This window comes from Scyliorhinus torazame, chromosome 2 (assembly GCF_047496885.1).
Source record: "Scyliorhinus torazame isolate Kashiwa2021f chromosome 2, sScyTor2.1, whole genome shotgun sequence".
Classification (NCBI taxonomy): Eukaryota; Metazoa; Chordata; class Chondrichthyes; order Carcharhiniformes; family Scyliorhinidae; genus Scyliorhinus; species Scyliorhinus torazame.
In genome coordinates this window covers 27,378,247-28,531,679 of record NC_092708.1, presented here as the reverse complement: position 1 = coordinate 28,531,679, position 1,153,433 = coordinate 27,378,247, and the positions used below count along the sequence as shown (strand labels likewise).

The following is a 1,153,433-nucleotide window of genomic DNA, read 5'->3' as shown; positions in this document are numbered from 1 at the left end:
CGAAACTCATGGCACACTTCAATAGTTGCCTTGCCACAGGAAATTATGAACCGATGCCATAATGGCACAGTGGTTAGCACTGCTGCATCACAGCGCTAGGGGCCCAGTTTCAATTCCGGACTTGGTTGACTGTGTGGAGTTTGCACTTTCAACCCGTGTGTGCGTGGGTTTCCTCCGGGTGCTCCAGTTTCCTCCCACAGTGCAAAGATGTACAGGTTAGGTGGATTGGTTGTGATAAATTGCCTCTTAGTGTTCAAAGATGTGCAGCATGTGCGGCACGGTGGCACAGTGGTTAGCACTGTTGCTTCACAGCGTCAGGGTCCCAGTTTCGATTTTTGGCTTGGGTCACTGCCTGTGCGGAGTCTGCGCATTCTCCCCGTGTCTGCGTGCATTTCCTCCGGGTGCTCCGGTTTTCTCCCACAAGTCCCGAAAGACATGGGGCGGGATTCTCCACTCCCGCGCCGAAGTGGCCGCGCCATCGTGAACGCCGTCGAGATTCACGGCGGCGCGAAACGGCCCCGATCCCGACCGATTCAGGCCCTGACAATGGGCCAGGATCGGGGCCGCGTCATTTACACGCGCCAGCCCCCCCAGCGTTCACGCACCGCACACGACGGCAGCGACCAGGTGTGGACGGCGCCGGGGGGAACCCGCCGTTTTGGCCTGGCCGCTCGGCCCATCCGGGCCTGAGAATAGCGGGGGTGCCGGAGAATCGCCATTTTGGGTGTCTCCGGCGATTCTCCGGCCTGCGGCCCGCGAAACTCGACCGGGCCATTCCCGCCGCTTGGGAGAATCGCGCGGGAGGGCGTCGGACCGGCGTCGCGGGAAAGTTTGGCGGCCTAGGCGATTCTGCCAACCGGCGTGGGAGTGGAGAATCGCGCCGATGCTGTTAGGTAATTTGGACATTCTGAATTCGCCCTCCGTGTACCCGAACAGACGCCGCAATGTGGCGTCTAGGGGATTTTCACAGTAACTTCATTGCAGTGCTAATGTAAGCCTATTTGTGGCACTAATATAATGTTATTATATTACAGATTAGGTGGGGTTACGGGAATAGGATGGGGGGTTTGTCTGAGGTAGGGTGCTCTTTCAGAGGGCAAGTGCAGATTCGATGGGCCAAATGGCCTCCTTCTGTACTGTAAGAATTCTGTGGTTCTATTGGAGAGGAATTGGTGAGACTGGGGAATGCACTGTTGAGTGGCAGCATGCTACCCAGGAAAACACATGCTTTATTTACATAACTTGCCGATGCAACAAGATGTTAAAGGATTCGCTCCATTTGTGTAAATATCATGTCACTCTGGGAACTATGAGGCACGCGTTCTGTTTACAAATCGGTTCTCCTCTTCACTGGCTGCAGCTTAAAGTCTGTGAAGACGAGATAAATCTTTCTGTGTTTGTGAGAAACCTGCTGTGATCGTTAAATAAAACCCAGCCCCCGGTCGGTCTGTCAACATTTCACAAGCACTGAATGAGTGCAGCATGTCTGTAACCTGTATACAGCAGGTGATAGTTTGTTTTAATTGTTCAGTAAGCGTACCTCATGTGATTAACATCTGTAGCAGAGAAAAAGTACAGCTGCTCCAGACACTGAAATGCAGAAAAAGCAGGAGGCACACAACCTGCTCACATAACACTCTGTAAGTCACTAATAAGGATCATTTATTATTCGGAATTCAATGAGATCATTATTAGTGTATCCTAATTATCTTATTATTTGTAATTCAAGCAGTTGATGGAAGTGGAAAGTGCACAGTCGTCCCTCTGGAATTTCCCCGCCAATCCTCTCTACTTCTCCACCAGCCCTTTAACGTTCTCCCTAGTGGTCCAGTGGTTAGGATTCGTCGCTCTTGGCGGCATGGTAGCACAGTGGTTTGCACTCTTGCTTCACAACACCAGGGTCCCAGGTTCGATTCCCGGCTTGGGTGACTGTCTGCGCGGAGTCTGCACGTTCTCTCCGTGTCTGCGTGGGTTTCCTCCGGGTGCTCCGGTTTCCTCCCACAGTCCAAAGATGTGCGTGTTAGGCGGGTTGGCCATGATAAATTATCCTGTAGTGTCCAAAACGTTAGGTGGGGTTACTGGGTTACGGCGATAGGGTTGAGGTGTGGGCTTGAGTAGAGTGCTCTTTCCAAGGGCCGGTGCAGACTCGATGGGCCGAATGGCCTCCTTCTGCACTGGAAATACTATGATTCTATGATAACAATCCCCTCAAACCCAATTCTCCACTAAGTCATAAGGGCTCAAGTTGCAATTGTATTTCTGGAGAGAGAAAGGATTGAGGGATCTGGTCAGGGTCGAGGCAGATACGCCCAAAGGAAAAATAAGACATGGGTCGCCATGTTGCCTTTCATAGTCTGACAAGATGGGGAGGTGGTGGTATAGCGGTACTGCCAATGGACTTTGAAACCAGAGACCTAGCATCTGGGGAGATGGGTTCAAATCCCACCACGGAAGCTGGTGGAATTTAAACTCAATTGGTTAAAGGAAATCTAGAATATAAAGCTAGTCTCAGTAATGGTGACCACGCAACTATCGTTGATTGTTGTAACAACCCATCTGTTTCGTTAATATCCTTTAGGGAGGGAAATTTGTCTTTCTTACTAGGTCTGGCCTACATGTAAGCCCAGACCCAGAGCAATGAGGTTGACTCTTAACAGCCCTTTGAAGTGCCCGAGCAAGCCATTCAGATAAAGGACAATTAGGGATGGACAACAAATGATGGCCTTGCGAAATCCTCATCCCATGAAATAATTTTTAAAATCCCGAAGTACTTTGCAACCAATGAAGCTCTTTTTTAATGTAGGAAATGTTGCAATGTAGGAAACAAGGCAACCAACTTGCAGAAAGGAAGGCTCCTCAAATAGGAACGTCTCATGTTTTCTGGTGAAAAGGTGGTTGAAATAGGGCGGCACGGTGACACAGTGGTTTAGCACTGCTGCCTCACAGGGCCAGAGACTCGGGTTCAATTCCGGCCTCGGGTGACTGTCTGTGTGAAGTTTGCATGTTCTTCACACGTCTGCGTGGGTTTCCTCTGGGTGCTCCGGTATCCTCCTACAGACCAAAGAATTGGCCATGCTAAATTGCTCCTTAGTGTCCAACAGTTAGATGGGGTTACGGAGATAGGGCAGGGGAGTGGGCCGAGGTAGGATGCTGTTTTGGAGGGTCGGCGCAACTTGATCGGCCGAATGGCCTCCTTCTGCACTGTAAAGATTCTGTGATTCTTTGAAAGATGAATATTGGCCAGGCAACCATGGGGATCTCCGTTGCTCTTCAATGAAATGGGAATGTTGAAAAATGCCCCGCGATCTTTTACGCTGTTGCTAATTGTGTTTCTCTTTATTTGGCTCTGAAGATGGCGGCCAATATGGTCGCCTTCCTTAATTCTAATTACGTTTGCTCTAAAGTCGCCAGGTATCTCTCGATACCGCCACAAGGTTCAAAACCGAATACTGATCAGAGACTCGATACACCAGTTAGTAAATTCAAACTCAATGCTCATTTATTTACACACAGTCAAATATACTCATGCATAAAACTCTACAACCTAAACTCTCACTACTGCTAAAAGCCTATACTTAGCTTCGGGCGCCCACTCAGTCAGAGGAACAATGGCCGTTGTTCGGTTCTGAGGCTGCTGGGGTCGAATTGGTACGGAATAACAGCTAGGACCGCCTGTCTCGTAGCGTGCGTTGACCTTGGACTTGTTCTGATGTTGCTGTTAGGCAGGTCTCTCCCTGGTGAGAGCCGGAGCCACAAGAACGATTCTCTCTTGGGAGATTCTTCTTATACCCAAAAGGGGCTTTGTGCGCATTTGGGCGGGCCTTGAACTTGGCCCCAATTAATTGGGCCGTTTCCCAATCGTTCTTATCGATTTTCTCCAATAGAGGGGTGGGTGCCCTGATTGCTGGGCGTGTCCTAGGTGGCCGTTGGCCTGCTTTGTTCTGGTCTCCTCTGGCGCCGGGGTGTCTGTCTTGGTATTGTTTACTTAAATGTTACCTTTTTTGTTCCCGGAGATGGCTCATTAGTATGGTAATGGCTTGCCTGGGAGCTGCGGCTCCAATCAACAGTCAAACCCTGAACCTGCTTGTTTTCTCAGTGCTGTCCATTTTCCCTGCAATCTTTGCACAGTGTCCATTTTGTAATCAGGAAGTGGCCATCCCAGATGGCTACAACGCCTACCTGTGGGAGCAAGTTCAACATTCCACCTGGAAGGCAGCACCTTCAAAAATGCAGTGTACACTGGAGCACGAGAGTGGATACTTTAAAAATTCTTTATTAGGATGTGGATGTCGCTAACATTTGTTAACCATCCCCAATTGCACACAATATCGCACCGATTAAAGAGCTTTTTCTTCAAAGGGTACAGCTTCTTAAGCATTGGCAAGATATCTTGGCAGGCTAGAGATCATAGAATCATAGAATTTACAGTGCAGAAGGAGGCCATTCGGTCCATCAAGTCTGCACCGGCTTTTGGAAAGACCTACGTACTTAAGCCCACACTTCCACCCTATCCCCGTAACCCCAGCTAATCTTTTTTTGGACACTAAGGGCAATTTAGCATGGCCAATCCACCTAACCTGCACATCTTTGGACTGTGGAAGGAAACCGGAGCACCTGGAGGAAACCCACACACACATGGGGAGAACGTGCAGACTCCGCACAGATAGTGACCCAAGCCGGGAATCGAAGCTGGGACCCTGGAGCTGTAAAGTAACTGTGTTAACCACTGTGCTACCGTGCTGCCCACAATAGAATCTATTATCAAAAAGAGCTTCCATTCTCATCTGCCTGGGATACTGCGACATACTCACATTGATATATTCCTGAGAAGTGGCTAATCCATCACCACCATTCCGGATGGATGTGGAGTTTGCGAATGTGTCAAACCAATGATTTAGGGCAACGTGGAAGTCAGCTGAGACCTTTCGATTATTTTTGGAATCAAAGCATCAGGGTGACAAAGAAAGAGCCATTTCAATGTGCCAACCACATTGCCGGGGATCTGGAGTCATATGTAGGCCAGACCGGGTGAGGACAACAGATTTCCCTTCCCTAAAGAGGAATTGGTTGACCAAATGGGTTTTTAACGACAATCAGTGATGGTGGTCATGGTCATTACTGAGACGAGCTTCCAGTTCCAGACTTATCAATGGAATCTAAACTGCACCGGCTGCCGTGGTGGGGTTTGAACCGCTGTCCTCAGACCATTCGCCTGGACGTCGGGGTTATTAATCCAGCGACATTACCACTATGCAAAAATCTCCCCTATTATGCATGCAAGCCTCCGAAGTAGGAATTAGACCCAGAAGCTTTTGTATCAGAGGTGAGACTGCTACCCACTGAGTTGCAGCTGACAAATAACAGATTGAAATAATTTTAAAAGGGATGAGCTTATTGAACCAAATAGCTAATTCCTGTTCCTTCAAGTCCATATGTTCTGATTGATAATTCATGAGCAAGGAACACTTCTGCTATGAGTCAGTCGTACACATGGTGTGTTAAATGAACAAAGAATGAAACGTGATAGCGTTGATTCCACTTATATAAAGTCTACTTCATTCCCATCGATTATTTTCACTTGTGTGCCACACTGTGCTCTGAATGTAAGATGGTCTAGATGAGATCAAATAGGCCGAAGGCCCTGCTTCATCCTGTGATATATTTGCAGCAGAAAAAAATTAAAACACGCTAAAAAGAAATGATATAAATAGCTGATCCTAGTAAGTTGTCCAGGACATTACTCAGTGTGACATTAACATTATTCAATGGGTGAATGTAAGCTTTCAGTTCATTATCGGACTACAGGCACATTGGTTAGCACTGTGGCTTCACAGCGCCTGGGTCCCAGGTTCAATCCCCGGCTGGGTCACTGTCTGTGCGGAGTCTGCACTTTCTCCCTGTGTCTGCGTGGGCTTCCTCCGGGTGCTCCGGTTTCCTCCCACAAGTCCCGAAAGACGTTAGGTAATTTGCACATTCTGAATTCTCTCTCAGTGTACCCAAACAGGTGCCGGAATATGGCAACTAGGGGCTTTTCAATGTAAGCCTACTTGTGACAATGAAGATGATTATTATTCCGGTGGCAGACATGGAGTGGCTCCCGCTGGAGGTGGAGTTGTTTATAATAATAATCTTTATTACTGTCACAAGTAGGCTTACATTAACACTGCAATGAAGTTAGGGGCAGCACGGTGGCGCAGTGGGTTAGCCCTGCGGCCTCACGGCGGCAATGTCCCAGGTTCGATCCCGGCTCTGGGTCACTGTCCGTGTGGAGTTTGCACATTCTCCCCGTGCTTGCGTGGGTTTCGCCCCCACAACCCAAAAATGTGCAAGCTAGGTGGATTGGCCACACTAAATTGCCCCTTAATTGGAAAAAATGAATTGGGTACTCTAAAGTTAAAAAAAACCCCACTGCAATGAAGTTATTCTGAAAATCCCCTAGTCGCCACATTCCGGCGCCTGTTCGAGTACACAGAGGGAGAATTCAGAATGTCCAAACCGGAGCACACGGAGGAAACCCACGCAGACACGGGGAGAATGTGCAGACTCAACACAGACAGTGACCCAAGCCAGGAATCGAACCTGGGTCCCTGATGCTGTGAAGCAACACTGCTAACCACTGTGCGACCGTGTTTGGTCCTTTTTACCCGATGTCGGGGTGTTTGCTGGTGCGAAGTGAATGAACAGTGAGAGACAGGAATTCTCCTCCAGTGGGGACGGTTTATCAGATGAGGGGTGTAACAAGTAGGGGGCAGCAGTCTGGCCGTGAAGACTTTCAAAGTGCATCCGAGGGAAAGATAGCGGAGGGTTCTGGGGTGTCGTTGGCTGCCCAGCAATTGATGGATTTTTTAAATGCCAAGTACCAACAGCAGAGGCAAGAGGCCCTGGAGGACCTGGCTGAGGTAGCAAAGCCAATCAGGGCGGCTATTGAGAGTGTGGAGCAAAGGCTGGAGGCGCAGAGTTCGGTGCTCCAGAAGGTGAAGGAGTCGGTGATGGATCACGAGGACCATTTGGCCCCATTGGTGGCGGAGATGGTGCTCGTGGTGGAGGGCCAGAAGCAGTTGAGGGAAAAGGTTGAGTGTCTGGAGAATCATTCCAGGAGGCACGATTGGGGAGTTGCTTGAGGGGATTGAAGGAGCGCAGGTCACGAAGTCTATGGCAAAGATGTTTGAGAAGCTAGTGAGAGAGGGGAGGCTTTGACCGCCTTCCCGAGGTGAATTGAGTGCACAGGGCATTGAGGAGGAGGCCGAAGGAGACGAGAGAATGTACCTGGGAAGGAAACGTGTTGCGTGTCTACCAGGACTTGGATGCGGAGTTGGCCAAACATAGGGTTGAATTTAACAGGGTCAAGGAGGCCCGTTAGGGGTGCTGTATCCTGCTCCTCTGAGGATCACGCACCAGAATCAACAATTTTATTTTGATGCGCCGGAAGAGGTGAGTAATTTTATGAGAGACCATGGACTGGGAGGCTTGTGAGGACACTGAACCTTGGTTGTGTATGTCGGGCGGATGGTTGTATTTATTATGTGTGGGTGTGGATTGGGTAAGTGTTTTGGGGGGAATTGTGGGTGAGGGATGGTAGAGGAGAAGTGGGTAGATAGTTGCCTCGAGTGGAGCCACCATGCCAGCAGGCAGGCTAGTAGGGGGAGGGGGGGGGCGATCCATGGAGGGTGTGGGGGAAGGGTGTGGTGTGGGTTGGTTTTTCGTTTCTTTGTATATGGGCAGTAAGGGGTTCGGGGGGGGTGGATGCTGACATGGGCAGAGTTGGTGTGGCACAGTTGGTTCAGGGGAGATGGCAGCGGACATCTTGGGGAGGCCCAGGGGGTGAGCAAGGCTTGGGCCTGGGGAAGCTGGGTAAAGAGGGGCTATGGCTGATCAGGGAGGCGAGGAGGGCCCTGTGATTACGTGGAACGTTCGGGGGTTTTGTGGGCCGATTAAGGGGGCACGGTAGCACAGTGGTTAACACTGATGTTTCACAGCTCCAGGGTCCCAAGTTCGATTCCCGGCTTGGGTCACTGTCTGTGCGGAGTCTGCACGTTCTCCCCGTGTCTGCGTGCGTTTCCTCCGGGTGTCCCGGTTTCCTCCCACAGTCCAAAGATGTGTAGGTTAGGTGGATTGGCCATGATAAATTGCCCTTACTGTCCAACAAGGTTAGGTGGGGTCTCTGGGTTACGGGGATAGAGTGGAGGCGTGGGCTTGGGTAGGGTGCTCTTTCCAAGGGCTGGTGCAGACTCGATGGGTCGAATAGCCTCCTTCTGCACTGTAAATTCTATGATTAAGAGGTTTCATGTTTTCACTCATTTAAGGCAGTTTTTTAATAACGTTTTAGCCCGGGATCCATTTTTACCAACCGGGTCATGCTTCGGAATCCATGCTGGCTGACCTTCGCGACCCACTATTTTCACTTACCTTTAATGTGCCAGGTGAGCATGCTTGGCCGTCACGATCTCACTCGCTTTGTCATTCAATGTTACATTTCTGATAATGATTTCAGCAGATGATTTAAAATCTCACTGCATCCATTGACCAAAACCAAGAGGTTCGTCCTCAAACCCACCATGCTTAGTCTTCAGAGCTGGTCATTGACTTCAGGAAGCAAAGTATCGTACACACTCCTGTCAGCATCAACGGGGCCGAGGTGGAGATGGTTAGCAGTTTCAAATTCCTAGGTGTGCCCATCACCAACAATCTGTCCTGGTCCACCCACGTCGACGCTACAACCAAGAAAGCACAACAGCGCCTATACTTCCTCAGGAAACTAAGGAAATTCGACATCTCCACTTTGACTCTGACCAACCTTTACAGATGCACCATAGAAAGCATCCTATTTGGCTGCATCACAGCCTGGTCTGGCAACTGCTCGGCCCAAGACCATAAGAAACTACAGAGAGTGGTGAACACAGCCCAGTCCATCACGCAAATCCCATCCATTGACTCTGTCTACATCTCCCGCTGCCTGGGGAAAGCGGGCAGCATAATCAAAGACCCCCTCCCACCCGGCTTACTCACTCTTCCAACTTCTCCCATCGGGCAGGAGATACAAAAGTCTGAGAACACGCACCAACAGATTCATAAATAGCTTCTTCCCCGCTGTTACCAGACTCCTAAATGACCCTTTCATGGACTGAACTGATCCCTCCACACATCTTCTCTACTGAGTAGCGCCATACTCCGTGTGCTTCACCCGATGCCTGTGCCTATGTATTTACATTGTATTTTATGTTTGCCCTATGTTTTTTTGCATGTATGAAACAATCTGTCTGGACTGTACGCAGGACAATACTTTTTACTGTACCTCAGTACACGTGACAATAAACAAATCCAAATCCAAATGTCTTTGAAGTTTTGACGGTTTTAGGCTTTCATTTGCCAGTGCTTCCCTGCAAATAACACACATGAACTTTGACTCCTGATTTGCAGTGGCATTTAATAAACCCAGACCATAAGTATTCATCTTTGAGCTGCTTTGTTCCTGTTTTCAGCTTCTTCGTCATGGGTTACTCGCCAGAGGTCCTGGAGTTCTCACCAGCACTGTTGGCAGCTACAAAATGGAGGAACATTTCTCGCACCCAGAACACGTGACTTCAGCGTTCGGGGCACGTGACCTGCTCTCTGCCACTGCTCCAAGCAGGAAGACTCTCGTAATGCAAAAGAACATTTGCTCCTGGGTCAACGCACCGACGACAGGAGGAGGCGTTCTGCCCCGCTTGGCTGCGGGACTGCGCACGGCTCAGGGAGCACGCATGTGCGGAAAGGCCAGCGTTATGAAAGCCGGTCGCGCCATTGGGCACTACTTCCCCCGATCGGAAACACCACTACGCATGGCCGCGCGATTGGGAACAACGCGACGCATGGCCCTACGACCCTTTCGAAACCTGCCCGCGGCCTACCCTGGGTTTGAAGATGACTGATAAAGTGGTTTGAAGGCAGACATGTTTCTTTTGAAGGTGGGGGCCCAGAGGAGGTTGCGGAAGGTCAGGGTGGGGTAGGTATACAATTCGGGGTTGGACATAAAGATGACGTGGGTGGCAGTGTTGATCAATAAGAGGATGGCTTTCGAGCTGGGACGTGCAGTGACAGACCCTGGGAATAAATTTGTGATGGTGAGTGAGAGGTTGGAGGGGGCACCCGTGGTGCTGGTGAATGTGTATGCCCCAAATTGGGATGACGTGAAGTTCTTGGGGGTGTTGGCAAAGATTCCGGACCTGGACATGCACCGGCTGAGTATGGGGGGGGGGGGTTTAATATGGTCTTGGACCCTAGGCTTAACCAGTTCCTGAGGGGGTTGGCCAAGGCAAAGGAGCTGTTGGGGTTTATGGAACGCATGCGAATGCAGACCCATGTGGTTTGAGAGGTCGAGGGCGAAGGAATTTTTGTATTTATCGCACGTCCACCGGGTGTATTCTCGGATTGTCTTCTTTGTCCTGGACAAGGCGCTGTTGGCGGGGGTGGTTGGGTCAGAGTATTCGCCGATCTGACCATGTGCTGCCTTGGGTGGGTGTGCAGGTGGCAAAGAGGAGTTCCCAATAGCTGCAGTGGAGGTTGCATGTGGGATTATTGGCGGATAAGGAGGTTTGCGAGAAGTTGGGGTGACTATCCAGAGCTTTGTGGAGCAGACTAAGACGGGGGAGGTTTCTGCCTCCACATTGTGGGAGGCGCTGAAGGCAGTGGTAAGGGGTGGAGGGGGATATCTCGATCTGGGCACACAACAGGGAGAGAGTGGAGTGGGCTGAGAGATTGAGGTTGGCGGAGGCCATTCTGTGGGCTGACTGGAGGTACTTAGACACGCCTGAGGAGGGTTGTTGATGGAGAGACAGAAGCTCCAGTTGGAGTTTGGACTTGTGTCCACAGGGAAGGCGGTGGGGCAGCTATACAGGGCCGGGGTGGGTGGGGGTGGTGGTGGGGGGGGGGGGGGGGGTGGTGCAGTGGCAGCGTAAGAAAACGGGGAGAAAGCCAGCACGGTGCTTGTGCATCAGTTGAGGAGGCCGGCGGCAGCGAAGGAAATTGGGAGGATGAGAGATGGTGGGGGTATGGTGGTAACGGAGCCACGGGCGGTGAACGGGGTATTTGTTTTATTGGAAATTGTATGGCTCGGAGCTTCAGGTGGGGGAATGAGGGGATGAGGCGGTTTTTAGATGAGCTGGAGTTCCCGAGGGTGGTGGAGGTGAAGGTGCAGAGGCTGGGGCCCCGATTGAGCAGAGGGAGGGAATGGGCTGTGTGTGGTCGATGCAGATGGGGAAGGCCCCGAGGCTGGATGGAGTTCCCAGCCGAGTTCTCTAAGAAGTTTGGGTTGGAGCTGGGGTCCCTGTTAGTCGAGATGTATAATGAGTCGATGGTGAGGGGAGAGCTCTCCCCACGTTGTGTCAGGTTTCGATATTGCTCATTTTAAAGAAAGACAAGGACCCGGAGTAGTGTCGATTGACCGGTTTTGCTGTTGAATGTAGATGTGAAGCTGCTGGCAAGGTACTGGCGGATAGAGGATTGTGTGCGAGGAGTTGGGGGGGGGGGGGGGCGCGGTGACAGGTGAGGACAAAGAGCTTTGTGAAGGGGCCGCAGCTGTCAACAAATGTCCGGAGATTACTGAATGTCATTATCATACCCTCAGAGGGCCGAGAAGTGGAGATGGTTGCGGCAATTGATCGTAGAATTTATAGTGGAGAAGGAGGCCATTCTGGCCCATCGAGTCTACACCAGCCCTCGGAAAGAGCACCCCACTTAAGCCCACGCCTCCACCCCATCCCCACCATCCAGTAACCCCACCCAACCTTTTTTGGGCACTATGGGCAATTTATCATGGCCAATCCACCTAACCTGCACATCTTTGGACTGTGGGAGGAAACCGGAGCACCCGGAGGAAACCCACGCAGACTCCACACAAACAGTGACCCAAGCCAGGAATCGAATCTGGTACCCTGGAGCTGTGAAGCAACTGTGCTAACCACTGTGCTACCGTGCTGCCCATAATGAGGAGAAACCTTTCGATCGGGTGGACTGAGCGTACTTAATCAAGGTGCTGGGATGGCTTGGGTTTGGGCAGGGATTTGTGGACTGGGTTCGGCTGTTGTATAAGGTGTGCAAGGTGAGTGTTCAGACTAACAGGGTCAGCTCAGAGTACTTTGGGTTGTACCAGCGGACGAGGCAGGGTATGTCCGCTCTCTCCGCTGCTCTTTACCCTGCCGATTGAGCCCTTGGTAATGACGCCCAGGGTCTCGAAGGGGTGGTGTTATATTGAGTCGGGAGGGGATGGAGCACCGAGTTTCTTTGTAAGCGGGTGATCTCCGGGTGTATATTTCGGACCCGGTCGGGATCATGGGGATTCTGGAGGAATTCGGTCTCTTTTCGGAGTATAAGCTCAACATGAGAAAAGTAAGATATTCCCAATTAATGCCCGGGGACATGAGTGGAATTGGAGGGGCTGCTACTTCGGTTGGTCGGGGCGGGTTTTTGTTACCTTCGGATACAGGTGGTGCGGAGTTGGGCTCAGCTGCAGAAGTTGAATTTGCCTGGGCTTGTAGAGATGACGATGTTGCCAAAGTTTTTGTTTGTGTTTCAGAGTCTCCCGGTCTGTGTGCCCAAGTACTTTTTTTAGGAACATTAATGGGATGGTTTTGAGATTCGCGTGGGTGGGGAAGGCTCCGCGGGCTAGGAGGGTGTTCTTGGAGTGGGAGTGGGGAGGGTTTGGTTAGCATTGCTGAACTTGCAAATCGATTATTTGGCAGCAAAACATTGCAATGGTTAGGAAATGGGAAGTGGGGGAGAGGTCGGTTGAGGGGCAGATGGAGGTGGGCTCTTGTAAAGGGACCAGTTTGAGGGCACTGTTGTTGCAGCCCTTTCCATTCTTGCCGGCCAGGTATCAGCATTGAGAGGTGGAACCAGTGCCGGCAGCATTTTGGAATGGAAGGCATGTCCCTGTGGGCACTGATCTGCAACAATCATAGGTTTGCTCTGGCAGGGTTGGATGCAAGTTTCCGGGGATAGCGGCAGGTGGGGATAGAACATTTTAGGGGTTTATTTGTTGGAGGGAGGTTTGCAGACCTGGAGGGGGGGCGTATCAGTTGCCAAAGGAAAATGGATTCAGGATTCTGCAGGTGAGGGACTTCATGAGAATTGAGGTGCCTTCGTTTCCGATGCTGCCACCTCTGGTGCTGCAGGACATACCTCTGACCAAGGAGGAAATAGGAGCGGGCAAGGTCTTAGATATATATGGGAAGCTGTTGAGAGATAGTGCCCCGATGGAGGAGATTAGGCGGAAGTGGGAGGAGGAGCTGGCGGGGAGGGGGCATTGGGGGCTGGAGTATGGAGTGAGACTTTGCGAAGGGTTAATGGATCCTCGTCATGTGCAAGACTCAGTCGCATCCAGTTTAAAGTGGCGCACAGGGCCCAGTGTTCAGGATGATCGGTTCCTTTCAGTGGTGGAGGACACCGTGAATCACTTCCATACGTTTTGGGCATGTCCGAGGTTGAGGGGGTTTTGGATAGGATTTGCAGACATGATGTCAAGGATTGATTAATGATCTCATAGTTAGGGATCCTCTCGGAAGGAGCGATCACAATATGGTGGAATTTAAAATACAGATGGAGGGTGAGAAGGTAAAATCAAACACTAGTGTTTTGTGCTTAAACAAAGGAGATTACAATGGGATGAGAGAAGAGCTAGCAAAGGTAGACTGGGAGCAAAGACTTTATGGTGAAACAGTTGAGGAACAGTGGAGGACCTTCCAAGCGATTTTTCACAGTGCTCAGCAAAGGTTTATACCAACAAAAAGGAAGGACGGCAGCAAGAAGGAAAATCGACCGTGGGTATCTCAGGAAATAAGGGAGAGTATCAAATTGAAGGAAAAAGCACCCAAAGTGGCAAAGATTAGTAGGAGACTAGAGGACTGGGAAATCTTTAGGGGGCAACAGAAAGCTTCTAAAAAAGCTATAAAGAAGAGTAAGATAGATTATGAGAGTAAACTAGCTCAGAATATAAAAACAGATAGTAAAAGTTACTACAAATATATAAAACAAAAAAGAGTGGCTAAGGTAAATATTGGTCCTTTAGAGGATGAGAAGGGAGATTTAATAATGGGAGATGAGGAAATGGCTGAGGAACTGAACAGGTTTTTTGGGTCAGTCTTCACAGTGGAAGACACAAATAACATGCCAGTGACTGATGGAAGTAAGGCTATGACAGGTGAGGACCTTGAGATGATTGTTATCACGAAAGAGGTAGTGATGGGCAAGCTAATGGGGCTAAAGGTAGACAAGTCTCCTGGCCCTGATGGAATACATCCCAGAGTACTAAAAGAGATGGCTAGGGAAATTGCAAATGCACTAGTGATAATTTACCAAAATTCACTCGGCTCTGGGGTGGTCCCGGCGGATTGGAAATTAGCAAACATGACACCACTGTGTAAAAAAGGAGGTAGGCCGAAAGCGGGTAATTATAGGCCAGTTAGCTTAACTTCGGTAGTAGGGAAGATGCTGGAATCTACCATCAAGGAAGAAATAGCGAGGCATCTGGATGGAAATTGTCCCATTGGGCAGACGCAGCATGGGTTCATAAAGGGCAGGTCGTGCCTAACTAATTTAGTGGAATTTTTTGAGGACATTTACCTGTGCGGTAGATAACGGGGACCCAATGGGTGTGGTATATCTGGATTTCCAGAAAGCTTTTGACAAGGTGCCACACAACAGGTTGCTGCATAAGATAAAGATGCATGGCATTAAGGGTAAAGTAGTAGCATGGATAGAGGATTGGTTAATTAATAGAAAGCAAAGAGTGGGGATCAATGGGTGTTTCTCTGGTTGGCAATCAGTAGCTAATGGTGTCCCTCAGGGATCAGTGTTGAGCCCACAATTTTTCACAATTTACATAGATGATTTGGAGTTGGGGACCAAGGGCAATGTGTCCAAGTTTGCAGACGACACCAAGATGAGTGGTAAAGCAAAAAGTGCAGAGGATATTAGAAGTCTGCAGAGGGATTTGGATAGGCTAAGTGAATGGGCTAGGATCTGGCAGATGGAATACAATGTTGACAACTGTGAGGTTATGCATTTTGGTAGGAATAACAACAAAAGGGATTATTATTTAAATGATAAAATATTAAAACATGCTGCTGTGCAGAGAGACCTGGGTGTGCTAGTGCATGAGTCGCAAAAAGTTGGTTTACAGGTGCAACAGGTGATTAAGAAGACAAATGGAGTTTTGTCCTTCATTGCTAGAGGGATGGAGTTTAAGACTAGGGAGGTTATGCTGCAATTGTATAAGTTCAGTTTTGGTTGCCTTACCTGAGAAAGGACATACTGGTGCTGGAGGGTGTGCAAAGGAGATTCACTAGGTTAAGCCCAGAGCTGAAGGGGTTGGATTACGAGGAGTGGTTGAGTAGACTGGGACTGTACTCATTGGAATTTTGAAGGATGCGGGGGGATCTTATAGAAACATATAAAATTATGAAGGGAATAGATAGGATAGATGCGGGCAGGTTGTTTCCACTGGTGGGTGAAAGCATAGCCTGAAAATAAGGGAAAGTAGATGTAGGACTGAGTTTAGGAGGAACCTCTTCACCCAAAGGGTTGTGAATCTATGGAATTCCTTGCCCAGTGAAGCAGTTGAGGCTCCTTCATTAAATGTTTTTAAGATAAAGATAGATAGTTTTTTGAAGAATAAAGGGATTAAGGGTTATGGTGTTCGGGCCGGAAAGCAGAGCTGAGTCCACAAAAGATCAGCCATGAACTCACTGAATGGCGGAGCAGGCTCGAGTGGCCAGATGGCCTACTCCTGCTCCTAGTTCTTATTTTGGGGGTAACCGTATCTCTGAGTCCGGTGGTGGCAATATTTGGAGTGTCGGAGAATCTGGAAGTGCAGGTGGGGAGAGAGGCCGATGTGTCGGCCTTTATCTCCCTGATTACCTGGAGACAGATTTTGTTGGGCTGGTGGGAATTGGAGCTGCCGAGCGTAGGGGGGTGGGTGAGTGATTTGACAGCGTTCCTGCACTCAGAGAAGATCAAGTTCGCCATTAGGGGTGTGGCCATCCAAAATGGCTGCCCGCAAAGGACAATGGGAATTGTGGTCAAGTTGGGACACAGACAGTACACAGCCCCTGTGTATTCGGCAAACCGAACTGAAACTTGCACCTGTTAAAGGTCAATCCCCAATTTCCCCAGAACAATAGACTCAAATCAAGGAATAGCAACAGTAGCAGACTCCCCGGCACCACCTCCCCTTATTTGGAAAGGCATACGTACTTAGAACATAGAACATTACAGCGCAGTACAGGCCCTTCAGTCCTCGATGTTGCGCCGACCTGTGAAACCACTCTAGAGCCCATTTACACTATTCCCTTATTGTCCATATGTCTATCCAATGACCATTTGAATACCCTTAGTGTTGGCGAGTCCACTACTGTTGCAGGCAGGGCATTCCACACCCTTACTACTCTCTGAGTAAAGAACCTACCTCTGACGTCTGTCTTATATCTATCTCCCCTCAATTTAAAGCTATGTCCCCTCGTGCTAGACATCACCATCCAAGGAAAAAGGCTCTCACTGTCCATCCTATCCAATCCTCTGATCATCTTGTATGCCTCAATTAAGTAACCTCTTAACCTTCTTCTCTCTAACGAAAACAGCCTCAAGTCCCTCAGCCTTTCCTCATAAGATCTTCCCTCCATACCAGGCAACATTCTGGTAAATCTTCTCTGCACCCTTTCCAATGCTTCCACATCCTTCCTATAATGCGGCGACCAGAATTGCACGCAATACTCCAAATGCGGCCGCACCAGAGTTTTGTACAGCTGCAACATGACCTCATGGCTCCTAAACTCAATCCCTCGACCAATAAAAGCTAACACACCGTACGCCTTCTTAACAACCCTCTCAACCTGGGTGGCAACTTTCAGGGATCTTTGTACATGGACACCAAGATCTCTCTGCTCATCCACACTGCCAAGAATCTTACCATTAGCCCAGTACTCTGTCTTCTTGTTATTCCTTCCAAAATGAATCACCTCACACTTTTCTGCATTAAACTCCATTTGCCACCTCTCAGCCCAGCGCTGCAGCTTAACTCTGTCCCTCTGTGACTTGTAACATCCTTCCGCACTGTCCACAACTCCACCGACTTTAGTGTCATCTGCAAATTTACTCACCCATCCTTCTACGCCCTCCTCCAGGTCATTTATAAAAATGACAAACAGCAGTGGCCCCAAAACAGATCCTTGTGGTACACCACTAGTAACTGGACTCCAGTCTGAACACTTCCCATCAACCACCACCCTTTGACTTCTTCCAGCTAGCCAATTTCTGATCCAAACTGCTGAATCTCCCTGAATCCCATGCTTCCGTATTTTCTGCAGTAGCCTACCGTGGGGAAGCTAATCAAACGCTTTACTGAAATCCATATACACCACATCAACTGCTTTACCCTCATCCACCTGTTTGGTCACCTTCTCAAAGAACTCAATAAGGTTTGTGAGGCACGACCTACCCTTCACGAAACCGTGTTGACTATGTCTAATCAAATTATTCCTTTCCAGATGATTATACACCCTATCTCTTATAAACCTTTCCAAGATTTTGCCCACAACAGAAGTAAGGCTCATTGGTCTATAGTTACCGGGGTTGTCTCTACTCCCCTTTTTGAACAAGGGGACAACATTTGCTATCCTCCAGTCTTCTGGCACTATTCCTGTAGACAAAGATGACTTAAAGATCAAATCCAAAGGCTCAGCAATCTCCTCCCTAGCTTCCCAAAGAATCCCAGGATAAATCCTATCCGGCCCAGGGGACTTATCTATTTTCACCCTTTTCAGAATTGTTAACACCTCCGCCTTATGAACCTCAAACCCTTCTAGCCTAGTAGCCTGAATCTCAGTATTCTCCTCGACAACATTGTCTTTTTCCTGTGTGAATACTGACAAAAAATATTCATTGAGCACCTCTCCTATCTCCTCGGACTCCAAGCACAAATTCCCACTACTGTCCTTGACTGGCCCTACTCTTACCCTCGTCATTCTTTTATTCCTGACATATCTATAGAAAGCTTTCGGGTTATCCTTGATCCTACCTGCCAAAGACTTCTCATGTCCCCTCCTGGCTCTTCTTAGCTCTCTCTTTAGGTCCTTCCTAGCTAACTTGTAACTCTCGAGCGCCCTTACTGAACCTTCATGTCTCATCTTTACATAAGCCTCCTTCTTCCTCTTGACAAGTGTTTCGACTGCCTTAGGAAACCACGGTTCCCTTGCTCGACCACTTCCTCCCGGCCTGACAGGCACATACTTATCAAGGACACGCAGTAGCTGTTCCTTGAACAAGCTCCACATTTCCATTGTGCCCATCCCCTGCAGTTTTTCTCTCCATCCGATGCATCCTAAGTCTTGCCTTATCGCATCATAATTGCCTTTCCCCCAGATATAACTCTTGCCCTGCGGTACATACCTGTCCCTTTCCATCACTAAAGTAAACGTAATCGAATTGTGGTCATGGTCACCAAAGTGCTCACCTACCTCCAAATCTAACACCTGTCCTGGTTCATTACCCAGTACCAAATCCAATACGGCCTCGCCTCTCGTTGGCCTATCTACATACTGTGTCAGGAACCCCTCCTGCACACATTGGACAAAAACGAACCCATCTAAAGTACTCGAACTATAGCGTTTCCAGTCAATATTTGGAAAGTTAAAGTCCCCCATAACAACTACCCTGTTGCTTTTGCTCCTATCCAGAATCATCTTTGCAATCCTTTCCTCTAAATCTCTGGAACTTTTCGGAGGCCTATAGAAAGCCCCTAACAGGGTGACCTCTCCTTTCCTGTTTCTAACCTCCACCCATACTACCTCAATTGACGAGTCCTCATCAAACGTCCTTTCTGCCACCGTAATACTGTCCTTGACTAACAATGCCACCCCTCCCCCTCTTTTACCACCTTCCCTGAGCTTACTGAAGTATCTAAACCCCGGCACCTGCAACAACCATTCCTGTCCCTGCTCTATCCATGTCTCCGAAATGGCCACAACATTGAAGTCCCAGGTACCAACTCATGCTGCAAGTTCACCCACCTTATTCCGGATGCTTCTGGCATTGAAGAAGACACACTTTAAACCACCTTCCTGCCTGCCGGTACACTCCTGCAACTTTAAAACCTTACGCATGACCTCACTACTCTCAACCTCCTGTATACTGGAGCTACAATTCAGGTTCCCAAGCCCCTGCTGAACTAGTTTAAACCCTCCCGAAGCACATTAGCAAATTTCCCCCCCAGGATATTGGTACCTCTCTGGTCCAGGTGTAGACCATCCCGTTTGTAGAGGTCCCACCAACCCGAGAATGAGCCCCAATTATCCAGGAATCTGAAACCCTCCCTCCTGCACCATCCCTGTACTTGAGACAATGGTGACTAGAACCCGCCCCGCCATCGAGGTACCCGGCCCTAATTGGCCAGAATCGATTAGGGTGATCAAGACCCTATCGATCCATTGGATCCTGAGATAGCACCGCCCACAAGGGCGCGGAAAAGGAGAAGGATAAGAGGCGCTGCGGACTTTTCAGACCGGCCTGTGCCCACACCAACTGCAGCAGAACGACCAGCCAATTTCAAGACCCGCGATCGCTAACTGAGCGAGACGAGCCGCAGCCGAGACGAACCTGACGATTTCCAGCCGACACACGTGGGGACTCAGATAAAGGCCTTATCTACCTGCACAGAGCCGGTCATCCAGAAGTTAAGTAAAGATCATCTTAGTTGATAGGTGTAGTTTAATGCGTAGCCGCATGTATCATTGCACAGAGAGATAAGTCTTGTGTTTAATAATAAACTGTCCTTTGAACTAACAAACTAGTTGTGTGGTCATTTGGTCAATACAAGAAACATACTCGCTTGTGGTTTGTTAATAATAGCAACAGGGAACAGAGGAGGGGTTCACCTTGAGATGGAAGCTGTTTATCGACTTCTTCAAGGAGTATTAAGGAGCGGGGGGTGGGGGGTTCTTTTTTCAGGTCAGGTTGGGTCAAAAGTTAAAAAAGTGGGGCAGGTGCCAGGGTGGCAATGGGTAGAGTGGGGGTGGGGTGATGGCTGTGGGGGGGGGGGGGGGGTGTTGGTGAAAGATGTTTAGGCTGTTTGCTGTTGCCGCCGTGGGCTTTTGTGTTGTTTCTTCTTTGTTTTTTAAAATAAATTCAGAGTACCCAATTATTGTTTTCCAATTAAGGGATAATTTAGCGTGGCCAATCCACCTCCCCTGCACATCATTGGGTTGTGGGGGTGAGACCCACGGAGATACGCTTCTTTGTTATGTATGTCTTTGCAAATGCCTCCAATAAAATGTTTTTCCAAAAAAAATTTCAGTTCATCCGCAGAGCCAGGTGGTGATCAGATCCCACAACTGCATTGTGATAGCTGACTGCTCACCTCTGTTCCCAATTTCCTGACATTTGAACAAAGAACAATGCAGCACAAGAACAGGCCTTTCGGCCCTCCAAGCCTACGCCGATCACATGTCCTATCTAGACCAAACGCCTGTATCCTTCTGTACCCCATCTGTTCATGTGCCTATCTAGATAAGTCTTAAAGTTCGCTAACGTATCTGCCCCAACCACCTCACTTGGCCGTGCATTCCAGGCCACCACCACCCTCTGTGTAAAAGACTTCCCCCGCACCATCTACACTGAACCTATCCCCCCTCACCTTGAACCTGTGCCCCCCTGTAGTTGTCATTTCCGCCCGGGGAAAAAGCCTCCAACTGTTCACCCTATCTGTACCCCTAATAATTTTATAAACTTCTATCTGGTCGCCCCTCAGCCTCCGTCTCTCTATGGAGAACAATCCCAGTTTATTCAATCTCTCTCCGCATAGTTAATACCCTCCATTCCAGGCAACATCCTGGTAAACCTTTTCTGTACTCTCTCCAAAGCCTCCCCGTGTCTGCGTGGGTTTCCGTCGGTGCTCCGGTTTCCTCCCACAGCCCAAAGATGTGCAGGTTAGGTGGGTTGGCCATGATAAATTGCCTTTAGTGTCCAAAAAGGTTAGGTGGGGTTACTGGGTTAGGATGGAGGTGTGGGCTTAGGTAGGGTGCTCTTTCCAAGAGCCAGTGCAGACTCGATGGGCCAAATGGCCTCCTTCTGCACTGGAACTTCTATGATACCCCATCTTATTAAGGCAAGCATGCCATATGCTTTCTTTACCACCATTTCTACCTGTGCTGCCACTTTTAAGGATCTGTGGACTTGCACGCCCAGATCTCTCTGTGTCTCTATGGTCCTGATGGTTCTGCCATTTATTTTATAGCTCCCACCTGAATGAAATGAAAATCACTTATTGTCACAAGCAGGCTTCAAATGAAGTTACTGTGAAAAGCCCCTAGTTGCCACATTCCGGCGCCTGTTCGGGGAGGCTGGTGCGGGAATTGAACCATGCTGCTGGCCTGCCTTGGTCTGCTTTCAAAGCCAGCGACTTAGCCCTGTGCTAAACAGCCCATAACCTGATTTGGATCTACCAAAATGCATCACCTCGCATTTGTCCGGGTTAAACTCCATCTGCCATTTCTCTGCCCAATTTTGCAGCCTATCTATATCCTGTTGTATTCTCTGACAATCTTCATCACTATCCACAACTCCTGCAATCTTAGTTTAATCCGCAAACGTGCTAATCAGACCCACTACATTTTCTTCCAAGTCATTTATATATATTACAAAGAGCAGAGGTCCCAGTACTGATCCCCGTGGAATACCACTAGTTACAGACTTCCATTTGGAAAAACAACCTTCCACTGCTACCCTCTGTCTTCTATGGCCAAGCCAGTTCTGGATCCATCCAGCTAGTTCACCCGTGACCCCATGTAATCTAATCTTTTGCACCAGCCTGCCATGTGGGACCTTATCGAATGCTTTGGGTAAGTTAAGGGGTGCAGATTAACCACCGCGTTGCAGCCGGCGCAGATCTTGGTACGTCGATTAAATAGCGGGAAAGGCCAATGTCAAGATTCACACCGGGCGCGAACTGCTTTGCCATCCAACCAGCCCTCTCCCGACGCCGCGGTCCAGATCTCACCCAAATACGGCAAGAATATCACTAACCCCAATTTGCTTTCATTTCCATCACATTAAAGCGATTGAAGTCACGCGGGTGTTGTGGTGAGTAGCCATTTCCCATTTTCAGGCATGCAGTTCAAGGGCACTCGAGCTGCTGCCCCAGTGCTCGGGGGGGGGGGAGAGGTCAGCGGGGGTCGGACCCCTCAGGGCGGTTGGGCGTGGTCATGGCGCTCAGCATTCCAGGTCAGGGGTCGCCCCTGGACCGTGGAGGGGAGTAGGGGTCCTTTTTTGTCTAAGAGGGCGTCAAGCCATGTTCTTGTTTATGTGCTGTAGATCACTTTAATTCCCTTTGACTGTTAGGGTGGCACGATGGCCCATTGGTTAGCACTGCTGTCTCACGGCACTGAGGACCCAGGTTTGGTCCTGGCCCTGGGTCACTGTCCATGTGGGGTTTGCACATTCTCTCCATGCGTGCATGGGTCTTACCCCCACAACCCAAAGATATGCAGATTAGGTGGCTAGTCCACATTACATTGCCCCTTAATTGGAACTTTTTAAACTCCCTTTGACTGTGAGCAGCCTCTAGCTTCACTGCTAATAAGGAATTGGCCTTGTTAGTTGTGAGAGAACTTCACTGCTCTCAAGTGGATTCTCATGGGTACACATGCCAAACCTCAGAGGTTTCATATCACATATCAATCAAACTTTGATGCCTGAATAATTTGCGTGATCTCTAGAAGAGTCGGCACCATAGAGGCAGCTCAAGCTACCGATACGGCCCGGAGAATTTACCTGGCCCATGGCCGCGCATGCGCAAGGCAGCGGCCGGGCCTGCAACATGGCGGCCGCCGCTCACGGACCCAGCCTGCGAAATAGTGCCCCCCCCCTTGGCCGGCTCAGGTGCCCGGGACCACCCCCCAACAGTGCCCCCAGCCTTTGGCAAAGTCCCCCCTGCCTGCGGATCGGCCCTCCACCGACTGTGGCAGCGCTGGACTGAGTCCACAGCCGCCAGGCCGAGTTCCCGACGGATGTGAGCGCACACGACAGACGCCGCTGGGAACTTGGCCGAGTACGTAGCTTTGGAGGAGACGGAGAATTGGGTCGTGAACCGATTCTCCGGCCAATCGCCAAAAACGATTTTGCCGTCGGCTACTGGAGAATCCTGCCCAAGGTTCCCTCCCAGTGGGAGCAAATCAGGTAGCAATTCACTGTCCTTCACCATGCGGGAATCTCGCTATAGGCCACCATTGTGAGCGGGCGGCAGGATAACGATGTCCAACACTTGTGACCGCCCCCACTGCATCACAAAGCAGCCCCCACCCCTAACCGCACATCACAAAGCAGCCTAACCCCACCCCTAACCACACATCACAAAGCAGCCTAACCTCACCCCTAACCCCACATCACAAAGCAGCCCCCCACCCCTAACCCCACATCACAAAGCAGCCCCCCACCCCTAACCCCACATCGCAAAGCAGCCCCCCACCCCTAACCCCACATCACAAAGCAGCCCCCCCACCCCTAACCCCACATCACAAGGCAGCCCCCCACCCCTAACCCCACATCACAAAGCAGCCTAACCCCACCCCTAACCCCACATCACAAAGCAGCCTAACCCCACCCCTAACCCCACATCACAAAGCAGCCCCCTCACCCCTAACCCCACATCACAAAGCAGCCCCCCACCTCTCACCCCACATCGCAAAGCAGCCCCCCACCCCTAACCCCACATCACAAAGCAGCCTAACCCCATCCCTAACCCCACATAACAAAGCAGCCTAACCCCACCCCTAATCCCACATCACAAAGCAGCCCCCACCCCTAACTTCACATCACAAAACAGCCTAACCCCACCCCTAACCCCACATCACAAAGCAGCACCCCAACCCCACACCACAAAGCAGCCTAACCCCCCCTACCCCACATCACAAAGCAGCCTAACCCCCCCTACCCCACATCACAAAGCAACCTAACCCCACCCGTAACCCCACATCACAAAGCAGCCCCCCACCCCTAACCCCACATCACAAAGCAGCCTAACCCCACCCCTAACCCCACATCACAAAGCAGCCTAACCCCACCCCTTACCCCACATCACAAAGCAGCCTAAACCCACCCCTAACCCCACATCACAAAGCAGCCCCCCACCCCTAACCCCACATCACAAAGCAACCTAACCCCACCCCTAACCCCACATCACAAAGCAGTACCCCACCCCTAACCCCACATCACAAAGCAGCCTAATCCCACCCCTAACCCCACATCACAAAGCAGCACCCCACCCCTAACCCCACATCACAAAGCAGCCCTCACCCCTAACCCCACATCACAAAGCAGCACCCCACCACTAACCCCACATCACAAAGCAGCACCCCACCCCTAACCCCACATCACAAAGCAGCCCTCACCCCACCCTAATCCCACATCACAAAGCAGCCTAACCCCACCCCTAACCCCACATCACAAAGCAGCACCCGACCACTAACCCCACATCACAAAGCAGCACCCCACCCCTAACCCCACATCACAAAGCAGCACCCCACCCCTAACCCCACATCACAAAGCAGCCTAACCCCACCCCTAACCCCACATCACAAAGCAGCCTAACCCCACCCCTAACCCCACATCACAAAGCAGCCTAACCCCACCCCTAACCCCACATCACAAAGCAGCCCTCACCCCAGACCCACATTGCAAATCAGCCCCACACCCCTGGATTTTCTGGGTTCCCCCCTTCCTCCAAGTATGGGGGGGGGAGACCCAACCCATAACCTCCACAGAGGCCCACCAAATAGGGGGCCACCCGAGAACCCCTAAATAGTGAGACCCCCTCCATGGACCCCCCAAAAAAAGAGAAACCTGTCTGGAGCTTCCCCCCCGCCCCCCCTCCTCCAGAAATGAAACCTGTCTGGGAGCTAGAGAGCAGCCCAGACAGAGGTAGTGAAACAAAATTATTGTTGTAACGCTAACACTCACCTGGGCACATACCTGCTAGCTCAGACAGTGGAAACACCACATGACAATTTCAGGAAAGAGAAAATACTGACCTGTGTTTAAACCCCTCAGATCCTTGAGCTGCAAAACATTAATTAATTTCCCTGGCTGGGCTGTGATTGACAGCTTCCACACACACACAGCTGTCAGCCTTTCTTCATTCACCTCCCTTCACGGTCGAGTAACTCTGAAGTGCTGTAACAGTAATGTTTACAAACATCAACCACTTCAAAGAGAGTTAAGTGCTGTCAATTTCCAGCTGAGCCCTTCAAAATTACTCAAGCCTGAAGGGGGTATTGGAAGGGGTCTCCTTTCTGGGTGGATCCCAGATAGATTTCTCTTTTCTAGGGGGCTTCCTGATGGGGGTCTCTTTTCTGGGTGGTCTGTGGGGGTCTCCCTATTTAGTGGGTCTCTGTGGAAGGTCTCTTTATTCAGAGGGTCTCTTTGGAGATCACTTTACTTAGGGGATCTCTTTGGGGGTCTCCTCATTTAAGGGGTCTTTGGGGGTCTCCCTATTAGAGGGTCTCTTGGGGGGTCTCTTTTTCGAAAGTGACTTGGGGGGGGCAGTGGTAGAGTTCTGGTGGTGGTAGGGTGGGCAGGTCTTGCATTGTGCGGGAGGAGGGTGGCCTTCGGATGGACTTTGGGGGCAACTCCCTTAAGAACATAGAAAGTACAGCACAGTACAGGCCCTTCGGCCCACAATGTTGTGCCAACCATTTATCCTAATCTAAGGTCAACCTAACCTACACCCCTTCAATTTGCTGCTGTCCATGTGCCTGTCGAAGAGTCACTTAAATGTCCCTAATGACTCTGACTCCACCACCTCTGCTGGCAGTGCATTCCACACACCCACCACTCTCTGTGTAAAGAACCGACCTCTGACATCTCCCCTATACCTTCCTCCAATCACCTTAAAATTATCTCCCCTCGTGACAGACATTTCCGCGCCCTGGAGAAAAGTCTCTGGCTATCCACTCTATCCATGCCTCTTCTGTACCCTCTCCAAAGCATCCACATCCTTCCCATAATGAGGCAACCAGAACTGGACACAATATTCCAAGTGTGGTCTAACTAGGGTTTTATAAAGCCGCAGCAAAACCTCATGGCTCTTAAACTCAATCCCCCTGTTAATGAAAGCCAATACACCATACGCCTTCTTAACAACCCTATCAACCTGGGTGGCAACTTTCTGCGATCTATATACTTGAACCCTAAGACCCCTCTGTTCCTCCACACTTCCTAGAATCCTGCCTTCAACCCTGTATTCAGCATTCAAATTCGATCTTCCAAAATGAATCACTTTACATTTATCAAAGTTGAACTCCATATGCCACGTCTGTTATTGGAAATATGGAAAGATGTGCCATTTGAAACATGGAAGTCTGGCAATATCTGGTCTGAGAGAAACATGAGAGGGTACAGGGAAAGATCCCACAAAAGGTTAACAGCAGCTGCCAGGGAAGGATTGTAAAATGCAGATATCCTTGGTCAAGCAGGCTTAGCAAACAAGACAAACAGGATTTTGAATGAAGCCCAAAACAATGGCTCACACCTTCATTGAAAGTAACAATCTTAGTAAGGATCTGGAAAAGAATGGATGAGGTTCAGTTGAATTTGGTGATAATTCTAAGTGTGAAAATGTGCTAATACCAGGTGTAGCGCAACAATTACTCACTCAAGTCGAGAAGAGATTAAATCAATCGAGGCTTTATTAAGCAAGACTTGTTCCCCAGCAGCTCAGGTACAGAATGCGGCTGCTGGGAGAACTAGAGCTCTTATACTCCGCCTTCAGGGCGGAGCCAGAAGGCGGCAGATCCAACCAGGACCCAGGACCTGTCAGCCAATAGCCTCTCGGCTTCACAGGTACCGTATTACCCCTAATGCATACCACCACATTCACCCTTGTTAAAAAATAACCCGGCGAGGTGGTGGTTCGCATGGTGGTCGGGGTTTACAAGGCTGGTCCTGGGACAAATTTCAAACAGTGGCTATGCATTTATCCCAACCGTTAACTATCTACAAGTTCTGTCAGAATTATTATGTACAGGTTTTGTCAGAATCATTATGTACAGGTGTTGTAACTGAGCTGCTGGGGAACAAGTCTTGCTTCATAAATTGTAGCGCAACAATTACTCACTCAAGTCGAGAAGAGATGAAATCAATCGAGACGTTATTAAGCAAGACTTGGTCCCCAGCAGCTCAGTTACAGAATGCGGCTGCTGGGAGAACTCGAGCTCTTATACTCCGCCTTCAGGGCGGAGCCAGAAGGCGGCAGATCCAACCAGGACCCGGGACCTGTCAGCCAATAGCCTCTCGGCTTCACAGGTACCATATTACCCCTAATACATACCACCACACCAGGTAAATTAAAGAAAACTGGAGACTATCAGTCTACGAGAAACTTAATTCAAAGCCAAAATCAAAGTCAAAATTGAAAAGATAGAAAGTACAAATTAAAAAATAGGGCCCTCTCCACACTTGACCTGTTCATTTGATTTTTCAGATGGGAAAAATAAATAACAGACGAACCAGTTCACAAGAAGGAAGAGAACTGCACTACAGAGAAGAATGTTTTAGACAGAATTGGGGGAAAACGCATGATACAATTGGCTACATATTTGAGGGAATTAAATGACAGAGCCCGGAGGAAAACTTTACGGGTTAGAAACAAATCAAAATATCAAATTATTACTGAGCAGTGAAACCTCCGGTCAGACATCTCTAATTGGACATCAGCTGATGGATGATCTGAAGTCTCCACGGGGTATGTACTATGTGGTGGAGTTATTAAGGGTCTCGGCAGACAATATGATAAAATACAAAAGTTTAAGAATTCTTGTAGCTTGATGCCACGGTGGGAAAATTATTACCAATGCAAGCATTTTTAAAGAAGAAATGTCATGTAAATTGGTAGAGACTGTTATGTACGATAATGGGGATATGTGTGTCGTTCAAGGACCTTGATCAGTATTTCTAAACTGTGTGAATGTTTTAATAGAAGGGAATAGTGGTAGTTTAGTGTGTTTTCTTGATTTAACTACATAGAACATCACGGATAATATTGATGTTGTTTACACGCCATATTTAGTATATGACTATTGGTCCCAAAGCCTAGAAGGGATGTGTCGATATTGTACTTTATTTTTAGCATTGGAATTGTGATAACAGTAGCAAATATGTAAAGTTGTAACACACGGTCTATTTGTGTGGTTAGGTGATGAGTAATGTGTTAAGATAAAACTTAATTTTTTAAAACTGTGTATTTAACAATAAGGAGATTTTATTTGGCAATAGTGACAGTTCGTTGTGGTTTTGTGAATACTGTCGGCATATTGTATTGCAAATGTTGTAAGGGAAATGATAATAGACAAAAGGGATTTGAAGGAGGTTTGTCAGAAAGATATTCTCTCATGTACACCAGGGGTTGGCAGACATACATGGTTCAGGACAATGTTAGACATTAATGTGGGGGGAAGTCAGGGATAGAAGCAGGATCAATCGAACCTTTTAAATTAATGAAGCAAGGGGTGGTACATGATATCATAATTTACCATTCCAATGAGAAATGGAAAGCAATTTGGATGATGGAAAAAGGGGACACTTAACAGCCAGTGATGGACAAAAGACTTTTTTGGTTACTGATGGACTGAGTTGTGTGCTGTTTCTAAGGGACATGAGGAAGCTTCTACGGTGCTGCTACCCCAAGGAAGTAAAATGCTTTGGAGGTAGTGGAACACGGATATAGATATTGCGTTACCTTCCTGAGCAACTGCGGCTATGGTTCACGGTAATTGGACTTGAGGAAAGAACGAAAAAAAACACTGGTCTGTGATATGGATACATTTACGAATTGATTTCGGTGCACAATTTAAAATCACAAAACATGTACATACAAATGAGAAAGATCGGGGATAAATGTTAGTCAGTACAATTAGATGGGGGGATAATTGATCAAATGATATAGTTATGTTTCAAATGTCAAGACGGGGTGTTATTGAAAATATGGACAAATGTGTCATTTGAAACATGGAAGTCTGGCAATATCTGGTCTGAGAGAAACATGAGAGGATACAGGGAAAGATCCCACAAAGGGTTAACAGCAGCTGCCAGGGAAGGATTGTAAAATGCAGATATCCTTGGTCAAGCAGGCTTAGCAAACAAGACAAACAGGATTTTGAATGAAGTCAAAGACAATGGCTCACACCTTCATTGAAAGTAACCATCTTAGTAAGGATCTGGAAAAGAATGGATGAGGTTCAGTTGAACTTGGTGATAATTCTAAGTGTGAAAATTTGCTAATACCAGGTAAATTAAAGAAAACTGGAGGCTATCAGTCTCCGAGAAACTTAATCAAAGCCAAAATCAAAGTCAACATTGAGCTGAGGACACAATTTGAAAATAAAACTATAGAAAAGACAGGAATTAAAATTAACACTTCTTGAAACCAAAGCATTTTGAACATCACAAAGGAAACAATGTAATCATATCTATGAGATGAAGTCATGTCAAAATGAATACTTCGTTGGATTAGACTCTTAGATCAAAGATACTTTTTACAATTAAAGTTAATCAAGAGTTACTTTACAATAACATCATAAAAACTTAATTGTTAGAAAGAAAATATAAACCGAGAGAGCAGAACGAGAAGCAGAACCAGAACGACAACCAGAACTCAGAGAGAGGGGAGAAGCAGATAGAGACAGATTACAGTCAGCTCGGTCATGGGAAAGAGACGGGGCAGAGCAGCCGAGCTAAAATGACGAGTACATCTAAGGAAGACTAGAATTTAAAAAGTAGGCAGAGCCAGCTCTCACAGCTCTGTACATGGGAAAGATAGGACACAGCAACCGAGGTCATCAGCGACTACATCTAAAGAAGACCAGACTTTAAAGAAGATTGATTGTCAAGTTGGGCCTGAAGGTCCCTTCAACCAACCAGAAGGATCCAGAAGCAAGATCTTTTTACTTTTCTGTAAAGACAGTGATTGCATCTTTTAAAAAGAGAAAAAAATATATAAAATAACTTCAACGTTTTATCCTGAAATAGTGGTTATTCCAAAGTCTACTTTACTTACTTAGCAATGCGGGACCCAGGATTGATGCTACTAAGTGGTAAGTAGATGAAATCTTTGGTGAAGGTATGGGTTATACCGGGGGATAACTTGAAAACATAGTTTGACCTGAATAGCACCCACTGAAGCTTGCATCGGAGTCGGGGAGTGAGAATCTCTGATCACCATTTAGAATGTCGGCCCTTTTTGGTATAGGGGGACTTCTAAGAATAGTGGTGAGTTTTTAAAACACTTCTCAGCCCAGTTCTGCATCCTGTCAATGTCCTGTTGTAACCTGCAACAACCCTCAACACTATCTACAAGACCCCAACCTTCGTGTCATCGGCAAACTTACTAACTCACCCTTCCATTTCCTCATTCTGCTGGATAGAGCAGGGACAGGAATGGTTGTTGCAGGTGCAGGGTTTAGATATTTCAGAAGTTCAGGGAAGGTGATAAAAGAGGGGGAGGGGTGGCATTGTTAGTCAAGGACAGTATTAAGGTGGCAGAAAGGATGTTTGATGAGGACTTGTCTACTGAGGTAGTATGGGCTGAGGTTAGAAACAGGAAAGGAGAGGTCACCCTGCTAGGGGTTTTCTATAGGCCTCTGAAAAGTTCCAGAGATGTAGAGAAAAGGATTGCAAAGATGATTCTGGATAGGAGCAAAAGCAACAGGGTAATTGTTATGGGGGACTGTAACTTTCCAAATATTGACTGGAAACGCTATAGTTCGAGTACTTTAGATGGGTTCGATTTTGTCCAATGTGTGCAGGAGGGGTTCTTGACACAGTATGTAGATAGGCCAAGGAGAGGCGAGGCCACATTGGATTTGGTACTGGTTAATGAACCAGGACAGGTATTAGATTTGGAGGTAGGTGAGCACTTTGGTGATAGTGACCACAATTTGATTACGTTTACTTTAGTGATGGAAAGGGATAGGTATATACCGCAGGGCAAGAGTTATATCTAGGGGAAAGGCAATTATGATGCGATGAGGCAAGACTTAGGATGCATCGGATGGAGAGGAAAACTTCAGGCGATGGGCACAATGGAAATGTGGAGCTTGTTCAAGGAACAGCTACTGCGTGTCCTTAATAAGTATGCACCTGTCAGGCAGGGAGGAAGTGGTCGAGCAAGGGAACCGTGGTTTACTAAAGCAGTCGAAACACTTGTTAAGAGGAAGAAGGAGGCTTATGTAAAGATGAGACATGAAGGTTCAGTTAGGGCGCTCGAGAGTTACAAGTTAGCTAGGAAGGACCTAAAGAGAGAGCTAAGAAGAGCCAGGAGGGGACATGAGAAGTCTTTGGCAGGCAGGATCAAGGATAACCCGAAATCTTTCTATAGATACGTCAGGAATAAAAGAATGACTAGGGTAAGAGTAGGGCCAGTCAAGGACAGTAGTGGGAAGTTGTGCATTGAGTCCGAGGAGATAGGAGAGGTGGTAAATGAATATTTTTCGTCAGTATTCACACAGGAAAAAGACAATCTTGTCGAGGAGAATACTGAGATTCAGGCTACTAGACTAGAAGGCTTGAGGTTCATAAGGAGAAGGTGTTAGCAATTGTGGAAAGTGTGAAAATAGATAAGTCCCCTGGGCCAGATGGGATTTATCCTAGGATTCTCTGGGAAGCTAGGGAGGAGATTGCTGAGCCTTTAGCTTTGATCTTTAAGTCATGAGACAACCCCGGTAACTATAGACCAGTGAGCCTTACTTCTGTTGTGGGCAAAATCTTGGAAAGGTTTGTAAGAGATAGGATGTATAATCATCTGGAAAGGAATAATTTGATTAGAGATAGTCAACACGGTTTTGTGAAGGTAGATCGTGCCTCACAAACCTTATTGAGTTCTTTGAGAATGTGACCAAACAGGTGGATGAGGGTAAAGCAGTTGATGTGGTGTATATGGATTTCAGTAAAGCGTTTGATAAGGTTCCCCATGGTAGGCTACTGCAGAAAATACAGAGGCATGGGATTCAGGGTGATTTAGCAGTTTGGATCAGAAATTAGCTAGCTGGAAGAAGACAAAGGGTGGTGGTTGATGGGAAATGTTCAGACTGGAGTCCAGTTACTAGTGGCGTACCACAAGGATCTGTTTTGGGGCCACTGCTGTTTGTCATTTTTATAAATGACCTGGAGGAGGGCGTAGAAGGATGGGTGAGTAAATTTGCAGATGACATTAAAGTCGGTGGAGTTGTGGACAGTGCGGAAGGATGTTACAAGTTACAGAGGGACATAGATAAAATGCAGCGCTGGAGTGAGAGGTGGCAAATGGAGTTTAATGCAGAAAAGCGTGCGGTGATTCATTTTGGAAGGAATAACAAGAAGACAGAGTACTGGGCTAATGGTAAGATTCTTGGCAGTGTGGATGAGCAGAGAGATCTCGGTGTCCATGTACATAGATCCCTGAAAGTTGACACCCAGGTTGAGAGGGTTGAGAAGAAGGCGTACGGTGTATTAGCTTTTATTGGTAGAGGGATTGAGTTTCGGAGCCATGAGGTCATGTTGCAGCTGTATAAAACTCTGGTGCGGCCGCATTTGGAGTATTGCGTACAATTCTGGTCGCCACATTATAGGAAGGATATGGAAGCATTGGAAAGGGTGCAGAGGAGATTTACTAGAATGTTGCCTGGTATGGAGGGAAGATCTTATGAGGAAAGGCTGAGGGACTTGAGGCTGTTTTCGTTAGAGAGAAGAAGGTTAAGAGGTGACTTAATTGAGGCATACAATATGATCAGAGGATTGGATAGGGTAGACAGTGAGAGCCTTTTTCCTCGGATGGTGATGTCTAGCACGAGGGGACATAGCTTTAAATTGAGGGGAGATAGATATAGGACTGATGTCAGAGGTAGGTTCTTTACTCAGAGAGTAGTAAGGGTGTGGAATGCCCTGCCTGCAACAGTAGTGGACTCGCCAACACTAAGGGCATTCAAATGGTCATTGGATAGACATATGGACGATAAAGGAATAGTGTAGATGGGTTTTAGAGTGGTTTCACAGGTTGGCGCAACATCGAGGGCCGAAGTGCCTGTACTGCGCTGTAATGTTCTATGTTCTATGTTCTATGTTCTAAGTCATTTATAAAAACCGCAAAGAACAGAGGTCCCAGAACAGATCCCTGCGGGACACCACTGGGACCTCCAGGCGGAATACTTTCCATCCACTATCACTCGCTGTCTTCTTTCGGCCAGACAATTCTGCATCCAGACAGCCAAATGTCCCTGTATCTCATGCCCCCTAACTTTCTGAATGAGCCTACCATGGGGAACCTTATCAAGTGCCTTACTGAAATCCATATACACCACATCCACTGCCCGACCTTCATTAATGTGTCTCGTCACGTCCTCAAAGAATTCAATCAGGCTTGTGAGGTATGACTTGCCCCTCACAAAGCCATGCTGACGATCTGAAAATGAATGAAATGAAAATCGCTTATTGTCACAAGTAGGCTTCAAATGAAGTTACTGTGAAAAGCCCCTAGTCGCCACATTCCGGCGCCTGTTCAGGGAGGCTCTTTAATCAAACTCTGTTTTTCTAAATAATCATAAATCCTATCTCTCAGAATCCTTTCCAACATTTTGCTCACCACAGACGTAAGACTGAACAAAGAACAAAGAAAAATACAGCACAGGAATAGGCCCTTCGGCCCTCCAAGCCCGTGCCGACCATGCTGCCCGTCTAAACTAAAATCTTCCACACTTCCTGGGTCCCATCTTATTCATGTATTTGTCAAGATGCCCTTTAAATGTCACTGTTGTCCCTGCTTCCACCACCTCCTCCGACAGTGAGTTCCAGGCACCCACTACCCTCTGTGTAAAACATTTGCCTCGTACATCTCCTCTAAACCTAGCCCCTCGCACCTTAGACCTATGCCCCCTAGTAATTGACCCCTCTACCCTGGGGAAATGGCTCTGACTATCCACTCTGTCTATGCCCCTCATAATTTTGTAGACCTCTATCAGGTCGTCCCTCAGCCTCCTTTGTTCCAGTGAGAACAAACCGAGTTTATTCAACCGCTCCTCATAGCTAATGCCCTCCATACCAGGCAACACCCTGGTAAATCTCTTCTGCACCCTCTCTAAAGCCTCCACATTCTTCTGGTAGTGTGGCGACCAGAATTGAACACTATACTCCAAATGTGGCCTAATTAAGGTTCTGTACAGCTGCAACATGACTTGCCAATTCTTATACTCAATGTCCCATTCAATGAAGGCAAGCATGCCGTATGCCTTCTTGACTACCTTCTCCACCTGTGTTGCCCCTTTCAGTGACGTGTGGGCCTGTAAACCTAGATCTCTCTGACTTTCAATACTCTTGAGGGATCTACCATTCACTGTATATTCCCTACCTGCATTAGACCTTCCAAAGGGCCTGGAATTCCCAGGGAATTCCATATTCCATATTCCCTTTCTTGAACAGGGAAACAACATTCGCCTCTCTCCAATCATCCGGTACTACTCCAGTGGAAAGTGAGGACGCAAAGATCATCAGCAACGGCGCAGCAATCTCCTCCCTCACTTCCCGTAGTAACCTTGGGTATATCCCGTCAGGCCCAGGGGACTTATCTATCCTGATGCTTTTCAAAATTTCCAGCACATCCTCCTTAATATCAACCTATTCGAGTCTATTAACCTGGTTCACACTGTTCTCATGAGCAACAAGCTCCCTCTCTCTCATGAATACTGAAGCAAAATATTCAATAAGGGCCTCCCCTATGTCGTCAGACTTGAGGCACAAGTTCCCTCCACTATCCTTGATCGGCCTTACTCTCACTCTGATCATCCTCTTATTTCTCACATAAGTGTAGAACGCTTTGGGGTTTTCCTTAATCCTTCCCGCCAGGGCTTTATCATGCCCCCTTCTAGCTCTCCTCAGTCCATTTTTGAGTTCCTTCCTGGCTACCTTGTAACCCTCTAGAGCTGTGCCAGATCCTTGCTTCCTCAACCTTACGTAAGCTTCCTTCTTCCGCTTGACTAGAAGCTCCACTTCTCTTGTCATCCAAGGCTCCTTCACCTTACCATTCCTTCCTCGTCTCAGTGGGACAAAACTATTCAGCACTTGCAGCAAGTGCTCCTTAAACAACCCCCACATTACTGTTGTGCATTTCCCCAAGAACAATTGTTCCCACTTTATGCTCCTCAGCTCCTGCCTAATAGCAGTATAATTTCCCATCCCCCAATTAAATACCTCCCCATTCTGTCTGTTCCTGTCCCTCTCCATGACTATGGTAACGGTCAAGGAGTTGTGGTCACTGTCACCGAAATGCTCTCCCACCGAGCCATCTGACACCTGGCCTGGTTTGTTGCCGAGCACCAAGTCCATAATGGCCGCCCCCCTAGTCGGCCTATCTACATATTGAGTCAGGAAACCTTCCTGTACACACCTGACAAAATCTGCTCCATCCAAACCATTTGCAGTAAGGAGGTTCCAGTCAATATTAGGGAAGTTGAAGTCACCCAGGACAACAACTCTGTTACTTCTGCACCTTTCCAAGATCTGCCACCCAATCTGTTCCTCTATCTCTCTGCTGCTATTGGAGGGTGTATAGAAAACTCCCAATAAAGTGACTACTCCTTTCTTGTTTCTGACTTCCACCCATACTGACTCAGTAGACAAACCCTCCTCAACTACCTCCTTTTCTGTAGCTGTGATGCACTCCCTAATTCACTGTGCCACGCCCCCTCCTCTTTAACCATTCCTGCCCCTGTGAAATCCATGTCTCCGTGATGGCCACAACATCGTAGTTCCACGTACTGATCCATGCTCTAAGCTCATCTCCCTTATTCCTGACACTCCTTGCATTGAAACAGACACACTTTAACACATTCCACTGAGTGCAACTTGCCCGATCAACGGTCGCTGATCCTATTTCTTTCCCTGACGCCCGATTCTCCATCGCATTGGGAATCCCGCCCATTGTATGTTTTCAAGAAGCAGTTAGATACAGCTCCCGCTGCGAAGGGGATCGATGGGGGGGAAGGCAGGATCTCCCTAGTGAGTTGGATGATCAGCCATGATCATAGTGAATGGGGAGCAGGCTCGAAGGGCTGAAAGGCCTCCTCCTGCTCCTATTTTCTATCTTTCTATGTAAGAATGAAAAACGAATGTGGGCATCATTGGTTAGGCCAGCACCTAGTGTTGAGAGAGAATGATTCTCGTGGGGAGGAGCAGAACTAAAGGGCATCAATATAAGATCGTCACTGGAGAATTGAGAATAGCGCTCTTTTCTCAATGGATAGTATAATAAACCAGGAGACCCAAAGATAAAGATTAAACCAATTTTATTTTAACTCAAAAGTGAAGCCGCACTCGCAGTGTGCTGCACGCGTGTCCCAGCCTGGGACGAACAGGAACTCCCAGTCCGGGCCTGGGGCATTACCTGGTTTAGCTCAGTGGGCTAGACAGCTGGTTTGTGATGCAGAACAAGGCCACGTTCAATTCCTGTACCAGCTTACCCGAACAGGCACCGGAATGTGGCCACTAGGGGGTTTTCACAGTAACGTCATACTTGTGACAATAAAAGATTATTATTATTATTTGAAAGGCTTGATAACAAGACCCAGCTGGATGGGCCTTGGCCCGTTACCATGGGAACTCGTACTCAACAAGCCCCACAGGGAAATCAATGAGTGATTCCTCAGGATCCTCGTGAGGGTTATCACAGGTGGTGAGACCACAGGGAATGGGTGAGGTGACTAGTATGGAAGCATATTCGGGGAGGGTAGCTAAGAATAAGAGGGAGAAGGGAGTGGGGGGTTAGACTTAAATGAGGAAAGATGGGAGGAGGCTCGAGTGGATCGTAAGCAACAACATGGGCTGAATGAACTGAGTCTGTGCTGTCTGTCCTATGCAATCCTCTGTAAATTCCTGGGCTTGGTATCTGAGCTGTACAAACAAGAAAGAGCCCAAAAATCAATCCTCAGTCTGTGCTGAACTCTGGACTCTCCTATCCTGGTGACACTATAATTCAGCACAGATCCAGATCTCCAGAGAATGGAGAGGTACAGTGATCCCAGTATGTGGGCATCAGTGGGAGGGGATTGGGTGGAGCTGTGAAGCCTCCCACAGCTGGATAGCCTAGTGTCCACATCAGATGCGACTCAGTTGATAGTGGTCTTGCCTTTGATTCAGTAGGATGTGGGTTCAAGTCCTACCCAGGGACTTGAATGCAGAAATCTAGGTTAGCAGTCCAGTATTGCACTGAGGGCCTGTTGCACTGTTTCCGCTGTGACATTAACCAAGTCCGGTCTAGGTCCCCAGATGACTTGACAAGACCCCATGGCGCTATTGTAAAGAACATGGGAGTCTTGCCCAATATTGATCCCTCAATCAGCATCAATAAATATACACACATTGGCCAGGATTCTGGGGCATTAGATCCACGACGCCTTCGCACGATTCTCCGGCGACCGGAGAATGGCCGCCAGCCGCACGTGCGCGGCCGACACGGCGCCGGTCTGGGGCCGTTGAAAGAGGCCCCCGCGGCGATTCTCCGCAATTGATTCTCCGCAATGCTTCCTGTGCTGTACATTTCTTTGTTCTTTTAGAAGATTGTAGTTTAGTCGGACAGCATGGTCGGCACGGGCTTGGAGGGCCGAAGGGCCTGTTCCAGTGCTGTACATTTCTTTGTTCTTTGTTCGACCGGCCGAGTTCCCGCCGGCGTGCTTCTCGTATGGTTCCACCCGGCGGGAGCTCCGCGCCTCGGCTGCGGTGGCCGTCCTGGTGGGGGGCAGGGGATTCAGTCTCCAGGGGGGGCCTCCACGATGGCCAGGCCCGTGATCGGGGGCCACCGATCGGCGGGCGTGCGCGATGTGGGGGGGGGCCTACCTTCTTCCGCACCGGCCCACTGTGTGTGTCCGACATGTCGCGCAGAGTGATTTGCGCCGTTTTCTGGCGGGCGTGGTGACATAGCCCCATTATTGGAAAATCCCGGCCATTATCTGCTCATTTTCACCTTGTTGTTTGTGGGAGCTTGCTGTGCACATTGATGGCTGCATTTCCCACATTATAACAGTGATTACACTTCTAAAAATGGTACCTCATTGGCTGTAAAACATGCTGAGGCGTGCTGAGGTTGTAATGGTCGCTACATAAATGCAAGCCTTTTTTTGCTAACACAATAAATTGGCCTTATTACTCTTGGAGACAGTCACCCTGTCGTTGGAGCAGCACTCAATGTGCGAGCCCTTTGCTTCAGGAGCAGAAGGAGACATTGGAGAATGACAAAATGAATACAAAGCAACAGAGGAGGTTGTAACCCTTACCTGCTCTGCAAAAACTCGGCAGATTAATTACCTATGAACAACTCACTCCTTTGATGCCATTTGTGATATTAACCTTCCAGTAGATGAGTGAAAAAAGTGAAAGTTACCATTGTCCTGAAGCCCACAGGCTGCTCCCCCTTTTTGAGAGAGAGCTGACTGGTTGTGATTTAAAAAAAAACAAATTCCAATTAAGGGGCAAAATAACGTGACCAATCCACCTACCTTGCACATCGTTATGGGTGTGGGGGTGAGACCCACTCAGACACGTCTGGTGATGATTTAACCTGAGGGTCACCAGGCCAGGGGCAAGGTTAAGAAGGCAATTGAGGACAGGTGCGCAAAATGTGCGGGAGGACCGGCGAACCATGTCCACATGTTCCGGGCATGTCCAAAGCTTAGGGGCTTTTGGCAGGGCTTTGCGGACATCATGTCCATGGTGTTAAAAACAAGGGTGGCGCTGAGTCCAGAGGTGGCCATTTTTGGGGTGTCGACCCGGGAATCCAGGAGGAGAAAGAGGCAGATATTCTGACCTTTATTCCCTGGTAGCCCGGAGACGGATACTTATAGCTTGGAGGGACTCAAAGCCCCCGAAGTCGGAGACCTGGCTATCGGACATGGCTAGCTTTCTCTGTTTGGAGAAAATCAAGTTTGCCTTGAGAGGGTCACTGTTAGGGTTCGCCCGGAGGTGGCAACCGTTCGTCGACTTCTTCGCGGAAAATTAATCGTCAGCAGACGGCCGGGGGGGGGGGGGGGGGGGGGGGGCGCGGAGTAGTTTAGGTTAGACTAGGGGGTCAATAAGGGTGGGACCTGTACGAAAGGTAAATGGCTTTTGCACTGTGTTTATGGTTTCATGTATACTGTTTATTTTGTTTGTTGTTACTGTACCAAAAATACCTCAATAATATGTTTATTTTTAAAAAAAGAAGGCAATTGATTCCACGCTGTTGACATTGCTCCGCACCCCCCTGATGAGGTAGCTGATTATATATCCATTGATGTCTTATAAAATTACCAGGTCCCTGCTTACTTTTTACGCTGGGCCTAAGTGGTGAGACCATTGAGGATTTCCTGCCAGACAGAAGGTTGGCAGCTGTCAGGAAGGTTGAAGAGGTTCTCTGAGGTAAATAATCCTTACCCTGGGGCACAGAAATCCCCCTTCACAGGTTCCACAAAGAGGACTCCAGAAGTTCCAGTCACCACCAAACCCCTCTTCCATTGCTGGAGATCCTCCCAAAGCTTCCTTCCTCGTTACTAACCCGCTTGCCAGCGAGCTTTAACATGGCCCCAGCCATTCTAAATTCACTCTGCTGCCCAGCCATTTATTGCCCCTAATGGGTAGTCAACTGCCCAACAGCAACTGGCTGAGACCCAGGATCTAAAGCTCCTCACAGCCCCAAACCCACGTCCACAAGACCTCAAAGGGGGGCTGGCAAGCGTGTCTTGAGGCATTCACTCCGTCTACTTGGCAGTTACAATCAACTCCAAACTTAATTATTTAAACCATCATCGTCTCACCCCCACAACCTAAAAAGATGTGCAGGTTAGGTGGATTGGCCACACTAAATTGCCCTTAATTGGAAAAAAACTGGGCACTCTAAATTTTTTTTTAACCTTCATTGTTGCTGGTGCTCCAAGCTATGTTTTCTTTTCTCTTTGTTCCCGCAGCTTCCCTGTTGAAAAACAATTTGAAGGTTACCAAGGAGAGAGTGAGAGAGAGGGAGAGAGAGAGACAGTGCCTGGTGTCAGGTCCCTCCCGCAGTTGGGCCATTTCCTTTAAACACAGATGGCCAGAATAAACTCAGCTGCAGATGTCAACGGCGACACTTCCAACAAAACACTTCCAGCGTCTGAGGAGCAGCCTTGTGCATCGTCAAGAGTGCCTCTTACAAAAATAACAGGCCTGGCCTGTGTTGGCTCATAGCCGCAAAAACAATGGTTCAGTGCTGCCGTGAGGAGGGGTGAGGAGCAATGTCAACAGTGCGGGTTAGATGAGCGCACTGAGACATGCTGTTCCATATGATATGTGTGAGGGGCATCTTACATGAGCAGTGGTACCAATTTACAGTGACCATGTCGATCTGGCTCCTCACAAGGTTGGCTACAAGTGACACTTCTCCATGACTATTGTTATAAGCCTGCATGGGACTCATCCAGCTTGGGGGTAATTGTTCTCTCGTGCGGATTGGACTGTGAGTTAATCAGCACTAGTATAACAGGTCAGCTGTTGTAGCAGGTGACAGAAAGGAGTGAGGGATCGGTGCTGGGACCCCAGTATTCACAATATATATATTAATGATTTGGATGAGGGAACAAAACGTAGCATCTCAAAGTTTGCAGACGATACTAAGTTGGGTGGGAGGGTGAACTGTGACGAGGATGCAGAGATCCTACAGCAAGATCTGGACAGGTTGGGCGACAGGGCAGATGCAGTATAATTTGGATAAGTGTGAGGTTATTCACTTTGGAAGCAAAAACAGGAAGGCAGATTACAAACTGCATGGTTGTAAATTGGGAGAGGGGAGTGTGCAGCGGGACCTGGGTGTCCTTGGGCACCAGTCGCTCAAGGTAAGCATGCAATTGCAGCAGGCGGTAAAGAAGGCTAATGGTATATTGGCCTTCATTGCGAGAGGTTTCGAGTACAGTAGCAGGGATGCATTGTTGCAATTGTACAGGGCCTTGGTGAGGCCACACCTAGAATATTGTGCGCAGTTTTGGTCTCCTTTTTTAAGGGAGGATGTTTTTGCTCTCAAGGATTTGCAACTAAGGTTTACCAGGGTTAAGGAAAATAAATTATTTGGAGGAAAATGTGACTGGTCTGATTAATAAGTTTGCGGACGACATAAAGGTTGGTGGAATTGCGGATAGTGATGCGGACTGTCAGAGGATACAGCAGGATTTAGATCATTTGGAGACTTGGGTGGAGAGATGGCAGATGGAGTTTAATCCGGACAAATGTGAGGTAATGCATTTTGGAAGGTCTAATACTGGTAGGTACTATACAGTGAATGGTAGAACCCTCAAGAGTATTGACAGTCAGAGAGATCCAGGTGTACAGGTCCACAGATCACTGAAAGGGGCAGCGCAGGTGGAGAAGGTAGTCAAGAAGGCATACGCCATGCTTACCTTCATTGGCCGGGGCATTGAGTATAAAAATTGGCAAATCATGTTGCAGCTGTATAGAACCTTAGTTAGGCCACACTTGGAGTATAGTATTCAATTCTGGTCGCAACACTACCAGAAGGATGTGGAGGCTTTAGAGAGGATGCAGAAGAGATTTACCAGGATGTTGCCTGGTATGGAGGGCATTAGCTATGAGGAGAGGTTGAATAAACTTGGTTTGTTCTCACTGGAACGAAGGAGGTTGAGGGGCGACCTGATAGAGGTCTACAGAATTATGAGGGGCATAGACAGAGTGGATAGTCAGGGACGTTTTCCCAGGATAGAGGGGTCAATTACTAGGGGAATAGGTTTAAGGTGCGAGGGGCTAGGTTTAGAGGAGATGTACGAGGCAAGTTATTTACACAGAGGGTAGTGGGTGCCTGGAACTCGCTGCTGGAGGAGGTGGTGGAAGCAGGGACAATAATGACGTTTAAGGGGCATCTTGACAAATACATGAATAGGATGGGAATAGAGGGACACGGACCCCGGAAGTGTCGAAGATTTTAGTTTAGACGGGCAGCATGGTCGGCACAGTCTTGGAGGGCCGAAGGCCTGTTCCTGTGCTGTACTTTTCTTTGTTCTTTGTTCTTTGTTCATACTGATTCCAGGGATGACGGGACTGTCATATGAGGAGAGATTGACTAGGTTGGGATTCTTCTCGCTGGAGTTCAGAAGAATGAGGGGGGATCTCATCGAGACTTATAAAATTCTAACAGGACTAGACAGGGGAGATGCAGGGAAGATGTTCCCGATGGTGGGTGTGTCCAGAACCAGGGGTGACAGCCTGAGGATTCAGGGTAAACCATTTCAGACAGAGATGAGGAGACATTTCTTCACCCAAAGAGTGGTGAGCCTGTGGAATTCATTACCACAGGAAGTAGTTGATGTAGGTGGCTGGATCTGGCACTTGGGGCGAATGGGACCAAAGGCGATGGGGAGAAAGCAGGATTAGGCTATTGAGTTGGATGATCAGCCATGATCGTGATGAATGGCGGAGCAGACTCGAAGGGCCAAAAGGCCTCCTCCTGCTCCTATCTTGTATGTTTCTATGTCGCACCCTGATATGTATTTGAGTCCTGTGTAAACACTGCTGTTATGCTGAATCAAACGTCTTTCTTATGAACACTTTGGACTCTCCCTTTGTTGTTTACTTCAGCCATGATTGAGTTGTCCAGGTTACCCTAGAAACCAAAGGTTTACATTCCAGGGCCAAGTTTCATGCACTCGGCTTGGCTTCCCTTGAGTCCAGAAAAGGGGGTGATTTCGCTGTGGTGTTTAAGGTGTTCAAAGGAGTTAATGGGGTAGAAGATGGAAGGAATCTATTTCTTCTGATGGGGAAACCCAGACAAAAGGGGCTTTAAGTAATCTTCATTCAGGGGCAAAATGTCAGGAAACACTTCTTCACCCAAATGGTCGTGGAAATTTGGAACTCTTCCCCACCCAAACCCTACGGCTGTGAGTCGATTGAAAACTGAGATGGTTCGGTTTAGTAACTGAGGAAGACAACGGTAATGGAACCGGGTTTTATTTTAAACTATATACCATACTCTGCCCAAGGCAGTAACTCTCCACAGTCACAGTCCCTGTTGGGAAAACCAACAACTCCAGGCCCCGCTTGGGCCGGCTTTTCTGTTTAGGTCAAACAAGCTCCAGCTGGGTGACCTTTGCCTCCTACCTGGGAAGCTCATACTCCACCAGTCCCACAGGGAGGTCAACAATGGTTTTCCCGTGGGGTTATGACACTCCCCCTCCCACAAATTCCGAAAGCTCCCCTTCAGCTGCCAAAGGTGGCTGCTTTCTGCCCCGCCTCGCCCGAGGGTGTGTTTCAGCTTGAGGCAGTGCTGGCTCAGGTGGTGTACATCAGTTCATCGAACGCCTCTTCCCGCCTGACCTTCGAAGTGTTAGCACCGGGACATCGGCCCCAAACACGGTGTTATCCGCCTGCACGTGTTATCCCTGTCCATTTCCGAGCTGGAGTCACCTTTCTCCAGCTGGTCCGGGCGCTGGGATCTAGACGGTTGGGTCCCCTGGCTGGGCGGCGGTTCTCAGCATGGAGCAGGCCTTGAGGGGCTGGTTTAGCTCACTGGGCTAAATCGCTGGCTTTTAAAGCAGACCAAGGCAAGCCAGCAGCACGGTTCGATTCCCGTACCAGCCTCTCCGAACAGGCGCCGGAATGTGGCGACTAGGGGCTTTTCACAGTAACTTCATTGAAGCCTACTCGTGACAATAAGCGATTTTCATTTCATTCATTCTTGAGGTGGTCCATATATTTCCACTGAAGTCTCTCCTGAATTTTAACTTTGAAGGAGACCGGTCCTGTTCTCTCCAGCACGGCTGCTGGGAGTCAAAGTGCCCTGTCTGCAAGGCATAGACTTCATCCTCCCGAGTGAAACTACCGCCCAGCCGTCCTATAGTCATGGTGCAGCTTCTGCACCTCCTGCTGCACTTCCATGAGGCTCAACCGGGTTCAAAGTCTGCGGTCCAGCAGCAGTTCTTCAGATGTTGCCCCCGTCGTCACATGTGGCGTTGTGCGGTAATTAAAAAGGAAGCGCGCCAGTCCTGTGTCCATGGAGCCAGTGGTTTGCTTTTTTATGCCCCTTATGAAAGTCTTGGGTAGGATTCTCTGACCCCCTGCCGAATTCTCTGGCATCGTTTTTTTGGCGGGGGCGGGGATCGCACCGTGCCGTTCGGGGGCTGTTGGCAGTGGCCCCCCCCGGCGATTCTCCGGTCCCCGATGGGCCGAGGGGCTGCCCGTTTTCGGCCAGTCCCGCCGGTGTGGATTAGACCAGGTCCGTGCCGGCGGGACTTGGATCTGAGGGCGGCCTGCGGAGTCCTCGCGGGGGGATCCGGCCCCCGAGGGGGGGGGGGGGGTCGGGCACGGTGGCCTGGCCCTCGATCGGGGCCCACCAATCTGCGGGCGGGCCTGTGCCGTGGGGGTACTCCTTCCCTCCGCGCCAGCCTGTGTAAAGCTCCGCCATGGCCGGCGCGGAGAAGAAACCCCCTGCGCATGCGCAGGAATCACGCCAGTGGTTCTGGGAACACGATGCTCCTGCGCATGCGCAGGAATCACGCCAGTGGTTCTGGGAACACGATGCTCCTGCGCATGCGCAGGAATCACACCAGTGGTTCTGGGAACACGATGCTCCTGCGCATGCGCTGGCCGGCGTAGGCCCCCCTCTGCCGCTTGGCGCGACGCCAACCACTCCAGCACCGCCAAGCCCCTGAAGGTGCGGCAGCCCGACGCCGGAGTGGTTCACGCCACTCTCTGGCGCCCGTACGGCCCGCCCCGCCGGATACCGGAGAAACCGGCGCTCTTGTCTGCCCTTTCTGCCAGGCTGTTGGATGAGGGATGGCGCGGAACGGTTCTGATGTGCCGGATGCCGTTCTGTTTTGCAGATGCGGCAAACGTTTCACCAGCGAAGGTAGTCCCGTTGTCCATCACCAGGATCCCAGGGATACCTTGGGTACTGAACGAGCACCTCGGCTTTTCAGTAGTGGCCCTTGACGTCATTGAGGCCATGTTGCATCTGTCAAGCTACTTCGAGTGGCCCCCATGAAAGGCCCAGCGAGTTCTGCATGCAGTCTCACCCCATGGGCGTGCTGGCTATTCCCATGGAGGAAGGGAGGCCGCCGGCGGGAGCTTCTGAGGCTTTGGACATGCTGGACAGCTGCGTATGACCCTCTCTATGTCCCCATCGATATTGGACCACCAGTCATTTCTTTTCAATAAATTTAAAGTACCCAATTTTTTTTTTCCCAATTAAGGGCAATGTATCGTGGTCAATCCACCTACACTACATCTTTGGTTTGTGGGAGTGAGACACAAGCAAACACAGGGAGAATGTGTGAACTCCACACGGACCGTGACCCGGATCGAACCCGTGAGGCAGCAGTGCTAACCACTGCACCACCGTGCTAGACCACCAGTCATAACTGCGGGCCAGCATCTTCATTTTAGAGGTGCTCGGGTGACCACTTTGTCCTTCAGCAGGGACTTCTGACCTGTGGTGGGATGACTGCTAGCTTCCCACAGTAGGATACTCTCCTCCATGCTGAGCTCTGGGAGTTACTGGGCATAAGGCTGTTGGGCTACAGGAGGGGATTTTGCAATCATAAAATCCCTCCAGTGCAGGAGGAGGCCATTTGGCCCATCGAGTCTGCACTGACCCTTCGAATGAGCACTCTACCCGCGCCAACTCACCTGTCCACCCCACCCTATCCCCGTAACCCCATAACCTAACCCGCACATCCCTGGACACTCAGGGGCAATTTATCATGGTCAATCCACCTGCACATCTTTGGACTGTGAGAGGGAACCGGAGCACCCGGAGGAAACCCACGCAGATACGGGGAGAACGTGCAGACTCCGCACAGACAGTGACCCAAGGCCAGAATTGAACCCGGGACCCTGGCGCTGTGGGCAGCAGTGCTAACCACTGTGCCGCATTCAAAATCATGTGGCGGAGCTTTACCAGTCTAGGATCCTGATGTGTCCATGCTCACACCAGAGTAACTGGCAAGGTATCCATAAAATTAAAGGTTGCCACCACTTCACCTGCCGCTGGAGGGACGGGGAGTTCATGGGCAATGATAGACAACTCAGAGCTTTGGCATGTGCAATCTGTGTACCTGGGCGGTGTTGAAACGAATATTCGTATGTGGCAACAAGAAGTGCCCAGCACTGAATTCTGGTTGATGCAATGGGTGGGATCGCCTTATCTTCTCTAAAAAGGCCAAGCAGGGACTTGTGATCAGTCACAATGGAGAAGAGCTTCCTATAAACAAATTGGTGTAATGTCTTGACTCCAAGTATTACTGCCAAGCCCTCCTTCTCAATTTGGGCATACCGTCATTCAGCGTCCACGAGGGCCCTCGAGGTGAAAGCGATGGGGCGTTCCATGTCCTCGTCCCAGCTGTGGGCCAGCGCCGCCCGAAGCCAGAACATGCTTTGCACATTAGGATTAGCGGCCGAGCTGGATCATAGCGAGTGAAGAGATGTGTGGACAACCAATGCTTTTTTACCCCGGCAAATGTTTCGTCCTGCGAAGCATCCCAAAACCATTGCTGGTCCTTCAGCAGTATGCAGAGTGGAGCCAATAAGGGGGCCAAGTTGGCGATGAACTTTCCACAATAATTTACCAGGCTAGAAATGACAGGAGCTCAGTGGTGTTCTTCAGATTTGGGACTCTTTTAATGGCCTGAACCTTGTCCTCCATTGGGTGTAGACCCTTCCTGTCCACCCTGTACCAAGTAAGTCACCGCTTTTGCACGGAACACACACTTGCTCCTTGTCAGCCCGGCCACTTAGGAAACCGCCGGAGCACTTCCTGCAGGTTGTCCATATGCTCTTTTCAGGTGGCGCCCATTAGTGGCACATCATCTAGATCGCCAGCCACCTTTGGCAGATCCTGCAGGATACTCTCCGTTACTCGCTTGAAAATCGTCGGGGCAGATGGGACCCCAAATGGAACATGGGTGTATTCAAATAACCCTCAATGGGTGCCTTTGGTCACAAATTCCCTGGATACGGCATCTAGCTCCACCTGTAAATAGACGTGGCTCATGTCAGGTTTCATAAAGGAACACCCTCCAGCCAGATTGACGTACAAATCTTCCACTCTAGGCATCGGGTACAGTCCAGACCTGAATCTCTGTTTACCGTGAGCTTGTAATCCCTGCAGGTTTGGACAGATTTGTTTGGCTTCATTACTGGCACCACGGGTGCAAATTGTACAGGGCCTATAATCCAAAGATCCTTCAGGCGCTGTAGCTCCGCGTCAACCTTGGCAAGCAATGGGTAGGGGACAGGCCTCGCCCTAAAGTACCCAGGCTGAGCATCAGGATCCACGTAGATTTTGGGCCTTGCCCCTTGTATCCTGCCCGGACCCTCCTGGAACACTTTGGGGTATTTACCCAGGATGTCACAATTCCCAGTGCCCAATGAAAGACCTGTTGCCAGTCCAAACGGAGGACTCGCAACCAATCATGCCCCAGCAGATTGGGCCCCGTTCCCTGTACCACAACCAAGGGAGACCAGACTGATTGTTGTCTGTGTGTTAACGGAGTAATGGTGATCCCCACGATGCTCAATGGCTTGCCGGTGCGGGTCGCCAACCTCGCATTGGTGTCGTAGAACGTCAGCAGCGTGATCCCTGCGTGAAGTTGTCGAAACATCTGTTGGTCCTCGATGGAAATGGTAGCTCCAGTGTCCATTTCCATTATCACGGGGTGACCAGTGACATAATAATAATAATCTTTTATTAATGTCACAAGTAGGCTTACATCAACACTGCAATGAAGTTACTGTGAAAATCCCCTAGTCGCCACACTCCAGTGCCTGTTCAGGTTGTCGTGGGAGTGTCCCTTTAAGAAATGTTTTTGTCTTATCACATGGCTTCAGTGATGTCATTTTGTGGGTGGAGCTGGGCTGTGGCTCTGTGAGTTTTTACTTTAGCTTTGAGTTTTGGAGGTGGCTTGTGGCTGTGTGAGTTTTTACTTTGTTTTCACATTTGGCTGCTGTAGACTCAGACAAAGAAGCATTTTGGCCTGTCTCTCTATTTTTAATTTTAAAGATTTATTCCAAGGAAGAAACCCAATGATTATAGTTACCTACTGTTTTGGTAAAAAGGGGTTTTTGGTTTATGGGACCTTGTTATTGAATTGGAACAGTTAAGGGGGAATTCATTCAGGGCTATACATAGATTACTGTAGCTGTGTGGGGTCTTTATTTTTGTAGTTGATAACAATTCTTACTGTGTGTGTTTATACAAATGTTAACTAAATTCGTAGAATAAAGCTTGTTTTTTGATTAAAAGCGCCTAAGAAGTCCATTGAATAAAACCTGAAAGGCAGGCTCTTGTGCTCATCCTAACCAAATTCAATAAACAGTTGTAGGTCAGGTAAACTCTATGATATACTTTGGAGTTTTCTAAACCATGGCCCATAACAAGGTACACAGAGGGAGAATTCAGAAGGCCCATGTGACGTGACCCGGATCGCCGTTGCCTTCGGGGCCGTGAAGCAGTTCAACTGCATCAGACAGTCTTCCTCATCTGGGCAGGGTCACGTACAAGGCCCTGGCTAGCGGCGATCTCGGTTGCTGCTTCGGTCAGCGTTTTCTGCGCCGCACCTGGTGACTCTAGCTAACACGTGTGTGCCCCCCCCCCTCCCCCCCGACCACAGATTTGGCATTGTGGCCGGCTCTCCCCTTTGTCGTCGGGGGAAGTATCCCACAGGTCAAAGGTGGCTCCTGAGTGCTTGGCTCGGCTGCGGAATTGCCTCTGGGGTTGTCCTTTGGGAGGTGATCTGGCCTGATGGGACATTGACCCATGATGCAGTGGGCGTTCGAAATGGAGGGCGGCCCAAACTATGGACAGCATAGTCCACGGACCCCTGCAGCTCCTGCACTCCTTTCTCTGCATGCTCCCACGGGGAAGGAAAGCTCGATGGACCCTTTCAAATCCAAGGTGGGCTCTGCCAACAGCTTCCTCCGAGTGGCCGTGTTGTTTATCCCACAAACCAGCCAATCCCTCAACCTTTCGGAGAGGCCCAAACTTGCAATGCTCGGCCAGATGCCTAAAGCGAGTCAGGAAGCCAGTGACCGAGTTGCCTTGAAACCCCTCCACCGAGTTAAACCTATACCACTGCACAATAACGGAAGGTTTAGGATCATAATGTTCAGCTACCAATGCAACCAGATCGTCAAACGTTTTTGGAGTCTCGTGCAGCCGGGTAAGTGAGACTCTTTATAATTACAAAAGTTGGGGTCCCTCATGTGGTCAGGAGGAAGACTTTCTGAATGGTCTTTGCCCAAAATTAGCCTGGATGAAGTACCTCATGCGTTCAGCATACTTGCTCTCGTATTCCAGGCCTGCATCGAAGGCTTCCAGCTTACCTTAACAGCGGCATCTTCAACTTTACGTCCACACATTCCAGGGTAGTAATCGGCCAGGGAAGCTGGGCCGTTCTACAAGCGAGTCCGGAGTCGCCTTTGTCCTCGTCGCCAGTTAATAATGGAGGAAGCCAGCAGTAGTGGAACCAGGATTAATTTTAAACTATATACATACTCTGCCCACAGCAGTAACTCTCCACAACCATAGTCCCCTTTGGCACAACTAACAACAAACAGCTCCGGGCCCTACTTGGGCCGGCTTTAATGTTTAGGTCTAAGGAGCTCCGCCCCCTATCTGTGAAGCTCATATTCCACCAGTCCCACGGGCAGAACGACAATGGTTTCCCCGTTGCCCCGTGGTTCTCGTGGGGGTTATGACAATAGATTTTGGTTAGGCAGGGGTCTAAAGGGTTACAGAAGAAAGACACAGATCAGCCATGATTTAATTGAATGGCAGAACAGGCTCGATGGGCTGAATGGCTTCAGTACCGAATAGAGATAAATTGCGGCAAATTCTGGTTGATAAAGCTTGTAAAGGGTCTTGGATTTTTTTTACAATAGAGGCACTACATGAATGCAAGTAGTTGTTGTTATTGTTGACTGGGAATCTTAAGAAATTGCAACACAAGAGGTGTCCAATCAGCATCTATACCAGTGCCAGCACTTCCTCCGAATCCCATTTCCCTGCTCTTTCCTCACACCCTTTTATATTCTTGCTTTCCCAATGACCTTATAATTAATGGTTCATGGTCACAGCCTAAATAGTCATATATGGAAAAGAATGCCATGTTTCGAGTAAGTTATTAGCACGAAAACACTTCTTTTATTGCATTCTTCCAGTGATATTCTTCACTGGCTCCATCTGCTTGTTGGCTAATCATCAGTCAGATAAAGCAATCTTTCACTGTCCGTCCTCCTGGAAGCTTTCATTTTGATTAGAGTGACCTGTCCCCGTTCCCCCCACCCTCCCCCGCTCCCCCACACATACACACCCCACCCAACCCCACCACCAACCATAACCTTAACATCTCTCACATCGAGTGGAAGAAGGTCAGTTTTTCAAATCTTCCCTGGCTCGCCCCATCTGAAATGTAGACAGGCCGCTCAGCGTCTTGCTGGAACAGGCGCGGGTTATTTCTGAAATGTTTTGATCGGATGCCAATTTGAGCTGCCAAACCGCTCACAACACAAGCACCGTCCATCAAGCAGTTTGCAGAGCATTTCAGCCCCATATGTATCGACAAATCCATTAATTGCCGGAACAAAGTTTACGTTCCAGCGTTTCGATTACGGATGACTTCACGTTTTGGAACGCCAATTCTCCTTTTATCAGTTGTTTTCTCGACGCAGATGTCTGTGGTTCAATCTTCTAACGCGCTCCCAAATCCTGGGGAAACCTGATTTAATCCAGAGCGGCAATGGCATTACATAGAACATACAGTGCAGAAGGAGGCCATTCAGCCCATCGAGTCTGCACCGACCCACTTAAGCCCTCACTTCTACCCTATCCACATAACCCTATAACCCCTCCTAATCTTTTTTTTTTGGACACTAAGGGCAATTTATCACAGCCAATCCACCTAACCTGCACATCTTTGGACTGTGGGAGGAAACCGGAGCACCCGGAGGAAACCCACGTGGACACGGGGAGTGATGTACCGTCAATTACCACGAGACGAGAATGGTGAAACAATCGAGGCTTTATTGCACAAGATGTTGTGCCTCCTGCAGCTGGAACCAGAATGGGAGCAGCGCAGGAGAGCAGACACTATTATACGCCGCCTGCTGTGTTACCAGTGGTGTTTTTTTTAATTAAAAAAATATACTTTATTCATAAAATCTATCATAAACATTACAGAACATTTCGTATTGTCTTGACTGTACATTTCCATTATAGTTACACATTCCCTTGACTTTCTTCCATTCAATTTTGATAATATTGTACACATATCACTCTTTACGTTACAATTCCTTCTTAAATATTTACATTGTCATGTTTCTTTTATACATTGGAGTGTTGGTGGCCCAGACCGAGGGGGGTTTACACTGTTACCCGCCCCTCGGTGTACATTTGCTGGAAAGACCTTACACAGTGGTCTTTCCCCATTGCGCCTTGGCGGCAGCTGCCCCAAGCTTGAGTGCAGCCCTCAGCACGTAGTCCTAGACCTTGGAATGTGCCAGTCTGCAACACTCGGTCGAGGACAATTCTTTGCCCTGGAAGATCAGCAAGTTTCGGGCAGACCAAAGAGCGTCTTTCACCGAGTTGATGACCTTCCAGCAGCAGTTGATGTTTGTCTCGGTGTGTGCCCCTGGAAACATAGCTGCTCGGGATGAACCTTGACAAGCACCACTGCATCTCTCTCCAGACCTTCTTTGCAAAGGCACATTCCACAAGGAGGTGGGTGACCGTCTCATTTCCCCCACAGCCACTCCAATGGCGCTTAGACTTTGGGTGTACATGAAGAATCTGACAGGGAGGGCCCTTCTCACCACCAGCCAAGTTAGGTCTTGGTGCTTGTTTGAAAGTTCTGGTGATGAGGCGTTCTGCCAGATGACTCTGACAGTCTGCTCAGGGAACCATCCAACGTCCTCCACAGTCTCCTTTTCCCTGAGGGCCTCGAGGACATTACCTGCTGACCACTGCTTCATTGCCTTGTGGTCAAAGGTGTTTTTCTTCAAAAACTTTTCCACGAAGGTCAGGTGGTATGGCACGGTCCAACTACTTGGAGCGTTCCGCGGCAATGAGGCCAGGCCCATCCTTCGTAACACCGGGGACAGGTAGAACCTCAGTATGTAGTGACACTTGGTGTTTGCATACCGGGGGTCCACACACAGCTTGATGCAGCTGCACACAAAGGTGGCCAACAGGATGAGGGAGGCGTTGGGTACGTTCCTCCCTCCCTTCTCCAGAGGTTTGTACATGGTGTCCCTTCGGACACGGTCCATCTTGGATCTCCAGATAAATTTGAAGGTGGCCCGGGTGGCTGCTGTGGCATAGGGTCGGGTTATGGGCCAGACCTGCGCCACGTACAGTAGCACCGAGAGTACCTCACACCTGATGACCAGGGTTTTGCCCGCAATGGAGAGGGAGCGTTGCTCCCACCCGTCCAGTTTCTGTCTTACCTTGGCTATGCGCTCCTCCCAGTTTTTGGTGCACGCCCCAGCAGCTCCGAACCATATCCCCAGCACCTTCAGGTAATCTGACCTGACAGTGAAGGGGACGAAGGACCGGTCGGCCCAGTTCCCAAAGAACATGGCCTCGCTCTTGCCACGGTTTACCTTGGCTCCCGAGGCCAGTTCAAACTGGTCGCAGGCATTCAAGAGCCTGCGTACAGACGCAGGATCCGAGCAGAAGGCGGCGATGTCGTCCATGTACAGGGAGGCCTTAACTTGCACGCCTCCGCTGCCTGGGATCGTCACTCCTCTTATACTCGGATCCTTCCTGATGGACTCGACAAAAGGTTCTATGCAGCACACAAACAGGGCCGAGGAGAGAGGGCAGCCCTGCCTGACTCCAGATTTGATCTGGAACTTTTCTGATTCCCACCCATTGATTGAGACTGTGCTATAGATGTTTGTGTAGAGCAGTTTGATCCAATTGCGAATTCCCTCCCCAAACCCTATTTTGGAGAGCACATCCATCATGTAGGTGTGCGATATTCTGTCAAAAGCCTTCTCCTGGTAGAGGCTGATGAGGCAGGTGTCCACCCTCCTGTCCTGCACGTAGGCGATTGTATCCCTGAGTAGCGCGAGGCTATCAGAGATCTTCCTGCCGGGTACAGCACAGGTCTGGTCAGGGTGGATCACCGACTCCAGAGAAGACTTGACCCGATTGGCGATGACCTTGGTGAGAATTTTGTAATCCACATTCAACAGTGAAATGGGTCGCCAATTTCGAATTTCTTCCCTTTCCCCCTTCTGCTTGTAGCTGAGGATGATGGTGCCTTTCGGAAGGGATCCTCTCGGAAGGAGCGATCACAATATGGTGGAATTTAAAATACAGATGGAGGGTGAGAAGGTAAAATCAAGCACTAGTGTTTTGTGCTTAAACAAAGGAGATTACAATGGGATGAGAGAAGAACTAGCTAAGGTAGACTGGGAGCAAAGACTTTAGGGTGAAACAGTTGAGGAACAGTGGAGAACCTTCCAAGTGATTTTTCACAGTGCCCAGCAAAGGTTTATACCAACAAAAAGGAAGGACGGTAAAAAGAGGGACAATCGACCGTGGATATCTAAGGAAATAAGGGAGAGTATCAAATTGAAGGAAAAAACATACAAAGTAGCAAAGATCAGTGGGAGACTAGAGGACTGGGAAATCTTTAGGGGGCAACAGAAAGCTACTAAAAAAGCTATAAAGAAGAGTAAGATAGATGATGAGAGTAAACTAGCTCAGAATATAAAAACAGATAGTAAAAGTTTCTACAAATACATAAAACAAAAAAGAGTGGCTAAGGTAAATATTGGTCCTTTAGAGGATGAGAAGGGAGATTTAATAATGGGAGATGAGGAAATGGCTGAGGAACTGAACAGGTTTTTTGGGTCGGTCTTCACAGCGGAAGACACAAATAACATGCCAGTGACTGATGGAAATGAGGTTATGACAGGTGAGGACCTTGAGAGGATTGTTATCACCAAGGAGGTAGTGATGGGCAAGCTAATGGGGCTAAAGGTAGATAAGTCTCCTGGCCCTGATGGCATGCATCCCAGAGTGCTAAAAGAGATGGCTAGGGAAATTGCAAATGCACTCGTGATAATTTACCAAAATTCACTAGACTCTGGGGTGGTCCTGGCGGATTGGAAATTAGAAAACATGACACCACTGTTTAAAAAAGGAGGTAGGCAGAAAGTGGGTAATTTTAGGCCAGTGAGCTTAACTTCGGTAGTAGGGAAGATGCTGGAATCTATCATCAAGGAAGAAATAGCGAGGCATTTGGATGGAAATTGTCCCATTGGGCAGACGCAGCATGGGTTCATAAAGGGCAGGTCGTGCCTAACTAATTTAGTGGAATTTTTTGAGGACATTTACCTGTGCGGTAGATAACGGGGACCCAATGGATGTGGTATATCTGGATTTCCAGAAAGCCTTTGACAAGGTGCCACACAAAAGGTTGTTGCATAAGATAAAGATGCATGGCATTAAGGGGAAAGTAGGAGCATGGATAGATGATTGGTTAATTAATAGAAAGCAAAGAGTGGGGATTAATGGGTGTTTCTCTGGTTGGCAATCAGTAGCTAGTGGTGTCCCTCGGGGATCAGTGTTGGGCCCACAACTGTTCACAATTTACATAGATGATTTGGAGTTGGGGACCAAGGGCAATGTGTCCAAGTTTGCAGACGACACTAAGATAAGTGGTAAAGCAAAAAGTGCAGAGGATACTGGAAGTCTGCAGAGGGATTTGGACAGGCTAAGTGAATGGGCTAGGGTCTGCCAGATGGAATACAATGTTGACAAATGTGAGGTTATCCATTTTGGTAAGAATAACGGCAAAAGGGATTATTATTTAAATTATAAAATATTAAAACATGCTGCTGTGCAGAGAGACCTGGGTGTGCTCGTGCATGAGTCGCAGAAAGTTGGTTTTCAGGTGCAACAGGTGATTAAGAAGGCAAATGGAATGTTGTCCTTCATTGCTAGAGGGATGGAGTTTAAGACTAGGGAGGTTATGCTGCAATTGTATAAGGTGTTAGTGAGGCCACACCTGGAGTATTGCGTTCAGTTTTGGTCTCCTTACCTGAGAAAGGACGTACTGGCACTGGAGGGTGTGCAGAGGAGATTCACTAGGTTAATCCCAGGTCTGAAGGGGTTGGATTACGAGGAGAGGTTGAGTAGACTGGGACTGTACTCGTTGGAATTTAGAAGGATGAGGGGTGATCTTATAGAAACATATAAGATTATGAAGGGAATCGATAGGATAGATGCGGGCAGGTTGTTTCCACTGGCGGGTGAAAGCAGAACTAGGGGGCATAGCCTCAAAATAAGGGGAAGTAGATTTAGGACTGAGTTTAGGAGGAACTTCTTCACCCAAAGGGTTGTGAATCTATGGAATTCCTTGCCCAGTGAAGCAGTAGAGGCTCCTTCATTAAATGTTTTTAAGATAAAGATAGATAGTTTTTTGAAGAATAAAGGGAATAAGGGTTATGGTGTTCGGGCCGGAAAGTGGAGCTGAGTCCACAAAAGATCAGCCATGATCTCATTGAATGGCGGAGCAGGCTCGAGGGGCCAGATGGCCTACACCTGCTCCTAGTTCTTATGCTCTTATGTTCTTTCCTCATGGACTCTGACATGCTGCCATCCAGAAGCATACTCTCGTACACTTCCAGCAGGTCTGGGCCCATCCAGTCCCACAGAGCCGAATACAACTCAACCAGTAAGCCGTCGCTTCTGGGAGTTTTATTCGTCTCGGGGAGAACATGCAGACTCCGCACAGACAGTGACCCAGCAGGGAATCGAACCTGGGACCCTGGCGCTGTGAAGCCACAGTGCTATCCACTTGTGCTACCGTGCTGCCCTTATGGACAGGTTTCAGCAAATGGGCTTTCATCGAACAAGACATCCTCACCCGAATTTGAATGTGGAAATGTTGCATTAAAACAGTATCATTGAAGCCACAACTGAATTCAGCTTTGGGGTTTGGAATAGCATTATGCTCAAGGGCAGTGATTTGTCACAGGGAATTTCACTAAAAATCACAGGCAGCTGAGGATGAAATTGCGAAAAGCACCCTTCCAGCTCCTGTCGCACAAATTAATGTGGGAGCACAGCCGTGAGTGACGGTAGTTCCTCTTGACACAGCCCCAAGTTAACTCAGCTGATTTCCCAAGTGTCACAGTATCTAAAGTACCTGTGTTGGCAGTGTAATTTCCTTTACAAAGTTGTGAACTAAAGACTGAAGCGGAGAAACAGCAGCGTTTGCTGACAAGTCAGGCAGGAACAACCTTTGTGCAATTAAAGAACAAAGAACAAAAGAACAAAGAAAAGTACAGCACAGGAACAGGCCCTTCGGCCCTCCAAGCCTGTTCCGAACATGCTGCCCGACTAAACTAAAATCTTCTACACTTCCTGGGTCCGTATCCCTCTATTCCCATCATATTCATGTATTTGTCAAGATGCCCCTTAAATGTCACTATCGTCCCTGCTTCCACCATCTCCACCGGCAGCGAGTTCCAGGCACCCACTACCCTCTGTGTAAAAAACTTGCCTCGTCCATCTACTCTAAATCTTGCCCCTCACACCTTAAACCTATGCCCCTAGTAATTGACCCCTCTACCCCAGGGAAAAGCCTCTGACTATCCACTCTGTCTATGCCCCTCATAATTTTGTAGACCTCTATCAGGTCGCCCCTCAACCTCCGTCGTTCCAGTGAGAACAAACCGAGTTTATTCAACCGCACCTCATAGCTAATGCCCTCCATACCAGGCAACATCCTGGTAAATCTCTTCTGCACCCTCTCCATAGCCTCCACATCCTTCTGGTAGTGTGGCAACCAGAATTGAACACGATACTCCAAGTGTGGCCTAACTAAGGTTCTATCCAGCTGCAACATGATTTGCCAATTCTGATACTCAATGCCCCGGCCAATGAAGGCAATCATGCCGTAGGCCTTCTTGACTACCTTCTCCACCTGTGTTGCCCCTTTCAGTGACCTGTGGACCTGTACACCTCGATCTCTCTGACTTTCAATACTCTTGAGGGTTCTACCATTTACTGTATATTCCCTACCTGCATTAGACCTTCCAAAATGCATTACCTCACATTTGTCCGGATTAAACTCCATCTGCCATCTCTCTGTCCAAGTCTCCAAACAATCTAAATCCTGCTGTATCCTCTGACAGTCCTCATCGCTATCCGCAATTCCACCAACCTTTGTGTCGTCTGCAAACTTACTAATCAGACCAGTTACATTTTAGTGAGACATGACCTCCCCTTCACAAAACCATGCTGCCTCTCACTACTATGTCCATTTGCTTCCAAATGGGAGTAGATCCTTTCTCAAAGAATTCTCTCCAATAATTTCCCTATCACTGAGGTAAGGCTCACCGGCCTGTAGTTCCCTGAATTATCCTTGCTACCCTTCTTAAACAGAGGAACAACATTGGCTATTACATCACCTGAAGACAGTGAGGATCCAAAGATTTCTGTCAAGGCCTCAGCAATTTCCTCTCTAGCCTCCTTCAGTATTCTGGGGTAGATCCCATCAGGCCCTGGGGACTTATCTACCTTAGTATTTTTCAAGACGCCCAACACCTCGTCTTTTTGGATCTCAATGTGACCCACGCTACCTACACACCCTTCTCCAGACTCAACATCTACCAATTCCTTCTCTTTGGCGAATAATGATGCAAAGTATTCATTTAGTACCTCGCCCATTTCCTCTGGCTCCACACATCGATTCCCTTGCCTATCCTTCAGTGGGCCAACCCTTTCCCTGGCTACCCTCTTGCTTTTTATGTACGTGTAAAAAGCCTTGGGATTTTCCTTAACCCTATTTGCCAATGGCTTTTTGTGACCCCTTCTAGCCCTCCTGATTCCTTGCTTAAATTCCTTCCTACTTTCCTTATATTCCACACAGGCTTCGTCTGTTCCCAGCCTTTTAGCCGTGACAAATGCCTCCTTTTTCTTTTTGACGAGGCCTACAATATCTCTCGTTATCCAAGGTTCCCGAAAATTGCCGTATTTATCCTTCTTCCTCACAGGAACATGCCGGTCCTGAATTCCTTTCAACTGACACTTGAAAGCCTCCCACATGTCAGATGTTGATTTACCCTCAAACATCCGCCCCCAATCTAGGTTCTTCAGTTCCCGCCTAATATTGTTATAATTAGCCTTCCCCCAATTTTGCACATTCACCCTAGGACCACTCTTATCCTTGTCCATCAGCACTTTAAAACTTACTGAATTGTGGTCACTGTTCCCGAAATGCTTCCCTACTGAAACTTCTACCATCTGGCTGGGCTCATTCCCCAATACCAGGTCCAGTACAGCCCCTTCCCTAGTTGGACTATCAACATATTGTTTTAAGAAGCCCTCCTGGATGCTCCTTACAAACTCTGCCCCGTCTAAGCCCCTGGCACTAAGTGAGTCCCAGTCAATATTGGGGAAGTTGAAGTCTCCCATCATCACAACCCTGTTGTTTTTACTCTTTTCAAAATCTGTCTACCTATCTGCTCCTCTATCTCCCGCTAGCTGTTGGGAGGCCTGTAGTAAACCCCCAACATTGTGACTGCACCCTTCTTATTCCTGATCTCTACCCATATAGCCTCACTGCCCTCTGAGGTGTCCTCCAGTAGTACAGCTGTGATATCCTCCCTAACCAGTAGCGCAACTCCGCCACCCCTTTTACATCCCCCTCTATCCCGCCTGAAACATCTAAATCCTGGAACGTTTAGCTGCCAATCCTGCCCTTCCCTCAACCAGGTCTCTGTAATGGCAACAACATCATAGTTCCAAGTACTAATCCAAGCTCTAAGTTCATCTGCCTTACCCGTAATACTTGTTGCATTAAACATATGCACTTCAGCCCACCAGACCCACTGTGTTCAGCAACTTCTCCCTGTCTGCTCTGCCTCAGAGCCATACTGGCCCTATTCCCTAGTTCTCCCTCAATGCTCTCACCTTCTGACCTATTGCTCCCGTGTCCATCCCCCTGCCATACTAGTTTAAATCCTCCCGTGTGACACTAGCAAACCTCGCGGCCAGGATATTTATGTCTCTCCAGTTTAGATGCAACCCGTCCTTCTTATATAGGTCACACCTGCCCCGGAAGAGCTCCCAGTGGTCCAGATAACAGAAATCCTCCCTCCTACACCAGTTGTTTAGCCACGTGTTTAGCTGCTCTATCTTCCTATTTCTAGCCTCACTGGCACGTGGCACAGGGAGTAATCCCGAGATTACAACCCTAGAGGTCCTGTCTTTTAACTTTCTGCCTAGCTCCCTGAACTCCTGCTGCAGGACCTCATGCCCCTTCCTGCCTATGTCGTTAGTACCAATATGTACAACGACCTCTGCCTGTTTGCCCTCCCCCTTCAGGATGCCCTCTACCCGTTTGGAGACATCCTGGACCCTGGCACCAGGGAGGCAACATACCATCCTGGAGTCTCTTTCACGTCCACAAAGCGCCTATCTGTGCCCCCGACTATAGAGTCCCCTATTACTATTACTCTTCTGCGCATCAGAGCCAGCCGTGGTGCCACTGCTCTGGCTGCTGCTGTTTTCCCCTGATAGGCTATCCCCCCTGACAGTATCCAAAAGGGTATACCTGTTCGAGAGGGGGACAACCACAGGGGATTCCTGCACTGACTGCCTGCCCTTTCTGGTTGTCACCCATTTCTCTGCCTGCACCTTGGGTGTGACCCCATTTATATAACTGCGATCTATGACGCTTTCCGCCACCTGCATGCTCCTAAGTGCATCCAATTGCTGCTCCAACCGAACCATGCGGTCTGTGAGGAGCTCCAGTTGGGTGCACTTTCTGCAGATGAAGCCATCCGGGACGCTGGAAGCCTCCCGGACCTGCCACATCTCACAGTCAGAGCACTGCACCCTCTAACTGACATTGCATCAATTAATTAGTAAATTAAAGTTAAAAGTTAAATTTTTTAAAAAAAGTTACTGTTAACTATCTGTTTCCGAGCACTAGATTTCTACTATAAATGTGAAAGCTAAATATAGTACTCTCCGATCTCTGGCTTAGATACCCCTCTAAATTATAATTAAATAATTATGTTTAATTAGTTTACCAATGCTTAATTTTTTTAAGTTAGTGTAGATTCCCAAGCAGTCACTCAGGTCACAGCTTTTCTGTGATGTCACATCAGTCCCCCCCCCCCCCCCCCCCAACACACACAATTTGAAAAGGTAATAAAAATAAAAGTAAAGATGTGCTGTGCTCAATGATTGACCAGCTGACCCACTAACAACTCTCAATGCCTGCAGGGTGACACGGTGGCACAGTCGTTAGCATTGCTGCCTCCCGGTGCTGAGGACCCGGGTTCGATCCTAACCCTGGGTCACTGTCCATGTGGAGTTTGCACATTCTCCCCGTGTCTGCGTGGAGCTCATGCTGTAAGGTTTTCGGGCAATTCGGCCCTTTTGGAGAAACTCAGAGACTGTAAACTGACTTTCCAGCCAAGGGAACAGAACCAGTTTTCCCAGCAGGCTTGGTCCGCTGAGCTGAGTGGGGACATAAGCACATAAATATTTACAAACACCCCCCTAGGAGCTACAAGGAAGAAGGAGCCAGACAACAAGATAACATCAAGACACAGACAAAGGGGCACGGGAATACACAGGAGGCTTGCATGCAAGCAGGACAATGGGATGGTCATAGCCCCATGCAAATGTAAATGACCTGGCCTCCACCAGAGCAGAATCCAATCAACACCCCATCAACATAGCAGCTATCTCCGGAGCAGATGGAAGTCTTTGAAAATCTTCAAGGGAGCTCAACCTCGTCATCTCAAAAAAACAGACTGGAGGCGGACCTAGGGGAGGTACTCCTATCTTGACAGGTCTGACCGGCTCAAAGGGGGCGGGACCAGCGGGAACTTTAAATCTTACCTTTTTCAATGCAAAAGGGGCTGGCCGATCACAGGACAAAGCCAGGTAAAACAATATAAAAGGGGCTGTGTTTTCGATTGGGGCTCTCTTCGTTCTTGGCTCGACCTCTGCACCCCTGACTTGACCTCTGCAGCCTGTGACCGTAAGTACCCTGCAGCAGCTTACGAAACTCCCTTGACTTTAATAGTGGTTGAGGCTTTGGGGAAGGGAACTTGTTTTTGTGCCTTGTGATATTGCTAAAAGCTGTGTAAGCATAAGAATTTTCGTGGTGTCCGCTATATTACTTTTGAATAGACATAGTGTATATTAGAGCATAAGATTGTATTGTGTTTCTTCTGTTGATGATTTTGACCTGGGTTTTACAATAAACCTTGATTTGATGACAATTGGAGTCGTTTAAATTCTTCAATCTTTCACCAGCGATCTCTGACCAAGTCATTGTTAAAATACTCCTCACCTTAATTCCGGGTTCAGGAATCGAGGGTCATCTTGAGCGATTCACTCAGGACAGACTGCTGGTTAGGGAATAAACAGCAGTGTCCTATTCTCTCTCTTGGGAAAGCTACTCTAGTGGAGTAGGAACCGGGTGGCTGTTGCACCACCGGCAAGAGAGAGAATCACCTGGGTATTGGTAGGGGTCTGGAGATCTGTGTGATATAAGTCTCAGGCTGTCGGTTAGGAATAAACGGCAGGCTTGAATCAGTGCTCTCTTCAGTGGAAGTGTCCCAGTGCGACATCCCCTGGCCTCTGAAGTTTCAGTGCCAGCTGGAGAGAGACACACACAGATATTCAAACCCCAGATATCGGCCCAGTAGTGGAGTAGCGGAGATGGCACCCTCTACAATGCCCACAACCCTTAAAGATGTGTGAATACTTTGAAGTGTGAAGTTTCGGTTGGGGCGATGGATAGTTACAAGGTAGCGAGGAAGGATCTAAAGAGAGAGCTAAGACGAGCAAGGAGGGGACATGAGAAGTATTTGGCAGGAAGGATCAAGGAAAACCCAAAAGCTTTCTATAGGTATGTCAGGAATAAGCGAATGACTAGGGAAAGAGTAGGACCAGTCAAGGACAGGGATGGGAAATTGTGTGTGGAGTCTGAAGAGATAGGCGAGATACTAAATGAATATTTTTCGTCAGTATTCACTCAGGAAAAAGATAATGTTGTGGAGGAGAATGCTGAGCCCCAGGCTAATAGAATAGATGGCATTGAGGTACGTAGGGAAGAGGTGTTGGCAATTCTGGACAGGCTGAAAATAGATAAGTCCCCGGGACCTGATGGGATTTATCCTAGGATTCTATGGGAGGCCAGGGAAGAGATTGCTGGACCTTTGGCTTTGATTTTATGTCATCATTGGCTACAGGAATAGTGCCAGAGGACTGGAGGACAGCAAATGTGGTCCCTTTGTTCAAAAAGGGGAGCAGAGACAACCCCGGCAACTATAGACCGGTGAGCCTCACGTCTGTAGTGGGTAAAGTCTTGGTGGGAATTATAAGGGACAAGATTTATAATCATCTAGATAGGAATGATATGATCAGGGATAGTCAGCATGGCTTTGTGAAGGGTAGGTCATGCCTCACAAACCTTATTGAGTTCTTTGAGAAGGTGACTGAACAGGTAGACGAGGGTAGAGCAGTTGATGTGGTGTATATGGATTTCAGCAAAGCGTTTGATAAGGTTCCCCACGGTAGGCTATTGCAAAAAATACGGAGGCTGGGGATTGAGGGTGATTTAGAGATGTGGATCAGAAATTGGCTAGCTGAAAGAAGACAGAGGGTGGTGGTTGATGGAAAATGTTCAGAATGGAGTACAGTCACAAGTGGAGTACCACAAGGATCTGTTCTGGGGCCGTTGCTGTTTGTCATTTTTATCAATGACCTAGAGGAAGGCACAGAAGGGTGGGTGAGTAAATTTGCAGATGATACTAAAGTCGGTGGTGTTGTCGATAGTGTGGAAGGATGTAGCAGGTTACAGAGGGATATAGATAAGCTGCAGAGCTGGGCTGAGAGGTGGCAAATGGAGTTTAATGTAGAGAAGTGTGAGGTGATTCACTTTGGAAGGAATAACAGGAATGCGGAATATTTGGCTAATGGTAAAGTTCTTGAAAGTGTGGCTGAGCAGAGGGATCTAGGTGTCCATGTACATAGATCCCTGAAAGTTGCCACACAGGTTGATAGGGTTGTGAAGAAGGCCTATGGAGTGTTGGCCTTTATTGGTAGAGGGATTGAGTTCCGGAGTCGGGAGGTCATGTTGCAGCTGTACAGAACTCTGGTCCGGCCGCATTTGGAGTATTGCGTACAGTTCTGGTCACCGCATTATAGGAAGGACGTGGAGGCTTTGGAGCGGGTGCAGAGGAGATTTACCAGGATGTTGCCTGGTATGGAGGGAAAATCTTATGAGGAAAGGCTGACGGACTTGAGGTTGTTTTCGTTGGAGAGAAGAAGGTTAAGAGGAGACTTAATAGAGGCATACAAAATGATCAGGGGGTTGGATAGGGTGGACAGTGAGAGCCTTCTCCCGCGGATGGATATGGCTGGCACGAGGGGACATAACTTTAAACTGAGGGGTAATAGATATAGGACAGAGGTCAGAGGTAGGTTCTTTACGCAAAGAGTAGTGAGGCCGTGGAATGCCCTACCTGCTACAGTAGTGAACTCGCCAACATTGAGGGCATTTAAAAGTTTATTGGATAAACATATGGATGATAATGGCATAGTGTAGGTTAGATGGCTTTTGTTTCGGTGCAACATCGTGGGCCGAAGGGCCTGTACTGCGCTGTATTGTTCTATGTTCTATGTTCTATGTTCTATGTGCAGGGTAGGTGGATTGACCGCGCTAAATTACCTCATAATTGGAAAAAAATAATTGTGTACTCTAAAATTATTTACTAAAAACCTCTCATTGCCTGCTCACTGTCAGCCCTGTTACAAAGAACAAAGAACAAAGAACAAAGAAATGTACAGCACAGGAACAGGCCCTCCGGCCCTCCAGGCCCGTGCCGACCATGCTGCCCGACTAAACTAAAATCTTCTACACTTCCTGGGTCCGTATCCCTCTATTCCCATTCTATTCATGTATTTGTCAAGATGCCCCTTAAATGTCACTATCGTCCCTGCTTCCACCACCTCCTCCGGCAGCGGGTTCCAGGCACCCACTACCCTCTGTGTAAAAAACTTGCCTCGTCCATCTACTCTAAACCTTGCCCCTCTCACCTTAAACCTATGCCCCCTAGTAATTGACCCCTCTACCCCGGGGAAAAGCCTCTGACTATCCACTCTGTCTATTCCCCTCATAATTCTGTAGACCTCTATCAGGTCGCCCCTCAACCTCCTTCGTTCCAGTGAGAACAAACCGAGTTTATTCAACCGCTTCTCATAGCTAAACCATTGGCCACGCTAAATTGCCCCTTGATTGGAAAAAGCAATTGGGCACTCTAAATTTAAAAAATAAAAAATAAAAATTTGTTTGCCAGAGTTTGCTGCGCACAAATCGACTGCCATATTTCCTAAAATAAAGCAGGGAATCCACTTCTGCAGAACTTCAATGGCTGTAAAGGGCTATGGGACATCTTGAGGTTGTGAACGGTGCCATGTGGGGAAGCGGTGGTATTGTCACTGAACTAGTAATCTAGAGAATGGGGCCAGGTTAGTCCAGTTAGTTGGACATCATGGGCAGGATTCTCCGAGCCCCCGCTGGGTCGGAGAATCCCCGGGCGCCGGGAGGCGATTCTCCGGAGAATCAGCGCCATTGGCGCCGGCGCAGTCGGCGCGGCGCCGGTCGGGGGCCGCTCTATGCGGTCCCCTGGCGATTCTCAGCCTGGGCCGAGCGGCCGTTCTGACATGGTCTGACCCGGCGGGACCTCAGCATGAATGGATCCAGGGGCGGCCTGATGGGGGGGAGGGGGGTCCGACCCCGGGGGGGCCTCCGCTGTGGCCTGGCCCGCGATCGGGGCCTACCGATCGGCGGGCCGGACTCTCGGGCTGGGGGGCCTCCTTTGTTCCACGCCGGCCCCTGTAACCCTACGCCCTGTTGCGTCAGGACCGGCGCAGAGAAGGGAGCTACCGTGCATGCGCGGCAATCGCGCCGGTCCCACTGCGCATGCGCGCTTTGGCATCGGTCCCACTGCAGTCTCACGGCACCAGATGCCGCCGGAATCGGCAGCTGGAGCTGCGTGGGTCACTCCAGTGCCGTGCTGGCCCCCTGTAGGGGTCAGAATCGATGCACCTGAAGCCATGTTGACGCCTTCGGGAAACGCGACGGTGTTTACGACAGGGTCAACACTTAGCCTCAGGATCCGAGAATCCCACTCCTGGTTTTTGATGCAGAGTGAAGCCGACAGCGTGGGGTTATTCGTGAAGGCCCCGCCTTCTCAGCCTTGCCCTGGCGTGTGGTGATCCTGAGATTAAATCACCACCAGTCAATTCTACCCCTCAAAGGGGAAAGCAGCCTATGGTCATCTGGGACTATGGTGACTTTAATCTAGAGACCTAGCATAAATGCTCAGGGGAACCGGGTTCGAATCCCACAACAGCAGATGGTGAAATTTAAATTCAATAAAAATCTGGAATTAAAAATCTAATGATGACCATGAAACTTTTGTTAATTATCATAAAAACCCATCTGGTTCACTTATGCCCTTTAGGGAAGGAAATCTGCTGTCCTTTCCGGGTCTGGCCTACATGTGACTCCAGACCCACAGCTATGTGGTTGAATCTTAAAATAATCTCTGAAATGGCCGAGCAAGCCATTCAGTTGAAGGATGTTATGTTTTCGGGGGGTTAGTTTTACTCAGTGTAAACACAGGTTGCCTCACTGTAGGTTTCTGAACTAGTTTATTGCAGAGGTGTTGCTTGCTCCCAGTCTAAGAGAGAAGAAGAGAGAAAATATTTCAAGTGCCCCACTGATGTCCCCACGTAATCATAATAATAATCTTTATTAGTGTCACAAGTAGGCTTACATTAACCCTGCAATGAAGTTACTGTGAAAATCCCCGAGTCTCCACATTCCGGCGCCTGTTCGGGTACACAGAGGGAGAATTCAGAATGTCCAATTCACCTAACAGGCACGTCTTTCGGGACTTTGTGAGATACTACACAGAGAGACATTAGTTTCAATACATAATAACACTGATAACACTACCCGCCCCCCCCCCCCCCCCATTACTCTTGTAGTGTCGGGCGGTAAGAGCAAATCAAAACTTGGTTCCCAACTACCATTTTAAAAACAATATTCCCGGCAAGTTTCAGGTTGTCACATGGGCAGTGTTTCTATAGGATGTGAGAAACATGTTTAGTCTCTTAGCTAACAGTCCCCTGTCCTTTGCTGCTTTGGTGGTATTCTTCAATGAGCGCATGAGTCCCTTCGCCAATCTGTGGAAGGTTGATAAGACGCAGTTTTTATATGTTGTATGCCATTGTTTCAAAGGTAGTTCACAAATTCCTCTGACGTGAACTGAGTCCCATTATCACTAACCACTTGTTCCGGTTTGCAAAACGCTGCAAATATTTTGTCCAATCGTTCGATTGTCTTATCCGTAATCATCGACTTCTTTGTCATTATTCTGGACCATTTGGAATGTGCATCCACAAGGACAAGAGAAGGTGGCACAGTGGTTGGCACGGCACGAGGGATTTCAACTGTGATTCAGTTGGTTACTATCGCTGTATTTTTCCCTTTTTGGACAGCTACTGCTACTCTCTGCCTCTCCGTGGTCGAAGGGTTCAACGCTGCAGCCCACCATGTGCAAGGTCGTGCAGCTGGAAATACTCGCCAGCTCGATAAATAACTCATTTTTTTACCGCCAAACCCCTTATTTCCTGGCTCTCTCTTTTCACAGGGGCTTTCGTTTTATTTCTGAGTTCACTGATTGTGCAAATCGACTGACACAACAGTCGACGCTCTGGCTGAAAAAAGTTATTCTTCTCCCCCATCCGACTCTCCGAGCACCCCGGGCCACATAGAAAAAATTTAAGAATGTCCCTGAGTGCTTTCAATCACTTTTAAAATTAACATGCGCTCTTCGCAAAGCTAAAAGCCCAGGTCCCATTGGCGCTTTTTACCAGACATGAATGGATGGTGAGTGAGGTGGTCTCCTGAAATTCGATCTTCACCTGGAGGTCCAGGCCTGGCTGTTGTTTTCTCTGACTATTTCTCCGGAAAGACATCCTCGTCGCCGGCTTTGCTTTTAACACTGTTGTGTTTTCAGGGATTTTACCTTTACTCACAGAATAAACAAAGGATAACCGGATTGCTTCACCATTGGTTACTCAACCAGTTGTCAGCGTCTATTACAGAGCCGTTGCTCGCTGCCAGTCGAAAGAAGGGGGAAAATCTCCCAAGTTCCCCGATGATGTCCCCACGCAGTCATGTGATCATGATTGATATTTATTGTCACATGTACCGAAGTACAGTGAAAAGTATTTTTCTGCGGCCAAGGGAACGTACACAGTATGTACATAATAGACAAAAGAGTACATTGACAATGGTACATCAACAAATCGTGATTCGTTACAGTGCGAAACAAAGGCCAAACAAGAGCAGCATAGGGCGTCGTGAATAGTGTTCTTACAGGTATTGCCTTTTTTACCTGCTATAAATATGGCAATCAATAAGGTTGCCCTTCTTTCTTTAGATATCGATATTATATTGTGTTCAGAGTCGCCAGGTATCAAATGATACCACCAGAAAGTTCAACCGGGTATCGATCAAAGAGCCAAACAACCAGATAATTAGTTCAAGATCAATGGTACTTTATTTACACACAAGATTAACTTACACATGCAACATAAACACTACTAGTGAAACTACACCTAACAACTATGACAACCTGTACTTAACTTCAGGCATCCGGATTAGGTCAGAGGAACAGTGGCCTTTGTTCGAATCTGGATCTACTGGGTCTGGAGAAGTAACTGCTGCTCAGCTGGGCTCATCCGTCTGGTAGCGAGCGTTGAACTTGAACTTGCTTCTGGTGGTGCTGTGATTGGAGATGGACGTTGCCGGAGCGCCAGGCCCAAAAGAGGTCAAACACATGGCGGTGTCTCTCTTTGTCCTTGGGGAGTTTCGCGCTCTTTTGGGCGGTCCTTAGGTTTGGACCCCATTAATTGGGCCGTTCTCGATCACTGCCTTCGATCTGAGCCAATAAAGGAGCGTGTGCCTTGATGGCTGGGCGTGTCCTAAGCGGTCATTGACCCTGTTGTTGATACTTCCTGAGTAAAGGGAGTGGCGCCGAAATGTCTGGACTTCTATCGGTTACCTGAATATCAATCCTTTGTCTTACAGAGATGGGCCATTAAAATGCTAATCTGTTGGGGGTTTCGATGCTGTCTGGATTCTTTGCTCACAAATATACATTCAGGCTCTGTGCCTGCCTGAATCTTACATTGTCCACATTTCCCTTTAGGCTTTGCGAACGTCCATGTTTCTTGTTGTAAGTAGCCATCCCAGATGGCTGCACAGGGTACAGATCAGTCCGAGGGGGAGTCGTTGAAGATTCTAGTGGCTGTGGGGAAGAAGCTATTTCTGGATGTGCAAGTCTTCAGACTTCTGTATCTTCTGCCTGATGGAAGGGTCTGGAAGAAGGCAATGCCTGGGTGGGAGGGGTCTCTGATAATGCTGTCTGCCTTCCCGAGGCAGCGGGATGTGTATACAGAATCAATGTGGGGGTGGCAAGTTTGTGCGATGCGTTGGGCTGAGTTCACCACACTCTGCAGTTTTTTGCGATCTTGGGCCGAGCAGTTGTCATACCAAGCTGTGATGGAGCCGGATAGGATGCTCTCTATGGCACATCTGTAGACGTTTGTGAGAGTCGATGCAGACATGCCGAATTTCTTTAGCTTCCATAGGAAGTAGAGACGTTGTTGGGCTTTCTTGACTGTTGCATCAACGTGAGTGGACCAGGACAGACTGTTGGTGATGGTGACTCCCAGGAACTTAAAGCTATCGACCATCTCCACTTCGGAGCCATTGATGCAGATGGGAGTCTGTGTCGTGCTGCGCTTCCTGAATTTGGCGATCAGTTCCTTGGTTTTGTTGACATTTAGACAGAGGTTGTTTTCGGTACAACACGCAACCAAGTGATTTATCTCCCTTCTGTAGTCTGATTCGTCATTGTTTGAGATACGGCCCAACACAGTCGTATCATCTGCAAACTTGTAGATTGAATTGGAGTTGAATCTTGCCACACAGTCGTGTGTGTATAGGGAGTACAGTAGAGGACTGAGCGCACATCCTTGCAGGGCTCCCGTGTTGTGACATATTATACAGAGAGGCATTGGCTACAATATGCAACAAAGGCCAATTAGAGGCGGGCAATAAATGCTGGGTTCGCCGCACATCCAATTAATTAAAAAATATATAAACGCAAATCTTTCGTGGCAGTCAGGTGCTGAAATCCAAAACGTTTTTACATTCAGAAGCCTCCAAAACACCAAACACACACCGGCTTCCCCTTCTGGTTTCTCGCGTTAAACATCCCAATTTGTCACTGAAACGTCACAAGATTCCAGAGCTGACTCACGACTGGCTTTTTAATACTTTAAAACCTCCTTCAGTCTTGGCCAATTCATCTGACACGCCCCAGGGCTGAGATTCTGAGTGTCATATTTTAAATTGGAAAACAACAACATGCCCAGGAGGATCGGGGAGAAGAGGTGCAAATGAATGTTTGTCACATCGCTGTGCATTTAATTAAATGAATAGATGAATAAGTACCCACTGTAATTGTAATTAATCCATCAACTGTATAAAAGAATGACACTGTAACAGCTTGGCTATTGAAAAATTAAGTCCCAATGCATTCCACCAAAGTCGGGTCAGGGGCAAAATATATCAACGTTAACTTATGCAGATGGACATAAAAGCAGAGGAAGCACTTCCAGCATCCGAGCAAACATTCATTACTCAACCATTGCTACCACAAAATGGCCATGCATCTTGCTGCTGTCGGTGGAAGCTTATTGTGGGCTAATTAGTCACTCACATTGCGAAAGTAATTTGAAGGCAAGACTTGCAGTGTGATGGATGAGCGCTGAGGAGTGGGGCTGCCACTGGGGCGAAGGACTGAATGACCAACATCTCTGCTTTAGATTTTATGGGCGCGAATCTCCGGCCTCGTTGCGCTCTCACTCGACCGAATGAGGCTGGTGAACAGTGGGAGAGAAAACGAGAACCGCTCCAGGCGCCACAAACAGCTTGTGCTGCAACCGGCCTCTTCCCTTAGGCGGAATCAAGACCTTGCCATAGCGCGGCGAGAAACCAATTATCACCACTTAGGCCCCATTTCCATACACTTAGTGGGAGCCATCCCAAATCCAACGGCCTCCTGTCACCCAGCGGCCTCCCCGGCAAGTGGTCACGCTGGCGCCGATTAGTGCTCCTTTTGGGAAACGTTGAACCTGGCGGAAGGGCTTCTGTGGGGAGCCAAGGAGGTGAGTAGCCATCTCTGTTCACGGGGAAAGAGCCCGGGAGCGCTGGATCAACCCTAGCCCCCGCCCGTCCCCCATAATCCCCACCGACTGCCGAGGCCTCTGGCCGCGGGGCTGAAGCTACTGCTGATGCGGAATTGGCAACTGTGGTTAAGAGAGCACGTCACACAAGCCAAGTGGATTCCCGTGGGTGGGCGTAGCATGTGGGAGTCATTGTCTAGCATCCCAATCAAACCTTGGACGCATGGACACTGTGTGGGAGTGAAAACCACACACAAAGCAGCCAACATCCGAACACCCAGGGAATGGGACAAGCTCCGGGGACCTGTCCATGGCTGGAGGGTGGGTGAGTGCCACGGGAGAGTGAGGTGGCGGAGAGATGGGCCGCAATGCGGAAGAAAGTGTCAGAGGCGTCATACTAGTTGTGGTGAACGGTGTTTAGTGTGTTTTACAATTCTCCACACTCCTGATGGTGCCGCCCCCTTCTCCCCCCCCCCCCCCGTCACCCCTACTCATCCCCAACATCCTCTCCCCCCTCCCCCGTGCCCTCAGTGAACCTCGAGGTGCTTTGCCTTCCGAGCTTTACCATTCCGTCAAGGTGTGTCCCCGGGATGCACATCTGAGGTGAAGGCAGCCAGCTGCTTACCTCGTCCCGTGGCCTTTGATGCCCCTGGCAGGCATCCTCTTGGGGCTCTGAGCCGGCAGGCCCCGGCGCACTTTTCGGCGGCACCTGCACAGCCGTGCCGCCCTGTCCCATGTGCTGGCTGCGAGATGCGGCCTCATCAGAGGGTTGGAACTCTGCAGAGCTGGTGACCACCATCCCCAATCCATGGGGCGGGACCGGGCTGCCACCAGGCACCCCCTCCGCCCGGTCGGTGTACATATGGCCCCGGGGTTCGCCTTGGGATGGAGGGGCAGCTGGTTCGAACCCTGGCTGCCCCTGCACCACCTGGCTCTGCCAGCCCTGCTGGCTCCCCAATGCCTGCACCATCGTGTCAACGCCCTTGGCGATGCTCCTCAACGATTAGGCCATGCTTTCCAACGGCATGGCAATGCCCCCCTGCGACTGGGACAAGCTCCGCAGCACCTCGGCTATTCCCATCTGAGAGTGGGACATGTGCCGCAGAACCTCATCAAGGTCAGCCTGGCACTGGGTAACATCCCCCAGCGAGTCGGACATTCTGCCGAGACCCACAGCCATGCCTTGGACATCTTCACTAATGGTACCGGCGTCGTGCGCCAGGCTCTCCACTGTGCCCGCCGCTCTAGCAGTGTTGGCCTCAGTGCCAAGCGTTGCCGGTGACATCTCCTGTGCCCGTACCCTCTGGGACTCCTTCAATCAGCCATGGTCTGCTGGAGTGTCCCTGACATCTCCCTCTGAATGTCCTGACCACTCCCTAATGTCTCCATCAGCTACGGGGTGACCTCTTCCACAGGCTCAGCATCAGGCTGGGACCCAGCTGGGTCCTGGGATCCAGCAGCTCTCCGACTGCTGTCTCGCCTGGAGAGGGGGGGGGGGTTTCCTGCCTCCACCAGATGGACATCAGCAGCAGTGTGGTGCTCACCAGATTGTGCCCCAAAAGCCTGGCCATTAACATTTCCCATCGAGGTGTGTCTATCTGCTCTGGTGGAGGATGGGGGTGCACGTTCGCACAGCGGTTAGCACAATTGCTTCACAGTCCAGGGACCCAGGTTCGATTCCCGGCTTGGGTCACTGTCTGTGCGGAGTCTGCACATAGGGGCTGGTTTAGCACACTGGGCTAAATCGCTGGCTTTTAAAGCAGACCAAGGAAGGCCAGCAGCACGGTTCAATACCCGTACCAGCCTCCCCGAACAGGCGCCGGAATGTGGCGACTCGGGGCTTTTCACAGTAACTTCATTTGAAGCCTACTTGTGACAATAAGCGATTTTCATTTCACTTCACATTCTCCCCGTGTCTGCGTGGGTTTCCTCCGGGTGCTCCAGTTTCCTCCCTGTGGTGGTATGTATTAGGGGTAATACGGTACACCACGTGTCGACAGGCTATTGGTGGAGGGATGCCAGGTCCTGATAGGATCTGCCACCTACTGGACTCTACCCAGAAATGCCGGTATAAGAATCCAGTTTTCCCTCCATTTCCCTCAGCAGCTGCATTCTGTAACCACGCTGCTGGGGATAAAGTTCTGCTTAATAAAGCCTTCAATTGACATTACCTCAACCTGCCTCGCGTCGTATTGACGGTGCTACACTCCCACAGTCCAAAGATGTGCAGGCGAGGTGGATTGGCCATGATAAATTGCCCTTAGTGTCCAAAATTGCCCTTAATGTTGGGTGGGGTTACTTGATTATGGGGGTAGGGTGGAGGTGTTGACCTTGGGTAGGGTGCTCTTTCCAAGAGCCGGTGCAGACTCGATGGGCCGAATGGCCTCCTTCTGCACTGTAAATTATATGGTGACAGCTGTGACGGCTCAATTATGTCTTCCTCGGAGCTCCCCTCCGAGGTGGTCTCCTGGAGGCTGGAGAGGAGGTCACCCGGGATGGGCCGGCCCCGTCGGCTGGAGGACCTGCAGAAGAGTGGACAGGTGGCCAGTGGAATGGGTCAGTCAGTAAGGCATCACTACTCACGTTTGGCAGGTCCTCCGGGTGCAGCCCGGTGGTTCCTTCCCTCTGCGGCATCCGCCAACTTCCGCCTGGTTGACCACCCTACCCCCCCCCCCCCCCACCCCCCGTCACCTCCAGGGACCACTCCCCCCCCCCCCGTCACCTCCAGGAACCACTCCTCGAAGGAGGTGAGGATTGTTAAGTTTGTAACCCTGCCACCAGTCTGGGCCCTCTCTCGACTGTTGTGGGAGAGCTTTTCCTGCGGCTAAACAGAGAGGGCATCATTTGGCACATGCATGGTTCACAGTGATGGCGGGATTGGTGTGAAGGAAGGGCTAGGGGGGTTGAAAGGAGAGGGGGAGTTGGGGGTCGCTTGGAGAGTGGGGGGGCTCGTGGATGCTCACGTGGAGCATTGGTGTCGACTCATTCATGCTGCCCGGTGTAAGTCATTGACCTTTTTTTGGCGCTGGAGACCAGTCCTCCTGGTCACACTCCCGGCTCTCACAATCGCCGCCACCTCGTCTCAGGCAGCACTTGGCTGCCTTGTGACTGGCCCTCTGGAACCCTCTTGGGAACAGGACATGTCTTCTGGCCTCCGCTGCGTCTTGGGGCCTCCCCAGGTCAGCATCTGCAAATTTTAGGGCCGGTCTCCTCGTCACCATTATTGCGAGCTGGCTGGGGTTGGCTGAGCAAGTGCTGCTTAAGTGCTGCTCGACCTTGATAGCGGGTAGCTGGCGCGTGCCAGCAAATCGCCTGGCAAGACGGAATTTGTGGCGAGAAGTTTGCAGCAGTTCCCACTCGCTACCACACTTCAAAATCGTTCCAGAGAATAACGCCCTATGATTCTAATTAATGGACCAAAGCGCTTTGGCAGATTCGGAAGAGAAGAAAGACACTCCATAATTGTCAGTTCTTTCATCTGATTCTATTCAATTCAAAGATGATTACCATAACAAATCCTGTCACACTTAATCAGGTGTGAGTTTTTATAGGTTAAAATGTGCAGTTTAAGAATTAGCTGTGAATGGGACTGCGGTACAGTGTGTGCTCTCTACCCGAAGGCAGGCCATTGGCGCATTGTCTGCTGATGCTTCATCCTGAGCTAGTTTCTTGGTCGTTGTCAGAGGTTGTTTGACAATTGCCTTCCACTCTCGGGCGCAGGGGCCAAGTGTACCTCAGCCAAAACAGAAATGGCAGCCAGGCTGTTGGCACTAATCTGGACTATCTAGCCCGCTGGGCCATTGGCCCTAAAGAAGCAGTAGAATTTTTTGGAAACATTTGAACAGGAGAATGGACCGGTCAGGCCTTTGGGTTTTTGTACTGCCCAACAATTCATCGACTGTTGTGGATGGGTGTGCTAATGCTTTCTGTGTGCATTAATAGAGTGAAAATTACAGAATGTATCCTGTGATTCAGACTCGGTCTCAGTTTGCTCTTAGGAACCAAACAGGTCAGACCTGTGCACACGTTGTCCAAACTTGGGGGGCCAGCGAATCACGCGCACATGTTTTGGGGCTGTGAAAAATTGGGAAGGTTCTGGGCGGGAGTGTTCGCGGTCTCAGCCAGGATAGTGGAGGAGGAGGTGGACCCGGACCCTTTGGCGACGATGTTTGGGGTTTCAGAGAAGCCGGAGCTCATGGCGAGGAGGAAGGCCGATGTCGTGGCCTTCGCCTCTCTGATTGCACGGCGGCGCACTTTGCTGGCGTGGCGGTCGGCATCGCCACCGGGGGTAAGCGGCTTGGTTGGATGACCTGTACGGCTTCCTGTGGTTAGAGAAGCTAAAGTGTGAGTTAAAGGGCCACGCAGGGGGTTTGAGAAAAGGTTGGGGCTGTTTGTGACCGTGTTTGAGGAGCAGTTCGGCTCAGGGGGGTGGGGCAGGGGAGGAGGGGGGAGGGGGTGAAAAAGGGGAAACTCTATCCAGGCTGTATAGTTGATTGTTGGGAAGTATGTTTCCCGGGGTGTTTATTTGCTGCGACCTGTTTTGATACATATTTGTAATAAAATACATTGAAATAAGTTAAGAGCCCATGGTGTTAAGGGTAAATCCTGGCATGGATAGAGGATTGGCTGACTGGCAGAAGGCAGAGAGTGGGGATAAAGGGGTCTTTTTCAGGATGGCAGCCGGTGACTAGTGGTGTGCCTCAGGGGTCTGTGCTGGGACCACACCTTTTCACAATATACATTAATGATCTGGAAGAAGGAACTGAAGGCACTGTTGCTAAGTTTGCAGATGATACAAAGATCCGCAGAGGGACAGGCAGTATTGAGGAAGCAAGGGGGCTGCAGAAGGACTTGGACAGGCTTGGAGAGTGGGCAATGAAGTGGCAGATGGAATACAGCGTGAAAAATGTGAGGTTATGCATTTTGGAAGAAGAAATGGAGGCATAGACTATTTTCTAAATGGGGAAATGCTGAGGAAATCAGATGCACAAAGGGACTTGGGAGTCCTTGTTCAAGATTCTCTTAAGGTTAATGTGCAGGTTGAGTCGGCAGTTAGAAAGGCAAATGCAATGCTAGCATTCATGTAGAGAGGGCTAGAATACAAGACCAGGATGTACTTCTGAGGCTGCATAAGGCTCTGGTCAGACCCCATTTGGAGTATTGTGAGCAGTTTTGGGCCCCGTATCTAAGGAAGGTTGTGCTGGCCTTGAAAAGGGTCCAGAGGAGGGTCACAAAAATGATCCCTGGAATGAAGAGCTTGTCTTATGAGGAACGGTTGAAGACTTCTGGGTCTGTACTCACAGAACATACAGTGCAGAAGGAGGCCATTCGGCCCATCAGGTCTGCACCAACCCACTTAAGCCCTCATGTCCACCCTATCCCCATAACCCAATTACCCCATCTAACCTTTTTGGACACTAAGGGCAATTTAGCATGGCCAATCCAAACCGGCACGTCTTTGGACTGTGGGAGGGAACCGGAGCACCCGGAGGAAACCCATGCAGACACTGGGAGAAGATGCAGACTCCACACAGACAGTGACCCACCGGGGAATAGAACCTGGGACGCTGGCGCTGTGAAGCCACAATGCTATCCACTTGTGCTACCGTGCTACTCGTTGGAATTTAGAAGGATGAGGGGGGATCTTATTGAAACTTGCAGGATACTGAGAGGCCTGAATAGAGTGGACGTGGAGAGGATGTTTCCACGTGTAGGTAAAACGAGAAGTAGAGGACACAGTCTCAGACTAATGGGACAATCCTTTAAAACAGTGATGAGGAGGCATTTCTTCAACCAGAGGGTGGTGAATCTGAGGAACTCTTTGCCGCAGAAGGTAGTGGAGGCCAATTCACTGAGTGTCTTTAAGACAGATAGATAAGTTCTTGATTAATAAGGGGTTCAGGGATTATGGGGAGAAGGCAAGAGAATGGGGATAAGAAAAGTATCAGCATGATTGAATGGCGGTGCAGACTCGATGGGCCGAGTGGCCTAAGTCTTAAAAAAAATTGTTCTCCAAATTTGTAAAACTGCGACCAACTTCTCAGTCCTTAATAACCGAACCTCTGCATTTGCGTGTTAACCAATCCCTTATGTGTGGTCAATGCCTTGGTGTTTATTTTTTAGTAGACAGTCTGAGATCAAAACCATGGCCAGGTGCCAGTGGAAGATGATTTTCCATTTTCACACACGCTTTGTACAACATCGTGCCAGCACTGATGGGAAAAGCTGGTGAGCCGAGAATAACAATCTGCGGCTGGATTCTCCGCCAACCCTTCGCCACTAGCGGAGTTCCCAATGTAGTGGAGAATCTGGCAGAAAACAGGATGGACGCCGGGGCGGAATTCCCATTCCGATGCTCCAGTCCTCCGCTGGTGGCAGTATCGAGGTTCACACCCCAACTAGCGGGAGGAGGATACAATTGGGCCAATTTCACCGATCTGCATCCTATTAACGGCTGGGCATCATATTCTCCGCGCTTGCATGATTCTCTGGTCCTTTGGGCCGGGATTCACGTGGGCAAGAATTGGTGCAGGTATTTACATACGTGGCCCTGTCGCGGTGGACTTTGAGGTGAGCCTAAGGGGCAACTCTTTAAGGGAGTTGCCCCCAAAAGTACATTGGAGGGCCACCCTCCCCCCCGCCCCCTACAAATCAAATCCAGCTGACCCCACCTCTACCAGACCCACCCCCACCAGAGACCCCCAAATTACAGAGATCGCCACCAGGGAGACCCCCATAAAAGATACACTGTTGAGAGACCCCACAATTGCAGAGATCCCTCCCAGAAACCGCCCAATTACAGAGACCCCACCAATTACAAACCCTACAATTACAGAGAATCCATGCCTGGATGGCCCCCATAAGAGAGACCCCGGGCCGGAAGCTGGAGAGCAGCCCAGACAGAGGCAGTGAAAAAAAAATCACTGTTTAAAATTAATCTGTGGAGTACACACGCTGGCTCAGGCAGAGGAAGCAGCATCTGTCAATTCAGAGAGAGAGAAAACCTGTCAGCTGGGTTTAAACAGTAGCAGCCGTGTGTACCATCTACAAGATGTACTGCATCTTGTAACTCACCAAGGTTCCTTAGACAGCACCTTACAAACCCACAACCTCTACCATCTAGAAGGACAAGAGCAGCAGATACCTGGGGACCCCACCACCTGGACACTCACCACCCTGACTTGGAAATGTATCTCCGTTCCTTCACTGTCGCTGGGACAACGTCCTGGAACTCCCTCCCTAACAGCACAGCGGGTGTACCTACACCACATGGACTGCAGCTGTTCAAAAGGGCAGCTCCACCACCACCTTATGATGGGCAACTAGGGACTAGGGATGGGCAATAAATGCTGGCCTAATCAGCGATGCCCACAACCCGTAAATGAATTTTTAAAATCATCATGTGACATACTGATGCCGTCATTGGTAGTTTGTGCAGGCTAACAGCCAGTTCAGCCTGTGTGAAAACATCTTCCCCAGTAAAGCCTTTTTGTCTGTACCTTGGTGGTCTTCAGGATTCTCTTTTAAATTGGCGACGAGGAGGCCGGATCCATACTGCAAACACTGGAAAAAGAACTGCAGGAATCCAGTGGAGTAAGAAAGATCGTCGATCCCTGCTCAGCCATCCAAAAATGATTCAGAAAATAAACACATCGCTAAAATAAAGCTGGCTAGAAAGGGGTTCCGAATGAGAGCAGCAACCATCGAAGGAACCAAAATTTAAACAAAGATTTCAGTGAAACAGCGTCAAAAAAAGGAGCTGCAAGCACGGTGGGGCGGCGGTTAGCCCCGCAGCCTTACGGCGCCGAGGTCCCAGGTTCGATCCCGGCTCTAATTGGAAAAAATGAATTGGGTACTCTAAATTTATAAGAAAAAAAAACAGAAAATAAAAGAAGCTGTCCCACGCTTGGCTCGGAATATTCTGGAACATTCCCGGAGTGCTCCCCCCACTGTGAGTGGCAAGTAAAGTAACAAATTAATTGAGAGCAGGGAAGGGAAGAGGCGGAGCTCAGGACTACCTCGTGGAAAGAGGTAGTGCTGAAAACGTCACGGCAGATTTGTGCTTATGCGAGCCCTTACCATAATAAAATGGCAGGAGCATTCGGCACCATGGGACCGAGTGGTAGAGCTCATACACTGAAAGAGCGAACAAAATTGCGGCTGGCATTGTAGTCCCAGCATTTAAGACAAGAGAGATTGTTGGGGGCGGGGGGGAACGGCAAGTTTCAAACAAGAATTGTAAAAAGAAGGAACCCATCGACAAAGCGAGTGGAGGGAAGAGTATCCACGCGATACAAAAAGGGCGGGAAACAAGGCCAGAGTCACAGTCAGGTGACGGACTGCCGTTGAACGTGGTGGCCACTGCTGGTGCGACCAGCCATTACTGGTCACTCCTTTACTGGTCGGACAGCAGTTTAAAATGGAGGTGGGCACTGGCGCAGTCGTTTCATTGGAACCAGAAACTGTTTTCCAAGAGGAGCCTTGAATCCCTCAAAGGTAACCTGAAAAACCCTATACCGGAGCAGTGGTTCCAATAAGGGACCATTTTGAGGTGAGTGTGAAGTTAAACGGACAATCCTTGCACGTCGTTAAGGGTAACTATCCAGCCCTAATGGAGAGAACCTGGCTGGGGAGGATCGAGCCTAACTGGGCCGAAGTGAATCTCTTGTCGGAGTCTGGTACAGTGCTGGAAACCTGGGCAGCTGGGTGGGTGGGTCTCCAGAATACAAGGCCTGTAGGAGCAGGGGGGCTGTGGGTGATGTAATGACTGGTCATGTGAGCTTTAATATGAGGCCATGAGAGCAATGAGCTCACCCTTGCCTGCCAGATCGGATTTTATTGAATTTGAGTTCCACCACCTGCTGAAGTGAGATTTGAATCCAGGCCCCCCCCCCCCCCCCCCCCGCCCCCCCGCCCCCCCGAGCACCCTGAGCCTCTGGAATACTCGTGTGGTGATAATGGACTGCACCACTGCCACTGCTTCCCTCTGCCAGATCAGAAATCCACTCGTCAATGAAAGTTCCTTAGCTTTGACCGTCGAGCCAATTATGCCCACTAATGTGTGCTAGTGGCACTGATTGAGATAGATAGGTTCTTGATTAATAAGGGGATATGGGGAGAAGGCAGGAGAATGGGGTGAGAAACATATCAGCCATGATTGAATGGCGGAGCAGACTCGATGGGCCGAGTGGCCTAATTCTGCTGCCATGTCTTATGGTCTTATGATTGCCATTTCTGAGGTAGCCTTTTGAAAGATGAGCTTTCCGTTCAGTTAATTTCAATGTTTGCCTTCAACGTTCACTGAAAGGGATAGCAGATGTACTGGCTAGGTGGATTGGCCACGCTAAATTGCCCCTAAATGTCCAAAAGTTCTGTGGTGTTGCAGAGATAAGGTGGGGTGGGGGTTTGGGACGAGGTAGGAGGGTTTTTCAAAGGGTCGGTGCAGACTCAATGGGCCGAATGGCCTCCTTCTGCTCTGTAGGGATTCTATGGATACGATGATCCTAGACAAGGGCCAAAGGTTTCAGAGCTCACCAGAATATCCCGCTCCAACCTTTGTTGTTACCGTGATGTCTTCACAGGCCATTCGCTCCCCACCACCTTGAGAGATTTGCACACAGGGTTTTACACTTAACCCATGGGGCTGGTGCCCTCACCTTTTCGTGAGACCTCAGGGTTCAAGAGGGTGTCTGAAGTAGATGTCCATCAGTCATGTTGAGTAGGGAGAGACTGATGTACAGTCTTGGCCAGTGTGGGAGATTCTAAGGGTGTGGAGCTCAGTTTGATGGGACTTGCTTTTTGTCCCTTACTTTATTGTCCTGTCTGTACTGGCTGCTTCTGTGAAAATAATTTTTGGTTACTTGGTTCCAGTCTTAACTTAAACACTTCTGGTTTTGAATGTGGGCCCTGGTTGCGAAGCAACAATATATTTCTTTTAAGCCTGTAATTGCTTTTATGTCACAAAACCTCAATTACAATGCAGGAAAAGTTTAAAGTGAAACTAAACTATAGACATGCAGGCGCCTTTGTTTAACATGAAGTTTACTAAGGTTTTTTAGCACACAAATACAGAAACATGAGTCAAGCTTAAACTTAAACTTGTGCCTTATTTCTAATACCTACAGTACAAATATAAATTACTTAAATCTTCTCTATTTCCTTATAGTACCTGTGCACCAGATTTCAGTGATTTGTGTAAAATAACACTGAAGCCATTCAAACAGAAAGTGCTGGAAAAACTCAGCAGGTCTGGCAGCATCTGTGGAGAGAGAAACCGAGATAACATTTCGAATCTGGGTGACTCTTCTTCAGAGTGAAGTTGAACAATAGCTCAGTAGTGCAAGTTGATGCCTTCTTTCGCAATATATTCACTGCATTCACTCCTCTTTCAGCTTCACCATTGACTTAAGGGTATCCTGGTGAGCTTTTGTATGGATAAATCCCTATGATCTTGTGAACTCTTTAAAATATTTAAGTTACAATCCATTGTCTGAGATTACAAGGTCTGGGATTCCATGTTCATAAATTCGTAAGATTAGGGCAGCACGGTGGCGCAGTGGTTAGCACTGCTGTCTCACGGCGCCGAGGCCCCAGGTTCGTTCCCGGCTCTGGGTCACTGTCCGTGTGGAGTTTGCACATTCTCCCAGTGCTTGCGTGGGTTTCGCCCCCACAACCCAAAAGATGTACAGGGTAGGTGGATTGGCCATGCTAAATTGCCCCTTAATTGGAAAAAATGAATTGGTCACTCTAAATTTAAAAAAAAAAGTTTGTAAGATACAGGAGCAGAATTAGACCATTAGGCCCATCGAGTCTGCTCCGCCATTGAATCATGGCTGATATATTCCTCATCTGCTACCTACAATGCTACAGACTAAGAGCTGGATTGCAAAATCAGCCAGAGCATCTCCTCCCTAGAATACATGACCTAGGAGCGGGAGTAGGAAATTTAGTCTCCCGAGACTAACACCCTCAATGTGATCATGGCTGATCCCATCCTGGCCTCAACTCCACTGTCCTGCTCGTTCGCCTTCAACCCCTTCAACCCATTACCAATTAAAAATCTGTCTAACTCCTCATTAAATTTACTCACTGTCCCAGCATCCACCACACTCTGGGGTAGCGAATTCAACAGATTCGCAACCCTTTGGGAGAAGTAGTTTCTCCTCAACTCCATTTTAAATTGGTACCACTTATCCCAAGACTATCATCTCCCATTCCAGACTGCCCCACAAGAGGAAGCATCAGCTTCACGCCTACTTTATCCAGACCTTTTAGCAACTTTTAAAAAAATGTATTTTATTACAAACATGTATCAAAACAAGGTACAGTAAACAAACATCCCGGGAATGACATTTACGGTGGCGAGGGACAGGGTTAGGCATTTGGGGATTCAGGTAGCGAGGGAATGGACGGGGCTCCATAAGTGGAACTTAACGGAGCTGGTGGAGGAGGCCAATGAGGATCTGAAGAGGTGGGATACACTGCACTTAACATTGGCGGGGAATGAACATTCTGCCGAGGTTCTTGTTTATCTTTCAGGCTCTCCCGATCTTTTTCCAAAGGCCTTTTTGGGGAAAGTGGACACAATCATTTCTGACTTTGTATGGGCGGGGAAGGTGCCGAGGGTGGGGAGGACTCTGCTACAGAGGCAGAGGCAGCAGGGGGGGTGTTAGCGTTGCCGAACCTGCTTCATTATTATTCGGCGGCAAATATGGACCAGGTGCGGCGGTGGTGGGAAAGAGAAGGGGCAGAGTGGGTTAGGATGGAGGAGGAATCTTGTAAGGGGTCTAGTTTGAGGGCTATGGTGACAGCAGCATTGCCAATGGCTCTGAGTAGGTATTCAGGGAGCCCGGTGGTGCAGTCCACGGTGAAGATATGGAATCAGTTGAGGAGGCATTTTAGGGTGGAAGGGAAGTCGGTGCTAATTCCGCTGTGCGAGAATCATGAGTTTGAGCCGGGAGGAGGGGGATGGATAGTGTATACAGGAGGTGGAGGGAAGTGGGGCTGGTCAAGGTGAGGGATTTGTATTTGGAGGAAGGATTCGCCAGTCTGGAGGACCCAAGGGAGAGGGTAGAGCTGCCGAGGGGGAGTGAGGTCAGGTATCTACAGGTTAGGGACTTTGCCGAAAGGTCTGGAAGGGGTTCCCTAGATTGCCGGGATACACCCTGCTGGAGTGACTGCTGCTTCCAGATGTGGAAGGGGAGGGAAGAATTGGGGATGTATACAAGTGGCTGGGGGAGCAGGGAGGTGAGCGGGTGGTGAAGATCAAGGAGAAATGGGAAGCAGAGTTGGGAGGGGAGATCAATTGGGGAGTATGGAGTGAGGCACTGCAAAGGGTAAACGGGACCTCCTCTTGTGCAAGGGTGAACCTGATACAGTTTAAGGTGGTGCACAGAGTGCATATGACTCGGGCGAGAATGAGTGGGTTCTTTCAGGGGGTAGCAGATGAGTGTGAGAGGTGTGGGCGGGGGCCAGCGAATCACGAGTGGCAGTCAGCATCGCCACCGGGGGTAGCGGATTGGTTGGGTGACCTGTACGACATCCTGCGATTGGAGAAGATAACGTATGAGTTAAGGGGTTCTTCAGGGGGTTTGAGAAAAGGTGGGGGATGTTTGTGACCGTGTTTGAGGAGCTGTTCGTTGCGGACGGGGGTGGGGGTGAAGAAGAGGAAAAAATCAGTACAGACTGAATAGTGTCATGTGAGAGTACCTTTAAGAAATGGGTGTTTAAGAAATGTACCTTGAAGAAACGGGTGTGTATCAGTAATGTCAGAGCTGTCTGTCAGCTTTTTACTTTCATTTTAGGCTGTTTGCGGCAGGGTGTGTTTTAGTTTCCTTTTCAGAGCTGGATAGCTGCAATCACAGCCAGAAGGTGCATTAGAGTCTCTCTCTGTAATCTAAAGACTGTAAATCGATCCTGGTGATTTAAAACTAATAACAGTAGTGAATTTAACATGATGTGCTTCTGGTAAAAGGTTTTCTTATGGATGTTAAAAGGAAAGCTTAAAGGATTACTTAGTGTTGTATTCTTTGAGGGTTGTATTTGAATTAATGGTTGCTAAGATGTTCACTGTATGTTTTCAAAAGGTTAACTTGAGTTCATAGAATAAACATTGTTTTGCTTTAAAAAATACTTTTCCATTTCTGCTGTACCACACCTGTAGAGTGTGCCGTGTGCTCCCCATCGCACAACCTAATAAAAGTTGGGGGTCAGGTGAACTCCATGATACATTTTGGGGTTCTCTAAACCCTGGCCCATAACAAATTGGGGGCTCGATGGGGATAAAGGTCTATCTATTGGATTGGCTTAGTGAATTTAAAGACAGTGACGGGTGAGCATATTGTGGGTACATTTCAGGTGTGGTATTTTAGTTTAAGTGGTGGGGGGGGGGGGGGGGGACTGTTGTGGACAATGGCTCTTTCAGAGGCTCAGAAGTTTTTGGGGGTGGAGATGGTCACACGCAGTACCTTGCGGACAGAGACTGAAAGCAGACTGTTAGATTTGGCAAAAATATTGCAGTTAACATTACCTGACAAAATGTGAAAAGATGAGGTGATTATGGCGGTGGCTAAGCATTTAAAGATGCCTGAGATAGAGTTTGACTAATTGGAAATGGTAAAAATTCAGTTACAAATTAAACAAATGGAACATAAGAAAGAATTAAAGCAGCTTGAATACAAAAGAGAGGAAAAAAGAAAGTGATAGAGAGGAAAAAGAAAAGGAGAGAGAAGAAAGGAGAAAAGAAAGAAAAGCCCTAGAAGAACAAAAAGAAAGAGAAAAGGAGATACAGATCAGGGGAAAAGATAAAGGGAGAGAGTTTGAACTTCAGAAAATGGCCATGAAACATGACAGTCAGTTAAAATTGGCTGACTTAAAGGGAAACGGACAGTTGAATGATAGTGATGAGGATAGTGAGAAAGAGCGTCAAAGTCGAAGGCTTGGTGGGGATCTATTTAAATATGTCCAAGCATTGCCAAGGTTTGTTGAGAAGTAGGTGGAAGCCTTTTTCATTTCATTTGAGAAGGTAGCTAAACAAATGAAATGGCCACAGGACATGTGGGTATTACTGATTCAAACAAAGCTGGTAGGTAGGGCTGGTGAAGTGTTTGCATCACTACCGGAGGAGGTATCTGGGACCTATGAGGAGGTGAAAAAATCCATCTAAGGTGCATATGAACTAGTGCCTGAAGCTTACAGATAAAGGTTTAGAAATTTAAGGAAAGAATTTGGTCAAACATACATGGAGTTTGAAAGGCTCAAACAGAGTAATTTTGATAGGTGGATAAGAGCTTTGAAAATAGACCAAACATATGAAGCTCTCAGAGAAATTATGCTTTTGTAGGAGTTTAAAGTTCAATTCCTGATGTAGTGAGAACTCATGTGGAAGAGCAGAGGGTTAAAACTGCGAGGTTAGCAGCAGAAATGGCAGATGATTATGAATTAGTTCATAAATCAAAGCTTGGTTTCCGACATCAGTTTCAGCCGATGAGGAATAGAAACTGGGGACATGAAAAATACTCAAGTGGTAAAGGTAAAGGTGATCTGATGGGAGATAATAAGGAGAGTGTACCTCAGATTAAAAAAGAAATCCAGGAGGGTGGAAAAGAAATGAAAAGTTTCAAATGTTTTCCCTGTAATAAACTAGGCCATGTAAAGTCACAGTGTTGATGGTTGAAGAAAAGCACTGGGAAGGCTGATGTGGTAAAACAGATTAAGACAGGTTTGTTAAAGTGGTAAAGGAAAGCCCAAGTGAAGCGAAGGAGGTGCAAAAGGTTGTACCGCCTGATCAAGAGGTGATTCATAAGCAGGTGCCAGATCTCTTTAAAGAATTTACTTGTGTGGGTAAAGTTCACTCATGTGTATCAGGAGGAGCAGGTAAAGAAGTCACAATTTTAAGAGATACGGGAGCTAGTCAATCTTTAATGGTAAGAGATGAGGAAGAATGTTGCCAGAAAAGGTGGTAAAATGTGGAATTCAGGGTGAGAGGAGTAGCGTTCCATTATACAAGGTAAGGTTGGAAAGTCCAGTGAAGAGTGGTGAAGTGGTAGTAGGAGTAATAGAGAAACTATCTTGTCCAGGAATACAGTTTATCTTGGGAAATGATATAGCTGGATCACAGGTGGGAGTGATGCCTACTGTGGTTGATAAGCCAGTGCAAAATCAGACAACTGAAGTGTTGAAGGACGAATATCCTGGGATTTTTCCGGATTGTGTAGTAACAAGGTCGCAAAGTCACAGGTTAAGACAAGAGGAGAAATCAAAGAGTGAAGATGAAGTTGAAGTGCAATTATCAGAAACGATTTTTGATCAGATGGCTGAAAAAGAACGAGAACAGGTGGACGATGGGGCGGATATTTTTAGTTCAGGAAAATTGGCGGAGTTACAACAAAAAGAGACAGAAATAAAACAGATGTATCAGAAAGCATATACGGAAGAGGACCTGAGTGTATACCAGAGTGTTATTACCGTAAAACTAATGCCTTGATGAGAAAATGGAGACGTTTACATATGCAGGCGGATGAAAAGTGGGCAGAAGTTCATCAAGTAGTATTGCCGGTAGGGTATAGAAAGGAGGTGTTGCGAGTTGCACATGAGGTACCAGTGGGAGGTCATTTGGAAATAAGGAAAACTCAAGCTAAAATCCAGAAACATTTTTATTGGCCTGGACTACATAAAGATGTAGTTAAATTTTGTCAGTCATATCACACATGTCAAATGATAGGAAAACCTCAAGCAGTGATAAAACCAGCGCCCTTAATACCCATTCCAGCATTTGAGGAACCTTTTACAAGGGTCCTAATTGATTGCGTAGGACCGCTTCGTAAAACAAAACTGGGGAATCAATATCTTTTGTCTATAATGGATGTGTCTACTAGGTTTCCAGAGGCCATTCCAGTACGTAATATTACAGCTAAAAAGATTGTGGAGGAGTTACTTAAATTCTTTACTCGATATGGACTACCCACAGAAATACACTCGGATCAAGGATCAAATTTTACCTCAAGGTTATTCAAGGAAGTTATAGATGGCTTAGGAATCAAACAATTTAAATCAACTGCGTACCATCCAGAATCGCAGGGAGCGTTTGAACGGTGGCATCAGACATTAAAGACAATTAAGGAAAAATTGGTGGGTGAGAAATCGGAAATTACACTATTGGATTACGTGTCAAATTTTAGGGAACAATTAAATAGAGCAGGTGAATTGGCTAGACAACATTTAAAAGTTGCACAAATGTGATAAAATGAGTAGCGGACAAGAAATCCAAAGTTCATAGTTTTGCCAGTGGAGATAAAGTTTTAGTGTTGTTACCTGTGGTAGGTGAACCTTTAAAGGCCAGGTTTTGTGGACTTTATCAGATTGAAAGGAAATTAAGTGAGGTGAATTATGTGGTAAAAACGCCAGATAGAATGAAATCTCACCGAGTGTGTCATGTGAATATGATTAAAAGGTACTTTGAAAGGGAAGGAGAGAAAAAGGAGGCGGTTTTAATGATTCTAACTCAAAGTGACGAACCAAATCCAGATGACTGTGAATTTGACATACCTCAAATTAAATTGGAAAACGAGGATGTTCTTAAAAATTGGGTTAAACTGTTGAGTTACCTTCCAGAGGAAAAACTAACTGACCTGAAAGAGTTATTGCTATCACGTGGGCACGTTTGTGGAGATAAATTGGGAAGTACTAAAATGGCTATACGTGATGTAGATGTGGGAAATGCTGTTCCAAAAAAAACAACATCCATACAGACTTAACACTTTAAAATTGGCACAGGTTAACAAAGAGATTGAGTGTATGCTTAAAAATGGCGTAATTGAAGTGGGCTGCAGCCAATGGAGCTCATCCATCGTGATGGTGCCAAACCGGACGGTACTCAACGGTTGTGTGCGGACTATAGAAAGGTTAATGCAGTTACAAGAACGGACTCTTATCCTATCCCACGTTTGGAGGATTGCATTGAGAAAGTGGGACAATCAGCTTTTATTTCCAAACTGGATTTACGTAAAGGTTACTGGCAGGTACCTTTATCCGAAAGGGCGAAGGAGGTTTCAGCTTTTGTGACTCCAGATGGTATATACCAATTCAAAGTTATGCCATTTGGCATGAAAACGCCCCAGCCACATTTCAACGATTAACTAACAAAGATGTTTCAGGATTACCCAATTGTGCGGTATACATCGACGATCTGGTAATTTTCAGCTAGACATGGAAAGAACATTTAAAACATCTGATGGAGTTATTCGATCGACTTCAGGGGGCGGGCTTGGTGATAAACCTAGCCAAAAGTGAATTTGGAAAAGCCCGAGTCACTTTCCTTCGCCATACAATCGGACAGGGCCGAATGGTCACACAGGATGTGAAACCAACAGTTATTGAGGAATTTCCGATAACCTCAAGACAAAGTGAAATAATGCGATTTCTTGGCATGAGTGGATTTGATCGAACATTTGTGCAAAGGTTTTTGTAGCGTGGTTGCTCCACTGATGGGCCTGCTGAAGAAACGTCAAAAATTTCAGTAGACAGCAGACTTTCAACAGACATTTGACGGCCTGAAAGCTGTGATAACCAATGCTCCTGTGTTGGAGAATTACAAGGGACTCTGTGATTAGAATGAACTAAAGTAGCTGACTTTAAAGAGAAATGCCGAGGGATAGAGAAATGGATGGATTGTTCAAAAAGACTGTCAATGAGAAGGATTCCAGTTGGAGGAAAACCAAAAAATGGACTATATTGTTGTAGCTGTTTGCGTGTGTTGTTTTTTTTTTGAAACACAAAAGTATATTTACTGTGTGCATTTCTTCAAGGATAGTGAAAAGGGGAAAAATGAAATCACCTTGAAGTTGATGGGTTTTTTTTTCTTGGGGGTAGGTGTCATGTGAGAGTACCTTTAAGAAATGGGTGTTTAAGAAATGTACCTTTAAGAAATGAAAATGAAATGAAAATCGCTTATTGTCACAAGTAGGCTTCAAATGAAGTTACTGTGAAAAACCCCGAGTCACCACATTCCGGCGCCTGTTCGGGGAGGCTGTTATGGATGTTTGGGCAGCACAGTGGCGCAGTGGGTTAGCCCTGCAGCCTCACGGCGCCGAGGTCCCAGGTTCGATCCGGGCTCTGGGTCACTGTCCATGTGGAGTTTGCACATTCTCCGCGTGTTTGCGTTGGTTTCGCCCCCACAACTCAAAGATGTGCAGGGTAGGTGGATTGGCCACGCTAAATTGTCCCTTCATTGGTAAAAATGAATTGGGTACTCTAAATTTATTTTTAAAAAAGAAATGGGTGTTTAAGAAATGTACCTTTAAGAAATGTGTGTTTAAGAAATGTGTGTTTATGAGTGATGTCAGAGTGTGGGTGGAGCTGGGCTGTCTGTTAGCTTTTTACTTTCATTTTAGCCTGTTTGCTGCAGGGAGTGTTTTAGTTTCGTTTTCAGAGCTGGGTACCTGCAGTCACAGCCAGAAGGTGCATTAATCTCTCTCTGTAATCTAAAGACTGTAAATCGATCCTGGTGATTTAAAACTAATAACAGTAGTGACTTTAGCCTGATGTGCTTCTTGTAAAAGGTGTTTTAAATCTTATGGATGCGAAAAGCAAAGCTTAAAGGATTACTTAGTGCTGTATTCTTTGGGGGTTGTATTTGAATTAATGGTTGCTAAGATGTTCATTGTATGTTTTCAAAAGGTTAACTTGAGTTCATAGAATAAACATTGTTTTGCTTTAAAAAATACTTTTCCATTTCTGCTGTACCACACCTGTAGAGTGAGCCGTGTGCTCCCCATACCATAATCCAGTAAAAATTGTGGGTCAGGTGAACTCCATGATACACTTTGGGGTTCTCTAAACCCTGGCCCAAAACAATAGTTGATTGCAGGAAAGTATGTCTCCCGGGGTGTTTATTTGCTGTAACATGTTTTGATACATGTTTGGAATGAAATACATTTTTTAAAAAATAAACATCCCGGGAAACATACTTCCCAGCAATCAATTATACAGTCTGTATAGAGTTTCCCCCTTTTTCACCCCCCTCCCCCACCCCGACACCCCACCTTCCCCGCCCCCAACTCCGCGACAAACTGGATTGGTGCAACTTTCCGAGCTGAGACACAGTTTAATTGTATCAAATAGTCGTCTTCATCCAGACCGTTCACGTGCAAGGCCCTGGTTCCTGGCGACCTCGGTGATTGTCGCGGATGACATTTCCTGCGCTGAACTGGGCAACTCTATCCTCACGGGTCCTTCGAGCACACAGCTGCCAATACGACCGGCTCTCTCCTTCATCCTCGGGTGAAGTGTCCCACCGGATAGCGGCAGAGCCCAAGATCCAAACTCTGCCATGGAATCTTTAGGAGGACGTCTGGCCAGACCAGTAACGTCCTGTGACCTAGAGGGAGTTTGAAAGGGTGAGCAGCCCAAACGATGGATGCCATAGTTCATGGAACCCTGCAGTTCCTGCGCACCTTTCTCCACGTGTTCATAGTCATAGAATTTACAGTGCAGACGGAGGCTATTCGGCCCAACAAGTCTGCACCGGCTCTTAGAAAGAGCACCCTACTTTAGCCCACACCTCCACCTTCCCATAACCCAGCAACCCTGCCGATCCTGAGGGCAATTTATCATGGCCAATCCACCTAACCTGCACAGCTTTGGACTGTGGGAGGAAACCGGAGCACCCGAGGAAACCCGCGCAGACACGGGGAGAACGTGCAGACTCCGCGCAGACAGTAAGCCAAGCCGGGAATCAAACCTGGGACCCTGAAACAACTGTGCTAACCATTGTGATACCGTGCTGCCATTGAGAGAGGGAAAGCTCAATGGCTCATTCTAAATCTAGAGTGGTTTCCGCCAACATCTTCCTCTGCGTGGCCATATTATTAATACCACACTCTAACCAGTCTCTCAACATCTCAACGAGGGACGGCCCGAGCTTGCAGTGTTCAACCAGATGCCATGTGTGGGTCAAGAAGACCGTGACTGGTCCACCACGGATCAGGGCAGCACGGTAGCATTGTGGATAGCACAATTGTTTCACAGCGCCAGGGTCCCAGGTTCAGTGCTTTTGCAGCACTGGAAGGTGATCCAGGTCGGGTACATGAATGGCCGGAACAGTCGTCCACAGCTTGCAATTCATAAGGAGCTGTGCCGGAGACATACTGTTGGACAGAGGGGTTGCCCTGTACGCCAGAAGAGCAAGATTAAAGTCCGAAGCTGAGTCCGCGGCCTTACAGAGCATCTGCTTCACGATATGGACCCTTTTTCGACCTTCCCATTAGATTGCGTGTAATGCGGGCTCGAGGTGATGTGCTGGAAGTGGTATTGCTTTGCGAAGTTGGACCATTCTTGGCTACAGAAACAGGGACCGTTGTCGCTCATAACCGTGAGCGGGATTCCATGCCTGGCAAATGCTTCCTTGCAGGCCTTTATGACAGTCCTGGATGTTAGTTCAGACAGTTTCACTACCTCGGAGTAGCTGGAGAAGTAATCGATTATCAGGATGTAGTCACACCCGTTGGCATGAAAAAGGTCAACTCCGACCTTAGACCATGGAGAGGTCGCGATCTCGTGCTGCTGAAGCGTTTCTTTGGGCTGAGCAGGCTGGAAGCGCTGGCAGGTCGCGCAATTGAGGACCATGTTTGATATATCCTCATTGATGCTGGGCCAATAGACAGCCTGCCTGGCCCTGCGCCTGCACTTCTCAATGCCGAGGTGTCCCTCGTGTATCTGCGTGAGCACCAAGCGCTGGAGGCTGCGCGGAATGACAATGCGATCAAATTTCAGGAGGATCCCCTCAACAACAGTTAGGTCATCCTTTACATTATAGTATTGGGGGCATTGCCCTTTCTGCCAGCCATTCGTGAGGTGATGTATGACCCGCTGCAGAAGAGGGTCCTTGGCGGTCTCTTCTCGAATGATGACAAGTTGTTCGTCGGATGTCGGAAGAGTGCTGACACACAGTTGCACCTGTGCCTCAATGTTGTGTATGAAGTCTACCTGCTCACATGGCGAGGCGATGGGCATGCGCGATGATGAGCTCCTTTCCAGGTGTATAAACCAGTTCAAAATCATACCTGCGGAGTCGAAGGAGAATGCGCTGGAGCCTGGGTGTCATGTCATTTAAGTCCTTGTGTATAATGCGCACCAGGGGTCTGTGGTCCTTCACCACTGTAAAGGTCGGGAGACCATAGACATAATCGTGGAATTTCACGATGCCAGTGAGAAGGCTCAGGCATTCTTTCTCTGTTTGAGCATATTGTTGCTCAGTGGGGGTCATGGCCCTTGACGCGTAGGCTACTGGAGCCCAGGACGAGGTGTCGTCCTTTTGGAGGAGCGCCGCCCCAATGCCGTCCTGGCTGGAGTCTGTGGAGATTTTAGTCTCCCTCGCTGGGTCAAAAAAAGCTAGAACAGGAGCGGTGGTTAGCTTCGCTTTCAGCTCAAGCCACTATGCTTGATGTGTGGGCAGCCACTGGAAAGTGGTGGACTTCTTCACCAGGTGCCTGAGGGCCGTGGTGTGTGACGCAAGGTTGGGAATGAACTTCCCCCAAACATTTACCATCCCCAGGAAGCGGAGGACCGCCTTGTTGTCCTCTGGGGTCTTCATTGTGCAGAGGACATGGTATGTACACGCTGGACGAGATGGAGTAGCTTGCATGCATGGGCACCAAGCAGAGAAGCCTTGCCGGGCTTGACGATCTCAAACCGCAAAGTGGCCTTGATGGCCTTGATGGCCTTGATGGCTACATGCAGGTGACAGGACCCTAACGCAGTGATGGCATTTCCATTGTAGTCAAGCAACTGACAGGCCGGTGGAAGAATTGTTGGCTGCCTTTGGATACGAGCAAGATCTGCTTGGGATATTAGATTGGCCAAAGCGCCGGTGCCCAGCTTGAACTGGATGCTACAATGTTGACTTGTACTGGGGCACGCCACTCGTCCGCATAATCCACGCTGAGGATGGGTGTGTGTGTTGCTGAATGCGAGGAGGCCTTGTCATGCATGGTGATGATGCCCACTCGATATGGGGACTCAGGGCAGTCGTCCTCTGGATCCGTGATGGGATCAGGTTCCAAATCCAGCAGCCCTTGCTGCACACGTCGAACGCGGCTGCGTTGGAACTGGGATCGCTGGCCCCCTATCGGAGGCGCAGACCTGCACAAAGCCGCATAATGGCCAAGCTTCTTGCAGTTGAGACATCGCCTGCCTCTTGCAGGGCATTGCCGCTTTAAATGGGCGGTGCCGCAGTTGGGGCACGTCATCACATCGACGTCGTGGCGCTCGGTGCGTCATCGCACATGCGCAGTGCGGTCAGCCGCCGCTCGCACCTGCGCAGTGTAGTCTTCGGCCGCTTCGTTCTCCCGACCGTAGTGCGCATGTGTGGGACCCCTAGAAACGTGCCCGAAATGGCCACCTTCATCGATGCTCAGGCGCCGCATTCGGGCAATGGCCTGTACACTCTCAGCCTCGTGGGAGGCAAGTTGATCCTGCTCGGCCGACTTAAGGCGGGAATACCGACTTTTCGCCTGTTCGTGGACTTTGCACGTCTCGATGGCCACTGGCAGGGTCATACTTTTTATTTTTAGGAAATGCTCCGCAGGGCGTCGGAGTGGACGCCAAACACGATCTGATCCCTGATGAGAGAGTCAGTGGTGTCGCCGTAGTTGCGCTCGAATGCGAAGATGAGTGAGAAAAGACTGGAAAGGCTCATCAGTACCCTGAAGGCGCTGCTGGAAGACATAACGCTCGAAGCTTTCATTCGTCTCGACCTCACAGTGACTGTCGAATTTGGCTAAGACGGTCTGGAACTTGGACTTGTCCTCACCGTCGGCAAAAGTGAGCGAATTGAAGATTTGGATGGCCTGGTCCCCCGTAGTCGACAGTAGCAGCGCGATGTTTTGGGCATTGGACGCACGTTCGAGGCCCGAGGCCTCAAGGTATAGACTGAATTTCTGCTTGAAGACCCACCAGCTGGTGCCAAGGTTCCCGGAGATCCGGACCTATGGAGGTGCCTGGATCTTTTCCATGCCGCTGGAAGGCAGTTGCTGGTCGTCAGTGAATTTTCGAAGGTAAATTACTTAGAAGCAGTCGCCACTCCTGATATCATGTTGTGTTATTCACCCTGGGGTAACACAAACTGCAACACGATGCAGTTAAATGATCAAGCATACACCAAATGTAGGCGTTGGTTCAATAAGATTTATTGAACTTCAGTAACAAAGCACAGAGCTGGCTGTGGGTTGACTCTCTACTACTCGAAGTAAACTAACATTAACTATCTACAAAGAACAAAGAAACGTACAGCACAGGAACAGGCCCTTCGGCCCTCCAGCCTGCGCCGACCATGCTGTCCGTCTAAACTAAAATCTTATACACTTCCTGGGTCCGTATCCCTCTATTCCCATCCTATTCATGTATTTGTCAAGATGCCCCTTAAATGTCATTATCGTCCCTGCTTCCATCATCTCCTCCGGTAGCGAGTTCCAGGCACCCACTACCCTCTCTGTAAAAAACCTGCCTTGTACATCTCCTCTAAATCTTGCCCCTCGCACCTTAAACCTATGCCCCCTAGTAATTGACCCCTCTACCCTGGGAAAAAGCCTCTGACTATCCACTCTGTCTATGCCCCTCATAATTTTGGAGACCTCTATCAGGTCGCCCCTCAACCTCCATCGTTCCAGTGAGAACAAATCAAGTTTATTCAACCGCTCCTCATAGCTAATGCCCTCCATACCAGGCAACACCCTGGTAAATCTCTTCTGCACCCTCTCTAAAGCCTCCACATCCTTCTGGTAGTGTGGTGACCAGAATTGAACACTATACTCCAAAAGTGTGGCCTAACTAAGGTGCTATACAGCTGCAATATGACTTGTCAATTCTTATACTCAATGCCCCGGCCAATGAAGGCAAGCATGCCGTATGCCTTCTTGACTACCTTCTCCACCTGTGTTGCCCCTTTCAGTGACCTGTGGACCTGTACAGCTAGATCGCTCTGACTTTCAATACTCTTGAGGGTTCTACCATTCACTGTATATTCCCTACCTATATTAGACCTTCCAAAATGCATTACCGCACATTTATAGAATATTAGAACATAGAACAGTACAGCACAGAACAGGCCCTTCGGCCCTCGATGTTGTGCCGAGCATTGTCCGAAACCAAGATCAAGCTATCCCACTCCCTGTCATTCTGGTGTGCTCCATGTGCCTATCCAATACCGCTTGAAAGTTCCTAAAGTGTCCAACTCCACTATCACAGCAGGCAGTCCATTCCACACCCTAACCACTCTCTGAATAAAGAACCTACCTTGGACATCCGTCCTAAATCTCCCACCCTGAACCTTACAGTTATGTCCCCTTGTAACAACTACATCCACCCGAGGAAATAGTCTCTGAACGTCCACTCTATCTATCCCCCTCATCATCTTATAAACCTCTATTAAGTCGCCTATCACCCTCCTGTGCTCCAAAGAGAACATAAGAACATAAGAACTAGGAGCAGGAGTAGGCCATCTGGCCCCTCGAGCCTGCTCCGCCATTCAATGAGATCATGGCTGATCTTTTGTGGACTCAGCTCCACTTTCCGGCCCGAACACCATAACCCTTAATCCCTTTATTCTTCAAAAAACTATCTATCTTTATCTTAAAAACATTTAATGAAGGAGCCTCTACTGCTTCACTGGGCAAGGAATTCCATAGATTCACAACCCTTTGGGTGAAGAAGTCCCTCCTAAACTCAGTCCTAAATCTACTTCCCCTTATTTTGAGGCTATGCCCCCTAGTTCTGCTTTCACCCGCCAGTGGAAACAACCTGCCCGCATCTATCCTATCGATTCCCTTCATAATTTTATATGTTTCTATAAGATCCCCCCTCATCCTTCTAAATTCCAACGAGTACAGTCCCAGTCTACTCAACCTCTCCTCGTAATCCAACCCCTTCAGCTCTGGGATTAACCTAGTGAATCTCCTCTGCACACCCTCCTGTGCCAGTACGTCCTTTCTCAAGTAAGGAGACCAAAACTGAACACAATACTCCAGGTGTGGCCTCACTAACACCTTATACAATTGCAGCATAACCTCCCTAGTCTTAAACTCCATCCCTCTAGCAATGAAGGACAAAATTCCATTTGCCTTCTTAATCACCTGTTGCACCTGAAAACCAACTTTCTGCGACTCATGCACGAGCACACCCAGGTCTCTCTGCACAGCAGCATGTTTTAATATTTTATCATTTAAATAATAATCCCTTTTGCCGTTATTCTTACCAAAATGGATAACCTCACATTTGTCAACATTGTATTCCATCTGGCAGACCCTAGCCCATTCACTTAGCCTGTCCAAATCCCTCTGCAGACTTCCAGTATCCTCTGCACTTTTTGCTTTACCACTTATCTTAGTGTCGTCTGCAAACTTGGACACATTGCCCTTGGTCCCCAACTCCAAATCATCTATGTAAATTGTGAACAGTTGTGGGCCCAACACTGATCCCTGAGGGACACCACTAGCTACTGATTGCCAACCAGAGAAACACCCATTAATCCCCACTCTTTGCTTTCTATTAATTAACCAATCCTCTATCCATGCTCCTACTTTCCCCTTAATGCCATGCATCCTTATCTTATGCAATAACCTTTTGTGTGGCACCTTGTCAAAGGCTTTCTGGAAATCCAGATATACCACATCCATTGGCTCCCCGTTATCTACCGCACTGTTAATGTCCTCAAAAAATTCCACTAAATTAGTTAGGCACGACCTGCCCTTTATGAACCCATGCTGCGTCTGTCCAATGGGACAATTTCCATCCAGATGCCTCGCTATTTCTTCCTTGATGATAGATTCCAGCATCTTCCCTACTACCGAAGTTAAGCTCATTGGCCTATAATTACCCACTTTCTGCCTACCTCCTTTTTTAAACAGTGGTGTCACGTTTGCTAATTTCCAATCCGCCGGGACCACCCCAGAGTCTCGTGAATTTTGGTAAATTATCACTAGTGCATTTGCAATTTCCCTAGCCATCTCTTTTAGCACTCTGGGATGCATTCCATCAGGGCCAGGAGACTTGTCTACCTTTAGCCCCATTAGCTTGCCCAATACTGCCTCCTTAGTGATTACAATCATCTCAAGGTCCTCACCTATCTTATCTTTATTTCCATCAGTCACTGGCATGTTATTTGTGTCCTCCACTGTGAAGACTGACCCAAAAAACCTGTTCAGCTCCTCAGCCATTTCCCCGTCTCCTATTATTAAATCTCCCTTCTCATCTTCCAAAGGACCAATATTTACCTTAGCCACTCTTTTTTGTCTTATATATTTGTAGAAGCTTTTACTATCTGCTTTTATGTTCTGAGCAAGTTTACTTTCATAGTCTACCTTACTCTTCTTTATAGCTTTTGTAGTAGCTTTCTGTTGTCCCCTAAAGACTTCCCAGTCCTCTAGTCTCCCACTAATTTTTGCCACTTTGTATGTTTTTTCCTTCAATTTGATACTCTCCCTCACCTCCTTAGATATCCACGGTCGATTTTTCCCCTTTCTACCGTCTTTCTTTCTATCTCCGTAATGGCCATACCTATCAAGGACATGCAGTATTTGTTCCTTGAACAGGCTCCACTTTTCATTTGTGCCTTTCCCTGACAGTTTCTGTTCCCATCTTATGCTCCCTAATTCTTGCCTAATCGCATCATAATTACCCCTCCCCCAATTATAAACCTTGCCCTGCCGTATGGCCCTATCCCTCTCCATTGCAATCGTGAAAGACACCAAATTGTGGTCACTATCTCCAAAGTGCTCTCCCACAAACAAATCTAACACTTGGCCCGGTTCATTACCCAGTGCTAAATCCAGTCACTCTGTCCTCACTCTGACTGGATTCAGCTGGAAACTCCCAACAGTAAGTTAAAAAATTTTTTTACTCCCCTTCTCAGCGAGCACTCACTCAGCAACCACTGCGCCCGCACGGGAGCACCTCAGGGAAAAGAAAAATTACTTACTAGTCACCAGCCAATCACTTACCTGCAGACTGGTGACTGGTAAGTAGTTTTTCTTTTCCCTGATTTCCTTTTGTCCAGATTAAACTCCATCTGCCATCTCTCCGCCCAGTCTCCAAACGATCTAAATCCTGCTGTATCCTCTGACAGTCCTCATCGCTAGCTGCAATTCCACCAACCTTTGTGTCGTCTGCAAACTTACTAATCAGACCATTTACGTTTTCCTCCAAATCATTTATATATACTACGAACAGCAAAGGTCCCAGCACTGATCCCTGCGGAACACCACTAGTCACAGCCCTCCAATTAGAAAAGCACTCTTCCATTGCTACTCTCTGCCTTCTATGACCTAGCCAGTTCTGTATCCATCTTGCCAGCTCACCCCTGATCCTGTGTGACTTCACCTTTTGTATCAGTTTACCATGAGGGACCTTGTCAAAGGCCTTACTGAAGTCCATATAGACAACATCCACTGCCCTACCTACATCAATCATCTTTGTGACCTCTTTGAAAAACTCTATCAAGTTAGTGAGACACGACCTCCTCTTCACAAAACCGTGCTGCCTCTCGCTAATATGTCCATTTGCGTCCAAATGGGAGTAGATCCTGTCTCGAAGAATTCTCTCCAGTAATTTCCCTACCACTGACGTAAGGCTCACCGGCCTGTAGTTCCCTGGATTAGTTAGACCAGGCTAGCTCTGATCCACTGTAGAAGGTGTTGAATGATTTGTACACCCTGACTGTCACTACAGTTGTCACCAGTGGAAAAGCAACAGAGTGCTGATGCCTCGTGTGTTTTATAGTTGGAAGCCCCCCTGTGGTGTTCTGTCTGGTGATTCGTCGTGTTCTGTTCTGTATGTTGATTGGCTCACCTGGGTGTCTGTCACTGCCTGCTTTTACCTCATGATATGTATAGGTGCATATTATGACAGGCAGGAGAAAGGGGATGAGAAAAATATCAGCCATGCGTGAATGGCAGAGCAGACTCGATGGGCCTAGTGGCCTAATTCTGCTCCTATATCTTCTGGTCTTATGGATGTGATTGCAATAAATATGGTGCAGAGGAGATTCACCAGGATGTTGCCTGTGTTAGAGTGTTCCAGCTATGAAGTGAGGCTGGTTATTTTCATTTCATTTCATTTCATTTCGTGAGGCTGAGGTTGTTTTCCTTCGAGCAGAGAAGGCTGAGGGAAGACCTGATTGAGGTGTACAATTATGAGGGATATGGACAGACCAGATAGGAAGGAAGCCTTCCCTTTCGTCGAGGGGTAAATAACCAGGGGGCATAGATTTGAGGGAAGGGCAGGAGATTTAATGGGTATTTGAGGAAAAAACTTTTACACAGAGGATAGTGGAATCTGGAACTCGGTGTGTGAAGAAAGGATGGTAGAGCTGGGAACCCTCACAAGATTCAAGAAGCATTTAGATGAACACTTCAAACACCATTGCCATACAAGGCTACGAACCAAGTGCTGGGAAATGGGATTAGAACAGATCAATGCTTGATGGCCGACAGTGGCGTCGATGCGTTCTACCCCGCATGCACAGTAAATGTCGTTGGCGTATCATTAGCGGGCCTGACCCGGTATTCTCCGGGGCCACCGCGATTCTCCACCTCAGCCGAGGGAAATTACCGACGGCGAGTTTCACTTGTGGTTTCAAAAATCGGGAAGCGGGCGCCGTGGCTGATGAGGGGGGGGAGGGGGGGGGGGGGTGACGAAAAGTGTCCAACATCGCCATAGTGTGTTGACAGTTGTGCCGCTGGCCATGTAGCCTCTGCCAGGGCCATGGGGGAGTAGCAGGGGCCAGCCAAGAGGTGGGTCGTGGGGTCGGAGTGAACGGACACGGAAAACCATTGTTTTGTTTTTTTCTCCTTTTTTTAAATATAAATTTAAGAGTGCCCAATTCATCTTTTCCAATTAAGGGGGGAATTTAGCGTGTTCAATCCACCTACCGCCCATGTTCCAGGGGGAGGGCCAAGGAGCCAACCTGCACTTACCCTGACCACCCAGCAGTCCCCGATGACCCGGGAGACCCCCGGGTGCCGTTCCGCCTAGTCCATGTTTGTGTAGAATAGTGCTGATTGGTGCCCGGCTGCAGCCTCCTGGGGAGGCCAGAGAATCGAGGGAGGCCGGTGGATCCCGTGCAGGCAGGTCGTAAGTAGGTTTTCGACCTACCTCCGCTAGCATCATTTGATCCTGCCCCTTTTGGGCGGATAAATCCCGCGAGGCACGGAGGCTGTTGGGATGGCCTGCTGGAGGCCTCTCCCGGGAGTCTCCGACCGCGTCGTGCTCTCGTTCGAGCGCAGCGCGGCAAGAGAATCACGCCCAATGTCAGTTTTTTGAACCCTGCGGATTTTCTCACTGGTTTAGTCCACACTTAGGGTGGGGTTCTCGGTCCCGAGCCCCGTATTGCGGTACGCCCTCTCTGGCAGCGGGATTGTCCTTTCTAGCAGCCGGCCAATGGGGTTCCCCATTGTGGCCACCCCACGCCATCGGGAAACTCGCGGGCGTGTGTGTGCTGCCGGCAAAGCGGAGGATTCTGCCGATGAAGAATCCCGCCTTTAGATTTTCTTTCAGCGCTGGGAAGCTGAATTCCGAGATTGGGCTGCTATTTTGAAAGGGTGTCCCAATCTCTAAGTGAGCTTATGGATCCCCAACCATGGGAAATGTCACCCCCCCACACACATGGGCACTACCCCACCTCTCCCAAGGGAGGACACCCTGCTCTGAGGTCCCCCTCTTCAGGCCCCCTTAAACCTCCTTACAGTGTCCCCTTCCTTCCAGGACCTCATCACCCCCTGTCACCCCCCAACCTCCTGGAAGCCCCAACTTACCTGCCCTTCACACCCCTATCCTATAAACCTCCCCTCCACCCTTCTTTCATGGTCATGGCCCCCCTCGGTCCCTGCGCATTTGCACTGCCACCCTGGAATCTAGTGCCAGGGTAGCAGTGCCAAGGTGCCAGCTGGGTCATGCCAGATGGCCCATGTTCCAGGGGGAGGGCCAGGGAGCCACCCTGCACTGACCCTGACCACCCAATGGTCTCCGATGGCCCGGGAGACCCCCTGGGTGCCGTTCCACCTGATCCAGGTTCTTGTGGACCAGCACTGATCGGTGCCTGGCTGCAGCCTCCCTGGGGAGGCCGGTGGATCGAGGGGACACAGGTGTATCCTGGGTAAGTAGTCCTTAAGTAGGTTTACGACCTACTTCCGCAAGCGTTGTTTGCCCCCGCCCCTTTTGACGGCGTTCCGATTCCGACGCCCCGTGAGACTTGGGTGTATCCCGCGAGGCGGGGAGGCTGACGGGCGTCTTCACCCAGGATTCTCTGGCCGCGTTGTGCTCTCTCGCTCCAGCGCGACACAGCCAGAGAATCGCGCCCGTCGTCTCTGAAAGGGAGAATCCCACCCCACATCGCTGACAGTGCAGTATTCCCTCAGTACCACACTGCCTGGATTTTAATACTCAAGTGTTGGAGTCTTGGAGAAGTGTTGTCACTTCTGACTCGGGGGTGAGAATGTTGTCTCCTGAGCCAAAGGTGACACAACACAGCTGAATCAGTGTCGAAAAGAAAAGCAAACCACCGTCTGCCGAATTCACCTGAATCATGACTCGTATGTTGTGTTCACCTTCGAGCTGTGGGAATTGGGAGGCGATTTGACGAAGGGCGTCCTCAACTATCAACGCTTTTTAATAGAATGGAAAGTCTTTCCTCTGGCAGGCCCGTAATTAGAGATTTCAGGTGGTTCACGAAACCTAGCATCCAGGCCCGCCAGCTCAAACACATGATTACTTCGGATCGGCATCAGCATCAACCCCGTCCCTAACTTAAAGTGCTGCTGAAATTGCCTCCATATCTTCAGTTGGGCCACCACCACCGGACTCCCTGAATACTTCCCTGGGGCGGACGAGAATGGCGCCATTGCCAGAGGCCACAATCCCGACCCCCTACAAGAGACTGCCTCCATCCTCACCCACTAAGCCTCCAGCTCTTTACCACAACCCCGCACCTTCTCTGCTTTAAAACCTGAAAACACCCTGAATCTCCTGACCAGCCCCATTATATTCCCCACCGTACAACCCTGGTTGGAGATGTACAACAACAAATCAGCAGCATTCAAAGGCACCCTATGCTCCACTGCACCCCCCTCCCCCCCAACGTTCCCCTATGTAACTGTTACTACCCCAAATTCACATCGTTTGGTTCCCCACACCACAAACCGAGGTCCAATCCCAAAACTCTCCAACACCTCAAACAAATAGCTCCACTCTCCAGGGTCAATTGCCTCCTCTACATCCAGCACCATCGCCTCCGGCTCCCTCACCTCTGATGGGGAGAACATCACATTTAGCAAACATCGCACGTTCAAAGACAACTGCCTACCCTTTATGAACCCCGTCTGATCTTCCCCCATCACCTGCGGAAGGCACACTTTCAGCCTAACCACCAACACCGTGGCCAGGATCTTGGCATCCACATTTAGCAGAGAAATGGACCTATATGATCCACCCTCCGCTGGGTACTTATCCTTTTATAACAACAACAAAATGGATGCCTCTCCCATCGTCTCCGTGAGTACCTCCTTAACCAGAGCATCTAACGAAGATTCCCACCAACAGCGGCGCCAGCCTATTCAAAGAAGTCTTAGAAAACTCCAGTGGCAACCCATCCGGCCCTGGTGCCTTGCCCGTTTGCATCTTCCCACTCGTCGCTCGAATCTCCTCCATCTCCACTGCCTCTTCCAGCCCTGCCGTCTCTTCCTCTCCTACCCTAGCCTGCCCTCCAAAGCACCCGTTACTGTAACGTACCTGCCACCACCCCCCCCCCCCCTCTAGTCTGCCACCACCGTCTCCATCTGAAACCCCACTCTCTTACCCACCAGTATCACTCCCCCAAGGGCCCTGCTTTCAAAGCCCGGGTGGAACACCAGACTCATCCAGAACTTCCGAAACCTCACCTGGTCCATCACCCTCAGATGAGTCTCCTGCAGAATCAACATGCCAGCTCTCAAGCCCTTCGAATGAGAGAAGACTCTCACTTACTTCACAGGCCTGCCCACACCTTGCATGTTCCAAGTTACCATTTGGACGGGGGGGTTCTCTCTTCACCCCCCTCCTATAAGTCATAATCACTCCTCCTCGCCCCTTGATCACCGTCAGCCAACTGACCCACTCCCCCCTTTCCCCTTCCCAGAGGCCCCCAGCCACCTCCTCTTGAAATCTCCTCTCCCGGCAAAGTCCCCATTCCCCCATCTTTCACACCTCCCAGGCCAATCGAGCCCTGTCCACACAGGCTCCCTCCGCCTCGCTCCTGTTCACCAGCCAACCTACGTTTGCTAACGAGGTGGCCCCTGCCAGAGCCCCTCCCCCCACAGGCCCAACACCAAAGACCAACATAAAAGCCGCCCCACATCCAGTCCATTCAATCCCGACATAATAGACTCCCAAACACAGGGAACAAATCCCAACACATTACCCCAAAACAGCCCCTCCCAACCACAATATGAAGTAAAACAAAGTCAAAACTCAGTTCAGTCCCAGTCCTTCAGCCTTCACGAGCGCCTCCGCCACCTCCGCTATCTCGAAGTAATAGTTCCTGGAGTTGTGAGTAACTTCGCCTGGTAGACCATTCCAAACTGCACGTTGCTGTTGCACAACGCTGCCTTTACCCTACCAAAAGCTGCCCGCCGTCTTGCGAGCTCCGCCAAGAGTTCCTGGTATTTCTGAATACCACTGCCTTCCCACTTCACCTCTTGATTCAGCTTTGCCCATCTCAACATCTTCCCCTTCCCCTGCTAACCGTGGAAGCGGATTGTCACAGCTCTTCGTGGCTCATTGGTCTTCGGCTGAAGAGACCGGTGAGCCCTATCCAGCTCATAGCGGGAGGAGTCCTCCTCCTCCCTCAACTACTTGGCGAACATCTCCACAAAGTACTCCGTCAGCTTCCAGTCCGGCAGCCCCTCAGACAATCCCACGATTCACAGATTCTGTCTTTGTTACCTGTTCTCCAGGTCCTCAATTTTGGCTATCAGCTTTTTGCTACTCTCCATCACCCCCCACAGCTCCTCGCTCATCGAGGTGAGGCCATCATCTCATTGTCGCTGCGCCGTGACAATGCCTCCTCCACCCGCTTCAACGCCTCTCCTTGCTCCCGCACTGCCGTCCATGTCTTTCCCAGAGCCTCCTTTACCGGGGCCAGCGTATCATCCACCAACTCCTCGAGCGAGGCCATCATCTCATTCTGATGCCTATCAAACTGTTTGGCGAACTGACAGTAAAGCTCCACTGCTGTCACCTCAGCCAGCGTGCCCACTGTAATGGGTGCGGCCCCACCCGGCGACTTCCTCCCGCCATCTTTCCTCCCACAGAACTCCACATCGAACCCGAGTTCCCTGGCGGACTATCGCTCGCATCTATTCGCCCCGTATTCTTCTTATGGGTTTTCAACATCCTTTAGTTGCCGCAACCTCTCTCTCGCGAGATCAATCACATAAAAGTTTCCCCATATATCTGGGTGAAAAGGACTAAAAGCAAAAGCTCTAGCAGCGGCCAATCCACCTGGCCTGCCCATCTTTGGGTTGTGGGAGTGAGACCCACGCAGGCACGGGGAGAATGGACAAAGCTATGTTCACTGTCTAGTATTAACTTATTTCTCTATTTTTCTCTAAGTGTAAATTTATCTCATCCGAAAGCATGATCAGGACAGGTTGGGCGAGTGGGCACATCAATGGCAGATGCAGTATAATTTGGATAAGTGTGAGGTTATTCACTTTGGAAGCAAAAACAGGAAGGCAGATTACTGCCTGAATGGTTGTAAATTGGGAGAGGGGAGAGTGCAGTGGGACCTGGGTGTCCTCGTGCACCAGTCGCTGAAGGAAAGCATGCAGGTGCAGCAGGCAGTAAAGAAGGCTAATGGTATGCGGGCCTTCATTGCGAGAGGTTTCGAGTATAGAAGCAGGGATGTGTTGCTGCAATTATGCAGGGCCTTGGTGAGGCCACACCTGGAGTATTGTGTGCAGTTTTGGTCTCCTTCTCTGAGGAAGGATGTTCTTGCTCTCGAGGGAGTGCAGCAAAGGTTTATCAGACTGATTCCAGGGATGGCGGGACTGTCACATGAGGAGGGATTGTCTAGGTTTTGATTGTTCTTGCTGGAGTTCAGAAAAATGAGGGGGGATCTCATCGAGACTTATAAAATCCTAACAGGACTAGACACAGTAGATGCAGGGAAGATGTTACCAATGATGGGTGTGTCCAGGACCAGGGGTCACAGCCTGAGGATTCAGGGTAAACCATTTTGGACAGAGATAAGGAGACATTTCTTCACCCAAAGATGGTGAGCCTATGCAATTCATTACCCCAGGAAGTAGTTGATGCTAAAACATTGAATATATTCAAGAGGCAGCTAGATATAGCACTTGGGGAGAACGGGATCAAAGGCTATGGGGAGAAAGCAGGATTACTCTATTGAGTTGGATGATCAGCCATGATCATGATGAATGGTGGAGCAGGCTCAAAGGGCCAAAAGGCCTCCTCCTGCTCCTACCTTCTATGTATCTATTGTCGTGTGAGAGTACCTTTAAGAAATGGGTGTTTATCAGTGATGCCAGAGTGTGGGTGGAGTTGGGTTGTCTGTCAGCTTTTTTACTTTCGTTTTAGGCTGTTTTCTGCAGGGCGTGTTTTAGTTTTGTTTTCAGAGCTGGATAGCTGCAGTCACAGCCAGAAGGTGTATGAGTCTCTCTCTCTGTAATCTAAAAACTGTAAATCGATCCTTCAGTGATTTAAAACTAATAACTGCTCTCAGTAGTGACTTTTACCTGATGTGCTTCTTTTAAAGGTTTTGTTTTTAAGTCTTATGGATGTTAAAAGGAAAGCTTAAAGGATTACTTAGTGTTGTAGTCTTTGGGGGTTGTATTTGAATTAATGGTTGCTGAGATGTTCACTGTATGTTTTAAAAAGGTTAACTTGAGTTCATAGAATAAACATTGTTTTGCTTTAAAAAAAATACTTTTCCATTTCTGCTGTACCACACCTGTAGAGTGGGCCGTGTGCTCCCCATACCACAATCTATTAAAAGTTGTGGGTCAGGTGAACTCCATGAAACACTTTGGGGTTCTCTAAACCTTGGCCCATAACAGTATGTATATGTATCCTGTAATATGGCCCCCATCAGTTTTTCCATTATTGATGTCAAGCTGACAAGTGTGTAGTTTCCTGGGGCAGCAGGGTGGCACAGCGGTTAGCATTGCTGCCTCACGGCACCAAGGTCCCAGGTTCGACCCCGGCTCTGGGTCACTGTCCGTGTGGAGTTTTCACATTCTCTCCCGTGTTTGCGTGCGTTTCGCCCCCACAACCCAAAAATGTGCAGGCTAGGTGGATTGGCCACGCTAAATTGGTCCCTTAATTGGAAAAAATGAATTGGGTACTCTAAATTTTTTAGTTTCCTGTGTTATTCTTTGCCCCTTTCCAAAACAACGGAGTCACATTTGCAATCCTTCAGTCACCTGGGACTAATCCTGAGTTCAGGCAGCCCTGGAAAATTTCTGTGATGAGGAGAGATTGTTGATACCAGAATTGAAGTGGAGCTTTTTTAATTGCAAAGGGTTTTGATAGAGTAAAAAGACAAAGACTATTTCTCTGCTTGGTCAATCCATACAAGTTACATCAATATAAATCCGAATTGAAAGTCAGGAGTTAAGACGTATCTTTTCTAGAGAGGGACGTTCAAGCATGGAACACTTTGCCACAGGCACTGGATGCAGCAGAAACCATTTCATTATTTTAAGGGAAATGTTTGATTCAGAGGTGACAGAGTTATGAGGAAAAAATCATTCCCCAGATCTGGAAAATTCCAAGCCCAGACAGCTGTTTTCTTTTATTCATTCATGAGATGTGGGCGTCACTGGTGAGCATTTGCTGGTCATCCTAGATTGCCCTTGAGAAGGCCCTGGTCTCCTTCAATACAACTGACTGGCTTGCTGGGCCATTCCAGAGGACAGGCAAGAGTCAACAATGGGTCTGGAAGCAAATGGAGGCAGACCGAGGGTGGCAGATTTCCTTCCCTAAAGGACATTGGTGAACCAAATGAGCTATGAGAAACCGGTGCTCTACTGATACAAGTGGACAAATTTGTCTGCTTCGGACAAATGATAACAGAGGATAGTCGATGCGATGCTGACATCAAAAGAAGGATAGAAATTGTCAGAAGCAATTTGTTGAAGATGAAGGGTGTGTTAACAAGAAAAATCAAGTTTGTAATCAGGAAAAGAACTCTTGCGATGCTACATTCTTGTCCACTTTGCTGTGTGCCTGGACAATAAATAAAGATCTGTGGAAGACAGGCCTTTGAAATATGGCCTTTGGGCTGGTTGGCACAGGACTAAATCGCTGCTTTGACAGCAGACCAAGGCAGGCCAGCAGCACGGTTCAATTCCCATACCAGCCTCCCCGAACAGGCGCCGGAATGTGGGCGACTAGGGGCTTTCCACAGAAACTTCATTGGAAGCCTACTTGTGACAATAAGCAATTTTCATTTCATTTTCATACGGATGCTGAGATGTGGATTCTGAGACCATAAGACGGAAAGTTTACAGAGATCTCAAATGGAGAGCAAAGTGGAGGTTGGCAGAAAGAGGTGTTGACCTAGGCAGATGTTACTGAGCGGTTGGAGGCAAGTTACAGTGTAGCTGTGAGGATGGCGGATAGTCAAGAGAGCTTCACAGCACAGCACAAGTCCTTCAGCCCATCAGATCGCCTGCTAGCAGTAACGACAAGCAACAGTAGCCCATGCCAACTTTTCACTGCAAGATTTAATTTGAGCATTTCCTTCAATCTCAGTTCTGAGGTTGTTGGATTTGCACAGTTAACTCTGTTTCTCTCCACCCAGATCCTGCCAGACCTGCTGTTCTTTCCCAACATTTTCTTGTTTCTTTATTTTTAATTAACATAGTTGAATTTAAAATCCCCAGCTTGTGTGGTAGGATTTGAACTGGTGCCCTGGGTAGCCACATAGGAGACGTGCGTCGCGGTAGGGATGCCAGTGACGCAATTACGTCGCCGATGGATGACGTAGATACGTCGGAGACCGCGCCTAACGCGCTTGCGCGGGGAGCAGGCGAAGACCTTGTTTTGAGTGGGGGGTGGGGGAGCGAGCGGCTGGTAACCCGGGCAACAGTCCGGCCGGAGCCCGGACCGGGGCCATGTGGGCGAGCGAGGAGGAGGCGCAGCCGTTGCTGGGCCCGGCTCCCGCCGGCTGGGCGGCCAGCCGTCTGTACCGGCGCCGCTGGCTGATCCTGGCCGTCTTCTCCCTGCTCGGCTTCATGCAGGGCCTGCTGTGGAACTCCTGGGGTCCCATCCAGAACTCGGCCAAACAGGCCCTGGGCTTCAGCACCCTGGACATCACGCTGCTGGTCCTGTGGGGCCCCATCGGCTTCCTGCCCTGCTTCATCTTCATGTGGCTGATGGACAAAAAAGGTGAGGGAGAATGTGCTGGTGGTGGGGTGGGAGTGGAGAGGGGGTGGGGTGGGAGTGGAGAGGGGGTGGGGTGGGAGTGGAGAGGGGGTGGGTGGGGTGGGAGTGGAGAGGGGGTGGGTGGGTGGGTGGGGTGGGAGTGGAGAGGGGGTGGGTGGGTGGGTGGGGTGGGAGTGGAGAGGGGGTGGGTGGGTGGGTGGGGTGGGAGTGGAGAGGGGGTGGGTGGGGTGGGAGTGGAGAGGGGGTGGGTGGGTGGGGTGGGAGTGGAGAGGGGGTGGGTGGGTGGGGTGGGAGTGGAGAGGGGGTGGGTGGGTGGGGTGGGAGTGGAGAGGGGGTGGGAGGGTGGGGTGGGAGTGGAGAGGGGGTGGGAGTGGAGAGGGTGGGGTGGGAGTGGAGGGGGTGGGAGTGGAGAGGGGGTGGGGTGGGAGTGGAGAGGGGGGGTGGGAGTGGAGAGGGGGTGGGGTGGGAGGGAGTGGAGAGGGGGTGGGGTGGGAGGGGAGAGGGGGTGGGGTGGGAGGGAGTGGAGAGGGGGTGGGGTGGGAGGGAGTGGAGAGGGGGTGGGGTGGGAGGGGAGAGGGGGTGGGGTGGGAGGGAGTGGAGAGGGGGTGGGGTGGGAGGGAGTGGAGAGGGGGTGGGGTGGGAGGGGGTGGGGTGGGAGGGAGAGGGGGTGAGTGGGGTGGGAGTGGAGAGGGGGTGAGTGGGGTGGGAGTGGAGAGGGGGTGGGTGGGAGAGAGTGGAGAGGGGGTGGGGTGGGGTGGAGAGGGGGGGTGGTGGGGGGGGTGCGGGGGGAGGTTGGTGGGGGAGGGGAGGTTGGGTGAGGGAGGGGGTGGGGGGGGAGGTGGGGGAGGGGAGGTTGGGTGGGGGAGGGGGTTTGGGGGGGTGGGGGGGGAGGTTGGGGGGGTGGGGTGGGGGGTGGTGGGGGGAGGTTGGGGGGGTGGGGTGGTGGGGGGGTTGGGGGGAGGGGGGTGGTGGTTTGGGGTGGGGGTTGGGTGGTGGGGGTGGGGTGGGGGGTTGGGTGGGGGGGGGGGGGCAGGATGGTGGAGTTAGGGCCAGGATGAAATCCGCCATGATCGAATAGCAGAGCAGACTCGATGGCCCAAATGGCCTAATTCTGCTCCTATATCGTATGATCTTAAGGTTTTTAAGCAGAGTTGCTGGGATTGCAATGTACAGTTTGATTGTGAAAATTAATCATTAAACTGTAAGCCATTGCAACCTCCCCCCCCCCCCCCCATTTAAACTTTCTACAGCAATGGGTTTTTATTTTAATGATACTTGAAAGTAATCTTTCTATATCATGTATTTCTGTGGAACATGTTGGATTGAAGTTCCCTTGACTTGCTGCCTCTGCTGCTATGTCATTTAACTCTAAAGGTTTGATATATTTCTAATAGCCATGTTTTAATATGTTACGGGAGAGAATATCTGTGATTGCCATGTAGACAGAGTGAGAGCTTGGAGAAGCAAGTCGCAGGCATTGCTGTTCAAGCATAGTGTTGAGTGGATAGAGTGTGAGACTTCTTGGGGATGTCATGCAGCTGATGTGTTTTTGTGTGAGTTATCTATTCAGAACGAGTTTAACAAGTTTGCAAACACTTTCACGGTAAACATCTACCCAACGTAAACATGAACTCATCCAAAACTCAGCCTCTTCACCCATCACCCTATGCTCGCTGGTTCACGTTAGCTCCTGGTCCAGCAACACGTCGGCTTCATAATTCTTATCCATGTTTACAAACATGTTGTGGTTCCCTATCTCTGTAATCACCGCCAATTCTACATATTTACATCTGTGTTGCTTCAATTCTGGCCTCTTGCACCTCCATAATTTTACTCCGCAATTAGCTCCCTTGGTCTTAATCTCGGAATCTTGTCCTTAAACCTCTACAAGAACATAAGAACTAGGAGCAGGAGTAGACCATGTGACTGCTCGTGCCTGCCCCGCCATTCGATAAGAACATGGCTGCTCTGGTTGTGCCCTCAACTCCATTTTTCTGTCAGCTCCCCTTGATTCCATTAAACCAACATCTTTGACAAATGTCTTTGTCAACTGTCCTACTACGATCTTGCGTGGCCCAGTGTTAAATTTTGTGAACAGTCCTGTAAAGCACCATGGGATATTTTACTGAGTTAAAAACGCTATGTAAATGCTGATTGTTGCTCCTTTTAAAATGCAATAGAATGGAGTGATTCAGACTGCCGTTAAGCTTCTGATTTAAATGGATATTAGTTCTATCTTGCTGTTCGTTGGACTTCCCACGTGGCTGATGGGGCATTCTGTACTAACAGAATAATCCGGAATCGCTGAGATTTGCTGTTAATTGATGAGATTTTGCTTCCCCTTTGCAGTTACAGCTGGGCCACTCTTTGACTTTTAATTTTCACATGACATTTTACAAGCTAAGGTCAGGTCTGGACTTGGGTTTTCTGCATCGCAATAAGTCCTGCTTTACTCACTCTGCCAGATACACCATAGCTCAGATGTCTATCCTGCCAGTTTTTGATTATGGTGACCTCATTTATAAAATGGCCACAAGTCTTTCTTGGTAAGCCAGATGTCCTCTTTCACTCTTCAGTTAGATTTGTGACTGGTGCCCCTTTTCACACCCAATACTGTGACCTGATTAAGTCGCCCTCATTGAACACAAGGTGCTATCTCCACTGGCTTCAGTTAATTTATCGAAACTTGCTGGGATAAACACTCGCCTGTTTGAAAAGTTTGTTACATTTTACTGCCTCTTATAATCCGAGGTCACCATGATTTGATCAAACTGGTCACTTCGAGAGAGCGCCGCCTTCGGTTGTAATTAATTTCAGTTTGCGGCTGCCAATGACCGAAACTGGGTGCAACTGAAGCTGATGCCAACTAACCTTACTGCCATGGATCCCTTTCACTTGGGCTGACAAATGGCAAGTAACATTCGTGCCACAAGTGCCAGGCAATGACCATCTCCCAAGAGAGGATCTAAGCACCGTCCCTTAACATTCAATGGCATTACCATCGCTGAATCCCCACTATCAACATCTTGGGGTTACCATTGACCAGAATCTGAACTGGACGAACCGTATAAATGCTGTGGCTACCTAAGCAGTTAAAGGCTGGGGATTTTGCAATGAGCAACTCCCCTCCTGACCCGCAAGGCCTGTACAAGGCACAAGTCGGGAGTGTGGTGGAATACTCCCCACTTGCCTGGATGAGCGCAGCTTCAACAACTCTCAGTAAGCTGAACACCATCCAGGACAAAGCAGCCCGCTTGATTGGCACCCCTTCCATAAACATTCAATCCCTCCACCACCGCTGAACAGTGGCAGCCGTGTGCACCATCTACAAGATGCACTGCAGTAACTCACCAAGGTTCCTTGGGCAGCACATTGCAAACCCACAACAACTACCATCTAGAAGGACAAGAGCAGCAGATTCAAGGGCACACCACCACCTGGAGGTTCCCCTCCAAGTCACTCACCATCTTGACTTGGAAATATATCGCCGTTCCTTCACTGTAGCTTGGTCAAGATCCTGGAAATGTCCCCCTTTCAGCACTGTGGGTGTATCTACACATCGGGGACTCCAGCAGTTCAAGAAGGCAGCTTGCCACCACCTTCTGATGAGCAACTAGGGATGGACAATAAATGCTGACATTGTTAGCGGACCCCCCCCCCCCATAAATGAATTTTAAAAAAGACTAAAGGCTCTGACTGATGTTGTACATGCTAAACTGTTAATTCTCTCACTGTTAATTTGTATTTTATTGTTTTTATGTATTGTATTCTGCATGTTTGTTGCAGTGGCACTAGCCACTTGACCAGTTATTGCAAATGAGAATTGCTTCCCAATTCACTCACCTGGCTAAATAAAGATTAAGTAACAGGTTTGGATGGGGGGGGGGGGGGGGTGGTGGGTATGAGTGTTGAGTTGGGATTCTGCTGTACAAGGTGAGGGCAAGGAGAACCCTGTTTAGTCCTGAGACGAGGCAGAAGTGGGAAATGTGTGGACACGGTGGAACTTTGGGTTGGGATTTTGATGGAATCCCGGCAGAGAAGGAGACCATTGAGGCTACACCTACCTTCAGAAAGAGCACCCTATGGCCCACATCCCGTAACCCCACCTAAGCTGCACATCTTTGGACTGTGGGTTCAAGTTCAAATCGCTCTCTCTTCACCTCTTCTTCCTGCCCAGATCGCCCAGCAACACAAACCAACATTAACCGTGACCGGTGCTGTGATCGCTGAAAGCCCGTAAGTCTTAATTCAACGCTCGCTACGAGATAGGCACTCCTAGCTACCAATCCGTACCAACTTCGAATCCCGCAGACTCAGAACCCGAACGAAAGGCCATTTGTTCACCTGACCTGGTGGGCCAGTCCGAAGTTAAGTATAGGCCTGTTAGTTGGAGAAGTAGTTTAGACGTAGAATTTGTGCATGAGTAGCGATTACTGTGTATAATAAATGTGCTTTGATTTAAATCTTACTAATCGGTGTATTGGGTTATTGATCATTACTCTGACTTGAACCTCGTGGCGGTATCATAAAGATACCTGGCGACTCGAGAGCAAAGGTAATAAAACAGAGCAATTGAACCAAGGAGAAAGATAGCAACATTACTTGGCGACTCCGGTGGGACCCGATCTAGAAGTGGCAAAACCACTCCGGGAGAACCCAGAATTTGAATTAGAGATCCAATTGGGAGCTGAAAACCACAAGCGTTCAAGCAGTTCTGATCAATACTCATAATTCAAAAGTGTGTGTATGCATGCGTAACTAACAGGGCGATAAGGTAAAAGTGATAGATTTTTTTTGTTGCGACAAAACTGTCAGGAGTTTGTATTTCGGAAAGTAGCGAAAGCCGTACCCGTATTTACAGCACCGCCTTAATACCCCTGTCCCAAATTTGAAGAGCAGCATTCGGATAGGAAAGATGGCAATGCAGGAAATGCAACGCCTCATGAACCCAGAGGAATTTGCGGTCGCAGCGACCAGCAGCAGTAGAGTGGGACAATGTCCCATTTGGGAGGAAGAGATCAGGAAATATCTCAAAGGGAAAGGATGGCCCCTTTGGAATGAATTCTGTGACGAGGAATCAGGCCCCGGGAGTATAGGACATACTTGGTGGGAGAACCTGAGCGAGATCCACAAAAAGAGCTTAGGGAAAGCTCGCAAGCTGATGGCAATCGTGTCCCGCTTGGCAGGCACAATTGTGAGGCACAGAGGAGGTCGTTAGGACGCTCCGGAAAGAAGCAGAAGGCATACATCGAATGAGTGAGATCGATGTAAGCGAGGTAGAAAAAGAGAACTTAGAATTGAGAAGGAAATTGGCAGCAAAAGACGGAGAGGTGGAGGATGCCAAAAGGGCTCACCAGTCTTGTCTGGCGCACTTAAGCAGCTTCCAGTCTCCATATGAAAAGGCCTATCAGGACACGTAACGTGCAGTCCTGGTACGTGAAGAAACAAAAGCAGGTAGAAGCGTTGCAGAGACAGTGCAGTGATCTAAAGGCAGCATTAAGAGCACTCCATGCTGCCACCACAGAACAAAGACAAAGCACATTGAACTTCTGTCCGAACTCCTGGAACTCTTACACTCAATTGGTTGTAAAGTCAACCCCAAAAAGGCCCAGATTTTTGAAGATAAGGTGATATATTTGGGAACAATTATCACACATGGTAAACGCGAGATTGAGCATAAAAGGATTGACTCGATTGCTAAATTGCCCCTTCCCCAGAACGTTTCTCCGGTCGTTTTTAGAACTGGTTAGCTACTGCCGAAACCACATTGACGGTTTCGCCAGCAAGGCAGCACCCCTCTCAGACCTCCTATAGAAAGGAGTCCCCTGGGAATGGCTTCCGCAGCATACGGATGCTGTGGATGCGTTGAAGCAATCACTCTTAGCAGCCCCCGCACTACAAGTTCCAGACCCGCTTTCCCCTTACGCCATAGAGGTAGCGACCACAGACCGCACCCTTTCGGCCGTGCTCCTCCAGGAACGGCATGAACAGTTAAGGCCCGTAGCTTGTGCCTCTAGAATTTTAGACGCTGTGGAGCAGGGATTTTCAGCCTGTGAGGCACCTGCTCGCAGTATTTTGGGCAGTCCAGTATTTTTTGTATATTACCGGACTGAACCCCATCACAATTCTCACCGAACACACCCCCACCCAACTTTTACTGGACGGACGACTCAAGGACAGTACAATAAGCCAGATTAGAGCAGCTAGATGGACCCTTCTCTTGCAAGGACGGGATATCACTGTTAAACGGACAAAGACGTACACCTTTTTAGCCGACAACGTACAGTACCCCAGAACCCCCCCATGAATGTTAAATTATCTCTCCACACCACAACACAGGCCCCTTTATCGCTAAAACCCAGAAAGATGGGTAGTTCAACCCAGAGCCCCAAGCACACAGACACGTGTGAGCCCATAAAGATCTATGTGGATGGATCTTCCACAGTCTTCGATGGGAAGTACATAACAGGTTGCGGTATTTATGTAGAGGACGCGCCCTAGAGGAAATATCATTAAAACTTCCAGGCCACTTCGGCGCGCAGGCAGCAGAGCTCGCGGCCATCGCATATATAGTGGAACACCCAGATTCCTTCCCCAGCCCAGCAGACCTATACGCGGACAGCCTCTATGTCTGCAACAGCCTCACGGAATTCCTGCCCCTGTGGAAAGCAAGAGGATTTGTTTCCGCAGACGGAAAACCCATCCCCTCAGCCCCATTGCTCCGTCACATTTTAGAGAGAGCACAGAACAGGACTTTTGGGATAGTCAAAGTCCGAAGTCATCATCGTTCCTTCCCCCCCCCCCCCCCCCCCCGACCCACCACATCTTTACAAGATGGGGACTCCCCTGCAGCATTGAATCCGACCAAGGTTCCCATTTTACGGGACGTGTCATGCAGAACGTCCTCATGATATTTGGCATCACCCAAAAATTCCACATAGCATGCCACCCACAGTCGAGTGGTATCGTGGAGCGCATGAATCGGACCCTAAAATCCACCCTCAGAAAAATGGTCCAGCAGAACAACATCACTTGGGACTCAGTCCTCCCTTTTGCGCTGATGTGTTTGCGTAATACAGTTTCAACTTCTACAGGCTACACCCCACACACCCTCCTGACCGGACGCCCCATGAAAGGCACAGAACTTTTATTCGGTTTAGACTTGACCAGCCCTGAGGTGACGGCCTTCGCACACGAGAAAGCAGTAGAGCAATTAGTGAATAATGTTAAAACTGCTCAGCTAGCAGCTGCAGTGAAATTGGGCACACAAAAGAAACAAGAGCAAGGCTTGTTTCGACAAGACAGTGCATATGACTGAGTACAGTATAGGACAACAAGTCATGCTCTCCGTATACAACCCCAGCACATTCCTGTCACCAAAGTACTCGGGTCCGTACTCCATTGCGGACAAAGTAAGCCCTTCCGTATACAAGATAAAGTATCCCAACGGTAAGACTGCGTGGTTCTATATCAACCAGCTGAAGGCATATGGAACACAGTCTAACCACTCACACCACGTCATGCTCGACGCAGCACACCACACCCCGCCCACGGCCAACATACCATCCCCCAACACGTCCAGCCCAGCCACGGACTCGACCTCGACTCCACCCCCGAAATATACACGCCGCCCCGGAACGCCCACCAACTGCAGCAGCAGAAACAGCAACTGTGACTCGGACGATAGCCACAGCACGCCTCCCTACTATCCCCATGCAACAGGACCCACACCCAGCGATTCCGACTACGATCCGAGTGATCCCTTCATGATCACTTTCCTAAACAAACCCCACCACCGAACTACCATGACAACCCCGATTCCGTCCCCACACAACGAGACACCACCTATTGGCACAGAGACAACTCATACAGACTCGTCCGAAATGATGAGAGCGACCCCAAGTCACAGCATGCAACCCTATCAACCTTAATACATTCAAGAGTTTGGCAACTGGGAGAAGATGACGACCTTGAGTCTGACTCCCAAAACTAGAACCCCTTTGCGACCCTGTTCGCAACTGATAACTGAGGTGTCCAGATGATGTTTTAAAAGGAACTGCTTGGGAGACACGGTGTCCTTTCTGATGGAACCTGCAGCATGTTTTATGTTGTTTGTAAGTTTGTTAAATGTTGTTTGTCAGACCGGGGGGAAAAATTTCCTCGGCCCCACGCCCTTTCAGCAGAAACCTCTGAGGACCTGCCCACAGAGACTCGCTATTGGCCAGACACTAGTTCAGTGGAACTAGTTTGTCTGCAGAGACTTGTTAAGGCCCCAGACGCCAGTTCAGTGGAACCCGTCTGACGACGGAAACCCAGACCCCCGTTCATAACTGCCCTTCTGGTTCGAAGGTAGAACCATTACGGCAGCCCCCCACAATAACTACATTTCTTGCCCGTTCTTGTCGGTTGCTCAGGCAGTGGAGAAACGGCTTGGGACCCACCCTGCCTGGGAACCCCCCCCCTCTGGTCAGCTACGCTCGGGTAGGGGAGACACTGCATTGGTAGCCGTCCTACCCGGGGACTCCATCCAACTCTTACCCGTCGCGGCCCAAATGCACCTCATTTTGGAAATTTTAGTTCAAAAAGTTTTGTTTTGTTTCAGGTAACCCTTAGGTTGCCAACCACATGCTATTTACATCCTTAAAAATTTGAATGGTAAATCGCACAGTCTGCGAGACGGCTCGCACTGGTTCATTATTTGAAAGTCTGTCTTGTCCTAAAATTCGGTTTTTGGAAAAAATAAAAATGAGGGAGTCACAAATAGTGACCAATTATAAAGGGAGTAATTGGCACTAAAGGACAGACAGACGATCGTACGAGATGTTACACCAAGATAGTTACAGACACAATGCTTGTTTCCACAGAACGCCAGAAGCTCCAGGACCGGAGAAGAAAAGAAAAGAGAAGAGCCATGAGGACTTCCTTCACATGGTTCATCATCATGATAATGGACATTTGGTTGCGAGTGAACGTGAACCCCATGATCTCAAGCCCCCCAGCCGTTAATGTTTCACTTCCCCACAGTACCCAGAGCCCAGTCACCAGCGACACCACACCATCTTGGTGTGCCAGGTTTATAACCTGGCACTCCCTGTCCTACGTAATCGAAAACGTATTGATATATTGATCAGGGCGACCTGATAGAGGTATACAAAATTATGAGGGGCATAGACAGAGTGGATAGTCAGAGGCTTTTCCCCAGGGTAGAGGGGTCAATTACTAGGGGGCATAGGTTTAAGGTGAGAGGGGCAAAGTTTAGAGTAGATGTACGAGGCAAGTTTTTTACGCAGAGGGTAGTGGGTGCCTGGAACTCACTACCGGAGGAGGTAGTGGAGGCAGGGACGATAGGGACATTTAAGGGGCATCTTGACAAATATATGAATAGGATGGGAATAGAAGGATACGGACCCAGGAAGTGTAGAAGATTGTAGTTTAGTCGGGCAGTATGGTCGGCACGGGCTTGGAGGGCCGAAGGGCCTGTTCCTGTGCTGTACATTTCTTTGTTCTTTGTTTGTTGTTTATTGGCGATACTCTGCTGCATCGTGCAGACTATGCGTCTAAGAAAATGGAGAAGGAGCGCCTACCGCGCTCGCACCCCGGTATATAGGATCAGATCCCCTATCTTCGGATACGACCAGACCCCCGACCTCCGCGATCTATAATAAAGAGCATTCATTTGCGGTTTTATTGTAAATAAAGAAATATAAAGAAACGTTCATGAGCAATTGTATGATCCTGAGCTTGACTGCCAAGCCAGGAAAAATGTGGATAAACTGCTATGATTTTGTTTGTATGGTTGAGGAAGTTAGAGTGAAATGTTTAAGTGAGTGTAGTGTATTAAGAATAGTTAGAGGTTCCCATTTTTTTGTTTTGTAATGCATGTCCCTGTTTGACATTGCGTCCCTTAGAATTGTCAGTTAAAAATCTTTTGCATAGCTATGGTCGGTGTAGAGACCATGAAAGAAGTGCTCCCCAGGTCAGGGAATGGAAAGCAACGTAGTTATATGATCCTTCACACTTCACGTTAGTATCACGAGGAGGGAGTGTAGCCACCTAAATTGGCCAACTCCCGATTTAAAATGGCGAACGGCAAAGGCTGATGGGAAAGTCAGCCAACATAGACAGAAACCAGCAGCTGCAGGTTTGCTGTGTATTTACCTCTGCAAAGCCCAGACAACATCGATACCAGCGACCATCAGCATAACAAAGTAGCAGCAATCTGCATACTGATGAGCAATCCCCGGGAACAATAAGTAACATTTTGGACACTCAAAGCCAGACTCCTCGGCGCCATCAGGAGCCAACACAAAGGAGGTGAACGAGCACCTCAAGACCGCCCATCGATCAGGGAACCGCTCCAGTATTGGATAAAATCGAACCAAGCGATTGGGACAAAGTCCAATCACTTGGGACCAGGTACAGGGTCCGCCCCGAAAGGCGGGAAGCCCCTGGGGACTGTAAGAGTTGAGCCCCAAGTTCAAATCGCTCTCTCTTCACCTCTTCTTCCTGCCTGGGTCACCCAGCAACACGAACCAACATTGACCGTGATCGGTGCAGTGATCGCCGAAAGCCCGTAAGTCTTAATTCAACTCTCGCTACGAGATAGGCGCCCCTAGCTACCAATCCGTACCAACTTCGAATCCCGCAGACTCAGAACCCGAACGAAAGGCCATTTGTTCCCCTGACCTGGTGGGCCAGTCCGAAGTTAAGTATAGGCCTGTTAGTTGGAGAAGTAGCTTAGATGTAGAATTTGTGCATGAGTAGCGATTACTGTGTATAATAGTGCTTTGATTTACATCTTACTAATCGGTGTATTGGGTTATTGATCATTACTCGGACTTGAACCTCGTGGCGGTATCATAAAGATACCTGGGGACTCGAGAGCAAAGGTAATAAAACAGAGCAATTGAACCAAGGAGAAAGTTAGCAACACCCTATATTTCTCCCTGTTTAAAAATTGTTTTTTCTCCACTTTTTCCGGTTTTGATACGTTAATTTCTTTTGGTAAATTTAGAGTACCTAAATCCATTTTTTTTCCCAATTAAGGGTCAATTTAGCATGGCCAATCCATCTAGCTTGCATACATTTTTGGGTTGTGGGGGCAAAACCCACGCAAACACGGAGAATGTGCAAACTCCACACGGACAGTGACCCAGAGCCGGGATCGAACCTGGGACCTCGGCGCCATGAGGCAGCAGGGTTAACCTACTGTGCTGCCCTTGGTTTTGATAGATTATTGACCCGAAGCATGATCTTTGCTCCTCTCCAACAGCATTGAGTATTTCTATTTTTTCTGTGATAAAGGGTAATTGCTTGAAGCACTCTTAGACGGGGATTTCTGTGAAAAATCAAATTTTACACCTCACTCATCATTTTTCAAAAGGCTCACTTTAAACAAATCTATTTAAAATTGAACATAGCGATGAATGCTAGCTTTCTAGAAATATTCAATGAGCTTCTCTCCTCCACCAACCCCCCCCCCCCCCCCCCCCCCCAATTATTGCCACCACCCCTCCCCCAATCCACAACAAAAAGCTGTGATATTGATTATCTTAGTGCTGGGCTGGCCCTCATTTCTGAGCAGTTTAAACAGCCTGTTTACTTAACCAGAAATATGTTGCAAGCTAAAATTAAATGTCTTGTTGGGGACAGGAACTAGAATATAAATAATGCACATATGAAAGCTGTGGAGCAGTTTGTGTATGACTAAGAATGTGGTGAGATCCCCCACGAGTGCCTCTTGTTTGTGCACATGTTGACATTTTAGGAAGCTTGTTTTCTGTTGACTGGTTCCTGAGGCTGTGCTTATACTGTGTTGGTCTGAGCTAGAGAGCAGTTTGAAGCTGGGATGACCCCTGTTCTACTGCCGCGCTTACCTCGTGAATTGAACTTCCAGCATCACATGCTGAACAACAACTTGCAATTCTAATGCACCTTTAAAATACTAAAAGATCCCAATGTGCTTCACAGGACGAATTAAATAAAATTAGATACCAAGTTATACACAGATCTCCTCTTGCCAACAAACTTTTGAGTAGGTCGACGGAAGCATTTGTGAATTTGAACTATTTTAAAAAGAGAAACAAACTAGTCTGTTTAAGTTAATAAACCAGCTTGCAGGTCAAATGGAGCCAACTTGACTCCATTGTTGAGTTAATACTTTTCAAGCTTGAGAATAAATGCATGGTGCCTAAACATCACACTCAAATACCTCAAATATTTTGTTACACTGGCAACACACGTTATTTGGCAGTCATGTTCCACATAAGGTTGCATAAATGTCACATGATTAATAAATGTATTTTTGGAGTTTGAAGAGGGAATATTCGGCAAGCCATTGAGGATTTTAGCCTCTGTCTGATATTGATGCTCAGATCCAATGTCATATCCAATCCGCGAGCGCCTTAAAGACGAGAGTCTTTGACAACCACAACATCTGTGCTAAAGATCCTAGTGTACAAGGCGGTCGTCCTCCCAACTCTTCTATACCGCTCAGAGACATGGACTACGTACAGACGCCACCTCAAGATTTTGGAGAGATACCATCAATGCTGCCTGAGATGGATTCTCTGCATCAGCTGGATGGATAGACGTACTAACATAAGTTCCATTGAAGGAGCCAAGATAATCCGCATAGAGGCCATGATCATCCAAAACCAATTCCACTGGGCCGGCCTTGTGCTTAGGATGTCAGAGTCCCGCCTGCCTGAGCAAATCACCTTTGTCCAGTTCAGGGAAGGCTTATGAACTAGAGGAGGACAAAGGCCTGAAGGCTTATCTCAAGATATCAACATAGATGGCAATGCCGGGAGACCTTGCTAAGATGAGACCTACATGGAGGAGCCTCCTGATTGAAGGGATGCAATTCTTCGAGGACACCAGACAGCAAGAGGAGGCCTGGAAAAGGAGTCTGAGAAAGCAATACCAAAGATCTCCAGTCCAAAGACTATCCCACCTCCCGAAAACACCTGCCAAGTGTGCGGTTGAAGATGCAGGCTCTAGGGTCTGGCTCATTACCCACACAAGGACCCACAGAACCCACGACCAGATTGAGTTTCTTGGGTGGACAATCATTCTCATAAGTGAGAAGAAGTGCTCTCGCCCCCCTATCTCTAATGTTCTCCAACCCTACAATCCTCCTGAGAGTTTTGCACTCTTCAAGTTCTGGTCTCATGTACATTCCCAATTTTCATTGCTCCACCACTGGTGGCGAAGCCTTGAGCTGACTATGCCCATAGCACTGGAAATCCTGAATATCTCAGCTGTTCTACCTCCATCATACTCCTTAAAATCTACTTCTTTGGCCAAGCCTTTGGTCACCGATCCTTTTAACTCCTTAGGTGGCTCAATGTTGATTTATTTCTGATAAGGCTGTTGTGAAGCATCTTCTGGCATTTGTAGCCACCTGGGTTGGCCACTTCCCGACTTAAAATGGAGAACCGCAAAGACTACAGGGAAATTCAGGCAACACAGGCAAAAACTAACAAGTGCAGAAATCCTGTGTATTAGAACTTGCAAAAACCCAGACAGCACTGAAACTCTCAGCCATCTGCATACTAATGAGCGATCCCCTGGAACAATTGAAACATGTAAGGTGAATAAGGCCAAGCCAGACTCCTCGGCGCCAGCAGGAGCCAAGACAAAGGAAGGCCAATGGACACTCTGGGACCGCCCAGCGATCAGGGAACAACTCCAGTATTGGAGAAATCTATCCAAGTGATCGGAACGCAGTCCAATCACTTGGAACCAGGTACGGGGTCCGCCCCGAAGGGCGGGAAGCCCCTGGGGATTATAAAGTAGAGTCCCCAAGTTCAAATCGGTCTTCTTGGCAGGGTCACTTAGCAACTCGAATCAACCCTTGAGAGTGAACTGTCTTAAGCTGCCGCATCAACCAAGTAAGTCTCCAGTGAACGCATGCTACGAGATAGGCGCCCCTAGCTACCAGTCCATACCAGCTTTTGAATCCTGCAGACTCTGATCGAACAAAAGGCCATTTGTTCCCCTGACCTGGTGGGCCAATTTTGAAGCTAAGTATAGGCCTTTTAGTGATGGAGAATAGTCTAGAAAGTAGAGTTTATGCATGAGTAGTGATTTACTGTGTATAATAACGGTTTTGATTTGAATCTTACTAATTGGTGTGTTGAGTTATTGATCAGTACTTGAACTTGAACCTCGTGGCGGTATCATAAAGATACCTGGCGACTCTAGAGCAAAGGTTATAGAAACAGAGCAAATTAAGTAAAGATACAACGGGCAACGTTTAAGAGCCAACCAAAAGTTAGCAACACATTTTACTACCTTAAATGGACTTGTGTCAATGCAAGTTGTTGTTGAATAATGCCATGAGATTTCTGGCACCTACCTGGACAGAGTGTTGAACTGAACACCTGATCTAAAGAACTGCACTTCCAACCAACCATACACCCTTCGCCCAGCGCTATACTGAAGTATCCGCCTGGATTATGCGCTCACCTCCTGAAGTGGATCTTGAAATGTGCAACCTTTTCACTCTAAGGCAGGTGCCTGGCTAACTGAACCTTGAAGCCAGTTGAGGGAAAGACGGGAGTTTTATCTTTTGACACAGCCAGTTTTCTGCAGCTGTTGATCTTGAATCAGTAGTGCAGCACTTGCAGAAGCTTGGCATCAATATCCCCTTGTGTCAAAACAAAAGTGACACAATTAACAGTGAAAATTCTGGATCTTGGAAATGAGTTGTGACATCTCTCAAGCTCTTATCAAATTTCTATCTCAACTATTACGATGGAGTAATTACCCTGTTTATTTTAAACGGTTTTCCATCACTTAAAATAACAAGAGGGTAATTTGATTTTAAAAAAAATCATATTAAGCATTCTGGCAGTAACTTGCTCAGATTGATTTTGAGGCTTTGATCTTTTTCTTTCTGAGATTTTTGTTCAGTGCTTGTGTGGACTGGGGGTGTCTGCCCTTTTAATTGAGCAAATGATGTTCAGACATTCAATTCTTACACCCCTTTATTTTTGCCTTTGTGCACATATAATCAGGAGATACCCACTGCCTGAGATTTGAGAGAACTGAATGGTAGCTTTTCCTATTATGATGGACTGTGTAACTCCACCATGGCACAAATAGCACGAACATGCTGATTGACAAAGTGGATGCAAGAATTTGCATGTGAATCTGCTTAATCTGGTGTATGTTTTGTACTGTGAGTAAGGAAGCATGTTTACCCCATGTCAATAACTTCTATTCCCTTGTATTCTAGCCCTCCGAGATGAAGGCCAGCATTACATTTTAGTGATCTGCCTTTTTGCACCCAAGCCTCTTCAGACCTGCACTGTATCTAGCATATCAGAAAGTAGTCCTTTTATAGGCCCAAAGTGGATGACCTCGCATTTTCCTACATTTCTTTTTCAAGCCAGGCAGTATCTTCTGCAGAGGCTAAATGGAACTCCGAGTCCGCTAATGAATTTTATCAGGGGGCAGTGGTCAATGATGTGAGTCATTAATCGGGAGGCACCACAGCTGCAGTCCGGGTTCCCTGAAAGGCCCCACTTGTGCCGACTTTCTGCACAAAGACCTTGGCCAGTATGGAAACGCCCACTATTGGCGTGGCAGGTTAAAGCTGGATGGTTGGGTTGTGGGATCTGATGAGAAAGAGGTTTTTAGTGGTGATGTGTTGGTTCCATTCTTGATTCCACAGGGCCCCATGCTGTTATTCCTTGGCACAATGGTCTTAGCCATACAGGCTGGTGTGATGGGAGGTGAGCAGCAGGTGGTTTGGTAAGGTCCTTTTGTAGTGGCAGGCTTGGATTGATGTAAATCTTCTCCAAGAGCTTTCTTGTTGCAATCTCCCTGCTTTCTGTGAGGGATGGGATGTTGCTCAGGACTGGGAGCCAGGAGAGTTGAATTGATCGGAGGGTACCCAAGATGATGCGCATTGTTATGTTGAGCTTGGTCTCCACAAGACTGGTACAGTTGAACACTACATAATTATAGCACTCTGCAGTTGAGTAGATGATGGCAAGAGCTGAGGTCCTTTTTTAAAAATATATAAATTTGAGTACCCAATCTTTTTTTTCCAATTAAGGGGCAATTAAGCGTAGCCAATTCACCTACCCTGCACATCTTTGATTTGTGGGGTGAAACCTACGCAGACACGGGGCGTACGTGCAAACTCCACATGGCCAGTAACTCTGGGCCAGGATTGAACCCAGGTCCTTGGTGCCGTGAAGCAGCAGTGCTAACCACTGCCCCACCGTGCCTCCCTTAGAGCTGAGATCCTTAAAGTTTGAGCATCTGCCCACATGAAGAGCCAGGAAAGTTTGCTGAGGAGGTTGTTTTGTGATTTGATCTTTGCTGCTGTCTTGCTCAGATGTTTTTTGTATGTCATTGTTCAGTCAAGGGTAACACCAATATAAACACGATGTTGTTCGTGATTCAGTCTTGTTCCCTCTTGGCACTGGCCTTGTGGTAGAATATAATTGAGACTGTTTTGTTGTTGCTGGGCTGAAGGCGGCATGTCTCTCAGCATTTGGCCAACTTTGCAACATTGCTGGTTAGTATTGTCTCTAATTTAGAAAATGACCGAGCCTGAGACACAGCAGATATCGTCAGCATAGGTGAACCTCCAAGGCAGAGTTGGAGGCAGACCATTGAGAGATTGAAATGGGTTGGTGCTGGAACAGATCCCTGGGGAAGCCCATTCGACTGTTTTCTCCAGGTGCTTGTCTCATTACTGTGAACTGTCTATTTTTGGAGTAGTAGTTTGGTGCCGTCAGTAACTCAGAAGGGAGGATTCTTGCCATGCCAGCCCGTATGTTGCAGTGAGATTGCGACACTGTTCTGAATTATTTTCAGTGAAGGTGATTAGGGAAGAACCTGGTCACGTGCTTCACCCTCTCCAAAAGCCAGCTTGTTCAGCCTTCAAAATTCTCTCCTCTGGCTCTATCTGTGTGCTGTAAGATGAGTTGCTCTAAAACCTTGCATCACACAAGAGCAGAGATATCGGTCAGTAGCTTCAAGATAAGTTTCGGTCTTTGCCTGGTTTGGGAGGCCGATGACTTTGGACGTGTGCCAGGGTTTAGGCAATCTTCCTTCGCTGTTGACCCTTGTGAGGAATTAAACCATCAAGCAGCTGGCACGTGGGCCAAGGTATTTCCGGAATGTTGCTTTAGCTGGCGGCAGTGTCTGACTCTATCTTTGTAACACATTATCAGCAAATTTGGATCTGTGACTTTCTATCCCATCATCTCAGTTGTTAATAAATATGGTGATTAGTTGAGTTAATGAAGCTCTGGCGTAAACCTGACTTCAGTTGGATTGTTGTCACTGAGGCAGCACGGGAGCACAGTGGCTAACACTGTGGCTTCACAGCGCCGGGGTCCCAGGTTTGATTCCCGGCTTGGGTCACTGTCTGTATGGAGTCTGCACGTTCTCCCTGTGTCTGCGTGGATTTCCTCCCACTAGTCCCGAAAGACGTGCTGTTAGGTAATTTGGACATTCTGAATTCTCTCTCCGTGTACCCAAACAGGCGCAGGAATGTGGCGACGAGGGGCTTTTCACAGTAACTTCATTGCAGTGTTAATGTAAGCCTACTTGTGACAGTAAAGATTATTATTATGTAACTGTCATTGTTTTACCAGCAAAATTCAGGGTCAGTCAGTAAAATTAGTGGTCTTGTAGAGTTTAATCAGCTTCATTTCTAGTTCTTAACAGAGACTGCGTGAGTAGTGTAGATTCTGACTCCAGTTGTAGATATTTTGTTATGTGGCCACAAGAGCAGCTGTGGGATTGTATCGACCTCTAAAGCAATCGTATACATCCTGCCTTTCCAACTAGTAATCTTGTGTTTCCTGAGGGGGGTAAAAGGTTTGTGTCCTATAATACATATCATTTTGCATTCTCAATTTACTGGTGGCAGAAAGATCATTTGCTGGTATTGTGATCCATCTGCTAGGGACAGTGATATAGTGCTTCAGAGTTGCATTATTAAATGTGTTGAAAGGTGTAACCCAACCTGGATGGTAAAAATAGCTCTGATATTACAGATTTAAATGAAACAAATGCTGGCAGTGCACAGCAGGCCAAGAAACATTATGAAGAGCAAGTTAGATTAACGTTTCATCTGTAAGCCTTTATCAAAACTGGCGACCATAATGCTCAACCTATCTTTCCTCTTTAATATTGTTATTGAGTACTTTATACTCTTTGAATTTGGTTTCTTCCAGCATTTCTGCTGTTCAATCCATTTTCTTTAGCTGGGCATTAGATTTGAAGACCCCAGTAACGAAGGTGTGTCCCCAGCCTCTGGCCTTAAAGTCTGGCTGGTGAATTTCGGTCTTGCTGGCTGAGCAAGACCTACATCATGGTAGCTGAACGCAACTAATGACTAGAGTGGATAGAGTTTACTGGCACATTAATTGGCTGTTCAAGATTAGTGACTAGTGATATAAAAAGTCTGTTGGTGCTTTTTTTAATTTTGCAATTATTCCGTTCTGTCCAAAGCTGACATTTTCCAGTGTTTAAGGCTTACCAGCTCTTTAAATGCATAAAGTGCCTTGAAAAATGCAGCTTATTGGCTGGGGGAAGATTTCAGCGTGGGCTCGGTGCATGGCAAGAATTGACAGAAGCAGCTACTCTACAATTGGTATCCAAGCCTTTGGTCACCGTGTAATGGAGGGTATGCTATGCTGCATCTTGTGTTGATCACTAAAGGCACTTAGGCCACCACTTAGCGCAAGTGGATAGCACTGTGGCTTCATAGCGCCTGGGTCCCAGGTTCGATTCCCTGCTGGGTCACTGTCTGTGCGGAGTCTGCACGTTCTCCCCGTGTCTGCGTGGGTTTCCTCCGGGAGCTCCGGTTTCCTCCCACAGTCCAAAGACTTACAGGTTAGGTGGATTGGCCATGATAAATTGCCCTTAGTGACCAAAAACGTTAGGAGGGGTTATTGGGTTATGGGGATAGGGTGGAAGTGAGGGCTTAAGTGGGTCGGTGCAGACTCGATGGGCCGAATGGTCTCCTGCACTCTATGTACTATGTACTATGTTCTTTCTATTGAGAAAATAAACTAGAACTTTCGGATTGCAAATTTTAGCAGGGGGGAAGTGACTGGTAGGTTTCTTACTGGTTTTTTGCTTTTCGTCATCGGCAATTGAGGATTATGTTTTTAAAAATAACTCTCTTACATTTTATTTGAAATAACTGAAACCTACATAAAATGCCACTTTTTGTTTCTTGAAATTGATGCATACTGGAAGCTTCTGTTTACAATATCTCTGCTCATACACTGAAATGGGTACACTTCCTTCAAATGTGCATACCCCCATCTCTTTTTCCAACGGATCACTTGTAATTGTGAAACTATGTAACTGCCTGCCTTTTCCTCTTTTGCAACACTTAATGTAACTCAAAAAAACATGTGAGAGTATGAATGGAAACTGATCACGCGCAGGATACTAGGAGCAACATACCAATTTCTCCAAGCTTCACGTGTATCGTGACGATATTCTTTGATTCCCATTGACCTTCGGAAAGCCTCATTTTGTGATACTTTTGTTGAGGAAAAGTATTTTCTGAATCAAAGCTGCCTAACTGTGGTGATTTAGTGATTTATTAATCAATATTCTAACAATGCCAATCCACTAGGATAATGGGATTGAGAAGATAAAACCACTATGTAATTGGAAAATCATTCACCGTATTTACAGAAGCACAGGCGTTTTAAGTGTTCAAAATGCTAGTAAAGTACTGATCCATGAATCAGTGATGAAGGACATAAATTTAGGTAAATGTAAGGGATGAAAGGTTTATTGTTTTCAGACAGTGGATTATTACCATCCTGAGTTGCCTTGAGAAAGTTCTTGCATTTAAATGGTGCCATTCAGCAATGAGGTAAATGACCAGATAATCTGTTTCAGTAACTTTTGTTGAGAAATTAATATTGGTCAGGACAACGGGGAGTACTCCTGCCCTTCAAAATACTTACAACACCAGGTTAAAGTCCAACAGGTTTGTTTGGAATCACTAGTTTCGGAGCGCAGCTCCTTCATCACCTGATGATGGAGCTCTGAAAGCTAGTGATTCTAAACAAACCTGTTGGACTTTAACTGTAAGACGCCTTACTGTGCCCACCCCAGTCCAACGCCGGCATCTCCACCTCATGGCTTCAAAATACTGGCCTGGGATCTCTCGTCCAAACCTGTGATGGCAGGCAGACAGAGCCTCGGTTTAATGTTTCATTTGAAAGGTGGCATCATTGACAGTGCAGCACTCTCTCGATGCTACACTGTACTTTCAATCTAACGTTTAAGTTCAGGCTGGTTTAGCACAGTGGGCTAATTCGCTGGCTTGTAATGCAGAACACAGCCAGCAGCGTGGGTTCAATTCCTGTACCAGCCTCCCCGAACAGGTACCGGAATGTGGCGACTAGGGGCTTTCACAGTAACTTCATTGAAGCCTACTTGTGACAATAAGTTATTATTATAAATCACAACTTTCTGGTTTGAGGCGAGAGCACTACCCACTGAGCCACAGCTGATGCTGGAAAGGTGCCATGTATTATTGAAATGTTTTGATCCCTTTAATCATTTGGCCTCTCTAAAGGCCTCCCTGACACATTGTCAACCCTGTTGTCATACTAATTTCCTCGTGTCAAGAATCTTGCTCAGAACCAACCCTTTTGATCTTGTCTTCAGTCGCTCCTGATAATGCTCGATGTTCGTTTTTCCCTCGTGTGAACTGTTTTAGATGTTCTGCTGTTAGTGGCCCCCCCATTAAAGTGCATAGTCATTTAAGATGAGACAATCACTGCATTTAGAAAGAATTAAACGGACGACGAAAGACATATTAAAGGCTATGGGGTAGGGCAAGAAATTTGGACTCCAGCAAGTAGTTTGGATATAAATCTAGCACTTTCACAATGGGCCATATTGACCGCCTCCTGTACAGAAAAATGATTCTTATCTGCACTGAATACAGATCTAGTGATTTAATTAAACTCTAAACAAAAATAAAGGTGGAAAATGCTGAACTTCCTTCCCTGTTCCCTTTATGGAGAACTTCACTTGTATCTTGACCTTTTGGGAATCCGCAAATAGATGGAAATGCTTCTCTACGAAACGTGTGCGAAACTGGTCCTCTGCCACTATATACTAGGGAGGTCATTTGCAAGCTGTACTTCATGAGCTGCACGTGGGTGTTGATTTTTCCCACAAGGTTTGTTCTGTTTTTCTCCCAGGCCTTGAAGGTAGAAAGTTGGTGCAGCTTCCTCTTTGCACCCACCATGGAAAGGGAGGGAGGGAGGAGGTGTGGGGAAAGAGTTGAGAATAATTGATTGCATTATTTGGAACTCCTTCCTCCCTTTCTCCCTCTCTCTCTCTCTCTCTCTCTCTCTCTCTCTCTCTCTCTCTCTCTCTTTCCCCCCCCCCCCCCACCCCCACTAAGCAATGCTGCTCTTTGGTTAAGAGGATTGTGAACACGATTCAGTTTTTTGTGAACTGTTTTCTTCACAGGCCTGCGGTTGTCCGTGGTTCTCACTGCCTTACTGATGATGACTGGCGCCTTACTGAGATGCATCCCCATAGATAACCAAACAGTCAAGAAATGGTAGGTATCGCTGGGTTCGACAAATCGGTACTGAATGATATAGGATTGGCTACTTGTGTGATTGGGGCAATTAATCCGAATGGTCTATTCAGAACAGCAGAAGTAGACCAGCCTGATCTGCTCTGCCATTCCCTAACCTAAGACCATGGCTGATCTGGTTGTGGTGTTAACTCACACTTTCTTGTCTGTCCCTCACCTTTGTTAATCAAAAATCTCTCCAACTCAGACTTAAATAAATTCAATGATGCAGCCTCCACTGTTTTCTGGGTCGTTAGGGTCCTCCTCTCTGTCTTATAAGGGTGACCTCTTAAATCCACCCTATCAAATCCCCTCAGGATTTTATGTTTCAATAAGATCGCCCCTCATTTTTCTAAACTCCAACCTGCTCAACCATTCGTCATAAAATAAGCTTCAGGAGTGAATCGAGTGAGCATTCTCTGGAGTGCTTCTAACAGTTAGATCCTATTTCAAATAAGGAGATCAAAACTCTGCGCAGTACTCCAGATGTGGCCTCCCTAATTCTGTAACTGTCTTTATGGAAAACATTTGTTGTGTAGTAGTAACCTGATGGCAGCCACATCTGTAGCTAGGGTAGATGGCCCAAAACAGGATCATTACTTTGTAGCCCTGGTTCTCTACTCATGGCTTCCCACAATAGGTGCAGAATGATCCCTTCTCAGTCCTATCCAGAAATCTTATCCTAAGCTACCAGCTTTTATTTAAAAAAAAAATTTAGAGTACCCAATTATATTTGTTTCCCAATTAAGGGGCAATTTAGCGGGGCCAGTCCACCTAACCTGCACATCTTTGGGTTGTGGGGGTGAGACCCATACAGACATTGGGAGACTGTGCAAACTCCACATGGACAGTGACCCAGAGCCGGGATTCGAACCCAGGTCCTCGGCGCTGTAGGCATCAGTGCTAACCACTGTGCCACCCGCGACCAACTTAACGTGAAGGAAGAGTGTAGGATCCTCTCAAAGGCAATCTGAGTATTTTGCACAATTCAGTGCTGATGTGAAATCCCTCAAAGGTTACAGTGAATTGTATCAAAATAATGGCGCATTTTATCAAAAGTACCTAGTGAACATTGGAGTGCTCTTTGCCCATTCCGATGCAAACTTTGCCAACCTTAACTGGGGTTAAGAACATTGAGGCATTGCCAGTTGAGTGCAAGACGAAACGGTTAACGTTTTTTTTACACCAATGACTTAAACCACATAGAAAAATGACTTAAACCACATAGAAAATACAAAGAGTTTAAAATACAAAGAATTTTTAAAAGATGGTCAGGCAAAAGTTGGCACATCTTGGAGTTTAGTGGAATAAGAATGGGATTTTTTTCTTTTAAATATATTTTATTCCAAACTTATATAAAAGGTTACAAAGCATACAAAGCATAAACAATTCGGGGAGTGGATTCCACAACATGCAACTATACAGTTTGTACATTTTCACCCCCCCCGCCCCCGTGACAAACAACTTCTCAAACATGGCCACGGAGATCCCCCACCTTGCTTAACCTCCTCCCCCACTATTCCCCTTAGCACCGCGAACACTCCCGCCAGAATCTCGTCAACATTTCGCAGCCCAAGAACATATGCGTGTGATTTGCTGGTCCCCGCCCACACTTCTCACTTGTCTGTCACCCCCTGGAAGAACCCATTCATTATTGCCCCGGTCATATGTACCCTGTGTACCGCCTTTAACTGTATCAGGCTCATCCTTGCACGTGAGGAGGTCGCATTAACACTTCAGAGTGGCTCACTCCATATTCTCCAGTTCATCTCCCCTCCCAGCTCCCCCTCCCACATCTCCTTGCGCTTCACCACCTGCTCACCTCCCTGCTCTCCCAGACGCACGTATATGTCCCTGATCCTACCCTCCCCTTCCACGTCCAGAAGCAGCAATCGCTCCAAAAGAGTGTACGTCGGTAACCTGGGGAATTCTTTCCAAACCTTCTGTGCAAAGTCCCATACATGCAGGTACCTAAATTCACTTCCTCTCGGGAGCTCTACCCTCTCCTTCAGTCCCTCTATACTGGCAAACCCCTCTTCCAACTACCCATCCCTCACCTTAACCAGCTCCACTTCCTATGCATACCGTCTATCTCTCCCCCCACCCCCGAAACCGTGGTTTTTGCACAGCGGCGCCAACACTGACATCCCTTCTATCCTGAAATGCCTCCTCAGTTGGTTCCTGACCTTTATTGTGGACTGCACCACCGGGCTCTCCGCATATTTCCTGGGTGCCATTGGCAGCACCGCTGTCACCATAGCCCTCAGGCTGGACCCCCTCCTGGATTCTTCCTCCATCCTTACCCATTCTGCCCCCTCTCCTTCCCACCAACGCCTCACCTTCTCAACGTTCACTGCCCAGTAATAATGCAGCAGGTTCAGCAAAACCAACCCTCCTTTCTGCCTCTGTCTCTAACAGGGTCCTCATAACCCTTGGCACCTTCCTTGCCCACACAAAGTCCGAGATAATCATACCCAGTTTTCAAAAGAAGTCCTTCGGTACAAAGATCGGAAGTGTCTGGAATATGAACAGGAACCTTGACAAAACGTTCACCTGCACCAAGTTTTGTGAACCCATATCGTTGGTCCGTACGCTCGCCACCGGTGCCACAAACTTCGGTCCAAGCCCGAACCTTCCCAGGACCTCAAACAGGTACCACCACTCCACCCGGTCAAATGCCTTCTCCGCATCCATGGACACCGCTACCTCTGGTACCTGAACTTTTGTCCGAGTCATGAACATGTTTAACAGCCCCCTTATGTTACTAGAAAGCTGCCTGCCATTTACGAAGCCTGTTTGGTCCTCTGCAACCATCCCCGGGACTCAACCATCCATCCTTCCCGCCACTAGCTTAGCAAGTACTTAGCAAGTACTTTCACATCTGTATTTACAGTTCCCAAAAGATGTGGTGCCAGGTCCGTTGCAAACTCCTTATAAAATTCTGCCGGGTAACCATCGTGCCCCGGGGCCTTCCCCGACTTCATACCCCTTATGCTGTCCAGTACCCCCCTCAGCCCTAAAGGCTCAAGTGCCTGCCTCTTTTTTTCCCCCCAACTGTGGGAACTCCAGTCCATCTAAAAAATGTTGCAGATCCCCCTCTTCACCCGCCGTATCAGCCCTGTACTGTGTCTTATAGTAATGCCTCATTTATTTTCCCTGGCTCCGACACCACTTCCCCAGCCTCAATCCGTATCCTCAAAAACTTCCCTGGACGTGGCCTGTCTCCGTAGCTGATGCGCTGACATTCAACTCATCTTCTCCCCGTAGTCGTACTGCACCACCCTTGTCCTACTGCCCTCCCTGTCAACCTATCAAATTGCCCATGCAACTTTTTCCTCCTCGCCAATCCCTCCATGGTGGGCGCCCACGAATACTCCGTACCTACCTTAACTATCTTGTTCATTAACCACTCATAATACTCCCTCCTTTCCTTATCTGCATGTGCCTTGAACGAGATAATCTCCCCTCGGACCGCCATTTTTAGTGCTTCCCAAAATGTGCCGCCAACGCCTCCCGTTTGGTTCAATTCTACATAATCTCTAATCACAGCCCACACTTTATCACAAAGCTTGCCAAAGGCTCCTGCAATTCCTGCAGGGGGGGAGGGGGGGGGGGGGGGGAGGGAGGGGGGAGGGGGGAGGGGGGAGGGGGGAGGGGGGAGGGGGGAGGGGGGGGAGGGGGGAGGGGGGAGGGGGGAGGGGGGAGGGGGAGGGGGAGGGGGAGGGGGGAGGGGGGAGGGAGGGAGGGGGAGGGAGGGAGGGAGGGAGGGGGGGGAGGGGGAGGGGGGGGGGGAGGGAGGGGGAGGGAGGGGGAGGGAGGGAGGGGGGGGGAGGGGGGGGAGGGGGAGGGGGGGAGAGAGGGGGGAGGGGGGGGGAGGGGGGGGGGGGAGGGGGGGAGGGGGGGAGGGGGGGAGGGGGGGGAGGGGGGGGGAGGGGGGGGAGGGGGAGGAGGGGGGGGGGAGGGAGAGGAGGGGGGGGGGGGGGGAGAGGAGGGGGGGGGAGGGGGAGGGGGGGGGGGAGGGGGAGGGGAGGGGGGGGGAGGGGAGGAGGGGGGAGGGGGGGGAGGGAGGGGGAGAGGGGGGGGGAGAGGGGGGGGGGGGAGGGGGGGGGGAGGGAGGGGGAGAGGGGGGGGGGAGAGGGGGGGGGGGGTGGAGGGGGGGGGGGAGGGAGGGGGGAGAGAGGGGGAGGGGAGGGGGGGGGGCGGGGGGGGAGGGGGGGGGAGAGGGGGGAGGGGGGGGGAGGGGGGGGGAGGGGAGGAGGGGGGGGGAGGGGGGGGAGGGAGAGGGGGAGGGGGGGGGCGGGGGGGGGGGGGGAGGGGGGGGGGAGGGGGGGAGGGGGGAGGGAGAGGAGGGGGGGGGAGGGAGAGGAGGAGGGGGGGAGGGGGGGAGAGGAGGGGGGGGGGAGGGGGGGAGAGGAGGGGGGGGGGGGAGGGGGGGAGAGAGGAGGGGGGGGGGGGGGAGAGGAGGGGGGGGGAGGGAGGAGGGGGGGGGGAGAGGAGGAGGGGGGGGAGGGGGGAGGAGGGGGGGGGGAAGGAGGGGGGGAGGAGGGGGGGGAGGGGGGGGGGAAGGAGGGGGGGGGGGAGGAGGGGGGGGGGGGAGGAGGGGGGAGGGGGGGGGGGGAGGAGGGGGGGGGGGGAGGAGGGGGGAGGGGGGGGGAGGAGGGGGGGGGAGGGGGGGGGGAGGGGGGGGGAGGAGGGGGGGGGAGGGGGGGGGGAGGGGGGGGGAGGGAGGGGGGGGAGGGGGGGGGGGGGAGAGGAGAGGAGGGGGGGGGGGGAGAGAGGAGGGGGGGGGGAGAGAGGAGGGGGGGGGGGGGGAGAGGAGGGGGGGGGGGGGGAGAGAGGAGGGGGGGGGGAGAGAGGAGGGGGGGGGGGGAGAGGAGGGGGGGGGGAGGGGGAGGGGGGGGGGGGGGGAGGGGGAGGGGGGGGGGGGGGAGACAGCTGTCCCCTTACAAACATTTCACTTCTGCTACCCTTTATCGACCTAACAGAAAAAAGAAAAACCTTCCGCATTGAAGGAAAAAAAAGCCCCCCCCCCCCCCCCAACCCGTATTCTCCATTACTCCAGCACTTCCGGCTCCCAAATTGTTCAGTTCTCCCCCAGTTTATGCTCCTTGATAAAGTCATTGGCCGCATCTGGGGTCTCAAATATTATTCTTGGCCCTCATAAGTCACCCACAGTTTTGCTGGGTAGAGCACTCCAAACCTGATCTGCCGTCGATACAGCACCGCCTTGAACCCCGCACGCCGTTTTGCCAGTTCAGCTCCAATGTCCTGGTATATTCGGACCTTGTTCCCCTCCCATTCACAATTCCGCTTCTCCCTGGTCCACTGCAGGATCTTCTTTCTCCACAAACTTGTGGAGTCTCCCGATCATCACCCTTGGCTGCTCCCCAGCTCTTGGCATCTGCCTGAGAGACCTGTGCACTCTGTCCACCGGTGCATTGTCCAGCACCGCCAGCATCCTCAAAACGTACGTCGTGGCACTCGCACCTTCCACGCCGTCAAGCAGGCCGACTATTCGTAGATTCTGCCGCCTTGACCTGTTTTCCTGCTCCTCCATCTTTGCTCTCAACGTCTTACAAAGGTCTAAGAGCTCCACCTCTCCCTCCATTGCCACTACTCTATCGCTGTTTTCCGACAGTACCCTCTCCATCTCTCGAATCTGCGACTCATTTTTCCACCCTCTCCATCGAGCCCTTTAGGGGTGCCACAGTTCCTTCGATGGCCTTCAAGCGATCCTCCTGCATCTCCTTTCTCTTCCCTGAAGACTGCCATCAACTGTTCCACCTGAGGCCTTCCAACTTGCACTGACCCTTCCCCCTCCACCATCTTTCCAATATTGCTGTGCCACAGGGTCTCTTCCAACTCCTTGGCCAGGTCTTTCACCTTCTGCCGGGTTTGGTAACTAACAGACATGCCACTCCCGAGGGGATCTTCTCCATCGACCTTCAGTTACACTTTTCCGTCAAAGTTATCATAGAATTTGCAGTGCAGAAGGAGGCCATTCGGCCCATCGAGTCTGCACCGGCTCTTGGGAAGAGCACCCTACCCAAGGTCAACACCTCCACCCTATCCCCATAACCCAGTAACCCCACCCAACACTAAGGGCAATTTTGGACACTAAGGGCAATTTGTCATGGCCAATCCACCTAACCTGCACATCTTTGGACTGTGGGAGGAAACCGGAGCACCCGGAGGAAACCCACGCACACATGGGGAGGATGTGCAGACTCCGCACAGACAGTGACCCAAGCCGGAATCGAACCTAGGACCCTGGAGCTGTGAAGCAAATGTGCTATCCACAACGCTACCGTGCTGCCCCAAGTTACACCCCATTTGGGGTAAAAAGAGCCCTTTTCTACGCCTTCAAGCAGGAACTGCCCTGTATGCGACCACTCACACCATGGCCGGTACCAGAAGTCATAAGAATGTGATTTTATCACATAACACTGATGATAACATTGCAATTTCAAACATTTGGCTGAGTGCCGAGAGTTCATATTTTAAGGAGAATGGATTTCAAAACATTATTATACTTAGGGGCTGGTTTAGCACAATGTTTTGTTTATTGTTTATTGTCACGTGTACCGAAGTACAGTGAAAAGTATTTCTCTGCGAGCTGCTCAACAGATCATTAAGTACATGGGAAGAAAAGGGAATAAAAGAAAATACATAATAGGGCAACACAAGGTACACAATGTAACTACATAAGCACTGGCATCGAATGAAGCATACAGGGGTGTAGTGTTAATGAGGTCAGTCCATAAGAGGGTCATTTAGGAGTCTGGTGACAGCGGGGAAGAAGCTGTTTTTGAGTCTGTTCGTGCGTGTTCTCAGACTTCTGTATCTCCTGCCCGATGGAAGAAGTTGGAAGAGTGAGTAAGCCGGGTGGGAGGGATTTTTGATTATGCTGCCCGCTTTCCCCAGGCAGCGGGAGGTGTAGATGGAGTCAATGGATGGGAGGCAGGTTCGTGTGATGGACTGGGCGGTGTTCACGACTCTCTGAAGTTTCTTGTCCTAGGCCGAGCAATTGCCATACCAGGCTGTGATGCAGCCCGATAGGATGCTTTCTATGGTACATCTGTAAAAGTTGGTAAGGGTTAATGTGGATATGCTGAATTTCCTTAGTTTCCTGAGGGAGTATAGGCGCTGTTGTGCTTTCTTGGTGGTAGCGTCGACGTGGGTGGACCAGGACAGATTTTTGGAAATGTGCACCCCTCGGAATTTGAAATGGTTACATCTCCACCTCGGCCCCGTTGATGCTGACAGGGGTGTGTACAGTACTTTACTTCCTGACGTCAATGACCAGCTCTTGACCAGCCAATGGACTAAACAGCTGGCTTGTAAAGCAGAACAATGCCAGCAGCGCGGTTTCAATTCCCGTACCAGCCTCCCCGAACAGGTGCCGGAATGTGGCAACTAGCGGCTTTTCACAGTGACTTCATTTGAAGCCTACTTGTGACAATAAGCGATTATTATTATTACTTCCCTGTAATTGAGCAACAACTTGTATATTAATAAGCAAAACCGGTTTGCTTCTGAAAAGTATTGAAATAAATTGATTTTTAAAGGAAATCCATAATCAACCTTTTAATTGCATGAACTTGAGTGTAGTCGGAAGTTGCTGTCTATGTTTAATCTATAGGATTATTGATATTTAAATATATAAAGAAAGCAAATCTATTGTATAAAGCAAAACTACAGTATATTAGACAGCCCTTGGATCTGACCAAAATCATTAGATTTAAGTACTACATTTTGTCCATTTAAAGGCTTGTAACCTTAAGACCAGACGTGATTGATTTTATGACTTGCCTAATGAACCTGGCTGGTACTATGTTTTAAGAGTTTTTTAAAAAAGTTTAATTGACGTTAACTACCTTGAATTCCCTCCTTTAAGGACCACTAGGGAGAACTGGGAAAATGCTGACTGCAGTGCATGTGAAAGCGGTGGTAGGAAGATCTGTTAAACATCTAAGGACTAATACTGTTGGAGGATTACTGCATTAAGAAAAATCTTAATGAGGTTAAATGAGATAACAGTAACGGCAGTCCCCTCGAGTACCCTGAAATTTAAAAATGAAGTTAGGTTGGACTGGATGGAGAGCTGAGGAGAATAGTGTCAGCAATTCCAAGTATTCCAAGAGAGTTCAAATATCAGACCATGGATTTCCCTTTGATGAGAAACTGATTGGGACAGAACTCCCTACTGTTGTAGACCTGATCCGTTTCCTGGACCAAACTCGATTACAAGTACAGCGCAATCTCATGGTGCATTCTCCACACAGAAGTAACCCACAACAACAGTAGACGACCCACTCGAATACCAGTTAAAGAGTCCAAAAGGTTTGAATCACAAGCTGAACAAAAGGCTGTGATGGGAGCTGTGCCCACTGTTGAATCAGGTAGAGGGACAGAGGAGAGGGGGAGGTGGTCATGACCATGCCCTCCCAATTTGTGGACCATCCGTTGTCCTCGTGCTGCCATCCCTCTGCTGGTGGTGCCTGGTGTCAGAAGTACCTCGTCAGAAAATCAAGCATCAAATTAATGCAGTCAGATAGTTGAGGGTTGGGTAGGAGGATTGGGAAATTTCTGTTCCTGCTTCTGGGGTCTAGATGCTGTAGTAGTCTACCTGCCTCCTTTTCCATCCAATCCCACTGTGGTAGCAAAGGAAAATCTGCCCTGTGTATTCAGAAGGGAAGGGAAAACTTAAGATTATTTTTGTTCCAGGCCCTCCAATTCTCTTAAATGAATTCTGCTGGTGCTTAAGTAACCGTAACATGAAAAGGCGACTGGATTGGCACCTCTTGAATCCAAGACAACATGGCTTCTAGGGAAAATTGAAAATGGTAGAGAAAGTGGAACACTTCTGGGAAGGAACCTCCCAATGACTGCAGTGACCCAGCAAAGATTGGATGTAGCAGAGATCTACCAAAATTTGTCTGGCTACTATTTTCTTCAATAGAATGGAGCAGAATTATGAATTAGAAAGTACACTCGCAATGTTTTCCCTTTACTCTGAAATTCACTGCATCTGGACTACAATTCTGAGGCTAGATGCTGAATTGTGGGTCCACTTGCATAGTTCAAAGCGTATCCATTATACTCTCAAAAAGATGTAACTTTGTGTCTCGTGATGGAATTCTTCTGTGTACAGTGTGCTGTTAATCGACGGATAAACATTGATCAGGGTGCTGGAAAAACATCCCCGGCATTCTTCAGAATGGTGTCATGGGATCTTTTTCATCCACCTGAGAGGACAGATGGGACTTCAGTTCAGTATTTCATCCAAAATACAGCATCTCCGACCAGTGTTGCCCTGAATTGTCCAGCATGGGAAGTTTTCCATGCTCACCTCCTTAATAATAATAACCTTTATTGTCACAAGTAGGCTTACATTGCAATGAGGTTACTGTGAATAGCCCATAGTCGCCACATTCCGTGTTCGGGTGCACAGAGGGAGAATTCAGAATGTCCAAGTTACCCAACAGCACGTCTTTCCTGGAGTAGAACCTGTGTCCATAACCTGGCCGAGGAGTGAAAGTGCGACTGACTGAGCCACGATGCACCAAGTGTTGGGATTTACCAGATAAACTGTTTCGTCAACAGGACTGAGAAGGGAAGACCTATTTCAGTAGGCTGGGATTGCTCGAAACCCTGTGATAGTCTTAACTGGATGTGCTGCAGAATACGTTCAAAGCATTTTATGTGCTGTAATCCTCCTTGGTTCTAATTCTAGCTGCTTGAGCATCCCTGGTTTTAATTGCTGGTGACCATGCCTTCAGTTGCTTAAGCCCTGAGCTTTGAAGTTAGACCATAAGACATAGGAGCAGAATTAGGCCACTCGGCCCATTGAGTCTGCTCCGCCATTCAAACATGGCTGATATTTCTCATCCCCATTCTCCTGTCTTCTCCCCATAACCCCTGATCCCCTTATTGAGCAAAAACCTATCTATCTCTGTTTTAAAGTTCCCTCCTTAGACCTCTTTCCGTCCTTGACCAAGCTTTAGACAATCTGTCCGAATGTCGTCTCATGTGGCAGTGTCAAATTTTGTTTGATAATGCTCCTGTGAATGTCTTTGGGTATTTAATTAGGTGCTGGGTAAATGTAACTAGTTTTGGGTGCTTTTAACTGGTGAGTTACTTGCGTGCTTAGTGCCATTAAAGTTTGGGAGTGTGTACTTGCGTCAACAAGTGCGTACACCGAGAAAAAACAGGAACCCTACTGATATTTTCTCAAAGATTCTGAGCACCGTAATGGGTTTCTGTGTGCCAGACACCTGGCTGAACAAATAAGTGCCTAAGGCATTACAATATATAAGTACTTATTTTAATGAACACCTGTTTTTATTATTAGAGAAATGATCTGCAGTGGCAAGTGATCATTTATTGCGCAAGTGCACTCCGATGCCAGCATTTTCACTGCCACAAGGACATGGTCAACAGTTACACTGCACCTGGTAAATCTGGAACTTCACATGGCACTTTGCAAAAATGCGACACTTGCCTATTTGTATTGCCAACTGCTATCTCAACCCATGGTACTTCTCTAATCCTATTGGCAGCTTGCGATGTGAACTAAAATTTCAAATTAGCACCATTCAGCAAATTGTACTGGCAAGTTTCAGCTTTGGCGACACATTTTATTTTTCCATCTACGCAATTGCTTCTCTTGAGAAATTCCACAAACATAGAGCTTGACGGAATTATTTTTCCATTTAAATTTCTGGTAAATCCTCAGCAGAGTTGTGAGCGTTGCTTTCTCCAGGGGGCTTTGCTGTGGAATGCTGGTAATCTACTCGTCTGACAGCAGGGATGAGGAACTCCGTAATGTGACCGAGACTGGCGAAGTTGGGATTATGCTCCTTGGAACAAAAGTTTAAGAGGGGGATCTAATTAGAGGTTTTCAAGCTTGAGCTTTGTTAGAGCGCAACAACAACTTGCATTTAAGTAGCACATTCAATGTAATCAAACATCTAAGTGTTTCTCAATATTATAAATCAAAACGTTGACACCTAGCCACATAGATGTGGGCAGCTGACCTACTTGATCCAAGAGCTAGATTTTAGAGGGAAATCTTAAAGGAAGAAAGAGGTGGGAAGGAAAGAGCTTTGGACATGCACTGCTGAAGGCCTGCCAACCACTGGTGAGGTCATTTAAATTGGGGGTGCTCAAGAGTCCAGAATCAGAATATATCTATTTTGGGGATAGAAGAGATTATGAAAAAAAAAAAGGGGATTGCACAAATGGAGAAGAGTGAGGCCAAGGAGGGATTGAAAATGAGGGTGGGAATTTCAAAATCATGGTGTGTTTAACTGGGAGTCAATGGAGGTCAGCAAGCAGAGGGAGAATGGGTGAACGGGACTTAGTGCAAGTTAGGAGCTGAGCAGCAGTGTCGGATAAACTCTCGAGAATGGAGGATTGAATATGCAAAACCAGCCAGGAGTGCAGTGGGATCGTCCAGTTTAGAGATGACACTGACACTGATGAGGGTTTCAGCAATAATTTTTATTCTGTGCTTTTAGGTTGATCCACACTGGACAGCTGCTCAATGGATTCGCTGGTCCTGTCGTTATAAACGCTCCTCCATTTCTCTCAACAACCTGGTTTCCTCCAGATCAGAGGGCCACAGCCACTGCCATTGCAACGCTGTTCAACTACTTTGGTGCGGCGTGTGCATTTTTGGTAGGCCCTATGATTGTTCCAGCACCCAATGGCACCATTCCTCTGCTAACTGCCTCCAACCATCACAGTGACTTTATAAAGGATCGTATTCAAACTCTATTATATGCAGGTGAATAATATTAACTTAGGAACTATTCCCTCGTTTGCTTGCCTTAGTACCCGGAAATGTATGCGATACACCTCATGTTCTTATCAGAAGACCGATCCTTTAATCTGCTTTCCCGTGCAGGTCTGATAAAGATGATGTAAAAGTTGGAAAAGCCTTGAGAGGTGACACCTAAAAGCGAAACCTTGCGGAGGTCTCTTGGAGAATTAACTGTCTAAATTAAACTTGAACATTACTTAGAACATTACAGCAGAGGGCTGTTTAGCACAGGGCTAAATCGCTGGCTTTGAACGCAGACCAAGGCAGGCCAGCAGCACGGTTCAATTCCCGTATCAGCCTCCCCGAACGGGCGCCGGAATGTGGCGACTAGGGGCTTTTCATAGTAACTTCATTTGACGCCTACTTGTGACAATAAGCGATTTTCATTTCATTTTCATTTCATTTCAGAATGTAAGAAAGATTTGGACTGCTTGTAGTTCAAGAAGTAGTTTATGCAGTTTTTCTACTTCCTCGAATGGACTAGCTGGGGTTGTTCTTCTTGTAGAAGAGAGGTTGAGAGGAGTAGATAGAAATTGGAGCTCATTAGCAGAAGGTTGAAAACTAGTGACACTGGTTTACGGTGTACGCCGAAAGAACAAATGGTGACATGAGGAAAAGCTTTTCTAAGCAGCGAGTGGTTGGGCCCTAAAGTGCACTGCCCAACAGTATGGTGGAAAAAGATTAAATTGTGGCTTTAAAAGGGGAATTGGATAGGCAGCTGACGTGAGAAAACAAGCTACAGGTAAAGGGCAGGGAGTGGAAATCACGGAGTTGCTCTTGCGAAGAGCTGGCATGGACATTCCAGGCCAAATGGCTTCCTTATGTGTTGTAACCATATTATGATTCTGAATATGCAAGAAATTTTAGAATCATGTACAGGACAGCTGTTTTGGGGAAAGTGTATGGACTAAATTTATTTTTCCTGTAAGACCACACGATGTAGGAGCAGAAGTAGGCCATTCGGCTCATTGAGTCTGCTCCACCATTCACGGACATCCTGGCTGATCTGATTAAAATCCTCAACTCCACTTTCCCGCCTTATCTCCATAACCCTTGATTCCCTTACTGATTAAAAATCTGTCTATCTCAGCCTTGAACATACTTAGCGATAGCCTCTCTGCGGTAAAGAATTCCACAGATTCCGTTCCCTTTGAGAGAAGAAATTCCTCCTCATCTCTGCCTTAAATGGGTGACCTCTTAGTCTGAGATTATGCCCTCTGATCCTAGACTCTCCCACGAGAAGAAACATGCTGTCAACATCTAACCTGTCAAGCGTCCTGAGAATCCTAAATGTCTCAGTGAGGTCACCTCTCATTGTTCTAAACTCCAATGAGTACAGGCGCAACCTACTCAACCTCTCCTCATATTCTCCCTCGATACCTGCAATCAGCCGAGTGAACCTTCTCTGGACTGTCCCCAATGCCAGTATATCTTTCCTTAGATAAGGGGGCCAAAACTGTTCACAGATTTGTGAGTATGGCCTAATGAGTGCCTTGTGTATTTTTAACAAGACTTCCCTTGCCCAAGTCATTAATATATATTGTAAATAATTGTGGCCCCAGCACATATCCCGGTGGCTCTCCACTAGTTACAGGTTGCCATCCTGAAAATGCCCCTCTTAACCAATCCTCTATCCATGTTAATATGATACCCCCAACACCATGGGCTTATTAAGTATTTATCTTATTAAGTAGTCTTTTGTGTGGTTCCTTATCTCATGCTTTTTTGGAAATCTAATCATATTACATCCACTGGTTCCCCATCATCTATCTTCACTATTACCAAAGTATTCCAATAAATTTGTCAGGCATGATTTCCCCTTCATGAAATCATACTGACTCTGCTTGATTATATTATGCATTTCTAAATGCACTGATATTGCATCCTTTTATAATGGGCTCCATTATGTCCCAAATGACAGAAGTTAAGCCAGCTGACCTATAGTTACTTGTTTTTTGTCTCTCTCCCTTTTGAATTGGCAGTTTTTCAATCCTCTGGGACTTTCCAGAATTTAAGATTCTTGGAAGATTATTACCAGTGCATCCGCTATCTCTGTAGCTACGTCTTTTAATATTCTGGGATGCAATCCATTAGGCCAAAAGGACCCCCCCCCCACAAACACACACACACACTTCTGCCCCTTGGTTATTTGATATTTTTGGAATGTTATTCGTGTCTTCCACTGTGAAGACTGACGTAAAGTCTTTGTTTAACTCCTCTACCGTTTCCTGGTTCCACATCATTATTTCTACAGTCTCATTCTCTAAGGGGCTAGTTTACCCTCGTAGTATATCTTTCCCTCTCTCCTTTTTCTTTTGGGTCATCCTTTGTTCGCTTTTAAAACTTTCCCAATCCTCTTGGCTTACCACTAATCTTTGCCACATTATATGTTTTTTCATTCAGTTTAAGATTGTCTTTTCTTCCTTGGTTAACTATAGTTAATTTATCTCCTTTCTAGAATCCTCCTTCCTCACTGGAATACATCTTTGTTGTGAGTCATGAACTGTTTTCACTGCTTATCAACCATCTTTCCTGCTCAACCCCTTTCCAGCCAACTCTGCCTTCATTCCTTTATAATTATCCTTATTTAAGTGTAGCGCATTTGTTTCTGACCCAAGTTTCTCAAGCTCAAATTGAATGCTAAATTCTAGCATGTTATGATCACAAAGGACAATACAGCACCCGAACAGGCCCTACGTGCCTCCAAGCCTGTACCGGTTATGATACCACCCTTGGCCAAAACCCCAGCACTTCCTAGTGCCGTATCCCTCTATACCCATCCTATCCGTGTATTTGTCGAGATGCCTTTTGAACGCCATTAATGTATCTGCTTCCACAACCTCCCCTGGCAGCGCGTTCCAGGCACTCACCACCCTCTGTGTAAAAAAACTAAAAAAACCTGCCTCGCACATCTCCTCTAAACCCTGCCCCACGGACCTTAAACCTATGCTCCCTGGTGACTGACTCCTCCACTCTGGGAAAGAGTGCCGGCCCATCCACTCTATCCATGCCTCTCATAATCTTGTAGACCTCTTATCGGGTTGCCCCTGAATCTCCGGCGTTCTAATGAAAACAGTCCGAGTCTATTCAGTCTCTCCGCATAGCCAACACCCCTCAGACCAGGCAGCATCCTGGTGAACCTCCTCTGCACCTTCACCAAAGCCTCCACTTCCTTCTGCTGGTGTGGCGACCAGAATTGTGCGCAATATTCCAAGTGCGGCCGTACCAAAGTTCTATATAATCTATACAACTGTAGCATGACGCCAGTTTTTATACTCCATGCCCCATCCAATGAAGGCAAGCATTCTGTATGCTTTCTTGACTACCTTGTCCACTTGTGTTGCCACCTTGAAAGGTCTGTGGACCTGTATGCCCAGATCTCTCTGACTTTCTATATTCCTAAGAGTTTTGCCATTTACTGTATGTTTCCCCTCTATGTATTTCTATGTATTCTTATGTTTCCCGTACCAGCCTCCCCGAACAGGCGCCGGAATATGGCGACTAGGGGCTTTTCACAGTAACTTCATCTGAAGCCTACTTGTGACAATAAGCGATTTTCATTTTTTCATTTCATGTTAGACCTACCAAAATGCATTACCTCAATTTGTCCGGATTAAACTCCATTTGCCACTTCTCTGCCGAAGTCTCCAACCTATCTATGTCCTGCTACATTGTCTGACAATCCTTAACACTATCTGCCACTCCACCAACCTTGGTGTCATCTGCGAATTTACTAATCACAGTTTACCAGGGGATCTTTTACTCTGAGATTATTTATTAAACCTGACTCATTACACATTTACCAAATCCAAATTAGCTGGATCCCTGGTTGAATCCACAACATATTGTTCTAGGAAACTCCCATAAGATCATAAGACATAGGAGCGGAAGTAAGGCCATTCGGCCCATCGAGTCCACTCCACCATTCAATCATGGCTGATTTCAACTCCATTTACCCGCTCTCTCCATAGCCCTTAATTCTTCGAGAATACAGTCTTATGAATTCTTCCTCGAGCACCTCTGCAATTTAATTTTCCTAATCTACATGAAGGTTAATGTCACCCATGATTAAAGTACTGCCTTTATGTGCTTTTATTTTCTCCTGATTTATTCTCTGTCCTACAGTAAAGAAGATTTACATGATGAATGGTGTCAACTAAATGTTCTAGCTTATACTCCAATTATTTGGAAGAATACATGGCAACTCTAAGTTATTTGTGGACAAATTTATATCAACTTCACCTCACAAGAGGGGGCCTATAGACTGTCCCACCAGTGTCATCTTCCCCTTGTTATTTCTTACCTTCATCCATATGCATTCTACATCTTCCAATTCCACATCATTTCTTGCTATTGTACTTATTCCATCTCTTATTAACAAAGATACCCCACAACCTTCCTTCCTGCCTGTCCTTATGAAAAGTCGCATACCTCACATATCCCCTTGACTGAATGCGGAAGAGAGGGCCAATCGAGTGAATCTCTCCTCCTTTCCAATTTTGATATAAAACAGCCGTCTCCAGGATATCATGTAAAGAAACCGAGCATAGTAAATTAATAAATTGAAAGAAACCGAGCATAGTAAATTAATAAATTGAAAAATAATGTTAATTTATATGTGGCAGTCAATAAGAGGAAGTCAATTTGAACCTTTTAAGCAAGGGGCTTGGAGTATAATAGTAAGAAAATCTTGCTACAATTCTACAGGGCTTTGGTGAGACCATACCGAATAAAAGATGTGCTTGCCTTCGGAGGAAGTGAAATTCCTGGGATGAGATTGTTCTACAAGGATAGATTGAGTAGAAGTGCTTATATTCTTTAGCGTTTGGAAGAATGCGAGGTGACCTCACTGAAGCGCATGTGTGGATATATACAATTCTTAGAGGGTTTAACATCATGGGCAATGAGAAGTTGTTTTCCATTGGCTGCAGACCATGGCGGGGTGGTCATAGTCCCAGGTTGAGGGGTCAGTCATTTAGAATTGAGTTGAGAAGTTTCTTCACTGGGGCTAATGAATCTTTGGAATTCAGAGCAGGTTGAGGATATATTTGGCATCTGCCTGCTCCAATTTCTCAGGTCTTTAGTTTGCGAATGCTTTGGTTGCTTTTCCTTTTCTTCCACCTCTTCCTGTAAGTTTTGCTATTTTGAAAGTTGTTGCCTCGTGTGGTCTCCTATGCAAGTGTGCCTCTCCAGACACTGAAGTCTTGGCAACATGCAAGGGAATTTGTTGCAGACCAGGGCTCTGGCAACAAATTAATAGCCTGCCCATAATAAAAGTAAAATACTGCAGAGACTGGAGACCCGAAATGCAAACATAAAATGCTGGAAATACTCGGCAGCTGGGGTTCCAAAGAAGAATCATATTGGACTTGAAACATTAACTCCGATTCCCTCACAGCAGATGCTGCCAGACCTGCTGAGTTTTTCCAGCACTTTGATTTTATTAATGGCCTGCTTAATTGTTCCATGCAGCTGTTTTATGTGCAGTTTTCTTGGTGACAAATTTATGCACTTAACTGACTGAACACATTTCCGGATCTCACGAGATGCAGTTTGCTGGATGGAAATTTGGCTCTTGTGAGTTGTAGATATATATTTGTCCACAAATAACGTACAGAGTTGCTGTGTACTCTTCCAAATAATTGGGAGTACAAGCTGGAACATTTTGTTGACACCATTCATCGTGTAAATCTTGTTACATCCAACTTCATCCGTGATTACTGTGCCATGGAATTATGTCAGTGTTTTTAGCCATTGCCTCTCTTTAAGAACAGGAAGGGTCATTCAGTCCCTTGAGTCTGCCCTTCTATCCAATTAGCTTGTGTCTTTTATGCGACTTGGCTCCATTTATCCTCCTTTGATCCAGATCCTTTGAATGCTTTACCTAATTAAAAGAAAATCTATTATTCTCCATTTTGAAAATTTCAATTGACCCTGTGTCGACTACTTTTTGGGAGAGAGAAATCCACGTTTCCATTGCCTTTTTGTGTGCAGAAGTGCTTTCTGATTTCACTCCTGTAAGACCTGGCTCTTACTGTGCCCCCTTGTTTTGGATTTCCCCCACCAGAAGAAATATTTCCTTTCTGTACTCTATCAAATTCACCTCAATTACATCTCCCTTGTTGACAGCAGAGGCAGTTTTAAGCATATGCTATTATCCATTTGTGCTGCATGCTCCAGACTAATGCCATTAATGGAGCTCGCTGCTGCCAATAGCTGACTCCAGGGTTACAGAACAGAAGCCCTTTTGGGGAAATTTGCCACCTCCATTATATACTCCTACTATTTATTTCAAACTCCCCATAGTTATATTTTTGCCATTCTATGCCCAGTGACCAAACATTTTCTTTTTAAAGCCCATTTTTACTAAGATCATTAATCGAACAGTTATTCAACACTATTTTGTACAATTTAAGCAGTTAGTGTTTGAATGTGCTGGCATTCTGGAACAAATCTTGTATTCAGCTTAACAACCACATCTTTTTTTTGCTTTTGAACTGATTGCGGTATGCACAGATTGCAACATGCCCTCAAATGTTAAAATACCCTTTTGTGTCGTCTGTTCCAAAGTGACAGTTCTACTAAAACGGCCACATTTCTGAACACAGTCCAATCGTTCTTTTGCTGTACTTTCACACAATGCCAAAAATGATGCGCTGCCACTGAAATCCTAGTGGGGAAATTAAGTGAGTGATTAAAGTGCAGTTCTTAAATGTCCACTTCTGTAGAGCTAGAGAATCACAGCTAAAATGTCATCAATTTAAATTGAGTCCTTCCAATCAGCTTTGTAAAGAATGCCGTTCTTCTTTTCGAATATCTATCTTGCTTCAAAGGAAAGTGCTAAGGCAACACTTGTTGCCAAGACTAATTGCACAGGATTGCTGAAGTAATGAATGCTGCTGAAATGAGATGCTTGCTGGGTCACTTTCTATTTCATTAAGTTCCCTACCATCTAGTCCTACTGCTCATGTTTGATGCTAAAGCTCAGCGTGTTAAATTAGTGAGGAGATACAATAAAAATCGTTTGCAACCGATTCTAGCTTATATTGGATTGGATTTGATTTATTATCATGTGACCGATGTGCAGTGAAAGTATTGTTCTGCGTACAGTCCAGACAGATTGATCCATGCATGAAAAACATTGGACATGCATAAATGCACAATGTAAATACATAGACACATGCATCGGGTGAAGCATACGGAGTATAGTACTACTCCATAGAGGAGGTGTGTCAAGAGACCAGTTCAGTCCATAAGAGGGTCATTCGGGAGTCTGGTAACAGCGGGAAAGAAGTTGTTTTTGAACCTGCTAGTGTGTGTTTTCAGGCTTTTGTATCTCCTGCCTGATGGGAAAGGTTGGAAGAGAGAATAACCTGGGTGGGAGGGGTCTTTGATTATGCTGCCTGCTTTCCCAAGGCAGGAGGAGGTGTAGACAGAGTGAATGGATGGGAGGAGGCTTCATGTGATTTACCGGGCTGCGTTCACAGCTTTCTGTAGTTTCTTACGGTCTTGGGCTGAGCAGTTGCCATACCAGGCTGTGATGCAGCCCGATAGGATGCTTTCCATGGTGCATCTGTAAAAATAGGTAAGGGTTAATGTGAACATGCCGAATTTCCTTAGTTTCCTGAGGAAGTATAGACGCTGTTGTGCTTTCTTGGTCGTATTATCAATGTGGGTGGATCGGGACAGATTGTTGGTGATGTGCATACCTCGGAATTTGAAGCTGACACCCGGCCTCCCCGAACAGGCGCTGGAATGTGGCGACTAGGGGCTTTTCACAGTAACTTCATTGAAGCCTACTTGTGACAAGCGATTATTATTATCTTCACCTCCGCAACATTGATGCAGACAGGGGTGTGTACGATACTTTGCTTCCTGAAGTCAGTGACCAGCTTCTTAGTTTTGCTGACTTTGAGGGAGAGATTGTTGTCGTTACACCATGCCACTAGGTTCTCTATCTCCCTCCTGTACTCTGACTCATTGTTATTCGAGATCCGACACACTATGGTCGTGTCATCAGCAAACTTGTAGGTGTAGATGGAGTTGGAGCCAAATGTTGTCACACAGCCGTGTATGTATAGGGAGTATAGTAAGGGGCTAAGTATGCAGTCTTGTGGGGCCCCGGTATTGAAGACTGTCGTGGAGGTGGTATTGTTGTTGATCCTTACTGATTGTGGGCTGTGGGTCAGGAAGTTGAGGGAGGAGCCAAGCCCTAGGTTTTGGAGTTTTCTTGTGAGCTTGGCTGGGTTTATGGTGTTGAAGGCAGAGCTGTAGTAAATGAATATGAGTCTGACATAGGACTCTGTTGTCAAGATGTATCAGGGATGCTTATATTCTTGCCCTCAACTCGCCAATTGGTAATTATCCATAATGATCTTGAATTTATCATCAACTTATTTTGCGACCATTTGCGATGGGATCCCCCCACCCCCCTCTGTTTTAAAGATAACAACTCTTCATTCCTGAGGAATGGATTGTTGCAGAGAAGATAGTGGTTTGTGGAGGGTGCAGATGAGTTGATATTTTTGAGAAAATAAATCCCCAAGCATTTCCTGGCTGTCAAGGTAATGCAGAGTGACCTGGTACAAGTGCTCTGGTCACCGATTTTGTGATTCTAGTTGATAGTTAGTATCTATACTTGTGCTATTACTTCAGCTTAAGTACCATGGGTTCTTTAATGAGAAAAAAGGGCAAGAAAGTGAGGCATGGGACTTCGATGTTGTGGCCATTTCGGAGACATGGATAGAGCAGGGACAGGAATGGTTGTTGCAGGTGCTGGGGTTTAGATATTTCAGTCAGCTCAGGGAAGGTGGTAAAAGAGGGGGAGGGGTGGCATTGTTAGTCAAGGACAGTATTACGGTGGCAGAAAGGACGTTTGATGAGGACTCTTCAATTGAGGTAGTATGGGCTGAGGTTAGAAACAGGAAAGGGGAGGTCACCCTGTTAGGGGTTTTCTATAGGCCTCCGAAAAGTTTCAGAGATGTAGAGGAAAGGATTGCAAAGATGATTCTGGATAGGAGCGAAAGCAACAGGGTAGTTGTTATGGGGGACTTTAACTTTCCAAATATTGACTGGAAACGCTATAGTTCGAGTACTTTAGATGGGTCCGTTTTTGTCCAATGTGTGCAGGAGGGCTTCCTGACACAGTATGTAGATAGGCCAACGAGAGGCGAGGCTGTATTTGATTTGGTACTGGGTAATGAACCAGGACAGGTGTTAGATTTGGAGGTAAGTGAGCACTTTGGTGATAGTGACCACAATTCGATTACGTTTACTTTAGTGATGCAAAGGGATAGGTATATACCGCAGGGCAAGAGTTATATCTGGGGGAAAGGCAATTATGATGCGATAAGGCAAGACTTAGGATGCATCGGATGGAGAGGAAAACTGTAGGGGATGGGCACAATGGAAATGTGGAGCTTGTTCAAGGAACAGCTACTGCGTGTCCTTGATAAGTATGTGCCTGTCAGGCAGGGAGGAAGTGGTCGAGCAAGGGAACCGTGGTTTACTAAGGCAGTCAAAACACTTGTCAAGAGGAAGAAGGAGGCTTAAGTAAAGATGAGACATGAAGGTTCAGTAAGGGCGCTCGAGAGTTACAAGTTAGCTAGGAAGGACCTAAAGAGAGAGCTAAGAAGAGCCAGGAGGGGACATGAGAAGTCTTTGGCAGGTAGGATCAAGGATAACCCTAAAGCTTTCTATAGATATGTCAGGAATAAAAGAATGACTAGGGTAAGAGTAGGGCCAGTCAAAGACAGTAGTGGGAAGTTGTGCTTGGAGTCCGAGGAGATAGGAGAGGTGATAAATGAATATTTTTCGTCAGTATTCACACAGGAAAAAGACAATGTTGTCGAGGAGAATACTGAGATTCAGGCTACTAGACTAGAAGGGCTTGAGGTTCATAAGGAGGAGGTGTTAACAATTCTGGTCAGTGTGAAAATAGGTAAGTCCCTGGGCCGGATGGGATTTATCCTAGGATTCTCTGGGAAGCTAGGGAGGAGATTGTGAGCCTTTGGCTTTGATCTTCAAGTCATCTTTGTCACCAGGAATAGTGCCAGAAGACTGGAGGATAGCAAATGTTGTCCCCTTGTTCAAGAAGGGGAGTAGAGACAACCCCGGTAACTATAGACCAGTGAGCCTTACTTCTGTTGTGGGCAAAATCTTGGAAAGGTTTATAAGAGATAGGGCGTACAATCATCTGGAAAGGAATAATTTGATTAGACATAGTCAACACGGTTTCGTGAAGTGTAGGTCGTGCCTCACAAACCTTATTGAGTTCTTTGAGAAGGTGACCAAACAGGTCGATAAGGGTAAAGCAGTTGATGTGGTGTATTTGGACTTCAGTAAAGCGTTTGATGAGGTTCCCCACGGTAGGCTACTGCAGAAAATACGGAAGCATGGGATTCAGGGAGATTTAGCAGTTTGGATCAGAAATTGGCTAGCTGGAAGAAGACAAAGGGTGGTGGGTGATGGGAAGTGTTCAGACTGGAGTCCAGTTACTAATGGTGTACCACAAGGATCTGTTTTGGGGCCGCTGCTGTTTGTCATTTTTATAAATGACCTGGAGGAGGGCGTAGAAGGATGGGTGAGTAAATGTGCAGATGACACTAAAGTCGGTGGAGTTGTGGACAGTGCGGAAGGATGTTGCAAGTTACAGAGGGACATAGATAAGCTGCAGCGCTGGGCTGAGAGGTGGCAAATGGAGTTTAATGCAGAAAAGTGTGAGGTGATTCATTTTGGAAGGAATAACAGGAAGACAGAGTACTGGGCTAATGGTAAGATTCTTGGCAGTGTGGATGAGCAGAGAGATCTCAGTGTCCATGTACATAGATCCCTGAAAGTTGCCACTCAGGTTGAGAGGGTTGTTAAGAAGGCGTACGGTGTGTTAGCTTTTATTGGTAGAGGGATTGAGTTTCGGAGCCATGAGGTCATGTTGCAGCTGTACAAAACTCTGGTGCGGCCGCATTTAGAGTATTGCGTGTAATTCTGATCACCGCATTATAGGAAGGATGTGGAAGCATTGGAAAGGGTGCAGAGGAGATTTACCAGAATGTTGCCTGGTATGGAGGGAAGATCTTATGAGGAAAGGCTGAGGGACTTGAGGCTGTTTTCGTTAGAGAGAAGAAGGTTAAGAGGTGACTTAATTGAGGTATACAAGATGATCAGAGGATTGGATAGGGTGGACAGTGAGAGCCTTTTTCCTCGGATGGTGATGTCTAGCACGAGGGGACATTGCTTTAAATTGAGGGGAGATAGATATAAGACAGATGTCAGAGGTAGGTTCTTTACTCAGAGAGTAGTAAGGGTGTGGAATGCCCTGCCTGCAACAGTAGTGGACTCGCCAACACTAAGGGCATTCAAATGGTCATTGGATAGACATATGGACGATAAGGGAATAGTGTAAATGGGCTTTAGAGTGGTTTCGCAGGTCGGCGCAACATCGAAGGCTGAAGGGCCTGTACTGCGCTGTTATGTTCTAAGTTCTAACATGTAGACGCTGCCATTATTGGTCTGCATTAAATTTGATCACGGTTATTCATTCCATGAGAATGATTAGTGTCAGTAGTGCATGTCTTGTCACTCTGATGATTTTCCTCTTCCAGAATTTGGTGCAACTGCTTTTCTGTTGGCTGTGGTGACAGTCTACTTCCCATCGCAGCCTCCTCTTCCACCCAGTATAGCTGCCGCAAGCCAGAGGCTCAATTATAGAAACAGCATCTGCAGACTTCTTTGGTAAGTTTGCCCTGCGTCAGGTGGGTAATTTATATTCCGGCAGAGGAGTCTAGAGTGCTGAGAATTGTCGTTGCCAGATCTTGATGCCGAACACAGCTTTTATAATGCCAGGCGATCTAGAATTGACAATTGTTGAAACGTAGAGGACCTTTATGCACAAGGAAATACGGCTTGCTGAGGAAAATTGTTCCTTCAAGCGCCAATGAAAATTTCTGACGTATCCCTTGATTCTGTCAGGTAAGATATATCCTGAATTTGCTACTGTTACTACACTGTTAATCATAGAATTTACCGTGCAGAGGGAGGCCATTCAGCCTATCGGGTCTGCACCAGTCCTTAGAAAGAGCACCCTACTTAAGCCCATACGCCGACCCTATCCCCGCACCCCAATAATCCCACCTAACCTTTTAGACACTAAGGGGCAATTTAGCATGACCAATCCACCTAACCTGCACATCTCGGACTGTGGGAGGAAACCAGAGCACTTGGAGGAAACCCACGCAGACATGGGGAGAAAGTGCAAACTCCACAGCGACAGTCACCCGAGGCTGGAATTGAACCCGGGTCCCTGGAGCTGTGAGGCAACAGTGCTAACCACTGTGTCACCGTGCTGCCCATCTTGCAAATCATGTAACTAAATAATTAAATTGAAACTCATTCTTGCACATCGGTTATTGAATCAAGGATCACGGAGTTAAAGCTGGATATATGAGTTTCTTTGTAACTCCTTATCGGGCACTTTTATTCTTGAATCTCTATTGATTTCAACTTTTATTTTGTACCGCACTACAGCATAAAAGTATTTCCAATGTTTGTTTACTTTTCCTTTTGAAGAAGTCAACTTGTGAATTGAACTCCTGAATCTTGATGTATTAAATATGACATTAAAAGGTGCTCATTGTAGCATTAAAAACAAAACATTATAACGGTGGTGGCAGATCAGGGGGGTAGATATGTGATTGTGACAGGGGTGCTGGAGGGGAGGCTAGTGGCGCTGTTAAGTGTATACCACCCCAATTGGGATGATGTGGGATTCGCAAAGAAGGTGTTTGGGGCCATCCCCGACTTGGACACACACAAACTGATCATGGGGGGCGGGGTCTGGAACTTGGTGCAGGAGCCAAAGTTGGACAGGTCACGGCCGCGCTCGCTGGCCCCATCTGGGGGGGGGGCGAAGGCGTTAGCTAGGCTAATGGTGGAAATGGGAGGGGTGGACCCTTGGAGGTTTCTGCACCCGAGGGAGCGGGAGTACTCGTTTTTCTCAGCAGTCCACAAGGTATATTCGCGGATCGACTTTTTCGTGGTGGGGAAGACTTTGTTGGCTGGGGTTGAGGGGTCGGAATACTCGGCAATTGCAGTGTCAGATCATGCTCCGCATTGGGTGGATATGGTGCTGGAGAAGGGGGTAGCGCAGAGACCAGGGTGGAAATTAGATGTGGGACTTTTGGAGGACCAAGTGTTCTGTGACAAAATTGAAAAGTTAATTAAGTAATATGTAGGTTTCAACTGTACGGGTGAGGTGTCGAAGGCGGTCATCTGGGAGGCTCTAAAGGCGGTGGTGAGGGGGGAGGTGATCTCGTTTAAGGCCAGGGTGTCAAAGAGGAGAGGTTGGAGCGGCAGAGGGTAATAGATGAGATGTTGGAGGTAGATAGGAGTTATACAGAGGATGGAGACCCAACAAAGCTGGAAAAGAGGAAGGAACTACAGGTGAGCTTTGACCGACTATCTACCAGGAAGGCGGTGCGCCAACTGAGGCGAGCAAGGAGTGCAGTTTACAAACATGGAGATGTTAGCAGGCCAGCTCCGGAGGGAAGCAGCGGCAAGGGAAATTGTTCAGGTGAGGGATAGGGCAGGGAAGTTGGTGGTGGCGCTGGATCTGATTTCCAAGGTTTTTGAGGAGTTTTATGAGAGGTTGTACAGGTCAGAGCTACCCGGGGGAGATTGTGAGATGCAGGAATTTCTAGATGGATTGGAGTACCCGAGGTTAGGGGAGGGGGGACAGGGCTACATTAGAAGGAGCGATAGGGGAGCAGGAGATAAAGGATGCGATTGGGAGGATGCAGTCGGGGAAGGTGGCAGGGCCGGATGGGTTTCCGGTGGAATATTATTTAAAAATTCAAGGATAAGCTGGCACCCCTGATGGTGGAGATGTTTGAAGAGACGATAGAGAAGGGGGTGTTGCCGCAAACCTTGGGGCAGGCATTGATCTCCCTGTTGCTAAAAAAAAAGATAACGATCCGACGGAGTGTGGGTCGTATAGGCCCATATCACTTCTGAATGTTGAAGGAGCTGGAAGCAAAGTATGGGCTGGAGCAGGGGAAAATGTTTAGATACATGCAGGTTCGAGATTTTGCCAGAAAGGAGATACATAACTTCCCGGAGGAGCCGGCCTCCACATTGCTGGAGGAGGTGCTGACGACAGGGGGATAGGAGAAGGGGGACTGGAGAAGGGAGTAGTGTCAGCGGTCGACGGAGCTATTTTGGAAGAGGAGAAGGCACCACTGGATGGCATCAAAACAAAGTGGGAGGAAGAGTTGGGACAGGATATGGAGGAGGGGATCTGGTGTGTGGTGCTCCGGAGAGTGAATGCCTCCACCTCGTGCGCGAGGTTGGGGCTGATACAGCTGAAGGTGGTATACAGAGCACACCTCATGAGGGCGAGGATGAGCCGATTCTTTGATGGAGTTGAAGATGTGTGGGAACGTTGCGGGGGTGGGGCCCTGCTAATCACGTTCATATGTTTTGGTCCTGTCCAAAGCTAGAGGATTACTGGAAGGAGGTTTTTAGGGTAATTTCTAAAGTGATGCACGTGAAACTGGACCCGGGAGGCCATATTCGGGGTGTCGGACCAGCCAGGGTTGGAAATGGGTGCGGAGGCAGATGTTGTAGCCTTCCCCTCGTTGACCGCCCGAAGACTGATCCTGATGGGTTGGAGAGCAACCTCTCCACCCTGTGCCCTGGCGTGGCGGGGGGACCTGTTGGAATTCTTTATTCTTGAGAAGGTTAAGTTTGAACCGAGGGGAAGGATGGAGGGGTTCTACAATTCATGGGCATTATTCATTATGCACTTTCAAGAACTGGACAACATCGAACATTAGTTGGGGGGTGGGTGGGAGGGCTGGGGGGAGGGGGGGGGCTATGGGGGGTTCCTGATTCCTTTTTGTCAGTTTATGTGAAAATGTGGGCGAATGTTTTGGGTTTAGTGGGAGGATGGGATCGTTGTTATTGATATGGGGATTGGCATATTTGTTACTGATTATTGTTTATTGTTGGTGGGTGTAAATTTGGGAGAAAATGCAGAAAAGGAGGAGAATAAAGAAATATATATTTTTTTAAAGTAACAGTCTTGTTGATTTTACTCCTTTTATTTCCTTACTCGTGATCAAGAACCTCTAACTGCCGGTTATTGTCTGTTAGACGATTGTAGGTTCACCACTCTTGGACTTGATAACATAATTTAATTTGATTTCTAAGTACAGCACTTGGGGAATGTTGCTGACCTTCAGATGAGGGCATACAAACTGTCAATTGGTAGTAGAGATAAAGTCAAAGGAGGGAGGCAGAAATCAAGAAACTGCAGGCTGGTTAACTTTAGTCAAAGGGGAAACATTGGCCTCTAGCATTGAAGCAGTTATAGTGGGGCACTAAGATAATCTCAATGTTCATGGTGTAGGGGGTAATATGCTCACATGGATAGAGAATTGGTTAACTAGCAGGAAGCAAAGGCATAAATGGGTCATTTTGGGGTTGGCAGGATAGACGAGTAGAGTGTCACAGGGATCAGCGAGTTGGATGAAGAAACCAAATGTTTGATTATTAAATTTTCTGATGACACAAAGTGGTGAACATAGAATGATACAGCGCAGTACAGGCCCTTCGGCCCACGATGTTGCACCAACATGGGAAGTCAAAAAACAAAAAGCCATCTAACCTACACTATGCCGTTATCATCCATATGCTTATCCAATAAACTTTTAAATGCCCTCAATGTTGGCGAGTTCACTACTGTTGCAGGTAGGGCATTCCACGGCCTCACCACTCTTTGCGTAAAGAACCTACCTCTGACCTCTGTCCTATATCTATTACCCCTCAGTTTAAGGCTATGTCCCCTCGTGCTAGCCATTTCCATCCGCGGGAGAAGGCTCTCACTGTCCACCCTATCTAACCCCCTGATCATTTTGTATGCCTCTATTAAGTCTCCTCTTAACCTTCTTCTCTCCAACGAAAACAACCTCAAGTCCATCAGCCTTCCCTCATAAGATTTTCCCTCCATACCAGGCAACATCCTGGTAAATCTCCTCTGCACCCGTTCCAAAGCTTCCACATCCTTCCTATAATGAGGTGACCAGAACTGTACGCAATACTCCAAATGCGGCCGTACCAGAGTTTTGTACAGCTGCAGCATGACCTCATGACTCCGGAACTCAATCCCTCTACCAATAAAGGCCAACACACCATAGGCCTTCTTCACAACCCTATCAACCTGGGTGGCAACTTTCAGGGATCTATGTACATGGACACCGAGATCCCTCTGCTCATCCACACTTCCAAGAATTTTACCATTAGCCAAATATTCCGCATTCCTGTTATTCCTTCCAAAGTGAATCACCTCACACTTCTCTACATTAAACTCCATTTGCCACCTCTCAGCCCAGCTCTGCAGCTTATCTATGTCCCTCTGTAACCTGCAACATCCTTCCGCACTGTCGACAACACCACCGACTTTAGTGTCGTCTGCAAATTTACTCACCCACCCTTCTGCGCCCTCCTCTAGGTCATTTATAAAAATGACAAACAGCAACGGCCCAGAACAGATCCTTGCGGTACGCCACTTGTAACTGAACTCCATTCTGAACATTTCCCATCAACCACCACCCTCTGTCTTCTTTCAGCTAGCCAATTTCTGATCCACATCTCTAAATCACCCTCAATCCCCAGCCTCCGTATTTTCTGCAATAGCCTACCGTGGGGAACCTTATCAAACGCTTTACTGAAATCCATATACACCACATCAACTGCTCTACCCTCGTCTACCTGTTCAGTCACCTTCTCAAAGAACTCGATAAGGTTTGTGAGGTTTGACCTACCCTTCACAAAACCATGCTGACTATCCCTAATCATATTATTCCTATCTAGATGATTATAAATCTTGTCTCTTATAATCCCCTCCAAGACTTTACCCACAACAGACGTTAGGCTCACCGGTCTATAGTTGCCGGGGTTGTCTCTACTCCCCTTCTTGAACAAAGGGACCACATTTGCTATCCTTCAGCCCTCTGGCACTATTCCTGTAGCCAATGATGATATAAAAATCAAAGCCGAAGGCTCAGCAATCTCTTCCCTGGCTTCCCAGAGAATCCTCAATGCCATCTATTCTAATAGCCTGGGTCTCCGCATTCTCCTCCACAACATTCTCTTTTTCCTGAGTGAATACTGACGAAAAATATTCATTTAGTATCTCGCCTATCTCTTCAGACTCCACACACAACTTCCCATCCCTGTCCTTGACTGGCCCTACTCTTACCCTAGTCATTCTTTTATTCCTGACATACCAAAAGAAAGCTTTTGGGTTTTCCTTGATCCTACCTGCCAAATACTTCTCATGTCCCCTCCTTGCTCGTCTTAGCTCTCTCTTTAGATCCTTCCTTGCTACCTTGTAACTATCCATCACCCCAACTGAAACTTCACACCTCATCTTCACATAGGCCTCCTTCTTCCTCTTAACAAGAGATTCCACTTCTTTGGTAAACCACGGTTCCCTCGCTCGACGCCTTCCTCCCTGCCTGACTAGTACGTACTTATCAAGAACACGCAGTAGCTGTTCCTTGAACAAGCTCCACATATCCAGTGTGCCCAACACTTGCAGCCTACTTCTCCAACCTACCCCTCCCAAGTCATGTCTAATGGCATCATAATTGCCCTTCCCCCAGCTATAACTCTTGCCCTGCGGGGTATACTTATCTCTTTCCATCACTAACATAAACGTCACCAAATTGTGGTCACTGTCCCCAAAGTGCTCACCTACCTCCAAATCTAACACCTGGCCTGGTTCATTACCCAAAACCAAATCCAATGTGGCCTCGCCTCTTGTTGGCCTGTCAACATAGTGTGTCAGGAAACCCTCCTGCACACATTGTACAAAAAACGACCCACCTCGAACTATATCTTTTCCAGTCAATATTTGGAAAGTTAAAGTCTCCCATAATAACTACCCTGTTACTTTCGCTCTTATCCAGAATCATCTTCGCCATCCTTTCCTCTACATCCCAAGAACTATTAGGAGGCCTATAGAAAACTCCCAACAGGGTGACCTCTCCTTTCCTGTTTCTAACCTCAGCCCATACTACCTCGGAAGAAGAGTCCCCATCTAGCATCCTCTCCGCCACCGTAATACTGTTCTTGACTAGCAGCACCACACCTCCCCCTCTTTTGCCTCCTTCTCTGAGCTTACTAAAACACCTAAACCCCGGAACCTGCAACAACCATTCCTGTCCCTGCTCTATCCATGTCTCCGAAATGGCCACAACATCGAAGTCCCAGGTACCAACCCATGCTGCCAGTTCCCCTGCCAGTTTCGTATACTCCTGGCATTGAAGTAGACACACTTCAAACCACCTACCTGAACACTGGCCCCCTCCTGCGAAGTCAAATCTGTGCTCCTGACCTCTATACTCTCATTCTCCCGTACCCTAAAACTACAATCCAGGTTCCCATGACCCTGCTGCACTAGTTTAAACCCCCCCCCCCCCCCCCCCCCCCCCCCCCCAAGAGCACTAACAAATCTCCCACCCCAGGATATTTGTGCCCCTCGGGTTCAGATGTAGACCATCCTGTCTGTTGTTGCTCTTTTTAGCCTTAGTTTATGAGCTCTGATTACGTCACCTTTGCTCACGAGTCGCCAGGTATCTTTCTGATACCGCCACGTGGTTCAAGTTCAAGTTATGATTAATAAGTCAGCACACCGCTTAGTAAGGATTAAAACAACGGTTATTTATTATATACAACAAGCAATATTCATACACTAATACTACTATCTATATAATAAACCTATCACTACTGGCCAATACTTAACTTAGGAAGAGCCCACCAGGTCAGGGAAACGAATGGCTTGTCCAATCGGATCTGGCCCGCGGGATTCAAAAGGCTGCTACAGGTCGGTGGCTAGGTGTCTCTATCGGATAGCGATCGCTGGATTCAAACTTACAGTTGCCGGTTGCTGTTCTTGCGAAGGTCTCGAGCAGGCGAAGAGGAGAGAGAGAGAGAGAGATCTGAACTTGGCCCCTCACTTTTATAGGGCCCAGGGGCTTCCCGCCTCCTGGGGCGGTCCTTGACCCCGAGCCCCAAGTGATTGGATTTGTCCCCAATCCCTGGGGTCGATGTGTCCAATGGCGAGGCGATTCCTCGATCGGGGGGTGGTCGTTCACCTGTCTTTGTTTCGGCCACTGCAGGCGCCGACAGGTCTGGCCCGGTATTCAATTGCTAATATGTTGCAATTGTTCCCGGGGATAGCCGATTTAACTGTGGATGTCTGGATAGATGAGCTGCTAAAAGTCCTGAATGTAACTGCAAATGCCTGGGTTGATGGGCTGTTGATAGCCCTGAGTATCGATCTGGGCCAACTTCCCCAGAGCCGAATGTGCAATACTGTCTGCAGCTGCCTGTTTGTGTCTTGTTACCTGCTTTTCCCAGCAGCCTTTCTGGTTAGCCATTTCAAACTGGGTCTTGGCCAGATTAATCGGGACGCAGCCATTTTACGTGGCTACACTGTAGAGGTCCCACCTTCCCCAGAAAGAGCCCCAGTTATCCAGAAATCTGAATTCCTCCTGCCTGTACCATCCCTGTAGCCACGTGTTTAATTGCTCTCTCTCCCTATTCCTCATCTCATTATCACGTGGCACGGGCAACAACCCAGAGATAACAACTCTGTTTGTTCTCGTTCTGAGCTTCCATCCTAGCTCCCTGAAAGCCTGCCTGACATCCTTGTCCCCTTTCCTACCTATGTCGTTAGTGCCAATGTGGACCACGACTTGGGGCTGCTCCCCCTTAAGGACCCGGAAAACACGATCCGAGACATCACGTACCCTTGCACCTGGGAGGCAACATACCAAACGTGAGTCTCTCTCGCTCCCACAAAATCTTCTATCTGTGCCCCTGACTATCGAGTCCCCAATTACTAATGCTCTGCTCCTCTCCCCCTTCCCTTCTGAGCAACAGGGACAGACTCCGTGCCAGAGGCCCGTACCCCATGGCTTACCCCTGGTAAGTCTCTTTTCCCCCCCCCAAACAAGTATCCAAAGCGGTATACTTGTTACTCAGGGGAACGACCGCAGGGGATCCCTGCACTGACTGCTTCTTCCCAGTCCCTCTTACAGTTACCCATCTATCTCCAATCTTTGGTGTAACTAATTCCCTGATGCTGCTATCTATGACCCCCTCTGCCTCCCGAATGATCCGAAGTTCTTCCAACTCCAGCTCCAGTTCCCTAACTCGGTCTTGGAGGAGCTGGAAATGGCTGCACTTCCTGCAGGTAAAATTGGCAGGGACACTAACGGCATCCCTCACCTCAAACATCCTGCAGGAGGAACATTGCACTACCTTCCCTGCCATCCCTCTAACTTCCAACCAAGTTCTGGTTAATAAATTTTTTTTAAATATATATATAATATGGCACTTACCTCACACCAATGGGCCTTATTATTAGGTTAGAGGAGGAGGGCGGGTGGGAGACACTACACGTGTAGTGTCTCGGGTTTCCTCTCCACCAGAATTTATTGGTTTGGGGGGGGGGGGAACCTTCCCAGAAGTCCTCAAGTCGAACTTCTGGTTCCCGCCTTATATTAAAAAAATAATAAATAAACCAGAAAAGAAGAACCGAATCGGGACCAGTTAAGTGTTTTTAAATCAAAAACTCACCTCCCGACAGGCCCCTGCACTCTGCTCCCGCCGAAATTCTGAGGACTGCTCCTGTAAGGTAAGTGTTTTTAAATCAAAAACTCACCTCCCGACAGGCCCCTGCACTCTGCTCCCGCCGAAATTCTGAGGACTGCTCCTGTAAGGTAAGTGTTTTTAAATCAAAAATTCACCTCCCGACAGGCCCCTGCACTTTGCTCCCACCGAAATTCTGAGGACTGCTCCTGTAAGGTAAGTGTTTTTAGAAGAGGACATAAGGAGGCTACAAAGGACTAAAAATAAGTAAATGGGCAAAGTTTTTGGAGTATAATGTAGGAAAATGTGAACTTATCCATTTTGGCAGGTTAAACAGAAAAGCAGTATATTTAATTGGAGAGAGATCGCAGAACTCAGTGGTACAGCAGGATCCATGAATCACAAAAAGTTAGAATAATTAGAAAGGCAAATGGAATGTTGTCATTTATTGCAAGGGAAATGGAATATAAAAGTCAGGATGTTTTGCTGCAGTTCTACAGGGTATTGGTGAAACCACATCTGGAGTACTGTATACTTCAAGCTTCTAAAATGTGATAAAGAAGAGAAACCCCAAGTATGCCTGTGCAATATGAGACAATTGTTTTTTTAAAAATGTATTTTATTACAAACCTGCATCAAAACAGGTTGAAGCCAATTGTTGCATACAAGTTGATTTAGTGCCAGAAGCCTGACTTGAAAGTAATGTTTAAATTTTCTGTTTTGCCACCTCAGCAATTTCAGGTTTCTGATGATTGCACTGGCTTTTGCTATGCCTTTGGGAATATTAGCAGGCTGGTCAGGCGTACTGGACGTAATTCTGACACCACTCAAGGTGAGCCAGGTAAGAAACTGGGATCGATCTTGTTTGTCTAAGACAGCTCAAACATAACCAACTGTTACAGAGTGTGCGTAATGATTCAGAGTGCGATGTGCCCAGGTCCAGTTATAATCATCAAGGTTGTTACTTCATTGTTCTCTTGTTTCATGTGGGCCTCTGAGTGTAAGGGTTTTGATTTTTGCAATTAGTTGTGTGAAGAATAGCAAATAGATGAATGTTTCGTGAAAGAAAATCTTTAGTGCTGTGTACTTCAGCCGTACATGAGTTATAGAAAACATGGGGAGCAAGGTCACATTTAGTAATCACTGAGAGTTCATTTATTGAGGACTACGTTTCCAGAAACCAGAGAGCAAGTGATCTGTGGCCCAGAGTTTTAAGAAGATCTAACAATAGGATTCTATTCCAAATTTCCGGTTTAAAAACTTGAAGGAAATGTTTTTAGAGCTATAAGGTAGAAGCATTGAATATATTCAAGAGGCGGCTGGATATAGCACTTGGGGCGAATGGGATCAAAGGCTATGGGGCGAAAGCAGGATTAGGCTATTGAGTTGGATGATCAGCTATGATTGTGATAAATAGCGGAGCAGGCTCGAAGGGCTAAAAGGCCTCCTCCTGCTCCTATTATCTATGTAAGCAGGGGAGCGGGGCTAGTTGGCTTGATCTACTAAGGAGTACTGTGAGCTGAATGGTTTTCTTCTGTGCAGTATCGTTGTATAATTTTATGCTTCCTAAGCAACAGGTTTAGATGTTTGAATAGCAACTTGTTTTGGAAGATGTTGCAGAAAGCAACCTAGTGTTTTATGGTCATTAATCTTTTACCTTTCCAGGTTGATGCTGGCTGGATTGGGTTTTGGTCAACAATTGGCGGATGTGTTGTCGGAATATTGATTGCACGGTCAGTGAACTTTATTTTTTGACATAAATATTTTAGTAATACATCCAAGCATGGATTTTTCTTTCAGGTTTCGTTTTTGAGACGTATAATCAGAAGGTTGGCGTGAGTGGAATTTTCTAGGGTGTCATTTCATATTAAGTCGCGTTATGTGATAATCCCAGTATGTGACCATTGCGCTGCTAGGCTTGAAACATGCTCCATATTTAAAAGGACAAAATGTTTAATTATATTGTTCGTATGTTTGACAGTCCATAAGGAGGAGACATCTTTATACACCACTGTTAAAAGTATTCAGTAATAAGTAATGGCTGTTTCTCTCAAGGTTCACTCAGAGTCACCTCCAGGTTCTGAAACCAGCAAAGGAATGAATATTGCATAGGAAAACAATCGTATTAATCCTTCCGATGAGTAGGCTAGCTGGGCTATAATATTTATTCTTCTCCGGATCCAAGAACCTTTGGGTCACGGTATCTTTTTTTAAAAGTTTGTTCACGGGATGTGGGTTCTGCTGTCGAGGCCAGTGTTTATTAGCAATCCCTAATTGGCCACGGGAAGATGTTGAGCTGTCTTCAATTGCTGCAGTCCATGAGGTCTAGGTACACCCACAGTGCTGTTAGAGGAGTTCCAGGTTCTAGAGATTGTGGGTTTGGATGGTGACAGTTCTAATGAAAGGTGAAAGATCTGAAACATTTAGTCTATTTTTCCCTCCACCAATGTTGCCAGACAGAGTAATTCGAGAATTTTCTTTGTTTGCTTGTTTTGACGTAGTGTCTTCCATGACCTCAGGATCTTCCCAAAGTGCTGGATGTCCAACAAGTGAGCCAGGAAGGCATAGAGGTTTAGACCAGTAAAGTCGGCCTGCACGGTGGCACAGTGGTTAGCACTGCTGCCTCACAGCTCCACAGACCATGCTAAATTGCCCCTTAGTGTCCAAAATGTTAGATGGAGTTACAGGGTTGGGGTAGAGGCTTGGGCTTAAGTAGCGTGCTCTTTCCAAGGGCCGATGCAGACCCAATGGGCCGAATGGACTCCTTCTGCATGAAAGAGATTCTATGATTCTAAGACACGCGAGTTTTGCAAGATTGGATGGTATTTTAATGCAAGGAGTCTAACGAATGAGGCAAATAAGTTGAGGGCACAAATTAAAACATGAGGACATATGTTATTGCTGTCACTAAGACATGGTTGAGAGAGGGGCAGGATTGATTGGCAGCTCAATATTCCAGGATACAGGATCTTCAGGTGAGACAGGGAAGGAGGTAAGAGAGGAGAGGCTGTCACAATTTTGATGAACGAATCAGTTACAGCAGTAAAGCGGGACAGCATCTTGGAAGGCTCTTCAATTGAAGCCTTATGGGTAGAACGTAAAAATCAAGGAGGAGCAATTATACTGCTGGGAGTGTTCCATAGGCCCACTAACAGTCCAAGAGAAATAAAAGAGCAAATATGTAGGCTAATTTCAGAGATGTGTAAAAATAATAGGGTAAGAGTGTGGGAATTCAACTTCCCCCAAATTAACTGGGATAGTCATAGTGTGAAAGGTTTAGAGGGAGTGGAATTCTTAAAATGTGTCCAGGAGAACGTTTTAAGCCGGTACGTAGAAGGTCCTACAAAGAGAGGGGGCTGTGCTGGAAATTTTAGGTAATTAAGCCGATCATGTGGTTGAAGTGTGGGGTGCATTTTGCAGACAGATATCATAACTCCATTAGGTTCAAGATTGTTATGGAGAAGGACAAGGATGTGCCTAAATTTCTAAACTGGGGGGAGGGGAAGGCTGATTTTAATAAGATCAGATATGATTTGGCCAGAGTGGACCAGGAGCAGATACTTTTGGGTAAATCTGTGACAGAACAGTGGGACGCATTCAAGAAGGAAATGGGGTGAATACATGTTCCAATAATAATCTTTATTGTCAAAAGTAGGCTAACATTAACACTGCAATGAAGTTACTGTGAAAAGACCCTCGTCGCCACATTCCGGCGCCTGTTCAGGTCACTGAAGGAGAATTCAGAATGTCCAAATTACCGAACAGCACGTCTTTCGGGACTTGTGGGAGGAAACCGGAGCACTCGGAGGAAACCCACGCAGACACGGGGAGAACGTGCAGACTCCGCACCGACAGTGACCCAAGCTGGGAATCGAACCTGGGACCCTGGTGCTGTGAAGCAACAGTGCTAACCACTGTGCTACTGCCACCCAATAAAGAAAAAGGGTGGGACCAACAAATCCAGTGAATCCTGGATATCAAGGGATACACTGCATTGGATAAAAAGAAAAAGGGAAGCTTATGGCAGATATCGAGGGCTCCAAACAGCAGAAGCCCTCGAGGCGTACAGAATGTACAAGAGAGAACTTGAAAAGGAAATTAGAAAAGCAAAAAGTGGACATCAAGGATGCTGGCAGGTAAAATAAAGGAAAATCCTATGTTGATTTACAAGCACATTAAGGGTACAAGGAAACTTAGTGAGAGAGCAGAGCCTTTTAAGGACCATCATGGTAATATGTGTGAGGAGCCGGAGGACGTAGGTAGAGTTCTAAATTAATACTTTGTGTTGGTGTTCACTAGTGAGAGGGATAGTGTGGGTATCGATATCCAGGAGAAGGTCTGTGATAAAATTCAAGTAATTAACATAGCCAGAGAGAAGGTTCTGAGTGGTCTGGTAGGCTTGAAAGTAGATAAATCTCCAGGACCAGATAAAATGTATTCCAGGCTGTTGAGTAAGGCAAGGGAGGAAATGGCAGGGTGCTGGCAATAATTTTCAATTCCTCTCTGGCTACAGGAGAGGTGCCAGAGGACAGGAGGATAGCCAAAGTGGTACCATTATTCAAGGAGGCCAGTCAATCTAACCTCAGTGATGGGGAAAGAGACAGAACCAATCTGCATTTGGAGAGGCAGGGATTAATCAAGAACAGTCAGCATGGTTTTGTTAAGGGGAGGTCATGTCTGACCAACTTGATTGAACGTTTCGAAGAGGTGACCAGATGTGTAGATGAGGGAAATGCATTTGACGTAGCCTACTTGGACTTTAGCAAAGCTTTTGATCAGGTCCCACATAGGTGACTGATAGCGAAGGTAAGAGCCTGCGGGATCCAAGGAAATTTGGCAAATTGCATCCAGGATTGACTGTGTGGCAGGAAGCAGAGGGTGATGGTCGAGGGGTGTTTTTTCACAGATGGTTCGCAGATGATATGAAAATTGGTGGGGTGGTAAATAATGTGGAGTTTATATAGCCTTTGATTACAGGAGGGTATAGACTGGTTGATCAGTGGCAAAAGAAATTCAATGTGGGTAAGTGTGAGGTGATGCACTTGGGCAGGACAAACGAGGCAAGGGAATACATGATAATCAGCAGGACCCTGGGATGCACCAAGGATCAGAGGGACGTATGCCAGTTCCTTAAGGTAGCAGGGCAGGTGGATACAGTGGTTAAGAAGGCATATGGTATAATTGTCTTACTAGCTGAGGTATAGAGTTTAAGAGCAGGGAGGTTATGCTGGAACTGTATAAAACTGGTCAGGTCACAGCTAGAGTATTGTGTGTAGTTCTGGAATCACAATATAGGAGGAATATGATAGCACTGGAAAGGGCGCAGAGGAGATTTACCAGCATGTTGCCTGGGCTGGAACGTTTTAGTTATATTGAGAGATTGGATAGACTGAGGTTGTTTTCCTTGAAACAGAGGAGACTGACGGGTGGGCCTTGGGGGGGGGGGGGGGGGGGGGGGCGGGGGGGGGGGGGTGGTATTATGAGGGGCGTAGTCCCCTTAGTGGAGGGATCAACAATCATGGGGCAGAGAGCTAAGGAGCAGGAGATTTAGAAGGAATGTGAGGGGAAACCTTTTCACCCAGCGGGTGGGAGTCAAGTACTATTTGCCTGAAAGCGTGGTGGAGGCAGACACCCTCATAACATGTGTACCCAGCCAAGTGGTTGCACTGGCCTATGTTCACACACATACTTGAGTAATCTTCAGACTAGCAATAGCAGAGACCTGGAACCTGATGGGTCACCCATATGCTGGCTTCATATGTGCTACTGCATCATGGAAGGAAGAAGCCTAAATAGGCAAACAACTCCATTGTTGGAGGAACTTGTTAAAAGCACAAAGCTGAGGCTCTTTATATGGTTTCAGTTGGTGTCTTTGTATTAATTTTCTCTTTGGTAAAGTTATAATTTTTAATTGCATTTTCAAGTACTTACATTAAACTATATTTAAATTGCATTGCACTTTTGGGAGAAACATATTGATGTGTTCTGTGGCACGGCTGTAATTCTTGATAGTTTCTATTTAAATATTAATGTGCAAATTACCACTCAAAAGATTTTTATTGTCCATAAGCAGGCAACACAATTAATTTCCATTTATGTTCTCGTAGTTCTAGTTTTCTGCCTTTGAACTAATAGTCTGTGTATTTTATCGAGAACATTTAATATTTTGATGATTTTTCTTTCCTGACTGTAAAGCGCAAGTTTCTCTTAATCTTTCTCGTTCTAATCAATCTTGTTGTTCTTCTCTGCAGCCTCTTCAAATACAGTTATTTTGTTCAGTAAATAATATTGGGTTGCCCGAATATCTCTAGCTACGTTTGCTGGATAACACCAGTGGAGTGCCATGGGGAATTGAATTGAATTTGATTTCTTGACACATGTACCGAGGTACTGTGAAAAGTATTGTTCTGCGTACAGTCCAGACAGATCATTCCAGACATGAAAAAACATAGGACATACATAAATACACAATGGCACAGGCATCGGGTGAAGCACACGGAGTGTAGTGCTACTCAGTAGAAAAGATGTGTGAAGCGATCTGTTCAGTCCATAAGCGGGTCATTCAGGAGTCTGGTAACAGCGGGGAAGAAAATGTTTTTGAACCTGTTAATCCTCAGACTTTTGTATCTCCTATCCGATGGAAGAAGTTGGAAGAGGGAATAACCCGGGTGGGAGGGGGTCTTTGATTATGCTGCCCGCTTTTCCAAGGCAGCGGGAAGTGTAGACAGTCAGTGGGTGGGAGGCGGGTTTGTGTGATGGACTGCGCTGTGTTCACGACTCTCTGTAGTTTCTCACGGTCTTGGGCTGAGCAGCTGCCATACCAGGCTGTGATGCAGCAAGAATAGGACGCTTTCTATGGTGCATCTGTAAAAATTGGTAAGAGTCAATGTGGATATGCTGATTTTCCTTAGCTTCCTGAGGAGGTATAGGCACTGTTGTGCTTTCTTTGTTGTAACGTCGACAAAGTTGCATATACACTTGAAAAGAATCAGATTTGCAGGGCTTTGGGGAAATAGCATGGGGAGTGGGCCTAATTGTATAGCTCTGACAAAGAGCCAGCACCAGAATGATGGGCTGATAGTTATAGGTTCCTAAATGAAGTGATGTTTCCAGGCATTGGAAGTGTGGTGCCAATTGGATTTGAAATGAGTTACGGGCTAGCAGTGTCTTGGAGCTTGCTTGATGGTCTTGGAAAAATTTACTTAAATTAGATATATAGCTTCCTGAAGAGTTCATTGCTCGGCTAGAGGTGGTGGGTGGGCAACGTGTGAGATTGTATCATCAGCTGATGAGGAAGTGCTTGAATGTCTATTCTGTTTATCCCTATGAGCAATTCACAAATGTTAACTCAAAGTTGTTGACTTGTATACTTTCAGGGAAAGCATTAGTGGAACTAATTGGAAAGAGGGGAACTGGTGCTAATTTCGCTAGCTCTTTTAAAGAGACCGTACAGGCACAATTTGCCAAATGGCTCCTTTCTGTGCTGTATGATTCTATGATTTTACTTTATAGGCTGTACATGAACAGTGGTCTGTGACTGGAAATTCCAATGCGAGTCATGCCCCACTAAAGATTTTCTTCCTAATCCAGTTCTATTTTGTTTAGTTGAAGCATTTTGAAGTTTTTCTATGAATAAAGGAGAAAAGTGGATATTGCTATGAGGAGAGGTTGAATAAACTCTGATTGTTTTCGTTGGAAAGACTGAGGCTGAGGGAAGACCTGCTTGAGGTCTACAAAATTGAGATGTATAGATAAGATGAAGAGACAGATGCTTTTTCCCAGGGTGGAAGACTCCATTACAAGAGGGCACAGGTTCAAGGTGAGAGGGGGAAAGTTTAGGGGAGATGTGCAGGGAAACTTTTTCACTAAGAGGGTGGTGGGTGCCTGGAACGCGTTGCCAGTGGAGGTGATGGAGGTGGGCACAATAGCAACGTTTAAGATGTATCGAAGCGCAGTGGTTAGCACTGCTGCCTCACGGCGCCGAGGTCCCAGGTTCAATCCTGGCTCTTGAGTCACGTGTCCGTGTGGCGTTTGCACATTCTCCCCGTGTTTGCGTGGGTTTCGCTCCCGCAACCCAAAGATGTGCAGGGTAGGTGGATTGGCCATGCTAAATTGCCCCAAAAAGATCAATTGGGTACTCTAAATTTATTTTTTTTAAAGATGTATCGTGATAGACACATGAACGAGCGGGGAATGGAGGGATACAGATCATTTGGGTGATTAGTAGGTCTAAATAAGGAATCTGGAACGGCGCAGGCCTGGTGGGCCGAAGGGCCTGTTCCTGTGCTGTAATGTTCTTTGTGTGAGTAATATCCATGGAAGTCTGTCAGCTGGGCTCACTTGACAGCTGTGGCCGATGTGCCAGAGGTTGTGGCTCCCTAAGACAAACCTGAGTGCATTATGTGACCTCAGTGCAGTATGTTGTTTTGTTGAAGGTACCAACTTTCGAATGAAACATTAAACCGATGCTGACCAGTTTCTCTGCTTATTCAAAGAAGCGGAGGGAATCTGAATTCCTGCAGGTCATATAAATCTACAAGCATCAAGGAATACATATGTAATTTTTCCAGCCCTGGAAAAGTCAGGGAAATTTCCATAAAGCGCCCAAAGTCATGGAATTTTATAATTCCAGCCTTTTCCACTGTAACTGCACCCTCTGTAATTGTTTACTTTGTTATGGCCAGCATTCCAAACTTGCCATAACCTATTACTGATCATTCATTTGTTTGTTGTTCCTAGCTGTGTGTGGATTACACACACTACCAGAAGGATGTGGAGGCTTTAGAGAGGGTGCAGAAGAGATTTACCAGAATGTTGCCTGGTATGGAGGGCATAAGCTATGAGGAGCGATTGAATAAACTCGGTTTGTTCTCACTGGAACGAAGGAGGTTGAGGGGCGACCTGATAGAGGTATACAAAATTATGAGGGGCATAGACAGAGTGGATAGTCAGAGGCTTTTCCCCAGGGTAGAGGGGTCAATTACTAGGGGGCATAGGTTTAAGGTGAGAGGGGCAAAGTTTAGAGTAGATGTACGAGGCAAGTTTTTTACGCAGAGGGTAGTGGGTGCCTGGAACTCACTACCGGAGGAGGTAGTGGAGGCAGGGACGATAGGGACATTTAAGGGGCATCTTGACAAATATATGAATAGGATGGGAATAGAAGGATACGGACCCAGGAAGTGTAGAAGATTGTAGTTTAGTCGGGCAGTATGGTCGGCACGGGCTTGGAGGGCCGAAGGGCCTGTTCCTGTGCTGTACATTTCTTTGTTCTTTGTTCTTTGTTCTTGATTAGGTATCATGTTTACCTGTATTACAATGATTGCACTTTGGCAGACTTCTGGCGGCATCTATGTGGTGAGTAATCGCACATGCGGCGGCTCCTGCCAGGGTACTTTGATTTCGGCCCTTTTTGTGTTTTTTGGGGGGGAAATGTATTCAGTTTGATAGGGTAGTGTCCCCTCACAAAGGTAATGCCCAACAAGTACAAGGTAAGGGATCGTTGTCAGACGCAGATGTCCCTCGAGCCTTGGTGGGGGGGAAACATGGCAGAGGCTCCTGCTGCGTCGGCTTTCCGAGGTCGACTGAGACGTTGGCAAGCTTCTTGACAGACAAATTTAAGAACAGCGGCAGGCTGTCTGTGATGACCTGGGGAAGGCAATGGAGAGGGCCCTGGCTCCTATTCAGGGGGCTTTGGGAAAAATGGCCGGAGGATAGAGGAGCATGGGGTGGTGTTACTGTCCCTTCCCAAATTGGCCCGGGCCCATCGGTCACTGAGGCAGAAGCCCAGATCTGGAGAACAACCATGGGCGATCATTGTCAGTTTCCACAGGTACCAAGACCAGAAATGGGTCTTGGGGTGGAGGAAAGACCATCGAGACTGTAGATGGGAGGGCCATATCAGGACATTGGGGCAGAGCTGGTGAGAAGGTGCGCGGTGTTCAAAAAGGCCAAGACCGCGCTGTACAAGAGTCATATGAGGTTTGATGGTGTACCGGCTCATCTTCGGGTGGCTTTCCAGGAGAGAGATTACTACTTTGCACCAGGGGATGAGTTCCTCAAGAAACATAGACCGGGGGTGAACTAAAGTGCTGAAGGACTGAGAAGTTAGATAATTGTTCAGTGTATCTGTATTTGTTGTGGGATTTTTGTACTGTGGGGGAGGACATGGGGTGTCATGGGGCTTTGTTGTTGGGTGTTTTTTCTGGGCAAAGTTGGGGTTTGTATGTTGTACTGTTTGAGTTGTTTGTGGGGTGGGGGTTGGGGGTTTATGTTCCCCTGCTGTTCTGTATTAAAGTTTGGTATGGTACTTCTTTGGTATTTGGTACTTTGGTATGATATTCTAGAAGTATATCAATGGGAAGATGATAACTAGAGAAAAGTTAGGACCCATTAAGGACCAAGGCGAAATCTGTAGGTGGACCCAGAGGACATTGGTAGGGTGTTCAACGAATATTTCACATTTGTCTTCACTCAAGGGAATGAGGAGATAGTTATGGAACTTGGAGAAAGAGATTGTGAGGTTCTTGAGCAAATTGTCATAGGGAGTTACAAAGTATTGGAGGTGCTGACGGGCTTAAAGTGGACAAATATCCAGGTATAGATGAATTGTGTTCCAGGCTGTTGTGAGAGGTGAGGGAGGATATTGCTGGGGCTCTGACTCAAATTTTTAATAACTCTCTGGTCACTGGGGAGGTGTCAGAGGGCTGGAGAACAGCTAATGTGGTCCCACTATTTAAAGAAAGGTTGTAGAGACAAACCAGGGAACTACAGACCAGTGAGTTTCACGTCAGTGTTTGTGTAACTACTGGGGAAGATTCTGAAGGAGCGAATCTATCTCCACTTGGAGAGGCAAGGTTTGATCAGGGAGATTCAGCATGACTTTGTCAGAGGGAGGTCATGCATCACAAATTTGATTGAATTTTTTGAGCATGTAACCAAGTGTATAGATGAAGGATGTAATTTACATGGGTTTCAGCAAAGCCTTTGACAAGGACCCACATGGGAGACGTATTAAGGCAAATGCACATGGGATACAGGATGATTTGATAAGGCAGATTTATAATTGGCTTAGCAGTAGGAGACAGCGGGTGATGATAGACGGCTGCTTCAGTGTCTGGGAGCCAGTGACCAGTGGGGTACCACAGGGATTTGAGCTGGCCCCCCCATTGTTAGCCATTTATGTAAATGACATAGATGACTCTGTGGGGGGTAGGGTCAGTAAGTTGGCGGAGACACAAAGATTGGGCGGGTGGTTGACAGTGAGGTTGAGTGCCTTGGGTTACAGGAAGATATAGACGGGATGGTCAAATGGGCGGATAAGTGGCAGATGGAATTTAACCCTGAAAAGTGTGAGGTGATACACTTTGGTAGGAGTAATTTAACAAGGAAGTATACCATGAAAGGTCTGATACCGGGAAGTTCCGAAGAACAAAGGGACTTTGGCATGTTTGTCCATATATCTCTGAAGGCAGAAGGGCAGGTTAATAGAGTGATGTAAAAGGCATATGGGACACTTGCTTTTATTATTCGGGGCATAGATTACAAAAGCAGGGAGGTCATGATGGAGCTGTATAGAACTTTGGTGAGGCCACAGCTGGAGTACTGCGTGCCATTATTGTCGCCGCATTGTAGGAAGATGTGGTTGCACTGGGGAGGGTGCAGAGAAGATTCACCAGAATGTTGCCTGGGTCGGAACATTTAAGTTATAAAGAGAGGTTGGCTAGGCTTGGGTTGTTTTTTCTGGAGCAGAGACGACTGAGGGGGTGACCTGATTGAGGTGTCCACGATTTTGAGGGACATGGACAGGGTGAATAGGGAGCAGTTGTTCCCTTTGGTTGATGGGTCAGTTATGAGGGCACACCAGTTCAAGTGAGGGGGGATTTGAGGAAAAGCTTTTTTACCCAGAGGCCTGGAATACACTGTCTGGGAGGGTGATCGAGGTGGGATGCCTCACATCCTTTAAGAAGTACCTGGGTGAGTACTTGGCACACCATAACATTCAAGGCTATGTGCCAAGTGCTGGCAAGTGGGATTAGGTAGGCAGATCAGGGCCTTTCAGGCGTTGGTGCAGACTCGATGGGCTGAAGGGCCTCTTCTGCACTGTAGTATTCTGTGATACTGATTCTGGGAATGGGTTGATTGCCGATATATTGGTTAGTTGTCTTTTATTTTACCCTTCGCTGGGGTTACACTGCTACCTGTAAAGCTAGCAAACGGAAAAGGGGGAATATCAGCAGCTTGTTACCATTGGGAGTGGTTTTTTTTTGTAATGGTAATGAGCTTAGATTTTTTTGTTTCTGTTTTGTTCGGGATGGGAGGTAGAGATGTGGGGAGGGGGGGGCTTTTTAGCGCACTGGGCTAAATAGCTGGCTTGTAATGCAGAACAAGACCAACGCGGGTTCAATTCCCGTACCAGCCTCCCCGAACAGGCGCCGGAATGTGGTGACTAAGGGCTTTTCACAATAACTTCATTGAAGCCTACTTGTGACAATAAGCGATTATTATTATTATTTTGTTCAGTAGGTTGTTTGGTAATTGAGGTGGGGTTGGGCTGAGAGTTAGAGGGTTAGAATGCTGATGGTTTCTTTGTCTTTGTGCTGACTCAATGCGGGGGGGTATGGTGACCGTCTTGGGTGGGCCTGGAGCTGTGCAGACTGTGGCACTACTGGATTGCCTCACAGAGTGGATATGGGTGATCCTGGGTTGTGGGGAGGTAAGAGGCCCCTTTCCTGTTGATAGCTTGGAATGTAAGGGAGTTAAATGGCCCAGTAAAAATTCCCCGGGTGCTTGCGCACCGTAAAAGTTTGAAGGCTGATGTGTTTTTTTCGACAGGAGATCTATTTGGGAATCACAGATCAAACAAGGTTGCTGGGTGGGGCAAGTTTATCATTCAGGTTTTGATTCTAGAGCTCGAGTGGTCACTGTGTTGATCAATAAGAGGGTGTCCTTTTTGGCGATTAATATATTAGTAGACCCGGGGGGGTAAACATTAATGGGTCATTGGCGGGCATGTCGATGGTAATGGTCAATGTGTACGCTCGAAATGGGATGATACGGCATTCCTTAATTACCGAATCACAGAAAAATACAGCGCAGGAAAGGCCATTCGTCCCATCGGGCAGCGGGTTGGTTTCTGCCCCAGAGAAGGTTAATGAGGCATTTGAGCCCTTCTACCGAGTTCTGTATAAGTCAGAGCCCCCAGAAGAGAGATCATCAATGATGCAGTTTTTTGGATGGGTTGACCTTCCCGGAGGTGGAGCAGGAGAGAAGGCAGCAGTTCGAGGCGTTGATAAAGCTGGGAGGAGGTCATGAACTGTATTAGGTTAATGCCGATGGGCAAATCACCAGCTCCGGATGGATTCCCTATTGAATTTTACAATCCGTTTGCGGGTGAGTTGGTCCCGCTTCTGCTGGATATGTTTAATGATTCTGTGTGCCGGGGAGTGTTGCCAGCCACGTTGGCACAGGCATAGATTTCCTTGATCCTGAAAAAGGTCAAGGAATCCACTGAATGTGGGTCATAGCAACCAATTTCATTGTAAAACGCTGGCACTCGTTGCTGATGGTGCTGGCAATGCGTTTGGAGCCCTGCCACCCTGGGGTAATTTCAGAGGAGCAGACTGGTTTTGTAAAGGGTAGCAGTTGTCAGCCAACATTCGGAGATTGTTAGATGTTGTGTTGTCGCCCTCCTTCGAGCCCAAGCCAGTGGTGATTATTTTGATGGACGCGGAGAAAGCATTTGATAGGGTTTAGTGGGGGTACTGCTTTTAAATCCTTGGAAGGTGTGTCTTTGGACCAAACTTTATATCTTAGATTAGGCTTTTGTACAGGGTCCCCATCGCGAGTGTGTGCACTAATGCCCTGAGCTCAGGTTATTTCCAACTGAATCGAGGTACAAGACAGGGGTGTCTATTTCCCCCATTTCTGTCTGCATTAGCAATTGAGCCGCTGGCCATTGTGTTGAGGTTCTCCACCAGATGGAAGGGGATAGAACATGGGGAGAGGGAGCATAGAGTGTCCGTATATGCGGATGATTTGCTAATATACATCACAAACCCACTCTCCCGATGTGGAGGAGATAATGAAGCTGCTCAGAGTTTTTGCTCCTTCTCGGAGTACAAGCTGAATCTAGACAAAAGTGAATATTGTTCGGTGAACCCCCGGGGAGCTGATCTGGGAAGATTGTGGTTTCATTCCACCAGGACTAGCTCCCATTATCTGCGAATTCGGGTGGCCCATGATTGGGTAGGCAGTCAGGGGGTGTTGGCACAACCTAATCAGTTATGTTACTCTTGGGCGGAAAATATTGATCAGGTGTGGGGGTAGCTCAGGGATCCGGATTCTATATGGGGGCAGATGGAGGAGGGTTCGTGCATAGGGTCGGGTCTGAGGGCCCTGGTTACTGCTCCACTCACGTTTTCCCTGCAAGATTCACTTCGATAGTCACAGCCAGCTTGAGGATTTGGAATCAGTTTAGGCAGTATTATAAACTGGGCTCACTGTCGCTGTTGGCTCCGATTTGCAGGAACCATAGCTTTCATCATTCAGGGCATGGGCGAGGAATGGTTTGGTGAGGTTGAGGGACATATTTCTGGAAGGTAGATTTGCTAGTTTGGATGAGCTTTTAGAGAAGTTCCAGCTCCCGAGAGCGACTGTATTTAGGTACTTGCAGGTTCGCGACTTTCTACGTAAGGAGCATCCTTTATTTCACCTTGCACGGTCGCCCTCACTCTATGACAGGGCCCCGTCCTTGGCTGAGTTTGGGGAGGGTAAGATTTCGGATATTTACAGGCAGATGTTGTCGATGGAGCAGGTGTCATTGGAAGAAGAAAAGGGAAATGGTAGGGTGAATTGGGTTTGATTTTTGAGGGGAAGGTGTTGGGTGAGGCTTTTCCCAGGGTCAACTCCACTTCTTCATGTGCTAGGTTAAGCTTGATCCAGTTCGAAGTGGTGCACAGGGCGCACCTGACAATGATGCATATGAGTGGGTTCTTCTTAGGGGTGAAGGATATGTGCTCTAGGGAGCCAACAAATCATACACATGTGTTTTGGTATTGCTCCAAGCTTGTGAGCTTCCAGGTCTCTTTGTGACAGTATGTTGGGAATTTGGGGTATCAAGCTGGAGCCGTGCCCTTTGGTGGCCATTTTTGGAGTATCGGACTCGCCGGTGCTTAGATGGGGGACGAAGGCAGATGTCCAAGCCTATGCCTCGTTAATGGCCTAGAGACGAGTTCTACAGTAATTTGCAAAACTTGGTCTGGATTTTGGAATGCCAGCTGCCATGGGAAAGCATTATTATGAGAGACTATTTTAAAGCATGTATTTTGGGAGTTTGAAAACTCAAGTGATCATCATCTGGGGGGATTGTGAGGAGAAATCCATAGACACTAACTTGGGTTCAGAGCTGCATCCGTGTATTTGACCACAGTCATCATGTGTGCTTAAAGGGGACTTGTGTTAATGAGACCATTGTAGCTTAAGATATACTTCATATATAATCCATGTTAATCTTTAAATCTGTGTGTATTTGTTAAAGTAAGGGGGGAGTAAAGGAGTATTGTATTATAATCCAAATTTTCATGTTTAATGAAATGGTTTTTCTTGTTAAAACTAATAATGGTCCTGTGACTCTGTTCATCCAAGTTTTATTTAAAAAGTAAAAAATAATTCTGGTCTTTTGAGCCAGGGTTCCATTCTTGGACCTTCCTGTCCAGTTATAACATTAACTGGGATCATAACACCCTGTTGAATTCAGCAATTCTGGAGAGACTTATCTTGTATGTTTTATTATTGCAGATTTGCAGACTTCTTCAGAGGAGTGCTAAAACTCATCCTACTCCTGCTATTCTCTGGAGCCACGCTGTCATCTGCATGGGTTGCCCTCACCTGCTACAAAGGTGTTACTCACCTGCCTGTAACTCCAGGTATTAATGCATGCAAATAAATCACAATTCTGGTTTCTTTAGCGCAGTGTTTTTCAAATGCGCATATCGGGTGCAGACTTCAGCCAGTTCCTTTTGTGCCATCTTTATGAAAAGGAAAATCCAACCTCGCACATGTAGGTCGTGAAGGGCAATAGAAACAAAATGCCTGTTTTACTCAGCACGAGATACTCCTGGGAGATGCTGACAGCCTCATGGGCTTTTGACACCTTTTTAATGTGGTACCACAGGTCAGCTCTAAGTTAATAACTGACTAGGGGGTCTTAACTTCAAAAGGAATTTTTCGCCCACCACTTCTCTTTCAAATTCTGAAACTTCGCTCATTTGCCAGTACTTCCCTGAATATAACACTCATCACACAATTGACAAAACCATAACGCAATTAATCATCTTTACACTGCTTTGTTCCCGAGTTAAGTTTATTCTTTGTAGGCTGTTAACCAGAGGGCCTGGAGCTCTGTACAGAGCTAACATTAGAAATGCCCTGGACACTCCTGAACAGCTCTCTCCAACAGATTCAGTTATGAGATTCTGTCCAGTAGGTACACTGCCTATTGGTGTCAATGGCCGTCTCTTGTAAGAAAGCAATTCATCTTCACAATCCAAGAAGCTAATAGCAAGCTTCTAGCCTTGCTTGCTAGAAGCTATAATAATAATAATAATAGCTTATTGTCACAAGCAGGCTTCAATGAATTTACTGTGAAAAGCCCCTAGTCGCCACATTCCGGCGCCTGTTCGGGGAGGCTGGTACAGGAATTGAACCCGCGCTGCTGGCATTGTTCTGTATTACAAGCCAGCAATTTAGATCACTCTGCTAAACCAGCTAGAAAATGGAAGAAGCTCTCCTCCGTGACTTGGCGTCAAAAAGAGTACATAGAAGACGTTTGACACCAAGTGTAAGTGGGGGGTGCTACCTTGCTACCGCTTCTGGCTGAAAGACTCGACATAGCCTAATTTCTTTTCATTTAAAAGCCGATACCGGCCGTGGGGCGCTTCTCGCACGATTGTGACCACCACAGGAACGGTGGGGCCGATTGCTCCGCGACCTTCCAACACCCGACTGCAACCCACCCGTGGGTCCCGACCCGCACTTTGAAAAACCCTGCTTTAAAGAACAAGCTTCCTTCAATTAGTTTGTGTAAACTGCGCTTTGTTTCCAGATTTTAATTCTGCCTATTTTAAGCTATTCAATGTGAAGAGTGCCTTCATTATGCCCTTCAGCTTGTTAATAAATGCTTCCCTTGATAGATCAGAGAAATATTTATCACCTGTTTTGAATAGAATTAGGTGTACCTTTCTCACCTTGTAAAATCTCTCATTACTAACTTCAATTTAGAACAATCTGATATCTGGGAATAAAAGTCAGCGAATCTAAGTTTCCATGTCCAAAGACCCATCCTCAGGATTGGAAGTTATAAGATGAACAACATTTATTAAACACAATAAGCGAGTGAGAGAAGAAATGGATCAAGCCAATGTTAAAGCTCCCTCATTCTTTCTCGTGTTTCCCTCCTTTTCATCTTCTTTTGTGCTCTCTTCTTTCTGTCACTCCTGTTTACACTCTTTCTTTCTCTGCCCCTTCCAACCTCCTGGACCTGCAACGCAAGCTCCTCGTTGGGGAGGAAGAGAAATGATTAGTGAATTCCTACTACTTGCCTTTGTGCTTGCGTCTGATAGCATGGTCATGTCACTCGCTGGTGCAAGTGTAGCTGTTGGATTATTTTTCTCACAAACCTATTTTTTTTTGTCATTGCAGCAACATTATATACATCGTGCATATTAGTTGGAGTATTCATAACCAGCAGTATTCCCTTCTTCTTTGAACTGCTTGTGGAGACTGTGTATCCAGTGCCTGAGGGGATAACCTGTGGATTTGTGACCTTCTTGAGCAATGTCTTCATGGGATTATTATTAATGTTCCTGGCATTTTATCATACAGGTAATTTTAAACATTTTCTTTTCATGGATAATTTATTTTACATGTATTAATTCTTTCTAGACTTTAAAATGTGATCTAAATATCTGAGTAAATGTGTATTGACTTTTTCTTGTGTCATGCAAGATTCTCCTAGTAAACACTATGGATGCAAGGAATTCAGTCTTGCCTAGCGAATAAATTATTTGTATCACCGAATTCTGCATTAAGCATCTGTACAAGTGGCATGCTGTGTTATTTCCGGTTTTTCTATCGAACAGCAGTATGCATTGAAGAATCTGTACATGCCGACCCAGCTTCTTAGCATGAAGACATAGTGCAATTTTGACTGAAACCTCAATGTGTGCACATAAGACATTGCAAATGTTCAACAATATGGTAGATAGTTCCATAAACCTTGTTGCATTGGAAATAAACTGCCGTGAGAGTGTGAGGGCATCGACTGTGTCCGTGACCAGTGCAGTGTGCAGGCAATTGTGCTGTTAAATCAGTCATGTGGGTGCACAATTGCATTCTCAACATTTTAATATAGCTGAAGATAAGCTCTTTCCTATTGCCATTTGAAACTCCAGGAACTATACCATAAAAGATGTACATAGTCTCAAAATGTTATCTAGCGCAAGCCATGGTTGAACAGATCAATCTCTGAGTCGGGTATCTTTTTTACATTCGTTCATGGAATGTAGGCATCGCTGGTTGTCCCAACATTTATTGCCCAATTCTAATTGTCCTTGATAACATGGTGGTGAGCAGCGCGGTGGCACAGTGGTTAGCACTGCTGGCTTACAGCACCAGGGAGCCAGGTTTGATTCCGTCCTTGGGTGATTTGTGAGGAGTTTGCACATTCTCCCCGTGTCGAGGGTTTGGATTTGACTTTATTGTCACGTGTACCACGGTACAGTGAAAAGTATTGTTCTGTGTACAGTCCATACATGAAAAAACATAGCTTATATGATATGTACACAATTTAAATACATTGACATGGACTACTCAGTAGAGAAGGTGTGTGAAGAGATCAGTTCGGTCCATAAGAAGGTCATTCAGGAGTCTGATAACAGCGGGGAAGAAGCTGTTTTTGAATCTGTTCGTGCATGTTCTCAGACTTTTGTGTCGCCTGCCCGATGGAAGAAGTTGGAAGAGAGAATAACTCAGGTGGGAACAAGGGAAACCTTTTCCTGGTTCTGGATGGGAGGGGAAGGGGTGAGAGCACGTATGCGGGAGATGGGGCGGACACAGTTGAGAGTCCTGTCAACCACAGTGTATGGGAAACCACGATTAAGGAAGAATGAAGGCATGTCAGCGGCACCAGTTTGGAATGTTTTTTGGATTAAGGGATGCCCTGTGGAGTTAATTATATTTCAGCGTGGTGAGATTGTCATTACTGGGTGGAGCCACTGTATCAGGCATTTTGCAGGAAAGCAGTGTTAGTTTTGTTGTTAGTTGGAGATGCCAAGCGTTTTTGTCTAGCTAGATTAACAGTTTCTTCCAAGAAGTGTAATTAGAAGGTGAGCTGAAACATGCTGAAGCAGCTTGTGAAGAAATACAGCAGAGTTTCTGCGTGGTTCTGACAGAATCCAGGGGCTGGATTCTCCGGTCGCCGATGCCAAAATCGTGTTCGGCGAACGGCTGGAGAATCCACGTTTCTGACCCGCCGCCTTTGCGATGCTTCTCCCCCCTCCATGGAAATCGCGCCACGTATCGACGGCCTCAGGACCTTGCCTGAGGCCCCCCCCCCCTCCCCCGATGCTCTGCCCCCGACCGGCCGAATTCCTGACGGTGTGGGTCTCTCAAAGTCTCATCCGTCGGGAACTCAGCATGGCAGCTGCGGACTCAGTCCAGCGCCACGGGCAGGGGGGACATTATTCGGGGCATTGTGGGTGGGTGGTGCGGGGCGCGCGAGCTGGCCAAAGGAGGGATACTATTTTGCGGGCTGGATCTGCCATGTAGCGCGGCGCGGCCGCTGCAGGCCTCCGCCGCGCACATGCGCGACCACGGACCCGGCAATTCTCCGGGGCGTATCGGCAACTGGAGCCGGGTGATCTACACTGACGTCCTGCTAGCCCCCAGCAAAACGGGGAATCGGTGGCCGTTTTGCGCCAGTTTTTCTGCCGTAAACCGCCACCGTTCCCACACCGGCATGGGAACATAGCCCCAGACTCGGGGAATCCCAGGTCTTTCTTTAAAGCAGTGTTAAAAGATCGCTTTCTCAGGTAGCACGGTGGCGCAGTGGTTAGCACTGCTGCCTCACAGCACCGAGGTCCCAGGTTCAATCCTGGCTCTGGGACACTGTGTGTGTGGAGTTTGTACATTCTCCCCGTGTTTGCGTGGGTTTCGCTTCCACAATACATCTTTGTGCAGGGTAGATGGATTGGCCATGCTAAATTGCCCCTTAATTGGAAAAAAATAATTGGGCACTCTAAATTTATTTTCGCAAAGTATTCAGACATCTTTGTAAAGCTGGTGTTCCTGACTGCTAACTGTATTATAACAGTCGATTGAGAGCTGAGATTTGTTTTGTGTTTGAGTCGGAATAAAGATAGCAGTTAAGGGTTACTGTATTCTCTGTACTGATCAGCATCGTTTAAGGGGTATTGTCAGCAGTTTTCTGCTGTGATGTTAGATATTTTAATACTAAATTAGTAATAAAGTTTGTTTTAATATACCATATCCCTATTTTTCGTGAAATCACTCCTGAAGCGAGGTATCCTTTCTTCGCAGTCTTACAAAGTTAAAATATAATTTTGGTGTTTCTTCCCAATATCCTAGCCACCTGCATCGGTGGTGAAGCGAGTGATCATGGGATGTGGCTGTTGCTGGCTGGGCCAGCATTTATTGTTCCATCCCTAATTGCCCTTGAATGGGGGCATTTAAGGAATCACATGTAGGCCTGGAGTCACATGTAGGCCAGACCAGGTAAGGAAGGCAGTTTTTCTTCCCTAAAGGACATAGTGAACCAGATGGGGTTTTCCGACAATCAACAACGGTTTCATGGTCATCATTAGACATTTAACTTTTACTGAATTCAAATTTTACTATCTGCAGTGGCGGGTTTCGAACCTGGGTCCCCAGAGCATTACCCTGGGTTTCTGGTTTACTAGTCCAGTGACAATACCACTATGCCACCCCAACGCTGATCCATTTCAGTTTCTAACCAATGATAAATGCCCAGGCTATTGATAGTGGTGGTTGGATTCTCTCTTTGGAGACGGTAATTTCCCGGCACTTATGTGACTCGGCCATTACTTGCCGCTTATCAGCCCAAGCCTGAATGTTGTCCAGGTCTTGTTGCATGTGGATGTAGGCTGCTTCTGTATCTGAGGAGTCACAAATGGTGCTGGACATCAGCGAACATCCCCAATTCTGTCCTTGGGGTGGAGGGAAACGTCATTGACAAAGCAACTCAAGATGTTTGGGCACTGTTGGGCACTCTGACTGTCTAAATTATGCACTCCTGGTTCTGGAATCCACATCCACCAGATTTGAAGACGAGATGCTGCCACTGAGCCAAGGCCAAAGTTTTGATTCCTTTCAGTCTTACACAAATCCTAAATTTATATACTTTTGTAATGAAATGAAAATGAAAATCGCTTATTGTCACAAGTAGGCTTCAAATGAAGTTACTGTGAAAAGCTCCTAGTCGCCACATTCCGGCGCTTGTTCGGGGAGGCTGGTACGAGAATTGAACCGTGCTGCTGGCCTGCCTTGGCCTGCTTTCAAAGCCAGCGATTTAGCCTGATTCCAACAGAAATGTGTACTGTACCACTACTATTAGCAACAGGAATTACTGGACGAGTAAAGACCAAGGTCCTTCTAGGATAGTTTGCCTTCCACAGCCCTGGTAGTCGCAAATACAGCAATAATGGAGTTAAAGTTGAGATTCGAATGAGGTTGTTTTGAATGCCATTCAGAAATGTAATCAAAGATGTCTGTGAAACTTAAAAGCACTGGCATTATACCTTCTAGCTTTTGATGCCACATAGAGAGCTGAACTTTCAGCCCTCAAAAGAGACTTTGAACTGAAGGCTGTACTTCCTTGGTAGTTGTAACAGTTGAGAGCTGTTGCTAAATTCTGTTCTGCATTAAACTAAACCCCGGTGGAAGGTTCATGATGAGTAAACTTCACAAAGCCACCTGGGAGTATTCAGCAGATGATAACTCTGCTGTTTGAAAGCAGGTTGGCCATTATTTGCTGAACTAAAGTTGTTGGTGTGCAAGGTTATTAGAAATGTAATTACCCATTAGTATCCCATTTCATTCCTATAACTCTTTTTATACTTGGAACAACCACTGGAGGCCAGCTTTTGTGCTGATTACAGCCATCTGTATTTACACGTGCCTGTTGCTCAGCTTCTACAAAAGACTATAACCAATGTTTATTTAGGAAATAAATAAAATATCTGTCTGTGCAGGTTTAATGAAAAGTCATTGCCCTGAAACACTAACTCTGTTTCTTGCTCAGCAGATATCGCCTGACCAATTGAGTATTTTCCAACATTTACATTATCGCAATATGTGTGATTGGATATGGGAAGTCCGGTGCAGAGTTGGGTGAGCAGGGTGAGAGAGAGGCTTAGTAGGACGTCTATGTATGATTTTTCTTATTTCTGCACTCGGCCCATGTTATCCCTTTTTGATTTTATTTCCATTTTAAATATAGTTTTAGGATCTCTTATTGAATGCACCACTTGCATTGCCTGATTTTCATTTGATATGGAAACAGGCTTTTCCTTTCTTGTGGGAAGGATCCACGTTCCCGGCCGTTCACCTATCCCAAAGACACATTGAGGAGCCAAATGGTTTCTCTGCATTATCATGGATTATTACCCTGCTGTCTTCGCAAAAGTTTCAGCATCCACGCTGGGGTGGAAGTGCCATTTCCAGACAAACTTTAGCCGCTGCTTTATTTAACAAATAACTGGCTTGATGAAAAGAGTACATTGCGAGGAAGGCACCAAGCATCTTTGGGAATTAAAAAAAAAAGCAAAACCCCAATTTAGTTGAACCGATGCAAGATTTGTGTCAATTCTTCAGGGATACTACTGACATTGTGAGCAGCTCACCATGCTTCAGAAGTAGCTGGATAGGTGAAAACTACTTATTATAAATTTCCATTGCAGGTTCAATTTTGCTGTGATGTAGCGTGGCACTAAGCTTTTGCAAAGTTAATAAAGGTTGGAGCTGACTCCAGTGCAAAGCGGAGGAATGATTCCCTGCTGCAGATATTCAAACCTTCACTCTGTAGTATCAGGCAGGGGGGACCGTGCTTCTGGAGTCCGGTTACGTCTGCACTGTTTGCCTCCGTTATAATAATAACAATCACTTCTTGTCACAAGTAGGCTTCAATGAAGCTACTGTGAAAAGCCCCTAGTCGCCACATTCCGGCGCCTGTTCGGGGAGGCCGGTACGGGAATTGAACCCGCGGTGCTGGTCTTATTCTGCATTACAAGTCAGCGATTTGGCCCACTGTGCTAAACCAGCCCCTAAAAGTTTTATTTAATTATTCATTCACAGAATATGGATGCCACTGGCAAGGCCTACATTTATTGCACTTGAGAAGGCAGTAGTGAACCATTTCAGAGGGCAGCTAAGATATAAACATATTATTGTATTGTCTGGAGCCAGACAAGGTAAGGATGCCAGATTTCCTTCCCTTAGAGGACACAAGTACACCAGATGGGTTCTTATGACAATTTAGTAGTCTCATGGTCACTGATACTGTTACTCACGTTTTATTTACAACTTAATTTAATTTGAATTGAATGCCCCAGCTGCCTGTGTGGCAATTAAACTCGTGTTCTGGATCATAAGCCCTGGTGTCTGGGATACTAGTCTAGCAACAATGACCACTATGCTGCTGTTCACGTCTTGTAAAGGCACTGGGAATCAAAATCTGCTTTTATTCGGTGCCTTTCACATAGAGGAGCTGTGTTGAAAGTGTGGCTCAGCTGATTTTTTAAAATTTTGTGGACGTGATTGACTGGAAAATATTAGCATTCCAGTAAATTTTATTAAACTGTTAGATACCCCCAAAGTCTGTCTAGGCAGGGGCTCTGCAAACTTTTTGCCTTTGTGGACTGCCTTAATATAGATAAACACTTGGTTCTCAGTTTGCATATATCTCAAGGTCCTTGTGCAAAAAGATTCTGGTGTTCTGATCTAGAATTTATCCACCAACGACATTAAGATTAGCCTGTCCCAAGCATTCACTCGCTGCAATTCAAAAGCAGTAGATATAAATAGAAGATTAAGGCCAGGCTGCTTGAACTTGGGGAGAACAGGTGGGACAGGCTTCCTCAGAAAGAAAGGGTACTTGCATTAACTAGCCCCAGTGAAACGGTTACCACAGCAAGAGTTAACACCTTCAGGACTGAATGTGTGAAATGATTAGAACGCTGCAGTGTTTTTTTCCTTTGTGTGTGATTAACTCAATTATTTAGATTTCCAAGTCCAAAATGCTTATTGTAGCAGTTACAAAAATCAAACGGTACTTCCGTTTTTAGAGTTTCTGAAACCGCTCTAAATGTGGAGCAATTGAAAGCTGTGCATCTCTTTTTGTGTCTGCATGAATCTCCTCTGATTGGATTTTAAGCTGCTATTTTTCTTCTAAATAAAATTGTGCCCCCCCCCCCCCCATAGAATCCCTACAGGGCAGATGGAGGCTATTGAGTCTGCAATGGCCCCTGCTCAGATAGAGCACCTAGGCCCAACCCCCTGCCCCATCCCCACAACCCCATCCAACCTTCGTATACTAAGGAGCAATTTAGCATGGTCAATTCACCTAACGTGCACATCTTGTTGACATAATGAAGAAGGGTCATAATGTAGGACTCTATAAAGATTTAAATAGTACCAAAAGTATGAAGCAAAGGATCTTTGCTTGGTAATTTGACGCTAATATTGGATTTTGACGTCAGTAGATTGTGGGGAATATTGAGAAAGTTGAAGAATTGCGCAATATTGAGGCCTTGGGTAGTTTGAGAGGGTGGCAATGAGACCAGTCTTTTATGTTTAATGTAAAAAAAAAAAAAATGCCCCACCCTAATACATACTGAACCCATAGAGATCGTGTTGCAGCTGTCCCGTGTTTTTATTTCTAAGGGGAAGTTGACATGTACTCCTTTTAACATTTTAGGGAATGTGGACATCACTGGCAAGGCCAGCTTTTATTGCCCATCCCTAATTGTCTTCAAGGAGGTGGTGGTGACCAGCCACAATTTCAGAAAACCATTAAGCATCAACCACGTTGCTGTGGGTCTGAAGTCATATGTAGGTTAGACTGGGTAAGGATGGCAGATTTCGCTTTATTATAATCTGGTCGTTTCATCTTAGCTTTTTATTCCAGATATATTTAACTTGAACACCCCAGCTGCCATGGTGATATTTAAATTCATGTCACTGTAGAGTTAGTCCAGCTCTATGAATTACTAGTCCAGTAACATAGCCTCTATGCTACTGTTCCTAATGAATTTGCTTCAATTCTTAATTGAAAATGTGTGCATCCTACAACATGATCAGCAAACATTAAATCATTTTCTCTTCATGGGTAAATAAATATATTTGTACATCTGACTGAAAAGTAATTTGAACCCATTCTGAACTGGGTGATTAGCATAGGTGGTGCAGAGGAATTAGGAGCAGAAGTAGGCAACTCAGCCCCTCGATCTTGCTCTGCCATTCAATCAGATCATGGTTGATCTCTTCCTGGCCTCATCCACCTCCCTACCTATTCCCCATATCCCTTTAACCTGTTTTAAAAAATCAGAAATGTATCTATCTCCTTCTTGAAACCATCTAATGACTCCGACTCCACTGCACTGTGGGGCAGCGAGTTCCACAAATTCGCCACCCTCTGCGAGAAGTAGTTCCTCCTCATCTCAGTTTTAAATCTACCACCTCAACCAATATCTGTGAGCTCTCGTTCTAGACAATGGGGAACATTTGGTCTACGTTTATTTTATCAATCCCTTTTAGTATTTTATATATCTCTATCAGATCCCCTCTCATCCTTCTAAACTCCAGCGAGTATAAACCCAAACTGTTTAATCTCTCCTCATAAGTCAACGCCTTAATCCCCGGAATCAACCTGGTGAACCTCCTTTGAACTGCCTTCAATACCAGCACATCCTTCCTCAAATAAGGAGATCAAAACTGGACACAATACTCCAGGTGTGGTCTCACCAACACCCTATACGGTTGCAACAACACTTCTGTACTTTTATACCCCAGTCCTTTTGCAATAAACACTCTCATTCCGCTTGCCATTTTAATGACATGCTGTGCTTGCATATCGACTTTCTGCAGTTAATGAACAAAGACGCCCAGATCCCTCTGCCCAGATGCATTTTCAATCTGCTTTCCATTTAGATAATTTGCCTTTCGATTTTTTTATTTTTTTGGGGGGCTATCCACATCTAAACTCCATCTGCCAAATTTTGGCCCAATCTCCTAGCCTATCTATATCCATCTGTAAAATCTTTATCTCCTCTTCACTGCCTGCTTTCACACCTATTTTAGTATTGTCCGCAAATTTTGCTATATTATACTCTGTCCCTGCTTGCCGATAGAGTTCCCATTCAGTATCTGCATGAATTGGAAATGGAACAATGCTAAGCAGCAGGGTGACAAATCATTTCAACTCACTGCAGATTCGGGAAGCAGTCAATATCTTGAGAACTAGATGGAATTTGCTTCTGGGTATGTCAGTGCAAATAAAGTCAAATTAACTATAAACAAATGTAAAAGATACTGCATATTGGAGATTCAAGTAGGAGGTGTCAATACCCGGGACACAACTGGTCAGATGAAGTTGAGAGATCTGAGAATGTTAATTAATGTCACTTTTGATTTCCATATGTGATGAGAATAAGACAAACAGCGAGCTGAGATGTACTGCCACAATCATTCAGTTGAAGATTGTGATAAAGATGTACAGTGCTCTGGTCAGAGAACACTTGAATATCTGTAACCACTGTCCAATCAACCCACAAAGATAGTACACAAGAGAGCATATGAGGAATGAATGGGAGGGCATATTAACTTTCAAAGGAGACCCCTAAGAGTATTCTTGTGGCATCGTAGATGGTTAACACGGTACAGAACATAAAGTATTATTTACAAAAACCGTAGCAGTGGAAGAAAGTACAAGTCTGGGAGGGTGTTTAGTGGGGAGATTATTAGTTGGAAGGGAGTAATTAACACCAGAATTCTGAACTTGATTAAAACATGGCTGGATTACTGGAACGCTGCAAGATTGATATTCTGGTAAAGCAAGGTTAAATGGGTTGAAGGACCTCCTCTAGCTGGTGCACAGAGGTAAGTTTATGTCTGTGAATGCCTAATCTGATGAATTCTTAATCTATCATTGATGCGGGGTGTTGAGTAGACACTTGGGGTATTACCATCAGAAAAGATTTTCACAACCAGTGAGGTATTTTTGATGTTGCAAGTTGCAACCACGATGGAGCAAGCTCCAGCAAATAACAGATCAGATAAATAATTGGTCAATTTGTTTTTTGGTGGTGTTGGTGAAGACAGAAATGTTATTCAGTATGACTGGAGCACTCCCTGATTCTATTTTGCCATGGGATCTTTTACATGCCCCTGAACATATAGATTTGGTGTATTTATAAACTTTATTAGTGTCACAAGTAGGCTTACATTAACACTGCAATGAAGTTACTGTGAAAATCCCCTAGTCGCCACACTCTGGCGCCTGTTCGGATAGACAAAGGGAGAATTCAGAATGTCCAATTCCGTTAACAGCATGTCTTCTGGGACTTGTGGAAGGAAGCCGGAGCACCCGGAGGAAACCCACGCAGACACTGGGCGAAAGTGCAGACTCAGCACAGATAGTAACCCAAGCCGGGAATCGAACCCGGGTCCCTGGCGGTGTGAAGCAATAGTGCCAACCACGATGCTACCATGCTGCCTACTAAGAATAAAGGGTGTATAAGCACACATCTCACAGCAGCTGGCAGGAACGTTGCTCTCTGCGACTGCTGCACTGTATGAAGAGTGCAGGACATGTGGCTGTACGTACAGATACTTATCCAGGAATGAACCTAACCTCACTTCTAGTAATGCTATATTACTCTGCTGCAGCTCCAACATCTGGAATTGCATAATATATTGCTTCAAAGTTTGCATCAAAAGTGGGAAGCTTCTACTATTCCATAAGGTTTCCTTTGCATCCTGTCGTTTATTTGTAAAGTTATGACCACTAGCCCTCAAGTGATTTTTAAACTCCAGTATATTGACTTGGAGGTCATAACAAGAGGACATTTGTTACAGAATGTACTGAATGAATCCTTAATAGCCTCATGCCTCTGAATCTGAGCATTTTCCTGTACCATGGGTGTGCTATGAAAACTTGACTGGTACATCGCAACAATTGGAAACTGACTCCCATTCTGTGGAAGTTGAGGTTTTGAGCCAGCTGATTGATTGAGAATCATAGGTGTTTCCCTCTGCTATTGATTGTGGCAGGACGTAGCACAGTCTGATACACTAGAATATTGTAACTACACTATAATATATTACTAATATCTTATTGATTTGTCGAGCCATACTCGAGGGATCATAAAGCCTACTGCTCCTATTGATATTCTATTATCTTTGATAACTTGTGTGCTGCTACTACGTTTATCCTGGAAAAAGATTGGTAACACTTAACATTGGTGGGAGGTAAGCCAACATAGCTTTGGTGTTTCAAGGAATTGCCACCGGGTAGTGGTGAGAGACCAGACATCTTTCCTTTGGGTTGTCTGTTATTAACCGCATCCTCAGTACCGTGGGCAGCACGGTAGCATGGTGGTTAGCACAATTGCTTCACAGCGCCAGGGTCCCAGGTTCGATTCCTGGCTTGAGTCACTGTCTGTGCGGAGTCTGCATGTTCTCCGTGGGTTTACTCCGGGTGCTCCAGTTTCCTCCCACAGTCCAAAGATGTGCGGGTTAGGCGGATTGGCCATGCTAAATTATTCTTAGTGGCCAAGAAGGTTAGGTGGGGTTACGGGGATAGGGCGGAGGAGTGGGCTTAAGTAGAGTGCTCATTCCAAGGACCAGTGCAGGTCCGAATGTAAATTCTGTGATAACAGTGACCAAAACTAAGGAGCAAGTTATCTAATGCCAAAACAAAGAAACTGCCGGTACTGGAAACTTGAAATTTTAAAAAATGCTGGTAATTCTCAGCAGGTATCTATGGTGAGAGAATGAGTTAACATTTGAGATGTGTGACCTTTCATCACTAGTGGCATTGCTATGCGTGGGTAGATAAAGAAGGTAACAACTTTTTGGGATGTGCAGTGATTATTTTGTAGTGCTCTTTTTCTGTTTGGTCATAGCTGATGACCTATGATCCTCCCGCAAGTCAAGCACAAGTAAGCCTCTTTGAAGTTATCAAACATGCACAGCTGCATAAAAACAATTTAAACATCCTGTGCACTTAAATGCACAACAAAGAAGATGAGAGGGGTTGTTGCTGATCACAGATTTGAAGGTGTCTCGTCACAAACAGCAAATCTGAGGTAGATTCATTGTGCAATCTAATAATGTAATGTATAAAGAAGCAAAATGAGGCATGGCCAATTTAAATAATAGGGGGATCTTTTTGCCTTCTATCACCTAGGCTGTGTTTCTGAAAACTTCTTCCCACTTCAGATCGTACATTGTTATCATTCATCACGCTGTGGGAGGCGTGGCGTAGTGGTATTGTCACTTGACGAGTAAATCAGAGACCCAGAGTGATGCTCTGGGTTTCTGGGTTCAAATCCCACCACTGCAGATAAAAATCTGGAATTAAAAGTCAAATGAAACCATTGTCGATTGTCATTAAAAACCCATCTGGTTCACTAATGTCCTTTAGGGAAGGAAATCTGCCGTCCTTACTCAGTCTCACCTACATTTTCTCCCCGTGTCTGTGTGGGTTTCCTCCAGGTGCTCCGGTTTCCTCCCACAGTCCAAAGATGTGCAGGTTAGGTGGATTGGCAATGCTAATTGCCCCTTAGTGTCCAAAAAGATTGGGTGGGGTTACAGGGATAGGGTAGAGGTGTGTGGGCTGAGGTGGGGTGCTCTTTCCAAGGACTGGTGCAGACGCGATGGGCCGAATGGCCTCCTTCTGCACTGTAAATTCAATGAACAGGTGTTAAGCATTCTTGCAGTTTCTGTTGATTTTAAGTTGATCAACGGTTGACTTTGTGAGAAACTAATCAGTCAGTTCCCTCCTTATCACTGCTGGTTGATTGATAATCAATAGTATTAAAATGATTTTTATAGTGAGTGATACCAAGTGATAGAAAATCTGTCGTTGACTGTCTCGCTGACAAGTGCATTGGAATGCTGTAGCAAAAGCAAACAGCCTAAACTTTAGATGTGGTTATGCTGAAGTATAAATCTGCTTATCCTCAAGTATTGATTTCGGATCTTGTTAAGTATTTTGGAGGAGCAAACTTGCCAAAATGTCATTCGTGGTTTAGGTATTCTTTAGTGCAACAGTTTCCAACTGATGTGTCGCGTGTGAAGGTCCCCCAAATGTGCCAGGAAATAAGATTCAAATCCACGTGACCTTTGTCTTCAGCTCTGAGGGAGGCATCGCCAAGTCTCAATGAGCCTCTGAAACGCACCACATCTTGCGCGCAGTTCGGCTTCTTGGCACTGGCCAGGCCCATGCATCTGCACAGAGTGAAACCACAAAAAAACGGTGTGAAAATCCAGGGAAAGCGAGGGAGCCGGGGAGAGGGCGTAAAAACAGGAAAGAGGACAGGGAGAGGTTTAAAAAAAAAAAAAGGATCTAAGTAAAGGAAGAAAAGGGTTAATAATGTTGAGAAATGGGCTGCAATCAGAGTACGGGCTGTGGAAGCAGACCTTGGAGAGAAATGGGCTTGTGAGAAGCCTGACTAGTCAGAGAACTCAAAAGAAGCTCAAAAGATCTGAGGAGGTAACTGCATGTTGGGAGCTCTGTGTTGCGGGGGTTGGGACAAGGGTGTACATTTGGAGCAGCAGTGCTCTGCCTGGCACTTCCAAAGTGCTGAAATTGTGCATTTTAAATAGATGCTTGATTATTGGATTTTTAAATCAAATTTACTTTAGTACAAATATGTATCAAAACAGGTGACAACACACAAACACCCCGGGAAACATACTTCCCAGCAATCAACTATGCAGTCTGTACAATTTTTTTCTCCCCTTTTCACCCCTCATCCTGCAACAAATAGCTCCTCAAACACGGTCACAACATTCCCCACCTTTTGTCAAACCTCCCTGCAGAGCCCCTTAACTCATACTTTATCTTCTCCAACCGCAGGAAGCCGTACAGGCCATCCAACCATGCCGCTACTCCCGGTGGCGATGCCGACCACCACTCCAGTAAATCTGCCGCTGTGCAATCAGACAGGGGAAGGCCACCCAAATGAGCTCCGGCTTCTCTAAGACCTGAAATATCACCACCAAAGGGATCCACCTCCTCCTCCACTATCCTGGCTAAGACCGTGAACACTCCCGCCCAGAATCTTTCCAATTTTTCACAACCCCAAAACATGTGCATGTGATTCGCTGGCCCCCGCCCACACCTCTCTCACACATCTGCTACCCCTGAAATAACCCACCCATTCTCGCCCGAATCATATACACCCTGTGCACCACCTTAAACTGTATCAGGCTCATCCTTGCACAAGAGGAGGCCCCGTTTACCCTACGCAGTGCCTCACTCCATACTCCCGAATTGATCTCCCCTCCCAACTCCGCTTCCCATTTCTCCTTGATCTTCACCACCCGCTCGCCTCCCCAGCCACTGAGGGCATTTATTGTGTAGTGTGGTCTGTTTGATTACGGTTTGCCATCAATAAGCTTTTGAAGAAAAGTGAAGAATCCCACTCTGATTCAGATGTGGCCGACAGATCAGAGCCTCTGGGAAAAAAGTAGCGTGCTTCATAGACAGTATGGTGACAGCTACTTGACATTTGGATTTTCCTGGAATGGTGATAACCTCTGCCTCCTCTCAGAATGCCTAATTTGCAGGGAGACACAACGCGGCAATGGTACCAAGTAAGCTGAAATGCCATTTGAATGAAAAACACCGTTCACTCTCCAGCGAGGATATACAATACAGTGCCTGAGAGAACAAAACATAAAGCAAAATCCACGTGTGATGGAGCGTGTGCAGGCGGCGGGTTACCTGGTGGCTGGGCTCCTAATGAAATGGAAGAAGTTGCACACCATTGCCAAAACTCTAATTCTGTCAGCATCCAAAAATATTGAGCAATGTTGGGAGCTGATGCCGCCGAAGAAATTGACAAAGTTCCTCTTTCTAATAATACAATACGAAGTCTTACAACACCAGGTTAAAGTCCAACAGGTTTGTTTCGATGTCACTAGCTTTCGGAGCGCTGCTCCTTCCTCAGGTGAAGGAGCAGCGCTCCGAAAGCTAGTGACATCGAAACAAACCTGTTGGACTTTAACCTGGTGTTGTAAGACTTCGTACTGTGCTCACCCCAGTCCAACGCCGGCATCTCCACATAATAATACAATCAAACAGCATATTGACAATATCAGTTGATACTAAACATGTGCTTCAAGAGAAATTAGAAATGAATGGAAATTCTTCCCTGTAGCTTGATGATTCCACGGATATTAGCAGAGACACTGCCAGCTCTTAGCCAATGTATGTTGACGGGAATCCTATCCGAGAGAATTTCTTCTTTTGCAAAGAATTGCCCAGTCATGCGACCAAAGAGGAAATATTTTGTGTCACCGCTGCTTATCTGGAGGAAAGCAATCTTAACTAGACCAGGTGCAATAGCGTCTGCACTGACAGAGCAGCTTCCGTGACTAGAAAAGTCAAAGGATTTGTGAGTAAGGTGAATGAACAGAATCCTGACATCCAGGTCAGCCACTGTACCCTGCACAGTGAAGCAGTTGTTGCCAAAATAATGCCACCTGAGTTAACTGCAATATTAGACCAAACAGTGAAAATCATGAATTATATAAACTCACGGTCTTTGAAATCGTGCTTGTTTACTATTTTGTGTGTGAGGAAATGGGAGCAGAGTAGCAGGGTTTACTCATGTACACACAAATGCGATGGCTATCTCGGGGTAAGATCCTCCCTCCCGTTTATGATAATATAATATTAATCGCTTATTGTCGCAAGTAGGTTTCAATGAAGTTACTGTGAAAAGCCCCATTCCGGCATCTGTTCGGGGAGGCTGCATTACAAGCCAGCTGTTTAGCCCACTGTGCTAAACCAGCCTCTAGACTCCACAAAGCACTGAAAGAGTTTTTGGCTCTGCATGAATTGCCACACAAAGTTTTGACGTGATGATTCTTGGGTGTGCTAAGCTTCCATATCTTTCAGACATATTCAGCCATTTGAACAAGCTGAATGTTACAATGTAGCGGATAAACGAAAGCTTTGACTGCCATATAAATGTCAAGACTCCAACTCAAAACGGGCCGTTTGGCAGGAAAATGTGTCAATTGACATATTCAAGCTGGCCTCAGTGAATCCTGCTGGCAGAACCACAACTTAACCTCATCTCAACACATCTTCAAACACTTAAGAGAACTTTGAATTGTACTTTCCCTCCACAAGTATGTGAGACTTTGACTGGGTACGTGATGGATGGATGGATTTGTTTATTGTCACGTGTACCGAGATACAGTGAAAAGTATTTTTCTGCGAGCGCCTCAACAGATCATTAAGTACATGAAAAGAAAAGAAACTAAAAGAAAATACATAATAGGGCAATACAAGGCACCCAGGTACACAATGTAACTGGATAACACCGGCATCGGATGAAGCATACAGAGGTGAAGTGTTAATCAGGTCAGTCCATAAGAGGATCGTTTAGTAGTCAGGTAAGTGGGGAAGAAGCTGTTTTTGAGTCTGTTCGTGCGTGTTCTCAGACTTTTGTGTCCCCTGCCCGATGGAAGAAGTTGGAAGAGTGAGTAAGCAGGGTGGGAGGGAGTCTTTGATTATGCTGCCCACTTTCTCCAGGCAGCGGGAGGTGTAGATGGATGGGAGGCAGGTTCGTTTGAATGACTGGGCTGTTCATGATTCTCTGAAGTTTCTTGCGGTCTTGGGCCGAGCAGTTGCTATACCAGGTTGTGATGCAACCAAATAGGATGCTTTCTATGGTGCATCTGTAAAAGTTGGTAAGAGTTAATGTGGACATGCCAAATTTCCTTAGTTTCCTGAGGAAGGAAAGGCACTGTTGTGCTTTATAGTGAACGGTTCACTTTCTCTTCAATCGTCAAAGAAATTGTTATTAAAGGAACAAGAGGAATTTTCAGAAGTCAGGATGGAAAGTACACTGAAATTCAAGTTGGCAGAGATGGCTCTGGACACATTTTGGTTAATTGTGGGCAAGGATATCCAGCTATTTCAAATTGCACGATAGCCAAACTCTTACCGGTTCCCACAACTTAGCTGTGCGAGTCAGCATTCTTAACACGGGCTTATGCCAAAAAACAAAAGGCCCATCCGTGGCGAATTGCCCTGTCATCAGTTCTTCCCAGATCCAGACTCTCCGGTATCACCCTAACCTCGTTAAAATGTTGCTCACAGTATTTCCTTCATTTATGAGCTTTCGCATTGAGAAACTCAGACTTAAAAAGTGAAAACAGTTGGAGTCTTTAATGAGAAACATTTTCAATTATGTGCATTTTCAATAAAAAGTATTGTATTTGACATGCATCTAGTGAGAAGGCTTTCATTGTAAAATTAAACTAATTAAAATTATATTTATTGGTGGCTTGAAGTGGTTTAGAGATAAAAAGCTTTGCTCGAGGGCAGTTTAGTTGGAAAAAATAGGGCGCTGGATTCTCTGCTTTGGAGACTAAGTCCCCACACCGGCGTGAAAACGGTGGTCTTTTACTCTCGGAAAAATGGCGTCAAAAGGCCACCGATTCCCCTTTTTGCTGGGGGCTTGCAGGGAGCCATCGTAGAGCTTGGAGCTGGAGCTGCAGATACGGCCCCCAGCACATCCGGTTCAGAGGCCGCGCAAATGCACGGCGGCGTGTGCAGCGGCCACACCTTGCTCATTGGCGGATTCGGCCAGTGAACCTGGACCGCCAAAGTAGTGGCACCCCCCATCGGCTGCTCACCCTCCCTGGACCACCCGCCCGCATTGCCCCCCGCCACGAATGAATCCCCAGCCCCGAATGAATCCCCATCCCTGCTCACCGATTGGCCCTCCCCCGACTGTGGCAGCCCCGGACTGAGTCCGCAGCCGCCACGCGAGCTTCCCGGATGGTGTGAGCACACGTAACCCAAGCCGTCGGGAATTCGGCCGGTCGGGGACGGACCATCGCGGGGTGGGCCTCAGGCAATGGCCTGAGGTGATGGATAATCAGCAGGGGCTGGAGAATTTAAAAACCGCCGCCACTCCCAATTTTGGCGCCAAAACGGATTTTCCGCCCCGTCGCCAAACGCAATTTCAGCTTCAGGGAACGGAGAATCTAGCCCAGGGCGTGTGCCTCAATTTTTTTTATATTATAAAGGTGTACCATGATGTAAAAAAGGGTTGGGAGCCACTGCTCTAGTCTTTGTTGTATATTAACCAGTTCTCAACTGAAAAATGCTGTCTTGTGTTTCTCCACCTACTATCTTGGACTAGTGCAATTATAAGAAGCAATGACTGCATTTTCATGCTTTTTCCTGTTTGACTGTAGTTGCCTATTGGCGATTGCACACAAGGGCCAACTCGTTTTGCTCAGAACTAAATCTCATTCGTACTCGTCACCAGGAAAGAGCCTGGAAAAGTGGTGGAGTCAATTCCTTTAACCTTGTGAATGTGTTGTCAGCATAGGTTATTCGATTGGCATTGCAGTCTTGAAATAACTCATAGCTGTTTCTATGTTAATGGGGTTGGCATGCATTTGAATCTCTTTGACCCAGATTTACTGTCGTGGAGATTAATGATATACTGATGAATTAGCCTGCCGAATAACATGAGGGTGTGCACCTGCTAACCTGCCATCTATATAATGTTCTGGCACATTATGGCATGCAGGTTGTTTAAACTCATGTCCTTTTCCATATATCTCCTATTCCTCTGCGCAGAACATGGTCTTTGTTCCAATTCTAGTCATCCTGTGTTGGGCAATACTTCATTGCATGCATGAGATCCTAGAAATTCCAAAACTCTCAACTATTTTTCATTCGCCATAAGCTGCTTTTGGAAATCTGTCTTTAAAATGCATTGCTGTAGTTCTCGATTGATTATTCATTGAAGTATTTTTTTAAAAATTTAGAGTACCCAATTAGTTTTTTCCAATTAAGGGGCAATTTCAGCGTGGGCAATCCACCTACCCTGCACATCTTTGGGTTGTGGGGGCGAAACCCACGCAAACACGGGGAGAGTGTGCAAACTCTACACGGACAGTGACCCAGAGCCGGGATCGAACCTGGGACCTCGGCGCCGTGAGGCAGTAGTGTTACTCACTGCACCATCATGCTGCCCAATTCATTGATGTAGTTATAGATAATTCATTTCAGTAGTTATAGATAATTCAATTTGTTTGACTGTGTAGTGTGAAAGAGTTAAACCCACAAGACTAATTTGCAGGTTGTCTACCTGTGTCGTGACCTTTTTCCTCTCCCTCCCCCCTTCCCCCGCCATCCTGCAGCCTGAAACTTTTGACTGCGGTTTCATGAATTATGGATTCCCCAAGGCAACACTGAAACTTTTCTGCCTGATCATTAAGGCATGAAGGAAGGTATTTAGCATGCAAGAGTAATGCTCACTCAGGTCATGTCCAAGTCTGAATAAATTGAGATTCTTTCACTCAAATGTATGGCAGAGATAAAGCATCAAAGGAAACAGCGGTCCAGATTTTAACATAGAATTTACAGTGCAGAAGGAGGCCATTCGGCCCATCGAGACTGCACCGTCTCTTGGAAAGAGCACCCTACCCAAGGGCAAAATGTTGAATAAAATAATGTGTTAATAGATTGAATTATTAATAGTAGCTAAATGGAAAGAATGTACAAGCATTTTTTTAATACTTGTGCATAGACCAGATTTTGCTGAAAAAATAACAGCAGCCAAACGACTTAGTGGAAGAGTTGCACACTATCATTGGGGAGAAGGTGAAGTAGTGGTAATATCACTGAACTAGTAATCCAGACGCCAAGGTCAGTGGTCTGGGGCAGGGGTTCAAATCCCGCCATGGTAGCTGGTGGAATTTTAGTTCAGTTAATAAATTCAATGACCATCAAAGAGAATTTGCAATTGAAAGTATTCCGATCCCAGACCACAGAGTGGCTCGGATACTGGACCAAAACCCCAATATTTCAGCTTATTTGTGAGACTGGATGGAAAGAATGATTCACTCCAGGGGCGACTGCATGAGGAAATCGGGATTTGGTATTTTAAAAACAAAACTTTATTTTTTTAATAGAAATTTAGAGTACCCAATTTTTTTTGTTTTCTAATTAAGGGGCAATTTTAGCGTGGCCAAGCCACCCGCCCTGCACGTCTTTTTGGATTGTGGAGGTGAGACCCTCGGAGACACGGGGAGATTGTGCAAACTCCACACGGACAATGTCCCGGGTTCGAACCTGGGTCCTCGGCGCTGTGCGGCAGCAGTGCTAACCACTGCGCCACCATGCTGCCCTAAAACAAAACTTTATTATGACTATAATAAACTTTTTAACTTAACACTTGAAAAGAACCACTTGCATATAATCTTTATTGTCACAAGTAGGCTGACATTAACACTGCAATGAAGTTACTGTGAAAAGCCCCCAGTCGCCACATTCCGGCGCCTGTTTGGATGCACCAAGGGAGAATTCAGAATGTCCCATTTGCCTAACAGCACGTCTTTCGGGATTTGTAGGAGGAAACCGGAGCACCTGGAGAAAACCCACGCAGACACAGGGAAAACCTGCAGACTCCACACAGACGGTGACCCATGCCGGGAATCGAACCAGGGACCCTGGTGCTGTGAAGCAACAGTGCTAACCACTGTGCTATTGTGCCGCCTTAAACGCTACTACTCAATTTCCCATAAAACAACGAGACAAGAAAGATACAGCTCTCAATCTATCTTAAAATCAGCATGGTGTAGAGTAACACTTGCTTTCTAAAACAGATTTGGCTCCTGTTCGAGCCCCTTCAGACTCTGGCTGAATATCTTCAGAAAGCTGCTTCACCTGGCGTGTTTCAGCTTCCTTGTTCCCAGACAAGACTGCTCTGCTTTAAAACATATTGCTCTTTTACAACTATCCTACTGAGAGAGAATTGTGGACTCCGTGTCAGACTAATCAGAATTCACCTCTTCTCTCTCCAAAGCCTTCTCTATAACCCCAGGCTTTTAACCCTTAAATTCTCCTAATGTTCCAAAAATCCGCCATTCGTCACAAAAGCTAGTCTAAGTAACCGTGACCATGAAACTATAATTATTAGTCCCATCTGATTCTCTGATGTCCTTTAGGTGCACAAATTTGCTGAGCTTACCTGGTCTGACATGTGACTCCAGACCCACAGCAATGAGTTGACTCTTAACTACCCCCAAAGGCAATTTGGGGTGGCCAATAAATGCTGGCCTTGCCAGTGATGCCCACATCAAATGAATGAATAAATAAGGAAAAGGTTAGCACGTGCAGATCTCCTCTTGCACAAGAACAAGGTTTACATCTTTTGAGTAGGTAGAAAGAAGTAGCAAATTTTAAGTACTTGCATTGCCCCTTTTTCTTCCCCCCCAACCCCCAACTTTCTATTTCACTCTTAATCTGTTTCTTCCTCCCCCTTTATATATCTCTCTGTCCTGGGTTTAATAATCTCTTATTGTCACAAGTAGGCTTCAATGAAGTTACTGTTAAAAGCCCCTAGTTGTCACATTCTGCCGCCTGTTTGGGAATTGAACCCACCGTGCTAAACCAGCCCCAGTGATGTTGAACCACCCATTCTAAATCTCCTTCTCAGTTCATCTGTTTATCTCTCAATCCTTCAATCGCTACCATTTGTCCCATTGTTCACCACTGTCCCGGCTCCTCTGTTGTACTCAGCGCTACCAACCTGTGTTTCCAGCAACTTTGTGGGCATAAAATCTTAAAACCTAAATGTGCACATCTGCCAAACAATCTGCAAGCTACAACAGTAACATATGAGTAGTTAGTTGCACAGTTTGCATAGTGCCTAAAGTACACAAATAAATCTGAATAGCATGCCCTCTGATCTTGCCTTGACCAGGAGTACCAGTAGTGGTGGTGGCAGTGGGTGGCACCATTTCCATTGTTGTACCCAGACAAATTCAGCCCGGACAACTGAAGCACACACATGCTTGATAAAGGCTGACTGGGAGGTTTTACGGTTGGGGACAGTATGAATGAAAATAACAGCTTCTCTAATTCTGCCTGAGGTTTGACATGGACAAAATTTGTGTTACTTTTTATTGCCCATGGTCAAAACGTTGGTATGGGGAAAAAAATGGGGGGGGGGGGTTTCTTAACTTCAGAGTGATTGTCCCAATTTAAATAATCCCAGCAACCAGCTTTTTGTGAGTTTTTTAAAAAAAGTTACTTATCTCACAGTTCCTGCAGAGATTTAAATGCGATTGTCTCACTCTCCTGCCTGGCTCACAGATTAGATGCAGATGAAGGTAAAACAGTGCAGTTACAATTTATAATTGGCTTGGTCTCTTTTGTGGCAGGCCTGTAGTTTTTTAATGAGATGATGTTTTAGTTGAAGTGAAGGCCTGATAGAACAGAGGCTTCTCAGTAAACTGCAAGGTTTCCTGTCGTCAAACTTCCAGGAAGTTAGTTCTCGGGTGAACATGAAATTAAAGCAGGTTGTTTTTGGGGGGGGGCAGGGGGGGGCTGTGACATGCAGCTGGTCTGACGGCTTTTTGGTGGAACGATGTCTGCAGACCAGCTTCTTGATTAAAAGCAGGCAACAAAATGGCTTTCTCACCATTATAGAATTTACAGTGCAGAAGGAGGCCATTCGGCCCATCAAGTCTGCACCGGCTCTTGGAAAGAGCACCCTACTTAAGCCCACACTTCCACCCTATCCCGTAACCCAGCAACCCCACCTAAACCAAGGACAATTTAGCGTGGCCAATCCACCTAACCACATCTTTGGACTGTGGGAGGAAACCGGAGCACCCGGAGGAAACCCACGAAGACACTGGGAGAAGGTGCAGACTCCGCACAGAGAGTGACCCAAGCCGGGAATCGAACCTGGGACCCTGGAGCTGTGAAGCAGCTGTGCTACCCACTGTGCTACCGTGCCACCCATGTGACGTGTGCAAGTTCAAAGTGTTTTTTCGGAAAAGGGGCGGTGTGTTGATTACACCTCCAGTGTTGTTTGACACCTTAAAATTCACCCAGCTGGGTTTGGAAGAGGGACCAGCATAACATAATCTTTCTTGTCACAAGTAGGCTTACATTGTAATGAAGTTAGTATGCAAATCCTCTAGTCGTCACACTCCGGCATCTGTTCGGGTACACAGCGGGAGAATTCAGAATGTCCTAATTACCTAACAGCATGTCTTTCAGGACTAGTGGGAGGAAACCGGAGCACCCAGAGGAAACCCACGCAGACACAGGGAGAACGTGCAAACTCCGCACAGATAGTGACCCAAGCCGGGAATCGAACCTGGGACCTTGGTGCGGTGAAGCCACAGTGCTAACCACTGTGCTACCATGCTGCCCATAATACAATGGATCCATTCACATTTGTTTCACACACGACAAGGAGTTTTGATGTTTCTTATGTCCATGGTGAAAAGAAAGACGGGCTAGCTGGAATGCGATAGTTCTTTTGTTGATGATGCATCCTTAAAGACATGCGTGAATTCCCCGGATGGCTGTGTATGTCCATAATTAATTGGGTATTTGCTTGAAGTACGGGGCTGGCTGCAGCTCAAAATGCCAAAGGTCGCATGATTTGCTGCAGCCATTTTAAAGGTCTGTCTGTATTCAAAATGTTAAAGTACTTACTGAAAGCTCGTAATATACTGGAACACGATGGGTTCAACAAAAACCTTTGCAGAAAATTATTAGTTTAAATGCTGCAAGGAATAGGTCCTTTTGAAAATCACCAATCTTCGTAAATTGAGCAATTCCTCTAGTGTCTGTTGCTCTGAATAAAAGCATTTATCATGACTTGAGCTGAAACAACTATAATTGGAAAGCAAGTGTTCCAGGGTAAGCTTCATTAGGGTTTTAATCAGAGAGCAGACAGATATCAGAGGGTTAGAGGTAATGTTTTGATTTGATCCTAATCCTTTATGCAGTTATCATACACTGCAGTTCCTAACCTTCCAAGCATTCTCCAGCGTCTGGTCTAAATATCTGTGGCTCAGTCCATTTTGGTATTCATGGTAGCTTTCCTCCCCCTGCACCTTTTACAATCTCAGCTGAGTACTTGATTCTGCAAATCCCTTACTGGCAACGTCTCTGGGGAGAGAGCAAAAGAGCTTATGTTTAAACATGTCTTTCATCAATGATACAACGCGATAAGAGTGTTGGCTTTCCTCTATTTTCTCTGCTTGTTTACTTTTTCATGTAATTGGTAACTTTGTTTTGGTACAGCTCCAACTGCTGGAACGCCTGTGATATTTCCCCTAAAAGATCTCTGTGCTGGAACGCCTGTGATATCTCCCCTAAAAGACTATTCTCTGTGCTGGAGCGTCTTGTGATATCTCCCCTAAAAGACTATTTTCTGTGCTGGAACGTCTGTGATATCTCACTTAAAAGACTATTCTCAAAGCTTGTACAGCTGAGAATTACGTCCTTGGAACTAATCCTGCTTTCACGATCCTTTAGATTTAGATTTATTGTCACATGTACTGAGGTACAGTAAGAAGTATTGTTCTGCGTACAATCCAGGCAGATCGTTCCATGCACGAAAAAGCATAGGACGTACGATAAATACACAATGTAAATACATAGATATTGGGTGAAGCATACAGTGCTAACAACAGTAGAGAAGGTGCATAGAAATGGTCACTAAGTGAATAAATAACAGGACAATTTAGTTCCGTGCATGCCCAGATGCACTTTTCAAAGAAGCGGATGTTGGTTTTTCCTGACATTTATCACTGACATTTTCTGTTTGCTTTTCAGACTTTTCCTGGTTGAATTGGTGCCTGACTGCATCGTGTCTGTTCAGCCTTCTCCTTATACTGCTATTCAAGGAATCTTATGATAGACTCTACCTCGATGTGTTGGTCTCTGTCTGATGTATCGACGGAGAGGACAGGCGAATTTTGAGAAGACTGGGGAATCCATTGTGGAATAGCAATGCACACTTGCTTGGAATTGCACATTTTTTATATAATAAAGAAGGGAGTGGTTTTTTTCTCAAACTTACGACATTAGCATTGGGATTGCTAATTAATGTTGTAAAATTGGAGATGCTTGTGAAACAGCGTACGCTGACTTGTGTATTCTCGGAATGGAAGAGCCAAATTGAAGGTGCCCCTGTTTGATACTGTGTATGCAATCGATGAAGACATCGGAACGGTTGTACTTTGGTTTAAAAGCTTGGTACAGAATCTAAGCTGAGAAAGTCCAGGTGACACCCACAGCTGACTCATTTATTTCCTCAATCTCGGTGTGATAAGTACCACTGTACAAACTGAACAGGCTAATAGTGAGAGTTGTGATTTGATGAGATTGAGCAGGAAAGGCTAGTGAAGTATGTATTGGTGATAATCACCTGCTGCCTTTCCGCTTGGGTATAAGAAGCACCAGCGGGACCTTGCCAAAGCAGGTTCAAGTCTGAGCTATTGTCTTGACCTGTTTTATTAGAGAGGCAGTACAGACCGGTGGTTACTGCAGATTGCATTGCATTGAAGCTGCCAATAGCAGATGTTAGTAATGGACTGAATACAAATGAAGAATTTTTCTTGGAAATGGGTTAAGATATTGTATGCTGCTTACACCGATGATTATCTCCCAAGATATTTAAGTATCTAGCCAGTCCTCACTGGTGCATCTCGCTGAACTTAATGTGGATCTTTAATTCCTCAGTCAACTGTGCATTCCATTAGAATTTTCTTCCCTGGCACAATCTGATGTAGTTGTCACTGACGAATAATCACAAGCGTTTGATGTCCTTAAACTATTGTGATGGAAAGAATTGCCTCAACATAAGGCCATCCCAGATGTACTAATGCCAAGGGACACAATACACAGACTGACAGCCTACTCTTGTTCACTCGCATCACCTAAAGAGAGTCTGCATTCTCTTGCAAAAGAATTGACTGCTTACCGTCGTGTCAGGGTTTGGTGTTTGTAAAACATTCAGCAAACTGATCCATAACCACCCTTGTGCTGCTTACTTCATTCTCACCAATGGAGTACTGATACCAAGTCTAGGAATCTGCAAATTCCTTTCTACTCTGCCGTTTTCATTTTGCAGTAGACGTTTCTTGTAGCACTGTCCTGATAATGGTGTTCTGTTAATCACCCAAACCCACCCCTCTCTTTTTCTCCCCCTCCCCCATTTAAAAAAAAAAAATAACTCGCACCAGTTCCAATATGGTGGAAGCAAATTTAACTTAAATGTTTTTTTTAGTTAAAGCTCGAGTGTACCCAGAAAATGCAGCTCTTTCTTATCAAAGTTAGTCCCAACAGGGCATCATCTGGAACTCCAAACTGATATTGGAAAGAAGGTTGAAAAATTTTGTATGTCGAGTTAGATGTTCGGATTAGAGTTTAGAATGTGTATTGCAAATTAGTGGCAAATCCTTCAGAAATAATGTCAAATAGTGCTGCTACCTTGAGTGTAAGATGACAGATCTAAAATGAGTTTTATTCCTGAATGTTGGTTATTCATTGCAAAACTGAGAAATTGGCCACCAAGCCTCGAGAGCGAAGAAACTGGACAGACAGCACTTTGTATTAAGTATGATGCAGGTGAGGGCAGCACGGTGGCGCAGTGGTAGCCCTGCTGCCTCACGGCGCCGAGGTCCCAGGTTCGATCCCGGCTCTGGGTCACTGTCCATGTGGAGTTTGCACATTCTCCCCGTGTTTGCGTGGGTTTCGCCCCCACAACCCAAAGATGTGCAGGTTAGGTAAGTTGGCCACACTAAATTGCCCCTTAATTGAAAAAAATGAATTGGGTACTCTAAATTTTTTTTTTAAAGTATGATGCAGGTGTTTAGCGTGAGCTGGAGAAATCAAATCTGGTGGTGGTAACCGCAACTTTATTTTGCCCTGTGTGAAATGTGGACCACCAGAGATGTCGGGAGTTTTTTCTCAGAGGCGGGGGGGTGCATTATTTTGGAGAACTATCAGAATTGTAAAGTGTAAAAATTTGTAAGTATGAAATTCTAGCCTTTCCTAATCAAATGTCCACGAATTTGCAAACTTGACCGGAAGTAACCTTTGTATTTCTGTTCTTCCTCTATGCGGATGTTTCTATTTTGTAATTTATTACTAAATTACAATTTTAGCAGGTTTTTATGGTTGTGTCGTGAAAATGAAGTTGCATTAAATATTCCAAAGTCTGCTGTTTAGAGCAACTGTTGACCAGGTTTATATGCACCATCTAAGTTGTAATATTTGTAAAATGACTTACAGATGAGTGATTTTAAACCCTTGCACAAGGTTATGCACATTTAATTGAACTTTGGTGAATTACAGTATATGGTTTGTGTGGACAAATCTGCCAGACAAATCATAGTTAAAGGTTTTCAAAATATATGTAGAAATGTAAATAAAATGTTTGAAAATGGAAAGAAACTTGTGGATATTGTGAAAGGTATAATTATGAAATCCAAAGTTAGTGATTTGTCACCTGGGCTTCAGATTAAGCTACTTCACCCTTGCCACCCCATTGTCAAGGGCATGTGGTTCAGGGAAAAATCCCCATGTCTTTGTTTTATCATTAGCCTCTTCGGTGGTTGTACCCCGCTCAACTTCCCCAGACACTCATTCACGGAAACCCATGTACAAATTGCAGTTCCAAACCTGATAGTGTAAACTTCAGTATTACAGTTTTACTAATCACTGGCATTGAGAATGTGGTGACTTTCTACCAGCTAAGGCTGGTGTTTTAACTTCTGATTAAAAGACTGCAAGCAGATTCTGTTGCCAGATCTGTGAAAGCCTAACCTGTGGTTGAAAAACTGAGGAAGGCACAGTGCTGATCGTGCTCTCGTGCAATCTTTAAAAGGTCTGGAAGAAAAAGCCTTGTCCTTTCTCTCTCTACCCTTTCGCCAGCAAACCTGCACAAAGGCTGGACAAACGTTCAAGACAAGTGGATGGGAAACTTTATTTGAAATTCTCAGGCAGAGAATTCTAAGATTGCGGACAGCACGGTGGTGCAGTGGTTAGCACTGCTGCCCCACGGCGCCAAGGTCCCAGGCTCGATCCCAGCTCTGGGTCACTGTCCGTGTGGAGTTTGCACATTCTCCCTGTGTTTGCGTGGGTTTCGTCCCCACAACCCAGAGATGTGCAGGTTAGGTGGATCGGCCATGCTAAATTGTCCCTTAATTGGAAAAAATGAATTGGGTACTCGAAAAATAAAAAAACAGAGTATTCTAAGATTGGCTCCAGTCTCGCTGAGACAATCTGGTAATGGTCCGTAAAGTGAAAGTGACTCCCCAGAGGAAACTCTCAGGTATGGGTTCTAATTGAAGGCACAAACTAGAAGCTACGATCGAACCAGTGGAGTTCAATACTTCCTGTACCGAGGAGATCACCAACTACAAAGACTGCAACCTCAGCAGTGAAGACACGCATCTCTTCGTGCCCTTTTAATCCCCATTGCTTTGATCCTTCCCTACCTGTGTGTGTGTAGAACATTGTTCTATTATCTCCATTACATGTTTAACTCTTGTTATAAATTTATTTTGTGTTTTACTTACGAATCTGATGCCTGTAAATCATTGGAGAAGTATTAGGCCAAAATCCCACAAACTTTATACAAAATGATTAGTTAGGAACATAGAATGCAGGAGGAGGCTATTCAGCCTTTCAAGCCCACTCTGCCATTCATTATTATCATGGCTGATCATCCAACTCAATAGCCTAATCCCTATGGCTTTCCTCCATATCCTTTGATCCCCTTCTCCCTAGGTGCTACATATAACTGCTTCTTGAACCCATACAATGTTTTGGACTCAACTACTTCCTGTGGTAACGATTTCCACAGGCTCACCACTGCCTTCCCCACCAATCCAATCGAGGAGGGGGTGGTACGATGCCGTTCACTCTGCTTAATGCCATTTGCTGGACCATTGAAACAGCCATGAAAAAGCAACCACCAGAATCCCAGCTGACCAAATGAGCACCTTTTCTTATTGCCTATAGAATGACGCCCACGCCACCACCGGGGTAACTCCTGCTGAATTGCTGGTGGGCAGGTGCATTCGGACCATGTTGGACCGGGTGTTTCCAAATTTGGTGGGGTGGTGGAGGGTGGAAGCAAAACAGTGTGCCAAAGGGACATCACGATTTGACAAAAACAGAGAGGACACTTGAGGTGGACGATTTGGTTCAAGTTAGATCCCTGGGGCAGCCGTGACTTGAACAGTTCCATTGTCGTATGAAATAGATGTTCAAGGTAAAAGGGTGAGAAACACCTGGACTATTTGAGAAGTAGAGAGTCGCACACAGAGCCAGTGGGGCAGTCCACCCCGTGTAGGCCTGTCCGTGATATTGCTGCGGCTGAAAGTAATACTGCAGCAAGCTCCCCCAGGTAAGAGCCCAGTAATGTTCCAGGGGGAGCTGGAGAAGTTATCTGCACTGACACACTGAGCGTCGACCCAATAAGGTTCAAACCAAAGTTACCTCTCCTGTGGGAGGAGCCGCTGGTGAATTATGACGCTCCCAAAGGATCCCCGGACCGACATCTACCCTGTCTCGTCCTGTTAGAACTTTATAGGTTTCTATGAGTTTCCCCCTCATTCTTCTGAACTCCAGCAAATACAATCCTAACAGATTCGGTCTCTCCTTGTACATCAGTCCTGCCATCCCAGGAATCAGTCTGGTAAATCTTTGCTGCACTCCCTCTATAGCTAGAACATCCTTTCTCAAAGGAGACCAAAACTGCGCACACTATTCCAGGTCTGGCCTCACCAAGGCCCTGTCTAATTGCAGCAAAACATCCCTGCTTCTGTACTCGAATCCTCTTGCATGAAAGCCAGCATACCATTTGCCGCCTTTACCGTCTGCTGCACCTGTATGTTTACCTTCAGCGACTGATGTACGAGGACACCCAGGTCTCGTTGCTCGCTCCCCTCTCCTAATTTATGGCCATTCAGATAATAGCCTGCCGCCCTGTTTTTGCCACCAAAATGGATAACCTTGCATGCCAAATTTTACTGCACCTGCAATTCATTTGCCCACTCAACTTGTCCAATTCACACTAAAGGATCTCTGCATCCTCCTTGCAGCTCACCCTCCCACCCAACTTGGTGTCATCTGCAAAATCAGAGATATGACATTTTGTTCCCTCATCCAAATCATTAACATATTGTGAATAGCTGGGGTCCCAGCCCCGAGCCCTGTGGTACCTCACTATTTACTGCCTGCCAATTTGAAAAAGACCAATTAATTCTGACTCTTTGTTTCCTGTCTGCCAACCAGTTTTCTATCCATCTCTATACACTACCCCTCCCGCAATCCCATGTGCTTTTATTTTGCATGCTAATCCTTAATACGGGACTTTGTTAAAAGCCTTCTGAAATTCACTTCTGTTGGGACTCCGGGGAGTGGGGCTGGAATTGACCACGCACTTGCCCAGGGAATCGTAACAATGGGTAGGGTGCTCATTCGAAGGGTTGATGCAGACTCGATGGGTCAAATGGCCTCCTTTTGCACTGTAGGGATTCTATGACTGTGCGCTTGAGTGGGACTACTGCACCCATCTGGTCCGATATTTATCTATCCAGTCATAGATTCATCTAGAAATGGGTTCTTCCACTCCCATACCTTCGGTGTTCCCCAAGAATCTATCCTTGACCCCCAACCCACCTGCGTATTTGCATAGTGCCACTTGGCAACAGAATTCGAAAATACAACATCAGATTCCATCTGTAAGCTAGGACGCAGCTCTACCTCACCGCCATGCTGCTCAACTCTGCCATTGGAAAGAATTCTCCGGCCATTCACACCGGCAGGATCTTTCGGTCTTGCTGACGACGCATCCCCGCCATGGGTTTCCTGGCAAGGGGGGGGTGCATTCAATGGGAAACCCAGTTGGCCATGGCAAGGCCAGGAGATCTCGCCGTCAGCAAGTGGCAAGCCGTTTCGTGCCGGATTGTGCGGAAAATCCCCACCCATTGTCTAATTTGTCCCATGTGGGAGATCCGTGATGTCCCTGGACTCATAATCCAGAGACCCAGGCTAATGCGTTCGGGACAAGCCCCAGCATTCCATTTGGTGGAAGTTAAACTCAACTAAAAAAAATCTGAATTTGAAAGCCTCGTCTCCGATATGGTGACCGTGAAATGATTCTTGGCTGTTGTGAAACCCCATCCAGTTCACTTATGTCTTTTAGGGAAGGAAATCTGTCATCCTTACCTGGCCTGGCCTACACATGACTCCAGACCCACAGCAATGTGGTTCACTTTTAACTGTTCTCGGAAATTACCTAGCAGTCTGATCTGAGTCCAAGGACAATTAGGGATGGGTAGCGAATCCTGGCTTTACGAACGATCCCCGCTCTCTCAAAACACACACATTTTTAAATTTGCTGCCTGTTCAACATCCAATATTACACAAGCAGAAACTTCCCCAAACTAAATATTGGGAAAACCAAAGCCGTTATCTATTCCTGAACCACCAAAACCATTCTGCCAATTGTCTTGAGGTTGAACTAGACTGGTTGCACATGTGGTCTTGTACTGCCCGAGTCCAGTTCATTTCACTCATGTTGCTGAACTCCTTAACCATGTAATCACTCGTCTTAACTATTCTAAGCCCAGTTCTAAGATTTCACCCTTCATAATCTTGAGGGTATCCAAAGCTCTGGTTGTATCTTAAGCCACGTTACGGCTAGTTCAATCATCAGTTTGTACTTATTGGTTCCTGACTGAGCAAAGCCTTGATATTAAAATTCACATTCTTATTTTTACATCCCTCAATAGCCTTGCCCCTCCCTATCTATGACCTCCTCCAGTTCTATAACTGCACCTCCAAATCAGGGCGGGGGTTCTCTCTTAAGGGGACTAAGTCCCCACGCCCGCCGCAAAACGGGCTAGAATCACTCCGGACTTTTTCCTCGCAAGTCTGGGGTGGTTCTCCGTTTTCCAGGGGGTTAGCAGGGCCCCGGCGTGCGTCCCACAGCTCTGGCTGCCGGCAGGGCCTTGCTGGACAGACCGCGCGGCCGCACATGCGCAAGGCGGCCGCAAGCGGGTCTGTGCAAGCGCGCGGCGGCCCACTTCAGCGCGGGCACTGCCGACATGGCGGAGCCACACAGCGGGCCCGCGCGGAGTAAAGTAGGTCCCCCTCAGATCGCGATGGCCCACCGATTGGTGGCCCCCGATTGCAGGCCTGGCCACTGCTAATGCCCCCCCCTGCGGAGTCAGATTCCCCCCGCCCCCACAAGGACTGGGGCCGCGGGTCCGAGTTCCCGCCGGGTGGTACCGGATGTAAACCACCCCGGCGGGAGTTTGGCCGGTCGCCCGCGGAGAATCGCCGCGGCAGCCTATTTCAGCGGCCCCCAACCGGCGCCGCTGCAACCGTGCAGGCGCGATTGGCACCAATTCTCCGGTCGCCGGAGAATCGGCGGCTCGGTGAGAATTCTCACGCCCCCTGCGAGTCTCCGACCCGGCGCGGGCTAGGAGAATCCCGGTCCAGGTCTTTTGTGCAATCCCACCATTGACCGCTGTGCCTGAGCCCTAAGCTCTAAAACTCCCTCCCTTCATCTCTCCACCCACTCTGCCTCTCGCCTCTTCTTGAGGCCCTTCTGTAACCAACATCTGACCAGGCCATTGGCAATCTGCCCTAATATTTCCTTGCATATTGCTGAAATATGAGACATGCTGTTAAAGCTTTTCATTTTGCACACACGAGGAGAGTTTTAAAGAATACCAAGAGTAAAGGGAACAATTTATACTACATAAGAAAAATGCTGATTGGTTGGCAAATGGACTCTGGTAGATATATATTGCCATTGAAAATGCAGCAGGGAATAGTTAACTGCCAAGCTTTTGTTTAGATTCAAAACCGCCTGGAATTACTGTTCTCTTCAGGGGTAAAACAGAAAGCTGACTATAAAACCCAAGAACTTATTACAAAAAGGAATTCAGATCTGCCTGGTTGAAATTTGAACCAAAGCTTGGCAGTTAACTGTTCCCTGGTGTATTCTCCATAGCAACACCTCTACCAATCCGAGTCGGCTTGTCAATTGTCCTGGTTGAGACAGGAAGGAAAATATATATATCTTCCTCAAACCTGGCTAATGGACAATTGCTGGGCCGATAAAATGGTTCCAGCTGATCAGATGCGAGCTTCTGGAAGTTTCTGAGCAATTCGAAAGTGAACAAAGGCTAACACCTCCCACCTCCTGGAATACAACACTCCTTGTATTGCATACGCATTCTAGCCAGGCCAACATAATGGTTTAGCAGACAAGATGTGGGCCATGGCCAGCTATTGTTGCTCTCTTTGGTGTTGTCTCTTAAGTTGGCTCTGTTTAATTCCGTTTGCTCAAGAGTCGCCAGGTATCTTTCAACACCGCGACAAGGTTCAGGACCGAATACTGATCAAAGACTTCAAGTCTTTTTGTATTATATTGACCAGCGGGCGATGGTAGTGCTCAACAGTGAATTGCGGAAGGTCATACACATAATCATGAAACTTGACGACACCGGTCAAAAGGCCCAGGCACTCCTTTTCTATCTGCGCGTAGCGCTGTTCCGCGGGGGTCATGGCGCGTGATGCATATACAACGGGGGCCCATGATGAGGCCTCATCGCGTTGCAGGAGCACGGCCCCAATGCCAGGTTGGCTGGCATTGGTCAAAATTTTTGTCTCTTTCGCTGGATCAAAAAAAGCTAAGACTGGGGCCGTGGTAAGTTTGGTTTTAAGTTCTCTCCATTCGCGCTCGTGGGCAGGAAGCCATTGGAAGTCTGTCGTCTGCCTGACCAGGTTCCTGAGAGCTGTGGTATGAGAGGCGAGGTTAGGGATGAACTTCCCTAGGAAGTTGACCATGCCCTGAAATCGGAGGACTGCCTTCTTGTCCTCTGGCCTTTTCATGGCTGTGATGGCAGCCACCTTGTCCGCATCCGGCCGCACACCCAACTGGGAGATGTGGTCCCCTAGGAACTTGAGTTCTGTCTGGCCGAAGGAGCATTTGGCTCTGTTGGGGCGTAGGCCCTGCTCCCGTATGCGTTTGAACATGCGCTGGAGGCGACTGATATGTTCCTGCGGGGTGGTGGACCAAATGATTATGTCGTCGACATAGACGCGAACACCTTCAATGCATTCCATCATTTGTTCCATGATCCTGTGGAACACTTCTGATGCCGATATGATCCCAAATGGCATCCTGTTGTAACAATATCTGCCAAAAGGGGTGTTAAAGGTACAGATTTTCCTGCTAGATCTATCGAGTTGAATTTACCAGAATCCTTTCGAGGCGTCAAGTTTGGTGAAGAGCTTGGCGCGAGCCATCTCTTATGTGATCTCTTCGCGCTTGGGGATTGGGTAATGCTCCCTCATTATGTTGCGATTCAGATCCTTTGGATCAATGCAGATTCTGAGCTCGCCGGAAGGCTTTTTTACGCACACAATGGAACTGACCCAGTCGGTTGGTTCCGTAACTCTTGAGATCACTCCTTGGTCTTGGAGGTCCTGCAGCTTGAGGCGGTCCATGAGGGGTGCTGGGACTCTGCGAGGTGCATGCACCACAGGCGTGGCGTTCTGTTTGAGTAGGATCTTGTAAGTATATGGGAGCGTGCCCATGCCTTCGAATACATCGTGGTGCTGGTCGATGATGGCGTTGAGTTGCGCCCTGAAGTCAACGTCCTGGAAGGCAGACGTGTCATCAGGAGAGAGAGAGTGAACTCTATGAACGAGGTTTAGCAGCTTGCATGCCTGTGCGCCAAGCAGAGAGTCCTTCGAGGAGCCCACGATCTCGAAAGGAAGGATGGCTTTTCGTGACTTGTGCGTCACTTCGAGTTGGCACGAGCCGGTAGCAGGAATGATGTTGCCAGTTAGTAAGTTCAAAAGCAATGCTCATTTATTTACACACAGTCAAATCTACTCATGCATAAACTCTACAAACTAAACTATCACTATTACTAAAGCCTATACTTAGCTTCGGGTGCCCACTCAGTCAGAGGAACAATGGCCGTTGTTCGGTTCTGAGGCTGCTGGGTTGAGCTGTTTACAGGATAGCAACTAGGAGCGTCTATCTCGTAGCGTGCGTTGACTTGGAACTTACTTGGTCTGATGCAGCAACTCGGCAGGTCTCTCTTCGCTGTGAGTCAAGGCCAAAGAAGAAAGATTCTCCCTTGGGGAATACCCTTTATACCTAAAAGGGCTTCACGTGCTTTTGGGTGGGCCTTGAACTTGGCCTCAATTAATTGGGCCTTTCCCAATCATTCGTATCGATCTTCCTCCAATAGAGGTGTCTGCCTTGACATTGTTTATCTAAATGTTTCCCTTTTGTCCCCGGAGATGGCTCATTAGTATGTAGATAGCTTAGCAGTTTCTGTCCTGTCTGAGAGCTAAGGCCCTAATCAACAGACAGACCTTGCACCTGCTTGTTTCTCAGTATTGTCCAATTTTCGACGTATTCTTTGCAGGTGTCCATTTCGTAATCGGGACGTGGCCATCCCAGATGGCTACACTCCTTCTTTGTGATCCTCAACGCGAAGCGTGAAGGATCACACTACTGCATCATCTTTATCCTCTGACCAAACAGGGCACCCGTACTTAGGCTCTACACTGTCTTATCCTATGCAACACCATTTTACCTAAACATTAATACATGCATTACAGAAAAATAAAAAATCTGGAACCTCTAACTATTCTCAATTAACTATCCTCATTAAACAATGCAAAAATAATCTATACATCTTAACCTGTACAAAATAGCAGCACACAAACGTCTCTGGCCTGGCAGTCAGACACAGAGGCTTACATCTCTTTATTCCACAGAATACATAAAGAAAAATGGATGCACTTTAATCCGTCCCAATGGGTTCGGGGGTTTGGTGAAATCCGAAAATGGGGGACCTAAACCTGTATTCCGGGGTGCGAGAGCGATATGCTCTCTTTTGCCATTTCCTAACTCTAATGGTTTGCACGACACTGCAAAGTATCGCCAGCACTAAGAGTGCTTCGACTACATTTGAGAGAGAGTACCCAGTGGTAAACTTATCACACCAGGTCGGGGTATTGCTAGCTGTCGCGGGGCTAGTTATCTCAGGGTTCTGTGTATTGCAGGGGTGGGAATCATTTATGGTTTGTGTGGTAGGGATCAGGGGGGTAGCGTCCGCGTGCAACTGAAGGGATCCCGCTAAGATCCATGTGAACACGAAGGCTGTCTTCATCTTCATCAGTCATCTTCTTTGTCTTCCTCTGGGGTTCCGAGTTCTGTGAACACAAGCATAATTTCTGTTATTATCTTGCTTAAGATCTCGTATGTCTGTCTGTCCTTTATTGCCAATTTCCCTTTCTAATTGGTCACCATCTGTGACTCCCTCTTTTCTTTTTTTAAAACCAAATATTTGGGACAAGACATCTAAGAAAAATACTGCCGTACTGCGAGCCGTCTCGCAGCCTGTGTGATTTACCATCCCAGTGTTTGAGGTGTAAATAGCAGAGGGAAGCAACCTAAGGGTTGCCAAAACCAAGCAAAAACATTTCGAACGTAACGAGCCAAAATGGGGAGCGTATGAGCCACGGCGGGTAAGAAATGGGTGGAATCCCCGGGCAGGACGGTGATCAATGCCGTAAGTGCTCTACCCGAGCATAACTGACCAGAGGGAGATCCTCAGGCAGGGCGGGGACCAATGCCGTTTCTCCACTGCCTGAGCAACCGGCAAGAACGGGTAAGAATGTGGTCGTCGTGGGGGCTGCCTCTCGAATCTGGAGAGTAGCTATGAGTCGTGTTCTGTTGGCAGAGTTGAAGTCGTGTCTGAGGGCGGGCTGTAGTCGTTGGGGGAGGGTAGGAAAACGTCATCTGTGGGCAAGGCATGATCGTCTGCTGCTGCAAGCAGGATGTGGTGTGTGTGGTTATTCTGTGAGCCGTAAGCCTTGAGTTGGTTTATATGAAACCACGCAGACTTACCATTGGGATAGGTTATTTTGTATACCGAGGGGCTGACTTTGTCCGAAATGGAGTACGGTCCGGAAAATTTGGGGGAAAGGAATGAGCTGGGGTTGTATAGGGAAAGCATAACTTGTTGTCCTACTGTAAACTCAGTGGGGTGTACTGTTTTGTCGAAACAAGCCTTGCTCTGTTTCTTCCCGGTTCCAAGTCTCACAGCTGCTGCGAGCTGGGCTGCCTTTATGTTCTCTAACAATTATTTAACCGCATTTTCATACGTGAGGGCTGTGACTGTGGGGCTGGCCAAATCCAGTCCTAACAAATACTCAGTGCCTTTCATGGGGCGTCCGGTCATGAGGGTGTAGGGGGTGTATCCTGTGGACGTGGATACCGTGTTTCTTAAAAACATCAAAGCAAATGGGAGTACTGAATCCTAGGTGCTATTATTCTGCTGTACCATTTTCCTGAGCGTGGCTTTTAATGTCCTGTTCATCCTCTCTACAATACCACTCGACTGGGGATGGTATGCAATGTGAAACTTTTGTCGAATGGCGAAAATCGTGAGGACGTTTTTCAATACACGTCCGGTGAAATGGGAGCCTTGATCGGACTCTATACTGCGTGGGAGGCCCCATCTTGTAAAGATGTGGTGTGTTAATATTTTAGCTGTTGTCTTGGCCGTATTAGTTCGCGATGGAAATGCTTCCACCCATTTTGTGAAGGTGTCGATGACCACCAACACATACTTATAACCATTTTTGCACGGGGGTAGGGGTCCTATATAATCTATCTGGAGATTTGTCCAGGGTCCATTAACGGGGCGGGATGACTAAGTTGAACCTTTTTCGCATATCTGTCCAGATTGTTCTGGGCACAGATTCAGCAATTCTCTATGTAGTGCGTTACATCGGTTTTTAAATCAGGCCACCAGCAGAGCAGTCTGAGGTGGGATAGGGTGGATTCAATTCCTTGGTGCCCATGATTGTCATGGAACTGACAAATGATCTGGTTGCTGTCCTGACTGGGAACTATATAAATGCCATCCTTTAAAATCACACTGTCGTGTGTGGTGACTGCGTTCTTGTATTTATCATACGGGGCTGGGAAGGTACCCTTTAAAACTTCCCTGAGTTTCTCGTCCTCTTTCTGTGCCTTCACTAAATCCTGAATGTTGGTCTGTGAGACCTGAACTGCGTGTACTGGGATGCTTTCGGGGGGGTTCCAAAAATAACCATGCCTGGAGCCTGCCTTCGCTAGGGCGTCTGCTTTAACGTTACCAGGGGGGGAAGAATGGTGATGACTGTGAACCTTAATTATTCCATATTTTCGATCCTTCACTGTCTCTAAGATATGGCGGGGTAATGGGGCTGAGGGTAGGGGTTTACCGTCCGCAGAAACAAATCCTCTTGTTTCCCAGAGTGGTAGGAACTCTGTCAAACTATTACAGACATACAAGCTGTCCGAATAAATGTCTGCTGGGATCGGGAACGAGTTGGGGTGGTCTACCATGTATGCAATCGCTGCCAGTTCTGCTGCCTGCGAGCCTAAGTGTCCTGGCAACTTTAAGGAAATGTCATCTAGGGCGCGTCCCTGCGCATCCTCTACATATATACCACAACCGGTAATTCTCTTTCCATTTAACACTGTGGAGGAGCCATCCACATAAATCTTCAGGGGTGCACACGTGTCTGTGGGCTGGGGTCTCTGGGGTGTACTACCTGTTTTCCTGGGGGGTGTTTTGGGAATAAATGGGCCTGTGTTCTGTTTTGTGGTGATGATCTCATATTCATGAGGAGTGCCTGCATATTGCAAATTATCGGCAAGGAAGGTGTGGGTCTTGGTTCGTTTTACCGTGATGTCCCGTCCCTGTAAAAGAAGGGTCCAACGGGCTGCGCGGATTTGGCTGACTGTGCCATCTTTAAGTTGGCCGTCTAACAATAGCTGCGTTGGGGTGTGTTCAGTGAGAATGATGATGGGGTTGAGTCCTGTAATGTCGGCGAAGTACTGTACTGCCCTAAAAACTGCGAGCAGGTGCCTTTCACAGGCAGAAAATCCTTACTCTACCGCGTCTAACACACGTGAGGCGTATGCTACGGGGCGTAATTGGTCATGGTGTTCCTGGAGGAGCACGGCCGAGAGGGTTCGGTCGGTGCTTGCAACTTCGATTGCGTATGGGGAAAATGGATCTGGGACCTGTAGTGCGGGGGCTGTGTTGAGTGCTCTTTTTAAAGCATCCACGGCATCCGTATGCTGTGGAAACCATTCCCAAGGTGCCTGTTTATTGAGAAGTTCGGAAAGGGGTGCTGCTTTAGTGGTGAAACCGTCAATATGGTTTCGGCAGTAACCAACCAGTCCTAAAAATGACCAGAGTACTGAGACATTCTGGGGAAGGGGCAATTTGACGATCGAGTCAATTCTCTTTTGCTCGATCTCGCGTTTACCATGAGTGATCACTGGTCCCAAGTAAATCACTTTCTCTTTCAAAATCTGGGCCTCCTTGGGGTTGACTTTACAACCAATTTCTTTTAGGAGTGCTAGGAGTTCGGCGAGAAGCGAAATGTGCTCTCCCTTTGTTTCTGTCTGCAGTAACAAGTCGTCTACATACTGGACCAGACAATCGGGGGGGAGCATTTTGCTAATCCATTTGCCAACTGTCGGTGGAAAATGGAGGGGGAGTTGTGGAAGGCACGTCCATGTGTACTGTTGCCCTTGGAATGTAAAGGCAAATTTGTACTGGCAAGCTTTAGCCAATGGAATGGACCAAAAGCCGTTACTAATGTCCAAAACCGAATTTCTTTTTAACTGGAGTCCCTGTTTGAGCATGGCCTCTAGACTCGTGGCTATGATGGGGGCTGCTGCTGGGGTTACTTTGTTCAGTTCCCGGTAATCGATGGTCAGTCGCCATGATCCAGTCGGTTTCCTGACGGGCCAAATTGGTGCATTGTTTGTGGAGGCTACTGATCTGCGTACACCTTGATTCAGCAAACTCTCTATTACTTTGGAGATTTCTCCCTCTGCTTCCTGGGGAAATCCGTACTGCTTCTGGGGTTTAGGGCCGGGACCTGTAATGTTCACAAAGCCAGTCAATTTGCCACAGTCGTGCTTGTGCTGTGCAAATGCTACTTTATGTTCCTGCAGGACTGCCCTAACCTGTTTGGCTGTACTAATGGTTTGAGGGTCGAACCAGAAGTCTCCTACTGAACTAATCCTATTTACGTACTCTCCTACTGTGAGCGTGGAGGGGGCTCGTTCTGCCTTTGCCATTTTCCAAACACACTTGTTAACTGGGTCAAAAGAAAGGTTATGGGAGCTCATGAAATCGATTTCAAGGATATGTTCTGCTGTCTGGGGCAGATCGACCAAAACTACAGGGTGCTTAGTTGTGATGTTCCCTATCTGTATAGCTCCAGGAGCTGTGATGTGTCCCTGTTGTAAATGGCCTATAAAACCGCTGAGTGTGATGGTGTCTGTTATGGGCCACGTGTCTCGCTGAAACATCATGGAGGAATTGAGTGTGGTGCGGGACCTTCCTGTGTCCCAAAGAAATTCTACAGGGTGTCCCCGAACTTTGCCTGCCACTACCGGTCTATCGGACTTGTCCCAAAGGGTGTCGCAGACCCACGTTGGGGAGCCCGAATACTGTCAGTCGGTGCCTTCCATGTCTGCATTCTCTGAACGGACGCTAACGCTATGGGTCGGCTTTGCCCAATTCCTGTTTAGGGTGCCTGTCTGTTGGCTTCTCTGCTGCTTTTGGGGCGCATTGCACTCTCGTGCAAAGTGTCCCAGCTGTCCACAGTTGTAACATTCCTGAGCTTTGGGCTGGGGTTGGCGGTTCCTGCCCTCATTTGCCCTTGCGGGGTTCTGGTGCACTTTAACTGGGTTCATCTCTGCCTGCTCTTCATCGGGTATTATAAATGCGGTTTTGCCTGCAAATGATTGCTCCCAAGAGCGGGACAATCTCTTCAAAACCCATTTTTCATTGTGGGCCTCGTCTGAGGGGTCATAGTTTGCGCAAGCTTTTCGTCCTGCGTCTGTGGCGTGGGAGACTAGAATTCGGGTCCATTTGGCCATATTATCTGGGGACAAATGGCGCGGGCTAACTCTCCAAAAACTGCGGTGAAGTGTATCCACAAACTTCCAGCAAACACTGTGGGGTGCTCTGTCTTCTTTTGCCTACACTTATTTAGGCCTTCTACGGGGTCTCCTCTGTTATAGCCGATCGCATCTAGGATCGCTGTGTGCATCTCTTGGAGTGTGCCTCCTCCTACATTCTGTGGGTCAGGAAGGGCTGCCACGACTGAAGGGTCGAGGCTTAAAACTGTGAGCTTCACTTGCTCCTTTTCGTCCAGGCCGTACATGGTAGCCGGTTGTTTGACTTTAGCGAAAAATTGGTGGGGGTCTGATGTGGGAAGGAACGGTGTAATTTTTCCACACGCGTCCCGTAATTGGGTCACGGTTAACGGGGTTGTGTAAAGGAAATCTGCTTCTCCTTCTCCTGCAGCCCTGCGGTGTGTGGTTACAGGGTTCATGGGGGTGAGTTCCGCCTGTCCGGTTGGGGGTTTGGGCACTTTCCTTTTCTGGGGTTTTTCCTGCGTACATGTCCCATGTACGTATCTATGGGCAGTCTCGTTCAATTCCTGCCAGTCGGGGCCGTTTTCTTGATCTAATTGGGGTCCGAATGTTCTTTGAAATCCATTTTGAACGGAAAGCAGAGATTGCAATTCTGCAATTTGCTTCCGGCACTTTGCGTGGTCTACGGAGCTCTGCCTTTGTTCCGTTGTGGAAGTATGGAGTGCTCGTAGTGCTGCTTTTAAATCATTGCACTGTTTCTGCAATTTCTCGACTTGCTGTTCTGTCTCTTGTCTTACCAAGACCGCACGTTGCGTGTCCTGGTAGGCCTTATAATATTGCATCTGAAAACTGTTCAAATGCGCGAGACAAGACTGGTGTGCCCTCTTGGCATCATTCACCTCTCTGTCCCTTGCTGCTAACTACTTTTTTAAACCTCTATTCTCCTTCTCTACCTCGCTCACATCTACCTCACTGCTTCTGTCTCTCTCCTCTATCTCTCTACGGAGCGTCCTAATGACCTCCTCTGTGCCTCGCAATTGTGCCAAACAGTACAAGATTTCCATCGGCTTGCGAGCTTTCCCTAAGCTCTTCTTGTGTATCTCTGACAGGTTCTCCCACCAAGTATGTCCTATACTCCCGGGATCTGTTTCCTCATTATCGCAGAATTCACTTCAAAGGGGCCATCCTTTCCCTTTGAGATATTTCCTGATCTCATCTTCCCAAACGGGACACTGTCCTACTCCACTGGTCGCTGCGACCTCGAATTCCTGGGGGTTTATAACGCGTTCCATTGCCTTCATTGCCATTTTCTCTATCTGGGTTCTCTACTGAATTTGGAACAGGGGGTGATAAAGCGGTGATGTAAACACGGGTACGGCTTACGCTAATTTCCGACCTACAAAACTCCCGACAGTTTTACGCAACAAAATCTCTCAGGTTTATCTTATATCCCTGTTAGTACGCATGCATTAACACACTTCTGAATCTCAGGGGCTTGATCAGTACTGTTCTTACACTTGTGGTTTTTCTGTTTCCAATTGGATTCTCAATTCAAATTTTGGGTTCTCTTGGAGTGGTTAGGCCCCTTCTAAGTCGAGTGCCGGCAGAGTCACCAGTAAATGTTGCTCTCTTTGGTGTTGGCTCTTAATTTGGCTCTGTTTAATTACATTTGCTCAAGAGTCGCCAGGTATCTTTCGACACTGCCACAAGGTTCAGAACCGAAAACTGATCAAAGACTCGATACACCAGTTAGTAAGTTCAAAAGCAATGCTCATTTATTTACACAGTCAAATCTACTCATGCATTAACTCTACAAACTAAACTATCACTATTACTAAAGCCTATACTTAGCTTCGGGTGCCCATTCAGTCAGAGGAACAATGGCCGTTGCTCAGTTCTGAGGCTGCTGTGTTCAGCTGTTTACAGGATAGCAACTAGGAGCTTCTATCTCGTAGCGTGCATTGACTTGGAACTTACTTGGTCTGATGCAGCAACTCGATAGGTCTCTCTTCGCTGAGAGCCAAGGTCAAAGAAGAAAGATTCTCCCTTGGGGAATACCCTTTATACCTAAAAGGGCTTCACGTGCTTTTGGGCGGGCCTTGAACTTGGCCTCAATTAATCGGGCCTTTCCCAATCATTCGTATCGATCTTCCTCCAATAGAGGGGTGGGTTCCCTGGTTGCTGGGCGTGTCCTAGGTGGCCGTTGGTTTGCTTTGTTTGAGTCTCCTCTGGTGCCGGGGTGTCTGCCTTGACATTGTGTATCTAAATGTTTCCCTTTTGTCCCCGGAGATGGCTCATTAGTATGTAGATGGCTTAGCAGTTTCTGTCCTGTCTGAGAGCTAAGGCCCTAATCAACAGACAGACCTTGCACCTGCTTGTTTCTCAGTATTGTCCAATTTTTCCCTGCATTCTTTGCAGGTGTCCATTTTGTAATCGGGACGTGGCCATCCCAGATGGCTACACTATAGCCAAAGGCAGCTGTTTGTGATCCTTAATATTCAATGTGGTGTTAATGGCCTGATGATTACCTGCTCCAAAACACAACGGGTTTCGACCAGGGGCCTCGCTAGTCACCCCAAAACCACACTAATCACATGACTGAGAATTTGAACTGTAAGTGATAAACAGTTTTCTGTTTGACCTCTGAAGAGAACAGTAACTTCAGGCAAACAGCCTGTTGCTGTCTACTGTCTTACCATGGAACAGATATCAGCAAAAGAAACTCTGTCCAGGTACAGCCACCTGCCGCTCATCTGCATTGTGAATTACTGGAACATTGGAACTGCTGCTTTCGAGGCTTTGCCTCCTTTCCTTGAGGAGGTCTCACTTCTGGAAAGACGTACCTCCTTGCAATAGTCAACCAACCAACCTACCCTCTGAGGAAACTCCCCCCATTAGGCCTTTGGTTCTGGACTTGCGTAAAACCATAACTTGTATATTTTCATTATAGTCTGGCCCTGTACCCCTGTCTCTCCCTCGGGGCAGACATTGCGAAAACCCTTACCAACATTTTGCGGCTGTTTGAAGTAAGCCAACCCTCTTTTTTTTTTTAATCTTCGCTCGGATTTGCTGTGCAAGTTCTGTATAGAATATTGAAGCCTTCCAAATGTAAAGGTTGGAAATGATATGCCACCACTTATAAAGGGGGAATTTCTGTTAAGACCATAAGTCAGAGGAGCAGAATTAGGCCACTCGGCCCATCGAGTCTGCTCCGCCATTCAATCATGGCTGATATTTTTCACATCCCCATTCTCCTGCCTTCTCCCCATAACCCCTGATCCCCTTGGTAATCAAGAAATTATTGGTGATGAGAGGACAAATCAGGGCTACTTAAATTAATCCCACTCCTGACCATAGCACAACCAATCAGCACTGTCTTCCCATGCAGTATAAATTGTTGTTCCCATAACTATTGGGTCTGCTGAGTGCAAGATGAAAATCTTCGACAGGATGTCTCTTTTCTCCAGCAGCATTCAATTTCTGTGCCACCAAATGACTATTTATATCCTTATATAGCTTGGTTGTCAAACTTTATTTGATAAAACTGCTGTGAAGCATTCTATTACATGAATACAATTTGTTGTAATGTACTGACCTTTTAATTGGCTGTCGAGCCATTTGTGAATGCTTTGTTTTTTGCGTACAACGAGTGAAATGAGCAGGTCAAGTTTTAATTAATCGGGGAAAGTTGCTTTACTGCTTTTTCTGAAGTGGTTCTTTGGGTTTGAGCCGTCAGATTATTTTAGTCGGTGTATTGATGTCTTCCAGGGCTTCATTTTTTCCCCTTCCTTGTTGAAGGTGTTAACTAAAAGTGTGTTTTAAAATGTCCTTTTGTTTTAAACTGCTGCTCAGTGTTACTCAGACTTACAGGATTTTACAGCACAGGAACGGTCCACTCTTGGCACAATGCCGCTGGGGCTGGTTCAGCACAGTGGGCTAAATCGTTGGCTTGTAAGCGAGCCAGCAGCGCGGGTTCAATTCCCGTACCAGCCTCCCTGAACAGGCGCCGGAATGTGGCGACTAGGGGCTTTTCACAGTAACTTCATTGAAGCCCACTTGTGACAATAAGTGATTATTATTATTGTGCTCCAGATGACATTCCTGTCACCTCTCCATCAACACATCCTTCGATTCCTTTCTCCATTGTCGGACTTCCCTTTAAATACCTTTGTGGTGTTTCCCTCAATTGCTCCATGTAGCGGATAGTCCCGCATTCTGACAGCTCTCCAGGCTTTGTCCGTGAACTTTTTTTTTTAAATTTAGAGTACCCATTTATTTAATTTTTTTTCCCACTTAAGGGGCAATTTAGCGTGGCCAAGCCACCTTACCTGCATATGTTCTGGTTGTCGGGGTGAAACCCACGCAGACATGGGGAGAATGTGCAAATTCCACAAGGACAGTGACCCAGGGCCGGGATTCGAACCCGGGTCCTCGGCGCCGCAGTCCCAGTGCTATCCACTGTGCCACATGCCACCCTTCTTGGGGTACGAATGAAGTAGAACATGATCTACAGCCATATAAAACATTTGAAGTGTGGTCGCTTGTAGGAAATGCAGCAGCTAATTTTTGCACATCAAGCTCGCACAGCGGGCAATGTAGCAATGACCAGGTTACCTGCTTTTGTGATATTGAGGGATAACTGCCCTGCTGCTTTTTCCATAACTGGCCAAGGGATCTTTCACAACCAACTGAGAGGACAGACAGAGCCTTCTTTTAAGGCCTCATAATAATAATCTTTATTATTGTCACAAGTAGGCCAACACTGCAATGAAGTTACTGTGAAAAGCCCCTAGTCACCACATTCCGGCACCTGTTCAGGTACACAGAGGGACAATTCAGAATGTCCAATTCACCTAAGAGCACGTCTTTTGGACTTGTGGGAGGAAACCGGAGCACCCGGAGGAAACCCACGCAGACACGGGGAGAAGGTGCAGACTCCGCACAGACAGTGACCCAACCCGGGAATCGAACCTGGGGTCCCAGCGCTGTGAAGCAATAGTGCTAACCACTGTGCTACCGTGCCGCCCATCTGAGATTTGGTACCTCCACCAGTGCAGCACTCTTTCAGCCTAGGGTCAGCCTAGATTTTTGTGCTCTAGCGGGGCCTGAACCGCCAACTGCCAATTGAGGCACAGCTCATCAAGCCACGCCTCACCAGCTCATCGCTGGCAGGTTCCTGTGTACTTTGTTGAATATTCCAGTCAGGTTTGCCAGTTCAAGAAGTCAAATATCGAGAATGACACATGAGGCTCAGTTAAGTGCAGGCAAATTGCAAACAAATAATCATCTCTTTTAGTCATCATGGTTTAAAATGCAGACTGGCACAGAAGAGAAGGCATTGTATTTAAAATAAGTGGATTCACAGTTAACATACACACCGTGAACGGAATGTGGACGGGTTCTGAATATTTCAGAGAAGAATTTTCAAGATGTTTTCTTCTCCCTTATTGGTCTTTTCTGCCTCACCCAGGAGGTTATATGGCTAGCGAATTCAAGGGGGTGGGGGGTGAGAGTGGGGGGGGGGGGGGGGGGGGGGGGGGTTTGACATGATACTATAGGCATTAGAAATGCAGGACAAATGAGTTGAACCAGTTGATTGTTTCCTTCCTGCCCGTCTTCAGATACATTGGCTGACTGCGTGAACGCTTTGCGGAACACCTTCACTCAGTCCGTAGCACGACCCTGACATTCCTGTCGCTTGCCATTTCAATAGACCATCTTGCTCTCATAGAAATATGGAAAGATTGGAGCAGGAGGAGGCCTTTTGGCCCTTCGAGCCTGCTCCACCATTCATCACGATCATGGCTGATCATCCAACTCAATAACCTAATCCTGCTTTCTCCCCATAACCTTTGATCCCATTCGCCCCAAGTGCCATATCTCACCGCCCCTTGAATATATTCAATGTTTTAGTCTACTTCCTGTGGTAATGAATTCCACAGGCTCACCACTCTTTGGGCGAAGAAATGTCTCCTTATCTCTGTCCTAATCTACCCCGAATCTTCAGACTGTGACTCCTAGTTCTGGACACACTCACCATCTTTATCATTGAATCTCTGTTGACCTCCAACTATCCCAGACCTATTTTCTCCCCCTGCTCCACCCGCTTTTAACAGCATAAAACCCATCACATTTCTACCTCTCCAGCTCTGAAGGAGAGTCATGAGGACTCAGAATGTTAACTCTGTTTCTTTCCCCACCGATGCTGCCAGACCTGCTGGGTTTATCCAGCATTTCGTGTTTCTACTTTAGATTTCCAGCAGCCACCGTGTTATGCTGTTGTACGGTGTAACTGTTTTAAGTACTTGTACTAAATTGCTGTGAATAGCTGTTATTAATATGCTGGCAGAACATCAAGGAATATATCCTCCAAGTTGCTGTGTGTGGTCTTTGCTTACCATACTAATGGTAGCCCTTCACTGCCATTTTAACAGGGCTTTTAGCTCGTAGTGGATTAATGCAAGTGTGCATCTGCTCAAATAGTAGACTGAGGAACATCACAACAGTGTATCATGTGCTAATATCACAGACACTTGATCTTAGGCTCATATAGTGACTGAGAGTGAAATGGGAGTCGGGTCCTACTGCTTGGCTGCAATATGTTAAACAACAGCATTTTGCCTCCTTCGTATTGTGTTTAATGCAGGATAGTCATTTTTACGGATAGATAAGTGTTTCCTAAAGAGTGGCTGTTGCTGGGGGTGCTGGGCTGGCTGAAAAAACCGAAGAGCATGGGGGATGGTGGTGTCGTGGCAGTCCAGAGACCCAGGCTAATGCTGTGGGAACGTGCGTTCCAATCCCACCACAGCAGATGGTGGAATTTAAATCAATAAATGAAACAAAATCTGGAATTGAGTGCTCACTTCAGTAATGGTGGCCATGAATCTAACGTTAATTATTGTGAAAATCCACCTGTTCGCTAATGTCCCTTCGGGAAGGAGATCTGTCATCGCGGGAGACTCCGCCATCCATCGACATTGACAGCTGCACTCTGGGGGTCATTGACAGCTTTACATACCTCGCATCAAATTTAACCAACAAGCTGGCCCTTGATGCCGAAATCAGCGCCAGGATTGCCAAGACCACAGCTGTCGTGTCAACGTTGAGAATTCGAGTGCGCACCAACAGTAGGTTAACCTAAAACGCAAAGCTCCGTGTGTACCAGACCTGTCTTCTCAGCACCCTCCTTTACAGCCGCGATGTAACTTATGCCAGCCAAGAAAAGTAGTTGAACAGCCTCCGCCGGCTCAGATGAATATTGGGCATCTCCTGACAGAGAAAAGTGTCGAATATGGAAGTTCACCAGCATGGAGGGGTCCACAGCAGATTTGCCCCCTTTGAGTCTTGATGCACTATCAATTACGACGAGACGAGAGTAGAATGTAATCGAGGCTTTATTACACAGAGATGTGTGGCCTCCTACAGCAGCTTATGAAATGGCTGCTGTTCGGAGAGCACACACATTTATACTCCACCTACTGGGTGGAGCCAGCGGGCAGGGATCTACCCCCGTACCTGTAGCACAGGGGCCTTACCGTAATACACATATATACAATATAATACAACAATGGTGACTACCACAAGTCAGTAGTGGCAACATTGGCTAGGTCATGTGAGGCAAATGGATGATGGCCACATCCCCAAGGACACACTCTATGGCAAGTTTATTCCAGGCAGGAGACCAACAGGTTACCCACGTCTGTGACACATGGACCTGTGTAAGCAACATCTGAGGTTGACCGCGATCGTAGTCAATGCATGGCAAGTGTTTGCTGCTGATCAGATTGCCTGGAGGCAAAGTGGAAGGAATGGCATGGAAATGGCAGAGGACAAAATAAATGGCAGGAAAGAGCGAACGCCGGAAGGAGAAAATATCAGTCGAGCTCGGGCCAAAGTTATTCATCTGTGTCAGCTGTGGAAGAGATTCCCAATCATGAATTGGCTTCTACACCCTGAGCAGACAATGCCCAATGTAGAAGAGAAATGCACCCTGGGCCCATCCATCGTCCCCCAAGATAGACAGGACAAGTGTTACCAATAGACGACACTTGGACCACTTAACAATACGGTCGGTGCAGAGGATACAGGCCGGTATCATTCAGTGCTTAAGTAGCTCATGTATCCAATCGCGAATATGGGTAACATCAACGTTCATGGTAGATCTGAGTGCAGCAGTTTTAAAATGACTGCTTCTGTCCAGTGTCTGACTGCTTCGAGTTCAATTCTCAAAATCAACTGTCTGCTGCCTGCTTCAGAAATACTTTGGTTCCGTTCCTGGCCAAAATCGGAATGGAATATGACAAACCCCAAAATTAAAGCGACGTTCCATTTTATTGTAGGCCGAAGTCTTTTTAATTTGTGATCGTAGAGTCAGGGGTTTTATGAATTTCAGCCGGCAAAGTGCTTCGACGGGCTGTAACATGCCCAAGGAGCAGAATTCGATACGTTTAAAAATGTTGACTTTGTGCCTCGTTCCAGAGGAAGTGTTTTATGTTTTTCTTGGATTACTGTTCCACAGTTACCTGGTAGCCATTGTTTGAAGAACATTTAATACTCAGCAGCCGCCTGCTTCTGGTGACCTGCTGTGGTTAGCGGAAAGCACTGGGTCGCCACTAAGAGCTTTAGACAACATTACTTCAACCAGATATTTAATTTTAAAAGGATGTTCCTTTTTTTTTTTTTGCCCTATACTCCTCCAGTTCAACTGAACGCACACGATTGACTTCCCCTCATCTCTCGGTGCTCTTTGTGCACGATTACTGGCACGGGACAGCTGGCAATCTTACCGAGCTTCCGAAGTAGGTCATTGTGTGGCACATTTTGAGATGTTTCAATGAGGTTCAAGGTTTTAACTCAGCAACCAGGGGGAGGCAGTGGCGTAGTGGTATTATACTAGTAACCCAGCGAGCCAGAATCATGCTCTGGGGACCCGTGGTTCGAATCCCACCATGGCAGACGGTGAAATGTGAATTCAATTAAAAGTCCAAAAGGTGACCGTGAAGCCATTCTCAATTGTCGTAAAAACCCATTTGGTTCACGAATGTCCTTTTAGGGAAGAAAATCTGCAGTTCTTACCCGCAGCAATGTAGTTGACTCTTAAATGCCCTCAGGGATGGGCAATAAATGCCGGCCCGCATCGCCCACACCCGCATGGACGAATAAAAAAGCTCTGAGGCCGAACTGGGCTGTTTGCAATCTGTGTCATATTTGACTGGGAGATTAACTTGCGACAACACTTCCACGGGGGCACTAAGAACTCCTTCTTGCACTGTAACATTGCTCGTCCTTGCTCCTGCCCCAGTTCAGCTACTTTCGAAACCTTCACCCATGCCTTTGTTACCTTCAAACTTCGCTCTTGCAACGTGCACTTCTGACGGACTGTTTAGCTCTCTAGGCTGGACAGCTGTTTTGTGATGTGGAGCGAGGCCAGCAGCGCGGGTTCATATTCCCAGACCGGCTGAGGTTATTCATGAAGGCCCCGCCTTCTCAACCTTGCCCTCTCGCCGGAGGTGTGGTGATCCTCAGGTTAAATCCCTCAAAGGGGAAAGAGTCCCATGGGACTACGGTGACTTTACTTTTTACTAACCTGCCATTGGCCTCTGTCCAAATTTGCACCAATTCCCCTTCACCTATCACTCCCATCCTCCTTGACCTATATAAACTCCAGGGTAAACAATTCCTCTTTTAAAAATTCTCATTCTTGTTTTCAAATCCTTCCATGGTCTCTCCCTGTGTGCAATCTGAGCCAGCCTCTCAATCCTCTGGGACCTTGGTGCTCGTCTAATTCTGGCCTCAATATCCTTTCATTCCTTTACCAATGGCAACCATGATTTCAGCTACCTGAGCCCTAATTCCCCCTCTGAACCTGCCTGTCCCTCAAAATCCCTTACCTCCTCCAGGAGGCTCCTTAAAACCTACCAAGCTTTGGTCATCAGTTCGAATTTCGCCTTGTGTGGATTGGTATCAAATATAACCTTTAGTGCTTGATGGACCATCAATAACAGACAAAGCGAGTTATAGAACTAAATTGTGGCTTTAATACGCTGAGATGTATGCCTGCCTGCTGCTAATCCCTCACTGGGGGCAGGGCCACAGATCAGCCAACTATATACAAAGCCCGAGGGGCGGAGCCACAGGCGGAGCCAACAGAAGCAACAACAACAACAGTAAGTAACAATGGAACAAACAAAAGCAGTGAATATACACATATACAGCAGTGAGTAACAGTGGAACGTAGTTCACCACAGTGCTATTATGAACCGCCTCAACACCTTTTATTACATTATAGGTACGGGCAGCACGGTGGCGCAGTGGGTTAGCCCTGTTGCCTCATGGCGCTGAGGTCCCAGGTTCGATCCCGGCTCTGGGTCACTGTCCGTGTGGAGTTTGCACATTCTCCCCGCGTTTGTGTGGGTTTCGCCCCCACAACCCAAAGATGTGCAGGCTAGGTAGATTTGCCACGCTAAATTGCCCCTTAATTGGAAAAACTGAATTGGGTACTCTAAATTTATTTTATTTTTTTAAAAATGACATTCTAGGTACTAGAGCAGGCTTCTCCAACCTGCTGTCCATGGGCCATATCCCAGTGTGGCACTCGGAGGTCATTTACAAAATGCCAGTAAGTGCAGTTTGGAATCACTAGCTTTCGGAGCGTAGCTCCTTCATCAGCTGAGTGAAGAGGTAGGTTACACAAGCATCTACCTCTTCAGTAAGTGCAGTGGAAGATTAGTAAAGAAACTGCTCCTCCCAACATTGGCTGTTCCTCTTCCATGTCCGGCTCACGAGGGAAGCTGTGAGCAGCTAGTGTGGAAGAGAGGCAGCCTGTGATTGGAGGAGCTGCTGACAAAATACAAATTTCTTTACCCGTCAGTCTGGCCTCAATAAAAGTCGAGATGGATTTGCAGGTACAGCATTAGTTATTTTATTTGGCTTGCAAGCCTGATTCATTTCACAAAGGCATAGGACACATCCAGTCTCCTACACCCCGGAAAGTGAATGAACAAAGAGACAAAGGGATCTCTGCAAATCAATTCAAATGGTATCAAGTTTCACATACACGATTCCCATAGGTCATCCTATACCCCTCCTGACCTGGTCATACATTCTGATTGGCTCACTTCTCATCCCTTCCTCTGGCCCCCTTATTACCCAGCATCCTTTTCTCCTCCTTTGGTGGACACACCTCCTCCTTGCTTTGCCATGCGGTCTGAAATCCTTTGTCTGTGAACTCACCAGAATGAGACTGGCCTATCTCTACATTACAGTAACTAATATCTCTGAAGTAACTATTTTATATCACATTCGTCACTGCCGTACTGGTGCAAGTGAGTGGGCTCAGGAATCAGAGAGTTATTGGAACAAAGAACAAAGAAAATTACAGCACAGGAACAGGCCCTTCGGCCCTCCCAGCCTGCGCTGATCCAGATCCTTTATCTAAACCTGTCGCCTATTTTCCAAGGATCTATTTCCCTCTGTTCCCCGCCCATTCATATATCTGTCTAGATGCATCTTAAATGATGTTATCGTGCCCGCCTCTACCACCTCCGCTGGCAAAGCGTTCCAGGCACCCACCACCCTCTGCGTAAAAAACTTTCCACGCACATCTCCCTTAAACTTTCCCCCTCTCACCTTGAAATCGTGACCCCCTTGTAATAGACACCCCCACTCTTGGAAAAAGCTTGTTGCTATCCACCCTGGCCATACCTCTCATAATTTTGTAGACCTCAATCAGGTCCCCCCTCAACCTCCGTCTTTCCAACGAAAACAATCCTAATCTACTCAACCTTTCTTCATAGCTAGCACCCTCCATACCAGGCAACATCCTGGTGAACCTCCTCTGCACCATCTCTAAAGCATCCACATCCTTCTGGTAATGTGGCAACCAGAACGGCACGCAGTATTCCAAATGTGGCCTAACCAAAGTCCTATACAACTGTAACATGACCTGCCGTCTCTTGTACTCAATACCCCTTCCGGTGAAGGCAAGCATGCTGTATGCCTTCTTGACCACTCTATCGACCTGCGTTGCCATCTTCAGGGTACAATGGACCTGAACTCCCAGATCTCTCTGTACATCAATTTTCCCCAGGACTCTTCCATTGACCGTATAGTCCGCTCTTGAATTAGATCTTCCAAAATGCATCACCTTGCATTTGCCTGGATTGAACTCTATCTGCCATTTCTCTGCCCAACTCTCCAATCTATCTATATTTTGCTGTATCCTATGACAGCCCCCCTCACTATCTGCAACTCCACCAATCTTAGTATTGTTATGGGCGAGGCTTTTCAGAACCCCAAAATGTATCATGGAGTTCAACCAACCTCCCCCTTTAATGGATTTGTTACTTTTCCTAGCACACGGCTTGTTCCCTAGGCGTGGGATTACTATTACGACACGTGGGTTTTTAAACATAAAACAATGCTTATTCCATGAACTCAACTTAACATCTTAACTAAACATTGGATCTCTTAACACCCCATTCTTCAAAGATAAGTCCGAAAATATTACAACAGTAAATAATCCCTCAAAAAGTTCCTTCAAACTTCCAAGAGACTTAACATCCTTAAACAGAATCACATCAGGTTAAAGGCTTTACTATTATGAGTTTAAATCACCCAAATGATCCAGAGATAGTCTTTCATGGCAGAGATCACAGCAGATCCAGCTCTCTGGAAACACACAGACACACACAAGCTGCTTTTCCAAACTGCAGCTCGCTGGAAACACACAGACACACACAAGCTGCTTTTCCAAATTGCAGCTCTCTGGAAACACACAGACACACACAAGCTGCTTTTCCAAACTGCAGCTCTCTGGAAACACACAGACACACACAAGCTCTTTTTCAAAACTGAAACTTCAAAATCGCTGATCTAAAGCCCAACCCCACCCACTCTGACATCACTGTTTTCTTAAAGGTACATTGCTTAAACATCCATGTCTTAAAGGTACTCTCACGTGACAGTATCATCTGCAAACTTGCTAATCAGACCACCTATACCTTCGTCCAGATCATTTATGTATATCACAAACAACAGTGGACCGAGAAAGGATTCCCGTGGAACACCACTAGTCACCTTTCTCCATTTTGAGACACTCCCTTCCACCACTACTCTCTGTCTCCTGTTGACCAGCCAGTTCTTTATCCATCTAGCTAGTACACCCTGAACTTTGGGGCAGCACGGTAGCATTGTGGATAGTACAATTGCTTCACAGCTCCAGGGTCCCAGGTTCGATTCCGGCTTGGGTCACTGTCTGTGCAGAGTCTGCACATCCTCCCCGTGTGTGCGTGGGTTTCCTCCGGGTGCTCCAGTTTCCTCCCACAGTCCAAAGATGTGCAGGTTAGGTGGATTGGCCATGTTAAATTGCCCTTAGTGACCAAAATTGCCCTTAGTGTTGGGTGGGGTTACTGGGTGATGGGGATAGGGTGGAGGTGTTGACCTTTGGTAGGGTGCTCTTTCCAAGAGCCGGTGCAGACTCGATGGGCCGAATGGCCTCCTTCTGCACTGTAAATTCTATGATAATCTATGAACCTCATGCGACTTCACTTTTTCCATCAACCTGCCATGGGAAACTTTATCAAACGCCCTGCTGAAGTCCATGTATATGACATCTACAGCCCTTCCCTCATCAATTAACTTTGTCACTTCCTCAAAGAATTCTATTAGGTTTGTAAGACATGACCTTCCATGCACAAAACCAGACTGCCTATCACTGATAAATCTATTTTCTTCCAAATGTGAATAGATCCTAGTCCTCAGTATCTTCTACAACAGTTTGCCTACCACTGATGCCAAGCTCACAGGCCAATAATTCCCAGGATTATCCCTGCTACCCTTCTTAAACAAAGGGGCAACATTAGCAATTCTCCAGTCCTCCGGGACCTCACCCGTGCTCAAGGATGCTGCAAAGATATCTGTTATGGCCCCAGCTATTTCGTCCCTCGCTTCCCTCAGTAACCTGGGATGGATCCCATCCGGACCTGAGGACTTGTCCACCTGAATGACTTTTAGAATACCCAGAACTTCCCCCATCCTCCACACTCTCGCCCCACCACACCCTCACCACTCCACAAACTCACCCCTCCACACACTTGCCCCCCCCCACACTCACCCCTCCACACTCTCACTCCTCCACACTCTCACTCCTCCACACGCTCACTCCTCTACACTCTCACTCCTCCACACTCTCGCCCCTCCACACCCTCAGCCCTCCACACACTCACCCGTCCACACTCTTGCCCCCCCACACTCACCCCTCCACACTCTCACTCCTCCACACTCTCCCCCTCCACTCTCTCACCCCTCCACACTCTCGCCCCTCCAAACTCTCCCCCTCCACTCGCTCACCCTTCCACACTCTCGCCCCTCCACACTCTCGCCCCTCCACACTCTCACCCCTCCACATTCTCGCCCCTCCACAGACTCACCCCTCCACACTCTCACCCCCCCACACTCTCACCCCTCCATACACTCACCCCTCCACACACTCACCCCTCCACACTCTCACCCCCCACACTCTCACCCCTCCATACACTCACCCCTCCACACTCCAGCCCTCCACACACTCACCCCTCCACACTCACACCCCTCCACACTCCAGCCCTCCACACACTCACCCCTCCACACTCACACCCCTCCACAATCTCACTCCTCCACACACTCACCCCTCCACACTCACACCCCTCCACACTTCAGCCCTCCACACACTCACCCCTCCACACTCACACCCCTCCACACACCAGCCCTCCACACTTCAGCCCTCCACACACTCACCCCTCCACACTCACACCCCTCCACACACTCACCCCTCTACACTCACACCCCTCCACACTCTCACCCCTCCACACTCTCACTCCTCCACACTCTCACCGCTCCACACTCTCACTCCTCCACACTCACACCCCTCCACACTCTCACCCCTCCACACTCTCACTCCTCCACACTCTCACTCCTCCGCACTCTCACCGCTCCACACTTTCACTCCTCCACACTCACACTCTTCCACACTCTCGCCCCTCCACACTCTTGCCCCTCCACACTCTCACTCCTCCACACACTCACCCCTCCACACTCTCACTCCTCCACACTCTCACTCCTCCACACTCTCGCCCCTCCACACTGTCACCCCTCCACACTCTCACTCCTCCACACTCTTGCCCCTCCACACTCTCACTCCTCCACACTCTCACTCCTCCACACTCTCACTCCTCCACACTCTCACTCCTCCACACTCTCGCCCCTCCACACTCTCGCCCATCCACACTGTCACCCCTCCACACTCTCACCCCTCCACACACTCACCCCTCCACAATCTCACTCCTCCACACTCTCACTCCTCCGCACTCTCACCCCTCCACACTCTCACTCCTCCACACTCACACTCCTCCACACTCTCGCCCCTCCACACTCTCGCCCCTCCACACTCTCACTCCTCCACACTCTCGCCCCTCCACACTGTCACCCCTCCACACACTCACCCCTCCACTCACTCACCCCTCCACACACTCACCCCTCCACACTCTCACTCCTCCACACTCTCACTCCTCCACACTCTCACTCCTCCACACTCTCACTCCTCCACACTCTCACTCCTCCACACTCTCGCCCCTCCACACTCTTGCCCCTCCACACTCTCACTCCTCCACACACTCACCCCTCCACACTCTCACTCCTCCACACTCTCACTCCTCCACACTCTCGCCCCTCCACACTCTCGCCCATCCACACTCTCACTCCTCCACACTCTCGCCCCTCCACACTGTCACCCCTCCACACTCTCACCCCTCCACACACTCACCACTCCACAATCTCACTCCTCCACACTCTCGCCCCTCCACACTCTCGCCCCCCACACTCTCACCCCTCCACACTCTCGCCCCCCACACTCTCACCCCTCCACACTCTCGCCCCTCCACACTCTCGCCCCTCCACACTCTCGCCCCTCCACACTCTCGCCCCTCCACACTCTCATCCCTCCACACTCTCACCCCTCCACACTCTCACTCCTCCACACTCTCGATCCTCCACACTCTCATCCCTCCACACTCTCACCCCTCCACACTCTCACCCCTCCACACTCTCGCCCCTCCACACTCTCACCCCTCCACTCTCTCACCCCTCCACACTCTCCCTCTCCACTCTCTCACCCCTCCACACTCTGCCCCTCCACTCTCTCACCCCTCCACACTCTCGCCCCTCCACACTCTCGCCCCTCCACACTCTCGCCCCTCCACACTCTCACCCCTCCACACTCTCGCCCCTCCACACTCTCGTCCCTCCACAATCTCACCACTCCACACTCTCACCCCTCCACTCATTCGCCCCTCCACACTCTCACCCCTCCACACTCTCGCCCCTCCACACTCTCGCCCCTCCACACTCTCGCCCCTCCACACTCTCACCCCTCCACACTCTCACCCCTCCACACTCTGATCCCTCCACACTCTCGCCCCTCCACACTCTCCCCCTCCCCTCTCTCACCCCTCCACACTCTCACCCCTCCACACTCTCGCCCCTCCACACTCTCGGCCCTCCACACTCTCGCTCCTCCACACTCTCACCCCTCCACACTCTCACTCCTCTGCAATCTCACCCCTCCACACTCTCACTACTCCACACTCACATTTCTCCACACTCTCGCCCCTCCACACTCTCGCCCCTCCACACTCTCACTCCTCCACACACTCACCCCTCCACACACTCGGCCCTCCACACTCTCGCCCCTCCACACTCTCACCCCTCCACACTCTCACTCCTCCACACTCTCACCCCTCCACACACTCACCCCTCCACACTGACACCCCTCCACACTCTCATCCCTCCACACTCTCACTCCTCCACACTCTAACTCATCCACGCTCTCACTCCTCCACACTCTCACTCCTCCACACTCTCGCCCCTCAACACTCTCGCCCCCCCACACTCTCACCTCTCCACACTCTCACCCCCCACACTCTCACCCCTCCACACTCTCTCCCCTCCCCACTCTCTCCCCTCCCCACTCTCGCCCCTCCACACTCTCGCCCCTCCCCCACTCTCACCCCTCCACACTCTCACTCCTCCACACTCTCACTCCTCCACACTCTCACTCCTCCACACTCTCACTCCTCCACACTCTCGCCCCTCCACACTCTCGCCCCCCACACTCTCACCCCTCCACACTCTCGCCCCCCACACTCTCACCCCTCCACACTCTCGCCCCTCCACACTCTCGCCCCTCCACACTCTCATCCCTCCACACTCTCACCCCTCCACAATCTCACCCCTCCACAATCTCACCCCTCCACTCTCTCACCCCTCCACACTCTCGCCCCTCCACACTCTCACCCCTCCACACTCTCGCCCCTCCACACTCCCGCCCCTCCACACTCTCCCCCTCCACTCTCTCGCCCCTCCACACTGTCACCCCTCCACACTCTCACTCCTCCACACTCTTGCCCCTCCACACTCTCACTCCTCCACACTCTCACTCCTCCACACTCTCACTCCTCCACACTCTCACTCCTCCACACTCTCGCCCCTCCACACTCCCGCCCATCCACACTGTCACCCCTCCACACTCTCACCCCTCCACACACTCACCCCTCCACAATCTCACTCCTCCACACTCTCACTCCTCCGCACTCTCACCCCTCCACACTCTCACTCCTCCACACTCACACTCCTCCACACTCTCGCCCCTCCACACTCTCGCCCCTCCACACTCTCACTCCTCCACACTCTCGCCCCTCCACACTGTCACCCCTCCACACACTCACCCCTCCACTCACTCACCCCTCCACACACTCACCCCTCCACACTCTCACTCCTCCACACTCTCACTCCTCCACACTCTCACTCCTCCACACTCTCACTCCTCCACACTCTCACTCCTCCACACTCTCGCCCCTCCACACTCTTGCCCCTCCACACTCTCACTCCTCCACACACTCACCCCTCCACACTCTCACTCCTCCACACTCTCACTCCTCCACACTCTCGCCCCTCCACACTCCTCCCCTCCCCACTCTCACCCTTCCACACTCTCGCCCATCCACATTCTCGCCCCTCCACACTCTCACCCCTCCCCACTCTCACCCCTCCACACTCTCACCACTCCACACTCTCGCCCCTCCACACTCTCGCCCCCCACACTCTCACCACTCCACACTCTCGCCCCCCACACTCTCACCCCTCCACACTCTCGCCCCTCCACACTCTCGCCCCTCCACACTCTCGCCCCTCCACACTCTCGCCCCTCCACACTCTCGCCCCTCCACACTCTCATCCCTCCACACTCTCACCCCTCCACACTCTCACTCCTCCACACTCTCGATCCTCCACACTCTCATCCCTCCACACTCTCAACCCTCCACACTCTCCCCCTCCACTCTCTCACCCCTCCACACTCTCGCCCCTCCACACTCCCCCCTCCCCTCTCTCACCCCTCCACACTCTCACCCCTCCACACTCTCACCCCTCCACACTCTCGCCCCTCCACACTCTCGCCCCTCCACACTCTCGCCCCTCCACACTCTCGCCCCTCCACACTCTCGCCCCTCCACACTCTCACCCCTCCACACTCTCACCCCTCCACAATCTCACCACTCCACACTCTCACCCCTCCACTCATTCGCCCCTCCACACTCTCACCCCTCCACACTCTCGCCCCTCCACACTCTCGCCCCTCCACACTCTCGCCCCTCCACACTCTCACCCCTCCACACTCTAACCCCTCCACACTATCGCCCCTCCACACTCTCGGCCGTCCACACTCTCCCCCTCCCCTCTCTCACCCCTCCACACTCTCACCCCTCCACACTCTCGCCCCTCCACACTCTCGCCCCTCCACACTCTCACCCCTTCACACTCTCACCCCTCCACACTCTCACTCCTCTGCAATCTCACCCCTCCACACTCTCACTACTCCACACTCACATTTCTCCACACTCTCGCCCCTCCACACTCTCGCCCCTCCACACTCTCACTCCTCCACACACTCACCCCTCCACACACTCGGCCCTCCACTCTCTCACCCCTCCACACTCTCCCCCTCCACTCTCTCACCCCTCCACACTCTCGCCCCTCCACACTCCCCCCTCCACACTGACACCCCTCCACACTCTCATCCCTCCACACTCTCACTCCTCCACACTCTAACTCATCCACGCTCTCACTCCTCCACACTCTCACTCCTCCACACTCTCGCCCCTCAACACTCTCGCCCCCCCACACTCTCACCTCTCCACACTCTCACCCCCCACACTCTCACCCCTCCACACTCTCTCCCCTCCCCACTCTCTCCCCTCCCCACTCTCGCCCCTCCACACTCTCGCCCCTCCCCCACTCTCACCCCTCCACACTCTCACTCCTCCACACTCTCACTCCTCCACACTCTCACTCCTCCACACTCTCACTCCTCCACACTCTCGCCCCTCCACACTCTCGCCCCCCACACTCTCACCCCTCCACACTCTCGCCCCCCACACTCTCACCCCTCCACACTCTCGCCCCTCCACACTCTCGCCCCTCCACACTCTCATCCCTCCACACTCTCACCCCTCCACAATCTCACCCCTCCACAATCTCACCCCTCCACTCTCTCACCCCTCCACACTCTCGCCCCTCCACACTCTCACCCCTCCACACTCTCGCCCCTCCACACTCCCGCCCCTCCACACTCTCCCCCTCCACTCTCTCGCCCCTCCACTCTCTCACCCCTCCACACTCTCGCCCCTCCACACTCCTCCCCTCCCCACTCTCACCCTTCCACACTCTCGCCCATCCACATTCTCGCCCCTCCACACTCTCACCCCTCCCCACTCTCACCCCTCCACACTCTCACCACTCCACACTCTCTCCCCTCCACACTCTCACCACTCCACACTCTCACCCCTCCCCACTCTCACCCCTCCACACTCTCCCCCCTCCACACTCTCACCCCTCCACACTCTATCCCCTCCCCACTCTCGCCCCTCCACACTCTCGCCCCTCCCCCACTCTAGCCCCTCCACACCCTCGCCCCTCCACTCTCTCACCCCTCCACACTCTCCCCCTCCATTCTCTCAACCCTCCACACTCTCCCCCTCCACTCTCTCACCCCTCCACACTCTCGCACCTCCACACTCCCCCCTCCCCTCTCTCACCCCTCCACACTCTCACCCCTCCACACTCTCACCCCTCCACACTCTCGCCCCTCCACACTCTCCCCCTCCCCTCTCTCACCCCTCCACACTCTCCCCCTCCACACTCTCGCCCCTCCACTCTCTCACCCCTCCACACTCTCGCCCCTCCACACTCCTCCCCTCCCCACTCTCACCCTTCCACACTCTCGCCCATCCACATTCTCGCCCCTCCACACTCTCACCCCTCCCCACTCTCACCCCTCCACACTCTCACCACTCCACACTCTCACCACTCCACACTCTCTCCCCTCCACACTCTCACCACTCCACACTCTCACCCCTCCCCACTCTCACCCCTCCACACTCTCACCCCTCCACACTCTCACCCCTCCACACTCTATCCCCTCCCCACTCTCGCCCCTCCACACTCTCGCCCCTCCCCCACTCTAGCCCCTCCACACCCTCGCCCCTCCACTCTCTCACCCCTCCACACTCTCCCCCTCCATTCTCTCAACCCTCCACACTCTCCCCCTCCACTCTCTCACCCCTCCACACTCTCGCCCCTCCACACTCCCCCCTCCCCTCTCTCACCCCTCCACACTCTCACCCCTCCACACTCTCACCCCTCCACACTCTCGCCCCTCCACACTCTCCCCCTCCCCTCTCTCACCCCTCCACACTCTCGCCCCTCCACACTCTCGCCCCTCCACACTCTCACCCCTCCACACTCTCACCCCTCCACTCTCTCTCCCCTCCACACTCTCACCCCTCCACACTCTGATCCCTCCACACTCTCGCCCCTCCACACTCTCACCCCTCCACACTCTCACCCCTCCACTCTCTCTCCCCTCCACACTCTCACCCCTCCACACTCTAACCCCTCCACACTATCGCCCCTCCACACTCTCGGCCGTCCACACCCTCACCCCTCCACACTCTCGCCCCTCCACTCTCTCACCACTCCACACTCTCGCCCCTCCACACTCTCGCCCCTCCACACTCTCACCCCTTCACACTCTCGCCCCTCCACTACTCGCCCCTCCACACTCTCACCCTTCCACACTCTGATCCCTCCACATTCTCGCCCCCCCACACTCTCCCCCTCCACTCTCTCACCCCTCCACACTCTCGCCACTCCACACTATCCCCCTCCCCTCTCTCACCCCTCCACTCTCTCACCCCTCCACACTCTCCCCCTCCACTCTCTCACCACTCCACACTCTCGCCCCTCCACACTCCCCCCTCCCCTCTCTCACCCCTCCACACTCTCGCCCCTCCACACTCTCACCCCTCCACACTCTCCCCCTCCACTCTCTCACCCCTCCACACTCTCGCCACTCCACACTATCCCCCTGCCCTCTCTCACCCCTCCACACTCTCGCCCCTCCACACTCTCGCTCCTCCACACTCTCACCCCTCCACACCCTCGCCCCTCCACTCTCTCGTCCCTCCACACTCTCACCCCTTCACACTCTGATCCCTCCACACTGTCGCCCCTCCACACTCTCCCCCTCCCCTCTCTCACCCCTCCACACTCTCACCCCTCCACACTCTCGCCCCTCCACACTCTCGCCCCTCCACACTCTCGGCCCTCCACACTCTCGCCCCTCCACTCTCTCACCCCTCCACACTCTCACTCCTCCGCACTCTCACCCCTCCACTCTCTCACCCCTCCACACTCTCACTCCTCCACACACTCACCCCTCCACACTCTCGCCCCTCCTCACTCTCGCCCCTCCACACTCTCACTCCTCCACACACTCACCCCTCCACACTCTCGGCCCTCCACACTTTCGCACCTCCACACTCTCACCCCGCCACACTCTCACCCCTCCACATTCTCGCCCCTCCACACTCTCACTCCTCCGCACTCTCACCCCTCCACACTCTCACTCCTCCACACTCTCACCCCTCCGCACTCTCACCCCTCCACACTCTCACACCTCCATACACTCACTCCTCCACACTCTCTCTCCTCCACACTCTCACTCCTCCGCACTCTCACCCCTCCACACTCTCACTCCTCCACACACTCATCCCTCCACACACTCACTCCTCCACACTCTCACTCCTCCACACTCTCGCCCATCCACACTCTCACTCCTCCACACTCTCACTCATCCACACTCTCACTCCTCCACACTCTCACTCCCCCACACTCTCACCCCCCACACTCTCACTCTCCACACTCTCGCCCCTCCACACTCTCATCCCTCCACACTCTCACCCCTCCACACTCTCACTCCTCCACACTCTCGCCCCTCCACACTCTCGCCCCTCCACACTCTCGCCCCTCCACACTCTCATCCCTCCACACTCTCATCCCTCCACACTCTCACTCCTCCACACTCTAACTCCTCCACACTCTGACTCCTCCACACTCTCACTCCTCCACACTCTCGCCCCTCAACACTCTCGCCCCCCCACACTCTCACCTCTCCACACTCTCACCCCCCACACTCTCACCCCTCCACACTCTCTCCCCTCCGCACTCTCTCCCCTCCCCACTCTCGCCCCTCCACACTCTCGCCCCTCCCCCACTCTCACCCCTCCACACTCTCACTCCTCCACACTCTCACTCCTCCACACTCTCACTCCTCCACACTCTCACTCCTCCACACTCTCGCCCCTCCACACTCTCGCCCCCCACACTCTCACCCCTCCACACTCTCGCCCCCCACACTCTCACCCCTCCACACTCTCGCCCCTCCACACTCTCGCCCCTCCACACTCTCATCCCTCCACACTCTCACCCCTCCACAATCTCACCCCTCCACAATCTCACCCCTCCACTCTCTCACCCCTCCTCACTCTCGCCCCTCCACACTCTCACCCCTCCACACTTCCGCCCCTCCACACTCTCCCCCTCCACTCTCTCGCCCCTCCACACTCTCGCCCCTCCACACTCTCGCCCCTCCACTCTCTCACCCCTCCACACTCTCGCCCCTCCACACTCCTCCCCTCCCCACTCTCACCCTTCCACACTCTCGCCCATCCACATTCTCGCCCCTCCACACTCTCACCCCTCCCCACTCTCACCCCTCCACACTCTCACCACTCCACACTCTCTCCCCTCCACACTCTCAACACTCCACACTCTCACCCCTCCCCACTCTCACCCCTCCACATCTCACCCCTCCACACTCTCACCCCTCCACACTCTATCCCCTCCCCACTCTCGCCCCTCCACACTCTCGCCCCTCCCCCATTCTAGCCCCTCCACACCCTCGCCCCTCCACTCTCTCACCCCTCCACACTCTCCCCGTCCATTCTCTCAACCCTCCACACTCTCCCCCTCCACTCTCTCACCCCTCCACACTCTCGCCCCTCCACCCTCCCCCCTCCCCTCTCTCACCCCTCCACACTCTCACCCCTCCACACTCTCACCCCTCCACACTCTCGCCCCTCCACACTCTCCCCCTCCCCTCTCTCACCCCTCCACACTCTCGCCCCTCCACACTCTCGCCCCTCCACACTCTCACCCCTCCACACTCTCACCCTTCCACTCTCTCTCCCCTCCACACTCTCACCCCTCCACACTCTGATCCCTCCACACTCTCGCCCCTCCACACTCTCACCCCTCCACACTCTCACCCCTCCACTCTCTCTCCCCTCCACACTCTCACCCCTCCACACTCTAACCCCTCCACACTATCGCCCCTCCACACTCTCGGCCGTCCACACCCTCACCCCTCCACACTCTCGCCCCTCCACTCTCTCACCACTCCACACTCTCGCCCCTCCACACTCTCGCCCCTCCACACTCTCACCCCTTCACACTCTCGCCCCTCCACTACTCGCCCCTCCACACTCTCACCCTTCCACACTCTGATCCCTCCACATTCTCGCCCCTCCAAACTCTCCCCCTCCACTCTCTCACCCCTCCACACTCTCCCCCTCCACTCTCTCACCCCTCTACACTCTCGCCCCTCCACACTCCCCCCTCCCCTCTCTCACCCCTCCACACTCTCGCCCCTCCACAGTCTCACCCCTCCACACACTCCCCCTCCACTCTCTCACCCCTCCACACTCTCGCCCCTCCACACTCTCCCACTCCCCTCTCTCACCCCTCCACACTCTCGCCCCTCCACACTCTCGCCCCTCCACACTCTCACCCCTCCACACTCTCGCCCCTCCACTCTCTCGCCCCTCCACACTCTCGCCCCTCCACACTCTCCCCCTCCCCTCTCTCGCCCCTCCACACTCTCGCCCCTCCGCACTCTGCTCCCTCCACACTCTCGCCCCTCCACACTCTCCCCCTCCCCTCTCTCACCCCTCCACACTCTCGCCCCTCCACACTCTCGCCCCTCCACTCTCTCACCCCTCCACACTCTCCCCCTCCACTCTCTCACCCCTCCACACTCTCGCCACTCCACACTATCCCCCTGCCCTCTCTCACCCCTCCACACTCTCGCCCCTCCACACTCTCGCTCCTCCACACTCTCACCCCTCCACACCCTCGCCCCTCCACTCTCTCGTCCCTCCACACTCTCACCCCTTCACACTCTGATCCCTCCACACTGTCGCCCCTCCACACTCTCCCCCTCCCCTCTCTCACCCCTCCACACTCTCACCCCTCCACACTCTCGCCCCTCCACACTCTCGCCCCTCCACACTCTCGGCCCTCCACACTCTCGCCCCTCCACTCTCTCACCCCTCCACACTCTCACTCCTCCGCACTCTCACCCCTCCACTCTCTCACCCCTCCACACTCTCACTCCTCCACACACTCACCCCTCCACACTCTCGCCCCTCCTCACTCTCGCCCCTCCACACTCTCACTCCTCCACACACTCACCCCTCCACACTCTCGGCCCTCCACACTTTCGCCCCTCCACACTCTCACCCCTCCACACTCTCACCCCTCCACATTCTCGCCCCTCCACACTCTCACTCCTCCGCACTCTCACCCCTCCACACTCTCACTCCTCCACACTCTCACTCCTCCGCACTCTCACCCCTCCACACTCTCACACCTCCATACACTCACTCCTCCACACTCTCTCTCCTCCACACTCTCACTCGTCCGCACTCTCACCCCTCCACACTCTCACTCCTCCACACACTCATCCCTCCACACACTCACTCCTCCACACTCTCACTCCTCCACACTCTCACCCCCCACACTCTCACTCTCCACACTCTCGCCCCTCCACACTCTCACCCCTCCACACTCTCACCCCTCCACACTCTCACTCCTCCACACTCTCGCCCCTCCACACTCTCGCCCCTCCACACTCTCGCCCCTCCACACTCTCATCCCTCCACACTCTCACCCCTCCACACTCTCACCCCTCCACACTCTCGCCCCTCCACACTCTCACCCCTCCACTCTCTCACCCCTCCACACTCTCGCCCCTCCACACTCTCGCCCCTTCACTCTCTCGCCCCTCCACACTCTCGCCCCTCCACTCTCTCACCCATCCACTCTCTCGCCCCTCCACACTCTCACCCCTCCACACTCTCGCCCCTCCACACTCTCGCCCCTCCACACTCTCACCCCTCCACACTCTCACCCCTCCACACTCTCTCCCCTCCCCACTCTCACCCCTCCACACTCTCACGCCTCCCCACTCTCACCCCTCCACACTCTACCCCCTCCACACTCTCGCCCCTCCACACTCTCTCCCCTCCACACTCTCGCCCCTCCACACTCTCGCCCCTCCCCCGCTCTAGCCCCTCCACACTCTCACCCCTCCACACTCTCGCCACTCCACACTCGCCCCTCCACTCTCTCACCCCTCCACACTCTCCCCCTCCACTCTCTCACCCCTCCCCTCTCTCACCCCTCCACACTCTCGCCCCTCCACACTCTCACCCCTCCACACTCTTCCCCTCCACTCTCTCACCCCTCCACACTCTCGCCCCTCCACACTCTCCCCCTCCCCTCTCTCACCCCTCCACACTCTCGCCCCTCCACAGTCTCACCCGTCCACACTCTCACCCCTCCACACTCTCTCCCCTCCCCACTCTCACCCCTCCACACTCTCACGCCTCCCCACTCTCACCCCTCCACACTCTACCCACTCCACACTCTCGCCCCTCCACACTCTCTCCCCTCCACACTCTCGCCCCTCCCCCACTCTAGCCCCTGTACACTCTCGCCCCTCCACTCTCTCACCCCTCCACACTCTCCCCCTCCACTCTCTCACCCCTCCACACTCTCGCCCCTCCACACTCCCCCCTCCCCTCTCTCACCCCTCCACACTCTCGCCCCTCCACACTCCCCCCTCCCCTCTCTCACCCCTCCACACTCTCGCCACTCCACACTATCCCCCTCCCCTCTCTCACCCCTCCACTCTCTCACCCCTCCACACTCTCCCCCTCCACTTTCTCACCCCTCCACACTCTCGCCCCTCCACACTCCCCCCTCCCCTCTCTCACCCCTCCACACTCTCGCCCCTCCACACTCTCACCCCTCCACACTCTCCCCCTCCACTCTCTCACCCCTCCACACTCTCGCCACTCCACACTATCCCCCTGCCCTCTCTCACCCCTCCACACTCTCGCCCCTCCACACTCTCGCTCCTCCACACTCTCACCCCTCCACACCCTCGCCCCTCCACTCTCTCGCCCCTCCACACTCTCGCCCCTCCACACTCTCCCCCTCCCCTCTCTCGCCCCTCCACACTCTCGCCCCTCCGCACTCTGCTCCCTCCACACTCTCGCCCCTCCACACTCTCCCCCTCCCCTCTCTCACCCCTCCACACTCTCGCCCCTCCACACTCTCGCCCCTCCACTCTCTCACCCCTCCACACTCTCCCCCTCCACTCTCTCACCCCTCCACACTCTCGCCACTCCACACTATCCCCCTGCCCTCTCTCACCCCTCCACACTCTCGCCCCTCCACACTCTCGCTCCTCCACACTCTCACCCCTCCACACCCTCGCCCCTCCACTCTCTCGTCCCTCCACACTCTCACCCCTTCACACTCTGATCCCTCCACACTGTCGCCCCTCCACACTCTCCCCCTCCCCTCTCTCACCCCTCCACACTCTCACCCCTCCACACTCTCGCCCCTCCACACTCTCGCCCCTCCACACTCTCGGCCCTCCACACTCTCGCCCCTCCACTCTCTCACCCCTCCACACTCTCACTCCTCCGCACTCTCACCCCTCCACTCTCTCACCCCTCCGCACTCTCACTCCTCCACACACTCACCCCTCCACACTCTCGCCCCTCCTCACTCTCGCCCCTCCACACTCTCACTCCTCCACACACTCACCCCTCCACACTCTCGGCCCTCCACACTTTCGCCCCTCCACACTCTCACCCCTCCACACTCTCACCCCTCCACATTCTCGCCCCTCCACACTCTCACTCCTCCGCACTCTCACCCCTCCACACTCTCACTCCTCCACACTCTCACTCCTCCGCACTCTCACCCCTCCACACTCTCACACCTCCATACACTCACTCCTCCACACTCTCTCTCCTCCACACTCTCACTCGTCCGCACTCTCACCCCTCCACACTCTCACTCCTCCACACACTCATCCCTCCACACACTCACTCCTCCACACTCTCACTCCTCCACACTCTCACCCCCCACACTCTCACTCTCCACACTCTCGCCCCTCCACACTCTCACCCCTCCACACTCTCACCCCTCCACACTCTCACTCCTCCACACTCTCGCCCCTCCACACTCTCGCCCCTCCACACTCTCGCCCCTCCACACTCTCATCCCTCCACACTCTCACCCCTCCACACTCTGACCCCTCCACACTCTCGCCCCTCCACACTCTCACCCCTCCACTCTCTCACCCCTCCACACTCTCGCCCCTCCACACTCTCGCCCCTTCACTCTCTCGCCCCTCCACACTCTCGCCCCTCCACTCTCTCACCCATCCACTCTCTCGCCCCTCCACACTCTCACCCCTCCACACTCTCGCCCCTCCACACTCTCGCCCCTCCACACTCTCACCCCTCCACACTCTCACCCCTCCACACTCTCTCCCCTCCCCACTCTCACCCCTCCACACTCTCACGCCTCCCCACTCTCACCCCTCCACACTCTACCCCCTCCACACTCTCGCCCCTCCACACTCTCTCCCCTCCACACTCTCGCCCCTCCACACTCTCGCCCCTCCCCCGCTCTAGCCCCTCCACACTCTCACCCCTCCACACTCTCGCCACTCCACACTCGCCCCTCCACACTCTCACCCCTCCACACTCTCCCCCTCCACTCTCTCACCCCTCCACACTCTCCCCCTCCACTCTCTCACCCCTCCCCTCTCTCACCCCTCCACACTCTCGCCCCTCCACACTCTCACCCCTCCACACTCTTCCCCTCCACTCTCTCACCCCTCCACACTCTCGCCCCTCCACACTCTCCCCCTCCCCTCTCTCACCCCTCCACACTCTCGCCCCTCCACACTCTCGCCCCTCCACACTCTCGCCCCTCCACAGTCTCACCCGTCCACACTCTCACCCCTCCACACTCTCTCCCCTCCCCACTCTCACCCCTCCACACTCTCACGCCTCCCCACTCTCACCCCTCCACACTCTACCCACTCCACACTCTCGCCCCTCCACACTCTCTCCCCTCCACACTCTCGCCCCTCCCCCACTCTAGCCCCTGTACACTCTCGCCCCTCCACTCTCTCACCCCTCCACACTCTCCCCCTCCACTCTCTCACCCCTCCACACTCTCGCCCCTCCACACTCCCCCCTCCCCTCTCTCACCCCTCCACACTCTCCCCCTCCACTCTCTCACCCCTCCACACTCTCGCCACTCCACACTATCCCCCTCCCCTCTCTCACCCCTCCACTCTCTCACCCCTCCACACTCTCCCCCTCCACTCTCTCACCCCTCCACACTCTCGCCCCTCCACACTCCCCCCTCCCCTCTCTCACCCCTCCACACTCTCGCCCCTCCACACTCTCACCCCTCCACACTCTCCCCCTCCACTCTCTCACCCCTCCACACTCTCGCCACTCCACACTATCCCCCTGCCCTCTCTCACCCCTCCACACTCTCGCCCCTCCACACTCTCGCTCCTCCACACTCTCACCCCTCCACACCCTCGCCCCTCCACTCTCTCGTCCCTCCACACTCTCACCCCTTCACACTCTGATCCCTCCACACTGTCGCCCCTCCACACTCTCCCCCTCCCCTCTCTCACCCCTCCACACTCTCACCCCTCCACACTCTCGCCCCTCCACACTCTCGCCCCTCCACACTCTCACCCCTCCACACTCTCACCCCTCCACACTCTCTCCCCTCCCCACTCTCACCCCTCCACACTCTCACGCCTCCCCACTCTCACCCCTCCACACTCTACCCCCTCCACACTCTCGCCCCTCCACACTCTCGCCCCTCCTCACTCTCGCCCCTCCACACTCTCACTCCTCCACACACTCACCCCTCCACACTCTCGGCCCTCCACACTTTCGCACCTCCACACTCTCACCCCTCCACACTCTCACCCCTCCACATTCTCGCCCCTCCACACTCTCACTCCTCCGCACTCTCACCCCTCCACACTCTCACTCCTCCACACTCTCACCCCTCCGCACTCTCACCCCTCCACACTCTCACACCTCCATACACTCACTCCTCCACACTCTCTCTCCTCCACACTCTCACTCCTCTGCACTCTCACCCCTCCACACTCTCACTCCTCCACACACTCATCCCTCCACACACTCACTCCTCCACACTCTCACTCCTCCACACTCTCGCCCATCCACACTCTCACTCCTCCACACTCTCACTCATCCACACTCTCACTCCTCCACACACTCACTCCCCCACACTCTCACCCCCCACACTCTCACTCTCCACACTCTCGCCCCTCCACACTCTCATCCCTCCACACTCTCACCCCTCCACACTCTCACTCCTCCACACTCTCGCCCCTCCACACTCTCGCCCCTCCACACTCTCGCCCCTCCACACTCTCATCCCTCCACACTCTCACCCCTCCACACTCTCACCCCTCCACACTCTCGCCCCTCCACACTCTCACCCCTCCACTCTCTCACCCCTCCACACTCTCGCCCCTCCACACTCTCGCCCCTTCACTCTCTCGCCCCTCCACACTCTCGCCCCTCCACTCTCTCACCCATCCACTCTCTCGCCCCTCCACACTCTCACCCCTCCACACTCTCGCCCCTCCACACTCTCGCCCCTCCACACTCTCACCCCTCCACACTCTCACCCCTCCACACTCTCTCCCCTCCCCACTCTCACCCCTCCACACTCTCACGCCTCCCCACTCTCACCCCTCCACACTCTACCCCCTCCACACTCTCGCCCCTCCACACTCTCTCCCCTCCGCACTCTCGCCCCTCCACACTCTCGCCCCTCCCCCGCTCTAGCCCCTCCACACTCTCACCCCTCCACACTCTCGCCACTCCACACTCGCCCCTCCACTCTCTCACCCCTCCACACTCTCCCCCTCCACTCTCTCACCCCTCCACACTCTCCCCCTCCACTCTCTCACCCCTCCACACTCTCGCCACTCCACACTCCCCCCTCCCCTCTCTCACCCCTCCACACTCTCGCCCCTCCACACTCTCACCCCTCCACACTCTTCCCCTCCACTCTCTCACCCCTCCACACTCTCGCCCCTCCACACTCTCCCCCTCCCCTCTCTCACCCCTCCACACTCTCGCCCCTCCACACTCTCGCCCCTCCACACTCTCACCCCTCCACACACTCGCCCCTCCACTCTCTCGCCCCTCCACACTCTCACCCCTTCACACTCTGATCCCTCCACACTGTCGCCCCTCCACACTCTCCCCCTCCCCTCTCTCAACCCTGCACACTCTCACCCCTCCACACTCTCGCCCCTCCACACTCTCGGCCCTCCACTCTCTCGCCCCTCCACACTCTCACCCCTTCACACTCTGATCCCTCCACACTGTCGCCCCTCCACACTCTCCCCCTCCCCTCTCTCACCCCTCCACACTCTCACCCCTCCACACTCTCACCCCTCCACACTCTCGCCCCTCCACACTCTCACCCCTCCACACTCTCACTCCTCCGCTCTCTCACCCCTCCACACTCTCACTCCTCCATACTCACACTCCTCCACACTCTCGCCCCACCACACTCTCGCCCCTCCACACTCTCACTCCTCCACACACTCACCCCTCCACACTCTCGGCCCTCCACACTCTCGCCCCTCCACACTCTCACCCCTCCACACTCTCGCCCCTCCACACTCCCGCCGCTCCACACTCTCCCCCTCCACTCTCTCGCCCCTCCACACTCTCGCCCCTCCACACTCTCACTCCTCCACACACTCACCCCTCCACACTCTCGGCCCTCCACACTCTCGCCCCTCCACACTCTCACCCCTCCACACTCTCACCCCTCCACACTCTCGCCCCTCCACACTCTCACCCCTCCACACTCTCGCCCCTCCACACTCTCGCCCCTCCACTCTCTCACCCCTCCACACTCTCGCCCCTCCACACTCCTCCCCTCCCCACTCTCACCCTTCCACTCTCTCACCCATCCACACTCTCGCCCCTCCACTCTCGCTCCCCTCCGCACTGTCGCCCCTCCACTCTCTCACCCCTCCTCACTCTCGCCCCTCCACACTCTTGCCCCTCCACACTCTCCCCCTCCACTCTCTCGCCCCTCCACACTCTCGCCCCTCCACACTCTCGCCCCTCCACTCACTCACCCCTCCACACTCTCGCCCCTCCACACTCTCGCCCCTCCACAGTCTCGCCCCTCCACACTCTCGCCCCTCCACACTCTCGCCCCTCCACACTCTCGCCCCTCCACACTCTCGCCCCTCCACACTCTCGCCCCTCCACACTCCTCCCCTCCCCACTCTCACCACTCCACACTCTCGCCCCTCCACACTCTCGCCCCTCCACACTCTCACCCCTCCACACTCTCTCCCCTCCCCACTCTCACCCCTCCACACTCTCCCCCTCCACACTCTCACCCCTCCACACTCTCACCCCTCCACACTCTCACCCCTCCACACTCTCCCCCTCCACACTCTCACCCCTCCACACTCTCACTCCTCCACACTCTCTCCCCTCCACACTCTGGCCCCTCCACACTCTCGCCCCTCCACACTCTCACCCCTCCACACTCTCGCCCCTCCACACTCTCGCCCCTCCACACTCTCACCCCTCCACACTCTCACCCCTCCACACTCTCACCCCTCCACACTCTCACCCCTCCCACTCTCACCCCTCCCCACTCTCCCCCTCCACACTCTCACCCCTCCACTCTCTCACTCCTCCACACTCTCTCCCCTCCACACTCTCGCCCCTCCACACTCTCGCCCCTCCACACTCCTCCCCTCCCCACTCTCACCCCTCCACACTCTCGCCCCTCCACACTCTCGCCCCTCCACACTCTCACCCCTCCACACTCTCACCCCTCCACACTCTCTCCCCTCCCCACTCTCACCCCTCCACACTCACGCCCCTCCACACTCTCACCCCTCCACACTCTCACCCCTCCCCACTCTCACCCCGCCACACTCTCGCCCCTCCACACTCTCGCCCCTCCACACTCTCACCCCTCCATACTCTCGCCCCTCCCCCACTCTAGCCCCTCCACACTCTCGCCCCTCCACTCTCTCACCCCTCCACACTCTCCCCCTCCACTCTCTCACCCCTCCACACTCTCCCCCTCCACTCTCTCACCCCTCCACACTCACACCCATCCACACTCTCTCCCCTCCCCACTCCTCCCCTCCCCACTCTCACCACTCCACACTCTCGCCCCTCCACACTCTCGCCCCTCCACACTCTCACCCCTCCACACTCTCTCCCCTCCCCACTCTCACCCCTCCACACTCTCCCCCTCCACACTCTAACCCCTCCACACTCTCACCCCTCCACACTCTCACCCCTCCACACTCTCCCCCTCCACACTCTCACCCCTCCACACTCTCACTCCTCCACACTCTCTCCCCTCCACACTCTGGCCCCTCCACACTCTCGCCCCTCCACACTCCTCCCCTCCCCACTTTCACCCCTCCACACTCTCGCCCCTCCACACTCTCGCCCCTCCACACTCTCACCCTCCACACTCTCACCCCTCCACACTCTCACCCCTCCACACTCTCACCCCTCCCACTCTCACCCCTCCCCACTCTCCCCCTCCACACTCTCACCCCTCCACTCTCTCACTCCTCCACACTCTCTCCCCTCCACACTCTCGCCCCTCCACACTCTCGCCCCTCCACACTCCTCCCCTCCCCACTCTCACCCCTCCACACTCTCGCCCCTCCACACTCTCGCCCCTCCACACTCTCACCCCTCCACACTCTCACCCCTCCACACTCTCTCCCCTCCCCACTCTCACCCCTCCACACTCACGCCCCTCCACACTCTCACCCCTCCACACTCTCACCCCTCCCCACTCTCACCCCTCCACACTCTCGCCCCTCCACACTCTCGCCCCTCCACCCTCTCGCCCCTCCACCCTCTCGCCCCTCCACACCCTCACCCCTCCACAGACTCACACCTCCACCGACTCATCCCTCTACAGTCTGGCCCCTCCACCCTCTGGCCCCTCCACAGTCTTGCCCCTCAATACCCTCGCCCCTCCACACTCTCGGCCCTCCACACTCTTACCCCTCCACACTCTCGCCCCTCCACACTCTCACCCCTCCACACTCTCGCCCCTCCACTCTCTCGCCCCTCCACTCTCTCACCCCTCCACACTCTCGCCCCTCCACTCTCTCGCCCCTCCACTCTATCGCCCCTCCACACTCTCGCCCCTCCACTCTCTCGCCCCTCCACTCTCTCACCCCTCCACACTCTCTTCGCCCCTCCACACTCTCGCCCCTCCACACTCTCGCCCCTCCACACTCTCGCCCCTCCACACTCTCGCCCCTCCACAGACTCACACCTCCACCGACTCATCCCTCTACAGTCTGGCCCCTCCACCCTCTGGCCCCTCCACAGACTTGCCCCTCAATACCCTCGCCCCTCAATACCCTCGCCCCTCCAATCTGTAATGTTTGTCTTTATTACCTTCGTTTAGCTGCAATTTATTGTGACTTTTTCTGCTCTGCAACTTGTTCAAAGCTCAGTTTTGTTTTAAATTCAAGCTTAACACTGAAATCAGTTCATCCCCCCCCACCCGACCCCTGCCACCTCCCTCCATCCCTACCCAAGTGTAAGGGGAAACTGAAATGGGTTGGACAAGCCTCCACCAGAGAAATACAATTTGTTGTTTGGAATCACGTATGGTTTGGTGAATAATGCTCCTGCCGTTCTGTTCGAAGGCGGTGACTCCAGTATCTTGAATCCATGGCATTATTGAAATGAAAAGCAGGAGGGTTCCCCCAGAGACAGCCCCCGGGGCCAATGTGCAATATCAGATTCCCAGGAAACATTTTCATTGCTTTTAAAACAGATGGTCCGGTCTTGAACACATTGTTGTGCTTGGGGCTGGGCCTTACCATGTGTAAGCTGATGGTCACATTTCCTACAATATAACTGCGATTGTTATTGTTCAAAGGTGGTGGCTCGTGGTATTCGCGCTGGACTAGTAATCCAGAGACCCAGGATAATGATCTGGGGACACGGGTTCAAATCCCACCCAGGGCAGATGAGGGAATTTAAACTCAATAAAATATCTTCGAGTTAAAATGTCTAATGATGACCACGGGAACCATTGTCGATTGTCGTAAAAACCCATCTGGCTCACTCATGTCCCTTAGGGAAGGAAATCTGCCATCCTCACCTGGTCTGGCCTACATGTGACTCCAGGCCCACAGCAATGTGATTGACTCTTAACTGCCCCTCAAGGGCAATTAGGGATGGGCAATAAATGCTGGAACAGCATGAACAAAAATATGCAACACCGAAGGAGGCGATTTGGCCCATCATAGCTCTGGCACTGCCCTGCCCGTCCTTCCATGTTTCCATTCTCAATTCCCCTATCCATTTCTCTTCTAAAAGTTCCCATTCAATCTCCTTGCACCGCACGTCACCGCTGGTTCTGTCAGCAATTACCTCCAATTGGTGCCTTCTGGTGGAGCGCACAGTTTGGCACCTGATCTCTTATTTAAGTTTCATATTGCTTCATCGTTATTGCTTGCCTTTGATACCCTGTCCTTCCTGTGATAAAATTTAAAATTCCATTAGCTTTTTTTCTAGCAGCCTAACCTGAGGAGCTACCTTCCACGTCCTGTGAAGTCGTAGCCCTGAATCCCTCTTGCCCTTTCGCATCCACGCCAAGACTACTTAATTCACAACATGATTAATTCTGCTATTTCTTTTAGCAAAACGCAACACCTCGCGCTCGCTCACATTGAATTTCATTTGCAGCTTTGTAGCCAATTCCCCCATCTTATTAATATTTCTCTGCCGCTTGCTTTTATCTTCCAGCCATATCAACTGTGCCTCTGATTTCGGAACCTGCAAATGTCGCCACCGCTCCCTCTGGACTGATATCCCAGTCATTCGTCCGCGTGGTGACCAAAAATGACTTTAGAACCAATCCCTGTGGGACGCCGCTGCCCACTTTCAGATACCCATTTGATTAACTTGTGCTGACTTTACGAATCCAACTTTAAAAAAAAAAAAAAATTTTTTATTAAAGGTTTTCATAAAATATCAATAACAAAATGAGAAAGAAAAAAGAACCCAACAGGGTTAAGTACAAAACACAATCTAAAAAAGCAACCCCCCCAAACCCCTCCCCCCTGTACATAAATAATAAATTAATATTAACACTCCGAATTAACACAACAGGTGTATACACCCCCTCAGACCCTCCAGTGTAAATAACATAAACAAAAATAAAGTAAACCTGCCCCCCCCCCCCACCCCCCGAGCTGCTGCTGCCATTGACCAATGTCTAGCGTTCTGCCAGAAAGTCTAAGAACGGTTGCCACCGTCTAAAGAACCCTTGTACCGACCCTCTCAAGGCGAATGTCACCCTCTCCAATTTAATGAACCCTGCCATATCGCTGATCCAGGATTCCAAGCTTGGGGGCCTCGTATCTTTCCACTGAAGGAGAATCCTTCGCCGGGCTACCAGGGACGCAAAGGCCAGAATTCCGGCCTCTTTCGCCTCCTGCACTCCCGGCTCCTCTGCCACCCCAAATATTGAGCGCCCCCAGCCCGGTTTGACCCTGGATCCTACCACCCTCGACACCGTCCTCGCTACGCCCTTCCAAAATTCCTCCAGCGCTGGGCATGCCCAGAACATATGGGTGTGATTTGCTGGGCTCCCTGAGCACCTAACACACCTGTCCTCACCCCCAAAGAACCTGCTCATCCTTGTCCCGGTCATGTGTGCCCTGTGCAGCACCTTAAACTGTATGAGGCTGAGCCTCGCGCATGAAGAGGAAGAGTTCACCCTCCCTAGGGCATCTGCCCACGTCCCCTCTTCGATCTCCTCTCCCAACTCCTCCTCCCACTTACCTTTCAACTCCACCACCGAGGCCTCCTCCTCCTCCTGCATCACCGGGTAAGTTTCCGAGATCTTTCCCACTCCCACCCACCCCCCCGAGAGCACCCTGTCCTGTACTGTGTGTGGCAGTAGCCGTGGGAATTCCACCAGCTGCCGTCTGGCAAACGCCCTTACCTGTAAGTACCTGAAGGTGTTCCCCGGGGGGAGCCCGTACTTCTCCTCCAGCTCACCCAAGCTCGAGAACTTCCCGTCCACAAACAGGTCCCCCAACTTTCGTATGCCTGCCCTCTGCCACCCCGAAAATCCTCCACCTGTTCTTCCTGGGGCGAACCGGTGGTTCCCCCGTAATGGGGTCCACACCGAGGCCCTAACTTCCCCCCTATGCCGCTTCCACTGCCCCCAAATTTTGAGGGCCGCCACCACCACCGGGCTCGTGGTATACCTCCTTGGAGGGAGCGGCAGCGGCGCCGTTGCCAGCGCCCCCAGACTCGTACCCACACAGGACGCCGTCTCCAGCCTCTTCCATGCAGCCCCCTCCCCCTCCATCACCCACTTGCGCACCATTGTCGCATTGGCGGCTCAGTAGTACCCATAGAGGTTGGGCAGCGCCAGCCCCCCCCTATCTCTACTCCGCTCCAGGAACACCCTTCTCACCCTCGGAGTCCCTCGTGCCCACACAAACCCCATTATACTCCTGTTAACCCGCCTGAAAAAAGCCTTCGGGATAAACACGGGGAGGCACTGGAACAGGAACAAAAACCTTGGGAGCACCGTCATTTTGATTGACTGCACCCTATCCGCCAGGGACAGCGGCAACGCGTCCCACCTCTTGAACTCCTCCTCCATTTGCTCCACCGGCCTTGTAAAGTTAAGCCTATGCAGGGCCCCCCAGCTCCTAGCCACCTGGACCCCCAAATATCTGAAACTCCTCTCCGCCCTTTTTAGTGGGAGCTCGCCAATCCCCCTCTCCTGGTCCCCTAGCTGAACTACGAACAGCTCGCTCTTCCCCATATTGAGCTTGTACCCCGAAAAGTCCCCGAATTCCCTAAGGATCCTCATTACCTCTGGCATTCCTCCCACCGGGTCCGCCACATACAGCAGCAGGTCGTCCGCATAAAGTGACACCCTATGCTCCTCCCCACCCCGCACCAACCCCCTCCAGTTCCTCGACTCTCTCAGTGCCATAGCCAGGGGTTCAATCGCCAGTGCGAAGAGCAGGGGGGACAGGGGACACCCCTGTCTCGTCCCTCGGTGCAACCGAAAGTACTCGGACCTCTTCCTTTTTGTGGCCACACTTGCCATCGGGACCTCGTACAACAGCCTAACCCACCTGACAAACCCCTCCCCAAACCCGAACCTCTTCAGCACCTCCCACAGGTACCCCCACTCTACCCTATCGAAGGCTTTCTCAGCGTCCATTGCCACCACTATCTCCGCCTCCCCCTCCCTCGCCGGCATCATGATAACGTTCAAAAGCCTCCGCACATTCGCGTTCAACTGTCTCCCCTTCACAAACCCCGTCTGGTCTTCATGGATGATCTGCGGCACACAATCCTCAATCCTCGTGGCTAAGACCTTCGCCAGCACCTTGGCATCTACATTTAGCAAGGAAATCAGTCTGTAAGACCCACATTGCAGGGGATCCTTGTCCCGCTTCAGGATCAAGGAGATCAGTGCCCGGGACATCGTCGGGGGTAAAGCCCCTCCTCCCTTGCCTCATTAAAGGTCCTGACTAACAACGGGCCCAACAGGCCCATATATTTTTTATAGAACCCGACCGGGAAACCGTCCGGCCCCGGTGCCTTCCCCGCCTGCATGCTTCCTATCCCTTTGATCAGCTCCTCCAGCCCAATCGGGGCCCCCAATCCCGCCACCAGTCCCTCTTCCACCTTTGGGGAAGAGGGGGGGCGGCGGCGGGGGGGGGGCGGGCGGGATCATTTAATTGTTCCTCGCTGCATTCACGGCCACCCAGCCATCAGTACCTCGAACAAACCAATATCTCTCTTCCCAAACGCGTGTGTTTGTTCCCATCAGTGCAAAGAGGGAACGTTTCAGCAACACCATTCTCCTTTCAGCAATATTCAAGTTCCCCCAGTTTCATGCCCATGTCCAGCTTGAACTTCAAATTTATTTTTGTAACAGTTGGAGCCACAAAGATAAAATCGAAAAGCCTGTTTCCCTGCAGTATGTTCCATGTCATTCATTGTATGTCCCCTTGCTGCTGTTTAGTACACCGTTTGAAGACATTCTAACAATAACCTTTATTATTGTCACAAGTAGGCTTACATTAACACTGCAATGGCGTTACTGTGAAAATCCCCTAGTCGCCACATTTCGACACCTGTTCGGGTACACGGAGGGTGAATTCAGAATGTCCAATTCACCTAACAAACACGTCTTTTAGGACTGTGGGAGGAAACCGGAGCACCCGGAGGAAACCCACGCAGACACGGGGAGAACTTGCAGATTCCTCACAGACAGTGACCCAAGCCGGGAATCGAACCCGGGACCCTGGCGCTGTGAAGCAACAGTGCTAACCACTGTGCTACCGTGCTGCCCATTCTATTCATCCATCAGCTGTGCGCTTAAAACAGTTTTCACCAGTCAATCAAATGTAGCTCTTCCATCATGCCCTGATAGCTGACTCTGTTAAAATGGAGTAACTGGATATTGGCAGTGTCAAATCTCAAATCACATCAAATTTAATCAGGTTGTGGTCAGTATCATCCAGAGGTCCATTTACTGCATGCTGTCAAGGTCACTTATCATTACTAAGTCGAGCTGGGACCTGCCACTTGTGATTTCAGTGAGGCACAGAGCCCAAAAGCAATCTTCCGTTGCGTTGACTACTTCTGACCAATTTAATATTTGTTTGTAATCCCAACTTAATACCACCTTCTGATTTTCGCCTGCCCTCCTTGTCTCTTCACCACGTCCTTTCGCTTTTTCCTGAGCTGCTGGACTTTGAAGAAGTGGGGGAGAAAAACCATTCGCCTTTGTTTGAGTCTTCAATTTTCCTCATGAATTCATTTCCTTTGCCAAACGCGAACAGTTTACTTGGCCCCCTTTCCTCTGCGTGCCCTATTATGTTTTGACTTTGTCTTCACAAACACACTGTTCAAGGCCACTGCAAACCCGACCGACCGAGACAACGGAAACGGCAAAGGCAAACCCAGCACTATACCCCCCCCCCCCCCACCCGGCCTTATGATCATCTGAGGGCTTCTGCCACAACTGAGAGAGCTGTCTCACAGACTAGCCTGACAAAGCTGCGCTCACGGAATCATACCTTACAGACAATGTCCCCGAAACCACCATCACCATTCCTGGGTATGCCCTGTTCCACCAGCACAATGGTAAGGAGTCGGGATGGAGTTTTCCTGGGAGGCCTCAACATCAACGCTGGACCCCATGAAGTTCCATCGGGCAGCACGGTAGCATGGTGGTTAGCGCAGTTGCTTCACAGCTCCGGGGTCCCAGGTTCGAGTCCCGGCTTGGGTCACTGTCTGTGAGGAGTCTGCACGTTCTCCCCGCGTCTGCGTGGGTTTCCTCCAGGTGCTCCGGTTCCCTCCCACAGTCCAAAGATGTGCAGGTTAGGTGGATTGGCCATGATAAATTGCCCTTAGTGTCCAAAAAGATTGGGTGGGGTTACTGGGTTACAGGGATAGGGTAGAGGTGTGGGCTTAAGTGGGGTGCTCTTTCCAATAGCCGGTGCAGACTCGATGGGCCGAATGGCCTCCTTCTGCACTGTAGATTCGATGATTCATGGCATTGGGCGGCACGGCGCGCAGTGGTTAGCACTGCTGCCTCATGCCGCCGAGGACGTGGGTTCAATCACTGCCCCGGGTCACTGTCCGTGTGGAGTTTGCGCGTTCTCCCCGTGTCTGCATGGGTCTCACCCCCACAACCCAAAGATGTGCAGGGTAGGTGGATTGGCCACGCTAAATTGCCCCTTAATTGGAAAGAAAATGAATTGGGTAACTTAATTTTAAAAAGATGTTTCATGGCTTCAGGCCAAACATGAGCAAGAACACTCTTAACCCTTATGAATCAGTACTCCTCCATTTTGAGCATCACTTGGAGGAAGCACTAAGGGGTGGCTAGGGCGTAGTATGGACTCTGGGTGAGGGACGTCAATGTCCATCACCAAGAGTGGTCGATAGTGACCACTTACCCTAACCCTAACCCTAACCCTAACCTAAAGTACATAGCTGCCAGACTGGGACTGCAACAGATGGTGAGGGAACCAACAAGAGGGAAAATTATACTTGACCTCATCCTCACCAACCTACCTCCTGCAGATACATCTGTCCATGACAGTATCGGTAGGAATGACTACAGTACTTGTGTAGACAAAATCCAGTCTTCACATTAAGGATCTCTTCCATTGAGTTGTATGGCCCCACCATCGTGCTAAATGGGATAGATTTTGAACAAATCTAGCAACTCAAGACTGGGCAAACATGAAGTGCTGTTGGCCACCCTCAGCAGCAGCAGCAGAATTGTGCTTAGCCCCAATCTATAACCTCGGCCACCTCCAGGGGTCCCCAGAATCACAGATGCTAGTCTTTCGCCAATTCAATTCATTCCACATAATATCAAGAAATGGCTGAAGGCACTTTTTGTGCAAAGGCTATGTGCCCTGACAATATTCCGTAAGACCATAAGACATAGGAGCAGAATTAGGCCATTCAGCCCATCGAGCCTGCTCCGCCATTCAATCATGGCTGATGTGTTTCTCACCCCCATTCCAGCAATAGTACTCATGACTTGTGCTCCAGCACTTGCCTTACCGCTAGCCAAGCTGTTCCAGTACAGGTACAACACTGGCGCCTACCCGGCAATGTGGGAAATTGCAGAACAAACCCACCACTCTCCACTTGCTGGCTGAGTGCAGCTCCAACAACATTCATAGAATCATAGAATTTACAGTGCAGAAGGAGGCCATTCGGCCCATCGAGTCTGCACCGGCTCTTGGAAAGGTCCAAGGTCCACACCTCCACCCTATCCCCATAACCCAGTAACCCCACCCAACACTAAGGGCAATTTTGGACACTATGGGCAATTTAGCATGGCCAATCCACCTAACCTGCACATCTTTGGACTGTGGGAGGAAACCGGAGCACCCGGAGGAAACCCACGCACACACGGGGAGGATGTGCAGACTCCGCACAGACAGTGACCCAAGCCGGAATCGAACCTGGGACCCTGGAGCTGTGAAGCATTTGTGCTATCCACAATGCTACCGCGCTGCCCATTCAAGAAGCTTGACATCATCCAAGACAGAACAGCACCCCTACCACAAACATTGACTCCCTCCACCGCCAATTTGCCATAGCAGCAGTGTGAACAAAGAACAATACAACACAGGAACAGGCCCTTCGGCCCTCCAAGCCTTTACCGGTCATGATACCAACCTTTGCTAAAACCCTCAGCTCTTCCTTGTGCCTGTATACCCATCCTATCCATGTGTTTGTCAAGATGCCTTTTGAACGCCGTTAATGTATCTGCTTCCACAACCTCCCCTGGTAATCCTTATAGTCCACAAGCAAAACCACTACACTACTGTACCCACAGTACTACCCAAAGTAATGTTATTTAAAAGGGAGGCACCTAAGGAAAATACTTTTCGCCCAGATCAGCTCTGAAGCTTTGAAATGTGTCAACTTTGACTCATTTGGCAGCATTCTTGACCCTGTGTCCGAAAGCTTTGGGTTTAAAAAATCAAGGCTGGCTCTCCAGCGTCCTACTGAGGGAGGGCAACACATTTGGAGATGTCAGTTTTCGGACCATGTGTTAAACTGAGTTGCCAATTCTTACCTCAAGTGGTTGTGAAAGATCCCATGGCACCATCGTGAAGAAGATCAGGGGATTGAGGCTTGACGAACATCATAAACACATGTTGCCTGTGCAGACAACGGGGGGACTGGAGAAGGGGGTAGTATCGGCGGTTTACGGGGCTATTTTGGAGGAGGAGAAGGCGCCACTAGAAGGGAACACGGCAAAGTGGGAGGAAGAGTTGGGAGAGGGTATGGAGGAGGGGTTCTGGTGTGAGCTGCTCCGGAGGGTGAACGCCTCCACCTCGTGTGCGAGGTTGGGGCTGATACAGCTGAAGGTGGTGTATAGAGCGCACCGTACAAGGGCGAGGATGAGACGGCTCTTTGAGGGGGTGGAAGATGTGTGGGAACGTTGCGGGGGGCCCCGCAAACCACGTTCATATGTTTGGGGCCTGCCCAAAGCTGTAGGATTACTGGAAGGAGGTGTTTAGTGTAATCTCTAAAGTGATGCACGTGAAACTGGACCTGGGCCCCCGGGAGGCCGTATTTGGGGTGTTGGACCAGCCGGGGTTGGAAACGGGTGTGGAGGCAGATGTTGTAGCCTTCACCTCGTTGGTCGTCCGAAGGCCGATCCTGTTGGGGTGGAGATCAACCTCTCCACCCTGTGCCCTGGCGTGGCGGGGGGGACCTGCTGGAATTCCTGACGCTTGAAAAGGTCAAATTTGAACTGAGGGGAAGGCTGGAGGGGTTCTACAATTCATGGGCGTCATTCATTATGCACTTTCGAGAATTGGATCACGTCAAACATTAGTGGGGTTGTGGGCTGGGAGCGTTGGGGGGAGGGAGACTGTGTGTGTTAATGGTGACGATGGGTGGTTCCTGGTTCCTTTTTGTCATTTGTTTATGTGAACATGCGGGCTAATGTCTGGGGTTTGGTGGGAGAATGGGATCGTTGTTATTGATATGGGGATTGGCAGTACATTCGTTACTGATTATTGTTTATTGCTGGGTGTAAATTTGGGAGAAAATGTGAAAAAGGAGAATAAAAAATATTTTTTAAAAACACAAATTGCCTGGTCGTTATCACATTGTTGTATGTGAGAGCTTGCTGTGTGAAAATTGAGAGCTACGATTCCCACACCACTTCTAAAGGAAAAGCAAAGTGCTGCAGGTGCTGGAAATCTGAAATAAAAAGAGAAAGGGCTGGAAAAAAATGCCGCAGGTCTGACAGCATCCGTGGCGAGAGAGAGAAACAGAGTTAACGCTTTGAGTTGAGTAAGATGCTTCTTCAGAGCTGGACCCCAAGGAAGAGTCAGATTCAACGCGAAACGTTGACTCTGGCCGACATTTCCCAGCCATTCCCGCCAGCGGGAACCTCCGGGCCCCACCGACGGCGATCCACGGTCGCAGGTTCCCCGGCAGGGGAGGGTGGGAACAACAAGAAAACCCCTCGACATCGCCGCGAAACAGAAAATCCCACCCTCGGTTTCTCTATCCACGGAAGCTGCCACACCTGCCTGGTTTTACCAGCATTTTCTGTTTTTACTTAACACTTTGAAAGTAATCAATTGGTTGTAAAGGAGAGTCCTGCGGATGTGGAAGGTGCTGTATAAAGTTCAATTCTTTCGGGCTTTCTTTGAAAAAAATAGCGATTGGCCATTTCTTTCCAATAAAGAAAGAGAGAATTCTTTGAACAAAGCCTTTCTCCCCTTTGACTGCCTTTCCACTTTAATTACAATGCCTGTCTTTGTTTCAGGCTTACAGTCAGATCTAATTGGAACCTAGTTGCACTTCTTCCCTAATTATACCAATCTGGCTCTTCTGGGAGTTCAGGACAGAACCTGTTACAGAAAACATCTGCAGTTATGAAAAAGAATATCAAACCATCATTAATCAAACATAAAATTAATTTCCGTGAGCCGCTGTTGGATTAGATCGGATCGCACACGTCCCTCAGATTCCCAGACGCTTCTGCAGCTGAGGTCAGGTCAGGGTTTGGGTTCTGGGAGGTAAGGTTACCCTGGGAAAGAACACGGTAGCAGATGCGTGGAGGAGCAGCCCGGCCTGCACGTTCCGCTCCAAGCCACGCGCCATCCTGACTCGGAATTATACCGCCGTTCCCTCACGGCCCCTGGGTCGAAGGTCCTGGAGCCCCCTTCCTAGCAGCACTGTGGATGGACCTGCACCACTCTGACAGCAGCAGTTCAAAGTGGGGGAGCCTCACCACCACCTTCTGAAGGGCAATGAGGGATTGGGAAAAATGCTGGCCTAGCCAGGGCCGCTCATGTCTTCGTGAAAGAATCTTTTTAAAGTTAACATTTACTATAGCGGCTTTCGCACCCTTTGGCTGCTCGCAAGGCGCTTAAAGGGGATGGAGTATTTTGTAAATTGAACCGTCGTAATGCAAGGAGTGGGCTGGCGGCGTTGCAACAATGTCAGGTCCCACAAACAGCATGAAGGCGGTCAGAACATCCTGTTTTTGCAGTGATGTTGGTTGAAGGATAAATGTTGGTGAACTCCCCCGTTAGTTGAAATCGGGTCATTCACATCTTTCTGAGCCAGCAGGGCGGGCCTTGCATGGTCCACACACGTCGATGCTACGACCAAGAAAGCACGACAGCGCCCAAACTCCCCCAGGAAACTAAGAGAATTCGGCATGTCCACATTGACTCTGACCAACTTTTACAGGTGCACCGTAGAAAGCATCCTATCGGGCTGCCTCACAGCCTGGTATGGCAACTGCTCGGCCCAGGACCGCAAGAAACTTCAGAGAGTCGTGAACACCGCCCAGTCCATCACGCAAACCCGCCTCCCATCCATTGACTCTGTCTACACCTCCCGCTGCCTGGGGAGCATAATCAAAGATCCCTCCCACCGGCTTATTCACTTGTCCAACTTCTTCCATCGGGCAGGAGATACAGAAGTCTGAGAACCCGCACTAACATATTCAAAAACAGCTTCTTCCCCGCTGTTATCAGACTCCTAAATGACCCTCTTATGGACTGAACTGATCTCTCCGCCCACCTTCTTTACTGAACAGCATGACATTCCGTATGCTTCACCCGATTCAATGTCTATGTATTTACATTTTGAATTTATCGTATTGTCATGTTCTGTAGACTGGCCGATATGAATGCTGAACTACTTTAAATAATTTATTATGAAACAACTGCGTGGTAAAGTTAACCAGAACAAATAAAATAACAAACTACTAATACTAACTATTATAGAGCTACTACAAAATATGTCTATCCACCAACACAACTTAGTCCCAACTCCCCAGACACAGGGTCACACTGCCACCTGGTGGTTGGAGGTCATGTATGATATTATCTACAGATTGCATTATGCATATCATCACACGTATGTCCCATGTTTTTCATGTTTGGAACGATCTGCCTGCACTGTACGCAGAACAATATCTTTTCACTGTACCTCGGTACACGTGGCACCAAATCTAAATCTAATCAAATGTCCAATCCGGAAGACTTTAAACTTTTGAAAATGAAATGAAAATGAAAATCGCTTATTGTCACAAGTAGGCTTCAAATGAATTTACTGTGAAAAGCCCCTAGTCGCCACATTCCGGCGCCTGTTCGGGGTGTATGGGTGCTGGCACATGAGAAATATGAGCAGTAGTAGGCCATTCAGCCCTACAAGTGTGCTCCAGCATTCATTAAAATTTTGGTTTATCTTCTACCTCAACTCCACCTGCCCGCACTATCCCCATATCCCTAAAATCCCTTGTTATCCAAACATTTGTCAAACTCTGTCTTGAACATACTCAATGGCTGAGCATCTGAGATTGTGACCGTGTGTTCCCCAGTTGGTGAAGCATCAAGTCCCTTAAGAATTTTACATGTTTTAACTCCATCATCTCTCATTCTTCTAAACTCCAGGAAATATAACAAAGAACAAAGAACAATACAGCACAGGCCCTTCGGCCCTCCAAGCCTGCGCCGACCATGGTATCTGCCTAAACTAAAACCATCTGCATTTACGGAGTCCATAGCATTCCCACCCTATTTATATATTTGTCCAGATGCCGCTTCGATGCCGCTATTGTACCTGCTCCCACCACCTCCCCAGGCAGCACGTTCCATATAATTTACCACCCTCTGTTAAACAATTTGCTTCGCACACCAGTTCTAAGCTTTTCCCCACGCATTTTAAACCTACACCCCCCAGTATTTGATTCTCCTATCCTAGGAAAGAGCACCTGACTATCCACTCTGTCCATGCCACTCAAAATCTTGTAGACCTCTATCAGGTCGCCTCTCAACCTCCGTCATTCCAGTGAGAACAGACCGAGTTTATCTCACCTCTCCTCATAGATAATGCCCTTCATACCAGGCAACGTCCTGGTAAACCGCTTCTGTACCCTCTCCAAAGCATCCACATCCTTCTGGTAGTGTGGTGACCAGAATTGTACACAATATTCAAAATGAGGACTAACTACGGTCCTGTACAGCTGCAACATGACTTGCCAATTTTTATATTTAATATCCTGACTGATGAAGGCCTGTATGCATTCTTGACCACCTTATCCACATGCGTTGCTGCTTTCAGTGATCGGTGGACATGCACGCCCAGATCTCTCTGCCTGGCAGGACTCGCAAGAGTTCTACCATTTATTGTGTTATTCCTACAAGCATTGGACTTTCCAAAGTGCATTACCTCACACTTGTCCGGATTAAACTCCATCTGCCATTTCTCCGCCCAAGTCTCCAACCAGTTTATACCCTGCTGTATCCTCTGACAATCCCCTTCACCATCCGCAACTTCACCAATTTTTGTGTCGCCTGCGAACTTACTAATCAACTTACTGTAGCCCTAGTCTCCTTAGTTATTCCTCCTTAGTTATCCTCACATCCCCAAATCAATGTAGTGAGCATTTGTTGCACTCGCTCTCGGGTACTAATATCCTTCTTCAGCAAGGAGACCCAAACTTTTCACAGCACGTACGGTGTAGTCTCATTAAGGCCCTGCCTAATTGTAGTTAAACTTCACAGTATTGTTATGGCACAATAGGGGTCCATTTGGCCCATCCGATCTGCACTGGTTCACCAAATGGGCATCGTGACTCAGTGCCACTCCCCTGCCTTTTCCACCTACCGCTGCACATTGTTTCTATTCAAATAATCAACTAATGCCCTCCTGAATGCCTCGATTGAACCTGACTCCACCGCACTCCAAGGCAGCGCATTCTGACCTCAACATCTCGTTGTGTGAAAAAGATTTTTCTCAAGTCACAGTTGCTTCTTCTGAAAATCACTTTAAATCTGTGCCCTCTCGTTCACGATCCTTTTACCAGTGGGAACAGTTCCTCCCCGTGTGGTGAACACCACTAGTGGTATATTATATGTATTACGGCACTGCCCGTATATTAGAGGTACGATGGTAAATCCCTGCCTGCTGGCTCCGCCCAGTAGGCGGGGTATAAATGTGTGTGCTCTCCAGTGCTGTTCCCATTCTGGTTCCAGCTACAGGAGGCACAACATCTTGTTAAATAAAGCCTCGATTGTTCCACCATTCTCGTCTTGTGGTAATTGACGGTGCATCACCCCGTCTACTCTCTCCAGCCCCCTCATGATTTTCAACATCTCTATTAAATCTCCTCTCAGACTTCTTCTCTCCAAGGAGAATAGTCCCAACCTCTCCAATCTATCCTCATAACTGAAGTTTCTCATCTCTGGGACCATTCTTGTAAACCTCTTCTGCACGCTCTCCAATGTGTTCACATCCTTATTTACTCTGATACATTAACTCCTTTGCAGCAAAGGCTAACATGCCATTTGCTATCCTAATTCCTTGTTGTACCTGCGTGTTAATTTTTTGTGATTTGTGTACAATGCAGTGTCAGTGAAGGAGCAGGAGCTAACTGATGCACGATCAATTATACAAAGACAAGAGTAGAATGTAATCGAGGCTTTATTACACTGAGATGCTTGGCCTCCTACAGCAGCTGATGAAATGGCTGCTGTACTGGGAGCACACATATTTATACTCCGTCTACTGGGCGGAACCAGCAGGCAGGGATCTACCCCCGTACCTGTAGTACAGGGGCCTTACCGTAAAGCACCTATCTCAACATCCTATATATACAATATATACATCAGTGGTGACTACCACATTCACCCCCTGTTCGAAAATGAGTCCGGTGGGGGTAGTGGAGAACTATATACAGAAAGTTGTGTTTTAAAAGTACAGATAATATTACAAATTCAGGCGGTTCGGAGCCTTGAATCGTCGTTGAGAGCGCCGCAGTGCTGGTGTCGACTCCGGCGGTGGCTAGGTTTTCGGTGACTCCGGGAGCGTGTCGAAATCCTCTTCATCCCTGGGTGTGAGCAAGGGGAGGATGGATTGTCCCATAGCGGGGGCTGTGGTGGGGTGCGCCAGGGGAGGGGAGGGTGGCGCCAGGGCAGGGGAGGGTGTGTGTGTGGAACCAGTTGGTGCCAGGTCCCTGAGGGAGACTGTGTCTTGGCGGCCGTCAGGGTCGGCTACGTAGGCGTACTGCGGGCTGGCGTGAAGTAGCTGTACCCTCTCAACCAATGGGTCGGCCTTGTGGATCGAATGTGTCTACGGAGGAGAACGGGTCCTGGGGTGCCAGCCATGTCGGGAGCGAAATCCCGGAGGTGGACTTTCTAGGGAAGGCGAAGAGACGTTCATGGGGGGTTTCATTAGTCACGGTGCACAGGAGCGACCGAATGGAGTGAAGTGCGTTGGGGAGGACCTCCTGCCAGCGGGAGGCTGGGAGATTTCTGGACTGTAAGGCCAGCTGGACGGTCCTCCAGACCGTCCCATTCTCCCTCTCCACCTGCCCGTTTCCCCGGGGGTTGTAGCTGGTCGTCCTACTCGAGGCAATGCCCCTGTTGAGCAGGTACTGGCGCAGCTCATCGCTCATGAATGAGGATCCCCTGTCACTGTGGACGTAGGCGGGGAAGCCGAACAGAGCGAAGATGGTGCTGAGGGCTTTGATGACGGTGGCAGACATCATGTCGGGGCATGGGACGGCAAAGGGGAATATTCATCGACCACACTGAGAAAGTACGTGTTGTGGGCGGTGGAGGGGAGGGGCCCTTTGAAGTCCACACTGAGGTGTTCAAAGGTGCGGGAGGCCTTCACCAGGCACGCACGGTCTGGCCGGTAGAAGTGCGGTTTACACTCTGCTCAGACCTGGCAGTCTCTGGTGATCGCCCTGAATTCCTCGATGGAGTACGGCAGGTTGCGGGCCTTGATGAAATGGTAAAAACATGTGACCCCTGGGTGACAGAGGTTGTCGTGCAGGGTCCGGAGTCGGTCCACTTGTGCGCTGGCACATGTACGTTGGGATAGGGCATCGGGGGGCTCGTTGAACCTACCAGGGCGATACAAAATCTCGTAGTTGTAGGTGGAGAGCTCGATCCTCCAGCTCAAGATCTTATCGTTTTTGATCTTGCCCCGCTGTGTGTTATTAAACATGAAGGCAACCGACCGTTGGTCAGTGAGGAGAGTGAATCTCCTGCCAGCCAGGTAATGCCTCCAATGCCGCACAGCTTCAACGATGGCTTGGGCCTCCTTTTCGATGGAGGAGTGCCGAATCTCGGAGGCATGGAGGGTGCGGGAAAAGAATGCCACGGGCCTGCCCGCCTGGTTGAGGGTGGCGGCCAGAGCGACGTCTGATGCATCTCTCTCAACTTGGAATGGGAGCGTCTCGTCGACCGCGTGCATCGCGGCCTTGGCGATGTCGGCCTTGATACGGTTGAAGGCCTGGTGAGCCTCGGCCGTCAGAGGAAAACGGTGGATTGAATGAGTGGGCGGGCCTTGTCCACATAGTTAGGGACCCACTGGGCGTAGTACGAAAAGAACCCCAGGCATCGTTTGAGGGCCTTGGGGAAGTGGGGGAGGGGGAGCTCCATGAGGGGGCGCATGCGATCAGGGTCGAGCCCCAGAACTCCGTTCTGGACCACATAGCCAAGGATGGCTAAGCGGTTTGTGCTGAACACACACTTCTTGTTATACGTGAGATTGAGGAGAGTGGTGGTGTGGAGAAATTTGGCAAGGTTGGCGTCGTGGTCCTGCTGACCGTGGCCGCAGATGGTGACGTTATCCAGGTACGCGGAAAGTGGCCCGCAGCCCGTACCGGTCAACCATTCGGTCCATCCCCCATTGCAAAACCGAGACCCCGTTGGTGACGGTGAAGGGAACCCTAAGAAAGTGGTAAAGGCGGCCGTCTGCCTCGAAGGCAGTGTATGGGCGGTCCGCCTTGCGGATGGGGAGCTGGTGGTAGGCCGATTTCAGGTCTACTGTCGAGAAGACCTGGTACTGTGCAATCTGATTGACCATATCAGATATGTGTGGGAGGGGGTACGCGTCGAGCTGCGTGTACCGATTGATGGTCTGACTGTAGTCAACGACCATCCGGTTTTTCTCCCCAGTTTTGACTACTACCACTTGGGCTCTCCAGAGCCTGTTGCTGGCCTCGAAGATGCCTTCCCGAAGCAGCCGCTGGACCTCAGACCTGATGAAGGCCCTGTCCTGGGCGCTGTACCATCTGCTCCTAGTGGAGACGGGTTTGCAATCCGGGGTTAGTTTGCAAAAAGGGAAGGTGGGTCGACTTTAAGGGTCGTGAGGCCGCACACAGTAAGGGGTGGTAGGGGCCCGCCGAATTTCAGGGTTAGGCTCTGGAGTTTGCACTGGACGTCCAGGCCGAGTAGCAGGGCAGCGCAGAGATTGGGGAGGACGTAGAGGTGGAAGACGCTGAACTCCACGCCTTGGACAGTGAGGGTGGCGATGCAGTACCCACGGGCCGCACATGGCCCTAGGAGGGCCCCCCCCCCACCCCCACCCACCCCACCCCCCCCCACCCCCCCCCCCCACCCCCCGCCCCCCCCCCCCCCGCCCCCCCCCCCCCGCCCCCGCCCCCCCCCCCCCCCCCCCCGCCCCGCTACCCTCAGCAGCCACGATGTTGGTTTCAAGACTTTTAAAAGCACGAATGAAGCGCGCCGTCGGGAATTCAGCCCATCAGAGGAGAATCCCGCCCCGGGGGCGGCGGGAGGGAGAATCCCGCCCCGGGGGCGGCGGGAAGGAGAATCCCGCCCCGGGGGCGGCGGGAGGAGAATCCCGCCCCGGGGGCGGCGGGAAGGAGAATCCCGCCCCGGGGGCGGCGGGAAGGAGAATCCCGCCCAGGGGGCGGCGGGAGGGAGAATCCCGCCCCGGGGGCGGCGGGAGGGAGAATCCCGCCCCGGGGGCGGCGGGAGGGAGAATCCCGCCCCGGGGGCGGCGGGAGGGAGAATCCCGCCCCGGGGGCGGCGGGAGGGAGAATCCCGCCCCGGGTGCGGCGGGAGGGAGAATCCCGCCCCGGGTGCGGCGGGAGGGAGAATCCCGCCCCGGGTGCGGCGGGAGGGAGAATCCCGCCCCGGGTGCGGCGGGAGGGAGAATCCCGCCCCGGGGGCGGCGGGAGGGAGAATCCCGCCCCGGGTGCGGCGGGAGGGAGAATCCCGCCCCGGGTGCGGCGGGAGGGAGAATCCCGCCCCGGGTGCGGCGGGAGGGAGAATCCCGCCCCGGGGGCGGCGGGAGGGAGAATCCCGCCCCGGGTGCAGCGGGAGGGAGAATCCCGCCCCGGGGGCGGCGGGAAGGAGAATCCCGCCCCGGGGGCGGCGGGAAGGAGAACCCCGCCCCGGGTGCGGCGGGAAGGAGAATCCCGCCCCGGGTGCGGCGGGAGGGAGAATCCCGCCCCGGGGGCGGCGGGAAGGAGAATCCCGCCCCGGGTGCGGCGGGAGGGAGAATCCCGCCCCGGGGGCGGCGGGAAGGAGGGGCGTCATTCTCCGACCCCCCGCCGGGTCGGAGAATGGCCGTTGGCCGCCGTGAATCCCGCCCCCGCCCCCGCCGAAGTCTCCGCTCCCGGAGATTGGGCTCGGGCGGGAATGTGGCCGCGCTGGTTGGCGGGACCCCCCGCTCAATTCTCCGGCCCGGATGGGCCGAAGTCCCGCCCAGAAATTGCCTGTCCTGCCGGAGTAAATTAAACCTGGTATTTACCGGCGGGACCAGGCGGCGTGGGCGGGCACCGGGGTCCTGGGGGGGGCGCGGGGCGATCTGGCCCCGGGGGGTGCCCCCACGGTGGCCTGGCCCACGATCGGGGCCCACCGATCCGCGGGCGGGCATGTGACGTGGGGGCACTCTTTCCCTTCCGCCTCCGCTACGGCCTCCACCATGGCGGAGGCGGAAGAGACTCTCCCCACTGCGCATGCGCGGGAAACTGTCGGCGGCCGCTGACGCTCCCGCGCATGCGCCGCATTTCCGCGCCAGCTGGCGGGGCGGAAATCCCTCCGGCGTCGGCCTAGCCCCTCAATGTTGGGGCTCGGCCGCCAAAGACGCGGAGAATTCCGCACCTTTGGGGCGGCGCGATGCCCCTCTGATTGGCGCCGATTTGGGCGCCAGTCGTCGGACATCGCGCCGTTGGGGGAGAATTTCGCCCGAGAATCCCGGGGGGGGCGGCGGGAGGGAGAATCCCGCCCCGGGTTGGGAGGGAGAATCCCGCCCCGGGGGCGGCGGAAGGGAGAATCCCGCCCCGGGAGCAGCGGGAGGGAGAATCCCGCCCCGGGTTGGGAGGGAGAATCCCGCCCCGGGTTGGGAGGGAGAATCCCGCCCTGGGGGCGGCGGGAGGGAGAATCCCACCCCGGGTTGGGAGGGAGAATCCCGCCCCGGGGGCGGCGGGAGGGAGAATCCCGCCCCGGGTTGGGAAGGAGAAGTGTCCTGACCAATATTTATCATTTAGCGGTCAAATGACATGACCTTTTTTTGAAAAGGTATTTGGAAAAGAAGCAATGGTGACATGAGGAAAACCCTCTTCACGCAGAAAGTGGTGAGGGCCTGGAATGCGCTGCCTGAGAGAGTTTTCATTATTCATTCATGGAATATGGGCATCACCAACTGGGCCAACATTTATTGCCCATCGTCGTTGCCCTTGAACTGGGTGTCTTGCCAGGCAAGAGGTATTTGAGAGACAACCACTTTGCTGTGGACCCGGAGTCACATGTCGGCCAGACCAGGTAATGCCGGCAGATTTCCTTCCTTAAAGGACATTAACAAAGAACAAGGAACATTTCAGCACAGGAACAGGCCCTTCGGCCCACCAAGCCTGCGCCGATCCAGATTCCTTATTTAGACCTACTACTTATAGCCCAAATGATCTGTATCCCTGCATTTCCCGCCTGTTCATGTGTCTATCTAAGATACATCTTAAACGTTGCTATCATGCTATCAGGGCAGCACGGTAGCATTGTGGATAGCACAATTGCTTCACAGCTCCAGGGTCCCAGGTTCGATTCCGGCTTGGGTTACTGTCTGTGCGGAGTCTGCACGTACTCCCCATGTGTGCGTGGGTTTCCTCCGGGTGCTCCGGTTTCCTCCCACTGTCCAAAGATGTGCAGGTTAGGTGGATTGGCCATGATAAATTGCTCTTAGTGTCCAAAATTGCCCTTAGTGTTGTGTGGGGTTACTGGGTTATGGGGATTGGGTGGCGGTGCTGACCTTGGGTAGGGTGCTCTTTCCAAGAGCCGGTGCAGACTCAATGGGCCGAATGGCCTTCTTCTGCACTGTAAATTCTATGATAATCTATGATGCCTGCCTCCACCACCTCCACTGGCAACAGGTTCCAGGCACCCACCACCCACTGCGTGAAAAACTTTCCCAGCACATCTCCCCTAAACTTTCCCCCTCTCACCTTGAACTTGTGCCCTCTTGTAATTGAGTCTCCCACCCTGGGAAAAAGCTCCTGACTATTCACCCTGTCTATACCTCTCGGAATTTTGTAGACCTCAATCAGGTCTCCCCTCAGCCTCCGTCTTTGCAACGAAAGTAATTTGAGTTTATTCAACCTCTCCTCATATCTAACACTCTCCAGACCAGGCAACATCCTGGTAAACCTTCTTTGAACTCTCCAAATCATCCACGTCCTTCTGGTAGTGTGGCGACCAGAATTGCACGCAATATTCCAAATGGGCCTAACTAAAGTTTTACACAACTGCAACATGACCTGCCAACTCTTGTACTCAATGCCCCGGCCAATGAAGGCAAGCATGCCATATGCCTCCTTGACCACCTTATCCACTTGCATTGCCACTTTCATGGGACTGTGGACCTGAATGCCCAGATCCCTCTGTATGTCAATGCTCCTAAGGGATCTGCCATTCACTGTATAATTCGCACCTGAATTTGATCTTCCAAAATGCATCACCTCGCATTTGTCAGGATTGAATCCAATCTGCCATTTCTCTGCCCAATTCTCCAATCTATCTATATTCTGCTGTATTCTCTGACAGTCCCCTTCACTATCTGCAACTCCACCTATCTTAGTCATCTGCAAACTTGCTAATCGGACCACCTACATTTTCCTTCAAATCATTAATATATATTACAAACAACAGTGGTCCCAGCACTGAACCCTGTGGAACACCACGGGCGAAATTCTCCCCCAACGGCGCGATGTCCGCCGACTGGCGCCAAAAACGGCGCCAATCAGACGGGCATCGCGCCGGCCCAAAGGTGCGGAATGCTCCGCATCTTTGGGGGCCGAGCCCCAACATTGAGGGGCTAGGCCGACGCCGGAGGGATTTCCGCCCCGCCAGCTGGCGGAAATGGCGCTTGTTGCCCCGCCAGCTGGCGCGGAAATGCGGCGCATGCGCGGGAGCATCAGCGGCCGCCGACAGTTTCCCGCGCATGCGCAGTGGGGAGAGTCTCTTCCGCCTCCGCCATGGTGGAGGCTGTGGCGGAGGCGGAAGGGAAAGAGTGCCCCCACGGCACAGGCCCGCCCGCGGATCAGGGCCCACCGATCCGCGGGCGGGCCTGTGCCGTGGGGGCACTCTTTTCCTTCCGCCTTCGCCACGGTCTCCACCATGGCGGAGGCGGAAGAGACTCCCTCCACTGCGCATGCACGGGAATGCCGTCAGCGGCCGCTGACGCTCCCGCGCATGCGCCGCCCGGAGATGTCATTTCCGCGCCAGCTGGCGGGGCACCAAAGGCCTTTTCCGCCAGCTGGCGGGGCGGAAATTAGTCCGGCGCGGGCCTAGCCCCTTAAGGTTGGGGCTCGGCCCCCAAAGATGCGGAGGATTCCGCATCTTTGGGGCGGCGCGATGCCCGTCTGATTTGCGCCGTTTTGGGCGCCAGTCGGCGGACATCGGCCCGATACCGGAGAATTTCGCCCCAGATCTCCATTCTGAAAAACTCCCTTCCACTGTTACTCTCTGTCTCCTGCTGCCAAGCCAGTTCTAGCTACCACACCCCGAATCCCATGCGACTTTATCTTTTGTACCAGTCTGCCATGAGGGACCTTGTCACACGCCTTACTAAAGTCCATGGAGATGACAGTCACAGCCTTTCCCTCAACAATTAAAAAAAAAATGTTTTTTCTAAATTTAGAGTACCCAAATATTTTTTTCCAATTAAGGGGTAATTTAGCGTGCCCAATCTACCTACTCTGCACATCTTTTGGGTTGTGGGGGTGGGACCCACGCAGACACAGGGAGAATGTGCAAACTCCACACAGGTCGTACCCGGGTCCTCAGCGCCGTGAGGCAGCAGTGCTACCCATTGTGCCACCTTTCATCAATTAATTTTGTCACCTCTTCAGAAGACTCTATCAAAAGACATGGCCTTCCCCGCACAAAACCATGCTGCCTATCACTAACAAGTCCATTCGCTTCCAAATGTGTATAAATCCTGTCCCTCAGTATCTTCTCCAACGGCTTCCCCACCACTGACGTCAGGCTCGCCGGCCTACAATTACTTGGCTTATCCCTGCTTCCCATCTTAAACAAAGTGACATTAGCTATTCTTCAGTCCTCTGGAACCTCGCCTGTAGTCAAAGATGATGCAAAGATATCTGTTAAGGCCCCGGCTATTTCCTCTCTTGCCTCCCACAGTAACCTGGGATATATTCCATACGGCCTAGGGGATGTGTCTACCTTAATCCGTTTTAAGATATCTAATTCTTCCTTCTTCATTATGCTGACACGTCCTGGAGTATTCACACACCCATCCCTAACCTCAACATCCGTCTTGTCCCTCTCCTTGGTGAATACCAATGCAAAGAATTCATAAGAACATAAGAACTAGGAACAGGAGTAGGCCATCTGGCCCCTCGAGCCTGCTCCACCATTTAATGAGATCATGGCTGATCTTTGTGGACTCAGCTCCACTCTCCGGCCCATATCCATATCCCCGAATCCCTTTATTCTTCAGAAAGGCATCTATCTTTTTCTTAAAAACGTTTAAAGAAGGAGCCTCAACTGCATCACTGGGCAAAGAATTCCAGAGATTCACAACCCTTTGGGTGAAGAAGTTCCTCCTACACTCCGTCCTAAATCTACCTCCCCTTATTTTGAGGATATGCTCCCTAGTTCTGCTTTCCCCGACCAGTGGAAACATCCTGCCCGCATCTATCCTATCTATTCCCTTCATAATTTTATATGTCTCAATAAGATCCCCCCGTATCCTTCTAAACTCCAATGAGTACAGTCCCAGTCTACTCAACCTCTCGTCATAATCTAATCCCATCAACTCTGGGATCAACCTAGTGAATCTCCTCTGCACTCCCTCCAGTGCCAATATGTCCTTTCTCAGGAAAGGAGACCAAAACTGAACACAATACTCCAGATGCGGCCTCACCAACACCCTATACAATTGCAGCATAACCTCACTAGTCTTGAACTCCATCCCTCTAGCAATGAAAGACAAAACTCGATTAGCCTTCTTAATCACCTGTTGCACCTGCACACCAACTTTTTGCGACTCGTGCACCAGCACACCCAGGTCCCTCTGCACAGCAGCATGTTTTAACATCTTACCGTTTAAATAATAATCCATTCTGCTGTTATTCCTCCCAAAATGGATAGCCTCACACTTGGCAACATTGAATTCCATCTGCCAGACCCTAGCCCATTCACCTAACCTATCCAAATCCTTCTGCAGACTTCCGGTATCCTCTGCCCTTTTTGCTTTACCACTCACCTTAGTGTCGTCTGCAAACTTTGACACATTGCACTTGGTCCCCAACTCCAAATCGTCTATGTAAATTGTGAACAACTGCGGGCCCAACACTGATCCTTGAGGGACCCCACTAGTTACAGGTTGCCAACCAGAGAAACACCCATTTATCCCCACTCTCTGCTTTCTGTTAGTTAACCAATCCTCTACCCATGCTACCACTTTACCCTCAATGCCATACATCTTTAGTTTATGCAGCAACCTTTTGTGTGGCACCTTGTCAAAAGCTTTCTGGAAATCCAGATATACCACATCCATTGGCTCCCCGTTATCTACTGCACTGGTAACGTCCTCAAAAAATTCTACCAAATTAGTCAGACACGACCTACCCTTTGTGAACCCATGCTGCGTCTGCCCAATGGGACAATTTCCCTCCAGGTGCCCCGCTATTTCCTCCTTAATGATAGATTCCAGCATTTTCCCTACAACCGAAGTTAAGCTTACCAGCCTATAATTACCCGCTTTCTGCCGACCTCCTTTTTTAAACAGTGGTGTCACGTTTGCTACTTTCCAATCCTCTGGGACCACCCCAGAGTCTAGTGAATTTTGATAAATTATCACTAGTGCGTTTACAATTTCCCTAGCCATCTCTTTTAACACTCTGGGATGCATCCCATCAGGGCCAGGGACTTGTCTACCTTTAGCCCCATTAGCTTGCCCAATACTGCCTCCTTAGTGATTACAATCATCTCAAGGTCCTCACCTATCATATCCTTATTTCCATCAGTCACTGGCATGTTATTTGTGTCCTCCACTGTGAAAACTGACCCAAAAAACCTGTTCAGCTCCTCAGCCATTTCCCCATCTCCTATTATTAAATCTCCCTTCTCATCTTCCAAAGGACCAATATTTACCTTAGCCACTCTTTTTTGTCTTATATATTTGTAGAAGCTTTTACTATCTGCTTTTATGTTCTGAGCAAGTTTACTTGCATAGTCTACCTTACTCTTCTTTATAGCTTTTTTAGTAGCTTTCTGGTGTACCGTGAAGACTTCCCAGTCCTCTAGTCTCCCACTAATTTTTGCCACTTTGTATATTTTTTCCTTCATTTGATACTCTCCCTCACCTCCTTAAATATCCACGGTCGATTTTTCCCCTTTCTACCGTCTTTCTTTTTTGTCGGTATGAACCTTTCCTGAACACTGTGAAAGATCGCTCGGAAGGTTCTCCACTGTTCCTCAACTGCTTTACCATGAAGTCTTTGCTCCCAGTCTACCTTAGCTAGTTCTTCTCTCATCCCATTGTAATCGCCTTTGTTTAAGCACAAAAAACTAGTGTTTGATTTTACCTTGTCATCCTCCAACTGTATTTTAAATTGCACCATATTGTGGTCGCTCCTTCCAAGAGGATCCCGAACTATGAGATCATTAATCAATCCTGCCTCATTACACAGGACCAGATCTAGGACCGCTTGTTCCCTTGTAGGTTCCATTACATACTGTCCAGGAAATTATCCCAGGCACATTCTATAAACTCCTCCTCAAGCCTGCCTCTACCAACCTGGTTAAACCAATCGATATGCAGATTAAAATCTCCCATGATAACCGCTGTACCATTTCTACATGCATCCGTTATTTCTTTGCTTATTGCCTGCCCTACCATCCTGTTACTATTTGGTGGCCTATAGACTATTCCTATCAGTGACCTTTTCGCCTTACTATTCCTGATTTCCACCCAAATTGATTCAACCTTGTCCTCCATAGCACCAATATCATCCCTTACTATTGCCCGGACGCCATCCTTAAACAACAAAGCTACACCACCGCCCTTACCGTCCATTCTATCCTTTTGTATAGTCTGATACCCTTGGATATTTAACTCCCAGTCATGACCATCTTTTAACCATAGAACATATAGAACATAGAACAATACAGCGCAGTACAGGCCCTTCGGCCCACGATGTTGCACCGAAACAAAAGCCATCTAACCTACACTATGCCATTATCATCCATATGTTTATCCAATAAACTTTTAAATGCCCTCAATGTTGGCGAGTTCACTACTGTAGCAGGTAGGGCATTCCACGGCCTCACTACTCTTTGCGTAAAGAACCTACCTCTGACCTCTGTCCTATATCTATTACCCCTCAGTTTAAAGTTATGTCCCCTCGTGCCAGCCATATCCATCCGCGGGAGAAGGCTCTCACTGTCCACCCTATCCAACCCCCTGATCATTTTGTATGCCTCTATTAAGTCTCCTCTTAACCTTCTTCTCTCCAACGAAAACAACCTCAAGTCCGTCAGCCTTTCCTCATAAGATTTTCCCTCCATACCAGGCAACATCCTGGTAAATCTCCTCTGCACCCGCTCCAAAGCCTCCACGTCCTTCCTATAATGCGGTGACCAGAACTGTACGCAATACTCCAAATGCGGCCGGACCAGAGTTCTGTACAGCTGCAACATGACCTCCCGACTCCGGAACTCAATCCCTCTACCAATAAAGGCCAACACTCCATAGGCCTTCTTCACAACCCTATCAACCTGGGTGGCAACTTTCAGGGATCTATGTACATGGACACCTAGATCCCTCTGCTCAGCCACACTTTCAAGAACTTTACCATTAGCCAAATATTCCGCATTCCTGTTATTCCTTCCAAAGTGAATCACCTCACACTTCTCTACATTAAACTCCATTTGCCACCTCTCAGCCCAGCTCTGCAGCTTATCTATATCCCTCTGTAACCTGCTACATCCTTCCACACTATCGACAACACCACCGACTTTAGTATCATCTGCAAATTTACTCACCCACCCTTCTGTGCCTTCCTCTAGGTCATTGATAAAAATGACAAACAGCAACGGCCCCAGAACAGATCCTTGTGGTACTCCACTTGTGACTGTACTCCATTCTGAACATTTCCCATCAACCACCACCCTCTGTCTTCTTTCAGCTAGCCAATTTCTGATCCACATCTCTAAATCACCCTTAATCCCCAGCCTCCGTATTTTTTGCAATAGCCTACCGTGGGGAACCTTATCAAACGCTTTGCTGAAATCCATATACACCACATCAACTGCTCTACCCTCGTCTACCTGTTCAGTCACCTTCTCAAAGAACTCAATATGGTTTGTGAGGCATGACCTACCCTTCACAAAGCCATGCTGACTATCCCTGATCATATCATTCCTATCTAGATGATTATAAATCTTGTCCCTTATAATCCCCTCCAAGACTTTACCCACTACAGACGTGAGGCTCACCGGTCTATAGTTGCCGGGGTTGTCTCTGCTCCCCTTTTTGAACAAAGGGACCACATTTGCTGTCCTCCAGTCCTCTGGCACTATTCCTGTAGCCAATGATGACATAAAAATCAAAGCCAAAGGTCCAGCAATCTCTTCCCTGGCCTCCCATAGAATCCTAGGATAAATCCCATCAGGTCCCGGGGACTTATCTATTTTCAGCCTGTCCAGAATTGCCAACACCTCTTCCCTACGTACCTCAATGCCATCTATTCTATTAGCCTGGGGCTCAGCATTCTCCTCCACAACATTATCTTTTTCCTGAGTGAATACTGACGAAAAATATTCATTTAGTATCTCGCCTATCTCTTCAGACTCCACACACAATTTCCCATCCCTGTCCTTGACTGGTCCTACTCTTTCCCTAGTCATTCGCTTATTCCTGACATACCTATAGAAAGCTTTTGGGTTTTCCTTGATCCTTCCTGCCAAATACTTCTCATGTCCCCTCCTTGCTCGTCTTAGCTCTCTCTTTAGATCCTTCCTCGCTACCTTGTAACTATCCATCGCCCCAACCGAAACTTCACACTTCATCTTCACATAGGCCTCCTTCTTCCTCTTAACAAGAGATTCCACTTCCCTGGTAAACCACGGTTCCCTCACTCGACGCCTTCCTCCCTGTCTGACCGGTACATACTTATCAAGAACACGCAGTAGCTGATCCTTGAACATGCCCCACTTATCCAGTGTGCCCAACACTTGCAGCCTACTTCTCCACCTTATCCCCCCCAAGTCACGTCTAATGGCATCATAATTGCCCTTCCCCCAGCTATAACTCTTGCCCTGCGGTGTATACTTATCCCTTTCCATCATTAACGTAAACGTCACCGAATTGTGGTCACTGTCCCCAAAGTGCTCTCCTACCTCCAAATCCAACACCTGGCCTGGTTCATTACCCAAAACCAAATCCAACGTGGCCTCGCCTCTTGTTGGCCTGTCAACATATTGTTTCAGGAAACCCTCCTGCACACACTGTACAAAAAACGACCCATCTATTGTACTCGAACTATATCTTTTCCAGTCAATATTTGGAAAGTTAAAGTCTCCCATAATAACTACCCTGTTACTTTCGCTCATATCCAGAATCATCTTCGCCATCCTTTCCTCTACATCCCTAGAACTATTAGGAGGCCTATAAAAAACTCCCAACAGGGTGACCTCTCCTTTCCTGTTTCTAACTTCAGCCAATACTACCTCGGAAGAAGAGTCCCCATCTAGCATCCTCTCCGCCACCGTAATACTGCTCTTGACTAGCAGCGCCACACCTCCCCCTCTTTTGCCTCCTTCTCTGAGCTTACTAAAACACCTAAACCCCGGAACCTGCAACATCCATTCCTGTCCCTGCTCTATCCATGTCTCCGAAATGGCCACAACATCGAAGTCCCAGGTACCAACCCACGCTGCCAGTTCCCCTACCTTGTTTCGTATACTCCTGGCATTGAAGTAGACACACTTCAAACCACCTACCTGAACGCTGGCCCCCTCCTGCGACGTCAAATCTGTGCTCCTGACCTCTATACTCTCATTCTCCCTTACCCTAAAACTACAATCCAGGTTCCCATGCCCCTGCTGCATTAGTTTAAACCCCCCCAAAGAGCACTAACAAATCTCCCCCCCAGGATATTTGTGCCCCTCAGGTTCAGATGTAGACCATCCTGTCTGTAGAGGTCCCACCTTCCCCAGAAAGAGCCCCAGTTATCCAAAAATCTGAAACCCTCCCGCCTGCACCATCCCTGTAGCCACGTGTTTAAATGCTCTCTCTCCCTATTCCTCATCTCACTATCACGTGGCACGGGCAACAACCCAGAGATAACAACTCTGTTTGTTCTAGTTCTGAGCTTCCATCCTAGCTCCCTGAAAGCCTGCCTGACATCCTTGTCCCCTTTCCTACCTATGTCGTTGGTGCCAATGTGGACCACGACTTGGGGCTGCTCCCCCTCCCCCCTAAGGACCCGGAAAACACGATCCGAGACATCACGTACCCTTGCACCTGGGAGGCAACATACCAAACGTGAGTCTCTCACGCTCCCACAAAATCTCCTATCTGTGCCCCTGACTATAGAGTCCCCAATTACTAATGCTCTGCTCCTCTCCCCCCTTCCCTTCTGAGCAACAGGGACAGACTCCGTGCCAGAGGCCCGTACCCCATGGCTTACCCCTGGTAAGTCGTCCCCCCCACAAGTATCCAAAGCGGTATACTTGTTTCTCAGGGGAACGACCGCAGGGGATCCCTGCACTGACTGTTTTTTCCCAGTCCCTCTTACAGTTACCCACCTATCTCCAATCTTTGGTGTAACTAATTCCCTGAAGCTGCTATCTATGACCCCTTCTGCCTCCCGAATGATCCGAAGTTCTTCCAACTCCAGCTCCAGTTCCCTAACTCGGTCTTGGAGGAGCTGGAGATGGCAGCACTTCCTGCAGGTAAAATCAGCAGGGACACTAACTGCATCCCTCACCTCAAACATCCTGCAGGAGGAACATTGTACTCCCTTCCCTGCCATTCCTCTAACTTTCTACCAAGATCTAGCTAACAACTAAATTAAATTTTTATAAAAAATAATAATAATATAATAAAAATATGGTACTTACCTCAGACCAATGGGTTTTATTATTAGGTTAGAGGAGGAGGGCGGGTGGGAGACACTACACGTGTAGTGTCTCGGGTTTCCTCTCCACCAGAATTTATTGGTGAGGGTCTTCCCAGACGTCCGCGGGTCGACTTCCTGATCCCGCCTAAAAAACTAATTTAAAGAAAAGAGAAAAAGTCTCAGCTCCTGCTGAAACTGACTCACCACTCACCAGCTGCTCTCACGCCGCCGAAATCGACTGGCCTGCCCCTGCAAAGAGAAGTGCTTTTAAAGGTTGACTTACCTCCCAGCACCCTCCTTCCGCAATGCTCCCGCTGAAACTGACTAACCAGCTGCTCTCACGCCACCGAAATCGACTGGCCTGCCCCTGCAAAGAGAAGTGCTTTTAAAGGTTGACTTACCTCCCAGCACCCTCCTTCCGCAATGCTCCCGCTGAAACTGACTAACCAGCTGCTCTCACGCCGCCGAAATCGACTCATGTTACTGAACCATGTTTCAGTAATGGCCACTAAACCATAGTCATTCAAATGATTTGCGCCATCAACCCATTTACCTTATTTTGTATACCACGAGCATTCAGGTAAAGTACACTTATGTTGTTTTTTATGTCTTTGCTATGAATCCTAACACCTTGATCAGTAACTTTTCACAATTTATTTTTCCTTTTACCCTTTCTCCTAATTTTCCTTGTCTTTTAACCCATATCTCTACATAATAACCTGTCACGTAACCTGCTGCCTTGATCTCCATTAACCATTATACTGACCATAGCTTTACACTTCCCTTCCCCCCAACTTGCTAGTTTAAAGTCCTTGTGACCAACCTATTTATCCTATTCGCTAGAACACTGGTCCCAGAATGGTTCAGGTGAAGACCGTCCCAACGGTACAGGTCCCTCCTGCCCCAGTACTGATGCCAATGTCCCATGAAATGGAATCCCTCTTTCCCGCACCACTCCTTTAGCCACGTGTTAACTTCTCTAATTTTCTCAACCCTATGCCAATTGGCACGTGGCTCGGGTAGTAATCCAGAGATTATAACCCTGGAGGACCTGCTCTTTAATTTAGTCCCTAGTGTTTGATAATCCCCAAACAGGTCCTCTTTCCTAGTCTTACCTATGTTGTTAGTCCCAACGTGGACCACAACAACTGGATCCTCCCCCTCCCTCTCCAAAATCTTTTCAAGCCAATCAGAGATGTCCCTCACCCTGGCACCGGGCAGGCAACATACCATGCGGGACTCTCGATCTGGCTTACAAAGGATGCCATCAGTCCCCCTAATTATAGAATCCCCTACAACTACCACTTGTCTTTTTGCTCCCTCCTCTTGAATGGCTTCCTGTACCATGGTGCAGTGGTCAGTCAACGCATCCTCCCTACAGCCCTCTTCCTCATCCACACAGGGAGCAAGTACCTCATACCTGTTGGACAAGGTCAAGAGCTGAGTCTCCTCAACTCCTAAACTCAGGATCCCCCTACCTGCCTCCCTTGCAGTCACACCACTCTGTCCCTGACCACTGTCCGAATTAACAGAACTTATTCTACCGGGTGTGACTGCCTCCTGAAACAAAGCGTCCAGGTAATGTTCCACCTCCCTGATGTGCCGCAGTGTGTGCAGCTCGGTCTCCAGCTCATCAATTCTGAGCCGAAATTCCTCGAGCAGCCAACACTTGCTGCAGATGTGGTCACTGACGGTCTCAATGGGATCCACCAATTCCATCATTATACAGCAACAGCACATCACCTGTTCAGCCATATTCAACTAGTTAATTAATTTAAATATTTAAAAAAACATTTTTTTTATATAACCTTAAGGATAAACCCGAACACCAACAAAAACACAGCCCTCTCTCGCCACTCACCCGAACTCAGTCACTCACCTAAACTCAGATGTACTCTGTTCCAATCAGCACTCCGTGACTAAAGGCACTCCTGCCACACCTTTTGTGCACTCACCTCTCCCAGCACAGTCCCGGCTCTCTCTGCTCCGGCGCTGTTTTCGCTGTCCCGGCTCTCTCTGCTCCGGCGCTGTTTTCGCTGTCCCGGCTCTCTCCTCCCGCGCTTTTAAATTCTCCCGGCTCTCTCCTCCGGCGATGTTTTCGCTGTCCCGGCTCTCTCCTCCCGCGCTTTTAAAATCTCCCGGCTCTCTCCTCCGGCGCTGTTTTCGCTGTCCCGGCTCTCTCTGCTCCGGCGCTGTTTTCGCTGTCCCGGCTCTCTCCTCCCGCGCTTTTAAAATCTCCCGGCTCTCTCCTCCGGCGATGTTTTCGCTGTCCGGGCTCTCTCCTCCCGCGCTTTTTAAATCTCCCGGCTCTCTCCTCCGGCGCTGTTTTCGCTGTCCCCTATTCATTGAGGATCTCACCCATTTCCTATGACTCCACGCATAACGTCACTCTTTTGTCTTGAGTGGGCCTACTCTTTCCCCAGCTAACCTCTTGCTCCTTATATATGTATCTAACTTTTTTTGGACTCCCGGCGGGGGAGGAGAGCGGTCGCAGGCAACGGAGCTCCGACAGTCGCGTCCCGTTACCGGGGGAGAGGGGAAAAAAAACCGGGCAAACCGACGGGACTGCCCCCCCCCTCAAACCACCCCCCCACCCACCACCACCACCACACTGCGCAGGGAGGGACTGACAACCCCCTCCCCCCAGCCCCGCACGGCAGGAGAACGCGGGGACCGAGCCAGTGGCGAGGACTGACCGCCCCCCCCCCACCCCCGGCGGCGACCACGAGGCAGGCGGTGGAACAAAGGAGGGCTCCCGGCCCAGCCTGAAGCCTCTCTCTCTCTCTCTCTCTCTTGACCCTCCTAATCCGGCGTGTGGGTGAGCGAGAGGAAAAAAAAGAACTTCCCCTCTTGAAAAACTTTTTGAAGAGAAATCTTTTGAAGAGAAAGATTTTTTTTTCTCTTTTTCCCTTTAAAAAAAATGTTTTAAACATTTTTTGAAAAGGGGCATAAGAGGGGGGGGGGGAGCTGAAAGAAAGTGTTAAAGGAGAGAAAGGAGGGGGAAAAGAAAAGGGGGAGAAAAGAAAAGGGAAAGGGGGTTAAAAAAAGGGAAAAAATGCCAGAAGGTGGCCAAAGCAGAGGGCGAAAGGGCACCAGACGCAGAAGGGGCAATGTGCGAGCCAGTTCAGACGAGCTAACCGGCGCAGGAAGCGGCGGAACGGAAGGTTCGCCGCAACAAAAAGAACTGGTCAGAGAGGAGCATTTTCCCCTTGGGCCGGGGGGAGCTGGAACTGGAAGGCAGCCTTTGCCGAGGCGCTGAGGGAACATCAGCAGGAAAACAAGGCAGAGGCCAGAGCGGACATAGAGGCCGCAGTGCAGGCAGCAACGGCCAAGGCCCTGACGGAGGTGCAACTCGCCCTGGGCAGGGCAGAGGAGAGACTGGAAGCCTAAGAGGCGACCATTAAGGAGCTGGAAAAAGCCGCGACTGTCAAGAGCGGCTTGGAGAAGGAGGTGGCGAGACTGGGCACAACACACGGGAGCCTGAAGGGCAGAGTGGACGATCAGGAAAACAGCTCGAGAAGGCAAAATGTCAGGATAGTGGACCTACCAGAGGGGATCGAGGGTAGAAACCCCACGGCCTCCGTGGCCGAGATGCTGGGCAACTTAGTGGGAGGAAAACTTTCCCCAACCCACCAGAAATGGACAGAGCACATCGGTCGCTGCGCCCGAAACCCAGGGCGGGGGATCACCCGAGGGCAGTTATAGCTAAACTGCACCGGTACCAAGACAGGGAAACAATCCTGCGCTGGGCCATGAAAAACAGAACCTGCAAATGGGAAGGACACTTCATTAGAGTTTACGAGGACCCAGCGAAACTCTGGGTCACATACCAAGAAAGAGAATACTTCTTCACAGCCCCTGCCGAAACAAACAAGTTTGTCGAGGAACACGGGCTGGAAAACCAGCAGCTAGGGTAGAAATAAGGGGCCCCTGGCAAGGGGCCACAGCACGCCAAGGGGAGGGGGCTTTGTGTGTGTTCCCTTCTCTTCTATGTCTATATATTTTATTATGTGTACATTGCGGTAAATATACTTTGTTCAAAAACCCAATAAAAAACATTTATTTAAAAAAATATATGTATATAAAAGGCTTTGGGATTTTCTTTGACCCTGCAGGCCAATGACAGTTCATGGCCCCTTTTAGTCTGCAAACTCCCCATTTTAGTTTGTTCCTGCTTTCCTTATGTTCTCCAAAAGCTTTGTCTGTGTTTAGTTGCCTAGACTTTATGTATTCTTCTTTTTTCTTTTTAACTAGACTCACAATTTTCCCTGCCTTCCACGGAGACCTAATCCACAATTCGCTAATTCGTGAACCAGATGGCTTTTCACGACAATCGATGACGGTGCCAAGGTCACCATTAGGCTCTTAGTTTTGGTTTGGTGGAGGCAGGTTCAATCGAGTCATTCAAGAGGGAATTGGATTGTTATCGGAAAAGGTAGAATGTGCAGGGTTATGGGGAGAAGGCAGGGGATTGGCACGAAGTACATAGAACATAAAACATACAGTGCAGAAGGAGGCCATTCGGCCCATCGCGTCTGCACCGACCCACTTAAGCCCTCACTTCCACCCTATCCCCGTAACCCAATAACCCCTCCTAACCTTTTTTGGTCACTAAGGGCAATTTAGCATGGCCAATCCACCTAACCTGCACGTCTTTGGACTGTGGGAGGAAACCGGAGCCCCCGGAGGAAACCCACGCACACACGGGGAGAACGTGCAGACTCCGCACAGACAGTGACCCAACAGGGAATCAAACCTGGGACCCTGGCGCTGTGAAGCTACAGTGCTATCCACTTTTCATCATCATAGAATTTACAGTGCAGAAGGAGGCCATTCGGCCCATCGAGTCTGCACCGGCTCTTGGAAAGAGCACCCTACCCAAGGTCAACATCTCCACCCCATCCCCATAACCCAGTAACCCCACCCAACACTAAGGGCAATTTTGGACACTAAGGGCAATTTAGCATGGCCAATCCACCTAACCTGCACATCTTTTGGACTGTGGGAGGAAACCGGAGCACCCGGAGGAAACCCACGCACACACGGGGAGGACGTGCAGACTCCGCGCAGACAGTGACCCAAGCCGGAATCGAACCTGGGACCCTGGAGCTGTGAAGCAATTGTGCTATCCACAATGCTACCGTGCTGCCCAAAAGTAGGTTGTTCCTATGGCGAGAGCCAGCACAGGCAAGGTGGGCCAAGTGGCCTCTGTTGTGCTCAGTAACAAGCGTGCGGTTCTGTCACTTTGCTGCTTGTGGGACTTTGCTGTGCGCACGGTGACTGCCGCATTCAGCAGGACATCCTGAGGTCTGTAGTAGGCCCCGTTTTGACGAACGCCCTTGCTTTTTTTAGTGACTCCATACCCAGCGCCTCGCACTGAAACAATTGCTCAGTATCTTGTTCTTTGTGTCGGTTTTCCTGCTCTGTGCCGTTAGAACTCCTGCGATTTGAGGCTCTTTTATTCTCAGTCTGACTTCCGAATGCAGCTCCCACACACACAAAATCTGATTAAGTTGGTAATGGCTCCGATTGAAAAGAGGATAATTATGCATCAGCAGCTGTTCTTCTTTAAAGAACTTAATCACATGCCAGTAGTTTCAAGGAATACTCGAGGGCTGTCTTCGTGAAATGTGTCTATTTGTAGTAAGCGAGCAGCCTGTTTGTAAATTTATTCTCCTCTAAGTGCATCCAGTTGTTGTTAGTTATGGACAGTAAACCCTTCCTCTTGTACAATAATTACCAGAAATTTGCAAAGTTTTCACACAAAGAGCATTAAGAATTCGCACTTTGCGATAAATTATGGATCCAGCTGCCCTTAGCCAATTGAATCATAATTTCCAAGCAAGGACAGAATTCCAATGGAACGAATCGCTTCACAAAATATTGGATTTTTGATTCGGCCGTAATTATTCATGTTCTAGCTGCTCAGCATACCAATTGTCACTGGGCAAAGGCTAATCATGTCGCGTAGAGGTGGCTTTTAATATACCTCCAGCCACACAATCAGTGAGAGGAGCCACAGCGCTCCACATTTATCACTTCACATTCTACATTGCTCTTTTCATGCGCAGTTTGAAGCCAAAGAAAGTCTTACATACAAGCATTAAAAAAAAGAATACTCCTCACGTTCAGATAGGTTCAGTCCTTAAAAATAAATGAGGCGATTACAAACATGAAGTAGTCAAGGAGATCTTCTTTAAACCAATAGGTGATCGAGTAATGTAGCAAATTCCCCTGGAGGAAAATGGCTGTATTTCTCGAGAGATTTCATTTCAGATGGTAAGTGGTGTAAATCGGGATTGCGATCAATAAAGTGCAAATATGCTTGCTCGATCTAAGAGCCTTTCTCTGAGCTCCTTGACCCGCCCGTTTTAAGGGCGGTGGATATTTTGCAATCGAATCATTTTCTGTAACATGGGTTTTTCAATCGGGTGTTAGCCACGCCGCCGTGGAGAACGCACTCTCCTCTGAGGCGCAGGAGGATGTGGGTTCAAGTCCCACTCCAGAGACACAAACACGTTGTGGTCTACCTAGGCCGAGGCCTCAGAGCAGGGCTGAAGGAGCGCTGCACCCCTGCAGATGCTGTTTCTCTAATGCAATGTTAAATCAAGGCCCAGTCTGCCTTGCTCAGGTGGGCGTATGATCCTGCGATTTGAAGAGTTGTTGACATTACTTGGAGCATTGGTGTGCACAGATTGGCTGGTGCATTACCAAAGGATGTTCTAAGGTTGTCAAAGAAGCTAGGTAACTACAAAGGCAGGGTTTTTCAGATAGTCAGTGAAGAACACATCCCCACCAATCACAGTAGCTCCCCGTCATTGTACGCCATATGGAGTGTTAATTGGATGGAGAGGGGGCTTCCATACCTCAAATGGGAGGAGTTCTCACCTCTGGGAAGTCTGTAGTCCCAATGGCAGCAGTGACCAAGTCTGGGACTACAAGCAGTTCCCAGATTCTAAGTCCCAGAACCCAGGACCATGTAAGGGCGGGGAGGGGAGGTGAGGCCTGGGGGAGTAGTGAAAGGGGTGTAAGGGTCTTGATGCAGAGGCCTTGGGGCTAAGGGAGCTCCAACAGAGGGCAAACTTTGGTGGGTGGATGGGGGTGGGGGAGACGATGTCCAGTGTGGAAAGGAGTCTTTGGGGGTGGTAATCACTCCAAGCCCACCTCCCGCCTGAGGCACGAATAGGGTGACCTCCTGGGTTTCTCCCCAGCCCTGAACTCCTCCTGTCAGCCTCAAAATTGCGACTGGGTGGCAAGGTGCCCCCAATGGTCAAAAACTGGCCACTCACGTCTCAGTGTCGGGGTGAGGACAGATGGGCTGCCCCAGGCCTTGCCTGCCCCACATAAAACAGTGGACAGATTGGTGGCTGTCGAGAGAGCTACGGGGTGAGCGCCCAGGGAAATCAGGTGGGTGGATAAAACTGAGACGTGGCTTGAGGAAAGCCAGAGGAAAAGTATGATGGATGGCAATGGCCCCACTCAGGTTATGGTGGAAGCAAATAACCTCCAAATTCGCAGATGACACAAAGCTGGATGGGAGGGTGAGCTGTGAGGAGGATGCAGAGATCCTTCATTGTGATTTGGACAAGTTGAGTGAGTGGACAAAGGAACGGCAAATGCAGTATAATGTGGATAAATGAGAAAGTTATCCACTTTGGTGGCAAAAACAGGAAGGCCAACCTCTCCCTCCATCCCCCCCAACCTGCCCCTCCATCCCTCCAACCTGCCCCTCCATCCTCCCAACCTGCCCCTCCATCCCTCCAACCTGCCCCTCTATCCCTCCAACCTGCCCCTCCATCCCTCCAACCTGCCCCTCCATCCTCCCAACCGCCCCCTCCATCCCTCCAACCGCCCCCTCCATCCCCCCAACCTATCCCTCCATCCTCCCAACCTGCCCCTCCATCCCCCCCAGCCTACCCCTCCATCCCCCCCAACCGCCCCCTCCATCCCCCCAACCTACCCCTCCATCCCCCCTAACCTGCCCCTCCTTCCAAGCTCAACCTGCCCCTCCATCCCCCCAACCTCCCCCTCCATCCCTCCAACCTGCCCCTCCATCCTCCCAACCGCCCCCTCCATCCCCCCAACCTACCCCTCCATCCCCCCCAACCTGCCCCTCCTTCCAAGCTCAACCTGCCCCTCCATCCCCCCAACCTCCCCCTCCATCCCCCCCAACCTCCCCCTCCATCCCCCCCAGCTTCCGCTCCATCCCCCCCCAACCTGCCCCTCCATCCTCCCCAGCCTGCCACTCCATCCCCCCCAGCCTGCCACTCCACCCCCCCCAACCTGCCCCTCCATCCCCCCCAGCCTACCCCTCCATCCCCCCCAACCTCCCCCTCCATCCCTCCCAACCTGCCCCTCCATCCCCCCCAGCCTACCCCTCCATCCCCCCCAGCCTACCGCTCCATCCCCCCCCAACCTGCCCCTCCATCCCCCCCAGCCTGCCACTCCATCCCCCCAACTTACCCCTCCATCCCCCAACCTCCTCCTCCACCCCCCACTGCCCCCTCCATTTCCCCCACCCTACCCCTCCATCCTCCCAACCTCCTCCTCCACCCCCCCACCGCCCCCTCCATCCCCCCAACCTGCCCCTCCATCCCCCCCAACCTCCCCCTCCATCCCCCCCAGCCTACCGCTCCATCCCCCCCCAACCTGCCCCTCCATCCCCCCCAGCCTGCCACTCCATCCCCCCAACCTGCCCCTCCATCCCCCCCAACCTCCCCCTCCATCCCCCCCAGCCTACCGCTCCATCCCCCCCCAACCTGCCCCTCCATCCCCCCCAGCCTGCCACTCCATCCCCCCAACTTACCCCTCCATCCCCCAACTTCCTCCTCCACCCCCCACTGCCCCCTCCATTTCCCCCACCCTACCCCTCCATCCTCCCAACCTCCTCCTCCACCCCCCCACCGCCCCCTCCATCCCCCCAACCTGCCACTCCATCCCCCCAAACTACCCCTCCATGCCCCCCAACCTGCCACTCCATCCCCCCAACCTACCCCTCCATCCCCCAGACTCCTCCTCCACCCCCCCACCGCCCCCTCCATCCCCCCAACCTGCCACTCCATCCCCCCAAACTACCCCTCCATGCCCCCCAACCTGCCACTCCATCCCCCCAACCTACCCCTCCATCCCCCAAACTCCTCCTCCACCCCCCCACCACCCCCTCCATCTCCCCCAACCTGCCCCCCATTCCCCCCAACCTCCCCCTCCACCCCCCCACCGCCCCCTCCATCCCCCCAACCTGCCACTCCATCCCCCCAAACTACCCCTCCATCCCCCCAACCTACCCCTCCATCCCCCAAACTCCTCCTCCACCCCCCCACCACCCCCTCCATCTCCCCCAACCTGCCCCCCAACCTCCCCCTCCATCCCCCCCAACCTGCCCCTCCATCCCCCCAACCTGCCACTCCATCCCCCCAACCCCCCTCCATCCCCCCCAACCTCCCCCTCCATCCCCCAACCTGCCCCTCCATACCCCTTTTCCCAGCCCCGCCGGCCCAACGCGCACCACAGCCTTTGCCCCGCCAGGCAGCGTCGCAGCCGCAGCCATTCTTTCCCCCTCCGGCAACCATGCTGGAGGAGTGCGCGCAGCCATTCTGTCCCTCGCCGGTCCAATCGTCGGGGTCTCCGTCCCCGAACTCCATGGGCGCCGGTGGGCCTGGGACGGTCGGGACGTGGAAGAACGGCTGTGGTTGCGCAGCGGGCGGCTGGAGGAATGGCTGAGGGTAGTCGCTGGACACCGCGTTCACCGTGCGGACGAGGCAGACCGCGGCATAGTGGCCTTTCTTGCCGCACCCTTTGCTGGTGACGGTGCGGGCCGGGCAGCGCGCGCGTGGGTGATTCGCCTGGCCGCAGAAGAAGCAGCGTTGGCCGCCGGCGGTAGCGGGGCACCTTGCCGCGCAGGCCTGCGGAGTTAGCGGGTAAGTCTGGGGGTTAGGCGGGTAAGTCTGGGGGGCTGCCGCGGTGGGGTGCCACGCAGCCCAGGGGGGTGCGGTGAGCGCGGGGGCGTACGCAATGGCGTTTCTGTACACCACGTCCATGGACCCTGCCAGGGCCCGGGCCTCGGCGAGGCCCAGTGTGTCCATTTCGAGCAGCCTGCGGCGAATGTCGGGGGAGATCATACCTGCCACAAAAGCGACTTGAATTAAAAGTTCGGAGTGCTCGTTCGCCGTCACCGCTGGGCAGCCGCAGTTTTGGCCCAGCACGATCAGCGCCCTGTAGAAATCTTCTAGCGTCTCATCTGGGCTCTGCCGTCGCGTTGCCAGCAGGTGACGGGCGTAGACCTGATTAAGTGGACGAATGTAGTGTCCTTCCAGCAGTTCCATGGCTTTATCGTAGATCGCCGCCCCTTCGATCAGGGGGTAGATCGCCGGGCTGACCCGCGAGCGTAGGAGGTGCATTTTCTGCCTTTCCGTGGGGGTGTCGGCAGCCGTCTCGAGGTAGCTCTGGAAGCATGCCAGCCAATGCTTAAAAATCTTGGTAGAATTTTCTGCATGCGGGCTGAGCTGAAGGCACGCTGGCTTGATGCGGCGATCCAACCTTCAAAAGTACTTATCTGATTAAATTGATGCGCAATCAATACGCTTGCGTCCACGTGGAGTCATATCGATTCAGCTTTAATCAGATAGAACTGTACCCAGCAGCGAAGTTACAGAAGTGAAGGCTGCTGGGACGGCATTGGTTGTTATACCCCGCCTCTCAGGGCGGGGCTATGTACATTGCCCAATGGTAGACCCCGCGGTCCAGCCAATGGTTATTCCTCTCTCTGGTACCGCAATACCTGGTATTACCACAATCTGAATGGCCATAAATTAGGAGAGGGGAATGTGCAACGAGACCTGGGCGTCCTCGTACACCAGTCGCTGAAGGTAAACATGCAGGTGCAGCAGGTGGTAAAGAAGACAAATGGTATGTTGGCCTTCATAGTGAGAGGATTCAAGTACAGGATGTCTTGACGCAATTATACAGGGCCTTGGTGAGGTCACACTTGGAATATTGTGTGCAGTTTTGGTCTCCTTCTCTGCGGAAGGATGTTCTTGCTCTCGAGGGAGTGCAACGAAGGTTTACCAGACTGATTCCTGGGATGGCGGGACTGACGTCTGAGGAGGGATTGAGTTGGTTAGGATTGTATTCACTGGCGTTCAGAAGAATGAGGAGGGATCTCATTGAATCCTATAAAATTCTAACAGGACTAGACAGGGTAGATGCAGGAAGGATGTTCCCGATGGTGGGTGTGTCCAGAACCAGGGGTCACAGTCTGAGGATACGGGGTAGACCATTTAGGACAGAGATGAGGAGAAATTTCTTCGCCCAGTGAGTGGTTGGCCTGTGGAATTCGTTACCACAGGAAGTAGTTAAGACCAAAACATTGTATGGTTTTGAGAAGCAGTTAGATGTAGAACTTGGGGCGAAGGGGATCAAAGGATATGGGTGTGGTAGTATGTATTAGGGGTCATGTGGGACTGGAAGCCCTAATGTCATTGGCTGACAGATCCCGGGTCCTGGTTGGCCGTTGACCTCTAGCTCCACCCTGAAGGCGGAGTATAAGAAGCCGGAGTCCTCCCCCGCAGGCCATTCTACTATCGAGCTGCGGGGGAACAGGCATGCTTAATAAAGCCTCATCGACTTCACTGTATTCGTCTCACGGAGTCTTTGTGCGCTACAATTTATTAAGCGTGCCTAAAAAGGACTATGGAGCTCAGGATCATTCCGGAATGCCTGAGGATCAGCCCCCACGCAGTGAACGCGGCAGCAGCCTTCAAGCACTGGCAGACTTGTTTCGAGGCCTACCTCAGAACGGCCACCGGCCGGGTCACAGAAGACCAAAAACTACAGGTCCTGCACTCGAGGGTAAGCACGGAGATCTTCTCCCTCATCGAAGACTCGGAGGATTTCCAGACGGCGTTCGCAGCACTGAAAAGTCTCTATGTCCGCCCAGTTAACCAAATCTACGCTCGCTACCAGCTCGCAACGAGACGGCAAGGTCCCGGAGAATCGATGGACGATTTCTACGCCGCGCTGCTGATTTTGGGACGAGCCTGCAGCTGCCCTTCGGTGAACGCAAATGAACACACGGACATGTTAATGCGCGATGCTTTTGTGGCAGGTATGAATTCCTCCCAAATCCGCCAAAGACTTCTAGAAAGAGAGTCGCTAGGACTCTCAGAGGCCCGGGCCCTAGCAGCCTCCCTAGACGTGGCCGCGCGTAATACCCGCGCCTACGGCCCCGACCGCGCGGCAACCCATTGGGCTCCGTACGTACCCGTCGCGACAAACCCCCCCCCCCCCCAGACACCCCACAGGCTTGCGCGGTCCAAACGCCAAGTCGCACTGGGGGCGCCCGCTGCTATTTCTGCGGCCAGGCGAAACACCCCCAGCAGCGCTGCCTGGCCCGCACAGCGATCTGCAAGAGCTGCGGGAAAAAGGGCCATTTCGCGGTTCTGTGCCAGTCCCGTGAGGTCGCCGCTGTCCCGGGAGAACAGGGAGCCCTGCAAGCCGTTTACGCTCCCCAACCCCCCCAGCGCCCCATGTATGATCCGCAGGCGCAGCCGCTCTGGGTCCCGACCACCGCGGTCCCGGGAGAACAGGGAGCCCTGCACGCCGCTTACGCTCCCCAACCCCCCTCCCCCCGCACCCCATGTATGACCCGCCGGTGCTACCACTTTGGGTCCCGACCACCACTCCCCACAGAGAAGAGGGAGTTCTGGGCGCCTCTAACGCCCCCTAACCCCCCCCCCCGCGCTCCACGTCTGACCCGCCGGCGCGACCAACTTGGGTCCCGACCACCGCTGTCCCCGGAGATGAGGGAGCCCCGCGCGGTCCTAACACTCCCCAACCCCCCCAGCGCCCCATGTGCGACCTGCAGGCACCGCCATTTTGGGTCCCGGCCACCACGAGGGGAGGAAGGGCGTCGCCATCTTGGACCACCCCAAACCTCTACGACTCGTGGGGGCGGCCATTTTGTCCACCCCCGCCTCCATCTTGTGACCCCCCAGCCATGTGCGATGTATGGGGGCGGCCATTTTGTTCATCCCCGACGCCATCTTGGACGGCAACAACGGACCCCACTCCACTACTACAACCACGTCTCGCTTCAATTACGCTCGATCAAGCTCGGCCCCGGACACTCCAGACGACGACGACAACGGTGCTAATAAACGGCCACGAGACACCATGCTTAGTCGACTCCGGGAGCACGGAGAGCTTTATCCACCCCGACACGGTAAGACGCTGTTCCTTGACCACCTATCCCAGCGCACAAAAGATTTCCCTAGCTGCAGGATCCCACTCCGTACAGATCCAAGGATTCTGCATAGTTACCCTAACGGTGCAGGGGAGGGAGTTCAAAAACTACAAACTAAACGTCCTTCCCCAACTCTGCGGCCCCACCTTACTGGGATTAGATTTCCAATGCAATCTACAGAGCCTTACGTTCAAATTCGGCGGCCCAATACCCCCACTCACTATCTGCGATCTCGCAACCCTCAAGGTGCAACCCCCGTCCTTGTTTGCGAACCTCACCCCGGATTGCAAACCCGTCGCCACTAGGAGCAGACGGTACAGCGCCCAGGACCGGACCTTCGTTCGGTCCGAAGTCCAGCGGCTACTAAAGGAAGGCATAATCCAGCCCAGCAATAGTCCCTGGAGAGCGCAGGTGGTAGTAGTGAAGACAGGGGAGAAACAAAGTATGGTCATAGACTATAGCCAGACCATCAACAGGTACACACAACTAGACGCATACCCTCTCCCCCGCATGTCCGACATGGTCAATCGGATTGCCCAATATAAAGTCTTCTCCACCGTGGACCTCAAGTCCGCCTACCATCAGCTCCCCATCCGCCCAAGTGACCGCAAGTACACAGCCTTCGAGGCAGACGGGCGATTATACCATTTCCTAAGGGTCCCATTTGGCGTCACAAACGGGGTCTCGGTCTTCCAACGGGAGATGGACCGAATGGTTGATCAACATGGGTTGCGGGCCACGTTCCCGTATCTCGACAATGTAACCATCTGCGGCCACGACCAGCAGGACCACGACGCCAACCTCCAAAAATTCCTCCAGAACCTCACGTACAACGAGGACAAGTGCGTTTTTAGCACCAATCGGCTAGCCATTCTGGGCTACGTAGTGCGCAATGGGATAATAGGCCCCGACCCCGAACGTATTCGCGCCCTCATGGAATTTCCCCTCCCGCACTGCTCCAAAGCCCTGAAACGTTGCCTGGGTTTTTTTTCATACTACGCCCAGTGGGTCCCCCAGTACGCAGACAAGGCCCGCCCCCTAATACAGACCACTACCTTCCCTCTGTCGACAGAGGCTTGCCAGGCCTTCAGCCGCATCAAAGCGGATATCGCAAAGGCCATGATGCGCGCCATCGACGAGTCCCTCCCCTTCCAGGTCGAGAGCGACGCCTCAGAAGTAGCTCTAGCGGCCACCCTTAACCAAGCGGGCAGACCCGTGGCCTTTTTCTCCCGGACCCTCCACGCCTCAGAAATCCGCCACTCCTCAGTGGAAAAGGAAGCCCAAGCCATAGTGGAAGCTGTGCGACATTGGAGGCATTACCTGGCCGGCAGGAGATTCACTCTCCTCACGGAACAACGGTCGGTAGCCTTCATGTTCGATAATGCACTGCGGGGCAAAATCAAAAACGACAAGATCTTAAGGTGGAGGATCGAGCTCTCCACCTTCAACTACGAGATTTTGTATCGTCCCGGAAAGCTGAACGAGCCGTCCGATGCCCTATCCCGCGGCACATGTGCCAACGCACAAATTAACCGCCTCCAAACCCTCCACGAGGACCTCTGCCACCCGGGGGCCACTCGGTTTTTCCCCTTTATCAAGTCCCGCAACCTCCCATACTCTTTCGAGGAGGTCCGTACAGTCACAAGGGACTGCCACATCTGCGCGGAATGCAAACCGCATTTTTTCAGGCCGGATGGTGCGCACCTGATTAAGGCTTCCCACCCCTTTGAACGCCTTAGTCTCGATTTCAAAGGGCCCCTCCCCTCCACCGACCTCAACACATACTTTCTTAATGTGGTGGACGAATACTCCCGCTTCCCATTCGCCATTCCCTGCTCTGACATGACCGCGGCCACAGTCATTAAAGCCCTGAACACCATCTTCACACTGTTCGGTTGCCCCGCATACGTCCACAGCGACAGGGGGTCCTCTTTCATGAGTGACGAGCTGCGCCAGTTCCTGCTCAGCAAGGGCATAGCCTCGAGCAGGACGACCAGCTACAACCCCCGGGGGAACGGGCAAGTAGAGAGGGAGAACGGCACGGTCTGGAAGACCGTCCTACTGGCCCTACGGTCCAGGGACCTCCCAGTTTCACGGTGGCAGGAGGTCCTCCCGGACGCTCTCCACTCCATCCGGTCACTATTATGTACGAGCACTAATCAAACGCCTCACGAGCGTCTCCTTGTCTTCCCTAGGAGGTCCTCCTCTGGAACGTCGCTGCCGACCTGGCTGGCTGCCCCAGGACCCATCTTGCTCCGAAAGCATGTGCGGGCACACAAGTCGGACCCGTTGGTCGAAAGGGTTCACCTCCTCCACGCGAACCCGCAGTATGCTTACGTGGAGTACCCCGACGGCCGACAGGACACGGTCTCCCTGCGGGATCTGGCGCCCGCCGGCAATACACACACCCCCCCGACACCATTCACCCAACCCCCCCCCCTTCCTGCCACCGCCGCACCCCGCGACCGCCCCCTTCCCAGGAGGATCGGTTCCCCTCCCCTCAGGCCCGACCAAGAATAAAGCCCAAGCTGAAACCGTAAGGCTCCCGGAGACGACAACACCGGTACAAGCACCACCACCACCACCACCGGGGCCGAGGCAATCGACACGGACGACCAGACCGCCCGACCGACTCGTGGCGTCGATCTAAATCAATATATGGACTTTTCACAAGAACATTTTGCTTTTCTCCCGATACCTTCTGTAAATAGTTGAAACAGGATAAAATTGTACAATACTGTATTGCCATGTGAATGTTTTTTTTCCTCCCAGGACCAGCCCTGTAAACCCTTACCACCATACGAAGCATCACCCCGCCGGGTTCATTTTTGACAAGGGGTGAATGTGGTAGTATGTATTAGGGGTCATGTGGGACTGGAAGCCCTAATGTCATTGGCTGACAGATCCCGGGTCCTGGTTGGCCGTTGACCTCTAGCTCCACCCTGAAGGCGGAGAATAAGAAGCCGGAGTCCTCCCCCGCAGGCCATTCTACTATCGAGCTGCGGGGGAACAGACACGCTTAATAAAGCCTCATCGACTTCACTCTATTCGTCTCACGGAGTCTTTGTGCGCTACAATGGGGGAAAGCATAATTAGACTATTGAGTTGGATGATGAGCCATGATAATAATGATCGGCGGAGCAGGCTCGAAGGGCCGAATGGCCTCCTTCTGCTCCTATTTTCTGTGTTCCTGTGAATTTCGTCGAGGACTTGTTTGCCGTTCATCTGTGTGCTATTTTCAAGGGACTCATCTAAAATAAGTCACCCAGGTACAACAATGGACAGGGAAAATATCTCACAAATGAGTCAGGTGTTTGCTTGACAGTACCATCAACAGTACCTGCATTTATGTAGCACCTTCACCAAATGTCCCAAATTGCTTTGCAGCCAATATCTAAAAAAAATATTTTCATGGGTTGTGAGTGGATCTGGCAAGGCCAGCATTTGTTGCCCATCCCTAATTGTTCTTGAACTATGCGGCCTGATGGGCAGTGGATCTGGATTGACAAGCAGGCCAGACCAGGTAGATCATAGAATCCCTACAGTGCAGAAGGAGGCCATTCGGCCCATTGAGTATGCGCCAACCCTCCGGAAGAGCACTTTACCCAGGTCCACTCCCCCACCCACTGCGCCGTATATCCCTGGACACTTAGGGGCAATTTAGCGTGGCCAATCCCACCTAACTTGGACATCTTTGGTCTGTGGGAGCACCTGGAGGAAACCCACACAAATATGGGGAGAACGTGCAGACTTCACACAGGCCAGGCAGCGACGCTAACCAGTGTGCCACCGTACCAGAAAGAGGGCAGATTTCTTTCCCTGAAGGAACACTGCCGAACCAGATGGTATTTTTATGGTCACCATTACCAAGATTAGTCTTCGATCCCAGCTTTATACTAATTAATCAAATTTAAACTCCACACCCTGCTGTGGTGGGATTTGAACCCATGCCCCCAGATCATTTGCCTGTGCCGCTGTACTACGCGTCCAGTGACATTACCATTACCCCAGCATCTTCAAAACAGTGGCAGTGAGATCTCTCAGAATCAGCTGAGAGAGCAGATGCTTCTCATGCACAAGATAGCACCCCCAACAGTGCAGAACTCCCTGAGCAGTGGACTGAATTGTCAGCCTGGATCTAATCGTGCTCAAGTCCTAGAGCGGGAATCGAACTCATAACCTCCTGCCTCAGAGATGAAACAGTTATTTTTCAGACTGATATTTCCCTGTCCGGAAGTGATTACAAAATTGCTTTTATTTTTTTTGCTGTGTTCAATGGAGGTTAGGAACCTGCTTAAAGGTAAAGAGCTGGGGAGAAGTGACCAAATAGAATGGTACGGCTGAACATTCAAATGTGTATTCAGTGCTGCCTAACCTTGTTCTAGCAATCAGACTTACAAGGGATTCATCAGAGAACGTTATGGAAATTGAGGTCATTAAGACACCTGAGACAGCGATGATTCATAAAATAACTGTTCTCGATGGAAGGCGTCCAAGAATAATTAAAGAGTTGAGAGTGGCACTGAGGGCAGCAGAGGGTGAAATGCTGCCTGAGATTTTGTCAATATTTCACAAGCCCCGGGAAGCAACAAGGGACGAAGAACGGGGCTCAGAGGATTCCAATTCTCAAGTCTGTGGGCCGGCTCGATTGACACCCGTCCAGATGCGCAAGGTGCTAAGATACTGGAAGTCTATTATAAGAGAAGCAATTCAGAACTATCTAGCTGGGATCGAAAGTAATAAAGGACGAAACCAGCGTGGGAGCAGGCCAGGAGAGATTGTTCCCGGTCAGCTTATTGGAATCATTTTTGTTGAGGACGTCGTTGAGGCGAGGTTGATATCAGTACGTTGTGACTTTTAAAAAAAGCATTTGACAGGATCTGTTTGAAAAAGGCTTAAAGAAAAGGTGAAGGCTTGTTGAAACTGGTCAAAAGGCAAATCGTCTCGATAATTGGCGGCACAATGGCAAGCATTCAACAAGAAATGAAAGTAGTTCAGGTTGGGCAGATGTGTCGTTAAAGTCAGCAGTGGTATGTCCTTGAAGCACTGTTATTGATAATATTCACATAGAAGCTGAACAAAAGTGTTGTTTCAAATCTACTGAATTGGGTGAACATAACCGATAGAAAAAAAATCATTCAAAGGAACTTTCTGACAACCAGTAAGGAACAGATACGAGGGAATCATAGAATCAGAGAATTTACAGTGCAGCAGGAGGCCATTCGGCCCATCGAGTCTGCACCAACCCTTACAAAGAGCACCCTACTCAAGCCCACGTCTCTACCCTATCCCTGTAACCCAGTAACCCCTACTTAACTTTTTTTCTTTTGGACACTAAGGGCAATTTAGCACGGCCAATCCACCTAACCTGCACATCTTTGGACTGTGGGAGGAAACCGGAGCACCCGGAGGAAAATCACGCAGACAACGGGGACAATGTGCAGACTCCGCACAGACAGTCACCCGAGGCCGGAATCGAACCCGGGTCCCTGACGTGGTGCAGACCCGATGGGCTGAATGGCCTCCTTCTGCACTGTAGGGATGCTATGTATTCCCTTACATTTATCAATGTCGAGTGCTATTTCGAGTGGGCAGCTTGGTAGCACACTGGTTACCACCGTGCTGCCTTTTTTTTTACAGGCTGCTCTCCCCATTTGAGTGGGAGCTGACTGGTGGTGATTTAACCCGACTGTCATCATACCTCAGGTGAGCGGCAAGGTTCAGAAGGCGAGGCCTTCACGGAAGGCCTCAGCCGGTGCGGGAATTGAACCCGCCCTGTTGGCATCGCTACGCATCATAAACCGGCCGTCCAGCCGACTGAGCTAAACCGACCCCCTGTCCTAATCCATCCTTACGATATCAGAGAGTGAAACAGTACACAGAAAGGAGCTGCTGTGTTCACCATACCTGCGCCGGCCCATCGCAAGAGTTTTCTAATGAATTCCACTCTCCCCGACCTCTGCCTCTCTCCCTGCACATTCTAATGATAAACGTAGAGATTCCTCATCGGTTCAATAACAAAACACATTGGGCAGGACTTTCCCCCCTTTGCACCGTGGGATCTCCCACTCCCGCCAAAGGGAGTCCACCAAGGGGGGGGCTCTCCTCCACCCCCCCCCCCCAACAATGGCGCGGCCGGCAGGAAATGCAAATGGGCCATCAATTAACACAAGACGAGTAGCGAATGAAGCTGTGGCTTTAATAAGCCAAACAGAAAGCCCCATGGCCATTGATCCCGAACTGGGCCGGAGGTCAGCCACCTTTATACCGAGCCCGAGGGGAGGCGGAGCCATCAGGCAGTGGTTTACCACAATACATGTAGTACAGTACCAGTTGACCACAATACATATAATACACTAACAGTGGTTTACCACATGGGCATTGTCTTCTGTGGGACCGGATGATCCCGCCGGCGGCCAATGTCATGTCACTGCCAGAAAACCGACAGTGCTGGGTTGGCGGGGGGTGGGGGGTGGAATTAGGAAATGCAGCTTTGATACCTGGGCCTGTGTTGACCAAGCCGATCTGCGTCGAGACAGTAGAATGGGAATTGAGCCTGATAGGGCAAGAAGGGAGAACAATCAACCGAGTTCCCCATTCCTGAATACTGGCCAATAATTCCATGACAAAGGCTGATGTTTGGATAGGATCAGGATTGGTTCTCTCCACACAAGTGCTCTTAGGGGGAACATGCATCCATCGACCTGGGGCACCCCAGCGATGGCAGCGAACCCAGCTGCCCGGGCATCCTGGTGGGCTCAGTCCACATTGAATTTGATACTTTGTTCCCACTGGGCATACAGGACCTCTGTTATGGCGCGGATAAACCTGTGCACCGAGGTCTGCGAGATTCCCGACAGGTCCCCAATCGGCGCCTGGAAGGACCCCGTGGCGTAAACGTTTAGGGCGAGGTTACCCCGAGGTCACAGGAAGCGGCCCTCCTACTCCATTCCCCCGTGGCACCAGGTGCGCCATGATCTGGCAGATATGTATCTATGTATACGTCGCACTGTCTCCTTGCTCAGTCAGAGTCTTAATGCCACCAGTCCTGGAGGCCCACTCTTGTCTCGACATGGGTCTCTATGCTCACAGCTATGGAGCGCAGGGACTGAGCCACCTCCCTCTGGGACTGTCCAACATCACTCAATGGCTGCACCACCTTCCCCCGGGACTGGCTCAGGTCAGCCAGCACCCGGGCAATGCTGACAATGCCCTCAGCCTTAGCCCGCTGTGCCTGGGCCAAGCTCTGGAGAGCCGCTGCAATGCCCAGCTGGTTCTGGTCCATAGCTGCCGGTGACAGGGCAGCCCTGTCCTGCGCCACCGCCCGCAGAAAGCGCCCCAGGCGTTGCTCACCCCGGCACCTTTGCTCCCAAGGCCTCTACTGCGGACACCACCCGTGCGGTGTTGGCCTGGATGGCACGCATTGTCAGCACTGCCTCCTGCCCCTGCACGCGTTGGACTCCTCCAACTGCACCTGCAGGGGCTGGATGGTTGCTGACAGCCCCTCACGTAGTCACCGGCTCTGTGTCTGCATCTCCAGCATCGATGGGACTGCCGTTTCCACAGGCCCGAGACCTATCTTTGGGGTTCCAACCGCCAGCTAATGTACCACTGCACGTGTATGGTGTGCACCAGACATTGCCCCAGGAGCCTTTTCACTGACATGCCCAACCATAGAGTCATAAAAGCACTTTAGTGCAGAAGGAGGCCATTTGGCCCATCGAGTCTGCACCGACCCTCTGAAAGAGCCCCAATGCCCCCACCCTATCCCCATAACCCAGCAACCCCACCCAACATTTTGGACACTAAGGGGAAATTTATCACGGCCAATCCACCTAACCCGCACATTTTTGGACTGTGGGAGGAAACCGGAGCGCCCGGAGGAAACCCACGCACACACGGGGCAAACTCCACGCAGACAGTGACCCAAGGCTGGAATTGAACCCAGGTCCCTGGCACCGTGAGGAAGCAGTGCTAGCCACTCTGCCGCCATTAAGCTGAGTGTCTCCGGGGGTGGTGGAGGGTGTTGGAGATAGCTGTGACAGGAAGTCAGTCTTGTCCCTGGACCTGTGCTCTGGGGTGTCTCGGGCTAACATTTGGGGGTCTCCCTTCGCTATCCGTCGCCTCCTCGTCGCTGGAATCTGCTTGGGGTTGGGGTTGGTTTGCCCTCTGGGTGGGAAGGGGGGAGGATACGAGTATGTTGGATGGGGGTTGGTGCCAGGGGCACAGTGCTGCCTACTAACCCTGTCCACCCTGAGGGGGTTGTGCAGCTTCCTTGGCACTATTGGTCAGTCGTGCTGGTGGGGCCCACGGCGGTCACGGCCTCTATTACCTGGGCCGAGGCCTAGTGTATAGCGGCGGGTGGCAGCCTCCTCCTCACCCCAGGGAACAAGGCAGCCCACCTCTCCTCCACGGTGTCCAGCAAGGTCTCCAACTCAGCGTCTGCAAACTGGGGTGCCACTCTCCGTGCTAGCCCATTAACAGATCCTGAATTGCTCTGGGACCGGCGCCAATTTAGTTGCTGTAGATGTCCAACGATTCAGTGCCGGCATCAACACATTGGGCTGGATTCTCCGGTCGCCGACGCCAACGGGCCGGACAATCCAAATTCCCAACAGAATCGGGGGCGGCGCTGCTTGCATGATGCTCCGCCCCCCTCAAAACGGCGTACTCTGCGGTAACGCCGCGCCACATATCCACAGCCTCAGGCCATTGCCTGAGGCCCGCCCCCCGATGCTCCGCTCCCGACCGGCCGAGTTCCCGACGGCGTGGGTCGCGTGTGGTCTCATCCGTCGGGAACTCGGCGTGGCGGCTGCGGACTCAGTTCAGCACCGCCACAGCCGGGGGAGGGCCGATCTGCGGGTAGGGGGGACATTATCCGGGTTGGGGCGCTGTAGTGGGGTGGTCCGGGGCACGCAAGCCGGCCGAAGGTGGGGGCTGTCATAATATCCACGCATGTATATAATGAAGTGCAGACAGGCAGGGATTGACACACAGGATGACCAGTAAGCACACAGCACAGTGCAGCCAATCACCAGACAGGACACCACCACTATAAAGCCAGAGGGCACTAGGTTTCCCGCTCTCTCGGGACCCAGCCACTGAGACAGTCAGAGTCCACGAGCTAGCACAGTGCAAACTCCATGCGGTAGCTAGTAAGTCTGGTCAGGCTAGTACAAGATCTCCAGTCAGTTCAGTATAGTGTCGACCCACAGTTAAATATGTATGTTAGTTCTATCGTTCAATAAAACCGTGTTGGATCTTCTACAGTGTTTAGGTCTGTTTCTCGCATCGCTGCATCAAGTGCAGTCCCCACCGAACCGACCTGCCTAACACATCATGGTACTACGGAGTGATACTGAAAATTGACTTCGCACAGTCCTACAACTTCCATCACGTAACCTCCAGTCCTCACTGCCCGCAGTCAAACGGGAAGGCCGAAAAAGGGGTCCACATTGTAAAGCGGCTGCTGTGCAAAGCTGCAGATTCAGGCTCCGACTTCAACCTGGCGATGCTGGCATACAGGGCAACCCCACTGTCCACTGGATTGTCTCCCGCTCAGATGCTCATGAATCACACTCTGAGGACCACAGTTCCAGCCATCCACGTTCCCGACCTAGACCACCTCACGGTCCTACAGAAAATGCAGCAGTCACGGGTCCAACAGAAAGCCACGTACGATGCTCGTGCCACGGACCTACCCGAGCTGGCCCCAACTGATCATGTTCGTGTCCAGTTACCTGAGGGCGGCTGGTCAGCCACAGCTGTTGTGATCAAACAAGTGGCCCCAAGATCGTTCCTCGTCCGCATGGCTGATGGCTCCCTGCTACGGCGCAACAGTCGGGCACTGCGAAGAGTTCCACGCCCGCTACCTGACCGGCGTGCCCCGCCGCCTACGATGCCTCCTCCGGACGTACCCGACCACGAGGCCACCGATCTACCAGCAATCCTGCCGGTCCACGTGCCCACCGCGATGCCAGCGATCCCGCCTCTCCAAGTGCAGGCGGCTCCTAATCCACCTCTGCGGCGATCAACAAGAATTCGTCGCCCACCACAAAGACTAAACCTATAGACTGAGCTTTTGTACATTTTTGTGACTTCACCAATTGGACCTCTGTAAACATCATTTTGTTTGCCATGTATCTGCACTATCGCAACCTTCCTATGTATATACGTTTGTTTAGACATCTTTCTGTATATAGTCAGGCACACACATATTTTTATATTTATAAGCATCCACACTTTAGTTTTTATTTTAAACAAAATAAAAAGGGGGAGATGTCATAATATCCACGCATGTATATAATGAGATGCAGACAGGCAGTGATTGGCACACAGGATGACCAGTAAGCACACAGCACAGTGCAGCCAATCACCAGACAGAACACCACTACTATAAAGCCAGAGGACACTAGGTTTCCCGCTCTCTCGGGACCCAGCCACTGAGACAGTCAGAGTCCACGAGCTAGCACAGTGCAAACACCTTGCGGTAGCTAGTGAGTCTGGTCAGGCTAGTACAAGGTCTCCAGTCAGTTCAGTATAGTGTCGACCCACAGTTAAATATGTATGTTAATTCTATTGTTCAATAAAACCGTGTTGGATCTTCTATAGTGTTCGAGGTCTGTTTCTCGCATCGCTGCATCAAGTGCAGTCCCCACCGAACCGACCTGCCTAACACATCAGGGGCTATTTCACAGGCCGGGTCCGCGAGCAGAGTCCGCCATGCAGCACGGTCATGTCGGCAGCTAGAGCCGGGCGCCCTCCGGCTGCCTCCCTGCTAGCCCCCAGCAAAACGGGGAATCGGTGGCCGTTTGGCGGCGGTTTTCCAGGTGCCACCGTTCCCACGCCGGCGCGGGGGACTAGTCTCCAGCCCCTCGTCTTGGAAACGGAGAGCGCTGCTGCATCTCTGTACAAAAAGAGGCGCTCCTTTTTTCATTATTAATTAATGAGACGTGAGCATCACTAACAAGGCCCGCATTCATCACAAGTCCATAATTAGCCTCGAGAAGATAACATTGAGCTGCATTAAATAGAACTGAGTGACCTTCTTCGAATTTCAAACTTACCACATTGCTGTGAGCATTTGAGTTTAAATGGAGACCAGAATGGGTAAGGACATCAGATTTATTTTTCCGAAAGGATATTTGTAGAGCAGATGGGCCTTTAAAATTCTAGCTCTTTAACTCCAGATTAATGTCATTAATTGAATTTAAATTCCCGAGCTGATAGGATTTGAGCTGATATCACTGGGTCATTAGCCCAGGCCTTGGGATTACCAGCTTCGTAACACAAACACGACATTACTGTGTCCCCGTGCTAATTTCATCGGAACAAAGGGAGGACAGTTCAGCCATTTAGAACTACCGTGAATAATGAAAGCTGCATTTGCTGCCAACACTGCCCAGTTGTAAGCGCGGCGCCATCATTGTAGGGGGTGACGTGCAGCAGGGTGCTTGCGCCGCCACCACAATCTGGAGTTGCTGACATTTTTAGGGGCTGGTTTAGCACTGTGGGCTAAATAGCTGGCTTATAATGCAGAACAAGGCCAGCGGCGCGGGTTCAATTCCCGTACCGGCCTCCCCGAACAGGCGCCGGAATGTGGCGACTTGGGGCTTTACACAGTAACTTCATTGAAGCCTACTTGTGACAATAAGTGATTATTAATTAATTAATTAGTTCCAGCACCGGCAGCATCAAGTTAACACACGTTTACCAAAAAGGAAAAGGGAAAGCAGCCTCTTTGTGATGTTTGCGATTGCGGCCTCCCTGCTGTTTCTGAATTTCCCGCTCCGGAGCTTCTTCCGGTTAATCCGGGCCTGTCGCCGGGAGCAGGCCGCGGAGCCGCAAAAAGGGTATTGCTCCGGCCGCCACCGGGTGGGCAGGGAGTCTCCCCTCCCTCTCCATCCCCACCCCCAGAGACATGCCGGGAGGCCGTGGCCCTGGAGCTGGGAAACTGGGTGAGCGGCTTCAGCAGCCGAATAAGGTCCAACAGGCACTGAAAATGATGACATTGGTTTTCTGTGCGCACACACACTGGTACTGGCGGCCATCTTCTGTTGGCAGCAGTCACACCCATCTATGAAACGAGCGCAAATGAGTTGTTCTGATGGAAAAATCTAGAAGCAATCATTGTCCTTTCACTGTGTTAGACTCACAGATCTATACAGCACAGAAGGAGGCCATTCAGCCCATCATCCCTGTGCTGGTTCTTTGAAAGAGCTATCTGATTTTTAAAATTGATTCCTTTGGGGGATGTGGGCGTCGCCCTCTAGGCCAACATTTATTGCCCGTCCTTAATTGCCCGTCAGAACGTGGTGCCTCCTTGAACCTCTGCAGTCCATGAGGTGTAGGTTCACCCACCGTGCTGTTAGGGATGGACTTCCAGGATTTTGACCCATTGGCAGTGAAGGAACGGCCGATATATTTCCAAGTCAGGGTGGTGAGTGGTCTGGAGAAGAACGTTGGTTGGGGCCTACCCCGCTGCTGTTTCCCCAGAGCCCCTCAAATCTTTTCTTTTCAACTATATATTAATTTCCCTTTAGAAGGTTACTGTTGAATCTATTTCCACCTTTCAGGCAGCACAACCCAGGTCATAGCAACTTGCTGCATTTAAAAACAAAATCCTCCTCACCCAAACCCCCTCCCTCACCCCCGACCCTCTGACATTTTGTTCCGCCAATTATTTTAAATCTGCGCCCTTGCGTACTGACCCTCCTGGCAGTGGAAACAATTTCTCCCTGGCTGCTTTACCTTCATGTCTCAAGGTTTTAAACGCTCCTATTAAATTTCTCTTTAACCTTGACTGCCGCACGAGAACGATTCCAGATTCTCCAGTCTCCCCAGGTAACCGAAACCCCTCAGAACCTGCACCATGGGTTATAATGGGACCTATTGTAAAATGGGGGCCAGGGGTTAGCTCAGTTGCCTGGGCGGCTGGTGATGCGGAGTGATGCCAGCGGCGTGGGTTCAGACGCTGTACCGGCCAAGGTTGCTATGGCCCCGCTTTCTCAACCTTGCCCCTCGCCTGAGGTGTGGTGATCCTCAGGTTAAATCACCACCCGCCAGCTCCACACCCCCCCCCAAAGGGGAAGGCAGGCAATGGGACTACGAGGCGACTTCACTTCTATTGTAAAATTCTCTGCTGAGAATTAATTGATCGGGAGCTCCTGAATTGATTAATTGATCGGGAGCTCCTGAATGGAGAACTACTGGAGGAACACAGATGGACATTGTGTGGTATTATCAGGTATTGCGGTACCTAAGAGGCTGATGACCATTGGTTAAACCTAGGAGTTTACCATTGGCTGTTGATTCGTAGCTCCGCCCTGAGAGGCGGAGTATAAGAACCGGTGCCGCCCCAGCTGCCTTCACTTTCTGTACCGAAGCTGCTGGGGAACAAGTTCTAGCCGATTAAAGCCTTCAGTTATGAAATCACTTTGTCTTGAGTGTAATTGATCGTGCATCAATTTAATCGACTGGAAGGATGGATCTCCGAATCAAACCGGAGTGCCTACAACTCAGCCCTCAAGCGGAGAACTCGGCTGCAATAATTAAACACTGGCTGGAGTGCTTTAAAGGCTACCTCGAGACTGCCGGAGGCACCCCCTCAGAAGGACAGAAAATGCATCTCCTGCGCTCAAGGGTCAGCCCTGGGATCTACACCCTTATCGAGGAGGCGAAGGACTATGATGCCGCGATCGAACTGTTAAAAGGACATTATATCCGCCCTGTAAATCAGGTCTACGCACGTCACCTGCTTGCAACTAGACGGCAAAGCCCCGGGGAATCGTTGGAGAATTTCTACCGGGCGCTACTGGTGCTGGGCTGAAACTGTGGCTGCCCGCAAGTTTCGGGGAGCGAGCACACGGAACTTTTAATCAGGGATGCCTTCGTAGCAGGTATGAGCTCCTTAGAGATCCGCCAAAGACTCCTAGAAAATGACACCCTGGGACTTAGAGAGCCACGGGCGCTGGCAGGGTCCATGGACGTAGTCTCCCAAAACGCACAGTCCTATGCGCCCGACCGTGCGGTGGCCCCCTGGGCTGCGTGGCACCCCACAGCAGCAGCCCCACAGACCTTCCCCCTGACCCCGCAGGCCTGCGCTGCGAGACGGCCCGCTAACGCCGCCGGGCCCCGCTGTTTCTTCTGCGGGCAGGCGAATTATCCCCGCCCGCGCTGCCCGGCCCGCACCGCCACCTGCAAAGGATGCGGCAAGAAGGGCCACTATGTGAGGGTCTGCCAGGCCCACGCCGTGGCCGCGATCTCCAGTGACTCCGGACCGCCACGGCAACCCCCCCTTCAGGACCTGACCGGACAGCGGTCACCGCCACCCTCCTATCCTAGGGCCATGTGCGACCCACAGGCGTGGCCATCATTTCATTCATTTCATCTTGCCCCCCAGACACCATGCTGGACGGGTGAGCGCCGCCATTTTGTCCATCCCCGCCGCAATCTTGTCCATCCCCGGCCACCATGTGCGACCCATGGGAGACGCCATCTTGGATGGGGCCCCAGGCCCCCAGCACGGCCGACTACACGCTACCTGATCACAACTCGCAACTGCTTCACCTGGCCTCGGTAACACTGGACCAAAGTCGACCTCGGACAGGCGCAACAGCAACAACGACGGTCTTCATCAACGGCCACGAGACGTCTTGCCTGATTGACTCTGGGAGCACGGAAAGCTTTGTTCACCCCGACACGGTAAGGCGCTGTTCACTTGTTACCCACCCTGTAAACCAAAGGATCTCCCTGGTCTCCGGGTCACACTCGGTGGAGATAAAGGGGTTCTGCCTAGCAAACTTCACTGTCCAAGGGAGGAGATTCAACAATTTCCGCCTTTATGTCCTGCCGCACCTCTGCGCGGCTACCCTCCTGGGGCTGGATTTCCAATGTAAATTGCAAAGCCTGACCTTTAAATTCGGCGGCCCTATACCCCCCTTACTATCTGCGGCCTCGCGACCCTTAAGGTCGACCCGCCTTCCCTGTTTGCGAATCTCACCCTGGATTGCAAACCCATCGCCACCAGGAGCAGACGGTACAGTGCCCAGGACCGGACCTTCATCAGGTCAGAGGCCCAAAGGCTGCTGAGGGAAGGGGTCATCGAAGCGAGCAACAGTCCCTGGAGAGCTCAAGTAGTGGTGATAAAGACCGGGGAGAAACATAGGATTGTCATCGACTATAGCCAGACCATCAACCGGTTTACGCAGCTGGACGCGTACCCTCTTCCCCGTATAGCCGACCTGGTAAACAGGATTGCGCAATACAAGGTCTTCTCCACGGTGGATCTCAAGTCCACCTACCACCAGCTACGCCTCCGTAATAGTGACCGCAAATACACTGCCTTCGAAGCAGATGGGCGGCTCTATCAATTTTTAAGAGTTCCCTTTGGTGTCACTAACGGGGTCTCGGTCTTCCAGCGCGAGATGGACCGAATGGTTGACCGGTACGGCTTACGCGCAACGTTCCCGTATCTGGATAACGTCACCATCTGCGGCCATGACCAGCAGGACCACGACACCAACCTCCGCAAATTTCTCCAGACCGCGTAAATCCTTAACTTAACGTACAATAAGGATAAATGCATATTTAGCACCGACCGTCTAGCCATTCTAGGCTACGTAGTGCAAAATGGAGTTATAGGCCCCGACCCTGAGCGCATGCGCCCCCTTATGGAGCTCCCCCTCCGTCACTGCCCAAAGGCCCTGAAGCGCTGCCTCGGGTTCTTCAGCTATTATGCACAGTCCCTAACTACGCAAACAAAGCCCGACCCCTAATCCAGTCCACAACCTTCCCCCTGTCGACGGAGGCCCGCCAGGCCTTAAGTCGCATCAAAGCAGACATTGCAAAGGCCAGGATGCGCGCCATCGACGAGTCCCTCCCCTTCCAGGTCGAGAGCGATGCGTCCGACGTAGCTCTGGCGGCCATCCTGAACCAAGCGGGCAGGCCCGTGGCCTTCTTCTCCCGTACCCTCCATGCTTCCGAAATTCGCCATTCCTCGGTTGAAAAAGAGGCACAAGCCACAGTTGAAGCTGTGCGGCACTGGAGGCATTACCTGGCCGGCAGGAGATTCACTCTCCTCACGGACCAACGGTCGGTTGCCTTCTTGTTCGATAATGCACAGCGGGGCAAGATTAAAAACGACAAGATCTTGCGGTGGAGGATAGAGCTCTCCACCTTCAACTACGAGATCTTGTACTGTCCGGGGAAGCTAAACAAGCCTCCTGATGTCCTGTCCCGCGGCACTTGTGCCACTACACAAGTGGACCGCCTCCGAGCCCTCCACGAGGACCTCTACCACCCGGGGGTCACTCGTTTCTTCCACTTCATCAAGACCCGCAACCTGCCCTACTCGATCGAGGAGGTCAGGACAGTCACCAGGGACTGCCAAATCTGCGCGGAGTGCAAACCGCACTTCTACCGGCCAGAGAGGGCGCACCTGATAAAGGCTTCCCGTCCCTTTGAACGCCTCAGCATGGATTTCAAAGGCCCCCTCCCCTCCACCGACCGCAACACGTATTTCCTGAACGTGATTGACGAGTACTCCCGGTTCCCTTTCACCATCCCCTGCCCAGACATGACCTCCACCACCGTCATCAAGGCCGTCCAGGGTATCGTTACACTGTTCGGTTTCCCCGCGTACATACACAGTGATAGGGAGTCCTCCTTTATGAGCGACGAACTGCGTCAACTCCTGCACAGCAGGGGCATTGCCTCAAGCAGGACGACCAGTTACAACCCCCGGGGAAACGGACAGGTGGAGAGGGAGAACAGAACGGTCTGGAAGACTGTTCTACTGGCCCTACGGTCCAGGAATCTCCCAGTCTCCCGCTGGCAAGAACTCCTCCCGATGGCCCTCCACGCCATCCGGTCACTGCTTTGTACAACTACCAATCAGACACCTCATGAACGTCTCCTTGTTTTCCCCAGGAAGTCCTCCTCCGGGACCTCGCTCCCAACCTGGCTAGCGACACCCGGACCCATCCTGCTCTGGAAGCACGTGCAGGCACACAAGTCAAACCCGTTGGTCGAGAGGGTCCACCTGCTGCACGCTAACCCCCAGTACGCCCACGTGGCGTTCCCTGACGGCCGACAAGATACGGTCTCCCTACGGGACCTGGCGCCCGCCGGAACCCCACGCGCACCCGAACCATTACCCCCACCCCCACCCACCCCCCACAGCACCTCACTGGAGGGTCAGTACTCCCGCCGCTCCTGCCTAGGCCCGCACACCCACCGACGCCCCCTACAGGCGCCCCCCCCCCCCCGTGTCATCCGTTTGCCCCAACAGCACCGCCTAGGGGTGACGAAGCTGCCAGGGAGGCCGAAACCACGCTCCCGGAGTCGCAACCACCTGGACCCCCACCAGAATCACCACCGGAGCCCAGACGATCCAGAAGGACAACCAGGCCACCCGCTCGACTGATTGCTTCGCTGTGACTTTAACACTTTGAACGAACACTTTGTAAATATTCTAGACAGCCCTGTAAGGAGGTATCACGGTACCTCCATATCTGATCACACCATGTTAAAGGCGACTGTTACCACTGGGCACCACCCCCACCGGACTCTTTTGTAACAGGGGGTGAATGTGGTATTGCGGTACCTAAGAGGCTGATGACCATTGGTTAAACCTAGGAGTTTACCATTGGCTGCTGATACGTAGCTCCGCCCTGACAGGCGGAGTATAAGAACCGGTGCCGCCCCAGCAGCCTTCACTTTCTGTACCGAAGCTGCTTGGGAACAAGTTCTAGTCGATTAAAGCCTTCAGTTATGAAATCACTTTGTCTTGAGTGTAATTGATCGCGCATCACATTGTAGCCACCTGGGATGGCCACTTACAATAAGGAACAGGGAAGGTCGCAAAGCATAGCGGGAAAAATGGACAATGCGAGATTCAGGCAGGCTCAGAGCCTGAATGTATATTTGCGAGTGAGGAATCCAGACGGTATCAAAACCACAACCGATTAGCATTTGATGGCCCATCTCCGCTGGACAAAGGACTGATACTTGAGCGACCGGTACAGTCCCAGACATTTCGGCGCCACTCCCTGTACTCAGGAAGCGTAAACAACAGGGTCAATGACTGCTTAGAACACGCACAGTCATCAAGGCACCCGCCCCTTTATTGGTTCGAATCGAACACAGTGATCAAGAATTACCCAATTAGGACTTCCGGTTGCGGCTATGCCTAGGTAGGTCGCACTTTCGGCAGCTCCCGCCGGGAACGGACTTTTGGGCTCTTCGGAGGGGCCCCAACGGCAATTGTTCGACGGCTTCCAGTGTGGGAAGGTGACATCAGGGTCCCCCCATCATTATACAGACCAGGAGTGGAGCGGCTAAAAAAGTGATCCTGGTGCAGCGGAAAGTGCGAGGGAGGAAAAGCAAGATGGCGGCGGGTGGAGACCGAGCAGCGTGGGCGCAGTGGTCGCAGGAGCAGCAGGAGTTTCTTAAACGCTGCTTTGAGGAGCTGAGGACAGAAATGCTGGCGCCAATGAAGGCGGCGATTGAGAAGCTTGTGGAGACCCAGAAGGCCCAAGGGGCAGCGATCCGGGTGGTGCGGCAAAAAGCCTCGGAGAACAAGGACGAGATCTTGGGCCTGGCGGTGAAGGTGGAGGCGCACGAGGCGCTGCACAAGAGATGGGCGGAAAAATGTGAGGACCTGGAGAATATGTTGAGGAGGAAGAATCTTCGGATTCTGGGTCTCCCTGAAGGAGTGGAGGGGTCCGATGCCGGGGCATATATGAGCACGATGCTCAATTCGCTGATGGGCGCGGGAGCTTTCCCGAGGCCCCTGGAGCTGGATGGGGCTCATCGGGTCCTGGCAAGGAGACCCAAAGCCAACGAGCCGCCAAGGGCTGTAGTGGTGAGGTTCCACCGCTTTATGTCCTGAGATGGGCCAAAAAAGAGCGGAGCAGCAGGTGAGAGAACACGGAGATCCGAATTTACCAGGACTGGAGTGCGGAGGTGGCTAAGAAGAGAGCTGGTTTTAACCGGGCTAAGGCAGTGCTCCATTGGAAGGGGGTGAAGTTCGGGATGCTGCAGCCAGCGCGATTGTGGGTCACGTTCCAAGATCAGCACCACTATTTTGAAACGCCTGATGAGGCGTGGAACTTTATACAAACTGAAAAGTTGGACTCAAACTGAGGGTTTGTCGTGGGGGGATGTTTCCTGTGTTTACTGCGTTTGGGGAATGTTCTTTTTGTTTTGGTGATGGGTGGGGATGGGTGAATAGATTTGATTTGGGGGTTGTGGGAGAGTGTGGGCGTCGGTGTTGGAGGGGCAGGGCCCCGCTGAGGAAGAGGGGGCGTGGAGGCCCGGGGATGGGGAGTTGGGGTAAGGCCGCAAAAAGGAGCTGCGCCAGAGGGAGCGGGGCCGGCTCAGGAAAGCGCGGGCTTTTTCCCACGTTAGGGAAGGATGGGGGCGGGGCCGGGGGGGGGAAGGGCGCTGTCAACGGCCCCCGACCGGCGTGGCGGGAATCCCGGCTGCCCCCGAAAAACGCCGCCGGAGAATAGGGCGGCCGGCGTCGGGGCGGCGTGACGGGATCCGCGCCTCCTCCCGGGGATTCTCCGACCTGCCGCAAGGTCGGAGAAACCCAGCCGGGTAATTTATTCTGAAGCATCAAACAGATCATTACAATTTACTACTCCATCTCTGCGGGACCAAATAGGCCAGTTATACTGTAGTTCACGTTAGCCCAAAGAGCAATGTGATGTCTGGGCACCTAAACAAGAGTGTGAAAGCCATATCCAGTTGCAATCCCGTATGCAGACAGGTTTTTAAAAGTTTGAGAGCTTTTGTTAAAGGTTCGTTTTCTGAATGTTGGGGGAGATCCCCCTCGACGTCAAAGAGTAACCTGAATTTCATTATCAGCGCAATGCCAGAGGAAAGAGTGTAATTGGAGTGTGTGTCTAGACTGCGAACCGTTCTGAGGGGCATCATAGCTCCCACCTGGTCTCACTTGACATAAGTGATCCCACTTCCCGATGATAATCTCTGGATAGCAATTAGAAACAGGAAACCTGGTTGCTTTTAATCGCCCCTAGCCTGGGGGCCAAGAAGGCTCACGATGGCAGGCAGCCTCTCCTGCCACCCCAGCTGTGATCAATGAACTCAGCGGAGACAGGGCCTCGAATGTGGGAAGCTTCCTCGACGGCTGGTTGAAGCACCTAATGGCGAGGCGCAGGCAGTCATGATCCAGGGGTAGCGCGGTGGGCAATGTTCCCTGGATAGTAACCCCGAGGGCCGGAGGTTGGCGTGTAAGCATCCCATCGCAGCCATTTGGGAATCCAAATCAAGTCTCGAAACACCGATACCTTGGAATCATAGAAAGGTTCCAGCAGAGGAAAGGAGGCCATTTAGCCAACTGTGTCCGCGCTGTCTCTGAATTTAGCTAGTCCCACTCCCCAGCCTTTAACTGCAATTTTCCTTACTCTGCAGATAGCAGATCCGATTCTCTTTTGGAAGCCGTGAATGACCCAGCCTGCACCACGCTCACAGGCAGCGATTTCCAGATACAGACTCACACGCGGGAGAAAAAGGGCTTTTGTTCATGTTGCCACTGATTCTTAAGTTGATGGTCCCCAGGATCTCGACCCTGCTGCCAACCAGATTCATGGGACCGGGATTTGACATTACGCACACAGTGCACAGCAGACTCGGACTCCGATGCCGTAACCTCTCAGCTGTAAGGGCATCCCTTCCTGTTTATTTCCTTATTCCCACTTTCTTTTATTTTGCTGTTCTTATTTTTGATCCATGCATGATCCATTCGATGTAGTCAACTTGGACTTTGATGAGGTCCCACCTGGGAGACTCAAAACAACGGTAAGAGCCCACGGGATCCAAGGAAACTTGGCAAATTGGATCCAGAATTGGCTGAGTGACAGGAAGCAGAGGGTGATGGTCGAGGGGTGTTTTTCTGACTGGAAGCCTGTGTCCAGTGGGGTCCCCTCGGGGATCAGTGTCGGAGCCCTTGCTGTTTGTGGTTTATAAAAATGATTTGGATATGACTGAAGGAGGGTTGATCGGTAAGTTTGCGGATGATACAAAAATTGGTGGGGTGGCGAATAAGGAGGATAGCTTTCATAAGAACATAAGAACTAGGAGCAGGAGTAGGCCATCTGGCCCCTCGAGCCTGCTCCACCATTCAGTGAGATCATGGCTGATCTTTTGTGGACTCAGCTCCACTTTCCGGCCCAAACACCATAACCCTTAATCCCTTTATTCTTCAAAAAACTATCATTCTCTATCTTAAAAATATCTAATGAAGGAGCCTTAACTGCTCCACTGGGCAAGGAATTCCATAGATTCACAACCCTTTGGGTGAAGAAGTTCCTCCTAAACTCAGTCCTAAATCTACTTCCCCTTATTTTGAGGCTATGCCCCCTAGTTCTGCTTTCACCCGCCAGTGGAAACAACCTGCCCGCATCTATCCTATCTATTCCCTTCATAATTTTACATGTTTCTATAAGATCCCCCCTCATCCTTCTAAATTTCAAGGAGTACAGTCCCTGTCTACTCAACCTCTCCTCGTAATCCAACCCCTTCAGCTCTGGAATTAACCTAGTGCATCTCCTCTGCACACCCTCCAGCGCCAGTACGTCCTTTCTCAGGTAAGGAGACCAAAACTGAACACAATACTCCAGGTGTGGCCTCACTAACACCTTATACAATTGCAGCAGAACCTCCCTAGTCTTAAACTCCATCCCTCTAGCAATGAAGGACAAAATTCCATTCGCCTTCTTAATCACCTATTGCACCTGTAAACCAACCTTTTGCGACTCATGCACCAGCACACCCAGGTCCCTCTGCACAGCAGCATGTTTTAATATTTTATCATTTAAATAATAATCCCTTTTGCTGTTATCCCGATCAAAATGGATAACCTCACATTTGTCAACATTGTATTCCATCTGCCAGACCCTAGCCCATTCACTTAACCTATCCAAATCCCTCTGCATTACATCGGTATCCTCTGCACTTTTTGCTTTACCACTCATCTTGAATGAAATGAAAATGAAAATTGCTTATTGTCACAAGTAGGTTTCAAATGAAGTTACTGTGAGAAGCCCCTAGTCGCCACATTCCGGTGCCTGTTCGGGGAGGCTGGTACGGGAATTGAACATGCCTTGGTCTGCTTTCAAAGTCAGCGATTTAGCTCTGTGCAAACTTGGACACATTGCCCTTGGTCCCCAACGCCAAATCATCTATGTAAATTGTGAACAATTGTGGGTCCAACACTGATCCCTGAGGGAAACCACTAGCTACTGATTGCCAACCAGAGAAACACCCATTAATCCCCACTCTTTGCTTTCTATTAATTAACCAATCCTCTATCCATGCTACTACTTTACCCTTAATGCCATGCATTTTTATCTTATGCAGCAACCTTTTGTGTGGCACCTTGTCAAAGGCTTTCTGGAAATCCAGATATACCACATCCATTGGCTCCCCATTATCTAATGTCCTCAAAAAATTCCACTAAATTAGTTAGCACGACCTGCCCTTTATGAACCCATGCTGCGTCTGCCCAATGGGACAATTTCCATCCAGATGCCTCGCTATTTCTTCCTTGATGATAGATTCCAGCATCTTCCCTACTACCAATGTTAAGCTCACTGGCCTATAATTAACCGCTTTCTGCCTACCTCCTTTTTTAAACAGTGGTGTCACGTTTGCTAATTTCCAATCCGCCGGGACCGCCCCAGAGTCGAGTGAATTTTGGTAAATTATCACTAGTGGATTTGCAATTTCCCTAGCCATCTCTTTTAGCACTCTGGGATGCATTCTATCAGGGCCAGGAGACTTGTCTACCTTTAGCCCCATTTGCTTGCTCATCACTACCTCCTTAGTGATAACAATCATCTCAAGGTCCTCACCTGTCATAGCCTCATTTCTATCAGTCACTGGCATGTTATTTGTGTCTTCCACTGTGAAGACCGACCCAAAAAACCTGTTCAGTTCCTCAGCCATTTCCTCATCTCCCATTATCAAATCTCCCTTCTCATCCTCTAAAGGACCAATATTTACCTGAGCAAGTTTACTCTCATAATCTATCTTACTCTTCTTTATAGCTTTTTTAGTAGCTTTCTGTTGCTCCCTAAAGATTTCCCAGTCCTCTAGTCTCCCACTAATCTTTGCCACTTTGTATGCTTTTTCCTTCAATTTGATGCCCGCCCTTATTTCCTTTGATATCCACGGTCGATTTTCCCTCTTTCTACCGTCCTTCCTTTTTGTTGGTATAAACCTTTGCTGAGCATTGTGAAAAATCGCTTGGAAGGTTCTCCACTGTTCCTCAACTTTTGATTAAAGGATATAGAATGATCATAGAATTTACACTTCCGAAGGAGGCCATTCGGCCCATCAAGTCTGCAACGGCCCTCGGAAGGAATACCCTACCCAAGCCCACGCCTCAACCCTATCCCCATAACCCAGCAACCCCACCTAACCTTGTTTTTGCATACTAAGGGCAATTTAGCATGACCAATCCACCTAACCGGCACATCATTGGACTGTGGGAGGAAACCGGAGCACCCGGAGGAAACCCACGCAGACACGGGGAGACCGTGCAGACTCCGCACAGACAGTGACCCAAGCCGGGAATCGAACCTGGGACCCTGGAGTGGTGAAGCGACCATGATAACCAATGTGCTATCGTGCTGCCCGATAGACGTGCTGGTCAGATGGGCTGATCAGTGGCAAATGGAACTCAATCCAGATAAGTGTGAGGCGAGGGAATACATGATAAACAGCAGGTCCCTGGGAAGCACCGAGGGTCAGAGGGACCTTGGTGTGCATGTACACCCATCCCTTAAGGCAGCAGAGCAGGTGGATACAGTGGTTAACAAGGCATATGGTATACTTGCCTTTATTAGCCAAGGTATAGAGTTTAAGAGCAGGGAGATTATGCTGGAACTGCATAAAATGTTGGTTCGGCCACAGCTAGAATATTGTGTGTAGTTCTGGAATCTACATTTTAGGAGGGATATGGTAACATTGGAAAGGATGCAGAGGAGATTTACCAGGGTGTTGCCTGGGCTGGATAGTTTTACCTATGAAGAGGGATTGGATAGACAGAGGTTGGTTTTCTTGGAGCAGAGGAGACTGAGGGGGGACATGATTGAAATGTAATAAAATTATGAGGGACGTAGATAGAGTAGACAGGAAGAAACTTTCCCCCTTGGTGGAGGGATCAATGACCAGGGATATAGATTTAAGGTAAGGGGCAGGAGGTTTGGGGGGGATGTGAGGAACAACCTTTTCACCCAGAGGGGGGTGGGAGTCTGGAACTCGCTGCCTGAAAGGGGGGTGGAGGCAGAGACCCTCGTAACATTTAAGCAGTATTTAGATGTGCACTTGCAATGCCAAAGCAGGCAAGGCTAAGTGTTGGGAAATGGGATTAGAATAGTTAGGTGGTTGTCTTTGACCGGTGCAGACTTGATGGGCAAAAGGGGCCTTTCTGTGCTCCATGACTGTATGATTAATGGACATGAAGCTTTAAGGAAAGCAGCAGAATTCAGACATTACAGGAGAGAACATTCTGCTATTTCTGCTGGTTTAAACAGTAGCTCTAGGCATGTCGACACCAGAGAGGTGGATGGGTTGGGACTCGGTTTGGTGGATTGGCTGGTGGACATGAATTGGCCCAAAATGCTGCATTCGGCCTGGGAACAGGTGGTGATTAGATCCTATCCAAGCGGAATGATTTTCAGAGACTCAAGAAGTTTCAGTTTGACCCTGGCAGCACAGAGACAAGGTTCTGCTACTCCCTCCCTCCTCTGTGTTTTCACCAGAAAAGCCATGTGTGCTGTATTCCAGAAACTGCAGAGGACCTGAGTGAATTAATCTACAGGTTGCAAACCAAGACCAGGGCTGGATTGTCCGATCTCCGCCACTGAAGTCCCATTCAGAATCTCCAATGCCAACAAAATCGGTGGCGGCGCCACTTTCGCGATGCTCCGCCCCCGAGAAGCGGCGTGCTCTCGGAGTATGCCGCACGCCGTATCCACGGCCTCAGGCCATTGCCCGATTCCCACCCCACGATGCTCCTTCCCTGACCGGCCGAGTCCTGATGGGGTGGGATACGTGTGGTCTCAACCGTCGGGAACACAGTGTGACGGCTATGGACTCAGTCGGTCCGGGACGGCGGTCCGGGGCGCATGAGCCGGCCTAAGGGGGGAACTATTTTTGCAGCCACGGGCCCAGCAATGCTCGGGGATGTATCAGCAGATAGAGCTGGGAGCTCTACGCTGCCTGGCTGCTCGCCCCCCCCCCCCCCCCACCCCCGGAGCAGGGAATCGGTTGCCGTTTTGCACCAGTTCTCCTGGCGTAAAACACCACTGTCTCACACCGGTGTGGGGTCTTAGACTCCCAGACGGAGAATCCAGCCCCCAGGACTTGCTTGCTCTCTCTCCAGAAAGGCTGTGGGTGCTGTTTTTCTGAAGTTGCAGAGAACCTGGATGAATGAATCTACAGAGAAGACCAGTGCAAGCTGCAAACAGAGACTTTAACCTGAAGGAAGGCGTGCTAAAAAAAAAAACACCAACTGAAATAAATACTCTTTTCCTTTTCCTTATATTTTTTCCCCATTTCCACCCCTCTGTGTTTGTCTGTCTTGTGTGTGTGTGTAGAGGGTGGGGGGGGGACAAGTTAAAGTGGAAATTAGGAATTTGATAATAGTTAACCAGTTATATTTGCTGCATACATCATTATAGTTCATATAGTTAGAAATAAACATTAATTGTGTTTAAATTTACAAACCCGCTGACTGTAATTATTGGGCAGCCAAGGGCCAAAGGATTTTTCTAGGAATTACTGGTTAATCCACTTGTGTTGTGTCTCCAGGGCAAGTAGGGCTGCAATTGTTATTTATCATAGAATTTACAGTGCAGAAGGAGGCCATTCGGCCCATCGAGTCTGCACCGGCCCTTGGAATGAGCACCCTACCCAAGCCCACACCATCACTCTACCCCGTAACCCAGTAATCTCACCCAACCCTTTTGGACACTAAGGGCAGTTTAGCATAGCCAATCAACCTAACCTGCACATCTTTGGACTTGTGGGAGGAAACCGGAGCACCCGGAGGAAACCCACGCAGACACGGGGAGAACGTGCAGACTCCGCACAGACAGTGACCCAAGCTGGGAATTGATCCTGGGGCCCTGGCGCTGTGAAGCAACGGTGCTAACCACTGTGCCAACATGCTGCCCCCCCCTAGCCCATGGTGACTGAATGTTTGTTCCCTATCAGCAAAAGTGGCCAGGACTGTTGTCAGTTTGTTATAGAACATAGAAATGAATGAAAATCGCTTATTGTCACAAGTTGGCTTCAATGAAGTTACTGTGAAAAGCCCCTAGTTGCCACATTCCGGCGCCTGTTCGGGGAGGCTGTTACGGAAATTGAACCATGCTGCTGGCCTGCCTTGGTCTGCTTTCAAAGCCAGCGATTTAGCCCTGTGCTAAACAGCCCCTAGAACATAGAACATTACAGCGCAGTACAGGCCCTTCGGCCCTCGATGTTGCGCCGACCTGTGAAACCACTCTAAAGCTCATCTACACTATTCCCTTATCGTCCATATGTCTATCCAATGACCATTTGAATGCCCTTAGTGTTGGTGAGTCCACTACTGTTGCAGGCAGGGCATTCCACGCCCTTACTACTCTCTGAGTAAAGAACCTACCTCTGACATCTGTCCTATATCTATCTCCCCTCAATTTAAAGCTATGTCCCCTCGTGGTAGACATCACCATCTGAGGAAAAAGGCTCTCACTGTCCACCCTATAAAATCCTCTGATTATCTTGTATGCCTCAATTAAGTCACCTCTTAACCTTCTTCTCTCTAACGAAAACAGCCTCAAGTCGCTCAGCCTTTCCTCATAAGATCTTCCCCCCATACCAGGCAACATTCTGGTAAATCTCCTCTGCACCCTTTCCAATGTTTCCACATCCTTCCTATAATGCGGCGACCAGAATTGCACGTAATACTCCAAATGCGGCCGTACCAGAGTTTTGTACAGCTGCAACATGACCTCATGGCTCTGAAACTCAATCCCTCTACCAATAAAAGCGAACACACCGTACGCCTTCTTAACAACCCTCTCAACCTGGGTGGCAACTTTCAGGTATCTATGTACATGGACACCGAGATCTCTCTGCTCATCCACACTGCCAAGAATCTTGCCATTAGCCCAGTACTCTGTGTTCCTGTTATTCCTTCCAAAATGAATCACCTCACACTTTTCTGCATTAAACTCCATTTGCCACCTCTCAGCCCAGCGCTGCAGCTTAACTCTGTCCCTCTGTAACTTGTAACATCCTTCCGCACTGTCCACAACTCCACCGACTTTAGTGTCATCTGCATATTTACTCACCCATCCTTCTACACACTCCTCCAGGTCATTTATAAAAATGACAAACAGCAGTGGCCCCAAAACTGATCCTTGTGGTATACCACTAGTAACTGGACTCCAGTCTGAACATTTCCCATCAACTACCACCCTTCGTCTTCTTCCAGCTAGCCAATTTCTGATCTAAACTGCTAAATCACCCTGAATCCCATGCCTCCATATTTTCTGCAGTAGCCTTGCGTGGGGAATCTTATCAAACGCTTTACTGAAATCCACATACACCACATCAACTGCTTTACCCTCATCCAGCTGTTTGATCACCTTCTCAAAGAACTCAATTGGGTTTGTGAGGCACGACCTACCCTTCACAAAACCGTGTTGACTATCTCTAATCAAATTATTCCATTCCAGATGATTATACACCCTATCTCTTATAAACCTTTCCAAGATTTTGCCCACAACAGAAGTAAGGTTCACTGGTCTATAATTACCGGGGTTATCTCTACTCCCCTTCTTGAACAAGGGGACAACATTTGCTATCCTCCAGTCTTCTGGCACTATTCATGTAGACAAAGATGACTTAAAGGTCAAAGCCAAAGGCTCAGCAATCTCCTCCCTAGCTTCCCAGAGAATCCTAGGATAAATCACATCTGGCCCAGGGGACTTATCTATTTTCACACTTTCCAGAATTGCTAACACCTCCTCCTTATGAACCTTAAGCCCTTCTAGTCTAGTAGCCTGTATCTCTGTATTCTCCTCGACAACATTGTCTTTTTCCTCTGTGAATACTGACAAAGAATATTCAGTTAGCACCTCTCCTATCTCCTCAGACTCCACGCACAACTTCCCACTACTGTCCCTGACTGGCCCTACTCTTACCCTAGTCATTCTTTTATTCCTGACATATCTATAGAAAACTTCAGGGTTATCCTTGATCCTACCTGCCAAAGACTTCTCATGTATCCCCCTGACTCTTCTTAGCTCTCTCTGTAGGTCATTCCTAGCTAACTTGTAACTCTCGAGCGTCCAAAGTGAACCTTCATGTCTCATCTTTACAGAAGCCTCCTTCTTCCTCTTCCTCAAGTGTTTCGACTGCTTTAGTAAACCACGGTTACCTTGCTCGACCACTTCCTCCCTGCCTGACAGGTTATACTTATCAAGGACACGCAGTAGCTGGTCCTTGAACAAGCTCCACATTTCCATTATGCCCATCCCCTGCAGTTTTCCTCTCCATCTGATGCATCCTAAGTCTTGCCTTATCGCATCATAATTGCCTTTCCCACAGATATAACTCTTGCCCTGAGGTATATACCTATCCCTTTCCATCACTAAAGTAAACGTAATCGAATTGTGGTCACTATCACCAAAGTACTCACCTACCTCCAAATCAAACACCTGTCCTGGTTCATTACCTAGTACCAAATCCAATGCGGCCTCGCCTCTCGTTGGCCTATCTACATACTGTATCAGGAAACCCTCCTGCACACATTGGACAAAAACGGACCCATCTACAGTACTCGAACTATAACGTTTCCAGTCAATATTTAGAAAGTTAAAGTCCCCCATAACAACTACCCTGTTGCTTTCGCTCCTATCCAGAATCATCTTTACAATCCTTTCCTCTACATCTCTGGAACTTTTCGGAGGCCTATACAAAACCCCTAACAGGGTGACCTCTCCTTTCCTGTTTCTAACCTCAGCCCATACTACCTCAGTAGATGAGTCCTCATCAAACGTCCTTTCTGCCACCATAATACTGTCCTTGACTAACAGTGCCACCCCTCCCCCTCTTTTACCACCTTCCCTGAGCTTACTGAAATATCTTAACCCCGGCACCTGCAACAACCATTCCTGTCCCTGCTCTATCCATGTCTCCGAAATGGCCACAACATCGAAGTCCCAGGTACCAACCCATGCCGCACTTTCACCCACCTTATTCCGGATGCTCCTGGCATTGAAGAAGACAGACTTTAAACCACCTTCCTGCCTGCCGGTACACGCTTGGAACTTTGAAACCTTACTCATGACCTCACTACTCTCAACGTCCTGTATACTGGAGCTACAATTCCGGTTCCCAAGCCCCTGCTGAACTAGTTTAAACCCTCCCGAGGAGCATTAGCAAATTTCCCCCCCAGGATATTGATACCCCTCTGGTCCAGGGGTAGACCATCTTGTTTGTAGAGTCCCACTGACCCCAGAATGAGCCCCAATTATCCAGAAATCTGAAACCCTCCTCCTGCACCATCCCTGTAGCCATGTGTTCAACGCCTCTCTCTCCCTATTTCGCGTCTCGCTAGCACGTGGCACGGGTAACAACCCAGAGATAATAACTCTGTTTGTCCTAGATCTAAGTTTCCACCCTAGCTCCCTGAATTCCTGCCTTACATCCCTACCCCTTTTCCTACCTATGTCGTTGGTACCTATGTGGACCACGACTTGGGGCTGCCCTCCCTCCCCCTTAAGGATCCCGAAAACACGATCCGAGACGTCACGCACCCTGGCACCTGGGAGGCAACACATCAACCGCGAGTCTCTCTCGTTCCCACAGAATCTCCTATCTATCCCCCTAACTATGGAGTCTCCAATGACTAATGCTCTACTCCTCTCCCACCTTCCCTTCTGAGCAACAAGGACCTGTACCCCATGGCTTACCCCTGGTAAGTCCCCCCCCAACAGTATCCAAAGCGGTATACTTGTTACTAAGGGGAACGACCACAGGGGATCCCTGTACTGACTGCTTCCTCCCAGCCCCTCTCACCGTCACCCATCTATCTTTATTCTTCGGAGTAACTACATCCCTGAAGCTTCTATCTATGACCACCTCTGCCTCCCGAATGATCCGAAGTTCATCCAGCTCCAGTTCCCTAACGCGGTTTCTGAGGAGCTGGAGATGGGTGCACTTCCCATAGATGAAATCAGCAGGGACACTGACGGCGTCCCTCACCTCAAACATTCTGCAGGAGGAACATTGCACTACCTTCCCTGCCATCACCTCTAGCTAAAAAAAAGGAAAAGAAAGAAAGAGCTTACCTGTTATTCACTCCCCTTCTCAGCACGCACTCACTCAGCAACCTCTGCTCCCCGCACGATACACCTGAGGGAAAAGAAAAGAAAAACTACTTACCAGTCAACCCCTTACCTGCAGGCTGTGATGTCACGGTTCAACTTCTTTCTACTTCTACCTGCACTCTTGATCTTTGTTTTTTTTTGGTTAGAGGAGGGGGTAGGGAGGGAATCACTGAAGAAGTGTTTCAGATTTAAGTGTCACTTGACAACAGCCTCTCCACAAACCACCTTCAAGTTAGGGTGACCACAATGAAGGTATGCAAATTTCCCCCACAACAGTCAATCAGCAGCTCTGCTCTACTTCCCTCTGCTGGATGCGTGTCTTCACTTGAACAGCTAGGGTCTCCTGCACAGGTACACCTTCAAGTTAGGGTGACCACAACAGAGGTATGCAAATTTCCCCCGTAACAGCCAATCAGCAGCTCCACTCTACTGTCCACTGCTGGATGCTTGTCTTCACTTGAACAGCTAGGGTCTCTTGCACAGGTACACCTTCAAGTTAGGGTGACCACAACGGAGGTATGAAAATTTCCCACACAACAGCCAATCAGCAGCTCCGCTCTACTGCCCTCTGCTGGATGCATGGCTTCACTTGAACAGCTAGGCTCTCTTGTACAGGTACACCTTCAAGTTAGGGTGACCACAATGGAGGCATGCAAATTTCCCCCGCAACAGCAAATCAGCAGCTCTGCTCTACTGCCCTCTGCTGGATGCTTGTCTTCACTTTAACAGCTAGGGTCTCTTGCACAGGTACATCTTCAAGTTAGGGTGACCACAACGGAGGTATGCAAATTTCCCCCACAACAGCCAATCAGCAGCTCCACTCTACTGCCCGCTGCTAGCATGGCGGTTAGCACAATTGCTTCACAGCTCCAGGGTCCCAGGTTCGATTCCCGGCTTGGGTCACTGTCTGTGCAGATTCTGCACGTTCTCCCCGTGTGTGCGCGGGTTTCCTCCAGGTGCTCCGGTTTCCTCCCACAGTCCAAAGATGTGCAGGTTAGGTGGATTGACCATGCTAAATTGCCCTTAGTGTCCAAAATTGCCCTTATTGTTGGGTGGGGTTACTGGGTTATGGGGATAGGGTGGTGGTTTAGGGTTTGGGTAGGGTGCTCTTTCAAAGAGCCTGTGCAGACTCGATGGGCCGAATGGCCTCCTTCTGCACTGTAAATTCTATATCAATTCAAAACCCCAATCGTTCACTAAGAAAGGCTGCATGGAGCCTTTACCCATACGTGACTCCAGTCCCATATCGGTGTGGCCGACTTTTCATTTTCCTCTGAAGTTGGTTGAACGAGTCCTTTCAAACTGCTGCTTGGAGCAGTTCAAAGGGAAGGTCCAGGAGAATCGGGGATGACCAACAATGAGAATTATTTTTTTAGAAAGTAAGTCTTGCACAAAAGAGTGAAACAGGAAGAGGCTTCTCCTGTTGATGGGCTTTGGTGTCAGCCTTTGGAGCTGTGTTTGACTTTCATATGAGGAAGAAAAAAACCTTTTGGTGATATTTAAAAAAAATATCTTTTCGTTCAAAATTGCTTTTATTTTGCTTCCAACTTCTGGGTATTCTTTCATTTTCCTTCTGTGCACAGAGATTAAAATTGCCAGCAAATTACATTTGCGAAGGTCAGCTGCAGGAAGGTATATTTAATACAAGCTTTCAAACTGAATTAATCTTCGATGGAGCCTCTTGGCTCTGATGCCTGCAATCAGACCAATTATCTGTCACTTGGGCACAAGGCTTCCAATTCACCTTCACAAACTTTTTATGTTATGCTCAATAATTGTCTGTCAGATTCCTGAACCAGATTCTCATCCTATTGTTCTCCCTTATTTCCCTGCTCGTCGCAGCTCCTGAGGTTTTGCAAGCTGTCGTGTTACGTACCGGTCAAGGATGACACCGCATAATGATAATAATCGCTTATTGTCACAAATAGGCTTCAATGAAGTTACTGTGAAAAGCCCCTAGTCACCACATTCCGGCGCCTGTTCGGGGAGGCCGGTACGGGAATTGAACCCGCGCTGCTGGCATTGCTCTTCAGTATAAGCCAGCTGTTTAGCCCACTGTGCTAAACCAGCCCCTCCAAAGTCTTCAGACACACAGGATTTGGAGAGGGCTTGGGCAGGGTAGGTGTTGAAAGGCTCTTTCACTTTGCTGGTGGGGGTGGGGTGGACTGGATGGGGATAAAACCCACTAGTGTTCTCCAGTGGGGGTGAGGGAATTGGAATAGAAAGTGAGTGATCTTGCTTGCTCCCGTTACACCGTCTCAGTTCGGAGAGTCAAGCATTCGACAGGTTTTCCTTACACAAGGAGCCAAGGATTATTGGAGGGGTTGGGGGGGGGGGGGGCGGGTTACAGACGGCAAAGCGGAGTTGAGATCGCAACCACATCGGCCATGACCTTATTGAATGATTGAGCAGGCTCGAAGGGCTGAATGGCGTCCTCCTGCTCCACGGTAAGCACACTGGTTAGCACGGTTGCTTCACAGCTCCCGGCTTGGGTCAGTGCCTGCCCGGAAGCCTTGGCACATTCCCCCCTTGTCTGCGTGGGTTTCCTCCGGGTGCTCCGGTTTCCTCTTACAAGTCCCGAAAGATGTGCTGTTAGGTGGATTGGCCCTGCTAAATTGCCCTTAGTGTCCAAAAAGATTAGATGGGGTTGCTGGGTTACGCGGAAAGGGTGGCAGCGTGGGCTTAAGTAGGGTGCTCTTTCCAAGGGCTGGTGCAGACTTGATGGGCCGAATGGCCTCCTTCTGCACTGTAAATTCTATGATTCTATGAAGTCCTATATTCCTATGTTCTGATTAACGGCTACCTGGTGGGAAGGCAGCAAGTTAATGCCATGAAGACGAGTTCCATGCCTAATCGTAAGACTAGTCCCAGTGCCATGCTGAAGAGGGGCTTTGCAGTGAATAGGGGGTCGCTCAGAGCTACAAATTTAAAGGCTGCCCGCTCTCTCAATCGCTCTTCAATTTTTATGCCAATGCAAAACTGGATAAATTGAGCCAAAGAAAACATACAAACACTGCTACCTTCATTAGCAGACTCCCAGCAGGAGGCCTTTTCTGCCATTTCCTCAAACCTGCTGTAACATACTCCCGAACCTTTTCCCATCCAGACTCTGGAAAAGGAGGTAGCATAGTGGTATTGTCACTGGACAAGTAATCCCGAGACCCAAGGGATTGTTCTGGGGACCTGGGTTCAAATCCCACTGTGGCAGGTGATGAAATTTGAATTCACTAAACATCTGGAATTAAAAGTCACATGGTGACCATGAAATCATTGCTGATTGTCACCCTGTTTACTAATGCTCTTCACCTGCTGTCCTTACCTGGTCTGGCAACATGTGACTCCAGATCCTCAGCAATGCTTTTGGCTCGTAAATGCCCTTCTGAAATAGCCCAGCAAGTCATTCAGTTGAAGAGCAGTTCGGGATGGGCAATAACTCCCTTACTCTATCATCTTACCTTCGTCTAAGTGATTTTATTTCGCATTCTTCCTCCACAACTTCAGGAGTCAATTTCGCCTTATTTCTCGTGTCTTTCCAATGAAGTTAGAAAAGACGTGATTACTGGATGACTAAGCATTGAATATATGATGACTTAAAGGGCGACGCAGTGGCACAGTCCTTAGTACTGCTGCCTCACTGTGCTAGGACCCAGGTTCGATTCCCGGCTTGGGTCACTGTCTGTGCGGAGTCTGCACGTTCTCCCCCTGTCTGCGTGGGTTTCCTCCGGGTGCTCCGGTTTCCTCCCATAAGTCCTTGTCCTGTATTTTAAGCACTCTACTATTGGTGGCCGTGACTTCAGCTGCCTGGGCTTTAAGCTTTAGGATTTCCTCTCTAAACCTCTCCACCCTGCCCCACCTCCCTTTCTCCTTTAAGGTGCAGCAGACATATAGGAACATCACTACCTGCAAGTTCCCCTCCAAGCCACTTACCCTCCTGACTTGGAAATAGATCGGCCATTCCTTCAGTCGCTAGGTCAAAATCCTGGAACTCCCTCCCTAACAGCACTGTGGGTGCACCTACACCATGTGAACCTAAGCGGTTCAAGAAGACAGCTCATCACCACCTTCTCAAGAGCAATTAGGGATGGGTAATAAATTCTGGTATTGCCAGCGATGCTTTCATCCCATGAAAGAATAGAAAAAACGCTCCTTAAAATCTACTTGACCAAGTTCCTGGCCTTCTGCCCATTTATCTCATTGTGTGGCTTGATGCCAAATTTAGTTTAATAATATCTCATGTGAAGTGCCTTGGGATGTTTTATTCTGCTAAATATAAATGCAAGTTGATGCTGTAGTGGAAACAGGCTCACTGATGGGTCGAGTATGAGAGAATTTGGTTCTAAGATTAAACTTTAGAAGATAGTCTGTTTTTACACAGAGTGGTGTGCTGTGTGTACTGAACGACCAGAGTTAGCGTTTGAACCGAGAAAATGACAGGAGATGATTTGATTCCAGTCCGCACCAACCTTGAATCCACGGGGGAGGTTGAGGTATAGTGGTATTGTCACGGGACTAGTAATCCTGATGCTCCAGGGGCCTTGGTTCGAATCCCACCACAGCAGATGGTGGAATTAGAGTTCAATATAAATCTGGAATTAAAAGTGTAAAAGACATAGAATCCTTACAATGTAGGAGGCCATTCGGCCCACCGAGTCTGCCCCTACCTGCATCCCTACCTAGGCCTACTCACCTGCTGTATCCTCATAACCCCACCTAACTTGCACATCTGTGGACACTAAGGGGTATTTTAGCGTGGCCAATCTACCTAACTTGCACATCTTTGGACTGTGGGAGGAAACTGGAGCACATGGAGGAAACCCACGCACACACGGAAGAACGCACAAACTCCACACAGTCACCCAAGGCCAGAATTCAAGGTGGGTCCCTGGCACAGCGAGGCAGCAGTGCTAACCATTGTGCCACCATGCCACCTGGCGATGACCATAAAATCCTTGATTGTTGTAAAACAAAACCATCTGGTTTACTAAGTTTGAGGTTCCACAGCAGAGTGGAAGCGAGGTGTGAAATATTGTGCGAAATGCTTCACTGAACTGATAGTAGCCTTGGGATGTTTTTTACTGGACTTTTACATTTAAACAATCGAGATGGGATTGATGCCTCAAGGGATGTTTATCTTTGTGTCTAACCAAGTAGGAAGTGTGCTTTGGGGACATGTTCTGTAAGACATATTTTAACGATGTAAATGTAATCTTGTGTGTTTAGGTTTACCTTACATTTGGTAATAAATGTTTTAACTTACTACTTAGAATCTCCAAACGCATTACTGGAATTTGTGACTCCTGACTTCTGTGATGTATGTAAGAAATTGTCACATTTTATATTTTTTGCAGTAATGTTATTAAAACCTGGGTTAAGATGCATACAGACAGTGAGCTGGATTCTCCGTTTTTGGGACTATGTCCCCACGCCGTCGTGAAAACTGTGGTCTTTTATGCCAGGGAAGCTGGCGTCAAAAGGCCACAGATTCAGAGCCTTGCAGGGGGCTAGCAGGGAGCCGTCGTGAAGCTCGCAGCTCCAGCTGCCAATACACATCCCCCGCACTTCCAGGTCAGAGACCGTGCATGGTGGCGGCCTCCAGCGGCAGCGCCCTGCTCCATGGCGGACTCAGACGGCGGACCTGGATTGCGGAAATAGTGCCCGACCCGGACCGCCCGAATAAAAAAAAAAAACAGTCCCAAATGAATGCCCCCCCCCCCCCCCCCGTGCCCTCCAATCGGCCCGCCCCCGACTGTGGCGGCCCCGGGCTGAGTCCGCAGCTGCCTCGCGGGTGTCACGGACGGTGGGACCATCAGAGGTTCACGCCGCCGGGAATTCGGCTGGTCGGGGTCGGAGAATAGCCGGCGGGCCTCTGGCAATGGCCTCAGGCGGTGGATAATTGGTGCAGCGTACTCCCCGAGTAAGCCGCTTTTCGGGGGTGCGGAGAATCGCGGAACCTGCGCCGGTCCGGACTTCGTGCTGGAAACTGGATTCGCCGAACCCGATTTCGCCGTCGCGGTGTGGCGAATCCAGTCCAGTATGTCTGCTAATTCTGTGACTAAGATGTCACAAAAGTAAGGTAATCATTAATTTTGCAGGTGAAGTGTTCTGCTAATAGATTTGAGAACCATTTTCTTGTTTGCAGCTAGCCAGCTAATGGAATATTGTTTACATTTGAAGGTCAGCTGGGCTGTAAATAATTTATGAGGGGTGGGAGGGATTCTCCGTTTCTGAGGCTCGGGGCTGGATTCTCCGATTTTGAGGCTATGGCCGGCCCCGCACCGATGCTCCTCCCAGTGGGGCGCTAGCAGCCGCGCCACATAAACCCCCCTGCGTTGCCGACAGAAATGGCCGGAGAATTGCCGGGTCCGTGGCCGCGCATACGCACGGCAGCGACCTGCAGCGGTCGTGCGTACAACATGGCAATGACCACATGCGGACTGCCAGATAGTGCCCCCCTGGAACTCCCCACGCCTCCCCGGACCACCCCCCACCTGTCCCCCCAACCACCGCCAAATACCCCCGGCCAGCGCAATGGCTCACCCACCACCCCCCCCCCCCACCCCGACTGTGGGAACGCTGGACACAGTCCGCAGCCGCCACGCGAGGTTGACGAAAACTCAGAGCACTCGTGTCCCACGCCATCGGAAAGTCGGCCCATCGGGGGCGGAGCATCGAGGGAGGGCCTTCAGGTGACGTCCTGAGGCCGTCCCAACGGTGCGTGGTGTACTCACCGCTGACGGCGTTTTGGATGGGGCGGAGCATCCGAAAACTGGCACCGCACCCGATTTCGGCGTCAAAAGGGATGCTCCGCCCGATCGCCGAATAGGATTTTGCCGTCGGCAAGCGGAGAATCCCGCCCGAGGTGTTGACACCAACAGAGAATCCATGGCTTTTACGACATAAAAACTGGCGCCGCACCTGGAACGGTTCCGCGACCGTTGAGGGGCAATAACCAGTATCGCGTGGAACACAATCGATTCCAATGAGAAACGGTGCGGGATACGCCAGGTCCCTGATCGACACTCGGGAGGCCGACAAGCTGCAGCTGCACATACACATTACACTCCCATTACACGCTCCTCCCAGCCAAAACAATGGCTCTGGTTGTACTGGAGCGCGCCCATACAGCTGATGGGTTGGCTGCGGCCAGAGGGCACCCTGTGGGGTGCCCCGAGGGTACGCCTATCCGATCCGTGGCACCAGATTCAAAGTGGGCTGTTAGCAGTGTGCGCAGCTGCACGGCTGCCTTGCCGGCTGCGGCAATGGTATTCCGTGCCCGTCCTCCCTGACCCCACAGCCCACCGCCTGGCCACAACCCTAATCATTTTTTTCCAGTTAAGGGGCAATTTAGCGTGGCCAATCCACCTCGCCTGCACATCTTTGGGTTGTGGGGACGAAACCCACGCAAACATGGGGAGAATGTGCAAACTCCACACGGACAGCGACCCAGGGCCAGGATCGAACCCGGGACCTCGGCGCCGTGAGGCAGCAGTGCTAACCACTGTGCCACCTTGCTTGCTGCCTGACAGACAATTTTACATGGTGTGGTCGAGGGCTAACTGCTGGCCAGTGATGTGGTGGGTGTTCTGGATCACATACAGGTCACCAACACTTGAAGTAGTGCAACACTATTTTATCAAAAGGTTCACTATTTAAACATACTTGAACTGTGGGTAAATACGATACCAGCTTTAACTAAAGACCTTTGCCTTGTCCTAACCAGTCGATGCACTCAGCACATGGTGAATGTCCGTGTTGCAGGCTGTGAGCTCTGTGCTCCTAGCTAGCTGCTACTCGAATGAGCGGGAACTCTGATGTCCCCTGTCTTTATCGTGCGTGTGCTCTCACTGGTGATTGGTCCCACTGTGTGTCCAACAGTGTGTGTCTGCACCATGATATACTGGTGTATATTATGACATCACCCCTTTTACATAAAAAATGTGCCTGCGTGACAATAAATAATGTGTGGTGAATGTTCCTGACTACGTGTGTGCGAAATATTTACAGGACTATGTACATAAAAACTAAGCTATTTACATGGGAAGGTGCCTGGTGCAGAAAAAAAAACAGTGTGTCACACAAATAACGAGATGAACACTATATACAAACCACTTGAACGATTAAACGGAAGAACAGAACAGACCAGAGAGTCCATTCGTGCAAAGTTCACAAATTAAGTCTCTGAGGTGGGCGACGAATTCTGGTTGACCACCTCAAGGGTGGGTCAGGAGCCACCAGCTGAGGAGCGAGCTGGACTGCAGAGTAACCGGAATCTCTGCCTCGTCCAGGTCAGGGGCAACAGGAGAGCATAGCACTGGCGGAATATCACGCAGCGAGTGTGGAACGAGATGCAGGGCACGCCGATTCCTGCGCAGAATGGAACCATGCGATAGACGAGCCAGGGGAGCCACCTGCCGAAGAACCACAACAGTTGCAGACTAGCCACCATCCGGAAGATGGATGCGGACGTTGTCATCTGGAGCCAGAGCAGGGAGATCAGCTGCACGGGAGTCATGAGCCGCCTTGTGCTGTGCACGAGACAGTTGCATTCGTTGAAGGACCGGAACGTGGTCGAGGTCTGGGACATGAATGGCACCTCAGGGTGCGACCCATGAGCAGCTGGGCTGGCGACAGGCCAGTGGACAGTGGGGCTGAGCGATAGACCAGCAGGGCGAGGTAGAAGTCGGATCCCGCATCGGCAGCCTTGCAGAGGAGCCATTTGACTGTGTGGACTCCCTTCTCCGCTTTGCCGTTGGATTGGGGGTACAGGGGACTGGATGTTACATGCACAAAGTTGTACCTCCTGGCAAAGTTGGACCATTCCTGGCTTGCGAAGCAGGGGCCATTGTCCGACATCACAGTGAGTGGGATGCCGTGTCGAGCAAAGGTGTCCTTACAGGCACGGATGACTTCAGACGATGTGATGTCGTGCAAACGTACCACCTCCGGGTAGTTTGAAAAATAGTCTACAATCAAGACATAGTCCCCGACCTGCGCGTGGAACAGGTCGATGCCGACCTTGGACCAAGGGGACGTGACCAACTCATGGGGCTGTAGGGTCTCACATGGTTGGGCCGGCTGGAACCGCTGACAGGTGGGGCAGTTGAGCACTGTGTTGGCGATGTCGTCATTGATGCCGGGCCAGTACACTGCCTATCGGGCCCGTCGGCGGCACTTCTCCACGCCAAGGTGGCCCTCGTGTAGCTGGTCCAAGACGAGCTGGCGCATGCTGTGCGGGATGACAATGCGGTCCAGCTTCAGGAGGACACCATCGACTACCGGCAGATCGTCTCTGATGTTGTAGAACTGCGGACTTTGGCCCTTGAGCCACCCGTCTGTTAGGTGGCGCATGGCACGCTGTAGCAGGGGGTCAGCCGCAGTCTCGCGGCATATTTGGACGAGGCGTTCATCCGTGGCCGGTAGATTGGAGGCCGTGAAGGCCACATGGGCGTCAACGTGGCAGATGAATCCCGCTGGGTCACACGGGGTGTTGACTGCCCTGGACAGAGCGTCGGCTATGATCAGGTCTTTGCCCGGGGTGTACAAAGAACAAAGAACAAAGAAATGTACAGCACAGGAACAGGCCCTTCGGCCCTCCAAGCCCGTGCCGACCATGCTGCCCGACTAAACTACAATCTTCTACACTTTCTGGGTCCGTATCCCTCTATTCCCATCCTATTCATGTATTTGTCAAGATGCCCCTCAAATGTCACTATCGTCCCTGCTTCCACCACCTCCTCCGTTAGCGAGTTCCAGGCACCCACTACCCTCTGTGTAAAAAACTTGCCTCGTACATCTCCTCTAAACGTTGTCCCTCTCACCTTAAACCTATGCCCCCAAGTAATTGACTCCTCTACCCCGGGGAAAAGCCTCTGACTATCCACTCTGTCTATGCCCCTCATAATTTTGTATACCTCTATCAGGTCGCCCCTCAACCGCCTTCGTTCCAGTGAGAACAAACCGAGTTTATTCAACCGCTCCTCATAGCTAATGCCCTCCATACCAGGCAACATTCTGGTAAATCTCTTCTGCACCCTCTCTAAAGCCTCCACATCCTTCTGGTAGTGTGGCGACCAGAATTGAACACGATACTCCAAGTGTGGCCTAACTAAGGTTCTATACAGCTGCAACATGACTTGCCAATTCTGATACTCAATGCCCCGGCCAATGAAGGCAAGCATGCCGTATGCCTTCTTGACTACCTTCTCCACCTGTGTTGCCCCTGTGGACCTGTACTCCTAGATCTCTCTGACTGTCAATACTCTTGAGGGTTCTACCATTCACTGTATATTCCCTACCTGCATTAGACCTTCCAAAATGCATGACCTCACATTTGTCCGGATTAAACTCCATCTGCCATCTCTCTGCCCAAGTCTCCAAACAATCTAAATCCTGCTGTATCCTCTGACAGTCCTCATCGCTATCCGCAATTCCACCAACCTTTGTGTCGTCTGCAAACTTACTAATCAGACCAGTTACATTTTCCTCCAAATCATTTATATATACTACAAACAGCAAAGGTCCCAGCACTGATCCCTGTGGAACACCACTGGTCACAGCCCTCCAATTAGAAAAGCATCCTTCCATTGCTACTCTCTGCCTTCTATGACCTAGCCAGTTCTGTATCCACCTTGCCAGCTCTCCCCTGATCCCGTGTGTCTTCACCTTTTGTACTAGTCTACCATGAGGGACCTTGTCAAAGGCCATACTGAAGTCCATATCGACAACATCCACTGCCCTACCTGCATCAATCATCTTTGTGACCTCTTCGAAAAACTCGATCAAGTTAGTGAGACACGACCTCCCCTTCACAAAACCATGCTGCTTCTCACTAATACGTCCATTTGCTTCCAAATGGGAGTAGATACTGTCTCGAAGAATTCTCTCCAGTAATTTCCCTACCACTGAAGTAAGGCTCACCGGCCTGTAGTTCCCTGGATTATCCTTGCTACCCTTCTTAAACAGAGGAACGACATTGACTATTCTCCAGTCCTCCGGGACATCACCTGAAGACAGTGAGGATCCAAAGATTTCTGTCAAGGCCTCAGCAATTTCCTCTCCAGCCTCCTTCAGTATTCTGGGGTAGATCCCATCAGGCCCTGGGGACTTATCTACATTAATATTTTTTAAGACACCCAACACCTCGTCTTTTTGGATCTCAATGTGACCCAGGCTATCTACACGCCCTTCTCCAGACTCAACATCTACCAATTTCTTCTCCTTGGTGAATACTGATGCAAAGTATTCATTTAGTACCTCGCCCATTTCCTTTGGCTCCACACATAGATTCCCTTGCCTATCCTTCAGTGGGCCAACCCTTTCTCTGGCTACCCTCTTGCTTTTTATGTACGTGTAAAAAGCCTTGGGATTTTCCTTAACCCTATTTGCCAATGACTTTTTGTGACCCCTTCTAGCCCTCCTGACTCCTTGCTTAAGTTCCTTCCTACTTTCCTTATATTCCACACAGGCTTCGGCTGTTCCCAGCCTTTTAGCCCTGACAAATGCCTCCTTTTTCTTTTTGACGAGGCCTACAATATCTCTCGTTATCCAAGGTTCCCGAAAATTGCCGTATTTATCCTTCTTCCTCACAGTAATATGCTGGTCCTGAATTCCTTTCAACTAACACTTGAAAGCCTCCCACATGTCAGATGTTGATTTGCCCTCAAACATCCGCCCCCAATCTATGTTCTTCAGTTCCCGCCTAATATTGTTATAATTAGCCTTCCCCCAATTTAGCACATTCATCCTCGGACCACTCTTATCCTTGTCCACCAGCACTTTAAAACTTACTGAATTGTGGTCACTGTTCCCGAAATGCTCCCCTACTGAAACATCTACCACCTGGCCGGGCTCATTCCCCAATACCAGGTCCAGTAACGCCCCTTCCCTAGTTGGACTGTCCACATATTGTTTTAAGAAGCCCTCCTGGATGCTCCTTACAAACTCCGCCCCGTCTACGCCCCTGGCACTAAGTGAGTCCCAGTCAATATTGGGGAAGTTGAAGTCTCCCATCACCACAACCCTGTTGTTTTTACTCTTTTCCAAAATCTGTCTACCTATCTGCTCCTCTATCTCCCACTGGCTGTTGGGAGGCCTGTACTAAACCCCCAACATTGTGACTGCACCCTTCTTATTCCTGATCTCTACCCATATAGCCTCACTGCCCTCTGAGGTGTCCTCCCGCAGTACAGCTGTGATATTCTCCCTAACCAGTAGCGCAAATCCGCCACCCCTTTTACATCCCCCTCTATCCCGCCTGAAACATCTAAATCCTGGAACGTTTAGCTGCCAATCCTGCCCTTCCCTCAACCAGGTCTCTGTAATGGCAATAACATCATAGTTCCAAGTACTAATCCAAGCTCTAAGTTCATCTGCCCTACCCGTAATACTTCTTGCATTAAAACATATGCACTTCAGGCCACCAGACCCACTGTGTTCAGCAACTTCTCCCTGTCTGCTCTGCCTCAGAGCCCCACTGTCCCTATTCCCTAGTTCTCCCTCAATGCTCTCACCTTCTGACCTATTGCTCCCATGCCCACCCCCCTGCCATACTAGTTTAAACCCTCCCGTGTGACACTAGCAAACCTCGCGGCCAGGGTATTTATGCCTCTCCAGTTTAGATGCAACCCGTCCTTCTTATATAGGTCACACCTGCCCCGGAAGAGCTCCCAGTGGTCCAGATAATGGAAGTCCTCCCTCCTACACCAGCTGTTTAGCCACGTGTTTAGCTGCTCTATCTTCCTATTTCTAGCCTCACTGGCACGTGGCACAGGGAGTAATCCCGAGATTACAACCCTAGAGGTCCTGTCTTTTAACTTTCTGCCTAGCTCCCTGAACTCCTGCTGCAGGACCTCATGCCCCTTCCTGCCTATGTCGTTAGTACCAATATGTACAACGACCTCTGCCTGTTTGCCCTCCCCCTTCAGGATGCCCTCTACCCGTTCGGAGACATCCTGGACCCTGGCACCAGGGAGGCAACATACCATCCTGGAGTCTCTTTCACGTCCACAGTAGCGCCTATCTGTGCCCCTGACTATAGAGTCCCCTATTACTATTACTCTTCTGCGCTTTGACCCTCCCTTCTGAACATCAGAGCCAGCCGTGGTGCCACTGCTCTGGCTGCTGCTGTTTTCCCCTGATAGGCTATCCCCCCCGACAGTATCCAAAGGGATGTACCTGTTCGAGAGGGGGACAACCACAGGGGATTCCTGCACTGACTGCCTGCTTTTCTGGTGGTCACCCATTTCTCTGCCTGCACCTTGGGTGTGACCACATTTATATAACTGTGATCTATGACGCTTTCCGCCACCTGCATGCTCCTAAGTGCATCCAACTACTGCTCCAACCGAACCATGTGGTCTGTGAGGAGCTCCAGTTGGGTGCACTTTCTGCAGATGAAGCCACCCGGGATGCTGGAAGCCCTCCTGACCTGCCACATCTCACAGTCAGAGCACTGCACCCCTCTAATTGACATTGCGTCAATTAATTAGTAAATTAAATTAAAACGTTTTTTAAAAAAGTTACTGTTAACTATATGTTTCCTGGCACTAGATTTCTACTATAAATGTGAAAGCTAAATACAGTACTCTCCGATCTCTGGCTTAGATACCCCTCTAAATTATAATTAAGTAATTATGTTTAATTAGTTACCAATGCTTAATTTAGTGTAGATCCCCAACCAGTCATTCAGGTCACAGCTTTTCTGTGATGTCACTTCAGCCCCCCCCCCCCCCCCCCCCCGCCCCACACACACAATTTGAAAAGGTAATAAAAGTAAAAATGAGTAAAAATCACTTACTTACCTTCCTACCTTCTGAGTGTCTTAGATGTTCTCAGGTTCTCTCCCTGACAGAGACTGCTCCTCCTCCTCCGAACGGCTCCCGAAACTAGGCCGCGATGTTTTTAAATCTCCGCTCCGACTCGCAGCTCCCGCGCTTTTTAAATCTCCGCTCCGACTCGCAGCTCCCGCTCTTTTTAAATCTCCCAAGGGCACATAGTTTGGATGTTGAATAAAAGCTAAATACAGTACTCTCCGATCTCTGGCTTAGATACCCCTCTAAATTATAATTAAGTAATTATGTTTAATTAGTTACCAATGCTTAATTTTTTAAATTTAGTGTAGATCCCCAACCAGCCAATCAGGTCACAGCTTTTCTGTGATGTGACCTCAGAGAAGATGACTCTTTTCTCTCCTTACAGATGCTACAAAACCTGCTGAGATTTTCCAGCATTTTCTCTTTCGTTACCGCGAAATGTTGTGTTTTTCGCCTGGGTCAAGAAGGTCTGGCAAGACATTATCGCACAAGTGAAAAGCGGATTCTTGTCACCATCTTAGCACAGCCAGGACGGATCTCCTACACCGTCCAAACCTGAGACTATGTAATATGGAGGAAGCACGCAGATCAATTTCTGGCGACTAGAACTAATCTGCCAGAGGCAGGACTGAGAGAGAGTCCAAACGCAGCTGTGCCAAGAGACAACCTGCACCTTCCCGAGAACCTGGCACTATACAAACCTATTGGAGAAACCAGCACCTCAATTGTGAATCAAACACCGAGTCAACCTCAGATCACTACGTCGACGGCGGTCAAGATAACCACTGCGCGGTGCAGTATTTAGCACTGCTGCCTCACGACGCTGAGGACCCAGATTCGATCCCGGCCCTGGGTCACTGTCCATGTGGAGTTTGCACATTCTCCCCGTGTCTCCGTGGGTCTCAGCCCCACAACCCAAAAAGATGTGCAGGGTAGGTGGATTAGCCACGCTAAATTGCCCCTTAATTGGGAAAAAAAATAATTGGGTACTCTTAAATTTTTTTTTTTTAAATAACCCGTGACAAGACAAACAGCAAGCGAAACACATCATATAATATAATAATCTTTATTAGTGTCACAAGTAGGCTTACATTAACAACTGCAATGAAGTTACTGTGAAAATCCCCTCGCTGCCACACTCCGATGCCTGTTCGGGTACATGGAGGGAGGATTCAGAATGTCCAAATTACCTAGCAACACATCTTTCGGGACTTGTGGGAGGGAACCGGAGCACCCGGAGGAAACCCACGCAGACGCGGGGAGAACGCCCAGACTCCGCACAGACCGTGACCCAAGCCGGGAATCGATACCATGACCCTGGTGCTGTGAAGCAACAATGCTAACCACTGTGCTACCGTGCCGCCCATAAGTGTTTAACGGCTTAAGTGATTAAGTGTAATTTTATTTTTATTCCCCATTTCTTAATAAAGATTTACTTTACTATAAAATCATCACAAGTAGTCAGGGACATCATTTTTGGATTTCAAACCTAGTTTACAAATTCCAAATGCAACCATGAGGGCAGTTGTTTCAAGATTCCCTTGACATTCAGCCAATTGGCCTGCACCTGCATTTATAAGTCACATGAGCACCATTCCATCCTACCTCATGTCAACCCACCAGCCTATCCTCCTATTCTTCCCCCCACGCATGTATCGATCTAGCTTCTCCTTAACTGCATCTATAGTATGTGTCTCACCCACTCCCCGTGGTAGCAATCCCACATTCTGTGCCCTGGTTTTGGACACCCCCATAAGGGATATAATTTTCCCTAATTCTACATCATTCAACCTCTCCAAGCCTCATGTTTTCTCTACAATGTGCAACATCTTCCCTATAGCTTGGCGTGCAAAATCACCACCCAGTATTGCAACCAAATTGTTAGGTCTGCTAAAGCTTTGACCTTAGTCCTCAACTCCATTATGCTATTCCTCTTGCCATCAAATATCATATCCAATTAGCTCTTTTTTGATAAAAGCAAATTAATACGGATGCTGGAATCTGAAACAATAACAGAAAATACTGGGCAATCTCAGCAAGTCTGACAGTATCTGTGGAGAGAGAAGGGAGGTAACGTTTCGAGTCGGGATGCCTCCTTGTCGAAGGTCTTTTTTGATGCTCACCTCCAACTGATGTGCGATTGCTAATCTATTTCAATTAGAGAAAACCTGAGCGCATGCACTGTCTCAGGAGATGAAGACAAATGCACACAGGGCTAAATCGCTGGCTTTTAAAGCAGACCAAGGCAGGCCAGCAGCACGTTTCAATTCCCGTACCAGCCTCCCTGAACAGGCGCCGGAATGTGGCGACTAGGGGCTTTTCACGGTAACTTCATTTGAAGCCTACTTGTGACAATAAGCGATTTTCATTTCATTTCACTGCAACAGCTCATTGCAGCTAATCTTTGCCATCCCAGGTCGGGATTCTCTGACCCCCCCCCCAGCGATTCTTTGGACCCTGATTGGCCGAGTGGCCGTCCAGTTTTGGCCCGTCCAGTCTTGGCCAGTCCTGCCGGCGTGAATTACTCAGCTCACGCACGGCGGCACCTGGCACATGAATACACGGGGGCGTGGGAGGATCCGACCTGGTGGGGAGGGGGGGGATTCGACCCGGGGGGGGGGCCTACCGCTCCTGCGGGTAGGGTGTTTCCTTGGGGGCTTTCTTTCCTCTGCGCCGGGCCCCTGTAGGGCTCCGCCATATTGCCCGAGGGCCAGCGGGAAGAAGAGAACCCCCGTGCATGCGCGGAAATACAACCGACCGGTCTGCGCATGCGCGGAAATACATCGGCTGTTCCGCGCATGCACGAGATCATGCCGGCCGTTCCACACAGGCGCGAACTCGTGCCAGCCCTTGGTCACCGGCTGGAGCAGCGGGGACGGCTCTGGCAGCAACCTAGCCCCCTAGAAAGGTGGGAATTCCTCACCTTGGGGGGGGGGGCCGTTGACGCCGGAGTCATTGGCGCCAGTTTTCCCACCAGCATGGGGACATAGCCCCATTTTCAGAGCATCCCACCCTGTGTGTCAGACATGAAAAGAAAAATCATTTTGTCTGCAAGAAAAACACTTGCTTTGGTTGCGGATGAAGCGTTAGTGGCACACACACACACACACACACACACACACACCACATTGGTTTCCTCGTGGTCCTCCCAGCGTCAGCCTCGGCTTTGGAACTCAGTCACTAACTTAGGTCTTTCAATTTTTTATCCTGGATTGATGATAAATTGCAGAATAGATAAATAGTTCAGTAGTTACTTTCTCATTCTAACGACTTTGCTCTCTTCCGACTCAACCATTCCAACGTTCACCTGGCCGGTCTCCAATCTCCCGTCGTTCATGAACTGGAATCCAACCGGAAACTTTGCCAAATCTTCCAATTGGCACCAAGCCCTATTCCCCGATCACCACTGTGCACCCTATGCTGCATTGCCTTCTCATCCACCAACACCACAAATCTTTGGGTTCCCGTATCTCTGTAGCCTCTTTCCCCTACGATATCGCAATCAAATATGCATGCCGCCGTGACCGAGTGGTTAAGGCGGTGGACTAGAAATCCAACAGGGTAGCCGCACATGATCGAATCCTGCCGACTACGTGTTTCTCTATTTCAATTCCAAAATTTGGCTAAGGGCCTTGGAGGCAGATTGTGTCTTACATGAAATGATAACCTATACCTTTCAACAACGAAGTTGCTTTTCAAGGGAAGCGTGGTGGCGCCAAAGGTTAGCACTGCTGCCTCACAGTGCCAGGGCTGAGAGTTCAATTCTGACCTTGGGTGACTGTGCGGAGTTTAAAAAAATTTTTTTTTAGAGTACCCAAATATAAATATTTTTTCCAATTAACGGGCAATTAACGTGGCCAATCCACCTTTGGGTTGTGGGGGTGAAATCCACACAGACAAGGGGAGAATGTGCAACCTCCACATGGACAATGGCCCAGGTCCGGGAATTGAACCCGGGTCCTCAGTGCCGCAGTCCCAGTGCTATCCACTGCGCCACATGCCGCCCCTGACTGTGCGGAGTTTGCACGTTCTCTCCGTGTCTGCGTGGGTTTCCTCCGGGTGCTCCGGTTTCCTCCCACAGCCCAAAGATGTACAGGGTAGGTGCATTGGCCACATTAAAATTAGTGTCCAGAAATTAGGTGGAGTTACGGGGTTTAGGTAGGGGAGTGGGCCCAGATAGGGTGCTCTTTCGGAGGGTCGATGCAGATTTGATTGGCCGAATGGCCTCCTTCTAGCCTTTGTGCAACCTAGAGCACATTCTCCCCGTGTCTGCGTGGGGTTCCTCCGGTATCCACCCACAGTCCAAAGACGTGCAGGTTAGATGGATTGGCCATGATAAATTGCCCTTAGTGGCCAAAAAGGTTAAGAGGGGTTATTGGGTTACGGGGATAGGGTGGAAGTGAGTTCTTAAGTGGGTCGGTGCAGACTCGATGGGCCGAATGGCCTCCTTCTGCACTGTATGTTCTATGTTCTACATTTTGGTCACTTGTCCCGGTGTCTCCTTCTTTGACTCGGTGTCACAATGCTGAAGGTGCTATGTAAATGCAAATTGATGCTATACAGGATCAGAGAATAACGCTTTGTTTTATTTTCTTTTTAAAAATAAAGTTAGAGTACCCAATTCGTATTTTCCAATTAAGGGGCAATTTAACGTGGCCAATCCACCTAACCTGCACGTTTTAGAAAGTTTTACTTTCTAACAAGGGCTGAATGCCAAAGCCAAAATATTCAAGCAGCAGTATTTAGCAGTACTGCAGCTGGAGAAAGAGGTTTGGAGTACCTATTGCCCGACATCCTGACGTCAATTCAGCTGCTGAGGGGCAGCACGGCGGCGCAGTGGATAGCACTGCTGCCTCACGGCACCGAGGTCCCAGGTTCAATTCTGGGTCGCTGTCCGTGTGGAGTTTGCACATTCTCACCGTGTTTGCGTGGGTTTCATCCCCACAACCCAAAGGTGTATTGGCCACACTAAATCGCCCCTTAATTGGAAAAAATGAATTGGGTACTCGAAATTTAAAAAAAGATTCAGCTACTGTAAGGAGGGAAGCTGAGCTACCAAACCCTCCAGAGCCGCCCTGGAGTCAGTGAGAATGACAGATTAATCTCCAGCTCACTGACATCAGAGCAAACTCAACGGAACATTTTCTTTGTATGTTCCGGAATTATTTTTAAGATCATATAGAACAGAAGGAGGCCATTTACCTGGAGTATATGTGCTGGCTTTCTGAAAGAGCTATCCCATTAGTCGCACCCCCCCCAGCTCCTTCACCATCGCCCTGCTATTTTCTCCCCCCCCCCTTCAAACAATTATCCAATTTTCTTTGGTAAGTTATTACTGAATCTGCCTTCCACTGCCCTTTCAGGCAGCGTCTTCCAGATCGTAACAGCTCGCTGCGTTGTGTCTCCTCAGCTTCTTGTAGCAATCATCTTAAATCTGTGTCCTCTGGTTTCCGGCCTTGCTGCCAATGGGAATAGTTTTTCCTTATTTGCACTATTTTTCTTTGTTCGTTCTCGTGATTTTGGAAATTGAGGGAGGTTGAAAATGTTTCTTTTACTGTCAAGTCAAGAATCATCTTTGGGTTGACTTCCTTCATTCGAAACCTGAATTAGTTCAGATTTACTACATATAAACTTAGGTCACAATAGCCTAAACCTAGGCTGGCTACAGTCTAAAGTCGATAAAATGGTGTGAAAAATAAGATGTATCACAGAATAATAAATACATGGGGCGAAATTCTCCCCCAACGGCGCGATGTCCGCCGACTGGCGCCAAAAACGGCGCCAATCAGACGGGCATCGCGCCGGCCCAAAGGTGCGGAATGCTCCGCATCTTTGGGGGCCGAGCCCCAACATTGAGGGGCTAGGCCGACGCCGGAGGGATTTCCGCCCCGCTCGCTGGCGGAAATGGCGTTTGTTGCCCCGCCAGCTGGCGCGGAAATGCGGCGCATGCGCGGGAGCGTCAGCGGCTGCCGACGGTTTCCCGCGCATGCGCAGTGGGGAGAGTCACTTCCGCCTCCGCCATGGTGGAGACCGTGGCGGAGGCGGAAGGGAAAGAGTGCCCCCATGGCACGGGCCCGCCCGCGGATCGGTGGGCCCCGATCGCCGGCCAGGCCACCGTGGGGGCACCCCCCGGGGTCAGATCGCCCCGCACCCCCCCCCAGGACCCCGGAGCCCACCCACGCCGCCTTGTCCCGCCGGTAAATACCAGCTTTGATTTACGCCGGCGGGACAGGCAATTTCTGGGCGGGACTTCGGCCCATACGGGCCGGAGAATTGAGCGGGGGTTCCCGCCATCCGGCGCGGCCCGATTCCCGCCCCCGCCCAATCTCCGGTACCGGAGACTTCGGTGGGGGCGGGGGCGGGATTCACGGCGGCCAACGGCCATTCTCCGACCCGGCGGGGGGTCGGAGAATGACGCCCCATGGTACCTATGATACATTTCTTGTTGACATGCTCACTACAAAAACCGCAAGGTAAACAGCCCAGGCGAACGTCTATTTTTAAAATAAATTTAGAGTACCAATTCATTTTTTCCAATTAAGAGGCAATTTAGCATGGCCAATCCACCTAAGCTGCACACCTTTTGGGTTACATAGACATAGAAGATGGGAGCAGGAGGAGGCCTTTCGGCCCTTCGAGCCTGCTCCGCCATTCATCACGATCTTGGCTGATCATCCAACTCAATAGCCTAATCCTGCTTTCTCCCCAGAGCCTTTGATCCCATTCTCCCCAAGTGCCATATCTAGCCGCCTCTTGAATATATTCAATGTTTTAGCATCAACTACTTCCTGTGGTAATGAATTCCACAGGCTCACCACTCTTTGGGTGAAGAAATATTTCCTTATCTCTGTCCGAAATGGTTTACCCTGAGCCTCAGGCTGTCACCCCTGGTTCTGGACACCCCCACCATCGGGAACATCTTCCCTGCATCTACCCTGTCTGGTCCTGTTAGAATTTTATAAGTCTCTATGAGCTCCCTCCTCATTCGTCTGAAAATGCGCAAACACCATACGGACAGTGACCCGGGGCCAGGGTCTAACCCGGGACCTCAGCACCGTGAGGCGGCAGTGCTGACCACTGTGCCACCCTACCGACAAGCATCTAGACTTCCCACGCTACAGGGACATGAGGTTCAATCAAAGTGCAGGTTTTGGATGTGTCCAGTAAAGGATACTCAACCTGTTTTTGGGTAATAAGGGGTTTGGCCATTTTCCGATCGGTGCAGGAGAGGGAGGGAAAGGGAGCGTGGGTGAACGATGGAGGGGAGAGGTGTGGGGGGAGGAATGGGTGGTTAGCCACCACATGACAAATTTAATTCTTACTCAAGTCTGTTAGAGATCTGAAATCTCGTCTTGATTATTTTATACTGTGCCTCTTGTCATCAAATCCAGTGTCGCATTAACTTTGTGCTACTTTTGTGTGAGGAAATTCCCTGGAATGCGTTCAACCAGATTGACAGATCTTGAGGTGCAGGAGCTAATTGGCTCTCCACAGCTTGGGGAGTGAAGTGGAAGATAATATGGCTGTCCTCTTCTGTCCATCCTTACGCTGTGACTGACGCCTGTAAGTCAGCCTCTTCGGGAGAGACAAGGCAAAAAGCACACACGGGAACAGTAGAGGAAGAGTTTCAATTTAGCATCTCCTCGGAATGGTTTATTCTGTAATATCTTTTGCAATGTACAATATACAAAAAATACATAGAATAACAAAAAAATACAATTCACAGTGTCTACAGAGGCAGTGATTACTCTCTATGCCACAGTTTACCGACAGTACCATAATTTAAATTGCATAGGAAGGTGCGAGAACCTTCAAAAACAACTCCTCCGACTCACCAGCGTCTCTGTGATGCCAAAAATTGGAGCAGCATAGCCCATTTAGAGAACCATAGATCTGTTTCTTCCAGGTTTATAATTGACAGACTGGTGGGCAATATTGTTTGGTACGGTTAAGAGTTGACAATCTTCAGGGGTATTATAGCTACGTGGACAGATACAGCCCCAAAGATCAATGCAGTGGATTCCCATGACTGGGCGCACCTTCCAACCTACCAGTGCCAACCATATGGCACAGTACCTATCAGTGGATTCTGTTCTGCACTGGGCTTCATACCACTGAAATGGTTATGAGTTGGCTCAGGGTGGACACGGGGGCACAATTTTAAACTAAGCAACTGGGTTTTAGGCCAGCAGGATTGGGCGGAATGCCACGCTTACGTCCATTCTGCTGGATATTTCTCTCAGGTTTTCAATGGGGAGTAAAATGGAGCAGGGGATCAAAAACCAGGGTCGCACAAATTAGTAGTCTCCTGGTACTATGTTGTGTTAGGTACACTGGTCTAACATTGGCTGCAACTGGATGCAGCTTAGAACAGAAAGATACTCCAGACCTTGAAATTAGTTCAATCAGGTTTATTGAACTAATAGCACAGTTAGCACAGTTCTCTGTGAGTTCGACGCTCTGCTAATTTAAGTGTGGTTACTCTGTCTGACTGAACCAGACTAGCTCTTAGCCACGTGGTGGACGTGTGAGATTGTAACAGCACCCTTGACTGACTCACTCTGTAGATGTTCATCAGTGGAAAGAGGCGGAGTGTGAGTGCCTCGTGTCTTTCATAGTCAGATCCCACCCCTGAGTGTCCTGCCTGCTTATTGGTCATGTCCTGTTCTCTATGTCCATTAGCTGCTTGTCTGTATATCATTATGTGTGAGTCTGCATATCGTGACAGCACCTAATCCTGTCAGCTTCCCAATCAGTGGGTTAGGTTAAAGTGGCAACCCCGCCCATTTCCTGCCCATAACGTCAGCCCCTGGCTCAGCCCATGTGCCAATATTAGATCCTGAATGCCTCGTGCCTCCTCCTGGCTGCCTAAGAAAAAAAGCACAAACTGACTTTGGGCCTTTGTTACCCGTGTGGTCTGAAGAGATTGCCTGTTGGCCCAGCGAACATTCACACGCACGCTCGCCAGCCATAATGTTGAGGACTGCATGTATTTCAGGCTACGGCAGGACCAATCGGACGCCTGCCTCAGAAGTCGGCTGCAATCAGTCACAGGGTTGGACAATCTCACAAAGAGTGCCTGCAAAATATATGTTTCGGAGGGCAGTGATTGATTTTAAAAAGAAGTGGGGAATACACAGTGCTGCTTATTTGTTCAGTTTAAAGGCTTCCTTCCTAAAGGAGGGATATTTGTTGGAATTGGTTCAATTGGGATGTTTTTCCTTTCCCCTCCCCCACCCCCATTCCTGCACAGCTCACTGGGAATTTTAATAATGGTCCAGTCTTGAATTTTCAGTAACATGCATCAGTAGAGGCACAGCCTGTTACCCATGTCTTAATGAATCAGTTTCAGCTCTGTGCAATGCTTAATGACCGAGTTCCGCCTGGTCCAGTGAGAAACCTGTTCCCTGCTCAAAGATGAAGCCCCTTGACCCAAGGATGAACGTGTCTACTAGCAAGCTCACCTCTGAAACCCCACTGCTACCATTGAGGACATGTCACAGCGGCACCTTTTGGTCTGGGAAGGCACACTCTCCCCGTGTACCATTGTAATGCTGCACTTGTATTCGCTGGGCGGCACGGTGGCACAGTGGTTAGCACTACTACCACACAGTGCCAGGGACCCAGGTTCGATTCCGATCTCACGTGACTGTCTGTGCGGAGTTTGCACGTTCTCCCTGTGCCTGCGTGGGTTTCCTCCGGGTGCTCCGCTTTCCTCCCACGGTCCAAAGATGCGCAGGTTAGGTGGATTGGCCGTGCTAAATTGCCTCTTAGTGTCCAAAAGATTAGGTGGGGTTACAGGGGAGTGGGCCCATGTAGGGTGCTCTTTCAGAGGGTCGGTGCAGACTCGATGGGCCAAATGGCCTCCTTCTGCACTGTAGGGATTCTATGGATACACTTAATGGCAATAGAAGCAGTTCAGGGGCCAGTGGGGTGCTTGGCTTGCTGTCATTGTTAAATTTATTCTTTCATGGGATGTGGCGCGTTGCTGGCAAGAACGAATTGCCCTTGAAGTGATGGGCTATTTCAGAGGGAAGTTAAGAGTCACATGTAGGCCAGGCCAGGTAAAGCCAGCAGATTTCCCTCCAGAAAGGATATCAGGGGACCAGCTAGGATTCTATGACGATCGATGATAGTTGCCATGATCACCATTACTGAGACTAGCTTTATATTCCAGATTTAATTCATTTTAATTCAAATTCCACCAGCTGCCGCAGTGGGATTTGAACCTGTGTCCCCAGAGCGTTGGCCTGGGACTCTGGATTACTAGTCCAGTGAGCTCTTCACCTGGGACAGGCAGGTGTGGGGAAGTTCTCACCTGCGAACCGAGGCAAAAGAATTGCTTCTCAGAATCTCAGGCCGCCTTTGGCAAGCTGCTTTGGAAAGTCCCAAAGACAAGGGCACATTTATATCCTGTCATTCCCACCCCACAGCTGGGTGGACACTGTGACTCCTGAGACAGAGAGAAAGGGGAGGAAACTGAAACCATATCCCAAAATAACTTGAGATTTGCATTTACATAGCACCTTTCATGACATCCCAAGACGTTTTACAGCCAATGCAGCCTTTTTTATTTAAAAGCGTAGATGCCATTTTCATGCAGGAATCGCAGCAGTCAATTTGCGCACAGCAAGCTCCCACAAACGCCAACGTGGCAATATCAGATAATCTGTTTGCTGGTGATGCTGGTTTAGGGATAAATATTGGCCAGGACACCAGGGAGGGATCCCCTGAAAGAGCGGGCAATGGATCAATTTGGTGCACCTGAGCGGGCAGACAGGGCCTCATCCGACAGTGTGACAATTCTTCAGCACTGCGATGGAGCATCAGCCCGGGTTTGGTGTACATTTTGGGAATGAACACCCGGGGCGGGATTCTCCACAAATGGGGCGATGCCCCCATACCAGTGTAAAAACGCTGGCGTTTCCCTCTTGACTTTTTGAAGGATTCTCCTACCTGCAGGGGGCTGGCAGGGCCCCGATGTGCTTCTCGCAGCTCTGGCTGCGGATATGGGACCCCGCACTTCCGGTCGGGAGTCCGAGCATGCGCACGGCGGAGGCATCCAAAATGTAGGCCCCCCCCCCCCCCCCGGAGATGGCGCGCGGATCCGAGCCGCCCGATCGCTGCCCCGACCGCCCATGAGGCCTCCCCCACTGCTCGATCCCCCCCGTCAGGGTGGCCGTGGACTGAGTCCGCAGCCGCCACCCGAAGATCCCGACAGGCAATACGTGGTTAGAACCATACCGTCGGGAAGTTGGCCAGTTTTGCACGGAGAATCGCTGGGGGCGGGGGGGGAGCACTGTCAATGGCCCCCCGCCCCCAGCCGTGCCGTGTAATCCGTGGGCGAGCGCTTCTCCGGTCCAGGAGCGGCGCAGGCCACGATCCCCGCGTAAAAATGGATTCTCCGACCCCGCGCCAAATGCGGTTTTGGCACGGGCTGCGGAGGATCCAGCCCCACGTCTCTGACGCGCCTCTCCCCATAATCATTTTTAAAAAGAGAAAAATCCTGGGGAAAAAACCCCAATAAAAATACATTTATTTAAAGAAAGCTGTGCTCACAATTCAACAACTTTAACGAATGCAGAATGTAATTCCCTTGGCAATAACTGGCCAGGATTGATCAATGTCAGCAGCAATTGGTTACAGTGCTCCCTGGGCTCTAGACACAGCTTCTAATTGATTACTACCCCATTCCTGTCATTGCCACGCAATGCCAAGTACAAGTCCCTATAGCAAAGCAGTAGTAAGCAGTAGTTTTACAAGGCCTCTTAACCTTGGTTTTCTGGCTCCTGCAATGACAATATGAGGGCACCGCTCCATTAGCCGGCCAGGTCTCTCACCTGGTCTGGGTTGTTATCATCATAACTAATGTCTTAAAGTGGAAAAACATCACCTTTTTACGTTGGATGCCAAGTCCATCATCAGGAAGGCTACTGGCCAAGGATAAGTTTGTAAAAAAAAATAATAATTATTATAATCATTTTAATATTGCTGTGTGATCGGCTGCCCTTTGATCTCCTTTTTACTTTCCTGCAATCCAAATCTTTGAAGGGCTTTACTGGTGGGGTAAGGAACAACCCTCCAGTTCCGACCCCTTTCATTTTAACCGTGCCTGCTCCACTGGGAATGGGAATGTGTTCGGGATGGGGGCACCCAGGTTACTTCCCTCCCGATTATAGTCTCTACGGACCCACCCCCCCCCCACAAATCCACTTTGCACTGGGGGTTGTGTGTGGGCGGAGAGGTTGAAATGGGAAGGGCCTTGGCATTTGCTTCAAGAACTTTGGAACCTCATCCAGTTTAAAGTGGTGTGTAGGGCTCCTATGAGGGTGGCGAGGATGAGTAGATTCTTTGCGAGGGAAAGGATAGGTGAGGGCGGTGTGTGTGTGTGTTGGGGGATGGGGGGGGCGTTAATCACGTCCGCATATTCTGGGAGTGCCCAAGACTGAAGGAGGTTCTCGGACGTGATGTCCGACGTGCTGGGTGTGAAGGTGGCTCCGAGTCCAGAGGTGGCGATATTTGGGATTTGGGGTGTCGGAAGACCCGGGAGTCCAGGGGTTGAACCCAGGGGATGAGCGAGGCCAATGTTTTGACCTTTGTCTCCCTGATAGCCTGGAGATGGATTTTGCTCGGGTGAGGGACTCGGAGCCGCCGAAAGCGGGAGTGTGGGTGAGCGACCTGACCTGGAAGAATTCCTGAGGCTGGAAAAGGTCAAGTTGGCTCTGAGGGGGTCGGCAGAGGGGTTCACCCAGAGGTGGCAGCCGTTTATCGATTTCTTTAAGGAGGATTGAGGGAGTCAGCGTGTGTGTGTGTGTGGGGGGGGGGTTGTTGGGGAGAGGTAAGGGGGTTAAAACGGGGAAGGTGAGATGTGGTGGGGGGTTGGCGTCAGGGGGGCAGGCGAGGTCTGTTGTTCTGCTGCCCTTATTTTTTGTGTGTATATGTGAATAAAATATTTTCCGAAAAAAAAAGAACCCCTGGTAGGTTGTAACCACAGAGACTTTACTCCCTGCCCCCAACCCCGTCCGCCACCATCGCCCTCGTCGCAACACACCACTTTCCCACAGCCAATCACGGGGCAAGCAAACACTTCACAACCCCATCGATTGGCTGATTCTCAACTTCAGTCACATGGCCTTTCCTTCCCGTTCCCGATGCGTTTTTGTAAAATTTAGAACTAATGAGCAACAGTTTTCAAAGGACATAAAGGAAGCGCGCCATCTTTCTCATACCCCCGCCATCTTTCTCATACCCCCGCCATCTTTCTCATACTCCCGCCATCTTTCTCCGTACCCCCGCCATCTTTCTCATACCCCCGCCATCTTTCTCATACCCCCGCCATCTTTCACCTGTCCTCAATCCCCAAAGACTTCAGCACAGTGTGTGGAGGGCGAGGAACCCCGAGAGCTCCACGCCGCGTGACCAAGGTCGCTGATGGAACGTGCACCATTGGGAAGTGGAGCACAACAACTCAACACATTTCATATGGAAGCCGGCAGGCTGACAGGACCTCAAAACCCATCAGTTTGTTAGCCAATCTCCTTTGGGTGGGAGGACTGATAAATCATGGCCATCTCACTAATAATTGGCATCAATACGATTCTAATGACAAATCTCATATTTACAAAAACATCTGCTTGTTCCACAGTTTAAAAAAATAAGGCTATTCTGAACGGCCTGAACTACTCAAGGTCCATTTGCATTTAATCTTCCGAAAAATTCATCACACTGTTATCACCTACATACAAAGGAGCTTCCAGTCAGCACAATACTAGCCCGAGATAGACTATCTTTCAGTCGGCTGAGAGGCCCCATTCATAAACATGCCCTTTTAAACTCGCAGTTTCATGACATTGGTTACAAGGGGAAATACCGAAGAGGCAGTTTTGTTTTGCTTTACTCCTTTTGGCCATTTTTGGCGGCCTGGTCTGTTTGGGCCTACCTGTCATTGTGTGTTGGTCGGACTGTTTAATAACGCTCTGGCTCTCCTATATTACCTACGGCACAACGCTGACTGACTTCACTGGCTTCATCACCATGCCCAAAGGCTGTAAAAGGCACTGTATAGATTCAATTTGTTTCTGCGTGTTGGTTAATAATCCCTCCCATCCCTTCCAAACAGCGAGCAGCTCATGGCTCCACAACAGTCAGCTTCCCTCCGTTACTCTGACCAAGTTGCGGGTTTTCAGGGGGGCGGTGATTTCCCCTTTTCGAAGAAGCACATCGCATCGGAGATCAACCGTCTCTTCGTCAAACCCTCATGCATGCTTTCCAATCGCGGAGTCAATGCAAATGTGCGAGAGGACCATGGCTGGTTCCACCTCCTCAAGTCAGGTTAATGACATGCAATTGTTACTCTGGCTGAGGTGAGCCCATTCAATAGGCTTTCCTAATAGGCAGTGCACTTACCAAGGGAAAAAGATCTAACATAGAACATACAATGCCCATCGAGCCTGCACCGACCCACTTAAGCCCTCAATTTCACCCTATCCCCATAAACCAATAACCCCTCCTAACCCTTTTGGACACTAAGGCCAATTTATCATGGCCAATCTACCTAACTTGCGCGTCTTTGGACTGTGGGAGGAAACCGGAGCACACGGAGGAAACCCACGCAAACACGGGAAGAACGTGAAGACTCCGCACAGACGGTGACCCAGCATGGAATCGAACCTGGGACCCTGGCGCTGTGAAGCCGCCGTGCTAACCACTATGCTACCGTGCTGCCCCACGGATCAGCGTTAATTAGCATGGGTACTACATGGTGAAGGAATGAGTAAAAGGGGTGAGCACTACAGGGTTCATTGGGTGCGGCCTCTGGTAGCCAAGCTTCACAGCGCTAGGGACCTGGGTTCGATTCCCGGCTTGGGTCACTGTCTGTGAGGAGTCTGCACATTCTCCCCGTGTGTGCGTGGGTTTCCTCCGGGTGCTCCGGTTTCCTCCCACAGTCCAAAGATGTGCGGGTTAGGTTGATTGGCCATGCTAAATTGTCCTTAGTGTCCAAAAAGGTTAGGTGGGGTTACTGGGTTACGGGAACTGGGTGGAGATGTGGGCTTAAGTAGGGTGCTCTTTCCAAGGGCTGGTGCAGACTCGATGGGCTGAATGGCCTCCTTCTGCACTGTAAATTCCACGATTCTATGATACTCGGGGGATACATCTTCAAATCTCACCATGGCAGCTGGTGGGATTTTAAATTCAATTAATAAAGCTAGTCCCATTGATAGTGACCATGACAACTATCATCGATTGTTGTTAAATACCCAATAATGCCCTTTAGGGAAGGAAATCTGCCATCCTTACCCGGTCTGGCCTACGTGTGACTCCAGACCCCACAGCAATGTGGCTGACTCTTAACTGCCCTCTGCTGTTAAGCAGGCCACTTGGTTCAAGGGTAATAGGGACTGGGTAACAAATGCTGGCTTTGCCAGCAACAGCCACATTCCCGTGAAGGAACCATTCCGTCAGATCATGGCGGATCCTCATCCTAACTCTGCATATCCGCTTTTGTCTCAAATCCGTTACTACCTTAGGGTGACAAAAATCCAGGGGAAGGGAAGTCACCAGCCAGACAAAAAAATTCAACTTCTACAATTACAACTTCTGTTTATGTGGCGCCTTTAAAACTTACCCACATCCACTTCCCAGGGGTGTTATCGAAACAAAATTTCACACCGAATCGCGTGGAGAGGCACGAGGACAGGCGCCAAAAACATTTGGCCAAAGAGGTAGATTTTAAAGATCGTCTTATAGGGGGTGTGGGGGGTGGTGGCGAGAGAGAGAGCGTCAAAGAAGTCGAAAGGCTGAGGGAGGGAATTCCAGAGTTTGGGTGCTGGCAAATTCTAGATGAGCGCAATTCTAGAATTGTCAAATTCTAGATGAGCGCGAGAACAGAATTGGAGGAGTGCAGAGACCATGGATCGTTGCCCGAGAGGGTGGTGGAGGATGGCACTCTTTAAGAAGCACCTTGCCGAGCACATAAATTGCCAAGGCATAGTAGGCTATGGCTAGTTCTGGTAAATGGGATTTGTGTAGATTGGTGGCGGCATTGTGGCAGAGTGGTTAGCACTGCTGCCTCGCAGCTCCAGGGACCCAGGTTCAATTCCGGCCTCTGGTGACTGCCTGTGTGGAGTTTGCCCCGTGTCTGTGTGGGTTTCCTCCGGGTGCTCCGGTTTCCTCCCACAGTCCAAAGATGTGCAGGTTGGGTGGATTGGCCACGCTAAATTGACCCTTAGTGTCCAAAGCGTTAGGTAGGGTTACTGGGTTACAAGGATAGGGTGGAAGCGTGGGCTTAAGTAGGATGCGTTATCCAAGGGCCGGTGTTGGCTCAATAGGCCGAATGGCCTCCTTCTGCACTGTTGGGATTCTAAACATGGATGGCTGAACAACCTAGTTCTGTGTTGCATGGGTCTATGGCGGTAGGGCTAGAGGATGTTACTAAGATAGGGTGGGAGTGAAACAGCGGCAAGATTTGAAAACAGGCAGTGACTTGTTCCTTGTCCAGATAACCTTGGAAACCCATTCACGCACACATACATGTATTATTCAGGAAGACCGACCAAACAGCTCCCCCAAGTGCACCTGAATGTATTTGGGTCCTGGGCTATTAGTTTAAACCAGCAACTCTTAGCTCTGGGACTGCGGCGCTGAGGATCCGGGTCCGAATCCCGGCCCTGGGTCACTGTCCATGTGGAGTTTGCACATTCTCCCCGTGTCTGCGTGGGCTTCACCCCCACAACCCTAAGATGTGCAGGTTAGATGGATTGGCCACGCTAAATTGCCCTGGCAGCTGTGTTGTAAAAGACAGGAGTTTCAGTAAAAGGAGTGCAGACCATCACCATGTGATGGTACGTGATTCTTTTAGCTTTTTACATGGACGTCAGTGCAGGTAACCTTATAGCTATCTTTGCATGCATGCACTCTCAACACATCATCCAGGGATTATGGGGAACCCCAGTTGGTTGATCTATTTATATGAAGTTTGGTTTTCATTATCTTCGATGGACGGAAATGCAGGTTTGATCGCAATTGGCAGCAGGAGATTGGGAAGGCAGGGGAACCAGCAGGGTGCGAGTGCAGCGTCCCAACGTAACAATGCACAGTCACGCTTTTAAGTCATGCGTGCATCGGCCAACCTCGCAACCGACATCAAACACGAACAGCATTCCCCAGGAGGCCAAAGAAAATGAGCAGAGGCGACCCAAGAACTTTATTCACAGGGAGCTGTTCGCTTGAGCTCTGGACACTGACCAGTTCTGACATGTCTTTCAGTAAACTTTGAACAGTTTCCGCTGAGCTCGCCAGGACAAGGGCAGCACAGGAATAAAGGGAAGTGGTTTGCTTTTCTACTCAAATATCTCATCACTTCGGAGAGCAAGTGGCGTGTTCCAGTTCATATTACACGAGGACGCATCTGAACCTATCTCAGGCAGAGCTCCCCCCCCCCCCCCCCCCCCTTCCCCCCACCACCACTAAACACAGCCAACACCCTGTTCTTCACTCTTTGTTGATAAGCCCCCCCCCCCCCCCCCCCCCCCCCCCCCCCCCAGCCACCCACCATCCTGACTTGGAACTGAACCGCCGTGCCCTCGCTGTTGCTGGGTCCAACTCCTGGAACTCTCACCCTAACAGGCACCAAGGGCGTACCTACACCACATGGACTGCAGAGGTTCAAGAAGGCGACACCTTCTCAAGAGCAACTGGGAATTGGCAATGAATGCTGACCTAGCCAGCGAAGCCCACATTTCATGGAAGAATTTTAAAAAAATATTCAGATGTTGAGCTTAAACCAGGGCAGTATAACTACGAGGATCTCATATTTCAGTGACATTGGCATCTGCAAAACTCTCCACTGTTACAGGCGATGGCTCCTCTGCCCACTTCTTCATCACACTTGCATTCTTGGACAATTCTTTCCAGACACACTTTCCAATGGAACAGGCAAAATGATGGTGCAGCTCACATCGGCCGATAATAAACACACGAAGCAGCCAAACCATCCAAACTGAGGGCGAAGTCGCATCAAATTAATAGAGTTGAACTATCGAAGGACTCGCTCCGAATTACCTTAACAGTTGCTTGATGATTGAAGGGATTTCAAGTCTAACTAAACTCGGGACCACTGTTTGCCCACGTTTAGCATTTTTAGGTTGCTCTCCGTACAAAATTTCATCAATTCATCGAAAGTGCAGAATTTCCAATTTTGGGAATGCAAGTCAGGACCAAAATAGAAAAGAAGAAAGGCTGAAGCTACGCAAAATAAACTAATCAGTTTTTTAAAAATCAAGAACATTTTGATGGGGGTTTTTTTTTTGAACGGTTGATAAGGTGAAGGAGATGAAGGAGGTTGGGAGGAGACTTAAGAGGAGCACAAGTAACGTCATGGAATTGTTTGGAGCAAATGGCCTGTGTCTGTGCTCTAAATACAATGTGAGACTATGTTTTGCTACTGTTAGGCTCCATAAGGTACACATCGGAAAATTAATACTGCAGGAGGGAATAGAAAAAATAACGTTCGAATGACAATAAAAAATAGCATCCCCTCAGTAGCGAAGGAGTATTCCTGTATCCAGATGCGATGGTCATATTCTCGAAACCACCTCTGTGAAGAAATCCTCAGCAAATCTAGTTTCACAGAGACAACACGTTGCTGTGGCAACCATTGTTATGTTCTTCCACCGTGGTGGCCATTTTGTTTCCGCCATGTTTGTCAATTTTTTTTTCCTGCCCGAATGTGAAGCTCAGTCTCTCTCGCCAGGGAGTCTCTTAAGAAAAGAAAAAAATCCGTTGCTTTGTTTTTTTTTATAAGTCACGAGCAAGTCTCGATGGCTGGACCGTGGATCTTGAAGAAGTGCAAATCGTTAATGAAGGACCCCACAAAAAATTTGGACTGTGATTGGCTGATGCTATGACTCGACTACGGGTGTTGCTATGATTCTGGTGCGTCTTCAGGCGGAATCCATTCTGGTTTGTTTCTAAGCACCGTCTCCAGGGGAGGTTCGCTCGGATGGGTTTTAGGTGTAGGTTCTGCCAGGTGAGGAGTCAGGCCGGTAGTCATATTTATTCAGGGTGGTGGGGTAATACGTTGTGGTGTACACATTTGTCTGCTGTAGAGAGGAGAAGTAGTTGCTCCGGTCATCGGGAATCAAATTGTTTTTGTTCAGTGTCTGGGGTAAAAGAAAAGAGCCAAATAAGTGTTTTAGGTTCAAAGCAACATCAGGCAATTTAAACAAATTGCTTCTTAGAACATACAGTGCAGAAGGAGGCCATTCGGCCCATCGAGTCTGCACCGGCTCTTGGAAAGAGCACCCCACTTAAGCCCATGCCTCCACCCTATCCCCGTAACCCAGTAACCCCACCCAACCTTTTTTTTTGGACACTCTAGGGCAATTTAGCACGGCCAATCCACCTAACCTGCACGTCTTTGGACTGTGGGAGGAAACCGGAGCACCCGGGGGAAACCCATGCAGACACGAGGAGAACTTGCAGACTCCGCACAGTGACCCAAGCCGGGAATCGAACCTGGGACCCTGGAGCTGTGAAGCAACTGTGCTAACCACTATGCTACCGTGCTTAAATCTTGGCCGATTTAAGAAAAGAAAAGATAAAGAATTTGCATTTATCTAGCGCCACGGAGTGCCCCGCAGCCAATGATGCACCATTGATGGGTAGCGGCCATTGAGATGTAGGCCAAGGCATTTTATGCACAGCAATATCCCAGAAGCAGTGAGCTCAATGGCCAGAAGATCTGCTTTTTGAGGGGTAAACGAGAAGTCCCTTGCTCTTCTTCAAGTGCCACCTGTGGGGGCGCTCAGTTTAATCTCTCAGCCGAGAGACGGCGCCTCCGGCAGTGCAGCACTCCCTCGGTACAGGCACCGGTGGCGTCAACCCCATAACCAGAGGTGGGGCTGGTGGAGTGGGGAGGGGGGTGGGGGGGGGGTTGCTGTGGTGGACGCAGTGCTCACAGAACCCACATGTCCCCATTGAGAGCTCACTGACCCATCCAGGCTGCCCGAAGGTTACCAGAACCCTCTGCTTATCTGTAATAAGTCCGCACAGCTAATTATTCCTCCATAATACATTTACAATGCGCAGTGCATTAATCTATAAAACCCATCACGCTGGAGACACGATTAGCGCAGGAATTTTATATTAAGCCTGGCTTGTAGCCAATGAAGATAAGCCTTCAGTTTCAACAAAGCATAAATCAGATTTGATTATAAACAGGATCATTGAAAGCAATCTCCACTCTCCCCCACCGGCGCGCGAACAAAAAGCACATTATTCAGAATGTCCAATTCACCTAACAAGCAAGTCTTTCGGGACTTGTGGGAGGAAACTGGAGCGCCCGGAGGAGACCCACGCAGACACGGGGAGAACGTGCAGATTCCGCACAGACCGTGACCCAAGCTGGAATCGAACCTGGGATCCTGGCGCTGTGAAGCGACAGTGCTAGTATGAACAGTCTGATTTATTTTCACCAATTTTGTAGAATCTCACATGCACAGAAACGAGGCCATTAATAGAACATAGAACATACAGTACAGAAGGAGGCCATTCGGCCCATCGAGTCTGCACCGACCCACTTAAGCCCTCACTCCCACCCTATCCCCGTAACCCAATAACCCCTCCTAACCTTTTTGGTCTCTATGGGCCAATCCACCTAACCTGCACGTCTTTGGACTGTGGGAGGAAACCGGAGCACCCGGACGAAACCCACGCACACACGGGGAGAACGTGCAGACTCCGCACCGACAGTGACCCAGCGGGGAATCGAACCTGGGACCCTGGCGCTGTGAAGCTACAGTGCTATCCACTTGTGCTACCGTGCTGCCCACTAAACCAGAACATAGAACATACAGTGCAGAAGGAGACCATTCGGCCCATTGAGTCTGCACCGACCCACTTAAGCCCTCACTTCCACCCTATCCCCGTAACTCAATAACCCCTCCTAACCATTTTGGTCACTAAGGGCAATTTATCACGGCCAATCCACCTAACCTGCACGTCTTTGGACTGTGGGAGGAAACCGGAGCACCCGGAGGAAACCCACGCACTCACGGGGAGGACGTGCAGACTCCGCACAGACAGTGACCCAACGGGGAATCGAACCTGGGACCCTGGAGTTGCGAAGCCACAGTGCTACACATTGTGCGACCATGCTGCCAAGAGCCCAATCTTTGCCCTTTGAAAGAGCCATCTGATTGGTTCCACTGCTGCTGTTCTTTCCCCCTATTTCCTTCTCCTGGAGTTCTCCACCTGATGGCAGGCCCTTGGCGGTTATGTGCGAATCCCGGCAAAGTGGTCTCATTTTTCTTTTTCGCTTTATTGGCACGATGAGGTGGCAGATCCCGAGGTCACCCTTAGCTGGAATGGGGACAGAATCTCCATGCTGTTGGCATCAATCTGATCCACAAACTAACCATCGAAGAGCACTGAGCTACCTGGGCCCTCCGATAGCCCACCCCTTTCCCTCCGATAGCCCACCTCTGGTTTGCGTAGCTGTAAATGGCCTGAATGTTCCTGTGGCAGCCGTGTACGAGGGAGGTTTTGCAGGATTGTGGAATGCCATACTGAAATGGAGTCCCCACCCACCTGTTTGTCTTTTCCCTTGCTCCGCCTGCCGTTGACGACTCATCCTGTGCCACCACGCCATAAACATGCCTGGGGCGAGGAGATCCTTTTAACGCAATGAGTGGTAATGGGCTGGAACTCGTTGCTCACGAGAGTGGGTGGAAGCGGAAGCGATGAATGATTTGGAAAGGAACTTGGGTGAGGACGAGGGACATAAACTTGCAGAGCCAAGGGGCTAGAGCAGGGGGGAAGGGGACTGACTCGATGGCCCTACAGAGAGTCAGCACGGAGTTAATGGGCTGGATGGTCTCCTCTGTTCTTGTAACGACTCGGGCTTGTCAAGGCACACAGCACCAAACAACAATTTTACGGGGTCTGAGCGAGCAATTGATATTTGATTTGTTTTGAAGTTTTTAAAAAGTTTTTTTTTGAGTACCCAATTATTTTTTTCCAATTAAGGGGCAATTTAGCTTGGCCAATCCACCTGACTTGCACATTTTTGTTTGGATTGTGGGGGCGAGACTCACGCAGACACGGGGAGAATGAGCAAACTCCACACGGACAGCGACCCGGGGCCGGGATCGAACCTCGCACCTCAGCGCCGTGAGGCAGCAGTGCTAACCACTGCGCCACCGTGCTGCCCGCAATTGATATTTATTCGCCAAGAGCCACATTTCAGTACACGAGAAACAGCCGAGGAGAAGAGGAAAATGACAGTTTCAAAACCATCTAATTCACCCTAATTAACGTACACGTAAATTGAGAAAAAAAATCAACAAAGTTCAAAACACCCGTACCTTGATCTCCATGGGGTTGTAGAGTTCGTTCTTGTTACTCTGACCGCTGCCTTTGTAATTCAAGTGATTGGGGGTGGTTGGATGAATGACTGTAGATTCCTGAGACTGCCTGTGGCACCGCTGGCAATATACATAGATCAGCAGGGTGATGAGGGTGGCACCCAGGAAGCAGGAGACTCCGGTGGCAATCAGATGGTAGACGCTAAAGGCTGGGTGAATAAATGGTCAGGAACTTCAGAGAGGCAGCAGATTTAAAGTCACAACCTTCAAACTACACTGGAGCACAGCTCAGACGTGCTGTCATTGAGCTGTGGTTCATCCAACACCCAATATATTCAATGGCCCAACATCCACAGCTCAATGGGGAAGAGAATTTCCAAACACTAATGACCCTTCCGAGGAAAGAAATTCCTCCACAACTCCACCTTAGATGAGAAATTCCTCATTTTGAAGTTGCGCCTACGTGATCTAGGCTCCCCCACAAGGGGAGACGTCCTCTCAGCATTCACCTTGTCACGCCCACTCAGAATCTTACCTTCAATAAGATCATTTCTCATTCTTCTAAACTTCAACTTGAGTTCAGGCTCAACCGTTTCCAATGAGTCAACCTCCTCTGAATGAGTGGACCTTCTCTGAAATGCCTCCAATGCAAGTATCTCCCTCCTTTAGTAACAAGACTAAAACTGTGCACGGTACTCCAGGCACAGCCTCACCAGGGCCCTGTGCACCTACAGCAGGACTCCCCTCGTTAAACTCCAACCCTCTTGCAGCAAAGACCAATATTTCATTTGCCTTCCTAATTACTTGCTGTACGCGAGTGCTAATGTTTTGTGATTCATGTACAAGGACACCCAGATGCCTACATTTACGTAGGAACATAGGAATCGGGTGCAGGAAGTAGGCAATTCGGTCCCTCGAGCCTGTTCCGCCATTCAATCAGACGATGGCTAATGTCTTCCTGGTCTCAAATCCACCTTCCTACCTGTTCCCCATATCCCTTTAACCTATTTTTATCAGATAGGTATTATTAAATAGTGCACAGCTTTTCATAGAATTTACAGTGCAGAAGGAGGCCATTCGGCCCATCGAGTCTGCACCGGCTCTTGGAAAGAGCACCCTACCAAAGGTCAACACCTCCACCCTATCCCCATAACCCAGTAACTTTCTAATCTTCCTGCCAAAGTTGGCAACCTCACGTCTACCCACATCATACTGCATCTGCCAATATTTTGCCCAATCAGATAACATGTCTACTTCCGGAAGGGTTTTAGTTCAAACGGGCAGCATGGTCGGCGCAGGCTTGGAGGGCCGAATGGGCCTGTTCCTGTGCTGTAATTTTCTTTGTTCTGTCCCTTTGCAGTTCCTTTGTATCCTCCTCACAACTTGACTCGCTCACTATCTATGTGTCATTAGCAAACTTGGCTACATTACAGTCGGTCCCTTCTTCCAACTCATTTATAAACAAGGTCAATAGTTGAGACTTCAGCACTGATCACTGCGACATGCAACTAGTTAGTTTGCCAAACTGGAAATTAATCATTTGCCCTATTTCCAGTTCATTAGCCAGTCAAATATTTTTTGTAAATATAAATATACCACGTTCATCGATTCCTCTTCATTCATCTTGTTGCATCCACAATTAACTCTAGCAAATTGGTCAAATATGATTTGCCTTCCACAAAACATTGCACCTTACTATCCCCAGTACTCACTCTCGAACATTCCACAGAAATACAATACTGTCCCCAGTATTCAAAGAACAATACAGCACAGGAACAGGCCCTTCGGCCCTCCACGCCTGTGCCGGTCATGATACCACCCTTGGCCAAAACCCTCAGCACTTCCTAGTGCCGTATTCCTCTATACCCATCCTGTCCATGTATTTGTCAAGATGCCTTTTGAATGCCATTAATGTATCTGCTTCCACAACCTCTCCTGGCAAAGCGTTCCAGGCACTCACCACCCTCTGTGTAAAAAACCTGCCTCGCCCATCTCCTCTAAACTTTGTCCCCGGACCTTAAACCTCTGTCCCCTGGTGACTGACTCCTCCACCCAGGGAAAGAGTACCTGCCCATTCACTCTATCCATGCCCCTCATAATCTTGTAGACCTCTATCAGGTCACCACTCAACCTCCGTCTTTCTAATGAAAACAGTCCGAGTGTATCCAGCCTCTCCTCATAGCTAACACCCTCCAGACCAGGCACCATCCTGGTAAACCTCCTCTGCACCCTGTCCAAAGCCTCCACATCCTTCTGGTAGTGTGGCGACTAGAATTGTGCGCAATATTCCAAGTGCGGCCTTACCAATGTTCGATACAACTGTGGCATGACTTGTCAGTTTTTATACTCGATGCTCCGTCCAATGAAGGCATTCCGTATGCTTTCTTGACTACCTTGTCCAATTGTGTTGCCACTTTCAAAGATCTGTGGACCTGCACGCCCAGATTTCTCTGACTTTCTATAGAGTTTTGAGTTTTGCCATTTACGGTATATTTGCCCTCTATGTTAGATCTATCAAAATGCATTACCTCACATTTGTCTGGATTAAACTCCATTTGGCATTTCTCTATTTGTCAATCCTCAACACTACCTACCACTCCACCAAACTTACTCATCATTTTCCTCCAAATCGTTTATATATACGACAAACAACAGAGGCCCCAGCACAGATTCCTGTGGAACACCACTCGTCACAAACATCCATTCAGAAAAACACCCTTATACTGCTACCCTCTGTCTTCTGTGACCGAGCCAGTTCTGTATCCATCTTACTACCTCACCTCTGATACCGCGTGCCTTCACCTTTTGTACCAGTCTGCCATGAGGCATCTTGTCAAAGGCTTTACTGAAGTCCATGTGAACAACATCCACCGCCCTCCCCTCATCAATCATCTTTATCACCTCCTAACATTCCCTAACATTCCTCAGATACACATTACTGTCCCCAGTACTCACTCTAGCACAGTTCTGAAATCTCAGCAGTAGGTCCAAAAGGAATTCACAATCACTCAGACCACAACAGACTCTCTCACAAAGCAGTTTTCTGTCGCACTGTCAGGACTCACCTCCGCAGCTACTGTCACTCCCAATAGCCGACTGAATCACTGCAGGAGAGAAGAAGAGTAATATTTAACCTTAATGGAGCAGCGCCTCAAATCCCAAACTAAGATAAATTCAGAATTATAGCCAGTAATCACACCCGGGCAGTGGTTCTGTTATTGAGCTAGCGATTCAGAAGCCTGGACTGACAGTCCGGAGATTGTGAGGTCCAATCCCATCTTGGCAACTGAGTGCCGGATCCTGTCAAAAATATCCGGAAACGAGGACGCTGGTATCGGTGTGGCCATGAGGCTGTCAGTTTAGGGCAGCACGGTAGCATTGTGGATAGCACAATTGCTTCACAGCTCCAGGGTCCCAAGTTCGATTCCGGCTTGGGTCACTGTCTGTGCGGAGTCTGCACATCCTCCCCGTGGGTGCGTGGGTTTCCTCCGGGTGCTCCGGTTTCCTCCCACAGTCCAAAGATGTGCAGGTTAGGTGGATTGGCCATGATAAATTGCCCTTAGTGTCCAAAATTGCCCTTTGGGTTGGGTGGGGTTACTGGGTTATGGGGATAGGGTGGAGGTGTTGACCTTGGGTAGGGTGCTCTTTCCAAGAGCCGGTGCAGACTCGATGGGCCGAATGGCCTCCTTCTGCACTGTAAATTCTATGAAATAGGTCATAAAAACCCAACTGATTTAGGGTAGGGATACTTGCTATCCTTCCCTGTCTGTGACTCCCATGCCAACTCTCAAATACCCTCTGAAGTGGCTTACAAGCCATTCAGTTACCAGCCTCGCCAGTGATGGCCGCATCTACAGAATGAATAAACTGGTGTATCCGTCGCCTGAAATAGAAACCTGCTCTCAATGAAAGGACAGTGATATTCCAGAGACGGGCTTCCAATGCACCATCAGGGGTCCATCGGGTGTGTCACTAGCTAAAGGGGATGGGATCATATTTCCTCTGAATTCCAGTCCCTCTCGCTGGCTAATTGATCACAGCCAGATCCACAGACTGTCACGAACCAGGGGCAGAGAAGGTAGCTATTCAGCCCATTCTGGCCCAGGAGAAGGCTATGCAGCTCCTTCCAGCTCTAGGTCTATAACCCTACAGGTTGTGCCATCCAAAGTGCAGATACTGAAGCATGGCATTGGGGGAAGGTGGAGGTGCGCTGGTAATATCACTGTAGTAGTCCAGAGGCTGGTGCAATGTAAATTCAATTAATAAACGTGGAATGTAAAGCTCGTCTCAGCAATGTTGACCATCACAACCATTGCCGATTGTTATTGAACAAAAAAAAACCCCATCTGGTTTACTAATCCCCTTTAGGGAAGGAAATCTGCCGTCCTTTCCTGGTCTGGCCTACATGTGACTCCAAACCCACAGAAATGTGGATGTCTCTTAACTGCCCTCTGAAATGGTCGAGCGAGCCACTCAGCGGTTACGGATGGGCAACAAATGCTGGCCTTGCCAGTGATGCCCACCCTCCCATCAAAGAATAATTAAAACATCTATACTGCCTGCCACACAATAAAGCACAGTCTCTGTTGTAGCCACTTTGTCCACAGCAAGCTCCCACAAACAGCAATGCGATACTGACCAGATCATCTGGTCATACCGCTTTGGATACTTGTGGGGGGGACGACTTACCAGGGGTAAGCCATGGGGTACGGGCCTCTGGCACGGAGTCTGTCCCTGTTGCTCAGAAGGGAAGGGGGGAGAGGAGCAGAGCATTAATAATTGGGGACTCTATAGTCAGGGGCACAGATAAGAGATTTTGTGGGAGCGGGAGAGACTCACGTTTGGTATGTTGCCTCCCAGGTGCAAGGGTACGTGATGTCTCGGATCGTGTTTTCCGGGTCCTTAGGGGGAGGGGGAGCAGCCCCAAGTCGTGGTCCACATTGGCACCAACGACATAGGTAGGAAAGGGGACAAGGATGTCAGGCAGGCTTTCAGGGAGCTAGGATGGAAGCTCAGAACTAGAACAAACAGAGTTGTTATCTCTGGGTTGTTGCCCGTGCCACGTGATAGTGAGATGAGGAATAGGGAGAGAGAGCATTTAAACACGTGGCTACAGGGATGGCGCAGGCGGGAGGGTTTCAGATTTTTGGATAACTGGGGCTCTTTCTGGGGAAGGTGGGACCTCTACAGACAGGATGGTCTACATCTGAACCTGAGGGGCACAAATATCCTGGGGGGGAGATTTGTTAGTGCTCTTTGGGGGGGTTTAAACTAATGCAGCAGGGGCATGGGAACCTGGATTGTAGTTTTAGGGTAAGGGAGAATGAGAGTATAGAGGTCAGGAGCACAGATTTGACGTCGCAGGAGGGGGCCAGCGTTCAGGTAGGTGGTTTGAAGTGTGTCTACTTCAATGCCAGGAGTATACGAAACAAGGTAGGGGAACTGGCAGCGTGGGTTGGTACCTGGGACTTCGATGTTGTGGCCATTTCGGAGACATGGATAGAGCAGGGACAGGAATGGATGTTGCAGGTTCTGGGGTTTAGGTGTTTTAGTAAGCTCAGAGAAGGAGGCAAAAGAGGGGGAGGTGTGGCGCTGCTAGTCAAGAGCAGTATTACGGTGGCGGAGAGGATGCTAGATGGGGACTCTTCTTCCGAGGTAGTATTGGCTGAAGTTAGAAACAGGAAAGGAGAGGTCACCCTGTTGGGAGTTTTTTATAGGCCTCCTAATAGTTCTAGGGATGTAGAGGAAAGGATGGCGAAGATGATTCTGGATATGAGCGAAAGTAACAGGGTAGTTATTATGGGAGACTTTAACTTTCCAAATATTGATTGGAAAATATATAGTTCGAGTACAATAGATGGGTCGTTTTTTGTACAGTGTGTGCAGGAGGGTTTCCTGAAACAATATGTTGACAGGCCAACAAGAGGCGAGGCCACGTTGGATTTGGTTTTGGGTAATGAACCAGGCCAGGTGTTGGATTTGGAGGTAGGAGAGCACTTTGGGGACAGTGACCACAATTCGGTGACGTTTACGTTAATGATGGAAAGGGATAAGTATACACCGCAGGGCAAGAGTTATAGCTGGGGGAAGGGCAATTATGATGCCATTAGACGTGACTTGGGGGGGATAAGGTGGAGAAGTAGGCTGCAAGTGTTGGGCACACTGGATAAGTGGGGCTTGTTCAAGGATCAGCTACTGCGTGTTCTTGGTAAGTATGTACCGGTCAGACAGGGAGGAAGGCGTCGAGCGAGGGAACCGTGGTTTACCAAGGAAGTGGAATCTCTTGTTAAGAGGAAGAAGAAGGCCTATGTGAAGATGAAGTGTGAAGTTTCGGTTGGGGCGATGGATAGTTACAAGGTAGCGAGGAAGGATCTAAAGAGAGAGCTAAGACGAGCAAGGAGGGGACATGAGAAGTATTTGGCAGGAAGGATCAAGGAAAACCCAAAAGCTTTCTATAGGTATGTCAGGAATAAGCGAATGACTAGGGAAAGAGTAGGACCAGTCAAGGACAGGGATGGGAAATTGTGTGTGGAGTCTGAAGAGATAGGCGAGATACTAAATGAATATTTTTGGTCAGTATTCACTCAGGAAAAAGATAATGTTGTGGAGGAGAATGCTGAGCCCCAGGCTAATAGAATAGATGGCATTGAGGTACGTAGGGAAGAGGTGTTGGCAATTCTGGACAGGCTGAAAATAGATAAGTCACCGGGACCTGATGGGATTTATCCTAGGATTCTATGAGAGGCCAGGGAAGAGATTGCTGGACCTTTGGCTTTGATTTTTATGTCATCATTGGCTACAGGAATAGTGCCAGAGGACTGGAGGACAGCAAATGTGGTCCCTTTGTTCAAAAAGGGGAGCAGAGACAACCCCGGCAACTATAGACCGGTGAGCCTCACGTCTGTAGTGGGTAAAGTCTTGGAGGGGATTATAAGGGACAAGATTTATAGTCATCTAGATAGGAATAATATGATCAGGGATAGTCAGCATGGCTTTGTGAAGGGTAGGTCATGCCTCACAAACCTTATTGAGTTCTTTGAGAAGGTGACTGAACAGGTAGACGAGGGTAGAGCAGTTGATGTGGTGTATATGGATTTCAGCAAAGCGTTTGATAAGGTTCCCCACGGTAGGCTATTGCAAAAAATACGGAGGCTGGGGATTGAGGGTGATTTAGAGATGTGGATCAGAAATTGGCTAGCTGAAAGAAGACAGAGGGTGGTGGTTGATGGGAAATGTTCAGAATGGAGTACAGTCACAAGTGGAGTACCACAAGGATCTGTTCTGGGGCCGTTGCTGTTTGTCATTTTTATCAATGACCTAGAGGAAGGCGCAGAAGGGTGGGTGAGTAAATTTGCAGACGATACTAAAGTCGGTGGTGTTGTCGATAGTGTGGAAGGATGTAGCAGGTTACAGAGGGATATAGATAAGCTGCAGAGCTGGGCTGAGAGGTGGCAAATGGAGTTTAATGTAGAGAAGTGTGAGGTGATTCACTTTGGAAGGAATAACAGGAATGCGGAATATTTGGCTAATGGTAAAGTTCTTGAAAGTGTGGATGAGCAGAGGGATCTAGGTGTCCATGTACATAGATCCCTGAAAGTTGCCACCCAGGTTGATAGGGTTGTGAAGAAGGCCTATGGAGTGTTGGCCTTTATTGGTAGAGGGATTGAGTTCCGGAGTCGGGAGGTCATGTCGCAGCTGTACAGAACTCTGGTCCGGCCGCATTTGGAGTATTGCGTACAGTTCTGGTCACCGCATTATAGGAAGGACGTGGAGGCTTTGGAGCGGGTGCAGAGGAGATTTACCAGGATGTTGCCTGGTATGGAGGGAAAATCTTATGAGGAAAGGCTGACGGACTTGAGGTTGTTTTCGTTGGAGAGAAGAAGGTTAAGAGGAGACTTAATAGAGGCATACAAAATGATCAGGGGGTTGGATAGGGTGGACAGTGAGAGCCTTCTCCCGCGGATGGAAATGGCTGGCACGAGGGGACATAACTTTAAACTGAGGGGTAATAGATATAGGACAGAGGTCAGAGGTAGGTTCTTTACGCAAAGAGTAGTGAGGCCGTGGAATGCCCTACCTGCTACAGTAGTGAACTCGCCAACATTGAGGGCATTTAAAAGTTTATTGGATAAACATATGGATGATAATGGCATAGTGTAGGTTAGATGGCTTTTGTTTTGGTGCAACATCGTGGGCCGAAGGGCCTGTACTGCGCTGTATTGTTCTATGTTCTATCTGTTTTTTGTGATCTCGACTGAGGGATAAACATTGCCCAGGGAGGGCACCACTGCTCTCCTTTGAAATAGTTTCATGGCGTCTTATTTTTCCACCAGTAACAGGCAGAAGGTCCCACAAGTTAGCATCTTAAAGGCAATGCCACCAGGTCGGCCTTGATTTTCTCTTTTGTTCAAACTCTGAAGTTGGACTTTTAACTGGGACCCTTGTGCCTCAGAGGCGAGAGCTACCACCTGAACCATGGCTCAGTGAGAGGAATGCTCAGTTAATTGGTTGTATTGATTAAGGGCGGCATGCTAGCCAGTTTCTAGAATCTCGAGCTTGTCTGGCCTGTCAGTGGAGACCTGATTTCTGAATTATCGGGATGACCAGTGAGCTATTAATGGTTCTTTTTGAGGTGGTCAGATGGCTATTTTGGTTAAGAATGGGACTGAATCGCAGCTGGGGTGACGCTGTGGATGTCAGACCTCGCAGTTACCGTCCTTAGCTCGAACATCTGGTGGCGCAGTGGATACTCTCCCTACCCCTGGGTCAGAAGCTCAGCGTTGGAGTCCCAGGTTCAGGACTTGCTTGGCCACGGAAGGTGGCTGAGCAGGTTGACTGTCAGCCTGCAAATTCTTCAGTACACCCGGGGCGGGGTTCTCCGTTTTGAGTCCGCATCGCTGCTGCTGCCAGCGAGGACGGAGAATTTGGCGCCCAGCCCAAATCTCCATTCAGTACAGCGGGAACGGAGAATCGAAGTCCTGATTGCTAAACGGCCAATTCTCTTTCACTGCTAATATGTATTTGATTGTTTTTAGTGTTCAAATGCATTGTATGGCTGTGTCATTTCTGTTGCTCTGTCGTTAGCCCCTTGACCGGGCCGTTATTGTCAGTGAGAATTGGTTCGCAGTTGGCTCACCTGGCTAAATTAAGGTTAAATAACATTTAGTAAAAGTTATTTATTCGATAATCGGATGCGGGCCATCGCAGGCCGTGCCAGCATTTATTGCCCATCCCTAATTGCCCTCGAGGGGGAAGTTAAGAGTCATTGCTGTGGGTCTGGAGACACATGTAGGCCAGACCAGGAAAGGACGGCAGATTTCCTTCCCTAAAGGACATCAGTGAACCAGATGGGTTTTTACGACAATCGACAACGGTTTCATGGTCACCATTACACTTTTTAATTCCCAGATATTTTATTGAGTTTAAATTCCATCGCCTGCCAGGGAGGGATTCGAACCCGGGTCCCAGATCATTATCCTGGGTCTCTGGATTCCAGGTTTGTACTGAATCCAGAATCAAATTTCACCATCAGTGGCGGGATTTGATCCTGGGTATCTGGTTTACTAATCCAGTGGCAATACCACTACGCTACCACCACCCTGGGAGAGTTTCCTGCTCAGCCACACCACAAGAGGCAACAGCAAATTAAGGCCGTGCTTTGCCAGGCATCATCATGGACCAATCCAATGGGAGTCCATGGTCACCAATGCCGCCTTGGGGCAGGGTACCCAAAGGGGGATCCTCAACTTGGAATGGAGTTGGGTGGTGGGGGTAGGGGTTCAGGTTTAATGCTATACTGTGGTAATTGCTTGCATTTTACTCTTGTGGGCATGGTGGAGGTGGGGGGGGGGGGAATAAACGTTTCCATTTCCGAATACTGAACATTCAGTTTTGCAGGCCGCCACGGGTCAGTTCACCGCCGCGCTCACCGGGAATTTCATTGTAGAGGCACTGTCGGAACTGGGTGCTGTTCCCCACGCACTGCATTGTCCCCGGATTGAGAATCTCACATCGGCGACTGCGAAACTGGGTATCCTCCTCATTGCACAGACTCCATTCAGTCCACACCGACCAGCCACCTTGCAAATCAGAAGATGAGGTGTTTAATTTCCAGCAAAATTAAATCAGTGCTCCAACGTAACACCACATTCAAGGCAAAACATTCTGGCAAAACACCTGAAAAAGCTTCACTCACAATTAGTTACTCAAAAGGGGCAAGGATTATTGTTATTTTTGGTTTGATTTTAAAATTCTCATCCTTGTTTTCAAGTCCCTCTATGACCTCAACCCCCCCTATCTGCGTGCTCTTCTCCACCTCCAAAACCTTTTGTGATCTCAGTGTCTCTCTGATTCTGGTCTCTTGAGTATCACCAATTTTGATTGCTCCGCCATCTATTGCCACGTGTTCAGTTGCCTGGGTCCCAATCTCTGGAATTCCTTCTCTAAGCCTCTTCACCTCTCTATCCTCCTGTAAGACACCGACATGGTGGCACAGTGGTTAGCACCAGTGCCACACAGCGCCAGGGACCCCATTCATTTCTGGCCTTGGGTGACTGTGTAGGTTAGGTGGATTGGCTCTGCTAAATTGCCCTTTCGTGTCGAAAGATAAGTAGGTTAGATGGGGTTACCAGGATAGGGTATGGAAGTGGGCCTAGGTAGAGCGTTCTTTCAGAGGGAAGGTGCAGACTCAATGCCCTTCTGCACTGTAGGGATTCTATGATTAAATCCAACCTCTTTGACCATGCCATTTTCCATCTCACCTAAAGTTTCCTTGAGGGCAGCACGGTAGCACAAGTGGATAGCACTGTGGCTTCACAGCGCCAGGGTCCCAGGTTCGATTCCCCGCTGGGTCTGTGCGGAGTCTGCACATTCTCCCCGTGTCTGCGTGGGTTTCCTCCGGGTGCTCCGGTTTCCTCCCACAGTCCAAAGACGTGCAGGTTAGGTGGATTGGCCATGATAAATTGCCCTTAGTGACCAAAGAGGTTAGGAGGGGTTATTGGGTTACAGGGATAGGGTGGAAGTGAGGGCTTAAGTGGGTCGGTGCAGACTCAATGGGCTGAATGGCCTCCTTCTGCACTGTATGTTCTATGTTGTTCTATGTGGTTTGATGCCCTGTGAATCACCTTGGAATGGTTTCTTATGTAAACAATGCTATATAAATAAAAGCCGTTGTTACGTTGGACAAGGAATTAAAAATAGCTAGGTAAAACAATAATTGAACGATATTAGGACTTCACAGAGAAGATATTTCGGAAATGGAATAGACAAGTTCCCGGGAGGGAAGAGGAAGGACACCCAAAGCTCAAGCTCCCAGGCTGTCAAAAGATACCACAGAGGTTAAAATGGGACAGAGAAATGGGGCTTCTGACAAAAAAGTCATTTTGTCAAAGCTTTTCAACAACAGCCAATTACATATGAACAATATTACTCTCACGTTGCATCTGACCCTGTCCTTTCTGGAGCTGGAGGCATGGCGTGTGGGCGGATTAAAGTCGGCAGCTGTTGAGGAACAGTTTGCCGCTGTTCTGGATGGAGACGCCGGGGAATGCTGCTGGGATTTCACAGTTACCTCGGAGTCGGCACTTCCCGCCTGGCTCACACATGCAGACTGAGGTTTTGAGTGGGACATCACCAATTCCAGGAAGTTTGCAGTCAGTCCTGCAGCCAGGGTAACTAACCGAGAATCCGAGTGTGGGAGACGGCTGCGGTTGCTGATACCACGGGGACGGAGCAGCTGTGGGCCCCACACATTCATCATTAAAGACGGGACGGACCAAACAAATGCAGAAACCAGAATTCCGCCGAGGCAAAGCCTGGTTTGAATGCCTGTTCCTTTCGTCACTGACGTTGTTGTGGTTTAGAATCTCCCAGAATGCCTTCTTTGGTCATGGAAGATTGATGATGATTCTAGGAAAGACGCCCAGCCATTCAAGGACAGAGGAGAAATGTTTTCAGCCAGAGGGTGGTAAATCTGTGGAACTCTTTGCCGCAGAAGGCTGTGGAGGCCAAATCACTGAGTGTGTTTAAGACAGAGATAGACAGGTTCTTAAGGGGATCAGGAGTTATGGGGAGAAGGCAGGAGAATGAGGATGTGAAAAATAGCAACCATGATTGAGTGGCGGAGCAGACTCGATGGGCCGAGTGGCCTAATTCTGCTCCTATGTCTTATGGTACGGGGACTGAACACATATCATTGGCGTCACTTTGCATTGTGCTCAAGCCAACAGAGCTACCAGGCCAGCGCCAACCCCCCTCCCCCCACCACCCCCCCCCCCCATCCCCCACCCCCACCCCCGCATCACCAAATTGAGGGTTTATGTGCATAAATATTTGAAGCTGGCAGGACAAAGTGTCATGTGAGAGCACCTTTAAGAAATGGGTGTTTATCAAATAGCTGCAGTGATGTCAGAGTGTGGGTGGAGCTGGGCTGTCTGTCTGCTTTTTTTTTGTTTTTGAGCTGGCAGCTACAGTGTGTGTTTGGTTTTGTTTTCAAAGTTGGAGCTGCACCCAGCCAAACAAGGTGTAATTTTGATCTCGCTCTGGATGATCACTTGCTAATTTAAAAGTGATAACTACTCTCAGTCGAGAATTTAAACCTGATGTCTTTGTTAAAGAGGGTATTTGTCTTATGCATGTTGCAAGGAAAGATTAAGGGTTACTTATAGAGTACGAGATTCTTTAGGGGGTGTATTTGAGTTGATAGTTGCCAAGATGTTTACTGTGTGTTTATAAAAATATTAACTGGATTCATATAATAAACATTTGTTTTGTTTTAAAAGTACTTCAGATCGCTGTTGCATCACACCTGTAGAGAACACAGAACATAGAACATTACAGCGCAGTACAGGCCCTTCGGCCCTCGATGTTGCGCCGACCTGTGAAACCACTCTAACGCCCATCTACACTATTCCCTTATCGTCCACATGTCTATCCAATGACCATTTGAATGCCCTTAGTGTTGGCGAGTCCACTACTGTTGCAGGCAGGGCATTCCACGCCCTTACTACTCTCTGAGTAAAGAACCTACCTCTGACATCTATATCTATCACCCCTCAATTTTAAGCTATGTCCCCTCGTGCTAGACATCACCATCCGAGGAAAAAGGCTCTCACTGTCCACCCTATCTAATCCTCTGATCATCTTGTATGCCTCAATTAAGTCACCTCTTAACCTTCTCTCTAACGAAAACAGCCTCAATTCCCTCAGCCTTCCCTCATAAGAGCTTCCCTCCATACCAGGCAACATTCTGGTAAATCTCCTCTGCACCCTTCCTATAATGCGGCGACCAGAACTGCACGCAACACTCCAAATGCGGCCGCACCAGAGTTTTGTACAGATGCAACATGACCTCATGGCTCCGAAACTCAATCCCTCTACCAATAAAAGCTAACACACCGTACGCCTTCTTAACAACCCTCTCAACCTGGGTGGCAACTTTCAGGAATCTATGTACATGGACACCAAAATCTCTCTGCTCATCCACACTGCCAAGAATCTTACCATTAGCCCAGTACTCTGTCTTCCTGTTATTTCTTCCAAAATGAATCACCTCACACTTTTCTGCATTAAACTCCATTTGCCACCTCTCAGCCCAGCGCTGCAGCTTAACTCTGTCCCTCTGTAACTTGTAACATCCTTCCGCACTGTCCAAAACTCCACCGACTTTAGTGTCATCTGCAAATTTACTCACCCATCCTTCTACGCCCTCCTCCAGGTCATTTATAAAAATGACAAACAGCAGTGGGCCCAAAACAGATCCTTGTGGTACACCACTAGTAACTGGACTGCAGTCTGAACATTTCCCATCAACCACCACCCTTTGTCTTCTTCCAGCTGGCCCAATTTCTGATCCAAACTGCTAAATCACCCTGAATCCCATGCCTCCGTATTTTCTGCAATAGCCTACCATGGGGAACCTTATCAAACGCTTTACTGAAATCCATATACACCACATCAACTGCTTTACCCTCATCCACCTGTTTGGTCACCTTCTCAAAGAACTCAATAAGGTTTGTGAGGCACGACCTACCTTCACAAAACCGTGTTGACTATCTCTAATCAAATTATTTCTTTCCAGATAATTATACATCCGTGGTGGGATTCTCCCCGACCCGGTGGGGCAGGGGGTCCCGGCGTAATGGAGTGGCGGGAACCACTCCGACGTCGGGCCGCCCCAAAGGTGTGGAAGTCTCCGCACCTTTAGGGGCTAAGCCCTCACCGTGAGGGGCTAGGCCCGCGCCGGAACGGTTTCCGCTCCACAGGCTGGCGGGAAAGGCCTTTGTCGCCACGCCAGCCGGCGCCGAAAGGTCTTCGCCAGGCGACGTGGGTCGGCGCATGCGCGGGAGTGTCAGTGGCTGCTGATGTCATCCCCGTGCATGCGCAGGAGAGGGGGTCTCTTCCGCCTCTGCCATAGTGAAGACCATGGCGAAGGCGGAAGAAAAAGTGCGCCCCAACGGCACAGGCCCGTCCGCGGATCGGTGGGCCCCGATCGCGGGCTAGGCCACCGTGGGGGCAGCCCCCCGGGGTCAGATCGCCCCCCCCCCCCCAGGGCCCCGGAGCCTGCCCGCGCCGCCTTGTCCCGCCGTTCAAAAGGTGGTTTAATCCATGCTGGCGGTACAGGCATTCCAGCAGCGGGACTTCGGCCCGCCGACCGGCGCTGTGCGATTCCCGCCCCCGCCGAATCTCTGGTGGCGGAGAGTTCGGAACACGGCGGGGGCGGGATTCACGCTAGCCCCCGGCGATTCTCCGACCCGGTGGGGGTTGGAGAATGTCGCCCCCTATCTCTTATAAACCTTTCCAAGACTTTTGCCCACAACAGAAGTAAGGCTCACTGGTCTATAGTTACCGGGGTTGTCTCTACTCCCCTTCTTGAACAAAGGGACAACATTTGCTATCCTCCAGTCTTCAGGCACTGTTCCTGTAGACAAAGGTGACTTAAAGATCAAAGCCAAAGGCTCAGCAATCTCCTCCCTAGCTCCCCAGAGAATCCTAGGATAAATCCCATCCGGCCCAAGTGACTTATCTATTTACACACTTTCCAGAATTGCAAACACCTCCTCCTTATGAACCTCAAGCCCTTCTAGTCCAGTAGCCTGTATCTCAGCAGTCTCCTCGACAACATTGTCCTTTTCCTGTGTGAATACTGATGAAAAATATGCATTTAGCACCTCTCCTATCTCCTCGGACTCCACGCACAACTTCCCACTACTGTCTTTGACTGGCCCTACTCTTACCCAAGTCATTCTTTTATTCCTGACATATCTATAGAAAGCTTTAGGGTTATCCTTGATCCAACCTGCCAAAGACTTCTCATGTCCCCTTCTGGCTCTTCTTAGCTCTCTCATTAGGTCCTTCCTAGCTAACTTGTAACTCTCGAGTGCCCTAACTGAATCTTCACGTCTCATCTTTACATAAGCCTCCTTCTTCCTCTTGACAAGTGTTTCAACTGCTTTAGTAAACCACGGTCTCCTCGCTCGACCACTTCCTCCCTGCCTGACAGGTACATACTTATCAAGGACACGCAGTAGCTGTTCCTTGAACAAGCTCCACATTTCCATTGTGCCCATCCCCTGCAGTTTTCCTCTCCACCCGATGCACCCTAAGTCTTGCCTCATCGCATCATAATTGCCTTTCCCCCAGATATAACTCTTGCCCTGCGGTATATACCTATCCCTTTCCATCACTAAAGTAAACGTAATCGAATTGTGGTCACTATCACCAAAGTGCTCACCTACCTCCAAATCTAACACCTGTCCTGGTTCATTACCCAGTACCAAATCCAATATGGCCTTGCCTCTCGTGGGCCCTGGTGTGTAATAAATGTGAGGAGACTGGTATAAGGTATAAGTGTCCTGGGCTTCATTAATAGAAGCAGAGAGGCCGAAAGCAAATAGATTTAAGCTGAACATTTACAAAATACTGGTTAGGCCTCACCTGGAGCATTGTGGTCAGTTCTGGGCTACGCCCTTTGCAAAGGATGTCAAGGCCTGGGAAAGGGTGCATAAGACCTAGGAGCAGAAGTAGGGCCATTCAGCCCATCGAGTCTGCTCCGCCATTCAATGAGATCTGGCTGATCTGATCTCATAATCCTCAACTCTACTTTCCCGCCTTATCCTCCTCACCTTCGATTCCCTCACTGATGAAAAAAAATCTGTCGATCTCAGCCTTGAACATACTTAACGACCCGGCCTCCACAGCTCTCTGCAGTAAAGAATTCCGCAGATTCACTCCCTCTGAGAGAAGAAATTCCTCCTCATCTCGGTATTAAACGGGTGACCCCTCACTCTAAGATTATGCCCCCTGGTCCTAGACTCTCCCACAAGGGGAAACAAATTCTCGGCAGGAGATCTGACTGAGTAGTTCAGAATGCTGAATGATTAGGAGAGAGTAAATAAGGCCAAACTGTAGTCCAATGTCAGAGAGTCAGTAACCGGCTGACACGGGGTTTGAGATCACTGGGGTAAGAACCAGGGTTAACGTTTGTGCAGCGAGTTGCTGTGATTGGGGCGGCTCCGCGTGGAGAAGATTCAGCAGCAGCTTTCAAAGGACAAATCCTTAAAAGGAAAAAGGTGCCGGGGCTGTGGGCATACGATGGGGAATGGAATAGGGTGGCAGATGAGGAAAGTGAGGCACAGATGGAGCTGCGTCGATTTTCTTGTTTCGGTGCTGTGTATCCTTTGGAAAATCTGCACAGGTGCTCGGCCGTGCTGAACTCGGAAACGCATCGGGCTGGGAGGAAACAGGCCTCGCAAAAGGAACTGCCCTTTTAAGATGCCCGACCACTGTCTTAAAGGGACCATACAGTGCAACAAGCATTTGGATGATGGAGGGAACGTTGGTCATGGGGAAAGGGTCGGGGAATGGGATTAACGGAGCCAGCTTTACCCAAGAGCCGGTCGAGGCAGGATGTGCCGAATTGCTGGCTTACTCGGGGCTGTAACGTTCGAAGGTTTTATTAAATGCGGCAGTCATTTTTGAGAATGGGAAGGCCCCAGAGCCGGCAGTGAGATGAATGGCCTGAGAGAAAGGGTGAAAGAAATGAGGAGAGAATTTGGGCAGCACGGCAGCTCAAGTGGATTCACAACGCCAGGGTCCCAGGTTCGACTCCCCGCTGGGTCACTGTCTGTGCGGAGTCTGCACGTTCTCCCCGTGTCTGCGTGGGTTTCCTCCGGGTGCTCCGGTTTCCTCCCACAGTCCAAAGACGTGCAGGTTAGGTGGATTGGCCATGATAAATTGCCCTTTGTGACCAAAAAGATTAGGAGGGATTGTTGGATTATTGGGGTAGAAGTGAGGGCTTAAGTGCGTCGGTGCAGACTCGATGGGCCGAATGCCCTCCTTCTGCACTGTATGTTCTATAAGGGGGAGCTGGATCTTCAACCAGCAACCTCAGACTCGGAGGTGAGAACCTTGTGCAGACGAGACCTTTAATTTCAACCACTTGCCCCTTACTTAGTGCCAGGCAACTTGGCTGAAACACTAGTTGCAAAGGAATGACCACTGCAGCCCCTTCACATCCCAATTGGAAGTTCTCCCCCTTTCAATAGACAAGCAAAGAAATAAATGGCACAAAGAAATAGAAGAGAAACAAAGAGTTTGAAAGTGACACGGTTACGGGTGAAGAGACGGATCCGTGGAGAGACATAAAATGGAGAGAGGGTAGTACGCAAATACTCAGTGAATAGGAAGGAGGAGTGAGAGGAAACAGCAGACAGGCTCTTAATGGAAAGAGGGAGAAACAGAAAGAGGGAGAGGCAGATTAAGAGAAAGGCATAGAGAGCGAGAGAGTGCCAAATAGAATGTCAGAGAGCTAGAGAGTAAGTGATAAAGAGCACCAGAGAGAGAGAGAGAGAGAGCAACAGAGATGAGTGACTGACACAAAGAGAGAGAGAACTAGAGAGAGACAGAACAGAGAGATAAAGTACATCAGAGAGAGAGAGAAGTGACAGAACGCTGGACCAAAACAGAGAGAACCTGAGAGAGCGAAAAAGTGACAGAGAGAGTAGAGAGAACGTGACAGAGAGCCTGAAAAGAGAGAGAGGAAAGACAAGCACGGGCAGGCTGCCATCGCACAGAAAGAGATTGAGATAGTCAGACAGACCAAGGAAAGATAAAGAGGGAAAATATTGTATTTCACAGTGTCTCTTGCCCTTGTATCCATGACTGAACACACAGAAACAATCTCACTGTTGTTAAACTGCCCCTGCTGTGGGCTTCTTCCAGCCAGACAGGGGGAACTGATGGGCGAACACAGTCTGAACACACCTGGCAAATGGACTGCAGTGCAGAGTGTGCCCTCAACCTGGGAGTGGTGGGGATGTGAACGTGGATCAGGGCAGTTATTGAGCAGTGCTGCTGGCTAGACTATGTCGTTTGAGAACAGGAGGGAAGCACATGTGGGTATTCATCTATCCAATTACTGGCCTCCTTCTGCAGAACTAGAGGGGAGTTTCTTGCACATAAATCTTAATCAATGCGAGTAATTGGGAAAAGTACCTCATTATTTCTAATAACACACTTTGGCGAGGGAGCACTGCAGTCATCAACTTGCAGCATTTCAAGGCTCTTTGTTGAGGCCGTTTCCCGCTTTTCTCAGCGTTCCAGCGCTGGCTGCAACGCTGGACACAGTGGGGTCGATTGCCGCTCACCCTTTAGCCGTAGCTGAGGCGAGGAGCCTCTTGACAGGCTGGAGGAGGGGGGTCGGTAGGCCCGAACCTCTGTCAGCGCTGGGAAATCGAGAGGTCACATGTGTCTATCATGCCTCCGAGGACAGCCATGAAAGCTCGTCGAAGGAACAGGCTCCCGATGGCCCATTCCTTGGTTTGCCAGCCCTGCGTGGGGAGTACAGCTGGCCAGCCAGAACTCCATTGACTCCCAACGGGACTGTAAGACACCGCCGGCAGACAGGGCCGTAAAACTCCGGCCCTAATTTTCCTATGCACTGAGACTTGCATTTATATAGCGCCTTTCGTGACCACAGGATCTCAAACCGCTTCACAGCCACAATAACCTTTTGAACTGTAATCACTGTTGGAATGAGGGAAAATGCAGACAGTCAATTTGACCACAGAAAGCTCCCACAAACAGCAATGTGCTGATAGCCAAATAACGTGTTTGTGACGTTGACTGTGGGTAAATACTGACCAGGACAATGGGGACAACTGCCGTGCTTCTCTTTAAAATAGCGTCACCAGATGGTTTACGTGCATCTGAGAGGGCAGGCATTTAACGTCTCACCCAAGAGAGATGGCACCTCTGACAATGTAGCAACCCCTCAGTTCGGCAAAGGAGAGTCAAGCTGAAATTCTGTGCTCAAGTCTCTGGGGCGGGATTTGAACCCACAGCCATCCAATTCAGAGGCAGGCACGTTCCCCACTGAACCAGGGCTGCTGCTGGTTTCTTTTTATTCGTTCATGAGACATGGGCATCGCAGACTGTGCCAGCATTTATTGCCCATCCCTAATTTGATTTGATTTGATTTGATTGATTGTCACACGTACCGAAGTACAGTGAAAAGTATTTTTCTGCAGCCGAGGGAACGTACACAGTATGCACATAGTAGACAAAAGAATAATCAACAGAGAACATTGACAATGGTGCATCGGCAAACAGTGATTGGTTACAGTGTGGAACAAGGGGCCAAACAAAGCAAATACATGAGCAAGAGCAGCACAGGGTGTGGTGTTCTTACAGGGAACAGATCAGTCCGAGGGGGAGTCGTTGAGGAGTCTTGTAGCTGTGGGGAAGAAGCTGTTCCTATGTCAGGATGTGCGAGTCTTCAGACTTCTGTATCTTCTGCCTGATGGAAGGGTCTGGAAGAAGGCAATGCCTGGGTAGGATGGGTGTCTGATAATGCTGTCTGCCTTCCTGAGGCAGCGGGAGGTGTATACAGAATCAATGTGGGGATGGCAAGCTTGTGTGATGCGTTCGGCTGAGTTCACCACACTCTGCAGTTTCTTGCGATCTTGGACCGAGCCGTTGCCATACCAGGCTGTGATGCAGCCGGATAGGATGCCCTCTGTCGCACATCTATAGAAGTTTGTGAGAGTCGATGCAGACATGCCAAATGTCTTTAGCTGCCCTTGTGGAGGTAGTTAAGAGTCAACCACATTGCTGTGGGTCTGGCATCATATGTAGGCCAGACCAGGTAAGGATGGCAGCTTTCCTTCCCTAAAGGGCATTAGTGAGCCCGATGAGTTTTTACGACAATCGACAATGGTTTCATGGGTCATCATTAGACTTTTAACTCCACATATTTATTGACTTCAAATTTCACCAGCTGCAGGGGCGGGATTTGAACCTGGATCCTCAGAGCATCACTCTGGGGGTCTGGTTCACTCGTCCAGTGACAATACCACTAAGCCACCGCCTCCCCCATATTGCAGGGTGGGGCACTACCATGCTGGGTCGCTGGTTTCCATTAGCTGGATTGCCATGGACAGGAGTGATAATCGCAGGGCACTCGTAGTTTTCTCCCAGCTTTTTCAAATGTCCATTGGGTGGTGCAACCGGGGGTGGGGGTGGGGGGGGGGGGGGGGGGGGGGGGGGTCAGTGGGGTAGTAATCAAACGCCCCAGGGTAATGTTCTGGGGACACGGGTTCAAATCTCACCAGAAGGGATTGTGGAATTTGAATTCAATGAATAAAATCTGGAATTTGAATGTTGATTTCAATAATCATTATATTATTGCGCATGTGAAGAGGTCCTAACCTGGACCAGACACATCAAGCCCTACCACGCACCAGCCTCCCCGAACAGGCGCCGGAATGTGGCGACTAGGGGCTTTTCACAGTAACTTCATTTGAAGCCTACTTGTGACAATAAGCGATTTTCATTTCATTTCACACACTCAGTTCCGGATAACTAATAAAGCCGGCATTGCCAACGATGCCCACATCCCACAAAAGAATATTTAGGCTTTTTTTAAAAATGGTTTTGTGTGCAAAGGCATTGGATTGAGGACAGTCCCTCCCTCAAATACCCCTAAGAATGGCTTGGGTTGATGGAACAAGAGATGAAAGATTGGCACCTCTAGGAAGAGACCATGGGAGTCCATGATATGGAGGTACTGTCACCGAACTAGTGATCCAGAGATCCAGATTTATGGGCTGGGGTCCTGGGCTTGTATCCCACTATGGCAAATAGTGAAGATTCTGGTTCAATTTGAATTCAAGTTCTAATGATGACCAAAGAGTCATAGAATTTACAGTGCAGACCATGAAACGATTGTCATAATTGTCTGGTTCGTTAATGCCCTTTGGGGAAGGAAATCTGCCATCCTTACCTGGCCTGGCCTACATGCGATTCCAAACCCTCAGCAATGTGGTGGACTCTCAAATGGCCAAGCAAGTTCAGGGGCAGTTAGGGATGGGCAAAAATGTGGGCCCCGTTTTAGAACCATGAATCCCTACAGTACAGAAGGTGGCCATTCGGCCCATCGAGTCAGCACCACCCATCTCAAAGAGGACCCTGCCTAGGCCCACTCACCGTATCCCCATAATCCCACTTAACCTGCACATCTCTGGACTCGCCGGAATTGAACTCTTGCTAACATAAATCTGTCAATCTCAGTTTTCCCATTTTTATTTGACGCCAAGCCTCAATAGCTTTTGGAGGGAAAGTGTCAGATTTTCACCATGCTTAGTGTGAGAAAGTGCTTTCCCTGGACAACCCAGCTTGAATTTCAAGGTTATGTCCGCTTGCTCTGGACTCCCCCACCAGAAGAAATGGTTTCTCTCTACCTCCCCTATTAACTTATTAAATCAATTTGAATACAAAATTAAATCTTTGACCTTCTTTCCCCAAGGGAAGACAAGCCTAGTCTATGCAAGCTGGAGGTCTTGTGGTGCAGTGGGTAGGCTCCCTGGCTCTAAGCCAGAAGATCCAGGTTCAAATCTCATTCCAGGACTGGATGGCCAAGGGAGGTTAAAAGCTCAAGCATCAACCTGTAAGCCCTTCCAACACATGCCAAAGGCAGGCGGCAAGAGCAGGAGAGATTCTTGGCCAGTCATGCGATGGAAAGGAAGGTGGACCTTCTGCCATCACTCCCCATCGCTCCAGACCGCAACATGTCTGCAAAAGCACAAAAAGAGTGGAGCCTCTCAATACTGTCATGTCTTCACCATCTCCTGTCTAAGTGAGACCGAATACACAGCCTACCTTCACAGGCCCCAGTGTTGCAGAGAGCTTCCTCCGTGTGCAGCCCGATACAGATGTCCCCATTGTTAGCCGGCACAGGGTTGGTGCAAGTCCGTGTGCGCTGGTAGTGTCCACCTCCACAAGTCGCTGAGCACAGGGACCAGGGAGCCCAACAGGACCAAGCTCCCTTAACTGAAAACACAGTTGAGAGAAAGAACAGAGTTAAACATTAGTCATGGTGCACAAACCTGACACCTCTGCTATCTCGCATGGTACCAGCAGATATTTTATTTATTTCCACTGGAACATGAAGCCAGAGTGCCGAAACATCTGTGCCTGAGTTCTTGGGTCAAACTCCTGGAGCTCCCTTTCTAACAGCACCGTGGGTGTACCTACACCACATGGATTGTAGCGGTTGAAGAAGGCGGCTCACCCCACCTTCTTTTTTTTTATTTTTTATTAAATATTTTATTGAAAATTTTTGGTCAACCAACACAGTACATTGTGCATCCTTTACACAATATTATAACAACACAAATAACAATGACCTATTTTATAAACAAAAAATGAATAAATAATAAATAACAAAAATGAAAACTAGCCCTAATTGGCAACTGCCTTGTCACAAGTAACACTCTCCAAAAATATAATTTAACAGTCCAATATATAATTATCTGTAGCAACGACCTATACATACTATACAGTATATATTAACAACCCTGAGAGTCCTTCTGGCCCCCCCCCCCCCAATCCTGGGCTGCTGCTGCTGCCTTCTTTTTCCCATTCCGTCTATCTTTCTGCGAGGTATTCGATGAACGGTTGCCACCGCCTGGTGAACCCTTGAGCCGACCCCCTTAGGACGAACTTAATCCGCTCTAGCTTTATAAACCCCGCCATGTCATTTATCCAGGTCTCCACCCCCGGGGGCTTGGCTTCTTTCCACATTAGCAATATCCTGCGCCGGGCTACTAGGGACGCAAAGGCCAAAACATCGGCCTCTCTCGCCTCCTGCACTCCCGGCTCTTGTGCAACCCCAAATATAGCCAACCCCCAGCTTGGTTCGACCCGGACTCCTACTACTTTTGAAAGCACCTTTGTCACCCCCATCCAAAACCCCTGTAGTGCCGGGCATGACCAAAACATATGGGTATGATTCGCTGGGCTTCTCGAGCACCTCGCACACCTATCCTCCACCCATAAAAAATTTACTGAGCCGTGCTCCAGTCATATGTGCCCTGTGTAATACCTTAAACTGAATCAGGCTTAGCCTGGCACACGAGGACGACGAGTTTACCCTGCTTAGGGCATCTGCCCACAGCCCCTCCTCGATCTCCTCCCCCAGCTCTTCTTCCCATTTCCCTTTTAGTTCATCTTCCATAGTCTCCCCTTCGTCCCTCATTTCCCTATATATATCTGACACCTTACCACCCCCCACCCATGTCTTTGAGATCACTCTGTCCTGCACCTCTTGTGTCGGGAGCTGCGGGAATTCCCTCACCTGTTGCCTCGCAAAAGCCCTCAGTTGCATAAACCTGAATGCATTCCCTTGGGGCAACCCATATTTCTCGGTCAGCGCTCCCAGACTCGCAAACTTCCCATCCACAAACAGATCTTTCAGTTGCGTTATTCCTGCTCTTTGCCACATTCCATATCCCCCATCCATTCCCCCCGGGGCAAACCTATGGTTGTTTCTTATCGGGGACCCCCCCAAGGCTCCAGTCTTTCCCCTATGCCGTCTCCACTGTCCCCAAATCTTCAGTGTAGCCACCACCACCGGGCTTGTGGTGTAGTTCCTCGGTGAGAACGGCAATGGGGCTGTCACCATAGCCTGTAGGCTAGTCCCCCTACAGGACGCCCTCTCTAATCTCTTCCACGCCGCTCCCTCCTCCTCTCCCATCCACTTACTCACCATTGAAATATTAGTTGCCCAATAATACTCACTTAGGCTCGGTAGTGCCAGCCCCCCCCTATCCCTGCTACGCTGTAAGAATCCCTTCCTCACTCTCGGGGTCTTCCCGGCCCACACAAAACCCATGATGCTCTTTTCAATCCTTTTAAAAAAAGCCTTCGTAATCACCACCGGGAGGCACTGAAACACAAAGAGGAATCTCGGGAGGACCACCATCTTAACCGCCTGCACCCTCCCTGCCATTGACAGGGATACCATATCCCATCTCTTGAAATCCTCCTCCATCTGTTCCACCAACCGCGTTAAATTTAACCTATGCAATGTGCCCCAATTCTTAGCTATCTGGATCCCCAGGTAACGAAAGTCCCTTGTTACCTTCCTCAACGGTAGGTCCTCTATTTCTCTACTCTGCTCCCCTGGATGCACCACAAACAACTCACTTTTCCCCATGTTCAATTTATACCCTGAAAAATCCCCAAACTCCCCAAGTATCCGCATTATTTCTGGCATCCCCTCCGCCGGGGCTGCCACGTATAGTAGCAAATCGTCCGCATACAAAGATACCCGGTGCTCTTCTCCTCCCCTAAGTACTCCCCTCCACTTCTTGGAACCCCTCAACGCTATCGCCAGGGGCTCAATCGCCAGTGCAAACAATAATGGGGACAGAGGGCATCCCTGCCTTGTCCCTCTATGGAGCCGAAAATATGCAGATCCCCGTCCATTCGTGACCACGCTCGCCACTGGGGCCCTATACAACAGCTGCACCCATCTAACATACCCCTCTCCAAAACCAAATCTCCTCAACACCTCCCACAAATAATCCCACTCCACTCTATCAAATGCTTTCTCGGCATCCATCGCCACTACTATCTCCGTTTCTCCCTCTGGTGGGGCCATCATCATTACCCCTAACAACCTCCGTATATTCGTGTTCAGCTGTCTCCCCTTCACAAACCCAGTTTGGTCCTCGTGGACCACCCCCGGGACACATTCCTCTATTCTCATTGCCATTACCTTGGCCAGGACCTTGGCATCTACATTTAGGAGGGAAATAGGTCTATAGGACCCGCATTGTAGCGGGTCCTTTTCCTTCTTTAAGAGAAGCGATATCGTTGCTTCAGACATAGTCGGGGGCAGTTGTCCCCTTTCCTTTGCCTCATTAAAGGTCCTCGTCAGTACCGGGGCGAGCAAGTCCACATATTTTCTATAGAATTCGACTGGGAATCCATCCGGTCCCGGGGCCTTTCCCGCCTGCATGCTCCTAATTCCTTTCACCACTTCTTCTACCTCGATCTGTGCTCCCAGTCCCACCCTTTCCTGCTCTTCCACCTTGGGAAATTCCAGCCGATCCAAGAAGCCCATCATTCTCTCCCTCCCATCCGGGGGTTGAGCTTCATATAATTTTTTATAAAATGTCTTGAACACTCCATTCACTCTCTCCGCTCCCCGCTCCATCTCTCCTTCCTCATCCCTCACTCCCCCTATTTCCTTCGCTGCTCCCCTTTTCCTCAATTGGTGTGCCAGCAACCTGCTCGCCTTCTCCCCATATTCGTACTGTACACCCTGTGCCTTCCTCCATTGTGCCTCTGCAGTGCCTGTAGTCAGCAAGTCAAATTCTACATGTAGCCTTTGCCTTTCCCTGTACAGTCCCTCCTCCGGTGCTTCCGCATATTGTCTGTCCACCCTCAAAAGTTCTTGCAGCAACCGCTCCCGTTCCTTACTCTCCTGCTTCCCTTTATGTGCCCTTATTGATATCAGCTCCCCTCTAACCACCGCCTTCAACGCCTCCCAGACCACTCCCACCTGGACCTCCCCATTATCATTGAGTTCCAAGTACTTTTCAATGCACCCCCTCACCCTTAGACACACCCCCTCATCTGTCATTAGTCCCATGTCCATTCTCCAGGGTGGGCGCCCTCCTGTTTCCTCCCCTATCTCCAAGTCCACCCAGTGTGGAGCGTGATCCGAAATGGCTATAGCCGTATACTCCGTTCCCCTCACCTTCGGGATCAATGCCCTACCCAGCACAAAAAAGTCTATTCGCGAGTAGACTTTATGGACATAGGAGAAAAACGAGAACTCCTTACTCCTATGTCTGCTAAATCTCCACGGGTCTACACCTCCCATCTGCTCCATAAAATCTTTAAGTACCTTGGCTGCTGCCGGCCTCCTTCCAGTCCTGGACTTCGACCTATCCAGCCCTGGTTCCAACACCGTATTAAAATCTCCCCCCATTATCAGCTTTCCCATCTCTAGGTCCGGAATGCGTCCTAGCATCCGCCTCATAAAATTGGCATCATCCCAGTTCGGGGCATATACGTTTACCAAAACCACCGTCTCCCCCTGTAGTTTGCCACTCACCATCACGTATCTGCCCCCGTTATCCGCCACTATAGTCTTTGCCTCGAACATTACCCGCTTCCCCACTAATATAGCCACCCCCCTGTTTTTCGCATCTAGCCCCGAATGGAACACCTGCCCCACCCATCCTTTGCGTAGCCTAACCTGGTCTATCAGTTTCAGGTGCGTTTCCTGTAACATAACCACATCTGCCTTAAGTTTCTTAAGGTGTGCGAGTACCCGTGCCCTCTTTATCGGCCCGTTCAGCCCTCTCACGTTCCACGTGATCAGCCGAGTTGGGGGGCTTCCTACCCCCCCCCCCTTGTCGATTAACCATCACCTTTTTCCAGCTCCTCACCCGGTTCCCACGCAGCTGTATCTCCCCCAGGCGGTGCCCCCCGCCCATCCTCTCCCATACCAGCTCCCCCCTCTCCCCAGCAGCAGCAACCCAGTAATTCCCCCCTCCCACCCCCCCCCGCTAGATCCCCCGCTAGCGTAATTACTCCCCCCATGTTGCTTCCAGAAGTCAGCAAACTCTGGCTGACCTCGGCTTCCCCCCGTGACCTCGGCTCGCACCGTGCGACGCCCCCTCCTTCCTGCTTCTCTATTCCCGCCATGATTATCATAGCGCGGGAACCAAGCCCGCGCTTCTCCCTTGGCCCCGCCCCCAATGGCCAACGCCCCATCTCCTCCACCTCCCCTCCTCCCCCCATCACCACCTGTGGGAGAGAGAAAAGTTACCACATCGCAGGATTAGTACATAAAACCCCTCTTTGCCCCCCACATTCGCCCCACCACTTTGTTCGAACGTTCTTTTTAATAACCCGCTCATTCCAGTTTTTCTTCCACAATAAAAGTCCACGCTTCATCTGCCGTCTCAAAGTAGTGGTGCCTCTCTCGATATGTGACCCACAGTCTTGCCGGTTGCAGCATTCCAAATTTTATCTTCTTTTTATGAAGCACCGCCTTGGCCCGATTAAAGCTCGCCCTCCTTCTCGCCACCTCCGCACTCCAGTCTTGATAAACGCGGATCACCGCGTTCTCCCATTTACTGCTCCGAGTTTTCTTCGCCCATCTAAGGACCATTTCTCTATCCTTAAAACGGAGGAATCTCACCACTATGGCTCTGGGAATTTCTCCTGCTCTCGGTCCTCGCGCCATCACTCGGTATGCTCCCTCCACCTCCAACGGACCCGCCGGGGCCTCCGCTCCCATTAACGAGTGCAGCATCGTGCTCACATATGCCCCGACGTCCGCTCCCTCCACACCTTCAGGAAGACCAAGAATCCTCAGGTTGTTCCTCCTTGCGTTGTTTTCCAGTGCCTCCAACCTTTCCACACATCGTTTCTGATGTGCCTCCTGCGTCTCCGTCTTCACTACCAGGCCCTGTATATCGTCCTCATTCTCGGCTGCCTTTGCCTTCACGACCCGAAGCTCCCGCTCCTGGGTCTTTTGTTCCTCCTTTAGCCCTTCGATCGCCTGTAGTATCGGGGCCAACAGCTCTTTCTTCATTTCCTTTTTGATCTCTTCCACACAGCATTTCAAGAACTCTTGTTGTTCAGGGCCCCATGTTAAACTGCCACCTTCCGACGCCATCTTGGTTTTTGCTTGCCTTCCTTGCCGCTGTTCTAAAGGATCCACTGCAATCTGGCCACTTCCCTCTCCTTTTTCCATCCGTATCCAGGGGGGATTCCCTTCTGGTTTACCGCACAGTGTTTTTAGCCGTCAAAATTGCCGTTGGTGCTCCTATCAAGAGCCCAAAAGTCCGTTTCACAGGGAGCTGCCGAAACGTGCGACTCAGCTGGTCATCGCCGCACCCGGAAGTCCTCACCCCACCTTCTTAAGGGCAACTGGGAATGGGCAATAAATGTTTCTTTCTCCCTTGGGCTTTTATGCAGTTTCCTCTGTAGCCATCTGGGATGGCCACTTTCAGCATATAAAATGGACACTCGCAGGGCATACAGGGAAAAATGGACAATGCAAAGCAACAAGCAGGCACAGGGCCTGAATGTATATTTGGAAGACAGACTGCGGACAAAACCGAAACTCTTGGACGATTTGCTCATTGATGGCCCATCTCCGATAAACAAAGAACTAGTGCTCAGTTAGCCGATACCGTCCCAGACATTCCGGCGCCACTACCTTAGCAAGAAGACACAAACAAAGCAAGGCCAATGGCCACTTAGGACACGCCCGGCCATCAGGGCACCCGCCCCTTTATTGGCTCAGATCGATGGCAGTGATCAAGAAGCTGCCCAATTAATTGGGACCAAGTTTAAGGCCCGCCTAAAAGCGCGCAAAGCCCCTCAAGTATAAGAAGGAACCCTCGCCATGTGTTCCCTCTCTTGGATTCGGCTCTCAACTGGAGAGACCCCTCCACCTGCACCACCAGAAGCAAGTAAGTTCAAGTTCAATGCTCGCTACCAGACGGACGACCTTAGCTGTACTCCTGCTACCTCTTCGAACCCAACAGCCTCAGATCCGAGCAGCGGCCATTGTTCCTCTGACCTAAGTGGGCACCCGAAGTTAAGTATAGGTGTTAGTGATAGACATAGTTTAGCCTGTAGTGTTATTGTGCATGAGTAAATCATACTGTGTGTAAATAAAGTAGCATTGACTTTGAACTAACGAACTGGTGTATTGGCTCTTTGATCGGTATTCGGTTGAACCTTGCGGCGGTCATACCTAGCGAGTCTGAAAGCATATTCATAATTAGGATTAAGAAAGGTGACCTTATTAATTGCTATATTTATAGCCATTAAAAGAGAGCAACACCTCTTAATTGCACAGACGCCAGTCACACCCCGTGGTAGTGAACTCCACAATTTAACCATTCTCTGGGTAAAGAAGTTCCTCCTGAATTCCCTGGATTTATTGGTGGCTCGTTAATACTGACGGTCCCTAGTTACGATGTACTTCACAAGGGGAAACATCTAAGTCTACTCTATCTTTATTTTAAAATGTATTTGCTCACGGGATGCGAGCATGGCTGGCTAGGCCCTTCATGACCTTCCATAATATTAATATCCGTTATCAATCACCCCCTCAGCCTTCTATTATCTAGAGGGAAGAGCTTTGCTGTGCTCACTCATTCCTCATACTGGTACCTTCTCAGTGCTGGTACCACCTTTGTAAATCTTTTATTAAATCGTCCTCGGTGCCTCTATATCTTTTTTTATAATATGGGTAATTGAACCGTGCACACTTAACTAAAAGCGTGGTGAGGTTTGATACAAGCTTGATATACCTTCACTGCCTTTCAATTCTACCTCTCGAGAAATGACGCCCAGAGGTTTGTTAGTTTTTTAGATAATGGCCTTATTAACTGTGTAGCTACCTTTAGTGAATTGTATCCCATGATCCCTTCGGCTCTCTACCCCATTTAGAATCTAATTTTCCAAGGAGTATGTGGATTTGTGGCTTTCCTATCAAAAAGCACAATCTCACACTTATCAATATTGAAGCCATTGGCCAATTGCATGCCCAGTTTTCAAACTTATTAAAGTCTTGTTGTATTTTGTCAGATTCTTCATCAACATTAACCGTACTCTTCAATTCGATCGCTGTCAATTGCAAATTTTGTACTTGTATCTTTGACCGCTGAATCCAAATTCTTTCTGTTACCTGGGCAAGGTAGCTGGTTACAGTCCTCGTACTCAACATCGGCTCCCATGCAGAGCAGGCCCCCGTTCTTGGGCTCAGGGTTGGTGCAAGTCCGCCTCCTGGTCCGAAAGCCTGTCTTGCACTCTCGAGAGCAGGGTGACCAAGGCAGCCAGGGAGTCCAGCCGCCATTGATCTTACGGAGCGATTGCCGGCCGAACTTCAACAGGTCATCGACGAGGGCTGTGCGGAGAGAAAGGGAGAGACATGAACACGTGTCAAACTCTGGAACAAAATGTCTGCTGCATCTTCAGCTCCTCTCCCAGCATTCCTCAGGTGTGCACCCCTTTTTAAATTCGCTCTTGGGACATGAGCATCCGTGGCAAGGCCAGCGTTTATTGCCCATCTCCAACTGTCCTTGAGAAGGTGGTGTTGGGCTGGCACCTTCAGAGGACAGTTTCAGAGTCAACCATATTGCTGTGGGTCTGGAGTCACATGTAGACCAGACCGGGTAACAGGTTCAAGGTGGGTGGGGGAAAGTTTAAGAGAGATGTGCGGGGTAGTTTTTTCACGCAGAGAGTGGTGGGTGCCTGGAACGCGCTGCCAGAGGATGTGGTGGAAGCAGGCACATTAGCAACATTTAAGATGGGTACATGAATAGGGAGGAAATAGAGAGAAACAGACCACGTAAGGGCAGCTGGTTTTTTCTTTTACTAAGCATCATGACAGGCACGGGCTTGGAGGGCCGAAGGGCCTGTTCCTATGCTGCACTTTTCTTTGTTCTTTGTTCTCTTTGTTCTTCCCAGTGCAACAAATGATGGACAATGCATACTGGTGGAGCCCACATCCCATGAACGACTAAGAAAGATGTTTGGTTCCACAGGGAATGCCCGCTTCCCTCCCTTGACTTACAGTCAGTGGTGCAGGCAGAGGTGCCATCGGCGGGGCAGAAACGGCTATCCACCCTCTTTTTTCCAAGCTGCAGATCGTGAGGATCTGCCAACGGCGCCCGGCAGGTGTAGCGGTACCGCTGTTCGTGACGGGCTCCGTTCTGGCTGACGTTGACCGCCATCCATGGTGTCCACGGCGTGTTCCTGCGTATCTCTGGGCAGGAATCTACATTACAGGCCCGATGCTCCTGCAGGGTGGGAGAGTAAAAATAGAGAGGGAGATGGTCAATCACCAGCTCCAACTATGATGCCAACTTTATAATGTCAAAGACAACAAACACTGTTCCCTTTTCTGTCGGACCACGTGGTTCTTTTTCAGGAAGAGATTGGAATTGTAAACGATGTAACAGTACAGGACCGGTCGGGATCAGCCAGCTGACTGAATTTGCACTGGCCCTTTAGAAGATCAATCCAATTAGACCCACTCCGCCACCCCCCCCCCCCCCCCCCCCCACCCCCCCCCCCTTTCCTCTCATATGTTCCAAGTATTTTGCTCATAAAGGAAGGGTATGAAGGTCTTTGAGAAGATGTGGAGGAGATTTATCAGGATGGTTCGGGGGGGGGGGGGGGGGGGGTGAGGGATTTTAGCTACAAGGTTAGGTTGGAGAAGCTGTAGCAAAGGAGATTGGGGGAGGTGCACAAGATGGTAACTAGTTTAGATGAGTTGAGCAAGGAAAAGGTGTTCCCATTAGCTGATGGTACAAGGACTTGGGGGGGACAGATTTAAGGTTTTGGGCAAAAGATGTGCCCGGGGGGGGGGGTTGGATGCAGATGTGAGGAAGAATCTCTCTTATGTAGCATCATCTAGAACTCACTGCCTGTGAGGGTGGTGGACAAGGGGATGGTTAATGATATCAAAAGGAACGTGTAGGGCAGCACGGTGGCGCAGTGGTTAGCACTGCTGCCTCACAGCACCGAGGTCCCAAGTTCGGCCCCGGCTCTGGGTCACTGTCCGTGTGGAGTTTGCACATTCTCCCCATGTTTGGGTGGGTTTCGCCCCCACGACCCAAAAGACGTGCAGGCTAGGTGGATCGGCCACGCTAAATTGCCCCTTGATTGGAAAAAATGAATTGGGCACTCTAAATTTATTTTTAAAAAAAGGAAAGTGGATGGGCACTTGAGGGAAATGAACTTGCAGAGCTACAGGGATTGAGTGGGAGAATGGGGTTGACTGATCAACAAAGAGCTTGCATGAACCCGATGGGCTGCATGACCTCCTCCTGTGCCATAATTCCCTTTTGAAGGCTGCGAGAGAATCTTCGTCTCCCGCTCTTAGCAAGTAATGCATTCAAAATCTTAACTACTAGTGGCGTAGAGCCAGAAAGAGTCCACTCGGTCCATTCTGCCTATGCTGCCTCTTGGGTAGGGTGGCACAGTGGTTAGCACAGCGCCAGGCACCTGGGTTCAATTTCGGCCTTGGGTGACTGTCTGTGTGGAGTTTGCCCTTTCTCCCCGTGTGTGCGTGGGTTTCCTCCGGGTGCTCCGGTTTCCTCCCATAAGTCCAAAGATGTATAGGTTAGGTGGCTATGGCCACACTAAAAATTGGCCCTTCGTGTCCAAAGATGTGCAGGTGAAGTGGGATTATGGGGTTACGGGGATAGGGCAGAGGAGTGGGCCTAGATAAGGTGCTCTTTCAGAGGGTCGGTGCAGACGCGATGGGCCAAATGGCCTCCTTCTGCACTGTCGGGATTCTATGAAAATTAGTCCCATTCCCCCAGCTCTTTCCCGCTAGCCCTGTCAATCTTCCCCCCTCAAGTATTTATCCAATTCTACTTCTTCAAATGCTACGAATGGAATCTGGATCCCCCACCTTTTCAGAAAGGACACTTGACTCAATAACTGTGCCCGGGGTCGTCGTCAGGGATTTAGTCAACCATTAAATCCCTGACGACGACCTCGGGCACAGTTATTGAGTCTTTTTAGAGTTGCCAACCCTACAGGTTTGCCCTGGATTCTCGAGGAATTAACGGTTAATCGCCAGGACATAGGTGCGTGCAAAATAAAACAAGGGATGAATCTTGGGATCAGAGGGTCGTTAGTCTGTGGAATTCTCCTGCTCAGTGAGCAATGGAGGCAAGGTCACAGAATTTATCCAAGGTTGAATTGGATAGATGTTTGACTGACTAGGGAATCATTAAGGGTGAGGATGCTGGATGAATGGGACTTGATGCGAGTTAGGACACGCTGATCTCGTGCTTATGGATGGAGGACGATTGTCCATATCCCATGAGACCACGACATAACAAAATATTCTCCCAGGTCCAGTCATGAAAGCTCCGACTGACCCCAAGCATCCACAACCTTCCGCAGGATGAATCGACCTGAATAGGAACCGAGTCCCATAGGAGCGATTAGCCGGGTGTTTCCCAGCGCGCGGCGAGCTGAGATACAACACGCTACTGAACGGCCATTCGGGGAGATTGGAGGCCTCAGCGGGGAAGGCAAGGTCGACCGCGTTTGGTCCCGTTTTCTTCACCGAGGAGCCCGCTACAGAAGGTGATCGGGACGCCATTAAAACCTGCCGTCCTGATCTCTCGGCACCCCGACGGGACTCCCAAATCCCACCCCACCCCTCCCCAGCCCCAACTTATCTATAAGGGGATCCTCGCACCCCACCCCCTGCAGTGCCCCACACTCCCTGTTGCCCAGAAAATGCCAGCTTGGCACCTTGACAGTGCCAGCCTGGAACCCTGGCAGTGCCATGTCAGCTGGTAGTGCCACCTAGGCACCCTGGCAATGCTTGGCTAGCGCCTAGGTGGCACTGCGAAGGTGCCTGGGCAGCACCAGCAGTGCCAGGGTGCCACCCTGCACAGAGGGCAAGCACTGGGGGCTTCCAACCCCCTCGGAGACCCCAAAGAGTGGCGTTCGTCCGGTCCCAATTTGTGGAGACCAGAGCTGAACGCCGCTCGCCCGAGGTCTTCAAGGCGAGGGAGCTAGATCCCGGGCACGCATATTCGACTGAGGCTAGCTGTCTCAGTCCAACATGCCGATTTGCCAGAAAGTGATCCTGCCCACAGTGATCTCGGGAGGCGTGGCGAGCCGGGTAGATCCCGGCAGAGTGGCCTCTGGCCACGCCCCACTGCTTTTCGGGCTCAGCATGGCCGGTGGTTTTCGCCCAAAGCTCCAGATTCCCACTGCCCTTTGTGCGAAGGAAGAGCGTTTCCTCCGATCTGCTGTCCTCGCAGATTCCAAAACACGAAGAATTCAAGCACAACCCTTCCCGCCGAGAAGGAACACCCGTCGTAATGTTTTTTTTTAACCTTTCAAATTGAGGAAGAAAAATAATTTGTTCTTGTTCCTCAGAAAATAGGAGCATTATGAAACAGGTAAAAATGTAAACTTGATTAGGAGGTGTAAAATGTGCTTTCAATTACAATCAGTGCGACTCGTGGGGAGCACATTGGAAACATAGTAGCCTGTTCTGAGGCCGAGCCATTCGACATGGGTTATATTTTATGAAAAAATAACAACTCAATTAAGGGGAATACCTAACAGATGTGTTACATGGGCCCCGGTGGAGAATACAAAAGAGCTGACACTTAGCTGACCCTAACCCACAGCTTTATACATCCCTCCTCATCCCCCCGCCCCCCCCCATTCCTCTGAGAAGCCAAGTCCCTTGGGCGCCTTTCAAAATATCCGAGATATTTGTCTTTCTGCGAATCAGCAGCTAAAAAAGGGATGGCTCCTTGCAAATCCTCCACTCGGAACACAGTGGAAGATTGTTGGGGGAAATAGAGAGCACTTGAGAACTTCCTCCCCGTCTTTTTGCCGTCTAAACAAAATAATCTTCCTTGAGCGTCATTTTCACGCACACTTTCTTTCCTCTTTGCAGAACAGTGGGAGGTGATGGGAGGATTTGCAGGCTGGTTGTTTGCCTGGTGAACCCGTGTCAGGAATGTTCCTTCTGCGGCCAGCAAATCCTGGGGTGGGGGGGGGGGGGGGGACTTGCAGCTTCTGGGCCAGGGGTAGGGACAGTGCCACTGGGCCGCAAGACCTATTGGGCGGCACAGTGGTTAGCACTGCTGCCTCACAGATCCAGGGTCCAGGTCCACTTCCGGCCTAGGGTGTCTGTGCGGAGTCTGCACGGTCTCCCCGTGTCTGCGTGGGTTTCCTCCGGGTGCTCCGGTTTCCTCCCACAGTCCAAAGATGTGCCGGTTAGGTGGAGTGGCCATGCTAAATCGCCCCTTAGTGTCCAAAAAAGGTTAGGTCAAGTTACGGGGATAGGGTGGGGGCGTGGGCTGAAGTAGGGGGCTCTTTCCAAGGGCTGGTGCAGACTCAATGGGCCAAATGGCCTCCTTCTGCACTGTGAATTCTACAATTCCGCACGATCTGTCTCCCACCCACCTTTATCTAGCCCAATCGATGTATCCTTCAAACCTTTCCCTCTCGTGTGTTTATCTAGTTTCCTCTTAAATACAAAATACACCATTCACCTCAACTACCCCTTACAATTGCAAGACTCACTTAGTTCTCAGTATTATTTAACGTAACATAAGAACATAACATAAGAACGAGGAGCAGGAGTAGGCAATTTAACCCCTCGAGCTCACTCCGCCACTCAATACAATCATGGCTGATCTCTTCTCGGCCCCTTCTCCACATTCCTGCCCGCTCCCCATAACCCTTCATCCCGCTGCTAATCAAAAACCTATCTATCTACTCCTTGAATTTGTTCAGTGTTCCGGTGTCCACTGCACTCTGGGGTAGAGAACTCCACAGATTCACAACCAATCGAATGAAGTCATTCCCCCTCATTTCTGTTTTAAATCTGCCACCTTTGGAATCTCTACAGTGCAGAAGGGGGCCGATCGGCCCGTCAAGTCTTCAATGCCCCTCTGAGAGAACACCCGACCTCGGCCCACTCCCTGACCCTATCCCCGTAGCCCCACCTAACCTGCACATCTTTGGGCTGTGGGAGGAAACCGGAGCACCCGGAGAAAACCCACGCAGACACGGGGAGAACGTGCAGACTCCGCACAGACAGACACCTGAGGCCAGATTTGAACCCGGATCCCTGGTGCTGTGAGGCCGCAGTGCTAACCACTGTGCCGCCGTGCCGATGGGTCAGGATTTACTGGAAATGTCACGGGCGGGTGCGGAAAACTTGGAGAGGTAGCCAAAAGTCCATTGACGTACGATGGGAAATTCTGCGTCACGATGTCTGCAATCCTTGCAAACTAGGGCGATCCAGAGATCAGGAGGTAGTGCTAAATTAGCTTAAAAGCACTCAGTAAAACCCTGAAAGGTTATAAATGAGGAATAATTAATCTGAAGGTCAGTTTGTGGGCAGGCCAGCATTGTGGAGATGGGCAGGAATGAAGGGTATCTGGGGCGTCATTCTCCGACCCCCCGCCCGGTCGGAGAATGGCCGTTGGCCGCCGTGAATCCCGCCCCCGCCGAAGTCTCCGGTACCGGAGATTGGGCGGAGGCGGGAATCGGGCCGCGCCGGTTGGCGGGACCCCCCGCTCAATTGGGGTCTCACTGATCCCTGCGGTACTCACTGGACACAGGCTACCAGTCAGAAAAACAACCTTTGACCTTCACCCTCTGTCTCCTGCTACAAAGCCAATTTTCGATCTAATTTGCCAAATTGCTCTGGATCCCCTGGCCTCTTGCCGTCGTGATCAATCTCCCATACAGGACCTTGTCAAAAGCGTTACTGAAGACCATCAATAACCCAACTCTCATATACACACTTAGTCACCTCCTCAAAAAACTAAATTCAATTTATTAGACACGATCGCCCCTTGACAAAGCCATGCCTATCCTTGATTAATCATTGCCTCTCCAAATGGAGGTTAATACTGTCCCTCTGAACTTTTTCCAATAATTTATCTACCAGTGATATTAGACCCATAGGCCTCTGATTACCCAGTTTAACCCTACTTCCCTTCTTGAATAATGGTATCACATTAACTGTCCTCCAGTCCTCTGGCACCTCACCTGTGGTCAGAATGGATTCAAAGACTAGTGCGAGAGCCCCTGCAATCTCTTCCATTGCCTCCCGCAACAGCCTGGGATACATCTCATCTGGGCCTGGGGGTTTATCCACATTTAAGCCCACTAAAACTGTTAATACCTCCTCCCTCCCAATGCTAATTTGTTCAATTACATCACCGTCCCCTTCCTGATTTTTATACATACATCATCCTTCATAATGAACACAGATGTAAAACACTTATTTAAAACCTCACCTACGTCTTCCGGCTCCACACACACATTGCCACTTTAGACCATAGACCATAGAATTTACAGTGCAGAAGGAGGCCATTCGGCCCATCGAGTCTGCACCGGCCCTTGGAAAGAGCACCCTATTTAACCCCACACTTCCACTCTATCCCTGTAACCCAGTAACCCCACCTAACGTTTTTTGGGGGGGACACCAATGGGCAATTTATCATGGCCAATCCACCTAACCTGCACATCTTTGGACTGTGGGAGGAAACCGGAGCACCGGGAGGTAACCCACGCAGCCACGGGGAGAACGTGCAGACTCCACACAGACAGTGACCCAAGCCAGGAATCGAACCTGGGACCCTGGAGCTGTGAAGCAACTGTGCTAACCACTGTGCTACCATCCTGCACTTTGGTTCCTAATGGGCCTTACTCTTTTCCTGGTTACCCTCATGCCCTTAATAAATTTTAAAATACCTTGGGTTTTCCTTTATTTTGCCTGCCAGTGATTTCCCCCCACCTCCCCACTTCGCTCTCCTACTTTCTTTTTTAAGCACCCCCTTCACTTTCCCATGCTCCTGTAGGGGGTCCACTGTTTTGAGCCCCCCTGTATCTGCCTCCCTTTTTTTCCTTATTCAATATATATCCCTGGACATCCGACATTCTCTGGGTTGGTTCCATCTTTTATCTTTACGGGAACATGTTGGCCCTGTCCTCTCTCTATTTCCGTTTTGAACGATTTCCGTTTTGAAGAAGACACAAATCCTCCAATTCTGAAGCGATAGAAAATTCTGTAAATAGACATCACATCTGACAGCTAGAACAAAGAACAAAGAAATGTACAGCACAGGAACAGGCCCTTCGGCCCTCCGAGCCTGTGCCGACCATGTTGCCCGACTAAACTACAATCTTCTACACTTCCTGGGTCCGTATCCCTCTATTCCCATCCTATTCATGTATTTGTCAAGATGCCCCTTAAATGTCACTATCGTCCCTGCTTCCACCACCTCCTCCGGCAGTGAGTTCCAGGCACCCACTACCCTCTGCGTAAAAAACTTGCCTCGCACATCTACTCTAAACCTTGCCCCTCGCACCTTAAACCAATGCCCCCTAGTAATTGACCCCTCTACCCTGGGGAAAAGCTTCTGACTATCCATTCTGTCTATGCCCCTCATAATTTTGTATACCTCTATCAGGTCGCCCCTCAACCTCCGTCGTTCCAGTGAGAACAAACCGAGTTTATTCAACCGCTCCTCATAGCTAATGCCCTCCATACCAGGCAACATCCTGGTAAATCTCTTCTGCTTCACAAAGAGAAAAGTTAGCTAATTCTTCAGGTAGAAATTCTTTATAGAATTCTACAGCACAGAAAGAGGCTATTCTGGCCCCTCATTCCGGTGCTGGCCCTTTCAGAGAGCAATCCGATTAGTCCCGCTCTCCCCAGAACCCTCAACAGAAACAACTGTTTCTTTTCAAACATTCATCCAATTCCCTTTTGAGGGTGACTCTTAATCTGCTTCCCGCCGCCCTGTCAGCTGGAGCATGCTGGATCGCAACAACCCACTGAGTTTCCTCTCAGTCTGGTCCATTTGGCAATGATCTCAAACCTGTCTCCCTGGTTACTGGCTCTTCAGCTGCCACTGAGAATAGTTCTCCCTATTTGTTCCATCAAAACCCTTCATGATTTTGATCACCTCCATGGAATCTCCCCAGAACCTACCCTGGTCTAAAGAAAACAACTCCAGCTTCTCTGGTCGCCCTACGTAACTGAAGTCCCCCAATGTTCTAGCTGATGTGAGTAGCGATGCTCCTTCAGCGGACTGCCTTGTCTGATATGAAACATCAGATATATAGAACAACGTGGAGGAAATGGCAAGGCCAGTTCAGCTATACACAGCTGACGGAATTATATTGATGTGTTCAGAGAAATTCAGTACAAACTGTACAATCCAAGTTAAATTTACCAAGCACAATTCTCGGCAAAAAACGGCAAATCAAAGCCCAGGCTTTTGGGAGAACAGGAACGTGGGAATTAGGAACAGAAGTGGGCAATTCAGCCCCTCGAGCCTGCTCCGCCATCCAATCAGATCATGGCTGATCTCTTCCTGGTCTCAAATCCAACTCCCTACCTGTTCCCCATATCACTTTAGCCTATTTTTTAAAATCAGAAATGTATCTATCTCCTTCTTGAAACCATTTAATAACTCAAACTCCAATGTGGGGCAGCAGATTCCACACATTCACCACCCTCCGCGAGAAGTAGTTCCTCCTCATCTCAGTTCCAAATCCACTGCCTCTCAACCAATATCTGTGAGCTCTCGTTTTAGATTCCCCACAATGGAGAATATTTGGTCTACATTTACTTTATCAATCCCTTTTAGTATTGTATACACCTCGATCAGATCCCCTCTCATCCTTCTAAACTCCAGCGAGTATACGCCCAAACTGTTTAATCTCTCCTCATACGTCAACCCTTTCATCCCCGGAATCAACCTGGTGAACCGCCCCTGAACTGCCTCCACAGCCGGAGACTGAGGCTGTCAATTAAAAATGTCAGTGAAGGCATTAAAAAACTGTTATAACCTGCACGGGATCTATGGGACTGACCAATTAGCTTCCCATAAGCCTTGTAGAATATAAGCTTCCAGTTGAGGGACAGGGGCCCATCCCCGGAGTAAATGGACTCCAGCATAAAAGTCGGCCCAGATGACAGCCGAGGACTGTAGTCCCGCCTGGGGCCTGGAGTGCACTGTGTACATAACTTACTTTGTAATAAAATAAGTTTCTTTACGCCTCTCGTTTTGAACTCCTCTGTGGCCACTAAAAAGACTCGAGAGGCAGTTCAATGGATAAATGCAATCATGTTTTGGTGAAATAAGTCAATTTTAAATTTTGATTAAACTTTTACTTGGGACATTAGACTTTTCAATTACTGATGAAAGATGGCGGCCGAAACATTTTCAGAAATTAATTTGAGCGATGCGCGAGAATCCACGGAATGACGGGTTTATGTGGGTGGGAACCCATTGCATATGCGGGCATAGGAATTATTACAGGAAGAAGCTGACAAAAGTGTAAGAAGCTCACGAGAACAGGAAGTTAAATTGTGCAGACACAAGCTGCATACAGATGTTAAGAATTCATGATAAGATTTAGGTCTTAAATTGACATTGAATAAAACATATTTCATGCCTCTACCCCAACCCCACCACATCTCTTTATCCAGTTTAAACTCTGCACTAAACTAAGATGTTGGAAGGGGTAGAGTGCGTTAGGATGGAGGAGGAATCTTGTCAGGGGTCTAGTTTGAGGGCTATGGTGACGGCAGCATTGTCAATGGCTCCGAGTAGGTATTCAGGGAGCCTGGTGGTGCAGTCCACGGTGAAGATATGGAATCAGTTGAGGAGGCATTTTAGGATGGAAGGGATGTCGGTGCTAATGCCGCTGTGCGAGAATCCTGGGCGAAATTCTCCCCCAACGGCGTGATGTCCGCCGACTGGCGCCAAAAACGGCGCCAATCAGACGGGCATCGCGCCGGCCCAAAGGTGCGGAATGCTCCGCATCTTTGGGGACCGAGCCCCAACATTGAGGGGCTAGGCCGACGCCGGAGGGATTTCCGCCCCGCCAGCTGGCGGAAATGGCGTTTGTTGCCCCGCCAGCTGGCGGAAATGGCGTTTGTTGCCCCACCAGCTGGCGCGGAAATGCGGCGCATGCGCGGGAGCGTCAGCGGCCGCCGACAGTTTCCCGCGCATGCACAGTGGGGAGAGTCTCTTCCGCCTCCGCCATGGTGGAGGCCGTGGCGGAGGCGGAAGGGAAAGAGTGCCCCCACGGCACAGGCCCGCCCACGGATCGGTGGGCCCCGATCGCGGGCCAGGCCACCGTGGGGGCACCCCCCGGGGTCAGATCGCCCTGCGCCCCCTCCCCCAGGACCCCGGAGCCCGCCCACGGCGCCTGGTCCCGCCGGTAAATACCAGCTTTGATTTACGCCGGCGGGACAGGCAATTTCTGGGCGGGATTTCGGCCCATCCGGGTTGGAGAATTGAGCGGGGGGTCCCGCCAACCGGCGCAGCCCGATTCCCGCCCCCGCCCAATCTCCGGTACCGGAGACTTCGGCGGGGGCGGGATTCACGGCGGCCAACGGCCATTCTCCGACCCGGCGGGGGATCGGAGAATGACGCCCCATGAGTTTGAGCCGGGGGGCGGGGGGAGAGGAGGGAATGGATAGTGTATACAGGAGATGGAGGGAAGTGGGGCTGGTCAAGGTGAGGGATCTGTATTTGGAGGAAGGGTTCGCCAGTCTGGAGGAGCTAAGGGTGGAGCTGCCGAGGGGGAGTGAGTTCAGGTATCTGCAGGTTAGAGACTTCGCGCGAAAGGCCTGGAGGAGGTTCCCTAGGTTGCCGGGATACACGCTGCTGGAGCGACTGCTGCTTCTGGATGTGGAAGGGGAGGGAAGAATTGAGGATATATACAAGTGGCTGGGGAGCAGGGAGGTGAGCGGGTGGTGAAAATCAAGGAGAAATGGGAAGTGGAGTTGGGAATGGAGATCAATTGGGGAGTATGGTGTTTGGCACTGCGTAGGGTAAACGGCACCTCCTCATGTGCAAGGATGAGCCTGACACAGTTTAAGGTGGTGCACAGGGTGCGTATAACTTGGGCGAGAATGAGTGGGTTCTTTCAGGGGGTAGCAGATGAGTGTGAGAGGTGTGGGCGGGGGCCAGCGAATCATGAGCACATGTTTTGGGGTTGTGAAAAATTGGGAAGATTCTGGCGGGAGTGTTCGCGGTCTTAGCCAGGACAGTGGAGGAGGGAGTGGACTCTTTTTGGCGATACTTGGGGTTTCAGAGAAACCGGAGCTCATGGAGAGGAGGAAGGCCGATGTCGTGGCCATCGCCTCTCTGACTGCCCGGTGGCAAGTTTTGCTGGAGTGGCGGTCGGCATCGCCACCGGGGGTAGCGGCATGGTTGGGTGTACGGCTTCCTGCGATTAGAGAAGATAAAGTGTGAGTTAAGGCAGGCATTGTCAAACTCGGTGGCGCGACCCGCGGGTGGGTCGCGGGCGGGTGTCGGGAGGGTCGCAGAGCCGTCCGTCGCGGCGCTCCCGATCGCGCAATCTGTGCGCAACAGCCACAGCAGCCGGCTGTTAAAAACGCAGGCTGCGAGCGGCCTTCAAAATGGGCGCGAACATGTAAACAAAATGTGGCCGCACTGCGCATGCGTGCCAGATCATCGGCGTGCATGTGCAAAGCTATACGTATGCACGCACAGGTGCGGCCGCTTTTTGTTTTAAACACTCACAGCATTTTTGTTTTACAAGTTCGGGGAGGTTTTATTCATTTATTTTAGCCATTTTTATTTATTTTCAGAACCTCGACGGCCTTCACGACGGCGTGAACACTCTGCCTCCATTTCGGAGAATCCCGCCCCATTTCTTCCATTTTTGTCAGCAGCAAACAAGGTAAGGGAAAATGGTGGGTCGCACAGGTCAGCCGGCGTGGGTCGCGAAGGTCGGCCGGCGCGGTTCGAGAAGGTCGGCCGGGTTGGGTCCCGAAGGTTTGCCGGTTGGTAAAAATGAGTCCCCAGAAAAAAAGTTTGAAGAACACGGAGTTAAGGGGCTCTTCAGGGGGGTTTGAGAAAAGGTGGGGGATGTTTGTGACCGTGTTTGAGGAGCTGCTCATCGTGGGGGAGGGGGGTGAAAATGGGGAAAAATCTGTACAGACTGTATAGTTGATTTTGGGAAGTATGTCTCCCGGGGTGTTTGCTCGCTGTAACCTGTTCTGATACATGTTTGTAATAAAATACATTTTGAAAAAAAACTAAGATATTGGATTGTAAATCTTTTAGAATAAAAAAAACATGCTGTTCTATAAATAAGATTGTAAGAACTATATCTAGATGGTTTTTAAGTCTGCTTATACGTAATTTGTGTGCAAACAGATTCCAGCCCCCCTCAAGGGGTAAAAGTCAAAATAAACTGAAAAAAGATCATGGTAATAATATCCCCAAAGAAAGGGTCCCAATTGTATCAAACTGTCTCCACTCAGGATTCTTTGCTAACCAACCCAGCACATTTTGACAACTGATTCATTTTGGAATTCTGCAAGGATTTCCTTCTTTTTTTCTCACAGTGTAGTAAAGGTTTCCCAGAGCAGATGTTTGGATTTAATATTGACATCCCTACATGTCACTTTCACTTTCAGTGAGGAGGCGCAGGGATTTCTAACCTGAAACCTTCCCGTTCCGGCCCAGCACAACGCTGGCCACCAGGGGGCGCGTCGGCCGCCAGTGACTGCGTCGGAGCTCGAGATATCTGTTACGATCCACGCGGGAATGGACATGCAACACACGGAGCTCTCAGATGAGAGATGAAGACCCGTGTGAAGTGTAGATCCCTGACCAGGGAAGGCAATCAGGAACTAAGAGCAAGGACACCAAAGTCCCCGCCTCCCCCCCCCCCCCCCGAAGCCCGTCCACCATCTACAAGGCACAAGTCAGGAGTGTAATGGAACACTCTCCACTTGCCTGGATGAATGCAGCTCCAAACGACACTCAAGAAGCTCAACACCATCCTCGGACAAAGCAGCCCCGCTTGATTGGCACACCATTCAACACCCTCAACATCCATCCCATCCACCACCGACGCACAATGGCAGCCATGTGTACCATCTCCAAGAATACTGCATTTCAGAGGGCTGAACCATGCTGCTCTGGATCTGGAGTCAAACGAAGGCCAGACCAGGTAAGGACGGCAGATTTCCTTCACTAAAGGGCATTTGTCAACCAGATGGGTTTTTTCAACAATTGACGCTAATTTCATGGTCACCATTACGGAGGCTAGCTTTGGATTCCAGATTGAATTTAAATTCCATCGGCTCCCTAAACAGTGATGACGTTCCCAAAGTGCTTCTTTTGCCATAAAGAGCTATGAAATGTCCTAAGATCACGAGGGACACTCTATAAACGCAGGTCTTTATCCCTTTGTCCCATGGGCGTGATTCCCTTGCCTACCCGCGGCAGGAGGCGTTCTGCCGTTGACCGGCGGTGGCATCTTCTGGTCTCGCCGCTGTCAACGGAATGTCCCATTGAATCCACCCACGGCGCCGGGGACCCCATGGCGGGGTGCGCCATCGGTGGGACTGGAAGATCCCACCGGCATGAACAAGCTGGAAGATCTCGCCCAATGGTCCACTTTCTTGACGGGTCATTCTGGACACCTAGCTCATTGCTTGATCCTTGAAGACCTGGGTATTGACGATCGGGGCAGTTTGGAATTTAGCCAACCAGGTCTGGCTCATCAGGGGCAGTGGGGAGGTTGTGCCAGTGGGTGGGAGGGTATTCCCGACGCTGACAGATCGGATACTTTCTCCCGGCTTCCTATGGATGACAACATTTGCACAAACCTCCGTACAACCCGGGCAGGTATTGCCATTCTCACAGCTCCTCTGTCGGGAATGCATGCCTCCACCACAATCAGCGCTGCATCGGGTCCATGGGCCCCAGCTGGACCAGAACATGGGGAGCGGGCAAACTGCGTTCTCATTGCAAAATCTGAAACGAAAGGAGCCAGCTTTAGCGGAGGCCAATTACCAGAGCGTAAAGAAGATTTTATAACCTCGATCCTTCGCGGGATGCAGGGGGTGCATGCACTGCTCAGTGCGGGACTGGATAACACAGACCTGGGAGCTTAAATACCAGCAACGGCATCTCCCAGACCTGTCCTTCTGCTGCCCTTGCCCTCCCAATTGGTGGGCGTGGCAGGTCTGGGAGGTGGTGCATCCCCACTAGGTTCCGCTCTGAGTCGCGCCATCCCAACTTGGACACAGAACGGAGGTTCCTTCACGGTCACTGGGTCACAACCTGGAATGCCATCCCCAACATCGCTCTGGGTGCAGTGAAACCACATGGACTATCGTGGTTAATGAAGGCGGCTCAAGGGCAATTAGGGATGGGCAACAGGTGCTGGCCGAGCCAGCGACGCCCACATCCTGAACATGAATTAGGAGACAAAAAAATGAGTGCGCTGGACATCAACCAGAGGATCGCACCCACCATCGACGCAGGCCGTCGAAGATACAACCGTGGCCGAGGTACGGAGGATGGATGGGAGCATGTCCAATCACCACCCAGCATGCTCGGAAAGGGGCGGCACAGTGGCACAGTGCTCAGCACTGCTGCCTCACAGCTCCAGGGTCCCAGGTTCGATTCTCGGCTGGGTGACTGTGCGGAGTCTGCACGTTCTCCCCGTGTCTGCGTGGGTTTCCTCCGGGTGCTCCGGTTTCCCCCCACAGTCCAAAGATGTGCAGGCTGGGAGGATTGGCCGTGATAAGCTGCCCTTAGGGTGGTGTTTCAGGAATAGGGCAGAGGATTGGGCCTAGACCGGGTGGTATCTTGAAGGGTTGGTGCAGAAAAGATGGGCTGAATGGCTCCTTCTTCACCGGAGGGATTCTATAATTCTTCTTCGAATAAGTGGTTAGCAAGCGCAGCAATTTTACATTTTTCCTGATCATATGTTTCCCATCTCTCTGCGTCCGACACGATATATCATTCACACCTCATCAAATTAGCATAAATGGATGGAATGTTTCAAAGCCAGTCAGACAGCTCTTAGATCCACTCTTAGAAACGCAAAGTACTGCAGATACTGGAAATCTCTCCTCCACTCCTCCGCCTCCTCCTCTCTCTCCACCCTCTCCTCTCTCTCTACCCCCTCCTCTCTCTCCTCCCCCTCCTCTCTCTCCACCCCCTCCTCTCTCTCTACCCCCTCCTCTCTCTCCTCCCCCTCCTCTCTCTCCACCCCCTCCTCTCTCTCTACCCCCTCCTCTCTCTCCTCCCCCTCCCCTCTCTCCACCCCCCCTCTCTCTCCTCCCCTCCACTCTCTCCTCCCCCTCCTCTCTCTCCACCCCCTCCTCTCTCTCCACCCCCTCCTCTCTCTCCTCCCCCTCCTCTCTCTCTCCTCCTCCTCTCTCTCCACCCCCTCCTCTCTCTCCTCCCCTCCACTCTCTCTCCTCCCCCTCCACACTCTCTCCTCCCCTCCTCTCTCTCTATCCCCCTCCACTCTCTCCTCCCCCTCCTCTCTCTCTATCCCCCTCCTCTCGCTCCCCTCCACTCTCTCCCCTCCCCTCCACACTCTCTCCTCCCCCTCCACTCTCTCCCCTCCCCTCCACACTCTCTCCTCCCCCTCCACACTCTCTCCTCCCTCTCCTCTCTCTCCACACTCTCTCCTCCCCTCCACTCACTCTCCTACCCCTCCACACTCTCTCCTCCCCCTCCTCTCTCTCCACACTCTCTCCTCCCCCTCCTCTCTCTCTATTCCCCTCCTCTCTCTCCTCCCCTCCACTCTCTCTCCTCCCCCTCCTCCCCCTCCACACTCTCTCCACCCCCTCCTCTCTCTCCACACTCTCTCCTCCCCCTCCTCTCTCTCTATTCCCCTCCTCTCTCCTCCCCCTCCACACTCTCTCCTCCCCCTCCTTTCTCTCCACACTCTCTCCTCCCCCTCCTTTCTCTCTATTCCCCTCCACTCTCTCCTCCCCTCCACTCTCTCTCCTCCCCCTCCTCCCCCTCCACACTCTCTCCTCCCCTCCTCTCTCTCTATCCCCCTCCACTCTCTCCTCACCCTCCCCTCTCTCTATCCCCTTCCTCTCGCTCCCCTCCACTCTCGCTCCTCCCTCTCCACTCTCGCTCCTCCCCCTCCACTCTCTCCTCCCCCTCCACTCTCGCTATTCCCCTCCTCTCTCTCCTCCCCCTCCACTCTTTCCTCCCCTCCACTCTCTCTCCTCCCCCTCCTCCCCCTCCACACTCTCTCCTCCACCTCCACTCTCTCCTCCCCATCCACTCTCTCCTCCCCCTCCACTCTCTCTCCTCCCCGTCCCCTCTCTCCTCCCCCTCCACTCTCTCTCTCTCCCCCTCCTATCTCTCTATCCCCCTCCACTCTATCCCTATCCCCCTCCTCACTCTCTATCCCCTCCTCTCTCTCTAACCTTTCTACCCTCTCTCTATCCCCCTCCTCTCTCTCCCCCTCCTCTCTCTCTATCCCCGTCCTCTCTCTCTCTCCCCCTCTATCTCCTCCCCCTCCTCTCTCTCTATCCCCCCCTCTCTCTCTCTACCCCCTCCTATCTCTCTATCCCCCTCCACTCTATCCCTATCCCACTCCTCACTCTCTATCCCCTCCTCTCTCTCTATCCTTTCCACCCTCTCTCTATCCCCCTCCACTCTCTCTTCTCCCCCTCCACTCTCTCTCTATCCCACTCCTCTCTCTCGAACCCCCTCCTCTCTCTCTATCCCCCTCCTCTCTCTCTCTCCCCCTCCTCTCTCTTCTCCCCCTCCACTCTCTCTCTACTCCCCTCCACTCTCTCTCCGCCCCCTCCTCTCTCTCTATCCCCCTCCTCTCTCTCTCTATCCCCCTCCACTCTCTCTCCTCCCCCTCCTCTCTCTATATCTCCCTCCTTTCTCTCGCTACCCCCCTCCTCTCTCTCTATCCCCCTACACTCTATCCCTATCCCCTCCTCACTCTCTATCCCCTCCTCTCTCTCTCGCCCCCTCTCTCTCCTCCCCCTCCTCTCTCTCTCTCTATCCCCCTCCTCTCGCTCTCTATCCCCCTCCTCTCGCTCTCTTCCCCTTCATTCTCTCTCCGCCTCCTCCTCTCTCTCCATCCCCCTCCTCTCTCTCTCCTCCCCCTCCACTCTCTCTCCTCCCCCTCCTCTCTTGCTCTCCCCCTCCTCTCTCTCTCTCCCCCTCCACTCTCTCTCCTCCCCCTCCTCTCTCTCTATTCCCCTCCTCTCTCTCTAACCCCCTCCTCTCTCTCTATCCCCCCCCTTTCTCTCTCTCCTCCTCCTCTCTCTCCTCCCCCTTCACTCTCTCTATCCCCCTCCTCTCTCTCTCCCCCTCCACTCTCTCTAACCCCCTCCTCTCTCTCTCTCCCCCTCCACTCTCTCCTCCCCCTCCTCTCTCTCTACCCCCCTTCTCTCTCTCTCCCCCTCCTCTCTCTCTCCCCTCCTCCCCTCCACTCTCTCTACCCCCTCCTCTCTCTCTCCCCCTCCACTCTCTCTCTATTCCTCTCCTCTCTCTCTCCCCCTCCACTCTCTCCTCCCCCTCGTCTCTCTCTCTATCCCCCTTTCTCTCTCCTCCTCCTCCTCTCTCTCCTCCCCCTCCTCTCTCTCTCTCCCGCTCCTCTTTCTCTGCCCCCTCCTCTCTCTCCTCCCCTCCACTCTCTCTCTATCCCCCTCCTCTCTCTCTCTCCCCTCCACTCTCTCCTCCCCTTCCTCTCTCTCTCCTCCCCTCCACTCTCTCTCTATCCCCTTCCTCTCTCTCTCCTCCGCCTTCACTCTCTCTCTATCCACCTCCTCTCTCTCTCCATCCCCCTCCTGTCTCTCCCCCTCCTCTCTCTCCTCCCCCTCCACTCTCTCCTCCCCTCCACTCTCTCTATCCCCTCCTCTCTCTCTCCTTCCCTCCACTCTCTCCTCCCCCTCCACTCTCTCCTCCCCCTCCACGTTCTCTCTATCCCCCTCCACTCTCTCTATTCCCTTCCTCTCTCTCTATCCCCCTCCTCTCTCTCTCTCCCCCTCCACTCTCTCTTTTCCCCTCCTCTCTCTCTATCCCCCTCCTCTCTCTCTCTCCCTCCTCTCTCACTCCCCCTCCTCTCTCTCTCCCTCCACTCTCTGACTCCCCCTCCTCTCTCTCTAGCCCCTCCACTCTCTCTTCTCTCCCTCCACTCTCTCTAACCCCTTCACTCTCTCTCCTCCCCCTCCACTCTCTCTATCCCCCTCCTCTCTCTCCTCCCCTCCACTCTCTCTCTCTAAATCCCTCCACTCTCTCTATCCCCCTCCACCCTCTCTCTATCCCCCTCCACTCTCTCTTCTCCCCTCCACTCTCTCTCTATCCCCCTCCTCTCTCTAACCCCCTCCTCTCTCTCTATCCCCCTCCTCTCTCTCTCTCCCCCTCCTCTCTCTTCTCCCCCTCCACTCTCTCTCTATTCCCCTCCACTCTCTCTCCACCCCCTCCTCTCTCTATCCCCTCCTCTCTCTCTCTATCCCCCTACACTCTCTCTCCTCCCCCTCCTCTCTCTCTATCTCCCTCCTTTCTCTCGCTACCCCCCTCCTCTCTCTCTATCCCCCTCCACTCTATCCCTATCCCCTCCTCACTTTCTATCCCCTCCTCTCTCTCTCGCCCCCTCTCTCTCCTCCCCCTCCTCTCTCTCTCTATCCCCCTCCTCTCGCTCTCTATCCCCCTCCTCTCGCTCTCTTCCCCTCCACTCTCTCTCCGCCCCCTCCTCTCTCTCCATCCCCCTCCTCTCTCTCTCCTCCCCCTCCACTCTCTCTCCTCCCCCTCCTCTCTCTCTCTCCCCTCCTCTCTCTCTCTCCCCCTCCTCTCTCTCCCCCCCCTCCACTCTCTCTATCCCCCTCCTCTCTCTCTCTCCCCCTCCACTCTCTCTCCTCCGCTCCTCTCTCTCTATCCCCCTCCTCTCTCTCTAACCCCCTCCTCTCTCTCTATCTCCCTCCTTTCTCTCTCTCCTCCTCCTCTCTCTCCTCCCCTTCACTCTCTCTCTACCCCCTCCTCTCTCTCTCCCCCTCCACTCTCTCTAACCCCCTCCTCTCTCTCTCTCCCCCTCCACTCTCTCCTCCCCCTCGTCTCTCTCTCTATCCCCCTTTCTCTCTCCTCCTCCTCCTCTCTCTCCTCCCCCTCCTCTCTCTCTCTCCCGCTCCTCTTTCTCTGCCCCCTCCTCTCTCTCCTCCCCTCCACTCTCTCTCTATCCCCCTCCTCTCTCTCTCTCCCCTCCACTCTCTCCTCCCCTTCCTCTCTCTCTCCTCCCCTCCACTCTCTCTCTATCCCCTTCCTCTCTCTCTCCTCCCCCTTCACTCTCTCTCTATCCACCTCCTCTCTCTCTCCATCCCCCTCCTGTCTCTCCCCCTCCTCTCTCTCCTCCCCCTCCACTCTCTCCTCCCCTCCACTCTCTCTATCCCCTCCTCTCTCTCTCCTTCCCTCCACTCTCTCCTCCCCCTCCACTCTCTCCTCCCCCTCCACGTTCTCTCTAACCCCCTCCACTCTCTCTATTCCCTTCCTCTCTCTCTATCCCCCTCCTCTCTCTCTCTCCCCCTCCACTCTCTCTTTTCCCCTCCTCTCTCTCTATCCCCCTCCTCTCTCTCTCTCCCTCCTCTCTCACTCCCCCTCCTCTCTCTCTCCCTCCACTCTCTGACTCCCCCTCCTCTCTCTCTAGCCCCTCCACTCTCTCTTCTCTCCCTCCACTCTCTCTAACCCCTTCACTCTCTCTCCTCCCCCTCCACTCTCTCTATCCCCCTCCTCTCTCTCCTCCCCTCCACTCTCTCTCTCTATATCCCTCCACTCTCTCTATCCCCCTCCACCCTCTCTCTATCCCCCTCCACTCTCTCTTCTCCCCTCCACTCTCTCTCTATCCCCCTCCTCTCTCTAACCCCCTCCTCTCTCTCTATCCCCCTCCTCTCTCTCTCTCCCCCTCCTCTCTCTTCTCCCCCTCCACTCTCTCTCTATTCCCCTCCACTCTCTCTCCACCCCCTCCTCTCTCTATCCCCTCCTCTCTCTCTCTATCCCCCTCCACTCTCTCTCCTCCCCCTCCTCTCTCTCTATCTCCCTCCTTTCTCTCGCTACCCCCCTCCTCTCTCTCTATCCCCCTCCACTCTATCCCTATCCCCTCCTCACTTTCTATCCCCTCCTCTCTCTCTCGCCCCCTCTCTCTCCTCCCCCTCGTCTCTCTCTCTATCCCCCTTTCTCTCTCCTCCTCCTCCTCTCTCTCCTCCCCCTCCTCTCTCTCTCTCCCGCTCCTCTTTCTCTGCCCCCTCCTCTCTCTCCTCCCCTCCACTCTCTCTCTATCCCCCTCCTCTCTCTCTCTCCCCTCCACTCTCTCCTCCCCTTCCTCTCTCTCTCCTCCCCTCCACTCTCTCTCTATCCCCTTCCTCTCTCTCTCCTCCGCCTTCACTCTCTCTCTATCCACCTCCTCTCTCTCTCCATCCCCCTCCTGTCTCTCCCCCTCCTCTCTCTCCTCCCCCTCCACTCTCTCCTCCCCTCCACTCTCTCTATCCCCTCCTCTCTCTCTCCTTCCCTCCACTCTCTCCTCCCCCTCCACTCTCTCCTCCCCCTCCACGTTCTCTCTATCCCCCTCCACTCTCTCTATTCCCTTCCTCTCTCTCTATCCCCCTCCTCTCTCTCTCTCCCCCTCCACTCTCTCTTTTCCCCTCCTCTCTCTCTATCCCCCTCCTCTCTCTCTCTCCCTCCTCTCTCACTCCCCCTCCTCTCTCTCTCCCTCCACTCTCTGACTCCCCCTCCTCTCTCTCTAGCCCCTCCACTCTCTCTTCTCTCCCTCCACTCTCTCTAACCCCTTCACTCTCTCTCCTCCCCCTCCACTCTCTCTATCCCCCTCCTCTCTCTCCCCCCCTCCACTCTCTCTCTCTATATCCCTCCACTCTCTCTATCCCCCTCCACCCTCTCTCTATCCCCCTCCACTCTCTCTTCTCCCCTCCACTCTCTCTCTATCCCCCTCCTCTCTCTAACCCCCTCCTCTCTCTCTATCCCCCTCCTCTCTCTCTCTCCCCCTCCTCTCTCTTCTCCCCCTCCACTCTCTCTCTATTCCCCTCCACTCTCTCTCCACCCCCTCCTCTCTCTATCCCCTCCTCTCTCTCTCTATCCCCCTACACTCTCTCTCCTCCCCCTCCTCTCTCTCTATCTCCCTCCTTTCTCTCGCTACCCCCTCCTCTCTCTCTATCCCCCTCCACTCTATCCCTATCCCCTCCTCACTTTCTATCCCCTCCTCTCTCTCTCGCCCCCTCTCTCTCCTCCCCCTCCTCTCTCTCTCTATCCCCCTCCTCTCGCTCTCTATCCCCCTCCTCTCGCTCTCTTCCCCTCCACTCTCTCTCCGCCCCCTCCTCTCTCTCCATCCCCCTCCTCTCTCTCTCCTCCCCCTCCACTCTCTCTCCTCCCCCTCCTCTCTCTCTCTCCCCTCCTCTCTCTCTCTCCCCCTCCTCTCTCTCCCCCCCCCTCCACTCTCTCTATCCCCCTCCTCTCTCTCTCTCCCCCTCCACTCTCTCTCCTCCGCTCCTCTCTCTCTATCCCCCTCCTCTCTCTCTAACCCCCTCCTCTCTCTCTATCCCCCTCCTTTCTCTCTCTCCTCCTCCTCTCTCTCCTCCCCCTTCACTCTCTCTCTACCCCCTCCTCTCTCTCTCCCCCTCCACTCTCTCTAACCCCCTCCTCTCTCTCTCTCCCCCTCCACTCTCTCCTCCCCCTCGTCTCTCTCTCTATCCCCCTTTCTCTCTCCTCCTCCTCCTCTCTCTCCTCCCCCTCCTCTCTCTCTCTCCCGCTCCTCTTTCTCTGCCCCCTCCTCTCTCTCCTCCCCTCCACTCTCTCTCTATCCCCCTCCTCTCTCTCTCTCCCCTCCACTCTCTCCTCCCCTTCCTCTCTCTCTCCTCGCCTCCACTCTCTCTCTATCCCCTTCCTCTCTCTCTCCTCCCCCTTCACTCTCTCTCTATCCACCTCCTCTCTCTCTCCATCCCCCTCCTGTCTCTCCCCCTCCTCTCTCTCCTCCCCCTCCACTCTCTCCTCCCCTCCACTCTCTCTATCCCCTCCTCTCTCTCTCCTTCCCTCCACTCTCTCCTCCCCCTCCACGTTCTCTCTATCCCCCTCCACTCTCTCTATTCCCTTCCTCTCTCTCTATCCCCCTCCTCTCTCTCTCTCCCCCTCCACTCTCTCTTTTCCCCTCCTCTCTCTCTATCCCCCTCCTCTCTCTCTCTCCCTCCTCTCTCACTACCCCTCCTCTCTCTCTCCCTCCACTCTCTGACTCCCCCTCCTCTCTCTCTAGCCCCTCCACTCTCTCTTCTCTCCCTCCACTCTCTCTAACCCCTTCACTCTCTCTCCTCCCCCTCCACTCTCTCTATCCCCCTCCTCTCTCTCCTCCCCTCCACTCTCTCTCTCTATATCCCTCCACTCTCTCTATCCCCCTCCACCCTCTCTCTATCCCCCTCCACTCTCTCTTCTCCCCTCCACTCTCTCTCTATCCCCCTCCTCTCTCTAACCCCCTCCTCTCTCTCTATCCCCCTCCTCTCTCTCTCTCCCCCTCCTCTCTCTTCTCCCCCTCCACTCTCTCTCTATTCCCCTCCACTCTCTCTCCACCCCCTCCTCTCTCTATCCCCTCCTCTCTCTCTCTATCCCCCTCCACTCTCTCTCCTCCCCCTCCTCTCTCTCTATCTCCCTCCTTTCTCTCGCTACCCCCCTCCTCTCTCTCTATCCCCCTCCACTCTATCCCTATCCCCTCCTCACTTTCTATCCCCTCCTCTCTCTCTCGCCCCCTCTCTCTCCTCCCCCTCCTCTCTCTCTCTATCCCCCTCCTCTCGCTCTCTATCCCCCTCCTCTCGCTCTCTTCCCCTCCACTCTCTCTCCGCCCCCTCCTCTCTCTCCATCCCCCTCCTCTCTCTCTCCTCCCCCTCCACTCTCTCTCCTCCCCCTCCTCTCTCTCTCTCCCCTCCTCTCTCTCTCTCCCCCTCCTCTCTCTCCCCCCCCTCCACTCTCTCTATCCCCCTCCTCTCTCTCTCTCCCCCTCCACTCTCTCTCCTCCCCCTCCTCTATCTCTATCCCCCTCCTCTCTCTCTAACCCCCTCCTCTCTCTCTATCCCCCTCCTTTCTCTCTCTCCTCCTCCTCTCTCTCCTCCCCCTTCACTCTCTCTCTACCCCCTCCTCTCTCTCTCCCCCTCCACTCTCTCTAACCCCCTCCTCTCTCTCTCTCCCCCTCCACTCTCTCCTCCCCCTCCTCTCTCTCTATCCCCCTCCTCTCTCTCTCCCCCTCCTCTCTCTCTCCCCTCCTCCCCTCCACTCTCTCTACCCCCCTCCTCTCTCTCGCCTCCCCCTCCACTCTCTCTCCTCCCCCTCCTCTCTCTCTCTCCCCTCCTCTCTCTCTCTCCCCCTCCTCTCTCTCCCCCCCCTCCACTCTCTCTATCCCCCTCCTCTCTCTCTCTCCCCCTCCACTCTCTCTCCTCCCCCTCCTCTCTCTCTATCCCCCTCCTCTCTCTCTAACCCCCTCCTCTCTCTCTATCCCCCTCCTTTCTCTCTCTCCTCCTCCTCTCTCTCCTCCCCCTTCACTCTCTCTCTACCCCCTCCTCTCTCTCTCCCCCTCCACTCTCTCTAACCCCCTCCTCTCTCTCTCTAACCCCCTCCTCTCTCTCTCTCCCCCTCCACTCTCTCCTCCCCCTCCTCTCTCTCTATCCCCCTCCTCTCTCTCTCCCCCTCCTCTCTCTCTCCCCTCCTCCCCTCCACTCTCTCTACCCCCCTCCTCTCTCTCTCCCCCTCCACTCTCTCCTCCCCCTCATCTCTCTCTCTATCCCCCTTCCTCTCTCTCTCCTCCTCCTCCTCTCTCTCCTCCCCCTCCTCTCTCTCTCTCCTGCTCCTCTTTCTCTGCCCCCTCCTCTCTCTCCTCCCCTCCACTCTCTCTCTATCCCCCTCCTCTCTCTCTCTCCCCTCCACTCTCTCCTCCCCCTCCTCTCTCTCTATCCCCTTCCTCTCTCTCTCCTCCCCTCCACTCTCTCTCTATCCCCTTCCTCTCTCTCTCCTCCCCCTTCACTCTCTCTCTATCCACCTCCTCTCTCTCTCCATCCCCCTCCTGTCTCTCCCCCTCCTCTCTCTCCTCCCCCTCCACTCTCTCCTCCCCTCCACTCTCTCTATCCCCTCCTCTCTCTCTCCTTCCCTCCACTCGCTCCTCCCCCTCCACTCTCTCCTCCCCCTCCACTTTCTATCCCCCTCCTCTCTCTCCTCCCCTCCACTCTCTCTCTCTATATCCCTCCACTCTCTCTATCCCCCTCCACCCTCTCTCTATCCCCCGCCACCGTCTCTTTATCCCCCTCCACTCTCTATTCCCCTCCACTCTCTCTATTACCCCCTCCTCTCTATCCCCCCCTACTTCTCAATTACCCTCCTCCTCTCTCTATCCTGCTCTCTTTTCTCTTTTCCCTTCATCTCTCTTCCCCCCTCTCTCTCTCTTCCCCCTCCTCTCTCTCTCCCTATCCTGCTCTCTCTTTATCTCTTTCCCAACTCTCTGTTTACCCCCTCCTCACTCTCTTTCCCCCTCTCTCTTTCAACCTCCTCCCTCTGTTACGCCTTCCCTCTCTCGCTCTCTCTTCCCCTCTTCCCTCTCCTTCCCACCTCTTTCTCGCTTTCTCCTTCATCTCCCCCCCCCCCCCCTTTTTCTTTTCTCTTTCTTAGCCAAGAGCAAGAGTGAGTGCCTCCAGGGCAGGAGGGGAAGTCTGGACATGCATCCAATGTCAGGAATGGAAAAGTGGTTGATTAAGGCAAAAATATAAGCCTAACCCCTGACCAAAACATTCATTCTCCTTTCTCGAGAAATATAAGACTTCAATTGGGGAAGAGGCAATGGGAATGTGGGAAGCTTACCTCTCTTCCCTGCTCTGACCCACACAGACTCGTCCTCCGTAGCGGGGTGTGGGATTACTGCAGGAGCGCTGGCGAACCTGAAAGCCGATTCCACACGTTGTACTGCACGGTGCCCAGGAAGACCACAGAGTCCATCCACCGTTCCTTCATACAAAAACAACACAACGGTAAAGAGTCACCATTAGACAGACGGACTTCAACAAGAAGCCAAGAACCCGCTAAGAGCGGGAGTGACAAAAAGGCGATCATTTTTTTCCCCCTCTGTCATGGGAGGTGGGCATCACTGGGCTGGGCCAGCATCTGTTGCCCATCTCTAACTGCCCTTGAAATGAGTGGCTTGCTGGGCCACCCCGGAGGGCAGCTAAGGGCCAACCACATTGCTACGAGTCTGGAATCAGATCGGTGCCAGCCCAGGGTAAGGACGGCAGATTTCCTTCCCTAAATGGGCCTTAGTGAACCCGACTTACAAAAATTAATCACAGTTCCAGACGCTCACCATTACTGACGATAGCTTGAAATTCCAGATTTATTCATTGGAATTTAAATTCCACCAGCTGCCGTGGTGGGATTTGAACCCATGTCCCCAAAGTATTAGCCTGGACCACGGACTAGTCCACTGATATTGCCACTACACCACCATCTCCTCAAACAAAGGGCAGCACGGTAGCCTTGTGGCTAGCACAATTACTTCACAGCTCCAGGGTCCCAGGTTCGATTCCGGCTTGGGTCACTGTCTGTGCGGAGTCTGCACGTCCTCCCCGTGTGTGCGTGGGTTTCCTCCGAGTGCTCCGGTTTCCTCCCACGGTCCAAAGATGTGCAGGTTAGGTGGATTGGCCATGATAAATTGCCCTTAGGTTAGGTGGGGTTACGGGGATAGGGTGGAGGTGTTGACCTTGGGTAGGGTGCTCTTTCCAAGAGCCGGTGTGGACTCGATGGGCCAAATGGCCTCCTTCTGCACTGTAAATTCTATGATTTAGAATATTCAAAGACGCTGTTCCACCAACATTTCAACAAGCGATTTCCAAAGACTCTCAATCTTCTGAGAGAAAATATTTTGCGTCAACTCCATTTTAAATGGGTGACCCCTACTTTCAAACAGTGACCCCTAGTTCTAGATTCTCCCACAAGAGGAAACATTCTCTCCGCATCCACCCTGTCAAGACCTTCAGGATTATATATGTTTCAATCAAGTCGCCTATCACTCTTCCAAACTCCAGCAGATACAAGGCGAGCCTCTCCAACTTTTCCCCATTGAACAACGCACCCATTCCAGATGTTAGTCTGGTAAACCTTTTCTAAACTGCTCCCAATGCATTTACATCCTTCCTTAAATAAGGTGGCCAAAAGGGTGCACAGTACTCCAGATGTGGTCTCACTAGTCCCCCTGTACAATTGAAACATAACTTCCCTACCTTTGTATTCAATTCCCATCGCATTAAATGATAACATTCTATCAGCTTTCTTAATTACTTGCTGTGCCTGCATATTGTGATTCATGCACTAGGTCACCCAGATCCCTCTGCATCTCAGAGCTCTGCAATCTCTAATCATTTTAATCTTCCTGCCAAAGTCGGCAATTTCTCATCAGCCCACATTGTACTCCATTTACCAGGGCCGGGATTCTCGCCTACCCGGCGGGGCGGGGGTCCCGGCGGGATGGAGTGGCATGAACCGCTCCGGCGTCGGGCCGCCCCATAGGTGCGGATTTCTCCACACCTTTAGGGGCCAAGCCCTCACCTTGAGGAGCTAGGTCCGCGCCGCTGGACGGCGGGAAAAGCCTTTGGCGCCACGCCAGTCGGGGCCGAAGGGACTGCGCCGGGCAGCGGAAGTCCGCGCATGTGCGGGAGCGTCAGCGGCTGCTGATGTCATCCCTGCGCATGCGCAGGGGGGGGGGGGGTCACTTCCGCATCGGCCATCGTGGAGGCTGTGGCCGAGGTGGAAGGAAACGTGTGCCCCCACGGCACATGCCCGCCTGCGGATCGCTGGGCCCCGATCGCGGGCCAGGCCACCGTGGGGCCACCCCCCGGGGCCAGATCACGCCGCCAGGACCCCGGAGCCCGCCGGCGCCGCCAGTCCCGCCGGTAAGGGAGGTGGTTTAATTCACGCCGGCAGGACTGGCATGACAGCAGCGGGACTTCGGCCCATCGTGGGCCGGAGAATCGCCGGGAGGGGCCCGCCAACCGGCGCGGGGCGATTCACGCCCACGCCAAATTTTCGGTGCCAGAGAATTCGGCGGCCGGCAGGGACGGAATTCACGCCGCCCCCTGGCGATTCTCCGACCCGGCGGGGGGTCGGAGAATCCAGCCCCAGATCTTTGTCACTCATTTAACCTATCCATGTCTTTTTATCCCAATGTCCTGTTTACAACTTGCTTCCCTACCTATCTTTGAATGGTCAGCAACCATCCTTTCAATCCCTTTATCCAAGTCATTTCCACAAATTGGAAACAGTTGAGAGGTCCAGCACTGATCGCTGTGGCACACAGCTCGTTACATCATGCCAACCTTAAAAAAGACCAGTAGTCGTGGCGAGTGGTTAAGGCGATGGACGAGAAATCCATTGGGGTTTCCCCGCACAGGTTTGAATCCTGCCGACTACGCATCTTCGTTTATGGGTGGCTCAGTGGATAGCACTGTTGCTTCACAGCGCCAGGGTCCCAGGTTCGATACCCGGCTTGGGTCACTGTCTGTGCGGAGTCTGCACGTTCTCCCCGTGTCTGCGTGAGTTTCCTCCGGGCCCTCCGGTTTCCGACCACAAGCCCCGAAAGACGAGCTTGATGGGTTGATTGGACATTCTGAATTCTCCCTGTGTGTACCCGAACAGGCGCCAGAATGCGGCAACTCGGGGATTTTCACAGTAACTTCATTGCAGACACGGGGAGAACATGCAGACTCCGCACAGACGGTGACCCAAGCCGGGAACCGAACCTGGGACCCTGGCGCTGTGAAGCCACAGTGCTAACCACTGTGCTACCTTGCCGCCCATATGCAGTGTTTTAAGGGATTTCTTTTGCTCTGCCTGATCTTTGGTGCCGTTCTTTTATTTGAATGGGTGAGTTTTAGGAGCTTCTTGTTTTTTAAATTATTCTTCGTCGTAGCCCCTTTAAGAAGGCAGATGAAAGGGGGCTAAGGAGCTCCATTCTGCGGTTTACAGTTTACAAAGCCGCACCACAGCTACCCCCACTCCCCCAATGCGCCAGGGGGGCTCACCGGAACTGGCAACTGTGCCCGACCTCAAAAACGTTTTCTCCCTGCGTCTGAAATTGGTGACTTCTTGAAAATAAAAACTATGCGCGGTCACAAATCTTGACCAAAGTTCGAGGTGATATCTTCTGGTTGAGATGTTAACCCAGTGAGTGGGCCGCATGAGTGGCTCTCCGTCATCTCGGTGGGCCGCAAGATCGAAATCGGGCTTGTCCACGAACCATGGCCCCATGAATACGATTCAATATTCGCCGAATATTTCATAAGTTACAGCAAATGCTTCAGCATTTATATATTAACAGAACTGCCATCAACTTCAAATGGTGAAAACAAAATGAATATTTACACTTTGGATACAGAGGGAGCTCTCACAGTCGGTGTTCTGAGCAATCAACGCCCACCTCACTTCACTCGCCCTCGCTTTACGTGCAAATCACTTCAGTCAAACCGGTAGGAAAAAAGCTACGCGGACGGAAAGCAGCGGAATGTGGCAACGGTCAACAAAATGTCTCATGGGCCGCACTCATTTCCCTGATGGGCCACACGTGGCGGCACTGTGGCTAGCACTGCTGCCTCACAGCTCCAGGGACCAGGGCCTTGAGTGACTGTGCGGAGTCTGCATGTTCTCCCCGTGTCTGCGTGGGTTTCCTCCGGGTGCTCCAGGTTCCCCCCGCACACCAAAGATGTGCAGGTTAGGTGGGGTTACGGCGATAGGGCGGGTGAGTGGGCCTGGGTGACTCTCTTTCAGAGGGTCAGTGCAGACTTGACAGGTATGGTCTATGTTTAGGCTCACAATCTGTATGCCTGACACACGCACGTAAGCGTGCACACACATACACCATACACACATGCATAATAATAATCTTTATTGTCACAAGTAGGCTAACATTGCAATGAAGTTACTGTGAAAAGCCCCTAGTCGCCACATTCCGCCGCCTGTTCGGGTGCACAGAGGGAGAATTCAGAATGTCCAATCCGCCTAACCTGCACATCTTTGGGGACTTGTGGGAGGAAACCGGAGCACCCGGAGGAAACCCGTGCACACACGGGGAGAACGTGCAGACTCCGCACAGACAGAGACCCAAGCGGGAATCGAACCTGGGACATTGGAGCTTTGAAGCAACAGTGCTACCCACTGTGCTACCGCCCTTTCAGCACCCCCCCCCCCCCACCACACTCTTTTGAGTGAGGGGGGGCCTGAAAAAAACGTTTTAAAAAATAAATTTAGAGTACCCAATTATTTGTTTTTTCCAATTAAGGGCCAATGTAGCGTGGCCAATCCACCTAACCTGCACATCTTAGGGTTGTGGGGGTGAGACCCACGCAGACACGGGTCGAATGTGCAAACTCCACACGGACAGTGACCCAGGGCCAGGATTTGAACCTGGGTCCTCAGCATTAAGTGCTAACCAGTGCGCCACATGCCGCCCTGACCCTCCCCCAATCTTGAGGAGGCCCCCGGGAACCCCCATCTCATCCTGGCAAGGCCACCCTGGGCCCAACCCCTGGCAGTGCCAACCTGGCACCTGGACAGCTTGGCAGTGCTCCTGGCACCTTTCCAGAGTGGCACTGCCAGGATGGACCGGTGGCACTACGAGTCTGTTGGGTTGGCTGTGCGAGGGTGCCAACTTCCCCTGTCTCTGACCACGCAGGCCAAGGTGCCTTTACGACTGGGCAACATGGTGTAGACCAGAGCTAAACGTTGAATTGGGAAGGTCGGTGAGTCCCGGGAGCCGAGTGAATGTGGCGTCTGGGTATTTAATTGAGCTACAAGACTCATTTAAATATTCAGAACGCGGCGGGCGGAGTAAGATGGGTGACCCGCGATCAGCCCAGTGCGGAGCCCGATTTGGGGCGCGCGAGCCATTCACCCATTCTGCCAGGATCCGAGTTGGGCAGAACGGGATCGTTGAATTGCGCCCTCCATGTCTCTTCTAGGTTGCCCACCGCTGTGTTAAACTGAGGCTCCATCTGCTCTCTCAGGTGGGTGTAAAGATCTGCACCCTAATTCAAAGAAGAACAGGGGAATTCTCTCTTCCAATGCCCTGGAAAATATTTATCCCTCAACCAACATCACTGGGAAAAAATAGGATCTGGTTGTTAGGTCGCAGCTGTTTGTGGGAGCTTGCTGTGCTCAAAACTGGCCACTGGGTCCCCTACATCACAAGAGTGACTGCACTTCTAAAAAGGTACTTCATTGACTGTGAAGTGCTTCGGGACATCCTGAGATTGTGCAAGCTGCTTTGATAAGCGTGATTATTCGAACAATCAGCAGCGCCAGCCAAGGCAAACGTGCCTCCTCTGGAGGGCGCAAGTCTGCCTCCACATGGCAAAAAAAAACACATCCCTTATCAGGCTCTCTAAGAACCGCCCGCACAATCTCTTCAGATGCCTGCACTCCCGACAGTTTATCAATCACCGTCCCAAAAATAAAGCCAGTCGCTCAATAGAACATGGCGGGATAACCCAAAGGTAGATTTCCCAGTAAGATGCCGTTGCCTGCCAACGCAAAGGCTCCAATCCGCCTTCGCCAAGCTTATCTCAAGGAGATGGGAGGATAAAGGCTGAGAACTCCTTCAAGCAAAGCACAGCTGAGAGAGAAAGAGAGAGAGAGAGAGAGAGAGACAACAAACCTCATGTGTGTGAAGAAATACAACAGTTTTTGGCGAAGGATCAATCTGGGTAACGAAGAGATTTTAAGCTTCCTACCTCAGCGATTAATCCTTTTTTCATTTCTTTAACTGATCTTGTTACTGCTGCTACAAAGTAACATGGTCAGCAGCAGCCACAACACAATAATCACCAACAGATGCACAGTGTAGCATTAATTGAAGGTGACGGCAGTGTTTCCGACTGCCATCCTGCAGATAGAAAACATTTCAATTTGGAAGGAAAAGCCATATGGCATTTATTTTTCTTTCTCCCGAGCTGAGGCCTGGTGATTATCAATGAGGATATTTTACACCCTGTTTGGATGGTGTTCTTGTCTCCGATGATGACCCTGGGACACAAAACTGTCCAACTCTCCCAGTTGGCATCCTTCCTACTACCTACTCGAGTTCACGCGCAATTCCTTGTTCCCTGTATCCTGATTCACACCAAGTTCCGTTCACCCGTCACCCCAGTGTTTGATGAACCACATTGCCTCCTGATACAGCAACTCTATTCTGAACTACTCACCCCTCGGCTACAAATTACTCCATGGTCTCATCTCTCTCTACCGGCAATCTCTTTCAACCCTCTGAGATTGGCGTGCTCCTCCAATTCTGGCCTCTTGTACATCCCCCATTCTCATGGATGTAGCCATTGGGCCTTTAGAACATAGAACATGCAGTGCAGAAGGAGGCCATTCGGCCCATCGAGTCTGCACCGACCCACTTAAGCCCTCACTTCCACCCTATCCCCGGAACTCAATAACCCCTCCTAACCTTTATGGTCACTAAGGGCAATTTATCATGGCCAATCCACCTAACCTGCACGTCTTTGGACTGTGGGAGGAAACCGGAGCACCCGGAGGAAACCCACGCAGACACGGGGAGAACTCCGCACAGACAGTAACCCAGTGGGGAATCGAACCTGGGACCCTGGTGCTGTGAAGCCACAGTGCTATCCACTTGTGCTACCGTGCTGCCCTTTAGCTCCCAAGGCCTCAACTCTGGGATTGCCTCACTAAATCGTAAGTTCATAAGCTCATACGATATAGGAGCAGAATTAGGCCCATCGAGTCTGTTCCACCATTTGATCATGGCTGATCTCATCCTGGCATTAACTCCACCGTCCTGCCTGTTCTCCATAACCCTTCAACCCATTCCCAATTATAAATCTGTCTAACTCCTCCTTAAAGTTACTCACTGTCCCAGAATCCACCGTACTCTGGGGTAGCGAATTCCACAGATTCACAAAATTGAGGGGAGATAGATATAGGTCAGATGCCCGAGGTAGGTTCTTTACTCAGAGAGTAGTAAAGGCGTGGAATGCCCTGCCTGCAACAGTAGTGGACTCGCCAACACTTAAGGGCATTCAAATGGTCATTGGATAGACATATGGACGATAAGGGAATAGTGTAGATGGGCTTTAGAGTGGTTTCACAGGTCGGCGCAACATCGAGGGCCGAAGGGCCAGTATTGCGCTGTAATGTTCCATGTTCTTTGTTCTAAATTGCCCCTTAGTGTCCAAAAGGATAGGTGGGGTTACTGGAATAGGGCGTTGGGCCTGGGTGGGGTTTCTTTCAGAGGGTCGATACAGACTCGATGGGTCGAATGGCCTCCTTCTGCACTGTAGAGATTCCATTCCATTCCATGATTGGGAAAAGCAGTTTCTCCTTAACTCTGTTTCAAATTTGCTACTTCTTACCCTAAGATATGACCTCCCGTTCTAGAATGTCTCTTTTAGAAGGTCTACTTTATCCGTACCTTTTATCATCTTGTAGTTCTTAATTTGATCTCCCCTCGTTCTTCTAAACTCTAGAGAGTATAGGCTTAAACTGTTCAATCTCTCCTCATACAACAAACCCCCCATCTCTGGAATCAACGTAGTGAACCTTCCTCTGAACTGCCTCCAATACCACTCTCCATCTTTCCTCAAATAAGGGGACCAAAACTGTGCACAATACTCTAGGTCATCCTCCCTCACATATGGCTTGCTACAATTTTTGCAATTCTTCCGTGAGGTACCTTGCAATGTTGGACTACCTTAAAGGCGCTGCCTAAATGCAAGCTGACCACCCCATGAGGCGGGTTTCCAAGGTAACCTGAGGAAGGCCCATCACTAAACTGTGAAAGGGGACTGTTTAAACACCACTTGTGCACCCGTGAGATTAGAAGGTCGAGAAGTGTTCTCGTCAAGGTATTTAAAAATTAAAACACATTCATTAAGATAAGCAGACTATTTGTTTTGGCATTGAAGTGCAGAGCCAGAGGGAGCAAAATGTTAATTACAGTGAGTCTGCTTGAGACTGAAACACTTTCCCACATAGTGGGAATCTACTATTCTCTCCCACACCAGGTTGTGGATGTAGAGAGGAAATTGGAGCTTTCGAGACGGATTTCAATAGATTTCCGTTAGTGACGGTAGGCGTAAGAGTGGGAGAGTTTCCTGGTCAAACAGACTGCGGAAGGCGATGGTGAATCACTGCAGTACTTTGCCAAGCATCATCATGGACCAACCCACTGGACATCCGTGGGCGCTAGTGCCCTCTTAGGGTGTGGTACCTGAAGGAGGAGGATGGGTATCCAGGGATATGGAGCAAAGGTGGGTAAATGGGGTTAAAGTGCAGTAACGCCATGACCCAACCACACGTTGATGTAATGAGCATCGTGCTGGACGTGGCGGAAATAGGGGCGGATGATCCATTGGATACGGAGGCTGGTGGGGTGATTTTGGGAGATAGCGGAAGGGAGTAAGTGCAGGAGTGCATGGAATGGAATGGACACAATTGATGGCCCTGCCAACATAGATTCAGAGGAGCCAAAAGTCCACTGCAGCCAGAGGCATGGTTGATTAATCCTCTCCAGCACCTTGTTGCAAGGGCAGCACGGTAGCACAGTGGTTAGCACTGTTGCTTCACAGCTCCAGGGTCCCAGGTTCGATTCCCGGCTAGGGTCACTGTCTGTGCGGAATCTGCACGTTCTCCCCGTGCCTGCGTGGGTTTCCTCCGGGTGCTCCGGTTTCCTCCCACAAATCCCAAAAGACGTGCTTGTTAGGTGAATTGAACATTCTGAATTCTCCCTCTGTGTACCCGAGCAGGCGCCGGAATGTGGCGACTAGGGGCTTTTCACAGTAACTTCATTGCAGTGTTAATGTGAGCCTACTTGTGACAATAAAGATTATTATTATTGTTCATTTACGTCAAGCAAGTTCACTATCTAATAAAAAAAGTGTCAATTAAAATCTCTAAGCCTTGATTCAGGCATCTTCACAAACAACAATTCAGTCCCTTTGTAGTGGTGACACTTGACCCTAAACCAACTATTATCCCTGGCAGGCGCGCTGCTACACAGCGAGGGCAATTTACCCCACCTCCTCCATCTCAAACCTTTCTGATCTTTGTACACATGTCCACTTGTTCTATGCTCCTTTTCCCGTTTAATCGGCTTCCTTCATTTGATATTAATTCATTCTTGATATTAATTAAGGAGACGTTATTAGATGGGAGCGAATTCCTGCTCCCTCCCCTGCACATGATTATCGATTAAGGTGCCAGGAGCTCCTTCTGTGCCAGAGGTAGATTAACAGAATAAAGTGGCCGGGTCAAGTCTTGGAGCTTCCGGCCAGATTGATACACAACAAAGGATTTGATCCATGAGGTGGGAGATTGAGACAACTGCCAGGTACCAGCTACCTCACAGTGCAATTGATGGAATTCCCAGACACTCTGTGATGTTTCTCTTTGATATCAGTTGCTGTTGCGTTTGCAAATAGTGACTCAGATAAACAGCAGTGGGCATGAACAACAGCACATCTATATAGCAGCATTTAGCACTCCAGGATGTGCCAAGCGCTTTAGAGTCAATGAAATATTTTTTGAAATGTAGTCACCACCATCTCCACACAGCAATGTGATAATGGGCAGATAAACTGGTTCAGCGCTTTTATTTCAGGCATATATTGTGGCCCAGACCCTGCAGAGAACTCCACCCCATGCTCTTTCTTTGAATTAGTGTCACAGGATATTTCACATACCCCTGCTCCCCTCAAGATGGCAGCGCACTGGGAGTTCCAGTTTAGATTATACACTCAAGTCTCTGGAGTGCATTTTGAACTCACAACCTTCATATGGGCGGGGTTACTGGATTACTGGATTACGGGTATAGGGTGGAAGCGTGGGGCGCTCTTTCCAAGGGCCGGTGCAGACTCGATGGGCTGAATGGCCTCCTTCTGCACTGTAAATTCTATGGTATGCAGCATCTGGCCTGCGGGGGGAGCAGTGGAGCCAGATGTGCTCATGTGAGCACTGAAGAGAGCGCGCCCTTGTTTGAGGGAGGGGTACAGCAGTCTTCACTCCCTCAACAGATGGGGTCATTGCAGGTCTGCATCCATCTGGTGAACATGATTGCTGTCAAACCAGACAACCCCTGTCCCTGCATTCCAACCCCAAGTAAATGGTCTTCTGAGAACCCACCAAGGAACGGGCTCCTCTTGCTATAAGCTTAGGAGAACCAATAAAATAACTTTGAAGTGGCTTTAAATGGTTCAGTGGGCGAACACACTTGACTGGTCTGATGTGGAGTCAGATAGACCAGGAATAGTCCAGATTCCATTCCCAGTTTTCTGGTCCTATGTCAGCAGAGCTAGAGGGAGGTTCAATGAGTCAGCATGATCTTGAAGTGACGAAAGTGAGAGATATTTAGCCGTGTTTCAGTTTTTGATTTGCTTTCTAATGAGCTTCGAAATTCGGGTCCACAAGTTAACGTCAGGTGGGGTCAGATTTATATCCCGACCAGCCCCTGAGAAGGCAGTGGCTGTTGGGCTGCCTTCTCAAACTGGTTTAGCTAGGGGCTGGTTTAGCACAGTGGGCTAAACAGCTGGCTTGCAATGCAGAACAAGGCCAGCAGCGCAGGTTCAATTCCTGTACCGGTCTCCTCAAACAGGCGCCGGAATGTGGCGACTAGGAGCTTTTCACAGTAACTTCATTGAAGTCTACTTGTGACAATAAGCGATTATTATTATATTATTAAACCGCTGCAATCCATGTGGTGTAGGTACACCCACTGTGTTCTTGTCCTCCCCGTGCAATTTGGTACAATGGAGTGATTTGTTACACTTTATCAGAGAGCAGTTTGGAGTCAAGTGACACTGCTGTGGGCCTGGTGTCACGTGTGGATTAGATGGATACGGATGGGGGGGATTTCCTCTCCTGAAGGACACCAGCGAACCGGATGAATTTTTGAAACAATCCAGCAGTTTCACAATTATTATTAATGAGACCAGCATTTAAATTCCAGATTTATTAATTGAATTTAAATTCCCCCAGCTGCCGTGACGGGAATTGAACTCGCGTCTCTCGCAATTAGCCACCTGGTAACCGTACCACTATGATACTATATCCAATTAAGGTGGGAAAGGAAAGTTGTTGTATACAAAGGCAAGTTGGTGTTGTAAACAAGTGGAAGTTGTTATAAACAAATACAAGTTGTTGTTGTAAACAAGTGCAAGTTGTCATAAACAAATGCAAGTTGTTGTTACAAACGATACAAGTTGTTGGATATGAATGCAAGTTGTTGTTGTAAACAGATGCAAGTTGTTATTGTAAACAAATACAAGTTGTTGTTGTAGACAAGTGCAAGTTGTTGTTGTAGACAAGTGCAAGTTGTTGTAAACAAGTGCAAGTTGTTGTTGTAGACAAGTGCAAGTTGTAAACAAATACAAGTTGTTGTTGTAGACAAGTGCAAGTTGTTGTAAACAATTGCAAGTTGTTGTAGACAAGTGCAAATTGTTGTAAACAAATACAAGTTGTTGTAGACAAGTGAAAGTTGTTGTAAACAATTGCAAGTTGTTGTTACAAACGATACAAGTTGCTGGATATGAATGCAAGTTGTTGTAAACAGATATAAGTTGTAAACACATGCAAGTTGTTGTTGTGAACAAAGGCACGGTGTTCTATAAATGAAATGAAAATCGCTTATTGTCACAAGTAGGCTTCAAATGAAGTTACTGTGAAAAGCCCCTAGTTGCCACATTCCGGCACCTGTTCGGGGAAGCTGTTATGGGAATCGAACCGTTCTGCTGGACTGCCTTGGTCTGCTCTCAAAGCCAGCGATTTAGCCCTGTGCTAAACAGCCCCCATATCAATGCAATTTGTTGTCGCCAACAAATGCAAGTTGGCCACACTGCAGCAACTATCCATTAGCACATTTGTGTACAGTTTCGCAGTACTGGGTTAGAAAGTATATGAATCAGCAGCCTTCTCTCTATTGATGCAAAGGAATCTCACACCAGCACGTGAGTCATCAATGTCACTCAAAGCAATTTTAAGATGCACACGCGTTCATCCCAAGTCTCTTACTTGCCATAACGAATGTGTGCGATACTTCAAGGAACAGCTGGAGACCATTAAGCCCATTGAGCCTCTTCAATTCGATCGCAGCAGATCTTCATCTTGACTCCACCGTGGATCTATAACCCTTAATGTACCCTTATTTAACAAAAGTCTATCAATCTGAGTTCTGAGATTTCCCAGAGCTCGGGGCCAAGGCAGCTGAATACATGATCGCCCGTGGTGGAGCCATTAACATTGGATGAGCTGAGACAGGTTGAAGTTGGGTGATGCTACCGAGGTGGAAATAAACACCTTAACGCTGGTACGAATATGAGGCCGAAAGCTTATCTCGGGATCAAATGTGACACCAAGGTTGGCTTGAGATTGGCTTAATCTCAGACTGTAGTCAGAGAGAGGGGTGGAGTAGCTGGCTGGGGAACGGAGATCGGAGCAGGGACTGAAAACAGTGGCTTCAGTCTTCCCAGTGTTTAATTGGGGGTCATTTCTACTCATCCAGCACTGGGTGTGGTATCATTTGCAACAGTGGCGGAGCTGAAAGAGGTGGTGGTGGTGAGATGGAGCTGGATGCTGCCAGCATACATGTGAAAACTAACTTTTGGGGGCGGCATGATAACACACTGGTTAGCTCTGTTGCTTCACAGCGCCAGGGTCCCAGGTTCGATACCCGGCTTGGGTCACCGTCTGCACGCAGTCTGCACATTCTCCCCGGTGTCTGTGTGGGTTTCCTCCGGGTGCTCCGGTTTCCTCCCACAAGCCCTGAAAGACGTGCTCGTTAGGTGAATTGGACATTCTGGATTCTCCCTCCGTGTGCCTGAACAGGCGCCGGAATGTGGCAACTAGGGGCTTTTCACAGTAACTTCATTGCAGTGTTAATGTAAGCCTACTTAATATATATTACTCTTTTTGTCGAGCCGAGATGTTGAAATATAGACGTAATCTTCCAATGATGATAAAGTAATTTAATGAGTAATATAAAATAATCTTCAATTCTTTAAGTTCTTTTTACTTAATATTGAACTAGTAAAACAAACAAATAACTGTAGATTAAATTATTAAATAGGATAATGCTATTTACTGATAAATAATAACTTCTTCTAACTAGCTGTCTCCCTTCTGTATTCTCTGCACTCTTGACACATTCTCCTATAGGAAAGAGCGGGAAAACCTTTATATAGGTCCCGATAGTGTGGCCGTCTAGTGTTCAATTGCCTATAGAGCACAGATCACAGAATTTACAGTGCAGAAGGATGCCATTCAGCCCATCGAGTCTGCACCATTCCTTGGAAAGAGCTACGCCCGCACCTCCATCCTATCCCCACACTTCCACCCTATCCCTGAAATCCCACCGTACCTTTTTTGAACACTAAGGGCAATTTAGCATAGACAATCCACCTACCCCTGCACATCTTTGGACTGTGGGAGGAAACCGGAGCACCCGGAGGAAACCCACGCAGACACGGGGAGAACGTGCAGACTCCGCACAGACAGTGACCCAAGCCGGGAATCGAACCTGGGACCCTGGCTCTGTGAAGCCATTGTGCTAACCACTATGCTGCCGTGATGCCCATGTGCTTGCTTAACATAGTCTGATCATGTATTACTACATACAGAGATCACCACACTTGTGACAATAAAGATTTTTTTTTTAAAATTAGTGATGTCACCGCGTGTGCAGATGAGAAATAGATGTCACCTGAGGAAGGAGCAGTGCTCCGAAAGCTAGTGTTTGAAACAAACCTGTTGGACTTTAACCTGGTGTTGTAAGACTTCTTACTGTTGATGCACTATCAATTACGACGAGACGAGAGTAGAATGTAATCGAGGCTTTATTACACAGAGATGTGTGGCCTCCTACAGCAGCTTATGAAATGGCTGCTGTTCGGAGAGCACACACATTTATACTCTACCTCCTGGGCGGAGCCAGCAGGCAGGGATCTACCCCTGTGCCTGTAGTACAGGGGCCTTACCGTAATACCCATATATACAATATAATACAACAGTGATGACTACCACAACTGTGCTCACCCCAGTCCAACGCCAGCATCTCCACATCACAGGTGAGAAATAGGAGGCGACTTAGGATAAATTCTTGGGGCACGAGAGGTAAGGGTGTTGGGAATAGGAAGAGAAGTCCTTGCAGTTGATTCTCTGGCTGCGATTAGATGGATAAGAATGTAATTAGTTGAGAGCTGTCCCACTCAGCTGGACACTCAGGTTGAGAAGGACGAGGAGGGTAAGTTTATCTTTGTTGCAGCCACTTAGGGCATCATTTGTCACGCTGTACAATCAAGATCGCAAATCATACAGGACAGATGTGGATAACCGGTGGAATGAGAGGATATTAGTTTGACGTTTTTCTGACTAACCTGTGGCAGTAGTATGTCGGAAATGTACCGAGCTGTCCCCAAATGTGTTATGAATGTTGAAAGGTCGTTCTGTGACACCCCCTTTGCACATCAACTTCCCATCCTTATTGATCACTCATTGTCGCTACACTGTCTGTGATCACTACTTAGCACCGGCTTCAATTAAGGACTTGAATAAACAGGGACTGGAACTTACTTTTCAAGCATTCATCCCACACCCTGTGCTCTGGAGCTCTGCAACAATCTATCATCAGCTGGCAGAACTTCCATTCATCCTGGAAACCTCACCTTGTCCTGTTCCCCCTGTAGACTCTTGTCAGATTACATTCAGTAAGATTCATTGCTTCCACTTGTGGTCGTGATGGCAGCGATGTCCCCGGGAACCGCTCTCCTTCAGGGAGGTTAAGATTAAAAAAAATACCTCCAGTTCTATCTGTCTTTTCGCGCATATATCGTTCATCATTTGAAAGGGCGAGAGGAAAGGGTAGAACTCACTGGAGCGCTCGTCATGAAGGTTTGCAAATCTCACTGAGACCACTCTGAAGATTAATATATTACAGACAGCATACGATTCACACAAAATCAGGGAGGCATTAACTAACGACAGCTACTGTGGAACGCACTGAAAACACACATTGTTTAACTCGATATCATGGGCGAAATTCTCTGGAAATGGCGCGATGTCCGCCGACTGGCGCCCAAAACGGCGCAAATCAACCGGGCATCGCGCCGCCCCAAAGGTGCGGAATGCTCCGCATCTTTGGGGGCCAAGCCCCAACCTTAAGGGGCTAGGCCCTCGCCGGACAAATTTCTGCCCCACCAGCTGGCGGAAAAGGCCTTTGGTGCCCCGCCAGCTGGCGCGGAAATGACCTCTCCGGGCGGCGCATGCGCGGGAGCGTCAGCGGCCGCTGACGGCATTCCCGCGCATGCGCAGTGGAGGGAGTCTCTTCCGCCTCCGCCATGGTGGAGACCGTGGCGAATGCGGAAGGAAAAGAGTGCCCCCACGGCACAGGCCCGCCCGCGGATCGGTGGGCCCTGATCGCGGGCCAGGCCACCATGGGGGCACCCCCTGGGGCCAGATCGCCCCCCCCCCCCCCCCAGGACCCCGGAACCCACCCGCGCCGCCTTGTCCCACCGGTAAGAGAGGTGGTTTAATCTACGCCGGCGGGACAGGCATTTTAGCAGCAGGACTTCGGCCCATCCGGGCCGGAGAATCGCGCGGGAGGGCCCGCCAACCGGCGCGGCCCGATTCCCGCCCCCGCCGAATATCCGGTGCCGGAGAATTCGGCAACCAGCGGGGGTGGGATTCACGCCAGCCGCCGGCGATTCTCCGACCCGGCGGGGGGTCGGAGAATCTCGCCCCAGATTTCAATGGCAGTTTGAAACCCCAGGTAAACCTCACCCAAATCGGCGATTGTTACACAAGGTACAAAAGCAGAGGCTGTACAAAGTGTTACCAAATTGCCGTGGAATAATTCAAGGGGACGAAATGGGAGAAAGAGATGTATCCACAAGATGTTAATTTGCATACAACATGTTCGTATTAAATATGTTCTAACACAGCTGTGACTTGACGCCGCGCTCAATCAAAAGTGATTTGTCTTGCTTCCCCGCTTTCTAACAGCGAGAAGTATTGCCTGGTGTAATACGAATGTCATGTTAACTAGAAGCTGCTGAGTTTCAGACCGCAGTCTGTGTTCATTGATCTCAGTTGGAATACATTGCAGGCAAGCTATAATTGGCCAGAGTCTGACTGGGACAGATCTCCCTGAGATCCTGCTCCTGACTGTTCATGATCCAAATTCCGTTCACCCACCACGCTCTAAGCTCAATGACCGAACATAAGCTCCCAGTCCAGCATTGCCTCAATTTCATAATTCACATCCCTCTTTATAGATTCCCCCACACAGCGGTTCCTCGTTCTATTTCTGTCACCTTCTCCAGCTGAGGAGGAATTTCTTCAGCCAGAGGGGGGTGAATCTGTGGAACTCTTTGCCGCAGAAGGCTGCAGAGGCCAAATCACTGAGTGTCTTTAAGGCAGAGATAGATAGTTTCTTGATTAATGAGGGGATCAGGGATTATGGGGAGAAGGCAGGAGAATGGGGATGCGAAATATCAGACATGATTGAATGGTGGAGCAGACTCGATGGGCCGAGTGGCCTAATTCTGCTCCTATGTCTTATGGTCTTATGCAGCAGAGAATGTGTTTATATGTATGTGTTTGAGTATATGTTTGTGCATGTATGTGTATGTTTGTGTGTGTGCATTTGCCTGTATGAGTGTGCGTGTGCCTGTATGTGCTCATGCATGCACGTGTGTCTGCACGTTCTCCCCAAGTGTGCGTGGGTTTCCTCCGGGTGCTCCGGTTTCCTCCCACAAGTCCCAAAAGACGTGCTGTTAGGTAATTTGGACATTCTGAATTCTCCCTCCGTGTACCCAAACAGGCGCAGGAATGTGGCGACTAGGGGATTTTCACATTAACTTCATTGCAGTGTTAATGTAAGCCTACTTGTGACAAGAAAGATTATTATTATGTATGCGTGTATGTGTGTATGGTGTATGTGTGTGCACGCTTACGTGCGTGCGTCAGGCATACAGATTGTGAGCCTAAGCATAGACCATAACCTCACATTTGGCATCTGCTCTCCAATAAAGTGAACCTGCAGATGCGTAATCACCTTGAATTGTGCAGACAGTTGGACCTGGTACTTTATTCTTTTGGCAACTTATGTCCATCAATATAATTCTGCTTGTTGAGCCTCGCCCATGGAACAGTTGTCCACCTAAATTGTGAAATGTTCCCAAGTGAGTTACATCATGAGTTAAAGCTGAGCTCAGCTTATCGTGCCCACCCCCATTGCACCAGCGCTGACATTTCCAGATCTCACACCTGACAGGCTTACAGCTCAGAGAAGAACTAAATTTAGCAGCAATCAGGGTAAAATTATAGGCAGTTTGAATTGAGTTGATGTTTCGCCAATCTCATTCTGCATTGGATCCTTCCAGCTGGCAGGGGGAGGGGGAGTGAGAGAGAAGTGACTTTCCCCTTTGTTATGCCAAGCTGCGTTCCTTTCCAGGACCGAGCACCATCCACACAGCTGCGGCTAAGCTGACGACACTCGAGCTACTGAGTCAGAAGGTTGTGGGGTTCACGCCCCACTCCAGGAACCTGGACATCAAATCTACGTTTACGCGGCCAATGCCTCCACTGAGGGTGTGCTGCATGGTCGGAAGTGCCACCTTTGGATGAGACCTGCCCTGTCAGAGGTTCGATCTGTTGGACGCAATGTTAACCGAGGCCCCTCAGGTGGTGTAAAAGATCGCACAGTGCTACTTCGAAGGCAGAAGCAAGGAGGTGCACCCTGGAGGCCCAGCCAATATCTATCCCTTCAAAACCGATGTCGCCGAAACCGATTTTCTGGTCACTCACTTCCTGCCATTTGTGGGATCTTGCTGTGCACTGTCGTACGTCTTGCGTTACAGCAGTAACGGCATTTCAAAAGCCCTTTATTTCGCTTGAGGGCTGGTTTAGCTCAGTGGGCCAGACTGCTGGTTTATGATGCAGAACAAGGCCAGCAGCGCGGGTTCAATTCCCGTACCAGCTTACCCGGCCAGGCACCGGAATATGGCTCGGGTCTTTTCACAGTATCTTCATACTTGCGACAATAAAAGGTTATTATATTATAATTTGGAGTGTGCTGACAGAGAGGGTGGAGGAAGCAGATTCTGTCGTCACTTTCGGCAAGGAACTGGACAAACAGACGAAGGGGAACATTTGTAGGGTCCAGGGTTAGGAGCAGGGGGAATCGTTATGGTTGGATAGCTCTTTCAATGGGCCGACAGAGGCAGAATGGGCAAAATAGCCTCCTTTAGTTCGGTATCTACCTATGTTTGGTGGTAAAGTGCTTTGGGGGGCAATTTGAAACCATGAAACATCCATAAAACTGCGACTCTGTTTTTTTTCTGCCCTCCTAGAGTTCTGCCTCCAGTTCCTGATTCCTTGGACCTGTAACTCTATGATTATATCGTGCCCCAGTTACAATAAAAGCTTTGTACTCATGTGACTCGAACCAAGCTGATGGGCTGAACAAATAAATATTGGCCCCCGACTTCACAAGGGACGACATTACTCACGTTGAGTCATCTTTTGCAAGGTAAAAAGTTCTATCCTCCTACCTTGAGCAGTTTGCCACCTCAATCCGGGCTCCAGCACACTCGCGTCCTCCACAACGTGGAGCAGGGCAGTCACATGACCTGGAGCGGCACATGCACGACCCCGTGGCCTCTTTGTCTGTGTGCTCGCACAGTTGCCAAGGTGACCAAAGCCCAAATTCACCATCCACTGTGAGGTTTCTCACCTAAAACAAAGGATCCCAATAGTTTAGGTGGACCAAATATAACTTCAAAAGGTGAAACGTTGAATCACAAGCTGAGAAAAATGGCACAATATTGCGAGTAGTTGAATTTCTTAACGGGAATAAAGTCTTGACAAGTAAAAAAAACTTACCCCTTTCCATTCTCTCATCTTACCAGACAACAGATAAATAGACAGCAGTCAGTGACACCCCAAGCAACACCCACATTCCAGAACAAAAAAGAAGCTTGATTCCATCCAGAACAAAGCAGCCCACCTGATCGGCACCCCATCCACCGCCTTCAATATCTAATCCCCCCTCTACCGATAGTGGCAGCCATGTGTGCCATCTGTCAGCTGCACTCACCAAGGCTCCTTCAATGGCAAATTCAAAGCCTACGATCACTGCCATCGAGAAGGACAAGGGCAGCAGATACATGGGAACGCCACCACCTAGAGGTTCCCCTCTAAGCCACTCACCATCCTAACCTGAAACTACATCTCCGTTTTTTTCCACTGTCGCTGGTGCCATGTGAGAGTGCCTTTAAGAAATGGATGTTTAAGCAATGTACCTTTAAGAAATGCAGTGATGTCAGAGTGTGGGTGGAGCTGGGCTTTAGATCAGCCATTTTGCAGTTTTTTAGTTTCAGTTTGAAAAGAGCTGAGGGTGTCTGTGTTTGCAGTGAGCTGGATCTGCTGTGATCTCTGCCATGAAAGACTATCTCTGGATCATTTGGGTGATTTAAACTCAAAAGTAATGCCTTTAACCTGATGTGTTTCTGTTTAAAGGTGTTAAATCTCTCTTGGATGTTGAAAGGAATAACTGAAGGATTATTTAGTGTTGTAATATTTTCGGGGTTATCTTTGAAGTAAGGGGGTGTTAAGAGATCCAATGTTTATTTAAAAGGGTTAAGTTGAGTTCATGGAATAAACATTGTTTTGTGTTTAAAAACCCACGTGTCCATAATTGTAATCCCACACCTGGAGAACAAGCCGTGTGCTCGGAAAAGCAACAATAGCATTAAAGGGGGAGGTTGGTTGAACTCCATGATACATTTTGGGGTTCTGAAAACGCCTCTCCCATAACACTGGGTCAAAATCGTGGAACTCCTTCCCTAACAGCACAGTGGATGTACCTACACCACGGGAAACACAGCGGTTCAAGAAGGTGGCTTGCCACCACCTTCTCAAAGGGCAATTAAGGATTGGAAATAAATGCTGGTCTAGCCAGTAACGCCAACACCCCGTGAAAGAATATCTCCCCCAAAAAGCCTTTAAATTAGTAATATGGCCCCAGGCATAATTAGACACAAACTGACCTTGAGCCATGTAAAGTCAGCTGAGGGAAGGTGACCAAACGGTTGGTCAAAGATGTGGGCTTTAAAGGAGAGAGTGGTGGAGAGGCTGGGGGAGGGAATTCTGACCTTACTGCCGAAGTGGCTGAAGGCACAGAATTTACAGTGCAGAAGGAGGCCATTCAGCCCATCGAGTCTGCACCGGCCCTTGGAAAGAGCCTAAGCCTACACCTCCACCCTATCCCCAAACTTCCACCCTACCCCCGTAACCCCACCTTATTTGGACACTAAGGGCAATTTATCATGGCCAATTCACCTACCCCTGCACATCTTTGGACTGTGGGAGGAAACCGGAGCACCTGGAGGAAACCCACGCAGACACGGGGAGAACGTGCAGACTCCGCACAGACAATGACCCAGCGGGGAATCGAACCTGGGACCCTGGCGCTGTGAAGCAATTGTGCTAACCACTGTGCTACCGTGCTGCGCACTGGCTGCTAATGGTGATACAGAGTGAATCGGTGTACATGAGAGTTCAGAGATGGAGGATCGCAAAGATCTTGAAGAGGGCTGGAAGAGATAAGAAGTTAAAATTCCATAGAATCCCTACAGTGCAGAAGGAAGCCCACCAAGTATGCACCGACCCTAAGAAGGAGACCCCCGACCTCGGCCCACTCTCCACTGCCCCATCCCTGTAACCCCTCACATTGTTCACGGCCAGTCCACCTAACCCGCACGTCTTTGGACTGTGGGAGGAAACTGGAGCACCCGGAGGAAACCCACGCAGACACGGGGAGAACATGCAGACTCCGCACAGACAGTGACCCAAGGCCAGAATCGAACCAGGGTCCCTGGCGCTGTGAGGCAGCATTGCTGACTGCTCTGCCACCGTGCAGTGAGTGACGTCAGGGTAGGGTGGGTGAACGGAAATTGGCGCGGGCTCAGATACGAGCAGCCAAGAGAATTGGCACAAATGCCCTGGAAAGAGAGCCAGTGGCCCAGAGCCAATTTGCAGCCCTAAACATTGTGTTATTTAGTCTGTCACATTCGCATCTTTGTTGAATTAATGCAACACCCAGCGCTTTCCTCCTCTCCCCCAAAGGCACGTTCAAACCTGTTTCTATGTAACCCTGCCTTTCTTTGCCAGTTTTATGTTGGGAGGAGATTTGTGGACAAGTGTCACGATTTTGCAAGCTTCTGAATCTTTAAAAAGACCATTTCACCAGCTAAATTTTTCAAGAGTCTGTTTGAAAATTGATAAGTTTCTTGGAAGGAGGCAAGGAGTGAACGTCCCAACCATCTGTTACAGCCAGCCCGTAGCATTCAATTATTCTTGAAATCAGTGAACAGAAACATATTAAGATCAAAGTGTGAGCTTTTTAAAAAATAGTTGACATTAATGAATGACGGGCACCAAGATGCCGATAAATTTCTGCCACTTAAATAGTCGCTTGGTATTCCAGAACTTGGAATATCGCTGAAAGGAGAGACATGTTACCGAAGCTTTTCATTCTGCACTCATCAGGGCAAACACAAGAATGCCAAATTTCAAACGATCACAGAAATCTGTACTGCAGGAGAAAAGCATGCTGATTGGTTGGTGCGTCGTCCATGATGGCCGAGATGTTGCCATGGACATTCACGGTTCATTCAAAGAAAGGCGCAAGGCTTGGACATGTTCCTTTTGTTTGCAGAGAATGGATCCTTGTGTATGCAAGTATATTGAATGTTGTATGCAAGAATGCCAGAAGCAACATACATTCATACGTGGGACCTGCTCTCTGCAAACAAAAGGAATATGTTCAAACCTTGCAGGTTTTTGAATTACCCGAGAGCTTGGGAGCCTATAGTTTCCCCAAGGTTTTCTCCATGGCAGAGTCCTCTCAATCAGATTCAACTTGCCAACCAATTAGCAAATCTTTCCCCTGCAGTATCAATTGTAATTGTTTGAAATTTGGCATTCTTGTGTTTGTCCTGATGAGTGCGCGATAAAAAGCTTCAGCAACATGTCTCTTTTTTCTGTTTAGTGTGGCAACCTTGGCTCAGTGGGTAACACCCCTGCCTCTGAGTCACATGTGCTCGAGTCCCACATACCTCTGAGACTTGAGCACAAAATCTAGATTGACACTGTGCCCAACTGAAGGAGTGCTATACTGTCAGAGGTGCAGTCTCTCAGATGAAGTGCTAAATCATGGCCTCCACCTTCCCCCTCATGGCAGTATTTTAAGAAGGAGTTCTCCCCAGTGTCCTGGCCAATATTTATCCTCCAACAACACTTAAAAAAAAACCCACAGTCTATCTGCTCATTTACCTCATGGATGTTTCTGGGAGCTTGCTGTGCACAAATTGACTGCCACGTTCCCCACATTACACCAGGGGCTACACTTCAAAATGTTTTAGGATGCCCTGTGGTTGTGAAAGACCCTGTCTTTGTTTTTATTTCTGAATTGAAATATAGCCTGAAAGATCGCTCCTCTCCTTCCCGCTGCTGTCTGTCGACTCAACATTTCAGCAGTGGTTGATAGCCAAGCAACGCCTAAGGAGCAATAACATCAGAAAGCGCTGGAAAAACTCAGCAGGTCTGACAGCATCTGTGGAGAGAGAAACAAGGTTAACGTTTTGAGTCCAATGTGACTCTTCTTCAGAACCGGGCCTCTGAAGCATTCAGTCGGGGCTGGCAGGGAATTAGCATCATAGAATCGGCAAAGAAGCGGGCCATTCGGCCCATTGAGTCGCTGCTGGTTGTTTGGTAAAGCCATCCAAAAAGTCCTCCTCTCCCACTCTTCCCCCAGCATATAGCCCTGCCTATGTTTCCCCTTCAAGTATTGATCCAATTCCCTTTCGGAAGTTACGACGGAATCTGCTTCAAGTCAATGCATCCCAGATCGTAATAATTTATTGCGTCAAAACAAACATTCTCAACATCTCCTCATTGGTTCTTAAACCTGCGTCGCTTGTTTGCCAACCCCTCTGTCAATGATAATAGTTTCTTGCAGCTCTATCAAACCTCCCTTCACTGCTCTAAGGAGTGCATTCCGAGCTTCTCCCGTCTCTCCGCATAAGTGAAGTCCCTCATCCCTGCTACTATTCCGAGCCGGAATTCCCCTGCCGTTCCTGCCGGTGGCGGGATTCTTCAGTTTCCCGACGGTGATGGGTGGCTTCAACGGGAATCCCCATTGACAAGCGGCGGGAGTGGAGAATCCCCAGGCCAGCGAACAGGGGGGGGGGGGGGTGGCGTCCCGCCTCCCGATGCCGAGAAACACCCCGGCTGGGAGGTCGGAGAATCCCGCCCCTGATTTTCCTTCGAAACCCTCTCCAGGGCCCTGACGGTGCTCAGATTAAAAAGACGACCAATGGCGAAGACATTAACGGGAAAGTATTTGCGACGTGTTTAACCAAACACCTACCGGGCACTCTGTGATGTTCTGACTCCACAGACTCATGTTGGAACTGTCTTCAATGGTGGTGCACCGCCTCTTCCTCAGGTCCCAGCCACAGTAAGGGTCCCTCACTCCCAGGCAAGATCTGCCAATCAGATACAGCCATGAACAATTAACCGATTAAAAAAGGAAAATACTCAACTTCCATCACAAAAGTGAAATGCCTCCCAGTGCAGAGAAAAATCACTTCAGAAGCAATGTAGGCCGGCCATCTAACTCTCACGCAGTGTAAAGACATGTTCGGTTCTTGGCACGGCGCGGCCTACACTGGAATCAAAGGACCTGAAACACAGGACAGCACCATGGCAACAAAAGGTAATAGGTCAGTAAATATCAGCTCCATAAAAGAAACCAGGGATTAGAAATTGAAGGAAACTCCAGTGGGCAGGCGGTGATGCAGGAGCTACATTGTCACCCTGACCCGTCAGCTACCTTTCCGTCACGACAATTATTCACTGAAACTCATTTTGTCTATACTCCATTTTGCACCTTCACACCTGCCCCTGAAGCTCCCCCCATCACCGTCGGAAATATCGGCGTAATGCCTGTTTCCATTCGCACCAAGTCCCACTCACCCACCACCGCTCTGCGCTTGATGGCTCCTGTGTTGGAGCTGTCTTGACTTCAAACATTTTTATCCTTGTTTTCGAATCCCTCCGTGAACCCGCACCTCCCTATCTTTGTAACATACTCCTGCCCTCCGCGATATCGGCACCTTGGTCTCCTGAGCACCGGCGATTTTAATCCCCCCGTCATTGGTGGCCTTGCCTTCGGCCAATTGGGTTCTAAGCTCTGGAATCTCCCCCCTAAATCTCCCCACCTCTCTCCTTATCCTTTAAGGTGCTTCTCAAAACCTCCAAGCCCGTGCCGACCATGCTGCCCGACTAAACTAAAATCTTCGACACTTCCTGGGTCCGTATCCCTCTATTCCCATCCTATTCATGTATTTGTCAAGATGCCCCTTAAATGTCACTATCGTCCCTGCTTCCACCACCTCCTCCGGCAGCGAGTTCCAGGCACCCACTGCGTAAAAAACTTGCCTCGTACATCTCCTCTAAACCTTGCCCCTTAAACCTATGCCCCCTAGTAATTGACCCTCTGACTATCCACTCTGTCTATGCCCCTCATAATTTTGTAAACCTCTATTAGGTCGCCCCTCAACCTCCTTCGTTCCAGTGAGAACAAACCGAGTTTATTCAACCGCTCCTCATAGCTAATGCCCTCCATACCAGGCAACATTCTGGTAAATCTCTTCTGCACCCTCTCTAAAGCCTCCACATCCTTCTGGTAGTGTGGCGACCAGAATTGAACACTATACTCCAAGTGTGGCCTAACTAAGGTTCGATACAGCTGCAACATGACTTGCCAATTCTTATACTCAATGCCCCGGCCAATGAAGGCAAGCATGCCGTATGCCTTCTTGAGCAGCCGTGTTCACCATCTCCAAGATGCATTGCAGTAACTCACCAAGGCTCCTTCGGAAAGCACCTTCCAAACCCACGACCGGTGCCATCTAGCAGAACAAGAGCAGCAGATACCTGGGAACCCCACCGCCTGCAGGTTCCCCTCTAAGCCACTCACCCTCCTGACTTGGGAAATATATCGCCGTTCCTTCACTGTCGCTGGGTCAAAATGCTGGAGCTCCTTTTCTGAACAGCACTGTGGCTGTACCGACATGGACCGCAGAGGTTTGTGAAGTTGGCTCACCACCACCATCTTCTCAAGCGCAATTTGGGGTGGGCAGCAAACGCCGGCCTAGCCAGTGATGGGCCGGTTTAGCTCAGTTCGCTGGTTCGTGATGCAGAGCGAGGCCAGCAGCTTGGGTCTGAGGTCATGAAGACCCCGCCTTCTGAACCTTGCCCCTCGCCTGAGGTGTGGTGACCCTCAGGTTAAATCAGCACCAGTTGGCTCTCCCCCTCAAAGGGGAAAGCAGCCTATGGTCACCTGGGACTGTGGCCACTTTACAATAACACTTAGGGAGAAGGGATAAGGTGGGGCGGAGGGCATCATTCGGCTTCTTCTGTTACCAAACCTGGTCAGGCAGGAAGCAGAGACACAGCTTGATGGAACATAGCTGTTTACCTGTCCTATTCTCCTACTCTGCCTGAACGCTCTGAGAAAACACACAGTCAATGTCACACAATTCATCACCACAGGGCAATCAATTTCATTTTGTGCCTTAACAGCCTGAACCCATCGCACTTCATAATGATACCAGGCGACGAATGAAAGGGCAAAGAGAGTTGACGTAGGCATAGGGTGGGAGAGGTAACAAGGATTGAGGGTAAAGAGCAGTCAGGATAATGACAGAACAGAAATAAGACAGTGTGGAACAGAAAAACGACAAGAATGAAGCGAGCAAAGCAATCAAAGCTCATTTTCAGAGAGAAGGTGTGGGTGTAAATCATTCTTACTGTTCTGAATAAATCTACAGGACATTTTATTTTTCTTCCTTCTTCAATTGCCTACTCACTGACGCATTGGCAATCAGCCAGTGAAAAGGTGGCACATTTACATTGCACTTTTATCACCACTCCACACCATGTCTCAGGGCTGCTTCACTTTGAATTGCCGGTGGCGAGGGGGAATACCACAGGAGTCCCAATGTTTCGCTGAGTCTCGACTGTTTTGGAAGGGGCGCAGTGGGGCAGATTTCCCCACTGCATTTCCAAACGCGGCGAACAGTCGCTCAAAGCTCAATGGTGGCATTTGAATTCACGCTCCCTGGTTCGTAAGCTTAGGCTGCGCGTAACTTAACCAGTGCACGGCCATACCCCCAACCAGTGCACGGCCGTATCCCCAACCAGTGCACGGCCATACCTCCAACCAGTGCACGATTGTACCCCCAACCAGTGCATGGCCGTACCCCCAATCAGTGCACGACCGTACCCCCAACCAGTGCATGACTGTACCCCCAACCAGTGCACGATTGTACCCGCAACCAGTGCACGATTGTACCCCCAACCAGTGCACGATTGTACCCCCAACCAGTGCACGACCGTACCCCCAACCAGTGCACGATTGTACCCCCAACCAGTGCATGATTGTACCCCCAACCAGTGCACGATTGTACCCCCAACCAGTGCACGACCGTACCCCCAACCAGTGCACGATTGTACCCCCAACCAGTGCATGACTGTACCCCCAACCAGTGCACGATTGTACCCCCAACCAGTGCACGACCGTACCCCCAACCAGTGCACGGCCATACCCCCAACCAGTGCACGATTGTACCCCCAACCAGTGCACGACCGTACCCCCAACCAGTGCACGACCGTACCCCCAACCAGTGCATGACTGTACCCCCAACCAGTGCACGATTGTACCCCCAACCAGTGCACGACCGTACCCCCAACCAGTGCACGATTGTACCCCCAACCAGTGCACGATTGTACCCCCAACCAGTGCACGATTGTACCCCCAACCAGTGCACGACCATACCTCCAACCAGTGCATGATTCTACCCTCAACCAGTGCACGGCCATACCCCCAACCAATGCACAACCGTACCCCCAACCAGTGCACGGCCGTACCCCCAACCAGTGCACGATTGGAACCCCAACCAGTGCACGATTGTAGCCGCAACCAGTGCACGGTCGTACCCCCAACCAGTGCACGATTGAACCCCCAACCAGTGCACGATTGTACCCCCAACCAGTGCATGATTGTACCCCCAACCAGTGCACGACCGTACCCCCAACCAGTGCACGATTGTACCCCCAACCAGTGCACGATTGTACCCCCAACCAGTGCACGATTGTACCCCCAACCAGTGCACGACCGTACCTCCAACCAGTGCATGATTCTACCCTCAACCAGTGCACGGCCATACCCCCAACCAATGCACAACCGTACCCCCAACCAGTGCACGGCCGTACCCCCAACCAGTGCACGATTGGAACCCCAACCAGTGCACGATTGTAGCCGCAACCAGTGCACAGTCGTACCCCCAACCAGTGCACGATTGAACCCCCAAACAGTGCACGATTGTACCCCCAACCAGTGCACGATTGTACCCCCAACCAGTGCACGACCGTACCCCCAACCAGTGCACGACCGTACCCCCAACCAGTGCACGATTGTACCCCCAACCAGTGCACGATTGTACCCCCAACCAGTGCACGATTGTACCCCCAACCAGTGCACGACTGTACCCCCAACCAGTGCACGACCATACCCCCAACCAGTGCATGATTGTACCCCCAACCAGTGCACAATTGTACCCCCAACCAGTGCACGACCGTACCCCCAACCAGTGCACGACCATACCCCCAACCAGTGCACGATTGTACCTCCAACCAGTGCACGGCCGTACCCCCCACCAGTGCAGAGCCGTACCCCCAACCAGTGCACGATTGTACCCCCAACCAGTGCAAGATTGTACCCCCAACCAGTGCACGAATGTACCCCCAACCAGTGCACGGCCATACCCCCAACCAGTGCACGACCGTACCCCCAACCAGTGCACGATTGTACCCCCAACCAGTACATGACCGTACCCCCAACCAGTGCATGATTATACCCCCAACCAGTGCACGGCCGTACCCCCAACCAGTGCACAGCCGTACCCCCAACTAGTGCACGATTGTACCCCCAACCAGTGCACAATTGTACCCCCAACCAGTGCACAGCCATACCCCCAACCAGTGCAAGATTGTACCCCCAACCAGTGCACGACCGTACCCCCAACCAGTGCATGATTGTACCCCCAACCAGTGCACGACCGTACCCCCAACCAGTGCACGATTGTACCCCCAACCAGTGCACGACCGTACCCCCAACCAGTGCATGATTGTACCCCCAACCAGTGCACGATTGTACCCCCAACCAGTGCATGGCCGTACCCCCAACCAGTGCACGATTGTACCCCCAACCAGTGCACGATTGTACCTCCAACCAGTGCACGGCCGTACCTCCAACCAGTGCACGACCGTACCCCCAACCAATGCACGATTGTACCCCCAACCAGTGCACGACCGTACCCCCAACCAGTGCATGATTGTACCCCCAACCAGTGCACGATTGTACCCCCAACCAGTGCACGGCCGTACCCCCAACCAGTGCACGATTGTACCCCCAACCAGTGCACGAATGTACCCCCAACCAGTGCACGACCGTACCCCCAACCAATGCACGATTGTACCCCCAACCAGTGCACAGCCGTACCTCCAACCAGTGCACGATTGGAACCCCAACCAGTGCACGATTGGAACTCCAACCAGTGCACGATTGTACCCCCAACCAGTGCACGATTGTACCTCCAACCAGTGCACGATTGGAACTCCAACCAGTGCACGATTGTAGCCGTAACCAGTGCACGGCCGTACCCCCAACCAGTGCACGATTGTACCCCCAACCAGTGCACGATTGTACCCCCAACCAGTGCACGGCCGTACCCACAACCAGTGCACGAGCGTACCCCCAACCAGTGCACGGCCGTACCCCCAACCAGTGCACGATTGTACCCCCAACCAATGCACGATTGTACCCCCAACCAGTGCACGACCGTACCCCCAACCAGTGCACGATTGTACCCCCAACCAGTGCACGGCCGTACCTCCAACCAGTGCACAGCCGTACCCCCAACCAGTGCACAGCCGTACCCCCAACCAGTGCACGATTGTACCCCCAACCAGTGCACGATTGTACCCGCAACCAGTGCACAGCCGTACCCCCAACCAGTGCACGATTGTACCCCCAACCAGTGCACGATTGTACCCCCAACCAGTCCACGGCCGTACCCCCAACCAGTGCCGATTGTACCCCCAACAAGTGCACGACCGTACCCCCAACCAGTGCAAGATTGTACCCCCAACCAGTGCACGACCGTACCCCCAACCAGTGCACGGCCGTACCCCAAACCAGTGCATGGCCGTACCCCCAACCAGTGCAAGATTGTACCCCCAACCAGAGCACGACTGTACCCCCAACCAGTGCACAATTGTACCCCCAACCAGAGCACGACCGTACCCCAAACCAGTGCAAGATTGTACCCCCAACCAGAGCACGACCGTACCCCAAACCAGTGCAAGATTGTACCCCCAACCAGAGCACGACTGTACCCCCAACCAGTGCACAATTGTACCCCCAACCCGTGCACGACCGTACCCCAAACCAGTGCACAACCGTACCCCCAAGCTGGGCAACTGTGGCTTCTTGCCTGACTGCATTATGGAGCCAAGGGGCATTTTCTCCAATGCTGGTCCTGAGAAAAGACGATTGCTGTAGTGTTGTGCAGGGTGAGATGGAAGGTGCGCTGTTTTCACAAAGAGCGATGTAACTTCTAATGCACGGCATTTTATTTTCCTGCAAAACTGTGGCAGGCTCTCTTTGAGGACAAAACCATGACATGGCTTTGTAGCCAGCTGCTGTCTTGCTCGATTGTTGTGTGAGAGTCTGGCACATACAGAGTTAATGTGGGGCTGAGTACAGATGATGATTTCTGTCAGAGACACCAACCTGTCACCAACGGCCTCCCAACTGTACAGCGAGCAGGAGGGGTTGGGGGGGGGGGGCAGCGAGCAGGAGGGTTGAGGGGGGGGGGGGAGGGTTGGGGTGAGCAGTGAACGGGATCACTCGGAGTTTCTGCTCCTGCTCACTGTACAAGAATTCTGAAGCTGGACTTGCAAAGGAGATTTGACGGAGTCTTCTGCAAACTCTCTGCCTTCATCCTGCAGGTTTGCTTCTCTGGCGAATGCTCTCAGCATCCTCAGCTTCTTGTTGCGAGCTTCTCTCGGGTCTGCATTGAGGTGAAGTTGGGGGATTGCGGCTTCCCGCTGCTGACCAGTTGGGAGGCCGTTGGTGACAGGTTGGTGTCTCTGACAGAAATCATCATCTGTACTCAGCCCCACATTAACTCTGTATGTGCCAGACTCTCACACAACAATCGAGCAAGACAGCAGCTGGCTACAAAGCCATGTCATGGTTTTGTCCTCAAAGAGAGCCTGCCACAGTTTTGCAGGAAAATAAAATGCCGTGCATTAGAAGTTACATCGCTCTTTGTGAAAACAGCGCACCTTCCATCTCACCCTGCACAACACTACAGCAATCGTCTTATCTCAGGACCAGCATTGGAGAAAATGCCCCTTGGCTCCATAATGCAGTCAGGCAAGAAGCCACAGTTGCCCAGCTTGGGGGTACAGTCGTGCACTGGTTTGGGGTACAGTCGTGCTGTGGTTGGGGGTACGGTTGTGCACTGGTTGGGGGTACGGTTGTGCACTGGTTTGGGGTACGGTCGTGCACTGGTTGGGGGTACAATCGTGCACTGGTTGGGGGTACGGTTGTGCACTGGTTGGGGGGAACAATCGTGCACTGGTTGGGGGTACAGTCGTGCTCTGGTTGGGGGTACAATCGTGCACTGGTTGGGGGTACGGTTGTGCACTGGTTGGGGGTACGGTTGTGCACTGGTTTGGGGTACGGTCGTGCACTGGTTGGGGGTACAATCGTGCACTGGTTGGGGGTACAATCGTGCACTGGTTGGGGGTACGGTTGTGCACTGGTTTGGGGTACGGCCGTGCACTGGTTGGGGGTACAATCGTGCACTGGTTGGGGGTACAATCGTGCTCTGGTTGGGGGTACAATCGTGCTCTGGTTGGGGGTACGGCCGTGAACTGGTAGGGGGTACGGTTGTGCATTGGTTGGGGGTACGGTCGTGCACTGGTTGGGGGTACGGTGGTGTATTGGTTGGGGGTGCAATCGTGCACTGGTTGAGGGTACGGTCGTGCACTTGTTGGGGGTACAATTGTGCCCCCCTATCTCTCCTGCCCCCCCAACCCTCCTGCTCGCTGCCCCCTAGCTCTCCTGCCCCCCCAACCCTCCTGCTCGCTGCCCCCTAATCTCTCCTGCCCCCCCCAACCCTCCTGCTCGCTGCCCCCCTATCTCTCCTGCCCCCCAACCCTCCTGCTCGCTGCCCCCCTAACTCTCCTGCCCCCCCAACCCTACAGCTCGCTGCCCCCCCTATCTCACCAGCCCCCCGCCCCCCCCAACCCTACAGCTTGCTGCCCCCTAAATCTCCTCCCCCCCAACCCTACAGCTCGCTGCCCCCCTAACTCTCCTGCTCCCCTAAATCTCCTCCCCCACCAACCCTCCTGCTCCCCTCAACCCTCCTGTCCCCCTAACCTTCCTGCTCCCCTCAACCCTCCTACTCCCCTCAACCCTCCTACTCCCCCTAACCCTCCTACTCCCCTCAACACTCTTGCTCCCCTCAACCCTCCTGCTCCCCTCAACCCTCCTGTCCCCTAACCTTCCTGCTCCCCTCAACCCTCCTACTCCCCCTAACCCTCCTACTCCTCTCAACCCTCCTACTCCCCTCAACCCTCCTACTCCCCCTAACCCTCCTACTCCCCTCAACACTCTTGCTCCCCTCAACCCTCCTGCTCCCCTCAACTCTCCTGTCCCCCTAACCTTCCTGCTCCCCTCAACCCTCCTACTGCCCCTAACCCTCCTACTCCCCTCAGCCCTCCTGCTCCCCTCAACCCTCCTGCTCCCCTCCCCTCCTGCTCCCCTAACCCTCCTGCCCCCCAACCCTCCTGCTCCCCAACCCTCCTGCCCCCAACCCTCCTGCACCCCAACCCTCCTGCCCCCAACCCTCCTCCGCCCAACCCTCCTGCCCCCAACCCTCCTGCCCCCCAACCCACCTGCCCCCAACCCTCCTCCGCCCAACCCTCCTGCTCGCTGTTCTCATTGAGCCTCCCATTTCCCGCTCCCTCGCCGTTCCCACTCACCGATACCCCCTCGCCGCTCTCTCTGACCTTCTCACCCACCGATACCCCCTCGCCGCTCTCCCTGACCTTCTCACCCACCGATACCCCCTCGCCGCTCTCCCTGACCTTCCCACTCACCGATACCCCCTCCCCGCTCTCCCTGACCTTCCCACTCACCGATACCCCCCTCGCCGCTCTCCCTGACCTTCCCACTCACCGATACCCCCCTCGCCGCTCTCCCTGACCTTCCCACCCACCGATACCCCCCTCGCCCCTCTCCCTGACCTTCCCACTGACCGATACCCCCCTCGCCGCTCTCCCTGACCTTCTCACCCACCGATACCCCCCTCCCCGCTCTCCCTGACCTTCCCACTCACCGATATCCCCCTCGCCGCTCTCCCTGACCTTCCCACTCACCGATACCCCCCTCGCCCCTCTCCCTGACCTTCCCACTGACCGATACCCCCCTCGCCGCTCTCCCTGACCTTCTCACCCACCGATACCCCCCTCCCCGCTCTCCCTGACCTTCCCACTCACCGATATCCCCCTCGCCGCTCTCCCTGACCTTCCCACTCACCGATACCCCCCTCGCCGCTCTCCCTGACCTTCCCACCCACCGATACCCCCCTCGCCCCTCTCCCTGACCTTCCCACTGACCGATACCCCCCTCGCCGCTCTCCCTGACCTTCTCACCCACCGATACCCCCCTCGCCCCTCTCCCTGACCTTCCCACTGACCGATACCCCCCTCGCCGCTCTCCCTGACCTTCTCACCCACCGATACCCCCCTCGCCCCTCTCCCTGACCTTCCCACTGACCGATACCCCCCTCCCCGCTCTCCCTGACCTTCCCACTCACCGATATCCCCCTCGCCGCTCTCCCTGACCTTCCCACTCACCGATACCCCCCTCTCCGCTCTCCCTGACCTTCCCACTCACCGATACCCCCCTCGCCGCTCTCCCTGACCTTCCCACTCCCGATACCCCCCTCGCCGCTCTCCCTGACCTTCCCACTCACCGATACCCACCTCGCCGCTCTCCCTGACCTTCCCACTCACCGATACCCCCCTCGCCGCTCTCCCTGACCTTCCCACTCACCGATACCCCCCTCGCCGCTCTCCCTGACCTTCCCACTCACCGATACCCCCCTCCCCGCTCTCCCTGACCTTCCCACTCAGCGATACCCCCCTCGCCGCTCTCCCTGACCTTTGTACTTACCGATACCCCCCTCGCCGCTCTCCCTGACCTTCCCACTCACCGATACCCCCCTCGCCGCTCACCCTGACCTTCCCACCCACCGATACCCCCCTCGCCGCTCTCCCTGACCCTCCCACTCACCGATACCCCCCTCGCCGCTCTCCCTGACCTTCCCACTCACCGATACCCCCCTCGCCGCTCTCCCTGACCTTCCCACCCACCGATACCCACCTCGCCGCTCTCCCTGACCTTCTCACCCACCGATACCCCCCTCGCCGCTCTCCCTGACCTTCCCACTCACCGATACCCCCCTCGCCGCTCTCCCTGATCTTCCCACTCACCAATACCCCCTCCCCGCTCTCCCTGACCTTCCCACTCACCGATACCCCCCTCGCCGCTCTCCCTGACCTTCTCACTCACCGATACCCCCCTCGCCCCTCTCCCTGACCTTCCCACTCACCAATACCCCCTCCTCGCCCCTCTCCCTGACCTTCCCACCCACCGATACCCCCTCGCCCCTCTCCCTGACCTTCCCACTCACCGATACCCCCCTCGCCGCTCTCCCTGACCTTCTCACTCACCGATACCCCCTCCTCGCCCCTCTCCCTGACCTTCCCACCCACCGATACCCCCTCGCCCCTCTCCCTGACCTTCCCACTCACCGATACCCCCCTCCCCGCTCTCCCTGACCTTCTCACTCACCGATACCCCCTCGCCGCTCTCCCTGACCTTCCCACTCACCGATTCCCCCTCGCCGCTCTCCCTGACCTTCCCACTCACCGATACCCCCTCGCCCCTCTCCCTGACCTTCTCACCCACCGATACCCTCCTCGCCGCTCTCCCTGACCTTCCCACTCACCGATACCCCCTCCTCGCCCCTCTCCCTGACCTTCCCACCCACCGATACCCCCTCGCCCCTCTCCCTGACCTTCCCACTCCCGATACCCCCCCTCGCCTCTCTCCCTGACCTTCTCACCCACCGATACCCCCCTCGCCCCTCTCCCTGACCTTCCCACTCACCGATACCCCCCTCGCCGCTCTCCCTGACCTTCTCACTCACCGATACCCCCTCCTCGCCCCTCTCCCTGACCTTCCCACCCACCGATACCCCCTCGCCCCTCTCCCTGACCTTCCCACCCACCGATACCCCCTCGCCCCTCTCCCTGACCTTCCCACCCACCGATACCCCCTCGCCGCTCTCCCTGACCTTCCCACTCACCGATTTCCCCCTCGCCACTCTCCCTGACCTTCCCACTCACCGATACCCCCTCGCCCCTCTCTCTGACCTTCTCACCCACCGATACCCTCCTCGCCGCTCTCCCTGACCTTCTCACCCACCGATACCCCCCTTGCCGCTCTCCCTGACCTTCTCACCCACCGATACCCCCCTCGCCGCTCTCCCTGACCTTCGTACTTACCGATACCCCCCTCGCCGCTCTCCCTGACCTTCCCACCCACCGATACCCCCCTCGCCGCACTCCCTGACCTTCTCACCCACCGATACCCCCCTCGCCGCTCTCCCTGACCTTCTCACCCACCGATACCCCCCTCGCCGCTCTCCCTGACCTTCGTACTTACCGATACCCCCCTCGCCGCTCTCCCTGACCTCCTCACCCACCGATACCCCCCTCGCCGCTCTCCCTGACCTTCCCACTCACCGATACCCCCCTCGCCGCTCTCCCTGACCTTCCCACTCACCGATACCCCCCTCGCCGCTCTCCCTGACCTTCCCACTCACCGATACCCCCCTCGCCGCTCTCCCTGACCTTCTCACTCACCGATACCCCCCTCGCTGCTCTCCCTGACCTTCCCACTCACCGATACCCCCTCGCCCCTCTCCCTGACCTTCCCACTCACCGATACCCCCCTCGCTGCTCTCCCTGACCTTCCCACTCACCGATACCCCCCTCGCTGCTCTCCCTGACCTTCCCACTCACCGATACCCCCTCCTCGCCGCTCTCCCTGACCTTCTCACCCACCGATACCCCCCTCGCCGCTCTCCCTGACCTTCTCACCCACCGATACCCCCCTCGCTGCTCTCCCTGACCTTCCCACTCACCGATACCCCCCTCGCCACTCTCCCTGACCTTCCCACTCACCGATACCCCCCTCGCCGCTCTCCCTGACCTTCCCACTCACCGATACCCCCTTGTCGCTCTCCCTGACCTTCCCACTCACCGATACCCCCCTCGCCACTCTCCCTGACCTTCCCACTCACCGATACCCCCCTCGCCGCTCTCCCTGACCTTCCCACTCACCGATACCCCCTCGCCCCTCTCCCTGACCTTCCCACTCACCGATACCCCCCTCGCTGCTCTCCCTGACCTTCCCACTCACCGATACCCCCCTAGCTGCTCTCCCTGACCTTCCCACTCACCGATACCCCCTCCTCGCCGCTCTCCCTGACATACCCGCTGACTACACTGCCCCTTGCCAGCTTCCCGCTCGTCACTTCATTGATCCTCGATTTAGGAGAGAGGAAGCGCGAGTTAAAGAAAGGGGCTGTGTGTGTGTGGGGCACGTGGCGGGAAGCATTGAGCAGGAATATCCGAGGAGGGAAGCAGCGGGCAGGAAGCAGCAAACTAGGCGTAATTCGAAAGAGCGAGTAGAAGGATTTCTGGGCCAGTCAGGTTCAAGGCAGCCGATAGGTTTTCAATGTAAAAAATGCAAGCCATGACATAACTTAACTCATTATTTGTCCCTTTATTGGAAAGAGTTTTCATTTAACACGTTTTCTTTCAGTACACTGTTTTTTTAGGAAAACATAAGGAAGGCTAAATGAGTGATGGGTGTAATTTGTTTTTAGTGATGCTAATTGAGGGATGAATGTTGGCCAGGACATCCAGGAGAAGTCCCACACTCTTCTTCGAAATAGTGGCCATGTGAGACAGCAGTCTGGGCCGCGGGTTAACATCTGAATCAAAAGACAAGGCAGCACGACTTGCGTTCTGCACTGAGAGTGTCAGCCTGGATCCAAAGCACAGGTCTCTGGACTGGAACTGGGGCACACTGTCCCAGGGGTTCAGAGGGGGGAGTCACACCCACCGAGGGTTGGCTGACACCGGACTGTACAGGCGAGTTGCCCAAAACAACCATTTCAACCACGGGAGGAGGTTGAGGAGGGGCCGGACAGTGAAATCGTTGCCTGAAGATTAGAAACGGCCGCCACGCCCTCCTTGCTAGGAAAGAGCAAGTTAGATATGGACAGTGAAGACTATTTTACCCATCCTCGCCCATCCGTCTGAAATAAGGGCCTAAAGTTCACTCTCCCACTGCGCCCACCTGTATTACCCAATTAACTCTACTGGGTTTGTTTAATTTGACGCTGTGCTCTGAATGATTTGGAGGGATAATAGTTCCAAAAGAGGAAATAGCACTATATTATGTTCCCTAGCCCCCCCCCACCTCTCCCCACTCCTCCCTCTTCAGGGCCCCCATGCCCCACAAAGCAGCAGACAAGATTCTGCGCTGGGGAAAGTTGCTGGATTGACGCTTGTCAATTATCACAGAATTGTTACGGTGCTGAAGGAGGCCATTCGGCCCATCGTGTCTGCACCGGCTCTCCAAACGAGCGTCATAGCTCACTGCCATTCCTCTGCCTTTTCCCCGTACCCCTGCACATTGGTTCTATTCCAATAACCATCTTCTTGAGGGCCTCGATTGAACCTGCCTCCACCACACTTCCAGGAAGCACATTCCAGAAGGTTTTTCTCTCACATCACACTCTCTTCTTTTGAGGGGACTGGGGAAGCTGGGATCTTTAGGACGGAGGCGATTGAGGGGAGATTTACCAGAGGTGTTCAAAATTTATCTGGGCTTTTTGACAGAGTAAATGAGGACAAACCTGAGGGCCGGTGAGCAGAAAATTCTCATTGAAGACCATTGGCTAATGGACGGCACGGTAGCACAGTGGGTAGCACTGTTGCTTCATAGCGCCAGGGTCCCAGGTTCGATTCCCGGCTTGGGTCACGGTCTGTGCGGAGTCTGCACATTCTCCCCGTGTCTGCGTGGGTTTCCTCCGGGCGCTCCGGTTTCCGACCGCAAGTCCTGAAAGACGTGCTTGTTAGGTGAATTCTGACATTCTGAATTCTCCCTCTGTGTACCCGAACAGGCGCCGGAGTGTGGCGACTAGGGGCTTTTCACAGTAACTTCATTGCAGTGTTAATGTGAGCCCACTTGTGACACTGACAAAGATGATTTTAAAAAACGGAGGGGAGATCCGGAATTGGAGATCCCGAAAGGGAGGGTGGAAGCTGATTCAAAAGTAGCCCTCAAAAATATTGGATAAATATTCGGAAAGAAAAGTTGTGGCTGGAAGAGACCGAAGAGCCTAATTGGATTGAAGAGCTGGCACAGGCGGGGCGAGAGGGAACGAATGGCCTCCTTCTGTGTTGCAGGCTTGGGAGGTTTAGTTGGAAGGAAGGCTGGGGAAATATTGAAACTAGAGAAACGGTAATGGTGAGTTTGGTGAGTGGAACTAAAGTAAGAATCCGGAATGGCGATAGCCTCAGTGTCTGAACGGCAAACTGGTGAAGTAGCACCCATCAAGGGGCCCGCACGAACATAGCAGGCATCCGGCCTGGTAGCCAGGGCAATGGCAATATCTGTCTACCAATGGGACCCGCAGCAAGCCAAGGATGAGGCATGGAGGGTTGATGCAGACTTATCGTAGCATCAGCAAATATCAGCCAGCCATAAAAATCATCTCAATCCATTTCAATTGCCTGGTTTGGGGGGGGGGGGGGGGGGGGGGGGGGGGGGGGGGGGACCCATCACAAATCAACATGACGCGCCTTCACGGTGTCGACTGCAGAGCTGTCTCCAGATGTTGGCACCAATCCCCAACAGTAGAAACAAAAGATGAATACGAAAGTATTGAACACTCTGCACTTTAATGTTGTGCCAACACATTTCTCTCACTCTCATCGCTCCGAATTGTTCCCACCGTCTCCCATCTCCAGTGACAGGCCTGCGACAGCCGTCTTGCAGCTCAAACTGCTCTCGCAGCTCTGATCTGCAGGCTGCCGCCGGTAATCGGGGTGGTTCACGTGGACATGAGACGCAGACCTCGCAACACCCTCCCTCACTCGCTCACCAAATCTCAGGGACTAATGCTCCACCAGTTGTTGTCTTTCCTTCGTGGCAACTTTGGTCCACTGTTGTCAAAAGCGCCACATGAAAATGAAATGAAAATGAAATGAAAGATGAATGAAAATCGCTTATTGTCACAAGTAGGCTTCAAATGAAGTTACTGTGAAAAGCCCCTAGTCGCCACATTCCGGCGCCTGTTCGGGGAGGCTGGTACGGGAATTGAACCATGCTGCTGGCCTGCCTTGGTCTGCTTTCAGAGCCAGCGATTTAGCCCTGTGCTAAACAGCCCCTTGACCCAAAAAAAAAAGCAAAAACCCCCGGCAAGACGTCAGAAGCGGATTCAGAAGCTGGATGCTCCGTCGCCCAGGCAACCGAGCCCAGCCGAGACCCCATTCACAAAAAACAAAAACCTGCCCCTTGCAAAGGTGTCGTCGGCTCTTGGTAAATGATGCGGTTTCATGAGCACCCCTGGCACTTTGCCCACAGTGGCGTTCCTTCGTGGACGCGCTCAGACAATGGAGGCAGTTGCTCCCGCCATCTATCTTTAACTTGCGGGCACGAGGCAAAGACAGAATAAAGCTCGGATGTAGCAACAGCCCGAGGTGGCAGCCAAAGCTTCGACAAATGTGGAACCAGCATTGTGCAGGGGGGCAGAGGGCCTGGGTGGGTGCAGAGGGCCTGGGTGGGTGCAGAGGGCCTGGGTGGATGCAGAGGGCCTGGGTGGGTGCAGAGGGCCTGGGGGGGTGCAGAGGGCCTGGGTGGGTGCAGAGGGCCTGGGTGGGTGCAGAGGGCCTGGGTGGGTGCAGAGGGCCTGGGTGGGTGCAGAGGGCCTGGGTGGGTGCAGAGAGCCTGGGTGGGTGCAGAGGGCCTGGGTGGGTGCAGAGGGCCTGGGGGGGTGCAGAGGGCCTGGGTGGATGCAGAGGGCCTGGGTGGGTGCAGAGGGCCTGGGTGGGTGCAGAGGGCCTGGGTGGGTGCAGAGGGCCTGGGTGGATGCAGAGGGCCTGGGTGGGTGCAGAGGGCCTGGGTGGGTGCAGAGGGCCTGGGTGGATGCAGAGGGCCTGGGTGGGTGCAGAGGGCCTGGGTGGGTGCAGAGGGCCTGGGTGGGTGCAGAGGGCCTGGGTGGGTGCAGAGGGCCTGGGTGGGTGCAGAGGGCCTGGGTGGTTTGTGGGTCAGTAATTCCTCCATGCAGTTCAGCAGGAGAAGGAAGGATAAACGATAATGGGCTCCCCTGCAACTGCCCCCACCACCGGTTAAATAATTTACATGACAGAAGTCCTTCTATTTCACCCGACTCTTGTTCTATAATTCTGTAATGAGGATTTAGTAAATCTCTGTTTATCCAGCTTATCCCCATGGTAGTGAACACACAAAAATATTAACACACACATAAACAAACATGAACACACGCACACGTGAATGCACACACATACATGCGAACACACACATGAACACACAAAAATGAACATATACATGAGCGCACACACAAACACAGACAGCACACACACATGAACAGAGACAATGCACACACGAACATGAACACACATGCTGCACGGTGGCACAGTGGTTAGCTCAGCTGCCGCTCAGCTCAAGGGACCCATGTTCACTTCCAGCCTTGGGTGATCGTGTGGAGTCTGCACGTTCTCCCCGTGTCTGCGTGGGTTTCCTCCGGGTGCTCCGGTTTCCTCCCACAGTCCAACGATGTGCAGATTAGATGGATTGGCCATGATAAATTGCCACTTAGTATCCAAAAGGTTAGGTGGGGTTACTGGGTTACGGGGAAAGGGTGGAGGCGTGGGCTTAAGTAGGGTGCTCTTTCCAAGGGCCGGTGCAGACTTGATGGGTCGAATGGCCTCCTTCTGCACTGTAACTTCTATGATTCTATGATCTTATGTCACACAAAAATGAACATACGCACGTACATGAACACACACACACGAACAAACACAAAGAACAGGCACAAACATGAACACATGTGAACATGAACACATGTAACACAAGCATATGTGAACATGAACACACACATGAACATGAACATACATGCATAAACACACACACAGAAGAGTTACACACAGAGGTTACTATGTAATCTTAGAGTTAAATTAATGTGCAATTAGCAATATTTTCCATTCCTCCCTTGGTCAGACAACTTGCAGCATTATGTAATGTTTACAAAGCTGGATCAGTAACTTAGACATCATGAGGTCACATCCTACTGTGGCCAAGTTGTGAATCTGAATTCAACGAACCTGCCAATGTGTGGGCTCATACCCGAAAGCTGGCTCTAAAGGTTCACCCAATTGGCATAAACAAAACCGGCATGGTTTAGTAATGCCCATTAAAACCTGTCACCTCTACCTGACCTGGCCTACCCAGAACTCTAGCCCACAACATACGGTTGACTCTGAAAGAACACAGGAAACAGGAGCAGGCCATTCGGCCCCTCGAGTCTGCTCCGCCATTCAATAAGATCACAGATGATCTGGCTGCGGCGTCAACTCCGCTTTCCTGCCGTCACTCCACAACCCTTGACTACCTTGTCGATCAAAAATCTGTCTTACTCAATCTTGAACATATTCCGCAGCCTGACGACCCTCTGAGAGAAGAAATTCCCACTCATCTGCGAGTTAAAAGGGAGACCCCTGATTTTGAAATGGTTCCCCCCTGGTTCTAGAATCCTCCACGAGGGGAGGGGCGGGCTCTGTCAAGTTGGCTGGCAGCTCGCGAGGGCAGACGTCCTCCCACTGGGTCTCACCCTTACGTCCTCAAAGCCGTCCGCCAGCACGCGATGACCGTGGGGCGGCCTTGTTTAAAGTTGGTCGGTCCGGGACCAATATTTCTACCAGGGGAGAAAGCGGGAAAAGGCACCCCACCGGACAACTTGCTTTCTCATCTTTCTGCGGCTGGCAAATTTGGCTACAGCCCACGCTGCCCCTTCACCCGGTTCACTAATACAGGTGGCGAATAGATGAGGCCCTTGAACTGCTCCCTCTGGTACTCGATTTAGCTACAATTTATTGAGTTGAAAATGCCACAATTATCCAGACCCTGAAGTAGGTTAGCGAGCAAATAAATCGGGAATGAGGTCCTCACCGGTATGGAAGGGTTATTGGGCATTGCCATGCCACTGCGCCCGGGGTAGCCAGTGCTGTGCCAGTGGGGGAAATAAAAGGTCCTCAAATATTCAAACTTCTTAACGACTCCAGGGAGAATGGGAAACTGAATACAACTGAATCCAGTCAAGTGCGAGTGTTGGATTTTGACAAGTTATTTCCAGGGAAAACATAATTTATGTGGACTGTCAAAGAGTGAAGTTTTAATTGAAGATAATCATATTATTTGAGATACATGTCGGTTAGGAAGGAAATAACTTTTCCTCATTGTTTGAAGGTTTATGATTCTATAGGTACAGTAGACATCTGTTTTCTGACAGTGTTGTACTTCAGCTCGGCCACAGGGTACCTGACTAAATAGGGGGTTTAGTAACAGGTAATTATCTACAGCTGTAGCTCCCGTTTCCTCACCCCACCCCTCCCTGCTCCATGCTCAAATGTTTGGCAACCACAAGATTTTGATAGTTTTCCATCTTGAAATTTTTCTCCTGGGCAGCACGGTAGCATAGTGGTTAGCACAATTGCTTCACAGCTCCAGGGTCCCAGGTTCGGTTCCGGCTTGGGTCACTGGCTGTGCGGAGTCTACACGTTCTCCCCGTGTGTGCGTGGGTTTCCTCCGGGTGCTCCGGTTTCCTCCCACAGTCCAAAGATGTGCAGGTTAGGTGGATTGGCCATGATAAATTGCCGTTAGTGTCCAAAATTGCCCTTAGTGTTGGGTGGAGTTACTGGGTTATGGGGATAGGGTGGAGGTGTTGACCTTGGGTAGGGTGCTCTTTCCAAGAGCCGGTGCAGACTCGATGGGCCGAATGGCCTCCTTCTGCACTGTAAATTCTATGATTCCTCTGTCCTCTCCTCGCCCCCACCCCCGACTCCACAACCTATTTCCCTCCAAACCTCTCAACAACCATTTGCCACACTGGGTGTATCCGACAGGGTGAGTGGCACTTGCTAAATTGCCCAACGGTACGCTGCCTATCTGGGCAGGAACATCGGGATTTCAGCTCACCCCCAGTCTACCTTTACTTTACATCCCCTCAGAATCCACCGGATGACTCCCAGCCGATGGAAATTCTTCCCGATTTAATTTGTCCACTCTCCGGCACTGAGGCCAAGTGTGACGTTCCCACTCTCGGAGGAGGTGTTAAGCTTGAGCTCCTGTCTTTCCTCTCAGGTGTACGCCGCCAGTCCCATGGCAATCTCTCCAGGTACCATGCCTTGAAAGGATGCTGGTGACCATGGACGTCAGTGCTGGTCCATGGTCACCAGCCCATGGTTACGCTTGGCAAGGTACTGCAGTGGCTTGCCCTTGCCACCTGCAGATGGCGAACCAGGAATCTCTCCCACTCTTCACGCCTGCCATTGGCACAGTTTGGAAGGACTTACAAGTTGACCCACAGCCTCTTTGGCCACGTTGCGGATGCACCTTCTTCCGCCATCAAGCCCTCCAGTGGGATTTGAACCCAGACAGTCTGGTTCAAAGGCAGGCGGGTACTGTTTCTGGTCCCACCTGCAATGATTCCCGTGGTGGGTGACGGAAAATGTGGCGGGCCATTTAAAGGTCCGTTGGCCTTGGGCGGGAATTTCTAGTCTCAGTGCGGGAGCAACCGGGAAATCCCGCCCAGGGCTGTTGCCCACTGCACCACAAGTGCTCCTATGGCAACGCTTGGAAGAAATTCCGAGGAGGTCTCGCTTGAGTCAGGGCCACCATTTACCCCTCAAACACCATCAGAGACTCTATCCATCACCGTGAGCGCGATTCAGCAGACTCAAATACAAGTCTGCCGTGTGGCGCATTTAGCGAAGTGTTTCTTAGCAGCTGTAATCTGAGAAAGACCCCGCTATCCAACCGCCCTTTGCTGTTTCTTTTGGCCTCGAGGAGTTTCTCCCTGCCAAGGGTGCCAGGCTGGCAGTGCCATGGTGCCTGGGTGCCAATGTCCCAGGAGACACCCCCCCTCACCCCCACCAGTTGCCGTCATGACTGGTCTACGTTTGGGAGAACCAGTACTAAACGTCGCCTTGGCGAGGCCGCCCAGAGAGGGAGAGAGGTGTTAGGGAGGGAATTCCAGAGCTTAGGACCCAGGCAGCTGCAGGCACGGTCACCAAGGTTGGCGGGAAGGAAGTCAAGGATGCACAAGAGGCCAGAAGAGGAGACTGGCAGAGCACTCGGAGGTTGTAGAGCTGGAGGGAGTTATTATTGTTAGAATAAATTTAGAGAACCCAATTCTCCTTTTTTCAACTATGGGGCAATTTAGCGTGGCCAACCCACCTACCCTGCGCAACTTTTGGGTTGTGGGGGTGAGACCCGTGCAGACATGGGGAGAGTGTGCGAACTCCATACGGACAGTGACCCAAGGCCGGGGTCGAACCTGGGACCTCAGCGCTGTGAGGCAGCAGTGCTAACCACTGCGCTACCTTAGCTGGAGGGAGTTATAAACGTACCCGCGAGAAGTAAACACAAATATCGGTAAGTCAAATGATTTGATGGGACCTATTAGAGAGGCTTGTACTGACAAGGCCTCAAGTGCCAGCCGTGATTCAGCAGATAGAGCATGGACCCCTGAGTCAGCAGCCCCCTACTCTACTCCCTTTACACACAAGGCTGGATGGCAAAATTTGGCTCCAACTCCATCTACAAGTTTGCTTTGTTTGACACGACTGTCGTGGGTCGGATCACGAACAACGATGAGTCAGAGTACGGGAGGGAGATAGAGAACCTAGTGGAGTGGTGTAACGACAACAATCTCTCCCTCAAAGTCAGCAAAACTAAAGAGCTGGTCACTGACTTCAGGAAGCAAAGTACTGTACACACCCCTGTCAGCATCAACGGGGCCGAGGTGGAGATGGTTAGCAGTTTCAAATTCCTAGGGGTGCACATCTCCAAAAATCTGTCCTGATCCACCCACGTCAACGCTACCACCAAGAAAGCCAGCGCCTATACTTCCTCAGGAAACTAAGGAAATTCGGCATGTCCACATTGACTCTTACCAACATTTACAGATACACCATGGAAAGCATCCTATCGGGCTGCATCACAGCCTGGTCTGGCAACTGATCGGTCCAAGGCCGTATGAAACTTCAGAGAGTCGTGAACCACAACCCAGTCCATCACACGAACCTGCCTCCCATCGATTGAGTCTGTCTACACCTACCGCTGCCTGGGGAAAGCGGGCAGTATAATCAAAGATCCCTCCCACCCGGCTTACTCACTCTTCCAACTTTTTCCATTGGGCAGGAGATACAGAAGTCTGAGAACACGCACGAACAGACTCAAAAACAGCTTCTTCCCCACTGTTACCAGACTCTTGAACGTCTCTCTTATAATTATAATAATAATCTTTATTATTGTCACAAGCAGGCTTACATTAACACTGCAATGAAGATACTGCGAACATCCCCTAGTCGCCACATTCTAGCCCCTGTTTGGGTACACTGAGGGAGAATTCAGAATGGCCAATTCACCTAACAGCACGTCTTTTGGGACTTGCGGGAGGAAACCGGAGCACCCGGAGGAAACCCACGCAGACGCGGGGATGCTCTTGAAGGTGGACAGAAAGGATGGCACAGCACCTTTTGAGCAGAAGAGCAGGGGACTAATCTACTGTGAGGGCCAATATTTATCCCTCAAATTGTTCTGTCTTCTGGTGACTGCCATTCAAAGTAATTACACTTTGAGACTGTGGAGCTCGCCATGTGATTGGTGGACTGATAACACTCTTGCTGAGCACCTGCCTGCGATGCAGCAGTGAAACGTAGCATCCAGGACGTGCATCGCATTAACTATTAGTTCTTAGCTTTTTATGACTAATATAACAACATAAGAACGGCAAAACGGATTATCTGGTCATTACTGTCTGTGGGATCTCACTGTGTAAAAATTGTCTGTCACATGTCTTACTGTCCCTACACTTTAAAAGTAGCCGAATAGCTATAAAGGGCTTTGAGGGAGGTGCTGAGCTCGTGGAAGTTGCTGTATAAATGCAGGTTGATTCATTTCCCGGAGGATCCCACTGCCGGCCAATAGGGGGCCCCCCCCCCCTCCGCCGCTGCAAACGGCACCGCGAGGGGGCACAGAAAATCCCGCCCTTCATTTGATGAGACTCAGAGATCGCATTGGATAATCTTTCAACGGGCCGGCACCGACACAGCGAGCTGAATAGCCTCCCCCCCTCCCCCCCCCCCCCCCCCCCCCTTCAGCAGCACTCGAAGATCTCTGCGGCTTGGGCAACTCAGCCTGTGGAAAGTCAGTAATTCCACACTGTCTTTCCACAGCCAACGCCCTCCCTCTGCGGGGAAGGAAGGAATGGTCCATGTGTTCGCTCAGTGCCGCCCTGCTGACATACTGGGTGTCGCAACTGGTATCAGGGTTTTGGACGGCGATGAGAAAAATAAGCACCCAGACATCTGTTGACTTTGACCGTCCCCTGTTGGCACACAAGTGGAAATAGGACACTCGCGGTGTCAGCAATCTACTAAATCCTCATTGACATCATGAAGCCCCAGGTGAAAATGGAGAGTCCCGCCGATTTGCTGATTGCCTCCCCACCCCCACGTTACATAAATACCAGCTGTCCCGCAGCATCTCGCAGCAAAGGGATTATTCCGGAAGAATATTCTTGCTGGCAAGGTCACACTCGGATTGAAGTTGGACAGGCAGCACAACTTTGTCAAAACCCAACGCGCTCTAAGGATGAAATCTGATGCATTCAAGGCCTCCCATGACCGCTACCACCTTCGGAGGGGGCAAGGGCAGCAGATAACTGGGAACACCACCGACTGGAGGTGCCCGCTCAAACCACACGCCGTCTCGACTTGGAAATATATTGGCCGTTCCTTCACTGTCGCTGTGCGAAATCCTGGAACTCCCTCCCTAACAGCAGAGTGGGTGCACCTACACCACATGGGGTGCTTGCAGTTTAAGAAGGTGGCTCACCGCCACCTTCTCCGGGGCAATTAGGGACGGGCAACAAACGCTGATCCAGCCAGTGACGTGCAGTGAAAGAATTGAACAAAGAAAGGTCTCCATGATTGAAAACCGCACCCAGCAATGGTTTCCAATCGCTTGACGCAACTCCCATCACCACTGACCTTCTTGGGTGATGACCTTTGGCATTTCAACTCCGGCACCTGCCCATCTTTCTCTCCACTCCGCTGCTGGAGGCAGCCACCCCACTGTCGGAACCTCCCCAGGAAAATTGGCAGCTTGTCTGTCCATCAAAACCTCCCCATTGCTTTCAGTCACCTCTCACCCGCCTGAAACATGGTCACTGCATTAACGCAGTAATGGCCAAGAGCAACAGCAATGTGCATTCACATACTGGCTTCAACACATTTCTCCACTGGAGTTCAATTGGCACCAAACAAAAGTGGACGACATTAGATTGGATGTCAAAGAGCTAAGTATCGAAGGAGAGAGAGGCAGAGAGCATTAGAGGGGTAATTCCAAGGCTTAAGGCCGAGACAGCAGAAGGTATGGCTGCCGGCGCTTGAGTAATGGAAATCAGGGACGTGCAAAAGGTTGGAGTTGGAGTGGCACAGAGATCTCGGAGGTCTGTAGGCCTGAGATTGAGAGGCTGAGGCAAAGGAGCCATTTGAACACATTGATAATAATCATAAAACCAAGGGCAGGAGCCAAGGTATAGTCGTATGTTTACAGGATGAAATAGGACACCAGGAGGGGAACAATTCAATTTGTCTCAGGCAGAGGCCAGGGTGTGGGTGAGGCACAGAGAGGATACGGGGACAGAAACTCCACTCAGCGCAGTCACAGATACACCACTCAGCGCAGTCACATATACACCACTCAGCACAGTCACATCTACACCACTCAGCGCCGTCACATATACACCACTCAGCAGTCACATATACACCACTCAGCGCAGTCACAGATACACCACTCAGCGCAGTCACATATACACCACTCAGCGCAGTCACATATACACCACTCAGCGCAGTCACATATACACCACTCAGCGCAGTCAAATATACACCACTCAGCGCAGTCACATATACACCACTCAGCACAGTCACATCTACACCACTCAGCACAGTCACATATACACCACTCAGCGCAGTCACATATACAGCACCCAGCGCAGTCACATATACACCCCTCAGCACAGTCACATCTATACCACTCAGTACAGTCACATATACACCACTCAGCAGTCACATATACACCACTCAGCGCAGTCACATATACACCACTCAGCGCAGTCACATATATACCACTCAGCGCAGTCACATATACACCACTCAGCACAGTCACATATACACCACTCAGCGCAGTCACATATACACCACTCAGCGCAGTCACATATACACCACTCAGCGCAGTCACATATACACCACCCAGCGCAGTCACATATACACCACTCAGCGCAGTCACATATACACCACTCAGCGCAGTCACATATACACCACTCAGCGCAGTCACATATACACCACTCAGCACAGTCACATATACACCACTCAGCGCCGTCACATATACACCACTCAGCGCCGTCACATATACACCACTCAGCGCAGTCACATATACACCACTCAGCACAGTCACATATACACCACTCAGCGCAGTCACATATACACCACTCAGCGCCGTCACATCTACACCACTCAGCGCAGTCACATCTACACCACTCAGTACAGTCACATATACACCACTCAGCACAGTCACATATACACCACTCAGCGCAGTCACATATACACCACTCAGCGCAGTCACATATACACCACCCAGCGCAGTCACATATACACCACTCAGCGCAGTCACATATACACCACTCAGCGCAGTCACATATACACCACTCAGCACAGTCACATATACACCACTCAGCGCCGTCACATATACACCACTCAGCGCCGTCACATCTACACCACTCAGTACAGTCACATATACACCACTCAGCGCAGTCACATATACACCACTCAGCAGTCACATATACACCACTCAGCACAGTCACATATACACCACTCAGCGCAGTCACATATACACCACTCAGCGCAGTCACATATACACCACCCAGCGCAGTCACATATACACCACTCAGCGCAGTCACATATACACCACTCAGCGCAGTCACATATACACAGCTCCGCGCAGTCACATATACACCACTCAGCGCAGTCACATATACACCACCCAGCGCAGTCACATATACACCACTCAGCGCAGTCACATATACACCACTCAGCGCAGTCACATATACACAGCTCCGCGATGTCACATATACACCACTCAGCGCAGTCACATATACACCACTCAGCAGTCACATATACACCACTCAGCAGTCACATATACACCACTCAGCGTAGTCACATATACACCACTCAGCGCAGTCACATATACACCACTCAGCGCAGTCACATACACACCACTCAGCGCAGTCACATATACACCACTCAGCAGTCACATATACACCACTCAGCACAGTCACATATACACCACTCAGCAGTCACATATACACCACTCAGCAGTCACATATACACCACTCAGCACAGTCACATATACACCACTCAGCGCAGTCACATATACATAGGTTGATGCTCTTTTAGCTGCGCCTTCAGGAGACTCACTGTTCTGTTTTGTAGGAGAAGCATCGTTCCAATGGAATCTTCAACACCATCCCGTTCAATCCCACAAACAGGGACCTGTCGCTGTGAAGGATCTGCAAGCTTCGAATCGGCTCCTGTTTGCCCGGCGGAAGCAGCTGCAACTCCTCCAAGTAGCAGCCTCGCAGGCTCTTGGTCTCCGACGAGAGGGTCTTCAGAATGGTGCCGTGCTCTGCGTTCAAAAAGAAATAGTCATGGGGTTACCGGTGAATCAGGGCGTCTGTCGTGTTGGCGAATCCATCAGTTTAATTTGGCGAAACAGAAATCAACTAAACACCTAGACCCAGGACATTAGCCTATATGAATGCACAAGTGGGAGGCCACAGAGTGGAGACAACCAGGCCAGAGTGCGATGAGGAACCATTCCCAACTTGGGAATTTGGTGCAGCCGGGGAATGCTGTGCTGCCTTTATCCTTTCTCAGAGCCGAATAGCTAGTCTCTGTTCAAAAGCGCTACTTGGGGGAGCAGCTCGGTGGTCGATTGATGAGTTTAAAGATTTTATCCCTCTTTCGGGGGCAGAAGTTTAAATCGGTACTGAGGAGACTTAGGCATTGCATTGAGTTTATAGCTTAACCCGTTAAACTGCTCGGTATAACTACACACAACAGTTGAGTTGTATTTTTAGAGCTGAAAAGTAATCAGCTGAATTGAACACAATAAAGAAGGCAGGGAAGATGGTGCGTTGCAGCTGTAGCATGTGGGAGTTGCTGGTGGGCACCACTGTGGCCCACGCCAACCACATCTGCAGTTAGTGTCTGCAGCTCGAGGAACCTCAGCTCAGAGCTGCTGCGCTGTTGTCTGAGCTGCGGACACTGCGACGCATCAGGGAGGAGGCAGTGCCCCAGGAGGCAGTCACATCTCTTCGGGCTAGCTCCCTTGAACTTGCTCCATGGTCGTAAGACCATAAGACATAGGAGCAGAATTAGGCCACTCGGCCCATCGAGTCTGCTCCGCCATTCAATCATGGCTGATATTTTCTCATCCCCATTCTCCTGCCTTCTCCCCAGAACCCCTGATCCCCTTATTAATCAAGAACCTATCTATCTCTGTCTTAAAGACACTCAGTGATTTGGCCTCCACAGCCTTCTGCGGTAAAGAGTTCCAACAGATTCACCCCCCCTCTGGCTGAAGAAATTCCTCCTCATCTCTGTTTTAAAGGACCGTCCCTTTAGCCTGAGATTGTGTCCTCTGCTAGTTTTTCCTACAAGTGGAAACATCCTCTCCAAGTCCATTCTATCCAGGTCTCGCAGTATCCTGTAAGTTTCAATAAGATCCCCCCTCATCCTTCTAAACTTCGAGTACAGACCCAGAGTCCTCAACCGTTCCTAATACAACAAGCTCTTCATTCCAGGGATCATTCTTGTGAACCTCCTCTGGACCCTTTCCAAGGCCAGCACATCCTTCCTTAGATACGGGGCCCAAAACTGCTCACAATACTCCAAATGGGGTCGGACCAGAGCCTTATACAGCCTCAGAAGTACATCCCTGGGGCAGACGTGTGTGCCAGTGTGTGAGGCAGCATAGTTATGGGGTTAGATGCTGTTCTCTGCAGTTGAGAGGGGGAAACCCTTGGCTGTGTTGCTTGCCTGGTTTCAGGATCAAGAACATCTCTTCCGGGCTGGAGAGGCACAGTAAGAAGTATTTAGACACCAGGTTAAAGTCCAACAGGTTTGTTTCGAATCGCTAGCTTTCAGAGCTCCGTCATCAGGTGTGTGATGAAGGAGCTGTACTGCAAACGTTAGTGATTTGAAACAAACATGTTGGACTTTAACCTGGTGTTGTAAGACTTCTTACTGTGCCCACCCCCAGCCCAACCCTGGGAGGGGAAGGATCCGGTTGTCATGGTGACTGTGGGTAGTGACATAGGTAGGACTAAGAGCAGCTAGGGGGAAAATTAAAAAGCAGAACCTCAAAAGGTAATAATCTCTTGACTACTACCGGAGGCACAAGCAGATTTAATGAGGGGAAATACGATCAGAGCATTGACTGTGTGGCTCAAAGATTGGTGTGGGAGAAATGGGCACTGGTACCAGTGCTGGGGAAAGAGAGAGGCAAACCATTATAACGGTCTTCACCTGAACCATGCTGGGGTCTGTCTTAGTCAGTCATGTAATTAGAGTTATAGGGAGGGCTTTAAACTAACTAGTTGAGGGGACGGAAGGGTGGTGTGGGCTCAAAAACGCCCCGTTAACTCCATTCTCTCTCCACAGATGCTGTCAGACTTGCTGCGATTTTCCATCAATTTCTGCAGTAATTTGCTTTTATCATCAGACCAGCTCCTCAGGGCCAACAGGAAAGGGTTACTAAATCTCAGCCTTGAAGGCGTCACCACCCATCAACCCACCATCCGCCATGCCACACCTCAAAAAGAATTATTTCACAAATATCAGGTGCCACCACAGCTGAATAGCTCACCAACATTCACTGCAGAGACGCCTACTGGTATCCAAGCAGCCAGTGCCTGTTGGAAGTACGCTCCAGCGTGTCTCATGGAATGGTTGTATTTCCAAAGGCGGCCGTTCAGCCCCTCGAGCCCGTGCTAGCTCTCTGTCAGAGCAGTTTAGTTACTCCAATCCGCATGCCCGCCAGATAGTTGTCCAACTCCCTTTTGAAAGCTACGGTGAAATCTGCCTCCATCACACTCTCAGGCAACACACTCCAAATCCTAACCACTCGCTGCATAAAATAGTTTTTCCTCACATTGCCTCTGGTTAGAATCAGAGAATTTACAGTACAGAAGGTGGCCGTTCGGCCCATCGAGTCTGCACCAGCCCTTGGAAAAAGCACCCAAGTCCACACCTCCACCCCATCCCTGCAACCCAGTAACCAGGGCACTAAGGGCAATTTAGCGCGGCCAATCGACCTAACCTACACGTCTTTGGACTGTGGGAGGAAACCAGAGCACCCGGAGGAAACCCATGCTGACACGGGGAGAACGTGCAGACTCCGCACAGACAGTGATCCAAGCCGGGAATCGAACCTGAGACCCTGAAGCCGTGAAGCAACTGTGCTAACCACTGTGCTACCATGCCGGCATTCTTTTGCCATTCACATTAAATCAGAGTCCTTTCGATTCTCGAACATTGGGCCAATAGGAACAGTTTCTCCTTGGTTACTCTGTCCAGGCCCCTCATGGTTTTGAGCACCTCGATCAAATCTCCTCTCAACCCTCTCTTCTTCAAGGGGAACAATCCCAGCTTCTCCAACCCATCCCCATAACTGAAGTCCCCCCATCCCTAGAACCATTCTCAGGTGAGGCCTCGGGTTCAATGGGGGGGAGCGAAGAAGATGAAGAGAATGTTTTACCTGTGCCAATATACATCACGTGGTAGAGCGTGTCCCTGCCTTGCACGATGTCCACTACAAGCTTGGAGAAACGCATGTTGTCGTGAGTGACCAGGGGGTTAACAGTGACCGGCTGCACCACATCGTTCATGAGGAAGAAGCGTTGAGCGTCCTGGAGGCTGCGCTCCGTCAGGTTCTCGTTGGGTCCGTGGTCTCCGAGTGAGCCACACTACAGGGTGAGTAAACACAAGGCACGTTAGGGGTTCCTTCACCCCAAGAATTTCATCCTCATCATCTCGGGTCTCCACCCAAAAAGATCGAATTAAGCAAATGCTATGTTGGCTTTTACTGCAAAGAAATTGGAGCATAAGATTAAAGAAGCCTTATTACAATCATATAGAAACTTGGCGAGACCACACCTTAAGTACTTTGTACAATATCGCTACCAATCAACATACTGGGGTTTACCATTGGCCAGAGACTAAACTGAACTAGCCACATAAATACTGTGGCTACAAGAGCAGGTCAGAGGCTATGAATTCTGCAGCGAGTAACTCACTTCCTGACTCCCCACAAACTGTCCACCATCTGCAAGGTACAAGTCAGGAGTGTAATGGAATACTCCCCACTTGCCTGGATGGGCGCAGCTCCAACAACACTCAAGACGTTCAACACCATCCAGGACAAAGCAGCCTTGCTTGATTGGGCACCCCATCCACCACCTTCAACATTCACTCCCTCCAGCACCAACGCACAGCAGCAGCCGTGTGTGCCATCTGCAAGGTGCACTGCAGGAACCCGACAAGGCTCCATTCACAGCACCTTCCAAACCTGTGATTGTCTAGAAGGGCAAGGACAGCAGATACCTGGGAACCCCACCACCTGGAGGTTCCCCTCCAAGTCACTCACCATCCTGACTTGGAAATATTTCGCAGCTCCTTCACTGTCACTGGGTCAAAATCCTGAAAACCCCTCCCTAACAGCACTGTGGGTGTACCTACATCATTTGGACAGTTGCAGTTTAAGATCGTGCTTCACCACCACCTTCTCAAGGGAAAGTAGGGATAACACCGGGCACTGCCAAGATGCCTCAGGTGGCACTGCCAGGTGGCAGGGGTACTGCCAGGGTGCCATTCTTTGCGCGGCCGTGATCGGGACAGAGTGTGCCCTGCGCTGCATTGAACCTTAGTTAGGCCACACTTGGAGTATCATAGAATCATAGAATTTACAGTGCAGCAGGAGGCCATTCGGCCCATCGAGTCTGCACCGGCTCTTGCAAAGAGCACCCTACCCAAAGTCCACACCTCCACTCTATCCCCATAACCCAGTAATCCCACCCAACACTAAGAGCAATTGTGGACACTGAGGGCAATTTAGCATGGCCAATCCACCTAACCTGCACATCTTTGGACTGTGGGAGGAAACCGGAGCGCCCGGGGCAAACCCACGTATAGTGTTCAATTCTGGTCGCCACACTATCAGAAGGATGTGGAGGCTTTAGAGAGGGTGCAGAAGAGATTTACCAAGATGTTGCCTGGTATGGAGGGCATTAGCTATGAGGAGCGGTTGAATAAACTCGGTTTGTTCTCACTGGAACGACAGAGGTTGAGGGACAACCTGATTGAGGTCTACAAAATTATGAGGGGCGTAGACAGAGTGGATAGTCAGAGACTTTTCCCCAGGGTAGAGGGGTCAATTACTAGGGGCTGAGGTTTAAGGTGAGAGGGGCAAGGTTTAGAGGAGATGTACGAGGCAAGTTTTTTACGCAGAGGGTAGTGGGTGCCTGGAACTCGCTACCGGAGGAGGTGGTGGAAGCAGGGACGACAGTGACGTTTAAGAGGCATCTTGACAAATACATGAATAGGATGGGAATAGAGGGATACGGATCCCGGAAGTATGGAAGATTTTAGTTTAGACAGGCAGCATGGTCGGCACGGGCTTGGAGGGCCGAAGGATCTGTTCATGTGCTGTACTTTTCTTTGTTCTTTGCGCGGGTATATGGGGGTGGGGGGAGGTAGGGATCTCCTTATAATGAGTTGGGGCTTGAAGGGGGCTTTGGTGGTCACGTTGAGGGCTCAGGAGATCGGGACACCATTAATCTCTTGCTGCACTGAGGAGGAGTTTCGGCGACGGAACTCCTCAGTGCGGTAAACGGGGCTAAGAAAGGCCTCGCAGAGAGTTCCTCACTGAGGCCCCGATGTTCCCGGATGGGCGATGGATAGCAGGGCGTTTCTAGGCGCTCCGAGTCCCCGGGAAACACCCGGCTAATCTCGTGCCACGAGACTCGGTCTCCATTCGGGTAGACCGCTCCCATGGGGACAGTGTGGGAAGATGCAGCAGGGATAGAAGATCAAGCCACGCTGCTGATACTATTACTAATATCACCACCGCTCGAAAGGTCAAACCTGTATCGTGTCCCAAATTAAAAACTTCAAGGAGAAAGTAAATGAGAGTCGTTGGAGACATGTGCCCGGAATAATCTGTGAGGGGTCAAAAACAATCACCTGCGCCATTCAAAGTGGAGCTGGTACTGGGACAGTCGTGTGACCAGGAGAGATTTGCCATGTACCTGAAAGTTAGGAATGGGGTTTGAAGCCGGCAGCCATGTTGATCGAGGGTTCTCCTGGTAGCGGAAGGGTCCGTTGAAGGCTTGAGTGATGGCGCTGAGATTGTAGGCACAGACAGCAGAGGCCGCGATGCTGTTCCTGTTGGAGAATCAGAGAGGTTAATATTGAGTGGGTGAATTAATACAGGACCCACGTCCCCCTCATGGTCCTCCATTACCCATTGCTTCCTTCCACGCCTTCACTTCCCTGGTGAGAGGGCAGCCACTCCACGTGGGCCCCGGGTTAGCTCCAAGATCACCTGTATCAGCCCTAAGGAGGTACGTTATGTTATACAGGGCTGCGTTAACTCCCAGATAGAATCGTAAGATAATAGAGCACAGAAGGGGGCCATTCGGCCCATCGTCTCTGTGCGTGCTCCTTCGAACTCTCTTCCTCAAAAGACAGTGGAAGCAGAGTCTTTGAATATTTTTAAGGCAGAGCTAGGTAAGAGTCTTGATTAACAAGGGGGTGAAAGGTTATCAGGGGTCAGCGGGAATGTGGGGTCGAGGTTACAAGCAGGTCAGCCATGATCTTACTGAATGATGGGGTAGGCTTGAGGGACCGAGTGGCCTACTCCTGCTCCCAATTTCATATGTATGCATGTACGTTCATAAAGAGTCATTCAATTAGTCCCACACCCACTTGCTCTGACGCATACTCACCCAATTTGAATCTATTTGCCAACCCTGCCTGGAGGATTTCTCATTTCTGTCACCTGATGAAAGGTCATCGACCTGAAAGATTAAACTGGCTCCCTCTCTCGCCACAGATGCCCCCTGACTTGCTGAGTATTTCCAGCATTTTTCTGTTCGAATTTCATATTTCCAACATCAGCCCTTTGCAGATGTCCCTTTGCCCTTCTTTGCGATGAGACCGAAAAGCACCGAGTTCTCCCAAGGTCCCACCAACCGACAATTATCCCTCGATCAATAGCTGAACAAAGTCATCGACTTCAGGAAGCGTAGTGGAGAACATGCCCCCGTCTACATCAATGGGAACGAAGTAGAAAGGGTCGAGAGTTTCAAGTTTTTAGGTGTGCAGATCACCAACAACCTGTCCTGGTCCCCCCATGCTGACACTATAGTTAAGAAAGCCCACCAATGACTCTACTTTCTCAGAAGACTAAGGAAATTTGGCGTGTCAGCTACGACTCTCGCCAACTTCTACAGATGCTCCATAGAAACCATTCTTTCTGGTTGTATCACAGCTTGGTATGGAGCCTGCTCTGCCCAAGACCGCAGGAAACTAGAAAAAGGTCATGAATGTCGCCCAGTCCATCACGCAAACCAGCCTCCCATCCATTGACTCTGTCTATAATTCCCGCTGCCTCAGAAAGGCAGCCAGCATATTAAGGACCCCACGCATCCCGGACATACTCTCTTCCACCTTCTTCCGTCAGGAAAAAGATACCAAAGTTTGAGGTCACGTACCGACCGACTCAAGAACAGCTTCTTCCCTACTGCCATCAGACGTTTGAGTGGACCTACCTGGTATTAAGTTGACCGTTTCTTTACACCCTAGTTATGACTGTAACATTACTTTTCACTGTACCTTGGTACACTTGACAATAAACAAAATCCAATTACGTTCTGCAGTCTCTCCTTCCTTGCCTACGTATGGTATGTGTTGTCTGTACAGCATGCAAGAAACAATACTTTTCACTGCGTACTAATACATGTGACAATAATAAATCAGTAAGAAGTCTTACAACACCAGGTTAAAGTCCAACAGGTGTTTTTCAAACACTAGCTTTCGGAGCGCTGCTCCTTCCTCAGGTGAATGCCGGCATCTCCACGTAATAATAAATCAAATCAAAATCTGCTGATTATCACAGTGCTGTTTACCGAATGCCCTTCAGAAATACCTCAGCGGCACTTTGGGACATCATGAGGTTGGGAAAGGTGATTATAAATGTGCAAGTCTTTCTCTCTCCTCCCTCATTTAATGGTGGCTCCAACAATCGGGGAAGAAGAATAATAACAGCCTTGTGTCTACCGTATATTACTGCAGTTGGTTCTGCTGTCCAAAGCTGTTCACTGTGTAGGACTAGGTTATTGCTGCCAAGCTGCCTACACCTGCATTCTACCCACTTGGCCCCATTCTCTTACCCCCTTTCTTCAACTCTTACTTCATTTCTCAAATATTCAGCCACTTTCCTATCAGATCATAGAAATCATAGGGCGGTATTCTCCGGCCGCGCTCGCCCAGCGACCGTATATTCCCGCCCAAGGTCAATGGACCTTTACATGGCCCGCGTCCTGCCCATGGTGATCTTGCAGCGGGTGTGGCTGAAGAATCCAGCCCATACAGTACAGACCCTTCAGCCCATCCAGCCTCCACCAACAGCTAAAAATACAGATTCTAATCTACACTCATCCCACTTCCCGGCACGCGGCCTTGAATGTTTTGACATTTCAGGTGTTCATCCAGATACTTTTCAAGATTGTAAGGTTTTTCCTGCCTCAACTACCCTCCCAGGCCGCGCATTCCAGGTTCCCATCACCCTTTGTGTGAAAACGCTTTCCCTCCTATGTCTTATGGTCTTATAAAGGAGATAGCTGAAGAAATAGTGGAGGCGTTGGTGATGATGTTTCAAAAGTCACTGGAGTCAGGGAAAGTACCAGAGGATTGGAAAATCGCTGTTGTAACCCCCCTGTTCAAGAAGGGAACAAGGAAAAAGATGGAAAATTATATGCCAATTAGCCTAACCTCGGTTGTCGGCAAGATTCTAGAATCCATTATTAAGGATGAGATTTCTAAATTCTTGGAAGTGCAGGGTCGGATTAGGACAAGTCAGCATGGATTTAGTAAGGGGAGGTCTTGCCTGACAAACCTGTTAGAATTCTTTGAAGAGATAACAAATAGGTTAGACCAAGGAGAGCCAATGGATGTTATCTATCTTGACTTCCAAAAGGCCTTTGATAAGGTGCCTCACGGGAGACTGCTGAGTAAAATAAGGGCCCATGGTATTCGAGGCAAGGTAGTAACATGGATTGACGACTGGCTGTCAGGCAGAAGGCAGAGAGTTGGGATAAAAGGTTCTTTTCGGAATGGCAACCGGTGACGAGTGGTGTCCCGCAGGGTTCAGTGTTGGGGCCACAGCTGTTCTCTTTATATATTAACGATCTAGATGACGGGACTGAGGGCATTCTGGCTAAGTTTGCCGATGATACAAAGATAGGTGGAGGGGCAGGTAGTATGGAGGAGGTGGGGAGGCTGCAGAAAGATTTAGACAGTTTAGGAGAGTGGTCCAAGAAATGACTGATGAAATTCAACGTGGGCAAGTGCGAGGTCTTGCACTTTGGAAAAAAGAATAGAGGCGTGGACTATTTTCTAAACGGTGACAAAATATTCATAATGCTGAAGTGCAAAGGGACTTGGGAGTCCTAGTCCAGGATTCTCTAAAGGTAAACTTGCAGGTTGAGTCCGTAATTAAGAAAGCAAATGCAATGTTGTCATTCATCTCAAGAGGCTTGGAATATAAAAGCAGGGGTGTACTTCTGAAGCTTTATAAAGCATTAGTTAGGCCCCATTTAGAATACTGTGAGCAATTTTGGGCCCCACACCTCAAGAAGGACATACTGGCACTGGAGAGGGTCCAGCGGAGATTCACACGGATGATCCCAGGAATGGTAGGCCTAACATACGATGAACGTCTGAGGATCCTGGGATTATATTCATTGGAGTTTAGGAGGTTGAGGGGAGATCTAATAGAAGCTTACAAGATAATGGATGGCTTAGATAGGGTGGATGTAGGGAAGTTGTTTCCATTAACAGGGGAGACTAGGACCCGGGGGCACAGCCTTAGAATAAAAGGGAGTCACTTTAGAACAGAGATGAGGAGAAATTTTGTCAGCCAGAGAGTGGTGGGTCTGTGGAATTCATTGCCACAGAGGGCGGTGGAGGCCGGGACGTTGAGTGTCTTTAAGACAGAAGTTGATAAATTCTTGATTTCTCGAGGAATTAAGGGCTATGGAGAGAGAGCGGGTAAATGGAGTTGAAATCAGCCATGATTGAATGGTGGAGTGGACTCGATGGGCCGAATGGCCTTACTTCCACTCCTATGTCTTATGGTCTTATGGTCTCAAATCCCCTCTAAACCGCCTTTCCCCTTAAAATGATGCCCCCTTGTTATTGACCCTTCAGCTAAGGGGAACAGCTGCGTTCCAACCGGCCTCGTCGCGCCTCGTGAGATCCAGGCGTCGAAATCTAGATGCCCCCCCCCCATTGAGGCCAGGATCCAGATTTGCATATTCAAGTGTGCAGTCAGGCTCACTTGAATATGCTCTTGCCAGAGTTACCCAAGGCTCGGGATCTAACCCCTGTGCCTTGTTGACCCCGAGCGAGTGCTGTTTAGTGCTGGTCTCCACCGACCTGGACCAGGTGTACTGGCATTTGGGAGGGGCTCCCTCCCAGGTGATTGGGGGCCCCTAGTTGGTCGGGCTCTGGGCAGGGTGGTACCCTTGCACCACCTGGACACTGCTACCTGGGTGCCCTGCCAGTGCCACCTGAGCACCGTGCCAGCTGGGTGCCACCCTGTCCGGGTGGCACTGCCAGCCTGGCATGGGCACTGGCAGCTAGGGTGGTATTTTGCCCATGCCAGGGGTGTCCTGTCCTTGTGGGGTGCAGGTGGCTTGGTAAGTTGGGGCATTGGTGAGGTCCGGAGGCTGTGGTGGAGGGAGGGGTTCAGAGTCTAAAATGGCACCCTGATCTCCTTCCCGCAATGGCGAGCGGAGGTCGTTAGTGCAGGAAATCAGGCTAAGTGTGGCCTCAATGGGGCGTCCCTCACAAAGGCCCAGAAATAAAGCAGAGTCCCGTTGAATAGTGGGGTCAATCTCGGCGCTGTGAGCACTGGGAAACATAAACGCATCTGACATGGAACTCCATTCCATTTCCGTTAAATTGCGCCCGTGGCCTAACAAACGTCCTGTACAGCTCCAAATGTTATTATAGATTCTGCTGCCACTGATGGTCAGGCTCTATACCTTCAGCTACAATGAAAAGGTGACATTCTGACCCAATTCCTACTGCGATGGTGTAAATCCTGGATAACAAATCTCTCTCAATTTCACATTGGTGGCAGCCTGTTATTGTTCACTCAGGGAGTCGGGGTTGCTGTGGCAACATGCACACTGTAGGCTAGAACTGTGGAGGGTGAGGGTAGGGGCTCCAACTCCCTCTTCCATCACCTGGCTGGCCAGGCACCTCACCTGTTCTTACCACCTGCCATTGACGTGTACTGGAAGGGTTTGCAAGTTGCTGCTCAGACTGTTTTGGTCACATTAGGAGAGCACCTTCTGTGGTCTCAAGTCCTGGGGTGGGACTCGCACCCAGAGCTTCCGGCTCAGAGAGAGGGAAGTTACCCACCGCTGAGGAAGATGTGTTCATCATGTGGCCAGCCTTCCAACATGTGCCAACAGCAGCGGGAGCGATTGCCAGTCCGCCACATGGGAGCTAAGTTGAGGCCTTGAATGTCACAGACTCCCGCTCCAGACTACAACAGGCTTATTTCAACAGCAGTTCAGTCTCCTTAAGAGAGCTGCAAACCATACTGTGCTGCAATTCAGGAAAATCAGAAACCAATTGTGTGCACAGCAAGATCCCACACAAAGCTCTGATCTAAATAACCAGATTATCCCTTTTGAATGGTGCTGAGCGCTAAATATGTATCGGGAGAAGGCCCCTGGTCTCCTTTGGGAAGATATACCGCGAGATCCTTCACATCCACTCGAGAGGGCACACTGGGACTCGATTTAATCTAATAATCTTTTATTAGTGTCACAAGTCGCCTTACATTAACACTGCACTGAAGAAGGGCAGCACGGTGTCGCAGTGGGTTAGCACTGCGGCCTCACGGCGCCGAGGTTCCAGGTTCGATCCCGGCTCCGGGTCACTGTCCGCGTGGAGTTTGCACATTTTACCCGTGTTTGCGTGGGTTTCGCCCCCACAACCCAAAAATGTGCAAGCCAGGTGGATTGGTCATACTAAATTGCCCCTTAATTGGAAAAAATGAATTGGGTACTCTAAATTTAAAAAAAAACACTGCAATGAAGTTACTGTGAAAATCCCCCAGTCGCCACATTCCGGCGCCTGTTCGGGTACACAGAGGGAGAATTCAGAATGCTAGCAGCACGTCTTTCGGGACTTGTGGGAGGAAACCGGAGCACCCGGAGGAAACCCACGCAGACACGGGGAGAACGTGCAGACTCCGCACAGACAGTGACCCAAGCCGGGAATCGAACCTGGGACCCTGGCGCTGTGAGGCACCAGTGCTAACCACTGAGCTACCGTGCCACCCATTTAACCACCCACCCCGGGAGTACAGTGGTAAAGAAGCGGAAGAAATAAAGAGAGAGAGAGAGAGGATTAAAAGTTTATTAATACACAGATTTCACTCGCAGAACAAGCTTGTACTATTCTGGAGTTGCTGCCTGAATGTGCAGCCTGGGAGCGAGCAATGGGACTTTATGGGCTACAAACGATCACAGCGAAGAGCTCTAAGTGGGGCTGTACAGTCGATATCAGCTACAAATCTGGAGCAAACTCGAACTGACATCTCCAATTAAATACAAGGCTCAAGTTACTGCTCGCTCATCTGTGCTAAATATTCCCAGGGAAAAAAATATATAATCAGCATTTAGCAGCAACTGGATTGACATGGGGTTGAGCCGTACATTCAGACCCTTCCACACAATACCCAAATGAATTCTGCCCTGCTTAAAAGATGGCTTCATTTGTTAGCGAGTGACAAGTGCGATGTTATTACAGCGCTCTGGCCGGCTGCCAGCAGTTGCCTGCTTACATCCTAAATCTCCAGGAACAAGACAGAAAGGAACAAGCTACGGAGTAGAGAGAAACTGAAACCGACTTGGGCTTCAGAGAACAATACCACTGGCTATCGTGAGCGATTAGCATCCAGAGTAAAAACCCTGCAAACAACAGGCAAAGGTGCAGGATGTCTTTCTCACTTTGGCTCATGAAGTAGGAGCAATACCCAGTGTGACAGTCAGCCCCACAGAGACCAGGTCCCACCGGCAACATGTACAAAGCACCTTTAACATCGCACATTTATAACCTAAAAATCAGAGTCAGCCCTTTCATTTTAAATAAATGGGGCTCACCCCCTCCCTCGCGCCCCAATCCAGAAGCAAAGTCCGCTGGATGCTCCATGCTAGCCTGCCCCACAGCCTCACCGCGCGTAGCGGGTGGGCTACATTGTCTGACAGTGGGACGTCAGCCCCTCACTCGGGAGGACAGCCCACCCTCAGGAGATGTCGGCCTATCAGATTGGCTGGCAGCTCCAGCGGTCCCAACAGCGCCAAGATCTGGGTAGTGGCCGCTGCCGGGACTGCAACCAGTCCTGAGAAGACGGTCCAATGGATCGTGGAGTGTGGCGGGTCTGGGATTTTGGGGGGGGGGGGGGGGGGTACTGTTTGGCTGGCTTCGGGATGGTGGGATGGGGGCAGTAGGTTTTGGAGAGCAGGCGGGCAGGTGGAAAGGAGGGGTACTATCTCAGGGAGGACTGCTCCCAGCCCCCCCTCCCCCCATGATCGGAGGGCTTCTACTGAACTCAGTACCCCCCTTCCTTTCCGCTCTTATAAAAACATTTGGATTATAATGGGCCTGCCCACTCCCACCGACGGCCCACGCCAACTGTAATATGGTATGGACAGCATCTCATTGGGGTCAAGTGACTTGTTAACAAGCTTAATTGGCCCTTGAATATAGATTTAAATATGGCAAACGAGCTGCCGATTTGGCATCTGCCCATCCACCGGGTTAAGTGGATGAGCTCGGGGGTGGGAGGGAAGGTGGTAGGGTGGGCTCTATTTTATGTCCCCACCTCTCCCCCCCCCCTGCCAAAAACACATCTGGCGGGGGTGCGGGGCAAGTAAAATCCAGCCTCATGCAAAGGGGGGAGGTAAAACCTTCCCTCCCAACAAGAAATGCATGCTAACTCATTTCATGATTTCAAATCTGAGGTAGATTTCTGCCCTCTAAGGTTGTAAAGGGATATGGAGCCAAGGACAGGGGGTGGGGTAGGGTCAGGATATAGATTAGCCATGGTTGGAGAGCATAGCATTTACAGTGCAGAAGGAGGCCATTCGGCCTATCGAGTCTGCACTGGCCTTTGGAAAGAGCATCCTACCCAAGCCCATGCCTCCACCCTATCCCCATAACCCAGTAACATCACCCAACCTTTTGTACACTAAGGGGCAATTTAGCATGACCAATGCACCTAACCTGCACATCTTTGGACTGTGGGCGGGAACAGGGGCACCCGGAGGAAACCCACGCAGACACGGGGAGAAAGTGCTAACTCCACACAGAGAGTGACCCAAGGCCAGAATTGAACCTGCGACCCTGGAACTGTGAGGCAGCAGTGCTAACCACTGTGCCACCATGCCGTCCAATGAATCTCATTGAATGGCAGCGAAACAGACTCGTGGGACTGAATGGCCTATTCTTGCTCCGTAAATGGCCCAAGGCACATCTCTGGGTAGTTATTATCGTCAACTAAGTAAATCCGTCATAGTCCCAGATGACCATAGGCTGCTTTACCCTTTGAGGGGGGAGAGCTGACTGGTGGTGACTTAACCTGAGGGTCACATACCTCGGGCAAGGAGCAAGATTCAGAAGGCGGGGCGGAAATTGAACCCGCGCTGTTGGCCTCGCTCTGCATCTCAGCCAACTGAGCTGAACCAGACATTGGGCCGCATAAAGGGACATTAGGATAGGAAATAGGTCAATTTTAAGGCAAAGAGTCTTAGTTGATGAAAGAGGTGGTTGTCGTGTTAGGTACACTGGTCTAACACTGGCTGCAACTGGATGCAGCTTAGATCAGAAAGATACTCCAGACTTTGAAGTTAGTTCAATCAGGTTTATTGAACTAATAGCACAGTTAGCACGGTTCTCTGTGAGTTCGACTCTCTGCTAACTTGAGTGTGGTTACTCTGTCTGACTGGACCAGACCGGCTCTCAGCCACGTGGTGGAGGTGTGAGATTGTAACAACTCCCTTGACTGACTCTCTAGATGTTCATCAGTGGAAAGAGGCGGAGTGTGAGTGCCTCGTGTCTTTTACAGTCAGATCCCACCCCTGAGTGTCCTGCCTGCTTATTGGTCATGTCCTGTTCTCTGTGCCCATTCACTGCTTGTTTGTATATCATTATGTGTGTGTCTGCATATCCTGACAGTGGTTGTCAGATCTCAGGCTGGAGGAACCAAGCTCCAAGTCACAGATGTAACAGCGGAAACAATAGGTATTGAGGCAGAACCACAGTGGGTAGGTAGGGAGGTAATTCCAGAGGTTCAGGCACAGTCAGCTGCCCATGGTGGGGTGAAGGAAGTCAGGGATCCACAAAAAAGGCCATAATTGGAAGGATACAGTGTTCACAGCAGATTGTGGGGCTGGAAGAGATTATAGAGATAGGGAGGGGCAAGGACGAAGGGTGGGGCGTGAGTACAAAGACGAAAATGGAGGCATTGCTGGAGCAGGCTGAATCTGCACCGTGTTAGCTGGCCCTAGACCGGACTGTAACGGGGGATTGCAAATGGTATATCACCACACCACAAATCCTGAGGGTACAGCAATCAGCCTCCGCGGGCCTCCATCCCAATGGCTATCCAGCGACTCTGCTCTGAAGTCTGCAGACAGGTAGGCTGTGTGGGGAAAGGATGAGAAATGTGACAGTAGCCTCTAAATGTTCTGAATGTCATACGAGGAACAGAATGAGGCCTCAGAGGGCAAATGGGGACGATGAGGAAAATGTCTTTTATGCATGCAGTGCGTTATTCTGAAATGGGGAACTCACTCTCCGAAAGGCAGGTTCCATAACTTTCAAAATGGAATCAGACCAACATTTGAAAATTAAGCCAAAACGTGCAGCGTTACGGGGAAAGGGGCTTGGGCCAGGCCTTCAAAGAGCTGGCATTGACTCCAATGGGCTGAATGGCCTCATTATGTGCTGTACGATTCTGCTGCAGGGAGCAAAAATAGAATGGTGGTGGGGGGGGGGGGGTCCATGTGGATTTGTTTAACTTGTCGGTTCAAAGACAGAAGACTGGAACCACATCCCCCTTGCCGCTAAGCGAATATCACTCACAGAAAATTTGAGGGTTTTTGTATACTTACCATGTCGACCTTTGCCCTTCACCTCCCACTTCCTGCCAATCACAGATTCAGGAACGGGGGGAGGGGGGGGGGGGGGGGGGGGGGACAAAGGGAAAAGGTCAACACTCAAATCCCATGCCTTTTATTGACATCTGCGACTTTTTTTTTAAAAATGCCAAACGTTCAAAACTAATGACAGGGTTTTACTAAGTATAAAAGCATTGGTTTGCTGCTGTCATCTACAGGAACAACTGTGAATGATGAGGCAACAGAGATCAAACTGGGGAAACGCGACTCCTTCCCTCCTGATCGAAGTGCCAGTTGTGGCTGAGTGGGTTCTAATCTTGCCTTTAATTCAAAAGGTCGTGAGTTCAAGCTTTTGTTTGTCCACTGCGATGGGAGGTAGTCAGTAAGCTGGAGGATCTGGTCACGAGGCTTAATTTTACAGTCCTGCCCATGAGATTGAAGGCCCATAAAATCCAGTGGCTTCATCGCACCGCACCGCCCCCGCCTCCCCCCCCCCCACCCCCCTTCCCGGGTTGTCTGAAATTTTACAGGCCTAATGAGGCCCTTAAGGGCTCGAAGCTCACCCCGACCATGCTGCGATGTTACCTGCACCAAGCGATGAGGGCAGCAGCTTTAGCAACGCGGGCTGGTATTGGGCAAGGAGGGGGACCATCTCCCTTGTGGTTACCTGCATCCCATCAGAGGCATTTCTACCCCCCCTCAATGTCTCACCTCCCCCTCACCGCGCACCCCACCCCCCCTCCCTTCCTTCGGCCTCTCAAACCCAGCCCCCCCCCCCCCCCCACTTTGTCAAAACCCCTTGCGAGCCTCCGACAGCGTGGTCTCAGCGATACCCTGGACCTGCCTCGGGAAAGGAGGCTCCTGTAGTCCCAGCAGTGGGCATCGCTCCTGCTCGTCAGTGCTGGGACCACAGAGGCCAGATTGGCCAGCAGCTCCCTGAGGTGGAGTTTTGTCCCGAGGAAGGGGGTGCAAGTCTTGCTTTAAAACAATGAGCATTAATTTGTTGTGAGGATGGAATAGGGTCAGGATACAGATTAGCCATGATCTCCTTGAATAGCACAGAACCTAAGACCGCAAGAAACTTCAGAGAGTCGTGAACACCGCCCAGTCCATCACACAAACCTGCCTCCCATCCATTGACTCCATCTACACCTCCCGCTGCCTGGGGAAAGCGGGCAGCATATTCAAAGACCCCTCCCACCCGGCTTACTCACTTTTCCAACTTCTTCCATCGGGCAGGAGGTACAAAAATCTGGGAACACGCACTGACAGATTCAAAAACAGCTTCTTCCCCGCTGTTACCAGACTCCTAAATGACCCTCTTATGGACTGACCTAATTAACACTGCACCCCTGTATGCTTCATCCGATGTCGGTGTGATGTCGTTACATTGTGTACCTTGTGTTGCCCTATTATGTATTTTCTTTTATTCCCTTTTCTTCTCATGTACTTAATGATCTGTTGAGCTGCTCGCAGAAAAATACTTTTCACTGTACCTCTGTACACGTGACAATAAACAAAATCTAAATCTAACAGACTCGTGGGACTCAATGGTCTACTCTTACCCCATAAGATGTCCCAAGGCACTTCACTGGACACTTGTACTAAAATGTGATACTTGCTATAACCCTCACGAAAGCCGTGAGAAAACAATCATTCATCTCCCAATGGTGCTCATTGAATACGAGCTCCCCAGGTAAGGGAGCAGAGACCCATCACCTGGAGCTCATTAGGTTAAAAGCAGGCTCTGTGAGACCAATCCTCCCTGTGGGGTCTACACCGGTGTCATAATATACACCAGTATATCATGGTGCAGACACACCCACTGCTGGACACACAGCAAGACCAATCAACACACACAGCACCGCAGCCAATCACCAGTTAGAGCACACTCACTATAAAGACAGGGGGCATCAGAGTTCCCGCTCATTCGGGATGCAGCCTCTTAGAAAGACAGAGCTCACAGCTTACAGCACAGATCTTCACCATGTGCTGAGTGCATAGACTGGTTAGGACAGGCATAGGTCTTTAGTTTAATCTAACATCGTGTTAACCCACAGTGAAAGTATGTTCAACAGTTTCTAACTTAACAAAATAGTGTTGCACTATTTTAAGTGTTGGTGGCTTGTATGTGTTCCACGGATCCAGAGCACCCAACGCAACATGATACCAGGAATTGAGGGATGTTAGAATTTCTTAGACCTACCTGGTCTGCCTTCCACCAGCATACAGTCATCCTGCAAAATGGACAGCGTCCGCCCGCCGCCGCCGCTCCGCATCACCGGTAACCTAGGGGCCAACTGGAAGATATTCAAACAAAGCTTCCAGCTCTACCTGGAAGCCACAGACCGGGAAGCTGCCTCAGACACCAGGAAGATTGCTCTCTTCCTATCCACGGCCGGGGAACATGCCATCCACATTTTCAATTCTCTCACCTTTGCTGATGGTGAAGATAAATCAAAATTTAAGACGGTCCTCCTCAAGTTTGACAGTCACTGCGACATCGAGGTGAATGAAAGTTTCGAGCGCTATGTATTCCAACAGCGTTTGCCGGGTAAGGATGAACCTTTCCAGTCCTTTCTCATCCACCTCCGCATCCTTGCGCAGTCCTGCAATTACGGGCCCACCTCCGACTCCATGATACGCGACCAGATCGTTTCGGTGTTCAGTCGGACCCCCTACGCCAGCAGCTCCTCGGGGTAAAGCAGCTCACCCTAGCGATTGCCATCGAGACCTGCGTGCTACATGAACACGCCACTAGTCGGTATCCCCACATCCAAGCGGCTGAAACGCCGCGGCAAGGTCCCCACGAGGCAGAACGGTTCCAAGCAATCGAGCAACTCCAGGGCCTCAGCCTGGATGAGGGTGGCCATTTTGCGCGCTTTTCGCGGACTCCCGCGCTTGCGCGCACCAAATGAGGGGACGGCGACGTTGACGAACGTACTGCGCAGGCGCGCACCACGTACTGCTGCACTGCGCATGCGCAGTGGCACAGCGAACGCACTGACGCTACAGCATGCGGCAACTGTGGCTCCACCCACTTACAGCGTCAATGCCCTGCCAAATCCCGACGATGCCTGCGATGTGGCAAACTTGGCCACTATGCTGCTTTCTGCAGATCAGCCCAGCCTGCCAGCTCTTGTCGCTCCAGCCAGCCTCGCAGGAATGTCCGGGCCATTCAACCCACGGTCACCGAGTCCGATTCGGACCTGCTACCCGATATTGACACCGAGGACCTGAAGGCGCTTTTTCGAGTCGGTATCGTTACAAAAAACAGGATGTCCTCGAACCAAAGAAGCCAGCCTCTATCGGTATACAGCATCGATCCAGACAATGAGTGGTGTGCCACCCTTACGGTCAACCAGAATTCGTCGCCCACCTCAGAGACTAAATTTATGAACTGTTCGAATTTATGGACTCTCTGAATTGTTTTGTTGCTTTGTTTGATCGTTTCCCTGCTTTGTATATAGTGTTGATCTCGTTACTCTTGTTGCATACTGCTTCTCTGCACCAGGCACCTTCCCATGTAAATAGCTTAGTTCTCATGTACGTAGTCCTGTAAATATGTCTTCGCACCCCACACGTAGTGAGGAACATCCTCACCACACATTATTTATTGCCACACACATACATTTTTTTATAAAAGGGGGGATGTCATAATATACACCAGTATATCATGGTGCAGACACACACACTGATGGACACACAGCAAGACCAATCAACACACACAACACCGCAGCCAATCACCAGTTAGAGCACACTCACTGTAAAGAGAAGGGGCATCAGAGTTCCCGCTCACTCAGGATGCAGCCTCTCAGAAGGACAGAGCTAACAGCTTACAGCACAGATCTTCACCATGTGCTGAATGCATAGACTGGTTCGGACAGGCATAGGTCTTTAGTTTAATCGAACATCGTGTTAACCCACAGGGAAGGTATGTTCAACAGTTTCTAACTTAATAAAATGGTGTTGTACTCTTTTAAGTGTTGGTGGCCTGTATGTGTTCCACGGATCCAGAGCTCCTAACACATCAACCGGGAGTGAGATGCTGTGTAAAGTTCAACTTGTATATATGCAAATAAATTCACCAACGTTTATGCCGATTTCTTTATGAGTTATTAAGATACTGAACAACTCTGTGTGACAGCTGACATTATCGTGAGTGGGCCTTAGTGGCGAGGTGGTGGGAGCAGGGATGGGAATTGAGGTACCCTGTAAAATCCAGCCAATGGGTCAATTCCTGGGCCTAGATCAATCAACAGCAATTGCTGGCCTTAAATAGGTGGGGTCTATAATGGGGAGGTGGGCGATCATGTGTTTTAGAATATAATCTTGAAGTGTAATGTTGGAAGGCCATACGACCATGAGACATAGGAGCAGGATTAGCCCATTCAGCCCATCGAGTGTGCTCCGCCATTCAATCATGGCTGATATGTTTCTCATCCTCATTCCCCTGCCTTCTCCACACGACCCCTGATCCCTTTATTAAGAGTGCTGCGCTTTAGGTGATGCAGTCGTGTGAAGCTCAGGCCAAAGTCCCACTTTCCTGGGTTACGACAGTGGCGACACGTCCAAAACAAATGAATTGGATGTGAGGTGGATTGAAATATGTCACAAGGAGTTTTGTTCAAGGCGGCTAAGTAAACGCAACTCTTCATTTACACCCTACTTTGTCCTCTTTGCAGCTGAGATTTTTTGTAAATACCGTTCAACTCTCGGGACCTGAGCATCACTGACAAGGCCAGGATTCCTTATCGCTCCTTTCAATCGCCAAATGAGGCCTAACCTGCAGGCCATCCCTGATGCACTATCAATTACGACGAGACAAGAGTAGAGAGTAATTGAGGCTTTATTAAGCAGAGATGTGTGGCCTCCTGCAGCTGCTACCGGAATGGAAGCAACTCGGGTGTGCACACACATTTATACTCCGCCTACTGGGCGGAGCCAGCAGGCAGGGATTTACCCCGTACCTATAGTACAGGAGCCTTACCGTATTACCTCTAATAATCATTGTTACAACTATTATACAATCAGTGGTGACTATCACATTCACCCCCTGTTAAAAAATATTCCAGCGGGGGTGGTGGGAAAATTTACAGTTTGGTGAAAAATTTACAGTCCAGGCAACATTTACAAATTCAGCCTGTCGGGTGCCTTGATCCTCCGCTGTGAGCGCCTCGGGCCCGGTGGTGATGCGGGTGCCGACTTGGTCGCCCGTGACTCCGGGAGCGTGTCGTCCTCGTCTTCATCCCCGGGTGGAACTAGTGGGAGGATGGATCGTCCTGGGGCGGGGGCTGTAGTGAGGTGCGCTGGGGGGAGGGTGGGTGGCGCCGGGGCAATCGGAGGGGGGGGGTGTCGGGTGGTGGGCCGAGGGTGGGGATCCAGCTGGTGCCAGGTCCCGGAGGGAGACTGTGTCCTGGCGCCCGTCGGGGTGTGCCACGTAGGCGTACTGCGGGTTTGCATGCAGTAGTTGTACCCTTTCGACCAACGGGTCCGCCTTGTGGATCCACACGTGTTTGCGGAGGAGAACGGGTCCAGGAGCTGCCAACCATGTTTGGAGCGAAACCCCGGAGGTGGATTTCCCGCGGAAGGCAAGGAGACGTTCATGGGGGTTTCATTAGTTGCAGTGCAGAGCAGTGATCGGATGGAGTGGAGCACGTCGGGGAGGACCTCCTGCCAGCGGGAGACCGGGAGATTTTTAGGCCTTCCAGACCGTCCCATTCTCCCTCTCCACCTGCCCGTTTCCCCGGGGGTTGTAGCTGGTCGTCCTGCTCGAGGCAATGCCCTTGCTGAGCAGGAACTGACGCTGCTCATCACTCATAAAGGAGGATCCTCGGTCGCTGTGGACGTAAGCGGGGAAACCGAACAGGGCGAAGATGCTGTTGAGTACTTTAATGACCATGGCAGACGTCATATCGGGGCATGGGATGGCGAAGGGGAATCGGAAGTACTCATCGACCATGTTCAGGAAGTGCGTGTTTCAGTCGGTGGAGGGAAGGGGCCCTTTGAAGTCCATGCAGAGGTGTTCAAAGAGGCGGGAGGCCTTCACCAGGTGCGCTCGGTCTGACCGGTAGAAGTGCGGTTTGCACTCCGCACAGACCTGGCAGTCTCTGGTGGCAGCCCTGACCTCTGTACTGGAGTAGGGTAGGTTGCGGGCCTTTATGAAGTGAAAGAACCGGGTGACTCCTGGTTGACAGAGACCATCGTGTAGGGCCAGGAGTTGGTCCACTTGTGCGCTGGCACATGTACCTCGGGATAGGGTATCGGGGGGGCTCGTTGAGCTTCCCGGGGCGATATAAAATCTCATAATTGCAGGTGGAGAACTCGATCCTCCACCTTAAGATTGTATCAATTTTGATCTTGCCCCGCTGTGTATTATCGAACATGAAAGCAACCGACTTTTGGTCAGTGAGGAGATTGAATCTCCTGCCGGCCAGGTAATGCCTCCAATGCCGCACAGCTTCCACGATGGCTTGGGCCTCCTTTTCGGCAGAGGAGTGCCGGATTTCGGAGGCATGGAGGATGCGGAAAAAGAATGCCACGTGTCTGCCTGCCTGGTTGAGGGTGGCAGCCAGAGCGACGTCCGATGCGTCGCTCTCGACCTGAAAAGGGAGGGACTCATCGACTGTGTGCATCGTGGCCTTGGCGATGTTGGCCTTGATGCGGTTGAAGGCCTGGTGGGCCTCAGCTGTCAGGGGGAAAACTGTGGACTGAATGAGTGGGCGGGCCTTGTCCGCATAGTTAGGGACCCACTGGGCATAATAGGAGAAAAACTCCAGGCAGCGTTTGAGGGCCTTGGGGCAGTGGGGGAGGGGGAGTCCCATGAGGGGGCGCATGCGGTTGGGGTCAGGCCCTAGAACTCCGTTTTCCACAACATAGCCAAGGATGGCTAAGCGGTTGGTGCGTAACGTGCACTTCTTCTTATTGTACGTGAGGTTAAGGAGTTTGGCGGTGTGGAGAAATTTGAGAAGGTTAGCGTTGTGGTCCTGCTGGTCGTGGTTGCAGATTGTGACGTTATCCAGGTACGGGAAGGTGGCCCGCAGTCCGTACCGGTCAACCATTCGGTCCATCTCACATTGGAAGACCGAGACCCCATTAGTGATGCCGAAAGGAACCCTAAGGAAGTGGTAAAGGCGGCCGTCTGTTTCGAACGCAGTGTATTGGCGGTCCGCTTTGCGGATGGGGAGCTGGTGGTAGGCTGATTTCAGGTCCACTGTGGAAAAGACCCGGTACTGTGCAATCTGATTGACCATATCAGATATGGATGGGAGGGGGTACGCGTCGAGCTGCATGTACCGATTGATGGTCTGACTGTAGTCAATGACCATCCTGTGTTTCTCCCCAGTCTTTACTACTCCCACTTGGGCTCTCCAGGGGCTGTTGCTGGCCTCAATGATGCCTACCCACAGAAGCCGCTGGACCTCCGACCTGATGAAGGTCCTGTCCTGGGCACTGTACCGTCTGCTCCTGGTGGCGACGGGTTTGCAATCCAGGGTGAGATTTGCAAACAGGGAAGGTGGGTCGACCTTAAGGGTCGTGAGGCCGCACACAGTAAGGGGTGGTAAGGGTCCACCGAATTTTAGAGTTAGGCTTTGGAGGTTGCACTGGGCGTCCAGGCCGAGTAGCAGGGCGGCGCACAGGTTGGGGAGGACGTAGAGTCGGAAGTTGCTGAACTCTACGCCCTGGACAGTGAGGATGGCGATGCAGTACCCCCGGATTTCCATGGAATGGGATCCGGAGGCCAGGTAGATTCTCTGAATAACAGGGTGTACCGCGAGGGAGCAGCGCCTTACCGTAGAGGGATGGATGAAGCTCTCCGTGCTCCCGGAGTCAAGAAGTCTTGTGCCCATCGACTTTCACCGTCGTCGTCGCAGTTGTTGCGGTTGCGAGGTTTTGAGGCCGGGACTGTTCGAACGTGGTGGAGGCGAGCTGCAGCTGGTGTTGGTAGGCCCCGGGCTGGTCGGCGGCGGTGGAGGCGAGCTGCAGCTGGTGCTGGTAGGCCCCGGGCTGGTCGGCGGCGGTGGCAGGCGATGAACGGCCAGACGAAGTCCCCGACGAGCAGGGGCCCTGAGGCGCCATCCAAAGTGGCGCTGACGATGGCGGCGCCCATGGCGGGCGAGTTAAAGATGGCGGAGCCCACGGGCCGCACGTGGTCTGCGGGTACGAAAATGGTGGTGCCCACGGGTCGCACGTGGGGGGTGCAGGAACGCTGGGCCGAGATACAGCAGCGATCGACCGGGCCTGGCACACAGCAGCAAAATGTCCCTTCTTCCCGCAGGTCTTGCAGATTGCACTCCGTGCCGGGCAGCGCTACCGGGGGTGTTTGATCTGCCCGCAGAAGTAGCATATGGGCTCCTTGGGGTTGGCTGGCTGACGCGCGGCGCAGGCTTGGGGTGGGCTGGGGGCGGCAGTTGGTGGGGCCCACGATGTCCATGAGGGCGCCGTGCGGTCGGGGGCGTACGACTGTACGTTACGGGAGGCTACAGTTAGCGAGTTCGCGAGCTGCCTGGTCACCGCCAGGTCGAGCGTACCCCTTTCTAATAGGCGCTGGCGGATGTACGCCGACCCCATGCCCATCCCTGATTAAGAGTTCCGTATGTTCGACAGCCGAAACTGCCTGGCAATCACAGTTCCTCGCCAGGGCGTGCAGGGCACGCCAGAAATCGTCTAATGACTCACCGGGGAGTTGTTGCCTCGTGGACAGGAGGTGCCTGGCGTAGTTTGTTGATTGGCCGGATATAATGTCCTTTCAGAACCTCCATGGCTTCAGTGTAAGTGGGCGCATCCCGGATAAGGGGAAAAATATCGGAGCTCACCCATGAGTACAGGATCTGGAGCTTCTGTGCGTCCGAGGGTTGTTCAGTCGCTGATCGGAGGTAGCTTTCGAAACAAGCTAGCCAGTGGTCGAAGGCCGTCGTGGCGTTGGCTGCTTGAGGGTGCAGCTGCAGGCGATCAGGCTTGATGCAAAGTTCCATCGCTGTAATATCTCTTAATAAATTGATGCACTATCAATTACGATGAGACGAGAAGAGAGAGTAGTTGAGGCTTTATTAAGCAGAGATGTGTTGCCTCCTGCAGCTGCTACCGGAACGGAAGCAGCTCGGGTGTGCACACACATTTATACTCCGCCTACTGGGCGGAGCCAGCAGGCAGGGATTTAACCCCGTACCTATAGTACAGGAGCCTTACCATATTACCTCTACTAATCATCGTTACAACTATTATACAATCAGTGGTGACTACCACAATCCCACAGGGCAGTTAGAGTCTGGGACCACCTGTAGGTCAGACCAGGTGAGGATGGCAGATGTCCTTCCCGAATGGATATTAGGGAGATAGATGAATTTTCACAGTTTAATGATCAACTTGCTCGAAAACCTTTATTATTCCAGAATTACTTAATTAACCAAATTTAAATTCCCCAGCTGCCGGGGTGAGATTTGAACTCATGTCTCGGGGATCATTAGCCCAGATCTCTGGATTACTGCTCTACCACACGATCAGACCCACATGGACTGGGCGGCTCACATGAAGTTGGTTGGAGTCTCTTTAAGGATGGTTAAAATATTCACACGGTACAGATTGCGGGTTTATGTTTACCTCTTTTTTTAATCGAAAAAGCAACAAAAATTCCGCGGAAAACACTGGGGACGTAAGCAAGAGCAGTGAAAGCAAACCGCCAAGGCAATTACTGGTTCCCTCAAAAATAACTGTAATCCCACCATCCTCACTCGCAACAGATTAGTCACGGGCTGAGATCTATCGCACTGTTTTCGGGAGAGGCACTTGATGTCTTTGCTGCTTTTCAAAGTCAAAGAACCTCATTCAGTGAGGCAAACGCGACGCACGAACAAAGTCTTTCTGTTTGGAGGTCGGGCCGTGTGGGAGGGGACTTGGAAAGGAATTCTTGTTACTTGTGTTTCCGCACATAGAAATTTGCTTCAGTTTTTACCTCAGCGTGTAAAAGGTGCACTCTCTCGGTGTAATGGGGTAAATAATTATCACTGATTGAACGCTACAGCATTCACAATCAGCCTAAGGGGCTGTTTAGCGCAGGGCTAAATCGCTGGCTTTGAAAGCAGACCAAGGCAGGCCAGCAGCACGGTTCAATCCCCGTACCAGCCTCCCCGAACAGGCGCCGGAATGTGGCGACTAGGGGCTTTTCACAGTAACTTCATTTGAAGCCTACTTGTGACAATAAGCGATTTTCATTTCATTAACCAACGTTTCTTGTGCCAATTTTGGGGAGATGCATGTGAATGGCAGGTTCCGTCTGAAGGTGGGGTTTCCTGCCCGTAAAGATTGACAGCACAGAATGAGTCCGTTCAGTCCATCAACTCTATGTTAGCTCAATGCAATAGCAATTCAAATCTGCTTCAAACGAAGTTTCCCCCCCACGCCCCTGAATCAATCCCCCACCAATTCCATTCCCTTCCCATCGCTCTGCATCGAATCGCACTATCCCACACTCTTCCCATTTCTCTGCATCAATCCCAAACTAATCGCACTGTCCCACATGCTTCCCATTGCTCTGCACCGATCCCAAACTAATTTCCCTTGTCCCACACTTGTCCCATTGCTCTGCATCGGTCGCAACCAAATCCCACTATACCAAACGTTTCCCAACCCTCCGCATCCATCCCAAACTAATTCCATGGGCCCACACTCTTCCCATTGCTCTGTATCAATCCCAAACTAATTCCACTGGCGCACACGCTACCCTTTGCCCGGAGTCAATCCCAAACTGGGGGCGGGATTCTCTCAGCCTACGCTGGGCCGGGCGCGAATCTTGCGACGCCGCCCCGATGCTGGTCCGCCGATTCTCCGGAGACTGGAGAATCGGCGCCATTGGCGCCGGTCGGGGGCCGCTCTACACGGCCCCCACCCCCCCCCCCCAGCGATTCTCCGCCCGGGATGGGCCGAGCAGCCACAGAAAAAATCTGAGTGCCACCGGCGCCGTCCACATGTGGTCTATCCATGGTAGGGATTCTATGATTAGTTGCCGTGTCTTCAGCTGCCTAGACCCTAAACTTTGGAAAGACATTCCTTAAATCCCAGCTCTTTGCCCAAGCTTTTAATCACCTGTCCTGACATCTCCTTAACTGGCTCAGTGTCAAATTTGGTGATGCGAAGCACCTTGCGGCGTTTGACTACATTGGAGAGGCTATATAAATTCAGGTTGTTGTTGGTCATTTAAACACTGCTGAGCCACTGGAGGAGCTTTATCTCTCTCCTCAGTCAACATATTTAAGAAAGAACTGCAAGAGTAAATAGCTTGGGACAAATTTGTTTCTAAATACCTTCATTCACCGAGCCACTCTATTCTTGAGAGTTGACATAGTTTCTGCTCAATCAATAATTTGACAAGTAAATTCTAAAGCCTCACAACGCTCCGTGTAAAGAAGTGCCCCTGGTTCTCTGACCCTTATTTTTTAATCTTGTAGTTTTTTTTATTCGTTCACGGGATTTAAGCAACACTTTAAGACCAGCATTTGTTGCCCCACTCCCTGATTGTCCAAAAGGAGGTGGTGGTGCAATGTCTTCTTGTGACTTGGTGGGCTATTTCCGAGGGAAGCACATTGCTGTGGATCTGGGGTCACTTGGAGGTCGGACAGTATAAATGTAGTAAAAGGGTCTGGCACATATGGGACTGGGTACAGCACCGCCCACGTGGTGATGTAAGAGAGAGCATGACCCTTACACAGGATCAGCGAAGTGTTGGACAGAGACGTGTGTACCAGCAAGCATGGAGACAAGCTTGTACCCTTTACTGTATATTTGTAAATAGTTCAAAGAACCAATAAAGATTTACAATTAGCCTACTGATGGCTACAAAGAACTGTATCCAACATTGCTACAACAGTAAGGATGCCAGACTTCCTTTCCTGAAGGACATGAGTCAATCAGATGGTGTTTTACACCAATTCTCTCAGCTTTTCCCCAGGGTAGAGGGGTCAATTACTAGGGGGCATAGGTTTAAGGTGAGAGGGGCAAAGTTTAGAGTAGATGTACGAGGCAAGTTTTTTACGCAGAGGGTAGTGGGTGCCTGGAACTCACTACCGGAGGAGGTAGTGGAGGCAGGGACGATAGGGACATTTAAGGGGCATCTTGACAAATATATGAATAGGATGGGAATAGAAGGATACGGACCCAGGAAGTGTAGAAGATTGTAGTTTAGTCGGGCAGTATGGTCGGCACGGGCTTGGAGGGCCGAAGGGCCTGTTCCTGTGCTGTACATTTCTTTGTTCTTTGTTCTTTGTAATTCAGTAGTTACATAGTCACCGTTACTGATTTTTAATTGCAGAGTTTATTTAATTAATTGAATTTAAATTCCCATCAAATGCTCTGGTGGGATTTGAACTCGCATCTCTAGACCGTCATAATGTTTATTGTCACAAGCAGGCTGACATTAACACAGCAATGAAGTTACTGTGAAAAGCCCCTAGTCGCCACACTCCGGCGCCTGTTCAGGTACACTGAGGGAGAATTCAGAATGTCCAATCCACCTAACAGCACGTCTTTCGGGATTGGTGGGATGCAACCGGAGCACCCGGAGGAAACCCACGCAGACACGGGGAGAACGTGTAGACTCCGCATAGACAGTGGCCCAAGCCGGGAATCGAACCTGGGACCCAGGCGCTATGAAGCAACAGTGCTACCAGTGTGCTGCCGTTAGTCTAGTCATCTGCATTACTCGTCCCGTAACATAAACACGACACAATCATAACCCACTGTGATGACAGCACCTAAGTCCTTCCATTACTGGAAACAATTAGCTTCCATCTAACCTGCACAATGCTTTTAAAATTGTGAACACTTAGACCGTATCTCTCCTTAATCTGAACTGTTTGATGAAAAGGTAGATTGAGATGTCTGAGGAAGGAAACCACAGCTTGAGAGTGTGAAAGGAGGGGAGGACATGTTGCTCTTTTTAGCCAAAAGCAGCGACGGGCAACATAAGTTTAAAGTTTCAAAGAAAAACAGACAAGGTTATCACATGCTAACGGAGAGCATTTGAATCTCTATCCTCAAGCCTCACATCTGTGTCACAGCCAGGGCAAAGAAATGAATGGTATTCGGGGGTCAAATATGCTTTGCTTTTTGGCAGTCTCCATCCCAATGGAACTCAGTCCCAGGACGGAACAAACTCACAGCAGAGTTACTATTTCCAGACACTATTCAACATAGTATTCAATAGAATATTCAACAGAGAATGCATCAGCAGAGAGAAGGCTGCCTTATCTAATATTCCCTTCCCTAGTTTAAAGACCCTTACGATCACAGTTAATTTTCATTTTGGTTATGGAAGTACAGTGATGTTTAGCCAGCAGAGAGGGGAAGATAATCCAAGCAATGTTCCAGGGAGCCACAAAGATTCAAAGATTCTCAACCATGTCGCAGGGGTGGGGGGGGTGGGGGTGGGGGGGGGGCAGAATTATGAGCCAATAATCCAGGGAGGAATTCTCTGATAATGGGGCTAGGTTCCCACGCCCGCGCGAAAACGGGCGCGAATCATTCTGGACTTACCTGGAGAAAGTCCAGAGTGATTCTCCATTCTGCAGGGAGCTAGCAGGGCCCTGGAGTAGTTGACGCAGCTCCCGCTGCCGTTACAGGGCCCTACACGTCCGGCCGGAGGTCCGCGCAACATAGCGGACCCACACCGCGGACCGGCCCCGAGATTATAGCCCCCCCGAGATCGCGCGCGCCCGCCGAACGGTGGCCCCTGATCACGAGTCTGGCCATCCTGGAGGCCCCCACCCTCGGTGACGGATCCCCCCCCGCCTCCCACCAGGGCGGCCGCGGACTGAGTCTGCAGCCGCCAGTCCGGTACCCGCCGGGTGGAACCATGAGTGAACCACGCTGGCGGGACTCGGCCAGTTGCCGGCGGAGAATTGCCGCGGGGGCCTCTTTCAATGGTGTCCGTGGAGAATCGCAGGAAGGCGCCTGACCTGATTGTGGGTCTGACGTCCCCGTTCTCCGCTCCCGTGCTGAGCGTGATTGAGTGCAGAGGCTGGGAGAATCCTGGCCCCGGACTCCACTCCCTTGGTTTCTCTGGAATGGGGTTTGATCCCTGTTCCTTTGGGCTGAGAGATGGGAACGCTATCATGTTGAGAACTGGTGGGGCAAAACGATCCTCATCCATGACGCCCGTTACAGAGGCTTCTTACATGTTGTGAGGGTTCCTACCTGTCCTAACCCAGCCAGACTCATGGGGAGGTTGATTGCCCCAACCCCTGGCTATAACACCGCTTCTACCACCCTTTAATTGCTGTGTGTCTGGAGTCACATGTAGGCGTGACCGGGTAAGGGTGGGAGCTTTCCTTCCCTAAAGGACATTAGTGAACCAGATGAGTTTTTTAAACAACTGATGATAGTTTCGTGGTCACTAATACTGAGACCAACTTTGAACAACGTTATGGTGAATTCCCATCTGAGTTGGAAAGTGTATAATGGAAACACTAATGCACAGATTTTCACCTACATAAATCTTTCAAGGTGACAGGACAAGTCGAGAAGGCTGTTAGAAAGAGCACCCTGGGGTTTACAGGATGATAGAGCCATTGACGACACAGAAAGTGGCCATTCAGCCCATTGAGTCCATGCTAGCTCTCCGTGGAGCAATTGAGTCGGTCCCATTCACCCGTTCTATCCCCATCACCCTCAACTTTATTTCTTTCAAGTGTCCATCCAATTTCCTTTTGAAATCATTGACCGTCTCTGCTTCCACCGTCCTCATAGGCAGCGGGTTCCAGGTCATTAACACTTGCTGCGTTGGAAAAAAAAACCTTTCTTCCTCGTTCGCGCCCCCTCCTGGCGCCTCTCGGTATTTGATAAAAGAACCAGGAGGAAGCCGAGCAGAATTTGTTTTTATAAACACAGCGAGTGTTCCGACCTGCAATGAGTTTCCTGAAGGGATGGTGGGAGAAGACTCAATAGTCACTTTAATAACCATAATAACAGCTTATTGTCACAAGTAGACTTCAATGAAGTTACTGTGAAAAGCCCCTAATCGGCACATTCCGGCGCCTGTTCGGGGAGGCTGGTACGGGAATTGAACCCGCGCTGCTGGCATCGTTTTGCATTGCAAGCCAGCTATTTAGCCCACTGTGCTAAACCAGCCCCTTTCAAAAAAGAAATTGGGTAACTACTTGAAGGAGAAAAGTTTGCAGGTGTCGAGGGAAAAAACGGGGAGGGGGGGGTTTATGGATTAATTGGATTGCTCTCTTAAAGAGCCAGCCTGGGAACGATGTGTCGAATGGCCTCCTTGACTGTTATATGGTTCTCTGAAACTGTATGGAGGTTTCAAGTGGCACGGGGCAAGTCCAGCTCCGTTTCGCTTGAAAATCACACCTACGCTTGACTCCTCAGTGTGTGCTAAGACCGGAGAGATGGACGTGCAACACAGAATCAACGTGCACTTACACGTTCGTTGTAAAGATCCCATAGATGAGGTCCTGCTCGGGCAGATAGAACGTACTCTGCAACTCGTTGTAGTAAAACGGGATCTCTCCCGAGCGTGAGCAGTTGAGCCGGGCCTTCATGAAGGTGGTCCACGTGTCCTCCAGCAGAAAGCGGCCCCCGATGTCGCTCTTGCACACCCGCCCGATGCGGGCGTAGATGGTTTTTCCGCAGTCGTGCTCCACGGCGTTCTCGCGGAAGAAGAAGTAGACGAACAGGCCGATGTCGTAGGCTGAGATGAAGTTTGGTTCTGGGAAGGAAGGACAAGGCGGCAAAATGTGTGAAGGGAGAGAGAGGCCAGGCTTGCACACCCACCCCAACCTGGGGCCTCCATTGAATCCCACCAAATATTATAAATTCCAATTGTACGACTCGACTGTGTTTATGGACCCAGTAGCTTTGCAACATGAAACTAGGACTGATGCATTTTTCTGAATATCAGCCCAAGCTTGGCAAACATCCAAGTCCTCAAACAACAACTAATTGGCCTCAATGGACTGAAGGGGCTGAATTATGAAGGCTCTGGATTCCCCGCCTTCCCCTGTCCCCCAACCCAGCTAAAACGTTGGGGGTTGCCCGCTAAAGGAAACACGAAGTCCCACAGCCATTTATTGGCCAATTGGCCCTTGATAGGCTGAAGACGGGCCTTCCACCCTTCTGGATCTGGAGGTCCCACCTCAGAGATCATGCTGATCAATTAGAGGCCGGCTGCTCTGCGGGGCAGATGTGTGCAGTGCTGGATCGATTTGGATCAGTGTTTGTGGGTCTCATCGGCTCCAAGAGTGGCAGGGCCCAGTGAGGGGGTCGGCAGAAGCAAGGGGGTGAGGGCAGGTTTGTCATGGGGACAGAGCAGCCTAGGGGGTTACACCTTAGGGGGAGACCTCCGATTGGCCCAGCGGACCCATTAAGGAAGAAACTCCCACTGCCTGTCAACAGCCAGCACAGGGAAACACGCCAAGCTTGCCGCTTGGAGCAGACCTCTCCCTCTGCTGGTTAAATCTGAAGGCCGTGGGATGAGGCCCTTAGGCTGCCTGACGCCAACCCTACTGTTGGTATAATTGCAGCGGTGTCAGGGCTGGATAGGAAAATGATGGACCCAGGCAGAAGGCATGCCGGACAAAAGGTGCGCCAGGCAGGAAGTGTGCCAGGGTGGGTGGTTGCAATTGTAATGGGGGCCAGGCATAGTGAGTGCCGGACAACCCTGAGACAGCTGAAATCCCAACCGGAAACTGAGGATGCGCAAGGGAGCAGAATTGGAGGAGCACAGTGATGGCAGAGGGTTGCGGGGTGGGGAGGCTGCATAGATAGGGCGGGGCATGTGGCATGGAGGAATTTGAAAACAAGGATGAGAATTTTAAAACTGAGGCATTGCTAGAGAGGAGCCAATGATGCGATTCGGCACTGGTCTGTCCAACACTGGACAGCCATGGCAATCCAATGCACACCTGCCGCCTGTCCTTCCAAAATGTAGATCCAAGTCATATCCCACAGTGACGAGTGTCGTTATCGCTCGCAGCCCACACTTAGAGTTACAGTTTGCCCGTTACCATTAAGCCATTTGGAGTTGTACTGAGCAGTCCGGAGGGGTGGTCCGTTTCCCAAACTTCGATAGATTGCAGGGTCACGACCTGAGAAGTCTATCACCGTGGCTGCGTACAACTCTCCCCGCGAGGTAATCACAGCCGTGGAATTGTGCCTTGGATCGTAGGGACATCTTGCCACACCGTTAATCTTGTCCAGCACGTGGCTCAGGTTCCCAAGCTACAGGAAGCAAACACACACACACACAACCTCAGTGATTGCAGGAGACACTTCTTACCTTACCTCTTCCCCACCGCCTCTCCTCATTGGCTGTTAGACATAAGGAAATGTGACATCCGTTACCGCCTTGCTTCCCCCCCACATTGGTTTTTAGGTTGATGACTTTTCAAGGCTTGATTTCACCTAATTTGCCTTCCTGACTTTGTCGTCTCCACCCTGTACAGTACGTTCAGAACCCCAGGCCCTGTATTTCATAGAATTTACAGACTTTACAGTGCAGAAGGAAGCCATTCGGCCCATCGAGTCTGCACCGGCTCTCTGAAAGAGCACCCTACCCAACTGCACACCTCCACCCTATCCCCATAACCCAGTACCCCCACCCAACACTAAGGGCAATTTTGGACACTAAGGGCAATTTAGCATGGCCAACCCACCTAACCTGCACACCTTTGGACTGTGGGAGGAAACCGGAGCACCCGGAGGAAACTCACGCACACACGGGGAGAGCGTGCAGACTCCGCACAGACAGTGACCCAAGCAGGAATCGAACTTGGGACCCTGGAGCTGTGAAGCAATTGTGCTAACCACTATGCTACCGTGCTACCGTATTCTCACCCAGCCTCCTGTCATTCCCTTTAGTCAAGGCCCTTAAGTAGTCCAGTGCAGTACGGGGATGTCCAAGGCTGAAATCTATCCCTCAACCCAAAGGCAGGAATTTGGTTCTTATCTCGTTGCCGCTTGTCCAAGATTGTTGCTGTATTTTCACAGGTTACAAGTGTGACTACACTTCAAAAATAATTTGGTTGGGTGTGAGTTGATTTAGGGAGTTCTGTAGTCTTGAAAGGCTCCATATAAAGGCAAGCTCTTTCTTTACTTTTTTGATTTTCTCTCTGGCCTTACCCACCTCAGTGACTTGAAAAATGAAAGAATGAAATGAAAATCGTTTATTGTCACAAGTAGGCTTCAAATTAAGTTACTGTGAAAAGCCTCTAGTCGCCACATTCCGGCGCCTGTTCGGGGGGGCTGGTACGGGAATGTCCATCTGCATGTCCTTGCCTCCCCCTGCAGGCCCTAATTCACCCGCCACTCCTTGCGAGGTCCAGTCCAGCCTGGCCATTCACTTCCTCCCCACAGTCATCGGACCCCAATATCTGAAACTCAAGCGACACTTTCTCCTCGTTACCGATCTTGCAGACTTCTCAAAAACCTCCTGATAACTCGTCTCTTTGACTGAAACTCTTGCTTCTCGCAACCTTTCTGTTCCTCCTCTCGGTCTTGTGAAATGCTCCAAAATGTATTCTCTTTTTGCATGGCAACATCCCACTTTCCCCTGTACTATAAATTGTTGTCAGCATTTGAAATTTGCCACTCTTGCATTTGTCCTGATGGGTGCAAGACGACAAACTTTGACAGCGTGTCCCTCTTTTCAACAATGTTCTGTCCTCGAGAGGAATTGGTAAAGAAAGGCAAGTTGTTGCTCAAGCCAGTCTGCATACATTAGGGGGTAAATGTTCCATTCCTGCCAGCCGAGGGAATTGCCATGAGCGGGACGGGCAATTTGACGCGCGGTTTAAAGGGCCGTCGGAGCGGGCGCGACCAGAAAATCCCGCCCGATCAAAGTGGGATATTTTTCTCCTTCCTCCCCCTCTTCCACAACTCCTCTTATGGTTCTGAGTTCCACCTCCATTTCTGCAACAAACAGATCAAGAAAAGGCCAATTCCTCCCGCTCCAGAGATGCCCTAAATCTAAAATTATTTTGAAAAAAATTAATTTAGAGTACCCAATTCTTTTTTTTTCCCAGTTAAGGGGCAATCTCGCGTGGCCAATCCACCTACCCTGCACATCTTTGGGTTGTGGGGGGGGGAAACCCACGCAGACACGGGGAGAATGTGCAAACTCCACACGGACGGTGACCCAGGGCCGGGATCGAACCCGGGTGCTCAGCGCCGTGAGGCAGCAGTGCTAACCACTGCGCCACTGTGCCACCTGCAAATTTAAAATTCTCATCTTGCCGTTCAAAGTCCGTGGCCTTGACCTCATCCAATTTCTATGAGCTCCAACCTAACAGCCCTCTGAGAACTTACCGTCTCCTTGAGATTCCCCAATTTCCTTCGCCCGGCCATTGGTGGCCGTGCCTAAGCGTTCAAAGTCCCTTCATCAACCACCCCAACTCTTTCCCTTTTTCTCCTCCTTTTAACATAGAACATAGAACATAGAAAATACAGCACAGAACAGGCCCTTCGGCCCACGATGTTGTGCCGAACCTTTGTCCTAGATTAATCATAGATTATCATTGAATTTACAGTGCAGAAGGAGGCCATTCGGCCCCTTGAGTCTGCACCAGCTCTTGGAAAGAGCACCCTACCCAAACTCAACACCTCCACCCACCACCAAGGGCAATTTGGACATTAAGGGCAATTTATCATTGGCCAATTCACCTAACCCGCACATCTTTGGACTGTGGGAGGAAACCGGAGCACCCGGAGGAAACCCACGCAGACACGGGGAGGACGTGCAGACTCCGCACAGACAATGACCCAAGCTGGAATCGAACCTGGGACCATGGATCTGTGAAGCAATTGTGCTATCCACAATGCTACCGTGCTGCCCTTAAGAACAAATAAATCTACACTATATCATTTTCCCGTAATCCATGTACCTATCCAACAGCTGCTTGAAGGTCCCTAATGTTTCCGACTCAACTACTTCCACAGGCAGTGCATTCCATGCCCCCACTACTCTCTGGGTAAAGAACCTACCTCTGATATCCCTCCTATATCTTCCACCTTTCACCTTAAATTTATGTCCCCTTGTAATGGTGTGTTCCACCTGGGGGAAAAGTCTCTGACTGTCTACTCTATCTATTCCCCTGATCATCTTATAAACCTCTATCAAGTCGCCCCTCATCCTTCTCCGCTCTAATGAGAAAAGGCCTAGCACCCTCAACCTTTCCTCGTAAGACCTACTCTCCATTCCAGGCAACATCCTGGTAAATCTTCTTTGCACCTTTTCCAGAGCTTCCACATCCTTCCTAAAATGAGGCGACCAGAACTGTACACAGTACTCCAAATGTGGCCTTACCAAAGTTTTGTACAGCTGCATCATTACCTCATGGCTCTTAAATTCAATCCCTCTGTTAATGAACGCGAGCACACCATAGGCCTTCTTCACAGCTCTATCCACTTGAGTGGCAACTTTCAAAGATGTATGAACATAGACCCCAAGGTCTCTCTGCTCCTCCACAATGCCAAGAACTCTACCGTTAACCCTGTATTCCGCATTCCTATTTGTCCTTCCAAAATGGACAACCTCACACTTTTCAGGGTTAAACTCCATCTGCCACTTCTCAGCCCAGCTCTGCATCCTATCTATGTCTCTTTGCAGCCGACAACAGCCCTCCTTACTATCCACAACTCCACCAATCTTCGTATCGTCTGCAAATTTACTGACCCACCCTTCAACTCCCTCATCCAAGTCATTAATGAAAATCACAAACAGCAGAGGACCCAGAACTGATCCCTGCGGTACACCACTGGTAACTGGGATCCAGGCTGAATATTTGCCATCCACCACCACTCTCTGACTTCTATCGGTTAGCCAGTTCGTTATCCAACTGGCCAAATTTCCCACTATCCCATGCCTCCTTACTTTGTGCAGAAGCCTACCATGGGGAACTTTATCAAATGCCTTACTAAAATCCATGTACACTACATCCACTGCTTTACCTTCATCCACATGCTTGGTCACCTCCTCAAAGAATTCAATAAGATTTGTAAGGCAAGACCTACCCCTCACAAATCCGTGCTGACTATCCCTAATCAAGCAGTGTCTTTCCAGATGCTCAGAAATCCTATCCTTCAGTACCCTTTCCATTACTTTGCCTACCACCGAAGTAAGACTAACTGGCCTGTAATTCCCAGGGTTATCCCTAGTTCCTTTTTTGAACAGGGGCACGACATTCGCCACTCTCCAATCCCCTGGTACCACCCCTGTTGACAGTGAGGACGAAAAGATAATTGCCAACGGCTCTGCAATTTCATCTCTTGCTTCCCATAGAATCCTTGGATATATCCCGTCAGGCCCGGGGGACTTGTCTATCCTCAAGTTTTTCAAAATGCCCAACACATCTTCCTTCCTAACAAGTATTTCCTCGAGCTTACCAATCTGTTTCACACTGTCCTCTCCAACAATATCGCCCCTCTCATTTGTAAATACAGAAGAAAAGTACTCATTCAAGACCTCTCCTATCTCTTCAGACTCAATACACAATCTCCCGCTACCGTCCTTGATCGGACCTACCCTCGCTCTAGTCATTCTCATATTTCTCACATATGTGTAAAAGGCCTTGGGGTTTTCCTTGATCCTACCCGCCAAAGATTGTTCATGCCCTCTCTTAGCTCTCCTAATCCCTTTCTTCAGTTCCCTCCTGGCTATCTTGTATCCCTCCAATGCCCTGTCTGAACCTTGTTTCCTCAGCCTTACATAAGTCACCTTTTTCCTCTTAACAAGACATTCAACCTCTCTTGTCAACCATGGTTCCCTCACTCGACCATCTCTTCCCTGCCTGACAGGGACATACATATCAAGGACACGTAGCATCTGTTCCTTGAACAAGTTCCACATTTCACTTGTGTCCTTCCCTGCCAGCCTATGTTCCCAACTTATGCACTTCAATTCTTGTCTGACAACATCGTATTTACCCTTCCCCCAATTGTAAACCTTGCCCTGTTGCACGTACCTATCCCTCTCCATTACTAAAGTGAAAGTCACAGAATTGTGGTCACTATCTCCAAAATGCTCCCCCACTAACAAATCTATCACTTGCCCTGGTTCATTACCCAGTACTAAATCCAATATTGCCCCTCCTCTGGTTGGACAATCTACATACTGTGTTAGAAAAGCTTCCTGGACACACTGCACAAACACCACCCCATCCAAACTATTTGATCTAAAGAGTTTCCACTCAATATTTGGGAAGTTAAAGTCGCCAATGACTACTACCCTATGACTTCTGCACCTTTCCAAAATCTGTTTCCCAATCTGTTCCTCCACATCTCTGCTACTATTGGGGGGCCTATAGAAAACTCCTAACAAGGTGACTGCTCCTTTCCTATTTCTGACTTCAACCCATACTACCTCAATAGGGTGATACTCCTCAAACTGCCTTTCTGCAGCTGTTATACTATCTCTAATTAATAATGCCACCCCCCCACCTCTTTTACCACCCTCCCTAATCTTATTGAAACATCTATAACCAGGGACCTCCAACAACCATTTCTGCCCCTCTTCTATCCAAGTTTCCGTGATGGCCACCACATCGTAGTCCCAAGTACCGATCCATGCCTTAAGTTCACCCACCTTATTCCTGATGCTTCTTGCGTTGAAGTATACACACTTCAACCCATCTCCGTGCCTGCAAATACTCTCCTTTGTCAATGTTCCCTTCCCCACTGCCTCATTACAAGCTTTGGCGTCCTGAATATCGGCTACCTTAGTTGCTGGACTACAAATCCGGTTCCCATTCCCCTGCCAAATTAGTTTAAACCCTCCCGAAGAGTACTAGCAAACCTCCCTCCCAGGATATTGGTGCCCCTCTGGTTCAGGTGCAACCCGTCCTGCTTGTACAGGTCCCACCTTCCCCAGAATGCGCTCCAATTATCCAAATACCTGAAGCCCTCCCTCCTACACCATTCCTGCAGCCACGTGTTCAACTGCACTCTCTCTCTATTCCTAGCCTCGCTATCACGTGGCACCGGCAACAAACCAGAGATGACAACTCTGTCTGTCCTGGCTTTCAACTTCCAGCCTAACTCCCTAAACTTGTTTATTACCTCCACACCCCTTTTCCTACCTATGTCGTTGGTACCAATGTGCACCACGACTTCTGGCTGCTCCCCCTCCCCCTTAAGGATCCTGAAGACACGATCCGAGACATCCCTGGCCCTGGCACCCGGGAGGCAACATACCTTCCGGGAGTCTCGCTCGCGACCACAGAATCTCCTATCTATTCCCCTAACCATTGAATCTCCTACAACTATTGCTTTTCTATTCTCCCCCCTTCCCTTCTGAGCCCCAGAGCCAGACTCAGTGCCAGAGACCTGGCCGCTAGGGCCTTCCCCCGGTAGGTCATCCCCCCCAACAGCATCCAAAACGGTATACTTGTTTTGAAGGGGAACGGCCACGAGGGATCCCTGCACTGTCGGCCTGTTTGTTTTTTTCCCCCTGACTGTAACCCAGTCAGATGTTGCTTGAAACATTTCTCTTTGACCCAGCTTTTACCTCCCCTCGTAACTCTTTATCTGGTTCAATGTCAAATTTTGTTTGATAACACTCCTGACAACACTTTGAGACATTTCACTTTGTTGTAAGTCGCTACTTCCCGTTTCTCTATCAGAATTTCCTTTTTGCCTTTCACCCTCTTTCAGGCAGGCCGAATCTGATAACATTCCATCTCTCTCAACTTTATCAAGTTGGCGGTGTCACGCAAATGGTCGCGCAACAGAAAGCAATGGCAGATTCCTAATGAGCATACGTTACAAATTAAATCATGATTAACGACCAGCTTTAATGTACCAGGGAACTGAGAATAGGGAGGTCACTCTCAAGGACAGAGCAAGAGTCCTTCAACCAGGCTGCTTTACAAGAAAGGCTTGCATTTATATAGCAACCTTTTCCCTTCTACTCTTTCACAGAGATGTGGCTTTGGGAGCATGTATTGCCCATCCTCCTAAATGCCCTAGAACTTGCTTGCTAGGCCACCTCAGATTGCCGTGGGTCTGAAGTCACACCCAGGCCAGACCAGGTAGGACGGCAGATTTCTTTCCCTGACGGACAATATCAGGTGGGTTTCGACGATGGTCAACGTTGAGACTTTTAATTCCAGATCTGTACTGAATTCAAGTTCCACCATCGCTCTGGTGGGATTTCAACTCCGGTCTCCGGAGCATCAGCTCTGGTTGCTGGATTACTAGTCCAGTGGCAATACCACTATACCACCACCCCTACCCTCCCCATTCACCACACCGAATGATGCCTCAAAGCTCTTTAAAGCCAAAAGGGTACTTGGAGGTGCAGCCACTGTCTCAATGTAGGAGATGAGGTGGCCACTTTGCACGCAAGGCATCACAAGGGCAATGAGAAATGCTTAAAACCCATCCCTTTGATGAGGTTTTTGGCATTCTGTCCTAATGTCTCCTCACGTGGTTCAGGGTCAAATTATATCAGAGAGGATGGTTCCAGTGAAGCACCTTGGGACGTTTTCCTGCACAAAAGGTATTACATAAATGCAAGTTGTTGTTGTTTTTGAGTTACTGACCACCTGCAATGTTGTTGGTTGTGGGAAAGATATTGCCCAGGGCATCGAGGAAGAAATGAAATGAAATGAAAATCGCTTATTGTCACAAGTAGGCTTCAAATGAAGTTACTGTGAAAAGCCCCTAGTCGCCACCCCCCTCCTCTTCATTTGAGACAGTCTAATGCAATCTTTTCCATCCACCTGTGGGATAGACGGGCCTGGACATCCCATCTGAATGTTGCAGTGGCACCAAATAAGGTAAAAGCAACAGACATTTAAATTTAATGTAAGGTAGACCGACGACGATACAATGTCGACACGACATTGTCTGGCATCATCAATCAACGTCAGCCACCATTTGCTGGCAGCTGGAAGAGATAAAGCAACTAGCTTTGAATAATGAAATATTGTGTGATTGAATTCATCCTTTACTTTGCCTCCACCTCCGTTGTAAATTAATGGCAGATATTTAAAGAATCGATTAAACTTTCAGCATACTGCAAGGCCTGGATGGACTGGACGTGGAGAGGACGCTTCCACTAGTAGGAAAAACTAGAACCAGAGGACACCATCTCAGATTAAAGGGACGATCCTTTAAGACAGAGATGAGGAGGAATGTCTTCAGCCAGAGGGTGGTGAATCTGTGGAACTCTTTGCCGCAGAAGGCTGTAGAGGTCAAATCACTGAGCGTCTTTAAGACAGAGATAGATAGGTTCTTGATTAATAAGGGGTTCAGGGGTTATGGGGAGAAGGCAGGAGAATGGGGATGAGAAAATATCAGCCATGATTGAATGGCGGAGCAGACTGGATGGGCCGAGTGGCCTAATTCTGCTCCTATGTCTTATGGTTGCTCTCAATAGTTAAGGAAGCAGCTCAATATTTGGTGTCAAACCTGACAACTAGAGTGGGTGACCCAGTAGTCCACCACATTGATTGCTGGGGTTAGTTGGACTGTCCTTTGAGTAGAGATCAAGCTGAATGGGCTGATACTCTCTGGAGTTTAGAAGAATGAGTGAGGTGGTCTCATTGAAACATTTAAGATTCCGAAAGGACTCGATGGGGGTTACAAACAGGAGAGAGTCAGGCAAACTGTGCTTCTTTTCCCTCACTACCTGTCCGTAAGTAAGAGGTGTTTTGAATTATTTTTAGGGTACGCTGTGGAGTGTTTGTCAACAAATCCTACAAATCCTGGGTTTGTGTGATCCAATTCACCAATAATTCACAGCAAACTTGCGTCATGATTAACTCAGAGGGTTAGTTTAGTCACATGCAAACGTTGGGGGGGGGGGGGGGGGGGGGGGGGGCGATAGAAAAAAGGTGTTTTACAACTATGGATAGTAACAGTACAAGAACCACAGAAATTAATATTAGCTCACATGGTCAACAGAGTCCAGAATAAGAGTCCAAGAGGAATTTATTCACATAGGAGCTCTGTTCAGCTGGCTGCAGACCAGAGTTGTAGAGGTTTTGTTACAAATGGCGCTGATACCACAAGACAGGCTTGACACTGAGGGTCCGTTTTTATCAGTCTGAAGAGTCTAGAACCAGGGAAGGTGGTCCCATGTTAAGGTGTCCACCTAGGATTGGGATGAGGAGAAATTGCCACACACCGAGGGATGTAAATCCTTGGAATTTTCTATCCCAGAGATGTGCGGATGCTCAGGCCATTGAGGCTACTTCAAGGATGAGATCGATAGATTTTTGGACTGTAGGAACTTAGCACGAGGAAGCCATTCAGCCCATCGAGACCACTCCGCCGTTCAATATGATCATGCTTAATTGAACGCTTCATTGTCTTTCATCTGCACTATCCCTATAATCCTTTACATTATTCTTAATCAGAAAGCTATCACAGAATAATACAGTGTAAAAGAGGCCCTTCGGCCCATCGAGCCTGCGCCGACACATGAAAAACAGCTGGCCTGTCTACCTAATTCCTATTGCCAGCACTTGGCCCATAGCCTTGAATGTTGTGACGTGCCAAGTGCTCATCCAGGTCCTTTTTAAAGGATGTGAGGCATCCCACCTCTACCACCCTCCCAGGCAGTGCAGTCCAGACCGTCACCACCCTCTGGGTAAAAAATATTTTCCTCAAATTCTCCTTGAACCTCCTGTCCTTCACCGTGAACTTGTGTCCCCCTCGTAACCGACCCTTCAACTGAGGGGAACAGCCGCTCCCTATCCACCCTGTCCATGCCCCTCGTAATCTTGTACACCTCCATCAGGTCGCCTCTCAGTCTTCTCTGCTCCAGCGAAAACAACCCAAGCCTATCCAACCTCTCTCCATAACTTAAATGTTCCATCCCAGGCAACATCCTGGTGAATCGCCTCTGCACCCCCTCCAATGCAATCACATCTTTCCTATAATGTGGCGACCAGAATTGCACACAGTGCTCCAGCTGTGGCCTCACCAAAGTTCTATACAGCTCCAACATGACCTCACTGCTTTTGTAATCTATGCCTCAATTGGTAAAGGCAAGTGTCCCACATTATTAACCTGCCCTCCTGCCTTCAGAGATCTATGGACAAGCACTCCAAGGTCCCTTTGTCCCTCAGAACTTCCCAGTGTCAGGCCATTCATTAAATTACTCCTTCCAATGTGTATCACCTCACACGTTTCAGAGTTAAATTCCATCTGCCACTTTTCTGCCCATTAGACCATCCCTTCTATATCTTCCTGTATCAATCTCTACTTTAAACATACTCAATGACTGAGCTTCCGCAGCCCTCTGGGGTAGAGGATTTCAAAGATTGACCACACTCTGAGTTAAGAAATTTAGCTTAATCTCTGTCCTTAAGTGACTTCCCTCTTATTTTGAAATTGTGCCCCCTGGTTCAAGACTTCCCAACAAAGGGGACCATCTTACCTAGAAGGGAATCAAGGAATAAGCTGATCAGCTGGGAAAGAGGAGCTGAGGTTAAAGATTAGCCATGATCTTATTTAATAGCAGAGGAGGAGTCAAGGGTGGAATGAGCTGAAGATTGAGGCTTCCAGGAAAGAAAGACTTGCATTTACATAGTGCTTCTCACCATCTCGGATTATCCCAAATCCCTTCATAGCCAATGAGGTTGCAATACAATTGGATAGATGTACAGCCCTGAAACTGACCTTCCAGCCCAATTGGCCCATTGCAATGTTTATTTATAGATTTTATTCTTTCGCAAGGCGTGGGTGTCACTGGCTAAGTTAGCATGTGTTGCCCATCCCTAGTTACCCTTGAGAAGGTGGTGTTGAGCTGACTTCTTAAACCGCTGCAGTCCATGTGGTGTAGGTACACCCACTGTGCTGTCAGGGTGAGTATCCCAGGATTTGGACCCGATGACAGTGAAGGAACTGCGATGTGATTCAGGGTGGCGAGAGGTTTGGAGGGAATCCTGCAGGTGGTGCTGTTCCCATGCATCTGCTGCCCTTGTCCTTCGAGGTTGCAGCGGTCGTGGGTTTGGATGGTGCTGCCTAAGGAGCCTAGGTGAGTTGCTGCGGTGCATCTTGTAGATGCGGCTGCCACGGTTTATCGGTTGTGGAGGGAGTGGATGTTGAAGCTGGCGGATAGGGTTTGTGCCATGGTGTAGTGCCATAGCCTAGCCTCCTGACACGGCAGGTGATGGTTTAATGCCCCATCAGAAAGACGACACCTCCGGCAGCGCCACACTCGCTCAGCATCGCACTGGGAGTAAATTTTGGTTCTAATCATTGCAACGGGACTGGAACCCGCAGATTTCTGACCCGGCGATAAGGGAGCTGACCAGCGAACTGGAGTCAAACTCTATCCCATTTTGTCCACGATGCACTGAATTTATAATCCACCCAGAGCACTTAGAGACAAGCCTTCTTTCTAAAACGTTGGCACATGAAATATGGTCAACCCCCTGCCAAATGTCACCTGGCGACAGCATCACACTACATTAGTCTAATCACGTCAGCCATAGAATAGAGGATTTTCTGCAGTGTACTGAGTTTTTGCTCTTAATTGAATCACTGAGTGAGTGATTAAATGGGCTGTGCGACGATTTGGAAATCGGCCGATGTTACTGACAATTGCTGGAAATCTGGTTCCTCTTTCAATTCAATAGACTGCCATGCATCCATCTGAATGTAAGTGGTAGAGTCAATTAATTCTGTCTGTAAAACCCAGACCACCTTCCAGCCCTGTGGCCTCGGCCATCTAGAAGGCCATGGGAACCCCACCACCTGGAGGTTCCCCTCCAAGCCACTCACCATCCCTGACTTGGAAATACATCGCCGTTCCTTCACCGTCACAGGGGCAAAATCCTGGAACTCCCTCCCTAACAGCACAGTGGGTGTACATACAGCGGTTCAAGAAGACAGCCTATCACCATCTTCCCAAGGTGGCGTCTTTAGTTTTGTGAGAATTGTGCTCTCATAATGGGGTTAGGTTGGGGATTCCAATATCAATGACATAAGAGCATAAGATGTAGGAGCAGTAGTAGGCCATTCGGCCCATTGAGCCTCCCCTTGCCAGTCAATGAGATCATTTTTCTTTTCTTTATTAATTCTTGGGATGTGGGCATCGCTGGGCTGGGCCAGCATTTGTTGCCCTTCCCTAAATGCCCTTGACCTGTGTGGCTTGCTCGGCCATTTCAGTGGGGGGCAGTTAAGAGTCAACTGCATCGCTGTGTGGGTCAGGAGTCACATGTAGGCCAGGCCGAGTTAGGACGGCAGATTTCCTTCCCTGAAGGACATTAATGAACCAAGTGAATTTTTATGACAATGGGCAATGGTGATCACTAGACTTTTTTTTCATTCCAGATTATTATTGAATTCAAATTTCACCATCCCTAATTGCCCTTGACCCGACATGGTCTGCCATGGTGAGATTCGAACCTGGGACCCCAGGGCATTGCCCTGGGTGTCTGGATTACTAGTCCAATGACAATACCACTACGCCACCGTCTCCCCTAACTGATGAATGATCTGATGCAATAATCCTCATCTCCACTTTCCCACGTTGTTAATAATAATAATCGCTTATTGTCACAAGTAGGCTTCAATGAAGTTACTGCGAAAAGCCCCTAGTCGCCACATTCCGGCACCTGTTCGGGGAGGCCAGTACCACACTGCTGGCCTTGTTCTGCATTACAAGCCAGCTGTTTATCCCACTGTGCTAAACCAGCCCCATAAACCTTGATTCGCTTCCTGATTAAAAATCTGCTTCTCTCAGCCTTGAACATACTTAACAGCCCAGCCATGCGGTAAAGAATTCCACAAGATTCACTACCCTCTCCCCACCCTGAAGGATCAAGGAGGTCGTTGTGACTTGGACGGGCGGTTGGCGCTGATGGTGTTACCCACCATGTTCTGTTCTTGACTTTCTTGGAGGTCGAGCTCACAAAGTTGAGGAAGGTTCTGTTGAGGCAATCTCGGCAAGTTTCTGCAATGTATCCTGCAGGTGCAGCATACAAGGTGAAAATGTGCCAGTGGTGAATTTGATTTGAGTCCAGCGGCAGGAGTGTCGATCAAGAGAACCATCCCCACCTGGAAGACCCAGATATTTCATGGAAAGCATAGAGAAGCCACATTGAGAGGCCAGCTCTGGTCTACTGGCGATCTCTGTCCCAGTGGAGAACTCGATCAAGAATGAAGTGCTCATGGTGTCACCCTTGCTATCATCATTAATACAAGTCTTAAAACAGCGGCAGTTTCAATAATCGTGCAATGATTAACAATGGCCCTGATGGGTAGGACAGTAAGGTACAGCAGCAGTCTACAAAACACTCAGTCTGCGGTCTCCCACTTGAGGTAGGCGTGTGAAGTTAGGATGCAGAACAGCCACCATCTCACGGAGCAGCGGAACAGACTGGAGGGGCCGAATAGCCTACAACTGCTCCTATCTCTTCCCTTTTTATGGGAGAGGAAAGGAGTTGGATGGAAGATGAGACAGAAGGAGACAGTGCTGGGAAGGAATATTATTTGTTCAGGATTCTTGGGCCAATATGGTATGAAATGGGCTTAATGGACCAGGCCTGCCCACCCGTGTTGTATTTATCCTTATGTGGAGAGACGGGTTCAATATTGTTCAAGATACAGTACAGTAGAAGTTGAACTAGATGAGGTTCAATCCAGTGTTCTCTGCACGATTGCTTTCGAGCACTGAATTCCTACGCAATGGATTCTCCTTCCCTCTACTGCCTCTGAAGTGAAATCACGTGAAAGGTAAATAGAACAGGTTTTACAACATGACTATCCACAGAACTTAGCAGGCAAGATAGAGTGTGGGCATTAAACTCACGCCTGACTCCTGAGTGAGGTTCAGCAGTGTTTAGTCTGCTTATCTCCTGGCTCCTCTCCCATCACCCACCCTCTCAAAACTTTAGCTCATTCAAATCTTACTGATACCTTGTAATTAGTTGCCAGGAATCCAAGTAGTCGACACAGACTGTGCTACGAAGATGCGCAGGAGTTTAAGACACTCCCCATTATTTGCGTCAGGTGTCAATGATGTATCAAAATGGTGATCAGACAAACCCACAGTTCACTTTTATATTCAGTGTACAAGTTGACCCCTGCTTTTGGAGGGATTTTTCAAGGCTTCTTAAGGTCGAATTTGACAGTAAACATCCCTGGAACAATTCTGGTAAATCTCCCCTGAACCCTTTCACAACCTTCAACCCTCCTCCATGATAATCCACAATACTGCGTACTTAGCCCTCTGCTATACTCCCTATACACACACGGCTGTGTGGCAAAATTTGGCTCCAACTCCATCTGAGGGGCTGTTTAGCACAGGGCTAAATCGCTGGCTTTGAAAGCAGACCAAGGCAGGCCAGCAGCACGGTTCAATTCCCGTAACAGCCTCCCCGAACAGGCGCCGGAATGTGGCGACTAGGGGCTTTTCACAGTAACTTCATTTGAAGTCGAATTGTGACAATAAGCGATCTGCAAGTTTGCTGATGATACGACTGTAGTGGGTCGGATCTCGAACAACGATGAGTCAGAATACAGGAGGGAGATAGAGAACCTAGTGGAGTGGTGTAACGACAACAATCTCTCCCTCAACATCTGCAACACTAAGGAGCTGGTCATTGACTTCAGGAAGCAAAGTACTGTCCACTCCCCTGTCTGCATCAACGGGGCCGAGGTGGAGATGGTCGACAGCTTCAAACTCCTAGGTGTGCACATCACCAACAATCTGTCCTGGTCCACCCACGTCGACGCTACGATCAAGAAAGCACAACAGCGCCTATACTTCCTCAGGAAACTAAGGAAATTCGACATGTTCAAATTGACTCTTACCAATTTTTACAGATACACCATAGAATCATCCTATCTGGCTGCATCACAGCCTGGTACGGCAACTGCTCAGCCCAAGACCATTAAGAAACTACAGAGGGTCGTGAACACTGCCCAGTCCATCACGTGGCCCCACTTCCCATCCATTGACTCTGTCTACACCTCCCGCTGCCTTGGGAAAGCGGGCAGCATAACCAAGGTCTTACCACCTGGGTTATTCACTCTTCCAACTTCTTCCATTGGGCAAGAGATACAAAAGTCTGAGAACATGCACTAACAGATTCAAAAACAGCTTCTTCCCCACTGTTACCAGACTCCTGAATGACCCTCTTATGGACTGAACTGATCTCTTCACACACTTTCTCTACTTTTTTTTTCCTATAAATTTAGAGTACCCAATTATTTTTGTTTTCAATTAAGGGGCAATTTAGCCTGGCCAATCCACCTAACCTGCACATCTTTGGGTTGTGGGGGTGAAACCCACGTAGACATGGGGAGAATGTGCAAACTCCACACGGACAGTGACCCAGGGCCGGGATTTGAACCCGGGTCCTCAGCGCCGCAGTCCCAGTGCTAACCACTGAGCCACATGCCGCCCCCACACACCTTCTTTACTGAGTAGTACTACACTCCGTATGCTTCACCCGATGCCTGTGCCTATGTATTTACATTATGTATTTATGTATGTCCTATGTTTTTTTTCATGTATAGAATGATCTGTCTGAACTGCATGCAGAACAATACTTTCCAATGTAACTAGTTACACATGACAATAAATCAAATCAAAATCAAATCATTGTTCCTAGAGCATGGTGATCAGAACTAGATGCAATATTCAAGTTGTGGCCTAACTGAGCCTTACAGGGATTCAGCACAACTTACTGTTGTGTTCAGTACCTCTATTTTGGACGAGGTGGCAGTGGGTAGGCTGCCACTGGAGTCAGTATCCGTGGGAGGGTATTCCTAAATTCCTTCATGGGACATGGGGGTCACTGGTAAGGCCAGCATTTGTTACTTTTGATCCGAGTGGCTTGCGAGGCCATTGCAGAGGGGTGTTAAGAGTCAACCACATTGCAGTAGGCGAGGCCAAGTGAATTTGGCAGATTTCTTTCCCTGGAAGGGCATTAGTGACACAGGTGGGTGTTTACAACAACCAGTGCTTAGTTACATGGTCACCATTACAAATTTTCAAATCCAGATTTACCAATAGAATTTAAATTCCATCAGCTGCCGTGCTGGGATTTGAACCCGTGTCCCCAGAGAAGAAGCTGGATTACTAAGCCTGTGACACTACTATTAGGCCACCATTCTTATCCAGACACTTTGTTAGCTGCCCTCATCTCTCTTCCCTGGACTAACGTGACTCCTGATCGGGTTCAGACTTGGTACTTGATTCTTATGCAGTACTTTCACAGCGGGGATTGGGTATGAGAATGGGACTTGTTTGTCGAAAATGGCTTGTTGACACTCAGTGGGGGGGCCGGAGACATTAAAAATGGCTGCTCGGTCAGGCGACAGCAGATGGCTGGTGCCCCGATCAGGAGTCACGTTAGTCCAGGGAAGAGGGAAGCGGGCAGCTAACAAAGTGTCTGAACTGAATGTTGGAATGCTGGGAAGGAGCGCCGGAAAGGGACCAGGTGGATTGCTCTTCGAAAGAGCTGGTGCAGACTCGATGGGCTGAACGGTCTCCTTCTGTGCGTACCATTCTGCGATTGGATGGTACGTGGCTTCCCTCAGCTGAGGAGATCCTCCTGTGTCGAAGGAGCATTTTGTTTCGAACTTTGACAAAGAAGCAAGTCAGCAGGTTTATTTTTACCTGTCGGTTGGTGCAGGTTGGAGAAAAGGCGTTGGTTCCACAAGCAAAGATTTTCTTTCCGTTAATGAGCAGAACGCGAATATAATTCTGACACTCGACCTGAACAGGAGAGAAAAGATACCAGAACTGTATTTAAAGTAGCCATGATGTGGAGATGCCGGCGTTGGACTGGGGTGAGCACAGTACGAAGTCTTACAACACCAGGTTAAAGTCCAACAGGTTTGTTTCGATGTCACTAGCTTTCGGAGCGCTGCTCCTTCCTCAGGTGAATGAAGAGGTCTGTTCCAGAAACACATATATAGACAAATTCAAAGAATTTTGGGGATTGGAATATTTTTTATCACTTACATCCACCAAGTTTGATAAGGATGGTCCACAGTAGTAGTAACAAGTTGGATGTATATGAGGCAGGCTTTTCAGCCTATTTATCTCCTCTTCCTAAATACCACCCCTTTCCTGTGGCATGTAACTCCTTTCATAAATAGTCTTAGCCATACCCTCCCTGATCTTATTGGTAACCCCCACCCTCGTGTCAACCCATAACCTCCTGAATCACAAGGTTCTGAAGGCTTGAGCACAGACGTCTGGGCTAATAACACTCCAAGCATATCCTTGCTTCAAATCAATGATCATTGCACTCAAATCTGGCGATGTTTCTTGAATACACAACAGAAAATATGGGGAAAGAATGTCTTGACTATCGCTGAAAAGGAGGACATGTTGTTGAAGCTTTTTATCTCGCACTCATCAGGTCAAACACCACAGTACCAAATTTCAAACAATCACAACAATTTATACTACAGGTGAACATGTGAACATACAAATTAGGGGCAAGTGTAGGCCACTCGGCCCCTCGAGCCTGCTCCACCATTCAATAAGATCATGGTTGATCGGATTGTAACCTCAACCCCACATTCTAGCCTGCCCCCATTCGCGCCCCCCCCCCCCAACACCTTGCTTAATCAGAATATGTTTGGCTCTACCTTAAAAATATCCAAAGATTCTGCTTCCACCGCCTTTTGAGGAAGAGAGCTCCAAAGACTCACAACCCTCTGAGAGAAACAATTTCTCCTCATCTCTGTTGTAAATAGCGACCCTTTGTTCTAGGTTCCCCCACAAGAGGAAACATCCTCTCCACATCCACCCTGTCAAGACCCCTCAGGATCTTATATGTTTCAATCAAGTTGCCTCTTCCTCTTCGAAACTCCAGAAGATACAAGCTTAGCCTGTCCAACATTTCCTAAGATAATCCATCCATTCATTGTATTAGCTCAGTAAACCTTTAAGCTGCTTCCAACACATTTACGTCCTTCCTTAAATTAGGAGACCAATACTGTACACAGTACCTCAGATGTGGTCTTCCCAATGCCATGTACAACTGAAGCATAACGTCTGTACTTCTGCATTCAATTCCCGTCAGAATAAGTTATAAAATTCAATAAGCTTTCCTAATTACTTGCTGCATCTGCATACTAACCTTCTGCGATTCAGGCACTAGGACACCCAGATCCCTCTGCATCTCAGAGCTCTGCAATCTCTCACCATTTGGGAAATAAACTTCTTTATTTTTCCTGTCAAAATTGGCAATTTCACAATTTCCCCACATTATACGCTGCTTCCCAGGTTTTTACCAACTCGTTTAACCTATATATGTCCCTTTGTAGCCTCCTTGTGTCATCGTCACAATTTACTTTTCTACTTATCTTCGCCCAAGTCATTTATATATTTGTAAATTTGAGGGCGCAGCCCTGATCCCTGTGGGATAATAGTCATTACATATTGCCAACTAGCAAATGACCCATTTATGCCTACTCTCTGTTTCCTGTCCGCTCATCAATCTATCCATGCCCATATGTTAGCCCTCTCCACCACAAGTTTTTAGTTTCTGCAAAACCTTATATGTGGCACCATATCAAATGCCTTCTGGGAATCTAAATATAGTACATCCACTGCTTCCCCTTTATCAACGGCATATGTTACTCCTACAAAGAACCCCGATAAATTGGTTAACGTGATTTCCCTTTCACAAAACCATGTTGACTTTGCCTGATTACCTTGAAATCATCCAAGTGCCCTGCTATAATGTCTTTAATAAGAGTTTCTAACATTTTCCTGCTTTCTGTCTCCCTCCCTTTTTGAATAAGGAAGTTAGATTTGCTATTTTCCAATTTAATGGAACCTTCCCTGAATCTAGGGAAATTTGGAATATTAAAACCAATGCATCAACGATATCAGTAGACACTTCTTTAAGACCCTAGGATGATGTCCATCAGGACCCTGGACTTGTCAGCTCACAGCTCCAGCTATTTGCAAAGTACCACTTCCCTGGTGATTGCAATTTCTTCTGAGTCCTTCACTCCCTTAAATTTCCTGATTTTCAGCTATTTCACCCCTTGCCATTTTCCTTTCTCACTGTAATGTACCTATTCTGTGCATATCATTTCAAATGTCTGCCACTGCACCTCTATTGACCTATCCCTTAACCTCATTTGTCAGCTCCGTATGTTTTCATGCCCTCATAATTGACCTTGTTTAAATTCAAAATGCTTGTCTTGGATCCATCCTTCTCTCCCTCAAACTGAATGTAAAATTCTATTATGACGCTGTCATTATAAGATCATTAATCAATCTTGTCGCATTGCACAAAAGCAGGTCTAGCATTGCCTGCTCTCTGATTGGCTGTAGAATTAAGAAACTAGCCCTAAAACATTCAATGAACTCTTCATCTAGGTTGTCTTTGTCCATTTGATTTTTTCAGTCGATATGCAGATTAAAATCCCCCATGATTATCGCTGTACCTTTCTGATAATCTCCCATTATTTCTTTCTTTATACTCTGCCCTACTGTGTGGGCACTGTTAGAAGGCCTGTACATCACCTCAGGACAAATACAAGAATACCAAATTTCAAACAATCACACGAATTAAGACTACAGGAGAAACGAGTGCTGATTGGTTGGCAAGTTGACTGATGTGCTGAGGTGTTGCCATGGGGAAGCCAATCAGAGTCAATTTACCAACCAATCAGCACCATTTTCTCCTGAAGTGTGCTTGTTTGAAATTTGGCATTAAGACCATAAGACCATAAGATCTAGGAGCGGAAGTAAGGCCATTCGGCCCATCAAGTCCACTCCACCATTTACCCGCTCTCTCTCCATAGCCCTTAATTCCTCGAGAAATCAAGAATTTATCAACTTCTGTCTTAAAGACACTCACCGTCCTGGCCTCCACCTCCCTCTGTGGCAACGAATTCCACAGACCCACCACTCTCTGGCTGACAAAATTTCTCCTCATCTCTGTTCTAAAGTGACTCCCTTTTATTCTAAGGCTGTGCCCCCAGGTCCTAGTCTCCCCTGCTAATGGAAACAACTTCCCTACATCCACCCTATCTAAGCCATTCATTATCTTGTAAGTTTCTATTAGATCTCCTCTCAACCTCCTAAACCCCAATGAATGTAATCCCAGGATCCTCAGACGTTTATCGTATGTTAGGCCTACCATTCCTGGGATCATCCGTGTGAATCTCCGCTGGACCCGCTCCAGTACCAGTATGTCTTTCCTGAGGTGTGGGGCCCAAAATTGCTCACAGTATTCTAAATGGGGCCTAACTAATGCTTTATAAAGCTTCAGAAGTACATCCCTGCTTTTATATTCCAAGCCTCTTGAGATGAATGACAACATTGCATTTGCTTTCTTAATTACGGACTCAACCTGCAAGTTTACCTTTAGAGAATCCTGGACTAGGACTCCCAAGTCCCTTTGCACTTCAGCATTATGAATTTTGTCACCTTTTAGAAAATAGTCCATGCCTCTATTCTTTTTTCCAAAGTGCAAGACCTCGCACTTGCCCACGTTGAATTTTATCAGCCATTTCTTGGACCACTCTCCTAAACTGTCTAAATCTTTCTGCAGCCTCCCCACCTCCTCCATACTACCTGCCCCTCCACCTATCTTCGTATCATCGGCAAACTTAGCCAGAATGCCCCCAGTCCCGTCATCTAGATTGTTAATATATAAAGAGAACAGCTGTGGCCCCAACACTGAACCCTGCGGGACACCACTTGTCACCGGTTGCCATTCCGAAAAAGAACCTTTTATCCCAACTCTCTGCCTTCTGCCTGACAGCCAATCATCAATCCATGTTAGTACCTTGCCTCGAATACCATGGGCCCTTATTTTACTCAGCAGTCTCCCGTGAGGCACCTTATCAAAGGCCTTTTGGAAGTCAAGATAGATAACATCCATTGGCTCTCCTTGGTCTAACCTATTTGTTATCTCTTCAAAGAACTCTAACAGGTTTGTCAGGCATGACCTCCCCCTTACTAAATCCATGCTGACTTGTCCTAATCTGACCCTGCACTTCCAAGAATTTAGAAATCTCATCCTTAACAATGGATTCTAGAATCTTGCCAACAACCGAGGTTAGGCTAATTCGCCTATAATTTTCCATCTTTTTCCTTGTTCCCTTCTTGAACAGGGGGGTTACAACAGCGATTTTCCAATCCTCTGAGATTTTCCCTGACTCCAGTGACTTTTGAAAGATCATAACTAACGCCTCCACTATTTCTTCAGCTATCTCCTTTAGAACTCTAGGATGTAGTCCATCTGGGCCTGGAGATTTATCAATTTTTAGACCTCTTAGTTTCTCTAGCACTTTCTCCTTGATGATGGCTACCATATTCAACTCTGCCCCCTGACTCTCCGGAATTGTTGGGATATTACTCATGTCTTCTACTGTGAAGACTGACGCAAAGTACTTATTTAGTTCCTCAGCTATTTCCTTGTCTCCCATCACAAAATTACCAGCGTCATTTTGGAGCGGCCCAATGTCAACTTTTGTCTCCCGTTTGTTTTTAATGTATTTAAATAAACTTTTACTATCATTCCTAATGTTACTGGCTAGCCTACCTTCATATTTGATCCTCTCTTTCCTTATTTCTCTCTTTGTTATCCTCTGTTTGTTTTTGTAGCCTTCCCAATCTTCTGACTTCCCACTACTCTTTGCCACATTATAGGCTTTCTCTTTTGCTTTGATGCATTCCTTAACTTCCTTTGTCAGCCATGGCTGCCTAATCCCCCCTCTGATAACCTTTCTTTTATTTAGGATGAACCTCTGTACTGTGTCCTCAATTACTCCCAGAAACTCCTGCCATTGCTGTTCTACTGTCTTTCCCACTAGGCTCTGCTCCCAGTCAATTTTCGTCAGTTCCTCCCTCATGCCCCTGTAGTTACCTTTATTTAACTGTAACACCTTTACATCTGATTCTACCTTCTTTCTTTCAAATTGGAGATTGAATTCTACCATATTATGATCACTGCCTCCTAAGTGCTCCCTTACTTTAAGATCTTTAATCAAGTCTGGCTCATTACATAACACTAAGTCCAGAATGGCCTGTTCCCTCGTGGGCTCCATCACAAGCTGTTCCAAAAAGCCCTCCTGTAAACATTCAATGAATTCCCTTTCCTTGGGTCCACTGGCAGCATTATTTACCCAGTCCACCTGCATATTGAAGTCCCCCATGATCACTGTGACCTTGCCTTTCTGACATGCACTTTCTATTTTGTGGTGCATTTTGTGCCCCCGGTCCCTAGCACCGGGCAGGCAACATACCATGCGGGACTCTTTATCCTGCTCACAAAGGATACTATCTATCCCCCTGATAATAGAATCCCCTACAACTACAACTTGCCTATTTACTCCCTCCCCTTGAATGGCCTGCTGAACCATGGTGCCTTGGTCAGCTGACTCATCCTTCCTGCAGCCCTGTTCGCCATCCACACAGGGAGCAAGTGCCTCATACCTGTTGGACAGAGTCAAGGGCTGAGGCTCCTGAGTTCCTGACTGCTGGTTCCCTTTACCTGCCTGACTTGCAGTCACACCCTGTTGTCCCTGGCCACTGGCAGGATTTAAACTACTTACTCTGACAGGTGTGACTGCCTCCTGAAACACAGTGTCCAGGTAAGTCTCCCCCTCCCGGATGTGCCTCAGTGTTTGAAGCTCAGACTCCAGCTCATCAATTCTGAGCCGGAGCTCTTCGAGCAGCCAACACTTACTGCAGATGTGGTCGCTGCAGCTCGCAATGGGATCTGCCAGCTCCCACATCAAGCAGCTCAAGCACATCACCTGACCAGCCATCACTAATTAATTAATTAGTTTAATTTAAGTTTATGAGTTTAGCTGTGTTTTTTTTTAAATTTGGGGCAGATTTGCTATCAACCAATCAGATCACAGCTTTCCTCTGACGTCACTTTTGGAAAAAAAAACTGGAAAACAGGAAGTTACCGTTAGGTTTTTATACTCACAGAGACTGCTCCTCCTCCTCTGAACGGCTCCCGAAATTAGGCCCGAAGAAAGAGAGAGAACAAAACAGTAGGGAGAAAGCACCTTCTCCCACTCTTCACCGAATTACCTCACTGCACCAAATTACCAAATTCTCACTCGGTCTGTATCTCTCTCTCACTCAGGCTGTGTCTCCTTGACCTGCGCAATGCTTACTAATGTGCGCTTTCTGTCTGTCTTTTATACAGACTTTAGGATGACTCACACTAAAACTTCAAAGAGAAGAATACAATGTGTACCTTTGTGCCCCTTAACAGGCCTCAGGTGACTGCCAGATAACTGCCTCTCAGCAATTAGGGTGGGGGCAGCTTCAGCCAATCAGACACTAATCTACACTGCACTTTTAACTGAAAAACAGCAAAATTAGATTAACCACTTACCTTTCCTGGTTACCTCACTGCACCAAATTACCAAATTCTCACTCGGTCTGTATCTCTCTCTCACTCAGGCTGTGACTCCTTGACCTACGCAATGCTTGTGTTTGTCCTGATGAGTGCTAGCTAAAAAGCTTTGGCAGGTTTCTCTTTTCAGCAATATAAAATAATTTCTCTACCGCCCAAATTCGGTTCAAGGGAAATCCAATGTAAAGGTTCAAATTACTTAAACCAAACAATTATTTTGTAAACTCTGCAAGGAAAGCAAAAAGCATCAACAGTAACAGCATAGTGATGCTGGAACGATGAAACTACACATTAACCGTGTTGTGACGATGGCTTAAAAAGTTACCTCGGTCTTCCCTTTACTCTGACAGGCCTTCCTGGTGTCTTCCTCTGGTCCCCATTCTATTGCCTAGGGAACAGGAATATACAAGTCACATGACATGCTTCAGCTGCCCGAGAGCCATGTTGTAACGATTGAGTATTGGAATGGAGAGGCAAGGTGGCAAGGTGCAGGGAGGAGGAGATGGAGGGAGGGGAGGGGAGGGTGAAATGGAGGGAGGAGGGATGGGGAGATGGGAGAGGAGAAGCGTACATGGAGGGAGAGGGTGCGGGGTAGGTGGAGGGAAGAGGGGGGTAGAGGTATCAGAGGGCAGGGAGGAGAGGGTGGGGTGCAGGCAGAGGGAAGAGAGTGGGAAGGGGAAGGATGAGAGAGGGCAGGGTAAGTGGGAAGGAGAGAGCGAAGGGGAAGATGGGGAGGAGAGTGGGAAGGGGGATGGAGGGGGGAGAGGGGGAAAGGGGTGGGATGAGAGAGGGGAGGGTAAGTTGGAAGAAGGAGGGAGCAAAGGGGAAGATGGGGGAGGAGAGTGGGAAGGGGGATGGAGGGAGAAGAGGGGGGAGAGGGGGGAAGGGGTGGGATGAGAGGAGAGGGTAAGTTGGAAGAAGGAGAGAGTGAAGGGGGGATGGAGGGAGGAGAGGGGGGAAGGGGAGAGAGGAACAGGGAAGTGGGCAGAGAAGAAGCAATGGAGGGGATTTAAGGGAAATTGGAGAGGGAGTGGGTTGGATTGGAGAAGTGTGGGGCAGAGGAGGAAAGGTTGAGGGGAGAAGGGGAAAGGGATGGGGAAGTGGGTACAAGAGAGGTAGGAGGGGAGGGAGCGAAGGGGAAAGTGGGAGAAAGAGGAGATTAGGTGGAAAAAGGAGGGTGGGGATGAAGAGGGGGTTGGGAAGTGGGGAGGCGAGGAAGTGGAGAGAAGAAAAGAGGGTGAGGGATAGGGAAAGAGCAGGAGAAAGGGGGTGGGTGATTGGGGTGGGGAGAGGGAAGGTGGATTTGAATTGAGGGAGGGGAGGGAGTGAGTGAAAATGGAAAGGGGGTAAGAGTTAGCATTTAAATTCTAATGAAAAAAACCTTCACCTATACTCTTGAGGAGATTTAGTGAGCAAGACGTTTTGTTCGCTTGCTGTGTGTACAGCAAGGAGTGAAGTAATCCTTTCAAACCCTTGTTAATCAACAAGTCAACGGAGGAAAACGTTCTTCATTTGCAGGTTTGATTTACTGTTCACGAGTCACTTCAGTGAAAGGACGTTCCCTCCATCACCAACCAATGGCTGAACCATTCACTGACTTAATGCTAAAAACAACCTCTAAAAATTATTGGACAGAATTCTCCGTCCCGCCAGACCCGTTTTCTGTGCGGTGTGCGCAGGATCCTCCGTCCTGGCAGCCGGCCAATGGGGTTTTGCATTGTGGCCACCCCACGCTGTCGGCAAATCTGCGGGCGTGAGTGCGCTGCCGGCGAAACAGAGGATCCCGCTGACGGAGAATCCCGCCCATTTTGTTTTGGGGCAGGCTTTCTATCCTGAAAATGGCAAATCGGCTCCAACGTGACCCCTTCGAAATGGACATGTCCCCCACCACGGGTGCCTCACAGAGCTATCAACCTTATGGGGCATCGGAACATAGCTTAACACCATCCATCGTCCGACTGGGATTACTGGACAGCAATCAGGAGCGAGCGGCCCCACCCTTACCCTTGAACCTATCTCCCCGCTGCCCCTCCCCACTCCCCCCAACTCTGTCAAAAGTAGCAAACATCTGATGGCACTGTTCATTCAACTGTTACTTTAGATCACCAGGTAATGAATCGTATAGCAGAGCAGGAGGCCATTTGTACCATGGTGCCTGTGCGGGCTCTTCGAAAGAGCTATCCGAATAATCCCGCCTCTCCTCCTGTCCTTGCCCCATAGTCCAGCAAATTCTTCCTTTGTGAACAATCCCAGTTCCTCCAGTCTCTCCTCACAATTGAAGTCCCTCGTCTCTGGTACTCTCCTTGAGGAGTCTCCTCTGCGAGGATAGGAATCTTTGGAGAGCTGCAGATGCTCACTCGTTCAGTATATTCAAGACTGAGGTCGCTCAGAGTTTTGGGCACTGAGGAATTCACAAGAATTAGGAGCAGGAGTAGGCCATTCAGCCCCTCGCACTTGCTCTGTCACTTGACAAGATGGTGGCTGATCTGATTATGGCTTCGACGCCGTTTCCCCTACCCTTCCCCACCCAGCCCGCCCTCCGTCAACAGTGTCCGTGGCCCTGGCTTCCCCCCGTGCGAGTGAGAGGGTGGAGGCGTGAGTGAGAGTGAAGAGGTGGGAGAGCGGGACTGCGAGAGAATGAGGGAGTGTGAGAGCCTGAGGAGTGAGAGAGAGAGTGATGGGATGAGTAAGGGAGCGTGAGAGAGGAGAGGAGAGAGTGAGGGAGTGTGAGAGAGAGAGTGATGGGGTGAGTAAGGGAGCGTGAGAGAGGAGAGGAGAGAGTGAGGGAGTGTGAGAGAGAGTGATGGGGTGAGTAAGGGAGCGTGAGAGAGGAGAGGAGAGAGTGAGGGAGTGAGAGAGAGGGAGTGATGGGATGAGTAAGGGAGCGTGAGAGAGGAGAGAGTGAGGAAGTGTGAGAGAGTGAGAGAGAGAGTGATGGGGTGAGTAAGGGAGCGTGAGAGAGGAGAGGAGAGAGTGAGGGAGTGAGAGAGAGGGAGTGATGGGATGAGTAAGGGAGCGTGAGAGAGGAGAGGAGTGAGTGAGGGAGTGTGAGAGAGAGAGTGATGGGATGAGTAAGGGAGCGTGAGAGAGGAGAGGAGTGAGGGAGTGTGAGAGAGAGAGTGATGGGGTGAGTAAGGGAGCGTGAGAGAGGAGATGAGAGAGTGAGAGAGTGCGGGAGAGTGAGGGAGAGAGCATGTGTGAGTGCAGAGAATGTGTGTGAGAGAGAATGTGTGCAGGAGTGCACATGTGCGCCAGTCTCCCCTCATCGTGTCGAGCAAAAATCTGTCTAACTCAGCCTTGAAAAATTCAATGACCCAGCCTCCACAACTCTCTGGGGAAGGGACTTGCACAGACTGACAAAATGAGAAAAAAATCCTCCTCATCTCTGTCTTAATTGGGAAACTAATTTTTAAACATTGTCTCCTATTTCTAGACTCCCCCAATCAGGGGAAGCATCTTCTCAGCACCCACCCTGTCAAATCCCCTTAGCACAGTGGGCTGAATAGCTTGTAATGCAAAACAAGACCAGCAGCGCGGGTTCAATTCCCATACTTAGTTTCTCCGGAAACTAAGGAAATTCAGCATGTCCACATTAACCCTTACCAACTTTTACAGATGCACCATAGAAAGCATCCTATCGGGCTGCATCACAGCCTGGTATGGCAACTGCTCGGCCCAGGACCGCAAGAAACTTCAGAGAGTCGTGAACACCGCCCAGTCCATCACACGAACCTGCCTCCCATCCATTGACTCCATCTACACCTCCCGCTGCCTGGGGAAAGTGAGCAGTATAATCAAAGATCCCTCCCACCCGGCTTACTCACTCTTCCAACTTCTTCCATCGGGCAGGAGTTACAGAAGTTTGAGAACACGCACGAACAGACTCAAAAACAGTTTCTTCCCCACTGTCACCAGACTCCTAAACGACCCTCTTATAGACTGACATCATTAACACTACACCCTGTATGCTTCATCCGATGCCGGTGCTTATGTAGTTACATTGTATAGGTTGTGTTGCCCTATTATGTATTTTCTTTTATTGCCTTTTCTTTCCATGTACTTAATGATCTGTTGAGCTGCTCGCAGAAAAATACTTTTCACTGTACCTCGGTACACGTGAAAATAAACAAATCCAATCCAATCCATACCGGCCTCCGCGAACAGGCGCCGGAATGTGGCGACTAGGGGCTTTTCACAGTAACTTTCTTGAAGTCTACTTGTGATAATAAGTGATTATTATTATTATATGCTTTCAATAAGATCCCCTTTCATTCTTCTAAATTCCAATTTCAGGCCCAGCCTGCTCAACCTTTCCTTATAAGATAAGCCCTTCAATGAGTCGAATGATCAAGGATCAATAGGTGTAAAAGTTCAGAATGATCTTCTTGTTGGTGGAGCAGGTTGGGGAGCTCTGTGGCTGCCTCCCACTCTTAAATTTTATGTTCTACGAAAGGGCAAGACATCTTTTCGAATGTATGGTTCCGGGGATTGGACACAATAGTTCAGCTGAGGTCTAACCAAAGGTTTGGAAAGGTTCAGTATAATCCCCTGATTTTGATCTTGCCCGATTCTGAGGTTTTCATCTCCTCTTCTCGAAGCTTGAGTCCAGTCGATGTGTCGGCCTCTGCGGAGAAGGAATTTCAAACTTCTCGCGCTTCAGGAAAGTGGGTAATGCTTCAGAAATAATAAAGAGGAGGGTTGCCAGGGATGAGGGACTTCATTCCCGAGGAGAGGTTGGAATAGTTCGGACTTGTTCTCCTTGGAACAGGGAAGGTTGATGTCGTAAGAGTTTGTTCAGCGGGTCTTACATTGAGGTTCGAAGGCTTGTCAGCTCAAACATTTGTGTCATCAGCAAATTTAGCAATGGTACCCCCAGTCCCATCAGCCAAGTCATTTATATAAATTGTAGAAAGGTCCCAGAACTGATCCCATTGGAGATTAACACTACACACCCTGACAACCAGAAAGACTCATTTACGCCAACCCTCTGCTTCCTATTCGCCACTCTTCAGTCCATATCAATATGTTACCCCTACACCAGGAGCTTTCATTTTCTGCAATAACCTTTGATGTGGCAGCTGACCAAATGCTTTAGTACCGTGCATGCGACCATCGGTTCCTTTTGGGGGAGGGGGGGGGGAGGAAATGGGGCGGGGAGAGGGGGAGGAGGATGGGGGAGGGAGCGGGGGTTTAAACACAACTGTGCCTTCAAAGAGCTAGAAAGGACAAGATTGGCCAAATGTACGTTTCTCTCAGTCCCAAATCTGCCTTTTACAATTCTGTCCCACTTTCATTGTTGCATTTTAACGTTAATTAATTTCAACTAAAGGGCCTCGTTGCAAAAATATGGGGATCAACTTTCTTTAGGTTCGAATGCTGGCAGGGCTGTTCTGCATTTCCATTGTTAATTTCGGGTTCCCGCATTTTCCAGGGAATTTTCTTTTGCGTTCCGATCCCAGGAAAGAGGCGGTGGGGCTGGTAACAAGAGACACGATTGCGATGAATGTGGTGCTTCTCTCTAATCACTTGTCCGCCAGACTGTTTTTTTTTGTATTGTCGGAAGGCACGGTGGACAAAAGGGATTGAAAGAGGGCGATACGAAAAGCCAGACTAAATGAAGCCATTGAGCTGGGGAGCAGAGGTTAGACTCGTCAAAGGTGCTGAATTAGCGGCAGGAATCATACTCGGCCACCAGGGGAGGTCGGGCCAGGTCATGAATTGAATGGGCAGCCAGGGGTATTGAAATGTGAACAAGAAGGCAGTAAAGTGTTTGTCTCTCGTTTCCCCTGACAACCACATTCGAAATCAATACGTGAAGAGCACAATCACCTTCTACACTGTCGACATTGCAGCCTGTCTCCACTGGACACCAAGCCCTGCACTGCGAAAGAAGAGATGGGGAAAGGGGGAGGGGAGAGGGGGAGGAGGGGGATGGGAAGGAGGGTGAGGCAGAGGAGAGGATGGGGGGAGGAGAGGAGGATGGTGGAGGAGAGAGGGGGAGAGAAATGTGGAGGAGGGAGAAGGATGGGGAGGGGGAGGGGGAAGGTGGAGGGGGGAGGGGAGGAGGATGGGAGAGGGGAGGAAGGTGGGAGAGGGGGGGAGGGATGGGAGGAGGAAAAGGGGAGCGGAGGTTGGATGGGAGAGGGGGAGGAGGACGGGGAGAGGAGGTGGATGGGAAGGGGAGGGGGAGGGAGTGAGGGGGAGGGGGATGTGGGGGGCAGCAGGATGAGGATGGGAGGGAGATGGGGAGGGGACAAGGATGCTAGAGGGGACAGGGGCAGGAGGACGGGAAGGGGGTTTGTTTGGCAATAATAATAATAATAATAATAATCGCTTATTGTCACAAGTAGGCTTCAATGAAGTTACTGTGAAAAGCCCCTAGTCGCCACATTCCGGCACCTGTTCAGGCAGGCCGGTATGGGAATTGAACCCCCGGGCTGCTGGGCTTGTTCTGCATTACAAGCCAGCTGTTTAGCCCACCGTGCTAAACCAGTCCCTTACTGGGAGGAGAATGGGAAGGGGAGAAGGATGGAGGAGGAGGGGAAAGGTTAAGGGAGGAGGAAGAGTGGAGAGGGATGGAGGAGGGTAAGAGCAGAGGGAAGGAGGGGAAAGGGAGGTGGGTAAGGGAAGAGGGAAAGGAGGTTGGGGAGAGGGGAATTGGAGAGGGCAGAGCTGCAGGGGTGTTCAGACGGGGAGAAGGGAGGAGGGTACAGAAGAGGGGAAGTTGGTGGGTATGATGGCAAGGGAATGTGAGGGTCAGGTAGGCACAGAGGGTGAGGGAGGGAGGATGAGGAAGGGGCAAATGGTACGTGGGGAACAGTTTTGGAGAGGGGACGTGTTGAGATTGAGTGTGCTAAGGATTGGGGAAGAGGAAGGGATGGGGTGAGGTGAGGCTTGTGGAATCAGCCAGGGAGGGGCATGTTTAACACTGGGCTAAATAGCTGGCTTTGAAAGCAAACCAAGGCAGGCCAGCAGTGCGGGTTCAATTCCCGTACCAGCCTCCCCAAACAGGCGCCAGAATGTGGCGACTAGGGGCTTTTCACAGTAACTTCATTTGAAGCCTACTTGTGACAATAAGCGATGTTCATTTTCATGTGGCGGATGGTGGGGGGTATTGAAGGGGAAGGACTGGGGGGGGGGGGGGGGCAGTTCCCTGTGTTCACGATCAAATTGAGAAGCCTACAGCTATGTAGAATAATCCCTGGGTGGTCAGCTAATGAATTTCAGGAACACAAGACCCAGCAGAGCGTGTGGTTAATGTCCTCTTAACCTGAATGCACTTAAAGTGACATCTCATCTAAACCACAGCAGTGTTGTTAAAAGATATTGGTCCTTCTTTGCTCTGGTTTAGAGCAACAATAAATAATCCCTGTATAATAAATAAGAGAGGACACATCCAGGCACAGAGTAAAGAGAACGTACAGGTTGTCAGGGGATTTAACTCTTAAATAGCAATTGCAGACTTTCTTGTCACCTAAAGGTAGGTTTGCTGAACTTGACCAGCCTTCTGCTCTTTCACATCGACATAAATCACCTACAAGGTCTGTACCTCGACAGAAACAGTACTAATCTCATTATACCAGACCCAGAGCACGTCACAACTTAGCCCCCCCCAGCACCCCCCCCACCCCCGGGCATCCCGATAATCCCGGACCTCGACCGCCCTCACTGAGACCTGCCAGGTTGGACCCGGTGAGAGCCTTGGTCAAGTCTGGGCCCCATCAGTGTCTCCTCGGTGAGACTGCCTGCAGTCCCAGCCGCGGCCACGGCTCCCAGTGGCACTGCTGGGACAAGAGAACTGACAGCCCTCTGGCTGGCCGGCAGCTCCAAGAGCGGGAACTTCCACCCGATGAGGGAGAGAGTGACAGAGAGCGAGCATGTGTATGTGAGAATGTGTTTATATATGAAAGTTGGTACATATGTCATATGTGAGATTGTGTGAGGGATAGAAAAAAATACTTGTGTAAAGCAAGGCTTGTACCATGTTAAAGGCATTTATTCTCCAGTTCTCTGTCTAAAACAGGTCTGACACACAGCACCTCAATCTCCACCTTGGTTAGGGCAAGGAAAGAGTTCCTGAATCCATCCCAGCCAGAATGGTTATTGAAGCCTATGCTATTGGGCTGGGTTACAGGGATAAAGGGGATAGGGTGGAGGCTTGGTACTTAAGTAGGGTGCTCTTTCCAAGGGCCGGTGCAGGGGGTTGGTGGAGGGGGTTGGGGGCGGGGGTTGGGGGCGGGGGTTGGGGGCGGGGGTTAGGGGCGGGGGTTGGTGGAGGGGGTTGGTGGCGAGGGTTGGTGGAGGGGGTTGATGGCGGGGGTTGGTGGAGGGGGTTGGGGGCGGGGGTTGGTGGAGGGGGTTGGTGGCGAGGGTTGGGGACGGGGGTTGGTGGAGGGGGTTGGTGGAGGGGGTTGGTGGAGGGGGTTGGTGGCGGGGGTTGGTGGAGGGGGTTGGTGGAGGGGGTTGGTGGAGGGGGTTGGGGGCGGGGGTTGGTGGAGGGGGTTGGTGGAGGGGGTTGGTGGAGGGGGTTGGTGGAGGGGGTTGGTGGAGGGGGTTGGGGGCGGGGGTTGGTGGAGGGGGTTGGTGGCGAGGGTTGGGGACGGGGGTTGGTGGAGGGGGTTGGTGGAGGGGGTTGGTGGCGGGGGTTGGTGGAGGGGGTTGGTGGAGGGGGTTGGTGGAGGGGGTTGGGGGCGGGGGTTGGTGGAGGGGGTTGGTGGAGGGGGTTGGTGGAGGGGGTTGGTGGAGGGGGTTGGTGGAGGGGGTTGGTGGAGGGGGTTGGTGGAGGGGGTTGGTGGAGAGGGTTGGTGGAGGGGGTTAGTGGCGGGGGTTGGGGGCGGGGGTTGGGGCGGGGGTTGGTGGAGGGGGTTAGTGGCGGGGGTTGGGGGCGGGGGTTGGTGGAGGGGATTGGGGGCGGGGGTTGGTGGCGGGGTTTGGTGGCGGGGGTTGGTGGAGGGGGTTGGTGGAGGGGGTTGGTGGAGGGGGTTGGTGGAGGGGGTTAGTGGAGGGGGTTGGTGGCGGGGGTTGGTGGAGGGGGTTGGTGGAGGGGGTTGGTGGAGGGGGTTGGTGGAGTGGGTTGGGGGCGGGGGTTGGTGGAGGGGGTTGGTGGAGGGGGTTGGTGGAGGGGGTTGGTGGAGGGGGTTGGTGGAGGGGGTTGGTGGAGGGGGTTGGTGGAGGGGGTTGGTGGAGCGGGTTGGTGGCGGGTGTTGGTGGCGGGGGTTGGTGGAGGGGGTTGGTGGAGGGGGTTGGTGGAGGGGGTTGGTGGAGGGGGTTAGTGGCGGGGGTTGGGGGCGGGGGTTGGTGGAGGGGATTGGGGGCGGGGGTTGGTGGCGGGGTTTGGTGGCGGGGGTTGGTGGAGGGGGTTGGTGGAGGGGGTTGGTGGAGGGGGTTGGTGGCGGGGGTTGGGGGCGGGGGTTGGGGGCGGGGCTTGGTGGCGGGGGTTGGTGGAGGGGGTTGGTGGAGGGGGTTGGTGGAGGGGGTTGGTGGAGGGGGTTAGTGGCGGGGGTTGGTGGCGGGGGTTGGGGGCGGGGGTTGGGGGCGGGGCTTGGTGGCGGGGGTTGGTGGAGGGGGTTGGTGGAGGGGGTTGGTGGAGGGGGTTGGTGGAGGTGGTTGGTGGAGGGGGTTAGTGGCGGGGGTTGGGGGCGGGGGTTGGGGGCGGGGCTTGGTGGAGGGGGTTGGTGGAGGGGGTTGGGGGCGGGGGTTGGGGGCGGGGCTTGGTGGAGGGGGTTGGTGGAGGGGGTTGGTGGCGGGGGTTGGTGGAGGGGGTTGGTGGAGGGGGTTGGTGGCGGGGGTTGGTGGAGGGGGTTGGTGGAGGGGGTTGGTGGAGGGGGTTGGTGGAGTGGGTTGGGGGCGGGGGTTGGTGGAGGGGGTTGGTGGAGGGGGTTGGTGGAGGGGGTTGGGGGCGGGGGTTGGTGGAGGGGGTTGGTGGAGGGGGTTGGTGGAGGGGGTTGGTGGAGGGGGTTGGTGGCGGGGTTTGGGGGCGGGGGTTGGTGGAGGGGGTTGGTGGTGGGGTTGGTGGAGGGGGTTGGTGGAGGGGGTTGGTGGAGGGGGTTGGTGTAGGGGGTTGGTGGCGGGGGTTGGGGGCGGGGGTTGGTGGAGGGGGTTGGTGGTGGGGTTGGTGGAGGGGGTTGGTGGAGGGGGTTGGTGGAGCGGGTTGGTGGAGGGGGTTGGTGGTGGGGGTTGGTGGTGGGGTTGGTGACGGGGGTTGGGGCGAAACCGTAATGCGCAGGTGCGCACCACGCGTCGCGCATGCGTGGTGGCGCAGCGAACTTGCTGACGCTACGACGTGCGGCAACTGTGGCTCCACCCATTTAAAGCGGCAATGCCCTTCCAAATCTCGACAAAGCCTACGATGTGGCAGACTTGGCCACTATGCTGCCTTATGCCGAGCAGCTCAGCCTGCCAATTCATATCGCTTCAGCCAGCCTCGCAGGAATGTTCGGGCAATTCAACCCATGGTCACCGAGTCCGATGCGGACCTCCCACACAGCAGTGACACCGAGGACCCGAAGGCGCCTTTTCGAGTCGGTATCGTGACAAAAAACAGGGTGTCCCCAAAGCAAAGACACCAGCCGCTGTCGGTATACAGCATCGATCCAGACGATGAGTGGTGTGCCACCCTGACGGTCAACCGGTCCCAAATACGATTCCGCCTGGACACTGGTGCCTCCGCCAATCTCATTGCGCGGTCTGACTTCCAAAGCCTTTGTGTCAAACCAGCCATCCTTCCAGCAGCCTGCCAGCTATTGGATTACAATGGCAATGCCATTGATGCCACCGGCTCATGCCAACTTGAAGTGACGCACAGGTCACGCAAAGCCATCCTTCCTTTTGAAATCGTGGGCTCCTCGAAAGCCTCCCTGCTTGGCGCGCAGGCATGCAAGCTGTTGAACCTAGTTCAGAGAGTTCTCTCTCACTCTCCTGATGACACGTCTGCCTTTCAGGACGCCGACTTCAGGACGCAACTCGACGCCATCATCGACCAGCACCACGACGTCTTCGAAGGCATGGGCACGCTCCCGTACACCTATAAAATCTTATTGAAACAGAATGCCACACCTGTGGTGCACGCACCTCGCAGGGTCCCAGCACCCCTTAAGGACCGCCTCAAGCAGCAGCTGCAGGACCTCCAGAACCAAGGAGTGCTTTCCAGAGTCATGGAACCAACCGACTGGGTCAGTTCCATGGTATGTGTAAAAAAGCCTTCCCGCGAATTGAGAATTTACATTGATCCCAAGGATCTAAATCGCAATATCATGAGGGAGCATTATCCAATTCCCAAGCGCGAAGAGATCACATACGAGATGGCTCGCGCCAAGCTCTTCACCAAACTCAAGCCTCAAAAGGATTCTGGCAAATCCAGCTCGACAAATCCAGCAGGAAACTGTTTACATTTAATACCCCTTTTGGCAGATATTGTTACAACAGGATGCCGTTTCGGATCATATCTGCTTTAGAAATGTTCCACAGGATTATGGAACAAATGATGGAAGGCATTGAAGGTGTTTGTGTCTATGTCGACAACATAATCATTTGGTCCACCACCCCGCAGGAGCATGTCAGTCGCCTCCAGCGTGTATTCAAACGTATACGTGAGCAGGGCCTCCGCCTCAACAGGGCCAAATGCTCTTTTGGTCAGTCGGAACTCAAGTTCCTCGGGGACCACATCTCCCAGTTGGGTGTGCGGCCGGATGCGGACAGGTGGCTGCTATCACAGCCATGAAAACGCCAGAGGACAAGAAGGCGGTCCTCCAATTTCTGGGCATGGTCAACTTTTTAGGGAAGTTCATCCCTAACCTCACCTCTCATACCACGGCTCTCAGGAGCCTGGTCAGGAAGACGACAGACTTCCAATGGCTCCCTGCCCACGAGCGTGAATGGAGAGAACTCAAAATCAAACTCACCACGGCCCCGATCTTAGCTTTCTTTGATCCAGCAAAAGAGACCAAAATTTTGACTGATGCCAGCCAATCCGGCATTGGGGCAGTGCTCCTGCAACGCGATGAGGCCTCATCATGGCCAATCCTCCGAGCCTGCACATCTTTAGGGATGTGGCGCGTCTCATCAAAAAACACTTGGAAGGCCTAGCTAGGCCTCATCCCGTTCCCAATTCGGGTCAATGCTCAGCCGGCTTGCCCGAAACCTCTCCCATGTCCGGTGGTGCCAGACCTCAGATTAGGACAAAGCTTCTGCATGAGGAGTTGCATCTAATGCACCACGGCCATCACCCCCGGCCGAGAGGGCTGTCAGTCCTCTGGGACTGGCGCAGAGTCACCAGCAGTTTGCTTCTGTTTGCCACCCTGTTAAATCAGGACATTAAAACGATTGGGATTTTTTTTTGTTAACTTTCTTTGGACATTACTTTTTTGCCGTTATTAAAATATTGAAAATCAGGGGGGTGGGGGGGGGGGGGGGGGGGCTTCTTGTCTGACGGTCAAACATCACCCACTTGGGCAACGAGTCATTTTGATTTCCAATGGCCAGCTGGCCCCGAAAGGTCTTCGCCAGGTGACGCACGCGCGGGAGCGCCAGCGGCCGCTCACGGCATCCCCACGCATGCGGAGGGGAGGGGGTCTCTTCCGCCTCCGCCATAGCGAAGACCATGGCGAAGGCGGAAGAAAAAGAGTGCCCCACACGGCACAGGCCCGCCCGCGGATCGATGGGCCCCGATCGCGGGCCAGGCCACCGCGGGGGCATCCCCTGGGGCCAGATCGCCCCACGCCCCCCCCCCCCCCCCAGGACCCCAGAGCCTGCCCGCGCCGCCTTGTCCCGCCGGTAAGGTAGGTGGTTTAATCCACGCCGGCGGGCGAGGGTTGACAGCGGCGGGACTTCGGCCCATCGCGGGCCGGAGAATCGCCGGGGGTGGGCCCGCCGATGGGCGCAATTTCCGCCGACCGGCGCGATTCCCGCCCCCGCCGAATCTCTGGTGGCGGAGAATTCAGGACACAGCGGGGGTGGGATTCACGCCAGCCCCTGGCGTTTCTCCGACCCGGTGGGGGGTCAGAGAATCGTGCCCCACGAGTTCAAATGTCACTATTAATCACAGGAGAATATCGCTACAAAAGCTGTTGTGAAAGCCTCACTGCTTCATTTACATTGTTAATATTCTAACTTACGATGACTGGCGTTCTTAAGCAAACAGGTACTGCTGAATGTGCTGTAAGGAAATTTATGTCAAAGCCTTTAGAAATATAAATCTGGGTTAGCCCTGCAGCCTCACAGTGCAGAGGTCCCAGGTTCGATCCCGGCTCTGGGTCACTGTCCGTGTGGAGTTTGCACATTCTCCCCGTGTCTGCGTGGGTTTCGCCCCCACAACCCAAAGATATGCAGGGTAGGTGGATTGGCCACGCTAAATTGCCCCTTCATCGGAAAAAATGAATTGGGTACGCTAAATTTATTTTAAAAAAAGAAATATAAATCTGGAGCTGGATTCTCCGATTCTGAGGCCGTGGGAACGGCGGTGCTTTACACCCGAAAAAGTGGCGTAAAACGGCCACCGACTCCCCGTTTGATGGGGCTAGCATGCCGGCAGTGTAGAGCTCCAGTTGCCGATACGACCCCGAGCATTTCCGAGTCCGTGGCCACGCATGCGCACGGCTGCGTACGCGCCGTGCCACATGGGGGCGGCCACTCACGGACCCGGCCCGCGAAATAGTGAACCCATTTTGGCCAGCTCGCACACCTCGGACTGCCTCCCAACAGTGCCCCCAGCCCCTGATGAAGCCCTCCCTGCCCGCGGCTCGGCTCGCCCCGACTGTGGCGACGCTGGACTCAGTCCGCAGCTGCCACGCCGAGTTCCAGGCGGGGCGGGACCATGAGAGACCCACGCCGTCGGGAACTCGGCCGGTCGGGGGCGGAGCATCGGGGGCGGGGTGATCTCCGGCTGATCGCCGAACGCGTTTTCGGCGACAGCGACCGGAGAATCCAGCCCCTAGGGTCAATAATGTACTTTAATAAACACAGAAACAAGTTTAGTGAAAGAACCAAGAGAGTCTGGGGAACGTCTGATGGGTGATGAGTCACAACGTAAACCTGCCCCGATTCATTAATTCATTGGGAATGAGTGAGCCGCGGCCCAAATGGACAGCTGTAGGGGGAAATGAGAAGACACAACCGTGGTGAATGAGGCGTTTGCTGTTTCAAGGTTGAATTGAAGCACATTATTGGGGAAATACGTTACCTCGATGTGGGCATCATTAGCAAGGCCAGGACAGATTAATCATCGCCAGTTGCCCTTGAGAAGGTGGAGGTGAACCTCAGCAGCCCAGGTGGCGTAGGTGCACCCACAGTGCTGTTAGAGAGGACGTTTCCAGGACGTTGGCCCCAGTGGTCAAACACAAAAGGACTGAATGTCCCAAATTAATTATTTTACCGCAGGTCTTCTCTGACACCCAACTGAAGGGTCAGCAAGGACCTCAGTGCTTCATCTGATGGGACAGATGCCTCTGTAAATGCAGCCTTCTCTCCATACAATCACATAGGATGTACGACACAGAAACAGGCCATTCGGCCCAATCAGTCCATGCTGGTGTCTAAACTCCACTTAAGCCTTCTCCCATCTTTCCTCATCTAAATTTACCAACAGAACTGTGAGGAGTGAAGGATTTTAGTTGTATTGGATTATAAACATTTGGCAATTTAAGGGTTAAAAGCCTGTGTTACAGTGTGTTTGACCGCAGTGGTCATGTTTTCAAAATAACTTGTTTTGCAACACCAGATAGCTTTTTGGAGCCAGAGGTGAAATTGACCATCGTAAAAGCCTGGGTTAATGCACTGTTGTTTGACTAGGGGTATTCCCTGGGGAGTTAATGGGCGGGATTCTGTGATCACCGAAGCCGAAATTGTGTTTGCCGATCGGCCGGAGAATCCATTTTTATGGCAGAATCGGAGGCGGCGGCATTTTTCCGATGCTCCGCACCCTCACAAATGGCGTACTCGGGGAGTACGCCGCACACCGTCGGGACGGTCTCAGGACGTCACGTGAAGCGCTCCCCCCGATGCTCCGTCCCCCATGAGCCGAGTCCCCGACGGCATGTAGCGGGTGTGCTCTCGCTTTCCGGGACCTCGCGGTTTCGGCGGGGGGTCTGGTGGGGGGGTGGTCCGGGAGTGGCGAGGGGTGTTACGGGGAGGGGGGGGGGGCAGTTTTTGGCAGTCCGGGTCCGCGCATGGCCGGCACCATGTTGTACGGCACGGCCGCTGCCATGCGCATGTGCGGCCACGGACCAGGCCGCTCTGCATCCATATCGGTGGGGGGGGGGGGGCTTTACGTGGCCCGGCTGCTAGCCCCCCACCAGAGTCAGAGGCGACTTTTAGGTCATAAGACCAGACGGATCCCGCGGACATAGCTGCAGAATCGGAGAATCCAGCCCAATGTGTTTTCAGTTTTGGGAGATGATGTCATTACTGGGTGGGGCTAAGGGATTCAGCCATTTTGCAAAAGCTTTTTGAGTTGAGTTCTAATCTAGCTACCCTTTAGACCACAAGTAAAGTCTATTGCTCTCACAGTAGAATAGTTAAAAATAAGATTAATAGTATTTAAAGCAGTGCAGACTTGTCTGAGGACAAGTGGGAATCTGAAACAAACCAGTTGAAACAACATTTTGAAGACAACTAGCCAGAGTTTGCAGGGGTTCCAACAGGAGCCAAATCCGAAAAGCAAATATTACGCTGTGCCCTTGGGATGTAGGATGGATGGAGAGCTGTATGGTTTTTTTTCTTTCATATGTTTAATTGGGAATAGAGATAGTAACTACGGGTGTGTTTACTGTAATGAATAAGATTGTTTAAGGGGTAAATTGTAAGCTATTTTTGGGTGTGATGTTAAAGAGTTTAATATTGTGTTAATAATAACGTTTTGTTTTAAAATATCAAATCCCTATTTCTTCATGCAATCACTCGTGGCGCAAAGTATTCGTTCTGCACAATCTTACAAGATAAACTAAAATATTGTTTCCATCCAGTATCTGAGCCACTGTTGGGGGTCTGGTCTGGGATCGTATTATAACCCTCCATTCCCTACTCCCTCGTGTGCTCATCCAGATCCTCCTTATGTTCACTCCAGAAGCGACTTCCACATTCTCACCACCCTCGGTGTCAAGAGATTTCTTCTGAATTCCCGATTGTATTTCTTAGCGACTATCTTATTTTGATGACCTCTAGTCCCCCCCCCCCACCCCCCCCCGCCCCACCACAACACAATAGGAAACATTCTCTCTGTATCCATCCTCTCGAAACCCTTCAGAATTTTAAAGACTTCTATAAATTTACGCCGCTGCCTTTTTTTCTCCCCCCCCCCCCCCCCCCACCCCCCCAAGAGAAAATAAACATCTCCTGATGTGTAAACCCGTTCATTTCTGGTACCATCCTTGTAAATCTTCTCTGCACCCTCTCCAGTGCCTCTATACCCTTTTTTATAAGATAGCGATTAATCACTAAGTGTGGCCTTAGGAAGGATCGATAAAAGCTTGGTACCACTTCCCTACTTTTTAACACTGACCCTTCAGAAATAAATCCCAGTGCTCAGTTTGCTGTTTAGTAGCCTCGTTAACTTTTTAAAAAATTAATTTAGAGTACCCAATTATTTTTTTTTCCAATTACGGGGCAATTTAGCGTGGCCAATCCACCTAATCTGCACATATCTGGGTTGTGGGGGTGAAACCCACGCAGACATGGGGAGAATGTGCAAACTTCACACGGACGTTGACCCAGGGCCGGGATTCAAACCCGGGTCCTCAGCGCCGCAGTCCCAGTGCTAACAACTGCGCCACATGCTGCCCCTATAGCCTCGTTAACTTTTGGCGGTTGCTTGATGTATTTGTACTCCGCGAGCCCTTCGTTCTTCTATCTCACCCAGGGCGGGGTTCGTTTGGCCTCGCCCACCATCAGGATTGGTGTGGCCCCACTGAAAGTCATGGACTTTGGGCAATAGACCCTGCCACGAGGAGGCCGGAGATCTTCAGACGAGTGTGGGGTTTGAACCCTCAACCTCGGACTCAAGAGGTCACTGCGTGGTCGACTGAGCCCAGCTGACACCCAACAACATTTGCGCAGGGGGTTAAATTATAAAAAAGGAAAGCAATGGAATTTTAATTGCGGGAGGCGCTGTGCTCTCGGTCGCAATCAACTTATTGCTCCTTCACCCTAGTAGAGTTGGCTCTGAATCACTCACTGACTGAGAAAAGAAAGAATTAGTGAATAGTGCGTAACGAATAATAGATGTCTTGGAACTGGTTAAAGGCAGTAATTGAATCCTGAAATTCTTCAGAATCGTATGAGCAGGGAGATCAAAGCACAGGTAGCTCCATGTCACCAGAAACGCTTGATTGAATTACTGTCTTGTGAATAACAGTCAGCAATTTAGCACTTGGCTACATAATACCTTTGCGTATTTTGCAAGGACTTGGAGGTAGTTGTGCAGGGCCTGGGGTTTCAATGCAAATATTGTCTGGCTTCTTCCCATTCCCCGAAGTTGGATGAAGTCAGAGAAGCGATTCCCTCCATTATCACAAACACAAACAAATGAGGCAGAATCTAAAATGAAATCAAAGCCATTTAGGGAGAAAAATCAGGGAGTGCTCATTCACATGGAGGGTAGTGGACATCTGGGATTCTTACCCCCAAAACATGGATTCCGGGGTGGTGGGGTATTGGGGGGGGGGGATGGGGGAGCATTCAAGACTGAGATTGATGAAGCGTAGCTGGGATAGGGCAACAAGGGATGTTGAGCTGGCACAGGTAAGTGGAGCCTTGTTTTAACAGCCCAATCAATGGGCACCCCTGACAATGCAGCACTCCCTGCATCGTGCGGCACTGGGAGCGTCAGCCTGGATCTTTGAACTCTGTAGAGGGGCTTGAAATGCCAGACTCAGAACCCAAAATGTTGCAACTGAAGCAAGGCTGGAAGTTTAAGAATGAAAGACAGAGATGGGGAGAAAAGAGGGACATAGATGGGGAAAGAGAGAAAGAGACAAGAGGGAGAGAGAAAGAGAGAGAGAAACATACGCACACACAATTGGACAATTGCAAACTTGCAGAGATATTTGCCAATTAATGTCCACCACACAGAAATAATGCAAAAAATCTTATTTTGGTCATTGTGTGCGTGGATGAATTGGGTTCATTTATATCCTGGTTACATTTTAGAACCAGGATACGTCAATGAAATTGTTGTGGGTCAATGCTGTGAAAGCAGATCAGTGGGTGGCACGGTAGCACAGTGGTTAGCACTGCTGCCTCACAGCGCCAGGGACCTGGGTTCAATTCCAGCATCAGGTAACTGTCTGTGTGGAGTTTTTACTTCCTCCCCATGTCTGTGTGGGTTTCCTCCGGGTGCTCCGATTTCCTCCCCTAGTCCAAAGATGTGCAGGTTAGGTGGATTGGTCATGCTAAATTGCCCCTTAGTGTCCAAAAGATGTGCAGGTTAGGTGAATTGGCCGTGGTAAAATTGCCCCTTTGTGTCCAAAGATGTTCGGGTTGGGTGGTGTCACGGGGATCGGTGAGGAGATGAGGTGGGCCAAGGTAGGATGCCCTTTCAGAGGGTTGGTGCAGACTCGATGGGCCAATTGACCTCCTTCTGCACTATAGGAATTTCAATGATTCTGTCCTTGTGGTTAGGACCACAAGGACAATCAAACAGATTTCGAGAAGAGAGAGAGAGAGAGAGAGAGAGAATATTTCTTTTTGCCCCTCCCCTTATCAGCCACTGTGTTGGATGTTCTCTGGAAGAGCATTTTCTCGTTGAGAATGGGAACACAATTTGCAATCAACACAGGGTTTGTAACTGTGGGATTTGGGATGATGGTGGAAGGTTTCAAAGATTGCTAAATAGCTCCTCAAAGTTGGGTTTGTTTTAAAGATTGACCTTATAAGGGGAGGACGAAACAATGGGTTAAAATAAACCTGGGGTAAGATTTTCAGGTAAAGCGAAGCAAAACGTTCAGGGTTGCGCAGGTGAGGACAGCTGTCGCGAAAGGTGTGTCCACTTTCCCGATCCCGGTGTTGTATCATACCAGCCTGCTTGTCTACTGCAATGGAAATCCTGGGCCTACCGGCAGGAACCTGCCCTCAAGCAGGGGGCGTGGGTTTAGGCGGGTGGAGTCCGATGGTCCCAGTGGGGCTAGGAGTTGAGGAGGGTTGAGGTGGGCCCCAACAATGACCAGGAGGATGGGGGCCGAGTGCACGGTGGCTAAATTTCTGATGACACAAAGGTAGTAGGAATGGAAGTTGTGAAGAGGACGTACAGAATCCACAAAGGAACCTAAGATGGGTTAAGCAAGTGGGCAAAGATTGCAGAGCTCCACGGTACAGAGGGATCTGGGCGTCCTGGTACATAGAACATAGAACATAGAACAATACAGCGCAGTACAGGTCCTTCGGCCCACGATGTTGCACTGAAACAAAAGCCATCTAACCTACACTATGCCATTATCATCCATATGTTTTATCCAATAAACTTTTAAATGCCCTCAAATTTGGCGAGTTCACCACTGTAGCAGGTAGGGCATTCCACGGCCTCACTACTCTTTGCGTAAAGAACCTACCTCTGACCTCTGTCCTATATCTATTACCCCTCAGTTTAAAGTTATGTCCCCTCGTGCCAGCCATATCCATCCGCGGGAGAAGGCTCTCACTGTCCATCCTATCCAACCCCCTGATCATTTTGTATGCCTCGATTAAGTCTCCTCTTAACCTTCTTCTCTCCAACGAAAACAACCTCAAGTCCATCAGCCTTTCCTCATAAGATTTTCCCTCCATACCAGGCAACATCCTGGTAAATCTCCTCTGCACCCGCTCCAAAGCCTCCACCTCCTTCCTATAATGCGGTGACCAGAACTGTACGCAATACTCCAAATGCGGCCGTACCAGAGTTCTGTACAGCTGCAACATGACCTCCTGACTCCGGAACTCAATCCCTCTACCAATAAAGGCCAACACTCCATAGGCCTTCTTCACAACCCTATCAACCTGGGTGGCAACTTTCAGGGATCGATGTACATGGACACCTAGATCCCTCTGCTCATCCACACTTTCAAGAACTTTACCATTAGCCAAATATTCCGCATTCCTGTTATACATAGATTCCTACATAGATCACAAAAAGTCAGTATGTGGGCACAGCAGGTGATTAGGAAGGCAAATGTAATGTTGTTGCTTATTGCTAGGCGGGTGGAATATAAAAGTACGGGGGGGGTTGCTACAGCTGTTCTGGGCCTCAGTGGGGCCACATCCAGAGTACAGCGTACAGTGTCCTGACTTAAGAAAGGGTATAAGTGCATGAGAAGCAATTGAGAGAAGGTTCACTCGACTGATTCCTGGGATGGGAAATGTTGCCTGGTATGGAGGGCATAAGCTATGAGGAGCGATTGAATAAACTCGGTTTGTTCTCACTGGAACGAAGGAGGTTGAGGGGCGACCTGATAGACGTATACAAAATTATGAGGGGCATAGACAGAGTGGATAGTCAGAGGCTTTTCCCCAGGGTAGAGGGGTCAATTACTAGGGGGCATAGGTTTAAGGTGAGAGGGGCAAAGTTTAGAGTAGATGTACGAGGCAAGTTTTTTACGCAGAGGGTAGTGGGTGCCTGGAACTCACTACCGGAGGAGGTAGTGGAGGCAGGGACGATAGGGACATTTAAGGGGCATCTTGACAAATATATGAATAGGATGGGAATAGAAGGATACGGACCCAGGAAGTGTAGAAGATTGTAGTTTAGTCGGGCAGTATGGTCGGCACGGGCTTGGAGGGCCGAAGGGCCTGTTCCTGTGCTGTACATTTCTTTGTTCTTTGTTCTTTGATCTCAGTCGGAAAGGCTGGACAGATTGGGCCTGTTTCTATTGGAATTTAGAAGAATAAGAGATGATCTTATTCAAACACGCAAGATCCTGAGGGGGCTTGACAGGGTGGGAGGATGTTTCACCTATGGGGGCACCTAGAACTGGAGGGACACAGTTCATAAACAAGGGGTGTCCCATTTAAGATGGAGATACGGTTGAATTTCTTCTCTCGGGGGAGGTTAGTCTTTGGAATTATTTTCTCGAGAGAGAGAACAGTCGAGGCCGGAACGTTGAACCTATTCGAGGCTGAGTTAGATAGATCTTGGATTGATAAGGGGGTCAAGGGTTATTGGAGACAGGCAGGAAAATGGAGTTGAGGCCACAATCCGATCAACCATGATCTTATCGAATGACGGCACAGAACCGAGGGGCTGAATGGCCTTACTCCTGCTCCTAATTCTTGTGTTCCTGCATGATCTTCCCAGTGGGACAGGGAAGTTTCCGGTGGCCCCCTAATTTTTAAAGAAAAGTGTTTTTTTTAACACTTCCTGAACCGTGGCCGGGATCCCCCCCACCCCGCCTCAACCTCGCGGCTTGCTTTCCAGCGAGGAAGCATCTCGACATTGGCCGGTGGCGGGGTTTTCCCATCCGGCCGAGGTTAATGGCCATTTGCACTGTTTGCCGGCCACGCAAACTCGGTTTAACATATTCCGACATTCTCTGTGTGCGATTGGCTCCCTGACTTTTCTCTGCTGCGACCAGGTGTGGTTAACCATGATTGGACTTCTCTTTTTTTAAATATCCCTACGATTTTCTACCAAGTTTTGCTCGCAGCAGAGATCCAAATATTAATCTTCGATTCCTGGAGTCTCCAGCCCCTTGGCGAATCTCGCTGCAACGCCAGTGAGTCAGTTCCAGTCATTAGCACAGCAAGGAATGAGATTACAGGCAGAAAAAGCTCCAGGAGCAGTCTTGTCCTATCTTGATTGTGTGCACAGAAAGCACAGAATGGCGTTGCTATCTGTGTACATACTAACACGCACACACATATGTTTGAATAGCCAGCTCCTCGGGAACTTAATCTCTTGGATGCTGCTGAGCGCAAAACCCACCAGAAAAACTGCAGGCACTTCAAATTTTCTGACAGTGCTTTTCAAAAATATATTAACCATTTTGAGTGGGTGAGTTGGGGGGGGGGGTGCGAGAGAGGGGTGGGGGAGGGGGGTAAAGGCTGCTTGATTCTGGGGGGGGCGGGGGTTTGGGGGAGCACGGTTGGAGGGCAGCGGTTGCATAATCAAACCTCCAGGTCCATCCAGAATTAGCAGCTGTAACGCACGCAGTGTCCTGCTGCTTTGGGCAGCTGGCTGCGGTTTGATAGCTTTTCACTCGTTTCCTTGGGCTTTCCACCTTTCAGTCAACATTTTTGGAACAATGTCATTCATTCGGAATGCACAGAAGATTTCTTCTTCCCCGGGAACATACCTTGTTACCGTGGAAACAGAAGGCCTTCTGTAGGCCTCAAAGAACCTTAACCATTGAAGGGGAAACCATATAGACAAAGGCATTAGATCCTTGATCAGTCCCCTGAGGGACTAATTGAACTCTGACCAGTTTAACTCTGCACCGTTTCCTCATAAACAATCAAAATCTTACTAACTTTGCTCAGTATCATCTCCTGACTTAGAGGTTCTGGAGAAACATTAAGACCAGGGTGGGGAATCTAGGCCAGTGTTTTTCAAACCTTTTTTTCCCAGGACCCACTTTTACCAATTGGGTGACCTTCGGGACCCATGTCCGTCGACCTTCGGGATCCATGCCAGTCGACCTTTGCAACCCACACCGGCGACCTTCGCGACCCACTCCGGCCGATCTTCACTACCCACGACGGACAACCTTTGGGACCCACGCAAGCCGATCTTCGCGACAATCCATTTTCACTTACCTTTAATGCGACACATGAGCCTTCTTGGTCCTCATGACCTCACTTGCTTTGTCATTCAATGTTACATTTAGAACTTCAGCTGACGATTTAACCTCTCGCTGCATCCTTTGAAAAAAATCAAGAGGTTTGTCCTCAAACTCGCCTTGCTTAGCGTTCAAATGCCTTTGAAGTTTTGAGAGTTTTAAAATTTCATTTGCCAGTACTTCCCTGCATATAACACACATGGGCCTTGCATCCTGATTTGCATTGGCACAATTAAAGTCATATCTCAATAAATCATCTTTATTATGCTTTGTTCCCAATTTCAGTTTATTCTTAATGGGTTGTTCACCAGGGGCCCTGGAGCTCGGATACAGCTCACACCAGCACTGCTTTGTCCTGCCATGGACTCTCCTGTGAAGCTCTCTCCTTCGGATTCAATTGTGAGATCTTAGCCTGTTTGTGTCTCTGGCCCTCTCTTCCTTATAAAATAATCCATCTTCAGTTCTTCACAGAGTCCTGTTGCTTGCTTGCTGGCAGTTGCAAAATGGTGGCATCTCTCCTCCGTGCTTTCACGCCCGAAGCACAGATCCACAGGGCGCGTGATGTCCGTGTACTTGCTGGACATGAGACCTTCTCTCTGCCGCCGCTTCCAGTGAGAAGACTCCAGTGTTTGCCGGTCGTGGCCAGCATTCTCAATTGAAAAGCCGGTCGTGGATGTTGGGCACTTCTCCCACAATCGGGAACGCCATGGCCGATTGCTTCGCGACACTCACGGCACCTGTCCGCCACCCTGAGTTTGAAAAACCCTGATCTCGGCTAGTGAGTGGGCCGCAATGGGGGGCCCTCCTTCATCTCATGTGGGCCGCAAGATTAAAATTGCGGCTTGTTCACTAACTGTTATGGACCAGGGCTGAGAAACTCCAAAGTGTATTATGAAGTTCATCTGACCTATAACTTCGATGTTGAGTTTGGCTAGGGTGGGCACAGGAGCCTTCACTTCAGGTGTGATTCAACAGACTTCCTAGGCACTTTGATCAAAACAAAATTTATTATACAAATGTAAACATATATAAAATGCAAAGAAATAGTTTGTTATCAATTACAAACATAAATAAAACACAACAGCTACTGTAATCTATGTATATAACTCTTAATGAATCCCCCTTAGTAACTGTTCCAATTCAATACAAAATCCAATAAACCAAAACCCCTTTCAGGGTGTGGCCCAGCACTCTGTAATCTCACTTGAATGGGACTAGTCCTTTCCCTGAGATTCTGGTCCAGCCTCCAACCAGCAGATTCAAAACTCCTCCCGGAAAGCAACTCTATCTTTAAAGTTCCCAAGGCAGTTTGCCACACCCAATGTGCTTTTAGTTCCCTGTGACAGCTTTCAAATGAAAACAGGGAAACACAGCTTTTTTCTTCTGCACTCCAACGCAACAAACCGAAACTGAAACCTAAAACATCTTAACCTCCTCTCACCTGACAGCCACAGCCCAGCTCCACCCACAAAATGACATCACTGAAGCCACGCTACAAGTCATGTGGTCAAACAAAACCTTTCTTAAAGGGACGCTCACCATGACCCTTGAATAAGGTAAAATACATTTAATACGTTATCAAAAACGCTTAATCATTTATATATTAATAGAACTATCATCAACTTCAAGTGGTTAAAAACAAAATAAAATATTTATGCTCGATTGTACGCAGGCGGCTCTCACAGTCAATGCTATGAGCAATCAGCACGGTCCTCACTTCACTCGCCCTCGCTTTACGCGCGAATCATTTCAGTCACACTGGTAGGAAAAAAAGCTAAGTGATGGAAACCTGCGTGTGGGAAACGGTCAACAAAATGTCTCGTGGCCGCACTCAGCACCCTGATGGGCCTCATGTGACCCCCGAGCCGTGGATTTCCCACCACTGATGTCGAAGGATGGGAGCAGGACTGAGCGGTTAGGCCTAACGACAAAGACAGAGAAGACTGGGATTCTTCCGACCAGAAAAGAGAAAGGGCTCAACGGCCTTGGCGTAGAGAAGATGTTTCCAGAGAGACCAAAATTAAGGGTCATAAATATACAAGACAACAACTTCTTATGCCAATATTGAATTCCGGAGAACAAAAATAACAGGGTTAATGTGAACTTTCATCCGAACTCTGATGGAAGGTCATTGACCTGAAACATTAACTCTTGTCTCTCTCCACAGGTGCTGCCTCACCTGCTGAGCTTTTCCAGCAATTTTTCCTCTTATATTGAGTTTTCCAGCAATCTGTAATATATTAACAAATTCCAGGGGAAACGTTGCTACGCAGAGCATGGTGAAAATGTAAAAGTTCACACAATCACAGAGTTGTTACAGCGCCCATCATGTCTGCAACAGCTCTCCAAACGAGCATGATGGCCCAATGCCATTCCCCTGCCTCTTCTCTCTACCCCTGCACATTGTTTATATTCAAATACTCATCCAATGCCCTCTTGAATGCCTCGATTGAACCTGCCTCCACCGCACTCCCAGGCAGCGAATTCCAAACCCCAACCACTCACATCGCATTTGCTTCTTCCGCGAATGACATTAAATCTGTGCCCCTCTCGTTCTCGATCCTTTTGCGAGCGGGAACAGTTTCTCCCTCTCTACTCTGCCCGGAGGGGGTTTGGAGAGGGAATAACGGCGATACATTTCAGGGGAGGCTGCATAAACATGCGAGGGCGAAAGGAATAGAAGGACACGCTGAGAGGGTTAAATGACCTTCGAGCAGCAGAAGTCTCATGTGGAGCATGAAAACTGGCATGGACCAGTTGGGTCAGATAGTCTGCTTCTATTCTTTCCCCGCCCTTGTTGAAAGGTCATACACCTGAAACGTTAGCCTTGTTGCTCTCTCCACAGACGCTGCCTGGCCTTCTGAGTATTTCCAACATTTTCTGCTTTTACTTATTTCATTCTGGTTGTTTTGTTTATTGTTTATTGTCACGTGTACCGAGGTACAGTGAAAAGTATTTTTCTGCGAGCAGCTCAACAGGTCATTAAGTACATGAAAAGAAAGGAAATAAAAGAAAATACATAATAGGGCAACACAAGGTACACAATGTAACTACATCACACCGGCATCGGGTGAAGCATACAGGGGTGTAGTGTTAATCAGGTCAGTCCATAAGAGGGCCGTTTAGGAGTCTGGTAACAGTGGGGAAGAAGCTGTTTTTGAGTCTGTTCATGCATGTTCTCAGACTTTTGTATCTCCTGCCCGACGGGAGAAGTTGGAAGAGTGAGTAAGCCGGGTGGGAGGGGGTCTTTGATTATGCTGCCTGCTTTCCCCAGGCAGCGGGAGGTGTAGATGGAGTCAATGGATGGGAGGCAGGTTTGTGTGATGGACTGGGCTGTGACCTAGTGTGTTCTGACCTGGTGGTGGAAGTCATTTCCTGATTTATGCCAGTGGTTTGCAGTCAGTGGATTCCCAACTTCTTTGTGTCATTGGGCGAGTTAAACCAAGATACCTTTCACAGCCAGAGTCAGAATATCTCACCTGTATCAGAGAGACGTTATCCAGAGTGAGGCGAAAGAGGTAATTTCTGTAAAAAGACAGACACACATAAGCACGCTAATATTAAGAAATCAAACATGATCTCATTGATTTGCAAGTCATGACAGCTTTCCACGAATTCAACCGTAAAAATTCCATAATCAATAAGGGTTCACATTTCTGGGAAATATCGAAAGCGTGCAAGAGGATGATTAAAATGCAAAATTCCTTGGTGCATGTCACACGGAGGAGAATTTGGCATGGACCGAGCAAGACAGATCCTCGGCAACACAGAGAGGGAGAGAAAGAGAGCGAGAGTGAAAAGGAATAGAATAGACAGATGAAGAAATACAAGAAAATAGCAAGAAAGCAAAAGATTAGAGGAGAGGGCAAAACAAGAGGGAGAGAAAAGCGAAAGGAGATGTAAATGTGCAAAGAGGATCTGAGAGAGCGTGAGAGAGAGAAAGAGAGGAGAGGGGGGAAATCAAAGGAAAGGAGGAGTGAGAAAAAGGAAAGAGAAACAAAAGAGTGAAAAGAAAGCGATTAAAGGATGGGAGGGGGGGGGAAAGAGAACAAGGAATAAAAGAGACGAGAGAAGAACGGGATCAGAAAAGAAAGAAATGGCAACGAAAAGAGAGAAAAAGAGAGTTGGATGAAAAGAGGGCATCAGAGAGGGAGAGAGAGAGAGAGAGAGAGAGATGGAGGCCATGGGAGAACAAACGAGAGAGAAAGAGAAAAACAAAGATAAAGAGGGATTCGGGAAGAAGGAAGTAAAAACAAATAAGGGAGATCAAAAGGGTAAACTAACTTGTCAGAAAATAGGGAGAGACATGTTAAAACCGCACCAGGTAAACTAGGCCATCTGATAGTCAGCCTCTCAGGAATTTCACGCTTTGTGCACAGCTCCAGAAAAACAGAATAATCAGTAGACGAGAGACAGCATCTGACTGATAGTCAATCATGCAATTGGCCACTTACTGTGTTTCAGCACAGACAGCTGGAAAATGTCACCTTATTTTAAAGGGGGCTCTCAATGAAAGCGAAACTGAGTGGGGAAAGTGTGTTTTTCGTTCAAACACCACTTTTGCTAGTTTTTCTAAACTGGACACATTTCTCACACGGACAGAAGTGGTGTCTGGTGATCAATGGTGGCCATTTCCCTATGGCGGCGTACAGGGGGCTGATGGGCAAGAAAGGAACTTCAGAGGATCCCGCTGATTCACAGAGAATATTGTGAAAGTCGCCCTACTCCCCGAAGACCATGGGCTGCTCTCTGCCTTTTTGAGAAAGAGCTGGCTGGTGGTGGTTTAACCCGAGGGTCACCACACCTCAGGTGAGGGGCACGGTTGAGAAGGTTGGGGCCTTCGTGAATAACCTCAACCTGTGCGGGAAATGAACCCACGTCACCATCAGCCAGTCACTCATTTGTGACCATTTGGAGACCTTAACTAAATGCTCAGAATTCCCTTTCTTCTGACTGGATCGAAGTAGAGTTGCCATATATTTTATATTTTCCGCGAATCTCGTCACTTGTTTTCTTTCAGGTTCTGAATAATTAGCATTGCAAAGAGATATGATAGCTAAAGGTTGATCATCGTACTTCCTCCAAATTCCTTTGGGGTACGGCGCACAGTTCTAGGGAACTGTGGCAAGGAAATCCCTGCTGACTCTTGCAGCTCCGATGCCATGTTGCCCACCCTAATGAGCATTGACTGGCATAAGGCAGGACTTGTGCCCCGCACTTGGGAGAAGGTCCCACCTTGGAGAGCTGCCAGCCAATCTGATTGGTCAGCAGCTCTCCAGACCCTCCAGACACAGCGCTGCAGTGGCCGGAAGAGGCATTGCAAGGGGGGGGCACCTGGTACTCAGTCCCAGGAACTGGAGGACAGGTAAGGTCGGGAATGCCTGGGAGGTCACAAGGGGGGCCACTGGGGTCTTGGAAGATAGGGTGGGGCAGTGAGGGAGGTCCAGAAGTCACCAGGCCTTAAGGGGAGGGCGCTCCAGTCAGAAGGAGTCTTCTGATGGAGGGGCGGACCCCTTCCCTCCCGAGATCCAGCTGTGTTCATTCATTCATTCAGTGAGGGGCTGATTTAGCTCACTGGGCTAAATCGCTGGCTTTTAAAGCAGACCAAGGCAGGCCAGCAGCACGGTTCGATTCCCGTACCAGCCTCCCCGGACAGGCGCCGGAATGTGGCGACTAGGGGCTTTTCACAGTAACTTCATTGAAGCCTACTCGTGAAAATAAGCAATTTTCATTCATTTTCATTTCCAATTCCCTCCCTGAGCTGTCATCTGCCTACCAGCCTGAAACTTGAGACTGTGTGGGAAAGGTCTAAGTGGCCAAATAAGGGCCTTAATTGGGGCAAGGGCAGGATTTCCATCTGAGGTCCTGCCCAAATCAATGTAAAGTCACTACCAGGTCAGGGTGGGTGAGAACCAGGGAGGAACGCCCATCCACGCAATTTCTCCCCCCCTCACCATCTCAGAACCCGCCGGAGGAGGCCAGGAAAGAGTGGTTTAAATTCTCGCCCTGGGTCCATGTTGTTTAAAAGAATCATCTCTGAGTGGCACGGCGGCACAGTGGTTAGCACTGCTGCCTCACTGTCCATGTGGAGTGTGCACATTCTCCCCGTGTCTGCGTGCATCTCACCCCCACGACCCAAAGGTGTGCAGGGTAGGTGGATTGGCCGCGCTAAATTGCCCCTTAATTGGGAAAAAAAGAATTGGGTACTCTACATTTAAAAAAAAAAGAATGATCTCTGTGTAGAAGGTGCGACGGGGATTTAGAAAGTGGTCAGAGTAATTGAGAGGCTTTGGGAAGGAATGACCCCGGTGGAGGTTTTTATGAAATGGTTTGATAGGGTGGACGTGGAGAAGATGGGTGTGGTTTTCCCAGCGTGTTGTGCCCGGCACAGATCCCGTTGTCGGGTGCATAGCGGGAGATGCCAAAAACAGGTTCCTTGCTGGGCGGCAAGCGCGATGCACCCGACGCTCTGCCTGACACAATTGAACTAATTTAAATATATGTAGTCCATTCAGGGCCGCAGTCTCCCGCCTAGCAATATTCACCGGCCCGACGGAAATCACCCCGTGAAACCCGCTCACAACTGGGTGAATTTCGTCCGATGTTTCCATTTGTGGAGGAGTCCAAACTTCGAGGCGATAATTATAAGATGGTCACCAGTAAATCCAATCGGAATTTCAGGAGAAAACTCTTTATCCAGAGAACAGTTAAATGTAGAACTTGCTCGAACGGGGAGCTGCTCAAGAGGTGACTAGTACAGGCATATTTAAGAGAAAGCTGACTAATTTAATTTAATAATCTTTATTGTCACAAGTAGGCTTACATTAACACTGGAATGAAGTTACTGTGAAAAGCCCCGAGTCGCCACATTCCGGCGCCTGTTCGGGTACACAAAGGGAGAATTCAGAATGTCCAATTCACCTAACAAGCACGTCTTTCGGGACTTGTGGGAAGAAACCGGAGCACCCGGAGGAAACCCACGCAGACACGGGGAGAACGTGCAGACTCCGCACTGACAGTGACCCAAGCCGGGAATCGAACCTGGCACTATGAAGCAACGGTGCTAACCACTGTGCTACCGTGCCACCCATGAGGGAGAAGGAATTAGAAGCTGATGGGGTTAAATGAAGAGGGGTGGGGGAGGCTCCCAAGGGGCATAAACCTATGAGGATGAGATAGTGGTCTCACAGCACGAGTAATTTCGAGACCAATCTGGATTTGAAAGCTAATCTCAGCAATGATGACCTAGAACTATCATTGATTCTCATAAAAACCCATCTGGTTCACTAATGCCCTTTAGGGAAGGAAATCTGCCATCCTTACCGGGCCTGGCCTACACGTGACGCCAGATCCACTGAAATATGGTTGACCCTTAACTGCCCTCTGAATGGCCCAGCAAGCCACTCACTTCATGGGCAATTAGGGATGGGCAACTGAAAGTTGAGCACACAAGGCTGTAGAGTTGAAAGATGAGGTGTTGTTCCTCGGATTTACATTGAGCTTCGCTGGAACACTGTAGCAGGCCAAGGACAGTGAGGTCAGAGTGGGAGCAAGGCGGACTGTTTCTGTTCCGTACACTCTCAGCCCTGTGCTGTCACATCCAGCCCCAGGATGCCCTCAACTGTTTTGGAGGTAGTTCCATGGGGCGGCACAGCGGCACACTGGTTAGCACTGCTGCCTCACAGCGCCAGGGAGCCGGGTTCAATTCCAGCCTTGGGTGACTGTCTGTCTGTGTGGAGTCTGCACGCTCTCCCCATGTCTGCGTGGGTTTCCTCCGGGTGCTCCGATTTCCCAGGTTAGGTAGATTGGCCACGATTTATTGCTCCTCAGTGTTTAAAGGTGTGCTGGTTAGGTGGGGTTACAGCGGGGAATGGGTCTAGGCAGGGTGCTCTTTCTGAAGGTCGTTGAAGACCCAATGGACCAAATGGCCTCTTTCAGCACTTGGATTCCATGGATGCTATGGTAGTCCACGTAGTTCATGAAGGCTTCACTGATTGAAAAGTTAGGCCTTTTCATAGATTATCATAGAATATACAGTGCAGAAGGAGGCCATTCGGCCCATCGAGTCTACACCGGCTCTTCGAAAGAGCACCCTACCCAAGGTCAACACCTCCACTCTATCCCCATAACCCAATAACCCCACCCAACACTAAGGGCAATTTTGGACACGAAGGGCAATTTAGCATGGCCAATCCACCTAACCTGCACATCTTTGGACTGTGGGAGGAAACCGGAGCACCCGGAGGAAACCCACGCACACACGGGGAGAATGTGCAGACTCCGCACAGACAGTGTCCCAAGCCGGAATCGAACCTGGGACCCTGGAGTTGTGAAGCAATTGTGCTATCCACAATGCTACCGTGCTGCCCGTTTTGGCAAGTCAAATGGAGCCAACCATTCCTAGGGTAACACACAAGAGTTAAGGTTGCTGCCTCTATTAGACAATCAGCAGAATTATCAACGCTCCTGAGGTAAATGGTGATTTTTTTTTTTTTTTAAATTGAACCCAGATGTAAGAAGGAGGAAGCATGCAGTTCAGGATACCTGAAAGTTGAAAAGATGAGTAGAGAAAGCAAAGGGTTGAGTCGCACGACGATAAGGGTGGCAGGCAAAGATCACAGGAAATAGTAACACATTAAATTAATAACACAGAGACTGAACGAAGCATCCAGCGACGTATGTTTATCATGCGATCGTGGCAGCTCGGTAATGTAAATACAGTTTGTTAAATAAATCTGGAATAATTCGTGACAGGGACCGCGAAAATGCCAAATCGTCGCGAGCAAGTGGATAGCACAATCAATTGGGCCTGAGGGGGAAGCGAGGTTCAACACAAAATAATCCATATTGTTGGACTGTACCTGGCTCCAATCATCAGCTGATTCCTGTTGCGGTCAATTGCCAACTGAGAGTAGTCACACACCCCTGGAAAGCTAAAATTCAACACCCAGGGCCTGAAATCTGTGGAGAGAGTGAGGCAGGGATGTTATCGAAGTAAAACTTGAACAACAACAAAGACTTGCATCTGTCCGGCACCTGTGATTTGTTTGACTCATTCATTCTTGGGATGTGGGTGGCACTGCCTGGGTCAACTTTTATTGCCCATCAACTGAGTGGCTTCTTTGGCCCTTTGGATCTGGAGTCACATGTAGGCCAGACCAGGTGAGGACGGCAGATTTCCCTTCTGTAAAGGACATTAGTGAACCAGATGGGTTTTTATGACCATCGGCAACCCTTTCACCATTCGGTTCTTCATTCCGGATTTTTATTGAATTCAAATTTCACCATCTGCCGTGGTGGGATTGGGACCCGGTTCCTTTTTCACACAGCAAGTTCCGGGTCTGGAATGCTCTGCCTGGGAGTGTGGCGGAGACAGGTTCAATCGAGGTAATGAAACGGGCGTCAGGTGATGGGTGTGAATTTTAAAATGGGCGGGTGCACAGTGTGACCGGCGCGATTGCCGCGCATGCGCAGTTCTCCCTTCTCCGCACTGGCCACGACGCAGCATGGCGTAGGGCTACAGGGGCCGCTGCGGAACAAAAGAGGCCCCCAGCCCGAGAGGCCGGCCCGCCGATCGGTAGGCCCCGATCGCAGGCCAGGCCACAGCGGAGGCCCCCCCCATGATTGGACCCCTGCCTCCAACCAGGCCACCCCCAGATGCATCCACGCCGAAAGTCCCGCCGACTAAGAGTAGGTGTGGACGGCGCCGGCGGGACTTGGCTTTTTTAGCGTGGCCGCGCGGCCCATCCCGAACCGAGAATCGCCGGGGGGGCGGGGCCTGTACAGCGGCCCCCGACCGACGCCAATGGGCCGAATGGCCTCCTGCAGCCCCAGAACAATTCTGTGATTCTGCTAAATGCCAGTACAGGCTCGGCAGGCTGCATGTACGGCCTACCCTTGCACCTGTTCCTCATGTTCCTTTGTCAGCCAAATGAATAAATCTCATCACTTCAATCTAACAGATCTTGTTACAGCAGAGGTGCAAGTCCGGCTCAGTGGGGAGTAACAAATATAGCCGTTGCTGGTTGTTGAAGGATGAGCTGTGGATCAGCATTAGACACGGTGCACTATTTTTCAGTCTATTAGCACTTCCCCCTCTATATATTAACTAAATCTAACCCTCATTCACATTTTATCCTCATTACAATGCACCGTCTACAATCCACTGTCATTTACAAAAGCCATTACCATATTTTCACAGCAACACATTTCTCTCTTATTAACTCAATTATTAATTCATGCTGATCTAATCGAGGTATTTAATTAGAGGGTCGGCAGAGCGAAACTATATTCTTTGGTGAGGGAATCAGAACAAGAAGGCAGGTCCTTAAAATTAAAGACTTTTACACTCAAAGGATTCTGGAACTCGGTCTCCGAGTCCTGGGGCTCGCTGAAACTTTCGGGGATGAGGTGGACAGAATTCTAATGGTTAAGGGTCCACGCAACAAAAGGCGGATTAATGGCCACGATCTAATTAAATGGGGGAACAGGTCCAAGCTGCTTTTGTTCCTGAGGGAACCTGCATTTAGATAGCACCCCTCACATCCTCATGCAATCGCCAACCTGTCATTGAATGGAAGATCATGACTGGTTTGTGGTCCATGAATTGATTTACACTCACCTTTGATTGATGCTAATTCTCGAAGAGGACCATCAGGAGCCAGATGGGGCTACTCGGCCCATCAAGTCTGCTCCGCCGTTCACTGAGATCATGGCTGGTCTGATGAGATTATCCTCAACTCCACTTTCCCGCCTTATCCCCAGAACCTTTGATTCCCTCCCAAATTAAAAATCTGCCCATCTCAGCCTTTAATATACCTATCGGCCCAGCCTCTACAGCCCTCTGTGGTAAATAATCTCACAGATTCACTAGCCTCTGAAAGAAGAAGTTCCTCCTCATTTCTGCCTTGAATGGGCGACCCCTTTACTCCCCTACTCAACCTCTCCTCATAGGAAAACCCCTCCATAGCCGGGATCAACCGAGTGAACCTTTTCTCCACCCCCTCTTTGGTCACGCACTTAAGAATGTTCAGAAGAAGCTTCGCTGCAGTTTTGTTCTACATACTCCCATTTGCATTGTATTTTCTATTTATCCATTTACAGGATGTGGATGTCATTGTCCATCCCTAATTTCATAGAAACAGAGAATTATAGAATCCTTACAGTGCAGGAGGAGGCCATTCGGCCCATCGGGTCTGCGCCAGCCCTTTGAAAGACCACCCTACCTGGGCCCAATCGTCGCCCCATTCCTGCAACTCCTCGCTCAGGGGCAGTTTAGCACGGCCAATCCTCCTAACCAGCACAAGATGGATAGAATGGCCTCCTTGTGTGTTGTAACTTTTCTTTGGTTCTATGGTTCTGACACTCCGCTCCAAGGAGAACCCTTTCTATTCAAAGAAAAACGATAGCACAGATTGTGTCATGATATTTTTTGTTTCTATAAATTTAGAGTACCCAATTAATTCTTTCCAATTAAGGGGCAATTTGGCGTGGCCGATCCGTCTACCCTGCACTTCTTTGGGTTTTGGGGGCGAAACCCACGCAGGCAAAGGGAGAATGTGCAAACTCCACACGGACAGTGGCCCAGAGCCGGGATCGAACCTGGGACCTTGGTGCTGTGAAGCCACAGTGCTAATCACTTGTCTTACCGTACTTCTGGGCAACGTGGTTGCAGCAATGTTGGGCGGGATTCTCTGGCCTGCCAGCCGCGTGTTTCCCGGCAGCGGGAGGCGCTGCTCACTGGCGGCTGGATTCTCTGCTCCCGCCGCTGTCAATGGGAATCCCGATTGAAGTCACCCCACGCCGCTGGGAACACCGTGGGTGAGGGTGCGCTGCCAGCAGGATTAGAGAGTCCCACCGCCAGCGAGTGGCCGGAGAATTCCGGCTGTTGTTTTCTGTGCAGACATTGGCTTGTGATTTTACTTCAGGGCCCCCAATCTGTGATGACGTTTTTGTTCCCCGGGACAAGAACAATCTCTTGTTTGCCATCTTCACGCACGTTTCCTGGCTGCGGTTTCCTATTTACAGTTTCCCGGCAGGAGTTGCATCCACACATGGCAGACAATGAATGCCGACCTTATGTTGGAATCCACACCCCAGGAGCCTATCTTTCAATTAGCCTCAGCTTGGATTCCATCGATGCATCTGAATCAGTCCCGATCGACCCCGCTTCAGTGATCGTCAACCAAACCTCTGCACTCCTCCAATTCTGCAAGGGACCTTCGCCCCAGCGTTCTTGGCCGTGCCTTCAGCTGACTGGTCCCGGAGCCCTGGAATTTCCCTGCCGAAACCTCTCCATCTCACTGGTCTTCCGTTAAAACCTCTGTCCCGTCCCGTCGGCAGAATGCCCCTGCCCCGTTGAAGTGAGCGGGAATTGGGAAGGTTTGCCGTATTCGCTGGAGTGGAGCCAGCCACAGTGGACCAGAAAATCCCGGCCTGTCTTAATATCTCCTTCTCTGGCTCAGCGGCAAACTTGGTTTGACAATTACTCCCGTGAAATGTCCTTGGAATGTTTTACTTTGTTGAGGGGTGGGGGGGTGGGGGCCTATGTAAAAATAAGTCGTTGTTACTTCATAAAGCACCCACGCCTTCTCAAGCTGACACTGAAATTAAGTTATGAGACTCTATTGAAATTGGCTTCGTCCGAATTTGTCTAATTCATAGAATCATAGAATTTACAGTGCAAAAGGAGGCCATTCGGCCCATCGAGTCTGCACCGGCCATCGGAAAGAGCAACCTATTTAAGCCCACGCCTCCACCCTATCCCCGTAACCTAGTAACCCCTCCTAATCTTTTTGGACACTAAGGGCAATTTAGCATGGCTAATTCACCTAACCTGCACATCCTAGGACTGTAGGAGGAAACCGGAGCACCCGGAGGAAACCCACGCAGACACGGGGAGAACGTGCAGACTCCGCACAGACAGTGACCCAAGCCGGGAATCGAACCTGGGACCCTGGAGCTGTGAAGCGACAGTGCTAACCACTGTGTTACCGTGCCGCCCATACTCCGTGTGGCTTTCGGCAGCCAGTGAGTTATAATCCACCCCCCACGAAGAGCCTGCCAACGCGCACTACAGAGCTCACATAGACAAACTCCGAGGTAAAAGAGTGAAGAGCAGGAACCCTTGCCTTCGAAAACAGGAGGAGGGGGAATAGAATTAATGGATTCCAGTTTCTTTCATTATCCCCAGAAACCCTTTTGTTTTCATTGCCCCACAGAAACTAATCGAGAAAATCTTCCAGGACCCACGTTCCGGCCACTTGCTGCTGAACTGTACCATAGCGATGATCACACCCTGAAGAACCAAACAGCCTGGCTGATTAATGACAGCCTACAGCAGAGATATTTATTAGGCCCTCATCTCCTGCATTCCCTGATCCAAATTAAGCAACGTAATGTAATGCCCCCAGTTTAATGCATCTGAGCGGTACAGCGGGCCGATCTCAGTCATAAGTGTCAGAACCAAAAAGTCAGTGCATTGAACAGCGACTGATTTAGGCCAGGAGAAATCAGGGATTGGTAGAGTATGGCCAATGGCAACGGTAATTTGTCACAAGAGGCAAATAAATAGTATAGAATACAAGAAGAAACAAGGAAGTTATACTAAATCTGGTATATTGCTGAAAAAGAGACATGTTGCCGAAGCTTTTCATTTTGCACTCATCAGGACAAACACCAGAATGTCAAATTTTAAATGATCACAACAAATTATGCTACAGGAGGAAAGGGTGCTGTTTGGTTGCCAAGTCATCTCTGATCAGCCAAGGCATTACAGGGAGAAAGCAATGGGGAACTATAGAACTATGGGCTCACCAAGCTCGCAAAGAAAATGTTCAAGCTTTGTGACTTTTTTGGAATTATCTGGGAGTTTGGGGAACCTATTGTTCCCTGTTTGTTTCTCCATGGTAACGACATAGCTAATCACCACTTCTCCTTTTGTATAAGTTGTTGCGATTGTTTTAAATTTGGTATTCTTGCATTTGTCCTGATGCATGCAAAAGGCAAAGCTTCAGCGACAAGTCTTTCTTTTCAGCAATATCCTCCTGAATCGATGTCAATCAGCGGGTTAAATCCCAGTTGCAATGCTGGCTAGAATCATATTACCTCCAAAGATTCTCTGAGGTGCGGACCAAGAACGAGCCCATCCCCGCTGGTGATGCCTGGCTACACATGCCCCTGTACCACCTCACCAATTAGGAGGCTGCCTCCAGAAGCACCATCCAATTAAGGGTGGCAGGAGGGATGGGTGCCCGGCTGGTCCACTGGGGAAGGTATGCGCTGCTGAGGCAGGCCGGAGAAAACGGGGGCACATCAAGATGGAGGCTCTCTTGGAAGATTTGTGCAATTATTAAAATGACTTGTGCCGACAACGGCCAGGCCATCATTGTCTATTTTAAAAATTAGTTCAAGGGCGTGGGTCCCGCTGGCAAGGCTGGCACGTATTGCCCATCTTCATTGCCCTTCAGAAGGTGGTGGTGCTTTGCCTCCTTGAACCGGCACAGTCCATGTGGTGCAACTACTCACAGTGCTGTTGGGGAGGGATTTTGGCCCAGCATCAATGAAGGAATTATGCTACAGTTCCAAGTCAGGATGGTGTGTGGCTTGAAGGGGAACTCCCAGGTGGTGGTCTTCCCATGTTGTCCTTGTCCTTCTAACCCAGTGGTGGGCAACCTGCAGCCTGGGGCCTCATAAGGCCGATCTGGATTCTGAGTGCGGCCCACAAGATATTTTGCTGACTGTCGCTCAGGTGCAGGGTTCTCACGTTCTGCTGATTTCCAGTCATGTCGTTTTTTTCCTACCGGTTTGACTGAAGTGGTTCGGAAGTAGAGCTAGGGCGAGTGATATTTCTTTTGTTTTTGCCACTTGAAGTTGGCGGCAGTTCTATTAATATATTAATGATTAAGCATTTTCTATAACTCGCTGTGAAATATGTGACGTGTATTAAATGTATTTAATCTTATCCATGGGGTCATGGTTGGTGAACAAGCCCCGATTTCAATCTTGCAGCCCACTCACTAGCCCAGGTTGCCAGTCACTGCTCTAGGTGGTAGAGGTCTTGGCTTTGGGAAAGGTGCTGTTGAAGTAAGTGTGAATAATACAGGGGTGTGCCTTGTCTCGAAGGGGCAGCTGATAATTAATACCTCCCCTCCTGAATCTGTGACTTTATCTGAAATGAATGAATGAATGAAAATCGCTTATTGTCACGAGTAGGCTTCAATGAAGTTACTGTGAAAAGCCCCTAGTCGCCACATTCCGGCGCCTGTTCGGGGAGGCTGGTACGGGAATTGAACTGTGCTGCTGGCCTGCCTTGGTCTGCTTTAAAAGCCAGCGATTTAGCCCAGTGAGCTAAACTATAGTGCCCCTCATGATCCAGGGCATCCCAAAGCACTTTACGACCAATGAAGCACTTTTCTTCCCCCAATTAAGGGGCAATTTAGCCAATCCACCCACCTTGCACGTCTTTGGGTTGTGGGGGTGAGACCCATGCAGACACGGGGAGAATGTGCAAACTCCACACAGACAGTGACCCGGGTCCTCAGTGCCGTGAGGCAGCAGTGCTAATCACTGAGTCACCATGCCGCCCTTCAATGAAGCATTTTTTACCGTGGACTCACTGTTGTTATGTAGGAAACGCCGCAGCCAATTTACGCACAGCAAGCTCCCACAAACAGCAATGTGATCATCCGGTTTAGTGACACTCGTTGAGGGAAATAAATTGACCATGACACCAGGGAGACACCTGTTCTTCTTCAAAATGATGTCACGGGATCTTTCACAACCAGCGTGAGAGAGCAAATAGGGCCTCGGTTTCATTGTCAGCCTCGCTTTTGTGCTCAACCTTGTGGATTTGAGCTTGAATCGCTGATCCACGCCTCCCCATACACATTCATATCCCATACACATGTTTACGAGGCTGCTGTTAAAGGCCACGGAAAAACAGTGATGCAGCTGAACTTCAGAATTCCCTTTTTAAAGATTAACATTTGAAGGAGGAAAATGTCACGAGAGCACGTTTAATTAATGATGGTTCAATGCTGAACTCTCTTCTTCATGCAGGGAACTCTTCAAACCACTCCAACCATTACAGCAGTGACAACACTTCTTGATCAACTGCAAAGCACTTTGAGACCTCCTGAGATTGTGAAAGGCGCCATATAAATGCAAGTCTCGAGTTTGCTTTCTGGAGCCACCAGTCTGTCACTTCAGTGTTAGCGTCATTCAGCGCAATAGGCTCTTCAAACACACAGCTCGCGGGTTTCTAAACGGAGAATGACCTGCCGTTTGCCTGATGTTTGCCGCAGATCGAAAGGACAGAGCATGAGCATTTGAGACACTAACCTGGACTCCTGGTGACCATGCAGTCTCTGTCTTGCTGGGGAGGGAGGGAGGGGAGCTGAAAGTGTTTCAATCGATTAGAATTCTGCTCATCGGAGTCAATGGGAAAGGGTTTGATCCATTAGGATTCTGCGCCATGAACCATGGTTTTATCAGTCTAACATAGCACCGAATGTTCCCAGCATCATTACTTATCACTTCAAGGTTTCTGTTGATGCTGGTAGCATTCATCGCAGGAGCAATAACACAAAATGAATGCGCCCAACTAAAGAAGAATAAGGGCAACATATGCTTTGAAACCTTTGATTTATCCTCGTTATGGACAAAACATGTAAGGTCTCGACTGTTGAATATTCAGCATAAGCCAGTGATCTGAGGTTCGTGCTATCATGTTGTGGCTAAATGCCTTCAAGCATAAAACCAGAATGTTAAAACATTGATAAAAGGTTCAGCTCGAACTCCAATTTAGGTTCGACCTTCACTTTGGAAAACTGCAATCAAAGATTAGTGTTTATAAAGTGCTTCGTCACTCCCAGGAGCATGTCGAAGAGAACATTTCACACAGTACATATCTCTGCTTACATAAAAACAGCCACCACCGTTCAAAGATGGCAGCCACGGCACAGTGGTTAGCACTGCTGTCTCACAGCTCCACGGACCCGGGTTCAATTCCAACCTCGGGTGACTGCGTGGAGTTTTCACGTTCTCCCCGTGTGTGCGTGGGTTTCCTCCGGGTGCTCCGGTTCCCTCCCACAGTCCAAAGATGTGCCGGTTAGGTGGATTGGCCGTGCTAAATTACCCCTTTGTGTCCAAAGGTTAGGTGGGGTTGCTGGGTTACGGGGATGGGGTGGAGCGGTGAGCTTAAGTGGGGTGCTCTTTCCCAGTGCAGGTGTAGACTCGATGGGCTCCTTAGAAGAATCATAGAAGTTTACAGCATGGAAACAGGCCCTTCGGCCCAACCAGTCCATGCGCCCAGTTTTTACCATTAAGCTAGTCCCAGTTGCCCGCACTTGGCCCATAACCCTCTATACCCATCTTACCCATGTAACTATCTAAATGCTTTTTAAAAGACACAATTGTACCCGCCTCTACCACTACCTCTGGCAGCACATTCCAGACACTCACTACCCTCTGAGTGAAGAAAGTGCCCCTCTGGGCCCTTCTGAATCTCTCCCCTCTCACCTTAAACCTATGCCCTCTAGTTTTAGACTCCCCTACCTTTGGGAAAAGATGTTGACTATCTACCTTATCTATGCCCCTCATTATTTTATAGACCTCTATAAGATCACCCCTAAGTCTCCTACGCTCCAGGGAAAAAAGTCCCAGTCTATCCAGCCTCTCCTTATAACTCAAACCATCAAGTCCCGGTAACATCCTAGTAAATCTTTTCTGCACTCTTTCTAGTTTAATAATATCCTTTCTATAATAGGGTGACCAGAACTGCACACAGTATTCCAAGTGTGGCCGTACCAATGTCTTGTACAACTTCAACAAGACATCCCAACTCCTGTATTCAATGTTCTGACCAATGAAGCCAAGCATGCCGAATGCCTTCGTCACCACCCTGTCCACCTGCGACTCCATCTTCAAGGAGCTATGAACCTGTACTCCTAGATCTCTTTGTTCTATAACTCTCCCCAACGCCATACCATTAACTGAGTAGGTCCTGGCCTGATTCGATCTGCCAAAATGCATCACCTCACATTTACCTAAATTAAACTCCATCTGCCATTCGTCGGCCCACTGGCCTAATTGATCAAGATCCCGTTGCAATCCTAGATAACCTTCTTCACTATCCACTGTGCCACCAATCTTGGTGTCATCTGCAAACTTACTAACCATGCCTCCTAAATTCTCATCCAAATCATTAAAATAAATCACAAATAACAGTGGACCCAGCACCGATCCCTGAGGCACACCACTGGTCACAGGCCTCCAGTTTGAAAAACTACCCTCTACAACCGTCTTCTGTCGTCCAGCCAATTTTGAATCCAATTGGCAACCTCACCCTGGATCCCGTGAGCTTTAACCTTCTGCAACAACCTACCATGCGTTATCTTGTCAAAGGCTTTGCTAAAGTCCATGTAGACAACGTCTACTGCACTGCCCTCATCTACCTTCTTGGTCACCCCCTCAAAAAACTCAATCAAATTTGTGAGACATGATTTTCCACGCACAAAGCCATGCTGACTGCCCCGAATCAGTCCTTGCCTCTCTAAATGCTTGTAGATCCTGTCTCTCAGAATACCTTCTAGCAACTTACCTACTACAGACGTTAGGCTCACCGGTCTGTAGTTCCCAGGCTTTTCCCTGCTGCCCTTCTTAAACAAGGGCGCAACATTCGCTACTCTCCAATCTTCAGGCACCTCACCTGTGGCTGCCGATGATTCAAATATCTCTGTTAGGGGACCCACAATTTCTTCCCTAGCCTCCCACAACATCCTGGGATACATTTCATCAGGTCCCGGGGATTTATCTACCTTGATGCGCTTTAAGACTTCCAGCACCTTCTCCTCTGTAATATGCACACTTGTCAAGACATCACTATTTATTTCCCTTAGTTTCCTAACATCCATGCCTTTCTCCACCGTGAATACCGATGAGAAATATTCATTCAGGATCTCACCCAACTCTTGTGGCTCTGCACATAGATGTCCTTGTTGATCCTTAAGAGGCCCTACTCTGTCCCTAGTTACTCTTTTTCCCTTTATGTATCCTTCTGCTGTATATTCTGATGTGTTAGGCAGGTTGGTTCGATGTAGACTGCACTCGATGCAGGGAAGTTAGAAACAGACGTCTAACACAGGAGAAGATGTTTTATTCAACTAGATGAACTGCTGTACATATTCAGCTGTGGGTCGACACTATGCTGATCTGACTAGTGACCTTGTAGTAGCCTGACGAGACTTACTAGTTACCGCATGGTGTTTGTGCTTGCTAGCTCGTGGACTCTGACTGTCTCAGTAGCTGGGCCCCGAGAGAGAGGGAAACCTAGTGCCCTCTGGCTTTATAGTGGTAGTGTCCTGTCTGGTGATTGGCTGCGCTGTGTTGTATGCTTACTGGTCATCCGATGTGTGAATCACTGCCTGTCTGCATCTCATTATATATATGAGTGGATATTATGATTTTGTACACAGCCAGATCCCATAAACAACAATGCAGTAAAGAATCAGATAATCTATTTATAGCTGTTGTTTTGTGAGGAAAATAGATTGGCTATGACACCAGGTGACCCACCCATTCACATTTGCAAATAGTGACGTGGGATTTTCAACATCCACAGCAAGCGCAGACGGATCCTCGGGTTTCACATCTCAACTGAAAGATGGCGTCTCCAACAGTGTAGCATTTTTTCAGTCCAATACTGCGGTGTTAGCCCAGCTCTTGTGCTTCATACCAAAATTAGGCTTGAAACCATGAACATATGGTGCAACTGCAAGATTACTGCCACTGAACGAAGACTGTTCCAATGGCGTGGAATGCCAAGACGCCATTGCCCGCTGGGGTTACACAAGAGAGCACCACACAGCAGCCCCATAATAATAATAATAATCGCTTATTGTCACAAGTAGGCTTCAATGAAGTTACTGTGAAAAGCCCCTAGTCGCCACATTCCGCCGCCTGTTCGGGGAGGGCGGTAGGGGAATTGACCCCGTGCTGCTGCCTTGTTCTGCATTACAAGCCAGCTGTTTAGCCCACTGCGCTAAACCAGCCCCTTCGGAGTGTCGGATGACAACGAGAGTCACGGCAAAGATGTCATCTGTGGAGATGCCACTGACCAGCCTGTTCCGCCTTGTCTTTTTGATTCTGGCGAAGACACTGAACTACTCGGCAGTTCCATGGACCTATGGTGCCTTGCCCCCCCCCTGGTCACCCTTCATACGTGAGCTTCGACAGTGTGTACCTAGCGTGCTCCTCCACTCTGTTCTTCATCACAGTCATTCCCCTCATCAGGCTGCCCGGAGTCACTTTATACTTTCCTTTAGAAAGGCATTTAATAAAGAACGTCTTAATAGGCAGGTCGGTAATTAGCCACAGTCTGTGAGGGACCAGCGATTAGATAGCTCGAGGGCACCACTCCAGATCAAGCATTGGGCAGGCAGCTACAAAGTCTGCCTCAGCCAGAACAGGAATTGAACCCGCGCTGTTGCCTTTATTCTGAAGCACACAATAGCCAGCTGAGCTAACCAGCCACCCACATAATAGGCGTGTTAGCAAAACAAAAGCTCCTGGGATTAAAGGGAGACTGGCAGTGTGCATATCAATTCGACCAAGGGACAGGAAGCAGATCGTAGTGATGAACAGGCTGGAGAGGAATACAGTGCGGTGTTCCCCAGGAGGCAGCATTAAACCCACTGTACTTTTTGGTGTACATGAATGGCTTGGGGTAGATTGTGAAATAACTTTAATGTTTGCAGATGAGAGACAAATCTGGAAAATGGAGTAAACAATGAGGTGGATAGGAAGAGCATTCAGAAGGACAGAAGGCTGGTGAAATGAGCAGAGTTGACAAATGAGACTTAACACAGAGAAGTGCCAAGTGAACCATTTTGGTAAGAAGGACGAGAAGAGGCGATATTAAAAAAACAACACAAAGGGTGCAGGAGCAGAGAGACCTTGGTGTGTGTGTATGTATGAATAAATCTTTCAAAGGGACAATGCAAGTTAAGATGGCTATGAAAAAGACATATGTGATCCTTGACTTTCCTATTAGAGGCACAGAGCACAAAAAAAAAACCATCACAACATGCAATATAGGAGCAAGCCATGGGTGCGTCATGCTCAACCGGCATGGATTGGACAATACCGGCACTGGACAACAGCACGCTGCCCCTGCCGCTGAAAAACAGGCCACGGGGATGTGGGTCGGGGGGGGGGGGGGGGGGGGGGGCGGTCCTGGCCGTGGAGACAGTTAGGAGGAGTTTATTTCATTCATTCATGGAATGTGTGCATCACTGATAGGGGCAGCATTTGTTGCCCATCCCTAGTTGCCGTTCAACTGAGGTTGCTGCGGGCCTGGAGTCACGCGCAGGCCCGATCGCAAAGACTACCCTCCCCCTTTTGAGAGAAAGCTGACTGGTGGGGATTTTAACCTGAGGGTCACCACACCTCAGGCGAGGGGGGGGGTGAGGTTGAGAAGGCGGGGCCTTCATGAATAGCCAGTACAGGAATGGAACCCGCGCTGTTGACATGGCTCCACATCTTGGGCCAGCTGTCCCACCAACTGAGCGAACCTTCGTGGATATCCTTGGACATCGAATTCCAGATTTTTATGAAACTCAAACTTCACCATCGACCTTGGTGGGATTCGAATCGGGGTGTTCGAAATGTTACCCTGGTCTCTGGATTACAATCCCGGTGACAATACCACTACAGCACTGCGATTTGATAGAGGCTTTCAAAAGCATGAACGGCTTTAAAGCCTATGCTGAATGGAGAAGGGAGGTGCCATGACCTTATTGAACGGTGGAACAGGCTGGGGCATCGCTCAGTATGAAATGAATTCCCTTTGACCGTCTAAACTGCAAGCCAATCCAATATAACATTCAGTTTCCCTTCCCTTAGCAAGCTGCAAAAGGCATTCCAAACAATATTTACAGTGCTTTAAAGAAACCAAAATTTAAATGCTTGCTTAATTAGGATAATGAGGGCAAATGAGAGTTTCTAACAAGGTTGATGAATGAGCACAGGAGGCAGCTAATTAAAGCAAACACTTGGAAGTATCTACTCCAGGGAAGACATGCCTGAGACCTCATACATAAAGAAAAGGAGGACTCAGAATTATCGAGTGCCTTTCACGTTGCAATATAGGAAACGGCGCAGCCAATGAGCTCAGCAAGCTCCCACAAAGTAGCAACGCAATAATAACTAGATAAACTCTTTCAAGTGTTGTTTCAGGCTGGGACATCTGCTCTTCTTTGAAACATGCCCACCTGAGGAGGCAGACTGGCTCTCAGTTTAACCTCTCCACTGAAAGACAGAACTCCCTCGGTGTTGCACTGAAATATCATAGAACATACAGTGCTTCTGCATTCGGCCCATCGAGTCTGCACCGACCCACTTAAGCCCTCACTTCCACCCTAGCCCCGTAAGCCAACAGCCCTATCTAACCTTTTTTGTCACTAAGGGCAATTTATCATGGTCAATCCACCTAACCTGCACGTCTTTGGACTGTGGGAGGAAACCGGAGCACCCGGAGGAAACCCACGCAGACACGGGGAGAACGTGCAGACTCCGCACAGACAGTGACCCAGCGGGAAATCGAACCTGGGACACTGGTGCTGTGAAGCCACAGTGCTATCCACTGTGCTACCGTGCTGTCCAACTGGGATTGACTATCAACTGAGATTATAGATTCAAGACCCCAGGGTGAGATTTGATCCCAAAATCTTCTAACGCAGAGACCAGAGTCTCAGCACTGAGACATCTTTCGCTCATGTGGCATTGAAATCTCCACGGCTAAACTATTTTTGAGACAGTGAGAAATATTTGAAATTATAATTCTGCGATGACCCAATCTGTGTCCACAGCTATTGTACAAGGTGTTCCACGTTTTGTAAACCTAATCGACCTCTTCCCCCACCCCCAATCTCTCTGTTTCTCTGTAAAGCGTTGATTATTTCTCTCACATGTGCCAAGGCATGTCACTGGGACATGAGAATGAAGGGTGGCATGGCCAAGACCCATCCTATGTTCACCCAATGCCCACACATATACCTTCCAGAAAGGGTTTGGTGATATCCAGGTTGATTCCCGTAACGTCCCTCATCCCTTTGAATCACCCCGATTGCCACACCAGTTGAGATAAACTAACTCAGGCTATATCAGAAATGTAACCCAGAATATAGAACATAGAACATTACAGCGCAGTACAGGCCCTTCGGCCCTCGATGTTGCGCCGACCTGTGAAACCACTCTAAAGCCCATCTACACTATTCCCTTATCTTCCATATGTCTGGCCAATGACCATTTGAATGCCCTTAGTGTTGGCGAGTCCACTACTGTTGCAGGCAGGGCATTCCACGCCCTTACTACTCTCTGAGTAAAGAACCTACCTCTGACATCTGTCCTATATCTATCTCCCCTCAATTTAAAGCTATGTCCCCTCGTGCTAGACATCACCATTCGAGGAAAAAAGCTCCCACTGTCCACCCTATCTAATCCTCTGATCATCTTGTATGCCTCAATTAAGTCACCTCTTAACCTTCTTCTCTCTAATGAAAACAGCCTCAAGTCCCTCAGCCTTCCCTCATAAGATCTTCCCTCCATACCAGGCAACATTCCGGTAAATCTCCTCTGCATCCTTTCCAATGCTTCCACATCCTTCCTATAATGCGGCGACCAGAATTGCACGCAATACTCCAAATGCGGCCGCACCAGAGTTTTGTACAGCTGCAACATGACCTCCTGGCTCCGAAACTCAATCCCTCTACCAATAACAGCTAACACACCGCACGCCTTCTTAACAATCCTCTCAACCTGGGTGGCAACTTTCAGGGATCTATGTACATGGACACTGAGGTCTCTCTGCTCATCCACACTACCAAGAATCTTACCATTAGCCCAGTACTCTGTCTTCCTGTTATTCCTTCCAAAATGAATCATTATTCATGAATTATTCAAGGAATAATTGAATTATTCTGCATTAAGCTCCATTTGCCACCTCTCAGCCCAGCGCTGCAGCTTAGCTATGTCCCTCTGTAACTTGTAACATCCTTCCGCACTGTCCACAACTCCACCGACTGAAGTGTCATCTGCAAATTTACTCACCCATCCTTCTACGCCCTCCTCCAGGTCATTTATAAAAATGACAAATACCAGTGGCCCCAAAACAGATCCTTGTTGTACACCACTAGTAACTGGACTCCAGTCTGAACATTTCCCATCAACCACCACCTTGTCTTCTTCCAGCTAGCCAATTTCTGATCCAAGCTGCTAAATCACCCTGAATCCCATGCCTCCGTATTTTCTGCAGTAGCCTACCGTGGGGAACCTTATCAAACGCTTTACTGAAATCCATATACACCACATCAACTGCTTTACCCTCATCCACCTGTTTGGTCACATTCTCAAAGAACTCAATAAGGTTTGTGAGGCACGACCTACCCTTCACAAAACCGTGTTGATTATCTCTAATCAAATTATTCCTTTCCAGATGATTATACATCCTATCTCTTATAAACCTTTCCAAGACTTTGCCCACAACAGAGGTAAGGCTCACTGGTCTATAGTTACCAGGGTTGTCTCTACTCCCCTTCTTGAACAAGGGGACAACATTTGCTATTCTCCAGTCTTCTGGCACTTTTCCTGTAGACAAAGATGACTTAAAGATCAAAGCCAAAGGCTCAGCAATCTCCTCCCTAGCTTCCCAGAGAATCCTAGGATAAATCCCATCCGGCCCAGGGGACTTATCTATTGTCACAATTTCCAGAATTGCTAACAGCTTCTGCTTATGAACCTCAAGCCCTTCTAGTCTAGTAGCCTGAATCTCAGTCTTCTCCTCGACAACATTGTCTTTTTCCTGTGTGAATACTGACAAAAAATATTCATTTAGCATCTCTCCTATCTCCTCGGACTCCAAGCACAACTTCCCACTACTGTCCTTGACTGGCCCTACTCTTACCCTCGTCATTTGTTTATTCCTGACATATCTATAGAAAGCTGTAGGGTTATCCTTGATCCTGACTGCCAAAGACTTCTCATGTCCCCGCCTGGCTCTTCTTAGCTCTCTCTTTAGGTCCTTCCTAGCTAACTTGTAACTCTCGAGCGCCCTAACTGAACCTTCATGTCTCATCTTTACATAAGCCTCCTTCTTCCTCTTGGCAAGTAAACCACGGTTCCCTCGCTCGACCACTTCCTCCCTGCCTGACAGGTACATACTTATCAAGGACACGCAGTAGCTGTTCCTTGAACAAGCTCTACATTTCCATTGTGCCCATCCCCTGCAGTTTTCCTCTCCATCCGATGCATCCTAAGTCTTGCCTCATCGCATCATAATTGCCTTTCCCCCAGATATAACTCTTGCCCTGCGGTATATACCTAACCCTTTCCATCACTAAAGTAAACGTAATCGAATTGTGGTCACTATCACCAAAGTACTCACCTACCTCCAAATCTAACACCTGTCCTGGTTCATTACCCAGTACCAAATCCAATACGGCCTCGTTTCTCGTTGGTCTATCTACATACTGGGCGTGATTCTCTGAAATGGAGACGAGGTTCACGACGGCACGAAACGGCCCCTATCCCGACCGATTCAGGGCCCGATAATGGGCTAGGAGCGGCGCCGCGTCATTTACACGCGCCAGTCCTTGGCGCCGCGTAAAGGGGGCGCCGCATAACTGGCATCACCCGCGCATGCGTGGTTGCCGTCCTCCCCGCAAGAAGATGTCAGACGGATCTTGCGGGGCTGCGGAAGAAAGGAGGTCCTCCTTCAGAGAGGCCGGCCCGACGATCGGTGGGCACCGATCGCGAGCCAGACACCATTTGAGGCCCCCCCGGTGCAGGATCCCCCCCTCCCCCCCGCAGCACCCCCCCCCCCCCCCCCACAGCATTCCCACGCTGTTCCCGCCGGCAGCGACCAGGTGTGGGCAGGCCGCACGGCCCATCCGGCACTGAGAATCGCGGGGGGTGCCGGTGAATCGCCATTTTGGCTGTCTCGGACGATTCACTGGACCGCGCCGCGCAAAACGCGCTTGTGCCGATCTGGCCACTTCCGTGAATCGCGGGAGGGCATCGGACCAGCGTCGCGGGAAAATATGGCGACCCAGGCGATTCTCTGAAATGGCGCGGGCACAGAGAATCGCACCCATTGTGTCAGGAAACCCTCCTGCACACATCGGACAAAAATGGACCCATCTAAGTACTCAAACTATAGCGTTTCCAGTCAATATTTGGAAAGTTAAAGTCCCCCATAACAACTATCCTGTTGCTTTCGCTCCTATCCTGAATCATCTTTGCAATCCTTTCCTCTCCATCTCTTGAACTTTTCGGAAGCCTATACAAAACCCCTAACAGGGTGACCTCTCCTTTCCTGTTTCTAACCTCAGCCCGTACTACCTCAGTAGACGAGTCCTCATCAAATGTCCTTTCTGCCACCGTAATACTGTCCTTGACTAACAATGCCACCCCTCCCCCTCTTTTACCACCTTCCCTGAGCTTACTGAAATATCTAAACCCCGGCACCTGCAACAACCATTCCTGTCCCTGCTCTATCCATGTCTCCAAAATGGCCACAACATCGAAGTCCCAGGTACCAACCCATGCCGCAAGTTCCCCCACCTTATTCCGGATGCTCCTGGCATTGAAGAAGACACACTTTAAACCACCTTCCTGCCTGCCGGTACACTCCTGCAACTTTAAAACCTTACTCATGACGTCACTACTCTCAACCTCCTGTATACTGGAGCTACAATTCAGGTTCCCAAGCCCCTGCTGAACTAGTTTAAACCCTCCCGAAGAGCATTATCAAATTCCCCCCCCCCCCCCCCCCCCCCAGGATATTGATACCCCTCTGGTCCAGGTGTAGACCATCTTGTTTGTAGAGGTCCCACCGACCCCAGAATGAGCCCCAATTATCCAGAAATCTGAAACCCTCCCTCCTGCACCATCCCTGTAGCCACGTGTTCAACTCCTCTCTCTTCCTATTCTTTGTCTCGCTAGCATGAGGCACAGGTAACATTGATCCTTGGCCAGATCCCAAAGTTGTTGGTGAGATCTGGTTAGGGACCAATAAAATAGACAAAGTTTGAGATGCTAGACACTTGCTCGGTGGATAAAGCCACAAGATTCCATGGGGTTTGAACAAAAACAAACAAAAATATACTCTGCATGATCCTGCGGTATAGTATCAGAAGGCATAGAATCTCTGTGGGTAGAGTTGAGGAATCGCAAAGGTAAAAAGACCCTGATGGGAGTTATGTACAGGCCCCCGAGCAGTAGTCAGGCTGTGGGGCAGAAAATAAATCAGGAGATAGAAAAGGCATGTAAAAAAGGCAATATTACAATAATCATGGGGGACTTCAATATGCAGGTGGACTGGGAAAATCAGGTTGGTAGTGGATCCCAAGAAATGGATTTTGTGGAATGCCTAAGAGAAGATTTTTTGCGAGCAGCTTGTGACAGCCTGATAGGGAACAGGCAATTCTGGATTTGGTGATGTGTAATGAGGCAGACTTGATTAGGGAACTTAAGATGAAGGAACCCTTAGGGAGCAGTGACCACAATATGATAGAATTTACCCTGCAGTTTGAGAGAGAGAAGCTGCAATCAGATGTAATGGTGTTACAATTAAATAAGGGTAACTACAAAGACATGAGGGAGGAGCTGGCTAGAGTTTATTGGAAAAGAAGCCCAGCAGGGAAGACAGTGGAACAGCAATGGCAGGAGTTTTGGGGGGTTATTCGGGAGGCACAACAGAAATTCATCCCAAGGAGGAGGAAACATGCTAAGGGGAGGACAAGGCATCCGTGGCTGATGAGAGAAGTCAAGAACAGCATAAAAACAAAAGAAAAAGCATACAAAGTGGCGAGGATTAGTGAGACGCCAGAGAATTGGGACGCCTTTAAAAGCGAGCAGAGGACAACTAAAAAAGCAATAAGGGGGGAGAAGATGAAGTATGAGTGCAAGGTAGCTAGTAATATAAAGGAAGATAAGACGAGTTTTTTTCCAATCTATAAAAGGTAAGAGAGAGGCAAAAATAGACACCGGACCACTGGAAAATGTGGCTGGAGAAATAATAACAGGAAACAAAGAAATGGTAAAGGAACTGAATAGCCACTTTACATCAGTCTTCAGAGTGGAAGATACCAGTGGGATGCCAGAGCTCCAGGAGAACCAGGGGGTAGAGGTGAATGCAGTGACCATTACTAAGGAGTATGTTCTGGGGAAACTGAATGGTCTGAAGGTGGATAAATCACCTGGATTGGATGGACTACACCCCAGGGTTCTAAAAGAGATAGCTGAGGAGATTGTGGAGGCATTGGTGATGATCTTTCAGGAATCACTGGAGGCAGGAAGGATCCCAGAGGACTGGAGAGTGGCTAATGTAACACGACTGTTTAAGAAGGGAGGGAGGCAGAAGATGGGAAATTATAGGCCGGTTAGCCTGACTTTGGTCATTGGTAAGATTTTAGAGTCCATTATTAAAGATGAGATTGCGGAGTACTTGGGAGTGCATGATAAAATAGGAGTGAGTCAGCACGGCTTCGTCAAGGGAAGGTCATGTCTGACAAATCTGTTAGTGTTCTTTGAGGAAGTAACAAGGAAGTTAGACAAAGGAGAACCAGTGGATGTGATTTATTTAGATTTCCAGAAGGCCTTTGACAAGGTGCCGCATTGGAGACTGTTAAATAAGTTAAGAGCCGCTAGTGTTAAGAGTAAGATCCTGGCATGGATAGAGGATTGGCTGACTGGCAGAAGGCAGAGAGTGGGGATAAAGGGGTCTTTTTCAGGATGGCAGCCGGTGACTAGTGGTGTGCCTCAGGGGCTGGTGCTGGGACCACAGCATTTCACAATATACATTAATGATCTGGGAGAAGGAACTGAAGGCACTGTTGCTAAGTTTGCAGATGATACAAAGATCTGTAGAGGGCAGGTAGTATTGAGGAAGCAGGCGGGCTTCAGAAGGACTTGGACAGGCTAGGAGAGTGGACAAAGAAGTGGCAGATGGTATTCAATGTGGAAAATGTGAGGTTATGCACTTTGGAAGGACAAATGGAGGCATAGACTATTTTCTAAATGGGGAGATGCTTCGGAAATCAGAAGCACAAAGGGACTTGGGAGTCCTTGTTCACGATTCTCTTAAGGTTAACGTAGAGGTTCAGTCGGCAGTTAGGAAGGCAAATGCAATGTTAGCATTCACGTTGAGAGGGCTAGAATACAAGACCAGGGATGTACTTCTGAGGCTGTATAAGGCTTTGGTCAAACCCCATTTGGAGTATTGTGAGCAGTTTTGGACCCCGTAGCTATGAAGGATGTGCTGGCCTTGGAAAGGGTCCAGAGGAGGGTCACAAGAATGATCCCTGGAATGAAGAGCTTGTCTTATGAGGAACGGTTGAGGACTCTGGGCTGTACTCGTTGGAGTTTAGAGGGATATGGGGGGATCTTATTGAAACTTACAGGATACTGTGAGGCCTGGATAGAGTGGACGTGGAGAGGATGTTTCCACTTCAGGAAAAACTAGAAGCAGAGGACACAATCTCAGGCTAAAGTGACAATCCTTTAAAACAGAGATGAGGAGGAATTTCTTCAGCCAGAGGGTGGTGAATCTGTGGAACTCTTTGCCGCAGAAGGCTGTGGAGGTCAAATCTTTAAGACAGAGATAGATAGGTTCTTGATTAATAAGGGGATCAGGGGTTATGAGGAGAAGGCAGGAGAATGGGGATGAGAAAAATATCAGCCATGATTGAATGGCGGAGCAGGCTCGATGGGCCGAGTGGCCTAATCCTGCTCCTATGTCTTATGATCAGAAAGATAAACTTACAATTTCTATCTTATAATCAAACATTAAAGGTAATGATGATGTACATGTGAATTAAGAAGCCAAGACTGGTCGAACACACCACAATAAATGGTAGATGTGATCAAAACAGAATCCACGGATTTCTCAACAACCCACCCAGATATCTGTGACACTGTGAGGCAACCATTCTCATGGAAACTTTGCCTCTCTGACGAGAGATTCCAGTCTTCACCTCTGAAGATCTAACCAGGGAATTCTCTCCAAAGGTCGCTCCAACTTAAATGGCATCCAACTCACAGTGTTTCAATCTCATTTTCCGAGTTTCCGTTCCACTGCATTCCTGAGCATGCACTCAAACACAAACTCACAATCAGCTGCACCAAGCAGATTACTACAGTTCCAAAGAGGTATCTTTGCCGAGCCACCGAAGCACAACTACCTTCTTGGACTTTGGGGGTTTCTCCTCAGCCCTTTTCATTTAATGTTTGTTCTCCACAGCCCCTATCCTGTTTGGATCCTTTCTCTCTGTTGAACTGAACTGGAATTTTTTCCTATTCCTGACCCTCCCTGAGACTCTTCTTTTGTCCCCTCTTCTTCTGGGACCTCTCCCTGCCCCTTCTCCCTTTGACATTGCTCCCTGTCCCCTCTCAAATTCCTCGGGGTACACATCTCCAAAAATCTGTCCTGGTGCATCCACGTCGACGCTACCACCAAGAAAGCACAACAGCGCCTATACTTCCCCAGGAAACTAAGGAAATTTGGCATGTCCACATTGACTCTTACCAACTTTTACAGATGCACCATAGAAAGCATCCTATCTGGCTGCATCACACCCTGGTATGGCAACTGCTCGGCCCAGGACCGCAAGAAACTTCTGAGTCGTGAACACCGCCCAGTCCATCACACGAACCCGCCTCCCATCCATTGACTCTATCTACACCTCCCGCTGCCTGGGGAAAGCGGGCAGCATAATCAAAGACCCTTCCCACCCGGCTTACTCACTCTTCCAACTTCTTCCATCGGGCAGGAGACACAAAAGCCTGAGAACACACGCTAGCAGTTCTTCTTCCCCGTTGATACCAGAGTCATGGACTGACTTGATTAACACTATACCCCTGTATGCTTCACCCGATGCCAGTGTTATGTAGTTACATTGTATGTCTTGTGTTGCCCTATTATGTATTTTCTTTTTGTTTAATTTTCTTTTCATGTCCTTAATGATCTCTTTGAGCTGCTCGCAGAAAAATACTTTTCACTGTACCTCGGTACACGTGACAATAAACCAATCCAACCAAACCCTTTGGGATCTCTCCCTGTTCCATGCCTGGGACTCTTCTTCTCGCTGGTGTTCTGCTCCCGGTCATCCAACCTGTTTTTTTTGTTCCATTTTCCATCTCTACAGCGGCACGCGGGGCCTGTGATTGGCCCAAAGAGCTTACCCTGCCAAACTGCATGTGTGCAGCCACTCCTGTTCTGCGCACACATGGAAAGTCTGAGGTTTGTTTGGAGTTGAAGTTCCCGACTTATACCCTGAACACCCAGGTAAGCTGGATGTTCATAACAAACCCAAGACCTCTCCTACTCCATACTGCTAACTTACTAACAATGTGTTTCACAGGAGAGGTATAAACACACTATCAGTGGAAGGGGATTCAAGTTAATGGTCTGTGGACATGGGTTCAAATCCCACCACAGTAGCTTGTGGTAATTCAGTGGTATCATAGAATTTACGGTGCAGAAGGAGGCCATTCGGCCCATCGTGTCTGCACCGGCCCTTGGAAAAAGTACCCTACCTAAGCCCACACCGCCACCCTATCCCTGTAACCCAGTAACCCCACCCAACCCAACCTTTTTGGACACTAAGGGCAATTTAGCAATGCCAATCTTCCGAACCTGCACATCTTTGGACTGTGGGAGGAAACCGGAGCACCCGGAGGAAACCCACACAGACACGGAGAGAACGTGCAGACTCGCCGCATAGACAGTGACTCAAGCCGGGAATCGAACCTGGGACCCTGGAGCTGGGACCCTGGCGCTGTGAAGCCACAGTGCTAACCACTACGCTATCGTGCTGCCCATGCGGATAATGAGCTATCATAAACCACTTGGTTCACTAATGTCCTTTAGGGAAGGAAATCTGCCATCCTTTCCCGGTCTGGCCTACATGTGACTCCAGACCCACAGCAGTGTGGTTGACTCTAAACTATCCTCTGCACTGGCCCAGCAAGCCACTCAGTTCAAGGGGCAATCTGAGATGGGCACAACCACTGGCCTTGCCAGCAACTCCCACTACCCATGAAAGATTTTCATGGGGGTTCTTGATTTTAGGGGTGGTTTGTGCTAAACCGTGCTTGTGGTAATTCAGTGGTATCATAGAATTTACGGTGCAGAAGGAGGCCATTCGGCCCATCGTGTCTGCACCGGCCCTTGGAAAAAGTACCCTACCTAAGCCCACACCGCCACCCTATCCCTGTAACCCAGTAACCCCACCCAACCCAACCTTTTTGGACACTAAGGGCAATTTAGCAATGCCAATCTTCCGAACCTGCACATCTTTGGACTGTGGGAGGAAACCGGAGCACCCGGAGGAAACCCACACAGACACGGAGAGAACGTGCAGACTCTCCGCATAGACAGTGACTCAAGCCGGGAATCGAACCTGGGACCCTGGAGCTGGGACCCTGGCGCTGTGAAGCCACAGTGCTAACCACTACGCTATCGTGCTGCCCATGCGGATAATGAGCTATCATAAACCACTTGGTTCACTAATGTCCTTTAGGGAAGGAAATCTGCCATCCTTTCCCGGTCTGGCCTACATGTGACTCCAGACCCACAGCAGTGTGGTTGACTCTAAACTATCCTCTGCACTGGCCCAGCAAGCCACTCAGTTCAAGGGGCAATCTGAGATGGGCACAACCACTGGCCTTGCCAGCAACTCCCACTACCCATGAAAGATTTTCATGGGGGTTCTTGATTTTAGGGGTGGTTTGTGCTAAACCGTGACGACGGTTTGTCTGGCTTTGAAAGCAGACAGAGGCAGGCCAGCAGCATTTCCCATACCAGCCTCCCCGAACAGGCGCTGGAATGTGGCGACTAGGGGCTTTTCACAGTAACTTCATTTGAAGCCTACTTGTGACAATAAGCGATTTTCATCTTTTTCATTTCAAGATTTTTATTTTTATTTTTAAAACAAGCCACAGAAGAAGGATTAGGTTTTGAGGAGAGGGAGGGAAAGGGGTGCAGGAAGGTTTCGGGAGGGAATTTCGGAGCTTAGGATCCAGCCTGCTGAGGGCATGGCCTCCCATGCTTGAATGAAGAAAATATGCAACATGCGAGTGGGGGGAAACGCAGATATCCAGGCGTGTTGTAGGACTCCGGAGGACGCAGAGACAGTGACCGGGGAGACGCCATGGAGGGATTTGAAAACAAGGATGCAAATGTTAAAATCGTGGCATTGCCAGAGCAGGAAACAATGTATGTCAGTAAACACAGGGCTGATAGATGAACGGGTGTAAGTTAAAATACACTCTGCAGAGTTTTAGATGAGCTGAGCTTTGTAGCAAGTGGGAGCTGGGTCAGGCGAGCTTTGGAATAATCGATTAACTCTTCCAGCCAATTTAGGAGTGGGCAACAAATGTATCTTTGCCACCATTCACCACCCCCCCCCCTGCCCACACCGAACATCCCAAGAATAAATTGTTACACAAAGGACAGTAAATTTATTAACTGAGCCACAAACAAGAGATCACAGTTGTCCTGTATCCCACCTCTGTGCTTAATAAATGAAAAAGGAATTGTAAAGTTCAAATGGCGCAGTTAATTTATAACAGGACCAAAAACCCTTCCCATCAAAGTCTAACCTCTGCTGTCACCAGTTTTATTAGACCCTCGGGCTGTGGGAATATCAGTCTGGTATCTGTCAATGGCATGGGTTTTAAATTAAACGAATGGAAACTCAATGCCAAGACTTCACTTTCTGCTTTCATCGCGCGGGGTGAGGGGTTTCTAATTCTGACGGATTCTCGGGTTGCCGTGGCGACGGCTAAAAGCAGGCTGCCAACTCCCAGTCAGCACCTTTGGGCTATCACAAAGAAACAATGTCTTCTCAACGTCTAGGCCCATCAGCTGCCAATCCCCCAGCACTTTTAACAGCGTTAAATTCCCTCCTTCCTTTGTACGTTCAACGACATGAGTGGTTGGGACACGCAACTCACTTGGCCCGGAAAATAATATCTAACTCGCAACAGGTTTAATTCCCGGGACCTTTATGTCGTGTCGTACAATTGGGAGTACCGCATTCAATTCAGGGCACCGCGGCCCAGGAAAGAGGCAATGGCCTCGGTGGGGATTCAGCACGCATTCACCACACTGACACTAGGCTTAAACAGGTCGCCCAGGCTAGGGCTGTGGCTCCGTCTGCAGAAAAGGTGATGTCGTGATCGAATTGAGGTGTTCGAGGTGACTAAAAGAGTTCTTACGCTGGGTGGAAAGAGAGTGTTTCCTCTGGTGAGGGGAGTCCGGAACAAAGAACAAAGAGAACAAGGAACAATACAGCTCAGGAACAGGCCCTTCGGCCCTCCAAGCCTGCGCGCTACCAGGTACCTGCTAAACTAAAACCGTCTGTACTTACGGAGTCATAGAATCATATCATAGAATTTACAGTGCAGACGAAGGTCATTCAGCCCATCGAGTCTGCACCGGCCCTTGGAAAGAGCACCCCACTTAAGCCCGACACCTCCACCCCATCCCCCTTTATCCCCGTAACCCCACCTAACCTCTTTGGACACTAAGGGCAATTTATCATGGCCAATCCACCTAACCCGCACATCTTTGGACTGTGGGAGGAAACCGGAGCGCCCGGAGGAAACCCACGCACACACGGGGAGAACGTGCAGACTCCACACAGACAGTGACCCAAGCCGGGAATCGAACCTGGGACCCTGGAGCTGTGAAGCAACTTTGCTAAACACTGTGCCACCGTGCTGCCTACGCCCGTATCCTTCCATTCCCACCCTATTCATATATTTGTCTAGATGTCCCTTAATCATACAAGAAGTGGGAGGGCAGGATATAAGCTTAAAATTAAGGCCGATTAGAGTCAGGAAACACCTCTTCACGCGGTACACCGGTAATAGATAACCCAACGACGAGATGAGAAAATAAAATTAAACACACACTGCCACTCACGTTGACAACTGGCACCAGGGGCGTCATTCTCCGGCCCCCCGCCGGTTCGGAGAATCGCCGGGGGCTGCTGTGAATCCCGCCCCCGCCGGTTGCCGAAGTCTCCGGCACCGGAGATTGGGCGGGGGCGGGAATCGCGGCGCGCCGGTTGGCGGGCCCCCCCGCTGGATTCTCCGGCCCGGGTGGCCCGAAGTCCCGCCGATAAATTGCCTGTCCCGCCGGCGTAAATTAGAGTACCTATTTACCGGCGGGACAAGGCGGCGTGGGCGGGCTCCGGGGTCCTGGGGGGGGGCGCTGGGCGATCTGACCCCGGGAGGTGCCCCCACGGTGGCCTGGCCCGCGATCGGGGCCCACCGATCCGCGGGCGGGCCTGTGCCGTGGGGGCACTCTTTCCCTTCCGCCTCTGCCACGGCCTCCACCATGGCGGAGGCGGAAGAGACTCTCCCCACTGCGCATGCGCGGGTAACTGTCAGCGGCCGCTGACGCTCCCGCGCATGCGCCGCCCGGAGATGGCGGGGCAACAAAGGCCGTTTCCGGCAGCTGGCGGGGCGGAAATCCCTCCGGCGCCGGCCTAGCCCCTCAATGTTGGGGCTCGGCCCCCAAAGATGCGGAGCATTCCGCACCTTTGGGCCGGCCCGATGCCCGTCTGATTGGCGCCGTTTTGGGCGCCAGTCGGCGGACATCGCGCCGTTTGGGGAGAATTTCGCCCCAGGCCTGAAAACCAGAGACTATTTTTTTTTTCAGAGCTAAGTTTCAGCAAACGCCGTCAGGAAACGCCGAGGGAGGGCGGCACGGTGGCGCAGTGGTTAGCACTGGGACTGCGGCGCTGAGGAGCCGTGTTCGAATCCCGGCCCTGGGTCACTGTCTGTGTGGAGTTTGCACATCCTCCCCGTGTCTGCGTGGGTTTCACCCCCACAACCCAAAGATGTGCCGGTTAGGTGGATTGGCCACGCTAAATTGCCCCTTAAATGAAAAAAAATAATAATTGGGTACTCTAAATTTTTTTTAAAAGAAAAAAAAAGCAACACTAAGGGAATTCAGCGGGAAAATCAAATTGTCATCACGCTGGCCACGCCCCACCCTGTAAAAACCTGGCTATGTCTTTCTGAGGGAGTTACCATGGCAACCACGTGCTTTTACCAAGCGCTGAAAGCAACATATTTTGACTCATCTTCAACAATCTGAGACCAATCTTTACTTCACCCTGATGTCGCGACATGTGAAATCATTCTGGACGGATCTAATCCACGCGTCAGGTCCTGAACTATCCACAAAAGTCAAACCCCACTGTTATAACCTGCCTGCTTACCATTGGCTGGGGACTAATGACAATCCCACAATCCTGTGGGAGTATGAGCTTCCCCAATGAGGGGGTTGTATCCTTAAAACTCCTGCTGGATTCTTCGTGGCCCGCACAAAACTGGCGACGAGGGTTAAAGTGAATAGCTATCTACATTGCTGAAGCCACCTCCCTGGATTTTTGTTGGATACAGGTTGGAAGTTGTTTTCTATTGCACCATGCCTCTGTACGGGCGTTTGGATGTTTTTGATGCTGCGCTGGAAAGCTGGAACCAATACGCACAACTGATGCGTTACTATTTCCAGGCAAACAATATCACCGAAAACGAGAGCCAGGTGGTCATATTGCTCACCGCCTGCGGCCCGCATACGTTTGGGGTGATTAGGAGCCTTACGTACCCAGCTGCGCCGGACACCAAAACGTTGATGAACTTGTGAATTTAGTGGGGCAACATTTTAACCCAACCCCGTCCACAATAGTCCAGCGTTACCGGTTTAATACTGCTGAGAGGACCCCAGGAGAACCCCTTGCCGACTTTCGATCCAGGCTACACAGGATTGCGGAATACTGTGACGATGGTGAGACCTTGTCAGAAATGTTACGCGACCGTTTGGTTTGCGGTATTAACAATGCGGCTCCCAGAGAAAGTTGTTAGCTGAGCCAACATTGACTTTTCAACAGGCCATTCAAATAGTATTGTCCCTCGAGAGCGCAGAACGAGGAGTGCAGGAGCTACAGGGAATGGAGGTGCATGTCTTGGGGCGCAACCCCTTCCGTCCAAAAACGTCACCCTGCACTCCTGCGGTACCCTGGGCGAGGCGATGTCCGGATCGACGCCAGTGGCCGTCGGACATTCCTCCCCGAAGGGAGCCTTCTCCAGAACCAATGGATGAGGAGCCATGTCCGTGTCAGACTTGTAGGCGCCAACCTCGTCGCGGACGCTGGTCCTGGGGGCGCCAGAGGCGCCGTCATTCCGACCGAAACTGGGACCAGCCCAGGGGCCGTACCTTCCATGTGGATGAACCTGCGGCAACTATTCCTGAGGACGTGGAGACGGAGGACGACTGCCTGCAGCTGCATTGTGTGGCAGCTCCCCGTGTGTCCATTAAGGTGACAGTACGGGTCAATGGTCACCTGCTTGAGATGGAGTTGGACACTAGCGCAGTGGTCTCCATGATCGCCCAATCCACCTAACCCGCACATCTTTGGACTGTGGGAGGAAACCGGAGCACCCGGAGGAAACCCACACAGACACGGGGAGAACGTGCAGACTCCGCACAGACAGTGACCCAAGCCGGGAATCAAACCTGGGACCCTGGAACTGTGAGGCAACTGTGCTAACCACTGTGCTACTGTGCTGCCCAATATTTTACTCCTTTCACAACCTCAGATGTCGCCCCCCCCCATCACACTCCCATTACATTGCAGCCAATGCATTACTTCCGAAGTGTAGTCACTGGTGTAAGTTCAGGAAACATGGCAGCCAATTTGCAGGCAGAAAGCTCCCACAAAGAGCCATGTTATAATGACCAGATAATTTAGTGTTGATGGTTGAGGGGTAAATATTGGCCAGGACTCCAGTGATAATTCACCTACGCGTCTTCACAATCGTACGGTCTCTTACGCTCACCTGAGAGGGAAGATGGGGCCTATTTTAATGTCTCACTCCCTCGGTGCTGCATTGGGGTGTCAGCCGAGGTCATCTGCTCAGGTTTTGAAGAATAAAGGGAGTAAGGGTTATGGTGTTCGGGCCGGAAAGTGGAGCTGAGTCCAGAAAAGATCAGCCATGATCACATTGAATGGGGGAGCAGGCTCGAGGGGCCAGATGGCCTACTCCTGCTCCTAGTTCTTATGTTCTTATGTCTCTGTAGTGGGTCTTGAACCCACAACGTTCTGACTCAAGTGAGCGGTTACCGATTAACATGGGATAGTGAGAAAATGGCAGGCTCGTCAATTTCGTTCTTCACATTCATGTTTGCAATGGAGGAAGGGGATAAGCGTAAAACAGTGGTACAAAAGAGTTTATTAATTTAATGCATGTAAGAATGGCGATGGGAGAAAATAACGGGACTTAAGATAAATAAAAGTCTAGGATCTGATGATTTCCACGTCAGACTGCTTTAAGAAATAGAAGGAGAAACTAATTTTCCTAAGCTTTCTAGATTCAGGAACTGTGCACCTGGACGGGAAAACTGCAAATGTGACACTGCTATTTAACAAGGGGATGATCAAGGAGTGAGAAACCTGGTAACTAGCGAGTTGTAATTTTAACATCAATTTTGAGAGGGTTACTGCTTTCTGTCACTAGAGTTGAACTGACTGTGCAAGTATGAGTTAATCAGAGAGAGTCGGTGTGGATTTATAAAGGATCGATCATGCCTGAATAATCTAGTTGCATTTTTGAGGAGGTCACTAGCATTATCGATAAAGGCCTGTCCAGGGATGTTGACGTCCAGAAGGCATCTGATAAGGTTCCACGCCATAAATTATTAGACAGGTTGGACGGGCTAGACTTGTATGAGTCTCCAGACTCTGCTGGAGTTTGGGAGAGTAAGAGGCGACTTGTTTCAAACGTAAAAGATCCTGAGGTGTCATAGAAATCAGAAAATAGGAGGAGTCGGCCATTCGGCCCCTCAAGCAAAAGGATGTTGGGAGAATTTAGAACGCGGGGTCACTGTTTAAAAATAAGGGGATGAGGAGAATTTTTTCTTTCAGAGGTCTTTGAGAGTTTGAGGAACTCTCTTCCTCAAAAGGTAGTGGAAGTAGAGTCTTTGTATATTATTAAGGCAGAGCTGGATAGATGCTTGGTAAACAAGGGGGTGAAAGTTTATTGGGGGTAGGTGGGAATATGCAGGCTCGAGGGGCCGAGTGGCCTACGCCTGCTCCTAATTCATATGCCCATGATTCACGTTCACAGAAATTAACTGCATCGAGCTGGAGGTATGGAGAGAGCGCAGCACAGTCAGCCATGTCGTGGAATAAAAGGCAAAGGGCGCGGTAATGGTTGTAGTAAAAGAAATAAAGCATTTGTCCCGAGTAGGTACAAGTGGCAGAACAATAGAACCAGAGAAACGCAGCAAAGTTACGGTGCAGAAAGAGGTCATTCAGCTCATAATATCCAAAAGCAGAAACACGAGAAACAAGATCCAGACCGGCACCAGGCTAATAAAACAAAATGGAGGACAGAGCTCAAAGTCTGAAACTCAAGTGTTGACTCCAGAAGGCTGTATGGTGCCTAATCGGAAGATGAGATGATGTTCCTCAGGCTGTTGTTGAGCTTCACTAGAACATTGCAAATGGAGTTTAATGCAGAAAAGTGTGAGGTGATTCATTTTGGAAGGAATAACAGGAAGACGGAGTACTGGGCTAATGGTAAGATTCTTGGCAGTGTGGATGAGCAGAGAGATCTCGGTGTCCATGTACATAGATCCCTGAAAGTTGCCACCCAGGTTGAGAGGGTTGTAAGAAGGCGTACGGTGTGTTAGCTTTTATTGGCAGAGAGATTGAGTTTAGGAGCCATGAGGTCATGTTGCAGCTGTACAAAACTCTGGTGCGGCCGCATTTGGAGTGTTGCGTGCAGTTCTGGTCGCCGCATTATAGGAAGGATGTGGAAGCATTGGAAAGGGTGCAGAGGAGATTTACCAGAATGTTGCCTGGTATGGAGGGAAGGTCTTATGAGGAAAGGCTGAGGGACTTGACACTGTTTTCGTTAGAGAGAAGAAGGTTAAGAGGTGACTTAATTGAGGCATACAAGATGATCAGAGGATTGGATAGGGTGGACAGTACAGTGAGAGCCTTTTTCCTCGGATGGTGATGTCTAGCACGAGGGGACATACCTTTAAATTGAGGGGAGATAGATATAAGACAGATGTCAGAGGTAGGTTCTTTACTCAGAGAGTAGTAAGGGCGTGGAATGCCCTGCCTGCAACAGTAGTGGACTCGCCAACACTAAGGACATTCAAATGGTCATTGGATAGGCATATGGACGATAAGGGAATAGTGTAGATGGGCTTTAGAGTGGTTTCATAGGTCGGCGCAACATCGAGGGCCGAAGGGCCTGTACTGCGCTGTAATGTTCTATGTTCTATGTTCTGTTGCAGCAGGCGGAGATCACTGAGGTGAGCATAAGGGCAAGGCGGTCAACCAACCAGAAACTCAAATGAGATGTTCCGCCAAAGCCTCTCATGGAGGATGTGAAGGATCCCAAGAGTCCAGGATCTGATTGCGAAACAGAGCAGGAGGGTGTTGTCTCCAATGTGCGGTCTAATATGTATCCTTCAACCAAAATCATTAAGAGAGATGTACAGATCATTTATCATAACGGGGGAGTTTGCTGTGCGCAAATTGGCCGCCAGGCTTCCTACATTACAACACTGGTTAACAGAAAGTTATTTTTTGCTTGTAAAACGCTTTGCGATGTTCAGAGTTGCAAAATAGGCTACGTAAATGCAAAACCATTTGTAAAAATATCATTCGGGCTCAAACCATAGGAGCGATTCAGCGACCCCGTTGCGCCCAACGCGGATCCAGGTTCAATGGATGAGTCGCGGGCAAGCCTCAAATCGGGACTCACCAGCCAGGCCTGGGAGACCATGCCAGGGCGTCTTTTAATACTGGTCCAGACAAACGTGAACCAGGCGAATAGGCCCCTGGAGGGTCTCTCTGGCCATTGGAGACAACCCGGAAGATCGGGGACATTGCAGGGTGGCACCCTGGGCAGCACGGTAGCACAGTGGTTAGCTTGGGTCACTCTCTGTGCGCAGTCTGCACATTCTCCCCGTGTCTGCGTGGGTTTTCTCCGGGTGCTCAGGTTTCCTCCCACAGTTCAAAGATGTGCAGGTTAGGTGGATTGGCCATGTTAAATTGCCCTTAGTGACCATAAAAAAGGTTAGGTGGGGTTACTGGGTTGCGGGGATTGGGTGGAGGTGTGGGCTTTGGTAGGTGCTCTTTCCAAGGGCCGGTGCAGACTCGATGGGCCGAATGGCCTACTTCTGCTCTGTAAATTCTATGATCCACCCTGGTACTCCCCCAGGCATCTTGGCAGTGCCAGCCTGGCACCCTGGTTGTGCCACCCGGACACCCTGGCAACACCACCCTCTAATGGGCCACAAAACCCGGCAAAGTGCCGTTGGATAGCAGGATGTTTCCCAGTGTTGCAGCCACCAAGAAACAGCCCGTTAAACGTGCCATTCAGGGAATTTAACTTGAGTCCGCTGAATCCTGCCCCATGGCCAATTTACCCTTACGAGAAGCAACAAACATTCATTCACGGGGACCCGTTGCCGGCAAACAAAAGGAACATGCTCAAGCCTTGCACCTTTTACCCAGGAGTTTGGGTAGTTCCCCATTTCCTTCTCCATGGCAACATCTCAGCCAATCAGAGTTGACTTACCAACCAATCAGCACCTTTTTCCTCTGAAGCATAAATTGTGGGCATTTGAAATTTGGCATTCTTGCATTTGTTCTTCTGAATGCGAGACACAAGGCTTCAGCGATATGTCTCTCTTTTCGGCCTTTTGTTTTCCAGAGTGGAGCTCTTTAAGAATATACAGAAGATGGTAAAGCTGGGTGAAGAAAGTAGAAATGTGCTCCGTTTCCTCCAGCAAGGGTGACCACACATGTCAACACGCAGAGAGGTTTCCGGAACACATTCTGAAAATCATTAACATCATTTGATTCTAATTTCTTACCATTAAAAAGCACGATTGGATGGTCCTTCTTGTCACACGGAAGCTCATTCTCCCGAAGGTGTTCTGAACTCTGGGAGGCCGTAAGGTTGCACCTGATGATAAGCAGAACACATGGGACAGACAGACAGCAGGCCACCAACCGTGATGCACCCATGGTTGAATATCTTGGCTACCAGGGTGGTGGGACTTGGGAGATGTGCCTGAAAGGAAACAAATTGATTTACTTGCAAGGTGGTTGAAGGGATCCAATCGCACGACAGCTCTTCATCATCTTTACCCAGAGCATGCTGAGAATGTGGAGCCTGCGGCAACAGGGAGGTGTTGAACTCAATAGTAGAGGTGCACCTTAGAGTCTAGATATGGGTATCACAAACGCTACAGCGTTTACGACGGCGTCAACACTTAGCCTCAGGATCAGAGAATCCCGCCCATGAATTAAAAGTAGGCCATTCAGCCCCTCCAGCCTACTTCCCCATTCAATAAGATCACGGTCCATCAGATTGTAACTTCAACTTCATATTCCTATCTACCCCCAATAATCTGTCACCCATTTGCTCATCCAGAATCTATCCACCTCTGCCTTAAAAATATGTAAATTCGTGGCAGCACAGTGACGCAGTGGTTAGCGCTGCTGCCTCACGGTGCCGAGAACCCAGGTTCAATCCCGGCCCCAGGTCACTGTCCGTGTGGAGTTTACACATTGTCCCCGTGTCTGCATGGGTCTCACCCCCACAACCCAGAGATGTGCAGTGTAGGTGGATTTGCCACGTTACATTGCCCCTTAATTGGAAAAAAAATGAATTAGGTACTTTAAATGTATTTTTTAAAAAAGAAAAAATATATGTATGTAGATTCCCACCGCTTTTGGAGGAAGTGAGTTCCAGGGACACACGAACTTCTGAGAGAAACAATTTCTCCTCATCTCTGTCTTAAATGACCAAACACTTTTTTTTTTAAATTTAGAGTACCCAATTATTTTTTCCAACTAAGGGGCAATTTAGTGTGGCCAATCCTTCTACCCTGCACATCTTTGGGTTGTGGGGACGAAATCCACGCAAACACAGGGGTAGAATGTGCAAACTCCACACAGACAATGACCCAGAGCCAGGATTCGAACCCGGGTCCTCAGCGCCGTACGCGACAATGCTAACCACTGTGCCACCGTGCTGCCCCCAAACACTTATTTGTAAACAGTGACCCCAGTTCTAGATTCTCCCACAAGAGGAAACATCCTCCCCACATGCACCCTGTCAAGATCCTTCAGGATTTTATATGTTTTAATCAAGTCACCTCTTACACTTCTTTTTTTTTAAAATATATTTTATTCAAGATTTTTTGGCCAAACATAACAGTACGTAGTGTTTCTTTTAAACAACAATAAAGCAATATAAATAGCAGTGGCCAGTTTTAAACAAATAAATAAATAATATATGAACAGAAACAAAAACCAAACTAAATGGCAACTGCCTTGTCAAAAATAAATACTCTCCAAAGATACAATCCAACAGTCCAATATACATTACCTAAAACAAGTGCCTATACATATACAATAACATCCCTGAGAGTCCGTCCGGTCCCCCCCCCCGCCCCCCTCCCCCCTGGGTTGCTGCTGTTGTCTTCTTCTTTTCCATTCCCTCTATCTTTCTGTGAGGTAGTCGACGAACGGTTGCCACCGCCTGGTGAACCCTTGAGCCGAACCCCTTAATACGAACTTATTCCGTTCTAGCTTTATAAACCCCGCCATGTCGTTTATCCAGGTCTCCACACCCGGGGGTTTGGCTTCCTTCCACATTAACAATATCCTGCGCCGGGCTACTAGGGACGCAAAGGCCAAAACATCAGCCTCTCTCGCCTCCTGCACTCCCGGCTCTTCTGCAACCCCGAATATAGCCAACCCCCAGCTTGGTTCGACCTGGACCCCCACCACCTTCGCCACCCCCACCCAAAACCCCTGTAGTGCCGGGCATGACCAGAACATGTGGGTGTGATTCGCTGGGCTTCTCGAGCATCTCGCACACCTATCCTCTACCCCAAAAAATTTACTGAGCCGTGCTCCAGTCATATGCGCCCTGTGTAACACCTTAAATTGTATCAGGCTGAGCCTGGCACACGAGGACGATGAGTTTACCCTGCTTAGGGCATCAGCCCACAGCCCCTCCTCAATCTCCTCCCCCAGCTCTTCTTCCCATTTCCCTTTCAGCTCATATACCATGATCTCCCCCTCGTTCCTCATTTCCCTCTATATGTCCAACACCTTACCATCCCCCACCCATGTCTCTGAACCTCTTACACTTCTAAACACCTGGGGATAAAAGTGCCCAACCTTTCTTCATAGAAAAAGCCACCCAATCCAGGTATTAGTTTAGTAAACCTTCTCTGAACTGCGGAGACCTGGGCCGGGATTCTCCCCTACCCGGCGGGGCGGTGGAATCCGGTGTAATGAAGTGGTGGGAACCACTCCGGTGTCGGGCCGCCCCAAAGGTGCGGAATTCTCCTTGAGGGGCTAGGCCCGCACCGGAGTGATTTCCGCCCCGCCGGCTGGCGGGAAAGGCCTTTGGCGCCACGCCGGCCGGCGCCGAAAGGACTTCACCGGGCGCCGTATGCGCGGGAGCGTCAGCGGCCGCTCACGGCATCCCCGCGCATGCAGAGACCTGGGCCAGGAGGGGGTCTCTTCCGTCTCCGCCATAGTGAAGACCAGGGCGAAGGCGGAAGAAAAAGATTGCCCCCATGGCACAGGCCCGCCCGCCGATCGGTGGGCCCCGATCGCGGACCAGGCCACCGTGGGGGCACCTCATGTGGCCAGATTGCCCCGCGCCCCCCCAGGACCCCGAAGCCTGCCCGCGCCGCCTTGTCCCGCCGTTGAAAAGGAGGTCTAATCCACGCCGGCTGGCGAAGGTTGTCAGCGGCGGGACTTCGGCCCATCGCAGGCCGGAGAATCGCCAGGGGGAGCCCGCCGACCGGCACGGCGCGATTCCCGCCCCCGCCGATTCTCTGGCAGCGGAGAATGTGGGACACGGCGGGGGCGAGATTCACGCCAGCCCCCGGCGATTCTCTGACCCGGCGGGGGGTCGGAGAATCGCGCCCCTGATCCGGGATTCTCCAAAAACGCGGCTAAGTGTTGACGCCGGTGTAAACTCTAGAGTGTTTCACACCGGCGTCAGTGGGCCCCTTAGCCCAGCGATTCTATAGCCCACAGGGGGCCAGCACAGCGCCAGAGTGCTCCGCGCTGCTCCAGCTGCCGTACGTGACCCTGCACTGCTGGCCGCGGGTCTGCGCGTTTCCACGCTGCGCAACATGGCGGAACCATACAGCGGGCCGGCGCGGAAGAAGGTAGGCTCCCCCCAGATCGCGCGTGCCCGCTGATCGATGGCCCCCGATCGCGGGCGTGGCCGTAGTGGAGGCCCCCCCCCCGGGAGACTGATCCCTCCGCCCCCCCCACCAGGACAGCGTCCGCAGCCGCGACGACGAGTTCCCAGCGGGTGGAACCATACGTGAACCACGGCAGCGGGAACTTGGCCGGTCGACCACGGAGAATCGCCGCGGGGGCCTCCGTCTACGGCCCCCGACCTGCGGCGCGTCGACCTCGCACGCGCGATTGCCGCCGATTCTCCGGTCGCCGGAAAATCACGTCCCGGCGTCGGACCCGATTGCAGGTCTGAGGCCCCATTCTCCGCCCCGCGCGGCGAGTGCCATTTCGCTGCGGAGACTCCGAGAATCCCGGCCTGTACTGTGCACACTATTCCAGGCGTGGTCTCATCAATGGTCTGTGTAACTGAAGTGAAACCTCCCTGCCATTGCTTTTTCTTATAAATGTTTTTTTATTGGGTATATTTACCGTTATGTACACAGAATAAGAAATATATATATATACATATATAGAAGAGAAGGGCACACCCGAACAGACCAAAAAAAAAAAAAATAATATAAAATAAAATAGAATAACTGGTCGTGTATTGTGCACCAGCTCAACAGCAGCAATTCTGTACAACTGGCAACATTATTTACAACTCATAAGTAGGCAACAGTTTGTGGGGGGGAGGGAGGGGGGTGGGGCGGAGACTGGGGAGGTAAATATACATTTGGGTGCCGGAGAATCAATTACAGAGGGCGATACTCAAATGGGTTTGGTGTTGGAGTGGTCACTTGCTTCTCCCGGACGGATCTCGCTGGCGTCGTCGTCTCGCGCTCACCTCCGCTTCAGCCGCTCCTCCCGTCTTTCGCCTGGATTATCCTTGTTCTCTGTTCCTGGAGATGCCAAGTTTGTTGTCGTATCCCGTGCACTCCTTCCGGCTGACATTTCCCTGCCTCCCCACCACCTCCCTGGTTCTCCTCTCTTGTTCCCTGTCCCTAGCCTCTCTCCCCCTCCCCCCACCCCTCCCCCCCTCCTGTGGTTCCCTATGGTTGTTGCAGATGGGAGCTTTGACCAACATTTTGATCAGGCCAAATTGCTGCCGTAGTTGGTTCCAGGCCTCGAGGGTGGCTATCACCACAGGGCTGCTGGAGTGTTTTTTGGGTGGGGATGGGAGTGCCGCCGTGGCGAGGGCCCGGAGGGAGGTCCCCATGCAGGAGGCCTCTTCCGCGCGCACCCATTCGGCGTCTGGCTCCTTGATCCATCCCCTTATTCGCTCGGCCGTCGCCGCCTAGTGGTAGAATTGTAGGTTTGGGAGGGCTAGCCCCCCCCGGATTTTGTTTTTTGTAGGACCGTCATTGGGATCCTAGCATTCTTCCCCCCACCGCCCCCCCCCACACGAACGCCATGATTAGTTTGTCCAGTGCTTGGAAAAAAGGCCTTGGGGATGTAGATCGGGATGGATCTAACTAGGAAGACGTACCTGGGCAGTACGTTCATTGATCATCTGGACTCTCCGAGTGTGTTCCATCTTTGCAGGTCCTTTTTTACTTCCTCCGTCAGACTGGTGAGGTTCCATTTGTGGATCCCTTTCCAGTCATGCGTTATTTGGATCCCCAGAGAGCGGAATTTGTGTCGGGCTTGTTTAAGCGGCAGTCCGGTTAGTCCTGCCCCACCTACTTGTGGGTGTACTGGGAAGATCTCGCTTTTGCTCATGTTGAGTTTGTAGCCTGAGAAGGTGCCATAGTCTTTCAGGAGCGCGAAGATTCCGTCCATGCTGCTCTGTGGGTCCGAAATGTAGAGGAGCAGGTCATCTGCATAGAGTGAGACTCTGTGCTCTCTGCCACCCCTTCGGATCCCCCTCCAGCTTTTTGCTGCTCTGAGCGCGATTGCTATTGGTTCGATTGCTGGAGCAAACAGCAGCAGGGACAGTGGGCATCCTTGTCTGGTGCCCCTGTGCAGCTGGACGTATCGGGAGTTGGTGTTGTTGGTCCGTACGCTCGCCATCGGAGCGTTGTATAGGAGCTTTACCCAGGAGGTGAACCCTGTTCCAAGCCCGAACCGCTCCAGTACCTCCATGAGGTATTTCCATTCGACTCTGTCGAAGGCCTTTTCTGCGACTAGGGAGACGATCGCTGATGTGTTAGGCAGGTAGGTTCGATGTGGACTGCACTCGATGCAGGGAAGCTAGAAACAGACGTCGAACACTGGAGAAGGTCCAACAATGTTTTATTCAACGATAGAACTGATATACATATTCAGCTGTGGGTCAACACTATACTGAACTGACTGGAGACCATTTAGTAGCCTGACCAGACTTACTAGCTACCGCATGGTGTTTGCACTGTGCTAGCTCGTGGACTCTGACTGTCTCAGTAGCTGGGTCCCGAGAGAGCGGGAAACCTAGTGCCCTCTGGCTTTATAGTGGTGGTGTCCTGTCTGGTGATTGGCTGCACTGTGCTGTGTGCTTACTGGTCATCCTGTGTGTCAATCACTGCCTGTCTGCATCTCATTCTATACATGAGTGGATATTATGATATCTTCCCCTTAGTATTTATTTATCTAAAAAAAAAAGGTGTGCGTGGGTATATATATATACATATGCCTGACTATATACAAAAGGTGTCTAAATGAACGTATATACATAGGAAGGTGTCGATAGTGCAGATGCATGGCAAACAAAACAATATTTATAGAGGTTAAATCGATGAAGTCACAAAACGTACAAAAGCTCCGTCTACAGATTCAGTCTTTGTGGTGGGCGACACATTCTTGTCGATTGCCGCAGAGGTGGACCAGGAGCCGCCTGCACGTGGATAGGCGGGATCGCTGCCATCGCGGTGGTCGCATGGGCTGGCAGGATTGCTGGTAGATCGGTGGCTTCGTGGCAGGGTACGTCTGGAGGAGGCATCGTACTTCGGTCAGGTAGCGGGTGTTGAACTCTTCGCAGTGCCCGTCTGTTACGCCGTAGCAGGGAACCATCAGCCATGCAGACAAGGAACGATCTTGGGGCCACTTGTTTGATCACAACAGCTGTGGCTGACCAGCCGCCCTCAGGCAACTGGACACGAACATGATCAGTTGGGGCCAGCCCGGGTAGGTCCGTGGCATGGGCATCGTATGCGGCCTTCTGTTCGGCCCGTGACTGCTGCATTTTCTGTAGGACCGTGAGGTGGTCAAGGTCTGGAACATGGATGGCTGGAACTGTGGTCCTCAGAGTGCGATTCATGAGCATCTGCGCTGGAGACAACCCAGTGGACAATGGGGTTGCCCTGTGTGCCAGCATAGCCAGGTTGAAGTCGGAGCTTGAGTCTGCAGCTTCGCACAGCAACCGCTTTATAATATGGACCCCATTCTCAGCCTTCCCGTTTGACTGCGGGTAGTGGGGACTGGAGGTTACGTGACGGAAGTTGTAGGACTGTGCAAAATTAGACCATTCCTGGCTGCAAAAGCAAGGACCGTTGTCGCTCATTACTGTGAGCGGAATCCCATGCCTGGCGAACGTTTCTTTGCAGGCTTTGATGACCGCCTTCGACGTGAGATCGGACAGTTTCACCACTTCTGGGTAACTGGAGAAGTAGTCGACCAGGAGTACGTAGTCACGCCCCTTGGCATGGAAAAGGTCGACACCTACTTTGGACCACGGAGAGGTCACGATCTCGTGCTGTTGCAACGTTTCCTTGGGTTGAGCTGGTTGAAACTTCTGACAGGTAGGGCCGTTGAGGACTGTGTCGGCAATGTCCTGGCTGATGCCCGGCCAATAGACCGCCTCCTGAGCTCTGCGTCGGCATTTCACGACCCCAAGGTGACCCTCATGGAGTTGGCCCAGCACCACAGCACGCATACTCTGAGGAATTACGATCCTGTCGAGTTTCAGAAGGATTCCCTCCACCACCGTCAGGTCGGCTTTTACGTTATAGAACTGGGGACATTGTCCCTTCTGCCAGCCATGGGTAAGGTGCTGCATCACACGCTGCAGCAGAGGATCCTTGGCCGTCTCCTCACGAATTTGGACCACCCGTTCGTCAGAGGCCGGAAGGTTGGTGGCACACAACTGCACTTGCGCTTCTATGTGGCAGATGACGTCACCTTGTTCACACGGTGTGGTAATGGACCTGGATAGGGCATCTGCAACGATCAGCTCTTTGCCTGGCGTGCAGGCAAGTTTGAAGTCCTAGCGGCGTAGCTTAAGAAGAATTCGCTGTAACCGAGGTGTCAAGTCATTTAAATCCTTCTGGATTATATGGACTAGAGGCCTGTGGACCGTTTCTACCGTGAATTTTGGCAGGCCGTAAACGTAGTCGTGAAACTTGACTATCCCTGTCAGGAGGACCAGGCGCTCCTTCTCAATCTGAGCGTACCATTGCTCAGTGGGCGTCATGGCCCTGGAGGCATATGCCACTGGAGCCCAGGACGAGGAGCCATCTCGCTGAAGGAGCACCGTCCCAATGCCGTCCTGGCTTGCATCAGTCGATATCTTGGTTTCCTTGGTTGGGTCGAAGAACGCTAGAACCGGGGCTGTGGTGAGCTTTGCTTTCAGCTCACGCCATTCCTCTTCATGCGTGGGCAGCCACTGGAATTCCATCGACTTCTTGACGAGATGGCGGAGGGCCGTGGTGTGGGATGCCATATTGGGAATGAATTTCCCGAGGAAGTTGACCATCCCGAGGAAGCGGAGGACCGCCTTCTTGTCCTCCGGCGTCTTCAAGGCGTTGATCGCCGAGACCTTGTAAGCATCTGGCCGCATGCCCTGCTGCAAGATGTGGTCACCCAGGAACTTAATATCCGATTGACCAAATGAGCACTTGGCCCTGTTGAGCTGGAGACCATGTTCATGAATTCTCTGGAATACCTTCTTGAGGCGAGCGATGTGTTCCTGGGGTGTTGTGGACCAGATAATTACGTCGTCAACGTATGCTCGCACCCCCTCGATGCCCTCCAGCATCTGCTCCATGATGCAGTGAAATACCTCGGAGGCAGATATGATCCCAAAAAGCATCCGGTTGGAGCAGTAGCGACCGAACGGGGTGTTGAACGTGCACAGCTTACGACTGGACGCGTCCAGCTGTATTTGCCAAAAACTCTTGGAGGCGTCGAGCTTAGTAAAGGATTTGGCATGAGCCATCTCACTGATCAACTCTTCACGTTTTGGTATCGGGTAATGTTCTCTCATGATGTTGCGGTTTAGATCCTTAGGGTCAATGCAAATGCGAAGCTCCCCTGACGGCTTCTTTACGCTGATCATGGTGCTGACCCAGTCTGTTGGCTCCGTGACCTTCTAAATGTTGCCCTGGTCTTGGAGGTCCTGTAATTGCTTCTTCAGACGATCCTTGAGGGGTGCCGGCACCCGGCATGGTGCATGAATTACAGGGATGGCGTTCGGTTTGAGCAGGATTTTATATCGGTATGGGAGCGTGCCCATTCCATCGAACACGCTGTGGTACTGCGTGATGATGTAATCTATGTTGGCTTGCAAATTTCCATCAGGCGAGGCCGTCGCCGGTGACGATGACATGGTGTGGACTCACTGAACCAAGTTCAGGAGCTTGCAGGCTCGAGCACCGAGCAGGGACGCTCTGTCAGGCCCGACGGTTTCAAACCGCAGTGTTGCCTTGATCGCCTTGTTGGATACCCCTAGTTGACAGGAGCCACTGGCAGCTATGTCATTGCCATTGTAGTCAAGGAGCTGGCAGCCGGTGGAAGAATGCTTGGTCTGGCGCGGATGGTGTAGAGGTCGGATTTCGAGATGAGGTTCGCCGATGCGCCGGTGTCCAGTTTGAACCGGATGCGAGCCTTGTTAACTGTGAGGACAGCACACCACTCATCGTCGGGATCCACACTGAGGATCGAGAGGCGTTGCGTAGGTGTGGTGGAAGGCAGCGCAAGTGTGGTTATGATGCCCACGCGGGATGGGGACTTGAGGCACTCAGCATCAGGGTCCGTTGGGCTGTCGGGATCGGAATCTGGCATGCCTTGTATTGAGCGGACACTTCTGCGCCGCAGCTGGGATCGCTGGCTGCTGAGCGATGGAGCAGATCTGCAAAGGGCTGCGTAGTGGCCAAGCTTGCCACACTGTAGACACCGGCGTCCTTTTGCCTGACATTGCCGCTTTAAATGGGCGGAGCCACAATTCGGACACGTCATGATGCCGATGTCAGCGAGTTCCGTGCGCCATCACGCTTGTGCAGTGCAGTCGGTCGACGTACGCACCTGCGCAGTCGGGTTGTTTGGCTCGTCGTCCACTCGCTCGTGGCGCGCATGCGCAGGGACCCGGGAAAAGTGCATGAAACGGCCACTCTCCTCGATGCTCAGGCCCTGCATTTGTGCAATGGCCTGCACCCATTCCGCCTCGTGGGAGGCCAGCTTCGCAGTTTCTGCTGCCCTGATGTGGGAGTAACGATTCTTGGCATGCTCATGGACAACGCACGTCTCGATAGCGACAGAGAGGGTCAACTGTTTGACTTTCAGGAGCTGCTGCTGAAGGGAGTCGGAGTGGACCCCGAAAACGATCTGATCCCGGATCATGGAATCAGCCGTCGAGTCATAGTTACATGACTGCGCTCGGAGGCGGAGATGGGTCACGAAGGACTGAAAAGATTCATCCTTACCCTGAAGCCTCTGCTGGAAAACATACCGTTCAAAGCTCTCATTCACCTCAATGTCGCAGTGGCTGTCAAACATCAGCAGGACTGTTTTGAATTTCGTTTTGTCTTCGCCGTCAGCGAACGTGAGGGAGTTGTAAATATGGATGGCGTGGTCCCCCGCAGTGGAGAGAAATAGCGCGACCTTCCTGGCATCCGATGCTACTTCGAGGTCGGAGGCCTCGATGTACCAGAGGAACTTTTGCTTGAAGATTTTCCAATTGGCGCCGAGGTTGCCGGAGGTGCGGAGCTGCGGAGGAGGCTGGATGTTTTCCATTTCACCAGATGGCTGCTTGCTGATCAATGCTGATTCACTCGAGGTAGGTCCGTCAAGATCAATATCACTCTGGTACCATGATGTGTTAGGCAGGTAGGTTCAATGTGGACTGCACTCGATGCAGGGAGGTTAGAAACAGACGTCTAACACTGGAGAAGATCCAACACTGTTTTATTCGACGATAGAACTGATATACATATTCAGCTGTGGGTCGACACTATAGTGAACTGACTGGAGACCTTGTAGTAGCCTGACCAGACTTACTAGCTACCGCATGGTGTTTGCACTTGCTAGCTCGTGAACTCTGACTGTCTCAGTGGCTGGGTCCAGAGAGAGTGGGAAATCTAGTGCCTTCTGACTTTATAGTGGTGGTGTCCTGTCTGGTGATTGGCTGCACTGTGCTGTGTGCTTACTGGCCATCCTGTGTGTCAATCACTGCCTGTCTGCATCTCATTATATACATGCGTGGATATTATGACAATCATCTCTGGTGTTCTCTCCTCGAGTCATTATCACATTCAGCAGGGGCCTGATGTTTGAGGTAAGCTGTCTACCTTTGACAAAGCCCGCCTGGTCCTCTGTGACCACCTCTGGTCCACAGTCTTCTAGCCTCTTGGATAGGATTTTGGGCAATATTTTGGCATCTGCTTTCAGCAGTGAGAGGGGTCTGTATGACCCACATTCCGTTGGGTCTTTGTCTTTCTTACGTATCAGCGAGATTGAGACCTGTGCTAGCGTGGGTGGCAGTGTGCCCCTAGCGTTGGTGGCAGTGTGCCCCTAGCTAGCGAGTCTGTGAACATCTCCCGCAGGTGCGGGGCCAATGCTGTCGCAGATTTTTTGTAGAAGTCCGCCGGGAACCCGGCTGGTCCCGGCACCTACCCCGTCTGCAGGGAGCTAATGCTGTCCATGATCTCTCCCAGTGCTAGTGGTGCTTCCAAGCCCCGTTTTCTTGCCCTCCCCCACGACTGGAATGTCCAGTCCATCAAGGACTGGTGGAGAGCAGATCAAAGTTCCTTTGTAGCTCTTTCCTCTCCACCAGGAGCTCTACAGTCGTGGCCTTGGAGTATTTACGATCTACCTCCAGTATGGAGTCGACCAGCTGCTGCCTAGCCGCCCTTTCCCCCCTATCTCTTCGCGCTTTGAAAGCGATGATTTCCCCTCTTAGTACGGCCTTTAGCGCTTCCCAGAACGTGGTGGTTGAGACCTCCCCGTTCTGGTTGTTCTCTGTGTACTCTGCTATGGCCCGCGATATATTTTCGTTGAAGGCCTTATCAGCTAATAGGACAATGTCTAACCTCCATGTGGTGCGTTGGGCCCTGCCCGTCTCCAGCCTCACGTCCATGTAGTGTGGAGCGTGGTCTGATATCACAATTGTGGAGTATTCCATTTTGTTTATCCCCGGAAGTACCGTTTTCCCCACCACAAAGAAGTCAATTCTGGTGTATACTTTGTGTATAGAACTCCTTCTCCCTTGGCTGGGTAAACCTCCAGGGGTCCACCGCTCCCATCTGTTCCATAAGGTGACTGAGGTCCCTTGCCATGCTTGAGGTTTTCCCCGTTTTGGGGTTTGATCTGTCTGTCTTTGGGTCCTGTACACAGTTGAAGTCCCCCCCATGATGAGTCGGTGCGTCGCTATATCAGGGATTTCTGCCATGGTCTTCTTGATGAAGCTTGTTAGGGGGCCGTGCAGGATGGCCGCTGTCACTGCTCTCTCCATGCGGTCAGGTCCGTGCACCTCCGGGGTTTCCCTCTGTCCAGGGGGCACCCGACATGACTGCCTACTGTGTGTCCGCCATGCGGGTAGACCCCTGCATTCTGGGGTCTCCCTTCGCCCAGGTTACTGGGTGGGTGCTTGCAGCGATTCGTTGGCTGTGGCACTTTGTAGCCCTATTGCTATTCCTTTTCTAGCCTTGTTTGTCCCTCCTTCCCCGCCCCCCCTCCCCCCCGGTCTCTACCCCCCCCCCCCCCGGTCTCTACCTCCCTGTGTCCCCCCCCCCCCCCCGATCTCTCCATTTCCCCCCTTTTCCCACCCTCTCCCGTATACCCCGCCTTTGTCCGTCTTTCCCCTGTTCCTATCCCCGTTTGCTCTCCCGCCTCTCTTGAGTGGTCCCCCTCTGCCTGGCGCTGTTCCCCCCTGGGGGGCGAGCTGCGGCCCTGCGATGTTGCATGCCCCCCCGGCGCTAGCTCTCCTGCTAGTGCGGTGGCCCACCTCTCGCGAGTTACTTTGCTTCTCCCTTGCCCGGCCTCTGCGATTTTCTGCCCGCTCTTCCCCCATCCTACCCTGCACTCCCCTCGCTTGCTCTCCCTTCTCCGCTACTCTCGTTCCCTCGTGCTGGGGCCTGGTCTCCCACCTGTGGCGGTCCCTCGGGCAATGGTTTGCTTTTTGTTTAGGGTGCGATCACCGTGGCGGGGGTGGGGGCGGGGTCCTGGCGTCGCCTCTCCCCCCCCTCCCCTTGGCGTGCTGTTGCCCCTTGCCAGGGGCCCCTTATTTCTACCCTAGCTGCTGGTTTTCCAGCCCGTGTTCCTCGACAAACTTGTTTGTTTCGGCGCGGGCTGTGAAGAAGTATTCTCTTTCTTGGTACGTGACCCAGAGTTTCGCTGGGTCCTCGTAAACTCTAATGAAGTGTCCTTCCCATTTGCAAGTTCTGTTTTTCCTGGCCCAGCGCAGGATTGTTTCCCTGTCTTGGTACCGGTGCAGTTTAGCTATAACTGCTCTCGGGTGGTCCCCCGCCCTGGGTTTCGGGTGCAGCGACCGATGTGCTCTGTCCATTTCTGGTGGGTTGGGGAAAGTTTTCCTCCCACTAAGTTGCCCAGCATCTCGGCCACGTAGGCCGTGGGGTTTCTACCCTCGATCCCCTCTGGTAGGCCCACTATCCTGACATTTTGTCTTCTCGAGCGGTTTTCCTGATCATCCACTCTGCCCTTCAGGCTCCCGTGTGTTGTGCCCAGTCTCGCCACCTCCTTCTCCAGGGCCGTGACCCGGTCGCTCTTGTCAGTCGCGGCTTTCTCCAGCTCCTTAATGGTCGCCTCTTAGGCTTCCAGTCTCTCCTCTGCCCTGCCCAGGGCGAGTTGCACCTCCGTCAGGGCCTTGGCCGTTGCTGCCTGCACTGCGGCCTCTATGTCCGTTCTGGCCTCTGCCTTGTTTTCCTGCTGATGTTCCCTCAGCGTCTCGGCAAAGGCTGCCTTCCAGTTCCAGCTCCCCCCGGCCCAAGGGGAAAATGCTCCTCTCTGACCAGTTCTTTTTGTTGCGACGAACCTTCCGTTCCGCTGCTTCCTGCGCTGGTTAGCTCGTCTAAACTGGCTCGCACATTGCCCCGTTTTCTTTTGGTGCCCCTTCTCCCTCTGCTTTGGCTACCTTCTGGCATTTCCCCCCCTCCTTTTTTCCCCCCCTTCCCTTTTGTTTTTTTCCCCTTTCCTTTCCCCCCCCCCCCTTTCTTTTCCCCTCCCTTCTCTCCTTGACCACTTTTTTTTAAAAATAAAATTCTTATCAAGAGAATTTGGGTTTTTTTTTTAAGAAGTGAAAAAAAAGTGAAAAAATGTCTTTCCTTTGAAAGTTTTTTTTTCAAATTTTTGTGTTTGCAAAAGTGGAAGTTCTTTTTTCTTTCCCCTCACTCACCCACAGTCGAGGGAGAGAGAGAGAGGCTTCTGGCCAGGAGTCCCTCTTTGTTCCTGCCTCGTAGTGGTCGCCGCTGGGGGGGTCGGGGGGGGGGGGGTCCCCCGCTGCTGGCTCGGACCCTGCTGCTGGCTCGATCCCCACTTTGGTCCCTGCCTTGGTCCGGGCCGCCGTTCGTCTTACCCTGCGCTCTCCTGCTGTGCGTGGGGGGGCTGCCGCCGGAACGCTCCGCTCCCGAGCGCCCAGTTCTCCTGCTCTAATGAACTTTGGAGACCGGGTTTTTCTTCGTCCCCGCTCTCTTGTTGCGGGGGGCCCAAACGGGTGAATTTGCGCGCTTGGCTGCAAGTTCTCGGCGAGGAGCGGGACGCAACTTTGTTCCCCTCCCAGGAGCTCCTCCCCCCGCGACCGCTCTCTTCCTCCCCCACCGGAAGCTGAATCCCCTCCCTGCTATTGTATTCAATTCCCCTCACACTAAATGATAACACTCTATTAACTTTCCTAATTACTTCCTGTACCTTTGTATCTGTGTTATGTATTTACATTGTGTATTTATCATATGCCCTATGTTTTTTCATGTATGGAACGATCTGTCTGGACTGTAAGCAGGACAATACTTTTCACTGTACCTCGGTACACGTGACAATAAATCTAAATCTAAACCCAAAACTGCAAACTAACATTTTGTGATTCATGTGATAGAACACCCAGATCCCTCTGCATCTCAGAGCTCTGCGATCTCTCACCATTTAGATAATAGGTTTCTCTTTTTGCTTCCTGGCAAAATGGGCAATTTCAAATTTGCCCACATTATTCACCATTTGCCAGATCTCTGTCCACTCCCTTAACCTATCAACCTCTCTTTGTAGCCTCCTTGTATCCTCTTCACATCTTACTATCCTACCCATCTTTAATTCATCAGCAAATTTAGCAATCATACCTTCACTCACTTCATTCAATTACTTTTTACAAATTAGAAAAAGTTGAGGCCCCAGCACTGATCGCTGTGGGACACCGCCCGTTTCATCTTGCCAACCAGAGAAAGGCCCATTTATGCCTACTCTCTGTCTCCTGTTAGCCCATCTTGTATCCATGCCAATATGTTACCTCCTACCCCATGAGCTTTCATTTCCTGCAATAACCTTTGATGTGGCACCTTGTGAAATGCCTTCTGGAAATCTAATACAGTACATCCACTGGTTCTCCTTTACTGGCATATGTTATTTCTTCAAAGAACTTCAATAAATCGGTTAAACAGGATTTCCGTTTCACAAAACCATGTTGACTCTGCCTGATTATCCTGAATTTTTCAAGTGCCATTGGACCAAATGGCCTGTTTCCGTGCTGCATATTCTGTGCAATTCTCCGGGGAGCTCAATAGGAATTAGGAAACACTACCTGATCCAGATACTTTACAGCCTCGCAACATCAACAACGAGTTCAACAATTTCATGGGGCCGAGGACCCAGGTTCAATCCCGGCCCTGGGTCCCTGTCCACGGGGAGTTTTCACATTGCCCCCGTGTCTGCGCGGGTTTCACCCCCACAACCCAAAGATGTGCAGGGTGGGTGAATTGGCCACGCTAAATTGCCCCTTAATTGGAAAAAAAAGAATTGGGTACTCTAAATTTTAGGGGCAGCATGGTGGCATAGTGTTTAGCACAGCTGCCTCACAGCTCCAGGGACCCGGGTTCAATTCCAGCCTTGGGTGACTGTCTGTGTGGAGTCTGCACGTCCTCCCCGTGTGTGCGTGGGTTTCCTCCGGGTGCTCCGGTTTCCTCCCACAGTCCAAAGATGTGCAGGTTAGGTGTATTGGCTAGGCTAAAATTGCAATGTTTCCTCCCACAGTCTTATGTTGTGCTGGTTAGATGAGGTTACGTAGCTAAGGCAGGGGAGTGAGCCTAGGTAGGGTGCTCTTTCAGAGGTGTAGCCATCTGGGGTGGCCACATCCCGATTACAAAATGGACAAAGATTGCAGGGAAAATGGACAATACTGAGAAAACAAGCAGGTTCAGGGTTTGTCTGTTGATTAGAGCCGCAGCTCCCAGACAAGACCAAAACTGCAAACCCATTAGCATATTAATTGGCCATCTCCGGGGACAAAAGAGTAACATTTAAGTAAACAATACCAAGGCAGACACCCCGGCGCCAGAGGAGACCAGAACAAAGCAGGCCAACGGCCACCTAGGACACGCCCAGCCATCAGGGCACCCACCCCTTTATTGGAGGAAATCGATAGGAACGATTGAGAAACGGCCCAATTAAGTGGGACCAAGTTCAAGGCCCGCCCAAAAGCACGTGAAGCCCCTTTTGGGTATAAGAAGGATCCCCCAAGAGAGAATCGCTCTCTTGGCTCCGGCTCTCACAGAGGGGAGACCTGCCCAACAGCAACATCAGAACAAGTCCAAGGTCAACGCACGCTACGAGACAGACGCTCCTAGCTGTTATTCCGTACCAATTCGACCCCAGCAGTCTCAGAACCGAACAACAGCCATTGTTCCTCTGACTGAGTGGGCGCCCGGAGCTAAGTATAGGCTTTCGCAGTAGTGATAGTTTAGTTGTAGAGTTTTATGCATGAGTATATTTGACTGTGTGTAAATAAATGAGCATTGAGTTTGAACTTACTAACTGGTGTATCAAGTCTTTGATCAGTATTCGGTTTGAACCTTGTGGCGGTATCAAGAGATACCTGGTGATTCTAGAGCAAACGTAATTAGAATTAAGGAAGGCGACCATATTGGCCGCCATATTCAGAGCCAAATAAAGAGAAACACAATTAGCAACAGAGGGTCGGTGCAGACCCAATGGGCCAAATGGCCTCCTTCTGCACTGTTGGGGAACAATGAACTCTATGAGCTAATAAAGAGGGGAAAGTTACTTCCTAATGTCTGCACCTCATAATGCACTGGATTCACAACACAATGTGCAACCCCTTGCATGCAGAGGACAGTTTTTAATTGTTACAAATGTGCAAGTACTAAGGAAGGAGTTAAAATACCCTTCAAACCTTTTCCAAATATAAGGCGTCACTGTTTCTATTGAACCATTGTCCAATTCTGAAGGCATGGGGTTGGGGGGAGGGGTGTGTGGCACTTGTTGAAATAACGTAAGACAAACCGAGGACAGATCAGAAAGACAGGATTTAGAAAGCTTGTTATAGGAAAGACTTTGCTTTAAAAAAAAATCAATGCAAAAACGTGCAGCCTCTAAGAATAGCACATCTGCATTGCAAACACAGGCAGCTTTATCTTAGCAGTAACACAGCCAAATGTCAGGCAATCCGCACAAATTACGCATGGTGAATTAATGCTGCATGTTTAGCCAACGCATTGTGTATTAATAGGACCCCAGTGTGCATTCGAGCAGAGTCAAAGAGTGCTTCAGTGAAGTTAATCAACGAGCTTCTAACAATTCAGCGACACCGCTCCTGGTTCGGGTAAGGGCTTGAATCAAATTTACAATTCGTGCAACATTTCATCTTTTTTCCAAAGAAAATCACACAAGCTTGCAAATAAAAGGCCTTTCCTTTGTCGGAAGGGTTTACCTCAACAATTCACTTTTATATACCACCTTTTAAAGTAGTAAAACATCCAAGAGTGATTCATCTTGAGGTGTGCATTCTGTTAATCACTGGCAGCAAATCAAAGTAGGAGACATTAGGGGCGGGATTCCCGACCCTTCCGTCCTCCGAATTCTCCGGCCCCCCAAAGATCGCCCCGGCGTGAATCGCGCCGCCCGCCTCGGAGAATGGCGGGGACCGGCGCAACTCAATGGGCCCCAGGGCTGCCCAAATTCTCCGGCCCGCGATGGGCCGAAGTCCAGCCCGTTTTTTGCCAGTCCCGCCGGTGTAAATTGGAGTAGGTCCTTACCGGCGGGACCTGGCGGCGAGGGCGGCCTCCAGGGTTCTTGGGGGGGCGCGGGGGGATCTGGCCCCGGGAGGTGCCCCCACGGTGGCCTGGCCCACGATCCGGGCCCACCGATCCGCGGGCGGGCCTGTGCCATGGGGGGCACTCTTTTCTTCCGCACCGGCGGTTGTAGCGGCCTGCCATTGCCGGTGCAGAAACGAAGCCCTCTGCGCATGCGCGGGGATGACGCCAGCACACGCTGGCACTCCCGCACATGCGCCAACACGCGCCAGCCAGCGGAGGCTCTTCGGCGCTGGTTGGCGTGGAGCCAAGCACCTTTCCCGCCGGCCGGAGGATTCAGCACCTTTGGGGCGGCCCGACGCCGGAGTGGTTATCGCCACTCCTCGGCGCTGGGATCCCCCGCCCCGCCGGATACGGGAGAGTCCCGCCCTAGAAGAGGTAGCCAAAAGAAGAACGGGCACGGTAGGGATGTGGTTTTGATGAGATCAGCTACGATCGTATTGAACAGTGGAGCAGGCCCGAGAGGCTAAATTGCTGATTCCTGCTCCTAGTTCGGAAGTTCTAAGAAAGAGCTCTTCTGTCTAATTCCACCATCCAGCTTTTGACCTGTAGGTAACAACACCTCAAGCACAAATCTGATGCTCTTGATTAATAAGGGGATTTCATGATTAAAAGGGGATCGGCCACGATCAAGGCACAGACATGATGGGCCGTAGGGTCTTTTCTCTGCTGAAAACCTCTATGACTCTAAAGACGTAGCTTCTAAGGAATGAAAGAGAAGGTGATGGCGAAGCAGGGAGGTCTCAGAATTGATTTTTTGGGGGCTTGGGGTCTAGACAGTGGGAGGCGAGGCTGCCAATGCAGGAACATTGGAAGTGGGCGAGGGGCAAAAAGCCAGACTTGGAGGAACACAAGCGTTCTCAAGGAGTTGCACAATATGCTCAAAAGAGGGGTGGCTGGATTATCCCTCAGGCGACAGGGGGCTGACGCCAGGAGAACTCCCACTCACCTGTTTCCAATCCCTCCCCCATCATTCTCCAAAACTCTAGGCCAGGGTGCGGTGAGCCAATTGAGAGATTTAAACCCAAAGGTGAGAATTGTTAAATCACAGCATAGTGGGCCAGCAGGCATCGTAGCTCAGTGAGCACGGGGGCGAAGGGCAAAAAGATGTGGGCAGAACATTTTGGATGAACTCCCTGTTTCTGTTTTTTTTTAAGGGTTTACGGCTTGTGGGAGAACAATGGATTCTGAAGGTTAACAGAAGTAGGGATGAGGACCGCAATCTGCTCATTCCTCCACCTGCCAGACCGCCATCCAGGAATCGCTAGCTTTAGCCCGCCAAATACTTGGTAAGAGAGTGGAATATTTCAAATACACAGATGGTAAAGGCCAGGACTCGCATTGAACTGTTACTCTATCCTCAGCTGCCAAGGGCTGGGGAGGATGGTTGGGAAAATATAATCGGCTAAGGGTGGTGAGTCAGCCAAGGTTCGCTATCCTGATCACTAGTCAGTGATTCCCATTAAAATGTGCACATGAGAAATAGAAGAGCAGATATGTAGGCAGATTCCAGAGAAGTGTGGTGATAGTAGGGGATTTCAACTTCTCAAGGTTAACTGGGGTAACCATAGTGTGAAAGGTTTAGAGGGAGCAATTTTTTAAAAAATGCATCCAGAATTTTTTAAGCAATACGTAGAATGTCCTACAAGAGAAGGGGTGGTCCTGGACTTTATTTTTGGTAACTAAGCCAGGCAAGTGGTTGAAGCATCAGTGGGGGAGCATTTTGCAGACAGTGATCATAACTCGGTTAGATTCAAGATTGTTGTGGAAAAGGACAACGATGGGCCTGAGATCAAAGTTCTAAACTGGGGAAGGACGATTTTAATAAGATCAAATATGATTTGGCCCAGAGTGGGCTGGGAGAAGATACCTTTAGATAAATCTGTGACAGAACAGTGGGATGCATTCAAGAAGGAAATAGGGACAGTATAGCGCCAACATTTTCCAATCAAGATGAAGGGTGGGACTAACAAATCCAGTGAGCCCTGGATATCAAGGATATACTGCTTTGGATGAAAAGAAAAAGGAGGTTTATGGCAGATATCGGGGCACAAAACAGCAGAAGTCCTAGAGGAGTATAGAATGTGCATGAGGGAACTTAAAAAGGAAATTAGAAGAGCAAAAAGGAGACATGAAAGGACATTGGCAGGTAAAATAAAGGAAAATCCTATGTTGTTTTGCAAGTACATTAAGGGTAAAAGGATAACTAGGGAAAGAGGAGGGCCCATTAAGGACCGCAGTGTTAATTTGTGTGAGGAACCAGAGGATGTAGGTAGGGTTCTAAATGAATACTTTGTGTCAGTGCTCACTAGTGAGAGGGATAGTGTGGGTATAGATATCCGGGAGAAGGTCTGTGATAAAATTCAAGTAATTAACATAGCCAGAGAGAAGGTTCTGAGTGGTCTGGTAGGCTTGAAAGTAGACAAATCTCCAGGACCAGATAAAATATATTCCAGGCTGTTGAGTAAGGCAAGGGAGGAAATGGCAGGGTGCTAGCAATAATTTTCAATTCCTCTCTGGCTACAGGAGAGGTGCCAGAGGACAGGAGGATAGCCAAAGTGGTACCATTATTCAAGGAGGCCAGTCAATCTAACCTCAGTGATGGGGAAAGAGACAGACCCAATCTGCAGGGATTAATCAAGAACAGTCAGCATGGTTTTGTTAAGGGGAGGTCATGTCTGACTAAATTGATTGAAATTTTTCAAAGAGGTGACTGGGTGTGTAGATTAAGGAAATGCATTTGATGTAGTCTATTTGGACTTTAGCAAGGCCTTTGGTAAGGCCCCACATGGGAGACTGATAGCGAAGGTAAAAACCCACAGGATTCCAGGAAATTTGCCAGATTGGATCCAAAATTGTCCGTGTGGCAGGAACCTGAGGGGGATGGGCGAGGTGTGTTTCTCTGACTGGAAGCCTGTGTCCAGTGGGGTCCTGCAGGCGGCAGGACCTTGTTTGTGGTTTATATAAATGGTTTAGATATGAATGTAGGAGGGGTGATCAGTAAATTTGCAGATGATCTGAAAATTGGTGGGGTGGTAAGTAGTGAGGAGGATAGCCTTCGATTACAGGGGATATAGGCGGGCTGGTCAGATGGGCTGATCAGTGGCGAACGGAATTCAATCTGGATAAGGGTGGGGTGATGCATTTGGGCAGGACAAACAAGGCAAGGGAATACATGATAAACGGCAGGACCCTGGGAAGCACCGAGGGTCAGAGGGACCTTGGTATGCTTGAACACCCGTCCCTTAAGGTAGCAGACTCAATGGATACCGTGGTTAAGAAGGCATATGGTATACTTGCCTTTATTAGCTGAGGCCTAGAGTTTAACAGCAGGGAGATTATGCTGGAATGAATAAAATGTCAGTTAGGCCACCGCTAGAGTGCTGTGGGCAGTTCTGGAATCCACATTATAGGAGGGATGTGATAGCACTGGAAAGGGCGCAGAGGAGATTTACCAGGATGTTGCCTGGGCTGGAGAGTTTTAGTTATGAAGTGAGATTGGATAGACTGGGGTTGTTTTCCTTGGAGCAGAGGAGACTGAGGGAGGACATTATGAGGGACATAGATAGAGGATGTTTTCCCTTTGGTGGAGGGATCAATGACCAGGGGTCAGAGATTTACGGTAAGGGGCAGGAGGTTTAGAGGGGATGTGAGGAAAAGCTTTTTCACCCAGAGGGTGATGGGAGTCTGGAACTCGCTGCCTGAAAGGGTGAGACCCTCGTACCATTTAAGGAGTATTTAGATGTGCACTTGTGATGCCAAGGCAGACAAGGCTATGGGCCAAGTGCTGGAAAATGGGATCAGAATTCTTAGGTGGTTGTTGACAGCGAGTGAAATTCTAACCCCATTTAAAAGTATGGGAGATATCTTCATGGGCTTTGAGCTAAATACACGACTGCTCAAACTGATTCGATAAAAAGACAAAGCATCATTCAGCAATTCGGGGACAGCAATTCCTCCAACCATTGAATATTCAGTATAACTACCAAACATTAAAATATTATTGCGGCGTTTCAGAAATTCCAAACCATTATCAGGTTCCGGAAGCTGACTCTCAGACTGGGCCCCTGGCTACCCAGCCATATATTTGTTTTATAAAACAACGTTCAGAAAAATGTGTAACCCTATACTTCATGTAAAAAGGCTGTTACTTGCACTTTAAATATTAACGATAGCACAGTTTTCCAACCCTAATGCCTCTCTCAGTGGGGACCAATAAACATAGGCCGGAATTTAATCCTCGGGTCGGGAGTGCAGGGTCAGGACATGACCCGGTTTGTAAGCTCGACCCGGGAGAAAGTGCCCGGGAAGTTGGGATTTTTATTCCGGGGTGGTGCGGTTCCCTGGGAATCAGGCCGGGTATCCCTGGAAAGCGTGCAGAGGGTGGGTGCCGGGTGCAGAAGCGGGCAGGGTGGAAGGCCTGCCTCGGTACCAGCGCTGTGTCAAAGCTTTTTTTCAAAGCATTAAAACAAAAAACAGCTCTCCAGTCCTCAAACCTCCTCAGCCCCCACATATACTTCCCCATGCCCCATCCTTGCCGGTGATATTGCTCTGCTTACCCTCCCCCATGGGCCCTCAAACCACCAGTGACAATCTATGCTCCATAGAACATTACAGTGCAGTACAGGCCCTTCGGCCCTCGATGTTGCGCCGACCTGTGAAACCACTCTAAAGCCCATCTACACTATTCCCTTTCATCCATATGTCTATCCAATGACCATTTGAATGCCCTTAGTGTTGGCGAGTCCACTACTGTTGCAGGCAGGGCGTTCCACGCCCTTACGACTCTCTGAGTAAAGAACCTACCTCTGACATCTGTCCTATATCTATCTCCCCTCAATTTAAAGCTATGTCCCCTCGTGCTAGACATTACCAGCCGAGGAAAAAGGCTCTCACTGTCCACCCTATCCAATCCTCTGATCATCTTGTATGCCTCAATTAAGTTACCTCTTAACCTTCTTCTCTCTAACGAAAACAGCCTCAAGTCCCTCAGCCTTTCCTCACAAGATCTTCCCTCCATACCATGGCTCTACATAGCCTATACACACCAACCCATCCCACCACCGTTTTCCAGTAACCTACCAACTCGCCCAGTATCCACCATGCGCAGACCTCAGGAGCCATGTTGAGATTAAATACAGCTTTTATTATCCATTACAGACTTTAAAGAAACATGCTCAATCATAAAAACCCATTCACTGCCTCTTAATTCCTTCAATTACAATATTACATTCATGCGCATAATTCCTTATAAAAACAATAATTGGAATTCATACCCCAACTTCAAAAGTCTATCACCACTTGGAGTTCTAAATCAAGCTGTGAAATGGCTGGTACTCTGGAAGGTAATGGAAGGTTGTGAAATCAGTCTTGTAACACTAATCTAGTAATGGTAGCACGCAGGCTTATATCAACAGACGGAGTGAAATAGCAAGGAATGATTTACAGAAAACACTTCAGGTGTTTTAAATGCTTTGAAAGTAGCTTTTCACAGCTCATTTTGACACTTTTGACAACTGAGTTTGACCCCTTTGACAGTTGTAAAGATTTGACAGTTAATGCGTTTATGTACTATTTACACACATTCATGTCTACTTTTAACAATCCCAGGGGGCATCTGACTGTCCTTAAAGGGCACATGACCTCCCCAAAGGTGTCCTGGCACCACATCCAAAGAGTTATGCTACGTCTCCAAAAGAGTACCACACCTCTCCAAAAGGACTCGGCAAAGTTAGCTCTGCTCCTTCAAGGGCACAGTGTGTTTCACACGCCTGGGTCACCAAAATTAGACATGAGTGGAGGCAGCTGCTCATTTATATCAGTAGCTGCATCTGCGAAATCCGCATCCACAAATCCCGGTCTGCCTCCATTTCCCGCTCCCCTGAAAATGAAGCCCGGTGTGGTGGCAACACCCTCTATGGTTGAATAATTAACCAGGAATTTTTGGAATTTCCAACCCCGGAAGGCTGTGGAGTTTCAATCATTGATTGAGCCTGTTCAAGACAGAGCTCGATAGATTTCCGGATACCAAGAAATACGAGGACAGTGGGGACTTGTGGGAGGAAACTAGAGCGCCGGTTTCAGAATTACATCGAGGCTAGTGCTCAGAAACAGTCCATTCTCCCCCGAAAGGAGGCATTTGTAATTTTCAAATGGGTTGGATTGGGGCAGATATGGAGATTAATGGTCCCACTTGTGGGAAAATCAAAAACTAGAGGTCATAGATGCAAGATACTTACTCATAAATCCAACAGGCAAATAATTGTTATTTTTTACTCAAAGAGTGATTAGAATGTGAAACTGACTACCACAGGAGGTGGTTGAAGCAAATGGCGTCACAATTTTGAAAGGAAACTCGACAGCTGGTGGCGTATTCCAGTTCACTCAGGTTGCAGTCCGGAGCTATGGATAGTGACGGCAGAGGTTCCAACTTTCTTTCCATCATACGGCTGGCCTGAAATCCCTCCCGCTCTTACCACCTACCGTTGACATGTGGCGGAAGGATTGGCAGGTTGATATTCAACCTGGTTGGCCACGTTATGAGCACAGCTCTCTTGACCGTCAACTCCTGGGGCAGGACTCAAACCCGGAGCTTCTGCCAAAGGGACGCCACCCATTACACCATAAGACCTCCCTCATTAGACAAGTACGAGAGAAAAATGAGTGGAAAGATAAGCTGAAAGGCTAAAATGAGGGAGATGGAGTGGAAGGAGATGTGTGTGACGTGTAAATACCAGCACAGGTTAGTCGGGCAGGATTGCCTGTGCCTGTGCTATGCATTTTAGGTAATACTCTTCCGCCCGAGCCTTTCCAATCTCTAAATTCCGCTACAACGGTCACTTAATGTCAAAACACACGTAAAAGACTTGGGGAGTCCTGAGGCTGTTAAAAGTTCCAAATAAAAGTAATTTTTCACTCCCACCCAGCTCCCGTGTTTCTCAATTCACTCATGCATTCATCGAGCCCTTGCCAACCCTGAACTGTGCCAATGATCCCTGCGTCAAGCATTTCAAGTGGCAGGGACAGTGCCAGCATGCACCCAGCCTCGGCAAACCCCAGAGGTTCGTGCCAATTGCATGGGCGTTAACGCAATACAAAAGCAACTTAAAGCCCTTCCCCTTTTACACTTACTGAGTTAGCAATAAAACATGCGGAAGACGACAAACTCAAACCGGCAGCCCCAGTGACTGAGCCGAGGTATTAACTCACCCAGGTGGCGGACCTGTTGTGCTATATCACCAGGCAAGGGCTGCGTTGTGTTGGTGTCACTGAAGACCGACCAGGCTTTACTAATGGATGGTCGAACCGCAACACAAGCTGGCAAAGAAACGCAGCGCCAAGTCAACATCCCAATTATGGCTTGATTCAAGATTTGGCGTCAGCATTTGGGATAATTAAAACAAATTAAAATGGAAGGTGTGGGGGAGTGAAGAAAAGAAGCCACTTGTAAAAAAGAAAGTTGCATCGGGCAAGTCAAGACACAAACCTCCAATAAATATCTAAGGACTTGGCAGTCCCAGTCTAACCACAACTTAAAAACATGGGCCATTGCTCAAGCTAAGAGGCTCCGACATTCCCTCAGGCTATCCAGGGACAGTTGTTGTGGAACTGTAACCCACGGCATAACTTTACCCAGATTTTGATCTTTTTTTCCCTCTCGATCGCCTCTCCAGTGAAAACTCCCTCCTTGGACAATATTCATTGCTCAACCAATGTCTCAAAAAGCAGCTCACCCACTCATTATCTCACTGTTGTTTGTGGGAGCTTGCTGTGCAAAAAACGGCCCCTATGTTTCTCGACACTGCAATGCTGATGACGCTTCCAAAGTAACACATTGGCTGGAAAGCGCTCTGAGGCATCCCAAAGTCATGGAAGGTGCTATACAAAGGCAGCTTCTTTCCTCCCCTCGAAGTGTTCTCCCGTTCCTCCCCGAGAATGCCGATTTCTGACCGCCAGTGAAATTTCCTCATGCCCAGATGGCGAGGGGACCCGACCAATGGGGAATTCAAAACCGTAACCTGTTCTCACCCAAAGTTTCCAATCATAGGGAGGGAAGAAACTTCAAAAAGTTGAATTCTGTTGACTTAGTAGGTGCTGCCACATTGGGTGGTGTCCCTGCCCCTGAGCTCCAAGTTCAAGTCCCATTCCAAGGCTTGATGGCCCTGGAAGGTACGTTCATGACAAAGCCAAATATGCCAATTATCAGCCTGGGAATCCTTTCAATACACCTGTTGGCAGGTAGTATCATAGAATTTACAGTGCAGAAGGAGGCCATTTGGCCCATCGGGTCTGCACCGGCTCTTGGAAAGAGCACCCTACCCAAGGTCCACACTTCCACCCTATCCCCATAACCCAGTAACCCCACCCAACACTAAGGGCAATTTTGGACACTAAGGGCAATTTATCATGGCCAATCCACCTAACCTGCACATCTTTGGACTGTGGGAGGAAACCGGAGCACCCGGAGGAAACCCACGCACACACGGGGAGGATGTGCAGACTCCGCACAGACAGTGACCCAAGCCGGAATCGAACCTGGGACCCTGGAGCTGTGAAGCAATTGTGCTATCCACAATGCGACCGTGCTGCCCAGTAAGAGTGGGAAAGTTTCCTAGTCAGTCAGGCTGCAAATCCAGCAGTCCAAAGATGTGCAGGGTAGGTGGATTGGCCGTGATAAATTGCCCTTAGTGACCAAAAAGGTTAGATGGGGTCATTGGGTTACGGGGATAGGGTGGAGATAGGGCTTAAGTGGGTCGATGCAGAATTGATGGGCCGAATGGCCTCCTTCAGCACTGTGTGTTCTATGTACTTTGCCAAGCATAATCATGGGCCAACCCAATGGAAGTCTATGATCTCCAAAATCCTCTTAATGCATGAAGAAGGTGTGGGTAATACGAGACTAAATTCAATCGCTGCTCTGTGCTGCTCGCTAAAAGGAGTGAGACCCGCAGTCAGAGTGTAGAGAAACAATCTAATTGATTGTTTGTGAGCCAGGAAGCACAGAATCATACAACACAGAAGAAGGCTTTTCGGACCATTATCCCTTTGCTGTCTCTTTAAAGGAGCTATGCAATTAATCCTTCTCGCCAAAGTGCTACAATGTTCTGCCCTTCAATCATTTCTTCAATTCCCTTCTGCAAGTTATAGATCATAAACCTCATAAAACTATTTTCCTCGTGCCCACTCTGCCCCCCTTGCCAATTATCTTAACCAGTTAACGAACCTCCTGCCGGTGTTAACAGTTACTCTGCCTGTGAGGGTGGTAGAGTCAGATTCCATCGAAGCATTCACAAAGTGGATGTGAACGATCCCAAGGCACTATTCAAAGAAGCACAGGAGGGTTCCCTCCTGGTTTTCTATTCCAGAACGTCAGGTGGTGTAGGATAGAACTGGAGCTTTGGCTAGGATTTTCCAGTCCCACAGGGAACATAGAACATACAGTGCAGAAGGAGGCCATTCGGCCCATCGAGTCTGCACCGACCCACTTAAGCCCTCACTTCCACCCTATCCCTGTAAACCAATAACGCCTCCTAACCTTTTTGGGGGGACACTAAGGTTAAATTTAGCATGGCCAATCCACCTAACCTGCACGTCATTCGGGACTTGTGGGAGGAAACCGGAGCACCCGGAGGAAACCCACGCAGACACGGGGAGAACGTGCAGACTCCACACAGACAGTGTCACCCAGGGGCCTTCTGGGAGGTGAGTACTTACTTTAAAAAGCCTTGCCTTTACAGGAGCAGCCCTTTGGATTTTGGCGGCAGCGGTGCGCAGGGGCCTTCTGGGAGGTGAGTACTTACTTTAAAACCACTTACCTTTACAGGAGCAGCCCTTTGGATTTCGGCGGCAGCGGTGCGCAGGGGCCCTCTGGGAGGTGAGTAGTGAATTTAAAAAGCCTTACCTTTACAGGAGCAGCCCTTTGGATTTCGGCAGCAGCGGTGCGCAGGGGCCTTCTGGGAGGTGAGTACTTACTTTAAAACGCCTTGCCTTTACAGGAGCAGCCCTTTGGATTTCGGCGGCAGCGGTGCGCAGGGGCCCTCTGGGAGGTGAGTAGTGAATTTAAAAAGCCTTACCTTTACAGGAGCAGCCCTTTGGATTTCGGCGGCAGCGGTGCGCAGGGGCCTTCTGGGAGGTGAGTAGTGAATTTAAAAACTCTTACCTTTACAGGAGCAGCCCTTTGGATTTTGGCGGCAGCGGTGCGCAGGGGCCCTCTGGGAGGTGAGTAGCGACTTTAAAACCACTTACCTTTACAGGAGCAGCCCTTTGGATTTCGGCGGCAGCGGTGCGCAGGGGCCCTCTGGGAGGTGAGTACTTACTTTAAAAAGCCTTACCTGGTCCCGTGTCTGTTCTTCTTTTCTGTTTTATTTGTTTTTATATAAGGCGGGAACCGGAAGTTCGACCCGCGGACCTCTGGGAAGTCCACCCCCCCCCCAACCAATAAATTCTGGTGGAGAGGAAACCCGAGACACTACACGTGTAGTGTCTCCCACCCGCCCTCCTCCTCTAACCTAATAATAAGACCCATTGGTGTAAGGTAAGTGCCATATTATATTATTAGCATTGTGCAGGTCAAGGTTCGGAGGTGGAGGAGCAGTCTCTGTCAGCGAGAGAACCTGAGAACATCTAAGACACTCAGAAGGTAAGAAGGTAAGTAAGTGATTTTTACTTATTTTCATTTTTATACCTTTTTTCAAATTGTGTGTGTCGGGGGGAAACTGAAGTGACATCACAGAAAAGCTGTGGCCAGAGTGGCTGGTTGGGATTCTACCCTAAATTTTTAAAAAAATTTGAGTATTTGGTAACTAATTAAACATAATAACTTAATTATAATTTAGAGGGATATCTAAGCCAAAGATCGGAGAGTATTATAGTTAGCTATCGAATTTCTATTAGAAATCTAGTGCTAGGAAACAGATAGTTGACAGTAACTTTGACATTTAAAAAAAATTTTTTTTTTTAAAAAAGACAAATTTTAATTTTAATTAATTGACGCAATGTCAGTTAGAGGGGTGCTGTGCTCTGACTGTGAGGTGTGGCATGTCCGGGAGGCTTCCAGCGTCCCGGATGGCTTCATCTGCAGAAAGTGCACCCAACTGGAGCTCCTCACAGACCGCATGGTTCGGTTGGAGCAGCAATTGGATGCACTTAGGAGCATGCAGGTGGCGGAAAGCGTCATAGATCGCAGTTATGTAAATGTGGTCACACCCAAGGTGCAGGCAGAGAAATGGGTGACCACCAGAAAGGGCAGGCAGTCAGTGCAGGAATCCCCTGTGGTTGTCCCCCTCTTGAACAGATATACCCCTTTGGATACTGTCGGCGGGGATAGCCTATCAGGGGAAAACAGCAGCAGCCAGAGCAGTGGCACCACGACTGGCTCTGATGTTCAGAAGGGAGGGTCAAAGCGCAGAAGAGTAATAGTAATAGAGGACTCTATAGTCAGGGGCACAGATAGGCGCTTCTGTGGACGTGAAAGAGACTCCAGGATGGTATGTTGCCTCCCTGGTGCCAGGGTCCAGGATGTCTCCGAACGGGTAGAGGGAATCCTGAAGGGGGAGGGCAAACAGGCAGAGGTCGTTGTACATATTGGTGCTAACGACATAGGCAGGAAGGGGCATGAGGTCCTGCAGCAGGAGTTCAGGGAGCTAGGCAGAAAGTTAAAAGACAGGACCTCGAGGGTTGTAATCTCGGGATTACTCCCTGTGCCACGTGCCAGTGAGGCTAGCAATAGGGAGATAGAGCAGCTAAACACGTGGCTAAACAGCTGGTGTAGGAGGGAGGGTTTCCATTATCTGGACCACTGGGAGCTCTTCCGGGGCAGGTGTGACCTATATAAGAAGGACGGGTTGCATCTAAACCGGAGAGGCATAAATATCCTGGCCGCGAGGTTTGCTAGTGTCACACGGGAGGGTTTAAACTAGTATGGCAGGGGGGTGGGCACGGGAGCAATAGGTCAGAAGGTGAGATCATTGAGGGAGAACTAGGGAATAGGGACAGTGTGGCTCTGAGGCAGAGCAGACGGGGAGAAGTTGCTGAACACAGCGGGTCTGGTGGCCTGAAGTGCATATGTTTTAATGCAAGGAGCATTACGGGTAAGGCAGATGAACTTAGAGCTTGGATTAGTACTTGGAACTATGATGTTGTTGCCATTACAGAGACCTGGTTGAGGGATGGGCAGGATTGGAAGCTAAACGTTCCAGGATTTAGATGTTTCAGGCTGGATAGAGGGGGATGTAAAAGGGGAGGCGGAGTTGCGCTACTTGTTCGGGAGAATATCACAGCTGTACTGCGAGAGGACACCTCAGAGGGCAGTGAGGCTATATGGGTAGAGATCAGGAATAAGAAGGGTGCAGTCACAATGTTGGGGGCCTCGCAACAGCCAGCGGGAGATAGAGGAGCAGATAGGTAGACAGATTTTGGAAAAGAGTAAAAACAACAGGGTTGTGGTGATGGGAGACTTCAACTTCCCCAATATTGACTGGGACTCACTTAGTGCCAGGGGCTTAGACGGGGCGGAGTTTGTAAGGAGCATCCAGGAGGGCTTCTTAAAACAATATGTAGACAGTCCAACTAGGGAAGGGGCGGTACTGGACCTGGTATTGGGGAATGAGCCCGGCCAGGTGGTAGATGTTTCAATAGGGGAGCATTTCGGTAACAGTGACCACAATTCAGTAAGTTTTAAAGTACTGGTGGACAAGGATAAGAGTGGTCCGAGGATGAATGTGCTAAATTGGGGGAAGGCTAATTATAACAATATTAGGCGGGAACTGAAGAACATAGATTGGGGGCGGATATTTGAGGGCAAATCAACATCTGACATGTGGGAGGCTTTCAAGTGGCAGTCGAAAGGAATACAGGACCGGCATGTTCCTGTGAGGAAGAAAGATAAATTCGGCAATTTTCGGGAACCTTGGATGACGAGTGATATTGTAGGCCTCGTCAAAAAGAAAAAGGAGGCATTTGTCAGGGCTAAAAGTCTGGGAACAGACGAAGCCTGCGTGGAATATAAGGAAAGTAGGAAGGAACTTAAGCAAGGAGTCAGGAGGGCTAGAAGGGGTCACGAAAAGTCATTGGCAAATAGGGTTAAGGAAAATCCCAAGGCTTTTTACACGTACATAAAAAGCAAGAGGGTAGCCAGGGAAAGGGTTGGCCCACTGAAGGATAGGCAAGGGAATCTGTGTGTGGAGCCAGAGGAAATGGGCGAGGTACTAAATGAATACTTTGCATCAGTATTCACCAAACAGAAGGAATTGGTAGATGTTGAGTCTGGAGAAGGGGGTGTAGATAGCCTGGGTCACATTGTGATCCAAAGAGATGAGGTGTTGGGTGTCTTAAAAATATTAAGGTAGATAAGTCCCCAGGGCCTGATGGGATCTACCCCAGAATACTGAAGGAGGCTGGAGAGGAAATTGCTGAAGCCTTGACAGAAATCTTTGGATCCTCGCTGTCTTCAGGGGATGTCCCGGAGGACTGGAGAATAGCCAATGTTGTTCCTCTGTTTAAGAAGGGTAGCAAGGATAATCCAGGGAACTACAGGCCGGTGAGCCTTACTTCAGTGGTAGGGAAATTACTGGAGAGAATTCTTCGAGACAGGATCTACTCCCATTTGGAAGCAAATGGACGTATTAGTGAGAGGCAGCACGGTTTTGTGAAGGGGAGGTCGTGTCTCACTAACTTGATAGAGTTTTTCGAGGAGGTCACTAAGATGATTGATGCAGGTAGGGCAGTAGATGTTGTCTATATGGACTTCAGTAAGGCCTTTGACAAGGTCCCTCATGGTAGACTAGTACAAAAGGTAAAGTTACACGGGATCAGGGGTGAGCTGGCAAGGTGGATACAGAACTGGCTAGGCCATAGAAGGCAGAGAGTAGCAATGGAGGGATGCTTTTCTAATTGGAGGGCTGTGACCAGTGGTGTTCCACAGGGATCAGTGCTGGGACCTTTGCTCTTTGTAGTATATATAAATGATTTGGAGGAAAATGTAACTGGTCTGATTAGTCAGTTTGCAGACGACACAAAGGTTGGTGGAATTGCGGATAGCGATGAGGACTGTCGGAGAAGGATACAGCAGGATTTAGATTGTCTGGAGACTTGGGCGGAGAGATGGCAGATGGAGTTTAATCTGGACAAATGTGAGGTAATGCATTTTGGAAGGTCTAATGCAGGTAGGGAATATACAGTGAATGGTAGAACCCTCAAGAGTATTGAAAGTCAAAGAGTTCTAGGAGTACAGGTCCACAGGTCATTGAAAGGGGCAACACAGGTGGAGAAGGTAGTCAAGAAGGCATACGGCATTCTTGCAATCAGTAAGAATGAACAACAACACCTCCTCCACAATGGTCCTCAACACCGGGGCCCCGCAAGGCTGCGTACTTAGCCCCCTACTCTACTCCCTGTACACACACGACTGCGTGGCAAAACTTGGTTCCAACTGCATCTACAAGTTTGCTGACGATACGACCATAGTGGGCTGGATCTCGAATAACGATGAGTCCGAATACATGCGGGAGATAGAGAACCTAGTGGAGTGGTGTAGTGACAACAATCTCTTCCTCAATGCCAGCAAAACTAAAGAGCTGGTCATTGACTTCAGGAAGCAAAGTACTGTACACACCCCTGTCAGCATCAATGGGGCTGAGGTGGAGATGGTTAGCAGTTTCAAATTCCTAGGGACTCCACCCACGTCGACGCTACCACCAAGAAAGCACACCAGCGCCTATACTTCCTCAGGAAACTAAGGAAATTCGGCATGTCCACATTAGCCCTTACCAACTTTTACAGATGCACCATAGAAAGCATCCTATCGGGCTGCATCACAGCCTGGTATGGCAACTGCTCGGCCCAGGACCACAAGGAACTTCAGAGAGTCGTGAACACCACCCAGTCCATCACACAAACCTGCCTGCCATCCATTGACTCCATCTACACCTCCCGCTGCCTGGGGAAAGCGGGCAGCATAATCAAAGATCCCTCCCACCCGGCTTACTCACTCTTCCAACTTCTTCCATCGGGCAGGAGATACAGAAGTCTGAGAACACGCACGAACAGACTCAAAAACAGCTTCTTCCCCACTGTCACCAGACTCCTAAATGACCCTCTTATGGACTGACCTCATTAACACTACACCCTGTATGCTTCATCCGATGCCAGTGCTTATGTAGTTACATTGTATATGTTGTGTTGCCCTATTATGTATTTTTTTTCTTCCCTTTTCTTCTCATGTACTTAATGATCTGTTGAGCTGCTCGCAGAAAAATACTTTTCACTGTACCTCGGTACACGTGACAATAAACAAATCCAATCCAATCCAACATATCTCCAAACTGAACAACCAGAATTTCAGTCTGTTCCTGCTTCTCGGAATACAAGTGAATCCCACCACCTAAATACAATTAAGTAGTCCGTTGCTGTACAATTAAGATTGATGTCCTGGCCAATATTATTCCTTAACTTCCAATACAAGAACAAGACATCAGGTTGTTTAGTGATAGTGCAGAGCTCGGTGCGTGAATTGGCTGCCATGTTTCCTACATTACAACAGAGACTACATCTCAAAAGTATTTTAATGTCCATAAACGTGTCTGATGTCTCAGTGCAGACAGGATAGGATCAACTGGCGTCCTTCTGCGCTGCAACAGTTCTGTGCTTCTGTGGGACTTGGGGCAGGCAAGAAGGCAAAAGTTCCAATTTAATAAGCAGCAAGCTTTCTAAACACTTGATACAAGGCCAACGTCCATTACGATGTCACAACAAATCTTTATTTAGTACACACAGCTCTTCCTCTCGGAAATGGGAGGACCTTCCGCTCCTTTAGAAGCTTCTTCCAAGGGACACTGTGCAACCGCAGAATGTGCCGGAACGTCCAAGGTGCAGAACTGGTTAATTTCTGGTCGCAATAGATGAACAGCTATTGCCTCGCCAGTACGCAGTGAATCTGGGCTTCCAATGTAAACTGCAGAGCGAGCCAATTTTCAATTATCCACATTGTTTGACAGTAACTCCGCATTCGCCCCACACACACACTCAGAAAGAATAGTGTCCAATTGAGATATTGTTTTCCTGGCACAGAACCTGCGCAATTACCAGGAGCTGTGGAATGATAATCTGACTAAATCAAGTTGTGCAGGACCCAGCCTGCTGAAAAGAAATTCTTGCGGCACGTCACAATTTCTGTGCTCAAACCTGACTTGCCCCCCCAGTAAATTCCTTGACCCCCCCCCCCCCCCCCCCCCCGCCCCCCGTGGTGATGGATTTTGGAGACGTAACAGGGATAGACTTTGAACTTTGTCAGAGTGTGCAGAATGGGCAATAACAACTTGGCAACCCATTTTACACTTAATGCCTTTTTTTCCTGCATGGACTTCAATCGAGCCTGGGCTTCACTTGCTAATCATATGCCCAGGTGGCTCACCTCTTCCAGATGGTAGCGCCTGGCCATGACCAGATTGGTTCAACTGGGATGGCGCCCATTGAGCACCAGCCAACTGGCACTTATTCTGTGTGAAGAGAAGCCACTTGGGAAGATACTGCAGGGCAAGCTGGCACCGATATAACTATGTGGCTGGAAGAGCCAATGTCTTCAGGAAGGAAGGGTTGAGGAAATTGTAAATAAGTGCACTTCATTTATGCAGCATGGCGTTGAAACAGTGAGCGGCAGAAACTGCAACTCTGACAGTTCGTCACACAATCCGAGCTCAGGTGTAGGTTTACCTGCACTAAACCTCGGAGCTTCCCCAGGTAGGATAGGAGGGGCCGATGTGTGACACAGTGGTATTGTCACTGGAATTGCAATCCAGAAACCGCAGGGGGCATGGGTTCTTTTTTTTTATTCATTCACAGGACGTGGCCGTCGCAGGCCGTGCCAGCGTTTATTGCCCATCCCTAATCGCCCTTGAGGGGCAGTTAAGAGTCAGCCACATTGCTGTGGGTCCGGAGTCACATGTCGGCCAGACCAGGTAAGGACGGCAGATTTCCTTCCCTAAAGGACATTCGTGAACCAGATGGGTTTTTACGACAATCGTCAATGGTCATCGATAGACTTTTAATTCCAGATTTTAATCTAATTCAAATTTCACCATCTGCGGTGCCTGGTTTTGAACCTGGGATCCCAGAGTACTCTGGATTCCTGGATTACTAGTCCAGTGGCAATACCACTACGCCACCTCCTCCCCCACCAAATCCCACCACAGCAGCTGGTGGAATTTAAATTCCATGAATTATTACATCTGGAATTGAAAGCTTGTCTCAGTAATGGCGAATTGTTGTAAAGATCCATTCTGGTTACGGAGTGGAATCTGCCATCCGTTACCTGGTCTGATCTGCACGTTACTCCAGATCCACAGTTGATTCTTAACTGCCCTTTGAAATGGCCGAATCACCCACTCCGTTCAAGGACCATTTGGGATGGGCGACAAATGACCAATGAGTCAGAGGTTCATGTCTCCCTCCAGAGCTTCGGGCACACAAAGCAGGCCGACACTCCCAGTGCAATACCGAGGGAGTCCTGCAGTGTGGGAGGTGCTGTCTTTCAGGTGAGACGTGCAACCAAGGCCCTGCCTTCCCCCTCAGGTGAATGGAGAGTATTATGGCACTATTAGAAGAGCTGGGATGTTCTCCCAGTGATGTGCCAATCTTCATTCCTCCTGTCGTGTTAACCCAGTGACAATACACCGGCTGCAACTGGATGCAGCTTAGATCAAAAAGATACTCCAGACCTTGAAGTTAGTTCAATCAGGTTTATTGAACTAATAGCACAGTTGGCACAGTTCTCTGTGAGTTCAACTCTCTGCTCACTTAAGTGTGGTTACTCTGTCTGACTGAACCAGACTAGCTCTTAGCCACGTGGTGGAGGTGTGAGATTGGAACAACACCCTTGACTGACTAGATGTTCATCAGTGGAAAGAGGCGGAGTGTGAGTGCCTCGTGTCTTTTATAGTCAGATCCCACCCCTGAGTGTCCTGCCTACTTACTGGTCATGTCCTGTTCTCTGTGCCCATTAGCTGCTTGTCTGTATACCATTATGTGTGTCCGCATATCATGACACCTCCCAGCAGCATAATAACGAGAAACAATCCGATTAATGTCTCACTGGTGTTTGTGTGAGCTTGCTGTCCATAAATTGGTTGCCATGTTTCATACATCGCCACAGTGGCTGTGTTTCAAAAGTACTTCTTTGGCTGAGAACGCTTCACATTGTCCTAATCGTGAAAAAACTCCATGTCGTTGAAAATGATTTCAGTTGAGAGGCCCTATCTGCCTGCCGGTGCACGGGTAAGTTCCCATGGGACTATTTCGAAAAAGAGCAGCAGAGGTTGAATCCCGTCCGTGGCTTTTAACACATAACAATGTTTATTCCATGAACTCAAATTAACCTATTAAATAAACATTGGATCTCTTAACACCCCTTACTTCAAAGACAACCCCGAAAGTAATACAACACTAAATAATCCCTCAAAATGTTCCTTCAAACATCCAAAAGGCTTCAAACCTTCAAAACAGTAACACACCAGGTCACAGTTAATATATATTTTCTGTTTTATGGCAGAGATATATCAGCTTGGTTGACTTCAGCTCCAGCACCTTGCTTTTCCTTCCTGCAGCTCTCTGGAAACACAGACACACCCAAGCTGCTTTCTCAAACCTGGGATTTCTCCCTTCAAGCAGCTCACAGCAAACCAGAACTTCTCAAGCTGCTGCCTCAAACTGGCTTTCTCCTTTTACGCAGCTCACAGCAAAACAGCCAGGCACTTTCAAACTGCTCTCAGCAAAACTGAAACCAAAAGCAGAAGTGAGCTCAGCTCTCCCCCCCCCCCCCCCCCCCAACCTCTGACATCACTTCAGTAATATGATCAACTCCATTCCTTAAAGGTACATTGCTTAAACATGCATTTCTTAAAGGTACTCTCACATGACAGGCCCTCCAAACCTGTACCGGTCATGATACCAACCTTTGCCAAAACCCTCAGCACTTCCTTATGCCTGTATACCCATCCTGTCCATGTATTTGTCAAGATGCCTTTTGAACGCTGTTAATGTATCTGCTTCCACAAACTCCCCTGGCAACGCATTCCAGGCACTCACCACCCTCTGCGTAAAAACCCTGCCTCGCACATCTCCTCTAAACATTGCTCCACGGACCTTAAATATATCCCCCTGGTGACTGACCCCTCCACCCTGGGAAAGAGTGCCTGCCCATCCACTCTATCCATGCCCCTCATAATCTTGTAGACCTCTAGGTCACCCCTCAACCTCCGTCTTTCTCATGAAAACAGTCCAAGTCTATTCAGCCTCTCCACATAGCTAACGCCCTCCAGACTGGGCAACATGCTGGTAAACCTCCTCTGCACCCTCTCCAAAGCCTCTCACCTGCAGCTTTCCTTACGAGCCACACATTATCCTGACTCGTAAAAATATCACTATTCCTTCACTGTCACAGAATCAAAATGCTGGAACCCCCTCCAGAGCAGCACAGTGGGTGTTCCTTCGAATTCCGTCTTTCGAGCGCCGGAACAGCGGACAGCACTCTGCTGCCGTACGAGCCCCCTAGGAAGGGGTGAGTGCCAGGGCCTGGAGGCCCTATGACGCGGGATTCGCTCGCACCGCTTTTGACGCTGGCGTCAGAACTTGGCCGCGGGATCGGAGAATCCTAGTCCATAAGTCTGTACTCTACAGTCCGCGAGCAGATTTGGGAGAGGGAAAGCAAAGAGAGAGATATAAGAACACAACAAAGTCCTGGGCAACAAGTATATCCCAACCCCAACTGTCAATCCTCTCACCCAATGCATGGTTGCTTCCTCTTTCACCCTGAACATATCTGGGGCTGACCAATATTTCATTAGATACGGTCGGATGCTTAACATATCGCATCATACCTTTCAAAGTCTTCACACTGTTCTTCCTCATTAAGTCACTTTCTCCTTTCTGTGAATACTCTCTCTGTCTGATTTGCTACGTTTCTGCCACAGGGGCTTCCTCTTTTACAAATCAATAGGAGCAATGTGACCAGTGAAAAAGGCAACTAATTCTCCATGCCTCACCCACAATGACGCATGCTAAATTGCGATGACTAATGACGGCGCACAGACTGATGAACCCAAAGGACAGGATTTGCTAACCTGCTGAAGTGAAAAGGGGTTTAAACTCTTACCGTAGCTGCATCACAAATGTGTCGTAACTCTCGTCTGTCGGCTCCCGCCTGACCTGTAAGAGAAAGTGGGGAAAATGCCTTTGGTGAAATGGTTCCTTCAGTTTGAATCAGATTAGAAGAGAAACGTAATCATCATGGAACAGGGGGGGGGGGGGGGCCTTCGGCCCATCGTCTCCAGGCTCCATGGAGAAATCCAGTCAGTCTCATTCTGCCTGCCCTGTGGCACTGTTTCCCTCAAACGCCAATCCAATTTCCTTTCACCATCATTGATCATCTCCTTTTTCACCATCCTCATCGGTAGCAAGTTCCAAATCATTATCACTCACAACCTAAAAAGGTCCCTCCCCCAAATCCCCTCCATTTACCCAACACCACCACCCCTGCGCATCTCTTGCCAAGAAATTTAAATCTGTGACGCCCATTCCTTGTACCATCAGCTAATGGAAACAGTTTTTCTTTGTTCATCTTATCCAAACTTGTCACAATCTTGTACGCCTCTATCAAATCTTTCCTTAATCTCCTTTCCTCCAAGGAGAACAGTCCTAGCTTCTCCAACCTACCCTTTCAGCTAAAATTCCTTGTTTCTGGAAACTAGGATACCCCACGAAAAGGAACTCCCAACATTGGCAGTATAGGATCGCTCCAACAGTAACGATCTACTTACACATTTGGAATTTGCTTTAACAGAGATGTAGCAATGTGAACTGAGTAAATTGGCCTCCACCTTTCTCGGAAGGCATTGCTTCAAGCTGATCGCACTGAGCTGCCTCGATATCTCGCCTGAGCGAGTATATTCATGAGGATCAGTGGAGGCAGCAGGAAGAATGAAGATCCTTTCATGACTTAAGGCATTCCAAAGTGTTTTATTGTCAACAAAGTACTTTTTCTACACATACTGACTGTTGTAATGAAGGGACAGCCAATGTACACACAGCAAGCTCTCACAAACAGCAATATGCCAACCCCCAGAAGGCATTCAGTTGGGTTTTCCAAGGCAATCTGATGTTTAGATTTTGAATATCTTTGAAGCTGAACCAGATAGATTCTTGATTAACAAGGGGGTGAAAGGTTATTGGGGGTCGGCAGGAATGTGGGAGTTGAGGTTACAATCAGATCAGCGATGATCTTACTCAGTCATTTTTAAACTCAGGGTCGCGACCGGCGGGAGGGTCACGGAGCGATCGGTCGCGGCCGTCTCGAACGCGGGAAGAAGTGCCCGATAGCCCGTGACCAACTTTAAAAAATGTCGTTGCGATCGACTTTCAAGAATGCCGATTGGTGGCGGCCATGGCGTGAACGGTCGCACATTTGGCAGCTCCCGCTCATGGTGGACTTTGGGTGGCTTTTACGCCGGATTGTTGCAGGAAATTTGTAGAGGAAGGGTGTAGAAGCAAGAACAGAAGAAAGGGACCCCCAGTTTATGGGGCTGTGGCCCAGAAGTCATCGGAAAAGAACAAACCAGGCGGTGGACAATGCGAGTGGAGACGGCGGACGAACATGGTTGGACCCCGTCAGCTCAGTGGTCAATGGACCAGCTGGTGAGCTTCTGAAATGAGAAGTTGACCCAACAACGGAAGGAGTGCGGAGGAGGAGGACCTGGGCTCGATCAAGGCGGTGGGCTCGATCAAGGCAGTGGTTTACCGCATGGAGACGAAACTGGCGGCGCAGGGAAAGGCAATCCAGAGGTTGGAGGAGCTGGTGGAGGAGCAGGAGGGCCAGTCCACCCCGATGGCAGCAGAGATTGGGATCCTGCGTGACCAGCAGAAGAGGCTCCTGGAGAAAGTGGAGGACCTGGAAAATCGTTCTCAGAGGCAGAACATTTGGATTGTGGGTCTGCCGGAGAGGATCGAAGGATCGGACACTGGTGCGTATGTGGGGAAGATGTTTTCCAGGTTGCTAGGGCCGCTCCTGGTAAAGACTTTTAATGAGTCCAAGGAGCTGGGAGTGTTCCCCCCAACGTTATCTCAGGCATCGATCTCCCTTATTTTGAAGCGGGATAAGGATCTGGAGAGTTGTGCGTCGTATAGACCGATCTCCCTGTTGAATGTGGATTGCTGGCAAAGATCTTGACCATGCGCATAGAGGATTGTGTCCCGGAGGTAATAGGGGAGGACCAGAAGGGATTTGTGAAGGGTCGACATCTGACGTCCAATATTAGACGGCTCCTAAATGTGATAGTGATGCCTGCGGTGGGGCGCGAGGTCGAGGTGGTGATGCCATGGATGCAGAGAAGGCCTTTGATCAGATGGAGGCCTGTGGGATAAGAACAGAAGAACATAAGAACTAGGAACAGGAGTAGGCCATCTGGCCCCTCGAGCCTACTCCGCCATTCAATGAGATCATGGCTGATCTTGGTGGACTCAGCTCCGCTCTCCGGCACGTACACCATATCCCCGAATCCCTTTATTCTTTAGAAAGGTATCTATCTTTTTCTTAAAAACGTTTAAAGAAGGAGCCTCAACTGCTTCACTGGGCAAGGAATTCCAGAGATTCACAACCCTTTGGGTGAAGAAGTTCCTCCTAAACTCGGTCCTAAATCTACTTCCCTTTATTTTGAGGTTATGCCCCTTAGTTCTGCTTTCCCCGACCAGTAGAAGCAACCTGCCCGCATCTATCCTATCTATTCCCTTCATAATTTTATATGTCTCAATAAGATCCCCCCGCATCCTTCTAAACTCCAATGAGTACAGTCCCAGTCTACTCAACCTCTCGTCATAATCTAATACCCTCAACTCTGGGATCAACCTAGTGAATCTCCTCTACACACCCTCCAGTGCCAATATGTTCTTTCTCAGATAAGGAGACCAAAACTGAACACAATACTCCAGATGTGGCCTCACCAAAACCTTACACAATTGCAGCATAACCTCACTAGTCTTGAACTCCATCCCTCTAGCAACGAAAGACAAAACTCCATTTGCCTTCTTAATCACCTGTTGCACCTGCACACCAACTTTTTGCGACTCGTGCACCAGCACACCCAGGTCCCTCTGCACAGCAGCATGTTTTAACATCTTACCGTTTAAATAATAATCCATTCTGCTGTTATTCCTCCCAAAATGGATAGCCTCACACTTGGCAACATTGAATTCCATCTGCCAGATCCTAGCCCATTCACCTAACCTATCCAAATCCTTCTGCAGACTTCCGGGATCCTCTGCCCTTTTTGCTTTACCACTCATCTTAGTGTCGTCTGCAAACTTTGCCACATTGCACTTGGTCCCCAACTCCAAATCATCTATGTAAATTGTGAACAACTGCGGGCCCAACTCTGATCCTTGAGGGACCCCACTAGTTACAGGTTGCCAACCAGAGAAACACTCATTTATCCCCACTCTCTGCTTTCTGTTAGTTAACCAATCCTCTACCCATGCTACCACTTTACCCTCAATGCCATGCATCTTTAGTTTATGCAGCAACCTTGTGTGGCACCTTGTCAAAAGCTTTCTGGAAATCCAGATGTACCACATCCATTGGCTCCCCATTATCTACTGCACTGGTAACGTCCTCAAAAAATTCTACCAAATTCGTCAAGACACGACCTACCCTTTATGAACCCACGCTGCGTCTGCCCAATGGGACAATTTCCCTCCAGGTGCCCCACTATTTCCTCCTTAATGATAGATTCCAGCATTTTCCCTACAACTGAAGTTAAGCTTACCGGCCTATAATTACCCACTTTCTGCCGACCTCCTTTTTTAAACAGTGGTGTCACATTTGCTACTTTCCAATCCTCTGGGACCACCCCAGAGTCTAGTGAATTTTGATAAATTATCACTAGTGCGTTTACAATTTCCCTAGCCATCTCTTTTAACACTCTGGGATGCATCCCATCAGGGCCAGGAGACTTGTCTACCTTTAGCCCCATTAGCTTGCCCAATACTGCCTCCTTAGTGATTACAATCATCTCAAGGTCCTCACCTATCATATCTTTATTTCCATCAGTCACTGGCATGTTATTTGTGTCTTCCACTGTGAAGACTGACCCAAAAAACCTGTTCAGCTCCTCAGCCATTTCCCCGTCTCCTATTATTAAATCTCCCTTCACATCCTCTAAAGGACCAATATTTACCTTAGCCACTCTTTTTTGTCTTATATATTTGTAGAAGCTTTTACTATCTGCTTTTATGCTCTGAGCAAGTTTACTTTCATAGTCTACCTTACTCTTCTTTATAGCTTTTTTAGTAGCTTTCTGTTGTCCCCTAAAGACTTCCCAGTCCTCTAGTCTCCCACTAATTTTTGCCACTTTGTATGTTTTTTCCTTCAATGTCCTGGGAAGGTCCGGGGTCGGGCAGGGATTCGTGGATTGGATCCGGTTGCTACATCAGGTACCAGTGGTGAATGTAAGGACCAACCGGGTCTGGTCAGAGTAGTTTAGTCTGTGCAGGGGGACAAGGCAGGGGTTCCCACTTTCCCCAGTACTGTTTGCCCTGGCCAGAGAGCCTTTGGCAATGGCGCTGAGGGCATCGAACATTTGGCGGGGGATAGTGAGAAGGGGGGTGAAGCATAAGGTCTTGCTCTATGCGGATGATTTGCTCTTGTATATAACAGACCCGTTGCGGGGGATTGCAGGAATTCTGGGAATATTGGAGATTTGCTCCTGTATATAACAGACCCGTTGGGGGATGATTGCAGGAATTATGGGAATACTGGAGGAATTTGGCCAATTCTCAGGCTACAAACTAAACATGAGCAAGAGCGAGGTCTTTGCGATCCAAGCAAGGGGGCAGGAGAGGAGACTGAGGGAGATGCCGTTCAAAGTGGTGGGAAGAGGTTTTAGGTACCTGGGGATTCAGGTGGCAAGGGACTGGAGTCAGCTTCGTAAACTAAATTTGCGCAGGGTGATTCAAAGCGGATTTGTGCAGGTGGGACATGCTCCTGCTGTCATTGGCTGTTATTGCTGTTTGTGTTTCAGTGTCTCCCAGTGTCTTCCAATCTTTATCCCCAAGGCATTTTTTAGGAAGGTGAACGCGGCGATCTTGGGTTTAATATGGTCTGGGAAAGCCCCGAGGGTGAAGAAGGTCCTTCTTGAGCGGGGGCGCGGGGAGGGGGGCTTGGCCCTTCCGAACTTTATTAATTACTACTGGGCGGCTAATATTTTGATGGTTAGGAAGTGGGTAGTGGGGGAGGGGTCACTGTGGGGGCGGGTAGAGGCGGCATCTTGTAAGGGCACGAGTCTGGAGGCTCTGTTAACGGCACCTCTGACTGTCTCGCCGGCTCGGTACTCCACAAGCCCAGTGGTAGTGGCAGCCTTGAGAGTGTGGGGGCAATGGAGGTAGCTTAAGAGATTGGACGGTGCGTCGGTGTGGTCACCGATCTGTGACAATCACCAATTCGCTCTGGGGGGGCTGGGGGGGGGCTTTAGGAGGTGGCAGTGGGCAGAGATTGAGAGATTTGGGGATCTCTTCATTGAGGAGGGTTTCCCGAGCCTGGAGGAGATGGAGGAGGAGTTTGAGTTACCGGGTGGGAATGGATTTCGGTACCTGCTGGTACGGGACTTTGTCCAGAGGCAAGTTCCAAGCTTCACTCGCCTCCCACTAAGGGGACTACAGGATAAGTCAAAAATGGTTCTCGGAAATATATAAGGAATTGATGGAGTGGGAAGGGGTCCCAATCGGGGAAGTGAAGAGGAAGTGGGAAGACGAGTTTGGGGGGGGGGGGGGAGTTGGAAGTTGGGCTATGGGAGAATGCCCCCGAAGAGGGGGAGGGGGGGAGTTGGAAGTTGGGCTATGGGAGAATGCCCCCGAAGAGGGGGAGGGGGGGGGGAGTTGGAAGTTGGGCTATGGGAGAATGCCCCCGAAGAGAGTCAATGCATCCTCCTCGTGTGCCAGGCCCAGCCTGATCCGGTTCAAGGTGGCTCACTTGGCTCATATGACTGTGGCCAGGATGAGTAGGTTTTTGAGGAGGTGGAGGACAGGTGTGGGCGGTGAGGGGGAAGTCCGGCGATCCATGTACATACGTTTTGGGCCTGTCCGAAGCTGAGGGGATTTGGCAGGGATTCGCAGATGTCATGTCAGAGGTCCTGGAATGGAGGGTGACTCCGAGTCCAGAGGTGGTAATATTTGGAGTGTCAGAAGATACGGGAGCCTAGGACGTTTTGGCCTTTGCCTCCCTGGTGGCCAGGAGACGGACTTTGCTGGGATGGAGGGACTCGGAGCCTCCAAAATTGGGGTGGGTCAGTGACATGGCAGAGTTTCTCAGGTAGATTAAGTTCGCCTTAAGGGGTTCAATACCGGGGTTCGCTCGGAGGTGGTGGGGGGAGGGGGGGGGGAATGGGGGGTGCAGGGAAAGGGGAGGCATGGAAGTGGAGAATAAGGGCAGGGAATCTAATATATGGGTAGCGAGGAATTAGGGCGGGGAGGAAGTTGGGTATGTTACTGTGGGGTTTTTGCGTGTGCCGGACCATTCTGTTTTTTTACAATGTTAGTATGTTAAAATTATAAATGCCTCAATAAAATGTTTCCTAAAAAAAAAACTTTCAAGGAAGCCAGCCATCCCACGCAGGCGTGCCCCCTCAGCCCGATCTAGAAGTGCGCTGGAGCCCAGCAGGGCAGGCCGCTTCCCCCTGATGTCAGCGCACTGTCCCAGGACCAGATTTTTTTTTTTAATTGATGGAGACTTCCCGACAGAAACGGTGGCAGAGAGAGGGTCACGCGCCCGGCACATACACTGACGTCTGTGTTTTGGGTGCAAAATCATGGAGGAGAAATTCCTCCATTTTGTACCTTCCAGCAACAGGACTGTGTGGAGAACTGAAGATGGATCTTTCTGTAATAAGGAAGAGAGAGCCAGAGACATGCCCGGATCTCACAATTGAACCCGATGGAGAGAGCTTCTCAGGAGAGTCCACGGCAGGACAGAGCAGTGCTGGTGTGAGCTCCAAGACCTCTCGTGAACAAACAATTAAGAAGAATCTGAAATCAGGAACAAAGCCGTATAAAGATGAGTTTTTGAGGTATGGTTTTGTTAATTTTGCCAATGCAATTCAGGATGCAAAGCCCATTTGTGTTATATGCACGGAGATACCGGCAAATGTAAGTTTCAAACTCTCAAAACTTCAAAGGCGACTTCAAGGACAAACGTCTTGATTTTTTTCGAAGGATGCAGCGAAAACCTGAATCGTCAGCTGAAGTCCTTATCAGAAATGTAACATTGAATGACTGGGCGAATGAGATTGTGAGACCCAAGCAGGCACATTAAAGCTAAGCAATAATGGTGTGTCGCGAAGGTCAGCCAAAGTGGATCCCGAAGTTTGACCAGTTGGTAAAAGTGGGTCCCGAGAAAAAAAGTTTGAAAAACACTGATCTTAATACAATAACATTTATTGTCACAAGTAGGCTTACATTAACACTGCAATGAAATTACTGTGAAAAGCCCATAGTCGCCACATGCCGGCACCTGTTCGGGTACACTGAGGAAGAATTCAGAATGTCCAAATTACCTAACAGCACGATTTTCAGGACTTGTGGGAGCACGTGTGGCAGCATGGTAGCATTGTGGATAGCACAATTGCTTAACAGCTCCAGGGTCCCAGGTTCGATTCCAGCTTGGGTCACTGTCTGTGCGGAGTCTGCACGTCCTCCCCGTGTGTGCGTGGGTTTCCTCCGGGTGCTCCGGTTTCCTCCCACAGTCCAAAGATGTGCGGGTTAGGTGGATTGGCCATGATAAATTGCCGTTAGTGTCCAAAATTGCCCTTAGTGTTGGGTGGGGTTACTGGGTTATGGGGATAGGGTGGAGGTGTTGACTTTGGGTAGGGTGCTCTTTCCAAGAGCCGGTGCGGACTCGATGGGCCGAATGGCCTCCTTCTGCACTGTAAATTCTATGATAATCTATGAAAGCCACGCAGCCACGGGGAGAACGTGCAGACTCCCCACAGACAGTGACCCAAGCAGCAATCGAACCTGGGACCCTGGCGCTGCGAAGCAACATTGCTAACCACTGTGCTACCATGCCGCCCGGTGGAGCAGGCGGGGGGGGGGGGGGGGGCCGAGTGGCTAACTCCTGCTTTTAATTTGTACGTTTCCATGATCATTCTTTTCCCCCATGGAAATCAACGCATTAAAATTATTTTATTGAATTTTGTTCCACAGCTTGCCAATGGTGGGACTGTACGCTCACTGCCTAGGTTGCTCGTCCAGTTCTGTAACCATGGAAACTAGGAGCAGGAGTTGGCCATTCAACCCCTTCGAGCATGCTCCGCCATTCAATATAATCACTGTTAAAGGCACATAATGTTATGATACCCTTTAGATTGAGCTCTGTGTTAAATGCCTCCACTGAAGACAGCAGCAATGTACTCATGGCCCGCATTGGAGGGGGTTGTGGAGAAGCTGAGATGGCAGTGGTGCAAGGATTGGATTGGATTTGTTTATTGTCACGTGTACCGAGGTACAGTGAAAAGTATTTTTCTGCGAGCAGCTCAACAGATCATGAAAATGAAATGAAATGAAAATCGCTTATTGTCACAAGTAGGCTTCAAATGAAGTTACTGTGAAAAGCCCCTAGTTGCTACATTCCGGCGCCTGTTCGGGGAGGCTGATACGGGAATCGAACCGTGCTGCTGGCCTGTCTTGGTCTGCTTTCAAAGCCAGCAATTTAGCCCTGTGCTAAACAGCCCCGGGAGTACATTAAGTACATGAGAAGAAAAGGGAATAAAAGAAAATACATAATAGGGCAACACAACATATACAATGTAACTACATAAGCACTGGCATCGGATGAAGCATACAGGGTGTAGTATTAATCAGGTCAGTCCATAAGAGGGTCGTTTAGGAGTCTGGTGACAGTGGGGAAGAAGCTGTTTTTGAATCTGTTCATGCGTGTTCTCAGACTTCTGTATCTCCTGCCCGATGGAAGAAGTTGGAAGAGTGAGTAAGCCGGGTGGGAGGGGTCTTTGATTATGCTGCCCGCTTTCCCCAGGCAGCGGGAGGTGTAGATGGAGTCAATGGATGGGAGGCAGGTTCGTGTGATGGACTGGGCGGTGTTCACGGCTCTCTGAAGGGGGTGGCAGTGAAGGGTGGGAGGGAGTGGATGAAGCACGATTGAGGATCTGAAACCTACAGAAATGAAAGCCAATGGTGCTGATCTTTCAAACCTCAGAGAAGTCCCATGGGCGATCCCCGTTCCCCAATAATAATCATAATAATCGCTTATCGTCACAAGTAGGCTTCGATGAAGTTACTGTGAAAAGCCCCTAGTCGCCAGATTCTGGCACCTGTTCGGGGAGGCCGGTACGGGAATTGAACCCTCGCTGCTGACATTGTTCTGCACTCCAAGCCAACTGTTTAGCCCACTGTGCTAAACCAGCCCCTCTCTCCAACTCACTCTCCACAGATTTATTCGAATGGTTCCAGAGATAGAGGAATTAGTTGCAAACATCTGAATTAGGGGCAGGCCATTCAGCCCATCGAGCCTGCTCCGCCATCCGATAAGATCATGGCTGATCGAACTGTGGGCCTCAACTCCACATAATAATAATAATCTTTATTAGTGTCACAAGTAGGCTTACATTAACACTGTGAAAAGCCCCTAGTCGCCACATTCCGGCGCCTGTTCGGGTATGCAGAGGGAGAATTCAGAATGTCCAATTCACCTAATCAGCACGTCTTTCGGGACTTGTGGGAGGAAACCGGAGCACCCGGAGGAAACCCACGCAGACACGGGGAGAACGTGCAGACTCCGCACAGACAGTGACCCAAGCCGGGAATCGAACCCAGGCCCTTGGTGCTGTGAAGCAACAGTGCTAACCACTGTGCTACTGTGCCCACCCCAATAACCTTCGATTCCCTTGTTAGTCAAGAATCTATCTACCTGCTGATCTCCATTGGGGCCCACAAAAGGAAAACAGAGGCCAAGGAAAGGGAAAGATTACTGGGGGAGATTTTAAGGGTGGATAGGGAATTTGCAGAGACCCCGGAGGAGGAATTGTACAGGGAGAGGAGACGACTCCAGACGGAATTTGACCTTCTGACCACCAGAAAGGCGGAGGTACTGTGGAGGAAGGCACAGGGGAGGAGGTATGAATATGGGGAAAAGGCTTGTCGCCTGTTGGCTCATCAATTGCGAAAGAGGGCAGCAGCGAGGGAGATAGGAGGAATTAGAGACAAAAGGGGAGACATGGTGCGAAGGGCAGGAAAGATAAATGAGGAGTTCAAGACCTTCTATGAGGAACTGTATAGGTCTCAACCCCCAGAGGGAGAGGAGGGGATGCGGCAGTTCCTGGACCAATTGAGGTTCCCGAAAGTGGAGGAGCGGGGGGTGGTAGGCCTGGGGGCACCGATTGGGGTGGACGAGGTTATTAAGGGACTGGGAAGCATGCAAGCAGGGAAGGCCCCAGGACCAGACGGGTTCCCGGTGGAGTATTACAGAAAATATGTGGACTTGTTGGCCCCGTTGATGGTGAGGACGTTCAATGAGGCCAGGAAAGGGGGGACTCTACCCCCGACGATGTCGGAGGCGACGATATCGTTAATTTTGAAGAGGGATAAAGATCCGTTGCAGTGCGGGTCCTATAGACCCATTTCATTATTGAACGTGGACGCCAAATTGTTGGCAAAGGTACTGGCATCGAGGATAGAGGACTGTGTCCCGGGGGTGGTGCACGAAGACCAGACAGGGTTCGTAAAAGGGAGACAACTGAATGTTAACGTGCGACGACTATTAGGGGTGATAATGATGCCCCCAGTGGAGGGGGAGGCAGAGATAGTGGAGGCAATGGACGCAGAGAAGGCATTTGATAGGGTGGAGTGGGAGTATTTATGGGAAGTGTTAAGGAGGTTTGGGTTTGGGAACGGGTTTATTAGCTGGGTTAGACTTCTTTATGGGGCTCCAACGGCAAGCGTAGTTACAGGTCGACATAGATCAGAGTATTTCCGACTATATAGGGGAACAAGACAGGGATGCCCGCTGTCTCCATTGTTGTTCGCGTTGGCAATTGAACCTCTGGCCATGGCGTTGAGAGACTCCAGGAAATGGAGAGGGGTGATTAGAGGGGGAGAAGAACACCGAGTCTCGTTATACGCGGATGACCTATTGTTATACGTGTCGGACCCAGCGGGGGGGGGATGATAGAGGTTATGCGAATTTTGAGGGGGTTCGGGATTTCTCGGGGTATAGGCTAAACATGGGGAAGAGTGAATTATTTGTGATACATCCAGGGGACCAGAGTAGAGAGATAGAAGGCTTGCCTCTAAGGAAAGTGGAAAGAAACTTCCGATACCTGGGGATTCAGATCGCTAGGAGCTGGGGAACCTTGCACAGACTTAATCTGACACGGTTGGTAGAACAAATGGAGGAGGACTTCAAGAGGTGGGACATGCAGCCTCTATCGCTGGCGGGCAGGGTGCAAGCAATTAAGATGATGGTCCTCCCGAGGTTCTTATTTGTATTTCAATGTCTCCCTATACTAATCACCAAGACCTTTTTTAATAAAATAGACAGGAGCATCACGAGCTTCGTGTGGGCAGGGAAAGTTCCGAGAGTAAGGAGGGGGTTCCTTCAGCGTAGTAGGGACAGAGGAGGATTGGCACTACCGAACTTGGGCGATTACTATTGGGCTGCCAATGTGGCAATGATACGTAAATGGATGATGGAGGGTGAGGGAGCGGCGTGGAAAAGACTGGAGAGAAAGTCCTGTAAAGGGACGAGTTTAGAGGCGCTGGTGACGGCGCCGCTACCGATCTCACCTAAAAAGTTTACCACGAACCCGGTGGTGGCGGCAACATTGAATATCTGGGGACAGTGGAGGCGACAGAGAGGGGTGCGGGGAGCCCTGGTGGGGTCCCCAATCAGGAACAACCATAGGTTCGCCCCAGGAAGAATGGATGGAGGATTTCAGAGCTGGTACCAGTTGGGAATTAGGAGGGTGGGAGATTTATTTATAGATGGGACTTTTGCGAGCTTGGGAGCATTGGAGGAAAAGTATAAGTTGCCCTGGGGAAATTTCTTGAGATATATGCAGGTGAGGGCGTTTACTAGACAACAGGTGAGGGAATTTCCGTTGCTCCCGACACAGGGGATACAGGACAGGGTGCTTTCAGGGGTGTGGGTCGGAGAGGGCAAGGTGTCAGAGATTTACCGAGAGATGAGGGAAGAGGGGGAGGAGTCGGTGGGCGAACTAAAAGGAAAGTGGGAAGAAGAACTAGGGGAGGAGATAGAGGAGGGTATGTGGGCTGATGCCCTAAGCAGGGTAAATTCCTCTTCCTCATGCGCCAGGCTTAGCCTGATTCAATTTAAGGTGCTACATAGAGCACACATAACGGGAGCAAGATTGAGCAGGTTCTTTGGAGTGGAGGTCAAATGTGGGAGGTGTGGCGGGAGCCCGGCAAACCACGCACATATGTTTTGGGCGTGCCCGGCACTGGAAGGGTATTGGAAGGGAGTGACGGGAGTGATTTCGCGAGTGGTGAAGGCCCGGGTCAAACCAGGCTGGGGGTTAGCTCTATTTGGAGTTGCGGAAGAGCCGGGAGTGCAGGAGGCGAAAGAGGCCGACGTTGTGGCCTTTGCGTCCCTAGTAGCCCGGCGCAGGATCCTACTCATGTGGAAGGAGGCGAAACCCCCCGGACTGGAGGCCTGGGTAAATGATATGGCGGGGTTCATTAAACTGGAGCAGATAAAGTTTGCCCTGAGAGGATCGGCTCAAGGGTTCACCAGGCGGTGGCAGCCATTTCTCGACTACCTAGGGGAACGTTAGAGGGAAGACAGATGACCAGCAGCAGCAACCCAGGGGGAGGGTGGGGGGGTGGGGGGGGGGGGAGGGGGGGGGTTTAGTTTAGTTTAGGTCAAAGATAAAGGGGTTTTGTTACTTGTGTATTGTTGAAAATTTCTGTATTGTTATTGTTGCGTTTGCTTTGTAAGAGGGGAAAAATTGTTGTTTGGGAAAAAAATTTCAATAAAACATATTTAAAAAAAAATAAGAATCTATCTACCTCTGCCGTAAAAATATCCAACGGCCCTGCCTCTATCATGCTCCAGGGAAAGAGAGTTCTAAAAACTCAGGGCCCTCTGAGGAAAATAAATTCTCCTCATCTCCGTCTTCAATGGGAGACGGGAGACCCCGCGTTATTTAAATTGTGTCCCCCTGGGGATACAGTTCCCCACAAGGGTTAACATCCTTTCAGCATCCACCCTGTCAAGTCCCCTCAGGGTATTGTATGTTTCAAATACACAAATGGATTGGAGAAGCTGAGGTTGTCCTCCTTCGAGCACAGGAGGCTAAGAGGGGATTTGATGGAGGGGTTTCTAATGCAGGAAATGTTGAGATCAAGTAGGTAAAGGGACACTGATTTCAGGGTCAATAACCAGGGGACACACAGATTGGAGGTGATTGAAAAAACAACAAAGGAAACATGAGAAATAACATTTTACACAACCAGTGACGTAGAGATCTCTCGGTGTGATTTGGAGATGATGGGTGAGTAGGCAAATGAATGGCAGATGCCGTATAATTTGGAGAAATGCGAGGTTATCCACTTTGGTTGCAAATGCGAGTCTATTATCTGAATTGCCATAAGTTAGGAGAGGGGAACGAGCCGTTAACGAGACCTGGGTGTCCTCGTACACCAGTCGCTGAAGGTAAGCATACAGGTGCAGCAGGCGGTAAAGAAGGCAAATGGTATGTTGGCCTTCATAGCGAGAGGATTCGAGTACAGGAATAGGGATGTCTTGTTGAAATTATACAGGGCCTTGGTGAGGCACGTTGTGGAATATTGTGTGCAGTTTTGGTCTCCTTATCTGAGGAAGGATGTGTAAAGGGGGGGCAGCGAAGGTTTACCAGACTGATTCCTGGGATGGCGAGACTGACGTATGAGGAGAGATTGAATCAGTTAGGATTGTATTCGCTGGAGTTCAGAAGACTGTAGGGGAGATCTCATGGAAACCTATAAGATTCGAAACGGGGTTGGACAGGGTAGATGCAGGAAGGATGTTCCCAATGGTGGGTGTGTCCAGAACCATGGGTCATAGAGAGGAATCTGTTACAATGTAGGTTCTGGCCCCTTAGGGGGTCATAACAGTGGTCGACTCATTCCAGACATAGAATAGGATAAATTTCTTCAATTAAAAAAATGGAATTCGTTACCACAGGAAGTAGTTGAGGCCAGAACATTGAATATTTTCAGGAAGCACTGAGGGCAAAGGGCATCGAAGGATATGGGAGGAAAGTGGGATTAGGCTATTGAGTTGGACGATCAGCCATGACCATCATAAATGGCGGAGCAGGAGGGCGGCACGTGGCGCAGTGGTTAGCACTGAGACTAAGACACTGAGGACCCGGGTTCGAATCCCGGCCCTGGGTCACTGTCCGTGTGGGGTTTGCACATTCTCCCCGTGTCTGCGTGGGTTTCACCCCCACAACCCAAAGATGTGCAGGGTAGGTGGATTGGCCACGCTAAATTGCCCTTTAATTGGGAGGGGAAAAAAATTGGGTACTCTTAAAAAAAATCTTTAACAAATAAATGGTGGAGCAGGCCTGGTGGCTGGCATGGCCACCTCGTGCTCCTATTTTCTATGTTTCTATTACAAATTGAATGTGCTGGCTTGGGGGTGATGGTGGCGCAGTGATAAAGCCACTGGATTTCTAATCCAGGGGCCTCAGGATAATGTTCTGAGGAGAAGGATTCCCATCATGGGAGCAAGGAGAACTTAAATTCAATTCATAAATCTAGAATTGAAAGCTAGTCTCAGAAATGGTGTTGTTGTTTAAAAAAAAATCTAATGCCTCTTTCGGGCGGGAAATCTGCTGTCCTTACCCGATCTGGCCTACATGTAACTCCAGACCCACAGCAAGGTGGCTGACTCTTAACTGCCCTCACAAATTGCCCAACAAGTCATGGGCAATTAGGGATCGGGCAATAAATTTGGGATCTTGCCGAGAAATGAAGATTTTTTTTAAAATCGTGCAGCGGAAACAGATTCAACAGTAACATAAGAACTAGGAACAGGAGTAGGCCATCTGGCCCCTCGAGCCTGCTCCGCCATTTAATGAGATCATGGCTGATCTTTGTGGACTCAGCTCCACTCTCCGGCCCGTACACCATATCCCCGAATCCCTTTATTCTTTAGAAAGGCATCTATCTTTTTCTTAAAAACGTTTAAAGAAGGAGCCTCAACTGCTTCACTGGGCAAGGAATTCCAGAGATTCACAACCCTTTGGGTGAAGAAGTTCCTCCTACACTCCGTCCTTAATCTACCTCCCCTTATTTTGAGGCTATGCCCCCTAGTTCTGCTTTCCCCGACCACTGGAAACAACCTGCCCGCATCTATCCTATCTATTCCCTTCATAATTTTATATGTCCCAATAAGATCCCCCCGCATCCTTCTAAACTCCAATGAGTACGGTCCCAGTCTACTCAACCTCTCGTCATAATCTAATCCCCTCAACTCTGGGATCAACCTAGTGAATCTCCTCTGCACTCCCTCCAGTGCCAATATGTCCTTTCTCAGGTAAGGAGACCAAAACTGAACACAATACTCCAGATGCAGCCTCACCAATACCCTATACAATTGCAGCGTAACCTCACTAGTCTTGAACTCCATCCCTCTAGCAATGAAAGACAAAACTCGATTAGCCTTCTTAATCACCTGTTGCACCTGCACACCAACTTTTTGCGACTCGTGCACCAGCACACCCAGGTCCCTCTGCACAGCAGCATGTTTTAACATCTTACCGTTTAAATAATAATCCATTCTGCTGTTATTCCTCCCAAAATGGATAGCCTCACACTTGGCAACATTGAATTCCATCTGCCAGACCCTAGCCCATTCACCTAACCTATCCAAATCCTTCTGCAGACTTCCGGTATCCTCTGCCCTTTTTGCTTTACCACTCATCTTAGTGTCGTCTGCAAAATTTGACACATTGCACTTGGTCCCCAACTCCAAATCGTCTATGTAAATTGTGAACAACTGCGGGCCCAACACTGATCCTTGAGGGACCCCACTAGTTACAGGTTGCCAACCAGAGAAACACCCATTTATCCCCACTCTCTGCTTTCTGTTAGTTAACCAATCCTCTACCCATGCTACTACTTTACCCTCAATGCCATGCATCTTTAGTTTATGCAGCAACCTTTTGTGTGGCACCTTGTCAAAAGCTTTCTGGAAATCCAGATATACCACATCCATTAGCTCCCCGTTATCTACTGCACTGGTTACGTCCTCAAAAATTCAACCAAATTAGTCAGACACGACCTACCCTTTGTGAACCCATGCTGCGTCTGCCCAATGGGACAATTTCCCTCCAGGTGCCCCGCTATTTCCTCCTTAATGATAGATTCCAGCATTTTCCCTACAACCGAAGTTAAGCTTACCAGCCTATAATTACCCGCTTTCTGCCGACCTCCTTTTTTAAACAATGGTGTCACATTTGCTACATTCCAATCCTCTGGGACCACCCCAGAGTCTAGTGAATTTTGATAAATTATCACTAGTGCGTTTACAATTTCCCTAGCCATCTCTTTTAACACTCTGGGATGCATCCCATCAGGGCCAGGAGACTTGTCCACCTTTAGCCCCATTAGCTTGCCCAATACTGCCTCCTTAGTGATTACAATCATCTCGAGGTCCTCACCTATCATATCCTTATTTCCATCAGTCACTGGCATATTATTTGTGTCCTCCACTGTGAAGACTGACCCAAAAACCTGTTCAGCTCCTCAGCCATTTCCCCGTCTCCTATTATTAAATCTCCCTTCTCATCTTCCAAAGGACCAATATTTACCTTAGCCACTCTTTTTTGTCTTATATATTTGTAGAAGCTTTTACTGTCTGCTTTTATGTTCTGAGCCAGTTTACTTTCATAGTCTACCTTACTCTTCTTTATGGCTTTTTTAGTAGCTTTCTGTTGTCCCCTAAAGACTTCCCAGTCCTCTAGTCTCCCACTAATGTTTGTCACTTTGTATGTTTTTTCCTTCAATTTGATACTCTCCCTCACCTCCTTAGATATCTACGGTCGATTTTTCCCCTTTCTACCGTCTTTCTTTTTTGTCGGTATGAACCTTTTCTGAATACTGTGAAAGATCGCTCGGAAGGTTCTCCACTGTTCCTCAACTGCTTCACCATGAAGTCTTTGCTCCCAGTCTACCTTAGCTAGTTCTTCTCTCATCCCATTGTAATCGCCTTTGTTTAAGCACAAAACACTAGTGTTTGATTTTACCTTGTCATCCTCCAACTGTATTTTAAATTCCACCATATTGTGGTCACTCATTCCAAGAGGATCCCGAACTATGAGATCATTAATCAATCCTGCCTCATTACACAGGGCCAGATCTAGGGCCGCTTGTTCCCTTGTAGGTTCCATTACATACTGTTCCAGGAAATTATTCCGGGCACATTCTATAAACTCCTCCTCAAGGCTGCCTTTACCAACCTGGTTAAACCAATCGATATGCAGATTAAAATCTCCCATGATAACCGCTGTACCATTTCTACATGCATCCGTTATTTCTTTGCTTATTGCCTGCCCTACCATTTGGTGGCCTATAGACTACTCCTATCAGTGACCTTTTCTCCTTACTATTCCTGATTTCCACCCAAATTGATTCAACCTTGTCCTCCATAGCACCAATATCATCCCTTACTATTGCCCGGATGCCATCCGAAAACAACAAAGCTACACCACCGCCCTTACCGTCCATTCTATCCTTTCATATAGTCTGATACCCTTGGATATTTAACTCCCAGTCGTGACCATCTTTTAACCATGTTTCAGTAATGGCCACTAACCTCCAAAAGGGAATTGGGTAAATACTTAGAGGGGAAAGAAGATTGCAAGGTAATAAAGGAAAGAGAGGGGAGCGGGACGAGCATTCGTCAAAGAATCCAGCACCAAGCCAACTGGGCTGAATGGCCTGCGTCCGTGCTGTACTGTTTTACGAAAAAGGCCTTTAAAAAAAAAAAGCCCAGCTGACCGACATCCTCCTGGCTCTTTGGTGTGATAGCGAGACAGTTATACCGCACAAGCAAAATTAATTTTCTTCACGTTGAAAGCCACCTCTGGACTGTGTCACCAGCAGATGGCTATATCTGTCGATCCACGAGCTAGCATTTTATCACCAGGATTAGGCCGCTGGAAAGTGGAGACTCAAAATGCACCCGCTCCTGTAATTTGCATGCAATCATTTAATGCTTTACTAATGCCTCCAACTAGCCTCTCCCACCCCCCCAACCACCCTCCCTCTCAGGAATTCCTGTGCTTCGGAGCCCGAATCGCAGCTCCTGGGTGAAAGAGGTTTTTTCAGTGTTTGTCGGTTTAATTTGAAATAATAATGAGCAGATTGTTATCTTCAATTGGCATTAGTCCAGTCTGTGAACAGAATAATTGCAACCTACAGCTGCAACCACAGTTTAGCTGGCAGCGGTACATCTCTCAGCTGTTTATTCGAAGGGCACTCTAACGTTTCATTCTCCCCACCCCTCCCCCTTCTCTCTGGAACGTGCTCGGATTTAGTTCCCTCGGACACTGTTGCCTTCCCGGAGCAGCAGGCTATTCCTCCATGGGAACCTTGGATTGCTGTCCGCGCCAGCCAGATGGATGGGAACTCGGAATGGGAACCCTGGATGATTTCCCCCTTCCCTCTTTACTCCCCGACCCCCGATGTTTCAGCCCTCTGACCAAGCCCAAACCCCTGAGGGGTTCCCCGAGCACTGAGGCAGCAGTCCCAGCGCCATTGAGCTGCATGCCAGGAAACGGAAATGGCTCCTCACTTCCCCTCAGTAGCCATTGCGCCAGGTTCCCATTTTTGAGAAGGAGGAGTACTAAACGACGCCCGCTTGACTTCCCGCTGGGGACTCGGGTAATTCCCGGGAGGCCGCTGCATTCAACTTCAATCTCGGTAATTGGGGATTGACAAGAATGCAAATGAGGGTTCATGATATCCTCACCATTTTGGGGCAAGATCTGGAACTCGGCAGCGGGAGAGGGTGGGGTGAATCGTAAAATGGATTGCGCCGGACACGTATCTCGATTTTGCCTTTCCCGCTATTCACACGGAACGTCCTGATTCGCGCCGGGAGCAACAGGTTGCTGAATCGCGCCTTCAGGTCTCTGAGCACAAACGTCCCTTTCTTTGACTCAGTGCTAGGTTTTGTCTGATAATGCTTCAGTGAAACACTTTGGGACATTTTACTGTGTCAAAGGCAATATATGCAAGCTGCTGGGAATCAAGTCTTAAACTTAATTTGTTCCCGTGTGGAATTCCAAACAAAAGCATCCTTCCTATTTACTCCCACTCTATAGAACACCAAAGCAAATGGGGTTGCTTTTATCTGACTTATCACTTCATAAACCCGCGTGGATTGCCCACCAGGCTCGTGTTTCCAATGTCCCAGCACATTCTGAAGCTAAACCGAGCTTTCTGAAGTATTTTCTTTTACTTTTTTCCCAGATCACATTTTTTGAATAAACTGTTTAATTAATTCTAATTATCAGTATCAACATATGTTTTAAAGAAATGTTGTTGCTGGGTAGCTTGTTTCGCGAGCATGTTTATTGGGCTTGTAAATAAAGTGAAGCTGATCAGGCATGCGTTGAGGCTGTCTAAATGTTCCCACTTGACGTGAAGTGTAATTACTGTAGGAGGATTTCTCCGCGTATCAAAATAGGTTGCCTGTCGCAGTGCTGACTTAATCACGGCAACCAAAGTGGTAGCCAGCAGGCCACCTCGTCAGTCTCCTGACACTGCAGCTGCTCCCAGCTACCCCAGGAAATTAGCCAGGTCCAACTGCAACCCCCACCCCCCATCTCCCCCCCCCCGAAGCAGCCTCACTCCGTCTGCGTTACACATTCATCGTCAGAAGAAATAAAGAGGTTCCCGCAAACCATGTCCACATGTGTTGGGCGTGCCCGAAGCTTAGGGGATTCTGGAAGGGATTTGTGGATGTCATGTCCATGGTACTAAAAACGAGCGTGGCGGCAAGTCCAGAGGTGGCGATCTTTGGAGTGTTGGAAGACCCGGGAGCGAGAGAGGCTGATGTTTTGGCCTTTGCCCCCTTGGTAGCCCGGAGATGGATATTACCTGCGTGGAGGGACTCGAAGCCCCCAAAATCGGGGGTATGGGTTAGCTACATGGCGGGGTCGCCCTGAGAGGATCAACGTGAGGGTTCGTTCGGAGGTGGCAGCCGTTTATCGACTTCTTCAGAGAAAACTAAACTGTCACCAGACTCAATGTGGGGGGGGGGGGGGGGGTTAGGGGGATTTAATATATAATAATCGCTTATTATCACAAGTAGGCTTTAATGAAGTTACTGTGAAAAGCCCCTAGTCGCCACATTCCGGCACCTGTTCAGGGTGGCCGGTATGGGAATTGAACCCGCGCTGCTGGCCTTGTTCTGCATTACAAGCCAGCTGTTTAGCCCACTGTGCTAAACCAGCCCCTACATTAGGCTTAGATAAGGAGGAATAGTGGGAGATGGAGGGATGTGTTACGCACTGAACTCTGTTTACATTTGTATTTGTATCTTTTATTGTTATAAAACCATAAATGCAGGGGAAGCCAGGGTCAGCAGGCGTCAGCTGACTTACGGGAGTGACATGGGAGGAGCAAAAAAGCTAGACAGGGGTCTAGCGGGGGGGAGGGGAGGGGGGGGAAAAAGGGTTGCTGCTGCACTGGCCGAAAGGGAATGGGACACACAAGAGGTGGTCGGGACGGGGGGGCCCCCTCTGGGGGACTGAAGGGTGAGGGAGGTGTGGATATGGGACTGGCCCAGAAAAGGAGATGGCTAGTCGGCGGGGCGTGGGGGGGGGGGGGGGGGGGGGGGGTGAGAGCCTCTCCAATCCGGCTGATAACGTGGAATGTGAGGGGCCTGAATGGGCCGGTGAAGAGTGTTCGCGCACTTAAAGGGACTGAAGGCGGACGTGGCCATGCTCCAAGAGACACACCTGAAGGTGACGGACCAGGTCAGGCTAAGAAAGGGATGGGTAGGACAGGTATTCCACTCGGGACTGGACACGAAGAATAGAGGGGTGGCAATATTGGTGGGAAAGCGGGTGTCATTTGAGGCCAAGACTATTGTAGCGGACAATGGAGGGCGATATGTAATGGTGAGCGGTAGGCTGCAAGGGACGTGGGTGGTGTTGGTAAACGTATACGCCCCGAATTGGGATGATGCAGAATTCATGAAGCGCATGTAGCATTGTGGATAGCACAATTGCTTCACAGTTCCAGGGTCCCAGATTCGATTTTGCTTGGGTCACTGTCTGTGCGGAGTCTGCACATCCCCCCCGTGTTTGCGTGGGTTTCCTCCGGGTGCTCCGGTTTCCTCCCACAGTCCAAAGATGTGCAGGTTAGGTGGATTGGCCATGATAAATTGCCCTTGGTGTCCAAAATTGCCCTTAGTGTTGGGTGGGGTTACTGGGTTGTGGGGATAGGGTGGAGGTGTTGACCTTGGGTAGGGTGCTCTTTCCAAGAGCCGGTGCAGGCTCGATGGGCTGAATGGCCTCCTTCTGCACTGTAAATTCTATGATGATGTTGGGCACACTCCGGACCTGGAGATAGGAGGCCTGATAATGGGAGGGGACTTCAATACAGTGTTGGATCCAGCACTGGACCGCTCCAAATCAAGGACTGGAAAGAGGCCGGCAGCGGCCAAGGCACTTAGGGGGTTTATGGATCAGATGGGGGGAGTGGACCCATGGCGGTTTGCAAGGCAGCAGGCCAGGGAATTTTCTTTCTTCTCCCATGTACACAAAACCTACTCCCGGATAGATTTATTTGTTCTGGGTAGGGCGCTCATCCCGAGGGTGGAGGGGACGGAGTATTCGGCTATAGCTGTTTCGGACCATGCCCCGCACTGGGTGGAACTGGAGCTGGGAGAGGAGAGTGGTGGGAGCAATATCTCAGGTGGTGAAAGTCCGGGTCAAGCCAAGCTGGGGGCTAGCAATATTTGGAGTAGTGGAAGAACCGGGAGTGCCGGAGGCGAAAGAGGCCGGCATTCTGGCCTTTGCATCCCTAGTAGCCCGGCGAAGGATCTTGCTAATGTGGAAGGAGGCGAAGCCCCCCCAGCCTGGAGGCCTGGATAAATGATATGGCTGGGTTCATAAAGTTGGAGAGGATTAAGTTCGCCTTGAGAGTGTCTGCGCAGGGGTTTTACAGGCGGTGGCAACCGTTCCTAGACTATCTCGCGGAGCGTTAGAGGAAGGTCGGTCAGCAGCAGCAGCAACCTTGGGTGGGGGGGGGGGGGGTGGAGGGGTCGTCCTGGGAGGGGGGGAGGGGGGGGAAAGGGGGGACTGCCTGGGAGGGTGGATGAGCAAGAGATAACATGAAGGGTTGGGGAAACTGGCACGTACGGGTGAGGGCCAGTGTACAAAGCTGTGTAAACATATCATTTTGCCATGTATATATCTTGCTCTGCGCGATTTCTCGTTTTTTTTTGTTATGGGGGGGGGTTAATTGTTTGTAAGGGAGAAAAATTGTGTTAAAAAACTTTAATAAATATATATATATTTTTAAATAAAACCATAAATGCCTCAATAAAATGTTTGTTAATAAAAAAAGGAATAGAGAGGCTGGCATCAAGTACAAGGCCGTGTGGGGCGATACATGAGGTGCAAAGCCAATTCAGTTCCTTCTAATGCTACATGTCACTCATTATGTTTACAAACATTTACAATATTCATTTCATATCAAACGTACAGGCGTAGGGTTTTACTCCTCAGAAAACCATGGCTGAAGGGCCTCGGTAATTGGCCTGTCCCTCATTACGCCTCTGCGCCAAGCTGCAGTCCACCCCCCCAGCACGTAGTCCTGGACCTTTGGAATGCGCCCGTCGGCGACACCTCGTCGTGGGCAACTCTTTGCACTGGAGAAGCAGCAGGTTTCGGGCAGACCAAAGTGCGCCACGCCCAGTTGATGATTCTCTCGGAGTGCGCCCCTGGAGAACAGTCCACAGAGCACTCGAGTCCTGCGTCACGGAGCTGCTCAGGAAGAACGCTGGCAAAAGGCACCTCATCTCTTTTCAGACCTCCTTTGCAAAGGCACAGAAAAGAGTTACCCATTTAATCCCACTCCCCTGTTGCTCTTTCCCCATAGTCTTTGAAATATTTTTCCTTTTCAAGTATTGAAATTCCCTTTTGCAAGTTACTATCTCATCTGCTTCTCCCACACTACCAGACAGTTTATTCCAAATCATTGTAACTCACTGGGTAAAATAATGTCCGATCATCTTCCTCCATATTTGTTCTTTGGGCCTGCCCTTGCCTCATAGTCTAATGATTCACCTAACTCACTCTTAACTGTCACGATCGACTTGATTTCAATGGCTAATGTTGGCCATACAACCTATGCTTCAAGTACACTTTATCTCAATGACAGTCCTTACAGCTTTCCACTTTAGGCTCCTCAGCTATCAAATCATGAATTCTGTCCAGGTCATTTCCTCGCCCGAGGAAGAGTTTTTTCATAGAATTTACAGTGCAGAAGGAGGCCATTCGGCCCATCGAGTCTGCACCAGCTCTTTGAAAGAGCACCCTACCCAAGTCCATCTCCACCCTATCCCCATAACCCAGTAACCCCACCCAACACTAAGGGCAATTTTGAACACTAGGGGCAATTTGTCATGGCCAATTCACCTAACCTGCACATCTTTGGAATGTGGGAGGAAACCGGAGCACCCGGAGGAAACCCACGCACACACGGGGAGGATGTGCAGACTCCGCACAGGCAGTGAACCAAGCCGGGAATCGAACCTGGGACCCTGGAGCTGTGAAGCAATTGTGCTATCCACCATGCTACCATGCTTGATTTCCCCAAAGCTAATCTTAAACCGAAGTTCTGGATACTTTCTCAAAGCAATGCCTCCCCTGTGTCATCTTAGCCTCCAGGTAACATTCATCACCTCTCCACTTTCCCCTGCTGCCCTACTCAGGCTACTTCAACCATCGCACCCCTCTTGATTTGATCACATCAGTCTACACCAACCACAATAACTTCAAACCCTGTTCGTGGCTTCACAGGGCATCAGTCTGCTGCTTTTAATTGAAACTTGGGTGCAAAGGATGCAATGTACAAAGGTTGAGAAACACTAAATAAATCGTGGAATCCACCCCCCGCCCTCCACCACCACCATCAACATCCTAGGGGTCATCAGATATTTAACTGGATCAGTCAATTCAGCATTGTTGAAGTTTTTCATCGTGCACTGATCAGGACAATTGCAAGAGTACCAGATTTCAATGGGAATGACAATTTATACTGCATGAAAAAAAGGGTTTATGCTCTTGTGCAGTATAAATTGTCGCTCTCACTTAAATTTAGCACTCTTGCATCTGTCCTGAAGTGTGCAAGATGGCAAACGTCAACAGCATGTCCCTTTTGTCAGCAATATGAAAAATGAAATGAAAATCGCTTATTGTCACAAGTAGGCTTCAAATGAAGTTACTGTGAAAAGCTCCTAGTCGCCACATTCCGGCGCCTGTTCGGGGAGGCTGGTACGGGATACTCAAGATCTGTACTATCAAGTGACTTCTTGGACTAGCCATATAAATATTGTGGGCTAACAGAGCAGGTCAGAAATTGGGAATACTGCGATGAGTAACTCACCTCCTGACTACCCGGAGCCTGTCCACCATCTAAACAAGGCATAAGTCAGGAGTGTAATGGAATACTTGCCACTTGCCTGGATGAGTGCAGCTCCAACAACGGCCAAGTAGCTTGGCCCATCCAGGACAAAGCAACCCGTTTGATTGGCACCCCATCCATTACTTTGAACATTCACTCCTTCCATCACGGACACACAGTAGCAGCCGTGTGCATCATCTACAAGATGCACTGCAGGAACTCCCTTGGGAAGGACAAGTGCAACAGAAGTCTGGGAACCCCGCCACCTGGAAGTTCCCCTCCAAGCCACACATCCTGGTGGCACAGTGGCACAGTGGTTAGCACTGCTGCCTCACAGCACCGGGGACCCAGCTTCAATTATGGCCTTGGGTCACTGTCTGTGCGGAGTCTGCATGTTCTCCCCGTGTCTGGGTGGGTTTCCTCCGGGCGCTCCGGTTTCCTCCCACAGTCCAAAGATGCACGGGGTAGGTGGATTAGCCGTGATAAATTGCCCCTCAGTGTCCAGGGATGTGCAGGTTTCCAGGGGTAGGGAGGGGTGGGGCAGGTGGACATGGGTGGACTGCTCATTTTGAAGGGTCGTTGCAGACTCGATGGGCCGTGTGGCCTCATTCTGCACTGTCGGGATTCCATGATTTGGTAATATATCACTGTTCCTGGGTAAGAATCCTGGAACTCCCTCGGCAACACCAGAAGGACTGCAGCAGTTCAAGAAGTCGGCTCAGCATCACCCTTTCAAGGACAATCAGAGATGAGAAATAAATGCTGGTCTCCCCAACAATGCCCACATCCCATAAATAAATTTTAAAAACGCAAAAATGGAAGTACATTTACAAACGGAGTTGTGGCGGAGAATGACGCGGCAGTACGGCTAGAACTTTGATTACAATTCTGCTCCAGAAGTATATTCAGGAGAAGTCATTCCCTCAGATTTTCATATCCTCAGGAATGAAGAAACGTGGCCTTGCTCCCCATCCACCCTCCCCCAATCAAACCCAGCATCTTCCAACACCTCCTCCTCCTCCATCAGCCTATTCAGAACGTGCTTAAATTACAAAGTATTACAAAACATTTATAGCACAGAATCAGGCCTTTCGGCCCAACTGGTCTATATGCCAGTCCTCCCGCTCCGCACCAGCCTCCTCCCAAAACTCTTCACCTCTTCCATCAACGTCTCTTTCTATTCCTATCTTCCTCACTCATTTACTTGGCTTCCCCTTAAATACATCTTTGTTTTTTGCCTCAACTATTCAGAGTAATAATAATCTTTATTCTCACAAGTAGGCTTACATTAACACTGCAATGAAGTTACTGTGAAAAGCCCTTAGTCGCCACATTCCGGCGCCTGTTCGGGTACACAGAGGGAGAATTCAGAATGTCCAAATTACCGAGCAGCACGTCTTTCGGGACTTATGTAAGGGAACCGGAGCATCCGGAGGAAACCCACACAGACGTGGGGCGAACGTGCAGACTGGGGCAGCACGGTAGCACAAGTGGCTTCACAGCTCCAGGGTCCCAGGTTTGATTCCCCGCTGGGTCACTGTCTGTGCGGAGTCTGCACATTCTCCCCGTGTCTGCGTGGGTTTCTTCCGGGTGCTCCGGTTTCCTCCCTCAGTCCAAAGATGTGCAGGTTAGGTGGATTGGCCACGCTAAATTGCCCTTAGTGTCCAAAACGATTAGATGGGATTATTGGGTTATGGGGATAGGGTGGAAGTGAGGGTTTAAGTAGGTCGGTGCAGACTCGATAGGCTGAATGGCCTCCTTCTGCACTGTATGTTCAATGTTCTGCACAGACAGTGACCCAAGCCGGCAATCGAATCTGGGACCATGGCGCTGTGAAGCCATAGTGCCAACCACTGTGCTACCGTGCTGTCCAATGCAGAGTTAACATGGATTCGGTGAGCTGAGCGGCTTCCTTCTGTGCATTAATGATTCCATGTGATAGCAAATTCCACATTCTCGCCAATCTCTGCGTAAAGAAAGTTCTCCTGAATTTCCTTTCTGAATTTATTAGTGACTCCCTCACACCTATGCCCCTAGTTCTGGTCTCACCCACAAGCAGGATATTTTATCTCTGTATACCCTGTCTGCTCAATCCTAAAGACGTTGATCAGATCACTCCGTCAGTCTTCCCTTTTTCTATAGAAAATTAGACTGCTAATCCTCCATGGGCAGTCCTTTCCTGCCGCCATTTCTAAACAGATACTCCAAGATCCCCCTCTCTCTCTCTCTGGGGCAAAGTCTCTCTTTCTCTGTTCCCCCCCCCCCAATATAGCGTTTGCTTAGGACCGGGCACTGGGCCACGCTTGACAGGTATAACACCGTTACTCGGGGCAACAATCAGGGGAATGGATGTCTGACCTTGGGCTCCATTCACCTTGACTGCAACAGCGAGGAATGAGAGAGAGAGAGAGAGAGAGAGAGAGAGAGTCGCCGAGATAGGAACTGGCAATATTCTTTACTGGGATATATAGCCAAGCCATCTGCAGCGCTCATAAACTACTGTCGGTTGTTCATTATTCAACTTAAGTACAACTAATAGAACAGTGTTGAGGTATTGCCAATACAATACATCTCTGCCTAATCAAACCCTCAAAAAAAAACCTCGGCTAGAATAAGATTTAGCAGGACAATCTCAAGCCCGCAAACTCTTATAATACTTCCCCTGTGAAATAAGCAATAATGAGTTGATTAATTACTTAGAATATACACATCCTATGGTAGTAATAGCAATGTCTAGGTCACTTGCAAAGTGTCTTATGAACTTCAGCTTCATTACTGATTTCTACACACCACCCCCCTCCCCTCCGCCACTCTCCCAATCCATCGCCACACTTCTCCTCTGAAAGGGAAGCCCCCAGCCCGTGTTTAAAACTAAAAACAGTGAAATATTAGGAAATAAGGTGGGTCGCACTCTCGCCTCAAGGTCAGAAGGTGGTGGATTCAAGAGCTGCTCCACAGGCACGATTAAGGCCCAGATGCCAGCATTGGCACTGAGGGAGTGCAGCGCTGGCAGTGATACGGACTTTGAAATGAAAAATGAAAATCGCTTATTGTCACAAGTAGGCTTCAAATGAAGTTACTGTGAAAAGCCCCAAGTCGCCACATTCCGGTGCCTGTTCGGGGAGGCTGGTACGGGAATTGAACTCGTGCTGCTGGCCTGCCTTGGTCTGCGTTAAAAGCCAGCTGTTTAGCCCAGTGTGCTAAACCAGCCCTTTGGGATGAGATGTTAAGCTGAGGCCTTGTCTGCCCTCTCAGGTGGGAGCGCCAAAAACCCCCTGATCTCTGGTGCCCTGGCCAATATGTATTCCTCGGCCAATGTCCAGTCATTATCACATTGCTGTTTGTGCGACCCTGCTAGTGTGCACATTGGCTGCCCTTCTCCTATAGTTTACAACAGTGACGACATTTCAAAAGTATTGGCTGAACGCTTTGGGATGTCCTGAGGTTATGAAAGGTGCTATATAAATGCAAGTCTTTCTTTCAATGTTTATAACACGCAGCGATGGTGTGGAGCTCCCCAAGAATGCTCCGTCCAATGCCACTTGTCAAATACCTTGTTGATAGTCACCTTCTAAATGAGCATAAGGCGGATTGGGGGAAGAGTACCAGACGGTGCTTATTGGTTAAGGGTGTCCATGCAAGAACTTTCTATGCTCTTCTTCCAAATAGTATCTTCTCCACCTGCAAAGGCAGACTGGGTATTGTCACATCCAAAAGACAGCAGCGCCTCTGACAGGACAGCACTCCGCTGGCAGTCCGCTGGAGGGTCGGCCTGGATTTTGTTTTCAGAAATGGGAAATTAATCCCACAACCTTCAGAGTCAGGGACAAGAACGTTATCCTTTTCTGCTTTGGTTGTGTCAGCATCACGCCTGTATTCCACCCACATTTATGGCTGTGTTTTATCACAATGTGATAATGACCAGAGGTAAGCTGTCTTTCATGATCTTGACTGAGGGATAGATATTGGCCAAGGCACACCTCTTCATGGGATCGTTACATCGCCCTGAGCTCAGTTTAGCATCTCATTGTGATGATTGGTAGACTATCATCTGTATATAATATTAGTAGATCATCATCATCTGTATGTGTATTATAAGTTATATGTTTTACTGTTGTAGTTCTAGCATCCGACCAGCAGCTGATGCAAGTATGCAGGCACGTGACCCGGACGCACCATGTGTTCCAGGACAAGGTGTTAGTAAGGAGTTGATAGCAGTCGCATATTAGAGTAGCTCTGTCGTATCTTAGTGTAAGTTAGTGTGTAGCACAGTGGTTAGCACTGTTGCTTCACAGCACCAGGGTCCCAGGTTCGATTCCCGGCTTGAGTCACTGTCTGTGCGGAGTCTGCACATTCTCCCCGTGTCTGCGTGGGTTTCCTCTGGGCGCTCCGGTTCGCTCCCACAAGTCGTGAAAGACGTGTTGTTCGGTAATTTGGGCATTCTGAATTCTCCCTCGAACAGGTATCAGAGTGTGGCGACTAGGGGCTTTTCACAGTAACTTCATTGCAGCGTTGGTGACAATAATAAAGATTATTAGTATTTCCAACTTTATTAATCTTAGACATTATAGCAATCCTTGTGAGTAGTGTTAGTAATAAATAGTTTTGTTTATAAAACAATGTCTAATGTTCTTTGTCACACGACAATATCAAGATTCGACATCAGCCCAATCAATGAACATTATGCTCATCTGAAAGGCGATACCTCTGCCAGTGTAGTGCTCCCTCAGTGTCGCAGTGGAGTATCAGCCTTGATTAACTTCACGCTTGACCCCTGGAGTGGGCCTTGAACCGGGAACCTTGTGATTCAGAGGCCAGAGAGCTACCAAGTAAACCACAGCTGACTGTCGGATGCTATGTACAACTCTATAAGGCACAGAAGGGAACAACACACAGCCCTTAATGCCTTTGCCAGCTTCTGGAAAGAACAATCCAATTAGTCCTGTTCTCTTGCTCTTTCTCTAGAGCCCTGTGGACATTTCATTTTCCCTTTTCAACTCTATATATCATATTTCATTTGCTGTAATAAGCTGCTAACAATAAATTCAGTTGCAGGCGTAAAGATTAAGAGATGGTGGGGACGAATTATAAGACTGTCATTCAGATCAGTGGCTCTAACGTCAGGTGTAAATTATGACCAGGAGCCTTCAACATTTTACTGACGCCAGCGCAGGTTGGAGTTATAGCCCAGAACACACGGCAACTGTTATTTCTTGAAAAATACAGGCTGCAGCTTGGATTTTAAGGGCTTATAACCACAACGTATGCAAAAAGCTGATAGAGATGACGGCAATAAATCATCAGTGTAACCACACTTAAAACACCATGCACCGTTCTGGTCGCCACAGTACATAAAGGATAATGCAGCTATTGAAAGGATACAGAGGCAGGGCAGCCGCAATGATTGAGGGGATAAAGAGATTGAATTATGATGAGCGATTACATAAATTGGATACGTAGTCACGGGAAGAGAGTAGGCTGAGAAGCGATGTGATTGTTGCTTTTCAGGACTCTAAAGACTTGAGGTAATGTAGCAATTCGATAAGCTCGTTCACCTTGCCAGGGACGGTGGGACTAGAGGACACACAGCTTGTGACTGGAAGAGGGGTAAACTCTAAACTGAATCTACAAAAGCGATGGCTGAAATTTTCCGGCCCTTCCCACCAGCGGGATCTTCCAGGCCTGCCGATGGCAACAACCCCCCCCCCCCCCACCCCACCCCACCCCCCCACAGCATGTTTCCCCCAGCAGGGGAGGGTGCGGACATGCAATACCCCATAGACATCGGTGGGGTGAGGAGAAACAGCCTGCTGGCCAGTAGCGGACTGCCTCCGCCAGCAGTCAATACGCCACGGGTGTAATGTTCTCTGTACGCACGGATGGTGATATCTTTATTGCTGAAGTGATCAGAGAACATGCGGCTTTGGAAATTAACAAAACTGTTTATTAACTATTTAAAACACTAAAGGGTTTCTATGATGTCTACTACGATTACAGTTGGATACTATGCCTAAATACAAATAACGATGATTAGCTAGTATTAATTACTACTGACTAAGGAGCTACTCGATAGGCGACTAGACTCCACGCCTGCTCTCCACGTTTTGCCCCACATGTGTCTGTGTTCCAGTAACGTTCTCCTGTCGCCACGCCACCTGTGGCCGGATGCTAGGATTGTAATCTATACATCCAGGCACATGTGTCTGTGTTCCAGTAACGTTCTCCTGTCGCCACGCCACCTGTGGTCGGATGCTGAAACTGTAATCTATACAGACAGGCACGAATGTTTATATACAGTTTGGTTATTATATTATATACACACACATAGTTCACAACAGGGTTCTGGAAAATCCCACCCAGTGAGTGATGGGACTGGCTCCCTTGAAAGATGGTGGATGTCGTTAGTATTACTTCATTCAAATGCAGTAGATTTATTTCAGAATATAATAACCTGGGATACAGTATGTAAGTAATTTGAGACCGGGGCAGGATTATCCGTGCAACCCGCTATGTATTTGCAGATTTGGTGCTATCTCTTATGATGAATTTTGTCGGGTTTTCTGCTAATGTTTAGATGGTGAATAAAACTCAAGTTAGAACACCAAGAACCACCAACTTGAGATCAATGATGTGAATTCAGTATCCACACATGTTCCCCAATGCACACTGTGGTCCATAAAATCCCATTCAGATAGCCAGAGCAGACACAACACGTCAAATAGCCTCCTTCTGCGGTGTAACCATTCTGTGATTCCATTCTAAGAGTTCAGCTTTTCACAGACTACAGCATGGCTAATGTGATAATATAGTGCCTTTGATTCAATTTGTGATCTTGCTGTCCACGCTAACAGTGATGAACTACAGAGTGAACTGCCACCATCCATCTACGGGATATCATCCAAAATTCTGCCCAGAGCCAGACTCGAACCACGTCGCACTTTCCCACTGCCCCCATCCTGCGCTTGCTCACTCACAGCTGGGCTGAGAAGTGGCAGATGGAGTTCAACCTAGATAAATGTGAAGTGATTAATTTTGGAAGGTCGAATTTGAATGCAGAATACAGGGTTAAAGGCAGGATTCTTGGAAGTGTGGAGGAACAGAGGGATCTTGGGGTCCACATACATAGATCCCTCAAAGTTGCCACCCAGGTTGATAGGGTTGTTAGAAAGGCGTATGGTGTGTTGGCTTTCATTAACAGGGGGATTGAGTTTAAGAGCCGCAAGGTTTTGCTGCAGCTTTATAAAACCCTAGTTAGACCACACTTGGAATATTGTGTCCAGTTCTGGTTGCCTCATTATAGGAAGGATGTGGATGCTTTGGAGAGGGTGCACAGAGATTTACCAGGATGCTGCCTGGACTGGAGGGCATGTCTTATGAAGAAAGGTCGAGGGAGCTAGGGCTTTTCTCACTGGAGCGAAGAAGGAAGAGAGGTGACTTGATAGAGGTGTACAAGGTGCTGAGAGGCATGGATAGAGTGGATAGCCAGAGACTTTTCCCCAGGGTGGAAATGGTTGTCACGAGGGGACATAATTTTAAGGTGATTGGAGGAAGGTATAGGGGAGATGTCAGAGGTCGGTTCTTTACACAGAGAGTGGTGGGTGTGTGGAATGCACTGCCAGCAGAGGTGGTGGAGTCAGAGTCATTCGGGACATTTAAGCGACTCTTAGACAAGCACATGGACAGCAGTAAATTGAAGGGGTGTAGGTTAGGTTGATCTTAAATTAGGATAAATGGTCGGCACAACATCGTGGGCTGAAGGGCCTGTACTGTGCTGTACTGTTCTATGTTCTATGATACACTAGCTCCTGGTCGTGCACTGCCTTGATTGCAAAATTTTCCTCTTTGTGCTCAAATCCCTCTGTGGCTTCATCCCCCTCGATCTCTATAACCTCGAGGGGTCCTATAACCCAGCAAACACGCTGTGACCCTCTTGATCACTCTCTTCTTTTGCTTGACCGCTGCCTTCAGATGCCCCAGTGCTCAGCTAGACACCAGAAGTGAAGACCTCACACAAAAACCAAGTGATAGGATTTCTACATTGCCGAAGGAGGCCATTCGGCCCACTTTGGGCGACCACTTATTTTCCCTCATTCGGTTTACCAGAACCTAGCTCAATGCAAACACAGAGTGATCCACAAGTGCCGACACATTGGCGCGAGAATGTTTCGAATCAACTCAATTTTTGCTTTCAAGTTAAGACAGCGTTTGTTTCTATTCATTGGATGTTGGCATCATTAGCTGGGCCAGCATTTATTGCCCTTGAAATATGCCCATTCCAGAGGGCATTTTAAGAGTCGACCACATTGCCGTGGATCTGGTGTCACACGTCCCAGGTAAGGAGGACAGGATTTCTTCCATGAAAGGACATGAGTGAACCAGATGAGTCTTAACTTTAAATATTTTAAAACTTAATTCAAATATTACCATTGGCCATGGTGGGATTCAAACATATACCCCCAGAACACCTCTGGATTGCTAGTCCAGTATCAATACCACTATGCCACTGCCCAGGGGATGCTAGGAATAAAAACAGGAAGTGCTGGAAAAGCTCAGCAGGTCTGGCAACCTAATAATAATAATCGTTTATTGTCACAAGTAGGCTTCAATGAAGGTACTGTGAAAAGCCCCTAGTCGCCACATTCCGGCGCCTGTTCGGGGAGGCCGGTACGGGAATTAAACCCGCGCTGTTGGCATTGTTCTGCATTGCAAGCCAGCTATTTAGCCCATCGGGGGAGGGAGAAACACTGTTAATATCTCAAGTCCAATTTGACTCTTCTTTGGACATACTCGGAATCTGTACAAAATTATGGCCTAATCTCCAATATTGGTTTTAATTTTAAGGTCAATTTTAAGGGGAGAAAAAGCAACACTGGACTTTCCGATACTTCGCTCTCACAAGAATGCGAGTACAGGAAAGTCAAAGATCACTCAATTGATCAAAGTGGGATCCTGGGCCAGGGCAAACAGCTGTGCTCATTCTCAATGCCGGGATGTCTTGGTCTCCGGTTTAGCTTTGGATCGGGCACTGAAACACGGCTTCTTAGTCAGGGTTGCCAACCCTCCGGGATTGGCCTGGAGTCTCCAGGAATCGAAAATGAATCCCCAGGGCACTGAGAAAACTGAGCGGAATTTAAAATAAAACGGTGGATTCTTTTTAGTTTTCATTTCAATATTGTTGAAGAGGTATTGGACTTGGGAGCAGTCAGGATTAATCGAATTGGGTATCAAGATGTTCATTTGCTTTCCAGTTGGAAGGTCATGCACTCAGGGGATGGACCAATTGTAAGAGTGGGCGTGGGAATGGTGGCATGTGGCACTGTGGTTAGCACTGCTGCCTCACAGCTCCAGGGACCCGGGTTCAATTCCAGCCTCAGATGACTGTCTGTGTGGAGTTTGCATTTATTCCCCGTGTCTGCGTGGGTTTCCTCCGGGTGCTCCGGTTTCTTCCCACAGTCCAAAGATGTGCAGGTCAGGTGGATTGGCCATAATCAATTGCTCTTCAGTGCCCAAAGGGTTAGGTTAGCACTATAGTGATCCTATGACACAACGTCCTGGAATACACTCGACCAGAGTTGGCAACCCTACTTCCAGCAGTCTCTAAAAGGCAGCGCTGTTGGCCTGATTTAATATTTAATGTGATGAGACCACTTGGGTGGCAAGTTAAATTTATTGGGTTAGAATTCTGCCAGATTCTCCGAATTCCCTGCCCTAACTTCAGAGCAAACCCCAGAGGAAGAGGAATTGGCTCGATTTTAGAGCAGGAGATTGGGAAACCCTCGCGGATTCTATGCCCCATAGTTTTTGATCAAATTCGACTGGCTCATGTGCTGAGTCAAGTTTACTGAGGGGTGCGATGTGGTTGGGGAGTGGGATGGGATACTGAACAAAAGGAAGAAGTACACAATGCAGAGTATCCGGAAGAACCTTCTAGGTTCTTAGTGGAAACACAAATCTTGCACATGGTCACGTTGCCCAGAATGCTGTTTTTTGGTAGATGACTCAAAATAATACATTTTAGCACGCTGGTCAAACAGTCATGGTGAACCTTACCACGGAGCCTTCTCCTCTCGATTTGACACGATTGCCGAGAAAAAGCTCCAGATAAAATCAAGCACAGGTGCCCTTGCTGATAGTCTTCCCTATTGCTACCTTGAACCAGTCTGCCCCCAACCCAACACAGCACACAAAGGCCTACTGTACTATCCAACTACCACCTCAGCTAAGGTCAGCTGTCGTAGAACTGTCCAGGTACTGAAATTAGGACAGTCCTGGTAGGTTTGACTCAGTATCCCATCAGACTTTCCAATTACAACTAAATTGTGAGGTAACGATCAGAACCATCAGTTGTTTTGATTATCTTTCCAATAAGAGGGATACACCTTGTCACCTGTCTTCTATTTGAACTCACGCTGCTCAGCAAACACGTGCATTGTGAAATCCATTCATCTCTTTGATCCATTCCTGCATCTGGTCGATCATTCTGACCTGCCGGAAGAAGCATTTATTGCCTTCACCTGCATTTTAAATGTACTCTTCGCTAATCTTGTGTCCTGTTAGCCTCTTTAAACTTCAATATATATATTCTAGATTCAGGAGGGACTGTGGCGTAGTGTGAATGTCACTGGACTAGCAATCCAGAGGCCATGGCGAAAGCTCTGGGGACATGTCTTCGAATCACACCACATCAGCTAATTTCAATTCATAAACCTGGGATATAAAGCTAGTCTCAGTATCGATAACCATCATTGAAAAAGAACCACCTGGTTCACTAATGGCCTTTGGGGTACTAAATCTGCCATTTTTACCTGGTCTGGTCTGGCCTACACGTGACTCCAGAGCCACAGAAATGTGGTTGATTCTTAACTACCCTCTGGAATGGCCCAGCAAGCCACTCCGTTCAGGACCAAACAAGGATGGGTAACAAATATTGGCTTTGTCAGCAAATCCGTGAAAAAATAAAAACCATTCTTCTTCCTTGTTGGGTCAAAAAAACATGTAGCTGAAGAAAATTCTCTTGAACATTTTTCAGACATTCCTCCCTTCTGTGCTTTTGACACAATCGTTGTTCTGCTCAATATTGGGCTGGTTAAACTCTTCCATTATCACACGTCCTTCCGCCTCTCAGTAATCTCATTACATTTTTGCCCCTCTGTTTACTGTCTTTTATTCGATGGCCTATAAAATACACCAAGCAGCTCCTCTATCGTTTCTTAACTCCAAACAAATAGATTTACTACCCACTAAAGATTTGTCCAAACAGGCTAGTTAACCGTCAGCTAATATTCCCGATCGGCAAAACGTCAATGCCACTTAAAACTTCCAAAGGGTTGTCGAGAGGGCTAGAATCCAAGACCAGGGATGTACCTCTGAGGCTGTATAAGGCTCTGGTCAGACCCCATTTGGAGTATTGTGAGGAGTTTTGGGCCCAGTATCTAAGGAAGGATGTGCTGGCCTTGGAAAGGGTCCAGAGGAGGTTCACAAGAATGATACCGGGAATGAAGAGCTTGTCGTGTGAGGAACGGTTGAGGACCCTGGGTCTGTACCATTCAGATCAGTGGCAGACAACGTAGGCTAGTGAGTGGGTTGCATGAGTGTCTCTCCTTCATCTCAGTGGGCCGCAGATTGAAATTGGGCCTTTCACTTAGCATGCCCCATGAATAAGATGAATACATTTAATGCACGATAAATATTTCATAACCAGTTGTCAAAAATCTTAATCAATTATATATTAATCAGACTGCCATCAAATTCAAATGGTAATAACAAAATAAATATTCACACTTTGAACCCAAAGTCTCTCACAGTCAACACTGTGAGCAATCAGCATTCACCTCACTTCACTTTCCCTTGCTCTATGCGTGTATTACTTCAGTCAAACCGGCAGGAAAAACCTACATGGGCGTAAATCAGCGGAATTTGGCAACCCTGCGTCAGGGCAACGATCAACAAAATGTCTTGTGGGCCGCAGTCAGAGCCCAGATGGGCCGCATGTGGCTCCCAGGCCGCAGGTTGTCCACCATTGCTTTGATTGACCATGGTTGACCTGTATCCCAGCTCCAGTTACCCAGCTTAGCTCCATATCCCTTGATACACTCGCCCAGCATAGAGTCATATGTTAATAGAGTCATAGGTGTTTACAGCATGGAAACAGGCCCTTCGGCCCAGCTTGTCCATGCCGCCCAGTTTCCATAACTAAGCTAGTCCCACTTGCCCGCATTTGGCCCATATCCGTCTCTACCCACCCTGCCCATGTAACGATCTACCTGCTTTTTAAAATACAAAATCATACTCGCCTCTACCACTGCCTCGGGCAGCTCGTTCCAGATGCTCACCACCCTCTGTGTGCAGAGATTTCCCCTCTGGTGTCTTTTGTATCTCTCTCCTCTCACCTTAAACCTATGCCCTCCAGGTCTAGACTCCTCTACCATTGGGAAAAGATGTCAACTATCTACCTTATCTATGCCCCTCATTATTTTATGGACAAAAACCTTGTCGATTGCAGACTTGAAAGCTCCCAACTAATTCCAGATATCCCAAATCCTTTTGCGGGGAGTGAATTTCAGATTTTATAGGGGGTTGGCAAAGGCAACCCGAGGAAATATTTTTATGCAGCGCATTGTTCAGATCAGGAATGCACGGTCTGAGAGTGTGAACGAATGCCTCCTGATTTCAATTAATTTTCACGTTATGTCTCCTTGATCTGGATTCCACCCATCAGAAAGAAATTGTTTCTGAATATCTATCCTATAGATAGGAGCAGGAGGAGGCCTTTTGGCCCTTCGAGGCCTAGGATTCAGGCTTCTGAGCCCCAGGGAATGAATAAGACTTAAGCTAATGCAAAACGTCATCATAATCTCGCCCTCGGATTAGCCCAGCTATCGCCCTGGTGATTCCGGTGTGGGATTCTGGTCAGCTCTATCCGTAAGGTCAAGGTTCAATTTTTATCTTTGTGTGAAATAGCCAAAGGACGGTGAACCCTCCAGAACAAACCGTTCCTTAGAAACACAAAACAGGCACACGTCTGTAAGTCTGAGCTGCCTAACCTGTTGTGACTACAAAATCTCGTATCACAAAGCCTTGGCCTCGAGGGAGACGCATCGAATCTCCCAGCACGGCACCTCGATAACTCGGAGGAGAAATCAGTCACTGCCCACAAGGTTTCTCAGTTATTTTGGTCTTCAAATTTTTTTAAAGCGGTTACTATTGCTGCCTCACAGCGCCAGGGACCCAGGTTCAATTCCGGCCTAGGGTCACTGACTGTGTGGAGTCTGCACTTTCTCCCCGTGTCTGCGTGGGTTTCCTCCGGGTGCTCCGGTTTCCTCCCACGGTCTCAAGATGTGCAGGTCAGGTGGATTGGTCATGCTACATTACCCTTAGTGTCCAAAGATGTGCAAGTTAGGTGGGGCTATGGGGATAGGGAGGGGGAGGGGGCCTAGGAAGGGTGCGCTTTCAGAGGATCAGTGGATCAGCCCAATGGGCTGGATGGCCTCCTTCTGCACTGTGGAATCCTATGTCTGACATCGATAGGATTTTTGTTGGGTAAGGTAAGGGAAATGGAGCAAACGTGGGTAAATAGAGGTGAGGTACAGAGCAGTACTGACCTAATTGAATGTGGGGATAGGTTTGAGGGGCTAAATGGCCTCCTCCTATTCTAAGGAGCTCAATTGAAAGGCTCAGCTGAGGGGATCCAGGAAATGATAGAAATGCTGGGAATACTCAGCACTCTGTGAATAGAGAAAAGCAGAATTCAGGTCTCCAGTCTCTGGCCTTTCTCCATTTCTGATGTAAGTTCACAGACCTGAAGGGAGAGGGCAGGGTGGGTGGGTGGGGGGGGGACACACACGAGAAAATTCCAGTCATAGGCCGGGATTCTCTGAAAACGCGGAGTAAACACCGGAGCGTTTCACGCCGGCGTCAACGGGCCTCTTGGCCCAGCGATTCTGGTGCCCACAGGGGGCCAGCATGGCGCCGAAGTGCTCTGTGCCGTTCCAGCTGCCGTAGGCGGCCCTGCACTTCTCACTGTGGGTCCGCGCATGCGCACGGTGGCCGGTCGCGGGTCCGCACATGCCCGGCAACCACACTGTGGGTCATAGATTATCTTAGAATTTACAGTGCAGAAGGAGGCCATTCGGCCCATCGAGTCTGCACCGGCTCTTGGAAAGAGCAGCCTACCCAAGGTCAACACCTCCACCCTATCCCCATAACCCAATAACCCCACCCAACACTAAGGGCAATTTTGGACACTAAGGGCAATTTATCATGGCCAATCCACCTAGCCTGCACATCTTTGGACTGTGGGAGGAAATGTCTGTTCATTGGAGTTTTTAAAATTTCACACAAATTCGCACAAGACGAAACAAAAGCAGAAAGATAGCTGTCAACGTCAATGTACAACAGGTACAGCCCCAAACAACAGTCAGGGGCAAAATCCCCAACAGGTTCCCTCCATGGATAAATGACCCATCCACACCCAAATAATTGGCGTTAACACTGGGCTCTGAGACCAGCAAAAGAGGTTATGCGGCGGGGCTTTTCCCGTTCCGTGGCGCCTGAGGTCAACGGACATTTGGCCGGTACGTCACACTTTTCACCCCACCCGTAACAATTCCCGCCACGGGCGGAGCTCGAAAATCCCAGTCTGTATGCTGATAGATGTTAATGCTATAAAGTGTTTTTTGACCTAATTTTACAGTTCCACTCTCAGACCTAGTTTGACATGAAGCCACATAACGAAGCTTCAGAACAGGTGAGCAAAAACTTGGTCAAAGAGATGGATTTTAAGGAGCGACTTTGATGAACAGAGAGCGGTAAGAAGGCAGAGAGGTTGAGGAAGAGGGCCTTCCGGAACTTGGGGCCAAGGGAGGCATGGACGCCAATGGTGGGAAGTCGGCCTTTTTGAAATTGCCGGAATTGGAGGAGCGCAGAGATCTTGGAGGTTTGTACGACTGGAGGGGTTAACAGAGATAAGGAGAGCAAAATAATTTTCAGAAGGACGCCTACCTGTACTGGGATTCAATGCGGGCAGAACGGTAGCATAGCAGTTAGTACTATGGCTTCACAGCGCCAGGGTCCCAGGTTCGATTCCCGGCTTAGGTCACTGTCTATGCGGAGTCTGCACGTTCTCTAGCTTTTGGAGTACTGCTCCTTCCTCAGGTGAGTATGTCGTATCTTAGTGTAAATTAGTGTGTAGCACAGTGTTTAGCATTGTTGCTTCACATCGCCAGGGTCCCAGGTTCAGTTCTCGGCTTGGGTCAATGTCTGTGCGGAGTCTGCACATTCCCCCCGTGTCTACGTGGGTTTCTTCCGGGTGCTCCGGTTTCCTCCCACAAGTCCCGAAAGACGTGCTATTAGGTAATTTGGATATTCTGAATTCTCCCTCTGTGTACCCGAACAGGCGCCGGAATGTGGCGACTAGGGGCTTTTCACAGTAACTTCATTGCAGTGTTCATGTAAGCCTACTTGTGACAATAAGGATTATTATTATTATGTAGGTCAGCAAGCACAGGGTGTGAACAGACATTGGCGCAGATTAGGATTAGGGCAGCAGAGGTTTGGATGCACTAAAGATTAGAGGGTTGAAGATGGGTGGCGGTCCTGGAGAGCGTGGCAATAGTCACAGCCGCTAATCACAAAAACGTGGTTCAGAGTTTCAGCAGCGGACTAACGGAGGAGTTACAATACAGAAACAGGCCATTCTGCCAACCAACCTTTCCCAGCGTTGACCCCGCATACGAGTAAATAACCCACCCAGTTTCCATTTCCATTATCTCCCTTTCCTTCATCTACCTGTGTGGTCTAATCCTGAATGTCGACACAGTATTTGGGTTGACCATTAACCCTGGAAGTGAATTCTGTGTTCTTGCAGCTCTCTTTGTGTAAAGGATTCTTCTTCAAACTATTCTAAATCCCTTAAAACTAATCTTGTATCTGTGAGCCCTGGTTATAGACTGTCATCGACTGCCAGAATAAATTTGCTTCTATCTAACCTAACCTGTCCGCTTGTGACTTTAAGCACTTGTGTCATACCATCCGGCAATCTGAGTTATTCTAATGATGAAAGAGCCTTTTTTTCAGCCTTTCTTTAGAATTATATCGCCACACACCAGGCCGCACCCAAGTGGATCTGCAATGAAGCCTCACTAGAACGTCAACATCCATTCAGGGGCTGGTTTAGCACAGGGTTAAATCGCTGGCTTTGAAAGCAGACCAAGGCAGGCCAGCAGCACAGTTCAATTCCCGTACCAGCCTCCCCGAACAGGCGCCGGAATGTGGCGACTAGGGGCTTGTCACAGTAACTTCATTTGAAGCCTACTTGTGACAATAAGCGATTTTCATTTCTTCATTTCTCGCACATACATTCCATACACAGCGCTCTAATTGAGGTCTTCTTCAGGTTATATATAGTCTTATCAACACTTCTTTGCATCTATATTCTATGCGCCTAGTGATAAAACCTAGCAATTCATTAACTATTTTTTTTTTACAGCCTTATCAACACGAGATGCTGCCTTTAACCTCCTGTCATTCCCACTGAGAGTATCGAATCGCAGCTTGTAGGTCGCATGCAGCTCCGACAATTCAACTCGACACCATCCAGGATAAAGTAGGCGGCTTGATTGGCGTCCCATCCATCAGCTTAAACGCTCACTGCACCCGTCATTGACACACAGAAACTGCGGTCTGTACTGCCCACAAAATGCAAGCACTTGCAGTCACTCGGCAAGTCTCCTTCGACAGCACCTTCCAAGACCATGAGCTCTGCCTCTTGGAAGGGCGTGGGAACACCACACCTGCAAGTCCCGCCCCCCCGCCCCCTCCATTCAAGTTAGACACCATCCTGACTTGGAGTTATATCGCCGCCGTTCCTTCACTGTCGCTGGGTCGAAATCCTGAACCTCTCTACCTAACAGCACTGTGGGTGTGCCAACACCACACGGATTGCAGCGCTTCAAGAAGCAGCCCCCGCCCGGTTTAAATCCCACTCCAGGCCTTGAGCACAGAAATCCAGACTGACAGGCACTCCAGTTCAGGAGTGGAGAAGCGCTGCACCCACGAGGGTTGCCGCCTCTCAGACGAGCCGTTAAACCGAGGCTCGGGTGAATGCGATGGATCCCCCGGTACTTCGAGCAGGCTGGGAAAATCTGAGGCCACTCTCCCACATTTTCCCGTCCCGCCCACAACCATGCCCGCCAGAGGCGGGACTGAAAAATCCCGGTCGTATAGACGAGCGGTCATCTCTGCATTGCTCCAAGATACATTAAATATCCAACTGTTATCAGAAAAGGATGTCGGCCGAATTGGATTGCTCTTTCAAGGAGCCAACACAGGAATGATAGGCCAAGTGGCTGCCATCTGTGCTGCATTTGCCTCAGTGGTAAAGCTGCAGCAGAAAATTAATTTGACTGGCAAAATTACCTTTTCAAATGTGTTATTTCTGCAAAGGTGGTGTGATTCCAGGGTTATTTTTACACTTTAGGGGTCGAATTATCTATCCGCACCAGCTGCGATTTGCTGAGGTGAATAAGAAAGTGATTTTCTTCAAATGTACACGCCGGGTTTATTGTCATATTTAACGCACAGTTCTTTATTCATTCGTGGGGTGTGGGCATCACTGACAAGGTCGGCTTTTGTTTTCCACCCCGAATTGCCCTTGAACTGCCTTCGCAGGCCATTCCAGACAGCAGTTAAGAGTTGACCACATTGCTGTGGGTTTGGGAGTCGCATGTAGGCCAGGCCCGGTAAGGATGGCCGATTTCCTTCTCTAAGGGGGCATTAGTGAACCAGATGGGTTTTTATGTCAATCGATGATAGTTTCATGACCAGTATTACTAAGACGAGGAGGTATTTGTGGCGCAGTGGGTAGCGTTCCTGCCTCTAAGCCAGAGGGTCCGGGTTTGAGACTTGAAGGCCGAGGGACGTGCGTTCACAATGCAATCAAACAGGGGGAGTGACAACCTGTAAAATCCTTCCAAACACACGCCAATGGCCGGCGGTAAGAGCGAGAGAAACTCCTGGTTAGCCACGCTTACAAAGAACGAAGAACAATACAGCACAGGAACAGGCCCTTCGACCCTCCAAGCCTGCGCCGATCATTTGTCCTATCTAGACCAACCTCCTGTATCCTTCTATACCCCGTCTGTTCATGTGCCTATCCAGATAAGTTGTAAAGGTTGCTAACGTATCTGCCTCAACCACCTCATTTGGCAGTGCATTCCAGGCCACCACCACCCTCTGTGTAAAAAAACCTCCCCGCACATGAAATGAAATGAAAATGAAATGAAATGAAATGAAATGAAAATCGCTTATTGTCACAAGTAGGCTTCAAATGAAGTTACTGTGAAAAGCCCCTAGTCGCCACAATCCGGCGCCTGTTCGGGGAGGCTGTTACGGGAATTGAACCGTGCTGCTGGCCTGCCTTGGTCTGCTTTCAAAGCCAGCGATTTAGCCCTGTGCTAAACATCCCCACTGAACCGTTCCCCTCTCACCTTAAACTTGTGCCCCCTTGTAATTGTCATTTCCGCCCGGGGAAAAAACCTCCAACTGTTCACCCTATCTATACCCCTAATAATTTTACAAACTTCTATTAGGTCACCCCTCAGCCTCCGTCTCTCAAGCGAGAACAATCCCAGTTTATTCAATCTCTACTCATAGCTAATACCCTCTGTCGTGTTAATCACCCTGGGGTAACACGGACTGCAACTGGATGCAGTTGTACTTGAAAGTAGACTCCAAACTTTGATGTTAGTTCAATAAGCTTTATTGAACTTGTTAAGCAGTGCACACAGACCGCTGTGGGTTTGACACTCTACTAATCTAAGCATGCTTACTATAACTAACTAGACCAGACTAGCTCTGAGCCATGTGTAGAAGGTGCTAACTGATATATACACCCTGACTGTCACTACAGTTGTCACCAGTGGGAAGAGGCAGAGTGTTGATGCCTCGTGTGTTTTATAGTGGGAGACCACCTTCTAGTGTTCTGCCTGGTGATTGGTTGTGTTCTGTCCTGTGTGTTGATTAGCTGTACTGGGTGTCTGTCACTGCCTGTCTGTATCTCATTATGTGCATGAGTGCGTATCACGACACCCTCCATACCAGGCAACATCCTGTTAAACCTTTTCTGCATTCTCACCAAAGCCTCCACCTCCTTCTTAACGTGGAGTGACACCGCTCAAGCTACAAGCCTCTGGCGACAGACTAGCGACCTGTCCCGGGAATTACAAACTCTGGAAAGCGGTGAACTGGAATTGGAATTGCTGAGACTCGTTCTCAATTCCAGATTTATGAATTGAATTTAAATTCCACCGAGTGCTGCAGTGAGGTTTGAACCCATGTCACCAGAGCATTGTTTCAATCTCTGGATTACTAACCCAGCAACAGTACCAAACTCCACCACTGTGTACATCACCCTACAGCCTGCAGGCTCATTCAGTCCAGGCAGTCGTCGACTGGCATCCAAGCCATTTTCCCCACCCCCTTCACTGGTGACCTTTCGCCAGAGAGTTCAGGGCTACAAGGAGAGTTACCAATTCTCCACGGTTTCCCTGGAGATTTCACGATTAAAAATGCATCGCCAAGATGGCAAGCAAAACCTGGGGAAAGATCGTCGAAAAAAAATCACCAGGAAAAAAAAAAGGTGTATTTTGTTTTTTTTTTAAAAACAAATTCTCTTTGAACATTTTTCTCACATGGTTGTGGAAATATTGCGGGGGTGGGTGTTGGTGGGAAAGTCTGTTTGACTGACAGTTGAGAAGCACATTCACTTGAATCCTGATGAAAAGAGAGGTTTCTTCCCGAAGCTCTTCCTGCACTTACCAAGGAAAACACAAGAATGCCAAATTTCAAACCAGAAAACTCGTGTCTATGCCCCTCATAATTTTGTAGACCTCTATCAGGTCGCCCCTCAACCTCCTTCGCTCCAGTGAGAACAAACCAAGTTAATTCAACCTCTCCTCATTGCTAATCCCTCCATGCCAGGCAACATTCTGGTAAATCTCTTCTGCACCATCTCTAAAGCCTCCACATCCTTCTGGTAGTGTGGCGACCAGAATTGAACACGATACTCCAAGTGTGGCCTATCTAAGGTTCTATACAGCTGCAACATGACTTGCCAATTTTTATACTCAATGCCCAAGCCGATGAAGGCAAGCATGCCGTATGCTTTCTTGACTACCTTCTCCACCTGTGTTGCCCCTTTCAGTGACCAGTGGACCTGTACACCTAGATCTCTCGGACTGTCAATACTCTTGAGGGATCTACCATTCACTGTATATTCCCTACCTGCATTAGACCTTCCAAAATGCATAACCTCACATTTGTCCGGATTAAACTTCATCTGCCATCTCTCCGCCCAAGTCTTCCAATTGGTTGGAAAGTCCACCCTGATCAGCTGAGGCATTGCCACAGACAAAACAACGGGGAACCATAGGCTGCCCAAGCTCCCAGGTAATTCAAAGAATGTGCAAAACTTGAACATATTCCTTTTGTTTGCAGAGAATGGGTCACTGTGTATGAATGTGCGTCGCTTCTAGCAAGCGTAATTGAGCCACGTTACGAGCTGGACTGATTATCTTAAATTGGTTGTTGGTGTCGCTATTAGCACATTTGGGGTTGTTCAGTAAGAACTGCCCAATCGCAGAATCACATCTAAAAGTAAACGTTTTGTTAAATGGTGAATGTAGAGCCTGATTGATCTCTGATTGGAGAAGGCTGAGCCAGCATTTATTGCCCATGCCCATCCCTAATTGTCCTTGAGGGGGAAGTTAAGAGTCAACCACATTGCTGTGGATCTGGAGTCACATGTAGACCAGCCCAGGTAAGGGTGGCAGATTTCCTTCCCTAAAGGACATTAGTTAACCAGATGGGGTTTTACGACAATCGACAATGGTTTCATTAGGCTTTTAATTATTCACTCACAAAGTCCCCCACATTCCCATTGAGCGAAAACTGAATTAACTTCTGTTCGCAGAAATTACCCAAGACGGAAGCACTGCCGGCTCCAACAGTATACAGCGCAATATCGGGGTTAAGAAAAAAAGCTGCTTCTGATTATTCTGCTCAATGGAGGAGGAATCCTCCAAGGGCTCTCTGTCACCATCCCAGAGAATGTTTATTTGCAAAGGCAGAATCATGCCTCCTATTTTAATTACATTATTCATCAACAGGCTGAAACAATAATCAGGACGCAACATGAGATTCTGAAAGCATCCGTTGTTGGCACAGATCACATGCGTTCGAATGTGTCCGCACAGTGACAGATTACTTGCACCTTTCTCTCAGATTGCCTAAGTGGACCAAGCCAAGAAATAAAGTAGCCACTTCATCTCCCTCTGCCCTCCAGCTGCAATACCATCCATCAACCCCCCAACTCATTTTATATCTTTTAATCCATTCTCATTTCTGTCCACTCTCTCCGTGGCATCTGTAGCGATTTCGCAGAGAAGTGCCGAGGTAAGCGTTCTCAAACTATCAGCACCAAGGAAGCCAACTTCCTTGGGCAGCACGGTGGCTAGCACGATTGCTTCACAGCTCCAGGGTCCCAGGTTCGATTCCCGGCTTGGTTCACTGGCTGTGCGGAGTCTGCACGTCCTCCCCGTGTCCGAGCGGGTTTCCTCCGGGTGCTCCGGTTTCCTCCCACTGCCCAAAGATGTGCAGGTTGCCTGGACTCCGCGGCCGGGCTGGAAAGAGCCACGGTGGCAGGCTGCCCTGGCGGAGGTTTCTCCCTCCAAAATGGTGGCCCGGCTTCGGAGGCCATTTATAAATTTTAAACGTTGGCGAGGGGCTGTCTCAAAATGGAGGGCTCTCTCTGAACTGCAGGCTGCCACTCCTTCCCGTCTCAGGAACTTCCGATTGGACTCACGCTTTAAAGCTCGCCCTACCGTCCATACTTGGATGGCAAGCCAGCTTTCTGGCCACTAATTGGCCGATTCAGGGGACAATCACTCCAGGTTATTGTTTTCCACGCAGTGAAGGTCGTCACCCCCATATTTGACCTCGATGATGAGGTCCTGACCCAACATTCCGCCTCATATGTTGCTTAGCAATCCAGATTACTGGGGCTGGTCAAGGTGCGGGATCTGTATTTGGAGGAAGGGATCGCCAGTCTGGAGGAGCTAAGCGCGAGGGTAAAGCGGCCGAGGGGGAGTGAGTTCAGGTATCTGCAGGTTAGGGACTTTGCGCAAAAGGTCTGGATGGGGTTCCCTAGGTTGCCGGGATACACCTTGCAGGAGTGACTGCAGTTCCCGGATGTGGAAGGGGAGGGAAGAATTGGGGATGTTTACAAGTGGCTGGGGGAGCAGGGAGGTGAGCGGATGGTGAAGATCACGGAGAAATGGGAAGGGGAGATCAATTCGGGAGAATGGAGTGAGGCACTGTGTCGGGTAAACAGGACCTCCTCATGTGCAAGGATGAGCCTGACACAGTTTAAGGTGGTGCACAGGGTGTATATGACGCGGGAATGAGTGGGTTCTTTCAGGGGGTAGCCGATGAGTGTGAGAGATGTGGGCGGGGGCCAGCGAATCACGCGCACATGTTTTGGGGTTGGTTGCGTAATATTGGGGAGATTCTGTGCGGAGTGTTCGCCGTCTTAGCCAGGATAGTGGAGGAGGAGGTGGACCCGGACCCTTTGGCGACGATATTTGGGGTTTCAGAGAAACCGGAGCTCATGGAGGGAGTAAGGCCGATGTCGTGGCCTTCGCCTCTCTGATTGCATGGCCGCAAATTTTGCTGGAGTGGCAGTCGGCATCGCCACCGGGGGTAGCGGCTTAGTTGGGGACCTGTACAGCTTCCTGCGATTAGAGAAGATAAAGTATGAGTTAAGGGCTCTTCAGTTCAGGAGGGTTTGAGGAAAGGTGGGGGATGTTTGTGACTGTGGTTGAGGAGCTGTTCGTCGCGGGGGAGGGGGGGGTAAGATGTTAAGTTGAGTTCATGGAATAAACAGTGTTTTGTGTTTAAGAACCCACGTGACCGTAATTGTAATATCACACCTCGGTCAAAAGCCGTGTGCTAGGAAAAGCAACAAATCCATTAAAGGGTGGGTTGGTTGAACTCCATGATACATTTTGGGGTTCTGAAAACGCCTCGCCCATAACACTGTACAGACTGCATAGTTGATTGTTGGGAAGCATGTTTCCCCAGGGTGTTTGCTCGCTGTAACCTGTTTTGAAACATTTGTAATAAAATACTTTTTTTTTTAATCAATCCAGATTAAAAGGCCCAAGTGCTGAATTCCAAAGCCTTCAGAAATTCTACTGGTGATCAGTTGATGGTCATTCCTCTGGGGGGTGGGGCAGGGGCGCTGGGGCGGGGTGGGGGGGGGGGGGGGAAGAATACCACCCCTAGAATTAAAAGTCTAAAGGTGACCATAAAACCATTGTTAGAAATTTTTTCGGGCAAAACCCACGCAAACACGGGAGAATGTGCTCCACACGGACAGTGACCCAGAGCTGGGATCGAACCTGGGACCTCGCCGCCGTGAGGGAGCATTGCTAACCACTGCGCCACCGTGCTGCCCCAAACAATTGTTATAAAAATCCACCTGGTTCACTAATGTCCTTTAGGGAAGGAAATCTGTCATCCTTCCCTGGCCTGGCCTACATGTGACTCCAGACCCACAGCAATGTACCGGAGCAGGCGTCGGAATGTGGCGACGAAGGGCTTTTCACAGTAAATTCATTGCAATGTAACGTGACAATAAAGATTATTATATTATTATGTGGTTGACTCTTAAATGACCTCAGGGATGGGCAATGAATACTGGCCCAGCCAGCAACGCTCACATCCCACGAACAAATAAAAAAAAATTCATGTCATAACCGGATGGGAAAATCCCTGAATGGGACCCTGTCTCAAAAGACCGTAAACGTGTTTTTAATGAAAGGTGGAAAAACAGAGTAACATGACTGCCAATTAGTTATAAAATCAAGGAAAAAACATTTATTAAACATGAAAAAATTGGCTTATGATACAATACGTCTTTACTCCCCCCCCCCCCCTCCCCCCTCCACCTTATCTTCAGAATTACACACAAGGTAGAGGATGAACACCGATTACAAAGTAAATCTTAATTTATAATGCTCTCATTCATGCAAAGCCCCTTTTAAACACACAGGATTACTGTGGGAAAATACACTTGCCTCTCTGAACCCAAGTGAACGTTTGTGGTAGACTCGTCAGAATCCCCCAGATGATTCTGGTAGCACGGTAGCATTGTGGATAGCACAATTGCTTCACAGCTCCAGGGTCCCAGGTTCGATTCCGGCTTGTGTCACTGTCTGTGCGGAGTCTGCACATCCTCCCCGTGTGTGCGTGGGTTTCCTCCGGGTGCTCCGGTTTCCTCCCACAGTCCAAAGATGTGTAGGTTAGGTGGATTGGCCATGATAAATTGCACTTAGTGTCCAAAATTGCTCTTAGTGTTGGGTGGGGTTACTGGGTTATGGGGATAGGGTGGAGGTGTTGAACTTGGGTAGGGTGCTCTTTCCAAGAGCTGGTGCAGACTCAATGGGCCGAATGGCCTCCTTCTGCACTGTAAATTCTATAATTCTATGATTGTCACATAAGAGTTTCCAAACTCCACTCCCAAAAACACATTTTAAAATCTTCTCTCATAATTTGCTTTCTATTAATGATTTGCATTCCGAATCGAAACCTGGTTTTCAAATGACACTTTTAAACAAAGCTTCCGCCCACAGTGGTTAACATTGTTGCTTCACAGCGCCAGGGTCCCAAGTTCGATTCCCGGCTTGGGTCACTGTCTGTGCAGAGTCTGCACGTTCTCCCCGTGTCTGCGTGGGTTTCCTCCAGGCGCTCCAGTTTCCTCCCACAAGTCCCGAAAGACGTGCTGTTAGATAATTTGGACATTCTGAATTCTCCCTCTGTGTACCCGAACAGGCGCCGGAATGTGCCGACTAGGAGTTTTTCCACAGTAACTTCATTGCAGCGTTAATGTAAGCCTACTTGTGACAATAAAGATTATTTCTTTATAGCAGGCTTTACACCAACCCCTTTAGGATTTCTTTGTCTTTACTGCTATGCAAACTGCTCACAGTTGCTTTAACTCTCGATTACCCGACTGTATTAAAATGGCATCAGATTTTTAATTTTCCTTTGAAGGCTCTTGTCCTACTTTAAATCTGGTTACTGCAATTATCTCTTTAACTTGTTTACTCTTCCTTGAATTCTTTTGAACAATACCTTCGTCTCCGCTCCCTTAGCACCAGACTTCTTAGACATGTCTGTTCATTTCTCTAATTTCCTTAACTAGCTGCTCTTCAAATCCCAGCTCAAGTTCTCTTAACTGTTGCTCCATGGTATGGCCTTTCTTCTAGCAAAGCTGAGATTTTGTCTCTCAAGCCTTCTAATCTAACTGTTTCTAGCAGAGTTGTGAGAGCAGCCTTCTCTCACTACCTATCTCCAACTGCGATCAAATTAGCTGAACTGAAACTTCTCCACCTTACAAGGGCATTAGATGCGAGGCAAGTACTGCTGGTTTATTTATTCTTCATGCCGTAACCCTCTCTAAGCACAAGAGAAACACAGTTGGATTTCAACCAACCCCTACACAGACTAACACCTTTGTCCAGCATGAATCTAACTATAGGTTTTACACCTCCAGACATGGGAACATTCAATTTAACACACTTAAAACTATACCTTATTTCTAATGTTGACCTTTTTCTTCGGCGATCACTCGCTAATGGGTGTGATTGTCACCTAAGAAACTCCATGTTATTGGTCATGGGTTCTGGGAGTTCTTGCATGGCTGATGAGCCGATCCTATGGCCACATCTTCAACCCCATACTTGGCAGGTGTTTCCCAGCGGTTGGATCGGTCCATGGACTCCAGACTGATATTCCTTCCAAGAGAAGATTTGCTTTGACAGCTGTGACTCTGGCATCCTAGGTACAATGGCCGGTTCAGCGAAGTTGATTTCAGATGATCATGGCCTCAATGCTGGTGCTCTTGGTTCCTGATGTTAGTACACCTGACCTCCCAGCTGATGCGGAAAATCTGTCTCAGACAGTGTTGATGGGTATCTCTCCAGGGTCTCGAGGTGGCGTCTGTACGTAGTTCACGTTTCTGAGCCATACAGAAGAGTTGGGAGGGCGACTGGCTTGACACAAGAATCTTGGTGTCAGTACGAATATCACGGTCATCAAAGGCTCTCATCCTTAGGCGTCCAAATCATAGAATATCTACAGTGGAGGTGGAGGCCATTTGATCCATCAAGTCTGCACCAACGCTCCGAAAGAGCACTCTACCTAGGTCAACTCCCCTGTCCACCCCGCCCTCTCTTCGAAACCAAGTAACCTAACCTGCACATCTTTGGACACCATGGGCCAATTTAGCATGACCAATCCACTTAACCTGCACATATTTGGACTATGGGAGGAAACCAGAGCACCCAGGGGAAACCCACCCAGACACGGGAAGAATGTGCAAACTCCACACAGTCACCCAAGGCCAGAATTGAACCTGGGTCCTTGGCGCTGTGAGGCAGCAGTGCTAACCACTGTGCCACCCAGAGGAGGCATTCTCAGATTGGATACAACGTTGGATCTCCGCAAGAGGGGAGTTGGCTCCCCAGCCATGGGAAATGATCCATGTTTGGTAGGGGTTCTCCGTTGATCTTGATGGAGGTAGAGACCGGATCTGGCCCTGGGGAGGGTTGGTAAAGGACACGAGTCTTCTTGACTTGAAGCTAAGACCGATTCTTCAGTAAGCTTCCGCAAAGGCTTCAATCATGGCTTGGAGATTCTCTTCGGAGAGTGGAAATGCCAATGTCATCCGCATACAGATATAAACCCCTTAAAACTACCTTTGTTTTCCTATCACATCCCGAAATACTTTACAGTAACTTTCGAAGGACTGAAATATTGTAGTAATGTATGTAACATCCGCCAATTTATACCCTGTATGGTCCAACAGAGGGCTGGAGACAACGGTCAAACTCATCTGCTTTTGTCAATGTCAGTTGAGGTTAAAATACTGCCCCAGAACACCGGGGAGAACTCTGCGTTCCGCTAAGTCTGGCCACTTGCTCATCCTTGATTTTAATTTCTCTCCAACTGGTAGCTCTGGGCTGGCTTCCCCTGCCCCGTCCACCGCAAGACCGCAACGGGCGAGACGCCGACAATGGAAAAGTCCATTCACCTCAGGTGGGATTCGCTGGTTGCCGGGCCGACTTGATCGGAGAATCCCGTCCTCTATCGTCAGTTGCCTGGGCCCTAAGCTCTGAAATTCCCTTCTTAAACCTCTCCGACTCCCTGCCTTCCTTTAAGATGCTGATTAAAAGCCAAGATCAGAGTCTGGGGAAGTGGTGTGTTGGAACTGCAGAATCAGTGTGATCCAGGATGAACATGTCTGCAGTAGGTGTCTGCTGCTGCAGGACCTTCGGCTCCGTGTCATAGAACATACAGTGCAGAAGGAGGCCATTCGGCCCATCGAGTCTGCACCGACCCACTTAAGCCCTCACTTCCACCCTATCCCCGTAACCCAATAACCCCTCCTAACCTTTTTTGGTCACTAAGGGCAATTTATCATGGCCAATCCACATAACCTGCACGTCTTTGGACTGTGGGAGGAAACTGGAGCACCCGGAGGAAACTCACGCAGACACGGGGAGAACGTGCAGACTCCGTACAGACAGTGACCCAGCGGGGATCGAACCTGGGACCCTGGCGCTGTGAAGCCACAGTGCTAATCACTTGTGCTACCGTGCTGCCCTCATTGTGTCATTGAGTTAGAGGCTGAACTGCGGGCACTGCAACATATCAGGGAGGGTGAAAGTTACCTGGACAAGTTGTATCAGGAGACGGTCACACCCCTTAAGACAGGGTCTTCTGATTTGTCCCACGGTCAGGGGCAGGAGGGTGTGACTACAGGTTGAGCAGGTATGGGGATCCAGAAGGTAAAAGTGGAGGAACCTCATCCTTTGAAATTGTCCAACAGGTTGGTGGGAGGTTCTTGCAATCCATGAAAGCGAGGACTGTGAAGTGGATAGGCTATCTGACCATGGCATCAGGGTCCAGGAAGCCATTCAAGTAGTGTGTGTTAATGGGAATGTAGTGAATGTAGGGGCGAGCGTTGTCAGGGAGACAGCCTCAGTTCTCTGCAGCTGAGAGTGTGAGCCTAGACGGCTTTGTCGCCTGCCTGCTAAGAGCTTAGTGGCTATGGGTCCACCAAGGTACCAATGGCATAGGTAGAAATAAGAAAGTGGTTCTGCAGAGGGAATATGAGCAACTAAGAACTAAATTAAAAAGCAGAACCTCAAAGGTAATAATCTACCTGAGCCATGAGCAAAGTGGCATAGGGTCATAAGACTAGAGACTTAAATGTCTGGCTGAAAGATTGGTGTTGGAGAATTAGCATTTCAACTCATGGGAAACCGACACCAGTACTGGGGAAAGTGGGTGCTGTTCCGTTGGGACGGTCCCCATCTGAATCAGTTTGGGTACAGATGAGAAATAGTGACAATAAGAAGTCGCTTGTGGAGTTTTTAAATGATTTGGAGGAAAATGTAACTGTAAATGTAACCAGGACTGTATATACAAGAAGAGATAATGGGGGCTTGTGAGAAATGTATGGTGAGAATCATCACAGAATCTTTACATTGCAGAAGGAGGCCAGTCATAAGAACAGAGAACATAAGAACTAGGAGCAGGAGTAGGCCATCTGGTCCTTCGAGCCTGCTCCACCATTCAATGAGACCATGGCTGATCTTCTGTGGACTCTGCTCCACTTTCCGGCCCGAACACCATAACCCTTTATTCCTTTATTCTTCAAAAAACTATCTATCTTTATCTTGAAAACATTTAATGAAGGAGCCTCAACTGCTTCACTGGGCAAGGAATTCCATAGATTCACAACCCTTTGGGTGAAGACGTTCCTCCTGAGCTCAGTCCTAAATCTACTTCCCCTTATTTTGAGGCTATGCCCCCTAGTTCTGCTTTCACCCGCCAGTGGAAACAACCTCCCCGCATCTATCCTATATTCCCTTCATAATTTTATATGTTTCTGTAAGATCCACCCCACATCCTTCTAAATTCCAACGAAAAGTCCATTCGGCCCATTGAGACTGCACTGGCTCTCAAAGAGCATTCTACCTAGCCCCACTCCCCTGCCTTATCCACGGAACTTTTCGCAGTCTTCATAACACTGAGTAAAGATACATTTCAGCGAGAAAGAAAGACTTTAAAGAAGGACACTCCATCTGTGGCTTACTAAGGAAGGTAAAGATCATTGTGTAATCCCACAAAGATGAGTGGCAGGTCAGAGGATTGGACAGAATATAAAGATCAACAAAGAATGACTAAAAGATTAATAAGGAGGGAGAAAGAGTACAAGAGAAAGCTAGCTAGAAATTTAAAAACAGTAAGAGTTTCTACAGGTATTTAAAAAGGTAAAAGTTAAATAAAGTGAATGTTGGTCCTCCAGAGAGTAAGAACGGGGAATTAATACTGGAAAATAAGGAATTGACAGATGAATTGAACAGATATTTTGTGGTTGTCTTCACTGTAGAGGAAACAAGTAACATTCCAGAAATAATTGTGAAAAGGAGAGTGGAACTTAAAACAATTATAATCATCAGGAAAGAGCACTGGGAAAATTATTAGAACGAAAAGCTGAAAAGTCTCCAGGGGCTGGTTTAGCACAGGGCTAAAGAGCTGGCTTTGAAAACAGACCAAGGCAGGCCAGCAGCATGCTTCAATTCCCGTACCAGCCTCCCCGAACAGGCGCCGGAATGTGGCGACTAGGGGCTTCTCACAGTAACTTCATTTGAAGCCTACTTGTGACAATAAGCGATTTTCATTTCATTTCATTTCAGCCTCTGATGGACTTTATCCAAGGGTTTTAAAAGTAGCTGCTGAGATAGCAGACGTATTGGTTCAATTTTCCAAAATTCTCTAGATTCTGGAAAGCTTCCATCAGATTTGAGAAATTGCAAATGAGAATCTATTCAAGAAAGGACAGAGGCAAAAAGCAGGAAACTACAGGCCAGTTAGCTTAACATCTGCCGTTGGGAAATTGTTGAGATCTATTATTGAAAAGGCTATGGCGGGGCACTTAGAAAATCACAATGTAATCAAGCAGAGTTAACATGGTTTTGTGAAAGGAACCTTATGTTTGACTAATTTATAGGACTTATTTATCAAGCAACGAGGATAAAGGGGAACCTGTGGATGTGGTGCACTTAGATTTCCAGAAGCCATTTGTCAAAGTGCCACATGAATGTTTACCATACAAAGTAAGAGCTCACGGTGTAGAGGGCAAAATGTTTCAATGGATAAAGGATTCGTTAGCTGACAGAAATAGGTATAAATGGGTCATTTTCTGGTTGGCAACATGAGGGGGAGGCAGTGGTGTAGTGAACGGGTAATCCAGAGATCCCGGGTAAAGCACTGGGGAACCGGATTCAAATCCCACCACGATAGATGGTGAAATTTGAATTCAATAAATTCTGGAATTCAAAGTCTAATGATGACCATGAAACCATTGCTGATTATCGTACAAAAAAAAAAACCATCTGGTTCACTAATGTCCTTTTGGGTCAGGCCAGTATGTGACTCCAGATCCAAAGCAATGAGTCTGAAATGTCCTCAGTTGACTCTTAAATGTCTTCAGGAATGGGTAATAAATGTTGGCCCAGCTAGTGACGTCCACATCCCATAAACAATTTTAAAAAGGAAAAAGTGTCACAGGGATCAGTGCCAGGACGTCAGATATTTAAAATTTAAATCAATAACTTGGGCGAAGGGGCCAAAGGTATGGTAGTCAAATTTGCTGATGACACAAAGATAGGTAGCAAAGCAGCTTGCACAGGGGGCATAAGGAGGCTGCAACGGGTAGGTTAAGTGAGTGGGCATAAATTTGGCAAATCAAGTATAATGTCGGAAAATGTGAATGTATCCACTTTGGCAGAGTGGTGAACATATTGCTACTGCAATTCACCACTGTATTGTACTGTACTATGTTGATGCCCCTGTGGGCTCCGCCTGTGGCTCCGCCCCTTGGTGGTAGTATATAAACCTGCAGCTTGTAGGCGGCACTCAGTACAGTGCAGTCGCAGGCAGGCACAGATCTAGCTGATTAAAACCACAGTTCACTTTACTAATCGTCTTGTGTGAATTGATGGTCACATCAGGCAGGAAGAATAGAAAAGCAGCAAATTATTTAAATGGAAAGAGGTTTCAGAACTCTGAGATACAGAGGGATCTGGGTGATCTGGTACATGAATCACCAAAGAATAGTGTCATATCCTGGGACACTAATGAAACCTTAAACAGGTCATGGGACACTTATGAGACTGGGGGATTGATATTCCCAAAGGACTATGGGGAATACACCCCATCACTGATGAGGCAGGGCACTCCCTTCTACATCATGTATAAAACCCAAAGATCATGAACTATGAGTGCCCCTTGTAGTAGAGTAACTTATCTGTACTCTAGGTCAGTGTGGACTCCTTTCTGAACTTTATTATAGATAATTTGCAGATACAAGCAGTGATTAGGAAAACAAATTGAATGTTGTCATTTATTGCAAGGGAACTGAAATATAAAAATAGGGATGTTTTGCTCCAGTTGTACAGGGTGTAGGTGAGACCACATCTGGAGTATTGTGTACTGTATTGATCTCCTTGTTTAAGGAATTATGTAAATGTGTTAGAGGCAGCAGGGAAAAGGTTTAATCGACAGATAACTGGATTGAAGGGTTTTTCTTATGAGGAAAGGCTGATCAAGCTGGGCTTATATCTATTGGAGCTTAGAAGAATGGGAGGCAATCTTATTGAAACAAGGAAGATCCTGAGGGGACTTTCTGGATGGATGCAGAAAGAATGCTTCTTCTTGTGGGAGAGACTAGAGGTAGGGACACAGTTTAAAAATAAGTGGTCTCTCATTTAAGATGAAATGAGAATTATTTTCTCTCAGAGTGTTGGGAGTCTTTGGAACTCTCACAGAAATATAGAGTGGAGAAGAGACCCTTCGGCCCATTGAGTCTGTGCCAACACGTGTAAAACACCTTCCTCACTTACCTAATCCCATTTGCCAGAACTTGGCCCAGAGCCTTGAATGTTATGACATGCCATGTGCTCATCCAGGTACTTCTTAAGTGATGTGAGGCAACCCGCCTCGACCAGGCAGTGCATTCCAGACCGTCACTACCCTCTGGGTAAGAAGGTTCTTCCTCACATCCCTCCTGAACCTCCTGTCCCTCACCTTGAACTTGTGTCTCCTCGTGACTGACCGTCCACCAAGGGGAAATGTTTCTTCCTGTCTACTCTAGCTATGCCCCTCATAATTTTATACATCTCAATCATGACCCCCTTCAGTTTCCAAGGAAAGCAAATCCAAGTCTATCCAATCTCTTTTCATAACTACAACTCTCCAGCTCAGGCAAACCCCTGCACCCTTTCCAGTGCTACCACATCCCTCCTACAATGTGGATTCCAGAGCTGCACACAGCACTCTAGCTGTGGCCGAACCAACATTTTATACCGTTCCAGCAAAGTCTCCCTGCTCTTAAACTCTATGCCTCGAGTAATAAAGGCAAGTATACCATGGGCGGGATTCTCCGAGCCTGCGTCCTCTGATCCTCGGTGCTTCCCAGGGTCCTGCCGTTTATCATGTATTCCCTTGCCTTGTTTTCCTGCCCAAGTGCATCACCTCACATTTATCCAGATTGAATTCCATTTACCACTCATCAGCCCAGCTGACCAGCCCGTCTGTATACTCCTGTAATTGAAGGTTATCCTCCTCACTATTTACCACCCCACAACGTTCGTATCGTCCACAATCTTACTGATCACCCCTCATACATTCATATCGAAATTATTTATATAAATGACAGGTATCAACCCAACACCGATCCGTGCGGGACCCCACTGGACACAGGCTTCCAGTCAGAAAAACACCCCTCGACCATCAACCTCTGCTTCCTGCCACTCAGCCAATCCTCGATCCAAATTTCCTTGGATCCCATCTTGTATTCTCTATCAGTCTCCCAAATGTTAAATTCCATCTGTCACTTATCTGATACTCAGCCTCACTGTTAACTACCCGACCAATCTTGGTGTCATCCGCAGATTTACTGATCCTACCGCCCCACGTAGTCATCTATATTGTTCATATGAATGATAATTGGTTGGGGACCCAGCACAGGAGGGGGCCATTCAGCCCATCATGTCTTTGCTAGATCCTTGGTGGCGCGCTCCCATTTATCCCATAGACCAGTAATTTATTTCACTCCTTTCAAGGGGCAGCACGGTAGCCTTGTGGATAGCACAATTGCTTCACAGCTCCAGGGTCCCAGGTTCGATTCCAGCTTGGGTCACTGTCTGTGCGGAGTCTGCACATCCTCCCCGTGTGTGCGTGGGTTTCCTCCGGGTGCTCCGGTTTCCTCCCACAGTCCAAAGATGTGCAGGTTAGGTGGATTGGTCATGATAAATTGCCCTTAGTGTCCAAAATTGCCCTTGGTGTTGGGTGGGGTTACTGGGTTATGGGGAAAGGGTGGCGGTGTTGACCTTGGGTAGGGTGCTCTTTCCAAGAGCCGGTGCAGACTCGATGGGCCGAATGGCCTCCTTCTGCACTGTAAATTCTATGATTCTATGATTCTAAGTATTCACCTAGGCCTCTTTCGAGAAACTTTCTGTTGAATCTGTTTCCACTGCCCTTTCAGGCAGCGCCTTCCAGATCATAGCAACCGGCTGCAAAAAAAAAATGTTTCCTCACGTTGTTTCTGGTTCTTTTCCCAATTATCTGTCTGCTGGCTATCGTCACTTCAAATAGTTTCTCCTTATTCACGTGATCAAAGCCATTCACAAGGTGAATTCAGAACCCATGGAATCCATTGATGGCCACATGGTAACAGTGCTGTGCATTGTGCCTGATGCATTTAGAATGCTTGAGCTTGCCAGTTCGGGAGCTGATGTGTGTAATGAGTCTGCGTGCAATGGCACTCTTTGGTAGCTTGGCAGCTGATGGAGTCATGAGAGGGAATAAAATCCTTTTTAAGCAGCAAGCATGACTTTATTGGGTTGCTCGCACCGGGGCTATTGGGGCCTGAGCAACGCAAAACCCAAATTTTGTCACCATCAAAGAATTCTTCTTCTTGTGCTTTTGCTGCCCCTCGATATTGGTCCCTCCACTTCTGCCTTGGAAGCAATGGCCTGTCCCTTGGTGAAGACGCCGTCCTTCACGGGTGAATCAGTTAGTGCGTGTGGGTAGAGTGTTTAACCACAGGGGCCACTTGTAACCTGCGCCTCTTTGAAAGGAATGTGCTTTATTTAAACTTCCTACCAGGACTTTCCAGACACTGACACAGAGTGGAAGTCCAGGTTGATTTTCCTCCCACCATTCCACCCCCTAAATTTACATGAATTAGAAATGAAGTATGTCATTTAGGGGGGGGGGGGGTGGGTTAGTGGTTGGGGGAGGCGGGGGGATGGGAGAGAAATGTAATTGTACATTTGGCTGGAATCTGAACAGTCAGGGCCAGAAGAATTTTTACTGCATCCTAAATGGAAGGAACGATACTAAATGAAGGAGTTTCCAATTCAGGAGGACTGTGACTTTGCCGGTTCTGACGTTCCCGCTGCCCTCGTCCTTCTTGATGGCGGCAGCCATGGGTTTGGGAGGTGCTGTCGAAGGTGCCTTGGAGATTTGCTGCAGTGCATCCTGAAGGCACGACATACTGGAGCCAAAGTGAGCTAGTGGCCGAAGAGGTGATCACCAAGCGGGCTGCTCTGTCCCGGACGGGTTCGAGCCACTTGAGCACCTTTGGAGCTGCGGGCCACCCAGGCAGGTGGAGCAAATCCCATCACAATCCCGGCCTTGTTTCCTACATTGCTGCAATGACTGCATTTCAAAACATATACTATCTTTCATTCTTTAGTGGGGCATCGCTGGCAAGGCCGGGATTAGTTACCCATCCTTAATCACCCTTGAACCGAGCGAGTTGCTCGGGCCATTTCAGAGGGCAAGAGTCAACCAGATTGCTGTGGAATCAAAAAGAACTTTGTTTTAAAATTCAGACTCAGCCCCGGAGGTACTGCTAAGCACCAGATGTTCAACCTGCTTGGCTGGATTATGAACGCCCTTTCCTTGGACATCAAGTCGTGGGGTGGGACTTGAACCCACAGCGTCTGGCTCAGAGGCAGAGACACGAGACACTGCGCCAAACACTCTCCATATTGGACAATGGACCACACCTTAAAAAATACTTAATTAGCTGTCAAGCACTTTGGGCTATCTGGGGGGTTGTGAAAGGCGCTATATAAACGCAAGTTTACCGTTCTATATTTATATTAACAGAATGAGCAATGTGCCTCTTGACGGTTTACCAAGCGATGTTGTGGGTTTCCTGTCAGATCCGCACTTTCTTCATTCTTCCAGTTTTAAGATTTGTGTTTGATCACTTGCAAAACTGACAATTGGGGATCGAATTGGAGGACATTGCAACAGCCCCTGAACATTCTGCCTCTCAGGGGATCAAGGAATATGGGAAGGGGTAATAGTGAAGTTGAGGTGGAAGATGAGCCATGTTTATGTTGAACGGTGCAGCAGATTCGAGGGGCTGAACGGTCCATATATTCCTGCTCCTATTTCTCATGCTCACTCCTCCGCCCAGGAGCTTCCCGGAGGCCTTGCTGAAGGTCGCCTCTTATCACAGAGCCAGGAGCTTGCATCGAGTGGCAGAGATCAGCATCCATTTTAAATTAAAATAAACACACAGTGCAGGACCTCAATTCTCTGCTCTAATAAACAAACCGCAGTTCAAACAGTCTTGACGCTAAGTAACCTGAAAACTTTAAATCCATCAGACGCATCAGTCAGGATCATGGGCAAGGCTCAGTATATTGTGTAAATGTTGGCACCGCTCCTTGCTTAAGTGTGTAATTGAGGTTATGTTTCCTTTCTGAATCTCTTTCTCAACCTGGGTACATGCTGTGCATTAATTCAGTCACCTTGAGTTTTTAAAGTAGGCCCAAGACCTCTGAAGGGGCTTCTTTGACGCCCCACCAACTGTTAGCGGCTGCGCGTCACTTAGCTATTGAGATGAGTTGATGCCATTTGATACATTTCGCGCCACCTTGAAGTTATCAATCGTTTCCAAGGCAATGACGTACATGAATGAGGCACTGCAGGCATTGCAGAGTTTTAAATTAGAGAATCACACAGAACAGCCTTATTCTGGTGGATCTATCCAAGTTGTCCCAGCCCTCGACTTCTTACCCATAGCCCTGAATTTTTTCCCCTTCAAACATCGGAGAGAAATCTACTTTCTTTTGTATAAATTTAGAGTTCCCAATTATTTGTTTCCAACTAAGGGGCAATTTAGCGTGGCCAATCCACCTACCCTGCACATCTTTTGGGTTGTGGGGGCGAAACCCACGCAGACACGGGGAGAATGTGCAAACTCCACACGGACAGTGACCCAGAGCCGGGATCGAACCTGGGACCTCGGCGCCGTGAGGCAGCAGTGCTAACCACTGCGCCACTGTGCCGCCCTAGAAAACCCAGTTTTAGATCTTCTTGAAACTCTGGGCCACAGGCCATTCCAAGAGTAAACACAGCGTGTCACTTGTTCTCTGGTTTTTGGAAATCAGCTCTTAATCAATTCATCGAGAGGGAATGACCAATAAAGGTGACCTTGCTCGCTAAGTCTTCTCCACTCCAGTAGGGTTTGGAATACATAACACTTTGAAGATTTTCGTTAAAGAAGCATTCATCTATTTGCTATCCAAATGAAGTGTCAAAAAAAGTGCCTGCAAAAACCAGAAAAGCCTTCCATTCAGATGTCGACATGGAGCAAGAATGAGAATAATCCTGAAGTAAAGACCTTGACCATTACAGCTGGTTAATTCTTCAAGCTAACTTCAAACACATTGCAGCAATAACTGATAACTAACTCCTCCAGGGTGTGAGCATAATAGGGGCAGTTTCAGAGAATGAACTTCTGATCAAATGACAAACAAAGATTCTCTTTGTTCAGGGGTGACGATGGCCTGGTGATAATGTTGCTGGATTAACAATCCCGTGGGTCTGGGCCTAACTCTCAGGATATAGGTTCAAATTCTACCAGCTGCTAAATTCAATTAACAAATCTGAAATTAAAAGCTTGCCACAGCGACTGTGAGACTATCCCCGACTGTCTTGGAAACCCTGTCAGGGAAGGAAATCTGCCATCCTTACCCGGTCTGGCCTACATGTGACTCCGGGCCCACAGCAGTGTGGTTGACTCTAAACTGCCCTCTGAAATGGCCGAGCAAACCATGCAGTTCAATGGCAATTTGGGATGTGTAATAAATGCCGTCCTTGCCAGTCATGCCTGCATCACATGAATGAAAAGATCCTATTTCCTTACCAAAGATTCTCTCCTTTTCCCATTCTGTGGCCCTGCCTAGACAGTACACACACATGACGGTATCGCTAACGTTCAATACCAGACACGTTACTTCAACAAACAACTTGAGTTTATACAGAACGCCATTAATGGTAGTTAAATGTCTCATGACACTTCACAGGAGTGGGAGAGAGGACTTGGCACCCAGCCAAAAGCTCCAGGGTCCCAGGTTCGATTCCGGCTTGGGTCACTGTCTGTGCGGAGTCTGCACGTCCTCCCAGTGTCTGCGTGGGTTTCCTCCGGGTGCTCCGGTTTCCTCCCACAGTCCAAAGGTTAGGTGGATTGGCCATGATAAATTGCCCTTAGTGTCCAAAATTGCCCTTAGTGTTGGGTGGGGTTACTGGGTTATGGGGATAGGGCGGAGGTGTTGACCTTGGGTAGGGTGCTCTTTCCAAGAGCCAGTGCAGACTCAATGGGCCGAATGGCCTCCTTCTGCACTGCAAATTCTATGATAATCTATGATTAATCTAGGACAAAGGTTCGGCACAACATCGTGGGCCGAAGGGCCTGTTCGGTGCTGTATTTTTCTATGTTCTATTTTTCTATGTTCTAAGACATTAGGACAGGTGACCACAAAATTGGTCATGGGGTAGATGTTAAAGAGCTTCTTAAAGGAAGGGAGAGAGACAGAGTGATGGGAATTTCAGAACTTAATGCCTAGAAGGCACTTACAGTGTACTGAGAACCTAGATAGAGTGGAAGTGGAGAGGATGTTTCCATTCGTAGGTTAAACTAGAACCTGAGGGCACAGCCTCAAACTGAAGGGACGATCCTTTAAAACAGAGATGAGGAGGAATTTCTTCAGCCGGAGGGTGGTGAATCTGTGGAACTCTTTGCCGCAGAAGGCTGTGGAGTCCGAATCAATGAGTGACTTTAAGACAGAGATAGATAGGTTCTTGATTAATAAAGGGATCGGGGTTATGGGGAGAAGGCAGGAGAATGGGGATGAGAAAAATATCAGCCAGGGGAGAGGTGAGAGTGTCAGCATTTGACCGAGTCTGGTAGCAAGGAGCCCTAGCTAAACTGGAGTCAATGAGAATCAGGAGGAAAACTCTCCACTCTCCATCTGGCACAAAGGAAGATGGTTGTGGTGGTTGCAAGTCAATCATCTCAGTCCCGGGACATCACTGCAGGAGTTCCTCAGGGTAGTGTCCTCGGCCCAACCATCTTCAGCTGCTTCATCAATGACCTGCCTTCCATCATAAGGTCAGAAGTGGGAATGCTCGCTGCCGACAGCACTATGTTCAGAACCATTTGTGATTCTGCAGATACAGAGGCAGCTCACGTCCAAATGCAGCAAGGCCTGGACAATATCCAGGCTTGGGCTGACAAGTGGCAAGTTACATTCACGCCAAACAAATGCCAGGCAATGATCATCTTCAACAAGAGAGGATCTAACCATAACCCCTTGACATACAATGGCATTATCATCACTGAATCCCCCATAATTAATATCCTGGGAGTTACCATTGACCCAAAACTGAACTGGACTAGCCATATAAATACTTTGGCTACCAGAGCGGATCAAAGGTTCGGAATCCTAGTTTAGGATATGTGATTAACTCACCGCCTGACTCCCCAAAGCCTGTCTACCATCTACAAGGCACAAGTCAGGAGTGTGATGGAATACTCTCCACTTGCCTGGATGCGTAGTAGCTCCAACAACACTCAAGAAGCTCAACACCATCCAGGACAAAGCAGCCCGCTTGATTAATTCCCCTTCCACAAACATTCAAACCCTCCACCATCGACAAAACATGGCAGCTGTGTGTACCATCGACAAGGTGCACTGCAGGAACTCACCAAGGTTCCTTCGACAACACCTTTCAAATCCACAGCCACTACCATCTAGAAGGACAAGAGCAGCAGATACCTGAGGACCCCACCACCTGGTGGTTGCCCTCCAAGTCACTCACCATCCTGACTTGCAAATATATCGCCGTTCCTTGATTGTCGCTCGGGCAACATCCTGGAATTCCTTCTCTAGCAGCACTGTGGCTGTACCTACAACACATGGACTCCAGTGGTTCAAGAAGGCATCTCACCACCACCTTCTGATGGACAACTAGGCCTGAGCAGTAAAGGCTGGCCGAGAAGCGACGGCCAAACCCTGTAAATTAATTCCACAAACGTCAACTGTATCCAGCCTATTATATTCATCACCCATTTTCTCCACTGCTTCCCTCTTGCATTTTTTTCCATCGATTTCCCCCTGCGATAACTGTCCCTGTCCACCATCTGCCCTAAAGATGTGACTGAAGTATTGTATCTTTCTCTCTTTGGTGTTATGCACTATTTTCTTCTTTTCTCCGGCCATTTCCAGCACTTCCTCATTGGCCTTCTAGGCCGTGTAGGAAGTGGGGAACATCCTCCTGTGTGCCCACTTCTCGAATGCATTCAGCTTATCAACAGCCTGTTTGCTTGCTGTCCATGTCTCTGAGGTACATTACCGAGCTGCAGCACCACAGCATTCTACTGCCTGCATTCTTTGATGTAGCGCACATATACATCTGCTTAAAAAAAAGTCATTAACTTATGAGACCTGCAAACAGTAAAGAACGGCTGAAATTCAGAAAAACTGTTAAATTGTGCCAAAATATCATTAAAAAAATCACCGTTGCACCGTAGGGACACACGGCAGGCAATTTGCACACAGCGAGGCCTTCCAAACAACAATGACATAAATGGCAGGCTGTGCTTTAGTGAGGTTAGTTGAAGGACAAACAGTGTCCAGAATGATGGGGAGACCTCCCCCCGCTCATCTTCAAAATAGTAGTCGGAGCATCTTTTCAATCCGCCTGAGAGGGAAAATGGATTTAGCCATGAAAGGCTCGAGGGGCTGAATTGCTGACTGCTGATTCTATTTCTTATGTCTTCATAGAATTTACAGTGCAGAAGAGGCCATTCGGCCCATCGGGTCTGCACCCTACCATGGTCCCTTCCATCCCTATCCTACCCTACTCTGAAAGAGCACCCTACCCAAGGTCCATATCTCCACCCTACCCCCATAACCCAGTAACCCCACGCAACACTAAGGGCAATTTTGGACACTAAGAGCAATTTATCACGGCCAATCCACCTAACCTGCACATCTTTGGACTGTGGGAGGAAACCGGAGCCCCCGGAGGAAACCCACGCACACACGGGGAGAACGTGTAGACTCCGCACAGACAGTGACCCAAGCCGGGAATCAAACATAGGACCCTGGAGCTGTGAAGCAACTGTGCTAACCACTATGCTACCGTGCTGCCCCCTTTGTGTTCTTGTGGTATCCCCGACAGCTCTTGACTCAAGTGTCAGCCTTATATTAAACTGACGCCTTCGCTTTGGCTCCACACAGATGCTGTTTGCTTTTAAGGTGTTGATTCAGCTATCTGCTCCAGGCTATTGTCCACCGAGCGTAAATTCCTTGTGCTGCGAATGCTGATGGAGAGGGGCGGGGAGGAGGGGCGGGGAGGAGGGGCAGGGAGGAGGGGCGGGGAGGAGGGGCAGGGAGGAGGGGCGGGGAGGAGGGGCAGGGAGGAGGGGCGGGGAGGAGGGGCGGGGAGGAGGGGCAGGGAGGAGGGGCGGGGAGGAGGGGCAGGGAGGAGGGGCGGGGAGGAGGGGCAGGGAGGAGGGGCGGGGAGGAGGGGCGGGGAGGAGGGGCGGGTGATGCGACCATGCACACTGAGGTGCGACATTTTTGAAAGGCCCACACACGCTTCACACATTTGCTCCATGTGAGCTTTGTAACAATTGCATTTGAAATTGGAGCTAAACCAACGCGATAAATCCACCAAAATGTCAGGGAGAGGATTCATTTCCAGCTTTCTTTCCCCCTCACCCCAGCCCCAACCCTTTTCGTAACGCTCTCTGGATCGCTGAGGCCGCAAAGTGTCTGAATTGTGATGAGTCAACTGATAAAAACACCAGACAGTTTGCGCTCCTGTCAATTTTCCTCCACTCAGGGATGTGAGTGGATGTGTACGTGGGTTTGTGGGCACGTGTGTGGGCACGTGTGGCCGTGTGTATAGCTACAGATGTGGGCACGTGTGTCAGCATGTATGGCCACATATGTGGGCACGTGTGTGGACACAGATGTGGGCATGTGTGTGGGCACATGGCCATGTGTGTGGGCGCATGTGTGTGGGCACAGATGTGGGCACATAGAGATTCATCCATGATTTATTTGCGGCTCAAAGGTGGTTACCACTAAAACAAAACAGGGTGCTACAGCAACTTCCTATCCCCTACCCTCCCACCCTAACACTTGCAACCTTCCCCTTCCCAATCCCTCCCTCCGTGTAGTTCCTCCCTCCCATACCCTCCGTCCACAGTCCAATCCGGGCTCTTTAATCACCAGAAATGGCCCAGCATCCCCAGGCAGCCGCCAATGGTTTTAAAATCCATTCTGATGCCGCGACATAACCTTTTATGTAGGAATTCGACATTTATCCAGCTTCCTTAGCTTCACCGTGGTCGCACTCTACTCTCCACATCCAAATATGGATGCCCTGGGCCACCGAACCAGCAGATTATAAATAAAACATCTTCATATCCACAAAAGGAAAACTACCAAAGTCAGCAGATACCCTGGTCGGGATTCTCCGACCCTGGGCCGGGTTGGAGAATCGCCAGGGGCGCGATTCACGCGACGATACTCTGACGCCGGTCCACCTGTTCTCCGGTGACCGGAGAATCACCGCCATTGGAGCCGGCGTGGCGCTGGTCGGCCCCCCCACATCCCCCCCCCACATCCCCCCCCCCCCCACATCCGCCCCCCCCCCCCCCGGCGATTCTCCCGTGCATTGGGCCGAGTGGCCGCCAAGATAGACAGAGTCCCGCCGGTGCCGTTCACGTGCGGTCCTACCCGGCGGGACCGACCGCCTGTGGGGGGGCGGCCTGGTGGGGTGAAGGGGGGGGGGGATCCGACCCCGTGGGGGGCCTCCACGGTGACCTGGCCCACGATCGGGGCCTACCGATCGGCGGGGGGCCTAGGTTCCTCCGCGCGCGCCCCAGTAGATCTCCGCCATATTGCGTCAGGGCCGGCGCGGAGAACATTATTCGGGGCTGGGGGCACCGTGGGGGGGGGGTAGTCCGGGGCGTGCGAGCTGGCCGAAGGGGGAGACTATTCCGCGAGCGGCCGGCGTCATGTAACACGGCACAGCCACTGCAGGCCGTTGCATTGCGCTTGCATGGCCACGGACCCGGCGATTCTCCAGGCCGTATCGGCACCTAGAGCCGGGTGCTCTACACTGCCGCCCTGCTGGCCCCCAGCAAAACGGGGAATCGGTGCCCGTTTTGCGCCATTTTGTCTGGCATAAAACGCCACCGTTCTGACGCCGGAGTGGGGACATAGCCCCAGAATCGGAGAATTCAGCCACTGGTCTTCCGCTGGGCGGGAGCACACTGCAATCTCAGCTACCAGGGCCACTCAATTAGGATATACTGAAACATGAGCGTGGACCTGGCTAAGCGACGATATGCATTCAACAGTATCAAGTCCACACTTAACGAAAAAAGAATTGGTTTTGGGAAGATCGACACTACCCTTCTGCGAATCAGTCTCAATGGAAAATACCACTTCTACAACCTGGCGAGGCAGACACTTTCCTGGAGAGGGATGTACCTGACTCAGAAAAGGCTTGTTCCACTGGCGGCTATGTTTGTTTCTGGGTATCATGTCATATCTCGTACGTGTTTTCTTTTCTTCAACCATCCATGGCGGAGGCGGAAGAGGCCCCCTCCACTGCGCATGCGCGGGGATGCCGTGAGTGGCCGCTGACGCTCCCGCGCTTGCGCCGCCCGGCAATGTCATTTCCGCACCAGCTGGCGGGGCACCAAAGGCCTTTCCCGCCAGCTGGCGGGGCGGAAATCAGTCCGGCTTGGGCCTCGCCCCTCAAGGTTAGGGCTCGGCTGGTCAAGATGCGGAGGATTCTGCACCGCGATGCCGGACTGATTTGCACCGTTTTTGGCGCCGGTCAGCGGACATCGCGCCGATTACGGAGAATTTCGCCCCTGGTGTTTGATATAAGTTTAACATAACCCTCTCACTATGCCCTCATTAATAAAGCCGTAGATACTGTTTGCTTTGTTAACCACACTCTCAACCCTTTACTTCTCTATTTTTTCCAACACCAGTCCAGGCGACACGATATCCAAGAACATGAGACAGCCGATCCCTTTGTCCTGCTGTTAACTTTGGGATATCTCAAGAAGGCACTGGGGATTGTGATCCCTGGGCACTTCAACCTGTGCCCGATAATTGCGAAGGGTCAACTTCTGTGTCGTCTGTGCCCCTCGCCCGCTCAACCATCCATGAAGGTCCGGCACTCTGCATGGCCTTGGCTATGGGTTCGGCTATTTTGGAAAGGCACTGGGTGTCTCGTTCAAGCCGCAGTCATATGCGTCCGCCTGCGGAAATACTGAGCCTGTATAGAGAGAAAAGAGAGAGAGAAAAGAGGAAGAGGAGAAAAGAAAGAGAGGGAGAAGAGAAAAAAAAGAGAGAAAAGTGAGAGGGAATGAGAAATGAGGGCGGCATGGTGACACAGTGGTTAGCACTGCTGCCTCACAGCGCCAGGAACCCGCGTTTGATTCCGACCTTGGGCGAATGTCTTTGTGAAGTCTGCACGTTCTCCCCCTGTCTGCGTGGGTTTCCTCCGGGTGCTCCGGCTTCCTCCCACAGTCCAAAGATGTGGCGGTTAGGTGGGGTTACGGCATGGAATTGGGCCTAGGTAGGGTGCTCTTTTGGAGGGTCGGCACAGACTCAATGGGCCAAATAACTTTCTTCTGCATTGTAGGGATTCTAGGATTCTCTGGAGCAAAAAGGGAGAGAGCGGGTAAAGAGAAAAGTGAGGAGAGAAGAAAGATAGGGGGCAGGAAATGATTCCAGGTCATTCCCACACGCACATAACAAGGTTCTTCCTCACATCCTTGCATATATTTTGATTTGATTTATTATTGTCACATGTATCAGTATCCAGTGAAAAGTATTGTTTCTTGCATGCTGTACAAACAATGCATACTGTACATAGGGAAGGAAGGAGAGACTGCAGAATATAATGTTCCAGTTATAGCAAGGTGTAGAGAAAAGATCAACTTAATACGAGGTAGGTCCATTCAAAAGTCTGATGGCAGTAGGAAAGAAGCTGTTCTTGAGTCGGTTGGTACGTGACCTCAAACTTTGGTATCTTTTTCCTGACGGAAGAAGGTGGAAGAGAGTATGTCCGGGGTGCGTGGGGTCCTTAATGATGCTGGCTGCCTTCCTGAGGCAGCGGGAATTATAGATAGAGTCAATGGATGGGAGGCTGGTTTGTGTGATGGACTGGGCTACATTCACGACCTTTTGTAGTTTCCTGCGGTCTTGGGCAGAGCAAGCTCCATACCAAGCTGTGATACAACCAGAAAGAATGCTTTCAATGGTGCATCTGTAGAAGTCATTGAGAGTTGTAGGTGACATGCCAAATTTCCTTAGTCTTCTGAGAAAGTAGAGTCGTTGGTGGGCTTTCTTAACTATATAGTGTCGGCATGGGGGGACCAGGACAGGTTGTTGGTGATCTGTACACCTAAAAACTTGAAGCTCTCGACCCTTTCTACTTCGTTCCCATTGATGTAGACAGGGGCATGTTCTCCAGTACGCTTCCTGAAGTCAACGACAATCTCCTTCATTTTGTTGGCATTGAGGGAGAGATTATTGTCGTCGCACCAGTTCACCAGATTCTCTATCTCATTCCTGTACTCTTGCCTATAAACCTAAATCTGCGGCCCTAGTCATTGTACCATCAGCTAATGGAAACAGATTTTCTTTGTCTAACCTTTCTCATGCCTGATAAACCTCCTCTGCACCCTCTCCATGGGTGCCTGGAGTGTGGCCTGCAGGATTGGACAGAGTGCTCCAGCCGAGACCTGGGCCAGTGTTTTATGAAGCAACACCAGTGTTGTAATTAAGCAGACGTTGAGAATCAGGCACAAAGAAATAAGTGGCCTGTGATGGATGAGCAAACAGATTTCAACCACTCGGAGGATTGCCTGACCAGCAATAGTACAGTTATCTTTAAACAGCAAGTTAGAGAAGGAATCAGTCAACCTGCAAGAATTACGTCAAAGTATTTCTGAATACTTCAAAGGTTCAAACTGCAGCCAGCCACTTTCCAGGGCAAGTGTTGGGTGAGAGAGTCTGTTAATCAGTCACGCTGTGGATGCCAGCAAAGCTCCTCTATTTCCCCCATTGTTCAGTGCCATTGTCAGTCGCTTCTCATGCAGCGACCAAAAGAAAGGGAAAAAAAAGATGACCAAAGGATAATGTGCCAGAAGCCGTTCTCACACTAGCTCGCTGCAAACAGAAGGCAAGTCGATAACCCCCACACCAGCTCCACTCGAGACGGCCTAAATGCCAGACTAACGCTCCCCAGAAGAACACAGGATTGTGTGTATTTGTGTGTATGCGTGTGTATATTTGTGTGTGTATGTGTTGTAGTGCTGCCCCTTTAAGGGGGCGGGCTCCACGGACCAGGTAACCGGCTCAGGACCAATTGCATGGGAGGGTGCAAGCCCTGGCCAATAGTGTGTTTGCACTGGGGCCTGATAGCGGGACCCCGGGTGGTGTACCAGGGAGCCGTGTAGAGACCTGTTATATCGTATTCTGCGTCTGCTGGCTAACTGCCTTTCATTAATCAACCCCTTTGTTAACTGCTGGATGTCTCCAGTGTATATCTCGAGTGTGTGTGCATTTGTGTATGTATATTTGTGCATATGTATATATGAGCGAATCCATAGTATCCCACAGTGCAGAAGGAAGGTATTCAGCCCATCCAGTCAGCACACTACCCAGGCCCACTCCCTCCGCGCATTGATCATGGTCAGTCCACCTAAAGTACACATCTTTGGACTATGGGAGGAAACCGGAGCACCAGGAGGAAGCCCACGCAGACACGGGGAGAATGTACAAGATGCACACTGTCACCCCAGGCCAGAACTGAACCCGGGTCCCTGGCACTGTGAGGCACTGTGCCAATGCGCTGCCGTGTGTGTGTATATTTGTTTATTTGTGCGCGTTTATGTTTGTGTGTGTGTGTATTTCTGTATATGTGTTTGTGTGTTTATATTTGCGTATGTGCGTATGTGTATTGTGTGTGCCATATACGTGTATTTGGGTGTATGTATTTATTGTGCATGCATGTGCGTGTATTTGTGCATGTGTATGTGCATATACATGTGCTTTTGTCTGTATATATTGAGTGTGCATGTGCATATGAGTGTATTATATGTGTGTGCATGTATTTGAGCATGAGTATATGTGTGTGCATGTGTATCTGTGCATGTGTATAAATGTGTATATTTGTGTGCATTTAGTTTTGTGTGAATATTTGCGTATGTGCATATTTGTGTATGTGCATATATGTGTGTGCATATTTGTGTGTGCATATCTGTGTATGTGCATATATATTTGTGTGTGTGTATATTTGTGTGTGTGCATATATATTTGTGTATGTGAATGTGAGTGTATATTTGTGTGTGTGTCCAGATCAATGGCTGGAATGAGCTTCGCTCACAGGATAGTCCCATCACTGTGCTCAATACAATGAGGCACTCTGCTGTAAAATAGGAAGCATGGAGAGGAATTCAAATTGTATTCCAGTTCATAGGATCAGTGCAGAGATTGTAGAAGGAACCATTTTCCCTACCCCCTCAAGAGCAACTCACAAATCATACAAGAGAAGGTAACACACCAATGACAAAGATACGGCCTTTACTTACAGACACATCGACCATGATTAGGAATTATAAATATTTATACTAAAATAAATTGCGATCACATTGTTCGAAGCTGTGCTCACATTTTGAGTGCTCTCTTCCCCTTTTCGTCACTGCAATCCGATATCATTATTGATCACGTTCATGCACCGATTCCCAGGATGATGGGATATTGTCCCACGAGGAGAGATTGAGTAGATTAGGTCTGTATTCCCTGGGGTTTAAACGAATAACAAGTGATCTCACTGAAACTGATACCATTCTTACGGTTAGATGCTTCCCCAGGTTGGAAAGTCAAGAACCAGAGAACACAGACCAGGATTCTCCCCCAACCGGCGAGCGGGACATACCGGCGCCAGAGTGACGTGAACCACTCCGGCGTCAGGCTGCCCGGAAGTTGCGGAATCCTCCGCACTTCCGGGGGCTAGGCCGGCGCTGGAATGGTTGGCGCCGCGCTAACCGGCGCAGAAGGGCCTCCGCCGGCCGACGCGAGTTGGCGCACGCGCGGGAGCGCCAGCGTGTTCTGGCGCATGCACAGAACCGCTGGCGTGATCCTTGCGCATGCGCAGGGGGTTTCTTCTCCATGCCGGCCATGGTGGAGTTACAGCGGCCGGCGCAGGGGGAAAGATCGCGGGCCAGGCCACAGTGGGGGCCCCCATCCGGGGCGGATCCCCCAGCACCCCCCTGAGGAATCTGCAGGCTGCCCTCAGAGCCAGGCCCCGCCGGTATGGACCTTGTGTATTTCATGCTGGCGGGACCGGCCGAAAACAGGCAGCCGCTCGGCCCGTCGGGGCCCAGAGAATCGCTGGGGGGGGGGGGCCACTGCCAACGGCCCCCGACCGGCGCAACATGATTCCCGCGCCCGCCAAAAAAACCCCGCCGGAGAATTCGGCAGCCGGCGTTGGAGCGGTGGGGCGGGTTTCACACCGCCCCCGGCAATTCTCCGACCCGGTGGGGGGTCGGAGAATCCCGCTCCCCGTCTCCGAATAAGCTCTTGGCTATTTAGAACAGAGATGATTAGATTACTAGGGGCAATTACTAGGGGTCATAGGTTTAAGGTGAGAGGGGCAAGGTTTAGAGGAGATGTACGAGGCAAGTTTTTTACACAATGGGTAATGGGTGCCTGGAACTCGCTACCGGAGGAGGTAGTGGAAGCAGGGACGATAGTGACATTTAAGGGGCATCTTGACAAATACATGAATAGGATGGGAATAGAGGGACACGGTCCCAGGAAGTGTAGAAGATTGTAGTTTAGTTGGGCAGCAAGGTCGGCACAGGCTTGGAGGGCCGAAGGGCCTGTTCCTGTGCTGTACATTTCTTTGTTCTTTGTTATTCGAGTTAGATTTATTGTCACGTGCACCGAGGTACAGTGAAAAATATTGTTCTGCGTACAGTCCAGGCAGATCGTTCCTACATGAAAACATAGAACATACGATAAATACATAAGGACAGACAGCGAGTGAAGTGTACAGTATAGATTGTTACAGCTGGAGAGAGGATGCGTAGAGAGATCAGTTCAGTCCATAAGATCAGTTCAGTCCATAAGAGGGTCATTCAGGAGCCTGGTAACAGCGGGGAAGAAGCTGTTTTAGAATCTATTGGTGCATGCTCTCAAATTTTTGTATCTTCTGCCCGTGCAAGAGGTTGGAAGAGAGAATAACCTGGGTGGGAGGGGTCTTTGATTATGCTGGCTGCTTTCCCCAGGCAGCGGGAGGTGTAGATGGAGTCAATGGATAGGAGACGGGTTCGTGTGATAGACTGGGCGGTGTTCACGACTCTGAAGTTTCTTACGGTCTTGGGCTGAGCAGTTGCCATACCAGGCTGTGATGCAGCCAGGTAGGATGCTTTCTATGGTGCACCTATAAAGATTGGTAAGAGTGGAGGAGAATTGAGGAGAAATTCCTTCACTCAAAGGGATTACCTGCCCTACAGAGGTGAGGGTGCTCAGTTGTTGAGCATATTAAAGAGAGATGTCAATAGAGTTTTGGATACTAAGAGAATTTAGGAATATGGGGACAGGGCATAAAGGCATAGTGCGGTGGTGGGCAACCTGCAGCCCTTTAAACATTTTGTTGCGTGTTGCTCAATGCAGAGGGTTGCCTCATTCCGCTGGTTTCCATTGCATAGATTTTTTTCCTGCCGGTATGACTGAAGCGATGCGCACGTAAAGCAAGGGGTAAGTGAAGGGAGGTGCATGCTGACTGCACACAACATCGACTGCGCTCCCTCTGTGTCCTATCAAACGTACCTGTTTTAGTTTTGAACCACTTGAATTTGATGACTATTCTATTAATATATAAATGATTCAAGCATTTTCTATAGCTTGTGAAATATTCAGCTAAGGCCCCTTTGTGAGGCTGTTCAAGTATCTCAACCAGGGTGTACCTCTATACTGCCAGCCTGGCAGTGCCACACAGGCACCTGGGTGGGGAATGCCAGCCTGGCAGTGTGACTGGGCACATTGGCAGTGACAGCCTGGCAGTGCCAAGGTATCCTGGTGCCTGAGGGAGAGGCAGGGTGCCACCGAACCCTATCCCTGGCCACCCAGAGGTCAATCAATGGCCTGGAGAGACCCCCCCCCCCCCACAGGTGCCGCTATGCCCGGACCACCTTTGTGTGGACCAGTGTTAAGGGCGCCATGGCGCACTCATCCAGGCACTGGCGTTAGTTCCTAGGTGCTGGGATAATCCAGCACAGACATATTTAAATGACTAATGGCTCATTTAAATATGTATGTCTGGATCTCGCCCAGCGAGGGTGAGAGAGCATGATGTCTTGCGAGATGCCGTTAGATCTCGCTAGGCATTCCAAGCGCAGCAAATCTCGTGAGAGGCTTCTTGCAAGATTTACTGGCCTCATCGCATCACGGAGTCGGGAGCGAGAAGGCCACTCGATCACACCTGTAATCATTTTTGGGCCTTGGTCAAGCGCACACGGAGAAATCTTTTCCAACTGGGGAGCTGACCTTGCCGCCAAGACCAGTTCAAACAAAAACAAAGAACAAAGAAATGTACAGCACAGGAACAGGCCCTTCGGCCCTCCAAGCCCGTGCCGACCATGCTGCCCGACTAAACTACAATCTTCTACACTTCCTGGGTCCGTATCCCTCTATTCCCATCCTATTCATGTATTTGTCAAGATGCCCCTTAAATGTCACTATCGTCCCTGCTTCCACCACCTCCTCCGGTAGCGAGTTCCAGGCACCCACTACCCTCTGCGTAAAAAACTTGCCTCGTACATCTACTCTAAACCTTGCCCCTCTCACCTTAAACCTATGCCCCCTAGTAATTGACCCCTCTACCCTGGGGAAAAGCCTCTGACTATCCACTCTGTCTATGCCCCTCATAATTTTGTATACCTCTATCAGGTCTCCCCTCAACCTCCTTCGTTCCAGTGAGAACAAACGGAGTTTATTCAACCGCTCCTCATAGCTAATGCCCTCCATACCAGGCAACATTCTGGTAAATCGCTTCTGCACCCTCTCTAAAGCCTCCACATCCTTCTGGTAGTGTGGCGACCAGAATTGAACACTATACTCCAAGTGTGGCCTAACTAAGGTTCTATACAGCTGCAACATGACTTGCCAATTCTTATACTCAATGCCCCGGCCAATGAAGGCAAGCATGTCATATGCCTTCTTGACTACCTTCTCCACCTGTGTTGCCCCTTTCAATGACCTGTGGACCTGTACTCCTAGATCTCTTTGACTTTCAATACTCTTGAGGGTTCTACCATTCACTGTATATTCCCTACCTGCATTAGCTCCTCAGAGATCGGGGTGCCATTTTCAAAGGGTAGCCCGTTCTCCAAGTACATTTGAGAGTACCCCACACCTCCCCACCCACAGTCAATGTCACCCCCGGCCATATGTACTTTACCCCGCAACCCCTCAAGTAAAGACACCCGCTGTGGGTGGCTGTGCCAAGGTGCCAGGCTGGCAGTGTCATAAATAGCACAGTGGGCTAAACAGCTGGCTTGTAATGCAGAACAAGGCCAGCAGCATGGGTTTAATTCCCGTTCCAGCCTCCCCGAACAGGCTCCGGAATATGGCGACTAGGGGCTTTTCACAGTAACTTCATTGAAGCCTACTTGTGACAATAAGCGATTATTATTAAGGTGCCCAGGTGCCAGAGAGAGAGCCACTGCCCTGTCCCCCACCACCCAAGGGTTTTCACTCAGGTACCATTAGGCCTGGTCCATGTTTGTGCAGACCACTACTAAACAGCGCCTGGTCCAGGCCTCGCTGACGAGGTCGTTTGTTCCAGGGCCCAGAAAATATGGTGCAAACATATTCAAATGAGTTGAATGGCTCATTTAAATATGTTCATCAGGATCTCGCCCAGTGCGGCGAGATCCAGATCGCAGTGTCTCGCGAAGTCTGGATGAAACTCGAGAGACATCTGAAGAGTCAAGAATCTCGCGAGAGGCCTCTCGACTTCACTTTTCCGCCTGTCCTCCATAACCCTTAATTAAAAGCAAAACACCTCAGATGCCGGAAGTCTGAAATAAAAACAGAAAACGCCCATCCTGCTCAACCTTTCCTCACCGGACAAGATCCCAGGAATCAGTCAGTGGGTGAACGGTATTTGGTATGGGTGTAGACTTTTGGAGGAGGTCAAGCTCGTGAAGGGCATTCATGTGCAAGTCTAAACAGTCTCACCTCAGTAGTGGCCTGGATTACGTACAAGTGATAAATACAATGCTGTTTGCCATAACCTCTCCAAAAGGTCTTCAGAAAACACTCGGCAGCTCTCTCCTTGATGGTTTCAAACTCTTTCAACAACTTCCTTCCAAGTAGAATGAATGCACCTCCCCTGCCCAGAAAATACCCTTGAAATTTCTGACAAACATGTGCCCAGCTGAGTTTCCAATGTTCTAGCGTGAAGCTAAGACTGTGAATACAGAAATGCTTTGTGATTCTCCAAGTCAAGCCACTCACCATCCTGGTCGAGCCAGCGATGCCCGTACATCCTATAAATGAATTTTTTTTAAATGAACTGATAACCCTGCAAGGCAGGATTGGTCACCCATTCCTGATTATTCTGTGGGCATGTGGAGTCAACCACGGAATGTGGGAGGAGAGTAACGTAAAGGCCAGAACACGTCTAGCCATGACAGGCCCCCTCCCCTGACTCACTGAGTCATAGAATCATAGAAGTTTACAGCATGGAAACAGGCCCTTCGGCCCAACCAGTCCATGCCGCCCAGTTTTTACCATTCAGCTAGTCCCAGTTGCCCGCACTTGGCCCATAACCCTCTATACCCATCTTACCCATGTAACTATCTAGATGCTTTTTAAAAGACACAATTGTACCCGCCTCTACTACTACCTCTGGCAGCCCATTCCAGACACTCACTACCCTCTGAGTGAAGAAATTGCCCCTCTGGGCCCTTCTGAATCTCTCCCCTCTCACCTTAAACCTATGCCCTCTAGTTTTAGACTCCCCTACCTTTGGGAAAAGATGTTGACTATCTACCTTATCTATGCCCCTCATTATTTTATAGACCTCTATAAGATCACCCCCAAGTCGCTGCAATAATCCAAGAGCTTTCTTTGTTTCTGGGAATGGACTGCCCGAAACAATGGTGGAAGGAATATCTTTCAAAAAGGGCACATACTCGTAAAGGAAAGTGTGCAGTGCTGTGGGGAAAAGACAGGTGGAGTGGGGTGTGATGAATGTAGGACTTTTGGATATATTGTATGATATGTATTTGGGGCAGTAAGGGTTAAAAACATGGGTTAGTGTGCGTATGACTGCTGCAGTTGTGCAGGGGTGCAATTAAAGCATCGTAAAAGGTTGGGCTAATGGGTTTTTGTTTATATTAAAAGGGTTCCCTGTGGAGTATTTAATTAGAGACATGGTGTATAGTTAGTAATATGATGTAGTTACTGGGAGGAGCTGAAGCAGTCAGATGTTGAGGTTTCAGTTTAGGTTTTAGATTGGGACGTGAACAGAAATCAAGCGTCTGCTCTCAATACAGTTCAGCTAAAGATCTGTTGGTGGATTATATCTTTCCAAGCAGTTCAGAGTTTCAAGTTGGGAGCTGGAAGTCAAGCTCTGAAGGCAGTTTTCTGGAGACTTCAGCTATAAATCCTGCATTGTTCTGAAAGAGCCAGGTCTCTTTCTTTAAAGCAATCTCAAAAGATTCTTTTTCCAAAGTGGACATTCAAGACATCCCTCTACAGAAAGTATTCCTGAGTGCTAACCCTATTCAAAAGTGGATTGGGGTCGGGATTGGTTTTGTAGTTTGAGTGGAAGCAAAGATAGCAGTTAAGGGTTATTATGTCACTGTATTGATTAACATAACATTGTTTAAGGGGTAATTGTAAGTTATTTTCTGGTGTGAAGTTAAAAATATTTGAAATTAAAAAATGAAATGAAAATCGCTTATTGTCACAAGTAGGCTTCAAATGAAGTTACTGTGAAAAGCCCCTAGTCGTCACATTCCGGCGCCTGTTCGGGGAGGCTCGTACGGGAATTGAACCGCGCTGCTGGCCTGCCTTGGTCTGCTTTAAAAGCCAGCGATTTATCCTGGTGCTAAACCAGCCCCTTGATTAGAAAACTATGTTAGCAATAAAGCCAAAGGCTCGGAGTCTGTCTCTGTTGCTCGGAGTCTGAACCTGTTGCTCAGAAGGGAAGGGGGGAGAGGAGCAGAGCATTAGTAATTGGGGACTCGATAGTCAGGGGCACAGATAGGAGATTTTGTGGGAGCGTGAGAGACTCACGTTTGGTACGTTGCCTCCCAGGTGCAAGGGTACGTGATGTCTCGGATTGTGTTTTCCGGGTCCTTAAGGGGGAGGGGGAGCAGCCCCAAGTCGTGGTCCACATTGGCACTAACGACATAGGTAGGAAAGGGGATAAGGATGTCAGGCAGGCTTTCAGGGAGCTAGGATGGAAGCTCAGAACTAGAACAAACAGAGTTGTTATCTCTGGGTTGTTGCCCGTGCCACATGATAGTGAGATGAGGAATAGGGAGAGAGAGCAATTAAACACGTGGCTACAGGGATGGTGCAGGCGGGAGGGATTCAGATTTCTGGATAACTGGGGCTCTTTCTAGGGAAGGTGGGACCTCTACAGACAGGATGGTCTACATCTGAACCTGAGGGGCACAAATATCCTGGGGGGGAGATTTGTTAGTGCTCTTTGGGGGGGTTTAAACTAATGCAGCAGGGGCATGGGAACCTGGATTGTAGTTTTAGGGTAAGGGAGAATGAGAGTATAGAGGTCAGGAGCTCAGATTTGACGTCGCAGGAGGGGGCCAGTGTTCAAGTAGGTGGTTTGAAGTGTGTCTACTTCAATGCCAGGAGTATACGAAATAAGGTAGGGGAACTGGCAGCAGGGGTTGGTACCTGGGACTTCGATGTTGTGGCCATTTCGGAGACATGGATAGAGCAGGGACAGGAATGGATGTTGCAGGTTCCGGGGTTTAGGTGTTTTAGTAAGCTCAGAGAAGGAGGCAAAAGAGGGGGAGGTGTGGCGCTGCGAGTCAGGAGCAGTATTACGGTGGCTGAGAGGATGCTAGATGGGGACTCATCTTCCGAGGTAGTATGGGCTGAGGTTAGAAACATGAAAGGAGAGGTCACACTGTTGGGAGTCTTCTATAGGCCTCCAAATAGTTCTAGGGATGTAGAGGAAAGGATGGCGAGGATGATCCTGGATAAGAGCGAAAGTAACAGGGTAGTTATTATGGGAGACTTTAACTTTCCAAATATTGACTGGAAAAGATATAGTTCGAGTGCATTAGATGGGTCGTTTTTTGTACAGTGTGTGCAGGAGGGTTTCCTGACACAGTTTGTTGACAGGCCAACAAGAGGCGAGGCCACGTTGGATTTGGTTTTGGGTAATGAACCAGGCCAGGTGTTGGATTTGGAGGTAGGAGAGCACTTTGGGGACAGTGACCACAATTCGGTGACGTTTACGTTAATGCTGGAAAGGGATAAGTATACACCGCAGGGCAAGAGTTATAGCTGGGGGAAGGGCAATTATGATGCCATTAGAGGTGACATGGGGGGGATAAGGTGGAGAAGTAGGCTGCAAGTGTTGGGCACACTGGATAAGTGGAGCTTGTTCAAGGATCAGCTACTGCGTGTTCTTGATAAGTATGTACCGGTCAGGCAGGGAGGAAGGCGCCGAGCGAGGGAACGGTGGTTTACCAAAGAAGTGGAATCTCTTGTTAAGAGGAAGAAGGAGGCCTATGTGAAGATGGGGTGTGAAGTTTCAGTTGGGGCGATGGATAGTTACAAGGAAGCGAGGAAGGATCTAAAGAGAGAGCTAAGACGAGCAAGGAGGGGACATGAGAAGTATTTGGTAGGAAGGATCAAGGAAAACCCAAAAGCTTTCTATAGGTATGTCAGGAATAAGCGAATGACTAGGGAAAGAGTAGGACCAGTCAAGGACAGGGATGGGAAGTTGTGTGTGGAGTCTGAAGAGATAGGCGAGATACTAAATGAATATTTTTCGTCAGTATTCACTCAGGAAAAAGATAATGTTGTGGAGGAGAAAGCTGAGCCCCAGGCTAATAGATTAGATGGCATTGAGGTACGTAGGGAAGAGGTGTTGGCAATTCTGGACAGGCTGAAAATAGATAAGTCCCCGGGACCTGATGGGATTTATCCTAGGATTCTCTGGGAGGCCAGGGAAGAGATTGCTGGACCTTTGGCTTTGATTTTTATGTCATCATTGGCTACAGGAATAGTGCCAGAGGACTGGAGGATAGCAAATGTGGTCCCTTTGTTCAAAAAGGGGAGCAGAGACAACCCCGGCAACTATAGACCGGTGAGCCTCACGTCTGTAGTGGGTAAAGTCTTGGAGGGGATTATAAGAGACAAGATTTATAATCATCTAGATAGGAATAATATGAACAGGGATAGTCAGCATGGCTTTGTGAAGGGTAGGTCATGCCTCACAAACCTTATCGAGTTCTTTGAGAAGGTGACTGAACAGGTAGACGAGGGTAGAGCAGTTGATGTGGTGTATCTGGATTTCAGCAAAGCGTTTGATAAGGTTCCCCACGGTAGGCTATTGCAGAAAATATGCAGGCTGGGGATTGAGGGTGATTTAGAGATGTGGATCAGAAATTGGCTAGCTGAAAGAAGACAGAGGGTGGCGGTTGATGGGAAATGTTCACAATGGAGTTCAGTCACAAGTGGAGTACCACAAGGATCTGTTCTGGGGCCGTTGCAGTTTGTCATTTTTATCAATGACCTAGAGGAAGGCGCAGAAGGGTGGGTGAGTAAATTTGCAGACGATACTAAAGTCGGTGGTGTTGTCGATAGTGTGGAAGGATGTAGCAGGTTACAGAGGGATATAGATAAGCTGCAGAGCTGGGCTGAGAGGTGGCAAATGGAGTTTAATGTAGAGAAGTGTGAGGTGATTCACTTTGGAAGGAATAACAGGAATGCGGAATATTTGGCTAATGGTAAAGTTCTTGAAAGTGTGGATGAGCAGAGGGATCTAGGTGTCCATGTACATAGATCCCTGAAAGTTGCCACCCGGGTTGATAGGGTTGTGAAGAAGGCCTATGGAGTGTTGGCCTTTATTGGTAGAGGGATTGAGTTCCGGAGTCAGGAGGTCATGTTGCAGCTGTACAGAACTCTGGTACGGCCGCTTTTGGAGTATTGCGTACCGTTCTGGTCACCGCATTATAGGAAGGACGTGGAGGCTTTGGAGCGGGTGCAGAGGAGATTTACCAGGATGTTGCCTGGTATGGAGGGAAAATCTTATGAGGAAAGGCTGATGGACTTGAGGTTGTTTTCGTTGGAGAGAAGAAGGTTAAGAGGAGACTTAATAGAGGCATACAAAATGATCAGGGGGTTAGATAGGGTGGACAGTGAGAGCCTTCTCCCGCGGATGGAAATGGCTGGCACGAGGGGACATAGCTTTAAACTGAGGGGTAATAGATATAGGACAGAGGTCAGAGGTAGGTTCTTTACGCAAAGAGTAGTGAGGCCGTGGAATGCCCTACCTGCTACAGTAGTGAACTCGCCAACATTGAGGGCATTTAAAGGTTTATTGGATAAACATATGGATGATAATGGCATAGTGTAGGTTAGATGGCTTTTGTTTCGGTGCAACATCGTGGGCCGAAGGGCCTGTACTGCGCTGTATTGTTCTATGTTCCATGTAAAGTTTATTTTAATATACCATATTCCTATTTTTGCATGAAATCACTCCTGGAGCGAAGTTGGGGGGATGGTCCCTAGAGGTGGGGGGGCCCTCAGCAACCTCCATAGCGGGGTGTGCTCACTTGGGAGGGGGTGTCATTGTCCATTGGGTTGATGGTGTGGGGGACCCTCCAGCTCACTTACAAATCGGAGCACCCTTTCAAAATGGCGCTCTGATCGCCAAGGAGCTGGTCTGGCCAAAGAGTTTAGTTCCCCGCTGCAGAAAGAACATCTCGGTGACAAACTCCCCAAACCCCCCAAAAAGTGACTTGGCGTGAGTGAATCCAGGTATGAATCTCACCCGACAGGCAGACGGGAAACGCCTCTGCAAACACGCCAAAGTCAGAATTTGGCAGAATCAGTCATTTTTCAGGGGACTGGCACCCATGGAATCATAGAATTGTTCCCGTGCACGAGGAAGCCATTCAGCCCTTTGTGTCTGTGCCAGCTCTTTGCAAGAGCATCTCAGCAAGTCTCCCCCCCCCCCCCCCCCCCCCCAACCCCACCCGCACTCCTTTCCTGCAAATGTTTTTCTTCTTCAGGTAATCATCCAATTTCCTTTTAAAAGCCATGATTGAATCCGTCTCCACCTCAATCTCGGACAGCGCATTCCAGATCTTAACCATTCACCGTAAGACAAAATGTTTTTCCTCAAGTCACCACTTCCTCTTTTGCCAATCATCTTCGATCAATGTCCCCTGGTTCTTGATTCTTCTGCCAACTGGGAGCAGTTTCTCCCGATCTTTCCTGTACAGATCCCTCATGATTTTAAATATCTCTGTCAAATCTTCACGTCTCGAAGGAAAACAACACCTGGGGGTTTTCAGGATTGGAAAATTGCAGCTATGAGGAAGGATTGGATAGGCTGGAGTCGTTCTCCTTGGAACAGAGGAGGCTGAAGGGAGGTTTGATCGAGGTGTGGAAAATTGTGGGGGGCCCGGGTAGTGAGGATGGGAAGGGCCTTTGAAGAGATAATAAATAGGTTAGACCAAGGAGAGCCAATGGATGTTATCTATCTTGACTTCCAAAAGGCCTTTGATAAGGTGCCTCACGGGAGACTGCTGAGTAAAATAAGGGCCCATGGTATTCGAGGCAAGGTACTAACATGGATTGACGATTGGCTGTCAGGCAGAAGGCAGAGAGTTGGGATAAAAGGTTCTTTTTCGGAATGGCAACCGGTGACGAGTGGTGTCCCGCAGGGTTCAGTGTTGGGGCCACAGCTGTTCTCTTTATATATTAACGATCTAGATGACGGGACTGGGGGCATTCTGGCTAAGTTTGCCGATGATACAAAGATAGGTGGAGGGGCAGGTAGTATTGAGGAGGTGGGGAGGCTGCAGAAAGATTTAGACAGTTTAGGAGAGTGGTCCAAGAAATGGCAGATGAAATTCAACGTGGGCAAGTGCGAGGTCTTGCACTTTGGAAAAAAGAATAGAGGCATGGACTATTTTCTAAACGGTGACAAAATTCATAATGCTGAAGTGCAAAGGGACTTGGGAGTCCTAGTCCAGGATTCTCTAAAGGTAAACTTGCAGGTTGAGTCCGTAATTAAGAAAGCAAATGCAATGTTGTCATTCATCTCAAGAGGCTTGGAATATAAAAGCAGGGATGTACTTCTGAAGCTTTATAAAGCATTAGTTAGGCCCCATTTAGAATACTGTGAGCAATTTTGGGCCCCACACCTCAGGAAGGACATACTGGCACTGGAGCGGGTCCAGCGGAGATTCACACGGATGATCCCAGGAATGGTAGGCCTAACATACGATGAACGTCTGAGGATCCTGGGATTATATTCATTGGAGTTTAGGAGGTTGAGGGGAGATCTAATAGAAACTTACAAGATAATGAATGGCTTAGATAGGGTGGATGTAGGGAAGTTGTTTCCATTAGCAGGGGAGACTAGGACCCGGGGGCACAGCCTTAGAATAAAAGGGAGTCACTTTAGAACAGAGATGAGGAGAAATTTCTTCAGCCAGAGAGTGGTGGGTCTGTGGAATTCATTGCCACAGAGGGCGGTGGAGGCCGGGACGTTGAGTGTCTTTAAGACAGAAGTTGATAAATTCTTGATTTCTCGAGGAATTAAGGGCTATGGAGAGAGAGAGCGGGTAAATGGAGTTGAAATCAGCCATGATTGAATGGTGGAGTGGACTCGATGGGCCGAATGGCCTTACTTCCGCTCCTATGTCTTCTGGTCTTATGGCCTGTTTACCTCAGCAGTGACTCGGGGGCATAGAGTTAAAGTGGCCGGTAGAAGAATTAGAGTGGAGATAAGGAAAATCTTCTTCACCCAGAGGGATGTGGGGGTCCAGAACCTCACTGCCTGAAAGGGCGGCAGAGGCAGAAAACCCTCGACTTATTTAAAAGGGTGTCTGGAGATGCGCCTGATGTGTTGCAACCCGCAGAGCCCAGGACCAAATGCTGGAAAGTGGGATTAGGCCGGGTGACTAGTTTTCCAGTCGGCGCAGCCACGATGGGCCAAATGGCCTCTTTCTGTGCCTTCAGCATTCTCTGATTCTCCACTCTATCCACATAACTGAAGTCCCCCAATCCCTAGAACCATCCTTAGAAATCTTTTCTACACCCTCGCCAATACCTTCACATTATTCCTTGTGGTCCCCAGAATTTGACTCAATACTCCCAATACCTGATTTGTTGAACTCAACGGCACAATTTGCGATGGTGAAGCTCTCAGTCCTCTGAATGGCTGGGTTGTATGTTCAACACCACACTCATTCGGCTATATGGTGGCACAATCCCAGTCTGCCCTTCCTGCCGCTAGGTGTAGGTTGCTGATAGTCATCTCTGGGCACGCTGTTCATTGCCCTTCAGAACCGCAGCTACACAGTGACCAACAGAAGCCTCTCTCTCCAAGATCAGCCAACGTGACAACAATAACAAGTGTGCACACAAGTTGCCTTTGACACAGTAAAACACTCCAAGGTTCTTCACTGTAACAACATCAGTCAAATATAATTTAACATCTCTTCCTTTGGCTCAGTGTCAAGACAAGTGATCGAAAGCTTGGCAAAAGAGGTAGGGATTAAGGAGCACCTCAAAGGGAGCCCATGGCTCTGAGTGCGGCCAACAAGCCACTTTCCTGACCGATGCCCATGCGTAAGGTTGCCACATTCCACTGGTTTCCATCACGTAGGTTTTTTTCCTCTCGGCATGTTTGAAGCGATTCGCACGTAAAGCAAGGGGCGAGTGAAGTGAGGTGCGTGCTGATTGCTCACGACATTAACCATGAGAGCCGTGCGCTCCCTCTATGTCCAATCAAAGCGCAAACACTTATTTTGTTCATACCATTTGAAATTGATAGTTTTATTAATATATGAGTGATTAAACATTTTCTATAAGCAATTATGACATATTCTCCACGTCTTAAATGTATCCAACCTTATTCATGGGGTCATGGTTCGTGAACAAGCCTAATTTCAATCTTGTGGTCCACTGAGCTGAAGGAGGGCCACTCATGTGGCCCATTCACTAGTCCAGGTTGCCATTCACTGGCCAAAGGCCTGGACAGCTGAAGGTATGGCTGCCGAAAGTGAGGCGAAGGACGGTGGAATGCACAAGAGCCCGGAATAATAATAATCTTTATTATTGTCACAAGTAGGTTTACATTAACACTGCAGTGAAGTGACTGTGAAAAGCCCCTAGCCGCCACATTCCCGCGCCTGTTCAGATGCACAGAGGGAGAATTCAAAATGTCCAATTCACCGATCTCGGGACTTGTGGGAGGAAACCGGAGTACCCGGAGGAAACCCACGCAGACACGGGGAGAACGTGCAGACTCCGCACAGGCTGTGACCCAAGCCGGGAATCGAACCCGGGACCCTGGCGCTGTGAAGCAACAGTGCCAACCACTGTGCTACCGTGCCGCCCAGAAATGGAGGAACGCAGAAATCTCAGACTGTTGTAAAGCTGGTGAAGGTTTCAGGGGCGCCATGGAGGAGTCTGTACGGAAAGATAACAATTTAAGTTAGAGACGTTCGCAGGCCAGGAGCCTGTTGGGGTTCAACGAGCCCAGGACCCGGTGTGAGTTACGATGCAGGCAGAAGGTGTTTGGAGGAGATCAAGTTTGAGGTCGGAAGGCCGGCCAGCAGGGGAGTATTGGAATCGTTAAGTTCCGAAGCACCAAAAGCTAAGATGAAGGTTCCAGCGTCAGCACTGCTGAGGCAGGGGTCAAGACAGGCGATATATTCTGGAGACACAGGCTGGGGATCAAAGTAGGGCTTCTGGGCTCCTCAAGGGTAAATCGCTTAAAAGCCCCAATGGCCTAACAAGCCACTCAGTTCAAGGACAATAACTGCTGGCTGGGTCAGCGATGACCACATCCCAGAATGAAATTCAAAGGAACACAAACTCTAATATTAGAGTTTCACGCAGAACGGACAATTCACCTGATCATTTCTTCGTTGCTCATCCCCAATGTTAAAGTTGCCAAATCCAGGACGTTTCCTGGACAAAGAACAAAGAAATGTACAGCACAGGAACAGGCCCTTCGGCCCTCCAAGCCCGTGCCGACCATGCTGCCCGTCTAAACTAAAATCTTCTACACATCCGGGGGTCCTTATCCCTCTATTCCCATCCTATTCATGTATTTGTCAAGCCGCCCCTTAAACGTCACTATTGTCCCTGCTTCCACCACCTCCTCCGCGGAGCAGCCACCCACTACCCTTTGTGTAAAAAAAAACTTCCCTCGCACATCTCTAAACGTTTCCAACTGACCCCTGCCCAAAAACGGCCCCCCTTCCTTTTATTGATCAGACAATGAACAGCCCCTTCGTGAGGTGATTGGCTAACCTTTGACTATCAGTCAGAGTCTTTTCTTCCCCCTCCCCCTTCAATATCCAATATTTATATAACTAGCATTCAAAGGAGCTGTTTTAAGGCCCGTGTGATTTTTGCCCTTGGGTTTGCTGGCAGCGGTGTCCTGGAGATTTATCTTTAATTCCTTAGAACTCCCGGGCAATCCAGGAAGCTTGGCAGCTGACAATTGTCTCTCCATTTGGTGGTAAATGGATTCAGTATGTGGTTGATCCGCCATCTCCAGTAACAGGGCCATACATCACACAAGCAACAAGCCATGCTGCTTTTTTTCTCTCCAGGCTGTCTGGAAGGGCTCTGGGAATGCAAACAGAGCAGCCGTGAAGAGGTCACCAAGGCAGCTAAATCTCCCGGGGGCTGCGTGGGGAGAACAGGGGATGGATAATTAACAGCCTTTCGAACGCTGCCTAGTCCCAGTCAATAGAAAGCGTACGAAACAGCGAACGACAGCACAGCCCAGCCAGCAGGGTGTGTTCCCAGGCTTGTGCTGGAATATCCACCTGGGCTGGCAAAATCGTGAAGACTAACGGCGCACATTTATAATAAAGAGTGATACCTATGAGTGGGCGGGGCGGGGGGGTCCCTTCTTTAAAGTCCGCTCAGCTGCCAGCGCTGGCCTTTGCGTCAGTGAAAAGGTTACTGGCCTTAAGAGTACTTGACAGATTTACCGTGGCAGAAATCCCATTCTGCGTATTGTCCTGTGACGAGTGAAAACTGTCAAGTTCCCGAGCTTGGGGGAGGGGGGAAAATAAACTTTGTTGCAAAGGCAGGGAAAGGGCAGCACGGCGGCACAGTGGGTAGCACCGCTGCCTCACAGCGTTGAGGACCCGGGTTCGATCCCAGCCCTGGGTCACTGTCCGCGTGGAGTTTGCACACTCTCCCCCGCGTCTGCGTGGGTCACACCCCCAGAACCCAGGGTAGGTGGATTGGCCAAGCTAAAATCGCCCCTTAATTGGAAAACATTTCTAAAAAGAGAAAAGGCAGGGCTGAGAAATATACCAAAGTCACCGCAATTCCGTTTCGAGGAAACACGACCGTTATTTGGAGAACGGGTTAAAAGTCATTCCGGCGCAGTAACGTGGGGCGTCAAACTAACTTCATGTAACTCCCATTCGGAAGCTGAAGTGAAATAGAAATGGTAAATCTGGATTCTATTTCAGCCTCCCAAATGAAAACCACAAACTCCAGGATGAGGGGGTCGAGATCCACAAGGCGCTTTTTGACATCATGGTCTTCTGGCGAAGATGGCACGGGCAAAGTTACCAGAATATTTTCAGCGATATTTAGATAGTGTGATGGTAAAAGAAGAGGGAAAGCTACGAAAGGAAGAGTAGAAGGAGAGGCTCAGTACTCCACTGGCTGTTCCCAGGGGACGCACACGGGGGCAAAAACCAACTGTGGGTGAAATATGCTCTTTGGCCTGCCCAATACCTGCTTCTCTGTGCAAAGAGCTGTCAAAGACCAATTGTTGCAGACAGGTACATTGAACGGTGCAGGACTACACATGCTGAGGGACACACTAAAGTTTGGGGAAATCATCACAAAGATTCAATGAGCAAAAGGTCCACTCCCTCAAGCCCTTCACCCATTGAAAATGAAAATCGCTTATTGTCACGAGTAGGCTTCAATGAAGTTACTGTGAAAAGCCCCTAGTCGCCACAATCCGGTGCCTGTTCGGGGAGGCTGTTACGGGAATTGAACCGTGCTGCTGGCCTGCCTTGGTCTGCTTTCAAAGCCAGCGATTTAGCCCAGTGTGCTAAATCAGCCCCTGGGGTTGTAAATTGTATAAAACCCCTTGGGCTGTGTGCACCAGTGAATGTTTGTTGTGAGATGCACATGTATATTGCAAATATACCTACAATAGCATGTGTAGTGCGCACCAAGTGTATCCACTTGATGTAATGTCAGCTTGAACTGTTATTCATATATTTAGAAAGTTACCATTTTACCTAAGAAATATTTTGGCAAAGGAAATTCAGAACAGGAGGCCATTCGGCCCCTCAAGCCTGCACCGCAATTTAATTAGCAGCCCACTTGATTAGCACCCCTTCCATAAGCGTTCACTCCCTCCACCACCGACGGACAGTGGCATCCGTGTGTACCATCCACAAGATGCACTGCAGCAACTCACCAAGGTTCCTTCGTCAGCACCTTCCAAACCCACGACCACTACCATCTAGAAGGACAAGAGCAGCAGATACCTGGGAATCCCACCGCCCGGAGGTTCCCCTCCAAGTCACTCACCACCCTGACTTGCAAATATATCGCCGTTCCTTCACTGTCGCTGGGGCAAAATCCTGGAACATCCTCCCTAACAGCACTATGGGTATACCTACACCACAGGGACTGCAGCAGTTCCAGGAAGCAACTCATCATCACCTTCTAATACGATCCCAGACCAGACCCAACGAGTGGCTAGGATACTGGACAGAAACCCCAATATTTTGTTTTGTTTTATTTTGTTAGACTGTGAGGAAAGGACACTTCGCTCCAGGAGTGATTTCACACAAAATAAGGATGAGGTATATTGAAACAAATTATATTACTAACACAACATTAAAATATCTTTAACATCAAAGCTTAAAATTACTCCTTAAACAATGTTAATTAATAAAGTGGCACAGTAACCCTTAACTGCTATCTTTATTCCCACTCAAACAACAGCATGGTAGCATAGGGGGCAGCACGGTAGCATTGTGGATAGCACAATTGCTTAACAGCTCCAGAGTCCCAGGTTCGATTCCCAGCTTGGGTCACTGTCTGTGCGGAGTCTGCACATCCTCCCCGTGTGTGTGTGGGTTTCCTCCGGGGGCTCCGGTTTCCTCCCACAGTCCAAAGATGTGCAGGTTAGGTGGATTAGCCATGCTAAATTGCCCTTAGTGTCCAAAATTGCCCTTAGTGTTTGGTGGGGTTACTGGGTCATGGGGTGGGGTAGAGGTGTGGGCTTGGGGAGGGTGCTCTTTCCAAGGAGCAGACTCGATGGGCCGAATGACTCCCTTCTACACTGTAAATTCTATGATTCTATGAAAACATCCCGTTCTTAATCCACTGTCAAATACAGATAGCCCTCAGGAATACATTACTAAGTAGGCAACTAATATCTTACCTGTAGATTAGTGTATCTTCCTTTAATTTCTTAATGCAATGAAAAACCCCACACCAAGTTTATAGATGATACCACACTTTCCATAGACATGTAGGGCACGATCGAACGACCACGTTGCACCTGTAAAGCAGCGTGCCGCTGTGCAGCATGGCCAATAGAAGTCGGGAGACCCCACTCCCGAGATCTACCCGGCTCGCAATGGCTCGCAAGATCTAACACGGTCGTACGAGATGTTGCGATGTAAATCCTGCCCATTGTAGGCAGGATCACTTTCAGGCAAATCTGCATATTGGAGCAAGACAGCTGGTCTCACTTTAATGTGCAGATTCTCGAGGTACCCGAGGCATTGGGACCTATCCCCTTCACCTCCGAGATCTCGGGCGAGTGCCGTTCAGTACGGAACGGTACTCATGGGGATCGGAGGCCCCCAGGTACATGCCCTTTGAGCAGGGTGGTACCCTGGCACTGCCAAGGTGCTCAGGTGACACTGCCAGCTGGCAAGGGTACTGCCAGGTTGGCACTGCCAAGGTGCTCAGGTGACACTGCCAGCTGGCAAGGGTACTGCCAGGTTGGCACTGCCAAGGTGCCAAGCTGGCAGTTTTTGCGCAGTGGAAATCGGGCTGGGCTCCGGGCATCCCCAAAGTGAATCTCTGTCCCTTTAAACCAAGTTCTCTTCACTCAAACCTTTGAGCATAATTGAATGAACTTCCTGCTGTGAAGTTTCATTTGGGTTTGAACATGGATTCTGTCCTCACAAGGCCTTTGCGTTGTGGTTAACCCAAAAGCAGCCTCTTTATTCAGCTTGGCTCGGCATCACCTGTTGTGGGTTTTCTTGGCCAAGCTCCTTCAGACTTTGAGAGTCTGTGGATCTGGTGTGGGTAGCAGCAAGACCAGGTGCCTTTTCCCTTGTGTCCAGATGTTGAAGCTCACACATGACCTTTGACCTGGGACTCTGTCCCCATGGCAAACAGGTTACGTGAGCTTATCGCTGGGAACAACTTCACACCACCCACTCCCCCATTTCCAAGCATGCTGTGCTACCTTAAATTAAAGAGACAGTTTAAAACAGGGTTTTTCAAACTCAGGGTTGCGACCTGTGGGTGATTTGTGGGCGGGTGTTGGGAAAGTCGCGGAGCAATCAGTTGTGGCATTCCTGATCATGGGAAGAAATCCCAACAGCAGTCCCTGATTGATTGCAGCATTTGAGGGAGCGGCGCAAAGGTGAGCTGTGTGCATGAGGGGTGGGGTCAGGGGCTGACGGGCATCCACGTGGGTGCGCGATGCTAACAGTGGTGGCTCCAGTTTGGAGCTCCTCTCTGGAGCTCATCCTCTGCGCACTGCTCGCCTCTACCTCCGCCACCGATCGACAGTATGCGACCTGCAGCTCCATGGTCAAGTTGTTCAACAACCAGTACAATGGCCACTTGCACTCCCCTGATGTGAAGTACTGGTCAGGAAGTGGTCGGCAGTCTGTGACTGGGGTGGATACAGCTACTGGGCAGTGAGAGGGAAGCCTGGCCAGCTTTGTCGGCCAGGAATACCGATCAAACGAGGCCAGTCAATACAGCTGACACATGTCAACACTGGAAGAAACCTACAGTCATCACTTTGTGTCACCACTCTCTGGAAATAAATATTATTATTATTTTTTTTTTTTTTAATTTAATTTAATTTAGTTGTTAGCCAGATCTTGGTAGAAAGTTAGAGGGATGGCAGGGAAGGGAGTGCAATGTTCCTCCTACAGGATGTTTGAGGTGAGGGATGCCGTTAGTGTCCCTGCTGATTTTACCTGCAGGAAGTGCTGCCATCTCCAGCTCCTCCAAGGCCGAGTTAGGGAACTGGAGCTGGAGTTGGATGAACTTCGGATCATTCGGGAGGCAGAGGGGGTCATAGATAGCAGCTTCAGGGAATTAGTTACACCAAAGATTGGAGATAGATGGGTAACTGTAAGAGGGACTGGGAAGAAGCAGTCAGTGCAGGGATCCCCTGCGGTCGTTCCCCTGAGTAACAAGTATACCGCTTTGGATACTTGTGGGGGGGGGGGACTTACCAGGGGTAAGCCATGGGGTACGGGCCTCTGGCACGGAGTCTGTCCCTGTTGCTCAGAAGGGAAGGGGGGAGAGGAGCAGAGCATTAGTAATTGGGGACTCGATAGTCAGGGGCACAGATAGGAGATTTTGTGGGAGCGTGAGAGACTCACGTTTGGTATGTTGCCTCCCAGGTGCAAGGGTACGTGATGTCTCGGATCGTGTTTTCCGGGTCCTTAGGGGGGAGGGGGAGCAGCCCCAAGTCGTGGTCCACATTGGCACTAACGACATAGGTAGGAAAGGGGACAAGGATGTTAGGCAGGCTTTCAGGGAGCGAGGATGGAAGCTCAGAACTAGAACAAACAGAGTTGTTATCTCTGGGTTGTTGCCCGTGCCACGTGATAGTGAGATGAGGAATAGGGAGAGAGAGCAATTAAACACGTGGCTACAGGGATGGTGCAGGCGGGAGGGATTCAGATTTCTGGATAACTGGAGCTCTTTCTGGGGAAGGTGGGACCTCTACAGACAGGATGGTCTACATCTGAACCTGAGGGGCACAAATATCCTGGGGGGGAGATTTGTTAGTGCTCTTTGGGGGGGTTTAAACTAATGCAGCAGGGGCATGGGAACCTGGATTGTAGTTTTAGGGTAAGGGAGAATGAGAGTATAGAGGTCAGGAGCTCAGATTTGACGTCGCAGGAGGGGGCCAGTGTTCAGGTAGGTGGTTTGAAGTGTGTCTACTTCAATGCCAGGAGTATACGAAATAAGGTAGGGGAACTGGCAGCATGGGTTGGTACCTGGGACTTCAATGTTGTGGCCATTTCGGAGACATGGATAGAGCAGGGACAGGAATGGATGTTGCAGGTTCCAGGGTTTAGGTGTTTTAGTAAGCTCAGAGAAGGAGGCAAAAGAGGGGGAGGTGTGGCACTGCTAGTCAAGAGCAGTATTACGGTGGCGGAGAGGATGCTAGATGGGGACTCATCTTCCGAGGTAGTATGGGCTGAGGTTAGAAACATGAAAGGAGAGGTCACACTGTTGGGAGTCTTCTATAGGCCTCCAAATAGTTCTAGGGATGTAGAGGAAAGGATGGCGAGGATGATCCTGGATAAGAGCGAAAGTAACAGGGTAGTTATTATGGGAGACTTTAACTTTCCAAATATTGACTGGAAAAGATATAGTTTGAATACATTAGATGGGTCATTTTTTGTACAGTGTGTGCAGGAGGGTTTCCTGACACAATATGTTGACAGGCCAACAAGAGGCGAGGCCACATTGGATTTGGTTTTGGGTAATGAACCAGGCCAGGTGTTGGATTTGGAGGTAGGAGAGCACTTTGGGGACAGTGACCACAATTCGGTGACGTTTACGTTAATGATGGAAAGGGATAAGTATACACCACAGGGCAAGAGTTATAGCTGGGGGAAGGGCAATTATGATGCCATTAGAGGTGACTTGGGGGGGATAAGGTGGAGAAGTAGGCTGCAAGTGTTGGGCACACTGGATAAGTGGAGCTTGTTCAAGGATCAGCTACTGCGTGTTCTTGATAAGTATGTACCGGTCAGGCAGGGAGGAAGGCGCCGAGCGAGGGAACCGTGGTTTACCAAAGAAGTGGAATCTCTTGTTAAGAGGAAGAAGGAGGCCTATGTGAAGACGAGGTGTGAAGTTTCAGTTGGGGCGATGGATAGTTACAAGGTAGCGAGGAAGGATCTAAAGAGAGAGCTAAGACGAGCAAGGAGGGGACATGAGAAGTATTTGGCAGGTAGGATCAAGGAAAACCCAAAAGCTTTCTATAGGTATGTCAGGAATAAGCGAATGACTAGGGAAAGAGTAGGACCAGTCAAGGACAGGGATGGGAAGTTGTGTGTGGAGCCTGAAGAGATAGGCGAGATACTAAATGAATATTTTTCGTCAGTATTCACTCAGGAAAAAGATAATGTTGTGGAGGAGAATGCTGAGCCCCAGGCTATTAGAATAGATGGCATTGAGGTACGTAGGGAAGAGGTGTTGGCAATTCTGGACAGGCTGAAAATAGATAAGTCCCCGGGTCTTGATGGGATTTATCCTAGGATTCTCTGGGAGGCCAGGGAAGAGATTGCTGGACCTTTGGCTTTGATTTTTATGTCATCATTAGCTACAGGAATACTGCCAGAGGACTGGAGGATAGCAAATGTGGTCCCTTTGTTCAAAAAGGGGAGCAGAGACAACCCTGGCAACTATAGACCGGTGAGCCTCACGTCTGTAGTGGGTAAAGTCTTGGAGGGGATTATAAGAGACAAGATTTATAATCATCTAGATAGGAATAATATGATCAGGGATAGTCAGCATGGCTTTGTGACGGGTAGGTCATGCCTCACAAACCTTATCGAGTTCTTTGAGAAGGTGACCGAACAGGTAGACGAGGGTAGAGCAGTTGATGTGGTGTATATGGATTTCAGCAAAGCGTTTGATAAGGTTCCCCACGGTAGGCTATTGCAGAAAATACGGAGGCTGGGGATTGAGGGTGATTTAGAGATGTGGATCAGAAATTGGCTAGCTGAAAGAAGACAGAGGGTGGTGGTTGATGGGAAATGTTCAGAATGGAGTTCAGTTACAAGTGGAGTACCAAATGGAGTTTAATGTAGAGAAGTGTGAGGTGATTCACTTTGGAAGGAATAACAGGAATGCGGAATATTTGGCTAATGGTAAAGTTCTTGGAAGTGTGGATGAGCAGAGGGATCTAGGTGTCCATGTACATAGATCCCTGAAAGTTGCCACCCAGGTTGATAGGGTGGTGAAGAAGGCCTATGGAGTGTTGGCCTTTATTGGTAGGGGGATTGAGTTCCGGAGTCAGGAGGTCATGTTGCAGCTGTACAGAACTCTGGTACGGCCGCATTTGGAGTATTGCGTACAGTTCTCGTCACCGCATTATAGGAAGGACGTGGAGGCTTTGGAGAGGGTGCAGAGGAGATTTACCAGGATGTTGCCTGGTATGGAGGGAAAATCTTATGAGGAAAGGCTGATGGACTTGAGCTTGTTTTCGTTGGAGAGAAGAAGGTTAAGAGGAGACTTAATAGAGGCATACAAAATGATCAGGGGGTTAGATAGGGTGGACAGTGAGAGCCTTCTCCCGTGGATGGAAATGGCTGGCACGAGGGGACATAGCTTTAAACTGAGATATAGAACAGAGGTCAGAGGTAGGTTCTTTACGCAAAGAGTAGTGAGGCCGTGGAATGCCCTACCTGCTACAGTGGTGAACTCGCCAACATTGAGGGCATTTAAAAGTTTACTGGATAAACATATGGATGATAATGGCATAGTGCAGGTTAGATGGCTTTTGTTTCAGTGCAACATCGTGGGCCGAAGGGCCTGTACTGCGCTGTATTGTTCTATGTTCTATGTTCTATGTAAACCAGGAAAAAAGTGCTTTTGGTGAGAACGGAGAAGGAGATGACTTGGATGTTTGGATAGTGCAATGCAGTGGAACCAGTAAGAAATATTGTGACATTGTGTGTGTTTAACAAGTTACTTCATCTCGCATGAAGTCATAGTTTGTAAAGTCAAAACAATATTGTACTTTTTTCTATACTTGTTTAAATTTCTAAAGAAGTGAGAATATAATGAAAACAAAGTTTGTGTGTTAATGTAAGGGTGCGCATGTTCAACTGAAATTTTTTAAGTTTCAGGAGTAAAAAGGTCATAAACGTGGAAAAATTAGGTATTGGAAATAAAGTTTCAAAGTAAATACATACATAGATACATAGAAGATAGGAGCAGGAGGAGGCCTTTTGTCCCTTCGAGCCTGCTCTGCCATTTATCACGATCATGGCTGATCATCCAACTCAATAGCCTAATCCTGCTTTCTCTCCATAACCTATGATCCCATTCGCCCCAAGTGCTATATCCAGCCGCCTCTTGAATATATTCAATGATTTAGGATCAACTACTTCCTGTGGTAATGAATTCCACAGGCTCACCACTCTTTGTGTGAAGGAATGGCTATATCTGTGCGAAATGGTTTACCCTGAATCCTCAGGCTGTGACCCCTGGTTCTGGATACACCCATCATTGGTAACATCGTCCCTGCATCTACCCTGTCTAGTCCTATTAGAATTTTATAAGTCTATGAGATCCCCCCTCATTTCCTGAACTCCAGCGAGAACAATCCCAACCTAGTCAATCTTTCCTCATGGGACAACCCCGCCATCCCTGGAATCAGCCTGGTAAACCTTCGCTGCACTCCCTCGAGAGCAAGAACATCCTTCCTCAGAGAAGGAGACCAAAACTGCCCACAATACTCCAAGTGTGACCTCACCAAGGCCCTGTATAATTGCAGCAACACATCCCTGCTTCTATACTCAAAACCTCCCGCAACAAAGGCCAACAAACCATTACCATAAAAAAGAATGCCGGGTGCAGCCCGGCCTTTAAATATGAATGAGGGCGTCTTTCCACCAGAGGCAGCGGCAGAGAGACGGTCTCGTGTCCAGCAAGTACACTGACGCCTCGCGCTCTGTAGGTCAGTGCTTTGTGCGCAAAATCATGGAGGAGAGGTTCCTCCATTTTGCAGCTGCCGGCAAACAAGCAACAGCACTGTGTGAAGAACTGAAGATGGATCATTTTCTAATAAGGAAGAGAGAGCCAGGGACACAAACGGGCCAGGATCTCACAATTGAATCCGATGGAGAGAGCTTCCCAGGAGAGTCCATGGCAGGACAAAGCAGTACTGGTGTGAGCTGTATCCAGAGCTCCAGGGCCCCTGGTGAACAAACAATTAAGAAGAAATTGAAATCGGGAACAAAGTAGTATAAAGATTATTTCTTGAGGAATGGCTTTAATTGTGCCAATGCAAATCAGGATGCAAAGCCCATGTGTGTTATATGCAGGGAAGTACTGGCAAATGAGAGTTTAAAACCCTCAAATCTTCAAAGGCATTTGAAGGCTAAGCAAGGCGAGTTCGAGGACAAACCTTTTTTTCAAAGGATGCAGCGAGAAGTTAAATCGTCAGCTGAAGTCATTAGCAGAAATGTAACATTGAATGACGAAGCAAGTGAGATCGCGAGGACCAAGCAGGCTCACCTGCTGCATTAAAGGTAAGCAATAATGGTGTGTCGCGAAGGTCAGCCACCGTGGGTCCCTAAAGTTGGACGTCATGGGTCACGAACGTTAGCCGGCGTGGGTCCCGAAGGTCCGCCGGTTCGTAAATTTGGGAAAGTAAATTTGAAAAGCAGTCAGAGCAGTGGCTACTTGAATCCTTTAACTATTCTAAACACCTGTCAGATCACCCCTCAACTCAAGGGAACACAAGTCAAGTTTTTACAACCTGTCCCATGATGTTACCCTCTAAGTTGAGGGTGACTTTTCTCACCTGTACTTAGCTTCCTGATCCGTAAAGCAACAAGACTGCAGGTGACATGACAGACTGTACCAACAAGTACATTTGTCACGATTGTTAAACAAAATAATTAAAATAAAGGAAAAAGAGTCTCATCGGTGTTGCAGTAAGTTAATGACGCTGTCCTTTTACCCCTGGCACATTGCAGACAGGTCCAGCTCAGGATGATGGGCACAAAGGTCTGTATTTTACGTGCTTCACAGAGTAAAGTTTTGTGAAGCAGGTCTGCGGAAACCTAGTTAATCCAAGTAACGCTCAACTTGCGAGTGCCAACTGCTGGTGCAATTCATCTGCAGGTGTCCAGAGAGTGTGAGGGAGAGGGAAAGTGAGTGCAGGTTTTCAAAGCAGCGAATGGGGAAAAGTCAAATACAAAGTTAAGATCGCGAAGAACTTTTGGGACAGGAGTAGGCCATTCAGCCCCTTGAGCGGGGGGGGCGGGGCCATCATTATGTTATGACATCACCCAAAGCGTTTAAACTCAAAAGAAGAACACCTTTGTAAAAAAGCAAGGAATAACTTCACAGGATCTGGCTGGCAGGGTGAGGGGCCACATTTATTGTCCACACCATTGCCCTAGTTGGTTTGAGAAGATAGTAGGGAACTGCTTCTGAAGCGGGTATTGTTTTTTTTTCTTTATTCATTTACGGGATGCGGATGTCATTGGCTAGACCAGCGTTTATGCCCATCCCTAATTTCCCTCGAGAAGGTGGTGGTGAGACCAGAAGGTACAGCAGCAGAAGTAGGCCATTCGGCCCATCGGGTCTGCTCCGCCATTCAATGAGATCATGACTGATCTGATGTGATAATCCTCAACTCCACTTCCCAGCCTTATCCCCATAACCCCTTGCTAATTAAAAATCTGCGTACAAGGCCATAAGACGCGGGGCTGGATTCTTCCGCCCCGCCCGCTGCAAGAACGCCACAGGCAATGGAGAAGTCTATTGACCTCGGGCGGGATCTTCCGGTCGCCGGGCGGAGGTGATCGGAGAATCCCGCCCACGGAAACAGAAGTAGACCCTTTTGAACCGCTGCAGCCAATGTGGTGCAGGTACCCGCACAGAGACAGTCTGCTGATGTGTCTTAAAGCTTCCTGTCCATCTACATCTGTTGGGATGTGCGTCGACTCAATAAATGAACCCCCAATGTGTTTACCCAATCCCGTATGAGTGAGTGGTACCTTTGAATGAAATGAATGAATGAATGAAATTAAATGAATGAATGAATGAAAATCGCTTATTGTCACAAGTAGGCTTCAAATGAAGTTACTGTGAAAAGCCCCTAGTCGCCACATTCCGGCGCCTGTTTGGGGAGACTGTTACAGGAATTGAACCGTGCTGCTGGCCTGCCTTGGTCTGCTTTCAAAGCCAGCGATTTAGACCTGTGCTAAACAGCCCCAGACATCATGATAACATCACTACAATTGGAAAAGGACCTAGTTTACAATTAGGAGAATTTACTTTCCATGCAGCGAGTTATTACGATCGGGAATGAGCTGCCTGGAAGGGTGTTGGAAGCAGATTCAATGGTAACTTGCAAGGGGAATTGGGTAAATACTCAGAGGCTATGAGGTCAGAGCGGGGAAGAAAGACTCATTGGATCGGTCTTCCGAAGAGCGGGCAGAGGCTCAGGGTCAAAGGTGGCAGCGGGGTTGCTTGAACCTACAAAGAACATCATGACGCACAGGTCATTTTGTAATTCGGTGGTTGGCAGCCAGTGACTAGTGGTGTGCCTCAGGGGTCTGTGCTGGGACCACAACTTTTCACAATATACATTAATGATCTGGAAGAAGGAACTGAAGGCACTGTTGCTAAGTTTGCAGATGATACAAAGATCTGTAGAGGGACAGGTAGTTTTGAGGAAGCAAGGGGGCACCAGAAGGACTTGGACAGGCTAGGAGAGTGGGGCAATGAAGTGGCAGATGGAATACAATGTGGAAAACTGTGAGGTTATGCACTTTGGAAGGAGAAATGGAGGCTATTTTCTAAATGGGGAAATGCTTCGGAAAGCAGAAGCACAAAGGGACTTGGGAGTCCTTGTTCACAATTCTCTTAAGGTTAACGTGCAGGTTCAGTCGGCAGTTAAGAAGGCAAATGCAATGTTAGCATTCATGTCGAGAGGGCTAGAATACAAGACCAGGGATGTACTTCTGAGGCTGTATAAGGCTATTTGGAGTATTGTGAGCAGTTTTGGGGCCCGTATCTGAGGAAGGATGTGCTGGCCTTGGAAAGGTTCAAGAGGAGGTTCACAAGAATGATCCCTGGAATGAAGAACTTGTCATATGAGGAACGGTTGAGGACTCTGGGTCTGTACTCGTTGGGAGTTTAGAAGGATCAGGGGGGTTCTTATTGAAACTTACAAGATACTGTGAGCCTGTATAGAGTGAAGGTGGAGAGGATGTTCCCATTTGTAGGAAATACTAGAACCAGAGGATACCATCTCAGACTAAAGGGACAATCCTTTAAAACAGAGATGAGGAGGAATTTCTTCAGCCAGAGGGTGATGAATCTGTGGAACTCTTTGCCGTAGAAGGCTGTGAAGGCCAAATCATTGAGTGTCTTTAAGACAGAGATAGATAAGTTCTTGATTAATAAGGGTATCAGGGGTTACATAGAACATAGAACAATACAGCGCAGTACAGGCCCTTCGGCCCACGATGTTGCACCGAAACAAAAGCCATCTAACCTACACTATGCCATTATCATCCATATGTTTATCCAATAAACTTTTAAATGCCCTCAATGTTGGCGAGTTCACTACTGTAGCAGGTAGGGCATTCCACGGCCTCACTACACTTTGCGTAAAGAACCTACCTCTGACCTCTGTCCTATATCTATTACCCCTCAGTTTAAAGTTATGTCCCCTCGTGCCAGCCATTTCCATCTGCGGGAGAAGGCTCTCACTGTCCACCCTATCCAACCCCCTGATCATTTTGTATGCCTCTATTAAGTCTCCTCTTAACCTTCTTCTCTCCAACGAAAACAACCTCAAGTCCATCAGCCTTTCCTCATAAGATTTTCCCTCCATACCAGGCAACATCCTGGTAAATCTCCTCTGCACCCGCTCCAAAGCCTCCACGTCCTTCCTATAATGCGGTGACCAGAACTGTACGCAATACTCCAAATGCGGCCGTACCAGAGTTCTGTACAGCTGCAACATGACCTCCCGACTCCGGAACTCAATCCCTCTACCAATAAAGGCCAACACTCCAAAGGCCTTCTTCACAACCCTATCAACCTGGGTGGCAACTTTCAGGGATCTATGTACATGGACACCTAGATCCCTCTGTTCATCCACACTTTCAAGAACTTTACCATTAGCCAAATATTCCGCATTCCTGTTATTCCTACCAAAGTGAATCACCTCACACTTCTCCACATTAAACTCCATTTGCCACCTCTCAGCCCAGCTCTGCAGCTTATCTATATCCCTCTGTAACCTGCTACATCCTTCCACACTATCGACAACACCACCGACTTTAGTATCGTCTGCAAATTTACTCACCCACCCTTCTGCGCCTTCCTCTAGGTCATTGATAAAAATGACAAACAGCAACGGCCCCAGAACAGATCCTTGTGGTACTCCACTTGTGACTGTACTCCATTCTGAACATTTCCCATCAACCACCACCCTCTGTCTTCTTTCAGCTAGCCAATTTCTGATCCACATCTCTAAATCACCCTCAATCCCCAGCCTCCGTATTTTCTGCAATAGCCTACCGTGGGGAACCTTATCAAACGCTTTGCTGAAATCCATATACACCACGTCAACTGCTCTACCCTCATCTACCTGTTCAGTCACCTTCTCAAAGAACTCAATAAGGTTTGTGAGGCATGACCTACCCGTCACAAAGCCATGCTGACTATCCCTGATCATATTATTCCTATCTAGATGATTATAAATCTTGTCTCTTATAATCCCCTCCAAGACTTTACCCACTACAGACGTGAGGCTCACCGGTCTATAGTTGGTTATGGGGAGAAGGGAGGAGGATGCGGATGAGAAAAATATCAGCCATGATTGAATGGCAGAGCAGACTCGATGGGCCGAGTGGCCTAATTCTGCTCCTATGTCTTATGGTCTTATGGAGTGGAAGGGCCTTTTGACAGCATCTGAAGCCACACGGCTGTCTAAACGTGGCTATTTGTGGCCAGTCAGTGCAAAGCTCACCAGGGACCTGGAGCCTGGCATGTAGATAAGAACGGCGCACTTAAATAACAATCCATTACAATTAAAGTCACTCAAGCGTCCAAGCATTGTTCTGAATAATTATATTATTTCATTATTTTAAACCTTATTAATGCTTTCAAAGGAAGAACAGATTTTATTGGCCTGCTGTCTCCGCATGGTCAAGGTCAGCGTTTGGGAAGTGAATCTCCGAATAACAAGGCACTCAGTTGAAGCCACCCATATTGTCTTTAAATTCTACACATTAAGACTTACAACGTTATTACATATAATGGGATTCAGTTAGAGGAAAACATGAAGGGTAAACAATTGCGCTAACTCCTTCGGTTTAATAGCCCTTATTCACACTGCTATATAAAACACATAAAGAGTCAATTAAACACGAACAGCAACGTTTTGCCAATCTCCCAAAGGAGAAACTTCATAAGAACAGTTCTGGTTACAAATTAGGTATCCATCTATCGAGCAATGCTTGTCGTTATCTACAAGAGTGATCTATTCCGGACTATCTTTTTTTTTTGTCATTTACAGCTCAGAAGGAAGCCATCCAGCCCATTGTGTCGACCCCAGCTATCCTGTAGCCACAACCCAACACAGAGGCACTGTCATGTTCTGTAGACTGGCCGAAGTGAATGATGAACTACAGAACATGTAGTTTAAAAATAATTTATTGTAGGACAACTGCGTGGTAAGATAACTAAGATAAATAAAATAATCAACAATTAACACTGAACAACTATTGTGAAACTACTGCAAATACGTCTATCTCCCAGCGCGACCAACTCCCAACTCCCAGATCACATGGTGACGTGATGGGTTTACAATGCCATCTAGTGTTCGGAGGTCATGCATAACATTATGAACAAAGTTACATTATGCATATAACAAGGAACAAAGAACAATACAGCACAGGAAAAAGCCCTTCGGCCCTCCAAGCCTGCGCCGATCACGAGACCTATCTAGACCAACCGCCTGTATCCTTCTATACACCGTCTGTTCATGTGTCTATCCAAATAAGTCTTAAAGGTTGCTAATGTATCTGCCTCAACCACCTCACTTGGCAGTGCATTCCAGGCCACCACCACCCTCTGTGTAAAAAAACTTTCCTCGCACATCACCACTGAACCTTTCCCCTCTCACCTTGAACTTTTGCCCCCTTGTAATTTTAAATTCTGCCCGGGGAAAAAGCCTCCAACTGTTCACCCTATCTATACCCCTAATAATTTTATAAACTTCTATCAGGTTGCCCCTTAGCCTCTGTCTCTCTGGGGAGAACAATCCCAGTTTATTCAATCTATCCTCGTAGCTAATACCCTCCATACCAGGCAACATCCCGGTAAACCTTTTCTGTACTCTCTCCAAAGCCTCCACATCCTTCTGGTAGTGTGGTGACCAGAATTGGACACAGTATTCCAAATGTGGCCTAACCAACATTCTGTATAACTGTAACATAATTTTCGAGCTTTTATACTCGATACCCCGTCCTATGAAGGCAAGCATGCAGTAATGCTTTCTTTACCACTATTTCCACCTGTGCTGCCACTTTGAAGGATCTGTGGACCTGCACGCCCAGATCCCTCTGTGTCTCTCTGCTCCTGATGATTCTGCCATTTATTTTATAGCTCCCACCTGAATTGGATCTACCAAAATGCATCACCTCGCATTTGTCCGGGTTACATTCCATCTGCCCAATTTTGCAGCCTATCTATATCTTGTTGTATTCTCTGACAATTTTCATCACTATCCGCAACTCCAGCAATCTTAGTATCTTCCGCAAACTTGCTAATCAGGCACAGGCACGACCTCTCCTACAGAGAAACATCACCGGGAAAAATCGAAGTGCCGGGTCTGGCAACATCTGTGGAGAGAGAAACAATGGGTCCAATATGACTCTTCTTTGGCTTCCAAATGGGGAGTTGGGTGATGGGGGAAAAAAAGGACTTAAGTTTGCAGAGTGGCTTACAGAACGCCTCAAAGTAATATTCTTTTATTCATTCACAGGATGCGTGTGTCACTGGCAAGGCAAGCAATTGTTGCCCATCCGTGATTGCCCTTGAGGAGGCGGTGGTGCGTGGCCATGACAGTTCATGTAGACTGCTGTAGACCGCCATAGTGCGTTTAGTACAACTGAAAGGCTTGTTACCGTTTCAGAGGGTAGTTAAGAGTCAGCAACATCGCTGTGGCTCTGGAGTCACATATCGGCTAATCCAGGTAAAAATGCCAATTTCCTTCCCTTGAGGACATTAAAAACCTATGTGGTTTATCAGTGACAATCTGGTAGTTTCATGGTCATCATTGCCAATGCTTGCCCTTTATTCAAGATTTATTTAATTAATATTCCAATATTGATTTTAAATTCCCCAGGAGGCCATGGGGGGATTTGAGTTCACTTCCCCAGATCATCAGCCCGGGTCTTTGGACTCTCTTGGCAGCCTTCTGTCACATTGAGACGCTGGTTTGCACCGTGGTGGTCAACTCGCTGTTAAGAATTACTCCGTGGGGCTCGGGGGCCCCATTACGGTTTGACATTCTCTGCTGCATTTGCCATGCAGGATGACAGTGGGCTGAGAAGGAGCTGGACTCTGCATCCTCTGGCTCTCTTCTCGGACAGCTGAGCTTTTGATTACTGCGCACCTCTTTCAATGTCCTTCCAAACAGTCAGCCTCCAGACGTCACGGTCATCAGCGGGTGTCTCCCAGTTGTTATTGTCAATGTCCAAAGATGTTAGGTGGATTGGCCATGCTAAATTGCCCTTAGTGTCCAAAAAAGGTTAAGGGGGGGGGGGGGGTGTTATTGGGTTACGGGGTTATGGGGATAGGGTGGAAGTGAGGGCTTAAGTGGGTCGGTGCAGATTCGATGGGCTGAATGGCCTCCTTCTGCACTGTATGTTCTATGTTGTTCTATATTCCACCATCTTCATATCTTGTGTGCAGTGTCCTTGGAGCTGTACATATGGACACCCAGGCCTTGAAGCAGTGGCCAGTTCAGGGTATACAAGGTCTACGGGTATACAGTCAGCATCCGTCCGAAGAACATGCCCAGGCCAGTCCAGATGCCAATGGTGGTTGAGCAATGAGTGTACACTGAGTCTTTACCCCTGCCGAGCCCATCAACAGGAAACTGACAAAGAAACTGGCACTCCTGCAGCACCTGGAATCCAGCTTAACAACTATGCTAACGCACCTGATGAATTTACAACCAATGAAATACTTTTTAAAAGTGTGGTCACTGTTAGAATGGAGAGGTGTCAAAGATACGAGGGATGGACAAGTTCACCCCACAGCATCTATTTTTAAAAAATATATATTAATTAAAGTTTTTTAACACAATTTTTCTCCCTTACAAACAATAACCCCCCCCGCCCCCGTAACAAAAAAACGAAAAATCGCGCAGAGCAAGATGGCAAAATGATATATTTACACAGCTTTGTACACTGGCCCTCACCCGTACGGGCCAGTTTCCCCAACCCTTCATGTTATCTCTTGCTCATCCACCCTCCCAGGCAGTCCCCCCCCCCTCTCACAGGACGTCCCCTCCACCCCCCCCCCTCCCCCCCCAAGGTTGCTGCTGCTGCTGACCGACCTTCCTCTAACGCTCCGCGAGATAGTCTAGGAACGGTTGCCACCGCCTGTAAAACCCCTGCGCAGACCCTCTCAAGGCGAACTTAATCCTCTCCAACTTTATGAACCCAGCCATATCATTTATCCAGGCCTCCAGGCTGGGGGGCTTCGCCTCCTTCCACATTAGCAAGATCCTTCGCCAGGCTACTAGGGATGCAAAGGCCAGAATTCCGGCCTCTTTCACCTCCTGCACTCCCGGTTCGTCCACTACTCCAAATATTGCTAGCCCCCAGCTTGGTTTGACCCGGACTTTCACCACCTGAGATATTGCTCCCGCCACTCCTCTCCAGAACTCTCCAGTGCCGGGCATGACCAAAACATATGGACATGGTTCGCCGGGCTCCCTGAGCACCTTCCACATCTGTCCTCTACCCCAAAGAACCTACTCAACCTCGCCCCCGTCAAGTGCGCTCTGTGGACCACCTTAAATTGTATCAGGCTGAGCCTGGCACACGAGGAGGAAGAATTAACCCTACTTAGGGCATCAGCCCACAGACCTTCCTCGATCTCCTCCCCCAGCTCCTCCTCCCATTTACTCTACAACTCTTCTACCAGCGTTTCCCCCTCCTTTCAACTCCTGGTGTATTTCCGACACCTTGCCCTCCCCGACCCATACACCCGAGATCACCCTATCTTGAACTTCTTGTGCCGGGAGCAACGGGAATTCCCTCCCCTGTCGCCTCACAAAAGCCCTCACCTGCATATATCTGAAGGCATTTCCCGGGGGTAACTCGAACGTCTCCTCCAGTGCCCCTAGGCTCGCAAACGTCCCGTCGATGAACAGGTCCCCCATTCTTCCAATCCCCGCCCGATGCCAGCTCTGGAACCTCCCGTCCATCTTCCCCGGGACAAACCGGTGGTTACCCCTGATCGGGGACCACACCGATGCTCCCATTGCACCCCGGTGCCGTCTCCACTGGCCCCGGATCCTTAGCGTTGCCGCCACCACCGGGCTTGTGGTATACTTTGTCGGCGAGAGCGGCAGCGGTGCCGTCACCAACACCCCCAAGCTCGTTCCTTTACAGGACGCCATCTCCATCCTCTTCCATGCTGCCCCCTCTCCCTCCATAACCCACTTGCGGATCATCGCCACATTTGCTGCCCAGTAGTAGCTCCCCAGGTTTGGCAGCGCCAACCCTCCTTGGTCCCTACTGCGTTCCAGGAACCCTCTCCTTACTCTCGGGGTCTTATTCGCCCACAGAAACCCCATAATACTCCTGCCTACTCTCTTAAAAAAGGCCTTAGTGATCACGATAGGAAGGCACTGAAACACAAACAGAAACCTCGGAAGGACCACCATTTTGACCGACTGCACTCTACCCGCCAGCGAGAGCGGTAACATGTCCCATCTTTTGAAATCCTCCTCCATTTGCTCCACCAACCTCGTCAGATTCAGTTTATGTAGGGTCCCCCAACTCCTGGCTATCTGGATACCCATATACCGAAAGCTCCCCTCCGCCCTCCTCAGCGGTAGGTCCCCTATCTCTCTTTCTTGGTCCCCCACCTGTAATACAAGGAGCTCACTCTTCCCTACATTGTGCTTATAGCCCAAAAACTCCCCAAACTCCCTTAGAGTCTGCATGACCTCCACCATCCCCTCCATTGGATCCGCCACGTACAGTAACAGGTCATCCGCATATAGCGACACCCGATGCTCTTCTCCCCCTCGGACCACCCCCCTCCATTTATTAGACTCCCTCAATGACATGGCCAATGGTTCGATCGCCAATGCAAACAACAGGGGGGACAGGGGGCACACTGCCTTGTCCCTCGGTACAGTCGAAAGTACTCCGACCTCCGCCGGTTCGTCACTACACTCGCCAGCGGGGCTCTGTAAAGGAGCTTAACCCAATTGATAAACCCTACCCCGAACCCAAACCTACGCAGCACCTCCCAGAGGTACTCCCACTCTACTCGGTCAAAGGCCTTCTCCGCGTCCATAGCTGCCACTATCTCTGCCTCTCCCTCCTCCGATGGCATCATTATCACGTTTAAGAGCCGCCGCACATTGGTGTTTAGTTGCCTGCCCTTTACAAATCTCGTCTGGTCCTCGTGGATTACCCCCGGGACACAGTCCTCGATCCTCGTGGCCAGCACTTTTGCCAGCAACTTTGCATCCACATTGAGGAGCGAGATCGGCCTGTACGATCCACATTGCAGTGGGTCCTTGTCCCGCTTTAGGATCAAAGAAATTGTCGCTTCCGACATTGTCGGGGGCAGGGTCCCCTCCTCTCTTGCCTCATTAAAGGTCCTCACCAGTAGCGGGGCCAACAGGTCTGCGTACTTCCTGTAGAACTCCACCAGGAATCCGTCCGGTCCCAGGGCCTTCCCCGCCTGCATGCTCCCCAAACCCTTGCTCAGCTCCTCCAACCCAATTGGTGCCCCCAAACCAGCCACCTCTTGCTCCTCCACCTCGGTAATCTCAGCTGATCTAGGAATCGTCTCATCCCCTCTTCCCCCGCTGGGGGCTGGGATCTGTACAGCTCTTCATAAAAGGCCTTGAATACCTCGTTTATTTTCGTCGCACTCTGAACCGTGGCTCCCCTTCCATCTTTGACTCCCCCAATTTCCTTCGCTGCCATCCTCTTACGGAGCTGGTGTGCCAGCAGCCGACTAGCCTTTTCCCCATACTCGTAGGTCGCCCCCTGCGCTTTCCTCCACTGTGCCTCCGCCTTCCCTGTGGTCAACAGGTCAAACTCCGTCTGGAGCCGTCGTCTTTCCCCAAGTAATCTTTCCTCTGGGGCCTCTGCGTATCTCCTGTCTACTCTCAAAATCTCCCCCACTAACCTCTCCCTTTCCATACCCTCTGTCTTCTCCCTATGAGCCCTAATGGAAATTAGCTCTCCCCTGATCACCGCCTTCAACGCCTCCCATACCACCCCCACCCGCACCTCCCCGTTGTCGTTGGCCTCCAAGTACCTTTCGATACACCCCCTCATCTTCCCACACACCACCTCGTCCGCCAGCAGTCCCACATCCAGCCGCCACCCCTCTATTCTTTGCGTCCAGTCCCGAGTGGAATACCTGTCCTACCCATCCCTTTCTTAGCCTGACCTGGTCCGCCACCTTCAGGAGCATGGCCACGTCCGCCTTCAGTCCCTTTAAGTGCGCGAACACTCGAGCCCTCTTCACCGGCCCATTCAGGCCCCTCACATTCCACATTATCAGTCGGATTGGAGGGGCTCTCACCCCCTCCACGCCCCGCCGACTAGCCATCTCCTTTTCTGGGCCAGTCCCGTGTCCACGCCTCCCTCACCCTCCAGTCCCCCAGAGGGGGGACCCCTGTCCCGACCACCTCTTCTGTGTCCCATTCCCTTTCGGCCAGTGCAGCAGCAACCCTACCGCCCCCCCCCCGCCCCCGCTAGACCCCTGTCTAGCTTTTTTGCTCCCCCCATGTCACTCCCATAAGTCAGCTGACGCCTGCTGGCCCCGGCTTCCCCCGCCATCCCATTGACCTCCCCGCGTGGGAGTCTCCCAATGCATATGCATTCCTTCGTTCCCCTTCCCGCCTTTCCAAAGCCCGCACCGCCCCCTCTGGCGCAGCTCCTGTCGCGGCCTTGTCTCTCTCCCAGCACATGTAACATTTCCTGCGCGTGATTGACCCCCTATATACAACAACCATCACACATCAAACCCCAAAGCAGCATTCCGAATTTCACTTCTTTCCGGTACAACGCCGCTTTGGCCCGGTTGAAACCCGCTCTCCGCTTTGCAACCTCCGTGCTCCAGTCCGGGTATATTCGGATCTCTGCATTGTCCCACTTACTGCTCCGCTCCTTCTTGGCCCATCTCAGGACCCACTCTCTGTCCGTGAACCGGTGGAACCTCACCATCATCGCCCTTGGCGGCTCATTTGCCTGGGGCTTCTTCGCCAGCACCAGATGTGCCCCGTCCAACTCCAGCGGCCTCGAAGGGGCCTTCGTGCCCATCATCATCTCGAGCATCGTGCTCGCGTATGCCCCGGCATGAGCCCCCTCCACTCCCTCAGGGAGACCCAGGATTCGCAGATTCTTTCTCCTCGACCTGTTCTCCAGGTCTTCGGGTCCTCCCGCCCACCTCTTGTGTAGCGCCTCGTTCTGCTCCACTCTCACCGCCAGGCCCATGAGCTCGTCCTCGTTCTGACTGACTCTTTTCTGTACCTCCTGGATCTTAGCTTCGTGGGCCTGCTGGGTGATCCCGAGTCCTTCAATTGCCGAAAGCATAGGTGCCAACATCTCCTTGCGCATCTCCTCGCGCTGCTCCTCGAAGCAGCGCTTGATGAACTCCTGAAGCTCCCCTTTGTCCCTGGCCGCCGCCATTTTGTTTTCTTCCCCTCGCTTCTCCCGTTGCTCCAGTGCCGCTCCTTTGGCCGTTACACTTCTGGTCCGTTTCATAGAAGTTGGCGGGGGACCTCTCTCTTCCCTTCCCCACGGGCTGCGTCAAATTTTTTTTAAAAGTTCCGTTGGGGCTCCTCTAACGAGCCCGAAAGTCCGTGGTAGCAGGAGCTGCCGAATCGTGCGGCTTAGCTCCGCATAGCCGCAACCGGAAGTCGAGAGGGAATCCTTTTGGCAGTGTTCGCTTCACCAGTCTGCCCCAAAAAGTCTATGGAAACTCCTGAAAAAGGTCTGGGAGTCCGTTCCAGGCGGGAGCTGCCGAATGCGCGACCTACTCCTCCATGGCCGCCATCGGAAGCCTCGTCCCTGCTTCTTCAATGGCCTTGGTAGATCTTTTCACAGTTGTTCCCGCTACTGCTAGAATTCACCTTTGATAGAGTCGTCAGATTGCAGCTTTAAGCTTGCCCTTTCCCCGCCTGCATGCTGGAAGAGGCCCTGTTTATCCTGTTGCAGCCAAATCTTTTACTGTTTCTGCCGGGTCTGGTAGCCAAAAGACAAAACATTCCTGGGGGACACTGTCAGGGGAATGCTGCAGTCTTCTTCCCACACCGGGAAATGTCAAACAAATGCCGTGGGGGCCCTGTAAAAGAGCCCAAAAGTCCGTTCCAAGCGGGAGCTACCAAATATGCGACCTAGCTCTGCATAGCCGCACCCGGAAGTCACCCCACAGCATCTATTGACATCACTGAGGCAGCCAGTGAATTACATGTGTGTTGTGATTTACAGCAAGACTCACAGCAAACAGTCTACAGAGTCTATTTTGTTTTAAAAAGTGGATCTATAAACTACAGCAATCAGAACTCGTGACAGAAGTTACCACAGCATGTCCTGATAAAAGCTGGGTGATTTATCCAGTTAAATGCAGGAGTGGAGGATAGTCACATACAGATTATGTTCATACAATCCCTCCATCGGCTCCAGGCATGACTGACGAGGTAAATTAACCAACCATTTCCAATTTAGGCTGGAATAGTGCTGTGACTATAAGCAGCCCGGTCCCCAACCCCTCCCAGTGGGTGCACCCATTACTCAACTCATTCTATTGGAAGGGTTATTGACCAATGGGGTGGAAGCCGTGATAGAGCTTCCAACAATTCCACCCACCAGTACACACCATTCACACACAAGCAAAGAAAATCTCCCACGTTCTCAGATCTCTGGTAAAGATATTAACCATTGTAGAAACAGTCACAGACTGAAACGCCCAGAGGTTTTGAAATGAAAGTCACTGCTTTGAAATGTAAAGTCATGTCTCACCTATCAGTTTCCTACCCCGGGAAATATTGAGGACTGACTATATGAGCAGCTCCATGAAAGACCAACAGGTGTCAGCTCCTCGGCTACGTATAATCCAATTTTTAACAAAGTGCTTCCCCGTGGGCTGTGCGCTGATCATTATAATTTGCATTTTTCCCGCCTCTCAAAATGCACACCCACATACGTAGCTATATTTTTCTGGATTAATAATCCAGAGGCTAATTGCTCTGTGGACCCGGGTTCAATTCCTGCCACAGCAGCTGAGGGAATTTAAATTCAATGAATAAATCTGGAATTACAAATTAAGTCTCAGTAATGGTGAGCACGAAAACATCATCGATTGTCAGAAGAACTCATCTGGTTCGCTAATGCCCTTTTAGGGTGGGAAATCGGCTGGGCTTACCTGGTCTGGCCCAGTTTAGCACAGGGCTAAATCGCTGGCTTTTAAAGCAGACCAAGGCAGGCCAGCAGCACGGTTCAATTCCCGCAACAGCCTCCCCGAACAGGCGCGGGAATGTGGCGACTAGGGCCTTTTCACAGTAACTTCATTTGAAGCCTACTTGTGACAATAAGCGACTTTCATTTCATTTTTCATTTTCATGTGACTCCAAACCCACGGCGATGCAGTAGATTCTTAATGTCGCTCTGCAAACCTGGGCAATTAGGGATGGGCAACAGATGCTGGCCTTGCCGGCGATGCTGACACCTCATGATAGGATTTCCCCCCTCCAAGTGCGATGCAACTCAACCAAAAAGAGGAAATTGCCGGGAATGTGGTGCGGGTCAGTCAGAACCACCACAGTTGTTCAGAGCTTCAGCTCCGACCTGCCAGCGAAACTGAAAGAGAACTTTTGTGGATTCTGAAGAGTTGGGGATTGTGCGATTGCGGGGGTATAGCGGTGAAAACAAGAGAAGGCCATTTAGTTAGGAGCCCCTTCAGTCTGTTAGATCATGGTTGACCTGTACCTCAACCCCATTTACTCACTCCCACCCTACATTTGCTGCATATCCCTGATACATTTGTTCAATGAAAATGTATCCATGTTTTGTGATATTTCTTCAGGGTTGTAAACAGTAGTGTCCCGGATTTTCAACCGAAATCCATGGAGGCTCCAGGCCAATCCATAGAATCCCTACAGTTCAGAGAGAGGCCAGTCGAGTCTACACCGACCCTCCGAAAGAGCACCCTACCTAGACCCACACCCCGCCCGATATACCCATAACCCCACATCTTGGACACCAAGGGGCAATTTAGCAAGGTCAGTCCACCTAACCTGTTTGGCAAACCTGAGTGGGTTACAGAGACGGGGAGTGGGGCGAGCATGAAGGTATTTGAAAGGGCGGCACGCGGCGCGGTGGCTAGCACTGCTGCCCCGCGGCGCCGAGGTCCCAGGTTCGTTCCCGGCCCCGGGTCACTGTCTGTGTGGAGTTTGCACATTCTCCCAGTGTCTGCGTGGGGCTTACCCCCATAACCCAAAGATGTACAGGGTAGGAGAATTGACCGCCGTAAATTGCCCCTTAATTGAAAAAATGTTTTAAAATGAAGGTATTTGAAAACCAAGTTGAGCATTTTGACATTTTGGAAAGCAGGATCATGCAGAGAGGTAGCACCGACTCGATGGGCCAAAAGACCTCCCCTTCTGTGTTGTAACCAGGCCATGATTCAAGAATTGCGGCCGAGAAAAGGAGCTTTAGGAAGTCCCAGAACGCCTAGTTCTCCTCCTCCCCAACTTTCATATCTCCTCATCAACAAGCAAATAAACGAGTGATTCTCTCCCTCTCTCTCTCTCTGCATTTTAACAGCCTCCTGGGGAAACCACAATGTTGACTTTTTTGGGAAGGTGCGACGCACTGGGACAGCGAAGGGTATTAATCAACGTTTACTCTTCACGCTATAGCATTATACAGGAACAGATGAGGCCTCCAGCTTGAAAGTTAAAGAGCAAGTTCCAACTGCTGCTCTCCCAATGATTTGTAGCTTCAATGTTGCAATTTTACACCATCCTCCACCCCCCCCCCCCCCCCCCCTCCTCAACCCCGCAAAAGGCTCAGGGACAAACGGGTTTCTAATTCAGCGAGACAGAGGGAATGTAGCTCACTCGGTTGCCAGGCAAACAACCCTGGAGCGATTATTAGAGGGAGCAGTCTCTGCAGGACACCGCTCTCAGTCATACTCCCTTCCATTATGGCGAGACATCAGAAAGAGCACCAAAGCATTTTAATGGCACTGCAAAGTGCTGGTAAAATAATTTGTTGAATTGATTTACAACGGGAAGCCTCAGTGATGTGAGGGATCAGTCAATTGCTTACTCAGTTCACAGTTTGCATCTTAAACCCCACACACTACTTAGTGATTTTAGGAAAACCCATAAAGTTAAAGTCTGTCTCTCGGGAATTGTCACGATGTGCCCAACTCCAAATAGTTCTTTACCAGGATCTCAAAACCGTTTTTGGAGTCATCTCGCGGAAGACGCATTAAACCGCGTGCGGCACCTTCTGTCCACTCGGATGGATGCGAAAGATTTCAATGCACTACTCCTGAAACCAGTACTCCTCTGTGCCTCTGGCCAATTTTCAACCCTCACTAAAGATACATGGGCCGGGAAATTCCGGGCGTTCTCACCGGCCGGATCTTCCGGCCCCGCCGACGGAGAATCCCTGTCACGGGTTTCCTGGTGGGGTGGGGCGCAGAGAGCGGGGAAACCCCATTTCCATGCGGCGGAATCTTCCGATCTCGCCGTCGGCCAGTGACAGGCTGTAGCGCACAAAGACTCCCGAGAGACGAATAGAGGTGAAGTCGATGAGGCTTTATTAAGCGTGACTCGTTCCCCGCAGTTCAGCAACAGACTGGAGCTGCGGGTAGAATTCCTGGTTCTTATACTCCGCCTTCAGGGCGGAGCTAGAGATCAACAGCCAACCAGGACCCGGGATCTGTCAGCCAATGACATCACGGCTTCACAGTCCCACATGACCCCTAATGCATACTACCACATTCACCCCTTGTTAAAAATGAACCCGGCGGGGTGGTGCTTCGCATGGTGGTAGTGGTTTACAAGGCTGGTCCTGGGAGGAAAAAACTTTTGCATGTCATTACAGTGCCCTACACTGGGCTATGTACAGGGTTTTTTTGTTTTGAACTATTTACAGTATTCGTAAGAGGGAAAAGGAAAAAAAACATTCTTGTTAAAGTCCACAAAATTCTAGTGTTACACCGATGCCACGAGTCGGGCGGGCGGTCTGGTCGTCCTTGTCGATCGCCTCAGCCCCGGTGGTGGTGGTGCTTGTTCCAGTGTTGTCGCCTCCGGGAGCTTTACGGTTTCTGCTTCAGCTTCACTTCTGGTCGGACCTGGGAAGAGGACCGATCCTCCCGGGAAGGGGGCTGTTGGCAGGGAGGGGGTGATTGGTGTCGAGGGGGTGTGTGTGTTGCCGGCGGGCGCCAGATCTCGCAGGGAGACCGTGTCCTGTCAGCCGTCGGGGTACTCCACGTAGGCGTGCTGCGGGTTCGCGTGGAGGAGGTGAACCCTCTCGACCAACGGGTCCGACTTGTGTGCCCGCACATGTTTCCGGAGCAAGATGGGTCCTGGGGCCGCCAGCCAGGTCGGCAGCGACGTTCCAGAGGAGGACTTCCTGGGGAAGACAAGGAGGCGCTCATGAGGCGTTTGGTTAGTGGTGGTACACAGGAGCGACCGGATGGAGTGGAGGGCGTCCGGGAGGACCTCCTGCCACCGTGAAACTGGGAGATCCCTGGACCGTAGGGCCAGTAGGACGGTCTTCCAGACCGTGCCGTTCTCCTCTCTACTTGCCCGTTCCCCCGGGGGTTGTAGCTGGTCGTCCTGCTCGAGGCTATACCCTTGCTGAGCAGGAACTGGCGCAGCTCGTCACTCATGAAGGAGGACCCCCTGTCGCTATGGACGTATGCGGGGCAACCGAACAGTGTGAATATGGTGCTAAGGGCTTTAATGACTGTGGCCGCTGTCATGTCAGGGCAGGGGATGGCGAAGGGGAAACGGGAGTACTCGTCCACCACGTTCAAGAAGTATGTGTTGCGGTCGGTGGAGGGGAGGGGCCCTTTGAAATCCAGACTGAGGCGTTCAAAGGGACGGGAAGCCTTGATCAGGTGCGCACCATCCGGCCTGAAAAAGTGCGGTTTGCACTCTGCGCAGATGTGGCAGTTCCTTGTGACTGTACGGACCTCCTCCACGGAGTAGGGGAGGTTGCGGGACTTAATAAAATGGTAGAACCGAGTGACCCCCGAGTGGCAGAGGTCCTCGTGGAGGGTTTGGAGACGGTTAATTTGTGCGTTGGCACACGCGGGACAGGGCAACGGACGGCTCGTTCAGCTTTCCGGGACGGTACAAGATCTCATAGTTGAAGGTGGAGAGCTCGATCCTCCACCTTAAGATCTTGTCATTTTTAATTTTGCCCCGCTGTGCATTATCGAACATGAAAGCTACCGACCGTTGGTCAGTGAGGAGAGTGAATCTCCTGCCGGCCAGGTAATGCCTCCAATGTCGCACAGCTTCCACTATGGCTTGGGCTTCCTTTTCCACTGAGGAGTGGTGGATTTCTGAGGCGTGGAGGGTCCGGGAGAAAAAGGCCACGGGTCTGCCCGCTTGGTTAAGGGTGGCCGCTAGAGCTACATCGGAGGCGTCGCTCTCGACCTGGAAGGGGAGGGACTCGTCGATGGCGCGCATCGTGGCCTTTGCGATATCCGCTTTGATGCGGCTGATGGCCTGGCAAGCCTCTGTCGACAGAGGGAAGGTCGTGGTCTGTATTAGGGGGCGGGCCTTGTCTGCGTACTGGGGGACCCACTGGGCGTAATATGAAAAGAACCCCAGGCAGCGTTTTAGGGCTTTTGAGCAGTGAGGGAGGGGAAATTCCATGAGGGGGCGCATACGTTCGGGGTCGGGGCCTATTATCCCATTGCGCACTACATATCCCAAGGTGGCTAGCCGGTTTGTGCTAAAAACGCACTTGTCCTCGTTGTATGTGAGGTTCAAGGCTTTAGCGGTCTGGAGGAATTTTTTGGAGATTGGCGTCGTGGTCCTGCTGATCGTGGCCGCAGATGGTTACGTTGTCGAGATACGGGAACGTGGCCTGCAACCTGTGTTGATCAACCATTCGGTCCATCTCCCGTTGGAAGACCGAGACCCCGTTTGTGACGCCAAATGGGACCCTTAGGAAGTGGTATAATCGCCCGTCTGCCTCGAAGGCTGTGTACTTGCGGTCACTTGGGCGGATGGGGAGCTGATGGTAGGCGGACTTGAGGTCCACGGTGGAGAAGACCTTATATTGGGCAATCCGATTGACCATGTCGGATATGCGGGGGAGAGGGTACGCATCTAGCTGTGTGTACCTGTTGATGGTCTGGCTATAGTCTATGACCATCCTTTGCTTCTCCCCTGTCTTTACTACTACCACCCGTGCTCTCCAGGGACTATTGCTGGCCTGGATTATGCCTTCCTTCAGTAGCCGCTGGACTTCGGACCGAATAAATGTCCGGTCCTGGGCGCTGTACCGTCTGCTCCTAGTGGCGACGGGTTTGCAATCCGGGGTGAGGTTTGCAAACAAGGATGGGGGCTCAACCTTGAGGGTTGCGAGGCCGCAGATAGTGAGTGGGGGTATTGGGCCGCCGAATTGGAAAGTTAGGCTCTGCAGATTGCACTGGAAGTCTAATCCCAGCAATGTGGGCGCGCAGAGTTGGGGAAGGACGTAGAGCCTGTAGTTTTTAAACTCCCTCCCTTGCACCGTTAGGGTCACTATGCAGAAGCCTTTGATCTGTACGGAGTGGGATCCTGCAGCTAGGGAAATCTTTTGCGCACTGGGACGGATGGTCAAAAAACAGCGTCTTACCGTGTCGGGGTGGATGAAGCTTTCTGTGCTCCCGGAGTCGACCAGGCATGGTGTCTCGTGTCCGTTGATCAGCACCGTTGTTGTCGTCGTCTGGAGCGTCCGGGGCCGTGCTTGGTCCAGCGTCATTGAGGCCAGAGGTGGTCGTAGTGCTTCAGCGTCTTCCTCGAACCCCGTGGAGCCGTCGATGCTGGGGTCCATTGTTGCCGTCCAAGATGGCGGCGGGGGTGAACAAAATGGCCGCCCCATGCATCGCACATGGCTGGGGGGTCACAAGATGGCGGCGGGGGTGGACAAAATGGCCGCCCCCATGCGTCGCACAGGGCTGGGGGGTCCCAAGATGGCGGCGCCCCTCCTCCCCTCGTTGTGGCTGGGACCCAAAATGGCGGCGCCTGCGGGTCGCACATGGGGCGCTGGGGGGGTTGGGGAGCGTTTGGAACGCGCAGGACTCCTTCTTCTCCGGGGACAGCGGCGCCCCCCCCCGGGACCGGCACACAGCCGCGAAATGGCCCTTTTTCCCGCAGCTCTTGCAAATCGCTGCGCGGGCCGGGCAGCGCTGCCGGGGGTGTTTCGCCTGGCCGCAGAAATAGCAGCGGGCTCCCCCGGGACGACTTGGCGTCTGAACCGCGCAAGCCTGTGGGGGGGGGTTTGTCGCGACGGGGGTCCACGGAGCCCAAGGGGCTGCCGCGCGGTCGGGGCCGTAGGCGCGGGCGTTTCGCGCGGCCATATCTAGTGAGGCTGCAAGGGCCCGTGCCTCTGAGAGTCCTAGCGACTCTTTTTCTAAAAGTCTTTGGCGGATTTGGGGAGAGTTCATACCAGCCACAAACGCATCGCGAATTAACATGTCCGTGTGTTCAATCGCGTTTACCGGCCGGCAGCTGCAGGCCCGTCCCAAAATTAGCAGCGCGGCGTAGAATTCGTCTAGCGATTCTCCGGGACTTTGCCGTCTCGTTGCGAGTTGGTAGCGTGCGTAGATCTGGTTCACTGGGCGAACATAGATGCTCTTTAGTGCTGCGAGCGCCGTCTGGAAATCCTCTGCGTCTTCTATGAGAGGGTAAATTTCCGGGCTTACCCTCGAGTGCAGGACCTGTAGTTTCTGGTCTTCTGTGACCCGGCCGGGGGCCGTTCGGAGGTAGGCTTCGAAACAAGTCTGCCAGTGTTTAAAAACTGCTGCTGAGTTCACTGCGTGGGGGCTGATCCTCAGGCATTCCGGGACGATCCTGAGCTCCATCGTCCTTTAAGCACGCTTAATAAATTGTAGCGCACAAAGACTCCCGAGAGACGAATAGAGGTGAAGTCGATGAGGCTTTATTAAGCGTGACTCGTTCCCCGCAGTTCAGCAACAGACTGGAGCTGCGGGGAGAATTCCTGGTTCTTATACTCCGCCTTCAGGGCGGAGCTAGAGATCAACAGCCAACCAGGACCCGGGATCTGTCAGCCAATGACATCACGGCTTCACAGTCCCACATGACCCCTAATGCATACTACCACACAGGCCGCCCGGAAACACGCCGCGGGCGGGGGGGGGGGGGGGGGGGGGGGGAAGGAAGTGGGAAGCCCCGCCCATCATTCCTTTCCGTCGTTCTTTCACGGGATGTGGGTATTGTAGCAAAGTCAACGTCTGTTGACCGTCCCGAACTGACCATTTTCGGAGGACAAGTATCAGCCACCCCGCTGCGGGGTCAGGAGTCACGCAGTGGGTCAGACCAGGTAAGGGTGGCAGATTTCCTTCCCTAAAGGACATTACGGAGCCAGGTGAGTCGCTACAACAGCCTGCGAGAGTTACATGTGGTCACCATTTATATTCCAAAATTACTGATTGAATTTAAATTTCACCAGTTGTCATATTTGAACCCATGTCTCCGGAGCGTTAGTCCAGGCATATAATTGGATTACTCATTCAGTCACACTGCCACTGCCCCACCGTCCCCCACCGTCCCCCACCCCCAGCCTCCCCCACCCCCATATAATTGATGCCCCATTGTGCAAATTGGCCGCCGTGTTGCCCTGCAATACAACAGTGACTAACTACACTTTAGAATGTATTTCACTGGCTGTGAAGCACGTTGGGGCATCCTGAGGCTGGAAAAGGAATGTGTTGTGATTTATTTCCTCCGGTCATCCCTCACGATTAAGAATTCAAGTTTCAGACGTTTTTGACGTTTTTCAACCCTTACAGCTGTACTTTCCGACATCCATGGGGCGCGATTCTCCGCTCCCGCGCCGGTTGAGAGAATCGCCTGGGTCGCCAAATTTTCCCGCGACGCCGGTCCGACGCCCTCCCGCGATTCTCCCAAGCGGCGAGAACGGCCCCGTCGAGTTCCGCGCGGCGCAGGCCGGAGAATCGCCCGAGACACCCAAAATGGCTATTCTCCGGCACCCCTGCTATTCTCAGGCCCGGATGGGCCAAGTGGCCAGCCCAAAACGGCGGGTTCCCCCCGGCGCCGTCCACACCTGGTCGCTGCCGTCGGGAACAGCGCAGGAACGCTGGGGGGGGGGGGGGGGGGGGGGTGCGGCCTGCGGGGGGAGGGGGGGGGGGATCCTGCACCGGGGGGGGGGGGGCCCTCAAATGGGGTCTGGCCCGCGATCGGTGCCCACCGATCGTCGGGCCATCCTCTCTGAAGGAGGACCTCCTTTCTTCCGCAGCCCCGCAAGATCCGCCTGACATCTTCTTGCGGGGCGGACTCGGAGAGGACGGCAACCACGCATGCGCGGTGACGCCAGTTATGCGGCGCCGGCCAACCCGCGCTTGCGTGGGTGACGCCAGTTATGCGGCGCCGGCCGCGTCATGTATGCGGCGCCGCCTTTACGCGGCGCCAAGGCCTGGCGCGTGTAAATGACGCGGCGCCGCTCCTAGCCCATTATCGGGCCCTGAATCGGTCGGGATAGGGGCCGTTTCGCGCCGTCGTGAACCTCGACAGTGTTCACGACAGCGCGAACACTCTGCCTCCATTTTGGAGAATCCCGCCCATGGTTCTTCGAAAACAGGAACTAAGCCCACACTAAGTTTGCATGCAGCAATAACACCCCTTTAAAAAGCAGGCACCAAACAGTTACAGCTCTTTCACTGCTTTTGTAAAAATATTCTATCACGGGATTTGGGTATTGTGGTGATATGCATCACTGTAAATACACAAGGGGTTAATGTAAATACACTACAACTAAACAAACACTAGAGGGAGCACCGGAGATGTCATGACATGCAGACATACAGCTAATGAACACATAGAATAGGACACGACCAATGGGCAGTCAAGACACCCAGAGGTGACACTACCATAGGGGGGCATTACAAAACCCACATATAAAAGGACAGGGCACACATGCTCTTTCTCTTTCCACAGGCGACACTTAGAGAGAAGGACAGGGGCAGATCAGAAGCATCACACCCACCACGTGGCTTAGAGCAGACTGGTTAGTTAGACTGAATTACTATCGCAAGATTGGCAGGAGAGTCGAACTCAAGTAGGAGAATTGTTAACTGTTCAATAAATGCGTTAAACCTATCTCCAAGTCTGAACCTTCCTTTGTCAGAGCATACATCAAGGTAGCAGCTTATGCTACATGAAGAAGCAGAACACAACATAGTTGTAGTGTATTTACATTAACCCCTTTGTATTTACAGTGATGCATATCACCACAGCTATCACTGGGAAAGCCAACATTTATTGACCATCTCTGATTGCCATTTGGTAAGTGGTGGGAAGCTGTCTTCTTAACAACCAAGTGGTCATTTCAGAGAGCAGCTAAACCACATGGGACCTGGAGTCACGTATAAGTCGAACTGGGGATGGAAGATTTCCTTCCCTCAAGGGTGTGAGTGAACCAGATGGGCTTTTACAACATTCCAGTAATTACATTGTCCGGGATTCTCTGGGGTCGCTCGCTAACCGCAGCATTCGCGATGGCCCGCTTGAATCCCATGTCAGGCCAAAATGGGTATTCATTCAAACCAGTCGGGACCCTCCCGGCCTACCCTGCTGGTAGGGTAATAGATCATTAGATCCAAATAGATCATTAGAGCTGTTCCACTCTTCCCATCTGCAGCCTTTAAACCCATCAAACAGTCAGTATGTAAAAATTTAAGTTTTCTCCTAAATTGAAAATGGTGCCCTATGAAAAAGTCTGTCCGTATGCCAAGTTTAAAGCCTGTGAGATGAAGGTAAATATAATTCCTTTAATGTGGTAGGAACATTTTGATGTGATTTTATCACCATCAATTTAATTGCACTTTAAAGTATAAAAGCCTTTTTGTATGCCTAGAAGGCTAAAAGCTTTAAACTGCATTGTTCACATTCAATTTCGCACACCGCTGCCTCCAAAAAGCTCACTGATTGACAGGTCAGGGCAGTTTCAAAGCGGAGATTTAGATTGTTTATTTGTATAGCTCTGCTGGGATCCATTAACAGAGGGGATCATCTTTGTTGTAGGTACATTCATCCAGTTTGCAAGGCTCTTCAGAAAGGTGGCTCTTTGTCTAATGTGATCTTTTTTACCATCCATCTTTCCCAACAGCATCAGACTTTCTAAATCATAATTCCTTATTGCGTCAACGAAATTCCAACTGTCTCTTCTTGATCTTGGTCAGCAGAGTTCTTTTGCTCGTGAATTTTACTCACACCTCTTCACTAGTTGTTCAAGCGCGTTCAAGATATCTTCATTGTTAGTCCCAAAAACCACAACTCTTCAACTTCAATTCTTCTCTGCGTTGCTGAAACAATCGTCCAACACTCGCATCCTTATCTCAAAATTGGAGTGGTGTCTCATTCCGGGATTCTGTTTTTATGGTTCATTTTGAATTGGTAAAAATCTTTTTGAAATGCACCTTTGGCCATTCCAATCCTTTGTCTTATTTCTGAGTCACACTTTCTATCCAATGTTTTTTCTTTAAATTTAGAGTAGCCAATTCATTTTTTCCAATTAAAGGGCAATTTAGAATGGCCAATCCACCTAGCCTGCACATCTTTGGGCTGTGGGGGCGATACCCACGCAAACACAAGGAGAATGTGCAAACTCCACACGGACAGTGACCCAGAGCCGGGAGTGAACCTGGGACCTCGGCGCTGTGATGCAGCAGGACTAACCCACTGCACCACCGTGCTGCCACTTTCTATCCAATGTTAACACACTTCCTAGGTAACAAGATTTGACTACCAGTGTGACCTTCTCATGATTTCCATTCCTGATCTATTTATCAGCTGAATTTAAATTGTCTCTCTGCTATGTTGGGACTTCAATTCAAGTCTCCAGATCATTAGTCTGAGCCTCTGGGTTCTTGCTCCTGTTACATAACTGTTACAGGATGCTACAGCTCTGCTCAATATATCTGTTTCAAAATTAATCTAGATCACCTCGCCCATCTTCACTGCTTTTAAGGTAATATTGTGGTAAAGTGCTCCCTCCAAATTATTTCTTTTTAAACTGATCAGCATCACTCTTTGCTGATAGAACAGAACAACAGAGCACGGAGGGAGGTAATTTGTTCCATCAAGTCTCCTATAATAATAATAATATGGGCCAGTTTCGCTCAGTGGGCTAGACAGCTGGTTTGTAATGCAGAACAAGGTCAGCAGCGCGGGTTCAATTCCCGTACCGACTTATCCGAACAGACGCCGGAACGTGGCGACTAGGGGCTTTTCACAATAACTTCATGCCTGTGACAATAAAAGATTATTATCTTTATTATTGTCACAAGCAGGCTTACATTAACGCTGCAATGAAGTTACAGTGAAAATCCCCTAGTCGCCACATTCCGGCGCCTGTTCAGGTAAGCCGGTACGGGAATTGAACCCGCAGACTGCAGTGGTCTAAGAAAGGGATGGGATGGGGGGGTGAAATCGCAAGATCCTAAGAAATAGGGGCAGCAGTGGGCCATGTGACCCATTGAGCGCGAACATTCAATAAGATCATGGTTGACCTGACTGTGGCCTTAACTCTATTTGTCTGCCTGTCCTTGTAACCCTCGACTCACATGTTAATCAAAAATCTACCAAACTCAGCCTTGAATATAGTCAATGGCCCAACCTCCACTGCTCCATGTGGAAGAGAACTCCAAGGACTAATTATCTCTGAAAGATAAATTTCCTCCTTGTTTCCATCTTGAATGGGAGACTAGCAATGTCCGCGTGTTCTAGATGCCCCACCAGGTGAAACATAGCACAGTCGCTTCACAGCTCCAAGGTCCCAGGTTCAATTCCTGGCTTGGGTCACTGTCTGTGCGGAGTCTGCACGTTCTCCCTGTGTCTGCGTGGGTTTCCTCCGGGTGCTCCGGTTTCCTCCCACAGTCCAAAGATGTACAGGTTAGGTGGATTGGCCATGCTAAATTACCCTTAGTGTCCAAAAAGGGGGTGCGTGGGGTTACTGGGCTACAGTAATAGGGTAGAGGTGTGGGCTTAAGTAAGGTGCTCTTTCCAAGGGCCGGTGCAAACTCGATGGGCTGAACGGCCTCCTTCTGCACTGTAAATTCTATGATTCTATGATCCCTTCAGCATCTAACGTGCCAAGCCCCCTCAGATTTTTATGTTTCAATAAGACCATCTCGCATTCTTCTAAATCTTTATGAATATAGGCCCAACCTGCTTAACCTTTCTTCATAAAACAACCCCCCTTATCTGAGGAATCAGTGGAGTGAACCTTCTCTGAACTGCTTCCAGTGCAAGTATATTTCGCCTTAAGTAAGAAGAGCAAAACTGCACACGGTACCTCAAGTGTGGTCTCACCAATGCTCTCTATGGCTGCAGCAAGGCTTCCCTACACTGACAATCCATCCCCCTTGCAAATATGGCCAATATTCCATTTGCCTCCTGTGGTGGTATGTATTAGGGGTCATGTGGGACTGTGAAGCCGTGATGCTATTGGCTGACAGATCCCGGGTCCTGGTTGGCTGCTGACTCCTGGCTCCGCCCTGAAGGCGGAGTATAAGAACCCGAACTTCTCCCCGCCGCTTCATTCTGTTGCTGAACTGCTGGGGACAAGTCTCGCTTAATAAAGCCTGAATCGACTGCATCACTTCTCGTCTCTCTCGTAAGTCATTGTGCGCTACACCTCCCTAATCACTTGCTGTACCAGCATGCTGACTTTTTTGTGATTCATTTTGACTTCCACATTCTGCAGCCTCAGTCCATCATTTTACATTCTGCTTCTCTATTTCTTCTGCGAAAGAGGACACCCTCACATTTTTCCCATATTAAACTCCATCTGTCAGGTTTTTGCCCACTCACTTGCCCATTGCAGACTCCTCACTACTTGCTCTCCTGTCTAACTTTGTATCATCAGCACGTTTGGTTACAATGCAGCCTGAATATAAAAGGTGAAGGTTCCACAGTCCCAGATGGCCATAGGCTGCTTTCCCCTTCGAGGGGGAGAGCGGAGAGGTGGTGATTCAGCCTGAGGATCACCACGCCTCAGGCGAGGAGCAAGGTTGAAGGTTGATGAATAACCTTAACCCGCGCTGCTGGCCTCGCTCGACATCACAAACCAGCTTCCTAGCCAACTGAGCGATGAGGCTGTTGAATCGCGCCCGATTATCTACTGGATCCCTTTCATCCACGCCATTTGTTACAGCCTTAAACAACTCCAATAAATCAGTCAAATGTCCTTTCAGGAAACCAGATTGACTCAGTCTGATTGTATTACGATCTTCTAAATATGCTTCTACCACCTCCATAATAGCAGATGCTTGCATTTTCCCAATGACAGATGTTCGGCTAATTGGCCTAAAGTTTCCTGCTGTCTGACTCCCCCCCCACCTTTCTTGAATAATGGTGACACATTTGTTGCTCTCCAATCCGCTGGAACTTTTCCAGAATCTAGGGAATTCTGTAAGGTTACAAGCGATGTGTTTGCATTCTCTGCAGTCACTTCTTTTAAAACTACGGGCAACAAATTCTGGCCTTGCCAGTGAGGCTTCCCAATCAGTTAAACAAGGTGAGAGATTGAGCCCGTGGAGATGTCACCACTTTGTCACCCGTGACAGGTTAGTTCCATGTGGGGAAATGTTTAACAGTCAACCTCCACCACAGCTTGTTCCTTAAATGAGATTTTGATTTACATCCTAAAATACCAAAGTAAGCATTGTTAACTGATGTATAGTGTACAAGCATTAACTATCATGTCAGGCTTCATTCCTTGTGAAGTACATCTGATGAACATTGACTCCCAACAACTTGCATTCATTATCATGACTGAACAGAGTAAAATATTCAAGGCAGCCCACAGGAGAATGAGAACAACAATACTTGAGGCCTTCATAGAAATCATAGAATTCCTGCTGTGCAGAAGGAGGCCATTTGGCCCATTGAGTCTGCACCGATTCTCTGAAAGAGCACCCTACCCAGGTCCCAACCCCTGCCCTAACCCCGTAACCAACCTAACCTTTGGACACTAAGGGGCAATTTAGCATGGCCAGTTCACTTGACCAGCACATCTTTGGACTGTGGTAGGAAACCTGAGCACCCGGAAGAAACTCAGGCACGGAGAGAATGTGCAAACTCCACACAGTCACCCGAGGTCGGAATCGAACCCGGGTCCCTGGCGCTGTGAGGCAGCAGTGCTAACCACTGTGTAACCGTGCCACCCCCTTAGCCACAATACCGGACCATCAACTCAGGTGACCAAATGCTTGGCCAAGGAGGTGGGTTTTAAAGAGCTTCTTAAAGGGGGGGGGGACATTGGCATATATTCTGGCATTGGAGGCAGTCCAGGGAAGGTTCATGAGGTTGGTCCCCGTTTGGAGGGATTTTCTTAAGGGGGAGAGGTTGAGTAGGTTGGGCCTGAACTCATTGAAGTTTAAAAGAATGAGAGGCGATCTTACTGAGACATATAGGATTCTCACAGGGCTTGGACAGGGTAAATGCTGAGAGGTTGTCTTTCCTTGAGTTTAGGACCAGAGGATAGAATCTCAGAGTAAGGTGTCACCCATCTAAGACAGAGAGGAGGAGGAATTTCCTCTCTGAGGTTACTGAATCTGAGGAATTCTTTACCGCAGAGAGCTGCAGAGGATGAGTTGTTAAGTATGTTCAAGGCTGAGATAGACAGATTTTTCATCAGTAAGGGATATGGAGATAAGGTGGGAAAGTGGAGTTGAGGATTATCATATCAGATCAGTGATGATCTCATTGAATGGCAGAGCGGACTCGAGGGGCTGAATGGCCGACTTCTGCTCGTATGTCTTATGTTCTCAGGTGCAAATAGTGGAGCGCTTAAAATCGATGGTGCGCAAAAAACATTAGAGAAGCAAAGAGATGTCGGAAGGTTGTAGGGCTGAAGAAGGCTACAGAGATAGGGAGGGCTGCGGCCTTGGAAGGATTTGAAGATCAATGTGATTGGCGGGCCAGGAGCCAGCGTAAGTCAGCCAACATGTGGAGCGAAGGGTAAACAGGATTTGGTGCGAGTTAGGACATGAGCAACAAAGTATTGGCTTTCACAATATTTTGTTGTAGGAAGTACAATTGGAGAGTGTAGGGAGGGCCAGTTTATTCGGGAGGCATAATAGACAATCAAGCCATCATCAAAAGCTGGCAGTTAAATTAAACTCTTAACAGACAAAGACCAGAGCAACTGGCCTCTCGGAGTAAACCTGGATTGGGGTTTAAAGTGCACAATCTCACACCGAGGTTCAGTTCTGACAGCTGCAGTATTCACTGCTACACTTCCTCTTTGCAAACAATGCCACTGTAATTCTCAATCTGCCAAGGGGTGGGGAGATACGCATTACGATCCTCCAAGATAAGCTTTTGCGCCACTTTGACATGACTACAAGAAACGTAGCTGAATTACAAATACACAGCTTGAGACTTCCCCATCCCAGCAGCTGAACAGCGCCCTCTGTGGCCAGGGGGCACAGTGCAGATTCCCAAAGGGGACAGACACCCTTGGGTTGAATTTTCCCACTCTAGGAGTAGCGGGCGTGGAGGCGCGCTGCGGCAAGGAGACTCAGAGGGAAACCACGCCGGGGAGGCGACCAGACGCATTCCTGCTACTGGCAAAGTTCCCCACGGCCAGTGGCAACCTGGTGCGAATAGAAAAACAGGAAGGGCTGGAAATAATCAGTAGGTCTGGCAGCATCTGTGGAGAGAGAAACTGAGTTAACGTTTCGAGTCGAATATGACTCTTCTTCCGAACTGAAGGGAGGTCGAAATGTGATGGGTTTTATGTTGTTCAGGGGCGGGTAGGGAAAAAACAAAATGGGAAATTTGGGATAGGTTAGAGGGCAGGAGAGTGTGGTGAATGTATTACTGCTACCATTCACCATTGTATTGCATTACATCGTATTGTATTATGTTGATGCCCTTGTGGGCTCCGCCCCCTCGGGGGTGATATATAAACCTGCAGCCTGTAGGCGGCACTCAGTGCAGAGCAGTCGCAGGCAGGCACAGATCTAGCTGATTAAAACCACTGTTCACTTCTACTCATCGTCTTGTGTGAATTGATGGTCGCATCAGAGAGATTGAACAACAAAAATGCCTTTCAGAAAAAGGCAAAGGGAGTGTTAATGGTTGCCATAAAGAAACAAAACATTGGTCGAGGGTCAGTGCCAATGGCAGAATAATGGACAGTGCCACCTGAAAGCAAAAACGTGAAGAAGAACAAGATACAAACCGGCCCTGATGGCAAAAAAAGCAAATTAGAGGAGAAAGCCCATGGTGTGAAGTTATCGAACCCAATGTTGAGTCCAGAAGGATGTAAAGTGCCCAATCAGAAGATTTGGTGCTGCTGTTCCTTCAACTCTCTGAGCTTCAAACTGTGTAGACAGGTGGCCAATTTATATTCTCAAGGATCCAATTCGGAGTGTCCTTGCAGCCCCTGCAGCATATTGCCAGTGGAGGGGCCTCCTCCTGCCAGTTCGATGGAAGCAGCCACCCTGGGGCAGGCCGGGACCTTGAGCCAGAGGTTCCAAGGCCCAACGAGTGCTGTGAGCACAATGGTTAGGCCCCAGAACTCCCCAGTGAGCCATCTGGAGAGGTTTCCCCCTCCCCTGATTTAATAAATTAATTTGGTCCCTTTGAGGTACCCTCGTAGTTCCCGTCCAGCCTCAACGGTGACCACCTTTCCCGCTGCAAGTGCCGAGAATCAAGGACTGCCGGCCCAGTGATTGGGCCCACAGCATTGGAAGCCCACCCTGCCGTGTGCGGGGGCAGCCAATGAGGAGGCTGCCTCTGAGAGCATCGCCGAGCTGGTCTCGCTGTTGGCAAGCGAGGAATCGGGGTGCCTGTTTGATCCCATCATTAGGCCCCCAAAGCCCCCGGGGATATCTTTGCCCTTGTCGCCCTGTGCTGGTAATGTTATTTAAACCATCTGAACGCAAGTACATTGGGCTTCCAATGCTGCCCTTTTAACTGTGCTCACTGGATTGTACTTAATTACTATTGAGAATATCACCTGCAAAGCTGCCTCACACAGTTCCCATTGTCAGCAACAAAATCTGACCCAGTGAGGGAATGTCAACATTACAAAAAATATCAACTGCCTCTAGCCCTGCCTTTCAAAAGCAAATCTGTGCAATGGTTCAACAATCAGAAACTGCATTGCTACCATGCTCCACCCCAATTTTAAATTCTCGCCTGCACAACTTCGTGTTGGACTGTCAAGTCTCCGTATTTCTGCTCCTAGCAGACTATTTCCTGACGTGCAGCTTTCACAGGTTCAAGACAACCGGTACTTTTTACTGTCAGCCATAGCCCGGTGGGTAGCGCTCCCGCTCGGAGTCAGAGGCTTGTGGGTTCAGGTCCCGCTCCAGGTGCTTCAGCGCGAAAAAAAATCTCAATTAATGCGCCAGTGCGGATGACACAGAGCTGGGTGGGAGGTTGAGCTGTGAGGAGGATGCAGAGATGCTTCACTGTGATTTGGACAAGTTGAGTGAGTGGGCAATTTAATGACAGATGCAGTATAATGCGGATAAATGTGAGGACATCCACGTTTATAGCAAAAGTAGGAAGGTAGATTATTATCTGAATGGCTATAGATTGAGAGCGGAGAATGTGTAACGAGCTCGGGGTGTCCTCGTACACCAGTCACTGAAGGTAAGCATGCAGGTGCAGCAGGCGGTAAAGAAGGCAAATGGTGTGTTGATGTTCACAGCAAGAGATTGGAGTACAGAAGCTGGAATGTCTTGCTGCAATTATACCAGGGGCGACATTCTCGGACCCCCCCGCCGGGTTGGAGAATCGCCGGGGGCTGGCGTGAATCCCGCCCCTGCCGGTTGCCGAAGTCTCCGGCACCGGATATTCGGCGGGGGCGGGAATCGCACCGCGCCGGTTGGCGGGCCCCCCCGCTCGATTCTCCGGCCCGGATGGGCCGAAATCCCGCCGATAAATTGCCTGTCCCACCGGCGTAAATTAAATCACCTACCTTACTGGCGGGACAAGGCGGCGTGGGCGGGCTCCGGGGTCCTGGGGCGATCTGACCCCGGGGGGTGCCCCCCACAGTGGCATGGCCCGCGATCGGGGCCCACCGATCCGCGGGCGGGCCTGTGCCGTGGGGGCACTCTTTCCCTTCCGCCTCCGCCACGGTCTCCACCATGGCGGAGGTGGAAGAGGCTCCCTCCACTGCGCATGCGTGGGAAACTGTCAGCGGCCGCTGACGCTCCCGCGCATGCGCCGCCCAGAGATGTCATTTCCGCGCCAGCTGGCGGGGCAACAAAGGCCGTTTCCGCCAGCTGGCGGGGCGGAAATTCCTCCGGTGTCGGCCTAGCCCCTCAATGTTGGGGCTCGGCCCCCAAAGATGCGGAGCATTCCGCACCTTTGGGACGGCGCGATGCCCGTCTGATTGGCGCCGTTTTGGGCGCCAGTCGGTGGACATCGTGCCGTTTCCGGAGAATTTCGCCCCAGGTCTTGGTGAGACCACACCAGGAATATTGTATGTAGTTTTGGTCACCTTCGGCACGATCTACCAGCCGTGTCCTGCCCGAATGGAGGCGCGACACGGCCAGTAGATGCCGGGAGAGGCCTCTTTCAAGATTTACATGGCTCGCCACGCCTCGCGAGATCTAATGGGTGATTGTCCCCCAGGCAGAGTGGCACCCTGGCACTGCTCATGTCACCTGGGTACCCTAGCAGTTCTACCTGGGTGTGAGCCTGGCACTGCCAAGGTCCCAGGTGGCACTGGCAGGTTTAGGTGCCGTGCCCCTGTAAGGACCCCCTTATAAGTGAGTTGGGGCTTGGGGGTGGGGTCGCATCAGGGGGAGAGATCATATCTCCTCGTACACCAGGGGGTTCTGGCGAGTGGAGCTCCTTAATGCAGGAAACGGGACTAAGTGCGGCCTCAGCGAGGCGTTTCCCACTCAGCCCCCGGATTGCAACAGAGTCCCATTCAATAGCGTGGTCTTTCTTGTGAATGCTGTGAGTGCCAGGAAACACCTGGCTAAATGCACTCAACGCGGACTCTATTGCAATTCAGTTATATTGTGCCCCTTATTGACGAGATTGTGCCTGTTTTGCATGGAGTCCAGGAGAATGAGAGGCAATCTCCCTGAAGTGCACAAAATTGATACAGGGCTCGACAGGGTAGATGCAGGGAGATGGTTCCTCTGTTTGGACAGGTCTAGAACCAGGGACACAATCTCAGAAAAAGAGGCTGGCCATTTAGGCCTGAGATAAAGAGGAAATCTTTCAGTCAGAGGCTGGTGAATCTTTGGAATTCTCCACCCCAGAGGCCTGTGCAGGCTGAGTCATGGGAATGTTCGAAGCTGAGGTTGGTAGATTTCCAGACATCACAAGGTACCGGGAGAGTGCACGAAGATGGCATTGAGACAGAAGGTCAGTCATGATCTATTTAAATGGTGTAGCAGGTTTGAGGGACCAACTGGCCTACTCCCGCACCTATCTTCCCATTGTCATGAAAGGCGCTATATAAATATTAAGTCTTTTGGTTTTTTTTCCTTTCTTTCACTTTACTGTGACTGGTGATATTAATAATCTTTATTAGTGTCACAGATAGGCTTACATTACCACTGCAATGAAGTTACTGTGAAAACCCCCTAGTCCCCACGCTCCGGGGCCTGTTCGGATACACAGAGGGAGCATTCAGAATGTCCACTTCACCTGACAAGCAGGGCCTGAATTCTCTGACCCCGCGCCGGGTCGGAGAATCGGCGGGGGGACGCGGGGATCGCGCCACGCCGCCGGCTTGCCAATTCTCGGGCACCCGCGGGATCGCCGTTGAAAGCGCCCCCCCCCCAGAGATTCTGTGGGTCTTGACGGGCCGTGTGCCCGCCGGATTCGGCCGATTCCCGCCGCGTGGGTTACATATGGTCCCACCCGGCGGGACCTCCGAGTTCTGTCTGCGGGGGCCGTCCTGGTGGAGGATGCGGGGGGGGGGGGGGGGTGATCTGACCCCGGGAGACCTCCACAGCAGCCTGGCCAGCGATCGGGGCCTACTGACTGCCGGGCGGGCTGGTTCCATGGGGGTTTATGTTCCTCCGCGCCGGGCCCCTGGAGGGCTCCGCCATATTGCCGGGGGCCGGCGCGGAGACGGGAACCCACGCGCATGGGCGAACTCGTGCCGGGCTTGGCACGCCGGCGTTCGGGCGCCGGAGGAGCTGCGGACACCACTCCGGTGCCATGCTAGTCCCCTAGGAAGGGGTGGATACCTGCCACTGGAGGCCCGTTGACGCCGGAGTGGCTCGTGCCGTTTCTCACGCCAGCGTCAGAACTTGGCCGCGGGATTGGAGAATGCTGGCCAAGGTCTTTCGGGACTTGTGGGAGGAAACCGGAGCACCCGGAGGAAACCCACGCAGTCACGGGGAGAACGTGCAGACTCCGCACCGACAGTGACCCAAGCCGGGAATCGACTCCGGGTCCCTGGTGCTGTGAAGCAACAGTGCTAACCACTGTGCTCCTGTGCCGTCCAGGTGTAAGGTCAGCCATGATTCATTTAAATGGTGGAGCAGGCTCGAGGGGCCAACTGGTCTACTCCTGCTCCTATGGTCGTGAAAGATGTTCTATAAATGTTATTAAGTTGTTTGGGTTTTTTTTCCCTTCCATTCACTTTCTATGTCTGATGCCTCTTTCCAGTCAACTGCCACTTATCACTCCTACTCGTGACAAATTCCTCTGGATCCCATCTCCCAGAACATGGCCTCTTTCCATCCACCTGCAACATTTTGTCCCCCCACCCCTCACATCTGCCATTCTTTAAAGCTGGACATTTTACACTCATGCCCCTCAGCTATCTACCAGGTGGAGCACTGACGATGATGGAGGCTTTTGCTATCACACCCATGCTCCTCTGAAATTCTCCCACTTAAAGCCACCCACTTCCTCGTTCACCTTTAACGAAACCCAAAAGCAACCTCCAGAAAGCCACCCTTTGATGTGGAGGTACAGGACTCCTCCACAAAAGGCTGGCTCGGCATCAGAATTCACTCCCACCACACACACATTTCACAAATCTGCTGCATAGCCTTATGGTCACCTCATAAAATGAACTGAGATAATGGCCAAAATCTCTTCCCCCCCCCCACGCTTGGCTCAATGAGTCACATTCTCACCTCTTCGTTCAGAGGTCATGGCTTTAAACTCCAATCCAGGAATTGGAGGAGATCATCGAGGCTGACGCAGCAAACGCAATACTGAGAGAGTTCTGCACGTTGAAGGCACCGTCTTCTGAATAACCTATCAACCCGAGACACTGTAGGCCATGGTGGGCAACATGCGGCCTGGGGGCCACGTGCGTCCCATCTGGCTTCAGAGTCGGCTCATGAGACACTTTGTTGGCCGTTGCTCACACACGGAGTTGCCAAATTCCGCTGATTTCCATTTGGGTTGTTTTTTCCTACCGGCATGACTGAAGTGATTTGCGCGTAGAGCGAGGGCGAGTGAAGTGGGGTGTGTGCTGATTGCTCACAACACCGACTGTGAGAGCCGGGCGCTCCCTCTGTGTCCAATGTGTAAATACTTATTTTGTTATTTCGATTTGAAGCTGATAGTTCTGATATATAAATGATTAAGCTTCTTCTATAACACGTGGTGAAATTTTCAGCATGTATTAAATGTATTTAATCTTATTCATGGGTCATGGTTAGTGAACAAGCCCGATTTAATAATAATAATCTTTATTATTGTCACAAGTAGGCATACATTACCACTGCAATGAAGTTACTGTGAAAAGCCCCTAGTCGCCACATTCCAGTGCCTGTTCGGGTGCACGGAGGAAAAATTCAGAATGTCCAATTCACGTCTTTCGGGACTTGTGGGAGGAAACCGGAGCACCCGGAGGAAACCCACGCAGACACAGGGAGAATGTGCAGACTCTGCACAGACAGTGACCCAAGCCGGGAATCGAACCTGGGACCCTTGCGCTGTGAAGCGTCAGTGCTAACCACTGTGCTGCCATGTCGCTAAATTTCAATCTTGCAGCCCACTGAGATGAAAGAGGGCCACTCATGCGGCCCACTCACTGGCTTAGGTTGCCCGTCACTGCTGTGCACCCTCGGAGGTGCACCTAAAAGAAAGGCCCCATGCCACTACTTTGAAGAGCAGTAGGGGGTCAACTCCAGAACAACAGATTATATGGTGATGCTGTTTGCGAGATCTTCCTGTGCATAAATTGGCTGCAGTCATTCCTGCAATACAGAGGCAATACTTCAAAAGAACCTTATTGGCTGTCTAGATGTCCCAGGATTATGATAGGCACTGTTAAATGTAATGGTTTTATCCCCCTTTAAGCACATCAGTAGCACTCACATGTTAGAATTTGCATTTGTTTTGCCGGTCTGGACCCTAGTGGAGTAGGTCACGTACATCAACCCTGTGGGTTGTTGGACTCCTGGGAACACTGTCAGTGCGACAGGAATGCGCAGGCAATATCTCAAAACTACGCAGATATGCGTTGGATTGAAGCACATCAGAATACTTACCATGTCGTCCTCTTAACCCCCATTTACTGAAAACCACTCGGTACGTATAATATATTCATTCTTTTTGAAAACTTCCCAACATTGAAGAAGACATTTTGACGACAGAATGCACCAGCCTAACATTCTAACATTATTCAGTTCCTGCACTTGTGTAGGTTGGAGATGTGATAATTATTTGCATTTGACATTTTTTTTTTTGTTTCTCTTACTCGTTATTTTCCTGTTCTTTTCTGGAAGATTGAGCTCTTTCTCTATTCAACAGAACTGCATGGAAATATACTGATTGCAATCACTGGCAGTGCTCTTGGACTGGTGATTTGGAGGTTAGCAACAAGAGCGCAAGGTGACTAACCCACAGGCTTACTTGAACTCTTTTTCATTGAAGTGCACATTTTCTCATCTTGGCAAGGTTGAAAATGGGAAATCCCACTCCATTCAGATCCTGCATCTTCGTATTCACATAAGGTAACTGCACAAAAACCCGCCAATGAGCCTTCTCCCGCCTGAATGCTTCAAACCCGATCAATATAACCTCCCGTCTCTCATATGCGATGCTAACGTTCCCTTAAATGCATCGATGCTACCTTCTACCGGGACAAGGACAGCAGATACATGGGAGCCCCACCACCTGGCGATTCCCCTCTAAGCCACTCACCACCCTGACCTGGAAATATATCGACCATTCCTTCACTGTCGCTGGGTCAAAATCCTGGAAAACCATTCCTAGCAGCACTGTGGGTGTACCTACACCTCAGGGACTGCAGGGGTGCGAGAGGGCAACTCCCCACCACCTTCTCAAGGGCAGTTAGCAATGAGTAATAAATGCTGGCGTAGGCATTGACGCCCACACCCCAAGATGAATTTTTTTAAAAGCTATTCACTTCAACTTTGGAAGGTTCCAAATTCTCACCACTCTCTCCAGTGCAGGACTGATGGAGTGCAGCGCTGTCAGAGGTGCCATCCTTCGGATGTGACCTTATACTGATGTCCCATCTGCCTGCTTGATTGAATGTAAAAGATCCCAAGGTACGAGTGCAGGGGAGTTATCAGTCTCCTAGCCAACATTTGGCTATGTCAGGAATAAAAGAATGACTAGGGTAAGAGTAGGGCCACTCAAGGACAGTAGTGGGAAGTTGTGCGTGGAGTCCGAGGAGATAGGAGAGGTGCTAAATGAATATTTTTCGTCAGTATTCACACAGGAAAAAGACAATGTTGTCGAGGAGAATACTGAGATTCAGGATTCTAGACTAGAAGGGCTTGAGGTTCATAAGGAGGAGGTGTTAGCAATTCTGGAAAGTGTGAAAATAGATAAGTCACCTGGGCCGGATGGGATTTATCCTAGGATTCTCTGGGAAGCTAGGGAGGAGGTTGCTGAGCCTTTGGCTTTGATCTTTAAGTCATCTTTGTCTACAGGAATAGTGCCAGAAGACTGGAGGATAGCAAATGTTGTCCCCTTGTTCAAGAAGGGAAGTAGAGACAACCCCAGTAACTATAGATCAGTGAGCCTTATTTCTGTTGTGGGCAAAGTCTTGGAAAGGTTTATAAGAGATAGGATGTATAATCATCTGGAAAGGAATAATTTGATTAGAGATAGTCAACACGGTTTTGTGAAGGGTAGGTCGTGCCTCACAAACCTTATTGAGTTCTTTGAGAAGGTGACCAAACAGGTGGATGAGGGTAAAACAGTTGATGTGGTGTATATGTATTTCAGTAAAGCGTTTGATAAGGCTCCCCACGGTAGGCTACTGCAGAAAATACGGAGGCATGGGAATCAGGGTGATTTAGCAGTTTGGATCAGAAATTGGCTAGCTGGAAGAAGACAAAGGGTGGTGGTTGATGGGATATGTTCAGACTGGAGTCCAGTTACTAGTGGTGTACCACAAGGATCTGTTTTGGGGCCACTGCTGTTTGTCATTTTTATAAATGACCTGGAGGAGGGCGTAGAAGGATGGGTGAGTAAATTTGCAGACGACACTAAAGTCGGTGGAGTTATGGACAGTGTGGAAGGATGTTACAAGTTATCGGGGGACATAGATAAGCTGCAGCGCTGGGCTGAGATGTGGCAAATGGAGTTCAATGCAGAAAAGTGTGAGGTGATTCATTTTGGAAGGAATAACAGGAAGACAGAGTACTGGGCTAATGGTAAGATTCTTGGTAGTGTGGATGAGCAGAGAGATCTCGGTGTCCATGTACATAGATCCCTGAAAGTTGCCACCCAGGTTGAGAGGGTTGTTAAGAAGGCGTATGGTGTGTTAGCTTTTATTGGTAGAGGGATTGAGTTTCGGAGTCATGAGATCATGTTGCAGCTGTACAAAACTCTGGTGCGGCCGCATTTGGAGTATTGCGTGCAATTCTGGTCGCCGCATTATAGGAAGGATGTGGAAGCATTGGAAAGGGTGCAGCGGAGATTTACCAGAATGTTGCCTGGTACGGAGGGAAGATCTTATGAGGGAAGGCTGAGGGACTTGAGGCTGTTTTCGTTAGAGAGAAGAAGGTTAAGAGGTGACTTAATTGAGGCATACAAGATGATCAGAGTATTAGACAGTGAGAGCCTTTGTCCTCGGATGGTGATGTCTAGCACGAGGGGACATAACTTTAAATTGAGGGGAGATAGATATAGGACAGATGTCAGAGGTAGGTTCTTTACTCAGAGAGTAGTAAGGGCGTGGAATGCCCTGCCTGCAACAGTAGTGGACTCGCCAACATTAAGGGCATTCAAATGGTCATTGGATAGACATATGGACGATAAGGGAATAGTGTAGATGGGCTTTAGAGTGGTTTCACAGGTTGGCGCAACATCGAGGGCCGAAGGGCCTGTACTGGGCTGTAATGTTCGATGTTCTATTTATTCCTCAAATAATGTCACAAAGAAAAATAGGTTATCTGCTTCTTATGACATGGCTGTTTGTGGGAGCTCTCTGTGTGCAAATTGGCTCTCACAGTTACCTCACTACAAATGTCAACTCTTCAAAAAGTACTTCATTAGCTATAAAGTGCCTTAAGATTTCCTGTGGTCATAGAAATTGTTATATAAATGCAAGCCTTTCTATTTCCTTATGAAGAAGTTTCTGTTACATTCCTCGTGGGATTTATTTGTCACAGAATCCCTACAGTGGTGAAAGAGGCCATTCAGCCCATCAAGTCTGCACTGGCTCACCAAAAGGGCATTGGACCCAGGCTCAATCTCTTGCCAACATTAAGGGCATTCAAATGGTCATTGGATAGACATATGGACGATAAGGGAATAGTGTAGATGGGCTTTGGAGTGGCTTCACAGGCCGGCGCAACATCGAGGGCCGACGGGCCTGTACTGCGCTGTAATGTTCGATGTTCTATTGATTACCTCTTCAAGGTGCTGATCTGCCTAATGTCTCGCTGCCCTGCAAAAGTCATTATACCCGTAACCTTGCACAGTCTTTCTTCTCAGATAGAAATTCAATTTCCTTTTGAATACCTCGATCGAACCTGCCTCCACCACTCTTTCAGGAGGTTTGTACCAGACTCCAACCACCCTTTGAATGAAAATTTCCTCCCATCACTTCGACTCCTTTTACCCATTATTTTGAATCTGTGCCCTCGTTCTTTATGTACTTTCGAGAGGGGACACTTTCCCATTGCATACCCTGTCCATACCCCTCAGGACCTGGAACACCTCCATAAAGTCTCCTCTCAGCCTCCTTTTCTCCAAGGCAAACAGACCCAATCTCACTTATCTATCCTCATAGCTCCAGTTGGTTATTCCTGGAATCGTTTTTGTGAATCTCCTCTGGACTCTCTCCAATGTCTTCACATCCTTCCTCAAGTAGTGCACCCATTGACTCCAAATAGGGCCTAACCAGTGTGTTATGTGAATGCAACCTGATCGTCATTATCACATATTGGTGTCATCTGTTGAATCCCTGCATCATTTTTAAAGAGCTCTTATTTATTTGCACACTATGTGTCGGTCGATACAAGCATTTATAGACGCTCCCTAACTTTCCTGACATCAATGTTCATGACTGTTTCAGCCCGCATACATAGCCAAACACATAATGCAAGGGTTTTCTCTGGGTACTTGGCTCTTTATGTTGGCTCCTTTGGCTACATTGTAGTCAGGATTATATTACAACTTGATTACTTGGCTCCCCAGACTGTGCGTTGTCTCCCCAGACTGTCCATTGTTTCATGACCTACATGGTACTTTTCTATTGCTTTTTGTGTTCATGGTTAACGTGTCACCTTTGGCTCATTTGCCAAGTCCAGCAGCTTAATGGGAGTAACAAAAGAAAAGTCAAACCCTATAACACAGAAAAATCTTATGCCTCCATCTTCCTTCCCTCCTTGAATCTGCAAGCTTTTAAATCTAAGTGAAGCATCGCCAAGAAGGTACTCTTCAATTTACTCGCCTTCTCTCCAACTCCAATTCAATCATTGGTAATAATGTTCTCTACTCAACCTCGACCCTGACCTACATTTCGGAACATTTCTCAAATCCACTGGGTTATTCTGTAGAGACACTAATTAAATTGATTTTGCAGCACTGTTGAGAAGCTATTTCCTCTGACAGGAAACCTAACTACAGGGGGGCATGATCTTCAAAATTAAGAGTTTGGCTATTTAGATGCAAAATCAAGAAGCATTCTTTCCACAATACGGGCAGCACAATGTGGAATTTTCACGTCCAGAAGGCCGTCATTGCTGGGGGTCAACTGGAGCTTTCAAGACACGGGTTGAGATCTTGTTGGTTGGTGCACGAGGGATATGCTGACCAGTGGGGTGCCAGAGCTCCAGGAGAACCAGGGGGCAGAGGTAAGTGCAGTGACCATTACTAAGGAGAAGGTTCTGCGGAAACTGAAAGGTCTGAAGGTGGATAAATCACCTGGGCCGGATGGACTACACCCCATGGTCCTAAAGGAGATAGCTGAGGAGATTGTGGGGGCATTGGTGATGATCTTTCAGGAATCACTGGAGGCAGGAAGGGTCCCAGAGGACTGGAAAGTGGCTAATGTAACACCCCTGTTTAAGAAGGGAGGGAGGCAGAAGACGGGAAAGTATAGGCCAGTTCGCCTGACATCGGTCATTGGTAAGATTTTAGAGTCCATTATTAAAGATGAGATCGCAGAGTAATTGGAAGTGCATGATAAAATAGGACTGAGTCAGCACGGCTTTGTCAAAGGGAGGTCATGTCTGACAAATCTGTTAGAGTTCTTTGAGGAGGTCTGGATAGAGTGGACGTGGAGAGGATGTTGCCACTTGTAGGAAAAACTAGATACAGAGGATACAATCTCAGACTAAAGGGACAATCCTTTAAAACAGAGACGAGGAGGAATTCTTTCAGCCAGAGGGTGGTGAATCTGTGGAACTCTTTGCCGCAGAAGGCTGTGGAGGCCAAACCACTGAGTGTCTTTAAGACAGAGATAGACAGGTTCTTGATTAATAAGGGGATCAGGGGTAGTGGGGAGAAGGCAGGAGAATGGGGATGAGAAAATATCAGCCATGATTGTTGGCGGAGCAGACTCGATGGGCCAAGTGGCCTAATTCTGCTCCTATGGCTTATGGATGTGGAGCAAAGAGGATTAGGTAGAATTGAGCTACAGGCCAGCCAAGACCTAACTGAGTGGCAGAGTAGGCCCCAAGGGGCTGAATACCCGGGTTTTTTGTTTAATTTTAGTTTTTTTCTGTAGATGATTGCATTTATATAGCGCCTTAAATGCAGTAAAATGCTGTAAATGCACATTATCAGGCAACATTTGACCCTGAGTAAAGCGACATTAGGACAGATGGCTAAATACTTGGTCAAACAGATAGGTTTTTGAGGAGTGTCTTAGAGGAGGAGAAAGTGTTAGAGCAATGGAGAAGTTTAGGGAGCAAATTCCAGAGCTTAGAGCCTGGCCAGTCGATGGCCACCAATGATGTGCCCACCACAAACACTGACTCAAGCCACTGACTCCATCCTTCTTCCTAGCAACTCTCTGAGGCTGAGCTGGACTGTTTGCAACTTTGGTGTTGTACTTGACCTCGAGGTGAGTTCCTGACCACATACCTGTGCCATCACCAAGTGCACCTATTTCCAAGGCCATATCATCACCCACTCCTCCCCTGTCTCAATTCACCTTCTCCCGAAACCCTCGGTCATGCCTTCTTTACCTCTAGGGTTGCCCATTCCTATGCACTCCTGGCCTCTCTCCCATCTTACGCCCTCTTTTGTTCATCCAAATCTCTGTTACTTACATCCTAACTCATACCAGGTCATCCCCCCCCCCCCCCCTCCCCGTGCTTGCTGACCTCCATTAGCTCCAGTTAAGCAACACTGTAATTTTAATTTAGACCTCGTTTGCAAACCTCTCTCTGAAACCTCCTCCATCCCGCCCTATAATCCACCAAGATCTTTGCTCTCCTCCAATGCGCTGTTGCCTCACGCATCTCTGATTTTAATCCCCTGCCGTTGTTGGGTCGTACTTTCGGCTGCCAAGACCCGGAGCCTTTGGAATTTCTTCCCAAGGACTTCCGATTAACATAGCTAGCCATAGTTCCCCAGGAGAAGAGTTCCAGAGTTCATCCAGACTGTTGCGGGTTTCATCTGAAGGTGTAAATGAGCCTTCTTGCAATGGATGCAGGAAGCCTCGTAACCGAGAAGAAGACTCGTGCACATCTCTCAGTGACTTCACATAAAAGTACAAAGGTTACTAGATTAACCCTCTGACCAGGAATTTCAAGGAATTGAAACTAGTAAAACTAGTGATAAACTGAGCTTGTAAAATTAATTCTAAAAAGGCGAAGACAAAATAAAAATATTGCTTGATAAGATGCCTCAAAGGTGTCTCAAAGCTTCCAAAACATGAAGTGCAGCTACCTTTACAAGTAAATGCTACAGCCATCTGGTACAGAACAATGGTCTTCTAAATTGCGATAGGTGCATTTAAACAGTTATCTCTTCTTTTGTGGCAGTGCTGGTCACAGTTACTCAGGAGAGGATAAGAGTTACTTTCCCAATGTTCACCTTAACACGCAGTCACTGCCTTAGTTCAACAAAATAAATTAATTTTAACTGACGAGCGACATCAGACAAATGTAAGCGAGACGGATTCTCTGACGAAACCATTTCTCCATTATATTTTATGCCCAAATATAAACTACAAAAGCGATGCTATAATGCAACTGGTCGGAGTCCCATGTGATCTCGACTTAAATCCCTAAACATTTAGTGTACAGTAATAATATACAAGGCTAAGGAAACGAGCAGCTAAGAAACTAGGTCTAACTCGATAGTTCTCTCGAACAGCCACACAATAATAATAATCTTTATTATTGTCACAATTGTTACATTAACACCGCAATGAAGTTACTGTGAAAGTTCCCTGGTCGCCACACTCCGGCGCCTGTTCGGGTGCACAGAGGGAGAATTCAGAATGTCCAATTCACTTGACAAGCACGTCTTTCGGGACGTGTGGGAGGAAACCCACGGGGAGAACGTGCAGACTCCGCACAGACAGTGATCCAAGCCGGGAATCGAACCTGGGAGCCTGGCGCTGTGAAGCAAGAGTGCTAACCACAGCCGAATGGCCTCCTTCCGTGCTATTTGATTCTATTGTTTAAACTTGTTTGACAGAAATATGGCATTTTATGATTCCCTAATGCCTTGTCAGTTAGAAATACATTCTGTGACAGGTTGATGGTAGAGGATACTCTCAGCTAGCTCCGTAGTGGAGGAGGGACGATTATCCTCAGTGTCTCTTCATTTCGGAGAAAAAGGAAGCAAATGGAAATTATCCAGGGCTCTCCTATGCAAATCAAGCCACCCCTGATGGACATGTAAACTGGGTGCAGATTGACTATGTTGCACCCTTCCAGTGCTTTCTACAATGGAATAACCCATTGATGCTCACAGTTACAAACAGGTTGCTGCAGGATTGAAGATGCTTAGAAATGACAGGAGCTCACTGCTGTCAGGATAGGAGTGGAGGCAAGAGGGTTAAAAAAAAAAATGATGATGATTGAATTCTCATTCCAGCAGCGCATTGTCAAATAGCCCACCTTTGGAGAGAGCTTCCCACTTCGAAAAGTAAACGTTAGTTCACAAAACACAGCGCACTCAACTTGATTCACGGGCATGGAGAGAAGCGGAATTTTTATTTGGGAATACTGCACTGGTCCCTGCCTGGCTGGTGGATAACTACCTCTCAGAAACTCTGAGAAGAATGTCGTTCGTATTTCACACACGAACACCAGCACTAACCTTCCATCAACCCCATTAAACCGTGGCGGATTCAGAACTGAGGGGAAAAAAGAACCACGTACATTTATTTAAAGAGAAAAAAAAACTCAATTGGAATAGTTCAGAACACAAAAATCACAAGAAAAGCACATTTATAAATTAGCTCGGAGCAATATTGTCACAGCCTGTGCATGTCAGAGCTGACTGTGGGATAACATGCAATTGGATCTTGGGAGTGCTATGTAAAGAAAGTGCTTTTTTAAACACAGATATGAGAGATATTATGCTTGCTTGGTGCAACACATACATAATTAGCCTCTTTGGAATATTAAAATACAGCGTTCTGCTATGCTGACAAGGCCACCGTGTTAGAAGTCACTTGAGTTCACTGTACTGAGCATCAACCTGATCGGTCTCCCAGTTACCCACCCCCTAATTTATGCTATTTTAACATTCCAGCACCCCCCCCCCCCCCCCCCCACACACACACACACACACAAAACTCCTTTGATGTAGATAATAGAATACATTATTGCTCTCTGGCTGCACACTGCCAGGCCTGTCACTCAAAGAGATGACAGCTCTGTGATGACACAAAGGTGGTTAATCACTACAGGAGTCTCAACAACGCAATGGGAAGATGGAAGTGGGGGGGGGGGGGGGGGGGGGGGGGGGGGAATCAACGCCTTCCTTATCTCTACAATTTGACAGCCTGCAAAAAGGCTGCAATGGCGAGGAAATCTTTAGATACGCTTTTTAAAAATATGTACATGTCACAAAACTCAAGAAACTCGTACCCCCCCCCCCCAAAAAAAAAACAATCAAGGATTTCTACCTCTCTCTCCCTCCCTCCCAACCCATGGAATAGGGCTGAATTTTAATCAAGTTCAGGACCGCTAATTACCCTTACAGTTTTGCTGCTAATTGAACTGGTTTGTTATTATATCCGTGTGTGTTCGTCTGCCAACAGAAACAAAAGAGAGAATCGGAGGAGATTTTTCTAAAAAATGAAGACAACTGAGAGAGGGCAGGAATCGGTTTGTGAAAAGCTGGTAGAAACTTGGACCCCCCTCACCCCCCAAAATTAACCACTCATAGAACATACAGTGCAGAAGGAGGCCATTCGGCCCATCAAGTCTGCACCGACCCACTTAAGCCCTCACTTCCACCCTATCCCCGTAAACCACGAACCCCTCCTAACCTTTTTGGCCACTACGGGCAATTTATCACGGCCAATCCACCTAACCTGCGCGTCTTTGGACTGTGGGAGGAAACCGGAGCATCCGGGAGGAAACCCACGCAGACACGGGGAGAACGTGCAGACTCCGCACAGACAGTGACCCAGCGGGGAATCGAACCTGGGACCCTGCTGCTGTGAAGCCACAGTGCTAGCCACTTGTGCTACTGCACTGCCCTACAAAGCATTTGCAGTGCTGGGTTCAGCCCATACAGGCCTCATAAAAATCCTTATAAAACCTTCAAAAAATTTAGTCCTTATTAGCAAACAGCAGCATGAAATCTCCCGCTCAAATGAACAAATCTCGTTGGTATTAGCAAAGCATAATGTTGCCCCTCATGAACAAAGTGTTGGTATGTTTGAGGAAAGAGAACCACACAAACATCACTCTTCCACCGAGACTTTTCAGTTTGTCCACACTTGCAGCTTGTTGCTTGCCGAAACACACAAACCAGGTGCTAAATTCATCATCAGATTCCGGAGTTCAGGCAGGCTCTGATGACTTGAACTGTCTTGGCTGAAGCAGCAATCGGGAGTGTAGCAATTTGCTTCACTGGCCCCTGGGGTAGGCAGGGAAGGGGTGCGGAGATGGCGGAAGCAGGAATCTCAGGGCTTTCTCTCCAGATACTAGGGCTGCGTTAAGAGAATTGCTTTGCAGACACGGCTTGCATTCCTTTGAGGGTAAGAAGATCAAAGAGGGGATCTAATTGTGGCTTTCAAGGATATGATAATGTCAATAGAAAGCATTTATATTGTGCCTTTCACAACATCCCAAAGTGCTTTACAGCAAATTCAGTACTTTTTAAAAAATGAAGTTAATGTTAGTGTAATAATAATCTTTATTATTGTCACAAGTAGGCTTACATTAACACTGCAATGAAGTTACTGTGAAAATCCCCTGGTCGCCACATTCTGGCACCTGTTCGGGTACACAGAGAGAGAATTCAGACCGTCCAATTCACCTAACAAGCACACCTTTCAGGACTTGTGGGAGCAAACCGGCACACCCAGAGGAAACCCACGCAGACACGGGGAGAACGTGCAGACGCCACACAGACAGTGACCCAAGCGGGATTCGAACCTGGGACCCTGGAGCTGTGAAGCAACAGTGCTAACCACTGTGCTACCATGCCACCCATGTAGGCAATGCAGCAGCTAATCTGTGCACAGCAGGCTCCCACAATAAACAATCTGATAACCAGATAGCCGGTTTGTGTTTAATTGGTGTTGACTGAGGGGGTAACAATTGATGAGAACTCCAGGAATAACTCCGCTGCTCTTTTCAAAAAGCCCCATCAGCAATGTAGATGACTCTTAACTGCCCCCCCCCACTGAAATGGCCTAGCAAGCCACTCCGTTCAAGGGCAATTACGGATGAGCAACAAATACTGGCCCAGCTAGTGATGCTCACATCCCAAGAATGAATTTTTTTAAAATCTGAGAGGGCGGATAGGGTCTCGCTTTAATGTCTCATCGGGAATCGGAGCCACGGTGGATTGGCCACACTAAATTGCCCCTTGATTGGAAAAAAAATAGTTGGGTATTCTAAATTTATTTTTAAAAAGAGAGTCAGAGCCACTGACAGTGCAGCACTTCTTCAGTACTGCACAGGAAAGGCGGACTCAATTTTTGTGCTCGTGTCCCAGAGAGAGACTTGAACATGACCTTTTGACACACAGACAAGGGCTGGGATTACCCGCTCGCAACCGTCCCGAGACCAGAATTTTCCACCCAATGTCAGCCGACCTTTAAATGGTCCCTCAAAGTGTCCCTCCCGGCCGCGTTGGTTCCCGCGATGGGTGGGAGGAACTGGAAAATTTACCCCAAGAGTGTTACCAACTTAGCTGTAGATAGAAAAACATAATTTCCTTTAGTTGGAGAGGGGTTGCTGGGGGGAGGGGGGTGGGGGCACTGGAATTGCAAATGTCAAAACTGATATTGAGAGATTTTTATCCGGCAAGGAGCATTACGGATTACAGGACCAAGAGCAGAACGGAGTGTAAATACAGATCGACCATGATCTAACTGATGGTGGAAGGCTCGATGGGCAGAATGGCCTACTCTTGCTCCATCAATCATGGGACTACTTCTACTGGAAGATGCGCTTGTTGGTGGGGATATTTAGAGTTAGCTATAGTCATGGAGAAGCACTTTTATTCTGAACGTCCCAGCCTCCTGACGGACGGAGGCACTGTGGTGGCTAGAACACAAGAAAATAAGTACTTTATCCCCATATTTGTACGTTCTCTTTTGTCCATCCAGGATTCTTCACTCAATTCCACACGTCATTTCAAGGCAATTGTTTCCAGTGATGGCAAAATCACTTTAAAATCAGTGCAAAAGCAACAAGTACTTGGATATACATAAAGCCTTGAATAATATCTCAAGGCACTTCACAGGAGCGTAATCACACAAAATTTCACACTGAGCCACACAAGTGGATATTAAAACAGAAGAACAAAAAGCTTGGTCAAAGAAGAAGATCTTAAAGGAGCATCTTAAAGGGAGCGTGAGGTAGAAAAGTCAGGACAGGTTTAGCAAAGAGAATTCCATACCTTGGGGCCTAGTTAGCTGAAGGTACAACTGCGAATAGCGTGACAAAGGAAATTGTGGACGCACAACAGGCCACAATTGATGGGTCATGAGATCTTGGGAGGTTGTAGGGCTGGAGGAGGTTATAGAGGTAGGGAAGAGGTGAGGTCACGGAGGGATTGGAAAACAAGGTCGCGCCTTGTACCTGAAGCCTAGCTGGAACTTCAGCTGCTGTAGGTCAGCGAGTACTGAGGTGATGGGTGAGTTAGGCCGCGGGCAGCTGTGGTTTCTAGGGAAGCACATCTGTCGTGAATTCCAGAGATGAATTCATTTTAGGGGCTTATGGGCATGGGCTAGGAGGCGGGAGGGAGGGGGTGGATTGTCTTGGGAGTGAAAACATGATGCCATCAAACACAGTGCAACAACATACTACCCCAAATTTGAAAAGGTCACGAACAAAATTAATTTGATCTTTTTGTGAAATATTCAAGGTGATCTAAATCCTATAAAACCCGTGGCAAGGTTTGAAGCAGATTACCCCGGCACTGCAAGATCCAGTCAATCACCACTAAGTATGTCTTTTGAAACTCTATTTGTAAGGAGCATCTTAGTGGGAGAAAGTGAGCTGGAGAGGCAGAAAGGTTTAGGGCAGGGTATTCCAGAACATTGGTCGCAGGCAGTTGACGGCACAGCTACCAATGGATTAAAATGAGGGATGCCCAGAATTAGTTCAAGCTGCAGTGCATGTGACAGTTGGCTCTGTGTAAACTCCTGCAACGCAGTTCTGTGCCTTTTAAATCTCATTGTGGTCTGCTTTGGCAAAACCATATTACAGATATGGGTTTTGAAGCAGGGTGATGATGATAGCTTATCTCCCATTGGAATTGCTCATTGAGGACAGTCCAAGAGCATGGCGTGATGTTCAGCTGCCCACCTGGTCTGTCCCTTCAATCTGGCTGATGCTCACAGCAATCGAACAGCACGTAAAGAGACCAATAAGTTACTAATTATTGTTGCTGTTGGAAACGTGTGTGTGCGTGCGTCCTGGCAGCTCCTTGAGAAGATGCCAGGTTTTTCTCAAGGTTAGACTAAAAAGACCAGGGAGCAACTGATTTTCTTCTTTAAAACATGTTTCTTTTTAAAAATTCAATTGTAAAAAGCTTGGGTCGCGTACAAAGTGGGATGTGTAAGCTGTACCCCAAAGGCTGCATTTAAAAAGATACTAATATGTACAATCGTGCCACTGATATTGTTGTGTCCTCTACCTGCATGAGCAAAACAACAACAGGGTCATATGAAACACTGTACAATATTGAAAATCAACATCTAAAGTGAGATGAATGTTCAGCTATAAAATGCTAATTATCTGTGCACCAGCACTTTCACCCATATAAACGCATTGCTTATGATTTAGTGGAAACTTCCAACAGTACATGATAAATAGAGAAGTTTATTAAGTGCACAAGTAAAATCAACTCACTAATGACACCCACTGCTGCTGTTTATTCCCCTCACAGAACTGCGAACTCAACCAATTTGCAAACCAATGCCCAAAGCTTTGCATTTCTCAGACTGGATCCAATAAAGGTGCAACTTTGTTCAATATTGTTCTCTGTAATTTAACAAAACCATTCAGGCCAAAGGGGGAAGAAAATAATGATCAGTATTTATATAGCATTTTCCATGATGTCAGGGAGCCCCAATACTGCAGGAAACTTGCAACACCAAGGTCTGCCAAATGACAATGTTATAATGACCATAAAAATCGTGGGCGGCACAGTAGCACAGTGGTTAGCACTGTTGCTTCACAGCGCCAGGGTTCCAGGTTTGATTCCAGTCTGGGTCACTGTCTGCGCAGAGTCTGCACGTGGGGAATTCTGAATTCTCCCTTAGTGTACCCCACCAGGCGCCGGAGTGTGGCGACTAGGGGATTTTCATAGTAACCTCATTGCAGTAAGCCTACTAATAAAAGAGATGTTGACGGAGGACATTTTGGAGAATTTCCAGGATCTTTTTTGAAATAATGCATTTTGATTGTCTACATCCACTCAAAAGGATAGAGGGAGCCTGGGGTTAGCATCTTATCGGAAAGACGGTATCTCCGGCAGTGCAGCACTCCCTCAGTACTGCACTGGCAGTGTTAGCCTAGAGCTTTTGGGCTCATGACTCCAGAGTGGGGATGTAAGCTCACAATCTGGGTCAGCAATGAGAGAGTTACCCAGTGAGCAGGCACAAGAGAGAGAGAGAGAGAGAAGTAATACAAAACTGATGTGAATCTTTGACTTCACGGTCCAGGTCTGCACCAAAGGAGAAAGTGGGATTTTTTTACCTTGATGTGTGATAGCTTGGTATTATTTACTGTAGTCGATGTTTGACACTTTGAAGTAATTCAGCTGCCAATCTACAATAAATGTGGATTCAAAGATACAGCACAAAATGTGTCTGAGACTTTGAAATTCCCTTTAACCCATAATGAGGTTAAGACCAGGTGGGATATCTCTGTGGAAGCAGAATACGAGTAATTTCCCCCTGCCCTTTGAAACGTGTCTCAACACAGCCAGGCAAAAGTCAAAATGTGAAAGTCAGGACAAGGTTTAACTTGTTAATTATACGTACTTCAAACCACGTTCTTCCTTTCAGAACAGCACCATGGTGGAATGACAGTGATGTATATAAAACCAATCCATTGGAAGGACAGACAATGCCACAAAAGCCTCGCTCAACCGAATCCTCTGGAATCTGCAAACGGATCCAATCTATCGCAGTTTAAAAAACAACTGCATTTACAGAGTATCTTTCACAACCCCAGGGAACTCCGAAGAGCCTCACAACTAATAAATTATCCCCCCCCCCCCTAATGTAGCCACTGTTGGCAAACAGAAGAGCCAATCAGAGTTTTAAAAAATAAATTTAGAGTACCCAGTTCATTTTTCCAATTAAGGGGCAATCTCGCGTGGCCAATCCACCTACCCTGCACATCTTTGGATTGTGGGGGCGAAACCCACGCAGATACGGGGAGAATGTGCAAACTTCACACAGACAGTGACCCGGGGCCGGGATCGAACGTGGGACCTTGGCGCCGTGAGGCAGCAGTGCTACACACTGCGCCACCGTGCTGCCCCTGCCAATCAGAGTTAACAATGACACTATTTAAGGTATCATTAAGTATTACAGCATGGAGGGAGGCCAATGGGCCCATCATACTATACAGTTAAGAAGAAAGGCTTGCTTTTATAAAGCGCCTTTCAACTCAGTTTTCCCCCACAACATTTAACAGCAAACAAAATAGTTTTAACACGCGGTCGCTGCTGCAGTTTGTTTTATTTGTTCACTGGATGTGGGTATTGCTGGCCAGGTCAGCATTTGTTGACCATTCCCCAATTGCCCTCGGGAAGGCAGTGAGCCGTCTTCTTGAACCCCTGCAGTCCACATGGTGCAGGTACACTCACAGTGCTGTTAGGGAGGGAGTTCCAGGATTTTGGCCCAGCGACAGTGAAGAAATGGCGATTCGTTCCAGGTCAGCATGGCGAGGGACTTAGAGGGGTTGGCGAGGGACTTGGAGGGGTTGGCGAGGGACTTGGAGGGGTTGGCGAGGGACTTGGAGGGGTTGGCGAGGGACTTGGAGGGGATGGCGAGGGACTTGGAGGGGATGGCGAGGGACTTGGAGGGGATGGCGAGGGACTTGGAGGGGATGGCGAGGGACTTGGAGGTGGTGATGTTCCCATAAGTTTGCTGCCTTTGCCCTTTTAGGTGGGAGAATTTGCAGGTTTGAAAGCTGCTGTCGAAGGAGCTTTGGTGCAATGCACCTTCTAGATGGTGCACACGGCTGTGATGGTGCGCCGGTGGTGGAGGGAGTGAATGTTTGTGAACGGGGTGATAATCAATGGGGGCTGCCATGTCCCGAATATTGTTGAGCTTCTTGAGTGTTGTTGGAGCTGCACTCATCCAGGCAAGTGGCGGGTATTCCATCACACTCCTGACTTGCGTCTTACGGATGGTGGGCAGGCTTTGGGGAGTCAGCAAGTGAGCACTTGCCGCAGATGTAATGTAGAGAATGCCACTTTAAAAATCATTATTATCTGTGCTGTGTGAAAATTAGCTGCTGCATTGACACTCCCGAAGATTAGGGAAGTGCATTCTAAATGCAAGTTACACAAGGCAAGCTCTCACGGGTAGCAACGTGAAAATGACCAGGGAAACTTGTTCTTTTAAAGTTGATTGGGGCATAAATATTGGCCAGGACAGTGGGGCAAGCATAATGCACACATGAAAGGTCAGATAGGGACATTGGCTTAATATCTCACCTCAGATACAGGACCACTGACAGTGCTGCACTCCCTCAGCACTGCACTGGTCCGTCAGCCTTGAATGTTGTGCTTCACGTCCCGAGTAGGACTTGAACTCACACACGCAGCAAGTGCTACCAACTGAGCCCTGGTTAACCCTCTGCCTCTACTCTGCCCTTCCCCGATAGCACTGCAAAACCCTTTTTCCCCTTTGACTAATGATCCAATTTCCCGCGATTAGTTGGTGAGCCTGACTTTGGTTCAGGGTTACATGTTGATCAATTCACCCGAGTGGGCTGAATTATTCAGCTTCTGTACATCCACCTGTACTGGCACAAAGGTAATACAGCACTCTCTCAGCAACGCATTGAGGTGTCAACTTAGACCTTATTCTCAAATCCCTGGAGTCTACAACCTTCTTACCGAGGGGAAGAGAGTATTACAAACTGAGCCAAGCCTGACACATGTCTGTAAATGTATTACAGCCGAACGTGGTTTCTAAATACTGGCACAAGGTTTACAACAAAACACGTTTTTGAAAAACTGTCACCCCCCCCCCCCCCGCAGTGCCCCACCCGTGCTGTAAAGTGGTGAGTTCACGCATAATTTCAAAGTTAGCCGGCTGAACGACATTAAATGCAAAATAAACGGTTTTCTCCCACCCATTCCTCCTGCAGTGGGGGATCGTGGACAAATTAAACTGCTCAATCCTCCAGGAGGAGAAACGGAGCTGAACTCTCTCTCTCCCAGCCACTTCCCACAGAAGTTAGCACTGTTTTGGAAGTGGACTGGAGACATGCAGTGGCGAAATCCAGACACGCCGACCCCCTCCAGTGTGTTGTATGCAGGTCACGCCAAGGTAGTAACACACATACCACCACACACACACAAACACACATGTGCAAACACACATGCAAGCACACACACACAAACACACACATGCAAACACACACGCAAACACACATAACCATACAAACACACATGTGCAAACACACATACAAACACACACATGCAAACACACATACAAACACACACATGCAAACAAACACACACACATGCAAACACACACACATGCGAACACAAAGAATAAACAATTATGTCTTACATCTAAGAGGAACTAATGATGCAGGCAGGTTTCGACTCATTCGGAAACTGAAAAGGTCAATTAATCAATTATGATTCATGCCATAAAACTTGGAATTATTGCTTAAGGCGGCTCAAAAGGGTATCTCAAAACTGCGCCCCCGTGCTCAGAACGACCTGTGATTACCGAGTCGCTGGCACGTTTATTGCAAGATGTACAAGGTGCACAGGTAAACTGGAGAGCGCCAAGATGCCAATCTGGACCCTCCAGCAGATCACATTCCCTCTGCCCTTCTAACCACACATCAGACTCGAACCCAGAATCTCTGCGCCTTCGTCGAAATACCTGGAGCGTCGCTATGTTGGTGCGTGGGATAAAAGTTTTAATTGCCCGTAGATTTCCTGATGCAAGTGATGATATTCCTGTCTGTAAATGATGTACAGCTTTTACATCGCTTTCAAAAAAAAAACCCTCGGTTTGCGCAACGGCTCCAAATAGTCTCAGCCAAACGTGACCCAAACACAGAAACAGCGGATTATACGGAGAGGATCCGGCCACAGACTCCTCGGGACCCCCTACATAACACAACAGAGAGGAAGGGGGGGCTCCCAGCTCGCAACTTTCAATCGCTTTGGGGCAAAACCGCTTCACAACAACGCCGAGGTTCCTTGCACTCCACTAAAAACATCTGCAGCCACCAGATTGTCTTTCCATCTCGAACAACAGCTCTCACGAAAATCCAAAGGTGTTGAAACAAAAAACTACAATTCATTAACCGGCGTGATTATCCGGTTTACTCCTACACAATAGGCTTTATTTTTCGGTCGCAATCTTGCACTGAGCTCCTGAAAAGAATCCTTCCCCCCTCTCTCCCCAACCCAGCAAACCGTACAACTTTCAATGGCTTGTTTGAATAGAGCGTGCATGGAAAGAGGATTCGGATTACGCTACTAACTCCATCCATGCCCGTTTGCTGCACCACCAACTCACAACACTGCGAAAGCCTACAGCACAATAAGGATCGTCATTTATTTGTTTATTTTTAAAAAAAAATCAACAATGTCATTTAAAAAAAACAACAAAAGACAAACAGAGGTGGATTACCACCAACACAAACCTTCAGACAATCCATCAAACAAATAAAAACAATCAGTCCTACAAAGGTTGAAATATCACATCGAATCTACTGCATGCAGATGCCTTCTTTTGCCAAAAAACATTGCATCTATTGTGTTAAAAGAGAAAGCAACTCCTATTTCTATTTGTGATCAAATGTAATATATCAGTAGCAAGCGCCAGCAATTTCTATCAGTGGTGTGCGCCAATTAGAAGTTGCAATAAAAGTTTCTAAAACTTTCCAAACTTTTTTTTTTCTAAATCACAAAAGTTGCAAAACGCGGTTTCCCAAAGGTTGTGCTCACCATGAGAATGGTTGTCCGATAAATTAAATAATTAAGGTTTTCCTTCCTTCTGCCTCTCTTTAATCCCGATTGTATTTAAGAAGTGGTTCTCCAGCCCGCCGTGGTTACAGTATCCACAAGAACTAATCTGCAAAGCGATGGCTCTCTCACCAGCAGCGCAGACTGAACCATTTCACAGGAACATTGCAATTCCCATCTGCCAAAGAGGTGACATTGTGAAAATATGCATAACATACACATTCATATTTATTGCTTCTTGCACAGCAATATGAGACTACTTAGATTGTTGAATAGAACTAGATTCCTCCTGGCAACAATTTTCACCCTTACTCTTGCCTCTTACTCAAATCCTTTGATTCATTTAAACTGCTCCCCCTCCCTGCTCCTGTTTAGAGAGGCCAACTGGTCGGGCTCCTTGGGATCGACCGGCTGGCCGCGAGCACGCATGCGCCTCTCCTGGGCGGCGCGATGCATGACGGGATATGCAGTCCCCGCCCGCCCAATCTGAAGGCCGAGTGGCAAGGCGGGGGACCACAGCCCCCAGGATCCATTGCGTCCGCAACACTCCTGGCCCCCCCCCCCCCCCCGCCGCGCCACTGCGCAGGTGTGAGTCGACACCGTGGCAAGATGGCGCCGCGCAGGCAGAGCGGGGCTCTGGGTGCCGCTGGGACTTTGCAAACCATTTGTTTCTTATGGCTGGTAAGTTGCACCTCGCCGCGTTCCCTTTTCCTCAGGATGCAAGCAGTTGGGCGACATTTAATAGTTGTTGTTATTAGGGTGAGGGAGAGCTGGTTGCAGAGATTTATTGCGGGGCTGGGAGGGGAATCAGGCGGCGAGTGACCTGCGGCGGGCACCGATCACCCTCTGTACTCCCTCCCGGATCCTGCTGGTGTCCGCCTGTCGCGTCAGCCGCCTCATATGGCCAGATCGCCTCGCCTGCCCGCAAAACCACGGGCTTGCAACTTTATCTTTGCCATTGAAAGCTTCAATTTATTCTTTGGGCAATTAATAGCTTTGTTCAGTTAATTTTTTGTGCAATTAATAATGCTTTTGTATTTTGTTGCAACAAATCCCAGCTGTTCAATTCTTTGGCTTTCTGAAGCCAGATTATTTCATCATCTGTTTTCCTGAAACAAATGTTTGTACAAGTGCCTTAAGTCAATGAATGAAAAGGCCCTTCATTAATACGTATTTATATGTTGTAATACATCGCCCCTGTGCATTCAGGAAATTATGTATTGGACTTTTTAAAAAGTTTAACAAGTAGATTTTGAAGTAATTGGTCAAAGGTGAAATGAGGAAATGTTTATTTGTCTAGAGGGATAGTGGGGGCCTGTCTGAAGGGGTGGTAGAAGTGGAAACTCTCAATGTTTTAAAATTACTTTGATGTCCGCTTAAAAAGCTGGGAGCTGTAGGGCTACAAGATCTAGTTCCGAAAGATGGGATTAGCCAGGGTAGTTTGTTGACTGGCACACAAATGGTGGTAGAATTGTCAATTTTCTATGATTTGGCCCTGAAGATTGACAATGTAACCAGAGAGACATCTCAACAGTCTGCAGGCTTATCTGTGTGTCTGAGTGGACATCCCCTCAAAAGGAAACAACACTTGGCAGAGAAATGGGAACTGTTACAATGACATGAAATCAAAATGTTGCAAACCAATGCCAAGTCTCTGGCTGGGGAAACATAGTTACATTTCAGGTCTACAACTGTTTCATAGTGAAAGATCAAAATACTTTACTTGCTGGAAATCTGAAATAGAAACTGAAAAACAGGTTGGTGATGTGTCATCGACCTGAAAATGTTAACTCTTTTTCTTGTCTCAGATGATCTGCATATCATTGCTAACAGTTTCTGTTTTTAGTCCTCTTCTTAAAAGGAATATTTAGCCAACTTTTACCAATTAGCTTTTAAATAAGTTATATAGTCAGAATGAGTTTCTTTGATTAAAAATGTTAACAATACTATATTTTCTAATGATCCCAAGAATCTGAGTTAAAGTACTCCTATGGCAGTTTGCAAATTTGAACTGAGCTTAAAAATTGTGCTCAAACTGATGAAACCCTCCATTGTGTCGTCTGGCCCCACCACTATACTAAAGGTGATAGACTTTAAATAATAATAATCATTTATTGTGACAAGTGGGCTTCAATGAAGTTACTGTGAAAACCCCATAGTCGCCACATTCCGACACCTGTTCGGGGAGGCTGGTACAGGAATTGAACCCGTGCTGCTGGCCTTATTCTGTGTTACAAGCTAGCTATTTAGCCCAATGTGCTAAACCAGCCCCTATCTCGCAACCCATGATTGGGCATCCTTGAGGCGCTGTGGGCCACCAGCAACAGCAGAATTGTACTCCCCACAATCTGTAACTTCATGGCCTGGCATATCCCCTACTCTTACCATTACCACCAAGCCAGGGAATCGGCCCTGGTTCAAAGTAGAGTGCAGGTGGACATGCGAGGAGCAGCAGCAGGCATACCTAAATATGAGTTCTCAACCATACAACACAAGACTACTTGCATACCTAACAGCAAATATTAGATAGAGCCTCACTGGTGGAAGTGCCACAAACATTCCTTGCCTCGATGATGAAGGAGCACTGCACCTTTTCCTATCCACAAAAGACGAGGCTGGAGCATTCACAACAATCTTCATGCAGAGTGGATGATCTGTCTCTGCTTCTTCCAGAGGTCCCCAGCATTTCAAACGGCGGTCTTCAAACAATTCTATTAGCTTCACATGATGTCAAGAAATGGCTGAAGGCACTGAATGCAAAGGCTACAGGCCCTGACAATAGTCTGGCAAGAGTCCTGAAGATTTGTGCTCCAGAGCTTGCCGCACCCCGAGCCAAGCTGTTCCAGTGCAGCTACAACACTGGCACCTACCCAGCAATGTGGGAAAATTGCCCAGTTATGTCCTGTATACAAAAAGCAGGTCAAATCCAACCCGGTCAATTACCGCCCTATCACTTTGCACTCAATCGTCAGTAAAGTGATGGAAGGGGTCATTAAAAATGTTATCAAATGGCACTTGTTTAGCAATAACCTGCTCACTGACACTCAGTTTGGGTTCTGCTAAGATAGATGACAAAATTCTTCATCACCTCCAATGTGCCAGTTCAGCCTTTGGCCAATTGAAGAAAAGAATATTTGAGGACCGGGAGATCAAAACCATGACTACGGTAATTGTTTACTGGGCAGTGGTGATCTCTCTGCTACACCATGCTTCAGAGACTTGGACAACCTACAGTGGGCACTTCAAAGCACTGGACAAGTACCACCGACGCTGCCATTGCAAGATCCTTGAAATTCAGTAGCAAGAAAGATTAATTTTAATCTTTTTTGTCACAAGTAGGCTTACATTAACACTGCAATTAAGTTACTGTGAAAAGCCCCAAGTTGCCACAATCCGGCACCTGTTTGGGTACACGGAGGGAGAATTCCAATTCACCTAACAAGCACATCTTTTGGGACTTGTGGGAGAAAACCAGTGCACCCGGAAGAAACCCAAGCAGACATGGGGAGAACGTGCAGACTCCACACAGACAATGACCCAAGCCGGGAATCGAACCTCAGACCCTGGTGCTGTAAGCAACAATGTTAACCGCTGTGCTACTGTGCTGCCCATGGTATGACAGATGGTTCAACATCAGCGCCCGCTCCCAAACCAACTTGCCACGCCAAGGCATTAATCACGAAATCAGCTTCGCCAGGTGGTGCTTGTTGCTCATACACCTGAACTCCTAACACCAGACTGGTCTAGTCTGTGGGAGGAGAGTTCCAGGAGGATATGCTTTAGGGATTTCCTCGGAGGGCAAACCTCCCCACCGATTCAAATGAGTCCCTGGCTTGTGACCAACGAAGATTTGAGAAGGTTCACCCAGGAAGGCATCAAGCTCATCGAGAGAATATGGCAAGAATACCACATTAAGGTATCGGCGGGAGCTCACAACACTTACCTACCCAACCCTTTAAGGGCCACCTGTCCCACATGTGGCAGAGTCTGGACTTATCAGCCATCTCACAGCCCATCAAACCAGCGTGGAAGCTGGGTTTTTTCTTTTTTTTTAAAACTAAATTTAGAGGACCCAATTCATTTTTTCCAATTAAGGGGCAATTTCACGTGGCCAATCCACCTACCCGACACTTCTTTGGGTTGTGGGTGCGAAACCCACACAAGCACAGGGAAAATGTGCAATCTCCACACGACAGTGACCCAGATCCAGGATCGAACCTCGGACCTCCATGCCGTCAAGCAGCAATGCTAACCACTGCACCACCGTGCTGCCCCGGAAGCTAGTCATTCTTAATCCTGAGGGGCTGTCTGAGGGGGATCGTACCTTGATTCATTTCGGTGGGAAAAATAGCTGGCCAAACTCTCCTTGGAAAATAAGTTTGTAATTGGGGAGAGAGAAACGGAGTGATCTGGGGGTACTGATACTCAAATCACTAAAATTAGTGACAGGTGAATAAGGCCATTAAGAAATGGGGTTCATTTCATGGGAAATAGAATTCGGTTATGTTAGACTGGTATAGAACCAAACTTTAGACCACACTTGGGATACTGATAGTTTGTAAGGTGCTAGAGAATGTGGAAAAAACAATTCTTCATTGGAATATTAGAATCCGTGGTTATTATCAGGAAAGATTAAACAGGCTGACAGGAACGAGAAGTCTGAAGCCCGACCTGATAAAGGCCTGAGTTTATGGAAGGTTCTGATGAAGAAAGGGTGATGGGAGTTGGAATTGAACTATTTCAAAGAGCCAGCACACATGATATGCCAAATGACCTCCTGTGCTGTATGCTTCTAACTATACCAGCGTATGAAACACAAAATGGCATTCTTTGAGAAAAAAAGAGACCTGCCAGTTGATGCAGCAAAATTGGAAAATGCTGGAAAACCCAGCAGGCCTGGCAGCATATGTGGAGAGGGAAACATTACCGTTTCGAATCCGTATTGAATCTTGTGAACTAAAGAGGGAGAAATGTGAGGTGGCACGGCGGCGCAGTGGGTAGCACTGCTGCCTCACCGCCCAGGACCCGGGTTCGATCCCGGCTCCGGATCACTGTCCGTGTTGAGTTTGCACATTCTCCCCGTGACTGCGTGGGTCTCATCCCCCATAACCCGTGTGCAGGGTAGGTGAATTGGCGATGCTAAATTGCCCCTTAATTAGAATAAACCATAATTGGATGCTCAATTTATTTTTTTAATACCTTGCTTTTAAAAGAAAAGGGAGAAATGTGTTGGATGATATACTGTATAAGGTGGGGTAGAGCAGGGTAGAAGTGATTGGTGCGAGCTAGGACAGATTGCAACAAAGATGTGTAGGTCGTGAGACAGGAAGTATTAGTGGCAGGAGCAGGTGCATAATAGTTGCATAAATGTAGCATATCAGAATGTATTAATAAGAGAGTAAATGTGTGCTCGGCGAGGAAGAGCAGGTGACAGCCTGGTGGGGAAGGGGGCGTTTGCATTGGGACAAAAACATGTAAAAAAGGGCAAGATGGAGGTGGAAGGTCACAGTTTAAAGTTGTTGAACTCAATGTTCACCTGGATCAAAGAATCCCTACAGTGCAGAAGGAGGCCACCCAGCCCATCGAGTCTGCACTGACCCTCTGAAAGAGCACCCTATCTAGGCCCACTCCACTGCAACCCCACCTAACCTTTGGACGCTAAGGGGCAATTTAGCGTGTCCAATTCACCTAACCAGCACATCTTTGGACCGTGGGAAGAAACTGGAGCACCCGGAAGAAACCCACACGGCATTGGGGCCGCACACAAGTCGCTCAAGGGTGGAATTGAAACTGGATCCCTGGCGCCCAGAGGCAGCAGTGCTAACCATTGTGCCACCGTGACACCCTTAAACACCAGCATGAACCAGTTTGGCGGAATGAGGTATTTGCCTAATGTATGGACAATCTAATCCTCCAATGTCCCAAAATTCCTCAAACCCAGTGAATTATTTTTTGAAAAGGGTACAGGAACTTGCTGAGGTTATTCATGAAGGCCTGGCTTCTCAACCTTGTCCCTCGTCTGAGGTGTGATGATCCTCTGGTTAAATCACGACCGCTGTCGGCTCTTCCCCCTCAAAGGAGAAAGCAGCCTTTGGTCATCTGTGACTGGCGACTTTACTTTTTGAACTGCATTTACTGTTTTCTAGACAAACTTGACAAATTATTTAGATGCAGCAGAACGACATTAAATGCCAAATAAAATATTTGTCATGATGATTTTGGTGTAAGTTCTTGGGTCAGGTACGACCTGTGGCGAGAGAAACAAGTTGATGACTTTTCATCAGTACTAGAGCATAAACACTGACATGGGCCATTTGGGACAAGTGGCCTAATTACTTACTATAGGTGCGATGCAATCCTGCGGTTTCACCAGTTCTGATGAAAGATCACAGATCTGAAATGTTAACTCTCTGTTTCTCTCTTCTCATGCTGCCAGACCTGCTGAGTATTTCCAGCACTTTGCTTTTTTTATCTCCGATTTCCAGCATGTAATAATCTTTATTAGTGTCATAAGTAGGCTTACATTAACACTGCAATGAAGTTACTGTGAAAAGCCCCTAGTCGCCACACTCCGGAGCCTGTTCGGGTACACTGAGGGAGAATTCAGAATGTCCAATTCACCTAACGAGCACGTCCTTCGGGACTTGTGGGAGGAAACTGGAGTGACCCAAGCCGGGAATTGAATCTGGGACCCTGGCGCTGTGAAGCAGCAGTGCTAACCACTGTGCTACCGAGCTCAGTATTTGACTTTTGTAATCTTTACATGGTCTAGGTTGTATGGAGAAGTTTGGTTGCCTAGGTTACTAGGAGAGCTGTGTACTTTCATTTAAATAATTCTATAGAATCTCCTGCATCTACTTGAATAGATCTGCAGTTCCTCAACTGAACTGGTTAGATTTCATCTGGAGTACAGTGCTCAATTCTACAGACCGTACTTTAGGAAAGGTATAGACACCTTGGATGAACGTAGGGTTGGTTCACCAGAATGCTAGGGCTAATAGAGTTAAATTATAAGCACAAACTGCATAGATTAGGCTTGTATTCCCTCGACCGTAAAATATTAATGGCTATTGTAACTGAGGTGTATATGATTTTGTTGGGTCTATAGAGAAAACCCCCTTCTGGTTTGACGAACAAGGGGACGTAACCTTAAAATGGGAGCTAGGCTGCTCAGGGGTGGTGTCAGGAAGCACTTCTTCACACAGTCGTGGAACTTTTAAACTCTTGGACACCGTCCCCGCCAATAAAAACAACTGTTGAGGCTTGGGGATCAACGGGAGTTTTCAAATCTGAGACGGGTAGATTTTTGTTAGATAAGGGTATTAAGGTTATGGAAGGTGGGTTAACGGAGTTCTGATACAGATCTGCCATGATCTACAGAATTGGTACAACGGGCCTGAGGGGTTGAATGGCCTACTTCTGTTCCTTCGTATTAGCGAGAGGCAGCACGGTTTTGTGAAGGGGAGGTCGTGTCTCACTAACTTGATAGAGTTTTTCGAAGAAGTCACAAAGATGATTGATGCAGGTAGGGCAGTGGATGTTGTCTACATGAACTTCAGTAAGGCCTTTGACAAGGTCCCTCATGGCAGACTGGTACAAAAGGTGAAGTCACACGGGATCAGGGGTGAGTGTCAAGATGGATACAGAACTGGCTAGGTCATAGGCAGAGAGTAGCAATGGAAGGGTGCTTTTCTGATTGGAGGGCTGTGACCAGTGGTGTTCCGCAGAGTTCAGTGCTGGGACCTTTGCTGTTCGTAGTATATATAAATGATTTGGAGGAAAATGTAACTGGTCTGATTAGTAAGTTTGCAGACGACACAAAGGTTGGTGGAATTGCGGATAGCGATGAGGACTGTCAGAGGATACAGCAGGATTTAGATCGTTTGGAGACTTGGGCGGAGAGATGGCAGATGGAGTTTAATCCGGACAAATGTGAGGTAATGCATTTTGGAAGGTCTAATGCAGGTAGGAAATATACAGTGAATGGTAGAACCCTAAAGAGTATTGACAGTCAGAGAGATCTAGGTGTACAGGTCCACAGGTCACTGAAAGGGGCAACACAGGTGGAGAAGGTAGTCAAGAAGGCATACGGAATGCTTGCCTTCATTGGCCGAGGCATTGAGTATAAGAATTGGCAAGTGCAGCTGTATAGAACCTGAGTTAGGCCACACTTGGAGTACAGTGTTCAGTTCTGATCACCACACTACCAGAAGGATGTGGAGGCTTTAGAGAGGGTGCAGAAGAGATTTACCAGGATGTTGCCTGGTATGGAGGGCATTAGCTATGAGGAGTGGTTGGATAAACCCGGTTTGTTCTCACTGGAACGATGGAGGTTGAGGGGCAACCTGATAGAGGTCTACAAAATTCTGAGGGGCATAGACAGAGTGGATAGTCAGAGGCTTTTTCCCATGATAGAGGGGTCAATTACTAGGGGGCATAGGTTTGAGGGGCAAGGGTTAAAGGAGATGTACGAGGCAAGTCTTTTACACAGAGGGTTGTGGGTGCCTGGAACTTGCTGCCGGAGGAGGTGGTGGAAGCAGGGACGATAGTGACGTTTAAGGGGCATCTTGACAAATACATGAATAGGATGGGAATAGACGGATACGGACCCATGAAGTGGAGAAGATTTTAGTTTAGACGGGCAGCATGTTCGGAACAGGCTTGGAGGGCCGAAGGGCCTGTTCCTATGCTGTACTTTTCTTTGTTCGTAATTGCTCATGCAAACGGTATCAACTGAAACAATGCAACACTCCGATAAGGGCTCATTTTTTTGTCGTGAGCTTGAGTTCTACCTGCAAATTCTTTGTTCAGCGGGCTACCACCAATTATGTAGAGTACAACTGTGTACAGATTTGATCCCCTTATTTGAGGGGGGATCTAATTGCATTAGAGGCAGCTCAGAGGAGATTCACTAGATTGGTTCCTGAGGGATGGGGTTTTTTCTTACGAAGAGAGATTGGGCAGTTTAGGCCTAGGCTCTCGAGGTTACAAGAATGAGGGGAGATCAAGTTGAGGTAAATGAGATGATATAAGGTATTGACAAAGTAGACGTAGAGCGGATTCTTCCTCTTGTGGGGCAATCTCGAACGAGAGATTTTAGGATACGGGGTTGCAGATTTGAAACCGAGAGGAGAAGAAAATACCTCTCTCAAAGGGTTGTGAATCTATCGAATTCACTATCCCAGAGTGTGTTGAATGTCGGGACAGAATTTGAGGAGATGGAAAGATTTTTTGTTAGAAATGGGTTGAAGGGCTATGAATAACAGGGCAGAGGTGAGATCAGCCATGATCCTGTTGCATGGGAAGGCAGACTCGTGGGGCTGAATTGTTTAACTGAGCTGACATCGGGAAAGGTTGTGGGGATGGAGTTGGGAAAGGTTGTGGGGATGGAGTTGGGAAAGTTGTGGGGATGGAGTTAAATTTAATATCCGTGGCTACAATGTGGACATATTGGTTCAGGGTTTTGTCAAATTGATAAGGGGGCACTGGGTGAGAGTAAAACAAGATCAGATGTGATGTTGTCTATGGCTGAAATCTTCCAACAGAATCAATGATAAGAATGTCGGTGATTATTTCTCCTTTTTTTTCTCCCCCACCCATCTTGAAGCTGGTGTGCTGAAATTGATAAGAATGTCTAGACTGCTTCTACTAGTGCTTATGAATATTAGTATCTATTTTTGGAGAGTATGCAAAATAGCATGCAAAAATAGCAAATGCGAAGCAACACTGAACCAAGGTTGATGCACACCCTTGCACATCACTCTGAGCCATTAACTGAACTGAAACAGTGAACAGAAATAAAATGTAGTTTGGGAATAATGTTCTGCAACCCTGAATTTAACAAAGGGCTACCTTTTGACAACGCACATCTTCCAACACGGGACTTAGTCCAAATCTGATTAGTTTACTGCTGTGGTTGAATTGGGTAGATTTTTTGAAATGTTTCTCCTGGCTTCCTATTCTCTAAGGGGCAGCACGGTAGCATAGTGGTTAGCACAGTTGCTTCACAGCTCCTGGGTCCCAGGTTCGATTCCCGGCGTGGGTCACTGTCTGTGCGGAGTCTGCACGTTCCCCCCTTGTGTGCGTAGGTTTCCTCCGGGTGCTCCGGTTTCCCCTCTCAGTCCAAAGATGTTCGGGTTAGGTGGATTGGCCACGCTAAATTGCCCTTAGTGTCCAAAAAGGTTAAGTGGGGGTTACGGGGATAGGGTAGAGACGTGGGCTTGAGTAGGGTGCTGTTTGTAAGGGCTGGTACAGACTTGTTGGGCCAAATGGCCTCTTTCTGCACTGTACATTCTATGATAACTATGTTTCAAGAACCTGTTAACTGTGATCTTTCTTTCTGATTCATTTCGCTCCTCTTTGTACCTTTGTGCCCAGCAGAAAAGTCGTTGAATTTTTTTTTTTATAAATACTTTATTGAAAATTTTTGGTCAACCAACACAGTACATTGTGCATCCTTTACACAATATTATGACAACACAAATAGCAATGACCTATTTTATAAACAAAAAATGAATAAATAATAAATAACAAAAATGAAAACTAACCCTAATTGGCAACTGCCTTATCACAAGTAACACTCTCCAAAAATATAATTTAACAGTCCAATATATAATTATCTGTAGCAACGACCTATACATATTATACAGTATATATATATTTTTTAAAAATAATATTTTATTGAAAATTTTTGGTCAACCAACACAGTACATTGTGCATCCTTTACACAACATTGTAACAATACAGATAATAATGACCTTTTTTAATTTAAACAAAAACAGCAACAAATAAATAAATATTAAATAACAAAAAATAAAAACTAGCCCTAATTGGCAACTGCCTTGTCTCAGGCCACATCCCCCCCCCCCCCCCCCCCCCCCACCAAGTCCTGGGCCGCTGCTGCTGCCTTCTTTGTTCTCCCCCATCTATCTTTCCGCAAGATATTCGAATACAGTATATATTAACAGCCCTGAGAGTCCTTCTGGTTCTCCCCCCCCCCAGATCCTGGGCTGCTGCTGCTGCCTTCTTTTTTCCATTCCATCTATCTTTCTGCGAGGTATTCGACGAACGGTTGCCACTGCCTGGTGAACCCTTGAGCCGACCCCCTTAGGACGAACTTAATCCGCTCTAGCTTTATAAACCCCGCCATGTCATTTATCCAGGTCTCCACCCCCGGGGGCTTGGCTTCTTTCCACATTAGCAATATCCTGCGCCGGGCTACTAGGGACGCAAAGGCCAAAACATCGGCCTCTCTCGCCTCCTGCACTCCCGGCTCTTGTGCAACCCCAAATATAGCCAACACGAGGACGACGAGTTTACCCTGCTTAGGGCATCTGCCCACAGCCCCTCCTCGATCTCCTCCCCCAGCTCTTCTTCCCATTTCCCTTTTAGTTCATCTACCATAGTCTCCCCTTCGTCCCTCATTTCCCGATATATATCTGACACCTTACCATCCCCCACCCATGTCTTTGAGATCACTCTGTCCTGCACCTCTTGTGTCGGGAGCTGCGGGAATTCCCTCATCTGTTGCCTCGCAAAAGCCCTCAGTTGCATATACCTGAATGCATTCCCTTGGGGCAACCCATATTTCTCGGTCAGCGCTCCCAGACTCGCGAACTTCCCATCCACAAACAGATCTTTCAGTTGCGTTATTCCTGCTCTTTGCCACATTCCATATCCCCCATCCATTCCCCCCGGGGAAAACCTATGGTTGTTTCTTATCGGGGACCCCCCCAAGGCTCCAGTCTTTCCCCTATGCCGTCTCCACTGTCCCCAAATCTCCAGTGTAGCCACCACCACCGGGCTTGTGGTGTAGTTCCTCGGTGAGAACGGCAATGGGGCTGTCACCATAGCCTGTAGGCTAGTCCCCCTACAGGACGCCCTCTCTAATCTCTTCCACGCCGCTCCCTCCTCCTCTCCCATCCACTTACTCACCATTGAAATATTAGCGGCCCAATAATACTCACTTAGGCTCGGTAGTGCCAGCCCCCCCCTATCCCTGCTACGCTGTAAGAATCCCTTCCTCACTCTCGGGGTCTTCCCGGCCCACACAAAACCCATGATGCTCTTTTCAATCCTTTTTAAAAAAGCCTTCGTGATCACCACCGGGAGGCACTGAAACACAAAGAGGAATCTCGGGAGGACCACCATCTTAACCGCCTGCACCCTCCCTGCCAGTGACAGGGATACCATATCCCATCTCTTGAAATCCTCCTCCATTTGTTCCACCAACCGCGTTAAATTTAACCTATGCAATGTGCCCCAATTCTTGGCTATCTGGATCCCCAGGTAACGAAAGTCCCTTGTTACCTTCCTCAACGGTAGGTCCTCTATTTCTCTACTCTGCTCCCCTGGATGCACCACAAACAACTCACTTTTCCCCATGTTCAATTTATACCCTGAAAAATCCCCAAACTCCCCAAGTATCCGCATTATTTCTGGCATCCCCTCCGCCGGGTCTGCCACGTATAGTAGCAAATCGTCCGCATACAAAGATACCCGGTGTTCTTCTCCTCCTCTAAGTACTCCCCTCCACTTCTTGGAACCCCTCAACGCTATCGCCAGGGGCTCAATCGCCAGTGCAAACAATAATGGGGACAGAGGGCATCCCTGCCTTGTCCCTCTATGGAGCCGAAAATATGCAGATCCCTGTCCATTCGTGACCACGCTCGCCATTGGGGCCCTATACAACAGCTGCACCCATCTAACATACCCCTCTCCAAAACCAAATCTCCTCAACACCTCCCATAAATAATCCCACTCCACTCTATCAAATGCTTTCTCGGCATCCGTTGCCACTACTATCTCCGTTTCCCCCTCTGGTGGGGCCATCATCATTACCCCTAACAGCCTCCGTATATTCGTGTTCAGCTGTCTCCCCTTCACAAACCCAGTTTGGTCCTCGTGGACCACCCCCGGGACACATTCCTCTATTCTCATTGCCATTACCTTGGCCAGGATCTTGGCATCTACATTTAGGAGGGAAATAGGTCTATAGGACCCGCATTGTAGCGGGTCCTTTTCCTTCTTTAAGAGAAGCGATATCGTTGCTTCAGACATAGTCGGGGGCAGTTGTCCCTTTCCTTTGCCTCATTAAAGGTCCTCGTCAATATCGGGGCGAGCAAGTCCACATATTTCTATAGAATTCGACTGGGAATCCATCCGGTCCCGGGGCCTTTCCCGCTTGCATGCTCCTAATTCCTTTCACCACTTCTTCTACCTCGATCTGTGCTCCCAGTCCCACCCTTTCCTGCTCTTCCACCTTGGGAAATTCCAGCCGATCCAAGAAGCCCATCATTCTCTCCCTCCCATCCGGGGGTTGAGCTTCATATAATTTTTTATAAATGTCTTGAACACTCCATTCACTCTCTCCGCTCCCCGCTTCATCTCTCCTTCCTCATCCCTCACTCCCCCTATTTCCCTCGCTGCTCCCCTTTTCCTCAATTGGTGTGCCAGCAACCTGCTCGCCTTCTCCCCATATTCGTACTGTACACCCTGTGCCTTCCTCCATTGTGCCTCTGCAGTGCCCGTAGTCAGCAAGTCAAATTCTACATGTAGCCTTTGCCTTTCCCTGTACAGTCCCTCCTCCGGTGGCTTCCGCATATTGTCTGTCCACCCTCAAAAGTTCTTGCAGCAACCGCTCCCGTTCCTTACTCTCCTGCTTCCTTTATGTGCCCTTATTGATATCAGCTCCCCTCTAACCACCGCCTTCAACGCCTCGCAGACCACTCCCACCTGGACCTCCCCATTATCATTGAGTTCCAAATACTTTTCAATGCACCCCCTCACCCTTAGACACACCCCCTCATCTGCCATTAGTCCCATGTCCATTCTCCAGGGTGGGCGCCCTCCTGTTTCCTCCCCTATCTACAAGTCTACCCAGTGTGGAGCGTGATCCGAAATGGCTATAGCCGTATACTCCGTTCCCCTCACCTTCGGGATCAACGCCCTTCCCAGCACAAAAAAGTCTATTCGCGAGTAGACTTTATGGACATAGGAGAAAAACGAGAACTCCTTAACTCCTAGGTCTGCTAAATCTCCACGGGTCTACACTCCCATCTGCTCCATAAAATCTTTAAGTACCTTGGCTGCTGCCGGCCTCCTTCCAGTCCTGGAGTTCGACCTATCCAGCCCTGGTTCCAACACCGTATTAAAATCTCCCCCCATTATCAGCTTTCCCATCTCTAGGTCCGGAATGCGTCCTAGCAGCCGCCTCATAAAATTGGCATCATCCCAGTTCGGGGCATATACGTTTACCAAAACCACCGTCTCCCCCTGTAGTTTGCCACTCACCATCACGTATCTGCCCCCGTTATCCGCCACTATAGTCTTTGCCTCGAACATTACCCGCTTCCCCACTAATATAGCCACCCCCCTGTTTTTCGCATCTAGCCCCGAATGGAACACCTGCCCCACCCATCCTTTGCGTAGCCTAACCTGGTCTATCAGTTTCAGGTGCGTTTCCTGTAACATAACCACATCTGCCTTAAGTTTCTTAAGGTGTGCGAGTACCCGTGCCCTCTTTATCGGCCCGTTCAGCCCTCTCACGTTCCACGTGATCAGCCGGGTTGGGGGGCTTCCTACCCCCCCCCCCCCCCCTTGACGATTAGCCATCACCTTTTTCCAAGCTCCTCACCCGGTTCTCACGCAGCTGTATCTCCCCCCGGCGGTGCCCCCCCGCCCATCCCCTCCCATATCAGCACCCCCCTCTCCCCAGCAGCAGCAACCCAGTAATTCCCCCCTCCCACCCCCCCCCCCCCCCCGCTAGATCCCCCGCTAGCGTAATTACTCCCCCCATGTTGCTCCCAGAAGTCAGCAAACTCTGGCCGACCTCGGCTTCCCCCCGTGACCTCGGCTTGCACCGTGCGACGCCCCCTCCTTCCTGCTTCTCTATTCCCGCCATGATTATCATAGCGCGGGAACCAAGCCCGCGCTTCTCCCTTGGCCCCGCCCCCAATGGCCAACGCCCCATCTCCTCCACCTCCCCTCCTCCCCCCATCACCACCTGTGGGAGAGAGAAAAGTTACCACATCGCAGGATTAGTACATAAAACTCCTCTTTCCCCCCTTTTTAACCCCCCTCTTTGCCCCCCACATTTGCCCCACCACTTTGTTCAAACGTTCTTTTTAATAACCCGCTCATTCCAGTTTTTCTTCCACAATAAAAGTCCACGCTTCATCCGCCGTCTCAAAGTAGTGGTGCCTCCCTCGATATGTGACCCACAGTCTTGCCGGTTGCAGCATTCCAAATTTTATCTTCTTTTTATGAAGCACCGCCTTGGCCCGATTAAAGCTCGCCCTCCTTCTCGCCACCTCCGCACTCCAGTCTTGGTATACGCGGATCACCGTGTTCTCCCATTTACTGCTCCGAGTTTTCTTTGCCCATCTAAGGACCATTTCTCTATCCTTAAAACAGAGGAATCTCACCACTATGGCTCTGGGAATTTCTCCTGCTCTCGGCCCTCGCGCCATCACTCGGTATGCTCCCTCCACCTCCAACGGACCCGCCGGGGCCTCCGCTCCCATTAACGATTGCAGCATCATGCTCACATATGCCCCGACGTCTGCTCCTTCTGCACCTTCAGGAAGACCAAGAATCCTCAGGTTGTTCCTCCTTGCGTTGTTCTCCAGTGCCTCCAACCTTTCCACACATCGTTTCTGATGTGCCTCATGCGTCTCCGTCTTCACCACCAGGCCCTGTATGTCGTCCTCATTCTCGGCTGCCTTTGCCTTCACGACCCGAAGCTCCCGCTCCTGGGTTTTTTGTTCCTCCTTTAGCCCTTCAATCGCCTGTAATATCGGGGCCAACAGCTCATTCTTCATTTCCTTTTTGAGCTCTTCCACACAGCATTTCAAGAACTCTTGTTGTTCAGGGCCCCATGTTAAACTGCCACCTTCCGACGCCATCTTGGTTTTTGCTTGCCTTCCTTGCCGCTGTTCTAAAGGATCCACTGCAATCCGGCCACTTTCTCCTTTTTTCATCCGTGTCCAGGGGGGATTCCCTTCTGGTTTACCGCACAGTGTTTTTAGCTGTCAAAATTGCCGTTGGGGCTCCTATCAAGAGCCCAAAAGTCCGTTTCACCGGGAGCTGCTGAAACGTGCGACTCAGCTGGTCATCGCCGCACCCGGAAGTTCCACGTCGTTGAATTTTTGACCAGCAATTTTTAAAAATGGCTAACTGGTTATTCGCTGAATGATTTAGCTGCAGATCTAGTAGGTGATGAATTTATTGTGCTTGGTCCAAGAGAAAAATAAATATAAATCTAGGTATTGTTTTGTATTTTTTCAGTTGTGTGGTCAGTCTAAAGGGTTTCACACTAGCTTGCTCTCCCTTATAAGTTTTCTTCTCTCTATGTTAAACTGTGAAAGAGGAATAAGTTGCATTTATTTATTTAATTTTGATGTAGCTGGGTGAGTCAGTTGAGAATCAATTCTCATTTACAAGAACGACCTGGTCAAGAGGCCATAGCAACAAAACTTGCACAATACAATTCATTTAAACACTTAAAAACAATAAAATACAGATTCGCTGTGAAGGAGAATCGACAGTTCAGCAAGTACAAGTATCAGTCAACAGAGCTTTTATCCTTCTGCGAAAGGCACGAACGGTAATAATGTTAGTTGGCTTCAGTTGCACCTCGTTCTGGTCGCTGGCAGCCGCAAACTGAAATTAATTACGACCAAAGACTCTTGAAGACACCAATTTGATCAAGTCACATGACCTCATGATAAGCTGAGACAGTGAAATGTAACACTTTTCAAAGAGGCAGGCTTTTTCCCGAACAATGTTCGATTAAATTAACAACAGCTAGTGGAGAAGGAACCTTATGTTCAATGAGGGCCAGTTAATCAGGAAGTACAGGTCACAGTGACGGGTGTGAAAAGGGGCACCAGTCACAAATCTAATTGCAGAGTGAAAGAGGACGTCTTGTAAGTTTTATAAGTTAGTGCCTGCATTTCGCTCTGTCACGTGGAATTCACATCACAGTCTTGAATCTTAACACTTCAGAACAAGACAGACCGTATGGTCCATGAAGTTAATTGTTGTTGAAGGACCCTTCTCACAGGTAATTCAAAGCAGCTGACGCAGATATGCCTCTTCAGTTTGGTTATCTTGACCCTTTTGCCCAACCAGACTGCACTGCCTGAGTATTGTGTTGAAACTTTGTTCTAACTGCCAAAGATACTTGTTCAGGACCAGCACCGTCGGTAATTGACAAGCTGTTAATGACAATGAACTCAAGCAATTATTAGAGATATTTTATTTCAATTTATATTTGAAAGATGTTGAAAGATCTATCTCGTTCTGCTTTTTATGTAAGTCCACAGTCGGTCTGAAGCCTGCCGAAAGGCGAAACTTGGCATCTTGAAATTAGCAACCCCCAAAACACCTGTGCATTGGATTATAGACCAGGCCTTGGTTTGTAGTATATCTTCCATTAACTAAAGGCTGGGCAATTGTGAAGCATAGTCGCAAGGATTAGCTCTGTTCGAATTCTGGAACTCGCTTATTTAGGCATTGGGCGAGTAAAGGTGCCCTCTGGTTTATAAAGTGATGCCATGATTGCTGACTTCCACCTCATTGCCCGACTGTGCTCCTCACTCAGCATCTCTGTTGAAACCTTCCTGCTCACTTTAGTTACCTCTGCACATGACTGTTTCAGGTTGTCCTGGCCAGCCTCCATCTCCCACCTGACCGAAACCTGCCTCTCATACTCTTAACTGCACCATCACCCCTGTGCTGCGCTTTGTGACCTAAGTCGGTGGCTCCTGGTCTTGCAGCACCTGTTCTAAAATTCTCATCCTTGTTTTTCAAATCCCTCCACAGCCTCATTCCGTCCCATCTCTGTAACCTTCTCCGGACTTGCAAGCCCCAGAGCCCGCCAATTCTAGCCTTTTGAGCACAGTTGATTTTAATCTCTCCATCATTGGCGGCCATGTCTTTGGATACCAAGGCCATAAGTTCTGGAATTTCATCCCTCAACCTTGTGGCGGCACAGTGGTTAGCACTGCTGCTTCACGGCGCCGAGGACCTGGGTTCGATTCCGGATCACTGTCCATGTGGAGTTTGCACATTCTCCCCATGTCTGCGTGGGTCTCACCCCCACAATTCAGATGTGCAGAATAGGTGGATTGGCCATGCTAAATTGCCCCTTATTTGAGCTGTGACAAAGGGTCACCTGGACTTGAAACGTTAGCTCTTTTCTCTCCCTACAGATGCTGCCAGACCTGCTGCGATTTTCAAGCATTTTCTTTTTGGATTCAGAAGATATTGTTGTGGTTCAGTGATCGTGGTTCCATATGGGGCCAATGGAATCGAGCTCCTGCAGCTCCTAGTCTTGGTGCAATAGTAACTGCATCGTTGTCTTTCTCTCCAGTATGATTTTCCCGGAATCCACTGGTGGTGTTCATCCTGAGAATCTGGAAGCAGTTCAGGCAGCATTTTAAACTCAGTTCCTTGTCTTTGCTAACCCCCATCTGCAACAGCCACCTTTTTCTGCCTGCGAGTTTCGACTCAACGTTTCAGTCACAGGAGGGGAAGGGACGGGTTTGGAGACTGTTTGTGGAGGGGAGGTTTGCCTCAGGAGCTGATGGAGAAATTTCAACTGCCTGGTTCCAGTCTTTTCAGATACACCATTTTTTTGCATAAGGCTTTTCCTTGGCACCACCCTTCTCCCTGTTGAAGAGGATTTTGTCTTTGGCCGGGTCTGGTGGGGGGACTATTTTGGGCACATACGGCCATATCCTCTCAGCGGACTCAGCTCTGTTGAGTGAGGCGAGGGTGAGTTGAGTCACATTCTGGATGATGGGGTATGGAATGAGGCCCTTCACAGGGTCTTCACATGCTGATCTAATTCAAGGTGGTGCAAAAAGCGCATCTGACTAAAGCGAGGATTTGTCTCTGAGGTGGAGGGCAAGCACGAGTGTTGCTGTCGGGGGCCGGCTAACCACACATTCATTGTGGTCTTGTCCGAAGTTGACAGGTTTTTGGGCTTTTTCTTCAACACCATGTCGGAAATACTCACTCTTGATTTGGATCCATGTGCAGGGTATCGGATTCACCAGTGCCTCAGAGTTTCTTTGGGGGGTGAACACCAGGGACCTTGCCTCCGCCCCATCGACAGCTTAGAGACGGGTTCTGCTTGGGTGGAGGTCTACACCACCCAGTGCCTCAGCTTGGTTGGATAACCTCAAGTCTTTCTTAACAAAAACCACTAGGATATTTGACAACGATTCAGTATTAACGGCCACCAACAATGAGCATTTTTATACCACCTTCCAATGTGATGAAACACCCTAATGTGACTGGGAAGTGGTGGTGCAGTGGTCGAGTTACTGGTCTAGGGTATGCTCTGGGGACCCTGGTTAGAATCTCACCATGGCAAGTGGTGGCATCAGAATTCAACAAAAACCTGGAATTAAAAGTCTAATGATGACCATGACGATTGTCGTAAGATCCCACCTGGTTCACGAATGGCCCTTGAGGGAAGGAAATATGCCGTCCATACCTGGTCTGGCCTCCATGTGTGTCCAGCAATGTGGTTGCCTCTCAAATGTCCTCCGAAATAGCCAAGCTAATTACTCAGTTTAATTAGGGATGAGCAACAAATGCTGGCCAAGCCATGATGCCCACAACCCATAAATGGACAAAGATATCTGATGCTAAATGGCATAATTACAGATTCTGACAGGTCGCCAGAGGTTTAGACAAGGAAGTAAGTTATTTAAGCAGCAAATGAATGAATATTTTCTGAATATTGACTGCCCAATAGTAAAACAGTAAGTTGGGTAAATCCAAACTCCCAGACTGCCCATCTCTTTGAAGCAAAGACTCATGGGATACTTGGAGTCTTACCCGCCCAAATAAAGGAGGAAATTAATTTATTGACTTTGACATACAAAGACTTGGAGAGATGTTGGAAAATAAATAAAAATCTCTGGAGTGCGTTCATTTTAATAGTCTGAACCCTGCCCGTTAAGGGGCGACCTGATAGAGGTCTACAAAATTATGAGGGGCATAGACAGGGTGGATAGTCAGAAACTTTTTCCCAGGGTAGAGGGATACTGACCCCGGAAGTGTAGAAGATTTTAATTTAGATGGGCAGCATGGTCAGCACAGGCTTGGAGGGCCGAAGGGTTTCTTCCTGTGCTGTACTTTTCTTTGTTCTTTGACGGGGAGGTTATCCCACCTCTGAAAGTTGGACCATCAACCAGACTAGTATCATTTAAGATATGAAGTGAGGCCCAATTGAGGACCACCCAAACCCCCAAATAACGGAAGCTTGTCTTGGCAAGGCGAAAGGTAGCATCCCACGTTGGGCTCTCCTCCCAGGGGGGTTGACCGGGAAGCATTCGCTCTTGTCCAAGTTCGACTTGTACCCAGAGAAGGAGCAATAACTCCTAAGCAGCTTCATTATCTGATCCACAGGGAGCACTGGGTCTGTAATACAGAGAAGTAGATCATCCGCATAAAGGAAAACCCGATGCTCCTCCTCGATTTGTCCCCTTCCACTTAAGAGGACCTCAGCGCAACAGCAAGCAGTTCTATTGCCAAAGCAAATGAGTGGAGACAGTGGACACCCCTGTCTCGTGTCCCTATTCAACGAGAAGTAGCCAGAGTTCAGAGCATTCGTACAAACATTGGCAGTGGGGGCCCTATACGGTAATCAAATCCAGGAGACGTCCAAATCTTAAACAGATATTTTCACTCCTCTCTATCTAATGCTTTTTTGGCATCTAGGGAAACAATCACCTCCAGTTCGGGCACCACAGAGGGGTCCAGGGAAATGCAGGTGAAGTTCTGGGTTAGGGTAGGGTGGACAAGGGTGTAAATGGATTGAGTGCTCATTCGAAGGATTGGTGCTGCCTCGATGGGCTGAATGACCACTGTAGGGATTCCATTATGCAAAAGTAAAAGTACCAACTGTTCCACAAACTTATAAAATTCAATGGGGAAGCCATCTGGGCCAGGGGCATTACCGGTCTGCATCAACCCAATGCATTTCATACTTTCATCTGGTCCCAACGGGGATTCCAATTCCTCGCTCCTCTACTCTCCACAGCTGGGATGGATAAGTTGTCCAAAAGGTTAGTCATGACTGATTCCTCAGCCGGAGGTTCAGATCTATCGAGAGACCCTGATAGAACAATTCAAAAGCTGCACTGACCCGGGGGGGGGGGGGGGGGGGGGGGGGGGGGGGCAGAAACCAGGCTGCCGCTCTAGTTACGCACCTGTATGACCTCCCGGGAAGCTTCCTGTCGTTTCAGTTGATGAGCTAAGAGGTAACTGGCCTCCTCCTTGTATTCATAAAGCATGCCCCCTCGAACGTCGCAGCTGACCCCCCCCCCCCCCCCTACTCTGTCCGTTAACAATAGCTCGGACTGTGTCTGCAGCTTTTTCCTACTTGCCAACAACTCTGGCGTTGGGGCGAGTGAGTGCTGGTGGTCCACCTCAAGAATGGAATCCGCCAGCCTCTGCCGCTCTGTCTTCACCATGTGCATCTTGTAAGAGATCATCTCCCCCCCCCCCACACCCCCCCCCCCCCCCCCCCCCCACCCCCACCCCTGGACCACAGGCAGCACGGTAGCACAGTGGGTGGCACTGTGGCTTCACAGCTCTATGGTCACAGGTTCGATTCCCGCTTGGGTCACTGTCTGTGCGGAGTCTGCATGTTCTCCCCGTGTCTGCGTGGGTTTCCTCCGGGCGCTCCGGTTTCCTCCCACAAGTCCCGATAGACGTGCTGTTAGGTGAATTGGACATTCTGAATTCTCCCTCTGTGTACCCGAACAGGCGCCGGAATGTGGCAACGAGGGGATTTTCACAGTAACTTCATTGCAGTGCAAGCCTACTTGTGACAATAAAGATTATTATTATTAAGGGTTTCCCACAGAGTAGAAGGTGAGGTTGACTGACTTTTATTAAATTTTATGTATTCCCAATGGCGGTGGGCATGCGTTCACAAAATTTAATAATGTCACATTCTGTCTCCATGGCTGACTCTGGAGTCAAATCAACAAAGTGCGGGACATGGGCCGAAAGCATAATCGGTGAGTAACCAGCTACCACCACAAAAAGAATCGACCCACAATTATACCTGATGCACGTGGGGGTAAAAACATGAAAACTCTTATCATCTGGGTGCAAAAATGTCAAGAACCCCCACCCCGCCCCAAAACACAAAATGTGTTTCATGAGAAACCACAAAGCTCTGGCCACCCCTGATGGAGTCAGAGATTTGGCTTGGACCTATCCAGGCTAGGGTTCAGAACACGATTAAGTCCCCACCCAAAACAAGCAGATGCAATCCAAATCGGGGTTGGGGGGGGGGGGGCGCGAGGCCAGCAAATTATTAATAACATTCGTATCGTCCCAGTTTGGAGCATAGATATTAACCTGAACCACTGGAATACCCGCCAGAACCACAGACAGTAACATCTCTGCCATTGGGGTTGGCCAAGATCTTAGTGGCAGAAAACAGAACCATTTTATTAATCAATATTGCTGCACCACGGGCTCTACCATCTAAACCCTAATGAAAGACTTGTCCCACCCACCCTTCCACGGCCTTGCCTGGTATCTCACCTGCAAATGAGACTCCTGCAGAAACACCATATTGGAATTAGGTAAGCAAATACTCTCTACCTTATCACTGGGCCATTCGGCCCCCTGACATTACAGGTGACCAAACGAATTGGGGATCTCCCACCTCTCCATTCGGAGTCGGCCATGTTCACCAAGGGACATTATCCAAAAGACCCACCCAAGGTGGCAGCCAAACCACATTGCTAGACTAAACAAAGACCTGCTGCCTCACGGCGCCGCGGACCTGGGTTCGATCCCGGCCCTGGGTCACTCGTGTGGAGTTTGTGCATTCGCCCTGTATCTGGATGGGTCTCACCCCCACAACCCAAAGATGTGCAGGGTAGATGGATTGCCCCTTAATTGGAAAAAAGTTTTTAAAAAGACTAGACAACAAAAAATCTGCAGTCAAAGTCAGTAAACTCCCCCGCCCTCTGATACTACCCCACCCAAATGCAGACTCGATGAGCCAAATGGCCTTCTGCACTGTAGTGATTCTATGAAATATGCAAACACAAACAACTAAAATCTACTTCTAACAAATTTAAACTAGACGAATGACCTGCAGTCAACCTTCAACACTGCTCCAGTTAGCTAACTCTAGGTTAGCAGGGCGGCTCCCAACTCGAGTGAAGAAAAATGGTCACAAATAACAAAATATTAAAACCCCACAAACCATTGCGCTCCAATAGGGAGCTATCTATTTCAGAACAATGAGAACAGATTCCACCACCACCCCCCCCCCAACCATCTTACCGAACATTTCTGCAAAGTACTCTGGCTGTTGGGCCTTCCATCCCCTCTGGCAGCCCCACATTTCAAACGTTTTGCCTACCAAGCAGCACTTGCTTCACAGTAGCCTGCTCACTGACGTTCAGTTTGGGTTCTGCTAGGGCCACTCAGCTCCTGACCTCATTACAACCTTGGTTCAAACATGGACAAAAGAGCTGAATGCCAGAGGCGAGAGTGAGTGCTCTTGACATTGAGGCAGCATTTGATCGTGTTAGCCTTGCAAAACTGGGATCAATGGGAATCGGGGGAAATGCCACTGGTTGGAGACATACCTGATATAAAGAGGATAGTTGTGGTGGTTGAAGATCTGTTATCTCGGTCCCGGACACCACTGTAGGAGTTCCTCAGGGTACTGTCCTAGGCCGAACCATCTCCAGATGCTTCATTAATGACCTTCCTTCCAACATCAGGTCAGATGTGGGGTGTTCGCTGACGATTGCACAATATTCAGCACCATTCATGACTCCTCAAATACTGAAGCAGTCCACATGCAAATGCAGCAAGACCTGGACAATATCCAGGCTTGGGCTGACAAGGGGCAAATAACATTCAGGCCACAAGTACCAGGCAATGACCATCTCCAATAAGTGAGAATCAATCAATCGCCCTTCACATTCATTAGAATCACTGAATCCCCCACTATCAACATTCTGGGGGTTGCCATTGACTAAAAACTGAACTGGACTAGCGATATAAATACAGGAGCAGGTCGGAGGCTCGGAACCCTGCAGCAAGTAACTTCTGACTTCCCAAAGCCTGTCCGCTATCTGCAAGGCACAAGTCAGGGGATGGAATGCACCCCACTTGCCTGGGTGAGTGCAGTTCCAACAACACTCAATAACCTCAACACCATCCAGGACAAAGCAGCTCCCTTGATTGGCACCCCGTCCACAACATTCAATCCCTCCACCACCAACGCACAGTAGCAGCCGTGTGTACCATTTACAAGATGCACCGCAGGAACTCGCAAAGGCTCCTAAGGCAGCACCTTCCAAACCCATGACCACTACCACCTAGAAGGACAAAGGCAGCAGATACATGGGAACACCATCACGTAGAAGCTCCCTTCCAAGTCGCTCACCACCCCGACTTGGAAGTATATCCCATTCCTTCAATGGCGCTGGATCAAATTCCTGGAACCCGCTCCCTAATAGCTCAGTCGGTGTACCTGCAGCACATGGGCTGCAGTGGTTCAAGAAGACAGCTCACCACTATCTTCTCAAGGGCATTTGGGAAGGGCAACAAATGCTGGCCTATCCAACAAAGCCCACATCCTGTAAAAGATGAAGTTTAATTGATTTATCCCCCAAAAATCAGGGTACCTGGTACTAGGTTGCACTAGACAAGTTAACTTTGCGTAATCACTATAAATGCTGATTTATCAGGCGAGCTGCTCTTGAACAGCAAGATGGTTTCTCCAGCAATAGAGTTTTAGCCTTTTTTTTTAGCAAACGTCAATTACATTTATTATTCTACAACAACAGAAAGAATAAAACATATGCAAATACATGATCGTATAGACCACCACAACTCCGAAGCCCAGTACCGGTTTATGATACAGGAGCCGTAGTTTAAAAACTATGGGTCAACAATATGTTGTTTTGAAGAGATGCAAGCATGACAGCATCTGTCAAACCCCCTTTCTTCGTTGGTCCACGCAACAGTTCAGGGTTGGGTGATAAGATTTAGATAATTATATTGTCTGCAAAACATCCAATACTTGTTGTACAAGGGAGAAATACAAGTTGTTGATATCTAAATTGTCTTACTTCTTTCTAAAATAATTCAATAAAAATTGCACACTGATCCTTATTTAATGATAGTCATACCCACTAGCGAATTTGAAAATGAATTTCTCTCAAAGTAGAAAATCAGATTTAAATGGAATTTATGTTGAGCTAACACAGACACAGATGCTCAATATGCTGTAGAACTTAATTGGATTGGATTGGATTTGTTTATTGCCACGTGTACCGCGGCAGTGAAAAGTATTTTTCTGCGAGCAGCTCAACAGATCATTAAGTACATGGGAAGAAAAACGAATAAAAGAAAATACATAATAGGGCAACACAACATATACAATGTAATACATAAGCACTGGCATCGGATGAAGCATACAGGGGTGTAGTGTTAATGAGGTCAGTCCATAAGAGGGTCATTTAGGAGTCTGGTAACAGTGGGGAAGAAGCTGTTTTTGAGTCTGTTCGTGCGTGTTCTCAGACTTCTGTATCTCCTGCCCGATGGAAGAAGTTGGAAGAGTGAGTAAGCCGGGTGGGAGGGATCTTTGATTATGCTGCCCGCTTTCCCCAGGCAGCGGGAGGTGTAGATGGAGTCAATGGATGGGAGGCAGGTTCGTGTGATGGACTGGGCGGTGTTCACGACTCTCTGAAGTTTCTTGCGGTCCTGGGCCGAGCAGTTGCCATACCAGGCTGTGATGCAGCCCGATAGGATGCTTTCTATGGTGCATCTGTAAAAGTTGGGAAGAGTCAATGTGGACATGCCGAATTTCCTTAGTTTCCTGAGGAAGTATAGGCGCTGGTGTGCTTTCTTGGTGGTAGCGTCGACATGGGTGGACCAGGACAGATTTTTGGAGATGTGCACCCCAAGGAATTTGAAACTGCTAACCATCTCCACCTCGGCCCTGTTGATGCTGACAGGGGTGTGTACAGTACTTTGCTTCCTGAAGTCAATTACCAGCTCTTTAGTTTTGTTGGCATTGAGGGAGTGATTGTTGTCGCTACACCACTCCACTAGATTCTCTATCTCCCACCTGTATTCTGACTCGTTGTTATTCGGGATCCGGCCCACAATGGTCGTATCGTCAGCAAACTTGTAGATGGAGTTGGAACCAAGTTTTGCCACGCAGTCGTGTGTGTACAGGGAGTAGAGTAGGGGCTAAGTACGCCGCCTTGCGGGGCACCGGTGTTGAGGACTATTGTGGAGGAGGTGTTGTTCATTCTTACTGATTGTGGTCTGTTGGTCAGAAAATCGAGGATCCAGTTGCAGAGTGGGGAGCCAAGTCCTAGGTTTTGGAGCTTTGATATGAGCTTAGCTGGGATTATGGTGTTGAAGGCGGAGATGTAGTCAATAAATAGGAGTCTGATGTAGGAGTCCTTGTTTTCGAGATGCTCTCGGGATGAGTGTAGGACCAGGGAAATGGTGTCTGATGTGGACCGGTTGCAGCGGTATGCGAATTGCAGTGGATCAAGGCGTTCTGGGAGTATGGAGGTGATGCGCTTCATGATCAACCTCTCGAAGCACTTCATTACGACTGAAGTCAGGGCCACTGGACGGTAGTCCGTGAGGCACATTTCCTGGTTCTTCTTTGGTACCGGTATGATGGTGGTCTTCTTGAAGCAGGTGGGGACCTCGGAGTGGAGTAGGGACAGGTTAAAGATGTCCGCGAATACCTCTGCCAGCTGGTCCGCGCAGGCTCTGAGTGCACGACCAGGGATCCCGTCGCCTTCCGAGGGTTCACTTTCAGGAAGGCCAATCTGACTTCGGAAGCTGTGATGGTGGGTATGGGTGAATTATGGGCTGCTGGGGCACTCGATGGCGGATTGTTGGTTACCTGCTCGAACCGAGCATAGAATGCATTGAGTTCATCGGGGGGAGGGGGGGGGCGGGGGGGGGGGGGGGGGGGGGGAACGGCGGGGGGGAGAGAGCTGCTGCCAGAGATACTGTTCGGCTTCGCTTTTGCATTCAAGATTTTTGCTGATGAATAAAATATTAACTGCTAATAAAAGCAGTGTAATTTAATCCACATAGCGCTATTTCAATGCAGCTATTTAAAAAAAAAATGTTTGCAAATTTAGAAATCCCGTTATAAATCTGACAATAGCTTTTTCTATCATCAGTCGCTTTTGGTCTTAGCTCGTTTGGAAAGCGGTATCCCTTCATCTTTCTCTTCAGTTTCTGAAACCTTCTTCACTGTGTATATCACACCTAATGAAGTATTTCTGGTTTCTCCATGCAGAAGGGCTGCTCTACAATTGGTTGACACGGCAGCTTTTGGCATCTCCTTCAGTTCAGACAAAAAGCAACCCTCGGTTAGCAATATCGTATGGTCCTCTCAGTTCCAAAGGCCTTTCTGCTGCACTTGACATAATTATGTTCTTTCCTTTGCATATCTGCTAGCTAGTATTCTCAGTAATGAACCAAAATAGCCCGGTCATGTGAAATTACAGTGGGAACGACTTGTATCTACCTCTGTGTTTAAGCTCTGAAACTCTGCTGATGTAAGATGGAAATCGATGGAACCATTGCAGGCATTATCCTCTTTGAGGCCACCTATTTCTAGCTGCCTGATTTACCTGTTTTTCCCCCCTTAAGGCGGTGCTGTCCACATGCCTCATGGCAGCAAAGGTGTCTCCGCTGATTGAGAAAGTTGATGACCATAAAGAACTGAAGAAACTCACGCGGACAAGAAATAATGTATTGGTCCTATACTCCAAATCGGGTGAGCAGATTCTGCATCTTTGTCTGATAGCTTGGAGCAGTTACTTTGGAACCCCTGCTGTCAGACGCATCCCATTTCACCTGCGTAGTGATATTGTGTCTTGTCTGCATGGGTGATATCATTCAGGAGCACACAATCCAGTTCTGCATGTACGCTGATGACACCTCGCTATTCACTTTCCCAAACCTTCCAATGTCCAATACCGGACAAGCAGAAATTGCCCCATCGGAGTATTGGAAATACCAAAGCCAGTGTCTTCGGTCCCTGCCTCTTACTCTGTTCCTTATCTATTGACTTTACTCCTCTCCCTGGCATATGTCTGAGGCTGAATCGAACTGTTTGCAACCTCTGTATTGTATATGATCCTGACATAAGCTACTGGCCACATATCTATATTGGGCTGCCTAATTCCACCTTTGTAACATCTCTTGACTCTGCACTGGCTAAGCCCATCCGCTTCTGAAAACCTCGTTCTTAGAATGGTCTAGCCTAGAGATGACCATACAAGACAGCCCTGGCCAGTTTCCTATCTTCATAACCTCAAACTAATCTAAAACTCTGCTGCTCAAATCAAAACTTGTATCAAGTCCTGTTGGCTTACCCCCTCTATTCTTTGACTTGCATTGGCTCCCAGGCTAAGTAGTGCTTCGTGTTTTTTTTTATACTTCTCATGCTTGTTCTCCAATCCCTCTACATCTCTGCAACCTCCTCCGGCCCTACAATTCTGCAAAATGTTTGTACTGCTTCACACCACTCTCCTGTACATCCCTGATTTTAAGCACTCCACCATTAGAAGCTGTGCTTTCAGCTGCCATGCCTTTAGGGAAGGAAATCTGCTGTGCTTGACACCCAACCTGGCCCACTTGAAACTCCAGTACCACATCAAAAGGACTGACTTTCAGTTGGCTTCCGAAGTGGCTTAAAGTTTTCCTGTCCCAGCCCCCCTCTCCCTCTTTTCTGGCAATCTTTAAAGCCTATCTCTTTGACCAAACCTTGACCATCTGCTGTAACCCATCCTTCATCCTGTATTACGGGGCTGGTTTAGCACAGTGGGCTAAACAGCTGGCTTGTAATGCAGACCAAGGCCAGCAGCGCGGGTTCAATTCCCGCACCGGCCTCCCCGAACAGGCGCCGGAATGTGGCGACTAGGGGCTTTTTACAGTAACTTCATTGGAGCCTACTTGTGACAATAAATTATTATTATTTATGTGGCTTGATGTCGAGTTTGGTTTGCTCCTGTGAAATACTTGGGGGCATTTTACTACATTTAAAAGCACCAAATAAATGCAGATTGTTGCTCTGGTCTCACCCAAGCGTTGTTACTCATTATTAGGTATGGGTTTACTTCGTATGTTATCAAGTGGTAAGTTGCTGAAAAAAGAAATTGAGTAGTAATTGAAAGGTGGGCCAAGCGGGTAAGATGGTGGGAAAATCCAAGGACCCTATCTTTAATTGTTCGTCAAATCTCCTAATGAAATATGGCGCCTTTAAAAGATGAATCTTCAAAAGAAAATTGTGGCAAGCTTCAAGCATGTCCAACAGTGTCACCCAGTTAGTGATTTCTTGTTCTTAAAAATGAGTTGGTGCCTTCCCACCGCCGCTGTGGTGGTGTGTAACCACCAGCATTGTGTAGCTCACCAAACTCTCTTCAGGAACAATCCAGATTTGGACAGAGAGCAAAATATGCAGCTGGTCTTTGTAACGTAAAAATTTCACACCCACGTTGAGCTTTATCTAAATCCTACTCACAGCAGTGTGCACTGTATTTTAATCAGCAATTAGGCGTTGTAAGGATGCAGTCCCTTTCCCTGTGAAGATGCACAAGCCGTATATATTCCTGACTGGAATACTATTGAGCAAGGAAGCAAACCTTTCAAAAACAACCCCCCCCACAAAAAAATAGCTGTGACATGAAGCTGTTAGATTGTTGTAAAAAGCCAACTGGTTCACTAATGTCCTTGGGAAAGGAAGCTGCTGTCTTTAACACCCAGCCTGACCTCTATCTGACTCCAGTTCCACACCAAAGTGATTGACTTTCAACTGGCCTCTGGAACAACCTAGCAAGACACTGAGCTGTATCAGAACACTGGGAAATGAAACAAAAATACAGCAGCCCAAGGAGAAGGCGTATCACCATCATTTCAGGGCGACCATGGATGGATAATAAATGCCTGCCTTGCCCGTGACTGGCGCATCTCAAGAATGAACTGAGACCATATTCTTTGTGGCAAATTTTGAACTAATGTACTCTATCGTAGTAGAAGCTCTCTAATTGTAGCCCAGGCATGGTGTGAGTCACTTAGCGCTCACATACTTGGAAACTACTTGTGCAAATACTGAAAAGATAACATTTGTAAGCCAGGTGCGTGAAGAGATTTGACTGCTGTGAAATTGCACTGCATTAAAAAAAAATTAAATGGAAAGTTGGCATTTCGCAACAATCCCAACAGCTTCCATGGTTGGATACTGATTTTTTTTTTAAAGACAAACTGTAGGGCGGTGGTGGCGGGTGACTATCCTTTCAAAATTTGTAGTGCCAACCAGGTCGGTTAATTGACAGTAAGCAATTTGCCCAAGAGAAGGGTCCGGTGGAGCAAAGTGCAATTCTCATTCGACATTTTCTCTCTTCCTCCTCCTGCCCCTTTCAATGTTGCACTTCCAGCTGGAGTCAGTAAGAAGTGATTAACTCAATCAGAGCTCCTGCCCCTGTTGTTAACGTTTTCTTCTTTTACTCAGCCCCCAGTCCCAACCTTGCTTTCCCCTTCCCTGAGTTGTAGCCCGTCTACTGCTCCCCCACCCCAGCTCCTTCGCTGGCTCCTCCCAAGACCCCTGCTGCAGTGCAAACTTCTTGGGTCTAGCTGCACTTGAACACCTTTTGCTAAGACTGTTCTGAGATTTGGGAATGCACAACATTGACCTATCTACATCCTGTTCTCTTGACCTGTTGAGCAGCCCAGTGTTGCCTGCTCCCAGTTTTCACTGTTGTTTGGAAACAGCTGTGGGGTGGTGATTCTTTCCTGTCTACTCTCCCTTTCCCATATATTGTCGTGCTGTGCTCAGCCATTGCCACACTGTACTGGTGCAGGCGAGTTTGGCAGATTTCACCAGGCTCCTGGAAGCCAGTGTGTGCCTGGTTTGGTGATTATATGGCAACTGCAATATTATTGAAGGGTTTGTTTGTTATCTCGATGTACTTTGATAATCTGTTGACCAAGCCTGACTCGTTGCAGCTCACTGCAAAGCACAATATTGAAAAGTAATTTCAGTAACGCCCGTGTTTGCTTTCTTACTGTGTGATAGCTGCCACTGCTGAACGACCGCTTAAACTGCTCTCTGACGTGGCAGAAGCAGTGAAAGGGCAGGGCACCATTGCCTGGGTAGATTGTGGGTAAGTTATTTCTCTTCTAACAGCCATGATTGCAAACACCTTAAAACCTTTTTGATTTAACCCACTTCTCCCATTCTCGTGCTTCCACCTCATTTCTAATCATTTTCCTCTGCTGGATCTTTTTTGCTACCTACCTGTTTGCATTGTTGAAGGGGTCGACAGGCATCTAACCAACTTTTCAGGTCTCTTTCCTTTTCTGCTAAATCTCCTCCATTTACTGTAGCTGCATGTCCTTCAATAGCGGCATCAAAGAAATATCTACTATTCTCCATCTAGTTGCCCCGTTGTCTAATGCCTTTTATGGGGGAGTATTTCAGATTTCCATTATTCATTGTGGAGGTAATGCCTTTTTCCCCCTAAATAGCCTAGCTCCAATTTTGACATTTTACCAAATGGTATTTATATAGCAGCTGTAACCTAGCAAAACCTCGCAAGATGCTTACTCCTTGTTCTTGATGTCCCCGCCTGCCAAAGGAAATAGCTTCTTTGCATCTGCCCTATTGGATCTTTTTTATCATTTTAAATACCCTGATCAGGTCATTCGCTAGCTGATATATTTCCATCTGCAACATTTATTGCCCACCCCTAATTGCCCTTGAGAAGGTGGTGGTTAGTTGTCACCTTGAACCGCTGCAGTCCCTGTTGTGTGGATGCACCCACGGTGCTGTTGGGGAGGGAACCACAGAAAGGTTACAGTGCAGAAAGAGGCCATTCAGCCCATTGTGTCTGCACGGGCCAACAAAAAGGAACAAACTGATGATTTTAATCCCAATTTTCCAGCTCCTGGTCCGTAGCCTTGCAGATGACAGCACTTCAGGTGCAGGTGCGAATACCTTTTTAAATGCGTTGAGCGTTTCCGCAGTGAATTCTAGACACCCACCACCCCCTGGGTGAAGTTTTTCCCCCATGTCCCCTCAAATCCTTCCAACCCCCCAATCTCCTTAAATCTATGCCCTGTGGTAATTGTCACTGCTAGGGGGAATGAAGAATTTCCTGTCTCGGCCCCTCATAATTTTGTCTACCTCAATTCGGTCACTCTTAAAACTCTCTTCTAAGGACAACAACCCTCGCCCATCAAATCTCTGATAGCTGCAATTTACAAGCCCTGGCAAAATCCTTGTGAATCTCCAGAGCAATTATGTCCTTCCTATAATCTGTTGACCAGAACTGTGGAACCATTGCAGCTGTGGACTAACCAATGTTTTATACAGTTCCATCATTGCATTTTCGCTTTTGTTTCACTACCTAGCCAATAAAAGAAATCATCCCATATGCCTCCTTGACTGCCATGTGCATCTGTTCAAGGACCTGTGGACATGCACTCCCAAGGAATCTCACTCGACCTCTCAATATCTTCCTGTTTATTGAGTGTTCCTTTGCGTTGTTTGCCGTCCCCAAGAATTACCTCACTTTTTCGGATTGAATCCCATTTGTCGCCGCGTTGCCCATTCAACCAAACCATTAATATATTTTCTAGAATCAACAGCCTTCGCTATCAACTACGCAGCCAATTATGTGTTCTCTGCAAATTTTCCGATCGTGCCACCCACATTTAAGTCGAAATTAATATATATGACAAACCGCAAGGGCCGTAACACAGCCCTGTGGAACATCACTGGAATCTGCTTTCCATTTGAAAAAACTTCCATCAACTATTACTCTTTATTTTCTGTCACTGAACCAATTTTGGATCCAACCCGTCATCCCTTGTATCCCCTGAGATCTCATATTTTTCGACCAGTTCCAGGATTTTGATATCAGTGATATAGTTCCAAGTCATGATGGTGAATGGCTTGAAAGAAAATCTCCAGGTGGTGGTTTCCCTTGCATCTGCTGCCATTGTCCTTCTAGGTGGGCAAGGTCGTGGGTTTGGAAGGTGCCGTCAAAGGAGCCTTGGTGAGTTGCTGCGGTGCATCTTGTAGCTGGTGTACACGGCTGCCGCTGTGTATCGGTTGTGGAGATGGTGGATGTTGAAGGTGGGCTGCTTTGCCCTATTTTTGTGTCGAGCTTCTTGAGTGCTTTTGGAGCTGCACTCATCCAGCCAAGTGAGAGTATTCTATCGCACTTCTGACTTGAGCCTTGTAGATAGTGGGCAGCCTTTGGGGAGCCGCAAGGTGAGTTACTCACTGCAGAAGTCCCAGCCTCTGACCTGCATTTGTAGCCACTGTGTTTACGTGGCTAGTTTATTTCATTTCCTGGCCAATGATAACCCCCAGTATGTTGATTTAATTCTGTTAACCAGCCAGAGATTTTCTTGGCGTGTCGACATATCCCCCATTCTACTTCTCTATTGGCCTTGCTGCTGATTCATTGTTCCACCTTTCCACTTGTGTTTCTGTAGATGCACCCAGAGCTTTGTCTATGTCCTGTCTTGACTGGCAAATGCTTACAACCAACCTAAATGATTACATTTTGTAAATGTAAATATACTTCTGAGTTTTGTAGCATCCCCAGGAATAATATGCTGATAGAAAGTTCTATGAATGCCTCTTCAGTACAACCTAGTAATCAGAAAAGCTTCCGGTGCTACAGGTAATGAGGAATGTAGGCTTACAGATAAATAAGGGGAAGCTGTTTCTACCAGCAGGTGGGTCAGTAACCAGAGGACACAGATTTAAGATAATCAGCAAAAGAGCTGGGGAGGAGATGAGAATTGCTTTAATGCAGTGACTGAAGACCTGAATGCATTGTCTAACAGGGTAATCTAAGCACATTCAGCAGTAACTTCCAAACAGGAATTGGATTTTACTTTTAAAGGAATAAAGTGGACGATGGGAAAAGAAAAGGGGAGTGGAATTAATTGGGTAGCCTGTTCATTGTTACCAAAACACTAGCTTCACCGGACTCATGGAACATAAGCCCCAAAACTAAAAACATCCTTTTTTTAAAAAAAACTGACTTTGGGCAAAGGTGTAACAACTTAATTCATTGTCATGGACTAATAGAAACTTACAGTACTGAGGGAAGCCATTTGGCTAGACTCTGTGCTATCTCTTTAGAGGGTGGTTTTGTTTAGTCTCACATGACTGTGTACTTTATAGATTTGAGTCTATGGCATTGACTTAAGCTGTCCTGTTTCCTCTAAAGTCAGTAAGAGATTCATTCAGTTGTTTTCTACCATTTATATTCTGAAAATGCAGTAAAGTTGGTGCTCTGCTCGCAATGATGCCACCATCATAAGTGTTCAACCTCTGCACTAGATTTCTTTTACAGCTAAGAACATTAGCTGGAAGATCAAGACTCATCGTGCAGATTAACAGGGTCGAGAGAATAGGAGAGAAGGTGAGATAAACACACAGTTGTGGGTGGCTGATGTCAAGCGAAAGCTTTGCGTGTCTAGATTGTGAGAAATGGAGGATGAGAGAGGTGAAGAGTTGGCACCGTTCTGAAGTTATAGTGATTCACTGCACTGATTCGCGAGATGAATAGCAAATCAACCCATCGCAATCCTCTACCCTCCGACAGCAGTCCTCCCAGCACAGTATCCAGATTTCAGTGTTTGCCCCCATACCATATTCCTAGTTGATCTGCTCTTTCGTGTGAGCAAACATTTCCTGGCTTAAGTGCTGTTTGACCTTGTGTCTCTTTTGCCCACTTGAAATTTTAGTATTTACTTTTCCTATTCCATTTCTTAATTTTCAGTGTTTTATTTAATTGGTTTTCTTTTAGGGAGGTGAGTGAGGCATGTACACAATGTATAAAATCTTTAAATAAAATTTTTAAAAAAAATTTTGAGTACCCAATTATTTATTTTTCCCAATAAAGGGGCAATTTAGCGAGGCCACTTCACCTACCCTGCACATCTTTGGGTTGTGGGACTGTGACCCATGCAAACATGGGGAGAATCATAGAATTTCCAGTGCAGAAGACGCCCATTCGGTCTATCGAGTCTGCACCGGCCCTTGGAAGGAGCGCCCTACATAAGCCCACACCTCCACCCTATCCCAGTAACCCCATGTAACCTTTTTGGACACATAATGGCAATTTATCATGGCCAATCCACCTAACCTGCACATCTTTGGACTTGTGGGAGGAAACCGGAGCACCCGGAGGAAACCCACACAGACACGGGGAGAACATGCAGACTCCGCACAGACAGTGATCCAAGCTGGGAATCGAACCTGGGACCCAGAAGCTGTGAAGCAAAGGTGCTAACCGCTGCGCTACCGCCCCGCCCGTAAATGTGCAAACTCCACACGGACAGTGACACAAGGCCGGGATCGAACCCGGCTCCTCAGTGCCATGAGGAGCAGTGCTCGCCACTGCACCACCGTGCCGCCAGTGTATAAAATCTGAACTGATTGTTGATTGATGAGGTAAGAGTTGCTAGCAACACATTGAATGGTGGCGATGACATGGATTCAAATACATCATGTATCTTTTTTGTTCTAAATGAAAGCAAACTATTGTGGTTTCCGGAAATCTGAAATGAAAGCACAAAAGTGCTGGAAAATCTCAGCAGATCCGGCTGGAGACTTAACCTTTCAGATCGATGACCTATCGTTGGAGTAACGGAAGGGCCGGTTTTAACCCAGCCTGTGAGGCAGATCCTCCATAAACAGCCTCAGTTTCTGTTTCTGATCACTGTTCCCACTGCTGGGAATGCATGCTTGGACACAGGGTGAAGCAAAGATTGTCAACGGTACTGATGACAATCCCCCACCCTCTCTGCCCCTTACCTCCAACATTCTGGTGGTCAGATATTCTGCCAGCTGTAACACTCAATTCATTGAGTAATAACAACTTAAGTGAGATATCGGTGTCAGTGGAAATGTGTCACAGCCAAGATTCAGCACTCATTTGGTGGTGTGGGAAGTGGGTGGGGAAGCAAGGATAATAGTTTACAACAGTTACATTTTGAGCTTGTACAGAGAGGATAATTTGTTCATACAGCGCAACAGGGAGCAGCACTTAATTTGCCATGCAAATCAATTCTTTTGTTTAACGGTATTCTTCATGCCAAAATCGTTAATATTTTACTCGAGTAATGCTGATATTTGAGCACAGTAGACATGGCCCAACAGAGGACAGTACTTAATGATCAGGAATGTGAACTTGCCATTTTATCCCATCCTTCTTGAGCCAGGTACACTGAAGACTAACTCAGCATCGATCAGGGATTTTGTCTGGTGAGGAAAGGTTGGACTGGCTCAGCTTGGATCTGCTGGAGTTTAGAAGAATAAGAGGCGACTTGAGGGCTCTTGACTGGGTGGATGTGAAGAGGCGGCGGCACGGTAGCACAGTGGTTAGCACTGCTGCTTCACAGCGCCAAGGACCCGGGTTCGATTCCTGCCTTGAGTTACTGTCTGTGTGGAATCTGCACGTTCTCCCCGTGTCTGCGTGGGTTTCCTCCGGGTGCTCTGGTTTCCTCCCACAAGTCCTCAAAGACATGCTTGTTAGGTAATTTGGATATTCTGAATTCTCCCTCTGTGTACCCCAACAGGCGCCTGAATGTGGCAACGAGGGGATTTTCACAGTAACTTCATTGCAGTGTTAATGTAAGGCTACTTGTGACACTAATAAAGATTAGATTATTATTAGGAGGTTTCCCCTTTTGGGAGAATCTAGGGGTGGGGGGTGTCACGATTTAAAAATAAGGTGTTGCTCAGTTGAAACAAAGAAGAGGAGAATTTACTTTCTGAAGGAATTCTCTTTAAAAGATGAGGGAAGCTTAGCCTTTTGAGTATTTTTAACGCAGAGGTAGATCGATTCTCGATAAGCAAGGGGGTGAAAGGTTAGATTCTCGATAAGCAAGGGGGTGAAAGGTTATCGGGGTAGGTGGGAGTTGAGACTATCCATCAGATGAGCGATGATTTTACTGAATGGTGGAGCAGGCTCGAGGACCTATGCCTTCTCCTAATTCATATATTTATTCTGTATATATTTATCTTTGAACAGTGTATTTAGGGACATAAATAGGCTATTTAGCTCATCAAAAATTCTAAAGTGCCAGCCATGGCAACAAATCAATGGTTTAATCTTAATTTCCCACCTTCCTTCATATTTCCATTTACTTCTGAAGTAAGTAGCTATCTCCTGCTGAACACCTGGATTGACTACACCTTCCGGGGCAGTGCATGCTAATTTGTTAGTATTTCTTGATATAGATGGTTTTCCAACGACAGGCTTGTTTAATTCCTACCCTGTCAGTTCCCTTTGTCGCTTCCGTAGCAATTTGCAGTATAGAGAACAGGCCATTGGGCTCAACCAGTCTGTGCTATTGTCTATGTTCCACTTGAGCCTTCTCCCACCTGCCTTTGTCTAACTTTTTTCTTTTAAGCTCGTCCATTTGCAAACTGTCAGAGGAGCTTGTGTGGTGCTACTTGGAATGGGGGGGGGGGGGGGGGGGGAGAAAAGTTGTAATGCACAGCAGGTGCTAACCACCTACATTTTATAAGCTGGATCAGTAGCCGTGTCCAAATTGTTTCCCACAGATTGGCTAATTGCTGCTTCAGTGCCTCTGATTTGCGACTCCTGACCTTGATTACTGACTAAATGATAATTGTCTTGCTGTTGTGTCGACCAGGCAAGCTTATGACTGCTACCTGCTGGCAACCTGAGATAGATTAAGCCCAGATATTCGTTTAATCTTCTGCAGCTGAATTTATGAGAACACTTAGCAGACAGCTCTGCGCTTTTAAGAATGTTTGGCTTTTTTTTTTTTGGCGGAGGAGGAATTTCAAGTATTGTCGCAGTTAAGAGATTCTCCCATTTGCAGTCAAATCATGCTGCTGTCTTCTTGCAGGAACAGTGAAAGCAGGAAGCTGTGCAAGAAGATGAAAGTGGAACCGGCCTCAAAGAAAAATGGCGTCGAGTTGTTGCATTACAAGTAAGCCGAAACCCGGCCCTTTCGGTGATGAGGGTTAGCATTTCCAACGAGGCCGTTTTTTTTTTTTTTTTTTTTTTGTGGGACCACGGTTACTGTTGCGTGCCATTTTCTCCCGAAGCCACAGATCATCCTCTGACTGAGAGCAGCAGATGGGTGCCTTGTTGCATGACTTCCGCAAGTGTTGCTCTGAAGCCAGCTGCTGGGCTACAGTTGGTCTTCCTGTTTTTTTTATATCTCCTGTCTTCCCAGCTTGGCACTTCCCCATATCAGCGTGGCTCAACGGGGCACGTCAGCCATCATGCTCCTGTAACTCAACATTTGTTTCGAAAAATTGCCGTACCCCCTTATTTTTGTCGCCTGTCTTTTATGAAGGCACAGTATTGAGTCGCTGCCTTAAAAAGTAATAAACATAAATAGTTGCATTAATATCGCAGTTTTTACTATTTGAGGGCCAATGCACTTTGCAGTTAATTAAATACTTTCGAAGTTTACTTAGCGTTCATGTTAGAACAAAGAACAATACAGCACAGGAACAGGCCCTTTGGCTCGCCAAGCCTGCGTCGATCACATGTCCTATCAACACTAACCTCCTGTATCCTTCCATACCACATCTGTTCATGTGCCTATCGAGATAAGCCTTAAAGGTCGCTAACGTATCTGCTAAAACCACCTCACTTGGCAGTGCAATCCAGGCCACCATCACCCTCTGTAAAAGAACTTCTCCCGCATATCTCCACTGAACCTTTTCCCCCTCACCTTGAACCTGTGCCCCCTTGTAATTGTTATTTCCGCCCTACGAAAAAGCCTCCAACTGTTCACCATATCTGTACCCCTAATAATTTTATAAACTTCTATCAGGTCACCCCTCAGCCTCCGTCTCTCTAGAGAGCACAATCCCAGTTTATTCAATCTCTCCACATAGCTAATATCCTCCATACCAGGCAACATCCTGGTAAAGTTTTCCTGTACTCCCTCCAAAGCCTCCACGTCCTTCTGGTAGTGCGGTGACCAGAATTGGGCAAAATATAATGGTGACATAATTTTCGAGCTTTTATACTCGATACCCCGTCCTACGAAGACAAGCATGCCATATGCTTTCTTTACCACCATTTCCACTTGTGCTGCCACTTTTAAGGATCTGTGGACCTGCACACCCAGATCTCTCTCTGTGTCTCTATGCTCCTGATGATTCTGCCATTTATTTTATAGCTCCCACCTGAATTGGATCTACCAAACTACATCACATCGCATTTGTCCGGGTTAAATTCCATCTGCCATTTCTCTGCCCAATTTTGCAGCCTGTTTATATCCTGTTGTATTCTCTGACAATCTTCATCACTACCCGCAACTCCTGCAATCTTAGTATCATTAGGTGCACAAGAGCCAATTTGTGCACAGCAAGGTCCCAGAAACAGCCAGATTGTTGGTTTTAGGTTTCGGTTGAAGCATAAATGTTGGTCAGTACACAGGGAGAACTTGCTATGTTCTTCTTTAAACAGCGCCATGAGATCTTTTAAGTTCACCTGAGAGGATAGGCATGTTTTGGTCTCGGGGGTGGCACCTCTAACAGTGCAGCACACCATTTAGCTTGCGTGTTGAAGTCTCGAATGTGGGACATTCACCTCAACTTCCTAGCTCCGAGGTGAATGTGCTGCCTCTAATCGAGAGCTTTGGTTACTTTGCTGAGCGCTGTCCTTTGGGTGAGAGGCCAGGTAAGTGCCAGCAGGAGTTTCGACTGTGGCGGGTCATTATAAGTGATCCTGTTCAAACATACACTTTCCATCAGATGCGTAAATGTTGGCTGCTATATCACCCCTCTGTAGCTAAATGAGCCATCACAATGGCTTCATCCCAACACTGATTGACTTGCAGCTGGTTTAGAAGGGAACAGGGGTCAGATTTGGGACTTTCCTGCTCTGTTTAACTCTATTGGGTCCACTTGAGCAGAAACCTGACTATACAAGTTATCTCACACCTGCATCCCGGCACAAAAGCAAAGATTAGTACATTACATCTGTCAGCCTTTAAAGAAAACTTAACAAGGCATTGACAGGCTATCTGTGCCAAAAGGGAATGAGGCTGACTGGCATGAAAGTGAATGATTTTGAAGTCTGACTCCGTGTTTTAAGTCCTTCTGCTTGGGTCCCGTTTGTCAAGATATGGTGCGGTCTGTTTCATTGAAGAAGGCGCTACACCTAGTTATTGGGGTAAGTTGGCTTATGTGCTGAAGAAAAGCATAACTGAAATCCTCAACCAGTCGTACTCGGCCCTGCTTATGAAGTGATCAAAGTATATGAGAGATTAGTTCATACCAAGAATCGTTAAACATTGTTTTTGAAAAAAATAGTTTTCTGTCTCGCCATCTCCCATGCTGTATTTATGTTTGGCAGGTGGTTACCCACCCTGAACAGCTATTTAAGTAGCCACACATGAGCATAGATTGTTCAGTGGTGTTCAGCCATCACGGTTGTGCAGCTGAAAGCACTTGGAGTAGGGATTTCTGGACTGTGATCCCTGGACACACTGGGTGTACTCCATGTTCTTTCCCCTACCAAGCCCAGGAACGCTGTCTTCACAGTAAATCTCTTGCCAACCCAGCTGATGCTGGTGCTAATGGTGCATTTAACTTCAATTTGGAACATGCAATAGTTAGAGCCAAATCCAGGGCATCACACTGTGAGAAACTGGTTGAATCACCTCTTGCCATTTTGAAGATATGCCAGATGGGTGTTTGCGTCTCTTAATCGGTGTCTCTGTTTTGAGGAGAACAATGAGAGGGAAGTTGTATTCGTTTTTCAAGGGAGAAGGATGTTGATAATTGTGCTGGAAGGTACTGACATCTGCCTGTTTCTGACTGCCTAGGGACGGAGCTTTCCATGTTGAATATGAAAGGCCGGAAACATTCAAGGTAATAAATGTTTCTTCCAAGCGCTTGTGGTCATTTGCAAGCCACTTGACCTCCATATGATTAATTGGACAGTGCATTGTCTTATATTTGCAATATTTTGGGCTACAAGTCTTGGAGGTGTTGTGCTTGAGGGAGAGTGAATTGCTCAAACGATTGCCTTCTGCAAATACGCTTGTTTTGGTTAATTTCAGTCAGTGAAGCTCCAGTGTATAAATCGGTCTTGCATGTGTCATTTTGGTTTACGGAAAAGAACCGAGTGATGAACCAGTTTTCCCTCTAACCTATGTGGCCACGCAATAATGCGAAAGACCCCGTGCACACTGGTCAGTTCTTCCACAACCGAGCTCTCCAACTAAAAATTCAGAGGTTCCATTGGCAATTACTGTGGCCAAGGGGTTCCTTTGGGTGTGTCTCTGCTTCATTTACAAGTGACCATGCTTTCACCTGTATGCTGTAAGAACAGTTTACCAAGTGCCCTCCATGTACGTGCACAAGCATACATGTGCACATGCGCACGCACCATGCATGCACAAACGCCACGTGCACTCCTAGCTTTATTGCTAATCCCTGAACAATCTCCAGCAGAGAAACAGGAATAATAAATTCCTTTGGCTGGCGTTTCTCATCTGTGTTGTTTAACCTCGCTGCCCTCTCTCGCAGTTGTACAATTAGCTTGCTGCAATCTATTGTGGTCTGACTCCCAATTCACTTCAGAATAGTGCAATTGTTTGAGCAGTATTTCTGAATAACCTATTCCGTCTACCAGTGGATGTCCCCACTATTGTGGCTATGTGGAAAATAAAAATGCCCTTTTCCAGCTTTTCCAAGTCATTGATGAAAAATGCTAAGTGCAGTTATGACTATAAACTTTTAAATAAGGGTGAGATGTGGAATAGGTAGCAAACACCAAGCTACTGTTGACTCCCCAATGACTCGCTCAAGGTTGACCCAGAGCTTTGGGTGAAGTTTTCCTGAGTTCTTGTACCAGCGGGGCATCAAATTTTCTTCCTTTTTTCTCCTGGAACTGTGAACTCCTGCCAGGAAAAGGTTCCACGCACCGTCCTCCAGTAACTGATCCAGTTGTCCACTCGTCATGTGAATCTAGTGGCAGCAAACCTTGGCAGCTATTCATCCGTGGAGGGGGTTGCATATGAGCCTGATCTGCCCGTCCCTATCATCCACGCTTGTCTTGTATAATAGACATCTCTGGATATCGAGGGAAAGCTGGCTGTTATTTTTATTGTCCCCCTGCTCCTCCACATCCCTGACTTGCTGAAGCCAAGTGGTACCTGGGCTGAAATCAGCTAATCCTAGCACAAGATAAACCTGCCTTTTTGCATTTCTCTCTCTCTCTCTCTCTCTCTCTCTTCCCTCCTCCCCCCCCCCCCCCCCCCCCCCCCCCCCCCCCCCCCCCCCGTGAATAGGAATATTTTAAAAGCTGCGGAACAGATCCCAACCAACCTTGCCCAGTAGTTTTTGTCTGAAAAGGGAAGTCCATGTAAAGTGGGCTACGAGGTGTTTAATGTAAAGATCTAAAGGCAGGAGGTGTTAAAATTACATCCCTTTTTATGGTTGAGGATAAACCACATCGCAGTAGCGGATGTCATTCAGTTAACTTGACTCAATTCAGATGTTGTGTAAGATATATAGTTTCCGTGACAGTCAGGTTGCAACAGGACCTGAGGTAAACCACATTTGCTTATTTTTGTTTTTGTTTCAAATTTAAAGTACCCAATTTCTTTTTTTGCCAATTGAGGGGCAATTTAGTGTGGCCAATCCACCTAGAATGCACATCTTTGGGTTGTGTGGGGTGAAACCCATACAGACACGGGGAAAATGTGCAAACTCCACACTGACAGCGGGCTGGGATAGAACCTGGGTCCGCGGTGCCGTGAGGCAACAGTGCTACCCACTGGGCCACCATGCCACCTCTTGTTTTTTTTTTTAACATGTCTTTTAAAATGACAATGCTTCAGAATGTTTGCCCTTTTGCGACCCAGCTTCTGTATTTGCATAAGTAAAGTTCACATTTGGTCCATCCAAAATCTACAATCCGCCCTGCTGCCACGTGAGACCCACCTGCACTGCCGCAACACCTGATTTTTTAAAAATGTATTAATATCTTTGAATGATTTCCAAAGTTGCCCAGTCATAAATCTATTTTATTTACTGATCACTTACCACCATGAAGAGCCCTCTGTTATCACTCCTAAATTGTCCTCTCAGCCGTTCTTCTGTCCTCCTTTCACTGTCCTCCCTCCTGCCCGCTACCCCTGCTCCCCATTCTCCCACTGATTTAGCGTTCGAGGTTTTTTTCCAATTGTTTACGATCTTTAAACAACTCTCTCTCTCTCCTGAGATAAAGTTTTGAATCTTTCTTGGTACATCCCCTGGGGAATCCCACTCTCTGGCTCTCTTTACAGAATGTCTGTGAAAGGTCCGGTGGTCTGGCTCACGAGTGTACTAATGCCCAATGACTGGAGAATGGTGGTATTCAGGCTCTGGTGGCAGACGTATCTTGGCAGCTGGCTGCAGAGCAGTAATCCTTGGGTCACAACAAAAACTACTTTCTGGCAAAAACCAGCATTCGATGCAGAACTCTGCGCTTGATGCCGAGAAGCTTGCAAAAGCGGCCATCGTTTTTTTTTTTTTGCATGTGGTTTAACACTTGCAAACTGAGCCCTAATTGGAATTTCCTCTGTTCACTGGAAGCGGGAGTGTTCTGGGGGGGCGGGGATCGCAACCCGATTCATGCGTTTCTTGCTGAATCCTCATCTGTTGGCCTGTTCCATGTTGTAATGCTTGATGTAATCTCCCCTCCATCCCCTGCCAGTCTGTGAGAAACCTCTTTGGGATCAGGCTGGAATAAGCACAATACCGCTGATGAGCTCGAGAAGTTTTAGATGCAAATAGTCTTTTCTTTTCCTTTAATCCTCCATGCCACCACAAATAATTTGTGTATTCAAAATTTGAGGTTCTGCTCCTGAGCTTTGAAACTCATGAACTCTGCACTCTTTTCTGATTGTTCACAGTCAATGGTGGCATTTATGAGGGATCCGGAGGGTGCTCCATTGTGGGAGGAGAATCCCGAAGCAAAGGATGTGGTTCACATTGACAGTGAGAAGGTTTGACACTATTCCTGATAATGGACTTGGCTGGGAAATAGGATACTTAATGGTGATAATAATGCTGCTTTATTTTATTTGTGCGCACGAGAATGTGAGTGCTGTCAAGTGTTTTAGATAGTTGCATAAAGGACATGTAGTGCATACAACACGGTGTGACCTTGCTTTATCTGTTTTAAAAAAAGACTGTTCTTGGAATGGTCTATGTGTCCATGCGGAAGGTTTTAAGAAAGAATTGTAAATGCATGTTTTGATTTAATGCTAATGTAGTGTTAAAAAGTAAAATTTTAATGCTGGAAATCCGAAGTAGTAACCTTTGGAAAGTCACAACAAGATGATCACAAGACCACAGAGATTTGCAGCACAGTAGGATGGTATTCACTCTTTCCCCCATAGGCCTGAATCTTCCCTTCCTTCGTCATTCTCAGGGAAAATGTGGATTGTTATTTGGAGTACTATGTGTCAATATTCCTTCTGGAAAACTGCCCCAAGCAACCTCCCGCTTAACATGAAAGCCAAATACGGCGGATGCTGCAAAAAAATGGAAATGCTGGAGATAGAATAGAATCCCTACGGTGCAGAAGGAGGCCATTCGGCCCATCAGGTCTCCCCCGACCCTCTGAAAGAACAGCCTACCTAGGCCCATTCACCCACCCTTTGGACACAAAGGGACAATTTGGAATGGCCAATCCGCCTCACCTGCGCATCCTAATAATCTTTATTGTGACCAGCAGGCTTACATTAAAACTGCAATGAAGTTACTGTGAAAATCCCCTAATCGCCACACTCCGGCGCCTGTTCGGGTACACACGGAGAATTCAGAATGTCCAATTCACCTAACAAGCACGTCTTTCGGGACTTGTGGGAGGAAACCGGAGTACCCGGAGGAAAGCCACGCAGATACAGGGCGAACGTGCAGACTCCACACAGACAGTGACCCCAGCAGGAACCCAAGTGTCTTTGGACATGCTCAGGAGAATTAATTTGTGAGGAGACCTCCACCTCCGAGGGGCTTCGTCTATGGGGAGAATCGCTTAACATTTTGGGTCATGAGTTGCCCTTAAATGTCGAAAAAAAGGTTGGGTGGGGTTACTAGGTTACGAGGGATAGGGTCGAGATATGTGCTTAAGTAGGGTATTCTTTCCAAGGGCTGGCGCAGACTCGATGGGCCGAATGACCTCCTGCCCTGTAAATTCTATGATAGCCTTTCATCAGAGCCCATTCATGTCAATGATCATGTTCCACAAGCCTGCGCCCATTTCTTCAACCTGGCCAACTTGCCGTCAGTTCTATGGTGGTGGTGTTGGGGGGGGGGGGGGGGGGAGGGGGGGAGGGGTTAAGAGAGAGGAGATTTAAAAACTTTACAGACAGCCAAAATGACATCAAAGGGTAAATTTCCTTGGACCTAACACACAAATTCTCTCAGCCCAACTCTGCTCGAAGCGCAACCACAAAGTGTATCACAGTCAGCTGGAAGATAAGATAAATATCTGAAGTAAAATCTGAGAAACCACGGAAATGGAAGCACAGATATCGCACTGCTGACCACAACACGTCCTGTACATGCTGTACAATTTATTTTGAGCAGTCTTTGGACATTCATAAGGTCCTTTTAAATAATTAATCCTTTCCTTTGATATTGAAATAACTGTTTCCTCATGCAGTCTACACAGGGGGAGGCTTCCCATTGGGGTGAGGAGAAGAGGAGAAATACAAATGCTGTGAGGGATTGCATGTTTAATGTATATAATAATCTTTATTGCCGCAGGGTTCTAGACCGCCTTCTTCGAGGCAATGTCCACGGGTGTGGCTCTGAGGGTGGAGCCGTGCCCGAGAGTAGTAGTCTTCAGGGTATCGGACCAGCCAGAACTCCATATGGGGAAGAGGGCTGACGCCCTTGCCTTTGCTTCCCTAAACGCCGGCCGGAGAATCCTGCGCGGCTGGCGATCAGCAGCACCACACACAGCTGCGGTCAGGCTGGCAGACCTACAGGAATTTCTGTTTGAAGCCAACAGCTGGGGTGGGGGGGGGGGGGGGGGGGACGCATGGAAGGGTTCGACTACAAATGAGAGGTATTGGTGATACCTGGCAGAAGTTTATAATCTTTATTATGGTCACAAGTAGGCTTTCATTAACACCTGCAATGAAGTTACTGTGAAAAGCCCCTAGTTGCCACACTCCGGCACCTGTTCGGGTACACAGAGGGAGAATTCAGAATGTCCAATTTACCTAACGTCCCTTCTTTTGGGTCTTGTGGGAGGAAACCGGGGCACTCGGAGGAAACCCACGCAGACGCGGGGAGAATGTGCCGACTGCACACAGACAGTGACCCAAGCCGGGAATCGAACCTGGGACCCTGGTACTGTGTAGCAACAGTGCTAACCACTGTGCTACCATGCCGCCCATTTTTGGGATGTGCCAGCATTTATTTCCCATCCCTAATTGCCCTTGAACTGAATGGATTGCTCAGCAATTTGAGCGGACGTTTAAGAATCAACCAATATTGTTGCGGATGTGGAGTCACATGTAGGCCAGTCCAGGTAAGAACAACGGATTTCCTTCCTTTAAGGCCATTAGTGAACCAAATGGGTTTTTACACCAATCAACAGTGGTTTCATGGTCACCATTCGACTTTTATTTCAGATTTTTACTAAATTCAAATTTCACCATTCCTGCGGTGGGGCTCAATGCTCTGGCTCTCTGGATTGCTAGTCCAGCGACAAGACCACTGCATCACCACCTCCCACAGGTCTGCCAGCATGTGGGATAGTGACGGATTAGGACTTGGTGTGAGGTTACAGGCAGTGGAGTTTTCAATGATTTCACTTTTCTAGCAGGGAGAAGATAACCGCAAGAATCTTTGAGATCGTAGCACAGTCTGTACACAGTTATAAAACAACTACGAAACAGAACACCCGGAGGCCTTGTTCATCGTGGCCGGGGACTTCAACAAGGCCAACCTCGAGTGTACTGCCAAAATTCCACCAGCACATCTGTCCCACCAGGGGCAACAACAGTCTTGACCACTGCTACTCAAAAATCAAGGTCGCCTACCGTTCCATCCCCCGACTGCACTTTGGGAAATCAGACCATAAGACGGTGCTCCTTCTCCCGGCATACAAGCAGAAACTCAAGCGGGAGAATCCAGCTAAGAAGGTCGCGCAATGCTGTTCCGAAGAGCTCCTATGTGACTGCTTGGAAACAGTGAACTGGTCCATATTTAAGAACTCAGCGACCAACTTCAATGAGTATGCCGCCACCGTCACAGACTTCATCAGCAAATGTGTGGATGACTGCCTGCCAAAGAAAGCAGTGCGTACGTTCCCCAACTGGAAACCATGGCTCAATGGTGAGATTGACTCCCTACTGAAGGACAGGTCTGAGGTGTTCAAATCAGGCGACCCTGACCTATACAAGAAATCCAAGTTCTACCTCCTCAAAGCCATCCGAGATGCCAAGAGAGAATATCAGACCAAGCTAGAGTCACAAACTAGTGTTACAGACTCTCGGTGGTTGTGGCAAGGCCTAAACAACATAACGGGCTGCAAAGCGAAGCCGAGGAGTATCTCCAGCGGCAGCGCACCCCTCCCCGATGAACTCAATGCATTCTATGCTCGGTTCGAGCAGGTAACCAACGATCCGTTGTCGAGTGCCCCAGCAGCCTATAACACACCCATACCCACCATCACAGCTTCCAAAGTCAGAACGCCTTTCCTGAAAGTGAACCCTCGGAAGGCGACGGACTCGGCATACAAGCAGAAACTCAAGCGGGAGAATCCAACTAAGAAACTCGTGCAGGGCTGTTCCGAGGAAACAGAAGAGTCCTTAGTGACTGCTTGGAGACAGTGGACTGGTCCCTGGTCGTGCACTGAGAGCCTGCGTGGACCAGCTGGCAGATGTGTTCGCGGACATCTTTCACCTGTCCCTCCTCCGCTCCGAGGTCCCCAGCTGCTTCAAGAAGACGACCATCATATCGCTGCCAAAGAAGAACCAGGCAATGTGCCTCAATGACTACCGTCCGGTGGCCCTGACTTCAGTCGTAATGAAGTGCTTTGAGAGGTTGTTCATGAAGGGCATTACCTCCATACTCCAGAACGCCTTGATCACTGCAATTTGAATACCGCCGCAACCGGTCCACAGCAGATGTCATCTCCCTGGCCCTACACTCATCCCAAGAGCATCTTGACACCAAGGGCTCCTACACCAGACTCCTGTTTATTGACTACAGCTCCACCTTCAACACCATAATCCCAGCCAAGCTCGTATCAAAGCTCCAAAACCTAGGACTTGGCTCCCCACTCTGCAACTGGATCCTCGACTTTCTAACCCACAGACCACAATCAGTAAGAATGAACAACAACACCTCCTCCACAATAGTCCTTAATACCGGGGCTCCCTACTATACTCCCTGTACACACACGACTGTGTGACAAAATTTGGTTCCAACTCCATCTACAAGTTTGCTGACGATCCAACCATAGTGGGCCGGATCTTGAATAACGACGAGTCAGAATACAGGAGGGAGATAGAAAACCTAGTGTAGTGATGCAGCGACAACAATCTATCCTTCACTGCCAGCAAGACTAAATTGCTGGTCATTGACTTCAGGAAGCAAAGTACTGTACACACCCCTGTCAGCATCAATGGGGCCGAGGTGGAGATGGTTAGAAGTTTCAAATTCCTAGAGGTACACCTCTCCAAAAATCTGTCCCGGTCCACCCACGTCGACGCTACCACCAAGAAAGCACAACAGCACCTATACATTCTCAGGAAACTAAGGAAATTTGGCATGTCCACATTGACTCTTCCCAACTTTTACAGATGCACCATAGAAAGCATCCTATCTGGCTGCATCACAGCCTGGGATAGCAACTGCCTGGCCCAAGACCGCAAGAAACCTCAGAGTCGTGAATACAGCCCATCACACGAACCTGCCTCCCATCCATTGACTCCATCTACATCTCCCGCTGCCTTGGGAAAGTGGGCAGCATAATCAAAGATCCCTCCCACCCGGCTTACTCAGTCTTCCAACTTCTTCCATCGGGCAGGAGATAAAAAAAGTCTGAGAACACGCACGAACAGACTCAAAAACAGCTTCTTCCCCGCTGTTAGCAGACTTCTAAACGACCCTCTTATGGACTGACCTCATGTTATGTAGTTACATTGTGCACCCTGTGTTGCCCTATTATGTATTTTCTTTTCTTTCCTTTTCTTTTCATGTACTTAATGATCTGTTGAGCTGCTCACATAAAAATACTTTTCACTTTACCTTGGTACACGTGACAATAAACAAAATCCAATCCAACAGTGGTTCGCACTGTTGCTTCACAGCGCAGGGACCCAGGTTCGATTCCCGGCTTGGGTCACTGCCTGTGCGGAGTCTGCACATTCTCCCTGTGTCTGTGTGGGTTTCCTCCTACAAGCTCCGAAATACGTGCTTGTTAGGTGAATTGGACATTCTGAATTCTCCGTCAGTGTACCCGAACAGGCGCCGGAGTGTGGAGACTGGGGTTTTTTCACAGTAACTTCACTGCAGTGTTAACGTAAACCTGCTTGTGAGACTAATAAAGACTATACCGATTATCCAGCTACTGGGGTCCAGCTTTTGGTCTTTCTGTACACCTGTAATTCAGGATGTAATTTCACTGATGACTTGGTGCCAATCCGGAGCTTATGCTGAAATCAGTATTTTAAAGGCGAAAGGCAGGAACTGAAGAATTTAGATTGGGGAAGCGGCTGTTTGAAGAGAAATCAATATGTGACATCTGACATGTGGGAGTCTTTCAAAAGTCAGTTGATTAGAATTCAGGACTGGCATGTTCCTGTGAGGATGAAGGATAAGTTTGGAAAGTTTCAGGAACCTTGTGTAACATGGGATATTGTGAGGATGGTTCAAAAAGAAAAGCATTCGTAAGGTCCAGGAAGGCTGAGAACAGACAAAGCCCTTGGAGAATATAAGGAAAGTTGGAAGGAACTTAAGCAAGACATTGGCAAACAGGATTACGGAGAATTCCGAGGAATTTTAGACATGTGTATAAAGAGCAAGATGATAACCAGGGAACGTTGGCCCACTCGAGGTCAGAGGAGGGAATCTATGCGTGCAGCCAGAGGAAATGGGCCAGTACTAAATGGGTACTTTACATCAGTATTCACCAAAGAGAACGACTTGGTGGATGATGAGTCTGGGGAAGGGCGTGTAGATAGTCTGTGTCATGTTGATATCAAAAATGTGGTGTTGGGTGTGATAAAATGCATTAGATATGTCGCCAGGGCCTGATGGGATCCACCCCAGAATACTGAGGGGGGCAAGAGAGGAAATTGCTGGGGCCTTGACAGAAATCTTTGTATCCTCATTGGCTATAGGTGACATTTGAATTTACATAGATTTACATAGAATTTACAGTGCAGAAGGAGGCCATTCGGCCCATCGAGTCTGCACCGGCCCTTGGAATGAGCACCCTACTTAAGCCCATACCTCCACCCTATCCCCATAACTAGTAACCCCACCTAATCATTTTTGGACATTAAGGGCAATTTAGAACGGCCAATCCACCTAACCTGCACATCTTTGGACTGTGGGAGGAAACTGGAGCGCTCGGAGGAAACCCACGCAGACACGGGGAGAATGTGCAGACTCCGCACAGTCCGTGAGCGAGCCGGGAATAGAACCTGAGACCCTGGCGCTGTGAAGCAACCGTGCTAACCGCTGTGCTACTGTGCCGCCCATATCCTTAAAGCAAATTACTGCAGATGCTGGAATCTGAAACCAAAAGAGAAAATGCTGGAAAATCTCAGCAGGTCAAGCTGCATCTGTAGGGAGAGAAAAGAGCTAACGTTTCGAGTCCAGATGACCCTTTGTAGCGGCAGATATCCTTCCTTGAAGGACGTTAGTGAACCAGATGGGTTTTTGCAACTATTAGCAATGGTTTCATGGTCGACATTAGACTTAATTCCAGGTTATTTTTTTAAAAATTCAAATTTCATTATCTGCCAGGGGAGGATTTGATTTATTGTCACGTGTACCGAGGTATAGTGAAAAAATACTGTTCCGCGTACAGTCCAGACAGATCATTCCATGCATAAAAAAACATAGGACATACGATAAATACACAATGTAAATATATTGGCACAGGCATCGGGTGAGTATACTACTCAATGGAGAAGATATGTGGAGAGATCAGTTCAGTCCATAAGAGGGTCATTCAGGAGTCTGGTAACAGCGGGGAAGAAGCTGTTTTTTGAACCTGTTCGTGCGTGTTCTCAGACTTTGCATCTCCTGCTCGATGGAAGAAATTGGAAGAGAGAATAACCTGGGTGGGAGAGGTCTTTGATTATGCTGCCCGCTTTCCCAAGGCAATGGGAGGTGTAGACCGAATCAATGGATGGGAGGCGGGGTTCGCATGATGGACTGGGCTGTGTTGACGATTCTCTGTAGTTTCTTACGGTCTTGGGCCAAGCAGTTGCCATACCAGGCTGTGATGCAGCCTGATAGGATGCTTTCTATGGTGCATCTGTAAAAGTTGGGAAGAGTCAATGTGGACATACCAAATTTCCTTAGCTTCCTGAGGAAGTATATGCTCTGTTGTGCTTTCTTGGCCGTAGCGTCAATGTGGTGGACCAGGACAGGTTGTTGGTGATGTGCACACCTAGGAGTTTGAAGCTGTCAACCATCTCCACCTCGGCCCTGTTGATGTGGACAGGGTGTGGACAATATTTTGCTTCCCGAAATCAATGACCAGCTCTTTAGTTTTCATGATGTTGAGGGAGAAATTGTTGTCGTTACACCATGCCACTAGGTTCTCTATGTCCCATCTGTATTCTGACTCAGAGGACTGGAGAATTACCAATGTTGTTCCTTTGCTTGAGAAAGATAGCAGGGGGGTGACGGAGGGCGGGAGGCGGACGCACAATGAAGGGCTCCCGTTTGGGAATGGCATTTTCGGGGCTTTAAACCCGGTCCCAGGGTCCACGGAGGCGGCAAAAGCAGGGAGAAGGCACAGGGGCGGCAGAGTGAAGGCACAGTGAAGAAAAATGTCGAGGGTGAGCAAAAGAACGTCCGTAAGGAAAACAGCTGAAGGTCCGTCGGGGAGTGGAAAGTTCACCGCGGAGTCACCAAGAAAAATGGAGGCTGGAGCACCAGGGGAGGCCGCATTGCTTACGGCTGAAGAAATAACTAAGGTGATGGCTGCGGAATTCGAAAGGCAGTTTACAAAATACATGGAGACCATGAGGCAGGAGATGAGAGAGGTTTTGAGTGTGCTGGTGGAGGAGGCGGTGGCGAGCGCAGTGGCGGAGGTGCGAGAGCAAGGGGAGGCGCTGAAGGAAGTGGAGGAGACATTATTGCAGCACGGTGATCAACTTGCCTCGATGGGGAAAGAGATGCGGAAGGTGATGGACATTAACAAGGATCTGCGAGACTTCCGGGTGCGGCGATGACCAGCTAAGTCGCACGTTTCGGCAGCTCCCGGTGGAACGGACTTTTGGGCTCTTATAGGAGCCCCAACGGCAATTTAAACGGCCAAAAACACTGTGCGGTAAACCAGAAGGGAATCCCCCCGGACACGCATGGAAAAGGGAGAGGATAGCGGCCGGATTACAGAGGATCCTCTGGAGCAGCGGCAAGGAAGGGAAGCTCAAAGCAAGATGGCGTCGGAAGGTGGCCGTTTGTTATGGGGCCCGGAGCAACAAGAGTTCCTGCGGCGCTGTGTGGAAGAGCTGAAGAAGGAGTTGAAGAAGGAGCTGTTGGCCCCGATATTACAGGCGATTGAAGGGCTAAAGGAGGAGCAGAGGACCCAAGAGCTGGAGCTTCGGGTCGTGAAGGCAAAGACTGCTGAAAACGAAGATGAAATACAGGGCCTGGTGGTGAAGGCAGAGACACACGAGGCACAGCACAAAAGGTGTGTGGAGAGGTTGGGAGCACTGGAGAATAATTCGAGGAGGAAGAATTTAAGAGTCTTGGGTCTTCCCGAAGGCGCAGAAGGGGCGGACGTCGGGACATATGTGAGCACGATGCTTCACTCGCTAATGGGATCGGAGGCCCCGACGGGCCCTTTGGAGGTGGAGGCAGCTTATCGAGTTCTGGCGCGAAGACCAAAGGCTGGAGAAATGACTCGAGCTATAGTGGTGAGGTTTCTCCGCTACAATGACAGAGAGACGGTCCTCAGATGGGCGAAGAAAACTCGGAGCTGTAGGTGGGAGAACGCGGTGATCCGCGTATACCAGGATTGGAGTGCGGAGGTGGCGAGAAGGAGGGCAAGTTTCAATCGGGCTAAGGCGGTGCTTCACAAAAAGAAGGTTCAGTTAGGAATGTTGCAACCGGCGAGATTGTGGGTCACACACCAAGGGAAGCACCACTACTTTGAGACAGCAGAAGAGGCGTGGACATTCATTGTGGACGAGAAGCTGGAATAGTCTGGCGAGAGAAAGAGCTTCTGGGACAAAGTGGTGGGGTGATTATGTGGGGCGAGGAAGGGGGGGGGGGGATGATTTTTCAATTTGTTAATTCTGTGATCCTGTAACTTTTCTCTCTTCCCCTTGTTGGGGTGGAGGATGAGGAACTGTGGGCGCCGGCCATTAGGGGCAGGGCCGAGTGGGAAACGCGGGCTTTGTTCCCGCGCTATGGTAATTGTGGCGGGAACAGGGACGCAGGAAGGAGGGGCCCACAGTGGGGGCCGAGGACAAGGGGGGAAGCCGAGGTCAGCCAGAGTTCGCTGACTTCTGGGAGCAACATGGGGGGTGCAACTACGCTAGAGGGGGCTCTAGCGGAGGGGGGGGGGTTAACTCGGTTGCTGCTGCTAAGGAGAAGGGGGAGCTGTTATGGGATGGGGTGGTCGAGGCGGGAGGGCACCATTGGGGGGATATATGGGTACGTGGGAACCGGGTGAGGAGCTGAATTGAAAAAGGAGATGGCTAATCGACAGGGAGGGGTGGGGGGGGGGGAGGGAAAGAGCCCCCCAACCCGGCTGATCACGTGGAACGTGAGAGGGCTGAACGGGCCGATTAAAAGGGCACGGGTACTCGCACACCTAAAGAAATTAAAGGCAGATGTGGTTATGTTGCAGGAGACGCATCTGAAACTGATAGACCAGGTCAGACTACGTAAAGGATGGTTGGGGCAGGTGTTTCATTCGGGTTTAGATGCGAAGAATAGGGGGGGTGGCTATCTTAGTGGGGAAACGGGTACTGTTTGAGGCAAAGACCATAGTGGCGGATAGTGGGGGTACATATGTGATGGTGAGTGGCAGATTGCAAGGGGAGGCGGTGGTTCTGGTGAAAGTATACGCCCCGAACTGGGATGATGCAAATTTTATGAGGCGTATGTTGGGACGTATCCCGGACCTGGAGGCGGGAAAGTTGGTAATGGGGGGAGACTTCAATACGGTGCTTGATCCAGGGCTGGACCGGTCGAGGTCCAGGACCGGGAGGAGGCCGGCAGTGGCCAGGGTGCTCAAGGACTTCATGGAGCAGATGGGAGGGGTAGACCCCTGGAGATTTAGTAGGCCTAGGAGTAAGGAGTTCTCATTTTTCTCCCATGTTCACAAAGTATACTCACGGATAGACTTTTTTGTCTTGGGAAGGGCACTGATTTCGAAGGTGACAGGGACGGAGTATACAGCCATAGCCATTTCGGACCACGCTCCACATTGGGTAGACCTGGAGGTAGGAGAGGAAAAAGAACAGCACCCACTCTGGAGAATGGATATGGGCTTATTGGCGGATGAGGGGGTATGTTTAAGGGTGAGGGGGTGTATCGAAAGGTACTTGGAGCTTAATGACAATGGAGAGGTTCAGGTGGGAGTGGTCTGGGAGGCGTTGAAGGCGGTGGTCAGAGGGGAACTGATATCCATAAGGGCACATAAAGGGAAGCAAGAGGGTAAAGAAAGGGAGCGATTGTTGAAAGAACTTTTGAGGGTGGACAGGCAATATGCAGAGGCACCGGAGGAGGGACTGTACAGGGAAAGACAAAGGTTACATGTGGAATTTGACCTGCTGACCACGGGTAAGGCAGAGGCACAGTGGAGGAGGGCACAGGGTGTACAGTATGAGTATGGAGAGAAGGCGAGTCGGCTACTGGCCCAACAATTGAGGAAGAGGGGAGCAGCGAGGGAGATAGGTGGGGTGAGAGATGAGGAGGGAGAGATGGAACGGGGAGCGGAGAGAGTGAACGGGGTGTTCAAGGCATTCTATGAGAGGTTATATAAGGCTCAGCCCCCGGAAGGGAAGGAGGGAATGATGTGTTTCCTGGATCAGCTGGAATTCCCGAAGGTGGAGGAGCAGGAGAGGGCGGGACTGGGAGCACAGATTGAGATGGAGGAGGTGGTAAAAGGGATTGGGAGCATGCAGGCGGCAAAGGCCCCGGAACCGGACGGATTCCCGGTGGAATTTTATCGGAAATATATGGACCTACTGGCCCCGCTTTTGACGCGAACCTTTAATGAGGCCAGGGAAAGGGGGCAGTTGCCCCCGACTATGTCGGAGGTGACGATATCGCTCCTTTGAAGAAGGAAAAAGACCCGCTGCAGTGTGGGTCCTACAGGCCCATTTCCCGTTTAAACGTAGATGCTAAGCTCCTGGCCAAGGTGATGGCGACGAGGATAGAGGACTGTGTCCCGGGGTGGTCCACGAGGATCAAACTGGGTTCGTTAAGGGGAGACAGCTGAACACGAACATACGGAGGTTGCTAGGGGTAATGATGATGCCCCCACCAGAGGGGGAGGCGGAGATAGTGGTGGCGATGGACGCCGAGAAAGCATTCGACAGAGTGGAGTGGGACTATCTGTGGGAGGTGCTGAGGAGATTTGGTTTTGGAGAAGGGTTTATTGGATGGGTACAGCTACTGGATAGGGCCCCGGTGACGAGTGTGGTCACGAACAGGCAGAGGTCTGACTACTTCCGTCTTCATAGAGGTCCCCTGTCTCCGTTACTGTTTGCATTGGCGATTGAGCCCCTGGCCATAGCACTGAGGGGCTCCAGGAAGTGGAGGGGAGTACTCAGGGGAGGAGAAGAACACCGGGTATCATTGTATGCAGATGATTTATTGCTGTATGTTGCGGACCCAGTGGAGGGGATGCCTGAGATAATGCAGACACTCAGGGAGTTTGGGGAATTTTTGGGGTACAAATTGAATATGGGGAAGAGGGAGCTGTTTGTGGTGCATCCGGGGGAGCAGAGCAGGGTAATAGATGATTTACCGCTGAGGAAGGTAACAAGAGATTTCCGGTACTTAGGGATTCAGATAGCCAGGAGTTGGGGAACCTTACATAGGCTTAATTTAACAAGATTGGTGGAACAGATGGAGGAGGATTTTAAGAGATGGGACATGGTGCCCCTGTTACTGGTGGGTAGGGTGCAGGCGGTCAAAATGGTAGTCCTCCCGAGATTCCTTTTTGTGTTTCAGTGCCTTCCGGTGATGGTCACGAAGGCTTTTTTCAAGAAAATTGAGAGAAGTGTCATGAGTTTTGTGTGGGCCGGGAAGACCCCGAGAGTGAGGAGGGGGTTCTTGCAGCGTAGCAGGGATAGGGGGGGACTGGCACTACCGAGCCTAAGTGAATACTACTGGGCCGCCAATATTTCAATGGTGTGTAAGTGGATGGGAGAAGGGGAGGGAGCGGCATGGAAGAGATTGGAGATGGCGTCCTGCAAAGGAACCAGCCTACAAGCAATGGTGACGGCGCCGTTGCCGTTCTCCCCGAAGAAATACACCACAAGTCCAGTGGTGGTGGCAACGCTAAAAATTTGGGGGCAGTGGAGACGACATAGGGGAAGGACGGGAGCCTTGGTGCGGTCCCCGATAAGAAATAATCATAGGTTTGTCCCGGAGAGAATAGATGGGGGATTTGGAGCATGGCAGAGAGCTGGGGTTGTGCAACTGAGAGATCTGTTGTAGACGGGACGTTTGCGAGTCTGGGAGCGCTGACGGAAAAATATGGTTTGCCCCAAGGGAATGCATTTCGGTACATGCAACTGAGGGCTTTTGCGAGGCAACAGGCGAGGGAATTCCCGCAGCTCCCGATGCAGGAGATTCAAGATAGAGTGATCTCAGGGACATGGGTGGGGGATGGTAGGGTGTCGGATATATACAGGGAAATGAGGGACGAGGGGGAGATTATGGTGGATGAGCTGAAGGGGAAATGGGAAGACGAGCTGGGGGAAGAGATTGAGGAGGGGCTGTGGGCTGATGCCCTACGTAGGGTAAACTCGTCATCCTCGTGCGTCAGGCTAAGCCTGATACAATTCAAGGTTTTGCACAGGGCGCATATGACCGGAGCAAGGCTCAGTAAATTTTTCGGGGTAGAGGATAGGTGTGGGAGATGCTCGAGAAGCCCAGCAAACCACACACACATGTTTTGGTCATGCCCGGCACTGCAGGGGTTCTGGGTGGGGGTGGCAAAGGTGCTTTCGAAGGTGGTGGGGGTCCAGGTCGAGCCAGGCTGGGGGTTGGCTATATTCGGGGTTGCAGAAGAGCCGGGAGTGCAGGAGGCGAGAGACGCTGATGTCTTGGCCTTTGCGTCCCGAGTAGCCCGGCGAAGGATATTGCTTATAGAATTTACAGTGCCGAAGGAGGCCATTTGGCCCATCGAGTCTGCACCGGCTCTTGGAAAGAGCACCCTACCCAAGGTCAACACCTCCACCCTATCCCATAACCCAGTAACCCCACCCAACACTAAGGGCAATTTTGGACACTAAGGGCAATTTATCATGGCCAATCCACCTAACCTGCACAGCTTTGGACTGTGGGAGGAAACCGGAGCACCCGGAGGAAACCCACGCACACACGGGGAGGATGTGCAGACTCCGCACAGACAGTGACCCAAGCCGGAATCGAACCTGGGACCCTGGAGCTGTGAAGCAATTATGCTAACCACTATGCTACCGTGCTTATGTGGAAGGAAGCCAAACCCCCGGGCATGGAGACCTGGATAAATGACATGGCAGGGTTTATAAAACTAGAACGGATAAAGTTCGCACTAAGGGGTTCGGCTCAACGGTTCACCAGGCGGTGGCAACCGTTCATTGACTACCTCGCAGAACGATAAAGGAAATGGGAAGGTAACAGCAGCAACCCGGGGGTGGGGGGTGGGGGGAGGGCTCGGGTGGGGGGAGGGCTCGGGTGGGGTGGGGTGGGGGGGGGGGGGGGAGGGCGCGGGTGGGGTGGGGTGGGGGGGGGGGGGGGAGGGCGCGGGTGGGGTGGGGTGGGGGGGGGGGGGGAGGGCGCGGGTGGGGTGGGGGGGGGAGGGAGGGCTCGGGTGGTGTGGGGGGGGAGGGAGGGCTCGGGTGGGGTGGGGGGGGGAGGGAGGGCTCGGGTGGGGTGGGGGGGGGGGAGGGAGGGCTCGGGTGGGGTGGGGGGGGGAGGGAGGGCTCGGGTGTGGTGGGGTGGGGGGGGAGGGCTCGGGTGGGGGGGAGGGCTCAGGTGGGGGGGAGGGCTCGGGTGGGGTCGGGTGGGGTCGGGGGGGGGGGCTTGGGGGGGTGGGGGAGGGCTCGGGTGGGGTGGGGGGGGCTTGGGGGGGTGGGGGAGGGCTCGGGTGGGGTGGGGGGGAGGGCACGGGTGGGGTGGGAGGGCGGGCACGGGTGGGGTGGGAGGGCACGGGTGGGGTGGGAGGGTGGGGGTGGAGGGTGGGGGTGGAGGGGGAGGGTGGGGTGGGGGGGGAGGGCTCGGGGGGGGCTTGGGGGGGTGGGGGAGGGCTCCGGGGGGGGCTTGAGGGGGTGGGGGAGGGCTCGGGTGGGGTGGGGGGGGGAGAGCACGGGTGGGGGGGAGGGGGAGGGTGGGGGGGGAGGGGGAGGGTGGGGGGGAGGGCTCGGGTGGGGTGGGGGGGGGGAGCGCTCGGATGGGGGAGGGTGGGGGGGGGAGGGCTCGGGTGGGGTGGGGTGGGGGAGGGCTGGGGTGGGGTGGGGGGCTCGGGTGGGGTGGGGGAGGGCTGGGGGGGGTTGGGGGGGCGGAGGGCTCGGGTGGGGTGAAGGTGGGGGGGGAGGGCTCGAGTGGGGTGGGGGGGGAGGGCTCGGGTGGGGTGGGGGGGAGGGGTGGGGTGGGGGGTGGGGGTGAGGGCTCGGGTGGGGTGGGGGTGGTGGGGAGGGCTCGGGTGGGGTGGGGGTGGGGGTGGGGGGGAGGGCTCGGGTGGGGTGGGGGGGGAGGGCTCGGGTGGGGTGGGGGTGGGGGGTGGGGGTGGGGGGGAGGGCTCGGGTGGGGTGGGGGTGGGGGGGGGGAGGGCTCGGGTGGGTCCTCAGGGGTGTTTTTGTATAGATATTTGTACTTGGTTATGTATATTGGATTGTTTGATTTTATTTCTGGAGAGTTATTATTTTTGTTATGGCAGTTGCCATTTAGTTTATATATTATTTATTACCTTGTTAAAACGGTCACTGTCATTTATATTGTTTTATTGTCGTAAAAAGGAAAACCTTTGTATTGTTTTGTTTGGCCGAAAAATTTGAATAAAATATATATATTTTAAAAAACAAACAAACAAGGATCTGCGACGAAAAATGGAAGACCTGGAAAACAGATCCAGGCGACAGAATTTGAGGATTGTGGGGCTGCCCGAAGGAGTTGAAGGACCGAGGCCGACTGAGTATTTTGCCGCGATGCTGGCGAAACTATTGGGGGAGGGGGAGGATTCATCCCGCTATGAACTGGATCGGGCTCATCGGTCGTGGTGGCCTGTACCAAAGGCGAGTGAGCCGCCAAGGGTAGTGACTCTGTGCTTCCGTAGGCACAGTGTGAAGGAGAAGGTCCTGAGCTGGGCCAAGCAGAAGCGGGTGGTGCAATGGGCTGGAGCTGGTATACGTGTATACCAGGACTTTACGGTGGAGCTGGCGAGGAGGTGGGCTGCCTTCAACTGGGTGAAGAGGGCACTGTACATTAGCAAGGTGCAGTGCGGCATTGTATATCCAGCGAAGCTGAGGGTGACTTACAAGCTCAGGGACTTTTATTTTGGAACGGCGGAAGCAGCGGAGGAGTTTGTGAAGGCAGAAGGACTGTGGCAGAACTGAGAAATTGAGAAATGGCCATGTGCCGATGTAACCTCATGACTGTATTTTCTTATTTTTTGTTTCACTGCGTGCGGGTGTATGGGCTAAAGGAGCCAATGTTGTATATATTTGGACAAGGGAAGTGATGGGACTTTCACTCGAAATAAGGGCTCTTTGGGGTGTAGGTGGATATGCGGGGTTTGTGTGCGCATAAAGGGGATTTCTGGGCTTTCCTAGAGCCGGGAAAGGGACCCGGGCGGGGGCCTCCACGCTGAATGGGAGTGAGGTGGGGGGGGAGGGGCTGCGGCCATCGGAGCCTGGCAGAACAGGGTCCGAGTGGTCTAGCCAGGGTGGAAAGTTGGGGGGAAGGAACCGAGGTTGGGGGGAGGAGTTTTACAAGAGGCAGTGGACGGGAGGAGCTGGAGACTGGGGGGATGGGGGGGTACAACTCTTGGGTATCATGTACAGTACTTTTTCAGAGGTTGGAGGGCGTTGAGTGTAGGGGGGGTAGGGGGAGTGGATTCTATAGGTCAATGGTGACCATGGGCGGTCCCATGGTCACCATTGAAAGATAGGGATTTTAGACCGGTGAGCCTTGCGTCAGTGGTAGGGAAATTATTGAGGAAGATTCTTGGGGACAGGATTTGCTCACATTTAGAAACAAATGGATTTATTAATGATGGGCAGCATGGTTTTGTGAAGGGAGGTGTTATGCCTCTCTAACTTGATCAAGTTATTTTTTGAGGAAGTGACTAAGATGATTGAAGATAGGTCAGTGGATTTTGTCTCCATGGACTTTGACAAGTTCCCTCATGGCAGACTGTTGCAAAAGGTGAAGTCACATTGGATCAGAGGTGAGCTGGCAAGATGGAACAGAACTGGCGGTCATAGAGGACAGAGGGTAGCGGTGGATGGGTGCTTTTCTGATTGGAAGGCTGTGCCAAGTGGTGTTTCCTGGGATCGATGCTGGGACCTTTGTTGCTCATAGTATATATCAGTGATTTGGAGAAAAATGTAGTTGGTCTGATTAGTAAGTTTGTGGACGACACACAGATTGGTGGAGTTGTGGATAGTGAAGCGTATTGTCAAAGTTTATAGCAGTATATCGATCGGTTGGAGACATGGGCGGAGAAATGGCAGATGGAGTTTAATCCGGACAAATGTGAGGTAATGCATTTTAGTAGGTCTGATACAGGTGGGAATTGTACCGTAAATGGCAGAACCCTTAGGGGTGTGGATAGGCAGAGAGATCTGGGCATACAGACTCACAGATCACAAAGTGGCAATGCAGGTGGATAAAGTAGATAAGAAGGCATATGGCATGCTTGCCTTCATCGGTCGGGGCAGTGAGTATAAAAATTGGCAAGTCATGCTGCAGCTGTACAGAACCATATTTGAAATATTGCGTACAATTCTGGTCACCTCGCCGCACTACCAGAAGGATGTGGAGGCTTTGGAGAGGGTACAATCGAGGTTTACAGGATGTTGCCTGCTCTGGAGGGTATTAGCTATGAGGAAAGGTTGGGATAAACTCATTGTTTTGGAATGACAAAGATTGAGGGACGACCTGATAAGAGGTTCACAAAATTGTGGGGGAAATGGACAGAATGGATAGTCAAGATGCTTCACAGTGAGGGACAAAAATACGCAAAGGAAAGCATTGTATCCCTTCCTCTGGAACAGCTTGAGCTCAGGACAGCCCCATGCTATATTGCATATGCGCCTGTGGTGCTCGGCACCCACCCTGTCTTGGAATGAACAAGGTTAACAGGTTACATTGTTGATGTGAGGGAGTCATCTTGAGGCACCAAAAGTTTCATCCAAAGGTAAACCTGGAGCAATTTTAATATCTGCTATTTCTTTGTGTCCCAAACGTAGTGGGATTCTAGAGCACAGTCACTCACCGCTATTACAGGTCTGCGTTTTATCCTCCTCGTGTTAGTCACAACGATCTGTTCCCACTTCCCCCAAAGCACCCAATTTCAAATATAAACTCCAGAGTCCAGAATATCAGTGCCACACGCAGTCAATGCCGTGTACGCACACATATTAACTTTATTCTTGCACCCATATTACACCCAGGAGAGTTTTGAGTGGGGAGGGTGAGCAAGAGGGGTTCTGTAAGGGTTTTCTTTTAAATAGTATGGGGAATCATTTTGAACACCCCCAGAGCGAACATCGACAAGTGTGTCGAAAAACAATGCGGTTCTTTATTTTGAGCAGAGACATCTGCTGAACCATTTGGGGGGGGGGGGGGGGGGGGGACAATTTTCCTCTCGTTCTAAGTCTTTCTGGTTTCAGGGAGAGAAAATATACTTAAAATAAAAAAGTGGAAACTTTTTTTAATTGAATCCCTGACACCTCCAGGGCATTCTAAAGGTGTCTCGCAACCAATTGAATCCCCCCCGCCCCACACACACACACACACACAAAGTGTGATGACTTTTGATTGCAGGCAAATGTTTTGATTGCAGGCAGGGGCTGTTTAGCACAGGGCTAAATCGCTGGCTTTGAAAGCAGACCAAGGCAGGCCAGCAGCACGGGTTCAATTCCCGTACCAGCCTCCCCGAACAGGCGCCGGAATGTGGCGGCTAGGGGCTTTTCACAGTAACTTCATTGAAGCCCACTTGTGACAATAAGCGATTTTCATTTCATTTTTCATGTAACATCCAATCTATACACCGGTCGCAGTGTGGTAAATGACCATGCAGTCAGTTTCAGTATCATTGGATGAGGAATAGGAAGTGATGGCTAGGATTCTCCCACTCTTCATGTGGCACCAAGGGAATATTTTGAGTCCACCTTGGTAAGCAGCTCTGTTTATTGCCCCGAGCAAAAGATGTTTGACTCTTGACAGCGCAGCACTATCTCCGTACTGCATTCGGTTTGGTACTACATTTCTATAGGCTTCTTTTGCCTTTTCTCTCACCTCTGATGCACTGCTTTCCAATGTATTAAGTATTGACTTACTTTCCTTGGTCCTGCTGTTCACTGTCTCCTTAGGAATTCAGAAAATTGATAAAGAAGGAGGAGCGACCAGTTCTTATGATTTTCTACGCCCCATGTAAGTTTTCTTCACGTGCATTCGCATTCTTGGCAGTCGGTAGTAGCAGTACTGTATGTTTCTTCTCTCCCGTTAGCTCAGTGGTGCAGAGTGATTGTCATGTTCCAATTGCTTTCGCAGCAGGAGTGAGGGAGGGACCTCTTGCTGGGAAGTTGGATAACTAACCCGCAACTCCATTCAAACACCCATCTCTTTTAAGAAAAGACCACCCGAAGGGCCATACAAAGCACAAAGAGAAGAAAGTTGTGGTGGGGGTTTGGGGATATGTGGAGAGGGTGTCAGCCAGGATTCCTTCTCCTGGTCACAATGCTGGGGAAATCGCAAATGTTCAAGGTTCTTGAGGCTGGGAGGTTAATTGAAAATTTCAGGACTGAGGTTGTTAGATTTTTGTTAGCCAAGCATATTACGGTCTACAAATTGATGGTGGGTCAATGGAGTTGGGATACAGATCAACCATGCGGTGATTGAATGATGAAGCGGACTCGAGGGGCAGAATGGCCTTTCACGTTCCTACGTCGCGCTTGAAGCGTGACTGCTTTGGTGGGGTGTCAAACGCCCCTCCTGCCTGCTGTGGATTTGGGCCGAAGCACAAGAGGGAACAAACACGAGGGGTAAGGAAATTGTAGCATCTCTCGTTGAGTCATCTTCGAAAAACACTCCTTGCTATTTTTGCAAAGAATACTTTTTACAATGTTTTCACTGCTGCAACCCCTGATGATAATGAAGCAACACGATTCCTCTCTGCCTTCTGTTACTCAGTCAGTGTTTTGTTGCTTTGTGACTTATTTTAATTCTGGAACAGATGCTAGTTCTTTTGTGTTTTTTGTCTTCAAATTGAAAGAACCTGTACAGTTGGTACATTTATTGAATAAAGTGAGTGCTGCCAGAGCTTGCAGGATCTTTTTTTGGTAATTTTTGTGACGCGCAGGATGCATTCCTTCTTCCCATTCGGTCTGTTCTACTCCATTGTGCAATTTGGCTCCAAGGCGCTTTCCTCGTTCTTTTAGCCCCACGCTTCTTCCCTCTACACCCACTGCACCACCACCTCCCAGGGCTTGAGAATGAACTATGCATCTGGTTATGTTCCTGTTGCATCCTAGTTGTGGAGGGTCGTGACCATTAACCTATATCTGTATTCGACGGCTGCACAATGGAAATGCGAGAAGTAAGGATCTGCATTCATTTAAAGGGGCACTTGATGTTTGTCCAGCATTGATGCTCCTACTGAGTGAATAGGGCAGTTTGCTAGCAATAGTTAATGACCGAAATGTTAGAAACCTAAATTAAAAGCGGAAAAGGGCTGGCATTGCACAGTGGGCTGATCAGGATCTGGGGGAGAAAGACTGGTTAAACTTTCAGATGTAACTCTTTCCCCCGAGTCAATGAATAGTGAACTAGGCCTAATGAGGTGAGCTGCGAACAGATCATTCACCAACTGTGTTCAGCTCCCGACTGACTGATGGTGAGTTATAGGCTTTGTTCTGACGTGTGCAGAGCACTGTAACAATTCCCTTGTCCTTGGGGCAACCTTTGTTTAGGGTGCCAATGCCGGTCAATGTTTGGTTTTAAGCATTAAAGGCATGCTATTGAAGTCTGCTGATGGAGTAAATGTGGGAAGAGTTTGTAGGGGGGGGGGGGGTGGAATCTCACCAGTTCTGAAAACCTAAAAACAAAATATTGGAAGCGCTCAGTGAGTCGGCTACAGCATCAGTGGAGGGAAGCGTAGTTAACATTTCAAAAATTGCCCTGCAGGAGGCCAGGTAGGTGGCAGATGTCAGTCGGCCAACTAGGAAGTGGTAGATTTTTGGGAAGGAAAAGTGAAATAATTTAATGTCCCCGAACTGCAATCGAATGGAGAAATGCAGAAATCTGATATATTATGGGCCTTTCTAATGGTGTGAGATGGATGAAGGGGATGTAAAAAGACAAATAGATTCCTGAGATATGATACTATGTTGATTTTAGTCTTAAGAAGCTGGTGAGGAAGAATGTTAAGGCCATAGAAAATAAATAGCTGATTTATATTGAATAGAATGTAATTGATTGAGGATCTCTGATTTGTGAAGAAAGGCAGAGCAATTTTGGACATTTTTTTCATTGGTATAGTGGAGCTTAATCAAGGGACAAATTAATAAAGGTTTTCAAAATGATGGAAGATAAATAGTGAAAGACCTTTTCCGCTGATTGGCGAATCATGAATAATTGGGTTTAAATTGGGGACGAATTGAGTGGTATAATCTTACAGTCCAGAAATAAGCCATTCAGCTCATTGTGTCTATGCCAGCTCTTTGAAATAGTTGTCCAATTTAATCCCGCACCCAGCTTTTTTTCTCGCACATCTGCAGATGAGCTCTGTTCAAGTGAATATCTAATTGCCTTTCAAAACGTCTTGCAGAATCTGTTTCCATTCCTCTTACAGGTTTTGCATTGCCGATGTTAACAATCCCGTGGAAATAGAATTCTCATTTCCCTTTTATTTTCGCCAATTATTTTAAATCTCTGGATGCTCTGCCCCCTCCAGTGGGACTGTTCCTTCCTACTTAATCAAAACCACATATTATTGCCTCCAAGTCGCCACCTCTTAAGTATTCTGATCTCCCCACCCCACATGTAACAGTACCATAGAATGGCATTTAAAATTGAATGAATATCGAGAGAGGCTAAAGAAAAGTGATTGGATTGGATATTTTTAATTGGAGAGCTGGCAACTTGCTGTGTGCTGTCATGTCCACGGCATGTCATTTGGTGAAATGGTTTTGTTAAAGCTGTCATTGACTCGTTTAGTACAATGTTTGTCTCTCTCTTTCTTTCTGTTCATTGTTCTGCTGCTGCCTTTGACCTGCCCTTTTGCCCAATGAGTCAGGGTGTGGGGTGTGTAAGCGGATGATGCCAGCCTTCCAACAAGCTGCCACAGAGTTGAAGGGAGCCTATGTAAGTATTGCAGTTTAGCTGGACGATTTTCTTTTCTTATTTTAGTTTAAAGCATCCTGAATGGAGACTCTTCCATTTTTATGTTGTGTGTGTGTAAAATCAGTTTAGTCAGATTCAGCTATTCTGTTCAGGTTTTTCAGTCAGACTTTTTATTTAGGAAGATGTGGGAATGATATCCATAATGAAATGCAAGGCTCTGCTTCATCTTGTTAAAGTCTGTGAAGCTCAGTAGCTAATACTAGACAGGATGTCGCCGCTTCATGTCATCCTGCACAATTTGCGTCAACTTTGCTCTCCAATTAGGATCCTGCATTCTCATTGTGTTGCTGCTGAACATTAGCGTCACGTACGCCTGGATATTCCCGTGTAACTCCTATGTTGAGCATGCGAGAGCTTGGCCTCTGGCACAGTGGCAAGCAGGCTATCTTGAGATGGAGTTACACGCCTCAGACGCACAGTTTCCCATGACACCGCCTTCCACTGCGTCTTCCAATTAATGATAAGTGAGGAGTTTTTATACGATTTGTTTCCCGTATGTAACCCCAATAAATAAAATGTGCACTTACTGGAACAAGTCCCATCCAAAGCCAGATCGTTAACTCATCGCTAAACAATGCACAGCCTTGCTAACTTACTATAGGATTGCTTGTCCTGCCGTGAACCCTTTTCTCGTTTGGTGCCGTTGTTTAACAGGTGCTGTTGGGCTCTTTTACCTCTCAGAGGTGGTGTGTGAGTGGCCAGCTATTATTAATGCTACTTCACTCTCGGACTGCAAATGCACTTTGCAGAGTGGAGGGACTCTAGAGTTAATTCTGGGGTATTGATTTTGCTCGCAAGGTATAGGAGCACAGGAGCAGGAGTAGCCACTCAACCCCTCATTCCTACTCTGCCATTCAGTTAGATCATAGCTGATCTGCTTTAATGCTACGTTCCCACAACATCCTCATAACCCATGATATCTTTAATATTCAGAAATCTGCCCATCTCTGTCTTGAATATACTGAATGGATTAACTAGATCACTGCAACTGCCTCCCCCCCCCCCCCCCCCCCCCCCCCCCCCCCCCCAAAGTCTGGGGACGCATCTTTCCTGAACGTATTGGAATATTGTGTTCAATTCTGGTCGCCACACTATCAGAAGGACGTGGTGCTTTGGAGAGGATAGTGAAGCTGCTACATAATGCAGGGGCTGGTTTAGCACAGTGGGCTAAGCAGCTGGCTTGTAATTCAGAACAAGGCAGCAGCGCGGGTTCAATTCCTGTACTGGCCTCTCTGAACAGGTGCCGGAATGTGGTGACTAGGGGCTTTCCCCAGTAACTTCATTGAAGCCTACTTGTGACAATAAGGGGAAGTAGATTTAGGACTGAGCTTGGGAGGAACTTCTTCACCAAAAGAACATAAGAACTAGGAACAGGAGTAGGCCATCTGGACCCTCGAGCCTGCTCCGCCATTCAATGAGATCATGGCTGATCTTTTGTGGACTCAGCTCCACTTTCCGGCCCAAACACCATAACCCTTAATCCCTTTATTCTTCAAAAAACTATCTATCTTTATCTTAAAAACATTTAATGAAGGAGCCTCTATTGCTTCACTGGGCAAGGAATTCCATACATTCACAACCCTTTGGGTGAAGAAGTTCCTCCTAAACTCAGTCCTAAATCTACTTCCCCTTATTTTGAGGCTATGCCCCCTAGTTCTGCTTTCACCCACCAGTGGAAACAACCTGCCCGCTTCTATCCTATCTATTCCCTTCATAATTTTATATGTTTCTATAAGATCCCCCCTCATCCTTCTAAATTCCAACGAGTACAGTCCCAGTCTACTCGACCTCTCCTCGTAATCCAACTCCTTCAGCTCTGGGATTAACCTAGTGAATCTCCTCTGCACACCCTCCAGTGCCAGTACGTCCTTTCTCAAGTAAGGAGACCAAAACTGAACACACTACTCCAGGTGTGGCCTCACTAACATCTTATACAATTGCAGCATAACCTCCCTAGTCTTAAACTCCATCCCTCTAGCAATGAAGGACAACATTACATTTGCCTTCTTAATCGCCTGTTGCACCTGTAAAACAACTTTTTGTGACTCATGCGCTAGCACACCCAGGTCTCTCTGCACAGCAGCATGTTTTAATATTTTATCATTTAAATAATAATCCCTTTTGCTATTATTCCTACCAAAATGGATAACCTAACATTTGTCAACATTGTATTCCATCTGCCAGACCCTAGCCCATTCACTTAGCCTATCCAAATCCCTCTGCAGACTTCCAGTATCCTCTGCACTTTTTGCTTCACCATTTATTTTAGTGTCGTCTGCAAACTTGGACACATTGCCCTTGGTCCCCAACTCCAAATCATCTATGTAAATTGTGAACAGTTGTGGGCCCAACACTGATCTCTGAGGGACACCACTAACTACTGATTGCCAACCAGAGAAACACCCATTAATCCCCATTCTTTGCTTTCTATTAATTAACCAATCCGCTATCCATGCTACTACTTTCCGCTTAATGCCATGCATTTTTATCTTATGCAGCAACCTTTTGTGTGGCACCTTGTCAAAGGCTTTCTAGAAATCCAGATATACCACATCCATTGGCTCCCCGTTATCTACCGCACTGGTAATGTCCTCAAAAAATTCCACTAAATTAGTTAGGCACGACCTGCCCTTTATGAACCCATGCTGCGTCTGCCCAATGGGACAATTTCCATCCAGATACCTTGCTATTTCTTCCTTGATGATAGATTCCAGCATCTTCCCTACTACCGAAGTTAAGCTCACTGGCCTATAATTACCCGCTTTCTGCCTACCTCCTTTTTTAAACAGTGGTGTCACGTTTGCTAATTTCCAATCCGCCGGGACCACCCCAGAGTCTAGTGAATTTTGGTAAATTATCACTAGTGCATTTGCAATTTCCCTAGCCATCTCTTTTAGCACTCTGGGATGCATTCCATCAGGGCCAGGAGACTTGTCTACCTTTAACCCCATTAGCTTGCCCATCACTACTTCCTTAGTGATAACAATCCTCTCAAGGTCCTCACCTGTCATAGCCTCATTTCCATCAGTCACTGGCATGTTATTTGTGTCTTCCACTGTGAAGACCGACCCAAAAAACCTGTTCAGTTCCTCAGCCATTTCCTCATCTCCCATTATTAAATCTCCCTTCTCATCCTCTAAAGGACCAATATTTACCTTAGCCACTCTTTTTTGTTTTAGATATTTGTAGAAACTTTTACTATCTGTTTTTATATTCTGAGCAAGTTTACTCTCATAATCTATCTTACTCTTTATAGCTTTTTTAGTAGCTTTCTGTTGCCCCCTAAAGATTTCCCAGTCCTCTAGTCTCCCACTAATCTTTGCTACTTTGTATGCTTTTTCCTTCAATTTGATACTCTCCCTTATTTCCTTAGATATCCACGGTCGATTTTCCCTCTTTCTACCGTCCTTCTTGTTGGTATAAAGCTTTGCTGAGCACTGTGAAAAATCGCTTGGAAGGTTCTCCACTGTTCCTCAACTGTTTCACCATAAAGTCTTTGCTCCCAGTCTACCTTAGCTAGTTCTTCTCTCATCCCATTGTAATCTCCTTTGTTTAAGCACAAAACACTAGTGCTTGATTTTATCTTCTCACCCTCCATCTGTATTTTAAATTCCACCATATTGTGATCGCTCCTTCCGAGAGGATCCCTAACTATGAGATCCTGAATCAATCCTGTTTCATTACACAGGACCAGATCTAGGACCGCTTGTTCCCTCGTAGGTTCCATTACATACTGTTCTAGGAAATTATCGCGGATACATTCTATAAACTCCTACTCAAGGCTGCCTTGACCGACCTGGTTAAACCAATCGACATGTAGATTAAAATCCCCCATGATAACTGCAGTACCATTTCTATGTGCATCAGTTATTTCTTTGTTTATTGCCTGCCCCACCATAATGTTACTATTTGGTGGCCTATAGACTACTCCTCTCAGTGACCTTTTCGCCTTACTATTCCTGATTTCCACCCAAATGGATTCAACCTTATCCTCCATAGCACCGATGTCATCCCTTACTGTTGCCCGGATGTCATCCTTAAATAACAGAGCTGCACCACCTCCCTTACCATCCACTCTGTCCTTCCAAATAGTTTGATACCCTTGGATATTTAACTCCCAGTCGTGACCATCCTTTAACCATGTTTCAGTAATGGCCACTAAATCATAGTCATTCACGATGATTTGCGCCATCAACTTATTTACCTTATTCCGAATACTACGAGCATTCAGGTAAAGTACACTTATGTTGGCTTTTTTACCTCTGTTCTGAATCTTAACACCTCGATCAGTAACCTCTCCTAAGTTATATTTCCTCTTAACCTTTCTCCTAATTTTCCTTGTCGTTGAACCCATATCTTCATGTAACAACCTGCCGCGTCGCTTACCATTAATGTTTTCACTTCCCGTTTTATTCCTTTTAGTATTCCTGGTCCTATTCACTGAGCTCCCCTCAGTCACTGTACCTTGTACTGTCGCCCTTTTTGATTTTTGACTATGGCTTCTCTGCCTTACACTTTCCCCCTTACTGCCTTTTGTTTCTGGCCCTGTTTTACTACCTTCCAACTTCCTGCATCGGTTCCCATCCCCTACCACATTAGTTTAAACTCTCCCCAACAGCTCTAGCAACCCCCCCCCCCCCAGGACATCGGTTCCAGTCCTGCCCAGGTGCAGACTGTCCGGTTTGTACTGTTCCCACCTCCCCCAGAACCGGTTCCAATGCCCCAGGAATTTGAATCCCTCCCTCTTGCACCACCTCTCGAGCCATGCATTCATCCTATCTATCCTGACATTCCTACTCTGACTAGCTCGTGGCACTGGTAGCAATCCTGAGATTACTACCTTTGAGGTCCTACTTTTTAGTTTAACTCCTAACTCCCTGAATTCAGCTTGTAGCACCTCGTCCTGTTTTTTTTATTTATATCGTTGGTGCCTATGTGGACCACGGCAGCTGGCTGTTCACCCCCCAGAATGTCCTGCAGCCGCTCCGAGACATCCTTGACCCTTGCACCAGGGAGGCAACATACCATCCTGGAGTCTCGATTGCGTCCGCAGAACCGCCTGTCTATTCCCCTTACAATTGAGTCCCCTATCACTATAGCCCTGCCATTTTTCTTCTGCCCAGCTGCGCAGCAGAGCCAGCCACGGTGCCATGAACCTGGCTGCTGATGCCTTCCCCTGGTGAGCCATCTCCCTCAACAGTATCCAAAGCGGTATATCTGTTTTGCAGGGAGATGACCGCAGAGGACACCTGCACTGCCTTCCTACTCTTGCTCTGTCTTTTGGTCACCCATTTTCTATCTCCCTCAGTACCTTTCACCTGCGGTGTGACCAATTCACTAAACGTGCTATCCACGACGTCCTCAGCATCGCAGATGCTCCAAAGTGTGTCCATCCGCAGCTCCAGAGCCGTCAAGCGGTCTAACAGGAGCTGCAACTGGACACACTTCTTGCACGTGAAGGAGCCAGGGACAGTGGACGTGTCCCTGAGCTCCCACATCGCACACTAGGAGCATGACACGGGTCTGAGATCTCCTGCCATGTCTTAAACTTTCGGTTAACTTCAACAATTACAATTCCCCCCCCCCCCCCCCCAAAATAAATAAATAAATAACGAAGAAAAAAATAAAAATAAATATACCAATGAAAAGAAAAAGAAAACAGAAACACTACTTACCAGTCACTTACCAGGGATAAAAAAGCACCTCTCTCTTTCCCCCCCCCCCCCCTCCACAAACCCCGAAGCTTTGAATTCCCACCTAGATTCAAAAGGGTTGTGAATCTATGGAATTCCTTGCCCAGTGAAGCAGTTGAGGCTCCTTCATTAAATGTTTTTAAGATAAATATAGATAGTTTTTTGAAGAATAAAGGGATTAAGGGTTATGGTGTTCAGGCAGGAAAGTGGAGCTGAGTCCACAAAAGATCAGCCATGATCTCATTGAATGGCGGAGCAGGCTCGAGGGGCCAGATGGCCTACTACTGCTCCTAGTTCTTATGTTATTATTATTATTATCAGCAGTGTTTTACTAGGATGTGGCCTGGTATTGAGGGTATTAGCTATGAGGAAAGGTTGGATAAACTCGGTCTGTTCTCACTGGAATGACGGAGGTTGAGAGGCGATATGGTAAAAGATTTATGAGTGGCATAGACAGAGTGGATGGTCAGATGCTGTTTCCTTAGGGAGAAGAGTCAAGTACTAGGGGACATAGGTTTAAAGTGCGCGGAGAAAAGTTTAGAACAGATGTGCGAGACAAGTGTTCTACACAGAGGGTGGTAAATATAGGAACGCGCTTCATGGGGAGATGGTGGAGCAGGTACGATAGCGGCATTTAAGGGGCATCTGGACAAATATATGAATACGGTGGAAATGGAAGGATACGGGCTCCGTAAGTGCATACGGTTTTAGTTTAGGCAGGTACCATGGTTGGTGCAGGCATGGAGGGCCGAAGGGCCTATTCCTGTTCTGTATTGTTCTTTGTCCTTTGTCGTATTCTGTCAAACCCTGTAAGAATTCTGTCATCCTTCAATGAGATTGCCTCTCAATCTTCTAAGCTCTAGAAAATACAGGGCCCAGTCTACTCAATCGTTTCTTATAGGACAATCCCACCATCCGTCTAGTAAACATTTACTGCACTCCTTCTGTACTGAACACCATAATTCTGGCATGGTCTCACCAAGGCTCTAGACAGCTGCAGCAAGACCTCCTTATTTCTGTACTCCAATCCGCTTGCAATAAAGGCAAACAAACCATCTGCCTTCTTAATTGCTTGTTCAACATGCATGTCTGATTTCAGTGACTTACGAACAAGGCCACCCACGTCCCTTTGACCACACAACTTTCCAATCTCTCGCCATTGATAAATATTTTGCATTTATGTTTTTCCTACGAAAGTGGATCATTTCACATTTTTGTACCTTGCATTCCATTTGCCATGTTCTTGCCCGCTCACCCAGCCCGTCTACGACTCCTAGAAGCCTCTTTGCATCCTCTTCACAACTCACATTTCTCCTAGTTTTGCGTCATCACCAAACAGCAAAATATTACATTTGGTCCCCACATCCATATCATTGACATAGAGTGTGAATATAACCCAAGCACTGATCCTTGTGTTATCTACCACACTAGTCGCAACTTGTCGTCCTGAGACTGACCCATTTATTCCTACTCTTTGTTTGGGGTCTGTTAACCAATGCTCAATCCATGCAGTATATTGCCCCCAATCTCTAATTTTTCTTAAGGTCCCATGTAAGAGGTTATTATCGAAAGCCTTCTGAAAATCCCAATTCACTACATCCACTGGTTTCTCCTTATCTATTCTAGTTGCGTTCTCAAGAAAACTCCAGGTTTGTCAAACAAGATTTCCCCCTCATAAATCTATGTTGTCTCTGCCAATCATACCATTACAGATATATAGAAAATAGAAGCAGGAGGAGCATATCTGCCCTTTGAGCCTGCTCTGCCATGCATTATGACCATGGCTGATCATAAAGTTCAATCCCTGATCCCGCCCCCCCCCCCAAAAAAAATATTCCTTTAGCCCCAAGAGTTATATCTAATTCCTTCTTGAAATTACATGACGTTTTGGAATCAACTAGCGAATTCCACAGATTCACCACTCTCTGGGTGAAGAACTTTCTCCTCACCTCAGTCCTAAAAGGTTTACCCCTTATCCTCAAACTATGATCCCTAGTTCTAGAATCCCCCACCATCGGGGAAATTCTTTCTGAATCCACCCTGTCTAACCCTGTTAGAATTTTACAAATTTCTGAGACCCCACCCCACCCCCATTCCAGGAATCAGCCTGGTGAACCTTTTCTGCACTCCCTCCATAGTAAGAACATCCCTCCTCCAATCAGGAGACCATAACTGCACACAATACTCCAGGTGTGACCTCACCAATGCCCTATACAATTGCTGTAAAGCATCCCTATTATTCTCAAATTCTCTTGCTATGAAGGCCAACATACCATTTGCCTTCTTTACTGCCTGTTGTACCTGCATGCTTGCTTTCGGCAACTGATGCACGAGGACACCAAGGTCTTGCTGAGTATCTACCTCTCTCAATTTACACCCGTTCAAATAATAATTTTGCTTCCTGACTGCTAACCAACCTTCTGTTCATCTCGAGACACTACCCGCAACCCCATGCTCTTTAACTTTACATAACAATCTTGACAATGTAAGACCTTGTCAAGTCTTCTGAAAGTCTAAATAAAGCACATCCACTGGGTCTCCCTGGTCAACTCTGCATTATTTTCGAAGTGCCCAGTTATCACATTCTTTATAACAGATTCTAGCATTTTCCCCACTACTGATGTCAGGCTAACATGCCTGTCGTCTGTTTTCTCTCTCCCTCCTTTTTTAAATGGTGGGATGACATTTGCTACCTTCCAAATGTGCAGGAATTGTTCCAGAATCTATTGAATTTTGAAAGATGATCATATCCATATCGCTCAGGGTTGTAGAGTCCACATTCCGGGATGTAGATAATCAGATCCAGGAGTTTTATCAACTTTTAGTCCCATTTAATTTCTCCAGTGCTGCTTTTGTGCTAATACTAATTTCTTTCAGATCCTCGATCTCACTAGTCCCTTAGTTTTCCAGTATTTCAGGGAGGTGTTTTATTTTTTTGCATCCTCAGTAAAGACTGACACAATAATTATTTGGCTTCTCTGCCATTTCTTTATTTCCCATTATAAATTCTCTGCTCTATCTAATGGGCCCACGTTTGCCTTTGCTAATCATTTCCTTTTTAGATAGTAAAGAAGTTTTTGCGTCTGTTTTTGTGTTTCTCGCCAGTATACTTTCATATGCTATTTCCTCTTCATCAGTTTCTTGGTTCTCCTTTGCTGAATACTAAAATGTTCCCAGTACTCGGGCTTACTATTTTTGGCAACTTTATAAGCCTCTTCCATTGATCTAACAGAATCTTTAACTTCTCTTGTTAGCAATGCTTGAATCGCCTTTCCTGTTGGTTTTTTGTGCCTCAAAGGAATATGTATTTGTTGTTCACCATGTATTAATTCATAGAACAGTACAGCATAGTACAGGCCCTTAGGCCCACGATGCTGTGCCGACCATTTATCCTAATCCAAGATCAACCTAACCTACACTCCTTCAATTTACTGCTGTCCAAGTGCCTGTCCAAGAGTCGCTTAAAAGTCCCTCATGATTCTGACTCAACCACCTCTGCTGGCAGTGCATTCCACGCACCCACCACTCTCGTAAAGAACCTACCTCTGACATCTCCCCTATACCTTCCTCCAATCACCTTAAAATTATGTCCCCTCGTGACACCATTTCCGCCCTGGGGAAAAGTCTCTGGCTATCCACTCTATCCATGCCTCTCATCACCTTGTACGCCTCTATCAAGTCACCTCTCTTCCTTCTTCGCTCCAGTGAGAAAAGCCCTAGCTCCCTCAGCATTTCTTCATAATACATGCCCTCCATTCCAGGCAGCATCCTGGTAAATCTCCTCTGCACCCTCTCCAAGCAACCACACCCTTCCTATAATGAGGCGACCAGAACTGGTCACAATATTCCAAGTGTGGTCTAACCAGGGTTTTTTAAAGCTGCAGCAAAACCTTGCGGCTCTTAAACTCAAGCCCCCTGTTAATGAAAGCCAATACACCATACGCCTTAACAACCCTATCAACCTGGGTGGCAAACCCCACACCCCCATATATCCTTTGATTCCTTTGTCCCAAGTTCTACATCTAACTGCTTCTTGAAACCATGCAATGTTTTGGCCTCACCTACTTTCTATGGCAACGAATTCCACAGGCTCACCACTCTCTGGGTGAAGAAACTTCTCCTCATCTCTATCCTAAATATCCTCAGACCGTGACCCCTGGTTCTGGGCACCCCCAACCTTGAACATCCTTCTTGCACCTACCCTGTCTAGACCTGTCAGAATTTTATAGGTTTCAATGCAATACTCATCTTCTCTCTCTCTCTCTCTCTCTGTCTCTCTCTCTCTCTCTCTCCCCCCACCCCCTTCCATCATTCTTCTGAACTCAGGATACAATCCTAACCCACTCGATCTCTACTCGTACGTCCATCCTGCCATCCCAGGAATCAGTCTGGTAAACCGTGGTAAATCTTGATCTGAGATCCTCTCTCACTAATGTACTGATCCTATTCTTTATTAATAATGCTGTCCAACATCCTTTTTGTCTCTTTCCTATGTGTTGACCATCCTTGAACATTCAGTTCCCAACCTTGGTCACCCTGCAGCTATGTCTCTAATGTCAATTCGGTTATATCTGTTTATTTCTCTTTGTGCCGTCAATTTATCTACCTTGTTGTAAATGTTGTGTGCATTCAGCTGGTGTCTTAAACTGTCTTTATTTTTTTTGCAACCTCTATCCTTATCTGCCGGAAGACACTTAAGTTTGCATGCCCTGTTCCTTCCTGCCACACACGAGCCACCATTTTCCTGATTGCTACATTGCTCTCTGGCTTTCTCCTCCTTCTTCAAGTTATCACATCTTCCTAAACTTGATTCCTCAACCACAGTATTTAATTTCAAGTCCTCTCTTCGACCCTGCTCACATGACCTGCAGAACACTGCTCCCAGCACGATGCAGGTGAAGTCTGTCCCAAACAGTCACTCCAACGTTTCCCAGTACTGATGCCAGTGTCCAAGGAATAGAAATCCATTTCTCTCTCGCTAATCTTTGAGCCATGCATTTCACAATAGGGAACTCTGGCTGCTGTGCAGAAACTAGCCATGACGTCTTTGGCAGAACCCCCCCCCCCCCCAACCCATGACGCCCAACACCTGGAACACTGGGAGCACCGTCAGCTCCAAGTTCCCCTGCAAGTCACCCACCACCCTGATGTGGACACACAATCAGTAGTTATCTTCCAAGGAAAGGGTGGGCAGGTTGGGCCAGTACCATTGACTTCAGAAGAATGAGAGGTGATCTTGTTGAAACATATCATATTCTGAGGGTACTTGATAGTGTGCATGTCTTCCTTCATAGGAGTAGGGACACAGTTTGAAAATAAGGAGTCTCCTATTGTAGATGGCGATGAGAAGAATTTATTTCTCCCAGAGGGTTGTCAGTCCGTGGAATGCTCTTCCCCAGAAAACAGTGGAGACGGGGTCATTGAATATTTTTAAGTGAGTTAGATAGTTCTTGACTGGCAAAGGAGTTGAGACCACAATCTGATCAGTCATGTTCTTCTCAAATGGTGGAGCAGGCTCCTAATCCAGATGTTCGTATCACACACACTTTGATCCTGTGAACTGTGGGACTCTGAGAACACTTTCAACAAACAGACTGTACAATTCCCAGGAGGAGGGTGCTCGCTACCTTCTTGAGGCAATTAGGGATGGAAAATCAGCAATGTCCACATCCCGAGATATTTTTTAAAAGCTTTTTTAGAATAGACTATATCCCAGAATGTTAAATGCATAGGGGTTGACCCTTTCAAAACAGAGGTGAATGCGTGACTGATATTGAGCTGTGTAGGCATTTTGATTAGTATGAAGGGCAGGAGCGAAGTAAAAACAACAAAATGAGAGCATTCCTTCATTGTGTAGGCCACAGTCACTTCCCCCAGATCCCAGAACGGCCTGTTGATGTTTTGTTCATGACTTTACATTCACAGCTCCATTAATCCAGTCTTGGTCTGGTCTTTCCCAGCTCGGGTCTCATTGCATCACCCAGTCTGTTCAGTGATTGAAGCAAAATAAACAAGTGGTAGTTTTAATTGTTAGCTTAACCAAGACTGAACAGAACCATCCTATCTTGAGTTCGGGGATCTGGGACGGCGGGTGAACAACCTACTGCTTACTGAATCCCTAGTAGAATTAGATATTACGGTCAACCCCAACTTAGAATATAATTCGGGAAGATTGTCTCGTCTTAAAATACTATGTCTATGAATTCATCTAGTTTTCGTTAAACATGCAGCCGTTTGTGCACCAATTCTAATGCCAAATGTTTCCTTTATAGATAATGGCTGGGATGAATGTCCATCCATCTGAATTTGATGAAATCAAACAGGAATTTAACATTAAGGGATATCCAACCTTTTGTTACTTTGAGTAAGTTCTTGATACATCAGTAAGGCATAACCAATCCTGTCCGAACAATCTTGTGTGATGTTGTTAAGTTAGACAACTTTATAAAATCGGATGGCTTAATCAGTACTGAGACTTCCTCTTTTTTTTCTCAACTCCTCGCCCCCCCTCTCACTCCTCAAAAGAAAGTATGCCCAAAACAGATTCTGGATACAAATGCGTTTCATCACTATCCTGCATTTATATAGCAACTTTGACGCAGTTAAGGTTCCAAAGGCACATGACAGCAGAATAATTGGACAAAAATGGTCTCGGGCTAAAATATTTGTCCATAGGCAAAAAAAAGAAAGATGAACTTGTCTAGTGCCTTTCGTAACCTCCTGGGACTGGAGGATGTTATGGAGAAGTGAAGGAGGAAAAATGGTGTGGATTTAATTTTGGGAAGGAAATGATGGCGTTAGAGAGAGTGCAGAAGACATTTATGTGAAGCATTCCAGGGGCGAGAAACTTCAGTTCTGAAGATGGATTGGAGATGTCCAGACTCTCTTCCTTGGAGAAAAGAAGACTGAGAGGAGATTTGGTAAGTATTTGGAATATTGAGAGCCTGGAGAGAGTAGCTGGGGGGAAACCGTTCCCATTGGCAGAAGGATTGAGAACCAGGGGCAGAGATTTAAGGTGATTGGTAAAAGAAGCGAAATGAGGAAAAACCTTTTCACACAGCAAGTGATTAGGGTCTGGACTGCACTGCCTGAGAGTGCGGTAGAGGCAGGTTCAATACTGGTATTCAAGAGGGAATTAGATTATTATTGGAAAAGGGGCAATGTGTCGGGCGATGTTGAGAAGGTGGGAGAATGGCACTCGGTGATATGCCCATTTGAAGAGCTGGTGCCGACACAATGGGCCAAATGACTTCCTTCAGTGCTGTAACGATTCTGTGAATGGTCTATAGAAATTTAAGGTGCTGGAAACTACTGTAGGTGAGTGAGTGCGAGACGGTGGGCAATAGGGTATGGGCAGCGAAGCTTTGGATGAGGTGACGTCAAGGAGTGATGAGGGTGTTGAGGCAGCTAAGAAAGTATTGCAGTAGTCAATACGATGAGGATTTAAGTAACACGTGGGCAGAGTCCAGTTGACGTTTATGCTGGGGTGAGGAACTGGTCAGAAACTGTGTCCAATATGAACAATCTGGTTTGACCTGAGACAGTGGGCAGAGAGAGGGTGGTGAACAGTGGCAAGGCCTGCAGTTTGTCATGTGGGCCAAAGCAGTCTTCCCGATGCTTAACTGGGGTGAAGGGAAGATCATCCAGATGTTGGACAGCACCCTGACAAAGTCACGCGCTGGAGGCGGCTTGGAGAGGCGATGGAGAGGTACAACTGGGTGTTGTGAGCATACGGGTGGAACCTGACCCGGAGTCTTCAGAATCCATTGCCAAGGGGGTTGGACGTAGAAAAGTAAAGGATCAGATGATGGGTTTATGTAGAATTCCAGAGGTCATGTATTATATGACAGGACGTGAAAGCACTGCTGGATTCTACAATATTAACAGATTGAATTGCAGGTAAGAGATGTGTGCATTTTCTTCCTGTCTAATTAAATGACACCTCGAAGAGGAAAAATATTAAGTTAGAAGTGAAACACACGATCAACATAATATAATCAGAAATAGTCATTGCATTCTGATTTCTTTAATTTTTTTTTAAGTGGCTTCAGATAGTTTGAGAACATAAGGTGTTTATATCTGTGAAAATCTGTCTTTCTGTTTGTTCGCTCTACCGGAATTGGGATTTTTTTTCCCCCACGGAATGTGGGCGTTGTTGGCTAGGCCATCATTGGTTGCCCATCTTTAATTGCCCTAGAAGGTGGTGGAGTGTCGGCACCTTGATCCGCTGCACTCCACATGGTGTGGGTGCACCCAGAGTGCTGTTAGCCAGGGACTTCCAGGATATTGACGCGGCGGGAGTGCAGGAACGGCGATATGTGCCCAAGTCAGGTATTGAAGTACCGTGTTCTGGTCTTTGTTCAGGAGAACAGATCTTGGCAGATATCCAGGTCTGTTCTCAGTGTACACGTAACAAGCTTGATTAAATAGCCATCTTGTCGATGTGTCTTTTCCTCTCTGCATTGAGTTGAGCTTCAGGGAATAACCCCACGAGGAAGCTGACTCAACACAGGTCTTGAAACCGCTCCGACAAACACCACCGAACCACATTCAACACTAACGTCCAGGCCTCGAGAAGAGCACTAATCTATTGGAACGCCACCAAGTTCCTCTCCAAGCCACTCGCCATCCTGAAATCAATAGCCCACCCCAGTTGGACGTGATCTAATCCCTGAAGCTGCTATGTTTAAACTTATCCAATAGAATTGCAAACAATGTTTAAACTTCACCCAATAGAATTGCAAGCAGTGCATGATTGATCCTCATCCCGACAACTGTGCTTACTAGTAATTTATGTGCATTCATTGTCTGTGAGAAGCAGGACAGCAAAACCCACATCTTGGATTGTTTCACAAAGACAAGATATCAGAAGTGATGTCCTTTTGGCCAAGTTAGCTATCCTAAATCCCATTTGATTACTTATTACAGCTATGTCCTGAAAATACATGTTTAATGGTTAATAATGATTACTCAGACCTATAATTCATCTCAATCCTTAATAAAGTAACTACTAGTAAAACTACTCTCGTGACATCCTAGCTATTCAGTTTTAAAGGTATCATCCTTCAGTGTTGGAGGAGGTTGAGGATTTGGTGTAGGAGAGATACAGAATGATGCTTATGACCATTGGGTAAATAAATATTCTGCCCCAGTCTGTTTCCTTCCCTTCTCACTGGCGAGTATGTTATTTATTATCATTTTTTTTTACATTGACGTGGTCACAACATCAAATAGCCCAGGGATTGTTGTAAACCTGCCCAACCATTGCAAAATATTTGACTGGGGAAGAATGTATCATTGCCCAGATGAGAGGGTGTGTTAAGGGTATGAAGGATTCCATTTGATTTAGTCCTTCTGGTCTGTAAAGCCATCGCTGCTTCTGTGTTTACTGTTGTAATGAGGCTCCCTCTGCTCTCCCACAGAACAATACAAATATTAAACAAATTGAAGGTGGGCAAAACAAAATACTGAATATTCTCCTACCTGACTTTTCTCCTGTCCCTCTGCTAAAGGCGCTGGGGCTTGCATTGGGATAAATTTGCACAAATTTTGGCCTACTTCGCATATCTCGTACAAGACCATAAGACATAGGAGCAGAATTAGGCCACTCGGCCCATCGAGTCTGCTCCGCCATTCAATCATGGCTGATATTTTTCTCATCCCCATTCTCCTGCCTTCTCCCCATAACCCCTGATCCCCTTATTAATCAAGAACCTATCTATCTCTGTCTTAAAGACACTCAGTGAATTGGCCTCCACAGCCTTCTGCGGCAAAGAGTTCCACAGATTCACCACCCTCTGGCTGAAGAAATTCCTCCTCATCTCTGTTTTAAAGGATCGTCCCTTCAGTCTGAGATTGTATCCTCTGTATCTAGTTTTTCCTACAAGTGGCAACATCCTCTCCACGTCCACTCTATCCGGGCCTCGCAGTATCCTGCAATTAGCCATTCCTCGTGTTCGCTGAATCATTTGAGGTTAACAGGCAACTTGGCTGTGTGTGGCAGTACAGGTGAGTTTGACCCAAACTCTGCGCCACATTTACACATTCATTTTTCAAGGGATATGTCACTAGACCATAATTAATCACAAATGGAAACTTTGGCTTGCTGGGGGGGGGAGGAAAACACGCACCAGCCTGCGATATGCAACATCAAAAAAAGTTACCCTCATCTCCACCTTGGATCTTTTGCCAATTATCCTAAACTTGTCCTTCTACATATCAACCCTCCTGCCAGTGGAAGCAGATTCTCTTCTTTTTTTAAAAAAAAAAAATTTTATTCTCCATTTTCACATTTTCTCCCACATTTACATCCATCAACAATAAACAATAATCAGCAAGATATGTTAGTCCCCATAATAACAACAACGATCCCATCTACCCACCAACCCCCAAACCTCAACCCGCATGTTTACCTAAACAAATGACAAAAATAAATCAGGGATTACCCGTAGTCACCCTTAATCTTACACAGCTCCCACCCCCCCACCCCCCACCCAGGTCTCCAGCTCCTCCCGTCCACTGCCTCTTGTAAAACTCCTCCCCCTACCCTCGGTTCCTTCCCCCGCAACTTTCCACCCTGGCTAGACCACTCGGACCCTGTTCCGCCAGGCTCCGATGGCCGCAGCCCCTCCCCCCCACCTCACTCCCGTTCACTGGCCGGCACACACCAGCCAACGTGGAGGCCCCCGCCCGGGTCCCTTTCCCACTTGTCCGGCCCCAGGAAAGCCCAAAGATCCCCTTTTAGCACACAAACCCCGCCTATCCACCTACACCCCAAAGAACTCTCATTTTGAGTGAAAGTCCCGTCCCTTCCCATGTCCAAATATATACCACCTTGGCTCCTTTAATCTCTACACCCGCGCGCAGTGATACAAAAAAGAAAAAAATACAGTTATGAGGTTACATCGGCACATGGCCATTCCTCAATTTGTCAGTTCTGCCACAGTCCTTCTGCTTTCGCAAACTCTTCCGCTGCTTCCGCCGTTCCAAAATAAAAGTCCCTGAGCTTGTTAGTCACCTTCCGCTTCGCTGGATATACAATGCCGCACCGCACCTTGCTAATGTACAGTACCCTCTTCACCCGGTTGAAGGCAGCCCGCCTCCTTGCCAGCTCCACCGTAAAGTCCTGGTATACACGTATACCAGCTCCAGCCCACTGCACCACCCGCTTCTGCTTGGCCCAGCTCAGGACCTTCTCCTTCACCCTGTACCTACGGAAGCACAGAGTCACTGCCCTTGGCGGCTCACTCGCCTTTGGTACAGGCCTCCACGACTGATGAGCCCGATCCAGTTCATATCGGGAGGGGTCCTCCCCCTCCCCCTGTAGTTTTGCCAGCATCACGGCAAAATACTCAGTCGGCTTCGGTCCTTCAACTCCTTCGGGCAGCCCCACAATCCTCAAGTTCTGTCGCCTGGATCTATTTTCCAGGTCTTCCAGTTTTCCTCGCAGATCCTTGTTAGTATCCATCACCTTTCGCATCTCTTTCCCCATCGAGGCAAGTTGATCACCGTGCTGCAATAACGTCTCCTTCACTTACTTCAGTGCCTCCCCTTGCTCTCGCACCTCCGCCACTGCGCTTGCCACCTCCGTCCTCACCGGGGAAACCGCCTCCTCCACCAGCACACTCAAGATCTCCTTCATCTCCTTCCTCACCGTCTCCATGCATTTCGCAATCTGCGCCAACTGCTTTTCAAATTCCGCAGCCATCACCTTGGTTATTTCTTCAGCCGTAAGCAGTGCGGCCTTCCCTGGTGCTCCAGCCTCCATTTTTCCTGGTGACCCCGCGGTGACCTTGCCACTCCCCGACGGACCTCCAGCTGGTTTTTTTTCGGCCGTTTTTTTGCTCACCCTCGACATTTTTCTTTGGGGTTTTTTTCCCTCCTGTGTCTTCGCAGTGCCTCCTCCGTGCCTTCTCCCTTCTTCTTCCGCCTCCGCGGACCCTGGGACTGGGCTTAAAGCCCCAAAATTGCCGTTCCCGAGCGGGGGCTCTCCATTGTGCGGCCGCCTCCCGCCCGCCGTCACCGGAAGTCCGCAGATTCTCTTCCTTCTTCTACCCATAATCTGCAATATTTTCTGCATCTCGCTTAAATCTCCTGCAAGGAAAGTAACCCTGGCCTCTTTGGTCTCCCCACTTAACTGAAACCCCTCTTCTCAGGTACTATTCTGCTAAATCTCCTCTACAAAAACTGTTCCAAAACCGTGACACCCTTCCTAAAAGTGTGCTGCACAGAATTGCACACCATCCCGGGCAGCACGGAGGCACAGTACTGGGGAGTTCACAGCACCAGGGTTCCAAGTTCGATTCCCGGCTGGGTCACTGTCTGTGAGGAGTCTGCACATTCTCCTCGTGTCTATGGGCGCTCCGGTTTCCTCCCACAAGTCCCGATAGATGTGCTGTTCGGTGAATTGGACATTCAAAATTCTCCCTCCGTGTACCCGAACAGACGCCGGAGTGTGGAGACTAGGGGATTTTCACAGTAACTTCATTGCAGTGTTGATGTAAGCCTGCTTGTGACAATAATAAATATTAGTATTATTAAATAATAAAGATTATTATTAAATTGGCCATGCAAAATTGCCCCTGCAATTTATATTAAAAAGAATTGCACACCATACCGCCCCCAGTTGAGGCATGACTGGTGTTTTATTAAGGCGCAGTACAACTTCCTTACTTTTGAACTCCGTGCCTCTATTTATAAAGCCCTGGATCCCATATGCCTTGTAAATGGAGGAAAAGATTTGGAAAGAGAGAGAGTCATCCTTTGGCAGGCAGTAAATTTTGTACACAAGTTGCGAACGTTTAGTTTGAAAGACAAATAGGAATGCACTGGAGAAAAACCGGCTGAATCCAACCAATCAATATTTATTTTCTGCCTTGCAGTCTTTCTTAGAGCAATTCAGTCTAAAGTTTGAGACTGGAGAAAAGAAGCAATTTGCATATGACAATTTGCCTAGGAAAAAAGATGATTTTTAACATTAAAGATGGTAATTACTGTAGCAGAGCGTGATCCTTTGGGGAATGTCGATGAACTTTAATTGGAATTTTGCCTAGACTGATTGCCATTTGTTAATTTGAGCAAATTAGAAAATGTTTCTGAAGTATATTTATAAAATGATGTTTATAGAGTTGCTTAAAATTGATCTCTATAAAAGCTGTTTTAAAATTACTATAGCTTCCTGAGGACCTATTTAAAATTCTGTTTTCAGAAATTGCTCAAAGAATCATTTCACAGCAACTGTCAAATTATGAATTTTAAAGTGTTTTTTTTAATGGATGATTTTCTGTCTGCAGAATTGAAAGTGAGTGATATAGCCTTCACTTAAAAATTTTTTTTTTTTAAATTGGCATTTGTTTTTATGTGAATGCTTCTAATTGCTGTTTATGACTTTGCCGCCTTCTCTGATTCTGTGCTAATGAGTGCACGACTTAGTTGGCCGATCAGATCTGGATGTGATTTTGTAAATTCCCACATCTATGATATTTGCGATGGATTGTGAAGATCCGTAGTTTTTTTTTCAACAGTTACTTTCGGTCAAGGTCCTCTTGATGGCTTTCATGGACAAATGTCTAGTATGACCTCAGGCTCTCTGTTCTAGTGGTGTGGGATGAAGGATGAATGCTGGTCAGGATACCAGGGGCAAAACCCCACTTCTCTTCAAGAGGCCTACTGGATTATGAGGGGCATGGAAAGAGTGGATGGGCAGGCACTCTTTCCCAGTGTGGAGGGGTCAGTCAGGCGGCATAGGTTTAAGGTTCGTGGGTCAAAGTTTAGAGGAGATGTGCGAAGCAAGTTTTTTTACACAGAGGGTGGTGAGTGCTGGGACACGTTGCCAGGGGAGGTTGTGGAAGCAGATACATTAACGGCGTTCAAAAGGCATCTCGACAAATACATGGATAGGATGGGTATAGAGGGATACAGCACTTGGAAGTGCGGAGGGTTTTGGCCAAGGGTGGTATCGTGACCGGTACAGGTTTGGAGGGCCAAAGGGCCTGTTCCTGTGCTGTGTTGTTCTTTTTCCAAAAGGTGCAACGGCATCTTGCGCATCCACCCGGGTGGACGTGGCCTTGATTTAGCATCTCATCTGAAAGATGTCATCTCCAAACGTACAGCCCTCCTGTGCTGCACTAGGTTGCTGGCCTAGGTTATGTGCTTAAGTGCCGGCAGTGGGATTTGAACCCATAAACATCTGACTCAAGCGAGCTTGCTACCCATTGTTTTCATAGATTATCATAGAATTTACAGTGCAGAAGGAGGCCATTCGGCCCATCGGGTCTGCACCGGCTCTTGGAAAGAGCACCCTACCCAAGGTCAACACCTCCACCCTATCCCATAACCCAGTAACCCCACCCAACACTAAGGGAAATTTTGGACACCAAGGGCAATTTATCATGGCCAATCCACCTAACCTGCACATCTTTGGACTGTGGGAGGAAACCGGAGCACCCGGAGGAAACCTACGCACACACGGGGAGGATGTGCAGACTCCGCACAGACAGTGACCCAAGCCGGAATCGAACCTGGGACCCTGGAGCTGTGAAGCAATTGTGCTATCCAAAATGCTACAATGCTACCGTGCCACGGCAAATCAAAAGAGTCAGCTAGCGATATTGCTCTTCAAGCCCATCCATTGGCAGCTGCAGGAAAGCAAATGCATCTGCCAGAAGACGTGACTTGGCCGTTGAGCTGATTTTCCTCAACGTCTGAGAAAGAAACGAACTGTACTCCAGGTTGCACAGCATTCATTTGTCCAGAAATAATTGCTCTTTGCCTGAGGTATTGAAGGGCTCATGGTCTCAGAACTCGAGCTCAATCTGAGTCAGCACTCCTGGTTGCAAAGGGAAGAAAGTATTTTTTTGTTAAACAAATACTACGTTTGTTCCTGTCAGACAACTCTCAGGAACTTGTTTCAGGCCTAATTGCTGCACTGTTTGTTGATGTGTAGATAGTAAAATAAAAATTTGAGGTGCTATTATACCGGATTTTGTGATAGAAAATGTGAAACATGACGAGTCAAATACAAATACTGCAAATGCTGGAAATTTGAAATAAAAAGCAGAAAATGCTGGATGAACATACGGCCAGACCTGCTGAGTTTATCCAGCGTTTCTGTTTTTATCAAACATAATGACAGCTCCTATTTCAATATATGTTCGCCGGATGGCTTTGTGTGAAGAAGTCCCTTCGGCCCATTTAATCCCATGACTCCCCATCCTTCATCAGGAAGAGTTTTGTGCCATGCTGCATGGTTTCCATGATAATTGAGTTTTATTTTTTCTTTGGCTTCTTTCAAAAGGAAGGGAAAGTTTCTATTTAATTTTGAAAACTACGGAGCTACTGCCCAAGATTTTGTTGAGTGGATGAAAAAGTGAGTACGATTAAGTGTTCTATGTATAAAGAAAATTACATGTGCCTTATCTTGCTGACGCTACTGCCATGGATACAAAGGAGGATTTTTTTTTTTTGCCTCTCGGGCTATTTTAATACATTGGCAACTTGAATGCTTCATTGCACTGAGATTATGAATCCTCTTAAACCTTGCCGTTAGTCTAATTATGTTGGGCATGTTTTCAGAATAACTCAAACACATAGTCTATCATTAATTATACCCTTATCGTTCATCTAAACAAATATTTACGAATAGTTTATCGTCTGAAAGTATTTTGTTACCGGATCTAAGCAATCAAAAAGGCCAAAAGCACAAAAAAAATTACTGCTTACTGACGAACATTTTTAGAATGAGATTCTTTGTGTTACATCTTTCTCCAGGCTACTAACTTAAATGCAGCCAGGCTAAATGCACCCAACCATAAGAACAGTTATTCTTAATCTGCCTGGCAAACAGATGCGTTGGTCGGTGGTGGGGGGTGGGGGGGGGTGAGAATTGCAGCATTGTCAAACGGGATCTGGTGGTCGATGGACGGTTTAGACAATTGTCTCTCTGGTGCATTCAGCTACATAAAGCCGTTGCGTTCCTTTTTGCCACCAGTCCGCAAGCAGTGCAGCCAAAAGCCCCAGAGGTCCCGTGGGCAGAGCAGGAGTCTGCAGTGTCGCATTTAACCGACGATAGCTTTGATGGGTTCGTGAAGGAACATTCGGCAGTGCTCGTTATGTTTTATGCGCCGTGTAAGTTGCAGTCTGAATTCAAGAAGACCATTGTCTGTTGCTCGTATGCAAGGGCTAAGGAAATTCAATGGTTCGCCACTCACCTTTATTAATTGCATGTTTGTTCTGGAGCTTTCTTGACATACCTAACTGAAATATGGTGGGTTTCAATGATAATTGCTAGAAATTCAAGTCACTGGAATCTGCGATTTCCTCCTTAAATCCTATCACCTCTCTCCCTGTGTGCATGCAGGTGTTTTAGGCACCGAGGTCCAGACCCCTACCATCCCCTGGGTGCAAAAGTCTTTGCTGGTCTCCCCTCTAATCTTTCTACCAATCACTAAATCTATGGCCTCTAATCACTGACCATTCTGTTAAAAAACATAGAATATATAACATACAGTGCAGAAGGAGGCCATTTGGCCCATCGAGTCTGCACCGATCCACTTAAGCCCTCACTTCCACCCTATTCCCCCTAACCCAATAGCCCCTCCTAACATTTTGGACACTAAGGGCAATTTATCATGGCCAAACCACCTAACCTGCACATCTTTTGGCCTGGTGGGAGGAAACCCACGGGGAGAACGTGCAGATGTGCAGACTCCGCACAGACAGTGACCCAGCGAGGGGTCGAACCTGGACCTGGGACCTGTGAAGCCACAGTGCTACCGTGCTGTCCCGTGTTGAGGTAATTCCCGGCAGCACCCTTATAAATCTCCTCTGTACCTTCGGAACACAGCACCAGCCTTGCCCATGGGTGCATTCCAGGGTGGAGAGAGTAAAGAGTCTGCCTCTTGATTTTCGAGGGACCGCGTCCTGGGATCGAGATGCCATGGAGATTGGTAGGGAGGTGTGTTTATGTTCTAGAGACAACCTCATGGCTCGGTGTCAAAGTTAGATTGATAACACTCGTGTGATGTGACTTTTACCGCAAGAATAATAATAACCTTTATTGTCACAAGTAGGCTTACATTTACACGGCAATGAAGTTACTGTGAAAATCCCCTAGTCGCCACATTCCGGTGCCTATTCGGGTACATAGCGGGAGAATTCAGAATGTGCAAATTCACCTAACAGCACGTCTTTGGCCTGTGGGAGGGAACCAGAGCACCCGGAGGAAACCCACGCAGACGCGGGGAAAATGTGCAGACTCCGCACAGACAGTGACCCAAGCTGGGAATCGAACCGGGGACCCTGGAGCTGTGAAGCAACAGTGCTGCCCACTGTTCCACCATGTTGTCCGATAAACACTGCTCTTAAATATTGCTTAAGCTGTTCTAGAAAGAACAGAAATTTTAAAAGCGGTTGCGTTTTTCTTAAAACTGGGAGGAAGATGCTGATTTTTAATTGTGCAAACCCCAATTTTATATACGCACAGAAAACAACCAGCTGGCCTCTGTCCACAGTTAACTCCACCACATTCTCCCCCTCCCGCCATCCCAGCCTAGCAATCCTCTGATGAGGAAGAAATCTTTAGGCCATTTAAGGAAAGAAAATTCTGGGAATTTCCTCTGTGACCCTCCAGGAGGTTGCTCGGACTGGTACCACCGATGCCTTTTGTACCTTGGCTTGTACGTACCCCTGGGATTAAGGGGTTTTAAACCCCTGAGACACTGAACAGCAGTGACGCGCAGTGTCAGCTTTGTCAACGAGCCAAAGACGGTCTTTAAAATGCTGCTAATCAACACGACTTATTGTTAACCCCCTATAGTTGACAGTCCATGAATTCAGGACAACTGATAACCAAGCAGCAACACAATTTGCTTAATCTCATTTCTGCAGGAAGTGCCATCAAACCTGGCCAAGTCACACTGGCTCGGCTGTAAGTAGATGAGGCAAGGGAGGATTGGTTCTCACTGTCTATTATTTCACTGTTTAATAAGAAATGAGTTTTTGGTTATTATCGAGGCAGCACCTAGTCAATCAAACTGTTGCAGTGAAAATGCAGTGCATTTGTGCTTTGCACCCTGCCAATGGGCTTCCATTTTCACTGACCATCTGTGCTTCGATATAATGGAAATTGAGGGTATAGGTATGGGAGGAAAACTTGGTAAGGAACAAACAAGGTTTGCTTAGAACTATGCAGAATGTACTGTGTAGAAACAGACCATTCAGCCCAGTGGGTTAATGCCGGTGTTTGTGCCCCACACAAGCTTCCCCTCGCTCTACTTCATCCAACCATTTCAGAATATTGTTCTGTTCCTTACTCCATTCATGCGTCTCGATTTCTCTTGACTACATATATGGTGTTCACCTCAACTACAACTTATAGCATATCTTGTATTTTGAGGAAAGGTTGGACAGGTTGGGCCTTTAACCATTGGAGTTTAGAAGATTGAGACATGATATTCAAGCATGTTAAGATCCTGTGGGGACCTGACAGGGTGGATGCTGAGAAGATGTTCCTCCTCTTGGGAGAGACTAGAACCAGGGGACACAAAAATAAGGGGTCACCCATTTATGGTGAGAGATGAGAATTATTTTCTGAGGGTCATTAGTCTGTGGAATACCTTTCCCAGAGAGCAGTGGAGGTCATTGAATAGTTTTAAGGCTGAGTTCGGCAGATTCTTGATTGACCGGGCGGCACGGGGGTGCAGTGGTTAGCACTGCTGCCTCAAAGCGCTGAGGACCCGGGTTCGATCCCGGCCCTGGGTCACTGTGTGGAGTTCGCACATTCTCCCCGTGTCTGCGTGGGTCTCACCCCAAACGATGTGCAGACTAGGTGGATTGGCCAAATTGCCCCTTAATTGGAAAAAAAATTATAATCGGGTGCTCTAAATTTTTTTCAAAAGATTCTTGCTGACGAGGGAGTCAAAGGGTCTGGGGGTAGGAAGAAAAAAATGCAGTTGAGTGCACAATCAGAGCAACTTTGACCTGATTAAACAATGGAGCAGGCTCGTGGGCTGAATGCCCTATTCCTGCTCCTAATTCGTATGTACATAATGTAGCCACCTAAAATGGCTGATTCCCGATTAATTTGGGCAAACCCTGATGTAAAATGACGAACTGAAAAGGCTGATGGGAAAATCAGCCAACAGGGCACAAACGGACAGCTGCAGACAGAACGGTGTATTCGGCTCTGGGGAAGTCGGCCCAGACCGATACCTGCAACCATTAGCAGCACATCAACCCAGCCATCTGCAGTTTAATCGGCCATCCCCGAGAACAATTGCTACAAATTAGCAATTGAAAGCCGATCCAGGCCTCTCGGCGCCAGCAGTGGCCGAGACAAAGAAAGGCGAACGACCATCCTCCGATCAAGGAATCGCCCCATTATTGGAGCATATCGAACCTAGTGATTGGGACCAAGTCCAATCACTTGGGACCAGGGTCAAGGTCCGCCCTGAGAGGCGGGAAGCCCCTAGGAACTATAAAGATAGGGGCCAAGTTCAGATCGACCTTTCTTCTCCTACTCTCAACCTTCAAGACCCTTCGACGAAAGAACAAGTAAGTCTTACTCCAACGATCGCTACCAGATAGGCGTTCCAGACTATCGACCCGTACCAGCCTTTTTGAATCCCGCAGGCCAGACCCAATTCGATAAGCCATTCGTTTCCCTGACCTGGTGGGCCATCACCAAAGTTAAGTATTGGCCTTTAGTGGGAGGTAATAGTCTAGAGGTAGTATTGTTGTATAAGTATTTATTGCTGTATATAATAAATGATCGTTGATTTAACGTTTACTAAGCGATGTGCTGCATTATTAATCATTACTCGAGCTTGGACCACGTGGTGGTATCAGAAAGATACCTGGCGACTCGTGAGCAAAGGTGACAGAATTAGAGCTAATAAAACTAAGGCTAATAAGAGCAACAATATGTACTTACATGTTGTGGCAGTGAGTTTCACGTTCATCATACTCCAAATGAAGGAGATTCTCCTGAATTCCCTGTTGTGTTTATTAGTGACTATCTTACATTTATGGCTCTTTAGTTCTGGTCTCGCATGACCTCAACAGATCATCCCTGGGTCTTCGCTTTTCTTAAGGGAAAAGACCAATCTAATTCAAGATTGCCTGATAGATTTTTTAACTTGAATTCTGAATTTTCTCCCCTCTCTTCCTTTTCCAGGGGCAATGGCTACTTGTTGTAGAAAGGCCCATTGCAGTTATTAGGCCCCCCCAATGCCACCCACATGAGCACGCGATTCATTTGCCAGCCATGAGTGAATGTCTGCAAGCTTATTGGCTGCTCCGTTGGGTGGGGTGGGCGCCTCAGTGAAGGCCTTGCCCAATCAGCTACTGTACAAATGGACTAATCAATGAAAGGACTCCCTAGGTGCTGTTCATTTTAAAAATTATTTGACTGGGTGTGGCATCACTGGCATGACCAGCGTTTGTTGCCCATCCCTAATTGCTCTTGAACTGATTGCCTTGTTTGTCCTTTTCAGAGGACAGTTAGGAGTCAAACCACATGAATGTGGCCTGGAGTCACATGTAGACCAGATTGGGTAAGGCCGGCAGATTTCCTTCCCTAAAGGGCATTGGTGAGCCTGATGGGATTTTATGATCATCAGTGATAGTTTAACTGAGAGTAGCTTTCAATGCCAGATTTATTAATTGACTTCGGGAGTAGGCTGCTCGGCCCTTTAAGCCTGCTCCGCCAATCAGTAAGATCATGGCTGATCTGACTGTAACCTCCCGCCAACCCCGATAACCTTTCACCCCTTGTTTATCAAGAACCTATGTGGTTCTGCTTTGTAAACATTCAAAGACTCCGCTCCCACTGCCTTTTGAGGAAGGGAGTTGCAAACAGCAGTAGGCTGGACAGCCCCTCGAGACAGCTCTGCCATTCAATACGCCCACGGCCGATTTACCTCAGCTTCACTTTCCCGCCCTATCCCCATGTTCATTGATTCCCTTAAAATCTAAAGTTATCGATCTCAGTCATTGAGCATCCACATTCTTCTGGGTAGGGAGTTCCAAAGATTCGCAACCCTCTGAGCAAGAATCTCCTCCAGGTTACTACAATTACTCTACAGGTTAGCTCTTCCGGCCAGTAGATTAACTTGTTTACTCTGAGGTGAAGCAGTGAATGTCCTTTGAGAAGCTGACAATTGGTTCCACGTGAACGGTACCACGAATTAATTATAATTGACTTATGTGAAGTAGCTGGGATTACTCTCGTCTGAGCAAAGCAACTCCCCAAAGTGTCTCCGACAGAACCTTCCAAACCAGCAAGCACTACTACCCAGAAGGACAATAATAATCTTTAATGTCACAAGTGGGCTTACATTAAAACTGCAATGAAGTTACTGTGAAAAGCCCCTAGTCGCCACATTCCGGCCCCTGTTCGGGTACACGGAGGGAGAATTTAGAATGTCCAAATTGCCTAACAGCACGTCTTGCGGGACTTGTGGGAGGAAACCGGAGCATCTGGAAGAAACCCACGCAGACACGGGGAGAACGTGCAGACTCCACACAGACAGTGACCCAAGCTGGGAATCGAACCTGTGACCCTGGCGCTGCGAAATAACAGTGCTAACCACTGTGCTACCGCGCCACCAAGAGCAGCAGATGCATGGGAACACCACCACCTGCAAGTCTCTCCTCTCTTCTCTCTCCCCCCCCCCCCCCCCCCCCTGCCAAACCACACACCATCCTGACTTGGAAATATATAGCTGTCCGTGGTTCAAGATCCTGAGACCCCCTTCCTAGCGGCATTGAGGGTGTACCTACACATGGACCGCAGCGTTTCAAGGTAGCTTGCCACCATCATCCCGGGGACAATTGGGGATGGGCAATGTAAATGCTGGCTTAGCTAGAGATGCCCACATTCCGTAAAAGAATTAAATAAAAGGTTAAGGGGTGATTTCATTCAAAACCGCAAGAGAGCCTGAGAGAGCAGTTTGGGGCGGGAGGGGGTTGTGCGAGATGGGAGGAATGAAATTCACTCGCTGACGAGTCACGGATTTAAGACAATTGAAAATAAAAGTTGGGAGTGGATGAGAAATGTAGTCGTGCGATTGAGTTAAAATCTAAAATACGTTGCCTGAAAGGGAGATGGATTTTTTTTCAAAATGGAACTGGATATACGTGAAAAGGAAAGATATGCAGGGCAAAGGGGAAAAGACGGGGGAATGGAACGAATTGGTAGTTTTTTCAGAGACAAAATGGACTGTTGTGCTGTAAGGTAACATAAATGTAGGGGTTCATTTGGCAACAAGGTGGATGAATGCAGAGTTTTGGAAAAACAGGTGCAATCTGTTAAAACGAGCCAAAAATACCTCCACCCTTGGCCTCTCTAAAGAGTTTTTAAATGGAGATTCTCTCAAGTGCATTTGAACAGTGACAGGTGTGTGTTAGTAAGACTGTATGCACCGCTGAGGTGGCAGCTGGTATTTGCCACAGTGACAGGAAGTTATTAAACATGGAAATAATAGCTGAAGAATAAACCTTTCTGCTTATTGCTGAGGCAGAGTCGGCTGGCCAATTATTACTGAAATGACATTGAGCATTCTGTTGATGTTTAGTTCCCAATTGTCCTTAATTCATGGACCGTCAATTATAGAGGGTCAATAATCTGTTTTGTGTTGATTAACAGCATTTTAGCAACTTGTTCTGTTTGGATTGTTGCCAAAACTAACACCAAGTACATCACTCTATCTTCTGTTTGCCTGTCCCTATGGAGCCCTGCTATCTTTGGGGAGAGAAAAAAAAAACTTTTAGTTATCTATATTCACGACCACCGGACCTCCCAAGCACTTTACAGCCAATGAAGTACTTTTGAGTGTGCCAATTTGTGCACAGCACTCTCCCAAAAACAGCAATGTGATCATCACTGGATAATCTCTTTCTTTGCAATTTTGACTGAGGAATTGTTATCGAGCAGCACACCTCTCTTCCTCTCTCTCTCTTTTTGTGTGTGCAAATTGGCTGCTGTTTCCTCTATTACAACAGTGAATATACTTCAGAAGTACAACAGTGAATATACTTCAGAAGTACATTATTAGCTGTGAAGCACTTTGGGTTGTGGAAGGTGCTGCATAAACCAAAGATTTTTTGGGGGAAGGCAAGTGGCAAGAACAAGAAATACTCTAATGTTTTTAATATTAAGGAAGTTTTTGTTAATAATAATCGCTTATTGTCATAAGCAGGCTTCAATGAAGTTACTGTGAAAAGCCCCTCGTCGCCACATTCCGGCGCCTGTTCGGGAAGGCCAGTATGGGAATTGAACCGTGCTGCTGGCCTTGTTCTGCATTACAAGCCAGCTGTTTAGCCCACTGTGCTAAACCAGCCCCTCGGGAGGGGAATTTAACTAATGATGAAAAAGAAGAGAAAACATTCAAATATGTACCAGTTTTCTTCGTTTTTTTTAAAAATAACAGCCGGAACTGTAGATTGGGAAATATATAATTTGGCCCGTGACATTCTTTTCCACCATCCATGCATGTACTTCATCTTGAATTCAATCCCGCCCAATTAATCTCCTCCTTTGCCCCACATACAACCTACTCTATTGTGGCCTCTACTACCTTATCCAATTAATCTCCTTCTATATCCCCGGTACTGTGCACACTCTAGGGTGCACTCTATCTAACCCATTTAATCTCCTGAAGAAAGGTGCTGTATAAATATTTACACATTGCAGGGTGATTAATCCTAGAATATTCCTTGCATCTCTCCAATTTAACCCTGGTCTGCGATTTACTGTAGAGTACATTCCTCTTCCGAGCCCAGTTTGTCACAGTCCATTTTCTTTCCCTCTGCTTTTTAAAAAATATTTGCTTACACCCTCTGTGGTTGCTGTGAAATAATGCCGATCTGTCCTGGACTGGAGTGGACATTTTGTGTAGTTGCAGTTATAAAGTTTCTCTTGCGATGGATGCATTCTGAACCTTGGATCTGTTTTCAATTGTAGGGTGTGGTCACTGTAAGAAGATGAAGCCAGATTACGAGGAAGCTGCTGAGATGCTGAGTAACGACAGTGATGTAAGAAAACGTTGGGTGTTCTTCCTGAAACTTCAACCGGAGTTATTGGTTGGTGGAGCTGGCGCACCTAGAAAGGAGAAATAATGATGCCGTTGCTTATAGCCACTTCTTAAAAAAAAAATGTCAGCGTGCTTTTTTGACTTCCCCTCTGCTCGCTTGCTCCTCCAGTTACTGTTTTGCTTTGTTAACCTAGAGTCCAGGCGTGTTGGCAGCAGTCGACGTCACAGCTCAGAAGTACTTGGGCGAAAGGTATCAAATTACAGGCTTCCCAACACTGAAGTACTTTGAAAATACTGAAGAGAAATGGACACTCCCACATCTGCGGACCAAGGACAAGATTATCGAGTGGATCTACAAGTACGTTATTGGCCTCCACCAACATTTATCATGGCTTGTACTGCATTTCTCTCAATGACAAATCCATCTGCAAGACGTTTTTAAAAACACATTTAGATCGCCCAATTCATTTTTCCCAATTAAGTGGCAGTTTAGCGTGGCGAATCCACCTAACCGGCATATCTTTTGGGTTGTGGGGGCCAAACACACGCAAACATGGGGAGAATGTGCAAACTCCACACAGACAGTGACCCAGAGCCGGGATCAAACCTGGGTTCTTGGCGCCGTGAGACAGCAGTGCTAATCACCGCACCACCATGCTGCCCTCATCTGGAGGACTTGAGGCACAGGGCACCACAGAAGGTGGCACGGTAGCACAGTGGTTAGCACTGTCGCTTCACAGCTCCAGAGTCCCAGGTTCGATTCCCGGCTTGGGTCACTGTCTGTGCGGAGTCTGCATGTTCTCCCCGTGTCTGCGTGGGTTTCCTCCGGGTGCTCCGGTTTCCTCCCACAGTCCAAAGATGTGCGGGTTAGGTGGATTGGCCATGCTAAATTGCCCCTTAGCGTCCAAAAGGGTTGGGAGGGGTTGCTGGGTTATGGGTATAGGGTGGAGGTGTGGGCTTAAGTGGGGTGCTCTTTCCAAGGGCCGGTGCAGACTCGATGGGCCGAATGGCCTCCTTCTGCACTGTAAATTCTCTATGTCTAAGGTGGAATGGAATACATATGGAATGATTGGCAGATGGGTCCCAGGCTTGTGTTTAATCAGTGATTGGCTGAAGTTACAGACTCTTGAGCAAGTACCTCAGCCACACAGCTGCGTAAATCACTGGACAAAAGATTTCTGCACCTCAGTTGATGCCTGGGTTAGGTCCACATTTAAATCCATATATCTTTTTCTTTATTCGGCCAGGGGATGTGGGCCAGCATTTATTGTCCATCCCTGAGGACATTTAAGAGTCAACCACATTGCTGTGGGTCTGGAGTCACATGTAGGCCAGACCAGGTAAGGAGGGCAGATTTCCTTCCTTAAAGGACATTGATGAAACACATGGTTTTTTTTGACAGTGCAGAAGGAGGCCATTCGGCCCATTGAGTCTGCACCGACCCTCTGAAAGAGCACCCTACTTAGGACCAATCCCTCATCCTATCCCTGTAACCCCACCTGGGGCAATTTTACATGGCCAATGCACCTAACCTGCACATCTTTGGACTATGGGAGGATACCACAGCACGTGGAGGAAACCCACACAGACATGGGAAGAATGTGCAAACGTCACAAAGACAGTCACCCAAGGCTGGAATCGAACCCGGTTCCCTGGGGCTGTGAAGCAGCAGTGCTAACCACTGTGTACCGTATTTTGAAGTGCCGCTGTTGCAATAAAGTTATCACAAGGCGCCTCACAGGATCAGTTATACAAAACAAATGTGACGCCGGCCCATTTCAGGAGCTGTTGGGACAGGTGACCAATAGCGTAGCGAAAGAGCTGAGTTGTGAGGATTGCCTGAAAGGAGGGAAGAGAGGTTTAGGAAAGGAATTCCAGAGCTTAGAATCAAGGTAGCTTGCAGCATGTACCCAAGGGTGGAGCACTGGAAATCCGCTCTGAAGAAGAATCATACAGACTCGACGTTAACTGTGTTTCTTTCTCGACAGATGCTGCCAGACCTGCTGAGTTTATCCAGCATTTCCGGCTTTATTTCAGCCCGCAGTATTTTGCTTATTACTTCTAATTACAATCAAGGCTGTGTAAGAGGCCGAATTGGAGGGCTGCAAATATCATGGAAGGTTGTCGGGCTGGAAGATGTTTAGAGAGATAGGGAGGGGTGAGGCTTGGTGGGTCTTGAAAGCATGGGTGAGGAATTTGAAAACGAGTCTTGCTGAACTGGGAGCCAATGTAGCACATGAGATGAGTGAACGGTAATATGGGCAATTTGTGGGCAGTAGAATTTTGGATGAACTCAGATTGACGGACGGTGCAGAGCAAGCCAGGAGATCATTGGAATTGCTAATGCAAAACTTACTACCCCAGGTCCACTGACAGGCCTGTCGTCACTGAGCTCGACACTGCTTTCCATACAAGTCCACCCCCCCCCCCCCCCCCCCCAAGCTGCTGGTTGTTCTTAATGGTTCAAGAGGTGATATCGATGTGCTCTTTGATTGTGACAAAATCGCTCAACAGTTACTGCTTCGGTGGCAGCCTGCAGATAAGTGACTGTGTCAGACGTAGTGTCACTCACCAGGAACCACGGTGGAACTAATTACTTTTAATTTGACATTTTGATGACAAAAGGTTGAGGAGCAAATCCTCAATGCTATAAACCTTTAATTAAATTGTGTAAGAGGAAAGGGAAGCGACTTGGTCTAATCCATTCGGTTTGTGGAAAATGTATGGAAATTTCAGTCTCCTGCTATTTGGCAGTCACCCTGCTCGCCCTGTTCAGAATTCTCAATGTTTTTTTTTTGATCTATTAAAAGCATAACCAAGAGCTGAAGCTGGCTCAGAGAACTGTTTTATTAAAATCCCCGAGCAGCTTCTGGCAGGAAATCCAAATCCTACACTTGACATTTTCTCCCTCTGCCGCTGCTAAATATTGGAAGCATTTTATCATATCGAACTGATGGTTATGGAACCGCTCTCTGAATATACAATGAAAATGATTTAAGGAGAATTTGACTGGGCTGGAGCAAGTTTATTTTCACTAATAAAAAGTCCCATTTGTTTGGTTGGGGATGAGGGGTGTTGCGAAGGAGACAGTCCTGGAAAACCTGGGTTTGTCTCTCCTTCCGCTCCCCAACCTTGTCCTCCACATCTGCAACGAGCACTCGTACGTCAAGCGTGAATGGGCCAGATGCAACTGGAAACACCCGCTACTAGGACTGCCATTCAAGGTGGTTTGGGTTCAGAGACCAGCTGCCCACAAGCCACTGGTGTAGCGGCAACTTTCATCCGTGTTGCACCTTTGGCCAATGGAACATTCTACGGCACTTCACAGAGGCACAATTAAACAAATATTGGCACGGAGCCAAAGAAGAAAATATCACTCTCTCCCAATCGGAGTGCTACAATACTCAGATTTCTGCTCCTCCAATTCGAACCTCCTGCACGTCCCGATTTTAATTGCTGCACCACTGATGACCATGGCGTCGACTACCTGGACACAAAGGTCTGGAACTCCTCCTGAGAAGCTCCTTAAAAACTGCCTCTTGCCTGTTCTAATATTTCCTAATGTAGCTCATCATCAAATATGTTTGATAATGCTCTGCACACCCTTTTGGAACATTTATTGTGTTAAAGGTGCCATATAAAGGAGAGGTGGTGGCATAGTGGTTATGTCATGGACTCTCAATCCAGAAACCCAGGCCCTGGGAATATTGGTTCAAATCCTATCGAGGCAGCTGGTGGAATTTTTGTGCCAAAATTGGGAGAGCTGCCCCACAGACTAATCGAGCAACAGCTGGACAACGGAATCATACCTGACAAACATTGTGCCATAAACCAACGCCACCATTGCTGGGTATATCCTGTCCCAACAGCAAGAAGGACCCACTAGTGGTGGTGGCTCAGTGGTACACATTCAGGAGGGAATTACACTGTGCATCCTCGACATTAACTCTGTGAAGTACAAAGAACAAAGAAATGTACAGCGCAGGAACAGGCCCTTGGGCCCTCCAAGCCCGTGCCGACCATGCTGCCCGACTAAACTACAATCTTCTACACTTCCTGGGTCCGTATCCCTCTATTCCCATCCTATTCATGTAGTTGTCAAGATGCCCCTTACATGTCACTATCGTCCCTGCTTCCACCACCTCCTCCAGCAGCGAGTTTAAGGCACCCACTACCCTCTGTGTAAAAGACTTGCCTCGTACATCTACTCTAAACCTTGCCCCTCGCAACTTAAACCAAGCCCCCTAGTAATTGACCCCTCTACCCTGGGAAAAAGCCTCTGACTATCCACTCTGTCTATGCCTCTCATAATGTCTCATGACAAAAAGTGAAAAGAGGGAAAGGAACCCCCCCCGCCCGCCATGTTGAATTCCGATTGGAAGAAGCACTGAAGGTGGCAAGGGCACAGAATGTACTCCAGGTGGGAGAAATGAAAAAGAAAAATGCCTCAGACGCACCATTACTGACTAAGCTAGCTGAGTCTAAAAGGATGTAGCTGCTGGACACCGTCTTTGTCAGACGGTGAGGGAACCAACAAGAGGGAAAGGTCTGCCAGAACCCATCACCAATAATTTACCTGCCGCTGAAGCACCTGCCCACTATACTGGGAAGAGTAACCACAACATAGTCCTTGTGGAAACAAAGTCCCACCTTCACCTTGAAGATACCTTCCATCCTGTGTGATGCAACCATTTTTTTTTAAGTTTAAAGTGCCCAATTCTTTTTTTCCCCAATTAAGGGGTAATTTAGCGTGGCCAATCCACCTACCCTGCACATCTTTGCGTTGTGGGGGTGAGGCCCACGCATGCACGGGGAGAATATGCAAACTCCACACGGACAGCGACCCTAGTCCGGAATTGAACACAGGTCCCTGGTGCTGTGAGGCAGCAGTGCTAAGCACTGCGCTATCATACCGCCTATGTGTGATGCAACCATAGAAAAATATTCATAAAATACCTACAATGCAGAAGGAGGCCATGCTTCCCTTCATGTCTGCACTGACTCTCCTCAAGACCAACACTAGACTTTGTGAAGCCTCTTGGCACAAGGTCATGGGCAAGTCAAACTGCTGATTAAAACCGACTCCACCCCTTCCCCCCCCCCCCCCCCCCCCCCCAGCTGATGAATCAGTTCTCCTCCATGTTGAACACCACCTGGAGGAAGCACTTGAGGGTGGCAACCGCGCATAGTGTATCCTGGGTGGGGATATTCAATGTCCATCACCAAGAGTGGCTTGGTAGCATCACTACAGACCATGCTCGCCGAGTCCTACAGGACATGAATGCAGCAGATGGTGAGCGAACCAAGAAGAGGGAAAAACATACTTGTCCTCCTTCTCAACAACCTGCCTGCAGATGCACCAATCCATCACGGTAGGAGTGACCACTCCATGTGGAGACAAAGACCCGTCTTCACATTGCGGATATTCTCCAAAGTGTTGTGTGGATCTACCACTGTGCTAGATGGAAAAAATTTCAAACGGATCTGGCAACTCCAGACTGTGCAATGGGCCCAGTGGGCCATCGTTAACAGCAAAATCGAACTCCACCGCAATCTGTAATCTTATGGCCTGGCATATCCCCCATTCTACCTTTACCACCAAGCCAGGGTCAACCCTGGTTCAATGAAGAGCGCAGGAGAGCTTGCCAGGAGCAACACCTGGCACACCGAAAAATGAGGTGTGGACCTGGTGAAGCTAAAACAGAGGGCTACCTGCCGCCAGACAGCATAAGCAGCAAATGATAGATCAGAGCTAAGCGATTCCACCACCAAAGGATCAGATCTAAGCTCTGCAGTCCTGCCACATCCAGCCGTGAATGGTGGTGGACAATTAAACAACTCCCTGGCGGAGGAGGAGGCTCCAAAAATATCTCCATCCTCTAATGATGGAGGAGCCCAGCACATATGTGCAAGAGATGAGGCTGAAGCATTTGCTCCAATCTTCAGCCAGAAGTGCCGACTGGATGAACCATCTCGGCCAACTCCCGAGGTCCTGAACATCACAGATGCCAGTTTCACTCAATTTCAAGCTCGTATCAAAGCTCCAAAACCTAGGACTTGGCTCCCCACTCTGCAACTGGATCCTCGATTTTCTGACCAACAGACCACAGTCAGTAAGAATGAACAACAACACCTCCTCCACAATAGTCCTCAATACCGGGGCCATGCAAGGCTGCATACTTAGCCCCCTACTCTACTCCCTGTATACACACACGACTGCGTGGCAAAATTTGGTTCCAACTCCATCTACAAGTTTGCTGACGATACGACCATAGTGGGCCGGATCTCGAATAACGACGAGTCAGAATACAGGAGGGAGATAGAGAACCTAGTGGAGTGGTGTAGCGACAACAATCTCTCCCTCAATGCCAGCAAAACTAAAGAGCTGGTCATTGACTTCAGGAAGCAAAGTACTGTACACACCCCTGTCAGCATCAACGGGGCCGAGGTGGAGATGGTTAGCAGTTTCAAATTCCTAGGAGTGCACATCTCCAAAAATCTGTCCTGGTCCACCCACGCAGTCGCTACCACCAAGAAAGCACAACAGCGCCTATACTTCCTCAGGAAACTAAGGAAATTCGGCATGTTCACATTAACCCGTCCCAACTTTTACAGATGAACCATAGAAAGTATCCTACGGGCTGCATCACAGCCTGGTATGGCAACTGCTTGGCCCAGGACCGCAAGAAACTTCAGAGAGTCGTGAACACCACCCAGTCCATCACACGAACCTGCCTCACACCCATTGAGTCCAGCTACACCTCCCGCTGCCTGGGGAAAGCAGGCAGCATAATCAAAGACCCTTCCCACCCGGCTTACTCACTCTTCCAACTTCTTCCTTCGGGCAGGAGATACACAAGGGCAGCACGGTAGCATTGTGGATAGCACAATTGCTTCACAGCTCCAGGGTCCCAGGTTTGATTCCGGCTTGGGTCTCTGTTTGTGCGGCGTCTGAATATCCTCCCCGTGTGCGCGTGGGTTTCCTCCGGGTGCTCCGGTTTCCTCCCACAGTCCAAAGATGTGCAGGTTAGGTGGATTGGCCATGATAAATTGCCCTTAGTGTCCAAAATTACCCTTAGTGTTGGGTGGGGTTACTGGGTTATGGGGTTATGGGGATAGGGTGAATGGTGTTGACCTTGGGTAGGGTGCTCTTTCCAAGAGCCGGTGCAGACTTGATGGGCCGAATGGCCTCCTTCTGCACTGCAAATTCTATATCTATGTAAAGTCTGAGAACACGCACGAACAGATTCAAAAGCAGCTTCTTCCCCGCTGTTGCCAGACTTGTAAATGACCCTCTTATGGACTGACCTCATTAACACTACACCGTGTATGCTTCATCCGATGCCGGTGCTTATGTGGTTACATTGTATATCTTGTGTTGCCCTGTTATGTATTTTCTTTTATTCGTTTTTCTTCCCATGTACTTCATGATCTGTTGAGCTGCTCGCAGAAAAATACTTTTCACTGTACCTCGGTACACGTGACAATAAACAAATCCAATCCGATTTGATTAACTCTCCTTGTATCAAGAAACGGCTGAAGGCACTGGATACTGGAAAGGCTATGGGCCCTGACAATATTCCAGCAATAATACTGAAGGCTTGTGCTCCAGAACTAGCTGTGCCCCGAGGCAAGTCGTCCCCATATAACTAACACTGGCATCTACCCGGCAATGTGAAAATTGCCCAGGTATGTCCCGTTCACAAAAAGCAGGACAAATCCAACTAGACCAATTACCGTCCCATCAGTCTACGCTCCATCAACAATACAAATCGTGTAAATGCTATCCAATGGCCTCTGGGTAGTATTTTAGGCTCAGCCACCTTCAACTGCATCATAAATGACCTTCCTTCCACCATAAGGTCAGGAATGGGGAAGTTCGCTAATCACTGATTATACTATGTTCAGCATCATTCCTGATTCCTCAACCTCCGAAGCAATCGTCTAAATGCAGCAAGACATGGACAATATCCAGGTTCAGGCTGATAAGTAGCGAGTACCAGCCAATGATCATCTTCAACGAGAGAATCTAACCACCTTCCCTTGACATTCAATGGCATTACCATCGCAGAATCCCCCACTATCAACGTCCTGTGGGTTGACTAGAAACTGAACTGGATTAGCCGTATAAACACTGACTACAAGAGCTGGTCAAAGGCTAGGAACCCTTCTCCTGACTCCCCAAAGCCAGTCCACCATCTACAAGGCACAAGTCAGGAGTGTGATGGAATACTCTCCACTTTCCCGGATGAGTGCAGCTGCCAACACTCCAGAAGCTCAACACCATCCAGGGCAAAGTAGCCCACGTGATTAGCACCCCACTCCACCCACCACCGTCCAAATTCATTCCCTCCGACACAATGGCAATGATCTGCCCGAGCTACAAGATGCGCTGCAGCAACTCTCCCAAGTTTCCTTCAACACCACCTTCCAAGCCTGCGACCTGTACCACCTAGAAGGGTGACAGCAGATGCATTGGAACCATCACCTGCAAGTTCCTCTCCGAGCCACTCACCATCCTGATCTGGAACTATGTTGCTGTTCCTTCACTGTCACTGGGTCAAAATCTCTCCCTAACAGCAGTGTGAATGTACCTACACCACACGGGTTGCAGCGGTTCAGGAAGGCCGCACAGCACCACCACCTTCATGGAAATTAGGGAATGGTAATAAATGCTGGCTTAGCCACATCTAAGAAACAAATAAGTAAAATATATAACTGTAAATTGTTGTCGTCTTGGGACTTGTGACCAATCATTTGATTGGAGAGTTAAGACCACTCTTTGAAGGAGGAGGAAAAGATGGGAAGGTTTTGGAAGACAATTCATGAGCTTGACCCTAAACCAGTTGAAGACCTGGCCAGTCCACCCACTTCCTATGTCAGATGTACTACAACACTTTGGCTGCTCATTTACAGTAAGTTCACCAGCTGGGAGAAACGGAAAAGGCCAACACTGCTCATGTGCACAAAGGGTTCACGGCTCATAGAAGAGTGAAGTGAGATTAGTTGAATAGCTCTTTCAAAAGGCTGACCAGGATGATTGGCCATCTTCTCCTGCACTGTTTGATGATCGGAGTATAGTTTGCAGCCCAAACAGGTAGAAACAGAAAAATACGTTTTGAGTTGGTGCTGATGCAAAGAGAGGACAGTGATCTGGATTCATCCGTGCTGCAATATTCACATTAAACTGATTGCTGTTCATTTGACTTGCTCTTTGTGCACTAGAACCTTGATTTGTATGCAGGTGGCTAGTTTGGCTTCTAAGAAAAATGATGTGGTCTAATTTGACCTTGTTCAAAGTCAATGATGTAAGTCTTGGTTACTCAATTACCCATTAATGAGTTGAAATAATTCCAATTGCTCACAGACCTATTCCCAATAATACCTGGATTTCTATTGGTCATGACGGTAATTGTTCATGTGTGGAGGGATCCATCTATTGACCTGACTCTGTTTGTGAGCATGTTGCACGAATATGATTTAATTGTTAAAATTAAATCAAAATACTGCAGATGCTGGCGATTTGAAACAAAAAAAGCAAAGTGGTGGAAAAACTGCGTCTGGCGGCACCTCACTTCCAACGAAGATTCATTTTGCCCTCGTGTTAACCCTGTTTCTCTCTTCACAGCCGCCACCAGACCTGCTGAGATTTTCCAGCACATTTTGTTGAGATTTATTTGTTGCCCAGTCAGCTCACCTGGTTAAAATAGTTGGACGGCAAATGCACAACTGGGGCACTTAATGCAAATTGGAATGTCTATGCATGCTTTTGGTCACGTTACGGGCAAAAAACAGGTTCCATGCACAAATAGCTGGGTTCCAAATGCAGAGGATCTAAATTTGACTACTAAAGGACTATCCTTCACATTTTGCACTGTTAGACGACCATCAGTAATGTTTCCAGACGACCATCGGTCATGTTTCCAGAGCATGCCAATCTCTTCCAGTGTCTTAAATACTCTGCAGAGCAGTAGGAAATAGGTGGAATAGCAAGAAAAGCAGAAGGAGCTGTAAATGAGGGCTTGTAGGAAGCCAGGTAGGAGGTGACCAGAGGGCAAGATTGAGGAGGGATTTCCAGAACACACACAGTAGACCTTAAAACACGTGATCACCCACATCAATCTCGGGGAGTGAAGAGTTCATCCAGTTTGGAAGGAACAGTGTAGAAATGGAGGCCACTTGAATATGATGGATTGAAACCAAGTTGGGATGGTGAAGCACGGACAAGAATCTCAAAGTTGTTCTCCTGGAATGCACTTTCATTTCCTCTTTCTTTTTTTCTTCTCCCCCCCCCCCCCCCCAATCACCTCGTCTTCAATCCCACCCCACCAATAGTCCTCAAGCCCCTCCACCACCAGAACAATCTTGGGATGAGCAGCAGACCAGTGTCACCCACCTCGGTGCTGAAGATTTTAAGGAATTCATGAAGAAAAAGAAGCAAGCCTTGGTCATGTTCTATGCTCCTTGTAAGTTAGCGTTTGTATGTTTTTACATGTGATGTTGAACTTTTTAATGTTACCCTACTTTTGAGTTCTGTCATGAGGCACCTTGGCCCATTTGCAAAGATGGGCTGGAACTGACCATAAGACCAGTTGCATCGACTAGGTTTATATTCCCATGAGTGAAGAAAATGAAGGGGTGACCTATTTAAGATGTTTTCAAATGATTAGCGGATTTTCCAAGGTACATAATAAGAACCTATTTCCTCTGTGGGGGATGAGGGGCGCAACTAAAATCATAGCAAGTGCAAAAAGGAGTGAAATCTCTTTTCTCTTTCCTGCAAAGATCCGGGATTGATATCCTTTTGTTAGATGAGGAAAATGAGGGATATTTTGCCAAGATGTGTAAACAGTTAAGATACTGATTAGTCATTTTAAGTAATTTGTTGAAGAGGTTACACGTACATAAAAAGCAAGAGGGTAGCCAGGGAAAGGGTTGGCCCACTGAAGGACAGGGGAGGGAATCTATGTGTGGAGCCTGAGGAAATGGGCGACGTACTAATTGAATACTTGGCATCAGTATTCACCAAAGAGAAGGAATTGGTGGATGTTGAGTCTGGAGAAGATTATGTAGACAGCCTGGGTCACATTGAGATCCAAAAAGACGAGGTGTTGGGCATCTTGAAAAATATTAAGGTGGATCAGTCCATTGGGCCTGATGGGATCTACCCCAGAATACTGAAGGAGGCAAGAGAGGAAATTGCTGAGGCTTTGACAGAAATCTATGGATCCTCACTGTCTTCAGGTGATGTCCCGGAGGACTGGAGAATAGCCAATGTTGTTCCTTTGTAGCGAGGACAAGCCAAATGAGGCTTACATCAGTGGTAGGGAAATTACTGGAGAGAATTCTTCAAGACAGGATCTACTCCCATTTGGAAGCACGTGGACGTATTAGCGAGAGGCAGCACGGTTTTGTGAAGGGGTGGTCGTGTCTCACTAACTTGATAAGAGTTTTTCGAAGAGGTCACAAAGATAATTGAGGCAGGTAGGGCAGTGGATGTTGTTTATATGGACTTCAGTAAGGCCTTTGACAAGGTCCCTCATGGCAGACTGGTACAAAAGGTGAAGTCACACGGGAACAGAGGTGAGCTGGCAAGATGGATACAGAACTGGCTAGGTCATAGAAGGCAGAGAGTAGCAATGGAAGGGTGCTTTTCTGATTGGAGGGCTGTACTGCAGGTATGAAGTGGTGTTCCGCAGAGATCAGTGCTGGGACCTTTGCTGTTCGTAGTATATACAAATGATTTGGAGGAAAATGTAACTGGTCTGATTAGCAAGTTCGCGGACGACACAAAGGTTGGTGGAATTGCGGATAGCGTTGAGGACTGTCAGATGATACAGCAGGATTTCGATTGTTTGGAGACTTGGGCGGAGAGATGGCAGATGGCGTTTAATCCGGACAAATGTGAGGTAATGCATTTTGGAAGGTCTAATACTGGTAGGGAATATACAGTGAATGTATAACCCTCATGAGTATTGACAGTCAGAGAGATCTAGGTGTACAGGTCCACAGATCACTGAAAGGGGCAACACAGGTGGAGAAGGTAGTCAAGAAGGCATACAGCATGCTTGCCTTCATTGGCCGAGGCATTGAGTATAAAAATTGGCAAGTCACGTTGCAGCTGCATAGAACCTTCGTTGGCCACACTTGGAGTATAGTGTTCAATTCTGGTCGCCACACTACCAGAAGGATGTGGAGGCTTTAGAGAGGGTGCAGAAGAGATTTACCAGGCTGTTGCCTGGTATGGAGGGCATTAGCTATGAGGAGAGGTTGAATAAACTCTGTTTGTTCTCACTGGACCCCTATAACTATTGCTATTCTGTGCTTTGTCCCTCCCTGCTTGACAACAAAGCCAGCCGTGGTTGTTACTGCTCTGGCTGCTGCTGCTGCTCGTTTCCCCTGATAAGACCATAAAACATAGGAGCAGAATTAGGCCACTCGGCCCATCGAGTCTGCTCCGCCATTCAATCATGGCTGATATTTTTCTCATCCCCTGTCTCCTGCCTTCTCCCCTTAACCCCTGATCCCCTTGATCAAAATCCTATCTATCTCTCTCTTAAAGACACTCAGTGATTTGGCCTCCGCAGCCTTCTGCGGCAAAGAGTTCCACAGATTCACCACCCTCTGGCTGAAGAAATTCCTCCTCATCTCTGTTTTAAAGGATCGTCCCTTTAGTCTGAGATTGTGTCCTCTGGTACTAGTTTATCCTACAAGTGGAAACATCCTCTCCACGTCCACAGTATCCTGTAAGTTTCAATAAAATCCCCCCTCATCCTTCTAAACTCTACGGCATTATATGCTTTCTAGCACTATTAAAAATGTAAAATGCCAACTGTAAATTTGAAAATGTTTTTAAAAATTTACACAGATTCCGTATTAGCCAATCAAATCACAGCCTTCCCTGTCACTTTTCAGTGTTTTCCCCGGAACACTCCAAGTCAGTGAATCAGTGAAACCACTTATCTTCCCAGGCCTCTGTTCGAAAATCTCCCGCTCGGCTCTGCCTCCGATGTTTCGGTTTCACCCAACTCCAAAGCATTCTCGTCCAGCCAAGTAGCACTGATAGGCTTCCCTGTTTGCAGGCCTCAAATTCCAATGCTCTGGAAACTGGATCCAAACTAGTTGCACAATTTACTAGCTACAGTTGAGTGTAACTCAGCTGACTTCTGTTTCGGGAATTCAACTACCCAAAAGAGCAGCTTTTGATTACCCGGTTTAAGACCTGAAGGTATGTTTTAATTACTGTTTACCCCCTTGTAACTCACCACTTGAACTCCCTGTTTCGGTTTCACCCAACTCCAAAGCGCACTCGTCCAGCAAAGTAGCACTCACAGGTACATAAATCAGCATCTGGTTGAGAACTTTAGGCCGAGAGAACCTGGCCTAAAATTTATTGCTTGGTCTTCCAGGAGTGAAGCGAGGAAACACTTCTACAAACAAAAGGTGGTAGAAGTTTTGCATTGCCTTTTGCAAAACGATGGCGGCTCAGTTAATTTCAAATCTGAGATTAATAAAGTTTTGCGAACCAATTATATTAAGGAATATAAGAACATGAGAACTAGAAGCAGGTGTAGGCCATCTGGCCCCTCGAGCCTGCTCCACCATTCAATGAGATCATGGCTGATCTTTTGTGGACTCAGCTCCACTTTCCAGCCCGAACACCATAACCCTTAATCCCTTTATTCTTCAAAAAACTATCTATCTTTATCTTAAAAACATTTAATGAAGGAGCCTCTACTGCTTCACTGGGCAAGGAATTCCATAGATTCACAACCCTTTGGGTGAAGAAGTTCCTCCTAAACTCAGTCCTAAATCTACTTCCCCTTATTTTGAGGCTATGCCCCCTAGTTCTGCTTTCACCCGCCAGTGGAAACAACCTGCCCCTATCTATTCCCTTCATAATTTTATATGTTTCTATAAGATCCCCCCCCCTCATCCTTCTAAATTCCAACGAGTACAGTCCCAGTCTACTCAGCCTCTCCTCGTAATCCAACCCCTTCAGCTCTGGGATTAACCTAGGGCAGCACGGTAGCATTGTGGATAGCACAATTGCTTCACAGCTCCAGGGTCCCAGGTTCGATTCCGGCTTGGGTCACTGTCTGTGCGGAGTCTGCACATCCTCCCCGTGTGTGCGTGGGTTTCCTCCGGGTGCTCCGGTTTCCTCCCACAGTCCAAAGATGTGCAGGTTAGGTGGATTGGCCATGATAAATTGCCCTTAGTGTCCAAAATTGCCCTTAGTGTTGGGTGGGGTTACTGGGTTATGGGGATAGAATGGAGGTGTTGACCTTGGGTAGGGTGCTCTTTCCAAGAGCCGGTGCAGACTCGATGGGCCTGCTGCACTTCTGCACTGTAAATTCTATGATAATCTATGAATCTCCTCTGCACACCCTCCAGTGCCAGTACGTCCTTTCTCAAATAAGGAGACCAAAACTGAACACAATACTCCAGGTGTGGCGTCACGAACACCTTATACAATTGTAGCATAACCTCCCTAGTCTTAAACTCCATCCCTCTAGCAATGAAGGACAAAATTCCATTTGCCTTCTTAATCACCTGTAAACCAACTTTTTGCGACTCATGTACTAGCACACCCAGGTCTCTCTGCACAGCAGCATGTTTTAATATTTTATCATTGAAATAATAATCCCTTTTGCTGTTATTCCTACCAAAATGGATAACCTCACATTTGTCAACATTGTATTCCGTCTGCCAGACCCTAGCCCATTCTCTTAGCCTATCCAAATCCCTCTGCAGACTTCCAGTATCCTCTGCACTTTTTGCTTTACCACTTATCTTAGTGTCGTCTGCAAACTTGGACACATTGCCCTTGGTCCCAACTCCAAATCATCTATGTAAATTGTGAACAGTTGTGGGCCCAACACTGATCCCTGAGGGACACCACTAGCTACAGATTGCCAACCAGAGAAACACCCATTAATCCCCACTCTTTGCTTTCTATTAATTAACCAATCCGCTATCCATGCTACTACTTTCCCCTTAATGCCATGCATCTTTGTCTTATGCAGCAACCTTTTGTGTGGCACCTTGTCAAAGGCTTTCTGGAAATCCAGATATACCACATTCATTGGCTCCCCGTTATCTACCGCGCTGGTAGTGTCCTGAAACAATTCCACTAAATTAGTTAGGCACGATCTGCCCTTTATGAACCCATGCTGCGTCTGCTCAATGGGACAATTTCCATCCAGCTGCCTCGCTATTTCTTCCTCGATGATAGATTCCAGCATCTTCCCTACTACCGAAGTTAAGCTCACTGGCCTATAATTACCCGCTTTCTGCCTACCTCCTTTTTTAAACCGTGGTGTCACGTTTGCTAATTTCCAATCCGCCAGGACCACCCCAGAGTCTAGTGAATTTTGGTAAATTATCACGAGTGCATTTGCAATTTCCCTAGCCATCTCTTTTAGCACTCTGGGATGCATTCCATCAGGGCCAGGAGACTTGTCTACCTTTAGCCCCATTAGCTTGCCCATCACTACCTCCTTGGTGATAACAATCCTCTCAAGATCCTCACCTGTCATAGCCTCATTTCCATCAGTCACTGGCATGTTATTTGTGTCTTCCACTGTGAAGACCGACCCAAAAAACCTGTTCAGTTCCTCAGCCATTTCCTCATCTCCCATTATTAAATCTCCCTTCTCATCCTCTAAAGGACCAATATTTACCTTAGCCGCTCTTTTTTGTTTTATATATTAGTAGAAACTTTTACTATCTGTTTTTATATTCTGAGCAAGTTTACTCTCATCATCTATCTTACTCTTCTTTATAGCTTTTTTAGTAGCTTTCTGTTGGCCCCTAAAGTTTTCCCAGTCCTCTAGTCTCCCACTAATCTTTGCTACTTTGTATGCTTTTTCCTTCAATTTGATATTCTCCCTTATTTCCTTAGATATCCACGGTCGATTTTCCCTCTTTCTACCGCCCTCCCTTTTTGTTGATATAAACCTTTGCTGAGCACTGTGAAAAATCGCTTGGAAGGTTCTCCACTGTTCCTCAACTGTTTCACCATAAAGTCTTTGCTCCCAGTCTACCTTAGCTAGTTCTTCTCTCATCCCATTGTAATCTCCTTTGTTTAAGCACAAAACACTAGTGCTTGATTTTACCTTCTCACCCTCCATCTGTATTTTAAATTCCACCATATTGTGATCGATCCTTCCGAGAGGATCCCTAACTATGAGATCCTGAATCAATCCTGTCTCATTACACAGGACCATATCTAGGACCGCTTGTTCCCTCGTAGGTTCCATTACATACTGTTCTAGGAAAGTATCGTGGATACATTCTGTAAACTCCTCCTTGACCGACCTGGTTAAACCAATCGACATGTAGATTAAAATACCCCATGATAACTGCTGTACCATTTCTACATGCGTCAGTTATTTCTTTGTTTATTGCCTGCCCCACCATAATGTTACTATTTGGTGGCCTCTAGACTACTCCTATCAGTGACTTTTTCGCCTTACTATTCCTGATTTCCACCCAAATGGATTCAACCTTATCCTCCATAGCACCGATGTCATCCCTTACTGTTGCCCGGATGTCATTGGATTGGATTGGATTGGATTTGTTTATTGTCACGTGTACCAAGGTACAGCGAAAAGTATTTTTCTGCGAGCAGCTCAGCAGATCATTAAGTACATGAGAAGAAAAGGGAATAAAAGAAAATACATAATAGGGCACCACAACATCTACAATGTAACTACAAAAGCACTGGCATCGGATGAAGCATACAGGGTGTAATGTTAATGAGGTCAGTCCATAAGAGGGTCATTTAGGAGTCTGGTGACAGTGGGGAAGAAGCTGTTTTTGAGTCAGTTTGTGCGTGTTCTCAGACTGCTGTATCTCCTGCCCGATGGAAGAAGTTGGAAGAGTGAGTAAGCCGGGTGGGAGGGATCTTTGATTGTACTGCCCGCTTTCCCCAGGCAGCGGGAGGTGTAGATGGAGTCAATGGATGGGAGGCAGGTTCGTGTGATGGACTGGGCGGTGTTCACGACCCTCTGAAGTTTCTTGCGGTCCCGGGCGGAGCAGTTGCCATACCAGGCTGTGATGCAGCCTGGTAGGATGCTTTCTATGGTGCATCTGTAAAAGTTGGTAAGAGTCCATGTGGACATGCCGAATTTCCTTAGTTTCCTGAGGAAGTATAGGCGCTGTTGTGCTTTCTTGGTGGTAGCGTCGACGTGGGTGGACCAGGACAGATTTTTGGAGATGTGCACCCCTAGGAATTTGAAACTGCTAACCATCTCCACCTCGGCCCCGTTGATGCTGACAGGGGTGTGTACAGTACTTTGCTTCCTGAAGTCAATGACCAGCTCTTTAGTTTTGCTGGCATTGAGGGAGAAATTGTTGTCGCTACACCACTCCACTAGGTTCTCTATCTCCCTCCTGTATTCGGACTCATCGTTATTCGAGATCCGGCCCACTATGGTCGTATCGTCAGCAAACTTGTAGATGGAGTTGGAACCAAGTTTTGCCACGCAGTCGTTTGTGTACAGGGGGTAGAGTAGGGGGCTACGTACGCAGCCTTGCGGGGCCCCTGTATTGAGGACTATTGTGGAGGAGGTGTTGTTGTTCATTCTTACTGATTGTGGTCTGTTGGTCAGAAAATCGAGGATCCAGTTGCAGAGTGGGGAGCCAAGTCCTAGGTTTTGGAGCTTTGATATGAGCTTGGCTGGGATTATGGTGTTGAAGGCGGAGCTGTAGTCAATAAATAGGAGTCTAATGTAGGAGTCCTTGTTTTCGAGATGCTCTCGGGATGAGTGTAGGGCCAGGGAAATGGTGTCTGATGTGGACCGGTTGCAGCAGTATGCGAATTGCAGTGGATCAAGGCGTTCTGGGAGTATGGAGGTGATGCGCTTCATGATCAACCTCTCGAAGCACTTCATTACGACTGAAGGGCCACTGGTCAGTAGTCATTGAGGCACGTTGCCTGGTTCTTCTTTGGTACCAGTATAATGGTGGTCTTCTTGAAGCAGGTGGGGACCTCGGAGTGGAGTAGGGACAGGTTAAAGATGTCCGTGAATACCTCTGCCAGCTGGTCCGCGCAGGTCTCTGAGTGCACGACCAGGGATCCCGTCTGGGCCCGTCGCCTTCCGAGGGTTCACTTTCAGGAAGGCCAATCTGACTTCGGAAGCTGTGATGGTGGGTATGGGTGAATTATGGGCTGCTGGGGCACTCGCCAGCGGATTGTTGGTTACCTGCTCGAACCGAGCATAGAATGCATTGAGTTCATCGGGGAGGGGTGCGCTGCTGCCAGAGATACTGTTCGGCTTCGCTTTGTAGCCCGTTACGTTGTTTAGTCCTTGCTTGTCTTGTTTAGTCATCCTTAAATACCAGAGCTACACCACCTCCCTTACCATCCACTCTGTCCTTCCAAATAGTTTGATACCCTCGGATATTTACCTCCCAGTCGTGACCATCCTTTTAACCATGTTTCAGTAATGGCCACTAAATCATAGTCATTCACGATGATTTGCGCCATCAACTCATTTACCTTATTCCGAATACTACGAGCATTCAGGTAAAGTACACTTATGTTGGCTTTTTTACCTCTGTTTTGAATCTTAACACCTCGATCAGTAACCTCTCCTAAGTTATAATTCCTCTTGGCTTTTCTCCTAATTTTCATTGTCGTCGAACCCATATCTTCATGTAACAACCTGCCGCGTCCCTTACCATTAATGTTTTCATTTCCCGTTTTATTCCTTTTAGTCTTCCTGGTCCTATTCACTGAGCTCCCCTCAGTCACTGTACCTTGTACTGTCGCCATTTTTGATTTTTGACTATGGCATCTCTGCCTTGCACTTTCCCCTTACTGCTTTATGTTTCTGTCCCTGTTTTACTACCTTCCAACTTCCTGCATCGGTTCCGATCCCCCTGCCACATTAGTTTAAACTCTCGCCAACAGCTCGAGCAAACCCCCCCCCCCCCCCCCCAGGACATCGGTTCCAGTCCTGCCCGTCCAGTTTGTACTGGTCCCACCTCCCCCCAGAACCGGTTCCAATGCTCCAGGAATTTGAATCCCTCCCTCTTGCACCATCTCTCGAGACACGCATTCATCCTATCTATCCTGACATTCCTACTCTGACTAGCTCGTGGCACTGGTAGCAATCCTGAGATTACTACCTTTGAGGTCCTACTTTTTAGTTTAACTCATAACTCCCTGAATTCAGCTTATAGGACCTCGTCCCGTTTTTCACTTATATCGTTGGTGCCTATGTGCACCACGACAGCTGGCTGTTCACCCCCCAGAATGTCCTGCAGCCGCTCCGAGACATCCTTGACCCTTGCACCAGGGAGGCAACATACCATCCTGGAGTCTCGATTGCATCCACAGAACCGCCTGTCCATTCCCCTTACAATCGAGTCCCCTATCACTATAGCCCTGCCTTTCTTCCTCCTGCCTAGCTGCTCAGCAGAGCCAGCCACGGTGCCATTAAGCTGGCTGCTGATGCCTTCCCCTGGTGAGCCATCTCCCTCAACAGTATCCAAAGCAGTATATCTGTTTTGCAGGGAGATGACCGCAGAGGATACCTGCCCTGCCTTCCTACTCTTGCTCTGTCTTTTGGTCACCCATTTTCTATCTCCCTCAGTACCTTTCACCTGCGGTGTGACCAACTCGCTAAACGTGCTATCCACGACATCCTCAGCATCGCGAGTGCTCCAAAGTGAGTCCATCCGCAGCTCCAGAGCCGTCAAGCGGTCTAACAGGAGCTGCAACTGGACACATGTCTTGCACGTGAAGGAGCCAGGGACAGTGGACGTGTCCCTGAGCTCCCACATCGCACACGAGGAGCATGACACGGGTCTGAGATCTCCTGCCATGTCTTAAACCTTCGGTTAACTTTAACAATTACAATTCCCCCCCCCCCCCCCCCCAAAATAAATAAATGAATATATAACGAAGAAAAAATAAATAAATATACCAATGAAAAGAAAACAGAAACACTACTTACCAGATATGGTAATATGGGGGCAAGGATCAGCTTGTATGGTGGGACAGACCCAAGGGGCTAAATAGCCTACTCCGTTTTCTCTGTACTTGATGAATCAGTATTTGAATCAGCAGGAGCATTAGGACTGAGGAGGGAGCAGGATGATGCGGAGCTTTTGGTGTGAGAGCAGTGGGGTTAATTTCATGGTTATTGGAATGAAGAACTGGCACAGGCACCAAGGACCAAATGGCCTTCTGTGGTGTAACTTTTAATGTTTCTAATCACCATTGTGGCATTTATAGACGGAAATAAACTTGTGACTGTTGGAGGCTTTAGGTGAGAGAAGGAGGCATATAATCTACCAAGCAACAAGCTTCAGGAACATAGATCATAGAATCGCTACAGTGCAGAAGGCGGCCATAAGACACTGGAGCAGAATTAGGCCACTCGGCCCATTGAGTCTGCTCCGCCATTCAATCATGGCTGATACTTTCTCATCCCCATTCTCCTACCTTCTCCCCATTACCCCTGGTCCCCTTATTAATCAGGAACCTATCTGTCTCTGTCTTAAAGATACTCAGTGATTTGGCCTCCACAACCTTCTGCGGCAAAGAGTTCCACAGATTTACCACCCTCTGGCTGAAGAAATTCGGCCCATCGAGCTTGCACCAACCCTTGGAAAGAGCACCCTACTTAAGCCCACGTCTCCACCCTATCCCCGTAACCCAGTAACCCCACCTCACATTTTGGACATTTTAAGGGGCAAGTTTTGCGTTGCCAATCCACCTAACCTGCACATCTTTGAGCTGGAGGAAACCGGAGCACCCAGAGGAAACCCACGCAGACACGGGGAGAACGTGCAGACTCCGCACGGACAGTGACCCGAGGCTGCAATTGAACCTGGGTCCCTGGAGCTGTGAGGCAGCAGTGCTAACCACCGTGCCACCATATTGGAGGATGCACAGTTTTGTACCAGACAATAGGGATGTTTAAGTCCCAGATAATGGTAAAATCATTACATGTAGCAGATACTTCTTGCAAGTCTCACACTGCCTGAAGTGGTTCGGATTTATATTTTTTTTGTGGAGTACTTTACATTAATATACAGTTAGTGAGATGCACAGCCTCGAGTGAGCTAATTTGTGTGAAAAGCAATTTTGAACATTGGACAAAGTTACAAATTTTTGAAGAGAAACATTGAATGGCCAATGGCAGCCTTGTAAAATGTGACACATGTCCTTGTGGTAACTTTGCAAAAAGAAAAAGCTGAATTCTCTGAACCACCTGGTTTCTAATTTAAATTATAAATCCTTTTGCTTTTCTCATTCCCAGCAAGGATGTAACAGGATGGAGCGCTGAATATTTTGGTCATTGTAACAAATCCTTCCATTATTATGAATAATAATAATTGCTAATTGTCACAAGCAGGCTTCAATGAAGTTACTGTGAAAAGCCCCTAGTCGCACTTTTGGGGAGGCCGGTACGGGAATTGAACCCGCGCTGCTGGCATTGTTCTGCATTACAAGCCAGCTGTTTAGCCCACAAAGCTAAACCAGCCCCTAATTTTTTGGGGGGCGGGGCGAATGTGAACTGCACTTCTTCCCATTAAAATATCTTGCTAGAGCTCTCTCTTCTCAAACAAAGATTATCCTTTAAAAATTTCATGAAATTCCTTTCAGAATATTATCAGTTGAGCCTCATCCGCCCCTTTGTCCGAGTCTCAATTCATATGCAAATTGACCCTGTGTTCTGGCCATGCCCAGCAGTCTTTGTAGACTGAACAATGAGAGAAAAGAATTGAGCAGAAATGGCAAAAAACTAATCCAAAGGTGAGAGTTCCTTCCTGCAGAAGAACTTTAATCTGCATGATGTGATTAAAGAAAAGAACTCTTCGAGCCGTATTATTGGAAAGCATGTCCAAAAAAATCCCCGAGAGCCTCAGTGGCACTACAGCTTATGGCACTAATATTTCAGTGTATGGGTATGCAGAGCAATAACCAAGAGGGCGCAATGCTGTGTGTTGCTAAGGAGGAAGAGATTTTTTTTTTCCTGTACCAGCCATTGCTCAGTGTTCTGAATCAGGAGGTTCTAGGCCCAGTTCCCACTCTCAGAAACTGGAGCACAAAATCTAGGTTGACGTTTCCGGGCGGGGGGGGGGTGCCCTGTTGTCGCCGGTGCCATCGTTCAGGTGAGTATCAACCTGGGGGACCCATCGTCCCCCTCCTCGTGCTCGGGTCAACAGTTATCCATCAACAAAGCTTGCTCGAACAGAATATCTGGTCTTTATCGTATCGCTGTTTGTGGGATCTTGCTGTGTTTAATTGGCAGCTGCTTATCCGCCATTGCACTTCAGATTTGTTTCATTGGCTACAAAATATTTTGGGGGTAGCCTGTGATTGGGAAAGGTGTTATATAAGCTTTTAAAGTATGGATTTGCTAGCATTGTAAAGTTATATTTATATTTTATTCTGTGCACTGGAAGCATTTCCATGAAGATTTGTTAGACTTGCATGCAGAATGGAAGGGTTGGCTTATGAGGAAAGGTCGAACAGAACGAGGCTTGTATCCGCTGGAGTTTAAAAAAGAGGCAACTTGATTGAAACACACAGTCCTGAAGGGTCCAAACAGGTGGATTTGGAGAGGATGTTTCCTCTTGTGGGAGAATCGAGAACTAGGAGTCACTGCCTATTTAAGGCAGATGAAACCTTTTGGTGAGGTTAGTGAGTCTTTAGAACTCTCTTCCTCAAAAGGTGGTGGAAGTAGAGTCGTTGAATATTTTTAAGGCAGAGGTAGAAGGATTCTTGGTAAGCATGGGGGGTGGGAGGTGAAAGGATATCAGGGGTAAGTGGGAATGTGGAGTCGAGGTTACAATCAGATTGGGTTGCTCTTATTGAATGGCGAAGCAGGCCTAAGTAGCCTACTCCTGTCCTCATTTGTATGTTCATATATATTGTTCAATTCTGCAATGTATTAAAGTACCGTGGGCAGCACGATAGCACAGTGGTTAGCACAGTTGCTTCACAGCTCCAAGGTCCCAGGTTCAATTCCCGGCTTGGTTCACTGTCTGTGTGGAGTCTGCACGTTCTCCCCGTGTCTGCGTGGGTTTCCTCCAGGGTGCTCCGGTTTCCTCCCACAGTCCAAAGATGTGCAGGTTAGGTGGATTGGCCATGATAAATTGCCCTTAGTGTCCAAAAAAGGTTAGGTTGGGTTATGGGGATAGGGTGGAGGCGTGGGCTTAAGTAGGGTGCTCTTTCCAAGGGCCGGTGCAGACTTGATGGGCCAAATGGCCTCCTTCTGCACTGTAAATTCTATGATTCTATTATTCCTCTTGACCCCAGTGAAAACTTCATGTAGACCTTTGGTATCTGTAAAATTAATGGTACTGGATGTGTTTCTCTGCTGCGCTAAGCTGCAGTGGTGGCAATCATGGTCAGCTACAATGTTGACACTGCAGCTACAAACCTCTATCTCTGTGGCCGGGTCTTCGCAGAGACCAACAGTGCACTTCTGTCCTGAAAGGGCAAGTTTTAGCCCTTGAGCCCAACCCTATGAGTCCGTGGACAGGGAAATGTGAATAATCCAGAAACCTCCCAAGTTCAGAGAACCAATTGTATGAAGGGGTCTAATTATCAGAGTGTCTTGCCACTTGCGCTAGTTGTTCCAGCCTGTGACCAAAGAGTTGCATCTGGTGCACCCAAAAAAATTAATGTTTCAAAACATTGAGGAAGTATCAGCCCATCTTGGATCTCATTCTGCATGGGACTTCTTCAAGGTTGGTAATTGTTCTATATATACCTCTTAATGGAACAGCTGCAAATATTCAAAATTCAAGAACGAGTAATTTATCATGTGTATGAGGTTTAGGTGCAGAAATTACTTTATTCGAATGTGGGAGGGAGAGGACTCAGCTTGTTTCATGTGCCTCAAATGTATTCAAGGCTGGGTTCTGTCTTGGCAATTTGCAAGTATGTTTTTCATGGTATGCTAAAAGCATGGCCTTTTTTTTTTGGAAAGAAGTAACGAAGACATCCCTGCGCCCTCTCCGAACATGGAGATCAAATAGTTAATGAAACCCTTAGCTCACTGGGATCAACTGCAACCTGGATTCCGAATTGTTTTCTTTGCTGCCTGCCTCGTTCACCAAGTAGATTGGTCATCACTTTCTCGTCTAAAAAGTAGCGATGTTTTAGTCTCTTAAACGGATGATATATCTTTATGATGCAAAGCAAATCTTTACTAGCTCTCAAGCTCAGCGAGTCTCATTATTTTCTGCCCTTCATTGTCCTGATCTTAAATGTAGACGTTGAAGATTTGTGTAAATATAAATAGTTTGATTAATTTGACAATAAAATATTGGCTGGCTGTCACTGTGTTAGTAGATGTGTTTTAGAAGGACTGTTAAACATGTTGACGGGCGTAAATTCACTTCACTTGGCTGAAGGCACTGACGTCTAATGGACTAACATCTAGAAAGTTTCCTCTGTAAAGGGATCATATCACGCACTTATTATTTGGATTTGTGTCAAAAACAATATCTAATTTGGGTGACATCAATTCTCCGAAACCATATCAGACCTTGAACTGAACTTGTACATGGATTTGCAAGTAGCCCATCTCTTTTACTTTGGATGGATGAAAAATTCTAACCCTGCATGTGGGTTATTTTAAATGTGGATTGTTGTCCACCTGCAACGGCCAACCCCCCCCCCTAAAACAACTGTTTCTGACATCGATGTTTAGGTGATTGGCAGCTATTTTGTTATAATTGAGGAGCTGGTTTCCAAAACCAGCTGAACATGGTGTCATTTACTGGCCTCCTTAGTTACTACGAATAGAGGAATCTTGTTACTGGGGATCTTGTGCAGTAAAGGAGTGGGGCCGACCACATGGCTGCCTAGGGATGTCACTCCATCTCTCTGACTCCCCCCCCCGGTTTTGTGCTCTATCCTAGCATCATGCAGTAATACAATGCAGAAGAAGGCCATTTGGCCCATCGAGTCTGAACTGGCTCTTTCAAAAAGCAATCCAATTAGTCCCACTCGCTTCCGTTTTATTGGGTAAACTGCTTCCAGTGGAAATGTGGAAAGGCCACTCTGTCAGTGGGTGACCCTACTTTTTGAACGATTAGATTTCTGTTCGATGGTGACGTTCCTCAGGGGTAGAGATTTTTAAAAAATTCATTTATGCAACGTAGACGTCGCTCATCCCTAATTGCCCTTCAGAAGGTGATGATGAGTTGCCTTTGTGGAACCGCTGCAGTCCCTGAGGCGTAGGGACATCTACAGTGCTGTTAGGGAGGGAGTTTGACCCAGTGACAGTGAAGGAACGACGATACATTTCCAAGTCAGGATGGTGAGTGGTTTGGAGGGGAAGCTCCAGGAGGTGGGGTTCCCAGGTATCTGCTACTCTTGTCCTTCTAGATGGTCGCGGTCATGGGTTTGGAATGTGCTGCCTAAGGAACCTTGGTGAGTTCGTGCAGTGCATCTTGTAGATGGCACATGTGGCTTCCATTGTTCATTGGAGGTGGGGGGATTGAATGTAGCAGGGGTGCCAATCAAATGGGCTGTTTTGTCCTGGGATGGTGTCTAGCTTCTTGGGTGCTGTTGGAGCTGCACTCATCCAGGCAAGTGGAGAGTATTCCATTACACTCCTGACTTGTACCTTGCAGATGATGGACAGGCTTGGGGGGGGGGGGGGGGGGGTGTCAGGAGGTAAGTTAGTCTGGTAACCACAGTATTAATATGGCTAGTCCAGTTCAGTTTCTGATCAATGGTTACCCCAGGATGTTGATTGTGGGGGATTCAGCAATGGTGAAAGGGCGGTGGTTAGATCCTCTCTTGTAGGAGATGGTCATTGCCTGGCACTTGTGTGGTGTGAATGTAACTTGTCAGCCTAAGCCTGAATATTGTCCAGGTCTTACTGCATTTGGACATGGACTATTTCACTATCTGAGTCATCGCGAATGGTGCTGAACCATTCAAAGAACAGTACAGGACAGGAACAGGCCATTCGGCCCTCTAAGACTGTGCTGATGGTGATGCCTGTCTGAACTAAAACCTTCTGCACTTTCGAGGTCCGTATCCCTCTATTCCCATCCTAATCATGTATTCGTCAAGATGCCTCTTACATCGTTTTATCATATCTGCTTCCACCGCCTCCCCTGGCAGCACGTTCCAGGCACTCACCACCCTCCTGTGTTTAAAAAAAAAACTTGCATCACCCATCTCCTCTAATCTATCCCCCCTCACACCTTAAACCTATGTCCAATAGTAATTGACTTTTCCACCTTCGGAAAAGGGGTCTGACTATCCACTCTGTCCATTCCACTCATAATTTTGTTAACCTCCATCAGGTCGCCCCTCAACCTCTGTCATTCCAGTGAAAACCATCCTAGTTTATCAAACCTCCCCATATAGTTAATATCTCCAGACCAGGCTACATCCTGGTAAACCTCTTCTGTACCCTGTCATCTGCGAACAGCCCCACTTCTGACAATATGAAGGTGTCATGTGAGAGTACCTTTAAGAAATGGATGTTTAAGCAATGTAGCTTTAAGAAATGGAGCTGATCATATTACTGAAGTGATGTCAGAGTGTGGGGGGAGCTGAGCTATACTTCTGCTTTTTGAGTTTGAGAGAGCAGCTTGGGTGTGTCTGTGTGTTTCCAGTGAGCTGCATGGAGAAAGCAAAGGGGCTGTAGCTGAAGTAACCAAAAGCAGCAGCACCGTTGAACCCTTTCTCACTATATATATATATATATGTATATATATATATATATTGAATGTTACCTAATGTGCACGTGTTTGAAGGTTGGTTAAGTCTTTTGGATGTTAAAAGGACAGCTGAACCGATTACTTAGTCTTTGGGGGTTATCTTTGAATTAATGGGTGTTAAGATATTCAATGGTTGTTTTAAAAATGTTAACTTGAGTTGATAGAATAAACATTGTTTTGTTTTAAAAAACACTTGTCCATTTATGCTGTATCACACCTATAGAGTGGGCCGTGTGCTCCCCATACCACAATCTATTCAAAGTTATGGGTCAGTTGAACTCCATGCTACACTTTGGGGTTCTCTAAACTCTGACTCATAACAATGGAAAGGTGGTCATTGATGAAGCAGCTAAAATGGTTGAGCCTAGGACAGTACCCTGAAGAACTCCTGCAGTGATGTCCTGGAACTGAGATGATTGACCTCCAACCACCACAACCATCTTCCTTTGTGTCAGATGTGACTCCGACCAGTGGAAGGTTTTTACCCTGATTCCCATTGACTCCAGTTTAGCTAGGACTCCTTGAGGCCATACTCGGTCAAATGCTGCCTTGATGTGAAGGGCACGCTCACCTCACCTCTGGCATTTAGCTCTTTTGTCCATGTTTGAATCAAGGCTGTAATGAGGTCAGGTGCTGAGTGACCCTGGTATGACCCAAACTGAGCGTCCGTGAGCGGGTTTTTGCAGAGTAAGTGTCACTTGATAGCACTGTTGATGACTCCTTCATCACTTTGCTGATGATGGAGAGTAGACTGATAGGGCGGTAATTGGCCGCGTTGGATTTGGCCTGTTTCTTGTGTACAGGATGCACCTGGGCCATTTTCCACATTGTCGGGTAGATGACAGTGTGGTAGCAGTTTGGCGAGTGGTGCAGCCAGTTCTGGAGCACAAACTTTCAGTACTATTGCCAGGGCCCATAGCCTTTGCAGTGTCCAGTGATTTCAGCTGTTTATTGCTATCACGTGGAGTGAACCGTTTTGGCTGAAAACTGCCATCTGTGATGCTGGGGACCTCCGGAGGTAAAATCCACTCAGCACTTCTGGCTGAAGATTATTGGGATTGCTTCAGCCTTGTCTTTTGCACAGATGTGCTTGGCTCCTCCATCATGGAGGATGGAATATTTGTGTATCCGCCGTCTCCAGTGAGTTCAATTGTCCACCACCATTCACGGCTGGATGTGGCAGCACTGCAGAGCTTAGAACTGATGCGTCGTTGTGGAATTGCTTAGCTCTGCCTATGACTTGTTGCTTATGCTGTCTGGCAGGCAGATAGTCCTGTGTTGTAGCTTCACTAAGTTGACTCTTCATTTTTAAGTACTCATGGTGTTGCTCCTAACATGCTCTCTGCACTCTTTATTGAACCAGGGTTGATTACCTGGCTTGGTGGGAATGGTAGAGTGGGCGATATGCCAAGCCATGAGCTTGCGGATTGTGGTTGAATACAATTCTGGTCCTGCTGATGGCCCACAGCACCACATGGATGCCCGATCTTGAGTTGCTAGATATGCTAGAAGCCTATGGTGGTAGTGCCACACAAGACGATGGAGGGTTTCCTCAATGTGAAGATGGGACGTTCACTCCACGAGGACTGTGTGGTGGTCACTTCTACCGGTATTGTCAAAGGCAGATTGGTGAGGATGAGGTCAAATATGTTTTTTCCCCTTGTTCCCTCACTCCCGGTCTAGCAGTTATGTCCTTCAGGACCTGGCCAGCTCAGTCTGTGGTGGTAATACCAAGCCACTCTTGGACATTGAAGTCCCCCACCCAGCGTGTATTCTGCACCCTTGCCACCCTCAGTGCTTCCCCCAAATGCTGTTCAACATGGAGGAGTACTGATTCATCAGCTGATAGTGGGTGATAATCAGGAGGTTTACTTGCCCATGTTTAACCTGGAGTCATGAGACTGCCTGGAGTCCAGAGTCGATGTTGAGGACTCCCAGGGCAACTCCCTCCCAACTGTACACCACTGTGCTGCCACCTCTGGGCAGGTCTTGCCGTTGAGACAGGACATTGCCAGGAATGGTGATAGTGATGTCTGAGACATTGTCTGTAAGGTCTGACTCTGAATATGACTATGGCACAAAGTTAGTAAGGGAGATTCTGCAGGGGCGAAAGGACTGGGTTTGCCGGTGTAGTTTCCAGTTGGGTTGCCAGCCTGGGTTGATGCCGAGTGGTCTGTCCAACGATTCACCCCTCTCTGACTGAACAAATTCCTTCTCATCTCAATCCAAAATGGATTGAAGCATTCAAGGGGAAGCGAGATAAATGCATGTGGGAGAAAGAAATCAAAGATTATATCCATAGTGTGTGAGATGAAACAAGGTAAGCAGTGTCATGTGAGAGTACCTTTAAGAAATGGGTGTTTATAAATGGGTGTGTATATAAATATCTGTAGTGAGAGTACCTTTAAGAAATGGGTGTTTACTACTGCAGTGATGTCAGAGAGTGGGTGGAGCTGGGCTGTCTGTCAGCTTTTTACTTTCATTTTAGGCTGTTTGCTACAGGGTGTGATTTAGTTTCATTTTCAGTGTTGGAGCTGAAGCCAGACCAAGCAGGTGTACTGCTGTTCTCTCTGCCATCAAAAGACTATCTCTTGATCAATTGGTGAATTCAGAATTATATATGTTCTCAGTAGTGAATATAAACCTAATGTGCTTCTGGTAAAAGGTGTTTGAAGTCTTATGGATGCTAAAAGGAAAGCTTAAAGGATTACTTAGGGTTGTATTCTTTGGAGGTTGTATTTGAATTAATGGTTGCTAAGATGTTCACTCTATGTTTTAAAAAGGTTAACTTGAGTTCATAGAATAACATTGTTTTGCTTTAAAAAATACTTTTCCATTTCTGCTGTACCACACCTGTAGAGTGGGCCGTGTGCTCCCCATACCACAATCTATTAAAAGTTGTGGGTCAGGTGAACTCCATGATACACTTTGGGGTTCTCTAAACCCTGGCCCATAACAGCAAAGACTAGTGTGGAGCATAAACACAGGCATTGGCCAAATGTGTGAAGTAGTCTGCTGCTGTGCTGTAAAATTCAACAGAGTTAAAATATTTTGATTCTATAACAAATCATTAAATTGCAGTTTTCTAAAGGACGTCCTTATTTTGAGTAGAGCTAGATTGACATCTTTCTTAAAGGGGACACATGGACTTCTGAACATCAGTGAAATATGACTTTTGTACTCATTCAAGGAAGATCAGGGAGGGAAAACAACCTGCTTGGAAGGCATCCACATTTGGGAAAAGGCATCCATATCCAGCATTCCCAGTTATCTTAACTGCCCTTCTGATCTTGGAATTATCAGGACAGATGTTTTTGTTCTGATGAGTCAAGCTCACTAGGAAGTGGGTTGGTGCACAAGTAATTAGGACTTTTACCTTTAAATTCTCATCCTTGTCTTCAAATCCCTCCATGGTCCCAATGACTTGGATGAGGAGAGCAAAGGCATGGTAGCTAGCTTTGTGGGTGGCACGAAGGTCGGTCCGAAAGTACGTTGTGAAGAGGACATAAGGAGGTTGCAGACGGATGTAGATAGGTTGAGTGAGGGATGATGTAGGGAAATGTGAAGTTGTTCACTTTGGCAGGAAGAATAAGAAAAGCAGAGTATTACTTAAATGGAGAACGACTACAGAATGCTGAGGTGCAGAGGGCTCCAGATGTTCAGCGTGCATGTATCACAAAATGTTAGGATGCAGATGCAGCAAGAGGGCTAGTGGAATATTGTCCTCTATTGTGAGAGAAATCTAACATAAAGGTAAGGATGTTATGTTTCACTTAATCAGGGCACCAAAACTTGAATACTATGGGAAGTTTTGGTCTCCTTATTCAAGGAAGGAGGCAAATGCGTTTGAGGTTGAACAGACTAGGCTCGTTTCCACTGGAGTTCAGAAGAGTTGAGGGGTGGCTTGAGTGAACCATCTAAGATCGTAAACGGTATTGACAAGCTGGACGTGGAAAGGATGTTTCCTCTCCTCCAGAACTAGGGGACGGTGATTTAAAATTAAAGCAGAGATGAGAATTTATTTTCTGAGGGATGTGCGACTCTGGAACACTTTTCCTCTGATGACGGTGGAGGCAGGGCCATTGAATATTTTTAAGCCGGAGGAAAATAGATTCTTGTTCGATAAGATGATCAAAGGTTATCGGGGTCGATGGGAATGTGGAATTCAAAGCACAAATAAATCAGCCGAGATCCTATTGACTGGCAGAGCAGGATCAAGGGGCCAAATGGCCTACATCTCTAATTTCATATGTTCCCTGCCCCTCTAATCTCCTCCAGCCCCCCCTCCCCTCCCTGCACTCCCAAATTCAGGCCTCTTGAGCATTCCCAATTATAATTGTTTCATCATTGTTGACTGTACCTTCAGTTGCTTGGGTCCCAGGCTGTGGGCTACCCTCCCTGCCCCTCATGCTTTCCTTTAAGACATTCCTTAAAACTAAATTATTTGACCAAGCTTTCAGACACCTGACCGAATATCTTGTGTGACTCGGTGTAATATTTTGCTTCATAGCACTCCTGTGAAGCACCTTGGGGCATTTCATTACATTAAAGGCGCTATATAAATGAGTTGTTGTGGCTGTATTTGGAGTTAAGTAACAGTTTATCACCGCACGTCACTTTAAAAAAAAAAAAATCAATGTTCTGCATAAATGTAATGCACAGCATAACCCACGCGTGTTCCTAAATTCAATGTCAGTCTGTTTTTGCTGCTCAAAGATGCTGCACAATGTGTTTCTGTCAGCTGGAATGAATTTAGTTTCAAAAGCTGTATAATTGGAATTGTTTGCTAATTAATAACCTGCCTTCAATTTGGCATCTCTCTTTGCGTTGAAGAAATGTAATTTGTGGCATGGTTTTAAAATTCTCTTCCAAGGTTGTTTCAAAAAGTCTGACAATGATGGATCATTGGTTTAGCACAAAGCTAAATCGCTGGCTTTGAAAGCAGACCAAGGCAGGCCAGCAGCACGGTTCGATTCCTGTACCAGCCTCCCCGAACAGGCGCCGGAATGTGGCGACTCGGGGCTTTTCACAGTAACTTCATTTGAAGCCTACTTGTGACAATAAGCGATTTTCATTTTTCATTTCCTCCATTCTGGAGGAGGAAGTGGCAAATTCCCAAGTGCGCTTCGTTATCCAGATGCTAGGTTGCGGATAATTTTGTAAATCTGCATTTTGCTGTTTTAGCTCTAATGCACAATTTTGCCCCTTCGTTCCCTGTTGGTTGATGTGTTGAAGTGCTAATGCACTGTGCCCTGGTTCATACTAAAATGTGCCGTTTTATGGGCGCAATAAGCAGAAGCTACTTCTGGCTCCTTTGGGAAACATCGATCTGTTCTTCACTCATTAAAAAAACACCTTAATTTATGTAACAAGAAGGTTGTGGATTCTGGTCCCACTTCATAGACAATAAGCCAGTACTGAGGGAATGCAGCACTGTCGGAGGCACCGTCGTAGTGAAAGACATTAAACCAAAATTCCACCTACCCCCTCAACAGATTCAGTGACACTATCTTGGAAGAGGAGCAATGGTCCACCCATTATTTATAACTCAGTAAATATCCATTACTTTATCCAATTACTGCATTGAAGTACCCGCCTAAATTATTCTGCAGCAATTTCTGGGTTGGAGCATGAACCTGTGACTTCCTAACTCTGGTTTCAGATAACTTTGACCTATTTAGAATCTTCATTGGACCACATGAGTTCTGTCACTCTTCATGTCCCCAAATTACAAAAAGGATTTAGAAACACTGAACAAAGTGCAAAAAGGATTTGCACAGTGTTTGCACAGTGATACCAGAATCCAGTCCAATTATCTGTAACGGCTCGGCTGCTTATTTTTTTTTTGCACTGAGTGCTGAATTTGGTGCATTTGAGTGCTATAGTGAGAGTTTGGTGACTGAGGGAGTATAAGGCTTCATTTTTATCTAAAGTCTAGTCTTTCTTTTATTTAGTTAATTAACTTAAAAGTTGCTGTTTGGTTTAGAAGAAGGTGAATTTTCAATCAGCTTTAAACAAAGGTTCTACTTGTAGGTACTTGCAGCTGGAGCTTGTTAATTAGTTAATTGGATTAGGCCAGTTTTCAGAGGCTAGATTCACAGTATAAAAGTGATCCCCTACAGTGCAAACTTTGTTTGCACTGAGTGCTGAATTTGGTGCATTTGAGTGCTATAGTGAGTTTGGTGACCGAGGGAGTGCTGAATTTGGTGCATTTGAGTGCGATAGTGAGAGTTTGGTGACCGACGGAGTTAGGTGAGGAGGGAGTAAGGTGCTCCTTTCATTTTGTTTACTACATTTCCGCAAAGAGTGAGAAGAGAGCCAGGAGTTTACAGAGAGTGCAGCTGACTGGGAGCAGAGTCGGAGGGCGGAGATCTAGTTAGTCCACAGGGCAGCTATATTCTGTCAGGTAAGAGGGGATGGATGCTAGGCCAGTTGCATGCTCCACCTGTAGGATGTGGGTGGTGAGGGATACCACCGGTTTCCCCGCTGACTATACCTGCGGGAAGTGCACCCAACTCCAGCTCCTCAAAGACCGTGTTAGGGAACTGGAGCTGAAGCTAGATGAACTTTGGATCATCCGGGAGGCAGAGGGGGTGATAGAGAGGAGTTACAGGGAGGTAACCACAACCAAGGTACAGGACAAGAATAGCTGGGTTACAGTCAGGGGAAAAAAACAAACAGGCAGACAGTGCAGGGATCCCTCATGGCCGTTCCCCTTCAAAACAAGTATACCGTTTTGGATGCTGTTGGGGGGGATAACCTACCGGGGGAAGGCCCTAGCGGCCAGGTCTCTGGCACTGAGTCTGGCTCTGGGGCTCAGAAGGGAAGGGGGGAGAATAGGAAAACAATAGTTGTAGGAGATTCAATGGTTAGGGGAACAGATAGGAGATTCTGTGGTCGCGAGCGAGACTCCCGGAAGGTATGTTGACTCCCGGGTGCCAGGGCCAGGGATGTCTCGGATCGTGTCTTCAGGATCCTTAAGGGGGAGGGGGAGCAGCCAGAAGTCGTGGTGCACATTGGTACCAACGACGTAGGTAGGAAAAGGGGTGTGGAGGTGATAAACAAGTTTAGGGAGTTAGGCTGGAAGTTAAAAGCCAGGACAGACAGAGTTGTCATCTCTGGTTTGTTGCCGGTGCCACGTGATAGCGAGGCTAGGAATAGGGAGAGAGTGCAGCTGAACACGTGGCTGCATGATTGGTGTAGGAGGGAGGGCTTCAGGTATTTGGATAATTGGAGCGCATTCTGGGGAAGGTGGGACCTGTACAAGCAGGACGGGTTGCATCTGAACCAGAGGGGCACCAATATCCTGGGAGGGAGGTTTTCTAGTACTCTTCGGGAAGGTTTAAACTAATTTGGCAGGGAAATGGGAACCGGATTTGTAGTCCAGCAACTAAGGTAGCCGATATTCAGGACGCCAAAGCGTGTAGTGAGGCAGTGGGGAAGGGAACACTGACAAAGGAGAGTACTTGCAGGCACGGAGATGGGTTGAGGTGTGTATATTTCAACGCAAGAAGCATCAGGAATAAGGTGGGTGAACTTAAGGCATGGATCGGTACTTGGGACTACGATGTGGTGGCCATCACGGAAACTTGGATAGAAGAGGGGCAGAAATGGTTGTTGGAGGTCCCTGGTTATAGATGTTTCAATAAGATTAGGGAGGGTGGTAAAAGAGGTGGGGGGGTGGCATTGTTAATTAGAGATAGCACAAGAGCTGTAGAAAGGCAGTTCGAGGAGTATCTGCCTACTGAGGTAGTATGGGTTGAAGTCAGAAATAGGAAAGGAGCAGTCACCTTGTTAGGAGTTTTCTATAGGCCCCCCAATAGTAGCAGAGATGTGGAGGAACAGATTGGGAAACAGATTGTGGAAAGGTGCAGAAGTCACAGGGTAGTAGTCATGGGTGACTTCAACTTCCCAAACATTGAGTGGAAACTCTTTAGATCAAACAGTTTGGATGGGGTGATGTTTGTGCAGTGTGTCCAGGAAGCTTTTCTAACACAGTATGTAGATTGTCCGACCAGAGGGGAGGCAATATTGGATTTGGTACTTGGTAATGAACCAGGGCAAGTGATAGATTTGTTAGTGGGGGAGCATTTTGGAGATAGTGACCACAATTCTGTGACTTTCATTTTTGTAATGGAGAGGGATAGGTGCGTGCAACAGGGCAAGGTTTACAATTGGGGGAAGGGTAAATGCAATGTTGTCAGACAAGAATTGAAGTGCATAAGTTGGGAACATAGGCTGTTCGGGAAGGACACAAATGAAATGTGGACTTGTTCAAGGAACAGGTACTACGTGTCCTTGATATATATGTCCCTGTCAGGCAGGGAAGAGATGGTCGAGTGAGGGAACCATGGTTGACAAGAGAGGTTGAATGTCTTGTTAAGAAGAAAAAGGAGACTTATGTAAGGCTGAGGAAACAAGGTTCAGACAGGGCGCTGGAGGGATACAAGATAGCCAGGAGGGAACTGAAGAAAGGGATTAGGAGAGCTAAGAGAGGGCATGAAGAATCTTTGGTGGGTAGGATCAAGGAAAACCCCAAGGCCTTTTACACATATGTGAGAAATATGAGAATGACTAGAACGAGGGTAGGTCCGATCAAGGACAGTAGCGGGAGATTGTGTATTAAGTCTGAAGAGATAGGAGAGGTCTTGAACGAGTACTTTTCTTCTGTATTTACAAATGAGAGGGGCCATATTGTTGGAGAGGACAGTGTGAAACAGATTGGTAAGCTCAAGGAAATATTTGTTAGGAAGGAAGATGTGTTGGCATTTTGAAAAACTTGAGGATAGACAAGTCCCCCGGGCCTGACGGGATATATCCAAGGATTCTATGGGAAGCAAGAGATGAAATTGCAGAGCCGTTGGCAATGATCTTTTCGTCCTCACTGTCAACAGGGGTGGTACCAGGGGATTGGAGAGTGGTGAATGTCGTGCCCCTGTTCAAAAAAGGGACTAGGGATAACCCTGGGAATTACAGGCCCGTTAGTCTTACTTCGGTGGCAGGCAAAGTAATGGAAAGGGTACTGAAGGATAGGATTTCTGAGCATCTGGAAAGACACTGCTTGATTAGGGATAGTCAGCACAGATTTGTGAGGGGTAGGTCTTGCCTTACAAGTCTTATTGAATTCTTTGAGGAGGTGACCAAGCATGTGGATGAAGGTAAAGCAGTGGATGTAGTGTACATGAATTTTAGTAAGGCATTTGATAAGGTTCCCCATTGTAGGCTTATGCAGAAAGTAAGGAGGCATGGGATAGTGGGAAATTTGGCCAGTTGGGTAACGAACTGGCTAACCGATAGAAGGCAGAGAGTGGTGGTGGATGGCAAATATTCAGCCTGGATCCCAGTTACCAGTGGTGTACCGCAGGGATCAGTTCTGGGTCCTCTGCTGTTTGTGATTTTCATTAATGACTTGGATGAGGGAGTTGAAGGGTGGGTCAGTAAATTTGCAGACGATACGAAGATTGGTGGAGTTGTGGATAGTGAGGAGGGCTGTTGTCGGCTGCAAAGAGACATAGATAGGATGCAGAGCTGGGCTGAGAAGTGGCAGATGGAGTTTAACCCTGAAAAGTGTGAGGTTGTCCATTTTGGAAGGACAAATAGGAATGCGGAATACAGGGTTAACGGTAGAGTTCTTGGCAATGTGGAGGAGCAGAAAGATCTTGGGGTCTATGTTCATACATCTTTGAAAGTTGCCACTCAAGTGGATAGAGCTGTGAAGAAGGCCTATGGTGTGCTAGCGTTCATTAACAGAGAGATTGAATTTAAGAGCCGTGAGGTGATGATGCAGCTGTACAAAACTTTGGTAAGGCCACATTTGGAGTACTGTGTCCAGTTCTGGTCGCCTCATTTTAGAAAGGATGTGGAAGCTTTGGAAAAGGTGCAAAGGAGATTTACCAGGATGTTGCCTGGAATGGAGAGTAGGTCTTATGAGGAAAGGTTGAGGATGCTAGGCCTTTTCTCATTAGAACGGAGAAGGATGAGGGGCGACTTGATAGAGGTTTATAAGATGATTAGGGGAATAGATAGAGTAGACAGTCAGAGACTTTTTCCCCAGGTGGAACAAAGCATTACAAGGAGACATAAATTTAAGGTGAATGGTGGAAGATATAGGGGGGATGTCAGAGGTAGGTTCTTTAACCAGGGAGTAGTGGGGGCATGGAATGCACTGCCTGTGGAAGTAGTTGAGTCGGAAACATTAGGGACCTTCAAGCAGCTATTGGATAGGTACATGGATTACGGTAGAATGATATAGTGTAGATTAATTTGTTCTTCAGGGCAGCACGGTAGCATTGTGGATAGCATAATTGCTTTACAGCTCCAGGTTCTCAGGTTCGATTCCGGCTTGGGTCACTGTCTGTGCGGAGTCTGCACATCCTCCCCGTGTGTGCGTGGGTTTCCTCCGGGTGCTCCGGTTTCCTCCCACGGTCCAGTGATGTGCAGGTTAGGTGGATTGGCCATGATAAATTGCCCTTAGTGTCCAAAATTGCCCTTAGTATTGGGTGGTGGTGTTGACATAAGAACATCAGAACATAAGGACTAGGAACAGGAGTAGGCCATCTGGCCCCTCGAGCCTGCTCCGCCATTTAATGAGATCATGGCTGATCTTTGTGGACTCCGCTCCACTCTCCGGCTCGTACACCATATCCCCGAATCCCTTTATTCTTTAGAAAGGTATCTATCTTTTTCTTAAAAACGTTTAAAGAAGGAGCCTCAACTGCTTCACTGGGCAAGGAATTCCAGAGATTCACAACCCTTTGGGTGAAGAAGTTCCTCCTACACTCCGTCCTAAATCTACTTCCCCTTATTTTGAGGCTATGCCACCTAGTTCTGCTTTCACCCGCCAGTGGAAACAACCTGCCCGCATCTGACCTTGGGTGGGGTGCTCTTTCCAAGAGCCGGTGCAGACTCAATGGGCCGAATGGCCTCCTTCTGCACTGTAAATTCTATGATAATCTATGATTAATCTAGGGCAAAGGTTCGGCACAACATCGTGGGCCGAAGGGCCTGTTCTGTGCTGTATTTTTCTATGTTCTATGACCAGACGAAGGTTTGAAAGTCTGACTAGTCAGCCTATCAGCATCCAGTGCTCCCCCTTGCCTGATTGGCCGATCTCATTGCTGTAATTATGTTTGAAATTGGTCAGTTGCTCCTTTCGAACTGGCATTTACTGGTCATATGGCAGCCACCAGCTCCGTGGAATTCTGGAAGCTCTTCACTGACCCCAGTTTGGGAACCTATGCTATAGGTAATACACATTGCAGCCACAATACAGCAATGTTGGAGAGAATGGATATAGCATCTGGTGGCAGGGTGACCAGTTGAGTAGATTGCAGACTTGGCTGATGTTGAGCATTCTGAGTATTGCTGAAGCTGCATCCATTCTCGCCAGCTCTGAGCATTTCATCACATTCCTGACACCCTTGTGGATTGTAGGCAGGCTTTTAGAGGTCAAGAAGTGAGTCTGTTCTCACAGAGCACAACATCCCCAACCTTTCTCTGTTCTCCGTAGACATGATGTTGATAATGGCCATTTCAATTACATTTCTGTTCAATAGTAACCACCCCCACCTCCGCCAATCTCCACCTACTCTCTCCTTTCAGTATGTTGATGTCTCTGTTCTCTCTACAGCATGGTAGCACAGTGGTTAGCACTGTGGCTTCACAACGCCAGGGTCCTAGGTTCGATTCCCGGCTGGGTCACTGTCTGTGCGGAGTTTGCACGTTCTCCCCGTGTCTGCGTGGGTTTCCTCCCACGATTCCTGAAAAACGTGCTGTTAGGTAATTTGGAAATTCTGAATTCTCCCTCCGTGTACCTGAACAGGTGCCGGAATGTGGCAACCCGGGGCTTGTCACAGTAACTTCATCGCAGTGTCAATGTAAGCCTACTTGTGACAATAAAGATTATTATTATACCATGACCCAGCGCTTATGTGGCAGGTATTATTTGTGCTACGTACCTGCCCAAGCCTGTGCTGTAAACTCATATGGGATCCATTACTTGGAAGAGGATTTGAGCTGAGCCAGATAGGATCCCAGTGAACAGCCCCCACCCTGACCTTGAGGAAAAATTATTTCCCTGTCCATATATCCAAATTTGACAATGACCACTAGATTGGTGGCATATCGAATAGTGTGAATGGGAGCATAAAATTACAAAGACGTTGAAAGATTGAGCAAATGGACAAAAAGCGTGATGAGTTGATTTTAACACTAAGTGGAAGGTCATCTAATTTGGACCAATAAAGGATAGACCCAAGTACCAAGGTGATTTAGACAAGTTGCGAATGGAAATACAAGGCAAATGCAGTATATTGTGGATAAGCGTGAAGTTATCCACTTCGGCAGGAATAACAGAATGGCAGAATGTTAATACAAAAGAGACATGGGTATCCTTGTACACCAGTTGCTGAAAGCAAACATTCAGGTACAGAAAGCAGTTCATAAGAACTAGGAGCAGGAGTAGGCCATCTGGCCCCTCGAGCCTGCTCCGCCATTCAGTGAGATCATGGCTGATCTTTTGTGGACTCAGCTCCACTTTCCGGCCCGAACACCATAACCCTTAATCCCTTTATTCTTCAAAAAACTATCTATCTTTATCTTAAAAACATTTAATGAAGGAGCCTCAACTGCTTCACTGGGTAAGGAATTCCATAGATTCACAACCCTTTGGGTGAAGAAGTTCCTCCTAAACTCAGTCCTAAATCTATTTCCCCTTATTTTGAGGCTATTTCCCCCAGTTCTGCTTTCACCCGCCAGTGGAAACAACCTGCCCGCATCTATCCTATCTATTCCCTTCATAATTTTATGTTTCTATAAGATCCTCCCTCATCCTTCTAAATTCCAACGAGTACAGTCCCAGTCTACTCAACCTCTCCTCGTAATCCAATCCCTTCAGATCTGGGATTAACCTAGTGAATCTCCTCTGCACACCCTCCAGCGCCAGTACGTCCTTTCTCAAGTAAGGAGACCAAAACTGAACACAATAATCCAGGTGTGGCCTCACTAACACCTTAAACAATTGCAGCATTATCTCCCTCGTCTTAAACTCCGTCCCTCTAGCAATGAAGGACAAAATTCCATTTGCCGCCTTAAACACCTGTTGCACCTGTAAACCAACTTTTTGCGACTCGTGCACTAACACACCCAGGTCTCTCTGCACAGCAGCATGTTTTAATATTTTATCATTTAAATAATAATCCCTTTTGCTGTTATTCCTACCAAAATGGATAACCTCACATTTGTCAACATTGTATTCCATCTGCCAGACCCTAGCCCATTCACTTAGCCTATTCAAATCCCTCTGTAGACTTCCAGTATCCTCTGCACTTTTTACTTTACCACTCATCTTAGTGTCGTCAGCAAACGTGGACACATTGCCCTTGGTCCCCAACTCCAAATCATCTATGTAAATTGTGAACAATTGTGGGCCCAACACTGATCCCTGAGGGACACCACTAGCTAGAGATTACCAACCAGAGAAACACCCATTAATCCCCACTCTTTGCTTTCTATTAATTAACCAATCCTCTATCCATGCTACTACTTTACCCTTAATGCCATGCATCTTTATCTTATGCAGCAACCTTTTGTGTGGCACCTTGTCAAAGGCTTTCTGGAAATCCAGATATACCACATCCACTGGCTCCCCGTTATCTACCGAACTGGTAATGTCCTCGAAAACTTCCACTAAATTAGTTTGACACGACCTGCCCTTTATGAACCCATGCTGCGTCTGCCCAATGGGACAATTTCCATCCAGATGCCTTGCTATTTCTTCCTCGATGATCGATTCTAGCATCTTCCCTACTACCGAAGTTAAGCTCACTGGCCTATAATTACCCGCTTTCTGCCTACCTCCTTTTTTAAACAGTGGCGTCACGTTTGCTAATTTCCAATCCGCCGGGACAACCCCAGAGTCTAGTGTATTTTGGTAAATTATCACTCCTGCATTTGCAATTTCCCTAGCCATCTCTTTTAGCACTCGGGGATGCATTCCATCAGGGCCAGGAGACTTGTCTACCTTTCGCCCCATTAGCTTGCCCATCACTACTTCCTTAGTGATAACAATCCTCTAAAGGTCCTCACCTGTCATAGCCAAATTTCTATCAGTCACTGGCATGTTATTTGTGTCTTCCACTGAAGACCGACCCAAAAAACCTGTTCAGTTCCTCAGCCATTTCCTCATCTCCCATTATTAAATCTCCCTTCTCACCCTCTAAAGGACCTTTTCCTACCTTGGCCACTTTTTTTTGTTTTATATATTTGTAGAAACTTTTACTATCTGTTTTTATATTCTGAGCAAGTTTACTCTCATAATCTATCTTACTCTTTATAGCTTTTTTAGTAGCTTTCTGTTGCCCCCTAAAGATTTCCCAGTCCTCTAGTCAGCCACTAATCTTTGCCACTTTGTATGCTTTTTCCTTCAATTTGATACTCTCCCTTATTTCCTTAGATATCCACGGTCGATTTTCCCTCTTTCTACTGTCCTTCCTTTTTGTTGATATAAACCTTTGCTGAGCACTGTGAAAAATCGTTTGGAAGGTCCTCCACTGTTCCTCAACTGTTTCACCATAAAGTCTTTGCTCCCAGTCTACCTTAGCTAGTTCTTCTCTCATCCCATTGTAATTTCCTTTGTTTAAACACATAACTCTAGCGTTTGATTTTACCTTCTCACCCTCCATCTGTATTTTAAATTCCACCATATTGTGATCGCTCCTTCCGAGAGAACTAACTATGAGATCATGAATCAATCCTGTCTCATTACACAGGGCCAGATCTAGGACCGCTTGTTCCCTCATAGGTTCCATTACATAGTGTTCTAGGAAACTATCACGGATACATTCTATAAACTCCTCCTCAAGGCTGCCTTGACCGACCTGGTTAAACCAATCGACATGTAGATTAAAATCCCCCATGATGGCTGCTGTACCATTTCTACATGCATCTGTTATTTCTTTGTTTATTGCCTACCCCACCATAATGTTTCTATTTGGTGTCCTATAGACTACTCCTATCAGTGACTTTTTCGCCTTACTATTCCTGATTTCTACCCAAATGGATTCAACCTTAGCCTCCATAGCACCGATGTCATCCCATACTATTGCCCGGATGTCATCCTTAAATAACAGAGCTACACCACCTCCCTTACCATCCACTCTGTCCTTCCGAATAGTTTGATACCCTTGGATATTTAACTCCCAGTCGTGACCATCCTTTAACCATGTTTCAGTAATGGCCACTAAATCATAGTCATTCACGATGATTTGCGCCATCAACTCATTTACCTTATTCCAAATACTACGAGCATTCAGGTAAAGTACACTTATGTTGGCTTTTTTACCTCTGTTTTGAATCTTAACACCGATCAGTAACCTCTCCTAAGTTATAATTCCTCTTCGCTTTTCTACTAATTTTCCTTGTCGTTGAACCCATATCTTCATGTAACAACCTGCTGCGTCGCTTACCATTATGAAATGAAAATCGCTTATTGTCACAAGTAGGCTTCAAATTAAGTTACTGTGAAAAGCCCCTAGTCGCCACATTCCGGCGCCTGTTCGGGGAGGCTGGTACAGGAATGTTTTAATGTTTTTACTTCCCGTTTTATTCCTTTCAGTATTACTGGGTCTATTCACTGAGCTCCCCTCAGTCACTGCACCTTGTATTGTTGCCCTTTTTGATTTTTGACTATGGCTTCTCTGCCTTACACTTCCCCCCCCCTTTCTGCCTTTTGTTTCTGTCCCTGTTTAGCTACCTTCCAACTTCCTGCATCGGTTCCCATCCCCCTGCCACCTTAGTTTAAATCCTCCCCAACAGCTCAGCAACCGCCCCCCCCCCCCCCCCCCCCCCCCCCCCCCCCCCCCCGCAGGACATCGGTTCCAGTTCTGCCCAGGTGCAGACCGTCCGGTTTGTACTGGTCCCACCTCCCCCAGAACCGGTTCCAATGCACCAAGTATTTGAATCCCTCCCTCTTGCACCATCTCTTGAGCCACGCATTCACCCTATCTATCCTGACTTTCCTACTCTGACTAGCTCGTGGCACTGGTAGCAATCCTGAGATTACTACCTTAGAGATCCTACTTTTTAGTTTAACTCCTAACTCCCTGAATTCAGCTTGTAGGACCTCATCCCATTTTTTTACCTATGTCGTTGGTGCCTATGTGCACCACGACAACTGGCTGGTCTCACCCCCCCCCCCCCAAGAATGTCCTGCAGCTGCTCCAAGACATCCTTGACCTTTGCACCAGGGAGGCAACATATGACCCTGGAGTCTCGATTGCGTCCGCAGAACCGCCTGTCTATTCCCCTTTCGATATCTGTTTTGCAGGGAGATGACCGCAGGGGACACCTGCACTGCCTTCCTACTCTTGCTCTGTCTTTTGGTCACCCATTTTCTATCTTCCCCAGTAACTTCCACCTGCGGAGTGACCAATTCGCTAAACGTGCTATTCACGACGTCCTCAGCTTCGCGGATGCTCCAAAGTGAGTCCATCCGCAGCTCCAGAGCCGTCAAGCGGTCTAACAGGAGCTGCAACCGAACACACTTCTTGCACGTGAAGGAGCCAGGGACATCAGCCACGTCCCTGAGCTCCCACATCGCACACGAGGAGCATGACACGGGTCTGGGATCTCCTGCCATGTCTTCAACCTTAGATAAACTTATACATCTACAATTCCAAAAAACAAAAGAAAAAATAAATAAATTAGACAATGAAAAGAAAAACTACTTACCAGTCACTTACCAGGGATAAAAAGCCCCCCCTCTCCCCCCCCCCCCAAAGCTTCCAATTCCCACCTCGATTCAAATTCCCAAACACACTCTTGGCTGTGTCTTCTCTGGCTCACTGGGAGAACTCTGTTCGAGTTCGAAAGGCAAATGGTTTAAATACATGAATAAGATGGGAATAGAGGGGTAGGGAACCCGGAAGTGTTAAGATTTTAGTTTAGACGGCAGCATGGTCGACGCAATCTCAGAGGGCCGAAGGGCCTGCTCCTGTGCTGTACTTTCCTTTGTTCTTTGTCTTTGTTCTTTGATCTTCACTGAAAGAGGATTTGAGTACACGAACAAGGATGTCTTACTGCAGCTGCGCCGGGCCTTGGTGAGACCACTCTAGTTTAAACACTCTCCCTCTTCAGAATGCTCTGCAGCCACTTCGTGACATCCTTGGTCAGTGCTCAGTTTGAATATTGAAGTGACGTGGAAGGTGAATAACCGGCACCATGGAGTGTCTCTTAGCCCCGGGTTCCAACTGGTTTGTCTTGACTCTTGTGCAAAAAGCCAGTATTTAAAACAAAAACAGAAAATACTGGACAAACTCAGCAGGTCTGACAGCATCTGTGGAGAGAGCGAAGGAGCTAACGTTTCCAGTCTGGATGACTCTTTGTCAAAGTTATCCAGACTCCAAACATTAGCTCCATTCTCTCTCTTCAGATGCTGTCAGACCTGCTGAGATTGCCCAGTATTTTCCGTTTCCGATTCCAGCATCTGCAGTAATTTGCTTTTAAAACAAAACAGATCATTTTATCGTGATTGACTATAGCCCCTACTTTCAGTGCCATTTTCTATTATTGGAACTCTCAATTTTCACAACCTTGCCTCCACTGAGTAATGTCGCAGTTGCTAATTGTGTTGCTCTGAGGGCAGAAATTTGTTACTTGCTTGTGCAGCCATATAGCTACATGTGAAACTCTGTGGGCTGCGTTATCTTGAGGTTGAGATGGGACAACTGAAAATCGGTGAGATGATTAGATGGGAATAATCATTGAATCCCTACAGTGCAGAAGGAGGCCATTCAGCCCATCAAGTCTGCACCAACCTTCTGAAAGAGTACCCTTCCTAGGCCCACACCCCTGCCCTATCTCCGTAACCCCACTTAACCTACACACCTCTGGATGCTATCGGGCAATCTTTAGCGTGGCCAATCCACCTAACCTGCACGTCTTTGGACAGTGGGGAAAATGGATCCATCAGTTAATTCCTGCTGCAGTGATAAATCAGCAAGAATCTCAACAGAGCCGCCTTTTGAAAGGGGAGCTTGTTATCGAAAACAATGCCTAACTGTTTGACCTCCCAGGCAGCTCGATCTGGGGCCAGTGAGTATGATTGCGAACAGTATAATGTGAGCACTCATCTGATCGAAAGGTTTGGGCTTTCTTCCAGCACAGTGTCAGGTCAATTTCGGTTTGCTCAAATGCCCACATGGGTGTCAATGCGTCTGACGGGAATCATTGCCTGGTTTTGCTCCCCAGTAAGCCTTTCTCTTGCACACGCACAATATCAGAGAAACACATTTTATTGCCCAGACGAAAGGGTGGTTTCCTTGCCAGCAAAACCTCGGTGATTTAAGCAACATTGGAGAATATGTATTACTGTGATGCAGGCAGATGTAAAATACCTAATCGACTTGAGTGTGCGTGTCTTTTTCGTGACCTGACCGAGCTTGGTTACTAGAATGGGGCCCACTATTGGGGAGCAAGAAGAACATTGTGAAAACGAGTTGCTGTGAGGGAAGATGTCAGAGCTCTGAGGAGACTGAGAAAGAATCCGGTGTGGAATGTGTGTTGCATTTCTCAAAAAAGAAACACTAATATTGTCAGCAATGCTGAGTTAATGACATGAACTTCTTCCGAACATACCTTGTATTATATTAGCCCATCACTGGCATCTTGATTTCACTCACATTAATGCTGTAGCATCTAGTGAAAAGCAATACGCTTGCTCTTTTTAAAAAAAAGTTACTTTGAAAGCATAGTTCACAAAGCCAGCTCCATGGAAAGGATCTACAGTAGCAGGTGATGGAGCACAGTTTTGTACCTCTGATCCCTCGCTGCTAAGGTGATGCCCTATCAGGTGGGGATGAGCAAGCAGCGTGTTAAGAGCTGTTTCTGACCTCCGGCAATGCATGAAATTTTACATTTCTCACCCTTTCTCACCAATCTCTTTGTATCTCCGTAATCTCCTCCTGACCTACCACACAGCCCTCTTAGATTACTACACTCCTCCAATTTTGTTCTCTTGCGCAGTTTTTAATCACTTCACCATTGGCAGCTGCCTGGGCCCCAAACTCCAGAATTCCCACCCCTAAGGCGGTGCGGTGCACAGTGGTTAGCACTGTTGCTTCACAGGGTCCGAGGTTTGATTCCTGGCTTGGGTCACTGTCTGTGCGGAGTCTGCACATTCTCCCCGTGTCTGCGTGGGTTTCCTCCGGGTGCTCTGGTTTCCTCCCACAAGTCCAGAAGGACGTGCTTGTTAGGTGAATTGGACATTCTCAATTCTCCCTCTGTGTACCCGAACAGTTGCCAGAATGTGGCAACTAAGGGGATTTTCACAGTAACTTCATTGCAGTGTTAACGTAAGTCTACTTGTGACAATAAAGATTGTTTTTTTTTTTAAACAAACAATTTTATTGATGCATTTTTTGGCATTATAAACAGTTACATATTACAGAAATATGCAAACATCAACGAAAAGCCAACACTTCAACCAAACCATAATGCACATACCCGCTCCTCTCCCATAGACACTACCTGCCTATTTATCCCTCCTACTCTACTCTAATCTCCCCCTCCCCCCCCCCCCCCCCCCCCCACCCCGCCGCCCTGCTGACGTTCACTCTCCCGCGAAGAAGTCGATGAATGGTTGCCCCTTCGGGCGAACCCCAATACAGATCCCCTCAAGGCAAATTTGATTTTTTTTCCATACCCAGAAAACTTGACATGTCCGAAAGCCATAGTTCGGTCTTCGGGGGTTTTGAGTCCCTCCATGCCAGCAGTATCCGCTGCCGGGTTATTAGGGAAGCAAAGGCCAGAACATCTGCCTCTTTCTCCCCCTGGACTCCCGGGTCTTCTGAAACCCCGAAAATTGCCACCCCTGGGCTCATCACCACCCTTGTTTTCAGCACCCGGGACATGACCCCCGCAAATCCCTCTCAGTACCCCCTAAGCTTAGGACATGCCCAAAACATGTGAACATGGTTCGCTGGTCCTCTTACACATCTAGCGCACTTGTCCTCTACCCCAAAGAATTTGCTCATCCGAGCTACCGTCATGTGGGCCCGGTGAACGATCTTAAATTGAATCAGGCCGAGCCTGGCACATGTTGCTGTTGAGTTTACCCTACTCAGAGCTTCTGCCCACAGCCCGTCCTCCATCTCCCCGCCGAGCTCCTCCTCCCATTTGAGCTTCAGTTCCTCCGTCTGGGACTTTTCCCCCTTCATGAGCACCTTGTAGATATCCGAGACTCTACCCTCTCCTCTATTCTGTCCTGGGTCCCTATTGACGGGAGGCGATGGAAGGATGGGACCTGTCTGCATACAAAGTCTGTAAGTACCTAAAGTCATTTCCCCTTACCAGCCCAAATTTCTCCTCCAAGCCCCTCAAACTCGCAAAGCTCCCCTCCAGGAACATATCGCCCACCCTCCCTAACCCCGCCCTCCGCCATGTTCAAAACCCTCCATCCATGTTCCCGGGGCCGAATCGATGGTTAGCAGGGGGCAGCACGGTAGCCTTGTGGATAGCACAATTGCTTCACAGCTCCAGGGTCCCAGGTTCGATTCCAGCTTGGGTCACTGTCTGTGCGGAGTCTGCACATCCTCCCCGTGTGTGCGTGGGTTTCCTCCGGGTGCTCCGGTTTCCTCCCACAGTCCAAAGATGTGCAGGTTAGGTGGATTGGCCATGATAAATTGCCCTTAGTGTCCAAAATTGCCCTGAGTGTTGGGTGGGGTTACTGGGTTATGGGGATAGGGTGGCGGTGTTGACCTTGGGCAGGGTGCTCTTTCCAAGAGCCGGTGCAGACTCGATGGGCCGAATGGCCTCCTTCTGCACTGTAAATTCTATGATAATCTATGATAATCACATATTGGAGCCCAGACAGACATGCCTCCTCCACTGGCCCCATATCCGCAGGGCCGCCCCCACTACCGGACTGGTGGAGTACCTGGCCGGCGACAGCGGTAGGGGAGCCGTGACCAGGGCTGCCAAACTGGTGCCCCTGCACGAAACCGCCTCCACTCGCTCCCAGATAGACCCCATACCCACCATCCACTTTCTTATCATGGCTATGTTAGCCGCCCAGTAGTAGTTGGTCAACTCGGCAATGCCAGTCCCCCCTCACTGCGGCTCTTTTCAAGCATCGCCTTCTTCACCCGCGGGGATTTTCCCGCCCAGACAAAGCTCATGATGATTTTGCCAGTCTTTTTGAAGAAGGACCGTGGGATAAAGATCGGGAGGCACGGGAAGATGAACAGAAATCTAGGGAGGATTGTCATCTTTACAGTCTGCACCCTCCCCGCCAGTGACAGTGGGAGTGCATCCCATCTCCGGAACTCCCTCTTCATTTGTTCCACCACTCTAGTCAAATTTAACTTATGCAACCTGCCCCAGTCTCGTGCCACCTGTATCCCCAAGTACCGGAAACTCTCCTCCACCAGCCTAAATGGCAGCTCCTTCAGTCTATTCTCCTGGCCCCTTGCCTGCACCACAAACATCTCACTCTTGGCCATATTTAATTTGTACCCTGAAAACCTCCTCAATGTTTCCAGTATATTTTCCATCCCGGTCAGTGGGTCCGACACGTGCAGGAGCAGGTCGTCCGCATAGAGAGAGACCCTATGTTCCGCCCCTCCCCAGTCATTCCCTTCCACCCCTTCGCCGCTCTCAACGCCATCGCCAACGGCTCTATGGCCAGCGCGAACAGCAACGGGGAGAGTGGGCACCCCTGTCTGGTCCCGCGATGTAGTCTGAAATAATCTGACATCCTGTTCGTCCTAACGCTAGCTTTTGGGGCCTGGTACAATAGTCTGACCCAATTAACCAGTCCCTCCCCGAACCCAAACCGTCCAAGCACCTCCCACAAATAGCCCCACTCCACCCGGCCGAAGGCCTTCTTCGCGTCCATTGCCACCACTACCTGCACCTCCTTGCCCGTCAGGGGCATCATGATCATATTAAGCAATCTTCTCAACTTAGCTGTCAGCTGCCTGCCTTTCACAAATCCTGTCTGATCGTCCCCAATTACCTCCGGTACGCAGTCCTAATCGCCAGGACCTTGGCCAGGCGCTTGGCATCCACATTGATCAGGGAGATTGGCCTGTGTGACCCGCAGGATTCCGGGTCCTTGTCCCGCTTCAATATCAGCGAGATGGTGGCTTGCGACATCGTCGGTGGCAGGGTCCCTCTGTCCCTTGCCTCATTAAAAACCCTTGTCAGGACCGGTCCCACTATCTCCGAGAACTTCTTGTAAAACTCTACTGGGTATCCATCCGGTCCCGGGGCTTTCCCCGACTGCATGGCCTTTAGGCTCCCCAATACCTCCTCTACTCTAATCGGGGCCCCTAGCCCGTCCACTAGTCCCCTGCCTACTTTTGGGAAGGTTAGTCCATCCAGGAACCTTTTCATCTCCTCTGGCTCTTCCGGGGATTCTGAAGTGTACAGCTTACTGTAGAAGTCCCGAAATACCTTATTCAGTCCTGCCGGGTCCTCCACTCTGCTCCCCTCCCCATCAACCACTCTACCTATTTCCCTGACCGCCTCCCTCTTCCTGAGTTGCTGCGCTAGCAATCTGCTGGCCTTCTCCCCATGCTCATACACCACTCCCCTCGCCTTCCTAAGTTGTTCCACGGCCCTACTTGTGGATAGCACCCCCAGTTCCGCCTGCAATCTCCGTCTCTCCCTGAGTAGATCCTCCCCCGGGGACCCCGCATGCTTCTCGTCTATCCGGTGAATTTCCCTAACCAACCTGTCCATTTCTGCTCTGTCCACCCTGACCCTGTGAGCCCGAATTGAGATCAGCTCCCCCCTCACTACTGCCTTCAGCGCCTCCCACAGGGTCGCTGCTGAAACCTCCCCCTTATCATTCACCTGCAAGTAACTTTGCATACACGTCCGAAGTCTCTCACATATCCTCTCCTCCGACAACAGTCCTACGTATATCCTCCATTGCAGGTGTTGGTAATTCGCCCCCCCCGACCTGCAGGTCCACCCAGTGCGGGGCATGGTCCGAGATGGTGATTGCCGAGTATTCCGTATTCTTTGCCTCCCCTACACAGTCCCTGCTCACGATTTAAAAAATCAATCCTAGAATGTACTTTATGAACATGCGAATAAAACGAGTAGCCCCTTCCCGTCGGCTGTCTGGCTCTCCATGGGTCCACAGCCCCCATTTGCTCCATGAACCCTTTCAGCTCCCTTGCCATTGCTGGGAGTCTGCCCATTCTGGGACATGACCGGCCCAGCCCCGGGTCAAGGGACGTATTAAAGTCCCCCCCCCCCCCCATTATCAACTTGCGTGAGTCTAGGTCCGGTATCTTCCCCAGCCCTCTCTTGATAAAGTCAACGTCGTCCCAGTTCGGCGCATATATGTTCACCAGCACCACTCTTCTCCCCTCCAGCTTGCCCCTTACCATAAGGAATCTGCCCCTGCCGTCTGCGACTACGCCCTCCGCCTCAAATTGAACCCGCTTATTGATCATAATTGCTATCACCCTGGACTTAGAATCCAAGTCCGATTGGAAGACCTGGCTGATCCAGCCCTTCCTTAGCCTAGTCTGGTCAGACACGTTCAGATGTGTCTCCTGCAACATAATGACGTCTGCCTTCAGAGCCCACAAATGCGCGAACACACGTGCCCTTTTAACTGGCCCATTTAGTCCCCTGACATTCCAGGTGATCAGCCTGGTTGGGGGGCACAACTCCCCCGCCGGTCAGCCAAAACCTTTCTTGGGCCCGCCCCAGTCCCACGCGCCGCGCCATTCTTGGCTCGCCTCTTGGCTGCCTCCACCCCCAAACTCCTTTCCATTACCTACTTCAGATCCCCCCCACGTCAGCAAAATAACCCCCCCCCCCCACCCACCCTAGTAACATCCCCTAATAACCCCACCCCTGCCATCCACTGGCTGTATTCTCTCCCCCCCCCCCCCCCCCCACCTAACTCCCTTGACTAGCCAATCTGCTAGCCCGGTGACTCATCGCTCCGGCGCCCCCTTGTCTCACTCCCATTGTTTCCCCGACCTCATCCCCCCCCTCCCCAGCACACCAACCCCCACTCCGACCCACTGGAGCAGTCTCACTAAGATGGGAAAGATCAAACAAGATGTAAACATCAAACAGCACCGCGAGGCTGCTCCAGGTACAATACAGTTCCTGCTGTGTACACAGAAAAGTGTTAACCCACCTCCCTTTCTGAGCACCAAAAAATATATATAACACCGCAATAACCCAGTACCCGTACATCCCCCATCCAAAACAAACATAAAAACCATAGATATAAACAAAAGCCCCCAACCAACATCTTTAATCCCCATTGCTGACCGGCCACCCTTTTGTTACAATACAGGTTCCAGCGCACTCAGAGAGCCCAACAAAACGTACCCACGGGGGGATACCCTCCCCCCACACCCCCACAGGCAAAAACTGCCCACAAAAAATACACCACAAGGCACCTTGAAAGCAGTAAACAGTCGACCAGCAGTCCAGGCCCAATAGGCGTCCCTTCAAACAGTAATTCTCAGAACCTAGCTTCCGTCCGTGGATCCTTTTTTCGAGACCAGCCCCTGATCCCTCACAAAGTCCATCGCTTCTTCGGGCTCGGAGAAGTAGTAGTGTTGGCCCTGATGCGTAACCCAAAGACGGGCCGGGAAGAGCAGACCAAACTTAACGTGCTTTTTGAACAACACCTCCTTAACTTGTTTAAAGGCTGCTCGCCGCCTGGCCACCTCCTGGCTTAGGTCCTGGTAAATGCGAAGGACACTGTTATTCCACGTGCTGCTCTTAGCGCTCTTTGCCCACTGCAGCACCCGCTCCTTCTCCACAACCTGTGGAACCTAACCACCATCGGACGGGGGGGACCCCCCCGGATGCACCTGTCTCGCCTGTACTCTGGTTCCCCCCTCCAGCTCCGGCGGTCGCGGACAGGCTTCAGTCCCCATCAGCTGCATCAACAGGTCCGCCACGAACGCTGTGGCATCAGCTCCCTCCGCCCCCTTCGGGAGGCCGATGACCCTCAGATTTTGTGTACGGGCTCTATTTTCCAGTTCCTCTACTCTGTCCAGCATTCTTCTCTGTCCCTCCTTCAACCCGCCGACTTCTAGCGCAGCAATCGTCTGCGCGTCCGCCTGCTCCTCCACCGCCTCTCCCAGCTCCTTAACTTTTTCATCCTAGGCATCCAGTCTCTGGTTCAGCTGATCCACTGCCTTCTGAAGTAGGTCCAAGTTATCCCGCTTCAACGACTCAAAACTGCTCTTTATCACCTGCAGCATGTTTTCCAGCACCTGCTGGATCGCCGGGTCCGCAGGTCCGCCATCTTTGCTCCCAGGTCAGCTTCCCCTGCACCTTGCCTTTGTCCCTTCCTCTCCCGTTTGCGCTGCTTTCTGCTCTCCCGCAGTACATGCAGCTCTGCTCGCTCCTTAGCCCCCCGTGGCCGTCCTTTCAGCGCTCCACAGTCCCGCAAAACCGGGGAACCAGGTCCTCAAATCCCGCCGGAGTGAGAGCCCCCAAATGTGCGGCTCACTCACTCATTGCCGCCACCGGAAGTCCCCGTGACAATAAAGATTTTTAAAATAATCTCTGAAGACACTCCTTAAAACCAAGTTTTTGGTCATCTGACCCAATCTCAACTTTTGTTTGAGAACACTCCTGTGATGTGCCTTGGGCCATTTAACTAGATTAAAGGAGTTTTTTTAAATATAAATTTAGAGTACCCAATTCATTTTTTCCAATTAAGGGGCAATTTAGCGTGGCCAATCCACCTGCCCGGCACACATTTGGATTGTGGGGACGAAACCCACGCAAACACGGGGAGAATGTGCAAACTCCACACGGACAGTGACCCAGAGCCGGGATTGAACCTGGGACCTTGGCGCTGTGATGCAGCAGTGCTAACCACTGAGCCACTGTGCTGCCTCGATTAAAGGAGTTTTTACAATGCCAGTTGCGCATCTCCCACTGACCGGTTAAGAAATCATTGATGGAGATTGAATTCAATTGGTATTTTCTGAAGGGGGTTCTGTAATTCAAAGAGCAAAGCAATGTGGAGTCGCACACAAAAATCAGTGTTCTTTTTGCAGTCTGGCCCATGCAATCTGAATTGTATGGATTCAATCTCAGACTAACCAGGAGGGTGGGCACCCAGGGGTGCTTCGTTGTGGGTTGCTGCAAGTTGTAGTCCCCACTGTATGCCTTTGCTTTGAAATGTCTGCTGAAGATGGTGTACTGTGCAGCAAACCTGATCTTGACGCAAGTTGATAGCTGTTGTTTGGTTCAGGGATGCAGTGTCCTCTGACAAATGCCGTGACAACTCAGCGGATTCTATCCAATAGCTAGCTGAGTTTTACAGACCAGGAACAGTCTCTGTTTTAACCTTCTGATCTGTACTGAGAGCACTGATCTGGGACAGTATACTACAATTAATCTCTGTGCCTTGGGTAAGGTTCTAACTCCTTACTGTTAGCCAGTGACTGTCGCAAGAAATTATTTGCGAATGTTCAGTGAGAACAAGTTTGGCCCCCCTGGAGACTCACTTGCAGACTGTCCTTGTCAAAACTGTCTAATGAATAGTGGTCGTTTGGACTATCGTGGAACTGTAATTCAAGCCTTTAGGTGAGTTCAGAGAAAGAGTTGGCTGAATGGGGGGAGAGGCTGTAGATATTGCCTTTCGTGGCCTTGAGGAGGTGAGAGTAAAAATGGTGTACCGACTGAATGAGATGATGTCCCTCTTCCCATTTGTATATTTGTGTTTTAAAAAGAAAGATTGACATTTACGTCGCACCTATTCCAGACTTCTAGGTATCCTAAATGATTTACAAACAACTGCTACTTTTATGATGTAGTCACTGTTGCAAGGTAGGAAACACAGCAGCTGATTTGTGCACAACAAGATCCCACAAATAGTGATGTGATTTTAACTGAGGGGTAAATATTAGCCAGGACTAGGGCACTACATCCTGCTCTTTTGTGCCCACCAAAGAGAACCCTTGATTTAACACCACATCTGAAGGTCGTCACTTCTGGTAGTGCTGCACTCCGCACCAGTGAGACAGCTGGCACCTATTAAACTAATGAGCACGTTTTTGTAACACTCGTCATGTTTGTCCACTCTTCCCACTCCCATTCTCCAGCCTTGCCTGGCCTCCCTCAAGTTGGAGATTTGCTTTTTGCGGGGGGGGGGGGGGGGGGGGGGGGGGAAGGTCGCAGATGCTTCCACAATTGTCTCTTCGCGTTTCCTCGAGGGTAATTTTTCTACATTTGAGTAGAGTCAGTGGATATTAGCAGCATGTTTAAACATAGGCGCATGAAACCCTGATCTTATCCTGAGTCAGCATTCGCCTTGTGCATAGTTGTCAGAAACCAAAACCCTAGCTGATCATTCTTTCCTAAACCTCAAGAACAGAGGGCAGATATAATGCTGCCCGCCCAGAGATTGTCTCTGGTTAGTCAGTCAAATCTGGGATCTTCCTCATCTGTCTGACTCCATGCTGTGTGCCCATTGTGTTGTGGGTGAGGTGGGACAAAGGAAAAGAGGACTGCACCATTTTCTACCTTCGGCCACACATTGAGCAGTAATAGAACAGCGGGCGCATGTATCGGATGTCCAGGAAGTAGAGATTTCAAACTGGCAGAACACAGGCTTGGTCTAATAGGTTGAGGAGGGACGACAGTTTTTATTTGCACAAATATTAAGTTTGGATAGGTGTAATGTGGATCTAGAATGCCACATACACTAGTGATTTAGATGCTTGCGTGTTGATTTGGACAATCCGTGTCAAAGTGGTCCAAATATTTGGTCCATTTGAAGCGCAGAATTTGCTCATTTGCTGCTGTTCTTTCTGTACTAAACAGTAAGAGTGATGTTTCACGGCGGTGCTGCCACTTATTGATCATTAGTCACTATTTACCATCCTGCCCATTGGAGCTTTGATACCCTCCCCTCCTTGCTACTCTGACCCAGGACCTCTTTTTAATGATTCCAGCCACTGCCAGCTTTGGGTGGAAATTCTTGAGAGCAGGAGCACCTACGTGAAGCAATGCTGTGGCCAGAATCACTTGGCATCAGACCAGGGCTGAGGTAGAAACATGACTTGAGGTTGCTATTTGGGGGCCAAGGAGTAAATACAGGCGTGAGAGAAGGAACGAGGATGGGGGAAGAAGGGATGAAGGGAAGGAGGGAAATGAAGCTGAGAGGAAAGCAGTTATGAAGAAATGAGTGTGTGCGCTCCACTGTTATCTGAGGGAAGAAGAGCTACAAGTTTGTACTGGGTGCCAAGTTGAATTGGCCTTGGAGCTGGAAGATGTGTGATAACTTGAGTGGGAGGATATGAAGAATATCAGCTGGAACTGGGTTGGAAAAGATGAATGGCAGTATGAATATGGAGGGGATGATGCAAAATGGAAAAGAGAACCAGATTACATAAGAACTGGGAGCAGGAGTAGGCCATCTGGCCCCTCGAGCCTGCTCCGCCATTCAATGAGATCATGGCTGATCTTTTGTGGACTCAGCTCCACTTTCCGGCCCGAACACCGTAACCCTTAATCCCTATATTCTTCAAAAACTATCTATCTTTATCTTGAAAACATTTAATGAAGGAGCCTCTACTGCTTCACTGGGCAAGGAATTCCATAGATTCACAACCCTTTGGGTGAAGAAGTTCCTCCTAAACTCAGTCCTAGATCTACTTCCCCTTATTTTGAGGCAATGCCCCCTAGTTCTGCTTTCACCCGCCAGTGGAAACAACCTGCCCGCATCTATCCTATCTATTCCGTTCACAATTTTATATGTTTCTATAAGATCCCCCCCCTCATCCTTCTACATTCCAACGAGTACAGTCCCAGTCTACTCAACCTCTCCTCGTAATCCAACCCCTTCAGCTCTGCGTTTAACCTAGTGAATCTCCTCTACACGCCCTCCAACGCCAGTACGTCCTTTCTCAAGTAAGGAGACCAAAACTGAACACAGAACACAACAAAACTGAACACAGATTGAATGGAGGGAGAAGAGTATGAACGGGGATGGTTGGTGGAGACCACGACCGAAATGGGGTACAGTCTCCCCGGTAATGGAGAGAGTAGAGTGATTGTGTGAATGATTATGGGTGTGTATACAGTTGGAATTGGAATAGTGGCCTATCTTGAAGCAATTCTCTCACTGGGCTAAGATTCAAATGTCACTCCTGATCATCAGCACGGGACTATTTTGATCTTTCTAACTGGCCTTTGCCATCAGAAATCAAATAACCAGCTCCTGGCTGATGTGCCATCGAAATCTTGTATTATGCAAAAACAGCTATCTGTTATAAAATATAAAAATGAGCCCAAATCCCGTACCGGCCTCCCCAAACAGGCGCCGGAATGTGGCAACTAGGGACTTTTCACAGGAACTTCATTGAAGCCTACTTGTGACAATAAGCTATTATTATTATTATTATATGTACCATTTTAAAGTAAGAATTTGGCATTTCTTAATGGAGTTTTCAGCTCCTCATCTTTTCTCTCCAGGTGAAGTGACATTTTCCATGCCTATAATTAAAAATTTCCAGTTACCAAGCTCATGTGACTAGTTGGCTTCTTTGAAGCCATTGGTTAGATTTAGCTGGCTTTTCCAGGTTGGCCTATATTGATTTTCCCAAGCACGAGGGTCAATTTTTTTCCTTCCGCTGCCACCGAATACCCAAATCAGCAGTTTACTATTGGTCCTGGCCTTCAAGCAGTATTCACCAAAGAGAAGGACTTGGTGGATGAGGAGTATATGGTAGAGTGTGTAGATATTCTGAGTCGTGTTGATATTAATAAAGAGGAGGTGTTGGGCACCCTAAAAAGCATTAAAGTAGATAGATCCCCAGGGCCTGATGGGATTTACCCCAGAAGACAGAGGGGAGCAGTAGAAGGGTGCTTTTCTGAATGGAAGGCTGTGACTAGCGGCGTTCCACAGGGATCAGTTCTGGGGCCTTTGTTGTTTGTGGTGTATATAAATGATTTGGAAGAAAATGTGGCTGGTCTGATTAGTAAGTTTGCGGGCGACACAAAAATTGGTGGAGTTGCGGATAGTGAAGAGGATTGTCAGAGGATACAGCAGGATATAAACTGGTTGGAGTCTTGGGCGGAGAAATGGCAGATGGAGTTTAATCCGGACAAGTGTGAGGTAATGCACTTTGGAAGGTCCAATGCATGTAGGGATAACACAGTAAATGGTAGAGCTCTTGTGAGTATTGACAGGCAGAGCGATCTGGGCATGCATGTCCACCGATCACTGAAAGTGGCAACGTATGTGGATAAGGCGGTCAAGATGAGCAGCACGGTAGCACAGTGGGTAGCACTGTTGCCTTACAGCCTCAGGGTCCCAGGTACGATTCCCCGCTGGGTCACTGTCTGTGCAGAGTCTGCACATTCTCCCCCTGCCTGCGTGGGTTTCCTCCGGGGGCCTCCCAAAGTCCAACGGTTAGGTGGATTGGACATGCTAAAAAGTGCCCAAAAAGGTTAGGAGAGGTTATTGGGTTGCGGGGATAGGGTGGAAGTGAGGGCTTAAATTAAATGAAATGAGAATCGCTTATTGTCACAAGTAGGCTTCAAGTGAAGTTACTGTGAAAAGCCCCTCGTCGCCACATTCCAGCGCCTGTTCGGGGAGGCTGGAACGGGAATTGAACCGTGCTGCTGGCCTGCCTTGGTCTGCTTTAAAAGCCAGCGATTTAGCCCAGTGTGCTAAACCAGCCCCTAAAGTGGGTCGGTGCAGACACGATGGGCTGAATGGCCTCCTTCTGCACTTTATGTTCTACGTCCCAAGACATTTTGTAGGGACACTCTAAAATAAAATATGTCCTCCACATCTATACTTGGGTCTTTGTGTGACTCCGCCTCACTGAACATAGATAACCGCCAAAACCGAAACCACACAAGCATCGATATTTGTTTGCTGTTTGATAGAAGAAGCCGTGTGGACTATGCAGACTTTTGTGCAAGTGCGATTAATGCTGCTAATACCACACACATTGCTGGAGACTGGAACCAATCTGTTCTTAATGTCACATGGGAATTATTTCCACGCATAAAATGTTAAAGTAAGTAGTTCCCATGAGTATAATGCACTTGAAGGAATCTGATCACAACTTTGGAGAAACAAATATGGCATTATGCTTGGCTCTTTGTTTATACCACTAGTGTGACTAGATGTAACGAAAGCTAAATTTTGGGTTTTTTTCCTCTTTTAACAGCATAATCAAATCTTCCAGATCAAGCTTTCAATTGTGCCCAAGGTGATTTATGAACTGCTCTTTCATTGTTTTTTGTTCTAGGGTGCCCTCACTGTAAGAATACTGTCCCACATTTCACAACAGCTGCTGACCATTTTAAGGAAGAACGAAAGGTAATTTTCTGGTTTAAGGGACTGTTCCTGTCTCCTAAACTAGGTGTAAAACAATTCATCCTTAAATTTACATGTACGTGTGTAAGCTACACCTGACCCCCCTCCCGTGCACCTTCCTGCCTATGGCACAGTGGCTAAATGCACCAAAAAATGGAACTCTGCATAGGTGAGCGTCGAATCGAGGATCCCTCTAGGCGGAAGGCTGATTTAAGCTGAGCTGGCAACGAGGTGTACTGCAGTGGGCAGCACGATAGCACAGTGGTTAGCACTGTTGCTTCACAGCTCCAGGGTCGCAGGTTCGAATCCCGGCTTGGGTCACTGTCTGTGCGGAGTCTGCACGTTCTCCCCGTGTCTGCGTGGGTTTCCTCCGGGTGCTCCGGTTTCCTCCCACAAGTCCCGAAAGACGTGCTGTTAGGTAATTTGGACATTCTGAATTCTCCCTCTGTGTACCCGAACAGGCGCTGGAATGCAGCGACTAGGGCCTTTTCACAGTAACTTCATTGCAGTGTTAATGTAAGCCTACTTGTGACAATAAAGATTATTAGTAAATGTTGGCCTTCTCAGTGCAAGGATGGGAATTGCACTAATTTCCTGCTCTCAATAGTTACCCGTGCTGGAAAGCGTGCATCATGTGAGACCAGGGCATTGAAATCTTGCCACTTCAGATTAGTTGCACAGAAGCCTAACATTTTTGGAATAGGAAGGAAAAATTAAGGCGAGTGGGACTAACAGGTTGTTCTGCAGAAGAGCAGGAGCAGACTTTTTTTAAATATAAATTTAGAGTACCCAATTATTTTCTTTGTGGAGGTTGGTAGGCCTCCCCACACACTGCCCCCACCTATCCTCCACCCCCGCCAAGAACCTACTCATTACCCAATTATTTTTTTTCCAATTAAGGGGCAATTTAGCGTGGCCAATCCATCTACCCTGCACATCTTTGGGTTGTGGGGGTAAGACGCACGCAGGGGAGAATGTGCAAACTCCACGCGGACAGTGACCCGGAGCCGGGAACGAACCTGGGCTCACAGCGCCATAGGCAGCAGTGCTAACCACTGCACCACCGTGCTGCCCTAGACTGACACGACTGAATGGACTGAATGTCCTCCACCTGTGCAGTACTGTTCTATTATGGGTCGTCAGATAACCAGGGTTCTCCCTGGGCAGCCTGTATCCTGAGCTAGAGAATTACATGCAGTGTACTCCACAGAAACTGTGCATGACCAGAGTTTCTGCACTGCAGAAGCCTGATCTCTCCCTCCTCCATCTCAGATAGGATGAGACAAACTTCATCCTGTTAGAATTGTGGCCAAAGGGACAGAGTCTTTGTTTTTTAGATCACTGTGTAGTAACTCATTACTGCAGTGCTTGTAGTTGCAGTTTTTAGGCATTTTGATGACTCTGCAAACTTGGAGGGAATTAAGTTTGCAGTGAGATTGGAAGTATTTGTGCCCGCGTTTGCCAACAAGCCGAGGAACAGAAGCTCCCAGATGGAACACCAGCTTGCATTTCTTTCCCTTCCATCTTATTTTCCTTTCCTCAGCCTCTCTCCTTCACGCTCCATTCCTCCAGTCTGATGACTGAAATGTTCAAACCTTCAACACCGAGCCCCCATCGGGTGGCACAAAGGGAGCCATCGCCCACTGAGGCGTCCCACAAGGTGAGCTCCTGATTCCCAGCAGCACGGGGAGAGCTCCGTTTGTGCCCACGGGCAGGCAAGGAATTTCAAATAAACTCTACACTAACATCACAACTCGTCCATTTCTTAGTAAGCTCATAGACCCATTGCTACATTTGCCAAGGGCATCATTCATCCTGGTTTCTATCCTACTTGTTCGGTGTTCCCACTGCACGCACAGACACCCCGGGAAATGAATATTTTCTCATAAGGGGCGGTACAGTGGTTAGCACTGCTGCCTCGCCTTGCCAGGGACCTCGGTTCAATTGCAGCCTCTGGTGACTGTGTGGAGTTTGCACTTTCTCCCCATACCTGCATGGGTTTTCTCCGGGTGCTCCGGTTTTCTCCCACAGTCCAGAGATGTGCAGGTTAGGTGGATTGGTCACGCTAAATTACCCCTTAGTGTCCAAAAGGTTAGGTGGGGTTACTAGGTTACAGGGATAGAATCGGGGCATTGCACCTAGATAGGGTGCTCTTTCAGAGGGTCGGTGCAGACTCGATGGGCCAAATGGCTTCCTTCTGCACAGTACGGATTCCGTAGTTCAGTGCAGTATGGAATCGTGCTAATTTGTGGGTGGTGTCCTTAGGCGTCATTGCTCAGAGTCAACACACTCGCCTTGTCCTTATGGTTTCAAATCCCAAACCAGAGGAAAGATAAAAAGTGACTTGACCCCACCATCCAGTTTAGTAGAGCAGGCATGGCGCACTGTCTGAGGTGCTTTTGGATCAGATGTTAAATTGAGGCTTTGTCTGTTCTCAGGTGGACATGAAAGATCCTGGGGCACTATTTAACAAAAAAATCTAGGCAAGATTTCCAAGGTGGAAAATAGCCAGTATCACAAACACATTATCTGATCATTATTAGAATGCAGTTTATGTGGATCTTGCTTTGTATCAATTGACTGCTGCACTTTCTACATTATAACAGTGACCACACTTCGGAAGTACTTAATTGGCTGTAAAGTGCTTTGGGACAGCCTGAGGTGGTGAAAGGTGATATATAAATGCAAGTCTTTATTCCCAGCACAGTAAATACTGACAAGGGAGACCATTCCAGTCATCTTAAACACATTCTTTCAAAAGGGCTTCAGTTTCCCTGTCCTCCCGAACATGACATTGATTAAATCATTCTGTTTACATCATTTATGGTTTTTAATCTCTCCTCTAACTGCTCTCGTATTGTTAACCGTCAGAAACACTTTCAGTTTAGGCAGCCGTCCTTTCTCCCAGTCTCCTCTTTGCATCCCTGATCTTTTTTAATGTGCTTGCATCCGCTCTTGTGTTCATGTCTGTCCCCATGTGGATTTTAGTGTTTGTTCCTGTTGCTTATATTACCTCTGATTGATCTGATAATTGGTTTGCATACAAAATAGGAGCAGAAGAGGGCCACTCGAGCCTGTTCTGTCATTCAATACGATCATGTCTGATCTCTGTGTTGAGTTCCACATTCCCCATTTACCCCAGATAACCTTAGATTCTGGAATTTATCTATCGCCGCCTTAATAATCAGAGACCCCGCCTCCACTGCCTTCTGAGGCAGCGTTCTAATGTCGCACAGCCCTTGGAGAGATCAATTCTCCTCATCTGCCCTATAAGGGTGACCCCGAATTATAAAACTGAGCTTCCTGGTTTTGTGTCATTTGTTGACGCAGGTTTTTTATGTGACCAATAGCACGTTGTGTCCTTAAAGTTCTCACTTGTCCCCCTTATTGTTGACATATCCACCAGTAAGTGTGTTAAAGCTTCTCTTTTTTTTTTGATTGGCTTTCAAATTCGTTTGAATCCAGTATCTGACTGTACCAGTCATTCTCAATCCCAGGTCATGAGGAACTCCTGTGGTCACTGTCCCCTGGGAGCTCTACAACCTTCATTCCCTATGTTTGATTCAGGCTGCTTAACGTTACCAAGCTGAGATGTGGACTCTCTTGTGCCTCGACCGGTGCATTCATTTGGTTGCGTATTATGTTTGCACTTGAAGTGGCTGCTACAAAGCAACTCTCTATCCATTTCTGTTATTTTCATGTTGGGAATCCATGAGTCTGTCTTGGGCTGTAGAAAACTTCTCCCCATCGCTTAGTCTGATGGCGCTGGTGAGATCATAAACTCTGCTGGAAACATGGGTGTAATTGTACGATGCTCGGCAACACTGAGCTGGGGAGCTATATCGTTGTACGTGTAATCCCATATGACCCAACAACCGAGCGTAAAACAGGAACAGGAAAGGACCATTCAGCTCTGTGCTCCAGTTCCGCCATTCATTCTGATTTTGGCTGGCCATTATCTTAACTCCATTTTCTCACTTTATTTTTTTTAATGTGTGTATTCAATTTTTCAGAATCAATACAAACCAAAACAATCAAAACAGGAAAAAAAGGCAAAGCATCACAATCAAAGAAAAGGGAAAAAAAACAGCAACAAATTAACTTAAAACAACCAAAGCTAATCTAAACCCCCCAACAACTGCTGGTGACTAACTCCTTAAAAGAAAATGGCTGCCATCTTGGATAGAACCACTCCAATGACCCCCTGATGGTACATTTGACCTTCTCTAAATTCGGAAATGACATTAGGTCACCCAGTCAAGCAGAGGCACTGGGCAGAGTGGGAGACATCCACCCAAGCAAAATTCTCTCCCCCCGCCCCGGACCCCAGATTGTCTATCCCTTTGGAGCAGAACACCACAGATGCTAGGAGACCTAGTCACACAAATAAGAGGAGATCAATTTGTTGACCGTGATTAAAAAAAGGATTTGGGGTGAAAAATGGAGGAACACGGAATGCAAAATAATGCAGGAGCAGATTCATGTTAGTAGTTTGAACCCTGCCTGCCAGGGATAGGGGGGGTGGGGTTGTTCCACCTCTACAGTCTGCTTTGATGCACCTAACCAGGCTGGTGTAATTTAACTTATGAAGCGAGGCCCAATTGTGGGCTACCCAGACCCCCAGATAGCGAAAGCCATTCTTGGCAAGGCAAAAAGGTAACATCCCCAGTTGGGCTCTACTCCCAGGGGGATTGACTGTCACTCTGCTTAAGTTTAACCAGAGAAGGAACCTAAGGTATTGGGCAACTTCATTAATGTTGTCTATTATGGGGACTGGATCCATAATATAAAGAAGTAGGTCTTCCACATCAAGGGACCACCCCTCACCGACTAATTCACCTCCATTTAAAAGAGGGCCTCCGCACTATCGTGAGTGGCTCTATTGCCAGAGCAAACAGGAATGGGGACCTCGTGTCCCTATCTAAAGGAAAAGGAAAATGATCAGAGTTCAAGACTTTCATACGAACACTGCCAGAGGAAGCCTTCTACGACAGACAAATCCAAGAAATACACTTGTGGCCAAAACCAAACCGTCCAAGAATCTTGAATAAATACTCCCACTCCACTATTATCAAATGCCTTTTCAGTGTCGAGATACTATTACCTCCGGTTCAGGCAATAAGGGAGAAAGGGCAACATTTAACAGGAGACTTATATTGGCCGACAAACGTCGGCCCTTCGCTAAGCCCGTTTGATCCTCTGAGGTTGTATTTGGGAGCAATGCTCCAGCCGAAGTGCCAGCACCGTGGCGAGTAGTTTGTCGTCCGCGTTCACTAGAGCAGAGTTTTTCAAACTTTTTTTCCGGGGACCCATTTTTACCAACCGGCCAATCTTCAGGACCCAACCTGGCCGACCTGCGCGACCCACGCCGGCCGACCTGCGCGACCCACGCCGGCCGACCTGCGCGACCCACGCCGGCCGACCTTCGCGACCCACGCCGGCCGACCTTCGCGACCCACGCCGGCCGACCTTCGCGACCCACGCCGGCCGACCTGCGCGACCCACCATTTTCTCTTACCTTGTTTGTTACTGACAGAAATGGAGGAAATGGTTTTGGGTCTCTTTGGCCCCAATGGTACCTTTGTCCCCCGAACTTGGAAAAAAAAAGGCTGCGACCATATAAAAACAAATGCTGACGCACTGCGCATGCGTGCCCGATCATCGGTGTGCATGCGCATTTTGCACATGCGCACCGATGATCGGACTCGCACGCACAGTGCGACCAACTTTTTTTTATCTCTTCCTGGCCATTTTGAAGGACGCTCGCAGCCGGCATTATTAAAAGCCGGCTGTTGCGCGCGGATTTGCGCGATCGGGAGCACCGCGACGGACGACTTCGCGACCCTCCCGACACCCGCCCGCGGGTCGCGCCCCCTGAGTTTGACTGCCTGCACTTGAGAAATAGGGCGGTACAAAGCACACACTATCTGGTCTTTATCCCTTTTAAGAAGCAGAGAGATAGAGGCTTGAGTAAGGGTCGAGGGAGGCGACCCCCAGGATAGGGAATCATTGAACTTGTCCAGAATTAAAGGCACAAGCTGTTCCAAGAACTTACAGAATTCAATCGGAAAGCCATCTGGACCAGGGGCTTTGCCAGACTGCATCAACCCGATACATTTTAAAATTTCACCAGGATGTAACGGGGATTTGAACTCACTGCTGCTATCCACCTCAACAGTTGGGATAAGTAGGCCGTCCAAAAAGTCAGACATGACCGACCCGTCTGCAGGAGGCTCCGATCTATAAAGATCGCGGTAAAAATATTCAAAAGGCCGCATTAACCTGAGGAAGGGTGGATACTATTTCACAGATGCCGCTTGCCGTTTACGTTGGTGAGCCAAAAAAAGACTGGCCTTCTCCCTGTATTCATAAAACATGCCCCTTGAGCATTGCAACTGACTTACCGCCCTGCTAGTCGACAATAATTCAAACTATGCAGTTTTTTCCTACTTGCCAGTAACACTGGGGTAGAATCAAGCAATGGAGTCCATCAGCCTCTGCTGCTCCACCCTCGTCGGCCTCAACAGATGCACTCTCTGAGATAATTTCCCCCCCTATACACCACCTTAAGGGCCTCCACAACGTGGAAGGTGTGATTGACTTGGTTTTGTTCAATTCTATATAGTCCTCTGTGACAGTGGACACTAACCGTGTTGTGTCTAATCTCCATGGTGAACATTGGGTGGAGCCAGGCTCTAACAACAAATCAATGAAGTGCGGGGCATGATCCGAAATAGCAATTGCACCGTACTCCGCCGTCACCACCACCACTGAAGGGAGGAGAGACCTATCTAAAACGAGGAAACTAATGGCGAATATACTTGGCAGACATGTGAAAATATGAAATTGCTTGGGTGCAAAAAAGCGCCAAGGATCTATTCCCCACCACCCATCTGCATCATGAAAGACAACAAAGCCCTGGTCATCCAAGATGGAGCAAGAGATTTAGGCTTGGAAAGATCCAATCTGGGGTCCAAGGCACAATTCAGGTTCCCTGAATCTGATGTGAGTCTAAATTGGGGAGAGAGGCCAGCAGGGAATTAATAAAATTAGCGTTGTCCCAGTTGTGGGCGTCAATGTTAACCAGGACAACCGGGGTGCTCACCAGAGAGCCACAGACAGCAGCGCATATTAACCGGTCCGCTAAAATCATAAAAGAGGCAGAAAATTGAACTCTTTTATGAATTAAAATTGCCGCACTCCTGGCCCTACCATCGAAACCTGAATGGAAATCCTGCCCTATCCACCCTTGCGCAGCCTAGTTTGATCCCTGCCCCGCAAATGGGTCTCCTGCAAAAACACCACATTGGAATTTAAACTCATTCCCTCGATCTTTTCATTGGACCATTCAAGCCCCTAATGTTCCAGGCAGCCAAACAAATTGGAGGTCTCCCACCACCCCCTTCCCATCCCAGAGTCAGCCATTTCCACCAGGGGAGACCACTGCGCCCCCCCCAATCACCATTGAATGTAACCACACCCAAGTGCAAATACAAATAGAAACGAGGCAAGCAAAGACTACTAAAGCCTACGTCTAATAAACCCAAACAAAATAGGAACTCGAAGCACCTTATGTTTAAAACAAATACTGTAAAGAGCTGCAGTGGACCCTTCAAAATCACTCCCATTACCTAACTCTTCAGTTAACAGAGAGGCTCCCAACTGCAGGAAGAGAAAAATCGATACAAATCCCATTTACCTTGTGCACCGAAAGGGAACTATATATGAACACAACAAACAGACTAGCACTGTTGCTTCACAGCGCCAGGGTCCCGGGTTCAATTCTCGGCTTGGGTCATTGTCTGGGCGGAGTCTGCACGTTCTCCCCGTGTCTGCGTGGGTTTCCTCCAGGTGCTCCGGTTTCCTCCCACAGTCCAAAGATGTGCTTGTTGGGTGAATTGGACATTCTGAATTCTCCCTCTGTGTACCTGAACAGGCGCCGTAGTGTGGCGACTAGGGGCTTTTCACAGTAACTTCATTGCAGTGTTAATGTAAGCCTACTTGTGGCAATAAAGATTATTATTACATAGAGTGAAGCCCCAATTCTAATTAAGAAATAGTAAGAATTCAATCCCAATAAGAACAAGAAAAAACGCCAACAGACATGAAACCCCAACAATGCAACGTGCCCATCGACAAAGCCAAAAACCCAATTCCGTGCCCAATGTGTCTTTTAACAAAAGCGCCCGCCTCTCCCAGCATGTTGAAGAACTCAAAAGTCACTCTAAGCCGAGCAGGATAGACCAAACCAAACAACTCCATTCTTGTATAGAGTGGCCTTGACTCCATTGAACACGGCCCTCTTCTTTGCTAGCTCTGCACCCACTCCCTGAAAGAACCTGATGGAGGGGAGTTCCCACTTAAAGTCACGGTATACATTTGCCCATCACAAAACCCTCTTTTTTCTTGAAGCTATGGAACCTCACTATCGCCGCACACTGGGCCTCGGCCAAAGTCTGCGATGGGCTCGGTCCAATTCAGGGGGAACGTGAATCCATCCTTGCCCACCAGTTTGCAGAACATTGCCTGAGAAGTACGCCGTGGACGTAAAGCCTCCAGCATCCCCACCATCCGAATAATTTCCCTTGTGGACCTATTTTCTAGGTTATTCACGTTTGGTTCTGAAGATCTATTTGTTACGGTCATCGAAAACCATCCCATTTCCAGCACGGCAAGCCAATCACTGTGGTCCGATGACGCCTTCATACTTTTGATCGTGGCTCCCTGGACTTCCAACAGTCTGATTAGTTTTCCCTGGAGCTGCTGAAATGGGGGCCAATATTCCGATTGATTTCTTGAGGTCTTCTGACAAATTCGTCAGTGCTTTTCAAATTCAAGGTCCTAGAAAGAAATTTGGCCGGTAGTCAAGTGGATGGAGAATCAGATACTGACTCCGCCATTTTATTTGTCAGTGAGCTCCCAAGAGGCCTCTGACTCTGTTGATGAATTTCTGCTCCCAGCCGCCTTTTCCTTGATCTTTTTGGACATTTCAGTCATAAAAGACCTCTTGTTACAATAACAGTGGGTTTCCGAAGAATAAATGATCTGTGACACCAAGAAAAAGGGCAAAAAGAACAGTACTCTAGTGGGAGCCACCTTGTGTGCATCTTCCCCCTACATCACATCACCAGAAATCCAGTTCCCCACTTTTTGTTCGAAGCATTTCAGAAAAGCTTGTAGCATGTGCAATTCTGGTCGCCACATTATAGGAAGGATTGGGTTGGATTGGATTTGTTTATTGTCACCGAGGTACAGTGAAAAGTATTTTTCTGCGAGCAGCTCAACAGATCATTAAGTACATGGGAAGATTGGGGTGGCAGAGGAGCCGGGAGTGCAGGAGGCGAAAGAGGCCGGAATTCTGGCCTTTGCGTCCCTGGTAGCCCGGCGAAGGATTCTCCTTCAGTGGAAAGATACGAGGCCCCCAAGCGTGGAATCCTGGAACGGCGATATGGCAGGGTTCATTAAATTGGAGAGGGTGAAATTCGCCTTGAGAGGGTCGGTACAAGGGTTCTTTAGACGGTGGCAACCGTTCTTAGACTTTCTGGCAGAACGATAGACATTGGTCAATGGCAGCAGCAAGTGGGGGGGGGAGGTTACTTTATTTTTGTTTATGTTATTTACACTGGAAGGCTCTGAGGGGGTGTATACACCTGTTGTCTTAAGTCGGGGTGTTAATGTTAATTTATTATTTAGGTACGGGGGGGAGGGGTTTGGGGGTTTGCTTTTTTAGATTGTGTTTTGTATTTAACCCTGTTGGGTTCTTTTTTCTTATTTTGTTATTGATACTTTATGAAAACCTTTAATAAAAAGTGTTTTTTTTTTTTTTAAAGTACATGGGAAGAAAAGGGAATAAAAGAAAATACATAATAGGGCAACATAAGGTAAAAGATTAGAACGAGTATAAGTTAAGTAAAAAGTATCTGTTGGCGAGAGCTCGCAGAGAGTCGCCTCGCTCCGGCGCCATCTTCTGCTACTGAGATGTGATTGCACTGGAGGGGGTGCAGAGACGATTCACCAGGATATTGCCTGGGATGGAACATTTAAGTTATGAAGGGAGGTTAGATAGGCTTGGGTTATTTTCGCTGGGGCAGAGAACACGGGGGGCCTGATCGAGGTGTACAAGATTATGAGGGACATGGATAGAGAGCAGCTGTTCCCCTTAGTTGAAGGTTCTGTTACGAGGCAACGCAAGTTCAAGGTGAGGGGCAGGAGGTTTAGGGAGGATTTGAAGAAAAATATTTTTACCCAGAGAGTCTGGAATGCACCGACTGGCAGGATGGTACAGGCGGGTTGCCTCACATCCTTTAAAAAGTATCTGCGTGAGCACTTGGCACGTCTTAACATTCAAGGCGATGGACCAAGTGCTAGAAAATGGGATCAGGTGGGCAGGTCAGGTGTTTTTCGTGTGTCGGTGCAGAGTCGATAGGCTGAAGAGCCTCTTGTGCACTATTATTCTGTGAAAAGCTTCACTCAACTAATTTCTGGGACAAAGACCTTAGTTTGTGAAGGAAGATTGGGCCAAAATCCATTAGTAAGAAGTCTTACAACACCAGGTTAAAGTCCATTAAAGTTTAGAAGAATGAGAGGTGATCTTATTGAAACACACGTCCCTGAAGGGACTTGACAGGGTGGATACAAGAACTAGGCCACGCAGTTTAAGAATAAGAGGTGTCCCTTTAAAGACCCTAAGACATAGGAGCAGAATTAGGCCACTTGGCCCATCGAGTCTGCTCCGCCATTCAATCATGGCTGACATTCCCTCATCCCCATTCTCCTGCCTTCTCCCCATAACCCCTGATCCCCTTATTAATCAAGAACCTATCTATCTCTGTCTTAAAGACACTCAGTGATTTGGCCTCCACAGCCTTCTGCAGCAAAGAGTTCCACAGATTCACCACCCTCTGGCAGAAGAAATTCCTCCTCATCTCTGCTTTAAAGGATTGTCCCTTTAATCTGAGATGGTGTCCTCTGGTTCTAGTTTTTCCTACAAGTGGAAACATCCTCTCCACATCCACTCTATCCAGGCCTCGCAGTATCTTGTATGTTTCAGTAAGATCCCCCCCTCATCCTTCTAAACTCCAATGAGTACAGACAAGTTCTTCATTCCAGGGATCATTCTTGTGAACCTCCTCTGGACCCTTTCCAAGGCCAGCACATCCTTCCTTAGATATGGGGCCCAAAACTGCTCACAATACTCCAAATGGGGTCTGACCAGAGCCTTATACAGCCTCAGAAGTACATCCTTGGTCTTGTATTCTAGCCCTCTCGACATGAATGCTAACATTGCATTTGCCTTCCTAACTGCTGACTGAACCTGGGCGTTAACCTTCAGAGAATATTGAACAAGGACTCCCAAGTCCATTTGTGCTTCTGCTTTCCGAAGCATTTCCCCATTTAGAAAATAGTCTATGCCTGGATTCCTCCTTCCAAAGTGCATAACCTCACACTTTTCCACATTGTATTTCATTTGCCACTTCATTGCCCACTCTCCTAGCTTGTCCAAGTCCTTCTGCAGCCCCCTTGCTTCCTCAATACTACCTGTCCCTCTACAGATCTTTGTATCATCTGCAAACTTAGCAACAGTGCCTTCAGTACCTTCTTCCAGATCATTAATGCATATTGTAAAAAGTTGTGGGCCCAGCACAGACCCCTGAGGCACACCACTAGTCACCGGCTTCCATCCTGAAAAAGATCCATTTATCCGCACTCTTTGCCTTCTGCCTGTCAGCCAATCCTCTATCCATGCCAGGATCTTACCCTTAAACACCATGAGCTCTTAACTTATTTAACAGTCTCCTGTGCGGCACCTTGTCAAAGGCCTGGAAATCTAAATAAATCACGTCCACTGGTTCTCCTTTGTCTAACTTGCTTGTTACCTCCTCAAAGATCTCTAACAGATTTGTCAGACACGACCTCCCTTTGACAAAGCTGTGCTGACTCAGTCCTATTTTACCATGCACTTCCAAGTGCTTCGCGATCTCATCTTTAATAACAGACTCTAAAATCTTACCAATGACCGAAGTCAGGCTAACCGGCCTCTAATTTCCCGTCTTCTACCTCCCTCCCTTCTTAAACAGTGGTGTTACATTGGCCACCTTCCAGTCCTCTGGGATCTCTGGGACTGAGATGAGGAGAATATTTCTCTAAATGGGATGTTAGCCAGTGAAATTCTCTTCAGCAAAAATCAGTGGAGGCAGGGCTGCTGGATTAATTCAAAGTGAAGTTAGGTTTTTGATAGACAATGGTGTCAAGGGTTAGAGCTTCGAGTTGTGGTGGACGCACTGAAAAGTGGAGTTGGCCATAGCCGTGGTCACATCTCCAGCTCCTCCCGCCCACTGCCTCTTGTAAACCTCCTCCTCCCAACCTCGGTTTCTTCCCCCCCAACCTTCCACCCTGGCTAGACCACTCGGACCCTGTTCCGCCAGGCTCCGATGGCCGCAGCCCCTCCCCCCACCTCACTCCCATTCACTGGCCGGCTTAAACCGGCCAGCGTGGAGGCCCCCACCCGGGTCCCTTTCCCACTTGCCCGGCCCTAGGAAAGCCCAAAGATCCCCTTTTAGCACACAAACCCCTCATATCCACCTACACCCCAAAGAGCCCTCATTTCAGGTGAAAGTCCCATCCCTTCCCTTGTCCAAATATATACTACATTAACTCCTTTAGTCTCTACACCCGCGCGCAGTGATACAAAAAAGAAGAAAATACAGTCATGAGGTTACATCGGCACATGGCCATTCCTCAATTTGTCAGTTCTGCCACAGTCCTTCTGCTTTCGCAAACTCCTCCGCTGCTTCCGCCGTTCCAAAATAAAAGTCCCTGAGCTTGTAAGTCACCCTCAGCTTCGCTGGATATACAATGCCGCACCGCACCTTGCTTATGTACAGTGCCCTCTTCACCCGGTTGAAGGCAGCCCGTCTCCTTGCCAGCTCCACCGTAAAGTCCTGGTATACACGTATACCAGCTCCAGCCCACTGCACCACCCGCTTCTGCTTGGCCCAGCTCATGACCTTCTCCTCACCTTGTACCTACGGAAGCACAGAGTCACTGCCCTTGGCGGCTCACTCGCCTTTGGTACAGGCCTCCACGACCGATGAGCCCGATCCAGTTCATATCGGGAGGGATCCTCCCCCTCCCCCAATAGTTTTGCCAGCATCGCGGCAAAATACTCAGTCGGCTTCGGTCCTTCAACTCCTTCGGGCAGCCCCACAATCCTCAAATTCTGTCGCCTGGATCTGTTTTCCAGGTCTTCCATTTTTCCTCGCAGATCCTTGTTAGTATCCATCACCTTCCGCATCTCTTTCCCCATCGAGGCAAGTTGATCACCGTGCTGCAATAACGTCTCCTCCACTTTCTTCAGCGCCTCCCCTTGCTCTCGCAACTCCGCCACTGCGCTCGCCACCTCCGTCCTCACCGGGGAAACCGCCTCCTCCACCAGCACACTCAAAACCTCCCTCATCTCCTTCCTCACCGTCTCCATGCATTTCGCAATCTGCGCCAACTGCTTTTCAAATTCCGCAGCCATCACCTTAGTTATTTCTTCAGCCGTAAGCAGTGCGGCCTTCCCTGGTGCTCCAGCCTCCATTTTTCCTGGTGACCCTGCGGTGACCTTTCCACTCCCCGACGGACCTTCAGCTGTTTTTTTTTCGGCCGTTTTCTTGCTCACCCTTGACATTTTTCTTTGGGGGTTTTTTTCCCTCCTGTGCCTCCTCCGTGCCTTCTCCCTGCTTCTGCCGCCTCCGCGGACCCTGGGACCGGGCTTAAAGCCCCGAAAATGCCGTTCCCGAACGGGAGCCCTCCATTGTGCGGCCGCACCCTGCCCGCCGCCACCGGAAGTCTCCCGAGCCTCAATTATTAACAGCTTAACTCTAATTTTAAGATTATGTCCCCTTGTTCTGGACTCTTTCCCCCCCCCCCCCCCCCCCCCCCAACAGAGGAATTAGTTTTGCTCTCTGTACTTCATCAAATCCTTTAATCATCCTGAACACCTCGATTCGATCACCCCTTAATCTTCTCCACTCCCGGGAATATAAGCCTGGTCTATGCAACTTGACCTCGTAATTTAACCTTTTTAGCTGATGCACTGCCACCAGAGAGTTGCAGAAATTCCAATTTTAAGAAGCTAAATCCACGATTACCTAAATGCAAAATGATGTGATGTGTCACAGATGTTGGTATTGACCTATGCTTCGGCACAACCTTGCTTTGCACAGCACATATTGATTAGCAACCAGCGTTAATGGAATAAAACAATGCCTGTTCCTGCATATCTTGCAAACAGTGGCAAAAATCAATGCATTTTATGCTGCTTTGTTCACTTTCCCTATTTTCCCAAATGACTGTCAATAACAATTCCATTAGGCCCTTTTCTCTTTGCCAATAAAGCAGTTACACAAATAGGATCTTGCGCTAGTAAAGGATCCAGGCCGTTTCAAGCCGGCTAAATGCACTGTCACAGAGTCATACAGGCCTACAGCATAGAAAAGGCCCTTCGGCCCATCACCAGTCAAAAACAATCCGTTAACTATTCTAACCCCATTTTCCAGCACTTGTCTGCTTTGGGATCGCAAATGCACATCTAAATACTTCTGAAATAGTACGAGGACCTCTGCCCCCACCACCCTTTTAGGCAGCGAGTTCCAGACTCCCGTCACATTCTGGGTGAAAATGTTGTACCCCACATCCTCTCTAAAACTCCTGCCCCTTACCTTAAATCTATGCCCCCAGGTCATTGATCCCTCCACTAATGAGAAAAAGGTTCTTCCTGTCTATCTATGCCCTTCATAATTTTATACATCTCAATCATTTCACTCCCTTAGTCTCCTCTGCTCCAAGGAAAATGAGCCTAGTCTATCCAACGTCTCTTCATAACTAAAACTCAAGACCAGGCAACATCCTGGTAAATCTCCTGTACACCCTTTCTTGATGCTATCACATCCCTCCAAAATGTGCACACAATATGCTAGCTGTGGCATAACCAACATTTTATACAGTTCCAGCATAATCTCCCAGCTCTTAAACACTATGCCTCAGCTAATAAAGGCAAGCACACCGTATGCCTTCTTAACCATTGTACCCACATGTCCTGCTACCATGAGGTACATGTACACCAAAGTCCCTTTGATTGTCAGTGTTTCCCAAGGTCCTGCCGTTCATCATGTATTCCCTTGCTTTCTTTGTCCAGCCCAAGTGCATCACCCCACACTTATCGGGACTGAATGCTATTTGCCACTGATCAGCCCATCTGACTAGCTTGTCTATATCCTCATGTAATCTAAGGCTATCCTCCTCACTATTTACCCCACCACCAATTTTGGTTTCATCTGCAAACGTACTGATCAACCGTCCTACATTCAAGTCTAAATCACTTATATAAATCACAAGCAGCGGAGTCCCAACACTGATCCCTGCTTGACCCCATTGGACATGAATTTGCAGTCAGAACAACACCCTTTGACCATAAGACAAAGGAGCAGAATTAGGCCACTCGACCCATCGAGTCTGCTCCGCCATTCAATCATGGCTGATATGTTTCTCATTCCCATTCTCCTGCTTTCTCCCCATAACCCCTGATCCCCTTATTAATCAAGAACCTATCTATCTCTGTCTTAAAGACACTAGTGATTTGGCCTCCACAGCCTTCTGCGGCAAAGAGTTCCACAGATTCACCACCCTCTGGCTGAAGAAATTCCTCCTCATCTCTTTTAAAAGATTGTCCCTTTCATCTGAGATGGTGTCCTCTGCTTCTAGTTTTTGCTACTAGCGCAAACATCCTCTCCACATCCATTCTATTCAGACCTCGCAGTACCCTGTAAGTTTCAATAAAATCCCCCCCCCCCCCCCCCCCCCATCCTTCTAAACTCCCAACGAGTACAGACCCAGAGTCCTTAACCTTACCTCATATGACAAGCTGTTCATTCCAGGGATCATTCTTCTAAACCCTTTAGAGGCCAGCACATCCTGCCTGAGATACGGGGCCCAAAACTGCTCACAATACTCCAAGTGGGGTCTGACCAGAGCCTTATACAGCCTCAGAAGTACGTCCCTGGTCTTGTATTCTAGGCTTCTCGACATGAATGCTAACATTGCATTTGCCTTCTTAACTGCCGACTGAACCTGCACGTTAACCTTGAGAATCGGGAACAAGGACTCCAAAGTCCCTTTGTGCTTCTGATGTCCTAAGTATCTCCCCATTTAGAAAATAGCCTCTGCCTCCATTTCCCCTTCCATCACCTGCTGCTTCCTGCCACTCAGCCAATTCTAGATCCAATTTTCCAAATTTTGTTGGATCCCATGGGCTCTTACCTTCACTATCAGTCTCCCATTTGGGACCTTATCGAAAGTCTTGCTGAAGTCCAAGTAGACTACGTCAAATGCATTTCCCTCCTCTACACACCTGGGCACCTCTTTGAAAAATCCACCAAGTTGATCAGATAAGTCAGGCTCCCTTGATCCAAGATTGAGAGTGACTGAATGTAAGCGCTTGAGGATGTCCCACTTCTTGAGCTGTGCTGAATTAGTTATTCTCAAACTGGACACATTAAGGACAACTGTCTTCTGTGCTCCAAAACCTTGTCAGAGGCGTGATACCTCAATGCAATTGCACCTACCTTCACTGCACTTAGGGTGAACCCAATCATGTTTTTAAAAATTCATTTATGGCATGTGGGTATCGCTGGGTAGTCCAGCATTTGTTGCCCACCCTGAATTATCCTTGAACTGAGTGGCTTAGAGTCAGAGGTTTACAGTATGGAAACAGGCCCTTCGGCCCAACTTGTCTCTGCTGCCCAGTTTTTAACACAAAGCTAGTCATTTGGCCCATATCCCTCTATTCCCATATAATTGTCTTGCTCGGCCATTTCAGAAGACACTTAAAAGTCAGCCATACTGCTGTGGGTCTGAAGTCTCATGCGGGCCAGACCAGGTAAGGACAGCAGATTTCCTCCCCTTGGTGAACCAGATTGTTTTTTACAGAAATACACAATGGTCATCATTAGACCATAATGCGAAATTATTTTATTGAATTCAAATTCCACCATCTGCCATTCTAGAGCATTACCCTGGATCTCTGGGTTACTAGTCCAGTGATACCACTGCCTCCGTGCCATGTCTTGATCCTCAACTAAGCTCCAAACCCATACCCATTTTTCGCAAGGCATTCAGCCATGGCTCCATGCATAGTGCCCTCGCATCTTAAGCCAGAAGTTTGTTGGTTCAAGTCCCAGTTCAGAGATGTAAACACAAAAACCTCGGCTGACATTCCAGTGCAGTAGTGAGGGAGTGCTGCACTGTCCGAGATACCATCTTTTGGCTGAACCTTAAAGCAAGGCCCTGCGTGTGCCCTTCGGGTGAATGCCAAATAACCCATGCACTGGGAGCGCAGGGAGTCATTCCCACTCCTGAGAACATCTCTTATTTGGTCATTGTCACATTGTTGTTTGTGGCGGTTTATGTGCAAGTTAGCTGATGTGCTTCCTACACTTTAAAAAGTGCTTCAGTGGCTTCAAAGCACTTTCGGACATCCTGATGGTGTGAATGAAGCTACATAAATGCAAGTTCTTTTGATATTTGTCTCCAAATTAACATTATACAACCCTGGAATTCTCTTGCCCCATCTTACTGAGCCTTGTTCATAACGCTTTCAATCATCTCTAATTCAGCCTCCTTCCCCTCCCACAACTCTTATTCCATGTGTGCCGCATGAAGCAAAGAGGGATACTTTGCTAACTTACGACCCTTGCATGAGCGCTTGTGCTTGAGCCAGGGAGAGGGAACCGGTTGGGGGACACTGGCATCTGATAAGGACCGGATCAAATCGGTCACAAAATCCCTGCGATCAAACAGCTGAGTTCACGCATGGAGAACGGCTGAGGTAGCAGAAGGCCCCTCCAATGCTTCCAAGAGGGGAGAAGAAAATCATTTGGCAATATAAAATAAAATTGGTGGCAACATCTTGTCTGTCTCATTTAAGTTTGTAAATTTAGTCTGGCCCAATCCATCTATCTCCAGTCACTTTGCTGCTCGGTGCGCCCTCTCTGCACTTTTGCTGTTAGTCATAACAAGTGAATTGCTCCAGTGGACTGATCATTCTGTTAGCTGTATTACTTTGAAGTTTAGCATTCGTGACAGATGCAAACTAAATCACATGGCATTTCATGGCAATTGTTTCTAATCAGTCCTGCCATCAGAATTCCACGCCATAATGTTAGTTGGGCACTTAATTTATTGTACACTCAAATGTCATTCTTACGTGGATTTAAGATCGTGATGGCGGCATGATTAGAGTAATTACAAAGCTTATTGGAATTTTCACAGTTGGCAGGTCAAAGGGTGAATTTCCTCTGTGTTTTTGTCTCGTGCTCTTTATCAGCACGGAGAGAATTACACACACGTGCACATGCCTGCTGCTGTTGCACAATATTGGCAACTTGCATTCCAAACATTGCTCTCGCTCGCTCGCTCTCGGGAGTGTCTCCCCTTCCGACTGTTCCGGCCTCGACAATATTCTTGTGGAGGAAGTGGGGGGAAATGTAAAACGGAAAGTAAAGTACCAATTTAGCTTAGCTTCTGTTTCTTAAACATGCGCCATCACTTTCCTTCCAAGAACCTGTGCCAGATGAAAGTGCAAAAGCATTCTGTGAACTAGCTTCATGTCTGCGACTTCGTCCCGCATCACTTAATGGCCTTGGCGAACAACAATCTCTCAACAATCTATCAATCTCAGATTTAAAATTAACAATTGATCTAGAATACCACTGTTTGCGGAAAAGTTACCAACTACTAACATCCTCTGCATCTATGCGTGTTTCTGAACTCAAAGGCCTGACTCTAGTATTTTTAGGATATATAATCTAGTTCCAACAGAAATGGCTTCTCTCTATCTACCCAACCAGTTCTTCATAAATAACTTGGAAACTTCAATCAAACCACCCCTAAACGTTTGGGAAATGCAACCCAAAATTGTGTAAAGGACAATAATGCTGACCCAAATTATTATTATTTTTTTGAACTATTAACTGGTCACGGTGGCACAGTGGTTAGCACTGCTGCCTCACAGTGCCAGGGATCCGGGCTCAACTCCGACGTTGGGTGACTGTGGAGTCTGCACGTTCTCCCCGTGTCTGCGTGGGTTTCCTCCGGGTGCTCCGCTTTCCTCCCACATCCAAAGGTGTGCAGGTTAGGTGGATTGGCCATGTTAATATTGCCCAAAGGTTAGGTGGGGTTACAGGGATAGGGGCAGAGGATTGGGCCTAGGTAGGGTACTCAACCGGAGCAAGGGCCGGCGAATGGCCCCTTTCTGCACTGTAGGAATTCTATGAACTTAAGAGTTCAGGTGTCATTATGGTAAATCTGTACAGATCTCTTCTCCCATGCCCAGGCTCAGAACGAAAGACTCGAGGTTTGGTCTAACCAGGGTTTTGTGTAGTATTCGTCCATGGGATGTGCGTGTTGCTGGCTGGGCCGGCATTTATTGCCTATTAATTGCCCTTGAACTGAGTGGCTTCCTGGGTTATCCCAGAGGGCAGTTAAGAGTCACCACATTGCTGTGGGGCTGGAGTCACATGTAGGTCAGACCAGGTAAGGATGGCAGGTTTCTTGTCCCTATGGGTTTTTACAACGGTCAATGATAGTTACCATATGAACTTGTGTTCTAGCAAGTGCATTCATTCAATTATGTATTGTGTTAATAGTTTGACATTGGTGCACTTTGCATGGGAGGATGAAACTTGCTATCTGGAGCTACCTGTCTTGGTAGGTGGGAAACCCTGCCTCGCTTTTACACTGGGTGCCAGGCTGACCGGTCGATGCATAGTTTCCCCTGCGCTGCTCCCCACCAATCCCCCAACCAGCCGTTGACAGTGCATGAATTAAAGGAGATGCCTGCTGGAAGTTGTGATGTTGGACCCACATTCTTTGGGCTTCACAATTTGTTCTTCCAGATGTTTCTTGTCCCAGGCCTCTAAATACATAGGGCCAAATATTAGTCTGCCAGGATGCAAGTACCACTGCTGCGCAGAACCAATATTAACATCCTTTTCAGGCCATGGCGCACAATACTATTACACTGCGCCCATCTTGCAGTCAGCCGAGAGAGGGGAGGTCTTTATAATCATTAATGGTTCTGATTGCATGAATGCAGAGTGTTTACACTTGAGAAAGAGCAAAACTAGGCCAATATCAGATAGTCGTAAAGGAATAAAAGTGAGAATTCAGAAGAAACCTCTTTCACCAGGGAATAGGAGAATGTGGAGCTCACTACCACTGGGATTAAGGGGGAAACTGGCTAAGCAGACAAGGGAGAAGGGATTTGAAGATTATGATGAGGAATGATGGGAGGAAGCCTGAGGGGCTGGAGCGCAAATTGGTTGGTCCTAATAACACACAGTTTTGTGTGTAAACATGGGGAGGGAGTTGCCAGCGCCCAGAGGTCAGTTAACTGATACCGAAGAGCTTGACCAATAAGATAAAACGGCTTTAATTCTGCAATGTACCTCATGATCCTATCACTGCTCTCCGTTCAATCGTAAGCATGCTGTCTGTTTTATCCCACTTGTGGATTAGCTTTTAATTTTATATCTTGCAGATTGCCTACGCCGCAGTCGATTGCACTAAAGGACAGAATCACGAGTTATGCAAGCAGGAAGGTGTGGAGGGATACCCCATGATCAGCTATTACAATTATGGCAAATTTGTGGAGAGGTACAGTGGGGAAAGAGCGGTGAGTGCAACATTCTTCTAGGAAGAGTTGGTGCTGGGGAACACCACGGTGTGAGGCGGCTCCAAGCTAACACGCCTAATGGTTGGCACTGATTTAAGTCAGTCCTCTGGAGGTGGTTTCTGAATCTGGCTGGTTCACTGTTTCCAGGCATCACTGTTGATTGACCAGCTCGTGTAATGAAACCCGCAGTGGGCAAACTGGCCATGGTGGGCAGCTGTTGTCCCCTTTTGGCTCCAGATGTGTGTAAGCCAGCGCGCTAATAGGTGCCAGCTGTGGCCCAGTGGCCACACGCCCCGTTCTGAATCAGAAGGATGTGGGGCCGAACCTCACTCAAGGCACTTGAACACAAAACCTAGGCAGTCCTGAGGGAACGCTGCATTGTCAGAGGTTCTGCTTTTTGAATAAGTGCCTAAATTGAATCCCTGTCTGCTATCAAGTGGAATTTATTTATTTTATTCGATTGGGATGTGGGCATTGCTGACTGGGCCAGCATTTGTTGCCCATCTCTAATTGCCTTTGACCCGAGTGGTTTGCTGGGCCATTTTGGGACGCATTTAAGAATCAGCCACATCGCTGTGGACCTGGAGTCATGTGTGGGCCATACCGGGTAAAGTCGGCAGATTTCCATCCCTCAAGGACATTAGCAAACCAGATGAATGTTTATAACAATCAACAACAGTTTCATGGCCATCATTAGGTTTTTAATTCCAGATTTTTATTAAATGCAGATGTCAATATCTGCCGTGGCTGGATTCGAACGCGGGTCCCCAGGGCATTATCCTGGGTCTCTGGATTGCTAGTCCAGTGACGATGCTACCACGCCATTGCTTACCCTTAGTGTAAAAGATCCCACAACACTGTTCGGGGTGGGGGGGGAATCTCTCTGATGAAAGTTCACAGAACTGAAGGGTTCTGTCTCCACAGACTTGCTGAGTATTTCCAGCATTTTCAGTTTTTGTTTTGAATTCTCCCTGGTTCCCTGGCCGACATGTTTCTCAGCCCAAGGTCACTGTTGCAAACACTATCTGATCATTTACCTCTTCTGCTCATGGGACACTGTTATTCACAAATTGGCTGCCTCGCTCCCTGCTCTTCAAAAGCACTTAATTGGCAATAAAGCACTTGGACATTCTGAGGTTGTACAAGTCTTTCTAATAAGCGAGTGGCCCTAGCATGAGAACCAGCAGGGAACATTCAAGTAGCCCTCCTGGGCAGCATGCTTTTAGCTCAGTAAATCCTTCCCAGCCCCAACTGTGCATAATCAAGGCCAAGTCGCATTTCGTAAGTGGTGTGCATCTCTGGGGGAGAAGAAAAGAGAACACAGACCAGTCAGTATCGGGCAAAGAAAAGTTCTACCTGTGGAGCGCACTCAGTAGCTTGGCTCAGAGATTTTAAGTCTGGCATTTATCATTCACAGGATGGGCAGCACAGTAGCATGGTGGTTAGCACAATTGCTTCACAGCTCCAGGGTCCCAGGTTCGATTCCCGGCTTGGGTCACTGTCTGTGCGGAGTCTGCACGTTCTCCCCGTGTGTGCGTGGGCTTCCTCCGGGTGCTCCGGTTTCCTCCCACAGTCCAAAGAGGTGCAGGTTAGGCGGATTGGCCATGCTAAATTGCCCTTAGTGTCTAAAATTGCCCTTAGTGTTGGGTGGGATTACTGGGTTATGGGGATAGGGTGGAGGTGTGGGCTTGTGTAGGGTGTTCTTTCAAAGAACCGGTGCAGACCTGATGGGCCGAATGGCCTCCTGCACTGTAAATTCTATGATTCTAAAATTCTATGACTCAGCCTGAAGAAAAGATCTTAATTGGGAGAAAATACTGCACGATAGAGCAATTTTCAGTTCAGTAAATTGCCAACATCTTGGATACAAGTGACCTACAGCCACGCAAGATTCAGCAGTTTGGTCTACTCACAGAAATTAAATTTTCAAATAACTGCAGTCATTCAGAGACATAGGTTTTCATCCTGTAAAATATTTTATTTTTAATAATACGAGGCATTTGTATGCTGCCTTTCCTCACCAAAATGCTTCACAGTTTGAATTATTTTTGAAAGTACAAATAATGAATTAGTTATGGTATGGACAGGTTTGGGGGGGGGAGGGGGTTTAAAAAAAAAAAAAAATTAGATTCTGCAAATTCCAGCTCTGTGAAAAGCTGCCTCTTCCTTCCTCATTGTCCATTTTTGCACTCTTTTCCACAGAACTGGGAACTTCATGATGAGTTTGTTTGATTTTGTTGATGACCTCCATTCTTTGATGGAAAGAACCAAATGCGGACTCTGCAAATAGTTCAGCAACCATTGAGATGCTTTCTCTGAGAGCCGCTTTATATTCCAGATTTATTAAAATCCTTGGTGGAACTTGAACCCATGTCCCCAGAGCCTGGGTACCTAGATTCTGAAACTGATGACATTACCACTTGGTGGACATGAACCCCTGTTCCCAGAGCATTAGCCTGCATCTCTAGATTACTCATCCAGTGACGTCACCATTGTGCCATGATCTGCCCATCATGCGTGACAATTAATACTCAGCCAAACAAGGAGTCATTTAGAGAAATCACCAAAAGCTTGGTCAAAAAAGTAGGTTTTAGGGTGTGCATTAAATCATCCAGCAGAGGTGACAGAAGAGGCTTCTGGGAGAAGTCAACTCAGTCACCTCGACCAGTGATTGGCTGGTGACTGTCAAGTAGTTTTTCTTTTCTTTTTTCTCTTGCCATTGAGTTGTTGTAAGTTAAGATAAAGGTTAAGTCATGGCAGGAGATCCCAGGCTCGTGTCATGCTCCTCTTGTGCGATGTGGGAATTCAGGGACCCCTCTGGTGTCCCTGGCTCCTCGTCCTGCAAGAGGTGTGTCCAACTGCAGATCAGGGGTCCCCTACGGTCAGCTCCCTCCAATGGATACTGTTGGGGGAGATAGTTCACCAGGGGAAGGTGGCAGCAGCCAGGTTCATGGCACTGTGACTGACTCTGCTGCACAGCAGGGCAGGAAAAAGAGTGGCAGAGCGATCGTGATAATGGACTCAATGGTAAGGGGAATGGACAGGCATTTCTGCAGACGCAGACGAGACTCCAGGATGGTATGTTGCCTCCCTGGTGCAAGGGTCAAGGATGTCTCGGAGCGGCTGCAGGACATTCTGGCAGGGAAGGGTGATCAGCCAGCTGTCGTGCATATAGGCACCAACGATATAGGTAAAAAACGTGTTGAATCCTACAGCCGAATTTAGGGAGTTAGGAGTAAGACCTCAAAGATGGTCATCTCAGGATTGCTACCAGTGCCACGTGCTGGTCAGAGTAGGAATATCAGGATGGATGAGATGAATGCGTGGCTTGAGAGATGGTGCAAGAGGGAGGGTTTCAAATTCCTGGCACATTGGAACTAGTTCAGGGGAAGGTGGGACCAGTACAAACCGGACGGTCTGCACCTGGGCAGGACTGGAATCAATGTCCCAGGGGGAATGTTTGCCAGTGCTGTTGGGGAGGATTTTAACTAATGTGGCAGGGGGATGGGAACCAATGCAGGAAGTCAGAGGGAAGTAAAGTAGGGACTGAAACAAAAGGGGAAAAGTGAAAGGCAGAGAAACCAAAGTCAACAATCAAAAAGGGCCACAGTACAGGGTACAGTGACTGTGGAGAACTCACTGAATGGGCCCAGGAAGGCTGAGAGAAATAAAACACAGGGAGAGTGTACAAAACATGACCGGACAGATGGTCTGAGAAGGAAGGTCAGAAAGCAAGGGCAGTCTATATTAAACTGCATTTATTTCAATGCAAGAGGCCTGACGGGCAAGGCAGATGCACTCAGGGCGGCATGGTAGCACAGTGGTTAGCACTGTCACTTCACAGTTCCAGGGTCCCAGGTTCGATTCCCGGCGTGGGTGATTGTCAGTGCGGAGTCTGCACGTTCTCCCCATGTCTGCGTGGGTTTCCTCCAGGTGCTCCGGTTTCCTCCCACAGTCCAAAGATGTGCAGGTTAGGTGGATTGACTATCCAAAATTGCCCTTAGTGTCCAAAAGGGTTGGGTGGGGATAGGGTGGAGGTGTGGGCTTCAGTGGGGTGCTCTTTCCAACGGCCTGTGCAGCCTTGATAGGCTGAATGGCCTCCTACACTGTAAATTCTATGATTCTATGAGGGCATGGATGGGTACATGGGACTGGGGCTTTATAGGTATTACTGAAACATGGCTACGGGAGGGGCAGCTCAATGTTCCGGGGTACAGATGCCATAGGAAAGATAGGAGAGGAGGGGGAGTTGTGTTTTTGATTAGGGAGAATATCACGGCAGTACAGAGAGAGGATATAGCCAAGGGTTCACCCACTGAGTCTATATGGGTAGAACTGAAAAATAAGAAGGGTGAGATCACTTTGATAGGACTGTACTATAGGCCCCCGAAATCAGCGGGAAATCGAGGAGCAAATATGTAAGGAGATTACTGCAAGAAAAATAGGGTGGGAATAGTTGGGGACTTTAACTTTCCCAGCATTAACTGGGAAAGCCATAGCACTAGGGGCTTGGATGGAGGGAAATTTGTTGAGTATATTCAGGAAGAATTCCTCATTCAGTATGCGGATGGCCCGATTAGGGAGGGGGCAAAACTTGACCTCCTCTTGGGGAATAAGGAAGGGCAGGTGACAGAAGTGTTAGTGAGGGATCATTTTGGGACCAGTGACCATAATTCCATTAGTTTTAAGATGGCTATGGAGATTGATAGGTCCAGCCCAAAAGTAAAAATTCTAAATTGGGGCAAGGCCAATTTTGATGGCATTAGACAGGAACTTTCAAAAGTTGATCGGCAGGCAAAGGGACAGCTGGTAAGTGAGATGCTTTCAATAATGTATTAACTATGGTTCAGGGTAAGCACATTCCTTTTAGAGTGAAGGGCAAGGGTGGTAGAAGTAGGGAACCCTGGATGACTCGAGGATATTGAGGCCCTGGTCAAAAAGAAGGAGGCATATGACATAATAATCTTTATTGTCACAAGTGGAAACTACAGATCTGTGAGCCTAACATCTGTGGTGGGTATGTTGTTCAAAGGTATTCTGAGAGACAGGATCTACAGGCATTTAGAGGCAAGGAATGATTATGGGCAGTCAGCATGGCTTTGAGAGTGGAAAATCATGTCTCACGAATTTGATTGAGTTCTTTGAAGGGGTAACCAAGAAGATAGATGAGGGCAGTGCAGTCGACCTTGTCTACATGGACTTTAGCATGGCCTTTGACAAAGTACTGCATGTTAGGTTGTTGCATAAGGTTCAATCTCACTGGATCCAGGGTGAGGTAGCCAATTGGATACAAAATTGGCTAGACAACAGAAGACAAAGGATGGTTGTAGAGGGTTGTTTTTCAAAATGGAGGCCTGTGACCAGTGGTGTGCCTCAGGGATCAGTGCTGGGTCCACTATTATTTGTTATTTATATTAATGATTTTGTTGAGAATTTAGGAGGCATGGTTAATAAGTTTGCAGGTGACCTGAAGATTGGTGGCATAGTGGACAGTGAAGAAGGTTATCTAGGATTGCAACGGGATCTTGATCAATTAGGTCAGTGGGCCAATGAATGGCAGATGGAGTTTAATTTAGATAAATGTGAGGTGATGCATTTTGGTAGATCGAATTGGGGCAGGACCTACTCAGTTAATGGTAGGGAGTTGGGGAGAGTTATAAAACAAAGAGATCTAGGAGTACAGGTTCATAGCTCCTTGAAAGTGGAGTCACAGGTGGACAGGATGGTCAAGAAGACATTTAGCATGCTTGGGTTTCATTGGTCCGAACATTGAATACAGGAGTTGGGACGTCTTGTTGAAGTTGTACAAGACATTAGTACGGCCACACGTGGAATACGGTGTACAGTTCTGGTCACCCTATTATAAAAAGGATATTATCAAACTAGAAAGAATGCAGAAAAGATTTACTAGGATGCTACCAGGATTTGATGGTTTGAGTTATAAGGACAGGCTGGGTAGACTGGGACTTTTTCCCTGGAGAGTGGGAGGCATAGGGATGATCTTTTTTTTAAATTTAGAGTAACCCATTCAATATTTTCAATTAAGGGGTAATTTAGTGTGGCCAATCCACCTACTCTGCACATCTTTGGGTTGTGGGGCGAAACCCCTGCAAACACGGGGAGAATGTGCAAACCCCACACGGACAGTGACCCAGAGCCGGGATCAAACCTGGAACCTCGGTGCCTTGAGGCAGCAGTGCTAACCACTGCAGCAGCGTGCTGCCCTGGCTTAGGGATGATCTTATCGAGGTCTATAAAATAATGAGGGGCATAGATGAGGTAGATAATCAACATCTTTTCCCAAAGGTAGGGGAGTCTAAACTAGAGGCAAGTGTTTCACACACAGGGTAGTGAGTGTCTGGAACGAGCTGCCAGAGGCAGTAGTAGAGATGGGTACAATTTTATCTTTTAAAAAGCATTTAGACAGTTATATGGGCAAGATGGGTATAGAGGGGCATGGGCCAACTGCGGGCAATTGGGAGTAGGTTAGTGGTTAAAAACTGGGCGGCATGGACAGGTTGGGCCAAAGGGCCTGTTTCCATGTTGTAATGGGTGGGGGGGGGGGAATGTCCAGAGTTTGGAGCCTGGATAGCTAACAGCAAGGTTGCTTATGATGAGGAGAAAGAAATCATCAGATGTGCAAGACTAGAATTGAAGGAACGCCGTGATCTCTCCGATGTGTAGGGCTGTCCGAGGTTATGGAATCAGAGAGGGGTTAAAAAAGAATCAAACACAAGACTGAGAATTTTAATTTCAGTTTATCTGCTAGCACAGGGTCATTTGGATGACCTCAACTTTCTGGAGGGCAGAAGATGGGCAGGCAAGCATTGAAATAGTTGAGTCTAGCGCTAACAAAAGCACGATGAAGGCTTTGACAGGAGATGGATGGACTGAGGCAAGAATGGAGCAGTACGATGTTATGGAGGTGCAAATGGTGGCCTTTGATAGAGAAGCGGGAAAAATGATTATTCCCATCACCGAGCATCAAGCCATTGTTTCCAGGACTATCATTGACCTCGTCTCCTCTGGAGATCTTCCCTCCTCAGCTTCCACCCTCAGTCTCCTAACCTCAGAGCGCCCGCTTCCACTCCATCCCATTCTCCCAGTTCCTTCACCTCAGTAGCATCTGTTTGATGATTCCACTTTCCAAAATGGTGCTGCTGACATGTCTTCATTCTTCCTTAATCTTGGAGATCCACCCACTGGTCGCCAGGGCTCTCAACTGTGTTCAACCCATTGGCCGCAACTCTGCTCTCACCTCTTGCTCTCCTTCCCAAAATCAGGATAGGGTCCCCCTTGTCTCACTTTTCACCCCACCAGTCTCCGCATTCAAAGATTCATCCTCCGCCAGTTCCGCCAACACCAGCATGATTCCACCACCAAACATCTTCCCCTCACTCCCCCTGTCAGCATTTCGCAGGGACCATTCCCTCCGGAATACCCTAGTCCACTCCTCCATCACCCCCAATACGTCACCCTCTTCCCACGCACCTTCCCATGCAATCGCAGAAGGTGTAACACTTGCCCCTTTACCTCCTCCCTGCTCACCATCCCAGGGCTTAAACGCCATTTTCAAGTGAGGCAGTGTTTCATGTGCACCTCCTTCAATCTGGTCTGTTTCATTTACTGTTCCCAAAGTGGTCTACCCCACATCGGAGAGACTAAACGCAGACTGGATGATCGCTTGGCAGAATACATTCAGCCCGCCTGCAAGCAGGACCCAGACCTTCCTGTCGCTTACCAGTTCAATTCCCCGTCCTGCTCTCACGTCCACATGTCCGTCCTTGGCCTGCTGCAATGTTCCAGTCAAACCCAATGTAAGCTGGAGGAATAGCCCCTCATCTTCCGATTAGCCACGTTACAGCCTTCTGGACTTAACATTGAGTTGCACAACTTCAGACTGTGAACTCTCTCCTCCACCTGCTCCCCATTTTCCCTGTTCCTAGTTGCCCTTTAACACTGCTCACCTGTGTTCTGCCATTCACTCATTCTAATCTCTTAATGTGCCACTATCAGCACCCTTCTTGGCCTTAATCACCTCCATTTACATTCCTCTTGTCTTTCTGTCCATGACACCTTTGTCAATCTCCACCTATCGCTGGCCCCCTACCTATCCCCGCCTCCTCCCCACAACAGTATAAATCTGACCGTTTCCAGTTCTCTCTGGCTTTGACAAAGAGTCATCCAAACATTAGCTCCCTTCTCTCTGCGCAGTTGCAGTATTTTTGTTGCAATATCTGATATGAATCCTGTAACCTTGGTTAGGGTAGTGCTATGGGCACAATTAACCTATGAGCTAGAAAGGGGAAAATCAGTCCTGGTTCCCACTCGTGATCACTGTCCATCAACCTTTCCTGGAATTTGATTTGATTTGATTTATCATCACATGTACCGAAGTACAGTGAAAAGTATTTTTCTGCGGCCGAGGAACGTACACAGTACGTACATGGTAGACACAAGAATAATCAACAGAGAACATTGGCAAATGATACATCGACAGAACAGTGATTGGTTACCGTGCGGAACAAGGGGCCAAACAAAGCAAATACATGAGCAAGAGCAGCATAGGGCGACATGAATAGTGTTCTTACAGGGAACAGATCAGTCCGAGGGGGAGTCGTTGAGGAGTCTTGTAGCTGTGGGGAAGAAGCTGTTCCTATGTCTGGATGTGCGAGTCTTCAGACTTCTGTACCTTCTGCCTGATGGAAGGGTCTGGAAGAAGGCACTGCCGGGGTGGGAGGGGTCTCTGATAATGCTGTCTGCATGTGCAAGAATCCTGGTGGTAACAGTGATCAGGTTAGTGTGTGATAACCACCTACGCCACATGTCAGATAGCCTGCTGTTGGACAAATAGAATAATCAAATGTTATAGCAGAGAATTGGGCCATTCAGCTCATTTTTGTTTCTGAGAAATTCCAATACAAACTCAGGTTTTTAGAAATGGATTCTGGTTCCATCATTGTTTCTAGTAAAGCACTCCATCTGCTTGCAACTATTCATAGTTTGAACAATTACCTTCTTTAGGCAATGATCCCGAAACTGGCCAATGAAAACAATGTTTTCTTATTTTAACTCCTTAAAATCCATTATAATTGTGACCACCTCCATCAAATCTCCTTCTAACCTTCAAACAAAAGCGAATACTGCGGGTGCTGGAAAACCCCTGGAGAGCGAGAGAATCAGTTATCATTTCGGTCCCTGTGACTCTTCTACAGAACTTTATTTTATTCCTTCTAACCTTTCTCTGTTTTGCTGGGAAAGGCAATAATTTAGCTAGAAGTTCCTCACAAATGCATCCTCATTTGTGACATGTATCTCTTCTGTACCGTCCCTCTATCTCGAGATAAGCAGAGAGTAATTAACATCACTGGTCATTGAATATATTCACGGCTGAGTTAAGACAAATTCTTCATCTGTAAGGGAGTCTCGGGTTATTGGGGATTGGGGGGAGTCTCGGGTTATTGGGGATAGGGGGGAGTCTCGGGTTATTGGGGACAGGGGGGAGTCTCAGGTTATTGGGGATAGGGGGGAATCTCGGGTTATTGGTGATAGGGGGGAGTCTCGGGCTATTGGGGATTGGGGGGAGTCTCGGGTTATTGGGGATTGGGGGGAGTCTCGGGTTATTGGGGATTGGGGGGAGTTTCGGGTTATTGGGGATGGGGGTGTGTCTCGGGTTATTGGGGAAAGGGGGGAGTCTCGGGTTATTGGGGATAGGGGAGGTGTCTCGGGTTATTGGGGATAGGGGAGGTGTCTCGGGTTATTGGGGATATGGGGGTGTCTCGGGTTATTGGGGACAGGGGGAGTCTCGGGTCATTGGGGACAGGGGGGGGAGTCTCGGGTTATTGGGGACAGGGGGGAGTCTCGGGTTATTGGGGACTGGGTGGAGTCTCGAGATATTGGGGACAGGGCGGGAGTCTCGGGTTATTGGGGACGGGGGGGGAGTCTCGGGTTATTGGGGACAGGGGGGAGTCTCGGGTTATTGGGGACGGGGGGGGAGTCTCGGGTTATTGGGGACAGGGGGGAGTCTCGGGTTATTGGGGACAGGGGGGAGTCTCGGGTTATTGGGTATAGGGGGGAGTTTCGGGTTATTGGGGATGGGAGTGTGTCTCGGGTTATTGGGGAAAGGGGGGAGTCTCGGGTTATTGGGGATAGGGGAGGTGTCTCGGGTTATTGGGGATAGGGGAGGTGTCTCGGGTTATTGGGGATATGGGGGTGTCTCGGGTTATTGGGGATGGGGGGAGTCTCGGGCTATTGGGGATTGGGGGGAGCCTCGGGTTATTGGGGATTGGGGGGAGTTTCGGGTTATTGGGGATGGGGGTGTGTCTCGGGTTATTGGGGAAAGGGGGGAGTCTCGGGTTATTGGGGATAGGGGAGGTGTCTCGGGTTATTGGGGATATGGGGGTGTCTCGGGTTATTGGGGACAGGAGGAGCCTTGGGTCATTGGGGACAGGGGGGGGAGTCTCGGGTTATTGGGGACAGGGGGGAGTCTCGGGTTATTGGGGACAGGGTGGAGTCTCGAGTTATTGGGGACAGGGCGGGAGTCTCGGGTTATTGGGGACGGGGGGGGAGTCTCGGGTTATTGGGGACAGGGGGAAGTCTCGGGTTATTGGGGACAGGGGGGAGTCTCGGGTTATTGGGGATAGGGGGCAGTTTCGGGTTATTGGGGATGGGAGTGTGTCTCGGGTTATTGGGGAAAGGGGGGAGTCTCGGGTTATTGGGGATAGGGGAGGTGTCTCGGGTTATTGGGGATAGGGGAGGTGTCTCGGGTTATTGGGGATATGGGGGTGTCTCGGGTTATTGGGGGTAGAGGGGAGTCTAGGGTTATTGGGGATCGGGGGGGGAGTCTCGGGTTATTGGGAATTGGGGGGAGTCTCGGGTTATTGGGGATGGGGAAGTCTCGGGTTATTGGGGATAGGGGGAAGTCTCGGGTTATTGGGGATAGGGGGAAGTCTCGGGTTATTGGGGACAGGGGGGAGTCTCGGGTTATTGGGGACAGGGGGGTGTCTCGGGTTATTGGGAGTAGGGGGGAGTCTCGGGTTATTGGGGGTAGGGGGGAGTCTCGGGTTATTGGGGAAAAGGGGGAATCTCGGGTTATTGGGGGTAGAGGGGAGTCTCGGGTTATTGGGGGTAGAGGGGAGTCTCGGGTTATTGAGGATAGGGGTAGTCTAGGGTTATTGGGGATCGGGGAATCTCGCGTTATTGGGGATAGGGGAAAGTCTCGGGTTATTGGGGATAGGGGGAAGTCTCGGGTTATTGGGGATAGAGGGAGACTCGGGCTATTGGGGACAGGGGGGAGTCTCGGGTTATTGGTGATCGGGGAGTCTTGGGTTTTCGGGGATAGAGGGTGTCTCGGGTTATTGGGGATAGGGGGAGTCTCGGATTATTGGGGATAGGGGGGAGTCTCGGGTTATTGGGAATAGGGGGGAGTCTCGGGTTTTTGGGGATAGGGGGAAGTCTCAGGTTATTGGGGATAGGGGGAAGTCTCGGGTTATTGGGGACAGGGGGGAGTCTCGGGTTATTGAGGACAGGGGGAGTCTCGGGTTATTGGGGATCGGGGAGTCTTGGGTTATTGGGGATAGAGGGTGTCTCGGGTTATTGGGGACGGGGGGAGTCTCAGGTTATTGGGGACAGGGGGGAGTCTCGGGTTATTGGGGACAGGGGGAGTCTCGGGTTATTGGGGGTAGGGGGGAGTCTCGGGTTATTGGGGGTAGGGGGGAGTCTCTGGTTATTGGAGACGGGGGGAGTCTCGGGTTATTGGGGGTAGAGGGGAGTCTCGGGTTATTGGGGACAGGGGGGAGTCTCGGGTTATTGGGGATAGGGGGAGTCTCGGGTTATTGGGGATGGGGGGAGTCTCGGGTTATTGGGGATGGGGGAGTCTAGGGTTATTGGGGAGCCTCGGGTTATTAGGGATAGGGGAAAGTCTAGGATTATTTGGGATAGGGGGAAGTCTCGGGTTATTGGGGATAGGGGGAGTCTCGGGCTATTGGGGACAGGGTGGAGTCTCGGGTTATTGGGGATCGGGGAGACTTGGGTTACTGGGGATAGAGGGTGTCTCGGGTTATTGGGGATAGGGGGAGTCTCGGGTTATTGGGGATAGGGGGGAGTCTCGGGTTATTGGGAATAGGGGGGAGTCTCGGGTTATTGGGGTTAGGGGGAAGTCTCGGGTTATTGGGGATAGGGGGAAGTCTGGGGTTATTGGGGACAGGGAGAGTCTCGGGCTATTGGGGACAGGGGGGAGTCTCGGGTTATTGGGGATCGGGGAGTCTTGGGTTATTGGGGATCGGGGAGTCTTGGGTTATTGGGGATAGAGGGTGTCTCAGGCTATTGGGGACAGGGGGGAGTCTCGGGTTATTGGGGATCGGGGAGTCTTGGGTTATTGGGGATAGAGGGTGTCTCGGGTTATTGGGGGTAGGGGGGAGTCTCGGATTATTGGTGAGAGGGGGAGTCTCGGGTTATTGGGGATAGGGGGAGTCTCGCGTTATTGGGGATAGGGGAGTCTCGGGTTATTGTGGATAGGGGGAGTCTAGGGTTATTGGGGGTAGGAAGAGTCTAGGGTTATTGGGGATGGGGGGGAGTCTCGGGTAATTGGGGATAGGGGAAGTCTCGGGTTATTGGGGATAGGGGAAGTCTCGGGTTATTGGGGATCGGGGGAAGTCTCGGGTTATTGGGGATAGGGGGAAGTCTTGGGTTATTGGGGATAGGGGGAAGTCTCGGGTTAATGGGGATAGGGGGAGTCTCGGGTTATTGGGGATAGGAGGGAGTCTCGGGTTATTGGGAATAGGGGAGTCTTGGGTTATTGGGGACAGGCGGGAGTCTCGGGGTATTGGGAATAGGGGTGTCTCGGGTTATTGGGGATAGGGAGAGCCTTGGGTTATTGGGGACAGGCGGGAGTCTCGGGTTATTGGGGATAGGGGGAGATTCGGGTTATTGGGGGAAAGGGGGTCTCGGGTTATTGGGAATAGGGGTGTCTCGGGTTATTGGGGATTGGGGGGAGTCTCGGGTTATTGGGGATTGGGGGGAGTCTCGGGTTATTGGGGATTGGGGGGAGTTTCGGGTTATTGGGGATGGGGGTGTGTCTCGGGTTATTGGGGAAAGGGGGGAGTCTCGGGTTATTGGGGATAGGGGAGGTGTCTCGGGTTATTGGGGATAGGGGAGGTGTCTCGGGTTATTGGGGGTATGGGGGTGTCTCGGGTTATTGGGGACAGGGGGAGTCTCGGGTCATTGGGGACAGGGGGGGAGTCTCGGGTTATTGGGGACAGGGAGGAGTCTCGGGTTATTTGGGACAGGGGGGAGTCTCGAGATATTGGGGACCGGGCGGGAGTCTCGGGTTATTGGGGACGGGGGGGGAGTCTCAGGTTATTGGGGACAGGGGGGAGTCTCGGGTTATTGGGGACAGGGGGGAGTCTCGGGTTATTGGGGATAGGGGGGAGTTTCGGGTTATTGGGGATGGGAGTGTGTCTCGGGTTATTGGGGAAAGGGGGGAGTCTCGGGTTATTGGGGATAGGGGAGGTGTCTCGGGTTATGGGGGATAGGGTAGGTGTCTCGGGTTATTGAGGATATGGGGGTGTCTCGGGTTATTGGTGATAGGGGGGAGTCTCGGGCTATTGGGGATTGGGGGGAGTCTCGGGTTATTGGGAATTGGGGGGAGTCTCGGGTTATTGGGGATGGGGAAGTCTCGGGTTATTGGGGATAGGGGGAAGTCTCGGGTTATTGGGGATAGGGGGAAGTCTCGGGTTATTGGGGACAGAGGGGAGTCTGGGGTTATTGGGGACAGGGGGGAGTCTCGGGTTATTGGGGACAGTGGGGAGTCTCGGATTATTGGGGACAGGGGGGAGTCTCGGGTTATTGGGGACAGGGGGTTGTCTCGGGTTATTGGGAGTAGGGGGGAGTCTCGGGTTATTGGGGTAGGGGGGAGTCTCGGGTTATTGGGGACAGGGGGGAATCTCGGGTTATTGGGGGTAGAGGGGAGTCTCGGGTTATTGGGGGTAGAGGGGAGTCTCGGGTTATTGAGGATAGGGGTAGTCTAGGGTTATTGGGGATCGGGGAATCTCGCGTTATTGGGGATAGGGGAAAGTCTCGTGTTATTGGGGATAGGGGGAAGTCTCGGGTTATTGGGGATAGAGGGAGACTCGGGCTATTGGGGACAGGGGGGAGTCTCGGGTTATTGGTGATCGGGGAGTCTTGGGTTTTCGGGGATAGAGGGTGTCTCGGGTTATTGGGGATAGGGGGAGTCTCGGATTATTGGGGATAGGGGGGAGTCTCGGGTTATTGGGAATAGGGGGGAGTCTCGGGTTTTTGGGGATAGGGGGAAGTCTCAGGTTATTGGGGATAGGGGGAAGTCTCGGGTTATTGGGGACAGGGGGGAGTCTCGGGTTATTGAGGACAGGGGGAGTCTCGGGTTATTGGGGATCGGGGAGTCTTGGGTTATTGGGGATAGAGGGTGTCTCGGGTTATTGGGGACGGGGGGAGTCTCAGGTTATTGGGGACAGGGGGGAGTCTCGGGTTATTGGGGACAGGGGGAGTCTCGGGTTATTGGGGGTAGGGGGGAGTCTCGGGTTATTGGGGGTAGGGGGGAGTCTCTGGTTATTGGAGACGGGGGGAGTCTCGGGGTATTGGGAATAGGGGTGTCTCGGGTTATTGGGGATAGGGAGAGCCTTGGGTTATTGGGGACAGGCGGGAGTCTCGGGTTATTGGGGATAGGGGGAGATTCGGGTTATTGGGGGATAGGGGGTCTCGGGTTATTGGGAATAGGGGTGTCTCGGGTTATTGGGGATTGGGGGGAGTCTCGGGTTATTGGGGATTGGGGGGAGTCTCGGGTTATTGGGGATTGGGGGGAGTTTCGGGTTATTGGGGATGGGGGTGTGTCTCGGGTTATTGGGGAAAGGGGGGAGTCTCGGGTTATTGGGGATAGGGGAGGTGTCTCGGGTTATTGGGGATAGGGGAGGTGTCTCGGGTTATTGGGGATATGGGGGTGTCTCGGGTTATTGGGGACAGGGGGAGTCTCGGGTCATTGGGGACAGGGGGGGAGTCTCGGGTTATTGGGGACAGGGAGGAGTCTCGGGTTATTTGGGACAGGGTGGAGTCTCGAGATATTGGGGACCGGGCGGGAGTCTCGGGTTATTGGGGACGGGGGGGGAGTCTCAGGTTATTGGGGACAGGGGGGAGTCTCGGGTTATTGGGGACAGGGGGGAGTCTCGGGTTATTGGGGATAGGGGGGAGTTTCGGGTTATTGGGGATGGGAGTGTGTCTCGGGTTATTGGGGAAAGGGGGGAGTCTCGGGTTATTGGAGATAGGGGAGGTGTCTCGGGTTATGGGGGATAGGGGAGGTGTCTCGGGTTATTGGGGATATGGGGGTGTCTCGGGTTATTGGTGATAGGGGGGAGTCTCGGGCTATTGGGGATTGGGGGGAGTCTCGGGTTATTGGGAATTGGGGGGAGTCTCGGGTTATTGGGGATGGGGAAGTCTCGGGTTATTGGGGATAGGGGGAAGTCTCGGGTTATTGGGGATAGGGGGAAGTCTCGGGTTATTGGGGACAGAGGGGAGTCTGGGGTTATTGGGGACAGGGGGGAGTCTCGGGTTATTGGGGACAGTGGGGAGTCTCGGATTATTGGGGACAGGGGGGAGTCTCGGGTTATTGGGGACAGGGGGTTGTCTCGGGTTATTGGGAGTAGGGGGGAGTCTCGGGTTATTGGGGGTAGGGGGGAGTCTCGGGTTATTGGGGACAGGGGGGAATCTCGGGTTATTGGGGGTAGAGGGGAGTCTCGGGTTATTGGGGGTAGAGGGGAGTCTCGGGTTATTGAGGATAGGGGTAGTCTAGGGTTATTGGGGATCGGGGAATCTCGTGTTATTGGGGATAGGGGAAAGTCTCGTGTTATTGGGGATAGGGGGAAGTCTCGGGTTATTGGGGATAGAGGGAGACTCGGGCTATTGGGGACAGGGGGGAGTCTCGGGTTATTGGTGATCGGGGAGTCTTGGGTTTTCGGGGATAGAGGGTGTCTCGGGTTATTGGGGATAGGGGGAGTCTCGGATTATTGGGGATAGGGGGGAGTCTCGGGTTATTGGGAATAGGGGGGAGTCTCGGGTTTTTGGGGATAGGGGGAAGTCTCAGGTTATTGGGGATAGGGGGAAGTCTCGGGTTATTGGGGACAGGGGGGAGTCTCGGGTTATTGAGGACAGGGGGAGTCTCGGGTTATTGGGGATCGGGGAGTCTTGGGTTATTGGGGATAGAGGGTGTCTCGGGTTATTGGGGACGGGGGGAGTCTCAGGTTATTGGGGACAGGGGGGAGTCTCGGGTTATTGGGGACAGGGGGAGTCTCGGGTTATTGGGGGTAGGGGGGAGTCTCGGGTTATTGGGGGTAGGGGGGAGTCTCTGGTTATTGGAGACGGGGGGAGTCTCGGGTTATTGGGGGTAGAGGGGAGTCTCGGGTTATTGGGGACAGGGGGGAGTCTCGGGTTATTGGGGATAGGGGGAGTCTCGGGTTATTGGGGATGGGGGAGTCTCGGGTTATTGGGGATGGGGGAGTCTAGGGTTATTGGGGAGCCTCGGGTTATTCGGGATAGGGGAAAGTCTAGGATTATTTGGGATAGGGGGAAGTCTCGGGTTATTGGGGATAGGGGGAGTCTCGGGCTATTGGGGACAGGGTGGAGTCTCGGGTTATTGGGGATCGGGGAGACTTGGGTTACTGGGGATAGCTGGTGTCTCGGGTTATTGGGGATAGGGGGAGTCTCGGGTTATTGGGGATAGGGGGGAGTCTCGGGTTATTGGGAATAGGGGGGAGTCTCGGGTTATTGGGGTTAGGGGGAAGTCTCGGGTTATTGGGGATAGGGGGAAGTCTGGGGTTATTGGGGACAGGGAGAGTCTCGGGCTATTGGGGACAGGGGGGAGTCTCGGATTATTGGGGATCGGGGAGTCTTGGGTTATTGGGGATCGGGGAGTCTTGGGTTATTGGGGATAGAGGGTGTCTCAGGCTATTGGGGACAGGGGGGAGTCTCGGGTTATTGGGGATCGGGGAGTCTTGGGTTATTGGGGATAGAGGGTGTCTCGGGTTATTGGGGGTAGGGGGGAGTCTCGGATTATTGGTGAGAGGGGGAGTCTCGGGTTATTGGGGATAGGGGGAGTCTCGCGTTATTGGGGATAGGGGAGTCTCGGGTTATTGTGGATAGGGTGAGTCTAGGGTTATTGGGGGTAGGGAGAGTCTAGGGTTATTGGTGATAGGGGGGGAGTCTCGGGTAATTGGGGATAGGGGAAGTCTCGGGTTATTGGGGATCGGGGGAAGTCTCGGGTTATTGGGGATAGGGGGAAGTCTTGGGTTATTGGGGATAGGGGGAAGTCTCGGGTTAATGGGGATGGGGGAGTCTCGGGTTATTGGGGATAGGGGGGAGTCTCGGGTTATTGGGAATAGGGGAGTCTTGGGTTATTGGGGACAGGCGGGAGTCTCGGGGTATTGGGAATAGGGGTGTCTCGGGTTATTGGAGATAGGGAGAGTCTTGGGTTATTGGGGACAGGCGGGAGTCTCGGGTTATTGGGGATAGGGGGAGATTCGGGTTATTGGGGGATAGGGGGTCTCGGGTTATTGGGAATAGGGGTGTCTCGGGTTATTGGGGATTGGGGGGAGTCTCGGGTTATTGGGGATTGGGGGGAGTCTCGGGTTATTGGGGATTGGGGGGAGTTTCGGGTTATTGGGGATGGGGGTGTGTCTCGGGTTATTGGGGAAAGGGGGGAGTCTCGGGTTATTGGGGATAGGGGAGGTGTCTCGGGTTATTGGGGATAGGGGAGGTGTCTCGGGTTATTGGGAATATGGGGGTGTCTCGGGTTATTGGGGACAGGGTGAGTCTCGGGTCATTGGGGACAGGGGGGGAGTCTCGGGTTATTGGGGACAGGGAGGAGTCTCGGGTTATTTGGGACAGGGTGGAGTCTCGAGATATTGGGGACAGGGCGGGAGTCTCGGGTTATTGGGGACGGGGGGGGCGTCTCAGGTTATTGGGGACAGGGGGGAGTCTCGGGTTATTGGGGACAGGGGGGAGTCTCGGGTTATTGGGGATAGGGGGGAGTTTCGGGTTATTGGGGATGGGAGTGTGTCTCGGGTTATTGGGGAAAGGGGGGAGTCTCGGGTTATTGGGGATAGGGGAGGTGTCTCGGGTTATGGGGGATAGGGGAGGTGTCTCGGGTTATTGGGGATATGGGGGTGTCTCGGGTTATTGGTGATAGGGGGGAGTCTCGGGCTATTGGGGATTGGGGGCAGTCTCGGGTTATTGGGGATTGGGGGCAGTCTCGGGTTATTGGGGATTGGGGGGAGTTTCGGGTTATTGGGGATGGGGGTGTGTCTCGGGTTATTGGGGAAAGGGGGGAGTCTCGGGTTATTGGGGATAGGGGAGGTGTCTCGGGTTATTGGGGATAGGGGAGGTGTCTCGGGTTATTGGGGATATGGGGGTGTCTCGGGTTATTGGGGACAGGGGGAGCCTCGGGTCATTGGGGACAGGGGGGGGAGTCTCGGGTTATTGGGGACGGGGGAGTCTCGGGTTATTGGGGACAGGGTGGAGTCTCGAGTTATTGGGGACTGGGCGGGAGTCTCGGCTTATTGGGGACGGGGGGGGAGTCTCGGGTTATTGGGGATATGGGGGTGTCTCGGGTTATTGGGGGTAGAGGGGAGTCTAGGGTTATTGGGGATCGGGGGGGAGTCTCGGGTTATTGGGAATTGGGGGGAGTCTCGGGTTATTGGGGATGGGGGAAGTCTCGGGTTATTGGGGATAGGGGGAAGTCTCGGGTTATTGGGGATAGGGGGAAGTCTCGGGTTATTGGGGACAGGGGGGAGTCTCGGGTTATTGGGGACAGGGGGGAGTCTCGGGTTTTTGGGGACGGGGGGAGTCTCGGGTTATTGGGCATCGTGGAGTCTTGGGTTATTGGGGATAGAGGGTGTCTCGGGTTATTGGGGACAGGGGGGAGCCTCGGGTTATTGGGGACAGGGGGGAGTCTCGGGTTATTGGGGACAGGGGGGAGTCTCGGGTTATTGGGGACAGGGGGGAGTCTCGGGTTATTGGGAGTAGAGGGGAGTCTCGGGTTATTGGGGATCGGGGAATCTCGGGTTATTGGGGATAGGGGAAAGTCTCGTGTTATTGGGGATAGGGGGAAGTCTCGGGTTATTGGGGATAGAGGGAGTCTCGGGCAATTGGGTACAGGGGGGAGTCTCGGGTTATTGGGGATTGGGGAGTCTTGGGTTATAGGGGATAGAGGGTGTCTCGGGTTATTGGGGATAGGGGGAGTCTCGGATTATTGGGGATAGGGGGGAGTCTCGGGTTATTGGGAATAGGGGGGAGTCTCGGGTTTTTGGGGATAGGGGGAAGTCTCGGGTTATTGGGGATAGGGGGAAGTCTCGGGTTATTGGGGACAGGGGGGAGTCTCGGGTTATTGGGGACAGGGGGAGTCTCGGGTTATTGGGGATCGGGGAGTCTTGGGTTATTGGGGATAGAGGGTGCCTCAGGTTATTGGGGACAGGGGGGAGTCTCGGGTTATTGGGGACAGGGGGAGTCTCGGGTTATTGGGGGTAGGGGGGAGTCTCGGGTTATTGGGGGTAGGGGGGAGTCTCTGGTTATTGGAGACGGGGGGAGTCTCGGGTTATTGGGGGTAGAGGGGAGTCTCGGGTTATTGGGGACAGGGGGGAGTCTCGGGTTATTGGGGATCGGGGAGTCTTGGGTTATTGGGGATAGAGGGTGTCTCGGGTTATTGGGGGTAGGGGGGAGTCTCGGATTATTGGTGAGAGGGGGAGTCTCGGGTTATTGGGGATAGGGGGAGTCTCGGGTTATTGGGGATAGGGGGGAGTCTCGGGTTATTGGGAATAGGGGAGTCTCGGGTTATTGTGGATAGGGGGAGTCTAGAGTTATTGGGGATAGGGGAAGTCTCGGGTTATTGGGGATAGGGGAAGTCTCGGGTTATTGGGGATCGGGGGAAGTCTCGGGTTATTGGGGATAGGGGGAAGTCTTGGGTTATTGGGGATAGGGCGAAGTCTCAGGTTATTGGGGATAGGGGGAGTCTCGGGTTATTGGGAATAGGGGGGAGTCTCGGGTTATTGGGAATAGGGGAGTCTTGGGTTATTGGGGACAGGCGGGAGTCTCGGGGTATTGGGAATAGGGGTGTCTCGGGTTATTGGGGATAGGGGGAGTCTTGGGTTATTGGGGACAGGCGGGAGTCTCGGGTTATTGGGGATAGGGGGAGATTCGGGTTATTGGGGGATAGGGGGTCTCGGGTTATTGGGGATAGTGGGGTGTCTCGGGTTATTGGGGATAGGGGGAGTCTCGGGTTATTGGGGATAGCGGGGTGTCTCGGGTTATTGGGGTGGGGAGTCTCGGGTTATTTGGGATAGGGGTGTCTCGGGTTATTGGGGATAGGGGTGTCTCGGGTCATTGGGGATATGGGGAGTCTCGGGTTATTGGGGATAGGGGTGCCTCGGGTTATTGGGGATATGGGGAGTCTCGGGTTATTGGGGATAGCGGGGAGTCTCGGGTTATTGGGGACGGGGGGAGTCTCGGGGTATTGGGAATAGGGGTGTCTCGGGTTATTGGGAATAGGGGGAGTCTTGGGTTATTGGGGACAGGCGGGAGTCTCGGGATATGGGGAGATTCGGGTTATTGGGGGATAGGGGGAGTCTCGGGTTATTGGGGATAGTGGGGAGTCTCGGGTTATTGGGGATAGCGGGGAGTCTCGGGTTATTGGGGTGGGGGAGTCTCGGGTTATTGGGGATAGGGGTGTCTCGGGTTATTGGGGATAGCGGGGAGTCTTGGGTTATTGGTGACAGGGGGGGAGTCTTGGGTTATTGGGGACAGGGGGGAGTCTCGTGTTATTGGGGACAGGTGGGAGTCTCGGGTTATTGGGGACAGGGTGGAGTCTCGGGTTATTGGGGACAGGGCGGGAGTCTCGGGCTATTGGGGATGGGGAGGGAGTCTCGGGTTATTTGGGGTAGGGGGGAGTCTCGGGTTATTGGGGACAGGGAGAGTCTCGGGTTATTGGGGACAGGGGGGAGTCTCGGGTTATTGGGGAGAGGGGAGAGTCTTGGGTTATTGGGGATAGGGGTAGTCTCGGGTTATTGGGGATGGGGGGAGTCTCGAGTTATTGAGGATAGGGGGAGTCTAGGGTTATTGGGGATCGGGGAGTCTCGGGTTATTGAGGATAGGGGGAGTCTAGGGTTATTGGGGATCGGGGAGTCTCGGGTTATTGGGGAAAGGGGGAAGTCTCGGGTTATTGGGGATAGGGGGAAGTCTCAGGTTATTGGGGATAGGGGGAGTCTAGGGCTATTGGGGATAGGGGGAGTCTAGGGCTATTGGGGACAGGGGGGAGTCTCGCGCTATTGGGGTCAGGGGGGAGTCTCGGGTTATTGGGGACAGGGGGAGTCTCGGGCTATTGGGGACAGGGGGTTGTCTCGGGTTATTGGGGATAGGGGGTGTCTCAGGTTATTGGGGATAGGGGGAGTCTAGGGTTATTGGGGACAGGGGGGAGTCTCGGGTTATTGGGGATAGACGGTGCCTCGGGTTATTGGGGACAGGGGGGAGCCTCGGGTTATTGGGGACAGGGGGGAGTCTCTGGTTATAGGGGACAGGGGGGAGTCTCGGGTTATTGGGGGTAGGGGGTGTCTCGGGTTATTGGGGGTAGAGGGGAGTCTCGGGTTATTGGGGACAGGGGGGAGTCTCGGGTTATTGGGGGTAGAGGGGAGTCTCGGGTTATTGGGGGTAGAGGGGAGTCTCGGGTTATTGGGGATAGGGGGAGTCTAGGGTTATTGGGGATCGGGGAGTCTCGGTTTATTGGGGATAGGGGAAAGTCTCGTGTTATTGGGGATAGGGGGAAGTCTCGTGTTATTGGGGATAGGGGGAGTCTCGGGCTATTGCGGACAGGGGGGGAGTCTCGGGTTATTGGGGATAGAGGGTGTCTCGGGTTATTGGGGATCGGGAGAGTCTCGGGTTACTGGGGATAGGGGGGAGTCTCGGGTTATTGGGAATAGGGGGGAGTCTTGGGTTTTTGGGGATAGGGGGAAGTCTCGGGTTATTGGGGATAGGGGGAAGTCTCGGGTTATTGGGGACAGGGGGGAGTCTCGGGTTATTGGGGACAGGGGGGAGTCTCGGGTTATTGGGGTTAGGGGGAGTCTCGGGTTATTGGGGATCGGGGAGTCTTGGGCTATTGGGGTTAGAGGGTGTCTCGGGTTATTGGGGACAGGGGGGAGTCTCAGGTTATTGGGGACGGGGGGGAGTCTCGGGTTATTGGGGGTAGGGGGCAGTTTTGGGTTATTGGGGGTAGGGGGGAGTCTCTGGTTATTGGGGACAGGGGGGAGTCTCGGGTTATTGGGGGTAGAGGGGAGTCTCGGGTTATTGGGGACAGGGGGGAGACTCGGGTTACTGGGGATGGGGGGAGTCTCGGGTTATTGGGGATGGGGGAGTCTAGGATTATTGGGGAGCCTCGGGTTATTGGGGATAGGGGAAAGTCTCGAGTTATTTGGGATGGGGGAAGTCTCGGGTTATTGGAGATAGAGGGTGTCTCGGGTTATTGGGGATAGGGGGAGTCTTGGGTTATTGGGGACAGGGGGAGTCTCGGGTTATTGGGGACAGGGGGGAGTCTCGGGTTATTGGGGATGGGGGTGTCTCGGGTTATTGGGGATGGGGGAGTCTAGGATTATTGGGGAGCCTCGGGTTATTGGGGATAGGGGGGAGTCTCGGGTTATTGGGAATAGGGGGGAGTCTCAGGTTATTGGGGATAGGGGGGAATCTCGGGTTATTGGTGATAGGGGGGAGTCTCGGGCTATTGGGGATTGGGGGGAGTCTCGGGTTATTGGGGATTGGGGGGAGTCTCGGGTTATTGGGGATTGGGGGGAGTTTCGGGTTATTGGGGATGGGGGTGTGTCTCGGGTTATTGGGGAAAGGGGGGAGTCTCGGGTTATTGGGGATAGGGGAGGTGTCTCGGGTTATTGGGGATAGGGGAGGTGTCTCGGGTTATTGGGGATATGGGGGTGTCTCGGGTTATTGGGGACAGGGGGAGTCTCGGGTCATTGGGGACAGGGGGGGGAGTCTCGGGTTATTGGGGACAGGGGGGAGTCTCGGGTTATTGGGGACTGGGTGGAGTCTCGAGATATTGGGGACAGGGCGGGAGTCTCGGGTTATTGGGGACGGGGGGGGAGTCTCGGGTTATTGGGGACAGGGGGGAGTCTCGGGTTATTGGGGACGGGGGGGGAGTCTCGGGTTATTGGGGACAGGGGGTAGTCTCGGGTTATTGGGGACAGGGGGGAGTCTCGGGTTATTGGGTATAGGGGGGAGTTTCGGGTTATTGGGGATGGGAGTGTGTCTCGGGTTATTGGGGAAAGGGGGGAGTCTCGGGTTATTGGGGATAGGGGAGGTGTCTCGGGTTATTGGGGATAGGGGAGGTGTCTCGGGTTATTGGGGATATGGGGGTGTCTCGGGTTATTGGGGATAGGGGGGAGTCTCGGGCTATTGGGGATTGGGGGGAGTCTCGGGTTATTGGGGATTGGGGGGAGTTTCGGGTTATTGGGGATGGGGGTGTGTCTCGGGTTATTGGGGAAAGGGGGGAGTCTCGGGTTATTGGGGATAGGGGAGGTGTCTCGGGTTATTGGGGATATGGGGGTGTCTCGGGTTATTGGGGACAGGGCGGGAGTCTCGGGTTATTGGGGACGGGGGGGGAGTCTCGGGTTATTGGGGACAGGGGGGAGTCTCGGGTTATTGGGGACAGGGGGGAGTCTCGGGTTATTGGGGATAGGGGGGAGTTTCGGGTTATTGGGGATGGGAGTGTGTCTCGGGTTATTGGGGAAAGGGGGGAGTCTCGGGTTATTGGGGATAGGGGAGGTGTCTCGGGTTATTGGGGATAGGGGAGGTGTCTCGGGTTATTGGGGATATGGGGGTGTCTCGGGTTATTGGGGGTAGAGGGGAGTCTAGGGTTATTGGGGATCGGGGGGGGAGTCTCGGGTTATTGGGAATTGGGGGGAGTCTCGGGTTATTGGGGATGGGGAAGTCTCGGGTTATTGGGGATAGGGGGAAGTCTCGGGTTATTGGGGATAGGGGGAAGTCTCGGGTTATTGGGGACAGAGGGGAGTCTGGGGTTATTGGGGACAGGGGGGAGTCTCGGGTTATTGGGGACAGTGGGGAGTCTCGGATTATTGGGGACAGGGGGGAGTCTCGGGTTATTGGGGACAGGGGGGTGTCTCGGGTTATTGGGAGTAGGGGGGAGTCTCGGGTTATTGGGGGTAGGGGGGAGTCTCGGGTTATTGGGGACAGGGGGGAATCTCGGGTTATTGGGGGTAGAGGGGAGTCTCGGGTTATTGGGGGTAGAGGGGAGTCTCGGGTTATTGAGGATAGGGGTAGTCTAGGGTTATTGGGGATCGGGGAATCTCGCGTTATTGGGGATAGGGGAAAGTCTCGGGTTATTGGGGATAGGGGGAAGTCTCGGGTTATTGGGGATAGAGGGAGACTCGGGCTATTGGGGACAGGGGGGAGTCTCGGGTTATTGGTGATCGGGGAGTCTTGGGTTTTTGAGGATAGAGGGTGTCTCGGGTTATTGGGGATAGGGGGAGTCTCGGATTATTGGGGATAGGGGGGAGTCTCGGGTTATTGGGAATAGGGGGGAGTCTCGGGTTTTTGGGGATAGGGGGAAGTCTCAGGTTATTGGGGATAGGGGGAAGTCTCGGGTTATTGGGGACAGGGGGGAGTCTCGGGTTATTGAGGACAGGGGGAGTCTCGGGTTCTTGGGGATCGGGGAGTCTTGGGTTATTGGGGATAGAGGGTGTCTCGGGTTATTGGGGACGGGGGGAGTCTCAGGTTATTGGGGACAGGGGGGAGTCTCGGGTTATTGGGGACAGGGGGAGTCTCGGGTTATTGGGGGTAGGGGGGAGTCTCGGGTTATTGGGGGTAGGGGGGAGTCTCTGGTTATTGGAGACGGGGGGAGTCTCGGGTTATTGGGGACAGGGGGGAGTCTCGGGTTATTGCGGATAGGGGGAGTCTAGGGTTATTGGGGAGCCTCGGGTTATTAGGGATAGGGGAAAGTCTAGGATTATTTGGGATAGGGGGAAGTCTCGGGTTATTGGGGATAGGGGGAGTCTCGGGCTATTGGGGACAGGGTGGAGTCTCGGGTTATTGGGGATCGGGGAGACTTGGGTTACTGGGGATAGAGGGTGTCTCGGGTTATTGGGGATAGGGGGAGTCTCGGGTTATTGGGGATAGGGGGGAGTCTCGGGTTATTGGGAATAGGGGGGAGTCTCGGGTTATTGGGGTTAGGGGGAAGTCTCGGGTTATTGGGGATAGGGGGAAGTCTGGGGTTATTGGGGACAGGGAGAGTCTCGGGCTATTGGGGACAGGGGGGACTCTCGGGTTATTGGGGATCGGGGAGTCTTGGGTTATTGGGGATCGGGGAGTCTTGGGTTATTGGGGATAGAGGGTGTCTCAGGCTATTGGGGACAGGGGGGAGTCTCGGGTTATTGGGGATCGGGGAGTCTTGGGTTATTGGGGATAGAGGGTGTCTCGGGTTATTGGGGGTAGGGGGGAGTCTCGGATTATTGGTGAGAGGGGGAGTCTCGGGTTATTGGGGATAGGGGGAGTCTCGCGTTATTGGGGATAGGGGAGTCTCGGGTTATTGTGGATAGGGGGAGTCTAGGGTTATTGGGGGTAGGAAGAGTCTAGGGTTATTGGGGATAGGGGGGGAGTCTCGGGTAATTGGGGATAGGGGAAGTCTCGGGTTATTGGGGATAGGGGAAGTCTCGGGTTATTGGGGATCGGGGGAAGTCTCGGGTTATTGGGGATAGGGGGAAGTCTTGGGTTATTGGGGATAGGGGGAAGTCTCGGGTTAATGGGGATAGGGGGAGTCTCGGGTTATTGGGGATAGGAGGGAGTCTCGGGTTATTGGGAATAGGGGAGTCTTGGGTTATTGGGGACAGGCGGGTGTCTCGGGGTATTGGGAATAGGGGTGTCTCGGGTTATTGGGGATAGGGAGAGCCTTGGGTTATTGGGGACAGGCGGGAGTCTCGGGTTATTGGGGATAGGGGGAGATTCGGGTTATTGGGGGAAAGGGGGTCTCGGGTTATTGGGAATAGGGGTGTCTCGGGTTATTGGGGATTGGGGGGAGTCTCGGGTTATTGGGGATTGGGGGGAGTCTCGGGTTATTGGGGATTGGGGGGAGTTTCGGGTTATTGGGGATGGGGGTGTGTCTCGGGTTATTGGGGAAAGGGGGGAGTCTCGGGTTATTGGGGATAGGGGAGGTGTCTCGGGTTATTGGGGATAGGGGAGGTGTCTCGGGTTATTGGGGGTATGGGGGTGTCTCGGGTTATTGGGGACAGGGGGAGTCTCGGGTCATTGGGGACAGGGGGGGAGTCTCGGGTTATTGGGGACAGGGAGGAGTCTCGGGTTATTTGGGACAGGGGGGAGTCTCGAGATATTGGGGACCGGGCGGGAGTCTCGGGTTATTGGGGACGGGGGGGGAGTCTCAGGTTATTGGGGACAGGGGGGAGTCTCGGGTTATTGGGGACAGGGGGGAGTCTCGGGTTATTGGGGATAGGGGGGAGTTTCGGGTTATTGGGGATGGGAGTGTGTCTCGGGTTATTGGGGAAAGGGGGGAGTCTCGGGTTATTGGGGATAGGGGAGGTGTCTCGGGTTATGGGGGATAGGGGAGGTGTCTCGGGTTATTGAGGATATGGGGGTGTCTCGGGTTATTGGTGATAGGGGGGAGTCTCGGGCTATTGGGGATTGGGGGGAGTCTCGGGTTATTGGGAATTGGGGGGAGTCTCGGGTTATTGGGGATGGGGAAGTCTCGGGTTATTGGGGATAGGGGGAAGTCTCGGGTTATTGGGGATAGGGGGAAGTCTCGGGTTATTGGGGACAGAGGGGAGTCTGGGGTTATTGGGGACAGGGGGGAGTCTCGGGTTATTGGGGACAGTGGGGAGTCTCGGATTATTGGGGACAGGGGGGAGTCTCGGGTTATTGGGGACAGGGGGTTGTCTCGGGTTATTGGGAGTAGGGGGGAGTCTCGGGTTATTGGGGTAGGGGGGAGTCTCGGGTTATTGGGGACAGGGGGGAATCTCGGGTTATTGGGGGTAGAGGGGAGTCTCGGGTTATTGGGGGTAGAGGGGAGTCTCGGGTTATTGAGGATAGGGGTAGTCTAGGGTTATTGGGGATCGGGGAATCTCGCGTTATTGGGGATAGGGGAAAGTCTCGTGTTATTGGGGATAGGGGGAAGTCTCGGGTTATTGGGGATAGAGGGAGACTCGGGCTATTGGGGACAGAGGGGAGTCTCGGGTTATTGGTGATCGGGGAGTCTTGGGTTTTCGGGGATAGAGGGTGTCTCGGGTTATTGGGGATAGGGGGAGTCTCGGATTATTGGGGATAGGGGGGAGTCTCGGGTTATTGGGAATAGGGGGGAGTCTCGGGTTTTTGGGGATAGGGGGAAGTCTCAGGTTATTGGGGATAGGGGGAAGTCTCGGGTTATTGGGGACAGGGGGGAATCTCGGGTTATTGAGGACAGGGGGAGTCTCGGGTTATTGGGGATCGGGGAGTCTTGGGTTATTGGGGATAGAGGGTGTCTCGGGTTATTGGGGACGGGGGGAGTCTCAGGTTATTGGGGACAGGGGGGAGTCTCGGGTTATTGGGGACAGGGGGAGTCTCGGGTTATTGGGGGTAGGGGGGAGTCTCGGGTTATTGGGGGTAGGGGGGAGTCTCTGGTTATTGGAGACGGGGGGAGTCTCGGGGTATTGGGAATAGGGGTGTCTCGGGTTATTGGGGATAGGGAGAGCCTTGGGTTATTGGGGACAGGCGGGAGTCTCGGGTTATTGGGGATAGGGGGAGATTCGGGTTATTGGGGGATAGGGGGTCTCGGGTTATTGGGAATAGGGGTGTCTCGGGTTATTGGGGATTGGGGGGAGTCTCGGGTTATTGGGGATTGGGGGGAGTCTCGGGTTATTGGGGATTGGGGGGAGTTTCGGGTTATTGGGGATGGGGGTGTGTCTCGGGTTATTGGGGAAAGGGGGGAGTCTCGGGTTATTGGGGATAGGGGAGGTGTCTCGGGTTATTGGGGATAGGGGAGGTGTCTCGGGTTATTGGGGATATGGGGGTGTCTCGGGTTATTGGGGACAGGGGGAGTCTCGGGTCATTGGGGACAGGGGGGGAGTCTCGGGTTATTGGGGACAGGGAGGAGTCTCGGGTTATTTGGGACAGGGTGGAGTCTCGAGATATTGGGGACCGGGCGGGAGTCTCGGGTTATTGGGGACGGGGGGGGAGTCTCAGGTTATTGGGGACAGGGGGGAGTCTCGGGTTATTGGGGACAGGGGGGAGTCTCGGGTTATTGGGGATAGGGGGGAGTTTCGGGTTATTGGGGATGGGAGTGTGTCTCGGGTTATTGGGGAAAGGGGGGAGTCTCGGGTTATTGGAGATAGGGGAGGTGTCTCGGGTTATGGGGGATAGGGGAGGTGTCTCGGGTTATTGGGGATATGGGGGTGTCTCGGGTTATTGGTGATAGGGGGGAGTCTCGGGCTATTGGGGATTGGGGGGAGTCTCGGGTTATTGGGAACTGGGGGGAGTCTCGGGTTATTGGGGATGGGGAAGTCTCGGGTTATTGGGGATAGGGGGAAGTCTCGGGTTATTGGGGATAGGGGGAAGTCTCGGGTTATTGGGGACAGAGGGGAGTCTGGGGTTATTGGGGACAGGGGGGAGTCTCGGGTTATTGGGGACAGTGGGGAGTCTCGGATTATTGGGGACAGGGGGGAGTCTCGGGTTATTGGGGACAGGGGGTTGTCTCGGGTTATTGGGAGTAGGGGGGAGTCTCGGGTTATTGGGGTAGGGGGGAGTCTCGGGTTATTGGGGACAGGGGGGAATCTCGGGTTATTGGGGGTAGAGGGGAGTCTCGGGTTATTGGGGGTAGAGGGGAGTCTCGGGTTATTGAGGATAGGGGTAGTCTAGGGTTATTGGGGATCGGGGAATCTCGTGTTATTGGGGATAGGGGAAAGTCTCGTGTTATTGGGGATAGGGGGAAGTCTCGGGTTATTGGGGATAGAGGGAGACTCGGGCTATTGGGGACAGGGGGGAGTCTCGGGTTATTGGTGATCGGGGAGTCTTGGGTTTTCGGGGATAGAGGGTGTCTCGGGTTATTGGGGATAGGGGGAGTCTCGGATTATTGGGGATAGGGGGGAGTCTCGGGTTATTGGGAATAGGGGGGAGTCTCGGGTTTTTGGGGATAGGGGGAAGTCTCAGGTTATTGGGGATAGGGGGAAGTCTCGGGTTATTGGGGACAGGGGGGAGTCTCGGGTTATTGAGGACAGGGGGAGTCTCGGGTTATTGGGGATCGGGGAGTCTTGGGTTATTGGGGATAGAGGGTGTCTCGGGTTATTGGGGACGGGGGGAGTCTCAGGTTATTGGGGACAGGGGGGAGTCTCGGGTTATTGGGGACAGGGGGAGTCTCGGGTTATTGGGGTAGGGGGGAGTCTCGGGTTATTGGGGGTAGGGGGGAGTCTCTGGTTATTGGAGACGGGGGGAGTCTCGGGTTATTGGGGGTAGAGGGGAGTCTCGGGTTATTGGGGACAGGGGGGAGTCTCGGGTTATTGGGGATAGGGGGAGTCTCGGGTTATTGGGGATGGGGGAGTCTCGGGTTATTGGGGATGGGGGAGTCTAGGGTTATTGGGGAGCCTCGGGTTATTAGGGATAGGGGAAAGTCTAGGATTATTTGGGATAGGGGGAAGTCTCGGGTTATTGGGGATAGGGGAAGTCTCGGGCTATTGGGGACAGGGTGGAGTCTCGGGTTATTGGGGATCGGGGAGACTTGGGTTACTGGGGATAGCTGGTGTCTCGGGTTATTGGGGATAGGGGGAGTCTCGGGTTACTGGGGATAGGGGGGAGTCTCGGGTTATTGGGAATAGGGGGGAGTCTTGGGTTATTGGGGATAGAGGGTGTCTCGGGTTATTGGGGGTAGGGGGGAGTCTCGGATTATTGGTGAGAGGGGGAGTCTCGGGTTATTGGGGATAGGGGGAGTCTCGCGTTATTGGGGATAGGGGAGTCTCGGGTTATTGTGGATAGGGTGAGTCTAGGGTTATTGGGGGTAGGGAGAGTCTAGGGTTATTGGGGATAGGGGGGGGAGTCTCGGGTAATTGGGGATAGGGGAAGTCTCGGGTTATTGGGGATCGGGGGAAGTCTCGGGTTATTGGGGATAGGGGGAAGTCTTGGGTTATTGGGGATAGGGGGAAGTCTCGGGTTAATGGGGATGGGGGAGTCTCGGGTTATTGGGGATAGGGGGGAGTCTCGGGTTATTGGGAATAGGGGAGTCTTGGGTTATTGGGGACAGGCGGGAGTCTCGGGGTATTGGGAATAGGGGTGTCTCGGGTTATTGGAGATAGGGAGAGTCTTGGGTTATTGGGGACAGGCGGGAGTCTCGGGTTATTGGGGATAGGGGGAGATTCGGGTTATTGGGGGATAGGGGGTCTCGGGTTATTGGGAATAGGGGTGTCTCGGGTTATTGGGGATTGGGGGGAGTCTCGGGTTATTGGGGATTGGGGGGAGTCTCGGGTTATTGGGGATTGGGGGGAGTTTCGGGTTATTGGGGATGGGGGTGTGTCTCGGGTTATTGGGGAAAGGGGGGAGTCTCGGGTTATTGGGGATAGGGGAGGTGTCTCGGGTTATTGGGGATAGGGGAGGTGTCTCGGGTTATTGGGAATATGGGGGTGTCTCGGGTTATTGGGGACAGGGGGAGTCTCGGGTCATTGGGGACAGGGGGGGAGTCTCGGGTTATTGGGGACAGGGAGGAGTCTCGGGTTATTTGGGACAGGGTGGAGTCTCGAGATATTGGGGACAGGGCGGGAGTCTCGGGTTATTGGGGACGGGGGGGGCGTCTCAGGTTATTGGGGACAGGGGGGAGTCTCGGGTTATTGGGGACAGGGGGGAGTCTCGGGTTATTGGGGATAGGGGGGAGTTTCGGGTTATTGGGGCTGGGAGTGTGTCTCGGGTTATTGGGGAAAGGGGGGAGTCTCGGGTTATTGGGGATAGGGGAGGTGTCTCGGGTTATGGGGGATAGGGGAGGTGTCTCGGGTTATTGGGGATATGGGGGTGTCTCGGGTTATTGGTGATAGGGGGGAGTCTCGGGCTATTGGGGATTGGGGGCAGTCTCGGGTTATTGGGGATTGGGGGCAGTCTCGGGTTATTGGGGATTGGGGGGAGTTTCGGGTTATTGGGGATGGGGGTGTGTCTCGGGTTATTGGGGAAAGGGGGGAGTCTCGGGTTATTGGGGATAGGGGAGGTGTCTCGGGTTATTGGGGATAGGGGAGGTGTCTCGGGTTATTGGGGATATGGGGGTGTCTCGGGTTATTGGGGACAGGGGGAGCCTCGGGTCATTGGGGACAGGGGGGGGAGTCTCGGGTTATTGGGGACAGGGGGGAGTCTCGGGTTATTGGGGACAGGGTGGAGTCTCGAGTTATTGGGGACTGGGCGGGAGTCTCGGCTTATTGGGGACGGGGGGGGAGTCTCGGGTTATTGGGGACAGGGGGGAGTCTCGGGTTATTGGGGACAGGAGGTGTCTCGGGTTATTGGGGATAGGGGAGGTGTCTCGGGTTATTGGGGATATGGGGGTGTCTCGGGTTATTGGGGGTAGAGGGGAGTCTAGGGTTATTGGGGATCGGGGGGGAGTCTCGGGTTATTGGGAATTGGGGGGAGTCTCGGGTTATTGGGGATGGGGGAAGTCTCGGGTTATTGGGGATAGGGGGAAGTCTCGGGTTATTGGGGATAGGGGGAAGTCTCGGGTTATTGGGGACAGGGGGGAGTCTCGGGTTATTGGGGACAGGGGGGAGTCTCGGGTTTTTGAGGACAGGGGGGAGTCTCGGGTTATTGGGCATCGTGGAGTCTTGGGTTATTGGGGATAGAGGGTGTCTCGGGTTATTGGGGACAGGGGGGAGCCTCGGGTTATTGGGGACAGTGGGGAGTCTCGGGTTATTGGGGACAGGGGGGAGTCTCGGGTAATTGGGGACAGGGGGGAGTCTCGGGTTATTGGGAGTAGAGGGGAGTCTCGGGTTATTGGGGATCGGGGAATCTCGGGTTATTGGGGATAGGGGAAAGTCTCGTGTTATTGGGGATAGGGGGAAGTCTCGGGTTATTGGGGATAGAGGGAGTCTCGGGCAATTGGGTACAGGGGGGAGTCTCGGGTTATTGGGGATCGGGGAGTCTTGGGTTATAGGGGATAGAGGGTGTCTCGGGTTATTGGGGATAGGGGGAGTCTCGGATTATTGGGGATAGGGGGGAGTCTCGGGTTATTGGGAATAGGGGGGAGTCTCGGGTTTTTGGGGATAGGGGGAAGTCTCGGGTTATTGGGGATAGGGGGAAGTCTCGGGTTATTGGGGACAGGGGGGAGTCTCGGGTTATTGGGGACAGGGGGAGTCTCGGGTTATTGGGGATCGGGGAGTCTTGGGTTATTGGGGATAGAGGGTGCCTCAGGTTATTGGGGACAGGGGGGAGTCTCGGGTTATTGGGGACAGGGGGAGTCTCGGGTTATTGGGGGTAGGGGGGAGTCTCGGGTTATTGGGGGTAGGGGGGAGTCTCTGGTTATTGGAGACGGGGGGAGTCTCGGGTTATTGGGGGTAGAGGGGAGTCTCGGGTTATTGGGGACAGGGGGGAGTCTCGGGTTATTGGGGATCGGGGAGTCTTGGGTTATTGGGGATAGAGGGTGTCTCGGGTTATTGGGGGTAGGGGGGAGTCTCGGATTATTGGTGAGAGGGGGAGTATCGGGTTATTGGGGATAGGGGGAGTCTCGGGTTATTGGGGATAGGGGGGAGTCTCGGGTTATTGGGAATAGGGGAGTCTCGGGTTATTGTGGATAGGGGGAGTCTAGGGTTATTGGGGGTAGGGAGAGTCTAGGGTTATTGGGGATAGGGGGGGAGTCTCGGGTTATTGGGGATAGGGGAAGTCTCGGGTTATTGGGGATAGGGGAAGTCTCGGGTTATTGGGGATCGGGGGAAGTCTCGGGTTATTGGGGATAGGGGGAAGTCTTGGGTTATTGGGGATAGGGGGAAGTCTCAGGTTATTGGGGATAGGGGGAGTCTCGGGTTATTGGGAATAGGGGGGAGTCTCGGGTTATTGGGAATAGGGGAGTCTTGGGTTATTGGGGACAGGCGGGAGTCTCGGGGTATTGGGAATAGGGGTGTCTCGGGTTATTGGGGATAGGGGGAGTCTTGGGTTATTGGGGACAGGCGGGAGTCTCGGGTTATTGGGGATAGGGGGAGATTCGGGTTATTGGGGGATAGGGGGTCTCGGGTTATTGGGGATAGTGGGGTGTCTCGGGTTATTGGGGATAGGGGGAGTCTCGGGTTATTGGGGATAGCGGGGTGTCTCGGGTTATTGGGGTGGGGAGTCTCGGGTTATTTGGGATAGGGGTGTCTCGGGTTATTGGGGATAGGGGTGTCTCGGGTCATTGGGGATATGGGGAGTCTCGGGTTATTGGGGATAGGGGTGCCTCGGGTTATTGGGGATATGGGGAGTCTCGGGTTATTGGGGATAGCGGGGAGTCTCGGGTTATTGGGGACGGGGGGAGTCTCGGGGTATTGGGAATAGGGGTGTCTCGGGTTATTGGGAATAGGGGGAGTCTTGGGTTATTGGGGACAGGCGGGAGTCTCGGGATATGGGGAGATTCGGGTTATTGGGGGATAGGGGGAGTCTCGGGTTATTGGGGATAGTGGGGAGTCTCGGGTTATTGGGGATAGCGGGGAGTCTCGGGTTATTGGGGTGGGGGAGTCTCGGGTTATTGGGGATAGGGGTGTCTCGGGTTATTGGGGATAGCGGGGAGTCTTGGGTTGTTGGTGACGGGGGGAGTCTTGGGTTATTGGGGACAGGGGGGAGTCTCGTGTTATTGGGGACAGGTGGGAGTCTCGGGTTATTGGGGACAGGGTGGAGTCTCGGGTTATTGGGGACAGGGCGGGAGTCTCGGGCTATTGGGGATGGGGAGGGAGTCTCGGGTTATTTGGGGTAGGGGGGAGTCTCGGGTTATTGGGGAGAGGGGAGAGTCTTGGGTTATTGGGGATAGGGGTAGTCTCGGGTTATTGGGGATGGGGGGAGTCTCGAGTTATTGAGGATAGGGGGAGTCTAGGGTTATTGGGGATCGGGGAGTCTCGGGTTATTGAGGATAGGGGGAGTCTAGGGTTATTGGGGATCGGGGAGTCTCGGGTTATTGGGGAAAGGGGGAAGTCTCGGGTTATTGGGGATAGGGGGAAGTCTCAGGTTATTGGGGATAGGGGGAGTCTAGGGCTATTGGGGATAGGGGGAGTCTAGGGCTATTGGGGACAGGGGGGAGTCTCGGGCTATTGGGGTCAGGGGGGAGTCTCGGATTATTGGGGACAGGGGGAGTCTCGGGCTATTGGGGACAGGGGGTTGTCTCGGGTTATTGGGGATAGGGGGTGTCTCAGGTTATTGGGGATAGGGGGACGTCTCGGGTTATTGGGGATACGGGGAAGTCTCGGGTTATTGGGGACAGGGGGAAGTCTCGGGTTATTGGGGACAGGGGGGAGTCTCGGGTTATTGGGGACAGGGGAGAGTCTCGGGTTATTGGGGATAGACGGTGCCTCGGGTTATTGGGGACAGGGGGGAGCCTCGGGTTATTGGGGACAGGGGGGAGTCTCTGGTTATAGGGGACAGGGGGGAGTCTCGGGTTATTGGGGGTAGGGGGTGTCTCGGGTTATTGGGGGTAGAGGGGAGTCTCGGGTTATTGGGGACAGGGGGGAGTCTCGGGTTATTGGGGGTAGAGGGGAGTCTCGGGTTATTGGGGGTAGAGGGGAGTCTCGGGTTATTGGGGATAGGGGGAGTCTAGGGTTATTGGGGATCGGGGAGTCTCGGTTTATTGGGGATAGGGGAAAGTCTCGTGTTATTGGGGATAGGGGGAAGTCTCGTGTTATTGGGGATAGGGGGAGTCTCGGGCTATTGCGGACAGGGGGGGAGTCTCGGGTTATTGGGGATAGAGGGTGTCTCGGGTTATTGGGGATCGGGAGAGTCTCGGGTTACTGGGGATAGGGGGGAGTCTCGGGTTATTGGGAATAGGGGGGAGTCTTGGGTTTTTGGGGATAGGGGGAAGTCTCGGGTTATTGGGGATAGGGGGAAGTCTCGGGTTATTGGGGACAGGGGGGAGTCTCGGGTTATTGGGGACAGGGGGGAGTCTCGGGTTATTGGGGTTAGGGGGAGTCTCGGGTTATTGGGGATCGGGGAGTCTTGGGCTATTGGGGTTAGAGGGTGTCTCGGGTTATTGGGGACAGGGGGGAGTCTCAGGTTATTGGGGACGGGGGGGAGTCTCGGGTTATTGGGGGTAGGGGGCAGTTTTGGGTTATTGGGGGTAGGGGGGAGTCTCTGGTTATTGGGGACAGGGGGGAGTCTCGGGTTATTGGGGGTAGAGGGGAGTCTCGGGTTATTGGGGACAGGGGGGAGACTCGGGTTACTGGGGATGGGGGGAGTCTCGGGTTATTGGGGATGGGGGAGTCTAGGATTATTGGGGAGCCTCGGGTTATTGGGGATAGGGGAAAGTCTCGAGTTATTTGGGATAGGGGGAAGTCTCGGGTTATTGGAGATAGAGGGTGTCTCGGGTTATTGGGGATAGGGGGAGTCTTGGGTTATTGGGGACAGGGGGAGTCTCGGGTTATTGGGGACAGGGGGGAGTCTCGGGTTATTGGGGATGGGGGTGTCTCGGGTTATTGGGGATGGGGGAGTCTAGGATTATTGGGGAGCCTCGGGTTATTGGGGATAGGGGGGAGTCTCGGGTTATTGGGAATAGGGGGGAGTCTCGGGTTATTGGGGATTGGGGGAAGTCTCGGGTTATTGGGGATAGGGGGAAGTCTCGGGTTATTGGGGACAGGGAGAGTCTCGGGCTATTGGGGACGGGGGGGAGTCTCGGGTTATTGGGGACCGGGGAGTCTCGGGTAATTGGGGATCGGGGAGTCTCGGGTTATTGGGGATAGAGGGTGTCTCGGGTTATTGGGGACAGGGCGGGAGTCTCGGGCTATTGGGGATGGGGAGGGAGTCTCGGGTTATTTGGGGTAGGGGGGGAGTCTCGGGTTATTGGGGACAGGGGGGAGTCTCGGGTTATTGGGGACAGGGGGAGTATCGGGTTATTGGGGATAGGGGGAGTCTCGGGTTATTGGTGATAGGGGGGAGTCTCGGGTTATTGGGGACAGGGGGGAGTCTCGGGTTATTGGGGACAGGGGGGTGTCTCGGGTTATTGGGAGTAGGGGGGAGTCTCGGGTTTTTGGGGATAGGGGGAAGTCTCAGGTTATTGGGGATAGGGGGAAGTCTCGGGTTATTGGGGACAGGGGGGAGTCTCGGGTTATTGAGGACAGGGGGAGTCTCGGGTTATTGGGGATCGGGGAGTCTTGGGTTATTGGGGATAGAGGGTGTCTCGGGTTATTGGGGACGGGGGGAGTCTCAGGTTATTGGGGACAGGGGGGAGTCTCGGGTTATTGGGGACAGGGGGAGTCTCGGGTTATTGGGGGTAGGGGGGAGTTTCGGGTTATTGGGGAAGGGAGTGTGTCTCGGGTTATTGGGGAAAGGGGGGAGTCTCGGGTTATTGGAGATAGGGGAGGTGTCTCGGGTTATGGGGGATAGGGGAGGTGTCTCGGGTTATTGGGGATATGGGGGTGTCTCGGGTTATTGGTGATAGGGGGGAGTCTCGGGCTATTGGGGATTGGGGGGAGTCTCGGGTTATTGGGAATTGGGGGGAGTCTCGGGTTATTGGGGATGGGGAAGTCTCGGGTTATTGGGGATAGGGGGAAGTCTCGGGTTATTGGGGATAGGGGGAAGTCTCGGGTTATTGGGGACAGAGGGGAGTCTGGGGTTATTGGGGACAGGGGGGAGTCTCGGGTTATTGGGGACAGTGGGGAGTCTCGGATTATTGGGGACAGGGGGGAGTCTCGGGTTATTGGGGACAGGGGGTTGTCTCGGGTTATTGGGAGTAGGGGGGAGTCTCGGGTTATTGGGGGTAGGGGGGAGTCTCGGGTTATTGGGGACAGGGGGGAATCTCGGGTTATTGGGGGTAGAGGGGAGTCTCGGGTTATTGGGGGTAGAGGGGAGTCTCGGGTTATTGAGGATAGGGGTAGTCTAGGGTTATTGGGGATCGGGGAATCTCGTGTTATTGGGGATAGGGGAAAGTCTCGTGTTATTGGGGATAGGGGGAAGTCTCGGGTTATTGGGGATAGAGGGAGACTCGGGCTATTGGGGACAGGGGGGAGTCTCGGGTTATTGGTGATCGGGGAGTCTTGGGTTTTCGGGGATAGAGGGTGTCTCGGGTTATTGGGGATCGGGGGAGTCTCGGATTATTGGGGATGGGAGGAGTCTCGGGTTATTGGGAATAGGGGGGAGTCTCGGGTTTTTGGGGATAGGGGGAAGTCTCAGGTTATTGGGGATAGGGGGAAGTCTCGGGTTATTGGGGACAGGGGGGAGTCTCGGGTTATTGAGGACAGGGGGAGTCTCGGGTTATTGGGGATCGGGGAGTCTTGGGTTATTGGGGATAGAGGGTGTCACGGGTTATTGGGGACGGGGGGAGTCTCAGGTTATTGGGGACAGGGGGGAGTCTCGGGTTATTGGGGACAGGGGGAGTCTCGGGTTATTGGGGGTAGGGGGGAGTCTCGGGTTATTGGGGGTAGGGGGGAGTCTCTGGTTATTGGAGACGGGGGGAGTCTCGGGTTATTGGGGGTAGAGGGGAGTCTCGGGTTATTGGGGACAGGGGGGAGTCTCGGGTTATTGGGGATAGGGGGAGTCTCGGGTTATTGGGGATGGGGGAGTCTCGGGTTATTGGGGATGGGGGAGTCTAGGGTTATTGGGGAGCCTCGGGTTATTAGGGATAGGGGAAAGTCTAGGATTATTTGGGATAGGGGGAAGTCTCGGGTTATTGGGGATAGGGGGAGTCTCGGGCTATTGGGGACAGGGTGGAGTCTCGGGTTATTGGGGATCGGGGAGACTTGGGTTACTGGGGATAGCTGGTGTCTCGGGTTATTGGGGATAGGGGGAGTCTCGGGTTATTGGGGATAGGGGGGAGTCTCGGGTTATTGGGAATAGGGGGGAGTCTCGGGTTATTGGGGTTAGGGGGAAGTCTCGGGTTATTGGGGATAGGGGGAAGTCTGGGGTTATTGGGGACAGGGAGAGTCTCGGGCTATTGGGGACGGGGGAGTCTTGGATTATTGGGGATCGGGGAGTCTTGGGTTATTGGGGATCGGGGAGTCTTGGGTTATTGGGGATAGAGGGTGTCTCAGGCTATTGGGGACAGGGGGGAGTCTCGGGTTATTGGGGATCGGGGAGTCTTGGGTTATTGGGGATAGAGGGTGTCTCGGGTTATTGGGGGTAGGGGGGAGTCTCGGATTATTGGTGAGAGGGGGAGTCTCGGGTTATTGGGGATAGGGGGAGTCTCGCGTTATTGGGGATAGGGGAGTCTCGGGTTATTGTGGATAGGGTGAGTCTAGGGTTATTGGGGGTAGGGAGAGTCTCGGGTTATTGGGGATAGGGGGGGAGTCTCGGGTAATTGGGGATAGGGGAAGTCTCGGGTTATTGGGGATCGGGGAAAGTCTCGGGTTATTGGGGATAGGGGGAAGTCTTGGGTTATTGGGGATAGGGGGAAGTCTCGGGTTAATGGGGATGGGGGAGTCTCGGGTTATTGGGGATAGGGGGGAGTCTCGGGTTATTGGGAATAGGGGAGTCTTGGGTTATTGGGGACAGGCGGGACTCTCGGGGTATTGGGAATAGGGGTGTCTCGGGTTATTGGAGATAGGGAGAGTCTTGGGTTATTGGGGACAGGCGGGAGTCTCGGGTTATTGGGGATAGGGGGAGATTCGGGTTATTGGGGGATAGGGGGTCTCGGGTTATTGGGAATAGGGGTGTCTCGGGTTATTGGGGATTGGGGGGAGTCTCGGGTTATTGGGGATTGGGGGGAGTCTCGGGTTATTGGGGATTGGGGGGAGTTTCGGGTTATTGGGGATGGGGGTGTGTCTCGGGTTATTGGGGAAAGGGGGGAGTCTCGGGTTATTGGGGATAGGGGAGGTGTCTCGGGTTATTGGGGATAGGGGAGGTGTCTCGGGTTATTGGGAATATGGGGGTGTCTCGGGTTATTGGGGACAGGGGGAGTCTCGGGTCATTGGGGACAGGGGGGGAGTCTCGGGTTATTGGGGACAGGGAGGAGTCTCGGGTTATTTGGGACAGGGTGGAGTCTCGAGATATTGGGGACAGGGCGGGAGTCTCGGGTTATTGGGGACGGGGGGGGGCGTCTCAGGTTATTGGGGACAGGGGGGAGTCTCGGGTTATTGGGGACAGGGGGGAGTCTCGGGTTATTGGGGATAGGGGGGAGTTTCGGGTTATTGGGGATGGGAGTGTGTCTCGGGTTATTGGGGAAAGGGGGGAGTCTCGGGTTATTGGGGATAGGGGAGGTGTCTCGGGTTATGGGGGATAGGGGAGGTGTCTCGGGTTATTGGGGATATGGGGGTGTCTCGGGTTATTGGTGATAGGGGGGAGTCTCGGGCTATTGGGGATTGGGGGCAGTCTCGGGTTATTGGGGATTGGGGGCAGTCTCGGGTTATTGGGGATTGGGGGGAGTTTCGGGTTATTGGGGATGGGGGTGTGTCTCGGGTTATTGGGGAAAGGGGGGAGTCTCGGGTTATTGGGGATAGGGGAGGTGTCTCGGGTTATTGGGGATAGGGGAGGTGTCTCGGGTTATTGGGGATATGGGGGTGTCTCGGGTTATTGGGGACAGGGGGAGCCTCGGGTCATTGGGGACAGGGGGGGGAGTCTCGGGTTATTGGGGACAGGGGGGAGTCTCGGGTTATTGGGGACAGGGTGGAGTCTCGAGTTATTGGGGACTGGGCGGGAGTCTCGGCTTATTGGGGACGGGGGGGGAGTCTCGGGTTATTGGGGACAGGGGGGAGTCTCGGGTTATTGGGGACAGGGGGGAGTCTCGGGTTATTGGGGATAGGGGAGGTGTCTCGGGTTATTGGGGATAGGGGAGGTGTCTCGGGTTATTGGGGATATGGGGGTGTCTCGGGTTATTGGGGGTAGAGGGGAGTCTAGGGTTATTGGGGATCGGGGGGGAGTCTCGGGTTATTGGGAATTGGGGGGAGTCTCGGGTTATTGGGGATGGGGGAAGTCTCGGGTTATTGGGGATAGGGGGAAGTCTCGGGTTATTGGGGATAGGGGGAAGTCTCGGGTTATTGGGGACAGGGGGGAGTCTCGGGTTATTGGGGACAGGGGGGAGTCTCGGGTTTTTGGGGACAGGGGGGAGTCTCGGGTTATTGGGCATCGTGGAGTCTTGGGTTATTGGGGATAGAGGGTGTCTCGGGTTATTGGGGACAGGGGGGAGCCTCGGGTTATTGGGGACAGGGGGGAGTCTCGGGTTATTGGGGACAGGGGGGAGTCTCGGGTTATTGGGGACAGGGGGGAGTCTCGGGTTATTGGGAGTAGAGGGGAGTCTCGGGTTATTGGGGATCGGGGAATCTCGGGTTATTGGGGATAGGGGAAAGTCTCGTGTTATTGGGGATAGGGGGAAGTCTCGGGTTATTGGGGATAGAGGGAGTCTCGGGCAATTGGGTACAGGGGGGAGTCTCGGGTTATTGGGGATCGGGGAGTCTTGGGTTATAGGGGATAGAGGGTGTCTCGGGTTATTGGGGATAGGGGGAGTCTCGGATTATTGGGGATAGGGGGGAGTCTCGGGTTATTGGGAATAGGGGGGAGTCTCGGGTTTTTGGGGATAGGGGGAAGTCTCGGGTTATTGGGGATAGGGGGAAGTCTCGGGTTATTGGGGACAGGGGGGAGTCTCGGGTTATTGGGGACAGGGGGAGTCTCGGGTTATTGGGGATCGGGGAGTCTTGGGTTATTGGGGATAGAGGGTGCCTCAGGTTATTGGGGACAGGGGGGAGTCTCGGGTTATTGGGGACAGGGGGAGTCTCGGGTTATTGGGGGTAGGGGGGAGTCTCGGGTTATTGGGGGTAGGGGGGAGTCTCTGGTTATTGGAGACGGGGGGAGTCTCGGGTTATTGGGGGTAGAGGGGAGTCTCGGGTTATTGGGGACAGGGGGGAGTCTCGGGTTATTGGGGATCGGGGAGTCTTGGGTTATTGGGGATAGAGGGTGTCTCGGGTTATTGGGGGTAGGGGGGAGTCTCGGATTATTGGTGAGAGGGGGAGTCTCGGGTTATTGGGGATAGGGGGAGTCTCGGGTTATTGGGGATAGGGGGGAGTCTCGGGTTATTGGGAATAGGGGAGTCTCGGGTTATTGTGGATAGGGGGAGTCTAGGGTTATTGGGGGTAGGGAGAGTCTAGGGTTATTGGGGATAGGGGGGGAGTCTCGGGTTATTGGGGATAGGGGAAGTCTCGGGTTATTGGGGATAGGGGAAGTCTCGGGTTATTGGGGATCGGGGGAAGTCTCGGGTTATTGGGGATAGGGGGAAGTCTTGGGTTATTGGGGATAGGGGGAAGTCTCAGGTTATTGGGGATAGGGGGAGTCTCGGGTTATTGGGAATAGGGGGGAGTCTCGGGTTATTGGGAATAGGGGAGTCTTGGGTTATTGGTGACAGGCGGGAGTCTCGGGGTATTGGGAATAGGGGTGTCTCGGGTTATTGGGGATAGGGGGAGTCTTGGGTTATTGGGGACAGGCGGGAGTCTCGGGTTATTGGGGATAGGGGGAGATTCGGGTTATTGGGGGATAGGGGGTCTCGGGTTATTGGGGATAGTGGGGTGTCTCGGGTTATTGGGGATAGGGGGAGTCTCGGGTTATTGGGGATAGCGGGGTGTCTCGGGTTATTGGGGTGGGGAGTCTCGGCTTATTTGGGATAGGGGTGTCTCGGGTTATTGGGGATAGGGGTGTCTCGGGTCATTGGGGATATGGGGAGTCTCGGGTTATTGGGGATAGGGGTGCCTCGGGTTATTGGGGATATGGGGAGTCTCGGGTTATTGGGGATAGCGGGGAGTCTCGGGTTATTGGGGACGGGGGGAGTCTCGGGGTATTGGGAATAGGGGTGTCTCGGGTTATTGGGAATAGGGGGAGTCTTGGGTTATTGGGGACAGGCGGGAGTCTCGGGATATGGGGAGATTCGGGTTATTGGGGGATAGGGGGAGTCTCGGGTTATTGGGGATAGTGGGGAGTCTCGGGTTATTGGGGATAGCGGGGAGTCTCGGGTTATTAGGGTGGGGGAGTCTCGGGTTATTGGGGATAGGGGTGTCTCGGGTTATTGGGGATAGCGGGGAGTCTTGGGTTATTGGTGACAGGGGGGGAGTCTTGGGTTATTGGGGACAGGGGGGAGTCTCGTGTTATTGGGGACAGGTGGGAGTCTCGGGTTATTGGGGACAGGGTGGAGTCTCGGGTTATTGGGGACAGGGCGGGAGTCTCGGGCTATTGGGGATGGGGAGGGAGTCTCGGGTTATTTGGGGTAGGGGGGAGTCTCGGGTTATTGGGGACAGGGAGAGTCTCGGGTTATTGGGGACAGGGGGGAGTCTCGGGTTATTGGGGAGAGGGGAGAGTCTTGGGTTATTGGGGATAGGGGTAGTCTCGGGTTATTGGGGATGGGGGGAGTCTCGAGTTATTGAGGATAGGGGGAGTCTAGGGTTATTGGGGATCGGGGAGTCTCGGGTTATTGAGGATAGGGGGAGTCTAGGGTTATTGGGGATCGGGGAGTCTCGGGTTATTGGGGAAAGGGGGAGGTCTCGGGTTATTGGGGATAGGGGGAAGTCTCAGGTTATTGGGGATAGGGGGAGTCTAGGGCTATTGGGGATAGGGGGAGTCTAGGGCTATTGGGGACAGGGGGGAGTCTCGGGCTATTGGGGTCAGGGGGGAGTCTCGGGTTATTGGGGACAGGGGGAGTCTCGGGCTATTGGGGACAGGGGGTTGTCTCGGGTTATTGGGGATAGGGGGTGTCTCAGGTTATTGGGGATAGGGGGACGTCTCGGGTTATTGGGGATACGGGGAAGTCTCGGGTTATTGGGGACAGGGGGAAGTCTCGGGTTATTGGGGACAGGGGGGAGTCTCGGGTTATTGGGGACAGGGGGGAGTCTCGGGTTATTGGGGATAGACGGTGCCTCGGGTTATTGGGGACAGGGGGGAGCCTCGGGTTATTGGGGACAGGGGGGAGTCTCTGGTTATAGGGGACAGGGGGGAGTCTCGGGTTATTGGGGGTAGGGGGTGTCTCGGGTTATTGGGGGTAGAGGGGAGTCTCGGGTTATTGGGGACAGGGGGGAGTCTCGGGTTATTGGGGGTAGAGGGGAGTCTCGGGTTATTGGGGGTAGAGGGGAGTCTCGGGTTATTGGGGATAGGGGGAGTCTAGGGTTATTGGGGATCGGGGAGTCTCGGTTTATTGGGGATAGGGGAAAGTCTCGTGTTATTGGGGATAGGGGGAAGTCTCGTGTTATTGGGGATAGGGGGAGTCTCGGGCTATTGCGGACAGGGGGGGAGTCTCGGGTTATTGGGGATAGAGGGTGTCTCGGGTTATTGGGGATCGGGAGAGTCTCGGGTTACTGGGGATAGGGGGGAGTCTCGGGTTATTGGGAATAGGGGGGAGTCTTGGGTTTTTGGGGATAGGGGGAAGTCTCGGGTTATTGGGGATAGGGGGAAGTCTCGGGTTATTGGGGACAGGGGGGAGTCTCGGGTTATTGGGGACAGGGGGGAGTCTCGGGTTATTGGGGTTAGGGGGAGTCTCGGGTTATTGGGGATCGGGGAGTCTTGGGCTATTGGGGTTAGAGGGTGTCTCGGGTTATTGGGGACAGGGGGGAGTCTCAGGTTATTGGGGACGGGGGGGAGTCTCGGGTTATTGGGGGTAGGGGGCAGTTTTGGGTTATTGGGGGTAGGGGGGAGTCTCTGGTTATTGGGGACAGGGGGGAGTCTCGGGTTATTGGGGGTAGAGGGGAGTCTCGGGTTATTGGGGACAGGGGGGAGACTCGGGTTACTGGGGATGGGGGGAGTCTCGGGTTATTGGGGATGGGGGAGTCTAGGATTATTGGGGAGCCTCGGGTTATTGGGGATAGGGGAAAGTCTCGAGTTATTTGGGATAGGGGGAAGTCTCGGGTTATTGGAGATAGAGGGTGTCTCGGGTTATTGGGGATAGGGGGAGTCTTGGGTTATTGGGGACAGGGGGAGTCTCGGGTTATTGGGGACAGGGGGGAGTCTCGGGTTATTGGGGATGGGGGTGTCTCGGGTTATTGGGGATGGGGGAGTCTAGGATTATTGGGGAGCCTCGGGTTATTGGGGATAGGGGGGAGTCTCGGGTTATTGGGAATAGGGGGGAGTCTCGGGTTATTGGGGATTGGGGGAAGTCTCGGGTTATTGGGGATAGGGGGAAGTCTCGGGTTATTGGGGACAGGGAGAGTCTCGGGCTATTGGGGACGGGGGGGAGTCTCGGGTTATTGGGGACCGGGGAGTCTCGGGTAATTGGGGATCGGGGAGTCTCGGGTTATTGGGGATAGAGGGTGTCTCGGGTTATTGGGGACAGGGCGGGAGTCTCGGGCTATTGGGGATGGGGAGGGAGTCTCGGGTTATTTGGGGTAGGGGGGGAGTCTCGGGTTATTGGGGACAGGGGGGAGTCTCGGGTTATTGGGGACAGGGGGAGTATCGGGTTATTGGGGATAGGGGGAGTCTCGGGTTATTGGTGATAGGGGGGAGTCTCGGGTTATTGGGGACAGGGGGGAGTCTCGGGTTATTGGGGACAGGGGGGTGTCTCGGGTTATTGGGAGTAGGGGGGAGTCTCGGGTTTTTGGGGATAGGGGGAAGTCTCAGGTTATTGGGGATAGGGGGAAGTCTCGGGTTATTGGGGACAGGGGGGAGTCTCGGGTTATTGAGGACAGGGGGAGTCTCGGGTTATTGGGGATCGGGGAGTCTTGGGTTATTGGGGATAGAGGGTGTCTCGGGTTATTGGGGACGGGGGGAGTCTCAGGTTATTGGGGACAGGGGGGAGTCTCGGGTTATTGGGGACAGGGGGAGTCTCGGGTTATTGGGGGTAGGGGGGAGTCTCGGGTTATTGGGGGTAGGGGGGAGTCTCTGGTTATTGGAGACGGGGGGAGTCTCGGGTTATTGGGGGTAGAGGGGAGTCTCGGGTTATTGGGGACAGGGGGGAGTCTCGGGTTATTGGGGATAGGGGGAGTCTCGGGTTATTGGGGATGGGGGGAGTCTCGGGTTATTGGGGATGGGGGAGTCTAGGGTTATTGGGGAGCCTCGGGTTATTAGGGATAGGGGAAAGTCTAGGATTATTTGGGATAGGGGGAAGTCTCGGGTTATTGGGGATAGGGGGAGTCTCGGGCTATTGGGGACAGGGTGGAGTCTCGGGTTATTGGGGATCGGGGAGACTTGGGTTACTGGGGATAGAGGGTGTCTCGGGTTATTGGGGATAGGGGGAGTCTCGGGTTATTGGGGATAGGGGGGAGTCTCGGGTTATTGGGAATAGGGGGGAGTCTCGGGTTATTGGGGTTAGGGGGAAGTCTCGGGTTATTGGGGATAGGGGGAAGTCTGGGGTTATTGGGGACAGGGAGAGTCTCGGGCTATTGGGGACAGGGGGGAGTCTCGGGTTATTGGGGATCGGGGAGTCTTGGGTTATTGGGGATCGGGGAGTCTTGGGTTATTGGGGATAGAGGGTGTCTCAGGCTATTGGGGACAGGGGGGAGTCTCGGGTTATTGGGGATCGGGGAGTCTTGGGTTATTGGGGATAGAGGGTGTCTCGGGTTATTGGAGGTAGGGGGGAGTCTCGGATTATTGGTGAGAGGGGGAGTCTCGGGTTATTGGGGATAGGGGGAGTCTCGCGTTATTGGGGATAGGGGAGTCTCGGGTTATTGTGGATAGGGGGAGTCTAGGGTTATTGGGGGTAGGGAGAGTCTAGGGTTATTGGGGATAGGGGGGGAGTCTCGGGCTATTGGGTACAGGGGGGAGTCTCGGGTTATTGGGGATCGGGGAGTCTTGGGTTATTGGGGATAGAGGGTGTCTCGGGTTATTGGGGATAGGGGGAGTCTCGGGTTTTTGGGGGTAGGGGGAAGTCTCGGGTTATTGGGGATAGGGGGAAGTCTCGGCTTATTGGGGACAGGGGGGAGTCTCGGGTTATTGGGGACAGGGGGAGTCTCGGGTTATTGGGGATCGGGGAGTCTCGGGTTATTGGGGATAGAGGGTGCCTCGGGTTATTGGGGACAGGGGGGAGTCTCGGGTTATTGGGGACAGGGGGAGTCTCGGGTTATTGGGGGTAGGGGGGAGTCTCGGGTTATTGGGGGTAGGGGGGAGTCTCTGGTTATTGGAGACGGGGGGAGTCTCGGGTTATTGGGGGTAGAGGGGAGTCTCGGGTTATTGGGGACAGGGGGGAGTCTCGGGTTATTGGGGATCGGGGAGTCTTGGGTTATTGGGGATAGAGGGTGTCTCGGGTTATTGGGGGTAGGGGGGAGTCTCGGATTATTGGTGAGAGGGGGAGTCTCGGGTTATTGGGGATAGGGGGAAGTCTCGGGTTATTGGGAATAGGGGAGTCTCGGGTTATTGTGGATAGGGGGAGTCTAGGGTTATTGGGGGTAGGGAGAGTCTAGGGTTATTGGGGATAGGGGGGGAGTCTCGGGTTATTGGGGATAGGGGAAGTCTCGGGTTATTGGGGATAGGGGAAGTCTCGGGTTATTGGGGATCGGGGGAAGTCTCGGGTTATTGGGGATAGGGGGAAGTCTTGTGTTATTGGGGATAGGGTGAAGTCTCGGGTTATTGGGGATAGGGGGAGTCTCGGGTTATTGGGAATAGGGGGGAGTCTCGGGTTATTGGGAATAGGGGAGTCTTGGGTTATTGGGGACAGGCGGGAGTCTCGGGGTATTGGGAATAGGGGTGTCTCGGGTTATTGGGGATAGGGGGAGTCTTGGGTTATTGGGGACAGGCGGGAGTCTCGGGTTATTGGGGATAGGGGGAGATTCGGGTTATTGGGGGATAGGGGGTCTCGGGTTATTGGGGATAGTGGGGTGTCTCGGGTTATTGGGGATAGGGGGAGTCTCGGGTTATTGGGGATAGCGGGGAGTCTCGGGTTATTGGGGTGGGGGAGTCTCGGGTTATTTGGGATAGGGGTGTCTCGGGTTATTGGGGATAGGGGTGTCTCGTGTTATTGGGGATATGGGGAGTCTCGGGTTATTGGGGATAGGGGTGCCTCGGGTTATTGGGGATATGGGGAGTCTCGGGTTATTGGGGATAGCGGGGAGTCTCGGGTTATTGGGGACGGGGGAGTCTCGGGGTATTGGGAATAGGGGTGTCTCGGGTTATTGGGAATAGGGGGAGTCTTGGGTTATTGGGGACAGGCGGGAGTCTCGGGATATGGGGAGATTCGGGTTATTGGGGGATAGGGGGAGTCTCGGGTTATTGGGGATAGTGGGGAGTCTCGGGTTATTGGGGATAGCGGGGAGTCTCGGGTTATTGGGGTGGGGGAGTCTCGGGTTATTGGGGATAGGGGTGTCTCGGGTTATTGGGGATAGCGGGGAGTCTCGGGTTATTGGTGACAGGGGGGGAGTCTTGGGTTATTGGGGACAGGGGGGAGTCTCGTGTTATTGGGGACAGGTGGGAGTCTCGGGTTATTGGGGACAGGGTGGAGACTCGGGTTATTGGGGACAGGGCGGGAGTCTCGGGCTATTGGGGATGGGGAGGGAGTCTCGGGTTATTTGGGGTAGGGGGGAGTCTCGGGTTATTGGGGACAGGGGGGAGTCTCGGGTTATTGGGGAGAGGGGAGAGTCTCGGGTTATTGGGGATAGAGGGTGCCTCAGGTTATTGGGGACAGGGGGGAGTCTCGGGTTATTGGGGACAGGGGGAGTCTCGGGTTATTGGGGGTAGGGGGGAGTCTCGGGTTATTGGGGGTAGGGGGGAGTCTCTGGTTATTGGAGACGGGGGGAGTCTCGGGTTATTGGGGGTAGAGGGGAGTCTCGGGTTATTGGGGACAGGGGGGAGTCTCGGGTTATTGGGGATCGGGGAGTCTTGGGTTATTGGGGATAGAGGGTGTCTCGGGTTATTGGGGGTAGGGGGGAGTCTCGGATTATTGGTGAGAGGGGGAGTCTCGGGTTATTGGGGATAGGGGGAGTCTCGGGTTATTGGGGATAGGGGGGAGTCTCGGGTTATTGGGAATAGGGGAGTCTCGGGTTATTGTGGATAGGGGGAGTCTAGGGTTATTGGGGGTAGGGAGAGTCTAGGGTTATTGGGGATAGGGGGGGAGTCTCGGGTTATTGGGGATAGGGGAAGTCTCGGGTTATTGGGGATAGGGGAAGTCTCGGGTTATTGGGGATCGGGGGAAGTCTCGGGTTATTGGGGATAGGGGGAAGTCTTGGGTTATTGGGGATAGGGGGAAGTCTCAGGTTATTGGGGATAGGGGGAGTCTCGGGTTATTGGGAATAGGGGGGAGTCTCGGGTTATTGGGAATAGGGGAGTCTTGGGTTATTGGGGACAGGCGGGAGTCTCGGGGTATTGGGAATAGGGGTGTCTCGGGTTATTGGGGATAGGGGGAGTCTTGGGTTATTGGGGACAGGCGGGAGTCTCGGGTTATTGGGGATAGGGGGAGATTCGGGTTATTGGGGGATAGGGGGTCTCGGGTTATTGGGGATAGTGGGGTGTCTCGGGTTATTGGGGATAGGGGGAGTCTCGGGTTATTGGGGATAGCGGGGTGTCTCGGGTTATTGGGGTGGGGAGTCTCGGGTTATTTGGGATAGGGGTGTCTCGGGTTATTGGGGATAGGGGTGTCTCGGGTCATTGGGGATATGGGGAGTCTCGGGTTATTGGGGATAGGGGTGCCTCGGGTTATTGGGGATATGGGGAGTCTCGGGTTATTGGGGATAGCGGGGAGTCTCGGGTTATTGGGGACGGGGGGAGTCTCGGGGTATTGGGAATAGGGGTGTCTCGGGTTATTGGGAATAGGGGGAGTCTTGGGTTATTGGGGACAGGCGGGAGTCTCGGGATATGGGGAGATACGGGTTATTGGGGGATAGGGGGAGTCTCGGGTTATTGGGGATAGTGGGGAGTCTCGGGTTATTGGGGATAGCGGGGAGTCTCGGGTTATTGGGGTGGGGGAGTCTCGGGTTATTGGGGATAGGGGTGTCTCGGGTTATTGGGGATAGCGGGGAGTCTTGGGTTATTGGTGACAGGGGGGGAGTCTTGGGTTATTGGGGACAGGGGGGAGTCTCGTGTTATTGGGGACAGGTGGGAGTCTCGGGTTATTGGGGACAGGGTGGAGTCTCGGGTTATTGGGGACAGGGCGGGAGTCTCGGGCTATTGGGGATGGGGAGGGAGTCTCGGGTTATTTGGGGTAGGGGGGAGTCTCGGGTTATTGGGGACAGGGAGAGTCTCGGGTTATTGGGGACAGGGGGGAGTCTCGGGTTATTGGGGAGAGGGGAGAGTCTTGGGTTATTGGGGATAGGGGTAGTCTCGGGTTATTGGGGATGGGGGGAGTCTCGAGTTATTGAGGATAGGGGGAGTCTAGGGTTATTGGGGATCGGGGAGTCTCGGGTTATTGAGGATAGGGGGAGTCTAGGGTTATTGGGGATCGGGGAGTCTCGGGTTATTGGGGAAAGGGGGAAGTCTCGGGTTATTGGGGATAGGGGGAAGTCTCAGGTTATTGGGGATAGGGGGAGTCTAGGGCTATTGGGGATAGGGGGAGTCTAGGGCTATTGGGGACAGGGGGGAGTCTCGGGCTATTGGGGTCAGGGGGGAGTCTCCGGTTATTGGGGACAGGGGGAGTCTCGGGCTATTGGGGACAGGGGGTTGTCTCGGGTTATTGGGGATAGGGGGTGTCTCAGGTTATTGGGGATAGGGGGACGTCTCGGGTTATTGGGGATACGGGGAAGTCTCGGGTTATTGGGGACAGGGGGAAGTCTCGGGTTATTGGGGACAGGGGGGAGTCTCGGGTTATTGGGGACAGGGGGGAGTCTCGGGTTATTGGGGATAGACGGTGCCTCGGGTTATTGGGGACAGGGGGGAGCCTCGGGTTATTGGGGACAGGGGGGAGTCTCTGGTTATAGGGGACAGGGGGGAGTCTCGGGTTATTGGGGGTAGGGGGTGTCTCGGGTTATTGGGGGTAGAGGGGAGTCTCGGGTTATTGGGGACAGGGGGGAGTCTCGGGTTATTGGGGGTAGAGGGGAGTCTCGGGTTATTGGGGGTAGAGGGGAGTCTCGGGTTATTGGGGATAGGGGGAGTCTAGGGTTATTGGGGATCGGGGAGTCTCGGTTTATTGGGGATAGGGGAAAGTCTCGTGTTATTGGGGATAGGGGGAAGTCTCGTGTTATTGGGGATAGGGGGAGTCTCGGGCTATTGCGGACAGGGGGGGAGTCTCGGGTTATTGGGGATAGAGGGTGTCTCGGGTTATTGGGGATCGGGAGAGTCTCGGGTTACTGGGGATAGGGGGGAGTCTCGGGTTATTGGGAATAGGGGGGAGTCTTGGGTTTTTGGGGATAGGGGGAAGTCTCGGGTTATTGGGGATAGGGGGAAGTCTCGGGTTATTGGGGACAGGGGGGAGTCTCGGGTTATTGGGGACAGGGGGGAGTCTCGGGTTATTGGGGTTAGGGGGAGTCTCGGGTTATTGGGGATCGGGGAGTCTTGGGCTATTGGGGTTAGAGGGTGTCTCGGGTTATTGGGGACAGGGGGGAGTCTCAGGTTATTGGGGACGGGGGGGAGTCTCGGGTTATTGGGGGTAGGGGGCAGTTTTGGGTTATTGGGGGTAGGGGGGAGTCTCTGGTTATTGGGGACAGGGGGGAGTCTCGGGTTATTGGGGGTAGAGGGGAGTCTCGGGTTATTGGGGACAGGGGGGAGACTCGGGTTACTGGGGATGGGGGGAGTCTCGGGTTATTGGGGATGGGGGAGTCTAGGATTATTGGGGAGCCTCGGGTTATTGGGGATAGGGGAAAGTCTCGAGTTATTTGGGATAGGGGGAAGTCTCGGGTTATTGGAGATAGAGGGTGTCTCGGGTTATTGGGGATAGGGGGAGTCTTGGGTTATTGGGGACAGGGGGAGTCTCGGGTTATTGGGGACAGGGGGGAGTCTCGGGTTATTGGGGATGGGGGTGTCTCGGGTTATTGGGGATGGGGGAGTCTAGGATTATTGGGGAGCCTCGGGTTATTGGGGATAGGGGGGAGTCTCGGGTTATTGGGAATAGGGGGGAGTCTCGGGTTATTGGGGATTGGGGGAAGTCTCGGGTTATTGGGGATAGGGGGAAGTCTCGGGTTATTGGGGACAGGGAGAGTCTCGGGCTATTGGGGACGGGGGGGAGTCTCGGGTTATTGGGGACCGGGGAGTCTCGGGTAATTGGGGATCGGGGAGTCTCGGGTTATTGGGGATAGAGGGTGTCTCGGGTTATTGGGGACAGGGCGGGAGTCTCGGGCTATTGGGGATGGGGAGGGAGTCTCGGGTTATTTGGGGTAGGGGGGGAGTCTCGGGTTATTGGGGACAGGGGGGAGTCTCGGGTTATTGGGGACAGGGGGAGTATCGGGTTATTGGGGATAGGGGGAGTCTCGGGTTATTGGTGATAGGGGGGAGTCTCGGGTTATTGGGGACAGGGGGGAGTCTCGGGTTATTGGGGACAGGGGGGTGTCTCGGGTTATTGGGAGTAGGGGGGAGTCTCGGGTTTTTGGGGATAGGGGGAAGTCTCAGGTTATTGGGGATAGGGGGAAGTCTCGGGTTATTGGGGACAGGGGGGAGTCTCGGGTTATTGAGGACAGGGGGAGTCTCGGGTTATTGGGGATCGGGGAGTCTTGGGTTATTGGGGATAGAGGGTGTCTCGGGTTATTGGGGACGGGGGGAGTCTCAGGTTATTGGGGACAGGGGGGAGTCTCGGGTTATTGGGGACAGGGGGAGTCTCGGGTTATTGGGGGTAGGGGGAAGTTTCGGGTTATTGGGGATGGGAGTGTGTCTCGGGTTATTGGGGAAAGGGGGGAGTCTCGGGTTATTGGAGATAGGGGAGGTGTCTCGGGTTATGGGGGATAGGGGAGGTGTCTCGGGTTATTGGGGATATGGGGGTGTCTCGGGTTATTGGTGATAGGGGGGAGTCTCGGGCTATTGGGGATTGGGGGGAGTCTCGGGTTATTGGGAATTGGGGGGAGTCTCGGGTTATTGGGGATGGGGAAGTCTCGGGTTATTGGGGATAGGGGGAAGTCTCGGGTTATTGGGGATAGGGGGAAGTCTCGGGTTATTGGGGACAGAGGGGAGTCTGGGGTTATTGGGGACAGGGGGGAGTCTCGGGTTATTGGGGACAGTGGGGAGTCTCGGATTATTGGGGACAGGGGGGAGTCTCGGGTTATTGGGGACAGGGGGTTGTCTCGGGTTATTGGGAGTAGGGGGGAGTCTCGGGTTATTGGGGGTAGGGGGGAGTCTCGGGTTATTGGGGACAGGGGGGAATCTCGGGTTATTGGGGGTAGAGGGGAGTCTCGGGTTATTGGGGGTAGAGGGGAGTCTCGGGTTATTGAGGATAGGGGTAGTCTAGGGTTATTGGGGATCGGGGAATCTCGTGTTATTGGGGATAGGGGAAAGTCTCGTGTTATTGGGGATAGGGGGAAGTCTCGGGTTATTGGGGATAGAGGGAGACTCGGGCTATTGGGGACAGGGGGGAGTCTCGGGTTATTGGTGATCGGGGAGTCTTGGGTTTTCGGGGATAGAGGGTGTCTCGGGTTATTGGGGATAGGGGGAGTCTCGGATTATTGGGGATAGGGGGGAGTCTCGGGTTATTGGGAATAGGGGGGAGTCTCGGGTTTTTGGGGATAGGGGGAAGTCTCAGGTTATTGGGGATAGGGGGAAGTCTCGGGTTATTGGGGACAGGGGGGAGTCTCGGGTTATTGAGGACAGGGGGAGTCTCGGGTTATTGGGGATCGGGGAGTCTTGGGTTATTGGGGATAGAGGGTGTCACGGGTTATTGGGGACGGGGGGAGTCTCAGGTTATTGGGGACAGGGGGGAGTCTCGGGTTATTGGGGACAGGGGGAGTCTCGGGTTATTGGGGGTAGGGGGGAGTCTCGGGTTATTGGGGGTAGGGGGGAGTCTCTGGTTATTGGAGACGGGGGGAGTCTCGGGTTATTGGGGGTAGAGGGGAGTCTCGGGTTATTGGGGACAGGGGGGAGTCTCGGGTTATTGGGGATAGGGGGAGTCTCGGGTTATTGGGGATGGGGGAGTCTCGGGTTATTGGGGATGGGGGAGTCTAGGGTTATTGGGGAGCCTCGGGTTATTAGGGATAGGGGAAAGTCTAGGATTATTTGGGATAGGGGGAAGTCTCGGGTTATTGGGGATAGGGGGAGTCTCGGGCTATTGGGGACAGGGTGGAGTCTCGGGTTATTGGGGATCGGGGAGACTTGGGTTACTGGGGATAGCTGGTGTCTCGGGTTATTGGGGATAGGGGGAGTCTCGGGTTATTGGGGATAGGGGGGAGTCTCGGGTTATTGGGAATAGGGGGGAGTCTCGGGTTATTGGGGTTAGGGGGAAGTCTCGGGTTATTGGGGATAGGGGGAAGTCTGGGGTTATTGGGGACAGGGAGAGTCTCGGGCTATTGGGGACAGGGGGGAGTCTTGGATTATTGGGGATCGGGGAGTCTTGGGTTATTGGGGATCGGGGAGTCTTGGGTTATTGGGGATAGAGGGTGTCTCAGGCTATTGGGGACAGGGGGGAGTCTCGGGTTATTGGGGATCGGGGAGTCTTGGGTTATTGGGGATAGAGGGTGTCTCGGGTTATTGGGGGTAGGGGGGAGTCTCGGATTATTGGTGAGAGGGGGAGTCTCGGGTTATTGGGGATAGGGGGAGTCTCGCGTTATTGGGGATAGGGGAGTCTCGGGTTATTGTGGATAGGGTGAGTCTAGGGTTATTGGGGGTAGGGAGAGTCTCGGGTTATTGGGGATAGGGGGGGAGTCTCGGGTAATTGGGGATAGGGGAAGTCTCGGGTTATTGGGGATCGGGGGAAGTCTCGGGTTATTGGGGATAGGGGGAAGTCTTGGGTTATTGGGGATAGGGGGAAGTCTCGGGTTAATGGGGATGGGGGAGTCTCGGGTTATTGGGGATAGGGGGGAGTCTCGGGTTATTGGGAATAGGGGAGTCTTGGGTTATTGGGGACAGGCGGGACTCTCGGGGTATTGGGAATAGGGGTGTCTCGGGTTATTGGAGATAGGGAGAGTCTTGGGTTATTGGGGACAGGCGGGAGTCTCGGGTTATTGGGGATAGGGGGAGATTCGGGTTATTGGGGGATAGGGGGTCTCGGGTTATTGGGAATAGGGGTGTCTCGGGTTATTGGGGATTGGGGGGAGTCTCGGGTTATTGGGGATTGGGGGGAGTCTCGGGTTATTGGGGATTGGGGGGAGTTTCGGGTTATTGGGGATGGGGGTGTGTCTCGGGTTATTGGGGAAAGGGGGGAGTCTCGGGTTATTGGGGATAGGGGAGGTGTCTCGGGTTATTGGGGATAGGGGAGGTGTCTCGGGTTATTGGGAATATGGGGGTGTCTCGGGTTATTGGGGACAGGGGGAGTCTCGGGTCATTGGGGACAGGGGGGGAGTCTCGGGTTATTGGGGACAGGGAGGAGTCTCGGGTTATTTGGGACAGGGTGGAGTCTCGAGATATTGGGGACAGGGCGGGAGTCTCGGGTTATTGGGGACGGGGGGGGGCGTCTCAGGTTATTGGGGACAGGGGGGAGTCTCGGGTTATTGGGGACAGGGGGGAGTCTCGGGTTATTGGGGATAGGGGGGAGTTTCGGGTTATTGGGGATGGGAGTGTGTCTCGGGTTATTGGGGAAAGGGGGGAGTCTCGGGTTATTGGGGATAGGGGAGGTGTCTCGGGTTATGGGGGATAGGGGAGGTGTCTCGGGTTATTGGGGATATGGGGGTGTCTCGGGTTATTGGTGATAGGGGGGAGTCTCGGGCTATTGGGGATTGGGGGCAGTCTCGGGTTATTGGGGATTGGGGGCAGTCTCGGGTTATTGGGGATTGGGGGGAGTTTCGGGTTATTTGGGATGGGGGTGTGTCTCGGGTTATTGGGGAAAGGGGGGAGTCTCGGGTTATTGGGGATAGGGGAGGTGTCTCGGGTTATTGGGGATAGGGGAGGTGTCTCGGGTTATTGGGGATATGGGGGTGTCTCGGGTTATTGGGGACAGGGGGAGCCTCGGGTCATTGGGGACAGGGGGGGGAGTCTCGGGTTATTGGGGACAGGGGGGAGTCTCGGGTTATTGGGGACAGGGTGGAGTCTCGAGTTATTGGGGACTGGGCGGGAGTCTCGGCTTATTGGGGACGGGGGGGAGTCTCGGGTTATTGGGGACAGGGGGGAGTCTCGGGTTATTGGGGACAGGGGGGAGTCTCGGGTTATTGGGGATAGGGGAGGTGTCTCGGGTTATTGGGGATAGGGGAGGTGTCTCGGGTTATTGGGGATATGGGGGTGTCTCGGGTTATTGGGGGTAGAGGGGAGTCTAGGGTTATTGGGGATCGGGGGGGAGTCTCGGGTTATTGGGAATTGGGGGGAGTCTCGGGTTATTGGGAATTGGGGGGAGTCTCGGGTTATTGGGGATGGGGGAAGTCTCGGGTTATTGGGGATAGGGGGAAGTCTCGGGTTATTGGGGATAGGGGGAAGTCTCGGGTTATTGGGGACAGGGGGGAGTCTCGGGTTATTGGGGACAGGGGGGAGTCTCGGGTTTTTGGGGACAGGGGGGAGTCTCGGGTTATTGGGCATCGTGGAGTCTTGGGTTATTGGGGATAGAGGGTGTCTCGGGTTATTGGGGACAGGGGGGAGCCTCGGGTTATTGGGGACAGGGGGGAGTCTCGGGTTATTGGGGACAGGGGGGAGTCTCGGGTTATTGGGGACAGGGGGGAGTCTCGGGTTATTGGGAGTAGAGGGGAGTCTCGGGTTATTGGGGATCGGGGAATCTCGGGTTATTGGGGATAGGGGAAAGTCTCGTGTTATTGGGGATAGGGGGAAGTCTCGGGTTATTGGGGATAGAGGGAGTCTCGGGCAATTGGGTACAGGGGGGAGTCTCGGGTTATTGGGGATCGGGGAGTCTTGGGTTATAGGGGATAGAGGGTGTCTCGGGTTATTGGGGATAGGGGGAGTCTCGGATTATTGGGGATAGGGGGGAGTCTCGGGTTATTGGGAATAGGGGGGAGTCTCGGGTTTTTGGGGATAGGGGGAAGTCTCGGGTTATTGGGGATAGGGGGAAGTCTCGGGTTATTGGGGACAGGGGGGAGTCTCGGGTTATTGGGGACAGGGGGAGTCTCGGGTTATTGGGGATCGGGGAGTCTTGGGTTATTGGGGATAGAGGGTGCCTCAGGTTATTGGGGACAGGGGGGAGTCTCGGGTTATTGGGGACAGGGGGAGTCTCGGGTTATTGGGGGTAGGGGGGAGTCTCGGGTTATTGGGGGTAGGGGGGAGTCTCTGGTTATTGGAGACGGGGGGAGTCTCGGGTTATTGGGGGTAGAGGGGAGTCTCGGGTTATTGGGGACAGGGGGGAGTCTCGGGTTATTGGGGATCGGGGAGTCTTGGGTTATTGGGGATAGAGGGTGTCTCGGGTTATTGGGGGTAGGGGGGAGTCTCGGATTATTGGTGAGAGGGGGAGTCTCGGGTTATTGGGGATAGGGGGAGTCTCGGGTTATTGGGGATAGGGGGAAGTCTCGGGTTATTGGGAATAGGGGAGTCTCGGGTTATTGTGGATAGGGGGAGTCTAGGGTTATTGGGGGTAGGGAGAGTCTAGGGTTATTGGGGATAGGGGGGGAGTCTCGGGTTATTGGGGATAGGGGAAGTCTCGGGTTATTGGGGATAGGGGAAGTCTCGGGTTATTGGGGATCGGGGGAAGTCTCGGGTTATTGGGGATAGGGGGAAGTCTTGGGTTATTGGGGATAGGGGGAAGTCTCAGGTTATTGGGGATAGGGGGAGTCTCGGGTTATTGGGAATAGGGGGGAGTCTCGGGTTATTGGGAATAGGGGAGTCTTGGGTTATTGGGGACAGGCGGGAGTCTCGGGGTATTGGGAATAGGGGTGTCTCGGGTTATTGGGGATAGGGGGAGTCTTGGGTTATTGGGGACAGGCGGGAGTCTCGGGTTATTGGAGATAGGGGGAGATTCGGGTTATTGGGGGATAGGGGGTCTCGGGTTATTGGGGATAGTGGGGTGTCTCGGGTTATTGGGGATAGGGGGAGTCTCGGGTTATTGGGGATAGCGGGGTGTCTCGGGTTATTGGGGTGGGGAGTCTCGGCTTATTTGGGATAGGGGTGTCTCGGGTTATTGGGGATAGGGGTGTCTCGGGTCATTGGGGATATGGGGAGTCTCGGGTTATTGGGGATAGGGGTGCCTCGGGTTATTGGGGATATGGGGAGTCTCGGGTTATTGGGGATAGCGGGGAGTCTCGGGTTATTGGGGACGGGGGGAGTCTCGGGGTATTGGGAATAGGGGTGTCTCGGGTTATTGGGAATAGGGGGAGTCTTGGGTTATTGGGGACAGGCGGGAGTCTCGGGATATGGGGAGATTCGGGTTATTGGGGGATAGGGGGAGTCTCGGGTTATTGGGGATAGTGGGGAGTCTCGGGTTATTGGGGATAGCGGGGAGTCTCGGGTTATTGGGGTGGGGGAGTCTCGGGTTATTGGGGATAGGGGTGTCTCGGGTTATTGGGGATAGCGGGGAGTCTTGGGTTATTGGTGACAGGGGGGGAGTCTTGGGTTATTGGGGACAGGGGGGAGTCTCGTGTTATTGGGGACAGGTGGGAGTCTCGGGTTATTGGGGACAGGGTGGAGTCTCGGGTTATTGGGGACAGGGCGGGAGTCTCGGGCTATTGGGGATGGGGAGGGAGTCTCGGGTTATTTGGGGTAGGGGGGAGTCTCGGGTTATTGGGGACAGGGAGAGTCTCGGGTTATTGGGGACAGGGGGGAGTCTCGGGTTATTGGGGAGAGGGGAGAGTCTTGGGTTATTGGGGATAGGGGTAGTCTCGGGTTATTGGGGATGGGGGGAGTCTCGAGTTATTGAGGATAGGGGGAGTCTAGGGTTATTGGGGATCGGGGAGTCTCGGGTTATTGAGGATAGGGGGAGTCTAGGGTTATTGGGGATCGGGGAGTCTCGGGTTATTGGGGAAAGGGGGAGGTCTCGGGTTATTGGGGATAGGGGGAAGTCTCAGGTTATTGGGGATAGGGGGAGTCTAGGGCTATTGGGGATAGGGGGAGTCTAGGGCTATTGGGGACAGGGGGGAGTCTCGGGCTATTGGGGTCAGGGGGGAGTCTCGGGTTATTGGGGACAGGGGGAGTCTCGGGCTATTGGGGACAGGGGGTTGTCTCGGGTTATTGGGGATAGGGGGTGTCTCAGGTTATTGGGGATAGGGGGACGTCTCGGGTTATTGGGGATACGGGGAAGTCTCGGGTTATTGGGGACAGGGGGAAGTCTCGGGTTATTGGGGACAGGGGGGAGTCTCGGGTTATTGGGGACAGGGGGGAGTCTCGGGTTATTGGGGATAGACGGTGCCTCGGGTTATTGGGGACAGGGGGGAGCCTCGGGTTATTGGGGACAGGGGGGAGTCTCTGGTTATAGGGGACAGGGGGGAGTCTCGGGTTATTGGGGGTAGGGGGTGTCTCGGGTTATTGGGGGTAGAGGGGAGTCTCGGGTTATTGGGGACAGGGGGGAGTCTCGGGTTATTGGGGGTAGAGGGGAGTCTCGGGTTATTGGGGGTAGAGGGGAGTCTCGGGTTATTGGGGATAGGGGGAGTCTAGGGTTATTGGGGATCGGGGAGTCTCGGTTTATTGGGGATAGGGGAAAGTCTCGTGTTATTGGGGATAGGGGGAAGTCTCGTGTTATTGGGGATAGGGGGAGTCTCGGGCTATTGCGGACAGGGGGGGAGTCTCGGGTTATTGGGGATAGAGGGTGTCTCGGGTTATTGGGGATCGGGAGAGTCTCGGGTTACTGGGGATAGGGGGGAGTCTCGGGTTATTGGGAATAGGGGGGAGTCTTGGGTTTTTGGGGATAGGGGGAAGTCTCGGGTTATTGGGGATAGGGGGAAGTCTCGGGTTATTGGGGACAGGGGGGAGTCTCGGGTTATTGGGGACAGGGGGGAGTCTCGGGTTATTGGGGTTAGGGGGAGTCTCGGGTTATTGGGGATCGGGGAGTCTTGGGCTATTGGGGTTAGAGGGTGTCTCGGGTTATTGGGGACAGGGGGGAGTCTCAGGTTATTGGGGACGGGGGGGAGTCTCGGGTTATTGGGGGTAGGGGGCAGTTTTGGGTTATTGGGGGTAGGGGGGAGTCTCTGGTTATTGGGGACAGGGGGGAGTCTCGGGTTATTGGGGGTAGAGGGGAGTCTCGGGTTATTGGGGACAGGGGGGAGACTCGGGTTACTGGGGATGGGGGGAGTCTCGGGTTATTGGGGATGGGGGAGTCTAGGATTATTGGGGAGCCTCGGGTTATTGGGGATAGGGGAAAGTCTCGAGTTATTTGGGATAGGGGGAAGTCTCGGGTTATTGGAGATAGAGGGTGTCTCGGGTTATTGGGGATAGGGGGAGTCTTGGGTTATTGGGGACAGGGGGAGTCTCGGGTTATTGGGGACAGGGGGGAGTCTCGGGTTATTGGGGATGGGGGTGTCTCGGGTTATTGGGGATGGGGGAGTCTAGGATTATTGGGGAGCCTCGGGTTATTGGGGATAGGGGGGAGTCTCGGGTTATTGGGAATAGGGGGGAGTCTCGGGTTATTGGGGATTGGGGGAAGTCTCGGGTTATTGGGGATAGGGGGAAGTCTCGGGTTATTGGGGACAGGGAGAGTCTCGGGCTATTGGGGACGGGGGGGAGTCTCGGGTTATTGGGGACCGGGGAGTCTCGGGTAATTGGGGATCGGGGAGTCTCGGGTTATTGGGGATAGAGGGTGTCTCGGGTTATTGGGGACAGGGCGGGAGTCTCGGGCTATTGGGGATGGGGAGGGAGTCTCGGGTTATTTGGGGTAGGGGGGGAGTCTCGGGTTATTGGGGACAGGGGGGAGTCTCGGGTTATTGGGGACAGGGGGAGTATCGGGTTATTGGGGATAGGGGGAGTCTCGGGTTATTGGTGATAGGGGGGAGTCTCGGGTTATTGGGGACAGGGGGGAGTCTCGGGTTATTGGGGACAGGGGGGTGTCTCGGGTTATTGGGAGTAGGGGGGAGTCTCGGGTTTTTGGGGATAGGGGGAAGTCTCAGGTTATTGGGGATAGGGGGTAGTCTCGGGTTATTGGGGACAGGGGGGAGTCTCGGGTTATTGAGGACAGGGGGAGTCTCGGGTTATTGGGGATCGGGGAGTCTTGGGTTATTGGGGATAGAGGGTGTCTCGGGTTATTGGGGACGGGGGGAGTCTCAGGTTATTGGGGACAGGGGGGAGTCTCGGGTTATTGGGGACAGGGGGAGTCTCGGGTTATTGGGGGTAGGGGGGAGTCTCGGGTTATTGGGGGTAGGGGGGAGTCTCTGGTTATTGGAGACGGGGGGAGTCTCGGGTTATTGGGGGTAGAGGGGAGTCTCGGGTTATTGGGGACAGGGGGGAGTCTCGGGTTATTGGGGATAGGGGGAGTCTCGGGTTATTGGGGATGGGGGGAGTCTCGGGTTATTGGGGATGGGGGAGTCTAGGGTTATTGGGGAGCCTCGGGTTATTAGGGATAGGGGAAAGTCTAGGATTATTTGGGATAGGGGGAAGTCTCGGGTTATTGGGGATAGGGGGAGTCTCGGGCTATTGGGGACAGGGTGGAGTCTCGGGTTATTGGGGATCGGGGAGACTTGGGTTACTGGGGATAGAGGGTGTCTCGGGTTATTGGGGATAGGGGGAGTCTCGGGTTATTGGGGATAGGGGGGAGTCTCGGGTTATTGGGAATAGGGGGGAGTCTCGGGTTATTGGGGTTAGGGGGAAGTCTCGGGTTATTGGGGATAGGGGGAAGTCTGGGGTTATTGGGGACAGGGAGAGTCTCGGGCTATTGGGGACAGGGGGGAGTCTCGGGTTATTGGGGATCGGGGAGTCTTGGGTTATTGGGGATCGGGGAGTCTTGGGTTATTGGGGATAGAGGGTGTCTCAGGCTATTGGGGACAGGGGGGAGTCTCGGGTTATTGGGGATCGGGGAGTCTTGGGTTATTGGGGATAGAGGGTGTCTCGGGTTATTGGAGGTAGGGGGGAGTCTCGGATTATTGGTGAGAGGGGGAGTCTCGGGTTATTGGGGATAGGGGGAGTCTCGCGTTATTGGGGATAGGGGAGTCTCGGGTTATTGTGGATAGGGGGAGTCTAGGGTTATTGGGGGTAGGGAGAGTCTAGGGTTATTGGGGATAGGGGGGGAGTCTCGGGCTATTGGGTACAGGGGGGAGTCTCGGGTTATTGGGGATCGGGGAGTCTTGGGTTATTGGGGATAGAGGGTGTCTCGGGTTATTGGGGATAGGGGGAGTCTCGGGTTTTTGGGGGTAGGGGGAAGTCTCGGGTTATTGGGGATAGGGGGAAGTCTCGGCTTATTGGGGACAGGGGGGAGTCTCGGGTTATTGGGGACAGGGGGAGTCTCGGGTTATTGGGGATCGGGGAGTCTCGGGTTATTGGGGATAGAGGGTGCCTCGGGTTATTGGGGACAGGGGGGAGTCTCGGGTTATTGGGGACAGGGGGAGTCTCGGGTTATTGGGGGTAGGGGGGAGTCTCGGGTTATTGGGGGTAGGGGGGAGTCTCTGGTTATTGGAGACGGGGGGAGTCTCGGGTTATTGGGGGTAGAGGGGAGTCTCGGGTTATTGGGGACAGGGGGGAGTCTCGGGTTATTGGGGATCGGGGAGTCTTGGGTTATTGGGGATAGAGGGTGTCTCGGGTTATTGGGGGTAGGGGGGAGTCTCGGATTATTGGTGAGAGGGGGAGTCTCGGGTTATTGGGGATAGGGGGAAGTCTCGGGTTATTGGGAATAGGGGAGTCTCGGGTTATTGTGGATAGGGGGAGTCTAGGGTTATTGGGGGTAGGGAGAGTCTAGGGTTATTGGGGATAGGGGGGGAGTCTCGGGTTATTGGGGATAGGGGAAGTCTCGGGTTATTGGGGATAGGGGAAGTCTCGGGTTATTGGGGATCGGGGGAAGTCTCGGGTTATTGGGGATAGGGGGAAGTCTTGTGTTATTGGGGATAGGGTGAAGTCTCGGGTTATTGGGGATAGGGGGAGTCTCGGGTTATTGGGAATAGGGGGGAGTCTCGGGTTATTGGGAATAGGGGAGTCTTGGGTTATTGGGGACAGGCGGGAGTCTCGGGGTATTGGGAATAGGGGTGTCTCGGGTTATTGGGGATAGGGGGAGTCTTGGGTTATTGGGGACAGGCGGGAGTCTCGGGTTATTGGGGATAGGGGGAGATTCGGGTTATTGGGGGATAGGGGGTCTCGGGTTATTGGGGATAGTGGGGTGTCTCGGGTTATTGGGGATAGGGGGAGTCTCGGGTTATTGGGGATAGCGGGGAGTCTCGGGTTATTGGGGTGGGGGAGTCTCGGGTTATTTGGGATAGGGGTGTCTCGGGTTATTGGGGATAGGGGTGTCTCGTGTTATTGGGGATATGGGGAGTCTCGGGTTATTGGGGATAGGGGTGCCTCGGGTTATTGGGGATATGGGGAGTCTCGGGTTATTGGGGATAGCGGGGAGTCTCGGGTTATTGGGGACGGGGGAGTCTCGGGGTATTGGGAATAGGGGTGTCTCGGGTTATTGGGAATAGGGGGAGTCTTGGGTTATTGGGGACAGGCGGGAGTCTCGGGATATGGGGAGATTCGGGTTATTGGGGGATAGGGGGAGTCTCGGGTTATTGGGGATAGTGGGGAGTCTCGGGTTATTGGGGATAGCGGGGAGTCTCGGGTTATTGGGGTGGGGGAGTCTCGGGTTATTGGGGATAGGGGTGTCTCGGGTTATTGGGGATAGCGGGGAGTCTCGGGTTATTGGTGACAGGGGGGGAGTCTTGGGTTATTGGGGACAGGGGGGAGTCTCGTGTTATTGGGGACAGGTGGGAGTCTCGGGTTATTGGGGACAGGGTGGAGACTCGGGTTATTGGGGACAGGGCGGGAGTCTCGGGCTATTGGGGATGGGGAGGGAGTCTCGGGTTATTTGGGGTAGGGGGGAGTCTCGGGTTATTGGGGACAGGGGGGAGTCTCGGGTTATTGGGGAGAGGGGAGAGTCTCGGGTTATTGGGGATAGGGGTAGTCTCGGGTTATTAGGGATGGGGGGAGTCTCGAGTTATTGAGGATAGGGGGAGTCTAGGGTTATTGGGGATCGGGGAGTCTCGGGTTATTGAGGATAGGGGGAGTCTAGGGTTATTGGGGATCGGGGAGTCTCGGGTTATTGGGGAAAGGGGGAGTCTAGGGCTATTGGGGATAGGGGGAGTCTAGGGCTATTGGGTATAGGGGGGAGTCTCGGGCTATTGGGGACAGGGGGGAGTCTCGGGTTATTGGGGACAGGGGGTTGTCTCGGGTTATTGGGGATAGGGGGTGTCTCAGGTTATTGGGGATAGGGGGACGTCTCGGGTTATTGGGGATACGGGGAAGTCTCGGGTTATTGGGGACAGGGGGAAGTCTCGGGTTATTGGGGACAGGGGGGAGTCTCGGGTTATTGGGGACAGGGGGGAGTCTCGGGTTATTGGGGATAGAGGGTGCCTCGGGTTATTGGGGACAGGGGGAGCCTCGGGTTATTGGGGACAGGGGGGAGTCTCTGGTTATAGGGGACAGGGGGGAGTCTCGGGTTATTGGGGGTAGGGGGTGTCTCGGGTTATTGGGGGTAGAGGGGAGTCTCGGGTTATTGGGGACAGGGGGGAGTCTCGGGTTATTGGGGGTAGAGGGGAGTCTCGGGTTATTGGGGATAGTGGGAGTCTAGGGTTATTGGGGATCGGGGAGTCTCGGTTTATTGGGGATAGGGGAAAGTCTCGTGTTATTGGGGATAGGGGGTAGTCTCGTGTTATTGGGGATAGGGGGAGTCTCGGGCTATTGCGGACAGGGGGGAGTCTCGGGTTATTGGGGATAGAGGGTGTCTCGGGTTATTGGGGATCGGGAGAGTCTCGGGTTACTGGGGATAGGGGGGAGTCTCGGGTTATTGGGAATAGGGGGGAGTCTTGGGTTTTTGGGGATAGTGGGAAGTCTCGGGTTATTGGGGATAGGGGGAAGTCTCGGGTTATTGGGGACAGGGGGGAGTCTCGGGTTATTGGGGACAGGGGGGAGTCTCGGGTTATTGGGGTTAGGGGGAGTCTCGGGTTATTGGCGATCGGGGAGTCTTGGGCTATTGGGGTTAGAGGGTGTCTCGGGTTATTGGGGACAGGGGGGAGTCTCAGGTTATTGGGGACGGGGGGGAGTCTCGGGTTATTGGGGGTAGGGGGCAGTTTTGGGTTATTGGGGGCAGGGGGGAGTCTCTGGTTATTGGGGACGGGGGAGTCTCGGGTTATTGGGGGTAGAGGGGAGTCTCGGGTTATTGGGGACAGGGGGGAGACTCGGGTTACTGGGGATAGGGGGAGTCTCGGGTTATTGGGGATGGGGGGAGTCTTGGGTTATTGGGGATGGGGGAGTCTAGGATTATTGGGGAGCCTCGGGTTATTGGGGATAGGGGAAAGTCTCGAGTTATTTGGGATAGGGGGAAGTCTCGGGTTATTGGGGATAGAGGGTGTCTCGGGTTATTGGGGATAGGGGGAGTCTTGGGTTATTGGGGACAGGGGGAGTCTCGGGTTATTGGGGACAGGGGGGAGTCTCGGGTTATTGGGGATGGGGGTGTCTCGGGTTATTGGGGATGGGGGAGTCTAGGATTATTGGGGAGCTTCGGGTTATTGGGGATAGGGGAAAGTCTTGAGTTATTTGGGATAGGGGGAAGTCTCGGGTTATTGGGGATAGTGGGAGTCTCGGGCTATTGGGGACAGGGGGTGTCTCAGGTTATTGGAGATCGGGGAGTCTTGGGTTATTGGGGATAGAGGGTGTCTCAGGTTATTGAGGATAGGGGGAGTCTCGGGCTATTGGGGATAGGGGGGAGTCTCGGGTTATTGGGAATAGGGGGGAGTCTCGGGTTATTGGGAATAGGGGGGAGTCTCGGGTTATTGGGGATAGGGGGAAGTCTCGGGTTATTGGGGATAGGGGGAAGTCTCGGGTTATTGGGAACAGGGAGAGTCTCGGGCTATTGGGGACGGGGGGAGTCTCGGGTTATTGGGGACAGGGGAGTCTCGGGTAATTGGGGATCGGGGAGTCTCGGGTTATTGGGGATAGAGGGTGTCTCGGGTTATTGGGGACAGGGCGGGAGTCTCGGGCTATTGGGGATGGGGAGGGAGTCTCGGGTTATTTGGGGTAGGGGGGAGTCTCGGGTTATTGGGGACAGGGGGGAGTCTCGGGTTATTGGGGACAGGGGGAGTATCGGGTTATTGGGGATAGGGGAAGTCTCGGGTTATTGGTGATAGGGGGGAGTCTCGGGTTATTGGGAATAGGGGAGTCTCGGGTTATTGGGGATCGGGGGTGTCTCAGGTTATTGGGGACAGACGGGAGTCTCAGGTTATTGGGGATAGGGGGAATCTCGGGTTATTGGGGATAGGGGAGTCTCAGGTTATTGGGGACAGGCGGGAGTCTCGGGTTATTGGGAATAGGGGTGTCTCGGGTTATTGGGGATGGGGGAGTCTCGGGTTATTGGGGATAGGGGGAGTCTCGGGTTATTGGGGATAGGGGGAGTCTTGGGTTATTGGGGACAGGCGGGAGTCTCGGGGTATTGGGAATAGGGGTGTCTCGGGTTATTGGGGATAGGGGGAGTCTTGGATTATTGGGGACAGGGGGAGTCTCGGGTTATTGGGGACAGGGGAGAGTCTCGGGTTATTGGGGACAGGGGGGAGTCTCGGGTTATTGGGGGTAGGGGGGAGTCTCGGGTTATTGGGGACAGGGGGGAGTCTCGGGTTATTGGGGACAGGGGAGAGTCTCGGGTTATTGGGGATAGGGGGAGTCTCGGGTTATTGGGGATGGGGGGAGTCTCGAGTTATTGAGGATCGGGGGAGTCTAGGGTTATTGGGGATCGGGGAGTCTCGGGTTATTGAGGATAGGGGGAGACTAGGGTTATTGGGGATCGTGGAAGTCTCGGGTTATTGGGGATAGGGGGAAGTCTCGGGTTATTGGGGATGGGGGGGGAGTCTCGGGCTATTGGGGACAGGGGGGAGTCTCGGGCTATTGGGGATAGAGGGTGTCTCGGGTTATTGGGGATAGGGGGTGTCTCGGGTTATTGGGGATAGGGGGAGTCTCGGGTTAATGGGGATAGGGGGGAGTCTCGGGTTATTGGGGATAGGGGAAGTCTCAGGTTATTGGGGATAGGGGGAGTCTTGGGTTATTGTGGATAGGGGGGTCTCGGGTTATTGGGGAACGGGGAGTCTCGGGTTATTGGGGATCGGGGAGTTTTGGGTTATTGCGGATAGGGGGAGTCTCGGGTTATTGCGGATAGGGGGGAGTCTGGGGTTATTGGTGATAGGGGGGGTCTCAGGTTATTGTGGATAGGGGGGTCTCGGGTTATTGGGGAACGGGGAGTCTCGGGTTATTGGGGTTTGGGGAGTCTCGGGATATTGGGGATGGGGGGCGTCTCGGGTTATTGTGGGTAGGGGGAGTCTGGGGTTATTGGGGATGGCGGGGGTCTCGAGTTATTGGGGATTGGGGGGTCTCGGATTATTGGGGATAGGGAGGGTCTCGGGTTATTGGGAATAGGGAAGTCTCGGGTTATTGGGGATGGGGGGGGAGTCTCGGGTTGTTGGGGATAGGGATGTCTCGGGTTATTGGGCATAGGGGGGTCTCGGGTTATTGGGGATGGGGGGGAGTCTCGGGTTATTGGGGATAGTGATGTCTCTGGTTATTGGGAATAGGGAAGTCTCAGGTTATTGGGGATGGGGGGGAGTCTTGGGTTATTGGGGATTGGGATGTCTCGGGTTATTGGGGATAGGGGGGTCTCGGGTTATTGGGGATAGGGGGAGTCTCGGGTTATTGGGGATAGGGGGGAGTCTCAGGTTATTAGGGATAAGGGGGGAGTCTCTGGTTATTGGGAATAGGGGGGGGGGGGAGTCTCCGGTTATTGGAAATAGGGGGGTCTTGGGTTATTGGGGACAGGCGGGGAAAGTGGAGTTGTGGCCACTGTCAGATGAACCATGATATTGACTGGTGGGGTAGGTGCGAGGGGGCTAATAGCCTACTCCTTACTCCTGTTTCTTATGTTCTCATAGAACTGTCATTCGGCTGTGAGCCAGTGAGAGGGAGCAGAGGTGAGAAAGGCAAGCGGGGGGGAACTCTGAACAAATCCTCGCATAGAATCACTGCAGAGTGAGGAGTTTCCATGCTGGCGTGAGTGTTATGCAGGAATGTTTTGGAGAAAGTGTTTCAACATCTTGAATCGCAGCATTTTTGGCTAATGTTACAGAAAACAAAGGACTGGATGATGCAATTGATTAGGCATTCTGGGCAGCATTCCAGACTCTTCTGCTGGCTGTAAGATTCACACGTGCAATGTGCTTGGGCAGTTCATAGCAGACTAGAGAACGACAATAGTATTGCCTCTTAATTCAGCACCAATTTCTCTCATTGCACCATCTTGTTCAGAAGAGCTATGGAGTGAGAAACGGCATGGGAAATGAGCGAAGATACTGGTAAAGTCTCCCAAGACCATGTCTGAGACAGGTTGCTGAGGCAGATGAGACAGTTTTACCCTGCTGTATCTTGTCTGAACGCTTTGATACTGGCCCAAGGCGAATGTGGTTTATTCCTCATTAGTAACATAGTTCCACCCAACAAACACAACTTCCACAAGGCAAGGAAGCTATGCTTCCGATAACTGAACGTATTGTTGCAACTCTGCAATCTGGTAAAATCTTGCTGAGCTTCAGAGTTGTGAGCACTCTCTTTAGCTGCTCTCTGGGATCTCGGGAGAACGTATTTGAACCTTTCCTACAGAACTTGCAACTCTCCTGCACAAACTACCTGCAAATTGTTTGGATGAGAGGTTTTCTCTGTCAGAGGAAAGGCTTATCGGAGTTACAAAATATTGATTGGGTTTCCTTTCTGTACTTCTAATTGTTTCCTTAGGATGCTGCTTTCATTGAATACATCAGAGGAATGAGAGGGCAGGACCATGAGAAGATTGCAAAGAGGAAAGAGGAGTTGTAACGTTGGATACCTCAAGCTTGCCACTGCACTGTGAATGGTCCCTACTTTCATCACTGAAACGTCACACTTTCTTAGACTGAGAGCTTTGTTTTTTTTTTAATGAAAAGTGCCCAATTATTAAAGAAAAATGTTGTAATAAGTGGACCACTCGCAGTTCTTTATTAAAAGGACTGCACTCTATAATGAGATGAATACAACTAGAGTTTCAGTGCCACCTTCCTCACTGTTGTGTCCAAGTACAATACTTGTAACTAGTGATTTACTAGTACAAAAGCATCCTGGTGCCAGTGTTGTCAGTGCCCCTACTGACTGCAATATCCCAGTTTTTAATGACTTTTTAAACAAGATTTTTAAAAAAGGATAATAAATGCAGGATAAAGCCATTCCTTCAAACAGTTTGGAAGACGGAAGTGTAATTATGTGTCGACTGGGAAGCAAGGCTTAAAGCATCCGCCTTATTAGCTGCGCAAGAATAGACCAACCTTGTGCTGGACCAATTCCAGCCAACAAGCAGTGGAACTGGACTTCATCACCGATCACTAGCTCGTGTTCTATGCAAATATTTTGTAGTTGTGGATTTTCTGTATTAAGGTCCATCAATCCGGCTGAAATTGCCTAATGTTGCCAGGATTTTCTTTTCGGGCTGGGGAGGTTTGGGGGTTAATGTCTGGGAGGGGTAGGTTAAAAGTTTTAATCAAATTGCTCAGGGATGGCACAAGGAAGTTCCAAAAGAAAATAGCACGTCAAATATGATTATTTTTGAGTTCTGAGATTATTTAGGGTGCTTCAGAATACTTGCAGCTAAATTAAACAGGTAGAAGATCAGAGAAAATGGAAATGATCATGGGTATAATTATAGACTTTGTGTATTGGTCTAGTAATGACTGATTATTTTTGGATTGCATGTTGAATATGGAAGATGATCTTAGCAGAAAAATCTAATAAAATGTTCTTGTGTTTCACTTGTCCTGGGTTTTATATATTCCGCTGCTGACCAAGCTCCCATGGTCCGGACTTATGGTTCCTTATATAACAATATAAGTTTATTGTGTTGCTTTCAACACCAGGATAAAGTGATGATGTGGAGTTGCTGGCGTTGGACTGGGGTGGGCACACAACACAAGTCTTACAACACCAGGTTAAAGTCCAACATGTTTGTTTGGAATCGCTAGCTTTCGGAGCGCAGCTCAGATAAAGTGTGTTAAGCTATCCGGGACATCAATGGGAGTCCTAAGTTGTCATCTCCGTCCCCATTTAGTGTGCTCTGTTGGGACCTTCCACTCCTCGTCAAGTCAATCACAGCTGCCTTTGGCTTTGGTCCATTTGTGCAAGTTTATTTTGTCCAGTTTTGTTACTGGTATAGAATCACAAAAGGCCACTCATTTTTTGGGGAAAAGCAGGGAGGTTGTACTCAAACATTACAAAGCTCTGGTTCGGCAACAGTTGGAAAAGTGCGCCCACTTCCGATCAGCACACCAGGAAGGATGTGCGGGTTCTTGAAATGGTGCAGAGGAGATTTACCAGAATGGTTCCAGAGATGAGGTTTTGATGACAAGGCGGTACAGTGGTTAGCACTGCTGCCTCACAGCGCCAGGGACATTGGTTTGATTCCAGCCATGCGTGAGTGTGTGGAGTTTACACCTCCCCGTGTCTGTGTGGGTTTCCTCTGGCTGCTGCGGTTACCTCTCACAGTACAAAGATGTGCAGGTTGCGTGGGGTTACGGGAACAGGGCGAGGGAGTGGGTCTAGGTAGGGTGCTCTTTTGGCGGGTTGGTGCAGACTCGACGGACCGAATGGCCTCTTGCTACACTGTAGGGTTTCTGTGGAAGTTGGAGAAGCTGGGGTGGCAGGGGAGATTTGTTAAAGTTATACAGGATTATGAGAGATTTAGATAAAATACTCAAAGGAAAACTTCCCACTAGCTGATAGTATATGGATTAGCTAAGACCTACTTAAGGTTTTGGGCAAGAGATGCAGGGACATGAGGAAGTACATTTTAATGCAGCGGGTGGTAATGAAATTGAGCTTGCTGCTTCCGAGGGTGGTGGAAGTGTCATGGATTCATAGAATTTGACTGTGCAGAAGGAGGCCATTCGGCCCATCGAGTCTGCACCGGCTCTTGGAATGAGCACCCTACCCAACCGCACACCTCCACCCTATTCCCATAACCCAGCAACCCCACACAACACCAAGGGCAATTTTGGACACTAAGGGAAATTTAGCATAGTCAATCCACCTAACCTGCACATCTTTGGGCTGTGGGAGGAAACCGGAGCACCCGGAGGAGACCCCCACACACACTGGGAGAACGTGCAGAAGACACTGACCCATGCTGGGAATCAAACCTGGGACCCTGGAGCTGTGAAGCAATTGTGCTAATCACTGTGCTACCGTGCTGCCCTTGAGATGATCAGTGATTTCAAACGGAAATTGGATGGGCACTTGTGGAACATGGGCTACAGGTGTAAAGTCAGGGGTTGGGACTGATTAGATTGCCTACCAGAAGCTGGATGTACTTGATGGGCGACTTCCTTTACCTTGCTGACATTAGGCCTCTGCTTACGATATTTCAATAAGAAGTCTTACAGCACCAGGTTAAAGTCCAACAGGTGTGTTTTGAAACAAACCTGTTGGACTTAAACCTGGTGTTGCTTGACTTCTTACTGTCTTCACCCCAGTCCAACACTGGCATCTCATCATTATGATATTTCAAGTTCTACCATGTGTATGCAAAATAACGGAAGTGCGTGACAAAACCAGCTTGTTACTTCCTGATTTGCGGTTGGTGAGAATTCTTTAATGCCATTGGCTGCCCCAACATTTTTTTAAATGTATTTTATTACAAACATGTATCAAAACAGGTTGCAGCAAATAAATACCCCGGGAATCATACATCCCAGTAATCAACTATACATTTTGTACAGATTTTTCCCCTTTTCACCCCTGTCCTCTTTCCCCCCCCCCCCCCCCCTCAACAGCTCCTCAAACATGGTCACAAACATCCTCCACCTTTTCTCAAACCCCCCTGCTGAGCCCCTTAACAGGTCACCAAGCCGCTACCCTCAGTGGCGATGACGACCGCCACTCCAAAATTCGTCACCGTGCAATCAGATAGGCGTAGGCCACAACATCGGCCTTCCTCCTCCTCCATGAGCTCCGGCTTCTCTGAAGCTCCAAATATCGCCACCAAAGGATCCGGGTCCACCTCCTCCCCCACTATCCTGGTTAACACCGTGGACACTCCCACCCAGAAACTTCCCAATTTTTCACAAGCCCAAAATATGTGCGCGTGCCCCCGCCCACACCTCTCACACTCATCTGCTACCCCCTGAAAGAACATCTCCTCGCTGAGTCATATGCACCCAGTGCACCACCTTGAACTGTATCAGGCTCATCCTTGCACACGAGACGGTCCCATTTATCCTATGCAGTGCCGCACTCCTACTCCCCAATTGAGGCTGCCCTGACGTCACTGTTCCTGGATGACGGAGATCCCCTATGACTGGTGCCGCAATGAAATTCACATTGCGATAGATGAGATCCACTTCACAGAACCCACTAGAACTCACTGCCGACTGCAAAATCCAGGCCAAGGTAGTTTGCAAGTTAGCTTACTTGGTACAAAAACAGGCTTACTCTGTCAGACCTTTTTGACGTGGGAGTGGGTGGAGTGCCTTTGCTTGGCGCCAAGATTTCTCAGCTGGGATTTTCTGGCAGGAGCATGGTTAATATCTGAACTGTTTTCAGGGAGTAAAATACATGATGTTGCGTCATTATTTTGAACAGAGACTAAATTTAATTCCTCAAATCGGGGTCGTGGGAGCTATTGCTTCAGACCTGAAGGCCAGCAGCTGCCTGCGTCTCCTTCATAATCATGCCCTGTTTACAAATGCACTTTGAATTGAGCTTGTTGTAAATTAGTCTGCATATAATTTTTGTCTTGCTAATTTATGTTGCATTTTGAACCCATCTAACTCCTGAGGGATCACCATTATAGAATTTGACCCAAGTATACATGAATCTCCCAAGACATTTTAATAAGTATCGATTTTTTTACATCGAGGTTAAGTGATAAATGACCGTTTTGTGAGCTTTTTAACCAAAGATCCAACTTAGAAAATATTTCAAGGTCCAAAATAAAATTTGGTTTCAAAGTCACTCTCCTCACCGTTATTGTAATATTTCTTGTTTGTGAATGTTAGAATTAAATTTCAATCACTGCATCTAATTGTAAATAGTTGTGGGAATTGTAACCCTCTCGGTATTATTATTATTAAACTTTACATGAGTATCTCTAACCTCCCCTATCCCCACTTTTCTTGCATTGTGGCTGCTCCCCCCCCCCCCCCCATTCAGTTATCGACAGAAGCTTTTCGTCGAATGATATACCACAGAAGAAGGCCATTCAGCCCATTTTCCCTCTGCTGGCTCTTATGGGAGAAGGATTCATCCCGTTCCTCTTGCCCGCTCTTTCACTCATAGGTCTGCAAAACTTTCCCTTTCAAGTATTCCATCCTGCACATTGTTATTTAAATTTGTTCCACCAGGCAGTGCATTCCCGAACTTAACACTTTTGCTTCAATCCTGTGAGATGGGGGAGTGGCCAATTTGCAACCGTTGTCTTTTAGGGAAGCATAAACAAATTAATCTGTGACAGCAAAGCTAGTTTGCTGAGAAGTTCCAGCCCAATTGTTTATTTACTTTCGCCATTGCCACCTTCCTCAACAACCCCCTCCCCACCCCTTCACCTTGCAACATAATAATAATCTTTATTAGTGTCAGAAGTAGGCTTATGTTAACACTCCAATGAAGTTACTGTGAAAATCCCCTAGTTGCCACACTCCGCCGCCTGTTCGGGTACACAGAGGGAGAATTTAGAATGTCCAATTCACCTAACGAGCACGTCTTTCGAGACTTGTGGGAGGAAACCGGAGCACCCGGAGGAAACCCACGCAGACACTGGGAGTGCGTGCAGTTAATTACGAGCATATAAATTAGGAGCAGGGGTAGGCCATTCGGCCCCTCGAGCCTGCTCCACTATTCAATAGGATCATTGCTGATCTGATTTAATTCTGTTTAGTCGGGCAGCATGGTCGGCACGGGCTTGGAGGGCCGAAGGGCCTGTTCCTGTGCTGTACATTTCTTTGTTCTTTGTTTGTTGATTGTAACCTCAACCCCACATTCCCACCGACCCCAATAACCTTTCACCCCTTGTTTTTTTTTTTAATTTAGATTATCCAATTTTTTTTCCCCTCCCAACTAAGGGGCAATTTAGCTTGGCCAATCCACCTATCTTGCACATCTTTGGGTTGTTGGGGGGGGCGGGGTGGGGGGGGGGGCGAGACCCATGCAGACACGGGGCAAATGTGCAAACACCACACGGGCAATGACCCGGGGCTGGTATCGAACCTGGGACCTCGGCGCCGTGATTCACCCTCTTGTTAATAATTTGTCCAGCTCAACCTTACAAATATTCAAAGACTGTGCCTCCACTGCCTTTTGAGGAATAGAGTTCAAGACTCACAACCCTCAGAAACATTCTCCTCATCTCTGACCTAAATGGGCGACTCCTTATTTTAAAAGTGGCCCCTGGTTCTAGTGATCCACAGTTAACTCCTGTTGTTCCACCTATCGCAGATATTCCCGTTTATTTATCTTCCATCGCTGTCTGCTTTCCAGTTTCCCCGCCACTGTATGTGCCCAGGATCAGTTGCATACCTTAAATTTTGCCAATTCTGACTAAAGGACATTGTTCCGAAGCATTAATTCTGTTTTGTTCTACAGTTGCCTCCTGCTCTGCTGTTTGCTTCCAGCATTTTCTGTTTTTATTTCAGATTCCAGCATCCATGGTATTTTGCCCTCAGCAATTCACCATATCTCCTCCAAACTCCTCATGAGCAAAGTCATGAGACGGTGTCAGCCAGGGCCCAAGGGCAACATTCGTGACTGTTAGAAGGTTGTGGGTTCAAGTCCCACTCCAGAACTTCAACACAAATGTCAAAGCTACAGGCTTGGAGGGCCAAAAGGCCTATACCTGTGCTGTATTATTCTTTGTTCTTTGTACTAGGTCTACTATACTTGAGCATTGCTGAGAAAAATTTTTTTACCGAGTGTGGCATCAAGCAACCCTAGCAAAATTGGAGTCAACGGGAATCAGGGGGAAACTCTCAGCTGGTTGGAGTCATACCTGGCACAAAGGAAGATGGTTGTGGTGATTGGAGATCAATCATCCCAGCTCCAGGACGTCATTGCAGGAGTTCCTCAGGGTCGTGTCCGAGGTCCAATCATCTTCAGCTGCTTCATCAATGACCTCCCTTCCATCATAAGGTCAGAAGTGGGGATGTTTGCGGACGATTACACAATGTTCAGCACCATTCGTGAAGCAGTCCATGTCCAAATGCATCAAAATCTGGACAATATCCAGGCTTGGGCTGACAAGTGGCAAGTAACGTTGGTGCTATACAAGTTCCAGGCAATGACCATCTCCATTAAGAGAGACTCTAAATCAACGCCCTTGAAATTCAATGGCATTACCATCGCTGAATCCCCCACTATCAACATCTTGGGGGTTACCATTGACCAGAAACTGAACTGGACTAGCCATGTTAATACTGGCTACAAGAGCTACTCAGAGACTAGAGTTCCTGCAGCAAGTAACTTACTTCCTGACTCCCCAAAGACTGTCCATTATCTACAAGTCAGAAGTGTGATGGAACAACCACACTCAAGAAGCTTGACATCATCCAGGACAAAGCAGCCCACTTGATTGGCACCCCATCCACAAACATTCACTTCTTCCACCACAGATACACGATGACAGCAGTGTGTACCAATAACGGTAGGATGCTAGGAAGTACAGAGGGACATTGGGGTACATGTCCATATCATAGGATTTACGGTGCAGAAGGAGGCCATTCAGCCCATCGAGTCTGCACCGGCTCTTGGAAAGAGCACCCTACTCAAGGTCAACACCTCCACCCGATCCCCATAACCCAGTAACCCCACCCAACACTAAGGGCAATTTTGGACACTAAGGGCAATTTATCATGGCCAATCCACCTAACCTGCACATCTTTGGACTGTGGGAGGAAACCGGAGCACCTGGAGGAAACCCACGCACACACAGGGAGGAAGTGCAGACTCCGCAAAGACAGTGACCCAAGCTGGAATCGAACCTGGGACCCTGGAGCTGTGAAGCAATTGTGCTATCCACAATGCTACCATGCTGCCCCTACAATGCTACCATGCTGCCCATTGTCCCTGAAGGCAGCAAGATAGGCAGATCAGGAGCTGAAGAAGGCATATGGGATTCTTGTCTTTATTAGCTGAGGCATAGAATATAAGGGCAGGGAGGTTATGATGGGACTGTATAAAACGCTCGTTCGGCAACAGCTGGTGTACTGTGTGCAATTCTAGTCGCCACAATTTGGGACGGATGTGATTGCATGAGAGAGGGTGCAGAGGAGACTTAGCATAGGTCATTTGGGCATTCTGAATTCTCCCTCTGTGTACCCGAACAAGCACCGGACTGTGTCGACTGAGCTTTGCACAGTAACTTCATAGGAGGTGGTGGAAGCAGGGGCGATAGTGACATTTAAGGGGCGTCTTGACAAATACATGAATAGGATGGGAATAGAGGGATACGGACCCAGGAAGTGTAGAAGATTTTAGTTTAGACGGGCAGCATGGTCGGCGCAGGCTTGGAGGGCCGAAGGGCCTGTTCCTGTGCTGTACTTTGCTTTGTTCTTTGAGTGTTAATGTAAGCCTACTTGTGACAATAAAGATTATTATTAAAGATGTTGCCTGAGCTGGAGAATATTATCTATGAAGAGAGGCTGGTTTATTGGAGTTGGTTTTCTTAGAACAGAGAAGGCTGAGGGGGGGACCTGATCGAGGTGTACAAAACTATGAGGGGTAGGGTAGATGGGAAACAACCTTTCCCCTCAGCAGAGGGGTCAATAACTGAGGGGCACAGATTTAAAGGTGATTTGAGGAAAGCCTTTTTCACCCAGAGGGTGGTGGGAATCTGGAACCCACAATTGCTAAACACAAACAGTCCCATGAAACAGGTGGGGGGGGGGGGTGGGGGGCATTGGAACATCTATTTCCACATAAACTCTTCACCCCTACCACTGCTTAAATCCCAACAGTAAACAGCAAACCCAGAAGGGGCCGAAAATTCCCCAATCCCTACCCCCACTTCTAACATGTTCCCAACCATTACGAAGTGCCAGCACCCCGGTTCCCAAGCATTATCCCCTCGGTTCTCCCCGAGTTTATGCTCCTTAATGAAGTCTTCGGCCACTTCTGGGGTCTCAAATTAATACTCCCAGCCTCCGAGCGTCACCCATAGTTTCGCCGTGTCGACCACCCCGAATCTGATCTGCCACCAGTACAGCACCGCCTTGGCCTTGCTGAATCCTACCCACCGATTCGCTAACTCGGTTCCGATGTCCTGATAAATTCGGACCTTGTTCCCCTCCCATTCGCAGGTACGCTTTTCCCGGCCCAACGCATAATTTTATTTCTCCACACATTTGTGGAGTCTCACGATCACCGCCTGTGGCGGTTCCCCAGCTCTCCGCTTCTGCCTCAGGGACCTATGCGCTCGATCCACTTCAGGGGCCTTATCTAGCACCCTTTCCGCCACCAGCCCCAGCAGCAGTCTCGTGACGTACCTCGTGGCACTCACACCTTCCACTCCTTCAGGCAGGCCCGCTATTCGCAGGTTCTGCCTTCTTGAGATATTCTCCTGCTCCTCCACCTTTGCCCTCAACATTTTACAGAGGTCTCCCAGGAGCCCCACCTCCGCCTCCAGAGTCACCACACGATCGCTGTGATCCGAGATCACTCCTTCGACCTCCCGAATCTGCGACCAATGCACCTCCAAGCACTTCTCCACCCATTCCAACAAACTCTTCAGGGGTACCACAGCTCCTTCGATGGCCTTCAAGCGATACTCCCACATTTTCTTTCTCTGTTGGCAGAATTCCTCCTTAACGAAAGCCACCAACTGCTCCATCTGAGGCCTTGCACCAGCCCTTCCCTCGCAGCCATCCTTACACTGGCTGCTGCAATACAGGCCTGCTCCAACTCTTTAGCCGGGTCTCTCACCTTCTTCTGCCGGGTTTGGTAACCAGCAGACATTCCACCCCCAGGGGAAGCTACTCCTCCGACCTTCACCTACACCTTTTCTGCAAAATCCCACCCAATATCGGGGAAAAAGAGCTCTTTCCTGTGCCTTCAAGCAGGAGCTGCCCTGTGTGCGACCACTCACACCATGGCCACCACCGGAAGTCCTCGAGGAGAGATATTAGTACAGATGATGTGGAATCTGTCTGGGTCGAGTTAAGAACATCAAGGGGCAAAAATAACATTTGTATGGGTGGTACACAGACCACCAAACTGCAGTGGTAATGTTGGGAATAGCATTAGACAGGAAATCAGAGATACATGTGTTGAAGGAATATCTGTGATTATGAGTGACTTTAATCTGCATACAGATTGGGTGACTCAAATTAGTCACACATTTCTGGAGTGTATACGGGGTGGTTTTCTGGACCATAGCATCATAGAATTTACAGTACAGAAGGAGGCCATTCGGCGCATCGAGTCTGCATCTTGGAAAGAGCACTCCACCTAAGCCCACACCTCCACCCTATTCCCGTAACCCATTTACCCCACCCAACCTTTATGGACACTAAGGACAATTTAACATGCCGAATCCACCTAACCTGCACATCTTTGGACTGTGGGAGGAAACCGGAGCACCCGGAGGAAACGCACGCAGACACGGGGAGAACGTGCAGACCCCACACAGACAGTGGCCCAAGCTGGGAATCGAACCTGGGACCCTGGAGCTGTGAAGCAATTGTGCTAACCACTATGCTACCGTGGTGCCCATTTATCTTATCTTATTTTATGCCTGGGGAAGTTTTTTTTCCCAAGGAGAGATAAGCAAACTTAAATATTAGAGCATATTCTTGGACCTTCAAAAAACGATTCTGTATGAAAGTGCAGAGTTATTATTGGTTTATTCACACTTCAGTGCAATGGAAAGAGTGCGTAAGGAAGCTTATAATATGGTTCAAGGAATCGTCAGCACAGCTGGGATGGATTTTAAAAGTGATAAAGGTTACAGAGATGTCGGGAGATTTGAAGTATCCTGGTTATGTTGAAGCATAAGGAGGACAACACATGGCAACGGTAGTAATTATTTTCAGAGCTTTGCAATACTTTTTGCTTCACTGGTGTGATGTAATCCTGGCAGAGTGTGTGAAGAAACAGTGCTGCATGAATTGAAGCCTATGTCAGATGTGCAAAACCACAGTACAAGTGACAGTGACGAGATAACGCAGCAGCGATTCTGCCCAAAGCTCTCAATCTGGATTTTACAACTTTTATTTGTTTACGTTGAGAAATTATTTAGAAGTTTTAAACATAACCGATATGTGTTTTGTCGTTTTCTGGTGTGTTGTCTGCTTGCTGGGGTACGGTCACAGGTGTCACAGACTCGTACAGCACTGGAGGCCACTGGAGGTGTCTGTGACAACGTCTCGAAAGTGCTATGCAATGAGATCAGCTCCCCGTTTGAAAAATGGAGTGAATCTGGGCTGTGTCCCAGCTCCCACCTTGTTTGGCATCTTGCTCTCCATCCTGACTTTTGTCTTTCCCACAGATACGGACAGATTGGAAAATGTTGTGTGTCAGATGAGGATGTTTCCTAGCCTGGAGAATAAGAAAAAGGATTGGATAGGTAAATTAAAGTGTAAATTAAGGGCAGCACGGTAGCATTGTGGATAGCACAATTGCTTCACAGCTCCAGGGTCCCAGGTTCGATTCCGGCTTGGGTCTCTGTCTGTGCGGAGTCTACACATCCTCCCCGTGTGTGCGTGGGTTTCCTCCGGGGTTTCCAGTTTCCTCCCACAGTTCAAAGATGTGCGGGTTAGGTGGATTGGCCATGATAAATTGCCCTTAGTGTCCAAAATTGCCCTTAGTGTTGGGTGGGGTTACTGGGTTATGGGGATAGGGTGTTGACCTTGGGTAGGGTGCTCTTTCCAAGAGCCGGTGCAGACTCGATGAGCCGAATGGCCTCCTTCTGCACTGTAAATTCTATGATAATCTATGTAAAGACTCAATTAAAGTGTGATAATTATGAGAAATCTAGACAGATGTGCAGGAAGGCCTCTGTCCTTTGGTTGAGGAGCTCACAGGAGGCATAGAGTAAAGTTAAGCGATAGGAGGTTTATTTTTTTTTAATGTTTTTATTAACATATATACATAAATTAAACATAACCAAAATCAAAAAGAGAACAGGAAAACACGTAACAAATCAGATAAATGACCAACCCCCCCACCCCCACCCTCTCTGTCGTTACCCTCCAGCCACTCTGCCTCCATTTTCTTTAACCCCAATATCCCCACCCCCCTACCCCTGCTGACTTCTTAACTATCCTTGAATACGTCGAGAAACGGTTTCCATCTCCAGGCAAACCCCTCCACAATCCCTCTCAAGGCGAACTTGATTTTTTTAACAACCCACCCCCCGCTGGTTTCGGCACCCCCGAGTTCTTCCATTCCAACAGGATCTGTCTCCGGGCTACCAGAGAGGGAAAGGCCAAAACATCGGCCTCTCTCATCCCTGGGATTCCCAGGTCTTCTGAAACTCCAAAAATCTCGACTTCTGGACTCGGGACTACCTTCAGCCTCAGCACCTCAGACCTCACATCAGCAAATCCCTGCCAAAATCCCTCCAGTTTAAGGCAGGCTGAATACAAGTGGACATGGTTTAGCACAGTGGGCTAAACAGCTTGCTTGTAATGCAGAACAAGGCAGCAGCACGGGTTCAATTCCGTACCGGCCTCCCCAAACCCCAGGCGCCGGAATGTGGCGACTAGGGGCTTTTCACAGTAACTTCATTGAAGCCTACTTGTGACAATAAGCGATTATTATTATTATCTTTTCATATTCGCCCTGTTTTGGGAAAAATAACTGAATTTGTGTCATTCTTGGGGTTTTGCAGATTGTGCCGCTAACTGTTATATCTGATGCAAGCAGCTTTTCCTGCCTCAAGCTACATTATTTTAATAATAAACGTTCTTGGTCAGACTCTCTGCAAAGCCATCAGGGAGCCCAGCCTCCGCGTGCCACGTAAACACAAGACACGTGGCTACTGATTGACAGCTGGGGATCCCCGCTCGCAATGCGCAGGTGCGAGCCTGGAAGTGACGCGCAGGCGCCTGTCAGCTTGGGGAGGAGGAGATCACTGTCGGGTCAAGGAGACGATTTGCGCATGCGTTCCGTGGTCATATTCGAAGCAGTACTTTACGCATGCGTCTAGTGGTCGGCGGGGAGAAAGCAGTGCGCACGCACCTGTCGGTCCCACCCGGGGCGGGGAGGGGGGGGGGGGGTAGAGTATGCGTTCAGTGATCACACACACGGATGCGACGTACGCATGCGTCCGTGTTGGCCGGGCGCGGCATCGAAGATGGTGTGCGCAGGCGTATCCACTTGGTTCTGCCGGCGTCCGGCCCGGATGCCTGCGCCTGCGCGCCACTGCCAGTCCGCCGTGGGGGCGGGGTGGGGGTGACAGGTCGGAGATCTCGATTCCCGCAAGCCGGCCATCCCCCGAAGTAGCCCGGCCGACTCTCCGCCACAGCCTCCGCCCCCTGACATCAGGCGGGAGGTTTCAGGCCTGAGCTCCCCGGGAGGAAGTTGGGGCCGTTCCTGGGGCAAGACCGAGGCCTGGAGCCTGGGAGACAGCAGAGCCGCCGCTTGGAGCAGCATCTGGGTAAGAAGCTGAGAGCGGGTAAAGGCCGAGGTGAGAGTCCCAGAGAGACACTGGCATCCAGTGGGTGAGGCTTCCCCCAGAGAGACACTGGCATCCAGTGGGTGAGGCTTCCCCCAGAGAGACACTGGCAGCTAGTGGGTGAGGCTTCCCCCAGAGAGACACTGGCATCCAGTGGGTGAGGCTTCCCCCAGAGAGACACTGGCAGCTAGTGGGTGAGGCTTCCCCCAGAGAGACACTGGCAACCAGTGAGAGTCCTACCCAGAGTGACACTGGCAGCTAGTGGGTGAGAATCCATCCAGAGAGACACTGGCATCCAGTGGGTGAGGCTTCCCCAGAGAGACACTGGCACCCAGCGAGAGTCCCACCCAGAGAGACACTGGCATCCAGTGGGTGAGAATTCCCCCAGAGAGACACTGGCATCCAGTGAGAGTCCCACCCAGAGAGACACTGGCATCCAGTGGGTGAGAATTCCCCCAGAGAGACACTGGCATCCAGTGAGAGTCCCACCCAGAGTGACACTGGCATCCAGTGGGTGAGAGTCCCACCCCTGGAGACACTGGCACCCAGTGAGAGTCCCACCCAGCGTGACACTGGCATCCAGTGGGTGAGAGTCCCACCCTGAGAGACACTGGCATCCAGGGGTGAGAGACCCACCAAGAGAGACACTGGCATCCAGTGAGTGAGAGTCCCACCCAGAGAGACACTGGCATCCAGTGAAAGTCCCACCCAGAGAGACACTGGCATCCATCATAGATACTTTATCATAGAATTTACAGTGCAGAAGTAGGCCATTCGGCCCATTGAGTCTGCACCGGCACTCTGAAAGAGCACCTTACCGAACCGCACATCTCCACCCTAGCCCCATAACCCAGTGACCCCACCCAACACTAAGGGCAATTTTGGTCACTAAGGGCAATTTAGCATGGCCAAAGGCCAATCCACCTAACCTGCACATCTTTGGACTGTGGGAGAAAACCGGAGCACCCGGAGGAAACCCACGCACACACGGGGAGAACGCGCAGACTCCACACAGACAGTGACCCAAGCGGGAATCGAACTTGGGACCCTGGAGTTGTGAAGCAATTGTGCTAACCACCATGCGACTGTGCTGCGGAGTGAGTGAGAGTTCCATCCAGAGGGACACTGACATCCAGTGAGTGAGAATCCCACCCAGAGACACAGGCATCCAGTGAGAGTCCCACCCAGAGAGACACTGATATCCAGTGAGTGAGAATCCCACTCCAGAGAGGCACAGGCATCCAGTGAGAGTCCCCCAGTGAGAGTCGCACCCAGAGAGACACTGGCATCCAGTGAGTGATACTCCCACCCAGAGACACAGGCATCCAGTGAGAGTCCCCCAGTGAGAAACCCACCCTGGAGAGACACTGGCATCCAGCGAGAGTCCTCCAGTGAGAGTCTCACCCCAGAGAGACTCAGGCATCCAGTGAGTGAGAATCCCACCCCAGAGAGACACTGGCATCCAATGAGAGTCCCCCAGTGAGAGTCGCACCCAGAGAGACACTGGCATCCAGAGAGAGTCCCCCAGTGATAATCCCACCCCAGAGAGACACTGGAATCCAATGAGAGTCCCCCAGTGAGAGTCACACCCAGAGAGACACTGGCACCCAGTGAGAGTCCTCCAGTGAGAGACCAACCCCAGAGAGACTCTGGCATCCAGAGAGTGAGAATCCCACCCCAGAGAGACACTGGCATCCAGTGAGAGTCCCCCAGTGAGAATCCCACCCCAGAGGGACATTGGCATCCAATGAGAGTCCCCCAGTGAGAGTCACACCCAGAGAGACACTGGCATCCAGTGAGTGAGAATCCCACCCCAGAGAGAGACTGCCATCCAGAGAGAGTCCCCCAGTGAGAATCCCACCCCAGAGGGACACTGGCATCCAATGAGAGTCCCCCAGTGAGAGTCGCACCCAGAGAGACACTGGCATCCAAAGAGTGAGAATCCCACCCCAGAGAGACACTGGCATCCAGAGAGAGTCCCCCAGTGAGAATCCCACCCCAGTGGGACACTGGCATCCGATGAGAGTCCCCCAGTGAGAGTCGCACCCAGAGAGACACTGGCATCCAGTGAGTGAGAATCCCACCCAAAGACACTGCCAACCAGTGAGAGTCCCCCAGTGAGAAACCCACCCTGGAGAGACACTGGCATCCAGCGAGAGTCCTCCAGTGAGAGTCCCACCCCAGAGAGACTCAGGCATCCAGTGAGTGAGAATCCCACCCCAAAGAGACACTGGCATCCAATGAGAGTCCATTACATAACCCAGTAACCCCACCCAACACTAAGGGCAATTTTGGTCACGAAGGGCAATTTAGCATGGCCAAAGGCCAATCCACCTAACCTGCACATCTTTGGACTGTGGGAGAAAACCGGAGCACCCAGAGGAAACCCACGCACACGGGGAGAACGTGCAGACTCCACACAGACAGTGACCCAAGCGGGAATCGAACTTGGGACCCTGGAGCTGTGAAGCAATTGTGCTAACCACCATGCGACTGTGCTGCGGAGTGAATGAGAGTTCCATCCAGAGGGACACTGACATCCAGTGAGTGAGAACCCCACCCAGAGACACAGGCATCCAGTGAGAGTCCCCCAGTGAGAGTCCCACCCAGAGAGACACTGACATCCAGTGAGAGTCCCCCAGTGATAATCCCACCCCAGAGAGACATTGGCATCCAATGAGAGTCCCCCAGTGAGAGTCGCACCCAGAGAGACACTGGCACCCAGTGAGAGTCCTCCAGTGAGAGACCAACCCCAGAGAGACTCTGGCATCTAGAGAGTGAGAATCCCACCCCAGAGAGACACTGGCATCCAGTGAGAGTCCCCCAGTGAGAATCCCACCCCAGAGGGACATTGGCATCCAATGAGAGTCCCCCAGTGAGAGACCAACCCCAGAGAGACTGGCATCCAGAGAGTGAGAATCCCACCCCAGAGAGACACTGGCATCCAGTGAGAGTCCTCCAGTAAGAATCCCACCCCAGAGGGACATTGGCATCCAATGAGAGTCCCCCAGTGAGAGTCACACCCAGAGAGACACTGGCATCCAGTGGGTGAGAGTCCCACCCCTGGAGACACTGGCACCCAGTGAGAGTCCCACCCAGCGTGACACTGGCATCCAGTGGGTGAGAGTCCCACCCTGAGAGACACTGGCATCCAGGGGTGAGAGTCCCACCAAGAGAGACACTGGCATCCAGTGAGTGAGAGTCCCACCCAGAGAGACACTGGCATCCAGTGAGAGTCCCACCCAGAGAGACACTGGCATCCATCATAGATACTTTATCATAGAACTTACAGTGCAGAAGGAGGCCATTCGGCCCATTGAGTCTGCACCGGCACTCTGAAAGAGCACCTTACCGAACCGCACATCTCCACCCTATCCACATAACCCAGTAACCCCACCCAACACTAAGGGCAATTTTGGTCACGAAGGGCAATTTAGCATGGCCAAAGGCCAATCCACCTAACCTGCACATCTTTGGACTGTGGGAGAAAACCGGAGCACCCGGAGGAAACCCACGCACACGGGGAGAACGTGCAGACTCCACACAGACAGTGACCCAAGCGGGAATCGAACTTGGGACCCTGGAGCTGTGAAGCAATTGTGCTAACCACCATGCGACTGTGCTGCGGAGTGAGTGAGAGTTCCATCCAGAGGGACACTGACATCCAGTGAGTGAGAACCCCACCCAGAGACACAGGCATCCAGTGAGAGTCCCCCAGTGAGAGTCCCACCCAGAGAGACACTGGCATCCAGTGAGTGAGAATCCCACCCCAGAGAGACACTGGCATCCAGAGAGAGTGCCCCAGTGAGAATCCGACCCCAGAGGGACACTGGCATCCAATGAGAGTCCCCCAGTGAGAGTCGGACCCAGAGAGACACTGGCATCCAAAGAGTGGGAATCCAACCACAGAGAGACACTGGCATCCAGAGAGAGTCCCCCAGTGAGAATCCCACCCCGGAGGGACACTAGCATCCAATGTGAGTCCCCAAGTGAGAGTCGCACCCAGAGAGACACTGGCATCCAATGAGAGTCCCCCAGTGATAAACCCACCCCAGAGAGACATTGGCATCCAATGAGAGTCCCCCAGTGAGAGTCGCACCCAGAGAGACACTGGCACCCAGTGAGAGTCCTCCAGTGAGAGACCAACCCCAGAGAGACTCTGGCATCTAGAGAGTGAGAATCCCACCCCAGAGAGACACTGGCATCCAGTGAGAGTCCCCCAGTGAGAATCCCACCCCAGAGGGACATTGGCATCCAATGAGAGTCCCCCAGTGAGAGTCACACCCAGAGAGACACTGGCATCCAGTGAGTGAGAATCCCACCCCAGAGAGACACTGGCATCCAGAGAGAGTGCCCCAGTGAGAATCCGACCCCAGAGGGACACGCATCCAATGAGAGTCCCCCAGTGAGAGTCGGACCCCGAGAGACACTGGCATCCAAAGAGTGGGAATCCAACCCCAGAGAGACACTGGCATCCAGAGAGAGTCCCTGAGTGAGAATCCCACCCCGGAGGGACACTAGCATCCAATGTGAGTCCCCAAGTGAGAGTCGCACCCAGAGAGACACTGGCATCCAGTGAGTGAGAATCCCACCCAAAGACACTGCCAACAGTGAGAGTCCCCCAGTGAGAAACCCACCCTGGAGAGACACTGGCATCCAGCGAGAGTCCTCCAGTGAGAGTCCCACCCCAGAGAGACTCAGGCATCCAGTGAGTGAGAATCCCACCCCAGAGAGACTCAGGCATCCAGTGAGTGAGAATCCCACCCCAGAGAGACACTGGCATCCGTTGAGAGTCCCCCAGTGAGAGTCGCACCCAGAGAGACACTGGCATCCAGAGAGAGTCCCCCAGTGATAATCCCACCCCAGAGAGACACTGGCATCCAATGAGAGTCCCCCAGTGAGAGTCGCACCCAGAGAGACACTGGCACCCAGTGAGAGTCCTCCAGTGAGAGACCAACCCCAGAGAGACACTGGCATCCAGTGAGAGTCCCCCAGTGAGAATCCCACCCCAGAGGGACACTGGCATCCAATGAGAGTCCCCCAGTGAGAGTCGCACCCAGAGAGACACTGGCATCCAAAGAGTGAGAATCCCACCCCAGAGAGACACTGGCATCCAGAGAGAGTCCCCCAGTGAGAATCCCACCCCAGAGGGACACTGGCATCCAATGAGAGTCCCCCAGTGAGAGTCGCACCCAGAGAGACACTGGCATCCAGTGAGTGAGAATCCCACCCAAAGATACTGGCATCCAGTGAGAGTCCCACCCAGAGAGACACTGGCACCCAGTGAGTGTGAATCCCACCCCAGAGAGACACTGCCAACCAGTGAGAGTCCCCCAGTGAGAAATCCACCCTGGAAAGACACTGGCATCCAGTGAGAGTCCTCCAGTGAGAGTCCCACCCCAGATAGACTCTGGCATCCAGTGAGTGAGAAGCCCACCCCAGAGAGACACTGGCATCCAATGAGAGTCCCCCAGTGAGAGTTGCACCCAGAGAGACACTGGCATCCAGTGAGTGAGAATCCCACCCAAAGACACTGGCATCCAGTGAAAGCCCCCCAGTGAGAGTCCCACCCAGAGAGACACTGGCACCCAGTGAGTGTGAATCCCACCCAGAGAGACACTGGCATCCAGTGAGAGTCCCCCAGTGAGAGTCGCACCCAGAGAGACACTGGCACCCAGTGAGAGTCCTCCAGTGAGAGACCAACCCCAGAGAGACTGGCATCCAGAGAGTGAGAATCCCACCCCAGAGAGACACTGGCATCCAGTGAGAGTCCTCCAGTAAGAATCCCACCCAGAGGGACATTGGCATCCAATGAGAGTCCCCCAGTGAGAGTCACACCCAGAGAGACACTGGCATCCAGTGGGTGAGAGTCCCACCCCTGGAGACACTGGCACCCAGTGAGAGTCCCATCCAGCGTGACACTGGCATCCAGTGGGTGAGAGTCCCACCCTGAGAGACACTGGCATCCAGGGGTGAGAGTCCCACCAAGAGAGACACTGGCATCCAGTGAGTGAGAGTCCCACCCAGAGAGACACTGGCATCCAGTGAGAGTCCCACCCAGAGAGACACTGGCATCCATCATAGATACTTTATCATAGAACTTACAGTGCAGAAGGAGGCCATTCGGCCCATTGAGTCTGCACCGGCACTCTGAAAGAGCACATTACCGAACCGCACATCTCCACCCTATCCACATAACCCAGTAACCCCACCCAACACTAAGGGCAATTTTGGTCACGAAGGGCAATTTAGCATGGCCAAAGGCCAATCCACCTAACCTGCACATCTTTGGACTGTGGGAGAAAACCGGAGCACCCGGAGGAAACCCACGCACACGGGGAGAACGTGCAGACTCCACACAGACAGTGACCCAAGCGGGAATCGAACTTGGGACCCTGGAGCTGTGAAGCAATTGTGCTAACCACCATGCGACTGTGCTGCGGAGTGAGTGAGAGTTCCATCCAGAGGGACACTGACATCCAGTGAGTGAGAACCCCACCCAGAGACACAGGCATCCAGTGAGAGTCCCCCAGTGAGAGTCCCACCCAGAGAGACACTGACATCCAGTGAGTGAGAATCCCACTCCAGAGAGACACAGGCATCCAGTGAGAGTCGCACCCAGAGAGACACTGGCATCCAGTGAGTGATGCTCCCACCCAGAGACACAGGCATCCAGTGAGAGTCCCCCAGTGAGAGTCCCACCCAGAGACACTGACATCCAGTGAGTGTGAATCCCAACCCAGAGAGACACTGCCAAACAGTGAGAGTCCCCCAGTGCGAAACCCACCCTGGAGAGACACTGGCATCCAGCAAGAGTCCTCCAGTGAGAGTCCCACCCCAGAGAGACTCAGGCATCCAGTGAGTGAGAATCCCACCCCAGAGAGACACTGGCATCCAATGAGAGTCCCCCAGTGATAATCCCACCCCAGAGAGACATTGGGATCCAATGAGAGTCCCCCAGTGAGAGTCGCACCCAGAGAGACACTGGCACCCAGTGAGAGACCAACCCCAGAGAGACTCTGGCATCTAGAGAGTGAGAATCCCACCCCAGAGAGACACTGGCATCCAGTGAGAGTCCCCCAGTGAGAATCCCACCCCAGAGGGACATTGGCATCCAATGAGAGTCCCCCAGTGAGAGTCACACCCAGAGAGACACTGGCATCCAGTGAGTGAGAATCCCACCCCAGAGAGACACTGGCATCCAGAGAGAGTGCCCCAGTGAGAATCCGACCCCAGAGGGACACTGGCATCCAATGAGAGTCCCCCAGTGAGAGTCGGACCCAGAGAGACACTGGCATCCAAAGAGTGGGAATCCAACCCCAGAGAGACACTGGCATCCAGAGAGAGTCCCCCAGTGAGAATCCCACCCCAGAGGGACACTGGAATCCAGCGAGAGTCCTCCAGTGAGAGTCCCACCCCAGAGAGACTCAGGCATCCAGTGAGTGAGAATCCCACCCCAGAGAGACTCAGGCATCCAGTGAGTGAGAATCCCACCCCAGAGAGACACTGGCATCCAATGAGAGTCCCCCAGTGAGAGTCGCACCCAGAGAGACACTGGCATCCAGAGAGAGTCCCCCAGTGATAATCCCACCCCAGAGAGACACTGGCATCCAATGAGAGTCCCCCAGTGAGAGTCGCACCCAGAGAGACACTGGCACCCAGTGAGAGTCCTCCAGTGAGAGACCAACCCCAGAGAGACACTGGCATCCAGTGAGAGTCCCCCAGTGAGAATCCCACCCCAGAGGGACACTGGCATCCAATGAGAGTCCCCCAGTGAGAGTCGCACCCAGAGAGACACTGGCATCCAAAGAGTGAGAATCCCACCCCAGAGAGACACTGGCATCCAGAGAGAGTCCCCCAGTGAGAATCCCACCCCAGAGGGACACTGGCATCCAATGAGAGTCCCCCAGTGAGAGTCGCACCCAGAGAGACACTGGCATCCAGTGAGTGAGAATCCCACCCAAAGATACTGGCATCCAGTGAGAGTCCCACCCAGAGAGACACTGGCACCCAGTGAGTGTGAATCCCACCCCAGAGAGACACTGCCAACCAGTGAGAGTCCCCCAGTGAGAAATCCACCCTGGAAAGACACTGGCATCCAGAGAGAGTCCTCCAGTGAGAGTCCCACCCCAGATAGACTCTGGCATCCAGTGAGTGAGAAGCCCACCCTAGAGAGACACTGGCATCCAATGAGAGTCCCCCAGTGAGAGTTGCACCCAGAGAGACACTGGCATCCAGTGAGTGAGAATCCCACCCAAAGACACTGGCATCCAGTGAAAGCCCCCCAGTGAGAGTCCCACCCAGAGAGACACTGGCACCCAGTGAGTGTGAATCCCACCCAGAGAGACACTGGCATCCAGTGAGAGTCCCACCCAGAGAGACACTGGCACCCAGTGAGTGTGAATCCCACACCAGAGAGACACTGCCAACCAGTGAGAGTCCCCCAGTGAGAAACCCACCCTGGAAAGACACTGGCATCACGTGAGAGTCCTCCAGTGAGAGTCCCACCCCAGAGAGACTCTGGCATCCAGTGAGTGAGAAGCCCACCCCAGAGAGACTCTGGCATCCAGTGAGTGAGAAGCCCGCCCCAGAGAGACACTGGCATCCAATGCGAGTCCCCCACTGAGAGTTGCACGCAGAGAGACACTGACATCCAGTGAGTGAGAATCCCACCCCAGAGAGACACTGACATCCAGTGAGAGTCCCCCAGTGAGAATCCCACCCTGCAGAGACACAGGCATCCAGTGAGAGTCCCACCCAGAGAGCCACTAGCACCCAGTGAGTGTGAATCCCACCCCAGAGAAACACTGGCATCCAGCGAGTGTCCCCCAGTGAGAATCCCACCCCAGAGGGACACTGGCATCCAATGAGAGTCCCCCAGTGAGAGTCGCACCCAGAGAGACACTGGCATCCAAAGAGTGAGAATCCCACCCCAGAGAGACACTGGCATCCAGAGAGAGTCCCCCAGTGAGAATCCCACCCCACAGGGACACTGGCATCCAATGAGAGTCCCCCAGTGAGAGTCGCACCCAGAGAGACACTGGCATCCAGTGAGTGAGAATCCCACCCAAAGACACTGTCAACCAGTGAGAGTCCCCCAGTGAGCAACCCACCCTGGAGAGACACTGGCATCCAGCGAGAGTCCGCCAGTGAGAGTCCCACCCCAGAGAGACTCAGGCATCCAGTGAGTGAGAATCCCACCCCAGAGAGACACTGGCATCCAATGAGAGTCCCCCAGTGAGAGTCGCACCCAGAGAGACACTGGCATCCAGAGAGAGTCCCCCAGTGATAATCCCACCCCAGAGAGACACTGGCATCCAATGAGAGTCCATTACATAACCCAGTAACCCCACCCAACACTAAGGGCAATTTTGGTCACGAAGGGCAATTTAGCATGGCCAAAGGCCAATCCACCTAACCTGCACATCTTTGGACTGTGGGAGAAAACCGGAGCACCCAGAGGAAACCCACGCACACGGGGAGAACGTGCAGACTCCACACAGACAGTGACCCAAGCGGGAATCGAACTTGGGACCCTGGAGCTGTGAAGCAATTGTGCTAACCACCATGCGACTGTGCTGCGGAGTGAATGAGAGTTCCATCCAGAGGGACACTGACATCCAGTGAGTGAGAACCCCACCCAGAGACACAGGCATCCAGTGAGAGTCCCCCAGTGAGAGTCCCACCCAGAGAGACACTGACATCCAGTGAGAGTCCCCCAGTGATAATCCCACCCCAGAGAGACATTGGCATCCAATGAGAGTCCCCCAGTGAGAGTCGCACCCAGAGAGACACTGGCACCCAGTGAGAGTCCTCCAGTGAGAGACCAACCCCAGAGAGACTCTGGCATCTAGAGAGTGAGAATCCCACCCCAGAGAGACACTGGCATCCAGTGAGAGTCCCCCAGTGAGAATCCCACCCCAGAGGGACATTGGCATCCAATGAGAGTCCCCCAGTGAGAGACCAACCCCAGAGAGACTGGCATCCAGAGAGTGAGAATCCCACCCCAGAGAGACACTGGCATCCAGTGAGAGTCCTCCAGTAAGAATCCCATCCCAGAGGGACATTGGCATCCAATGAGAGTCCCCCAGTGAGAGTCACACCCAGAGAGACACTGGCATCCAGTGGGTGAGAGTCCCACCCCTGGAGACACTGGCACCCAGTGAGAGTCCCACCCAGCGTGACACTGGCATCCAGTGGGTGAGAGTCCCACCCTGAGAGACACTGGCATCCAGGGGTGAGAGTCCCACCAAGAGAGACACTGGCATCCAGTGAGTGAGAGTCCCACCCAGAGAGACACTGGCATCCAGTGAGAGTCCCACCCAGAGAGACACTGGCATCCATCATAGATACTTTATCATAGAACTTACAGTGCAGAAGGAGGCCATTCGGCCCATTGAGTCTGCACCGGCACTCTGAAAGAGCACCTTACCGAACCGCACATCTCCACCCTATCCACATAACCCAGTAACCCCACCCAACACTAAGGGCAATTTTGGTCACGAAGGGCAATTTAGCATGGCCAAAGGCCAATCCACCTAACCTGCACATCTTTGGACTGTGGGAGAAAACCGGAGCACCCGGAGGAAACCCACGCACACGGGGAGAACGTGCAGACTCCACACAGACAGTGACCCAAGCGGGAATCGAACTTGGGACCCTGGAGCTGTGAAGCAATTGTGCTAACCACCATGCGACTGTGCTGCGGAGTGAGTGAGAGTTCCATCCAGAGGGACACTGACATCCAGTGAGTGAGAACCCCACCCAGAGACACAGGCATCCAGTGAGAGTCCCCCAGTGAGAGTCCCACCCAGAGAGACACTGGCATCCAGTGAGTGAGAATCCCACCCCAGAGAGACACTGGCATCCAGAGAGAGTGCCCCAGTGAGAATCCGACCCCAGAGGGACACTGGCATCCAATGAGAGTCCCCCAGTGAGAGTCGGACCCAGAGAGACACTGGCATCCAAAGAGTGGGAATCCAACCCCAGAGAGACACTGGCATCCAGAGAGAGTCCCCCAGTGAGAATCCCACCCCGGAGGGACACTAGCATCCAATGTGAGTCCCCAAGTGAGAGTCGCACCCAGAGAGACACTGGCATCCAATGAGAGTCCCCCAGTGATAAACCCACCCCAGAGAGACATTGGCATCCAATGAGAGTCCCCCAGTGAGAGTCGCACCCAGATGGACACTGGCACCCAGTGAGAGTCCTCCAGTGAGAGACCAACCCCAGAGAGACTCTGGCATCTAGAGAGTGAGAATCCCACCCCAGAGAGACACTGGCATCCAGTGAGAGTCCCCCAGTGAGAATCCCACCCCAGAGGGACATTGGCATCCAATGAGAGTCCCCCAGTGAGAGTCACACCCAGAGAGACACTGGCATCCAGTGAGTGAGAATCCCACCCCAGAGAGACACTGGCATCCAGAGAGAGTGCCCCAGTGAGAATCCGACCCCAGAGGGACACGCATCCAATGAGAGTCCCCCAGTGAGAGTCGGACCCAGAGAGACACTGGCATCCAAAGAGTGGGAATCCAACCCCAGAGAGACACTGGCATCCAGAGAGAGTCCCTGAGTGAGAATCCCACCCCGGAGGGACACTAGCATCCAATGTGAGTCCCCAAGTGAGAGTCGCACCCAGAGAGACACTGGCATCCAGTGAGTGAGAATCCCACCCAAAGACACTGCCAACAGTGAGAGTCCCCCAGTGAGAAACCCACCCTGGAGAGACACTGGCATCCAGCGAGAGTCCTCCAGTGAGAGTCCCACCCCAGAGAGACTCAGGCATCCAGTGAGTGAGAATCCCACCCCAGAGAGACTCAGGCATCCAGTGAGTGAGAATCCCACCCCAGAGAGACACTGGCATCCGTTGAGAGTCCCCCAGTGAGAGTCGCACCCAGAGAGACACTGGCATCCAGAGAGAGTCCCCCAGTGATAATCCCACCCCAGAGAGACACTGGCATCCAATGAGAGTCCCCCAGTGAGAGTCGCACCCAGAGAGACACTGGCATCCAGTGAGTGAGAATCCCACCCAAAGATACTGCCATCCAGTGAGAGTCCCACCCAGAGAGACACTGGCACCCAGTGAGTGTGAATCCCACCCCAGAGAGACACTGCCAACCAGTGAGAGTCCCCCAGTGAGAAATCCACCCTGGAAAGACACTGGCATCCAGTGAGAGTCCTCCAGTGAGAGTCCCACCCCAGATAGACTCTGGCATCCAGTGAGTGAGAAGCCCACCCCAGAGAGACACTGGCATCCAATGAGAGTCCCCCAGTGAGAGTTGCACCCAGAGAGACACTGGCATCCAGTGAGTGAGAATCCCACCCAAAGACACTGGCATCCAGTGAAAGCCCCCCAGTGAGAGTCCCACCCAGAGAGACACTGGCACCCAGTGAGTGTGAATCCCACCCAGAGAGACACTGGCATCCAGTGAGAGTCCCCCAGTGAGAGTCGCACCCAGAGAGACACTGGCACCCAGTGAGAGTCCTCCAGTGAGAGACCAACCCCAGAGAGACTGGCATCCAGAGAGTGAGAATCCCACCCCAGAGAGACACTGGCATCCAGTGAGAGTCCTCCAGTAAGAATCCCACCCAGAGGGACATTGGCATCCAATGAGAGTCCCCCAGTGAGAGTCACACCCAGAGAGACACTGGCATCCAGTGGGTGAGAGTCCCACCCCTGGAGACACTGGCACCCAGTGAGAGTCCCACCCAGCGTGACACTGGCATCCAGTGGGTGAGAGTCCCACCCTGAGAGACACTGGCATCCAGGGGTGAGAGTCCCACCAAGAGAGACACTGGCATCCAGTGAGTGAGAGTCCCACCCAGAGAGACACTGGCATCCAGTGAGAGTCCCACCCAGAGAGACACTGGCATCCATCATAGATACTTTATCATAGAACTTACAGTGCAGAAGGAGGCCATTCGGCCCATTGAGTCTGCACCGGCACTCTGAAAGAGCACCTTACCGAACCGCACATCTCCACCCTATCCACATAACCCAGTAACCCCACCCAACACTAAGGGCAATTTTGGTCACGAAGGGCAATTTAGCATGGCCAAAGGCCAATCCACCTAACCTGCACATCTTTGGACTGTGGGAGAAAACCGGAGCACCCGGAGGAAACCCACGCACACGGGGAGAACGTGCAGACTCCACACAGACAGTGACCCAAGCGGGAATCGAACTTGGGACCCTGGAGCTGTGAAGCAATTGTGCTAACCACCATGCGACTGTGCTGCGGAGTGAGTGAGAGTTCCATCCAGAGGGACACTGACATCCAGTGAGTGAGAACCCCACCCAGAGACACAGGCATCCAGTGAGAGTCCCCCAGTGAGAGTCCCACCCAGAGAGACACTGACATCCAGTGAGTGAGAATCCCACTCCAGAGAGACACAGGCATCCAGTGAGAGTCACACCCAGAGAGACACTGGCATCCAGTGAGTGATGCTCCCACCCAGAGACACAGGCATCCAGTGAGAGTCCCCCAGTGAGAGTCCCACCCAGAGAGACACTGACATCCAGTGAGTGTGAATCCCAACCCAGAGAGACACTGCCAAACAGTGAGAGTCCCCCAGTGCGAAACCCACCCTGGAGAGACACTGGCATCCAGCAAGAGTCCTCCAGTGAGAGTCCCACCCCAGAGAGACTCAGGCATCCAGTGAGTGAGAATCCCACCCCAGAGAGACACTGGCATCCAATGAGAGTCCCCCAGTGAGAGTCGCACCCAGAGAGACACTGGCACCCAGTGAGAGTCCTCCAGTGAGAGACCAACCCCAGAGACACTCTGGCATCCAGAGAGTGAGAATCCCACCCCAGAGAGACACTGGCATCCAGTGAGAGTCCCCCAGTGAGAATCCCACCCCAGAGGGACACTGGCATCCAATGAGAGTCCCCCAGTGAGAGTCACACCCAGAGAGACACTGGCATCCAAAGAGTGAGAATCCCACCCCAGAGAGACACTGGCATCCAGAGAGAGTCCCCCAGTGAGAATCCCACCCCAGAGGGATACTGGCATCCAATGAGAGTCTCCCAATGAGAGTCGCACCCAGAGAGATACTGGCATCCAGTGAGTGAGAATCCCACCCAAAGACACTGGCATCCAGTGAGAGTCCCACCCAGAGAGACACTGGCACCCAGTGAGTGAGAATCCCACCCCAGAGAGACACTGGCATCCAGTGAGTGAGAAGCCCGCCCCAGAGCGACACTGGCATCCAATGAGAGTCCCCCAGTGAGAGTTGCACCCAGAGAGACACTGGCATCCAGTGAGTGAGAATCCCACCCAAAGACACTGGCATCCAGTGAAAGCCCCCCAGTGAGAGTCCCACCCAGAGAGACACTGGCACCCAGTGAGTGTGAATCCCACCCAGAGAGACACTGGCATCCAGTGAGAGTCCCACCCAGAGAGACACTGGCACCCAGTGAGTGTGAATCCCACCCCAGAGAGACACTGCCAACCAGTGATAGTCCCCCAGTGAGAAACCCACCCTGGAAAGACACTGGCATCCAGTGAGAGTCCTCCAGTGAGAGTCCCACCCCAGAGAGACTCTGGCATCCAGTGAGTGAGAAGCCCACCCCAGAGAGACTCTGGCATCGAGTGAGTGAGAAGCCCGCCCCAGAGAGACACTGGCATCCAATGAGAGTCCCCCAGTGAGAGTTGCACCCAGAGAGACACTGACATCCAGTGAGTGAGAATCCCACCCCAGAGAGACACTGACATCCAGTGAGAGTCCCCCAGTGAGAATCCCACCCTGCAGAGACACAGGCATCCAGTGAGAGTCCCACCCCAGATAGACTCTGGCATCCAGTGAGTGAGAATCCCACCGCAGAAAGACACTGGCATCCAGCGAGAGTCCCAACCAGAGAGACACTGACATCCAGTGAGTGAAAATCCCACCCCAGAGAGACATTGCCATCCAGCGAGAGTCCCCCAGTGAGTATCACACTCCAGAGAGACACTGGCATCCAGTGAGAGTCCCCCAGTGAGAGTTGCACCCAGAGAGACACTGGGATCCAGTGAGTGAGAATCCCACCCCAGGGAGACACTGACATCCAGTGAGAGTCCTCCAGTGAGAGACCCACCCCTGACAGACACTGGTATCCAGTGAGTGAAAATCCCACCCCAGAGAGACACTGCCATCCAGCGAGAGTCCCCCAGTGAGTATCACACTCCAGAGAGACATTGGCATCCAGTGACAGTCCCCCAGTGAGAGTTGCACCCAGAGAGACACTGGCATCCAGTGAGTGAGAATCCCACCGCAGAAAGACACTGGCATCCAGTGAGAGTCCCCCAGTGAGAGTCCCAACCAGAGAGACACTGACATCCAGTGAGTGAAAATCCCACCCCAGCGAGACACTGCCATCCAGTGAGAGTCCCACCCAGAGAGACACTGCCATCCAGCGAGAGTCCCCCAGTGAGTATCCCACTCCAGAGAGACACTGGCATCCAGTGAGCGTCCCCCAGTGAGAGTTGCACCCAGAGAGACACTGGCATCCAGTGAGTGAGAATCCCACCGCAGAAAGACACTGGCATCCAGCGAGAGTCCCCCAGTGGGAGTCCCAACCAGAGAGACACTGACATCCAGTGAGTGAAAATCCCACCCCAGAGAGACACTGCCATCCAGTGAGTGAGAATCCCACCCCAGGGAGACACTGACATCCAGTGAGAATCTTCCAGTGAGAGACCCAACCCAGACAGACACTGGCATTCAGTGATTGAGAATCCCACCCAGAGAGACACTGGCACCAATGAGTGAAATTCCCACCCAGAGACACAGGCATCCAGTGAGAGTCCCCCAGTGAGAGTCTCACCCAGAGAGACACTGACATCCAGTGAGAGAATCCCACTCCAGCGAGACTCTAGCATCCAGTGAGAATCTCACTCCAGAGAGACACTGACATCCATTGAGAGTCCCACCCAGAGAGACACTGACATCCAGTGAGTGAGAATCCCACCCCAGAGAGACACTGCCATCCAGTGAGAGCACCCCAGTGAGTATCCCACCCCAGAGAGACACTGGCATCCAGTGAGAGTCCCCCAGTAAGAGTCCCACCCCAGAGGCACACTGACATCCAGTGAGAGTCCCACCCAGAGAGACACTGACATCCAGTGAGTGTGAATCCCACACCAGAGAGACACTGCCAACCAGTGAGAGTCCCTCAGTGAGAAACCCACCCTAGAGAGACACTGGCATCCAGCGAGAGTCCCCCAGTGAGAAACGCAACCTAGAGAGACACTGACATCCAGTGAGTGTAAATCCCACCCCAGAGAGACATTGGCATCCAGTGAGTGTGAACCCCACCCCAGAGAGATGCTGGCATCCAGTGAGTGAGAATCCCACCCAGAGAGACACTGGCATCCAGTGAGTGAGAATCCCACCCAGAAAGTCAGTGACATCCAGTGAGTGATTCCCACCCCAGAGAGATACTGGCATCCAGTGAGTGAGAATCCCACCCAGAGAGACACTGGCATTCAGTGAGTGAGAATCCCACCCAGAAAGTCAGTGACATCCAGTGAGTGAGAATCCCATCCAGTGAGTGACCCCATCCAGAGAGACTGGAACAACACAATCAGTGAGTGGGTCCCACCCCAGAGAGACTGGAACAACACAATCCAGTGAGTGTGTCCCACCCCAGAGGGACTGGAATAACACAGTCCAGTGAGAGTATGTCTCACCCCAGAGAGACTGGAACAACACAATCCAGTGAGAGTGTATCCTACCCCAGAGAGACTGGAACAACACAATCCAGTGAGAGTGTGTCCCACCCCAGAGAGACTGGAAAAACACAATCCAGTGACTGTGGGTCCCACCACAGAGAGACTCGAACAACACAATCCAGTGAGAATGTGTCCCACCCCAGAGAGACTGGAACAACACAATCCAGAGAGAGTGTCTCACACCCCAGAGAGACTGGAACAACACAATCCAGTGAGAGTGTGTCCCACCCCAGAGAGACTGGAACAACACAATCCAGTCAGAGTGTGTCCCACCCCAGAGAGACTGGAACAACACAATCCAATGAGAGTGTGTCCCACCCCAGAGAGACTCGAACAACACAATCCAGTGTGTGTGTCCCACCCCAGCGAGACTGGAACAACACAGTCTGTGAGTGTGTCCCACCCCAGAGAGACTGGAACAACATAATCCAATGAGAGTGTGTCCCACCCCAGAGAGACGGGAAGAACATGATCCAGTGAGAGTGTCTCACACCCCAGAGAGACGGGAACAACATAATCCAGTGAGTGTCTCACACCCCAGAGAGACTGGAACAACACAATCCCGAGAGTCCCAGTCCAGAGAGACTGGAACAACACAATCCAGTGAGAGTGTGTCCCACCCCAGAGAGACTGGAATAACACAATCCAGTTAGAATGTGTCCCACCCCAGAGAGATGGGAACAACACAATCCAGTGAGAGTGTGTCCCACCCCAGAGAGACTGGAACAACACAATCCAGTGAGAGTGTCTCACACCCCAGAGAGACTGGAACAACACAATCCAGTGAGAGTGTCTCACACCCCAGAGAGACTGGAACAACACAATCCAGTGAGAGTGTGTCCCACCCCAGAGAGACTGGAACAACATAATCCAATGAGAGTGTCTCACACCCCAGAGAGACGGGAACAACACAATCCAGTGAGTGTCTCACACCCCAGAGAGACTGGAACAACACAATCCAGTGAGAGTGTGTCCCACCCCAGAGAGACTCGAACAACACAATCCCGAGTGTCCCAGCCCAGAGAGACTGGAACAACACAGTCCAGTGAGAGTGTGTCCCACCGCAGAGAAGCTGGAACAACACAATCCAGTGTATGTGGGTCCCACCACAGAGAGACTGAAACAACACAATCCAGTGAGTGTGTCCCAACCCAGAGAGACTGGAATAACACAGTCCAGTGAGAGTATGTCTCACCCCAGAGAGACTGGAACAACACAATCCAGTGAGAGTGTGTCCCACCCCAGAGAGACTGGAAAAACACAATCCAGTGACTGTGGGTCCCACCACAGAGAGACTCGAACAACACAATCCAGTGAGAATGTGTCCCACCCCAGAGAGACTGGAACAACACAATCCAGAGAGAGTGTCTCACACCCCAGAGAGACTGGAACAACACAATCCAGTGAGAGTGTGTCCCACCCCAGAGAGACTGGAACAACACAATCCAGTGAGAGTGTGTCCCACTCCAGAGAGACTGGAACAACACAATCCAATGAGAGTGTGTCCCACCCCAGAGAGACTCGAACAACACAATCCAGTGTGTGTGTCCCACCCCAGCGAGACTGGAACAACACAGTCTGTGAGTGTGTCCCACCCCAGAGAGACTGGAACAACATAATCCAATGAGAGTGTGTCCCACCCCAGAGAGACGGGAAGAACATGATCCAGTGAGAGTGTCTCACACCCCAGAGAGACGGGAACAACATAATCCAGTGAGTGTCTCACACCCCAGAGAGACTGGAACAACACAATCCCGAGAGTCCCAGTCCAGAGAGACTGGAACAACACAATCCAGTGAGAGTGTGTCCCACCCCAGAGAGACTGGAATAACACAATCCAGTTAGAATGTGTCCCACCCCAGAGAGATGGGAACAACACAATCCAGTGAGAGTGTGTCCCACCCCAGAGAGACTGGAACAACACAATCCAGTGAGAGTGTCTCACACCCCAGAGAGACTGGAACAACACAATCCAGTGAGAGTGTCTCACACCCCAGAGAGACTGGAACAACACAATCCAGTGAGAGTGTGTCCCACCCCAGAGAGACTGGAACAACATAATCCAATGAGAGTGTCTCACACCCCAGAGAGACGGGAACAACACAATCCAGTGAGTGTCTCACACCCCAGAGAGACTGGAACAACACAATCCAGTGAGAGTGTGTCCCACCCCAGAGAGACTCGAACAACACAATCCCGAGAGTCCCAGCCCAGAGAGACTGGAACAACACAGTCCAGTGAGAGTGTGTCCCACCGCAGAGAAGCTGGAAGAACACAATCCAGTGTATGTGGGCCCCACCCCAGAGAAACTGGAACAACACAATCCAGTGAGAGTGTGTCCCACCCCAGAGACACTCGAACAACACAATCCAGAGAGTCCCAGCCCAGAGAGACTGGAACAACACAGTCCAGTGAGAATGTGTCCCACCCCAGAGAGACTGGAACAACACAATCCAGTGAGAATGTGTCCCACCCCAGAGAGACTGGAACAACACAATCCAGTGAGAGTGTGTCCCACCCCAGATAGACTGGAACAACACAATCCAGTGAGAGTGTGTCCCACCCCAGATAGACTGGAACAACACAATCCAGTGAGAGTGTGTCCCACCCCAGAGAGACTAGAACAACACAATCCAGAGAGTCCATGCCCAGAGAGACTGGAACAACACAATCCAGTGAGAGTGTCTCACACCCCAGAGAGACTGGAACAACACAATCCAGTGAGAATGTGTCCCACCCCAGAGAGTCTGGAACAACACAATCCAGTGAGAGTGTGTCCCACCCCAGAGAGACTGGAACAACACAATCCAGTGAGAGTGTGTCCCACCACAGAGAGACTGGAACAACACAATCCAGTGAGAGTGTGTCCCACCACAGAGAGACTGGAACAATACAATGCAGTGAGAGTGTGTCCCACCCCAGAGAGACTGGAACAACACAATCCAGTGTGTGGGCCCCACCACAGAGAGACTGGAACAACACAATCAGTGAGTGGGTCCCACCCCGGAGAGACTGGAACAACACAATCCAGTGAGAGTATGTCTCACCCCAGAGAGACTGGAACAACACAATCCAGTGAGCGTGGGTCCCACCACAGAGAGACTGGAACAATACAATCCAGTGAGAGTGTGTCCCACCCCAGAGAAGCTGGAACAACACAATCCAGTGAGTGTGGGCCCCACCACAGAGAGACTGAAACAACACAATCAGTGAGTGGGTCCCACCCCAGAGAGACTGGAACAACACAATACAGTGAGTGTGTCCCACAGAGAGAGAAACAACACAATGCAGCGAGTGTGGGTTCCACCCCAGAGAGACTGGAACAACACAATCCAGTGAGTGTGGGTCCCACCACAGAGAGACTGGAACAACACAATTCAGTGAGAATGTGTCCCACCCCAGAGAGACTGGAACAACACAATCCAGAGAGTCCCACCCCAGAGAGACTGGAACAACACAATCCAGAGAGCCCCACCCCAGAGAGACTGGAACAACACGATCCAGTGAGTGGGTCCCACCACAGAGAGACTGGAACAACACAATCCAGAGAGAGTGTGTCCCACCCCAGGTAGACTGGAACAACACAGTCCAGTGAGAGTGTGTCCCACCCCAGAGAGACTGGAACAACACAATCCAGAGAGTCCCACCCCAGAGTGACTGGAACAACACAATCCAGTGAGAGTGTGTCCCACCCCAGAGAGACTGGAACAACACAATCCAGTGAGAGTGTGTCCCACCCCAGAGAGACTGGAACAACACAATCCAGAGAGTCCCACCCCAGAGAGACTGGAACAACGCAATCCAGAGAGCCCCACCCCAGAGAGACTGGAACAACACAATCCAGAGTGTCCCACCCCAGAGAGACTGGAATAACACAATCCAGAGAGTGAGTGTCCCACCCCAGAGAAGCTGGAACAACACAATCCAGAGAGTCCCAGCCCAGAGAGACTGGAATAACACAATCCAGAGAGAGTGTGTCTCGCCCCAGAGAGACTGGAACAACACAGTCAGTGAGTGGGTCCCACCCCAGAGAAACTGGAACAACACAATCCAGAGAGTCCCACCCCAGAGAGACTGGAACAACGCAATCCAGAGAGCCCCACCCCAGAGAGACTGGAATAACACAATCCAGAAAGTGAGTGTCCCACCCCAGAGAAGCTGGAACAACACAATCCAGAGAGTCCCAGCCCAGAGAGACTGGAATAACACAATCCAGAGAGAGTGTGTCTCGCCCCAGAGAGACTGGAACAACACAGTCAGTGAGTGGGTCCCACCCCAGAGAAACTGGAACAACACAATCCAGAGAGTCCCACCCCAGAGAGACTGGAACAACACAATCCAGAGAGTCCCATCCCAGAGAGACTGGAACAACACAATCCAGTGAGAGTGTGTCCCACCCCAGAGAGACTGGAACAACACAATCCAGTGAGAGTGTGTCCCACCCCAGAGAGACTGGAACAACACAATCCAGAGAGTCCCACCCCAGAGAGACTGGAACAACGCAATCCAGAGAGCCCCACCCCAGAGAGACTGGAACAACACAATCCAGAGAGTCCCACCCCAGCGAGACTGGAATAACACAATCCAGAGAGTGAGTGTCCCATCCCAGAGAAGCTGGAACAACACAATCCAGAGAGTCCCAGCCCAGAGAGACTGGAATAACACAATCCAGAGAGAGTGTGTCTCGCCCCAGAGAGACTGGAACAACACAATCCAGAGAGTCCCACCCCAGAGAGACTGGAACAACACAATCCAGAGAGTCCCATCCCAGAGAGACTGGAACAACACAATCCAGTGAGAGTGTGTCCCACCCCAGAGAGACTGGAATAACACAATCCAGAGAGAGTGTGCCCCACCCCAGAGAGACTGGAACAAAACAATCCAGTGTGTGTGGGCCCCACCACAGAGAGACTGAAACAACACAATCAGTGAGTGGGCCCCACCCCAGAGAAACTGGAACAACACAATCCAGTGAGAGTGTGTCCCACCCCAGAGAGACTGGAATAACACAATCCAGAGAGAGTGTGCCCCACCCCAGAGAGACTGGAACAAAACAATCCAGTGTGTGTGGGCCCCACCACAGAGAGACTGAAACAACACAATCAGTGAGTGGGCCCCACCCCAGAGAGACTGGAACAACACAATCCAATGAGAGTGTGTCCCACCCCAGCGAGACTGGGACAACACAATCCAGAGAGTCCCACCCCAGAGAGACTGGAACAACACAATCCAGTGAGTGTGTGTCCCACCACAGAGAGACTGGAACAACACAATCCAGTGAGAGTGTGTCCCACCACAGAGAGACTGAAACAACACAATCCAGTGAGTGTGTCCCACCCCAGAGAGACTGGAACAACACAATCCAGTGAGCGTGTGTCCCACCACAGAGAGACTCGAACAACACAATCCAGAGAGAGTGTGTCCCACCCCAGAGAGACTCGAACAACACAATCCAGTGAGAGTGTGTCCCACCCCAGAGAGACTGGAACAACACAATCCAGTGAGAGTGTGTCCCACCACAGAGAGACTCGAACAACACAATCCAGTGAGAGTGTGTCCCACCCCAGAGAGACTGGGACAACACAATCCAGAGAGTCCCACCCCAGAGAGACTGGAACAACACAATCCAGAGTGTCCCACCCCAGAGAGACTGGAATAACACAATCCAGAGAGTGAGTGTCCCACCCCAGAGAAGCTGGAACAACACAATCCAGAGAGTCCCAGCCCAGAGAGACTGGAATAACACAATCCAGAGAGAGTGTGTCTCGCCCCAGAGAGACTGGAACAACACAGTCAGTGAGTGGGTCCCACCCCAGAGAAACTGGAACAACACAATCCAGAGAGTCCCACCCCAGAGAGACTGGAACAACGCAATCCAGAGAGCCCCACCCCAGAGAGACTGGAATAACACAATCCAGAAAGTGAGTGTCCCACCCCAGAGAAGCTGGAACAACACAATCCAGAGAGTCCCAGCCCAGAGAGACTGGAATAACACAATCCAGAGAGAGTGTGTCTCGCCCCAGAGAGACTGGAACAACACAGTCAGTGAGTGGGTCCCACCCCAGAGAAACTGGAACAACACAATCCAGAGAGTCCCACCCCAGAGAGACTGGAACAACACAATCCAGAGAGTCCCATCCCAGAGAGACTGGAACAACACAATCCAGTGAGAGTGTGTCCCACCCCAGAGAGACTGGAACAACACAATCCAGTGAGAGTGTGTCCCACCCCAGAGAGACTGGAACAACACAATCCAGAGAGTCCCACCCCAGAGAGACTGGAACAACGCAATCCAGAGAGCCCCACCCCAGAGAGACTGGAACAACACAATCCAGAGAGTCCCACCCCAGAGAGACTGGAATAACACAATCCAGAGAGTGAGTGTCCCAAAGAACAAAGAACAAAGAAATGTACAGCACAGGAACAGGCCCTTCGGCCCTCCAAGCCCGCGCCGACCATACTGCCCGACTAAACTACAATCTTCTACACTTCCTGGGTCCGTATCCTTCTATTCCCATCCTATTCATATATTTGTCAAGATGCCCCTTAAATGTCCCTATCGTCCCTGCTTCCACTACCTCCTCCGGTAGCGAGTTCCAGGCACCCACTACCCTCTGCGTAAAAAACTTGCCTCGTACATCTACTCTAAACCTTGCCCCTCTCACCTTAAACCTATGCCCCCTAGTAATTGACCCCTCTACCCTGGGGAAAAGCCTCTGACTATCCACTCTGTCTATGCCCCTCATAATTTTGTAGACCTCTATCAGGTCGCCCCTCAACCTCCTTCGTTCCAGAGAGAACAAACCGAGTTTATTCAATCGCTCCTCATAGCTTATGCCCTCCATACCAGGCAACATTCTGGTAAATCTCTTCTGCACCCTCTCTAAAGCCTCCACATCCTTCTGGTAGTGTGGCGACCAGAATTGAACACTATACTCCAAGTGTGGCCTAACTAAGGTCCTATACAGCTGCAACATGACTTGCCAATTCTTATACTCAATGCCCCGTCCAATGAAGGCAAGCATGCCGTATGCCTTCTTGACTACCTTCTCCACCTGTGTTGCCCCTTTCAATGACCTGTGGACCTGTACTCCTAGATCTCTTTGACTTTCAATACTCTTGAGGGTTCTACCATTTACTGTATATTCCCTACCTGCATTAGCCCTTCCAAAATGCATTACCTCACATTTGTCCGGATTAAACTCCATCTGCCATCTCTCCGCCCAAGTCTCCAGACAATCTAAATCCTGCTGTATCCTCAGACAGTCCTCATCGCTATCCGCAATTCCACCAACCTTTGTGTCGTCTGCAAACTTACTAATCAGACCAGTTACATTTTCCTCCAAATCATTTATATATACTACAAACAGCAAAGGTCCCAGCACTGATCCCTGTGGAACACCACTGGTCACAGCCCTCCAATTAGAAAAGCATCCCTCCATTGCTACCCTCTGCCTTCTATGGCCTAGCCAGTTCTGAATCCACCTTGCCAGCTCACCCCTGATCCCGTGTGACTTCACCTTTTGTACTAGTCTACCATGAGGGACCTTGTCAAAGGCCTTACTGAAGTCCATGTAGACAACATCCACTGCCCTACCTGCATCAATCATCTTAGTGACCTCCTCGAAAAACTCTATCAAGTTAGTGAGACACGACCTCCCCTTCACAAAACCGTGCTGCCTCTCACTAATACACAACCCATCCCAGAGAAGCTGGAACAACACAATCCAGAGAGTCCCAGCCCAGAGAGACTGGAATAACACAATCCAGAGAGAGTGTGTCTCGCCCCAGAGAGACTGGAACAACACAATCCAGAGAGTCCCACCCCAGAGAGACTGGAACAACACAATCCAGAGAGTCCCATCCCAGAGAGACTGGAACAACACAATCCAGTGAGAGTGTGTCCCACCCCAGAGAGACTGGAATAACACAATCCAGAGAGAGTGTGCCCCACCCCAGAGAGACTGGAACAAAACAATCCAGTGTGTGTGGGCCCCACCACAGAGAGACTGAAACAACACAATCAGTGAGTGGGCCCCACCCCAGAGAAACTGGAACAACACAATCCAGTGAGAGTGTGTCCCACCCCAGAGAGACTGGAATAACACAATCCAGAGAGAGTGTGCCCCACCCCAGAGAGACTGGAACAAAACAATCCAGTGTGTGTGGGCCCCACCACAGAGAGACTGAAACAACACAATCAGTGAGTGGGCCCCACCCCAGAGAGACTGGAACAACACAATCCAATGCGAGTGTGTCCCACCCCAGCGAGACTGGGACAACACAATCCAGAGAGTCCCACCCCAGAGAGACTGGAACAACACAATCCAGTGAGTGTGTGTCCCACCACAGAGAGACTGGAACAACACAATCCAGTGAGAGTGTGTCCCACCACAGAGAGACTGAAACAACACAATCCAGTGAGTGTGTCCCACCCCAGAGAGACTGGAACAACACAATCCAGTGAGCGTGTGTCCCACCACAGAGAGACTCGAACAACACAATCCAGAGAGAGTGTGTCCCACCCCAGAGAGACTCGAACAACACAATCCAGTGAGAGTGTGTCCCACCCCAGAGAGACTGGAACAACACAATCCAGTGAGAGTGTGTCCCACCACAGAGAGACTCGAACAACACAATCCAGTGAGAGCGTGTCCCACCCCAGAGAGACTGGGACAACACAATCCAGAGAGTCCCACCCCAGAGAGACTGGAACAACACAATCCAGTGAGTGTGTGTCCCACCACAGAGAGACTCGAACAACACAATCCAGAGAGAGTGTGTCTCACTCCAGAGAGACTGGAACAACAGAATCCAGGAATTGCACTTAGAGTCATGGTTAATAGATGTTTTTCAGACTGGAGGCTGGGTTGGGACCATTGCAGTTAATAAAACTACAGGATCCTGGGTTTGTATTAATATGGACATACAGTACCAGAGGACGGAGGGTATTTATTTTGTATTCGTTCATGGGAGGTGGGCGTCACAGGCTGGGCCAGCTTTATTGCCCATTCCTAATTTCCCTTATGGGGCAGTTAAGAATCAACCACATTGCTGTGGGATTGGAGTCACATGCAGGCCAGACCGGGTAAGGACGGCAGATTTCCTTCCCGAAAGGACGTTAGTGAACCAGATGGGTTTTTACAACAATCGACAATGGTTTCGTGGCCATCATTAGAGTTTTAATTCCAGATTTTTATTGAATTCCAATTTCAGCATGTGCATGGTGGGATTTGAACCTCGGACACCACCGCCTCCTTGTCTCAGGAACTAGTTAGACCTTAGCTGGAATATTGTGCACAGTTCTTGAGAATGGTCCCTGGTATGAGTAAGTTCAATTATGAAGACTGTTTCGAGAAGTTAGGACTGTTTTTTTGGTGAAGAGAAGACTGAGGGATTTGATTGAGGTGTTCAAAATCATGAGAGGTCTGGACAGAGAAGGTTGGGAGGAACTGCTCCTACTCATGAAAGGATAAAGGAAAAGAAGGAATAGATTGAAAGTAATTGACAAAAGAAATAAAAGCAACGTGAGGAAAAGTGTGGTGAAGGCAGGTTCAGTCAAGACATTCAAAAGCGAATTGGATGTTTGTGAAAAGGAAGAATATGCAGAGTATCGGTGAGAAGGTGGATTCCTAAGGAGAACTGGTGCAGACACGACAGACCAGCAAAAAGTCTGTGACTCTGTCGGAGGGCCAGCCATGAGGGAGCGCTGCACTGTTGGAGGGCCAGCCCCGAGGGAGCGATGCACTGTCGGAGGACCAGCCCTGAAGGAGCACCGCACTATCGGAATGCCAGCCCTGACTGGGCGCTGCACTGCCAGAGAGCCAGCCCTGAGGGAGCGCTGCACTGTCGGAGGGCCAGCCCTGAAGGAGCACCGCACTATCGGAATGCCAGCCCTGAGGGTGCACTGCACTGTCGGAGGGCCAGCCCTGAAGGAGCACCACACTATCGGAATGCCAGCCCTGACGGAGCGCTGCACTGCCAGAGAGCCAGCCCTGAGGGAGCGCTGCACTGTCAGAGGGCCAGCCCTGAGGGAACGCTGCACTGTCGGAGGGCCAGCCCTGAAGGAGCGCTGCACTGTTAGAGGGCCAGCCCCGAGGGAGCAATGCACTGTCGGAGGACCAGCCATGAAGGAGCACCTCACTATCGGAATGCCAGCCCTAACGGAGCGCTGCACTGTCAGAGAGCCAGCCCTGAGGGAGCGCTGCACTGTCGGAGGGCCTGCCCTGAAGGAGCACCGCACTATCGGAATGCCAGCCCTGACTGAGCGCTGCACTGACAGAGAGCCAGCCCTGAGGGAGCGCTGCACGGTCAGAGGGCCAGCCCTGAGGGAGCGCTACACGGTCAGAGGGCCAGCCCTGAGGGAGCGCTACACGGTCAGAGGGCCAGCCCTGAGGGAACGCTGCACTGCCAGAGAGCCAGCCCTGAGGGAGTGCTGCACTGTCGGAGGGCCAGCCCTGAGGGAGCGCTGCACGGTCAGAGGGCCAGCCCTGAGGGAGCGCTACACGGTCAGAGGGCCAGCCCTGAGGGAACGCTGTACTGTCAGAGAGCCAGCCCTGAAGGAGCACCGCACTATCGGAATGCCAGCCCTGACTGAGCGCTGCACTGCCAGAGAGCCAGCCCTGAGGGAGCGCTGCACTGTCAGAGAGCCAGCCCTGAAGGAGCACCGCACTATCGGAATGCCAGCCCTGAGGGAGCGCTGCACTGTCGGAGGGCCAGCCCTGAAGGAGCACCGCACTATCGGAATGCCAGCCCTGACGGAACGCTGCACTGCCAGAGAGCCAGCCCTGAGGGAGCGCTGCACGGTCCGAGGGCCAGCCCTGAGGGAGCGCTGCACGGTCAGAGGGCCAGCCCTGAGGGAACGCTGCACTGTCCGAGGACCAGCCCTGAAGGAGCACCGCACTATCGGAATGCCAGCCCTGAGGGAGCGCTGCACTGCCAGAGAGCCAGCCATGAGGGAGCGCTGCACTGTCGGAGGCCCAGCCCTGAGGGAGGGCTGCACTGCCAGAGAGCCAGTCCTGAGGGAGCGCTGCACTGTCAGAGGGCAGCCCCGAGGGAGCGCTGCACTGTCAGAGGACCAGCCCCGAGGGAGCACTGCACTGTCGGAGTGCCAGCCCCGAGGGAGTGCTGCACTGTTGGAGGGCCAGCCCCAAGGGAGCGCTGCACTGTGAGAGGGCCAGCCCCGAGGGAGCGCTGCACTGTCAGAGGGTCAGCCCTGAGGGAGCGCTGCACTGTCGGAGGGCCAGCCCTGAGGGAGCGCTGCACTGTCAGAGGATCAGCCCTGAGGGAGCGCTGAACTGTCAGAGAGCCAGCCCTGAGGGAGCGCTGCACTGTTGGAGGGCCAGCCCCAAGGGAGCGCTGCACTGTGAGAGGGCCAGCCCCGAGGGAGCGCTGCACTGTCAGAGGGTAAGCCCTGAGGGAGCGCTGCACTGTCGGAGGGCCAGCCCTGAGGGAGCGCTGCACTGTCAGAGGATCAGCCCTGAGGGAGCGCTGAACTGTCAGAGAGCCAGCCCTGAGGGAGCGCTGCACTGTTTGAGGGCCAGCCCCAAGGGAGCGCTGCACTGTGAGAGGGCCAGCCCCGAGGGATCGCTGCACTGTCAGAGGGTCAGCCCTGAGGGAGCGCTGCACTGTCGGAGGGCCAGCCCTGAGGGAACGCTGCACTGTCAGAGGATCAGCCCTGAGGGAGCGCTGAACTGTCAGAGAGCCAGCCCTGAGGGAGCGCTGCACTGTCAGAGGGCCAGCCCTGAGGGAGCGCTGCACTGTCGGAGGGCCAGCCCTGAGGGAGGGCTGCACTGTCAGAAGGCCAGCCATGAGGGAGCGCTGCTCTGTCAGAGGGCCAGCCCCGAGGGAGTGCTGCACTGTCGGAGGCCAACCCCAAGGGAGCGCTGCACTGTGAGAGGGCCAGCCCTGAGGGAGCGCTGCACTGTCAGAAGGCCAGCCATGAGGGAGCGCTGCACTGTCAGTGGGCCAGCCCTGAGGGAGCGCTGCAGTGTCGGAGGGCCAGCCCCGAGGGAGCACTGCACTGTTGGAAGGGCCAGCCCCGAGTGAGTGCTGCACTGTGAGAGGGCCAGCCCTGAGGGAGCGCTGCACTGTCAGAGGGCCAGCCCTGAGGGAGCACTGCACTGTCGGAGGGCCAGCCCTGAGGGAGCGCTGCACCGTCAGAGGGCCAGCCCTGAGGGAGCACTGCACTGTCGTAGGGCCAGCCCTGAGGGAGCGCTGCACTGTCGGAGGGCCAGCCCTGAGGGAGCGCTGCACTGTCGGAGGGCCAGCCCTGAGGGAGCGCTGCACTGTCGGAGGGCCAGCCCTGAGGGAGCACTGCACTGCCAGAGAGCCAGCCCTGAGGGAGCGCTGCACTGTCGGAGGGCCAGTCCTGAGGGAGCGCTGCACTGTCGGAGGGCCAGCCCTGAGGGAGCGCTGCACTGTCGGAGGGCCAGCCCTGAGGGAGCACTGCACTGCCAGAGAGCCAGCCCTGAGGGAGCACTGCACTGCCAGAGAGCCAGCCCTGAGGGAGCGCTGCACTGTCGGAGGGCCAGTCCTGAGGGAGCGCTGCACTGTCGGAGGGCCAGCCCTGAGGGAGCGCTGCACTGTGAGAGGTTCAGCCCTGAGGGAGCGCTGCACTGTCGGAGGGCCAGCCCTGAGGGAGCGCTGCACTGTCGGAGGGCCAGCCTGAGGGAGCGCTGCACTGTGAGAGGTTCAGCCCTGAGGGAGTGCTGCACTGTCAGAGAGCCAGCCCTGAGGGAGCGCTGCACTGTCGGAGGGCCAGTCCTGAGGGAGCGCTGCACTGTCGGAGGGCCAGCCCTGAGGGAGCGCTGCACTGTGAGAGGTTCAGCCCTGAGGGAGCGCTGCACTGTGAGAGGTTCAGCCCTGAGGAAGCACTGCACTGCCAGAGGGCATCGAAGGCCATGGGACATGGTAGGCAATAGGCTGCCTCCACCTCTGATGTGCATCTGAGGACATACCTAGGCGCAACGGTAGAGCATGGAAGACGAAACAGGTCGAGGAGCACGAGGTAGGGTGCTCTTTCGGAGGGCTGAATGGCCTCCTTCGGCATTGTAGTGATTCTATCATTCTATGAACCAAGTGAATAAATTGGGGGACAAAAAATGCCAATCTTTATGAATACTTCTGCTCCTTTAGAAAGTCGTAATTAAAGTGAGGGACCACTGGCAGATATGGGAGGTTTGGCAGGTCTGGCCACTGCTGTCATGTTTAATTACTCTGTTTAACTGCCGAGATTTTCAGTCTTTGCTTTACATTCACTGCATTATTGTTCTGTGCATAATTTGCTACAGGACCCTCAAAGAAAAAATATAATATGAAGTGTGGTAGTGGAGGTATTACGGTACCTGGTAATGCTGGAGCACCATTGGTGGAAACTGTATGCTTCCTATTGGTCAAGATGTACGGTAGCTTCGCCCTGCTAGGCGGGGTGTAAGAGCCCGTGCCGCCCCAGCAGCCTTCATTCTGTACCTGAGCTGCTGGGGGAAACATCTAGCTTATTAAAGCCTTCAGTTGGACTCCAACCTCGCTTTAGTGGTCATTGATCGTGCATCATGAAGCATAGGAGTCCAAAATTACCCCACTAGAAATATTTCATTGTGAGCAAGGAGTCAAAATGGTTGCCAGTGCAGAGTCAGTGTGGTTGCCAAGTTTAACACTGCTACTCTTTACTGGAATGCAATCTTCTCATCTGATTCTGGTGTGAGCTTCCAGCAGTGTACCTGGTTAAAAACGGCCTAATGTTTAACGTCGCCCCACTGACTAGGAAGGGCTCAGATTTGTTCGTGGCTCCCAGTTAAGTTAGTTGATCTTGTGTAGTCAGTCTTCTGTGGAGCAGTCAAATCAGTTCCAGAGTCAGCAGCAAATCTTAGTCAGGGCTTCATTCACTTAAAGGTGGTCCGATTAGGTTCTATAAAAGAAGCAACAAGCTGGATATTATTCCAGTTGGTAGATTATTCCATTTGGAAAGATCATGAGACACAAATTTAAACTCTGTAAGAGGACTGGATGTTAGCCACTTCTCCCAGAGAGTGGTGAGTCTCTGCAATAAGTTGCTGGTTGGTGTGCTGGATGCTGATTCTCTTCATTGTCTTCGGGAGGGAGCTGGAGTGGTTCCGATCTGGAGCAGGGATCACATCGTAAAGGATGGAGCACAGTGGGCTAAACAGCTGGCTTGTAATGCAGAACAAGGCAGCGTGGGTTCAATTCCCGTACCGGCCTCCCCGAACAGGCGCCGGAATGTGGCGACTAGGGGCTTTTCACAGTAACTTCATTGAAGTCTACTTGTGACAATAAGCGATTATTTATATTATTATATCTTTATAGATCACACATGGTCCTAGTGGTCTCCTTGGACTGGTTTTGATTAACTGTGGGGTGTTGTGTTCTACGGCTCTCCTGGTCATTTAAGACACGCGTAGAACATGTATGTTCAGCTAGAACACGTATTTCTTATTAAACACGTGGGCAGGTAACCAACAGACCTATGTACAGGCAAAGATATTTAAGTTCCTTGAGAGCTACTGTAAAATGCGACCGTCCTACTATCCAACCTGCTATCAACTACCTAGTCTTGTCAGTCACCCACTGGCAGGAGGTCATTACTGTCAATACATGTATTGATGATCAGCTTCATACATTTGTACAGTTATATACAGATATGCATGTATGCATATCACCACAACCCCTTTCCTTTGGGGATAAGAGTATTTACAAACACATTTTCTGGTCATTCCGTTATAAGTTCAGTCTATCAGACTTGCACCTTCTGAGCAACGGCTGAGTTGGTGAGGGGCTGGTTTAGCACAGTGGGCTAAATAGCTGGCTTTTCCAGCAGACCAAGGCAGGCCAGCAGCACGGTTCGATTCCCGTACCAGCCTCCCTGAACAGGCGCTGGAATGTGGCGACTAGGGGCTTTTCACAGTAACTTCATTTGAAGCCTACTTGTGACAATAAGCGATTTTCATTTCATTTTCACCTTCATCAATTGCTGGCCTTGCCCCCTGGCACCACAGCAGATGCGTCATTAACCCCAGGCTGTGCTGGACGGTCTGTGTCTTCCTCCAGCTTGGGATTACACCCAAACCCGTCTACTGGGTTAAGCACAAAAATGTCGTACTTTGAGGAGCACTCGTCAGTTCCGGCGCAGGAGTGAGCCATCCTCCGTAAACACCATATATGAGTGCGGACCCGCTTGTTGAACAACCATGGCTAGCTTCACCCATCCTTTGCCATTGGGGACCACGATTCTGACGGCGTCACTTATCTGCTAGGGCTGGAGTGCTCTTGCAGACCTATCGTAGATTTCTTTCTGCTTTTGTTTCTGAAGAACGAGCTTCCTCTGGAGCTGCCGATTGACTGAGGAAGCCACCATGGAGGGCAGGCTTGTTTGCAGCTGCTGCTGACAGACCATTTACCAGTGGGGCTGAACGGTAACTGAGTAAAGCGCGATACATATCATTCCGGCTATCTAGGGCTTTCGTCAGCAGCTGCTTCACTGTGTATGCCCTTTTCCGCCTTCCCATTCGATTGGGGATAGAGCGGGCTCGAGATGATATACCTGAAGTTATATTGGTGAGCAAACGCAGTCCATTCATGATTACCGAAGCATGGACCATTGCCACTGACATGACAATAGATGGTATGCCATGGTAGGCAAAGATCGCTTTGACCTGCTGAATTAATAATATTAGTAATCTTTATTGTCACAAGTAGACTTACATTAACACTGCAATTAAGTTACTGCGAAAAGTCCCGAGTCGCCACTTTCGGCTTCTGTTCCGGTACACTGAGGGAGAATTCAGAATGTCCGATTCACCTAACAGCACGTCTTTCGGGACTTGTTGGAGGAAACCGGAGCACCTGGAGAAAACCCACGCAGACACGGGGAGAATGTGCAGACTCCGGATAGACAGTGACCCAAGACAGGAATCGAACCTGGGACCCTGGAGCAGTGAAGCAACAGTGCTAACCACTGTGCAACCGAGCTGCCTGTTACCGTGCTGACAGTGCCATTACACAGTGAGGCGTCGCGTTGGCCAACTGCGCCACCTCTGGATAATTGGAGAAGTAGTCCATTATGACCAGGTAGTCACTCCCATTAAAATGGAACAAGTCCATACCGACTTTCTGCCACAGACGGACAACGACGTCTTCCATAGGCAAAAGTTCCTTGCTCTGTTTGCAGCAAAATTTCTGTCAAGTATCGCACTGATCAACGATACCTGCTATGTCCTGGGTAATGCCTTGCCAGTATATCGTCTCCCAGGCCCTATGCTTCCATTTTTCAATGACCAGGTGCCCTTCGTGAAGCTTCTTCATCATGAGCTGCCTCTGTGAATGCGGGATGACAATTCTGTGCTGCCGTAGGAGAAGACCGTTTCCCTCACTGAGTTTGGCACAAACATTATGGTGCGCAGAGCAGGAGCCTATTGGCCAACCTTCCTTGAGACATCTGCTAACCTTTTGAAGAACCGGATCCTTGGCTGTTTCTTCCCTGATCAGCCTTGACTTTTCATCAGAGATCGGCAGTGACGCAGCCACCATGTCGACATGTAGCTGAACTTCTTCAGCCCCTGAACAGACCTCATTGATGGCCGCAGCTCTTGAGAGTGTGTCGGCGACAGTCAGGAACTTGCCTGGTGTGTAGATCAGGTTAAAGTCACACCGTTGGAGCTCCATCATGAGTCGTTGTATCCGAGGGGGCCATCTGACATTAGTTCTTGTGGACTATCGCAACCAGTGGCCTGTGGTCTTAACCGTACACGTGGGCAGCCCATATACATTGTCGTGGAATTTTGAGAGGCCTGTGACGAGCCCCAGGCACGCCTTCTCGATTTGTGCATGTCTGCGCTCTGTTTCCATCATGGCCCTCGAAACGTATGCCACCGGTAGCCAATCACCATTTGCACTCTGTGCAGAAGTACTGCTCCAACACCGTCCTGAGATACATCCGTGGAGATCCTGGCAAAAAGCCAGGACGGCCGTAGCGCTTTCCATTCCTGTTCATGCTTCGGTGACCACTGGAAGACAACATCCTTTCTAATGGATTCCCTGAATGTGATGTCTTGGAGGCCAGATTGAGAATGAGTTTTCCCACAAAGTTAATCATGCCTAGAATGCGCAATACGCCCTTTTTGTCCCTGGGCCGGGGCATTTAATAATAATCGCTTATTGTCACAAGTAGGCTTCAATGAGGTTACTGTGAAAAGCCCCAAGTCGCCACATTCCGGCGCCTTTTCGGGGAGGCTGGTACGGGAATTGAACCCGCGCTGCTGGCCTTATTCTGCATTATAAGCCAGCTGCTTAGCCCACTGTGCTAAACCAGCCCCTTAGTTTCCTGGGGATCCAGGTGGCTAGGGACTGAGGTCAACTCCATAAGTTAAATCTGGGCAGGGTAGTCGAGCAAATGAAAGGAGACTTCCATAGGTGGGACACGATCCCGCTGTCATTGGGGGGGAGGGTACAGACTGTGACGATGATGGTCCTCCTGAGGTTGCTGTCTGTTTTTCAATGTCTTCCAATTTTTATCCACGATAGCATAGTGGTTAGCGTAATTGCTTCACAGCTCCAGGATCCCAAGTTCGATTCCCGGCTGGGTCACTGTCTGTGTGGAGTCTGCACGTTCTCCCCGTGTCTGCGTGGGTTTCCTCCGGGTGCTCCGGTTTCCTCCCACAGTCCAAAGATGTGCGGGTTAGGTTGATTGGCCATGCTAAATTGCCCTTAGTGTCCAAAATTGCCCTTGGTGTCCAAAAATTGCCCTTCGTGTTGGGTGGGGTTACTGGGTTATGGGGATAGGGTGGTGTGGGCTTGGGTAGGGTGCTCTTTCCAAGAGCCGGTGCAGACTCGATGGGCTGAATGGCCTCCTTCTGCACTGTAAATTCTATGAAATCCCTAAAGCTTTTTTCAGGAAGATGAACACGGCGATCTCGGGTTCTGTATGGGCTGGTAAGACCCCGAGGGCGAAGAAGGTACTTTTGGAACGGGGGCGCGGGGAAGGGGGCTTGGCCCTTCCGAATTTTATCAACTATTACTGTGCCGCCAACATATAAATGGTTAGGAAGTGGGGGAGGGGTTAGTGTGGGAGCGAGTGGAGGTGGCATCTTGCAAGGGTACAAGTTTGGAGGCTTTACTAACGGCGCCCCTGCCGTTCTCACCGGCTTGGTACTCCACAAGCCCGGTGGTGGTGGCAGCCCTGAGGTTGTGGGGACAATGGAGACAGCACATGAGATTGGAGTCAGTGTGGTCATCGATCTGTGATTATCACCGGTTTGTTCCGGAGGGACTGGACGGGGGCTTTAGGAGGTGGCAGTGGGCAGGGATTGAGAGATTTGGAGATCTCTTTATTAAGGAGGGCTTCCCGAGCCTGGAGGCATTAGAGGAGGAGTTTGAGTTGCCGGGTGGGAACGGCTTCAGGGACAGTGAAGAAACGGCCAATTGCATTTCCAAGTCAAGGTAGTGAGTGGCTTGGAGGGAAACATCCAGGTGGTGGTGTTCCCATGTATCTGTTGCCCTTGTCCATTCAGATGGTAGTGGGTGTGGGTTTAGGAGGTGCTGTCTAAGGAGCCTTGGTGAGATCCTGTAGATATAATAACAATAATAATAATTGCTTGTTCGGGGAGGCCGGTACGGGAATTGAACCCGCGCTGCTGGCCTTGTTCGGCATTACAAGCCAGCTGTTTAGCCCACTCTGCTAAACCAGCCCCTGATGACCTTGATGATGGCATTGATTTTTTTCATCAGCTGGTTGCACACATTTTGATAGTCTATATCCTGGGCTGGTTTAGCTCAGTGGGCTAGAGAGCTGGTTAATGATTCAGAACAAGGCCAGCAGCGCGGGTTCAATTCCCATACCAACAGAAAATTCTGAATTCTCCCTCTGTGTACCCGAACAGGAGCCGGAATGTGGCGACTAGGGGCTTTTCACAGTAACTTCATTGCAGTGTGAATGTAAGCCTACTTGTGACAATAATGATTATTTACATTTAGAAAGGTAATAGTGTCAACGCCGACTTGGCATTTCGCCTGATTGAGATCATTCTTGTTGACTCTTTGGAGACCTTGTAAGAGCCTGGCATCATGCTCCTCACGTGTGGAACCCCAGATTTTAATGTCGGCGACATAGACATGGACACCCGGTAATCCTTCCACTACATGCTCCATGGCTCGATGAAAGATTTCAGACGCTGAGATAATACCGAACGGCAACCGCAGGAAGGAGTGACGGCTGAAGGGTGTGTTGAAGGTGCACAGTCTTGTGCTCGCCTCATCGAGCTTGAGCTGCCAGAAACCCTGCATCGCATCCTGCTCGCTGAAGCGTGTTGCTGCAGCCATTTCACACGCAATTTCCTCCCTCTTTGGGATAGGGTAATTGCGAACACAATTTTTATGATGCTGCGTAGCGCTCAAAATGGCCGCTCGCACTGAGACGACGTTTCTTTCCGAACAGCACTTATGGCGCTGGCATCGCCTTCAAGATGGGCGCCAAATTTTCTGAACTGAAGGTGCCGATCCGCTGCACAGATAATTCACTTGCCTGGCATATTCTGATGGCGGTGTCCAACGTGAGGCTGTCTTCCCTCAAGAATCGTTCTCGTGGCCTAACATCCGACATTCCGAAAACAATTTTCATCATGGATCTTTGAAGACTGCAACTGTCCAAAATTGCATGACTGGGCCTTTAATCGTAAATCCTTCGCAAAGTTATTGAACGATTCCTCATCTTTTTTGGCATGGGAACGGAACAAGTATTTTTCAAAAGTCTCATTCTTTCTCAGAGAGCAATGAAGACCGAAGCACATAATCACCTCATCGTAACTCCTGCTTCCTTCTTTGCTATCAAAAACAAAGGAATGATATAGTTCAAGTGCGTGAGGACCTGCTATCAATAGCAGCAACATAATGCGCCTTTCATCAGGCTGTGCCTGTAGGTCACGGGTCAAAAGATAGAGTTCAAACTGCTGTTTAAAAATGCGCCAGTTTTTGTCCACGTTACCTGAGACTTGAAGTTGGTAGGGTGCCTTCAAACCATCCATCTCACGCTTCACCGTCTTGTGTTGCGTTTGGTCGCAAATCCATAGTTCACCAGAGTGCTTCTGAAGGACTAGAATGGTCATCGGAACACAACCTTGGGAGCACGTGAGCTTGATGTCACTGTTCAGGAGGTAATAATAAATCCATAGTTCACAGAGAAGTCATTTGTTCAGATTGTCCTCGCCTTCAGCGTGGATTCTTTTGTCTGCAGTTACCTGCAGTTATTCAGTACCCCTGGTCCCATGTGCAATATGCAGGTGGACTTCAATATGCAGGTGGACTGGGAAAATCAGGTTGGTAGTGGATCCCAAGAAAAGGAATTTGTGGAATGTCTAAGAGAGAGTTTTTTGGAGCAGCTTGTGACAGCCTACTAGGGAACAGGCAATTCTGAATTTGGTGATGTGTAATGAGGCAGACTTGATTAGAGAATTTAAGGTGAAGGAACCCTTCGGGAGCAGTGACCACAATATGATAGAATTTACCTTGCAGTTTGAGAGGGAGAAGCTGGAATCAGATGTAACGGTATTACAATTAAATAAGGGTAACTACATGAGGGAGGAGCTGGCCAGAGTTGATTGGAAAAGGAACCTAGCAGGGAAGACAGTGCAACAGCAATGGCAGGGGATTTCTGAACAGAAATTCATCCCAGGGAGGAGGAAACATGCGAAGGGGAGAACAAGGCATCCATGGCTGACGAGGGAAGTTAAGGACAGCATAAAAGCAAAAGAAAACGCATACAAAGTGGCGAGAATTAGTGGGAAGTCAGAGGATTGGGAAGCCTTTAAAAACGCGCAGAGGACAACTAAAAAAGCAATAAGGGGGGAGAAGATGAAATATGAGTGCAAGCTAGCTAGTGATATAAAAGAAGATAGGAAACATTTTTTTCAATATATAAAAGGTAAGAGAGAGGCAAAAATAGACATTGGACCACTGGAAAATGTGGCTGGAGGAGTAATAATGGGAAACGAAATGGCAGAGGAACTGAACAGTTACTTTACATCAGTCTTCACGGTAGAAGACACCAGTGGAATGCCACAGCTCCAGGAGAATCAGGGGGCAGAGGTGGGTGCAGTGGCCATCACCTAAGGGGAAGGTTCTGAGGAAACTGGAATGTCTGAAGGTTAAATCACCTGGACCGGATGGACTACACCACAGGGTTCTAAAAGAGATAGCTGAGGAGATTGTGAAGGCATTGGTGGTGATCTTTCCGGAATCACTGGAGGCATGAAGGATCCCAGAGGTGGCTAATGTAACACCGCTGTTTAAGAAGGGAGGAAGACACAAGATGGGAAATTATAGGCCGGTTAGCCTGACATCGGTCATTGGTAAGATTTTAGAGTCCATCATTAAAAATGAAATCACGGAGGACTTGGAAGTGAATGATAAAATAGGACTGAGTCAGCACGGCTTCGTCAAGGGGAGGTCATGTCTGACAAATCTGTTCGAGTTCTTTGAGGAGGTAACGAGGAAGTTACACAAAGGAGAACCAGTGGACGTGATTTATTTAGATTTCCAGAAGGCCTTTGACAAGATGCCGCATTGGAGACTGTTAAATAAGTTAAGAGCCGCTAGTGTTAAGAGTAAGATCCTGGCATGGATAGAGGATTGGCTGACTGGCAGAAGGCAGAGAGTGGGGATAAAGGGGTCTTTTTCAGGATGGCAGCTGGTGACTAGTGGTGTGCCTCAGGGGTCTGTGCTGGGACCACAACTTTTCATTAATGATTTGTAAGAAGGAACTGTTGCTATGTTTGCAGATGATACAAAGATGGCAGTATGGTAGCATAGTGGTTAGCACTGTGGCTTCACACGCCAGGGTCCCAGGTTCGATTCCCCACTGGGTCACTGTGCGGAGTGTGCACGTTCTCCCCGTGTCTGCGTGGGTTTCCTCCGGGTGCTCCGGTTTCCTCCCACAGTCCAAAGACGGGCTGGTTAAGTGGATTGGCCATGCTAAGTTGCCCTTAGTGTCCAAAAAGGTTAGGAGGGGTTATTGGGTTATGGGGATAGGGTGAAGGGAGGGCTTAAGTGTGTCGGTGCAGACTCGATGGGCCGAATGGCCTCCTGCACTGTATGTTCTCACAAAAAAAAAGATCTGTAGAGGGACAGGTAGTATTGAGGAAGCAGGCGAGCTGCAGAAAGACTTGGACAGACTAGGAGAGTGGGCAAAGAAGTTGCAGATGGAATACAATGTGGAAAAGTGTGAGGTTTTGCATTTTGGATGGAGCAATGGAGGCATAGACTGTTTTCTAAATGGAGGATTGCTTAGGAAATCAGAAGCACAAAGGGACTTAGGAGTCCTTGATCACGATTCTCTTAAGGTTAACGTGCAGGTTCAGTCGGCAGTTAGGAAGGCAAACGCAATGTAAGCATTCATGTATCTAGGAAGGATGTGCTGGCCTGGGGAAGGGTCCAGAGGACAGCATGGTCGCACAGTGGGTAGCACTGTTGCTTCACAGCTCCAGGGTCCCAGGTTCGCTTCCCGGCTTGAGTCACTGTCTGTGCGGAGTCTGCCCGTTCTCCCCGTGTCTGCGTGGGCTTCCTCCGCGTGCTCGTGTTTTCTCCCACAAGTCCCAAAAGACGTGCTGTTAGGTAATTTGGACATTCTGAATTCTCCCTCCGTGTACCCAAACAGGTGCCGGAATGTGGCGACTAAGAGCTTTTCACAGTAACTTCATTGCAGTGTTAATGTAAGCCTACTTGTGACAATAAAGATTATTATTAAGATGAGGTTCACAAGAATGATCCCTGGAATGAAGAGCTTGTTGTATGAGGAACGGTTGAGGACTCTTGGTCTGTACGCGTTGGAGTTTAGAAGGATGAGGGGGGATCTTATTGAAACTTACAGAATACTGCGAGGCCTGGATAGAGTGGATGTGGAGAGGATGTTTACACTTGTAGGAGAAACTAGAACCAGAGGGCACCATCTCAGACTAAAGGGACGATCCTTCAAAACAGAGATGAGGAGGAATTTCTTCAGCCAGAGGGGGGTGAATCTGTGGAACTCTTTGCCACAGAAGGCTGTAGAGGCCAAATCACTAGTGTCTTTAAGACAGAGATAGATAGGTTCTTGATTAATAAGGGGATCAGGGGTTATGGGGAGAAGGCAGGAGAATGGGAATGAGAAAAATATCAGCCATGATCGAATGGCGGAGCAGACTGGCCTAATTCTGCTCCTTTGTCTTATGGTGGGTTCTACGGCTCCCCTGACCATGGAGACACACATAGAACATGTATGTTCAGCTAGAAAAAGTATTTATTATTAAACACGTGGGCAGGTAACCAACAGACCAGAGTACAGACAAAGATATTTAAGTTCCTTGAGAGCTATTCTAAAATGTGAATGTCCTCCTATCCATCCTGTTATCAACTGCTTAGTCTGTCAGTCACCTGATGTATGTCTGACTCCACCTACAGGCAGGAGGTGATAACTGCCAATACATGTACTGATGACCAGCTTTATACATTTGTTCAGTTATATACAGATGTGTACAGATATGCATGTATGCATATCACCACATGGGGGTTGGAGAGGAATAGTCCGCTGTGTGTTTTCCCTTTTTTCAGCTAGGTTTTCCCCCTCTGGTTTTATGCCTCTCTTTAGAGGCTACTCAGCTTATGAGGGAATGGGGAGGTGGCTGGAGAAAGTGCCAGTTGATTTGGGGCAGGATTTGTGGACCAGCTGGTCATTAGCTGCCTGTCAGCTTTGCTTGTTTGTATGACATGATAAGGTCGCAATTAGAGGCTCCATTGTGTCATGGCAGAAAATCTACCCTGTTTCCCTTTCTATAGGCTGGCTGAACCTTGCAGAAAAATGTGCATGTTGGGTAATATGATAAGGGTGTTCCCCTGCAGTGATTGGCTGCCACTCCAGGATCATGCATGAATAAATAACTGCTTCAGCAAAGTACTGAAGGTGCCATTGGAACTGTAGCCGCTTGGTCGCTATCTGAGAAAACTAATAAAATAAAACCAGACTGTCTAGTCTTGTGGCACAGTGGGTAGTGTCCTTACCTCTGCACCAGAAGGTCTAGGTTAAAATCCTATGCCACGGAAGGTGGGTTGATACGTGGCCAAACAGGTTTATTATCAGCTAACAGCTCTTTCCAATGCACCCGAGGGCAGGTAGTAAATGGGATAGTTTCCTGGTCAGCCAGACTACTGAAGTCAACCACTGCAGTACTTTGTCCAAGCATAGTCATGGACCAATCCAATGGAGGAGCATGGTTGCCAACACTCTCCTAGGGCATGGTACCTGAAATAGGAGGGTTCTAATTTAACAATGGTCCCACCTCGAATTGTCATTTGAAGTGACGATTAACAAATTAACTGTGGAAAAAGTTGTATAAACGCAGTTTGTGTTTCCTTGTGTTTGGAAGGTTCAGGCGGAGGCGTTTAAAACGCGAGAAGGATTTGATGGGCTAACTGTGCAGAAGAACTACCTCCCTTGCTGGGAGAAGCCAGAACAAGGAGGCAGAATCTTAAAATTAAAGCTAGACCGTTCAGAAGGGAGCAGTGAGAAGTTTTTTCCGCTGCGGGGATCTCGCTCCAGTGGGCTGTGAATGGCGGGTGAATTAAAAATAATCAAGACTGCGACAGATTAATTTTTCATTCGGTAACTGATTTGAATCTAAGGCGAGTAAATGGAATTGCGGGGCAGCTCAACAGTGGAAAAGCTTCAAGTGGCTGAATGGACTCCTGTTTCTCTGCATGCTACTGTTCAAGTTAGTTGGTGCTAACGATTCCTGAAGGTTCCAGGGAAGGGTTTCAAACTCTTGTTGTCAGTGGATCTTCCAGTCTGCTGGTCTTAATGAGACCTGGCACTTCAACATTTTGGCTTGCAGCTGGCTACACAAGAGAACCTAGTATTTGTATTGCAATATAAATGCCTTTAATTGCTTACATGGTGTTCCGTGGGTGACATAAACAAAACCATTGCCAACTGCTAGAGTCAAAAGCGAATTATGCAATTATTTGAATTAAGCAGTGTGAATAAAGTGGGAATTTAATGCGAGGAAGAAAATGAACTATTAAAACACCAACAATGAAGACACTATGAGTGGGATCATAGAAAAATCATCGAATCCTGCATCGCAGAGGGAGGCCATTTGTGACTGCTGGTGCTTTGAAAATACTGCTGGTGCTAGTCCCAAGTCCTTACTTTATGTCCTTAACCTTGTAAGTGCCTGACCCTCACTTGTCCATCGACTTATGGAATTGGCTTCCACCACCTTTTCAGGTGGACTGTTTTTGATTCTGTCAACTTTTTAACAGTAGTTTACCTACTAGCATTTCCAACATGTTTCCTAACATTAACTATCTGTCTGAAGCCAAGAGCCAGTGCTGCACATTCCCCATTACGACTGCTCTCTGAATTGAAATATTTCTCCATCTCCCCTCTGGATCTTTTGCCAATCATTTTCATTCTATGATCTCTACCTATGATCCAATTCTATTGGACCACTCGCCTTTTCTCTTCGAAACCTCTCATCATCTTGGAAACCTCTATCAGACCCCCCTTTAACCTTCTCAGATCCAAGGGGAAGAGTGATAACTCTACCAGCTTCTCATAACTAAAATCCCACATCCCAGGTAGCATCCTGATATGCCTCCACCACACTCTTTCGAAGGCTGGTACATGTTTCCTCATGGTGACCAGTATTGGACATAATACGACAGCAGAGACCTAACCAGTGATCTATCACCAGTTTTGTATATTTTGATTATTATAATAATACTTGTACAATTTTTTACATGATACCAATTTACTGGCAATGCTACTTTACAGACAGACTTGCGGAGTAGTACTGGATTGTGGTTGTTTGTCTTCTTTCTGTAGTGGGTCGATTTAGCGAGTTATTGTTGGTATAGTGAGTCCAGTTTAATGCTGGGTTGTACTGAGCTGTGGGAGACTCTGAAGTCATCAGGACTGCTACTCGGATAAAAGCAGCTTAGAGAGTCACTGACAATTTACAGCTATGTAGCAGACCTGGAACATTTCAGGACATGGATTGGTGGCAACCTGTTCAAATTAGCCATGCCGAATCAGGTAAGTTTAATCGTACGGCAAAGGTTAGCACAAAATTCAAAAACAACCATCTCCAATTGTGCAGTGTTTTTAAAAATCGACACTGAGCCACATGGAGAAATTTGGAAATCCTTTTTTTATGGAATGAATCGGCCCTGACCCATTTCATAAAAATGGGATTTACCTGTGCCTCCGTTAATCCAACCGTTCCTTTGTAGTTTAATAATGTTTCCAGAGCAAATCAATCTACATTTGTATTGCCTACCAATTGTTGGATAGATTATTTCCATTTACATCAACAAAGGGGCACCCCACCTTTAGAGCAGATTAAATTTTCTTACAATCATTGTTACTCTAAAACAGTTATCTACTCATTTATGGAGTTTCAGCTGTGATTTCATAAGCAACTTAGCATCACTTTTTTTACACATGCCAGGAGGGTGAAGATCAGGCTTGCCAATGACCGTGGGTTCAGCAAAATGAATAAAATGGGTTTTCAGTGTGGGAGTCATTGGCTTTGATTATTTACTCCGAGTGCTCGAGTCAAGCAGTTCAATATGTAAGTGTGCTAGTTTACTTGCACCAAATCTGTGCTTTTGAAAAAAATAAAGAACAAACTTCCATTTTTTCATGCCTTTCATAACCTCAGCTTATCATAAAATATTTGCAGCCACTGGAGGTACTTGCAAAGTGTAGTCACTGTTGTCGTGCACAGCAGGTTCCCACGGACAACTGGTAGCTACAGATGTGAGCAGGAAAACTTGCCTCTGTTACCTTTACACCGACTATTCTGATGAGCATTTACTCAGCCTCCCACCTGCACAATCCTGTGAACCACCTTGAGCAGTTTTAATACTTTAAAGGCACTATTTAAATGCAGTGTATAGTTATTGAACTTTGTGAACTCAAGACAGAATGCTTGCTGAGATAGCATTGATTTATACGGTGTCATGGTGAAATCGTACTGGTGGCAACACGGAATCCGAAAGTACTGAATGCAAGAGCTTGCACAATGTAATCTTGATCACATTGTTATCAACATTTGCCATGAATATCGGATTGTAGGAAAATAGTTAGAATCGATTGGCAAAATTGCTTGTTGCCTTTAAATAGTCTCGGAAGCTGCAATGGCTGAGTTTGTACTGAAGGAGCATCTGATTGACCTTGCACGCTGCATGAAGCGAAGGGTGGCTTTTCCCTCATCCTCTTGTGTACAGCAAGATCTCATCTGAACTCCATCACTGAACGATGAAAGCACTCTGTGTCAACAAGTCATGCATTTTACAGGTTAATGTTGATTGGAGCTAAACTTGACACAGGGATCATTGTCAGTGGCCACCCCTCTGCCTCATGTCCATGACATCAATCATGCACAGATTGGATTGGATTGGATTTGTGCACACTGAGGACTGTTCCTCAGCTGACATACTGCCCACAGAATTTTACCAGTTTTATTTTTATTTGTTCAAGGGGCATGGGTGTCGCTGCCTAGGCCAGCATTTATTGCCTGTCCCTAATTGCCTCTGAGAAGGCTGTGCTTGGCTGCCACTGTAAACCGCTGTAGTCCACATGGTGTAGGTGCACCCACAGTGCTGTAAGGGAGGGATTTTGATCCAGCGACATTGAAGGAGTAGCGATATGTTTCCAAGTCAGGATGACATGTGGCTTGGAGAGGAACCTCCAGGTGGTGGTGGTCCTCCCATGTGTCTGCTGCTCTTGTCCTTTTGGATGGTTGTGATCGTGGGTTTGGAAGGTGGTGCCTTGGTGACTTCCTACAGCGCATCTTGTAGATGGTGCACACGGCTGCCACTGTGCGTCGGAGATGAAGGGAGCAAATGTTTGTGGATGAGGTGCCATCAAGCAGACTGCTTTGTCCTGGAATGGTGTCAAACTTCTTCAGTGTTTGAGCTGCACTCATCCAGAAAAGTGGAGAGTATTCCACCACACTCCTGACTTGTGCCTTGTAGATGGTGAACAGGTGGGAATCAGGAAGTGCTGCAGGATTCCTAGCATCTGACCTGCTCCTGTAGCCACGGTATTTGTATGGCTAGTCCAGTTCAGTTTCTGATGTTGATACTGAGGGATTCAGCGATAGTAATGCCGTTGAATGTCATGGGCCAATGTGGAGGACTCTGAGAGCAACTCCCTCCCAACTGTACCACAGTGCCGCCACCTCTACTGGGTCTGTCCTACTGGTGGGATAGGGATACCCAGGGATGGTGATGCCTGTTTACAAGATATGACTGCAGCAGTTCAGGAAGGCAGCTCACCACCACCTTCTGAAGGTAAACTAGGGTTGGGCAATAAATACTGGCTTAACCAGCGACGCCCACATCCCGTAAATTAATTATAAATAATTTCCATGGTAATGACTATGTCAGCCTGGTGCTTGACTAGTGTGTGGGACAGCTCTCCCAATTTTGGCACAAGCCCCCCAGATGTTAGGAGCAGGCTGGGTTTGCCACTGTTGTTTCTGATTCCGCGGTCGATGCCTTGTGGTCCGTCAGGTTTAATTCCTTTCAGACTTTTAGTGGTTCGAAAACCGAGTGGCTTGCTCGGCCATTTCAGTGTCAACCACATTAGAATAGAATTCCTACAGTGCAGAAGGAGGCCATTCAGCCCATCGAGTCTGCACCGGCCCTCTGAAAGAGCACTGTACCTAGGCCCACTCCCCTACCCCATCCCTGTAACCTAACCTGTACATCCCTGGACACTAAAGAGTAATTTAGCATGCCATCCACCTAACCTGCACATCATTGGAGTGTGGGAGGAAACCGGAGCACACGGAGGAAACCCACGCAGACATGGGGAGAACATGCAAACTCCACACAGACCGCCACCCAAAGCTGGAATTGAACCCGGGTCCCTGGCGCTGTTAGGCAGCAGTGCTAACTACTGTGCCACCGTGCCGTTCCTTGATGTAGGCCTGGAGTCATATGTAGGTCACCCAATCTTTGGACACTAAGGGGCAGTTTAGCATGGCAAATCCTGCACAGCTTTGGAGTGTGGGTGGAAACCGGAGCACCCAGAGGAAATCCTATGCTTGATTCCTAACGTGGCAACTTGAATTACAGTAAATGTATCAACATTTTAAACCGTTTTAAAAAAGTAACTTTTACATATGTAGTTATTTAGCATGTTATTATTTAACAACTTGTTAAAGCATTTTCCTTCAATGTTTTCCAGAACTCCTGGGAAGTTGTCGGAAATGTCCACGGTGCTGTTTGCTTCTGTTGTGCGTGTCAGAGATGGCCTTCCGCTTTCTGCTTCCACAGATTTCGAACAGAACAAAGGAGTTCAGGAGGTCAAGAAGCATCTTAAAGTGCTGTCAAAAAAATTAGGACATCTGCCTGACCGATGTACTCTGAAAGGTGTGCAGTACAATATACAGTAAGTCACCGCTGCTCCTTTCCTCTGTGTACTTAGAAAAAAAGGAGGCATTTGCAATTTTAGGGTATCTTATGTCCGAAAACATCTTACAGCCGATGCAATGCTTGTACAATGAAGCCACTGTTGTTCAGTAGCCAAATGTTAATCTGATTTTGGTGATATTAGTCAGGTGAAGCATTAGATATTTGTTACGGTGCAGAAGGTGAAACCCATCATGTCCACGCCAGCTCTCCAAATGAGCATTATGACTTAGTGCCATTCTTCTGCTTTTTCCCCGTACCCCTGCACATTGTTTCTAGGCAAATAATCAACTAACGCCCTCTTGAATGCCACGATTGAACCTGCCTCCACCACACTGCAGGCAGTGCATTCCAAACCCGAACCACTCGCTGGGTGAATTTCTTTTTCTCACATCACATTTGCTTTGGGAAATCAGCTTGAATCTGTGCCCTCTTGTTCTTGATCCTTTTACGAGCGGGGATAGTTTCTCCCTATCTGTTCTGTCTAGCTCCCCTCATGATTTTGAACATCTCTATCAAATCTCCTCTCAGCCTTCTCTCCAAGGAGAACAGTCCCAACCTCTCCAATCTATCCTCGTAACTGAAGTTTCTCATCCCTGGGCCCATCCTTGTAAACCTCTTCTGCACGCTCTCCAATGTGTTCACATCCTTCCTATAGTGTGGTAACCAGAACTCTGCACAGCATTCCAGGTGAGGATGTTGACCAGGACACTGGGGGAATTCTATGTTCTTCTTCATGCAATGCGGTGTGGATCCTTTACATCTGCTTGAGCAATCGGGTTGGCTCTCATTTTATCCTACATTTTATCTACAGTAGCTGTAGACAATGCAGCGCTCCCTCTGTAACTGTACTGAGGTTATGTGCTCAAATTCTGCAGTGTACTTTTCTGACTCCATTGAAAGCTAATGGCTTTAGGGACACCTTGGGCTGGATCCTCCGTTTCAGCAGCTAAGTGCTAGCTTGAACGGAGAATTTGTGGGTGTTTTACGACCAAAGAATCAGCGGCGACCCCCCCCCCCCCCCCTTCGATTCCGGGGCCGGTGAGGGTCTAGCAGCGGTGCCGGAAACGGCCGAACAATCTGCAACCCCACTGGCCACCCCCCACCAGTCCCCCCCAGCCCTCGCGGAAGCCCCCCCCGGCCAGTGGCACGGATCCCTGCCGAGTGTGGCGGAATGGCTCCGATTTGGGCGTCGGGAGTTGATTCGTCGCCCCATTGCCGATTACGATATCGCTGTTGTGCAGCCCCTTATTATGTGAGGTTTGACTGCACCTGGAGAGAGCAGAAATCAGCTCTCTCAGCACCTGGAGAAAGCAGAAATCAGTGTAATGGAGGCTAAACGTTTGAGCAACAGAAATTAATGACTTTCATTAATGTCCTTCATTATAAATCATATCGATAAAGCATTTCAGATTTCCCTTCTCCGCACTCTTCAGTTGCAATGTTCATTACATTTGTATTGCTCAATTGAAAACAAAAAAGTAATTCTGAATTTTAGAGGCAGGCACAGATGAGAAATGTTGTCAACAATGGAACAAAGCTGTGTAAACCTAAATGCCAATGAATGTCTCCCGCAGAAAGCTTTTGTTCAAACTTGTATACAGGTCAGTGTCAGCCAAAGAGTCAGTTGTGTTTTTGCAGCACATGAATGAGTCACTGCCTTGTGTATATTGTATGAAATAAAGAATAGTTGGTGGATGTGTATACAGCCTCTTATTGGCTTGGGCGTGTGTAAGATGAAGATGTTAAAGCTGCTTTTGTTTGCTGTACTGGTTGAAACTTGCCTTAAAATGAAATAAATACAACAGAGCCAGCATTACCTATTATTCCGGAGGTCTGTGACTCCTAGAGCCAGGTTTGCCTGTTTCATTAATCATCTTGTCATCATGTTCCTGCAGTTCCCACTGCAATCTGAGGTCAGCCCTGTCGATGTGCTGCGTAACCTAGCAAAGAGGTCAGACAGGGAAGTGAGGGGAGGTGATGACTGACATCTCTTTAATCTAAAATTAATGGACTTGTTGAAAGCATAAGACTGCAGAGACATTTCTTCGAAAAACAAATCCATGACCTGGATATCTGCTCATTTCAATCAGCTGATATGGTTGTTTACAAAGTAGTTTCCAACCTTCGCCTGTGTAAACGTTGTAAGCGGCATTCAAATGATACAAAGCAGAAACATTGGAACCCCACCTGTAGTTTCATGTATTACCACAAAGCGTTTATTTCAAATAAATGACAGAGGGATAACCCCGGAAGTTGTAAGCGTAACTTCTGTGGTGCAAAATGTTTAGAGGCAATCTGGAAAATAATTAATTGCCACTTGGAAAAGTATGGGCTAAGTGAATGTCGGCACAGATTTGTTAAAAGCAAATCATGTTTGACTAACTTGATTGAATTCTTTATAGCGGTGGAGGGACTTGATGTGCATATGGACTTTAACAATACATTTGACAAAGTAGTGCATAAGAGACTTGTTAGCAAAATTAAAGCGCGTGGGACACTGGCAGTATTGTTGCAAATCTGGCTGAGGGACAGAGCGCAGGGAGTAGTAGCGGTGACTGATTGTTTTTCAGACGGCAGGGAAGTCGACTGTGCTGTTCTCCAGGAGCCAGTAAACGGATTTCACCGTGTACAGCTTGCACAGATCTCAAAAATGTAGTAAACAGCAAGAAGGATAATAATGGACTTCAGGAGGAGACTGGTGAAATGGGAAGACACATGGCAGAATAAAATGAACTCAGCGATGTGAAGCAATACATTTTGGGAAGAAAAAGGAGGAAGACAATGTAAAATAAATGGCACAATTTCAAAGTGGTGCAGGAACAGTTAGACATGGAGGCGTGTGTACACAAGTTATTTGAAGGTGTTAGGAAAGGTTGTGACGGGTTCCTTGGCATCAATAGCAATATAGAATATGAACAGCATGGACGTTTGGCAAAACCTTCATAACACACTGGTCAGGTCTCAGCTGGAGTAGTGTTCACACTTTAGGAAGAATACAGACTTCAGTAAGTCACTTGCCACTGAACCATTTAAGAATAATCATAAGCTTTATTAGTGTCACAAGTAGGCTGATATTAACACTGCAATGAAGTTACTGTGAAAAGCCCCTAGTCGCCACACTCCACCGCCTGTTCGGGTACACAGAGGGAGAATTCTGAATGTCCAAATTATCTAACAGCACGTCTTTCGGGACTTGTGGGAGGAAACCGGAGCGCCCAGAGGAAACCCACATGGACATGGGGAGAACATGCAGACTACACACACAGTGACCCAAGCCGGGAGTTGAACCTGTGACCTTGGCGCTGTGAAGAAAAAGTGCTAACCACTGTGCTAATCTCTGAGTGAGATGGCCACATTATGGTTGTTTTTCTGTTTATAGCACATGCTGACTTGGAACTGGTTAACACTGCCTTTATCAGTATCAATGAGGCTTTTTCCCCATAAGTCTACCTGCATTTGAAATGAAAATGAAATGAAAATCGCTTATTGTCACAAGTAGGCTTCAAATGAAGTTACTGTGAAAAGCCCCTAGTCGCCACATTCCGGCATCTGTTTGGGGAGGCTGGTACGGGAATTGAGCCGTGCTGCTGGCCTGCCTTGGTCTGCTTTCAAAGCCAGCGATTTAGCCCAGTGTGCTAAGCCAGCCCCTAGTGTGCTAAACCAGCCCCTTTGCTGGGGGGGGGTGGAAAAAGAGGAGGTTTTGAGGGGATCAGAGATTGGTTACACTACCTGAAAGGGTGGTGGAGGCAGAGACCCTCATAAAATGTCAGAAGTATTTAGATGGGTGCTGGCGCTGCCAAGGCATACTAGGTTATGGACCAAGTGTTGGAAAATGGGATTAGAATAGTGAGGTGGTTGTTTTTGATCAGCACAGACTCAATGGGCTGAAGGGTCTTTTCTGTGCTGTGTGACTTTATAATCTGACTCCTTAAATAGATACTAGGGCAGCACAGTAGCACAAGTGGATAGCACTGTGGCTTCGCAGCGCCAGGTTCCCAGGTTCAATTCCCCGCTGGGTCACTGTCTGTGCGGAATCTGCACGTTCTCCCCGTGTCTGCGTGGGTTTTCTCCGGGTGCTCCGGTTTCCTCCCACAGTCCAAAGACGTGCAGGTTAGGTGGATTGGCCATGATAAGTTGCTCTTAGTGACCAAAAAAAAGGTTAGGAAGGGTTATTGAGTTACGGGGCTAGGGTGGAAGTGAGGGCTTAAGTGGGTCGGTGCAGACTCGATGGGCCGAATGGCCTCCTTCTGCATTGTATGTTCTATGTTCTAAATCTGTAAAAGCATGAAAACAAATAGTTTAAACCTCCTTTTCTTTGCAGAATAGTATGTATGGACTAGCAACCGGTTAACAATTGGAACATTAGATTCTGCATCTATCCTTCAAGGTTGAATCTTTGCTATTCTACTTAAAATACCTTGTTATGTAGCTTATTTAAAAAGTACAGAAGTGCAAAGGTCCTAGTGAAGATATAGCTAACATGATTAACACTGAGGTTGGTAGTTTTAGCAGGCAGAAGAAATGGGTCTAATATTGCAGACACAAGAAATTCCTAATTTGACCAGTTCCAAGGATAAAACTTTCAGGATAAAAACTCAACATTATCTTCCTATTAAATGGAGTTCTGAGATTATCTAAAGATTATGGTAACTTTGTGGTTCTATGATACTCTCAAGTTCAGTGTTTGGAATACTAACAGCATTACCTCGAAGTTGGATAAATCGAGTCCAAATTATGTTCCGAGTGGAATGGGACTTTCACAAGTTTTATTCCTGTGACAAGTTAACCCTTGACTATATTCTGTCTGTTTTTAATACTCTCATTGAAAGTGAAGCAGATTTGCTTCAAACCAATATTACAGCTCTGCGTCCCAAGATAACATCAGAATGCAAGTAAGGAATGTACTTTTAAATGTTTTGAAATCATCTTAATTGTTAAGTTAACATGGGCCTGTATTTCATTGCCTGGTTTCTGAGGCAAAAACCTCTTGAGTTTACCAAACAGTAATTTAAAGACATTGGACAGGATTTTCTACGGCCCCGCAGCGTGTTTCATGGTGGCAAAGGCAGCCCGCCATTGGCTGGCGGCTGGATTATCTGATCCCGCCGCTGTCAACAGGGTTCTATGCACTCCCCCGATGCCGGGAAACCCGCAGCGGGGGTACGCTGTTGGCTGGACCGGAAGATTCTGTCAGCAAAACTCCAGCCATTACTGTATATTTAGGGTCATTGATCTCCTGTAGAGTAACGAGCATATGGAAGTCAAAAGTTATTTTCTCTTCAAATGATGTTGGGCAGCACTATTGCACCGGACTTTAGAACACCAGCTCATGGCTCTGTGGAATTCTGGGCTCATGCCCACAAGCTTATCTCAGCTGTGTTGCGGCGGGGAAGTGATGCATTTTTGTTTCTTCACAAGTTGGACGAGAGCTTCAATGGTTGAGTTTTTCCCCATTCCACCTTTGTGATCTTCAGAGTAACTGAAGGCGTGCGAGCCAGTTGCCTGCTCTTTTTTTAAATGTCTTTGTTGGTTTTCACAACTTTTATGTTGCATATTTCAGTTTGTACGATTAGTTTACAGGTTTCATAGCCACACATAGTGTTTGGGAAGGCAACTTAACGAAAGACTGATGAAAAATATAGACTAAAGTACAATGAGAGAACATACAAACAAACACTGACCACCATACATATTTACAACTACTTATTTCTCCCCCCTCCCGGGCCATGGGCCCCATACAGTTGTTCTGTCTTGGCCACCCTTCCTGACGCTGGCCCCAAAGTGAGTTGCCCCAATGTTTCTGCTCTCCCTGGCTCTCTAATTGTCCTCGGGGCCCCGTCCTCTTCAGTCGTGTCCATGGCCATTTTTCCCGGGGCATTGCCTCCCCACCCCCACTTCCTCCTCCCCCTTCCTTTTATGCGCAGTTTCTCCACTGTGTCTTTCTCTGCCCAGCCACCACCACCACCTCTTCCTCTGCTTTGCTGGTTGATAGCTACGAATAGGTCTTGGAAAAAGTTGGTGAGCGGCTTCCAGTTCTTCCCGGGAGATGGAAGTCAATTGTGAATGGCGCCATGGAGGCCCGCCAACAATACTGGCATGTTCTGGGCTTACCTTAGACTGGTCGGATTCTGAATAACCTTCTTCGAGGCAATGTCCGAGGTTGTGAGGGTGGAGCCAAGCCCAAAAGTGGTAGTCTTCGGGATATAAGACCAGACAGAACTCTTTATGGAGAGGGGGGGCCGATACCCCAGCCTTTGCCTCCCTAATCGCCCGCTGAAGAATCTGCTTGGCTGGCAATCAGCAGCACCACCCAAAGCTGCAGACCGGCTGGCCGACCTGTCGGAATTCCTCCAAATGGAGAAGATAAAATTTCCATCCGTGAGCCAGAAGAGACACCAACTTGTTCCAAGGCCTCCTCTCCTTAACTGCGTGGGATTCGGGGCAACAGGATGCAGGAGAAGTTAAATTTCCTAACAAGGCAAGTGGGTTTGACACTTACATTGCCTCCAAAAAATATTGTCGTCCATTTTGATGTACGTCTTGAGGTCTGTGCACAATAATGTGCTTCAATTTCTGAAGCAACCCTTATTCACTCGCATGTTCTGGGCTCACATTGTTGGAGCACTGATACAATCTATCCTCCTGTAAGTAAGTTGGTCAATTTTCATTTTTCTGATTTCAAACCAACAGCAGTAAGACCAGCCTTTATTTCTCCTATTAACATGCAAAGTTACTTTACAATCAACCTTGAAGTTCAGAACTTGTTGACCTGCTTAAGAATCACTGTGGCAGTTTACATGATTTTCTAAAACTGAGGTTTGCTTTCACACAGCAATGCAAGGTGAGAGAAACTAGTTAAATCCTAGTTATGGAATAATGTAAAACCAATGTAAACATTTCAACATGGATTCACTGGGACATTATAGGTAAAGAGAGAGACTTAAATTGGATTTTTTCGATAGTGCTTGGACAGTTTTAAAAAATAAATTTAGAGTACCCAATTCATTTTTCCAATTAAGGGTCAATTTAGTGTGGCCAATCCACCTAGCCGGCACACCTTTGGGTTGTGGGGCAAAACCCACGCAGACACTGGGAGAATGTGCGAACTCCACACAGACAGTGACCCAGAGCTGGGATCGAACCTGGGATCTCGGCACCGTGAGGCAGCAGCACTAACCACTGCGCCACCGGGCTGCCCTAAGTGTTGAAAGGTTGACAGGTGATTCAATCTCAGCCTGCAAGATATGACGAGGTACCATGAAGTAAATACTCAAACGCATGTTTCCGTCAGTGAGTCGGTACCGCCAAGAGGGCACTGGTTTTATGACCATCTTGAAAAGAATTATTAAGGAGGTCACAGTCTTTTTTTAAAGCTGAAAAGATGGTTAGCACGTGGAATTCTCCATTGAAAGCTTCTGGTGCAGAGTCCTTAAATTCTTTAACACATGGGAGGAGAGAGGGATTCGATTCCGTGGCTCGTGGCGGGAGAACAGTGGTGCAAACCTGCTGTTTTTGTGCCGCAACAATCTGAGACTCCCAGCTGTGGTTAACTTTGTGCATTTGACCAAGTTTGATGTATGATAGAAACATGGTTTTTAAGGGTTTTTTTCCTGCTTCAGAGGAGGCAAGTGCATTCGATACATTAGCGAATTGTAGGATAGAGTAATTTTAGCAATGTGCACCATTTGCTCAATTATTCATGAACCATTTCATGACAGTAATTGTGTCACTAATTTTTGTATTATGCATAAATTAATTTGTTCTTCTTCTCCTCAGTTTTATAAGTTCATTAGGACTGGGGTATATGATGATCTGCGCTGAAAACTACCCAAATGTCCTCGCTTTCTGTTTCTTGGATGAACTGCAACGAGAATTCATTACATTATATGACACGATGCGGATAAACATTGCAGTCAGGCCATATTCCTTCATAGAATTTGGTGAGCTCGCAGGTTTCTTTTCAGTAAATGGATTAAATGATGATGAAAGCAATAATAATCTGTCTTCTAAAGTGCAAATTTGTGGAGAGGAAAGATATGAAAAGTGGTAATTACATATTACTGAGGAAGAAGCAGATAGAATTTGAAAATACGTTAATCTAATTGTATTACATGAAATATTTTTCATTTTTGTACTGTGAAGCCAGGTGCAGAAGTCACGTATTTCTCTTGTGTAGCAATTTGGGCGGGAGGGAGATTATAACAAGGAAGTCTGCTGTATAATTGAGATCAAACTATAATGTATTATCTTGGGGTATGTTGTAGAATAATGTACAATAAATAATGGGGACCATATGGCACATTAACTGAGCATATAATCCTTTGAGTTCAGCATTAAGGGGTTCAGTCCATCTCGGGCTACTGGGATAAAATCAGTCTCTCTATCTTCAACTGAGAAGGTGGGCAAGTGTCACATTTACCATCTCTAACTCTGAGGTATGCAGGTTGACTTACGCTTGCAAGATGCCCTCAGCTCCCCTCCCCACTGCCCCAGACAGCCTGGGTAAAAATAGAAACTTGCTTTATGGCAAGTGATGGAAGGTTGAAGGATATAAGCTTAGAGTGGGAAGTTATCTTAAAAGTTACTTGTTTCGCAAATTGCTGGCCAAAGAATTGCAGTTAGTCACTGCAGTGCCTTTGAAGAGTACTGATTGTTTCAAATGAAAATTGTTTTACATTCAAACTACTTCACCTTTTGGTGAGGTAGAAGAAACTGTATACAAATACAGAGGTACGGGGAAAAGGCAGGAGAATGACATTGAGTCATTATGCTTATTTGAAGAGCCGGCACAAATGATGGGCCGAATGGCCCCCCTCTGCACCATAGCAATATTGTGATGCTAAAAGTTGCGTTAAAGTTTATTTTATTGCCACGATGGAGTGTTTCCTCCTTGCTGGGCTGCTCTGGCATGGCTCCATTACAACCTCCAGTTTCAAACTGTCCCATGGGCCACTTTAGAGCAGTCCGTAAGACATAGGAGCAGAATTAGGCCATTCAGCCCATCAAGTCTGCTCCACCATCCAATCACGGCTGATTGATTTCTTATCCCCATTCTCCTGCCTTCTCCCCATAACCCCTGATCCCCTTATTAATCAAGAGCCTATCTATCTCTGTCTTAAAGACACTCAGTGATTTGACCTCCACAGCCTTCTGCAGCAAAGAGTTCCACAGATTCACCACCCTCCGGCTGAAGAAATTCTTCTTCTTCTCAATTTTAAAGGATTATTTCTTGAGTCTGAGGCTGTGGCCTTGGGTTCTAGTTTTTCCCACTAGTGGAAACATCCTCTCCATGTCCACTCTACCCAGGTCTCTCAGTATCCTGTAAGTTTCACGAAGACGCCCACCCCCATCCTAAATTCCCAACGAGTACAGACCCAGAGTCAACTGCTTCTCATATGGGATCATTCTTGTGAACCTCCTCTGGACCCTTTCCAAGGCCAGCACATCCTTCCTTAGATACGGGCCCAAAACTGCATGCAATATCGACAAAGGGTCATCTAGACTCAAAATGTTAGCTCTTTTCTCTTCCTACAGATGCTGCCAGACCTGCTGAGATTTTCCAGCATTTTCTCTTTTGACTCCAAATGGGGTCTGACCATAGCCTTATACAGCCTCAGAAGTACATCACTGGTCTCGTATTCTAGCCCTCTCGACATGAATGCTATCATTGCATTTGCCTTCTTAACTGCTGACTGAACCTGCACGTTAACTTTAGGAGAATCTTGAACTATGACTCCTAAGTCCCTTTGTGCTTCTGATTTCCTAAGCCTTTCCCATTTACAAAATAGTCTATGCCTCCATTCTTCCTATCAAAGTGCATAACCTCCACATTATGTTCCATCTGCCACTTCATTGCCCACTCTCCTAACCTGTTCAAGTCCTTCTGCAGTCCCCCTGCTTCCTCAATACTACCTGTCCCTCTGCATATCTCTGTATCATCTACAAACTTAGCAACAGTGCCTCAGAAGATGGGAAATTCCAGATCATTAATGTATATTGTGAAAAGTTGTGGGCCCAGCACAGACCCCTGAGGCACACCAATAATCACCGGTTGCCATTCTGAAAAGACCCCTTTATCCCCACTCTCTGTCTTCTGCCTGTCAGCCAATCCTCTATCCATGCCAGTATCGTACCCTTAACACCATGAGCTCTTAATTTATTTAACAGCCTCCTGTAGGTCACCGTGTGAAAGGCCTTCTGGAAATCTAAATAGATCACGGTGGCACAGTGGTTAGCACTGTTGCTTTACAGCTCCAGGGTCCCAGATTCAGTTCCCGGCATGGGTCACTGTCTGTGCGGAATCTGCACGTTCTCCCCGTGTCTGTGTGGGTTTCCTCCGGTTGGTCCGGTTTCCTCCCACAGTTCAAAGATGTGCAGGTTAGGTTGCTTGGCCATGCTAAATTGCCCTTAGTGTCCAAAGGATTTGGGTGGGGTTGCTGGGTTGCGGGGATGGGTGTAGCTGTGGGGTTAGATAGCGTGCTCCGGTGCAGACTGGATGGGCTGAATGTCCTCCTTCTGCACTATAATTCTACGCCCACTGGTTCTCCTTTGTCTAACTTCCTCGTTACCTCCTCAAAGAACTCTTAACAGATTTGTCAGACATGACCTCCCCTTGACGAATCTGTGCTGACTCAATCCTATTTTATCCTGCACTTCCAAGTACTCCGCGATCTCATCTTTAATAACAGACTTTAAAATCTTACCAATGACCGAAGTCAAGCTAACCGGCCTCTAATTTCCCATCTTCTGCCTCCCTCCCTTCTTAAACAGTGGTGTTACATTAGCCACTTCCCAGTCTTCTGGGACCCTTCCTGCCTCCAGTGATTCCTGAAAGATCACCACCAATGCCTCCACAATCTCCTCAGCTAGAACCCTGGGGTGTAGTCATCCGGTCCAGGTAATTTATCCACCTTCAGACCATTCAGTTTCCCCAGAACCTTCTTTATGATGGCCACTGCACTGACGTCTGCCCCATAATTCTCCTGGAGCTCTGGCATCCCACTGGTGTCTTCCACCGTGAAGACTGATGCAAAGTATCAATTCAGTTCCTCTGCCATTTTTTTATTTCCTATTACTATTTCTTCAACCTAATTTTCCCAGTGATCTAATGTCTATTCTTTCCCCTCTCTTACCTTTTATATATTAAAAAAATACTCTTGCTATCTTCTTTGATATTACAAGCTAGCTTGCACTCATATTTCATCTTCTCTTCCCTTATTGGTTTTTTTAATTGTCCTCTGCTCGGTTTTAAAGACTTCCCAATCCTCTGGCTTCCCACTAATCCTCACCACCTTGTATGCTTTTTCTTTTATGCTGTCTTTGACTTCCCTCATCATCCATGGGTGCCACGTCCTCCCCTCAACATGTTTCCTCCTCCTTGGGATGAATTTCTGTTGTGCATCCCGAATAACCCCCCAAAACTCCTGCCATTGCTGTTCCACTGTCTTCCCTGCTTGTCTCCTTTTCCAATCAACTCTGACCAGCTCCTCCCTCATGTCTTTGTAGTTACCCTTATTTAATTGTAATACCATTACATCTGATTCCAGCTTCTCCCTCTCAAACTGCAGGGTGAATTCTATCCACCCTTGCTACTGAAGAGGGGCAGGGTAGGGGGTTCAAAGGTAAATGTTTTTGTTCTAAAACCTGGATTCACTGCCTACGAGGGTCATGGAAGCATAGTTGATAAATAATTTCAAAAGGAAATTGAGCAGGCACTTGAGGGAAATAGACTTGGGGCTAGCTGAGCGGGTGAATGGGGCTGATAGGATTGTTGTGTGCCAGTGGTGGGCAGCCTGCGGCCTAGGGGCCAAGTGCGGCCCACGAGACATTTTGTTGACAATTGCCCACGCACAGTTGTCACGTTCTGCTGATTTCCATCCATGTAGTTTTTTTTTTCCTACCTGTGTGACTGAAGTGATTCGCACATAAAGCGAGGAGGGCGAGTGAATTGAGGAACATGCTGATTGCTCACAACATTAACTGTGAGAGCCATGTGCTCCCTCTTCGCCCAATGTATCAATATTTCTTTTGTTTTCACCATTTGAAGTTGATGACAGTTCTAATAGTATAGAAATGATTAAGCATTTTCTATAACTTATGAAATATTCGGCAAGTAGTAAATGTATTTAATCTTTCATGGGGTTATGTTTAGTGAACAAGCCTGATTTCAATCTTGTGGCCCACTAGGAAAAAGGCGGGCTACTCATGTGGCCCACTAAGTAGCTCAGGTTGCCTAACACTGTTGTACGCTGAGATGGCATTGGCTGAATGGCCTCCTTCTGTGCCATTTTGACTGAGAATCCATTTCTTTGAAATCTTCTGAATTCTATTTCTTTTTAAGAAAATAGATTTCTTTGTTCAAAAATGTGTTTGTTTTAAATCTCTAGATAATTATATCCAGAAGACCAAACAGAGGTTCAATAATCCTCGGTCTCTGAAGATAAACCTTGCTGACATGCAGACTGAGATTAAATTGAGGCCGGCCCATCAGCTAACTATGCTAGATCTTGGAACAGTAAATGGAAACGTACATGCAAATGCTGCCCCTCGCAAGGGGATAGGTGAGGCACTTCGTTTTTGGCAAGTTTCATAATTATATGGACCACAGCGGGATGTTGGCAGCTTTGCATCTCCTCTCCAAAGACCTACCCACCTGCTTCCTTATTCCCTCTCTGCTCAGCTCCTGATGACTGATCAATATGGCATCTTTAACAGAACCTTCCAAGATATTTCACAGAAACATTATCTGGCAAAAGTCTCACAGACATCACTGACTGCCTTAAGATGCTACTGAACAAATCTATCACTTTAACCAGTCTTTTAATCACCTGCCCAAATATCTGTGTGGTTTGGTGCCAATTTTTGTTTGATGAAGTTTCTGTGAAGTATTTTGAACGATTAATGTTTTACTATGTTAAAGGCACCATATAAATGAAATGAAATGAAAATCGCTTATTGTCACAAGTAGGCTTCAATGAAGTTACTGTGAAAAGCCCCTAGTCGCCACATTCCGGCGCCTGTTCTGGGAGACTGTTGCAGGAATTGAACCGTGCTGCTGGCCTGCCTTGGTCTGCTTTCAAAGCCAGCGATTTAGCCCTGTGCTAAACAGCCCTTGTTTAAATGCAAGGCAATGTTGATTTTGTGGCTCAGAGAACTTGACTTTCTCATCACTTTCCTCTCTGTTGGCATCACCATCCCACGTCAAAAGCCCATCTGGACCGTTCATACTCTTTGGCTGCAGTCCCTGCTTTGACCTATCTTCCTTCATAAGGTTCTCAAATGTTGGATGTGTAGGTCCTTGAGAGGGTGCAGAGGAACTTTACCAGAATGATTTCAGGGCTGGGGTTTCAGTTATTTTAGTTACAGGGAGAGAGGTTTTTTATTTTCCCCCTTGGAGCCAAGGTGATTGAGGGGAGGTTTGATAGAAGTGTACAAGATGATGGCAGGTTTGGATAAGGTTTTATGATCGGGCAGGTGGTAAGTGCCATGCAAACCAAATACCAAAGGGAAATTTGGCAGAATATCATTATTTTCTATTTATATTTTGCTACGAGAAGATATGTGTACTGAAGTCAGGAGCCACAAATTACAGTAAACTTTTGGAGATTTTGAATATTAAATTAAGTTAAAACATTTATTAACAAATGAAATGAAAACCTAAACACACACGATTACATTTGTGTTACGGAACATTTCCCTAAATGATTCTTAGTTGGTTAGACTCACAAATAACACTCCTTTAGGCAACGGTCCTTAGAAATATTTAATCTATACAAATTCCAGTAATATTACCACAAATCACATCCCATTGTTGCTGTGGGGACGAGATATCCCAGACCCTCGCTCTGCTATAGAAAATTCCAAAAGGTTTAAAACAAAACCTTGCTTTCTGCAAATAAAACAGATACTTTTCTGGGTTGGCTGAAAACTGCTTCATTTTCACCTGAAAGGAGTGTTTGGGGTCTGGGACAGTGTGGCAGGAGGAGGTGAAAGGAGGGGGTTGCATTTCCTGTGCTTGCATGGAAAGGTGCCATGGTAAGGGGAGGGCGTGTCTGGTGTGATTGAGGTGTGGACTAAGGTATCATAGAGAAATTGTCCCTTGGGACTGCTGCAGGGGGAGGGAAGTGGTTGGTGGTGGCAGAAATGGTGCAGGATGATTCATTGCATATGGAGAGTGGAGCAGTAGCCGGTGCTCTTTGTCAAAGCCACCCAGAGTTGAAACGTTGATTCTGTTCTCGATCCACAGATGCTGTCAGACCTGCTGAAATGTTCCGGCTTTTTCTGTTTTTGTTTCAGATTCCAGCATCTGCCGTAATTTGCTTTTATCCTTGGTAGATATGATTGGCGTTCCCACCAATTTCCAAGCTTAAGATAACAGTTTGTGCACTGCACAGTTCCAACTCGGAAGCAGCATTAGGCCAATGACTGGAAGCGGCAAGAAACTTGCTTTATTTTGTATGCCAGGTGAATGATTTTGTTCGAGTGGACTAGTGATGAGAAAAATGAAAATAAAGGACACTGGCTCTCTGCTCCATCTACTTGAGACTGAGCTTTCAACAACATTGTCTATCGTATTTTTAATGTTGTTTCGTGTCGAATTTCATTGTAGCACTTCTGTGAAGTGTCTACTTTGGAAATGCAATACAAATGCAAATTATTGGTGTAAAACACACCAAGGCGTTTCATATGAGTGTTAGTTGACAAACTTTGGCACTGAGCCATATAAAAATATAATAATCTTTGTCACAAGTAGGCTTACATTAACACTGCAATGAAGTTGCTGTGAAAAGGCCTTAGACGTCACATTCCGCCGCCTGTTCGAGTACACTGAGGGAGAATTCAGAATATCCAATTCACCTAACAGCACGTCTTTCGGGACTTGTGGGAGGACGCCAGAGCACCCGGAGGAAACCCACAGGAAGAACGTGCAGACTCCGCACAGATAGTGACCCAAGTGGGAATCAAACCTGGGACCCTGGAGCTGTGAAGCAACAGTGCTAGCCACTGTGCTACCGTGCTGCCATAAAGAAACAATGGCCAGGTAGCACAGTGGTTAGCACTGTTGCTCCAGGGTCCCAGGTTCGATTCCCGCTTGGGTCACTGTCTGTATGTAGTCTGCACGTTCTCCACGTGTCTGCGTGGGTTTCCTCCGGGTACTCCGGCTTCCTCTCTCAAGTCCCGAAAGACGTGCTGTTAGGTGAATTGGATATTCTGAATTCTCCCTCAGTGTACCCGAACAAGCGCCGGAATGTGGCGACTAGGGGCTTTTCACAGTAACTTCATTGCAGTGTTAATGTAAGCCTACTTGTGACAATATAGATTATTATTATGAGGACAGATGAACAAAATATTGGTCGAAGGGGTAGATTTTCAGGAGTGTCTTTTGAAAGGAGAACATTGGTTGCCGAGAGGCTCAGTGAGGAAGTTGCCGCTTGGTATCTGGAGGTCTTTCAAATTATGTCAACAATTTACCTCCTTTGTTTTGCATTGGTCAATATATTGCCTTTTATTTTTTCTTTATTTTAACACAGTCACTAATCCATTCAATGTAATCTAGTTAATGATAGCAATAAAATAGCGCTCAGAAAAATTTGATAGTGATATGATAATCAACGGGCTTAAAAAAAGTCAAGGGAGCAAATTAAATTCCTTTGGCTCTAAATGTATTGAGTGAGCTGAAGGCATTAGATTTGTATGATTGATCCTGTTGTCAAGTTCTGAGGTTATCCAGATGTCAAATCCTGTGGTGTATTTTTAGTAAGAGCTTTAACAGGACTTGCACGGTGCTTTGTACTCTCCAGTTTAAAAAGATAGACTTTTTAATTGTGATCACTAAATATCTGTAAGAACAACCTTAGCCGGGAAGGGATGTGACCCCAAATCTTTGTCTTGCCTGGCAAGGAAAACTTTAGTTAAAGCTCAGCATATGCAAACAGATAATCATCAGTAGATATGGATTGAGAACTAATCATCTGCATTGAGCATTAAACTTGTGCTGACATTACACAAGGGGTAGTGTTACGTTCTCAAAATTATGAATATTTGTGGCTAGCACTGGAATTTGCTCGCTTTGCTCAGGTGTAGGGACGAGTGAATAGAGTTGTATAAATCCATTCTCTTACTGTTTGGTTAGCAGTGCAAGTGGATAAGTTTAATTTTAAGTCCAATCTCAAGTCTTTTGGTTGTTTGAAGTGGGGTGGAAAGCAGTTGCTGGAAATTATGATGGCTTCTCCGCTCATTTAATACTGTGGTGAGGAGCTTCAAACTCTTGTTAATTTTATTGGTATTTTTGAGCTGTTTCTGACTTGTCATCTTTATAATCTAATAATTGGAATATAAAGACACAGGGTTTATGCTGCAGCTATACAAAACCTTATTTAGACCTCACTTGGAGTCACTGTGAGCAGTTCTGAGCACCACACCTTAGGAAGGCCTCGGAGGGAGAGCGACGCAGGTTTACAAAAATGATACCTGGACTACAGGGGTTGAGTTATGAGGAGAGAATACTCAAAATAGACTTGTTTTTGTTAGAATTTAGAATGTTAAGATTGATTGAAGTATTGAAGATATTGACAGGAAAAGACAGCGTAGATAACGTTTTTTTTTTCTCTTTTTTAAAAAAAAATAAAAAATTTAGAGTACCCAATTCATTTTTTCCAATTAAGGGGCAATTTAGTGTGGCCAATCCACCTAGCCTGCACATCTTTGGGTTGTGGGGGCGAAACCCACACAAGCACGGGGAGAATGTGCAAACTCCACACGGACAGTGACCCAGAGCCGGGATCGAACCTGGGACCTCGGCAGGGTAGATAAAGTTAAACTATTTCCACTGATTGGAGATTCTAAAACTAGGGGACGTAGTCTAAAAATTAGGGCTAGACCGTTCAGGAGAGATGTTAGGAAGCACTTCTTCGTTCGAAGGGTGGTACAAACAGGAATTGATGCGAGATCAGTTGTTAATTTTAAATCTGAGATAGATAGATTCTTGTTAAGCAAAGACATTAAGGGTTATGGGGCAAAAACAGGTGTGTGGAATTAGGTTACAGATCAACCATGATCTCATTAAATGGCAGGGCAGGCTCGAGGGGCTGAATGGCCTACTCCTGCTCCTATGTACCTTAGTCTGAATTTCACTGAAGCTCATTCTGTGTAATGAGTGCGACTTCCTAACTTTCTTGGACCACTCTGAGCACCTACATTTAAGCAGAGTGTGTTGATTGGGATTGAGAGAGAGCTTCAGCAGAATCAGTCCAATTTTGGAGATCCACATCTCTTGACAACTGCAGGCATAGTACATCTGATGCTTCCTGCATCAGTGAAGGCCCACAGTCCAATCCACCTAATCGAGGGAGAATGAGTGTTCAGGTCATGGAGTGAGAACAGAAGATAAAGGCAAACTTATTGGGTGAAATTCTTCCAAGCCCCCACTGACATGTTCGATGTTGGGCATCGGGGGGAGAAAATCGAGAAGATCGAGGCATGCCCAATAATCAGTTTCATACCGGCTTGAATTTACAGCGGGATCTTCCGCTGGTGCCTGCCTTGGCATCTTGGGGAAACCTGCGGGAGGCCGGTGCGAGCCTCATTTGCACCCTGTTAATGAGATATAGGCCTGACGACTTCCCACCACATTCTCCGTGGAGCCGATGAGAAAAACACCAGTGTGAAACATGTTTGGAACAACGTGGCCTGCAGGTGTCGAGACTCATCTGGACAATGTCTGGGGCCGCCTCCAGAGTTCAAGTTGGAAGCTGCCCGCCCGCAACCCTGGACACCGGAGCACCACAGCGGTGGGTTGGGGAGCATCTGCAGGTGAACCTTCTAGATTAGGTGGGCTGGGGGCAGTCCATCAGAATGTTCCTGGAGATCCATCTTCATTTTCAGGAGGTCCCACCAATGGTGTGTCAGTGATGTTGGACACCATTTTAATATGACACCCGCGGACAAGACAACAGACTACACACCATCCCATTAAAGGGATGCAAATGTGGTTCACGTGGCCGCTGCAGCGGCAAACACTGCACATTCCCGCACTTTGTCTCAAAATGGGAGAATTCTACCCATTGTTTCTTTGCTGGACCATGATTATGATGATGTGGAGATGCTGGCGTTGGACTGGGGTGAGCACAGTACGAAGTCTTACAACACCAGGTTAAAGTCCAACAGGTTTGTTTCGATGTCACTAGCTTTCGGAGCGCTGCTCCTTCCTCAGGTGAATGAAGAGGTATGCTCCCGAAACACACATATAGACAATGGTCGCATTCCTAGCATTGTTTGGCATCTTTGAATTTGTCTATATATGTGTATCTGGAGCATACCTCTTCATTCACCTGAGGAAGGAGCAGCGCTCTGAAAGCTAGTGACATCGAAACAAACCTGTTGGACTTTAACCAGGTGTTGTAAGACTTCGTACCATGATTATGATGGCAGCAAAGGGGAGGCGAATGGGGAAAAGTACTATATGCTATGTCAAATTTTCCCTTTGTTCTTGCTCTCCCCTGCTGTGTTCTTGGTGTCCGTCATGGTAAAGTCAACATTGCCACTCACTCATTCTCATATATCAAACTGAAAGGTCACTTGCAAGCATCTGTAGTTACAGTAAGTAGTATCCCTAAATAAAAATGCTATTTTCATGTTCTTAATATTTTAGGAGATTCTATAAAGCTACGTCTAAAAGTAACAATGGATAGGCGTAGAGACAATCACACTGACCTTGACTTCTCTCCATTAATCATTTTATCACTTTTTAATGTTTCAAAAACTTCCGATGCACTCACTCAGTAATTCAAGATTGACATTTACATTCCGCTGAATCCATTGTCTCTCTGTTAGTGCATTGGACTTTGAAGCTATCAAATCCCACTTTCACACCTGTACTTGTTGGGTTATGCTAAAAGGCAGGTGCAGTGTCCCTGATTCAACAAGCAAGCTAACACATTTAAATTATGGAAGCATATAGGGATTGGTTGGATCTGACCTAACTTGGTCAAACACATTGAGGCTGATTTGGAGACCCAGAATGGTGTCCAGGTAGAAACATTTCCAGTCACTGCTTGTTACTTGGATGAATATCTTGTTTGTATTGCTTTTGGAAACAGCAGAGAGTGAGAAACATGTGGCTGGATTTTTAGCCCCATCAGATGTGGATGGAGCCAAAGGTTAGCCCCGCTGGCCAGCATGCTGGTCCCCCAGCTCCATCTCAGCTCATTAAGGGCTCAAATCAGACAAATCCCCACCGGTGACATGGCCTATTTTGGTGCCCGAAGGTTTGTCAGTGGCAGACCAGCCTGGCTGTAAAAGCAGTCACAGACTGCTCTGAGGAGGGCTACTGCAGCCACCCCACCCACTACACTGGCTGCTAAATCTATTTTATAATTAAAGATTTAGTAAAGTTGGAAAAAGGGCATCTTTCTCTTGAAGAGTCACTCTCTGGTAATTACTTTTCATTACAGCCTGCTGCTCCTCTTATTATGGGCCAGGGTTTAGAGAGCCCTAAAGTGTATCATGGGGTTCACCTGACCCACAACTTTGAATAGATTGTGGTTATGGGGAGCACACGGCCCTACTCTGCAGGTGTAATGCAACAGAAATCTACTGTACTTTAAAATTAAAACACTTTATTTATGAAACCAGTTAACACTTTATAAACCGACAGTAAACATCTTAACAACTATCAACACCAATAAATCCTCCAAAGAATATCTCTTAATCTTTCCTTGCAACATCCATAAGACAAAAAGAACCCCCTTTACAGAAAGACATCAGGTTTAACTTCACTACTGAGAACAGTTACCACTTTGAAATAACCAAATGAACATTCTTTAGCTTGCAGAGATTCATGCACATCTTGCTGTGACTGCAGCTTTTCCAAATCTAAAACGAAACTAAAGCGAAAGTAAAAGCAGGCAGACAGCCCAGCTCCACCCACACTCTGACATCACTGATAAACACCCATTTCTTAAAGGCATACCCACTACAGCTATTTTTATAAACACCCATTTCTTAAAGGTGCTCTCACATGACACTCTCAAGTGAGAAGATCTTCCAACTTTGAGAGCACGGCCACTATCCTTAACTGGATGGAGAACCATCTCTATGCCAATTAGTAGGGCACCCCCATAAAAATCAGAATGAATAACTGTTCTTCCCCTCTCTGAGACAATTTCAGTACATGGAAATGCTCCGGACTTCAGTTCCCTGTGCCCTGAGGGAAAATTCACCCTGTGGTTTTTGGAACACAAACAAATAGTCCTTGCATCCACACCGCCAACTTCTGCCATCTTAATAAATAGGGAGAAAAAACAGGGAAGGATTTCTTGATTTGTCCTAGCAAGCTGCTCACCCACTATGTTTTTGCAGGAGCATTGTGTGGTAGTCGGTATTAGGAGTATTACGGTACCCTGAATAATGCCATTGGTGTGGGAGGTACCTGAGACTGCTATTTTCATTGGTGAAGCCTGCCTGCTGGTTCCGCCCAGTAAGGCGGAGTATAAGAGCCTGAGTCCCCCCAGCAGCTGCATTCTGTACCTGCGCTGCTGGGGAAACATCTAGTGCAATTGTCTCCAATCTCGTCTCAGGAGTTATTGATCAAGCATCACATTGCTAATTGTATGTATGGTGAATCTGCTTTGAGGAATATGTAGACCCATTGATTTGGCCAAACCTGTTAAAATCTGTTTTTCTCAGTCAATGTGGAACTCCAACAAGCTAACGTCGGGAAAGTGGTGATCATGTTATAGTTCGATTCAGTGAAGAATAGAAAAGGGAAAAGGAAAATGAAGGGTAAGAGCACCTGACTAGAGCAAAGCAAATAATAGCGAGGTAAAAAACAATTCTTGCCCATTTTATATAGAAGAACAAAAAGGATAACTACAGTCAGATAAATGTTCAAACGTGAAATAGAATGGATAAAATTCACTGCATGCCATGTGACAAAGGAAATGTAAGCAAGATTAGAATTCCATAGGAGTCGGAGTAGATGGTGGCGTAGTGGTATGTGCTGGCCCAGTAATCTTGGGACATGGGATCAAATCCCACGACTAAGTGTGGGGGAATGGCAGAGCTAATAACAGCAGTAAAATCTGTCCAAAGGGCCAAACCCCCCAAATTTAGGGATTATTTGGGCATTACCAGCCCAAATAACTTAATGACAATAGATGAAAATTGCATCTTGAAGGCATGGGCACTTGCAAATTCCGAGCCGCGAACAGCCTTCAATGGACCAAATCAGTTTTTGGGTCATCTGCAAACTTCCTGATCATACCTCCCACATTCATGTCTAGATCATTAATGTATGCTACAAACCGGTTCACCACTGGACACTGGCTTCCAGTCGGAAAAACAATCTTCGAACATCACCCTCTGCCTCATTTTAGATCTAAATTGCCCTGGATCCCATCGGCTCTCACCTTTTTGATCAGTCTCCCTTGTCAAAAGTCTTACGTCCATGTCGACTGTATCAACTGCACTGCACTCATTTGTACACCTAGTCACTTGTTAGACATGATCTCTGCCGATAAAGCCATGCCAGTTATCTTTGATTAATCCTTGCCTCTCTACAAGTCAGGATTAATTCTGTCCCTCAGAATGTTTTCCAATAATTTCCACACCACTGATGTTAGACTCACTGGCCTGTAAGTATCTGGCTTTGTAACCTGCCTTCTTGAATAGCGGTGCCATGGTTGCATACAGTATTGAGTAACCCATTAAAGGAAGACTCTGAAAGAGGTACCAGGATGGGGAGTATGGGGTACAGGAGTTACACCTATGAAGTGACATTGGAGAAGTTGAAGTATTTTTTCATATCGTAGCTGCATAGTGTAAGTGGTGCCCTGATTTTTTTTTTTTTTAAACCCTTCAGGATTATATTGGTACATAGTGATTGCTTCCACTTGTGACACCTTTGAGACAGCCAGAAGAATCAAAGGGATGTTTGGTGTATGAAATTCTGTCACAGTTAGTGAAGCAGAGTTCGTTATTTTTTTTTGACGAGAGATAAGTTACTTGAATGACTGTCATGTTGAAAGGTGCAAGCAGGAGAGGAAGACTGGAAAAAAAACTAAAGCGTGTATTGGCCGTGTTTCTTGAGTGGTAATGTTCTATGACTGACTTACTGAATCATCTAATGCAACGCCATCTGCAGTGCAGATTGGCATGAATGCCTTTTCTATGTTGTGTATGTCATAGAATTGTGTTATGGTTATTTGCATGTTGCATTCAAACTGTTTTTCTGTTTCGTTCCTGCTAACTATTTTCTCAAATGAAGTGGCTGTTTGCTCTTTAAGCTGCAAAGTCCTTTCACGTGTCGGTGATGTTTTTTAAAAATGTTGCCATTAAGAAAAATCTATCCAAGCTATTAAGCATTTCTCGCAATTAGTCATTTCAAATACAGTTCAACCATCTACTGAAATGTGGAACAGTGAGAGTTGAAGTCAGATGTCTATGCTGTTCTGGGTTGATGTTTGTGCTGGGAAGTAGATATTCAGCCCCACGAACCTGCTATGTTACTAGTCACTCATTATTAACCCAATCTGCACAAAATGTTTAATGTTTTGCTGTGGGTCCTTGGAAAGGAAGGTCAAGTGGAAATGAATGATCCATTTTACACCCGTGCATCTGGGGCAAATTGTAAAGTTGTGCTCTGAAGTCATCTGCTGCAGATGTTGCCTAATGCAGAAAATTTGACACTTACAAGAGCCTATGTTGTTTCTCTCTCTCTCTCTCTCTCCCCCGCCCCCTGCAACAAGTCACTCTTAATGGTTAGTTGCTCCTGAATGAGTCAATGCATTGACTATTGGCAGATTGTAAGTTCTGCTTTGGAATTCCCTCCCTAAACCTCTCCATATATTTCTGCCCCTCTTCCATCCTTCAAGATGCTCCTTAAAACTTTCCAAACCTTTAGACATCCTGCGTAGTATATCCTAATGAGATAATGGTGCCAAATGCTAACACTCCTTCAAACTACCTCTGGGCATTCATTAGAGGTGTGGTATAACAGGTGTGGGGGCAGCACGGTAGCACAGTGGTTAGCACTATTGCTTCACCGCTCCAGGGTCCCAGCTTCAATTCCTGGCTTGGGTCACTGTCTGTACGGAGTCTGCACGTTCTCCCCATTTCTGCGTGGGCTTCCTCCCACAATCCAAAGATGTGCAGGTTAGGTGGATTGGTCCCACTAAATTGCCTCAGAGTATCCAAAAGTTAGGTGGGGTTGCTGGGTTACGGGGATAGGGTGGAGGTGTGGGCTCAGGTAGAGTGCTCTTTCAAGGGCCGGTGTAGACTCGATGGGCCGAATGGCCACCTTCTGCACTGTAAATTCTATGATTCTGTGATAACAAGACCGACATGTATTTAAACGGCACCTTTAATGTAAATTCCTAGGCACTTCACAGGTGCATGAAGCACAATTTTACATTGAGTCACAATTGCGCAGTGACCGTGTAGCATTGCAGGTCCAATTTTACAGTTGATTGCTCAGCTTCAGAGGAAAATTATCTGCACGGAGTAATCTAACAATGAAGTAAACAATGTAAACTTTTCAGGAAATACATGACTATAAAACATTGGAGGATACCATCAGTAATTTATTGGTCTGATGCAGCATTTTGGGAACTTTATTAGCTGAAAGGTGCTGTATAAATTCAAGCTGTTGCTGTGGGATAGGCAATTGCTCTGCACAAGCCTTCCTTCTCATGCTGTCACTACAGGTTCTGGGAACTACGTAGCTATTTAAAGGGAAGTGTCTCCAGACATGGTTGCCATATCATTATCTTTATTAGTGTCACAAGTAGGCTTACATTAATACTGCAATGAAGTTACTGTGAAAATCTCCGAGTCGCCTCACTCCAGCGCCTGTTCGGGTACACAGAGAATTCAGAATGTCCCAATTCACCTAACAAGCACCTCTTTCGGGAATTGTGGGAGGTAACCGGAGCACCCGGAGGAAACCCATGCAGACACAGGGAGAACGTGCAGACTCCGCACAGACAGTGACCCAAGCTGGGAATCGAACTCGGGTCCCTGGTGCTATGAAGCAACAGTGCTAACCACTGTGCTACCGTGCCGCCCCTAGGGATATTGTACACAAGGAAAAGAAAATCTTATCTACCGTCGGCAAGTACAGCTATAATATTTACGTGTTATATAACATTAAGAGCAACCTAGCCTGTGTCAGTGATTACGCTCCATTAAACCTCCTCCTACCCCCCTTCGTGCAGACACGATGGGCCGAATGACCTCCTTCCGCACTGTAGATTCTATATTTTTCTATTCTTTCCCCGCTTAAGAGCTTATCTGGCTTCTGTGCTATTTGCCTCAACTCCTTGTGGTGACGAGTTTCACATTCTAACCACATTCTGGATGAAGACATTTCTCCTGAATGCTGTATTGGATTTATTGGTGACTAGGAAATATGAGAGAATTATCCATTTAAGAAGAAATACCTTGTGGATTAACTTCCCACGACACATTCCGTAGTTGGGGAGATGAGGCGGGTCTGGCTGCCAAGTTAATGCCACGATAAAATCGACATCAAAAGGAGCCAAGACTGCCCAACACCATTGTGACCATCGGAGGAAATTGTCCTTCAAATGCAGTGGACTGAAAATGGCTAGGTGTCTGACATGAAAGGGAAGGAAATTAAAAAATAAATGACTTTCTGTCAGGAAACAACCAACTTAATAGCCTCGGAACTTGTAACTTGGAGTTGCTGACTGTTACGGGCAGGGAATTGAATAGTGTGTCGAGTTCGTCATTAGGTGCTGCCATTTCACGGGATGGTGCTTCGGTCAAGGAGCAGAAAATCCTATCAGATTTCTGTGTTTTAAACAATTATATATGTTAATAGACCATTTACATTCAGAGTATTCAAAGTGCACATGAATAAGATGTTATCTCAACCATGGAATGAATGCCTTGCTGCTTGCTGTATTCTGTCTGTTCAGTGAAGCAGCACTACCGATATGCTTCGTGAAGTTTTTATTAAGATGCTTGCCTTTTTTCCCCATGGGTCCCCTGGTCTAAATATCAACTATGGGCTGAACATAGTTTGTTCTCCCAAGCTGCAGCATAGATAGAATCATACAGCACAGAAGGAAGCTATTTGTCCCATCATGCCTACACCGGCTCTTTGAAAGAAGTAGAGGTTAATGGCAGGTTTTAGACTCGCGAGATGATGATTTGTGCCGTGGTGGTCAATTGGATGTTAAGCATTGTCTCCTGGGACTCAGGCGCCCCACTCTGGCATGGCAGTCCCTTTACTGCTTTCGCTGCAGAGAGCTACGAAGGTGCACAGTCCACTGGACTATTTTCTCTGGGCCCTCTTCTTGGCCGACTGAGCTTTTAGTTTCTGCCAATCTCTTCCAAAAAGCCTCCAGAGGTCAGGGCCCTCAGCAACTGTCTCCCAGTTGTCAGTGTCAATGTCCGCCATCTTCATATCTCATTTGCAGATGTCCTTGTAGCAGATGTATGGACACCTAGGAGGTCATGACCCAGTGGCCAGTTCACTGTACAGAAGGTCTGTGGGTGTGCAGCTGCCATCTATCTGATGAAAGTGGCTGAACCGCTGCTGACATCGTTGGCTTAGCAATGTACCGTGGCACAGTGGTTAGCACCAGCCTTACAGCTCCAGGGACCCGGGTTCAATTCCAGCCTCAGGCGACTGTCTGTGTGGAGTTTGCACTCTCCCCGTGTGTGCGTGGGTTTCCTCCGGATGCTCCGGTTTCCTCCCACAGTCCAAAGATGCGCGGGATAGGTGGATTGGCCATGCTAAATTGCCCCTTAGTGTTAAAAATGTTAGGTGGGTTTGCGGGGATAGGATGGAGGCGTGGGCTTAAGTCGGGTGTTCTTTCCAAGGGCTCGTGCAGACTCGATGGGCCAAATGGCCTCCTTCTGCACCTGTAAATTCTATGATGTGTGTTGATGGAAAGTCGTACCTTCCAGGACCAAACTGATGACCTTGTCCTGCCAAGAGATGCCGAGGGTGTGTGTGGACAGGAAAGGTGGTAACTGTTCAGCTTTTCCTCCTGCCTAGCATGTGTTGTTCAGGTTTCGCCACTGTAGAGACGTGTGCTGAGGATGCAGGCTTGGTAGACTTGCAGTTTGGTGTTCTCGATCAGGTTGTTGTTGTTCCACACTCCTCTTACTCAGCTAGGATACAGCAGCTGCAGCTTTTATGATTCCATGGAATCCCTACAGTGCAGAAGGATGCCATTCGGCCCATCGGGTCTGTGCTGACCCTCTGAAAGAGCACTCTACCTAGGCCCACTCTCCAGCCCTGTCCCTGTAACCGCACCTAACCTTCACATCTTTGGATACTTTAGGGGCAATTTTAGCACGGCCAGTCCACCTGACCTGTACACCTTTGGATAATGGATTGAAAAGCGGAGCACCCGGAGGAAACCCACATAGACATGGAGAGAATGTGCAAACTCCACACTGACAGGCCAGAATTAAACCCGGGTCCCTTGCACTGTGAGGTTGCAGTGCTAACCACTGTGCCGCCATGCCGTGTGTTGATTTCAGCATTGAGTCTGTCCATTTGCCAATACAGGTGTTCTCCTGTATGGAATGTGAGTGACATTGACAGCGTAGAGCAACTCTCTCTGCTCTATACTTGGCTCAGCGTTGGAAGAGCTGTCTAATTAATGCCATTCCCCTGCGCTTTCCTGTAGCCCTTCATTTTTTTTTCTTGTTAATATGTATCCTACCCTTTTGAAAGTTATCATCCAATATGCTTCTACCAGCCTTTCAGGCAGTGCATTCCAGATCATAACAACTTGATGTGTTTCTAAAAAAAAAAGGAATTATTTTCATCGCCCACGGCTTCTTTGCCAGTTATCTTGTATCTGTGTTTTCTGGCTACCAACCCTTCTGTGAGTAGAAATCCTTTCTCTGTGTAACTGCAGCAAGCAACCTTTTCTCTTTACCCAGTCGCTGACATTAAGCAAACTACACGCAACAGATGGTGAATGATACGGTGCCTTTTTTTAAAAATTCAAACAATTTTCCATCTTTATCCTGATTAAACCATTAGTGGTTCTCTGGTGGATTAGAGTTCATCGTCCAATTAAACATTTTTCATAGGTGGTAAATGTTGGCCTGCGAATTGCTCATGGGGGCATCACAGCCAAATGCAGTCCTGTCTAATGCCCAGCGTAGGTCATTGGCTAGTGATTAGGAGCAGGGGTCTAGTCAAATATCTGCTTTTGCCAACAATTTCTGCAGCACGGCACAGTGGTTAGCCCTGCTGCTTCACAGCTCCAGGGATCTGGGTTCAATTCCGGCCTCGGGAGACTGCCTGTGTGGAGTTTGCACTTTCTCCCCATGTCTACGTGGGTTTCCTCCGGGTGCTCCGGTTTCCTCCCACAGTCCAAAGATGTGCAGGTTTGGTGGATCAACCATGCTAAATTGCCCCTTAGTATCCAAAAGATTAGGTTGGGTTACGGGGATAGGGTGGAAGTGTGAGATTAAGTAGGGTGCTCTTTCCAAGGGCCGGTGCAGATTCGATGGGCCAAATGGCCTCCTTCTGCACTGTAAATTCTATGAATTGCCTCGATTGAGAACAACATACTTGGCACCAAATGGGAATCAAATCTGGTGCTCTGTAATGCAGATAGCCTACTGAGCCATTGGGGAAGTTGGTACTAATGGGAATTTTTAAAAAATCACGAATGGGATGGGGGCATCGTTGGCTGGGCCAACATTTATTGCCCATCCCAAATTGCCCTTGAACTGTTGTGCCATTTCGGAGGACATTTAAGAGTCAACCACATTGCTATGGATCTGGAGCACATCATTCCTTAAAGGACAATTAGTGAACCAGATGGATTTTTACAACAATTGACACTGGTTTCATATTCCAGATTTTTATAATTGCAATTTCACCATCTGCAGTGATGGGATTCGAACCCAGGTTCCCAGAGCATTATTGTGGGTCTCTGGATTACTAGTCCAGCAACAATACCACTGTGCCATTGCCTCTCCCAAATGTACAAGCTAAGCTAGTGATTGAAATATGTGGCTAGATTCATGTTGCCTTTTCTTTTGCTTTTGTTGCCGCCAGCCCCAAATCAGCGACTGGAACCAGTGACGCTGCCGGGAATCGTATCTTGTTTACTATGTGTGCTGTGTGCAGCTTTAAATCTAATCCGTGGGTTTCATGCAATGGAAAACATGTTTCAGGTGAGAGGCGCAATTTGTGAGCATTCTGCAATGACGTTTCCTCGAGTTGCTATGTCTAATTTTGTTCCTGAAATTCAGATTTTACTGCGTGAAATAATCTTGCATGAATAACTCTTAAATACTGATAGACTGGCGTAAAGAACACACTATGCCAGTTTGTAGCAGCAGCCCCCCCCCCCCGTAAAGAATTTCCAATGAGGTGATGAGTGGTGGTCTCCAGAGATGGAGGGAGGGAAAATCGGAGGGCAGATTGACCCACACTCCTCTTGTGTTAATGGGAAATTAGAGTAGCATTGGCAGCGTTGTGTGTCTGCCCTACAGGTATGTGGCTGAGAACAGTAGGAGGGGATGATTGCAAAAATGATCTGATGAGAAATTCTCTTGCATGTTTCATGGTGAATACCTTAATAAGCACAGGCAGGCAATGGATGGCACGATGACCAATCTCTGCACTTGAGTGTGGAGGAACAGTTAAACACATTCCATTGCACTTTCCAATTTTATTAAGTGATTAATTCCATTTGATGCTAAGAAACGACTCTGCCAAAAACTGCTTAGTGTCTTAACCAGAAAGTGGTTGAAGAATTGGATTTCTGTCAGATAATAATTTTCAACAACTCTTGTTTATTTGCATGAAATTTAAGTCCAGATACACACACTACCTTTCAGCAGTTAGCCATAACAGAAAAATGAACCCTACTGCCGTGCTTTCTTTCTCTGGGTAGAGGTGCACTAATGTCTTTGATCCTTTCCAATTATGACTCTTTAAATTATTAAGAAGAGCGTGAGATCTCTCTATCTCTCTAGTCTGTTTCTCACGAACACTGTCGCAGGTTATGAATCAAAGCATGATAGGTGTTATTGTAAACAGGACCTCAAGAAAGGATGCACCTTCTTCAAATCAGATTCCAACAGTCTTAGCCTGTACTCCCATTGGTCTCACTTTAGAACTGCCTTGACTAAGAAATCATGTGGCATGAATCTGAATCATCCTGTCATTTTAGCAAACCCTAAAACCTCAGTGCCATCTAAATCGACCCTTGACAGTTTGAACCTTAAAGCATTGTGATAATTAACAACTTTTATCATGAAGCAAAGAGAAACCAAAAACTTGAGATTAAATCAAATACTGATCTTCTGCATATACAAATACAACTTTCCCACCTTGCAGTAGCCCGAGTGGAAGTTTGAATGTGACTTGGAACCGACATCCTAAACTGCAAAAGCAAAATAATTTATCAATAAACCCCAAGGTGAATTGTTGCCCTCAGAATATGCTGTAGCATATGTCATCTCTTGTAATATGTGCAGACATAACGATGTATTTGGTCGTTTTCCAGCTTTCTGTTTTTGCTTTGATATTTGAGCTTGTGACAGAAAGTGCTTATGATCAATTTGTGTAAACATCCACCACAAGTGACACCAGGCCAAGTGATTATAAAACTACAGTACAAAGTCTTACAACACCAGGTTAAAGTCCAACAGGTTTGTTTCGATGTCACTAGCTTTCGGAGCGCTGCTCCTTCCTCAGGTGAATGAAGAGGTATGTTCCAGAAACACACATATAGACAGATTCAAAGATGCCAAACATTGCTTGGAATGCGACCATTAGCAGGTGATTAAATCTTTACAGATCCAGAGATGGGGTAACCCCAGGTTAAAGAGGTGTGAATTGTGTCAAGCCAGGACAGTTGGTAGGATTTCGCAGGCCAGATGGTGGGGGATGAATGTAATGCAACATGAATCCCAGGTCCCGGTTGAGGTCGCACTCATGTGTGTGGAACTTGGCTATAAGTTTCTGCTCGGCGATTCTGCGTTGTCGCGCGTCCTGAAGGCCGCCTTGGAGAACGCTTACCCGGAGATCAGAGGCTGAATGCCCTTGACTGCTGAAGTGTTCCCCGACTGGAAGGGAACATTCCTGCCTGGTGATTGTCGCGCGATGTCCGTTCATTCGTTGTCGCAGCGTCTGCATGGTCTCGCCAATGTACCACGCTTCGGGACATCCTTTCCTGCAGCGTACGAGGTAGACATCGTTGGCCGAGTCGCACGAGTATGTACCACGTACCTGGTGGGTTGGTTAACGGTGTTATTCTCCAAAGTGAAGTCCATAGTTTAAAGAGTGGAATTGTACACGCAGGCCACCTCGGCCTCGCTGGGAAGCGTCAAGTTGATTTTATGGCCTTTGGGGCTCAGGCTGAGAGAGCGATTCCCCATCTGGGAAACGGTCCTGCCTTCAAGAGCTACCGGCCAATTAAATGTCCAGCAGATCTCTGGTCCCAGCAGTGCTGCTAGCAGTGATGGCCACTACTGGGACTGCACACTAGCCCCAACAATGTTTGTTGGTCAAGCTCGGTACTCGGCTAAAAGGGAGAGGGGGGTGTTTGCCAGGGCCAATCTGGCAGGCACAGCAAAGGAATTCGGGGTGTGGGAGAGGGGGGGGGGGCACAGAGGCACCATTCCAATGGGTACAGGGTGACCAAATGGTAGATCCTGACTCACCACCTGATGAGGCTGTCAGGTAAACATGGCTGATGCTACCACCAGCCATTACTGGAGCAACTGCAGCGACAGAAGGATGGCCATTAAGTGATCATTGTAGACCTCAATCGGCTCAAGGGTGTGCAAGTCGGCCGGCTGCTCTCCGCCGCTGGTAAACGACCAGTGGAGGCAGATATACAATGGCCACCATGTTACACCATCTGAATTTGCACCCCTCCCAAATGCCAGCCTGCTCCAAGGGGGGGGTATGGTGAGGTTGGGGGTGGGGGGTTTGTAAAGTTCCCCCTAATATATTTTGTTGAGAACTTTGCTCCCAAATATGTTCCTTCAGCTTGTTTTAAGTGGTCCATGTGGTTGTTCGTTCCCTTGTTAATACATTGGCTTTAATACAAAATGAATGGATCAACATTGTAGCTGGATGTTACTTAATGGCTGAATTAAATTCAATATGGATGAAAGTATTGACGTTTTGAATGCCTTAAATGCAACCTTTGCACAGTGGGTCCGAAGGGGATTATTAGTTGTCAAATAGATTCATTCACAAAGCACATTCAATACCAAAGCTTGCAAGTGTCATGTATTTAGAATGATTGTTCCATTAGAACGCAACAAGGTTTTTAACCTGGGTTTGGAGGGATGATCACAGATGAGAAAGTAGTTATGGTTGATCAAAAAATTAGAGAAGGCAATATTCATGATAACAGATAAGAGTTGGAAGAGTTACTGAATGTAAAGAAATATCTGAAAATGTCTTTGGACCAAATAAACCTGCCACATTTTTTTAATAGAAGACAAAATTCTTCGGCTAAATTGGGGACTGCTCTCACATTGCTAAATACCACTTCAAAGACAATGATCCCTAGTTTCTGGGAAACTGATGAGAAGATTTGATGGCATTTATTTCCCATTGCCACTTGCCCTGAGAAGATGGTGGTGGCAACTGAGTGGCTTGCTCAGCTGCATCGTAGGGCAATTAAGACTGTGCATTGGTGTGGTTCTGGAATCTCACACAAGCTGAGTTGAATGCCATTAAGCATAGAAACCTTGAATGGTTACAGCGCCAAAAGAGGCCATTCAGTCCTCTGTGTTCTTGCTGGCTCTCTGCAAGAGCGACTGGGTTAACCCCATTCCCCTGCCCTTTCCCTGAATCCCTGCAATTTATTTTCTCTTCTGGTGCTTTTCTAATTCCCTTTTGAAAACAGCATTTATATCTGTCTCCATCCCACTTTCGAGCAGTGTATTCCGATTTTTCCTCGTGTTGCTGTCATTTCTTTTGCCAATCACTTTCTTCCTTCTGGCATAGGCATGATGGGTTGATTGTCCACCCTCTGCGCTGTAACCATTCTGTGACTCTATGAAGCGTAATAGCAATTGAAAAGGTGTTTACCACAGCAAAAGGGGAGACTGCAGAAGATAATCAGAGTAGAAATTAGACTTCATAAATTCAACAAAGTAATAATGGGAACTGCAGTAGACTTGAGATGGTGCAAGAGGTCATACTGTGATTCACAGGAGATTTCAACATCCAGAAGTTATGGGACTGTTTTGTGAGGGCCATGAAGAATCCAGCACGAGTTTTAAGGATACAAAGAAATAACATTTATTTACAATAACATATATACATAACAGTAGCAGCAACTTGGCTTGCTGCTCACTCCTTCCTGGCTGGTTCCAAACTGGTCAACTTTATTTATGCAGGGAGTCTGCTAATGATTTCTCCGCCCCCCCTCATTGGGGAAGCTCATACTCCCACAGGATTGTGGGATTGTCATTAGTCCCCAGCCAATGGTAAGCTGGCAGGTTATAACATCCCCCCGCCCTCCAAAGTCCAAGGAATCCACCGAAGACCCTGGTGAAGGAGGGCGTCGGACTCGTTTTGCCGCAGACCGGACACCATTTTCACGAGGCGCTGGATCGGGCGGCGTGTAACGAGACGGAGACCGGCACTTCCGTGATGAACGGCGTAACGGTTGTACATCCTCGGCCCGTGGGCCCGAGGATTCCCCCTCTGAGGCGACCTGTGTCTCCATCTCGGAGTCAGAGTCTGCTGCCTCCGTCATCTCGGCGTCTATCTTCACGCGGTTCTGTAACGACCTGCGCAGGCTTTGAGTGAGGCACCAGAGGAAGATTGAGGACTGCTAATCCATTGTGCTGTGCACGCGTGGGTTCGAATCCCATCCTCGTCGCCAGTTTTGTGAGGGTCACGAAGAATCCAGCACGAGTTTTAAGGATACAAAGAAATAATATTTATTTACAATAATATATATACAACAGCAGCAACAACTTCGCTTGCTGCTCACTCCTTCCTGGCTGGTTCCAAACTGGCCAGCTTTATTTATGCAGGGGGTCTGCTAATGGTTTCTCCGCCCCCCTCATTGCGGAAGCTCATACTCCCACAGGATTGTGGGATAGTCATTAGTCCCCAGCCAATGGTAAGGCAGGTTATAACACACTGGTACAACAGGAAGAAAGAGGCTCAGAGCTGCATCAACTATGTATCTTGAGGGCATTTGATTTAACCTAAGTTGTTCTAACCTTGTATACACAATTGCTGAGGCCACAGATGGGTTACTCTGTTGTTTTGGTAACTTGCCATTGAAAGTATATTGATATGTTGGAAAGGCTTCACAGAGGCGTGACACCAATGATTTAGTGCCCTGTTGTTCCAAGTTCTGAAGACAAAACAACAACACTTGTTTCAAGTACAGAAAGTAAGATTGAGAGTCAATGTGACCAAGGATTTTTAAAATGCTCCAAGAATTGGATTGTAGCACCAACGGAGCTGAAACAGTTGAAAAGACTAGGTTAACCAGTCAAAAGTAAGACTAGCAACTGGAGGATTTTTTTTTTAACACTTTCTGCAGAGTCATAGATACAAATAATAGAATTCACCCCCAATAAAGTCAGATAATGGTGTTTCCATTAATATTTGAAACCTGTATGATTATCTAATTGAGGACAGCACTTCTGAATGAAGAGTTAACTATTATATAAAAGTATCGCTGCAAAAGAGACTTCGTTTGTCGAAGCCTTTTGTCCTGCACTCACCAACTGGCACATTCTCCAAGGCAACACCTCTTCCAAACAGAGTCCTCTTGCCAGCCAATAAGCACTCTCTTCTTATACGGTATAAATTGTTGTTCCATTACATTTGCTATTCTTGTGAATTGCCAGATGAGTGCAGGACAAAAACCTTGAGAAAATATTATTTATTTTTTAGCAATGCACAAGTGTTGCAATACCAAGCGATGTTACTATTGTGCAGACTGAGCCGAAATCCAGCTCGATAGATCATAACTTTTATGTTTTGTTTAGAGACGTGGAAGGTCATAGTCGGAGTGACCAATTACTTTTAATAAAAGAAGAAAACATTTGTTAAACAAGAAAAGATTAAGTATAATACACTACTCCTTCACCCCAACTATACCTTTACAGATATATACAAATTTATCAGGATAACACAAGTTACAAACTTTACCTCACTCTAATGTTCTCTGTAAATACACAGTCGATATAAGTGAATAGGTGAAATGTGGTCATACACACCATACTCTGAAACCAAGTGACTCATCAAATCCCCCTAGATGCTTGTTACATTGTGAGTTAACTGGTCTCACTGGATTTCTGTCTTTCACAGAACGGTTTCTAAATTCCATTCTCAAAGAACACACTTTGAAATCTTCTCCCGAACAAGGCTTTCGTTCGGATGCCTTCACCAGGGATCCACATGAAGGCTTTCAACCTCTTCCAGTATTCTTCTGCTCTTGATCACCATGTGCATTCAAGCTTCCACTCAATCTCTCAGATAACCCAGCCACTCCAACATCACACCACTGCTTCACAGGCTGAATTAAGGAATCACCGATCTTAGGACTGTTTTGGCTGTCATGCTTCTCACTACCCAATTTCTCCAAGTCTGCATCTTGCAGCTCAGTCTTTAACTGGGAGCCTGTCTTTGTTCCTTTAACTTCAATGAACAGTGCTTTGTTCAGATTTTTGTTCCTTGTCCCTTTGATTTCAGTCTTCCTGGACATTTTCATTTTATTCCCTGGTTTCTTGAACTTTCTGTTCTTTGGCTTCTGGGACTTGCTTCTGGCCCCTTACTTTATTGTCCTACTTGTACTGCCAGCTTCTGTGAAAAACCTCTTGTTTCTGGGTTACTTGGTTCCAGACTAGAAACAACTGCTTATGCTTTTCAGTGTGAGTCTCGGGTTGCTAAACAACAGCTTAGGGTTTTTTTTTAAGCCATAAACCCTTCGTTACAATGCAGGCAAAGTTTAAAGTGAAACTAAGGTCTATAGACATGGAGGCATCTTTGTTTAATTTGAAGATAAAGTTTTAATCCAAATTTCTCAGCATCCCAATGCAGAAACGCAAATTAAGATTAAACCTTAGCCCTTGCGTCGACCACACATAGTACAAATATAAATTATTGAAACTAACTCTATTTCCGAACACAGGTTCTGTGCTACCATATGACTATTGTAAAAGACGCTGTTTCAGATGATGATCATTATTAAGAACTGTTAAAAGTTAACCCTGTTTCTCTTTCTCTGGCTGCTGCCTGACCTGAGTATTTACAGCATTTTCTGATTAAAGTGGGGGAAACAGGAGAGAAAGCTTAGACATTATAGTCCTGGGAAAAAGGGCCACTTTTAGCTTTGCTTCTGCAGCTGACAGCTCTTGCCTTCTGTGAAGAATTTGGCACTAAACATGGGGTTACAGTGTGACACATCTAAAAATATCTTTGATTTTTCTGAAATAGAAGGTCACAGTATTTTGTTTGATTTTTCTTTGCTTATTTTCTAACCTTTAGAGTCGGAGGAAGAGTGAATAAAATATAAGGGGAAAATTGGTTCTAGTTCCTTTTCAATGCATCTTCTCTGCCGCTGACTCTAAATATTAGTATCGAACAGGACTTGTGGTTCATTGGAAAGAAAACTACTGGGTCATGTGAGGTGCATAATTCATGTCCCTGGGATGCACTTGCAGATTCAGCACCACCATACAGCTTGTACAGTGCCTTTATAGTAATAAAATGTCCCAAGATGTTTTACAGGAGCATTGTAAAACAGGATATGACTCTGCGCCACAAAAGGAGATATTAGGTCAAATAAGCAAAAGTGGTGCGTTTTAAACAGTGGGTTAAAGAAGGAAAGCTAGATAGAGGTGTAGGGATGGTATACCAAAGTTTAAGGCCTAGGTGTCTGAGGTACAACCACCAGCAAATGGGGTGATTAAAATTGGGGGTGCTCGAGGCCAAGGTTAGAGGAGCATAGATGTCGCAAGAGGATAGTGGGGCTGCAGGAGATTACAGAGATGGGGAGGAGTGAGGCCATGGAAGGAGCTGAAAACAGGTGATTATTTTAAAGCCAAAGTGTTGCTTGACGGGAAGCCAGTGTGGGTCATTGAGCACAGGCATGATAAGATGAATGGGACTGGGTGCAGCAGAGTTTGGATGACTTACAGTTTAGGGAGGGGAGAATGTGGGAGACCAACCAAGATTGCATTGGAATAGTCATGTCGAGAGGTAACAAAGACTTGAAGGAGAGTTTCAGTAGCAGATAAGCTGAGACAGGCAACATTTGGCATGTTACATAGCTGGAAATAAATGGTCTTCGTCTTAGTCAAGGTTGTAATTTTGTCTCTGTCAAATGTGACAACAGGGTTGTGAGTAGACTGTTGCCATTGCTGTGTGTGGATCTTGCTTTGTAGGAGTGGGCGCCTCTATTTCTGGACTTCCCCATTTCCTACAACAGTGACCATTGGCTGAACAGCACTTTGGGGCATCCGGAGTGATTACAAATTCAACTTCATTCTCCTTAAATTAAACTCATTAGTGATTTGTTTTGTCGGTGAAATACTAAGTGACATTTCTTATGTAATTGTTAATTGAGTACTGGGCTAAAGGCTGTAATGGCAATGAGACTACGATAATCAAATGATCCACGGGGCACCACTAATCCTTTACTAATTGCGGTGTACGGATTGTCTGGAATAAATTGTTTTGGAAATCTTTGTGCAGAACCATTCCCTCATGAGATTGCCACTGAGGGTGCCACTGATGACTGGTTTGTGTAGATTCTGTGTCGGATTGATGGACTGAATGGTCTTTTACCTGGTGGAAGGGATGTGGGTGATGGTGCCAAACCCAAATTATCCTTGGAAAGAGTAGCGGTTAATCACAATTTACCAGCTAAGCCAGTTCAAAGGGCAGGTAGAGAGTCAACCACATTGCTATGGCTAGTGGGTCTTATTTTTTAAAAGAGTTTTTAATCACAGCCAGTAGTTTCACAGTCACCATTACTGATCCTAGTTTTTTTTCCAGATTTACTTAATTAACTGAATTTGATTTCCTTAGCTGCTGTATTGAGATTTGTGTCTCCGGGTTAATTAGTCCATGACTCTGCATCACTAGCTCCATAACTGAACCGTTACACTTCTGTTCCTGGTAATAAGTGTCATGGGTAATCCAGAATAATTGTCCACTTGTGACACAAATAGGGGCAAGTTCGATTCGTGGCAAATGATAGTCTATGTTGGGTGAGAGTTTTGCCAGCGGAACAGTTGTTAGATCCTCTTCCAAGTGTCCTTATGCTACACTCTAAGCCCCTACTTTGGGTTGCAGCCAAGCACATTGTCCTTGACATGCCATTGTAACTGGCCATTGGGCAAATCCATTGGAAATATTTGCTGGCAGTTCTTTTCCTTTCTTCGCTGTAGGAGTGTGCTTGGCTGAATGCCATCCCCTAAGGGCTTCTTCATCTGTAATTACTGGCACAAGCCTGTCGAGTTGTAGCACGTAGCACCCAGGCATCTTCCTACACTGCGTAATCAAGAGTTCTTCCTGGAAATTAGTCTCTTTATTCAGTGTTACGCAGTTGTTGGAAAATTATACAAAGCCCAGAGTACTTTTTCTTCATTTACTGTCCTCTCAAATCAATGAAACATGCTGCATTTAAAAGAAATCTGTTTATTAAAGTTTTTTCATAATAAACACAATTCCACAAAACAATTAACAAAGGTTACATAATAAAGGAACACGACTAACAAGCAGAAACACGTTAACTTAACCCCCAAAACTAAACTAAGCCCCCTAACAGCAGACAGTGACTAGCTCCTTAAAAAAGGAAATGAATGGCTGCCCATCTTGGGTAGAACCCTTCTACCAACCCGACCGACCCTCTAATGGTGTACTTAACCTTCTCCAAATACAAGAAAGACATGTCACCCACCCAAGCCAAGGCACTGGGCTGAGTAGGAGACCCTACCCCAGCAGAACGTGTCTCCAGGCTATTAGTGAGTCGAAGGCGAGGACATCCACCCCCCCTCTCTCCCCTCTGACTCACCGGCAAGTCTGATACCCTGAAAATGGCCACCAGCGGACATGGATCCAAATCAACATTTGAGTATTTCTGACATGGTGTTGAAGAAAGAGACCCCAAAGCTCACTAACCTGGGACAAGACCAGAACATATAAGTGTGGTAAGTCGGCCCCCCGAGAGCAAAGCTCACACATGTCCTCCAGCCCAGAGGAAAATCCACTCATCCTCACTCTAGTCAAATGTGGCATTTTCACCACCTTGAAGTGGATCAGACTTAGCCGAGCACATGAATTGACCCTGTGAAGAACCTCTCTCCATACCTCATCATCCAGAATGAAACCCAACTCGCCCTCGCATTTTGCTATCACCTCACTGAACGGAGCTGACTCCTCTGAGAGGATATGGCCCTATATGCCCAAAATAGTCCCCCCCACCAGAGACAAAATTGTTCCCAGTCAAAAACAAAATCCTCTTCAACAAGGAAGAGGGTGATGCCAAGGGAAAGGAGGGCAATGTCTTGCGTAGAAAATCGTGAATCTGAAAGTATCAGAACAAAAATGGAACCAGGCAGTTGGAATTTCTCCAGCTCCTTAAAACTGGCAAACCTCCCCTCCACAAAAAGTCTCCAAACCGTTCCTGTCCCCTCCCGTGACTTAAACGTTGAATCTAAACCCACTGGCAGAAAAGGTTGTTATTGCAGATAGGGGCAAGGGAACAGAAGTTAAAATGCTGCCTGAACTGCTTCCAGATTCTCAGGATGAACACCACCAGTGGATTCCGGGAAAATCATACTGTAAAGAAAGGCAATGATGCAGTTACTATTGCACCAAGACTAGGAACTGCAGGAGCACGATTCCATTGGCCCCATATGGAACCAGGATCACTGAACCACAACAATATCTTCTGAATATTGGCTGCCCAATAGTAGAACAATAAATTGGGCCAAGCCCCAGACTGCCTATCTTTTTGGAGCAAAGCCCCACGGACCCTTGGAGTCTTACTCACCCAAATAAAAGAGAACATTAATTTATTGACTTTGACAAAAAAAGAATTGGGAAGCAAAATGGGGAGACATTGAAAAAGAAAATCTCTGGAGTAGGTTCATTTTGACAGCTTGAACCCTGCCCGCCAAGGACAGGGAGAGGTTATCCCACTAGGTCGGACTTGACACCATCAACCAGACTAGTATAATTTAATGTATGAAGCGAGACCCAATTGTCGGCCACCCCGGATCCCAGATAATAAAAGCTAGTCTTGGCAAGGCGAAAAGGTGGTGTCCCAGTTGGGCTCTCCTCCCCGGGGGATTGACCAGGAAGTTTTCACACTTGTCCAAGTTCAACTTGTACCCAGTGAATGAGCCAAAACTCCGATCCAGCTTCATTATCTTGTCCATAGAGGGTACTGGGTCCGTAATACAGAGAAGTATGTCATCCTCATAAAGGGAAACACCGATGCTACACCCCTCCTGATTTATCCCCTTCCACTTAATAATAATACTAATCACTTATTGTCACAAGTAGACTTCAATGAAGTTACTGTGAAATGCCCCTAGTCGCCACATTTCTTAACTGAGGACTTCACTATAGCAAGTGGTTCTATTGCCAAGGCAAACAGGAGTGGGTACAACAGGAAGCATCCAGAGTTTAGAGCATTCGTATGAACACTAGCAGTGGGAGCCTTACACAGTAATTGAATCCAGGTGATAAACTTGTTTCCAAAGCAAAAACCCCCAAGAAACTTAAACAGATATTCCCACTCCACTCTATCAAACTTTTTGGCGTCTAGGAAAACAACTGCTGTGCAAACTTTGTATAAAATTCAATGGGGAAACCAGGGGCGTTACCAGCCTGCTTCAACCCAATGCATTTCATACTTTCATCTGGGCCTAACTGCGATTCCAGCTCCTTGCTCCTCTCCCCCTCCACAGCTGGGATTGATAAGTTGTCCAAAAGGTCCGTCATGACCGATCCTTCAGCCGATCTACAGAAACGCCCAATAGTATGATTCAAAAGCTACATTGACCTGATGCGGGACGGAAACCAGGCTGTTGCCCGAGGCGCGTACCTATACAATCTCCCGGGAAGCTGCCTATCACTTCTGTTGGTGAGCTAAGAGGCAACTGGTCTTCCCATATTCATAAAATATGCCCCTCGAGTGTCGCAGCTGGCCCCCGCTCTGTTTGTTGACAATAGCTGGAATTGTGTCAGCAGCTTTTTCCTACTTGCCAACAACTCTGGCGTTGGGGCCCACCTCAAGAATGGAGTCCAGCAGCCTCTGCTGCTCTGCCCTCACTGTCTTAGAACATAAGAACAAGGAGCAGGAATAGGGCATCTGGCCCTTCGAGCCTGCTCCGCCATTCAGTTAGATCATGGCTGATCTTTTGTGGACCCAGCTCCACTTTCCCGCCCGAACACCATAACCCTTAATCCCTTTATTCTTCAAAAATCTATCTATCTTTATTTTGAAAACATTTCATGAAGGAGCCTTAACTGCTTCACTGGGCAGGGAATTCCATAGATTCACAACCCTTTGGGTGAAGAAGTTCTTCCTAAACTCAGTCCTAAATTTACTTCCCCTTATTTTGAGGCTATGCCCCCTAATTCTGCTTTCAGTCGCCAGTGAAAACAACCTGCCCGCATCTATCCTATCTATTCCCTTCATAATTTTATATGTTTCTATAAGATCCCCCTGCATCCTGCTAAATTCCAACGAGTACAGTCCCAGTCTACTCAACCTTTCCTCGTAATCCAACCCACTCAACTCTGGGATTAACCTAGTGAATCTCCTCTACACACCCTCCAGCACCAGTACGTCCTTTCTCAGGCAGGAGACCGAAACTGAACACAATACTTCAGGTGTGAAAAAAATGAAAATCGCTTATTGACACAAGTAGGCTTCAAATGAAGTTACTGTGAAAAGCCATTAGTCGCCACATTCCGCCGCCTGTTCGGGTAGGCTGGTATGGGAATTGAACTGTGCTGCTGACCTGCCTTGGTCTGCTTTAAAAACCAGCAATTTAGCCCAGTGTGCTAAACCAGCCCCTAGTGTTAGTGTGGCCTCACTAACACCTTATACAGTTGCAGCATAACCTCCCTAGTCTTAGACTCCATCCCTCTAGCAATGAAAGATGAAACGCCATTCGACTTCTTAATCACCTGTAAACCAACTTTTTGCGACTCATGCACTAGCATACCCAGGTGTCTCTGCACAGCAGCATGTTTTAATATTTTATCATTTAAATCATCTCTTTTGCTGTTATTCCTACAAAAATGGATAACTTCATATTTGTCAACATTGTATTCCCTCTGCCAGACCCTAGCCCATTCACTTAGCCTATCCAAATTCCTCTGCAGACTTCCAGTATCCTCTGCAATTTTTGCTTTACCACTCATCTGAGTGTCGTCTGCAAACCTGGACATTTGCACTTCGTCCCCAACTCCAAATAATCTATGGAAATTGTGAACAATTGTGGGCCCAACACTGATCCCTGAGGGACACCACTAGCTACTGATTGCCATCCAGAGAAACACCCATTAATCCCCACTCTTTGCTTTCTATTAATTAACCAATCCTCTATCCATGCTACTACTTTACCCTTAACATCATGCATCATTAACTTATGCAGCAACCTTTTATGTGACACCTTGTCAAAAGCTTTCTGGAAATCCAGATATACCACATCCATTGGCTCCCTGTTGTCTACTGTGTGCATTTTGTAGGAGTTAATCTCCCCCTCTGAGAACCATCTGAAGGGGTTCCCACAACGTAGAAGGTGACTGACTCACTTTAAAAAATTTTTTTTAGAGTATCCAATTATTTTTATTTTCCAATTAAGGGGCAATTTAGCGTGGCCAATTCACCTAACCTGCACATCATAAACTCCACACGGACAGTGACCCGGGGCTGGGATTCAAGCCCGGGTCTTCAGCGCCGTAGTACCAGTGCTAACCACTGTGGCACGTGCTGCCCAACTGACTCACTTGTATTACATTTGTATATTCCCCGGTGGCGGGGGACATTCTTGGTAAAATTTCTTGTCCGTTAATAATGTCATGTTCGAACTTCCGGGTGCGGCGATGACCAGCTAAGTCGCACGTTTCGGCAGCTCCCAGTGGAACGGACTTTTGGGCTCTTAATAGAAGCCCCAACGGCAATTTTAACGGCTAAAAACACTGTGCGGTAAACCAGAAGGGAATCCCCCCTGGACACGGATGGAAAAAGGAGAGGAAAGTGGCCGGATTGCGGTGGATCCTCTAGAGCAGCGGCCAGGAAGGCAGGCACAAAGCAAGATGGCGTCGGAAGGAGGCAGTTTAATATGGGGCCCTGACCAACAAGAGTTCCTGCGGCGTTGCGTGGAAGAACTTAAAAAGGAGATGAAGAAGGAGCTGTTGGCCCCGATATTACAGGCGATTGAAGGGCTAAAGGAGGAGCAAAAGACCCAGGAGCAGGAGCTTCGGGTCGTGAAGGCAAAGGCTGCTGAGAATGAGGACGACATACAGGGCCTGGTGGTGAAGACAGAGATGCACGAGGCACAACACACAAGGTGTGTGGAAAGGCTGGAGGTGCTGGAGAATAATGCGAGGAGGAAGAATTTAAGGATTCTTGGTCTTCCCGAAGGTGCAGAAGGGGCGGATGTTGGTGCACATGTGAGCACGATGCTGCACTCGTTAATGGGATCGGAGGCCCCGACAGGCCCGTTGGAGGTGGAGGGAGCCTATCGAGTTATGGCGCGAAGACCGAGGGCTGGAGAAATTCCTCGAGCCATAGTGGTGAGATTTCTCCGATATAAGGACAGAGAGATGGTCCTCAGATGGGCAAAGAAAACTTGGAGCAGTAGGTGGGAGAACGCGGTGATCCGCGTATATCAAGATTGGAGTGCGGAGGTGGCGAGAAGGAGGGCAAGCTTTAATCGGGCCAAGGCGGTGCTGCACAAAAGGAAGGTTAAATTTGGAATGCTGCAGCCGGCAAGACTGTGGGTCACACATCAAGGGAAACACCACTACTTTGAAACGGCAGAAGATGCGTGGACATTTATTGTCGAAGAGAAACTGGAATAAGTGGGCTAGAAACAGAACGTTTGGGACAAAGTGGTGGGGTGATTATGTGGGGTGAAGGGGGGGAAGAGATGATTTCCCAAGTTGTTAATCCTGCGACCCTGTAACTTTTCTCTCTCCCCCATGTCGTTGGGGGGGGGGGGGGATGAGGAGCTGGGGACGCCAGCCATTGGGGGCGGGGCCAAATGGGAAGCACGGGCTTTGTTCCCGCGCTATGGTAATCATGGCGGGAACAGGGAAGCAGGAAGGAGGGTGCCTCGCACAGTGGGAGCCGAGGTCACGGGGGGAAGCCGAGGTCGGCCAGAGTTTGCTGACTTCTGGGAGCAACATGGGGGGTGCAATTACGCTAGTGAGGGATCTAGCGGGGGGGGTTAACTGGGTTGCTGCTGTTGGGGAGAAGGGGGAGCTGGTATGGGGTGGGGTGGTCGGGGCGGGAGGGCGCCGTTGGGGGGAGATACGGCTACGTGGGAACCGGGTGAGGAGCTGAATTGAAAAAGGAGATGGCTAATCGACAGGGGGGGGGGAGAGCCCCCCAACCCGGCTGATCACGTGGAATGTGAGAGGGCTGAACGGGCCGATAAAGAGGGCACGGGTACTCGCACACCTAAAGAAACTTAAGGCAGATGTGGTTATGCTGCAGGAGACGCATCTGAAACTGACGTGGTTATGTTACAAGAGACGCACTTGAAACTTATAGACCAGGTCAGACTACGCAAAGGATGGGTGGGGCAGGTGTTTCATTCGGGGCTAGACGCAAAAAACAGGGGGGTGGCTATACTAGTGGGGAAGCGGGCAATGTTTGAGGCAAAGACCATAGTGGCGGATAGTGGGGGCAGATATGTGATGGTGAGTGGCAAATTAAAAGGGGAGGCGGTGGTCTTAGTGAACGTATATGCCCCGAACTGGGATGATGCCAACTTTATGAGGCGTATGTTAGGACATATCCCGGACCTAGAGGTGGGGAAGTTGGTAATGGATGGAGATTTTAATACGGTGCTGGACCCAGGGCTGGACAGATCGAGGTCCAGGACCGGAAGGAGGCCGGCTGCAGCTAGGGTGCTTAAGGACTTTATGGAGCAGATGGGAGGAGTAGACCCCTGGAGATCTAGTAGACCTAGGAGTAAGGATTTTTCGTTTTTCTCCTATGTCCACAAAGTTAATTCACGGATAGACTTATTTGTTTTGTGAAGGGCACTGATCCCGAAGGTGACGGGGACGGAGTACACGGCTATAGCTATTTCGGATCACGCTCCACATTGGGTGGACCTGGAGATGGGGAGGAAAAAGAACAGCATCCACCCTGGAGAATGGACATGGGATTATTGGCAGATGAGGGGGTGTGTTTAAGGGTGAGGGGGTGTATTGAAAGGTACTTGGAACTCAATGATAATGGGGAGGTTCAGGTGGGAGTGGTCTGGGAGGCGCTGAAGGCAGTGGTTAGAGGGGAGCTGATATCTATTAGGGCACATAAAGGAAAGCAGGAGGGTAGGGAAAGGGAGCGGTTGTTGAAAGAACTTCTGAGGGTAGACAGACAATTTGCGGAAGCACCGGAGGAGGGACTGTACAGGGAAAGGCAAAGGCTACATGTAGAATTTGACTTGTTGACTACGGGTAATGCAGAGGCACAATGGAGGAAGGCACAGGGTGTACAGTACGAATATGGGGAGAAGGCGAGCAGGTTGCTGGCCCACCAACTGAGGAAAAGGGGAGCAGCGAGGGAGATAGGGGGGGTGAGAGATGAGGAGGGAGTGAATGGAGTGTTTAAGGCATTTTATGAAAGATTATATGAAGCTCAGCCCCCGGATGGGAAGGAGAGAATGATGTGCTTTCTGGATCAGCTGGAATTTCCTAAGGTGGAGGAGCAGGAGAGGGCGGGACTGGGAGCACAGATTGAGACGGAGGAAGTAGTGAAAGGGATTGGGAGCATGCAGGCGGGGAAGGCCCCGGGACCAGACGGATTCCCAGTGGAATTCTATAGGAAATATATGGACTTGCTGGCCCCGCTACTGATTAGAACCTTTAATGAGGCTAGGGAAAGGGGGCAGCTGCCCCCGACTATGTCAGAGGCAACGATATCGCTCCTCCTAAAGAAGGAAAAAGACCCGCTGCAATGCGGGTCCTATAGGCCCATTTCCCTCCTGAATGTGGACGCTAAGATTCTGGCCAAGGTAATGGCAACGAGGATAGAGCATTGTGTCCCGGGGGTGGTTCATGAGGACCAAACTGGGTTTGTGAAGGGGAGACAGCTGAATACAAATATACGGAGGCTGCTAGGGGTAATGATGATGCCCCCACCAGAGGGGGAAGCGGAGATAGTGGTGGCGATGGATGCCGAGAAAGCATTTGATAGAGTGGAGTGGGATTATTTGTGGGAGGTGCTGAGGAGATTTGGCTTTGGAGATGGGTATATCAGATGGGTACAGTTGCTGTATAGGGCCCCGATGGCGAGCGTGGTCACGAATGGACGGGGGTCTGATTATTTTCGGCTCCATAGAGGGACGAGGCAGGGATGTCCTCTGTCCCCGTTATTGTTTGCACTGGCGATTGAGCCCCTGGCAATAGCATTGAGGGGTTCCAGGAAGTGGAGGGGAGTACTCGGGAGGAGAAGAACACCGGGTATCTCTGTATGCGGATGATTTGTTGTTATATGTGGCGGACCCGGCGGAGGGGATGCCAGAGATAATGCGGATACTTGGGGAGTTTGGGGATTTTTCAGGGTATAAATTGAACATGGGGAAAAGTGAGTTGTTTGTGGTGCATCCAGGGGAGCAGAGCAGAGAAATAGAGGATTTAGAATTGAGGAAGGTAACAAGGGACTTCCGATACTTGGGGATCCAGATAGCCAAGAATTGGGGTACATTACATAGGCTTAATTTAACGTGGTTGGTGGAACAGATGGAGGAGGACTTTAAGAGATGGGACATGGTGTCCCTGTCACTGGCAGGTAGGGTGCAGGCGGTTAAAATGGTGGTCCTCCCGAGATTCCTTTTTGTGTTTCAGTGCCTCCCGGTGGTGGTCACGAAGGCTTTTTTCAAAAGAATCGAGAAGAGTATTATGAGTTTTGTGTGGGCCGGGAAGACCCCGAGAGTGTGGAGGGGATTTTTGCAGCGTAGTAGGGACAGGGGGGGGCTGGCACTACCGAGCCTAAGTGAGTACTACTGGGCCGCCAATATTTCAATGGTGTGTAAGTGGGTGGGAGAAGGGGAGGGAGCGGCGTGGAAGAGATTGGAGAGGGCGTCCTGCAGGGGGACTAGCCTACAAGCAATGGTGACGGCACCGTTGCCGTTCTCACCAAAGAAATACACCACAAGCCCGGTGGTGGTGGTGGCTACATTGAAAATTTGGGGGCAGTGGAGATGGCATAGGGGAAGGACGGGAGCCTCGGTGCGGTCCCCGATAAGAAATAACCATAGGTTTGTTCCGGGGAGAATGGATGGGGGATTTGGAGCATGGCAAAGAGCAGGGGTAGCACAATTGAGAGATCTGTTCGTAGATGGGACGTTTGCGAGTCTGGGAGCGCTGACGGAAAAATATTGGTTGCCCCAAGGGAATGCATTTCGGTATATGCAAGTGAGGGCTTTTGCGAGGCAACAGGTGAGGGAATTCCCGCAGCTCCCGATGCAGGAGGTGCAGGATAGAGTGATCGCAGAGACATGGGTGGGGGATGGTAAGGTGTCGGACATATATAGGGAAATGAGGGACGAGGGGATTTCGGCGGCAGCGGTGCGCAGGGGCCTTCTGGGAGGTGAGTAGTGAGTTTAAAAGCTCTTACCTTTACAGGAGCAGCCCTTTGGATTTCGGCGGCAGCGGTGCGCAGGGGCCTTCTGGGAGGTGAGTAGTGTATTTAAAAAGCCTTACCTTTACAGGAGCAGCCCTTTGGATTTCGGCGGCAGCGGTGCGCAGGGGCCTTCTGGGAGGTGAGTAGTGAGTTTAAAAGCTCTTACCTTTACAGGAGCAGCCCTTTGGATTTCGGCGGCAGCGGTGCGCAGGGGCCTTCTTGGAGGTGAGTAGTGTATTTAAAAAGCCTTACCTTTACAGGAGCAGCCCTTTGGATTTCGGCGGCAGCGGTGCGCAGGGGCCTTCTGGGAGGTGAGTAGTGAGTTTAAAAGCTCTTACCTTTACAGGAGCAGCCCTTTGGATTTCGGCGGCAGCGGTGCGCAGGGGCCTTCTTGGAGGTGAGTAGTGTATTTAAAAAGCCTTACCTTTACAGGAGCAGCCCTTTGGATTTCGGCGGCAGCGGTGCGCAGGGGCCTTCTGGGAGGTGAGTAGTGTATTTAAAAAGCCTTACCTGGTCCCGTGTCTGTTCTTCTTTTCTGTTTTATTTGTTTTTATATAAGGCGGGAACCGGAAGTTCGACTTCTGGCAAGTCCCCCCCCCCAACCAATAAATTCTGGTGGAGAGGAAACCCGAGACACTACACGTGTAGTGTCTCCCACCCGCCCTCCTCCTCTAACCTAATAATAAGACCCATTGGTGTAAGGTAAGTGCCATATTATATTATTATATTATTAGCATTGTGCAGGTCAAGGATCGGAGGTGGAGGAGCAGTCTCTGTCAGCGAGAGAACCTGAGAACATCTCAGACACTCAGAAGGTAAGAAGGTAAGTAAGTGATTTTTACTTTTATACCTTTTTTCAAATTGTGTGTGTCGGGGGGAAACTGAAGTGACATCACAGAAAAGCTGTGGCCAGAGTGGCTGGTTGGGATTCTAACCTAAATTTAAAAAAAATTTGAGTATTTGGGAACTAATTAAACATAATGACTTAATTATAATTTAGAGGATATCTAAGCCAGAGATCGGAGAGTATTATAGTTAGCTATCGCATTTCTATTAGAAATCTAGTGCTAGGAAACAGATAGTTGACAGTAACTTTGCAATTTTTTAAAAAAGTATTTAAAACAAAAAAAAAACAAATTTTAATTAATTGACGCAATGGCAGTTAGAGGGGTGCTGTGCTCTGACTGTGAGATGTGGCAGGTCCGGGAGGCTTCCAGCGTCCCGGATGGCTTCATCTGCAGAAAGTGCACCCAACTGCAGCTCCTCACAGACCGCATGGTTCGGTTGGAGCAGCAATTGGATGCACTTAGGAGCATGCAGGTGGCGGAAAGCGTCATAGATCGCAGTTATGTAAATGTGGTCACACCCAAGGTGCAGGCAGAGAAATGGGTGACCACCAGAAATGGCAGGCAGTCAGTGCAGGAATCCCCTGTGGTTGTCCCCCTCTCGAACAGATATACCCCTTTGGATACTGTCGGGGGGGATAGCCTATCAGGGGAAAACAGCAGCAGCCAGAGCGGTGGCACCACGGCTGGCTCTGATGTTCAGAAGGGAGGGTCAAAGCGCAGAAGAGTAATAGTAATAGGGGACTCTATAGTCAGGGGCACAGATAGGCGCTTCTGTGGACGTGAAAGAGACTCCAGGATGGTATGTTGCCTCCCTGGTGCCAGGGTCCAGGATGTCTCCGAACGGGTAGAGGGAATCCTGAAGGGGGAGGGCAAACAGGCAGAGGTCGTTGTACATATTGGTACTAACGACATAGGCAGGAAGGGGCATGAGGTCCTGCAGCAGGAGCTCAGGGAGCGAGGCAGAAAGTTAAAAGACAGGACCTCGAGGGTTGTAATCTCGGGATTACTCCCTGTGCCACGTGCCGGTGAGGCTAGAAATAGGAAGATAGAGCAGACAAACACGTGGCTAAACAGCTGGTGTAGGAGGGAGGGTTTCCGTTATCTGGACCACTGGGAGCTCTTCCGGGGCAGGTGTGACCTGTATAAGATGGACGGGTTGCATCTAAACCGGAGAGGCATAAATATCCTGGCCGCGAGGTTTGCTAGTGTCACACGGGAGGGTTTAAACTAGTATGGCAGGGGGGTGGGCACGGGAGCAATAGGTCAGAAGGTGAGGGCATTGAGGGAGAACTAGGGAATAGGGACAGTGTGGCTCTGAGGCAGAGCAGACGGGGAAAAGTTGCTGAACACAGCGGGTCTGGTGGCCTGAAGTGCATATGTTTTAATGCAAGGAGCATTACGGGTAAGGCAGATGAACTTAGAGCTTGGATTACTACTTGGAACTATGATGTTGTTGCCATTACAGAGACCTGGTTGAGGGAAGGGCAGGATTGGCAGCTAAACGTTCCAGGATTTAGATGTTTCAGGCGGGATAGAGGGGGATGTAAAAGGGGAGGCGGAGTTGCGCTACTTGTTCAGGAGAATATCACAGCTATACTGCGAGAGGACACCTCAGAGGGCAGTGAGGCGATATGGGTAGAGATCAGGAATAAGAAGGGTGCAGTCACAATGTTGGGGGTATACTACAGGCCTCCCAACAGCCAGCGGGAGATAGAGGAGCAGATAGGTAGACAGATTTTGGAAAAGAGTAAAAACAACAGGGTTGTGGTGATGGGAGACTTCAACTTCCCCAATATTGACTGGGACTCACTTAGTGCCAGGGGCTTAGACGGGGCGGAGTTTGTAAGGAGCATCCAGGAGGGCTTCTTAAAACAATATGTAAACAGTCCAACTAGGGAAGGGGCGGTACTGGACCTGGTATTGGGGAATGAGCCCGGCCAGGTGGTAGAGGTTTCAGTAGGGGAGCATTTCGGTAACAGTGACCACAATTCAGTAAGTTTTAAAGTGCTGGTGGACAAGGATAAGAGTGGTCCGAGGATGAATGTGCTAAATTGGGGGGAGGCTAATTATAACAATATTAGGCGGGAACTGAAGAACATAGATTGGGGGCGGATGTTTGAGGGCAAATCAACATCTGACATGTGGGAGGCTTTCAAGTGTCAGTTGAAAGGAATACAGGACAGGCATGTTCCTGTGAGGAAGAAAGATAAATACGGCAATTTTCGGGAACCTTGGATGACGAGTGATATTGTAGGCCTCGTCAAAAAGAAAAAGGAGGCATTTGTCAGGGCTAAAAGGCTGGGAACAGACGAAGCCTGTGTGGCATATAAGGAAAGTAGAAAGGAACTTAAGCAAGGAGTCAGGAGGGCTAGAAGGGGTCATGAAAAGTCATTGGCAAATAGGGTTAAGGAAAATCCCAAGGCTTTTTACACGTACATAAAAAGCAAGAGGGTAGCCAGGGAAAGGGTTGGCCCACTGAAGGATAGGCAAGGGAATCTATGTGTGGAGCCAGAGGAAATGGGCGAGGTACTAAATGAATACTTTGCATCAGTATTCACCAAAGAGAAGGAATTGGTAGATGTTGAGTCTGGAGAAGGGGGTGTAGATAGCCTGGGTCACATTGTGATCCAAAAAGACGAGGTGTTGGGTGTCTTAAAAAATATTAAGGTAGATAAGTCCCCAGGGCCTGATGGGATCTACCCCAGAATACTGAAGGAGGCTGGAGAGGAAATTGCTGAGGCCTTGACAGAAATCTTTGGATCCTCGCTGTCTTCAGGGGATGTCCCGGAGGACTGGAGAATAGCCAATGTAGTTCCTCTGTTTAAGAAGGGTAGCAAGGATAATCCCGGGAACTACAGGCCGGTGAGCCTTACTTCAGTGGTAGGGAAATTACTGGAGAGAATTCTTCGAGACAGGATCTACTCCCATTTGGAAGCAAATGGACGTATTAGTGAGAGGCAGCACGGTTTTGTGAAGGGGAGGTCGTGTCTCACTAACTTGATAGAGTTTTTCGAGGAGGTCACTAAGATGATTGATGCAGGTAGGGCAGTAGATGTTGTCTATATGGACTTCAGTAAGGCCTTTGACAAGATCCCTCATGGTAGACTAGTACAAAAGGTGAAGTCACACGGGATCAGGGGTGAACTGGCAAGGTGGATACAGAACTGGCTAGGCCATAGAAGGCAGAGGGTAGCAATGGAGGGATGCTTTTCTAATTGGAGGGCTGTGACCAGTGGTGTTCCACAGGGATCAGTGCTGGGACCTTTGCTCTTTGTAGTATATATAAATGATTTGGAGGAAAATGTAACTGGTCTGATTAGTAAGTTTGCAGACGACACAAAGGTTGGTGGAATTGCGGATAGCGATGAGGACTGTCTGAGGATACAGCAGGATTTAGATTGTCTAGAGACTTGGGCGGAGAGATGGCAGATGGAGTTTAATCTGGACAAATGTGAGGTAATGCATTTTGGAAGGGCTAATGCAGGTAGGGAATATACAGTGAATGGTAGAACCCTCAAGAGTATTGAAAGTCAAAGAGATCTAGGAGTACAGGTCCACAGGTCATTGAAAGGGGCAACACAGGTGGAGAAGGTAGTCAAGAAGGCATACGGCATGCTTGCCTTCATTGGCTGGGGCATTGAGTATAAGAATTGGCAAGTCATGTTGCAGCTGTATAGAACCTTAGTTAGGCCACACTTGGAGTATAGTGTTCAATTCTGGTCGCCACACTACCAGAAGGATGTGGAGGGTTTAGAGAGGGTGCAGAAGAGATTTACCAGAATGTTGCCTGGTATGGAGGGCATAAGCTATGAGGAGCGATTGAATAAACTCGGTTTGTTCTCACTAGAACGAAGGAGGTTGAGGGGCGACCTGATAGAGGTATACAAAATTATGAGGGGCATAGACAGAGTGGATAGTCAGAGGCTTTTCCCCAGGGTAGAGGGGTCAATTACTAGGGGGCATAGGTTTAAGGTGAGAGGGGCAAGGTTTAGAGTAGATGTACGAGGCAAGTTTTTTACGCAGAGGGTAGTGGGTACCTGGAACTCACTACCGGAGGAGGTAGTGGAAGCAGGGACGATAGGGACATTTAAGGGGCATCTTGACAAATATATGAATAGGATGGGAATAGAAGGATACGGACCCAGGAAGTGTAGAAGATTGTAGTTTAGTCGGGCAGTATGGTCGGCACGGGCTTGGAGGGCCGAAGGGCCTGTTCCTGTGCTGTACATTTCTTTGTTCTTTGTTGTTCTTTGAGGGGGAGATCATGGTAGATGAGCTGAAAGGGAAATGGGAAGAAGAGCTGGGGGAGGAGATTGAGGAGGGGCTGTGGGCTGATTCCCTACGTAGGGTAAATTCATCGTCCTCGTGTGCCAGGCTAAGCCTGATACAATTTAAGGTTTTACACAGGGCGCATATGACTGGAGCACGGCTCAGTAAATTTTTCGGGGTAGAGGATAGGTGTGGGAGATGCTCGAGAAGCCCTGTGAACCACACCCACATGTTCTGGTCATGTCTGGCACTACAGGGGTTCTGGGTGGGGGTGGCAAAGGTGCTTTCGAAGGTGGTGGGGGTCCAGGTCGAACCAAGCTGGGGGTTGGCTATATTCGGGGTTGCAGAAGAGCCGGGAGTGCAGGAGGCGAGAGAGGCTGATGTTTTGGCCTTTGCGTCCCTAGTAGCCACCGGTGCAGGATATTGTTAATGTGGAAGGAAGCCAAACCCCCGGGTGTGGAGACCTGGATAAACGACATGGCAGGGTTTATAAAGTTAGAACGGAATAAGTTCGTATTAAGGGGTTCGGCTCAAGGGTTCACCAGGCGGTGGCAACCGTTCGTCGACTACCTCACAGAAAGATAGAGGGAATGGAAAAGAAGAAGACAACAGCAGCAACCCAGGCGGGAGAGGGGGGTGGGGGGGGGGGGGGGGGACCGGACGGACTCTCAGGGATGTTATTGTATATGTATAGACATTTGTTATAGGTAATGTATATTGGACTGTTGGATTGTATCTTTGGAGAGTATCTATTTTTGACAAGGCAGTTGCCATTTAGTTTTGTTTTTGTTTCTGTTTATATATTATTTATTTATTTGTTTAAAACTGGCCACTGTTATTTATATTGCTTTATTGTTGTTTAAAAGAAACACTGTGTACTGTTATGTTTGGCTAAAAAATCTTGAATAAAATATATTTTTAAAAAAAATAATGTCATGTTCAGTCACCATGGCGGCACTGGGATCTGACTAGTCAAATCAACAAAGTGCGGGGCACAATCGCTGAGTAACCAGCTGCCACCACAGGAGGAGAGACCTATTCACCGCAAAATAAAATCGATCCGCCAGTATATTTGATGCACATGTGAGAAAAATGAAAACTCTTTTATCACTGGGTGGAAATAGCACCACGGATCTAACCACCCCCCAATCGGTTTCATGAAAAGCAACAATGCTCTGGCCACCCCTGAAGGAGTCAGAGATTTGGGCCTGGACTGATCCAGACTAGGTTCCAGAACACAATTTAACAACATGCTGCATTTTAAAGTCGGGCTGTAATCTTGCGTTTCAGTGCATATTTATGATGTTTCATTTTAATGTTGTTACTGTTTTCAAAGGATGCAAGTAATCTATTCTGCTGTGTTGGAATCTAAAAGGATTAGCTAGCAAGCAGATCAATTTTTCAGACTAAATGCGCTGTGACCTGTAATGGTTTCACTCACTCAGACAGTTACTGCATTTCAAGATTTTTTGAGCAGGTGAATGAATGGTGATTTGAATTGAGGCTGTGGTGTTACATGGCCCCCTGCTGGAATGATAGTCCGTGTGCTCGTTATTTAATGCTTCAGGTGGTTTATTTTACCCATTTCTTCCTGGCCCAGGTACAGTTCCACAGGCACCAGTTGCCCTCGTACCTCAGCGAATACCTCCAGTGCGGATCTAAACGATGGGTGTCATCTGCAGATGGGTGTCATCTGCAGATCGCAGACGACAAGGGGAGTTGGGCCTGATCCTGTCTGCACGTGTACAGCAGGAGGGGTCGGTGGAAGTCAGTCAGAAGCAGGAATTCTGACTGAATTCTTTGCCTCCTGAGCCAAAGGGCATTTGATATCCCACACCCCGTCGTCCCGTGCTGCAGCTAACTCTCGAGATCAGTAATTAACCCAGAGCCTCTGTGTGGCTTTGTGTGTAATACAATATGCGTTGACAGCGAGAAGGGTACCGTAACAATTCTTAATGACCATTGGACCCGTGGTTTAGTTCCCTTTTACTTGTGGGGTTTCCTTTTTTTGCATGCAACGTTCCCAGTTCAGGACATGGTATCAGCAAGAAACATTTGGCCAGTCGGGTTATAACAAAGGCAGCCGAGGAGAAATGTCTGCCCTCCTTTAGCTTCAGAAGGCCAGACTGATTTTTGCTTTCTCACACTACAGCCTTTCTCGTCTATTTTAACAAAAACTGAAAATACTGGACCATCTCAGCAGGTCTGACAGCATCTGTGGTGGGAAAAGGGAATGAATGTTTCGAGTCTGGATGACTCGTTGTCAAATTTTGCCTATTTATTTTAAAATGTGCATTCACGCCTAATGTAAAAGGTTGAGGCACTTCACATAGGATCCTTGTAGTCAACTGAGAAACTGCTTTCATTCCCTTGACCTGAACCAGATTCACACTGAAGTCTAGAGTAAAAGGACAATTGTAGTAATCCAACAGTTTCCCCATATACATCCTTTTTTTGTAATTTAAGGGAACACTTCTGTGATGTTCAAGTAGATACCAGCTGTACAAATCGGTTACATTTCTGCCCCTCCTGTCGCTTCTCGTTTCAGTCTGTGCCGTAAAGAAATGTAAAACTGTAAACACAAGAAGCTGAAATGTCCACCTGAGCAGTGATGTTAACTCTGCCGCCTGCATGTTCAGCAGCAGTGGTAGGACGAGTGATGTGGATGCTGCAGTTTTCAGAGAGAATGCTTTCTCCCGCCTCCCTGCACTCTGAATAACACACAGGCTTGTTTTTTAAATCAAACAGGACGATGAGGAGGAATTCAACAATGTTGCTGTTTTTTTCATCGGGACTGCCGCGTGTTTGTATCAAGTAAGTTTCCAGTCATCGTGCAATTTCAGGTGAATCTTTGCTTTTTGTTTCATTTCGGGGGGGGGGGGGGTGCAGGTGTCAAACACATGTGGAAACACATCGCTACCTCATCAAAACTGCTGAGAAATCCCTTCGGCTACAATGCCTGTTTTATTAAGTTCTTGTTACCATTCTTGCCTTTAGCCGTGAAAAATACCTCTTGTGATAGTTAATGCGATAAAGTAAACATTGATTCCAGCTGCGTCAGGCTCCGGGGTAAAGAAAGAAGCTACGTAAGTTCAGTGCAACCAAGGGCAGGTGTCGCTGTCAGAAAATATTTCTGTACACAAAGGGCAATCAACAGGAAGGGTGGGTAATGTAGGACATTTCTGAATAGCAAGCTGCTATAATGAGAAGAGGACCAAGATTGATTTTCTGGAAGGATAAGATTAAAGGGTCGCTTTCATTGCAAGGACAGTTTATAATGTTATTGAATCTCTTGTTCTAATCTGTATTCGCAACTGAGCTGCAATTTTGTAAGAACTGCCTTTGGTCACTTCTGGAATTTCGCCAGCTAACTTTTGCCAGCTAAACGGAAGCATGTCTTTTGCTGCACAGATGCAGATCGACAGAAAACTAGAACTTGCATTAACATGGTGCCTTTCGCACCCTCGGAATGCCCCAGAGTGCATAATAGCCAATAAATAACCTCTACAGAGCATCCGCTGTTGCTGGGTAAGCACGGGCAGATAGTTTGCAAACAGATTTCTCTTTCCCCTTTTGATACTTTCATTTGCCCGCAGTAAATTATACCAGGCAGGCTTCTGTCACAGTCTGCGCTGTGCGTCCTGTAACTACTGTTGAACTTTTCAACGGTGAAGTTGGGATTGTGACTAATGGTAATCCAGGACCAAATGCATTAATGGAAGCAACGTAGTAACAGTAATACTGTTTTTTGTACTGTGCCGTTTAGATTGGAATTTCTTTCAGCCCTCCACTACTACACTGCAGTGGACATGGTGCCAAATATCGAGATTCAACAGTGGTTTTGGAGCAAAAGCACACCAGGCGTACCTATGGTTGTATAAAGCAGTGCAGAAAAAAAACCATTCTGTCTTCTGTCCAGCTCAGCCGATGAGGAAAAGCTATCTAAAAATCACCGTACAACTGACCCACTGAATTATTTACCCTGTGTGTGAGATTGTTCCATCTGAATTCTCTTAGCTCTGAGTCAGAGTCACTACCCCTAATTAGAATTTGCAGTATTATCAAACAGTTTGTTAATAAATGGATTATCTTTGTCCATTAGAACTTGAGCTGCTTAAATAAAGCCTCCCAATGTCTATTCCCTGCTGTAAACATTCCCAGCTACCTCAGTCTCTCCCTCTAACTCAAGTGCCTAATCGCTGGCATAATTTTGCCTCTTTTTTTTTTAAGAGTTGGGCTTTAAACTGAGTTGGTCATTTTTTTTTCAGCTGGGAAAAATAAAAGCTTTATTATTTGTACAAGCCCTGCCAATATCGTGGCGATGAACTCTTTTTTTATTGCACCAGGTTTATTTTGCACCGAATTGAATCTTGCAACAACAAAAAATGATTCCTTTTCAAATCTGCGTTTTCTTTCAGTGTTATTTGCTGGGGTGCTACAGTGGACGGAGGAATTTGAAATCGTTTCTGATGTTCGGCTTGGTCTGCCTGTGCAACCTGTACCTGCATGAACTCCGCAATACCTGGCAGATTCTGTTTCACGTCACGGTGGCTGCTTTTGCTACTCTGCAGACACGAATGAGGCAGCCACAGGGAAAAGCCCCAGACTACAACGTCTAAGATTCTGTGACTATAGAAGGTGCCTGTTTCAGAAGATTTATGATTCCATGGGAAGCACACAATGGCCTGGGACAAAGAATTCGGCTTTTTTTTTTTTACAAAGAGGGACATGTACATTTAATGGGCCAAATGGGGGAAAATGTATTTGAGTCTTTCAGAAATGTGGCAAAATGCTGCCCTCTAAAATTGAAAGCTACTAATGAAAAATTGTGAAGACGAATTTCTGCCGTCAGTTCCTTACTGTCTTATTGCTGCAATATATATATAAAAGTCCACCTGTTTCAACATGCAGGTAGAAAAATCCTGGATATTACATTAGTTCTTTGTTCGGATTGAACTAGTGTAAGACTTCTTCCCTTTTATCCTTTTAATTGTACTTCCAGTTTGTTTTTGATTCTCGTCAGAAAGCAGTGTTTCATACTTAGGGTATGACCTGGGGGAGCTGGCAGCTCTGTCACCTTAATTTTAAGCTACCGTTCTTTGTGCGAGAGCGCCGATCACAAGGGTGAAAGCTGCGCTTTCATGTCCTTTCCAGTGACTTGAACACATACCGGGGGACTGTGGGGGTGCTGACGCTGATGGATTGTTATACCAAGGGTCTGTCTTCCTCAGCAGCTGCTTGTTATAGATCACACAATTGTGAAGAAAGTCAGGGGAGTTGTCTTCTGTGTCCTAATCAATATTTGTCCTTCAACCAACCTTCCCTTTCCAGCCAGCCCCATTTGTTTATGCCATCCTTTCTGAATTTGCCTGGGTTACCTCCTCATTTAAACTTGCTCTCTTTAGCACTAACCCTTTCTGCCCTCCCCAAAATCCACAGAAGCAAGTGAACTGATTGCCAAGCTCCTTGCCAGTGCCATCTTGTAACTCACTGATAAGAGGCTAAGTGCAAGTGTGCCCCACGATTCTCATTTTGCACAAAGACGTAGTCGTGAAGAATGGAGCCTTTGTTTTGAGAACTGCCTTTCTGAATTTGTCAGCAATCGCGGGATTGAATCCACTCTCTCCCAGCCCATGGCCCGGTACCTTGCTACACCGACACGTTGTGTCACTGTTGGGATCTAAATTATTTTCTGATTGGATGTTCACAGTTGTTGGTGAGACATATACTCTCTTTGAGAAAGTATAACGTGTGCGAATGTCTATATACAGTACACAAATATGTTCCAGACTTTTATAGAAAATCGGTAATAAATAAAATAAGTAAGGTATAAATTTAGAGAAACTAGTAATTCCAAATGCTTTCTCCAGTTCGAAATACACTGTCACTGTATATATTTGATGAAACCTCCAGTATGGCATTTCCTATGGAATAGCTATTCCCCATCTTCCCATCAAAAGAAATAACATTGTCATGTAACTTTTTCGAATGTTATTCAGCCTAAAGTTGCAAATATGCATCCTTCCTAAAAGTAGACAATGTTGGAAATACCCAGCAGGTCTTTAGCGTCTGTGGGGAGAGGAATAGTTAAGGTATCAGTTCTGTGACCTTCGATTGCGACTGGTAAAGCTTAGTGATGTAACAGGTTCGAAGCAAGTAGAGTTCGATCATCCTTTGGATCTGTTTCCTTGCTCTTTCTGGTAACTGTTTTGTCCATTTGGACCTGGAGGGCATGGATGAGTCTGTAGCTTGCTTCTTCACTGACCACCATTGAAGGGAAACAATGGTTTGAGGACAACAGGCCCTTGGGTGGTTGGAGAGAGTAACTCGCAAATAAAATTGGGGGGAAAATGGGATAAGGCAAGGAAATGTGTTGCAATTTGGCTAATCAGGACTCTCTATTTCATATACAAGCACAAAGTATGAGGGGAAGACTTCTGATTGCACTTTTAAGATGATTTCTAGCTACCAGGTTTGAAGCCGACCTTAGGGTCATAAGGAAGAGGTTACTTAGCCTTGCGAGCCCTGTTTTGCCATTCAGTGAGTTCATAGTTGATCAGCAACTTAATGCTACGTATTTGCCCCATATCCCTCATATCATTGGAAAGAGGGAAGGAAGGGCACTGTGCACTTTGCTCCAGAGAAAATTTTACATCCCACTAAATTGATTCAAATTACTTGTGGCTGACTTAGCTACCACCTCAGCTTTGCTGAAATGTCAGGTTCATGCATTGAATTTAAATGATACAGATAGCCTAATCCGTGGCAGAGTTTTAGATTTCATCTACTTTGAATCGTGTCTGAAGTATCATGAACACTAACAGGAATACAGCAAAATTTGTATCAAATAATTCCAAATAAACTGACCTCAACTCCAGTACCAATCTACTCAATTATCCCATAAAGAATGGAATGCACACTTGCAACTTATTCATGATTGACATAAGTGAAATCAATAATGTATGCGCAGCATTTAGAATTTCCGATATCCAGGATGAACTAGAACAGAATTTCAATTGTTCAGCTCAGTGGGATTTCCCTCGTTTTCTTTGCCACTCATCTATTCAATCATAGCTAGAATATCTCCAACAATTTCTTCTCATCCCTGTGTTATTACCTGTAGCGTTTCTTAAGGATCTATCTTTGGCCCTCCTCATTTCTAATGCTGGAATCCATCAGCCACAGTCAAGAGGCCAGCAGCCCCATCGCACATCTTGACTCCTTCACTGCATGTATCTTGTTGAACTGTTTTATGATGAGCAGAAAATTCCTCTAGTTATAAGTTGCAGCATGGGCCCCATGAGGCGCGTCACGGTAGCACAGTGGTTAGCACTGTTCCTTCACAGCGCCAGGGATCCGGGTTCGATTCCCGGCTTGGATCACTGTCTGCGTGGAGTCCACATGTTTTCCCCGTGTCTGCGTGTGTATCCTCCGGGTGCTCCGGTTTCCTCCCACAGTCCAAAGATGTACAGGTTAAGTGGATTAATCACGCTAAATTGCCCCATAGCGTCCAAACGATATGTGGGGTGGCTGGTTTACCGGGATAAGGTGGAGGGTGTGGGCTTAGGTAGGGTCCCAGGGGCCGGTGTAGACTCGATGGGATGAATGGCCTCCTTCTGCACTGTAAATTCAATGATTCTATGAGAAGACTGGAGTCATTTTCTTCAGCTCCCAGCACAAATTATGCAACCTTTGCTGCTGATTCTAGCCCTCTCCCCATCCACTGTCCACTGGACATCGTTGCAGGAGTTCCTCAGGATTGTGTCCTAGGCCCAGCCACCTTCAGTTGCTTCATCAATGGCCTTCTCTTCATTATAAGGAAGTAGGGATGTTCACTGCTGACTGCACAATGTTCAATTTTCAACTGCTTAGCTACTGAAGCAGCCCATGTCCATATGCAGCAAGAACTGGCTTGGGCTGATAAGCGCCAGGCAATGACCATCTCCAAAATGAGAGAATCTAATCATCTTCCCCCTGACATTCAATGGCATTACCATCGCTGAAACCCCACAATCAACATCCTGGGGGCTACCATTGACTAGACACTGAACTGGACTAGCCTTACAAATACTGTGGCTATGAGAGCAGGTCAGAGGCTGGGAATCCTGTGGCAAGTTACCTGACTCCCCAACATCTGTCCACCATCTACAAGGCTCAAGTCAGGAGTGTGATGTAATACTCTCCACTTACCTACATGAGTGCAGCACCAAAAACACTCAAGGCGCTCAACACCATCCAGAACAAAGCAGCCCACTTGATTGGTAGCACAGGAAGATAGAAGAGTTTTTTTCAATATATAAAACATAAGAGAGAGGCAAAAATAGACATTGGACCACTGGAAAATGTGGCTGGAGAAATAATAATAGGAAACAAAGAAATGGCAGACGAGCTGAACAGTTACTTTACATCAGTCTTCACGGTAGAAGACACCAGTGGGATGCCAGAGCTCCAGGAGAACCAGGGGGCAGAGGTGAGTGCAGTGGCCATCACTAAGGAGAAGGTTCTGGGGAAACTGAAAGGTCTGAAGGTGGATAAATCACCCGGACCGGATGGACTACACCCCAGGGTTCTAGCTGAGGAGATTGTGGAGGCATTGATGGTGATCTTTCAGGAATCACTGGAGGCAGGAAGGGTCCCAGAGGACTGGAATGTGGCTAATGTAGCACCACTGTTTAAGAAGGGAGGGAGGCAAAAGACGGGAAATTCTAGGCCAGTTAGCCTGACTTCAGTCATTGGTTAGATTTCAGAGTCCATTATTAAAGATGAAAACACGGAGTACTTGGAAATGCATAATAAAATAGGACTGAGTCATCACAGCTTTGTCAAGGGGAGGTCATGTTAGAGTTCTTTGAGGAAGCAACAAGGAAGTTAGACAAAGGAGAACCAGTGGACGTGATTTATTTAGGTTTCCAGAAGGCCTTTGACAAGGTGCCACATAAGAGACTGTTAAATAAGTTAAGAGCCCATAGTGTTAAGGGTAAGATCCTGGCATGGATAGAGGATTGGCTGACTGGCAGAAGGCAGAGAGTGGGAATAAAGGGGCCTTTTTCAAGATGGCAGCCGGTGACTAGTGGTGTGCCTCAGGTCAATGCTGGGACCACAGCTTTTCAAAATATACATTAATGATCTGGGAGAAGGAACTGTTGCTAAGTTTGCAGATGATACAAAGATCTGTAGAAGGACAGGTAATATTGAGTAAGTAGGCGGGCTGCAGAAGGACTTGGACAGGCTAGGAGAGTGGGCAAAGAAGTGGGAGATGGAATACAATGTGGAAAAAGTATGAGGTTATGCACTTTGGAAGGAGAAATGGAGGCATATTTCTAAATGAGGAAATGCTTAGGAAATCAGAAGCACAAAGGAAATTGGGAATCCTTGTTCACGATTCTCTTAAGATTAATGCGCAGGTTCAGTCGGCAGTTAGGAAGGCAAATGTAATGTCAGCATTCATGTCGAGGGCTAGAATACGAGACCAGGGATGTACTTCTGAGGCTATATAGGGCTCTGGTCAGACCCCATTTGGCGTATTGTGAGGAGTTTTGGGCCCCGTATCTAAGGAAGGATGTATTGGCCCCTGGAATGAAGAGCTTGTCATTTGAGCAACGGTTGAGGACCCTGGGTCTGTACTCGGGATGAAGGGGGATATTATTGAAACTTGCAGGATACTGCAAGGCCTGGATAGAGTGGATGTGGAGAGGATGTTTCCACTAGTAAGAAAAACTAGAACCAGAGGACACCATCTCAGACTAAAGGGACGATCCTTTAAAACAGAGATGAGGAATTTCTTCAGCCAGACGGTGGTGAATCTGTGGAACTCTTTGCCGCAGAAGGCTGTGGAGGCCAAATCACTGAGTGTCTTTAAGACAGAGATAGATAGGTTCTTGACTACAAAGGGGATCAGGGGTTATGGGGAGAAGGCAGGAGAATAGGGATGAGAAAAATATCAGCAGTGATTGAATGGCGAGCAGACTCGATGGGCCGAGCAGAAACTCATAGCCAAGTTCCGCACACATGAGTACGGCCTCAACCGGGTCCTTGGGTTCATGTCGCAATACATTACACCATCTGGCCTGGGCTTGTGAAATCCTACCAACTGTCCTGGCTTGAGACAATTCACACCTCTTTAACCTGGGGTTACCCCTATCTCTGGATCTGTAAAGACATAATTACGTGCAAATGCTCGCATTCAAAGTATTGTCTTGCACCTTTGACTTTGTCTATATATATATATATATATATATCTATATATATATGTTTCTGGAACATACCTCTTCATTCACCTGAGGAAGGAGCAGTGCTCCGAAAGCTAGTGTTTGAAACAAACCTGTTGGACTTTAACCCGGTGTTGTAAGACTTCTTACTGTGCTCACCCTAGTCCAACGCTGGCATTTCTACTCCATAACACAAGACCATGAAACCTCTATTTCCACAGTCAAAAACTGCATGTCAAAAAGACTTCTCTACTTTCAGACATTTTGGAGGATTAAGTAATGAGCGCAGAAAAATTACAGCCCATATGCTGGACTTGCTGTAAGTGTCTCTAATCCGCTTATGGTGTGAAGATTCGAGTAGCAATTAATGTAAAAATGAAATACCTTGAATGGTGAAAATAATCAATGCAAAGCAGTCGAGATGCACACAAGTCCATCCCAATCGAAAGGAGAATGGCAGGTTTACATTGTTGAGGGATGGGGGAAAGCTGTAGCACAATGGCTAAAGTGAACACACATGTACTGTGAAGTAAAGTATAGGTGAATAACGACAAGTAAGGAAACAATTAGGGAATAGAATTGGAACAGAGCAACTTGGAAAGCAGCCTTGAAGCAATTGCAGCTTCTCATTGTCAAGAAAATAAAACAGCGCTTTGTTAAAAAGAAAATTGGAGTAGAATCATAGAATTTACAGTGCAGAAGGAGGCCATTCAGCCCATCAAGTCTGCACCAGCCCTTGGAAGGAGCACCCCACTTAAACCCACGCCTCCATCCTATCCCCGTAACCCCACATTACCTTTTTGGACACTAAGGGCAATTTATCATGGCCGGTCCACCTAACCTGCACATCTTTGGACTGTGGGACGAAACCGGAGCACCCGGAGGAAACCCACACAGACACGGGGAGAACATGCAGACTCCGCACAGACAGTGACCCAAGCCGGGATCGAACCTGGGACCCAGGAGCTGTGAAGCAACTGTGCAATCGTGCTGCAGGTACTGGTTTGATATACTTTCTTTAGAGAGGATGTAACAAGGTTCGCTAGATTGATTCTTGAGATGGGGAGATTGCCCTCTGAGGAACCAGCAGCCCTACATGTCCTGGAGTTCAGAAGAGTAAGAGGTGATCTGACTGAAACATTAAATGCTGAGGGGGTTGGCAGGATGGATGCCAGGAGAATGTTTCCTCTGGTTAGAGAGTCTGGAGGTTGTGATTAAACATATTTCTGGGGGTTTCATCACTTGTCCCACACTCCAGCCACAATACACTGTCTTCCTACACCAATCGGAAAGCAAAAAGACTCATTAACCAATTGGATGATGCTTGATTGATGGCCAAACAGTCCATTTCCCACAATTTGTATATTTTATGCCTAGTAAAGAAAATAGCAAAAACAGCAATCCTTTTTAATGTCCGAATGATTTTCTCCAGGGTCGCACACAGCAGTGTCCTGGAGATTGGTCTTCAATTTCTGGAGACTCCAGGCCAATCCTGGAGGATTGGCAACACTATAGAAATCGGTCTATAGCCTTGGAATAAACAGTTGATGATTTAGGATGGAAATGAGGGAACTTATTTTCTCGAAAGGTTGTGAATCTTTGGACTTCTCTACCCGAGAGGACTGAATGAGTCGTTGAGCACACTCATGGCTGAGACCATTAGATTTTTAGATGTGAGGGTAAGGCTTGGATGTTGGATTAGGGAGAGAGTTACAGGATTTTGACCCATCATCAGTGAAGGACCAGCAGTATATTTCCAAGTCAGGATGTCGTGTGGCTTGGAGGAGGACTTCCAGGTGTTCCCATGTATCTGTTGTCCCTGTCCTTCTCGATAGCAGTGGTTATGGATTTGGATGGTGTTGCCCAAGAAACTTTGGCGAGTCCCTGCAGTGCATCCTACAGATGGTACATGATCTTGAGGTAGAAGATAAACCATGATCCTACGATACCCCAGTGGTTAGCAGTGCCAGGGGCCCGGGTTTGATTCCCGGTTTGGGTCACTCTGTGCGGAGTCTGCACGTTCTTCCCGTGTCTGTGTGGGTTTCCTCCAGGTGCTCCGGTTTCCTCCCACAAAGTCCCAATAAACATGCTGTTAAGTAAATTGGACATTCTGAATTCTCCCTCAGTGTACCCGAACAGGTGCCAGAGTGTGACGACTAGGGGAGTTTCACAGTAACTTCATTGTAGTTTTAATTTAAGCCTACTTGTGGCAATAACGATTACTATTATTATTGAATGGTGGAGTAGACTCAAATGGCCTGCTGTGCTCCTATTTCATCAATCCTTTTGTTGGGATTTATAGCCATATCAATGAAATCTCATGGTGCACTGTGGGCAACTTTAATCACCACATACTAGAGAGATGTATGCATTATGGAGGCTGCCAGCAAGAGCATTTAAGAAGAATCATACCAATCATAAAGAGGATGAAGTATTTGAAGGATGTAGAACAGTCCAGAGAGGAATTTGTAGGAGAATCTGACTAAGGCAAAATTAAGTGTTAAATGGTACAGGTAATGTGACCACTGAATACATGTTTGAGAAAAGTCAAGCCAGTAGGAGCAAGAAAATGTGAATGTAGATTGCTGAAAAGTAAACTTTGGACAAATAGTAGTGAAAGAAATTCATGGCTAAATTAAATTAAAAAAACATTTGAAATAGTTTATCAATGTACCTCTATTTAACAACCACCTCTTGGTCAGTGAGGGTAATGGATCCTAGCCCCATCTTAATACCTGAGTGCATAATCCAAACTGTCCTTGGTACTGAAGGAGTGCTGCACGGTAGCATAGTGGTTAGCACTGTTGCTTCACAGCTCCAGGGTCCCAGGTTCGATTCCCGGCTTGAGTCACTGTCTGTGCGGAGTTTGCACGTTCTCCCCGCATCTGTGTGGGTCTCCTCCGGGCTCTCTGGTTTCCTCCCACAAGTCCCGAAAGATGTGCTTGTTAGGTGAATTGGACATTCTGAATTCTCCCTTTGTGTACCGAACAGGCGCCGGAGTGTGGTGACTAGCGGAATTTCACAGTAACTTCAAATGCCTACTTTTTAAAAAAATAAATATTTTTATTCTCCTTTTTCACATTTTCATCATATTTACAACAAATAATTAATAATAACACATACAATGGCACTCCCCTAGCCAACAATCCCCTCATCCCACCACCCTCAAATTGCTCCCAACATTTTCAATACAAAACACCAATGGAAAAGAATCATCATTAATTTATATATTCCAAACACCCAACCCCCCCTAATGTTCGATGTCATCCAATTCGTGAAAATGCAAGATGGACATGGCCCATGATTTGTAGAACCCTTCCTTCCTCCCCCTCAACTCGAACATTACTTTCCCGAGTGTTAGGAACTCCAGCAGGTTCCCCCCGCCATGCCGAGGCACAGGAGAAGCCTACCTCCACCCCAACAGAATCCGCTTTCGGGCAACCAGCGAGGCAAAGGCTAAGACATTTGCGTCTGCACCCGCTTCCAACCCTTGCCAATCTGACACCCTAAATATGGCTTCTAGGGGACTGGATTTGAGTCTCACATGCACCACCCTTGAGATTACCCTAAAGACCTCCCTCCAATACCCCTCCAGTTTTGGGCAGGACCAAAACATATGAACGTGATTTACGGGGCTCCCCCCACAGAGTTCACAAATATCCTCCACCCCCTCAAAAAGGCGGCTCATCCTCGCCCTTGTGAGATGCTCCCTATACATCACCTTCAACTGTATCAGCCCCAACCTCGCATCTAGCACAAGACAAGAGGACATAGCTTTAAATTGAGGGGAGATAGATATAAGACAGATGTCAGAGGTAGGTTCTTTACTCGGAGAGTAGTAAGGACGTGGAATGCCCTGCCTGCAACAGTAGTGGTCATTTGCCTGGATGGGCTTTAGAGTGGTTTCACAGGTCAGCGCAACATCGAGGGCCGAAGGGCCTGTACTGCGCTGTAATGTTCTATGTTCATTCACCCTCCGTAGCACCTCGCACCACAACCCCTCCTCCATGCCTTCCTCCAACTCTTCCTCCCGCTTTGCCTTAATCCCATCCAGTGATACCTTATCTTCTCCCAGAATAACCCCATAAATCGCCGACACCACCCCTTTCTCCAAAATGTAAGCCTACTTGTGAGACTAATAAAAAAAGATGATTATTGTTGAAAGTGCTGTCCTGTGGGTGAAGTATTCAGGTGAACATAAAGAATTCCCGTGGCACTCGGGATGAATGGTGAATTCTGATATGCTAGCCAACATAGAAATGGGAGTAGATTATTTAGCCCCCTGAGTCAGTTCTGCGATACAAGTTGATGAGCAACCTGACTCCGTAAATCTGTCTTTGCCCCATATTCCTGAATATCTTTGGCTAATAGAAATCTATCACTCTCACGTGATAAAATTAACAATTGACCCAGCATCAATTGTCATTCATGACGAGGGATCCAAAATTCGACCACTGTGTGTGTAGAAGTGTTGCCTGATTTCACTCATTTTAATATTTAGACTATACCCCCAGCCTTAGCCCCTCCAACCAGTGGAAATAATTCTTCTCGATCTAGCAACTATGGTCCTCTAAATATCTTCAAAGATTTGAGCAAATCGCTCTTTAACCCCTTAAATTCCAGGCAATGCAACCCTAGTTTGTGTGATCACTCCTCTTAATGTAACGCTTGGAATCCAGATCTCATTCTGTTAAATCAACGCTGCTCTCCCTCCAAGGCCATCATTACTGGAACACAGAACAGTTCAGCTGGCCAAATATGGAGTGTTTACAGGTTTTCAATGTGTGCCAGTGGGCAGCTACTTTTACCTGTATAACAGATGATTGCACTTCAAAAGTAATTCACCGGCTAAGAAGTGTTGTGAAATTGATGGGATCAGGTGTGATAAAAGTGCAGATTCTTTATTAATAAAATAATTATCCAATAGGAATAAACAATTCAGACCAGTGCTCCTATTTGCCCCATTTTTACTGTTTTCTCTTTCTAGGTCAAGTCATTGGAGCATTCAGAGTATGCTGTAATATTAGATGGGGTGAGTGAGAAAGAAGGAACTTGCTTTATGTAGTGCCTTTTGCAATCTTAGGCAGACCCAAAGTACCTTTACAGTCAATTAAATACTTTTGAATGTCATCATTGTTGTAATTATGAAATGTGGGAGCCAATTTGCACACAGCAAACACCCAGACAAGCAAGTGATACAAATGGGTGATCTGTTTTTGTCATATTTATTGAGTAAATATTGGTCAAGGCAATGGAGGTAACTCCCCAACTCTTTGTCAAAATAGAGTCATGAGAACTTTCATCCACCTTGGAGAATAGATGGGGCCTCGATTAGCACTATTGCTTCACAGCGCTAGGGTCCCAGGTATGATTCCCAGCTTAGGTCATTCTGTGCGGAGTCTGCACGTTCTCCCCGTATTTGCGTGGGTTTCCTCCGGGTGCTCCGGTTTCCTCCCCCAAATCCCGAAAGACGTCTTGTTAGGTAATTTGGACAATCTGAATTCTCCCTCCGTGTACCCGAACAGGCGCCGGAATGTGGTGACTTGGGAATTTTCACAGTAACTTCATTTCAGTGTTAATGTAAGCCAATAATAAAAAATATTAACCTTCTAAATTCTAGTGAAAGCTGGTCTAATTCTTCTAATCGCTCCTACCACTTGTAGTACAGGTATCATTTTTGCACTCCCTCCAAGACCAAAATATCCTTCCTATGGTGTGCTGCCCAGAACTGCTCACAGTAGTCCAAGTGGGTCACAGTAGTCCAAGTGGGGTCTAACCAGAGTTTCCACAAGTTACAATACAGAATGCCTTGAACAGTGGTTTCAGTTGGTAATTTTGAAAATTGTTTCCTCTGAAAATTTGTTGGGTATCTGTTGGATAATATGTCCCAGAGATTTGCTCTCCAGAAAAGGCAGAACCACATTTCAAATGCACACCAGTAAGGAGAGAATTTTTAATTTTAATAATGAGCAAAATATCATGACCGAAGAGTTAATCCCCATCATGACAATTTAAAAAGTACAGCATTATACAGAGCTACTGTGAGATGGAGCGTGTTCAAATACAAGGCTAGCATCGAAGGTTGCTCATTTGCTTTTGAATTGTTTCTAGAACCAGGATTATTTGCATTTATTGTAAGAGGTATCACACAAAGCTCATGCTGCTTAGGGAATGCTTTATCTATCCCAGTTCAGTCTCTTTCAGTATTTAATGCACAAATAAATCAGAACCCTTCTTTCATAATTGCTCCTGCTTCATAATATGCATGTCAGCCAGCTGTTGGGCCATTGAACTCAGCCGCTGTGTAACCACATCACGTTACAGATGCTTTACATCATGCAGCAATCTTCTGCAGTTGGTAAGTCTTTGTTGGTTTTGTTACATTAAAAAACAAAATTACTAAAATCATAAAATGTCCCTTTAGTCTGAGATGGTGTCCTCTGGTTCTAGTTTTTCCTACAAGTGGAAACATCCTCTCCACGTCCACTCTATTCAGGCCTTGCAGTATCCTGTAAGTTTCAATAAGATCCCCCCTTTACCTTCTAAACTCCAATGAGCACAGACCCAAAGTCCTCAACCGTTCCTCATACGACAAGTTCTTCATTCCAGGGATCATTCTTCTGAACCTCCTTCACATAGAACAGTACAGCACAGAACAGGCCCTTCGGCCCTCAATGTTGTGCCGCGCATTGTCAGAAACTAAGATCCTTTGGACCCTTTCCAAGGCCAGCACATCCTTCCTTAGATATGGGGCCCAAAGCTGCTCACAGTACTCCAAATGGGGTCTGACCAGAGCCGTGTACAGCCTCAGAAGTACATCCCTGGTCTTGTATTCTAGCCCTCTTGACATGAATGCTAACATTGCATTTGCCTTCTTAACTGCCGACTGAACCTACATGTTAACCTTAAGAGAATCATGAACAAGGACTCCCAAGTCCCTTTGTGCTTCTGGTTTCCTAAGCATTTTCCCATTTAGAAAATAGTCTATGCCTAAATTCCTCCTTTCAAAGTGCATAACCTCACACTTTTCCACATTGTATTTCATTTGGTTTGTTTGCTTTGTTTGGCCCCTTGTTCTGCACTGTAACCAATCACTGTTTGTCGATGTACCATTTGTCAATGTTCTCTATTGATTATTCTTTTGTCTACTATGTATGTACTGTGGACGTTCCGTCGGCCGCAGAAAAATACTTTTCACTTTGTTACATGTGACAATAAATCAAATCAATCAATCAATCAATTTGCCACTTCACTGCCCTCTCCTAGCTTGTCTAAATCCTTCTGCAGCCCCCTTGCTTCCTCAATACTACCTGTCCCTCTATAGATCTTTGTATCATCTGCAAACTTAGCAACAGTGCCTTCAGTTCCTTATCTCGGGATTTCGGACTTATCCAAAATGGGTCTGTTGAGCTTCGCTGATTTTCACTGCTCCGTCTTTGGTGGCTGTGCCTCACCTGCCTGGGCCCTCGGCTCTGGAATTCACTCCCACCAAACCTCTCCACCCTTGTTTCTTCTTTCAAGGTGTCTCCGAAAGGTTGAAGGACGTTTGATAGAGGCGTGCAAGATTATGACAGGCTTCGATAAGGGAGACAAAATAAAATCTCTTCCCATTAGTTGTTTGTGCAAGAACAAGGGGGACACAGAGTTCAGGTTTTGCATGAGAAATACAGAGGGAATATGAAGAAGAATAAATTTTACCCAGCAAGTGGTTTTGACCCGAAGCTCGCTGCCCCACCTGGGTGCTGAAAGCAGAAACATTGGCCTATAACCTTCGAACTCCCCAGCGTGGGATTAAGGGATACCCCAAAAAGGCACAGGAGAACCCCAGTTGCAACTTCACATTCTGGTCGCCACACTACCAGAAGGATGCAAATGCTTTGGCGAGGGTACAGAAGCGGTTTGCTAGGATGTCACCTGGTATGGAGGGCATTAGCTATGAGGAGAGGTTAGATAAACTCTTGTCTGTTCTCACTCGAACAACGGAGGTGAGAGGTGGCCGATAGGAGTCTACAAGATTGAGTGACATGGACAGAATGGATAGTCAGATGCTCTTTCCTAGGGTAGGAGTGTCAAGTACTAGGGGACATAGGTTTAAATTGCATGGGGAAAGGTTTAGAACAGATGTGGGAGGCATGTTTTTACAGAGAGGGTGGTAAATATATGGAACACACTGCCTGGGGAGGTGGTGGAAGCAGGTACGATAGCGGCATTTAAGGGGCATTGAGACAAATATATGATTTGATAAGTACGTACCGGTCAGGCAGGGAGGAAGGCTTATAGAGAGGGAACCGTGGTTTACCAAAAAAGTGGAATCTCTTGTTAAGAGGAAGAAGGAAGCCTATGTGAAGATGAGGTGTGAAGTTTCAGGTGGGGCGATGGATAGTTACAAGGTAGCGAGGAAGGATCTAAAGAGAGAGCTAAGACGAGCGAGGGGACATGAGAAGTATTTGACAGGTAGGATCAAGGAAAACCCAAAAGCTTTCTATAGGTATGTCAGGAATAAGCGAATAACTAGGGTAAGAGTAGGACCAGTCAAGGACAGGGATGGGAAGCTGTGTGTGGAGTCTGAAGAGATAGGCGAGATACTAAATGAATATTTTTCGTCAGTATTCACTCAGGAAAAAGATAATGTTGTGGAGGAGAATGTTGAGACCCAGGCTATTAGAATAGATGGCATTGAGGTACGTAGGGAAGAGGTGTTGGCAATTCTGGACAGGCTGAAAATAGATAAGTCCCCGGGGCCTGATGGAATTTATCCTAGGATTCTCTGGGAGGCCAGGGAAGAGATTGCTGGACCTTTGTCTTTGATTTTTATGTCATCATTGGCTACAGGAATAGTGCCAGAGGACTGGAGGATAGCAAATGTGGTCCCGTTGTTTAAAAAGGGGAGCAGAGACAACCCCGGCAACTATAGGCCGGTGAGCCTCACGTCTCTAGTGGGTAAAGTCTTGGAGGGGATTATAAGAGACAAGATTTATAATCATCTAGGTAGGAATAATATGATCAGGGATAGTCAGCATGGCTTTGTAAAGGGTAGGTCATGCCTCACAAACCTTATCGAGTTCTTTGAGAAGGTGACTGAACAGGTAGACGAGGGTAGAGCAGTTGATGTGGTGTATATGGATTTCAGTAAAGCATTTGATAAGGTTCCCCACGGTAGGCTATTGCAGAAAATACGGAGGCTGGGGATTGAGGGTGATTTAGAGATATGGATCAGAAATTGGCTAGCTGAAAGAAGACAGAGGGTGGTGGTTGATGGGAAATGTTCAGAATGGAGTTCAGTTACAAGTGGCGTACCACAAGGATCTGTTCTGGGGCCGTTGCTGTTTGTCATTTTTATCAATGACCTAGAGGCAGGCGCAGATGGGTGGGTGAGTAAATTTGCAGACGACACTAAAGTCGGTGGTGTTGTCGACAGTGAGGAAGGATGTAGCAGGTTACAGAGGGACATAGATAAGCTGCAGAGCTGGGCTGAGAGGTGGCAAATGGAGTTTAATGTAGAGAAGTGTGAGGTGATTCACTTTGGAAGGAATAACAGGAATGCGGAATATTTGGCTAATGGTAAAGTTCTTGAAAGTGTGGATGAGCAGAGGGATCTAGGTGTCCATGTACATAGATCCCTGAAAGTTGCCACCCAGGTTGATAGGGTTGTGAAGAAGGCCTATGGAGTGTTGGCCTTTATTGGTAGAGGGATTGAGTTCCGGAGTCAGGAGGTCATGTTGCAGCTGTACAAAACTCTGGTACGGTCGCATTTGGAGTATTGCGTACAGTTCTGGTCACCGCATTATAGGAAGGACGTGGAGGCTTTGGAGCGGGTGCAGAGGAGATTTACCAGGATGTTGCCTGGTATGGAGCGAAAATCTTATGAGGAAAGGCTGTTGGACTTGAGGTTGTTTTCGTTGGAGAGAAGAAGGTTAAGAGGAGACTTAATAGAGGCATACAAAATGATCAGGGGGTTAGATAGGGTGGACAGTGAGAGCCTTCTCCCGCGGATGGAAATGGCTGGCACGAGGGGACATAGCTTTAAACTGAGGGGTAATAGATATAGGACAGAGGTCAGAGGTAGGTCTTTACGCAAAGAGTGGTGAGGCCGTGGAATGCCCTACCGGCAACAGTAGTGAACTCGCCAACATTGAGGGCATTTAAAAGTTTATTGGATAAGCATATGGATGATAATGGCATCGTGTAGGTTAGATGGCTTTTGTTTCAGTGCAACATCGAGGGCCGAAGGGCCTGTACTGCGCTGTATCGTTCTATGTTCTATGTTCTATGAATAGGGTGGGAATGGAAGGATACGGACTCCATAAGTGTATATGGTTTTAGTTTAGGCAGGTACCATGGTCAGTGCAGGTTTGGAGGGCCGAAGGGCCTGTTCCTGCGCTGTTTTGTTCTTTGTAAGCGTTTGCACAGCATTGCCCAGAAGGGCAAATTTCCCCAGGGCAATTGCTGGAGAAATATCAGGAAACATGATTTAGATCACAAATTTTGGCTGTGTTAGTTACTCAGAAAAAGTTAGAAGAATTAAAATCTCCTCTAACTTCTGGGCAATTATTGTGAACCCACACTCCAGAATCCCCAGGGGCTTCCTCCACCCCCCGACTACATGACCACAGTATCCCCTACCTCAGCGACTCCCCATGGGATTTCCCACCCTGGGACCTGCCCACAGGCCGGCCCACAATGCACCTTTGCCACTCTTCGCTCTGTTGCTAGGAAACGTGTGGCAGCAGTTTGATAACGTTGTACTTGACTTCTTTCTCTCCCTCCACAGAAAGATGCACCTGGTTATTCTATGTGTTAAAAGCAAATTACTGTGGATGCTGGAATCTGAAACCAAAGAGAAAATGCTGGAAAATCTCAGCAGGTC

At 49.5% G+C, this 1,153,433-nt stretch overlaps 4 protein-coding genes across 11 annotated transcripts; 3 read left to right on the top strand and 1 right to left on the bottom strand.

Moving 5' to 3' along the window:
- Positions 1 to 107,419: 107,419 nt before the first annotated feature.
- Positions 107,420 to 206,443, top strand: slc49a4 (solute carrier family 49 member 4). 2 transcript variants are annotated; one of them, XM_072469939.1, is made up of 9 exons: positions 107,420 to 107,791; positions 129,281 to 129,374; positions 140,915 to 141,183; positions 152,820 to 152,949; positions 162,607 to 162,706; positions 163,540 to 163,607; positions 177,670 to 177,797; positions 179,572 to 179,754; positions 203,819 to 206,443. In XM_072469939.1, exons 1-9 carry the CDS (start codon positions 107,518 to 107,520, stop codon positions 203,932 to 203,934), a joined length of 1,362 nt encoding a protein of 453 aa, XP_072326040.1. In that variant the 5' UTR covers positions 107,420 to 107,517; the 3' UTR covers positions 203,935 to 206,443. The 2 variants fall into 2 exon arrangements, with proteins under 2 accessions (XP_072326040.1, XP_072326035.1); XM_072469934.1 differs by having other exon boundaries at positions 107,422 to 107,791; positions 162,607 to 162,715.
- An 8,637-nt stretch (positions 206,444 to 215,080) lies between these two features.
- Positions 215,081 to 779,030, bottom strand: sema5ba (sema domain, seven thrombospondin repeats (type 1 and type 1-like), transmembrane domain (TM) and short cytoplasmic domain, (semaphorin) 5Ba). 3 transcript variants are annotated; one of them, XM_072469924.1, is made up of 23 exons: positions 778,870 to 779,030; positions 626,789 to 626,841; positions 588,844 to 589,043; positions 555,731 to 555,830; positions 550,349 to 550,394; positions 524,462 to 524,524; positions 517,398 to 517,496; positions 500,824 to 501,037; positions 499,241 to 499,526; positions 473,642 to 473,777; positions 471,094 to 471,301; positions 467,751 to 467,958; positions 442,048 to 442,165; positions 437,168 to 437,349; positions 418,425 to 418,568; positions 407,429 to 407,576; positions 393,818 to 394,043; positions 392,930 to 393,148; positions 385,078 to 385,248; positions 372,852 to 373,001; positions 365,988 to 366,026; positions 362,923 to 363,131; positions 215,081 to 215,254 (listed from the first exon to the last, which is right to left on the bottom strand). In XM_072469924.1, exons 3-23 carry the CDS (start codon positions 588,995 to 588,997, stop codon positions 215,114 to 215,116), a joined length of 3,261 nt encoding a protein of 1,086 aa, XP_072326025.1. In that variant the 5' UTR covers positions 588,998 to 589,043; positions 626,789 to 626,841; positions 778,870 to 779,030; the 3' UTR covers positions 215,081 to 215,113. The 3 variants fall into 3 exon arrangements, with proteins under 3 accessions (XP_072326025.1, XP_072326008.1, XP_072326016.1); XM_072469907.1 differs by lacking the exon at positions 215,081 to 215,254 and adding an exon at positions 358,103 to 359,718 and having other exon boundaries at positions 778,870 to 779,029; XM_072469915.1 differs by lacking the exons at positions 215,081 to 215,254; positions 626,789 to 626,841 and adding an exon at positions 358,103 to 359,718 and having other exon boundaries at positions 778,870 to 779,010.
- Positions 779,031 to 779,473: 443 nt separating this feature from the next.
- On the top strand, positions 779,474 to 1,022,382 carry pdia5 (protein disulfide isomerase family A, member 5). Of its 2 annotated transcripts, XM_072469890.1 has the most exons (17): positions 779,474 to 779,568; positions 806,590 to 806,716; positions 810,017 to 810,104; positions 816,850 to 816,933; positions 819,796 to 819,841; positions 822,874 to 822,966; positions 841,936 to 841,996; positions 844,860 to 844,927; positions 856,932 to 857,023; positions 865,955 to 866,026; positions 866,648 to 866,784; positions 874,622 to 874,692; positions 874,886 to 875,049; positions 885,027 to 885,157; positions 932,681 to 932,751; positions 953,330 to 953,464; positions 1,021,340 to 1,022,382. In XM_072469890.1, the coding sequence occupies exons 1-17, from the start codon at positions 779,497 to 779,499 to the stop codon at positions 1,021,418 to 1,021,420; spliced, it is 1,593 nt and encodes a 530-aa protein (XP_072325991.1). In that variant the 5' UTR covers positions 779,474 to 779,496; the 3' UTR covers positions 1,021,421 to 1,022,382. The 2 variants fall into 2 exon arrangements, 1 of the variants encoding a protein (XP_072325991.1); XR_011933713.1 differs by lacking the exon at positions 932,681 to 932,751.
- Positions 1,022,383 to 1,033,963: 11,581 nt separating this feature from the next.
- Positions 1,033,964 to 1,137,197, top strand: sec22a (SEC22 homolog A, vesicle trafficking protein). 4 transcript variants are annotated; one of them, XM_072469866.1, is made up of 8 exons: positions 1,033,964 to 1,034,210; positions 1,080,183 to 1,080,386; positions 1,088,186 to 1,088,349; positions 1,092,796 to 1,092,969; positions 1,108,467 to 1,108,585; positions 1,135,107 to 1,135,172; positions 1,135,770 to 1,135,886; positions 1,136,777 to 1,136,910. In XM_072469866.1, exons 2-7 carry the CDS (start codon positions 1,080,205 to 1,080,207, stop codon positions 1,135,857 to 1,135,859), a joined length of 795 nt encoding a protein of 264 aa, XP_072325967.1. In that variant the 5' UTR covers positions 1,033,964 to 1,034,210; positions 1,080,183 to 1,080,204; the 3' UTR covers positions 1,135,860 to 1,135,886; positions 1,136,777 to 1,136,910. The 4 variants fall into 4 exon arrangements, with proteins under 4 accessions (XP_072325967.1, XP_072325976.1, XP_072325949.1 ...); XM_072469848.1 differs by lacking the exon at positions 1,135,770 to 1,135,886 and having other exon boundaries at positions 1,033,966 to 1,034,210; positions 1,136,777 to 1,137,197; XM_072469857.1 differs by lacking the exon at positions 1,135,770 to 1,135,886 and having other exon boundaries at positions 1,033,966 to 1,034,240; positions 1,136,777 to 1,137,197.
- The last annotated feature ends 16,236 nt before the right edge of the window (positions 1,137,198 to 1,153,433 follow it).

Bases quoted from the DNA above. Each gene is read 5' to 3' on its own strand.
- slc49a4 (XM_072469934.1), top strand. From the start codon at position 107,518: ATGTGGGCGAGCGAGGAGGAGGCGCAGCCGTTGCTGGGCCCGGCTCCC. The intron at 163,608-177,669 runs GTCAGTGAACTT...TTATTATTGCAG, and splicing joins GTCGGAATATTGATTGCACG to ATTTGCAGACTTCTTCAGAG. The intron at 177,798-179,571 runs GTATTAATGCAT...TTGTCATTGCAG, and splicing joins TCACCTGCCTGTAACTCCAG to CAACATTATATACATCGTGC.
- sema5ba (XM_072469907.1), bottom strand. From the start codon at position 588,997: ATGGGTGCATCACGGTTGGTGGCCTGCTGTCTGTCTGTCCCATGTGTT. The intron at 473,778-499,240 runs GTAAGTGCACGT...ATTCTCCAACAG, and splicing joins GGGATCTTTACAACGAACGT to GAACAGCATCGCGGCCTCTG. The intron at 363,132-365,987 runs GTGAGTCCTGAC...TTATTCACCCAG, and splicing joins GAGTGACAGTAGCTGCGGAG to CCTTTAGCGTCTACCATCTG.
- pdia5 (XM_072469890.1), top strand. From the start codon at position 779,497: ATGGCGCCGCGCAGGCAGAGCGGGGCTCTGGGTGCCGCTGGGACTTTG. The intron at 866,785-874,621 runs GTAAGTTGCAGT...TTTCAATTGTAG, and splicing joins CGTTATGTTTTATGCGCCGT to GGTGTGGTCACTGTAAGAAG. The intron at 953,465-1,021,339 runs GTGAGTGCAACA...TTGTTTCCTTAG, and splicing joins GGTACAGTGGGGAAAGAGCG to GATGCTGCTTTCATTGAATA.
- sec22a (XM_072469848.1), top strand. From the start codon at position 1,080,205: ATGTCCACGGTGCTGTTTGCTTCTGTTGTGCGTGTCAGAGATGGCCTT. The intron at 1,108,586-1,135,106 runs GTGAGAGGCGCA...TAAATCAAACAG, and splicing joins CAATGGAAAACATGTTTCAG to GACGATGAGGAGGAATTCAA. The intron at 1,135,173-1,136,776 runs GTAAGTTTCCAG...GTTTTCTTTCAG, and splicing joins CTGCCGCGTGTTTGTATCAA to TGTTATTTGCTGGGGTGCTA.